At 44.1% G+C, this 889,338-nt stretch overlaps 4 protein-coding genes across 10 annotated transcripts; 3 read left to right on the forward strand and 1 right to left on the reverse strand.

Moving 5' to 3' along the window:
- Window positions 1–17,510: 17,510 nt before the first annotated feature.
- On the forward strand, window positions 17,511–120,153 carry mmp11a (matrix metallopeptidase 11a). Its single transcript, XM_043716177.2, has 8 exons — window positions 17,511–17,606; window positions 64,995–65,257; window positions 69,756–69,899; window positions 81,147–81,280; window positions 82,325–82,566; window positions 86,957–87,161; window positions 115,833–116,093; window positions 118,845–120,153. Exons 1-8 carry the CDS (start codon window positions 17,511–17,513, stop codon window positions 118,976–118,978), a joined length of 1,479 nt encoding a protein of 492 aa, XP_043572112.1. The 3' UTR covers window positions 118,979–120,153.
- Window positions 120,154–148,240: 28,087 nt separating this feature from the next.
- Window positions 148,241–186,586, forward strand: smarcb1a (SWI/SNF related BAF chromatin remodeling complex subunit B1a). Of its 4 annotated transcripts, none has more exons than XM_043716184.2 (9): window positions 148,241–148,333; window positions 151,793–151,904; window positions 158,680–158,809; window positions 164,450–164,587; window positions 173,178–173,305; window positions 178,993–179,159; window positions 180,337–180,527; window positions 184,552–184,683; window positions 186,269–186,586. In XM_043716184.2, the coding sequence occupies exons 1-9, from the start codon at window positions 148,250–148,252 to the stop codon at window positions 186,306–186,308; spliced, it is 1,122 nt and encodes a 373-aa protein (XP_043572119.1). In that variant the 5' UTR covers window positions 148,241–148,249; the 3' UTR covers window positions 186,309–186,586. The 4 variants fall into 4 exon arrangements, with proteins under 4 accessions (XP_043572119.1, XP_043572120.1, XP_087856382.1 ...); XM_043716185.2 differs by having other exon boundaries at window positions 158,701–158,809; XM_088000256.1 differs by lacking the exon at window positions 148,241–148,333 and adding an exon at window positions 151,392–151,639 and having other exon boundaries at window positions 158,701–158,809.
- Window positions 186,587–190,367: 3,781 nt separating this feature from the next.
- Window positions 190,368–214,574, reverse strand: derl3 (derlin 3). 2 transcript variants are annotated; one of them, XM_043716186.2, is made up of 7 exons: window positions 214,455–214,574; window positions 209,147–209,212; window positions 208,835–208,908; window positions 203,004–203,097; window positions 197,665–197,860; window positions 192,125–192,215; window positions 190,368–191,605 (listed from the first exon to the last, which is right to left on the reverse strand). In XM_043716186.2, the coding sequence occupies exons 1-7, from the start codon at window positions 214,545–214,547 to the stop codon at window positions 191,470–191,472; spliced, it is 750 nt and encodes a 249-aa protein (XP_043572121.1). In that variant the 5' UTR covers window positions 214,548–214,574; the 3' UTR covers window positions 190,368–191,469. The 2 variants fall into 2 exon arrangements, with proteins under 2 accessions (XP_043572121.1, XP_087856383.1); XM_088000257.1 differs by lacking the exon at window positions 192,125–192,215.
- A 155,669-nt stretch (window positions 214,575–370,243) lies between these two features.
- Window positions 370,244–858,029, forward strand: LOC122562879 (breakpoint cluster region protein). 3 transcript variants are annotated; one of them, XM_043716188.2, is made up of 24 exons: window positions 370,253–371,908; window positions 507,086–507,270; window positions 525,426–525,530; window positions 556,184–556,369; window positions 592,091–592,198; window positions 611,355–611,415; window positions 613,022–613,074; window positions 619,397–619,537; window positions 673,441–673,562; window positions 696,750–696,918; window positions 703,566–703,685; window positions 705,631–705,706; window positions 707,622–707,726; window positions 716,775–716,849; window positions 739,425–739,522; window positions 743,446–743,577; window positions 760,641–760,793; window positions 770,941–771,000; window positions 782,121–782,230; window positions 803,104–803,243; window positions 812,700–812,834; window positions 827,640–827,745; window positions 846,688–846,850; window positions 853,629–858,029. In XM_043716188.2, the coding sequence occupies exons 1-24, from the start codon at window positions 370,474–370,476 to the stop codon at window positions 853,716–853,718; spliced, it is 4,128 nt and encodes a 1,375-aa protein (XP_043572123.2). In that variant the 5' UTR covers window positions 370,253–370,473; the 3' UTR covers window positions 853,719–858,029. The 3 variants fall into 3 exon arrangements, 2 of the variants coding, with proteins under 2 accessions (XP_043572123.2, XP_043572124.2); XM_043716189.2 differs by lacking the exon at window positions 760,641–760,793; XR_015761290.1 differs by lacking the exons at window positions 846,688–846,850; window positions 853,629–858,029 and having other exon boundaries at window positions 370,244–371,908; window positions 803,104–803,239.
- The last annotated feature ends 31,309 nt before the right edge of the window (window positions 858,030–889,338 follow it).

Genomic DNA, 889,338 nt, shown 5'->3' on the forward strand with positions numbered 1-889,338 from the left:
ATGCATCCCAGGGTACTAAAGGAGGTGGTGGGAGAAATAGCAAATGCACTTGTGGTAATTTTCCAAACTTCACTGGACTCTGGGGCAGTCCCAGCTGATTGGAAAACAGCAAATGTGATGCCACTGTTTAAAAACGATGGTAGACAAACGCTGGGAATTATAGACTGGTTAGCTTAACTTCTGTAGTGGGGAAAATGTTTGAGGAAGAAATAGCAAGGCATCGAGATAGAAATTGTCCTGTTGGGCAGATGCAGCATGGGTTCATGAAGGGCAGGTCATGCTTAACTAATAGAACATAAAACATTTCAGCGTAGTGCAGGCCCTTTGGCTCTCAATGTTGCGCCGACCTGTGAAACCCCAATCTGAAATCCATCTAACCTACACTATTCCATTTTCATCCATATGTTCATCCAATGCCCATTTAAGTGCCCTTAAAGTTGGCGAGTCTACTATTGTTGCAAGCAGGCTGTTCCATGCCTCTACTACTCTCTGAGTAAACAACCTACCTCTCTGTCCTTTATATGCCACCCCTCAATTTAAAACTATGTTCCTCATGCTAGCCATCCCCATCCAAGGAAAAAGGCACTCACTATACCACCCTCTGATTATCTTATATGTCACCTCTCAACCTTCTTCTCTCTAACGAAAACAGTCTCAAGTCCCTCAACGTAAGACCTTCCCTTCATACCAGGCAACATCCTAGTAAATCTCTTCTAAACTGTTTCCAAAGCGTCCACATCATTCTTATAATGCAGTGACCAGAACTGTACGCAATACTCCAAGTGCAGCTGCACCAGTGTTTTGTACAGTTGCAGTATGGCTCCAAACCTCAATCCCCCTACCAATAAACACCAACACACCATACGCCTTCTTAACAGCCTATCAACCTGGGTGGCAACTTCCAGGGATCTCTGTACTTGGACACAGAGATCTCTCTGTTCATTTACACTACCAAGAATCTTACCATTAGCCCTTCCAAAGTGAATCACCTCACAGTTTCCCCCATTAAACTCCATTTGCCACTTCTCAGCCCAGCTCTGCATCTTAGCTATTCCCATCTGTAACCTACAACATCCTTCGGCACTATGCACAACTCTACTGACCTTAGTGTCATCCACAAATTTACTAACTCATCCCTTTACACCCTCATCCAGGTCATTTATAAAAATGACTAACAGCAGTGTCCCCAAAACAGATCCTTGCGGTACGTCACTAGTAACTGAACTCCATGATGAACATTTTGCATCAACCACCACTCTCTGTCTTCTTTCATCTAGCCAATTTCTGATCCAAACCACTAAATCACCCTCAATCCCATGCCACCATATTTTGTGCAATCGCCTACCGTGGGGAACTTCATCAACTGCCTTGCTGAAATCTATATACACCACATCAACCGCTCTACCCTCATCCACCTGTTTGATCACCTTCTCAAAGAACTCAATGAGGTTTGTGAGGCACGACCTATCCTTCTCAAAAACGTGTTGACTATCCCTAATCAACTTATTCCTTTCTCGATGATTATAAATCCTATCTGTTGTTAACCTGTTCCAACACTTTATCCACATCCGAAGTAAGGTTCATTGATTCATAATTGCCAAGGTCTACTGCCCTTCTTGAACAAGGGGACAACATTTACTATCCTCCAGTTTTCCAGGCACTATTCCTGTAGACAATGATGACATAAAGATCAAAGCCAAAAGCTCTGCAACCTCCTCCCTGGCTTCCCAGAGAATCCCATCCTGCCCAGGGGATATCTATTTTCACACTTTCCAGAATTGCTAACACCTCCTCCTTGTGAACCCCAATCCCATCCAGTCTAGTAGCCTGTATCTCAGTATTCTCCTCGACAACATTGTCTTTTTCCAATGTGAATTCTAATCTACTGGAATCTTATGAAGACATTACGAGCATGGTAGACAATGTGGACCCAGTAGATGTGGTGTATCTAGATTTCCAAAAGGCTGCACAAAAGATAAAGATACAAGCTGTTACAGACAATGTATTAGCATAGATAGGGGATCAGTTAACTAATAGGAAGCAAAACACATTCCACCCTGACCTTAAATTTACCTGGACCATCTCTGACACCTCCCTCCCCTTCCTGGACCTCTCCATCTCCATTAGTGACGACTGACTTGACACTGACATTTTTTTACAAACCCACCCACTCCCACAGCTACCTGGATTACACCTCTTCCCACCCTATCTCTTGCAAAAATGTCATCCTGTATTCCCAATTCCTCCACCTCCGCCATATCTGCTCCCAGGAGGACCAGTTCCACCACAGAACACACCAGATGGCCTCCTTCTTTAGACACCGCAATTTCCCTTCCCACGTGGTTAAAGATGCCCTCCAACGCATCTCGTCCACATCCCGCACCTCCGCCCTCAGACCCCACCCCTCCAACCGTAACAAGGACAGAACGCCCCTGGTGCTCACCTTCCACCCTACAAACCTCTGCATAAACCAAATCATCCACCGACATTTCCGCCACCTCCAAAAAGACCCCAGCACCAGGGATATATTTCCCTCCCCACCCCTTTCCGCCTTCTGCAAAGACCGTTCCCTCCGTGACTACCTGGTCAGGTCCACGCCCCCCCTATGACCCACCCTCCCATCCTGGCACTTTCCCCTGCCACTGCAGGAACTGTAAAACCTGTGCCCACACCTCCTCCCTCACCTCTATCCAAGGCCCTAAAGGAGCCTTCCACATCCATCAAAGTTTTACCTGCACATCCACTAATATCATTTATTGTATCCGTTGCTCCCGATGCGGTCTCCTCTACATTGGGGAGACTGGGCGCCTCCTAGCAGAGCGCTTTGGGGAACATCTCCGAGACACCCGCAACAATCAACCAAACCGCCCCGTGGCCGAACATTTCAACTCCCCCTCCCACTCTGCCGAGGACATGGAGGTGCTGGGCCTCCTTCACCGCCGCTCTCTCACCACCAGACGCCTGGAGGAAGAACGCCTCATCTTCCGCCTCAGAACACTTCAACCCCAGGGCATCAATGTGGACTTCAACAGCTTCCTCATTTCCCCTTCCCCCACCTCATCCTAGTTTCAAACTTCCAGCCCGCACTGTCCCCTTGACCTGTCCGGACTTGTCCGACCTGCCTAGCTCCTTTTCCACCTATCCACTCCACCCTCTCCTCCCTGACCTATCACCTTCATCTCCTCCCCCACTCACCTATTGTACTCTATGCTACTTTCTCCCCACCCCCACCCTCCCCTAGCTTATCTCTCCACGCTTCAGGCTCTCTGCCTTTATTCCTGATGAAGGACTTTTCCCCGAAACGTTGATTTTGCTGCTCGTCGGATGCTGCCTGAATTGCTGTGCTCTTCCAGCACCACTGATCCAGTAATAGGAAGCAAAGACTGGAGATATATGAGTGCTTTTCTGATTGACATTCCGTGGGTAATGGTATGCCTCAGGGATCAGTATTGAGACCACAGTTATTCACAATTTACATTGATGTTTTAGACCCAAAGGATAGACTATATGTAACAGTTGAAGTTCGAAATTAGAGGAAGGCTAATTTTGACGTTATTAAGGAAGAACTTTCAAAAGGTGATTGGGTGCAGATGTTAGCAGGTAAAGGGACGGCTGGAAAATGGGAAGCCTTCAGAACTGAGAGAACTAGAGTCAAGAAATGGCTCGTGTCCAGGTTCATGCAGGAGAACCCCTTGCCAGCTTTGTGTATAAATTCTCCATACCATCAAGCCAGGGAAGCAATCTTCCTTACTGGAAGTATGTTATGAAGTTGGAGAGGGTTCAGAAGAGATTTACCAAGATGTTTCCATGAATGGAGGTTTTGAGCTATAAGAAGAGGCTGTATAGGCTGGGAGTTTTTTTACTGGAGGTTAAGAGATGATGTCATAGAGGTTTATAAAATCATGAGGGCCATAGATAAGATGAATAGCAGGTGTCTTTTCCCGAGGGTGGGGGATTTCAAGGCTAGGGGGCACATTTTTAAGGTGAGAGCAGAAAGATTTGAAAAAGGGCCAATTCTTTTTTACACAGAGAGTAATTCGTGTGTGGAATGAGCTTCCAGAGGAAGTCGTAGATGTGGGCACGGTTACGATGTTTAAAACACATTTGAATAAGTACGTGAATAAGAAACATTTGGAGGGATATGGGCCACGCACAAGCAGGTGGGACTAGCTTAGTTGGGGATTATGGTCGGCATGGACTGGTTGGACCGAAAACTCTGTTTCTGTGCTGTATGATTCTATGGTAGACAGGCAGGAGGCTGGAAGAATCCAGCAAGCCAGGCAGCATCAGGAGGTGGAGAGGGGAGTGTTGCTGAACAAAGAGACCTTGGAGTTCATAGCTCCTTGAAAGTGGAGTTGCAGGTAGATAGGATAGTGAAGAAGGTATTTGGTATGCTTTCCTTTATTGGACAGAGTATTGAGTATAGGAGTTGGGAGGTTATGTTGCGGCTCTACAAGACATTGATTAGATTCCCTACAGTATGGAAACAGGCCCTTCGGCCCAACAAGTCCATATCGATCCTCCGAAGAGTAACCCACACAGACCCAGTCCCCTACCCTATATTTACCCTTGACTAATGTACCTAACACTATGGGCAATTTAGCATGGCCAATTCACCTGACTTGCACATTTTAGGATTATGGTAGGAAACCGAAGCACCCAGAGGACACCAGTGCAGACACGGGAAGAATGTGCAAACTCTACACAGACAGTTGCCCGAGGCGAAAATCAAACCTTGGTCCCTGGTGCTGTAAGGCAGCTAACCAGTGAGCCACCGTGCCATTGGTTAGGCCACTTTTGGAATATTGTATGTATCTGAAGGATGTTGTGAAACTTGAAAGGGTTCAGAAAAGATTGACAAGGATGTTGCCAGGGTTGGAGGTTTTGAGCTATAGGGAGAGGCTGAAGAGGCTGGGGCTGTTTTCCCTGGAGCATCGGAGGCTGGGGGGTGAACTTATAGAGGTTTATAAGATCATGGATAGGATAAATAGATAGGGGCATGGATAGGATAAATAGATAGGGGCATGGATAGGATAAATAGATAGAGGCATGGATAGGATAAATAGATAGGGGCATGGATAGGATAAATAGACAAAGTCTTTTCCCTGGGGTGGGGGAGTCCAGAACTAGAGGGCATAAGTTCAGGGTGAGAGGGGAAAAATTGAAGAAGGGGCAATTCCCTCACACAGAGAATGATGCGTATATGGAATGGGCTACGAAAGAATGTGATTGAGGCAAGTACAATAGCAACCTGCAAAAATACATTTGGATGGGTAGAGTTTATAGGGCTATGCACCAAATGTGGGCAATAAGAATTAGCTAAATGGGCACCATGTACAGCATGGACCAGTTTGGGCAGAAGAGCCTGTTTCAATGCTGTATTAGTCTAAGACTCTAAGCTTGGGTTCAAACCTTTTACAACTATCAAAGGTAACTGAACCAGCTGCTTCTCCGAAATTGTAGCCTTAATCTGTAAAGGTACCAAAATATAAGTTCTCTATCTACCCAAAGTCTTTAGATCATAGCATCAATACAGATCATTTGGCCCATTGAGTCCACATCGATCTTCTGAAGAATGTCCCACCCCTGTAACCCTGCATTCCCATGGCTAACCCACCTAGCCTATACATCCCTCGACACTATGGGCAATTTAGCATGGCCAATCCATCTAACCTGCACATCTTTGGACTGTGGGAGGAAAGCAGAGCACCTGGAAGAAAACCACCCAGACACGGGGAAAATGTGCAAACTCCACACTGACAGTTGCCCGAGGGAGGGATTGAACCCAGTTCCCTGGTGCTGTGAGGCAGCAGTGCTAGCCACTGAGCCACCATGCCATCTTGCGCAAGCTTAAGGGTTGGAGTCTAGGACAAATTTTGTTTAAAATTGGTTCAATGATCTCTGAAACGGCGGGTTGGTATCAACCTCTATTTGAAATAGGTGACCATTTCACCAAATGTTTATTATCGTTGGTTCTGATTGAATGTTGCTAAACAGTTTAACTGTTCCAAACAGATGAAAATGAACTTCCAGGGTGTGCTCTATGAGTTCTCTTACTCAATTTAGGTCTAGTGGAATTCTTTTGCTGTCTTGAGCCTGCATACTGGCAGCAACTACGATGGTTGGCCGGCCCAGATCCTGAAGATAACTTTAACCGTTTGGCCAAGGCTTGGCTTTGTTTTGGAGTTTTACTATGGCTGACCTAGAGGCTCTTAGTTCAGGATATGCTTGGGTGAGGCTATGCTATTATCTTCACTCAAATGGTGTCCCCTAAGCTCACGTGGACTGGTGAGGGTGTCGATTTGCATCAGAATACCCTGCAATACCCTTGCTGCATTTTCCAATAATACAGCCAGTTTTAGTGCATGTCTGAAGTCCAGTTGGACTTATGCTAGTATGCGATAAGATTAGGGTTGGGATCAGTATGTGCTCTTTCCACATATTAGTTCTAGTCTTCAACAGTGAGTCATTGAATCCTAGATCATAAAATCTCAATAGTGTGGAAACAGGCCCATCGAGTCCACAACAACCCTCTGAAGAGCATCCCATCCAGACCCACCCTCCTATCCTTTCTCTGTAACCCTGCATTTCCCTACACATCTCTGTACAGTAGAGACAATTTAGCATGGTCAATCCACATAAACCTACACATCGTTGGACTATGAGAAGAAACTGGAGTAGCCAGAGGAAACCCACACAGACATAGGGAGAATGTGAAAATTCCACACAGACAGTCACCTGAGGGTAGAATCAAACTCAGGTCCCTGGTGCTGTGAGGCAGCAGTGCTAACCACTGAGCCACCGTGCTGCCTAAGTCAGGCTTTCCAAATAACAGCATGATGCCAGAACTGGTTACCCCAAATGAGAGGCGACTGTTAGATGTGGATTTCTTCAGGAATGTGATTTTCTCTCGTCGCCACTGAACCAACTCCACAGAGATTGGTATCCCGTCCCCTTCATTTACATGGTTAAAAATCACACAACAACAGGTTACAGTCCAACAGGTTTATTTGGAAGTACTAGCTTTTGAAGCACTGCTCGAGTCCAGCTCTCAGATGGAACAGGATGCCTGACCCTCCTTAGCTGTGAGCCAGGACTCCCTGTTAGACCAAGTTAGTAGCCCCAATCAAGGAACTCATATTCTATGCGATCCACCTGGCTGACCTCATTACAATCACTAAAGTTTGCTCCGCTCTCCCAGGTAAGTGTAGGTGTTGAGCCCTGGCCTCAGTTTATATTTCCTCCTTCGCTCTAAGTCTACTCTTTGAATTGCTCTTTCAGCAGTTCCTGTCAACTGTGTCCTATAATTAATAATTCATGAATCTTTTATATGTGAAAAGCAGTGATTACCGGGCAGTGGGGATCCCCAGTGGAGGGCTCTCTACGTGGGAGTCCTCCCCTTTTCTCTCGGGGATTTGGGGTGGAGGCTGCTGCACACAGTGGTCCCCTGCAACTGTAGATTGTGGTGGCTCATGGACTCCCAGCCCAACTGTGGTGCTGTGGAGTCCGTGGACCATGTATATATGGGGTGTGGGCGTTTGCACTCCCTTTTTAGTTTTCTGAAGAACCTCATCCTCTGCTTTTGGTTGCAAAATCAATCCCACCCACCTGATCTTTGGGCACCCAGTGCGGAGGCGGGAGGGTGTGTCAGAGGATCTCCTCTCGAGTCTGCTCCTGGGTCTGGCCAAACTGGCCATAAACGTCGATTCTCCTGTTCCCTGGATGCTGCTTGACCTGCTGCGCTTTTCCAGCAACACATTTTCAGCATGTATTTATTATTAACCTGGGCCTGGAAGTCAAGTAAATTTGGGAATTCTGCATCCTTTTAAAAATCTTTAACTTTGTGTCATGTCCCCAGAAGACTGGGACTTGATTCCTAGAATGCTACCCTAGTGAGGAATAATAAAGTTACGGACTCATCCAAGATTGATTGATTTGAAACAGAGGTGTACTATTAGTAAACAACAGAGGTGGAGAAAACTCATTTCAGACATGGCATTGGAAATGGCAAAAGATTTCCTGCAGATGGCAGTGCTGTCCCTGGCAAGATTAGGAAAAATTTCAAAGGCTGTCTTGATTGACTTGGCAGCTAAACTGAGGGTCGGATTTCCTGGAAGAGACAAGGCAGACATAATTGAGATACAGATCTGGTATTCTTTATCCGCTGAAAAGACAAAAAAAACCAAAAGTCTTTTGTTGACCCAAACGGACCTAAAAATGAAGTTTTTCTCCAAGGGTCGAATGACCCAAACAGACCTATAAGAGTAGTGTATCCAAAAGCTGAACATGTCCTTTTTTCTGAAAACCAGTTGGTCTCAAGGTTTTCAGATAAAAGATTCCTGACCTTTACTAACACTTGGGCTGAGTGGAAATGCATGAGAGACCAGATACTTAGGTAGTGAAATATTGGAATGGGATAATTTTCAATTACAGTTTAAACAGCTTGAGTATGAAAAGAGAATGAAAAACTGAATGTGGAATTCCAAAGGAGAGAATAAGAGCAGAGAAAGATAAGGAAAAGAAGATGGGAACATGAAATGCTGATGCTGACCCTGGTGAGCAGGATCTGAGTCATGACTCGAAGTCCAATCAAGAAATGTTTTGCACAGGCCCCACCAAAATTTGGGAAATAGAATGTACAGGGTTTCTTCATGTCTTTTGAGAAAATCGTTCAACAAATGATCTCAGCGAAAGATGACTGGACATTGCGAATACAAAGTAAGTTAACAGGTAAAGCACAGAAAATTTACACTTCACTGTCAGACATAGTTTCTTGGGATTATGATACAATAAGGAAAACTGTATTGGCTCCACTGAGGCAGTGGTTCCTGAATTTAAGGAAGCAGTTGGTTCAAACCTATATTGAATTTGAAAGGGTTAAGGAAAGCAATTTTGAGAGTTGGATACAAGCATTAGAAACTGATAGAGACTGTTCTCTTAGAATTTAAAAACTCACTTCATTCTGTGATAATAACTTACGTTATGAAGAGGAATCATATCAGACTCAAAACATTAGCTTGAGTTTCTTCAGCAGTCTCTGTGTTAGTTTGTAATGAATCAAAGGGTTTCAGCTATTAGACACACCACAATAATGAATGAAGATTATGAGTCAGTCTGTAAAACCAAACCTTTTTTTCCATAATCTTCATAAATTCAAAAGAGATAGAAAATGGGAGAGTGATAGCAAGGCAGCTAGCTAAGGTAATGAGTGGAGAGCTGGGATTGCCCCAAGATCTCCTGCACAGATTACATGGGAAAAGACTGAGCATAGAAGTGAAAATCAGAAGTCGATTTATTTGATTATAATAAGGTGGGACACATTCATTCAGAATGATGGAATGGGCCAACTGGAGTTTTTAAGAATAAATCCAAAAAGAAATCTGAGGGAAAAAAAAGCCAGGGATGCTGTAGCTTTATCACAAGGGAAGATATGTCCTTTTGTTCAAAAGAAGTATCCAACCTATAACATACATCCAGAGCTGCAGAGCTACTCAAACTGTTTTGTAGGAGAAGTATTTAGTTTTCCCTCAGTAGAGTTCAACGAGTACCAAAATATTGGTAAGTGGGATAGGTAAAGAGTATACAGGATGTGATGGGCCAAAGGATCTTTTTTTGTGCTGGAGATCTCCATGACTTTATCCAGGCTCCATTGTACAAAGTCAAGTTGGAGTGTGACTTATTGTCTGGACTAGTGGAAGTCAACAGAGTTAAGAAATTAGCTATAGATGGAATTAATTTACACTCAATCATTACCCAAGAGTAAGTTATAAGTTTGCTAATAATCATGGAAATTCCTGTTGAGTCTAAAGGGGCAAAACAGTTGTAAGAACAGGCTCTGGGTAGTTTTCCATTGTGAAGTGACCAGAGCAAAGTCCATTATCTGAAGTATGAGTATAGGAGTTGAGAGATCATGTTGCGACTGAACAGGACATTGGTTTGGCAATTTTTTCGAAATACTGTGTGTAATTCTGATCCCCTTGCTCTCAGAAGGATGTTGTGAAATGGGGAAAGGGTTCAGAAAAGGAGGTTGCCAGGGTTGGAGAATTTGAGCTATAGGGAGAGGCTGAATAGGCTGGGGCTATTTTCTCTGGAGCGTCGGAGGCTGAGGGGTGACCTTATAGAAGTTTATGAAATCATGAAGGGCATGGATAGGGTAAATAGACAAGAGCTTTTCCCTGGTGTGAGGGAGTCAAAAGCTAGAGAGCATAGGTATAAGGTGATTTAAAAGGGACCTAAGAGGCAGCTTTTTCATGCAGAGGGTGGTGCATGTATGGAATGCACTGTCAGAGGAAGTGGTGGAGGCTGGTAGAGTTATAATGTTTAAAAGGCATCTGGATGGATAAATAATTAGGAAAGGTTTAGAGAGATATGGGCCAAATACAGGCAACTGGGACTAGATTTATCTAGGATATCTGGTCAGCTTGAACAAGTTGGACCGAAGGATCTGTTTCTCCATGACTCATAGGTTCATAGTTATAGAAACAGCAGTAGGCCATTTGGCCCATCGAGCCTACTTCACCATTCATTAAGATCATGGCTGATCTATCCATCGTCTCACCTCCTCCTACCTGCATTATTCCCATTACCCTTAATTCCCCTATCATGCAAAAACCCATCCAACTATGTCTTGAATATATTTAATGAAGCTGCCTCTACTGCTACTTTGCACAGAGAATTCCATAGATTCACTAATCTCTGGGAAAAGTAGTTCCTCCTCATCTTTGTCCCAAATCTACTGCCCCTAGTCCTAGTTTCATCCACCAGTAGAAACAATTTGCCTGCCTCTAGCTTATCTATTTCTTTCATAATTTTATATGTTTCTTTAAGATCCCCTCTCAATCTTCTAAATTCTAGCGAGTACAGACCAGGCGGCTCAACCTCTCATAGGGTAACCCCCTCATCTCCGGAATCAACCTGGTGAACTGCCTCTGCACCATCTCCAAAGCCAGTACAGGTACACAATCCTTTATCCAAAATCCTGGGGCAGAATTTGGAATTTTTAGGATTTCAGAATAAATGACATTTTCACAGTGAAATAAAAAAAACCTCACAGCAGACACACGTGTGAATAGTACGAGCGCTGAGACACAATTGACATCTGCCAGTGGTGGGCCACAACATTACATCACATCTGAGTGATGTGGTTCGAGTGGGTGTGGAGTTGGGTAATCTGTTCATATGCCAAAATGACACTCCACACTCCACGAAAAAAGCATTTCGCATTTCAGAGCTTTTTGGATTTCGGATAAAGGATTGTGTACCTGTATATCCTTCAAGTAAGGAGACCAGAACTACGCACAATACTCCAGGTGCAGAGTCACCAACACCTTGTACAATTGCAGTAGAACCTCCTGCTCTTAAATTCAATCCCTCTAGTAATGGAAGCCAATATTCCATTTGCCTTCCTGATTACCTGTTGTACCTGCAAATCAACTTTCAGTGATTCGTATACAAGCACTCTTAAGTCCCTCGGCACAACAGCTCACTGCAATCTTTCAACATTTAAATAGTACTCTGACTTACTATTTTTACTCTCAAAGTTGATAACCTCCCATTTACCAACATTGTACTCCATCTTGCCAGACCCTTACCCACTCACTTAACCTATCTAAATCTCTCTGCAGACCCTCCACATCCTCTGTACAGTTTGCCTTTCCACTCAGGATAGGTTACACTCAGTCTCCTCTTCAAAATCACTTATACATATCATGAACAGTTGTGAGCCCAACACCGACTCCTGCAGCATCCCACTCACCACTGATCTCCAACCGGAGAAACACCCTTTTATCCCGACTCTCTACTTTCTATTGGTTAAGCAGTCCTCTATCCATGCTAGTACATTCCCCACAACTCCATGTATTCTTATCTTATGGATGAGTCTTTTATGCAACACCTTATTGAACGCCTTCTGGAAATCCAAGTATACAACATCCACCTATTCCTTTCCATCCACCGTGCTTGTTACATCCTCAAAGAATTCCAGGAAGTTTATCAAACACGACCTTCCCTTCCTGAATCCATGTTGCGTCTATGACTCTAAACCACTGTAATACGACAAGCAGATGTTCAGATAGCTGAAACTCAATTTAAGAATGAGAATAATTCAAATTAGGTATTTGGGATATCTTTGTTAATTGAGGCTCAGGAAGCAGATCAAGAATTGAATAAGTTAGCACAGAATGCACACAGTGAAGCTGAGGGTTTTCCAGAGTGCTGAAATGTGAAAAAAAATACAGTTTTGGTGAGGAAGTGGAGACATCCTCATAGATCTGTGAACAAAGAATGGATTGGTGTTCATTAAGTAGTGGGATTGGATTATATGTCCATGTTTCTAGAAAGACTCATGAGTATGAAGATCATCACAAGAGCATTTGGAAGTTTCACCAACAAGAATGAACAAATAAACATTCAGCAACTAGGATGTTACAAGTGGAAAATGAAACATTGTTGTTTGACACTCTGAAAACAAAATTCAAAAACACAAAAGAGCTGTGACAATTAAACACTGTTCTCATATTTAGAGGAAGGTGAATGGGAGGCATTTTGTAAGGTTATTGAGAAAGTATGTGGAAATCTCTAGAGATAGAACATAGAACATTACAGTACAGTATAGGCCCTTCGGCCCTCGATGTTGCACCAACCTATCATATCAATCTGAAGCCCATCTAACCTACTCTCTTCCATGTACATCCACATGCTTGTCCAATGACGACTTAAATGTACTTAAAGTTGGCAAATCTACTACCGTTGCAGGCAAAGCATTCCATACACTTACTACTCTCTGAGTAAAGAAACTACCTCTGACATCTGTCCTATATCTATCACCCCTCAATTTAAAGCTGTGCCCCCTCGTGCTCACCGTCACCATACTTGGAAAAAGGCTCTCCCTGTCTACCCTATCTAACCCTCTGATTATCTTATATGTCTCTATTAAGTCACCTCTCAACCTTCTTCTCTCTAACGAAAACAGCCTCAAGTCCCTCAGCCTTTCCTCGTAAAACCTTCCCTCCATTCCAGGCAACATCCTAGTAAATCTCCTCTGCACCCTTTCCAAAGCTTTCACATCCTTCTTATAATGCGGTGACCAGAACTATACACAATACTCCAAGTGTGGCCGCACCAGAGTTTTGTACAGCTGTAGCATAACCTCATGGTTCCGGAACTCAAACCCTCTATTAATAAAAGCTAGAACACTGTATGCCTTCTTAAAACCCTGTCAACCTGGGTGGCAACTTTCAACGATCTGTGTACCTGGACACCGAGATCTCTCTGCTCATCTACATTACCAAGAATCTTACCATTAGCCCAGTACTTTGCATTCCGGTTACTCCAACCAAAGTAAATCACCTCTCACTTGTCCGCATTAAACTCCATTCAGCCCAGCTCTGCAGCTTATCTATGTCTCTCTGTAACATACAACATCCTTCGTCATTATCCACAACTCCACTGACCTTAATGTTGTCTGCAAATTTACTAACCCACCCTTCTACGCTCTCATCCAGGTCGTTTATAAAAATGACGAACAGCAGTGGACCCAACACTGACCCTTGCGGTACACCACTAGTAACTGGACTCCAGGATGAACATTTCCCATCAACCACCACCCTCTGTCTTCTTTCAGCAAGCCAATTACTGATCCAAACTGCTATATCTCCCACAATCCATTCTTCCGCATTTTGTACAATAGCCTATCGTGGGGAACCTTATCAAACGCCTTGCTGAAATCCATATACACCACATCAACCAGTTTACTCTCATTACCTCTTTGGTCACCTTCTCAAAGAACTCAATAAGGTTTGTGAGGCACGACCTACCCTTCACAAAACCATGCTGACTATCAATAATCAAATTATTCTTTTCTAGATGATTATAAATCTTATCTCTTATAACCTTTTCCAACACTTTACCAACAACTGAAGTAAGGCTCACTGGTCTAAAATTACCTGAGTTATCTTTACTCCCCTTCTTGAACAGGGGAACCTCATTTGCTATCCTCTAGTCTTCTGGCATTATTCCTGTAGACAATAACGATTTAAAGATCAATGCCAAAGGCTCGGCAATCTCCTCCCTGGCTTCCCAGAGGATCCTAGGATAAATCCCATCCGGCCCAGGGGACTTATCTATTTTCACACTCTGCAGGATTTCTAATACCTCTTCCTTGTGAACCTCACTCCTACCCAGTCCAGGATCCTGTATCTCAGTATTCTCCTTGACAACATTGTTGTTTTCTAGAGTGAATACTGTCGAAAAATATTCATTAAGTACTTCCCCTATCTCCTCTGACTCCCCTATCACCAAAGTGCTCACCTACTTCCAAGTCTAACACCTGGCTGGGCTCATTAGCCAGTACCAAATCTAATGTGGCTTCGCCCCTTGTTAGCCTGTCTACAGACTGTGTCAGAAAGCCCTCCTGCACACACTGGGCAAAAACTGACCCATCTATAGTACTCATACTGTAGTGTTCCCAGTCAATATTTGGAAAGTTGAAGTCCCCCATGACAACTACCCTGTCTCTCTCACTCCTATCAAGAATCATCTTTGCTATCCTTTCCTGCACATCTCTGGAACTATTCGGAGGCCTATAGAAAACTCCCAACAGGGTGACCTCTCCTTTCCAGTTTCTAACGTCAGCCCATACTACCTCAGTTGACGAGTCCCCAAACATCCTTTCTGCCACTGTAATACTGTCCTTGACCAACAATGCCACCCCCCCCCCCCCCACCCCCCCCCTTTTACTTACTTCTCTGTTCTTACTGAAACATCTAAACCCTGGAACCTGCAACAACCATTCCTGTCCTTGCTCTATCCATGTCTCCGAAATGGCCACAACATCGAAGTCCCAGGTACCAACCCATGCTGCAAGTTCATCCACCTTATTTCGGATGCTCCTGGCATTGAAGTAGACACACTTCAAACCAACGTCTTGCTTGCCGGTGCCATCTTGTGTCCCTGAATCTTGATTTCGGACCTCCCTACTCTCAACCTTTTCTATACTCGAACTACAATTTTGGTGACCATCCCCCTGCTGGATTAGTTTAAACCCATCCCAATACCCTTAGCAAATTCCCCCCCTCCCTCCCCAGGATATTGGTACCCCTCTGGTTCAGATGAAGACCATCCTGCTCGTAGAGGTCCCACCTACCCCAGAAAGAGCCCAGTGGGTGGCACGGTGGCACAGTGGTTAGCACTGCTGCCTCACAGCGCCAGAGTCCCGGGTTCAATTCCCACCTCAGGCGACCGACTGTGTGGAGTTTGTACATTCTCCCCGTGTCTACGTGGGTTTCCTCCGGGTGCTCCGGTTTCCTCCCACAGTCCAAAAATGTGCGGGTCAGGTGAATTGGCCATGCTAAATTGCCTGTAGTGTTAGGTGCAGAGGTAAATATAGGGGAATGGGTCTGGGTGGGTGGGTGCGCTTCGGCGGGTCGGTGTGGACTTGTTGGGCCGAAGGGCCTGTTTCCACACTGTAAGTAATCTAATCTAATCTAATCTAATCTTATCCAAGAATCCAAAACCTCCCTCCTGCACCATCCCTGTAGCCACGTGTTCAACTCCTCTCTTTCCCTATTCCTCGCCTCACTAGCACGTGGCACGGGCAACAAACCAGAGACAACAACTCTGTTCATCCTAACTCTAAGCTTCCATCCTAGCTCCCTGAATTTCTACCTTAAATCCCCATCTCTCTTCCTACCTATGTCGTTGGTGTCTATGTGGACCACGACTTGGGGCTGCTCCCCCTCCCCCTTCAGGATCCCAAAAACATGATCAGAGACATCACGAACCCTGCCACTAGGAGGCAACACACCAACTGTGAGTCTCTCATATTATGGATGCACTATGTTGGTGAGGCATGCTGTGGAGATTGGAGAGTAACCTGATACTCATTGCAAACACAGTTGCTGGTTAAGGGAAAAAATACAAAAGGATAGCACAGCTATGCCTCTTAAATGTCATCAAGGTTCCTGCCTGCTTCCACCACCTCTTCTGGCAGTGCGTTCCAGGCTCCTGCCATTCTCTGCGTGAAAAACTTTCCTTGCACATTTCCTTAAACTTTCCCTGTCTGACCTTAAATCTGTGTCCCCTTGAAATTGAAACTTCAAACCTGGGGAAAAGCCTCTGAGATCCACCCTCTCTATGCCTCTCATAGTTTTGTAGACCTCTACCAGGTTTCCTCTCAGCCGTCTTTCCAGTGCAAACAGTGCAAGTCTTTTTAACCCTTCCTCATAGTCAGTGCCCTCGAGACCAGGCAATATCCCGGTGAACCTTCTCTGTACTCTCTCCAAAGCTTCCATGTCATTCTGGTCGTGTGGCGACCAAAACTGCACACAATACCCCAATTACAGCCTGACAACATGGTTTGCCAACTCTTGTACTCCATGCCCTGACCAATGAAGGCGGGCATGCCATATGCCTTCCTAATCGCCTTGGCCCACCTGTGTTGCCACTCAGCAGTAGCAGGAGATGGTGCAAGTGAGCTGTAGCCAGAGGGGTAAGCAGTGAAGACTCAGTTGCAATAAACAGCTGAAATGTCTGTCAACTAGTGATCAGAAATCAATGACACAGGCCTTCTGCCTGCCAGCAACTTTGTGATTGGTTCCCAAGTACTGGACAGGTTAAGGCAGTGAACAGAAAAGGGGGATGCCATCACACCTCCACCAGCTCAGGAGTTCTCTCTGTTCTCTGTAGTAAAAGCCACCTTAAGACAAAGATAATGTTTTGTTTAGCTGTTGCAGTTAGCTGTGACCATTACGAGGTCTGATAAGACTGAAGCAGTCATCTCCTTTCTGCAAGCCAGAGAAAACATCTGGAGAAGGAAGACTGAAAAGCGAGCTCTCTATCATCACAGCACATCCTATCAACATGAATCACTGGAGTGCTTCCTCAACTTTCCCGCCTCCCTTAACAGCAGTGTTTTCTCCCGTGTGTGTGCGCGTTTGTAAGTTTATCAGAGGGTTAAAAATGTAACTTGCAGAGTTAAATGCCAACAGTTAATGCTTACCTGCAGCTCGATTTGTTGAAAAAAAGTAATTCATGTTAAGTACAGAAACCAGGTTCTCTGTCTTCTGTTAATCTGAGTCTGCAAGTCGATAATTGTGGAATTCTGCAGACTCGTAAAAATCTTTAACTTTTGTAATAACGTTAGAAATACAGAGCTTGATTTCCAGTACAACCTCCTACTGATGTATAACAATAGAGAAACCCACCCGTCTGGAAGATAATAGAGAAACTCACACCACAGGGGGTTAATAGAGAAACTCACACCACAGGGGGTTAATAGAGAAACTCACCCATCAAGAGGGCAATAGAGAAACTCACCCGAAGAGGGGTTAGTAGAGAAGCCCGTCCACCGGTGGGTAATGCAAAAACTCACCTAAAGAGGGGTTAATTGAGAGAATGTACACACGCCCACGTGATATTTGTGGCTGAGAATTTGAGGGCAGGACTGAGAGACAAAGCCGCAGTGGGGTATATAAAAGGCAGCTTGGAGTGAGGGACTCACTCACTCAGTCAGGATGCTGGTCAGTTGGGTTGTTGTAGTTTTGCTTGTGTGCAGCGGCGGGAGCAGCTCACTGCCTATTCCCCGGGAACGGGAGCACCACCACCATCGGGTAAGAGAGGTTCGGGCTCAGACGAGCCTTACTCTTGTCAAACATGTTCGTAGCTGTATCGTGTGGGCGCAACACAGGTCTGGAACTCTGGCAGCCGAGCGAAGGTGTATTAAACTGTGGAAAAAGTTCAATTGCCACATTTGAAGTGCACCGCCTTCAAAGTGCCAATAACCAAAGGGAATTGGAATCAAGCAATTTTATATCGAGTAAACTGTATTATGCAGTGTTGATACATGAAATTGCAGATTCTGTGAGCAATCATTGTAGTAATATTTCAGTCAATTGTGTGTAATAAATCCGATTGTTGGAGGAGGTAGTGTTGAGGGCTTACGGCAAACTTGTTGCTTTCTTGTGTCCTGGTATACCCCTCCTATTCATGTCCTCTCCCCTTGTCCATCAGCCCAGAGAGCGAGAGAGAGGGTTGACTGAGAGTTTGGTAGATTCAAGTGCTAACATGCCCCCAGGTATTCACTGTAAAGGAGACCAGACAGCAACTCTTAGCAGACCGTGAAGACTGCTCGTACCCTGTCTGTAACTGAATCTCAATCCCTAGCTCTTGGCAAAAACCAGCTGGAGTCCATTGACCCTAGTTCAGTTCAGCTCTCACAGAGAGAGAGAGAGACAGCCGTAACTGGAACAGATAATTTCCCACCCGAAACAATCAACCCCATCTTAACGCTCAGCCCAAACAAAATACTCTCCCTTGTAACCGAGGGAGGAAGATTTTGGGTGATAATGAAGGAATTCCCTCAGGATTAATGCTGAACTTTCTGGAACTTGCTGCCACTTGATATTTTCCCAAACTTGTCTGACTAGTTTTACAAAGGTGAGTAGATTTGCCCCTGAAATGAAGCCTGGGGATGAAGTTATGGAGTGTCCATTGAGTGCTGTTGTTTCTGCCTCCACTCCAGGGGATTAGTTTACACTTCAGGTGGCTGATTTGTGTTGGTCCTATTCACATTACACACAACCCCCCACGCCTTATCAGACTGTGGGATGATGATAATGACAGGGTGGAGGATGAAGACTGAAGGGTGTGTGTGTGGAGGGGTGCAAGGGAATGGGGTCATCCTGTGTTGCATGCCTGGAGACAGTAAACATGTGGGGTGATGTTTTCTCTCCAATGTTATTTTCTGCTCCATTTTTAATCCACAGTATTTTCATTTTCTCATTCATATGCATGAAGTACTGTAAAGTGACTTTTTTTTTTGTTTAAATAACTGTTCATTTGTCCTGTTGGTCTAAACTCATGATGATGATAGGTAGTGAGCAGTGGTGTAGCACAGTTGATTGGTCATGGGTAGCTCAGTGAGTCAGCAAAAGATAACATGAAGTTGATTTTTAACTTCATAGAGGTGATATTAGAGAGGCACGTGAATTAAACCATTAATGCAGAACTAATTAAACCTTTGTCTGCTTACAATGCCAGCCATGGTGTCACACTCTACCTGCTTGTCAGGTAGGTTCAAGTCCCACTGCAGAAAACTTGAGGACAAATTCCAGGCTGATCATCTAATGCACTGCCATTCTATCAGAGGGCCATGATTCTAATGAGGTATTAAACTGAGGCTCTATCTGCTTCTCAGGTGGATATAAGAATCCCAATGGCAAGCTTCTGACGAAGGGTAGAGGAGTTTTGACAATTGACCAATCTTTGTATTCTTCAATACCAATAAGACGAATTTCCTTGTTGTTTGGTGGACACAAATGGGTGGTTGCACTTACTTATGTTGCTGCAGTGATGAAACTTCACTTGAAGTATTTTGGCTGGGAAGCACTCTTGGGAGATCCGACGTACTCAACGAATGGCAGGACACTAGGAAGCTAAGAGGAACAGAGGGATTAGATTCTCCACAGTGTGGAAACAGGCCCTTCAGCCCAACAAGTCCACACTGCCCTTCCAAAGAGGAACCCACCCAAACCCTACCCTATATTTAACCCTGACTAACGCACCTAATACTGGGCAATTTAGTATGGCCAATTCACCTAACCTGCACATCTTTGCACTGAGAGGAAACTGGAGCACCCGGGGGAAACCCACGCAGACACGGGGAGAATGTGCAAACTCCACACAGACAGGTGGGAATTGAACCCAGGACCCTGGTGCTGTGAGGTAGCAGTGCTAACCACTGAGCCACCGTGCTGCCCCCATGGATCCAGGGGTGCTTGCCCACAGATCATTGTGTGGTTGGGCAAATTAATAGGGTGGTTAAGAAGACTTACCTGACACTTGCCTTTCAGTTGTGGCATAGATTATAAAAGCAGGAAGGGACTCAGTTGGATACTTGGGCAGTTTTCCTGGTGGTGGTTGCTAGTTTTAAAAAGTAAAAGCAGAAAGGTTATGTCGGAGCTGTACAAAACATTGGAATACTGTGTGCAGTTCTAATCATCACACTATATGAAGGCTGTCATTGTACTGGAGCGGGTGCAGAAGAGACTCACCAGGATGTTGCCTGGGATAGAGCATTTCAGACTATCTTCATAGTCCCACTGCTATGAAGATAGTCTGAATAAGCTTGTGTTTTTTTTTTAGAGCAGAGATGGTTGAGGGGGGATCCTGACTGAGGTACATAGAATCATAGAGATGTACAGCATGGAAACAGACCCTTCAGTCCAGCTCTTCCATGCTGACCAGATATCCTAAATTAATCTAGTCCCATTTGGCAGTACTTGGCCCATATCCCTCTAAACCCTTCCTATCAATGTACCCATCTAGATGCCTTTTAAATGTTGTAATTGTACCAGCCTCCACCACTTCCTCATTCCATACATGCACCACCCTCTGTGTAAAAAAAAAAAGTTTCCCCTTCGATCCCTTTAATCTTTCCCCTCTCACCCTAAACCTATGCCCTCTAGTTCTGGACTCTGCCACCCCTGGGAAAAGATCTTGTCTGTTTACCCTATACATGCCCCTCAGCCCTCAGCCTCTAATGCTCCAGGGAAAACAGCCGTAGCCTACTCAGCCTCTCCCTATAGCTGAAACCCTCCAACCCTGGCAACATTAATGGACAGGATGGGTAAAAAGCAGCTGTTTCCCTTAGTCAATAACAAGAAGGCAGAATTTTAAGATAAAAGGCAAGAAGCTTAAGAGGTTGGTGGGAGGGTCTGGAATGCACTGCCTGGGAGGGTAGTTGAGGAGAGAAACCTCACAACCTTTAAAAAGTACATGGATATGCACTTGGAGCATCATAACATTCAAAGCTATGCACCTAGTGTTTGGAAGGTGGGACTAGTGTAGACAAAGTAGATTTTTGGTGGTACAGATTCAGTGGGCTTAAAGGGCCTCATCTCTACAATTGTTTGACATCACAGAATCCCTACAGTGTGGAAGCACACCATTCAGCCCATCAAGTCCACACTGACCCTCAGAAGAGCATCCTACTCAGACCCACCTATCCCTGTAACCCTGCATTCCCCATGGCCAATTCACCTAACTTGCACATCTTTAGACTATGGGAAGAACTGGAGCAGTCAGGGGAAAGCCCACGCAGACAGTTGCCTGAGTCTGGAATCATCCCTGGTGCTGTGAGACAGCAGAGCTAACCACTGAGCCACCGTGCTACTCCATCTTTAAATCTCAACCTCCCCTCAAGCTTCTATAATGGTGCTATTGCTGAAGGCTTCTACCAATCCTTCAAGAATTCCGCCTGATAAAGCCAATTACAATATGCTTAGATGACAAACACAAAGAAATTTGTGGATGACACCAATAAGTGAGAAGTTGTGTGGTTAGAATGGCACAAAAAGTCTACAGAGGGATATAGACAGGTTAAGAGTGGACAAAAACTTGGCCACATGAAATATAATGTGGAAAAATGTGAGATTGCTTTGGCAGGAAGAATGGAATTGGATATTATGTAAATGGAGAAAGCTGCAACTAAGAGATTTGGGGGTCCTAGTACATGAATCATAAAAAGTTACCTTCCTAATTCAGCAGACCATAGGGAATTTTGGTCTATTTCAAAGGAAATAGATGATAAAAAAAGGACTTGTTGAAACTGTACAGGCCACTAGTCAGACCACAACTGGAATATTGGACAGTTCTGACCCCCTTGTCTAAAGGAAGGAATACTGGTATTGAAGGAATCCAGAGAATGTTCACTGGACTGATTCTGGGTGTGGAGTGACTGTCATATGAGGAGAGGTCGAATTGGTTTGGCCAGTAACCATGGAGTTTAGAAGAATGAGGAGAAATTACTAAAGCAGACAAGATTCTTAAGTGGTTTGAAAAGGAAATTAGAGGTAGTTTCCCTTCTGGGTGAGGCTCGAACCAGAGGGCAAAATGTCAGTGAGTTGTTGCACATAAAAAGGATGAGGAGGAATCTGTTCTTTGAGGGTGATGAATCTATGGAATTATTTATCTCTCACAGCTGGATTGATAAGTACATACAAGGCTGAGATAGATTTTGAGAGAGACAGATTTTTAATCAGTCAGGGTATCAAAGATTATGTGGAAATGGAAGCAGTGTGGACTTGAAGATTATCAGAGCAGCCATGATTTAATTGAAAGGTATAGTAGACTTGATGGGCTGAATAGCCTACTTCTGCTCCTATGTCTTTATGATCTTAGTGCATGTATGTAGTCACTATATCCAGGATACTCTCTGTGACACATTATATAATACAATAATCCCAACTAGACATGAGAATCCCAAGAAAGATTGGTAATGTTTTGATGCTTTAGACATACAGTCAGGTAGATGGGTTATCTCTAGGAGGTCTAGGCAGGTAGTGCAGGAATCTCCTGTGATTATCCCCATCTCAAACAAAGTCAGAAATCACATGACATCAGGTTATAGTCCAACAGGTTTATTTGAAATCACAAACTTTCAGAGCGTACTCCTTCATCAGGTGAAGTGACTTCCCATAACAAAGGGGCTACACTCTGAAAGCTTATGAAGAGAAGATGCAAAAGTTGACCTACTCTTGGGGAAATAAGGCAGGGCAGGTGACTGAGGTGTCAGTGGGGGAGCACTTTGGGGCCAGCGACCATAATTGTATTAGATTTAAAATAGTGATGGAAAAGGATAGACCAGATCTAAAAGTTGAAGTTCTAAATTGGAGGAAGGCTAATTTTGATGGTAGTAGGCAAGAACTTTCAAAAACTGATTAGGGGCAGCTGTTCACAGATAAAGGGATGGCTGGAAAATGGGAAGCCGTCAGAAATGAGATAACGAGAGTCCAAAGAAAGTATATTCCTGTTAGGGTGAAAGGAAAGGCTGGTAGGTATAGGGAATTCTGGATGACTAATGAAATTGACGGTTTGGCTAAGAAAAAGAAGGAAGCATGTGTCAAGTATAGACAGGATCGATTGAGTGAACACTTAGAGTATAAAGGCAGTAGGAGTATACTTAAGAGAGAAATCAGGATGGCAAAAAGGGACATGAGATAGCTTTGGCAAATAGAGTTAAGGAGAATCCAAAGGGTTTTTATAAATACATTAAGGATAAAAGGGTAACTAAGGAGAGAATAGGGCCCCTCAAAGATCAGCAAGGCGGTCTTTGTGTGGAACCGCAGAAAATGGGGAGATACTAAATGAGTATTTTGCAACAGTATTTACTGTGGAAAAGGACACAGAAGATATAGAATATAGGGAAATAGATGGTAGCCTCTTGAAAAAATGTCCATATTACAGAGGAGGAAGTGTTAGATGTCTTGAAACGCATAAGTGGATAAATCCCGGACCTGATCAGGCGGATCCTAGACCTCTGGGAAGTTAGGGAAGTGTTTGCAGTCCTTTTACTGAAATATTTGTATCATCAATAGTCACAGGTGAGGTGCCGGAAGACTGGAGGTTGGCAAACGTGGTGCCACTGTTTAAGAAGGGTGGTAAGGACAAGCCACTCGACCACTAGACAAGAACTATAGACCAGTGAGCCTGAGGTCGGTGGTGGGCAAGTTGTTTGGAGGGAATTGAGGGACAGGATGTACATGTATTTGGAAAGGCAAGGCATTGTGCATGGGAAATCATGTCTCTCAAACTTGATTGAGATTTTGAAGAAATAGCAAAGAGGATTGAGGGCAGAGTGATCTACATGGACTTCAATATGGCGTTTGACAAGATTCCCCATGGGAGACTGATTAGCAAGGTTAGATCTCACGGAATACAGGGAGAACTAGCCATTTGGATACAGAACTGGCTCAAAGGTAGAAGACAGAGGGTGGTGGTGGAGGGTTGTTTTTCAGACTGGAGGCCTGTGACCAGTGGAGTGCCGCAAGGATCGGTGCTGGGTCCACTGATTTTCATCATTTATATAAATGATTTGGATGCGAGCATAAGAGATACAGTTGGTAAATTTGCAGATGACACCAAAATTGGAGGTGTAGTGGACAGCGAAGAGGTTTACCTCAGATTACAACAGGATCTGGACCAGATGGCCAATGGGCTGAAGTGGCAGATGGAGTTTAATTTAAATAGATGATAGATGCTGTATTTTGGACAAGCAAATCTTAGCAGGACTTATACACTTAATGGTAAGGTCCGAGGGAGTGTTGCTGAACAAAGAAACCTTGGAGTGCAGGTTCAAAGCTCCTTGAAAGTGGAGTCGCAGGTAGATAGGATAGTGAAGGAGGCATATGGTCTGAGTATTGCGTATTGAGTATTGAGGTTCCTGAAGAAGGGCTTATGCCTGAAACGTCGATTCTCCTGTTCCTTGGATGCTGCCTGACCTGCTGCGCTTTTCCAGCAACACATTTTCAGCTCTGATCTGCAGCCCTCACTTTCTCTCTACAGGAGTTGGAAGGTCATGTTGTGGCTGTGCAGGACATTGGTTAGGACACCGTTGGAATATTGCATGCAATTCTGGTCTCCTTCCTATCAGAAAGATGTTGTGAAACTTGAAAGGGTTCAGAAAAGATTTACAAGGATGTTGCCAGGGTTGGAGAACTTGAGCTATAGGGAGAGGCTGAACAGGCTGGGACTGTTTTCCCTGGAGCCTTGGAGGCTGAGGGATGACCTTAAAGAGGTGTTCCGCAAGGATCTGTTTTGGGACCATTGCTGTTTGTCATTTTTATAAATGACCTGGAAGAGGGGTTAGAAGGTTGGGTGAGCAAGTTTGCGGATGATATGAAAGTCGGAGGAGTTGTTGACAGTGAGGAAGGATGTGGCAGGTTACAGCAGGATATAGAGAAGCTGCAGAGCTGGGCAGAAAGGTGGCAAATGGAATTCAATGTAGCTAAGTGTGAGGTGATTCACTTTGGGAAGAATAACAAAAAGCTGGGGTACTGGGCTAATGGTCGGATACTTGGTAGTGTGGATGAGCAGAGGGATCTTGGTGTCCATGTACACAGATCTCTGAAAGTTGCCACCCAGGTAAATAGTGCGGTGAGGAAGGCATATGGCGTACTGGCTTTTATTGGTAGAGGAATTGAGTTCCGGAGTCCTGAGGTCATGATGCAGTTGTATAAGACTCTGGTGCGGCCGCATCTGGAATATTGTGTGCAGTTTTGGTCGCCATACTATAGGAAGGATGTGGAGGCACTGGAACGGGTGCAGAGGAGGTTTACCAGGATGTTGCCTGGTATGGAAGGAAGATCGTATGAGGAAAGACTGAGACACTTGGGGCTGTTTTCATTAGAGAAAAGAAGGTTTAGGGGTGACTTGATTGAGGTGTACAAGATGATTAGGGGGTTAGATAGGGTTGACAGTGTGAACCTTTTCCTGCGTATGGAGTCGGGTATTACAAGGGGGCATAGCTTTAAATTAAGGGGGGGTAGATATAGGACTGAAGTTAGGGGTAGGTTCTTCACTCAGCGAGTCGTAAGTTCATGGAATGCCCTGCCAGTAGCAGTGGTGGACTCTTCCTCTTTATGGGCATTTAAGCGGGCATTGGATAGGTATATGGAGGATAGTGGGTTAGTATAGGTTAGGTGGGCTTGGATTGGCGCAACATCGAGGACCAAAGGGCCTGTACTGCGCTGTATTCTTCTATGTTCTATAAAACCATTAGGGGCATAGATAGGATAAATAGACAAAGAATTTCCCTGAGATGGGGGAGTCCAGAACCAGAGGTTCAGGGTGAGAGGGGAAAGAAATAAGAGACCTACGGGGCAACTTTTTCATGCAGAGGGTGGTATGTGTATGGAATGAGCTGCCAGAGAAAGTGGTGGAGGCTAGCTTAATTGTAACATTTAAAAGGCATCTGGATGGGTATATGAATAGGAAGGGTTTGGAGGGATATGGGCCGGGTGCTGGCAGGTGGGACTAGATTGGATTGGGATATCTGGTCAGCATGGACGAGTTGGACCAAAGGGTCTGTTTCAGTGCTGTACATCTGAGTGTGACTCTGAACCTTTTGGACTATAACCTGGTGTTGTGATTTCTGACTTTGTCCACCCCAGTCCTACATTGGCATATCCACATCATGGCTACCACCTTAAACAAGATTGCTGTTTGGAAAATGTGGGGGTTAACAGACTCTCAGGGGAATGAGCGCTAACAGCCAGGTTTCTGGTATCAAGACTGGCTCTAAAACAAGTGATACATCTGATTCCAAGCGATCAATTATGGTCTAGTCAGAGGCACAGACAGACATTTCTGCAGTTAAGTGAGACATCAGAATGGTGCCAGGTCAAGGGTGTCTCAGAAGGTTCAGAATATCCTCAGAGGAGAGTGACCAGCGGGAGGGCATTGTTCACATTGGTACCAATGTCATAAGAAGAGAAAAGGACAAGGTTCAGGGGAAATTATAGGAAGTTAGGTCAAAGGTTAAAAAGGAGGTCCACAAGGGTAGTAACTTCTGGGTTACATCTGGTGCCACATGGTATTGAGAGTAAGAATAGGAGAATAGAGCAGATGAATGCATGGCTGAGAAGCTGGTGCAGGGAAGAAGGATACACATTTTTGGATCATTGGAATCTCTTCTGGGGTAGAAGTAATCTGTATAAGAAGAACGTGGTTTGGAAGGGACTAATATACTGGCAGGGTGGCACGGTTGCTCGGTGGTTAGCACTGCTGCCTCACCGCACCAGTGGCCCGGGTTCATTTCCAGCCTTGGGCAACTGTCAATGTGGAGTTTGCACATTTTCCTTGTGTCTGTGTGGGTTTCCTCTGGGTGCTCCAGTTTCCTCCCACAGTCCAAAAATGTGCAAGTTAGGTGAATTGGCCATGCAAAATTGCCATAGTGTCCAGGGATGTGTAGGCAAGGCAGATTAACCATGGGAAATGTAGGATTACAGGAATGGGGGGGAGCTGGTTCTGGGTGGGATGCCAACGGCCTGCTTTCACACTGAGCTCTGAGGAGATTTGCTAGAGGAGGCTTTAAACTATAAGGGATGCTGATGTGTTGGTATCCAGAAAGGTAGAGAGGGGGAGAAAAGATCAATCTGAGGCTGGTGCAGTTGAGGAAAAGGTGCAAGTCAAGGCAGGCAGGAGCAAGGCAGAGAACTAATAAATTTAACTATTTATTTCACTGCAAGAGGCCTGACAGCTAAGGCAGATGAACGCAGGCATGGGAAGTCCATTCAGTATTCTAATAACAGTAGGGTAGAAACTGTTACAAAACCAGCTGGTGCGTGTTCATGCTTCTGTACCTTCTCCCCGATAGTAGAGGTTGTAGAAAAGCATTGCCAGGGTGGGATGGGTCTTTAAGAATGCTGGAGGTCTGTCCTTAATAGCAGGCCTGATAGATGGATTCTATAGATGGGAGGTTGGCCTTTGTGATTGGGATATCATAGCAGTTACAGAGATATGACTCAGGGATGGACAGGACTGGCAGCTTAATGTTCCACGGTATGATGCCAAGGAAGCATAGAAAGGGGGCAAGAGAGGAGGGTGGTTTCTGGTTAGGGATAACATTACGGCTGTACTGACGGAGGATATTCAAGGGAGTCTGTCCAGTGAAGTTATTTGGGTGGAACTGAGAAATAAGAAAGGGATGATCACCTTGGATTATACAATAAACACCCAATTTTTAAGGAGATCTCAATTGTCTGTAAGAATAATAGGGTGATTATGGTAGGGGATTTTAACTTTCCAAATATAGACTGGGACTGCCATAGTGTTAAGGGCTTGGATAGAGAGGAATTTATTAAGTGTGCACAAGAAAATGTTCTTCTTCAGTATATGGATGTACCCAATAGAGAAGGAGCAAAATTTGATCTACTCTTGGGGAAATAAGGCAGGGCAAATGACTGAGATGCCAATGGGGGAGTACTTTGGGGCCAGTGACCATAATTTTATTAGTTTTAAATTAGTAATGGGAAAGGATAGACCAGATCTAAAAGCTGAAGTTCCAGTTTGGACAAAGGCCAATTTTGATGGTATTTGGCAAGAATTTTCAAAAGTTGATTGGGGCAGATGTTTGAAGGTAGAGGGATGGTGGAAAAGTGGGAAGCCTTCAAAAATGAGATAACAAGAGTCCAGAGACATTATGTATGTTCCTATTAGTGTGAACGGCAAGGCTGCTAGGTATAGGGTATGCTGGATGCATGGAGAAATTGATGCTCTGCTCAAGAAAAAGAAGAAAGCATATGTTCTGTATAGACAACAGAGGCCGAGTGAATCCCTAGAAGTGTATAAGGGCAGTAGGAGGATGTTGGAAGATAGAAATCAGAAGAGTGAAAATGGGATATGAGATAACTTTGGCAGATATCCAAGGGGATTCTACAAATTCTTGAAGTCAAAAGAGTAACTCGGGAGTGAATAGGGCCCCTTAGAGATCATCAAGTCCACCTTCCAGAGCATTCTGTCTGGACATATCACTACTTGGTATGACAACTGTACCATTCAAGAGAGTGGTTGCAGAGAGTGGTGAACTCAGCCTGGGCAATCACAAAGGCCAACCTCCCATCTATACAATCCATCTACCAGGCCTGCTATTAAGGACAGGTCTCCAGCATTCTCAAAGATCCATCCCACCCTGGCAATGCTTTTCTACAACCTCTACCATCGGGGAGAAGGTACACAAGCCTGAACACTTGCACCAGCCAGTTTCGTAACAGTTTCTACCCCACTGTTGTTAGAATACTGAATGGACTCACAAACTCTTAACATTCACCTGTATCTGTGTTTTTGTTTTTGCCGCTGTTTACCTACTATTTACTTATCTATGCTACTTAACTCTGATCTGCCTGTATTGCTCGCAAGACAAAGCTTTTCACTGTGCCTCGGTACACGTGACAATAAATTTTAATTCAATTTAATGTGTGGCACCACAAGGGATGGGTGAGATACTAAACAAGTATTTTAGAACATAGAACATAGAAGAATACAGCGCAGTACAGGCCCTTCGGCCCTCGATGTTGCGCCGATCCAAGCCCACCTAACCTACACTAGCCCACTATCCTCCATATGCCTATCCAATGCCTGCTTAAATGCCCATAATGAGGGAGAGTCCACCACTGCTACTGGCAGGGCATTCCATGAACTCACGACTCGCTGAGTGAAGAACCTACCCCTAACATCTGTCCTATACCTACCCCCCCTTAATTTAAAGCTATGCCCCCTTGTAATAGCTGACTCCATACGTGGAAAAAGATTCTCACTGTCGACCCTATCTAAACCCCTAATCATCTTGTATACCTCTATCAAGTCACCCCTAAACCTTCTTTTCTCCAATGAAAACAACCCCAAGTGCCTCAGCCTTTCCTCATACAATCTTTCTACCATACCAGGCAACATCCTGGTAAACCGTTCCAGTGCCTCCACATCCTTCCTATAATATGGTGACCAAAACTGCACACAATACTCCAGATGCGGCCGCACCAGAGTCTTATATTTTGTATCAGTGTTTCCTGTGGAGAAGGATATGAAAGCTATGGATATGGAAGTTCTGTAACCTGGGGAAACAAACAGTGATATCTTAATCTATCTCTATTGAAGAGACGTTTTAAACACATAAGGTGGATAAATCCCTGGGACCTGATCAGGTGCGCTCTAGAACTTTGTGAGAAGCTAGGAAAGCAATCATCAATAGCCACTGGTGAGTGCAGGAAGACTGGAGGTTGGCTAACATGGTGCCATTATTTAGGAAAGGTGGTAAGGAAAAACCAGGGACCTATAGACTGGTGAGCCTGAGGTCAGTTGTGGGTAAATTGTCCTGAGGATTTAGATGTCTTTGGAAAGGCAAGTACTGATTAGGAATGGTCAACATGGCTTTGTGTGTCACAGTAACTTGCAGAATTGGAGGGTTTGAGCTGTAGGGAGAGGCTGAATAGGCTGGAGCTATTTTCTCGAGCATTGGAGGCTGAGGGATGACTTTTTATAGAGGTTTATAAATCAAGAGTGGCATGGATAGGGTGAATAGCCAATATCTTTTCCCCAGGGTAGGGGGGTCCAAAGCTAGAGGGCATAGGCTTGACAGGGTAATTATTTAAACGGGACCAAAGGGGCAACATGCAAAGGGTGTTGTGTATGGAATGAGCTGGCGGAGGAGGTGGTAGAGGTTGGTAGTTACAATATTTAAAAGGTATCTGGATGGGTATACGAATGGGAAGGGTTTAGAGGATATGGGCCAAATGCTGGCAAATGGGATCGGATTTAATTTAGAGTATCTGGTCAGCATGGACGTGTTGGACCGAAGGGTCTGTTTCCAAGTTTACAACTCTGACTTTATGATTGAATTTTTTTAGAAAAGTGATGAAGAGGATTGATGAAGATAGAGCAGTGGACATTGTCTATAACGATGTCAGTAAGGTGTTAAAGGTTTCACATGGTAGACTTGTTAGCAAAGTTAGATCAGATGGAGAACTAGCCACTTGGACATAAAATTAGTTTGAACATAGTGTGGTGGTGGAGGGTTGCTTTTTGAACTGGAGGCATGTGACCAGTGGTGTGCAGCAAGGATTGGTGCTGGGTCCACTGTTTTTTGTCACTTGTATAAATGATTTAGATGTGAATATAGGAGGTATGGCTAGCAAGTTTGCAGATGACACCAAAATTGGTGGTCTAGTGGACAGCGAAGAAGGTTTGCTCATAGAACAAAGGCACCTTGATCAGATGGGGAAATGGGCCAAGGAGTGGCAATGGAGTTTAATTTAGATAATATGATGTGCAGCATTTTGATAGGGCAAATCAGGGTAGGACTTATACATTTAATGGTAAGGTCCTGGGGAGTGTTGCTGAACAGAGACCTTGGGGTGCAGGATCATAATTCCTTAAGTGGAATCACAGGTAGGCAGGGTTGTGAAGGGAGCATTTTATACTTGCCTTTATTGGTCAGTGCATTGAATATAGAATTTGGGAGGTCATATTGCAACAGTACAGGACATTGGTTAGGCCATTTTTTGGAATGCTGCATTCAATTTTGGTGTCCCTGCTATAGGAAAGCTGTTTTGAAACTTGGAAGGGTTCAGAAAAGATTTAAGAGTTGGAAGGTTTGGGAGAGGCTGAATAGGCTGGTGCTACTTTGCCTGGAGTGTTGGAGGTTGAGAAGTGACCTTGTAGAAGATCATAAAATCATGAAGGGCATGGATAGGCTGAATAGTCAAAGGTTTTGCTCCATGGTATTGGAGACAAAACTACAGGGCATAGTTTTAAGGTGAGAGGGGAAAGTTTTAAAAAGGACCTAAGGAGCAATGTCTTCATGCAGAGGATGGTGCATGTATGAAATGAGCGGCCAGAGGAAGTGGTGGAGGCTGGTACAATTATAACATTTAAAGGGCATCTGGTGGATACATGAGTTGGAAGGGTTTCGAGGATATGGGCCAAATGTTGGCAAGTGGGACTAGATTAAATTTAAAAACTGGTCACCGTGGACTAGTTGGACCGAAGGCTCTGTTTCCATGCTGTACATCTCTATGACTCTGTGACTCTAATTATGTTTGAATTTATTTTTGCCTAGTGACTTTCCTTGTGAGGTTTCATCATCATCCAGTTGATTAAAGATTACAAACAGCAAGTCCTGACAGAATCTGCCAATAACCAATCGTAAACTCCTGCAGTGTGTGAACACATGCTTATGTGGAATTGATTAAGGCTAAATGTCCTCTGCTGAGGTTGTAATGTCTGTGCATTTCTACTTAAACCATTAGTTGTTCGATCTAGCTTTCCTGGCATTTGGATATGTACCATAGATGGTAAGCTAAAAACAGGCTGATTTTTATTTTCTTTCACCACCCTCTAACAAACCTTATGGTTGAGTTCTTTACTCCATACTGTGAGGGGTAACATTTCTAGCAAGCCCTGAGCTTAGGCAAGCATGGACAGAGAACAGAGGCAGTCTTAAACCATGCATGTGATGATGGCTGACACCAGACAAACTCAAAAGTACTCCGCACAGCATGGGGTGGTGTAAGTCTATTAGAGCTAAGTATTTAGTTTAGTGGCAGAGACCAGTAATTTTAGTGCTTATTGTAAGTATTTAATGGGATGTGATTTTTTATAGGTTTAGTTTTAAGTGGTTTCAATTTGTGTTTTAATGTTAGTTTTAGGTTTACATAACTGATTATATAATAACTGTTATCTGACATGCCCGAGCAACTAGAGCCTGTTACATACACATTGTGTGCCATGTCAGAATGCCAGGGCATTGATGTGTCCTGGAAAACCACATGCCCATGAGGTGTTGCCAGCTGCTCCAGCTTGCCCTCTGGCAATGCATTCAGGAAGCTGCAGAGAGTTCAGAAAAAGAGCAAGTAGGTGACTTCTGGCATAAGGCGCCTTCCTACTTTTAGGGCTAGTTTTGAGACGCAAGCCTAACAGGTTCCACCTGAACAGAGACAGAAACACTATCTTCACAGTGGCACAGACTTATGCTTGTGGAGTTGACACGGGGAGAAAATACCAGTAGCAAAGAGTAGAAATAAGATGCATGAAAAGCCAAGAGGGACAAACAAAACAAAATGCAGAAAGAGCAGGAATAAGACTGAGAAAAGTAACAAAGTTGATCAGCAGTGTTAGAATGTGTTAATTCAATGAGTATTATAAATAAGCTTGACAAAGCTACAGAGGTAGGAGTTTAGTTAGGTCACATGGAGTTTTAATTTTGTGACTATAACAGAGGCAGAAATGGAAACAAAACCATTGGAGCCAATGTCTCCAATGTTATTTAGGAGGGAGAGAAGGTACACTATTACAGTTCTCAGAGGAACAATATCCTGGAGTGTTTAAAGATTGAATCTATTTAGCTTGAGTTCATCTACAAAAGGAATATAAAATGTGGAAATACAGACAAATTCCAGAAAAATCTTTCTTTTAAAATAAGTAACAATAGAGTATTTCATCCAAACACATATATACTGGGAAAGAAGCAAGGTAAAGTGGTTTGGGCAGAGGTGACTTGTTAGAGGTGTACAAGATGATGACAGCTGAAAATGTGTTGCTGGAAAAGTGCAGCAGGTCAGGCAGCATCTAAGGAACAGGAGAATCGAAGTTTCGGGCATAAGCCTGAAGAAGGGCTTATGCCCGAAACGTCGATTCTCCTGTTCCTTGGATGCTGCCTGACCTGCTGCGCTTTTCCAGCAACACATTTTCAGCACTGATCTCCAGCATCTGCAATCCTCACTTTCTCCTGCAAGATGATGACAGACATAGATCGAGTGGATAGTCAGACTTTTTCCCATGGTGGAAATGGCTATCATGAGGGGGCATAATTTTAAGGTGATTGGTGGAAGGTATAGGGGAGATGTCAGAGGTAGGTTATTTACTCAGTTGTGGGTGCGTGGAATGCACTACCAACGGTGTTAGTAGAGTCAGATATATCAGGGATATTTAAATGACTCTTTGATCGTAGGCAAATGGATGATAGTAAAATGTAGGGTGTATAGGTTAGTTTGATCTTAGAGCAGGGTAAACGATTGGTAACGTCAAGGGCCTGTATTGTGCTGTACTATTCTATGTTCTATATTCAAAATGGAGAGGTTTGATCCAGCAAGCTGGGAGAAACCATTTTCTCTGGCAAATTGGTCACTTATCCGATGACATAGATTTAAAACGATTGGCAACAAAAGAGCAGGAAGAGAAACTATTTCAGTCTTATGATCTGGTTTGCATTAAACAGAAGGCCGATGGACTCCGGTTCAATAAGAACTTAATAAAAAGCTCAACGTGAATCGAAGAGAACTAATTTGCAGGATAGTGAGAGGAAATGTTGGATTGGACAACTCGTTCAAATGTGTATTCTTAGCAAGCCTCGTTCTATGCTGGAAGATTCTATATCCATTTCTATTTGTTTCTATTTGTATTTTCAGCCCATTTAGTCATCTAGCAGCAAGTCAATTAAAATTCTCCAAATTTACAGCTCTGTTAGGCAGAATGGAGCAGTTTGATCTGAGTAACCATGGCTTTCAGAATACAGCACCTATGAGTAAGTCCACACTTGCATCTGGTCTCTCTGACGTTTTGGTGCTCTGAACTAGGGTTGGGGGTTAATTGTAATCTTGCAAACTAACAAAACCATAAATAATTTTGTCAATAAAAATTCTGCAAGGAGCACCGTTGTAATTTCACATGATTTATGGCAGTCATCTTTCAAACCTGTTGCATGCAGCGTGGTTGTAGCACCTACACACCACACTGCACAAGGACTCTGCAGTGGTCATTCGTACTGTAGTTTTTTTGGCCAGATATATCTGTGATAGTTGAATTGGTAAAGGTGACGTCAGTAAGTTTATTTTTCTCCCACTCTTGCTAGTCCCCTCTCCAACTGCTGAAGGGATCTTTTGTGTACCATAGCTGTAACCAAATTGATTGTGTTTTTGGCCCATTTGGTATCCTCTCTTTCCAGCAATGCAAAGTGCTTCTTAATACCATCACTCCTCCCACCATTCTTTTTTCTATCTTTCCTGGATACGATGTATGTGGGAATACTGTATCTATAGGTCATCTATTGTTCTATTACAGTTTTTCCTGTCAGTCTTTGGTTCTATTTCACCCTGGCCAGTCTCTGTTTCACCCCTCTTCCAATTTAACTGACTTACTTGCCCTTACTTTTCTGCAAAGCTAGATTAAACCTCTACGATACTATGATCATTCTTACCCAAGTGTTTCCACATAGTCACTCAGTTCACATGGCCCATCTCATTCCCAACACCAGATCCAACAATGCCTTCTTTCTAGCATGAAGAGAACAGGAGGAGGCTATTCAGCCCATCAAACCCACCGTGCAATTCAATAAGTTTATAGTTGATCATCTCAGTGCAGCAAGGTGATGCTGTCTCCTTTTTCCTTTATCACTCATCTCCAGTAACCTATTGACATCTGTCTTGAACCTATCCAATGATTGAACTTCCACAGCCTTCTGGGATAGAGAATTCCAAAGATTCATCACCCTCCCTTGAGAAGAAATTCTGCTCCTCAGTTTTAAATGGTCTACTTTTTATCTTAGGTTAATGTCCCTGGTTCTACCTGGTTGCTATTGAGGGGAAACATCCTACCAATATGAGCCCTTTAAACATTTTATAGATTTTAATTAGATCACCTCCCATTCTTTGAAGCTCTAGGGAATAGAGATTAATCTGATGATCTTCCAGTTACTCCATCTATGGCAATTCTATCCTTCTTTAAGTAAGACTGTAACTCCACACAATATTCCAGATAGTATCTCACAAAAGTCATATACAGCCCCAGCAAGATGTCATCTGTACTCCAGTCTCCATAAAATGAATGCCAAGTATTGCTTGCCTTTCTAACTGCTTACTGCAAATTCGTAATAACTTTTAGTGATTCATAAACAAGGATAATTTGATCCCCTTGGATGCCCTGTCATTCTGTTTTTGAGATTTTTTTTCTACCAAAGTAAATAATTTCACACACACTTTCGTTACCTTCCATCTGCATGTTCTAACCCATTCACTTAGCCTGTCCAAGTTCTTAAGTTTTCTTGTGCTCCACTCAACTTGCATTCCGACTCAGTTTGGTGTCATCAGCAAGTTTGGAAATTTTACAATTTGTCCTTACTTCCAATCACTTTTAAATATCAATTGTGAACAGTTGTGGACCCAGCAATGTGATCCCCACTGCTAACAATCTGCCATCTGAGAATGATCCAATTATTGCCACTCCTCTCCTTTCTGTCTGTTAACTGATTCTCCGTCGCAACTAGTATATTTCGTGCCCAACCTCGAACCCTCCAACCACACGGGATGAATGTAGATTTCTCCAGCTTCCTCATTTCCCCCCCCCCCCCCACCTTATCTCAGTCCCAACCCCTGGATTCAGCACTGCCCTCTTGACCTGCAATCTTCTTCCCGACCTCTCCGCCCCCACCCCCGCTCCGGCCTATCACCCTCACCCTCGCCTCCTTCCACCTTTCGTATTCCCAGCACCCCTCCCCCAAATTCCCTCCCCCCTTTATCTCAGCCCGCTTGGCACACCACCCTCATTCCTGAAGAAGGGCTTATGCCCCAAACATTGATTCTCCTGTTCCTTGGATGCTGCCTGGCCTGCTGTGTTTTTCCAGCACCACATTTTTCAACTCTGGTCTCCAGCATCTGCAGCCCTCACTTTCTCCTAGTCAACCTCATGCAGTCTAACTTTATTTACTTCCCTTCTGAAAACACATACTGTATATCTACTGGTTCTCCTTTGTCTATGCTGCAAGCATCATTCTTAAAAAACCTGAAGTTTGTTATTTGATTTCCCTTTCATAAATCCATGTTCACTCTGTCCAATTTTCCATTCTTTTTCTAAATCTCTATTTAACACTAGGTATTAGAATAGATTCTAATTTCCTTGCTACTGGTCTCAAGGTTATAGATCTGTAGTTCTCCATTCTCCATCTCTCTTTTCCTCTATCATTAATTACTTGCCTTATTTGCTACCTTCTAGTCAATAGGAATCTTACCAGAATCTATAAAATTTTGAAAAATAGCCTCTAAATGCATCCACTATTACTGTAGCTAGTCTATTTAATCTACTTCAGGTGAAGCTAATCTGGTTCCCGAGATTTCTCAAACCTCAATCCAACTATTTCTTTTACAAGTAAATCTTCATGAACACTTACTTCCATTAGTTCCTCAGTTCAACAAGTTCATGGTTACATGACATTTGTGGGAGATCTTCTGTGTCTTCTTCTATGCAGTTATAGCTCCTAACACATTTTAGAAATGCCTTTCCTTCCTTGCTCTTTTACTCGAGTTACTCAAATATCAATTGGGATGATATTAAAGTCTCACCTCTCCATGGTTTTTGCAGAACTCTAGGATTTCCCTGAAGATTTTCTCCTTTCTCTCACTATTTATAATCCTATTGAATACTTTCAGTAGTCTAATCATAGCTTTTTCTTTGCTTTCCAACACTGATAATTAATTCTATTCTTTCCCCTCAAGGACACCTTGTTCCAACAGTCTTCCTCATTAAGAAATCCAATGCTATCTTATTTCATCCTCGATCCTTTCTGAACTTTATCAGTGAATATTAAGCACAGGATCCTCATCGTTTTAAGCCATGCTGCCACCAATACCTCATATTTCCACATGGCTATTTGTACTTATAGTTCAGCAACCTTTATTCACGATACTTTAATTACATGCACTCTAGACTGGCCTTTTGTGTTCTTCAGTGTTCTGTTAAGAATACTCTAATTAAAATGGAACTATTCCCCATTTTCACTTTTATGTAGCTTTATTGCGTTTCTCTGCCCCTGAATGTTGGTTAAAAACAATGACTGCAGATGCTGGAAACCAGATTCTGGATTAGTGGTGCTGGAAGAGCACAGCAGTTCAGGCAGCATCCAAGGAGCAGCGAAATCGACGTTTCGGGCAAAAGCCCTTCATCAGGAATAAAGGTAGAGAGCCTGAAGCGTGGAGAGATAAGCTAGAGGAGGGTGGGGGTGGGGAGAAAGTAGCATAGAGTACAATAGGTGAGTGGGGGAGGGGATGAAGGTGATAGGTCAGGGAGGAGAGGGTGGAGTGGATAGGTGGAAAAGGAGATAGGCAGGTAGGACAAGTCCGGACAAGTCATGGGGACAGTGCTGAGCTGGAAGTTTGGAACTAGGGTGAGGTGGGGGAAGGGGAAATGAGGAAACTGTTGAAGTCCATATTGATGCCCTGGGGTTGAAGTGTTCCGAGGCGGAAGATGGGGTGTTCTTCCTCCCGGCTTCTGGTGGTGAGGGAGCGGCGGTGAAGGAGACCCAGGACCTCCATGTCCTCGGCAGAGTGGGAGGGGGAGTTGAAATGTTGGGCCATGGGGCAGTGTGGTTGATTGATGCGGGTGTCCCAGAGATGTTCCCTAAAGCGCTCTGCTAGGAGGCGTCCAGTCTCCCCAATGTAGAGGAGACCGCATCGGGAGCAACGGATACAATAAGTGATATTAGTGGATGTGCAGGTAAAACTTTGATGGATGTGGAAGGCTCCTTTAGGGCCTTGGATAGAGGTGAGGGAGGAGGTGTGGGCGCAGGTTTTACAGTTCCGGTGGTGGCAGGGGAAGGTGCCAGGATGGGAGGGTGGGTTGTAGGGGGCGTGGACCTGACCAGGTAGTCACAGAGGGAACGGTCTTTGCGGAAGGCGGAAAGGGGTGGGGCGGGGGAAATATATCTCTGGTGGTGGAGTCTTTTTGAAGGTGGCAGAAATGTTGGCGGATGATTTGGTTTATGCGAAGGTTGATAGGGTGGAAGGTGAGCACCAGGGGTGTTCTGTCCTTGTTACGGTTGGAGGGATAGGGTCTGAGGGCGGAGGTGCGGGATGTGGACGAGATGCATTGGAGGGCATCTTTAACCACGTGGGAAGGGAAATTGCGGTCTCTAAAGAAGGAGGCCATTTGGTGTGTTCTGTGGTGGAACTGGTCCTCCTGGGAGCAGATCTGATGGAGGCGGAGGAATTGGGAATACGGGGTGGCATTTTTTGCAAGAGATAGGGTGGGAAGAGGTGTAATCCAGGTAGCTGTGGAAGTCGGTGGGTTTGTAAAAAAGATCAGTGTTAAGTCGGTCGTCATTAATGGAGATGGAGAGATCCAGGAATGGCCCCAGCTATGCCTGTCTCTTTGTTGGCTACGTAGAACAGTTGATCTTCCGTAATTACACCGGCACCACTCCCCACTTCTTCGTCCGCTACATTGATGACTGCATTGGCGCCACCTTGTGCTCCCGTGAGGAGGTTGAGCAATTCATCAACTTCACCAACACATTCCACCCCGACCTTAAATTTACCTGGACCATCTCTGACACGTCCCTTCCCTTCCTGAAACATTGACTCTCCTGCTGCTCAGATGCTGCCTGACCTGTGCATTTCCAACACCACACTCTCGACTCTTATATTCAGCATGTGCAGTCCTCACTTTCACCATTGCTGCCATGGTCTGTACTGTGGCACCACCATTGTCCGAGTTTCCAATGCTGGGTTTCCTTCTGAGATTAGCACCCACCTTGAAGATACTTTCATTTCCTGTTAATTCCTAATCTTGTAGCCGGTCACTTCCTCAACTGTCTTGAGCTCAAAGATGACCACTTCCTGGAATGTATATTTCTTTATTGTGGGCTGAAGGAAAAGCTTGTGAATGATAATAGAATCTTCACAGTGTGAAAGCAGGCCATTCAAGCCCATCAAGTCCACACTAACTCTCTCTCAAAGAGCACCTCACCCAGACCTGTTTACACTGGCCCCTCCCCATCCCTGTAATCCTGCTAATTAAACTAGCCTGCACATGCCTGGACGCCATGGGCAATTTAGCATGGTCAATCCACTGAACTTGCACATCTTTGGATTGTGGGCGGAAACCCAAGCAGACACAGGGAAAATATGCAAACTCCCCACAGATACTCACACGAGGCTGGAACTGAGCCCAGTCCCTGGCACTGTGAGGCAGTAGTACTAACCACTGAGCCCCCATGATGCATACCAGTCTGACTTGTGTTTTCTATACCTCCGAACAGTGCACTTCCTCCAAGTATTACTTTTTTAAAAATACCAAAGAATGGAGGACAGTGTTCTCCTTGGGGTGGAGAGTGTGGTTGCCTATGTGTCACAGGCTGAGGTGTGACCTTATAGAGGTTTACAAAATCATGAGGGGCATGGGTGGCGTAATCGACATGGTCTTTTCCCTGGAGTGGGGGAGTCTAGAACTAGAAGGCATAGTTTAAGGTGAGCATGGCAAGATTTAAAAGGGACCTGGTACAATTACAACATTTAAAAGACATCTGGATGGATATATGAATAGGAAGGATTTAGAGTGATATGGGTCTAGTGCTGGCAAATGGGATTAGATTAATTTTAGAATGTCTGCTTGGCATTGACGAGTTGGACTGAAGGGTCTGGTTTCCATGCTGTACATCTCTATGACTTTAACTGATGCTGGAAATCAGAAACAAAATCAGAAATTGCTGAAAAATTTCAAACCGATCTGGCAGCATCTGTGGAGAGAAAGCAGAGCTGACATTTCAGGTCCAGTCTGAAGAAGGGTCACTGGATCTGAAGTGTTAAATCTGCTTTCTTTCCACACATACTGCCAGACTTGCTGAGTTTTTCCAGCAGTTTCTTACTATGTTACTATTTTACTTATGGAATTACTTCTGGGTGGGGAAAAAAAGCACCATGAAAGGGATTGCTGAACATTCTTAAAAGTAAGTGACTGAAACTGTGTTGCATGTTGTTTACACGACTGCTTTGTCCAAGCATGGGGCATGGGGATCAGAAGATGTTTGTAGATAATACCAGGAGGAGTGTGTGGAGCATGAGATTTGTCCAGCAACAAGGAGCTGATTGGCTCGCATAATTATGACCAGTTATGGGGATGCCAAAGACCATCGGCCTGGCGATAAGTGATTCAGTAAGAACAGAGAAGATGGTAAAAGGGGAGTGTGGCATTGTTAATCAAGGGTAGTAATACAGCAGCTGAGATAACATGCGAGGACTCATCCACTGAGGTAGTTTGGGCTGAGGTTAGAAACAGGAACGGAGAGGTCACCCTGTTGGGAGTTTTCCAAAGGCCTCAATTGTTCCAGGGATGTAGAGGAAAGAATAGCAAAGATGATTCTCAATAGGAGCGAGAGTAAAAGGGTAGTTATTATGGGGGACTTTAACTTCCCTAACATTGACTGGGAATAGTATAATTTGAGTAGTTTAGATGGATCAGTTTTTGTTCAATGTGTGCAGGAGGGTTTTCTGACACAGTATGTAGACAGGCCAACAAGGGGCGATGCCATATTGGATTTGGTACTGGGGAATGAACCTGGCCAGGTGTTAGATTTGGAGGTAGGTGAGTACTTTGGTGAAAGTGACCACAATTCATTTATTTTTACAAGAGCAATGGGCAGGGATAGGTATATACCACAGGGAAAGAGGTATAACTGAAGGAAAGGCAATAATGATGCGATTAGGCAAGATTTAGGATGCATAGGATTTGGAAGGAAACTGCAGGGGATGGACACTCTTGACCTTATTCTAGGGAGGGTCCTTGATAAGCATATAACTATCAGGCAGGGAGCTAGTTGTTGAGGGGGAGCCATAGTTTACTAAAGAAGTTGAAGCTCTTGTCAAGAGGAAGAAGAAGGCTTGTGAGGATGAGGCGTGAAGGCTCAGTTAGGGGGCTTGGGAGTTATATGTTAGCTAGAAAAGATCTAGAGAGGGCTAAGAAGAGCCGGGAGGGGACATGAGAAGTTGTTGGTGGATAGGATCAAGGAAAACCTTAAGGCCTTCTATATCAGAAATAAAAGAATGAGTAAGATTAGGAGAAAGTGAGGACTGCAGATACTGGAGATCAGAGCTTAAAGATGTGTTGCTGGAAAAGTGCAACAGGTCAGGCAGCATCAAAGGAGCAGGAGAATCGACGTTTCGGGCATTCCTGAAGAAGGGCTTATGCCCGAAAGGTCGATTCTCCTGCTCCTTTGATGCTGCCTGACCTGTAGTGCTTTTCCAGCAACACATTTTTAAGCTCTGAGTAAGATTAGGGCCAATCAAAGATAGTAGTGGAAGGTTGTGTGTGGAATCTGAGGAAATAAGGGAAGCCCTTAATGAATACTTTTCGTCAGTATTCACATTGGAAAAGGAGAAAGTGAGGTCTGCAGATGCTGGAGATCCGAGCTGAAAAGGGCAATGTTACCGAGAATACGGAAGTACAGTTTACAAGATTAGACGGGATTGCGGTGGACAATGAGGAGGTTTTAGCAATTTTGGAAGATCTGAAAATAGATAAGACCCCTGAGCTGAATGGGATTTATCCTCCAATTCTCTGGGAAGCCAGGGATGAGATTGCAGAGCCTTTGGCTCTGATCTTTGTTGTCTTTGTCAACAGGAGTAGGGCCAGAAAACTGGAGGATAGCAAATGTTGTTCCCTTGAAGAGGGGGAGTCGAGACAACCCTGGTAATTATAGGCCAGTGAGCCTTACTTCGGTTGCAGGTAAGGTGTCGGGAAGGTTATAAGTGAAAGGATTTATAATCATCTGGAAAGGAAAAATCTGATTAGGGATAATCAATGGTTTTGTAAAGTGCAGGTCCTGCCTAATTAACCTTTATTAGGTTCTTCAAGAAGGTGACGAAACAGATGGATGAAGGTAAAGCGGTTGGTGTGGTGTATGTGGACTTCAGTAAGGTGTTTGATAAGATTCCACACAGTAGGCTATTGCATAATGTATGGAGTTTTGGGGTTGAAGGTGATTTAACAAGTTGGATCAGAAATTGGCTAGCTGAAAAGACAGAGGGTGGTGGTTGATGGGAAATGTTCATCCTGGAACTCAGTCACCAGTGGTGTGCCACAAGGATCTGTTTTGGGGCTACTGCTGTTTGTCATTTTTATAAATGATCTAGATGTGAGTGTAGGAGATTGGGTTAGTAAATTTGTGGATGACAATAAGGTAGGCAGAGTTAATGGATAGTGCCGAAGGATGTTGTGGGTTACAGAGGGGCAGAGATAAGATGCAGAACTGGGTTGAGAAGTGGCAAATGGAGTTTAATGCGGAAACGTGTGAGGTAGTTCACTTTGGAAGAAATAACAGGAATGCAGAGTACTGCGCTAATGTTAAAGTTCTTGGTAGTGCAAATGAACAGAGATCTGTGTCCAGGTGCATAATTCCCTGAAAGTTGCCACCCTGGTTGATAGGATTGTTAAGAAGGCATATGGTGTGTTGGCATTTATTGGTAGGGGGATTGAGTTTCAGAGCCGCGAAGTCATGGTTCAGCCGTACAAGACACTGGTAAGGCCTCATCTGGAGTATTGCGTACAGTTCTGGTTACTGCATTATAGGAAAGATGTGGAAGGTTTGGAAAGGGTTCAGAGGAGCTACACTAGGATGTTGCCTGGTATGGAAAGAAGGTCTTATGAGGAAAAGCTGAGGGAACTGAGGCTGTTTTCGTTGGAGAGAAGAAGATTGAGAGGTGACTTAATCTAGACGTATAAGATAATCAGAGGGTTAGATAGGATGGGCGGTGAGAGCTTTTTTCCTCGGATGGTGAAGGCTAACACAAGGGGACATGGCTTTAAATTGAGGGGTGATAAGTTTAGGGGACAGATATCAGGGGTAGTTTCTTTACTCAGAGTAGTAGGGGCGTGGAACAACCAGCCTGCAACAGTAGTAGACTCGCTGACATTAAGGGCATTTAAATGGAGATTGGACATACAAATGGATAATAATGGAATGGCGTAGGTTAGATGGACATCAGATTAATTTCACAGGTTGGCGCAACATTGAGGGCCGAAGGGAATGTAACTGATGCCCATCTCACCTACGTCATTCCATTATTATCCATTCTAAGTTCTGTAACTCTTTGGTTTCCAGGTAGCTGAACAGCTCGTAGAAGTGAACAATGTTGAGGGAAACCTTCAGACTGCTGAAAGTCTGTCTCTGAGCTGTAAAATATCTAAAGGCTGAACTTGCAGCGTGGGTTGGTACCTGGGACTTCGATGTTGTGGCTATTACGGAGACATGGCTAGAACAGGGACAGGATTGGCTGTTGCAGGTTCCAGGATATAAATATTTTAGTAGGGTCAGAGGTGGGGGTAAAAGAGGGGGAGGTGTGGCATTGCTTGTCAAAGATAGTATTACAGTGATGGAAAGGACGATGGATGAGGACTTGCCATCTGAGGTAGTTTGGGCTGAGGTTAGGAATAGGAAAGGTGAGGTCACCCTGTTAGGAGTCTTTTACAGGCCTCCTAATAGTCCTAGAATCATTGAAGAAAGGATAGGGAAGGTGATTCAGGAGATGAGTGACAGTAATAGGGTGGTTGTTATGGGGGACTTTAACTTTCCTGATATTGATTGGGAAAGCTATAGCTCAAGTTCGTTAGATGGGTCAGTGTTTGTTCAATGTGTGCAGGAGAGTTTCCTGACACAATATGTAGACAGGCCAACTAGAGGTGAGGCCATACTGGATTTGGTTCTGGGTAACGAACCAGGCCAGGTGTTAGAATTAGAGGTAGGTGAGCACTTTGGGGATAGTGACCATAATTCGGTGATTTTTACACTCGTGATGGAGAGGGATAAGTGTGTACTACAGGGCAAGAGTTATAGCTGGGGTCAGGGAAATTATGATGCGGTGAGGCATGACTTAGGATGTGTGGCTTGGAAAAGTAGACTCCAAGGCAAGAGTGTAAATGATATGTGGAGCTTGTTCAAGGAGCAACTATTGAGTGTCCTTGATAATTATGTACCTGTCAGGCAGGGAGGAAAGGGTCGTGCGAGGGAGCCGTGGTTTAATAAGGAATTGGAATCCCTTGTTAAATTGAAGAGGGCGGCTTATCTCAAGATGAGACGTGAAGGTTCAATTGGGGCGATTGAGAGTTATAGGGTAGCCAGGAAGGACCTGAAGAGAGAGCTAAGAGCAGCAAGGAGGGGACATGAAAGGTCCTTAGTCGGTAGGATTAGGGAAAACCCTAAGGCTTTCTATAGGTATGTTAGGAATAAAAGAATGACTAGGGTAGGAATAGGTCCAGTCAAGGATAGTAGTGGGAAGTTGCGTGTGGAGGTGGAAGAGATTGGGGAGACACTGAATGAATACTTTTCTTCAGTATTTACTCAGGAACTGGGCATTGTCGTCGATGTGAATACTGAGTCACAAATAAGTAGAATGGATAGCTTTGAGGTATGTAGAGAAGAGGTGTTGGAAATCCTGGAAAAGGTGAAAATAGATAAGTCCCCTGGGCCTGATGGCATTTATCCTAGGATTCTCTGGGAAGCAAGGGAGGAGATTGCAGAGCCATTGGCCTTGATTTTTATGTCCTCTTTGTCTACTGGAGTAGTGCCAGAAGACTGGAGGATAGCAAATGTGGTTCCCTTGTTCAAAAAGGGGAGTAGGGATAACCCTAGTAACTATAGGCCGGTGAGTCTCACTTCTGTTGTGGGCAAAGTCTTAGAGAGAATTGTAAGGGATAGGATTTATGCACATCTGGATAGGAATAATGTGATCAAGGATAGTCAGCATGGTTTTGTGAAGGGCAGGTCGTGCCTCACAAACCTTATTGAATTCTTTGAAAAGGTGACGAAGGAGGTTGATGAGGGGAAAGCGGTAGATGTGGTATATATGGGTTTTAGTAAGGCGTTTGATAAGGTTCCCCATGGTAGGCTACTGCAGAAAATACGGAGATATGGCATTGAGGGTGAGTTGGAGGTTTGGATTAGGAATTGGCTGGATGGAAGAAGACAGAGGGTAGTAGTTGATGGCAAAGTTTCTTCATGGAGTGCCGTCACTAGCGGTGTTCCGCAAGGATCTGTTTTGGGACCATTGCTGTTTGTCATTTTTATAAATGACCTGGAAGAGGGGTTAGAAGGTTGGGTGAGCAAGTTTGCGGATGATACGAAAGTCGGAGGAGTTGTTGACAGTGAGGAAGGATGTGGCAGGTTACAGCAGGATATAGAGATGCTGCAGAGCTGGGCAGAAAGGTGGCAAATGGAATTCAATGTAGCTAAGTGTGAGGTGATTCACTTTGGGAAGAAAAACAAAAAGATGGGGTACTGGGCTAATGGTCAGATACTAGGTAGTGTGGATGAGCAGAGGGATCTTGGTGTCCATGTACACAGATCTCTGAAAGTTGCCACCCAGGTAAATAGTGCAGTGAGGAAGGCATATGGCATACTGGCTTTTATTGGTAGAGGAATTGAGTTCCGGAGTCCTGAGGTCATGATGCAGTTGTATAAGACTCTGGTGCGGCCGCATCTGGAATATTGTGTGCAGTTTTGGTCGCCATACTATAGGAAGGATGTGGAGGCACTGGAACGGGTGCAGAGGAGGTTTACCAGGATGTTGCCTGGTATGGAAGGAAGATCGTATGAGGAAAGACTGAGACACTTGGGGCTGTTTTCATTAGAGAAAAGAAGGTTTAGGGGTGACTTGATTGAGGTGTACAAGATGATTAGGGGGTTAGATAGGGTTGACAGTGTGAACCTTTTCCCGCGTATGGAGTTGGGTATTACAAGGGGGCATAGCTTTAAATTAAGGGGGGGTAGATATAGGACTGAAGTTAGGGGTAGGTTCTTCACTCAGCGAGTCGTAAGTTCATGGAATGCCCTGCCAGTAGCAGTGGTGGACTCTCCCTCTTTATGGGCATTTAAGCGGGCATTGGATAGGTATATGGAGGATAGTGGGTTAGTATAGGTTAGGTGGGCTTGGATCGGCGCAACATTGAGGGCCAAAGGGCCTGTACTGCGCTGTATTCTTCTATGTTCTATGTTCTAAAACCATTATTTCCTCCCACCAATTGCTGTAACAGTAACTATGGTACATACTGCAAATAGTTCAATCATCCTATATATCCTGTGAAGGAGTGAAAGAACCTGGAGAAAAAAGTTTGAAGAACAAAGCTTAAATTTATCATTTAAAAGTCGCAGCAATTGTTGCAGGAAAGGGAAGCAGTTTTCTTCAAGTTTAAACTGAGTTTCATACTGCAGAGATAGGCAGCATCTGCTGGGCAGAACAACAGACACCTTACATGCCTCTCTGTCTTTGTGTGCATGTGTGTCTCTCTATCTTGTTTCCAGATCCAACTGCTCAGTTAGCTGAGAACCAATCTGCTTCATTTGTAAACATCCCCTCTGCTCTGATCATATGCACCTTGCAGGAACCCACAGTCACAGAAACTGAGTTCACAATAGGTATTGAATTCCTCACTATGAAATTATGCAGCTATCTGGTAAGTCTCAGCATTCAAAAGCCATTTCATTCCATTGGTCTCCCCAGTTTTTAAGACACAAAAACAAAAAGACTGTGTATAGCCATGTGTTAACAGTTCATAGCTGTTTAATTGTGATTAGAATCTTCATATTTGAAATAAATAGTAGTTCTTCTCAAATATAGGTACTTGGCCAGTGTTTTGTTATCTTAATTTCAACAGACCAGTAAATCAGGAACTTCACATGCTTTGATTTGCGTTATTGTGGGGACCCTGGGAGTAGTGGGGTTTGAGAGTCCGTGCACTTTAGCAAGTCGTTTGTAACAATACTCCTCATTAGAAAGAGACAGCAGTGTAAAATGAGACTGTCACTAGGCTATAATCTAGAGAACCAGGTTAATGCTTTGGGAAGCTGCTGAAACTGAACTTTTATTTAATAAAATGTGAATTATAAAGTTAGTCTTAGTTTCAGTGAGGGTCATCAGTTTTTCTAAAAACTCGACTGGTTTACATTGTAGTTTAGGGAAGGAATCTGTTGTCCTTACCTGGTCAGGCATATGTATGACTCCAAATCCACAGCAATGTGGTTGACTATTTAACTGCCCTCTGAAATGGCAAACCACTCTGTTCAAGAACAATTAAGGATGGGCAACAAACCCTTAGGTTTGTCAATGATGCCCAAATCCCATTTAAGAATTTAAAAATGTGTCCCTATATTTACCCCAAATGAAATTTAAATTTCCCTGCTCTTAGCTGGAATGAATGCCTCAAGAGTGAAGAAATACTCACCAATCGCTGACCTGCTGCCTAAATATCCCAGATTTTTGATTCTATTGTTAGATCTCACAATTGGAATGTTGTATACCTTTTAAGAGACAGATAACATATGCCCTGATGCTATAAAAGTGGCTGTCTCTATCTGAACAGGGGCCACTTAAAGGATGGCACACTGCAAGTGGCTGTGTTTCTAACAAAAAAGCTTTGGATTTATCTAGACCCTGTATCTGTGATAGGTATGTATATTTCAGGAGCTGTAATATACATTCACTTGAATCTTTCATTACCATGTAACCCATAAATTCTTGTGTTAACAAGAACTAATATAATATTGTCTCAAGAGGTTTAAGCACCCTCCTGGAGACAAAACCCCACAATATTAGTGGCAGAACAGTTTATTTTCCATTTCCCAGTCCATTCACTCCCAAAACCCCAACTTGATATATCCTAATTAGTCTCATTAGGCTCCTACACCTCCACAGTTGCTTTTACTCCTGGTCTTTTCTATTACCATGTATTGATCACCATTTGTCACACTGTACTTCCTGCCTCCTGAGTCTTTCTATGGTAAGACATGCTCAATATTGCACCAGTTGGAGGAGTTGTCTTTTGATTAAGACTTTATACCAAGGCCCTTTCAGTCCTCTCAGATAATTGTAAAATCCCACTGCACTGTTCAAAGAGGAGAGCTCTGCTCTAATATGCCCTGATCAGTATATACCCATCGAATAATAATATTATCTGGTCATTTTTAAGCTTGCTATGTCTCCACCATTACAAACTATGATTACATTTCCAAAAGTATTTTAATTGGCTGTACAAAATTTGAAACATCCCAAAGTTAGAAAGTTCTCCTTCTTTCTGTCTCTCCCTTATGGTAACAGTTTAATTCTTTTAAAACAGAAGGTTACACTTGGGAAAATATTTAGTGTACAGTGCATCCGTTAACTAACATATTTTCCATTGACTTGCAGCTCCTTGATCAGGGTTTAGTGAGGAAACAAATAAGCACATTCTAAACTCTTTCTAATTTAAGATTTTGTTTGGCTTTCAACTCGTGAGTTACAGGAAGTCTACTGTATAAATATGGGGTAAGCAAGACTAGTTAATAACAATTTTTGTAAACTATTTAAATTTTGATTTGAACTAATGATGACAGTGCTTTAGTGCAATTTGGAAAACAAGCCACTGTTTTTGTTTTTTGTGCCAATTCTGATGCTCATGGCCATTTTGGATAGAATTCTGAAAAACGTCCAACTGCATGTTTTTCCCGTTATCATCTGGTTGTGGTTTGAATGGAATTTTCCGTTCTGTTGGCCAGATGCCAGCTCTCATTTGGTCTGCTTATGGTTTGCTGTGTTCAGCTGAAATGTAGACATTTATTTTTACCACAAGAATGTTGAGGTTACCGTTTTCCCTAATTTGCCCGGTCTGACCACTGCAGCTGTTTGTGATGATGATTTTCATGCTGATTTTGTACAGCTCAGAAAATACCTTTATGATAAAGTTTAACCCTGTTATACGCACAGGTCTCCAATGTGACCACAATGTGATATGCAGATTCAGGAGAATAGATAATGGGCAATAGAGAAATGTCAGAAGCTAAATGGTTACACAGTGTCTGTTGTCACTGAAGAAGATACAAGAAATCTCCTCAAACTAGAGATTCAAGCGGCTAGGGAAATGACTTTAGGAAATTGTATTTGTAAAAGATTGTGCTGAATAAATTTTAATAGAGCTGGAAAGTTGATTAATCCGTAAGACACGATGGTCAAAGTCCTTGTGTATTGAAAGAGGTAGCTATATAGATAATTGATGAATTGGTGACTATTTTCCCAGATGCTATAGATTTGGGCATGACTCCTGCAGCTTGCAAGGTCACATATGTCACCCGACTATTTAAGAACAGAATAAGAGAGAATCGTTGGACTGTGTCAGCCTTAGCCTTACATCAGGAGTAGAGAAAATGCTAGAATCTGTTATAAAGGGTGTGTATTCCCGTTTCTCCCTACCCCCCCCCACCCACCCACCTGAGTCGAAGCAAAACATTTTACCTCCATGTTTATTCTGGGACCTGGAGGGATAGAGAACAATTGCCCATGTGCACAGAGACATGAATTCAGTCTTCTCTGGAACAGCAGTTTCTCAATGAACTATGTACTCATTTTACAGGGAGGAGCATCCAGATAAGGCAACATATATATTATTTGGGTGACCATTAAAATCAATGAGTATCAATAGCAGAGACCAAGCCCTTTACTGTTATAAAATGGATGTTCTTAACCTTTTTAACTGGTTTCATACAATGGATACTTTTCACCTTGGTGACATTATATACCGAATGCTACCTCATCTTGTTAAATAGCTCAACATAATGAATGCTTTTCCACCTTTTTAACCCATTACCCTTACCTCCAGCACCCCATTGTTAACTGCAAGTTCTTATCTGATCTGAGTCATGCTCAGCTGAACATCTTGTTTCACAAAACTCAGAACTTAACTCTTTCCCTGCCTGCTTATACCCTAGACACATTCTCAGGTGAATAAATAGATAATAATCTGATTGGACGTGGTCAGCATAGATTTGCAAATGGAGAATCATGTTTGATAAAATTATTGGAATATTTTTAAGATGTTACTAATAAAATCGATAAAGGAGTGCTGATGGATGTGGATTTTCAGATAAAGTCCCCATCAGGTCATAGAGTCCTACAGCACAGACATAGGCCCTTTTGGCCCAAACTGGTCCATGCCGACCAAAATGCCAATTGATGCTAACCGCATTTCCCTGCACTTGGCCCATATCCTTCTAAACCTTTCCTAGCCATGTATTTGTCCAAATGCCTTTTAAATGTTGTTAATGCACCTGTCACAACCACTTCTATTGGCAGCTCATTCCATATTCCTTTGTGTAAAAAAAAAACAAGTTGCCCCTCCGGTTCTCTTTTATTCTTTCCCCTCTAACCTTCAACTGTTGCCCCCAACCCTGGAAAAAAGACTGAGTGCCATTTACCCTGTCCATGCTTCTCATGATCTTATACACTTCAATAAGATCCACCCCCTCAGCCTCCTGCGCTCTAAAGAACAAAGTCCTAGCTTGGCTGACCTCTCCCGATAACTCATACTGTTAAGTTCTGACAACATCCTTGTAAATTTCTTCTGCACTCTTTCCAATCTAACAGAATCCTTCATATAGCAAGGTGACCAAAACTGAACACAATACTCCCAAGTGCAGCCTCACCAATGTCCTGTACAACTGCAATGTAATTTCCCAATTTCTATATTCAGTACCCTGACGGATGAAGGCCAGTGTGCCAAAAGCTGCCTTCACTGCCCTGTCTACCTGTGACTTCACTTTCAGAGAAATATGCACCTGAACTCCAAGGTCCCTCTGTTCCACTACATTCCTTAAGGCCCTCCCATTTATCATGAAACTCCTACCTTGATAGGACTTTCCAAAATGCAAGACCTCACATTTACCTGTATTAAACTGCACTTGCCATTTCTCGACCCACTTCCCCAGCTGCTGCAATTTCTGATAACCTTCCTCACTGTTCACGGTGCCTCCTATTTTAGTGTCATCTGCAAACTTAATAATCATGCATTGGACATTCTCATCCAAATCACTGATATAGATAACAACAGCAATGGGTCCAGCACTGACCCCGAGACACTCCACTATTCACAGGCCTCCAGTCTGACAAACATCCTTCCATTTTTACCCTCTGGATGTAGGTTTGCTTGCTGAGCTGGAAGGTTCATTTTCAGACGTTTCATCACCATACTAGGTAGCATCATTAATGAGCCTCTGGATGAAGCACTAGTGGTCTGGCCCGCTTTTTATTTGTTTAGGTTTCCTTGGGTTGGTAATGTCATTTCCTGTAGTGATGTCAATTCCGGTATATCCTGGTGGCTAGTTTTCTGTCTGTCCAAATGATCCACTCTCACTATTATCTTTACATACACACAAGGAAGGACACCACTTCGACTGGGACAACACATCCACCCTAGGACGAGCCAAACAGAGACATGTGTGAGAATTCCTAGAAGAGTGGCATTCTAACCGGAACTCTATCAACAAACACATTGACTTGGATCCCATTTACCGCTCCCAGGAAAAAGAACAGGAAATGATATCACCACAGGAAATGACATCACCAACCCAAGGAAACCTAAACACATAAATAAAAAGTGGGCCATACCACCAGTGCTACATTCAGAGGCTCACTGATGATGTTACCTAATATAGTGATGAAACATCTGAAAACGAACCTTCCAGCTCAGTGAGCAAACCTACATCCAGAACCTCACCTCATCAAGCCAATTGTGTATCCAGTTTGCCAGCTCTCCCTGGATCCCATGTGATCAAACCTTCCAAAGCGGCCTACTATGTGGAATCTTAACAAAGGCCTTACTGAAATCCATATAGACTATGTCTACCACCCTACCCTTGTCAACCTCCCTGATCACTTCATCAAAAAGTTGTAACAAATTTGAGGTATGATCTCCAACTCTCAAAGTCATGCTGATTATTCCTAGTCAATTCCTGTATTTCCGAATGTATGTATATCTTATCTTTCAGAACCTTCTCAAGTAACTTACCTACCCAGGATGTTAGGTTTACTGGTCTATAATTCCTGAGTTTTACTTTGCAGCCCTTCTTGAATAAAGGCACAACATTCGTTACCCAAGAGTCTTCCAAGATCTCACCCATGGCTAATGATGATGTAAAAATATCAGCCAGGGCTCCTGCAATTTCTTCTCTAGTCTCTTGCAATGTTCTTGGATATATCTGGTCAGGACCAGAAGATTTATCCACCTTCATACATTCTAACACATCCAACACCTCCTCTACTGTGATATGGACTGTTCCCAAAATATCACCACTCACTTTCCCAAATTCCAAATTTGTCTGTCTTGTTCCACAGTAAACAGGAGAAATATTCATTGAGGACCTCTCCCATCTCCTGCAGTTCTACACATAGCTGGTTAGAAAAAAATTAAATCACATAGGATTAATGTACTGACAAGCATTAATGATTGGCTAATGGTCAGAAAAACAGTGTAGGAATAAATGAGTCAGATCATGCCTGATGGGGTACCATAAGGATAAATATTTGGAACCCTGATTGTTTTACAAGATATCAAAGATGTGAATATAGGCACTAAATGTAATATTTTCAAATAATACAAAGCTAAATGGAAATGTGAGTTATGAAGATGCAAAGCAGGTTCAGGAGGATTTAGACATACTTAGATGAATGGGCAATATCTTGACATATAGAATATTATATGAAGTAGTTATCCACTTTGGTAGGAGAAGTAAGTGTTTTTAAGTGTTAAGGGGTAAAAGTATAGATGTGAAGGGACCTAGGTATCCTTAAGTCACTGAAAGTTGGTTTGGAGGTTCAACAAGCTATTAGGCACGTTAGCTTTTATTGCAAGAGGATTTGAGTCCAGGAGTAGGAAAGAGCTTGGTTAGACAACACCTAGAGTCCTGTGTACAGTTTTGATCTCACTATCTCAGAAAAAGATATTGCCATAAATGGAGTGCAACAAAGCTTCACCAGGCTTGTTGCAGGGATGGTAGGACTGTCCTATAGAGGGACAAACTGAGTTTTAAAGAATAAGAGGTGATCTCACAGAAACCTGCAAATGCTTAAAGGGATTGACACGAAGATGTAAGTAAAATGTTTTCCTTGTTGGTCAAATCTAGAACCAAGGGGCACAATTTTTTAAATAAAAGGATGAAGAGAAGTTATTTTAATCAAGGGTTGTGAATCTTTGGAATTATTTAACACTGAGGGCTGTAGAGACTCAGTCTTTGAGTATGTTTAAGGTAAAACATTGATAGATTTCTGATTACTTGTGATGGGAATGAGGTGGGTAAAAGGCATAGAAATGTTCAATCAGTCATGGTTGTATTGAATAGCAGGGCAAAATGTGTGGTGCTGGAAAAGCACAGCTGGTCAGGAAGCATCCGAGGAGAATCGACCTTTCGAGTAAAGTCGTCTTCAGGATTCCCGATGAAGAGCTTATGCTCAAAACGTCGATTCTCCTGCTCCTCGGTTGCAGCCTGACCGGCAGTGCTTTTCCAGCACCACACGTTTTGCTCCTGATCTCCAGCACCTGCAATCCTCACTTTCTCCTAGTTGAATAGCAGGACAATCTTAATGGGCTGAATGGCCTATCCCTGTTCTTCATTCAAATCTCATCAATTCCAAATTTGCCCATTAAGTAGCAAGGAGTGCTTTATACCTGTTCCGCATCCTGGTGCGTGATGGCAAGGCCTATTGCCTGTTTCATAGTACACCACATTAGGAGGCCATTCAGCCTCTCCTATCCATGCCAGATCTCTCAAAGAATAATCTATCTAGTTCCATTCTCTATAGGCCTCTTCAGATAAAGATCTAATTCACTTTTTGAATGTCATAGTTAAATCTACCTCCACCACAGGCAGGTCCTTAACACTTTTTTTTTAAGGTACTTCATTTACCATTTATCTTCAGTCGGTGCCCTCTGGCTCTCAATCTTTGTGAAAGTGTGAATAGTTTTTCTCTACCTGCCCTTTGCGTGATGTTGAGATTTTAAAACTCCTTGTCATTTTGAAAACCCCTATTGAATTCCCTCAAACGCCCCTCCAGGGAGAATGGCTTTTCCATTCTATCTACAAAACTGAAGCAAATTTCAAAATGGGAGTTGAAAAGGTATAGCATAAAGAAATGGAAGGATGATGAATACATTCAGAGGAAGAGTGGAGAATGGTTACACTTGAATTCTCAACTCTAGCTTGAGGTCACAGTGATTTTAAAAGTTACAATGTAAATTCAAGAGATAGCAAATCCAATCAGTATTACAATCCCCATAGTGGGCGGCACGCTGGCACGGTGGTTAGCGCTGCTACCTCAAAGCGCCAGAGACCCCAGGTTCAATTCCCGCCTCAGGCGACTCTGTGTGGAGTTTGCACATTCTCCCCGTGTCTGCGTGGGTTTCCTCCGGGTGCTCTGGTTTCCTCCCACAATCCAAAAACGTGCAGGTCAGGTGAATTGGTCATGCTAAATTGCCTGTAGTGTTAGGTAAAAGGGGTAAATGTAGGAGAATGGGTCTGGGTGGGTTGCAGGTCGGTGTGGACTTGTTGGGCCGAAGGGCCTTTCCCCCCACAAGTGATCTAAACCACCAGCTTTTAAAAAGAGATTTGTATTTCAGTGACTGAAAAGATCATGTGACAAAATTAAGTTTTAAGACTATTAGTGCAACAAACAAACTAGAAGTAACATTGCCTAACCACGACTTCGATTAGATTAGATTACTTACAATGTGGAAACAGGCCCTTCGGCCCAACAAATCCACACCGACCCTCCAATTCACCTGACCTGCACATCTTTGGACTATGGGAAAGAACCGGAGCACCCGGAGGAAACCCACGCAGACTCAGGGAGAATGTGCAAACTCCACACAGACGGTTGCCCGTAGGCAACATATATTTTAATGAACAGAAAAAGTCCTGCATGTAATTTTTAATTTGATCAACAATCACCCAACACAATTTATACTTTGCACTATCCTTTAAGTGGACATTTTTATTCTCCTAAATCCAGTACAAATTCTCTGCTTCCGTGGCGTGTTTCATTTTTTAGAAAAAAATTCCTTTTCCATATAATGGTTTCTGCTTCCTGAATTGATTTTCATTGTGAAGGTGACGTTGGGGGTTCCTTCTCTTCAGCCCAATCTAGATGAATACTCCAGCCTATAACTCCTCACACCAACAGATCCACGTCAGATATGCTATATCACTTGCCCTTCACTCCTCCCTAGAACATCTTGACACCACTAACAGCTGCACCAGAATCCTACTCATTTTACTACAGTTCAGCGTTCAACACTATTATCCCCTTGAGACTGATTACTAAACTTGGTGATCTCGGACTAAGCCCCACTCTCTGCAACTGGATCCTCAGTTTCCTGACCCACACACCACAATTAGTGAAGATTGGGGACAATATTTCATCCTGGCACTCAATACTGGAGCCCCCCCCAGGGTGCATACTCAACCCCCTACTGTACTCGCTGTATATCCATGACTGCATTGCCAAATAGAAGACTAATGCCATTTACAAGTTTGCTGATGACACAACCATAGTCGGTCGATTCTCAGATGAAACAGACGGCTGACGGGAGGTGGAAGACCTGGAAAAATGGTGCGCTGAAAACAACCTAGCTCTCAATGCCAGCAAAATCCGGTAATGCATCATTGATTTTCAGCAGGATGTTACTCATGCCTCCCTACACACTAACAGCACAGAGGTGGAACGAGTGGAGAGTGTCAAGCTCCTGGGAGTAGTCATCCACAACAAGCTTTCTTGGACTTTTCATGTGGATGCACTGGTTACAAAGGCCCAACAACGTCTCTTCTTCCTCAGGCAGCTGAGGAAATTTGGCATAACAGTGAATACCCTTGCCAATTTTTATAGGTGCGCCATTGAGAGCATTCTGTCTGGATGTATCACTACCTGGCATGGCAACTATACCATTCTAGATCGGAGATGGTTACAGAGTGGTGAATTCAGCCTGGACAATCTCAAAGGCCAATCTCCCATCTATAGAATCCATCTACCGGGCCCACTGTCAAGGAAAGGCCATCAGCATTCTCAAAGACCCATCCCACCCTGGCAATGCTTTTCTATAACCTCTACCATTGGGGAAAAGGTACAGAAGCCTGAACACGCACCAGCTAGTTTCGCAGCAGTTTCTACATTACTGTTGTTAGAATACTGAATGGACTCAGTCTTAGCACTCGCCTCAACCTGTGTTTTTGTTTGACCGCTGTTTACCTATTACTTACTTACCTATGCTATTTAATTATGTGATCTGCCTGTATTGCTCGCAAGGCAAAGCTTTTCATTGCCTCGGTAATCGTGACAATAAATTTAATTCAATTGAAGTTGTATCTCCTCAATGGGGTGTGAACTGTTCACATGCTTCTGCATGGCGAACAATAGGGTCAGCACATTTTTGGCTTCAGGTCCAGAGCTTCGTGTCTGTGTCCTTCTCCGTCTCTCTCCGATTCTTACAGACTGTCTTGGTCCTGTGTGATTCTGAAAAATCTTAGGAAATCCAGTAGCTTACTATGAACTCTTGACCCTCCCAGCTCCATTCCAGTTTGGAATTAAACAGATAATTTGAAGTGTTTACAAATCCTGATACTCTGAACTGTGAGACTTGGAGAATAACAGAAGATGCTTGTGCCATTTTCTACAGATGTGAACATCTTGTACCTTCTCAGTAATTCTGTTGACTTGGGCTCCTCATATCTCAAAGCAGCCAAATCATCTGGAATCATAGGTCACATGACATTGTTACATTTTGTCTCTTAAAGAAAGTAATCTAGGAAAATGAACAATGATCCATCCAGATAAAGCTGAATTGAGCCAACCACCAGCTTGTTAGTAACTATATCATGCATCATTCCTCTGATACCTGTACTGTCCTAAAGGCTGACCTAGGCTCAACCGTTGGGCATCATTATATATTCAGTATCCACTAATATTTGAGCAAGATGTCCAGCCTGGATGTGAGGAAGTGGGAATGACATGGCACTTGCAGTCTGGAAGTGATTTAAAGATTTCAAAAGGAAACTGCATGGGCGCTTGTGGCAAAGTAATAAGTGGTGAAATCTGAGCTGAAAACAGAATCTGCTAAAGAATGCTTTTATCGTTGTAATCTCTCCACCCACTAGTCTTTCTGAGCCCCATTAGCTTCTCCATCCCCCTGAACTTTTGGATGGTATAATCCATCTCTGTTTATCTAACATTCTACGGTACAGTTAGAAGCCAGTCCTTCAGTCACATACCATCTCAATTCTTTCTGAAAATGTCTCCCTGACAGACATACAGACTCAATAGCATGAATGGCCTTCAGTGGCAAATGATTCTGATAAGACTGCCTCTTTCCCATTACAATATTTTGTTTTGAAGCAATTATTGACGCTGTTCCTCTGTTACACTAGCATAGATCCAACCAGAGAAAAACAAAGGGTGTGCTTCATTGCAAGCCATCATTAGGTCTCTGGATTGGAATCTAGATTAGAGTGGTGCTGGAAAAACACAGCAGGTCAGGCAGCATCCGAGGAGCAGGAAAATCGACGTTTCGGGCAAAACCCCTTCATCAGGGTGCCTGCAGAGTGGAGAGATAAATGAGAGGGGAGTGGGGGTGGGGAGAAAGTATCATAGAGTACAATAGGTGAGGTGAGGGTGGGGATGGAGGTGATAGGTCAGAGAGGAGGATGGAATGGATAGGTGGAAAGGAAGATAGGCAGGTAGGACAGGTCATGAGGGCAGTGCTGAGCTGGAAGGTTGGAAGTGGGGCAAGGTGGGGGAGGGGAAATGAGAAAACTGGTGAAATGATGTCATGGGGTTGAAGTGTTCCGAGGTGGAAGATGAGGCGTTCTTCCTCCAGGCGTCTGGTGGTGAGGGAGCGGCAGTGAAGGAGGCCCAGGACCTCCATGTCCTCGGCAGAGTGGGAGGGGAGTTGAAATGTTGGGCCACAGGGCGGTGTGGTTGATTGATGCGGGTGTCCCGGAGATGTTCCCTAAAGCGCTCTGCTAGGAGGCGTCCAGTCTCCCCAATGTAGAGGAGACCGCATCGGGAGCAACAGATACAATAAATGATATTAGTGGATGTGCAGGTAAAACTTTGGATGTGGAAGGCTCCTTTGGGACCTTGGATAGAGGTGAGGGAGGAGGTGTGGGCACAGGTTTTGCAATTCCTGTGGTGACAGGGGAGGGTGCCAGGATGGGAGGGTGGTTTGTTGGGGGGGGCGTGGACCTGACCAGGTAGTCATGGACGGAACGGTCTTTACGGAAGGCAGAAAAGGATGGGGGGGGGGGGGTTTATATCCCTGGTGGTGGGGTCCATTTGGAGGTGACGGAAATGCCTTCAGATGTGGTTTATGCAAAGGTTGAAAGGGTGGAAGGTGAGCACCAGGGGGTTCTGTCCTTGTTACAGTTGGAGGGGTGGGGTTTGAGAGTGGAGGTGCGGGATGTGGACGAGGTGCATTGGAGGGCATCTTTAACCACGTGGGAAGGGAAATTGCGGTCTCTAAAGAAGGAGGCCATTTGGTGTGTTCTGTGGTGGAACCGCTCCTCCTGGGAGCAGATACAGCGGAGGCGGAGGAATTTGGAATACGGGTTGGCATTTTTGCAGGAGGGAGGGTGGAAAGAGGTTTAACCCAGGTAGCTGTGGAAGTCGGTGGGTTTGTTTAAAAATAAAAATGTCAGTGCCCTGTCGATTGCCATTAATGGAGATGGAGAGATCCAGGAAGGGGAGGGAGGTGTCAGAGATGGTCCAGGTGAATTTAAGGTCGGGGTGGAATGTGTTGGTGAAGTTGATGAATTGCTCAACCTCCTCACGGGAGCACGAGGTGGCACCAATGCAGTCATCAATGTAGCGGAGGAAGAGATGGGGAGTGGTGCTGGTGTAACTACGGAAGATTTACTGTTCTACATAACCAACAAAGAGACAGGCATAGCTGGGGCCCATACGGGTTCCCATGGTTACCCCTTTGGTCTGGATTGGAATATTTTGCCTCTTGCTGGGAGCAATGAGAAGAACTGACTGTGCATCCACCAGTAGAGGGAGGTGTGTAATGGTAAATGGATATGATATGAAATGTAAGGATCCTACATTCAGAGTCCCTTCCTTTTATTCATCCTCAAAATTCTCACATGCATTACATAACAAAGTACTTATTGACTGTAGTTACAGTCTGTAGATGAGTTCAGACTATGTGATTGCATATAGGGCAAATACTAACTCAGTGTTCGCAGATTACTGGATTTCCTTTGCTTGGTTTCATCTCTTGACAATCCCTTTTGGGTGTTCATTTGAGAATGTACAGGATTGTTATCCCTGCTTTGGATGAGGAAGGGGTAGTGGTCAGGTAAAGAATGGACAAAGTACTCAAAGAAATTGTGATTTCAGAAACACTTTTCTGATAAGATTAAATCAAGATGGAACAAAAGGTCAGCAAATTTCTAGCATTAACTGTTGAAACATTAAAAAGTAGAAGCTAATATTATCTCACTCCTCAAATTGAGGGTATAGAGACAGACTAGCAAGCTGCATAATGTTTGTTATTTGGAGATGCCGGTGTTGGACTGGAGTGTACAAAGTTAAAAATCACACAACATCAGGTTGTGGTCCAGCAGGTTTGGTTGGGGGCACACTGGCTTTTGGGGCGACGCTCCATCAGGTGGTACCACCTGGTGGGGGAGCATCGCTCTGGGGGCTGGTGTGCTTCCAGTTAAACCTGTTGGACTGTAGCCTGGTGTTGTGATTTTTAACTTAGATGTTTGTTGGTTAAGAAGAGAAAAGAATCTTGAGGTAATGAAGAAGGAAATCTCTTGACATTGGAGCTAAAAGCTGAGCTTTGAAGGAATGAGGACTTTCGTTACAACAGGTTCTGTAAATGTGCAATATTCTGATTTTAAACAAGGTATTTCATCCTATGCCAAAGAAACAATTCCCTTGCATGGTTAAAGGATACAGACTTCTCAGGGAACTGAAAATTGGCTAAAGCACAAGTGATATTGAATGGGATAGGATTAGATTAGATTACTCCGTGTGGAAACAGGCCCTTCGGCCCAACAAGTCCACACCGACCCGCCGAAGCGCAACCCACCCATTCCCCTACATTTACCCCTTTACCTAACACTACGGGCAATTTAGCATGGCCAATTCACCTAACCTGCACATCTTTGGACTGTGGGAGGAAACCGGAGCACCCGGAGGAAACCCACGCAGACACGGGGAGAACGTGCAAACTCCACACAGACTGTCGCCTGAGTCGGGAATTGAACCCAGGTCTCTGGCGCTGTGAGGCAGCAGTGCTAACCACTGTGCCACCGTGCCGCCATAGGAGTCAGTGCTGAATATACAAATCATTTGGAATTGGGGCCATTAACAAAGTTGTGTAAGTTTGAAGATGGCAGGGTTGAAACACCTGAGAATGGGCAAAATAAATATAAAGATGTGAAGATAAAAGGTGGCTGAAGAGCAGCTAATTGTATTTAATGTAGACAAAGGCAAAGTACTATGTAGGAAAACCAACAGTGGGAATGTGACCTTTATAGCTCTAGGCTACAGGATACACCATAAGCAACGGATTTGGGAATATTAGTGCATAGATCACTGAAACCAGCAGTGTCAGCAATGAGGGATGATGATATCTCGAGAGGGGCAGAGAGAAAGGGCACAAATGCTTGCATAGTAATTGTTCTTCACATGCACCTGGATTATTGGCTCCAGCTGGGATTTTTCTGATCCCCTGAGTGATTTAGGAGAGTAAGCTGTCCATCAAATGCTCAACATTAATCAAGTTTTTTCTAATTTGCCTGCTTACTTTGATATAAACTGCTGCAGGGAAAAGCCTTTAGCCATCATTCAAAACCACTATTTCACCATGGTTTCCTTTTTTGTATGAAATATTGATCTTTCTTTGAGAATGGTTGGTTTTTAATGTGTTGGAATGCACTGCAAGATCACACAAACAGCAATGTGGTAATGCCAAGATAAACTGATGGTGATCAAAGGATAATAACTGGCCAGGACAGAGAGGATAACTCCCACTCTTTCAAATACTGTTGTGGGATCCTTTGTATCCCTTTCAAAGAAACGAATAATCTTGCACTTGTTATTTTCAATAATTTGGGAAAAATGAACAGCAACTGGATATAAAATACCGTCAAACTGGTACTTGGGATGTTGGTCTGATGCCAATGTCCTTTGTACAGATGATTTATAGTTACCAGGAAAGGTCAACTTTCTCCTTCATTGTTTGCATTATATTCTGCTCTCAAAAGCTAAGATCACAAGTGTATCAGTAGTTTCAGAGGCAAAGTTCCTAAATATGTTGGCACTCAACAAACCAAGATTTTTCTGGCTCAAGGGCATTGCAGAAAGGAAGATTAGAACATGTAGCCCCATGGATTTTCCATGCGGCATTTTGTTGGAACCTCAATCAACCTTTTCTTTTGCAATAATTCTCTCACAGGTTCTCCCAATAACCCCCTATTAATATTCACGTAACCATTTCTCTCTCCTGCAATATGAGGAAACTCCCCTTTTCTGTAACACTGCACCTTTACATTTGTGTCATCCCTTTGCTGAGGTAGTTGATCAAAACTGAAACACTGGCCACACAAATCTGCAACGGATTGGGAGGATATTACATTCCTGCAAGGAATGGGCTGAAGGCAGGAGCAGGATCTCTCCCAACACTTCATTTGCCAATAATGGTTATAGACCCTAGCGTTACTGGAACCCAGGCAAGTCTCTAATATATGCTTGAAATGAAGGCATCTAATATGCACATTTAATTATACATGCACATTATTTAGATTGATAAATTCTTGATGTCACAAGGAATTAAGGGCTACGGGGAGAACGCGGGTAAGTGGAGTTGAAATGCCCATCAGCCATGATTAAATGGCGGAGTGGACTCGATGGGCCGAATGGCCTTACTTCCACTCCTATGTCTTATGGTCTTGTACAACATTCCAGGGGTTATCATTGAATTAAACCATCCACATAAATACTGTGGCTTTGAGAGCTGTTCAGAGGCTTAGAATATTGCAGCAAGTAACTCACCACCTGACTCCCAAAAGACTATCCACCATCTGAAAGTTAGGCGTGTGATGGGATACTCTCCATTTGCCTGGATGAGTGCAGCTCTAACAGCAGTTACGGTGTTTGACATGATCAGGACAAAGCAGTCTGCTAGGTTAGTACCTCATCTACCTCCCGAACCTTTTACTCCCTTCACCAACATGCAGTGGTTGCAGTGTTTCAGTAACTCAAGAGTCCTGAGACAGCACCTTTCAAACCCATGACCTCTACCAGCAAGAAGAACAAGTTCAGTAGATACGTGTGAACACCATCACCTGCCAGTTCCTCTCTAAGTCACACTGCATCCTGACTTGGGAGTATAACACCACTCCTTCACCTGTTGGGTCAAAATCCCTCCATAACTGCATTTTGTGTTATCTCACTAACATCAGAGTTCTGAAAGGTAGATTAGATTAGATTCCCTACAGTGTGAAACAGGCCCTTCGACCCAACAAGTCCACACCGACCCTCCGAAGAGCAACCCACTCAGACCCATTCCCTTACATTCACCCCTGACTAATGCAACTACCTCTATAGGCAATTTAGCACGGTCAATTCACCTAACTTGCACATCTTTGGACTGTGGGAGGAAACCCACGCAGACACTGGGAGAATATGCAAACTCCTCACAGTCGCCCAAGGTGAGAACTGAACCTGGGTTTCTGGCACTGTGAGGCAGCAGTGCTGACCACTGAGCCACCGTGCCACCCCATCATACCACCTCTTTCAAGGGCAATTAGGATCAGGCATTAAATTCTGGCCCCACAACACCTACGTCCTATGAAGGAATGAAACTCAAATCAGCCTGAAATAAAAATTGTGTATAAAACCTTTTCATAGTTAAGGAGATGAGACCATCTAGTTTTGATCAGCTAACTAAAGAACAGAATTAAACCAGTAGCCTTTCCTGACCATCTGAACCACACTGAACAATGCAGCAGGCATCCTGAAGGACTTTAGCATTTATCAGTGAGATAGCAGTGTGAGTCAGTGCCAATTTATGCTGGCTCCTGTTGAACAAAGCTTTTGGATGTTAAGAACACCTGGGGACTTGCGTGCTTTAATTCTAAATAAATAACTTATACCGTTGAAACTGATGAGGGGGGAAAACCCCATCAAATGTGCACTTTGAAGACTGAGTGTAAAGATTGTGGAGTCTCCTGCCCTGACTTCTCTGGTACGGAGTATTTTGCCATCAGCATTTTTACAATCCATTACTGCACATGATGATGAAATGCAAACCACAATGTCTGAAGGAGATGATTAAATCCCTTTTAACTTGCCCAAACCTAATGAAACCTGTTCGTCCCAAAGGAAGCTTTGTATGTTCTGCCTGGGAGTCATTAATTCACAGTACTGCTCTCCCACATGGTCACTGAAATGGCTCTGACTCATCTTTCTGTTTATATCTGCAATGAATCACTGCAGTCAGAGGTTCAGTGTCTGTTGAGCCAAAACACTAACATGTGACACAGCACCCAAACAACCAAGGAACAGGAGAAGCTAACTGACTGAACCCAGCTCGGGGGAATGTGAAAATCTCTCTCAGTTCCAACTTTTCTGAAGGAAATGCAGATTGACATTGCTACTTTGTTGTTAATTGAATGCTTTTTGAAAAGGAACGGGAACTGGAACACTTCACACTCGATTCTTAGCAGTGTCACTCAATTCAAGTGGTTGATCAAAATCCCAAATCCAACCTTGGTCAATTGATTACAGAAGGATCTTGGGGTTTAAGACCATAGCTCCCTGACAGTGGCCACGCAAGTAGATGGGGTGGAATAGACGGTATATGGCATGCTAGCCTTTATTGGTCGGGGAATTGAGTACAGGAGTCAGGATGTCATGTTGCAATTTATAAGACTTTGCTTAGGCCACACTTAATTAAGAATATTGCGTTCAATTCTGGTCACCACATTACAGGAAGGATATGGAGGCTTTGGAGAGGGTGCAGAAGAGGTTTACCAGGATGCTGCCTGAATTAGAGGGTATGAGCTATAAGGAGAGACCATAGAACATAGAACTGAACAGCACAGAAATGGGCCCTCCGGCCCACTATGTTATGCCAACATGACGCCAAATTAAACAAATCCTTTCTGCCTGCCCTTAGTCGATATCTCTCCATTCCATGCATATGCATATGCTTAAAAGGCCCTATTACATCTGACTCAACCACTACCCCCTGGCAGCGCATTCCAGGCTACTACCACTCTCTGTATAAAACTTGCCCCTCACATCTCCTTTGAACTCTTTTCCCCCCCCCCACCGCCACCTTAAATGCATGCCCCTAGTTTTAGACATTTCAAATCTGGGAAAAAGATTCTGACCGTCAACTCTCTCTATGCATCTCATAATTTTATAGACGTCTAACAAGTCTCCCCTCAGCCTCTGCTGCTCCAGAGAAAACAACCTGAGGGTGCAACAGAGGCTTACCAGGATGCTGTCTATATTAGAGGGAATGAGTTATAAGGAAAGGCTAGAAAAACTCATTGTTTTCTCTGTAGTGGCAGAGGCTGAGGGGAGACTTGATAGAAGTCTATAAATGAAATGTGTAGATAGGGCTGATGGTCAGAATCTTTTTCCTGGAGTTGAAATGAGGGGCAAGATTTATATAGACAGTAGTAGGCGTCTGGACCGCACTGCCAGTGCTGGTGGTTGAGGCAGATATGATAAGGGCATTTAAGGGACTTTTAGATAAGCAAGGAATGGAGGGATATGGACCAAGGGCAGGCAGAAGGGATTAATTTATTTGACATGTTCAGCACAACACTGTGGGCCGATGGGCCCGTTCGTGTGCTGTACCGTTCTATGTCTTATGTCCTAGTGATTGCAACAAGGTCAGCCAGCCTGCAAAGTAAGGACAGCTCCATACCACCCATCATCCAGATAAAGCAATCCAAACTTTGAAGGCTAGCTGACCTCATTTCAATCACTACAAGAATGATCTCTGTTTCTCCATTTAATTAAAATCTGTTGCTTTCCATAAATGTTGTTCTTTTTCATGAAATCAAACTAATTCTCCGTTCCTGAACATTCCAGGGCTGGAGTCATGAACTGAGTCTCCCCAGTCAGAAGGAGAGGCCTGGGAGATGGCACTTACAGTCCCATCACAAGGATCTATTGCAACCAACTGAACATGCTTTTCATAACAGTGCTGGGGCTACCTCAGCATTCCTTAATCCTCGCCGCTGTGGTGTTCCTGATCTACCATCTGGGAAAAATATCCAACATGGCTCCTCAAAAAGGAAACGACGCTTTGTGCTGGCAGGAGGACGGTGGAACAAAACTGACCTAACATATAAGTAGGAGATTACTCTCTATAGAATTACCCAGGATCATACTGTACCCAGTGATGTAGATAGGTTTGCTCTATGTTAACCCATGTAATGTATGCCATGAACAGTGGATGTTTAGTCCAATATTTTGTAGTTTACATACTGACTATCGTATTTACATTGTGTCTGTGTGATATTGTAGCAATCTGGGTTCTGTGCTCCCTGAGATTACATTGCATACATATAGCTGCCCAAACACCGACACATCGAGTGAAGACCATTCAGTAACCTTTTTATATTAGAATGTTGAATGTTGTGATATCATGTAACTTAAAGGTACAGTGCCTGTGTGGTCAGGAACCTATGCCATAATACAACATACTGACCATCCCAAGGGGACTCTACCAGGGATTGGACCTTGTCCATCCTGTTTCCTATCACTTTGCCAATTTCCTGTCCATTTTGCTACTGTTCCCTTTTATTCCATGAGCTATAACATTTTGCTCTCAAGTCTGTGTAGCTTTGTATCAAAGTTAAAAATCACACAACACCAGGTAAAAGTCTAGCAGGTTTATTTGGAAGCACTAGCTTTCAGAGCACTGCTCCTTCATCAGGTGAAGGAGCAGCGCTGTGAAAGCTAGTGCCTCCAAATAAGCCTATTGGACTATAACTTGGTTTTGTGTGATTTTTAACTTTGTCCACCCCAGTCCAACACCGGCTCCCCCACATCATAGCTTTGTATCAGATGTCTTCTGGAAGTCCATGTCCATCAGATTAACAACATTGTGCACCTCATCCTTCTCCGCTACCCCATCAAATAACTCCATGTTAATTAAATATGACTTTCCTTTAGAAATCAATGCTAGCCGTATTTACTTGCAGTTGTCCATGTCGCTATTTAATTCTGTTCTTGATCATAATTTGTAGAAACTTCTCCACCACCAAGGTTTATCTAAGGTCTGTAGTTGCATGGCCTATTAGAATCCCTACAGTGTGGAAACAGGCCATTTGGCCCAACAAGTGCACACTGACACTCAGAGTAACCCACCAAAGCCCATTCCTCTACTGTATTACTCTACATTTACTCCTGACTAATGCATCTAACGTACATATCCCTGAATACTTTGGGCGATTTTATCATGACCAATTCACATCACCTGCACATCTTTGGATTGTGGGAGGAAACTGGAGCACCCGGAGGAAACCCATGCAGACACAGGGAGAATGTGCAAACTCAGTCACCTGAGGCGGGAATTGAATCCAACTCCCTGGGGCTGTGAGGCAGCAGTGCTAATCATTGAGCCTCTGTGCCACTTATTGGTCTTGCCGTTGCCTCCACAATTTCCAGCCTTTCTTCCTTCAGTAGCTTTAGATGCATCTTATCCAATCCCAGTGCTTTGTCACTTCTAAATATGGATAGCCTATGTAATACCTCCTTATCGATTGTTAAACCTTCAGGAGTCTTAACTGCTTCCTCATTCACCATTCACCAGTGCTTTCTTCCTTTGTAAAGACAATACCTGTATTCATTTAACACCCCAGTTATGCCTCTTTCTGCCATGTGTAATTCCCTACTTTGGCCCCAAATCAGCCACACTCCTCCACTTACTCCCTTTTTTACTATGTGTTTGCTTAAAAGAGACATTTAGATTATTTTTTATTGGCTGCCACTCTCTTTTCTTACTCCCTTTTTGCTTCATTAATTTGCTATTTTACTTCCTGACTGAACTTACTATATTTGGCCTGATTCTCGGTTGTATTATCTTATCTGACACTTGATACTTCTATTTTTCCTTCACCTTAATCTGTATCTCTTTTGTCATCCACAGGACTCTGGGGTGCTTTGCTTTATCTTTGCCCTTTATGGAAAATATATCTTGATTGTCCAAAGCTAAAAGGCAGCCCATTATCCAGTTATAGTTTTTCCTGCCATCCTTTGATTCAGTCTATCTGGGTCAGATCCATTCTTGGTCCATTGAAGTTGGCTTTCCCCTGTTAACTATTCTTACTCTGGAATGTTCTTTAATCTGTTCCATAGTCTGCCTAAACCTTTTATGGGGATGGTGATTACTGATTCCCCCATAGCCTATCCATCATCTACAAGGTACAAGTCAGGAATATGTTGGGATACTCCCCATTTGCCTGGATGTGTGCAATTCCAATAACACTCTAAATTCAAGATTATCCAGGACAAAGGGACCATCTTGATGGGGATCACATTTCACATCTTCAACATTCACTCCCTTCACCACTTGGCACAATAGCACAGATGCACTGCAGTAACTCACCAAACCTCCTGCAGTAGCACCTTTTAAACACCACAACTACTGCCATTTTCAAGGGTAACTCCGGATGGACAATTAATGCTGGACCAGCCAGCAATGCCCACACCCTGAGAAGAATATTTTGAGTCTTCTAGAGTCAATGTTGAGTTCAAAAACTTTAGGCCAACTGCTCTCTTCCATTCTTTTCTTTTCTTTTCTTTACTTGTTTGTTTTTCACCTATTTTTGCTTTCAGATAACATGTCTTTCTATTTTTGTTCCTATCCTGCATTTCCTGAGCATCCCGTATTCAGGAATATTTAGCACCCAGTTTCCTCAAGCCAGATCTGTTATTTCCACAACATGATATTTCCGCAGAGTAATCTCTGCCCATAATTCCCCAATTCTAAGTACAGTATCACATTCCCTAAATTCACATAAATGCACAGTAATCCTGATTAGACTTTATTCCTTTCTCCCTTACTATTTCCTACTCTAGTTTTATTTATCTCTTCTGGTAGTGTTGCACCTTGCTATTCTGCTCTGATGTTATTTTCTTCCCCATACCCTACAAAGTTTAAATTCACCCCAGTAACACCAGCAGCTAGCCCTGCAGGAAGTTCTATTTAGCTGTGGCACTTTGGCTTTTAAAATTGAGATAGTTATTGGCCCTAACAAAGCTACAAATTGATGATCTGCCTTTATGTTTTTGTTGAGTTGATTGGGAGATCCTGAATATATCTCTAATAGCATCCTGGAAATATTCAGTGCTGAGGGCAGTGGTCGCTTTCAAAGCTATTCGATATACAGTGCCATCATGCAACCAGTTTTCCTGTAGGAGACAGGATGTAACTGCCATCTTATTAGCAGCATCCAGAAACACGGCTGTCAGCAATCCAAGAGATGGAGTGTTGGCTTGTACTTCCAGCTGGGTACTGTCTCTGAGTTATCCTTTTTATTGCACCCTCTCTGATTACCAATTCTAGGCCCCAGCATGGTGACTGTGTTGTTGCAAATGATCAACCTAGCTCCTGTTCCCTGATCCCCCTCTGCCCAAAAGCAAGTTCCACCCTGACCCTCGTCTCAATATCTTCATAATGCAGAAATGAATCTCTTGCCAAGGCAAAGCCTTTCCCACTGGAGGGAGTCATAGTTATATACAATAGGAACAGCCCTTCAGCCCACCATTAAACACCAAACTACATTAATTTCATTTACCTGCACTTGGGCCATAGCCTACTATGCCCTTGCATTTTAAGTGCTCATCCAGGTGCTCCTTAAATGTTGCGAGAGTACACTCCTCCACCAATTTGTCAGGTAGTAAATTCCATATTTCTGCCATCCTCTGGGTGAATTTCTTGTTCTCCCTAACCCTTACTCCTTACTTTAAACTTATGCCCTCTGGTCTCAGACACATCTGCCATGGGGAAAAGATCCTCATGAGCCACCCTATCTGCCCTTCTCATATTTTTGTATACCTCAAGCAGAATCCCTCACCCCCAAGCTTCCTGTGCTGCAAGGATTTTTCCTCTCAGTCCAATAGTGTGGTGACCAGAATTGCACAGAGAACCTCTTAAAGGTAAGAAAGCAGCTCTGTCATTCATGGCTCTAATAGAATAATAATTGCTGTATTCATCACTCTCTACCTGACTTCCCAAAGAGTTCCATTAACTACAATTCTATTCATGCTGTTGGTTCAATGATAAATTTCAGAAAGCTCAGGAAACCTGTGGATCCATGTTCTCTGGAGCTTCTATTTGTGTCTGACCAGCTTGTTGTACAGTGCAGTGTCTTTACGACTACCACAGAACCATCTTTGCACATGTTGTGAAGAGCACATTGCTTGTGTGCTGTGTGCCTGTTTGTTCTCCACATGGGGATTTCCCAATCAGAGAGAAAGTTGCTGCATATTCATTGTTAGATTTGAACAAGCTTTAAAATATTGTTGAAACTGATTAATGAATAAACAGTGTTTAAATTACTAACCAACCTCCCCTGGAGTTGACGTATAGCTGCTAAATGAGGGCAGGTTCAGCACAGGCCCAGACCTGCCAATCTATTTTGGTGAACTTAATCTCCCACCACCACCACTTACAGAAAGACTGTTATCCCTGGTTAAAATTTCATCGAACGCGCCTAGGGGGTTTGTCAATGTTGACAGCTCCTGAAGTGTTGATCTATACAAAGCAGCAAGGTTGCTGCACATCTGACTGAACCCCTCGCTCTCTCAGAATAAACTATCACAGGTTTCTTTTTTTTCTAGAATAGTGCGATTTCCTTGGCAACTCAACCAAGTAAAAGTAAGACAAGCTATTGCTGAAGCAGTGAGAGTGTGGAGTGATGTGACTCCCTTGACATTTACCGAGGTACAAGACACCAGTGCTGATATTATCATTGAGTTTACACGGTAAGAGTCACTGAGGATGGAGAGAGAACCCTCTGTTCAACAGCCACAATCGAAATGCAGTCGGTGAAGATATTTAGTTGATAGCAGGTCCAGAACAGTCCTAACCTGGACTCGGTACCAGTGTGAGATGACAGGCCATCATGGAGGCTGTTTGAGAAGGCATTGCCTTCATGGTATTATCACCAGACTATTAATCCAGAAACTCAGCTAATATTGTGGGGACCTGGTTCAGATACCATCGTGGCAGATGGTGGAATTCAAATTCAACAAAGAATCTGGAATTAAGCATCTAATGATGACCATGAAGCTATTATGGATAAAGAGTGGAGCTAGAAATAGCACAGCAGGTCAAGCAGCGTCAGACGAGAAGGTGACTCAATGTTTCAGGTCAGAACCTTTCATCAGGACTGGGGGAGGGGAAGGGGGTTCCAAATAAATAGAGGGAGGGAGAAGGGACTGTGGGAAAGATGGGTGGGATGGTGATAGATTGATGCAGGTAGCTGTGATTGGTCAGTGGGAAGGGTGGAGTGGATGGGCGGGGAAGAAGATGGACAGGTAGAGTCAGGTTAAGAGGGCAGAGTGGAGAGGGGGGAACTAGACCTAGTATGAGGTTGGGGGGGCCGGTGTGTGGGGAGATTTGGAAGCTGGTGAATTCTATGTTAAGGCTGTATGGTTGTAAGCTCCTGAGGCAGAAGATAAGGTGTTCTTTCTCCAGTTTGCATGAGGCAACCATCCAGAGACTGAGCGCAAACTCAGGAACTGGTTCAGGGGACATTTATGGTCCATATGCTCCATTTCAACTCCCCCCTCCCGCTGCTGCAATGACATGTCCATCCTGCCCCCTTCCCCCCCGACACCCTGGTCAACACAAGGCCACACACACTGGAGGAAGAACACCTCATGTTCCGCCTAGGGAGCTTACAACCATATAGCCTTCCCACAGAATTCACCAGCATCCTAACCTTCCCACCCCCCACCTCATTCCAGCCCTCTCTCTCCACCCCTACCTTAACCTAACCCTATTGTCCATCTTCCTTCCCACTTATCTGCTGGACCCTTCCTACTGATCAATCACAGCCACCTCCTACCTGCATCCACTTAGCACAATCCCATCCACCTTTCCCTAGCCCCACCCCCTACCTCTATTTCTCAGCCCCCTTCCCCTCCCCCAGTTCTGATGAAAGATTCTGATCTGTAATGTTGAGTCCCCTTCTCCTCTGATGTTGCTTGACCTGCTGTGCTTTTTCCAGCTCAATTCATTCTGACTTTCCAGCATCTGCAGTCCTCACCATCTCCATGAACTCCATTACCTGTATTGTCAATTGTTGGGAAAAATTCATCTGGTTGCCTAATATCCTTTAGGGAAGGAAATCTGTCATCTTTACCTTGTCTGGCTTACATGTGCTGACTCTGAACTGCCCTCTGGCCAATAGAGATGGGTAATAAATGCTGGCCTAGCCAGAGATGGCCACACCCCATGAGTGAATACAGCAAATGACCAAGTGCTGGGAGGCAGCTTTCTAACTGGGCCCAGCAAAGTGGAAAATTGCTGTGCAGATTCGCACTGACCATGTGCATTTGCCATCGTTACTTGGAATTTGAGATTTTCTTTCCGACAAAAGTGAATATAAAATACTTGCCTCGTGAATTGGCAGAGCGAAGGCTGAATATGGGTGGAAACGGGCACTGGGGACTGCTGGCTAAGTGAACTAATATTTTCGGGCAGTTGCTAAAACTGAAAGAGTATATATGTAGTGTTTCCCACCCGTCCTCCTCTTCTAACCAAAAAAAGAGACTCTGTATGGAGGGTTGGTAAAGTAAGGCTTTTTTCAAATGCCATTTAGAGCACAGGGGATGGCCAATGCATGCTCTTCTTGCAGGATATTGAAGGTAAGGGTTACCATTAGTGTCCCTACTGACATCACCTGCGAGAAGTGCACCCAACTCCAGCTCCTCACAGACCGTGTTAGGGAACTGGAACCGGATGAACTTCAGATCATTCGGGAGACTGAGGGGCTGATTGAGCGAAGTTACAAGGTCTGCGCCGAAATGGGTCGCGCCAAATCGGCCGCGCCGAATCGCTCACTCCAAAGTGGCTGCGCCGAATGGTCCTACACCCCCTGTGGCCGTTCCCCTCAATAATAAGTATACCGCTTTGGATATTGTTAGGGGGTACAATCTACCAGGGAAAGGCCACAGTGGTCAGGTTTGGGGCACTGAGCCTGGCTCTGTGTCTCAGAAGGGAAGGGGGGAGAATAGGAGAGTGATCGTGATAGGAGATTCAATGGTTAGAGGAACAGACAGGAGATTCTGTAGTTGTGAACAAGACTCCTGGATGGTATGTTGCCTTCTGGGTGTCAAAGTCAGCAATGTCTCAGATCAAGTCTGCTGGATTCTTAAGGGCGAGGTACAGAAGTCATGGTCCACATCGGTACCAATGACATAGCTAGGAAAAGGGATGACGACCTGAAAAGTGAATATAGAGAGTTAGCTTGGAAACTAAAAGGCAGGCCAAGCAGAGCATAATCTCCGGGTATTACTGGTGCACGGGCTAGTGAGGCTAGGAACAGAAAGCGAGTGCAGCTGAACATGTGGCTGCAGAGCTGGTGTAGGAGGGAGGGCTTCAGATATGTGGATCATTGGGACACCTTCTGGGGAAGATGGGACCTGTACAAAGAGGACAGGTTGCACCTGAACTGGAGAGATACCAATATCTTGGATGGGAGGTTTGCTAGAGTTCTTTGAGAGGGTTTAAACTAGTTTGGCAGGGGGATGGGAACTAGAACTACGGATCAGAGGATGGAGTAGCTGGTGAACAGTGTGCAGAGAATCTGTGAGGAAGGATAGACAGTTACAGTCAGTGTGCCTATTTTAACACAAAAGGTGTCGGGAATAAGGGTGATGAACTTAGAGAATGGATCAGTACTTGGAGCTACGATGTTGTGCCCATTACGAAGACTTGGATATCACATGGGCAGGAATGGTTGTTGGATGTTCCAGGGTTTAGATATTTCAAATAGAATAGGGAGGGAGGCAAAATAAGTGGGGGATTGGTATTGCTAATCAGGGATGGTATCACAGCTGCAACAAGGGAGGTCATCGAAAAGGGTTTGTCTACAGAGTCAGTAAGGGTGGAAGTCAGAAATAGGAAAGGATCAGTCACTTTATTGGGAGTTTTCTATAGAACCCCGCCCCCAACAACAACAGAGACGTGGAGGAGCAGATTGGGAGGCAGAGTTTGGAAATGTGCAGAAGGAGCAGGGTTGTTGTCATGGGTGACTTGAACTTGCTTAGTGAAAATTGTTTGGAAAGAGCAGATTTTGTTAGGTGTTCAGGAAGAATTCCTGACTCAATATGTAAATAGGCTGACTGGAGGGGTGGCCATATTGGTTTGGTGCATGGCAACGAACCAGGTCTGGTTTCAAATCTCTGTGGGAGACCATTTCGGTGATCGTGATCACAACTCCCTGACCTTTACTACAGTCACAGAGAGGGATCAGAGCAGGTGGTATGGGAAAGTATTTAATTGGGAGGTGTTCTCAGGGAAATGCACAACAGAAATGTGGAGGTTGTTTAGGGAGCACTTGCTGCGAATGTTGGGTAGGTTTGTCCCACTGATTCAAGGAAGGGATGGTAGGGTGAAGGAAACTTGCATGACAAGAGTTGTGCAGTGTCAAGAGGAAGAAGGAAGCTTGCTTAAAGTTGAGCAAGCAAGGGTCAGAGGGCTCTAGAGGTTTATAAGGTAACTGGGAATGTACTGAAGAAGAGACTTAGGAGAGATAGAAGGGGGCATGAAAAAGCCATGGTGGGTAGGATTAAGGAAAATCCCAAGGCGTTCTACACTTATGTGAGAAACAAGAGGATGGCCAGAATGAAGGTAGGGATGATAAGGGTTAGTGGAGGCGACTTGTGCCTGGAGTAAGAGGAGGTAGGGAAGGTCCTTAATGAATACTTTGCTTCAATATTCACTAGTGAGAAGTACCTTGTCATTTGTGAGGAGAGCATGAAACAGGCTGATATGCCCGTGGGCCAGACAGGATATACCCTAGGTTATGACAGGAAGTGAGGGAAGAGATTGCCGCTCCTTTGGCGATGATCTTTGCGTCCTTACTGTCCACTAGAGAAATACCAGTTGATTGAGGGTGGCAAGTGCTATTATCTTGTTCAGGGTAACCCTGGGAATTACAGGTGAGTCAGTCTTATGTCTGTGGTGGGCAAAGTATTGGAGATGATTCTGAGATACAGTATTTAAGATTTTTGGAAAAGTATAGTTTGCTAACAGATAGCATGGCCTAGTGAGGGGCAGATCTTGCCTCACAAGTGTTGTTGAATTCTTTGAGGATGTGACCAAACATATTGATGAAGGTAAAGCACTGGATGTGGTGTATATGAATTTTAGCAAGGCTTATTCAGAACATAAGGAGGCATAGAATGAAGGAAAAATTGGCTGTCTAGACACAGAATTGGTTGGCCCATAGAAGACAGAGGATGATAGTAGATGGAAAGTATTCAACCTGGAATTCGGTGACCAGTGGTGTTCTGCAGGGATCTGTTCTGAGACCTCTGCTCTGTGATTTTTATAAAGGGATGATGAAGTGAAAGGGTGGGTTAGTAAGTTTGCTGATGACACGCAGATTGATGGAGTTGTGGATAGTGTGGAGAACTGTTGTAGATTGCAACGGGATATTTGACAGGATGCAGAGCTGGGCTGATAAGTGGCAGATGGAGTTCAACCTGGCCAGGTGTGAAGAGATTCATTTTGGAAGGTCGAATTTGAATGTAGATTACAGTGTTAAAGGCAGGATTCTTGACAGTATCGAGAAATAGAGGGATCTTGGGGTCCACATCCATAGATCCCTCAAAGTTGCCACCCAATTTGATAGGGTTGTTAAGAAGGCATATGGTGTGTTGACTTAGATTAGCAGGGGGATTGAATTTAAAAGCCGCGAAGTTATGCTGCAGCTGTACAAACTCCTGGTTAGGCCACACTTGGAATATTGTGTTCAGTTTTGGTCTCCTCATTATAAAAAGTATGTGGAAGCTTTAGAGAGTATGCAGAGGAGATTTACCAGGATGCTGCCCGGACTGGAGGGCATGTCTTATGAAGAAAGGTTGAGGGAGCTAGGGCTTTTCTTTTTGGAGCAAAGAAGGATGAGAGGTGACTTGATAGAGGTGTACTAGATGTTGAGAGGCCTAGATAGAGTGAATAGCCAGAGACTTTTTCCCAGGGCGGAAATGTCTATCACATGGGGGCATTATTTTAAGGTGATTGGAGGAAGTTTTGAGGGGAGATGTCAGAGGTAGGTTCTTTAGACAGAGGGTGGTGGGTGCATGGAATGCACTGCCAGCAGGGACATTGGACCAACTCTTGGATAGGCACATGGATGATAGTAAAATGAAAGGTTTGTGGGTTAGTTTGATCTTAGAATAGGATAAAAGTTCAGCACAACGTTGAGGGCCAAAGGGACTGCACTGTACTGTTCTATGTTCTCGGGGGGGGGGGGGGGGTAGAGTAGCAGGAATGATGTAAGCAAGCAATGGCAGACATTTTAGGGAGGTAATTTATGACTTGCAGCAAAAATCAGGAGGAAAGATTGAGAGGGACAAACCAACTATGGCTAACCAAGGAAGTTGAGGAGAGTATTAAGTTGAAAGAAAAGCCTTCAAGGAGGCCCAAGTCATGATAGCCCTGAAGACTGGGATAAATTCAGAATCCAGGAAAGGACAACTAAAATAAAGAGAAATTATGACACATATTAGCAAGATATATAAAAACATATAAGAGCTTCTTTAAATATATAAAAAGGAAGAGAGAGGTTGAGGTGATCATAGGCCCCTTGGAAAATGAATCTGGGGAATTGGTTATGATTAGGTTAGATTCCGTACAGTGTGGACACAGGCCATTTGGCCCAACAAGTCCACACCTCTGAAGAGTAACCCACCCAGCCCCATTCCCCTGTATTTACCCCAACTAATGCACCTAACACTATGGGTAATTTAGCATGGCCAATTTATGTGGCCTGCATATCTTTGGATTGTGGGAGGAAATCCACACTGACACAAGGAGAATGTGCAAACTCCACACAGACAGTCGTCCAAGACAGGAATTGAACCTAGGTCCCTGGTGCTGTGAGGTAGCAGTGCTAACCACTGGGCCACTGTGGGGAATGAGGAAATGGCACAGCAGTTAAACAGATAGTTTGCATCAGTCTTAATGGGGGAAGATACTTTGAGGATCCCATTAATACTGAAGAATTTGGCAGCGGAATGGGATCCGGACTTGTAGTCCAGCAAGTAGGCTAGCTGTTTATCAGGATGTCCAAGAATGTAGGGAGGCTGTGAAGAAGGTAGCACTGACAGGGAATACTTGCGGACACAGAGATGGGTTCAAGTGCGTATACTTCAACGCAAGGAGTATCAGAAATAAGGTCGGTGAACTTAAGGCGTGGATCGGTACCTGGGACTACGATGTTGTGGCCATCACGGAAACGTGGATAGAAGAGGGACAGGAATGGTTGTTGGAGGTTCCTGTTTACAGCTGTTTCAGTAGGATTAGGGAGGGTGGTAAAAAAGGAGGGGGGGTGGCGTTGCTAATTAGAAATGGTATAACGGCTGCAGAAAGGCAGTTCGAGGGGGATCGGCCTTTGGAGGTAGTATGGGCTGAAGTCAGAAATAGGAAAGGTGCAGTCACCTTGTTGGGTGTTTACTATAGGCCCCCCAATAGCAGCAGAGATGTGGAGAAACAGATTGGGAAACAGATTTTGGAAAGGTGCAGAAGCCACAGGGTAGTAGTCATGGGCGATTTCAACTTCCCAAATATTGATTGGAAGCTCTTTAAATCAAGTAGATTGGATGGGGCGGTGTTTGTGCAGTGTGTCCAGGAAGCTTTTCTAACTCAGTATGTAGATTGTCCGACCAAAGGGGAGGCCATTTTGGATTTGGTACTCGGTAATGAACCGGGACAAGTGATGGGCTTGTTAGTGGGTGAACATTTTGGTGATGGTGACCACAATTCTGTGACTTTCACCTTGGTTATGGAGAGAGATAGGTGCGTGCAACAGGGTAGGTTTTACAACTGGGGGAAGGCTAATTACGATGCTGTAAGACAGGATCTGAGGAGCATAAGTTGGGAGCATAGGCTGTCAGGGAAGGATGCCGTGGAAATGTGGAACTTTTTCAAGGAACAGATACGACGTGTCCTTGATATGTATGTACCTGTCAGGCAGGAAAGAAATGATCGTGTGAGGGAACCTTGGTTGATGAGGGAGGTTGAATGTCTTGTAAAGAGGAAGAAGGAGGCTTACATAAGGTTGAGGAAACAGGGTTCAGACAGAGCAGTGGAGGGATACAGGATAGCCAGAAGGGACCTGAAGAAAAGGATTAGGAGAGCTAAGAGAGGGCATGAAAAATCTTTGGCGGATAGGATCAAGGATAACCCAAAGGCATTTTATGCGTATGTGAGAAACATGAGAATGACGAGAACGAGGGTAGGTCCAATCAAGGACAGTAGTGGGAGACTGTGTATTGAGTCAGAAGAGATAGGAGAGGTCTTGAATGAGTACTTTTCTTCAGTATTTACGAATGAGAGGGACCGTATTGTTGAAGAGGAGAGTGTGAAACGGACTGGTAAGCTAGAGGAGATACTTGTTAGGAAGGAAGATGTGTTGGACATTTTGAACAACTTGAGGATAGACAAGTCCCCCGGGCCTGATGGGATATATCCTAGGATTATGTGGGAAGCAAGAGAGGAAATTGCAGTACCGTTGGCAATGATCTTTTCATCTTCACTGTCAATGGGGGTGATACCAGGGGACTGGAGAGTGGCGAATGTTGTGCCCCTGTTCAAAAAAGGGAATAGGGATAACCCCAGGAATTACAGGCCGGTTAGTCTTACTTCGGTGGTAGGTAAAGTAATGGAAAGGGTACTAAGGGATAGGATCTATTAGGGACAGCCAGCACGGATTTGTGAAGTGTAGGTCTTGCCTTACAAGTCTTATTGAATTCTTTGAAGAGGTGACCAAGCATGTGGATGACGGTAGAGCAGTGGATGTAGTGTACATGGATTTTAGTAAGGCATTTGATAAGGTTCCCCATGGTAGGCTTATGCGGAAAGTCAGGAGACATGGGATAGAGGGAAATTTGGCCAATTGGATAGAAAACTGGCTAACCGGTCGAAGTCAGAGTGGTGGTAGATGGTAGATATTCAGCCTGGCGGCCAGTTACAAGTGGAGTTCCGCAGGGATCAATTCTGGGTCCTCTGCTGTTCGTAATTTTTATTAATGACTTGGAAGAGGGAGTCGAAGGGTGGGTCAGTAAATTTGCAGATGATACGAAGATTGGTGGAGTTGTGGATAGTGAGGAGGGCTGTTGTCGGCTGCAAAGGGACTTGGATATGATGCAGAGCTGGGCTGAGGAGTGGCAGATGGAGTTCAACCCTGCCAAGTGTGAGGTTGTCCATTTTGGAAAGACAAATAAGAATGCGGAATACAGGGTTAACGGTAGGGTTCTTAGTGAGGTGGAGGAACAGAGGGATCTTGGGGTCTATGTTCATAGATCTTTGAAAGTTGCCACTCAGGTGGATAGAGCTTGTAAGAAGGCCTATGGTGTATTAGCGTTCATTAGCAGAGGGATTGAATTCAAGAGTCGTGAGGTGATGTTGCAGCTGTACAGGACCTTGGTTAGGCCACATTTGGAGTACTGTGTGCAGTTCTGGTTGCCTCACTTTAGGAAAGATGTGGAAGCTTTGGAGAGGGTGCAGAGAAGATTTACCAGGATGTTGCCTGGAATGGAGAATAGGTCGTACGAGGATAGGTTGAGAGTGCTAGGCCTTTTCTCGTTGGAACGGCGAAGGTGAGGGGTGACTTGATAGAGGTTTATAAGATGATCAGAGGAATAGATAGAGTAGACAGTCAGAAACTTTTTCCCCAGGTACAACAGAGTGTTACAAGGGGACATAAATTTAAGGTGAAGGATGGAAGGTATAGGGGAGATGTCAGGGGTGGGTTCTTTACCCAGAGAGTGGTGGGGGCATGGAATGCACTGCCTGTGGGAGTGGTAGAGTCAGAATCTTTGGTGACCTTTAAGCGGCAATTGGATAGGTACATGGATGGGTGCTTAAGCTAGGACAAATGTTCGGCACAACATTATGGGCCGAAGGGCCTGTTCTGTGCTGTATTGTTCTATGTTCTATGTTCTAATTAGCAAGTTTTGAGAAGATTTGTAGCTCTGGTTGAGGTTCTGGATGTAGGTTTGCTCGCTGAGCTGGAAGGTTCATTTCTAGATATTTCATCAGCCTACTAGGTAACATCTTCAGAATACTGAAGAATGCGGATAAGAAATTAAGTACCATCACCATCACTAAAGAAATAGTATTAGATAAGTTAATCGGTGTAAAGGCAGATAAGTCCTCTGGCCCTGATAACTTGCATTCTAGGATCCTGAAAGAAGTAGCTACAGAGATGGTGGATGCCTTGGTTGTAATTTTCAAAATTTCTTGAATTCTGGAGAAGTACCAGAGGATTGGAAAAAGCCAATGTGACACCTCTATTCATAAAGGGACGGAGGCAAAATGCAGGTAACAATAGGTTGGTTAGCCTAACATCTATTGTTGAAAAAATGTTTGAATCAATTATTAAGAAAGTAAAAGCAGAATATTTAGAAAAAACTAAATCAGCATGACTGCATTAAAGGGAAATTGTGTCTGATGAATTTGAGAGTTTTTCATGGAAGTCTCAAGTAGAGTGAATAGAGGGGGAACCAGTATTTGGACTTCAAGAATGCATTTCACAAGGTACCTCTCAAAAGGTTAAGTCATAAGAGCCCATAGTGTTGAAAGTAGTATATTGGCATTGGTAGAGAATTGGCTCATGGATAGGAATCAGCAAGTGGGTATAAGGGGTTCTTTTTCAGGTTGGGTGACCTGGGTTCCACTGGGATCAGGGATGGGACCACAACTGTTTACAATATATATGAAAGTCTTGGAGGAAGTGAATGTACAGGAGCCAAATTTGTCAATAACACCATGTGGAAAAGTGAGAGAGATAAAAACAGTTTACAGGGAGATTGATATGTTAAGTGATTGGGCAAAAAGTTGGCAAATGGAGTATAATATGGGAAAGTGTGAAGTTGTTCATTCTAGAAGGGTGAACAAAAGAAGAAAAAGTTCCTATTTCTTCTGATCTTATGGGTTCCCAAGGATGGTTACTGTTCAAAGCATTCATTGCCCGATCAAGGGACCTCTAATGTGAGAAAGGAGTTGCCCACTGAAAGCCCTGTTGACTATTTCCTCTTCTCACCCCCTAAGAATCATTTCCCACCATCTATCCCCTGTGCTGACTGTCTCTTCAATCTCAGCTCTCAGATGGGTGTCATACCAGCAGCAGCCAACACCTGAGGGTGCTGCTGAGTACAGAAGAGCTGACTGATTAACTCCTGGGGAGATGACCTCAGAGTTCTGGGGGGCATTCTCTTGGAGACTGGCAGATGTTCCACTGCAAGCCTGTTAATACCCAAAATGCAGCAGACCTCCTCAAAAAAGGTCAGTGCAGAATCTCCAGTCAAAACCCCAGTTACCTCCACACGATTCCACCCTGTTGGCCTTTTCAGAAGGGTATGTTTGTTGCGGTGTTGAGTTTTGAGACGAAAAGATCTGCAACACAGTAAAGGGCCCTTTGAGTCCTTGTTCCATGGTTCACAGGACCACTGCCAGTTAAAAACAACCACCAAACTGTTCTAATCCCACTTTCCAGCACTTGGCCCCCCAGCCTTATGTCTTGGCAGCACAAGTGCACATCTAATTACTATTTAAATATACGAGGATTCTGACCTTTCCAACCCTTACAGGCAGTGAGTTCAAGATTACCATCACTCTCCAGATGAAAAACCTTCCTCACATCCCCTCTAAACTTCCTGCCCTTACCTTAAATAGCACCATAAGACATAGGAGCAGAATAGACCATCCAGCCCATCGAGTTTGCTCTGCCATTCAATCATGGCTGATAAGTTTCTCAACCCCATTCTCCCACTTTCGCCCCATAACCCTAGACCCCCTTGACAATCTAAAACCTATCTATCTCCATCTTCAATGTATGGTTCCCACTGTCAATGCTGAACCGTAAACCGATTGTAATGTTTTCACGCCAAGGAATACTTTTCTCAGTGATTCAGCCAGTTTCTAAGGATATCACTTTCTGTTGAAAAGCAACTTGTCAGCTTCTGAATTTAAGTGATTTTTTTGTCACATTTCAGGTACTGGCATGGAGATAACTTGCCATTTGATGGTCCTGGAGGGGTGCTAGCCCATGCTTTCTACCCTCAAACCCCTCGGGCTGGGAATATTCACTTTGACTATGATGAACTGTGGACCACTGACAGCAACAAGGGTAAGTGGCAGCAGACATCATGTTAGTCACCCTGGCTGACCTTGAGATGAGAGGCGGGCAATTTCCTGGGTATAAATGCCAGTGATGCCTGCATGCCATAAATCACATTTGGATCATCAAAAGAGTTGGGGGGGTCCAACCACCCACTCCTTCTGTGTCCTTTTCTTATATCCTGCTATCCACCTCAACTAATACTGCCAGGAAATTCAAACCAGTAAGAGGAATGAAGATGTGCAGCATGAGTTCAGCAGGAAACAAGAGAGGAAGTCAGAACCCTGAGAGGTGCTTTCCCCTGGAAGGGGAAGACGTCTGTACCTCACCATGCCTGCTCTAAACCAGAAACCAACCGATTGGTTACTGGCAGCTCAAGGCCTACTCCTTACAGCAGGGTCTACAAAATAGAGTTTACATTCTGTTACTGTGGGCTCAAAGGCTAGAGGTATACCAACAACTCATAGGGTGACCTGTCTGCTGCCAAGCCCACCACCACAATTGTACTCATGGTAGGAGTGGCATTGGGAACGAGTGGAACAGTTGAGGCTGTCAGATAAAAAAAATCCATTCTCATTGAAGAGCCCCATTCTTGATACTGGTGAGATTGGACTGGTAGCAAGAAATGCCTACAACCTTCACCTACCCCCTGCCCCCAAAACCCTCCCAACATCCTGATCCTACAGGGCCTACCAGCTTTGCACCGTAGGGGACTCTGACCCTGCTAGGCTGGTTCCAGTGCAGCTCTTGTCTTCTTTGACCTGGGTGCTCTTCTATTCCAATGACCAGCTCAGGGTGGGTTTCCCATACCTATCATATATTCCTGTCTACACACACAGTTTCACCCATGGGAACAGGAGACAGCAGCCTGCAACATCCAGTCTGATTATTTGGATAAGCTTTCTGTTTTGGATTGGATATTATGCAGATAAACTGGATATCGGGTAATGATACGAGCAAGTTTGGCCTTTAGGAGAGGCAGTGGTAAAATGTCCATGCTATATTATTGGGCACCAGCCCATGGTGACAATATTGTCTCTGTTTTGTGAACAGGTACAGATCTCCTTCAAGTAGCAGCTCATGAATTTGGCCATGCACTTGGACTGCAACACTCTAAAGTCCCAAAATCCTTGATGTCGCCTTATTATACTTTCCGCTATCCACTGAGTCTGGCCGAGGATGACAGACAAGGGATCCAGTACTTATATGGCAGCTCTCATGGCTATGGAGTTGAACACCCAGACAGGAACACGGAAACCAATGAATTACCCAGGGTTGACTATCATGGAAAGGAGGTACGGTGACCAGAAAGCTTACAAGAGATAGACTGTAGGGACAGCAGGAGGTCATTCAACTCTTTCAGCATGTTCCACCATTTCATTACATGGATGATCTGTACCTCAACTCCAATTGTTCTATATCTCATTGAAATCCTTACCAACAAAATCTTATCTATGTCCATGCAGGAAGCTCCAATTGTCTCCCAAAGCCACTACTCTTAAGGGAGTGAGTTCCAGGTTTGATTAGGCCTTTGCACTTGCTAATTTCACTCCTCAAATCTAATTTTTCCTGGACTCTTCCACCACAGGCAGGAATTTTGTTCCACTTTTATTATCCTCTTAAATATACCAAGATTTGAGACTTTGAAATAAATAAAAGGGGGTTCAAATTTTTAACTCTGCCTCAGTGGTCAGCATGATTTCCCCTGCTTTCTGGCTTGAACTTCACTGAAGGCTTGTTTTCCATGCAGGGAGGGTTTTGTGCTGAGCTTCCAGGAACAAACTGGGGAAAATTCCAAGCTACAAATACAGAGCCCATCATCATTCCCCACCCCCCAGGCAGCCAAATGTAAAATGTCCAGCCGTGGGTTATGATACTGATCAGCCTTTCCCTGAAAGCACTGGCTGTGCCAATAGAGGTGCCACATTAATCAACTGGAAAACACATCAGGCATTCAATTCCAATATATCCACCACCAGCCCACTTGATACCCCAACCATTAGAGCCAACACTTTTATTGACATCTCAATCCAAATATGAAAGTAATAATGCTCAATCGGGTTGTACATGTGACAGAGAGAAAAGAAAATGCTTAGTATTCTGCCCATTTGATCCAAGCTGAGCAACTACAGGGATCTCTTCCACAGAAGTGTGAATGCCGAGGCTCAGTTGGATGAAGAATGTCACAGACTGGTTCCCCAGAATCACAGAATTATTACAGAACAGAAAGAGGCCATTTGACCCATTGTGCCTGCACCAGATCTTCAAACAAGCATCATTAGCTAATGTCAAGCTCCTGCTGTATCCCCATTTTCCTGGGCACTGTCCCTACCTAAACAATCATCCAAGTGCCTCAATGGAAGCTGCTTCGACCACAATTCCAGGCAATGCATTCCATATGGAGAAAGTGAGGATTGCAGATGCTGGAGGTCAGAGTCGAGAGTGTAGTGCTGGAAAAGCACAGCAGGTCAGGCGGCTTCCTAGGAGCAGGAGAATCAGGGAATCCTGATGAAGGGCTTATGCCCGAAACGTCGATACTCCTGCTCCTCGGATGCTGCCTGACTTGCTGTGCTTTTCCAGCACTACACTCTCAACAGTGCATTCCATATCCTAATTACTCAATGTGTGAGAGCTTTACTTATCACATTTTCCTCACCACTTTTAAATCTATGCTTTCTCATTGTTGTTTCCTTTTTATGAATATGGCTAGCCAGCCAGCTTGTGATTTTGAAAACCTTGATCAAATCTTCTCTCCAAGGAGGACTGTCCCAATTTCTTCAATCTGTTCTTACAATTGAAATTTCTCATTCTCAACACCATTCTCGTAAATCGCACTGCACTCTCTTCAAAGCATTCACATCTTTCCTCTAATATGGTGCCCACAACTGTGCTTAATACTCCAGCTGAAGTCTGACAAGGGTCTTATATAAGTTCAACATCACCTACTTTTTGTCCTAATTTTAAAAAGGCCAAGCACACTATATGCTTCATTTACTGCTCTTTCCATCTCCCCTGACACTTTGAATGATCTGTACATACCCAGGTTCCTCTGTTCCTGCACCCCTATTTTACATTGTCTTTCAATGTTCTTTACACCTAAGTACATCACCTCACACTTCTCTACATTCAACCCCATCTGTCACCTATCAACTCACTCTACCCAAATTGTCAATGTCCTCTTGGAATTCCACACTACCCTCCTCACAGTTTACGATTTGTCCAAATTTAGTGTCATCTGTAAACTTTGAAATTGTCCCCTGAACATCAAGATCCAGGTTATTAATATATATCAGGAAAACAAGGGTGCCCTGGTGAAGTCCATGCTATAAACCTTCCTTCAGCCCAGAAAATATCCACTGATAATTACTCTGTTTGGTATCACTCAGCCTATTTTGTATCCACATTGCTACTTCCCATTTTTATACCATGACCTATAACTTTCCTCACAGGTTTGTTATATGGCACTGTATCAAACCTCTTCTGGATACCATGTGTAACACATGAACATTGAGCCTTTCTGTTACCTCTTCAAAAAAGCTCCAGCGAGTTAATTTAACACAATGTTTCTCTTTTTAGAATTTAATGCTGATTGTTCCTAATCAACCCAACTTTTCCCATGTGGTTACTAATTCTATCCTGAATAATTGTTTCTACAATCTTGCCCACCACTGAAGTTAAACTGATTGGTCCAAGGAGTGGATGTGTGAGGATGGTGCAGGATGGATAAGTGTGGCACCATGATAACAGACCTTCTGGCAGATGCAGCTCCTGGAAGGACTGGATAAGATATTTAAACAGAAAAGACACAAAAACAGAGTTTGCTAAAGAAACTCAGCACGTCTAGCAGTATCTGTGGAGAGAAAATAGAGTTATCATTTCAAGTCCAGTGACCCTTGTGAGGAAAGACATTGGGAACTAAGGGATCAGCTTGTGACTGATATGTTCAGAGTTGAGCTGTTGATCTGGAAATTTGTGGTCCGTTTCTAGCTGTGATTGTAGCTAAGGCATCATTTGTGCTCATCCTACTCTTCACAGGCACTGGTACACCAGCGATCAACACTGTTCAAAGAAACAGCATGATTCTAATATCAGTCCATATTAGCACAAAAATTTATAATCTGTACACATCCCAATGTTGATGAGCCTTAACTCCAGTGTGATCCAATCTTCTCTGAACAAACTGGGGTGTGTTTGCCTCCATGCCGTTGGATAAAGAACTCGGAAGAGAAAATCATCCAGATTCCTGCCTCTATTCACTATCCATGCTTAGAAAGGATTGATGACTGTCTTTAGTATGACTGCGGGAGCCCATTGATGGGATAGCCCAAGAACTGTTACTGCTGAGTTTCATTCGTCAAACAATGACACTGTCATCCCACCACAGATTTGCACCTTCAGGAGAGAAACAAAACGTTCTCAAAATAGGGCAACCCTGAGGAGGCCAGTGCATTCTGCTCTTTAGGATGGTAATGAGCTGCCTTTCTGAACCTGTTATAATCCTAGATCAGACTGAAAAGTTAATATTATAATTTCAATGGCTGGATATCATAAAGATTTGTTTTATTAGCCAAATGTGAGTTTCAAGGGATTTAGAATAGCAGCACAAGATTCCACAATTTTGAACAGCAAGAATTTTTACACTTAAAGTTAGAATATGTAGGTTATATTAAATATTTTGTCAGCATGGACCAGTTTTGACCAAACAGCCTGGGTCTGTGCTGTAGGACTCTATGACTCTGTGTAACTTGTCACACAGAATTAATGTGTTAAAAATGATTGAACACCCACAGAACTGGCAAATATAATTTCTATGGATTTCTCTGCAATTTCTTCACCCAATTCCATGCAAAATGAGAGATCTTTCACAAAAATATGGCTGCTGCAGCACAAAGATTGCTACAAAAAGAAGGATTCATCACAGGCCACTACAATCCATGTCACATAGGCACACCCTGGGTGCTGTTAGGGAGGGGGTTTCAGGATTCTTTCCACTGACACTGAAGGAACAGCAATAAGGTTTCAAGTCAGGATGGTGTGTGGCTTAGAAGGGAATTTGCAGGTACTGATGTTTCCATGTATCTGCAGCCCTTGGTGATAGAAGTTTCTGTTTGGAAGGTGCAATTGGTGAAGCCTTGAATTTCTGCAGTGGATCCTGTAGATGGTATGCACTGTGTATTGGTTGTGGAGGGACAGAATATTGAAGGTTGGGAATATGGTGCTAATCAAATGTCCTGGAAGGTGTGAAGCTTCTCAAACGTTGTTGGAGCTGCACCTATCCAGTCAAATGGCAAGTATTCCATCACAATCCTGACATGTGCCTTGTAGATGGGTGACAGGCTTTTGAGTGTGAGGAGGTGGGTTACTCACCACAGTAGTCCTAGCCTCTGACTTACTCTCAGAACCACGTGTTTACATGGTGAGTCCAAGTTCATTTGTGGTCAATAATAAGTCCCCAAGATTTTGTTTGGGGGCTGCAAGATTGAACAATAACTGTACATTTGAAGAGCAGGGTAATTTCTCTCTGGTCACGATTGAGAAATGAATCCATGCTGTGTTGCTGTACATTTTGTAGGTTTCCTGCAGTGAGTGTGTCATGATACAGCTGGCATCCCTGTGGAGACTAAATGCCTTTGGAATAGTTGTTTACCAGGAGCTATGTAATTATCAGCAATTCATCTTTTGCAGCCAGATGCTTGTGAGACTGACTTTGATGCAGTGTCGATGATCCGTGGAGAACTCTTTTTCTTTAAGTCGGAGTACGTTTGGAGATTGCGAGATGGTCATCTGCAGCCTGGTTACCCAGCATTGGCCTCACGCCACTGGCGGGCAATCCATGACCACATTGATGCAGGATTTGAGGATTCATCTGGGAACTTTTGGTTCTTCCAAGGTCAGATTTCCTTTCTGATTATTTTAGTCATTTCCACTCTTCTAAACCTTTGAAGATAGATTATAGGAATATTATAATATTTTTAAATGGCTGTACTGTATATGTGTTGTATGATCTAGCCAGCAATACAGGTCATTGGTGGAGCTGGAGAGGTCAGTGTCGGAGAGTGGAGTGATCAGTTTGGAGACTGGAGAGCTTAGAGTGGCAGTGTTGGGGAGCAGATGGGTCACTGTTTCAGTGTTGTGAGTGGAGGGCTCAGGGTGTCAGTATTGGAGAGTGGACAGGTCAGTATATTAGTGTTATGGAATGGAGGGGTCAGGGTGTCAGTCTGGGGAGTGGATAGGTAAATATGTCAATCTTGGTCAATGTTAGGACTGGCAGGGCCAGTATTGGGGAATGGAGGGGTCAGTTTTGGGGAGTGGAGGGGTCAGTGTTGGGAAATGATGGGGTCAGCACTGGGGAGTGATGGGGTCAATGTGTCAGTGTTGGGGAGTGGAGAGGTCAGTGTCAGTATTGGTCAGTGCTGGGGCTGGAGGGGTCAGTAGTGATCAGTGGGGCTCTCACTTGCTGCCAGACTTACATTATCAACCAAGAGCCTGACCGCAGTCAAAGCAGGGATGTGATCAGCTAAGCTCAAGCTGTCCTCTGGCTGCTGCATGACGAGTGGCTCGAGGTAACCTGAAAGAAAATAATTGCAACCACCCCATCCCCAGGATGTGTACACAATGTGGTAGGGTCAGTGAGGAGATGTATTAGGTTTGGCTGAATAGTTCTTTGTGTGTGTGTGTGTGGGAAGGGAGTATGTCAGTCTTTTTGGATGGGGGCATGATAGTTCATCTCTTCTCCTGTAAGTGATCATTTGAACCGTTGCTTTGAGCTTGTTGACCTCTCTGTCTCTGTCTCCTCTCTCTCTCTCACTCTCTCTCTCCCTTTCAATTTGGCTATATAAATGCAAGAAGCTATTAATCTGAGTTTTTTGATGTGCGGCTAACTGAAATAAAGCTCTCACATAACATTTTGCAGTTGGACTCTGTTGCTAAACATCTCTCTTCTAATGTGTGACAGTAGTAGCGGAGGATAGTTTCCTCCATCTTCTAATATATAACAAGCCATTCTGTAGACTTGAATAATGTTTGTAGGCGTCTGCAACACATCAACTTGCTAAGGACAAATCTGATAACCCTGCAGTTGTCATATTGCTACTAAATATATAAATGATGAGCAGGAGTGGGACACTCAGCCCTCAAACTTAATTACTGAACATTTCCACCTATATAATAATAATGTGTCAATTGTCTTAAAAATATTCAAAGACTTTACTTCCACCATCTTTTCAGGAGGAAAGTTACAAGGACCCATGACGTTATGAGAAAAGAATTATCTTTGTGTCTTAAATGGATGATACCTTTATTTTCAGACAGTAACCTCTAGTTCTAGACTCTCCTACAAGCACTGCGGCCTCAAAGCCCCAGGGACCAGGGTTCAATTGCAGCCTTGGGTGACTGTTTGTGTGGACTTTGCACATTTTCCTGGTGTCCGCATGGGTTTCCTCTGGGTGCTCCAGTTTCTTCCCATAGTCCAAAGAAGTGCAGGTTATGCTAAATTGCCCATACTGTTCAGGGATGTGTAGGTTTGGTGTATTAGTCAGCAGAGGTGTAAGGTAATAAGGAAGGGGAATCGGTCTGGGTGGGATACTCCTTTGGAGGGTCGATGTGGATGTGTTGGGCCTAATGGCCTGTTTACACAGTGTAGGGATTCTATTCTATGAAACAGTAGGGCCCCTAGTACTAAGCCCTGTGGAACCCCACAGGGAACAAACTGCCAGTCACAGAAGTATCCCTCTACCATCACCCTCTGTGTCCTGCCCGTTTGCATTGGATTCCATGAACTCCATTATATATATTAGACATAATGCCTTATCAAAACCCTTTCTAATCTTCATATAGACCACACCAAATGTATTATCCTTATCAACAATCCTGTTTACATCCTCAAATTTGTCAAACATGATCTTCCTTTAACAAAGTCATGCAGACTATCCCTGATTAATTCATCTCTTTCCAAGTGCAGATATATTCTGTTCCTCAGAATTCTTTCTAGGAACTTGCCAACCTCCAACATTAGACTGGTTGGCCTGTAACTTCCTGGTCCATCCCTTCGCTTATTTCTAAAAGTAGGACAATATTACCAGCTCTTCGTTCTTCAAGCATTTCACCTGTGAAGAATTTCCAAAGCAAATTTGAAATCACTGTTATGGCCTCTGATCTCTCCTCCTTTGCCTCCCTCAACAACTTGAGATAATCTCATTCGGACATGCAGATTTATCTACCTATCCGAATTTGTTTTATTAGCCAAATGTGAGTTTCAAGGGATTTAGAATAGCAGCACAAGATTCACAATTTTGAACCCCTTGATCCCTTCTTTCTCTGAGTGTTAATTTCTCTAATATTTTACAGTCCTCTATTCTGATGGCTATACCTGTGTCATCCTTTTTCCATTGTGAAGACTGGCATAAAGACTTCATTGAGGACTGTGCCCACATCTTCAGGGTCCACACATAAATTATATCTATCATCCCTAATAAGCCATGCTCTTTCATAGATTCCTCTTGCTCTTTATATTTTTATAAAGAAACTTTTAGATATTCCTTTATGCTACTCGTCAATACTTTCTCATGCACAATCTTTACTTTCCTAATTTCCTTTTTATGTTTACCCCTGCACATTTTAAACTCCTCTCGGGTCTCTGCTGTATTGAATCCTTGGTATTTGCACTAAGTTTCTCTTTTGCTCTTAAGCCTAACCTTTAGGTCCCTTGATATCCAACGCTGTCCGGTCTTGGTCCCACCCTTTGCTGTTTTATTCCAGCTATTTCCTCTCTGAATGTCTCTCACCACACAGATACAATTTTATCTGCAGCTCCCAGTCCACTTGGGCAAAGGGGTCTCATAGTAAAATTCTTTCCCCAGTTCAGAACTTTTATTCTTGTTCTCCATAGCTATCCTAAACCTAACTGAATTGTGGTCACAAAATGCTCCCTTACTGTTACTCCTTTTACCTGTCCAGGCACATTTCTGGAAACTAGGTCCAGATCTGCCCAGAGCCTTTTGCATACTGACTGAAAATATTCTCCTGGTTCCAATTTACAAATTTTGTTCCCTCCCTACCTTGCATAGTAAAACAATCCCAGGTAATATGTGGGTGTTCAAAATCCCTTACTATAACTGCCTTCTCTGAAATGTGATTACAGATTTGATCCCCTCTCTTTCCTGATCGTTTGTGTAGGAGCTTATAGTATACGCCCAACAGCTTGTTTTCCCTTCTTTCTGGTTTTTACTTCTACCCATATGCTTAATTTGATGATCCTTCTAAGAAATCCTCACTTCCCATGATGTAATTGATTCCTTGCAATCCCCCACACGCTTCTATCCCCCTCTCTACCTTGTTTCGATATCTTATAACCAAGAGTGTTGACAGCTATGCTTTCAGCCATAGCTTACTCCCTGTGCCTTCAGCTCATCTTACTCTCGAGGCCCCTTGCATTAAAATAGATTCCAATTAGCCTTACTAAATACATCTTTACTTATCTAGCCTATGTTTCCTCCTTTCAGACTCGCTTGCTCACTTTTTAACATTTAATTCCATCTCAGCTTCTCTCCACTTTGACCTACTTGCCAGAATCTAGCTTATATCTGTCACAAGAGCATTAGCAAACCTTCCTGTGAGGCTGTTGGTCCCATTCACAGTCAAATGTAACTCGTCCAGCTTATACAGTTCCCATCTCACCTAGAAATCGTCGCAATGCCTCAGGAATCTACATGCCTCCCTCCTGCACTAACCCTGCAGCCCCAAATTCATCTGCTCTATCCTTCTGTTCCAGTACTCAGTATTGTGTGGCACCTGAAGTACTCTAGAAATTACAGCCTTTGAAATCCTTCATTTCAATATTCCACTTAACTCCCTGAAGTTTGTGGGACGTCATTTCTCTTTGACCCTATGTCATTGGTCCCAAGATAGGCCACAACCTCTGGCAGTTCACCCTCCCCATTCATAATGCCGTTCATGCCTTCACTATGAGATTGTTAATTCATCCTATCTCTGCACAATATCAGATCTCCTCTGTGACTAAATCAGAAGACCCTGCCTCCCACCCCCCCACCCTCTCCAAACTCCCCTAGGTGCTAATGATTGCTCTATCTTGGAGTCTTCCTTGCACCCACTCCCTAGGTGCTGCTGGCTGTCCTTTTATGCCCACTCCTTGGCTGACTGCCTGTTCTCAGGCTGTCTGACTCGAAGATGCGCTTTTTTTAAGATGCTATCCTGAAAACAGACTGTACGTCAGAGAGTCATTCAGCATGCAAATAGACACTATCTTTTAGAGTCATAGAGTCATTTCTTTTGATTTTTTTTTCTCCAGTCTCTATGTAGATTAAAATCCTTCATGATTATTGCTGTAACTATCTGACAAGCTCCCATTATTTCTTCCTTTATATCCTAAAATTCCGAATGGTTATTGTGCCATTCCCACAAATGGCTTCTTACCTTGATCATTCTTTATCACTGCCCAAACCACTCTGGTTTCCTGAAATTAGCACAATAGAGATGGATGACTAAATACCCTCATTAATTAATGGAACTATTCCTCCATATCTTTGCACTTCTGTCCTTCCTAAATGTCCTGTTCCTTCAAAATTCAGATCCCATTCTTGGTCATCTTGCAGCCATCCCTTTGTATTTTCTATTAGATCGTACTGCTGTATTTCTGTTTGCTCGTCTATTTTGTCTTGAAGGCTACATGCATTCAGGTACAGAGGTATTAATTTTTTTCCTTACTTTTGTAATCTCTAGCCTTATTGCTGTTAGATGTGTTCCTTCTTTGAACTGCTTCTAACGCATTTCCATCCTTAAATAAGGAGACCCACACTTTACACAATACTCCATATGTGGTCACATCAGTGCTCTGTAAAACTGAAATATGATACCTTGCCATCACTATTCAGTTTAAAACTCTTGTAACTTCCCTGGTTATGAGGCTTGCTAGAACACTAGTTTCCAGTAGGGTTCAGGCATAGATTGTCCCAGCAATAGTGCCCCACTTTCCCCAGTCGTGGTGCCGGAGACCCATGTTCTGGAACCACTGCCTGCAGATCAGTCTTTGTGTCGTCTGTTAGCTTTCTATTCTGGTTTTTGTATGCCAACTTACATGTGGCTCACTTAATAATACTCCAAACTTGTTTTTAAATGGTTTTGCACCTTAATTAGGCTCCTAGCTAGGAAAAACAAATATGAGGGTTAGGGTGGATTGGCCATGGTAATTAGGGGTAGCATGGTGGCATTAGTCAGAGGGGGGGTGGATTAGTCTTTGGAGGGTCGGTGTGGACTTGGTGGGCCGAAGGGCCTGTTTCCACACTGTAGGGAATCTAATCTAGTTTAGCTCTTCTTGCTGATTATGAAGAACCCTTTCCACCTCCTGCCATGGTATTGGTATGAGATTAGATTAGATTAGATTCTCTACAGAATGGACCATGAGAATTGGATCCCCCTTCTCTCGTTGTAAGTTCATATCCAGCTCTGAGCTGAAGCCATCGAACTTTTGGACTCTCTCATTTTGCTGCAAAGAACAGTGGCAATCCTTCTGACTAGAGTGTCTCCTACTACCACAACATTCATAAAAGAAACTCTTACTGATGGACAATTGCAGAGGCTGAGGGTCCTGCAGTTCTCTCCTTGGAGACTCCTGATCTGCTTCAATGTTCGTGAGAGCCTCCTTTTGCTGATCTGTGACTAAATCAGAAGACCTTGCCTCCCACACCCCTGCCCTCTCCAAACTCCTCTAGGTGCTAATGATTGCTCTATCTTGGAGTCTTCCTCTCACCCTCTCCCTAGGTGTTGCTGGCTGTCCTTCTGTGCCCACTCCTTGGCGTGCTGCTGACTGCCTGTTTTCAGAGTCCTCCTCTTATCCACTTTTCTAGGTGCTGCTGACTGCCCCATAGAACATAGAACATAGAAGAATACACCGCAGTACAGGCCCTTCGGCCCTCGATGTTGCACCGATCCAAGCCCACCTAACCTACACTAGCCCACTATCCTCCATATGCCTATCCAATGCCCGCTTAAATGCCCATAATGAGGGAGAGTCCACCACTGCTACTGGCAGGGCATTCCATGAACTCACGACTCGCTGAGTAAAGAACCTACCCCGAACATCTGTCCTATACCTACCCCCCCCCCCCCCCCCCCTCCCCCCCCCCCTTAATTTAAAGCTATGCCCCCTTGTAATAGCTGACTCCATACGTGGAAAAAGATTCTCACTGTCGACCCTATCTAAACCTGTAATCATCTTGTACACCTCTATCAAGTCACCCCTAAACCTTCTTTTCTCCAATGAAAACAACCCCAAGTGCCTCAGCCTTTCCTCATACGATCTTTCTACCATACCAGGCAACATCCTGGTAAACCTCCTCTGCACCCATTCCAGTGCCTCCACATCCTTCCTATAGTATGGCGACCAAAACTGCACACAATACTCCAGATGCGGCCGCACCAGAGTCTTATACAACTGCAACATGACCTCAGTACTCCGGAACTCAATTCCTCTACCAATAAAAGCGAGTACGCCATATGCCTTCTTCACCGCACTATTTACCTGGGTGGCAACTTTCAAAGATCTGTGTACATGGACACGGACACGGAGATCCCTCTGCTCATCCACACTACCAAGTATCCGACCATTAGCCCAGTACCCCATCTTTTTGTTACTCTTACCAAAGTGAATCACCTCACACTTGGCTACATTGAACTCCATTTGCCACCTTTCTGCCCAGTTCTGCAGCTTATCTATATCCCGCTGTAACCTGCCATATCCTTCCTCACTGTCTACAACTCCTCCGACTTTCGTATCATCCGCAAACTTGCTCACCCAACCTTCTAACCCCTCTTCCAGGTCATTTATAAAAATGACAAACAGCAATGGTCCCAAAACAGATTCTTGCGGAACACCGCTAGTGACGGCACTCCAAGATGAACCTTTGCCATCAACTACTACCCTCTGTCTTCTTCCAGCCAGCCAACTCCTAATCCAAACCTCCAACTCACCCTCAATGCCATACCTCCGTATTTTTTGCAGTAGTCTACCATGGGGAACCTTATCAAACGCCTTACTAAAATCCATATACACCACATCTACCGCTTTCCCCTCGTCCACCTCCTTAGTCACCTTCTCAAAGAATTCAATAAGGTTTGTGAGGCACGACCTGCCCTTCACAAAACCATGCTGACTATCCTTGATCACATTATTCCTATCCAGATGTTCATAAATCCTATCCCTTACAATTCTCTCTAAGATTTTGCCCACAACAGAAGTGAGACTCACCGGCCTATAGTTACTAGGGTTATCCCTACTCCCCTTGAACAAGGGAACCACATTTGCTAGCCTCCAATCTTCTGGCACTACTCCTGTAGACATTGAGGACATAAAAATCAAGGCCAATGGCTCTGCAATCTCCTCCCTCGCTTCCCTGAGAATCCTAGGATAAATGCCATCAGGCCCAGGGGACTTATCTATTTTCACCCTTTCCAGAATTTCCAACACTTCTTCTCTACATACCTCAAAGTCATCCATTCTACTTAATTGTGACTCAGTATTCACATTGACAACCATGTCCTGTTCCTGATTGAATACTGACGAAAAGTATTCATTCAGTGTCTCCCCAATCTCTTCAGCCTCCACACGCAACTTCCCACTACTATCCTTGACTGGACCTATTCCTACCCTAGTCATTATTTTATTCCTGACATACCTATAGACAGCCTTAGGGTTTTCCCTAATCCTACCAACTAAAGACCTTTCATGTCCCCTCCTTGCTGCTCTTAGCTCTCTCTTCAGGCCCTTCCTGGCTACCTTATAACTCAATCGCCCCAATTGAACCTTCACGCCTCATCTTTACATAGGCCGCCCTCTTCCCTTTAACAAGGGATTCCAATTCCTTATTAAACCACAGCTCCCTCACACGACCCTTTCCTCCCTGCCTGACAGGTACATACTTATCAAGGAGACTCAATAGTTGCTCCTTGAACAAGCTCCACATACCAATTGCGCCCTTCCCTTGAAGCCTACTTTTCCAAGCCATGCATCCTAGGTCGTGCCTCACCGCATCATAATTTCCCTGCCCCCAGCTATAACTCTTGCCCTGCAGTGCACACTTATCCCTCTCCATCACTAGAGTAAAAGTCACCGAATTATGGTCACTATCCCCAAAGTGCTCACCTATCTCTAATTCTAACACCTGGCCTGGTTCATTACCCAGAACCAAATCCAGTATGGCCTCACCTCTTGTTGGCCTATCTACATATTGTGTCAGGAAACTCTCCTGCACACATTGAACAAACACTGACCCATCTAACGAACTTGAGCTATAGCTTTCCCAATCAATATCAGGAAAGTTCAAGTCCCCCATAACAACCACCCTATTACTTTCACACTTCTCTTGAATCATCCTCGCAATCCTTTCTTCTACGTTTCTAGGAATATTAGGAGGCCTGTAAAAAAACTCCTAACAGGGTCAGCTCACCTTTCCTATTCCTAACCTCAGCCCAAACTACCTCAGATGGCGAGTCTTCATCCATCGTCCTTTCCACAGCTGTAATATTATCTTTGACAAGCAATGCCACACCTCCCCCTCTTTTACCCCCACCTCTGACCCTACTAAAACATTTAAACCCTGGGACCTGCAACAGCCAATCCTGTCCCTGTTCTACCCATGTCTCCGTAATAGCCACAACATCGAAGTCCCAGGTACCAACCCACGCTGCAAGTTCACCTACCTTATTTCGTACACTTCTTGCATTGAAGTATACACACTTCAAGCCACTTTCCTGTTTACAGGCACCCTCCTTTGAAATTGATGCAATGTTCCTAACCTCTCTACACTCCAGGTCCTGCACCCTAAAGCTACAGTCTGGGTTCCCATGCCCCTGCAGAGTTAGTTTAAACCCCCCCCCCAAGAGCACTAGCAAACCTCCCCCCAAGGATACTGGTGCCCCTCAGGTTCAGGTGTAGACCATCCTGTTTATAGAGGTCCCACCTTCCCCAGAAAGAACCCCAGTTATCCAAATACCAGAATCCCTCCCTCCTGCACGATCCCTGTAGCCACGCATTTAACTGTTCTCTCTCCCTATTCCTCGACTCTCTATCACGTGGCACCGGTAACAAACCAGAGACAACAACTCTGTTTGTTCTAACTCTGAGCTTCCAACCTAGCTCCCTGAAAGCCTGCCTAAAATCCTCAGCGCTCCTCCTACCTATGTCATTGGTGCCAATGTGGACCACGACTTCGGGCTGCTCCCCCTCCCCCTTAAGGACCTGGAAAACACGATCAGAGACATTACGTACCCTTGCACCTGGGAGGCAACATACCAAACGTGAGTCTCTCGTTCCCACAAAACCGCATATCTGTGCCCCGAACTATCGAATCCCCAATTACTATTGCTCTGCTCTTCTCCACCCTTCCCTTCTGAGTAACGGGGACAGGCTCCGTGCCAGAGGCCTGAGCCCCGTTACTTACCCCTGGTAAGTCGTCCCCCCCACAAGTATCCAAAACGGTATACTTGTTCTTGAGGGGAACGGCCGCAGGGGGTCCCTGCACTGGCTGCTTCCTCCCAGTCCCCCTCACTGTCACCCATCTATCTGCCATCTTTGGAGTTACTACTTCCCTAAAGCTCCGATCTATGACCCCCTCTGCCTCCCGAATGATCCTAAGTTCATCCAACTCCAGTTCCAGTTCCTTAACACGGTCTTGGAGGAGCTGGAGATGGGTGCACTTCCTGCAAGTGTAATCAGCAGGGACGACCATGGCATCCCTCACCTCAAACATGTTGCAAGAGGAACATTGCACTGCCTTCACTGCCATCCCTTTAAAAGTAACCTTTTTTAAAAAAAAAACTAGGTCTAAAGAATAGAACAAGCAAAATGCAGCCCTTACCTACTTACCACAACGGGTCTTATTATTAGGTTAGAGGAGGAGGGCAGGTGGGAGACATTACCTCTGTAGTGCCTCGGGTTCTTCTCCTGCGCGCTTTTATAGGGAAAAAAAAACCTACCCGGCTGCCCCTCTGGTCTTCGTCACTTTCCCCTGCTGCTCCCGCTCTTTCTGTGAAGAGAAAAAAAAAAACACCGCTGCCCGCTACCGGTAAGTAATTTTAAAACAAACTGTCTTACCTTAGCTGCTGTTCGCAGTCAAAGTGTCTTACCTATCCTGGAGTCCTTCTCTCACCCACTCCTCTAGATAAAGAACAATGCAGCACCGGAAGAGAACAGGCCCTTTGGCCCTCCAAGCCTGCACTGACACATTTTTCCCTTCCATACTAAATCTGCCTTCACTTATAGGCTGTGCATTCCACCCTGTATGTGAAAAACTTGCCTCGCAAGTCTCTTTTAATCCTCCCTACCTCCCCCCTCTCGCCTCCACTCTCCCCACTCCCCACCTCCGCACCTTGAACATGTGTCCCCTCGTAATTGAACTCTCCACCGTGAGAAAAAGCCTCATACTTTCTATTCTATCCATGCCATTCACAATCTTATAAACTTCTGATAGATAACTCCTCAACCTCCTGTGTTCCAATGAAAACAAACCCAGTCTATCTAACCTTTCTTCATAGCTAAAGTCCCCATACCCGGCAGCATCCCAGTAAATCTCTTCTGGACCATCCTTTTGGTAGTGTATGCAATATTCCAAATGTGGCCTAACTAAATTTCTATAAAGATGCATCATAACCTGCCTATCCTTCTACTCAATGCCTCTTCCAGTGAAGGCAAGCATGCCAAAGGCCTTTTTCATGACCTTATCTACCTGATTGGCCACCTTCAGTGATCTGTGGAGCTGCACACCCAGATCCCTCTGCATATCAATACTCCTAAGGGTTCTGCCATTCACTGTATAATTTCCACCTGTAATTGACTTTCCAAAATGCAACACCTCCAGAATTGTGCAGATTAAATTCCATCTGCCATTTTTCTGCCTATGCGTCAAACTGATCTACATCCTGCTGTATCCTCTGACAATCCTCCTCACTATCCACAACACCACTAATCTCTGTATCATCTGCAAACTTGCTAATTAGACTAGCTACACATTCCACCAAATTATTTATGTAGACCATGAACAGCAGAGGTCCCCACACTGATCCCTGTGGAACATCACTAGTCACAACCTTCCATTCCAAAAAGCATCCTTCCCCTGCTACCCTCTATCTCCTATGACTAACCCAGTTCTGTATCCATCTTGCCTGCTTACCCTGATCTCATGTGACTTCACCTTTTGTACCAGTCTGCCATGAGGGACCTTTGTCAAAGACTTTACTGAAGTCCATTTGCTTCTAAATGCGTACAGATCTTGTCCTTGAGAACCTTTTCAAATTATTTCCTACCTCCGATATGAGGTTTACAGGTGCTGCTGTCTTTGTTTTCAGCATCATTATCTTGCCCACTTCGCTAGGTGCTGCTGACTGCCTGTTTTCAGGGTCCTCCTCTCACCCACTCCTCTTGATGCTGCTGACTGCCTGTTTTTAGCGTTCTTATTTTGCCTATTCCACTTGGTACTGCTGATTGCCCTATCCTGGGATTTTTCTCTTGCCCACTGCTCTAAATGCTGCTAACTGTCTATTTTCAGGGTCATGATTTGGAGATGCCAGTGCTGGACTGAGGTGTACAAAGTTAAAAATCACACAACACCAGGTTATAGTCCAACAGGTTTAATTGGAAGCACTAGCTTTCGGAGCGCTGCTCCTTCATCAGGTGGTTGTGGAAGGTCCTCCTATTTTCAGGGTCCTCCTCTCGCCCACTCTTCTAGGTGTTGTTGACTGCCCCATCCTGGGGTCTTCCTCTGGCTGACTCCTCAAGATGCTGCTGACTGCCAGTTTTCAGGGTTCTCCTCTGACACCCCTCCGGGTCCACTGCTGACCTGCTCCTGTCTGCAACTGAGCTTTATTGGTGGAATACTTTGAGATGTCATTGGTAAATTCTTTTAGGACAGCCTCTCAATTGTCTCCTCCAAACTGATCCAAATAGAGGTCCATAGTCTCATGATCCTTCAAGAGAAAAGCAGCTCTTGGGAATCTTGTGCTTTCCTCCTTTAAACTGTTTTTCTTATAAACAACCCCGCCCCAGCTGTACATTGAAAGAATGGGCCTCCAACTGTTTACAGATACTCTTGCTTTCTCTGGTTGAGCTTGGATTGCTTGCTGTGTGCAGTCAGTAATATTCTGTATCTGTAGAAAACCAACACTTGCAACATTACATGAGGATGCAGCTGGTTTGCTTCCTATTGTCATCACCAGGAAAGCTGATATAATGTGTGCCCTGGTGCACAGCAGACTGGTGGGCTCTCTGTTTTTAGTAGTCCCATGAAAAGAGAAAGATTGATACCAGAGGTGGAAGTATCTGCCAATATATAGCCATCAGGTTCTGCAGGGAACAGGTCCTTTTTTAGTGGGTGACAAAGACATTTGCTGTTATGTGGTAACCTCAGCCCCCAGATGCACTGCTCTTCCCAGTGATTGAAGAAGCTAACATGAACATTGCAACCCACTGCCCTCTGGCCAATCAGGGCTGGGCAATGAAAGCTGATTGAGCTAACAATGCCCACATCCTGGGGTGAATTTTTTGAAAAATCTCTCCAAGCATGTTCTCTTTGAAAATGGGTTTGTTCCGCTCAAAGTTTCAACTTTGATGTGCCGTTATCCCACATTAAACAGGAAGAGGTTTTGGCTGAGATTTCACACAGATTTGCAAGTTCAAAGAGAATGGCTGTTTGCATTGTCTAATTTCAGGACAAACCCTGATGTATGTAAACGTGACAAGCAGACTGGAATAGTCATACGTAACAAATTTGACTATGTCAACAAAATGCCTGTTGTTCTCAATGATGCTTCTAGCTTTAAATCTTTAACTCTATACCTGACAGGACAGCCAAATTAAGGACAAGTTACAAAGGTGCTTCTAACACTTGTTCTCCAGGCTCACTGTGTGGCTGCATTTTTGGGCTCCCCAAGATATACAACAGTGATGCCCCTTTACACCCTTTTTACCTCAGAATGGCTCTGCATATCATGGTTCAGCCAAATAATATGAATTGTTGCAACCAGTTTTAGATTAGTTATTCCACAAACATTGTGAAGGATTCCTTCAATTTTGCGAATACCATATAAGACCTACTTATTTAGAGCAATAGCATGTCCATTTTGATTGTCCATTTGTCTCTCTCTGTAGGGATTAACATTGCTTCAATGGAGGAGGCCATGAGTTCTCTTTCCACACTGCCAGCTTATTTACCAATGTTGATTACCAATAAACCACTCAAGGGTGCCACTGACATTTACCCTATGACTGCAATGGCAATGTGGATGTGCCATCAGTGATCAATCAATCTGTGTTCATCCATCTCATGAGCATAGCAACTCATTGAGTCATGTTGCTATGTCATCATGTGCACCCAAATAAATGGTGTTGCTGTGGATCGCCACTAGGTTCAACTCTTGGTGCATCTTTGCCGGTTACAACCAGAAGAGTATCTTCAATGAAGGGACCTCTAACCTCCTACTCCAAGGATGTTTCTGATATGTAGAAGATACGTTTGAAGATGTTTTGAATCCTCAACTACAGCAAAGAAACTATTTAACTTTATAAACACCATCATGTCCTCATGGACCATTTGAAATGAAGCAATCAAATGAGCTGCTGTCCTGGGATCATATTGGTTGAAAAACCTGCCAAATCTCTCTTTTAATCTACTAAAAATCTGCATTCGCTGGTCGGTGTACACATTGAGATTCCTAATGCTCCATGTGCTGTGGGATCAATTTTACTGGCCAAAGCCATCCGCTTACTGTGTAAGTTTGATTCTGAGACTTTGCTCTGTGCCCTCCCTGGCTCTGTGCTCTGTGCACCCCATCTCTGTGCACCCTCTGTCCACTCAATTCTCCATTTTTTCTCTATGTAGGGATTAACATTGCTTCAATGGAGAAGGCCATGAGTTCCTGTGCCAGAGATAAAAAGCCACTGGGGCTCAGGTGGACGACTCTGTCATTTCCACGTGGACCTCTCTGCCTCTGGATCTCCGATACACATCCACATGCATGACTCTGCAGCTGAAACATCAGCTGCTCTGCTAGGTGGAGTATCACTTGGCCTGTCCTCTCTTCTCGGGGCCAATGAGGCAACTCTCACTGACTGTTACCGCCTCCTGTGCTTGCAGCGTCCGCATCAGCTTCTCATGATTAATGTACTTTGCTGGTGGAAGGTGTGTTGGAAAAACACAAGGCAGTGTCTTGAGATGTAGAGGAGAAGCATTGGGCTTTTGTTACTTCTTGGGGAGACATGATTTCAGTGTCTCCTTTTAAGCAAGGCCTGGAGCCTGGGCCTTCCCTTCGCCAAGAGTTTCCAGGGGTCACAGGTCCCACAAGATCAAGGGACTGTTGGACACCATCATCGCTTGTCTTATTCTCCTACATTTCCACAGGCTGCTCTGCCCTGACCTGCCCATCTCCATGGTCTACTCCAAATCACTGTTACCATGGCAATGAAAGGCACCGAACCTCCAGTTTATTGTGGCTATTTGGTATTTGAGTAAATGTCTATAAACACAGACTACATGTCTCTTCTGTCTCTCAGTTCATCAGTACTGATCACTCTGTAAGACACAGTAAACTACAGCAGTATGTCAGCAATGCTGAGGCAGACATCTCAATCCCATTGGCCAAGGCACCCTCAATATGGATCTTGGTTTCTGGTGCTGCCCCTGTGTGGATCCACAATGAGCCTCACATTTAATGGACTCTTTTTAGTGTTTCCAGTTTGCAATTCACCTTGCCACTTTGAAACACCTTTCCAATCTGTGTCTGACCATGAAGTATCTTTCTCTGCTGGAACCACATTCTGGCAGAGATTCCTCGACAAATCACAATGTCTGCTGCTTGCAGCCAGGCCTTTGCAGTCAGGTTCATAGGCTTTCTGCTAGCTCCTGCAAGCAGAGCATCTGCCCATTCACTGACTGTGTCACCAGAGAGACATCACTTAACCATAAGAAACCTTTCTTCATTCTTTGCTGTATTGCTGTAGAGCCTACCATTATTGCTTCTATCTTCAATCTGCCTGACCTCTATACATGTTCCTTTACTTGACGTTGTGTGACCCCCATTGTCGATACCAGGATGCTCTGCCAACCTACAGGTCTCCTATTGCCAAACTGCTGGTAAGATCCTGCAGGAAATCCCAACACCATCAATGCAATAACTAATCCATATTCACAACAACCAGCCACCCCCACCAAGTGAATCTTTTAATAAGCTTTTAAAAGACAGAAGATCTATGAGAGGATTTTCGGAATCAGTTTACTTCTCCAAATGGAAAAGCTTGACTTGTTTAAAAAACAATCCATGCTTGATGAAAGAGGCTATGTAACAACACAAAACTACAAAACAGAGTATACAAAAACCACCCCAAAGTTCTAGATGTAATGGGAGATTTCATAAAGAACAGCAAATTGTTATAAAAAAGTGGGTGCTTCAAAAAAAGAAACCCACATTGTTACAATGCAGCAAGAGGCCAATCAGCCCTTCATGGACCAGCTCTCAAATTGAGCTATTTATCCAGTTAAAAGTGTGGCACTGGAAAAGCACCGCAGGTCAGACAGTTTCCAACAAGCAGGAGAGTCAACATTTCAGGCATAAGCCTTTCATCATTCCTGAACATCTCTGGCATACACGCACCAAACAACCTCACCACCCTGTGGCTGATCACTTCAACTCTCCTTCCCACTCTGCCAAGGACATGCAAGTCCTGGGCCTCCTCCACCACTGAATCCAAGCCACCCGACGACATGGAGGAACAAAGAACAAAGAAAATTACAGCACAGGAACTGGCCCTCCAAGCCTGCACCGATCCAGGTTCTTTATCAAAATCTGTCACCTATTTTCCAAGAATCTGTATCCCTACCCATTCATGTATCTGTCTAGATACATCTTAAATGACACTATCGTGTCTGCCTCTACCACCTCCATTGGCAACGTGTTCCAGGCACCCACCATCTTCTGCATAAAGAACTTTCCACGCATATCTCCCTTAAACCTTTCCCCTCTCATCTTGACCCCTAGTAATTGAGTCCCCCCTCTGAGAAAAAGCTTCTTGCTATCCACCCTGTCAAACCTCTCATGATTTTGTAGACCCCAATCAAGTCTCCCCTCAACCATCATCTTTCAAATGAAAATGTGAAGGTGTTTGGTATGCTTTCCTTTATTGGTCAGAGTATTGGGTACAGGAGTTGGGAGGTCATGTTGTGGCCGTACAGGACATTGGTTAGGCCACTGTTGGAATATTGCATGCAATTCTGGTCTCCTTCCTATCGGAAAGATGTTACGAAACTTGAAAGGATTCAGAAAAGATTTACAAAGATGTTGCCAGGATTGGAGGATTTGAGCTAGAGGGAGAGTTTGAATCGGCTGGGGCTGTTTTCCCTGGAGTGTCGGAGGCTAAGGGTGACCTTGTAGAGGCTTATAAAATCATGAGGGGCATGGATAGGATAAATAGACAAAGTCTTTTCCCTGGGGTGGAGGAGTCCAGAACTAGAGGGCATAGGTTTAGGGTGAGAGGGAAAAGATATAAAAGAGACCTAAGAGGCAACTTTTTCACACAGAGGGTGAAACATGTATGGAATGAGCTGCCAGAGGAAGTGGTGGAGGCTGGTACAATTGCAACATTTAAAAGGCATATGGATGGGTATATGAATAGGAAGGGTTTGGATGGGCCGGATGCTGGCAGTTGGGACTAGATTGGGTTGGGATATCTGGCCGGCATGGACGAGTTAGATTGAAGGGTCTGTTTCCGTGCTGTACATGTCTCTGACTCTATGACGCTACTCAACCTCTCTTCATAGCTAGCACCCTCTATACCCAGCAACATCCTGGTGAACCTGCTCTGCACCCTCTCTAATGCATCCATATCCTTTTGGTAATATGGCAACCAGAACTGTACGCCGTATTCCAAATGCGGCCGAACCAAAGTTCTATACAACTGTAACATGATCCGCCAACTATTGTACTCAATACCCCATTCAATGAAGGAAAGCCTTCTTGACCACTCTATCGACCTGCTTTACCACCTTCAGGGTACAATGGACCTGAACACCCAGATCTCTCTGTACGTCAAATTTCCCCAGGGACTTTTCATTTACCATATGAACTGGATCTTCCAAAATGCATCACCTTGTATTTGCCTGGATTGAATCTGTCTGCCATTCTTCCGCCCAACTCTCCAATCTATCCATATTTTGCTGCAGTCCCCTTCACTATTTGCTATTTCACCGATCTTAGTGTCATCTGCAAACTTGCTAATCAGACCATCTATACCTTCCTCCACATCATTTATGTACATCACAAACAACAGTGATTCCAGCATGGATCCCTGTGGAACACAACTGGTCACAGTTCTCCAGTTTGTGAAACTCCCTTCCACTACTACTCTCAGTCTCCTATTGCTCTATCCATCTAGCTTATGCACTCTGGACTCCGTGTGGCTTCACTTTCTCAATCAGCCTAGCATGGGGAGCCTTCTCAAACACCTTCCTGAAGAACACCTCATCTTCCGACTGGGGACCTTCAACCGTGTGGCATCAATGTCGACTTTACCAGTTTCCTTAACTATCCTCCCTGCACCTCATACCAGATCCAACCCTCCAACTCGACACCTCCTTGAACTGTCCTACCTGTCCAACTTCCTTCCCACCTTATGGCTCCTCCTACCTATCACTATCACTCCCCACTTCCATCTACCTATCAGCTTCCCAGCTACCTTCCCCTAACTCCCACCCTACCCTCCTATTTATCTCTCAGCCCAGCTGAAACTAAACCACTGTCTTATACGTGTTCAAATAACCTCCTTGCTCTTGTACTTTGTACCCCAACTAATAAATAATAGGCAAGGAATGTCAAAAACATTTTAAAATTATACTTGGAAAAAAGGAATTATCACAGGCATCAGGGTGCCTTGTATCAAAAAGGAAGAATTGGCAGAAACGCTGAATTGACTTTGCACATTTATTGTGGAGGGAAGGTGCCAACTTGTCTGTAATCCCAAGGAAACAAATAACTGAATCAAGTTCAGGGACAGACCACAATTAACAGGAGTTAAATACATTTCTCTCAATTTAGGAACCATTCTGATCATATATATCTAAATTGGAGAATTATGCAAGTCACTTGATACTTAAGAAAAATGATGGAGGGGAACCATGGAAATAAAGACCAGTAAGGAACAGCAGAAGGTTATTCGGCCCCTCAAGCCTGCTCTGCTGTGTTGGTCAGAATCAGAAATTGCTGGAGAATGTCAGGAGAATGTCAAGCAAAATCTTGTGGGAAGAAAGCAGAGTTAATGTTTCGACTCTGGTGACTCTTCAAAACTGTTAGCAGCTTGGAAAATTGGTATTAGCTGCAGCTGAAGTGGGGGAGGGGCACCCTGTGGGGAAAGGAGAGAGTTGAGCAGAGAACAAGATGGAGCCTAGAGAGAGAGAGAGAGAGATATGAAAGGGGTAGATAAGCAAGGAGATAATGGGTAGCAGGCCAGGGAAGAAGAAAAGCTTAATAAGAAATAATAAGAGCTATGAGTGAAAAGTGATGAATGCAACCCATATTATGTGATAGGTAGGGTATTTGGGAAAAGGTAAACTGTGCTAAAAGCAACCCATTTCATAACAGGACCAGATGTGGTGTGGGTAAAAGACATGGAAGCATGGAATCAGGTTCCAAAGTTAATGAAAATACGATAAAAATAAAAAAAATTAAGAGAGGACTGTAAATGTTGTCCTTCCCACCTATCTGCTCCGACCTATCACCATCACCCCCCCCCCCCCCCCCCCACCTGCATCTACCTATCACCTGCCCAGTCTCCTCTACCTCTCCCCATTCCTGATGAAGCGCTGATGCCTGAAATGTCGATTCTCCTGCTCCTTGGATGCTGCCTGACTTGCTGTGCTTTTCTAGCACCACACTTTTAGAGTCTAAAGTTATTGAACTCAATGTTGAGTCTTAGAGGCTGCAGAGTCCCCAAGTGAAAAATAAGATATTGTTTGTCCAGCTTGCACTAATGCTTGTTGGAACTCTGCTGCAAGCCTTCATCAGAAATATTGACGTCGGAAGATGGTGGTGTGTTGAAGTGTCAGGCAACTGGAGGCTCGGAGCCACTTTTTGTGGATAGAACTTAAGTGTTGGTGCAAAGCGATCACCTACTATGTGCTTTGTTTTCCCCCTAGTATAGGAGACCACATTATGAGCAGTGAACACAGTAGACTAGATGGAGCAAAGTGCAGGTAAATCACTGCTTCGTCTGAAAGTGTGTTTGGGCCTTTGGATTGTGAGGAGGGAGGAGATAAATGGACGGGTGTAACATCTTCTGTGATTGTGTAAAAAGGTGCCATGGGAGTATGGGGCAATGTTGGGAATGGAGGAGGAGTAAACAAGGATTTCCCAAAGACAAGAGTTCCTGCAGAAGTCTGAGAAAGGAGGGAAGGAGAGCATGTGTCTGCTCATGGCATCCTATTGGAGGCGATGGAAATGGCTGCTTATAATCCTTTGGATGTGGAGGCTGGTGGGGTGATAAGTGAGAACCAGAGAGACCCTATTGTTGTGGGAGGGAAGGAAACGGATGAGTGCAAAAGTTGGGGGAATGGACTGGACACAGTATGGTCCTGTTGACTATGGTGGTGGTGAATCCTTGGTTGAGGATGAAGATGGACATTTTCAGAGGCCCCCTTGTCAAATTTGACATCATCAGAACAGATGCGATGGAGATGGAGAAACTGGAAAAATGCAGTAGAATTTTTACAGGAAGCACGGTCTGAGGTGGTTTTTTTTATGGAAATGGAAACGGAGATATCGAGGAAGGAAGGAGTCAGAGCTGGGGGTCGAGAGTGTGGTACTGGAAAAGCACAGCAGGTCAGACAGCATCCAAGGAGCAGGAGAATCGACGTTTCCTGATAAAGGCTTATGCCCGAAATGTCAATTTTCCTGCTCCTCAGATGCTGCCTGCCCTGCTGTGCTTTTCCAGCACCACACTCTTGAGTCTGATCTCCAGCACCTGCAGTCCTCACTTTCTCCTAGGAGTCAGAGATGGACCGGGTGAAGGTGAGGGGGTGGAAATTAGAACCAAAATTGATAAATTTTTGCAGTTCAAAACCAGAGAGGGAAGCAACACTAATGATGTCATCGATGTACTAAAGAAAGAGTTGTGTACGGGGGCTGTAACAGGATCTGAATAAAGACTGTTCCAAGTAGCCCACAAAGAACCAAACATTACTGAGATCCAGGTGGTTACTCATGGCCACACCTTTGACCTGAGTAAAGTAAGAGGAGTTAAAGGAGAAGTTACTGAAACTGAGGAAGACATCGGCCAGGCAGAGGAGAGGATGGACACATAGGAATTGCATGTCCATGGTGAAGAGGATGCGGCTGGAGCCTGCTAACTGGGTATTCTGAAACTGATGTACGTTTCAGAAGAATTGTTGATGCAAGTGGGAAGGGACTGGACAAGGGGACAAAAAAATTTGTTTCGAGATATGAAGAAATAAGTTCTGTGGGGCAGGTGCCTGGGCAGTCCTGTTGTGGATTTTGAGGAGAAGGTAGAAGTGGGCTGTATGGACTTGGGAGATTATGAACTTAGAGGCTGTTGAGGGGAGATCCCATGTGTGATGAAGTTGGTGTCAGTCGTGGACATAATGGCCTGATACTTGATAGTAGGGTAATGGTCCGGGGGAGCTAGGAGGAAGTGTCTGAGAGCTTTGACATCAAGCCTTAAGAGAATCCTGAACCAGGATTCCTCAGTCCCCTTGTACTTCACATTTCTGAAGCCTTTCCCCATTTAGAAAATGTCCTATGCCTCTATTCCCACTACCAAACTACATAACCTCATACTTTCCCACATTTGCCTTCTGCCACACATTAGATTAGATTAGATTACTTACAGTGTGGAAACAGGCCCTTCGGCCCAACAAGTCCACACCGACCCGCCAAAGCGCAACCCACCCATACCCCTACCCCTACATTTACCCCTTACCTAACACTATGGGCAATTTAGCATGGCCAATTCACCTGACCCGCACATCTTTGTGACTGTGGGAGGAAACCGGAGCACCCGGAGGAAACCCACGCAGACACGGGGAGAACGTGCAAACTCCACACAGTCAGTCGCCTGAGGCGGGAATTGAACCCGGGTCTCTGGCGCTGTGAGGCAGCAGTGCTAACCACTGTGCCACCGTGCCGCCCACAATCTAGACTGTCTAGACATCTAGACTGTCCAAGTCTTTCCTCAGCATCCCCACCTCCTCAAAGCAACCTGCCTCTTTATCTGTCTTTGTGCCACCGGCAAACTTCGCAACAATGCCTTCAGTTCCTTCATCCAGCTTGTCAGTCTATAATGTGAATAGTTGTGGTTCCCAGTACTGACCTCTGCAGAACTCTACTACTCACCAGCTGCCATCCTGAAAAAGATTCTTTTTATCCCCACTATCTGCTTTCTACCTATCAGCCAATCCTCTATCCATGACAGTACCTTCCCATGATCTCTTATTTAGCACCCTGCTGTGCAGCACCTTGTCCAAGGCCTTTTGAAAATCCAAATATATCATGACTGGCTCTCCTTTGTCTCACTTTCTCATTACCTCCTCAAAGAATTTTAACAGATTTGTCAGGCACCACCTCTACTTGACAAACCTGTTCTGACTCAGCCTTATTTTGCCATACACTTCCAAGTACTCTGCAATCTTATCCTTAGTAATGGACTCTAAAATCTTACCATTGACTGACGTTAGGCCTACCTCCCTTCTTAAACAAGAGTGTTGCATCAGCCATTTTCCTCTGGGACTGACCCTGACTCTAGTGATTCCTGAGAGATCACCACCAATGCCTCCACCATCTCCCCAGCTAAATACTTTAGAGCCCTGGGTCTATCCAATCTGCATGATTTATCCACCTTCAGAACTTTCAGCTATGCCAGCACCTTCTTCTTAATGATGGCTACTACACTCACTTCTGCCACCCACCGCTCTCTTGAAGTTCTAGTATAATACTTCTGGATGCTATTTATCTGGACTTCCAGACAGCATTTGACAAACTCTCTCATAAGAAACTGGGAGTTCAAGTTGAAGTTCATGGAATTGAAGACAATTGAATGATCTAGTTCAGAAATTGACTGAGCAGCCAGGATAATACTCAGTTTGAGATGAGCAATACCCTAGCAACACACAACTCCCAAGAACATTTTTTTAAAAGGTACTGCATTGGGCAAGATATGACTCTTGACATCTTCAATGATTTACTACATCTGTTAACTACTTAAATGATGCGTTAAAAAAACATATTTCCAATTATGCTAATGAAACAAAGGTAGGTGTCATTGTAAACAGCCTGGATGGGGACAATCTCAAGGAAAGAGTAATAAACTAAATAAAAGGACAAAAAGATTTCAGTGAGTACAACTGTGAGTAAGGTTGCACATCAGTGTGAGAGAGCCTTTGTCTGAGTAAGACAGAGGCCCAGTGATTATATCCAGGAATTTTGTTTAAAGTGAGAATTTGATGCAGAAGGAGAAAGTAGTGCTTAGAGTAATGTTTACTGCAAGAAGTATAATGTAGGGAGGAGGTGCTTTTCTCCTCTACTCTTTTTTTTTCCCCAGTACATTCATTGATAAGAAACAGCTATTAGGGACTCAGTTAGAAAAGCATATTATTTTTACAGAAGTGGCTATACTTTGATTTAACTGAAAAACACCAGGAATGAGGGCAAGTCTAATAAAATAAGTAATCCAAAACAGATAAAAATTAGTATGACTGAAGTAAAGCTTAAACATAGCACCTATTTTTGTGCTGTCTGCAAATTTGGCTCCAATACACCCACTTCCTTCCTGCAAGTCAATTACAATACTTAAAAGGCATCTGGATGGATGTATGAACAAGAAGAATTTAGAGGGATATGGGACTAGGTCAGATTGGGATGTCTGGTTGGCACGGATGAGTAAAACCCAAGGGTCTATTTCTATGCTGTATGATTCTATATTTTGTAAACAGTTGTGGTCCCAGCACGGATCCCTGCAGAACCCCTGTCACAGGTCGCCAACCTGAAAAAGAACCCTTATTGACTCTGTGACTCAGCCCCTTATTCCCACTCGTTCTTTCCTGCCCGTTAGTCAGTTCTCTATTTGTACCAATATACTATCTCCAACACACCTGGACGCTTATCCAATGACTTACCATTTTGTGATATGTCTTGTTGAACGTCTTTTGGAAGTCCAAATCCAACGCATCTACTGGTTAAGGCTTCCTGAAAAACTGTAATAAATTAGACAGACACAGTTTCCCTTTCATAAAGCCATGCTGAATCTGCATGATTAGATTATGATGTTCTAAATGTTCTGCTATTAGTCACTTAATAATTGTTTCTATTACTTATCCAACAATAGATGTTAGGCTAATTGTCATATAATTACTTGCATTTTGGCTCCCTCTGTTTTTGAATAGTTGATGTCAGAGTAAGGGAGAAAATAATGGAGTTTAAATCAGGATTATTGTGCATGTATGTGAAAGCATGGAGTACAATACATAAGATTGGAAAGTTCTGGCTGTTGAACATTGCTTCATCATAAAAGGTGTTCAGAAAATATAGCAAGGAGGAAGATGTGGCAGTATTGGTTAAGGCAAGCAGGTCCCAGATGTTTATGGCTCAGAGTTAATTTGGCCTGAGCTAAGGAACAGAAGAAATGCAATTACATTGCTTAATATTGTCTATAGACCACCAAATGGTGGGAACAATCTGCAGAGAAATTATAAAAATATGCCAATAATATATTTGAGTAGTGGGGACTCCAATTATATTTTTGTTGTTCTTTTATCTTCTATTCTATTTATCAGTACATTCATTAGTAAGAAATTGCTGTTTGGGACTGTCTTTAAATTACTGTAAGTTAGAAAAGCATATTATTAATGGCGACCTAAGTTACCCAAATATAGACTGGGATACTGATCCTGTAAGGGGCAATTACGGGCAAGTATTCCTGGACTGTATTAGGGAGAGTTTCCTACAGCAGTATGAATGGATAAGTGAGCCAAGTGGATCAATTGTCAATGGAGAAACATTTAGGAGACAGTAATCATAAGGTTCAGGATGATGGTGGAGAATGACGTGAAGGATTCCAGAATAAGAAAGATCAATTGGCAGGGAGCCAAATTCAATGGACAAGAATGGAGCTGGGCCAAATAGGCTGGAATAAAAAGTTGGCAGAAAAACTGTAACTGAGCAATTGGCTTCAAAGAGAAGATGGTTTCAGTATAGTCAAGGTTTATTATCTCAATAGGGAAAAGTAGGATAAACAAATCCAGAGCTCCCTGGATGACAGACGAGATAGAAATGGAGAGCATTAATCCTCTCATTGAAGTCCCTTGCTCTGGTAGTTTAAGGCTCTTCATGTGGTGTTTACACATGTAGGGGAGAGGCATTGGCCACTATTAATCCAGAGGCCTAGATAATGTTCTGGGGACCCAGGTTTGAATCCTACCTTGGCAGATGGTGAAGTTCGAATTCAATAGAAAAAGTCTGGAATTGAGAGTCTAGTGATGGTCACGAAACCATTGTCAATTGTTGGAAAAACCCATCTGGTTCATGATGTCCTGCTGTCCTCACCTGATCTGGCCTACACGTGACTCCAGACCCACAACAGTTGACTCATAATTGCCCTCTGGGTAATTAGAAATCGGCAATAAATACTGGTCTAGTCAGTAATGCTCTCATCCTGTGAACAAAGTAAAGAAAAAACTATGAATGCTTCATTCCAAGGATCCCAATTGTCCAGTCAGGTCTGTTGCAGACTATTCAAAAACAACAACCAAATGCACGACCAATACAAACCAAAAAGCCACTGGCGTGTGATGTCTCTGCTGATCCATTAGTGATCAATACTGACCCTCCTGTCCATCAATGGCCATTACAGAGCATCAGGAAAGAGTGCCTCAGATCTATCTGCCATGCAATGAGATTCTGACTGATCTGTAACCTAATGTGAACTGACATTGGTTTCGAAAAGGCAGCTTAGGCTTCCTCAACTTAATTTAATGATAAAGTAATAGTGAAGATTGATAAATGAAATGAAATGGGAAGTTTGTCTATAATGATTTTAAGAAAGTGTTTGGCAAAATACCATATAGCTAGAAGGATGGTCAGCAGTGTAGTCAGTGCAAGGATCACTGCTTTTCTGATGGAAATATCAGTGACTTGGGTTTTGGAATTCAGAGTAAAATCTAAAACTATTGCTGATAATACCAAATCTTGAGCAGTGAAAACAATGGGGAGGATCTCAATTGACTGCAATGTGACACAGGTAGGCCAGCAAAATGGATAGATGGAAAAAGTGACTAATTAAGACCATATGAACTGGAGTAGGGCACTCAGCTACTTGAGCCTGCTCTGTTATTCCATGGGATCACGGCTGATCCAAAATTTCTCATATCCACTTCCCTTCCCATTTCCTTGATTCCTCCTCGAAAGTGGCCACGTAAGTAGATAGGATGGTAAAGAAGGCATATGGCATGTTTGCCTTTATTGGTCAGGGAATTAAGTACAAGAGTCAGGATGTTATGCTGCAGCTTTATAGGACTTTGGTTAGGCCACACCTGGAGTATTGTGTTCAATTCTGGTCACCACAATGCAGGAAGGATGTGGAGGCTTTAGAGAGGGTGCAGAAGAGATTTACAAGACTGCTGCCTGAATTTGACGGTACGAGCTTTAAGGAGAGGCTAGAAAAACTCGGGTTGTTTTCTCTGCAGCGGCTGAGATGTCATAGAAGTCTATAAAATTATGAGATGCATAGATAAGGTTGACGGTCAGAATCTTTTTCCAAGAACTGAAATGTCTAAAGTAGGGGGCATGCATTTAAAGTGAGAGGGGGAATGTTCAAAAGAGAAGTAAGGGGCAAGTTTTTTATGCAGAGTGGTAGGAGTTGGTACGCACTGCCAGCGGTGGTGTTAGAATCAGGCACAATTGAGGTGTTTAAGGGATGTTTGGATAAGCACATGAATATGCAAGGAGTGGAGGGAGATGGATCAAGGGCAGGTTTAGATTAATTTGGTGTCATGTTCGGCACAACATCGGTTCATGTGCTGTACTATTCTATGTTCTATGACAATTTACTAATCTCCTACTAATTTGATACAGAGAATTGTGAGGTAGTGTATTTTGGAAGAGGAGATAGGAAGAGGTGATATAAATTTCACAGTAAAGTTCAAAAGAGTGTGCAGGATGGGGGAAGAGGGACACATACGTCCATCTTTGAAAATGGCAAGGCATCTTGGGAGAGAGATCAGCAAAACATTTTGGATCTTTGGTTTTTATACTTACAGTATTGAATATGAAAGCAAAGAAATAATGTTGTACTGTTGGCTTAGCCCGAGCATTACATCCAAGAATTACAAAAATTAGCTTTATTGACACGTACTCACAGGAGTACATTGAAGAGTTTACAGTTCACCCTTTACAGCGCCAACTTATGTGCCGAGGTATCTAGATACAGATTCTTAAGCACAGATTCGCAGGGGGAAAAAAACATGGAGAAATAAACAGATAAAAAGCCCAGCAAAAATTAGGAAAAAAGAAACAAAAGTTCAGAATAAAAGTCCTTCCAACCCAGACTGCAGCACACTTCACCTTGAGGCCAGGAGTGCAAGATCAAGTCCACCCTGATGCTGGGAGTTCAAGGCCACGCCGAAGCTGGGAGTTTGAGTCCATGTTGAGGTGGGGAGTCCATGCTGGCTTTCACCCCGGACATCGCTGATGCAGCCTGAGGACAGGAGATAAAAAGAAAAAAAATGCAAAGAAAGATAGGAAAAAAGAATTTGAAGTGGGCAAGTTCTGGCTCAGGAGTCTTTCTCTGCCACCATCTTGGAGTCTTTTTTTTGACAGTAATATAATAAGACATTTTTAGGAAGTATGCAAGGGTCGTTGGCAGGAGGCAGATGAGATTTACCAGAATGGTTCCAGGGATGATGGGAATTTTAGCTGTGACATGAGGTTGGAGAAGCTAATGTTATTATCCTTGGAGCAAAGAAGAGTGAGGGGAGATTTGATGACAAAATGCAGGATGACGACTGAAATAACTCCACAGACGCTGGCATCCTATCACTAAGTCACCCTTTATTTACATGTGCATATTTCTTGACACTAGCCTGGCTTCCTCAGAGCCAGCTCTAAGAGTGACAAAAACTATGCCAGTCCTGTTTATATCTACTAGCCAGGGCTCCCTGATTGGACCAGATTAGCAGCCTCAATCAAGGAACTCATATCCTTTAAGGTCTACATGACTGACTTCTACAATCACCACAGAGACAGATTTAGATAAGTTATAGAAGGAAAAATGAACAGTGGCTGATAGTTTAATGGCTGGAGAACACAGGTTTAATATTTAGCAAAGAGATGATTAGATTACTTACAGTGTGGAAACAGACCCTTCAGCCCAACAAGTCCACACTGACCCATCGAAGCGCAACCCACCCATTCCCCTACATTTACCCTTTTGCCTAACACTACGGGCAATTTAGCATGGCCAATTCACCTGACCTGCACATCTTTGGACTGTGGGAGGAAACCGGAGCACCCGGAGGAAACCCACGCAGACACGGGGAGAACGTGCAAACTCCACACAGTCAGTCGCCTGAGTCAGGAATTGAACCCAGGTCTCTGGTGCTGTGAGGCAGCAGTGCTAACCACTGTGCCACCGTGCCGCCCAGGAAGAATGTTAGGAAGAACATTTTATGCAGTGAGTGGTACAACGTGGAACTTGCCTCCTACCAGGGTGGTGGAAGTGGAGTCAATCATGATGAAAGAAGAAAATTTGGTGAACACTTGAAGGTAATAAATTTGCATGGTTCTATGAATATAGCAGGTGAATGAGATTACCTGGATTGCTTCATGGAGAGCTGGAATTGACTCGATGGGTCAAATGGTCTGCATTGTGCAGATTTGCTAACTCTGTCAATCTCAGGTGTGTTATACCTCCATGACTATAATGAAAAGGCCATGTTTATGACCTGACCCTTACTATGTTCATTGGCAGCACCATGATTGGTCGCCCTACTGTAGAAAGGATATTATTAAATTAGAGGATTCAAAAAGATTTAGCAGGATGTTGCCGGGAACAGAGGGTTTGAGTTATAGGGGGAGGCTGGGTAGGCTGGGACTTTTTTCACTGGTGCCCTAGGAAATTGAGAAGTGATCTTACAGAGATTTATAAAATGATGAGGGGCATAGACAAGGTGAATAGCAAAGGTATTTACCCTAAGGTCAGGGGGTTCAAAACTAGAGGTATATTTTTAAGAAGAAAGGAGAGGAGAAAGATTTAAAAGGGATGTGAGGAGCAACTTTATTACAGAGTGAGTTATTTGTATGTGAAATGACCTGCCAGAAGAAGTGGTAGATGCAGATACAGTGACAATATTTAAAAGACATTTGGATAGGTACGTGGGTAGAAAAGGTTGAGAGGGATATGGGCCAAATGCAGGCAAGTGGAACTAGTTTAGATTGGGAAATCTCCTCGGCATGGATGAGTTGGGCCAATGTTTCTTTTTCTGTGCTGTATGACTCTATTTTCTTCCAGGCTCCAATTACTGGATCTATGATGGAGAGAATCAAGTCTTGGGGCCCAGGTTAATCTCTGAGTTGGGTCTTTCTGCGGTGGATATCCAGGCTGCTCTGATGTGGGGCTTGGAGGAAAAGAGGAAGATCTATTTCTTTAAAGGAAATAATTACTGGCGATTCAACATGAACCAAAATGCTTTGGACAGTTTCTACCCACGGAATACTAATGATTGGCGAGGTATTCCTGCCAACATCAATGGGGCATTCCAGGACGAGCATGGTGAGCAGCATTAGCTGGGTCCAACTCACTCTGTAGTTGGGGTGTCAATTGCTTGTAGGGATTTGAGCCTAAGCCACACGGACCCCTTCCCTCCCCTTTCAACCCCCTGTGAAAGTTGCTCTGCCCACTTAGATCCCCATGAGGGTGTGGCTATGCCAGCACGGACCCTTGCATTGGGGACACTTGCACTGGTTGAGAAGGCATTTGACCCATCTAGGTCATGAATTTGGGAAATCGCAGTCTCATTGTAAAAACATTGTTGTTTATTCAATTATTCCTGGGTTTCTGCCTCTACTGCTTCCAAGGAATACATTCCATGATGAGCAGACCTTGTGTGAAACAAGCTCCAGCTTGTCTTTTTTTTGAGGACTGACCATTCACTGCAGCCTCACAGCACCAGGGACCTGGGTTCGATTCTAACCTCAGATGACTGTCTGTGTGGAGTTTGCACATTCTCCCCATGTCTGCGTAGGTTTCCTCTGGGTGCTGTGGATTCCTCCCACAATCCAAAGATGTGCACGTTAGGAGAATTGGCCATGTTAAAGTGCCCATAGTGTTCAGGGATGTGTAGATTAGTCAGGGGAAATGTAGAGTAATAGGGTAAGGGAATGGGTCTGGGTGGATTACTCTTCGGAGAGTCAGTGTGAACTTATTGAGCCAAAGGGCCTGTTTCCACACTGTAGGAATTCTATGATTATCTCATCGTCAATGTTTTAGTTGCAGTCACCCCTACTTTGTGGTTTTAGTATGTTTTGGATCTCTCCAATCTGCCTGTTTAGTCATTTTGAAAATTGCCAGTCCCTCCACCATTTTTTCATCACTGAGTCCACAAATCAGGTATCAAAAATGGATTCAGTACGTAAGCTGTGATCTGATCTCAGTGAATAGTGTTCAGTCTGGTCCCCAAAACATGAAGATTTTTCCCGGATGTTTTTTCCAGTTACCTGCTGTTTAAATAGATGTCACTGCTTCTCAAAAGGGAGCTTCGGCGGTCCAAGCCAACTTTAATATTAACAGATGGTAAAAGAATCACAAGATACTCTTTGACTCATGACAATGACAGCTTGTAGATCCTCAAGTGACTCCACAAACATTGAAGTAGCCTGTGTGCTGCCTGGGATCCCAGAGACTGGGACTGTACAGACTGGACCCCACCCACAGGCCAATGTCTGTATGCTTAGCTGAAGCTACTGATGATCTTATAAAGAATAGCATTTCACAGGAACTATGTAAATTGTAAAGAATAGTGGACCCAGCACTGATCCTGTGGCCCACCTCTCATAACATCCTGTCAACCTATAAATTTATTCCTTCTCTCTGCCTCCTGTTAGCCAGCCAGTCTTCTAACCATGCTATTACTTTAACCCTACAGCATGAGCTTTTATATTTTGCAAAAACCTTTGGTGAGGCACATTATCAAAACAATTTGCTCAGTACCACTTACCTGGTAATTGTTATTTTCTTGAGTTCCTCCCTCCCTTTCAGTTCCCGATTTGGAATTGTTTCCAGGATGCTGCTAATGTCCTCTCTCATGAAGATTAATGCAAAATGTCTGTTTCATTCTTCGCCATCTCTTTAATCACCATTATTAATTCCTAGGCTCACTTTTTGTGTGATCAACACTTTTTTTTTCTTTTCCTATCCATTGTTTATATCTTTACTCAATTCTATGTCTTCTTTGAATTTAATACCACCATCGACTTTTTAGTTAATCACAGATAGGGGGTCCATCCCTTAGAACTTTTCTTATTTGTTAAAATGTACCTTGTCCACACTTTCTGGAATATCCCCTTAAATGTTTGCCACTGCATCTTTATTGACAATCCCTTAAATTAAACTCCTAGTTCATCTTCACTAGCTCTGCTTTCATGTGCTCATCATTGCTCCTGTTTAAATTCAAAATGGCAGTATGTTGGCTCAGTGGTTAGCACTGCTGTTGCACAGTGTCAGGGACCCAGGTTCAACTTGACCATCGGGTGAGTGGTCCCACACTTCTCTCCCTTAAAGTGCATGTAAAATGCAATCACACAATGGGGGCTCTTCAAGGGCATTTTTCTCTGAGGTCAGTAATTAAACCAATGTTGTTGATCAAAGCCAGTTCTAAGTGTAGCCCACTCTCTGGCTCATGCCATAACACGCGGGTCTAAGAAACTGTCCTGAAAACAAACACTTGATGAAAGCCCAACGACCCTCCAAAGAGCATCCCACCCCTGCCCTATCCTTGTAAACCTGCATTTCCCATGGCCAATCCACCTAGACTGCACATCCCTAGACATTATGGGCAATTTAGCATGGCCAGTCCATGTAACATGCACATCTTTGGACTGCCAGAGGAGACCAGAGCGCCCAGAGGAAAAACACACAGACACAGGAGAATGTGCAAATACCGTACACTCACCCGATGGTCAAGTTGAACCTGGGTCCCTGACACTGTGCAACAGCAGTGCTAACCACTGAGCCAACATACTGCCATAGATTGTTATACGCATTTGACAAGCTCCCATTATTTCTTCCTTGTTACCCTGTCCTACCATGTGGTTACTTTTAAGGGGTGTTGAAATCAAATCCCACAAGTGACCACTAACCTTTTATTATTCCTCATCTCCACCCAGACTGTTTCTATATCCTATTTTCCTGAGTTAAATTCATTCCCCATATGTTGCCGGCCACCTGAGCTTTTCACATGGTTCACATGTTAAATCACTGAAGCTTTCTTCTTCAAACTCTAACTCTGACCCTCTGTGTTGACAGGTTACGCTTACTTTCTCCGTGGAAGGTATTACTGGAAGTTTGACCCCGTGCAGATGAAGGTACAGGAAGGATATCCACGGCTGATAGGCCATGATTTCTTCGGATGTGCTTCTTCCCGTCAGTTGTACACATGACTCTGACAGATGCTCAAGACGACGGGAACTGCTGGTGGAGATTCCCAATACTGTGATGTTCCCATCCACCATTCAGTGGCTTTCTCATTTCCCACTTCCTTTCCTGGGGCTTTCTTCTGAACGATGATCCATAGTTGATTTGACTCTTGATTTGTGACAAGCTGGAGAAAGATTTGGCACAAGTGTGCCTCAGTTTGCTCCTCTAGATTTGGAATGACCGAGGGCTCCATTTAGGGATAGCTGCCCTTCTACACCTAAAACTGTACAATACCAACATCTGGAAAGCCTTGAGTACAATTCAGAAGAATCTAATATTGAACAGATATCTGATTACTTTTTCAGCTTGGCGGAACCTATTACATTATTTGCATTAGTTGATAGTTTCTAGGCCGGAACTTATTTTGAGGAGGGAAATGCCTTTGTCTTTCTTGTAAAGTCCTGTCATCAGGTTTGAAGCCTCAGTGTGAGAAACAATTTGACAATTCTGGAAACATTAGGTGGGGTGACCAGGGACTCAGACCCTGCTACTGGACAGCCACATTTGGTGTATTTGTCTGTATGTGTACGATTGTCAAGTACACACTCTCACTGAACAAGCATCTGTCAGTCCATCAAACTTATTGTTCTGTCTGATAACAAGCAGCAGAATAGAAAAAGTGGTGAGAGATACTAGATTTCCCACTTGTTCTGCTTGTCACCATGTCTCCAGTATTGACAGGTTCCTAAATCCACATCAGGTCATAAAGAAAGTGAATTGGAAACTGGTAGCTCGGTGGATGATTCTGCCCCTTTATTGTGCAATTTGCAGCAATCACTAGGTTGCAGGTTCGGTTCTCGGTATGTACAGACATTGGCAGTTGGATGTAGCTTAAACTCAGGTTGACCCCATTAGTGAATAATCAATTAACTGTGACCCAGTCCAGGCATTCCCATTTCACAGTTCCAGCACAACTGAGCAGGGGCTTGGAGATGATCCTCATTCAAAATTATTACAGTGCAGCTGGAGACCATTTGGCCCATCATGTGTGCACCAGCTCCATTATCTACCTGGGCACTATTAACGACGGCCATCCTCCTGCCTTTTCAATTATCCGTGCACACGGTTACTATCCAAAAACACATACAATTCCCTGTTGAATACGTTAATTGAACCTGCTTCCACATTTTCAGGCAAAGCATTCCATAATCACACTACAGTCCTAACACCCTGCCCTCACTCCCTGTGCTCAGTCCCCTGCCCTCACTCCCTGTGCTCAGCCCCTGCCCACACTCCCTGCGCTCAGCCCCTGCCCACACTCCCTGCGCTCAGCCCCTGCCCACACTCCCTGCGCTCAGCCCCTGCCCACACTCCCTGCGCTCAGTCCCTGCCCTCACTCCCTGCGCTCAGCCCCTACCCTCACTCCCTGTGCTCAGCCCCTACCCTCACTCCCTGTGCTCAGTCCCCTGCCCACAGTCCCTGCGCTCAGTCCCTGCGCTCAGTCCCTGCCCTCACTCCCTGCGCTCAGACCCCTGCCCTCACTCCCTGCGCTCAGACCCCTGCCCTCACTCCCTGCGCTCAGACCCCTGCCCTCACTCCCTGTGCTCAGTCCCCTGCCCTCACTCCCTGTGCTCAGTCCCCTGCCCTCACTCCCTGTGCTCAGTCCCCTGCCCTCACTCCCTGTGCTCAGCCCCTACCCACACTCCCTGTGCTCAGTCCTTATCCTCACTCCCTGCGCTCAGTCCCCTGCCCTCACTCCCTGTGCTCAGCCCCTAACCACACTCCCTGTGCTCAGTCCTTATCCTCACTCCCTGTGCTCAGTCCTTGCCCTCACTCCCTGCCCTCACTCCCTGCCCTCACTCCCTGCGCTCACTCCCTGCGCTCACTCCCTGCCCACACTCCCTGCCCACACTCCCTGCCCACACTCCCTGCCCACACTCCCTGCCCACACTCCCTGCGCTCAGTCCCATGCCCACACTCCCTGCGCTCAGTCCTTACCCTCACTCCCTGCGCTCAGTCCCCTGCCCTCACTCCCGGTGCTCAGTCCCCTACCCTCACTCCCTGTGCTCAGCCCCTGCCCACACTCCCTGTGCTCAGCCCCTACCCACAGTCCCTGTGCTCAGTCCTTATCCTCACGCACTGTGCTCAGTCCCCTGCCCTGACTCCCAGTGCTCAGTCCTTATCCTCACTCCCTGTGCTCAGTCCCCTGCCCTCACTCCCTGTGCTCAGTCCCCTGCCCTCACTCCCTGTGCTCAGTCCCCTGCCCTCACTCCCTGTGCTCAGCCCCTACCCACACTCCCTGTGCTCAGACCCTGCCCTCACTCCCTGTGCTCAGTCCCCTGCCCTCACTCCCTGTGCTCAGCCCCCTGCCCTCACTCCCTGTGCTCAGCCCCCTGCCCTCACTCCCTGTGCTCAGCCCCCTGCCCTCACTCCGTGCTCAGCCCCCTGCCCTGACTCCCTGTGCTCAGTCCCTGCCCTGACTCCCTGTGCTCAGTCCTTATCCTTACTCCCTGTGCTCAGTCCCTATCCTCACTCCCTGTGCTCAGCCCCCTGCCCTCACTCCCTGTGCTCAGCCCCCTGCCCTCACTCCCTGTGCTCAGCCCCCTGCCCTCACTCCCTGTGCTCAGTCCCCTGCCCTCACTCCCTGTGCTCAGTCCCCTGCCCTCATTTGCTGTGCTCAGTCCCTGCCCTCACTCCGTGTGCTCAGTCCCTGCCCTCACTCCCTGTGCTCAGTCCCTGCCCACACTCCCTGTGCTCAGCCCCTGCCCACACTCCCTGTGCTCAGTCCCCTGCCCTCACTCCCTGTGCTCAGTCCCCTGCCCACACTCCCTGTGCTCAGCCCCTGCCCACACTCCCTGTGCTCAGCCCCTGCCCACACTCCCTGTGCTCAGCCCCTGCCCACACTCCCTGTGCTCAGCCCCTGCCCACACTCCCTGTGCTCAGCCCCTACCCACACTCCCTGTGCTCAGTCCTTATCCTCACTCCCTGTGCTCAGTCCTTATCCTCACTCCCTGTGCTCAGTCCTTATCCTCACTCCCTGTGCTCAGTCCCCTGCCCTCACTCCCTGTGCTCAGTCCCCTGCCCTCACTCCCTGTGCTCAGTCCCCTGCCCTCACTCCCTGTGCTCAGTCCCCTGCCCTCACTCCCTGTGCTCAGCCCCTGCCCACACTCCCTGCGCTCAGCCCCTGCCCACACTCCCTGCGCTCAGCCCCTACCCTCACTCCCTGTGCTCAGTCCTTATCCTTACTCCCTGTGCTCAGTCCCTATCCTCACTCCCTGTGCTCAGTCCCCTGCCCTCATTCGCTGTGCTCAGTCCCTATCCTCACTCCCTGTGCTCAGTCCCTGCCCTCACTCCCTGTGCTCAGTCCCCTGCCCTCACTCCGTGTGCTCAGTCCCTGCCCTCACTCCCTGTGCTCAGTCCCCTGCCCTCACTCCCTGTGCTCAGCCCCTGCCCTCACTCCCTGTGCTCAGTCCCCTGCCCTCACTCCCTGTGCTCAGTCCCCTACCCTCACTCCCTGTGCTCAGTCCCTGCCCTCACTCCCTGTGCTCAGCCCCTACCCTCACTCCCTGTGCTCAGTCCCTGCCCTCACTCCCTGTGCTCAGTCCCCTGCCCTCACTCCCTGCCCTCACTCCCTGCCCTCACTCCCTGTGCTCAGTCCCCTGCCCTCACTCCCTGTGCTCAGTCCCCTGCCCTCACTCCCTGCCCTCACTCCCTGCCCTCACTCCCTGTGCGCAGTCCCCTGGCCTCACTCCATGTGCTCAGTCCCTATCCTCACTCCCTGTGCTCAGTCCCCTGCCCTCACTCCCTGTGCTCAGTCCCTATCCTCACTCCCTGTGCTCAGTCCCTGCCCACACTCCCTGTGCTCAGTCCCCTGCCCTCACTCCCTGTGCTCAGCCCCTACCCTCACTCTCTGCGCTCAGTCCTTATCCTCACTCCCTGTGCTCAGTCCCCTGCCCTCACTCCCTGTGCTCAGTCCCTACCCTCACTCCCTGCGCTCAGTCCCCTGCCCTCACTCCCTGTGCTCAGTCCCTACCCTCTCTCCCTGCGCTCAGTCCCCTGCCCACACTCCCTGTGCTCAGTCCCCTGCCCTCTCTCCCTGCGCTCAGCCTCTACCCACACTCCCTGCGCTCAGTCCCCTGCCCACACTCCCTGCGCTCAGTCCCCTGCCCTCACTCCCTGCGCTCAGTCCCCTGCCCTCACTCCCTGCGCTCAGCCCCCTGCCCTCACTCCCTGTGCTCAGCCCCTACCCTCACTCCCTGTGCTCAGTCCTTATCCTCACTCCCTGTGCTCAGTCCCTGCCCTCACTCCGTGTGCTCAGCCCCCTGCCCTCACTCCCTGTGCTCAGTCCCCTGCCCTCACTCCCTGTGCTCAGTCCCCTGCCCACACTCCCTGCGCTCAGTCCCCTGCCCACACTCCCTGCGCTCAGTCCCCTGCCCACACTCCCTGCGCTCAGTCCCCTGCCCTCACTCCGTGCGCTCAGTCCCCTGCCCTCACTCCCTGTGCTCAGTCCCCTGCCCTCTCTCCCTGCGCTCAGCCTCTACCCATACTCCCTGCGCTCAGTCCCCTGCCCACACTCCCTGCGCTCAGTCCCCTGCCCTCACTCCCTGCGCTCAGTCCCCTGCCCTCACTCCCTGTGCTCAGCCCCCTGCCCTCACTCCCTGTGCTCAGCCCCTACCCTCACTCCCTGTGCTCAGTCCTTATCCTCACTCCCTGTGCTCAGTCCCTGCCCTCACTCCGTGTGCTCAGCCCCCTGCCCTCACTCCCTGTGCTCAGTCCCCTGCCCTCACTCCCTGCGCTCAGTCCCCTGCCCTCACTCCCTGCGCTCAGTCCCCTGCCCTCACTCCCTGCGCTCAGTCCCCTGCCCTCACTCCCTGCGCTCAGTCCCCTGCCCACACTCCGTGCGCTCAGTCCCCTGCCCTCACTCCGTGCGCTCAGTCCCCTGCCCTCACTCCCTGTGCTCAGCCCCCTGCCCTCACTCCCTGTGCTCAGCCCCTACCCTCACTCCCTGTGCTCAGTCCTTATCCTCACTCCCTGTGCTCAGTCCCTATCCTCACTCCCTGTGCTCAGCCCCCTGCCCTCACTCCCTGCCCTCACTCCCTGCCCTCACTCCCTGCCCTCACTCCCTGCCCTCACTCCCTGCCCTCACTCCCTGTGCTCAGTCCCCTGCCCTCACTCCCTGTGCTCAGTCCCCTGCCCTCACTCCCTGCGCTCAGTCCCCTGCCCACACTCCCTGCGCTCAGTCCCCTGCCCTCACTCCCTGTGCTCAGTCCCCTGCCCTCACTCCCTGTGCTCAGTCCCCTGCCCTCACTCCCTGCGCTCAGTCCCCTGCCCACACTCCCTGCGCTCAGTCCCCTGCCCTCACTCCGTGCGCTCAGACCCATGCCCTCACTCCCTGTGCTCAGTCCCCTGCCCTCACTCCCTGTGCTCAGACCCCTGCCCTCACTCCCTGTGCTCAGTCCCTGCCCTCACTCCCTGTGCTCAGTCCCCTGCCCTCACTCCCTGCCCTCACTCCCTGCCCTCACTCCCTGTGCTCAGTCCCCTGCCCTCACTCCCTGTGCTCAGTCCCCTGCCCTCACTCCCTGCCCTCACTCCCTGCCCTCACTCCCTGTGCGCAGTCCCCTGGCCTCACTCCATGTGCTCAGTCCCTATCCTCACTCCCTGTGCTCAGTCCCCTGCCCTCACTCCCTGTGCTCAGTCCCTATCCTCACTCCCTGTGCTCAGTCCCTGCCCACACTCCCTGTGCTCAGTCCCCTGCCCTCACTCCCTGTGCTCAGCCCCTACCCTCACTCTCTGCGCTCAGTCCTTATCCTCACTCCCTGCGCTCAGTCCCCTGCCCTCACTCCCTGTGCTCAGTCCCCTGCCCTCACTCCCTGTGCTCAGTCCCCTGCCCTCACTCCCTGTGCTCAGTCCCTACCCTCACTCCCTGCGCTCAGTCCCCTGCCCTCACTCCCTGTGCTCAGTCCCTACCCTCTCTCCCTGCGCTCAGTCCCCTGCCCACACTCCCTGTGCTCAGTCCCCTGCCCTCTCTCCCTGCGCTCAGCCTCTACCCACACTCCCTGCGCTCAGTCCCCTGCCCACACTCCCTGCGCTCAGTCCCCTGCCCTCACTCCCTGCGCTCAGTCCCCTGCCCTCACTCCCTGTGCTCAGCCCCCTGCCCTCACTCCCTGTGCTCAGCCCCTACCCTCACTCCCTGTGCTCAGTCCTTATCCTCACTCCCTGTGCTCAGTCCCTGCCCTCACTCCGTGTGCTCAGCCCCCTGCCCTCACTCCCTGTGCTCAGTCCCCTGCCCTCACTCCCTGTGCTCAGTCCCCTGCCCACACTCCCTGTGCTCAGTCCTTATCCTCACTCCCTGTGCTCAGTCCCTGCCCTCACTCCGTGTGCTCAGCCCCCTGCCCTCACTCCCTGCGCTCAGTCCCCTGCCCTCACTCCCTGCGCTCAGTCCCCTGCCCACACTCCCTGCGCTCAGTCCCCTGCCCTCACTCCGTGCGCTCAGTCCCCTGCCCTCACTCCCTGCGCTCAGTCCCCTGCCCACACTCCCTGCGCTCAGTCCCCTGCCCTCACTCCGTGCGCTCAGTCCCCTGCCCTCACTCCCTGTGCTCAGTCCCCTGCCCTCTCTCCCTGCGCTCAGCCTCTACCCACACTCCCTGCGCTCAGTCCCCTGCCCACACTCCCTGCGCTCAGTCCCCTGCCCTCACTCCCTGCGCTCAGTCCCCTGCCCTCACTCCCTGCGCTCAGCCCCCTGCCCTCACTCCCTGTGCTCAGTCCCCTGCCCTCACTCCCTGCGCTCAGCCCCCTGCCCTCACTCCCTGCGCTCAGTCCCCTGCCCTCACTCCCTGCGCTCAGCCCCCTGCCCTCACTCCCTGTGCTCAGCCCCTACCCTCACTCCCTGTGCTCAGTCCTTATCCTCACTCCCTGTGCTCAGTCCCTGCCCTCACTCCGTGTGCTCAGCCCCCTGCCCTCACTCCCTGTGCTCAGTCCCCTGCCCTCACTCCCTGTGCTCAGTCCCCTGCCCACACTCCCTGCGCTCAGTCCCCTGCCCTCACTCCCTGCGCTCAGTCCCCTGCCCACACTCCCTGCGCTCAGTCCCCTGCCCTCACTCCGTGCGCTCAGTCCCCTGCCCTCACTCCCTGTGCTCAGCCCCCTGCCCTCACTCCCTGTGCTCAGCCCCTACCCTCACTCCCTGTGCTCAGTCCTTATCCTCACTCCCTGTGCTCAGTCCCTATCCTCACTCCCTGTGCTCAGCCCCCTGCCCTCACTCCCTGCCCTCACTCCCTGCCCTCACTCCCTGCCCTCACTCCCTGCCCTCACTCCCTGCCCTCACTCCCTGCCCTCACTCCCTGCGCTCAGTCCCCTGCCCTCACTCCCTGCGCTCAGTCCCCTGCCCACACTCCCTGCGCTCAGTCCCCTGCCCTCACTCCCTGTGCTCAGTCCCCTGCCCTCACTCCCTGTGCTCAGTCCCCTGCCCTCACTCCCTGCGCTCAGTCCCCTGCCCACACTCCCTGCGCTCAGTCCCCTGCCCTCACTCCGTGCGCTCAGACCCATGCCCTCACTCCGTGCGCTCAGTCCCCTGCCCTCACTCCCTGTGCTCAGACCCCTGCCCTCACTCCCTGTGCTCAGTCCCTGCCCTCACTCCCTGTGCTGAGTCCCCTGCCCTCACTCCCTGTGCTGAGTCCCCTGCCCTCACTCCCTGTGCTCAGTCCCTGCCCTCACTCCCTGTGCTCAGTCCCCTGCCCTCACTCCCTGTGCTCAGTCCCCTGCCCTCACTCCCTGTGCTCAGTCCCCTGCCCTCACTCCCTGTGCTCAGTCCCCTGCCCTCACTCCCTGTGCTCAGTCCCCTGCCCTCACTCCCTGCCCTCACTCCCTGCCCTCACTCCCTGTGCGCAGTCCCCTGTCCTCACTCCCTGTGCGCAGTCCCCTGCCCTCACTCCCTGCCCTCACTCCCTGCCCTCACTCCCTGTGCGCAGTCCCCTGTCCTCACTCCCTGCCCTCACTCCCTGCCCTCACTCCCTGTGCGCAGTCCCCTGTCCTCACTCCCTGTGCTCAGTCCCTATCCTCACTCCCTGTGCTCAGTCCCCTATCCTCACTCCCTGTGCTCAGCCCCCTGCCCTCACTCCCTGTGCTCAGTCCCCTGCCCTCACTCCCTGTGCTCAGTCCCCTGCCCTCACTCCCTGTGCTCAGTCCCCTGCCCTCACTCCCTGTGCTCAGTCCCCTGCCCTCACTCCCTGTGCTCAGTCCCCTGCCCTCACTCCCTGTGCTCAGTCCCCTGCCCTCACTCCCTGTGCTCAGTCCCCTGCCCTCACTCCCTGTGCTCAGTCCCCTGCCCTCACTCATTGTGCTCAGTCCCCTGCCCTCACTCCCTGTGCTCAGTCCCCTGCCCTCACTCCCTGTGCTCAGTCCCCTGCCCTCACTCCCTGCCCTCACTCCCTGTGCGCAGTCCCCTGTCCTCACTCCCTGTGCTCAGTCCCTATCCTCACTCCCTGTGCTCAGTCCCCTATCCTCACTCCCTGTGCTCAGCCCCTACCCTCACTCCCTGCCCTCACTCCCTGCCCTCACTCCCTGTGCTCAGTCCCCTGCCCTCACTCCCTGTGCTCAGTCCCCTGCCCACACTCCCTGCGCTCAGTCCCCTGCCCTCACTCCCTGTGCTTAGTCCCCTGCCCTCACTCCCTGTGCTCAGTCCCCTGCCCACACTCCCTGCGCTCAGTCCCCTGCCCTCACTCCCTGCGCTCAGTCCCCTGCCCTCACTCCCTGCGCTCAGTCCCCTGCCCTCACTCCCTGCGCTCAGTCCCCTGCCCACACTCCCTGCGCTCAGTCCCCTGCCCTCACTCCGTGCGCTCAGACCCCTGCCCTCACTCCCTGTGCTCAGTCCCCTGCCCTCACTCCCTGTGCTCAGACCCCTGCCCTCACTCCCTGTGCTCAGTCCCCTGCCCTCACTCCCTGTGCTCAGTCCCCTGCCCTCACTCCCTGTGCTCAGTCCCCTGCCCTCACTCCGTGCGCTCAGACCCCTGCCCTCACTCCCTGTGCTCAGTCCCCTGCCCTCACTCCCTTTGCTCAGTCCCTGCCCTCACTCCCTGTGCTCAGTCCCCTGCCCTCACTCCCTGTGCTCAGTCCCCTGCCCTCACTCCCTGTGCTCAGTCCCCTGCCCTCACTCCCTGTGCTCAGTCCCCTGCCCTCACTCCCTGTGCTCAGTCCCCTGCCCTCACTCCCTGCCCTCACTCCCTGCCCTCACTCCCTGCCCTCACTCCCTGCCCTCACTCCCTGTGCGCAGTCCCCTGTCCTCACTCCCTGTGCGCAGTCCCCTGCCCTCACTCCCTGCCCTCACTCCCTGCCCTCACTCCCTGTGCGCAGTCCCCTGTCCTCACTCCCTGCCCTCACTCCCTGCCCTCACTCCCTGTGCGCAGTCCCCTGTCCTCACTCCCTGTGCTCAGTCCCCTATCCTCACTCCCTGTGCTCAGCCCCTACCCTCACTCCCTGTGCTCAGTCCCTGCCCTCACTCCCTGTGCTCAGTCCCCTGCCCACACTCCCTGTGCTCAGTCCCCTGCCCACACTCCCTGTGCTCAGTCCCCTGCCCTCACTCCCTGTGCTCAGTCCCCTGCCCTCACTCCCTGTGCTCAGTCTCCTGCCCTCACTCCCTGCGCTCAGTCTCCTGCCCTCACTCCCTGCGCTCAGCCTCTACCCATACTCCCTGCGCTCAGCCTCTACCCACACTCCCTGCGCTCAGTCCCCTGCCCACACTCCCTGCGCTCAGTCCCCTGCCCACACTCCCTGCGCTCAGTCCCCTGCCCACACTCCCTGCACTCAGTCCCCTGACCACACTCCCTGCGCTCAGTCCTCTGACCACACTCCCTGCGCTCAGTCCCCTGCCCACACTCCCTGCGCTCAGTCCCCTGACCACACTCCCTGCGCTCAGTCCCCTGACCACACTCCCTGCGCTCAGTCCCCTGACCACACTCCCTGCGCTCAGTCCCCTGACCACACTCCCTGCGCTCAGTCCCCTGCCCACACTCATTGTCCAATCCTGCCATAGGTCTCAGCACTCGCACGTTCATAATCATATGTGGCTTCTTGAGCAGTGACTAGGTTGTAATTCTCTCGCAGACCTGGGAACACTACAGTAATTACATAATTCTCCATGTTTCATCCTAAAAAAACACTGAATATCAAAAAAACACAAAAGGCCACTTGTCTGGTGAATCGTAGAACATGGAACATTACCGCGCAGTACAGGCCCTTCGGCCCTCGATGTTGCACTCACCTGTGGAAACAATCTGAAGCTAATTTCACCTGCACTATTCCATTTTCATCCATATGTTTATCCAATGACCATTTAAATGCCCTGAAATTTGGCAAGTCTATTACTATTGCAGGCAGGGTGTTACATTATCCTCCCACTCTCTGAGTAAAGAAACCATCTCTGACCTCTGTCCAATGTCTATCACTCCTCAATTTAAAGCAATGCCCCCTTATGCTAGCCATCCCCATTCAAGGGAAAAGGCTCTCACTATCCACCCTATCTAACCGTCTGATTATCTTATGTGTCTCAATAAGGACACCTCTCAACCTTTTCTCTCTCGCAAAAACAGCTTCAATTACCTCAACCTTTCCCTGTAAGACCTTCCCTCCATACCAGCGTCCTGTAAAACCCTTTCCAAAGTTTCCAATAATGTGGTGACCAGAACTGTATGCAGTACTCCAAGTGCGGCTTCACCAGAGTTTTGTACAGCTGCAGCATGACCTCATGGCTCCGAAACTCAATCCCTCTACTAATAAAAGCTAACACACAGTATGCCTTCTTAACAACCTATCAACTTGGTGGCAACTTTCTTGGATCTATGTACATCGGTACTGAGATCTCTGCTTTCCATACTTCCAAGAATCTTACCATTAGCCCAGTACTCTGTATTCCTGTTGCTCCTTCCAAAGTGAATCACCTCACACTTTTCCACATTAAACTCCATTTGCCACCTTTCAGCCCAGCTCTGCAACTTATCTATGTCCCTCTGTAACCTGAAACATCCTTAGGCACTATCCACAACTCCACCAATCTTTGTGTCATTCGCAAATTTACTAACCCATCCTTCTCCGCTCTCATCCAGGTCACTTATAAAAATGACAATCAGCAGTGGACCCAAAACAGATCTTTGTGGTACATTTCCCATTAACCACCCCCACCCCATCCCCGTCTTCTTTCAGCTAGCCAATTTCTGATGCAAACCACTAAATCACCCTCAATCCCATGCCTCCGTATTTTTTGCAATAGTCTACCGTGAGGAATCTTGTCAAACACCTTACTGGAATCCATATACATCACATCAATCACTTTACCCTCATCCACCTGTTTGGTCACCATCTCAAAGAACTCAATAAGGTTTATGAGGCACGACCTACCCTTCACAAAACAGTGTTGTCCATCCCTAATCAACTTATTCCTTTTGAGATGATTATAAATCCTATCTCTTATAACCTTTTCCAACACTTTGCCCACAACTGAAGTAAGGCTCACTGGTCTATAATTACCAGGGTTGTCTCTACTCCCCTTCTTGAACAAGGGAACAACATTTGCAATCCTCCAGTCTTCTGGCACTATTCCTGTAGACAATGACGACACAAAGGTCAAACCCAAAGGCTCTGCACTCTCCTCCCTGGCTTCCCTGAGAATCCGAAGATAAATCCCATCCGGCCCATGGGCCTTATCAATTTTCACACTTTCCAGAACTGCTAACACCTCCCCCTTGTGAACCTCAATCCCATCTAATCTAGTAGCCTATATCTCAGTATTCTCAACAACATTGTCTTTTTTTTAGTGTGAATACTGACAAAAATATTAATTTAGCGCTTCTCCTATCTGCCTGGATTCTACGCACAATTTCTCACCCACTGCCTTGATTGACCCTAATCTTACTCAAATCATTCTTTAATTCCTGGTATACCTATAGATCATTCTTTTATTCCTGATCTACCTGTATTATACCCTGTTCAGATTAAACCCGGATTCAATTTCCAATTCACACGAAAGGAGCTTCAGTTAAATATGTAGCAACATGTTTAGACATTTGTGAAATTAATAGGACCCAGGCAGGGACCTGGGTAAAGAATGAGTTCTTATCGCATGTGACGCAATAGCCTAGGTTTTCACATGGGTATCAGGTCTTCAAAGTGGGAATGAATGGGGCTCATAAATCCTGCATTTGCCCATAGTGAGAGAAGTTCAGTAGGCATTTTGGAGAATTGGTATCCTCCTAATTGGTCACCTCCAAGCTTGCCATCCAATTATTTGTTGATGTGGCAACAGCTTTGGAATGTGGTCAGTGATTAATATGGTGCAGTGGCAGCTTGCAGGCAATACGAAGGCTCTTTTCAGGGTACTGCATAGTTTGACATAATGGACAAAATTTGGGCCAGCAGCTCCATTAGAATGGATAGGAGCCCTTCCACTGAATCAGGGCTGCCTGGAATTAAAGCTTCATAAAGAAGGAATGTACCCTCAAGTTCTAGTGATTCCCAATCCCTACCCCAGCACACCCATTGCCCGCAGTCTCACCCAAGCCTGCCAGGAGAAGTGTGAGTGGAAGGGGGTGGGGGAAGGCCTTCTTTGAGATGGGCTGCCCCTCCAACAGCAAAGGGGCAATGAGGATGCTAACTTGCCCTGAATTGAACATGCAGTTGACTGCCTGCCCCTGAGGAGGGCATTCCTGGTTCATCCTCAGGAAAGTTCCCAGATGACAGGACTGCATTGAAGAGTCATCCTGACAACAGCTCCAACTTTCCAGCTCAACCCTGAACCCTATCATCACAGCATTGGGAAAGTGTGGCCTGATTGGGCTGGGAGGATGCTGAGATAGAAGAGGGGGCAAGGTATGGGTTTTGCTCTGCTGGAAAAAGCTTGTTGACAAAAGTCAATAAATTATTGTCTCCTGCCAGGGTACAAACTGTTTGGAAACAATGGGGAAAGTGGCTGCTGGGAGAATGGAGTTCTAAAATGTGAAGCCTACTCCAATTGGCTTTCTGATGGATTGTGCTGAGTCTTAGACCTGTCACTCAACAGCATTCTCACCCTTCCAATTTGTCTCTGGAACAACACTTTTTTTGTATTTTTGACAATAAATCATGTTTTCTACACAGTTGTATTTCTTTTAGTTGCAAGTCTATCACTTATCTGCCCAGTTTCCTGCTCCTCATTGCCTTGTTCACCCTGCTGAAGTGTGTGGTATGTGGACTGGTTCAGTGCATGACAGGGTTACTCTCTCTGGTTCAATACCCAGATCACACTCATTGTTTCAGTTTGTGTAAAGGAAGTTCCATAAACCTACTTGACAATACTAGAAACAACTTGATAAAACATTAGTTAATGTGAATGAAGGAATCTTGTGTTGGGAACTAAAGGTTTCTACTGCAATTATATGGGCTTGGAGAGTCACTAAAGAGGATTTCTGACATGACAACTTTTTAACCCTTATTAATGGGATATGGCTGACTTCCTTAGAGAATTAAGGGGAGATGTAGAGTCAGTGTGACACAGAAGGTTATGTGAATGTTACTTGCCACTTGTCAGGTCAAGCCTGGATATTATCCAGATTTTGTTGCATTTGAGCATGGACTGTTCCAGTATCTGAGGAGTCACGAATGGTGCTGAACATTGTGTAATCTTTGGCAAACATCTCCACTTCTGACCTTATGATGGAGGGAAGGTCATTGAAGAAGCAGCTGAAGATGGTTGGGCCTAGGACACCATCCTGAGGAACTCCTGCAGAGATTTCTTGGAACTAAGATGACTGACCTGCAACAACCACAGTCATCTTCTTTTGTGTCAGGTAATAATCTAATGATCTGATTTGCCCTTGATATGCATTGATTCCAGTATGCTAGGGCTCATTGAAGCCACACTTGGTCAAATGTAGCTTTGATGTCAAAGAACTGTCACTCTCTGGATTAGTGGTGCTGGAAAAGCACAGCAGTTCAGGCAGCATCCGAGGAGCAGGAAAATCGACGTTTCGGGCAAAAGTCTTCATCCACTAATCCAGAATCTGGCTTCCAGCATCTGCAGTCATTGTTTTTACCGAGCTGTCACTCTCACCTTACCTCTGCAATTCAGCTCTTTTATCCATATTTGAATGTAGACTGTATTGAGGGCAGGAGCCAAGTGACCCTGGCAGAACCCAAACTGGGTGTCACCGAGCAGGTTATTGCTGAGTAGCTGCTGCTTGGTAACACCGTCCATCACTTTACTGATGATCAAGGGTAGACTGTTAGAGTAATTGGCTGGGTTGGATTTGTCCTGCGTTTTATGTACAGAACAAATCTGGGCAATTTTCCACCCTGTCGAGTAGATGCCAGTGTTCGAACAGCTTAGAACTGTACTGGAACAGCTTGGCTTGGGGAGCAGCAAGTTCTGGAGAACAAGTCTTCAGTACTATTATCGGAATGTCGGCAGGACCTGTGGCCTTTACAGTATTCAATGTCTTCAATTGTTTCTTGATATCATGTGGAGTGAATCAAATTAGCTGAAGACTGTAGCACTGGAGAAGGTTGAGTTTAATAATCTACTCAGCACTTCTGGCTGAAGATTGCTGTATGAGCTTCAGCCTTGTCTTTTGCACTGATGTATTGGGCTCTTCCATCATTAATGATGGGGATATTCATAGATCCTCCAGTGATTTATTTAATCGTCCACTGTGATGGGACTGCAGACCTTAGATCTAATCTACTGTTTGTGGGATCACTTAGCTGTATCATTTGCTGCTAATGCTGTTTGGCATGCAAGTAGTCCTGTTTGGTGGCTTCCCCACGTTGGTACCTCATTTTCAGGTATGCCTGATGCTGCTTCTAGCATGCCTTCCTGCACTCTTTATTGAACCTGGGTTGATTCCATGGCTTGATTGTAGTGGTTGAGTGGGCGAAGTGCCAGCCCATGAGATTACAGATTGTGCTGGAGTACAATTCTGCTCCCGTTGATGGCCTACAGTACCTCATAGATGCCCAGTTTTGAGTCACCAGATCTGTTCAAAGTCTGTCCTACTTAGCACTGTAATGACCAGAATTTGACCATTACCAATAAGAGATAATCTAACCACTGCCCTTGACATTCAATGGTGTTACCATCACTGAATCCCCGAGCATCAACATCCTGGGGGTTATCATTGACCAGAAACACAACTGGACTCACGACATAAACATAGTGGCCATAAGAGTGGATCAGGTTTGGAATACTGTGGTGGATAACTCACCTCCTGACTCCCCAAAACCTATCCAGCATCTACAAGGCACATGTCAGGAGTGTGATGGAATACTCCCACTTGCCGAGTTGAATGCAGCCCAACAACACGCAAGAAGCTTGACACCATCCAAGACAAGCAGCCCACTTGATTGGCATTACACCCAAAAGCATCCACTCCCTCCACCACCAGCACTTAGTTGTAGCGGTGTGTGCTATCTACAAGCTGCAATGCAAAAATTCACCAAATATCCTCAGACAGCATCTTCCAAACCCAAGACCACATCCATCTAGAAAGACAAGAGCAGCAGACATATAGGAATAACTATCACCTTCAGGTTCCTCTCCAAGCCACTCAACATCCTGATTTGGCAATATATCACTGTTCCTTCACTGTTGCTTGGTCAAAATCCTGAAATTTACTCCCTAATGGCACAGCAGGTAGATTCAATATGGCAGTTCACCACCACCTTCTCAGGGGCAACTAGGGACAGGCAATAAAATTGCTGGCCAGCCATGATACCCATGTCCCACAAAAGAATAAATGAAAAAAAACAAGGTCTTTCAGTTCCTGAATTTCATTGCTAGCTCTCTGTAAACCAATCCTGTTAGTCCCATTTTCCCACTTGATTTCTGTCGTCCAACAGGTTTATTTCCTGCAAAATGTTTGTGGAACTGGAGCTGGATATCAAGACAAATTGCCAGTAATTTGGCTGTTAATTGAATATTTGGTTTTATAAATAGATTATAAAATCAAGGAAACTATGTCTGAAGTTCGTGGGTTGAGCAGGATTTGAGTACAAAAATCTAGACTGGCTCTAGTATAGTATGGAGGGGATGCCAGATGAGACATGGAAGATCCCATTTGAATATTTTGAAGAAGAACAGAGTGTTATCACAATGTCCTGGCCAATATTTATCCCTCAATCAACATCACAAGAGATTATCTAATCATTATCACAATGATGTTTGTGAGAGCTTGCTGCATGCAATTTGCTGCTGTGTTTCCTACAACACACCAGTTATTACATGGTAGAAGTACTTAATTGGCCATAAAGTGTTTTGGAGCATCATGAGATTCTGAAAGGTGCTTTATAATGCAAGGATTTCTTTTTTATGTTCAAAAGGCATAGAGACAATAAGTAAGATTCAGCTAAAGTGTAGTGCAGCACCGTTGAGAATGTTGAAAAGATCTTGAAGAAGGTGAAATCAAGACTTAATAGAATGATAGCTGAAAATGTGTTGCTGGAAAAGCGCAGCAGGTCAGGCAGCATCCAAGGAACAGGAGAATCGACGTTTCGGGCATAAGCCCTTCTTCAGGAATGAGGAAAGTGTGTCCAGCAGGCTAAGATAAAAGGTAGGGATGAGGGACTTGGGGGAGGGGTGTTGGAATTGCGATAGGTGGAGGGAGGTCAAGGTGAGGGTGATAGGCTGGAGTGGGGTGGGGGCGGAGAGATCAGGAAGAAGATTGCAGGTTAGGAAGGCGGTGCTGAGTTCCCTTATTAGAATGATACACAAACAAAATACTGCAGATGCTGGAAATCTGCAAGAAAACAAAACAATGCTCGGCAGGATATGTGGAAAGAGAGAGAGAGAGAGAGAGAGAAAGAGAGAGAAATCTTTTAGCGGGAGTTCATCAATCTTGCTGAGTACATCTAATTAAAGAAGTGATTATAAAGGAGCATGAAATCATCAAAAGACTAAATCTGGAGAGACAATATAAATGAGCATTCAGATGGCCTGGGAGGTGACATGAGATAAAAGAAATACACTGTGATTTGAATCCACTGTCTGAAAGAGTGGTAAAGGCAGGCTGTTTAAAAAAAGCAAAAGAAAGTTAGATAAGCAATTGAAAGAAAAACATTTTTTGAGCTGTGTGGAATTAATTAGCTGTCTTTACCAGGTAGATAGCATATATGTGATGGACGGATTGGTCTGAATTAGTGCTTTTCATTCTTTGCGGAGAGTTTTCTCGAACAGAAGACTTAGAGATGCAGGTACATAGTTCCTTGATAGTGGCGTCACAGATAGGCATTTGGTGTACTTGCTTCATTGGTCAGAGCATTGAGCAGAAGAATTGGGACATCATTTTACAGCTGTACAAGATATTGGTAAGGCCAGTTCGGAGTACTGCATATGATTCTGGTTACCCTGTTCTCGGTAGAGTATTATTATACTGAAAATAGTGCAAAAAAGATTTACAAGAATGTTACCAAGACTGGAAGGTTTGAGTTATAAGGATAGGCTGGATAGGCTGGAACGTTTTTCCCTTGAGTGGAGGAGACTGAAAGGTGACCTTTATAAACATTTATAAAGCATTGATAAAGCAAATAGCCAAGATCTTTTCCACAGGTTAGTGCAATCCAAAACTAGGTGGCGAAGGTTTAAGGTGAGACGGAAATGATTTAAAAGGGACCTGAGGGACAACTTTTCACAGGGGATGGTGCATATATGGAACAAAGAGCCAGAGGAAGTGGTAGAGGTGGGTACAATTACAACATTTAAAAGGCATTTGGACAGGTACATGGATAGGAGAGGTTTCAAGGGATAAGGGCCAAATGCAGGCGAATAAAACTAGTTCAGTTTAGGAACTGTGTTCAGCATGGATGGGTTAGGCCAAAGGGCTAGTTTCCATATTGTATGCATCTATGACTCTAAGGCGAGAGGACAGTTTTGATGCGTGGGACAGCTGGTGCCACATGTACAGCTTACCCAATAAATATTGGTGTCCTGATGGCAGAGAGGGATTAGGTGTCTCCTGTCTTGGGACCTGTGCCCATCAAAAACCACTCCCCAGGAATAGAACATAGAACCTTACAGTGGAGTACAGGCCCTTTGGCACTTGATGTTGCACTGACCTGTGAAACCAATCTGAGGCCTCTTTAACCTACACTATTCCATTATCTTCCATATGTTTATCCAGTGATCCTTTAAATGCCCTTAATGTTGGTGAGTCCACTACTGTTGCAGACAGGCATTCCAAGCTCTTACTACTCTTTGAGTAGAGAACCTATCTCTGACATCAGTCCTATAGCTTTCACCCCTCAATTTAAAGCTACGTCCCCTCGTGCTAGCCATCACCATCTGAGGAAAAAAGCTCTCACGGTCCACCTATCTAATCCTCTGATCATCCAGTATGTCTCTATTAAGTCACCTCTTAACCTTCTCTCTAACGAAAACAACCTCAAGTCCCTCAGCCTTTCCTCTTAAGACCTTCCCTCCATATCAGGCAACATCCTGGTAAATCTCCTCTGCACTCTTCCAAATGCTTCCACATCCTTCCTATAATGCAGTGACCAGAACTGTATGCAATACTCCAAGTGCGGCGTTTTATACAGCTGCAACAAAATACCTTCATTCTCTCCCTCCATCCACATTGCTCACCCTGGGTTCCCAATTCCCTGTACTGATGTCTCCCAGGCTGGCCCACTGAGACCCCAGTCTGACCTTGTTTTGGGATCTGGCTCCTCTGCCAGCAGGAGACTGCCAGCAATACCAGTAGTGACCATTGTTCTGGGGGAGGGGGGGGCGTGGAGGAGGCAGTACTGAATCAAGAGTATTGTCAGCTATTTAATTGGCTGACTGCTATCTGAGGCCACATATCCTCCTGGATTAGATAGAAGCCAATAAAAGGCCCAATGGCTGCCAAAGTACTGTAGGGTGACCAGGCTGTACACAACCTCAGCAAGTGCAAAGATTTCTAAAATGTTCAAAAGCTATTAGTCAATGTAAGTCACAACACTAAACATGAAAACAGAGTATGGTATTTTCTTTTATATTTTCAATGTATTATGTCACATTTGACAATTGGAAAAGCATTGTGAATCATGCCAAAAAATTACACGATGCTGGAAAATATAAGAGCCAATGAATGAATCACTGCATTAAAACACCTCTCCATTAAATAACAGCATCTAACTTTGGCATCTGAAAGTGTCACAATGTTTTATACTGACCTTTCAAAATGTTCCCAATACCTCAGCAGGATTCTCCCAGTGATCTCAGGCTCTCCAAGGAAATATGTTTTTTTTTAGGGCTTACAAAATTCACACAATTTTCATTTGGTCCTTTCAACAGCCAACCTGACCTTGGAAGAAGTATGTGTACATTCTGCATTTAAGAACTTCTGAACTGACCAAAAGGTCAGAGAGAATTGTATGGGTTTTTTTTCCCAACAAGAAAAAGTTCAGCATTTTAAAACCAAATTCACACCTCCATTGGGAGATGGAAATCTTAGAATCATAGCATCCCTACAGTTCAGAACGAGACTGTTTGGCCCATTGGGTTTGCACCAACACTGCAAAAAGCATTCCATCCAGACCTACTTCTGACCTTGTGCCTGTAAAGCCTCATTTACCATGGCTAATCCACCCACCAACCTGCACACCCTGGACAGTACGGGGTAATTTAGCACAGCTCATCCACCCAACTTGCACATCGTTGGACTGTGGGAGGAAACCAGAGCACCCGGAGGATATCCACACAGACACAAGGAGAACATGCAAACTCCACACAGTCACCTGAGGTTGGAAACAAACCCAGGTCCCTGATGCTGTGAGGCAGCAGTGCTAACCACTGAGCTACTGAGTCACCCTTTGTTCTAGAGATCTTGCTAGGTTTTACAATTATGAAAAGTTTGTCTCTATTTATCAGAGCAATAAACTAACCTGTTCCTTTTTGTCCTTCCTGAGAATCACCTTTAATTGCAATGACTGTCTTTGAAACACTTACCCTTTTATGACAAGAATGAAATATGGCCTCCTATGACCCATTTCTTGTTCAATCCAGGATAACCACATACCATGTTAACTGGAGACACACACAAGCCAATAGGAAACATCTAAACACACGTTGACTGGAGACACACATGTCAAAAGGAGATATCGACACACGTGTTGACTGGAGACATCTACACAAATGTTGACTGGAGATACATACATATCAACTGGAGACTGGAGACTGGAGACAGTTTCACATACGTCAACCGGAAATACATAAATGTCAACTGGAGATATCTACACACATAGAAAAATAGAAAATAGGTGCAGGAATAGGCCATTCGGCCCTACGAGCCTACACCTCCATTCAGTATGATCATGGTTGATCATGCAATTTCAGTATCCCGCTCCCGTTTTTTCTCCAAATCCCTTGATCCTTTAACCGCAAGTGCCATGTCCAGCCTCTCTTGAATATATTTGATGAACTAGCCCCAATAGCTCTCTATGGTAGAGAGTTCTAATGGTTCACAACTCTCTGAGTGAACAAGTTCTTTCTCATCTCAGTCCTGACTGGCTTACCCTTTATTCTTAGACTGTGACCCCTAGTTCTGGACTTCCTCAGCATCAGGAATATGTCACACATGTCAATTGGAGACACAGATACATTAACGGGAGATACCTGCACACATGTCAAATGGAGACACCCACACATATGTTGACTGGAGACACACATGACAACAAGGAGACACCTAGACATATGTCACTTGGCGATACCTACGTGCAAGTCGCCTGGAGACACCTACACATATATTGACTAGAGATCCCTGCACCCATGTTTACTGCAGATACCCACATGCATGTTAACTGAAGATACCTATACATATGTTGACTGGAGACACCTACACACATGTCAACTGGGATACCTACACATACTTTCCTAGGTATATCTACAGACCTATCAACTGGATATACCAAACACATGTTATTGCAGAGACCCACACATATATTGACTTGAAACTCCTTGACTGGTGACACCTATACACATGCTGATTTGATATACTTATACAAATGTCGACTGGGGACACCTACACACACGTTGACTTGAGATATGTGCACACATGTCGACTGGGGATACCTACACACTGAATCCACCTAACACTCTTCAACCTTCCCTCAGGAGTCAAGATTAGACAAAATAAAATTAAGGTCAATTAACATTGTACACTCTTTCATATATTTTAAAAGAAGTACAATCCATGAAAATCCATTCAAAATCTTTTAAACCTCAACAAGTAGACAGGGTGGTTAAAATGGTGTTTAGCACGCTTTCCTTCATTGTTTAGACCTTCAAATATAGGAGTAGGGACGTCATGTTGAGACCGTTGGTAAGGCCTCTTCTGGAGAACTGTTTACAGTTCTGTTCGCCATGCTAGAGCAAGGATTTTATTAATTTGGAGATTGTTCAGAAAAGATTTACCAGGATGTTGCCAGGAATGTAGGGCTTGAGTTACAAAAATTGGCTGGAAAGAACATAGAACATAACAACGCAGTACAGGGCCTTTGGCCCTCGATGTTGCACCAACCTGTGAAATTAATCTGATGCCCATCTAACCTACACCTAAATGCCCTTAATGTCAGTGAGTTCTACTACTGTTGCAGGTAGGCCATTCCACACCCCTACTACACTGAGTAAAGAAACTACCCTGATATCTGTCCTAAATCTAGAAGGGCTTATGCCCGAAACGTCGATTCTCCTGTTCCCTGGATGCTGCCTGACCTGCTGCGCTTTTCCAGCAACACATTTTCAGCTCTAAATCTATCACCTCTCAACTTAAAGCTACGTCCCCTTGTGTTAGCCTTCGCCATCCAACGAAAAAGGCTCTCACCCTATCTAACCCAATGATTATCTTATACGTCTCGATTAAGTTACCTCTCAACCTTCTTCTCTCCAACGAAAACAGCCTAAGTTACCTCAGCCTTTCCTCATAAGACCTTTTTTCCATACAAGGCAACATCCTAGTAAACCTCCTCTGAACCCCTTCCAAAGCTTCCCTATCCTTCCTATAATGTGGTGACCAGAACTGCACGCAATATTTCATGTGAGGCCTCACCATAGAACATTGAACATAGAACGGTACAGTACAGCACAGGCACTTCGGCCCTCGATGTTAGGTTGACCTTTTATCCTACTCTAGGATCAAACTAACCTGCATACCCTTCATTTTACTATCATCCATGTGCCTATCCAATAGTCGCTTAAATGTTCCTTTTTTAGGAGAAAGTGAGGACTGCAGATGCTGGAGATCAGAGCTGAAAAATATGTTGCTGGAAAAGCGGAGCAGGTCAGGCAGCATCCAAGGAGCAGGAGAATCGACGTTTCAGGCATAAGCCCTTCTTCAGGCTTCCTTTTTTAGTACATGAATAGGAAAGGTTTGGAAGGGATATGAATCAAACACAGGCAGGTGGGGCTATTTTAGTTTGGGAACATGAGTCATGTGGGCCTGAACAAGTTGGACTGAAGGGTCTGCTTCCATAAAAAAAACAAAACCTCGATGCTGTAAATCAGAAACAGAACCAGAAGTTGCTTGAAAAGCTCAGCATGTCTACTTCCATGTTGTATGACTCTATGACTCTTTGACTATGACTATATGACAGCATACAAGCTCAGCAGCTAAAGGTAACAGGCAAGGCAAATGACCTACACTTGGGAAATAAGGCAGGGCAGGTGACCAAGGTGTCAGGGGGGGTGAACACAGTGAGGGAGCATTTTGGGGCCAGTGACCATTATTCTATTAGTTTTAGAATAGTGATTGAAAAGGACAGACCATACCTAAAAGTTGAAGTTCTAAATTGGAAGAAGGCCAATTTTGAAGGAATTAGGCAAGAACTTTCAAAAGTTGATTGGAGACAGGTATTTGCAGATAAAGGGATTGCTGAAAAACAGGAAGCCTTCAAAAATTAGATACCGAAAGTCTACAAGCAATATGTTCCTATTAGGGTGAAAGAGAAATTGAGATCTTGGTTAAGAAAAAGAAGGAAGCATATGTCAGGTACAGACAGCAGAGATCAAGTGAATCCCCAGAAGGGTATAAAGGCAGTAGACCATAGAACATAGAAAGCTGTGGCTTTCCCTGGTATGCCACCACCCCCCTCCCCCCGTTCCCCCCCTTTCCCCACCATCTCCAACAGTATCCAAAACAGTATACTTATTATTGACAACAATGGCCACAGGGCACCCTGCACTGTCTGCCTATTCCCTTTCCCTCTCCTGACAGTCACTCAGCTACCTTTGTCCTGTAACTTAAGTCTGACTACCTCCCTATCAGTCCTCTCTATCACCCCCTCAGCCTCCCGAATGATCCAAAGTTCATCCAGCTCCAGCTCCAGCACCAGCTCTCTAACGCAGTATGTGAAGAGCTGGAAAATCAGGAGGATAAAAAGTGGACATGAGATAGCTTTGGCAAATAGGAGAATCCAAAGTGATATTACATATACATTAAGGACAAAGTGTAACTAGGGAGAGAAAAGGGCCCCTTAAAGATTTGCAAGGCCACCTATGTGTAGAACCGCAAAAGAAAGGGAGATACTAGGTGAGTATTTTGCATCAGTGTTTACTGTGGAGAAGGATATGAAAGATAGAGAATGTGGGGAAATAAATAGTAACATCTTGGAAAATGTCCATGTTACAGAGGAGGAGGTGCTGAATGTCTTAAAATGCTTAAAGATGGATAAATCCCCAGGCTCTGATCAGATGTATCCCAGAAGTCTGTGGGAAGCTCAGGAAGTGATTGCTGGGTCCTTTGCTGAGACATTTGTATCATTGATAGCCAAAGGGGATGTGCTAGAAGACTGGAGGTTGACTAAATTGGTGCCACTATATAAGAAAGGTGGTAAAGAAAAGCTAGGGAACTATAGACTGGTGAGCCTGACATCAGTGGTGGGCAAGCTGTTGGAGGGAATCCCAAGAGACAGGACTTACATGTATTTGGAAAGACAAGGACTGATTAGGCACAGTCAGCATGGTATTGTGTGTGGAAAATTGTGTGTCACTAACTTGATTGATTTTTTTGTAGAACTAATGAAGAGGATGGATAAAGGCAGAGCAGTGAACGTTATCTATATGAAATTCAGTAAGGTGTTCGTTAAGGTTCTTCATGGTAATCTGGTTAGCAAGGTTAGATCACCTGGAATAGAGGGAGAACTAGATATTTGGATACAGAACTGGCTCAAAGGTAGAAGACAGAGTGTGGTGGTGGAGGGTTGCTTTTCAGACTAGAGGCCTGTGACCAGTGTTGTGCCATGAGGGTCAATGCTGGGTCCACTGCTTTTCATTATTTATATAAATGATTTGGATGTAAACATAGGAGGTATAGTTCGTAAGTTTGCAGATGACACAAAAATTGGAGGTGTTGTGGACAGTGAAGAAGGCTACCTCAGACTGCAATAGGAGGTATTGATCAGATGGGCCAATGGGCTGAGGCGTGGCAAATGGAGTTTAATTTAGATAAATGTGAGGTGCTGCATTTTGGAAAGGCAAATCAGAGCAGTACTTATCACTTAATGGTAAGATCTTAGGGAATGTTACTGAACAGAGACATCTTTAGGAGTGAATTTATAGTCCCTTAAAAGTAGAGTCACAGGTAGATAGGATAGTGAAGAAGGCATTTGATATGCTTGCCTTTATTGGTCAATGCATTGAGTATAGGAGTTAGGACGTCATGTTACAGATGCACAGGACAGTGGTTAGGCCTTTTTTTGGAATAATGTGTGCAATTCTGGTGTCCCTGCTACAGGAAGGATGTTGTGAAACTTGAGAGGGTTCCGAAAAGACTTACAAGGATGGTGCCTAGGTTGGAGGGTTTGAGCTATAGATTAGATTAGATTACTTACAGTGTGGAAACAGGCCCTTCAGCCCAACAAATCCACAGCGACCCGCTGAAGCACAACCCACCCATACCCCTACATTTACCCCTTTACCTAACACTACGGGCAATTTAGCATGGCCAATTCACCTGACCTGCACATCTTTGGACTGTGGGAGGAAACTGGAGCACCCGGAGGAAACCCACACAGACACGGGGAGAATGTGCAAACTCCACACAGTCAGTCGCCTGAGTCGGGAATTGAACCCGGGTCTCTGGCGCTGTGAGGCAGCAGTGCTAACTACTGTGCCACCGTGCTGCCCACAAAGGGAGGGAGACTGACTAGCCTAGGGCTATTTTCTCTGCAGCATTGGAGGCTGAGAGCTGACCTTGTAGAGGTTTATAAGATCATGAGAGGCATGGATATTTTCCCTGGGGTAGGTGGGTCCAAAACTAGAGGGCATAGGTGAGGGGGAAACATTTAGAAGGGATCTAAAGGGCAACTTTTTCACAAAGAGTGTGGTATGTGTATGAAATGAGCTGCCAGAGGAAGTGATGGAGGTTGGTACAAATGGAGACTAAAGAAGGGTTATGCCCAAAACATCAACTTTCCCTCTCCTTGGATGTTGTCTGACCTGCTGTGCTTTTTTACAGTGCCCATTTTATCAAGGCCAATACAATTACATTTAAAAGGCATCCGAATAAGGGTATGAATAGGAAGGGTTTGGTCAAGTCAAAAGTCAAGAGTAGCTTTATTTGTCATTTCTACCATATACAACTGATATGTAAAATATGAGACAGTGTTCCTCCAGGACCAAAGTGCTAGATGGACAGCACAAACTACATGATCATACACAGTGTGGCATAAAGTGCATAAGAAGTGCAAAATACACAAGCCAGCATAGTGATTCCTGACACGTCAAGACAATAGGCACAGTAATGTACAAATTCCGATGGACTAGAGTCTGATCATAGAGTGTTAAGGAGCCTGATGGCTTGGGGGAAGAAACTGTTGCACAGTCTGGCCGTGAGAGACTGAATACTCTGGTATCTTTTGCCAGATGGCAGGAGGGATGTGTGGGGTGAGGGATGTGTGGGATCTTCCATAATGCTTTTAGCCTTTTGGATGCAGCGTGTGGTGTAAATGTCTGTAATGGAGGGAAGAGGGACCTTCACTATCAGTGAACCTCTCTGCTGTCCTCACTATCTATTGCAGGGTCTCAGGATCCGAGACAATGCAATTCCTGAACCATGCAGTGATGCAGCAGCTCAGGTACTCTCAATGAACCCTTTGTAGAATGTAGTGAGGATGGGGGGTGGAAGGTGTGCTTTCCTCAACCTACCCTGAAAGTAGAGATGCTGCTGGGCTTTCTTGGCTGTGGAGCTGATGTTAAGGGACCAGGTGAGATTTTCTGCCAGGTGGATGCCAAGAAATTTGGTGCTATTCATGATCTCCATGGGGAGTCATCGATGTCCAGTGGACAGGGGTCACTCTGTGCCCTCCTGAAGTCAACAACAATCTCTTTCATTTTGTCCATATTCAGAGACAGATTGTTGGGTCTGCACGAGTCTGTTAGCCGCTGCACCTCCTCTCTGATTGCTGACTCGTTGTTCCTGCTAATGAGATCCATTACAGTCAAATCATCAGCGAACTTGATGATGTGATTTGACCTGTGCACTGCTGCACAGTCATGTCAGCAGGGTTAACAGCAGTGAACTGAGCACACAGCCTGGGAGACCCCCGTGCTCATTGTGATGATGTTGGAGATGGTGTTCTCAATCCGGATTGACTGACGTCTCCCAGTCAGGAAGTCCAGGATCCAGTTACAAAAGGAGGTATATAGGTCCAGCAAACTCAGCTTTCCAATCTGGTGCTGAGGAATGATTGTGTTGAGTGCAGAACTGAAGTCTGTGAACAGTAGTCTGACATAGGTGTCCTTCTGCTCCAGGTGGGTGAGGGCCAGATGGAGGATGTGAAAATGGCATCATCTGTTGAGCGGTTGGGATGATACGTGAACTGCAGGGTGTCTACTGAGGGGTCAGCAGAGTCTTAATATGTGTCATCACAAGCCTTTCAAAACCTTTCATGAGGATGGGTGTTAACACAATGGGGTGGTAGTCGTTGAGACCGGATGCTGACGATTTCTTTGGCACGGGGATGATGGTAGCAGCCTTGAAGCATGTTGAAACTATGGCGCAGCTCAGGGAGATTTAAAGATGTCTGTGAGAACATCTGCCAGTATGTCAGGACATCCTCTGAGTGCTCTGCCAGGGATGTTATCTGGTCCAGCAGCCTTACTTGGTCAGCAGTTTTAGAGGTTTAGAAGGACATGGGCCAAATGCTTGCAAATGGGACTAGACCTATTTAGGATATCTGGTCAGCATGGATGATTTGGACTGAAGGGTCTGTTTTCATGCTGTATATCTCTCTAACTCTATAACTCTAAATGGAATGCTAGTCTTTATTTCAAAGGGAATGCAGTATAAAAATAGGAAGGTCTTGTTAAAACTATAAAAAAATCTCTCATCAGACCATTGCCAAAATATTATGAACAGTTTTGGTTCTCTTATCTAAAGGAAGTTATACTGGCACTGGGACACTCTAGAGAAGGTTCACAAGGTTTATCCAAGCTTTTGGGAAGAGGTTGAGTTGGTTGGACTTGTATTCTTTGGAGTTTAGGAAAATGAGAGGACTCTTTATTGAAACATATAAGAACCTTTGGAAGCTTAACAAGTTAAATGCAGTAGGTTGATTCCTGTTGTGGGAGAGTATAAGACCAGGAGGCATAATCTCAGAGTAGGGAGTTTCCAGTTAGGATAGAGCTGAGGAGGAAATATTTCTCACTGATGGTAGTAAATCTGTAGAAATCTTTACCACAGAAAACTGTAGGGGCAGGTTGTTAAATATATTCAATGCTGACTGAGATTTTTCATCAGTAAGGAAATCAAGAGTTATGGGAAAAGTCAGGAAAGCGGACATTTATCAGATCAGCCAAGATTTCATTGAATGGTTGAACAGTCTTAATGGGCCAAATGTTCTTACTTATTATGTTCAGTTTTGGGATTATTATGGGATTTTGGGGCTTTCTGATCAGCATTATTATAGGATGCTTCAGGACTTTCTAGGATGTTTCTGTCTGATTATTATGCCATGATTAGGGATTAAAATGGGCTTTCTCGTGATTTTTCTTGATTATAATTTGCTGTTTGGGGGTGGTGTTCTGATTGGATTATTATGGGATGTTTGGAGAATATTGTGGATTTTTGTGATGTATGATTATTACAGAATCATAGAATCCCTACAGTGTGGAAGCAGGACATTCAGGCTATCAAGTCCACACTGACCCTCCAAAGGGTATCCCTTGCAGACCCATTCTTCTACCCAATCCCTGCAACCTTACATTTCCCATGACTAAGCCACCTGGTCTAGACATCCGTGGACACTATGGGTAATTTATCATAGCCAATCCACCTAACCAGCACATCTTTGGTCTGTTGGAGCAAACCAGGGCACCTAGAAGAAACCCACACAGACACGGGGAGAATAAGCTACCTTCACACAGATAGACACCTGAGGGTGGTATTGAATCTGGGTCCCTGGCACTGTGAGGCAGAAGTGCTAACCACTCGCTATCATGCCATTATCAAGGGATTATTATGGGATTTTTGTGATTATTATGGTACCTTTGGAAATTATTACAGGACATTTGAGGATTATTATGGACTCCTTTCGGAATTTCTACAGGACGTTTTTGGGTTACTATGGATTATTGTTTGGGGGATGTTTCTGATTGGGATTACTATGAGATGTTTGTGGATTATTCTGGGCTGCTTTGGAAAGTTTTCTAGGATGTTTATGTGATTATTGTGGACTGTTATTTTGGGGAGGTTCTGATTTGGATCAGTATGGGATGCTTTTGTGATTATCATGGGCTGCTTTTGAGATTATTATGAACTGTTATTTGGGGAGGTTCTCATTTTGATCATTATGGGATGGTTTTGTGATTGTTATACAACACTTTTAAGATTATTATGGATTGTTTTTGTGTGGTATTTCAGATTTGGATCATTATGGAATGTTTCTGCGATTTTTATAGGATATTTTTGTGCTTATTATGAACTGTGATGAGAGATTCTGACATGGATTATTATGGGATGGTTGGTGATTGTTATGGACTGTTTTTGCGAAGGATGGGTTATGATTGGGATTATTATGGGATGTGTTGTGATCGTCCTGGGATTTTTTAATGAGTATTATGGACTATTATTTGAGGAGGAGACTGATTTCAATTATTTTGGACATGTGGTGATTATTATGGACTGTAATGGGAGAGAAGTGTCTGATTTGGATTATTATGGAACATTTGATGATTATTCTGGGATGTTTTTGTTACTGAGGATCTGATTTGGATTATTATGGGATGTTTGATTATTATGGGATGTCTCTGGCCTGTGTGCTGGGATGTTGGACTCTGACGCATGCGCAGTGCCGGCGGGGGGGGCAAGATGGCGGCGAGTAAAACGTTCGGCCAGAAGCCGGTGAAATTCCAGCTGGAGGAGGCGGGAGAGTGGTACATGATCGGCTCAGAGGTGAGATACAGCCCGGGAACGACTGTCACTGACAAGGGCCCGCAAAACGAGAGCTCAGCCCCACAGATACCACCTTCATTCACCCCGTTCCAGCCTCAGATAGCTCCCGCCCTCCCCCACCCCCATCTCACCACCCTGTCCTCCCCACCCCCATCTCACCACCCTGTCCTCCCCACCCCCATCTCACCACCCTGCCCTCCCCACCCCCATCCCACCACCCTGCCCTCCCCACCCCCATCCCACCACCCTGTCCTCCCCACCCCCATCCCACCACCCTGTCCTCCCCACCCCCATCCCACCACCCTGTCCTCCCCACCCTCATCCCACCACCCTGTCCTCCCCACCCTCATCTCACCACCCTGTCCTCCCCACCCTCATCTCACCACCCTGCCCTCCCCACCCCCATCCCACCACCCTGTCCTCCCCACCCTCATCTCACCACCCTGCCCTCCCCACCCCCATCCCACCACCCTGTCCTCCCCACCCCCATCCCACCACCCTGTCCTCCCCACCCTCATCTCACCACCCTGCCCTCCCCACCCCCATCCCACCACCCTGTCCTCCCCACCCTCATCTCACCACCCTGCCCTCCCCACCCCCATCCCACCACCCTGTCCTCCCCACCCCCATCCCACCACCCTGTCCTCCCCACCCTCATCTCACCACCCTGCCCTCCCCACCCCCATCCCACCACCCTGTCCTCCCCACCCCCATCCCACCACCCTGTCCTCCCCACCCTCATCTCACCACCCTGTCCTCCCCACCCTCATCTCACCACCCTGCCGTCCCCCACCCCCATCCCACCACCCTGCCCTCCCCACCCTCATCTCACCACCCTGCCCTCCCCCACCCCCATCCCACCACCCTGTCCTCCCCACCCCCATCCCACCACCCTGTCCTCCCCACCCTCATCTCACCACCCTGCCGTCCCCCACCCCCATCCCACCACCCTGCCCTCCCCACCCCATCCCTCCACCCTGCCCTCCCCACCCCATCCCTCCACCCTGCCCTCCCCACCCCCATCCCTCCACCTTGCCCTCCCCACCCCCATCCCTCCACCTTGCCCTCCCCACCCCCATCCCTCCACCTTGCCCTCCCCACCCCCATCCCTCCACCTTGCCCTCCCCACCCCCATCCCTCCACCTTGCCCTCCCCACCCCCATCCCTCCACCTTGCCCTCCCCACCCCCATCCCTCCACCTTGCCCTCCCCACCCCCATCCCTCCACCTTGCCCTCCCCACCCCCATCCCTCCACCTTGCCCTCCCCACCCCCATCCCTCCACCTTGCCCTCCCCACCCCCATCCCTCCACCTTGCCCTCCCCACCCCCATCCCTCCACCTTGCCCTCCCCACCCCCATCCCTCCACCTTGCCCTCCCCACCCCCATCCCTCCACCTTGCCCTCCCCACCCCCATCCCTCCACCTTGCCCTCCCCACCCCCATCCCTCCACCTTGCCCTCCCCACCCCCATCCCTCCACCTTGCCCTCCACCTCCCCCCATCCCTCCACCTCCCCCCCATCCCTCCACCTCCCCCCCATCCCTCCACCTCCCCCCCATCCCTCCACCTCCCCCCCATCCCTCCACCTCCCCCCCATCCCTCCACCAACCCCCCTCCCTCCACCTCCCCCCCCCTCCCTCCACCACCCCCCCCTCCCTCCACCACCCCCCCCTCCCTCCACCACCCCCCCCTCCCTCCACCACCCCCCCATCCCTCCACCTCCCCCCCCCATCCCTCCACCTCCCCCCCCATCCCTCCACCTCCCCCCCCCATCCCTCCACCTCCCCCCCCATCCCTCCACCTCCCCCCCATCCCTCCACCTCCCCCCCCATCCCTCCACCTCCCCCCCCCCATCCCTCCACCTCCCCCCCCCATCCCTCCACCTCCCCCCCCCATCCCTCCACCTCCCCCCCCATCCCTCCCCCCCCATCCCTCCACCCCCCCCATCCCTCCACCCCCCCCATCCCTCCACCCCCGCCCTCCCCCACCCTGCTCCCACCACCCTGCTCCCACCACCCTGCTCCCACCACCCTGCCATCCTGTTCCCTCCATCCTGCTCCCTCCACCCCACCACCCTGCCCTCCCCCACCCCCTGCCCTCCCCCACCCCACCCCACCCCACCCCACCCCACCCCACCCCACCCCTCCCCACCCCACCCCACCCCTCCCCCACCCCTCCCCCACCCTCCCCCACCCTCCCCCACCCTCCCCCACCCCACCATCGCCCCCCGCCCTTCGCCACCCGCCACCCCGCCCTCCGCCACCCTGCCACCCTGCCCTCCGCTACCCTGCTCGCCCTTGCCTGCCCCCTGCCCCAGCACCCCTAACCCCTCTCCTGCCCTTTTCTGCCTTGAATGAATGCCTGTATGAAGTTTGGACATTTTCCCTCTGTGTGTGTTTCTGCCGGGTGTTCCGATTTCTCCCCACAGTCTGCAGGTGTGCAGGTTAAATGGATGGCCATACTAAATTGCCCTGTAGTGTCCAGGGATGTGCAGGTTCGGCAGATTAGCCAGGGAGATTGAGGGGTTGTGGGAATAGGGTCAGGCGTAGGCCTAGGTGGCATTCTCTTCAGAAGGTCAGTGCAGTCTCGCTGGGCTGAATGGCTCTTTCAACACTGTCGGAATTCTATGATTGAATTGAACATTGACCTGAGAGTGGGAAGTCTTCAGTTTGTGACATGACTGGGGGGTCAGTCGTGGGTTCACTGGTGCTGTGTCAAGTTAGACGGTCTCACGGTTTGGCTTAGAGCATAGAACAGTACAGCACAGGAATGGGCACTGGCCCACAATGTCGTGCCGAACAGGATGCCAAATTAAACCTGTCTGTTCTGATTGCCCTTGGTCCATATCTAACCATTTTCTTGCATATTCATGTGCTTATCTAAAAGTCCCTTAAACGCCCTTATTGTAATGCCTCCAAAGTTACCCCTCACATCTCCTTTGAATTTTCCTCCTCTTGCTTTAAATACATTACACATTTCAACTCAGAGTTGACGGTCAGAATCTTTTTCCCTCAATCTATGCATCTCATAATTTTATAGACTTCCATCAAGCCTTCCCTCAACCTCTGCCACTCCAGAGAAAACAACTTGAGTTTTTCTAGGCTCTCCTTATAGCTCATAACCTCCAATCCAGGCGGCATCCTGGTAAACCTCTTCAACACCCTCTCCAAAGCCTCCACATCCTTCTATAATGTGGCACCTGGAATTGAATGCAATACACCAGATGTGGCCTAACCAAAGTCTTACAAAGCTGCACTCGGACACTGGATCTTGCAGAAAAGAGGAAGTTCCTGCTGCATTTAGTGAAGTAAGTTTGTTTTTTCCTGTGCAATCTGCAGCAAACACTGTCACTTCTCCGGGCTATTGTTGTGGGAGTGCTGTGTGAGAATTTTTTCAACTCTTGTTTTTAAACCTGTTGAGATGATGATGTAAGTTCTTTCACAAGCTCTCTCTGTCTCAGGTTGGTAACTACTTGCGCATGTTCAGGGGTTCCCTGTACAAAAGATACCCATCTCTGTGTCGCCGACTAGCTACAGTTGAAGAAAGAAAGAAGATTGTGGCATCCTCACATGGTAGGTGTCTATATTTCTGTTGTGATGTGACTGGTCAGTCAGTTATTGCTGAAAGGACACACATTTGCAATGCTCCTGTCAGGTAAAGTGTTTTGTATTTATTAGTCTCCACCAGCTCTCCTGAAGATGCTGATTCTCTCTGCAATATTACTACCAGGATCATACCTGAACCTTAGCTCGTTAATTCTGTGTGGTGGGAAGTATGTTGGCCTTCTTTTCAACTGTGGAGGCTGTCACACCATTGCAACCCCTCCCACCTGCATTTTCAAATAGAGATCAGTGGATAGTCACTGTGATTTATGGCTTCATTCACTCCCAGAACCCAACTCTGAACATTTTCATCAAGCCCATGGCTGAAAAAAGCTAACTCAGCACAAGTCAGGAATCTTACCGAACTGAAAATAAGCATGCTAGTGGTGGAATGTGCTGATAATGTTGCTATTTTACCATTTTAAAATTGCTCGCCCTAGTGTCTAAGTCTCGATCTGTTCCAATACTTGAACTGCATTGCAGAACCCACAACAGGAGCAACTCTGAGGAATATGCATTGTCATCAATCTTGAGTTCACTGTGGAGGAGAGGGAACCAACCACCAGATTTTGCTTTTGATGGATTTGAATTTAATGAGCAATTCTAGCTCCCGCATTTCTCCCTCTCTGCAATGGTACTGGGACTGCTTGAGACTCTAGTGACTCAAATTTTAAGCTTTTTTTAATGAAATATGGGCTAGTGAGTTTTGAGAAGATTTGTAGCTCAGGTTGAGGTTCTGGATATAATTTTGCTCACTGAGCTGGAAGGTTTGTTTTCAGACGTTTTGTTGCCATACTAGGTAACATCATCAGTGAGGAGAAAGTGAGGACTGCAGATGCTGGAGATCAGAGCTGAAAAATGTGTTGCTGGAAAAGCGCAGCAGGTCAGGCAGCATCCAAGGAGCAGGAGAATCGACGTTGAAGGGCTTATGCCTGAAACGTCGATTCTCCTGCTCCTTGGATGCTGACTGACCTGCGCTTTTCCAGCAACACATTTTTCAACATCATCAGTGAGCCTCCGGTGAAGCACTGGTAGTTTGGCCCACTTTTTTTATTTGTATTTAGGTTACCTGGGTTGGTGATGTAATTTCCTGCAGTGATGTCATTTCCGTTCTTTTTCTCAGGGGTGGTAGATGGGGTCTAACTCGATGTGTTTGTTGATAGAGTTCTGGTTGGAATGCCATGCTTCTAGGAATTCTCGTGTGTGTCTTTGTTTGGCTTGTCCTAGGATGGATATGTTCTCCCAGTCGAAGTGGGGTCCTTCCGCATCTGTATGTTGTCATTTACAAATCACCTTGCAAGGATTGTAACAAACACTACGTTGGACAAACAGGCAGAAAACTAGCCACCAGGATACATCAACATCAGCTAGCCACAAAAAGATATGACCCACTCTCATTAGTATCTATTTCTCACTATTTCTGCCTGTTTGTCCAACGTAGTGTTTGTTACAGTTCTTGCAAGGTGTTTTGTAAATGACAACATACAGATGCGGAAGGACACCACTTCGACTGGGACAACATATCCATCCTAGGACAAGACAAACAGAGACGCACAAGAGAATTCCTAGAAGCATGGCATTCCAACGGAACTCTATCAACAAACGCATTGACTTGGATCCCATTTACCACCCCCTGAGAAATGACATCACCAATTCAAGGAAACCCAAACACGTAAATAAAGAGCGGGCCATACCACCAGTGCTTCATCAGAGGATCAATGATGATGTTACCTAGTGTGGTGACGAAACGTCTGAAAACAAACCTTCCAGCTCAGTGAGCAAACTTACATCCAGAAATATGAGTGTTGCTGCCTGGGCCAGCATGTATCGCCTGTCTGTACTCTTAAGTAATTGGTGAACTGCCTTGACCCACTTCAGTTCACTTGATTGCAGGATATTGAACCAGTGATATGTTTCCAATTGAGAGTTATGAGAAATTTGTGGGTAATGGTGTTCCCATATATGTGCTGCTTTGTGCAACGTGGTGTTAGAGGTTGCTGGTTTGGAAGGTGCTATAGAAGGGGCCTTTAGTGAGTTGCTGCGATCTATTTTGCAGGTGATGCACACTGCTGCCACTGCAGGAGTGAAGGGAGTGAATATTGAAGATTGTGGATGGGGTGCCAGTCAAGCACACTGTTTTCTCTGGATGGTGTCAAGCTTCTAAAGTGTTGTTAACCACATCTAGGCAAGTGGAGAGTATTCCATCACGGACAGGGGATAACAAAGTGGCTCAGGCTAAGCACTGCTGCCTCAGTGTCAGAGTATTCCATCACGCCCGGGTTTGATTCCAGCATCGGGCTATTGTGCAAACACCACACAGACGTTCTCCTGTTTCCACATGGATTTCTTTCGGGTGCTCCGGTTTCCTCCCACAGTCCAAAGATGTGCAGATTAGGTGGATTGGCAGTGCTGAATTGCCTAGTGTCTGGGGATATGCAGGATAGTTGGATTAGCCACTGGAAATGCAGGGTTATAGGGTAGGAGGGTGGGTCTAGGTGGGATGCACTTTGGAGGGTCAGTGTGGGCGTGAGCCGACTGGCTTGCTTCCCCGTTAGGGATTGGAACAGGATAGGGACTGTGACAGGATAAATGGAGGAAGGATGTTCCCAATGGGGAGTCTAGAACCAGAAGTTACGGTTTAAGGAGAGAGGATATAGAATTAGGTTTTATTGTCATGTGTACTCAAGTATAGGGATACCGAATTGCTTACAATGTCACTATTGACAACGCCATCTTAGGTTCAAGGTACCTAGGTAAAAAGTAGAAAAATGAAGAAATAAGTTAAAAGTTCAACATTACACTTAGTGTCAGGTATACAAAGTTAAAAATTACACAGCACCAGGTTATAGTCCGACAGGTTTATTTGGAAAGCACTAGCTTTCGGAGCGCTGCTCCTTCATCAGGTGGTTGTGGAGTATAAGATCGTAGGATACAGAATTTATAGCAAAAGTTTGCAGTGTGATCTAATTGAAAATATATTGAAGAACACCTGAAGAGTTTGTTAAATCTCTCATCTTTTAGAAAGGGCATGACAGTTTCAGTTCTTTCATATGTAAATTCCAGAACTTTCTTAAAGTTACATTCTCAAGTGAACTTTATCTATAGGTGCCGTGTTGGTCCAGATAATGCATTGAAGGTGTGAGGTGCCCTGTGTGAGGCCGTCTGTGCCCCAATGTTCAGACTGATTCTAATCTAAAAAAGGGATTTACTGAATCTTACATGGATTCATGCAGTTTTTGAGTAAAGTACAAATTCACCCCACAAACTCATATATGAGGATGTGTGCGCGGGGGCGGGGGGGGGGGTGATTGAGTGTAAGAGAGTGTGTGTATGGGTATGTGAGAGTGTAAAGGGGTATAAGTCTGTGAGAAAGTGTGTGTTTAAGTGTTCACTCCCAGTCTGAGAATACTTCAGCGGTCTGGGACATTCGACCTCGGACCTTCGGGTGATCATCTTCCACGGTGGACTTCGGGACAGGCAGTAACGCAAAGTGGTCAAGCAGAGGTTGATAGCCAAGTTCAGTACTCATGGGGATGGCCTCAACTGGGACCTGGGGTTCATGTCATAGTACAGGTGACCCCACGCACTACATGCACATATACACAGACAGATACACACGTACACGCACACACAGACTCCTATAGATCCTTACACTCATGCAGACCCTCTCTCATATGCTCACACATACACCTCTCTCAGATTTATACCCCTTTACACTCTCACTCTCGCACAGACGCTCATACCGCCCTGCGCGCGCGCACATTTGTTGGGTGAATATGTACTCGCAGAATTACATTTTATTTTGCTCAAAACCTGCATGAATCCATGTAAGATTCAGTAAATTCCTTTTTTAGAATCAGTCTGAACATTGGGGCACAGATGGCCTCACACAGGGCACCTCACACTGTCAGTGCATTATCTGGGTTAACATGGCACCTATTGTTAAAGTTCACTTGAGAGTGTAACTTTAAGAAAGTTCTGGAATTTACATATGAAAGAACTGAAACCAACATGCCCATTCTAAAAGATGAGAGACTTAACAAACATTCCACGTCTGATATAATTTCAGTTACGTCACACTGTAACCTTTTGCTATAAATTCTGTATCCTATGATCTTATACTCCACAGCCACCTGATGAAGGAACAGCGCTCCGAAAGCTAATGCTTCCAAATAAACCTATCTGACTATAACCTGGTGCTGTGATTTTTAACTTTGTACACCCCAGTCCAACTGTCAGGTATAAAATAGTAAATAAGAAATAAATTTAAAAGTTCCAAATCACAGTCCTCCTTTAGTCATGGGTCTGTTCTCACTCCATACTGGGCATTCCCTGTGAGTACTTGATCTTTCTCCCAGGCTAGGATAACTTGTACTTGTGTTTTGACACTCTTAATTACCTGGAATGATTTTGCCATTATCTCTCTGCATATAAACTCTGTGCCTGTGAGCTTCCTTCCACTTCACCTGACAAAGCAGCAGTGCTCCGAAACCTTATGATTTTGAATAAACCTGTTGGACTAGAATATAAAAGCAGGGATGTACTTCTGAGGCTTTATAAAGCTCTGGTCAGACCACATTTAGAGTATTGTGAGCAATTTTGGGCCCCATGCCTCAGCAAAGGTGTATTGGCCCTGGAGTGGGTCCAGAGGAGGTTCATGAGAATGATCCCAGGAATCAAAGGCTTAACATATGAGCACCTTTTGAAGACTCTGGGACTATACTCGGAGTTTAGAAGGATGAGGGGGGGGATCTGATTTATACTTTTAGAATATTGAACGGCTTGAATGGTTGGGAAGATGTCTCCGTTGGCAGGAGAGACAAGGCCCTGCGCGGACAGCCTTAGAGTAAAGAGAAGACCTTTTAGAACAGAGCTAAGGAGAAACCTCTTTAGCCAGAGAGTGGTGAACCTGTGGAATTCATTGTCACAGAAGGTTGTGGAGGTCAGGTCATTGAGTATATTTAAAACAGATAAGTTCTTGATTGCCATGGAGATCAAAGGTGATGGGTAGAAAGTGGGAAAATGGGGATGAGAAACCCATCAGCCATGACTGAATAGTAGAGCAAACTCGATGGGCAGAATGGCCTAATTTCTGTTCCTATGTCTTATGGACAATAACCTGGTGTTGTGTGACTTCTAACTTTGAAAAGATGCTGAAAGCAGCTTTGGTAATGACGTTTCAAATAATTAGCCAATTCATATTCAAAGAAAAATTTTGCAGGTTTGTGGGTAAAGTGTGTGGGGATGGGACTCATTCTTTAAAACTCCTTTTAAGAACCAGCATGGGCAGAGTGGATTTTTCTTTTTGCTGTAATGTTCTGACAGAGATATAACCAGCTACTGTCCTGGATGATTTGTCCTCAGCTGGATTAGGTGAAATGGCCATGCTAAATTGCCCATAGTGATCAGGGATGTGTAGTTTAGGTGTATTAGGCAGGGTAAATATGGAGTAATAGGGTAGGGGAATGGGTTTGGGTGGGTTACTGTTCAGAAGGTCAGTATGGATTTGTTGGCTGAAGGGCCTGTTTCCACACTGTAGGGATTCTGTGATTTCTTCTTTCTGGCCTTTTATACTGTGCTTCTTTAGGTATGACTACAACAGCGAGAGTTAGCAGAGAGCTCCACTGCATTAACTCTGAATACTGAGCAGGTGTGGGAACCATATTTGTGTTTCAAATCCCTCCCATCCAAAGGTGCAAAGGATGTTTCTAATATCCCACTTTCATTTGATGTATTGCTGTGTAATTAGCCTGCGACCCTTGTTTGACCTGTTTAAATGTTTTGAATTGATGTGCTCATGTGCAGAGCCAGTGCAGATACAGTAGGCTGAATTGTTGCCTCCTGTATTATAACAGTGATAAGTGTTAATTAAATACTTGATGAATTACAGAGTTATTGAGATTTACAGCTCGGAAACAGACCCTTCGAGCTAACTCGTGCATGCCGACCAGATATCCTAAATTAATCAAGTCCCATTTGCCAGCACTTGGCCCACATTCCTGTAAACCCTTCCTATTCGTATACCCATCCAGATGCCTTTCAAATGTTATAAATGTACTAGCCTCCACCACTTCCTCTGGCAGCTCATTCCATACACGCACCACCCTCTGAGTGAAACGTTGCACCTTAAGCCTCTTAAGTCTTTTCCATCTGACCCTAAATCTTTGTCCTCTAGTTCTGGACTGGTGCACACCCACACACTGAAAGTCACATTATTTCTATAAATGACAGAATTACCACATCCGTAACGAAATGATTCCAGTTTAATGGGAGATAGGTCTATGGATTCCCTTAAGCTCTTCTGAGGTTTCTGGCAGTCATGTGACCACTAATACATAGGGAAAGCAGGCCCCATGGAGGATGGGAAAATGGCAGGACCCACAAATGATTGTGGGTGTTGGGGAGAGCTCGTGTTTCACAGAGGGAGGAACAGGCTCCAGAGTGTGATAAGTACAGCACAGCAGGCTGGTGCTTTGTGGGAAGCAGTTAGTACTGGTTATGAGGGTAAGCCATGGAGTGGCAGTGGAGGTGCACTCGTGTGGAGTTCTGAATCAGGAGATCTTTCCTGGGTCAGGTAGTTAGGAATTGAGGAAGGGATTGGGGATTTGGAGATGATAATGAGAGGACCTGCAAAGCGTAATTGGGAGACTGAAAGTACAGAACTCCAAAAGTTTGCTCTTTTCTCAGGTTTTAGATTAAAACAGTACATTTGAAGTATTTATATTGTGTTTTTTTAATTGATCAGATCATGGTTATACCACTTTAGCTACCAGCGTGACGCTTCTTAAAGCTGCGGAGGTGGAGGAAATCCTAGAGGGAAATGATGAGAAGTACAAAGCCATCTCGATCAGCACTGAACCACCTGCCTATCTCAGGTACTAACTGTATCTAACACTGACCCAGTACACATACACACAAGTGTTACCTGCTTCACTGTAGTATGTATCTAACAGATGTAGTACAGTACTCTGACACTGAACCATCATCTGTCTATATTGTCTATATCTTGTACTGACCCAGTACAACACACACACTCACTGAGTCATCACCTGTTTCACTTCTATCTGACTCTTGACAGGCATAGTACTGTACACTTTCACACTGAGCCATCATCTATGTGCTATCTGTATCTAAGTGACATGGTGTAGTACACACAAACTGAACCATCACCTATCTCTGTCCTGCCTGTATCTAACAGGTGTTGGACAGTACACTCTTAAAGAATCATCACCTATGTGCTATCTGTATCTAAGACTGATGTAGTCCAGTACACTCAAACTAAACCATTACCACTCTCTGCTGTCTGTATCTAACCCTGTTGTAGCACAGTACATGTTCACAGTCATCACCAATCACTGTTGTCTGTATCTAACACTGACCCAGGGCAGTACACATTGACACTAAACTCTCATTAATTTGGAGAATTAATGCTGAGTCTCTGCTGGTTTGTAGGAATAGTGTTTTTGTTCTGTGTTGCTTAGTATTATTAGTATTGGGGGATTATGGGTTTGGAGACAGAGTCCTTGGTCAGTGCTGGTTTGTAGGATTAGTATTGGAGTAGTGCTGGCTAGCACAATCAGTGCAACAGTTAGCACAGATGGCTACATAGCTAGATTGCAATGCAAATTGATGCCAACAACGTAGGTTTGATTTCTGCACTGGCTGAGGTTACCATGTCCTCCTCGATCTCTTCTACTCACCTGAGGCGTGATGATCCTCAGGTATAACCACAACCCAGTTGTCTGTGTCTCTCTCATTCTAGTAAGTAAGCAGCCGTATGGTCCCGTAAGTCCATGGCAACTTTACCTTTACCATTAGTGCCGGTTTATAGGATTAGGTAGTGCTGGTTTGTAAGATGAATGCTGGCTTGGAGGTTAAGTGCCATGGTTAGTGCAGATGGCTGGGCAGCTGATTTGTGATGGAGGGTAATGTGAACATTGTGGGTTCAATTCCCACATTGGCTGAAGTCACTATGAAGGTCTCTCCTCCTCAACCTCTCGCTGTCACCTGAGTGGCGCTGACCCTCAGGTACAACAGCAGCTAGCCCTGTGGTCTGGTAAGTCTGTCATCTTTACCTTTATCGTGAGTGCTTGTTGATAGGATTAGTGCTCAGTCAGTGCCAGTTTTGTTGGTTTAGTGCTCAGTCAGTCGCTTTGTGGCATGAGTGCCACGGTTAGCTCAGTTGGCTGGACATCTGGTTTGCAGCATAGTATGATGTCAGCAGGATGGGTTCAAATACTACACTGGCTGAGGTTACCGTAAAGTGTCTCCTCCTCAACCTCTTCCCCTCATCTGAGACGTGGTGACACTCAGATCTCACCACAACAAAAGTACGTCTCTTTCTAATGACAAGTGGCCCTATGGTCTCGTAAAACTCTGGCGACCTTTAGTGTCCATTTGAAGGATTGGGGTTTGATCTGTCGGTTTCTAGAATTCGTGCTACCCTGTGGGCTGAGTGGTATTGTGGTACTGGTTGTGATCTGAATGCTGCGGTTAGCTGAAAGGCTGGATGGCTGATTTGCGATTATAGAGTGACACCGAGACCTTGGGTTGAATTCCTGCAGTGGCTGAGGTTACCATAAAGGACTTTCCTTCTCCACCTCTTCCCTTGCCTGAGGTGTAGTGAGTCTCAGTTATAACCATCACCACTTGTGTCTCTCTCTCTCAGTTGAACGAGCAGACCTATCAGCTAGAAAGACGCTGGTGACTTTACCTTTACAGTTAGTGCCTGTTTGTAATCCTGTTTCTTGGATTAGTGCAGGTGTAGCGGTGGTTTTGTGGAATGAGAGCAGGGTGGTGCGGTTTTGTAGGGTGAGGATGAGGGCTGGCTTGGTGACTCTCGGGTTAAGCCAGTCATGTCTCCATTGCTCTCGCTCACTCTCTTGAATGAGCAAGCAGTCCTGTAGTCTGGTAAGACTATGGTGTCTTCACCTTTACCATTAGTCATGGTTTGTAGAATTAATACTCGGGCAGTGCCTGTTTGCAGGATGATAGTGGGTCAGTGCTGGTTTCTAATATTTTTACTGGGTCAGTGGTTGCTTTCAGGATCAGTGAGGGCTAGTGCTGGGTGCTGCCGATTTTGGGGTAATAAATACTGGGGCAAGCTCAGATGATTGGACGGCTGGGGTTGATGATTTCGATAGGGTGGGTTTAATTCCTGTATTGGCTGAGATTGCCATGAAGGACTCACCTTCTCAATATCTTCCTTTTGTCTGAGGCCAGTGAGATTCAATTATAACATCAAAAGTCATCTACCTTTTGATTGAGCGAGCAGATCTGTTGTCTGGTAAGCCACTAGCGACTTTAGTGCGCATTCATAGGATAAGTGCTTGGTCAGAATCAGTTGTTGGCTGAGTGATGGACCTTGCTGGTTTTTAGGCTGAATGCTGGAAGTGTAATGGTTCGTCAAATTAGTGTTGCGGTTACGTAAGCTGACCGGATAGCTGGTTTGTGACGTAGAGTGACCCCATCAGATTGCGTTTAATTCCTGCACTGGCTGAAGTTACCATGAAAGATTTTCCTTCTCAACTGCTTCCCTTCTTTGAGGTGTGGTGAGCCTCAGTTATAACCACTGCTAGTTCTGTCTTTTGCTTACAATGTCCCTCGCTTGTGCGCAATGCCAACCCCATCTCTCGCACGCGCACCACCGCCCCCTCTGAGCTCCCCGTCACTCGCGATCTATCTTGCTTGCACGGGCACTGCCGACTCGCTTGCACGCTGGCGCCCCTCACACCCATGATGGTCTCCATTACCTGCCCATCTGCACACCGCCCACACGTCCCCAATCGCATGTGCCCTCCCACCCACTCTCTCACTCCCTTCACCCCTCTTTTTGCGCACCCTTTTCCCTTCCCTCGCGCGCACCCTTCCCCCCCCTCGCGCGCACCCTTTCCCCCCCCTCGCGCGCACCCTTTCCCCCCCCTCGCGCGCACCCTTTCCCCCCCCTCGCGCGCACCCTTTCCCCCCCCTCGCGCGCACCCTTTCCCCCCCCTCGCGCGCACCCTTTCCCCCCCCCGCGCGCACCCTTCCCCCCCCTCGCGCGCACCCTTTCCCCCCCCCTCGCGCGCACCCTTTCCCCCCCCCTCGCGCGCACCCTTTCCCCCCCCCCTCGCGCGCACCCTTTCCCCCCCCCTCGCGCGCACCCTTTCCCCCCCCCTCGCGCGCACCCTTTCCCCCCCCCTCGCGCGCACCCTTTCCCCCCCCCTCGCGCGCACCCTTTCCCCCCCCCTCGCGCGCACCCTTTCCCCCCCCCTCGCGCGCACCCTTCCCCCCCCTCGCGCGCACCCTTTCCCCCCCCTCGCGCGCACCCTTTCCCCCCCCTCGCGCGCACCCTTTCCCCCCCCTCGCGCGCACCCTTTCCCCCCCCTCGCGCGCACCCTTTCCCCCCCCTCGCGCGCACCCTTTCCCCCCCCTCGCGCGCACCCTTTCCCCCCCCTCGCGCGCACCCTTTCCCCCCCCTCGCGCGCACCCTTTCCCCCCCCTCGCGCGCACCCTTTCCCCCCCCTCGCGCGCACCCTTTCCCCCCCCTCGCGCGCACCCTTTCCCCCCCCTCGCGCGCACCCTTTCCCCCCCCTCGCGCGCACCCTTTCCCCCCCCTCGCGCGCACCCTTTCCCCCCCCTCGCGCGCACCCTTTCCCCCCCCTCGCGCGCACCCTTTCCCCCCCCTCGAGCGCACCCTTTCCCCCCCCTCGCGCGCACCCTTTCCCCCCCCTCGCGCGCACCCTTTCCCCCCCCTCGCGCGCACCCTTTCCCCCCCCTCGCGCGCACCCTTTCCCCCCCCTCGCGCGCACCCTTCCCCCCCCTCGCGCGCACCCTTTCCCCCCCCTCGCGCGCACCCTTTCCCCCCCCTCGCGCGCACCCTTTCCCCCCCCTCGCGCGCACCCTTTCCCCCCCCTCGCGCGCACCCTTTCCCCCCCCTCGCGCGCACCCTTTCCCCCCCCTCGCGCGCACCCTTTCCCCCCCCTCGCGCGCACCCTTTCCCCCCCCTCGCGCGCACCCTTTCCCCCCCCTCGCGCGCACCCTTTCCCCCCCCTCGCGCGCACCCTTTCCCCCCCCTCGCGCGCACCCTTTCCCCCCCCTCGCGCGCACCCTTTCCCCCCCCTCGCGCGCACCCTTTCCCCCCCCTCGCGCGCACCCTTTCCCCCCCCTCGCGCGCACCCTTTCCCCCCCCTCGCGCGCACCCTTTCCCCCCCCTCGCGCGCACCCTTTCCCCCCCCTCGCGCGCACCCTTTCCCCTCCCTCGCGCGCACCCTTTCCCCCCCCTCGCGCGCACCCTTTCCCCCCCCTCGCGCGCACCCTTTCCCCCCCCCTCGCGCGCACCCTTTCTCCCCCCCCTCGCGCGCACCCTTTCTCCCCCCCCTCGCGCGCACCCTTTCCCCCCCCCTCGCGCGCACCCTTTCCCCCCCCCTCGCGCGTACCCTTTCCCCCCCCCTCGCGCGTACCCTTTCCCCCCCCCTCGCGCGTACCCTTTCCCCCCCCCTCGCGCGCACCCTTTCCCCCCCCCTCGCGCGCACCCTTCCCCCCCCTCGCGCGCACCCTTTCCCCCCCCTCGCGCGCACCCTTTCCCCCCCCTCGCGCGCACCCTTTCCCCCCCCCGCGCGCACCCTTTCCCCCCCCTCGCGCGCACCCTTTCCCCCCCCTCGCGCGCACCCTTTCCCCCCCCTCGCGCGCACCCTTTCCCCCCCCTCGCGCGCACCCTTTCCCCCCCCTCGCGCGCACCCTTTCCCCCCCCTCGCGCGCACCCTTTCCCCCCCCTCGCGCGCACCCTTTCCCCCCCCTCGCGCGCACCCTTTCCCCCCCCTCGCGCGCACCCTTTCCCCCCCCTCGCGCGCACCCTTTCCCCCCCCTCGCGCGCACCCTTTCCCCCCCCTCGCGCGCACCCTTCCCCCCCCCTCGCGCGCACCCTTCCCCCCCCCTCGCGCGCACCCTTCCCCCCCCTCGCGCGCACCCTTCCCCCCCCCTCGCGCGCACCCTTCCCCCCCCCTCGCGCGCAGGCTTTCCCCCCCCTCGCGCGCACCCTTCCCCCCCCTCACGCGCACCCTTCCCCCCCCCTCACGCGCACCCTTCCCCCCCCCTCGCGCGCACCCTTCCCCCCCCCCTCGCGCGCACCCTTCCCCCCCCCCTCGCGCGCACCCTTCCCCCCCCCCTCGCGCGCACCCTTCCCCCCCCTCGCGCGCACCCTTCCCCCCCCTCGCGCGCACCCTTCCCCCCCCTCGCGCGCACCCTTCCCCCCCCTCGCGCGCACCCTTCCCCCCCCCCTCGCGCGCACCCTTTTCCCCCCCTCGCGCGCACCCTTTTCCCCCCCTCGCGCGCACCCTTTCCCCCCCTCGCGCGCACCCTCTCTCTCCCTGTGCTCCCCCCTGCCCTCCGCGTGCCGCCTTGATTTGCCAAGCAGCCATATGTTATAATGAGGCACTGTGTATGAAACAGGCCGTTTGATATAAATTTGGAGGTGTGTCCATGGAGCTCTTCCAATGCAATCTCATGTGTGTCTATATTCCTTTGTTCCCATACAGAGAGCCCAAAGCGAAGCGCAATAGTCAGTGGGTGCCTACCCTGCCCAACAGCTCCCACCACCTGGATGCTGTGCCCTGTTCTACAACCATAAACCGCAACCGTATGAGCCGGGACAAGAAAAGGACATTCCCACTCTGGTAAGTGTTATTGAGGTTTACTGCCAAGTTTGTCGAGGGCTGAGAGCCTTTTCTCTCTATGACAATAGGTCAGTGTTGCTGGTCCTGGACTAGGCACCCAAAAGGTCCCCCATTTACATCCCCTCGTAGCGAACAATAAAACCAAATTCCTTAATCTGGTCAATTGCTGACATTGGGAAAATGAGAATGACATTTGAATTGATTAAATTCAACCATAATAATTCAGAGAAGGAAGCCTGCTTACTTTGCCCTGTCTAACAGATAATAGTGCCAAAAAATAGTGACTTTAAAAAAAATTGATTTATAATGATCCTATTGTTAAATCTGCCTTGTGGGGGGAAAATAATCTTTACAGGAATCCCTGGGGAATTTTTGCTCTGGACCCACTCGCTTCTTGAGAGTCCCTGCTTATCGGAAGGGCGGGGGGTGGTGGGGATCATCTGTAGTGTTTATTGTTATCTATCTGTGTTGGTGCCTGGTTGTTAACTGTGGTGCCATTGGTAACAAGGGCATACTACTGCGACTGTCATGGAAATTTGTTCTTTCACACATACTCAGCTAGCTCCTGTGGGATTGAAGGTGGCTCATTTCCACTCCTCAGTGGGTTCTGGGGCAGCCGACAAATCCAATGTGCAATATGCTGCCTCTGTCGCGCTCAAGTCAGGTGGTGTTTGAAGGATTGGGTAGATGGAATATTTGGAGATTTGTGTGTTCCTTGAGTGCTTCAGCTTCACCTCTGCCTGATAAAGGCTCTTGGTGTTCGATGCCTTCCTGAATATTTATCTTCCATTTTGGGCGGTCACAAGCCAGGATTTTCCATGAGACTTCAGGGATGTTTGACCTCTCTGAAGAAGTTTTATGGTCACTCCTAAAGGGTTTCTGCTGCCCACCTGGGAGTTTCATGCCTTGACTGAGTCCCAGTTAGAATATTTGCTTTGTGAGTCCAGTGTCTGGCATCTCCACAACTCTGCTGTCCAACAGAGCTGGTGTCAAGCCATTAGCACCTTGATGCTGGGCATGTTGACTTCCTGGAAGACCCTGCTGTTTGACCACTTGTGTGAAGTGCAGATTTGAAGCATTTTGCAAATGCATTGCCTGTGGTACTGCAGTGCAGCTTGGCAATGCCTACAAGCAGTTGTTGAAGTTCCTGAAACAGGAGCAGGATCACTGCTGCCAATAAATCACCAGCTGAGTCTCAGGTGTGTGATCCTGATACTCGAGTAATGTCTTCCTCAATCAGCTGAAGGCTAGTAAAGATAGTGATGAATTTTGTCACAACAACTGAAAGAACTGCAGATGCTAGAAATCAGAAACAAAAATCGAAATTGCTGGAAAAGCTCAGCAGGGCTGGCAACATCTGTGGGGAGAAATCCCAGTTAATGTTTTGGGTTGTGTGACCTTCAGAACTGATGGTAGCTGGAAAAATATAGGTTTATATGCGGAGAATAGGGTGAGGAGAGGGGGGAAGGCATAAACGGTAGGTAAGGATAGAGCCCAAAGAGAGAAGAGCAGACAAAGGAGTAGGTAACAGTCTGGCTAGGAGGATGAGTATCTGTTAGTGGGGATTGTTAGTGGCTAACATTGGGTGGTGATTACAATGCCTAGTTGTGGGGGTTGGGGTAAGGGCATGGGTGAGTTATTGAACTTGATATTGAATCCAGAGGCTGCAGGGTCCCCAGGCAGAAAATGAAGTGCTATTCTTCCAGCTTGTGCTAAATTTTGCAGGAGCGCTGCAACAAGCCTGAGACACACATGTTGACCAGGGAACAGGGTGGTGTGTTGAAGTAGCAGGCTACTTGTTGTTCAGGGTCTTTTTGCGAACAGAATACATGTGCTCTGCACAGCAATCACCCAGACTATGGTTTGTTTCCCCAGTGTAGAGGAGATCACATTGTGAGCAGCAAACGCAGTAGACCCGATTGTGTGAAGTGCAGATAAAGCGCTGCTTCACCTGGAAGGTGTGTTAGGGCCCTTGGATACTGAGGAGGGCGGAAGTAAATGGGCAGGTGTTACACCTTCTGCAGTTGCAGCCGAAGGTGGCGTGGAGGTGTTGGGGGAGGTACTGGGATTGAAAGAAGAGTGAACCAGGATATCCTGGAGGCTGGCAAGGGAGGAGAGGGGAATTCGTGTCTCAAGGTGGTTAATGATCCTCTGGATGTAGATGCTGATGGGATGGTAGGAAAGGACAAAGGGGAAGAGTGGGGGCGAGGGCTGAAGTGTGGGAGATGTGTCAGGCCTGGCTGAGAGCCCTGTCAACAGCAGTGCTGGGGAACCCTTGATTGAGAAAGAAGGTGGATATCCTGGCTCCCTTGTCGAAGTTGACATCATCGGAACAAATGCGACAGAGATGGAGGAAGTGTGAAAACCGAGAGTCTTTACAGGAAGCAGTGTGTGAGGATATATAGTCCAGGTAATTGTGGGAACTGATCAATAGATCTAGAACATGATGCATATTTTGCAGGATCTCTCTGCTAATCTTAATTGATAATGAAGGAGGAATGCTGTGGGAGTTGATTGGAAGAGTACCTTGGTTTTCTGAGTGTTTTGTAGAAATCTTGCCTCATGGGTTTTGGAGAACAACTTGAGGACCTGGAGCTTAGTTTCTGAGTGAGTGAATGCACAGGATTGGACAGGGGTATTTAGCAGGCAGGACATTGATTGAACAGCTGAGGACCAGAGGACAGTAATTTAAGGTTATTGACAATAGAAGCAAGAAGATGATGAGGAAAATCTTTTAACACAGTGAATGGTTAAAATCTGGAGCACATTGCCTGAGACTGTGGTAGATACAGGGTCAATACACATTTGAAAGAGAATTAGATCCTTATCTGAAGAAAGATTTACAGGACAACGAGGAAAAGGTGAAGGAATGGCCCTGGATGAATTACTCAACACAGAGATGATTCATGGACCTAATGACTTTTTACTGTGCAAAAGCATTTTTTGATTATGTTGACTTCTGTATACTGAAGATCATTGATTGAAGCTGGAGTGACTTTGGTTTTTAGATCGAAGGTAGTTTAGATTGATCAGTTTTACATTTAAATGTTTCTCCATGCTTGTGGGTAGTGTGGCAGTGAACTGCAGTGTTGCAGGGAGAAAATATGAAAGATTATGGAACATAATGTGGGAAAATGAGAGGGTTTGCACTTTGGCAGGAGGAATAGAGGAGCTGAAAATTATTTAAGAAGAGAAAGACTGCAGAAAGCTAAGGATTTGGGAATCCTCATCCATGAATCACAAGCTAGCATGCAAGTTAAGGTAGTAGGACAAATGGAATGTTAGCCTTTATTTCACAGGAAATGGAGTATAAAAGAAGTAAAGCTTTGCTAAAACTTACAAGCTTCTAGTCAGGCCACAGCTGGAATACTGTGAACAGTTTGGGCCCCTTAGCTAAGGCAAACAGTGGAAGAAGTCCAGGGAAGGTTCACTTAGCTGAAAAGAGGAGGGACTGTGTAATGAGGAAAGATTTACTCATTGGAATATAGAAGAATGGGAGACTACCTTATTGAAACACACAAGGTTCTTAGGATTATGGACAGAATAGATGCAAAAATGTGGTTTTCCCTCAGTGGGTGAGTCTACGACCAGAAGGCATAATCTCAAAATAAAGACAGATGAGGAGGAATTTCTTCTCCGAGGGTAGTGAATTGTTTACCACAGAGAGCTCTCGAGCTGGGTCATGAAGTATATTCAGTGCTGAGGAAGACTGGGAATCAAGAGTTACAAGGAAAAGGCCGAAAAGTGGAGTTGAGGATTATCATATCGATCATGCTCTCATTGAATGGTGGAGCAGCCTTGGTGGCCTATATCTGCTCCTATGCCTTAAGGTCTTATGGGCTGAAGGGTTGAAATAATGACAAGCTCATTTAATTCAGGCTGCTTTGGTATAGATCACAGCTTGTGTGCCATCATGGATACAAGTATACGTGGTTTCTTCAGTGCTGTTAAGATTATCTATTGCCCAACCACTCAAAGACTTGGCTGAATGTGAGCTCAGAGTGAAAATTGTGAAGGACAGCAAGGCAGTCAGTACTTGCTGGAGAATATTGTCAAAAACCCCTCAACCAAAACTGTTTGTAATTGCAGAGGAGTCTCCCTGATGTCTGTTGCAGCGAAGGTGACTGTGAGGATCATCAGTCACTTCCTCCTCGTGGCTAAAGAGCTCATTCTAGAGACTCATGGGATATCCTTCTCAAATTTGGGCTGTCCTCAGAAATTTGTCACCATTCTTCATTTATTGAAAGAAACAGAAATAGAACATCTAGCCCTGCTATTTATTTTGTCATTTAGTGAGATCCTGGTTGAAGTGTGAGCCAGTTCCATATGTCTACCTTTTGCCTCTTGTAAATTAATCTCAGATTTAATTGATGTTTGATCAATTAATCATTTACCATTTGCAGCAGAGTGTTCCAAACCGCAAGAAGAGCTGGTTACTCTGTAATTTCACTCCCAGCAGGACTAGCTGTACTGTTTTGGGTTGGTTTTCTTATGCCTGTGTTCTGATGAGGGCAAGACGAAGCTTCAATTTTGTTTCTTTTCAGAAATGTTTAAGTTCTACACTGACGAGCATTAAAACAAAATACAGGCAATTCTTGGGCTCTCAATTCATGTGGCTACGGGTTTTCAGGAACTCTAAGTAGTAGGGGCTGAGCAGTCTCTCCTGTGGCAATTGAAAGTGACGTGAAACTGACTAAGTGCCAGAGCTGAGGACAGAAATGGGAAAGTTATAATATTAGATTATAGAGATGCTCTGTTATAACTGTTCTTGGGGATGGGGGGGAAACAGAAACCATTAAATAACAACATTGTTATCACTAAGTTCAGTATAGACAATAGTGATAAAAGTGAAAAAGATCCTTTCCTCAGTATCTTCATTCTCCACACTAATTAAATTAGCAGACAGAACTGAGGGGAATTGTCACCATGGATTTCTTTGAGGTTAGGTTCCTAATAACTGTCTCCAAACTGGGGAATTGTATCATGTTATGTGTCCAATTTGCACCTCTTCCTTGCCTTCAAGTGATCCAACATGAAAAACACATGGCAGATTAATTCCAACTTGAAAACCACCAGGAAAATTCAAAACAGGGTGGAAAATTGGGGTAGAATCACCTCCATGTATAGGATGGACAGAATTGATGAGGAGCTACACCATGAAGGTATGAAAGAAAGAGAATTTCTTGGGGTCAGGGAAGGGGACTGGAGACTGCGCAGTGGGAGGCAACAAGCTTTTCTGATGGTGGGGATGGGGGATTAGAAAGAGAATATGGTGGGGGAGGGAGAAGGATGCCATGGGGGTGGGGTAGAATGAATATGGTGGGAATAGGCTGGGAACTGAGATACTGTGGAGGCTATGGTGCTGAGGCTGCAAGAGAGGGTTTGTTGCGGAAGAGAATTGTATGTTTGCAGGGAGGGGCAGTGGCTGCTGGTGAGGAGGAGGAGGAGGAGGAGGAGGGGAAGGGTGGAAGGTTGCATTGATGTGGAGAAAGGGGAAGACTATGGGGGAGGGAGGAAAAGGTAATGAGGCTGTGAGGGCGTGGTGGCAGAGGGTAAAGGGCGAGAGAATGGAGTGATGGGTGTGGACGACCGAACGTTGAGAGGCAAAGGGGGAAGAGAATGAGGAGACTTTGAGGTGGTAATGTAGAGGCTGAGGGGAGGCAGCAGTGGTTGCAATGTGGACGTCACAATCTAGGAGGCAGGAAGGAGAGAGCTGAGGGAAAAGGAATAGATTGAACCTGATAATGAAGGAAATCTTGGAATCACAAAGATAATGAATTTCTTACAAATGACTGTGGAATCTTTAGCTTTTGATCTCCTGGAAATATATGGTTTATCTAATAGAAAAAACTGCTGAGTGCTTCTATTGTGGTGAAGACTGTCAGTTTTTAAGTTTAAATCTGAGATTGAGATCATAAATATAGTTAATTTCTTTTAGTTTAGATTCCCTACAGTGTGGAAACAGGCCCTTGGTCAACCAGTCCACACTGACCCTCCGAAAAGTAACCCACCCAGACCCATTTCCCTCTGACTAATGCACCTACCACTACGGGCAATTTAGCATGGCCAATTCACCTGACCTACACATCTGGAGGAAACCGGAGTACCCAGAGGAAATCCATGCTGGCACGGGGAGAATGTGCAAACTCCACACAGTTGTGCCCTGAACTCCTTTCCTTCGTTTCTAGTAACTATGGGCCGGTGAGTCTCACTTCTGTTGTGGGCAAAGTCTTAGAGAGAATTGTAAGGGATAGGATTTATGCACATCTGGATAGGAATAATGTGATCAAGGATAGTCAGCATGGTTTTGTGAAGGGCAGGTCGTGCCTCACAAACCTTATTGAATTCTTTGAAAAGGTGACGAAGGAGGTTGATGAGGGGAAAGCGGTAGATGTGGTATATATGGATTTTAGTAAGGCGTTTGATAAGATTCCCCATGGTAGGCTACTGCAGAAAATATGGAGATATGGCATTGAGGGTGAGTTGGAGGTTTGGATTAGGAATTGGCTGGATGGAAGAAGACAGAGGGTAGTAGTTGATGGCAAAGTTTCTTCATGGAGTGCCGTCACCAGCGGTGTTCCGCAAGGATCTGTTTTGGGACCATTGCTGTTTGTCATTTTTATAAATGACCTGGAAGAGGGGTTAGAAGGTTGGGTGAGCAAGTTTGCGGATGATACGAAAGTCGGAGGAGTTGTTGACAGTGAGGAAGGATGTGGCAGGTTACAGCAGGATATAGAGAAGCTGCAGAGCTGGGCAGAAAGGTGGCAAATGGAATTCAATGTAGCTAAGTGTGAGGTGATTCACTTTGGGAAGAATAACAAAAAGATGGGGTACTGGGCTAATGGTCGGATACTTGGTAGTGTGGATGAGCAGAGGGATCTTGGTGTCCATGTACACAGATCTCTGAAAGTTGCCACCCAGGTAAATAGTGCGGTGAGGAAGGCATATGGCGTACTGGCTTTTATTGGTAGAGGAATTGAGTTCCGGAGTCCTGAGGTCATGATGCAGTTGTATAAGACTCTGGTGCGGCCGCATCTGGAATATTGTGTGCAGTTTTGGTCGCCATACTATAGGAAGGATGTGGAGGCACTGGAACGGGTGCAGAGGAGGTTTACCAGGATGTTGCCTGGTATGAAAGGAAGATCGTATGAGGAAAGACTGAGACACTTGGGGCTGTTTTCATTAGAGAAAAGAAGGTTTAGGGGTGACTTGATTGAGGTGTACAAGATGATTAGGGGGTTAGATAGGGTTGACAGTGTGAACCTTTTCCCGCGTATGGAGTCGGGTATTACAAGGGGGCATAGCTTTAAATTAAGGGGGGGTAGATATAGGACTGAAGTTAGGGGTAGGTTCTTCACTCAGCGAGTCGTAAGTTCATGGAATGCCCTGCCAGTAGCAGTGGTGGACTCTCCCTCTTTATGGGCATTTAAGCGGGCATTGGATAGGTATATGGAGGATAGTGGGTTAGTATAGGTTAGGTGGGCTTGGATCGGCGCAACATCGAGGGCCAAAGGGCCTGTACTGCGCTGTATTCTTCTATGTTCTATGTTTTTGCTTTCTCTACCTTTGTTGTCAAATCAGCACTATGTATGGCTGTTTCACCAAAATCCATGCTGATGTTGATTGTACTCCCAACCATCCCTTTCTCCATAAGTATTGTACTGTGTTCCATTCTCTCAGTTTCTCTATCTCTGTTGCACCTCTATTCTCAATTACATTTCCATGTTAGCACTTCAGTGGGTCATCCTTTTTCCTCAATTGAGGACTCCTCTTCACAGTGATTGACAGGGTTCATAACTGTGTCCAACTCTCAGTTCTGGGAAAGCAGGAAAAGGTTGAGAAGTGAACAAAATAAGGTTCCCTGTTTATCACCTTTCACCCCATTGGCCTAGATCACTGTCTTCAACTTCAACCCCCTCCAGAGTGATGTCCAACACATCTTCCCCTCCTAGCATTCTGTTATCTAAAAAGTGAGATAACAGAATTTTACATGAATTCATGCAGTTTTTGAGCAAAGTACAATGTAACTCTGCAAGTACAAATTCACCCCCACTTATCTCACTTTTTAGATTAGAATCAATCTAAACATCATGGCATAGACAGAGAACACAGGGGGCTAACACCTTCAACATATTGTCTAGCTAACATCAATTGTTACAACTAACCTGAGAATGCAACTTTTTAAAAAAAGGTTTTGTGATTTACACTTGAAAGAAGTGAAACTATCGTGGTATTCGAACAGATGAAAGACTCAACAATCAAGGTATTTTTCAATGTATAATTTCAGTTACATTACACTGTAAATTTTTGCTATAAATTCTGTGCCTTAGAATTGTGCCCTCCACAATCACCAAATGAAGGAGCGGGGCTCCGAAAGCTAGTGTGCGTCCAATTAAACCTGTTGGACTATAACCTGGTGTTGTGTGATTTTTAACTTTGAATTAGTTTCACTTTCTTTAGCAGTGGCCTGTGTTCTTAAAGTTTTACATAATAACTGAACATTGAGAGGTTCACAGATCTGCAACGGAAGATAGATGTTGGTGTGTATTAATGAGACCATTTCTTCACTCTCTACATCTTTCTCCTTCAGCTTTGATGACCATGACCCAGCAGTAATCCATGAAAATGCATCTCAGGCAGAGGTGCTGGTTCCTATTCGCCTTGACATGGAGATAGACGGACAGAAGCTGAGGGATGCTTTCACGTGGAACATGAATGGTGAGTAGAAGTAATGGAAATACCTCCCCATTGCTATGACCCATAGAATGCATCTGGGCCATTCTGCTTCAGGCTTTTGAGCCAGTAGATAGGCTTCCTTCAGTTCACTAGCATAAACTGTGATATGAACAGAGGAAGTGTCCAGACAAGGAAGAGGCCATGGTAAACAGTGACAACCTACTGGGCAGGCCTAGAATAATCGAATGACCCTGTACAGGGGCTTCAAGCAATTGTAACTGTACTAACTCTGTCCAGTTAATCTCACATCCTACCCCTGCAAATATTTCCTTCAGGTTATCTGATTCCACTGTCCTTCCAGACAGTTCATTCTAGGTATTTGTTACACATAGCTTTTTAACAAAAATATCCTTCTCTTCAACTGTTGGAACCCTTTGAGGTTCCTCAAATTAGTCCATTCTGAGAGTAGAACCTGAAAATAAAAAGGGGACATTATGTACTGAGATAGGTAGATGAAGTGCAAGATCTGGGCCTGCAAATGCATAGGTCCCTAAAGGTAGCAGTGCAAATAGATAGGATTGTATAGACATCATATGGAATGCTATCCTTCATTGGCAGATGTACAGAATACAGTTCCAATAAATACACCAAAGTAGGGATATAACGATGAAACTATATAAGACGCTGGTGAGACCACAACTGGAATATTGTGTGCAATTCTGGATACCACCTTACTGGACAGGCATATTGGCTCTGGAGAGAGTGCAGAGAAGATTTTCTACAATGTTGCCAGGGCTGGAGAATTGTAACTACATGGAGAGATAGCCTCGGAACAGAAAAGGCTGAGAGGTGACATGATTGAGGTACACAAAATCATGATGGGTAGTGATACAGTAAGCAGGAGGAACCTGGCAAAGAATTCAAAAAGCAGACGTCGTAAATGCACGCTAAATGGCAGAAAGATTAAAGGGGACATGAGGAAAAACTATTTTGTGCAGAGAATTGTAAGTCTAGAATTCACTGCCCAAGTTGGTGATGGAAGTAGAGACCTTAAACTTTTTTGAAAGTACCTGGATCTGCACTTAAGTACTGCAGGTTGCAGAGGTATGGGCTGTGTACAGAAAAATGGGACTAAAAGGTTATCTGGGTGTCTCTGGCCCCCTTCTGTACTGTATCAGTTCTTTGGTTCTATCCTGCCTCCAATAAGAAGGCCAAGACTGCACACACTACTCCAGATCTGGTCTGTATAATTGCAGGAAAACATCCCTATTCCTGTGCTTGAATTCTGTCCCCATGAAGATTAACAAACCATTTGCCACCTTCCCCACCTCCTGTACTTGCATACTTCCTTTCAGTGACATGGGTGCAACAACACCTAGATCCCATTGCATCTACCTTTTTCCAAATCTGTCATCATTCAGACAATGTGCCGCCTTGATTTTGCTTCCAAAGTGGATTGTCTGCCCTGTATCTATATTATACTTCATACATTTGCCCACTCACTCATCTTGTCCAAATCATAATGAAGCATCTCTGCATTCTCCTTTCAGTTCTTTCTCCCACCTAACCATGTCGTCTGGATATCCAAACTTGGATATTAGATTAGATTACATTACAGTGTGGAAACAGGCCCTTCGGCCCAACAAGTCCACACCCACCCGCCGAAGCGCAACCCACCCATACCCCTACATTTACCCCTTACCTAACACTACGGGCAATTTAGCATGGTCAATTCACCTGACCTGCACATCTTTGGATTGTGGGAGGAAACCGGAGCACCCGGAGGAAACCCACGCAGACACGGGGAGAACGTGCAAACTCCACACAGTCAGTCGCCTGAGGCGGGAATTGAACCCGGGTCTCGGGCGCTGTGAGGCAGCAGTGCTAACCACTGTGCCACCGTGCCGCCTTGATTTCTAAATTATCAATATATATATTGTGAATAGCTATGGTCCAAGCAGTGATCCCTGTGGTGCCCCACTAGCCACGGCCTGTCACTTGGAAAAAGACCTTTGTTTCTCTACTTTCTTTCCTCTCTGCCAGCCAGTGCTGTCTCCGTGACAGTACGTTATTCCCCATGTACTTCGATTTTACATGCTAATCTCTTATGTGGGACCTTATCAAAAGCCTTCCAAAATCCTGAGTCAACTACATGACTGGCACCCCCTTCTGAACTCTTCTAGTTACGTCCTCAATGAATTGTAGTAGATTTATCAAGCGTGATTTACCTCTCCTAAATCCGTGCTGTCTGATCCTGTCAAGTGCTGTGCTCTTAAATCTTTATGATGGACTCTAGCTTTTTTCCCTATTAATCAGTGTATAAATCCCTGTTTTCTCACTATCTGCTTTTCAAAAAAGTGGAATTATGTCAGCTACTCTCCAGTCCAGGTGGCAAAGCAGGTCGATAGAGTGGTCAAGAAGGCATACGGCATGTTTTCCTTCATCAGACAGGGTGTTGAGTACAAGCATTGGCAGGTCATGTTACAGTTGTATAGGACTTTGGTTGGGCCACATTTAGAATACTGAGTACAGTTCTAGTCGATACATTACCAAAAGGATGTGGATGCTTTGGAGATGGTGCAGAGGAGGTTCACCAGGATGTTGCCTGGTATGGGGGATGCTAGCTAAGAAGAGAAGTTGAGTAGATTAGAATTATTTTCATTAGAAAGACGGAGATTGAGGGGGCCCTGATTGAGGCCTACAAAATTATGAGAGGTGGATAGCAAGAAGCTTTCTCCCAGAGTGGGGGACTCGATTACTAGGGGTCATGAATTCAAGGTGAGAGGGGAAAGGTTTAAGAGAGATATGCGTGGAAAGTTCTTTGCGCAGAGGATTGTGGGTGCTTGGATCACTTTGCCAACGGAGAAGGTAGAGACGGGCACGATAGCGTCATTTAAGATGTATCGAGACAGATACATGATTGGGCAGGGAGCAGAGGGATACAGCCCCTTAGAGAATAGTCATAGAGATGTACAGCATGGAAACAGACCCTTCATTCCATCTTGTCCATGCCGACCAGATATCCCAACCCAATCTAGTCCCACCTGCCAGCACCCGGCCCATATCCCCCAAACCCTTCCTATTCATATACCCATCCAAATGCCTCTTAAATGTTGCAATTATACCAGCCTCCGCCACATCCTCTGGCAGCTCATTCTCTGCATGAAAAAGCTGCCCCTTAGGTCTCTTTTATATCTATCCCCTTTCACCCTAAACCTATGCCTTATAGTTCTGGATTCCCCGACCCCAGGGAAAAGACTTTGTCTATTTATCCCCTCATAATTTTGTAAACCTCTATAAGGTCACCCCTCAGCCTCCAACGCTCCAGGTAAAACAGCCCCAGTCTGCTTCAGCCTCTCCATATAGCTGAAATCCTCCAACCCTGGCAACATCCTTGTAAATCTTTTCTGAACCCTTTCAAATTTCACAACATCTTTCCGATAGGAAGGAGACCAGAATTGCAAGCAATATTCCAGCAGTGGCCTAACCAATGTCCTGTACAGCCGCAACATGACCTCCCAGCTCCTGTACTCAATACTCTGACCAATAAAGGAAAGCATACCAAACGCCTCCTTCACTATCCTATCTACCTGCGATTCCACTTTCAAGGAGCTTTGAACCTGCACTCCAAGGTTTCTTTGTTCAGCAACACTCCCTAGGACCTTACCATTAAGTGTATAAGTCCTGCTAAGATTTGCTTTCCCAAAATGCAGCACCTCGCATTTATCTGAATTAAACTCCAAGTTTAGATAAAGGATCTGGATTGGTGCAGGCTTGGAGGGCTGAAGAACCTATTCTTGTGCTGTAACTTTTTGTTTTTTTGTTCTAACATCAGTGGAAACTATTGGAAGCAATTATGAGACAGGATTAATCAAGGAGAGTCAACAGTGCTTTGTCAGGAGAAGACCATGCCTAACAAATTTGATTGAATTTTCCAAGGAGGTGACAAGGTGTGGAGATGAGTGCAACGTAGTTGATATAGTTAAAATGGAATTTAGTGAGGCTTTTAATAAAGTCTCGCATGGCAGACTAGTTAAGAAACTAAGACCCCATGGCAGCCAAGGCAATTTGATGATTAATGGCTAGAAGCAGAGGGTGATAATCAAAGGATTTTTTGGGACTGGAAGCCTTTGCCCAGTGATGTACCACAAGGTTTGGTGCTGGGTCTCTTACTATTTATAGTGTACATTAATAGGAGAAATGATCAGCAAGTTCGTGGAGCGGTCAGATGGGCTGAATGGTGGCAAATGGAACTTAATCCTGAAAAGTATGAAGTGATACATTTTGGGAGAACCAACAAGACAAGGGAGTACACATTGAATGATAGGACTTTAAGAAGTAGAGAGATTTAGAGGGACCTTTTGGGTGCATATCCATAGATCCTTGACGGTTGCAGGACAGGTAGATAGGTGGTTAAGAAGGCATATGGGATATTTGCCATTATTAGTCAAGGCATTAAAGACAAGAGCAAGGAAATTATGATGAAGCTGTATATTACATTAGTTAGGCCACAGCTGACGTACTGTGTGCCGTTCTGATCATAACATTATAGGCAGGATGCGATTGCACCGGAGAGGGTGCAAAAGACATTCACTATGACTCTACTTGCATTGGAGTGATTGAACTATGAGGATAGAATAGATAGGCTGGGTTTGATTGCCTTAGAGCAGAGAAGACTGAGATGCAAACTCTGTTTTGAGGTGTACAATGTTATGAGAGGCATAAATAGCTAGTGTGAGAGAAACTTTTCTCGTTAATAGAGGGATCACCGTTTTGAGGATCAGGAAGTTAAGGGTATTTTGAGGAAAATAATTTTCACCCAGAGAGTAATGGGTATCTAGAACTCACTGCCTGAAAGGATGGTGGAGCCAGAAACCCTCTCACATTTTAAGACCCATTTAGGTGAACATTTGAAACACCATAGCATACAAAGCAATGTGCCAAGTGCTGGAAATGGGGGTTAGAATAATACATGTTTGTTGACTGGTGCAGGACACTAATAACCAAACAAAGGGATGTTACATAATCTTGTGTAGGGAAAGAAATTCAAGGATTCAGACAAAATCTGCTGGCAGGGGGCTAGGAAGTTGAGAACCAAATTATTGTTGAATCCAATAATCGTTTTAAACACCTTCAGTCTCCCAATCGCAAACTACATTAATGCAACCTATCCTCAAAATGTGACCTCTAAGCCTTGGCAGCTTTTAAGTCACTCTCGTGTCTCATTAAATTATAGAATCTTTACAGTGTGGAAGCAGGCCATTTGGCCCTTCAAGACCACCCCAACCATCTGAAGAGCATCCTACCTAGAACCAACCCCCTACCCTATCCCTGTAATCCTGCACTTACCATGGCTAAGCCACCTAACCTACACATCCCAGGACATTGTGGGCAATTCAGACTAGCTGATCCACCTAACCTACACATCTTTGGACTGTGGGAAGAAACCCACACAGACATGGGGAGATTGTGCAATCAAAATGATGTTATCAACAGCATTACTATTTGCTTATATGTGTGGAATGAGACTTAAACCAGGACCTTCTGACAAGAGTTACCCACTGGACTACATCGGGCATCTTAATAACTCCAACTGTGTCCAAGTACATGTGCTGGAGCATCAGTGGAGCTAAGTGAGTTATTATTCAAGTCTTCAGATTAGTGCTGTGTCTGCTGTAATTGAGCATTGCTTTTCCTGTTCACAATTAGTTTCTCACCAATCTTTGCAGAAAAGTTGATGACACCAGAGATGTTTGCAGAGATTTTGTGTGATGACCTCGATTTGAATCCTTTGACCTTTGTCCCTGCCATTGCATCAGCGATACGCCAACAGATTGACTCCTACCCAACAGACAGTATTCTAGAGGATCAGTCTGATCAGAGAGTCATCATTAAGGTGAGTTCTGCACAGTGTGAGATGTTCTACTCAGGCCCAGTGCTGTTGGATAAAAGAGTGGAGTAAATCTAGGTAAATTTATGCCCTCATTTTCTTACCACCTGCTGTAAAATCTGGTAGAACTTGAGATTAGGCTCAAGTGTGATAGAACTCCCTTACGTCAAACAGACTGCTGCCACTGACAGTCATGGTTTGGAATGAGATACCACAAGGAGCAGCAATTGATGTTGTTGTGAAACTGTGATATTTATTTTCATTTCGGCTGACGTCTGGTGAAAGGGCCAACTCAGCTTTGTTTCAGAAAAAAACAAAGAAATGTAGATGCTGGAAAACAGAAATTGCTAGGAAAACTGAGCAGGACTGGTAGCATCTGTGGCAAGAAAGCAGAAAATACCACCTTGACCAGTTTTGCAGAAGAGTCCTGGACCTGAAATGCTAACTCAGTTTCTTTCTCCATAGATGCAGCCAGACCTGCTGAGTTTTCTCAGCCATTTCTGTTTTTGTTGCAACTCTGTTTCAGTCATGGACCTAATGGATTTTATGTCAGGTGATCTTCCCCTCCCAACACAGCCCCAAATGCTCATGACCGACTCCTCAATTACCCTAGCCTAGCTGGAAGCGCTGGTGATCAGTGGTGCTCAACTGGCTCTGTGCCGATTGTTGGCATGATAGTTAGCTCCAGTTGAGTTTGAGTCAGCACACTGATACGGAAAATCTGCCGAAAATGATCATCTCACACAAGAGGAGCTTCAGTGCAAATAATATTGCTGAAACTCTTAAGGCTTGGTCTGATAAGAAATTGACTTCTCCTGTTCTCACTGGATCTGTCAAAACAATATAACACCCCACTGAGACCTCCCATAATGAGCACATAAACCAGTTGCAATACTGAGAACAAGAAGATCCCAGGTTTTGTCTCCAGGTCTCTGCTGAACTTGCTGATCCTGGGCACCAACTGGAGTCTGGTTACTAGAGTAATGACCATCCCTTGTGGATATCATGAGAGGCACAAGTCTGACCCAGAGCAGGGAGCCTGGCTGAGTTTGAAAAGCTGCACTCTCAGTGGAAGTGCTCTGGCTCCTTCCTGCACTCGGCCTGTCTCTGTCTCTCTCTCTGTTGATTATTTATATAGTCGGGCTGTGTGAACCTTGGCACTAATGGAAGATTGTTTGTGCAGCTGAACATCCATGTGGGAAACATCTCGCTGGTCGATCAGTTTGAGTGGGACATGTCTGAGAGGGAGAACTCTCCTGAGAAATTTGCTCTGAAGCTGTGTTCCGAGTTGGGTCTTGGAGGGGAGTTTGTTACCACCATCGCTTACAGTATCCGGGGTCAGCTTAGCTGGCATCAGCGCACATACGCCTTCAGGTAGGCCTTCTGTCATTTGGCAAAGGTCAGAAGATGGCATGTTTTAATTGTCTTTAAAACTTACTGACTAGTTTTTAATGACTTGTGAACATGATCCCTCTGCCTTCACAATTCTCCTCACTGTCTCAAAAATTATTTCAATCTCTTTCTTGCATCCAAAGTGGATGATGTCACACATGAAAGTATTGAAATCCATCGGTCACAGTTTTGGCCACTCATTTAATTTACTAATAGCTCTTTGCATCTTTCTGTTCCCATTTATCTTACTTCATTGATAAGCTTGGATATACAGCGTTTCATTCCTTCATTTAGTAAATTAATATACAGACCCTAGTACGGAATCCTGATGGACATGACAGGTGATGTCCTGCTAATGCCAATTCGTTCCTTTTAACTTAATTCCCTGCCCATGTCAGTAGATTGCCTCCCTCACTGTTCCCATGCTTAGGGAGTCACCGTCTCTTTCCTGTTTGCACTGTGCTCTGGCTGGGTTTGAGGGGCTGAATGGACTACCCTGCTCCTATTTCTTGGTTGGTTTCTGTCTGTTAACCAATCTGAATCCAGTGTTCCCTGCAGTTCCATGAACCTGACATTTGTGAAACATCTTGTCAAATGCTGTTTGAAAATCCATATGAGATCCATTGGTCCTCTCATTATCTCCCCCGCTGGTTACAATCTCAGAAAACTTCAGTAGGTTTGTAAAAAAAAAATGCTGTTCCATTCATACGTTCTTCCTAACTCTACAACATATGATTTTTCTCCCTCTTTTTCTTGAATAACTAGGTTGAATTTAATTCCTGTCAATCCATTGGGACTGCTCTTAACATTTGGAAATCCTATAAGATCATTCTTTGGAGCCATGCTGTATAAGACCTTTAAGTTAGACTTTTTCCAGAAGCATTCTCATGAAGTGTTGGATCCCAGCCTATGTTATTGCCGGACAAGTCAGATCCCGACAGGAACCTGGCTCGATAAATCATGTTATTGTTTTAACAAAAATGTTTCAGCAAGAGACCAAAGCATAAAGTGTTATAGATGTTGCTTCAACAGTAAAACAAAAGTTTATTCACCAAATAAATGAAGACACAATAAACCAAAGTATCTACTTCTAACTCAATTTCAAAGATTTTTAAACACATGGTAACAATATAACCTCATTAATTTCAAAAGAGAATCAACAGGTCTTGTATAGTATCCAAAACCTTGGTATAGTATCGAAAATCTCTTACAGTACTCACACCAGGGTCCTTGTTTCTTAATACCTTGGCAGATTGAGATTGCTTGTTACTTTAAGTTATAAACTGGGACTGCAGACAGCATCTTCCTGGAGTTATAATACATTGATGCTTGAACACACTCAACTTTCTGTAAACTCTTTGGAGCTTTATCCCAACGTTTCTGGTCTTGGACTAACTCTTTACTACAAAATAATCTAGCTTCACTAGAGCCTTCTCCCCTCAAGAGCATCAGTCTATGCAGCCATCTTCATGCATGGACTTCAAAAGTCTTCTCAAAAGTCAAAATATAGAAAGCAATTTTTAAAATCCTCTCTAAGCAATTGATGTTTCCTTTAGTTTATTTAAAAAAAAACTTCCTTGGACAAGCTTGACTATCTTGTTCAGGTGTAAAATCTGCCAGCGTCCACACAAACACGTGATTTTGCAAGGAATAGAGGGCATCATAGAACATAGAACAATACAGCACAGAACAGGCCCTTCGGCCCACGATGTTGTGCCGAACATTTGTCCTAGCTTAAGCACCCATCCATGTACTTATCCAATTGCCGCTTAAAGGTCTCCAATGATTCTGACTCTGCCACTCCCACAGGCAGCACATTCCATGCCCCCACCACTCTCTGGGTAAAGAACCTACCCCTGACATCCCCCCCTATACCTTCCACCCGTCACCTTAAATTTATGTCCCCTTGTAACACTCTGTTGTACCTGGGGAAAAAAGTTTCTGACTGTCTACTCTATCTATTCCTCTGATCATCTTATAAACCTCTATCAAGTCACCCCTCATCCTTTGCCGTTCCAATGAGAAAAGGCCTAGCACTCTCAACCTATCCTCTGACGACCTATTCGCCATTCCAGGCAACCTCCTGGTAAATCTTCTCTGCACCCTCTCCAAAGCTTCCACATCTTTCCTAAAGTGAGGCGACCAGAACTGCACACAGTACTCCAAATGTGGCCTAACCAAGGTCCTGTACAGCTGCAACATCACCTCACGACTCTTGAATTCAATCCCTCTGCTAATGAACGCTAATACACCATAGGCCTTCTTACAAGCTCTATACACCTGAGTGGCAACTTTCAAAGATCTATGAACATGGACTCCAAGATCCCTCTGCTCCTCCACCTTACTAAGAACCCTACCGTTAACCCTGTATTCCACATTCTTATTTGTCCTTCCAAAATGGACAACCTCACACTTGACAGGGTTGAACTCCATCTGCCAGTCCTCAGCCCAGCTCTGCATCATATCTAAATCTCTTTGCAGCCGACAACAGCCCTCCTCACTATCCACAACTCCACCAATCTTCGTATCATCTGCAAATTTACTGACCCACCCTTCGACTCCCTCTTCCAAGTCATTAATAAAAATTACAAACAGCAGAGGACCCAGAACTGATCCCTGTGGAACTCCACTTGTAACTGAGCTCCAGGCTGAATATTTACCATCTACCACCACTCTCTGACTTCGACCGGTTAGCCAGTTTTCTATCCAATTGGCCAAATTTCCCACTATCCCATGCCTCCTGACTTTCCGCATGAGCCTACCATGGGGAACCTTATCAAATGCCTTACTAAAATCCATGTACACTACATCCACTGCTCTACCGTCATCCACATGCTTGGTCACCTCCTCAAAGAATTCAATAAGACTTGTAAGGCAAGACCTACCCTTCACAAATCCGTGCTGGCTGTCCCTAATCAAGCAGTGTCTTTCCAGATACTCATAAATCCTATCCCTCAGTACCCTTTCCATTACTTTGCCTACCACCGAAGTAAGACTAACTGGCCTGTAATTCCCGGGGTTATCCCTATTCCCTTTTTTGAACAGGGGCACAACATTCGCCACTCTCCAGTCCCCTGGTACCACCCCCGTTGACAGTGAAGACGAAAAGATCATTACCAACGGCTCTGCAATTTCCTCTCTTGCTTCCCACATAATCCTAGGATATATCCCGTCAGGCCCGGGGGACTTGTTTAAGGTTAAAGGGGAAAGAATAAAAGGGAACCTGAGGGACAATTTTTATACAGAAGGCCTTATGCACATGGAATGAACAGTCAGCGGAAGTGGTTGAGGCAGGTACATTAACAACATTTAAAGGGCATTTGGACAAATACATGGTTAGGAAAGGATTAGAAGGATATGGGCCAAGTGCAGGGAAATGGGGTTAGTGTGAACAGACATTTTGGTCGGCATAGACCAGTTTGAGACAAAGGGCATGTCTCTGTGCTGTAGAACTCTATGATAGGCGTCAAACACTGATTTAAAAGAAATTGCCGTGGTTACAGAAATATTTGCAAGCTAATATTAACTGCAGACTCACAGAAACTCCATGTTACTTACTCAAAAACCATTAAACCCTAAGTTTACAATACATTTATTTTAAATGTATATACTATGCACAGTCTAAATCATACACTGTACTGCCAGCAGGAACTACTGTACCTAGTGTTAGAATCCCTGTGAAACCTAGCACCACGTCAATGATGGAGCCTGGGCACTCCTCCTCAGTGCGGGCCTTAGAGCCAAATCAATACAGGCCACAGATGAAATCTGAAGATCATTGTTGGTGTCTTAGGCATCACTTAGTTATTCATATTTTTCATTTCATGATTGTTCATGGAATCCTACTGTATACAAAGTGGCTGCTACAGTCAGACATGAGTTCATTGTGTGAAGTCCTTTGGGGCTTTGGCTGGTTATCTGCAGTATAATTACCAGCAATGCTGGCTGTTTGAGAGTTCTGTAGCCAATAACTAATGTCTCATTACTCATTCTCGTCATGTGGCAGTGAGAACCCTCTACCCACAGTTGAGATTGCAATCAGGAATACGGGCGATGCTGACCAGTGGTGCCCCCTACTAGAAACACTGACTGATGCTGAAATGGAGAAGAAGATTCGAGATCAGGATAGAAACACAAGGTGCGTCAATGTCATCAGGGCTAGAATCCCCAAACTGTCATGTAGAGTGCACATCCCACCCTTGACACATGACTCATGCATGTGCGCACACATCCCATCTTGCCCTGACTGATTGACACGAGCATGTCGCACATTATCAGCATCCTGGGGTTGGGAGGTGGAGAAAAGGAAGAGGTCCATTGACCAGAGGCTCAACTGATCCAATCATGTATGTGCTGAGACTGTAAAAGGTCATAACCGGGATTCTGTAGCAAGTAACTGACCTCTGACTCCCGAAAGCCTGCCCACCATCTACAAGACACAGTCAGGGGTGAGTACAGAATACTCTCCATTTGCCTGAATGAGCACAGCTCCAACAACACTTGAGAGGCTCAGCACCATTCATGCCAAAGGAGCCTGCTGACTGGTACTGTAGCCAGTCCCTGCACCACTGATGCATAGTGGCAGCAGTGCGTACCATCTACAAGATGCTGTGCAATAACTTGAAGCTTCCTGGGAAGCATCTTCCAAATCCATTACTGCTACCATCAAGAAGGATGAGGGCAACAAATACATCAGAGCACCATCACCAGCAAGACCCCCTCTAAGCCACTTACCATGATGACCTAGAAATATGTTCATGACATGGATGTGCCCTGTTGGACTGGAGTGGACACATTTTAAAGATCACACAGCATCAGGTTATAGTCCAACAGGTTTATTTGGAAGTACTAGCTTTCAGAGTGCTGCTCCTTCATCAGGTAACCTGGTGTTGTGTGATTTTTAACTTTAGAAACATACTGCCATTCCTTCAGTTTCACTTTGTCAAAATCCTGGAGCTCGCTTTAATGGAATTGAAGTTCACTTTCTGATGGGCAACTAGAGATGGGCTGGCCCAGACTGATGTCCGTAACCCATGAATTAATTCAGAAACCACACTCCCACCCTAAAATCTTCACAGTTGTTAGTGCACTTTTGAAATGCCGTTATTCCTGTGTTGAAAAGAACATGGCACCCAGCATACGCCCAGTAATCTATGTTAGAATGTTTGTTTGAGGATACCCAGGCATGAGTGAGAGATCTCCTGCTTTTCCAGAAGTGTATAGGATGTTTTTGCAGCTGTGTGCTAAATCAGATGAGGCCTCAGAGGTCACATCTAGAAAGACTGCACCTCTAATGATGCTGCACTCCCTCAGTATTACAAGTAAGAGTATCAGTTTTTTTATTTAGTGACTCCAACTCCACCGTGGCTAAATGGTTTGTAGACAAGGTCATATCATAGTCAAGGGATGAGCCAAATATCATGTTAGAATATGGAACACTCTACCACAAGGGATGATAAAGGCAAATAGCATTTGGTGGTGAGGTATCTTGACCCACTGCTGACCTTGTGGTGTCGTGGCACACATAGTGCTGTTAGGAAGAGAGTTTCAGGATTTTGACCCAGCAACACTGAGGAAACAGCAATGTAATATATTTCCAAATAGTTATAAATTAGTATATGGGCAATTCAGATAAACATGAGGGATGAAAGAGAGAGAGAGAGAATATGTTGTGATTGTGCTGTGAATACTGTCATTACAGGAGTATTATTTTTGCTTTACAGGCGCATGAGACGTCTTGCAAACACAGCTCCGGCTTGGTAACTGAACATTGGTCACCAGTCTGGATCAAGTAATGAAGTTCCTTGCAATCAAGGGCTAGTTCTGAGAGAATAGACATTCCCCACAGCGGCCTTGTCGCAGACCCCACACTGTGTATAAGGACTGGTGCCGTAGTGTCAGTGCTCCTTAAGATAACTTGGTCTTATCCAGTTCCAATCCCTGCAGTCAGTGCACAGGAGTCTTGCCTTAATCTGTTTTTTGTATAGGTGCAAATTGCATTTCTGGAGAAGTTTTTTAAATAAAGTTCTTAATTTTAATAATATTGTGATCAAGTTCATTTTTCATACTTTGTGAGAATTTTCTTGGCTGATGCTGCAAGAGTGATTTGGTTTTGATGTTATTGTCACATTTACTTGTAAAAAAAAGTACAGCAGTATGATGAAAAATGTTTAATGTTGCCAATGAGGCACTATCTTAGGTACGAATACTGAGGTAAGAGTCTTAAGATAAAGAACAAAGTTAAATATTAAACATTGCAGCAATTATACTATAACATAAACCATATGAAATAAGCTTAAGAGTTATACAATGCAGACCTCCTTTGTTTCAAGTAGAAAATAAAGAAATAAGCTGAAAATTCAACCATTACAGTTTGTCTTAAGTGCTTAGCTATGCTGGGACCGCACTTTGAGGAATGGCCTTGAGACCAGAAGTTCACGCTGAGGCCACGCCAGGTCTGAGGCCAGGAGAAAGAGGAGAGAAGAAATAAAAAAGGACAAAATGGAAATGAACAGAGTGCACAAGGCCCTTCTGAAGCTGAAGTGTCTTACTCCACCATTGTGTTGCTTATAAATTGGTCATACATTCTAGGTATTAGTTATTTTAATTTACTTCACTACATTGCATAGCACACTGACTGTTTGCTTCAGAATCTTGATAAGTGAATCACTGCCTGCAGCTGTGAGAGCTGAGAAGTGTTGTGAATGGTTTTGTGTCTCTAAGTGATGGTGAGTCATATTTGTATTTATAGAATGCACAAAGAACGAGAGTTGTTGAAGTGAAATTTGTTGTTTGTGATAAGCTGAATCTCTAAGCTCTTGCGTTATTCAGAATAGGTTTGATGAGCTTCAGCCAGTCCCTTTTAAATGCTGGCTGTAGAGGTATCGGTCTGTTAGAGGCACCTTTACGTCTGTCAGAGGCATCTTTACGTCTGTTTCTCTCGGTTTGAGGGTACTGACACACAAGGCTGCTGCTCAAATCTATAGCCACACTTTGGAACACATAGAACTTGGATTGAGTGCTGTACCATTCAGGGCAATGGTTTCTTACTGTTCTGTAACATACAGACGTTCAAAAGCTTAATGGCAGTTGTATGCAATTGTTGGAAAGAAATGGAGATTATTTTTGAATGATGTAATTTAGGTTAATGCTGTTTGTTTAACGAGGTTATGTTGTCCTTGGGTTTTTTCAAGCGGGGTAGTAAAGGCAGAGGTGCTGATTTGCCTGGAAATAGTTAGTTTGGACAATGGCAGGTGAATGGCCAGTTCTCCCAGTTCATCTTTTTGCCTCTGGTTTGGTGTGTTTTAGCAAGCAGTCAAAAAGCTGCTGGAGACCTAGAGGAGCAACTACAGTGAAGGGATTCCATGCTTTAACAGAGGTCCTGCCTGGACTTCCTGTCTCAAGTCTCACCTGTCTGTGAGTACCTGTCTTTGAATTTACCTTTTGCCAACATGGGATATTGTAGGGACTGGAGTAGCTTCATTAAGTTGCGATATTGTGTCAGTTGGGTTATCAAATCAGATATTCTAAACTTTTCTTTTGTTACTGTTTCATCCATAATGTTTTAATGAAAATATTTTAAGGTGTCCCAGACACAACTTTTATTTTTGGAAAATCAAATGTAAAGTGGAAAATCCAGGAGAAATGCAGCTGGTCAAATCACTCCGCTTTAAACAAACTAGCATTTATTTAAACAGTACGGATGAAACACGAACAAAAATTTGTCAAAAGGTAAATTTTAACACAAGGCAGGTGAGAGTTCAGAGAGAAAGTTCATGTGTTGAAGCATAGAACCTTTTCACTGTAGCTGCTTCTCTAGGTCACTAGTTTTTTGACTCTTTGCTAAAACAAACCAGAGAAAAAAGTGAACTGGGAGAACTGGCCACCCCCCTGCTATTGTTCAAACAAATCAGCACCTCTGCCTTTCCAACCCCAGCATTGTCACACAGTTGACTGAAGATTGCATTCCACTGACCATTCTTTTTAATACATGTAATTGGAATAGGGGCATCAGCAGCAAGACTAACATTTATTACCATTCCTAATTGACATTTAAAGTGGTGATGAGCTACCTTCAACCAATACGATCTTTATGCTGTCGTAATGTCACCAGTGCTGTTAGGATGAGAATTCCAGGATTTTAAGCCAGTGACAATAAAGGAAGAGCAATGTCAGTGGCTTTGAGGATTGTTTGCATGTATCTACTACCCTTGTCCTCGGTAGTGGTGGTTGAGGTTGCATGTTTGGGAGGTGCTGTCAAAGGAGCATTGGTGAATTAGTGTTCATCTTGATGGAACACCCTGCTGCTACTGAGTACTAGGTTTGAAGAGAGAACGTCAAAGTTAGTTAATGGTGTTCAAGTCAAGTGGGCTGCTTTGACCTAGATAGTGTTGAGTTTTTTCAATGTTGTTAGAGTTGCACTCATCCAGGTAGTTGAGTATTTTTTCACACTCCTGATTTGTGCCTTATAGCTAGCATATGGACACTGGGGAGCCTGGAGATGGGTTATTTGCTAGTGAATGAACTTTCCAAGTCATGACTACTGAGCCAATGGTGGGGCCTGGTACCACATTCATCTACTCTTCATCATATCATTTACTTTCAAGTCAAGAAATGGATTTGGACCTCAATGGTTGACCATTCATATAGCATTTTCACCTAGAAAAATGCAATTTAGATGGGAGACTTTAATTAGACAAAGTATACAAACTATAACAAGTGCAGTTATAGTTTATATAACTAACAAAGGGTTTTTGCCCAAAACATCGATTCTCCTGCCTGTGATTTTCCAGCACTACCCTCTCTACTCTAAATCTCCAGCATCTGCATTCTCACTTTCACCTAGGTGGAGTTAGCAGCCTAGAGTTCAACTGACAGTCAGCTGTCTTACCAAAGTAAGACATCTCCATCTGCAAGGTCTAGTAAGCCCTGCTGCCTGATTTGAACACTGAGCAGTTGAGATGCCCTTTCTAGGGCATGGTAGTTCATGCTGTTGATCACATATGTGGGCATGACAACAACTCACATCAGGATAACCATCTTTCCCAGCTTCATCTGAAGCTCACTTGTGTTTGGGAACAAAACTTCTAGTTTTATTAATACTGAAGCCACTATCTGGTATAGTGCAGTGTTTATTAAACGTACCAATATGATAAAATTCACAAGAATTTGTGTTTGGGAGAAAATATGGGAAATACAAGGAAAGTATCAGAAAATATCAATGCCAACAACCCTCAGTTTGTCTGTTCAGGATAGATTAGTTTTTTTCACATCAGGAGGAAACATCTGTCAAAACAACAGGGAACATTGTGTTAGAAGTGCAAGACTTTAAAATGTCTCATTAAACTCAAGGTGAATTGTTCTGGTGGTTAAACAAGTAGTCTTAGAGACAAGTTGAGGTGATCTGGTCATCCTGGAAAAGAAGCCCATATGGAAATCTGTTAAAATCAAAATTTTTCCCACCTAGCCATGGAAAAGGGGTTGCTGCTTGTTTTCAAATACATAAACACTAAATGAGCAATACCAGCAGTTCCTGTAAAGGGCAGGGAAAGACATAACAGGATGGCTCTCTGTTCAAGGATGAGATTTAAGGGACAAGAAATAGCTAATGTGTGAACCTAATGGTGTAAGTTGGTCCTGGAATGCTCAGGCAGAATGGAACAACCTTTAAAAAGGGCCAAGGAAGGAGTGGGCGTTCTGGAAAGCTGAGAATACTGGGAGACTGGGTTCTCCAATAACATACATCTTCTAAAAGTATTATACACAGCAGGAGTTGTAAGACAGTGCTCAAATACAAAAGACAGCTTTAGTTGATTGGCCAAATGTTGTTCACAGACAATGTTAATTCTGGTTTCTTTATTACAGTAACACTTATACATTCACTTTTTATTTTTATCAGGTACTATAAAATTAACTTCAAGTTATTGGTCTCTACAGGGATCATAATTGTAAGTGACAGGCTTCCCAAAGCCAGCCTCATAGCCTCTATACAATTTATTGATACCAAATCAACAATCTGAAATATCAACAAACCACACAAGAATCAGAACTAAAACATCATACAATGAATTAAGAAAATAGAGGGAGTATCCAATCACTTACACATACATCCTGGAGTGTGAGTCTCTTCGCATAAAATCAAAACCTCCAGTCCTCAGATTTAATCCAAGTATGAAACAAAAACAAAAGATGATCCTGGTACCTCTCAAAGACTTTGCAACAATCAGCTTGTGACTTTTTTTTTTAAAATTAGGAGCTGGTTTTAAAGAGATTATCATCAGAAAGTATCATTTCTCCAGGCATAAATAACAAGGCTTAATCCAAGTGGACAAAAGCTTTTCCATTTCTGTCCCAAACAGCTCATTCCTTTGCTGAATCCTCAGCTCCAGAATACATTTGGAACAAGGACAGGAACTTAAATATTTATAAACCAAGTGCAGAAACCCCAGTCAAAATCACACCCAAAGATTCCTTGCCCCACTTTCCTGAGGTGCTAACTCTCAATGCTGCCTTGAGAGTTTCAACACTAAAGTCAATAAAGTATTTGGACACAGGAACATCACAGTAGCCCCACAGTTTCCTTGGTAGGAACAAAGATTCCTTGACACTACACATTCATATAGCAGCCTGGAAAAAGCCAGCAGGCCTGCTGTCTTAAATATTCAGTTGCACGAAGAATCTCTCTCATTATAAGCACCTTGGATACAATGACCTTGCAATAAAAATGTTCAAAACAGAATTAAATAGATACTCCATACAGAGAATATCCTGCAATTTGCTCATGATAGTAACCGTGATCAATTAGCATTTTAATTGCCAAAGTTGGAAATCAAAGACCATGAAAGCAGCACAAATTCTACATAAAATAACATTATTAAAAAACTTCATTTCAGAAGTGTCCAGTTTCTCGATGGAATGTGAAATATCACTGCTGTCCATTAGGGTTCTGTTCATTCTGTTCCCCAAGTCTTTGCCCCTGACCCCAATCAAACTCTCCAGGCTGGTCCTCAGGCAACACATCGTAATTGGGATCTTCCTCTGCAACATCAAATATTGCCTTCCTGTAAGAGGAGGAAACACAATTACATTGTTTATGAACATTACTATAAGAATTCTCAAAAGCTACAGTAGTGTCTGAGAGACAGGGACCCAGAGCCCTAGCAGCTCATTTACAGGATTGCAACTGAACGTAACAATTTGCATCAGGCAAGCACTGCCTGAAAAACCTGATAGGAACCTGAAGGAAATCTGATAGGCACTTGCCAAAGAACGTGCCACACTCCATGAGTCAGCTTGGGTTTACTGTGACAATGCCCACTAACTCATCAGCACATGTACTGGAGAGTTAACCAATGCCATAACACGCTAGCCCAGTATCAATAAACTTCTTTCAGAAAGGGTGCTCTGAGAGGATCATAAACTTTCGTAAACAAAAGTAACAAATGACGCTGATGAAAAGGTAGAAGAATGGTCATATTACTGGGGTGATGGTTAGCCAAAGGTAGTCAGATTCCCTCAACCATCATATTGTCTTTTGCCTGAACAAACATTAGTCAGTATAAAGGACAAACAACACTTACAGAAATCCTGGAGTAACCAGCAACCTCACTCCTCCTGGTTGGTTTGGGAATACATCTTCCAGAAAGTAATAAATATGGCCGACAGCAATTCCTGTAGCAAAAGGGATGTGAAAACACCTGTTCAAGACCACCAAAATTGGCATCCACTGGGCTCTAGGGACTAGAGATCTGATAGTGCCTTTCAGGCTCTCACAAAAGGTTCATAGTTACAAACAGGAGTAATCGCTACACAATTCAAAACCTGGTGTCCTTCTCTGGTCACTGAGATTCTTTCATTTGTACACGATCCGTGATGTCCTGTGCATTCCTCTGCCTCTGAATCTAACACTTATCTCCTCTAATCTCTCACTCTCTCGCTCACTCCCAAAATCAGCCCCACCACAAAACTGTCAATTCCTCAACTCTCTCCTCCCTGTCCCTCCAACACTAACCTCTACACTCACCCACCCTTCCTGTTGTCAACACCAATCTGTACTCTCTGCCCTCACTCCATCCAACGCCAGTCTCTCCTTCCTCCCCCTAACCCTCTGCAACATGACAGTGACGTCAGAATGATAACAGTTGAATGCATGGCTAAAAAGCTGCTGAAGGAGGGTCAGATTCAGATATCTGAATTATTGGGATCTTCTCCAGGGCTGGTGACCTGTGGGAGGACGACAGAGGGACATTAATATCCTTTCAGGGATGTTTGCTAGTGCCATTCAGGAGGATTTAAACTAGTGTGGGGTGGAATTCAGTGCAGTGGAGTGATTGAGAACAAAGAAAAGGTTTAATCAACTAAGTCTAACTGGAAACGCAGGCAGGGTTAGGTTAACAAATGCAGCTAGACTGACGCCCTGAAGTATATTTATTTTTATCTATTGAGTATAACAGGTCAGACAGTTGAGCGAAGAGTCCGAATTATTACATGAAACTATGCTGTAGCCATTACAGAAACTTGGTTGAGAGAAGGACAGGACTTATAGCTCAATATTCCAGGATTTCAATGCTTCAGACATGATAGAGGGAGAATGGAAAAGGAGTGGGGAAGTTCTACTCCTGATTAAGGGGAATGTCACAGCTGCAGTGCGTGGATATCTTGGATGGCTCATCCAGCAAGGACATATTCTTAGAACTCAGAAGTGAGGAAGGTATAATCACAATGATGGTGCTTTACTACAGGCCTCCCAATAGCATAAGCAGATCATGAAGAAATGTAAAGACAACAGTGGTGTTGTAGTGGGTGATTTTAACATCCCCTTCCTTAGTGCTAGGAGCTTAGACGGGTCAGAATTTGGTAGTTTGTCCGATAGGATTTCTTCAGAATAATATACAGGTTGCCCAACTAGGGAAGGGGCCATACTGGACATTGTACTGGGGAATAATCCTGGCCAAGGGATCAAAGTTTCATTTAGGGATTATTTTGGGAAGTGATCATAAGTCCATTGTTTTAAAACAGTTATTAATAACACAGGTCTGCAGGTGAAAATGTTAAATTAGAGGTGGCTAATTACAACTGTATTAGGCAGGAACTGGAGAGACTAGAGGTGGCTGTTTGAGGGTAAATCAACATTTGATATGTGGGAGCCTTTCAGGTTAAAAGATCTGGGAACCCTTGGATGACAAGAGGCATTGAGGGTTTAGTCAAAAAACAGTAAGCAAGCTAACATAAGGTTTAGGGAACCAAAGTCAGACAAGGCCCTTAAGGAAATACTTAACTCCTTATTTCAACTCTTTCATGTTTCCTTTATGAGAGCTAAAAGGGACCATGAAATGTGGTTGGCAAGTAGAATTATTGAGAATCCTAAGGCATTTAATATATATATATTATGAGCAAGAGGGTAGCTAGGGAAAGAGTAGATCTACTCAAGAACAAAGAGGGAATTTATGCATGGAACCAGAGGAAGTAGTCCTTAATGACTTTGCATCAGTATTCACCAGGGAGAAGGAAGGGAATGATGGTAAGATTAGGGAGGAGTATGTTGATATTCTAGGGAATATTGATAATAAGGAGCAGAATGTGTTGGGTGTCTTGAAAAACATTAAGGTAGATAATATGGCCTGCTGGGATCTTTCCCAGAATACTGGGGGGAAGCAAGGGGGGCAATTGGTGGGACTTTGACAGACATCTTTGTATCCACTTTCACCATAGGTGAGGTGCCACAAGACTGGAAAATAGCCAATGTTGTTCGTTTGTTTAAAGGAAGGCAACAGAGATGACCCAGGAAGTTATATAGTTGTCGGGAAATTGTTGGAGAAGATTCTTAGGAATAGGATTTGCTCACATTTTGATTAGAAGCATCTTATTAGAGATAATCAGCATGGCTGTACAGAGAGGTCATGTCTCAAATTTGATTTGAGCTTTTTGAGGATGTGATGAGGTGATTGATGAGGATTGGGCAGTGGTTGTCATCTACATAGACTTTACTAAAGTTCATAAGATATAGGAGCAGATTTAGGCCATTTGGCCCATCTAGTCTGCTCCGCCATTCGATCATGGCTGATATGCTCCTCACCCCCATTTTCCAGCATTCACCGCACTTTGGGGGAGTGAATTCCACAGATCCACATACCTTTGTGAGAAGTAGTTTCTCCTCAACGGTTTTAAATTTGCTATGCCTTATCCGAAGACTATGACCTCTCGTTCTACAATGTCCCACAACAGAAAGCATCTGCTTCATGTCTATTTGATCTCTCTTCATTCTTCTAAATTCCAAAGTGTACAGGCCCAAAATATTCAAGCCCTCCTCATATGACAAAGCCCTCATCTCTGGGATTAATCTAGTGGACCTCCTCTAAACTGCCTCCAATGCCACTACATCTTTCCTCAAATAAGGGGACCAAAACTGTGCACAATACTCCAGGTGCAGTCTTACCAATATCTTGTACAGTTGCTACAATACTTTCTTACCTTTATATTCTATTCCCTTGGCTATAAAAGCCAACAATCCATTCACTTTATTATTTGCTGTACTTGCATGCTAGTTTTCTAGGACTCAGGAACGAGTATTCCTAGATGCCTTCTGCACTGGAGCACCCCAAAGTCTCTCCCCATCAAGATTAGATCACCTTCCCACTTTTTCGACCCAAATGCATGACTTCACACTTATCTGCTTTAAACTCTATCTACCACGTTTTGACCCACTCTAACCTATTGAAATCCATTGTAAGGTTCTTTTTCCTCATTGCAATTTACCATCACACCCATTTTTGTATCATCTGTAAGTTTGGTTATAGAGCCTTCTATCCCTGTACCCAAGTATAATGTAGATTATAAATAGCTGGGGTCCAAGGACCTATTTACCACAACACACTCTTCTGTCCAAAAGCCAACCATCTATCCAGGCTAATAAATGACTCCTAATCCCATATGATCCAACCTTGTGAATTAACCTTTTGTGCAGCATCTTATCAAACGCCTTCCAGAAGTCCAGATAAATTACATCTACAGCATCCCCATTGTCCACTTTGCTTGTGACTTCTTCGAAGCACTCTCACAAATCAGTCAAACATGGCTTTTCCTTCATAAAATCATGCTGACTCAGATGGATAGTGTTTTGGCTTTCCAAGTGTCCTGATATTGCTTCTTTGATATTGATTCCAACACTTTCCCCAAAAACAGATATTAAACTAACTGGTCTGTAAATTTCCACATTTTACCTCCCTTCCTTTTTGAATTAAGGGCATTATATTAGCCAATTTCCAATTCACTGGAACCTTTCCTGTGTCCAGGGAATTTTGGAATATTGTAACCAATGGATTTACTATCTCTGCTGCACTTCCTTTAATAACCGAGGCTGTAAGCCATCAGGCCCAGGGGACTTGTCTGTCCTCAATCCTAATCATTTGGTTAATACCTTTTCCCTAACAATGTTGATTGTTCTATGTCCTATCTTATCTATTGCCTCTGACCTGCCCATTCCAACAGGAATGATACTATTGTCCTCCATCCTGAAAACTAAGGCAAAGTATTGATTCAGCACCTTTATGCTCTCACTGACCCCCACTATTAAGTCTCCAGTTTCATCTTCCAAGGAAGCAACTGTCACATTAGCGACTCTTTCCTTTTATATACCTATAGAAGCTTTTGCTATCCTTTTTGATATTTTGTGCTAGTTTTTTTGTAATTTACCTTAGCTCTTTTCATTAATTTTTTAGTATCCCTTTGTTTAATGTTTGAAAGTTTCCCAATCTTCTATCCTGTCACTAGCCTTTGCAATATGGTAGAACTTACTTTTTGACTTTATTATATCTTTGACTTCCTTGTTTAACCATGGGTGATTTTTTTGAGCCCCCTTACCATCCTTTTTTTCCTCACTGGGATATATTTTTGTTGTGATGAATGGAGTAGCTCCTTAAGCATCTACCGCTACTCATCTGCTGTCTTACCATGTAGCCTTCCTGCCCAATCTACTCAGGCCAAAACGGTCCTCATGGCTAAGGCTCAGGGCAGCATGGTGGCTCAGTGATTAGCAGAGACCCGGGCTCGATTCCACCCTCGAGCGACTGTCTGTGTGGAGTTTGCACATTCTCCCAGTGTCTGCATGGGTTTCCTCTGGGTGCTAGATAATTAAAGAGTGATTTGAAAGTATATAAAATTTTGAGGGGCATGTATGGAGTGGATAGGAGTCTTTTCCCAGGGTGGAAATGTCAAATACTATGGGCATTGATTGAAGGTCAGAAGGGAAAAGCTTAAAAGGAGATGTATAAAGGATTTTTTTTTAAATTTTTTTTAAACAGAGTGGGTGGGAGGTGCCTATAAATGTGCTGCCAGAGGAGGTAATAGAAGCAGATATATTAGCTATGTTTAAGAGGCATTTGGATGGATCCAAGAATAGGCAAGGAATAGGGGAATACAGACCACATTCAGGTAGATGGGATTAGTTTAGAACAGCGCAATGGTTAGCACAGACAGTGGCCGAAAGGCTCGTTCCTGTGCTGTACTATGTTTTTTTTAACCTGGACCAAGCCCCCCCCCCCCCTTAAACTCAGTGCCAGCTACTCCTCCCTCACTTCCCCTCCCTCTAACCACCAGCCTTCCACTCCCCCCGTCCAGCCCCACACACCCCAAATTCCCATGCAGGCGTCACCTGACCCCAGCTCTGCATAGACAAGTAACAGAAACTGAAAATGTTAGAATTGCTCAGGTCAGGCATCTCCTGTGAATCAAGAAACCAAGTTAACATTGCAGAATTTGATTTCTCCTCAGCTGTTATGACCTGAATTTTCCTCTTCACATGGGCTGCCAGTCCTGTTAAACGTTTGCATAATTCTCTGTTTCTAACTTCAGATTTCCAACATCCACAGAAGTTTGCATTACTAAGAGAAACCAAGGTAACTGGGTAGAATTTTGTATTTGACGAGAAGATAGCCAAATTAAATACTCCTCTCAAGCTACAGCTGAAGAATAATATTAAAAATAAGGAGAGGAATATGTGCATAGATATCCAAGACTTCTCTTTCATGTGGAAAAAATGAACCCGGTTCTTAACTGTAATTCATTAAATTAGGCTGGGATGGGATGATATAAACTTGGTAAATTTCAATATTCCAAATCTTACCCAACAAGTCAACGATGACAGAGTTTCCCAAAAGCAGCGAGAATCCCATCAATACCCAAGGCAGGAACGGAGCCTGGAAATTTAGCAGGCCAAAGAAATTCATTCGTACAAACGGGTTCCTCCTGCTCCACACATACACGAGCATGATGGTGAAGGCCTGACCCAGGAAGAACAAGCTCGCAAAGATTCCAAACAGCTGATACAAGAGTCAAGGATCCTGGACAGGAAGAGCAGATTAGGCTAGGTTCTCATTCAGTGGGCCATAGTTGCCTCATACTTATGTGCATTTCATGGAACTTGGCTGCCATTTGGTTGGTTCACTCACTAGTTAGTTCAGCTATCACAAACGAGAATGATGTTTTACTTTTTAATCAGAAGATGAAACAACTCAATCTAGTTTGTTCTGAAGGGTGACTGGACTCAAAACATTAACTCCATTTCTCTCTCCACAGATGCTGCCTGATCTGCTGAGTTTCTCCAGCAATTTCTGTTTTTCCTGTTGATGAACATGGAACAGAGCAAGATGTCAAAAGGTAACATTAGCAGCATGTCCTCCCATACTGAGCTAAAAGGTCAGCATTTCTCTGTTTGCCCATTAGTGATTTATAAACTACTCCTGACCTGAACAACTTTGTTAGCAATTTCCAGACATTACTATGCCACGCTCCCCTTCATTCTCTATTCTGAATTTAATTCCTCCAAACTAGAGACACCAGTTCATTTCTGACCAAGGTCATTTACACTGGGTCAGAGCTGAGAGATGGAAGCCAATCGAAAGTGAATAGCCACATCCAGGTTACAGTGGTATACCAGCCTTTGAAAACACTCCTGGTATTTTAGTGATTAACAGCAGCTTTCTCCACCCCAATGATTCTCACTGCCGACTGGCCCAGTCAGAGACCTGTCATTCTCATTGTTAATTGGCCTTTCAGTCAGAGTCCAATGATTCCTGCTGCTGCTTGGCTGATCAGTCACAGCCCAGTGACAGATATTGCTGAACATGTTGAGTGAGACCACAGCAGGACAACACTGGTCATAGAGTCACAGTCATAGAGATATACAGCACAGAAACAGACCCTTCAGTCCAACTTGTCCATGCTGACCACATATCCAACCCAATCTAGTCCCACCTGCCAGCACCCACCCCATATTCCTCCCAACCCTTCCTATTCATATACCCATCCAGAAGCCTTTTAAATGTTACAATTATACCAGCCTCCACCACTTCCTCTGGCAGCTCATTCCATACACGTACCACCCTCTGCAAGAAAACGTTGCCCCTTAGGTCTCTTTATATCTTGCCCCTCAGGTCTCTTTATATCTTGCCCCTCTCATCCAAAACCTATGCCCTTTAGTTCTGGACTCCCCCACCCCAGGGAAAAGACTTTGTCTATTTCCCTATCCAAGCCCCTCATGATTTTATAAACCACTCAGCCTCAGATGATCCAGGGAAAACAGCCCCACCATATTCAACCTCTCCCTATAGCTCAAATCTTCCAATCCTGGCAACATCCTTGTAAATCTTTTCTGAATCTTTCAAATTTCACATCTTTCCGATAGGAAGGAGACCAGAATTCACGCAATATTTTAAAAGTGGCCTAACCAATGTCCTGTACAGCCGCAATATGACCTCCGAACTCCTGTACTCAACACTCTGACGAATAAAGGAAAGCATACCAAACACCTTCTTCACTATCCTATCTACCTGCAACTCCACTTTCACGGAGCTATGAACCTGCACTCCAAAGTCTCTTTGTTCAGCAGTACTCCCTAGGACCTTACCATTAAGTGTATAAGTCCTGCTAAGATTTGCTTTCCCAAAATGTAGCACCTCACATTTATCTGAATTAAACTCCATCTGACACTTCTCAGCCCACTGGCCCATCAGATCAAGATCCCTTTGTAATTGGAGGTAACCTTCTTCGCTGTCCACTACACCTCCAACGTTTGTGTCATCTGCAAACTATACCTCTTACGCTCACATCCAAATCATCTATATAAATGAAAGAAGTGTTGGACCCAGCACTTGTGGCGCTCCACTGGTCACAGGCCTCCAGTCTGAAAAATAACCCTCCACCACCACCCTCTGTCTTCTAACTTTGAGCCCGTTCTGTATCCAAATGGCTAGTTCTCCCTGTATTCCATGAGATCTAACTTTGCTAATCAGTCTCCCATGGGGAACTTTGTTGAACGCCTTACTGAAGTCCATACGGAAGATCACATCTACCGCTCTGTCCTCAATCCTCTTTGTTACTTCTTCAAAAAAAACCCAATCATGTTTGTGAGATGTGATTTCCCATGCACAAAGCCATGTTGACTATCCCTAATCAGTCCTTGCCTTTCCAAATACATTTACATCCTTTCCCTCAGGGTTCCCTCCAACAACTTGCCCACCACTGACGTCAGGCTCACTGACCTACAGTTCCCTGGCTTGTTCTTACCACCCTTCTTAAACAGTGGCACCACGTTAGCCAACCTCCAGTCTTCCGGTACTTCACCTGTGACTATTGATGATACAAATAACTCAGCAAGGGGCCCAGCAATCACTTCTCTAGCTTCCCACTGAGTTCTTGGGCACACTTGATCAGGTCCCTGGGATTTAGCCACCTTTAACCATTTCAAGACATCCAGCACTTCCTCTTCTGTAATCTGGACATTTTGCAAGATGTCACCATCTATTTCCTTACATTCTATACCTTCCATATCTTTTTCCACAGTAAATACTGATGCAAAATACTTGTTTAGTATCTCCCTCATTTTCTGCGGCTCCACAAAAAGGCCACCTTGCTGATCTTTGAGGGGCCCTATTCTCTCCCTAGTTACCCTTTTGTCCTTAAATGTATTTGTAAAAACCCTTTGGACTCTCCTTAACTCTATTTGCCAAAGCTATCTCATGTCCCCTATTTGCCCTTCTGATTTCCATCTTAAGTATACTCCTACTGCCTACTCTTAAGGATTCATTCAATCTATCTTGTCTATACCTAACAAACTTCCTCCTTTTTTTTTTTAGAAACAAAACCCTCAATTTCGTTAGTCATCCGGTATTCCCTATACCTACCAGCCTTTCCTTTCACCCTAACAGGAATATACTGGTTCTGGACTCTCGTTATCTCGTTTCTGAATGCTTCCCATTTTTTAGCCATCCCTTATCTGTAAACATCTGTCCCCAAACAGCTTTTGAAAGGTTTTGCCTAATACCATCAATATTAGCCTTCCTCCAATTTAGAACTTCAACTTTTAGGTCTGGTCTATCCTTTTCCATCACTATTTTAAAACTAATAGAATTATGGTTGCTGGCCCCAAAGTGCTCCCCCACTGACACCTCAGTCACCTGCCCTGCCTTATTTCCCAAGAGTACGTCAAGTTTTGCACCTTCTCTAGTAGGTACATCCAAATACTGAATCAGAAAATTGTCTTGTACACACTTAAATTCCTCCATCTAAACCCTTAACACTATGGCAGTCCATGTTTGGAAAGTTAAAATCCCCTACCATAACCACGCTGTTATTCTTATAGATAAGAGAATCTCCTTACAAATTTGTTTCTCAATTTCCCTCTGACTATTAGTGGGTCTACAATACAATCCCAATAAGGTGATCATCCCTTCCTTATTTCTCAGTTCCACCCAAATAACCTCCCTGGATGTATTTCTGGGAATATCCTCCCTCAGTACAGCTATAATGCTATCCCTTATCAAAAACACCATTCCCCCTCCTCTCTTGCCTCCCTTTCTGTCCTTCCTGTAGCACTTGTATCCTAGAACATTAAACTACCAGTCCTGTCCATCCCTGAGCCATGTTTCTGTAACTGCTATATCCCAGTCTTATGTTCCTAACCATGCCCTGAGTTCATCTTCCTTCCCTGTTAGGCCTCTTGCATTGAAATAAATGCAGTTTAATTTATCAGTCCTACCTTGTTCTCTGCTTTGTCCCTGCCTGTCCTGATTGTTTGACCAACTTCTTTTCCTCAATTGTACCAATCTCAGATTGATCTCGTTTCCTCACTATCTCTCTGGGTCCCACCCCACCACCTTACTAGTTTAAATCCTTCCGAGCAGCTCTAGCAAATCTCCCTGCCAGTATATTCGTTCCCTTCCAATTCAGGTGCAATCCGTCCTTCTTGTCCAGGTCACTTCTACCCCAAAACAGCTTCCAGTGATCCAAAAATGTGAATCCTTCTCCCTTACATCAGCTCTTCAGCCACGCATTCATCTGCTCTAACCCCCTATTCCTACCCTCACTAGCTTGCAGCACTGGGAGCAATTCAGATATTACTACTCTTGAAGACCTTTTTAATTTCTGGCCGAACTCTCGAAATTCTCCCTTCAGAATCTCAACCTTTTCCCTTCCTATGTCGTTGGTTCCAATGTGGACAATGACCTCTTGCTGGCCCGTCTCCACCTTAATGTACCCCCTCGGAGACATCCTTGATCCTGGCAACAGAGAGGCAACACATCATTCTGATCTTTCACTGCTAGCCACAGAAATGTCTGTCTGTGTCTCGGACTAGAGAGCCCCCTAACACAATTGATCTCGTGTTAGAGCCGGTCTTGATACCAGAAACTTGGCTGTTTGTGCTACATTCCCCTGAGAATCCATCACCCCCTACATTTTCCAAAACAGCACATTTGTTTGAAATGGGGATAGTCACAGAAGACTCCTGCAATACCTGCCTACCTCTCTTACCTTCCCTGGAGTTAAACCATCTATGTGACTGTATCGCAGACTTTCCCCCCCCTTTATAATTGCCATCCATCACATCCCCTTGCTCTTGAAAATTCATCATTACCTTAAACTGTCTCTCCAACCGATCCCTTTGATCTGATAGGATTCGCAACCAATGGCATTTATTGCAGATATAATCCTCAGTAACTCAAACTCTCCCTAAACTCCCACATCCGACAAGACGACCATATCACTCTACTAAAGGCCATTTTTGCTTCTTTCAATCTACAGACCCAGAAAATAGCACTGTCTTATTCCTCTACAGAACGCTGCTCCTGGCTAACTTAATCGTCATGTTTTACAATAAACCATTTCCCAAAATTGCAATATGGAGTAAGTACTTAATTTCCTGGGATATACAGACGCTGTGAAATATATAAATATGAACCTTTCTTTCTATCACAAACAGCTCTGCCTGGATATTCAGGATGGTGGACAGTTAGAGAAGAGTTTTGGAATTGTCAGTGCACAGTCCACAACAAGTTCAGAATTATCTTTAATGGCTTAGAAAGAAGCACTCAGCAATCTGAAAAATATTCAGTTTATAAAGAAGCACTATATGAGAGACCACAATAATGACCACTGTCGCTATCAGGTACACTGCAAAAAGGATACTGTCATTAAAAACCCACCAAAAATAAACATGAGCAGAAAGTCAGCCGTTCTTCCCCTGAATGATCCTTCTTCCAACATTCGACAGTATCTGTATCTGGGACAGAGTAAAAGAAGACAACCTGCAATTTACTATCAGATCTAGTCCCTCGGAGCCGGGGGTATTCAACCCAAACTCCGCCCAGTGACACACACAAAACCAGCCAGTTTACAGATTTGGGGATTCAGTCATTACAGATGGATTATGGACAGCAGCTGGTGTGAAATCCCAGATTCCATTCAGTTCTGTGCCTGCTGGGGTTCTGAAAGGTGGGAGGTAAGGCTGCAACCTCTGTCTTACTGCCTGACTACTGAAATTTCCTGCACTTCAACCATGCTGGGATGGGACTCATTAACCTCATCCTTAGAACTTGCCACATTTGGAACCTGCCAAGATCTCCACACAATCAGTCAAGTATTCAGCTATCAGAAGTGAGCCTGACTCTGTACAGCAAGAATTGCTGGACAGGGATCATGAGCAAATCTGATGGCTGACCTTGGTGAGCTGAAGCCAACTTAATATAGATGAGCTGAATTGACACAGAACAAAATTCACTTTTGGGGATCAAACACATGGACTGCATTGGTTAAAGGTTAAACTTTGACTCAGCCAATGTTTAAATATATCCTTTTGTATTAGCTTTTAAATGATCTGACTGCTCGCTTCTTCACTTTGACAATTGCTGTAGGCTTTGTTACATGATTAGAGAATTGCACAGAATTTGCAGCACAGAGGAAGGCCATTCACCCCACCAGTGTCTGCCAGTTTTCAAGCTCCACCTGAGCATTCTTTCTATTCCCTCCTTTCTCATGTGTATGTTCAGCTTCCCCAAAATGACTCAACTATTCCTGTACTGCTTATTCCAGTTAACAAAGTAGGGACAAGTTAACATCACTTGTGGGATTCAAGATAAAGTATAAAACTGACACTTTCCACATGGTCAGACATCAATTAGGGTAATTTTTTTTGAAAGCACAAAGATGAGACATCATTTTACTACTAAACACAAGAAACAGCAATTCAAACCTTCAGGACAAAGACAAAGACAGTCTTATAATCATTCAGTGCACAGAGTTTGGAGGAAAAACTGTCCTTGATCATATCGACATCTGATACAACCATTACTTTCTGATGACAGAGGTGGCCCACTTTTAAAAATCTCAAGTGTTTTCAAATTGGTGGTTTTGACACTTCTCGGAAATCTCCTCCAACAATCCAAAATCTCTGACAAATATCACTTTTTCCCAGATGCTATCAATTTTGAAGGGTCACTGTACACGAAACATTAATTACGTTTCTCTCTCCACAGATGCTGCCAGACCACCTGAGTTTCTCAAGCAACTTCTGCTTTTGTTTCAGATTTCTAGCTTATGGAGTTCTTTTATTATTGCAAGGTAGTGGAATTAGATTAGATCTGGGGAAAATGGGATAAGTTTGGGAATGGATACAGGGTCATGGAGAGATAGCAGGAATTAGTTTTGGATTGCTCTAACAAGCAAGTCAAAACAGCCCGATGAGTCAAATGGTTTTTAATCTATTTAATACAGTATACTCTAATGAACTTCCTCTATTTTCATATTTTCTTGTAACAATTAGAGGAAGTTTAATTATTGATGGTATGTTCACATGGACAGGTTCTGTTATAAATAGGAACAAAGTAGTTTATACTTTTTCAGAAATAAAGACAGACTTCTGACTTAAGGGAGTCTGAATTCCACTGTCCTCCAATTACATTCCAACTCTCAATCCTGCTCTACATGAAGTTTACATTCTATCTACACTACCCACGCACTGCACTACAGACAGCTGAATAGTTTAAAAATGTGCAAGGGTCACAATCTCAAAATCTTAACACACACATCCTCCTATGCAAATAACAACTAATTATAGCTCAAGAACAGAATAAGTTTATGTACAAGTTTCTAATAATGTCAGCTCAAGAAAACCTGTAGTTTATTCAGGTTTCGACAGACTTCCGTGTTTATGAGCATAAGAGACAGCACACAATCATCAGAGAGCAGGTAACTCACGCACAATTGGTTTGTTCTTGCTGTCTGTGGCTCAATCAATAGTATACTTACTTCTGATTCAAGAGGTTCTGGGTTCAAATCACAGACTTTGGCACAATTATTGAGAGGAGAAAACAATGACTCAACTACCTGCTTGGGTGGATGTAAAATATTCCAAAGCACTACTCTGATGATCAAGGAGAGTTACCTCCAGAGCTGTGATTAATAACTATCCTCTATCAACATCACAAAACAGATTATTGTGTCATTATCTGATTGCTGTTGTGGGATGTTGTCTGCAATTTCTTTTTATATGTCTATTTTCTAATCACTCTGTTCAGAGATGTTATTATATACCTCTGGAGCATGTGGGCTTGAACTTGGGTCTCCAGGGCCTGAAGTAGGAACACTACCAGTGCACAAGAGCCCTTGCTGTTTGCAAGTTGGCTGCCACATTGTCATTTGTAACAAAGGCAATACTCCAAAAGTACTTCATTGATTGTAAAATGACTTGAGACATCTAGTGCTTGTGAAAGGTTTTTTAGTTTTCTTCTCTAGAAAGACAAATATACTAATGTTAATGCCTAGAGTTTGCTGAATAACTCACTTGTCAGTGGTCCCATCTGGGATCTGATGGGTAAAGGTGCAGTCTAACAGCCGTGTCTCAATTTACAAATCCTACCCGCGTAAAGTGAGCAGAATACAGCCACACCAGCTATTAGGATGCTGGGATCAGGTTCAGAAAGGTGAAACATAAGCACGTTTGATCAATCTGAACAGGCTTGAACTCTCTTCTCTAAAAAAAAAAAAGGGTGTCCTAAGGGAAGCTTTTTTAAAAAATTATGATGGGATTCAACAAATAGAAGATGGACCTACTTGTGGGGAAAATCCAAAACTCAAGATCATAAATACAAGATCTCCGTAATAAATCTAGAGAGCAATGAAAAACTTATTTACCCACAGACGGGAACTCGTTGGTATGGGGAACCGAGCAGACCAATTGGATAGATGTAGTTAAGGGGAAGATAGATAAATAATTACAAACGCACAGATCTGGTGGGCTAAATGGCCTATTGCTGTGCTGAAATGCTCACTCCTTCAACAGCAGCTTTCAAATCAATCAGTGACATAGAACATAGAACATAGAACAATACAACACAGAACAGGCCCATCAGCCCACGATGTTGTGCCGAACTTCTAACCTAGATTAAGTACCCATCCATGTACCTATCCAAATGCCGCTTAAAGGTCGCCAATGATTCCGACTCTACCACTCCCACGGGCAGCGCATTCCATGCCCCCACCACTCTCTGGGTAAAGAACCCACCCCTGACATCTCCCCTATACCTTGCACCCTTCACCTTAAATATATGTCCCCTTGTAACACTCTGTTGTACCCGGGGAAAAAGTTTCTGACTGTCTACTCTATCTATTCCTCTGATCATCTTATAAACCTCTATCAAGTCACCCCTCATCCTTCGCCGTTCCAACGAGAAAAGGCCGAGAACTCTCAACCTATCCTCGTATGACTTCCTCTCCATTCCAGGCAACATCCTGGTAAATCTTCTCTGCACCCTCTCCAAAGCTTCCACATCTTTCCTAAAGTGAGGCGACCAGAACTGCACACAGTACTCCAACTGTGGCCTAACCAAAGTCCTGTACAGCTGCAACATCACTTCACGACTCTTGAATTCAATCCCTCTGCTAATGAACGATAATACTCCATAGGCCTTCTTACAAACTCTATCCACCTGAGTGGCAACCTTCAAAGATCTATGTACATAGACCCCAAGATCCCTCTGTTCCTCCACCTGACTAAGAACCCTACCATTAACCCTGTATTCCGCATTCTTATTTGTTCTTCCAAAATGGACAACCTCACACTTGGCAGGGTTGAACTACATCTGCCACTCCTCAGCCCAGCTCTGCATCATATCTAAGTCCCTCTGCAGCCGACAACAGCCCTCCTCACTGTCCACAACTCCACCTATCTTCGTATCATCTACCACCTTGAAGGACAAGGGCAGCAGAAATACGGGAACACCACTACCTGATTTTCCTCCAAACCACGCACTCTTGTAACTTGAAAATACATTACCATTCCTTTACTACCTCACTGAATCAAAATCTGAGTATCCCCACCCCCAACCAATCCTAACAGCAGCAGCAGCTCTTCAAACTTCAAGGGCTGGACTGGTCAGCAATTCCCAAACTCTTAGAATAAATAAAAATACATAGCTCCAGCAGACCTCAGCTGGAAAGAGATAGTGAGAAGGTGCACTGGAAAAGAACGAGATTGGATTTGATTTTCTGTCCCCCACAACTGGTTATCTTGGCTATTCTTGCTAGCTGATTTCAAACATGAAATATGCCTACGTTACACAGGCTCTGGTAGGCACTCATGAAGCCCACCAAGAGTTAATGCCTTTGGGTTACAGTGGGAAGGTGGTCAGTCCGAGTCTGGGGAAAGTATAATCTGTGATGCCCAAAAATAGGCACGACTCTTCATGGGACAGAGAGTGGGGGGTATGGTACTGACAACATTGCCTTAGAGAGCTGGTGGGGACTCAGGCTGAATAGCCACCTCTGTGCAACCACAGCTAATTATAAGCACTTCCATCTGTGTGTAGTTGTCAATGACTCATTTCTTTAACAAAACATTTGCATTAAGATTTTCCAAATGAGAAACCATTGACAATTTACTCCCAGCTGTAAAATGGTGGGCGGCACGGTGGCACAGTGGTTAGCACTGCTGCCTCACAGTGCCTGAGACCCGGGTTCAATTCCCGCCTCAGGCGACTGACTGTGTGGAGTTTGCATGTTCTCCCCGTGTCTGCGTGGGTTTCCTCCGGGTGCTCCGGTTTCCTCCCACAGTCCAAAGATGTGCAGGTTAGGTGAATTGGCCACGCTAAATTGTCCGTAGTGTTAGGTAAGGGGTAAATGTAGGGGTATGGGTGGGTTGCGCTTCGGCGGGTCGGTGTGGACTTGTTGGGCCCAAGGGCCTGTTTCCACACTGTAATGTAATCTAATCTACATCAAGAAGGCCACAAGCAGATTTCCAAAACTATATTGAAAAGAACTTTGAAAAGGTTCAAAGTGTTAAGGACCCCAGAAAGCCGTGTAGCATCAAAGGCCCATGACCTTTACAGGCTGCAGAGAAGAAACCACAGTACCTCCAACTGATCTCAACACATTCTTATCCAAGAGGGAAGGGTTGCAGACCTTGTACAGCTTTCAGTCTCCAGCTGCTTCACATGTGGGTCAAAGTTTGTAATAAGGTGCTGCCCACTCATTGAAGTGTTTTGTAAAGTGAACATATTTCATCCTGGACCAGCAAAGGCCCAATATTTCAAACCTTTAACCATCTGCAGGAGAGAGAGACTGCAAAGCCTCTGGACGACGAGAGAGGGTTGAAAAAGGTTGAATTTACAACATGCACAAATCTGGTGGGCTAAATGGCCTGGAAAGCTCACTCCTTCAAGCTTGACTCATCAGGAGCAAGTGAACTCGCAATGAAACAAGTTCAACGATAACGCCACTAAGCAGCCAAACAGGATTAGAGTTCTTTAAGCTCTAACTTTATTTTCAGTTTCACTTCCTGGCATTAAAATAATCAGAACAAAAAACAAACCATAGTGCTGCTGACAGTCAGCTCCTATTTGGGTTCAGGGGTATGTTTTGTCTTCCCAACACCATCAGAATCAGGTCAGAACTCACGGCTGGGTCTGTAAAACTTCTTCAATTCAAACCCATCTGCCATCCCATTCTATCACACAAAAGGATACAAGAAGATCATATTGAACAGAAAACTAAATCCCAAAGGCCCAAAGAATAGAAAGTTGGTTAGTAGTCTCCACACCTGCAAAAAAAAATAAGAGAAACATGAATGAATTAAGTACACGCATGCATACTATATGATTTACTAAACTTTATAAACTCTCAGCATATTGTACTGGAAGTTATTGAATTAAGATTACCAAACAAGGGGTGAACTACACAACTGCTGGATTCAATGCAGTACAGTGTGGAAATAAATCAAAGATATCACAGGGCAATGCATTATAAAATGTGAGTTAATATATTTTGTTTAAACGTACCTGATATTTCTTGACTATCAAGTCAGGATTGAAATAAAGTTGGAATGGAGTGATGAATTCCAGTTGCTGTGAAAAGAGAAGAGAGAGTTTACTGGAAGCATTAACTAGAGGATGCAAGCTCAATAGCAGCCCGAATAAACAAGCAGCAAACATCCTATTAAACAACATGCAAAAGAACAGGAAGGATACTGGAGACAGTCAAGTTCATGCTGCTGTACTCAGGTAGTTAGAGATTACCTTTACCTCTCTCAGAAAGATAATGATCACTGCGGTTAACAGGTTAAGGTTGGTTTTATTTGGTTAGTACACAGAAAAGTGCAATGCAGACTGGAAATTCCGAAACTTAATCCTTGCTTTTGATGCAGTAGCCAATCTGAGCCACTGCCCTGGACCAGGGATTGAAGAAAGAAAGAGACAAAAATCAGCAAAGGTTCTTTGCTGCAGAGTATACAATTACACAGAGTCAGTCAACTGCAAGATGCACCAAGGCCACAAACTAAAGCAATAATCAAAAACATATCAAACATCACAAAAACTACTATGACATTATTTGGCAGGACAAATGTCCCAACTAAAATATCATCCTCAAATCAATGCCACTAATCATAGATTGCCTGCTTGATATCACTTTGTTAACTGTGGGCTCAGGCTGTGCACAAGATTGTTGCCACATTAACTGCACTACAACACTGATTATACTCTAGTGGCTCAAAAGCATTTAGCAAGTCCTAGGATCATCAAAAGTACCAGAAGAAATCCAAGTTTTCTCTTTAATGAGCCACACTCTTTTGCTGGTGTGATGCATTCAAGACAAAGGAGCATGCTTGACTGGCACCTCAAGCACTACCTTCAATATTCACTCTCCTTAGCACCAACGCTCAAGAGACCAGTCTGTATTTCCAAGATCCACTGTAGTAACTCACAAAGATTCCTTCAATAAAACCTTTGAAACCTGCAACGTCCACCACCAAAGCTTGGGCTGACAAGTGGCAAGTAACATTCACACGACAAATGCCAGGCAATGATCATCTCCAATAAGAGCCAACATGACTGCTGCCCATTGGCTGCAGCGGCAGAGGCACGTCTGGCTTCCCGGCAGCATCTGTGGCCAGTGCAGATTCATGGAGGCCTGAAGCAGACTCACAGTTGTGGCAGAATTGAATTTGGACTGGTGCACCACTCAGCGGCATCAACAGTATCTGGATTGGCAGAATTCAGCAAGGTCATGGGTGGAGGCGAGTTGGCATCCAAGAGTGGCAACTTTCATTCCAGTGGCAGCAGCGCAGCAAAGGAGACTCAGGCCCACGGCAGAGCACTTAACAAGAACAAATGTAAGGATGGACACTTTCTTTATTCTTCTGCCTTTATATTCTATCTTTTGGGTGTTTTTTGTGCTTTAAAGATGGTACCAGACAGTGGCAACACTATACAATACTTTTCACTGTAATTTGTAACAAAATGCACGAGACAATAAATCAAATCAAAATTCAATGGTTTTGCCATCACTCAATGTCCTACTACCAACACTCTGGGGCCAAACATTCAAATGGACTCACTTTATAAACACAATGGCTACAACAGCAGGTCAGAAGCTAGGAATATTGCACCTTGTAACTCATCTCCTAACTCCCCAAAACTTGTCCTCAATCTACAAGGCACAAGACAGGAGTATGATGAACTTTCCTCAATTGCCTGGATGGGTGCAACTCCAACAATACTCAAGAAGCTCGACACCATCCAGGACAGAGTAGCCTGCTTGACTGGCACCACATCCATAAACATTCACCCCCTCCACCATCGACACTCAGGAGCAGCAGTATATACTATATACAACATACACTGCAAAAATTCACCAAAGATCTTTAGATAGCACCTTCCAAACCCACAATAACTTCTGACGAGAAGGACAAGGGCAGCAGATGCATGGGAATATCACCTCCCGTAAGTTCCCCTCCAGACCACACAACATCCTGACTTGGAAATATATCACCTTTCTTCCAGTGGGTTCAAATCTGATCTCCCTCAGTAGCAGTATTGTGGATTTCCCTGCACCACAAGGATTGTAATGATTCAAACAGCCAGCTAATCAACATCTGCTCCAGGCTAATTACAGATGGACAATGAAAGCTGGTCCATTCAGTGATGCCCACACCCTCAGAATGATTTATAAAAGTATCATTCAGGTCCACTAGCAGATTGACAATGTTACTACATGGGAGACCTATTATATTAACCGAGACAGTGAGAATTCAAATTGCAACATTGTAGTTCAAGAATTCAATAAAATACAAAACAAATGAATTACATGGAGTCATTCAGCACAGAACCAGATCTAACTCATCCACGCCAAACTGATATCCCAATCTGCCGCAGTCCCATTTGTAAGCGTTTGGCTCAAATCCCTCTAAATGCTTTTATTCATAAACCAATCCAGATGCTTTTTATACGCTGTAAGTGTACCCACCTCCACCACTTCCTCTGGCAGCTTGTTCCATACACACCACCCTCTGCGTGAAACATTTACTCCGCAGGTCTTTTTTAAAATCTTTGAGGAGAAAGTGAGGACTGCAGATGCTGGAGATCAAAGTTGAAACTTTATTGCTGGAACAGCACAGCAGGTCAGGCAGCATCCAGGGAACAGGAGAAGGGCCTGTGCCCGAAACGTCGAATCTCCTGTTCCCTGGATGCTGCCTGACCTGCTGTGCTGTTCCAGCAATAAAGTTTCAACTTTTTTAAAATCTTTCCCCTCTTGCCTAAAACCTATGGCCTCTAGTTCTGGACTCCCCCCACTATAGTAAAAGACAAAAGGTTATTCACCCTCATGATGTTATAAACCTCTACAGAAGTCACCCCTCAGTCTCTGATGCTCCAGGAAAAAATCCCCCAGCCTATTCGGCCTCCCCCAATATCTCAATCCCTGTAGTCCCAGCAACAGCCTCAAAAACTTGAGAGAATGTCGAAAAGTTAACAACATCTTTCCTATAGAAAGGTCAACAGAAGTAATGTGGTATTATAAAAAAGTCTTGTACAGCTGCAACACGACATCCTAAGTCCTATAAACTCAAATGATCTGATCAATGACAACATGCATGCCAAACACCTCCTTCACCACCCTGTCTACCTGCCACTCCACTTTCGAAGGAACTATGCACCTGCACTTCTAGGTCTCTTTGTTCAGCAACACTCCCAGGCCCTACCACTAATTGTATAATTCTTGCCCTGGTTTACCTTACCAAAAAAACAACACCTCATATTTACCTAAATGAAACTATCTGCCACTCCTTGACCCATCTAATCAAGGTCCTGTTGTACTCTGAGATAATCTTCTTCACTGTCCACGATATTACACTATCTTGGTGTCATCTGCAAACTTACTAACCATACCTCCAATATTTGCATCAAAATCATTTATATAAATGGCAAAAAGCAGTGGACCAGCACCAATCCTTGTGGAATACTGCTGGTCACAGGCCTCCAGTCCAAAAACTAACCCTCAACACGTGAGGTTTCTGTGCTATTCCCCACCCTCTGAATCTGCTTGCATTGACTCCATATTTGCAATATTACAGGAGAACCACTGGCATGTTATACAATATAGATTTAATAACCTAATGGCTCTGCACCCAGAGATCAGGAATGCAAATCCATCATGACAAACTGTTACCACAATCTCTTCCTCACAACATTCTCTATCAGCACTTGCTTTCATACCCATGGCTACAGGAACTGCTGCTGTTTAACATGTGCCCAGAATTGTAGAATGCTACCTCCCAGACATTTAGCGTCCTTGAAGCAGTGCCTACTGCATCCAGAAATCCTCGTATAGTACAACCTGTCTAGCAATCCCAAACATAACACGGCTTCTCTCTCGAAAGTAACCGTTAAAGCTCTCCAGCCGTTAGAAGCCGTTTCCTAACCCATTCCCCCCCCCACACACACACCTGCCAAATGTACCATGAGAAATTCTGACAGTATTGACTACACACATCAGACCCACATTCCCTTCCTTCACTCACTCACTCACCGTCACCCCCACCCCCACTCACCCTCACCTCCACCCTCACCCCCACTCACCCTCACCCTCACCCCCACTCACCCTCTCCCACTCCCTCCACCCTCACCCCCACTCACCCTCTCCCACTCCCTCCACCCTCACCCTCTCTCCCCACCCACTCACCCACCCTCTCCCCCCACCCACTCACCCACCCTCTCCCCCCACCCTCACTCCCTCTCCCCACCGTGTTATGTTGTGGGCAGCACAGTGGCACAGTGGTTAGCACTGCTGCCTCACAGCGCTGGAGACCCGGGTTCAATTCCCACCTCAATTCCCACTGTGTGGAGTTTGCACGCTCTCCCCGTGTCTGCGTGGGTTTCCTCCGGGTGCTCCGGTTTCCTCCCACAGTCCAAAAGATGTGCAGGGTCAGGTGAATTGGCGAAGCTAAATTGCCCGTAGTGTTAGGTAAGGGGTAAATGTAGGGGTATGGGTGGGTTTCGCTTCGGCGGGTCGGTGTGGACTTGTTGGGCCGAAGGGCCTGTTTCCACACTGTAATGTAATCTAATCTAATCTAATCACCCACCCTCTCCCACTCTCACCCACCCTCTCACCCCCCCCCCTCACCCACTCTCTCACCCCCCCACCCTCACCCACCCTCTCACCCCCCCCACCCTCACCCACCCTCTCACCCCCCCCCACCCTCTCACCCCCCCCACCCTCTCACCCCCCCCACCCTCACCCACCCTCTCACCCCCCCACCCTCACCCACCCTCTCACCCCCCCCACCCTCACCCACCCTCTCACCCCCCCCCACCCTCTCACCCCCCCCACCCTCACCCACCCTCTCACCCCCCCCACCCTCACCCACCCTCTCACCCCCCCCACCCTCACCCACCCTCTCACCCCCCCCACCCTCACCCACCCTCTCACCCCCCCCACCCTCACCCACCCTCTCACCCCCCCCACCCTCACCCACCCTCTCACCCCCCCCACCCTCACCCACCCTCTCACCCCCCCCACCCTCACCCACCCTCTCACCCCCCCACCCTCACCCACCCTCTCACCCCCCCACCCTCACCCACCCTCCTCACCCCCCCACCCTCTCACCCACCCTCCTCACCCACCCTCTCACCCCCCCACCCTCACCCACCCTCTCACCCCCCCACCCTCACCCACCCTCTCACCCCCCCCACCCACTCCCTCACCCACCCCCCCCTCACCCCCCCCACCCACTCCCTCACCCACCCCCCCCTCACCCTCACCCTCACCCACCCTCTCCCCCCACCCCAATACTCCACAGCCTCCCCCACCCACCACGGCCGCAGTGGTGAGCACACAGGCGCTAGTATAGGCCCGAGTGATGCTCGGCATCCTCCGGTACTCCTCCAGTAAACTTGCCGCCGCCATGATGCTTCCACCGCTGACTGACGGCGACAGCCGCCAATGGCAGAGCCACACCCAGACCACAGACCAGTCACACCGCAGGGAAAAGGCGGGACCACACCAAAGCCAATCAAAGCGTAGGGGGTGGGGACAGCGCCACGTCTGCTTTCACCGGCCAATAACGGCCCGCAACATTCCCCCATAGGAACCCAATTGGCTCATCCGAAAACAAAGGTGCAGCCAATAGGGAAAACGCACGTGAGGAAGCGGAACAGAGTGAAGCCAATGGAGGTCCCTGGGGAGGGGAGGTGGGTGTGAAAGGGGGAGGGGAGCTAGAGGGGTCACTAATACAGCACGGAAAGAGACCCTTCGGTCCAACCTGGTCATACTGACCAAGTTTTGCAAACTCAATCCCGCTGTGATCTAATGCATTTTTTTTGTTGTTAGTCCCACTTGCCAGCGTTTGCCCTACATTCCCGTAAACCTTTCCAATTCATGCACCTGTCCAAATGTCTTTTAAAGGTTGTAACTGTGCCTGCATCTGTTATTTCATCCAGCAGTTCATTCCACAATGAACCACCTTCTGTGTGAAAAAGTTGCCTCTCAGCTCCCTTTTAAACCTTTTGCCTGTTACCTTAAAAATGTGGTAGTTTTGAACTTCCCCATCCTAGGGAAAAGACGTTTGCTATTCACTTTATCTATGTCCCTCATGAGGGGTGAACCAGAGGGTATGGATCATAAAGGGTGCATCAGAGGGAGTGGGGAGGATCATACGGGGGTGGGAGTGGATCGGAGGAGTGTGTCATTGGGGATTGGGGTGGATCTTAGAGTGTGGAGATGGGCAAAAGGGAAGAGTAGGAAACGATTGTGGAGGGACTTTTTGTGTCATCTGTAAATTTATTTATTATTCCCATGCTCCCTTCCCCACATTCTCATTGGCATTGAAGGTTTGGCAACATCTGTGGAGAGTGAAATGGTGTTAATGTTTGAAACCTTCACCAGTACTGAAGACAGCTGGGAAAATATTTTCAAATCAGCTGTGTGTGGAACTTAAATGCAAGCTTCCTGGCTCAGAGATAGGGACACCACCACTGCACCATAAGAGTTCAAGTCTACTACATCCCGTATTCCCAGGTGGCCTCCCATTCATGGAGAAAGTGAGGTCTGCAGATGCTGGAGATCAAAGTTGAAACTTTATTGCTGGAACAGCACAGCAGGTCAGGCAGCATCCAGGGAACAGGAGATTCGACGTTTCGGGCACAGGCCCTTCTTCAGGAATGAGCAGAGAGTGTTCAGCAGGAGAAGATAAAAGGTAGGGAGGAGGGACTTGGAGGAGGGGCGTTGGAAATGTGATAGGTGGAAAGAGGTCAAGGTGAGGGTGATAGGTCGGAGTAGGATGGAGGCGGAGAGGTCAAGAAGAAGACTGCAGGTCAGGAAGGCGGTGCCGGGCTGGAGGGATTCGGCTGAGACAAGGTGGGGGGAGGGGGGATGAAGAAACTGGTGAAGTCCAAGTTCATCCCCTGTGGTTGGAGGGTTCCCAGTCGGAAGATAAGACGCTCCTCCTCCGACCGTCGCGTTGTTGTGGTTTGGCGGTGGATGAGTCCAATGACCTGCATATCCTCGGTGGAGTGGGAGGGGGAGTTGAAATGCTGTGCTATAGGGTGGTTGGGTTGGTTCGTCCAGGTGGCCCAGAGGTGCTCTCTGAATCGCTCCGCAAGTAGGCGGCCTGTCTCCCCAATATAGAGGAGGCCACACCGGCTGCAGCGGATGCAGTAGATGATGTGGGTGGAGGTGCAGGTGAATCTGTGGCGGATATGGAAGTTTCCTTTGGGGCCTTGGAGAGAAGTGAGGGGGGAGGTGTGGGCGCAAGTGTTGCACCTCCTGCGGTTGCAAGGGAAGGTGCCGGGAGTGGAGGTTGGGTCGGTGGGGGGTGTGTATCTGACAAGGGAGTCGCGGAGGGAGTGGTCTCTATGGAAAGCTGATAGGGGAGGGGACCCACCGACCCAACCTCCACTCCCGGCACCTTCCCTTGCAACCGCAGGAGGTGCAACACTTGCGCCCACACCTCCCCCCTCACTTCTCTCCAAGGCCCCAAAGGAAACTTCCATATCCGCCACAGATTCACCTGCACCTCCACCCACATCATCTACTGCATCCGCTGCAGCCGGTGTGGCCTCCTCTATATTGGGGAGACAGGCCGCCTACTTGCGGAGCGATTCAGAGAGCACCTCTGGGCCACCCGGACGAACCAACCCAACCACCCTGTAGCACAGCATTTCAACTCCCCCTCCCACTCCACCGAGGATATGCAGGTCATTGGACTCATCCACCGCCAAACCACAACAACGCGACGGTCGGAGGAGGAGCGTCTTATCTTCCGACTGGGAACCCTCCAACCACAGGGGATGAACTTGGACTTCACCAGTTTCTTCATCCCCCCTCCCCCCACCTTGTCTCAGCCGGATCCCTCCAGCCCGGCACCGCCTTCCTGACCTGCAGTCTTCTTCTTGAGATCTCGCCTCCATCCTACTCCGACCTATCACCCTCACCTTGACCTCTTTCCACCTATCACATTTCCAACGCCCCTCCTCCAAGTCCCTCCTCCCTACCTTTTATCTTCTCCTGCTGAACACTCTCTGCTCATTCCTGAAGAAGGGCCTGTGCCCGAAACGTCGAATCTCCTGTTCCCTGGATGCTGCCTGACCTGCTGTGCTGTTCCAGCAATAAAGTTTCAACTTCGGCCTCCCATTCATGTACTAACAAGTCCTGAATGTTTTGAGATAAGATGTTTTCAGACTAGTATGGCCATACAAAAAATGCCAAAATGACTCAGTATTCAAATTGTAACAGAATGATGGGATGTGGGGTTGGAGAGGGCGAAAGGAAGTGAGTAGAATAGATGAAGACAGTGCCTAAAGAGACAGAAAAATAAAAATAAAAGATTGAATTGGTTCAGCTGTCTGTCACCATGTTATAACATTACCCAATACTTTTCATCAATCTGACTACAAATGGTGACCAGTGCTGCATATTCTTCCCTTGCTAGATGGGACATAAGGCATGCCAGAGATAGTATACACCAGAGACAATATACATCAACGCACCTGGTAAAGAATAGAGGCAAAGAAGTAAAGCAAAGAGGTCACTGGTTTAATCTCAGATGAGCACCGAGTACAAAACTAAACATCATTTTCCAGAAAGGATGGAGAGGGTGCAGAGAAGACTTGCTGGAGTATTGCCAGTTTGGAGGGATCTTGGTCAGAGATTAGGGATGGTCTGTTTAGATTAAAAAGGAGATTTTATAGTCTTCACAACATTGAATAATATTGAAAGAATAAATACGGAGAAACTGTTTCCATCAGGGTTCAAAACCAGAGGACAAAGAAACTAAGATCAGGCTTTTTGGCCCTTCAAATCTGTTCTGCAATTCAATCAGATCATGGTTGATTCTCTATTCAATGCCATATTCCCACTTTCTCCCCATATTCCTTGATACCTTTTGTGGGATTTAGGTAAAGCAATCATAATTGCTTATGTAAGGTAAATGAGCTCACACGAGTGTATAGTTGTTTCAGCCAAGAAATGAGTTAACAAGAATTAAAACTATGTGAAGGAAATATATAATTGCTTTTGCATTAACTAAAATGTGCATACAAGAATCTACCTGCAAACAATGGTAGATGTTACAGACAAATAGATAAGGTGCTGTAAGGGGAGGGGTTGTAGGTTAAGCTAGGTGTGCTTGTACAAACAGTTACAAGCATCTGTTTCCCGCTGCTGTAAAAACAAAAGAGACCACAATCAAGAGGTCATAAGGCTCAGTATAGGTAAAGAATGGAAGGAAATGTTGCTTTAGCGGGCAAGGAAACAGATGGCAGGGAAGGAGGTTATGTAACAATGGACCACAGCGGGATGTGGTGAAATAGACAAGTAAAACTTTTGCTTTGTTATGCACAAGGCCGGATGAGGCAAGAGATAAACAGCCGGGTTTAGAGTAGTGGGAGATGTAAACAGGGGAGGAGCAATGGGAGGAGGGAAAGAGGAATGAATTGTATAAAAAGTTGTGTACTTGTTAAACTCGGTGTGCCTATCTTATGGACACCATGCTTGCAAGGTGATAAATGATACTGCTGCTTCAGATCTTGTCTCAGACTGAAATTATTGAAGTGAGTGGGTTCTATTTCTTTGAAATCTAAAAATGTATATTTATCTTTCTTTAAAATATTCAATAATGGCCTCCGCAGCCTACTGTGGTAGAGAATTCTACCGTTTAACTACCATTTGAGTGAAGAAACTGTTCCTCAGCTCAGTCCTGCATCTTGAGAGTGTGTTCCTGGTTCTACATTCCCGAGCTAGGGGAAACATCCTCCTTGCATCCAATGCGTACAGCTGTCTTCGATCACAAAGTGTGTCCAAGATTCGGCTAAGTGTAGTTAAGAAAAGACTCAACAACACAAATTTACTTAAATATGAACATTTACTAAGTAAATAAAAATAATGAAAAAGAAACAGGGGTGTTCCACAAGGATCATTTCTGAGTCCTGTTTTGTTTGCCGTTTATATAAATAATTTGGATGAGAATGTGGAAGACATGGTTTGTACGTTTGCGGGTGACACCAAAATTGGTGACATAGAAAACCTTCTTCACTGTCTACCAAGATTACAAAGGGATATTGATCAAAGGGTCAATGGGCTGAAAATGGTAGATGGAGTTCAGTCTGGAAAAATGTGAGGTATTGCATTCTAGTACAACAAACAAGGGTAGGGCTTGGGTAGTGTTGTAGAACAGAGGGACCTAGGGAGCAGGTACATAACTGTTTGAAGTTTGCTTCACATATAGGAGAGGGTGGCGAAGAAGGCGTTTGGCACACCTGCCTTCATTACTGAGTCCTTTGAGTATAGGAGTTAGGAAGTCATGTTGACATTATACAGGCCATTGGTGAGGCATCTTCTGGAATACTGTGTCCAGTTCTGGTTGCCCAGTTATAGGATGAATGTTATTAAGCTGGAGAAGGTTCAGAAGAGACTTACCAGAATGTTGCCGGATATGGAAGGTTTGAGTTATAAAAAAAAGCTGGATAGGCTGGGACATTTTTTTACAGGGACGTAGGTGGTTGAGAGGCGACCTGATAGAAGTTTAAAAAATAATGAGGGGTATAAATAGAATTAATGGTAGTTGTCTTCTAGGGGCACATTTTTAAAGGTGAGAAGAGAGAGATTTAGAAAACACACAAGAGGCAAACTTTTTACACAGAGGGTGGTTCACGTTGGGACTGAAAGTGGTGGATGTGGGTACAGTTACAACATCTAAAAGACATTTGGATAAGGACATGAATAAGAAAGGTTTGGAGGGATGTGGGCCAGGAGCAGGCAGGTGGGGCTAGTTTAGTTTGGGATTACGTTCAGCATGGACTAGTTGGACTGAAGGGTATGTTTCTGTGCTGTATGACTCTGACTCTGTCTCTTCTGTTCATCAGGGACCTCTCAATGGCTGGCTGGTCTGGAGGCTTAGGTTCATTCCTGGCACTGTTCGCCAACCTGGTCTGAGGTGAAGTCCAACAACTCGGAACAATGATTTGAAGGTGCTGGTGTTGGATTGAGGTGTACTAAGTTAAAAATCACGCAACACCAGGTTATATCCAACAGGTTTATTTGGATTCACTAGCTTTTGGAATGCTGCTCCTTCATCAGGCGGTTGTGGGGTATAAGATTGTAAGACACAAAATTTATAGCAAAAGTTCACAGTGTGATGTAACTGAAATTATATACTGAAAAAGATCTGGATTGTTTGTTAAGCCTCTCATCTTTTAGAATGACCATGTTGGTTTCAGTTCTTTCATATGTAAATCGCAAAACTTTTTTTAAAAGTTCTGAAGTGAATTTTAACAATTGGTGTCATGGCGGCCCAGATAATGCATTGAAGGTGTGAGGTGCCCTCTGTGAGACTGTGTGTGCCACAATGGTCAGATTGATTCTAATCTTAAAAAACGGATTTACAGAATCTTACATGGATTCATGCAGTTTTTGAGCAAAAGAAAATGTAATTCTGCAAGTACAAATTCACCCCACAAACTTATATGTATATATGTGGTGGGGGGTGATTATGAGTGTCTGTAAGAGTGTGTATGTGTGTGAGTGTGAGTATAAAGGGGTATAGGTCTGTGAGAGGGTGTGTGTGGGAGTGTATGTGTGAGCGTATGAGAGAGGGTCTGTGCGAGTGTGTGTGTCTGTAGGAGTGTGTGTCTGTGCGTGTATAGTGCAGTGGGGTCACCTGTAGTGTGATGTGAACCCAAGGGCCCGGTTGAGGTCATCCCTGTGGGTACCGAATTTGGCTATCAGCCTCTGCTCGGCCACTTTTCATTTTTGCCTGTCCCAAAGTCCGCCTCAGAGGACGGTCCCCTGAATGTCCAAGGTGAAATGTCCCAGACCGCTGAAGTGTTCTCCGACTGGGAGGGAACATTCCTGTCTGTTGATTGTTGTGTGGTATCCATTCATCCATTGCCGTAGCCTCTGCTCCGGCCCACCAATGTACCGTGCCTCAGGGCATCCTTGCCTGCAGTGTATGAGATAGACAACATTGGCTGAGTCGCATGAAACTCTAGTGAATACGGGCCCAGTCAAATCAATCTCTCCTCACAGGACAGCCTTACCATCCCCAGTACCATCTCCATAACCACCTGATGAAGGAGCAGTGCTCTGACAGCTAGAGCTTCCAAATAAACCTGTTGGACTATAACCTGGTGTTGTGTGATTTTTAACTTTGTTCACCCCAGTCCAACACCAGCACCTCCAAGTCATCCCCAGTATCAGCCTAGTGAAACTCTGCTCCATTCCCTCTATGGTAAGAATATCCATTTTTTAGGTAAGGAGACTAAACCTTCATTCAAACCTCCAGGTGTGGCCTCACTAAGGCCCTGTATAACTACAGTAAGGCATTCTTGTCTCTGAAGTCAAATCTTCTTGCAACGAAGGCCAATTTACAATGTGCCTTCCTAAATGCTTGCTGCATCTGTCTGACTATTTGCATTGACTGGCAGGCAAGGACACCTGGATCATTTTGTACATCCCAATATATCTCCATTAAATAGTATTCTCACCCCAAAGTGTATAACTTCACATTTTGCCATGCTGTACTTCATCTGTCATGGATTTACCCACTCACTCAACTGAAGCACATAGGCTTAATGTGACTGTGGAAAGAATCAGGGACAACATATTCTTACAAAGCAAGGTATTATGATTGAGAATGCACTGCCTGAGAAGGCAATGGAAAGGGATTAAAAATAACATTCAGAGAGAACTGGCTAAATACTTGGAAAAAGGGAAACAATGGAACAAGAACAAGAGAGTCTGTTTCAAGTGATCTGCAAATGGAACAAGGTTGCAGTCAGAAAAAAACCTGTTCACTCAGCAAGTAGTTAGTGTATGGAATGCAATGCCTGAAAGTGTAGTGGATGCAGATTAAAGGGAATTCAATAGAGCATTGGATAATTATTTAGAAAAAAATAATGTGCAAGAGTATGGGGGAAAAAACAGAGATTGGCCCTAGGTAATGATGCTTATTTAATGAGCCAGTATAGACTCAATTGGGCTGAATGGCCTCCTTCTGCCTGATGCTATAACACTAATGTGATTCTGTGAAAAGTGACAATATGGCAAATGGAGGAGAGTGGAACACTCAATGGCATTACTGAATCCCCCACTGTCAACATTCTGGGGGTTACCATTGACCAGAAACTCACCTAGACTTGGCCATATAAATACTGCAGTACAAGAGCAGGTCAGAAGCTTGGAGTCCTGCAATGAATAACCCAGTTCCTGACTTCCCAAAGCTTGTGCACCATTTTCAAGATACATGTCAGGAGTGTGAAAGAACATTTCCCACTTGCCTGGATGGGGGCAGCTCCAACAACGCTCAAGAAGTTTGACACCATCCAGGACAAAGCAGCCTGCATGATTGGCACCACATCCACAAACATAGAACATATAATAGTTCAGCATAGACCAGGCCTTTTGACCCTCAATGTTGCGCCAACCTTTTATCCTACTCTAAGATCAAACTAACCTACGTACCCTTCACTTTACTATCATCCATGTGCTTATCCAAGAGTCGCTTAAATGTCTCTAATGTACCTGATTGTACAACCACTGCTGGCAGTGCATTCCACTCACCCACCACTCTCCGCATAAAAAAACCTATCTCTGACATCTCCCCTAAACCTTCTTACAATCACCTCAAAATCATGCCCTCTCATGATAGCCATTTCTACCCTGGGAAAGAGTATCTGGCTATCTACTCTATCTATGCCTCTCATCATCTTGTACACCTCTATCAAGTCACCTCTCATCCTTCTTCACTCCAATGAGAAAACCCTTAGCTCTCACAACCTTTCTTCATAAGACATGCCCTCCAGCCCAGGCAGCATCCTGGTAAATCTCCTCTGCACCCTCTGTAAAGCTTCCATATCCTTCCTATAATGAGGCAACCAGAACTGAACACAATATTCCAAGTGTGGTCTAACCAGGGCTTTATAAAGCTGCAGCATAATCTTGCAGCTCTTAAATGCAATCACCCTGCTAATGAAGGCCAACACCATTAACCTTCTTAATAACCCTATCAACTTGGGTGGCAACTTTGAGGGATTTATGGACGTGGGCCCCAAGATCCCTCTGTTCCTGCACACTGCCAAGAATCCTGCCTTTAACACTATAATCAGCATTCAAATCAACCTTCCAAAATGAATCACTTCACACTTTTCCAAGTTGGACTCCATTTGCCGTTTCTCAGCCCAGCTCTGCATCCTGTCAATGTCCAGTTGCAACCTACAACAGGCCTCCCCACTATCCACACACCACCAATCTTCATGTCATTGGCAAACTTACTAACCTACCCTTCCACTTCCTCATCCAAGTCATTTCACAAGGAGCAGAGGTCCCAGAACACATCCCTGTGGAACACCACTAGTTACCGAGCTTCACACTGAATACTTTATATCTACTACCACTCTCTCTGTCTTCTATGGGTGAGCCAATTCTGTATTCATACAGCTAAATTTCCCCATATCCCATGCCTCCTTACTTTCTGAATGAGCCTACCATGGGAAGCTTATCAAACGCCTTGCTAAAATCCATACACACTACATCCACTGCTCTACCTTCATCAATGTGTTTTGTCACATCCTCAAAGAGTTCAATAAGGCTTGTGAGGTATGACCTGTCCTCACAAAACCATGCTGACGATCTCTAATCAAATTATGCTTTTGCAAATAATCGTAAGTCCTATCTTTTAGAATTCTTTTCAATAATTTGCCTACCATCGACATAAGACTGACTGGTCTGTAATTCCCAGGGTTATCCCTATTGCCTTGGGGTCTCCCTTGAACAAGGGAATAACATTTGAGACCCTCCAATCTTCTGGTCCTACTCCAGTGGACAGTGAGGAAACAAAGATCATCAGCAAAGGCCCAGCAATTTCTTCCCTTGCTTCCTATATTAACCTTCCTATAATCCCATCTGGCCCAGGGGACTTATCTATCCTCATGCTTAAATTTACACCACATCCTCCTTCTTAACATCAACCTGTTCGAGCATATCAGCCTGTTTCACACTGTTCTCACAAACAACAAGGTGCCTCTCACGAGTGAATACTGAAACAAAGTATTCATTAAAAACCCTTCCCATCTCCTCCGACTCCAGGCACAAGTTCCCTCCACTATCCCTGATCAGCCCTACCCTCACTCAGGCCATCCTTTTGTTCCTCACCTAAGTGTAGAATGCCTTGGGGTTTTCCTTGATCCTACCTGCCAAGGGCTTGTCATGCCCCCTCTATCTCTCGTAAGTTCATTCTTCAGTTCCTTCCTGGCTACCTTGTAACACCCTAGAGTCCTGTCTGATCCTTCCTTCCTCAACCTTAAGTAAGCTTCCTTCTTCCTCTTGACTAGATGTTCCACATCTCTTGTCACCCAAGGTTCTTTCACCCTACCATCCCTTTCTTGCCTCAGTGGGACAAACCTATCTAGCACTCACAGCAAGTGCTCCCTAAACAACCTTCACATTTCTGTCATGCATTTCCCTGAGAACATCTGTTCCCAATTTATGCTCCACAGTTCCTGCCTAAAAGCATTGTAATTCCCTCTCCCCCATTTAAATACTTTCCCATACCATCTGCTTCTATCCCTCTCCTTTACTATAGTAAAAGGTCAGGGAGTTGTGATCACTATCACCAAAATGCTCTCCCACTGAGAGATCTGACACCTATCCTGGTTTGTTGCCAAGCACCAAATCCAACATGGCCTCCCCTCTAGTCAGCCTACCTACATATTGAGCCAGGAATCCTTCCTGGACACACCTGACAAAATCTGCTCCATTGAAACTATGTGGACTAAGGAGGTTCCAATCAATATTAGGGAAGTTAAAGTCACCATGACAACAACCTTGTTACTTCTGCACCTTTCCAAAATCTACCTCCCAATCTGCTCCTCCATGTCTCTTGCTTTGGAGCATCTATAGAAAACTCCCAATAAAATAACTGCTCCTTTCCTGTTTCTGACTTACATCCATAATGACTCAGTAGACAAATCCTCCTCGATGGCCTCCCTTTCTGCAGCTGTGATACTATCCCTGATTAGCAATGCCACTCCCCTACCTCTTTTACCTCCCTCCCTATTCTGTTTGAAATATCTAAACCCTGATACATCCAAGAAACATTCCCGCCCCTGTGATATCCAATGGTCACAACATCATAGCTCCAAATTCTGATCGATGCTCTAAGTTTATAACCCTTATTCCTGACAGCTCTTGCATTAAAATAGACACACTTCAACCCATCACACTGACTGCAACCTTGCCCTATCAATTGTCTATCATTCCTCACAAACTCTGCACACTGTATCTGTCTGTTCACACGCTACCCCATCCTCTGATCTGTAGCTCCAGTTCCCATCCCCCTGCCAAACTAGTTTAAAACCCTCCCGAAGAGCTACAGCAAACCTCCCACCCAGGATATTGGTAACCCTCCAGTTGAGTTGCAATCCATCCTCCTTTTACAGGTCCCACCTTAACCAGAAGGTGTCCCAACGATCCACATATCTGAAGCCCTCCCTCCTACACCAGCTCTGCAGCCACATGTTCAGGCTGCATTCGCTCTCTGTTCCTAGCTTCACTAGCTCGTGGCACCAGTAGCAATCCTGAGATTACTACTTTGCTTGTCCTGCCTTTTAGCTTCCAACCTAACTCCCTATATTCACTTTTTAGGTCCTCATCGCTTTTCCTAGCTATGTCATTGGTACAAATATGTACCACGACTTCTGCTCACCCTCCCCCTTAAGAATCCTGTAGACTTGATTCGAGATATCCTGACCCTGGCACCCAGGAGACAACATACCATTCCGAAGTCTCACTCTCGACAACAGAATCTCCTGTCTGTCCCTCTAACCATTGAATCTCCTATCATTATTGCTCTCCTATTCTTTCCCCTTCCTTCCTAAGCCAGAGCCAGGCCCAGTGCCAGAGAGTTGGCCAATGTGGCTTCCCCACTACCCCCCCACTAACAGTACCCAAAGCCGTATACTTATTACTGAGTGGGATGGCCATAGCGATCCCTGCATTGTCTGCTATTCCCATTCCTTCTCCTGACAGTCACCCAGCTACCTTTATCCTTAACGTAGGTGTGACTACCTCTCTATCACACCCCCCCCCCCCCCCCCCCCCCCAACCTTCCGAATGATCCGAAGTTCATCCAGCTCCAGGTCCAGTTTCCTAACATGGTCTGTGAGGAGCTGGAGTTGGATGCACTTCTCGCAAGTGAAGTCAGCAGGGACACTAAAGGTGACCCTTACCTCCCACACCCTGCAAGAGGAGCATGCAACTACCTTAGTTTCCATCCCCTCTGCTACAAATTGCCAAAAGAGGTTAAAAAAAAGCCTTCCCTTACCAACCCACCACAGAGAATCGTTTTTTTGATTAGAGGAGAAGGACGACGGGTGGGAGATACTGCACATGTACTGTTTCGGTTTTAGCCAACGCCAGTGGACTGTGGGAAGAAACCAGAGGAAGACCATGCAGACACAGGGAGAATATGCAAACTTCACACAGACTGTCACCCAAGGCTGGAATCAAACCCAGGTCCCTGGCACTCTGAGGCAAGAGTGCTAACCACTGAGTCACTGTGCCATCCTATTCATTGGTGTGTATTTTATATGAGAAGTTATGTATTAGAACTGTGAATTAAATTTATGTATGAGTGTCTCAGTAGGGAAGATGTTCATGGCTACACATGCAAAGGATGTAACGTGTGGCATAATCAGCTTAAACAGGTCTCTTGTAAACCACCAACCTGCAAATTAAACAAAAGTGTGATCATCAAACTTCACAGAAACTACATTAACATATCATGATAGCACTGTGTATCTGTGAGTATACCAAACACATTTTAAATTAAATACATAATTAATTAGAACACTGACCCATAGTAGTGCCACAAAACAAATTCATTTAAACCTATTTCTAAATAAAAATGAAATCTTAGTTGGCAATGATTGTACAGATGCAGCTCATAATGGATTGGGAGTTGGTTATGTCATAGACGCATGTTGTAAGTAAATCACCACAAGTTACCTTTAATTTGGCTACTTCTAAAAAAAGGTCTTATAAGCAATCAAATACTGAAACAATGATTTAAATTGTGTTCCCATGTGACAACCAAAACAAGACCGCTCAAGTAACCAAGTTAAGCCTCACAGCTCAATGTAGCTATTACCCAATTAATGGTGGGACCTAGCCATGATCCCACCAATTAGTGTCTGCCTCTGAATGTGTCCAGGGTTTGATCCTTATCCAAAGTTGTTCTCTGGAATTCTGCTGAAGAGGGAGTTCTGATGTTTGAATCTAATACAGATGTTCATCGTTCATAGAACATAGAACATTACAGTGCAGTACAGGCCCTTCGGCCCTCGATGTTGCGCTGATCAGTCATATCAATCTGAAGCCCATCTAACCTACATTATTCCATGTACGTCCATATGCTTGTCCAATGACGACTTAAATGCACTTAAAGTTGGCAAATCTACTACCGTTGCAGGCAAAGCATTCCATACCCTTACTACTCTCTGAGTAAAGAAACTTTCTCTGACATCTGTCCTATATCTATCACCCCTCAATTTAAAGCTATGCCCCTCATGCTCGCCGTCACCATACTTGGAAAAAGGGTCTCTCTGTCCACCCTATCTAACCCTCTGATTATCTTATATGTCTCTATTAAGACACCTCTCAACCTTCTTCTCTCTAATGAAAACAGCCTCAAGTCCCTCAGCCTTTCCTCATAAGACTTTCCCTCCATACCAGGCAACATCCTAATAAATATCCTCTGCACCTTTTCCAAAGCTTCCACATCCTCCTTATAATGCGGTGACCAGAACTGTACACAATACTCCAAGTGCGGCCGCACCAGAGTTTTGTACAGCTGCAGCATAACCTCATGGTTCCGGAACTCGACCCCTCTATTAATAAAAGCTAAAACACTGTATGCCTTCTTAACAACCCTGTCAATCTGGGTGGCAACTTTCAGGGATCTGTGTACATGGACACTGAGATCTCTCTGCTCATCTACACTACCAAGAATCTTACCATTAGCCCAGTACTTTGCATTCCAGTTACTCCGACCAAAGTGAATCACCTCACACTTGTCCACATTAAACTCCATTTGCCACCTCTCAGCCCAGCTCTGCAGCTTATCTATGTCTCTCTGTAACCTACAACATCCTTCTCACTATCCACAACTCCACCGACCTTAGTGTCGTCTGTTCAGATTGTTTATAGTCCTTTCATCCAAAATATTGATTACTCTCCTGGAGTTCTAGAGATTGCAACTTGCTTCCTTATCAGAAGTAACGTCTTTCTTCCTTATCTTAACTGTCTGTTTGAAGACACAGATTTCCTTCAGTTCCTTAAATTCTTCTGCAGAGAAATCACATGTCCTTTGTGACATAAACTGCCAGTTATCAAAGAGTTATAGAGTCATAGAGATGTACAGCATGGAAACAGACCCTTTGGTCCAACCCATCCATGCCGACCAGGTATCCCAACCCGATCTAGTCCCACCTGCCAACACCTGGCGCATATCCCTCCAAAATGTAGCAATTGTACCAGCCTCCACCACTTCCTCTGGCAGCTCATTCCATACACGTACCACCCTCTGCGTGAAAAAGTTGCCCCTTAGGTCCCTTTTACCCTAAACTTATGCCCTCTAGTTCTGGACTCCCCGACACCAGGGAAAAGACTTTGTCTATTTATTTTATCCTCATAATTTACCCAAAATTACCCTCAAAATTATCCTCAAAATTACCCTCATAATTTTGTAAACCTCTATAAAGTCACCCCTCAGCCTCCAACATTTCAGGGAAAGCATTTCCAGCCTGTTCAGCCTCTCCCTAGAGCTCAATTCCTCCAACCCTGGCAACATCCTTGTAAATCTTTTCTGAACCCTTTCAAGTTTCACCACATCTTTCCAAAAGGAAGGAGACCAGAATTGCATGCAATATTCCAACAGTGGCCTAACCAATGTCCTGTACAGCCGCAACATGACCTCCCAACTCCTGTACTCAATACTCTGACCAATAAAAAAAAGCATACCACACGCCGCCTTCACTATCCTATCGACCTGCGACTCCACTTTCAAGGAGCTATGAAACTGCACTCCAAGGTCTCTTTGTTCAGCAACACTCGCTAGGACCTTACCATTAAGTGTATATGTCCTGCTAAGATTTGCTTTCCCAAAATGCAGCACCTCGCATTTATCTGAATTAAACTCCATCTGCCACTTCTCGGCCCATTGGCCCATCTGGTCAAGATCCTGTTGTGATCTGAGGTAACCCTCTTTGCTATCCGCTACACCTCCAATTTTGGTGTCATCTGCAAACTTACTAAGTGTACCTCTTATGCTCGCATCCAAATAATTTATGTAAATGACAAAAAGCAGAGGACCCAGCACCAATCCTTGTGGCACTTCACTGGTCTCAAGCCTCCAGTCTGAAAAACAACCCTCCACCACCACCCTCTGTCTTCTACCTTTGAGCCAGTTCTGTATTCAAATGGCTAGTTCTCCCTTTATTCCATGAGATCTAACCTTGCTAACCCAGTCTCCCATGGGTAACCTTGTCGAACGCCTTATTGAAGTCCATATAGATCACATCTACCACTTTGCCCTCATCAATCCTCTTTGTTACTTCTTCAAAAACTTCAATCAAGTTTGTGAGGCATGATTTCCCACGCACAAAGCCATGTTGACTATCCCTAATCAGTCCTTGCCTTTCCAAATACATGTACATCCTGTCCTTCAGGATTCCCTCCAACAACTTACCCACCACCGATGTCAGGCTCACTGGTCTATAGTTCCTTGGCTTGTCCTTACAGCCCTTCTTAAACAGTGGCACCACGTTAGCCAACCTCCAGTCTTCTGGTACCTCACCTGTGACTATCAATGATACAAATATCTCAGCAAGAGGCCCAGCAATCACTTCTCTAGCTTCCCACAGAGTTCTCGGGTACACCTGATCAGGTCCTGGGGATTTATCCACCTTTGTGTGTTTCAAGATATCCAGCACTTCCTCCTCTGTAATATGGATATTTTGCAAGGTGTCACCATCTATTTCGCTACTTTCTATATCTTCCATATCCTTTTCCACAGTAAATACTGATTTAAAATACTCGTTTAGTATCTCCCCCATTTTTTGTGGCTCCACACAAAGGCCGCCTTGCTCATCTTTGAGGGGCCCTATTCTCTCTCTAGTTATCCTTTTGTCCTTAATGTATTTGTAAAAGCCCTTTGGACTCTCCTTAATTCTATTTGCCAAAGCTATTTCATGTCCCCTTTTTGCCCTCCTGATTTCCCTTTAAGTATACTCCTACTGCCTTTATACTCTTCTAAGGATTCACTCGATCAATCCTGTCTATATCTTACATATGCTTCCTTCCTTTTCTTAACCAAACCCTCAATTTCTTTAGTCATCCAGCATTCCCTATACCTACCAGCCTTTCCTTTCACCCTAACAGAATACATTTTCTCTGGATCCTCATTATCTCATTTCTGAAGGCTTCCCATTTTCCAACCGTCCCTTTACCTGCGAACATCTGCCCCCAGTCAGCTTTTGAAAGTTCTTGCCTAATACCGTCAAAATTGGCCTTTCTCCAATTTAGAACTTCAACTTTTAGATCTGGTCTATCCTTTTCCATCACTATTTTACATCTAATAGAATTACAGTCGCTGGCTCCAAAGTGCTCCCCCACTGACATCTCAGTCACCTGCCTTGCCTTATTTCCCAAGAGTAGGTCCAAGTTTTGCACCATCTATAGTAGGTACATCCACATACTGAATCAGAAATTTTTTTTCCCCACACTTAACAAATTCATCTCCATCTAAACCCTTAACACTAAGGCAGTCCCAGTCTACATTTGGAAAGTTAAAATCCCCTACCGTAACCACCCTATTATTCCTACAGATAGCTGAAATCTCCTTACAAATTTGTTTCTCAATTTCCCTCTGACTATTAGGGGTCTATAATACAATCCCAATAAGGTGATCATCCCTTCCTTATTTCTCAGTTCCACCCAAATAACTTCCCTGGATGTATTTCTGGGAATGTCCTCCCTCAGCACAGCTGTAATGCTATCCCTTATCAAAAACGCCACTCCCCTCCTCTCTTGCCTCCCCTTCTATCCTTCCTATAGCATTTGTATCCTGGAACATTAAACTACCAATCCTGCCCATCCCTGAGCCATGTTTCCATAATTGCTATAATATCCCAGTCCCATGTTCCTAACCATGCCCTGAGTTCATCTGCCTTCCTTGTTAGGCCCCTTGCATTGAAATAAATGCAGTTTAATTTATTAGTCCTACCTTATCCCTGCCTGCCCTGACTGTTTGACTCACTTCTGTTCTCAACTGTACCAGTCTCAGATTGACCTCTTTCCTCACTATCTCCCTGGGTCCCACCCCCCCACCTTACTAGTTTAAATCCTCCCTTGCAGCTCGAGCAAATCTCCCTGCCAGTCCACTTCCAATTTAGGTGCAAACCGTCCTTCTTGTACAGGTCACTTCTACCCCAAAAAGAAATTCCAATGGTCCAAAAATGTGAATCATCTGCTCTATCCTCGTATTCCTGCCCTCACTAGAGTTGTAGCGTCATAGAGATGTACAGCACGGAAACCCGTCCATGCCGACCAGATATCCAAACCCAATCTCATCCCACCTGTCAGCACCCGGCCCATATCCCTCCAAATTCATATACCCATCCAAATGCCTTTTAAATGTTGCAATTGTACCAGCCTCCACCACATCTTCTGGCAGCTCATTCCATACACCTACCACCTTCTGTGTGAAAAAGTTGCTCCATAGGTCTCTTTTATATCTTTTCCCCTCTCACCCTGAACCTATGACCTCTAGTTCTGGACTCCCCGACCCCAGATTTTGCCTATTTACCCTATCCATGCCCCTCATAAATTTGTAAACCTTTATAAGGTCACCCCTCAGCCTCCGGTGCTCCAGGGGAACCAGCCCCAGCCTATTCAGCCTCTCCCCATAACTCAAACCGTCCAACTCTGGCAACATCCTTGTAAACCTTTTCTGAACACTTTCAAGTTTCACAATATCTTTCCAATAAGAAGGAGACCAGAATTGCACGCAATATTCCAACAGTCACCTAACCAATGTCCTGCACTAGCCCGTAGCACCGGGAGTAATCCAGATATTACTACTCTCAAGGACCTCCTTTTTAAATTCCTGCCTAACTCTCTGTAATCTCCCTACAGAATCTCAACTTCTTCCCTTCCTATGTCGTTGGTTAATGTGGACAATGACCTCTTGCTGGCCCCTCTCCCCGTTGAGAATGCTCTGCACCCTCTCTGAGACCTCCTTGATCCTGGCACCAGGGAAGCAGGATACCATTCTGATTTTTAGCTGCTGGCCACAGAAACGTCTGTCTGTACCTCAGACTAGAGAGTCCCCTAACACAATTGATTTCTTGGAACCTGACGTACCCCTCATTGCATTCGAGCCAGTCTCAATACCAGAAACTTGGCTGTTCGTGCTACGTTCCCCTGAGAATCCATCACCCCCTACATTTTCCAAAATAGCATACTTGTTTGAAATGGGTATAGCTACAGAAGACTCCTGCACTAGCTACCTACCTACCTTACCTTTCTTGGAGTTAACCCATCTAGGTGACTGTATCTGAGACTTTCCCCCATTCCTATAACTGCTGTTGCTGTTGCAAATTCCTCATTGCTTCTATCTATCTCTCCAACCGATCCATTCGATCTGATAAGTTTTGCATCCAACAGCATTTATGGCAGATATAATCCGCAGTAACCCTTAAACTCTCTTCAAACTGCTACATCTGACAAGAAGTACATATCACTGCAAAGGCCATTTTTGCTCCTTCACAATCTACAGACCCAGAAAATAACACCGTCATATTCCTCTACAAAACACAGCCCCAGGTTAAATTAATAGTTATGGCTTATATTTTAAGTTTAATCAAGAGACATATCGCAAAAAACATAAATCAAGAAAGAACCCAGTCTACTCACTACTGCAGGCTTTCTGTAGGTCCCATTTAAAAACAATACACTTATCTGCTTCTGTGCTGTGAACTTCACCCAAACAGTTCCTCCAAGATCAGTTGTGAATTTCACTGTTTGTTCACGATGTCCAGCGATATATGAACTCAAACAGCAAAGGCAGTAACTGTGCAGGTTCACTGCCGTGTCAGTTTCTTTCTCTCTCTCTCCTGCACTGACCTCACCATGTGCTTCCTTTGTCTGTACTTCTCCCTTTAAAAACTGCTATTGTTTTGACTTTTATTTCCAAAGTTCAAAAACAATGCAACAGCATATAAAATAGTAATTGCTGCTCCTGGAATTCGAGGAAATCACCTCCAATACCTAAAATACCTCAAAAAAGGAGCAGTTGTTACAGCCAGAAATTTGTCCCATCCTCCATCTTGGATTATCCAGCATTTTTGTTTATGTAGTTTTAACTCCCTCTTTTTCCAGACGTTCAACTCCTGTATAAGTTATCCTTGTCCCTTCATTGTTTATTCCAGACAGAGTAATTGCTGCTATTTTCCATGTGTGAGAAACAAAGCTCACACACTCAATAATTTCCGAGACAAAATCTGAATCAGTAGTGTCCTTTATTTTACTCTTGCAAGCGGGTGTGATGTCCACTGTCTACAAGGCAAGGGACACACACCGAATTCAACCAATACAAGATATTTATATAATTTGGTTTCTATTTTTTTTATTTCATTGCTCCTCCCCGTTTACATCTTCCACTTCTCTAAGACCGGCACCCATTACTCCTGTTTACCTCTTGCCTTATCCGGCCTTGTCTGTGACAAAATGCTTATTCTGGCCTCACAAGGCCGTTTGACCACATCCCGCTGTGGGTCATTGTTAGGCATATCCTTTCTTCGCCATTATCTACTCCCTCCATCTGTACCTTCCCCTATTATACTGATCCTTATGACCCTTTTAATTGGGGTTTGTTCCTGTGTTTCTGTAAAAGTGGGAAACAGATGTCCATACCTACTGTTTGTACAGGCGTATTTGGCTTAATCTACATCCTCACAGCACCTTATCTATTTGTCTGTAACATCTACCATTGTTTTGCAGTCACGTTTCATTCTTGCATACAATTTTAGCTAATACAAAAACAATTATGTATTTCCTCCACATAGTTTGCATTCTAGTTGACTCAGCTCTTGGCTGAAACAATTACACACTGGTGTGAGTTCATTTACCTTGTATAAGTAATTATAATTGCAGAAGTAACACTACTTTACCTATATCCCACACATGTGTAACAGTTTACCTTTGTTGATTCATTTTATCCATGAGCAGTGTCTTGGACTCCAGGGGAGTTATGAAGTTTATAATATCACAGTGGAGCTGATTATGTCATAGTGGCAGTGAAGAATTTTAAGCAAGAATGCTAGTCAATTTTCAGTAACTAATTTATAGACAAATAACAAAGTGAAAACCAGTTATATCCTGCTGTGGGTAGGAGATATAGGATTATATTTACTCAACAACTGGAAATTGACTAAAGAGGACAGCAAAAAAAATGCAATTTTTGAAAGATTAAGCACCCATCTTTAGCCAAAATTGAATCACTGGATATGTCGGCAAGAATTCCAATGTTTCAGAGATGATATAAGAACATCTATTGATAACTTTGGAACATGATTAAAACAGTGAGTAAATACAAGTTTATGGACATGGATGAAATGTTGACAGGTCAACTAACTTGGGATTGTGCACCCTGAAATATGGAAAATGCTAATCACAAAGGATGAGTGTGCAATAACATACACTGCTCAGGGACACAAAGCCATGAGCAGACAATTGAAGATATTAACCACTTAAATGGCTAGCCTTCAGTTAGGCTAAAAAGAAAGCAGCAGCGTTGATGCATTGAATCAGAAACAAAAGAACGGAAAGAAAATGTACATAAATTGCAGATGACCACAAGAAGTTTTATGCAGAAGGAAATGTTCTGCATGTGGTTCAATCTACAGAGCTTGCGGGAAGGCCAATCTGGGGAAAAGTGTGTAGAACAAAGTAAGACAGTGATAGATGAGACACCAGAGCCAAAGCTACAGTGAATGGATAGGAAAATGAATCAAAATATCCAAATCCTCGAAGATGATGAGAACGTGAAAGACACAGGAACCACAGAATGACATAAAATGTCTGGATGTGACAGCTTCAAAAAGAAAGCAATCCACACGACAAGGACGAGGGTGGGAAACAAGCTCACAGTGGTGAACCTAAAGATGACAATTGATGCCGAAGGACAAAGTAATATTATCCCATTCAGGCTACATCAGAAGATCTTACCTGAAAATGTGAATGAAAATGGTTATCCAAAAGAAGTATTGAAACTGAAAAGAAGTATTAAACAGTATTTAGGAAAAACTAGATTCAGCAACTAGACAGCAACTAGAAACAACCTAAAGGAAAAGATACTAATTGTATGTTCTATATCACTTAAACAGATTGTCCCCGATTATGAAGAGCATAGATTTTCTCGGTAAACCAGAAAGGAAGTGGCACTGAAGGTTGAAGAAAATATACCCATTGAAAATCATCCTCCAATCAGGTGCAAAAAAGATTTGGTGTAAATGAGCGTTCCATGAGATAGATTGATGTTTTGAAGATCTTGAATGCCAGATCACCATTGATCCTGTGATGAAGCCAGTGATTCCAATGAACCCCATTGAAAGCATCAGCAGACTGAAAAAAGAAGCTGGAAAGAGAGCTCAAAGAGATGGAAGAGGTGTTGTGTGTCTTAAGAATTACTAAGGTAGGTAAGTCCCTGGGTGCTGATAGGATCTATCTGAGAATATTGAGGGAGGCAAAAGAACAAATTGGTGAAGTCCCAGTGGACTGGAGAAAGCCAATGTGGTCCCATTGTTTAAGAAAGGTACTAGGGATAATCCAGAAATATACAGGCCTGTGAGCCTTACGTTGGTGGAAGGGAAATTATTGGAAAAGGTTCTCAGGGGCAAGATCTGCACGCTTTTAGAAGCTAATGGACTTATTAGATAGCATGGTTCTGTGAGTGGGAGGTCATGCCTCACTATCTTGATCAAGTTTTTTGAGGAGGTGAAAAAGGTGATTAATGAGGGAAAAGCGGTTGATGTTGTCTACATGGACTTCAGTAAAGCCTTTGACAAGGTCCCTCATGGCAGACTGGTACAAAAGATGAAATCACATAATATCAGGGTGAGCTGGCAAGATGGATACAGAACTGGCTTATTCATAGGAGATAGAGGGTATTGGTGGAAGGTTGCTTTTTAAAATGGAGAGGTGTGACTAGTGGAGTTCCACAGGGATCAGTGCTGGGACCTCTGCTGATTGTGGTCCACATAAATGATTTGGACGAATACGTAGCTGGTCTCATTAGTAAGTTTGCCGGCGATACAAAGATTGGCGGAGTTGCGGATAGTGAGGAGGATTGTCAGAGGATTCAGTAGGATATAGATCAGTTGGAGGCACGGGCAGAAAAATGGCAGTTGGAGGTTAATCTGGAAAAATGTGAGGTGATGCATTTTGGAAGGTCAATTACAGATGGAAATTATACAGTGAATGGCAGAAGCTTTAGGAGTATTGATATGCAGAGGGATCTGGCCAATCAGGTAGATAAGGTCATGAAAAAGGCCTTTGGCATGCTTGCCTTCACTGGAAAGGGCATTGAGTAGAAGGATAGGTAGGTTATGTTGTATCTTTATAGAACTTTAGTTAGGCCACACTGTATTCCGGTCACCACACTACCAGAAGGTTGTGGATGCTTTGCAGAGGGTACAGAAAAGGTTTACCAGGATGCTGCCTGATATGGGGAATTTTAGCTTTGAAGTAAGGTTGGATAGATTGGGTTTGTTTTCACTGGAATGCAGGAGGTTGAGGGGTGACCTGGTAGAACTTTATAAGATTGTGAATGGCATGGATAGAGTGAAAAGTATAAGGCTTTTACCCAGGGTGGAGAGGCCAGGGTGGAGGGGACACAGGTTCCAGGGGTGGGGGGGGGGGGGGTGGGGAAGGTGAGGGTGGATGTTATTTAAAGGGATGTGAGACGGCAAGGTTTTCACATAAAGGGAAGGGAGGGCCTGGAACATATTGCCAGAGGTGATGGTGGAAGCAGACACAATATCAGCATTCAAGAAACACCTGGATGACACACGAATAGGGAGAGAATGGAGGGGTATGGATCCTGTGAGTAGAACAGTTTTAGTATGAAGGGGCAAAATGTGTCGGCACAAGCTTGGAGGGCTGAAGGGCCTGTTCCTGTTCTCTGTTGTTCTTTGTCCTTTAGAAGAAAAGAAGATGATTGCCAGAATCACAGATTCTACAAATTCAGTAGATTCCCTCTTAGAGAGAATCTTGGATGGCAAAGGTCTTAATCAAGCCACAAAGAGAGATCGCTACCATATCTTAACACTGGGAGTGATCACATCAACACTGGTGAAGGCAATAGCTTTCAGGAAGCTCCAGTGGAAAGTGAAACTGAACACAGACCTTAGGATTGAGGAATACATACATCTTCACGGACGCTTCTCTTAAAGTCAGTTTGGTAAAGTAAGTATTAGATTGCCTAAATATAATACATAATGTTGAACTTCAAAGCAAAATGAAGTATGAATGCCAGGAGGACCTGCTAAATGCTAAATGGAACTAGTCCTGTATAGTCAGAACCAGAGTCTTTCTGTTAACTAGCAGCCTGCAAATTTAAACAAGATGGTGTTCTTATTAATTGAGTAGTAGAAAGTGAGGACTGCAGATGTTGGAGATCAGAGTTGAGAGTGTGGTGCTGGAAAAGCACAGCAGGTCAGGCAGCATCAGAGGAGCAGGAGAATCAACATTTTGTGCATAAGCACTTCACCAGGAATTATTACTTGAGGCTTAATGTGTGATTATTCAAGAATTGCAGAATGCATAGCATGTCAGGACTCCTATTAGTCAGTTTTAATTATGTTGGTTGAGGGATAAATATTGGCCAAGTCATTTGGAATGGCTCCTGATTCAAATCATACCACAGGGTATTTAATGTTAACCGAGACTGCAGTTGGGGCTCGGCTTAACATCTCACCAAAATATGGAACTTCTGATAGTGCAGATACTCTGAGTACTTCCTGAAGGTATCAGCTTCAGTGAGGCTTTATTTGTACACAAAAGTGTTATTACTGAATGATGGCTAGCATTCATCTCAACACCTAAAGTTTTAAATTTGGCCCATTTTCTCAATTTTGTCAGAGATAGTACATTCTTCAAATTTTTGTAACAAGGTGGCTATTGGGAGAGAGAACAGGACAGAAATTATTGGAATAGAGAATGGGACAGTGATTATTGGGATGGAGAATGGGACAGAGATTATTGGAATAGGGAATGGGAGATAATTTTGAACTGCTTTGGTTAAGAACCAGCACAGAGATGGTGGGCTCTGTCTGTGTTGAAAACATCAATACTTCACGTCAAATGGTGCCCTGTGCCTCTCACTGTCATTGGTAACATCATCTACCAGCTTACAGGAAATGGAAGGTCCATTCTCAATCAATGCTGGTCTGTTATTAATGAAGCAGGTAATTTCTAACATGTAGAGATGCCCACCTTGAACACTTCTCTGTAAAAACGCAATAAATTGAGTTTGGAGTAGTTTATCACAGAGATATGGTTTATTATCAAAGAATAAAATTCACACTTCTGTAATGGAAAATCATGCGCCTTTATTGTTGTTGGAACTCCCACTTTACAGCATTGTGGGTGCCTTAGATGTTCCTACATCACATGGATTATAATGAATCAAGATGTAGTGATGGTCTAGTCCAATCATTGCTAGACTATTAATTAGATTAGATTAGATTACTTACAGTGTGGAAACAGGCCCTTCAGCCCAACAAGTCCACACCGACCCGCCGAAGCGTATACCACCCAGACCCATACTCCTACATTTACCCCTTCACCCAATACTACGGACAATTTAGCATGGTCAATTCACCTAACCTGCACATTTTTGGATTGTGGGAGGAAACCAGAGCACCCGGAGGAAACCCACGCAGACACAGGGAGAATGTGCAAACTCCACACAGTCAGTCGCCTGAGTCGGGAAATGAACCCGGGTCTCTGGCGCTGTGAGGCAGCAGTGCTAACCACTGTGCCACCGTGCCGCCCACCTAATCCAGAGACCCAGGTAATATTCTGGGTTCAAATCCTGCCACAGCAAATGGTGGAATTTAAAAGAAAATCTGAAATTAAGAATCTACTGATGACCATGAAATCACTGTCAATTGTCAGAAAAATTGGCAGCAATACTACTGATTGAGTTGGTCAGGTCCTAAAGGACATAGCTGTTAGACTGGGTCTGCAGCAGGTGGTGAGGGAACCAACAAGAGGGAATACTCGACCTCATCTTTACCAATCTGCCAACTGCAGATCTATCTGTCCATGACGGTATCGATAGAAGCAACCACTGTACAGTCCTTGTGGAGATGAAGTCCCATCTTCACATTGAGAATAACCTCCATCGTGTTGTGTGGCACTATCACCGTGCTTAATGGGACACACTCTGAACAGATCTAGAAACTCAAGATTGGGCATCCAGGAGGCACTGTGGGCCATCAACAGCAGCAAAGTTGTCCTCCAACACAATCTGTAACCTCATAGCCCAGCATATCCCCCCACTCAACCATTACTATCAAGCCAGGAGATCAACTCTTGTTCAATCGAGAGTGCAGGAGGGCATGCCAGGAGCAACACCAGGCATACCTGAAGATGAAGTATCAACCTGGTGAAGTCATCAAGCTACTTGCATGCCAAACAGCATAAACAGCAAGTGATAAACAGAGCTAAATGTTCCCACAACCGATGGATCAGATCTAAGCTCTGCAGTCCTGCGACATCCAGTCGTGAATAGTGGTGGATGATAAAAGAACTCACTGGAGGAGGAGGCTCCACAAATATCCCCATCCTCAATGATGGAGAGCCCAGCACATCAGTGCAAAAGATAAGGCTGAAGCTTTCACAGCAACCTTCAGCCAGAAGTGCCGAGTGGATGGTCCATCTTGGCCTCCTCCAGTGGTCCCCAGCATCACGTCTTCAGCCAATTTGATTAATTCCACATGATGTCAAGACACGGTTGGAGACATTGGATACTGCCAAGGCTACAGGCCCTGACAACATTAACACTGAAGATTTGTGCTCCGGACCTTTACACTCCCCTAGCCAAGCTGTTCCAGTGCAGTTACAAAACTGGCACCTATCCAACAATGTGGAAAATTGCCCAAGTATGTCTTGTATATAAAAAAACCCATCAGTCTACTCTTGATCAAGTGATGGAACCTGTCAGGCAGCATTCGACCGAGTGTGGCATATAGGAGCCCTAGCAAAACTGGAATCAATGGGTGTTAGGGCAAACTTTCTGGCAGTAGGAGTCATACCTGACATGTAGGAAGCTGGTTGTGGTTTTTGAAAATCAGTCATCTCAGCTCCAGGACATCATTGCAGTAGTTCCTTAAGGTATTGCCCGAGGCCCAATCATCTTCAGCTGTTTCATCAATGATCTTCCGTCCATCCTAAGGTCAGAAATGGGGATGTTCGCTGATGATTGTACAATGTTCAGCACCACTCACGATTCCTCAGATACTGAAGCAGTCCATGTCCAAATGCAACAAGATCTGGACAATATCCAGGCTTGGGCTTACAAGTGGCAAATAATATCAGCACCACACAAATGCCAGGATATAACTGTCACCAATAGGAGACAATCTAACAACCGCCTCTTGACATTCAATGGTATTACTATCACTGAATCCTCCACTATCAACATTCTGGGGGCTATCATTAACCTGAAACTTCACTGGACTCACCACATAAACACAGTGGCTACAAGAGCAGGTCAGAGGCTGGGAATACTGCTGCGAGTAACACACCTGACTCCCCAAAGCCTGTCCATTATCTACAAGGCACAAGTCATGAGTATGATGGAATACTTCCTACTTGCCCTGGATGAGTGTAGCCCCAACAACACTCAAGAAACTTGAAACCATCCAGGATAAAGCAGCCTGCTTGATTGGAACTACATCCACAAGTATCCACTGCCTCCACCACCAATGCTCAGTAGTAATCATGTGTACTATCTACAAGATATACTGCCGAAATTCAGCAAAGATCTTAAGACAGCATCTTCCAAACTCACGACCACTTTCTTCCAGAAGGACAAGGGCAGCAGATATATGGAATTACCACCACATGCAAGACCCCCTCCAAGCTACTCACCATCCTGACTTGGAAATATAGCATGGTTCCTTCATTGTCGCTGGGTCAACATCTTGGAATTGTGGAGAAAGTGAGGTCTGCAGATGCTGGAGATCAGAGCTGAAAATGTGTTGCTGGAAAAGCGCAGCAGGTCAGGCAGCATCCAGGGAACAGGAGAATCGATGTTTCGGGCATAAGCCCTTCTTCAGGAAGAAGGGCTTATGCCCGAAACGTCGATTCTCCTGTTCCCTGGATGCTGCCTGACCTGCTGCGCTTTTCCAGCAACACATTTTCATCTTGGAATTGTGGCCAACCCACAGCAGTGGACTGCAGGGGTTCAAGAAGGCAGCTCACCATTACCTTTGCAGGGGCAAGTAGGGACGGGCAAGAAATGCTGGCTGGCCAGCATTGCGCACACCCCACACATAAATAAACACAAAACAAATTCTGGACTTAATAGCAATTCATCCTGAATGTGATGTGATTTTGAAACGGTGTTGTCCATTGGAATGATTCTGAAACTGCAAGTCAGCAGAACCCATTTTGATTCAATTTAATGTTGAGCATAGATTTATAATAATTCCCAAACAGAGCTTTAAAATTTTCCCTATCATGGGTATTTAGAACATAGAACATTGAACATAGAAGAATACAGCGCAGTACAGGCCCTTTGGCCCTCGATGTTGCGCCGATCCAAGCCCACCTAACCTACACTAGCCCACTATTCTCCATATGCCTATCCAATGCCCCCTTAAATGCCCATAAAGAGGGAGAGTCCACCACTGCTACTGGCAGGGCATTCCATGAACTCACGACTCGCTGAGTAAAGAACCTACCCCTAACATCTGTCCTATACCTACCACCCTTTAATTTAAAGCTATGCCCCCTCGTAATAGCTGACTCCATACATGGAAAAAGGTTCTCACGGTCAACCCTATCTAAACCCCTAATCATCTTGTACACCTCTATCAAGTCACCCCCAAACCTTCTTTTCTCCAATGAAAACAACCCCAAGTGCCTCAGTTGACTGTACACAGAAATCTTGGCTAAACTTAGACTTAGTGTTACTAAAGCCAACATAACTGTCAGAAACTTGACATCATTGGCAATTTCTTGCTGTGAATCTCAGTGCAGCTTTAAAATCAGCAACACTCCCTATTAAAAATAAACCCATATTTAGATTAGGCACTAGCTTTACATGGTAGCAAGAAATAAGGACTTTCCCAGTCCAGTCAAAGTAATTTAATTTTCCTCTGAAAAAAATGAAATGCTTTGACATGCAAAACCACAGATGACAACATAAGAATGGAATGCTGTTTTGAAGATACTGTTTATGTCAGTGCCAGGTGTCCAAAGCTGATTGTACCTGCAGATATGAAAAGGAACTTCTTGGCCACTTCAGCATTTCTTAGTCTCTTATACCGTGAGTTACATCTTCCATTTGGGTAACCCAGGGCATGTCCAATCTTATACAGCATGAGCATTCACAGCTCTCACTTGATGGAAACGGTTGAGTAATTCTTTTCATTTTACCACATATTAGCCCGAGGAATGGTTCAGATAAGAAGGATTCCAGTGAGGAGAGATTGAAGTGAGGAGAAATTTCAATGCAAAAGGACTGAGGGGAGGAAACAATGTTTACATGAGAGAATATCTTAATAAGAGGCTATTTGTATGCAAGTATTTTAGGTTGAGAGGGTATTCACATGAGATGGTAATTGAATGTTGCTGAAAAGAGAGACATGTTGCAGAAGATTTTCATCTTTGCACTGATCAGGACAAACATGAGAATTCTACATCTCAAATGATTGTAACAGTATTTACTTCGAGATAGGAAAAAAACACTTGATTGGTTGGCAACTCTATTTTGATTATTTAAAGTGTTGCCATGGAAATGTGTACTGGGTAATTGAGAAAAGGCTTTAACATCTTACTTTCATCCGCAGAGATTGCACCCCACCCATCCCGTGCAGATATATGTCACATGTAGCAAATGTAAAGGAGATACATTATAAATACAGCAAGTGCTGGAGAAACTCAACAGGCCTGACAACATCTGTGGAAAAAGAAACAGAGTTAATGTTTTGAATCTGGTATGACTCTTCATCCTAGGGGATCCCAGCACAGCAATGGAAAATAAAGCTGAAGCATTTACAAAGATGATCCATCTCATCCTCTTCTGGAAGCTCCCAGCATTACAAAACCAAAATTCAGCCAATTCAATTCGTGTCATTAATATATTAAGAAACGATTGGGCTACAGTGTTAAAGACTGTTTTCATTTTATACCCATATTAGCCATAACCCTAGTCAAGCTGTTCCAGTATGTTAGGTCCCAGTTTTAAGTTAATTTAATTTAAAGTTGTTTCACTATAACATCAATCATTTAATAGGGATTTTATTTTATTCAGATTTTCATGTTTTGTTTTAAACGTGTTTTATATTGAGTCTGACATAAATTGTGACCTGATTGGCACCATTTCAGAGCAGTTTTTCCTGTTTCATGAGTCAATCTTCCTGTTAGTCCTCCAGTTTACAATTAACTGCCTGTACACAGAAGCTGCTCAACTGCTTCTTATCAGTTACCTGACTTGTGCTATGTTGCCGTTCTTTCACTGTCACTCAGACAAAATCCTGGAGCTCTCTTTCTAATAGAATTGTGGTTATACCATCTGGGCACCTTCTCAGGCGCATTAATGAATGGTCAATAAATGCTGGCCTAGCCAAAAACACACACATCTCATGAAAGAATGAAAGAAAAAGCCACCACCAATTCATTAGACTGATTTAATCTATGCATTTCATCTGTGGCTTCTATTGTTACATTGTGGTCAGTATATGAACAATCTTTCTTCCGAAACACAATCTCACAATCTTTAGATTATTTCTATTTAAATGTTTTCATTATCACAATGACTATCTCGGCAGCTCATGTCTGATTTAACCAATGCTACACACATAAATGTTGATAGAATATGGCAATGCAATTAAAGCAGAAACAGAAGTACACCAACTCAATACTGGAAATTTAACCCTTTTGTCTTCGTCACAATTTACACAGGATTGATGCCTGATATGAGGATAAAATGAAAACAGAAATATATTGGCCGCATCGATTTATCTTTCTGACTGCCACAAGCTTGGTGCTGAAGAGGGAAGGTAGGTACCCAGCAACTTACTCAAATCAGACAGCTGGCCAATTGATTTTATAAACTGGCTTATTTGTCAGCTCACCAAGAGCCCGTTGAGAATTATATGGGTTACATGTTGGGATCTGAAACAGTCGAAGTGGATGGGGGAAGGCCAACACATTAGAGAGGCAGAGAAGATCTTGCTATTCAAATTGGTGGGACGACACTTACATGGATGTGCTCACTATTCTAGTGGCTGCCACGATGCCTACACCTTCTGGCAGTCCAGTGTCACTGAAATCCTGAGGATGGCTACTGAGGGCAGGGATATCCCTGGGAATAATGGTTACTTGTGCCCTGATCGCCAGCTGCTTAGAAACTCAGCCTTGGCATGCTGCAATGAAGATATGTAATGAGGCCACAGCTTGTGAAAACTGAGCATGTAAGTGGCTGACTAAGAACACAGCTCACAAAAGTATCCCAATCCCCCGTTGTGTGAGAAAGCTGCACCAGTGGTGGTCTGGTAGTGTGGCTATGTAAGTACAGGTTCACCTGGGTCGAGAGAAATGACTTGTGCTTTCAGAGCTCAGCTGACATGGCCCTGTAGAAGGTCAGTGACACCTACATGGGGAGACTGTTCCAGCACAACAAATTGTATGCTTGAGTAAGAAAGGCTAACCTGCTCTTTGACAGGCTTTCAAAAGGCCTTGGAGTGTGACATGAAACCAGGCCCAATTCACCAGACATGTTGGAAGAGAAGCTGCAGTGCAATTAAAAATGATGAAAACAAAAGCGAGAGTCTGGGAGCAGAGATTAGCTTTAGCTATTTTAAAGGAGATGATGGACCAGCACTGGTCATGAAATGCACAGCATTGTCATCAAGAGTTCAGATAAAAGTACATTGGTAGTTCCACACTACCAAGACCATTGTGAATAGAACTGAGGAGGTCCTGGATTAAGTGCATCATTTTTATGAAGATCAGATTTGTCAAAATTCAATTGGAGGGAACCTGAAAATTGATGGTTAAATCTCTGGAGAAAAGGAACTGGATTTCTACCCAATAGAGTTTCGAGCTTTGAAGTCTGAAATTGGTGTTAGATATGTAGAGTGAACTGCCCTCTAAATCTGTGAGGTCTACCTTTATTGTATCTACTATTTAGCATGTAATTTCTAACAGACTGACTATAATTTGTCTGTTAATTCTTGCTTAGGTTATTTTAATTATTGATTGTTAACATGAAAGTTAAGAGAAATGAAATTAGATTAGATTAGATTAGATTACATTACAGTGTGGAAACAGGCCCTTCGGCCCAACAAGTCCACACCGACCCGCCGAAGCACAACCCACCCATACCCCTACATTTACCCCTATACCTAACACTACGGGCAATTTAGCATGGCCAATTCACCTGACCTGCACATCTTTGGACTGTGGGAGGAAACCGGAGCACCCAGAGGAAACCCACGCAGACACGGGGAGAATGTGCAAACTCCACACAGTCAGTCGCCTGAGGTGGGAATTGAACCTGGATCTCTGGCGCTGTGAGGCAACAGTGCTAACCACTGTGCCACCGTGCCGCCCCTTGGGAGAAAGTGAGGACCAGAGTCGAAGAGTGCGGTGCTGGAAAAGCACAGTCGGTCAGGCAGCGTTCGAGGAACAGGAGAGTTGAATTATCAAGCGTGAGCTCTTCATCAGGAACGGACGAGTGGAATCTAGCCCATTGATTTTCTTAATGAAGTTGGTTGCTAAATGCAGTTTTATTTAATTTGCTGGTCCCTATGGGAATTCTGATGAAATTGAGGGCTTACCCTGGATCAACCTGCATTAGGCTGTAAAATGAGTTCACTGGAACTTTCCAGAATTTAAACAAACAGGTTATAACATTTGCTCTGTTCATTGGGGAACTGACAGAAATACGTTTGAGGAGAGAGATTAGCCTCTTTGTCTCTTGGCAAATTGACCAATGATAATTTGAAGGCTGCAGCAGAGAAAACAGGGGCATTGTTAAAACCAGGAGGCTTTGAAGACAGACATGAATAAATAATTAACTCATCACTTGAAGCTGAGGGAAGGAAAGAATAAGAAGGAAGACGATGCAAAGTTACAAGGAAAAGGTGGCAGAATGGTACCAAGTGAACTTTTCATTTGAACAGCCAGGGTAAATACAATGGGATGAATTGCCTTACTCAGTGCTATAGCAATTCTGAGATTCTGCTAGTGCTCAAGTAAAAGTAGCCAGACTTCAGTCGTGCCTGTCCTCGGATGCTGCCTGAATTGCTGTGCTCTTCCAGCACCACTGATCCAGAATCTGGTTTCCAGCATCTGCAGTCATTGTTTTTACCTTCAGTTCAAACATCCAAGGCCAAAAAAAATCTTCCACCTCGGCTATGTGAACATCTAGTGGGATGAAAGGAAAGAAAAATTCTTTTTGAGGGAACTTTGATGACATGGGTGACAGCACACAGCTCCTATGAAGTAAATTAACATATATAGTATCAAGCTTGCATAAATTATATTGTTTTATACATTACAAGGAAAAGGTGGTGGGATAGCATTGCTGGTTAAAGAGTCAGTGTATGTAATTGTGAGGAAGGACTTAATTTGGTGCAGTGAAATCCATATGGGTATTGCTTAGAAACACCAAAAGGCAGAAAATAATAGTGGGTTATGTGTTGAGTGGCAAGTTGAGTGGCAATAATAGTGTTGAGACCATCACTAATTTTTCTTTATTTTATTCATTTCTGCTTTGGAACTGTGAGCAGAACTTGAGAATGGAATTTTGAACAAAGAAGACAAAGGGATGAGTGCATATGGGAACTGGCCAACAAAGACAATTGTAGGTTAATTACTTGTAGACATTTTGGCACCTGGCAGCTGGTCAATTGGTTGCATTGATTAATCAAGAAGAGGCCAGAGTTAGCCAGCCAACCACAGAAAAAACATAATTTGAACTGGCTTTGACTGGGCTTTAGGAGTAGAAGACTGTGGAAGTTGCTGGAACTGTGCTGGAGTTTTTCTTTTGAGTTAAAGAATTATTAAATAGTTTGAAAAAAGAAACTTGGTTTATAAGAGATAACTGAATGCTAGAAACTGTTTGCGATGACTGAAGGTTTCAGAATTTAACCAAGATACAAATAACACAATGCACCAGTCAAAGATTCCATAAATATCTGGTACTCATTGTTGAAGTGGTTATTGAACTGACAAATTACAATTTTTAAATTTTCTTTTAACTTATCCTTTAACTGTATCTGTCTGGCTGACTTTCTGTGTGAGTGGGATTTGCAGTCAAAGAATGGGTGGCACGGTGGCTCAGTGGTTAGCACTGCAGCCTCACAGCACCAGAGTCCCAGGTTCGGTTCCAGCCTCGGGCAACTGTCTGTGTGGAGTTTGCACATTCTGCCTGGGGGTGCTCCAGTTTCCTCCCACAGTCCAAAGATGTACAGGTCAGGTGAATTGTCCATAGTGTTAAAATTAGTCAGAGGGAAATGGGTCTGCATGGGTTACTCCTCGGAGGGTTGGTGTGGGCTGAAGGGCCTGTTTCCACACTGTAGAGAATCTAATCTAAACAAGATTGGGTTTAAAAATGAACATTAGTTGGATTGTCTGTTGTTTAATTTTGCTCCAATAAAGTTACAGTATTATTTTTTGTTCAAGTTTTAAACTTGATATCAGATCTGTTATTTGTAATGTCTGGTTAGAAACAATTGGGAAATTTTGAGGTCATTGAATGCTTTAATTTCACTGTTATGAATACAGTTTTAGCAAGTCTGATTTGGTTTGACTTGCTATCCCTGTGTTGGAACATAACTGGGGGCTTGGGGCTGAGATTCTGGAATGCAGACAACGTAGGTTTGGGACTGGAGTTTGATACACCTTGGAGCAGGTATCCTGACACCATGTTTGTATATGGACTTAAAATAGCATGAGAAATCATTAAATATTTTTTGCAAGTGTCAGAACTTTCCCTGATATTGTTGCAGATCACAACTAGGAGAGTTAGCCAGCAGACTGAAAATCAACTTCCCAGAGCAAGCTAAGAAAGCAGATTGTTTAATGGTAATACCAAAGAAGCCAGCATTAGTCATTGGTGATCCCATAGTTCGGGGGACAGACAGGAGATTCTGTGGGAATGAGAGACACTCGCAGTTGGTGTGTTGCCTCCCAGGTGCCAGGCTTCGTGATGTCTTGGATTGTGTTTTCAGGATCCTTAAGGAGGAGGGGGAACAGCCCCAAGTTGTGGTCCATATGGGTAATAATGACATAGGTAGGAAAAGGGATGGGGGTGTAAGGCAGAAATTCAGGGAGCTAGGACAACAGAGTTGTTATCTCTGGGCTCTTATCCGTGCCACATGCTAGTGAGGCGAGGACTAGGGAGAGACAGCAATTGAACATGTGGTTACAGGGATGGTGCAGAGGGAGGGATTCAGATACCTGGATAATTTGGGCTCATTCTGGGATATGTGGGGGGCCTATAAATGGGATAGTCTAGACCTGAGCCAGAGGAGTACCAATATCCTGGGATGGGGGGTTGGTAGGGGGTGGGGTATTTGTTAATGCTCTTTGGGAGTGTTTAAACGAATTCTTGTTCAGCAGGGGAACAAGAACCTGAATTGTAGCTCCAGTGTACAGGAGGTTGAGAGTAGTGAGGTCATGAATAAGGTTTCAAGGTCACAGGAGTGTACCAGCAGGCAGGATTGAAAATCACACAATACCAAGTTATAGTCCAACAGGTTTAATTGGAAGCACTAGCTTTTGGAGCACTGCTCCTTCATCAGGTGGTTGTGGAGGACACAATTGTAAGACACAGAATTTACAAACCTTTTTTTAAAGTTACATTCTCAAGTGAACTTTAACAATTGGTATCAGCCCAGACAATGTATTGGATATTAGCACCCAATGTATCGGGTATTGCTAACTTTTTAAAAAAGTTTTGTGATTTACATATGAAAGAAGTGAAACTATCATGGTCATTCTAACAGATGAGAGACTTAACAAACAATCAAGGTATTTTTCAATGTATAATTTCAGTTACACCACACTGTAAACTTTTGCTATAAATTGGTGGCACGGTGGCACAGTGGTAGCACTGCTGCCTCACAGCGCCAGAGACCGGGGTTCAATTCCCGCCTCAGGCGACTGACTGTATGGAGTTTGCACGTTCTCCCCGTGTCTGCGTGGGTTTCCTCCGGGTGCTCAGGTTTCCTCCCACAGTCCAAAGATGTGCAGGTTAGGTGAATTGGCCATACTAAATTTCCCATAGTGATAGGTAAGGGGTAAATGTAGGGGTATGGGTGGGTTGCGCTTCGCGGGTCGGTGTGGACTTGTTGGGCCGAAGGGCCTGTTTCCACACTGTAATCTAATCTAATCTAATCGAATCTTATACCCCACAACCACCTGATGAAGGAGCGGCGCTCTGAAAGCTAGCGCTTCCAAATAAACCTGTTGGACTATAACCTGGTGTTGGGTGATTTTTAACTTTGTCCACCCCAGCCCAACACCATATCATGGCAGGCAGGAAGTTGGTTTGAAGTGTGTCTACTTCAATGCCAGGTGTAGCCGGAATAAGGCAGGTGAACTTGCAGCATGGGTTGGTAGCTGGACCTTTGATGTTGTGGCCAGTTTGGAGACAGGAATAGAACAGGGACAGAGATGGATGTTGCACGTTCTGGGGTTTAGATATTTCAACAAGATCAGGGAACATGGAAAAAGTGGGAGAGGTGTGGCATTGTTAGTCAAAGACAGTATTACAGTGGCAGAAGGGACGTTTGTTGAGGACTCTCTACTGAGGTAGTATGGGCTGAGGTTAGTACAGGAAAGAAGAGGTCACCCTGTTGGGAGTTTTCTATAGGCCTCTAAATAGTTCCAGAGATGTAGAGGAAAGAATTGCAGGGATGTTTCTGGATAGGAATGAACAAAAACAAAGAAGATCAAAGAAAAGTTACAGCCCAGGAACAGGCCCTTCGGCCCTCCAAGCCTGAGCTGATCCAAATGTACTGTCTAAACCTGTTGGTTAATTCCTAAGCATCTGATTCCTTCTGCTCTCCACCTACTCATGCATTTGTCCAGACACATCTTAAATGAATCTACCGTGCCTGCCTCTACCACTTCTGCTGGACATGCATTCCAAATGCCCACCACCCTCTGTGTGAAGTACTTACCACGTGTATCCCCCTTAAACTTTCCACCTCTCACCTTGAAAGCGTGACCTCTTGTTATTGAATCCTTCACTCTGGGAAAAAGCTTATCTCTATTCACCCCGTCAATACCCTTCATGAATGAATGTAACAGGGTAGTTGTTATGGGGGACTTTAACTTTCCAAATATTGACTGGAAATGCTATGGTTTGAGTGCTTTAGATGGGTCAGTATTTGTCCAATGTGTGCAAGAGGGTTTCCTGACACAGTATGTAGATAGTGTGGTGCCGCAAAAGAACAGCAGGTGAGGCAGCGTCCGAGGAGCAGGAGAATCACGTTTCGAGCAAAAGCCCTTCATTAGGAATGGGCTTTTGCCAGAAACGTTGATACTCCTGCTCGTCAGGCACCATCTGACCTGATGTGCCTTTCCAGCACCACATACTCGACTCTGATCTCCAGCATCTGCAGTCTCCACTTTCACACAGTGTGTAGATAGGCCAACAAGGAGCAAGGCCACATCGGATTTGGTACTGGCTAATGAACCGAGCCAGGTGTTAGATTTGGAGGTAGGTGAGCACTTTGGTGATAGTGACCACAATTTGGTTATGTTTACTTTAGTGATGGGAAGGGATAGGTATATACCACAGGGCAAGAGTTAGAGCTGGGGAAAAGATGCTTATGATGCTATTAGGCAAGATTTAGGATGCATAGACTGGGGAAAGAAACTGCAGGGATGGGCATAATTGAAATGTGGAGCTTGCTCAAGGAACAGCTACTGCGTGTCCTTGATAAGTATGTACCTGTCAGGCAGAGAGGAAGTTGTCGAGCGAGGGAGCTGTGGTTTACAAGAGGTTGAATCTCCTGTTAAGAGGAAGAAGGCAGCTTATGTGAAGATCAGACATGAAGGCACCGTTAGGGCACTTGAAAGTTACAAGTTAGCCAGGAAGGACCTAAAGAGAGAGCTAAGAAGAGCCAGAGGGGACATAGAACATAGAATATAGAACATAGAACACTACAGCACAGAACAGGCCCTTCGGCCCACAATGTTGTGCCGAACATTTGTCCTAGCTTAAGCACCCATCCATGTACCTATCCAATTGCCGCTTAAAGGTCACCAAAGATTCTGACTCTACCACTCCCACAGGCAGCGCATTCCATGCCCCCACCACTCTCTGGGTAAAGAACCCACCCCTGACATCTCCCCTATACCTTCCACTCTTCACCTTAAATTTATGTCCCCTTGTAACACTCTGTTGCACCCGGGGAAAAAGTTTCTGACTGTCTATCTATCTATTCCTCTGATCATCTTATAAACCTCTATCAAGTCACCCCTCATCCTTTGCCGTTCCAACGAGAAAAGGCCTAGCACTCTCAACCTATCCTCGTACGACCTATTCTCCATTCCAGGCAACATCCTGGTAAATCTTCTCTGCACCCTCTCCAAAGCTTCCACATCTTTCCTAAAGTGAGGCGACCAGAACTGCACACAGTACTCCAAATGTGGCCTAACCAAAGTCCTGTACAGTTGCAACATCACTTCACGACTCTTGAATTCAATCCCACTGCTAATGAACGCTAATACACCATAGGCCTTCTTACAAGCTCTATCCAGACGTGAGAAATCTTTGGCAGGTAGGATCAAGGAAAATCCTAAAGCTCTCTTATAGGTATGTCAGGAATAAAAGAATGACCGGGGTAAGATTAGGGACAGTCAAGGACAGTAGTGGGAAATTGTGCGTGGTGTCCAAAGAAATAGGAGAGGTGCAAAATGAATATTTTTCATCAGTATTCACACAGGAAAAATACAATGTTGTTGAGGAGAATACTGAGATACAGGCTGTTAGGTGGGATTGAGGTTCATAAGGAGGAGGTGTTAGCAATTCTGGAAAGTATGAAAATCGATAAGTCCCCTGGACCGAATGGGATTTATCCTAGGATTCTCTGGGAAGTTAGGGAAGAGATTGCAGAGCCTTTGGCTTTGATCTTTATGTCATCATTGTCTACAGGAACAGTGCTAGAAGACTGGAGGATAACAAATGTTGTTCCCTTGTACAAGAAGGAGAGTAGAGACAACCCTGATAATTATAGGGACCAGTGAGCCTTACTTCTGTTGTGGGCAAAGTTTTGGAAAGGATTATAAAACAGAGGATTTACAATAATCTGGAAAGGGTTAATTTGATTAGGGATAGTCAACACAGTTTTGTGAAGGGTAGGTCGTGCCTCACAAACCTTATTGAGTTCTTTGAGATGGTGACCAAACAGGTAGATGAGGGTAAAACGGTTGCTGTGGTGTATGTGGATTTCAGTAAAGCGTTTGATAAGGTTCCCACAGTAGGCTATTGCGGAAAATACAGAGGCATGGGATTGAGAGTGATTTAGCGTTTGGATCAGAAATTGACTAGCTGTAAGAAGACAGAGGATGGGAAATATTCATCCTGGAGTTCAGTTACTAGTGGTGTACCACAAGGATCTGTTTTGGGATCTCTGCTATTTGTCATTTTTATAATTGATCTGGATGAGGGCGTAGAAGCATGGGTTAGTAAATTTGCAGATGAGACTAAAGTGGAGTTGTGGACGGTATGGAAGGATGTTGCAGGTTATAGAGTCACATAGATAAGCTGCAAAGCTGGGCTGAGAGGTGGCAAATGGAGTTTAATGCGGAAAAGTGTAAGGTGATTCACTTTGGAAGGAGTAACAGGAATAAAGAGTACTGGGCTAATGGTAAGGTCCTTGGTAGTGTGGATGAGTAAAGAGATCTTGGTGTGCATGTGCATAGATCCTTGAAAGTTGCCACCCAGGTTAATAGGGTTATTAAGAAGGCGTAAGGTGTGTTAGGTTTTGTTGGTAGAGGGAAATATGTCTCTGATGGGGGTTGGGGGTCTGTCTGGAGGTGGCGGAAGTGGAAGAAGGAGGCCATCTGGGACTTTCTGAGGAGGAATTGGTCGCCCTGGGAACAGATGCGGCAGAGGCAGATGAATTGGGAATAAGGGATGGCATTTTTACAGGAGGTAGGGTGGGAAGAGGTGTAGTCTCGGTAGCTGTGGGAGTCGATAGGCTTATAGTATATGTGTGTGGTTTATCAGTTGCCAGAGATGGTGATGGAGATGTCCTCAAGCAGATCCTCTGCCCTGAAGCTCTTCAGCCATGTCCTCAAGCTGAAACCCACCACCAGAGATACATTTTCCTCTCCACTCCTATTAGCGTTCCAAAAAGACCATTCCCTCCGTGACTCCCTCATCAGGTCCACACCCCTTACCAGCCCACACCCTACTCCCAGCACCTTTTCCTGCCACTGCAAACTTGCGCCCACACCACTCCCCTCACCTCCATCGAAGACCAAGGGATCCTTCCACATTCATCAGAAATTTACCTGTGCCTCTACCAATGTCATCTACGGCATCCATTGCATCCAATGTGGTCTCCTCTACATTGGGGAGACAGGACGCCTTCTTGCAAATCATTTCAAAGAACATCTCTGGGACACCCGCACCCACAAACCCCCACTGCCCCGTGGCTAAACACTTCAACTCTACCCCCCACTTCATCAAGGACATGTAGGTCCTGGGCCTCCTCCACCGCCAAGCTGTTACCACCTGATGCCTGGAGGAGGAACGCCTCAAATACTGCCTTGGGACCCTGCAACCACATAGGATAAATGTGGATTTCAACAGCTTCCTCATTTCCCCTCCCCCCCCCAATTATCACAGTCCCAAGCTTCCAACTCGACACCACCCTCCTGACCTGTCCATCACTCCCCCCTCTGACCTTTCACCTTCTACCTCATCTTCAGCCACCTATCATTTTCTGAGCTATCTTCCCCCAAACTCCACCCCCTCCTATTTATCTTTCAGCCCCGACCCACAAGCCTCATTCCTGATGAAGTGCTTATGCCCGAAACATCGATTCTCCTGCTCCTCTGATGCTGCCTGACCTGTGTGCTTTTCCAGCACCACACTCTAGACTTTGATCTTCAGCATCTGCAGTCCTCACTTTTTCCTTCTGGAGTATTTAGAATGACATCACTAACTGAGGCTCAGAATTAAGTAAATCAGCACAGTCAGCTCATCCTGAGGTAGAAGCCGAAGAGGCTTTAGAATGCTCTTATCTTAAAAATCAGAGTGCTGATGAGGAAATGGAAAACACCTCACTGACCTTCAGATGAAGAGTAGGTAGTTATTCATCAGATAGCTACCACCCAGCTACAGTGGGGAGATTATGCAAGTAACACATGAAATTCCCATGGCAGGATAAGAGGGGATCTTAAGGCTTCGGGTGTCCAAGCACATGAATTTTAACTGGTGTTATGACCAAATACCCAAAAAAGCTTGTCTTGCCTCATAATCTGTGAAAATGTGAGTGACAGAGAACTCCCAAATTCCACTATTTAAAGAAAAATATCCATTCATTTTTCTAGCTCTAATAGTGAACATTAAACAAAAAAACTATTCACAAATCTGAGCCCATCCAGTCTCTTAATTGCTTACTATCTCACTCCAACTCTGTAAAGCTAGTCTGTTCCAATCAGACACTTATTAAAATTATATTAACTTAATCTCAAAACCATACACTGTCTGTTTTCTTCTGTGTCTTCACACTTCCAGCAGCTGATCTCCCTGGGTTGTCTTCTTTTTTTTAATTGCGAGTATGTTTCACATTAAGAGGCACCTTTGACAGAGGTTGTTTTCTAATTTCTTTGAGAGCAAGATGTTAGCTGTATGGCAGTTGCTTTCTGATCAATTTTCAAAATGTCTGCATTCTTATACTCCCGATTTTATTGGATTGTCTCATTGGTTCAATGTTGGAAAAACAATAAGTTCAATTGGGTTTTAGTATCCTAGAATATTATTTAAACCGATTAGTTAAATTCGCATTGTTGTCAAAACAGCAACCAAAACTCAGGTATCCATTTCACAGCCAAATGTTACATATTTTCAATTTTCCAGTATACTCTGGGATTGCCATCCAGTTGTATACACACGTGTTTGTAACCTCTCAGTTTAGAATAGCATTCACTCTCTCTTAAATGTACAGTGCATGCCTTCAAATTCATAACACTGGCCAAAAATGTATAAAGACGTTGTGCAATATTGTAAAACATGCTATAATTATAAAGTTGTGGGTAAACCTCAACATATAATTAAAGCAACATCACATCGATATCAACATGTAATTAAATCAATATCCCATATCATTGAGAAACTATAAATCCATGTATTTGTGGATCATGTAGGACTCCTCCCTAAACCAAAGTTTGAATACTAGTGTATCCTTACAATTTTGGATATGGCAAAATGATTTCCAGAGTGTATTCCCTTAAGGGCAATTGAAGCTAAAGCATAGTGGATAAACTTGCACAGTTTTTTCACCAGTTATGGTTTACCAATGGAAGTACAGTCTGATCAAGGATCAAATTTTATGTCAAAACCTTTTTTCAAGATTTGGGGATTAAACAGCTAAAATCAACCACGTACCATCTACAGACCCAAGGTGCTTGGGGAAGGTACCATCAGACTCTCAATATCATGATCAAAGAATATTGCTATGAGTGTCCAAATGATTGGGATAGAAGGTTATATTTTCTCTTATTTGTGACCAGAGATTCTCCAATTGAATTGATTGCCTATAGCCCATTTGAATTAGTTTATAGTCATGAAATAAGAGGATCAGTAAAACTAATTAGAGATAAATTGTTAAGCAAGAAAAATGCATCTTCAGTGTTAGAGACTTCTCAAGAGGTTGACAGTAGCATGTAGAGTTTTGGAGGAACAACTGAAAACTTCCCAAAACAAAATGAAGGAGTGGGCAGATAAACATGTGACAACCAGACATTTCAGTGAAGGAGATAAAGATTTCCTTTACAAGGAAAGACATTAAAAGCAATGCTCAGCGGTCCCTACAAAATAATCAGGAGAAACTGAGGCCTGCAGATGCTGGAGAGTCAGAGTTGATAAAGTGTGGTGCTGGAAAAAGCACAGCAGGTCAGGCAACATGTGAGGTGCAAGAAAGTCAATGTTTTGGGCATAGCCGTTCTGCAGTCCTACAAAATAATTTAAAAGGTTAGTAGGGTGACATACCTAATTGTTATCCCTGATTGTAGGAAAAAGAATCGGGTGTAAGTGGGATATAAAACGAAATGGAGTGGTTAAGGTAAACATCGGTCCTTTAGAGGATGAAAAGGGGGATTTAATAATGGGAAATGAAGAAATGGCTGAGATGTTGAACATTTTGTGTTGGTCTTCACAGTGGAAGATGCAAATAACATGCCAATAATTGACGACGATCCTTATCACTAAAGAGGTAGAGTTGGCAAGCCAATGGGGCTAAAGGTAAATGGCCCTGATGGAATACATCCCAAGGTGCTAAAAGAGATGGCGGGAGACATAGCAAATGTGCTCATGGTAATTTACCAAAATTAAGTGGATTCAGGAGCCATTCTGGCAGAATAGTAAACAGCAAATGTGACGCCACTGTTTAAAAAAGGATACAAACAAAAGATGGGTAAATATAGGTCTGTTAGCTTAACTTCTGTAGTGTGGAAAATGCTTGAATCTATCAACAAAGAAGAAATAGTAAGATATCTGATTAGAAATTGTCCCATTGGGCAGAGACAGCAGGGATTTATGCAACATAGGTCACGTTTAACTAATTTACTGTTATGCTTTGAAGACGTTATGAGTGCGGTGGACAACGGGGAAAGTGGTGTATCTGGATTTCCAGAAGGCTTTGGTCACAAAAAGGTGCTGCATAAGATAAAGGTACATGGTGTTAGCATAGACAGAAGATTGATTAACCAACAGAAAGCAAAGCATGGGGATAAATGGGTGTTTTCTGGTTGGCAATGGGTGGCTAGTGGTATGCCTCAGGGATCAAGGTTGGGACCACAGTTGTTTACAATTTACATAGATGATTTAGAATTGAAGACCAAGTGTAGTATGTCAAAGTTAGCAGATGATACTAAAATGACTGGTTGAGCAAAGTGTACAGAGGACACTGAAAGTCTACAGAGGATATAAGTGTGAGGTGCTGCATTTTGGGAGATCAATGTTAAGAAAAAATATACAGTTAATGGCAGGACCCTGAACAGCATTGATGTAGAGAGGGATCTTGAGGTAGATAGAATGGTCAACAAGATGTATAGCATGCTTGCCTTTATTGGTTGGGAAATTGAGTACTAGAGTCAGAATGTCATGTTGCAGGTTTATGAGACTTTGGTCAGGCCACATTTTGATTCAATTCTGGTTATCATATTACAGGAAGGATGTGGAAGTTTTGGTGAGGATGCAGACGAGGTTTACCAGGATGCTGACTGGATTAGAGGGTGTGAGCCAAATGGAGAGGCTAAAAGATTTGGATTGTTTTCTCTAGAGTGGCAGAGGTCAAGGGGAGACTTGATTGAAGTCCATAAAATTAGGAGACGCATAGATAGGGTTGATGGTCAAAATCTTTATCCCAGAGTTGAAATGCCTAATACTAGGGGACATGCATTTAAGGTGAGAGGAGGCAAGTTCAAAGGAGATATGAGGGGCAAGTGTGTTTACAATGGTGGGAGTCTGGAATGTGCTGGCAGGGGTTATTGGGGTGGGAACAGATATGTTAGGGACTTTTAAGGGACTTTTAGATAAGCACATGAATATGCAAGGAATAAAGGGATTGGGACCAAGGCAAGGCAGAAAGGATTAGTTTAATTTGATGTCATGTTCAGCATAACATTATAGGCCGAAGGGCTCATTCCTGTACTCTACTGTTCTATGTTCTATGAGAGCAAAGGTGAATTACACAATTTCCAAAGTAAACCTCCTACTATTGGATTAACAAATTCGGAGATTTTAGAGAATTTAGAAACACTGTTTTCATATCTAGAGAAAGATCAATAAGGATATTTGGGGCAATTGCTTAGGAGATGCAGAGAAGTTTGCAAAGATACACTTGGGTGTATCGAACCTGATGTGGATATAGGTAATTCAGACTGAATGAAACAAAATCTATATCATTGAAACATAGGGAATCAGGCCCAAGTTGTGAACAAAATTCAATATATGTTTTTTTAGATTACTTACAGTGTGGAAACAGGCCCTTCGGCCCAACAAGTCCACACCAACCTGCCGAAGCACAACGCACCCAGACCCATTCCCCTCTGCCCTAACACTACGGGCAATTTAGCATGGTCAATTCACCTAACCTGCACATTTTTGGAGTGTGGGAGGAAACCCACACAGACACAGGGAGAATGTGCAAACTCCATACAGGTCAGTCACCTGAGGCAGGAATTGAACCCAGGTCTTTACGGCTATGAGGCAGCAGTGCTAACCATTGTGCCACCGCGCCGCCCAAACCACTTGCTTAAACAAATCCAAAGTAATTTTTTGTACCTAATTTGAGTTTTCCAGTGGTATTAGAGTCATCGAGTCATAGAGCTGTACAGCACGGAAACAGACTCTTTGGTCCAACTCATCCATGCTGACCAGATATCCTAACTTAATCTAGTCCCATTTGCCAGCACTTGGTCCATTTCCATCCAAATCCTTCATATTCATATACCCATCCAGATACCTTTTAAATGTTGTAATTGAAACCCGCCTCCACCACTTCCTCTGGCAGCTCATTCTATATACGCACTACCCTCTGTGTGAAAAGGTTGCCCCTTAGGTCCCTTTAAAATTTTTCCCCTCACCCTAAACCTATATGTGCTATTTCTGGACTCCCCCACCCCAGAGAAAAGACCTTATCTGTGTACCCTATCAATGTCCGTCATGATTTTATAAACCTCTATAAGGTCACCCCTCAACCTCCAACGCTCCAGGGAAAACAGCCCCAGCCTATTCAGCCTCTCACTATAGCTCAAATCCCCCAAACCGGGCAACATTCTTGTAAATCCTTTCTGAACCCTTTTACGTTTCATAACATCCTTTCAATTTTGAGAAGATTTGTAACTCAGGTTGAGGTTTTAGATATAGGTTTGCTCGCTGAGCTGGAAGGTTCAGTTTCAGATGTTTCATCACCCTACTAGGTAACGTCTTCAGTGAGCCTTCAGGCGAAGCACTGCTGGTGTTTCCTGATTTCTATTTATATGTTTGGGTTTCCTTGGGTTGGTGATGTCATTTCCTGTGGTGACGTCATTTTCTGTTATTTTTTCTCAGGGGTGGTAAATGGGGTCCAAGTCAATGTGTTTGTTGATAGAGTTCCTGTTGGAATGCCATGCTTCTAGGAATTCTTGTATGTGTCTCTGGCTTTTCTTAGGATGGATGTGTTGTCCCAGCTGAAGTGATGTCCTCCCTTATCTGTATGGATAGTGAGAGAGGGTCATGTCGTTTTGTGGCTAGTTGATGTTCATGTATCCTGGTGGCTAGTTTTCTGCCTGTTTGTCCAATGTAGTCCAATAGGAAGGAGACCGGAATTACACACAATATTCCAAAAGTGGCCTAACCAATGTCCTGTACAGCTACAACATGACCTCCCAATTCCTTAATTCAATGCTCTGACCAATAAAGGAAAGCATCCTAACTACTTAACTATCCTATCTGCCTGCAATTCCATTTTCAAGGAACTATGAATCTGCACTCCAAGATCTCTTTGTTCAGCAACGCTCCCTTACATTAAGTGTATAGGTCCTGCTCTGAGTTGGGTATTGGATTCTTAAACAAGATGGATCAATTAGATGATGCATAGACTATAGGGAAGTGGATGCAATCATCAAACAGATTTGTACCTTATTTCCAGACTAGTAGATTGCATTGAAAGGGATGGCAGTGCATCATTCTTATCTAAAAGTGATTTATTAAAAGGATATTGGCAGGGACCATTGACAATAAGGGCGAGGGAGATTTCTGCTTTTGTCACACCCAATGAAGTATATCAACATTAGACTATGACATTTGGACTTAAGAATGCGCCAGCAACATTTCAGTGTTTAATGAGCAGAGTTACAGCTGAATGGGCACAGCTGAAGTGTAGTTTGCTTGGATAACATCAGAATATATCGTACAACACAAAAGGAATATTTAGAGCAGTTAGAAAATTTGTTTAAACAATTATAGTCAGCTGGGTTGGTGTTAAATCTAGCAAAAAGTGAAGTATTGGTGAAATAATACAGGATAGCTGAAAGAGCAGAAGAGCTTTGATTGACTTCCCCATTCTCAAAACAAAGTGAAATATAATGAATGTGCAGATTTTATTGGAAATTTGTAACTAATTTTGGGACAATCTTAACCAACTTGTGATAGGAACAAAGATGGCATGGTGAACAGAATGCCAGACAGCCTTTGAAAAGCTGAAAGCAATCTGAAACCAATGAACTTGTATTAACTGCACCTAATTTTAACAAACCCCATTTAAATGAGCAGGGATGCTAGCATTTTGAGGATTGGAACAGTTCTGTTATGCGATTATGAGGCCGAAATGGTTTAGCCAGACGGTTATTTTTCTGAGGAGTTGAATCAGCATCAGAAAATATATTCCACTTTAGAAAAGGAGGAATTGGCAGCTCTTCAACACTTTGAAGATTGTGCTTGACATGGAAACCACAAGTCTTTAGCTTTTCCGATCATTATACGTCCATTTTTAGAGTCATAGAGATGTACAGCACGGAAACAGACCCTTCGGTCCAACCCGTCCATGCCGACCAGATATCCCAACTCAATCTAGTCCCACCTGCCAGCACCTGCCCCATATCCCTCCAAACCCTTCTTATTCATATACCCACCCAGATGCCTTTTAAATGTTGCAATTATACCAGCCTTCACCATTTCCTCTGGCAGCTCATTCTATACACATACCACCCTCTGTGTGAAAAAGTTGCCCCTTAGGTCTCTTTTATATCTTTCCCTCTCACCCTAAACCTATGCCCTCTAGTTCTGGACTCCCCGACCCCAGGGAAACGACTTTGCCTATTTACCCTATCCATGTCACTCATAATTTTGCAAACCTAAATAAGGTCACATCTCAGCCTCCAATGCTCCAGGAAAACCAGCCCCAGCATGTTCAGCCTCTCCCTGTAGCTCAAATCCCCCAACCCTGGCAACATCCTTGTAAATTTTTTCTGAATCCTTTCAAGTTTCACAACATCTTTCCGATAGGAAGGAGACCAGAATTGCACACAATATTCCAACAGTGTCCGAACCAATGTCCTATACAGCTGCAAAATGACCTTGCAACTCCTGTATTCAATACTCTGACCAATAAAGGAAAGCAAACCAAACACCTTGTTCACTATCCTATCTACCTGCGACTCCACTTTCAAGGAGCTATGAACCTGCACTCCAATGTTTCTTTGTTCAGCAACATTCCCTAGGACCTTACCATTAAGTGTATAAGTCCTGCTAAGATTTGCTTTCCCAAAATGCAGCACCTCGCATTTATCTGAATTAAACTCCATCTGTCACTTCTTAGCCCATTGGTCCATCCGGTCCAGATCCTGTTTTAATCTGAGGTAACCCTCTTCGTTGTCCACTACACCTCCAATTTTGGTGTCATCTGCAAACTTACTAACTGTACCTTTTATGCTCACATCCAAATCATTTATGTAAATGACAAAAAGTAGAGGACCCAGCACCGATCCTTGTGGCACTCCACTGGTCACAGGCCTCCAGTCTGAAAAACAACCCTCCACCACCACCCTCTGTCTTCTATCTTTGAGCCAGTTCTGTATCCAAATGGCTAGTTCTCCCTGTATTCCATGAGATCTAACCTTGCTAATCAGTCTCCCATGGGGAACCTTATTGAATGCCTTACTGAAGTCCATATAGATCATATCTACCACTCTGCCCTCATCAATCCTCTTTGTTACTTCTTCAAAAAACTCAATTAAGTTTGTGAGACATGATTTCCCATGCACAAAACCATGTTGACTATCCCTAATCAGTCCTTGCCTTTCCAAATACCTGTACATCCTGTCCCTCAGGATTCCCTCCAACAACTTGCTTTGAGAGATTTAAGATTGATTGTCCAAGATTGCACCTTTGGAGTTTGCTTTTGCAATCTTTTCAATGTAAAATTTGTATGTAGTCCCAGGAAAAAAAATGTAAACGCTGTTGAAAAGTTAAGAACGTTACAAGTTAGGAAAGTTGACCAAAAAAGCTGTTGTATTATTATCAAGAATCTATTGGGAAGAAGGATGTCTGTGAGTTTTGTCTATGTGTTGTTTAAGTGTCACTAATGCTATGAATGCATTATTGAAACGGCATTGCACATTTTTCAGGGTGGAGGCATGAGGAGACCATTGCTGTTTTTTCTTTATTATTCTAATTTTGGTTTAGAACTGTGAGCTGAAGTTGAGAATTGAACTTCGATCTTTGGACAGCAGCTTTTCCTTTAGAAATAAGAAAACAAACTGATGTTTGCATATGGGAACTGATGTGGAAAGGTCAAAGAGCAAAGTAAATGTTTTGACACCAGGATGCATTACACTGAAGGATGGTGGATAGACAATGACAAACATTTAAAGAGACATTGGAGGAACTGGAACAATTGTTCATTCCTGTCTGGCACAAAAAAAAACAAAGGTAGTCCAACCCTGGCTAACAAGGGATATGAGAGATAGAATTAGATCAGCCATTATTATATTGAATGGCAGAACAGGCTCAAGGCTCCAGATACTGGATTAGTGGTGCTGGAAGAGCACAGCAATTCAGGCAGCATCCGAGGACAGGCAAAATCGATGTTTCGGGCAAAAGCCCTTCATCAGGAATAAAGGCAGAGAGCCTGAAGCATGGAGAGATAAGCTAGAGGAGGGTGGGGGTGGGGAGAGAGTAGCATAAGGCTCCAGACATCCTATTTTCCATGTTTGATTCTCAGTGTAGTAGCGAATGTCACTGTGCCAGCATACGCAAAACTTCATGCTCATCCATCAATGTTGAAAGCTTGATGCAGCATGCAGAAGCAAGATGTTCAAGGCAAATGTTTTATTGGCACCATTGACCCTGGTGACCAAACTTCCCTATTCTTTTCCTGGCCTCTATGTATAAAGGTGCTGGTGTGAATGAAATGGTCAGCAATATATGGTGCAGGCAAGTGTACAGCACACTGGGACCAACATGTTAGACTCACCAGGTATTAGGGAACTGCAGGGTGGGTGGGTGGGTGTGTGTGAGTGTGTGTCTGTGTTTGTGAGTGTATGTGTGTGTGTGTGTGTGTGTGTGAGTGTGTGAGTGTGTGTGAGTGTGTGTGTGTGAGTGTGTGTGTGTGTGAGTGTGTGTGAATGTGTGTGTGTGTGAATGTGTGTGTGTGAGTGTGTGTGAATGTGTGTGTGTGTGTGTGTGAGTGTGTGTGAATGTGTGTGTGAGTGTGTGTGTGAGTGTGTGTGTGTGAGTGTGTGTGTATGTGAGTGTGTGTGTGTATGTGAGTGTGTGTGTGTCTGTGTGTGTGTGTATGTGAGTGTGTGTGTGTATGTGAGTGTGTGTGTGTCTCTGTGTGTGTGTGTATGTGAGTGTGTGTGTGTCTGTGTGTGTGTGTGTGTGTATGTGAGTGTGTGTGTGTCTCTGTGTGTGTGTGTATGTGAGTGTGTGTGTGTCTGGTCTTGTTGCCCCCTCCCAGGGTGAGACACTTAACGTGCTTACTCTGGGTGTGGTTGCTGACATTTTCTTTCCCATTGCTTGCTTTTGATTTCGAGCATGACAGAGGGTGACAGCGGCTTCAAGGTCCCAAATATGCCAGCTTCCCTTCTTGCCAGCCCTTTCCATGAACCCTGAAGACTTCACACCTCACTCACCCACCCAGCCTGCCTGCATGAGACTTCATCTGCCCAACTCTGGGTGGAGGATCTCAATGTCTACAATCAAGAGTGGCTCAGCAGCAGTACTACTGATTGATCAGATCCTGAATGACATAACTGCTAGACTGGGTCTGTGGCAGGTGGTGAGGGAACCAACAGGAGGGAAAAACATACTTAGTTTGTAAATATATTTATTAGCAAAAAAAAACTTTTTTTGACTTACAAAAATAAAAAGTTATCAAAAATATAACAAATACCATTATAATAAAAAAAGCACAAATTACAATACAGCTACTGTCTACTAACTACTAAACCACCCTATAAAACAAAACAAAACCAAACACTATGCAAGAACACAAGATAATAATCTCGGTGCAGAGCTCCCAAACAAAAAATGGGAGGGTTGTATATAGCCGTATTAACTCAGGAGTCTCCCTTCCACGGCCCAGGGTTCAGCAAACCTAACCATTCTGGTTAAACAAATGCCCTAGTTAAGATAGCAGACAAATCTGTATCCAAATAACTCAAAAAGGGCTGTCTCATAAAAAAGGTCTGTTGTGCAGTGCATCATATTTGTGAAAAAATCCAAGGCAATGTGCTCCGTAATTAATTTCCACTGTCCCAGCAAGCCCACCGGGTTCTCAGACACCCGATTCATCAGAATATTCTTCCATGCAGAGTAAGTAAGAATATTAAATAGTTTCTTCTCATGCCCATTTAAAGATGATACATTCGGTAGACCGAGAAGGAGAGATATCGGGTCTACTTTAACTTCGGTCCTCAATACCCTCCCTATCTCTCCCGCCACAGCGCTCCAATAAGCACGGAGCCCGTGGCATGTCCAGAAGCAATGGGTAAGAGTACCTACACTTATGTTACATTTGGGACACATTGGAGATGCCCTTTTTTGAAACTTCGCCAGACAGTCTGGTGCCAAATGAACTTTTACCTGTATACCACATGTCCTATTACAGATTGAGATCTTTCGTATGTTCTCCCATATGTCCTCTCACAAAAGAGATCAAAAGAGATCTCCACTCCTAGCTCTCACTCCCAGATTTCACATAACCGGTTAATATCCTGCCAGACCCCACCACCCAGTAGTTGGTAGGGCACTAACTGAAAGGGTGCTTGTGGCACCTAGCAACAACCTCTCTGTATCGGGCTGAAAGGGCTTAGTGAGAAGCGTAGTCTTCTTCCGGATGAAATCCCTAACCTGAAAAAAATAGAAAAGATCTCTGTTGGGCAACCCGTATTTGTGGCTCAGTTGCTCGAATGACATCATCTCCTCCTCCTCAAACAAGTCTCCCAAACTGGAAACTCCTCTCACTGCTCCTAGTTTGAATCCTGAATCCATCATCCCTGGTCGGAACCCCAGCATACCAACTATGGGGCATAAGTGGCAAAGTCTTGGGTAAGCAACCCTCACTCTGACGCATCACCCTCCATGCCTTGACTGCACCAATAACAATGGAGTTCTGCAGTGATCCATAACTGTCCTCATCTTATCCATGAACAACAGGTTAATAAGAGGGCACTTTGTCTGGGAAGCCTCAATATCCAGCCATATTGAGCCTGGATCATTACCTGCCAATTGCACCCAAAGGACAGCAGGGAACTAAATTGATCCCTCCTGATGTCTGGGAAATCAACTTCTCGCCATGCTTGAGGCAACTGCAATTTAGTAAGTTGCCGCCCATGTTGCCAAACAAAAGAACTAAACCAACCCATAAGTTTCCGCAACGTTGACCTGGGAAACATTATAGGGAATTTATGCATGCATTTTAAGAAAAAGCATTTATCTTCTGTTTACACAAAGACCACAGACAGCATGGTGGCACAGTGGTTAGCACTGCTGCCTCAGAGCGCCTGAGACCCGCGTTCAATTCCCGCCTCAGGCGACTGACTGATTCCAAATTTGTGGAATACTTTTTGAGGGAGCTTCAGGAGTTTTTGGCTATTAACTCAGGCACGGCTATTAGTCTGTCTATGCTATGGGAGACTGCTAAGCCCTTTGCTGGGGATTAGCTATTTCCTATTCGGGGGCTGGCCGGAAACGACAGAAGGGGGAACAGCAGCGCCTACTCGACACATGGCTGAAAGCCGCTGAGGCGGCACATTTTGCGAGGCCACAGGTGAGGTGCCGGAAGACTGGAGTTTGGCAAACGTGGTGCCACTGTTTAAGAAGGGCGGTAAAGACAAACCAGGGAACTATAGACCGGTGAGCCTGACGTCGGTGGTGGGCAAGTTGTTGGAGGGAATCCTGAGGGACAGGATGTACATGTATTTGGAAAGGCAAGGACTGATTCAGGATAGTCAACATGGCTTTGTGTGTGGGAAATCATGTCTCACAAACTTGATTGAGTTTTTTGAAGAAATAACAAAGTAGATTGATGAGAGCAGATCAGTAGATGTGACCTATATGGACTTCAGTAAGGCATTCAATAAGGTTCCCCATGGGAGACTGATTAGCAAGTTTAGATCTTATAGAATACAGGGAGAACTAGCCATTTGGATACAGAACTGGCTCAAAGGTAGAAGACAGAGGGTGGTGATGGAGGGTTGTTTTTCAGACTGGAGGCCTGTGACCAATGGAGTGCCACAAGGATCAGTGCTGGGTCCTCTACTTTTTGTCATTTACATAAATGATTTGGATGCGAGTATAAGAGGTCCAGTTAGTAAGTTTGCAGATGACACCAAAATTGGAGGTGTAGTGGATAACGAAGAGGGTTACCTCAGATTACAACAGGATCTGGACCAGATGAGCCATAGGCTGAGAAGTAGCAGATGGAGTTTCATTCAGATAAATGCGAGGAGCTGCATTTTGGGCAAGCAAATCTTAGCAGGACTTATACACTTAATGGTAAGGTCCTAGGGAGTGTTGCTGAACAAAGAGACCTTGGAGTGCAGGTTCATAGTTTATCGAAAGTGGAGTCACAGGTTGATAGGATAGTGAAGAAGGCGTTTGGTATGCTTTCCTTTATTGATCAGAGGAGAAAGTGAGGTCTGCAGATGTTGGAGATCAGAGCTGAAAATGTGTTGCTGGAAAAGCGCAGCAGGTCAGGCAGCATCCAGGGAACAGGAGAATCGACGTTTCGGGCATAAGCCCTTCTTCAGGAAGGAGGGCTTATGCCCGAAACGTCGATTCTCCTGCTCCTTGGATGCTGCCTGACCTGCTGCGCTTTTCCAGCAACACATTTTCAGCTTTATTGATCAGAGTGTTGAGTACAGGAGTTGGGAGGTCATGTTGCGGCTGTACAGGACATTGGTTAGGCCATTGTTGGAATATTGCATACAATTCTGGTTTCCCTCCTATCAGAAAGATGTTGTGAAACTTGAAAGGGTTCAGAAAAGATTTACAAGGATGTTGCCAGGGTTGGAGGATCTGTACTACAGGGAGAGGCTGAACAGGCTGGGGCTTTTTTCCCTGGAGTGTCGGAGGCTGAGGGGTGACCTTATAGAGGTTTATAAAATTATGAGTGGCAAGGATAGGATAAATAGACAAAGTCTTTTCCATGGGGTGGGGAGTCCAGAACTAGAGGGCATAGGTTTAGGGTGAGAGGGGAAAGATATATAAGAGACCTAAGGGGCAACTTTTTCACGCAGAGGGTGGTACGTGTATGGAATGAGCTGCCAGAGGATGTGGTGGAAGCTGGTACAATTGCAACATTTAAGAGGCATTTGGATGGGTATATGATTAGGAAGGGTTTGGAGGGATATGGGCTGGGTGCTGGCAGGTGGGACTAGATTGGGTTGGGATATCTGGTCGGCATGGATGGGTTGGACCGAAGGGTCTGTTTCCGTGCTGTACATCTCTATGACTCTATGACAATATGAGTACTCATTGTAAAACCTTGAACGGGAGACTCTCCCCTCTGTCTACAAGTGGCACTGACCCTAACCATCCCCCCCCCCCCTCCTTCACAGCTCCTTTAAGCCTGGACTGTGCCCCAGCCTCAGGCAAAAATAAACAAATAAGCAAGGAGATGATCCTTAAATCAGCAAAAGATGACAAAGTCAGGATAGGCACTCTGCCCATTCCTGACTCCATGTCAGCCCCAGGTATGACTAAAAGAGAAAAAGATCAAAAAAAGGAAAAACAATCAAAAAAAAATTCCCATGATAAAATCCAGTTATAAAATTATCATAGGAGCAACTTATTCCAAGATTTTTCTTGAAAATTATTAGGGAAAGAGAAAAAATGGGAAAAAGGAAGACACAGGTAAAAAAGGAAAAGAGGACAAATATTAACCATATTTGTCAGACCAATTGGTCTATTTTAAAGTGTCCACAAGGTTCTTGGTTTTATCCGTTCGAGTCAAATGTATAAACTGAATCCTTGTGACTGAAATGGAGCACTGCGGGGTACCTCATGGAGTACTGGATGCCCAGGTTCCTCAGCCTCTTCTTAACTTCATCCTCTTTTGAATTACAGCTGCTGAGAAATCTTGAAATAACATAATTTTTGATCCTTGAGCAGCTGTGCCTGTGGATCTTTCCCCAATGATCTAGAAGTTTCTATCACTTTTTTGCTTGCCCCTGTATGTGTGAAAGTGCACTAGGACCAGGTGGGAGAGCTGTACCGGCCCAGACCTGCGCGCCGCCACCCGATACGCCCTTTCAATTTGCAGCTGGCCAGACTTGACTTGAAGGCCCAGGAACTGCGGCAGCCTGTGTTCAAGAAAGCTGACTGGCTGCCCACATTCTTCACCCTCCGGGAGCTCGACAATCTGTGGATTCATCCTCAGGCCTCGATTTCCGAGGTGGTTGACCTGATCTAACAAGGCCCGTACTTGCTGCTCGAATACCTGGATCCATCCGGACGTGGACTCGATCACCGCTTCCGAGGCCTTGGTTCGACCCACCACCTCCTCCATCCACTCCCCGAGGCCATGGGGCTCCCATTCATGCTTTTGCAGCATGGACGAGATGAGTTGTTTCTGGGCACAGATCTCCTCGATCACAGCCTCAACCTTCGCGGTAAATCTCCCCATCATCGCCGCCAATTCCTGTGAGTCCATTAAGTCCCTAAGGGGCTTGGGAGAGGCTGCTGCGGCAGCGTCTGGTGTGCCCAGTGCTGTAGGGGTGTGTCCTCCTTGCTGCTGTTTGCTTGCTCCCTTTCCCTTTGGCATCCTTCCCACTGTCAAATACTAACAAATATGTGTTCCCAAGGTATTAAATGAGCAACTCTCTCTTAGGTGTTAGCCAGGGATGGCAAAAAACACGAAATGTCTTGGCTGTTAGGCAGAGCTGTCCACAGCAGTTCTACTGAATCACCACCATCTTGCCGAGATGTAAAATCATACTTGACCTCATCCTTTCAAATCTGCAAGCTGCAGATGCATCTGTCCATGACAGTATCAGTAAGGATGACCATGATGTTGTGCCGAGGTTTAATCCCAATATAAAATTTAACAACTTAACCTACACACCCCTCAACTCACTGGTATCCATGTGCATGTCCAGCAGTCGCTTAATGTCCCTAATGACTCTGCTTCCACCAACACAGCTGGCAACACATTCCATGCATTCACAACTCTCTGCATAAAGAATCTTCCACTGATATCTCCTCTATACCTTTCTCCTAATATCTTAAAACTATGACTCCTCATACCAGTCAATCCAGCCCTGGGGAAAAGTCTCTTGCTATTGACTCTATCTATTCCTCTCATTATCCTGCATACCTCGATTAGGTCTCCTCTCTTACTCCTTCTCTCCAGAGAGAAAAGTCTGAACTTATTCAACCTTTCTTCATAAGGCAAGACCTCCAGTCCAGGCAGCATCCTGGTAAACCTGCTTTGCACCCTCTCCAAAACCTCTGTACCTTTCCTATAGTAGAGCGACCATATATTCCAAGTGTGGTCTCACCAGGGACTTGTAGAGCTGTAGCAAAACCTCGTGGCTCTTAGACCTGATCCCCTGTTAATGAAAGCCAAAACACCATATACTTACTTAACGACCCATCCACTTGGGTGGCAACTTTGAGTGATCTATGCACTTGAACACCCAGATCCCTCTGTTCCTCCACACTGCCAAGAATCCTGTCTTTGATCCTATATTCAGCATTCGAGTTCAACCTTCCAAAATGCATCACTTTGCATTTATCCTGGTTGAACTCCATCTGGCATTTCTCAGCCCAGCTCTGCATCCTGTTTCTGTCGCGCTGCAGCCTGCAATAGCCCTCGATACTATCGATGGCACCTCCAACCTTTGTACCATCTGCAAATTTACTAACCTACCCCTCAACCTCCTCATCCAAGTCATTTATAAAAACTACAAAGAGCAGAAGCCCAAGAACAGAACCCTGCGGGACCCACTCAACACTGACCTCCAGGCAGAATACTTTCCATCTACAACCACTCTCTGCCTTCTGTCAGCCAACCAATTCTGAATCCAGATAGCCAAATCTCCCTGTATCCCATACTTCCTGACTTTATGAATGAGCCATGGAAACAGATCCTTCGGTCCAACTCATCCAGATATCCTAACGCAATCTAGTCCCATTTGCCAGCACTTGGCCTTATCCCTCTAAACCCTTCCCATTCATAAACCCATCCAGATGCCCTTTAAATGCTGTAACTGTACCAGCCTCCACCACTTCCTCTGGCAGCTCATTCCATACATGCACTACCCTCTGCATAAAAAGTTGCCCCTTAGGTCCCTTTTAAATGTTTCCCCTCTCACTCTAAACCTATGCCCTCTAGTTTTGGACTCCCCCACCCCATTTACCCTATCCAAGCATGCCATGATTTTATAAACTCTATAAGGTCACCCCTCAACCTCCGACATTTAAGGGAAAACAGCCCCAGCCTATTCAGCCTCTCCCAATAGCTCAAGTCCTCCAACCCTGGCAACATTTGTGTAAGTCTTTTCTGCTTGTGCAGATGAAGTCATGCCTTCATATTTAGAATACCTTCCATTGTGTTGTGTGGCACAATCTCCATGCTGAATGTGATAGCCTTCAAACAGGTCTAATGACTTAAGACCCGACACCCATCTATTAGCGACAGCAGAATTATACTCCAACACACCTTACAACCTCAAGGCCTGGAATATGCCCTACTCTACCATTACTATCAAGTCAGTTCAAGAAAGAGTGCAGGAAGGTATGTCAGGAGCAGCACCAGACATACATTTTCGCTGTATTTTATTTTGTCACATTTAATGAGGTGTTAACCTGACAAAGCTACAAACAGGACTATTTGTGCACCAAACAGCTAGCCAAAGTTAAATAATCCCACAACCAATGGATAAGATCTAAGCTCTGCAATCCTGCCACATCCAGTTGTAAATGGTGGTGAACAATTTAACAACTCACTGGAAGTGTAGGCTTCATAAGTATCCGCATTCTCAATGACGGGAGCGCCCAGCACATTAGTTCATAAGGCTGAAGCATTCATGACAATCTTCAGCCAGAAGTGCCAAGTGGGTGATTCAGAGGTCCACACTATCACAGCTGCCAGTCAGCCCATTTGATTCACTCCATGTGATGTCAAGAAACAGTTAGAGACACTGGATACTACAAAGATAATTGGCCCTGACAACATTCCAGCAAAAGTACTGAAGACTTGTGCTCCAGAACTTGCTGCTCCCTGGCCAAGCTGTTCCAGTACAGTTACAACACTGGCATCTACCGGACAATGTGGAAAATCTGACAGGTATGTCCCGTAAAAAACACAAAAACACAAAAACACCACAAACACAACGAGTCCAACCCAGCCAATCTACTCTCAATCATTAATAAAGTCATGAAGGGTGTCTTCAACAGTGCTATCGAGCAGCACCATTTCACTGACACCTAATTTGGGTTCCACCAGGGCTGCTCAGCTCCTATCTCCTTACAGTCTTCGTTCAAACATGGGCAACAGAGCTGAATTCCAGAGGTGAGGTGAGAGTGACAGCACGAGACAGCAAGGCTACATTCAACAGAGTGTGGCATCAAAGAGGCAGAGCAAAACATGAATCGATGGGGACCCAAGGCAAATTCTCTGCTCGTTGGACTAATACCTGGCACATAGGAAGATGGTTATGGTTGTTGGAGTTCAGTCATCTCAGCTCCAGGACATATACAGGGCTCCTCAGGGTATTTCCTAGGCCCAACCATGTTCAGCTGCTTCATCAGTCACCTTCCCTCCAACATAAGGTCAGAAGTGGGGATATTAGCCAATGATTGCACAATGGTCAGCACCATTCATGACTCCTCAGATGCTGAAACAGTACATGTTCAAATGTAGCAAGACCTAAACAATATCCAAGCTTGGCTGACATAGAAATAGAAATAGAGGTTTACAGTACAGATAAAGGCCTTTTGGTCCATTGAGTTTGTTCAAAAACAATCACCTAATCCTACTTTCCAAAACGTAGCCAATAGTCTTGGCATCACAATTACAAATCTAAATATTATTTCACTGTTTTGAGAGTTTCTGACTGCACCACCCTTACTAGCAGTGAATTTTACATTCCCACCACCCACTGGGTGAAAAATGCTTCCTCACATCTCCTCTAAACCTTCTGCCTAATACCTTAAATGTCAAGTAACATTTGCACTACACAAGTGACTTGCAAAGACCATTTAACTTCCGCCCTTGACATTGAATGGTGCTATAATCTCTAAACCCTCCACTATGAACATTCTGATGGTCACCATTTGACCAGAAACTGAAGTGCACTTGTAAATACAATGGCTACAAGAGCAAGCTAGGAATACTGAGCGAGTAACTCACCTTTGAGTCTCTAAAACCTGTCCACCATCTACAAGGCACAAGTCAGGAATGTGATGGAATACTCCCCATTTGTCTGGATGGATGCAACTCCAACAACACTCAAGAGACTCAACGCCATCTAGGACAAAACGGCTCACTTGATTGTGGCACCACATCCACAAGCATCCACTGCCTCCATCACCGATACTCAATAGAAGCGATGTGTAATATCTACAAGATGCACTGCAGAAATTCAACAAAAATCTTTAGACAGCATCTTCCAAACCCCACTACTATTTCCATCTCGAAAGACAAGGGCATCAGATACATGGGCACACTTACATCTGAAAGTTCCCTCCAAACCACTCACCAGCCTTCAAAATATATCACCATTCCTTCAGTGTCATTGGTTCAAAATCATGGAACTTCCCCAACTCTAGTGGTTCAAGAAGGCAGTTCTCCATTACATTCTTGAGGGCAATTAATCCCTTGTAAACTACGATTGCATCTTCTAGCCAGTTAAAGTAGCACAAGTCCCTACTGGAGACTATAGTGCAATTTGTTCCCCTCTTAACTTGTCATTGCTGTGTGGAAATCAAGGGCAAAGCAATGGCATGCAAGCCTGAATGCATCTTCAAATTCAAGACAGAATTTCTGAATCTGGCTCTCCAAGAGAATTGTTTATCTCTTGATGGAAGGAGTCATGCACCCACAAATCTGAGAAATGGTCGAGATGGTGTCCTCCACAATCTGCATAAGGGCCTTCACAGTCTCTGGAAGCTGCACCAGACGTTCCCTCATCATTCATTGCAGCTCCAGCAGTTGCTGGATTATCAATTAATCCAGAGATTTTCAGTTTGGAGCTCTGGAGAGGCCTGCCCTCCCCTCTCACCCTCACAACACACAGCCCTCCAATCCGTCTGCTCCAATCCCGACCTCACCATCAAGCCAGCAGATAAAGGGGGCGCAGTGGTAGTCTGGCGCACTGACCTCTACACCGCTGAAGCCAAACGCCAACTCGAGGACACCTCTTCCGACTGCCCCCTCGACCGTGACCCCACCCCCCATCACCAAACCATCATCTCCCAGACCATACAAAACCTCATCACCTCAGGAGATCTCCCACCCACAGCTTCCAACCTCATAGTCCGGGAACCCCACAGCGCCCGATTCTACCTCCTTCCCAAGATCCACAAGCCTGGCCACCCTGGCCAACCCATTGTCTCAGCCTGCTCCTGCCCCACTGAACTCATCTCTACCTACCTCAACACTGTCCTATCCTCCATAGTCCAGGAACCCCCCACATACGTTCGAGACATCACCCATGCCCTCCACAGCCTCCAAGACTTCCGTTTCCCCGGCCCCCAATGCCTCATCTTCACCATGGATATCCAATCCCTCTACACCTCCATCTGCCATGACCAGGGCCTCCAAGCCCTCCGTTTTTTCCTCTCCCGACGTCCCCAACAGTACCCTTCTACCGACACGCTCATTCGTTTGGCCAAACTGGTCCTCACCCTTAACAATTTCTCCTTCGAATCCTCCCACTTCCTCCAGACCAAAGGGGTAGCCATGGGCACCCGTATGGGCCCCAGCTATGCCTGTCTCTTTGTTGGCTACGTAGAACAGTTGATCTTCCGTAATTACACCGGCACCACTCCCCACCTCTTCCTCCGCTACATTGATGACTGCATTGGCGCCACCTCATGCTCCCGCGAGGAGGTTGAGCAATTCATCAACTTCACCAACACATTCCACCCTGATCTTAAATTTACCTGGACCACCTCTGACACCTCCCTCCCCTTCCTGGACCTCTCCATCTCCATTAATGACGACCGACTTGACACTGACATTTTTTACAAACCCACCGACTCCCACAGCTACCTGGATTACACCTCTTCCCACCCTACCTCTTGCAAAAATGCCATCCCATATTCTCAATTCCTCCGCCTCCGCCGTATCTGCTCCCAGGAGGACCAGTTCCACCACAGAACACACCAGGTGGCCTCCTTCTTTAGAGATCGCAATTTCCCTTCCCACGTGTTAAAGATGCCCTCCAACGCATCTCGTCCACATCCCGCACCTCCGCCCTCAGATCCTACCCCTCCAACCGTAACAAGGACAGAACGTCCCTGGTGCTCACCTTCCATCCTACCAACCTTCGCATAAACCAAATCATCCGCCGACATTTCCACCACCTCCAAACAGACCCCACCACCAGGGATATATTTCCCTCTCCACCCCTTTCCGCCTTCCGCAAAGACCGTTCCCTCTGTGACTACCTGGTCAGGTCCACGACCCCTACAACCCACCCTCCCGTCCTGGCACCTTCCCCTGCCACCGCAGGAATTGCAAAACCTGCGCCCACACCTCCTCCCTCACCTCCCTAAAGGAGCCTTCCACATCCATCAAAGTTTTACCTGCACATCCACCAATATCATTTATTGTATCCGTTGCTCTCGATGCGGTCTCCTCTACATTGGGGAGACTGGGCGCCTCCTAGCAGAGAGCTTTAGGGAACATCTCCGGGACACCCGCACCAATCAACCACACCGTCCTGTGGCCCAACATTTCAACTCCCCCTCCCACTCAGCCGAGGACATGGAGGTCCTGGGCCTCCTTCACCGCCGCTCCCTCACCACCAGACGCTTGGAGGAAGAACGCCTCATCTTCCGCCTCGGAACACCTCAACCCCAGGGCATCAATGTGGACTCATTGATGTTTCCTCATTTCTCCTTCCCCACCTCACCCTAGTTCCAAACTTCCAGCTCAGCACTGTCCCCATGACTTGTTCTACCTGGCTACCTTCTTTTCCACCTATCCACTCCACCCTCCTCCCTGACCTATCACCTTCATCCCCTCCCCCACTCACTTATTGTACTCTATGCTACTTTCTCCCCACCCCACCCTCCTCTAGCTTATCTCCCCACCCTTCAGGCTCTCTGCCTGTATTCCTGATGAAGGGCTTTTGCCCGAAACGTCGATTTTACTGCTCCTCGGATGCTGCCTGAACTGCTGTGCTCTTCCAGCACCACTAATCCAGAATCTGGTTTCCAGCATCTGCAGTCCTTGTTTTTACCTCCCACAATCCTCCAGATGCCTCCGGTTTGGAGCTACTGTCAGCTGTATGGTTGCATCTATGATGTTCTTATTAGGTCATGATCATGGTTGAAATAACTGTTCAGAGACTGGCATCCCATCACCCTTTATTCACAAAAGCATAGCCTTTGACAATAACACTGCAGCTCACTGAATCAGGCATTCGGGGCAGCAATATTTGTGACATTCATCCTTTTATATCAGCCAGGACTCTCTGATTGGACCAGATTAACAATGTGAAATCAGGGAACTCATTCTATGAGGCTCAACTGGCTGATTTCATTACAATCACTACAATGGGAGTATTTATACTGTTGGAGTGTAAAAGGGTATGATGTGACTTGCTTTTTACATTGAACCTGCACCAAGAACATCACCACACAACTGCCAAGGGCCTCTGCAAACTGTGTCTAAACTGACTTAGTCAGGTGGCCAATGTCTTCTTCCCATCCCTGGAGAAGGGGACATCCTATCCTGCTCTTACAGCCTGGAGGAGTTGGAAAAGTTGCAGGGAGGCGTCACTGAACTGGGAGCTTACTGAGCATTTTCGTTTTGCCAATGGTCATCGCAGGCTCCTATTCAGTTCCTGTCAACTGTAGTTAGGCAGTTGGAGGGATCTTCAGGGCAGACCAGGCATAGCAAGATGTAATGAACAACAACAAGTCTGTTTCTGTAGTGATGGGATTTGACTTGGACAGTGGGGATAACTCCCCTGATCTTCTTTCATATACTGCCATGCATCTCCACCTGAGAGAGCAAGCAAAGCCTCAATTTATATCTCATCCTAGAGTGCACACAATATCAGCTTAGGTTCCATTTGTGCTCAAGTTGTTTCAGTGGGCTTAACCCTTCAGAGTTCTGAAGTATGATTGCTACTAACCAAGCCACATCTGCAAGTACTCCTCCAATGTGCTCACCATGCTGACTTGGAAATATATTGCTGTTCCTTCATTGTCACTGAGTCATAATCCTAGAATTTCCTTCCTAAGGGCATCTACTACAGTGGTCCAAGATGGCACAGTGGTTTGCGCTGCTGCCTCATAGCACTAGGGACCTGCATTTCATTTCAGTCTCGGGTGACTGTCTGTGTGGAATAGGTTGTAAGTTTGCTCATTGAGCTGGTAGGTTTGCTTTCAGATGTTTTGTCACTATGCTAGGTAACATTATCAGTGAGCCTCCGGTGATGCGCTGGTGTTCTGTCCTACTTGCCATTTATCTGTCTTGGTATGTTGTGGTGGGTGATATCACTTCCAGTTCTTTTTCTGAGCGGTTGGTAAATGGGGTCCAAATTGATATATTTGTTAAACGAGTTCCAGTTTGAATGCCAGGCCTCTAGGAATTCCTGTGCATGTCTTTGTTGAACCTGTTCCAGGATGGATGTATTGTCCCAGTTGAACTGGTGTCCCTCTTTGTCTGTGTGTTTGGTTACTAGTAATAGCTGGTCAGGTCTTTGGTGGCTAGTTGGTGCTCATGTACCCTGGTGGCTAGTGTCCTGCCCATCTGTCCTATATAATGTTTGTTGTAGTCCTTGCAGGGTATTTTTATGTGATGTTCATTCTGCTGATTGTTGCTATGGGGTCCTTTAAATTAATCAAGAGCTGTTTCAGTGTGGTAGTAGTTTTGTGGGCTCCCATGATGCCTAGGGGCCGGAGTAGTCTGGTCATCATCTCCAAGATGTCTTTAATGTCTGGCAGAGCGGCCAGAGTCTCTGAGTGTGTTGTGTCTTCTTGTTTAGGTCTGTTGTGTGGCAATCAGCGGACTGCGCTCATTGAGTACCCGTTGTTCCTGAATACGTTGTATGGGTGTTTTTCCTCCACTTCTCTTAGTTCCTGGGTGCTGAAGTGTGTTGCTCATTTAAATAATGTCTTGATGCAGCTCTGTTTGTTGGTGTTGGGATGATTGCTTCTGTAGTTGAGTATCTGGTCAATGTGTGTGGATTTCGTGTAAATGGTGGTCTGTAGCTTTCCATTGGCTTTGCGTCCTACTGTGACAATCTGGGAAGGGGAGTCTGTTGCTGTTCTCTTCCTCTTTGGTGAACTTTATACCAGTAAGGATGTTGTTAATGAGTTTGCAGGTTTCTTCTAATTTGCTGCGTTTCATGATGACAAAGGTGTCGTCCACATAATGGACCCAAAACTTGGGCTGGATCATGGGAAGGGCTGTTCGTTCTAACCCCTTCTCCAAAATCGTCTGTATGGAATTTTCAACAGGTGTTCCGGTTTCCTCCCCCAGTCCAAAGATGTTCAGGTTAGATTGGTCAGGGTAAATGTGGGTTTATGGTGATAAGGTGGAGGAGTGGATATGCTCTTTGGAGGGTCCATGCAGACTAGATGGGCCAAAAAGCCTCTGTCTGCACTGTAGGAATTCTATGAAGGCAGCTCACCAGCACCTTCTCAAGCACAACTCGGGATGGGGAATAAATGCTGTACCCACCAGCGACATCCACATTCCATGAGTAAATTAAAACTGTTGCACAGATGAAGCTTGCATTCATTCAGGTTGGAAGATGGAGGGATGAGGTAATTTAAGTGTACAAAATATAAAAGGATTTGCTAAGATAAATACAGAGAAGTCAATTTCTCAGTTGGGCGCATCCAGGTGCTGGGTTGCTCAGGAATTAAATCTGGGAGCATGTTTATAAACCAAAGATCATGAAATCTGAAACATTCTCTGCAAAAAATCATGAATGCTGGAGACAAATGGGACTTTCAGTTGAGGTTCATCAAGGTGTATTTAGGAGAATGAAACAAAGTTGGGTAAATGAACTGAAGATGTGGATCAGCCACTATCTAATTGAATGCCAGAATAAGCTGTAGGAATTGAACGGCCTCCTCCCATTCCATTCAGTTAGTGTTCCACTCAATGACAGTGGACCCCTAGTGAATGCATGAATGCATTAAGTTGAGAAAGCTTGAATTCACAAAGTATTTGACGTAAGTTGTAATGCTATAGCTGTTTAAAGCTTAAAACAAGGTCATGTTTCCCCGAATTTGATGATTGCACACATTTCTTTCAAGTGGGCTGCAGGCTCTCAATTGTTGAATGTAGTGATAAGGCTGTTTGCTTTGATGCAGACTGATGGTATCAGCTGGAAAGTCAGTGATGAGTACACATTGTCTGTTAGAGTCAGTGAACCAGAGCCATCAGTGAGAACTTTTACCAATCCCAAATACCCCAGACAGATGTCAGTGATTCTTGTAGCAGCAGGTTTATATACTGACAATAAACACTTAGCTCAACAGATAAGAATTCAGGGTTGATGTGCTTGTGTATGAGCCTTGAATAGCAGCGCTTGGTAAAGGGCAGTTTCATTTCATTTTGTCTCTCCCTGAGGCCACTGCCCACTGAGACTCTGATTGGGGTAAGGTGAGGTGAATGGAGAATTGTTCGAACACAGGCTCACATTTGGCTGAGGTAGCAGATCACACACAGCACTTGTTGAACCAGCAAAAATCTAAATATTTAATCCCTTCCAGAAAATAAACCCTGTCTCTTTCCAATTGATTTTGTTCTCTCTTCCTGATTCATACCTGTGTCCAGAATTACCTAGCTGAGATTGGAGATACAGCAATGAAGTATCAGGTTGTTCAATAGCAGGACGTGCCCTCTTCTTACACTGGCTCTTCTCTTGCTGGTACTGACTGACTTACTTTCTTTCTTATAAATATCTATCTCTGATCAACTGGAAATTCTTGCTGGGGTTGGCAGTCTTCAAGTTCCTCCCTCACATGGTCTTCCTTTATGTGTCATTACAAAGGTTTATCCAGTTCTGACGTGGCACCCAATTCATTGAGAATCAGTGGCTTTTTGTGAAAGAAAGGTGCCAGAATATCTGTTGTGAGGAATTGTTCCCTGACATCACCCTTTAACAGGGTAGTTTTAAAATATATTCCATCATGGGATGTGGCAAGGCCAGCTTTTATCGTTCTTCTAAATTTCCCTTGAGAAGTTGGCCATGTCTCTTGACCCAGTGAAAACACATATTTCATAGAATGGTTACAGCAAGCATGGGTGATCTGACAAACTGTGCCAGCTCTCTATCTGAGTACTCACTGTTAGGAAGCAGAGGTCAACCCGTATGCAGTCCAAACTAAAACTGAAACACCCAGAGAGGCTCACTTCGCCTCATAATCTGTTAAAGGCGTGTGAAAAGTGGTACAATCTGCTTCTCACCCACCAATCTGTTATAAAGGCATGGTTAAATAAAATGAAATCCTTTAAATCACTCTGTAATCAGTAAGTAATAATTTATTTATCTAACTCCAACAGTGAACAAATTAACAGAACCACTAACAAATCAAACTATTCCCCTCTAACTATTAACTATTCTTCTAATAAAACAAAATTCTAATGGTATGCTGTTTCAATAAACTGAAGTCCCACTTATATAACAAAACAATAGAATTTAGTCTCTCAAAACTGCAGTTTGGATACATTTTCTGGAATGGTCTGCGCCCTTTCTGCTGACCTTTCAGAAACATATTTCTCCTTTGAACTTTTGAGTGAGGAACACCTATCTCCATCAAATTCTTGTGTAAGTTCTCTGTCAGCAGTGTTCTCTCTGTGAATTCTGCTGTCTGGAATATTAGTTAAGAATACTGTGGTATGTTTATTAATTAGATGGTGCTTTCTCTGAGAGCTGAAAGTTGTTATCTCTTGGCAGATGGCATTTGGCTCGCAGTAATTTTCCAAATGCCTTGATATTTTATACTCTTGATGACCAATTAGTTTCTTTACAATTGGATTGGTTCTACGTAGTCAAAACCAGCAGATTTAAATTTAATTGGTTTTTAATATCTAAGGACTTGATTTAAATTGATTCACTAAATTAAAAAAAAGATTGTTGTCTTGGTATAAATGTTGCTTGGCAGTTGTTTGATACAAAATGCTTCAATTCGGGTGCTCCCTGTGTACCTGCACTTTAAACTGTTGTTCAGGTATCCATTTTAACTCTTAGCACCAAAAAAAAAATCTTTTACAGGGACCACGCAATGCTTTCCCCTATTTTTGTAATTTTACAGACACCAACCTCACAAAGCTCATCCAATCCCACTTATCCTAGAATAACCCAGAAATGATCTCTTCCAATGTTATCCTTGAAAGCTTTGATTGAGCCTGCCTCCAACCACACTCTGAGGTAGTGCATTCCAGACCCTAACCACTGAATATCGTGGCAATACTATGGCTTTGAAAAATTTATTTCTCCTTTTTTTTATGAAGAATGGTTGAGACAGAGGTGACAAGCTGTCTGCTCCAAAACCAACAAAGTGAACAGCTTGTGAGACCTTGTTTATTTTTAAAAGTGAAACAATAGAAGCAGCCTGAATGGGTGGGGTCAAACTCCCACAGAACTAGGATTTTTTTTGGTTTTATTCTTCAGTAGTGGTTGCTGGGGTCTTGAATGGATGTGGAAGCTCTTATTTCTCTGCCAATTAAAAGCTGGAGTTCTCTTCTTGCTGCTAGAATTGTATGCCAGACAATCTATTTTTACTGAATCTGCCTTTGCCAAAGGTGTGTTCATGGGATATTCTATATTGGAACAGTTATATATACATATAATATATTATTTTGTTAAGCATTTCAATAGTGCTACAGTTAAACCAATTCTTTTATATTTATTTTGTCTGTATTTTAATTATAGTGTATGAACGAAGTGTGTTTTCTTTCAGGCCTGGTAGTTTGACCAATCGATTTGCACCCAGAACACAGGGCCTTAAGAACCTTTTAAGAAAAAGTTAGGGTCTAGGTTACCTTTTGAACATATTTTGAGGAAGTTTGGTTTCATCCATAACAATATGTAAAAATGCTTTTCCACATGCTACCTTTAGTTCTTTTGCCAATCACCTTAAATTGGTGTTCTAGACTCTCAATCCTTTTACCACTGGGGACTTTTTTTTTCCAAACTACTCTGCCTTGCCCCATTATTCTGAATGCTTCAAAAAATCTTTCTCAACCTTCTCTTCAGGCTAATTGAACTTCCTTCTTCCTGGGATCATTCTCATTCATTTTTTTCTAGGCATTCTTTAATGCCTTCATATATTCCCTAATGTGCGATGCCCAGAAGTGTGCTTTGCTTTAGTTGAGCATTCTATGCAAATTAAATATAAATTCCTTGTTTTTCAATTCTATGTCCCTGTTGATAAAACCTGGAATGCTGCCTGCTTAATTAAGTGCTGTCTCAATCTGTCCTGCCATCTTCAACAATTTCTGTACATAAATATCCAGGGGTCCCTCTGCTCTTCAACCTCCCTAAGACTTGTACCCTTTATTTCATCCTGGCCCAATCTTCTGATCTTGATCAGAATCTCTAATTTATGATACAGCACAGACAGAAAGTCATCAATTAGCCTTACTACATTTTTTTGGACCCCACTTCTGATGCAAGTTCGATCCCAAGAGACGCAGTGCAGCAAACCACATTGATAGAATCTTGGGCGAAGTCATACCCCTATTAGATTATGGGGCTTTGTGATCACAGTAATGATATAGGCAGCTGGTGAATCATAAGGAAATTTAAGTTGGTTAATAAGTTTGTGAAGAAGTAACAAAATAAATATGACACTGAAGTTGAGCATTTGTTAATATCTCCTGTATCTAGAGGCTGACACTTTACATTGTGTCAGTCACCCATTTGACTCCTTCCAGCCATGATGTCTGGATAACTGCTCCCCATTTGTCCACCTTCATATGAAGGTTAGTTTTCATTCTTTTTGTGAACAAAACTTTTCCTGAACATGTGTACCCTGATGTATAGTTCTTTGACATCAGTTCAATGCACATTTTGACTTTGGGTGATCCTGGTGATTCTTGGGACTTTTTTTTGTACCATCCTTTTGTCTATATTTATTGGAAAGTGGGTTATGTTTGGGGAAGACTAGTTATGAAGACAGCTATTATATGAGGTCTACACAGAATGCTACACAGAAAATGCTATAAAAATTCAGTTTTAAAGAGACCTCAATTTTCAACCCTTTTTACAGCATTAACTGCTGTAAACACAGATTAAAAATCCCAAAGCCTCTTTGATAAGCTACTGAGAGAAGAAGAGTAAGATAAATGAGTGAGGCGACGGGGGTGGGGGTGGGGGGGGGGGGTGTCTCAGGTTAAAGGGGTAGTTTGGATGATGAAGTAAAATGCACCAGGTCCTGGGTAGCCATCCAGATAAGATTCTGAAGTCCCTGACTCTAGTTAGAGCTGGAGTCATTTTCAGAGGGTTCCAGATGCAGAGTAATGGCCCATCAGTCAATTAAACTTTGTAGGCAATTACCTCATAGCTACATCGGGACTTCTGAGGGATTCCAATTTGGAGTACATCCAGTCTTCAATGATACTGAAAATCAGAAGATCTGCACAATGTTTCTGTGTTCTTCCCACTAAAATGTATTACTTCAAGTCTCTGCATTAAATTCCATTTGCCACTTGCTCATCCACTAGCCCAATTTGTCTGTGTCCTTTTGATGTTCAACAATATCCTTTTCATACTTCATAATGCATCTAAGTTTTAAATGATCTGCAAATTTTGAAAGTGTACCTCGAACACCAAGGTCAACATCATTTCACAAATCTTGCTCTTTCCATTCAAAATTCAACACTATCCTCCTCACAGTTCACAGTACTTCCAAGTTTCGTATCATCTGTATTTGCCACAACCAGCTTGTGAGGCCATTTCAAAGAGCAGATTGCTATTGGTGTGCATCAGATGTGATAAGGATGACAGGTTGTCTTTGCCTGAAGGATATTAGTGAACCAGGTATGTTTTTATCAGAATCAAGTTGAAAATCATGATAATCCATCACTAATACAAGCTTTCTCGGATTTAAATTAAATTAAAAATATCGTGAAACGTGCAGTGTAAAATTAGAAAATCAGGAATAGGATCAAGGTGACTATCACCTCCACCAGCACCCCCATTCACCTATTGTACTCTTTGCCAACTTCACCCCAGCCCCACCCTGGAGGCTCCCTGCCTCCATTCCTGATGAAGGGCTTTTGCCCAAAACGTTGATTTTCCTGCTCCTCGGATGCTGCCTGACCCGCTGTGCTTTTCCAACACCACTCTGACCTAGACTCTGACTATGCCCATCGTAAAGGCTCATTTATAGAAGGTGCTGGGAAAGAAGAAAGCCTAGGAAAATAGAGACTCCAGTTAGAAGAGTCCAACCAGTCCATTGGGCCGTGTCCTCATATCACACCCTCTGACCATAAGACATAGGAGCAGACAGAGGCCATTCATTCTTTCAGTTCTGCTCTACCATTCAATGCGAAAGTAGCTGATCTGATAATCCTCAACTCCATGTTTCTGCCTTTTCCCCACAACCCTGGACTCCCTTACTGATTAAAAATGTGTCAATCTCAGCCTTGAGTATATTTATTGCCCCAGCCCCAACAGCCCTCTGTGGTACAGAATGCCACAGATTCAGAACCCTCTAAGAGAATAAATTCCTCCTCCTTTCTCTATTAAATGTGACCCTTTATTCTGGGGTTATGCCCTCTGGTCCTGGACTCTCCCACAAAGGGAAAGAATCTTTCCATAGCTGCCCTGTCAAGTCCCCTAAGAATCTGGTACTATTAATAATTCCCTCCCTCATGTCATGGTAGGTCTATCTACCACGGACTACAGCAGTTCAAGAAGACAGCTCACCACCATCTTCTCTAGGCCAACTAGGAGCAGGCAATAAATGCAGGCCCAGCCAGTGACGCCAACGTCCCGTGAATGAATAAAAAGAAGGTCACCTCTCAATTTTCTAGATTCCAATAAATATTGGTCCCTGTTCTTTGCAGGTGGCATTAATCACATGAGGTTACAGGTACGAGGAAACCTGGGAGCCAAAAGAAAATCTCAGAGTAGGAAGACTGAGAAGGTCTCACATGAATGTCCTGAAGCCTTAGTGGGAGAGAAAGAGAAAGAGCGAGACTCATGCAGTGTTGGAGGAACACTGAACAAAGGTGACTTGGTATGACCATCCAAAGTGACATGTCCTCATCCCAGAAGCTAAATGAAGGGAGGTTAGTCAGTCGCTCAATAGGATGTTGAAGAAATGGTTGAAGTTAAAGGACTTGCCCTTTTGTTTTAGCTTAAAAATAAGGAAATGCTGGCTCAGTAATAAATGTTAGAGACTCAATGAAGTATTCAAATCTGTTGCTTACATGATACTCTGGGTATATGAATTCATCAAGACTTCATGAAAAATCCAATTTTTTCACCAGTTTAACTGATCAAAGGACGCAAACAATGAAACGGGTTCTCAAAGCTCTTGAAGATCTCTACCCACAGATAATATTTCAGTTGGATTGTATGGGGCTCCAGTCACCTCCCAAAGAATCACAGAGGAAGCCTGAGACCTCATTTCTGGTATATGAATGATGATATTGTTATCTTTAATTGGATCCAAAATTGGCTTAGTGAAAGTAAGTAAAGATTGTTGTGTGTTTTGTGATAAGAAGGCTTTTACTCCTGGGATTGCAGAAGACTCAGTACTCAATGTCTTGCTTTTTGTAGTTTATATTAATTATTTAGGCTTAAGTATAGATAGCACAACAAAGAAATTTTCAGATAACACAAAATTAGCTTTGTGGTCAAAAAGACACAGATGGTCCAATGAATAAGTAGAAGAATTGAAAATGGAAGTCAGTCCAGAGAAATGATCGGTGTGGATTTGTTGGGCCAAATGGCCTGTTCCCACACTGTAGGAAATCTAAAAAAAGAGAGGTGTTGGACGCATTAGAACGTTTGAAGGTGAATAAACCTCCTTGTCCTGACCAGCTATATCCCAAGAAACCTCCAAGATGCTAGAGAAGAAATTATGGGGACTCTGGCTGATATTTTTGCATCTTTGTCAACCATGGGTGAGGTCCCACAAGACTGAAGGGTGATGAATGTTGTGCCCTTATTCAAGAAGGGCTGCACAGAAAAAAAACTAGGAAATATAGACCAATAAGCCTAACTAACATCTGTGGGAGGTAAGTTTTTCGCTCCATTTTGCCAGAGGTGAAAGCGAGGGCTGCCGGGACGGAGGAAGCTGTAGAGCACGGGAGCCGTGGTTTACAAAGGAAGTCGAATCTCTGGTCAAGAGGAAGAAGAAGGCTTATGTTAGGATGAGATGAAGGCTCAGTTAGGGCGCTTGAGGGTTACAAAGTAGCCAGGAAAGACCTAAAGAGAGAGCTCAGAAGAGCCAGGAGGAGACATGAGAAGTTGTTGGCAGATAGGATCAGGGTAAACCCTAAGGCTTTCTATAGGTATTTAAGGAATAAAAGAATGACAAGAGTAAGATTAAGGCCAATCAAGGATAGTAGTGGGAAGTTGTGTGTGGAGTCAGAGGAGATAGGGGAAGCACTAAATGAATATTTTTCGACAGTATTCACTCTAGAAAACGACAATGTTATCGAGGAGATTACTGGGATACAGGCTACTAGACTAGGTGGGATTGAGGTTCACAAGGAAGAGGTATTAAAAATCCTGCAGAGTGTGAAAATAGATAAGTCCCCTGGGCCGGATGGGATTTATCCTAGGATCCTCTGGGAAACCAGGGAGGAGGTTGCCGAGCCTTTGGCATTGATCTTTAAATCATCATTGTCAACAGGAATTGTGCCAGAAGATTGGAGGATAGCACATGTGGTTCCCCTGTTCAAGAAGGGGAGTAGAGACAACCCTGGTAATTATAGACCACTGAGCCTTACTTCAGTTGTTGGTGAAGTGTTTGGGAAAGGTTATAAGACATAGGATTTATAATCATCAAGAAAATAATAATTTGATTAGGGATAGACAGCACGGTTTTGTGAAGGGTAGGTCATGCCTCACAAACCTTATTGAGTTCTTTGAAAAGGTAACCAAACAGGTAGATGAGAGTAAACTGGTTGATGTGGTGTATATGGATTTCAGCAAGGCGTTTGATAAGGTTCCCCACAGTAGGCTATTGTACAAAATGGGGAAGAATGGGATTGTGGGAGATATAGAAGTTTGGATCAGTAATTGGCTTGCTGAAAGAAGGTGGTGGTTGATGGGAAATGTTCATCCTGGAGTCCAGTTACTAGTGGTGTACCGCAAGGGTCGGTGTTGGGTCCACTGCTGTTCGTTATTTTTTATAAACGACCTGGATGAAGGCATAGAAGGGTGGGTTAGTAAATTTGCAGACGACACTAAGGTCGGTGGAGTTGTGGATAGTGACAAAGGATGTTGTAGGTTACAGAGAGACATAGATAAGCTGCAGAGCTGGGCTGAGAGGTAGCAAAAGGAGTTTAATGCGGACAAGTGTGAGGTGATTCACTTTGGTCAGAGTAACTGGAATGCAAAGTATTGGGCTAATGGTAAGATTCTTTGTAGTGTAGATGAGCAGAGAGATCTCGGTGTCCAGGTACACAGATCCTTGAAAGTTGCCCCCAGGTTGACAGGGTTACATAGAACATAGAACATAGAACATTACAGCGCAGTACAGGCTCTTCAGCCCTCGATTTTGTGCCACCCTATCATACTGATCTGAAGCCCATCCCACCTACACTACTCCATGTACATCCATATGCCTGTCCAATGACGACTTAAATGCACTTAAACTTGGCGAATCTACTACCATTTTTCTCATTTGAATGTTTACAGAAATCTTTGGATTAAAATGCGCCCTTACATATTAAGACACATCTGACTGTTTTAGATTAGATTCCCTACAGTGTGGGAGCAGGCCTTTTGGCCCAACCAGTCCACACCGACCCTCCGAAGAGTAACCCACCCAGACCCATTTCCCTCTGACTAATGCACCTAGTACTACGGGCAATTTAGCTTGGCCAATTTACCTGACCTGCACACCTTTGGACTGTGGGTTGTTAAGAAGGCATACAGTGTTTTAGCTTTTATTAATAGAGGGACCGAGTTCTGGAACTATGAGGTTACGCTACAGCTGTACAAAACACTGGTGCGGCCACACTTGGAGTATTGTGTATAGTTCTGGTCACCGCATTATAAGGAGGATGTGGAAGCTTTGGAAAGGGTGCAGAGGAGATTTACTAGAATGTTGCCTGGGATGGAGGGAAAGTCTTACGAGGAAAGACTGAGGGACTTGAGGCTGTTTTCGTTAGAGAGAAGAAGGTTGAGAGGTGATTTAATTGAGACATATAAGATAATCAGAGGGTTAGATAGGGTGGACAGGGAGAGCCTTTTTCCAAGTATGGTGACGGTGAGCACAAGGGGGCATAGCTTTAAATTGAGGGGTGATAGATATAGGACAGATGTCAGAGGTAATTTCTTTACTCAGAGAGTAGTAAGGGTATGGAATGCTTTGCCTGCAACGGTAGTAGATTCGCCAAGTTTAAATACATTTAAGTTGTCATTGGACAAGCAAATGGACATACATGGAATAATGTAGGTTAGATGGGCTTCAGATTGGTATGACAGGTCGGTGCAAGATCAAGGGCCGAAGGGCCTGTACTGCGCTGTAATGTTCTATGTTCTATGTAAGTTACTTGAGAAAATTCTGAGAGGTAAGCTATACATGCATTTGAAAAGATAGGGTTTGATAAGGAAAATTCAGTATAGCTTTGTTCCTGGGAGATCATGCCTTACCATTTTGTTTGATAATGCATGTTTCAGGCAAGGATGCCCAGAGGTATGGTACATTGGGGAAACTGAGCAAAGGCTACGACAACAGATGAATGGGCACCGCACAACAATCAACAGACAGGAGGGTTCCCTCCCAGTTGGGGAACACTTCAGTGGTCCAGGACATTCAGCCTCGGACCTTCGGGTGACCATCCTCCAAAGTTGACTTTGGGACAGGCAGCAGAGGAAAGTGGTCGAGCAGAGGCTGATAGCTAAGTTCGGTACCCATAGGGAGGGCCTCAACCGGGACCTTGGGTTCATGTCACATTACAGGTGATCACCATTGCACTACACACACACACACACACACACACACACACACACACACACACACACACACACACACACACACACACACACACACACACACACACACACACAGACACAGGTGCACACAGACGCGCACACAGGCACCCTCACACACCCTTATAGACACACACACTCCCACACTCACACATGCACCCCCTTACAGACTTAAGACACTCTGCACCCACTACACACACACACACAGACTTTCTCACACTCACAACCCCCACCCCAGACACACACACACACACAGACAGACAAAGACCCACATGCACACATATATTTTGTGTGGTGAATTGTACTTGCAGAGTTACATTGCACTTTGCTCAAAAACTGCATACATTCATGTAGAACTCTGAGCTCAAAAACTGCATGAATTTATGTAAAACTCTGTTATCTCACTTTTTAGATTAGAATCAATCTAAACATCAGGTCATAGACAGAGAACACAGGGGGCTAACACCTTCAACATATTGTCTAGCTATCACCATTGTTAACAGCTAACCCGGGAATGCAACTTTAAAAAAAGGGTTTTGTGATTTACACAAGAAAGAAGTGAAACTATCACTGTATTCTAACAGATGAAAGACTTAACAGACAATCAATTTTTCAATGTATAATTTCAGTTACATCACACTGCAAATTTTGCTATAAATTCTGTGTTACAATTGAGCCCTCCACAATCACCTGATGAAGGAGCGGGGCTCTGAAAGCTAGTGTGCTTCCAATTAAACCTATTGGACTATAACCTGGTGTTGTGTGATTTTTAACTTTGTACACCCCAGTCCAACACCGGCATCTCCAAATCATAAAGAAATTGAGGGTTTGGTTAAGAAAAAGAAGGAAGCATACGTATGGTATAGACAGGATAGATTGAGTGGATCCTTACACGAGTATAAAGGAAGTAGGAGTATACTTAAGAAGGAAATGAGGAGGACAGAAAGTGGACATGAGATCGCTTTGGCAAATAGAATTAAGGAGAATCCAAAGGGTTTTTACAAATACATTAAGGACAAAATGGTAACTAGGGAGAGAATAGGGTCCCTCAAGGATCAGCAAGGTGGCCTTTGTGTGGAGCCGCAGAAAATGGGGGAGATACTAAACGAGTATTTTGCATCAGTATTTACTGTGGAAAAGGATATGGAAGATATAGAAAGTAGCGAAATAGATGGTGACACCTTCTAAAATGTCCATATTACAGAGGAGGAAGTGCTGGATGTCTTGAAACACTTAAAGGTGGATAAATCCCCAGGACCTGATCAGGTGTACCCTACAACTCTGTGGGAAGCTAGAGGAGTAATTGCTGGGCCTTTTGCTGATAGTCACAGGTGAGGTGCCAGAAGACTGAAGGTTGGCTAACATGGTACCACTGTTTAAGAAGGATGGTAAGGACAAGCCAGGCAACTATAGACCAGTGAGCCTGCCATTGGTGGTGGGGTGGGGGGCAAGTTGTTGAAGGGAATCCTGAGGACAGGATGTACCTGTATTTGGAAATGCAAGGACAGATTTGGATGCGAGCATAAGAAGTACAGTTCGTAAGTTTGCAGATGACACCAAAGTTGGAGATGTAGTGGACAGCGAAGAGGGTTACCTCAGATTACAACAGGATCTTGACCAGATGAGCCAATGGGCTGAGGAGTGGCAGATGGAGTTTGATTCAGATAATTACGAGGTGCTGCATTTTGGGAAAGCAAATCTTAGCAGGACTTATACACTTAATGATAAGGTCCTGGAGAGTGTTGCTGAACAGAGACCTTTGAGTGCAGGTTCATAGCTCCTTGAAAATGGATAGTGAGAAGGTGTTTGGTATGCTTTCCTTTATTGGTCAGAGTATTGAGTACAGGCGTTGGGAGATCATGTTGCGGCTGTGCAGGACATTGGTTAGGCCACTGTTGGAATATTGCATGCAATTCTGGTTTCCTTCCTATCGCAAAGATAGAACATAGAACATAGAACATAGAAGAATACAGCGCAGTACAGGCCCTTCGGCCCTCGATGTTGCGCCAATCCAAGCCCACCTAACCTACACTAGCCCACTATCCTCCATATGCCTATCCAATGCCCACTTAAATGCCCATAATGAGGGAGAGTCCACTACTGTTACTGGCAGGGCATTCCATGAACTCACGACTCGTTGAGTAAAGAACCTACCCCTAACATCTGTCCTGTACCTACCCCCCCTTAATTTAAAGCTATGCCCCCTCGAATAGCTGACTCCATACGTGGAAAAAGATTCTCACTGTCGACCCTATCTAAACCCCTAATCATCTTGTACACCTCTATCAAGTCACCCCTAAACCTTCTTTTCTCCAATGAAAACAACCCCAAGTGCCTCAGCCTTTCCTCATTCGATCTTCCTACCATACCAGGCAACATCCTGGTAAACCTCCTCTGCACCCGTTCCAGTGCCTCCACATCCTTCCTATAGTATGGGGATCAAAACTGTACACAATACTCCAGATGCGGCCGCACCAGAGTCTTATACAACTGCAACATGACCTCAGGACTCCGGAACTCAATTCCTCTACCAATAAAAGCCAGTACGCCATATGCCTTCTTCACCGCACTATTTACCTGGGTGGCAACTTTCAAAGATCTGTGTACATGGACACGGAGATCCCTCTGCTCATCCACACTGCCAAGTATCCGACCATTAGCCCAGTACCCCATCTTTTTGTTACTCTTACCAAAGTGAATCACTTCACACTTAGCTACATTGAACTCCATTTGCCACCTTTCTGCCCAGTTCTGCAGCTTATCTATATCCCGCTGTAACCTGCCATATCCTTCCTCACTGTCTATAACTCCTCTGACTTTCGTATCATCCGCAAACTTGCTCACCCAACCTTCTAACCCCTCCTCCAGGTCATTTATAAAAATGACAAACAGCAATGGTCCCAAAACAGATCCTTGCGGAACACTGCTAGTGACGGCACTCCAAGATGAACCTTTGCCATCAACTACTACCCTCTGTCTTCTTCCAGCCAGCCAACTCCTAATCCAACCCTCCAACTCACCCTTAATGCCATACCTCCGTATTTTTTGCAGTAGTCTACCATGGGGAACCTTATCAAACGCCTTACTAAAATCCATATACACCACATCTACCGCTTTCCCCTCGTCCACCTCCTTAGTCACCTTCTCAAAGAATTCAATAAGGTTTGTGAGGCACGACCTGCCCTTCACAAAACCATGCTGACTATCCTTGGTCACATTATTCCTATCCAGATGTTCATAAATCCTATCCCTTACAATTCTGTCTAAGACTTTGCCCACAACAGAAGTGAGACTCACCGGCCTATAGTTACTAGGGTTATCCCTACTCCCCTTCTTGAACAAGGGAACCACATTTGCTAGCCTCCAATCTTCTGGCACTACTCCTGTAGACAAAGAGGACATAAAAATCAAGGCCAATGGCTCTGCAATCTCCTCCCTTGCCTCCCAGAGAATCCTAGGATAAATGCCATCAGGCCCAGGGGACTTATCTATTTTCACCCTTTCCAGAATTTCCAACACCTCTTCTCTACATACCTCAAAGCCATCCATTCTACTTAATTGTGACTCAGTATTCACATCGACAACAATGTCCTGCGTTGTGAAACTTGAAAGGGTTCAGAAAAGGTTTACAAGGATGTTGCCAGGGTTGGAGGATTTGAGCTATAGGGAGAGGCTAAATAGCCTGGGGTTGTTTTCCCTGGAGTGTTGGAGGCTGAGGGGTGACCTTATCGAGGTTTACAAAATTATGAGGGGCATGTATTGGGTAAATAGGCAAAGTCTTTTCCCTGGGGTCAGGGAGTCCAGAAGTAGAGGGCTTAGGTTTAGGGTGAGAGGGGAAAGATATAAAAGAGACCTAAGGGGCAACTTTTTCACGCAGAGGGTGGTACGTGTATTGAATGAGCTGCCAGAGGAAATGGTGGAGGCTGGTACAATTGCAGCATTTAAGAGGCATTTGGATGGGTATATGAATAGGAAGGGTTTGGAGGGATATGGGCCGGGTGCTGGCAGGTGGGACTAGATTGGGTTGGGATATCTGGTCGGCATGGATGGGTTGGACCAAAGGGTCTGTTTCCGTGCTGTACATCTCTATGACTCTATGACAGTTAAAGGTCAACCACATTGTTGTGTGTCTGGAGTCACATGCTGGCAAGACCAGGTAGGTATGGCACATTTCCTTCCCTAAAGGACATTAGTTTTTCCAACATGGTCATCATTAGACACTTAATTCCAATATTTATTGAATCCAAATTCCACTATCCACAAAAGCAGGATTCAAACCCGAATCCCCAGACCATTGCCTGGGTCTCTGGATCAACAGTTCAGAGATAATACCACAAGGCTATTGCCATTGTAGAGATGATTTTTGGACATTGACAGGTCAGGAAATTCTCGCAAAGAGAGCCAATTGGATAAAAGGGGTATTTCCCTTGAAACAGAGGACACTAACTAGTGAGGGGCCGAGATAGCAAAAACAGGGACAACTGTTACAATCCCCATGGAGACCAATAACATTTAATGGGAAATGTAAACTTCCTATTAATAACTGAATAGGATGACACAACAAACTGTCATGTTTTAAAACTTTGATGATAAAAGTGACTAAAAGTACTCAATATTGACTAAGCATTATTTTCTTTTTCAAACAAATACAGAATGCTGGAAAAAGTCATCAGGTCTGGAGAGAGAAACAGAATTAATGTTTCAAACTCAGTGTGACTCTTCTTCAGAACACTGTATTCAGAATGGAAATACCAATGACCTATTCCTGGCCTCAAGTTTTCCATTTTAGAAATAAACGATAAGTTAACAGTCGAACTATTTACACCTCAGACCTTCAGCACGTCTCCGGGGATGCAGCAACAGAGAGACCTCTGAGTCTAAGAACACAAATGTTTGAAGGTGGCAGCTCAAGTTGAGGAGACTGCTAAAAACAAGGTCATTGGTGTTATTAATGGACACTTAGGGCAAAGTGTAATGTAGGTTCAAAGGTCAGGAGGTAATAGATCAGACAGAATGGTGTGAGGTAGAAGCTTGCTGTTTTTCTGAATCTACTGGCTCCATCTCCAAACGCGTCCCATGTGAGAAGGTAGAGAATGAGCTTTCATCCCTGAGGCTAATTGAGGTCTTTAACTAATCATTTAGCGTCACCTTAAGGGTATCATTCCAAACCTGTTGGCATTCACCCAATGGTGCTCAGCCATCAATGGACCCAGGATGTCAGGCCCCACTGTAACCAACCTGTTTGTCATTACATTTGATCACACTTTCCTCCATGACCAATAAGTTCCTCCCCACAAACTCAATTACAACACACTCACCTCTGCCTACAGATCCATCTGCCTGTTGGCTCAAGAGTAATATTAGTAGTGGCCACTGTTTCTAGTGACACTATTGGTCGAGGAGAGTGCCATCATTTCAGGGGTGGGAGTTCCAATGCTATCCCAGTAAAGTCCTGACTACCTGGTATTTTTATTGGGCATCCCAGAATGAAGTAACATGTGATTCCTGCAGTCTCTAACTGGTGGGTAAGACCCTGGTGCTCTCATTAAATTCTATCCACAGAGTGCAAAAACAAGGAAGTTATAGTAAACCTTTATAAAACACTGATTAGTCCTCAGTAGATGAACTGTGTTCAGTTCTGTTCATCACAATTCAAGAAAAATGTGAAGGCCTTTGGAAAGATGGAAGAAAGGTTTACAGGAATGTTGATTGCACCAAGGCGGTGATACCTTGGGGACAGTCCCTACCACAGTAAAGAGGTAGCTCAGTGGCTCAGTGGCTCAGTGGTTAGCACTGCAGTCTCACAATGCCAGCGACCCGGGTTGCATTCCCACCTCAGGCGACTGTCTGTGTGGAGTTTGCATATTCTCCCCATGTCTGCGTGAATTTCCTCTGGGTGCTCCGGTTTCCTCCCACAGTCCGAAGATGTGCAGGTTAAGTGGATTGGCCATGCTAAATTGCCCATAGTGTTAGGTGCATTACTCAGATGGAAATGGCTCTTGGTGGGTGACTCTTCGGAGGGTCGGTCTGGGCTTGTTGGGCCAATTTGCCTGTTTCCACACAATAGGGAATCTAAAAAAGAGGTGTTGGACATATTAGAATGTACGAAGGTAGATAAATCTCCTGGTCCTGACCAGATATATCCAAGAACTCTGCAAGACGCTAGACAAGAAATTGCGGGGGCTCTGGCTCATATTTTTGCTTGATCGCTAGCCATGGGTGAGGTCCCAGAAGACTGGAGGGTGGTGAGTGTTGTGCCCTTATTCAAGAAGAGCTGCACAGAAAAACCTGGGACCTATAGACCAGTAAGCCTAACTAACATCTGTGGTCGGTAAGTTACTTGAGAACATTCTGCGAGAAAAGGAATGCAAGCATTTGGAAAGATAGGGTTTAATTAGGAGTAGTCAGCATGGCTTTATTCCTGGGAGATCATGCTTCACCAACTTGTTGGAGTTCTTTAATGAAGTGACTGAAAATGTTGATGAGGGCATGACAGTAACCATAGTCTATATGGATTTCAATACAGACTTTGATAAGGTTCCATATTGTAGGCTGCTCTGGAAGGTTAGATTGCATGGAATCAGGGGGGAGCTGGCAAACTGGATACATAATTGGCTTGATGGTAGGAAGCAGAGGACGAATTCTTGTCAGACTAGAGGCCTGTGACTAGTGGAGTGCCTCAGGGGTTGGTGATGGGCCCATTGCTGTTTGTTATCTAGATCAATGATTTGGACGAGAATGTATAAGGCATGATTAGTAAGTTTGCAGATGACACTAAAATAAGTGGTATTATGGAAAGTGAGGAAGGTTACAGAAATTACAGCAGGACCTTGCTCAAGTGGGAAAGTGCACAGAGAATTGGCAAATAGAGTTTAATACAGATAAGTGTGAGGTCTTGCATTTTGGAAAGTCAAAATCAAGGTAAGAGTTTCATGGTGAATGGAGGGGCCTTAAGGAGTGTAGTGAGACAGAGGGACCTTGGAGTTCAGGTGCACGGTTCTCTGAACATGGAGTCACAGGTAGACAGGGCAGTGAGGAAGCTTTTGGCACACTGGCCTTCATCAGTCAGGGTACTGAGTATAGAAGTTGGGAGTTATGTTGCAGTTGCTGATGAGGCTGCACTTAGTTTGGTCACCTTGCTGTAGGAAGGATCTTATTAAACTGGAAAGCGTGCAGAAGAAATTTAGAATGATGTTGCCAAGATGGAAGTATCTGAGTTATAAGGAGAGGTTGGACAAGCTAGAACTTTTTTCTTTAGAGCATAGGAGACTGAGGGGGGAATCTTATAGAAGTGTATATGATCATGAGAGGCATGGACAGGGTGAATGCACTCAATCGAGGACTAGAGGGTATCAGTTTAAGGTTAGAGGAGAAAGAATAAAATGGAACCTGAGGGGCAACTCTTTTATACAAAGGATGGAATGAGCTGCCAGCAGAAGTGGTTGAGGTGGGTACATCAACAACATTTAAAAGGCATTTGGAAAAATACATGAATAGGAAAGGTTTAGATTAGATTAGATTACATTACAGTGTGGAAACAGGCCCTTCGGCCCAACAAGTCCACACCGACCCGCCGAAGCGCAACCCACCCATACCCCTACATTTACCCCTTACCTAACACTACGGGCAATTTAGCGTGGCCAATTCACCTGACCTGCACATCTTTGGACTGTGGGAGGAAACCGGAGCACCCGGAGGAAACCCACGCAGACACGGGGAGAATGTGCAAACTCCACACAGTCAGTCACCTGAGGCGGGAATTGAACCCGGGTCTCTGGCGCTGTGAGGCAGCAGTGCTAACCACTGTGCCACCGTGCCGCCCATGGATATGGGCCAAGTGCAGGGAAATGGGGTTAGCGTTGATGGACATTTTGGTCAGCATGGACCAGTTTGGGCTGAAGGCCCTGTGTCCATGCTGTAGGACTCTATGACTCGCTGCATCATACCTGTCCTGGTATTAGTAGAATAACCAAAATGAGCTGACATTATGCAAACAACAAAGTTTAGACATTATCAACCAGTCCCAACCTCTCAAGATCGGTTGTAATTAGCACCATCTGCAGATTGCCTGCAGTATAGCCACATGAACTTTATAGAAATCCTTAGCTGATCCGAGAGTGACAAATTTACAAGGTAACTGCAACCCTTTAGTGTCTCAACTCATTTGGTATATACCACTAACAAAGCCATATGTTGCCCAATGCAAGTGCTCTTGAACTTGTGGCTTTCTTGACCATTTTAGAGGGCAGTTAGCAGTCAATCACTTTCATGTGGATTTAAAGTCACATATGGAGTAAGGAAAACAGACTTCCTTCCCTGACGGGCATTGGTAAACAAGATGGGTTTTCTTACATCAATCAATGCCCATCATCACTGAAATTTCATTGCCATTACTGAAACCAGCTTTCAATAGGTAACGTTTTCAGGGAGCGAAGTCGGAGGGAAGAATGCAGGGAGCAGAGATTCATGTCGAGAGTGTGCTGCTGGAAAAGCGCAGCAGGTCAGGCAGCATCCAAGGAGCAGAAGAATTGACGTTTTGGGCATAAGCCCTTCATTAGGAATAGGGGGCTTTGTTTTGGACACTTTGTTTTAGGGGGCTGTCACACATGGTGGATTATGTACCATATTCGGTCAGTGTCCTGGGACAGCAGGGTGTGATTGCAAGTGAGACAGCTGATAACTGCACCGCGGTACTGGAGGGGGAGCAAAAAGACAAGTGGTACTTGTAGGGGGTTCTATAATTGGGGAAATAAATAATATCCTTTTTAAGCAGGATTGAGAGTCCCGCATGGTAAATTGCCTGCCTGATGCCAAGGTGAGGGACATCTTTGACCAGCTTGAAAGGATATTGGAGAGGGAAGGGGTGGATCCAGTTGTTGTGGTCTACGTTGGGAAAATCAGCATAGGCAAGGCTAGGAAAGGGAACCTGTTTAGGGATTATCAGGAACTAGGAATTAAATTAACAAACAGGTCTTCAAGGGTTATAATCTCCAGATTACTGCCCAAGTCACATGCAAATTGGCTTGGGACACGAGAATAAGGGAAGGAAGTAAGTGGCTAAAAGAGTGGTGCAAGAAAGAGGGGGTGCAAGAAAGAGGGGGTGTAGGAAAGAGGGGGTGCAGGAAAGAGGGGGTGTAGGAAAGAGGGGGTGCAGGAAAGAGGGGGTGCAGGAAAGAGGGGGTGCAGGAAAGAGGGGGTGTAGGAAAGAGGGGGTGCAGGAAAGAGGGGGTGTAGGAAAGAGGGGGTGTAGGAAAGAGGGGGTGTAGGAAAGAGGGGGTGCAGGAAAGAGGGGGTGTAGGAAAGAGGGGGTGTAGGAAAGAGGGGGTGCAGGAAAGAGGGGGTGCAGGAAAGAGGGGGTGTAGGAAAGAGGGGGTGTAGGAAAGAGGGGGTGTAGGAAAGAGGGGGTGCAGGAAAGAGGGGGTGTAGGAAAGAGGGCACTGGCATCATTATTGGAACAGGAGGGATCAGTACCGTTGGGACAGGCTCCACCTGAACCAAAGTGTGACCGGTGCTCTCGCGAAAAAGGTAAATAGGATGGTGAACAGGATTTTAAACTAAAAAGTTGGGGGAGGGAGGGAAAGGTAAAGCTCCAAGAAGTAATAATGGGCAGCAAAGCAGCAGATGTGGGAGTGGGTTCAACTGTATGGAAAAATATTGAAAAAAATTAAAATAAAGGAGAACTCAGGAGAGGTTATTGAAGTCTCCAGTACACAAAAAAAGGACAAAGGGAAGGGTTAGGAATTAGACTTCAAACAGACTGGATAAATGAACGTCACTAAGAAGACAAACAGTCAACACAGGGCTGAAGGTGTTGTATCTGAATGCACAGAGTATATGAAATAAGGTAAATGAGCTTGTGGTGTAGATTAAAGCTGGCAGATATGATGTGGTGGGTATCACAGAGACGTGGCTGCAAGGTGTTCAGGACTGGGAGCTAAATATCCAAAGACATACATCCTATTGAAAAGCTAGGCAGGTGGGCAAAAGGGGATTATTAGTAAGAAATGAAATTAAATCTATAGCAATAAATGAAGCAGGGTCAGATGATGTAGAAACTGTGTGAGTCGAGTTGAGGAACCGCAAAGGTAAGAAAATCATAGTTTATGTACAGGCCTCCAGGGTTTGGGGCACAGGATACATCAAGGGGTAGAAAAGGCATGTAAGAAAGCCAAGGTTACAGCAATCATGGGGAATTTCGATAGGCAGGTGGACTGGGAAAATCAGGTTGGTAGTGGATCGCAAGAAAAGGAATTTGTGGAATATCTAACACAAGGCTTTTGGAGCAGCTTGTGGTGGAGCCCACTAGGGAACAGGCAATACTGGATTTAATGTTGTGTGAAGAGGCAGACTTGATATGGGAGCTTAAAGTGAAGGAACCTTTAGGAGGCAGTGACCATAATATGATAGAAATTAAACTCTAATTCAAGCGGGAGCAGATTGAATCATATGGAATGTATTACAGTTGAATAAATATGGGCAGCATGGTGGCACAGTGGTTAGCACTGCTGCCTCACAGCGCCAGAGACCTGGGTTCAATTCCTGCCTCAGGCAACTGTGTGGAGTTTGCACATTTCTCTCTGTGTCTGCGTAGGTTTCCTCCGGCTGCTCCAGTTTCCTCCCATAGTCCAAAAATGTGCAGGTTAGGTGAATTGACCATGTTAGGTGAAGGGGTAAATGTAGGGGAATGGGTCTAGATGGGTTGCTCTTCGGAGGGTCGGTGTAGGCTTGTTGGGCTGAAGGGCCTGTTTCCACACTGTAAGTAATCTAATCTAAAGGCAACTACAGAGGCATGAGGGAGTTGACCAGAATTGACTGGAACAGGAGTTTCTGGGATTAATCCAGGAGACAACAAAAATTCATCCCGAGGAGAAAGAAGCATACTGAAGGGAGGAGGAGGCACGTGAAACGTTAATGTTATTTAATCAAATAACTCATAAGTATGGGTTATCAAGCAGGGACCTCTTCCAATTTTTTTTTCAGATCAGAGATTTATCTGAAAAGAGACTACACTTCTGACTGAGGGTTATAGACTTGATACGGAAAAGATGGTGCTTTAGGCTAAGAGCACTCTTTCAGTGAGTACTCTCTATCATTTGTTGGGGGGAGGTTCCTCGGGTGACACTGAGCGTCTATGTGAGGTTGGGAGCGAGAGTCAGGGGTAGAGATCACTCTGGAAATTTGGGAGTACATTTGTGAGAATGCGAAGAGGATTTTGATATGTAATAGGACCCGTGCTACGCAGTTAAAGATTCTTAATAGGGCTCAACTGGCCTCAGATCATCTTGTGACACACACGCAGACGACAAGCAACATGAATTCAACTGGGACAACACTACCATTATAGGGCAAGCCAAACAAAGAACAGCCAGGGAATTCCTAGAAGCATGGCACTCATCCACAAACTCCATCAACAAACACATCGACCTGGACCCAATATACCGGCCACTACAGCGGACAGCTGAAACTGACAACCGGAAGCGGCAGGGACAGACCACTATAAATGCCGGAGGAAACACCACAGAAGCGCTTCACAGGAGGCTCCTAAGCACTGAGGATGTCACCTAGACAGGGGACGAAACGTTTGCAACAAAAATTTCCAGCTCGGCGAACAGAACCACAACAACGAGCACCCGAGCTACAAATCTTCACCCAAACCTTCTTAGATATATAAAGGGCAAAGGAGAGGCAAAAGTGGACATTAGGCCACTGGAGAAGCAGTAATGGGTAACAAAGAAGTGGCTGAGGAACTGAATCGATACTTTGCATCAGACTTTGTGGTGAGAGACACGAGTAATATCAAGAGAGTCAGGGGACAAAGATGAGGATGGTGGTGGCCATCACCAAGGAGAAAGTGCTGGAAAAACTGAGGCTGCTGAGTAGATAAATCACCTGGACCAGAAGGGCTACACAGTAACGTTCTGAAGGAAATAGCTGAAGAGATAGTGGAGGCATCAGTGGTGATCTTTCAGGAATCACTGGAGTCAGATAGGGTCCTGGAGGACTGGAAAATCACTAATGTAACCCCCCCGCATGTTTAAGAAGGGAGTAAGGCAAAAGACAGAATGATTAGCCTGTCCTTGGTCATTGGTAAGATTTTGGAGTTCATTGTGAAGGATGAGATTTCTGAATACTTGGAAGTGTAGGGTAAAATAGGGCAAAGTCAGCATGGTTTCATCAGGTCTGCAGATGCTGGAGATCAGAGCTGGAAATGTGTTGCTGGAAAAGCGCAGCAGGTCAGGCAGCATCCAGGGAACAGGAGAATCGATGTTTCGGGCATAAGCCCTTCTTCCTGAAGAAGGGCTTATGCCCGAAACGTCGATTCTCCTGTTCTCTGGATGCTGCCTGACCTGCTGCGCTTTTCCAGCTTCATCAAGGGGAGGTCATGCCTGACAAATCTGTTAGAATTCTTTGAGGAGGCAATGAGCAGGTTAGACCAAGGAAAGACGATGGATGTTATCTATCAGGACTTTCTGAATGCCTTTGATAGATGCTGCACAGAAGGCTGCTGAGTAAGGTAAGGGCCTATGGTGTTAAAGGAAAGATACTGGCATGGATAGAAGATTGGCTGTCTGGCAGAAGGCAGAGAGTGGGGATAAAAGGGTCCTTCTTGGGATGGAAGTTGGTGACCAGTGATGTTCCGCAGGGGTCGATATTGGGGCCACAACTTTTCATTTGATACATTAATAATCTGCATCAAGGAATGCAGGGTATTCTGGCTAAGTTTGCAGATGATACAAAAACAGGTGGAGGGGCAGGTAGTATTGAGGAGGCAGGGAGGCTGCAGAAAGATTTAGACGAGTTAGGAGAGTGGGCTAAGAAGTGGCAAATGAAATACAATGAGGGAACATGTGAAGTCATGCAATTTGGTGGGAAGAGTAGAGTCATGGAATATTTTCTAACTGGGGAGAAAATTCAGAAATCTGAAGAGCGAAGGGAATTAGGAGTCCAAGTCCAGATTTCTCTTAAGGTAAACTTGCAGGTTGAGTCGGTAGTTAGGAAGGCAAATGCAATGGTGTCATTCATTTCAAAAGGACTATAATGTAAAAGCAGGGATATACTCCTGAGGCTTTATAAGGCTCTAGTCTGACCACATTTAATGTATTGTGAGCAATTTTGGGCCCCATGCCTCAGGAATTGGCCCTGGATCGGGTCACAGGAGATTCATGAGAATGATCCCGGGAATGAAAAGCTTAATTTATGAGGAACATTTGAGGACTCTGGGATTATACTTTGGGATTATACTGGAGTTTAGAAGGATGAAGGGGGATATAATTGAAACTTACAGAATATGGTCTGGACAGAGTGGACATTGGGAAGATGTCTCCATTGGCAGGAGAGACTAGGACCTGAGGGCACAGCCTTAGAGTAAAGGGAAGATCTTTTAGAACGGAGTTAAGGAGAAACCTCTTTAGCCAGAGAGTGGGGAATCTGTGGAATTCATTGCCATAGAAGGCTGTGGAGGCCAGGTCATTGAGTACAGTTAAAACAGAGATCGATAAATTCTTGATTGTGAAGAGATTAAAGGTTATGGGGACAAAACGAGAGAATGGGATTAAAAAATTTATCAGCCATGATTGAATTGCGAGTAGACTTGATGGGCTGAATGGCCTAATTTCTGCTTATATGTTTTATGGTCTTATTTATTAATTGAACTTAAATTCCACTAGCTGCAGAATATTAGCTCCAGCCTCTGGATTGTTAATCTTAGGAAGCTCCACATTAATACCCCTGACCATCGTGCAGATCAAGTTTCAATTCCTTAGCAGGGAGTGGCCGATCTCTGTAAGAGGCTGCATGTAAATAGGGATTACTAGGCATGCATCATTAAGAGCTAATTGTTAAGTATTAACTGGGCATGGCAATAAGCAACTGAAGGGGAAAAAGAAACCCAGACTCAGTGTAAAATAACAGCTCGTTTGGCTGGAAAGTAACTGCAAGGACCTTGGCCTGCTTGGGAACAGGCTGTTTTTGCAGCGACGCCCAGATTTGTTTGTGACCACCAAGCACTAAGGAATGCTTGGGAAAGTACTCTGAACAGCAATGCAGCATCAGTCTCAGATTCAGTATAGTATTAACATCAGGGACTTTATCCCACTCGTCGAACTTCGATCATCAGCCTGGCTTCATGAGACCAGTGCCGTGGAATCTGAGATAGGGTTCCAATTGCTGTCTCTGTCAAGTACCCGACAAGGAGAAAGGCAGCGTGAGTGTAGTGACTGGAATAAGGTTGGTCAGGTATAGCTCGTTGAATATGAATTCTCTGATTGGGGCTGTTAACCTGGGGCAATCAAGGAGCTCCAGCTGAGATATATAAACGGCAGGATTGCGGTTTGGTGAGAGGGCTCTGCTTGTCACTGGCCACTCAGGTGTTTCTTTTCCTCCTGGTGGTGGAATATCAATAAAGATTTCTGCACTTGTTGTTCTTCACTGTATCCCATACCTGCACACACATTACAAGCACGCTGGGAAAAATAAGCACTACCACTGTGTGGGGGTTTGAAAAAAAAGAAAAAGGAAAGAAAATGTATAAGTGTCAGATGTTCTGCTCATTCCAGGGACTGGCTTTGAGCTAGCATGTCAGAGTCCAGTACTGTGCTTGTGTGAATAAAGAGTGACTTGGTTACAGGATATTGGCCTCTATGTAGTTACTTCAGTGAGATTCACGTGTTTAAATATATCTCAATAGCTAACCTAACTATGTAACCTTATTTATAGTATAAAATAACAATTATTAATTTATATATGTATTTATTATTTAACCCAATAAATTAGCTATATGTTGAAATGCACATGTCTTGTAATCATTTTCATCAGAATTTAGACAACCTCACAGCGCCAGAGACCCGGGTTCAATTCCCGACTCAGGCGACTGACTGTGTGGAGTTTGCACATTCTCCCCGTGTCTGCGTGGGTTTCCTCCGGGTGCTCCGGTGTCCTCCCACAGTCCAAAGATGTGCGGGTCAGGTGAATTGGCCATGCTAAATTGCCCGTAGTGTTAGGTTAAAGGGGTAAATGTAGGGGTATGGGTGGGTTGCGCTTCGGCGGGTCGGTGTGGACTTGTTGGGCCGAAGGGCCTGTTTCCACACTGTAAGTAATCTAATCTAATCTAACCCACAAGGCACATTCAGCCTAACACCAGTCGAGTGACATTACCACTACCTCTCTGAAGGGTTCTGGTTGGCAGTCAATTATTTTCCTGATCTTTAAGCACTTCAAATCGGTCCCAGAGCCCTGGTTCTTGACCCTGGACTTATTTATGGGGATGTGAATGAAGAGGCAGTAGACAGGTGTTTAAGAGCAAAAGAATCTCTACATTTATTAAGGTACAAAAGGAAACTATAATACAAGAAATAGGTAATTCAACAAATCAAGGAGATTAACATAAGTGATATATAGAAGAACAGTAGAGTTGTTAATTAGATTACCACTATTAGCTTATTACCACTCCTGGACTGGAGGACATGTTTTATGAAGAAAGATTGAGGGAGCTGGGACTTTTCTCATTGGAGTGAAGAAGGATGAGAGATGACTTTTTTTTAGATTACATTACAGTGTGGAAACAGGCCCTTCAGCCCAACAAGTCCACACCGACCCGCCGAAGCGCAACCCACCCATACCCCTACCCCTACCCCTACATTTACCCCTTACCTAACACTACGGGCAATTTAGTATGGCCAATTCACCTGACCTGCACATCTTTGGACTGTGGGAGGAAACCGGAGCACCCGGAGGAAACCCACGCAGACACGGGGAGAATGTGCAAACTCCACACAGTCAGTCGCCTGAGTCGGGAATTGAACCCGGGCCTCTGGCGCTGTGAGGCAGCAATGCTAACCACTGGGCCACCATGCCGCCCACTTGATAGAGGTGTACAAGATGATGACAAGCATTGATAGAGTGGATAGCCAGAGACGTTTCCCCAGGTCGGAAATGACTATCACGAGAGGGCATAATTTTAAGGTGATTGGAGGAAGGTTTAGGGGAGACTTCACCAGTTTCCTTATCTCCCCTCCCCCTACCTCATCCCAGATCTAACCCTCCAACTCAGCACTGCCATCTTGAACTGTCCTACCTGTCCAACTTCCTCTTCGACCTATCATTATCACCCCCAGCTGCACCTACCTATCGCATTCCCATCTACCTTCTACCCCACCCCCACTCCCACCTTCCTATTTATCTCTCAGCCCCTTACCCCCCACATTCCTGATGAAGGGCTTATGCCCAAAACATCAATTCTCTTGCTCTTCAGATGCTGCCTGACCTCTATGCTTTTCCAACACCACACTTTTGATATTCAGCATCTGCAGTCCTCATTTTCTCCTCAGACTAGGGTCTGTTGTTTTCAGTTGATTGTCCTTTTAGAGAGGAGCTGTAAATTGGGATTCCAATAATCCCAGACAACAATCTCCATTCTGCTGGTTGTGTTGTGTGTTTCCTGTAGAACTCAGTCTAGCTGTCCCTTTTCTTTTAAAAGTTTTGATAGTCCAGGTTCCTGCCCAAAAATTCAGGGTTTATCATAATATTGGGAATTTTTGCTCCATCTCCCCTTTGATACTCTACTTCTTAGAGTATCACTTTTGGTGAACTTCAAGACCCAATTCCTCAAGTTACCCAACCCCAACACCCACATTTCTCTTCAGAGACACTGCATTGTCCCCTGAAATGAAAAGGGTAGGTTCAGGGAAACCAAAACATGCTGTACACAGTGCACATGCTCATCACTATACTTAAATACGGGGAGACAATAAGATGTGGCCTTTACACAGGGAAACAATGTACGCCTCCGTAAAAGGTCCCCACAGAAACATAATTTGCACAAACACATTTACACTCCTGGCTCATTGTGTACTGTCTGTTGTCAGGACCAGCAGGCTCGATACCTTGCCTTACAACTGGCCCACAGTAAGTACATGACGATTCCTAGTTGTCATAAAACAAACTGTGGGAGATCACCCGGATCCAAGTAGGAATTTCCACATCAAACCCCAGATACCACCATTGCTCTGCTGTTAGCTCTGTTATTTCTCTCCCTATTTTCACAATTTTCTGTTCTATTGTGTACAAATGTTTCTGGGACATTTCTGGACATTCTTTGAGTAGGGAAGTGAGGTGTTCTGGCAGATGGGGGATGGTGTATCTGAAATGGGTCACGTAATCTTGCAGGTTAATCAGGTTGTTCTTCACAGTGAGGTGAATCATGGAGGGTCCAAGAATCAACCTAATGTGTTCCCCAGCCACTTGAACTTCCATCTCTGGTTTGAAACAAAAACACCTATCTACTGACAAGTTGGTGGGCAGTGGTTTTTTTGGGGATTGTGATGAATTTGATGGCATTGATAGTGTTTGGAGGTCGTGGGGCCATGAGGGATTCCATCCTCCGATCTCACCTGATTCCCATCCCCAGTGTCTTGTCATTGCCTGCTAAATGTAATGGACACCCCCGCAGGACAGATCGTCTCTGACCCCTATATACACACATACAACCCCTGTTCGGATTTCCACCATTTGACTCAGCACACACTCAATCATTCCTGTGTACAAGTGATCATCTGCTAGGTATTGTAGCCCACTTGCTCCCAGGCAGCTGACTGGTCCCTTGTGTCCTGGCTCAGTTTCCTGAGTAACCACCATCTACTTAATGGAATGTCTTCCTTACAGCTGAGGCATTTTTTATCTGTCACCCTAACCCAGGAAGTGGTGATCTTAATTCTCGGGGATGGGAGGGACATCATCCTGTAGGTAAACCTGATGTGGCTGGAATATTGAGTCAAAGTCGACCCCAGCCAAGCTGTCTAGCTTCCTCAATGGAAGTAGGAGATGGTCCCTTCCTGCCCAGTGATGACAGTGGGTGCTCTCCCCCCTGAGCACCTGTAGATGAGGGACTCCTCGGTGTCACCCCTGCAACCTGTACTTGTCCCCATTAGAGCGATCAGCACCAACACCTTGTTCATTCTGACCATCCTTTCCTGGAAAACACAGAACATAGCCTCGCCCTTCAGCTAGTCTCAGACTTGCCCCATGTTCTACCATTCACATATCTTAGCACAATACATAAATTCTAACCCTAACTCTAGATGAGGCTGTATACAGTCAAGATCTGTACAACGTTACCTATCTCCAAGTGGCCAGGCTCAAACCTGATGGTTCTGTGCCTTCTGCAGCCTCTGGGGGACTGGTACCCCGAAGTTTCAGAGTTCGGAGGATGCTCCGCAGTGCTCCCATTTTACTGAACAGGGAACTTCCCGGGTGCCAAGCCATGGGCAGGCTGACCTGGCCTGTGAGGCAGTTTGCTGGCCGTGGGTCTGCAGACTGTGGAACTGTGGCTTCCCTGGGGGTTCCAGGGAACTTCCTAAGTCCCAAACTATGGACGGGCTAACATGTCCTGGCAGGGTCTTTGCTGACCCTGGCTCAGTGGCTTCCCCTGAGAGCTCTTCACAGTCTGGGGCTGCTGGTTGACCTGGGGCTTGGGGCTCTTCTCTGTCTGACCAGGTGTACACTTTCTGTGGCCCCGGGCAGCAGGTACACTGGGGAACATGGTATTCTCAGCTTCGGAACCCAGGGAGTTTTCCTCAGCGCTCCCACTTTTCTTACCGGGGAACCTCCTGTGTTCCAAACTGTGGGTGGGATAACTTGTCCTGTGAGGCAGTTCACTGACCCTAGCCCTGCAGTGTCCACAGTCCGGGGCTGTTGCTTGTTTGCCTGCTGCCTTACAGCGGCCCATAGCTCCCGGCTGCCTTATTCATGTCATGGTTCTCTCAGGATCAACCAGCTTGCACTGGTTCATGTGGAACCATTTGGTTTGATGGGGACCATTTTACTGCATAAACCATTGGGCTCTCCTTGTTCATAATGCTGTATGATCCCATGTACACCATGGACACCCACTGGAATAAAATTCCAGACCATTACTTGCCTACGTCCCCCCCCCCCCATTGTCTATGGACTTCTAACAGCAATTGGTTGCTCCTGTGCTGTTTTCCCATGTTGCTAGCAGACTACCAGTGGATATGCTGAAGGTGTTCATACAGATCCTTGACAAACAAGTCCCAGTTCACCTCTCAGCTGACCTTCTGTGAACATTGGGGCTAACACGTGGTGATATTGTGATCCTTCCCAAGCAAGATCTTGCAGTACCCCATGCTTTTAGACTGGCTGACTCAAAGCCCCATTTCTTGTGTGAGTCTCTCACTTCCTTCCGCCGTTTCTGTTTAATAGGCCTGTTCATCCATTCCACAATACCCGATGACTGCAGGTTGTGGGTGACATACCATTTCCCCTCTACTCCGAGAACTTTAAGGTTGGCCTGCGTAACCTGCCTCGGGAAGTGGCTGCCCTGGTCGGACTCCACATACTGTGGTAGTCCCCACCAAGAAAATACCTTCTCACAAAACCTATTGCTGTGGCTGTTCGACAGGGAAAGATTTCAATTCACTTAAGAATACATCTATGAGGAGCAGGCAGTAATTGTATACCCCCAGCACTGTGGGCAGTAGGCCTATATAATCTATCTGAAAAGACTGCCATACCCCCTTAACATGCCCCATCGCCTCCTTTCTTCTCTGGAGATCAGGGTTGTTTGCCACAAACACTCAGCAAGCTGCACAAGAATCATGGAGATCTTCCCTCAGTTGGTGCCACCACTCTGTCTGTTCCACTGCTACCTGAGATTCCCAGCTTCGGGACACTCATGGGCCAGCTGGAGGAATTCCTCCAGTGTTCCTACAGGACCACTCCCTCGACCCCCTTAAAAAGCAACTTGGCATGCTGGGTGTTCCTGGCCTGGGGACATAAATCCCACATCCAGTGAGTTGCTCACCCCCCAGCCCAGGGAAAAAGTTTGTTCTTCTCACTTCATTATCAAATCTGTTTGGAGCACCAAATGTTTGTAGCGTTTTAGTTTATGGCAAGTACCCCATTCCATCAGTGGATGACTGCACATTGAAAATCAATTTACCAGAGGAATTTTACCAATTCATTTTAACAATCTTTAATTTTACGTTTCCACCTACACTGCATATAAATGCTGCTTATCTTGGGACATTGCAAAGTTACATCCAATCTTTGAAATTGCTATGGATATGGCAAGTAGTTCAGGCTCTAATACAGATCCTTGAAGGTCGCATCCTGTCAATTAAGAGCGCACACCCATTATCTCTGTTTTGTCCCTTTCTGCTCAGCCAATTTCCTTACTGTGTCAATATACTGTGTGCAGTTTCATGGACTTCAACTTTAACTAATATCTCTTATGAGGGACTTTATAAATGAAAAATCTTCCAGAAGCCTTTAGTAAATAACATGCGTAAACATTACTTTTTATGAAGTAATGAAAATCATGCACAAAGTAATCAGTTATATCAGACAAGTATATTACATCTTTATAGGTGTATGCTAGTTCTTTAATCAGCTGAAAATTTAAGAAGATGATCATTCACATTCTGCTTAATTGTAGGTTAGCAATTTCCTGTCAATAAATGTTAGGCTAGCAATTCTATCATCCCCCAAATTTCCTCTGTGAAATTTACAATATTGCTTAAACACTGTTGGGTAAGTGACCAAATTCACCAGTGCAAACAGAATAACTTAACACCAAATTAAATATTTTTCTTGAAATAAAAACAACTTAAATAAGGCCCCAGATATGACTTCTGGGCTTACACTGGGTTGATTTCATCTGAGCAAAGTAGATTAGATTCCCTATATTGTAGAAATAGGCCTTTTGGCCCAACAAGACCACACTGACCCTCCAAAGGGTAACTCACCTAGACCTACTTCCCTCTGACTAATGCACCTAACACTATGGGCAATTCACCTGACCTGCACATCTTTGGACTGTGGGAAGAAACTGGAGCACCTGGAGGAAACCCACGCAGACAAGTGGAGAATGTGCACACTCCACACAGACAGTCACCCAAGGCTGGAATTGAACCTGGGTCCCTGGTGCTGTGAAGGAGCAGTGCTAACCACTGAGCCAATGTGCCGCCCCAAATTCATCTTATTTCTCAACACAGAATAATGGACAGTGACCCCTGTTTAGAAATTGTGCACGTGCAGAGACTGTACGTTATTATGATGTTTTAGCAGTCCAGGCTTGCGAGGCAAGAACAGGTACTTAGAAATGGTAGCGGATGACTAGTAACGTCATTGGAATCACACCAAATTATGGCTCACTGATTCAAAACACAAACTGAATAAACTCTTAGAGTATGTTAGTTCACCCTTTATATGGTTTCCAAGTTGACAGCCTTGCAGGAAGTGTACCAAAGGCAACAAGGTAGATCCCAGCTTTGATCTTTGACGCTTGTTCGGTTAGCTGAACTGAACAGAATAACTCCAAATATTATAGCCAACATTATTTCCCCTTAGGCTGAATCTGGACAGATTCCACAGCTTATTATCTAGTGATTCCAACTGGAAGGGCACTCTGGTCATTTCAGTTTTTGCTGTGCACTTCCCATGAATCCAGGCTCATTCATGAAGAATGGCCACTTGAGTGTAAATCCCCAATACCCATGATATCACAACTTGACATGAACCTGCAACTCCAAAGAGAAGAAGAAAAAGCCCTTCAAAATACTGTTCTCAAGTATTGGAAGAGTTAGTTGCGATACAAAATTCTGTTTTCCACCTGTTGACCACATATACTGCCAGTGAGATGGCCTCCAGAAAAAAGGATCAAGGATGTAAAAGAATGATTTGAAGGTTAACAGATAAAAGAGCTACATGACCTTTCACAATGATTTTGTCACTGCAGGTTATTGGTCTGTGAACACAACATCACTGAGGAATTCCAGCTAAAAAAACAGAAATATTGTACTAGTCTGCCACGATAGTTGTGGTAAAGATAGAATGGATGCAGGGCAGACTAAATTCATCCCACAGCCAGTGTCAGTTTGGGAAAAGAGAGGTCAGAGTTCCTGCTTCTGATTTCCCTGATCTGCTCAAACTTGCCCCAAGAAAGGACCGAAAGGGCTTTGCCCCTTTTATTAGATTAGGTCTTGCTCAAGGTACACGGCTGAATGGCCACATAAAATGCTAAAAAGCATTAGAAATATGATACCATATTACAAGATGCTGCTTTAACAAGAACATTTGAGAGTAGTCTTGAACTGGGACCCTATCTGACAGCCAATTTACGAGTGATGTCTGTATGCAGAGAGGCAGTTTCTCAAAGCACACCTCGTTCTTAAAATGAAATCTGGAGTAAAGTCCAATGCATCAGTGAGATACAGCACCTCAGTGATCGGCAGAATTAAACCTTGTGTTCCTTTCTGAAAATGTATTCTAGTTTTATTCTTCATGGATATCCCACAACAGGACTTGTCGAGGAAAATCTAACAGCACTCAACTCCACTCTGTTAATTTTAAACCCATTAAGTACACAGTTTCTTCAACTAAACTCAATTCTCTACTACCCCACCTCCCCAAAACCTCAATTCCTTCTTGAAGCACTCAATCATGCATGCTAGCACAGGAGCTTGTCATTTAACAGGATGGCATCAACATGCTGAAACAAATTAAAATGTAGTTGTTATTGGGCAATTTGAATCTTAAAGGGATGATGTCATACTCTAATGCACACTTCATAGATCCTTTTATGCATCAAATATGCGAAACGACAATACAGAATCAGGTGGATTTTGCAGATCATTCTGAATGCCAGAGAATAATTAAAAATTGGGAATTTCTACTAATGTTGAGTTACTTCAAATTACATACAAGTTTCCATTTTTTGCATCCGGTATTATCATCTGCAGTTCTAATGAAATCAATCTTTCCAAAGTGAAAACTTTTAACTGGATCAATATCGTAAATCATCACACAGTAATACAATAATTTAAGCCTCATTCAGAAAAGATCTGCACCACCTATCTGTAGATTAGAATTGCAAGGTGGAACATAATTGATCACAAAGGTATTTAAAAATTACAACACCCCCACCCCCTCCCCCACCTCCACTAACCCAGCAATGCCCTTTAAGTTTGACTAAACTTTGGGAAAGATTAGTGCTTTAAAAAAAAATACAATAAACAAATTTCTGAAACAATGTCACCACTGCACAGAGCAATCATGACAATGCTTACATCTCACATGTTTGAGGACATGGCAATCACTATGCCAGCACTGATTCCCTTTCAAAAAATTAAACATACTTACTAGCAATTTTTCTGGCAGCAATCCTTCTGATGTAACATATCTCCTCGTCTTTAGACATTAAAGGTTGAGATGATCCTGTATTGCTTAATACTGTAACCTCTTTACCTGCTGCTCCTGGCCTATGTGAATAAACTTTACCTTTGCAAGCATATGGTTTCAGAAGATCTGGCACTTCCTCCTTAACCAATCTCTGACCAGGTTGTACATTCTGGTGCAGCGTATTAGTCTCTGCTGTGCTTTCATTTACTACTCCAATAAAATTCACTGGGTTATCCTTATTATGACACAGAGAACCCCCCGCCCCCCCCCCCCCCCCCCCCCCCCACCCCCCTCCCCCCCGGCTAATTTAAACCAGCAACACAGAAAAGAGTTACCCTGTGCAGTAATCTGTTAAAATTCTAGAGACAAGAACTGTTTAAAGTAAAAATTAACAACTTTATTTCTTAAAGTATAACAGAGAATAATTAACTAACAACTATTTACAACTCCTTCCTCTAACCTATCTTTACTTTCCATTCTATAATACTAGTCTGATAAAACCCTGATTAAGATTTACCAAACAATTCAAATTTCAGAACCAGGTAGCTGTCAAATCTCCCCTTTGTATCTTCCTCTGGAGATTTTCTTCTTCTTGTACCTTTCTTAAATGTATCTTTAAGAAAGCTGTGTTTCGGGCAGTCTGCACATGCTGGTGGCTTGGCAGTTCTTGCCCAACCATTCAATTTTTGTCATACCCCAAAGCAGCAGATTGTGTCATTGGCTTTTAGTATTGTCTATTTACTAATTTCAAACTTGATTGAAGTTTGGTATTTTTTGGGGGTATAATTTAAACTGATTGGCCTAATTCAAATTTGTTTTTGTCTCCAGGCAACCAGCTACTCTAGCTGCTGGACCAAAAGGTTACATTTTATCTTGTTCAGAACACTTGGTGCCATCAGGTAGTTCTGCTAGCTTTTAACTTTCTTAAAGTTACAGTATACCCACATCTTCATAACATCCTGTTCTCCAACATCTGTCTTCTCAGTGCTTTTCTTAATCCACCAACACTGTGATTTAAAGTCGTCTACTTTATTACAGTGAAAACACCGGTGCTTTTTAACTTCTCTTTCCACTTCAAGGGTTTCCTTTTTACCCTGTGACAAGTTATCCTTACAATTTTCACCAAGATCTACCTTTCCCCTACCATGTGAAGATTTCTCTTTTGTCCAATTTCTATGCTTCATGGATGGAATTTGATGTTGAAAGCCAAAGCTTGATTTATTAACCAACACATAATCATTAACCATTTCAGACGCTAACTTTGCTGTTTTAACTCTTTGCTCTTCCACATGAATTCTCACTACCCTCAGAAAGTGAATTTCTGAACTCCTCCAAAATAATCATCTAAGAGTGTCATAAGTTTGATCTATTTTTAATGCCCTTATCCACCTATCAAAATTACTTTAATTCTTTGAAACTCAATATAGGTTTGACCAGGGTCCCTCCTTTGATTCCTGAACCATTGTCTGGAGGCTTCTAGCAGGAGCTCATATGCATTTAAGATGGCTTTCTTCACCTCCTCATATTCCCTAGATATCTCCTCAGATAGTGATGCAAATACCTCACTAGCTCACCTACCAGCTTTCTTCGGATCAACAAGACCCACATGATCACTGACCACTTCATTTGTATAGCCAACTTCTCAAATCAGATGGAAAAATCTTCTACATCTTTCTCCATCAACTTTAGGCAATGGTTAGGTATATTTAAACAGATCCTCACTAGGCTTTTGGCCACAATGGGTTTGCTCATGCCCACTCTCTCCTCACTAAGGTTACCTTTCATCTCCTTCTTTTCAGACGACTTTCCTGTCTAAGTGCCAACTTATGAAGTTCAAACTCTCTCTCTTCCTCCCTTTCTTCCCTCTTTCTTTCATTTTGTATTTCCTCTGCTTTTAATCATAATTCAACAGTTTCATTTCTTTTTCTTTTACCTTTTCTTTTGCCTCTAACTCAAGCTGCTTCATTTTCAATTGAAGTTTAGCCATCTCTAAAGGTTCTGATGGCCTTTCCAGCAAGTTTAAATGTTGAGCTATTGCTGTAATACTAACCACATCTCATTTCGGAGACAAAGGCTCCAGTTTATTTGCCAGTTTCAGCAGCTTTTCTTTGTTCACCTTTTGTAAAACCCCTAAAGTCACTTGTCCATCCCCAGAAAACGCTTGGTGACTGAAAGAGCCTTTACTACATCAGCACTGTTTAAACCCATCAAATTCAACACCTGGTACATAGGACCTATCACTCTCTGCCTTTCAGTCCAAAATCCCTAATCCCAAATTGGAACCATAGAATAAATCTTGGAAGAGACCCCAATCTGTTACGAACCAGGCTAGACACCGTCAAAACACTCCGAGGTCATAGCCCAGACCATAGATTTTCTAGTTGCTTTAAGCAGGTGTACAGTGGATATTCCAGGAGCGATGCAGCTGGTCAAACCACTCAGTTTTAAGCAAAACCAAATTTATTTACAGACTACAGAATGAAACACAAGCAAAAGGAAACAGAATTTAGAATAACAAATGTTTGAAAACCTGACTGACACTATATCCCCACAACTTAACGGAGAACTGCTCTGATTTTGTGCAATATCCCATAAACACACCCCTTGACAAAAGGGTAGATTCAAACCCAGGTTCTGAAAGGAGAGAGAGATTGCAGAGAGGATCAGCCAGGGATCTTTGGCTGAAACATGGAACCCCCTTTTTTCCCCAGCAGCTTCACAGCTAATACTAAACCAAGCTAGAAAAATCCCTGAACTGGGAGAATTGGCTGCTCCCCTTTCATTGCACAAGTATTTTAAAGAAAAACCTAAAAAACCTTTTCCCTGATTGTTGCCTTAGGCAGAATCTGTTCGCCAGAATCAAAGTGGTCTAATTTTAGACAAATTGGAACCTCTGCCTTGTACAACCCCTTCTAAAAAAAACCAAGGACAACATAACCTTGTTAAAGGAGCAGCATCGTCACAAATGCATGAGCTGCTCACTCTCCCATCCTTAATTCTTCTATTGAGAAGCATCTGAGTGAGGGTGTTATGGGTGAGGTGGGTTATTGGGATTACCCTGGTGAAAATCTGCGACTTCACTGTCCAGTGAGTCGCCAGCAGATGCCTCTCACAATTTGAATACACCTTCTCCACATCTGAGAGCATTGTGGAGGTGTGAGCATCAGCCTGAGCTGGTCATGCTGCTCCTGAAGCTTTTAGCACACTGGTCTTCATTAGTCAGGGTATTGAGTATAGAAGTTGGAGTTGTACAGGACATTGGTGAGGCCACGCTGGAGTATTGTGTTCAGTTTTGGTCACCTTGCTATAGGAGGCATGTGATTAAAATGGAAAGAGTGCAGAAGAAATTCACAAGGATGTTGCCAGGAGTTAAGGGTCTGAGTTATAGGGAGAGGTTGAACAATCTAGGACTTTTTTCTTTACACTGAGGGGAGATCTTCTCAAAGTGTATAAGATCGTAAGAGGCATGGATCGGGTGAATGCACTCAGTCTTTTGCCTGGGGTTGGGGAATCAAGGACTAGAGGGTATCAGTTTAATGTTAGAGGAGAAAGAATAAATGGGAATCTGATGAAAAATGCTTTTACAGAGAGGGTGGTATGCATAGGGAATGAGCTGCCAGCAGATGTGTTTGAGACGGGTACATTAATGACATGTAAAAGGATAAGTACATGGGAAGGAAAGGTTTAAAAGGATAGGGGCCATGTGCAGGGAAATGGGGTTAGCGTGGATGGACATTTTGGTTGGCGTGGACCAGTTTGGGCCAAATGTCCTGTCTTTGTGCTGTAGGAGTCTATGACTCTATTCTCCCAGTATCCCAATTATGGCTCATGGTGCAACCTGCTTGAAAAGGACAGTGTAAACAAGCTTTTCATGAAAACCTGATTTTTAAAACTATTTCTCAGCAAATAAAGACTCAATTGCTCTGTCAGTTTGCTGGTTCAAAGGAGTGGTTGGTACATCCCATCCTTGTTAATTGTTATGCCCTTGCAGGATACATATTAGATATTCGAAAAGTCAAATCCCAAAATGTTTATTCTGCAACACACAAAGAGGGGCCAGTTAGCAATGCAGACAGATGCCAAAAGCACAAGTTTAATTCCTGTATCTGCTGAAATTACCATGAAAGCCTTGCCTTCTCAACCTCTTCCCCCTTGAGTGAGACATTGTAACCCCCAGGCTAAACTAATCATGAGAGGACAGACTATGCTCCTGTGGAACTTTGGTGATTTTCTTTGTTTCACGGACAAATAGCCACAAGGGGGTGATATTGCATGTGCTTTCAATCTTCATTCATTCTCGGTAACAATCTTTAAATTTAAATTTGTAGTTTTTTAATGTGTTTTTTATTTAAATCACTTTCAGGAAGAATTGTGCAATAAACAAATCCTTTGTCTGTTTCAAACATAAAACTGCAGTGCTAGTTATTTCTAAAATTGAAACACTCGACAATTAAAAGGGATTTATAAAGCTACACAAATGAATTCTGGGGATGTGCTAGTGTGATCATTTCAAATGGGGTCTTGTGTCCGGATTGAAACCATTACAAAACCTGTCAGTCACATTGTACTAACAGCCGGATTTAACTGGTTGTGAAAAGAGTCAAATTTTGAAATGTAAGTAAATTGAAAGCTGAAGGGAAGTAACAGTTTAAACTGCTTGAAATCATTCAATCTCTACAAGCATAATTAAAGGTTATAAACAAATTAGTAGTGTTACAGGAATTCAAAAATGGTCTCCCTAACAATGTTATCATGCACCTTCAGCTCAAAACATAGCCTCAACATGGGCAGCCACCAGGAAGATTGAGGACGATAAGCTAACCCACAGATTTACAGCAGGCAAGTGTTAAATAATCTGTATCAGCAGAAAAAAGAGGAACAAAGAGAACTAGATAATAAAGGCAAAGAGAATGGGGAGGCCAATCCCAGCAAATCAAATCACAGAAGAAATAATGCAAACATACAAAGAAAGCCACAGGTTCAACACAACCTGTATCCATAGTGATGAAAGTCGTAACTCTTGCGCAATCATGAAGGAATTGGACACACAACCCATCACGGTTTTGTGTGTGATGGGGAAATGGCTCCAAATGGTACCAAAGAACAGAGAAAAACACTGGGGCATTGGGCGTTTGCTGGTGGGGAGACTTGAGAATTTCCATGCAGTTGCAAGACCTGTTTCACAATGATAGTTAAGGACTAGCTGGAGAAATTGCTGAGATACCATAATGAAAATTAATTTAAAGCACATAGAATTGAGGGAAGCTTGGCAAAATGGATCAGAAACTGGCTTAGTAATAGGACACAAAGAATACTGGTACTAGTGGGTGGTGTAGTGGCCTAGTGGTTAGCACTGCTGCCTCACAGCACCAGGGGCTGGGATTCAATTCCAGCTTTGGATGTGGGTTTCCTCCAGGTGCTTGGTTTCCTACCACAGTCCAAAGTTAGGTGGATAGGCCATGCTAAATTGCCCTGCAGTGTCCTGGGATGTGTGGACCAGGCAGATTAGCCATGGGAAATACAGGGTAGGGGTGTGTCTGTTGGGATGCTTTTTCAGAGGGTCACTGGGGACTTGAGGAACCAAATGGCCTGTTTCCACACTGTAAGGATTCTATGATTTCTACGAAGAGGATATTTGAATAACTGGAATTTGATGTCAATGGTGTAACACAAGGATCAGTATGAAAATACGGGGTAACATTAAGCAAATTTGCAGATGACACCAAGATTGGTAGAGTGGTTAATATCAAAGAAAATGATTGTAGGTTACAGGAAAGTATAGATGGGTTGGTCAGATGGGCAGACCAGTAGCAGATGGTATCTAACCCTGATAAGTGTGAGGTGATGCACTTTGGAGAAGAAACAAGATAAGGGAGTACTTAATGAATGGCAGGACATTGAATAGTTTACAGGAACAGAGGGATCTTGGGGTAATTATTCACAGATCTCTGTAGTCAGCAGAGCACATGAATAGGATAGTTAAGAAAGTAGACGGGACACTTGCTTTCATCAGTCGTGGCATAGAGTATAAGAGCAAGGAGATAATGTTGGAGTTGTTCAGGCCATAGCAGGACTACTGTGTAGTTCTGGTCACCTCACTATAGGAAAGATATGATAACACTAGAGGGGGTACAGAGGGGGTTCACCAGATATTACCTGGAATGGAAAAAGTGAGCTCTAAGGAGAGATGAGACAAGTTTGGATTGTTTTCTTCAAAACAGAGAAGACTGAGAGGTCATTTTTGAGGTATATAAGATTACGACATGGTGGATGGAGAGCAGCTGCTCCCCTTGGTTGAGGGGTCAATCATAAGAAGGCATAATTTTTAAGGTAAGGGGCAGGAGATTCAGAAAGAATTTGGGAAAAAACCCGTTTTCACTATCAGGTCGTGTGAATCTGGAATGCACTGACTGAGCTAGATAGTGGAGACCAGAAAACTTAAAACCTTTAAAAAATATTTGGATGAGCACTTGAGACATCATAACATTCAGGGATATGGGAAAGTGCAGGAACTTTGGATTAGCACACGTTCAGTGGTAGTTACTGTTGGTCCTGTTCTTGTCCAGCGCCCGGGCCTCTACAACCATCTACCAGGACACACAGGAACTGACCTTCAACCTCTGTCTCCACTGCGGACAACTCCTCAAATGCTGCCCTGGATGTTGGTTTGCTCGTTGAGCTGGAAGGTTCATGTTCAGACGTTTCATCAACATACTAGGTAACATCTTCAGTGAGCCTCCGGACGAAGCACTGCTGGTGTTTCCTGCTTTCTGTTTATATGTTTGGGTTTCCTTGGGTTGGTGATTTCATTTCCTGCAGTGATATCATTTCCTATGGTGATATCCTTTCCTGTTCTTTTTCTCAGGGGATGGTAAATTGGTGGGGTGGTAAATAATAAGGAGGACAGGTTTAGATTACAGGAGGATATAGGCGGGCTGGTCAGATAGGCTATCAGTGGCAAATGGAACTCAGTCCAGATAGTGTTGAGTACTGCCCTTGGGCAGGCCAAACAAGGTAAGGGAATACATGATAAACATGAGGACCCTGGGAAGCACCAAGGATCAGAGGAAACTTGGTGTGCATGTACACCAAGATGATTTTGGTCATTAAAGTATCAGGACAGGTGGATAAAGTGGTTAAGAAGGCATATGGAACATTAGTTGAGGCATAGAGTTGAAAAGCATGGAGGTTATGCTGGAACAGGATAAAAATTTAGTTAGGCCAAGCTCAAGTATTATATGCAGTTCTGGACTCCACATTACAGGAGAGATGTGATTTCACTGGAGAAGGTGCAGAGGAGACTTAGCTGGATTGGACAGATGGGGGTTGTTTTTCTTAGAGCAATCATGAGAGGGGACATGATTGAGACGTAAAAGATTATGAGGGGTGTAGATCTGACAGACAGGAAAAAAACATTTCCCCTTGATGGAGGAATCAACAACCAGGGGGTGTGGATTTAAGGTAAGAGGCAGAGGTTTAGAGGGGATGTGAAGAAAAGCTTTTTCACCCAGAGGGTTTTAGAAATCTGGAACTCAACATCTGTACAGGTGGTAGAGGCAGAAAACCTCATAATATTTAGATGTGCATTTGCAATGCCAAGGCATACAAGGCTGTGGGCCAAGTGCAGGAAAATAGGATTAGAATGTAGTTAGGTGATTTCTTTTGACGGGGGGTGGATGTCGGGGGCCAAAGAGCTTTTTTTCTGGCTGTCGATCTTATGACTGCATGATTCATCTGGAGGTGTGAACAGCCATTCCGAGATCACCATAATCTGCCACTGATGGTCATCTCAAAGTGAAATCTCTCAGCAAAAAGACAATGTATGGGTCTGTGGCCCAGGCCTAGGGCAACCCAATACTGGAACGGCAATGTTAGGATGGAGCCAGTGAGTTTCATTGTGAGCCATTATTTGAACAGAGCCCTTTAAGAAGAAGGAAGAAGATAGGAGGAAAAATAATAATAGGAGATTCAATATTGAGGGGGATCAGACAGGATTTTCTGTGACAATTAATGTGACTTCAGAATGGTACATTGCCTGCCTGTTAGGGTGAACGATTTTGGTTGCAGGACATTCTTTGAGAGCTGTGATCAGTCAGATCATGGCCCACATTGGTACCAATGTGGATGTGGGTAGAAACTTTCATGAGCTCCTGGGGGCAGACTTCAGGGAGCTAGATAGGAGATTAAAAGGCAGAACCCCATAACAGGAGAGTTGAACACATCACTTGAAACCTGTGCAGGAGGGTGGATGTCAGATTTCTGGGGCATTGCAAGTGCTGTTGGGAAGTGTGTTAATGAGATTGTTGAGGATTGGAAAGCTGAGGACAGATTGAGAGCAGGAAATGGGAAGCAGAAACCTAGCAAGTTACTTTGAAAGACAAAAGAAGCAGAGGTTTAAAAAATGTGTAGTATAAGGATTTGGCAGTATTGATAGCTAACGTATGGAAATATAAAGAGTATGGCAAATAAAGTCAATGAACTAAAGATACAGGTAGACACACAACAGCATTATATAATTGCTGTAACAGAAACTTGGCTTAAAGGGGGCAAAGATAGCAGTTCAACGTCCCTCGTTATAGAATTTTCAGACAGGATAATGAAGGGGATAAAAATGGTGGGGAGCAGCATTATTGGTGCAAGAACTAATTACAGTTGTGAGGGTGTTATGATGTACTAAATGAAATATTGCATGAGGCCTAATGAGTTGAGCATACAAATAGGAAAAGGGGCTGACACACTGCTCGGCCTGTACTACAGATCCTTAAATAGTGGGAAAGAATTAGAGGAGCAAATATGTCGACAAATTTCTGTGTAAAAACAATAGGGTGATAATAGTTGGGGAGTTGAATTATCCGACTATCTATTGGAATATAAACAGCATGGTTGCTCAGTGGTTAGCACTGCTGCCTCACAGCGCTAGGGTCCCAGGTTCGATTCCAGACTTGGATGACTGTCTGTGTGGAGTTTGCAAATTCTCCCCATGTCTGTGCAGTTTTCTTCTAGGTGCTCTGGTTTCCTCCCACAGTCCAAAGCTGTGCAGGTCGGGTGAATTGGCCATGCTAAATTGCTCATATTATTAGGTGCATTAGTCAGAGGGAAATGGGTCTGGGTGGGTTACTCTTCAGAGGGTCGGTGTGGACTTGTTGGCTGAAGGACCTGTTTCTACACTGTAGGAAATCTAATCAAATAACTTGTTGGGCATGTAAAAGCCCAACAAAAGAGGGATTGTCTTAGGAATGATGCTGGGCATGTGGATGAAGTGGCAGTGGGTGACCATTTTGGAGATAGTGATCATAGTACTGCTGGATTTAGCATCATTATGGAAAGGAAAAAGATGGAACAGTAATAAAAGTTTGGGGAAGACAAATGTTATAAAGCAGAGAGCTGATATGGCAAAAATGGACTGGTGACAACTGCTTGAAGGAAAGTCCATGAAAATCAGTGGGTGTCATTCAAAATTGAATTTCTATGGATGTTAATGTTCAGTGCGTTCAGTGAGATGTAACAAAAAGCTCTATGGGTTAAGTGATCCAAATTAACACGTTATCAGTGGTAATATGTAAGTATTAAGTAGCGATAAATAAATCAAGCAGTAAATTTCGATATTAAGCCAAAAATATTTATTGAGCTGTAAATATATATAAAGCAGTAAAGAGTTTCACTGCCTTCCACTTGTCAGGGATCCTGTGGCACGGTGGCACAATGGTTAGCACTACTGCCTCACAGCGCTAGAGACCCGGGTTCAATTCCCGCCTCAGGCGACTGACTGTGTGGAGTTTGCACATTCTCCCCATGTCTGTGTGAGCACCCTCTGGGTGCTGCAGTTTCCTCTCACCATCCAAAAATGTTAAGGTCAGGTGAATTGGCCGTGCTAAATTGCCCATAGTGTTAGGTGTAGGGGAATGAGTCTGGGTGGGTGCGCATTGGCGTGGACTTGTTGGGCCGAAGGGCCTGTTTCCACACTGTAAGTAATCTAATCTAATTATGACGGCAAATCTGGAGTACACAGAGTTCATGACACCTTTTGCGATCCGGTCCAAGGTGATGTTCAACGGCAAGTAACACATGCGTTAAGTTGACAACAAATCTCTCTGCCTTCTTACAGTTGTAACTCTAGCCCGATGTGAAGGCCATGGAATAGGACAATGGTATTCGTACTGTTCTGAATCTAAGATTACATGCTGTATCACCATTTCTGGTACTTTGAGTACTGTTCCAAACATTCCATTGTAGAACATAGAACTGTACAACACAGGGATGGGCTCTATGGTGCACAATGTTGTGCTGAACATGACACCATATTGAACTAATCCCTTCTGCCTGCCCTTGACCACATCCCTCCATTCCTCATGTACTTGTCCAGAGGTCCCTTAAATACCCGATCATATCTGCCTCCATTACCATTTCCTGGCATCACTTTCCAGGCTCCTCCCATTCTTTGTGTAAAAAACTTGCCCTCACATCTTCTTTGAAATATCCCCCCTCACCTTAAATGCACTCCCCTTACTATTAGAAATTTGAACTCTGAGAAAAAGATTCTGACCATCAAACCTATGTATGCATCTCATAATTTTATAAACTTTTATCAAGTCTCCCTTTAGGCTCTGCTGCTCCAAAGGAAACAACCTGAGTTTTTCTAGCCAATCCTAAAAGATCATACCTTTGAATCCAGGAGCATCCTGGTAAACCTCTTCTGCATCCTCTCCAAAGCCTCTGCAGCGTTCCTGTAGTGTAACATTCTGAATTGAATGCAATTCTCTAACTGTGGCCAAACCAAAGTCATAAAGCTGCAACATGATGTCCTGACTCTTGCACTCAATTAGATTTTAGATTAGATTAGATTACATTACAGTGTGGAAACAGGCCCTTCAGCCCAACAAGTCCACACCGACCCGCCGAAGCGAAACCCACTCATACCCCTACATTTACCCCTTACCTAACACTACGGGCAATTTAGTATGGCCAATTCACCTGACCCTGCACATCTTTGGACTGTGGGAGGAAACCGGAGCACCCGGAGGAAACCCACGCAGACACGGGGAGAACGTGCAAACTCCACACAGTCAGTCGCCTGAGGCGGGAATTGAACCCGGGTCTCAGGCGCTGTGAGGCAGCAATGCTAACCACTGTGCCATCGTGCCGCCCAAATTCCCCAACCAATAAAAGCAAGCATGCCACACACCGTCTATACTACTCTATCTACTTGCATGGCCATATTCAAGGAGCTATGGACTTGAACCTCAAGATCCCTCTGTATATCAATGCTGTTCAGGGTCCTGCCATATCTTTCATAGAATATTTTTCATAGAATCCCTACAGTGTGAAAGGAGGTCATTCAGCCTAAGTCCACACCAACCCTCTGAAAAGTATCCCGCCCACACCCTGCCCCACTACCCTATCCCTTAATCCTACATTTTCCATGGCTAGCCCACCTGGCCTACACATCCCTGTACACTATGGGCAATCCACCTAACTGTGGGAGAAAACCTGAAGGAAACCCATACAAACATGGGGAGAAAGTGAAAACTCTGCACAGGGAATGATCTGAGGCTGGAATCAAACCCACATCCCTGGTGCTACGTGGCACAGTGGTTAGCACTGCTGCCTCACAGCGCCAGAGACCCGGGTTCAATTCCCGCCTCAGGCGCCTGTCTGTTTGGAGTTGGCACATTCTCCCTGTGTCTGCGTGGGGGTGCTCCGGTTTTGTCCCACACTCCCAAAATGTGCAGGTTAGGTGGATTGGCTGAGCTAAATTGACTGTAGTGTTAGGTGAAGGGGTAAATGTAGGGAAATAGGTCTGGGTGGGTTACGCTTCGGAGGATCGGTGTGGACTTGTTGGGCCAAAGAGCCTGTTTCCACACTGTAAGTAATCTAATCTAATAACCACTGAGTCACCGTGCCACCCTTAACATTTGATCAGCCAAAATGCAGTACCTCACACATTACCAGGATTAAATTATACAGAAAAACATCTCCAGGTGACCCTATGTGGCAGCCCAACATAAAAGTTCTCACAGAAAGTTCAATGTCGCCTGGTTACCTCTCAGCCAAAACAGGCTGTTTCTGCATTAGGCATGTTTTCCATATACTTTTCCATTTTATTTCAATATACTATACACTACAACACAGGAACACGCCTTTCAGTCCACCAAACCTGCATTGATTCCTTGTCTTTATTTAGACCTATTACCCATGCGCAGTTTCTATCCCTCCATTTGCCTCCCGTTCATGTTTCTATCAAGATAGGCTTTACACTAGCCCACAACCCTCTGTGTGAAACATTTTCCCCACACCTCTCCCCTTAAACTTTCCCCATCTCACCTTAAATCTGTGCCCTCTTGCAGTTGACCTTCCCGCCTTGGGAAAAAGCCTCTGACTATGGACCTATCTATACCCGTCATAGAACATAGAACATTACAGCGTAGTACGAGCCCTTCGGCTCTCGATGTTGCGCCGACCTGTTGAACCTATCTGAAGCCTATCTCACCTGCATTATTCTATTTTCATCCATATATTTATGCAATGACCAAGTATATACCTATAAAGTTGGTGAGTCTACTACTGTTGCAGGCAGGGCATTCCATGTCCCCACTACTGTCTGATCGCGTAAACTACTTCTGACATCTGTCCTATATCTATCAGCCCTCAATTTAAAGCTATCTCCCCTTGTGGTAGCCATCACCATCCGAGGAAAATGGCTCTCACTGTTGTTACGACACGGGGTAAGCTATAGAACATAGAACATAGAAGAATACAGCGCAGTACAGGCCCTTTGGCCCTCGATGTTGCGCCGATCCAAGCCCACCTAACCTACACTAGCCCACTATCCTCCATATACCTATCCAATGCACGTTTAAATGCCCATAATGAAGGAGAGTCCACCACTGCTACTGGCAGGGCATTCCATGAACTCACGACTCGCTGAGTAAAGAATCTACCCCTAACATCTGTCCTATACCTAGCCCCCCTTAATTTAAAGCTATGCCCCCTTGTAATAGCTGACTCCATACGTGGAAAAAGATTCTCACTGTCGACCCTATCTAAACCCCTAATCATCTTGTACACCTCTATCAAGTCACCCCTAAACCTTCTTTTCTCCAATGAAAACAGCCCCAAGTGCCTCAGCCTTTCCTCATACGATCTTCCTACCATACCAGGCAACATCCTGGTAAACCTCCTCTGCACCCGTTCCAGTGCCTCCACATCCTTCCTATAGTATGGGGACCAAAACTGCACACAATACTCCAGATGCGGCCGCACCAGAGTCTTATACAACTGCAACATTACCTCAGTACTCCGGAACTCAATTCCTCTACCAATAAAAGCCAGTACGCCATATGCCTTCTTCACCGCACTATTTACCTGGGTGGCAACTTTCAAAGATTTGTGTACATGGACACGGAGATCCCTCTGCTCATCCACACTGCCAAGTATCCGACCATTAGCCCAGTACCCCATCTTTTTGTTACTCTTACCAAAATGAATCACCTCACACTTAGCTACATTGAACTCCATTTGCCACCTTTCTGCCCAGTTCTGCAGCTTATCAATATCCCACTGTAACCTGCCACATCCTTCCTCACTGTCTACCACTCCTCCGACTTTCGTATCGTCCGCAAACTTGCTCACCCAACCTTCTAACTCCTCCTCCAGGTCATTTATAAAAATGACAAACAGCAATGGTCCCAAAACAGATCCTTGCGGAACACCGCTAGTGACAGCACTCCAAGATGAACCTTTGCCATCAACTACTACCCTCTGTCTTCTTCCAGCCAGCCAACTCCTAATCCAAACCTCCAACTCACCCTCAATGCCATACCTCCGTATTTTTTGCAGTAGTCTACCATGGGGAACCTTATCAAACACCTTACTAAAATCCATATACACCACATCTACTGCTTTCCCCTCGTCCACCTCCTTAGTCACCTTCTCAAAGAATTCAATAAGGTTTGTGAGGCACGACCTGCCCTTCACAAAACCATGCTGACTATCCTTGATCACATTATTCCTATCCAGATGTTCATAAATCCTATCCCTTACAATTCTCTCTAAGACTTTGCCCACAACAGAAGTGAGACTCACCGGCCTATAGTTACTAGGGTTATCCCTACTCCCCTTCTTGAACAAGGGAACCACATTTGCTAGCCTCCAATCTTCTGGCACTACTCCTGTAGACAACGAGGACATAAAAATCAAGGCCAATGGCTCTGCAATCTCCTCCCTTGCTTCCCAGAGAATCCTAGGATAAATGCCATCAGGCCCAGGGGACTTATCTATTTTCACCCTTTCCAGGATTTCCAACACCTCTTCTCTACATACCTCAAAGCCATCCATTCTACTTAATTGTGACTCGGTACTCACATCGACAACAATGTCCTGTTCCTGAGTGAATACTGAAGAAAAGTATTCATTCAGTGTCTCCCCAATCTCTTCAGCCTCCACACGCGACTTCCCACTACTATCCTTGACTGGACCTATTCCTACCCTAGTCATTCTTTTATTCCTGACATATCTATAGAAAGCCTTAGGGTTTTCCCTAATCCTACCAACTAAGGCCCTTTCATGTCCCCTCCTTGCTGCTCTTAGCTCTCTCTTCAGGTCCTTCTTGGCTACCTTATAACTCTCAATCGCCCCAATTGAACCTTCACGCCTCATCTTTACATAGGCCGCCCTCTTCCATTTGACAAGGGATTCCAATTCCTTATTAAACCACGGCTCCCTCACACGACCCTTTCCTCCCTGCCTGACAGGTACATACTTATCAAGGACACTCAATAGTTGCTCCTTGAACAAGCTCCATATATCAATTACACCCTTGCCTTGAAGCTTACTTTTCCAGGCCACACATCCTAAGTCGTGCCTCACCGTATCATAATTTCCCTGCCCCCAGCTATAACTCTTGCCCTGTAGTGCACTCTTATCCCTCTCCATCACTAGAGTAAAAGTCACCGAATTGTGGTCACTGTCCCCAAAGTGCTCACCTACCTCTAATTCTAACACCTGGCCTGGTTCATTACCCAGAACCAAATCCAGTATGGCCTCACCTCTTGTTGGCCTATCTACATATTGTGTCAGGAAACCCTCCTGCACACATTGGACAAACACTGACCCATCTAACGAACTGGAGCTATAGCTTTCCCAATCAATATCAGGAAAGTTAAAGTCCCCCATAACAACCACCCTATTACTTTCACTCTTCTCTTGAATCATCCTCGCAATCCTTTCTTCTACGTTTCTAGGACTATTAGGGGGCCTGTAAAAAACTCCTAACAGGGTGACCTCACCTTTCCTATTCCTAACCTCAGCCCAAACTACCTCTGATGGCGAGTCTTCATCCATCGTCCTTTCCACAGCTGTAATACTATCTTTGACAAGCAATGCCACACCTCCCCCTCTTTTGCCCCCACCTCTGACCCTACTAAAACATTTAAACCCTGGAACTTGCAACAGCCAATCCTGTCCCTGTTCTACCCATGTCTCCGTAATAGCCACAACATCGAAGTCCCAGGTACCAACCCACGCTGCAAGTTCACCTACCTTATTTCGTATACTTCTTGCATTGAAGTATACACACTTCAAGCCACTTCCCTGTTTACAGGCACCCTCCTTTGAAAATGATGTCCCTCTGTAACCTGCAACATCCTTCAGCACAATCCACAACTTCACCGACCTTAATATCATCTGTAAATTTACTAACCCATCCTTCTATGCCCTCATCTGGTCATTTCTAAAAATGACAAACAGCAGTGATCCCAACATGATCTGCTGTAGGGACTATAGTTTTTGGGGTAGTCTGTGAAAACAGAAAACATTGGTTTTGTACCCCATTGTTTTTTAATGTTACATTGTCAGTTTCATCCTGCAAAGAGCCAGCATTTAGTTTCACTACTCAGTTCCTTTTTATATACCAGTGGAAGCTTCTGGTATCAGTGTTTATGTTTCTGTGCGTTTCCTGTCATAGCTTCTTTTAATGTTGTGTATGGTAACCCTTTGCTGACATTTAAAGTTGTTTTGTTTTCATTAATTCACAGGAAGAGGGCATTGCTGCGTAGGCCAGCATTTATTGCCCATCCTTGATTGCCCAGAGGGTAGTTAGGGGTTAAGTATATTGCTGTGGGTCCGGAGCCACATACAGGTCAGACCAGGTAAGGATGGCAGTTTCCTTCCCAATAGGACATTAGTGAAACAGGTGAGCTTTTCCTGACAATCGATTCATGTCCACCATCAGTCTCTTAATTCCAGATTTGAATTCAAATTCCGCCATCTGTTATGGCAGGATTTGAACCCAGCTCCCCAGAATATATCATCTGGGTCTCTCGATTAACAGTTCAGCAATAACATACTCAGCCATTGCCTTACCCAATCCTCTGGAGCGTGACTAACTTGCGCAGTTTGATTTGCCCTAGCTTTTGCCCTCATGCTGTCATTAACACCCTTGTCGAGACGTGGATTATTTTTCTCCATTATGCAGTTCCTCTTCTCTCACGAATATGCTTTAATTGAGAGGTATTTAGTATCCCCCTAAGTATTTGCCAAATTTCTTTATCTGTCCTGCCTTTGACTGCTCCCTCCCCACCAACCCCCAGTCCACACAGACCAATTCCTTCTTTAAGCCAGTGTAATTATCATTGGCCAACACTAAGACTCCCATATGTGACTCTGTCCTCACTCTTTCAATCTGAATTTGAAACTACAGCATCTTGTGGTCATTCCTTCCAAGAGGATCCTTAACTGTAAGATCATTTTTCATTCCTTCCTTGTTACATAATGTCAAATCTAAAGTAACCCATTCTCTGGTTGCTCTCAGAAACAATCCTTCATAAACTCTATGCATTGTCCTTTGAGCCTACCATTGCCAAGTTGATTAATTGATTCAATATGCATATTCATCCCACCATTTTGCCCTTGTCACGAGCCCTCATTATTTCCAACCTCAGAAATACTTTGGGGGTCAGTGGCTGAAAATTACTCTTCCCAAGAGGTTTCTTTCCTTGCTTTTTATTTGCACCTGGATTGATTTTTATTTTGTTCCCTTGTGCTAATATTATTTCTTAACATAGCCTTGATATCATCCTTAACCAATACATCAATTCCATCTCCTATACCTTCATGTCTATCCTTTCAGAATAGTGAGTACCCATGGACATTTCATTGCCCAGCCCTGATGTCCCTGTAACCATGTTTCATTCATCCTTACCAGGTCATACCTATTTGTCTCTGTATCTACTGTCAGCTCATCAATTTTATTCCAAATACTGTGTGCTTTTAGGCACAAGGTTTTTAACAAGTTTTATTGATTTGTCTTTCCCCTTTAATATTTTCTTGTGTACTAGCTTCCTGATCTCACAAACTTCACTCCCTCAGGTCCCCCCCTCTCCATCTTCATTTGATAATCCCAGATAAACATCTCTATCATTTATTCAAACCTCCAACTCACATTTTGGACTGATTTGATTCCTTCTCTCAGGATGGTCATGAGACTGGCCGTGCCTGATGTCCTACTCACCTCTATCTTCTGCTCAGTTTCTCAGCTGCTGCTTTCATTCCCAACCTCCTGGTTTTTTTTAGTTTAAATCCACCCGATTTGCACTAGCAAACCTTCCTGTAAGGATGTTGGGTGCTCCTCCAGTTAAGATGCAACCTGTCCATTTTTTAAAGTTCCCAGAAGAGATCCCAATGATCCAAAAATCTGAAACCTTCACTCCTGAACTAGCTGTTTAACCATATGTAAAGCTATACTAACTTCCTAATCCTTACCTCTTTTTCACGTGGCACTGGATGTAATTCAGACAGGATTGTTCACACACACACATGCGCACACACACATTACTTTGTAGAAGAATACCAGTAACCTTAAAAATAATCAGAATGATAACTGGAATGAAGGATTTAGTTAATGGTAGGATGCAAGAAATTAGGCTTACTCTTCATTGAGCAGGACAAAGATGTGAACTTATTGCAGGGCTCAAAATTATGAAAAAAAACAGGGTAAAATAAGAATACTCCATTTCTGTTAGTGTCTAGGAGTCCCAGTTTCAAGATTGGCAGCACTAGAACCAGAAGTGAGAAAAGGAAAAAGTTCTTTACTGAGACAGTTGTTAGGATTTGGAATGCCCTGCCTGGGAGAGTTGTGGATGAAGATTCAAAAGGGAACTGGATATATATTTGTAAGTCCCAAATTTAAAGGGCTACAGAGATAGGGGTGGCAAATGGGAGGACCTCGGGAGACAATTTACAAGCTGATGCATACACAGTAACCTCTTTCTGTAATTAAAGTTCTGGACTCTATCATGTACAGATGCGAGTCAAAGCTAGCATCTGATTATTTCCAGTTGTAAGTGCTGGCAAATATCTGATCATATTTAGAACATAGAACATAGAACAATACAGTGCAGAATAGGCCCTTCGGCCCTTCGGCCCTCGATGTTGCGCTGACCTGTGAACTATTCTCAGCTCGTTCCCCCTCCACTAACCCATCACCATCCATGTGTTATCCAAGGATTGTTTAAATCTCCCTAATGTGGCTGAGTTGACTACATTGGCAGGTAGTGTATTCCACGCCCTTACCACTCTCTGAGTAAAGAACCTGCCTCTGACATCTGTCTTAAATCTATCACCACTCAATTTGTAGTTATGCCTCCTCATACACGCTGACATCATCATCCTAGGAAAAAGACTTTCACTGTCTATCCTATCTAATCCTCTGATCATTTTGTATGTCTCTATCAAATCCCCTCTTAGTCTTCTTTCCAATGAGAACAGACCCAAGTCTCTCAGTCTTTCCTCATAAGACCTTCCCTCCAGACCAGGCAACATCCTGGTAAATCTCCTCTGCTTCCACATCCTTCCCGAATTATGGTGACAAGAACTGTACACAATATTCCAAGTGTGGCCGCACCAGCGTTTTGTATAGTTGCAGCATGATATTGTGGCTCCGGAACTCAATCCCTCTAAAAATGAAACCTAACACACCGTATGCCTTCTTAACAGCACTATCAACCCGGGTGGCAACTTTCAGGGATCTATGCACATGGACTCCAAGATCCCTCTGCACATCCTCACTACTAAGAATCTTTCCATTGACCAAGTACTCTGCCTTCCTGTTATTCTTCCCAAAGTGCATCACCTCACATTTAGCTGCACTGAACTCCATTTGCCACCTCTCAGCCCAATTCTGCAGTTTATCCAAGTCCCCCTGCAAACTGTAACATTCTTCCAAACTGTCTTCTAATCCACCGATTTTAGTGTCATCTGCAAATTTACTAATCCATCTACCTATGCCTGCGTCTAAGTCATTTATAAAAATGACAAACAGCAGTGGTCCCAAAACAGATTCTTGTGGCACACCACTTGTAACCGGACTCCAGACTGAATATTTTCCATCAACCACCACTCTCTGCCTTCTTTCAGAAAGCCATTTTCTAATCCAAACTGCTAAATCACCCTCAATTCCATGCCTCTGCATTTTCTCCAACAGCCTACCATGTGGAACCTTATCAAAGGCTTTACTGAAGTCCATGTATACCACGTCAACTGCCCTACCCTCATCTACATGCTTGGTCGCCTTCTCAAAAAACTCAATGAGGTTTGTGAGACATGACCTGCCCTTGACGAAACCATGTTGATTCTCTGAAATCAAATTGTTGCTTGCTAGATGATTATAAATCTCATCTCTTGTAATCCTTTCCAAAATCTTTCCTACAACAGAAGTAAGGCTCACTGGTCTATAATTACCTTGGTCATCTCTACTGCCCTTCTTGACTAAGGGCACAACATTTGCAATCCTCCAGTCCTCTGGTACTAAACCTGTAGACAACGACGACTCAAATATCAAAACCAAAGGCTCTGCTATCTCCTCCCTAGCTTCCCAGAGAATCCTCGGATAAATCCCATCCGGCCCAGGGGACTTGTCTACTTTCACTCCTTTTAGAATTGATAACACCTGTTCATAACTAACTTCGATCCTTTCCAGTCTGATATCTCGTACCTCATTCTTCTCCTCTACCGTATTCGCCTTTTCCTGAGTGAAAACCGATGAGAAGTGTTTGTTTAGCACCTCTCCGATCTCCACAGGGTCCACCTTCAACTTCCCACTTCAGTCTTTGACTGGCCCTATTCCTACCCTAATCATCCTTTTATTCCTCACATACCTATAGAAAGCTTTAGGGTTCTCCTTTATTCTATTTGCTAAAGACTGCTCGTGTCCTCTCTTTGTACTTCTTAACTCTCTCTTTAAATCCTTCCTAGCTGATCTGTAACTCTCCATCGCCTCATCTGAACCATCTTGCCTCATCAACACAGAAGCCTCTTTCTCCTGCTTAACAAGAGATGCAATTTCTGTAGTAAACCGCAGGTCCCTTACCTTATCACTTCCTCCCTGCCTCACAGGGACATACCTATCAAGGACACGCAATAGTTGTCCCTTAAACCACCTCCACATTTCCTCTGTCTGTGTCCCCTGCATTTTGCTAATTTTGTAGTTCTCAGTCAGGTCACCTCTCAGCCTCTGTCTTTCCAGTGAAAACATTCCAAATTTATCTAACTTCTTCTCAGAACTGAGGAAGGGTCACTCGCTAACTCTAACTTATCTCCACAGATGCTGCCAGAGCCTTTCCTGCTATTTCTGTTTTTATTTCTGATGGTTTTTATTTAGTCAAGCAACAGCCTGATCTAGCCAAACACATGAAATCACACCTTACAGTTACCAGCCCTGATATGTCTTGACCCACCTATGAGAACACAGTGGGATACAGTCAGGAGGGAGATTGTATGAGGGTCCTCAATATTGATGTCAGGCTCTATGAAGTCTGATGGAATCTGATCAAATATAGGCAAGTAAACCACCTGCTGATACCCATCTACCCTGTTGTTGATAAATCAGTACGCCATTAGAACACCATTTGGATTAAGAACCGAAAATGGCAAAGACACAAAATATACCCTGGGTGGGGACTTCAATATCATCATCAGGGGGCTTGGTAGCATCAGTAGTGACTGAGCTGGCTGAGTCTGAAATGACATCGATGTTCGACTGGGTCTATGGCAGGTGGCGAGGGAGTCAGCAATACTTTGTTTTTACCAATCTACCTGCTGCAGATGGGTCTGTTCGTGACAGTATTGGTTGAAGTGACCATTGCACTTGTGAAGACAAAGGTCTGTCTTCACATTGAGAATACCTTACACTATGTTGTGTGGCACTACTACCATGATAATTAGAGCAGAGATATTTCTCAACTCAAAACTGGGTATCCATGAGGCTGTGGACCATCAGCAGAAGTATATTCAACCATAGTTTGTAAGCTCCTGGAATAGCACATCACCCACTCTACCATTACCATCAAACTGATGATGATCATCCCTGGTTCAAGGAAGAGTACAGGACAACATGCCAGAAGCAGCACAATGGATGTTTAAGAATGAGGCATCAACCTGGCTTATTTCATGCAACATGAACTATTTCATACTAAAGAGTGAAAGGGGCATGCAATAGACAGGGCTAAGAGATCCTACAACCAAGGGATCAGATCGAAGCTCTGCAGTTCCTGCATTATGTTGTGAACGGTGGTGGACAATTTAACCAAATGGAGGAGGAAGTTACAACAAAATCTCCATTCTCAATGATAGGGGAGTCGAGCACATCAGTGCAAAAGGCAAGATGAAATATTTGCATCCATTGCCAGGTGTGCCATGAGAATGATCCACCTGGACCTCAGGTCCACAGTGTCATAGGTGCCAGACCTCAACCAATTCGATTCACTTCCTGTGACATCGAGGAAGGGTGGAAGGCACTGCAAAAGCTATAGATCCTGATAATACTCTCTGGCAATAGTACTAAAGATGTGAGCTCCTGAATATGCCATGCCCATAATCATGTGTTACTAGTACAGCTGCAATATTGGCAGCTACCCAGCAATTGTCCTGCTATGTCCTGCAGGATAAATTCAACCTAGCCATTTACCACCTTTTTTAGTCTAATCTCGATCATCAAAAAGTGATAGAAGGAATCAATGATAGTGCTATCAAGTTGCACTAGTAAAAGAATACTCACCTGCTCACTGATGTACAATTTGGTTCCCCCTGAGTCACTTAGTCCTGACCTCATGACAGCCTTGTCCAAAAATGAACAGAAGAGCTACTCACCAGAAATGACGTGAGAGGGGCTGCCCTTGACCTCAAGGTAATATTTGATGAGTATGGCATTAAGGAATCCTGGGGACATTGGAGTCAATGAGAACCTGGGAAGATCTTTGGTTGGTCGAAGTCATAACTAGCATAAAGAAAAATGTTTTTGGATATTGGAGGTCAGTCATCCCTGTACAACGATATCACTACATGAAGGAGGAGAAAGTGAGCACTACATTAATCTCACAGGATAGTGTCCTCGGCCCAACATTCTTCAGATGCTCTATAATAAGGATGGGGATGTACACGTATGTTCAACACTGTTCATGTCTCCTCAGATACTGAAGCAATCCATGCCAAAAATGCCACAAAACCTGGGCAGCATTCAGATTTGCGCTTATAGTGGCAAGTAACATTCATGTCACAGAGTGCCAGGTAATGACCATTTCTAATAGGAGAGAATCTAAACAGCAATGGCGTTGCCATTGTTGAATCCCCTATTGTCAACATCCTGGGGGTGACCAGGATCAGAAACTGGATGTGGCTGTAATAGCGGATCAGAGGCTAGGAATCTTATAGCAAATAACTCACCTCCTGTAACCACATCACCTCTTCGACATTGTCAGCAATCACTCACTATTAATATGATATCCACCAAGGATATTCTATGGTCATGGGTTCTGTGGGTTTTTGTGGGACTGTTGAGCATCTATAAGGCAGAAATCAAGGGTGTCATGGAAGACACTTCCCTGGATGGGTGTACCTCCAGCAACACTCAAGAAGTTTGATCCCATAAATAATAAAACACCCCAGTTGAATGGCATTCATCCACCAATGTCAACATTTATTCCTTTCACCATCAATGCATGGTGGCAGTAGTGTACAATATAGTAACTCACAAAAGTTCCTTTGACAGCACATTCCAAACTTGCAAACTCTATCAGCGAGAAGGACAAGGTCTGCAGATTCTTGGGAACACTACCACTTGGGAATACCACCGCTTCCAAGTACTCCTTAAGGCCATATATCATCCTGACTTAGAAATTCAACGCCGTTCTCCACCCCGTCACTGGTTTAAAACCTTGTAACTCTCTTCTTAATAGAACTCTGGGTATCCTATACTCAAGGACTACAGTGGTTGAAAAAGGTAGTAAACGACCATCTTCTCCAGAACAATTTGGGATGGGCAATAAAAAGTGACCTAGCCAGCCATACATATGTCCTATGAAGGACTCAAACATCAATCAAAACAAAAGAATCTTCCCTCAATCAATGAAAATGTTATGCTCAGGACATCCAAGGGAGCAACGTCCACTCACTTGACTAAGAAGCCATTATGCCAGCTGGATCTGACTTTAGGCTTTCAAGCCCTTCACTTCAGAAACGGAAATCTTCAAGTAAGGCAGTATTGCAATGAATTTTGAGAATTAACTGATCTCAACTTTTTAAAAGTTGTATTTTATTCATATTTACTGTCATGACTCACGGACTCAGCAGGGCAATCCCCAAAGTGAGGACTTCTGGCTGCAATAGGCCTGGAGTGTGGATTCATGGACTGGGAGGGCCTTCATCTCTGGTGGTGCCATCAGCTGCTGTTGTGGTGGTGTCCAGAGTGGTTACACTTGGCTGTGGAGGTGGCACCTGGGGCAGCGAGTCCTGGCTGCGTTAGGCCTCAAGTGTGGACTCTTGGCAGGGTTGTCATTGCTGTACCTGGCACAGGGACTCCTTGAGTCACCTTGCAGAGATCTTGCAGAAGCCCTGGAGCCGGGTTTGAAGACCCTTGAACTCTATTTTTATAATTTCTTTTTGTTCTTTTTGTAACTCAAAATGGTGGCAGATTGTGGTGACAAAACAATTTTCACTTTATCTTTCCATATATATCTGACAATAAATAACTCATAACTATTGGCATTTTAACTAATGACTATCACCTCAAATATCTCTCAACAATAATTGTAAAATAAATCAATCTTTTATCTTGTTTAAAGCATAAAGCTGTGCCGCCAGTACTCTGGAATAGTTTTGTAACTGCTTGGTAAACTCTGCATTTGTTGGAGACTGTGGCTCATCCTCACAGGGAGGGCAGAGGAGTAGCCTATTTGGGTGCACAAAGGCTGTAATAGGAAATGGGGCAGCAGTGGCAGTGACTCTGGACCTGAAGGACAGCAAGGAGATAGTGCAGAGACAATGAAGCGGACAAGGTCCATATAATGCCTTCAGTCAAATTGGAACTGGACTCACCCATTTTCTGCGTGACAGGGCTCTGTCAGGTAGGCCAGGCAATCCACCCAGCTTCTTGGTGTCTCCATTCAGCTTCCTCTTGTGTCTTGTCTCAGAGATCTGCAGTTTTCTGACCACCTTGCCCTCTGGTGAGTTGGTAAACAAACCATCCTTACCCTGGACTGGTTATAGTCGGTTTGTGCCTAGTGACTTAACATTTACTAATCCTATCCATATTAGTCTCCAAACCAAATATAGTGCCAGTGTATGAACTCATGGCTATCAGTATCAGAGCCTGTTCATCAATGTTATGTTTTTCTTCCCTTTCTTTCTTCTTGGGCAGGTAACAATTCATGGGGGTACAAAAGCAAGACCTTACAAGGGAAATAAAAGTGAAGAACTGCGAATGCTGAAAATCTGAAACGAAAACAGAAAGTTTTGGAGAAACTCAGCATCTCTGGAGAGAAAGACAGTTAACATTTTGAGTCTAAAACTTCATCAGAACTGAAAATGGCAGGGGAGGGGTGCCCTTTATACTGATGGGTCAGAGTAAGGAATAGAGAATATGGAAATGGTGCCCACAGAAAAAGAGAGAAAAAGGGATCGGCAAACAAAGACATTGCTGATGATAATCTAAGAGAGAGATAAATGCTGGGTAGGATGCTAATGAGAAGTATAAATTGTTGAAAATGGGTTAGCTGTGCTGGGATCAGCCCATATAAAACAGGGAGGGTAATGAACATAGACAAGGGGATTCACATTCTGAAATTATTAAACTCAATGTTGAATCCTGAAAGCTGGAAAGTGAAGTTGAGGTGTTGTTCCTGCAGCTTTCATTGAGCCTCACTGGAGCACTGTAACAGGCCGAAGATAGAAATGTTGGCATGGGAACATGGTAGTGTGTTGAAGTGACAGGCAACTGGAAGCTAGGGATCATTTTTACAGAACATAGATGTTCAGCAAAATGGTCACCCAGTCTGTGTTTTGACTCCCCAGTGTACAGGAGACCATACTGTGATCAGCGAATACAGTAGACTAGGATGAATGAAGTGCAGGTAGGTCACTGCTTCACCTGGAAGTTATGTCTAAGGCCTTGGGTAATGAGGAGGGAGGATGTAAATGAGCAGGTATTGCATTTTCTGATTACATGGAAGGTGCTGTGGGATTGTGGGGAAATGTTGGGATTGGAGGAGGAGTGGATTCGGGAATCCCAGAGGAAACAGTCTTTACAGTATTTAGAAGCTTGGAAGAATGAGAGATTACCTCATCAAGACATATAGGATTCTGAAGAGGCTTGACAGGGAAAATGCCAAAAGATATTTTCCCTCATGGGAGAGTCTAGGACCAGAAGACATAGTTTCAGAATAAAGGGATGCCTATTTAAGATGAGGAGGAATTTCTTCACCCAGAGGGTTAAGTCTCTTTGGAACTCCTTGCCACAGAGAGCAGTGGGGAAAGAGTCCTCACGTACACTTAAGGCTGAGAGGGATAGATTCTTGATCAGTAGGGTAACCGAAGGTTACAGAGAAAACACAGAAACATGGACATGAGGAATATCGGATCAGCTATGGAGCAGGCTCAAGGGGCCAAAACAGCCTACTCCATTCCTATTTCATATGGTCTTATGGACAAGTTAGGGGAGGGAAATGTGTACCTGGTGGTGGCATTCTGCTAGAAGTGCTGCAAATAGCAACTTATGATCCTCTGGATCCAGAGGCTTGTGGGTTGTGTTGTCTGCTGCCCTCTCCAAATCGATGCCAGTGGATGCAATGATTACAGCCTGTACTGTTATTGCAATCTACTGCTTTCTTTATCCTTCAATCATTTTTAACAATACAGCATAAAAGTGCATCAGGTTGCAACAAACAATTGTCTCAGACTCCTGACTAAGACTTAGGAATTACCAATTTTATTGGTCAGTGCTTTGAGTATAGGAATTGGTTTGCCATGTTGTGGCTGTACAGGGCATTGGTTAAACCACTTTTGGAATGGCTATAGGAAAGATATTGTCAAAGTCGAAACGGTGCAGAAAAGATATAAGGATGTTGCCAGGGTTTGAGCTATATGGAGATGCTGAATAGGCTAGGGCTATTTTTGCTGGAGCATTGGAGGCTGAGGGGGTGACCTTAAAGAAATTTATAAAATTATGAGAGAAATGGATAGGGTGAATAGCCAATGTCTTTTTTATCAGGATAGGGGAGTCCAGAACTATAGGACATAGGTTTAAAGTGAGAGAGGAAAGATATAAAAGGGACCTAAGGAGCAATGTTTTCACGCAGAGACTGGTGCGTGTATGGAATGAGCTGCCAGAGGAGGTGGTGAAGGCTGGTACAATTACAACACTTAAAAGACATTTGGATGGATGCATGAATAGTAAGAGTTTAGAGGGATATGGGCCAAATGCTGGCAAATGGGACTAGATTAATTTGGGATATCTGGTTGGCATGGATGAGTTGGACTGAAGGGTCTGTTTCCATGCAGTATTCCTCTATGACACTATGGCATTTTAAAAATATATGTGTTATGGACCATACCAAACCCCCACAAACATATTGAAGAAAAAGTCTAGGCCCTAACTTTTATCTTATTCAAAGGCAATTTTAGGGTGCTGCATTCCAGGTGTAATTTGATTGGTTAAACTTGTAGGTTTTACGCAAGTCACACTTTATTCTTACACCTCAGTTAAAATACAAATTGAAAAAAGAAGTGCCATAGCTTTAATTCTATGAAAGTACCTAACAAAATAATATAACATTTAACAATTGTTCCAATATAGCAGCATCTCATAAACACACTCTTGTCAAAAGCAAATTCAGCAAGACAGATTTCCCTCACTAACTATTCCCTCCAGTCCAGGAGAAGGAAAACTGCCAATGAATATAGCAGTACAGAGAGAAATTATACTTTTGCAGCAACAGAGAGAGAGAGAGAGAGAGAGAGAGAGAATTGTAGCTAGCAGCTTCAACTCCAAAACCCTAACTTCAACAACTGAAGCCAAAATTAATACCCTGGGTCTGTGTGAGCCTGCTTCCACCCATTCATGCTTCTTTTGGCTAATTTTAAAAACTTTAGTCTCACTTTATTAGTATGCTACATATCATATATCATATGCAAACATTCAATGCCACAGACTAAGTCTATTTCTTCTACCACTGAACACATCTGTCGTCCTTCATCAACATAGAACATAGAACAATACAGCACAGAACAGGCCCTTTGGCCCATGATGATGTGCCGAACATTTGTCCTAGCTTAAGCACCCATCCATGTACCTATCCAATTGCCGCTTAAAGGTCACCAAAGATTCTGACTCTACCACTCCCACAGGCAGCGCATTCCATGCCCCCACCACTCTCTGGGTAAAGAACCCACCCCTGACATCTCCCCTATACCTTCCACCCTTCAGCTTAAATTTATGTCCCCTTGTAACACTCTGTTGTACCCGGGAAAAAAGTTTCTGACTGTCTACTCTACCTATTCCTCTGATCATCTTATAAACCCCTATCAAGTCACCCCTCATCCTTCGCCGTTACAACGAGAAAAGGCCTAGCACTCTCAACGTTTCCTCATATGACCTATTCTCCATTCCAGGCAACATCCTGGTAAATCTTCTCTGCACCCTCTCCAAAGCTTCCACATCTTTCCTAAAGTGAGGCGACCAGAACTGCACACAGTACTCCAAATGTGGCCTAACCAAAGTCCTGTTGCAACATCACTTCACGACTCTTGAATTCAATCCCTCTGCTAATGAACGCTAATACACCATAGGCCTTCTTACAAGCTCTATCTACCTGAGTGGCAACTTTCAAAGATCTATGTACATAGACCCCAAGATCCCTCTGTTCCTCCACCTCACTAAGAACCCTATATTCCGCATTCTTATTTGTCTTTCCAAAATGGACAACCTCACACTTGACAGGGTTGAACTCCATCTGCCACTCCTCAGCCCAGCTATGCATCATATCTAAGTCCCTTTGCAGCCGACAACAGCCTTCCTCACTATCCACAACTCCACCAATCTTCGTATCATCTGCAAATTTACTGACCCACCCTTCGACTCCCTCATCCAAGTCATTAATAAAAATTACAAACAGCAGAGGACCCAGAACTGATCCCTGCGGAACTCCACTTGTAACTGTGCTCCAGGCTGAATATTTACCATCTACCACCACTCTCTGACTTCGACCGGTTAGCCAGTTTTCTATCCAATTGGCCAAATTTCCCTCTATCCCATGCCTCCTGACTTTCCGCATAAGCCTACCATGGGGAACCTTATCAAATGCCTTACTAAAATCCATGTAGACTACATCCACTGCTCTACCCTCATCCACACGCTTGGTCACCTCCTCAAAGAATTCAATAAGACTTGTAAGGCAAGACCCACCCTTCACAAATCCGTGCTGGCTGTCCCTAATCAAGCAGTGTCTTTCCAGATACTCATAAATCCTATCCCTCAGTACCCTTTCCATTACTTTGCCTTCCACCAAAGTAAGACTAACTGGCCTATAATTCCCGGGGTTATCCCTATCCCCTTTTTTGAACAGGGGCACAACATTCGCCACTCTCCAGTCCCCTGGTACCACCCCCGTTGACAGTGAAGACGAAAAGATCATTGCCAACGGTACTGCAATTTCCTCTCTTGCTTCCCACATAATCCTAGGATATATCCCATCAGGCCCGGGAGACTTGTCTATCCTCAAGTTGTTCAAAATGTCCAACACATCTTCCTTTCTAACAAGTATCTCCTCTAGCTTACCAGTCCGTTTCACACTCTCCTCTTCAAAAATACAGTCCCTCTCATTCGTAAATACTGAAGAAAAGTATTCATTCAAGACCTCTCCTATCTCTTCCGACTCAATACACAGTCTCCCACTACTGTCCTTGATCGGACCTACCCTCGTTCTCGTCATTCTCATGTTTCTCACATACGCATAAAATGCCTTTGGGTTATCCTTGATCCTATCCGCCAAAGATTTTTCATGCCCTCTCTTAGCTCTCCTAATCCCTTTCTTCAGCTCCCTTCTAGCTATCCTGTATCCCTCCAATGCTCTGTCTGAACTCTGTTTCCTCAACCTTATGTAAGCCCCCTTCTTCCTCTTTACAAGACATTCAACCTCCCTCGTCAACCAAGGTTCCCTCACACGACCATCTCTTTCCTGCCTGACAGGTACATACATATCAAGGACACGTCGTATCTGTTCTTTGAAAAAGTTCCACATTTCCATGCCATCCTTCCCTGACAGCCTATGCTCCCAACTTATGCTCCTCAGATCCTGTCTTGCAGCATCGTATTTACCCTTCCCCCAATTGTAAAACCTACCCTGTTGCACGCACCTATCTCTCTTCATAACCAAGGTGAAAGTCACAGAATTGTGGTCACCATCATCAAGATGTTCACCCACTAACAAGCCCATCATTTGTCCCGGTTCATTACTGAGTACCAAATCCAATATGGCCTCCCCTCTGGTATGACAATCTACATACTGAGTTAGAAAAGCTTCCTGGACACACTGCGCAAACACCGCCCCATCCAAGCTACTTGATCTAAAGAGCTTCCAATCAATATTTGGGAAGTTGAAATCGCCCATGACTACTACCCTGTGGCTTCTGCACCTTTCCAAAATCTGTTTCCCAATCGGTTTCTCCACATCTCTGCTGCTATTGGGGGGCCTATAGTAAACACCTAACAAGGTGACTGCACCTTTCCTATTTCTGACTTCAGCCCATACTACCTCCTAAGGCAGATCCCCCTCGAACTGCCTTTCTGCAGCCGTTATACCATTTCTAATTAGCAACGCCACCCCCCCTCCTTTTTTACCACCCTCCCTAATCTTACTGAAACATCTGTAACCAGGAACCTCCAACAACCATTCCTGTCCCTCTTCTATCCACGTTTCCGTGATGGCCACAACATCGTAGTCCCAGGTACCAATCCACGCCTTAAGTTCACCCATCTTATTTCTGATACTCCTTGCATTGAAGTATACGCACTTGAACCCATCTCTGTGTCCGCAAGTATTCCCTGTCAGTGCTACCTTCTTCACAGCCTCCCTACATTCTTGGACATCCTGACAAACAGCTCGCCTACTTGCTGGACTACAAGTCCGGATCCCATCCCCCTGCCAAATTAGTTTAAACTCCCCTGAAGAGTGCTAGCAAACCTACCCCCCAGGATATTGGTGCCCTTCTGGTTCAGGTGCAACCCGTCCTGCTTGTACAGGTCCCACCTTCCCCAGAATGCAGTCCAATTGTCCAAATACCTGAAGCCCTCCCTCCTACACCATCCTTGCAGCCACGTGTTCAACTGCACTCTCTCCCTATTCCTTGCCTCACTGTCACGTGGCACCGGCAACAACCCAGAGATGACGACTCTGTCCCATCTTTTAGCTTCCAGCCTAACTCCCTGAGCTCTTGAATGACCTCCCCACCCCTCTTCCTACCTATGCCATTGGTGCCAACGTGCACCACGACTTCTGGCTGCACACCCTCCCCCTTAAGGATTCTGAAGACACAGTCCGAGACGTCTCGGACCCTGGCACCCGGGAGGCAACAAACCATCTGAGAGTCTCGCCCATGTCCACAGAACCGCCTGTCCGTCCCTCTAACTAGAGAGTATCCTATAACCAGCGCTCTCCTCCTCTCCCCCTTTCCCTTCTGAGTCTCAGAGCCAGACCTCGCGCCACAGACCAGGTCACTGCAGCTTACCCCTGCTCGGCCGTCCCTCCCAACAGTATCCAAAGCGGTATACTTATTGTTGAGGGGAACGACCACAGGGGATCCCTGCACTGCCTGCTTCCTCCCCTTCCCACCTCTAACTGTTACCCAGCTACCTCTGTTCTCTGGAGTAGCTATGTCCCTGTAGCTTCTGTCTATCACCCTCTCAGCCTCTCGAATAATCCTCAGTTCATCCAACTCCAGTTCCAGTTCCCTAACTCGTTCGGTGAGGATCAGGATCTGACTGCACTTCCTGCAGACGAAGTCGGCAGGAGTATCGGTGGTCACCCCTACCTCAAACATCCTGCAGGAGGAACATTGTGACAACTTGTCTGCAGTTACATTCTGTCATCCTGCCATGTTTATAATTTTCAAATTGAATGGCTGTCTGAACAGTCTGGTACTTTCATCCTTAAATATTTAAAAAAGTATTCAGGAGTCATGATCAGTTGTCTCAGATACAATTGTCTCAGATACATTACTGGCAACTAAAATGTTGAAACGTTGCAACACCAAAGTAAGGTCTTTTTCTCAATGATGGAATATTTGTTTTGGCGAATATTTAACTTTTGGGAGGAATACCTAATAGGTCTTTCTATCCTCTTGTTATCTTCTTGAGCACAACACTGATACCCATATCACTTTGCATCGAAAACCACCTTGAATGGCTTTGCATAGTTAGGTGCTGCTAACACCACAACGGTAGTCAACACAGCTTTCAGACTGTGAAATGCCTTTTGACACTTGTCTGTCCATTGAAAGTTTCTGCACTTCTTCATCAGCTTAGTCAGTGAACCACACAGTGAAAATTAGGTGAGAAAACGTGAGAACCTCAGATCTGGAGAGTCAGAGTCAAAAAGTGTGGTGCTGGGAAAATACAGTGGGTCACGCAGCATCTGAGGAACAGGAGAGTCGACGTTTTTTTCTGCATAAGCCCTTCATCAGGAATGTGAAAATTATGTTCAAATTTTTGATAAACTCCACTCGGTCCCAGGAATTGTAGTACTTCCTTTTCATTGACGGTATGGGAAACACCCCAGTCATCTTTATTTCCACATCCCAAGGGACCATCTATGCATTTTGAATGATATGACCTAAGAATGTGATTTGGGCTTTTGTGAACTCACTCTTAGCCAGCTTTATCACCAAGCCCACGACTGAAATTGATCAACTAATTCTGCTAGATGCTTCAAACGTTCCTTCCAAGTATGACTAAAAATCAGCAGATCATCAATGTACACCACTCAATTGGGAAATCCCGAAACATCCTTGCTGGTTATTCTTTGAAATGTGGCTGCACATTCTTCATGCCAAATGACATGACTTTAAACTAGTAAAGTCCATTCAGTGTCATTCTTTCAGATAAAGGTACCTGCCAGTATCCTATAAGTCAAACTTAGAAATATAAGTTGTTTGTCTTACCCTCTCAAAGCAGTCTTCCAAACGTAGAATATGATACTAATTGGATTTCATAACAGCATTTACTTTGTGATAGTTCACACATAATCATCTGTCTTTTGTACCATCTCTATGAGTGAGCTCCATCCACTATAACTCACTTTGATTATGTTGTCTCTGAACATGTTTTCAACCTGTGCCAATTTTCGAGGGTTAAGCCAAAAAGGATGTTGCTTAATTGGAATACCATTTCCTTTGTCAACATCATGTGTAATCAGTTTAGTGCTTCCGAGCTTATTTCGACATATCTCTCCATGTGATTGTAATAACTCTTTCAGGTCATTTTTTTGTTTCTCTTGGAAGGTAACTTAATAACTTATCCCAAATTTGAGAACTTCCTCATTGTCCAATTTAACGTAAGGAATATAAAGTTCAGAATTATTTGGATTTGGTTCTTCACTCTGAGTTGTAACCAGTAACACAGTCTCCTTTTGCTTTCATTCCCTTTCAAAATGTTGAGCATATTCACATGACACACTCTGTGAGTTTTCCTTCTATCTAGCATTCTTATCAAATAATTCACCTCACTTAATTTCTTTTTAATTTGATAAGGCCCACTAAAAACCTTGCTTTTAAAGGTTCACCTAACACTGGTAATGACACTGTCACTTTATCTCCACTAGCAAAATATGAAATTTTGATCTTTTACGTGCTTCTTCTTTCATCACATACTGTACTATTTTCACATGCTATCTAGCCAAGCCACCCACCTAATCTCTCCCTAAAATTTAACACATACTCCAAATATGTAGCCCCTGAACTTTGGCTCACCAATTTCACCTTAATTAATTTCAGTGGTCCTCTCACTTCATGCCTAAAAACTAATTCAAGTGAACTGGATTTAGGTGATTCATTAGGTGCATCCCTAATTGCAAGACGTACAAATAGAATTCCTTTATCCAAATCCTGTGGATATGCTTGACTTTAGGCCCTGAACATAATCTTTAAAGTTTGATGTCACCATTATAATGCTTCCTGTGATTCTGGATGGGATGCAGTAGATTTATATTAGATGTTATATTTGTAAGTTATCCATAATTTACTTGAATAACTTTATAAATATGATGCTTCATCCAATTATATTTTTGTTGGTAGTCCATACCTAGTAAAAAATTTGAGTAACTCTTCTACAATCCTTTTAACTATGATATTGCATAATGAATGGCTGTGAAATCTCATAGATGCATCCATTACAGTCAACAAATGCTGATCCCCACTTTTTGCTTTCGGAAGGGGCCCTACGCAATCAAGTAAGACTCTTGTAAAATGTTCTTCAAATGCTGGAATGGGTATTACGGATATTAGTTTTTATCACTGCCGAAAGTTTCATGCCCAGCAAAATTCTACCACATCTTTATGCAACTCAGGCCAATAACATTTTTTTTTGTATTTTGGCTTAAGCTTTCCTCACTCCCACTGCTAACTCATGTGCAACCCACAACACCTCCTTTCTATAACTCACCGTAATACAACTTGATGAACTTCTATCCATTTTTCATCCACCTGAATATATGTTGGTCTCCATTTCCTCATCAAGACTTAATTTTTAAGATAGTAACATTCTAGGATACACTCAGATTCTTCTGTATATGCTTTTTCATACAGCTGCTTTATTTTTTCAACTTCCTGTTGTAATTCAGCTAATTTTCCTAAACTAAAAATATCCACTTTATCCTCTACCTGTTCTTGGATTTTTTTTCTCAACTATTTGATCAAATATAGTTTTTGCGAATTGAACTTCAACTTCCTTCTTTCCTGTTTGAGTTCTTTTCCTGTTTCAACTTGTGGCTTTGTGACCCTTTTACCATACAGTTAGGAAAACTTCTAGGATATACTTCCTGTAGCACCCCAGTTGATTTTCAACTAGCTTTTCAACCACAGTAGTCATCACTCCCACCTATGATACAGCTATGTCATTCCTGAGGATAAACTGTATTTATGGAATAGAGAATTTCTCCATTACTCCTACAACAACTTCACCACTTTTCAATGGACTCTGCAAACTCACTTTATATAATGGAACACTACTCTTCTCACCATGAGCTCCAAGCATTTAGCACGGTGGCTCAGTGGTTAGCACTGCTACCTCACAGTGCCAGAGACCTGCCTCAGGCGACTGTCTGTGTGGAGTTTACACATTCTCCCTGTGTCTGCGTGGATTTCCTCCCATAATCCAAAGATGTGAATTGGCCACATTAAATTGCCCCTAGTGTTAGGTGTATTAGTCAGAGGGAAATGGGTCTGGGTGGGTTACTGTCTGGAGGGTTGGTGTGGATTTGTTGGGCCAAAAGGCCTATTTCCACACTGTAGGGAGTCTAATCTAAAATCTGTTACCACCTTTTCTGGCAATAATCCTTCTGAATTACATGTCTCCTCATCTATTGCCAGCAAAAATTGACTTGCTCCACTATCTCTTAAAATCTTTCTCTCTTTACCTGTTCCTCCTGGTATATATGAATAAACCTTACCACACAAGTAAATTCTTTTAAGAGATCTGGCACTTTCTTCACAACTGGACTGTAAATGTTTTGCAGCTTTTCAGCTTCCCCTCTGCTTTCTTTGCCACTTCTGGTTTAATCTGTTTTCCCAAATCCACTTTTCCATTGCTTTTTTTTAAAACCACCAAAACTGCGACTATATGTATCCTACTTTATTACACCTGAGCCTTTTCTCTTTCTCTCCCAAGGTTTCCTTTTTAACCTGTGGTAAACTATTTTTACTATCTTCAGTGATATCTGCTTTTCTCTTGCCATCTAAGGATTTCTCTTCTGCCCAATTTCTATCCCTCACAGATTGAAATTGATGTTGGAAGCCAAACTTTGATTTATGAACCAACTAATAATCATCTGCCATTTCTGCTGCTAATTTTTCAGTTTTAATTCTCTGCTCTTTCACATGAGTTCTCATAACTTCAAGAAGTGAATTTTTGAACTCTTCTAAAAAAATCTATAAGAGACTATTTTCAATGCTCTTATCCGCCTATCAAAGTAACTTCATTTGATCCTTTCAAATTCAATGTACATTTCACCATGCTCCCTCCTCAGATTCCTAAAACATTATCTGTAGGCTTCTGGCACTAGCTCATATAACACTTAAGATGGCTTTTTTCACCTTATCATACTTCCCAGATACCTCCTGTGGTAGTGATACTGATAGCTCTAACTACCAACTTTGTTTGAATCAACATAACAACATAAAAACCAGGAGCAGGAGTAGGCCATCTGGCCCTTTGACCCCGCTCCGCCATTTAATAAGATCATGGCTGATCTTTTCATGGTTTCAGCTCCACTTACCCGCCCTCTCACCCTAACTCTTAATCCGTTTACTGTCCAAAACATTATCTATCTTAGCATTAAAAACATTCAACGAGGAAGCCTCAACTACCTCACGGGGCAGGGAATTCCACAGATTCACAACCTTTTGGGTGAAGACATTCCTCCTCAATTCAGTCTTAAATGCACTCCCCTCTTGTTCTAGTTTCATCTTCCAGTGAAACATCTTCTCTGTTTTTATCTTATCTATTCCCTTCATAATTTTATATGCTTCTATAAGATCCCCCATCATTCTTCTAAATTTCAATGAATATTATCCCACTCTACTCTCCTCAAAAGCAAACCCTCTCAACTCCGGAACTCCAGAATCAACCCAGTGAACCTCCTCTGCATCCCCTCCAGTGCCAGTACATCCTTTCTCAAGTAAGGAGACCAAAACTGCACACAGTACTCCAGGTGTGGCCTCATCAGCACCCTGTACAGCTGCAACATTACCTCTCTCCTTTTGAACTCAATCCCTCTCGAACTGAAGGACAAAATTCCAATTGTCTTTTTAATTACCTGTTGCACATGCAAACCAACCTTCTGCGATTCATGTACAAGGACACTCAGGGCCCTTTGCACAGTAGCATGCTGCAACTTTTTTTTACTATTCAAATAATTGTTCTTTTTACTGCTATTCCTACCAAAATGGATGACTTCACATTTATCAACATTGTATTCCATCTGCCAGACCTTTGCCCACTCTCTTAAACGATCTATATCCCTCTGCAAACTTTCAGAATCCTCTGTACACTTTGCTCTACCACTCATAATGTTACCTGCAAACTTTGATACACTGCATGTGGTCCCCAACTTCAAATCATCAACATAAATTGTAAACAATTGCAGTCCCAACACTGAACCCTGAGGCACACTACTAGCCACTGAACAATACCCGCATGGCTGGTAGTTAGCTTCTCAACTTAAATGAATAAAGCTTCTACATCCTTCTCGTCAAACCTGGGCAATGCTTGATCATGTTTCAACAGGTTCCAACCAGGCCTTTGGCTATCCATTACTGTCCTCATCACTAATCCCATTTTTCACCTCTACCTCCACCATTTTAAGTTGCCTTTCACTTTTCAGTTCCAACTACCAAAGTTCAAAATTGTCTTTTTATTACTTTCTTCTGCTTTCATTCATAACTCAAACCATTTTATTTCTTTTTCATATTAAAGCTGTTTTATTTGCTATTGAATTTTATCCATTTTCAATTATTCCAATTCAATTTCTGGCAATTGTAAATGCAAAGCAATTGCTGCAATTATCTCCCCTTCCCTCAAGGACAAAGGCAACCTCAACACCAGCTTGCCCACCAATTCCAAACGTTTTACCTTATTCACCTTCTGTAAACCATCCCAAATGCACAAACAGGAAACTCTTAGCCACTGAAAGAGCCATTATTACATGAGACATATCATATTTAAACCAAACAAATACAACATCTCAAAAGAAATCACCAACACTCACCATTCACTGCCTTGAGTCCTATAATCCTAAACCCAATCCGGAATTTTGATCCTGGACAAACCCCAGTTTGTTATGGGCCAGACCAAACCACTTCAAAACATATAAAGGAAATGGTCTAGACCCTACCTTTTATCTTATTTGAAGGCAAGTGTAAAGTGCTATGCAGAGGAACCTCAATTATCCGAATATCAATAATCTGAAAATCAGATTATCTGAAAAAGATCTCGAGGTCCTGACAGAAACATTTCATCAAAGACGTGTTTCCAACAGTGATCGGGTCTTTTGTTTTACAGTGATTAAACAGGCACCGTCTCAAATGACTGACCTCCCTCCCGCCCTTTCTCTCTCCCCACACTTTCCTGGAGTTTTACACAGGTAAAACTTGCCCAGGTAATCTGTCCAACATTGTCCTGCACAGGGCAAACGTGGAACCTCTCAAAAAGTTGTGTGTGTGGCTGTGGTTGTGTCTGTGTGTTTGTGCTATTTGGAGACTTACCCAACAAAGGCAGCAGCAGCAGTCTTATACTGTTGGTGTCCAGTCCGACAGCCCCAGAGAGGGGGTGGGGGCAAAAGGTTTTGGGGTGGGGGGGCCAGGGAGGGCCGAGGGGGTGGTGTTGCACGGTTTTGGGGGTGGGGCAGGCAGGGGGGGAGCAGTGTTGGATGGTTTTGGGGGTGCGGGGAGGCAGTGTTGGTGTTGGACAGTTTTGGGGAGTGGGGGCGGGCGGAGGATGGTGTTGGACGGGGGCAGGACGGTGTTGGACAGGGTTGGGGGGACGATGTTGGATGGGGAAGGGAGGCAGGGTTGGAGACGGTTGGGGGGGGGGGGGGGGGGTGTTGGGGGCGGGGGATCATGCATGGTGTGCTGCTGCCTCGTCTCCTGAATGAGGAGCAGACTTTAAAAACTCTGAGCCCCAGAGGAAAGGCATTTAATCGATTAACCAAATAATCGATTATCCAAACCAAATAGTGCCCGCCCATTTCGGTCAGATAATCGAGGTTCCCCTGTATTCCAGATGTGATTCAATTTGTCAAACCAGTAGACTTTAAGCAAAACACACTTTACTCTTACACTACAATTAAAATACAAGAATAAGGAGAATTGGCACAAACTTAACACTATCGAAATACTTTAAAAATTGTATATTATTTAACTATCACTCATCAACTTTCCAGTAGAAGCAGCATTCCATATAGCAGCATCCCATGTTCTGTGATATCAGCAGACAATATCACTGCTCTACCCTCATGTGGACAAAGTAAGAATCATTTGCAGGAGGGTGAATATGATGAAAGATTTGTGGTCACAGAGTATCACTTCCTAGAGATTCCACCAGAGATAGGAAGCATCCATCATCAACCACTGCCTCCACCTTGTCTCCCATCTCAGTCTGCACTTTCGCCTTGTTCCCAGCCTACTCCTAACTCCACTGAAGCCACTGTACCGGGGCATCTCCTGGTGCTGATATCACTGAGGAGGAGAAACTGAGGACTGCAGACGCTGGAGATCAGAGTCGAAAAGTTGGCACTGGAAAAACGCAGCAGGTCAGGCAGCATCCAAAGAACAGTAGAGTCGACATTTTGGGCATAAGCCCTTCATCAGTAATGTGAGGGGAAGGGGGCTGAGAGATAAATAGGTGGGTGGGTAGCTGGGAAGGCATAGGTAGATGCCAGTTGGGGGTGATTGTGATAGGTCGGTGGGGATGGTGGAACAGATAGGTGAGAAGGAAGCTGGGCAGGTAGGACAGTTCATGAGAGTGGTGCTGAGTTGGAGGGTTAAATCTGGGGTGAGGTGGGGGAGGGGAGATTTGGAAACTAGTGAAGTTGACGTTGATGCCATGTGGTTGAAGGGTCCCAAGGAGGAAGATGAGGCATACTTCCTCCAGTTGTCAGGTGGCTTGGATTTGGCGGTGGAGGAGTCCAAGAACTTGCATGTTCTTGGTGGGGTGGTGGAGTTGTTTAGTACGTGTGTCCCAGAGGTGTTCCCCGAAATGTTGCATAGGTTGGCATCCTGTCCCCTGATGTAGAGGAGACCACATTGAGAGCAACAGACACAGTAGATGAGGTGTTTGGATGTGCAGGAAAATCTCTGCTGGATGTGAAAAGATCCTTTCAGACCTTGGATTGAGGTGACGGGGAGTTGTGGGTGCAGGTTTTACACTTTTTGCGGAGGCAAGGCAAGTTGCCGGGAGTGGAGGAAGGGTTGGTGGGGAGCAAGGACCTAACGAGGGAGTCCTGGAGGAATTGGTCTCTGCAGAACGCTGATAGGGATGGGGAGGGAAATATATCTTTGATGGTGGGGTCTGATTGTAGGTGATGGAAATGGCAGAAGATAATACGCTGTATCCAGAGATTAGTGGGGTGGAAGGTGAGGACCAGGGGGTTCTATGTTTATTGTGGTTGGAGGGATGGGGTTCAAGGGCGGAGGTGCAGGAAGTAGAGGAGATGCACAGGAGAGCATAATTGATCATGTGGGAGGGTAAATTGTGGTCCTTGAAATAGGAGGCCATCTGGGATGTCCTGGAGTAGAATTGGTCCTCCTGGGAGTGGAGGTGGAGCAATTGGGAATAAGGGATTGCATTTTTACAGGATGAGAGGGAATAGTCCAGGCAATTGTGGGAGTCAGTGGGTTTGAAATAGATGTCTGTGTCGAGACGGTTGCCAGAGATGGAGATGGAGAGGTCCAGGAAGGGGAGGCAGGTGTCCAAGATGGTCCAGATGAACTTAAGATCAGGGTAGAAGGTGTTAGTGAAATTGATGAACTGTTCAACCTCTTCGTGGGAGCACGAGGTGGAGCTGATACAATCATCAATGTAATGGAAAAAAGGTGGAGGATGGTGTCAGTGTAACTGAGGAAGAGGGACTGTTCCACATATCCTATGAAGAGACAGGCAAAGCTGGGGCCCAGGCAGATACCCAAGGCTACCACTTTGGTCTGAAGGAAGTGGGAGGATTCGAAGGAGAAGTTATTGTGGGTGAAGAACAAGTTCCGTCAATCGAATGAGTGTGTCGGTGGAAGGGTACTGGTTGGGTTGGCGGGAGAGGAAGAAACGAAGGGCTTGGAGGCCTTTTCCATGGTGGATGGACGTGTATAGGGACTGGATGTTCGTGGTGAAGATGAGAAGCTGGGGTACAGGGAAACAAAAATCATGGAGTAGGTGGAGGGCATGGGAGGTGTCCTGAAAGTATTTGGGCAGTTCCTGGACCAAGGGAGACAGGACAGTGTCAAAATATGAAAACATGATCCCTTACTGCCATTTCTCCATTTCTGCAGTATCTGTGCCCAGGAGGAGCAATTCCACTCCAGGATATCTCAGACGGCCTCCTATTTCAAGGAATGCAATTTCCCCTCCAGCGCATCTCCTCTACATCCTGCACCTCCACCCTTGAAGCTCACGCATCCAAATGCAACAACGGTAGAAACTCTGGTCCTCACCTTCCATCTCACTAATCTCCAGATACAGTGCATTATCCTCCGCCATTTCTGCCCCCTATAATCAGACCCCACTACCAGCAATATATTTCCCTCTGCACCCCATCTATGTTCCTAGAGAGCAATTCCTCCGTGGCCCCCTTGTCAGGTCCATGTCCCTCACCAACCCACCCTCCACACCTGGCACCTTCCCTTGGTGATTACATGAGGTGTAAAACCTGCGCCCACAATTCTCCCCTCACCTCTGTCCAAGGTCCCAAAGGATCTTTTCACATCCAGCAGAGATTTTCCTGCTTATCCATCTACTGCATCTACCGTGCCTGTTGCTCTTGAAATGGTCTCCTCTACATTGGGGAGACAGGACGCCAACTCATGGAATATTTCAAGGAACATGTCTGAGACACTCGCCCAAACAACCCTGTGGCTGACAATTTTGACTACCCCTCCACTCTACCAAGGATATGCATGTTCTGGACCTCCTCCATTGCCACATCCAAGCCACCTGACGACTGGAGGAAGAATACCTCATCTTCCGCCTTGTGACCCTTCAACCACATGGCATCAACATCAACTTCACTCGTTTCCAAATCTCCCCTCCCCCCACCTCAACCCAGACTGGAGGAAGAACACCTCATCTTCTACCTTGGAACGCATCAACCACACAGCATCAACATCGATTTCACTAGTTTCCAAATCTCCCCTCCTCCCCACCTCATCCCAGATCCAACCTTTCAAATCAGCACTGCCCGCTTGAACTGTTTGTCCTGTCCATCTTCCTTCCCACCTATCCACTCCACCCTCTCCACTGGCTTCTCACAATTACCCCCAACTGCATCTTCACAGCTATCTTACCCCCAGCCCCCTCCCCACCTATTTATTCTCAGCCCCTTCCCTGCATCCGCCCCCCACATTCTTGATGAAGGGCTTGTGCCTGAAATGTCGACTCTCCTGCTCTTCGGATATTGCCTGACCTGCTGTGTTTTTCCAGTGCCACACTTTTTGACTCTGATCTCCAGCATCTGCAGTCCTCAGTTTCTCCTCCTCAGTGATATCAGCACCAGGACATGCCCAGGTACAGTGGCTTCAGTGGAGTTAGGAGTAGGCTGGGAACAAGGCGAAAGTGCAGATTGAGGAGAGAGACAAGGTGGAGGCAGGGGTTGATGATGGATGCTTCTTATCCCTGGTGGCATCTCTAGCAAGTAGGTCACTGCAGCCACAACTCTTTCATCATGTTCACCCTCCTGCCAATGATCCTTACTTCGTCCACATGGGGGTAGAGCAGTGAATGTTGTTTACATAGATTTTAATAAGGCTTTTGACAAGGTCCTTCATGGTAGGCTCATCCACAAGATTAAGATGCATGAAGTCAATGGTGACATGGCCACTTGGATTGAGAATTGTCTTGCCTTGCCTATAGAAAGCAGAGGGTAGTGGTGGAAGGGTGCTTTTCTGGTTGGAAGTCTGTGAATAGTGATGTTCCGCACGGATCTTTACTGGGACCTCTGCTGTTGTGATATATATATAATATGGGGGTTCGTACATTTGCAGGTGATACAAATTTCAGTGGAGTTGTGGATAGTGTCAAAGGATATAGATCAGTTGTAGATATGGGCGGAGAATTCGCAGATGGAGTTTAATCTGGGTAAGTGTGCTGCACTTCAGGAAATCCAATGTTAAGGAAAAGTATACAGTAATGGCAGGTCCCTGAACATTGATGTATAGAGGGATCTTGGGGTTCAATTCCCCACCGCTCCCTGAAAGTGACCATGCAAACAGATCAGGTGGTAAAGAAAGCATATGGCATGCTTGCCTTTATTGGTCAAGGGACTGAGTACAAGAGTCAGGATGTCATATTTCAGCTTTATAAGATTATGGTTAAGCTACACTAAAGAGCATTGCATTCAATTCTTCTGGCTACTAGGAAGGATGTGGAGGCTTTGGAAAGGGTGCAGAAGAGGTTCATCAGGATGCTGTCTGAATTAGAGGGTATAAACTATCAGGATAGGCTCAAAAAACTCACTTTGTTTTCTCTGGAGCAGCAGAGGTTGAGGGGAGGCGTGATAGAAGTCAATAAAATTATGAGATGCATCAATAGGGTTGATGGTTAGAATCTTTTTCCCAGAGGTGAAATGTCTAAAACTAGGGGGCACACATTTAAGATGAGACGAGGGAAGTTGAAAGTTGATGTGAGGGGCAAGTTGTTTACATCGAGAATGGTAGGTGTCTGGAAGGCACAGCCAGGGGTGGTGGGGGGAGGCAGAGATGACAGGGGCGTTTAAGGGACTTTTAGATAAACACATGAATATGCAAGGAATGAAGGAATCTGGACCAAAGGCAGGTAGAATAGATTAGTTTAATTTGGTGTCAAGTTCAGCAAAACATCACAGGGCCCTTTCCTGTCCTGTACTGTTCTAGATTCTAAGTTCTGGATCACACAGAACTTGCAGGAGTGCCGTCTTTGAGACCAGCTTCTACTTCCAATTATTTCAGAATGAATTTGGATATCTCTTCATGAATGCGAGCCCTTTGCACCACCTAGAAGTGATTGTTGCAGTCTTTATGATGACATCCCATTCCTCGAATGAGTCTTCAGGCCAACCCACACCCAATAGCACATTCTGAAAATTATGTTCACATTTGTCAGCTGTGACAAATTCCACCACAACAGCTCAGCCAATCCATAAAATTTGCACAATACTACCCACAAAGCATGAAGAAAAAGTTATTTTACCTGACCTCTCATTTTTAATCAATCTCTTCAAGATTCCAGGATTGATCTGGATTTGCTACATCTGCCAAAAACTAAATAGCTGTTCATTGGACCATACCTGATCTATGGACCTAATTTTGTTGAAATCCAACCATCAGTTTTTGAGATCTCTTATTTAAGATAAACCGAATAACACCTGGAGACAAAAACATTGCCTCTGCCCATCTGAACTGACTATCCAGTTATGTTACGACAAGATGCAGCGTAACAGATGGAATTAGAGCAGAACTGGCAGGGTCAAGTGCACCTATATCTCTAGACCTCTCCACAGGAGTGGTTTTCCACATCATTCTGCCATCTGGGATGGGACCCTAGCAATATGATTTTGTGTTGTGTCTTTTTACCTTATGATTGCTTCTCAAGTTATTGAATAGCTTGGAGCTTTGAATATGATACAGAAAAGTTTTCAGAGCACCACTGCTCTGCCTCTGTTTTCTCTGCAGTAAGCCACTTTAAGCTGTAGAAAACAACTTAATATTTCCTTCAGCATTTGCTATTGGCTATAACTTTTAGTCCGTGATCTTTTATAAGTGAACCGGTTTCCCTGTGACAAATCAGACAAGAAGGACTGAGAAACAGCATTCTGACCAGCACAGGAATCATAAGAATCATCCCAGCAACTGTTGTGAACACTGAACTGCTTTCCAAATTTTACCTATAACTCATATTTTTCTCCTCTGTATGTGCGTGTGTTTGTGTGCATGTGTATGTAAGAAGAAGTCTAGAACAGGATTACACTTTTAGTTTGCAGTTATATGCTGATGCTGGATAACAATTTACCTGTAGTCAGAGTCTATGGATAATAAGTAGACTTGTAATAAGTAGTAATTTTTATTAAGTACAAAAGCTGATCCATGTTTGTGTCATCCTGCAATAGTAAGACAAACAGATTGGGAATCTTTGCATATTTTTAATTTTAATCTTTAATTTTTGTGACAAAGTTGAGAATAGCAGGACTTGATTTTCAGTGCACTACCCGAGGGCATCGTGACAAGGTCAACACTTAAGGTGCCTCCTGGCCCTTCAGGATTGCCAGGACACCATTGTCCTGTTTTCTGAGTGCTGATCAAGCTTCTGATGGTGCAGCTGTATACTTTCTGCTTCCCATCCCACTCGCAAACCAATTATGAGAATTTTTGATTTAGGTAAGACTGACTTTGATGAGATGACACAGAGTCTGTCCCCAGTAAGTTGAGAAAATCTGCTAATGGGTATAACAACTGAAGAATAATGGAGGATATTTAAAGAAACATTTAATACAATGCAGGACCAGTTTACACCCCTGAGATGGAAAACCTCAATTTTATAGAGAAAAACAGCCCTGCACAACTAAAGACATAAGTGACGTAAGAAGAAAATAAATTTCAGGATTTTAGTTATGAAGCATCAACCATACAGGGAAAAGCCTCAAGAAAGAGGCTTGCGACTAGACCTGCTGAATGAGCCCCAGGTTATTGAAGTTTCAATGGGGCAGTATTTTGGGAACAGTGATCAAAATTCTATAAGTTTTAAGTTACTTATGGATAAAGACAAGAGAAGTCCTTGGATGAAAGTATTACATTGGGGAAAGGCTAGCTACCACAATATTAGGCAGGAACTGGGGAAAGTAGATCGGGAGTGGCTGTTTGAGGATAAGTCCACATCTGGCATGTGGGAATCTAGAATGTAGAAAAAGGACACTCGAGGGCCTTCAGCCCTCAATGTTGTACCGACCTCTCATCCTACTTTAAGATCAAACTAACCATCATACCCTTAATTTTACTAACATACATGTGCCTATCCAAGACTCGCTTAAATTTATCTGACTCTACAACCACTCCTGGCAGTGCATTCCACACACCCACCACTCTCTGAGTAAAGAACCTATCTCTGATATCTCCCTAAACTGTCATCCACTCACCTTAAAATGATGCCCCCTTGTGATAGCCATTTCTGCTTTGGGAAAAGGTCTCTGGCTGTCCACTCTATGCATCTCATCATCTTGTACACCTCTATGAAGTCACCTCTCATCCTTTTTCACTCCAATGAGAAAAACCTTAGCTTCCTCAACCTTTCTTCGTAAGATATGCCCTCCAGTCCAGGCAGCATCCTTGTAAATCTCCTCTGTACCCTCTCTAAAACTTCTACATCCTTCTTCCTCACAGCTTCTCTGCAAGCTGTATTTGCCTGTTTACCAGCTCCCCCATTTTCTGATCCATAGCTCCGGTTCCCATCCCCTTGCCAAACTAGTTTAAATGCTCCTGAAGTGCTCTAGCAAACCTTGTGTTCAGGACCAACATGGTCTTGTGAAAATGAATGGTAAGTATGACAAGATTTGGGAACCTTGGATGACATGAGAAATTGACAGCTTAGTCAAAAAGAAAAAGGAGGCATGTGTAAGGTTTAGAAAACTGAAGACAGTCAGAATCCTTGAAGAATACAAAGATAGCAGGAAAGAACTCAAACAAAGAATTAGAAAGGCTAAAAGGGGTCATGAAATGTCTTTGGAGAACAGCATTAAGGAAAATCCCAAGGCATTTTATCCAAATATAAGGAGCAACAAGGTAGCTAGGGAAAGGGTAGGTCCACTTAAGCACAAAGAAGGGAATTTATGCATGGAACCGAAGGAAGTGGGTGAGATCATAAAGACATACTGCATGGAAATAGACCCTTTGGTTCAACCAATCCATGCTGACCATAATCCCACACTAAACTAGTCCAACCTGCCTGCGCTAAGCCCATTTCTCTCCAAACATTTCATATTCATGTACTTACCCAAATTTTTTTTAAATGTTCAACTGTACTCACAGTCATCGCTTCCTCTGGAAGTTTATTCCACACATGAACAACTTTATGTGGAAAAAAACCCTTAAGTCTTTTTTAAATCTTTCACCTCTCACTGTAAAACTATCTCCCTCAGTCTTGAAATCCTCTACGCCAGGGAAGAGACACCTGCTATTCACCTTATCTACATTCCTCATGATTTTTTAAACCTCTATAAGATCACCCATTAACCTCTCATGCTCCAGTTAAAAAGTTCCAGCCTATGTAGCCTCTTCAAACCCTCCATTCCCAGCAACATCCTGGTAAATCTCCTCTGAATCTTATCCAGCTTAATAATATTTTCATATGACAGGGCAACCAGAACTAGACACAGTAGTCCAGAAGAGTCCACCAACCTTCTGTACAACCTCAACATGATGTCTCAACTCCGATGCTCAAAGGTCTGAGCAAGGAAGGCAAGTGTGCTAAATGTCTTTTTAAACATCCTATCTATATGTAATGCAAACTTCAAAGAATTACGTATTTGAATCCCTTGGTCTCTCTGTTCTACGACACTACTGAGGCCCTATTTTTAATTGTATAAATCCTGCCCTTATTTGGTTTACCAAAATGCAATACTTCACATTTATCCAAATTAAACTCCATCTGCCACTCTTCAGCCTATTGACCCAATTGATAAGATCTCTTTATAATCTTAGGTAATCTTCTTCACTATTCATTATACACCAATTTTGTAGCATCTGCAAGCTTACTAGCTATGCCTTCTAGATTCTCAACTGAATTATTTATGTAAATAACAAGCAAAAGTAGAACCTGTGAAACACCACTGGTAACAGGCCTCCAATCTGAAAAACCAACCCTCCACCATCTCCTACTATGTCCTTAATGAATACTCCGCATTGGTATTCACAAAGGAGAAGGACAGGTTGGATGGTGAGTCATGGGAGGGGTATGTTGATATTCTAGGGTACATCAATATAAAAACTAGTGTTGGGTGTTTTGAAAAGTATTAAGGTAGACAAGTCCCCAGAACCTGATGGAATCTATCCCAGTTTATGGAGGGAGGCAGGTAAGAAAAGTTTGGGGCCTTATACAAAATCTTTGTATCCTCTTTGGCCACAGGAGAAGTCCCAGAGGACTAGAGAGTAGCCAATGTTGTTTCATTGTTTATGATGGGCAACAGGGATAATCTGGGAAATTACAGGCCAGTTAGCCTTACGTCAGTGGTAGGGAAATTATTAGACAAGATTCTTAGGATTTACTCACATTTGAAAAATATGGACTTATTAGCAATAGGCATGGCTTTGTGTGGGAAAGTTGTGTCTCATAAACTTGATGATTTTTTTCTGGAAATGACAAAGATGATTGATGAGGGCAAGATGGTAGATGTTGTCTGTGTGGACTTTAGTAAGGCCTTTGACAAGGTCCCTCAGTGACAGGTTGATACAAAAGGTGAAGTCCATGGTGACCTGGTAACATGAATACAGAACTAGCTTAGTCATAGAACCCAGAGAGTAGCACTGGAAGAGTATTTTTCAGATTGGACGTCTGTTACCCTTGGTATTCTGCAGGGATCAGTGCTGGGACCCTATAGTTTGTAATATATATAAACGGTTTGGAGGAGAATGTAATTGACCTGATTAGTAAATTTGCAGATAACACAAAGATTGGGGAGCTGTGGACAGTGAGGAGGATTGCTAGAGGATTTGGCAGGATATAGGTAGGCTTAAAATGTAGGTGGAGAAATGGCAGATGGAGTTTAATCTGGACAAATGCAAGGTGATGTATTTTGGGAGATCTAATGTAGGAGGAAAGTATATAGTAAATGGCAGAACTCTTAATAGCATCAACATATAAAGGTATCTCGGCATACAGGTCCACAGTTCCCTGAAAGTGGCAACGCAAGTAGGTATCATGTCATATATATCGGCGATCACTCTAGTCGAGTATGATTGTCCTCCATAAGGATGTCTATTTGGATCTTCAGATGGCTAAAGAGGCCAGTTTGGGATCTACAGATTCTATTGCAGTTTGGGCATTGATAGGTGGTAATGGTGGTGGTATGTGGGCCTTCCTGGTGTCCTGTCTGTCCTTGCACAAGAACCGCTTCTGTTCAACAGCACAGTGGGAAATCATTTTCGTGCTGCATAGCTCCCTGCTCCATGATGTTTCTCAGTAATTCCTGTTTGTAGCCATGTCCTCGCAGTTGTTGGTGATTACTTGGAACTTCTTGAGGTTGATTCAAATGTTACCTCTGGACTGTTTCTTTTGGTCACTGGGGTCTCATGGATCTTCCTTCAGCTGGGAGTACATGATCTGTTTTGGGAGGCATGAGTTGGACATTTGGATGACATGGCCAGTCCATTAGAGTTGTTGAATGATGTTGGTCTGATGTTGGCCTCCTCCAAGACACTGGCATTAGTGCACTTGTCTACCTAGATGATCCGCAGGACTTTTTGCAGGGATCACAGGTAATGTTCTTCCAGTGCTTTATAGTACCTACTGTGGGTAGTCCATGTTTCAGCTGCATATAGCTGTGTGGGAAGGACAACAACTTTGTAGACAAGAAGTTTAGTCTGGGCACGTAGGTCATGGTCTTCAAGCACCCTTCTTCTGAGTTGGGCATAAGGTCCACTGGCACAGCTCAGATGGTGTTGTATTTCTTAGAGGAGAGAAGGCTGCGAAGATATGAGAAGTGATCAACGCTTTCAAGAGGATAGTGTTGAATACTCCTGTTGGAGGGGTGGCGGGACTGTTAGCTGGTGGTTGATAGAGTACTTGAGTATTTTTGTGTTAAAGATAAGGCCTAAGAGCTCATATGCCTTGGCAAAACCATTCAAAATGCACTACAGATTTTCCACCCTTCGTCTGCACGGCAGGTTTCAGAAAGAGCAGCTAGGTCGACCTGGCAGTTTTCAGTTTTCTGACAATGATTCATTTCTTCTTCAGGTTAGTCACTGTTAGTTGGGTCCATCAGAGATTTTACATTCCAGGCCCCAAAGCTTGATATTCTTCATTTCTGACTGCATGTGGGTGATCCCTCTGGACGCTGTAGTCAGGGGTTTCAAGGCAGGCTATTTTTAGGGCACTTTTTCCAACTCCCCTCACCTACTGGGGTAAGCAGAGTGGATCCTAAGCATGGCTGTTCAGTTGTGGGCACAGTTGTCAAAGTGTTCACTGTGCCTCCTCCCATGTACCAGATGACTGAATCCGACATCCACCGCCTAATGTGTCAGTTTGTGACTAGGGGCTTACAGATATTACAGTCCTGCCCCTCTGCCTCTGGTTGATTGCCACAGCACTTTTGTCTGGGATGTAAGTAGGGCTGGTACCTCTTTGGAGGTTGTCTGTGCGTGATGTCTTATAATGTTGGAATTATGGTGCACCAAATGGACGTTGGCAGATAGGGATTGAAGCTGAGTGGCACGGAGACCGAGTCAACTAGTGCCCCTTCTCTATTGCATCCTTCATTTGCTTCAGCAACTGTCTGATGGTTTAATTTAAGTTCAGCTATCTTCCTCCACCTGCTTCTTGTCGAGGTCTTCATGGGTCCCCGTGGATGACCCTGCCAGAAGAAAAGCTCCAGGCAGTTTAGCTCCCAGGTTCCTATGTACACATGAGCCTCTCCACCACAACAAGGTAGCAATCCTCAGAGAGAATAAGTTGATAATGTGGTCAAGGTATATGGCATGCTTATCTTCTTTGATCAGAGCATAGAGTATCAAAATTGGCAAGTCATGTTGCAGCTGCATAGAACTTAATTAAACCACATTTAGAATATTGTGTACAGTTTTGGTCACCAGAAAGATGGGAGGCTTTGGAGATGGTACAGAAAAGGTTTACCATGATATTTCCTGGTTTAGAGCTATTGGATAAACTTGGTTTGTTTTTACTTGAATATTGAAAGATTGGGGAGGGAAAGGTGACCTGATAGAAATTTACAAAATTATGAGAGGCATGGGCAGAATGGATTGTTGAAGTTTTTTTTCTCAGGGACATAGATTGAAGGTAAAAGGGTGTAAGATTAAAGGAGATGTGAGAGACAGGTGTTTTATACAAAAGGTGGTAGGTTCCTGGAATGTGCTGCCAGAGGAGGTGCTGGACGTGGATATTATTACAAACCTTTAAGAGGTAGCTTTATAGATATATGAATAGCAGGGAATAGCAGGATACGAACATCATAGAAGAAAAGGTTTTTACTTTAAAAAGGCATCATGTATCTGATTGTTGCACACTGTCCATTCATCCGTTGTCGAAGCTTTTGCTTGGCTGGGACAGTCGCTTAGGGACATTTGGTCTTTGATCTTCGGGTGATGGTCCTCCGAGGCAGACTTTGGAATAAGCAACAAGTGGCCAAGCAGAGGCTGATAGCCAAGTTTGGTACCCATGAGGATGGCTTCAACCAGGACCTTGGGTTCACGTCACATTACAGGTGACCCCACTACACTATACCCTCTCTCACATACACTGACACAAGCACAAATACACACACACTCTTAAATACTGACACACTCATGCAGACCCTCTCTCATACAGACAGTGTTTTACGCACACATGTGCACACACAAGCACACACACACTCACATACACACACCCTACACTTGCATACACTCTCTCACAGGCTTCTATTCCACCCACACACACACACACTTTACCAAGCTTTCACACACGCAAACATACAGTCTCTCACGTACACTCACACTCACATGCACACACTCACATATGCACACACACACGCTCTCTCTCTCACTCTCTCACACACACATACATGCAGGCACACACATATATAAGTCTATAGAGTGAATTTGTATCTGCAATTATATTTGCAGATACATTGTATTTTGCCTAAAAATGTGCAATCTGCAGGCTGTCAATGCAGGCAGCCAATACATGTAATATTTTGTAAATTCCACTTTGGAAATAGAACCAGTCTGACTCAAGATTGGGTACAGACAGACTCTCACACCTTTAAGGCATTGTCTGAGCTGAGATATGACCTTTTGTTATAAAACCTTAAGTTATTTTGAGAAGGTGACTTAAAAGAGGTTCTGGGATTTACATATTAATGAACCAAAACATGCAACCCATTCTAAAAGGTGAAAGATTTAACAGCAATCTAGGTTTGTTCAATTTATCACTGTATGCTACTGTAATCTTTTGCTATAAATTCTTTATCACGTGTGTTTATACTCCACAGCTACCTGATAAAAGAGCAGTGCTCTGAAAGCTAGTGCTTCCAAATAAAGCTATTGGACTATAACCTGGTGTTGTGTGATTTTTAACTTTGTCCAGCCCAGTCCAACACTGCCTCCTCCATATCAAGGCTAAATAATTGAGAGGAGGTGAGGCAGTGCGTACTGGGGGGAGGGACGCTAGGTTGAATTGAAATAACAAATGTGAGTTGTGGAATAGAGGAACTAGATTCTAGTTATTTGTGCTCAATACCCTATAAATTCATGGAGTCATAGAAAGTTACAGCTCAAAAAGGTCCTTTTGGCCCATCAAGTCTATACCAGTTAAAAACAACCACCTAACTACAGACAGTATCCAGTGTTACGACACAGTGGTAAACCCTTCTGCTAATTAAACCAAATACAGAGAAAAGCTCATCTTGCTTCATAATCTGTTAAAGTATGAGTGACAGAGAACTACCCAAATTCCACTATTTAACAAAAAATATAAATTTTATCCTTTAACTCTAAAATGAATATTAAACAACAACTATTTACAACTCTAAGTCCCCTTTCTCTTAAAGGTTTGTTATCTACCTCCCACTCTATAACAATATACTGATCCAATATGACATCTATTAAATTTACAGCAATTCAGTTTTCAAAACCAGACAGCGGCTGTCATCTCGATGTTGATCTTCCTCTGATTTTAGGTTTCCCTCAATCATCTTCGATCTTCTGTTTCAGTTTTTGTCATATAAAAATGACACCTTTGATAAAGTGTTTTCAGGCGGTCTGTTTGACAAGGGCAGGTGGTGCTCTTTCCAGCTAACTGTCCAAAATGGCTGTTTTTTTATATCCCAAACAGCGGATCATCTCATTGGTTCAATGTTATCAAGAAAGCAAAATTCAAATTCAATTGGATTTTAGTATCTTGGGGCGTAATTTGATTGGTTAAATTCGAACTGTTGTGTAAACAGCTGGTATCTAGATTACAGCCAAAGGTTATATTTTAAGGTTACATTTTTCAATTCTCCAGCACACTCTGTGCCTGCTAGACAGTCACATGACAAATGCTTGCCAGTTTTCATTCTCTCTTAAAGGTACAGTACACGCCTTCAACTTCATTATATCAGGCTGTGAATGGGTTACCTTAGTCTGTTAACAAGTTAATTACAATATAGAATAGCCATTTGTAAGTACAGGAAATGTTCCTTTGTTGGATCATTATAATTACACCCCTGTATGGGATCATGTTTGTAAGTTAGTCGTTCATAAATCATAAACCTGCTGTATTCTAATCCCATTTTCCAGCACTTGGCCCACAGCATTGGCAGCCATGTGCTCAGCTGATACCTGGAGTTGCTGTCTCTTTCTAACCATATTGAGAGACAGAGGTTAAAATGGAAAGTAAAAGAGAATAGGAAAATTCAAACAGAAAAGTAAGAGGAGTGTCATGAGTCTGCAATTCCAATTTAGGAAACTTTTAAGGAAAAATTGTAACTTGAAAAATTTTAATGTCTTTTCAAATTGGACGTTTTAGCAGTCAACTGTGTTATATTGGGCTGGTTCAAAGCCTAAAAAACTTATCTTTGCAGAAAGGACAAATCAAGACATCTAGAACTTGTTTAACCCTTTTGGAAAGCACAATGGATCCTTCTGAAAGTGTGAGAATTTACATTTTTGGGAGAATAAGAGACAGAAAGGACCTCAACATAATGATTTGCCTTGAGGAACAATAGCTTTTGAAATTAAGTGGCCAGCCATTTTGTTTTGATTGTGATAAAGCCAAACTGCAAAAGCCATTTTGTGCAGAGACCATCAGATAAATATCTTGAACCAGTTGATACCTCTCAACAAGAGAGAAAAGTGTCCATGATTGCTGTATTGAACAAGAGCCACAATCTGCAGTGTCACAAAAGCAAAACTTAATGGGCTTTCATTCACACCCAGGATTTGTTCTACTCAGTCCATCTGAGGGAGCATTCTCCAGTGACCATTGCAGGTTTGTAATTTGACTTCAAGTTTTCAGACCCTTCGCTTAAGAAGAATGTTCAAGTAAGTTTGGCTTGCAACAATAAGCCTGATTTTAAAAACTGATCATTTTTATACATTCACAGAATGTATAAAATGCTAATACCATTTCAGAGCTATCTTGGATAAATATCACAGTAGCTTTGCAATAACAGCACATTAAAGCTTTGCTGCTAATTATTTTTAAGTTGAAACACTCAAAAACTCTTCATTCATGGACCTCTCTGAGGACATGTTTGATGTTGTTGTGACAAAAGAGACAAGGCAGTGAAGGAAGAAACAGATAACCATACAGAAATAGAGAAGCAGAAGTGAAAACAATGAGATCAAATGGATTGGGGAAAAGAAACAGAAAGGAACAAAGGTAAAGTGAAAGGAAAAGAGGAGTAGAAAGTTGAATGGAGAATGAGAAACAGAGGAGAGGTGTCAGGCATATGATGGCAAGGTGATGTGGCAGATGTTGATGATATATCTAAGAGGAATAGATTGGTACATAGACAAAAGGGGATTTTATCAGGTGAAGTTCACATGTTCTCAACTAGATTTATTCTTATGATGTTGACATCAACTTGGCAGATATTCCCCATTCCTTGTTCTCTGAGAAGTTAATGGGTCTTCAACTGAACATAGAGCTAACATTTATTGAATATATAGATGAGCCTCTAAGGTTAGCTGTGGTGACATTGTGAACTCAATAATTATGTGTTAGTGTTCTGCTAAAGTATGGAGGTGCCGGTGGACAAAGTCAGAAGTCACATGACACCAGGTCATAGTCCAGCAGGTTTATTTGAAATCACAAGCTTTCGGAGTGCTGCTCCTTCTTCAGGTGAAGTGGAGGGAAGTGCTCCACTCCACTTCACCTGATGAAGGGGCAACACTCCAAAAGCTTGTGACTTCAAATAAACTTGTTGGACTATAACCTGGTGGACTATAATCTGGTGTCATGTGGCTTCTGACTTTGTTCTGCTGAACACAGTATTGTGCTCTGTGGCCTTGCCATCATCTACAGTCCAGTAAACCTGACAGATACTAATCTGAGTCTTTTTGTGTACATAAAAATGGAGTTTTAATATGTTCATTTCTAAGTACAGTATTTCTTTTTACTGGCTTTACCTTCTAAGGTAAGAATGAAAATATTTCAACAGTTACTGAGAAGTCTAGTCTGAGCATATATCAAGACCTGGAGAACCCCACATTAAAACACAATAAAATACTTCAGTCACTTCAATGTGGTAAGAGAGGAAATTCCAATGCTTTGACCCAGTGACAGTAAATGACCCAGTGACTGAAACACTTCAATTTTTGCGTGATTCCATTTCACAGCTTGCTTATTATTTCACAAAATTGGGGATTAGTACTCTAGTATTACCTGGATGCTGAGAGTTGACTCTTAACCATTGAGTGTGATGCAGTCTTTGACCAAAAGTACTTTTGCTGAGAGAAAATTTGACAACGCCACAGTTTTTTTTTATACAGGTGACACAGTGTGACTTGGAGATACACTTTGCTTAGCGAAGTCTGGTCTCCTGCTTCAAAAGATTAGACAGCTCCAGCCCACAACCTGAGGACACAAAATCCGTATTTTCATTTAGGCACTCACCAGAAAATTTGGAGGAAGCACGGTCAACTACTGAAATAGTACCACTTCAGCACTGTAAAGGGAGCAATCAGAAAATATTTCAATGCTGGGCTTTTTCAAACACTTCGTTTTATAGATATTGTTTTAGTAAGCTACTCACAGTTGAAAGTTGACTTTTTCTGGATTGAATGTTTCTAAGAGAAGTTGGAAGTATGTGACGATTGAAATAGAGCTCACTTGGCTGAGATCGCGAACCAAGCTTTTCAAACAGAGCGCATTTTAATTTTTTGAACGCAAAATCGTTTGCTTCGGAGATATTATACTGAAATATCTGACATGTACGATTCCCAGTTTGTAACTCTGACACCAGATGGCGTTCTGTCTAGCAAATTGTCCAGCCGCAGTATTAAATCACGGGAAAACATTTTCCTGTTACTTTGCAGAGTCATTTTCCCAATTTCCTCATGTCTCTCTCGCAGACTGATTTTTGCTGAGGTCCAGTTTCTCGTGGTTTTGCAAAGTTGGAGTTTGGGACCCTTTGTGTGCCCTCGGGACGAGAGTTTTGACATACAGTACTTAACTAACGCATATGGTCCTGTCGGTACTTTCCAGAAAGAAAATTCAACAATAACAAAGTTTCTTTCACTGGTATTTACAGCAAATGCAGCCTTTAGTGCTGTTGGGTGAGACAGTTCAATTTAATACAAACTGGGGGGGGGGGGGGGGGGAAGCAACGAACAGAACAAAGGACAGGTAAAATAAAACAAAGAACCGTGGATACTGGAGGTCTGAAACAGCCAAAAACAATAGTCAGTGGTCTTGAAATTAAAACTGCATTCTCTTTACAATTGCTGCCAGATCTGCTGAGATTTTCCAGTAATGTCTGCTTTTGTTTGTTAAAGGACGGGCAACGCTTAGCTGATCTACCTGTCCTGTGCAGTCTGCATGTTTTCTAATAAACCATGACAATACTCTTCAGGAACATCCTGACTAGAAAACCTTGGAAATTTCCTCTCCAATCCCAAAGTTATTCAAGCAAATTTAAGAAGACTACATTTCTTGGACCATACATCATCCAATATCCAACTGCATGGTCCAGATATGCAGTCTTATGGCACTGTGGTATTGCCACATCTCCCGAGACAGGAGGCCTGTGTTTAACTTCCATTTATTCCAGATGTGTGTCATAACTTCTCTGATTAACAATATCAACACCATTGCGTGTAGTTATCTTGACCACTTAAACTCATAAATTCCCTCTAATTAACTGGGGATCTGATAGTCCAGCCGCAGTATTAAATCACGGGAAAACATTTTCCTGTTACTTTGCAGAGTCATTTTCCCAATTTCCTCATGTCTCTCTCGCAGACTGATTTTTGCTGAGGTCCAGTTTCTCGTGGTTTTGCAAAGTTGGAGTTTGGGACCCTTTGTGTGCCCTCGGGACGAGAGTTGAAGGGCTAATGCCCGAAACGTCGATTCTCCTGTTCCCTAGATGCTGCCTGACCTGCTGCGCTTTTCCAGCAACACATTTCCATCTCTGATCTCCAGCATCTGCAGACCTCACTTTCTCCATCTGATAGTCTAGTCAACTCAGCAGCTATGAGCTATGCAATGCCTCACCATAATCCCCAATCCAATTCTAAACATTGTCAAAACCCTTCAGTCAGATATCTGTCTCAGAAAAATAGCATCTTTAAACCCTTTAAACAAACAGGCTGCATAAAGACACTTGTAATCCCCAAAACTTTGGTATTCTACACCGAACTACAACTTCTGGTAAAATGTTTGCTGTAACATGATAAATTTCAATGTAAAAAATATTTAATATTGACCTTGGCTCGGTTGATAGATCTCGCTGCTCTCGTCTGTGTCAGAAAGTTATACGTTCAACTATATTCCAGAAATTCAGGGTGTATATTGTGTAGCTGAAACTGAGTACAGCATGGTCACAGGTGCTGTCTTTTGATTGAAATAGTAAATTCAGCCATTAACACATCTGCTTTCACACAATTTGAGCAAGAGCAGGGGCACACTCACCAACGTTCCAGCCAATATTTATTCAAAATTATTAAGGCATTTTATTTGGTCATTTGTCTCATTGATGTTATTGGGATGTTGACGTTGGCAAATTAGGCTGTGTTTTGTATTTTGTAACAAACCACCAGACTCTCAAAGCACATCATGGGCTGTGAACTCATTTAGGCGCACCCTGAGGTTGTGAATGGGGCTACGTAAATGTACGCCTTACAGCAAACACACATGGTTGGGGGCAGCCATGATGCCTGAGGTAGTGGGCAGATTCACATGTGAAGAATGGCCGATAAACTTCTGCCATACTGGGGGCAAACATCGCCAAGAACAGACACATTCAGAAAAATTAAAAGCAGACCACCTAAAACAGCCCACATCCTGGCCTATGGCCCGGGCGCAGGTCATTTTAAAAGATAAAAATCACACAACACCAGGTTATAATCCAACAGGTTTATTTGGAAGTCAATCCATGTAATATTTTGTAAATTCCACTTCGGCAATAGAACCAGTCTGACTCAAGATTGCGATAGAGACAGACTCTAACCTCACACCTTTCATGCATTGTTTGAGCTGAGGTGTCTTTTTTTAAAAATAAAACCTTAAGCTATCTCGTGAATGTGACTTAAAAGAAGTTCTGGGATTTACATATTAATAAACGGAAACCTGCAACCCATTCTAAAAGATGAAAGACTTGACAGAAATCTAGGTTTATTTAATACATTATTTCAGTTGCATGACTGTAATCTTTTGCGATAATTTCTGTGTCTTATGGTCTGATCCACAGCTACCTGATGAAGGAACAACGCTCCGAAAGCTAGTGCTTCCAAATAAACCTGTTGGACTATAATCTGGCTTTGTGCAATGTACACCCCAGTCCAGCACCAGCACCAGCACCAGCACCTCCACATCATTTGAAAAGAGGTCGGGGAAGGACAACGAGGTGATGATTGGTTGCTTGCCACGTCAATCGCGGTTTGTGAGCCCGCCTTTCCGCTGGGCGCGAGCGAGAGGGTGGGGGCGGCGCTTTGTTTGTCCCGCGAGGGGAATGGGCGTGAGAGGCGGCGCGAGCGGCCGCGAACCGTCGCTGCTAACGGTGACCGGGAGCGCGCGTTAGCCAGGAGTGGGGGGAGGTGGTCGGCCCTGGATTTGGCTCTCGTTGTGCCCGGGGTGGATGAGTTGCCTTCGCTGTCGTTGTTCGGCCGTCCCCTTGCGATGAAAATGGTGGAACCAGTGGGATTCGTGGAAGCCTGGAAGGCTCAGTTCCCCGACTCTGAGCCGCCCAAGATGGAGCTAAAGAGCGTCGGCGACATTGAGCAAGAGCTGGAGAGCTGTAAATGCAGCATTCGGAAACTGGAGCTGGAGGTAAACAAGGAGCGGTTTCGCATGATTTACCTCCAGACGCTGCTGGCCAAGGAGAAGAAGAGCTACGACAAGCAACGATGGGGTTTCAGAAAGTCCACGGTCCTAATGGAACAAGACGATGAGATGCCTCAGGACTCTTTGCATCATCATCATCATCCTGCCTCTGGGGAAGGGGAGGAACCTGTGTGCCTCCCCGGAGAGGGCAATTCAAAGAGGCAAACCGAAGGGGTAGAGGGGACGATAGACACCAGAGGTGAGATGGAAAGCTCACCAACCAGACAGAGGGCGTCCTCAACGAGGAGGGCGATCGCAACGCCAGAGAGGGACCCAGGACGAGGTTTCAGCCAAGATTGTGAACAGATTGAGAAAAAAGATAAAGCTGGAGCTGGCACAAGTGTGGCTGCATTGAGGTCCAATTTTGAAAGAATCAAGAGAACCAATTCCCACTCTGCTGGGGATGGCAAAGGTATGGAAAAACCTCTGTATGTCAATGTAGAGTACCATCATGAAAAAGGATTGGTGAAAGTCAATGACAAGGAGGTATCTGACAAGATCAGTACAATTGGGAGTCAGGCCATGCAGATGGAGCGGAAGAGATCATTACACTCTTTCCCCAGTACTGTGGGATCAGTGGACTACCGCAAGCCCACATACAGAGGTAGGTCAACAGACAGCAACTCTGGGTACGACCCAGAGTATGATGACATGGATCTGAATCCTAGATTCTTGAAGGATAATCTTATTCGTGCCACTGCCAATGGAGGCAAACCTGACAAGGAACCTTGGCAGCAAGAATTCCAGCCATATGAAAGTGTTTATATTGGTGGAATGATGCAAGATAGTGATAGTAAACCCAGTGGTGTCTTGAGAGACTGTGGAAGATTTCAGAGCACGAGAGATCATGAGAAACATCTAACATGGCCTCGGAGGTCCTATTCACCTGGTGCTGATGATGTTGGTGGAGGGTATACTCCAGACTGCAGTTCAAATGAAAATTTAACTTCAAGTGAGGATGATTTTTCTTCTGGCCAGTCGAGTCATGTTTCTCCCAGCCCCACCACCTATCATACTTTTCGGGAAAAAAGTCGGTCTCCCTCTCAAAACTCGCAACAATCTTTTGATAGTAGCAGTCCACCCACCCCACAGTCTCAAAAGCGACACAAACACCAAGTTACTGTACAGGAAGCAATGGTGGTTGGTCTCAGGAAGTCAGGACAAATTTGGACAACTGAAGCTGATCTTGCCCACAGGAGTACTGAAGAGGACAGTTTCCATGGAGACCCAGGTAATCATGTTTTCAACTGTTGTTTTCTGAGAGAAAATTAAAAATAGAGGTAATAAACACAAACCATTGAAGGTGAGCCACAGATTACACTTTTTTACACTACTGGTAGCACCTAGTATTTTGCAATTTAATTTACAACTATTGTTTTTCTAATAGTGTTCACGTTTGTGTAGAGAGTCCAACTAGTCATAATGTTAACTCTGTTTCTCTCTCCACAGATACTGCCATACTTGCTGAGTTTCTCTGGCATTTTCTGTTTTAATTAAACATTTTCAGCATCAGCAATATTTTGCTTTTAGTATAGGTTTATTGACATAAGAAATCTTTTTAACTATTTCAATTTATCATCAGTCTTGAAACCAAAGCAATGCATGAGGAAATATGCACGAATTACAAATGTTTTTTGTAACTGAATGAATTGTTAAGATTAGTGTCTGATCTGTAAGGGAAAAGTAAAATTCAAATATTGAGTTATTGCTGGTGGGACTCTGTAGGTTAACATGAACTAATGGACTTTGGAGCCATTGAATTCAAATCTGGTTAATTATGTGTTGGAAATAAACATCAAGTAAAATGTAGTACCAGATATTCTCAAGTACGTATTAATGTAAGAATGTTTATAAATTCAAGGAGCAGATGTGATTGTGCAACTGCTTTCCCTGAAGATTATTAGTTACCTTTTCCACAATCTGTTTGTCAGTTAAGGAGGCACTGTTATTTCCAAAGGATTGCAAGTGCTAGTCCTGCTTTGGAAATACGTGTGCAGGAAGCTGTCATTTCTGCTACAGTGTAAATGTTTACAAATTGAGTTGGCAGTATGAGGTTGCATTAAGGGTATGTGTTTTTGAGCTTTTCAACCAGGGTGTGGTCTTTCTTAAGTTTTATAAACCCACAACATTGATATTCTTCTTTTCTAATCCTACAAAATGTTTGAATGATCTTTTCATTACATTTAAAATCTATCGCATTGACATTAATGTATTTTTTTTATATTGCATATTTTTATGAATACCACGATTACCACTACAGGGCTTATTGATTCTAAACACTTTGGTTATTTCTAGTCTTGGCTAAACTACATTCATCTACTTCATATAGTTTCATTCAGTAGTGCTTCTTACTCGTACCCAAAATTAATTCATTGGGGGAAATAGTTAGCCTGCCCCACAAAGGTTGTGCTTTAAGGTGTCACATTGTTGCATAGGTGAAACAATATATTTTAAAACAACTTGCATTTAATTTATATAATGTATTTAATATAATAAACTTGAACATAACACTTTACAGAAATATTACAAAGTAAATTTGATGTGAAGCTATGAAATGTGTTAGTGGGACAGACAGTCAAAGTCTTGGCTAAAGAACTAGGTCGTAAGTAATGTCTTAAAATAAGAAAGAGACGTGGAGAGGTTGATGTAAGGGATTCCACAGCTTCAGGCCTTCATTGCAGTAAGCTTGGCCATTGGTGAAAAAAAATTAATATTTGGGATGCTCAGGAAGAGCCAGAATTAGGATACCTCATAGAAAATTGTGGAGATGGAGGAGATTACAAGAGTCCGAATAGAAATTCAAAATCAAAGTTGAGAATTTTTCAAACATGGTTAAGAGCACGGCTAATTGTGAAAATGACTTGGCGCAAGTAGGAACCCAGGCAGCAGTGTTTTGGGTTACCTCTGTTGGAGGTCTGTCAAAACTGCATCACAATGGTCAGCCAAAGATAACAAAGGCATGAATAAGGGTTTCAACAGCAGGTGAGTTGAGGCAAGACCTGGTTAATGGGAAAATGTTAGAGGCGATAAAAGACAGTCTTAATGATTACATAACTTTGAACTCTGGTTGTAAATTTGCTTGCAGAGCTGGTAGGTTTGCTCTGACATTTTGTCACCATGATAGGTAACATCATCATTGAGCCTCCGTGGACATGCTGGTGTTCTGTCCTGCTTTCTATTTATGTATCTTGGTCTGTTAAGGTGGGTGATATCATTTCTGGTTATTTTTCTCAGAGGTTGGTAAGTGGGGTCCAGATGGATGTGTTTATTGATAGAGTTCCGGTTTGAATGCCAGGCCTCTAGGAATTCCCGTGCGTGTCTCTGTTTAGCCTGACCTAGGATGGATGCATTGTTCCAGTCGAACTGGTGTCTTTCTTCGACTGTGTGTAAGGATACAAGTGATAGCTGGTTATGTCTTTTGGTGGCTAGTTGGTGCTGTTGTATCCTGCTGGCTAGTTTTCTGCCTGTCTGTCCTATGTAGTGTTTGTTGTAGTCTTTGCAGGGTATATTGTATATGATGTTCGATTTGCTGATGGTTGGTACAGGGTCCTTTTAGGATCATCAGTAGCTGTTTCAGTGTGTTTGGTAGGTTTGTGGGCTGCCATGATGCCAAAAGGTTGGAGTAATCTTGTAGTCATCTCCGAAATGTCTTTGATGTATGGTAGTGTGGCTACAGTCTCTGGGTGTGTTGTGTCTTCTTGTTTGAGTTTATTGTTTAAGAATCGGTGGATGGTGTTTATTGGGTACCTGTTGTTGAACACGCTGTATAGGTATTTTTCTTCTCCTGCTCATAGTTCCTGGGTGGGCTGCAGTGCATTGTGGCTCGTTTAAATAGTGTCCTGATGCAGCTCTGTGTGTGGGTGTTGGGATGATTGCCCCTGTAAGTTGAGTATCTGGTCTGTGTGTGTTGCTTTTCTGTAGATGCTGGTCTGCAGTTCTCCATTGACCAAAGAAACACTAGATGAACAAAGGACATAAACACCAGACACCACCAACTCCATCAGCAAGGTCAGCATTCTCAAGCTAGTAGATCTGTGCCTCACTACCTACTTCACCTTCAATGACAAGACCTACAAACAAATCAGTGGGACACTCATGGGATTACCAATATCAGGATTCTTAGCAGAAGCAGTGATGCAGAGACTAGAACGAACAGCTTTCGCCATGATGCGTCCCATACTTTGGGTCCACTATATGGATGATGCCTTTGTCATCATGAAACGGAACAAATTAGAGGAAACCTGCAATATAATTAACAACATCCTTACTGGTATAAGGTTCAGCAAAGAGGAAGAGAATAACAACAGACTCCCCTTCCTAGATGTCACAGTGGAATGAACAGTTAATGGCGAACTGTGGACCAGTGTCTACAGGAAAGCAACACACACAGACCAGATATTCAACTACCGGAGAAATGACCCTAACAGCTACAATGGAGCTGCGTCAGGACATTATTTAAATGTGCCACCACACACTGCAGCCCACCCAAGAACTATGAGCAGCAGAAGAAAAATATCTGTATGTGGGATGCACTGCCTGCAACAGTTGTAGACTTGTCAACTTTATGGGCATTTAAATGGTCATTGAATAGGCATATGGACGAGAATGGAATAGTGTAGGTTAGATGGGATTCAGATTGGTTTTACAGGCTGGCGCAACGTCTAGGGCCAAAGGGCCCGTACTGCGCTGTAATATTCTATGTTCTGTACTGCGTATTTAACAACGGGTACCTGATAAACACAGTCCGCCGATTCTTAAACAATAAACCCAAACAAGAAGACACAATATGCCCGAGACTGTAGCCACAATACCATACATTAAAGACATCTTGGAGGTGACTACCAGACCACTCCAACCTGTTGGCATCAAGGTAGCCCACAAACCTCCCAACTTACTGAAACAGCTACTGATGATCTTAAAGGACCCTGTACCAACAACTAGCAAAGCGAATGTCATATACAAAATACTTTGCAAGGACTACAACATACACTATATCTGACAGACAGGCAGAATACTAGCCACTATGATGCACAAACACCAACTCGTCACCAAAAGACATAACCAGCTTTCACTAGTATCCTTACACACAATCGAAGAAAGACACCAGTTCGACTAGGACAACGCATTCATCCTAGGACAGGCTAAACAGAGACACACACAGGAATTCCTAGAGGCCAGACATTCAATCCGGAGGTCCATCAATAAGCACATTGATTTGGACCCCATTTACCAACCTTTGAGACAAAGAACCGGGAATGATATCACCCACCTTAACAGACCAGAGTACATAAATAGAAAGCGGGTCAGAACACCAGCGCTTCAGCAGAGGCTCGTTGATGATGTTGTGCGGCATGGTGACGAAACGTCTGAGAACAAACGTACCAGCTCAGTGAGCAAACTTACAACTTGAATCTCAACCTGAGCTACAAATTTTCTCAAAAATTGCAGTTTGAGCTCTTGGTGTAATTTATGACATCAAAGTTTCGAACAGTCCAGACTGACAGAGGGCCAGAGTTTGTAGCTGGGAACATAGTCCAGAGACAATGGCTTTGGTAGTTTCAATGTTTATTTGGAAATAAGTTTTGCTTATCAGATATCAGGACCAAATGAGCAGTCTGTTAATTTAGCAGTTATGGAGAATTTGAGAAGGATGGTGCTGAGGTAAAACTGAATGTTGACAGTATGGTTATGAAAACTAATACCGTGCAATTGAGTTGACTGAGAACAGCTTGTAGATACAATATAGGAGAGGATCAAGCTCTATCTTTGGGAATACCAGAGGTGTTGATGTAGGAGCAGGAAAAGGAACCATTGTAAATAATGCAGTTATGATTGGATAAGAATGTGGAACAGGTGAGGGAGTCCTGTTCAACTGCATGATGATACATTAGATGAGGATGATGTGGTGTGGTGACAGGTTGCGATGGATAACGGGGAGTAGTTTACCTTTAGTCACTGTCACATTTGTAACTCTGATAAGAGCTGCTTTGGATTTTGTTGGGGTGGAAACATGTTTGGAGAGATTTGAGCACAAAGTTCTTTAAGACCATAAGATGTCGGAGCAGAAGTAGGCCAGTCAGCCCCTCGAGTCTGCTTTGCCATTTAGTGAGATAATCCTCAATTCCACATTCCTGCCTATCCCCATATCCAGTTTTGAATATACTTAACCATCAAGCCTTGATAGTGTTCCGTGATAAAAACATTTACAGATTTATTATCATCTGAGAGAGTAAAATTCTTCATCTGTTTCAAATTGCTGATCCCTACTCTGAGGTTATAGCCTCCAATCCCAGAATCTCCCAAAAGCAAAAGCAACTTCTCCATATCCACTCTGAAGCCTGCTAAGAATTTTGTATGTTTCGGTAAGGTCGCCTTTCATTCTTCTAAATACCAATGAGTACAAGCCCAACAGACCCATAAGAAAATCCCTCCTTACCTTGAATCAACCTTGTGAACCTTCTTTGGACTTCCTCAAATGCCAGTATAACATTCCTCAAATAAGGGGACCAAAACTGTTCACAGTATTGCAGATGTGGTCTGTCTAGGAGCTTCTATTGTTTTAGCAAGACATCCCTATTCTTATACTCCATTCTCTTTGAAATAAAGGCTAATTGTCCATTTGCCTTTCCTATTACCTGCTGAAGTTATGTTAACTTTTTGTGATTTATGCGTGAGAACTCCTAACTCCCTCTGTTGCAGCTTTCTACAAATTTTCTCCGTTTAAATAATATTCAGTTCTATTCTTGCATGCTGAAGAGTAAGATCTTGCATTTTTCCACATTGTATTCCACCTACAAAATTTGTGCCCATTTGTTTAAACTTTATATCTCACTGAAGATATTGTTTCATCCTCTCCGCTTGCCTTCGCACCTATTTTTGTGCTATCTGCAAACTTGGCTATTGTATGTTTACTTGTGTTATCCACTGCATTAATATATTTTGTAACTAATTGTGGTCCCAACACTGAACCTTGTAAAGACCACGTTAATTAGAGGTTGTATTCTGAAAATACCCCCAATTTCAACTCTGTTTTCCATTGGTTAGCTAATCCTCTAACCATTAAATAAGCTACCTCCAACACCATGAGCTCATATCCAAGCAGCCTAATCTTGTGGTGCCTGAGTAAGCACATTTTGGAAATTCCAATATATTACATCTGCTGGTTCACCTTTGTGTTCTACTTGTTAGCCTTCTCAAAGAATGCCGTTACAGAGGAATCTCGATTATCTGGCATTTGATTTATCTGAATGTTGGATTATTCGGCAAGATTGCAAGGTCCCGATGCTTGGCTAAACTATGTTATAGGAGAAAGTGAGGACTGTAGATGCTGGAGATCAGAGCTGAAAATGTGTTGCTGGAAAAGCGCAGCAGGTCAGGCAGCATCCAAGGAGCAGGAGAATCGACGTTTCGGGCATGAGCCCTTCTTCTATGTTATCCAGCATTCGATTAACTAAATGAAATACTCCCAGCCTGTGTTCTTCGGATAATTGAGGTTCATCTGTATATTTGTCAGTCATGATCTTCCCTTAATGAAGCCATGCTGACTTTGTGTATTATGTATTTCTGAATGCTTTACTATGACTTCCTTTATAACAGTGATGACTTGAGCTAACTGGTTGATGGTTACCAGTTTTTTTTTGCCCCCCTTTTTTGAAAAAGGGTGTTACATTGGCAGTTTTCCAGTCCTCTGCGATGTTTCTTTTCCCCAAGGATTCTTGGAAGATTATTGAGACAAATAGGATCGGACTGGGGGTGGGGGGAGCAACAGCATATTCCAGGATTTTGAGTGGAAAGGAAGTGGTGGTGTGATAGCTATCAAGGGACTTGGAATTACAGCAAAACTTTTATTAACTGGCTCCTGTGGGACAGGGGTGTGCAGGTTGATCAAATATTCAGTTTGATCAAGTGGTCCACATAATCAGTGTAAAGGCACATGCTAAGTAATAGAAACATAATGTAGGGAGTATACACAGCACTGTTATACTTCATTTATGGAATAAATCACTTAAATAATAATGCAACTTTGCCTTAAATAAGGTTTAACGGCAGAGAGCCTTCTCACTCGTACCTTCCACTGGCTACTTGTGGTACATCAAAGATCGTGATAGATCATGTATTATGGTAAACCTCTGTATTTCAGGTATATAATTTTTGCTGGTTCGTAAGGTGCCAATTAAAGCAACGTTTGCTGTAATTGTGAATGTTTTGTGGAGAGGCATAATGACTCCTACTTTAAAGGGAGAGGAAACCATTAGCACTGTCAGTTATTATCTGTACCAGGTTAGTAAGTTGTTTGGCGTTGAGTTTAGTGAAAATGGGGTAAGGAGTAAAGGAAGTGGGTCTTCTGGACAAGATGAGCAAGGACAAGCTGCAAGGGAAACTAGGAGAGAAACTGGAAAGAGGTGAGAGTTTGTGGCAGGGCGACCATTAGAGGATGTACAGAAAAGAAGTTATCTTGCATTTCTTTTGCAGGAAGATCCCAGAATAGTGAGCAGTTTTCACAGGGGCATCAAAAACAAAGGTTCAGTTGAATGTATCTGTTATAAATGAAACATTTTGATGCATAGAGGACTGGTGGCTAGTTGGTGTGGTTTTGAAAGTGCAACTGTATATCAATTGGGGGATAACTTTCTTCCAAGCATCGATACAGAAAGTGATAAAGTGGAGGATGTGGGTGGTGAATTGTAGAAGAAGGTGATCAGCGATAATTTTGTGTGTGATGGATACAGTGGGAATATCAAGACCATGTGAGATGATGAGGTCAAGAGGTTGATTGTAGATATATCGTGAGGAATTGGAATTTACTTGGGAGAGAGATTTAAGGTGGATGGAGGTTTGAGAGCTCAGAGCAGTTGAGATGGAAGTTGAGTTCACTGAGGATAAAATGTCATTTGGTGCAGAGGCCAAGAGAGGAGAGCATGAAGATGCCTCAACGATACCTCTATCATTTTTGGATGGGTGGAAGAGAATGTGAATTTTAACTCTGGTGAGGAGCTGGGACAAAGTGAGGGGATGCTTAAAGGACAAAAAACATGCCAGAGGAGCAGGGTCAGGTCAAGGTACAGTTTGGTAATAAGTGCTGTTTCATTGCCATGTTAGGTCTGGAATGGCATCAGCATCTCAGCAGTTCCTGTCAAAGCCATGATGTTGATATTACCATCAACAGTAAAGTCAACAAAAGCTTTGGTCTGGATGCAGGTGTGAAGAGGGCTGTGACAGTGGATCGGATAGAGTCCACAGAGTTTTCAGTGGGAGGGTTTAGTTGAACATGAAGGAAATTGGGAAGGTTTTCCCCCAGTGGGCACCTTGGCTGATAAACTTGGCAAAAGTGGAATGAGCATTTGAGGTTGTTGCTTGTAATAAGCCACGACTAAGTATTCTCAGTGAGCCTTCCTGAAGATGCCAAGACAGGCTGTTCCAAGGAGGAGTTATGTCTGAAACTGCTGAAAGGTAGTGGGAAGGTTGTGGAATACTGAAGATCAGATTTGAGAATTGGATTGGTAGAATATGCCCGTTGGGTTGGTGAAGTGGCCTGTTGGTTTAGGGGTATGATTCTCGCTTTGGACTGATGCAGTAAGTGCGAGAGGTTCAAATCCCGATCGAGCCCCACACAATTTATGGGTGTGTGGCTGTGGTTAGCACTGCAGCCTCACAGAGCCAGGGACCCCGGTTTGATTCCCACCTCGGACGACTGTCTGTGTGGAGTTTGCACGTTCTCTCAATGTCTGTGTGGGTTTTCTCTGGGTGCTCTGGTTTCCTCCCAAAATCCAAAAGATATGCAGTTCAGGTGAATTGGCCATGCTCAATTGCCCATAGTGTTAGTTACAGTAGTCAGGGTTAAAGTGTAGGGTAGGGAAATGGGTCTAGGTGGGTTATTCTTCAGCGGGTTACTGTGGACTTGTTGGGCTGAAGGGCCTGTTTCCATACTATAGGAAAACTAATCAATATCTGAATGAGAGCAGTGGAATTTGACAACAGAAGGGGGTAAAGAGGGGGTAAAGAAAAGTTATTATGTGATGGGATGGATACGTATAGAATAAGGGTGCATAACTTCGAATTAAAAATTGTTCACATGTCACACAAAATAAAGTAAGATCTGAAACTCTTTTGTTTTTCTTCTTGGAGTTACTTCCAGGTTGGAAGGAATTTAGTATTTCAAAACTGAGTTTTTTAAAAAAAGAGGATATTTTAGGGTTGCTGACCAAGGTAGATGGATGAATTTAAGATGTAAATCTGTTTGAATGGAAGCAGATACTCTGTGGAATGAGGAGTCTTGATTCTATTTATGTGGCAACTCACTTGATCTGGAGCTAGAAATTTGCAGTTGCTTTTGACCAAAATTATTTGCAGTTGCATGTCTTTAAATTGTGTCCATAAAGAAATAGGTGGAATTAACGGTTAAATATTATAAGCATTATGTAGACTTTAGACGACTACTGAGTATTTACTGATCTACTTAAAAGCATTGTGCAAATATTAAATAGTGGCAGATTCTTTAGAATATTGCAGTCACCCATCCTCCAAATAGTCTCACTTATTGTGTTACAGTATATATTTATAACCCTAATTTGTTTTATGCTTAACCATGTTGCTAGGATGTTACTAAATGATCATGTACAATGTTCCTACAATATCCACTTGAAGTTGCCAATTTAGGAGAAGTTTTGTGGACTGGGTGTGATTGGGAATTTGATAGTCAGGGGCACAGGCATTTTTGTGGCCACAAGCGAGACTCTAGGATAAGACCATAAGACATAGGAGTGGAAGTAAGGCCATTCGGCCCATTGAGTCCACTCCACCATTCAATCATGGCTGATGGGCATTTCAAGCATGAGCCCTCCAGGAATTCCTGAAGAAGGGCTCATGCCCGAAACGCCGATTCTCCTGCCCCTTGGATGCTGCCTGACCTACTGCGCTTTTCCAGCAACACATTTTCAGCTCTGATCTCTAGCATCTGCAGTCCTCGCTTTCTCCTGATGGGCATTTCAACTCCACTTACCCGCATTCTCCCCGTAGCCCTTAATTCCTTGTGACACCAAGAATTCATCAATCTCTGCCTTGAAGACATTTAGCATCTCGGCCTCCACTGCACTCTGCGGCAATGAATTCCACAGGCCCACCACTCTCTGGCTTAAGAAATGTCTCCGCATTTCTGTTCTGAATTTACCTACTCTAATTCTGAGGCTGTGTCCATGGGTCCTAGTCTCCTTGCCTAACGGAAACAATTTCTAGAGTCCACCCTTTCCAACCCATGTATTATCTTGTAAGTTTCTATTAGATCTCCCCTTAATCTTCTAAACTCCAATGAATGCAATCCCAGGATCCTCAGCCGTTTCTCGTATGTTAGACCTACCATTCCAGGGATCATCCGTGTGAATCTCCGCTGGACACGCTCCAGTGCCAGTATGTCCTTCCTGAGGTGTGAGGACCAAAACTGGACACAGTATTCCAAATGGGGCCTAAACAGAGCTTTATAAAGTCTCAGTAGCACAACGGTGATTTTATATTCCAAGCCTGTTGAGATAAATGACAACATTGCATTCTGCTTTCTTAATCACGGACTCAACCTGCATGTTTACCTTTAGAGAATCCTCGACTAGCACTCCCAGATCCCTTTGTACTTTGGCTTTATGAATTTTCTCACCATTTAGAAAGTATGCTTCTATTCTTTTCTATTCTTTTTTCCAAAGTGCAAGATCTCGCATTTGCTCGCATTGAATTCCATCAGCCATTTCCTGGACCACTCTCCCAAACTGTCTAGATCCTTCTGCAGCCTCCCGACTTCCTCAGTACTACCTGCCTGTCCACCTAACTTTGTATCATCGGCAAACTTCACTAGAATGCCCCCAGTCCCTTCATCCAGATCATTAATATATAACGTGAACAGCTGTGGCCCCAACACTGAACCCTGCGGGACACCGCTTGTCACCGGCTGCCATTCCGAAAAAGAACCTTTTATCCCAACTCTCTGCCTTCTGTCAGAGAGCCAATCCTCAATCCATACCAGTAGCTCACCTCGAACACCACGGGCCCTCACCTTGCTCAGCAGCCTCCCATGTTGCACCTTATCAAAGGCCTTTTGGAAGTCTAGATAGACCACATCCACTGGGTTTCCCTGGTCTAACCTACTTGTCACCTCTTCAAAGAATTCCAACAGGTTTGTCAGGCACGACCTCCCCTTACTAAATCCTCCCCTGACTTGTTTTAATCCGACCCTGCTGTTCCAAGAATTTAGAAACCTCATCCTTAATGATGGATTCTAGAATTTTACCAACAACCAAGGTTAGGCTAATCGGCCTATAATTTTCCATCTTTCGTCTTGATTCTTTCTTGAACAAGATGGTTACAACAGCAATCTTCCAATCATCCGAGACTTTCCCTGACTCCAGTGACTTTTAAAAGATCTCAAACAATGCCTCCGCTATTTCCTCAGCCACCTCCCTCAGAACTCTAGGATGTAGCCCATCGGGGCCAGGAGATTTATCAATTTTAAGACCTTTTAGCTTTTCTAGCACTTTCTCTTTTGTAATGGCAACCATACTCAACTCAGCCCCCTGTCTCCCTTTAATTGTTGGGATATTACTCATGTCTTCCACTGTGAAGACTGACGCAAAGTACTTATTAAGTTCTCCAGCTATTTCCTTATCTCCCATCACTAGGCTTCCAGCATCAGTTTGAAGTGGCCCAATGTCTACTTTTCTGGAAGAGCACAGCAATTCAGGCAGCATCCGACGAGCAGCAAAATCGACGTTTCGGGCAAAAGCCCTTCATCAGGAATAAAGGCAGAGAGCCTGAAGCGTGGAGAGATAAGCTAGAGGAGGGTGGGGGTGGGGAGAAAGTAGCATAGAGTACAATAGGTGAGTGGGGGAGGAGATGAAGGTGATAGATCAGGGAGGAGAGGGTGGAGTGGATAGGTGGAAAAGGAGCTGGGCAGGTCGGACAAGTCCGGACAGGCCAAGGAGACAGTGCGGGCTGGAAGTTTGAAACTAGGATGAGGTGGGGGAAGGGGAAATGAGGAAGCTGTTGAAGTCTACATTGATGCCCTGGGGTTGAAGTGTTCCAAGGCGGAAGATGAGGCGTTCTTCCTCCAGGCGTCTGGTGGTGAGGGAGCGGCAGTGAAGGAGGCCCAGGACCTCCATGTCCTCGGCAGAGTGGGAGGGGGAGTTGAAATGTTGGGCCACGGGGCGGTGTGGTTGATTGGTGCAATGTCTACTTTTGCCTGTCGTTTGTTTCTTATGTATTGAAAGAAATTTTTACTATCATTTCTAATACTACTGGTTAGCCTACCTTCACATTTGATCCTCTCCTTCCTTATTTCTCTCTTTGTTATTCTCTTTTTGTTTTTGTAGCCTTCCCAATCTTCTGATTTCCAAGTGCTCTTGGCCACTTTATAGGATCTCTCTTTTTCTTTAATACATTTCCTGACTTCCTTTGTCAGTCATGGCTGTCTAATCCCTCCCCGGAGAACCTTTCTTTTCTTGGGGATGAACCTCTGTACAGTGTCCTCAATTATACCCACAAACTCCTGCCATTTTTGCTGTACTGTCTTCCCCGCTAGGCTCTGCTTTCAGTCTATTTTCGTCAGTTTCTCTCTCATGCCCTCATAATTACCTTTATTTAACTGTAACACCATTACATCCGATCTTGCCTTCTCTCTTTCAAACTGCAGACTGAACTCTACCATATTATGATCGCTGCTTCCTAAGTGTTCCCTTACTTTAAGATTTTTTATAAAGTCTGGTTCATTACATAGCACTAGGTCCAGAATAGCCTGCTCCCTTGTGGGCTCCATGACAAGCTGTTCCAAAAAGCCATCCTGTAAGCATTCCATGAATTCCCTTTCTTTGGATCCACTGGCAACATTATTTACCCAGTCCACCTGCATATTGAAGTCTCCCATGATCACTGTGACCTTGCCTTTCTGACACGCCTTCTCTATTTCCCGGTACATGTTGCGCCCCTGGTCCTGACCACTGTTAGGAGGTCTGTACATAACTCCCATTATGGTTTTTTTGCCTTTGTGGTTCCTCAATTCCACCCACACAGACTCCACATCATCCAACGCTATGTCATTCAGTGCCATAGATTTAATTTTGTTCTTAACTAACAAGGCAACCCCGCCCCCTCTGCCCACCTCCCTGTCTTTTCCATAAGGTGAAAATCCTTGGATGTTTAACTGCCAGTCCTGACCCCCCTGTAACCACGTCTCTGTGATGCCTACCGCATCATAATCATTCACGATGATCTGGGCCATTAGTTCATCTGCTTTGTTGTGAATGCTACGAGCATTCAGGTAAAGTGCCTTAATGCTAACTTTCTTATCATTAGAGATATTGGAAGTCATAAGATGTCCTAAGTTATCCTTCCTTTTTGCTGCATTCCCAGTCTGCCTCAAGTTTAAATCCGCCTGCACACATGCTATCCTGCTGCTTATCTTTCCATTTAACTCCATACTCCCTGTCGCTTTCACTTTCCCTTCCCCCCAACTCAGAAGTTTAACGTCCTACTGATCACCCTATTTATCCTCTTCGCTAGAACATTGGTACCTGATCGGTTCAGGCGGAGACCGTCCCAACGGTACAGATCCCCCTGGTTCCAAAACTGATGCCAATGCCCCATGAAGTGGAATCCCTCTTTCCCATACCAATCCCTTAGCCACATGTTTACTTCCCTAATTTTCTTATCCCTATGCCAATTGGCACGTGGCTCGGGCAGTAATGACCCTTGAGGAACTGTACTTCAATTTCCTTCCTAGTGCTTGATAATCCCCATCCACCATAGCTTTGCCTATGTTGTTAGTCCCAACGTGGACCACAACAACTGGATCCTCCCCCTCCCGCTCCAATATCCTTTCAAGCCGGTCGGAGATGTCCCGCACCCTGATAGCGGGCAGGCAACACACCATGCGAGATTCCCGATATGGCTGGCAAAGGATACTATCTGTCCCCCTAATTATAGAATCCCCTATAACAACTACTTGTCTTTTTGCTCCCCCCTCTTGAATGGCCTTCTGCACCAGAAGGTGGTGGGCGGCACGGTGGCACAGTGGTTAGCACTGCTGCCTCACAGCGCCAGAGACCCGGGTTCAATTCCCGACTCAGGCGACTGACTGTGTGGAGTTTGCACATTCTCCCCGTGTCTGCGTGGGTTTCCTCCGGGTGCTCCGGTTTCCTCCCACAGTCACAAAGATGTGCGGGTTAGGTGAATTGGCCATGCTAAATTGCCCGTAGTGTTAGGTTAAAAGGGGTAAATGTAGGGGTATGGGTGGGTTGCGCTTCGGCGGGTAGGTGTGGACTTGTTGGGCCGAAGGGCCTGTTTCCACACTGTAAGTAATCTAATCTAATTCTATACCATGGTGCTGTGGTCAGCTGGCTCATCCTGTCCAGAGCCCTTTTCCTCATCCGTACAGGGAGCAAGAATCTCATACCTGTTGGACAAGGTGAAGGGCTGAGGCTCCTGAACTCCGGTTCCCCCTACCTGCCTCACTTACTGTTACACTCTGATGTCCCTGAGCACTAACTGAATGTGAATTACTTAATCTCCCAGGTGTGACTGCCTCCTGAAACAAAGCGTCCAGGTAACTCTCCCCCTCCCGGGTGTGCCGCAGTGTTTGAAGCTCAGATTCCAGATCATCAACTCTGATCCGGAGTTCTTCCAGCAACCAACACTTGCTGCAGATGTGGTCACTGTCATTCACAATGGGATCAGCCAGCTCCCACATCATACAGCTACAGCACATCACCTGCCCAGCCATCTCTGCTTAGTTAATTACTTTATTACTTTGTATAAATTTGAATTAAAATACTTTCTGATACCTCTCTGCTATAGTCTTTTTCTAAAAACCAATTAATAGATAAACCAAAAAAGTAAATTTTTAACCAGTCACTGATAAAGAAATAGAAAATACTTACCTTAACAAACCAGAGTCCTTATTAACTAGGTTAGAGGAGGAGGACGGGTGGGAGACACTACAGTTGTAGAGTCTTGGGTTTGGCCGCCTTCCTGATTTATATACTCACTGCTTTCCTTCCTGGCTGCCCCTCTGGTTGTCGTCACTTCCCCCTGCTGCTCCCACTCCTTCTGTGAAGAAAAAAAAACACCGCTGTCCGCTACCGGTAAGTAATTTTAAAACAAACTGTCTTACCTTAGCTGCAGTCTTCCGGGTTTGTTTAACCTCAGCTGCTGCTCGCACTCAAAATGACCGTTGGCGCGAAGGGTGAGTATTTATACTCACTGCTTTCCTTCCCTGTTACCCCTCTGGTCGTCATCACTTCCCCCTGGTGCTCCCGCTCCTTCTGTGAAGAAAACAATACACCGCTGCCCGCTACCGGTAAGTAATTTTAAAACAAACTGTTTTTAAAAATAAAATAATGTGCTCATGTGCTCATTACCTGGTGCCAGCATCAAGAATGTCTCTAAGGGGTCCCAGGGCATTATGAAAGGCGAGTGTGAGCAGCCAGAGGTCATGGTATGTATTGGTACTAATGACATAGTCAGGAAGAGAGATGAGATCCTGCAAAGGAAATTTAGGGAGTTAAGTAGCAAGTTGAAAAGTGGGACCTCTAGTTTGTAATCTCGGGATTGCTCCACGTGTCACATGATAGGCCAGAAATAAGAGGATAACCAGTAGAGCATGTGACTAATGAACTGATGTGAGTGGGAGGGCTTTGGATATCTGTATCATTGATCCAGATCACTCTTCCAGTGTAGGAATTACCAGTACAAGAAGAATGGGTTGCACCTAAACTGGAGGGGCGCACAAGCATCTGTGTAGAGAAGTTTGTTAATGTCACTTGGGAGGAAATCAACTAGTGTGGCAAGGGATGGGAACAGAAAAAATGGGTCAGCACATGGAGTGATTGAGGAAAGTGAAGACATTTTAATCAAGTAAGTCTAATAAAGAAGAGCAGGCAGGTTAACAAACATTGCAGGATGGGCTATATGAGGTCTAATTTAGGAGAAGTTTTGTGGATTGGTAGTGATCGGGAGCCCTTTAGTCAAAGGCACAGGCATTTCTGTGGCCACAAGTGAGACTCCAGGATGGAGTGCTGACTACCTGGTGCAAGGTACCAATACTTTTTCCTGAGCTATTTTAATGCAAGGTGGGTAATGCAAACCGGTAAAGCTGATGAGCTTAGAACTTGGATTAGTACATGAAGCTAGGATGTTACAGAAACTTGATTGGGATAAGGGTAGGACTGGTAATACAACATTCCAAGATTTAGATGTTTCAGGCATGGTGGAGAGGAAAGTAAAAGAGATGGGGGAGTTGCAGTACTGATTAAAAGAATGTCACACTGAGATAGCATCTTGGAGGGCTTGTCCAGGGAGGCCATAGACTGGTAGAATTCAGCAATAATAAGGGAGATGCAGCCACTGTAGTGGGGTTATGCTGTAGGCCTCCCACTGGCCAGTGGAAGATAGAGGAACAGGTATGTAGGTAGTTCATGGAAAGATATAAAAACAACAGGATTGTTTGAGTGATTTTAAAATCCTAGGATGAAAGATAAGATGGCAAGATTTCGAATCCTGGATCACAAGCGATACCATTAGTGCTCTTTCGGTTTACCCAGCCTATATAAAGATTTAAGTCACCCATGATTACTGTATTCACTGTTCTATGTGATTTTCTAAACTCCTGATTAATATCATACTTTTTGCTGGCCTATTAACATATCTAGCAATGTCTGTTGCCTCAACTCAAACAGGTTCCACATTTTTATTTCTTCTTATTTGAGATAATGAACTGAACCCATGCCTTACTATTAGTGCCTCATTTTCCTTTTTACCTATCCTCCCTAAATATTGGATATCCTTGAGTATTCAGTTCCCAGTCTTGGTCACTTGGCAGCTATGGCAGTTAGGTCTCGTGAGTAATCATGCGAGTAAATTCTTGAGGTCTCTTTTAATGCTATGTTTCTGAACTGACAGTTGAGAGGCCTGAAGTATTCGTTAAACATTGTCAGTTCAAATAGTTACTGAATTTAAATTCAGTTTTAAGTATAATGAAAGTAACTTTATATTCTAGGTTATGGTTACCATATCAGAAACACACTTCATAGAAATGCAATTGCACAGGAGGAGACCATTTGTCCCACCAGCACTCCAAATGTGCATTTAACTAAATGCCTTTTCCCCATACTCTTGCGCATTGCTTCTATTTAAGCAATCATCTATTGCCCTCTTGATTGTGTTACAATGCAGAGGTTGAAACCCTCTGCTAAGTTGAAACCGTCTGCTAATTTAAACTAAAACACCTAGAAAAGCTCGCCTCACCTCATAATCTGCTAAAAGTGTGAATGAAAGAATATCCACGATTTCCACTGTTTTAAAAAAAACAACTTATTTTCCTAACTCTAACACTGAACACTAAACAAAAACTATTAACAAATCCGAGCCCCTTTTTAAGTAATCACAATCTGACCCCACTCTATAAAAATGTTGCTCCAGTAACACCATTATTAACCATTTCATTAACTTAATCTCTTAAAGTCCATACAGTCTCTTATGCTGTCTTCCTTCCAGTCATCCGATTCCGTTACTTCCTTTCATCCTTCCGATTCTGCTGTCTTCTCCCTGGGTTGTCATGTTTTTACTGCTTTTACAGGAAAAGGTACCTTTTTGATAGATAATACCTTCTGAGATTTCTTTGAGAGCAAGATATTTATTTCTTTGGATGGCAGTTGCTCTGACCAATTTTCAAAATGTCCTAGGTTTTATACCCCCAGCATTGTACCCTCTCATTGGTCTGATGTTGTCAATACAATAAATTCAAACTCAGTTGGGTTTTCTTATCCTGGGCACAATTTTAATTAACTGGTTAGATTTTAAATTGTTGTCAAAACAGCAAGCAAGACTCAGGTATTCATTTAACAGCCAATTGTTACATATATCTATTTTAGAACAGCCAGTCTCTTAACTGTTCTTTATCCTGGCAGCTGTTGCTACACCCTAAATTCAGAAAAGCACTTTCTGTCTTAAAGTGACCATACACTCTTTCAACTTCATATTAATTGCCTCAGGTTCTTTCAGGTTCATTGGGTTTGTATCGAACACCTTCTGAAAATTCAATATACCACATCAACAGCATTTCCCTTACTGATCCTTTCTGTTAACTCTTCAAAAAGAACTGTTGGTTAAACATGATTTCCCCTTTAGAATTCCCTTTATGCCTTTTTCTGCATGTGTCTACTAATCCTATCCTGAATAATTTTTTTTCTAGAAATTTTTCTACCACTGAAGTTAAAATGACTGCTGTTGTAAGTACTTGCCTTGTCCTTAGAAATATTTTTGAACAAGGGCTTGACATTCACCATTCGCTAGTCTTCTGGCAGCTCCTATGGAGTCCAAGGAAGACTGAAAGATTAAAGCCAATGTCCCTGAAATTTCCCCTCTCACTTCCTTGAGTATCTTTGGATGCAGCTCATCCAGTACTGATACCTTATCACTTGATATCACCACTCTACTCGACACTTCTTCCTCATCAGTTTTGAACCTTTCTAGTGGCAGAGTTTCTTTCTTAGTTTCACAGCCTGAATAGGATTTATCTCCTTGTTAAAGACAGATGCAAAGTATTCATTTAAAACCACAGCTTTGGCCACCTACCTCTATTTTTATAACTTTTTGTTCCCCAATCGGTACTTCATTTCAGTTTCGCCACTCTTTTGCTTGTTATACGCCTGTAGAAGTCTTTGGGGCCTTATGCCACTATTTTCTTATGCTCTTGCTTTGCAACTCATTTTCAGCTCCCCTTAGAACTGTCCATATTCCTGTTTGGTTCTCCATTTTATTTTTTATAACCTTAAGCTTGGCATAAGATAAATAAGAAAAAGGTGTGCTTAATTTCTATCTCTTTTGGCGTTCTGGCTTTGTTTGTACTAACTTTTCCTTTTGAGGGAATATACCTTGACTGTACCCAAGCCATTTCCTCTTTAAAGGTTGTCCATTGCTCAGGTGTGGTATTTTCCTATCAACCTTTTGTTCTAGTTTATCCAGCCCAGCTCCAAATTAAGTCTGTTCTCCCAATTGTTTTTTCTAATTCTCTGAATAGACTATTGTCAATTTTCACTAAACTCCTAAACTGCACAATCAATGTTTCCTAATTGTTTCCCCACTTAATCTACTTGGCACACTTGATTTCCAAGAACCAGGTCTAACAGTGTATCCTTCCATATTAAACTGGAGGTAAACAACTATCGGAAACTCTCCTGTACACAATCTAGGAATACTTGCCCCTGACACTAACCAGAATTTGGGTAATTAAAGTCCCCTGTTATAAGTACTCTGTAATGTTGTCATCTCTAATTTTTCTGCAGATTTTTTCTTTGCATCTCTCCCACTAGATGATAGTCTATATGCTACACTGAGCAATACAACTGTGCCCTTCTTGTTTTTTAGATCTAGCCAAATTGATTGTGTCCTTAAACCTCCTGGTATATCCTCTTTCTCCATCATTGCAATATTCTCCTTAACTGTACTGCCACCCCCTCTCCTTTCATTCCTATTCAGTCTTTTCTGAACATGTTCAATGCAGGCATATTTACCATTCTGACCTGCTTTTCCTTGAGTCAATTTCTGTTTTTACCACAATATCATACTCCACATGGCAATTTATGCCATTAAACTTCCCAGTCTTAGTTACTGCACTGAAGTATTCACATACATGCACAATTACCCTGATTTAGACTCCATTCTTTTTATCCCTTCAAATTCACCTGCTAGCATTCTGTATGTTAGTGCTATCTGTGTCTCCAACTATGTTGTGAATACTGGTATTCTTTTATAATATGCTTTTTTGGTTTCTATACCCCTGCCTAATTATTCTAAAGCCCATCCAACCGCACAAACAAAATGTCCTGAATAGTGCAATCAGCCTGACTTCTTACAGAAACCTTTCTCCATGACCCTGTCCCAGGAATCTCCCTGCTGCACCATCTTTCCAACTACACATTTGTCTGCCTTCTCCTTCTATTTCTGAACTTAATCGATTAATCTGGAGATGACGACATTTGAGGTTATGCTTGTTAATTTTCTACACAGCTTCCTAAGTTCTGTTGGCAAGACTGCATCTTCCTTCCTACCTGAGTCGATGGTAACAACGTGAACCTTCGATCGTACCCCCTCCCCCCCCCCAACAAGAAAAATGGTCTGCATGGACGATCCTGTAGCCACATCTATAGCCACAGAAATGGCTGTCTGCTCCTCTAACAAACAAATTCTCTATTACTACTGCTCTTTGTTTTTTTCTTCCTTCTGTCCTGTACATCTGAGCTCCTTTTGGTGCCATAAATGTGGCTCTAACTGTCCTGCCTTGAGGAACCAGCACCTCATCAGTTTTCAAAACAGCTTAATAGTTTTTGGGCTTCTGCATTACCTGCCTATTTCTCTTGAATTGCTTGCCAATTATCTCTTCCCTTTCTGTGTCCAGGCTCTTCAGCTGTGGTGTAACTACCTCTGAATGTGCTATTTACATTGTTCTCTGCTTTGTGGATACACTACAGTTGCTGCTTAAGCTCTGAAACGACAATTTCAAGTTTCTGCAGCAATTAACGCTTCTTGCACATGTGGTTGTCTAGAAATGAATGCCCTTTTAAGGAAAGGAAATATCTCCTTATTCAGTTTGGTCTGATATGTGACTCCTTGATCCAGAATAATGGTTCTTAAGTGGCTTCTAAAATGGCTTAGCAAACCATTTGATTGTGTTGAATTACCACAGAGAAGTTGTATTAAGAATAAAACAGGAATGACTACTTTGATTTTGACCTTAGATGTTAATGAGAAATACTTTATGGGTTTATTGGAATGGGTGTGACTTTTTCATGGCTGAATTTAATATCTCTCTAAGAGACACTGAGCAAGGAATATGATAAATCTCCTTTAAACATTTCTGTTGCCTTAGCTGAAGTAAAATGGAGACCATATTTCTGAAAGGATTTGATGGCCTTGGAGAGAGTATAGCAAAGATTCCAGGAAGGAAGTTCAGTTATGAGAGAAGCTGGGACTGTTCTCTTTGGGAGAATGAAACTTGGAGGAAATGTGAAAGAAATATTAAAAAATGATGAGGTGGTCTGGCAGGGTCAATATGGAGAAACTATTCCCAATGGCATAAGGAATTGGTGAACAGTAGTTAAACGTTACTTACAAAGCAAGCAACAGTGACATGAAAAACATTTTTATGAAATGTGTTTGGAATCTGGAAAGTATTGCCTGGAGTATGGTGAGACAGGTTCAATCAAAACCTTAAAAGGTTGTTGATAATTATCTGAAGAGAAAAATTTCCAGGATAACAGACAAAAGGCAGAGGAAATTGGTGCAGGTAAAAGGTGAGAGTGTAAGTTACGAAAAAGAATAATTAAACTTGAAACATTAACTGTTTAGATTAGATTTTTAGATTAGATTCCCTACAGTGTGGAAACAGGCCCTTCGGCCCAACCAGTCCACACTGACCCTCCGAAGAGTAACCCACCCAGACCCACTTCCCTCTGACTAATGCACCTCTCGCTATGGGCACTTTAGCATGGCCAATTCACCTGATCTGCACATCTTTGGACTGTGAGAGGAAACCGGAGCACCCGGAGGAAACCCACGCAGACACCCTGGTGCTGTGAGGCAGCAGTGCTAACCACTGAGCCACACTGTAGATTATACTAGACCTATTTGAGTTTCCCGATCAAGGTTTTTATTTCTGATCTCCAGCATCCACGGTCCTGTTGTATTTGTGTATGTGAACATTACTTGCACAAAGTTCACACAGACATGACACCAAAAATGGTCACCTCGTGTGATGTAATATGAATCTGTGCATAACTGCTAGAAATGAAAACTAGAACATGTTTGATTGTTAGCTCAATAAGCAAATCCCTGATATAGGGAATTTCAGTGGCTTGTTGGTAATGAACTTTCTATCTTTTTGATACATACAACAGGCTGAATTTCAGAACAGTTCTTCAGAGAATGCACTTCTTCTGGACAGTTCAATGAATGTTGACTCAACCTGTCATTGCTACGATGTTTGCAAAATGTGATAATATTCAGATAATATGAGCAATATGGGGTTAAATTGAAATTCAAAGCTGTTCAATTTATTGATGACACTTTTTTAAAAAAAAATGTGAATGAGAAGCAGAACTGGGACAAAGATGGAAGAAACCAATATGGGGAAATGAAAGGCATTTCGGTATGCATTGAACACAATGATAGATTCATTTTGAAACAAATCCACATAAGAAAGGGGTTTTTGCACAACATGGTCAGTAAGGACTCATGTGAAGGAGACTTTAGCTGAGAGAGATAAAGGCTGAGTGAGTGAATTAGAAGTCTGGTTCAAATGGAAATTCAGTGCAACGTTGGCCAGTGATACTTTGACTAAGATGTGGAGTTGTTGGTATTGGACTGGGGTGGACAAAGTTAAAAATCACACATCACGAGGAAATAGTCCAACAGGTTTATTTGGAAGTACAGGTACATTATCCGAAACCCTCTGGACCAGCTAGCTTTTGGAATTCCGAAGTTTTTGGATTTCGGAATAAGTGACAGTTTGACAGTGAAATTTAAAATGATCTTACCAAACAGCAAATGCATGAGTACTACGGCCTTGAGACAGAATTGATGCCTGCTAGTGCTGGGCCACGACCCCACCGTGATATGGGTCGAGTGGGTGTGGAGTTGGGTTAACTGTTTGCGCACCAAACAACCTTGTTAATTAGAAAAAACTTTGGATTTCGGAGCTTTTCAGGATTGCAGATAACTGATTGTGCACCTGTAATAGCTTTCGGAACACTGCTCCTTCATCAGGTAGCTGTAGAACAGGATCATAAGACACAGAATTTATGGCAAAAGATTACAGTGTCATGCAACTGAAATGATCTATTGAACAAACCTAGATTGCTGTTAAGTCTTTAATCTTTTAGAATGGGTTGCAGGTGTTGGTTTGGTAATATGTAAATCTCAACTACTTTTAATTCACATTCTCAAGACAACTTAAGATTTTATTAAAAAAAGGTGACGTCTCAGCTCAGACAATGCATTAAAGGTGTGAGGTCAGAATCCGTCTGTATCCCAATCTTGAGTCAGACTGATTCTATTTCCAAAGTAGGAATTTATAAAATGTTAAGTTGATTGACTGCCAGCAGATTATATACTTTTTGAGCAAAATAGAATGTGTTTGCAAATACACCTCATAGACTTGTGCGTGTGCATGAGTGTGATGGAGTATAAGCCTGTCAGGGTGTGCGCTTGGGTGGGTGGGGGGGTGTGTGTGGGTGTGGATTTGCATGAGTGTGTGAATATGTAAATGTGTGTGTTTGAGAGAGAGTGTGTGTATAATGTATTGGGTCACCTGCAGTGTTCATGTCACATTACAGCTGACCCCACTACACTATACACTGTCTCTCACACATGCATGTGCACACACACAAGAACACTTACATGCACTTACTCTCATATGCATACATCCCCTACACTCTCACCCACAGCCTCTCACAGGCTTATACTCCGTCACACTCATGCGCACACTCTACCAAGCACGCAGACATGCACATACTCTCTCTCACACACACTCGCACTCTCTCTCTCTTTTACACGCACACACACGTCTGTGGGATAAATTTGCATTTGCAGAATTGTATTTGCAAGCGCATTCCAATTTGTTCAAAAAGCATACAATCTGCAGACAGTCAATTCATTTAACATTTTATAAATACCTACTTTGGAGGTAGAACCAATCTGACTCAAGGTTGGGATGCAAACTCTAACCTCACACTTTTAATGCATTGTCTGGGCTGAGATGTCACCTTTTTGGATAAAACCTTAGTTATCTCGAGAATGTGACTTGAAAGAAGTTCAGGGATTTGCATATTAATGAACCGAAACCTGCAACCCACCCTAAAAGAGAAAGACTTAACAGCAATCTAGATTTGTTCAATGTAAGTCCTGCTAAGATTTGCTTTCCCAAAATGCAGCACTTTGCACTTAACTAAATTAAACTTCATCTGCCACTCCTCAACCCATTGGTCCATCTGGTCAAGATCCCTTTGTAAATGGGAGGTAACCTTCTTCGCTGTCCCCTACACCTCCAATTTTGGTGTCATCTGCAAAATTATTAACTATATCTCTTATGCTCACATCCAAATTATTTATATAAATGATGAAACGTAGTGAACCCAGCACCGATTCTGGTGGCACACCATTGATCACAGGCCTCCAGTCTGAAAAACAGCCCTCCACCACCACCCTCTGTCTTCTACCTTCGAGCTAGTTCGCCCTGTATAAGGGTATAAGCAGGTAGTTCTGAGTTTCATGAAACAAGAGGTTCAGTGGAGCATGACTCAGATCAGATAAGAACTTGCAGTTAACAATGGAGTGCTGGAGACAAAGGTAATTGGTTAACAAGGTAGAAAAGCATTCATTATGTAGAGCCATTTAACAATATTGGAAGCATACCCTAAACACATTCTCACGGTGAGCCTGATGTCGGTGGTGGGCAGGTTGTTGGCGGGAATCCTGAGGGACAGGATGTACATGTATTTGAAAAGGCATGACTGATTAGGGATAGTCAACATGGCTTTGTGCATGGGAAATCACGTCTCTCAAATTTGATTGAGTTTTTTGAAGAAGTAACAAAGAGGATTGTTGACGCCAGAGCGGTGGACGTGATCTATATGGACTTCAATAAGGCGTTCAACAAGGTTCCTCATGGGAGACTGGTTAACAAGGTTAGATCACATGGAATACAGGGCGAACTAGCCATTTGGTTACAGAACTGGCTCGAAGGTAGAAGACAGAGGGTGGTGGTGGAGGGCTGTGACCAGTGATGTGCCACCAGAATCGCTGCTGGGTTCACTACTTTTCATCATTTATTTAAATAATTCGGATGTGAGTATAAGAGGTATAGTTAATAAGTTTGCAGATGACATCAAAATTGGAGGTGTAGTAGACAGCGAAATACAAAGGGATCTTGATCAGATGGGCAAATGGGCTGAGGAGTGGCAGACGGAGTTTAATTTAGTTAAGTGCAAGGTGCTGCATTTTGGAAAAGCAAATCTTAGCAGGATTTATATACCTTAATAGTAAGGTCCTCAGGTGTGTTGCTGAACAAAGAGTGCAGGTTTATAGCTCCTTGAAAGTGGAGTCACGGGTAGAAAGGATAATGAAGAAGGCATTTGGTATGCTTTCTTTTATTGGTCAGAGTATTGAGTACATGAGTTGGGAGGTCATGTTGTGGCTGTACAGGATATTGGTTGGGCCACTTCTGGAATAGTGCGTGTAATTCTGGTCTCCTTCCTATCGGAAGGATGTTGTGAAACTTGAAACGGTGCACGTAAGATTTACAAAGAAGTTGCCAGGGTTGGAGGATTTGAGCTGTAGGGAGTAGCTGAATAGAATTAGAATTAGAATCCCTGATATGTGGAAACAGGCCTTTCAGCCCATGAAGTCCATACTAACCCTCAAGGGTATCCCACCCAGACAAATCCCCCTAAATTTACCCATGGCTCATGCACTTATCCTACGCATCCCTGAACACTCTGGGCAATTAAGCATGGCCAATTCACCTAACCTGCGCATCTTTGGATTTGGGAGGAAACTGGGTCACCCGGAGGAAACCCACACAGACACGGAGAGAATGTGCAACCTCCACACAGACAGTCGTCAGAGGCTGGAAAAGAACCCTGGTCCGTGGTGCTGTGAGGCTGCAGTGCTAACCACTGAGCCACCGTGTCACCCAGAAATGTAAACAAATGAACGGACGGTTGAGACCATTTTCTGAAGTTTGATCAAGAATTTATCCTGCCGGATGTCATTCAAAATTGGCAATTTCAGTAAACGTAGTTGATGGGATTCAAACCTGCGCAGGGAAATCCCAACGGATTTCTAATCCAACGCCTTAACCCCACGCCCACGACTGCATGCTGGCTGGGGCTGTTTTCCCTGGAGTGTTGGAGACTGAGGAGTGACCTTATAGAGGTTTATAAAATCATGAGGGGCATAGATAGGATAAAAGACAAGGTCTTTTCCATGGGGTGGGGGAGTCCAGAACTGGAGGGCATAGGTTTAGGGTGAGAGGGGAAAGATATACAAGAGACCTAAGGGCAACTTTTTCAGGCAGAAGATGGTACGTGTATGGAATGAACTGCGAGAGGAAGGGGTGGAGGCTAGTACAATTGCATCATTTAAAAGGCATCTGAATGGGTATATGAATAGTAAGGGTTTAGTGGGACACGGGCCAGGTGCTGGCAGGTGGCACTAGGTTGGGTTGGGGTGCCTGCTCAATATGGATGAGTTGGTCCGAAGGGTCTGTTTCCATGCTCTGACTCTAAGTAGATCTAGAGATAATAGATACACCGGTAATGATACTGGTAGGAATCCTTTATCTGAAAAATTTTGGGGACAATTGGCTTCTGGATAAAAGATGTTTTAGGGTACACTTACTGTTATGGGTATTTTTACATTGTTCAGGCCTGTTTTGGGGGGTGGGGGGTGGGGAAGTCTCCACTCTTAAGTTTATTTGGGCCTGAACTGAATGACAGGTCTATTTGGGTTCATTTTCAAAAGACGTTTGGGGATTTTTAGTTTTTTTGTTTCTTGGATTTGGTATAAAGGATGCCAGATCTGTATTTCAAGAATCCTTAGAATCTGGAAATGTCCCAGACGATTAGAAATCTGCAAAAGTAACACCTTATTTCAAAAAGGGATTGGGCCTACAAAATTGAGAACTGTAAACCAGTTAGTTTAATATCTGTTATACTGGAAAGCATTACATCCAGTATAAAATGTGAAATCACAAAGCATTTAGAAATATGTAATATGAAGCCATGCTGCTCTGCTTGATCATGAAGGAACAATCATGCCTGACAGATGTATAGGAATTCTTGGAGAAGGTAACAAGCACGATAGCTAAAGAGGGAAGAGTGGATCTAATGTATTTGTATTTCCAGAAGGCATTTGATAAGGTACCATGCATAGGCCACTTAAGATAAGAAGTCATGGTTAGTCTATTAGCATGGGTAGAAGGTTGGCTAACTTATAGAAGACAAAGATTGCATTTTCAGGCTGATAACCTGTAACTAGTACAATGCCGTAGGATCAGTGCTGGAGCAATAAATATGTGTGTGTGTGGATATACTCAGCACTAATTCTGTGGCACTGTATTAGTTACACGTTACTGTCCTGAAAGTGCAATCTTTGTCTTCCATAAGTTAGCCAACGCTCTATCAATGCTAATAAACTAACTCCCAACACAATGAGTTCTTAAGTAGCCTATTCATGGTACCTTATATATGATTTGGGTGAAGAAAATTAATGTATTGTAGCCAGATTTGTGGATGACTCCAAGATAGGTGAGTTGAGGATGACACAATGTGCAGTGAGACATTAAGCTGGTTAAGTGAGTGAGTGGTAGCTAGAATATTATGTGGAAATGAGGATATGGATTTTGGCAGGAAGGATAGAAGAACTGGATACTTAAATGGAGAATGTGCTGCAGCTTTCTGCAGTCTGCGAGATTTTGGGAGCCCTCATGCATAAATCACAAAAAGCCACCATCCAAGTTCAGCTGGTAATATCAAGGCTAATGAAACGTTGGCCTTCATTTCGAAGCGAATAGAGCATTAAAAATAGGGAAGTCTGCTACAGAAGGAACTAGTGAGGCCACAGCTGTGGTTCCCTAATGAAAGGAAAAATGTATTGGCATTGGAGAAAGTCCATAGAAGGTTCACTAGGTTGATCCTGGATATGGAGGCATGCTATGAGGAGTAATTGAGTAGAGCATGTACTTACTCGTGGTTAGAAGAATGAGAGGTAACCTTGTTGAAGAATGCAAGATGCTCAGAGGACCTGGTGGGATAGGAATCGAGAGATTGTTTTCTCCTGTGAGAGAGTCTTGGACCATAGTGCATATGACTGAGTTAGAAGAAGGGTCCCCAGGAGAACAGAGAATAAGGCTAATGAATCTGTGGAATTCTTTACCACAGAGAGCTATTAAGGCTGGCTCATTAAGTATATTCAAGGCTGTGATAGGCAAATTTTTAATCTGTCAGGGAATTGAGTTGTAGGGAAAAGACTGGAACTTGCGCCTTAGATCAGCCATGATTTCATTAAATGTCAGAGCAAACTCATGGGCCAAAAGGACTATTTCAGCTTCTACGTCTTAATTTGATGCCCCCCTCCCCCCACCCCGCCATCTACTTGGATGTGACTAAAGTAATATCCTTGCCACAGGGGAATTGGAATTTGATAATGGGAGAGATTGGTACCTTCAAGCCTGGAAGATAATTTAGCACATGCTTGAAGTACTTGTAATACCCTGTGATGTTTTCAGAGACTGCTGCTTTGTCACTGCCTACAATGAGCTTGGGGACCCATGCAAAAGTGACTTGTCTTTGTGATTATTTTTAGTAAGCATGGACTTTCCTCTGTGCTGATTCAGATTAGGCATTGGATGGATTAGGCATTCAAATTATTGCTCCTGTGACCCTGAATGATCAGCGGGGTGCTGTAGTTCATTGTTGCTGTGCAACTTTGACAAGTCGGTAGACTATACCTCTTATCAGCTTTATTCTGATAAAATAACATTGTATTTAGGCAAACAGAATTTAATTATTCAGTTGTTTGGCAATTCTATTATCAGTTAAAATAAATCATAGTGTTCTCTGTCTATTAAAAAAAACAGTTACAAGAATGGTTCTTTTTATTTAATGCAGCTATTTTGATTTTAAAGATTGTTTTATGTTGAAGATCTACTCTTTCAGATGTTTTGCACCCATGTATACAACATCTATAGTAATTTTTTATTGTCAATTGCATTTTATAACTATTGCTGATCCTTATCAACTCAACCATCAATCTCTAAAAGGCTAAGGACAAAGAAAGCTGTTGCAGTATTGGACCAGTGTGATTGAGTGCATATCCTTTCTGTGAACAATTACTGGGTCTTTGAGTACTTTTGTTCTTTTTATATAAGCCTGTTGGGAACCAATGAGTTATCTGTTTGGTACCTTGTTGAGAATGTTATAGAGGCTACATGGAGCAATATAAGACCCTCATCAAATTGTAGAAGACATTCATTGGTGTCCAGGTTAGAGATTTAAAAAAAAATGTGATTTTTGTCATTTATATAGATGATTTGGATGTAAATATGAGGTATGCTCAGTAAGATTAATTACTTACAGTATGGAAACAGGCCCTTCGGCCCAACAAGTCCACTCCGAAGAGCAACCCACCCAGACCCTACATTTACCCTTTCACCTAACACTACAGGCAATTTATCACGGCCAATTCACCTGACCTGCATATCTTTGGACTGTGGGAGGAAACCGGAGCACTCGGAGGAAACCCACACAGACACTGGGAGAATGTGCAAACTCCACACAGACAGTTGCCCGAGGCGGGAATTGAACAGGGGTCTCTGGCGCCGTGACTTGTTGGGCCGAAGGGCCTGTTTCCACACTCTAATCTAATCTAATCTAATCTAATCGAACACCACAGTACGATTATTTTCCACTCTGGCAAAAATCCCATAAATTCACATAAATTTATCATGCGGCCAACACCACTGGTGGAGCTCAATCAAGTTACTTTTTCAACATTCAGTTCATCAAACAATCTCCAATTCCTGTTTTCTTTGCCTTAGTGACATCACACAGTTGCCAGATTGTGAAATCATCATTCTCATCTGAAAATCAGATCCAAAGCTAGATACCCTTCAGTATTCCTGGAATCAATGGAAACATGACAAAAACGCATATTAAAAAAAAGTATTATCCAATTGTTGGCATACAGTTTCTTATGTTTAAAACGACAAGAAATCCATTGATCACAAGAGGCAAAAAAGCCCACTTTGGATATGAATATTTCCTCATCCACCACAACATAATCTAATCTAATTTAATGATGGAAGTTTTTACACAGAGGGAATTGGTTGCCTGGATCGTAGTACCAGAGGTGGTGATAGAAGTGGAGACAGGAGCAATGCTTAAGAGGCACTTAGACAGACACATGAAGAGGCGGGGAATAAAGGGATTCGGACCATGTGCAGGCAGATGGGATTAGCTTCGAATGGCATCATGGTCAGCACAGATACGGTGGACTGAGGTTCCTGTTTTGATGCTGTACTGTTCTATGTTCTGGGGAAGAGAATTGACAACATTTAAGAAGCACATTCTCTGCATCTCCACCTTAGCCACTTATTCTTAAAAGATGGACTCTAGTTTTACTGTCCTCCAGGATAGGAAACATCCTCTGTATTTCAACTCCACCCAATTTCCTCAAGATCTTATGTGTTTCATGAAATTACCTCTCATCCTTCTGTACTCCAATAATTACAGGCCTGATCTGTTCATGCCTTTTTCGTAAGATAATCCTTCCATCCTAGGAATGAGTCAACTAAACTTCTCAATTGCCTCTAAAGCAATTTTTTTTCTCAAGTAAGGAGACCAAGACTGTACACAATATTCCAGATATGGTCACGCCAATACCCTATATGCAGTAAATTTCCTAACTTCATATTCCATTTCCCTGGCCAACATTCCATTTGTCTTCTCAATCAACTGCTACATCAGTATGCTAGCTTTATGTAGCTCACGTCAGGACACCTAAAGTCCTCTGTACCACTAAGTTCATCAATCTCTTCCCATTTAAATAGCATAGCCCTTTTCTAATCTTCCTGCCAAAGTGCAGAAGTTCACCTTTGCACATTTTATATTCCATCTACCCTTGCAGATGTCCTGAGCCCTCTTGATAACTTATTTTTCTACATACTTTGATGTCATCAGCAAATATATCAAACATAGATTCAGTCTCTCATCCAAATCATTGATTCAATGAGATATTAATGTTAACTTGCTTTAAAAAAGTTTACTTTATGAGAGTCCTTCCATTCTTTAAAACACAAATGCAATTGCAATACACTACAGGAATTAAATATTGCCCGATTTGTTCTGGGAAAATCGCATGCTTCTCATCTGAAAATCAGATCCAAAGCTAGATACCCTTCACAGTATTCCTGGAATCAATGGAAATGTGACAAAAATATATACAAAAAAAATTATCATCCAATTGTTGGCATACAAGTTTCTTATGTTTAAAAGGACAAGAACTCTATTGATCACAAGAGGCAAAAAAGCCCACCTCTGGATATGAATATTTCCTCATCCACCACTACATAAATCTTTGATTCTTGACAGTCTAATATGATCAGATGCACATTCATTTTAAGCAGAAGATGTACCAATTTGTGAAGCAAGATCCCCATTTAGAACAAGTTGAAATCCATCAAGACTCCATTTTCAAAGAACTTGCATAAATACCATATTATTTTTGAGACAAAAGCAAAAAATTTTCAACTTCAAGATTGAAAAGGTTAAACAACTTCAATATGTACACAGACCCCTGCAACTTAATCCACTTTCAAAATAAGGTATTAGAAATATTTAGGATTCATTGACTTGACACAACACTGACCCGCCGAAGTGCAAACCACCCATACCCCTACATTTACCCCTTACCTAACACTACGGACAATTTAACATGGCCAATTCACCTAACCTGCACATCTTTGGACTGTGGGAAACCGGAGCACCCGGAGGAAACCCACGCAGACACGGGGAGAATGTGCAAACTCCACACAGTTGTATTTGGTCCTGCAAGTAATCTGAAAATTATACAGGTTACATTAGGAATGCAACACCAAATAATTACTGGTGCCCTGCAAAGAGCTAGTATTGTTAAATATTAATCTACCTCCTTGATGAGAATTCCTTGTCAGAAGTTTACAAATAAATTCAACATTACAAGAGGGCACCGATGAGTGCTTTTTTTTCTATCAAGCCTTTTCAGTTCAGTTGGTATAATATATTGAGAATGGCAGGGCACCTCTGTCGAAAGAAAATACTTCTTATGCCAAATGGTAATTCAAATGTTTTCAGTGTCCTGGACAACCACATGAGCACTGAGTATCATTGGTTGGAGAAGCGCAAACTCAGGATTTCAGAACTTGAGCAGCAGTTGGTGTCAAACAAACAAATAGGACAGAGCTGGAGATTCACAGCAAAAAGTGATAAAGAACAAAATGAAGTACAAATGGTTTAATAAATTCATGCTAACATCTCAGCTTAGAGAGGGCCTATATGATATAGTGACCATGGGAAAAGAAATTTGAATTGAAGCCTACTAAAACATCGACTGACAATTTAGAACCAGGATACTAGAACATAGAACTGGAAAACCCATGATGTTGTGCCGAACATGATGCCAAATTAAACTAATCCCTTCTGCCTGCCCACTGTGTATATCTCTCCATTTCTTGCATATTAATTTGCCGATTTGAAAGATCCTTAAACCCCATATTGTATCTGCCTCCACCCCAACCCCAGCAGTGCATTCCAGATTCTTACCACACTCAGTCTTTTTAAAAAAAATTGCGCCTCATATCTCCTTTTGAACTTGCCCCTCTTATTTGAATGCATGTCCCTCAGTATTAGACATTTTGACTCTTGAGAAAAAGATTCTGACCGTAAACCCGATCTATGCGTCTCAAAATTTTAGACTTCTATCAGGTCTCTCCTCAACTTGCATCATTCCAGAGAAAACAACCCAAGTTTTTCTAGCCTCTCCTTATATTTCATACCCTTTAATCCAGGCAGCATCCCAGTAAACCTCTTTTTCACCCTCTTCAAAGCATCCACATTCTTCCTGTAATATGGTGATCAGAATTGAATGCAGTACTCCAGGTATGGCCTAACCAAAGTCTTATAAAGCTGCAACATGACATCCTGACTCTTGTACTCAGTTCCCCGACCAGTGAGGGCAAATATGCCATACGTCGTCTTTACCACCCTATTTATGTGTGACCACTTTCGGAGAGGTATAGAATTGAACTCTAGGATCGCTCTGTACGTGAATGTTGTTCAGGGTCCTACCATTAACTGCGTGTATTTCCTTAACATTTGATCTGCCGAAGTGCAGCAGCTCACACTTACCCAGGCTAAGCCCAATTTGCTATTTCTCTGCCCATATCTGTAACTGACCTCTATCCTGCTGTATCCTTTGACAACTTTCTGCGCTATCCACTACTCCACCGATTTTTGTATCATCTGCAAACTTACTAACCCACCCATCTACATTTTCATCCATGCCACTTAGATATAGAACATTACAGCGCAGTACAGGCCCTTTGGCCCTCGATGTTGCGCCGACCTGTCATACCAATCTGAAGCCCATCTAACCTACACTATTCCATTTACGTCCATATGCTTGTCCAATGTGTTTAAAGTTGGCAAATCTACTACCGTTGTAGGCAAAGCATTCCATACCCCTGCTACTCTGAGTAAAGAAACTACCTCTAACATTTGTCCTACATCTATCACCCCTCAATTTAAAGCCATGCCCCCTCGTTCTCGCTGTCACCATACTTGGAAAAAGGCTCTCTCTGTCCACCCTATCTAACCCTCTGATTATCTTATATGTCTCTATTAAGTCACTTCTCAACCTTTTTCTCTCTAACGAAAACAGCCTCAAGTCCCTCAGCCTTTCCTCGTAAGACCTTCCCTCCATACCAGGCAACATCCAAGTAAATCTCCTTTGCATCCTTTCCAAAGCTTCCACATCCTCCTTATAATGTGGTGACCAGAACTATACACAATACTCCAAGTGCGGCCGCATCAGAGTTTTGTACAGCTGTAGCATAACCTCATGGTTCCGGAACTCGATCCCTCGATTAATAGAAGCTAAAATACTGTATGCCTTCTTAACAACCCTGTCAACCTGGGTGGCAACTTTCAAGGATATATCACAAACAGCAAAGGTCCTAGTATGGATCCCTGTGGAACACTGCTGGTCACAGATCTCCAGCCTGAAAAATACCCTTCCATCATCACCCTCTCTGCCTTCTGTAGGCAAGCCAATTCTGAATTCAAATGGTCAAGTTTCCGTGGATCTTTTGGATGAGCCTAATCTTCTGGATGAGCCTACCACGAGAGACCTTGTCAAAAACTTATTAAAATCCACGCAGACAACATGCACTGCTGTGATCTCATTGATCACCCTCATCAGCTCCTTGAAAAAAAATCAATCAAGTTAATAAGAAATGGCCTGTTCTACACAAAGCCATGCTGACTGTCCCTAATTAGGCCATGCTTTTCCAAATGCATGTAAATCCTATCCCTAAGAATTCTCTCCAATAACTTCCCGACCACCAAAGTGAGACTCACCGGTCTATAGTTTCCTGGATTATCCCTTCTTGAATAGAGGAACAACATTAACTACTCGCCAATCCTCTGGGTCATCTCCAGTGGCTCATGAGGATACAAAGATCTTGGTCAAAGCCCTAGTAATCTCTTCACAATCTCAAATAACGTTGGGTAGATTGGGCCCTGGGGACTATCCTCCTAATGCTCTTCAAAAGACCCAACACCACTTCTTTCTTGATCTCAAAATGCCCTAGTATGTTCACATGCTCCACACTAATCTCACTATCCTCCATATTCTTCGCCTGTGTGAATACTGATGCAAAGAACTCATTTAGCATCTCGTCCATATCCTCTGTATCCAAGCACAAGTTCTGTCCTTTATCCTTGAGTGGTCCTACTTTCTCCCTAGTTATCCTCTTTTTAATGCATGTATAAAATGTCTTGAGATTCTCTTTAACCCTTCTTGCCAAGGTCACCTCATGGCCCGTTCTTGCTCTCCTATTTTGTATACCTTTTTACAATAACTTGCAGAAAAAGGACAGCTGATTTTTGAGACAGAACAGGAGTGAGATGTTTCTGCTGTTTGGTGGAATTCTCCCCTTTCTAATGTTTCCTCACCTCAATCTCTCCTTAGCTGCAGCTGTCTCCAATGTGGTCAAGGATCTCAGAGTGACTCTGAACTGGCTGCTCGAACTTATTACGCTGGGCAGTACTTATTATATGCTGGTGCTTGTCAGAACCATGAGGTTTGGCAGGCAGGGAGGAATTAGTCGTGGAAAAAGTTTGTTTTTATTAACTCAGAAGAAGAGCTGCCAGACAAAGTACTTGAGGCAGGTATGATAGCAACATCTAAAAAATTATCTGGATAAGTACATGGATGAGAAGGGTTTAGAAGGATGTGGACCAAATGCGCGCAGAACGGAACTAGCTGTGGGCGCCATGGTCAGCATGGCCCAATTTGGGCCAAAGGGCCTGTTTCCATGCTGTGTTACTCTATGACTTCTATGTGGAGGTTTAATTAATTCCATTAGTTTGACAAATGAGGCCAGCATTTATTGTCGATATTTAATTGCCCAGAGGGTAATGATGACTCAACTTCATTGGGCTGTGGGTTTGGAGTCACATGTAAGCTAGGCTAGGCAGGGATGGCAGATTTCCTTTTCAAAGTACACGAGTTAACCAGATGGGTTTTTGTTTTACATTGGTAGTGATTGCCATTGGGTGAGATTTTTTATTCTAGATTTTTATTGAATTCAGATTTCACTGGTGAAATTTGAACATCTGACATCTGAACATTAGCTTCATGTTCTGCATTACTGCAGTAACATAACTCCTGGGGAGGTGGTGGCATAGTAAAATTGTGGTTTCTGTCTAACATTTCCTGGGTAGTTTTTCAGATGAGTGGATTGGAATTGTCTAAAATCACCTACTCTGACTTGGAGTTGGAGGCACTTATGGAAGGTCCTGGAGGCATCAAATGTCCTAGCAGTTTCCATGTAGTTCAACGTGTTTAGACTTCTGTAGGGTCTTTGTTTACCTCTTCGGTCTGACGTTCAACAATTCAGAAACCGGAAGGTTTGGCTTTTTGTTTTGCAACTCTCTTTGACTGATGCTTTGAATTTCTTTGAAGGCGAATGTGTACGTATTGAAAGATAGTCAACACAGACAAGCTGTAAGAAGTTTATTTATACAGTGGTGCTAGGTCAAAGTTTACCAGGGTTCAGGTGAGAATGCCTCTTTTGTTTTCTTCTTCCAGTCGTCATTAAACTCTGGCTGTTACGAATTCAGCACTGACTCTAGTGATTCATTCCATGCCATACCTATTGTAGTGGAATCTTCGAGGAGAAAGTGAGGACTGCAGATGCTGGAGATCAGAGCTGAAAATGTGTTGCTGGAAAAGCACAGCAGGTCAGGCAGCACCCAAGGAACAGGAGAATCGACGTTTCGGGCAGAAGCCCTTCTTCAGGAATGAGGAAAGTGTGTCCAGCAGGCTAAGATAAAAGGTAGGGGGGAGGGGCGTTGGAAATGCGATAGGTGGAAGGAGGTCAAGGTGAGGGTGATAGGCCGGAGTGGGGTGGGGGCGGAGAGGTCAGGAAGAAGATTGCAGGTTAGGAAGGTGGTGCAGAGTTCGAGGGATTTGACTGAGACAAGGTGGGGGGAGGGGAAATGAGGAAACTGGAGAAATCTGAGTTCATCCCTTGTGGTTGGAGGGTTCCTAGGCGGAAGATGAGGCGCTCTTCCTCCAACCGTCGTGTTGTTATGGTCTCCTCCATCGCCAGACCATAGCAACACAAATGGACCCCACCACCAGGGATATATTTCCCTCCCCTCCCCTATCAGCGTTCCGAAAAGACCACTCCCTCCATGACTCCCTCGTCAGGTCCACACCCCCTACCAACCCAATCTCCACTCCCGGCACCTTCCCCTGCAATCGCAAGAAATGCAAAACTTGCGCCCACACCTCCCCCCTTACTTCCCTCCAAGGCCCCAAGGGACACTTCCATATCCGCCACAAATTCACCTGCACCTCCACACACATCGTCTATTGCATCCGCTGCACCCGATGTGCCCTCCTCTCTTGGGGAGACAGGCCGCCTACTTGCGGAACGTTTCAGAGAACACCTCTGGGACACCCGGACCAACCAACCCAACCACCCCGTGGTTCAACACTTCAACTCCCCCAGGTAAAAACAAGGACTGCAGATGCTGGAAACCAGATTCTGGATCAGTGGTGCTGGAAGAGCACAGCAATTCAGGCAGCATCCGAGGACAGGCAAAATCGACGTTTCGGGCAAAAGCCCTTCATCAGGAATAAAGGCAGAGAGCCTGAAGCGTGGAGAGATAAGCTAGAGGAGGGTGGGGGTGGGGATAGAGTAGCATAGAGTACAATAGGTCAGTAGGGGATGAGATGAAGGTGATAGGTCAGGGAGGAGAGGGTGGAGTGGATAGGTGGAAAAGGAGCTGGGTAGGTCGGACAAGTCAAGGGGATCGTGTTGGTGGAGGTTAGAAACTAGGATGAGGTGGGGGAAGGGGAAATGAGGAAGCTGTTGAAATCCACATTGATGCCCTGGGGTTGAAGTGTTCCGAGGCGGAAGATGAGGCGTTCGTCTTCCATGCGTCTGGTGGTGAGGGAGCGGCGGTGAAGGAGGCCCAGCACCTCCATATCCTCGGCAGAGTGGGAAGGGGAGTTGAAATGTTGAGCCACGGGGCGGTTTGGTTGATTGGTGCGGGTGTCTCGGAGATGTTCCCTAAAGCGCTCTGCTAGGAGGCTCCCAGTCTCCCCAATGTAGAGGAGACCGCATCGGGAGCAACGGATACAATAAATGATATTAGTGGATGTGCAGGTAAAACTTTGATGGATGTGGAAGGCTCCTTTAGCGCCTTGGATGGAGGTGAGGGAGGAGGTGTGGGCTCAGGTTTTACAGTTCCTGCGGTGGCAGGGGAAAGTGCCAGGATGGGAGGATGGGTTGTAGGGGGACGTGGACCTGACCAGATAGTCACGGAGGGAACGGTCTTTGCGGAAGGAGGAGAGGGGTGGGGAGGGAAATATATCCCTGATGGTGGGGTCTGTTTGGAGGTGGCGGAAATGTCGGCGGATGATTTGGTTTATGCGAAGGTTGGTAGGGTGGAAGGTGAGCACCAGGGGCGTTCTGTCGTTGTTACGGTTGGAGGGGTGGGATCTGAGGGCGGAGGTGCGGGGATGTGGACGAGATGCGTTGGAGGGTGTCTTTAACCACGTGGGAAGGGAAATTGCGATCTCTAAAGAAGGAGGCCATCTGGTGTGTTCTATGGTGGAACTGGTCCTCCTGGGAGCAGATATGGCGGAGGCGGAGGAATTGGGAATACGGGATGGCATTTTTGCAAGAGGTAGGGTGGGAAGAGGTGTAATCCAGGTAGCTGTGGGAGTCGGTGGGTTTGTAAAAAATGTCAGTGTCAAGTCGGTCGTCACTGATGGAGATGAAGAGGTCCAGGAAGGGGAGGGAAGTGTCAGAGATGGTCCAGGTAAATTTAAGGTCAGGGTGGAATGTGTTGGTGAAGTTGATGAATTGCTCAACCTCCTTGCGGGAGCACGAGGTGGCGCCAATGCAGTCATCAATGTAGCGGAGGAAGAGGTGGGGAGTGGTGCCGGTGTAATTACGGAAGATAAACTGCTCTCCGTAGCCAACAAAGAGACAGGCATAGCTGGGGCCCATACGTGTGCCCATGGCTACCCCTTTGGTCTGGAGGAAGTGGGAGGATTCAAAGGAGAAATTGTTAAGGGTGAGGACCAGTTCGGCCAAACGAATGAGAGTGTTGGTGGAGGGGTACTGTTGGAAACGTCTGGAGAGGAAAAAACGGAGGACTTGGAGGCCCTGGTCATGGCGGATGGAGGTGTAGAGGGTTTGGATATCCATGGTGAAGATGAGGCGTTGGGAGCTGGGGAAACGGAAGTCTTGGAGGAGGTGGAGGGCGTGGGTGGTGTCTCGAACGTATGTGGGGAGTTCCTGGACTTGGGGGGGATAGGACAGTGTCGAGGTAGGTAGAGATGAGTTCAGTGGGGCAGGAGCATGCTGAGACAATGGGTCGGCCAGGGTGGTCAGGAACTCCCCCTCCCATTCCACCAAGGACATGCAGGTCCTTGGACTCCTCCATCGCCAGACCATAGCAACCTGCTGTGCTTTTCCAGCAACACATTTTCAGCTATTGTAGTGGAACCTAACTGCATTGACTGTAACATCAGCATTTAATGCAACATTTAGAGGTGGGGGACTAATGGAATGAAGGGAATTCTGAGCATCTGATGTATTGAAGGGTCTTAATTGCCCTTGATGTTTTCGGTACGTGAATGTCTTAGTAAAGATTTAAAATGAGAAATAATTATGGGATGTAAATTGAAATAGCAGAAAAATCTGAGCAAGTCTGGAAGCATCTGTGGAGAGTCAATGTTTCGGGCCCAGTGAGATCCTCCTTACTGTACTGTTGACTCTGCTTTTTGTCTGCAGATGCTGCCAGACCTGCTGAGAATCTCCAACCATTTGTTTTCGTTTCACATTTCCAAGTTCGGCAGTTTGTTTCTTGTTTAATGAATTATGTGAACTGGTTTGATAACAATAATTGTATGACTTCACATTTTTATCTAATTGGTATTGCTGCTGCTGTTGGTGGAGGTTCTTGGCAGCATTTTTATTAGCAGTACTAATAAAATATCAATCTTTTATTTTTATCCAATCATTGGATATGACTGTTGTTGTCTAGGCCATCATTAATTGCCTAACCCTAATTATTGTGGGGAAGGCAATGATCAAATAATGCAGTCTTTGGATTGTAGGAGCACCCACAGTGCTGTTCAGAAGGGAGCTACAGGTATTGAACCAGCGACTGAAGGCAGAATGATATAGTACCAAGGTGGTGTGGCTTAGATAGTGGTGATCTCGTGGATCTGCAGCCCTTGTTTTTCTAGATGTTGGAGGTTGAGAGTTTGGAGGGTACTGTTGGCAGAGCCTTGGTGACCTATTGTGGTGCATAATGTGGATGGGTATACACTGCTGCCATTGCATTGGTGGAGGGGTGAATGTATTATAGACAGGAGAAAATGTTTTGCTTAGAAAAGTGACTCCAGCACCAGCTTATTTTTAATTTTTTTGTATATGCTCTTTGGAGAACAATTTGCCTTTCTAGTTTCTCTGAGTATGAAGTTATTGATTTTTTTCAGAAACCACTCATGGATTTTGGGCATTGATGGCAGGGCTAGTGTTTTTTATACATCTCTAATTGCCTTTGAAAAAAGTCACTGGTGTCATCCTCGTAAATTTCACCTTTGTCCTCCTCAAGGGCTTGACGTTTTTCTTTAAGTGTAATGCTTGGAATTATATCAGTTCAAATTCCTTGTTTTGGTATTGAATGCTCTTATTTGCAAGGACAAGTATCTTGTATGTTTTTTTAAAAACTGCATTGCCAACTTCTACCCCTTTCACAAACCTGTGAATATGCACTTCTGGGTACCTCCACTTTTGCAGCCCCCTTGAAATAGAGATGTTTAGATCATGTTGTTTCTTGATGCTTTTTCTTCAAAAGCGCATCACTTCACACCTATCCAGGTGAAATTGCATTTGCCAGATTTACATCCATTTCAACAATTTGTCTAACTTGAATATCAATAAATCTTTATCTATCTTGCCATTCATGTGTGTCCAGACTGAAAAGTTGCCTTGGGTTTCATAACTTATTTCTACCTTTCTATGTGCAGGGGTCCTCAATTTACAAACATCTGACTTGTGAATTTATTAGCACAGTTCTGTGTAGGGGTGAAATTTTAAAGATCTGTTGTATGAATGTTTCCTGTACTTATGAAAGGCTGTTCTATATTGTCTTGCATTGTCTTTCGATTTTAATGCAAATTGACCTGTGAATGGACTCCAGAATAGAACCCGTTGCAACCTTGGACACTGCCTGTACGATGTTTCTAGTTTCTGGATCATCTGCAGTCTTTTAAATTGAGTTCCTTATACACTTGTTACATTCCTTGAGTTGTCACACTCCAGTTAAAGATTTTATAAAAGTGCACAAAAGTCTCTAATTTACCTACCTTTTGGATGCAGGTTGATGTTAAATCTGACCAGATGTCTGTACTGAACAAGAATTACTACTTATTATAAATAATTAGATTCTAGCTACAGTTGAACAATTATGAACTATTGACTTTATAATTACTTGTTAAAACTCTAGCTCCCTTATAAACTCCCCTTACACGTACAGAGAGAAAGAAAGAAAACAGTGTTATAGGTGGAGTGAAAAACTGGGAAGGAAGTTCAATGGCCCTTGTCCATAGTTTGCTAAGATTATCTTTTAGGTTTTTTTAGGACGTGTTGCTCCTTGATCTTCCATCTCTATGTACTTTCACCTTCTTGTAGAATGCATAGGGCAACTGGTTCATACTTATAATAATGGATAAAAGTTCAACTTACTGCAAATGATAAGGGAACATAACCTGGTTTTCGTCAGGCTTAGGGTTTTCTTTTTACTCCAGAGAACAAAAGGTCCGATACCTTCTGACCAGGTGGTCTCCCCTGTCCCCCAAAAAATGCAGTTTAGCTACCTGGGAGTCAATCCCATAGTTTCTGACAGGCAGAAAGCCTTTCATTGACAGCTGGTCACCATTCCACCGCCTAATCAAATACCTCTTTCCATCCAAATCTCCCTTTGTGCTGACCCCTTAGCTCAGCTCCTCTGTAGTAAACTTCTCAGCCGATTAAGCAAATAGCTATGTAAACAGGACTTAAAGCATTGAGTGTCCTTGCTTTTAAAAAATACAATTGCCCTTTCTACAATCCTTTGACTTTCGAAACTGCCCTTTTCCCAATTCAGACCATAATCAAAAATACAGAAAAATAGGTATTTTCAAAAAATAATGATCCTAGTATTAACCCCACCAGATGCTTTTCTACTTAAAGGTCTGCTGTTCCTTGGGTGCTATTTTCTTGACTAATCTGTATCTCCAGTGTACTAGAGTTAAAACAACTCTAAAATCACTGCGGTTGGCTCCATTTCATTTAAATATTTCTACCTTCTGCGTTTTCCTTGCAACTTTAGACTGATAAATATTATGATCACTCATACTTAGGTTAGGTGTAATTCAATGGAAAAGATCTATGTCATTCCTAGAACTCAGTGCAACACAAATTACCTCTAGTTGGCTGAGAAATGTACTGATTTTAAGGAAATTTTCCTGCACGCATTTTACAAATTGTTCCCCTCCTTGCCCTTTTGCTGTTTCTCCCTAGGATGTATTAGGGTAATTAACATTTACTATTATTGTTTTTTTAAAGCTTTTTCTTTCAAATTTGCCTCTTCATTTATTTATTGGAGCTTTTTGAGGATATAACAAGCATGGTGGATGGAGGGGAACAGGTGGATGTTATATACTTGGATTTCCAGAAGGTGTTAGATAGAAGACTCCCCCATAAGATAAGAATGCGTGGAGTTGCAGGGAATGTTCTAGCATGGACAAAGGGCTGGTTAACCAATAGAAACCAGAGATTTGGGATAAATGAGTGTTTCTCTGGTTGGAGATCAGTGGTGAGTGGATGCCATGGGGTTAGTGTTGATTCATGTTATATATAAATGATTTAGAAGAGGAGCTAGAGTGAACATATCCAAGTTTGCTGATGACACTAAATTGAGTGGAAAGGCAGTCTGCAGAGAGATTTAGGTTAAGTGAGTGGGCAAGGGTCTGGCAGATGGCGTACAATGTTGGTAAATGTGAGGTGATCCACTTTGGAAGTAAGAATAGTAGGTCGGTATTATTTAAATGGTGAAAGATTGCAGCATGCTGTTGTGCAGACGGACTTAGGAGTGCATGTACATGAATCGCTAAAAGTTGATTTGCAGGTGTAGCAGGTAATCAGGAAGGCAAATAGAATAATGGCTTTCATTACTACAGGGATTGAATTTCCGAGCAGGGAGGTTCTGCTGCAATCGTACAAGGTGTTGGTGAGGCCGATCTGGAGTATTGTGTGCAGTTCTGGTCTCCTAACTTGAAGAAGGCTATACTGGCTTTGGAGGCTGTACAGAGGCGGTTCACCAGGTTAATTCCGAAGAGGAGGGGGTTACGTTATGAGGAGAGGTTGAGTTGCCTGGGACTGTGCTTGCTAGAATTTAGAAGAATGAGAGGGATCTTCTAGAAAAATATAAATATAATATAAAATTATGAAAGGGGTAGACAAGATAGAGGCAAGTTGTTTCTGCCAGTGGGTAAGACTAAGACTAGGGGACATAGCCTCAAAGTTGGGGAAGTGGATGTAGAACAGATGAAGAGGAACTGCTTTCCCCAGAGAGTAGTGAATCTATGGAATTCTCTGCTCAAGGAAGCAGTAGAGGCAGCTTCATTAAATATATTCAAGACACAGTTGGATGGGTTTTTGCCTGGTAGGGGAGAATGCAGGCAGGAGGAGCTGAGACAATGGATTTATCCGCCATGATTTTAATGAGTGGCAGAGCTGGCTTGATGGGCCAAATGGCCTACTCCTCCTATTACGATGAAATTCTATGAAATTTCCTTCATTATTTGGAAGTCAGTAGTAAACGTGTCTCAAATGGAACAGCTCCTTTCTGTTCAAGCATGAATAGACTTTCACCTGAGTAAGACACTGAAGGGTCATCAAAAGCACTAACCGAGCATGTGTTTGCACATCCAGGAGTGGTGCAGTTTCACAAATGCAGTGTATGGAACCTGGTAACTTAGGAAAAAAATAAGATTGCAAAATAAAGCCATAATTTTTACCTGTTTAGATTGAATGATAACAAACTGTTCTTGTAGGGTGTCTCGGGAATCAGCAAAATAGATAAGAAAAATCCCTTCAATTTCTTTTCCGTTAAAAGAATAATGAAAGGAAAATAGTGCAGTTATCTTTAGAAGTGGGAGGATGGAGTAACAAAACAGTTAGTAAAGTATGTGGAATCCTGGACTTGTTAAATGGAGGACAAATTCAAGCGGTTATGCTAAACGTATATAAAGCAATAGAGGCTGTTGTGGTTGAGTGGTAAGTATCCTTACCTCTGGATCAGAAGACCCGAGTTAAAGTCCCACCTGCCCTAGGGGTGCCTCGTTTGATCCCTGAAGAGATTAATTAAGGATGCCGGTATAAGGCAGTAGTTCAACTTTAGCCTAAGTATTGTATCCAATTGTGGCATGACAATTCAGAAAGGATGTGTATATTGTGCACAGAGTAAAGAAAAAATTGAACGGAATGTTTCCAGGAATTAGAGTCACTGTTGGTTTAAAGAAGCATTTCCTCAATGCTATGATTTGGTTAAGAGTGTTTAAGTAATGAAGAATTTAGAGAAACTGTTCCCATTTGTTCAGAGGGTTGAAGGATTTAGATTGACTTAACAAGCTGGAGAACAGGAAGAAAACCTTGTTAATGCAACAAAGAACTTCAACAGTGGCCTTCAAATATAAATGTAATCAATATGAAAAAATATATTAAGAGATATGGGAATGAAGCTTAACTGGTTTGTTCTTTGATGTAATCTGCACCAGTTCTGTCAGCTAAATAGCTCATTCTCTTGAATAATACTATTGTATTATTCTGTAGATCTTTGAGCATATCATTCCTCTGTGGAACAGTAATGTTGTGCTTGTTCAATACTGCTATCCCCCAGAAATATGTTCCAACCAAAAGAGTTTAATTTTCAGCTAAATTTCTTCTAAGGTGCTAGTTATAGAAAGGTAAGAACTCAGAACAATCATCATCAATAGGGAAAAACTATTGAAATTGAAGGTAGACAAGCTCCCATGCCCTGCTGGCCTACATCCCAGAGTCTTAAAGGAAATGGCAGCAAATATATTGGATTCATTGGTTATAATGCAAAATTCCCTAGATGCAGGAAAGGTTCCAGTGAATTGAAACGATACTAATATAACATCTCTATTCAAAAAGGGAGGGAGATGGAAAGTAACAAACTACTGACCAGTTAGTTTAATGTATTGTTCCTAAATTGTTAGAATCCACCATTATGGAAATTATTGACAGGATATTTGAAAAGGTAAAAACAATGACTGCAGATGCTGGAAACCAGATTCTGGATTAGTGGTGCTGGAAGAGCACAGCAGTTCAGGCAGCATCCAAGGAGCTTCGAAATCGACGTTTCGGGCAAAAGCCCTTCATCAGGAATAAAGGCAGTGAGCCTGGAGCATGGAGAGATAAGCTAGAGGAGGGTGGGGGTGGGGAGAAAGTAGCATAGAGTACAATGGGTGAGTGGGGGAGGGGCTGAAGGTGATAGGTCAGGGAGGAGAGGGTGGAGTGGATAGGTGGAAAAGGAGATAGGCGGGACAAGTCCGGACAAGTCATGGGGACAGTGCTGAGCTGGAAGTTCAGAACTAGGATGAGGTGGGGGAAGGGGAAATGAGGAAGCTGTTGAAGACCACATTGATGCCCTGGGGTTGAAGTGTTCCGAGGCGTTCTTCCTCCAGGCGTCTGGTGGTGAGGGAGCGGCGGTGAAGGAGGCCCAGGACCTCCATGTCCTTGGCAGAGTGGGAGGGGGAGTTGAAATGTTCAGCCACGGGGCGGTGTGGTTGATTGGTGCCGGTGTCCCGGAGATGTTCCCTAAAGTGCTCTGCTAGGAGGTGCCCAGTCTCCCCAATGTAGAGGAGACCGCATCGGGAGCAACGGATACAATAAATGATATTAGTGGATGTGCAAGTAAAACTTTGATGGATGTGGAAGGTTCCTTTAACGCCTTGGATAGAGGTGAGGGAGGAGGTGTGGGCGCAGGTTTTACAGTTCCTGCGGTGGCAGGGGAAAGTGCCAGGATGGGAGGGTGGGTCGTAAGGGGGCGTGGACGTGACCAGGAGGGAACGGTCTTTGCGGAAGGAGGAAAGGGGTGGGAGGGAAATATATCCCTGGTGGTGGGGTCTATTTGGAGGTGGCGGAAATGTTGGTGGATGATTTGGTTTATGCGAAGGTTGGTAGGGTGGAAGGTGAGCACCGGGGCGTTCTGTCGTTGTTACGGTTGGAGGGGTAGGATCTGAGGGCGGAGGTGCGGGATGTATATGAGATGCGTTGGAGGGCGTCTTTAACCACGTGGGAAGGGAAATTGCGGTCTCTAAAGAAGGAGGCCACCTGGTGTGTTCTGTGGTGGAACTGGGGCTCCTGGGAGCAGATCCGGCGGAGGCGGAGGAATTGGGAATACGGAATGGCATTTTTGCAGGAGATAGGGTGGGAAGAGGTGTAATCCAGGTAGCTGTGGGAGTCGGTGGGTTTGTAAAAAATGTCAGTGTCAAGTCGGTTGTCACTAATGGAGATGGAGAGGTCCAGGAAGGGGAGGGAGGTGTCAGAGATGGTCCAGGTAAATTTAAGATCAGGGTGGAATGTGTTGGTGAAGTTGATGAATTGCTCAACCTCCTCGCGGGAGCACGAGGTGGCGCCAATGCAGTCATCAATGTAGCGGAGGAAGAGGTGGGGAGTGGTGCCGGTGTAATTACGGAAGATAAACTGCTCTCCGTAGCCAACAAAGAGACAGGCATAGCCGGGGCGCATACGTGTGCCCATGGCTACCCCTTTGGTCTGGAGGAAGTGGGAGGATTCAAAGGAGAAATTGTTAAGGGTGAGGACCAGTTCGGCCAAACGAATGAGAGTGTCAGTGGAAGGGTACTGTTGGGAACGTCTGGACAGGAAAAAACGGAGGGCTTGGAGGCCCTGGTCATGGCGGATGGAGGTGTAGAGGGTTTGGATATCCATGGTGAAGATGAGGCGTTGGGGGCTGGGGAAACTGAAGTCTTGGAGAAGGTGGAGGGCGTGGGTGGTGTCTCGAATGTATGTGCAGAGTTCCTGGACTAGGGGGGATAGGACAGTGTCGAGGTAGGTAGAGATGAGTTCAGTGGGGCAGGAGCATGCTGAGACAATAGGTCGGCCAGGGTGGCCAGGCTTGTGGATCTTGGGAAGGAGGTAGAACTGGGCAGTGCGGAGTTCCCGGACTATGAGATTGGAAGCTGTGGGTGGGAGATCTCCTGAGGTGTTGAGGTTCTGTATGGTCTGGGATATGATGGTTTGGTGATGGGGGGTAGGGTCATGGGTGAGGGGGCCCTTCCCCCACCTCACCCTAGTTCTAAACTTCCAGCTCAGCACTGTCCCCATGACTTGTCCGGACTTGTCCTACCTGCCTATCTCCTTTTCCACCTATCCACTCCACCCTCTCCTCCCTGACCTATCACCTTCACCCCCTCCCCCACTCACCCATTGTACTCTGTGCTACTTTTTCCCCACCCCCACCCTCCTCTCGCTTATCTCTCCACGCTCCAGGCTCACTGCCTTTATTCCTGATGAAGGGCTTTTGCCTGAAACGTCGATTTCGAAGCTCATTGGATGCTGTTGAACTGCTGTGCTCTTCCAGCACCACTAATCCAGGATATTTGAAAAGTCAAAGTGCAGTCCATCAGAGTCAGCATGGTTTTATGAAGAGTAGCGTCATAGAGTCATTAGAGATGTACAACACAGAAAAGGACCCTTCAGTCCAACTCATCCATGCCAACCAGCTATCCCAACCTAATCTAGTCCCATTTGCCAGCACTTGGCCCATATCCCTCTCAATCCTTCCTATTCATATACCCACCCACATGCCCTTAGTTTGCTGGAGTTCATTGAGGATGCAGCAAACAAAGTGGATAATTGGAATTCTGTCGATATCGTACCTTTGGGCTGCTGGAATGCATTTAATAAAGTGCCATTCAAAAGGTTAATGCATAATTTAAGATCACATATGGTTAGGGGTGATTTATTTGCTAACCAATAGAGTTGGTTAGAAAGCAGAGTTGGGATAAATGGGTCTCTTTTTGGTTGACAAGATGTAACTAGTGGGGTGCCAGAGGATTTGATCCTCAGCCCCAACAATTACAATCTCTATTAATAGACTTGGATGTAGGGATAGAAAGTATGTAACCAAATTTGTAGATGACACTAAACTAGGTGGGAAAGTAAGCTGCAGTGGAGAGAGAAGCAATATAAATGGATTATGGATAGGTTAGGTGCACGGACCAAAATTTGGCAGATGAAATTTAACATGGACAAGTGTGAGGTTATCCGTTTTGGTCAGAGGAATAGAAACTGAGCTTAAGATCTGGTGGCCATGTATATGACTCGCAGAAAACTAGCATGTAGGTAAAGCAAATAATAAGGAAGGCAAATGGATTTTTGGCACTTAAAGCTAAATGAATAGTATGTAAAAGTAGCAAAGTGTTGCTTCACCTTAAAAGGCATTAGTGAGACTGTGGCTGGAGTATTTTGTATAGTTTTTGTCCTCTTAGTTTCGGAAGGATGTAGTTGCATTTTGAGGAGGGTTACTAGTTTCAGAGAAGGTTTGTCTTATGAAGAAAGTTTAGGCCTATATTCTCAGGAGTTTAGAAGGATATGAGGAGATTAATAGAGGTAGATAAGATGCTAAAGAGGATTAATAAAATAGACAAAGGATGTTTCCTCATGTCATGCAATCTGGGATGAGTTTTAAGATAAGTGTAGTAGATTTAAAACAGAGATGCAGGAAAATTAGAGGAATTCGCAACCCCAGAGTGTGATGGATGCTTAGACATTGAGTAAATTTGAGGAGAGCGATTGAATTTTAACAAGTAATGTGTTGAAGCATTATGGAAAGCAGGCAGAGAAGTGGAATTGAGGCAGAGATGAGATTCGCCATGGTCGTGCTAAATGGTGGAGCAGGCTGGAGGGGCTGAATTGCCTACTCTTGCTCCTCTTTCTTACGTTTTTGTTATGAGGAATAAGGAAATGGCAAAGAAGTTAATGTAAATTTTACATCAGTCTTTATGGTGGAAGATACTTCACACAGCCGTTAATGCTAAGAATACAGAGGCAGAATGAAGTACCAGTACGAGAGTCATTGTGTACACCTGATGAGGTCCTGGGGATTTATCAACATTTATGCATTTTAAGACAACCACCATTTTGTTATACGGACATTTTTCAAGCTGTTGCCATTTATTTGCCTACATTCTTGATCTTCAATGACCTTCTCCTTAACCCTATTTGCCAAAGCTATCTTGTGTCTACTTTTTGCCCTCCTGAGTTCTCTCTTAAGTATATTCCTCCTCCCTTCATACTCTTCTAAGGATTCACTTGATCTCTGCTGTCTATACCTGACATATGTTTCCTTCCTTTCCTTGACCAAAGCTTCAATTTCTTCAGTCATCCTGCATTCCTTACGCCGACCAGCCTTGCCTTTCAATCTAACAGGAAAGTACTGTCTCTGAACTTTCGTTAACTCACTTTTGAAGGCTTCTCATTTTCCAGCCATCCCTTTCCGTGCAAATATCTGCCCCCCAACCTTTGAAAGTTCTTGCCTAATACCATCAAAATTGGTCTTCCTCTAATTTAGAGCTTTAACTTTTAGGTCGGTCTATCCTTTTAAAACTAATAGAATTATGGTCTCTGGCCCCAAAATACTCCCCCACTGTCACCTCAGTCACTTGCCCTGCCTTATTTCCCAAGAGTAAGTCAAGATTTGCAACTTTTTTAGTAGGTACATTCACATACTGAATCAGAAAATTTTCTTGTACGCTGCTAACAAATTCCTCTTCTCCTCAGCCCTTAACGCTATGGCAGTCCCAGCCTATGTTTGGAAAGTTGAAATCCTCTACCATAACCACCCTATTATTCTTACAGATAATCGAGATCTTACAAATTTGTTTCTCAATTTCCCACTGACTATTGGAGGGTCTATCGTACAATCCCAATAAGGTGATCATCCCTTTCCTTTTCTCTCAGTTCCACCCAGATATCTTCCCTGAACATATTTTCCATGAATATCCTCCCAAAGTATAGCCGTTATATTATTCCTTATCAAAAATGCCACTTCCCCCTCCTGTCTTGTCCCTCTTTCTGTTCTTTCAATAGCATTTGTATCCTGGAACATTAAACTGCCAGTCCTGTCCATCCCTGAGCCATGTTTCTATAATTGCTATGATATCCCAGTCCCATGTTCCTAACCATGCCCTGAGTTCATCTTCCTTTCCTGTTCGGCCTCTTGAATTGAAATAAACACCGTTTAATTTATCAGTCCTACCTCGTTCTCTGCATTGTTCCTGCCTGCCTGTTTGACTTGCTCCTTTTCTCAACTGTACCAGCCTCAGACTGATAACTTTTCTCACTATTTCCCTGGGTCCCACTCACCCCATCTTTCTAGTTTAAATCCTCCTGAACAGCTCTAGCAAATCTCCCTCCCAGTATATTGGCCCCCTTTCAATTCAGGTGCAATCCATCTTTATACAAGTCAGTTGTACCCCAGAAGAGATTCCAATGATCCAAAAATGTGACGTCTTCTCCCCTGCACCAGCTCCTCAGCCACGCATTCATCTGCTCTCCTAGACCTACCCTCACTAGCTTGTAGCACTGAGAGTAATGCAAATATTGATACCCTTTTCAAAGTTTGTGCGAAGATTTGTAGCTCGGGTGCTCGTTGTTGTGGTTCTGTTCGCCGAGCTGGAAGTTTTTGTTGCAAACGTTTCGTCCCCTGGCTAGGCGACATCATCAGTGCTTGGGAGCCTCCTGCGAAGCACTTCTTTGATGTTTCCTCCGGTGTTTATAGTGGTCTGTCCCTGCCGCTTCCGGTTGTCAGTTTCAGCTGTCCGCTGTAGTGGTTGGTATATTGGGTCCAGGTCGATGTGTTTGTTGATGGAGTTTGTGGATGAATGCCATGCCTCTAGGAATTCAGGACACTATTCAGAAGGGCCACAACACACTGCAGTACACCAGAACTGCAAAAAGAAGAAGAGGAACACCTATACAAGGTATTCGCCAAAAACGGATACCCGTGCAACTTCATCAACAGATGCCTAAGAGAAAGACCACAGAATGAGGACATACCACAACCAAAAGGACTAGCCACACTACCATACATCAGGAGCATCTCGGAACTGACAGCTAGACTACTGCGACCCCTAGGACTCATAACGGCACACAAACCAACAGCCACGCTCAGACAACAACTCACCAGAACGAAGGACCCGATACCCAACATGAGCAAAACGAATGTAGTGTACAAAATACCATGCAAGGACTGCACAAAACACTATATAGGACAAACAGGAAGACAGCTAACAATCCGCATACATGAACATCAACTAGCCACGAAACGACACGACCAGCTATCCTTAGTAGCCACACACGCAGACAACAAGCAACATGAATTCGACTGGGACAACACTACTATCATAGGGCAAGCGCAGCAGGTCAGGCAGCATCCAGGGAACAGGAGAATCGACGTTTCGGGCATAAGCCCTTCTTCAGGAATGGGGAAAGTTTGTCCAGCAGGCTAAGATAAAAGGTAGGGAGGAGGGACCTCCTCCCTACCTTTTATCTTAGCCTGCTGGACAAACTTTCCCCATTCCTGAAGAAGGGCTTATGCCCGAAACGTCGATTCTCCTGTTCCCTGGATACTGCCTGACCTGCTGCGCTTTTCCAGCAACACATTTCCAGCTCTGATCTCCAGCATCTGCAGACCTCACTTTCTTATCATAGGGCAAGCCAGACAGAGAACAGCCAGGGAATTCCTAGAGGCATGGCATTCATCCACAAACTCCATCAACAAACATATTGACCTGGACCCAATATACCAACCACTACAGCGGACAGCTGAAACTGACAACCGGAAGCGGCAGGGACAGACCACTATAAACACCGGAGGAAACATCAAAGCACTTCGCAGGAGGCTCCCAAGCACTGATGATGTCGCCTAGCCAGGGGACGAAACGTTTGCAACAAAAACTTCCAGCTCGGCGAACAGAACTACAACATTGATACCCCTTTTAAATTCCTGCCTAACTTTTTATATTCTCCCTTCAGAATCTCATCCTTTTCTCTTTCTATGTCATTAGTTCCAAAGATCTTCTGCTGGACTGTCTTCCCTTTGAGAATAGTCTGCACTTTATCAGAGATATCCTTGATCCTGGCACCAGGGAGGCAACACACCATTTTGATTTCTCACTGTTGGCTGCAAAACGTTGGTCTGTGCCTCTGACTAGTGAGTCCCCTATCACAATTGATCTCTTGGAACCTGACATACCTTAGTTACATTAGAGCCAGTCTTGGTACCAGAAACTTAGCTCTTCGTGCTACAATCCGCTGAGAGTCCATCATCCCCTACGTTTTCCAAAACAGCATAATTATTTGAGATGGCGATAGCCACGGGAGACTTCTGCACTACCTGCCTCCCTTTCCTACCTCTTTCTGGAGGTCGCCCATTTACCTGACTATATCTGTGGGTTTTTCCCCTTTGCTTAACTGCCATCCATCACACCCCGTAGCTCCTGTAAATTCCTCATTTCCACCAACTGCCGCTCGAGCTTTTCCATGCGATCTGATAAGATTCGCAACCAAAGACACTTTCTGCAGACATAATCATCAGTAACGTGGAAACTGCCCCTAATCTCTCACATCCAATAGAAAGAACATACCACTCTACCCAAGGCATAGTTTTACTGCTCTAAAAAAGCACTGTTCCAGGCTAACATATTACCTATGTTTTATATTTTTATAATTTAACCAAGAGATAGATCTCGATGAAAGATATAATCAGAAAGTACCCAGTCCACACACAATTTTCGATTTATAGCAAGGTTACACTTAAAAACTATGCACTTAGGTTCTTCTGGGCTGTGGGATCCCCACATAGATTCCTCCAGATCAGCTGTGAATTTTGCTGTTTGTTAATTTTTCTTAGATGCACTCTGACATCCAGAGATACTTGAACTCAAACAGCAAACGTAGTGGCTGTGCAGATTCACTGCTGTTAGTTTCTTTCTCTGACAATATAGTCTCTACCATTAGTTTCTGTTCTTCCTTTTTAAAGTGCCGTTGTGTTGATCTTTTCTCCCCCAAAGTTTGGAAACAATGCATCAGATTATAAAACAGTAATTATTGCTCTAGGAATTTAAGGAAATCACCTCCAACGCCTAAGATACTTAAAAAAAGGAGCAGCTCTTACAGCCACAATTTTTTCTCGTCTTCCATTTTGGATTGTCAAGAATCATGGAAGTAGTATTGGACAAACTAATGGGGTTAAAAGCAGATATGTGCCCTGGCCCTGATAGTTTGCATGCTAGGATCCTAAAAGGAGCTATAGAAACAGTGGCTGCATTGCTAATAATTTTCTAAAGGTTCTTGGCATCTGGAACGTACTGGAAGATTGGAAAACAGTCAATGTGATATTCCTATTCAAGAAGAGAGGGAGGCAAAAAGCAGTGAACTGTAGGCTGACTAGCCTAACATCTATTGTTGGAATCAATTATTAACTAAGTAATAGCACCACATTTGGAAAATCATTATCTAATCAAGCAGACATGTTTGCTTGTAGAAGAATTCGGAATTTTCCTCTAGCTGCTACTTTTTTCTTATTGTTCTTGTTTGCTTCTCTTATCTGTTTTTCACACACCCCTATTCCTGTTGTTTCTCAGTTGCATTTTCTGCGCACTGTGTGATGAGCACATTTTTTTTCTTTCTAATGTTCATTCATTTCTACCTCCTTTGTCTTCTAGCAAATTCTGGATTTGTTTGCCCTACCATTTCCAAGACTACATCTTTTCTGTACACAAACCATCTGCTCTTTGTTCTATTGTTCAGTTACTGTTTTCTCTGACCACCCCTCTAATTCCAATCAGTCCTGCTCAGCTCTGTTCTTGCCCCATTAAAGTAAAATCTCCTCCAGTTCATTTTTCTTGCGTCATGTTGTTGCATGTTCAACACCATTGTGAGCTTTATCATGCAATGATAACTAACTCCTAAATATTAATCTGTATAATGTGGAACAATATGGGTTTATGCTGTTTGTTAGGAAGGTTAACAGATCTGAATATTATTTCAATGTAGGAAAACAGCAGAAATCTGCAGAATGAGGATTTGGGAATCCTCATGCATAAATTGCAAAAGGCTAGCACCCACATTCATACAAAATAATGGGGAAGGCTAATGGAATGATTTTTTTTTAAAGGACATGGAGTATAAAAATAGGCAAGTGTTGCTCAGAGTGTACAAGGTACTAGTTAGGCTACACCTAGAATATTGTGAACAGTTTTGGACCCCTTATCTCAGGAAATTATACTGGTTTTGGAGGCAGTCCAGAGAAAGTTCATTCGGTTGATCCTGGGTATAGATGGATCCTCTTATGAGGAGAGGTTGAGTAGGTTGGGCCTGGACTCATTGGAATTCTGATGAATGAGCAGTAAAGTTTTGAAACGTACAAGATTCTTAGGGGGCTTGAAAGGGTGGATGCAGCAAAGTTGTAGAGAGAATCTAGGACCAGAAGCCCTAACCTGAGGAGTCACCCAGTTAGGACAGAGGTGAAGAGGAATTTATTCTGAAGTTTTCAAATCTGTGGAATTCTTTACAACAGAGTGTGGTAGAGGCTAGATCATTGAGGTTTACAAGGCTGAGGTGAGCAAATCTTTTTCAGTAAGGGCACAGGGTTTATGGTGAAAAGACAAGAAGGTGGCATTGAGAATTATGTTATTGTATGGCAGAGCAGATATGATGGGCTGAATGGCTTACTTCTGTTTCTGCACCTTTTGATGACAACTTTTGTCCTTTCTTCACAGTCACTCCAGGTACCCTTGCTGTTGTGTATTGGTCAACCATGTCAGGTTGCTGTCACTCTTCACAAAATGGAGCACCCGAAGTTTGAAAAAAGCCAGGCAGCAACTAACCTGAAAGTAGATGATTATTTTTAAGAACATAGAACATAGAACATTACGGTGTGACAGGTTGGCGCAACATTGAGGGCCGAAGGGCAGTACAGGCCCTTTGGCCCTCGATGTTGCGCCGACCTGTCATACTAATGTGAAGCCCATCTAACCTACACTATTCTATGTACACCTATGTGGTTGTCCAATGACGACTTAAATGTCCTTAAAGTTGGCGAATCTACTGCCGTTGCAGGCAAAGCATTCCATACCCTTACTACTCTCTGAGTAAAGAAACTACCTCTGACATCTGTCCTATATCTATCACCCCTCAATTTAAAGCTATGCCCCCTCGTTCTCGCTGTCACCATACTTGGAAAAAGGCTCTCTCTGTCCACCCTATCTCACCCTCTGATTATCTTATATGTCTCTATTAAGTCACTTCTCAACCTTCTTCTCTCTAACGAAAACAGCCTCAAGTCCCTCAGCCTTTCCTCGTAAGACCTTCCCTCCATACCAGACAACATCCTAGTAAATCTCCTTTGCACCCTTTCCAAAGCTTCCCCATCCTTCTTATAATGACCAGTACTGTACACAATACGCCAAGTGCGGCCATACCAGAGCTTTGTACAGCTGAAGCATAACCTCATGGTTCTGGAACTTGATCCCTCTATTAATAGAAGCTAAAATACTGTATGCCTTCTTAACAACCCTGTGAACTGGGCGGCAACTTTCAAGGATCTGTGTAAATGGACACAGAGATCTTTCTGCTCATCTACTCTACCAAGAATCTTACCATTAGATTAGATTTTTTTTAGATTACATTACAGTGTGGAAACAGGCCCTTCGGCCCAACAAGTCCACACCAACCCGCCGAAGCGCAACCCACCCATACCCCTACATTTACCCCTTACCTAACACTACGGGCAATTTAGCATAGCCAATTCACCTGACCTGCACATCTTTGGACTGTGGGAGGAAACCGGAGCACCTGGAGGAAACCCACGCAGACACAGGGAGAACGTGCAAACTCCACACAGTCAGTCACCTGAGGCGGGAATTGAACCCGGGTCTCAGGTGCTGTGAGGCAACAGTGCTAACCACTGTGCCGCCCACTTTGAGAGGTGACGGTAAAATGTCCTCTTTTTGCCAAAGGTACCTTCAGATGTGCGAGATTAAGAGCTGGAGCACTCAGAAAATAGAACTGCTCATGTCAAGATGACATTACATGTTGACTTATGTCATACTTTGCCTTCTGTGCAAAGTATGACATTACCTAGCCAACAACCTGCCCACATTACTGACAAACATGTCATGTATCAGAAGTGTTTGAGAGTGACACAGTGATTGTTTTGGTACTGGAGTGATATCTGTAGTGTGGAGAATATGGGTGCCAGACAACCAACTCTGTGGTCTTATATCTCAAGCTTTATAAAGAATGAACAAAGAGGAGAATTTAAATCTGTTTAAGGCAGTAATAAGTATTTAAAAGTATATTTGAAATGCTAGTAATATAATTGGCGCAATTTATAATCAGTTAAAATCAGCATGGAATTTAAGAGGTTCGCACAGTGGTAATGAGAAGTGCATTGCACAATTTGCTGTTGATTATTAGATGTACTGCTGGTGGCAACTGCATTCTCAACAACCTTGAGCCAGAAGACCAACTGGATGATCCATCTTAGCCTCCTCCAGAGGTCCCAGGTATTGCAGATGCCAAACTTCAGCTGATCTGATTCACTCCATGTGATATCCAAAAAACAACTGGAGGTGCTGGAAACTACAAGAACTATGGGCCCTGAAACATTGCAGTAATAATATTGAACACTTCTGCTTTGGAACTTGCCACACCCTCTAAGGTGTACTGTACTAGTCCAGTGATAACATTGGCATCCACTTGATAATGTACAAAATTGCCCAGGTATATATTTAAACATGGAGGAGGAGGAAAAATAGAAGACAGCACAGGAACAGGCACTTTGGCCTATGATGTTGTGGTGAACATGATGCCAAGTTTAACTAATCCCTTCAGCCTGCCCTTGGTCCACATCCCTCCATTCCTTGCATACTCGTACTTATCTAAAAGCTCCTTAAACACCCCTATTTCATCTGCCTCCACCACCTTCCCTTTCAGCACGTTCCAGACACCTACCATTCTGTGTGCAAAAAAGGTGACCCTCACATTTCCTTACTTTCCCCCCTCACCTAAATGCATGTCCCTTAGTACTAGATATTTCAACACTGGGAAAAAGATTCTGACTGAAAACCCTATCTATGCATCTTATAATATTATAGATTTCTATCAGTCTCCTCTCAACCTCTGTTGCTCCAGAATAAACAACTCTGGTTTTTCGAGCGTCTCCTTCTAGCTCGTTGCCTTTAACTCAGGCATTTCCTGGTAAGTGTTTTCTACATCCTCACTAAAGTCCTCTACATCTTTCCTGTAATATGGTGACCAGGTGACATCATTGAAACATATGGAATTCTTAAGGGGTTTGCCAGGGCAAATACTGAGAGGGTGTTATCCCTCATGGGAGTCTAGTCTTAAATTGGTACCCCTTTAGTTCAAGTGTGTGATGAGGAGGAATTTCTTCTCCGTGCCACAGAGACCTATTGTCATAGAGTCATAGAGATATAGAGATGTACAGCACTGAAACAGACCCTTTGGTCCAACTTGTCCATGTCGACCAGGTATCCCAACCCATCTAGTCTCACCTGCCAGCACATGGTCCATCTCCCTCCAAACCCTTCGTATTCATATACCCATCCAGATGCCTTTTAAATGTTGCAATTATACTAGCCTCCACCATTTCCTCTGGCAGCTCATTCCATACACGTACCACCCTCTGAGTGAAAACGTTGCCCCTTACGTTTCTTATATATCTTTCCTCCCTCGCCCTAAACCTTTCCCCTCTAGTTCTGGACTCCCCCACCCCAGGGAAAAGACTTTGTCTAGTTATCCTATCCAAGCCCCTCATGATTTTATAAACCTCTATGAGGTCCCCCCTCAGCCTCCGACACTCCAGGGAAAAAAGCCCGAGTCTATTCAATCACTCTCTATAGCTCAAATCCTCCAACCCTAGCAACACCCTTGTAAATCTTTTGTGAACCCTTTCAAATTTCACAACATCTTTCTGATAGGAGGGAAACCAGAATTGCATGCAATATTCCAACAGTGGCCTAACCAATGTCATGTACAGCCGCAACTTGACCTCCCAGCTCCTGTACTCAATACTCTGACCAATAAAGGAAAGCATACCAAACGCCGCCTTCACTATCCTATCTACCTGCGACTCCAGTTTCAAGGAGCTATGAACCTGCACTCCAAGGTTTCTTTGTTCAGCAACACTCCCTAGGACCTTACCATTAAGTGTATAAGTCCTGCTAAGATTTGCTTTCCAAAAATGCAGCACCTCACCAAATTAAACTCCATCTGTTACTTCTCAGCCCATTGGTCCATCAGATCAAGATTGCGTTGTAATCTGAGGTAACCTTCTTTGCTGTCCACGACACCTCCAATTTTGGTGTCATCAGCAAACTTACTATCTATACCTCTTATGCTCACATCCAAATCATTTATATAAATGATGAAAAGTAGTGGACCCAGCACCAATCCTTGTGGCACTCCACTGGTCATAGGCCTCCAGTGTGAAAAACAGCCCTCCACCACCACCCTCTGTCTTCTACCTTTGAGCCAGTTCTGTATCCAAATGGCGAGTTCTCCCTGTATTCCATGAGATCTAACCTTGCTAACTAGTCTCCCATGGGGAACCTTGTTGAACACCTTACAGAAGTCCATATAGATCGCATCTACCGCTCTGCCCTCATAAATCCTCTTTGTTACTATTTCAAAAAACTCAATCAAGTTTGTGAGGCATGATTTCCCACAAGTAAAGCCATGTTGACTATCCCTAATCAGTCCTTGCCTTTCCAAATGCATGTACATCCTGTCCCTCAGGATTCCCTCCAACACCTTGCCCACCACCGATGTCAGGCTAACTGGTCTATATGGCTTGCCCTTACCTCCTTTCTTAAACAGTGGCGCCACGTTAGCCAACCTCTAGTCTTCCGGCACCTCACCTGTGACTATCGATGATGCAAATATCTCAGCAAGAGGCCCAGCAATCATTTCCCTAGCTTCCCACAGAGTTCTAGGGTACACCTGATCAGGTCTTGGGGATTTATCCACTTTTATGCGTTTCAAGCACTTCCTCCTTTGTAATATGTACATTTTTTAAGCTGTCACCATCTATTTCCCTACATTCTACATCTTCCATGTCCTTTTTCACAGTAAATACTGATGCAAAATACTCATTTAGTATCTGCCCCATCTCCTGCGCCTCCACACAAAGGCCACTTTGCTGATCTTTGAGGGGCTGTATTCTCTCCTAGTTACCCTTTTTTCCTTAATGTATTTGTAAAAACCCATTGGATTCTCCTTAACTCTTTTTGCCAAAGCTATCTCATGTCCCCTTTTTGCCCTCCTGACTTCCCTCTTAAGTATACTCCTACTGCCTTTATGCTCTTCTAAGGATTCACTCGATCTATCCTGTCTATACCTGACATATGCTTCCTTCGTTTTCTTAACCAAACCCTCAATTTCTTTAGTCATCCAGCACTCCCTATACCTACCAGCCTTTCCTTTCACCCTAACAGGAATGTACTGTCTCTAGACTCTCATTATCTCATTTCTGAAGGCTTCCCATTTTTCAGCCATCCTTTACCTGCAAACATCTGCGCCCAATCAGCTTTTGAAAGTTCTTGCTTAATACCATCAAAATTAGCCTTCCTCCAATTTAGAAGTTCAACTTTTAGATCTGGTCTATCCTTTTCCATCACTATTTTAAAACTAATAGAATTATGGTCACTGGCCCCAAAGTGCTTCCCCAATGACACCTCAGTCACCTGCCCTGCCTTATTTCACAAGAGCAGGTCAAGCTTTGCACCTTCTTTCGTAGGAACATCCACATACTGAATCAGAAAAATTTCTTGTACACACTTAAATTCCTCTTCACCTAAACCCTTAACACTATGGCAGTCCCCGTCCAAGTTTGGAAAGTTAAAATCCCCTACCATAACCATCCTATTATTCTTGCAGATAACTGAGATCTCCTTACAAATTTGTTTTTCAATTTCCCTCTGACTCTTGGGAAGTCTATCGTACAGTCCCAGTAAGGTGATCATCCTTTTCTTATTTCTCAGTTCCACCCAAATAACTTCGCTGGATGTATTTCCTGGAATATCCTTCCTAGGTACAGCTGTAATGCTATCCCTTATCAAAAACACCACTCCCCCTCTTCTCTTGCCTCCCTTTCTGTCCTTCCTGTAGTATTTGTATCCTGGAACATTTAAGCTGCCAGTCCTGTCCATCCTTGAGCCACATTTCTGTAATTGTGATGATATCCCAGTCCCATTTTCCTAACCATACCCTGAGTTCATCTGCCTTCCCTGTTAGGCCTCTTGCATTGAAATAAATGCAGTTTAATTCATCAGTCCTACCTTGTTGTCTCCTTTGTCCCTGCTTGCCCCGACTGTTTGACTCGCCTTTGTTCTCCACTGTACCAGTACAAATCTTTCCTCATGATCTCCCTGGGTCTCCCCTCCCCCCCCACTCCCCCAACCTTACTAGTTTAAATCCTCCCGAGCAGCTCTGGCAAATCTCACTGCCAGTATATTAGTCCCCTTCCAATTTAAGTGCAGTCCGTCCTTCTTGTACAGGTCACATCTATCCCAAAACAGCTTCCAATGATCCAATTATGTGAATCCTTCTCCCATACACAGCTCCTCAGCCATGCATTCTTCTGTTCTGACCTCCTATTCTTGCCCTCCTTAGCTCATAGCAGACATTACTACTCTTAAGCACCTCCTTTTTTAAATTCCTGCCTAACTCTCTCTAATCTCCCTTCAGAATCTCATCCTTTTCCCTTCCTATGTTGTTAGTTCCAATGCGTACAATGACCTCCTACTGGCCCCTCTCCCCCTTGAGAACATTCTGCACCCTCTCTGAGACATCCTTGATCCTGGCACCAGGGATGCAACATATCATTCTGATTTTTCGCTGCTGGCCACAGAAACGTCCATCTGTACCTCGGACAAGAGAGTTCCCTAACACAATCGATCTCTTGGAACCTGACGTACCCCTCATTGCATTAGAGCCAGTCTCAATACCAGAAACTTGGCTGTTTGTGCTACATTCTCCTGAGAATCCATCGCCCCCTATATTTTCCAAAACAGCACACTTGTTTGAAATGGGGATAGCCACAGAAGACTTAAGCACTACCTTCCTACCTCTCTTACCTTTCTTGGAGTTAACCCATCTATGTGACTGTATCAGAGACTTTTCCCCCCTTCTTATAACTGCCATCCATCACATCCTCTTGCTCTTGTAAATTCCTCAGTGCCTCTAACTGCCTCTCCAACCAATCCATTCGATCTGATAGGATTTGCAACCAACAGCATTTATTGCAGATATAATCCTCAGTAACCCATAAACATTCCCTAAACTCCTACATCCAACAAGAGGAGCAACTCACTCTACTAAGAGCCATTTTTGCTTGTTTCAATCTACAGACCCAGAAAATAGCATGTCTTATTCCTCTACAAAACACTGCTTCAGGTTAAATTAATACTTACGGCTTATATTTTAAGTTTAAACCAGAGACATAGCTCAATAAAACATATAATCAAGAAAGAACCCACTCTGTTCACTACTACAGATTTATTTTAAGGCTGTACTTAAAATCCACTTATCAGCTTCAGTGCTGTGACTGCTCCCATACAGGTTCCTCCAGGATCAGTTGTGAAGTTCACTGTTTCTTAATTTTCCCAGACGCACTCCAATGTCCAGCGCCACATGAATTCAACAGCAAAGGCAGTAACTGCTAACTCCGTCAGTTAGCAATGTGGGTTTCTCTCTCTCTCTCCCTCTCTCTCCCTCTCCCCCTCACTCTCTTCCCTTGCACTGACCTCACCATGTGCTTCCTTTGTCTGTACTTCCCCCTTTTTAAAAAGTGCTGTTGTTTTGATTTTTTTTCTCTCTAAAGTTCCAAAACAATGCAATAGCATATAAAATAGTAATTGCTGCTCCTGGAATTCGAGGAAATCACCTCCAACACCTAAAATACCTCAAAAAAGGAACAGCTGTTATAGCCAGAACTAGCTCCTGTCCTCCATCTTGGATTACCCAGAATCTGTAGTGGCAGAGTACTAGTGTATATTTAATGCTGAGATGCATGGATTCCTGATCAGTAAGGGAATTAAGGGCTACAGGAATAATGCAGGAAATTAGACATGAGTGATGCCAGATCAACCATGATGCTATTAAACGCCAGAACAAACTCGGGCTAAACAGCCTATGAACAACATCCAGGCTTGAGCTGAAAAGTGGCAAGTAACATTTGTGCCACATGAATGCTAGGCAATGACCATCTCCCATTAGAGAGAATCTCGCTACTGCGCCTTCATTCAATGGTTTTACTGTTACTGAATTCCCCATTATCAACATCCTGGGGAGATTGTTATTGACCAGAAGCTGAACTAGTCTCGCCATATAAATACAGTGACTGGTCACAGGCTCGGAGTTCTGTACTGAGTAGCTCAACTCCTGACTCCTCAAAGTCTGTCCACTATCTTTTGAGGCGCAAGTCAGAAATGTGATGGAATACTCCCCACTTGCCTGGATGTATCACTGTTCCTTCACCGTAGTTGGATCAAAATCCTGGAATTCACTCTCTAAGGGCATTTTGGGATGTGGACTCCAGCAGTTCAAGTAAGCAGCTCATGACCATCTTAAGGGCAACTAGAGATAAGCACTAAATGTTGGTCAGCCAGTGATGCCCGTGTCCAGTGAATGAATATATAAAAAGAGCATAATGCATTCATCGAGTAACTGGACATAATCATTGCTTGAAAGAAATCGGTGAATTGATGCTCAGTATAAGTAACTAAACAAATTATGGAATAGTTTTCACCAATGCCCTCCTTTTTATTCAACAAAAACAGCACTTGCTGGGGAAACTCAACAGATCTGTCAGTATCTGTGGAGAGAAAACAGTTAATGCTTTGTTCCAGTGACCCTTCTTCAGAACTCACCTTCTTATTATTCATTTAAGGGGTGTGGTGTCATTGGCTTCGCCCATTAATAGGACAAACTAATTAACAATTAATGTGAGATTTGTAATGATTGTTCTGTGATCAGGTAAAGCTATAGTACAATGCAGAATTATGCTTATTAATAAAGACTGTGTTTAAGAACAAAAGTTTGCTTATTTTACGTTCATTCTCATTTAGTAAATTGATTTTTTTTCTGCTCTGAGTGTCAGTCTCTTTGTGTCTAAAATCAAGGCTTTTCATGAACCTATAGGACATTGGAAAATGTTAATCAACTTTAATGTTTCCATTCATTAAAATAAGCAATAAAGTGTTTAAGATTGCTGGTTGTCTAAATGGTGATTATTAAATCCTTACAGCTACTAATAAATAGCAAGGAACCAGGAAAGCTAACAGGTGGCGTTACAACACAAAAATAGGCAAATCAAATAAGCATCCCTGTATTCCTGTATCCCAATCCCTGTATTCACAACACAGTAAAGCTAAAACCTATAAAAGCCCTCAATGTTGACGCCAGTGGTTCTTAACCAGACATTTTGAATAACTGATATTAAGACACCAAGTTTATTGAAGAGGTAACAATTTATTATCAATACAGTAGCTTTAGCAGAGCAAATTTATGTAACAAGGTAATCTATTTAATGTCATGATTTTAAACTCAATCTTTGCTACTAGCCTCCATTCTCAAAGACAGACATAAATAAAGACAGTGAAGGGACAAACCAAAAGAAAAAATAAATGAGATGTAACTATCCAGTCACTTTAGCAGTCTCCATGCTCTCTAATATCACAGGTGCATGAGATTGTATCTTGGTTTCTGAAGCTGACAGCTTTCAGTAGGCTCTGTTACGACACTGGCTAAACCCCCTCTGTTAATTTAAACCAGCAACACAGAAAAGATTTATCCCGTACAGTAATATGTGAAAATTCGAGAGACCAAGAACTAATTAAAGTAACAAGTAACAACTTTATCTTTTATCTTTTCAAGTATAACAGAGTACTGTGCAGAGAAGGAGCACCTTGGGGGATATGGAGAGACTCCATGGGAGCTGGAATTAGGAGTTAGGGGAAGAAATTTCTTTGGAAACATGGGAGGATATATGGGGGAATGTAAAGAAAATTTCAATATGCAGTAAAGCGCAAGCAATGCAATTGAAGATTCCCCCACAGGGCCGATATGGAACCGGAGAGGTTAGCAAAGTTTTAGAAAGGATCTTCTCCATAATGTCCCAAATGTAAAATCAGCATAGGCACCCTCACACATTGCTCTTGGTCTTGCTACAAGATTCGTGGATATTGGGGTGCCATAGCGAATGAGCTGGAGAGGATCCTGGGAATTGAAGTTAAGGCGGATCCGGTATTGCTTCTTTTGGGACTACTGAATCTGCCCTCTCTGGGTGAACATGGGAAGAGGTTATTTAACATTCTTACACATGAGGAAGAACATTTTAATGAACTGGATATCAGAAAAACCTCCAGGTCTTGTGGGGTGATGCACAACCTCAAGATAGAGCTTGTAAGAAGGCCTATGGTGTATTAGCGTTCATTAGCAGAGGGATTGAATTCAAGAGTCGTGAAGTGATGTTGCAACTGTACAGGACTTTGGTTAGGCCACATTTGGAGTACTGTGTGCAGTTCTGGTTGCCTCACTTTAGGAAAGATGTGGAAGCTTTGGAGAGGGTGCAGAGAAGATTTACCAGGATGTTGCCTGGAATGGAGAATAGGTTGTACGAGGATAGGTTGAGAGTGCTAGGCCTTTTCTCGTTGGAACGGCGAAGGATGAGGGGTGACTTGATAGAGGTTTATAAGATGATCAGAGGAATAGATAGAGTAGACAGTCAGAAACTTTTTTCCCGGGTACAACAGAGTGTTACAAGGGGACATAAATTTAAGGTGAAGGGTGGAAGGTATAGGGGAGATGTCAGGGGTGGGTTCTTTACCCAGAGAGTGGTGGGGGCATGGAATGTGCTGCCTGTGGGAGTGGCAGAGTCAGAATCTTTGGTGATCTTTAAGCGGCAATTAGATGGGTGCATGGATGGGTGCTTAAGCTAGGACAAATGTTCGGCACAACATCGTGGGCCGAAGGGCCTGTTCTGTGCTGTATTGTTCTATGTTCTATTATCTGATGGGTATGTTACACCATGAAACAGAGCAATTTTATAAGACATGGCGGCTTTTTCTAAATTACGTTGACATAGACCTATCGGCGGTACAGATTTGGGCCTTCGTATTGCGGTGAAGGCTGTAAATGATGGGCTGGGGGCCCTGGGGGGGAGGAGACCTAGTAAATACGGGAATAATAACTGTTGCTCCCGTAGACTGAAGCTTTGGTGGAGGTCTAACGAGTAGAGTAGGATAGTGTAATGAAACTTAGTATTAAATCAAATCCAATAAAATTATTTCATTTAATTTAAGTTTATTTTAACTTGGGTTAAGTAAATATGAGACGATTGTATCCGAGAGAAGTGGGTAGATTATTGTTAACATTACTGGAATGCAATAATGTGCTATTATTTCTACTTTTTTGCATTTTGTACTTTTGTAACTTTTTGCTTTTTCTTTTTTGCAAAAAGAGTAAAAAATTTTCAATGAATATATATTAAAAAAGTATAACAGAGAATAATTAACTAATGACTATTTACAACTCCTATCTTTACTTTCCCTTCTATAATACTTCTATAATTATGGGCACTGCTGCCTCACAGCGCCAGAGACCCGGGTTCAATTCCCGCCTCAGGCGACTGTCTGTGTAGAGTTTGCACGCTCTCCCCGTGTCTATGTGGGTTTCCTCCGGGTGCTCCGGTTTCCTCCCACAGTCCAAAGATGTGCAGGTCAGGTGAATTGGCCATGCTAAATTGCCCGTAGTGTTAGGTTAGGGGTATGGGTGGGTTGCGCTTCGGCGGGGCGGAGTGGACTTGCTGGGCCGAAGGGCCTGTTTCCACACTGTAAGTAATCTAATCTAATCTAATCTACTAGTCTGCTAAAACCCCAATTGAAATTTACCATAATTCAAATTTCAAAACCAGGCAGCTGTCATTTCTCTTTGTATCTTCCTTTGTAGATTTTCTTCTTCTTAGGTTTTCTCTTTCACAGGTGGTTGATAGATAAATGTACCTTTTTAAGAGACCTATTTTGCGGGCAGTCTGCATTTGTTGGTGGCTTGGCAGTTCTCTCTCAACTGTTCGGGTTTCCCAGTCTTATATCTCCAAAGCATCGGATTGTGTCATTGGCGGTTAATATTGTCAATATACTCAATTCAAACTTGATTGGAGTTTGTTTTTTTTGGGGTGTACAATTTAAACTGACCTAATTCAAATTTGTTTTTGTCTCCAGGCAACCAGCTACTCTCGTTGCTGGACCCAAAGGTTACATTGTATCTTGTTCAGAACACTTGGTGCTGTCAAGTAGTTCTGTGTGCTTTTAACTTTCTTAAACATACTGTATTTCATAACACTTGCCCTCCTTAAGAAAAAATGAACCATCATAATAAAAAGATGGCTTCTTTTTTCTATTCTTTAAACGCCTTATCCTAACATACAGATAACTTTAATGTAAGTTCGCCTTAACTTTTCATATACCTTTGTGTATGTGTATATATATGTGATATATATAAAACATTAAATACAAATCTCATCTAAACTTTATTGGTTAAATCTGCAATAACGTACCTGTGATTACATTCTTACAACCAACAACATGTACGATTTTTTAAATTAAAAGTCGGAGCAGTATTCCCTACGTCTACTTCATGTACAATAGCATTAGTCCTCCCCATCCGATTCTCACATATATCCTTATACTGCAGTAGCAAATCTTTCAACTGCGTTCTATGCTCCTGAGACAGATAATTTACTAACCTATTCCACTCCTCAAGGTTGTCTTCATTTTTTAATGGATTTTGAGGCACATCAAAATCCACATTATCTGGATTTGATTCCTCATTCTGCAAAGCAGTAACTAACACCTGTTTCTCCAGTTCTTTCCCTCTTGTATAATATGATTTCAACATGTTAACATGACATAACTGATACCTTTTTATTTCTATCTGGCATCTTTACTGGATAGTTCACCTGTTTTCTCAATTTGATAGGGACCACTAAACCTGGCTTTGAAGGGATCTCCTATCACTGGTAACAGTACGAACATGTCATTCCCTTGGGAAAATGTCAGCGTCTCAGAGCTTTTATCTGCCATCTGCTTCATTCTTCCCTATGCCCTCCTTAGGTGCTGTTTGGCTAACTCACCTACTCAATTTAGTCTCTCCCTCACTTCTAATACATAATCTAACATTGGTCCTGTCAATTTTTCTTTAATTAATTTCAAAGGACCTCTCACTTCATGTCTAAATATTAACTCAGAGGAAGTGAACTGAGTAGATTCATTTGGGGCATCTAATGCAAACAATAGGTATGGGATATCTTTATCCCAATCATTCGGGTAATCTTGACAGTATGCTGTCAACATGGTCTTCAAGGTCTGATGCCACCTTTCTAAAGGTTCTTGGGATTCAGGATGATGCACACTGGACTTAAGGTGCTGTATACCTAAGATATCCATAACCACCTTAAACAGCCTAGCAATTTGACCTTGGTCTGACTGAATCTCTCTGGGTAGCTCATACCGTGTGAAGAAAGCTACTAACTTATTTGCCACCCTTTTTGCCTTGATACTCCATAATGGAATTGCCTCTGGAAATCTGGTAGACACATCCATTATGGTTAACAAGTACTGGTTCCCACTTTTAGTTCTCGGGAGGGGACCTACACAATTAATTACAACCTGCGTGAAAGGTTCTTTGAATGCGGGAATTGGCAACAAAGGTGCTGGTTGTATTATTGCCTTGGCTTACCTACCTTTTGGCATGTATGACACGTTTGGCAAAAGTTAACCACATCCTTGTGCATTCCAGAACCATAAAAATGTTTTTGTACCTTAGCCTGAGTTTTTCATACCCCTTGGTCTCCATTTCCGGCCTTGGATTCTATCTTTCAGATCATAACCCTCCAGAATATTCTCTACCTCCTTTTTGGAGTACGCATCCGCACATATATCTTTTATCTTCTTGTCTTGCTGTTGTAAGACTCTTAGCCTTTCAGGACTGAGCACTTCTGTCTGACCCTCTGCCTGTTCAGGTTTTCCTGCACCATTGCGTCAAACAGGGTGTCCGCTAACTGAACCTCAACTCCTTCACCTTTCTCTTTACTTTTTGCTTTGTGCTGTGACTTATGATCATGGGATCTGGTCGCCACACAGTCTGGGGAAATACCAGGATATTTCTGTTTTAACTCTTAAAGTTTCTTGGTCTTCTCCACAACAAGTGGTGTCACTCGCTCCTTGGATCCTGCCTAATCATTCCCAAGTACAACACTCTGCCAATCACTCCCACTGTAACTTCCCCATTCTTGAGTTGGCACTCCAATCTGATCTTACATAGCGGATTGCTAAATTTCTGTCCATCTATCCCACAAATTACCACACTCTTGGGTAACAGATCAGAAAGAGTTCATATTCGCTCATCCCTTCCGATCAGTGACTGGTGAGATTCTGTATCTCTCAAAATTAAAACTACTTGTTATTTTCCTCCTGTTCTTTCGGAGTAAACTTTACCCACAGAGGCCAATTATTTGTAGAGATCAGATACTAGCTCCATAACCAGCCCCTGCCTAGGCTGTGCCTAGGCTTTCCTGCAGCTGCTCAGCTCTTCTTGGGGTCGCCTTTACAATCTTCACTAATGCCACTTTTACCACATCTTTTTCCACAGTGCCTTTCTTTAACGACCAGCACAGTGACTTTACGTGTCCCACTTTACCACAGCGGAAACATCTGAGGCCTTTCAACTGCTTTCCACCCTCCTGGGCTTCTTTTTTATACAGTAAATTCTTCCCAGTACTGTCTACTTTTGGTTTTGTAGTGTAGGATCTCTCCTTCTCCCAACTTCTATCCCTCACAGGATGAAATTCTGGCCAGAAGCTTGTCTTATGCACCAACGTGTATTCATCTGCTAGTTCTGCTTCCCTTCTCACTTCCTGAACTTTCTATTCCTCCACGTGAATTCTTATCATCTTTGGAACTGAGCTTTTAAACTCTTCCAGTAGAATAATCTCTTGTAGATCCTCAAAGGTCTTATCTATTTTTGAAGCACACACCCATCTATCAAAACAACTATGTTCAATTCTTTCGAACTCATGTCTGACCTGGTTCCTCCCTTATGTTTCTGAACTGCTGTCTATATGCTTCTGGTACCAATTTATAAGCACTTAAAATAGCCTGTTTAACCTCTACATATCTCTTGACCCTGCATCTGACAGTGCATCAAATACATCACTAACTCTGCCTACCAGTTTAGTCTGAATTAGCATTACCCATAAATCCTTGGACCACTCTATCTGCCTAGCCAATTTTTCAAATGAAGTAAAGAAGGGTTCAACATATTTTTCATCAAAATGTGGCAAAGTTTTAACACATTTGTATATATCACTACCTTCTCTTTCAATCTCTGTCCTGTTAACTTGATTTTGCTGAGTCGCAACTTCTCAAGTTCTCTTTTTGCTCAGTTAAGAACCTTTTCTCTCTTTGTTTTTCTTCTTTCTTCTTTCTGTCTTTGCTCAGCTAAGAACCTTCTCTCTTTCTCTCCCCCCCTTTCTCTTTCCTCTCTCCCTTTGTCTTTCCTCTCTCGCTCGCTCTCTTTATCTTCTAACTACATTTTCCTCATTTGTAATTTAAGTTTTTCCAGCTCTATTGCGCTTGTCTGTTTCTCTGACACACCTAAGCGTTTGAGTAATTCCCTTGTAGTTTCAGCATTACTTTTGTCCTTGGTTATACCCAAATCTAACTTTTTTGCTAATTCTAAAAGTATGGCCTTTTTCTTTGCTTCTAAACTTTATTGGCATATTTGAGAATCATCTTCAAATTCCAGAACATCTTCAGCAAGTCTCTCACTTTTAATTTAATCAACCACAAGTCACCAAAATTAAACAAATTGTCTCTCTCCGATTTTATTTAAAGAACTAAGACACTAACCTGCAAGTGTTTAAATCTGCTGGGATGTTTTGTACCCCCAAATGTACTCAAATCTGTCTAAACCAATTCAGATCACAAATCCAAGACCCAAACTGTTAAAAATGTGGACAAAAGCCCCCTAAACCATTCAATTCCTGACGATAAACCCCCAAACTGTTATGACTTGGGGTAAACCCCCTCTGTTAATTTAAACCTGCACCACAGAAAAGATTTATTCCGTGCAGTAATCTGTGAAAATTCGAGAGGCCAAGAACTAGTTAAAGTAAAAAGTAACAACTCCTATCTTTACTTTCCCATCTATAATACTAGTCTGACAACACCCCTGATTAAGATTTACCAAAATTCAAATTTCAGAATCAGGCAGCTGTTGAATCTTCCCTTTGTATCTTCCTCTGTAGATTTTCTTCTCCTTAGGATTTCTCTTTCACAGGTGGTTGATAGACAAATGTACCAGCAAGTTTTGAGAAGATTTGTAGCTCAGGTTGATAAGTATGTAAGTTAGTTCGCTGCAGTTGAAGGCTGGTTTTCAGAAGTTTTGTCACCTTACTAGGTTACATCATCAGTGGGAGTCTCCAGTGAAGTGCTGGTGGTATGTCCCGCCTCTCTTGGTTTCTTAAGGTGGCTGATGTCATTTCCACTACTTCTTTCAAGGGAAGGTAGATAGGATCTAAATGGATGTGTTTCTTGATGGGGAATTCTGGTTAATTAAATGTATCTTCTGTGGGCAGTCTTCATTTGTTGTTGGTGGCTTGGCAGTTCTTTTTCAACTGTTCAAGTTTTCCAGTCTTTATACCCCCAAAGCATCAGGTTGTGTTATTGGGTTTTAGTATTGTCAATTTACTAAATTCAAACTTGATTGGAGTTTTTTTGGGGGGTATAATTTAAACTGATTGGCCTAATTCAAATTTATTTTTGTCTCCAGGCAACCAATTACTCTAGCTGCTGGACCAAAAGGTTACATTGTATCTTGTTCAGAGCTCTTGGTGCTGTCAGGTAGTTCTGCGAGCTTTTAACTTTCTTAAAAGTACATACTTCATAACAGCTTCAAGGAATATTCACTTAATTCTTATACCTGCAATTCTATTCTCCGAACTTTCAATAAGTTGATAATAGAAGGATAACCAGAGAGCAATCAAAACATCTATCCTGTAGCTTCTGACAAAAGCAACACAGTTCAAAGCCAGTGCAGGAAAAGAGTTGGAAATACTTGGATGACTCTCTACTGTTTCTAAGAAAAAGGACTTAGACAGTGTTGGAGACAGCCCTCAGAAGAAGTCCTGAGGAGCTGTCAAAGTGCGAAGGTTGCTAGGTCTGTCCAGGGGAGCTAAGCGGTATGGAAGAAGCCAGTGAGCACTGATGGTTTAAAACCAGTCAAAGTTCGGGCTTTTTTCTCTCCAACATTTGCTGTCAGACTGGCACCTGTTAACGTTTAAACATCTACCATCTGTTTGAGCATAATGCCTCTCCGAAGTTAAAATGTTTCTCGATTATTCTGAACAGCAATTAACTTCCAGGCCTGTCCTCAAAGGCAACTATCAGTTTGTTTGATTTGTTTTTTTAAGAAAGCTGGTGTTCACAGTTCAAATGTTACCTTCAATTCTCAGTTCATAGCACCAAACTAAAATGATAAAAATTTTAAAAATCAGCAAGAGTTCTAACAATGATCAATTAAGAAAAAAATATTAGTGACCAACTTATTCAAAATTATTTCAGTATTATTAGATTACTTACAGTGTGGAAACAAGCCCTTCGGCCTAACAAGTCCACACCGACCCTCCGAAGAGCAACCCACCCAGACCCATTCCCCTACATTTATCCCTACACCTAACACTACAGGCAATTTAGCATGGCCAATTCACCTAACCTGCGCATTTTTGGAAACTGGAGAAAACCCATGCAGACACGGGGAGAACGTGCAAACTCCACACAGACAGTTGCCTGAGGCGGGAATTGAACCCGGGTCTCTGGCACTGTGAGGCAGCAGTGCTAACTGATAATTTAAACCCATTATTTTGAATTATTTTCCATTTTCTTTAAAATTCTAGGGATATGGGCATCACCAGCTGGGCCAGCATTTATTACTCAGCCCTAATTGCCCACAGGGCAATTAAAATTCAATCACATTGTTGTGGGTCTGGAGTTCATGTAAGCCAGATTAGGTAAGGATGGCAGTTTCCTTCCCTAAAGGACATTAGTGAATCAGATGGGTTTTTCCATTAATCGACAATGAATTCATAGTCATCATTAGACTCTTAATTCTAGATATTTATTGAATTCACATTCCACTAACTGGCATGGCAGAATTTGAACCCAGGTCTCCAGTACATTATCTGGGTCTCTGGATTAACCATTCAATGATAATATCACTCAGCCGTTGCCTTCCCCATACTGAAACAACACTGATCAAAAACAACTACTCATTCACATAGCACTTCAAAATGATTAAATGTTTGAAGATATTTCACAGAAGCATTACACAACAAAATATAATGAGATATTAGAGCAGATAATCAAAACTTATTCAAAGGGAGAGGCTTTAAGAGATGTCGTAAAGGAAGGAAATGAGATAGAGAGATGGGAAGGTATAGAGAGGAAAATCCAGAATTTGAGATGGAGGCAACTGAATACATGGCTGTTAGTGTTGGTGACGGAATGAGTACAGTAGTATTGAAGGTGGTCAAGAAGCCCAAAATCAAGGAGCAAAGTTACTTTGAAAGGTTGTAGAGCTGAAGGTAATCACAAGTGGGACTATTGTGAGGAATCCTTCTGTTTTAAGATATTCTTTGTGCTGAAACCAGCATTCTGTGAAAATGACAACAATTGCAGCATTCATGGGTAGAGTGTTCCAAGAATAGATAGTTGGCACCATTCAGTTCTGCCATGTGATAGGGACAGTGCAAGGATTTTCATAGGTCACTGAGGACAGTTCAGGGATCACAGACAGTTGAAGGGATAGAAATATGTACAGACTACCAGGTTTTTTCGGTGCAGGAAAGGAGTTGAAAATAGTTGGGTGACTCTACTGTTTTTAAAAAAAAGACTTGGAGTTGGAGATAGCCCTCCGAAGAAGTTAGGTCGCTTGGAATTTGGAGTCAGTTTGCCAATTGGATATGTAATTAGTTTACTGGCAGGAGACGGAGAATAATGGAGTGTTGCTTTTTGGACTGGAAGCCTGAGACCAGTGGAGTTCCACAAGGATCAGTTCTGACTCCTGTTTTGTTTGCCATTTTTATAAATAATTTGGATGAGAATGTAGAAGACATAGTTTGTAAGTTTGTGGGCAACATCAAAATTGGTGATGTAGAAAGCCTTCTTCACTGTCTACTAAGAATACAAAGGGATCTTGATCAAAGGGTCAATGGGCTGAAAATGGTAGATGAAGTTCAATCTGGAAAAATGTGAGGTATTGCATTCTGGTACAACAAACAAGGCTTATACAACTATTGGTAGGGCTTTGGGTAGTGTTGTAGAACTGAGGTACATAAGGTTTCAGGTACATAATTGTTTGAAGTTTGATTCACATATAGGAGAGTGTGGTTAAGAAGGCATTTGGCACACCTGCCTTCATTGCTGAGTCATTTGAGTATAGGAGTTGGGAAGTCATGTTGACGTTGGTGATGCCTCTTCTGGAATATTGTGGAGAGTTGTCTAGTTATAGAAAGGGTATTATTAAGCTGGAGTGGGTTCAGAAGAGATTTACCAGAATGTTGCTGGGGATGGAAGGTTTGAGGTATTACAAAAAAGGCTGGATAGGCTGGGACTTTTTTTTTAAACTGGTGTGTAGATGGTTGAGAGGTGACCTGACAGAAATTTATAAAATAATGAGGGGTATAGATAAAATTAATGGTAGTGTCTTTTCCCTAGAATGGGGGTTTTCAAGACTAGGGGCACATTTTTAAGGTGAAAGGAGAGAGATTTAAAAAAGACATGAGGCAATTTTTTTTAACTGAGAGGGTGGTTCATGTTTGGAATGAAATTCCTGAGAATGTAGTGAATGTGGGGACGATTACTACATTTAAAAGTCATTTGGATGGGAGATTCAAGATGGTGGTGGTCTGAGTGGTCATACTGTGTGCCATACCCCCTGGCAAGGTGGACCTTTACCCTCCTCATTAACCACCCCTAGGAGAAAAAATTGCTAATATAAACTTACTCAATATCTGGAGCTGCTAAAATTGTGATGTGACAGCTTTAAGACCAGAATGAAAACAAATAAAGGAAAGGTACCTAAAGGAGTACAGCAGACAGGCACTCCCCTACTGCATCGGAGGTGTCTGTGGCCATTGTTCAAACTCCTGGGGCAGCCCCTTTGGATTTAATGGGACACCAGCAGTTACTCTCTCAGTTTGCCAAACTCCGAGAAAAGATTGAAGTAGCAGTGAAACCATTATCTGCCATGCTGAAAAAGCATGAGCAGGAACTTCAATTGTTGGACCGAAGAGTAGAGGCATTGGAGGAGAGGATTGTGGCATCGGAGACCGTGGCGGAAGTCTTGGGAGAAAGGATCCGAATCCTGGAAGACCAGGTTCGGGTCCTTAAGGAGCGAGTGGATGACCTGGAAAATAAAAATAGAAGAAAAATCTTACAGCTGTTGGGCCTTCTGGAATGCGAGGAAGGCGAAGACCTTGTCGGCTTCCTGGCGAAGTAGCTCTAGACGTACCTGGGGCTGGAGTTGGAGTCAGGCCTGTTGATTGTGGCGTGGGCCCACCGGATCGCAATGCGCAGGTCTAGGTTGGTTGCGCGCCCCTGCGTGGTCCTGGTGTGACTCCTGCATTATGAGGAAAAACGCTTAGTGATTGAAATAGCAAGACTACTGGGAAGAGATTCACAGGCTTTAATGTACAAAGGCTCAAGAATAATATTTTTTCAGGACTTCTCAGGAGCCCTAATTAAAAAGAGAAGGGCGTTTGATGATAAGAGAAAATTAAGGGATCAGAACTTTCAGTATTCCTTGAGGTAATCAGCCGTGTTGCGTGTCGCTCATGGAGGGATGGTATGTAATTATGATTCCGCAGAAAAGGCGAAGGACTTTGTGAATTCTCTGAATTAGAGCACTTGGATTAGGGTGGTGGGAGGTGTGGGGGGAGGGGGCATCGTTATGGACAATGGTGTGGGTTTTAAACATTTTTTTATTACCCTTTATTTTCTCCTTTCTCTCCTTTTTTTGTGGTTATTGGCTTTATACGTATTGCCTTGTTGTAAATTCGGAATTATTTCATATATTGATTGGTTTGGTATTCTCAGGGCTTTTTTTTTTAACTGCTGTCCTCTTGTTTTTGGGTTGGGGTTGGCTATACCTGTGGTTAAGGTGTGTGTGGGGGGGTAGTGGACATCTATTGTTAACCCTCAATGTTAATAACAGATTTTTTTTCATTTGTGAATTGCCTGGGGCTAGGGCATGGCCTCAGCTAGGGGGAGTTGGGATGGTGGCAAGGGGAAGATCTCTAGTGAATTGGGTGTTATTTGGGTGTTTGCTTAAGTTAAATGTAGTGATTAGTTTTTTTAGCTGTAGTTTTTATAGGAGTAGTTTTTAGACTTTCTAGAGTTAATGTCTCTGTCGCTCGCTGCACCTCAGATAAACTTCCTTCTCTTGGGAACCACCAGGCTGTGCTGGGTGATCATGGCTAGTGATTTGTTCAGGTGATGCACTTGGAATGTAAAAGGGAGCCATTCCCCTATTACCAACGTCAACATGACTTCCCAACTCCTATACTCAAATGACTCAGCAATGAAGGCAGGCGAAAGCCTGGAGGATAATGAGGCAAGACTAGGGCAGTTAGTATAAGACCTCACCGTTTACCTTGGTGGGAGCCCAAGGATTTAAACCTGGGGCAATGGACTCCGCCTTTAAGTTATGGGAGAATAAGGGAATCTCCTGTCTGGGATATTTATTCGAGGGGCAGGTCTTGATGTCATTTAGCTAGCTAAGTGGGAAATGTGGGTTGTCTAAAAGGGACCTTTTCGGGTACTTTCAGATAAGGGATTATATACAGAGGAAGACCATGCTTCTGGCTCAGTTTTACAAGTCAGACGTGGAGAAAAGAGTGCACCAGTGTACTTTGTATCATTTACAGAAAGGACGTGCCTTAGGGGACATGGAGAAACTCTGTAGCATGTGGAATCGAGAGCTAGGAGAGGATATCTCATTGGAGGTATGGGAAGATATATGGGAAAATGTAAGGAAAATTTCAGTCTGTAACAGAGCGCAGGCCATGCAATTGAAGATTTTACACAGGGCTCATATGGTGCCAGAGAGGCTAGCTAAGTTCAAGAGTGGAGCATCACGAGGATGTTCTGAATGTAAAATTAGTATAGGCACTCTTACAAACTGCTACTGGTCATGTTGTAAGATCCAGAGACACTGGAGTGCTATAGTAAGGGAGATCGAAGAAAAAGTGGATCCAGTATTACTTCTGGGGTTGCCAAATTTGCTCCCTCTGGGGGAGCACAGGAGGAGATTGTATTACATTCTTATCCACTGAGCGAGGAAGAACATTTTAATGAATTGGACATTGGAAAAACCACCAGGTCTTATGGGGTGGTGTAGGCTAGTGATGGAGCATCTCTTCCCAAGACTACCTCACAAATATGGTGCACCACAAAATGGAACAGTGTTACAAGACATGGCGGCCATTTTTAAATTAGCCGTATCAGCAATATTAATTAGAGCTGTGGGAATCAGTCTGGGCTCCTGTGGGGCCCTGGGAGGTGGAGGCTGGGTGAAAAGAATGTGGGTACAATGACTGGTGCTCCCACGGATGGGAGACTCAGTGGAGGTGTGATGAGTGAAATAGAATAAAGTAGTGAGATATAATTTAATTAAAGTTAATTTGAATTCAGTTTAATTTAATTTTTATTTAATTTGTTTGTAGTTTAGTTTAAGTAGATACGCTTATTCTGGATCTAGCACAGCTTTAGAAGATTACAGGCTTGCTAGAAAGGAGCTCAGAAATGGACTGAGGAGAGCCAGGAGGGAGCTTGAAAAAGGCTTGGTAAGAAGGATTAGGGAGAACCCAAAGGCGTTTTACTCATATATGAGGAATAAGAGAATGCTCAGGGAGAAGGTAGGGCCGAACAGGGATAGCGGAGGGAACTTGTGCGTGGAGTCTGAGCAGATAGGGGAAGCCATAAATGAGTTTTTTTGCTTCGGTTTTCACCAAGGAAAGGGAACTTGTTGTAAATGATAACTTAGATGAACTGGGATACAATCTTGACCAGATCAAGATCGATGAAGATGATGTGCTAGAAATTTTGGAAACATTAAGATTGATAAGTCGCCAGACCAGATTTATCCTAGGCTGCTCCAGGAAACAAGAAAGGAGGTTGCTGAGCTGCTGGCGAGGATATTTGCCTCCTCACTCTCCACGGGAGTTGTACTGGAGGATTGGAAGGAGGCTAATGTAGTTCCACTTTTCAAGAAGGGTAATAGGGAAATCCCTGGCAATTACAGACCAGTAAGTCTTACATCTGTGGTCAGCAAAGTTGTGGAAAGAATTTTTTTCCACACTGTAAAGTAATCTAAAAGTAATCTAAAGTAATCTAATCTAATCTAAATTCTGAGGGATAGGATTTATGACTATTTGGCAAAGCATAGTGTGATTAAAGGCAGCCAGCATGGCTTTGTGAGGGGCAGGTCATGCCTCACAAATTTTATTGAGTTCTTTGAGGAGATGTCAAGACAGGTCGACGATGGTCCAGCAGTGGATGTGGTGTATTTGGATTTCAGCAAGACATTTGATAGGGTTCCCATAAACTCATTCATAAAGTCAGGAGGAATGGGATACAGGGAGATTTGGCTGTCTGGATTTCCATGCTGTATGACTCTGACTCAAAATGGAACTAGATTAATTTAGGATATCTGGTCAGCATGGATGAGTTGAATGGCAGGGTCTGTTTATGTAATGTACATCTTTGACTCTGTGGCACTGTAAGTGACTACTTGTAAACTTTTCATTGTACTGATTTGAGTACATGTGACAATAAAGCTTATTCTAATTGTAAATCTCTGGAACTCTTTTGCTGCTTAATTCAACCTTGTTCTTGTGCGGTGACAGGGTTGGAATCTGATTTGAAAGAAATTCAAACATGGAATTGTGGGACAGATGGGAGTAGGTAACTTTGTTCCAATTTTTCAAGTATATTTCCAATATATGCAAAAATATGGTATTTTAACCTTCCTGGAATGTACTTTTGGTCCCACTTTTTGAAACTGGCAGTTGGACATACAGCCCAGTGCTTATTATTTAATACAATGTAATACCCCTGTGTGTACAAATCTTTCCCCTCTCATTTTTCTGTTTCTCTCTTTTTCTTACCAAAGTGCACAGTAACTTGGTTTCAATTTGATTGTGGACATCAAATTAAAACATGTGCATTGTGGTGAACTAATTCCATTTATTTTAAAGAGAGGGTTCTTCCACTCTATACAAGTGTGTACTTAAGTATTAGCAAAGTATCTCATATATATGTTTTCCATTAAAAATAATAGGACAAAAGCAAATCATAACACATTTTTAGATTTAGTTGCATATAACTCAATACCTAAATTTGTAATCTATTTGCTCCATTTTATGTTTAGAAGGTAATCAAATGGATTTGAATAGCTAAGAAAAAGAGTGGGGAGGAAGAAGGGAAGCAGCCTCATGGAACAAATAAGAAAAATTCAACAGCACATTATTGAGTTAGTACAAAGAGATAAATGTGACTTTAATGGAGAGAGATTCCTGAGAGACTTTGGTGAAGTGAAAAGTGAATTTTGTTCCATCTGGTAATAACTTTCTACTGTCAGCAGACTTATACTTGCAGAATTTCTTTTGGCAGATGGAAAATACGCTGGTTCTGTTTAAAAGGCCTGACCACACTAATGCTCACCGGGGGCAGAAATATTGTCTAAATAATGTGAAGAATCCTTTCAGTGGGTTAGATGAATTGCTAAAACAGGTCACTTTACTGTTGCATCCTTTCATTTTCCTCTGTCTTTGGATGAATTTGAAGCAGTTGTGCCCTGCAGCGCTGTATAATGAAAGTGATAATAAGCATAACTGTCTTCAGAATCTGGCAGGGCTCATGCCCGAAACGTCGATTCTTCTGCTCCTTGTATGCTGTCTGACCTGCTGCGCTTTTCCAGCAACACATTTTCAGCTTTGATCTCCAGCATCTGCAGTCCTCACTTTCTCCTAGAAGACTTGTAAAGCAGTAAAGATCAAACTCCCTTTACATCCAAGAAGTCTCTTTTGCCCAAAATTGCTGCATTGGATTCTGTCTTAAGCAACGTCTTGATTTTCAAATTCAAATTCATCCTGGCCACAACCCTCCCTATCTCCAGCATCATCCAGCCCTACAATCATCAGAGATCTCTGTGTGCCTCCAATTTTACTTGTGTTTGACCTACCTAATTTAACACTTCACTGTGATGAAAATAATTGTCTATCAATAATTAAATTGTGTACAAGTGTTGATTTGTAAACTGGTGCACTCTTCTCCTTGTGGATTTCAGAGTATTTTGGTAGATTGACAAACTCTACTATCCTTTTAATTGATTTAGATGTTCAACTATTCTATTTAGAGGGCTTCATTGTGATGTGGAAGTAACTATTCATTGCATGCTTCAAATTATTTTCGATGGTATTGTTACAAACAATTACACAATTGCTTCAATTCAACTACATCATGGTTTGCAACATAAAATGCTATTTCAAATTATTAAAATATTTAAATACCATGTATATGATTAGGTTTTAAACTACGAACGCCTTTTTCACAAATACAGTTATTGATTTGTTATCAAAATAAAAATGTATTCAAGAAGGATACAATAATTTAAGATAGAGTCTATTAGAGATGTGTAAATGCTTTTCCTTCTCAATATCCCAAGACACAGTAAAAGAGAAAAAAAAAATTCTTTGCAGAAGTTGGCTTTCTGAAAAGAGAACAGTTTTGCCCATGAATTATTTTTGAAAGTAAAAGGATAACGCATATATTGTTGCAGAATCTGTTGCTGTGATGTTCTGGCTGATGTGATCAAGTCACTAATCGTGCACTGCCTTTGATGTGTTACAGATATAGCTTGCTCAGGAAATACACACTTGATGTTTTTTCAATCACATTTTCAAAAGATCAAATATATATTTTATCCTGAACTGAACAAAGTGGTTTTCTTTTCAGAAATGAGGGAGATCAGTTAGGCAGCTTGTTCTTAGCGCATTCCTTCTCCAGTTTGGCCTTTTTTTTATCAAGTGTTCATTCAACTCAGCTTGTTCTTAGGTGTCTGCCTGTCTGTCTTACTCTCTGATGCACACGTGTGCATACACTGTCTCTTGTTCACTCTTTCCTCCTGACACTGTCTCACACAAATGGAAATGACTAAGAAATAATTCTTTGGCAGTAGACCTTGAGAATTCCTGATAAAGTTGACTCATTGAAGGGCTTTGTTTTGCATTCATCAATGGCAATTTTCAAAGGAAGTAACAATTTATACTGCATTACAAAAAGGTGCTGATTAGTTGGCAAGTCAACTCTGAAGCACAAGATATAGGAGCAGATTTCAACTGTTTGACCCATCAAGTCTACTCCCCCATTCATTCGTAGCTGATATGTTTCTCAACCCCATTCTCCTGCTTTTTTCCCTGTAACCTTTGATCCTGTCCTTTGATTGGGAAAGGTTTAAAGGATGTGGGCCATCTGCAAGCAAATGGGACTAATTCAGTTGAGGAAATCTAGTTGGCATAGACAGGTTGGGTAGTAGGGTCTGTTTCTGTGTTGTGACTCTATGACTATCTTAAATATATTCAATGACTTGGCCTCTACAACCTTCTGTGGCAATGAGTTTCAATGATTGAGGTGTTGCTGTATAGAATTACCAGGGAAATTATCATTTGTCATACTCTTACTTAAACAATCAATCAGTGACACACACAGAGGACAGTTAAGTTATTGAGTTTGAGCGTATGTAGCCACATTGTGAATCTGACTGATAATCTTAAATTGGTTGTTAGTGCAGTTCTTGGCGCACTTGGGATAGTTCAAGTGCAGTCCAATTGCAAAAAAAAAAGAGATTGTGCTCTGAGCTGTGCAAGCAAGGGTTTTCTTTTTTTCAGATTAGATTAGATTCCGTACAGTATGGAAACAGGCCATTTGGCCCAACAAGTCCACACCGATCCTCCAAAGAATAACCCACCCAGACCCATTCTCTTACTGTATATTTACCTTTGACTACTGCACTTTGGGCAATTTAGCATGGCCAATTCACCTGACCTGCACATCTTTGGATTGCGGGAGGAAACCCATGCAGACACGAATGTGCAAACTCCACGCAGACATTTGCCCGAGTTGGGAATCGAACCGGGTTCCTGGCGCTATGAGGTAGCAGTGCTAACCACTGAGATCAGTGTGTGAATCAGCATTTTCCTAAAAGGCAGCCTAAACTCTGGTGAGAATGATGAGAGTCTGAGAAATGGGTAACAGAGATTGGAAACAAAATAACAATCACCACCTGACATCAAATACTCTAATTTTGAGATGCGGAGAATTGTTTAACAAACTGGTGTGGTATCTGTTTATTGAAATAGGCAGCTAAAAACTTTGAGATTTATAAAGTATTATTGTCTTATGGAACAGGCCAAACTGCCTTCAAAAATATCAAGGAGATCTAACCCTTAACATTTTTCTTATTTAAGGGCAAGTTCCAGATGTAAATTGGTTACACTACTTGGCTTTAAGCAAAAAACACTTTATTCTTACTGTTCAGTTAAAATACAAGCAAAAGAAAATGAATTGGTAAAGCTTTAGCTGTATTGGAAAATTAACAGAATAGTAGATTATTTAACCACTAAATAGAAACTGTTCCGATATCGTAACTTCCGATAATCATTGCTCTTGGCAAAGGCAAATACATTAAAATAGATTGAGCTGAAAATGTGTTGCTGGAAAAGCACAGCAGGTCAGGCAGCATCCAAGGAGCAGGAGAATCGACGTTTCAGGCATGAGCCTTCCTGAAGAAGGGCTCATGCCCGAAACGTCGATTCTCCTGCTCCTTGGATGCTGCCTGACCTGCTGTGCTTTTCCAGCAACACATTTTCAGCTCTGATCTCCAGCATCTGCAGTCCTCACTTTCTCCACATTAAAATAGATTGTCTCACATGTAATTCTGGCAGCAGGGAGAATGCCAGCCTTTAACTATAACAGAGAAAACTCTGGTGTAGCGAGAGTGGGGTGGGGGGGCGGGGAGAAAAATACAGATTCTACAGCCAACTTCAAAACCCCAACAACTCCTGAAAGCTAACCTAAAACCCTGGATCTGGGGAGCCTGACTCCACTCATTCATGTTGCTTCTATCATTCCAACTTTTTAAATAAAGACCCAAGGCCTCACAAGCTATTGACCTTATTGGCATGGATCAGACTGCTCAGTGCCTTGCCTCAACCTCTCTCCATTTTAAAAAAAAGGACAAATTTAACACATGCCAGTTTCCATGTTTTCCTTCTGAATCCTTACCCTGTCAAGGAGCAAATTCCCTACTGTGGATTTAAATATGATTTGCAACTCCCCCAATATCAAATAACAAAACAAACTTTTGGTTTGGAAAGTTAGTCTAAGGTGCCTGTTACGATTGTAGATTTTTAAAAAGTCAACCTGTTCAGACATTTGGAGCAGAAGAAACTTGAACCCAGGCCTTCTGACTCAGAAGTAGGGACATTACCACCACACCTGAAAGGCCCACCACAGCTTTTTCTTTACTTTTTTAAAATTGAAATTAAATTCTACCAGCTGTTGATCCATGGTGGGATTTGAACCCACATCACCGAGCATTAGCTTGGGTTTCTCAATTCCTCATATGGTAACATTACCACCAACATGCCCTTAGCCTCTTTTTTTTAATATCTAGAGATGCTTTGATGCACCAGTGATTTTTTTTCCGCTGTCAAATCACCTGTGTTTCTAATTAAGCTACCAATTTATATGCCAAGCCTGTCAGTGGAAGTGTAATGACACGTGAGGGAAAAGGGAAGGGGAATTTTTTTTTTTACAAATGATCCAATGAGTATTACCAGTTTTCAATCAGCTCTGTTTGACCCTTAATAGATTCTGCAATTCTAACATTGACAGAGATAACCAGAAAACAGTTTCCACTTAGGACATAATTGATTAGAGTATTGCTTTATAATTAACTTAAAGGTATTCATATTCCTTTATTTTCAGAATGTAGTTTCTCTGTGATTTTCATGAGTTAAATAATGGAAATTAAAATAATCAATAATATAATTGCAGAAAGACATGTAGCCATTAAATTGGTGACTTTAACCTGTACAAGATATGAGCGTACAGAAAGTTTGTCTCCTGCATAATAGGGGAAAGATAAATGAGCAGTGAGCAGGACAAGGGCAAAAGGTAGGGGGTGTATTTGGGAGATTAAATGACAGAAAGCTTTACAGAGTCAAAGGAAATGATACTGCAGGAAAAGAAATCAGATGTTCCCTATACAGGTGTGCTGCTTTCAGAAGCAAATAGAAGCAAAGAATTGAAGCATGCAAAGGAAAGGAAACAAAATGGCGGTCAGTGACAATGGTATGTAATGGTTGAACTCCATGTTGAGGCCAGAAGGCTGTGAGGTGCCGTTCACTATAGGTTTAAAAACTGGTCAACTGTTTTAATACATGAGTGTGCTATCAGTATGCATTGTATTTGCAGACAAAAACTTGTTTCCCTCTATTTCAGAGGCACATGACAGATACATTTGAAGATTGAGTGACACGTTATATTACCGTTACAACATGTTGAAACATTTTAGTCTTTCAGTTTAGGAATACTTTAGGTGCTATCTAATTTAACACTTTTACCCTTGATAGTTATTTTAGCAGTAAGATTGTAAAGAAAGCACCTTATATATCAAAATACATACTTTTTGGACTAAGAGCTAATATTTAATTAAGAATACACACGTTCCAGTGTTTTTTTTCTTAAATTCTTGCTGGGAACAACTCAATATTGTTGCTTAACCAGTTTTATTCTGCTTGAATTCTTGTTTCATGGCTTGATTAGCAGTGTATATTCAAGTGACATCATCCTTAGTATGATATTGCAATTGGACAAAATAGAATTTGTTAATAGATGTGCTCTAAAGGGTAACGGCTCCAAGACCGACTGCATAGCGATGGAAAAGGATAGGTATATAATGGAGGGCAAGAGTTATTGCTGGGGGAAAGGCAGTTATGATGTGATTAGACAAGATTTAAGATGCATAGGATGGGGAAGGAAACTGCAGGGGATGGACACAATTGAAATGTGGAGCTTATTCAAGGAACAGCTACTGTGCCTCTCTGTCAAGCAGGGAGGAAATGGTCAAGTGAGGAGGCCATTGTTTTCTAAAGAAGTTGAATCTCTTGTCAAGAGGAAGAAGAAGGCTAATATTAGGATGCGACGTGAAGGCTTAGGGCGCTTGAGAATTACAAGTTAGCCAGGAAAGACCTAAAGAGAGAGCTAAGAAGAGCCAGGAGGGGCATGAGAAGTTGTTGGCGGATAGGATCAAGGAAAATCCTAAAGCTTTCTATAGATAAATCAGGAATAAAAGAATGACTGGAGAAAGATTAGGGCTGATCAAGGACAGCAGTGGGAAGTTGTGCGTGGAGTGAGAGGAGATGGGGGAAGCACTAAATGAATATTTTTCGTCCGTGTTCACACTGGAAAAAGACAATGTTGTCAAGGAGAATACTGAGATGCAGGCTACAAGATTAGACAGCATTGAGGTTCACAAGGAGGAGGTGTTATCTATTTTCACACTTTGTGGAATTGCTAAGTCCCCTGGATCGGATGGATTTATCCTGTGATTCTCTGGGAAGCCACGATGGAGATAGCAGAGTCTTTGGCTTGATCTTTAGGTCGTCATTGTCTACAGGAATACTGCCACAAGAGTGGAGTATAGCAAATATTGTCCCCTTGTTCAAGAAGCAGAGTAGCAACAGCCCTGTTAATTATAGACCAGTGAGCCTTATTTCGGTTGTGGGTAAAGTGTTGGAAAAGGTTATGAGAGATAGGATTTATAATCATCTAGAGAGGAATATGTTGATTATGGATAGTCAACACGGTAGGTCATGCCTCACAAACATTCTTGAGTTCTTTGAAATGTTGACTAAATAGGTGAATGAGGGTAAAATGTTTGATGTAATGTATATGCATTTCAGTAAGGCGTTTGACAAGGGTCCCCATGGTAGGCCATTGCTCAAAATATGGAGCCATGGGATTGGGGTGATTTAGCGGTTTGGATCAGAAATTGGCTAGATGAAAGACGACAGAGGGTGATGGTTGATGGGAAAAGTTCATTGGAGTTCAGTTACTAGTGGTGTACTGCAAGGATCTGTTTTGGGGCCACTGGTGGTTGTCATATTTATAAATGACCTAAATGAGAGTGTAGAAGGATGGCTTAGTAAATTTGCAGATGATGCTAAGGTTGGTGGAGTTGTGGATAGTGGCGAAGGATGTTGCACATTTCAGAGGAACACAGATAAGCTGCAGAGCTGGGCTGAGAGATGGCAAATGGAGTTTAATGTGGAAAAGTGCGAGGTAATTCACTTTGGAAGGAGCAACAGGAATAAAGAGTACTGGGCTAATAGTAAGATTCTTCTCAAAGAACTCAAAAAGTTTTGTGAGGCACAACCTACCCTTCACCAAATCATGTTGACTATCCATAATCAACATATTCCTCTCTAGATGATAAATCCTATCTCTCATAACCTTTTCCAACACTTTACCCACAACCGAAGTAAGACTGACTGGTCTCTAATTACCAGGGTTGTCTCTACTCTCCTTCTTGAACAAGGGGCAACATTTGCTATCCTCCAGTCTTTTGGTACTATTCCTGTAGACAATGACGACATAAAGATCAAAGCCAAAGACTCTGCAATCTCCTCTGTGGCTTCCCAGAGAATTCTAGGATAAATCCCAAGGGACTTATCTATTTTTACACTCTCTAGAATTGCTGACATTAACTCCTTGCGAATGTAAATCCCATCTATTTTAGTAGTCTGTATTTCAGTATTCTCCTCAACAACATTGTCTTTTTCCAGTGTGAACACTGACGTAAAATAATTATTTAGTGTTTCCCCTATCTCCTCGGACTCCACACACAACTTTCCACATCTATCCTTGATTGGCCCTAATCTTCCTCTAGTCATTCTTTTTATTCCTGATATACATATAGAAAGGTTGTGGGTTTTCCTTGATCCTACCTGTCAATGACTTCTCATCTCCCCTCCTGGCTCTTCTTATCTCTCTTTAGGTCTTTGCTGGCTAACTTGTAGCTTTGAAGAATGGGCAGATTTGATCTTGGTGCTTTAGAAACGTGAGGGGAAATTTGATCCATTCCTACGGATACAATCTCCAGAACTCACTAATCCGTTTGGAAGTCAGATTAGAAAATGATTAACAGCACAATTTTCTTCATATTTCTGCTGCTTAAGTTTGAAATTAAAAATGGAGATTTGTGGCTTTGTCAAAGTACTGAAAGACTTAAATATGTATGGAAGTACATCTTAGTGCGGAATCAATATATGGAAAAAAGGAAGAGAAGCCATCCTTCCTTGCTGACAGGTGTTTAGTTGTGTTCTGAAGTTAATAATAAATACCTACCTAACTCTAGTGTACTGTGTTACAAATGACGTTATGTAAGACCTAGACCTAAAACAGACGTCGAAACATAAATCTTAACTAAAGATGAAATGAAAGATTCTGAAATCTTTCTTACTGCTGGCCTTGATGACGTGGTGGTTGACGATTAATGGATTGTTTTGCTGGAAAGAAGGTCCAAAAGTTTCACACTTGGAGCCAGTGGTGGCAACACCTCTTTTTAACTTGGTTGCCATGATGTGGAGGTGCCGGTGTTGGACTGGAGTGGAAAAGTTAAAAATCACACAGCACAGGTTATAGTTGAATAGATTTGTTGGGAAGCACTAGCTTTCGGAGCACTGCTCCTTCATCGGGTAGCTGTCAAGCAGGATCATAAGACACAGAATTTATAGCAAAAGATTAGTGTCATGCAACTGAAACGATATATTGAACAAACCTACATTGCTGTCAGTCTTTCATCTTGTAGAATGAGTTACAGGTTTCGGTTCGTTAATATGTAAATCCTAGAATTTGTTCTTGAGATGATTTAAGGTTTTATTAAAAAAAAAGTGACATCTCAGCTCAGACAATGTGTGAGGTTAAAGTGTGTCTGTATCCCAATTTTGAGTCAGACTGGTTCTGTTTCCAAAGTTGGGATTTATAAAATGTTATATGGATTGACTGCCTGCAGATTGTATGCTTTTTGAGCAAAATAGAATGTATCCAGTTCTGCAATGCAAATTCATCCCGTGGGCGTGTGTGGGTGCGCATGTGTGCATGAGCGAGTGAGTGAGTGTGTGCGTGAGGGTCTTTGCGTTTCCTTGTGCGCATGCTTGGTACATTGTGTAAGAGTGTGATGGAGTATAAGCCTGTGAGAGTGTGGGGGTAGATATGTGTGTGAATGAGAGAGGGTCTGTGCGAGTGTGTATATGTGCGCATGTGTCTGAGAGTGTATAATGTGGGGTCACCTGTCCTGTGACATGAACCCAAGGTTCTGGATGAGGCTATCCTCATGGGTCCCATACTTGGCTATCAGCCTTTGTTCAGCCACTCTGCATTGTTGCATATCCTGAAGTCCACCTTTTGAGGATGGTCACCCAAAGACCCGAAATTTGGTTCGACTACTTGTGTCTGAGTTGAGAATTGTAAATAATTGCACTTCACACTTCCGAGTCAAGACAGTTGAGGTCTTGCTCATCAGTATTTCTAACTGGAGACAAGGTCCGTGCGGTTTATAATGGGCTATGAGAGGGGAAGGATTTCTGAAATATCATTGAGACTGTCAGACACGCAGTCTGCCCGGGTCTAGAGTGGAGGGTGTGGAGAGAGAGAGAAGCTAGAGACAAAAGCTACATTCCTGACCCCACAGGAATGCAGGTGTGAACTTTTGCTTCGATTGAAAAGATCAGACTTGAGTTGAAACAAGGCATGAAAAATATGCCTACCTTGCTTTAGAGGTGGAGTCATGGCAGGAAAAAAACTGGAAAGTGTTCAGAAAAATTTACTCCGATGTTGCCGGTACTGGAGGTTTTGAATTATAAGGAGAGGCTGGATAGGCTGGGACTTTATTCACTAGAATGTAAAATAGAATAGAATAGCCTTTATTGTCAGACATACTCGATGAGTATAGTGAAAAGTTTATACGTCCTAATTACAGTGCTGATTTAGATGCAAAAGTGCCTCTACACACTTTCTTTTGTTAGAAGTTTTAGACAAGACAGAAAATAAAATGTCCAGTGTTGCAGAAGTAAAAGTTAAGTACAGCAGACCACACTGGCACCTAGCTTCTAGTCCACATCGGACCCTGGCTCCACACTGTGCTGTCGACACACTCTGCCACACCAGGAGGAAGCCATGTCATGCCAGGAAGCCAGGAATTGTCACTCGCCGGAGGCCAGGACTCAAGATGAGAAAAAAGAGGAAGAAGAGAAGGAAAGCGCTGAGAGGAATGAAAAGAGAAGAAGAAGAAGAACGGGGGGAGCGGATGAGCTCTGGCTGGAGGGTCCTACTCTGTTGCGGAGGTCCTATTCTGTAACGGAGGAGGTTGAGGGGTGACCTTTATAGAGGCTTATAAAATCATGAGGGGTGTGGATAAGATGAATTGTAAAGCTCCTTTTACCCTAGGATAGGGGAGTTCAAAACTAGAGGGCATAGTTTTAGGATGAAAGGAGAAAGATATAAAAAAGATATTAGGGGTAATTTATTTTATTTTACACCTTTTCATATATGGAATTAATTGCTAGAGGAAGTGGTAGATGCAGGTGCATTTACAAAGTCTTCAAGACATTTGGACAAATATGTGAATAGGAAAGGTTTAGAGGGATATGGGCCATTGGTCAGCATGGATGATTTGGACATGTTTCCATGCTGTATGACTCTGACTCTATGATTATGACTGACCATGAAAGGTAGCTCTGGGGTTACCTGACTCAGAAAAGAAAAGAATGGAAGTCTCAGACATACGAACATTTGTATTTAGATGAGATCCCTTTAAGGTACAGGCTATGGCATGTGATCGATTGTTCATACTTAGGAATGCAGTAAAAGAAAAGCGGCTCCATCTTTTGAACTGTATGGTGCCATTTTGTGTAGATCCTTTTCATGAAGAACCACACCTCCTGAGTACAGCTTGATAGCTTAGCGAACAAGGCATCAGTCTTTGTCAGTGGCTTCTGACCCTCCTTCAGTGTCTCCCCTGAGGTCAGCAAAAAGACTAAAATAATCTCTGAAGGTGCTGTGTATGAACAGAGTTTGTCCATCAGATGTGGCACAATATTAGTGAATGGTACTCAACCTGTTCAAAAATTTTAGAAATCTCCCGCTCTGCAACTCTGCAGAGATTCATATCGTGCACATCCCACTCGGGTTTGTGTAGCGTAGTTTGTCATTGTCGGCTAATGAGTATGATTATCCACCTTGGAAATTCAGTGACATTAATCATTGTTTCTGAATGTCCTTTTGTGGCTGATGAGCCTGAACCTAGAGCTGCATCTCCAACCACATATTTGACAGATGTTTCTGGGAGATGGAGGTGGTCCTTGAAGTCGCTGGCATTCCTTTCTCATGTTCCTTTCCGTACTTCCTCTTACCGAAAGGTGTTCTTGAAGAATCGTGTCTCTTCGTACAGAAAGTTCCTCCAAGTCAGTTTCTTTTGGTGAGGATCTCCCACAAGTTAATATCTGTGTTGTGTTTCTTGAGGGAAACCTTGATGGAGCCTTTGAAATGCTTCCTTTGTCCTCCTATTGTTTGAGTGCCTTTCTTGAGCTGCACAAAGATTTGCTTTGGCATTTGGAACTCAGCCATCCTAAACATATGGCTGGTTCAGTGGAGTTGGTTTTGGATATTAATGACCTCAATGCTAGTACTGTTAGCTCCTTCACCAGACAGGGAATTGAGAAATACGGACCATGTGCATGCAGATAAGATTAGTTTAAAATGACATCATGGTCTGCATAGGTATTATTGGGCCAAGGGGCCTGTTCCTGTGTTGTACTGTTTATTTATGTTCCAAGATGCTAATGTTAGTATGCCTGTCTTCCCAGAAAAACGTTGCAAATAGCATTGATGCTACTTCTCAAGGTAAAAACAATGACTGCAAATGCTCGAAACCAGATTCTAGATTAGAGTGGTGCTGGAAAAGTACAGCAGTTCAGGCAGCATCCGAGGAGCAGGAAAATCAATGTTTTGGGCAAAAGCTCTTCATCAGGAATACAGTCAGAGAGCCTGAAGGGTGGAGAGATAAATGAGAGGAGGGTGGGGGTGGGGAGAAAGTAGCATAGAGTACAATAAGTGAATGGCGGTGGGGATGAAGGTGATAAGTTGGGGAGGAGGGTGGAGTGGATAGGTGGAAGGGAAGATAGGCAGGTAGGACAAGTCATGGGGACAGTGCTGAGCTGGAAGTTTGGAACTGGGGTGACGTGGGGGAAAGTGAAATGAAGAAACTGGTGAAGTCCACATTGATGCCTTGGGGTTGAAGTGTTCCGAGGTGGAATATGAGGGGTTCTTCCTCCAGGCATCGGGGTGGTGACGGAGCGGCGGTGAAGGAAGCCCAGGACCTCCATGTCCTCGGCTGAGTGGGAGGGGGAGTTGAAATGTTGGGCCACAGGGCGGTGTGGTTGATTGGTGCGGGTGTCCCAGAGATGTTCCCTAAAGCGCTCTGCTAGGAGGCGTCCAGTCTCCCCAATGTAGAGGAGACCTCATCGGGAGCAACGGATAGAATAAATGAAATTAGTGGATGTGCAGGGAAAACTTTGGATGTGGAAGGCTCCTTTAGGGCCTTGGATGGAAGTGAGGGAGGAGGTGTGGGCGCAGGTTTTGCAATTCCTGCAGTGGCAGGGGAAGGTGCCAGAATGGGAGGGTGGGTAGTTGGACGGCGTGGACCTGACCAGGTAGTCTTTGCGGAAGGCGGAAAGGGGTGGGGAGGGAAATATATCCCTGGTGGTGGGGTCCGTTTGGAGGTGGCAGAAATGTTGGCGAATGATTTGGTTTATGTGAAGGTTGGTAGGGTGGAAGGTGAGCACCGGGGGGGTTCTGTCCTTGTTACGGTTGGAGGGTGGGGTCTGAGGGCGGGGGTGCGGGATGTGGACGAGATGAGTTGGAGGGCATCTTTAACCACGTGGGAAGGGAAATTGCAGTCTCTAAAGAAAGAGGCCATCTGGTGTGTTCTGTGGTGGGACTGGTCCTCCTGGGAGCAGATACGGCGGAGGCGGAGGAATTGGGAATACGGGATGGCATTTTTGCAGGAGGTAGGGTGGGAAGAGGTGTAATCCAGGTAGCTGTGGGAGTCGGTGGGTTTGTAAAAATGTCAGTGTCAAGCTGGTTGTCATTAATGGAGATGGAGAGGTCCAGGAAAGGGAGGGAGGTGTCAGAGATGGTCCAGGTAAATTTAAGGTCAGGGTGGAATGTGTTGGTGAATTATGAATTGCTCAACCTCCTTGCGGGAGCATGAGGTGGCGCCAATGCAGTCATTTTATGAATTGCTCAACCTCCTCGTGGGAACACGAGGTGGCGCCTATGCTTTTCCAGCACCACTCTAATCCTGCTACTTCTCAAGGATCTTGAGGTGACCAAGTTTTGGAGCCATACAGAAGGGTCAGAAGGATGATTCAAGGATCTTTGGCACCAATGTCACGGTCATCAAAGACTCTAATACTTAGGTGTCCAAAGGTGGTGCTTACAGATTGGGTGCAATGTTAGATCTCAGCATTGATGCCATCCTTAAATAGGTGTTGCACATTTGGGACGATTTCTAAATTGATTTGAGGGATGGAGGGATGGATCAGAATTTGACCTGCGAGGGTTGGTAAAGGATTTGAGTCATCTTTAGGTTGAGGCCGAGACTAATTCTTTGGTTTGCTTCCATGAACATCTTAAGTGAGGCTTAAAAGTTTTCTTTCAAGAGAGCAGCGATGACATTGTCATTGACATACTGAAGTTCCACAAGTAAGGTTGGTATTGTTTTCTTCTAGGAGGATTTGAGGTTCTCTAATCTATTGTAGACGATATCCAACATCACTGAGAAGCTTGATCTTGACAAGACAGAGAAAAGGGTGGGGGCTGTGACACATCCTGCTTGACCCCCTCAATGACCTCAAAGGATTCTGTCATATTACCTTTGGTAAGGACCGTTGTTGATATCGTGCTGTGGAGATGGTGGAGAATGTTGATGAATTGCACTGGATAACTGGCATTAGACAAGGCCTTCCAAAGCACTTGCCGACTGACTGAGTCAAAAGTAAAAATAAGCTAGTTATCATACCGTCCAAATGCACATCTGACAGTGCATCGAAGAGGACCAAGATCTTTACAGTGGAGGTGACAGTTGACGTAATCAAGTGATATGAAAATGGCAACAATGATGAACATTGGAAAAGAATTAGATCTTAGCTCCAACTGTGGCATGGCTATTTTAAAAGACAGTCCACATTCTGGAACATGTGAAGGGCTTGGTGCTGATGAACACTACAGGAATTATCTAGCAAAGGAATGGATGCATTATACAAATCGAAAAACTGCTAATGGTTTGGCTTGAGGTTCAGTATCCGTGTCGTATGCTGGTTAACCTAAAGCTTATTTGAGAGAGCAAAAACCTTGTATGCAGACTTAAAGTTTAAGCATTGAGATGAAAGTAATAGTGAAGATTTCATTGCCAGTTGAGGTTGGTTTAATAGATTTAAAGGGAGGGCAAGTTTGCATCACGTAAAAACTGCTAATTTTGATCTTGATAATTTTTCTGATGTGTTGGCTGAAATAATCAGGGTGGGGTGTGCTCGATATTGAGACGGGCTGTTTCGGTCGAAGATATCTGACAAACGTACATTCCAGAGCACAAATCTGCCAAAGATGGGTTTACCGTATTTCTTAGTGGTGATGCTGCTGCTGATTGCAAGCTTAAGCCTATGCTTGTGTTTTATGCCATAACTCTAGTGCTTTAAGGGAACCAGGAAGGTATTGCTTAGTCATATGGCTGTAAAATAAAATAAAAAGTATATAGTACATCCAAAAATCTATCCTTGAAGGTTTTATTAATCCTAGAAAATTCTCCTGGATGATTTTCATTCTAATATTAAAGGTGTGATCCTGCCTCCTTTGAACGTCAGCCTATGGATTTGAGTATCATTATGTCCTATGTCTATAGGATACTTTCCCTAACTATTAAAGTAATAGACAGAGGAGGAGATAACAACTTAAAAGGAATTTTGGAAGTCCTATAATATCTAAAACGTAGTAGAGAAAATTAGAGGAATGGGATGAGGTAAAGCAAACCAAAATGATTGAGGTCTGGAAGAAAGCTTTGCTTTCTGTTCATTGAAGACTTCCATGGTTTTGAAGAAACTATTGTGGCTGTGGTGAAGAAAGTGGTTGACCTTGGCAATCAACTTGAGCTCAATATTGATGTTGATGATGGTCAAGAGTTGCTTGAATCTCAGTCACAAAAGCAAAGTAATGAGGGCTTGACTGAATTGGAGTACCAAATGATTTTAGATAGAGAGGAAACGTAAGCAGAGATTCCATACCCAAAGTGATTCACAACCAAACCAAACACACAAAAAACTGAATAACTAGCAGACTTTTTCAGGCTTGTCAAAGAAGGAGTGAGTAAATTTGAAGAACAAGACCAAACTCAATAAGATACATAAAGATCCATAGAATTGTCAGTGAGTGTCCGCTATGCGATAAGGAAATATATGAAGAAAAGAAAGTCAACTTCAGTTCAATATTCAGTTTTTTTTAAAGAAGTTTGAATGGCAGCCAGAATTAGTTCCAACAACTTCAGTAATATCTCCATCAGCATCACTACCTGATACACCATCCTTTATCCTCTTTATGAGAGTAGTACCAGGAAAGTAAGTTAATCCTTTAATAACTTATCTCATGAATAGGTAGAGCGCACACTGAGCTGGAGCTGACATGGGACTGCTGAGTAAATGAGGTATTATGTTTAGGCGGTTGCTTTACCTGAAACACTACTTTAGGTAGTGTCTCCCACCCACCTTCCGCCTCTAAACCAAAAAAAGGTTCTGTGCGCTGATTCGGTAAGGTTACTCGTTTTTTCAGTAGTGTGTTTGGGAATTCAGAACAGTGGGAATGGATGTTAGGGCAGTTGCATGCTCCTCCTGTAGGGTGTGGGAGGTAGGGGTCACCACTAGTGTCCCCACTGATTTCAACTGCGAGAAGTGCACCCAACTCCAGCTCCTCAGAAACATTAGGGAACTAGAGCTGGAGCTGGATGAACCTCGGATCATTCGGGAGGTGGAGGGGGGAGGTAATAAAGAGGTAACCTCACCTCAGGTACAGGAGAAAGTAGATGGGTTACATTTAGGGGAGGAGATGCACCAATGTCCTAGGTGGGAGATTTGCTCGAGCACTTTGGGAGGGTTTGGCAGGGGGAATGGGAACCAGAGCTACAGATCAGATAGTTGTTGAACGGGTAGAAATAGAATGCAGGGAGTCTGTCAGGAAGGATACACAGTTGATGGGGCAAAGGGATGGGTTAACATGTGTCTGTTTTAATGCAAGGAATAAGATTGATGAATTCAGAATCAGTACTTGGAACTACGATGTCATGGCCATAATGGAGACATGGATTTCACAGGGCAGGAATGGTTGCTGGATATTCCAGAGTTTAGTTCTTTTAAAAAGCACTGGGTGGAGGGGAGGGGAGCGGTAAAAGAGGAGGGAGAGTAATATTGTTAGAAAGTGCAACACAGGTGCAGAAAAGGAAGTTATTGAAGGTTTATCTACTGAGTCAGTATGGTTGGGAGAGCATTTCGGTGACAGTGACCATAACTGTCTCATCTTTACCATAGCCATGGAAAGGAATAGGAACAGACAATGTGGGAAGGTATTTAATTGGGGGAGGGGAAATTAATCTGCTATTAGACAGGAGCTGTGGTGTATAAATTGGGAACAATTGTTCTGTGGGAAATACACAACAAATGTGGAGGCTGTTTAAGGAACATTTGTTGCGAGTGTTGGAAAACTTTGTTCCACTGAGACAGGCAAGGAATAGTAAGGTGAAGGAGCCTTGGGTGACGAGAGAAGAGGAGCTTTTTATCAAGAGGAAGAAGCAAGCTTACTTAAGGTTGAGGAAGCAAGCCTCTGGCATAGCTTTAAAGGATTACAAGGTAGGTAGGAAATAATTCAAAAATGGATTGAGGAGAGCTAGGAGGGGGCATGAAAAGACCCTGGCAGGAAGGATTAGGGATAAACCAAAGACATTCTACACTTAGGTGAGGAATAAGAGAATGATCAGAGAGAAGGTAGGGCCGATCAGGGATAGTGGAGGGAACCTGTGCCTGGAGTCTGAAGAGGTAGCAGAGGCTCTAAATTGAGTTTTTTGCTTCAGTATTGACTAGAGAGAGGGACCTTGTTGATCATGAGAACACTGTGGACCAAGTTAACAAGCTTGAACAGGTTGACATTTAAAACCAGATGTGCTGCAAATTCTGGGAAGGTTAAATAAGTCCTTAGGGCCGGACGAGAGATATCCAAGGTTACTATGGGAAGTGAGGAATGAGATTGCTGTGCCTCTGGTGATGATCTTTGCATCCTCGTTCTCCACGAGATAGTACTGGATGTTTGGAGGGAGGTGAATGTTGTTCCTCTAAGGGAATAGGGAAATTCCTGGGAATTACAGACCAGTCAGTCTTACGTATGTGGTAAGCAAGGTACTGGAAAGGATTTTGAGAGATGGGGTTTATGACTATTTGGAAAAACATAGTTTGATTAAAGATAGTCAGCATGGCTTTGTGAGGGGCATGTCATGCCTAACAAGCCTTATTGAGTTCTTGGGGGATGTGACGAGACAAGTTGATGAAGGTCGAGCAGTGAATGTGGTGTATATGGATTTCAGTAAGGCATTTGATAAGGTTCCCCACGGTAGCCTCATTCAGGAAGTTAGGAGGTATAGGATCTAGGGAAATTTGACTGTCTGGATACAGAATTGGCTGGTCAAAACAAGACAGCGAGTGGGAGTGGATGGAAAGTATTCTGCCCGGAGGTCGGTGACTTGTGTCTCACAGAGATCTGTTCTTGGGCCTCTGTTCTTTGTAGTTTTTATATATGACTTGGATGAAAAAGTGGGAGGGCGGATTAGTAAGTTTGCTGATGACGCAAGGGTCGATGGTGTTGTAGCTCATGTTGAGGGCTGCTGCAGGCCTACAACAAGACATTGACAGGATGCAAAGCTGGGTTGAGAAGTGGCAGATGGAGTTCAACCTGGATAAATGTGAAGTGATTCATTTTGGAAGGTCGAATTTGAATGCTGAATATAGGGTTAAAGTCAGGATTCTTGGCAGTGTGGAGGAACAACGGGACCTTAGGGCCCACATACATAGATTCATCAAAGTTGCCACTTAAGTTGATAGGGTTGTTAAGAAGGCGTTTTGTTTTTGACTTTCATTCACGGGGATTGAGTTTTTGGTGTAGTTCTATAAAACCCTGGTTAGACCACACTTGGAATATTGTGTCCAATTCTGGTCGCCACATTATAGGAAGGATGTAGATGCTTTAGAGAAGGTGCAGAGGAGATTTACCAGGATTCTGCGTGGATTGGAGGGCCTGTCGTATGAAAAGAGGTTGAGTGAGCTAGGGCTTTTCACACTGGTGAGAAGCATGCCACTCCCCTAACTGCCATCCATACTACCTTCAGTTAAGATAGAAAGAGAGTTAAAGAGCCCTTACCTTCTCTTACCTAAATCCCTGCTGGCTGCATCATGCCAAAACCTCTTAAGCACCTCCACTCTGACACTGGCCCACTCACTTAACAGATACTCCATTGTCCACCTTTACCTTGCCAGTCGTTCTCTTCATACAGCCACTTTATTTGGTCAGAGGGAGGGTGAGAAATACCAATGTCAGATTTAACCAGACCTTGACACCAGGTTTTGACTGTTAAGCAGGTCAGAGGTGATGACTGTGGGCATGTCTCCCAGAATTCCGCTGTGATGACTCTCAATCACTCTCTGATCTGCTTCCCATATGCAAGTCAGAATCAGCAAGTGCAAGCAAAACTGATTTCTTTATCTGTTCCTGTACTGTATTTCTTGATATTATATGTAGTACATAACATTAAATATTGTATTCTGACTTCAGATTTATAACCTAGTGTACAATACTGTATACAGACAATTCCACAAAAGTACAAATACCTGCATGTTGTCCTGATATTGTGTTCAGACTTGTGTGCTTACTTGACTTAAGAGGATTCTTGGGAACAGAGTCTGTACATAACTTGGGGTACACCTGCAGTTTGAGGTATGTGTGACCTACGAAAATAGTGTTGACTTATTTGTGCTTCCAGTCTGTTGATTGCAGTAAAAATCTTTAAATGGACAATATTGTCATCCTGTGATAACCCCGAGAAAGTCCATAGGGACTACTTAATCTCCTCCTGCATCTCTTTTCATTAGATTAGATTAGCTACAGTGTGGAAACAGGCCATTCGGCCCAACAAGTCCACACCCAACCCTCCGAAGAGTAACCCATTCCAATACCCTGTATTTACCCATGACTAATGCACCTAACACTATGGGTAATTTAGCATGGCGAATTAACCTAACCTGCACATCTTTGAACTGTGGGAGGAAACCGGAGCACCCGGAGGAAACCCATGCAGACACGGGGGGAATGTGCAAACTCCACACAGACAGTTACCCGAGGCAGGAATTGAAACCGGGTTCCTGGCTCTGAGAGGCAGCAGTACTAACCACTGAGCCACCGTGCCACCCTACAGGGAGCTGCCCCACGTGGGGATGTGCTGGGTAGCAGAGGACTGGGCTGGGTGCAGGTGGCTGTCACCTGAAAACAGTGGTGCTCGGACCTGGCATTGTGCACCAGTTTGGTGGATGCTTGGGTATGCGGTGGAATCCCATTGTGCGTAACCCTGCTTGGATGGAATTTCACGTCGACCATAAGGTTCTGACACTCGCTCGGGAGCTTGCACCCCACAATCTGAGCCACCTGTTGGGTATGTGTAGTGTTTCGTTTTGCCTTGCAAAAAGGTGTTTTTTTTTGTACTGCATCCACCTTGACTCCTTCATCCAATGCCCTACCATGTCTTAGTGTGTTTATTTGTTGTTGAGGGCTGGGAAACTCCAGTGGAGACTCTGTATGGAAGTCCTCCCATTTTCCATTGGGGTCCTGGAGTGGAGGGTGTTGCATGCAACAGTCCCTTAGAACTGCAGATTGTAGTGGTTCACAGACTCCCAGCCAAGCTGTTTATTTTCTGCTGTGTTTGGACCATATTTATGGGTATTATTTGAAAAATCTTTTGTTGTGCTTTTGGTTGCACTTCAGCCTTATGCTCCTGGTCTGTGGGCATCTGGTGGATGGGTGTGGGCAGATGAGAGACCCAGTGGATTTGCTTTTGGGCCTGGCCAGGCTGGTTATAAACAGGTCAAGGCACTGGGCTGTGGAGGGAGTCATATCTGCCAACTGTCTGCCCCTCTTCCACTGTTATGAATGTGGTGCAGTGGTAGTGTTGCTGTCTCTTGACCAGAAGATCTGATTCGGGTCCCACTTACTCCAGAGGTATCTCTGAACAGTTTCATTAGAAATACTAAAAACCAAAAAAAAAGGAAGATTCCTTCCAACTCCATTTTGGAAAAAAAAGCAGGACTCTTGTGGTTCAGTGGTAGTGTCCCCATCACTTGGCTGGGAGGCCTGGGTTCAAATCCTACATGCTCCACAGGTGTGTAATAACATAGCTGATCAAGTTGATTAGAAAATATGTATTAGGCAGACCCAGATGGTTCTTGTACCACTGTGATAGTATCTTTACCTCTGAACCAAGATGTCCAGGTTCAAGTTTGCAAAGGTGTGTAATTGAATTTCTGAACATCTTGATTAGAAAATAAGATAAAGCAAACCCAGAGCTCTTCCTGTTGTCCCTCTTGATAGTGGGCATTAAAAATAAATTTCTAATTGGCTACATGGGTGATTTACTGGTGGCAGTTAATAGTTAAAAGCAAAAAAAGGTAATGGTGATTTATGGTGGAAAGCCTTTTGGTTGTGTGTGAGATCACTTCTGGATATAGAAAAAAATGGAGAAAATGTTAAACAGCCCAGGGATGGATCTGTAGAACCAACTGTCCTGGGTTGGTCTGCATTAGTTACAGGTAGTTCTTCTGTAACGTGCATTTATTAAACATGATTTGTCTGTAACGCAATTTGTAGATTGCTGGCCTTTTTTTAAATAAAGCAAGCTACCAATTGCTGTTACACAATTCTCATCCCTGGCGCTAGGTATCACAGTGCATGGAAGACTGGACTCCGCATCAGTGTCATGTGATCAGTCGATTCGCGCGCTTTCTCGTGAAGAGCTTCGTGAAAGTTATTGTGAAATGTTTGTGCTAGTGGACTTGGAAAAGCATCATGAAAATGCCTCTACAGCTCGAGGACAAGAAGCTGGGAGCAGTCTACTAATTGAAGGACTAAAATTTGAGATAAAAGTGAAATTTTACTGGAATTGTCAAACAGTAAAAGGACAGTGTTGAGCAGTTTGAAACTTGGCTTTGTTTGTAGTAAGAACTTTTTTTCTTGTTTTAAAAAGTATGTTTAGATGTTAAGGAATATCTGCACAGTCATGTGAATCAGTGACTAATCACTATGGTTAACTGCAAAAAAAATCAGTACAGGGGCTTAGACATAGTCAGTCAGCTGCTCAGGATGGTCAGGGTCAGGAATAGTGGGTGAGGGAGAGAAAGGTGGGTGACACTGAGTGGGCGAGTAGGCTGTGCAGAAGAGATTCAGGGTTAGTCAGGGTCAGATGTTCGCGAAGATGAGAGTGAGTGGGGAAGATGTTGTAAGAAATGGTAGGGTCCACTAGAAAAGAGAGAGCGAGTGTGAGCTATCAATGAGAAGATGGTGGCAGTTTCACTGGCAGTGTGTAGAAGGTCATTGTTGTCTTCCCACACTCTGTGCTTCCTGTGATTGAGACTGCACTGTCCTGAATGGTAACCATGTTTGGTGTAGCTCCAGTAGAATGGCACCCTCTGGCCTGGGAGAAGAGATTGTCTTGCCTCTGCATCACCCCATTCCCATCAGCAGCATCTCCATGTCCCTGTCCACAATAAGATACACCAATTTTCCATTGTTTGCCACATCCAGGGCCAATGCCAGGAACCATGTAGGGCAGCTATAACTTTTTAAATATGGTGCTGCACTACGGATGTTGATTAATTCTGGAATATCCAGGAAGGGTCAGATGTTAGCGAAGATGAGAGTGAGTGGGGAAGATGTTGTAAGAAATGGTAGGGTCCACTAGAAAAGAGAGCGCGAGTGTGAGCTATCAATGAGAAGATGGTGGGCCAAAGGGCCTGTACTGCGCTGTATTCTTCTAAGTGGTGAGTTGTTTTGGAAACGACACATGGTATGATGGTGCTAGAATGTGTTAGGGGACAGCAAAAGGTGGGGTAGGAAATAAGTCAGGCACACTTTTTTAAGATAAGGTGATAGACGTCCCCAAGAATCATTCTGTGAAATGCTCTGAAAAACTTAACAAAACTGACACTTAGCAAAATAAATTAACATTCAACACTTGATCTTTCCAGATAGGTTTCATATCCAGGGATCTGACTTGAGCAGTGTTAACATTGGATGGGAACAGGAGACTGGCTAGAATGTGGTGTAGTCACAGGTACAGATGCCAGTCGAGAGCAATCATTAAAGATTCTAATGAATTGCACTACACAGTGCTGTTCAATAGGTCAATTACAACAAGTCCAAATTCACTTGGACTGTGCTATCGTTTGTGTTGGGCTAACTACTGTATTTGTTTTGATTTTAACTGGTATTTTTGGTGGTTTTCCCCAACCCTGTTTTCCATAGGCCTGTCATTTCTATTGTATAATTTTCTATAACACGGTGGCTCATAACAAAGGAACTGTGCCGTTTCAGGAGAGCTGCCTGTACACTACAAGTAATGTCTCTATTTTGGTGTTCAACTATAAACAATGACCCTTTCCAGTTGGGTTTCTGGAGTAGTTACTATACATCCTTTTAGCTATCAACTGAAAATTTCAATGTCCTGTTATCGGTCTCTGTGGGAATCGTCACAAATATATTAATTGCCTTCTAAGTAATGTTAAGTTGGTACTAATTGTTGTTCATTGAAGTGAAGGTCTTAAAATGTGATTTTGTTTTTATTTGGATTGTGTACATGTGTTTCTTAAAAAATTATCCAGATCTAAAAGCTTTTTTACCCAGAGTGGGGGACTCAATTTCTAGGGGTCATGCGTTCAAGGTGAGAGGGGAAAAGTTTAAGGTAAATATGCGTGGAAAGTTCTTTAAGCACAGGATGATGGGTGCCTGGAATGCATTGCCTGCAGAAGTGGTAGAGGTGGGCACGATAACGTCACTTAAGATGTATCTAGACAGATACATGAATCAGCAGATGGATGCAGCTTCTTGTGAAATAGGCGACAGATTTAGATAGAGGATCTGGATCAGCTCAGGCTTGGAGGGCCGAAGTGCCTATTCCTGTACTGTAATTTTCTTTGTTCTTTTTTCTAAAAGGATCTTAATGAAGAATGACAGAGGGCTAAAAGTACATTCTTGAGGTGGTAGTAGGGGAGCCATTGAAAAAGATATTTTCGATATGTTTAACCAGGAAACAGCATTCTCGTGCAGTTGTACAACGGAGCAGGGAGAGATGAGTTTGTGTTGGATGCATAGGATAAATGGTACAACTAAACACGCGGCGAGACATCGAATTATTCTTCCGCCGCCTTCGCCTCCGCGCCTACTTCTTCAACCAGGAATCTCGCCCACCCTCTGACGACCCCTTCTCACGCCTCCAACACACCCCATCCATCTGGACACCCCGTGATGGCCTCTTACCCGCCCTCGATCTCTTCATAGCCAACTGCCGCCGCGACATTAACCGCCTCAACCTGTCCACCCCTCTTATCCAATTCAACCTCTCACCCTCACAACATACAGCCCTCCACTCCCTCCGCTCCAACCCCAACCTCACTATCAAATCGGCAGACAAGGGAGGTGTGATGGTAGTTTGGCGCACCGATCTTTACATTGCTGAGGCTAAACACCAGCTCGCGGACACCTCCTCCTACTGCCCCCTTGACCATGACCCCACCTCCCACCACCAAACCATCATCTCCCAGACCATCCATAACCTCATCACCTCAGGGGATCTCCCATCCACCGCCTCCAACCTCATCGTCCCACAACCCCGCACCGCCCGTTTCTACCTCCTGCCCATAATCCACAAACCTGACTACCCTGGCCGACCTATTGTCTCAGTCTGCTCCTGCCCCAAAAAACTCATCTCTGCATGCCTCGACATGGCCCTGTCCTCCTTAGTCCAAGAACTCCCCACCTACGTTCGGGACACCAACCATGCCCTCCACCTCCTCCATGACTTTTGCTTCCCTGGCCCCAATGCCTTATCTTCACCATGGACGTCCAGTCCCTATACATCTCCATCCCCCATCACGAAGGCCTCAAAGCCCTCCGCTTCTTCCTTTCCCGCCGACCCAACCAGTACCCTTCCACTGACACACCCTCCTTCGACTGACTGAACCGGTCCTCACTCTGAACAACTTCTCTTTCCAATCCTCCCACTTCCTCCAAACCAAAGGAGTAGCCATGGGCACCCGCATGGGCCCCAGCTATGCCTGCCTCTTCGTCGGATATGTGGAACAGTCCATCTTCCGCAGCTACACTGGCACCACCCCGCACCTTTTCCTCTGTCACATCGATGACTGTATCGGCGCTACCTCGTGCTCCCACGAGGAGGTTGAACAGTTCATCCACTTTACTAACACTTTCCATCCCGACCTCAAACTTACCTGGACCGTCTCAGACTCCTCCCTCCCCTTCCTAGACCTCTCCATTTCTATCTCGGGCGACCGACTCAACACGGACATTTACTATAAACCGACCGACTCCCACAGCTACCTAGATTACATCTCCTCCCACCCTGCCCCCTGTAAACGTGCCATCCCATATTCCTAATTCCTTTGCCTCTGCCGCATCTGCTCCCAGGAGGACCATTTCCAATACCGAACAACCCAGATGGCTTCCTCCTTCAAAGACCGCAATTTCCCCTCAGACATGGTTGGCGATGCTCTCCACCGCATCTCCTCCACTTCCCACTCCTCCACCCTTGAACCCGCCCCTCCAATCGCCACCAGGACAAAACCCCACTGATCCTCACCTTCCATCCCAACACCCAGATACATCGTATCATCCTTCGTCATTTCCGCCACCTCCAAACAGACCCCACCACCAGGGATATATTTCCCTCCCCTCCCCTATCAGCGTTCCAGAAAGACCACTCCCTCTGCAACTCCCTCATCAGGTCCACACCCCGCACCAACCCAACCTCCACTCCCGGCACCTTCCCCTGCAATCGCAAGAAATGCAAAACTTGCGCCCACACCTCCCCCCTCACTTCCCTCCAAGGCCCCAAGGGATCCTTCCATATCTGTCACAAATTCACCTGCACCTCCACATACATCATTTACTCCATCCGCTGCACCTGATGTGGCCTCCTGTACATTGGGGAGACAGGCCGCCTACTTGCGGAACGTTTCAGAGAACACCTCTGGGACACCCGGACCAACCAACCCAACCACCCTGTGGCTCAACACTTTAACTCCCCCTCTCACTCCGTCAAGGACATGCAGGTCCTTGGCCTCCTCCATCGTCAGACCATGACAACATGACGCCTGGGGGAAGAGCGCCTTATCTTCCGCCTAGGAACCCTCCAACCACAAGGGATGAATGCAGATTTCTCCAGCTTCCTCATTTCCCCTCCCCCCACCTTATCTCAGTCCCAACCCTCGGACTCGCCTTCTTGACCTGCAATCTTCTTCCCGACCTCTCCGCCCTACCCCCTCTCCGGCCTATCAACCTCACCTTAACCTCCTTCCACCTATCGCATTTCCAACGCCCCTCCCCCAAGTCCCTCCTCCCTACCTTTTATCTTAGCCTGCTTGGCACACCCTCCTCATTTCTGAAGAAGGGTTTATGCCCGAAATGTCGATTCTCCTGCTCCTTGGATGCTGCCTGACCTGCTGCGCTTTTCCAGCAACACATTTTTCAGCTCTGGTACAACTAAATGCCAGCTAATACCATATCAGCATTCGTGTGCTATTTGAGACTCCTCCCGTTTTTCTCAGTTAAATATTCTATGACCCTCTGTTCCCTTCTTCGTCAAACACTTGATCAGCTGCAACAAAGAGAGAAAGTGCAGGGGAAGTTTGTACTAGTGGGCGAGTTGAATAAAAGGCTGAGGCACCTTGACCTTAATGAGAAAGAAATCCATGAGCTCCATGAAGACTGTAAAAGTTTGCAAATGGACATAGTTTAAATGAGTGGGCAAAGATCTGACAGATGGAGTACAATGTTAATAAATGTGAAGTCATCCATTTTGGTAGGAATAACAGTAAAAAGGAGAAAGTGAGGACTCCAGATGCTGGAGATCAGAGCTGAAAATGTGTTGCTGGAAAAGCGCAGCAGGTCAGGCAGCATCCAAGGAGCAGGAGAATCGACGTTTTGGGCATGAGCCCTTTTTCAGGAATGAAGCAGAGAGGTTATTTTGCAGCTGGAGAACTCGTGCAGTTTTGGTCTCCTTATTTGAGAAAGGATGTACTGGCGTTAGAAGTGGTTCAGAGGAGACTCATGAGGTTGATTCTACAGTTGAGGGGGTTGGCTTATGACGAGAGACTGAGTAGACTAGGATTATATTCATTGGGATTTTGAAGAATGAGGGAGGGATCTTATAGAAACGTATAGAATTATGAAGGGAATAGATAAGATAGAAGTAGAGAGGATGTTTCCACTAGCAGGTGAAACTAAGACAAGAAGGCATAGCCTCAAAATTAGGGGAAGCAGATTTAGGACTGAATTGAGCAGGAACTTCTTCACCCAGAGTGTTGTGAATCTATGGAATTCCCTGCCCAGTGAAGTAGTTGAGGCTTCCTCATTAAATGTCTTTAAAGCTAAGATGGATAATTTTGTGAACAGTAAAGGAATTAAGGGTTATAGTGAGAGTTAAGTGGAGCTGAGGCCACAGAAAGATCAGCCATGATTTTATTGCATGGCGGAGCGGGTTCCAAGGGCTAGATGGCCTACTCCTGCTCCGAGTTCTTATGTTCCTTGGATCGATTATTGGAGCTGAGATTAAAAGAGAGGGGAGAAAGTTTTAAGAAGACAGTTTGCAATAGAAAAAGAAGCTAGGGATATCTTTGCATTCTTCCAGGATTATCCTTGAATAGCGAGCAATTTCAGCAGGCAAGTGCTTACAATGCTTTGTGGTCCAGTCAGATCTGACAGTGGATGGCTATACCAGTTGTTGCTCATATTCCCTACAAGTATCCTTCTCTTCAACTTAAGGGGGTGGAGATGAATGCCATTCCATGGAAGACAGTCTTGGTGAGAGAAATTAAATTTCTCTATGATGCTTAATTGTATTGGATCCTAATTTGGCAATAAGTCAATTTTTAACCCCACGTCCCTGTCCTCTGCGCTAACTAAATAACCTTTATGTAATACCCGCCCATCTTTAAACATACTGATATTTATGCTCTTCCAACGCTGGCCTCTTGTGCATATTTGATATTCATAGCTCTGACATTAGTGGGAGAGGAATCAGCTGCCAGTGTAACCCATAAGCTCTGGAGCTATCTGCCTAACCTCTGTCTTTTTGCTGCTCCTTTAAAGTGCTCTTTACAACCTCCCTTTTTAAAGAAACCTTGGTTCTAACATTTCCATGTCACATTCTATACCATAATGCACCTGTGAGACCTTTAATATGGTTTACTTTTTTCCAAGTGATTTAATAAATGCATGTTGTTCTGTAAGTCAAAAAAATGAACTACAAGGTAAAGAATTGATTGAATAACTGGAAACCAAATGTTGGAACAAAGAGCTTCCTAATGAACATTGGAGTGGAAGGCATAAAAAGGTTGTGCTGTTCCTCAATGTAGTAGTGGATTATAAAGTGATGTGAAATTCCATTGTTTAAGTAGTGAAGTAGGAATCACTCTATAATTGCTGCTTTTCACTATTGTTGCATTTGAAGTGTGACAGTTTTTTTGTTTAATGTTGATCTTCCTTTTCCAGTACTAAGTTGCATTTAACTGTATATTTGCCTTCATACAGTTCTGTTTTCAGACACTGTAACACCATTGATGGGCACTGAGCACGCTTCAGCCCTCCTTTTGATAGAGTCACAAAATAATGTCATCAGCTCCATCAACCTTTTAGGAGCTCATGTCACCCATAAGGTGTGGCTAGGATGGGTCTTTGCAGAGTGATGCCCATCTCTTCAAGAAGATAATGAAGAGCGTATCAAATACTGGACCTCTGAGTTCAATGGGAACGAGGTAGAGGTCGAGGTCAAAGACCAAGATAGAGTATGTTATTGTATTCCGAGTGTTGAGTGAGTTCACTGGTCTCCAACGCCGGAGCTCAAGACAATCAATTGTGTGTGTATTTGCGTGTGTGTATGGCGGGTTGGGGGGGGTGGGGGGGGGTGGGAGAGGGGAGGGAGAATAAGTGGGATGATGTTGTTCTCCATCATTTTGTTGACCTTCTCTTCTTGTCAAAGCTTTGTGTTAATATCAAGCAGGAACAACACCTACCTTTGTAGTGCTTTTCTTCCTTCCTTCTTTCCTTTCACAGCAACAGACTCAAAATCAAAAGGCTTTCACTGATGCTCCTTTTTCCTCCTCCTCCCTCCTGAACCAACAGTCTGAAGAAGGCCCCTCCTCTTTCCCAGCACTCAGTGGCCACTCACTCCCAATCAGCAGATCCCATAGTAAGAAACTCCAGCTTCAGGCAGCAGCCGACAGCAATAGCAGCTTCAGCTCCAGTCAAAAGCTTTTGCAACCCATTTCTTTCTTCTTTCTTGACGGTGATAGGCATGGTAGCTCAGTGGCTTCACAGTGCCAGGGACCTGGGTTAGATTCCAGCCTTGGGCAAATGGCTGTTTGTGTCTGTGTCGGTTTTCTCTCTGTGTCTGTGTCGGTTTTGTCTGGGTGCTCCGGTTTCCTCCTACAATCCAAAGACATGCAGGTTAAGTGAATTGACCATGCTAAATTGCCCATGGTGTTCAGGGATGTGTAAGTTAGGTGCATTAGTTAGGGGTAAATGTAGAGTAATATGGTAGGGAAAAAGAGTCTGAGGTGGATTACTCTTCAGAGGGTCGGTGTGGACTTGTTGAGCCAAATGGCCTGCTTCTACACTGAAGGGATTCTATGATTCTTCTTCGCCCTCTCTTTGTCCCTCCGCAACCAGGAGTGTGAAATAAAACAAAGAACTGTGCATGCTGGACATTGAAACAAAAATGTAAATTGCTGGAGAACTCATCAGGTCTGGCAGCATATATGGAGAGAAAACAGTGGCTTTTTGGATCTGGTGACACTACTTCAGAACTAGATAGTAGCTAGGGAAGGGTGGTACATTTGCTAAAACTGGAGCGGCAGTGGTAAAGAAGTAAATGATAAATGGAGACTGACCAGAGGGAGAGAAAAACAATCATGCAGGCAAAAAAAAAGAGGTGCTTAGGGGAACCTTGAAAATGGTTGTGCTGAAAGCAGCCCATGTCATGACAGGGCCTGAAGCGTGGAGCACTGCCTCAGGCCCAAGACACACATGTTGGCTGGGGAACACTTTGGGTGTGTTGAAGTCATAGGCTACTGGAAGGTAGAGGTAATTTTTGTGGACAGAAAGTTGGTGTTCCACAAGGCGGTCACCCAATCTGCGTTTAGTCTCCCTGATGCAGAGGAGAGGGGCCTCCCATCAACCATAGTGTCAGGAAATTCTTGGTTGAGGAAAAAGGTGGTTATTTCTGATGACACACACCCCTACCTCTCCAAGCTCATAATCACCAAACTCGTATAACCTGCCTCTGCCTTCTTCCCAAAAGCCATAAGCAATCCTGCCTGGGCAGACGTAATGTTTCTGCCTCATTGAAATTTATGTCTTCCTACATCCCCTTTTACTTTTTCCTTGTCCAGTCCCTCCACACTTTCAGCCATGCTTCTTCTGAAGCTTTAATTAGTTTCAGAATTCCTGCTTCATGAGCACCAGCTGCCTGATCTTGACCACGGATGTACATTCGCTTTTCACATCCATCCCCGATCAGCATGGTCTCGGGGCTCTTAACATCGTCTTGGAAAAAGGCCTGAACCGTTCCCATTTGTCACCATCCTCCTCCATCTGGCTGAGCATCCTCACTTTGAGCAACTTCTCCTTTAATTACTCTTTCTTCAGGGTCACAGGTGTGGCCATGGGTACCTGCATGGGCCCGGGTTATGCCTATCACTTTGTGGGGTTATAGGATCATTTCTTGTTCAAATCCTTTTCTGGTTCCTTCCCACAATTCTTCCTCTGGTACATCAATGACAAAAACAGTGCTGCTTCCTTGTTCATGCCAGTGTTGGAAACATTTATCAATTTCACTGTCAATTTCTAACATATTCTTACCTTCATCTGGTCCACATCTGGCTCCTCTCTTCTCTTCCTCAACTTCTATTATCATAGAATCATTGCATCCTTACAATGTGGAACAGGCCATTTGGCCCAGCAAGTCCACACCGACCTCCAAAGAGTCCCACCCAGACCCATTCCCTTACTCCTATTACTCTACATTTCCCCTGACTAATGCATGTAGCCTACACATCCCTGAACATTGTGAGCAATTTAACATTGCCAATTCACCTAATCTGCACACCTTTGGACTGTGGGAGGAAATCGGAGCATCCGGAGGAAACCCATGCAGAAATGGTGAGAATGTGCAAGCTCCACACAGACAGTCGCACGAGGCTAGAATTGAACCCGAGTCCCTGGCGCCATCTGTGCTTTATTTTTTTATTTATTTGTGGAACATGGGTGTGGCTGGCTGGGCAGCATTTATTGCCTGTCCCTAGTTGGCCTTGAGAAGATGATGGTGAGCTGTCTTCTTGAACTACTGCAGTCCATTTTGGGGGTAGGTTGGCCACGATATCCACTACAAACCCACTGTCTTCCACAGTTAGTTAGGTTGTCTGTAAAGACTCCATTCTATTCTTCTAGTTTTTCCATTGCATCTGTTCTGATGGCGTTGCCCTCTGCAGGGGCAGGGGGATGTCTCATAAATGATCACTGTTTTCCTCAACTAAGGATTCCCTACCACCATGGCTGACAGTGTTCCATACTTTCCACCCACCAGCATCTGCATCATAAGCTGCTATTTCTGTCACCTCCAGCACATTTCACCACCAGACACACATTTCTCTTTCCTCCCTTGTCAATCTTTCGCAGAGACCATTGCCTCTGGAACACCCTGTTCCATTCCTCCTTCACTCCTAACACCTCCCCACACCTTATATGGTCGCTTCCCACGTAAATGCAAAAGATGTAACACCTGCCCATTTATCTTCTCCTTCCTCATTATCGAAGGCCCCAGACACACCTTTGAGCTAAGCATTGATTTACCCCCAATTCACTCAATCTTGTCTGCTGTATTCACTGCTCATAACCTGGTCTATTCTACTGTTGGGAGACTAAACGCGGACTGCTTTGTGGAACACCTGCATTTTATCCACAAAAATGTTCTTGATCTTCTGGTTGCCTTTCACTTCATACCACCATGTTCCACTGCTTGCTGTAGTGCTCTAGCGAAGATCAATGCAAGCTGCAAGAACAGTATCTAATTTTCTGCTTGGGGACCCTACAGCCTTCAGGACTAAATATTGAGTTTAGTAATTTTAGGACCTGAACACCCACCACCTACACCTTTTACTCACTCCATAGGCCTTGTCACACATGGGCTACTTTCAGTACAGCCAGCCCATTTTCACCCACTTTTGGTCCCCGTTGTCAGCTTTTCTATCTCCCTGGCTTACTATTATCCATCCCTTTGTGTTTCTGTCTATCTTCCTCTGTCTTGTGGCTCTGTTTCCACCTATAATTTGCTCCTTTTAAACCTCCCCCCAGAATTACTGTCTTCAGCATATAAACCATCCTCACTCAGCTACTATATAACTCTAAAGAATAGTCACTTGATCTGAAACATTAACTCTGCTTTCTCTCCACTGATGTTGCCAGACCTGTTGAGTTTCTCCAGCAATTTCTGTTTTTGCTTCACTATAGCTGAGTGTATTTGGAGGGCAGTCAGATGGCTGGATCAATCTCTTGCTCTTTGTCTGCATCTCCCACTCAATTAGCAGGCATCAGCTAGCGGTAGCAGTGGTCCAAGAGGAGCCCCAGCCTGCAGCAGTAACTACTGTCCAAGGAGAGCTTCAGGTAGCAGCAAGTCCTTTCATGTCAGAGGTAGAGACATTACCACTGCACCACAAAAGAGCCCCCATGGTTCGTCAGGGCAGATATTTTCCAATCAACTTGTTCAGAGATGTCATTATACAGCTCTGGAGCTGATGAGACTTGAATCTAAGTACTGAATCACATTTTTATATGATCTGTGAATTTGAGAATGGTTCTATCATGTTCAACTTCTGCCTAATGAATGAAAATGACAAATTAATTCTGTTGTGCATTTTGTTAGACAAGGATCCCTAGACTGTCACTGGAGGATATGAATGTCTCTACCATTGAAATAAAGTCTTCATTCTCATTAAATTAAATTTCCTGACTTGATGGAGTGAATTAGTCATGACTGGCAGCTTTTCATTTCTCAGAGCTAGATTTGAGACCAAAGTTGCCACATCTGTCTGCACAACTCAATAAAGAGCCTTTACTTTAAATTTGCTTTGGCTCAGGCTCATTGATTAAGAACACACAGTTCCACAAAGGAGAAAACACTGTAGCAACCTGTTCCAACATGTTTGTCATTTTGAAACTACTGATCTTGCCAAGCATCAAAGGTCATTTATTTGGCACAATTTGACTAAACCATTAGAATCAGTAACTGAGCAATTTGATCCATGTTCTCTGTTTTTGGATTTTTAAAATACATCTTCAGCAGATGCTAGTGTTGGTACAAGACCATGAAATGGAACAGGGGTTAGCAAAAAAAAATGACTGGAGGGCCATCTCTGGATATGGAAGTTGTATAGGTGATGTGGGGTGCTGGCTATGAGCGCTCAAAATACTAAGCAATTGTAACTAAAGATATATTTTTGGTAAAAATTAAATTTTAAAGAGTCATCATTATTACCATCATAATGAATTATTTAGAATGAGAGAAGCAAATACAGTGATTTGTGATTATAGTGATTATATAACTAAAGCCGGCCTCTCTTTCATGCCAATTGGCTTGATTGTACAACACAGTTGGTCGATCCCTTTTACATTTGGATCAATCAGTCCGCAGATGTTGCTTCATCTGTCGAATATTTTTAACATTTTATGTTGTTATTTCTGGTTTCCAGTATGCCCAGTATTTTGCTTTTGTCAATGGAAATGCTGAGTTGAAAAGTGTGGTGCTGGAAAAGCGCAGCAGGCCAAGCAGCATCCGAGGAGCAGGAGAATCGATGTTTCGGGCATAAGCCCTTCTTCAGGAATGAGGCTGGTGTGCAAAGTGGGCTGAGATAAAAAGGGGGGTGGGGGGGCACAGAGGGGCGCTGGGAATACGATAGATTGAAGGAGGTGAAGGTGATAGGCCAGAGAGGGGGTGGGGGCAGAGAGGTTGGGTAGAAGATTGCAGATCCAGAGGGCGGTGCTGAAATCGCGGGTTGGGACTGAGATAAAGTGGGGGGAGGGGAAATGAGGAAGCTGGAGAAATCTACATTCACCCCGTGTGGTTAGAGGATTCCTAGGCGGAAGATGAGACGCTCTTCCTCCAGGCATCGTATGGCCAGGGTCTGGCGATGGAGGAGGCCAAGGACCTGCATGTCCTTGGTGGAGTGGGAGGGGAAGCTAAAGTGTTTAGCCACGGGGCGGTTGGGTTGGTTGGGGCGGGTGTCCCGGAGGTGTTCCCTGAAACGTTCCGCAAGTAGGCGGCCTGTCTCCCCAATGTAGAGGAGACCACATCGGGTGCAGCAGATACAGTAAATGATGTGTGTGGAGGTGCAGGTGAATTTGCGATGGATATGGAAAGATCCCTTGGGGCTTTGGTGGAAAGTGAGGGGGGAGGTGTGGGCGCAAGTTTTGCATTTCTTGTGGTTGCAGGGGAAGGTGCCGGGAGCAGAGGTTGGGTAAGTGCGGGGTGTGGACCTGACGAGGGAGTCGCGGAGGGAGTGGTCTCTCCAGAACACTGATAGGGGAGGGGAGGGAAATATATCCTTGGTGGTGGGGTCTGTTTGGAGGTGGCGGAAATGACGGAGGATGATACGATGTATCCGGAGGTTGGTGTGGTGGAAAGTGAGGACCAGTGAGGACCAGTGGGGTTCTGTTCTGGTGGCGATTGGAGGGGCGGGGTTCAAGGGTGGAGGGGCGGGAAGTGGTGGAGATGCGATGGAGAGCGTCGTCAACCACGTAGGAGGAGAAATTGCGGTCTTTGAAGGAGGAGGCCATTTGGGTTGTTCGGTAGTGGAATTGGTCCTCCTGGGAGCAGATGCGGCGGAGCTGAAGGAATTTGGAATATGGGGTGGCGTCCCTCCGCGACTCCCTCGTCAGGTCCACACCCCCGACCAACCCAACCTCCGCTCCCGGCACCTTCCCCTGCAACCACAAGAAGTGCAAAACTTGCGCCCACACCTCCCCCCTCACCTCCCTTCAAGGCCCCAAGGGATCCTTCCATATCCATTGCAAATTCACCTGCACCTCCACACACATCATTTACTGTATCCGCTGCATCCGATGTGGTCTCCTCTACATTGGGGAGACAGGCCGCCTACTTGCGGAATGTTTCAGAGAACACCTCTGGGATACCTGCACCAACCAACCCAACCGCCCCGTGGCTGAACACTTTAACTCCCCCTCCCACTCTGCCAAGGACATGCAGGTCCTTGGCCTCCTCCATCGCCAGAACCTGGCCACACGATGCCTGGAGGAAGAGCGCCTCATCTTCCGCCTAGGAACCCTCCAACCACACGTTGGAGATGTAGATTTCTCCACTTTCCTCATTTTCCCTCCCCCCACCTTATCTCAGTCCCAACCCCTGAATTCAACACCGCCCTCTTGACCTGCAATCTTCTTCCCGACCTCTCTGCCCCCACCCCCTCTCTGGCCAATCACCCTCACCCTCACCACCTTCCACCTATCGTATTCCCTCCACCCCCCCACCACCCCAAACAACACCTTTTATCTCAGCCTGCTTGGCACACCAGCTTCATTCCTGAAGAAGGGCTTATACCCGAAACGTCGATTCTCCTGCTCCTCGGATGCTGCCTGGCCTGCTGCACTTTTCCAGCACCACACTTTTCAACTCTGGTCTCCAGCATCCTCACTTTCTCCTCGATAGAAATGCTGTTTTACTGTCATCTGCAATATGGGCTTAACATCAGCATACATAATATAATAATGATAGTGATTTTTGAGAAGATTTGTAGCTCAGGTTGATGATAAGTATGTAAGTTAGTTCGCTGAACTTGAAGATTCGTTTTCAGACGTTTCATCACCATACTAGGTAACATTTTCATCAGTGCAGCACGCAAGAACTACAAAAAGCAGAAGAAAAATATCTATATAATGTTTTCAAGAAAAACAGATACCCAATAAACACAATCCACTCATTCCTCAGAAACAAGCCCAAACAAGCAGACACAACGCAACCAAAAACTATAGCCACATTACCTTACATCAAAGACATATCAGAAATGACTTCCGAACTACTCAGACCCATTGGCATCAGGGTTGCCCACAACCTACCAACATATGTAAACAGCGACTAATGAACCTAAAGGATCCAGTTGATACCACCGGCAAAACTAATGTCATTTACAAGAGACCACGCAAGAACTGTAAAAAACACTACATCGGACAAACTAGCAGGATACTTGCTACCAGGATACATGAACACCAACGGGCCACCAAAAGACACTGTCTAGATTAGAGTGGTGTTGGAAAAGAATAGCAGGTCAGGCAGCATCCGAGGAGCAGGAAAATCGATGCTTTGGGCAAAAGCCCTTCAACAGGAATGGAGGCAGTGAGCCTCCAGGGTGGAGGGATAAATGGGGGGTGGTGGCGCTGGGGAGAAGGTAGCAAAGAGTACAATAGGTGAATGGGGGTGGGGATGGAGGTGATAGGTCAGAGAGGAGAGTGGAGCGGATAGGTGGGAAGGGAGATTGTCAGGTAGGACAGGCAATGAGGATGGTGCTGAGCTGCTCTGCACAAAGCCATCTGACTGTCCCAAATTAGGCTATGCTTTCCAAATGCAAGTAAATTTTATCCCTAAGAATCCCCCCTGTAACTGCCCAGTCACCGATGTGAGGCTCACTGGTCTATAGCTTCCAGGATTTTCCCTATTTCTTTTCTTGAACAGAGGAACAGTATTGGCTACTCGCCAGTCCTCCGAGACCTCTCCAATGGCTAGTGAGGATACAAAGGTCCAAGTATCGATTCTCCTGCTCCTTGGATGCTGCCTAACCTGCTGTGCTTTTCCAGCATCACACACTTGACTCTCGGTAAGAGTCTCAGCAATCTCCTCTGTTGCTTTTCTCAATAATCTGGGATAAATTCCAATAGGCATTGGGGACTTATCCACCTTAATGCTCTTCAAGAGACCCAACACCGCTTCTTTCTTAACGTCAAAATACCCTAGCATATTAGCATACTGCACACTAATCTCAGCATTCTCCATGTTCTTCTTGGTGAATAGCAACGCAAAGTACTCATTTCAGATCTTGCCCATATGCTCTGCCTCCAAACACAAGTTCCCTCCTTTATTCTTGGGTGGTCCTTCCCTCTCCCAAGTGTTCCTGTTATTTTTAATATATGTATAAGTGTCTTGCCCCTTTTACTCTACTTGCTAGGGTCCTTCCTTGATCTCCTAATTTCTTGTTTGAGTTCTTTTCTGCTTTTGTTATATTCCTCACGGGCCTTGTCCTCTTCTGGCTTTCTAAACCTTACGTAAGCATCATTTTTCTTTTTGGTGAAATTCACAATCTCCCTCGTCCTCCAAGGATGACCTTGCCATCTTTGTTCTTCCTCCTTACTGGAAGATGCTCATCCTGAACTCTGATCAATCGGCATAAACAACTCCCACATTTGACTTGCCTGATAACTGGTGCTCCTGACTAATGCAGACATATTTTCCCTCCCTTAATTTGGATCAGTTTAAAGTAGATCATTATTTAAAGTGCAGAAAAGTACGGAATGGAAAGTAAAAGGAAAAATTCTTCAAGAAATGTCACATGTAAATGACTTAAAAACCACAAGATGAGAAAAAAGCTTGTGGAGAGTCAATGATTCTGAAAAAAGAAACAGTGGAATGAGAACCTGGAAGTAAATGAACACCAATTGAGACTGTGCAGGAACTGTCGTTTTGGTACTGTTGGGGCAGTTTAAATGGTTTAAATAGGTAAAGGCAAATTATAAGTAGCATTTGTGAAGTTGCACATTCCTGGAGAAACATTTTTAATAGTAGATGGCTAAGTCATAGCAAAGCTTATGTGTAAGGGAAGAGAAATCACTTAAAGCCCTGCATTTCTGAATCAAAACATGCATACTGAAAACTGAGATTAATTAGTAAAGTTGATGAGCTTGCAGATGATAGCAAGCAAACAGATTTTGCATTGAGTGCTCAAAGTTGTTCTCAAATTTGGGGAAATTGAAAACTAAGCATCCTATTGCCCTGAGTGGTGATACTAAACAAACCTTGTTTAGGCTGAAATAAGTGTTTCACTCAATCTTGGGCAAAGGTCAAGAAGAAATAGAGGGATGACAAGTAATTTCACTGATTACTTTGTCACAAGATGCTGTTCATGGTTATGGTACCACATCCAATTAAGGAATGGCAATATATTCTAAGTCAGGATGGTGTGTGGCTTGAAATGACATTTGCGGGTGGTGGTGCTCCCATGCTTCCGACCTTGTCCTCTGAGTTGTGGGTTTTCAAGTTACTGGTGAGGGAGTCTGGATGCTATGCATCTTGTAGATGGTATAGACTGCTGCAACTGTGCATCAGTGGTGAAAGAAGTTGATGTTGAAGGTGTTGTGGGGTATGCCAATCAAGTGACTGATTTGACCTGGATGATGTTAAGCTTCTTGAATATTGCTGAAGGTACACACATCCAGGTAAGTGCAGTGTAGCCCATCACACTCTTCACTTGTTCTTTGTTGGTGATAGACAAGCACTTGGAAGACAGGCCATGAGTTATGTTACGAAATAGGGAAATAGCAAGCCAATCACATCAGCCACACAATATTGGAGTTTTAGTCATAAATCTCTCGATAACAGTTAATTGGTTATGATTAGTTAAAACCCAAAGTTTCATAGTTCCCATGTTGAATATAAACTTTGAAGTGTTGAAGAGCTGCCAATACTGTCAGTGATTTCTTTCCTATAGTGCATCTTTTATGATGCTGCTTCAGCTTCTTGGCAAAGTAATCCACTGGTTCAACAATCTGGTCTTGTTAACCTGAAAGAGAACTACTCCAATCCCCAGATCACTACCATCTACTGCTAGTTTAAATGGTTTGCAAAAGAACTGACAGCCTGAAGGGCATATACTTTAATGCAAGAAGTATAGTGGATAAGGCAGATGAGCTTAGGGCTTGGATTGGTGCCTGGGAGTATGACGTTATTGTGCTCACAGAGACTCTGTTGAAGGAAGGGCAAGGTTGGCAACTAAATGTTCTAGGATATAGACAGGACAGGAAGGGAAGTAAAAGGGGAGAAGGAGTTGCATTGCTAGTCAGGGATGATAGCTGAAAATGTGTTGCTGGAAAAGCGCAGCAGGTCAGGCAGCATCCAAGGAACAGGAGAATCGACGTTTTGGGCATAAGCCCTTCTTCAGGTCAGGGATGATATCATGGTGGTGCTGGAGGAGGAAGGAGGGCTTGAGCAGTGAGGCATTATGGGTGGAGCTGAGAAATAAGAAGGGTGCAATTACATTGGTGGGGCTGTATTACAGGCCTCCCAACAGTAAGCATGAGGTAGAAGAACAAATAGGTAAACAGATGATGGAAAGATGTAGAGGCAACAGGGTGGTGGTGATGGGAGATTTAAATTTTCCCAACATTTATTGGGACGCAATTAGTGTCAGAGGTCTGAATGGGGCAGAATTTGTAAGGAGCATCCAGGGAAGTTTTCGAGAGCAGTATGTCAATAGTCCGACAAGGGAAGGGGCCATATTGGACCTGGTGTTGGCGAATGAGTCAGGCCAGGTGGTAGAAGTTGCAGTGGGTGATTTCTTTGAGAATAGTGACCACAATTCTCTTAGCTTTACAATAGTCTTAGACAAAGATGAGAATGGTCCTAAGGGAGTACTAAACTGGGCCAAAGCCAATTATATCAAAATTAGGTTGAAGCTGGGAAATGTGGATTGGACACAGCTATTTGAAGGAAAGTCCACATTTGAGATGTGGGAGACTTTCAAAGATAGGTTGAAAATAGTGCAGGATCGGCATGTCCCTTTGAAAATAAGGGGTAGGAAAGGCAAGATTCGTGAGCTGTGGATGACAGGCGAAATCATGTGACTAGTCAAGAGGAAAAGGGAAGCGTACATAAGGTCCAGGCAGGTAAGAACAGAACAGGCCTTGGAGGAATATTGGGAGAGTAGCATCAATGTTAAACAAGGAATCAAGCAGGCTAAAAATGATCATGAAATAACTTTAGCGAGCAGAATTATGGAGAATCCCAAGACCTTCTGTTCTTTATATAAGAAGCAAGAGGGTAACCAGAGAAAAGGTTGGTCCACTAAAGGATAAGGAAGGAAGGAAGGTTGTGCGTCGAACCTGAGAAAATGGGTGAGATTCTCAATGATTACTTTATATAAGTGTTCACTGAGGAAAGGGACATGATTAATGTTGAGATTAGAGATAGAAGTTTGTTTACTCTGGATCATGTTGACATAAGGAGGGAAGATGTGTTGGGTAGACTAAAGGATATTAAGGTGGACGAATCCCCAGGACCGGATGGAATCTGTCCCCCAGGTTACTGAAGGAGACGAGAGAGGGAATAGCTGGAGCCTTGACAGATATCTTTGTAGCATCCTTAAACACAGGTGATGTGCCGGAGGACTGGTGGGTTATTCCAGGTAACTACAGACCAGTGAGCCTGACGTCAGTGGTGGGAAAGTTGCTGGAGAAGGTACTGAGAGATAAAATCTATTTATATTTGAAAAAAAATGGGCTTATCAGTGATGGGCAACATGGTTTTGCGCAGGGTAGATCGTGCCTTATCAACTTAATAGAATTGTTTGAGGAAGTGACCAAGTTGATAGATGAAGGAAGGGCTGTAGATATCATGTACATAGATTTTAGTAAAGCGCTTGAGAAGGTTCCCCATAGTAAACTAATAGAAGTGAAGTCACGTGGTGTGCAAGGTGTTCCAGCTAGGTGGATAAAGAACTGGTTGAACAACAGGAGACAGAGAGTAGTAGTTGAAGGGAGTTTCTCGAAATGGAGAAAGTTGACCAGTGGTGTTCCACAGGGGTCAGTGCTGGGGTCACTGTTGTTGAAATGTACATAAATGATCTGAAAGAGTGCATTGTTGGTCTGATCAGTAAGTTTGCAGATGACACGAAGATTGGTGGAGTAGCAGAAAGCACAGGGGACTGTCAAAGAATACAGGAGAATATAGATAGACTGGAGAGTTGGGTGGAGAAGTGACAGATGGAATTCAATCCAGGCAAATGTGAGGTGATGCATTTTGGGAAGTCAATTTCTAGAGGGAACTATACTGTAAAAGGAAGGGCCTTGGGAAAAGTTGATGAGCAGAGAGATCTGGGAGTTCAGGACCATTGTACACTGAAGATTGCTGCACAGATGGATAGAGTGGTCAAAAAGGCATATGGTATGCTTGCCTTCATTGGACGGGGTATTGAGTATAAGAGCTGGCAGGTCATGTTAAAATTGTACAAGACTTTGGTTCGGCTGCATTTAGAATACGATGTACAGTTCTAGTCGCCACATTACCAAAAGGATGCGGATGCTTTGGAGAGGGTGGAGAAAGTTTACGAGGATGTTGCTTGGTATGGAAGGTGCTAGCTATGAAGTGAGGTTGAGTAGGTTAGGATTGTTTTCATTACAAAAAAGGAGATTGAGGGGGGACCTGATTGAGGTCTACAAAATCATGAAGGGAATAGACAGGGTAGATAGAAATAAGCTTTTTCCCCAGGGTGAGGGATTCAAGAATGAGATGTCACGTGTTCAAGGCGAGAGTGAAAAGTTTAAGGGGGATACACGCAGCAAGTACTTTACACAGAGGCCGGTAGGTGCCTGGAACACGTTGCCAGCAGAGGTGGTAGAGGCAGGCATGGTAGATTCATTTAAGGTGCATCTGGGCAGATGCATGAGTAGGTGGGGAGCAGAGGGATACAGATGGTTAGGAATTGGGCGATAGGTTTTGGATCAGCTCATTGCTGGAGGGCTGAAGGGCCTGTTCCTCAGCTGTAAATTTTCTTTGTTATTTGTTCAAGTTAGGTGCTGTTGATGCAGGTTCATTTGTTGAGATTGCTTTCAGCTTTTCAAAATCTGGCATTCTATTGACCATGCCATTTGCATCTATTTTTATAGCAAGTTAGTTAAGGGTATATCAATTGTACTAGAATTAGAGATAAGCCTTTGATAAGCTGCACATTCTCAAAAACCTCATTATATCTTGTTTCATTTTAGGGGTTATGAAGTCAGTCAAAGATCTTTTGGCTGTTGTGGGTAACAGTTGTCCTGGACCTACAATATGTCCCAAATATTTCAATTTTGCTTTTGCAAATTGACTTTTTGCTAGATTTAACACCAATCAAGCTAACTGCAATTGTTTAAATAAGTTATCTAGCTGTTCAACACGTTCCTCCCATGTTACCATGTACAGTCAGTTCTTCTATAACGTGTTGGTTGTGTTCTTGTGTAACCCAGCCTTAAAGGAAAAAGCATTACAAACAGCACTTCAGGTGTTACAGCCAACAGGTTTTAAAAGTTTGCACTTTAGTTCCCAATTCGTCAATTGCGTTATAGTGAATTCATATTAATGAAATGTGTTATAACAGAACAACCTGTATTGTGATATAATCCAAGTTAACTAGATGATTAGATATGTTGGCTATAATTCTATTCATCAATTGTTGGTATATGGCTGGGGAATTCTTAAATTCAAATGGCATAACTGACATTAATACAATCCATTGCATGTGACCAAGAAAATTCCCCAGCGCTTGTCAATAGTCCCTACCAGTACCCTTTTTTAAAAAAAAATCAATTTTAGATTTGAATGGCACACTACCCTCCTGATCAATGTAACCTTCTAGTCTGCGAACAGGACACAAATCTGTTCTTGTGATTGCATTCATTGTCTACACATAATCTAATTGAACCGTCTGGCTACTGTCTATTACCAGAGAACTCTAATTACTCTGGCTTGGTTCGATCAAATAATTCTCCAACATATATTGAATTTCTTTTGTTGCTTGGACCTGTTTCTCTGGGTTTAACAAATGCAAGTTTTGTTTTATCAGGTTCAAATTACCTACATCAATATTATGTTTAGTTAATGTGGTAAATCCAAGTCTTTGCAAATTCTTCTGTACTTCCTAAGCAATCTCACTATATATCCCTGTTGATCTTTTTCCAGATATGAAAACAGTGTCTAAATCCTCTTATCTCCAAATTTGTTAATGTAATAAAGTTTGCTTTGGGAATTGTGCATTTTTTCTTTTGCTCTCATCCTTCTTTCCTCCACTTTCCTCTACTATAATTATAACCTGACACCTGTACTTTCCCATTGTCTTCTAAATGATAGTACTGTTTTAACACGTTCACATGACCTAATTGATTCTTTTTCCCATAATCAGGAGTATCAGTTAGATACTCCACTTTAACCGTTTTATGGAAAACCATTGAACTTCACTTTTAATAGTTGACCTTGTAAAGGCAGCTGTACCAACATTTCACTAGCTGCTTTGAAACTTATAGTTGTATGTTTATCTGCCCACTCTTTCATTCTAGTTTGGGAAGTTTCAGATGTACTTTGTGCAATTCTACACAGTTCTGTCAACCTTTTCATAGAAATGTAGACGTATAGTTTAAGAACAGGTGAGGCTTCTTCTCGAGTTATGTGTGCAGTTCTGGTGGTCCTATTATAGGAAGGATGTTATTAAACTGGAGAGGGTGCAGAAAAGATTTACCAGGATGTTGCTGGGAATGGAGGGTTTGAGTATCCCATATGTCCCCTTAACCATTTTATTCACCTGTCCTGATATCTTAAAGGGACCAATTTTCATGCCCACCAAGGTCCCTTTGACCCTCAGTGTTTCCCAGGGTCCTACTGTTCATCATGTATTCCCTTAACATGTTTGCTCTGCCCAAGTGCATCACTTCACATTTATCTGGATTGAATTCAGTTTGCTATTGGTTAGCTCATCTGACCAGCCTGTCTATATCCTGTTGTAGTCTAAAGCTATCCTCTTCACAGTTTACCACCCCACATATTTTTCTATTGTCTGCAAACCTACTGATCAATCCTTCTGCATTCAGGACTAATTTAGGACTAACATGGCCCCAAATTCTGACTCCTGTAGGGCCCTACTAGACACAGACATTCAGTCAGCAACACAGCCTTCAACCATTACTGTCTGCTGATTGCCACTCAGCCAATTGTCAATCCAATTTGTCAAATTTCCTTGGATCCCATCGGCTTTTATGTTTGGAATAAGTTTCCCTTGTGAGGCCTTATCATAAATCTTGCTGAAGTCCAAGTAAGCTACAGCAAAAGCATTGTCCTCATCTACACATCTGGTCATCTCTTGGAAAATTTAGACATCACCTCCCCTTAACAAGACCATGCTGTGACCATTTTTGATTAATTACTACCTCTCTAAATGCAGATTAATTTTGTCTCTCAGAATTACTTCAAATGGTTTCTCCACCCCTCAGGTTAGTGTGACCGGATTGTAGTTTCCTGGTTTATTCCTTGCTCCCTTGAATATTGGCACCGCATTGGTCATCCTCCAGACCACATGTACCTTTGCTGTGGCCAGAGGAACTGAAATTCTTTGCAACTGCCCCTCCTATTTTCCTATCTTGCCTCACTTAACAACCTGGGGTACATTTTATCCAGCCCTGGATATTTATCTACTTTAAAGTCTGCCACTATGCTAATTTCTTTAATTGTATCTCAGACCTCCTCCCTGATTTCTATACCCATATTGTTAGTCTCACTAGTGAACACTGATCCAAAGTTTCCATTTAGAATGCTACATACGTCCCCTGGCTCCATGCGCAAGTTATCATTGTGGTCCTTAATGGGCCTTACTCTTTATCCTTTATCTCATTATCGTTTTGTCCTTGATGTACCTGTAACGAAGCAGTTCAGGATTTTCCTTTACTTTACCTGCCAGATTCTTTTCATATATCCTTTAAACTCTCCTAATCTTCCTTCTAAGTTTCCCCTGGCACATTCTATACTCCTTTCAGACTTCTAATTTGAGCCCTTGGTATCTGCCATAAAGCTCTCTTTTCATCTTAATCCAAAGCTGCATCTTTGAGGTGAGGTGAGGTGGAGGAGGCGAACCTGGGTTCTTACAACCTTGCTGAATGTTCTGAAGGGTCGGTTATGTTTTGCTCCTACCCCATTTGCAAGGTTACAACTCTCATATGCCTTACCTACCTGAACTTAGTATGTCACAGGAACTGACCTCACGTCGATAATGCCTTTTACCCATACAGGACCATTTCCATGGTTTCGGCACTAAACCTGGTCCCCTGAAGTAAACTGCCTCTCTTGCTTAGCTGAGTCTTGGGTCTAGCATTGGTGTTCCTGATGCTGTTTAAATAGTCCTAGTAGGCGTTTGTGGTCCATTACTATTACAGATTTATGTTTGTAAAGGTATTGGTTCAATTTGCTCACACCAAAGATCACCACTAACCCTCCTCTCTGTATCTGGCTGTATCATCGTTTGGCATCAGCCAAAGTCTGGGAAGCAAATGCTGTAGGGCACTTTTCTCTGATGGGCCACTGGTGAGTCAATACAGTATGAGGAGGCATGTCACTGCATCTCGCTTGGGATCATAGTGTGCTAACACCTTAGATGACATAGCTTCTTCAAATCCCTAAGGGCTATATATTGGCTATGGGACTACTTCCAAGGCTGACCCTTTCTCAGTAGCAAATGTAAGGGTGCCAGGATGGCAACTTGGTTATGTATGAATTTTCTGTAATAATTCACCAACCTAAGGAAACACCTAAGCTCTGGTACAGACATGGGAGCCAACGGGTGTAACCCAGTCTTGTTGAGAATACCAAGTAGGTCAATTGGCATGCCTGGAACACGTTTTTCCCTCCCAAGGCGTACACCCGCCTTGGAGAAATAAGCACTGTGTCCAAGTCTTGTAAATGCTCTTTATTGGTCTTCCTGGTTATTAGCACAACATCCAGGTAAATGGCAATCTGAGGTAGTCATTGTAAAATGTTCTCCATTGTCTGCTGAAAAATGGTACAAGCTGATGATACTCCAAAAGGCAGTTTCATATATTGGTCCAAACCCTTATAAGTACTAATTATAGCATAACGCCTAGAATCCTTATCTAATTGCATTTGCAGGAATGCATGGCTCAAGGCCAGCTTCGTGAAGGACAGCGCCACTGCCAGTTTTGAGTATAGGTCTTTAATACAACGGATTGGGTATTTATCCAACAGCAAAATCTGGTTCATCATTTGTCTGAAATCCCCATAAAAGTGAACCAACTCAATGGACTTCGCAATCTGTATGACTGGTGCTCCTGTTCTGCAAACTGTATGGTTTGATGACTCCTTTGCTTGTCTCCCTGTACTTTTGGATGCAAGGCAAATAGCACTGCAGAATTGTGGAATTGCTTCTTAGTCGATATGTAATGTAACCTTAGCCCCTTTGATAGCCCCAGACCTCCCTGAGCACTTGCCACTATTTAATTAGGACTTCACGCAGGCATCCATTTTCTAATCAAAAAATGTTGACCCCATCAGATTGAATCTTTCTCAATCAATTTCACCCTATCAAGTTTGGGCGCGAGCATTTTACTACAATCAGTGGTAACTGAACCAGCTGCATCTTGCAAGAGACTGGAATCGAAGTTGTATCCTTAACCTATTGGTATTCCTCAGTATAGATTTTCAGCCTAGCTGAGGTCTTAGACAAATTAAGGGTTGGAGTCCAGAACAAATTTTGTTAAAGATTGGTTCTGCAAACACTGATAGAGTCACAACAGTATCGACCTCCATTAGAACTGGGTGACTATTTAACCAGACATTTATTGTGGTTCTGATTTGGATATTGCTAAGCTATCTAACTGTTCCACAGCAGCTGTAGGTGGATTTTGTAGGGTGTGCAGTCTCCTGGAACTAGTCTATGAGTCCTTGTACTCAATTCAAGCCTAGTGAAACTCTTCTGCTGTCATGAGTTTGCATACCCGAAACAACTACATTGGTCTGCTGGCTCAAGAAAACTTTAACCGTTTGGCTGAAGCTTGTCTTTGTTTTGGGGTTTTGCTGTGGGCTGATCTAGGGTCCCTCTGTTTAGGAGATGTCCTGATTGAGGCTATGCAATTGACAAAGTGGCACGGTGACTCAGTGGTTAGCACTGCTGCCTCAAAGCATCAGGGACTGGCTTCAATTCCACTGTTGGGTTACTGTCCATGTGGAGTTTGCACATTCTTCCTGTGTCTGTATGGGTTTCCTCCCACAGTCCAAAGATGTGCAGGTTGAGTGGATGGGCCATGCTGAAATTGTCCATAGTAAACAGGAATGTGCAAGCTAGATGGATTAGCCGTGGGAAATGTAAAGGTTACAATGATAGGCGAGGGGTTGAGCTGAGTGTGATGCTCTTTGGACTGCTGGTATGGACTTGATGGGCTGAATGGCCTGCTTCCACACTACGGATTCAATATATTAAAAAAATGGTGTTCCCCAAGCTCAGTTGGCCTGGTGATGGTGTCCATATCCATTGGCATACTCTATAACTCATAAGCGCCAATTACCGCATTTACTAATAGTACAGCCAGTTCACAGAATCATAGAATCTCTTCAGTGTGGAAACAGGTCTTTCAGCCCAACAAGTCCACACCGACCCTCCGAAGAGTAACCCACCCAGACCTATTCCCCCTGAACTCTATGGATAATTTAACATTACCAATTCACTTTGGATTGTGGGAGGAAATAGGAGCACCGGAGGAAACCCACACAGACACAGGGAGAATGTGCAAACTCCACATGGGCAGTAACCCAATGATGGAATTGAAGCCAGTCCCTGATGCTTTGAGGCTGAGTGCAAGCCACTGAGCCACCTCCACCTAATCACTCAGCCACTTGTAGTGCCTGTTTGAAGTCCAGTTGGGGTTCAACTAGTAGGTGCTTTTGCATGGTCATATCATTAATCTCACATACCAAACGGGGTCTCAGCATTTCTTTTAGGGTTAAACCAGAATCACGTACCTCTGCCAATTGTATTAATCCCGTCAAATTGTGAATTTCCCTTTTTCTTGAACTGTCAAGTAAAACCAAAAGCATCTCGGGACTAAATGAGGCTCGGTGTCGTGATGTTCCTTAGCAAATTCATTAGCTTTGAAAGGTTTTAGTATGGGGTGGTATTTCTGGGAAAGTTAGGCTTCTAACCGAAAAACCTGCGTGTCCAAACACTGTCAGAAGAATTACTTGTTGCTTTTCATCTGCCCCAATGTAATTTGCCATGAAAAAAATAAAGCATTCTTTCCACTTACTGGGTCCAGTCTTGGATGGCAGGATCAAATGAGTCAAGCTCCCCAAATAACGGCATGATGCTAGAAATGCTTACCCCAATTCAAAGATGATCGTTGTGAACAAATCCCTTCAGGGGCCTGTTTTCCTGTTGTCACACTGAAATATCTCTACGAAGGCCAGGATCCTGTCACCAAGTCATCCTTTATTTACATATGCATTAGTGCATGACACTGACCCAGCTAGCATAGAGCTGGCTCCGAGACTGAGCAGCACCCCTTGACATTCCTGTTTATATACTTTTTGGAGTCCGTTCTCAACTAAGGGGATTCTAATCTCCTGGATATATTTTTTCCATTCTACACTACTGCCATACAGCTTATTTTTATCCCAGCATCAATGTTGTATGAGTGTGTATGTTTAGGGGTCAGTAAAAACACCACGCGCAAAATAATTTTATTCAACATTTCCACCTCCAGGCAAAACATCCACATGGCCAATGAACCAGTGTCGAGCAATGCTTATATGAAAGAAAAAGTCAAGGAGAGGGTAGGGATCAAATCAAATAGAATTGGAGGGGCACTCTTGTTTATTTCTATCAGCTCAGACTCCATGAATCGACCAGGCTAACGACCCCAATCAAGGAACTCATTCTGTGAGATCTACCTGCCTGACTTCATTCCAATTCCTACACTATCCTTTTTCTTAATTGGAACATGTTGACCCTTTACTCTCAATTTTTCCTCTTTGAATACTTCCCACTTTTCTGGGACAGATTTACCTGAAAGTATTTGCTTCCAGTCCACTCTGGCCAAATTACATCTGATCTTATTAGAATCAGCCTTCCCCATTTGAGAACTTGGATTTCATACCCATCCTAGTTCTTATCCATAACAATCCTGAATCTGAAGGAGCTATGATTGCTGTGTGCAAAATGCTCCCCCACTAATACTTCAACCACTTGCCTAGCTTGGTTCCCTAAAATTCTGTCCAGTTCCAGGGCCTTCTACATGCAGGTTGACACCATCAACTTCATAACTTGTTATGATCTGTTGACCTTAATCAGTTTCTACTGTTTGGATTACTTGTTAGTTTGGTCACAGTTTTTTTTGTAATTATCTCTCTGCCTCAATTAATCTGATCATATATCATCCTGTGACTTGCTATTCAGATGTTGTCATTTTACTCACACCATCTGACACTTTTGATCACCTGCACAGATTTGTTATTCAGCCTGTCCATGCTCTACTCACATTGTTTATATGCTGTTTTGATCTCTCTGCCTATAAATTCTGTGCCTGCATGCTTCTCTTCACTTCACCTGATGAAGGAGCAGTGTTCCAAAGTTTTGATTTCAAATAAACCTGTTGAACTATAACCTGGTGTGTGGCTTCTGACCTTATCAACCTTAGTCCAATGTTGGCATCTCCACATAATGGCTGAAAAAGTGTCGTGGATGCATTTAAAGAATTTGTTCCTCAAACCTTTCACACGATGGCTACCCTTGTTAATGTTGAGGAAGTTGAAAACTCTGCTGCTTTCACCACCTTTTACTTTTACACTTCCCTGAAACTTGTATACATATCTGCATTTCTGTCTCTCTAGGATTTTAGGGACCCTATCGTATACTCCCAGCAAATGACTGCACTTTTTTGGCTTTTAAGTTCTCCCCATATGGCTACATTTGAGGATCCTTCTACGATGTCTAAGGGTTTAAACTAGAAAGTGATGGGTGGGGCTGGGGGGTAGGGGGGCGGGTGAATGAGTTGAGAATACGAGACAGTCAAATGGTTAAGACAGGTAGAAACAATGCAGAGAGCGAGGTGGAATTGCATTTACCTCAATGCAAGAGGTCTGACATGTAAGGCAAGTAAACTCAGGGCATGGTTGAGAACATGGGACTGGGGTATCATAGATATTACAGAAATGTGGCTCAGGGATGGACAGGACTTCAGGGTATAGAAGCTATAGGAAAGATAGAAAGGGGGTCAAGAGAGGAGGGCAAGTGGCATTTTTGATTAAGAATAACATTATGGCTATACTTAGAAAATTCTGAGGCGTATGTCCAGTGAAGTTATTTAGGTAGAATTGAGAAATAAGTTCTAAGTTTACAGAGTCCAACCAGTACCCACCAGCCCTCCGAAGAGTGACCCATATAGACCCATTTCCCGACCCTATATTTACCTCTGACTAATGCACTAACTCATAAGCGCCAGTTATATCATTTACTAATAGTTCACAGAATCATAGAATCTCTTCAGTGTGGACACAGGTCTTTCAGCCCAACAAGTCCACACCGACCCTCCGAAGAGTAACCCACCTAGACCTATTCCCCCTGAACACTATGGACAATTTAGCACGGCCAATTCACCCAACCTGCACATTTTGGATTGTGGGAGGAAATAGGAGCACCCGGAGGAAACCCACACAGATACGGGGAGAATAAGCAAACTCCACACAGACAGTCGCTCGAGGCCAGAATTAAATCCTTATTGGGATTGTACTATAGACCCTCCCAGTAATCAGTGGAAAATTGAGAAGTAAATTTGTAAGGAGATTGCAGCTATCTCTAAGAATAATAGGGTGGTAATGGTCAGGGATTTTAACTTTCCAGACATAGATTGGGACACTCATAGTGTTAAGGGCTTGGATGGAGATGAATTTGTTAAGTGTGTACAAGATAATTTTCTTATCCATATTCAGTATGTGGATAAACCTACTAGAGAAGGAGCAAAGCCTGACCTCCCGTTGGAAAATAAGGAAGGCCAAGTGACTGAGGTGTCAGTAGGGGAGCACTTTCAGTCCAGTGGTCTTAATTCTATTAGATTTAAAATAGTTGTGGAAATGGGTAGACCTGATCCAAAAGTCAGAGTTCTAAATTGGAGGAATCCCAATTTTGACAGTATTAGGCAAGAACTTGCAAAAGTTGATTGAAGGTGAATATTTGCAGGCGGAGAGACAGCTGGAAAGTGGGAAGCCTTCAAAAATGAGATAACGAGAGACCAGAGACGGTGTGTTCTCGTTCGTGTGAAGGGCAAGTGGTAGGTATAGTGAATGCTTGATGATGAGAGAAATTGAAACTCTAGGTCAAGAAGGAAGCATGTGTTAGGTATAGATAGCAGAAATTGAGTGAATCCTTAGAAAAGTATAAAGGCAGTAGGAGTATACTCGAGGAAAATCAGAAGGGTAAAAAGGAGACATGAGATATCTTTGATAGGGTTAAGGAGAATCCAAAGGGATTCTACAAATACATTAAGGACAAAAGAGTAACAAGGGAGAGAATAAGGCCTATTAAGAATCAACAAGCCCGTATGTGTGGAAGCACAGGAGATGGTGAGATACTAAACAGGTATTTCGGATTAGTGTTTTCTGTGGTGGAAGTTATGGAAGATGGAAAACTTAGGATGAAAAGTGACCATATTACAGAAGAGGAGGTGCTGGACCCATAAGGTGGATAAATTCCCGGAACCTGATCCGGTATATCCTAGAACTCTGTGGGAAGCTAGGGAAGTAATTGCTGGGTCCCTTGCTGAGATATTGGTATATCGTTGATAGCCATGGGGGTGGTGCCGGAAGACTAGAGTTTGGCTGACATGGTGCCATTATTTAAGAAGGGTGGTAAGGAAAAGCCAGGAAACTATAGACCGGTGAGCTTGATGTTAATGGTGTTGAGTTGTTGGAGTGGATTCTGAGGGACAGCGTTTACATGTTGGAAAGGCAAGGACTGATTAGGGATAGTCAACATGGCTTTGTGCATGGGAAATTGTGTCTCACTAACTTGATTGAGTTTTTTGAAGTAGTAACAAAAGACAGAGCAATGGATATTGTCTATATGGACTCCAGTAAGGTGTTTGACAAGGTTCTTCATGGTTGACTGGTTAGCAAGGTTGGATCACAAGGAATACAGGGAGAACTAACCGTTTGGATGCAAAATTGGCTCGAAAACAAGAGAGAGAGTGTGATGATGGAGGGTTGCTTTTCAGACTGGAGGCCTGTGACCAAGGTATGCTGCAAGGATTGGTGTTGGGTCCACTGCTTTTTGTCATTTATATAAATGTTTTGGATGTGAATGTAGGAGGTGTGGTTGGTAAGTTTGTAGATGACACCAAAATTGGTGGTGTAATGGACAGCAAAGAAGGTTATCTCTAAGGACAGTGGGACCTTGATCAGTTGGGCAAATGGGCAGATGAAGTTAAATTTAGATGTGCTACATTTTGGAAAGGCAAATCAGAGCAGGACTTATACATTTAATGGTAACGTCCTGGGGAGTATTGTCTAAGAAGGAGTACAGGAGTTTAACCTTCCTGGTCACTTCAAAGAACTTTAACAAATGGGTGAGGCATGATCTGTCATGCACAAAGCCATACTGACAACTCCTAATCAAATGCTATCTTTCCAAATGCCTCACCAATTTGTGTGTATCTTACAGAACATAGAAAAGTATAGCACAGAACAGACCCTTTGGTCCACAATGTTGTGCCGAGGATCATTCCTAATCTAAAATAAAATAACCGTACGCACACCTCAATTCACTGCTGTCCACGTGCATATCCAGCAGTCGCTTAAATGTCCCTAATGACTCTGCTTCCACCACCACCGCTGGCAACGTATTCCATGCATTCACAACTCTGTGCGTAAGGAACCTACCTCTGATGTCTCCTCGATACCTTCTTCCTAATATCTTAAAACTATGATCCCTCGTGGCAGTCAATCCTGGGGAAAAGTCTCTGGCTATTGACTCTATCCATGCTTCTCATTACCTTGTACACCTTGATCAGGTCACCTCTATTCCTCCTCCTCTCCAGAGAGAAAAGTCCTAGCTTAATCTACCTCTCTCCGTAAGACAAGCCTCCAGTCCAGGCAGCATCCTAGAAACTTTCTTTGTGGTCTCACCAGGGTCTTGCAGAGCTGCAGCAAAACCTCGTGGCTCTTAAATTCAATCCCCCTGTTAATGAAAGCCAAAGCACTATATGCTTTCTTAACAACCCTATCCACTTGGGTGGCAACTTTGAAAGCCAAAACACCATATGTTTTCATAACAACCCTGTCCACTTGGCAACTTGAACACCAAGATCACTCTGTTCCTCCGCACTGCCAAGAATCCTGTCTTTAATCCTATATTCAACTTTCAAGGTTCGACCTTCCAAAATGCATCACTTCACATTTATCCAAGTTGAACTCCACCTGCCGTTTCTCAGCCCAGCTCTGTATCCTGCCTGTGTCGCGCTGCAGCCTGCAATAGCCCTCGAAACTATCAATGGCACCTCCAACTTTTGTGTCATCAGCAAATTTACTAACTCACCTCTCAACCTCCTCATCCAAATCATTTATAAAAACCACAAAGGGTAGAGCCCTGCGGAACCCCACTCACCACTGGCCTCCAGGCAGAATACTTTCCATCTACAACCAGGCAGAGGCCTTCTGTCAGCCAACCAATTCTGAATGCAGACAGCCAAATCTCCCTGTGTCCCATACTTCCTGACTTTATGAATGAGCCTACAGTGGGGAACCTTATCAAATGCCTTGCTGAAGTCCAAATACACCACATCCACTGCTCGACCTTGGTTGACCTGTCTCATCACCACCTCAAAGAACTCAGTAAGATTTATGAGGCATGACCTGCCCCTCACAAAGCCATGCTGACTGCTTTTAATCTCACTATGCGTTTCCAAATAGTCATAAATCCTATCCCTCAGAATTCTTTCCAAAACCTTGCTGATCACAGATGTAAGACCGACTGGTCTGTAATTGCCAGGGATTTCCCTATTCCCCTTCTTGAAAAGAGGACCGACATTCACCTTCCTCCAATCCTCTGGTATGACTCCTTTGGAGAGTGGGGAAGCAAAGATCTTCGCCAGTGGCTTAGCAAACTCCTTTCTTGTTTCCCGGAGCAACCTAGGACAAACCTGTTCTGGCCCTGGGGGCTTATCTATTTTAATGTTTGCCAAAACTTCCAGCACATCAATCTTGATCTGTTCAAACCTGTTTCCCAGCTCCTCAAAGTTCTCATTCACAAGGTCCCTTTCCTTAGTGAAAACCGAAGCAAAAAAGCTCATTTAGGGCTTCCCTATCTGCTCAGACTCCACGCACAAGTTCCCCACTCTATCCCTAACCAGCCCTACCTTCTCCCTGATCATTCCTCACGTTTGAGTAAAATGCCTTTGGGTTGTCCCTAATCCTTCCTGCCAAGCCTTTTTTTGTGCCTCATCCTGGCTCTCAGTCCATTTCTGAGCTCCTTTCTAGTAAATCTGTACTCTTCTAAAGCTGTGCTAGATCCTTGCTGCCACTACCTTACGTGTGCTGCCTCCTTCGTTTTGACGAGAAGTTCTTCTGTTCTCGTCATCCAAGGCTCCTTAACCTTCTTGCCTGTCTCAGAGGAGCAAATTTGTGCATCACTTGCAACAATTGCTCCTTAAGCAGTCTCCACATGTCTGTTGTGCCCTTTCTGTGGAACAATTGCTCCCAATCTGTACTTCCAAACTCCTGTCCGATAGTATCATAATTTCCTTTTCCCCAGTTAAATATCTTCCCTTGGTAACTGCTCCTTTCCCTCTCCAAGGCTATGGTAAATGTGAGGCAGTTGTGGTCACTGTCACCAAAGTGTTCTCCCACCGCAAGATCTTTCAGAATCTTCTCAAGTAACTTACTGACCACAGATGTTAGGCTTTCTGGTCTATAGTTCCCATGTTTTTCTTTGCAGCCCTTCTTGAATGAAAGCACGGCATTCCCTACCTTCCAGTCTTCCGGGACCTCAACTATGGTTCACAGTGATGCAAAAATATCTGCAATTTCTTCTCTAGCCTCTTAGTGTTCTTGGATATATCTGGTCAGGACCAGGAGATTTATCCACCTTCACACCTTCTCATACATCCAACATCTCCTCTACTGTGATGTGGACTATCCCCAAGATATCACCACTAACTTCCCCACGTTCCCAAGTCTGTTGTTTTATTTTTTGTTACCTTTAAGGAGATGTACCTCCCTTTTGTAATCAAATGATAATAAGTTTCATTTTATTCATCACTTTGGGGAAAGTGTCATGGCTGCGGATCACAACCCTGGATCACCTGCAGGCATTTGAAACTTTTCATTACAAAAGGATATACAGTCAAAAGATATCCTTTTGAGATTCGGCAGAGTCTGTTCCATCCATTCCTTTTCGTTTTATTCTCTCTAGTTTTTTTTCTCCTCTGTCTTTTTCCTCTTCTGTCAGCGGCCTGGATGAGAGCGGGGTGGACAGTAGCCAACAGCCTGGAACGAAGACGATTACTTTTTGGGAACCAGTGGAGCCCGGGCAGACCACCTGGAAAGTCTCTTAGAAAGATTGTAATGTCTATCTTTTTAGCTTTATTTATTATTTTCCTAATTTATACTATATATATCTGTCATGTAGTGTAACTTTTTTCTTTATATTTTTCTGATTTTTTTTGTAGCTGGGTACTGGTTGTATCTGAAATGGTACCATGTGATGGTGACATTGTACAGTTTTCACTGTACTCCTCTTGTAATCCTGTGACTCTTCATCAGAACCCTTTGATTTTCTCTCCACAAATACTATTATACCAGCTGAGTTTCTCTAGCACTTGCTGTTTTTGTGCCTTAAGTCCTAGTGTCTGGGCTGGTGTGCTGCAAGTATCACAACCTTAAAGAAAGGGAAAACATTATGTCCCAATGAATGCTGCCAGTCAGGTACTGTTGAATGCAACCAGGTCAAATTAATTTCAGTCAATAAGCAAAGAGTCTTGTCATTGATTTGTTTTGATTCATTACTATCATGTGCATTGAGGTACAGTGAAAAATATTGTCTTACATATTTTACAGGCATATCATACTATAGTGCATCAGGGTAACAGAGCAGAGTGCAGCATACAATGTTACAGCTGTAAGAAGGTGCAGACAGAGATCAATCACCATCTGACAAAGGAGCAGCGATCCAAATAAACCTGTTGAACTATAACCTTGTGTTGTGTGATTTTAACTTTGTACACCCAGTCCAACCTCCAAATCAGAGAAATCAACATCAATGTTAAAGATGTCAGTTCAAAAGTCTAATAACAGGGAAGAAGCTGTTCTTGAATCTATTCGTTTGTGTATGCAAACATTTGTATCTTCTGTCTGATAGAAGAGCATGGAAAAGAGTATAGCCAGGCTGGGATTATGTTGGTTGCTTTCCCGATGCAGGAGGAAGTATAGGTGAAGTCAGTGGATGGAAGACTTGTTTGCGTGATGGACTGGGCTGTGTTCACAACTCTAGTTTCTTTCAGTCTTGGGGAGAGCAGTGATGATTCCAAATGTGATGCTTTCTATGGTGCATCAATAAAAAATTGCAAGAATCTTTATAGATAGGCCAAAAATCTTTAGCCTCCTGAGGAATGTAGCCTCCTGAGGAATTAGAGGTGCTATTGTGCTTTCTTGACCATAGTGTGTCAGTGGGTGGATCAGGACAGATTGTTGGTGATCATCACTCCCAGAAACTTGACGCTCTTGACCATCTCCACTTCCCTCCATTCTGCTTCCTGAAGTCAATGACCGGCTCCTTTATTTTGATGTTGTAGATGGAGAGATATTTGTTTTTACACCATGCTGTTAAGTGCACCATCTCCTTTCTGTACTTCCATGTCAGTACTACCAGTAACATGCAAGGTAACTGCCACAATGGTAAACTATCTACCTCTACCCATAGAGACTGATCCATATTTATTTTTAACTTTTATCTCTTTTTGAACTTGTCTCTTTTTTAATCTGTGTGCAAGTTTGTTGCAATATAATTTTTTTCTGGCATCTAATAAGTAATAAGGTCATTCTTTTGTAAATGCAAGCTTGGTTAAATTGGCTTCTTTCAGAATACAAATTTATTGGGGGAAATTAGAATCACTAGCGAAGTAGTATTCAGTACATTGTTGGAGTTGTGAGCTGACAGGTGCTGGATCCTGATTGTCTACGTCCTAGGGTCTTAAAAGAAGTATCTTGTGAGATAGTTTATGCAATGGTTTTAAATGATAAAATTTCTTTGAATCTTTAATATGGAAAATTGTGAATGTTACTCCTTTAGTCAAAAGGGGAGACAGTCGGAATTTACAGGCCATTTAGATTAACATTTGTCATAAGGAAGATTTTTAAAGCTCTTATGGAGTAATAGCAGGCCATTTAGCTAAAGTCAAGGTAATCAGGGGCAGTTAACGTGATTTGTGAAAGGGAAATCATGTTGAACCAATTTATTTGCATTCTTTGAGAACTAACCTGTTTTGTGACTAAAGGGGAGCCAGAGGATGTACTATAGTTACATCTCCAGAGAACATTTGATAAGGTGCCACATTAGGGAAACTAAAAGATCATGGTGTTGGGGTAACACATTAACATGGATAGAATATGCTAGTTAATCAGGCAAAACTGAGTCATTTTATGGTAGACAAGAAGTAATAAGTAGTGTATCACACAGAGATTAATGCTGGGCTGTCAAACTGTTTACAATTTATGTAAATAACTTGGAAGGAGGGATCGAAGGTAACTTTGACAAAGTTTCTGATGATGAAGATAATAGGAAAGTAAGTTGTGAAAAGGACATGGAGTCTACAAACCAGTATAAATCGTTTAAGTGAATGGGCAAAGATCAGACAAATGGAGTATAATGTGGAAAATTGTGAAATTGTCTATTTTAGCAGGAGAATTATAAAGAAGTGTGTCTGCTAAATGGTAGAGATTGCAGAGCTCAGAGATGTAGATTTGTCTGGGTGTTCTGATGCCTGAATTTTAAAGGCTTGTATGCAAGTACAAATAATTAGGAAAGCTAATGGAATATTATTGTCTATTCTGAGGGAAAATGTATAAAAGAAAGTCTGAAAAACAATCGACATGATGGAGACACCCAGCAAGTTTGGCATCTTGTGTGGACAGAGAAACAGAGTTAATGCTTCAAGTTAACTTTGGAGAAACGAAGAAGAGTCATATTGATTGGTAGTTTTTTTTGTGACCAAGTGGTGAAAATTTATCTGGGGTAGATGTGAAAGTGGTGTAATCAGGTCAGCCATGACTTTATTGAATAGTGGAACAAGCTCAAGGGACCAAGTTACCTACATGTCCTAATCTGTATGTTTGTATGGTGAATCAGTTGCCTGATGCTCTCCTTCAATGAAGTTTTCCTATTTTGTATTTACAATTCTTTAGACACACTCTACAGCAGCACATTGCCAATCTATGCGTATGATGCCGATCGAGTTGAAGAACAAAGACGGAACCAGGAAAGCATGCCCTACATAGATGATTCACCTTCGTCATCACCTCAGCTCAGCTCCAAAAGTCGGGGTAGCAGGGACACTATCTCATCTGGATCCTTGGAATCCACCAAGTCCGTGAGTAGATTTATTCTGAAACGGTAAAGCCCAATACAATGCCTAGAGAAGAATGCAAAGATGTGAAGGGATTAAACAAAAATGTACTTTGAAAGAATATGTTGTTGCATAAGAGAATGAGTAGGGTAGCTTCTTAGCATCACTACTACATAATGAATCAAAAATAACTGAGATCAAATAAATGTTAATTAACATTGTATACTGTAGTGTAGCCAGTTAAAGCAATGCAATGTTGGCATTTTCAGATTATTCCTAATAAAATATCATACATAAGGAAATCTGTGTTGCAAGACAGGTCATTTTGGGTTAATGACTGCTGAAAATGACTTGCTTTCTAATGATTTTCTTTTTTTGTATGTGTGCATGACAGTTAGTGAAAGATTGACATTGCCTCATTTAATGTTATTTCATTTCACCATCATTCAGAAACTGGGGTCATTTGAAACATTTGAAAACACAATTTGATTTTAAGTTGTTTTGTGTTGATATAACATTAGATTGCATGAACCAATTGATACAATTTTGCTCCCTAACCTACCCTTTTGCTGCTGACTCTCCAGCTTTCAATCTTGCTCTCTTGCTGATCCTTTTTCATTTTAAACCTTTTTCATTCTAATCCTCGTGCTCCCAATTCTGCTGCTTGCTGCTTTCCTTTCCTGAACCCTACTATCAGTGTGAGAGCTACAGTGCCACCAGGGTAGGGGATTCAGGACCTATGTTCTCACTCAAGGCTCGAGGTTCATATTGATCTGAAACTGGAGCTTCAGGGTTGTCAGGGTGTAGATCCAATTTGCAGAATTGCATTTTGAAAGCTTTTGTCGCCAATCTCATCACTGGACTCTCATCCTTGCGAGGATTCTATTCCAAGCACTAGCGCTATCTTTTTATGCTACTATTACATTTTAATTTTATATGTAGAAATGTATATTTTGAATAATTAAATATAGATTTGAACAGTTTTTAGGTGTCTTTATTCTGTTGGAAGAAAATACATATTGTTCAAAATGCAAAACTGTTACAAACTCTGCAGATTATTGAAACAATCTGGTTGAATTTGGCTTAGGTTTGTATTTGTTGCCTAATGTACAGTGTTTTGAGGTAGAATTTGATGTTGGTGCAAAGCTAAGCCTATCTTAAACCTATTGGTATTTGAATTTTACTACTTATTATGTAACTTAACTTGGCTTTGAAGTGGAATACATGTGACCATAACTGTTAACATATGCATTTGTAAACAAAGAGAATTGGAATAGAATTTATTTGCAAAAGTGAGTGTTTTTCTAATATCCATGGCAGAATTCAGACTGTAATCTGATTTTGTCTGTACCACCTATCTGTCCCTTTCAACTGATCTTTCGATCCTACCATGGCTAAATGAAGAGTTGGAAGTATCTGTCGATTCTTTCAATAAAAGTTGAGAGAATTCTTTTGATATTGAAATGACTTCGTTCCTTTCAAAGAAAGGCCAAAAAATCGATACCTGCTGATGCTGAGGGAGCTGTGACATGTATACTTATTTGCAACAAATTTGTTTCTGGTATTCCAATTAACTCACATTATTTTGTTGTTTAAACAACCCAAATGTGAGCTTAGAATTATTCCAATTTTTGTGAAGCCACAAACTTTCAATGGAACATAAACTTTACAGCACAGGAATGGGCCCTTCAGCCCACGATGTTGTGCCAAACATTATGTCATATTAAACTAGTTCCTTTTGCTTGCCCTTCGTCCATATTCCTCCATTCCTTGCATATTCATGTGCTTATCTAAAAGTGCCTTGAATATCCCTATATCTGTCTGCTCCACCACCCCTGGCAGTGTGATCCAGACTCTTGCCATTCTGTATGTTACACCCTTGCCCCTCACATCTCCTTTGAATGTTCCCCCTCTCACCTTAAATGCATGCCCCCTATTAATAGGCACTTCAGCTCTGGGAAAAAGATTCTGACCATCAAGTCTGTCTATGCATTGTATGATTTTATAGACTTCTATCAAGTCTCCCCTCAGCCTCCACCACCCCAGAAAACAACCTGAATTTTTCTAGCCTCTCATAGCTCATACCCTGTAATGACAGGCAGCATCCTGGTAAACCTCTTCTGCACCCTTTCCAAAGCCTCCACATATTTCCAGTAATGTGGCAACCAGAACTGAACACAATACTCTTTAAGTGTGGCCTTACCGAAGTCTTGTAAGGTTGCATCATGACGTCCTGATTCTTGTACTCAATTTCCTTAGCAGTAAAGGCATGCATGCCATATGCTTTTGTTATCATCTGAATTACTTGAGTGGCCACTTTCAGGATGCTATGGGTTTGAATCTGAAGACTCCTCTGCACATTATGCTGTTGAGGGTCTACCACGAACTGTATACTTTGCCTTGACATTTGATCTTCCAAAGTGCAGGACCTCTCACTTACTCAGATTAAACTCCACCTGCCATTTCTCAGCCATATCTTCAACCGATCTATATCCCGCTGTATCCTTTGACAACCTTCTACACTAACCACAACTCCACCAATCTTTGTATTGTCCAAGTCATTTACATATATTACAAACATTAAAGGTCCTGTACGGATTCCTGTGGAACACCACTAATCATGGACTGCCAGCCAGAAAAATAGTTTTCCACTTCCTGCTGCCATCTATGGGCAAGCCAACTTTGAATCCACATAGCCAAGTCGCCATGGATCCCATGCATCTTTCACATCTGTATGAGCCTACCATGAGGGATACTGTCGGAAGTCTTACTAAAATCCATGCAGATATCTATGACTCCATGGCCATCCACTGCTCTATCCTCATCAGTCACTTTTGTCACCTCCTTGAAATCAAGCAGAGGGTGACTGAGAGGGAGAGGCATCACTTCGGCACATACGTTGCAGCCTTGAAGCAGTCACCTGCCCTGAAGAGTGATTGTCGCAGGCCTAGTATTAAGGAGTACTTAAGGACCAAACACTATATCACTGTAGAGTTTCCCTCCTCCCCTCCTCCTCTAACCAACAAAAAAGATGGGGTAGATAGATGTGCAATTGGAAAAATGGTTGGTAGCAAGGTGAGTGTGGCTCAGCAAGAAGTACAAGTAAGCTCAGGTAAAGTCCTTTTAACTTTCCTCTTTAGTCTTAAAGCAGTTGATATGACATTTAGAACAGTCACATATTCCTCCTGCAGGATGTGGGAGGTCAGGGAGGTTTCCATTGTCCCAGGTGACTATACCTGTGGGAAGTTCACCAAGCTACAGCTCCTGGGAGACCATGTTAGGGAGCTAGAACTGGAGCTGAATGCATTCAGGATTATCCAAGCTGCTGAGCGCATTATGGACAAGAGTTTTAGTGAGGTGTGTTGCAGGCTGGGCCAAACCCCCTCAAAACATTTTAAGAAGGTAGCTCAGACCCTAACTTTTTAGTTGTTTTAGGCAAATGTAAGGTGGATATTCCATAAGTGATGGAGCTGGTCAAGGCACTTGGCTTCAAGTAAAACAATTTATTTACACACCACCGAATGAAACACAAGCAAACGAAAACAGAATTTAGAATAATAACTATTTGAAAGCCCAACCAATAAAATATCCCCGCAACTTTACAAAGGAACTGTTCTAATTTCCTGCAACACCCCAATAAACATAAGCCCTGGCAAAAAGGTAAATTCAAACACAGGTTTGGGGCGGCACGGTGGCACAGTGGTTAGCACTGCTGCCTCACAGCGCCAGAGACCCGGGTTCAATTCCCGCCTCAGGCGACTGACTGTGTGGAGTTTGCACATTCTCCCCGTGTCTGCGTGGGTTTCCTCCGGGTGCTCCGGTTTCCTCCCACAGTCCAAAGATGTGCAGGTCAGGTGAATTGGCTATGCTAAATTGCCCATAGTGTTCGGTAAGGGATAAAGGTAGGGGTATGGGTGGGTTGCGCTTCGGCGGGGCGGTGTGGACATGTAGGGCCGAAGGGCCTGTTTCCACACTGTAAGTAATCTAATCTAAAAAAAAAAGGTTCTTATTTGAGAAATGTTAGAGAGGGAGAGTGAGTCAGCCAGGAATATCTGTTGAATCAGGGAATCTTTTTCCCTAGCAACTTTCTTTGACCAGCAACTTCAAACCGATTGCTTGCTAAAAACCAAACCCAAAAAAAATTGCATCTATTTCAATGCAAGAAGGCTGGCAGGTAAGGCCAATGAACTCAGGGCATGGACAGGTATGTGGGACTGGGATATTATAACCATTACAGAAACATGGCTAAGGGAGGGACAGGACTGGCATCTTAATGTACCAGGGTGCAGACGCTTTAGGCAGGTATGATGTGGTGGAAAAAGGGTAGGGGGAGTTGCATTTTTGATTAAGGCGAATATCAGAGCAGTAGTCAAGATGAAATAACTGAAGGATCATTGCCTGTAGTGTTAGGTGCATTAGTCAGGGGTAAATATTGGGGAATGATTCTGGGTGGGTTACTCTTTGGAGGGTCGGTGTGCACTTGTTTGGCCGAAGGGCCTGTTTCCACACTGTACGGAATCTAATCAGACCCATTCCCCTATCCTATTATCCGACATTTACCTTTGACTAATGCACCTAACTGTACATATCCCTGAACAATGTGGGCAATTTACTGTGGCTATTTCACCTAAGCTGCATCTCTTTGGATTGTGGGAGGAAACAGGAGCAGACACAGGGAGAATGTACTACCTTCACACAGATAGTCACTTGAGGCTGGAATCAAACCTGGGTCCCTGGAGCTATGAGGCAGCAATGTGCCACCCACAAATAATGAGTCTTCCTCTCTTCTTCTTTGGTGAAGGTACTCATGTACACAAACATAACAATAAAAATGATTGTATAATTAATTGAAATATTTTGTAATAAAATTAATGATTGGTAGTGTGGTGATTGTAGTAATTTCATCAAGATGGATGTCTTAGAATATGTGTTCCCTGATTGGCACAGTTAATTTGGTCCAGTCAGGAATCTTCGAGGAGAAAGTGAGGTCTGCAGATGCTGGAGATCAGAGCTGAAAATGTGTTGCTGGAATCCTAGCCTGCTTAGCTTAGTTATCTTAGCCTGCTGGAATCCTCCCTACCTTTTATCTTAGCCTGCTGGAAATCGCATTTCCAATGCCCCTCCCCCAAGTCCCTCCTCCCTACCTTTTATCTTAGCCTGCTGGAAACCCCACTGGTCCTCACCTACCACCCCACCAATCTCCATGTACAGCGTATCATCCGCCGTCATTTCCGCCACCTCCAAACGGACCCCACCACCAAGGATATTTTTCCCTCCCCTCCCCTATCAGCGTTCCATAACGACCACTCCCTCCGTGACTCCCTCGTCAGGTCCACACCCCCCACCAACCCAACCTCCACTCCCGGCACCTTCCCCTGCAACCGCAGGAGGTGCAAGACTTGAGCCCACACCTCCCCCCCTCACCTCCCTCCAAGGCCCCAAAGGAAACTTCCATATCCGCCACAAATTCACCTGCACCTCCACACATCATCTATTGCATCCGCTGCACCCGATGTGGCCTCCTCTATATTGGGGAGACAGGCCGCCTACTTGCGGGGCGTTTCAGAGAACACCTCTGGGACACCCGGACCAACCAACCCAACCATCCTGTGGCTCAACACTTCAACTCCCCCTCCCACTCCACCAAGGATATGCAGGTCTTTGGACTCCTCCATCGCCAGACCACAACAACACGATGGTTGGAGGAAGAGCGCCTCATCTTCCGCCTAGGAACCCTCCAACCACAAGGGATGAACTCGGATTTCACCAGTTTCCTCATTTCCCCATCCCCCACCTTGTCTCGGTCAAATCCCTCGAACTCTGCACCGCCTTCCTAACCTGCAATCTTCTTCCCGACCTCTCCGCCCCCGCCCCCACTCTGACCTATCACCCTCACCTTGACCTCTTTCCACCTATCGCATTTCCAACGCCCCTCCCCCAAGTCCCTCCTCCCTACCTTTTATCTTAGCCTGCTGGACACACTTTCTGTGATACCTGACTCTGTGATACTGGCTGTGATACCTGACTCTGAATGAGGCAGTAATATAGTCAAGGACTGTTCATTCGTAAATAAAAGCTGACTTGGTGACCTCTGTGGAGTTGTTTCAGTGGTGATGATAGTAAAGCACAATCCTGAAGATAATTGATCGCAACAGTCATCTTTGAGTTGGAGTAAGCACTTCTTGCACCATGTCTTCGTTTGGGAAGTTTGATTTGTTCGACTCTGCCATCAAGGACTGAGCCCAGTATGTGGAAAGTTTTCCCAGGTAAATGACATTGTGACAGGTGAAAACCAACAGGTATTAGTCCTGACAGCCTGTTGAGCTGAAGCTTTCTCATTAGGAGCTTAACTTTTCCTGAGGCGCCAGATACTAAACCTTTTAAGAATTGATGTTGAGGAATATTATGACCCCAAGCCACCTCCAATTCTGAGGCACTATCACTTCTATCAGCAATTCGAGAACCAGGGGAATCCTTATCGAGATTTTTGACTAGATTAAGATGAGTGGCAGAAGCAAGGTACTTTGTTTAATTCTTAATGAAATGCTTAGAGTTTGTTAGGGATATGGGATTAATGGATGTAACTGCAAAAATGCCTACTAGCTGAAGCCCAACTGGACTTCACCCAGACATTATAACTGGCTTTATATTGGAAAAATGCGGCAAGGGGAACATAGTTCAACAGAGTTTGTGGAACACCATTTAGTGGAGGCAATTGCATAACCTCAGTCAGGACACATGCTGGTCAGAGGGACTGTGGGTCAGCCAAGCAAAGCCAAGCCTCAGCCAAACAGTTAAAGGTTTCTTCAGGCTCCTGGCCTGCAAGCCGTTGTAGTTGTTGTTGGTATGTGGACTTGAGACAGTGAACGAACCTCACTAGGCATAAATGGAGTAAGAGAAATCATAAACTGGATCCAGCAGAGTTCATATCATCTTCCTACATTTGTTTTGAAACAGTTATATTGCTTAGCAACATCAAATTCAGAAACAATCACACATGTCTGATTGAATGGTCATCCAGTTTGAATGAAGATCGATTCTGGTGCAGCCATGTCAAAGAACAAGTAAAATTACAGCACAGGAACAGGCCCTTCGGCCCTCCAAGCCTCTGCTGATTCAGATCCTCTATCTAAATATGTCGTCTATTTTCTAAGGTTCTGTATCTCTCTGCTCCCTGCTCATTCATGTATCTGTCTTAAATGATACATCATAAATGATGCTAGCGTGTCTGCCTCTAACACCTTTGCTAGTAATGCGTTCCAGACACCAAACATCCTCTGCGTAAAGAACTTTCTATGCATATCTCCCTTAAACTTTTCCCCTTTCACATTGAGTCCCCTGCTCTGGGCAAAAGCCTCTTGCTATCCACCCTGTCTATACCTCTCATGATTTTGTAGACCTCAATCAGGTTCCCACTTAACCTCAGTCTTTCTAATGAAAATAATCCTAATCTACTCAATCTCTCTTCATAGCTAGCACCCACCAAACCAGGCAACTTCCTGGTGAACCTCCTCTGCACCCTCTCCAAAGCATCCACATCCTCTTGGTGATATGGCGACCAGAACTGTACGCAGTATTCCAAATGTGGCCGACCCAAAGTCCTGTGCAATTGTAACATGACCTTCCAACTCTTGTACTCAACACCCTGTCCGATGAAGGAAAGCATGCCATATGCCTTTTTGACCACTATCGACCTGCGTTGCTACCTTCAGGATATAACGAACCTGAACACCCAGATATCTCTGTACATCAATTTTCCCAGGACTTTTCCATTTACTGTATGGTTCCCTCTTGATTTGGATTTTCCAAAATCTTCCAAGTTGCATCACCTCGCATTTGCCTGAATTTCTCCACCCAGCTCTCCAATCTGTCTATATTCTGTTGTATTCTCTGACAGTCTCCTTCACTATCTGTGGATTCAGGCATACATGTCCACATTGGCCCTTGATGGGTCCTATTCTGTCTCTAGTTATTCACTTTCCTTTAATATACTTAAAGAACCTTTCTGGATTCAGCCTTCTCAGCCAAGGCTAACTTGTGCCTGTTTTTACCCTCCTGATTTCATTCTTCACTAAACTCCTGTATCCCCTAAATACCTTCAGGATATCCCTTGATCCCAACTCCCTGTACCTGAGCCATGCTGTCTCCTTTTTTCTGGTCAAAGTCTCAAAGTCTTTTGTCATCCAGGATTCCCTATTCTTGCCAACCCTGCCCTTCACTCTTACAGGCACATAAAGACCTTGAACTCTAGCTATCTCACTTTTAAAGGCCTCCCACTTGCTGGAGGTCCCTTTGCCTGCAAACAAGCTGTTCCTGTCTAATTCCATCAAAATTTGCTTTGCCCCAATTTAAAACTTGAACCTGTGAAAGTTTTGTCCCTCTCCATAATTATTTTAAAATTAATAGGACTTTGGTCACTGGACCCAAAGTGCTCCCCCACTGTCACCTAGTCACCTGTCCTGCCCTATTTCACAAGAATAGGTCGAGTTTTGCCCCTTCCTGAGTAAGACCCTCTATATATTGCTTGAGGAAACTTTCCTGAATGCACTGAATAAATGCCACCCCCTTTAACGCTATGGGAGTCCCAGTCTATGTTAGAAAAATTAAAATCCCGTACTATGACAACCCTATTTCTTCTGCAAGTCTCCCTGCATATTTGTTCCACTTTGACTATTTGGTGGCCTATAGTACAATCCCAATAACGTCACCATCCCCTTTATATTTCATAGCTCCACCCACAAAGCCTCTCTGGATAATCCTTCAATTATTTCATCTCTGACTACTGCTGTTATACTTGCCTTAATCAAAAATGCAACTACCCCTCCCCTTTTTCCCCCCCCCTCTGTCCTGCGTAAAGCACATGTACCGAAGCACATTATGCTGACAGTCCTGTCCCTCCCTTAGCTATGTTTCTGTATTGGTGATAATGTCCCAGTCCCAGAGTTCATCGGCCTTACTTGTCAGCCTTCTTTCATTGAAGTAGATGCATTTTAATCCAACAGTCATTCCTTGCTCCCTGTCTTGTTCCAGCCTGACCTGTCACTTTAACTTATTATTTCTGATCACTGTATCTCCTTCGAACCTCTCACTTGCCTCCCTGCTTATAATTCCCTGTTGAGGTCTATGAGGATAGACCAAATGAGGTCTATCCAACCTTTCTCATAGCTAAAATTTTCCATATCAGCAACATCCTGGTAAACATATTCTGTACTCTCTTCAAAGCATCCACATCCTTCTGGTGATCAGAATTGTATGCAATATTCCAGGAAGGATCACTGGACCCAAAACGTTAACTTGGATTTCTCTTCACAGATACTGCCCAAACTGCTGAGCTTTTCCAGCAACTCCAATTCTTGTTTCTGATTTACAGCATCCACTGTTCTTTCGCTTTGATCTAACATTGCATTTGCCTTCCCAACCTGCATGTCAACCTGAAGGGAATCTTGAACTAGGACTCCCAAGCCCCTTTGTTCTTCAGTTTTCCAAAGCCTAATGCATTTAGAAATAGTCTACACCTGTATTTTTCCTATCTGTCATGGGCCAGGCCAGATCCCCTCAAAATATTTAAGAAGGTAGTCTAGACCCTAACCTTTTCTTATTTCAAAGGCAAATATGTAGTGGATATTCCAGGTGTGGTGCAGTTCTCAGCTTTAGGAAAAACAATTTATTTAAACACTGTAGTCAAAACACAAACAAAAGAAAACAGAATTTAGAATAACTTAGCTTTGGAAAACTTAACCGACTCATAGAACATAGATCATAGAACAATACAGCACAGAACAGGCCCTTCGGCCCACGATGTTGTGCCAAACATTTGTCATAGCTTAAGCACCTATCCATGTACCTATCCAATTACCGTTTAAAGGTCACCAATGATTCTGACTCTGCCACTCCCACAGGCAGCGCATTCCATGCCCCCACCACTCTCTGGGTAAAGAACCTACCCCTGACATCCCCCCTATACCTTCCACCCTTCACCTTAAATTTATGTCCCCTTGTAACACTCTGTTGTACCCGGGGAAAAAGTCTCTGTCTACTCTATCTATTCCTCTGATCATTTTATAAACCTCTATCAAGTCACCCCTTATCCTTCGCCGTTCCAATGAGAAAAGGCCTAGCACTCTCAACCTATCCTCGTACGACCTATTCTCCATTCCAGGTAACATTCTGGTAAATCTCCTCTGCACCCTCTCCAAAGCTTCCACATCTTTCCTAAAGTGAGGCGACCAGACCTGCACACAGTACTCCAAATGTGGCCTTACCAAGGTCCTGTACAGCTGCAACATCACCTCACGACTCTTGAATTCAATTCCTCTGCTAATGAACGCTAATACACCATAGACCTTCTTACAAGCTCTATCCACCTGAGTGGCAACTTTCAAAGATCTATGAACATAGAACCCCAAGATCCCTCTGCTCCTAAGAACCCTACCGTTAACCCTGTATTCCGCATTCTTATTTGTCCTTCCAAAATGGACAACCTCACACTTGACAGGGTTGAACTCCATCTGCCACTCCTCAGCCCAGCTTTGCATCATATCTAAGTCCCTTTGCAGCCGACAACAGCCCTCCTCACTGTTCACAACTCCACCAATCTTCGTATCGTCTGCAAATTTACTGACCCACCCTTCGACTCCCTCATCCAAGTCGTTAATAAAAATTACAAACAGCAGAGGAACCAGAACTGATCCCTGCGGGACTCCACTTGTAACTGGGCTGCAGGCTGAATATTTACCATCTACCACCACTCTCTGACTTTGACCGGTTAGCCAGTTCTCTATCCAACTGGCCAAACTTCCCACTTTCCCATGCCTCCTGACTTTCCGCATAAGCCTACCATGGGGAACCTTATCAAATGCCTTACTAAAATCCATGTATACTACATCCACTGCTCTACCCTCATCCACATGCTTGGTCACCTCCTCAAAGAATTCAATAAGACTTGTAAGGCAAGACCTACCCCTCACAAATCCGTGCTGGCTGTCCCTAATCAACAGTGTCTTTCCAGATACTCATAGATCCTATCCCTCAGTACCCTTTCCATTACTTTGCCTACCACCGAAGTAAGACTAACTGGCCTGTAATTCCCGGGGTTATCCCTATTCCCTTTTTTGAACAGCGGCACAACATTTGCCACTCTCCAGTTCTCTGGTACCACCCCTGTTGACAGTGAAGATGAAAAGATCATTGCCAACGGCTCTGGAATTTCCTCTCTAGCTTCCCACATAATCCTAGGATATATCCCGTCAGGCCCGGGGGACTTGTCTATCCTCAAGTTTTTCAAAATGCCCAACACATCTTTGTTCCTAACAAGTATCTCCTCTAGCTTACCAGTCCGTTTCATACTCTCCTCTTCAACAATACGGTCCCTCTCATTTGTAAATGCTGAAAAAAAGTACTCATTCAAGACCTCTCCTATCTCTTCCGACTCAATACACAGTCTCCCACTACTGTCCTTGATCGGACCTACCCTCGTTCTAGCCATTCTCATGTTTCTCACATACGCATAAAAGGCCTTGGGGTTATCCTTGATCCTACCGGCCAAATATTTTTCATGCCCTCTCTTAGCTCTCCTAATCCCTTTCCTCAGCTCCCTCCTGGCTATCCTGTATCCCTCCAATGCTCTGTCTGAACCTTGTTTCCTCAACCTTATGTAAGCCTCCTTCTTCCTCTTTACTAGACATTCAACCTCCCTCGTCAACCAAGGTTCCCTCACACGACCATCTCTTTCCTGCCTGACAGGTACATGCATATCAAGGACACATCGTATCTGTTCCTTGAAAAAGTTCCACATTTCAACGACATTCTTCCCTGACAGCCTATGCTCCCAACTTATGCTCCTCAGATCCTGTCTTGCAGCATCGTATTTACCCTTCCCCCAATTGTAAAACCTACCCTGTTGCACGCACCTATCTCTCTCCATAACCAAGGTGAAAGTCACAGAATTGTGGTCACCATCACCAAAATGCTCACCCACTAACAAGCCCATCACTTGTCCCGGTTCATTACCGAGTACCAAATCCAATATGGCCTCCCCTCTGGTCGGACAATCTACATACTGAGTTAGAAAAGCTTCCTGGACACACTGCACAAACACTGCCCGTCCAATCTACTTGATCTAAAGAGCTTCCAATCAATATTTGGGAAGTTGAAATCGCCCATGACTACTACCCTGTGGCTTCTGCACCTTTCCAAAATCTGTTTCCCAATCTGTTTCTCCACATCTCTGCTGCTATTGGGGGGCCTATAGTAAACACCCAACAAGGTGACTGCTCTCCTATTTCTGACTTCAGCCCATACTACCTCCAAAGGCAGATCCCCCTCGACCTGCCTTTCTGCAGCCATTATACCATTTCTAATTAGCAACGCCACATCCCCTCCTTTTTTTTAACCACCCTCCCTAATTTTACTGAAACATCTGTAACCAGGAACCTCCAACAACCATTCCTGTCCCTCTTCTATCCACGTTTCCGTGATGGCCACAACATCGTAGTCCCAAGTACCGATCCACGCCTTAAGTTCACCCACCTTATTTCTGATACTCCTTGCATTGAAGTATACACGCTTGAACCCATCTCTGTGTCCGCAAGTATTCCCTGTCAGTGCTACCTTCTCCACAGCCTCCCTACATTCTTGGACATCCTGAAAAACAGCTAACCTACTTGCTGGACTACAAGTCCGGATCTCATCCCCCTGCCAAATTAGTTTAAACCCCCCCCCCCGAAGAGTGCTAGCAAACCTACCTCCCAGGATATTGGTGCCCTTCTGGTTCAGGTGCAACCCGTCCTGCTTGTACAGGTCCCACCTTCCCCAGAATGCAGTCCAATTGTCCAAATACCTGAAGCCCTCCCTCCTACACCATCCTTGCAGCCACGTCTTCAACTGCGCACTCTCCCTATTCCTTGCCTCACTGTTACGTGGCACCGGCAACAACCCAGAGATGACGACTCTGTCCGTCCTAGCTTTTAGCTTCCAGCCTAACTCCCTGAGCTCTGAATGACCTCCCCACCCCTCTTCCTACCTATGCCGTTGGTGCCAAAGTGCACCACGACTTCTGGCTGCACACCCTCCCCCTTAAGGATTCTGAAGACACGGTCCGAGACATCTCGGACCCTTGCACCTTGGAGGCAACAAACCATCGAGTCTCGCAGGAGTACAGTGAAAAGTTTATAATGTTGCCACACGTGACACCATCTTAGGCACATAGATACAAAAAAAGTAGTAACTGAAATGAGAGTTAAAAAGTGAAGCATTACTTCATAGAATAATAGAAAAATAAAGTGTTTCATAGTTTAAAATAGGAAAAGGAATAAGTTAAAAGTTCAACAGCCTTTGATGAGTCCTCTGCTTATCTATCAGTTCTCAACGCTGCCACCGCAGATACCGTTGCTGCTGCTGAACCTTCATAGTTCCATATTAACAGAAGTAGGAGTTGGCCCATCAAGCCTGTTCCGCCATTCCTTAAGATTATGGCTGATCTATCCATTGTCTCAGCTTCTCCTACCTGCATTATCCCCATAACCCTTAATTCCTCTACCATGCAAAAAATCATCCAACTGTGTCTTGAATATATTTAATGAAGCTGCCTCCACTGCTTCCTTGGGCAGAGAATTCCATCGATTCACTACTCTATAGGGAAAGCAATTCCTCTTCATCTCTGTCCTAAATCTACTCCCCTGATGTTGGGCCATGTCCCTTGTCCTAGTCTCACCCACCAGCTGAAACAACGTGCCTGCTTCTACCTTATGTATTCCTTTCATAATTTTATATGTTTCTATATGATCCCCTCTCATTCTTCTAAATTCTAGCGAGTTCAGTCCCAGATGGTGCAACCTCTCCTCATAGGGTAACTCCCTTATCTCTGGAATTAATGTGGTGAACATCCTGTACACTGCCCCCAAAGCCAGTTTATCCTTCCTCAAGTAAGGAGACCAGAACTGCGCACAATACTCCAGGTGCAGCCTCACCAACACCTTGTACAATTGCAGTAGAACCGCCCTGCTCTGAAGTTCAATCCCTCTAACAATGGAAACCAATATTCCATCTGCCTTCCTGATTACTTGTTGCATCTGCAAATCAATTTTTAGCACTCCGAAGTCCCTCTGCACGACAGCATGCTGCAATATTTCACCTTTTAAATAATACTGTGACCTAAGCTTTAACTACAAAGTAGATCACCTCACATTTACCAAAATTGTACTCCATCTGCCAGACCCTTGCCCCCTCACCAGCCAACTCTTCAGTCTCCCCCGGCTTCCCAATCTTTTGGCTTTCCACTAGTCTTCACCAGATTGTATGCTTTTTCCTCTTCCTTTTATGTGTCTCTGACTCCCCTTGTTAGCAGTGGTTGATTAATTCTCCCCTTAGTATGTTATTTCTTCCTTGGGATGAATTTCTGCTGTACCTCCCACATTATCCCCAGGCACTCCTGTCATTGTTACCCCATTAAGTTTCCTACTAGACTCCCCTTCCAACACTAGCCAGCTACTCCCTCATGTTTATAGTTACCTTTACTCACTTGGAATATGGTTACATGTAATTCAAGTTTCTTGCTCTCAAACTGCAATGTGAATTTGTTCATTTCATGGTCACTGCCCCCTAGGAGTTTCTTCACCTTAAACTCCCTAATCAAGTCTGCCTCATTACACATCGCCAAATGCAGAATTGCCTGTTCCTTAGTGGACTCTACCAGAAGCTGATCGGGTATGTAGATGAGGGCAATGCTTTTGATGTAGTCTAGTTGGAATTCAGCCAAGTTTTTGAATAGGTCCCAGTTGGGAAGCTGGTAGCAAACGTAAGAGCCCATGGCATTCAAGGAAATTTGGCAAATTGAATCCAGAATTGTCAGTAAGTGACAGGAAGCAAAGGTTGATAGTTGAGGGGTGTTTTTTGTTTAAACTAGAAAAGAGGTAGCACGGTGGCTCAGTGCTTAGCACTGCTGCCTCACAGACTTGATTCCACCCTCGGGCGACGGCGTGAAGTTTGCACATTCTCTCAGTGTCTGCATAGGTTTTCTCTGGGTGCTCCGGTTTTCCTCCCCAGCGCAAAGATGAGTAGGTTAGATGGATTGGCAATGCTAAATTGCCTGTAGTGTCAGGGATGTGCAAGCTAGGTGGCTTTGTAGGGTTAAAGGATAGGGTAAGGAATCTGGGTCTGGGTCGATGTGGACTTGATGGGCCGAACAGCCTGCTTGTACACTATATGTAATTCTAAGCTGATCCCCCCCTCCCCCAAAATACCCATTTCTTCAACATTCCATATATGTATTTTCTAGTGATCTGCAACAACCTGATTTTCCCAGTCCACCTGCATATTGAAATCCCCTTGATTATTGTAATAGTGCCTTTCTTACATGCCTTTTCTATCTCCTGATTTATTTTCTGCTCCACATTCTGACTGCAGCTAGAGAGTCTATACATAACTCACATTAGGGTCTTTTCTTCGTTAAACAAAGAATGACGGTTGCTGGAAATCAGAAACAATTAGAAATTGCTGGAAACAGTCTGACAGCATCTGTGGAGGGAGCAGCATTCGTGTTATGGGTCCAGTGACCCTTCTCTGAAGAAGATTTTCTGATTTTGTTTCATTTTTTTTCTTTGTTGTTGTTCCTCAATCTACCCTTACAGATTCTACCCCTTCCAACCTTTATATCTTTGTGCTATTGATTTAATTTCATTTCTTACCCACCCCCACTTTCAAACTGCCTGCCCTTTCGTTTGGATGTGTATTTTTGCATGTTTAGTTCCCAGCCTGATCCCCTTGCAGCCATGTCACTGTGATGCCCACAACACACTATCTGCCAATTTCAATCTACGCTACAAGCTTATTTACCTTGCTTTGTATATTGCAAGCATTTAATACAACAGTCTCAATCCTGCATCAACTGCCCCCACCACCTTCTCAAAATAGTTCCCTTATGTGCTGTACCAGAAGTTAGACTCCTGACCCTTTGCATGCTGTGTGTCCTGTTGCTTGTTCTGGAAACTTTAATAACCTCTTTGGAACCCTCCCCCTCTTTTACCTAGTTTAAAGTCCTCATGAGCACCCTATTTAGACTTTCCATCCTGGCCTGTGCTTGGTTCAGGCAGAGTCTATCCCAACAGCACTGTTCCTTTCTGTCCAAATACTGATACCAGTGCCCCACGAAATGGAACCCATTTTCCTGCATCACTCCTTTAGTCACATGTTTATTTCCCTCAGCTACTTATCACATTATCTGAGCTATGTGCAAATTGGCAATAACCCTTAGATTACAACCTTTGTGGTTCTATTTTTTTTTAATATTATTCCTGATAGTCCCCAGTTAGACCTCTTGTCTGTGTTATTGGTGCCAGTAGGTACCCCAATAGCTGGATTCTCCCCCTCCTTCCTGAGAGACTCTAGGCATTCTTCACCTTGGCAGCATTTAAAATGCATCTGGATGGAAACGTGATTAGGAAGGTTTTGAGGTAGGCAACACACATGCAGGTCTCGCGATTCTACATCTGATCCCTTAATTTAGAATCCGCTACCACTGTCACTTTTCTTTGTGCTCCCCTGCTTGAATGGCTTCTTGGACCACAGTGGTCAGTTTAACTATCTTTCCTGCAGATTCTTTTCTATCCATATAAGGAGCAAGCACCTTATACCTATTGGACAAGGTCAAGAGCTGACACTCCTCCAATTTTGTGCTCAGGATCCCTGCCTCACTTATTGTCGCATCCTCCAGACCCTGACCAGTAGCCATAGTTGAAATATTTAAGCTACAGGATGTGATTAACTGGAACCCAGCATCAAGTTAACTCTCCCCCTCTTGGATATGCCACAGTGTCTGAAGCTCTGATTTCAGCTCATCAACAATGCTTAACATTCTTAAAGTCATAGAATCATGTACAACATGCTAACAGACTCTTCAGTCCAACTCATTCGTGCTGACTGGATATTCTAAATTGATTTAGTCCCACTTGCCAGCATATGGCCCATATTCCTCAAAACTTTCCTATTCACGTTTCCATCCAGATGCCTTTTAAATGTTGCAATTGTACCAGCCTCCACCACTTCCTCTGGCAGCTCATTCAGAAGAAATTAGAATTTTAGAAGTTTTAAATGGTCATTGGATAGACATATGGACGAAAATGGAATAGTGTAGGATAGATGTGCTTCGGATTGGTTTCACAGATCAGCACATCATTGAGGGCCAAAGGACCAGTACTACACTGTTATGATCTATGCAATGTTCTATCTATCTATGTAATTTAGGACTCATTGATGATAGTGCACTTTTTCCCCATTCGCACTATTAGTTCAGTTGCCGTAGAATTGGAGCAAAATTTAGGTAGTAGTGTTGCTAGGGTAGATCTCCATCCAACATGACAAAAGTGTCTTAATTGAGGGAGATTTGATTGTCTGAATAAACATCACTTATGGAAAATTTGAGGGCCCCTGCTTTTTCTCTGCAGGGACCTTGTTAGCATTCTGCAACTTATTGACTCCCTGGAAGCTATTCCAGAAGTTGCAAAAGTGTTCCAGTAGTTAGAGACAGAGCTGTTTTCATTACAAGAGTAATAAAGAAAGAAAATGGCAGTGAACATTTGTTTGGTTCACAGGCTCATTGTACAGATTTTACAAGTATATTCAGTGAAAGTAAACTGCTAGAAATTCACCACATCTGCCAGCGTGGATGGAGTCACAGTTGTTGGAGGCTGAAACAACAGCTATCTTTGTACCAAATTTCTTATGCCCTTCTTTATATGCATTTTGTTTAATGTTGTATTTGGCAGTGAGCACTTCCTACTTTATCCAACCAACTCCATGAAGCACCACAACGAACAGCAGATTCAAGGTTATTGAATCTTGGGATATTGCAGCTTAGACTACATGTATTCTCTGCATCCTATAACTCGGAGTGAGCAGCATTTCTAGACAGAGTATAGGATATTTGATAGGTTCATCTCTCTAAAACAAGAATCATGAGGACAAACATAGTGCCCCAGTGTTTTTTTGCATTGAATATGGTAAGCTATCATTGTTACTTGGCATCTGAAATGAAAAGAAATGCCAGATTCAAGGTATTTTAATGTATTTATCATATTTCCTCGTAACTTAGCGATAGCTTTCTTTGACTTTATCTGTGAGGTCAATTTTATTTCCATAAATTCTAATAGAAACATGATATTATTTCTATTTCTATTTCTCAATAGAGCGAACCAGATTTGGAAAAGGGCCTGGAGATGCGAAAATGGGTTCTATCTGGAATCCTAGCCAGTGAGGAAATATACTTGAATCATCTAGAGGCACTTTTATTGGTATGTATAAGAGTACCCTATCTCTGTAGGACAAATCTCTTTACATTTCAAAGGATATAGTCCAGTGAAAAATTGAGAAAAGGTTGGGTAAATTGAAGCACTGTACACAGCAGACTATACAAGGCCAATTCGAAAGCACGTTCTGGGCTTTCTGAACATTGCACTGGCTCTACTAATTCCATTTACCCAGTTGGAGGGATGTTGCATAGTAAAATAATTGACACATAATCATACACATTCAACCCTGAACAGAAACTATGGAAGTGGCAAAAATGCACTAGATGTGATTTCTCCATGGATTACTGCCCTGTCATTGAAGGTCCTGCCTTCTCAACCTTACTGCTTGACTGAGGTGTGGTGACCCTTACGTTAAACTCCACACGAGTTGTTTGTCTTTAATGAGAGAGCAGCCCTATGGTCCTCTGGGACTATGGCGACTTTACTTACTGCCCATAGAACAAACAGCATAGAACTAAAACCATCTTCACTTGCAGGATTCATATCCTTCTATTCCCTCCTATTCATGTATTCGTCCAAGTTCTTCTAAAATGCTGCTATTTGTCTGCTTCCACCACCACCTCTAGCTGTGTGCTCCAGACAGTCACCACCCTTAGTGTGAAAAACATGCCTCACATCTCTTTTAAACCCCCCCTGCCAAACCTTGAACCTGTGTCCCCTAGTAATTGACCCCTCCACCCTGGGGGAAAAAACATTATACTTTCCACTCTATCCATCCCATTCACAATCTTAAACATTTCTATCAGGTCACCCCCTCAACGTCCTGCATTTCGGTGAATAGAAGCCCAGTTGATCCAACCTTTCTTCATAGCTAAAATTCCCTTTACCAGGCAACATTTTCTGTAGGGAAAAGTGAGGTCTGCAGATGCTGGAGATCAGAGATGGAAATGTGTTGCTGGAAAAGCGCAGCAGGTCAGGCAGCATCTAGGGAACAGGAGAATCGACGTTTCGGGCATTAGCCCTTCTTCAGGAATGAGGAAAGTTGGTCCAGCAGGCTAAGATAAAAGATAGGGAGGAGGGACTTGGGGGAGGGGCGTCGGAAATGTGATAGGTGGAAAGAGGTCAAGGTGAGGGTGATAGGTCAGACTGGGGTGGGGGCGGAGAGGTCGGGAAGAAGATTGCAGGTTAGGAAGGCGGTGCTGAATTTGATGGATTTGACTGAGACAGGCTGGGGGGAGGGGAAATGAGGAAACTGGTGAAATCCGAGTTCATCCCTTGTGGTTGGAGGGTTCCTAGCCGGAAGATGAGGCGTTCTTCCTCCAACCGTCGTTTCGCTGTGGTCTGACGATGGAGGAGTCCAAAGACCTGCATATCCTTGGTGGAGTGGGAGGGGGAATTGAAATGTTGTGCTACAGGGTGGTTGGGTTGGTTGGTCCGGGTGTCCCAGAGGTGTTCCCTGAAACGCTCCGCAAGTAGGCGGCCCGTCTCCCCAATATAGAGGAGGCCACATCGGGTGCAAAGGATACAATAGATGATATGTGTGGAGGTACAGGTGAATCTGTGGCGGATATGGAAGTTTCCTTTGGGGCCTTGGAGGGAGGTGAGGGGGGAGGTGTGGGCGCAAGTCTTGCACCTCCTGCGGTTGCAGGGGAAGGTGCCGGGAGTGGAGGTTGGGTTGGTGGGGGGTGTGGATCTGACGAGGGAGTCACGGAGGGAGTGGTCTTTACGGAATGCTGATAGGGGAGGGGAGGGAAATATATCCTTGGTGGTGGGGTCCGTTTGGAGGTGGCGGAAATGGCGGCGGATGATGCGCTGTACATGGAGGTTAGTGGGGTGGTAGGTGAGGACCAGTGGGGTTCTGTCCTGGTGGCGGTTGGAGGGGCGGGGTTCAAGGGCGGAGGATCGGGAAGTGGAAGAGATGCGGTGGAGGGCATCGTCGACCACGTTGGGGGGGAAATTGCGGTCCTTGAAGAAGGAGGCCATCTGGGATGTGCGTTTTTGGAACTGGTCCTCCTGGGAGCAGATGCGGCGGAGTCGAAGGAATTGGGAGAATGGGATGGCGTTTTTACAGGGGGCAGGATGGGAGGAGGTGTAGTCCAGGTAGCTGTGGGAGTCGGTTGGTTTGTACATTTTCTGTACCCTCCCCAAAGCATTCATATCCCTCTGGTAGTGTGGTAACCAGAACTGTACACAATATTCCAAGTGTGGTCTAACTAAAGTTCTATGAAGCTGCAGCATAATTTGTCCATCTTTATCCTCAATGCCCCTTCCAATGAAGGCAAGCATGCTATATAGGTCTTTTTTACTACCATATCTATCTGTGCTGGCACCTGCACTGATCTGTGGAGAGCTGCACACCCAGATCTGTCTGCATAGCAATACTCCTAAAGGTTCTGCCATTCACTGTATAATTTAGGCCTGTATTTGACCTTCCAAAAAGCATCACCTCTCATTTGTCTGGATGAAATTCCATCTGTCCTTTTTCTGCCCATGCCTGTAACTGATCCATATCCTCTGACAATTCTCTTCACGATCTGCAACTCCTCTAATCTTTGTGTCATCCGCAAACTTATTAATTAGACAGGCTATGTTTTCCTCCAAATCATTTATGTAGACCATGGTCCCAGCACATTCCTATGGAGCATCATAGTCACATCTTGCCATTCTGAAAAGTATTCTTTCAACACTACTCTCTTATCTCCTACAACTAAGCCAGATCTGTATCTATCTTGCCAGCACACGCCTTATACCATGTGACTTTACCTTTTGTACCAGCCTGCCATGAGGGACCTTGTCAAAGGCTTTACTGAAGTCTACTTAGACAACATCAACTGCTTTTCCCTTATCAATCATCTTCATCGTCATCTCAAAAAACCTGATCAAGTTAGTGAGGCATAATCTCCCCTGCACAAACCCATGCTGTCTATCGCTAATAAGGCTATTTGCTTCTAAATGCGTATAGATCTTGTCCCTGAGAATCTTTTCTAACAATTTCTCTACCACTGACATGAGGCTCACAGGCCTGTCATTTTCTGGGTTATCCCTACTCCTCTTCTTAAACAATGGGACAACATCGGCTATTCTCCACACCTCCTGGACCTCAAAGAGGATACAGAGATGTTTATCAATTCTCCAGCAATTTAACCTCTTGGTTCCCTCAATCTTTTGGGATAGATCCCATCAGGACCTGGGGATTTATCTACCTTAATACTTTTGAGGATGCACAACACCTCTTCCTTTTTAATAACAACTTGGCTTAGAAATTCGACATTCCCTTCCCTGAAATCATCCTCTACCAATTCCTTCTTGGTGAATACTGACACAAAGTATTTGTTTAGGACCTCACCTGCATCTTCTGGGTCCACAGATTCCCTCCTTTGTCCTTGAGTGGGTCCACCCTTTCCTTGCTACCCTCTTACTTTTTATATACGTATAAAAATGTTTGGGATTCTCTTCAATACTATTCGCTAATTACTTTTCATGACCCCTTTTAGCCATTCTAATTTCTTGTTTAAGTTCTTTACTACTTTCCTTATGTACTTCAAGGGCTTTGTCAGTTTCCATCCTCCTACACCTTGCTTATGCTTCCTTTTTCTTTTTGACCAAGGTCATAACATCCCTTGGTTATCCAAGGTTGACATAACTTGCCATACCTATCCTTCATTCTCACAAGAATATGGCTGCTCCTGAACTCTTATGATCAGCTGTTTGAAATATTCCCGCATGTTTGATGTAGATTTGCCCTCAAACAGCTGCCTCCAATTAAAATTCTCCAGTTCCTGCCTAATATTGTTGTAGTACTCCTTTCCTTATTTTATTGCCTTCACCTGAGGACTGCTGTTATCCCTATCCATGAGTATCTTAAAACTCTTGGTATTATGGTCACTTCTCCCAAAACGCTCTCCGACTGAAACTTCACTGACCTGGATGGGCTCATTTCCTAAAACAGGAACCCTCCTGAATGGTCCTTACAAATTCTGCCCCATCCAAGCCCCTAGCACGAAGTGAGTCCCAGTCAGTATAGAGTGATAATTAAGGGAATTTTTAAATTTAGAACTTAAAAAGTGGCGATATGGTGACTCAGTGGTTAGCACTGCTGCCTCACAGTGCCAGGGACCCAGGTTCGATTCCAGCCTCTGTCTGTGTGGAGTTTGCATATTCTCCGCATGGCTTTCCTCCAGGTGCTCCGGTTTCCCCCCTCAGTGCAAAGATGAGTAGGTTGGGTGGATTGGCCATGGTAAATTGCCTGTATTATCCAAGGATGTGAAAGCTAGGTAGATTTGCCATGGGAAATGCACATTACAGGGATAGGAGAGGAGGAGTGGCTCTGGGTAGGTGCTCTTCAGAGGGTCAGTGTCGACTTGATGGGTGAAATTCCCTGCTTCCACACTATAGTGATTCTATGGTTCTAAGGCTGTGTCCTGTGGGGTTATGCACAGGTCAGTGTTGAAGCCCTTGCTCTTTTTTGGTTTATGTAAATGATTCAGACTCTAATGTAGGAAGGTTGATTGATAAGTTCACAGATGATACAAAAATTGGTGTGTTAAATGGGGGTTGTCTTAGCCTGCAAGGGTCTACAGTTCATAGGGTGAAAGAAAAACTTGGACAGAGTAAGGCATACAGGTTACACTGCACAGAATGTGCTCTTGGCAAGATCAACATTAACAAGATCAGCATTATTTGAAGTTAGAGAGTCCATTCAAGTGTCTAATAATGGCAGGGAAGAAGCTGTTCTTGAACCTGCTGGTCCACGTGTTCAAGCCTCTGTATCTTCTGCCTGATGGAAGAGGTTGTAGGAGAGCATTACCAGGGTGGGATGGGCTTTTTAATGATGTTGGTAGCCTTTCTGTGGCAACGAGACATGTAAGTGGAGTCCAGAGATGGGAGGTTGGCTTCTGTGATGGCCTGAGCTATGCACACAACCTTCTGTAGTTTCTTACGGTCCTGGGCAGAGCAGTTGCTATACAAGGCCGTTATGCACCAGGACAGTATACTTTCTGTGGTGCATTTGTAAAAGTTGGTGAGGATCCTTACGAACGTGCCAAATTCCTGAGCTGCCTGAGGAAGAAGAGGCATTGAAATACAGAATTTAAGAGCAGGGAAGTTTTGGTGGAAAAGAATAAAATATTCGTTATGCCACAATCTTATAGTATTAATGCAGTTTTGGAATTCACATTGTAGGAGGGATGTGATAGCACTGGACAGGGTTCATTGAAGATTTACCAGGATATTGCCTGGGTTGGAGAATTTTATGAAGAGAGATTGGACAACCAGTTTTGTTTTCCTGTGAGCAAAGGAGATTGAGAGGGGATGTGATGAAAATTTACAGAAGTATGAGAGGCACTGACAGGAAGAAATGTTTTCCTTTGATGGAAGGATTGTTGACCAGGGTCAGAGATTTAAGATAAGGGGCAGAAGGTTTTGGGGAACTGTGAGGAAAAGCTTTTTAACCCAGAGGATGGTGAGAATCTGGAGCTCACTGCCCATATGGGTGGTCGATGCAGATGCACAAACACATTTAACAAGTATTTAGGTGATCACTTGAGATGCCAAGGCATACAAGGCCAAGTACTGTAAAAGGGCATTAGATTAGGTAAGTGGTTGCTTCTGATTGGTGTGGATGCAATGGGCTGAAAGGCCTTTTTCTGCGCTGTGGCGATCTATGGCTCTAAGATATCCAAAGCTGTTGAAATTGAATAGAAAAATATTGAAGGTCCTGTAACAGGCATTATTTTTAATGGATTGTGAGGCTGAACCCAGTGAGAGGAAAATAATCATAGATCAGGGAGTCAGGTGGGTGAGTATACCATAAAGCTTCTAATTTAATGTGCAAGGTATGGGAAAATGGTAGGTTTGGCACTGGGTAATGATGCTCATTTAATGAGCTGGTGCAGGCATGATGTACCTTCTGTGCCTGAACTCTTCAGTGATTTTATAATCTAAACAAAACAACTATTAAATCTGAAGTTGCCTATTTAAGATTGTTAAGACGGACCCGCGGGGTCCCGTCTTTGCGTGTTCTTTCGGAAGGAGAGACTCACACTGGCAACTATGGTTAGACGCAGACAGCAGTTTATTCACAGAATCTTAACTGGTACAACGAATCTACAAGCATGCATTCGTTGGAGAAGGCGTTCTGTCTTCTCGTTCAAACTTGACACAATTATACTTCGCGCTGCCTGGAGTCCCCGGTCAGTTCGCCTTCCCCATTGGTCCATTCATCTGCGCGCGCTGGGGATCCGTCCTCCTATTGGCCGCATCGAAGTGCCTGTCCAGCTCCTACTGTGCTTGACAATGGCTCAGCCATCCCTGGGAGCGGTTCCGATCCCGTATTCAATAGTTCATTGTTTCAAGGAATTACTATGCGTCTGACAGGCTAGCCATTTTCAATAGTTTTAGTTTAACTAAATTGTCAATTACACTTATCAACTTTAGACTTAAATAGAGCCATTCACACTTAACAGTTACAGGTTCCGATAGAGCAATTCACACTTGTCTAACAGTTACAGATTCCGATCGGTTTCTTTATTAATCCCGAGTTTCGATGGGGCAATTGATACTGGCTGGTATTTACAGGCTCCAAGATTTAATTAATACTATGCATATCCCTTACAAGCTCCAGCTAGGTAGTCATGTAGTCGCCAGCAGCAGCTCGCTTGGCTGTTGTTAACCATTTCAGGGCTAGAAGTGTCACCCTCCCTAGCCCTATATTAAACACCCCAGTGAAATCTCCCCAACAAGATGGATGAAGAGAAATGTTTTCTTTCAGGTGGTGCTAGTTTTTGGAGCACTGTTTCTTGAAAGGTGGTCAAGGCAGACCCTTTGAATATTTTTAAAACTGAAGTAATTAGATTCTTGGTAAGGAAGGGGTGGAAAGTTTATTAGGGGAAGGTGGGTATCTGGAATTATCAGATCAGCCATGATCTTATTGAATGGTGGAGTTGACTGAAGGAACCAAGTGGCCACCTTGTATGCCTAATTTGTATGTTTTGACCCTACATAGAAGACAATTCCATCTTTCAGCCTCAAATAAAATATTTTTGTATTTCTCAGTGAATAAGATGACCCACATTTTAGGCAAGTCTTTTTAAGGATGCAGGGACCAATTTTAATGTTGAAATCCACAGTATGTCGTGTACTAGGTTAACCATTTGGTATAAAAACTAAAGCAAATTCAATCATTTTTTATATAATTGCAAATAGTGCGGAGTTAATTAAATCTAGCTGATGTTAAAAGTAAAATAACAAAGTACAGTCGCACTAAAGGGTTCTGAATATTGCAGAAAGTAAAATCTGAGCTATATTGATGAGGATAACAATAAAAATATTTTGGTTACTTTCCTACGAAATAAAGGGACTTCATCACAGGAGTAGTAGTTGTTTTCTAATATCTTTTCTATTATTCATTGAAATTGGCACAACATCCACGATCATTCAGTCACTTCACTACCAATACTCAGTAGCAACACTGTATACTGTCTAAAGATGCATTGCAGTTGTCATACGTACTTAGGTACAGTGAAAAGTTTCGTTTTGTGTGCACTGCTGGCTGATCAGACCATACAAAGTGCCGAGGGTAATAGAACAAAGGTAAGAATACAACATTATAGCTGCAGAATCATAGTCATAGAGATACATAGCACACCCTTCAGTCCAACTTGTCCATGCTGACCAGTTATCCTAAATTAATCTAGTCCCATTTGTCAGTGTTTGGCCCATATCTGTCTAAACTCTTCCTCTTCATGTAACCATCCAGATGTATTTTTAATGCTGTAATTGTACCAGCCTCCACCACTTCCTCTGGCAGCTCATTCCATACACACTCCGCCCACTGCGTGAAAAAAATGCCCCTTAGATCCCTTTTAAGTCTTTCCCCTTTCACCTTAAACCTACCCAGGGGAAAAAGACCATGGCTATTCACACTATCCATGCCCCTCATGATTTCCTGAACCCTTTCAAGTTTAACAGAATCTTTCCTATAACAAGGAGATCAGAATTGAACGCAGCATTTCAAAAGTGACCTTTAACTAATGTCCTGCACAGCTGCAACATAACCTCCCAACTCCAAAACTTAGTGCACTGACGAATAAAGGCAAGCGTATCAAATGCCTTCTTCACTACCCTGTCGATCTGCGACTCCACTTTCAAGAACTGTGAACCTATACTCCAAGGTCCTTTTTGTTTGGCAAAATTGGTCAGGACCTTACCATTAAGTGTATAAGTCCTGTCCTGATTTGCCTTCCCAAAAAGTGCCACTTCACATTTATCTAAATGAAACTCCATCTGCCCATCTAATCAAGGTCCTGTTGTACTCTGAGGTAACCTTCGCTGTTCACTACACTGCCAATTTTGGTGTTACCTGCAAATTTACTAATCATACCCTCTATATTCACATTCAAATTATTTATATAAATGACAAAAAGCAGTGGATCTAGCACTGATCTCTGCAGCACACCACTGGTCACAGGCCTCCAGTCCAAATAGCCCTTCAGCAGCACCCTTTGCCTCCTACCTTTGATTCGGTTCTGTATCCAAATAACTAGTTCTTTCTGTATGCCTTGTGATCTAACCTTGTTAACCAGTGTACCATGTGGAATCTTGTAGAACACCTTACTGAAGTCCACTACTCTGCCTTTATCAATCCTCTTCATCACTTCTTCAAAAAAGCTCAAGTTAAAGAGATACAATTTCCCATGCACAGAGTCATGTTGACTATCCCTAATCAGACCTTGCCTTTCCAAGTACATGTAAATCCTTCCCTCAGAATCAGCAAGTTACCCACCACTGATGTCAGTCTCACCGGTCTATAGTTCTCTGTCTTTTCCTTACCACTTCTCTAAAATAATGGCATCACGTTAGTCGACCTCCACTCTTCCGTCACCTTAACCATGGCTACCAGTGGAAGAGGTACAAGGAGGTTGAGATCAGCATTACATTTAAAATTTGAAAGGTTCATTCAGAAGTCTAATAACAGTGAGGAAGAAGCTGTTTTGAATCTCTTTGCTTTTTTTTTAACCCCCACACTGCTGCCTAACTGCGGTAGTGCTTATTTTTTTCCCCAGCACCCATGGTGTGTGTGTGCAGGTGTGAGACACAGTGAGAGACACAAAGTGCACGAATCTTTATTCAATTTCCACCACCAGGAAGATAGGAAAACACCCGGGTGGCTAGTGACAAGCAGTGCCCTTCACATCAAAGGGCAGTGCTGTGTGATCAAACAGTGAAGGGGAGGGCAGGGAGTAAATCAAAATAGAGTTGGAGGTGGAAATAGTGCACTCCACTCCTTGTGGTGCCCACCTCTCCCTGAACAACTCCAGGGTGTTGGTCGACACCGCGTGCTCCTTCTCCAAGGACACCCGGGCTCTAACGTAACCGCGGAAGAGGGGCAGGCAGTCGGCCCTAACGACCCCCTCCACGGCCCGCTGCTTGGACCTGTTTATGGCCAGTTTGGCCAGGCCCAGGAGCAGACCCACGAGGAGGTCTTCAGACCTGCCCTCCCTCCTCCGTACCGGGTGCCCGAAGATCAGGAGCGTGGGACTGAAGTGCAACCAAAAGCAGAGGAGGAAGTTTTTCAGAAAATCAAAAAGGGAGTGCAAACGCCCACACCCAATATATACGTGGTCCATGGACTCCACAGGGCCACAGAACAGGCAGTTGGGCTGGGAGTCCGTGAACCACCGCAATCTGCGGTTGCAGGGGACCGCTGCGTGCAGTACCCTCCACCCCAGATCCCCGAGAGAAAGGGGGAGGACTCCCGCGTAGAGAGCCCTCCACTGGGGATCCCCACCGCCCGGTGGCAAATGGGCACGCCAAGGCGTGTCCGGACGGTGGATGAGATAGAAGATGTGGACGGTGTGCAGCAGCAGTCTATACAGGGCCTGCCTTTTTACCCCCTGAAAGGGAACAAAATTAAAATTCCGGAGGCGGCTCAGGTTGTGGGGCACAGGCTCCCGCGGGAAGTACGGGACCTTGGGGCCAATGTGAAATTCCGTCCGGGCTGGGGTGAGCGCGGACGGGATCCCACCACACACCTGAGCGTCCTCCAACTGGTGCACTACGTTGGGTCCGAGCACCGCCGTTTTAAGGCGTCGGATGGCGGTGGCCACGTACCGGATGTCTACCGCAGCCCTGCTCGCTATGTCCTGCGGCAGCGTCCAGGCCAAGCCCCCGGCACCCAGCACGTCCCCGACCCTGGTCACCCTTGCCGCCACGGCCCTCCCCTCTGACAGCCACTCGAACCCGCGAGTGCGGAGGTGCGGATTCCTGAGCAACGGCTCCCTGACGACAGCCGCTACTCCTGCCGGAGGGTAGGCGCGGCGCGATTCGACCATGTTTCAGACAGTGATCAGGTCCTGGTAAAAGACAGGCAGTGTCTTGAGGGCGACCTCCAAATGAATCTCTTTGTATGTGTATCAAACTTGTTTGTCTTCTGCCTGACTGAAGAGGGAGTAAGAGAGTATAACCAGGGTGGGTGGGGTCTTTAATTATGTTCGTTGCTTTCCCGAGGCAGTGGGAAGTATAGATGGAGTCAGTGAGTGGAAGGCCAGTTTGCGTGATGGACTGGGCTGTATTCGTGATTCACATGTAGTTTCTCGTGACCTTGGGAAGAGTATTTGCCAAACCACGCTGTGGTGCATCCAGATAGAATGCTTTCTGTGGTGAACTTTAAAATTGATAAGACTCCTTGTGGACATACTGAATTTCCTTAGCCTCCTGAGGAAGTAGAGATTTTTTTTTGACATTGTGTCAACGTGGGTGGACCAGGTCAGATTGTTGGTTATCATCATTCCCAGGAACATGATGCTGTTGACTATCTCCACCTCAGCACCATTGATACCTACAGGGGTGTGCCTTAGACAACAACTTCCAAACCAACAACCACTTCCATCTAGAAAGGTAAGTACAGCGGATGCATGGGAACACCATCACCTGAAGGTTCCCCTCCAACCACCTCACCACTCTGACTTGGAAACATTTTGGCATTCCTTCAGTGCTACTGGTTTGATGTACTGGAGTTCCCTCCATAACAGCATTGTGGGCCTGTCTGCAACACATGGATTACAGCAGTTCAAGAGGTAGTTAATCACCATCTTCTCGAGGGCAAGTTGAGACAGGCAATAAATGCTGGTCCAACCTAGCACACCCACATCTCACGTGTGAGTAACAAAGAAAATCATGTCATGTGGGCACCTCTGGCTCAGTCAACATTTATTGACCATTCCTAGCCCAGAAGGCTGTTAAAAGTCTCATTTCACATGTCTGGATTCACATTGAGGCTCATTCTGGGGTAGGTGGGACCTCTACAAACAGGATGGTCTACACCTAAGAGAAAGTGAGGACTGCACATGCTGGAGATCAGAGCTGAAAAATGTGTTGCTGGAAAAGCGCAGCAGGTCAGGCAGCATCCAAGGAACAGGAGAATCGACGTTTCGGGCATAAGCCCTTCTTCAGGAATCTTCAGTTTACACCTGAACTGGAGGGGTACCTGGGGCGTGAAATTTGCTAATGCTCTTCGGGAGGGTCGAAACTAATTCAGCAAGGGGTTGGGAAACTACATTGTAGTTTCAGTGCCCAGGAGGTTGAGAGTAGTGAGGTCAGAAATAAGGTTTCAAGTTTGCAAGAGGACACCAACAGCATGGGTTGGTACCTGGGACTTTGATGTTGTGGCCATTTCGGAGGTGTGGCATTGTTAGTCAAGGACATTATTACGGTGGCAGAAAGGACATTTGAGGACTTGTCTACTGAGGTAGTATGGGCTTAGGTTAGAAGCAGGAAAGGAGAGGTCACCCTGGTGGGAGTTTTCCGTAGGCCTCTGAATTGTTCCAGAGATGTAGACGAAAGGATAGCAAAGGTGGTTCTGGATAGGAGTGAGAATAACAGGGTAGTTGTTATGGGCGCTTTAACTTTCCAAATATTGACAGGGAATACTATAGTTCGAGTACTTTGGATGGGTCAGTTTTTGTCCAGTGTGTGCAGGAGAGTTTTCTGACATAGTGTGTAGACAGGTCAACAAGAGGCCAGGCCACATTGCATTTGGAACTGGGTAATGAACCTGGCCAGATGTTAGATTTGGAGGTAGGTGAGCATTTTGGTGACAGTGACCACACTTCAGGTATGTTTTCTTTAGCGATGGAAAGGGATAGGTATATACTACAGGGCAAGTGTTATGGCTGGGGGAAAGGCAATTATGATGCGATTAGGCAAGATTTAGGAATCGGAGGATGGGGAAGAAAACTGCAAGGGATGGGCACAATTGAAATGTGGAGCTTATTTAAGGAACAGTTACTGCGTGTCCTTGATAACTAGGTACCTGTCGATAAGGCAGGGAGGAAGTGGTCGAGTGAGGGAGCCATGGTTTACTAAAGAAGTTGAATTTCTTGTCAGAAAGGAAGAAGATGACTTATATTAGAATGAGACGTGTAGGCTCAGTTAGGACGCTCGAGAGTTACAAGTTAGCCAGGAAAGAAAGAGAGAGCTAAGAAGAGCCATAAGACATAGGAGCGGAAGTAAGGCCATTCGGCCCATCGAGTCCACTCCACCATTCAATCATGGCTGATGAGCATTTCAACTCCACTTACCTGCATTCTCCCCGTAGCCCTTAATTCCTTGTGACATCAAGAATTTATCAATTTCTGCCTTGAAGACATTTAGCATCCCAGCCTCCACTGCACTCTGTGGCAATGAATTCCACAGGCCCAGCACTCTCTGGCTGAAGAAATGTCTCCGCATTTCTGTTCTGAATTTACCCCCTCTAATTCTAAGGCTGTGTCCACGGGTCCTAGTCTCCTCGCCTACCGGAAACAATTTCCTAGCGTCCACCCTCTCCAAGCCATGTATTATCTTGTAAGTTTCTATTAGATCTCCCCTTAATCTTCTAAACTCCAATGAATACAATCCCAGGATCCTCAGCCGTTCCTCATATGTTAGACCTACCATTCCAGGGATCATCCGTGTGAATCAGTAAGAAAGTCAGCATTAAGGCACTTTACCTGAATGCTCGTAGCATTCATAACAAAGCAGATGAACTAATGGCACAGATCATCGTGAATGATTATGATGCGGTAGGCATCACAGAGACGTGGTTACAGGGGGGTCAGGACTGGCAGTTAAACATATAAGGGTTTTCAACTTATCGAAAAAACAGGGAGGTGGGCAGAGGGGGCGGGGTTGCCTTGTTAGTTAAGAACAAAATTAAATCTATAGTGCTGAATGACATAGTGTCGGATGATGTGGAGTCTGTGTGGGTGGAATTGAGGAACGACAAAGGCAAAAAAACCATAATGGGAGTTATGTACAGACCTCCTAACAGTGGTCAGGACCAGGGGCGCAACATGTACCGGGAAATAGAGAAGGCGTGTCAGAAAGGCAAGGTCACAGTGATCATGGGAGACTTCAATATGCAGGTGGACTGGGTAAATAATGTTGCCAGTGGATCCAAAGAAAGGGAATTCATGGAATGCTTACAGGATGGCTTTTTGGAACAGCTTGGAGCCCACAAGGGAGCAGGCTATTCTGGACCTAGTGCTATGTAATGAACCAGACTTTATAAAAAATCTTAAAGTAAGGGAACACTTAGGAAGCAGCGACCATAATATGGTAGAGTTCAGTATGCAGTTTGAAAGAGAGAAGGCAAGATCGGATGTAATGGTGTTACAGTTAAATAAAGGTAATTATGAGGGTATGAGAGAGGAACTGGCGAAAATAGACTGAAAGCAGAGCCTAGCGGGGGAGACAGTAGAGCAAAAATGGCAGGAGTTTATGGGTAAAATTGAGGACACTGTACAGAGGTTCATCCCCAAGAAGAGAAAGATTATCCGGGGAGGGATTAGACAGCCATGGCTGACAAAGGAAGTCAGGAAATCTATGAATGAAAAAGAGAGATCCTATAAAGTGGCCAAGAGCACTTGGAAATCAGAAGATTGGGAAGGCTACAAAAATAAACAGAGAATAACAAAGAGAGAAATAAGGAAGGAGAGGATCAAATATGAAGGTAGGCTAGCCAGTAATATTAGAAATGATAGTAAAAGTTTCTTTCAATACATAAGAAACAAACGACAGGCAAGAGTAGACATTGGGCCACTTCAAACTGATGCTGGAAGCCTAGTGATGGGAGATAAGGAAATAGCAGGAGAACTTAATAAGTACTTTGCGTCAGTCTTCACAGTGGAAGACAAGAGTAATATCCCAACAATTAAAGGGAGTCAGGGGGCTGAGTTGAGTATGGTTGCCATTACAAAAGAGAAAGTGCTAGAAAAGCTAAAAGGTCTTAAAATTGATAAATCTCCTGGCCTTGATGGGTTACATCCTAGAGTTCTGAGGGAGGTGGCTGAGGAAATAGCGGAGGCGTTGGTTGAGATGTTTCACAAGTCACTGGAGTCAGGGAAAGTCCCGGATGATTGGAAGATTGCTGTTGTAACCCCCTTGTTCAAGAAAGGATCAAGACAAAAGATGGAAAATTATAGGCCGATTAGCCTAACCTCGGTTGTTGGTAAAATTCTAGAATCCATCATTAAGGATGAGGTTTCTAAATTCTTGAAAGAGCAGGGTCGGATTAGAACAAGTCAACATGGATTTAGTAAGGGGAGGTCGTGCCTGACAAACCTGTTGGAGTTCTTTGAAGAAGTGACAAGTAGGTTAGACCGGGGAAACCCAGTGGATGTGGTCGACCGAGACTTCCAAAAGGCCTTTGATAAGGTGCCACACGGGAGGCTGCTGAGCAAGGTGAGGGCCCATGGTGTTCAAGGTGAGCTACTAGTATGGATTGAGGATTGGCTGTCTGACAGAAGGCAGAGAGTTGGGATAAAAGGTTCTTTTTCGGAATGGCAGCCGGTGACAAGCGGTGTCCCACAGGGTTCAGTGTTGGGGCCACAGCTGTTCACATTATATATTAATGATCTGGATGAAAGGACTGGGGGCATTCTAGCGAAGTTTGCTGATGATACAAAGTTAGGTGAACAGGCAGGTAGTACTGAGGAAGTGGGGAGGCTGCAGAAGGAACTAGAGAGTTTGGAGGAGTGGTCCAGGAAATGGCTGATGGAATTCAATGTGAGCAAATGCGAGGTCTTGCACTTTGGAAAAAAGAATAGAAGCATGGACGACTTTCTAAACGGTGAGAAAATTCGTAAAGCCAAAGTACAGAGGGATCTGGGAGTGCTAGTTGAGGATTCTCTCAAGTTAAACATGCAGGTGGAGTCCGTGATTAAGAAAGCGAATGCAATGTTGTCATTTATCTCAAGAGGGTTGGAATATAAAAGCACCGTTGTGCTACTGAGACTTTATAAAGCTCTGGTTAGGCCCCATTTGGAGTACTGTGTCCAGTTTTGGTCCCCACACCTCAAGTGGGGACATGAGAAATTGTTGACAGATAGGATCAAGGAAAACCCTAAAGCTTTCTACAGATATATCAGGAATAAAAATATGATGAGAGTAAGATTAGGGCCAATCAAGGATAGTAGTGGGAAGTTGTGCGTGGAATCCAAGGAGATAGGGGAAGCACTAAATGAGAGTGCAGCTTTGCTTGCTGAGCTGTAGGTTTGATATCCAGACGTTTCATTACCTGGCTAGGTAACATCATCAGTGGCAACCTCCAAGTGAAGCAAAGCAAACATCATCTGCATACAGCGAGATCTTATGTAATTTTGATCCCACTTCTGGAGCTGATATATTGAGATCCCCACGAATGGCCTCTGCCAACGGTTCAATCACCAACGTAAAAAGTAATGGTGAAAGGGGACAGCCCTGCCGGCTGCCCCTAGAAATATTAAAATTGCTTGATCGTACCCCGTTGGTAATGACCGCCGTGAGAGGTACACCGTAGAGAACCTTTACCCATCTTATGAAAACTTCGCCCAGACCAAACGGTCTAGAGTATAGAAAAGGTACGGCCACTCAACTGGGTCAAATGCCTTCTCTGCATCTAAAGAAATCACCAATCCCTGTATTGACTGCTTTTGGCATGCTTGAATTATGTTAAGCAGCCTCCTGACATTATTGGAGGAACTGCGACCCTTTATGAAGCCCGTCTGATCCTCTTTAATAATAGAAGGTAACACGGTCTCCAGCCTTAACGCAAGAGCCTTAGAGAGGATCTTAAAGTCCACATTTAAGAGCGAGATGGACCTGTTCTTCAGGAAGGGCTTATGCCGAAACGTCGATTCTCCTGTTCCCTGGATGCTGCCTGACCTGCTGCGCTTTTCCAGCAACACCTTTTCAGCTCTGATCTCCAGCATCTGCAGTCCTCACTTTCTCCTTGAATCCACTGTAACATCCTTAATTTTAACCATGAGGTACACTGGAGCATGATCAGAGATAGCAATATTACCAATCGTACAGGATGCCACCAGATCCAGGGTTACCGCAGGGGTCAGAAAAAAATCAATCCTCGTGTGACATCTATGCGGATTGGAGAAAAATGTGAAATCCCTACCTGTAGGCTGGAGACACCTCCAGAAGTCCACCAACCCTAATTCCCCACACTAACCCAATAACTGTTTAGTTTGTGCAGAGGGTATCGAGGGACCTTTAGGCAACCTGTCTACTGTGAGGTCCATGAGGCAGTTAAAATCTCCCCCTATAATGATGTGCCGGGACTTGAGACTTATCAGTTTTGAAAAAGCATCTACCAAGAATTTAAGAGGATGAGCTGAGGGACAATAAACATTTAAAATACCATATTCTTCCCCATTTATCAAGGCTTTAAGAATTACAAACCTCCCGTATATGTCTTTAACACATTTCAACAATTTAAATGAGAGATTTTTCCTAACCGATGTAGCCACTCCCCTACTTCTGATATTAAATGATGAAAAATAAACTCGGTCAAAGCCATTCTGCTGTAATTTCAGATGCTCCTTGTCATCCAAATGTGTCTTCTGTAACAAAGCAATATCCACCTTCTCCTTTCTAAGACTCAAGAGTACCTTCTTCCTCTTAATTGGTGAGTGACTTCCCTTGATATTCCAGGTACACCATTTAACCAAATCATTAGCTATAATCTTCTGCAATTACATTTAAATTCCAGAGAGGAGGAACCCGAACCACAAATTGCTGAGCCTTAGTGTCGCATGGTCCACCAAATATAAACCTACATAAACTAAAGCCACTACATTTAACAAACATACAAAATTATTAAAAATAAAAAAAAAACAAAAACCAGAAAACAAGCCAACATATAAAGTACAATAGCACTGAGTAGGGGAACTCACCCCCTGCCCAGAGAGGGCAACTACCTGTCCCGAACTGCCCATAAATAGGCATCTAACCATCTCAACCATCTTCACTTCTCCCAGCTAGAGCGGCTTTGCAAGCACAAGCTATAAAGAATAAACACCCCATTGAATATCAATATCGATAAAAAAAAATTCTTTTATTAAAAAAAAGGGGGACTAAATACCCCACCCATCCTTTGGTATGTCCTAACTTAGAAATTTAAAATGTACATCTTAACCACCGCCAGACATAGTTTGAACCAAATTATTATCAATAGAGGTTAAAGGGAAAAACAAAGCTCCAACCAGATTTCCTCCATTTCTTTTACGGAATGATAGACGCATACCCAATCAACAATATTTATACATACTACAATTGTTTAAATTAGGTTAGTTTGTCCACAAAGTCTCTTGCCTTCTCCAATGTGTCAAAGAGATGCATGGATCCCTCTAAGGTGACCCGAAGCACTGCCGCATATCTCAGGGAGTACTGAATCCCAAGCTCCTTCAGTCTTCTCTTGACACCATCATACGATTTTTGTTTCTGGATCACTGCTGCTGAAAAGTCCGGGAAAAACATGATCTTAGACCCCTCGTAAATTAGGGCTTTTGGATCCTTCCTCTGGAGTCTGAAAGCCTCCATGACTCTCTCTTTATCCCGGTAATGATGGAATTACACCAGGAAAGGACGAGGGCATTGACCCAGACCCGACCTCTGCGCTGTGACCTGGTGAGCCCTCTCTATCTTCAATCCTCTCATGTCAGTCTCCAAGATGATACGAATGTTTTTTCACCTGACCCTGTTTTCAAGATCATCCACTTGGTCACGCAAATTACGAACCTGCGTCTTCAGGGCTTGGATCTCATCATTGAATGAACTGGCATCAGCTTCCACCACTATGACCCTGTGCTCCACCTCATCCATCCTCTTCTCCAGGTCTCCCTGCTGCTGCTCATGCTTCTGCAGCATGAGAGAGACTGGAGCCAGCTTCTCTTCAATCTGTTTCCCCAGCATCTCGCAAGATTTTGAGAGCTGGTTCACCAGGTCCTGGAAAATAATCTGCTCTGAGGCTGCTGCAGGCTGAGCTGCAAACCCGGCCTCGGATGCTCCTCCACCCTTTTTAGGCATTTCTGGACAGCTGAAAATCCAGGTAAGTCAATTTTTAAATGTTTCTTGGGGCTCCACAATCTTTCCAAAGCCCCAAGAAATCCTAATGACTTGGGTTGGGCGGGTTAAAGGACCGTCCTGCTCCTGCTGCAATGCGAAGCTCTGCAGTGTGATCTTCTCAGATCGCTGCCATCTTAGATCCCCAATCTTTACTATTGATACTTGTTCATTGTAACGGTCACCCAATTAATATGTATGTTACCCTTTCTGGATGCTCCTCCCTGTAAAATAACTATATACTTCATTGAGAAACTGCTGTTCCAGAGAAGGCAGGGAACTCATGTCCCTGTGCACGTGGGTGATTGTTCTCTCTCTGGAATAAAGGTGAAGGAGGTAAAACTATACTGTGTCTCTGAGCATTTTGCTTCGACTGGGGAGTGGGGTGGGGGAAGGGCAGGAATGGGACGATAGTGGGTTGAGAGGTGGTGAATGGAGTTTAATGCAGAAAAGTGTGAGGATCAACAGGAATAAAGAGTACTGGGCTAATGGTAAGATCCTTGGTCGTGTAGATGAACAGAGAGATCTTGTCTATTTACAAAGATCCCTGAAAATTCCCACCCACGTTGATAGGGTTGCTAAGACGACATACGCTGTGTTAACTTTTATTGGTAGAGGGATTGAGTTTTGGAGCCAAGAGGTCATGCTGCAGCTGTACAGAACTCTGGTGCGGCCGCACGTGGGGTATTGTGTACAGTTCTGTTCACCGTATTATAGGAAGGATGTGGAAGTGTTGGAATGAGTTCAGAGGAGACTTACTAGGATGTTGCCTGGTATAGCGGGTAGGTCTTATGAGGAAAGGCTGAGGGACTTGAGACTAATTTCACTAGAGAAAAGAAGGTTGAGAGGTGACTTAATTTAAGACATTTAAGATAATCAGAAGGTTAGATAATTAGGATAATTTAAGATAATTAGAAGGTGCACAGTGAGAGCCTTTTTCCTTGGATGGTGATGATGAACTTGAGGGGACACAGCTTTAAATTGAGGGGCAATGGATATGGGACAGATGTCAGAGGTAGAACATAGAACATTACAGCGCATTACAGGCCCTTTGGCCCTCGATGTTTCGCCGCCCTGTCATACTAGTCTGAAGCCCATCCCACCTACACTATTCCATGTATGTCCATATGCCTGTCCAATGACTATTTAAATGCACTTAAACTTGGCGAATCTACTACCGTTGCAGGCAAAGCATTCCATACCCTTACTACTCTCTGAGTAAAGAAACTACCTCTGACATCTATCTTATACCTATCTCCCCTCACTTTAAAGTTGTGTCCCCTCGTGTTTGCTGTCCCCATACTTGGAAAAACTCTATCCCTGTCCACCCTATCTAACCCTCTGATTATCTTATATGTCTCTATTAAGTCACCTCTCAACCTTTATTTCTCTAACGAGAACAGCCTCAAGGCCCTCAGCCTTTCCTCGTAAGACATTTCTTCCATACCAGGCAACATCCTAGTAAATCTCCTCTGCACCCTTTCCAAAGCTTCCACATCCTTCTTATACTGTGGTGACCAGAACTGTACCACAATACTCCAAGTGCGGCCGTTCCAGAACTTTGTACAGCTGCGGCATAACCTCCTGGTTCCGGAACTCAATCCCTCTATTAATAAAGGCCAAAACACTGTATGCCTTCTTAAAAACCCTAGTTAAGACTTGCCAGCTTTCAGGGCATTTAAATGGTCATTGCATAAACATACAGATGGAATAGTGTAGATTCGTTGGGCTTCAGATTGGTTTCACAGTTCGACTCAACATCGTGGGCTGAAGGGCCTGTATTGCGCTGTTATGTTGTATGTAGGCCAGATTAGATAAGAATAACAAATTGCCTTCTGTAAAGGCCATCATTAAACGGATGGGTTTTTATGACAATTGACAATGATTACATGATGGTCATTAAGTTCCAGGTTTTAATTGAACTCAAATTTCTCTATCTGCCATGGTGACATTCTGATCATGCTCCTTCAGCATTAGCCCTTGCTCCAATTTACTAATCTGGTGACATTACCGTTATGGCAGTGCCTCCTTACCTGGTGATTAAATTCTACCTTTTTTAGCTTGAGTAGCAGCCTGTGTCACAATGTACATCCTCACATTACCTCCACAAGACACGAGTCAAACCTTAACAATATGAGTAAGCCATTTAACCAAAAAAAGCAATCAGAAACAAAAACAGAAAATGCTGGAAAAAACTCAGTAGGTCTGGCAGCATATGTAGAGAGCAAGCAGAGTTCATTTTTCAGGTCCTGTGACCCTTCTACAAAATGCCTTTTGATTCTGCTCTGTATGTAATGATAGAGATGCTGAATCAACACTTTGCCTCAGTTTTGATGGTGGAGACCAATAGTGCGATTCCAGTTGGAAAAGGCAAGTCAGAGGCAAAAATAAGATGGAACATAGAAGAATCAACATCAATAGAGAAAAACTACTAGGCAAATTAAGATTGAGGACAGACAAGTGTGATGGCTTATGTCCTAGGGTGTTAATGGAAGTGGCAGCAGAGATCCATTGGTTACAATATTCCTAAATTCCCTCGACACAGGAAAGGTTCCAGTGGATAGGGAAATGGCTAATATAATGCCATATTCCAAAAGTGGGGCGAACGCAAAATGTGGGAAATTACTGACCAGTTAGTTTAACATCTGTTGGGAATGTGTTGGAATCAGTTATCAATAAAGCAATATCAGGACATTTGGAAAGTCAAAACACTTTCCATCAGAGTCAGCATGGCTTTATGAAGGGAAAATTATTTTGACTGATTTGCTAGAGTTCTTTGAAGAAGTAACAAGCAAAGTAAATAATTGAGGATAATGTAGATGTAATTTATCTAGACTTCTGGAAAGCATTTGATAAGATGCCAAACAAAAGGTTAATTCACAAGGTTGGATCGTATGGGATTAGAGGTAATTTATTAGTCTGGATAAATGACTGACTGACTGGCTGATGAACAGAAGACAGAGAGTCAGGATAAATGGATTTTTATCCGGATGGCAAGATGTAACTAGTGGGGTGCCACAGGGTTTGGTCCTTGGACCCCAGTTATTTACAACCTACACTAACAACTTTGACACAGGGATAGAAGGCTCTATTGCCAAATTTGTGGACAACACAAAAAATTGGTGGGATGGTAAATTGCAATTAAGAAATAACCTTACAAATGGATATGGATAGATTAGGAGAGTGGGCCAAAATGTTGTTCATTGTGGATAAATGCGAGTTCTTGCATTTGGTCGATTAAACTGGGAAGGCGACCTATTACCTTGGGAAGCGACTTGAAGGTGCTCCGGTGCAGAGGGATTGCGGTGTACTTGTTCATGAATCCCAGTAAACTAGCATATAGGTACAGCAACTAATAAAGAAAGTGAATAGAATGTTGGCTTTTATAGCAAAGAGAATAGAATGTAAAGGTAAGGAAGTATTGCTGCAACTGTACAAGGTATTGTTGAGACCGCACGTGGATTATTGTTTCCAGTTTTCTTCCCCTTATTTGAGGAAAGATTAGAGGCCGTTCAGAGGAGGTTCACTAGATTGATCCCAAAGATTAGGGGTTTGTCGTATGAAGAGAGGTTGAACAGTTTAGTCCTATATGCTCTGAAATTTAGAAGAATGAGGGAAGATCAAATTGAGTTATTCAAGATGATAAAAGGTGTGGATAAAATAGACATGGAGCGGATGCTTCCTCTTGTGGGGCATTCTAGGATGGATGAGCAGTCATAGTCTTAGGGTAAGGAGTAGCAAATTCAAAACAGAGTTGAGGAGAAACTACTTCTCCCAAAGGGTTGTGAATCTGTGGAATTTGCTGCCTCGAGGTGCTAGGACAATCAGTAAATTTAAGGAGGGGTTAATCAGATTTTTAATTGTAATAGGTTGAAGGCCTATGAGAGAAGGCAGGAAAATGGAGGTGAGGAGCAGACTTGATGGGCTGAATGGCTTAATTCTGCTCTGCTGTCTTATGAACTTATGATGCTTTTCTTCTGCTCCCCCCAACACTTGACTCTCTTGTTTATCAAATATCTATCCAACTTAGCCATAAATAAATTCAACGATCCAGCCTCAACTGTAGCCTTAGAAAGAAAATTCTACCAATTAATAACCTTGGAAGATTTTCTTTATCTCTGTTTGTGGAACCATTAGAGATTGTTGTAAAAACTTATCTTCGCTAATGTCCTTTAGGTAAGGAAATCTGCTGACCAGTCCCACAACAATGTGGTTGGCTCTTAGAATGCTCTCTGCAATGGCCTAGCAAGCCATTCATTGTATTGCAATGTCTAAGGAAAACACTGAAACGGGCAGATGATTTGGCATTGTCTAAGACACTTAAAACAAGAATGGAAAGCTGTTGATCCTGCAGTCTTCCTTGCTAGGATCTGAAGCCTTTTAACTATATTGAGAGAGTTGGCCCACAGACCAGTTGCATAACAGCCTGACTTTGTCTGCAAGGTATGATTCCATGAGCATGACAGTGTCCCAGACGTCCCTATTGCCATCTGTGGATAAGTCCTACCGCAGAACACACCTGTCGAGGTGGAGACACAGTGTTTAGAAGTTGGGATGGAGTTGCCCTCAGAGTCTTCAGTTGTCTGTGGATGCCATGAAGTCTCACGACATTAACTCAAACACAAGCAACAAATCTGATGTTCATTACTACCTACTTACACTTCACCCTACCAATTGGGAGAAGCACTGAGGATGGTAGGGGTACAGAATATGCCCTGGGTGGGGAACATCAATATTCAGCACCAAGAGTGGATTGGTAGTACCATTATAGAAGGAATTGACCACGTTCTAAAGGACATAGCTGCAAGATTGTGTGTGCAGTAGATGGTGAAGAAGCTAATAAAATGGAAACACCAACTTGGCCTCATCCTTACTAATCAACCTGTTACTAATACATCTGTCTGTGACAGTATTGGTAGAAATGACCATTGAAGATACCCTTCACTTATGATTCCCCCTAATTATTTTTCCACTGCGCAGATCTCTGAGGACTGTGTACGACAGCATCTTATGCATGCAGAAGCTGATTGGTATGCATGAGATATCCTAGTGGCCACACAACTTAGAGGAAATGTTGCAGTAAATAAGAGAGATTTTGCACAGACCTAGTACCTCAGTATTGGGTAATAGTGATGTTCTGTGAGCCATTAGCAGCAGAATTGTATTCAATAGCAATCTGTAACCTTGTCGCCTGGCATATCCCTCACTCTACTGCAACTATCAGGCCATGGAACTAACCTAGTTTAATGAAGAGTGCAGGAGGATTTGTCAGTCATAGCACCATGTATACCTAAAAATGAAGTGTCAACCTGGTGAATCTGCAGAACAGGACTATTTGCATGTCATACATTGGAGGCAGCATGCAGTAGACATGATAAAATCCCACAACCAGTGGATCAGATCCAAGCTCTGCAGTTCTACCTTATCAGTTATGGGGATATATGTTAAACAGCTCACTGGAGGAAGCTCAACAAAAATCATGCTCGTCAATGTTGCGGAACCCCATTTCATCAGTGCAAAAGGCCAGGCTGACTTTCAGCCAGAGGTTCTGCATGGATGATCCATCTTGGGCTACTTCTGAAGTCTACAGCATCACAAATGCCAGCTTTCAGGTGATTCACTTCACTCCCATGTGATATCGCATGGCTAAAAGTATTGGATATTTCAAATGCAATGGCCCTCACAGCATTCTGGCTCTAATACAAGACTTGTAAGACTGCAGGCAGTGTTAGTTGCTTGAGGAACTCTTGGTCAGCATTGATGAGCTAGAGTTCAAGCTGCAAACTCCATTGCTACACAGCAGGAAGGGGGATGCTGTGTTCAGGAGGCAGTCACACCCTTAGATTAACTATCTTGAATTTGATCAGTGGTCAGGGACAGGAAGGTGTGATTGATTAGATTTAGATTACATTACAGTATGGAAACAGGCTCTTCGGCCCAATAAGTCCACACCGACCCGCCGAAGCGCAACCCACCCATACCCCTACATTTACCCCTTACCTAACACTACGGGCAATTTAGCATGGCCAATTCACCTGACCTGCACATCTTTGGACTGTGGGAGGAAACCGGAGCATCCGGAGGAAACCCACGCAGACACGGGAAGAACGTGCAAACTCCACACAGTCAGTCCCCTGAGGCGGGAATTGAACCCGGGTCTCTGGGGCTGTGAGGCAACAGTGCTAACCACTGTGCCACCGTGTCGCCCATTGAGTGAGGCAGGCAGAGGGATCCAGGGGGTAGTGCTGCAGAAATCTCAGCTCTTGGCATTGTCTAACAGGTTTGAGATTCTTGCTTACTGTGTGGACGAGTTCGGGGGCTTTAAGGATGACCAACCTGACCATAGTCATTCAAGGGGGCGGAGGTGCGAGAGAGAAATGTAGTTGTAATCAGCTTTAGCGTAGTCACAGGAATGGGCACTGTTCTTGGTGGCCATGATCGAGAATCCCGAAGGCTAAATTGCAAGTCCATTGCCCCGATTCAGGACATCTCATCTGGGCCACAGAGGAACATAGATTGAGAGGATAGGATCCAGTTGTCATGGTCCATGTAGGCATCACACAGAGTAGAAGGAGGAAAAAGGTTTTGCTGAGGGAGTATGAACAACTAAGGGCTAAATTGAAAGCAGAACGAAAAAGATAATATCTAGATTACTACCTGAGCCACAAGCTAATTAGCACAGGGTCAACAAGATTAAAGAGGTAAAGGTGTGCCTCAAAGATTAGTATGGGAGAAGTGTGAGGAACTCTTGGTCAGCATTGATGAGCTAGAGTCCAACTTCGAACCCCATTACTACGCAGCAGGAAGGAGGAATACATGGGACATCTACACTAGTACTGCAGAAGAAGGGAGCACATGTGGCGTTTACGCATTCTCCCCGTATCTGTGTGGGTTTCCGCCGGGTGGTGAATTGGCCAAACTAAATTGCCCATAGTGTTCAGGCATGTGTGGGTTAGATGCATTAGTCAGGGTTAAATATAGGGTAGGGGGAATGGGTCTCGGTGAATTACTCTTCAGAGATGTGGACTTGTTGGGCTAATCTGTTTCCACGCTGCGAGATTCTATGCTTCTATGAAAATAGGTATATTGTTTTCAATACTGTTGGGAGAGATGGCTCAGCAGGAGAAGGCAGCAGTTCATGGCACCGTGGCTGGCTCTGCTGTTCGGAAGCGTGGGAAAAAGAGTGGAAGGGCTATAGTCATAGGGTGTTCAATTGTAAGGTGAGTAGATAGGCGTTTCTGTGGTCGTAAATGAGACTCCCGAATGGTATGTTGCCTTCCAGGTGCACGGCTCAGGGATGTCTTGGATTGACTGCAGAAAATTCTCAATGGGGAGGGTGAACAGCCAGTTGTCATGGTGCATGTAGGACGTTTTTTAACGATAAGAATTTAGGGAGTTAGGAAACAAGTTAAAAAGTAGGATATCAGAGGTAGTAATCTCAGGGTTGCTACCAGTGCCACATGCTAGTCAGAGTAGGAATGATAGAATAATCAAGATGAATGCATGGCTTGAGAGATGGTGCAGGAGGGAGGGGTTCAGATTTTTGGGACATTGAGACCGGTTCTGGGGAGGTGGGACTGTTATAAAGTGGATGGTCTACACCTGGGCCAGACTGGAACCAATGTTCTTGGGAGTGCTTTTGCTAACGCTATTGGGGAGAGTTTAAACTAATGTGGCAGAGGGATGGGAACCAAATGAGGAGGTTGGTGGACAGGAAGGAGGTAGTAACTAAAGTCTGTAAGGAACTAGATAATGAAGTCAGTGTGAGTAAGGGGAAGAGTAGGCAGGAAGTGGAGGATGAACGCAGAGGGATTGGTGGTCTGAAGTGCATTTGTTTTAATGCAAGAAATATAGTAGGTAATGCAGATGAACTTAGGGCTGGGTTAGTACCTGGACGTATGATGTTACTGCTATTACTGAGACTTAGTTGAGGTAAGGGCATGATTGGCAACTAAATATCCCAGGATATTGATGCTTCAGGTGGGATGGAGAGAGCGGTAAAAGGGGTGGGGAAGTTGCATCATTGGTCAAAGATGATATCACAACTGTGCTGAAGGAGGGTACTATGGAAAATTTGAGCAGGGAGGCAATGTGGGCAGAACTACAGGCCTCCCAACGGCAAGCGTGAGATAGAGGTACAAATATGTCGAGAGGTCATAGAAAGATATAGGAGCAACAAGGTGGTGGTGATAGGAGATTTTAATTTTCCCAACATTGACTGGGATTCACTTAGTGTTAGAGGTCTGGATGGAGCAGAATGTGTAAGAAGCATCCAGGAGGGTTTTCTAGAGCTGTATGTAAATAGTCCAATTCAGGAAGGGGCCGTACTGGGCCTGGTGTTGGGAAATGAGCCCGACCAGGTGGTTGAAATTTCAGTAGGGGATTACTTTGGGAATAGTGATCACAACTCCATAAGTTTTAGAATACTCATGGAAAAAGAGTGGTCCTAAAGGAAGAGTGCTAAACTGGGGGAAGACCATATGAAGCAAAATTCGGCAGGAGCAGGAGAATGTAGATTGGGAGCAGCTGTTTGAAGGGAAATCCACATTCTGTATATGGGTAGCTTTTAAAGAGAGATTAAGAGAGTTCAGGACAGATACGTTCTAGTGAAAATGAGGGATAGAAACAGCAAGGTTAGGGAACCATGGATGGCAGGTGAAATTGTGAGACTAGCTAAGAGGAAAAAGGATACGTACATAAGATCTAGGCGATTGAAGACAGACAAAGCCTTGGAAGAATATCGAGTAAGTAGGCCCAATCTGAAATGAGGAATCAAGAGGGCTAAAAGGGGTCATGAGGTATCCTTAGCGAACAGAGTTAAGGAAAACCTCAAAGCCTTTTTTTCATATATGAGGAGCAAGAAGGTAACTAGGGAAAGGATTGGCCCACTCGAGGGCAAAGGAGGAAAGTTATGCATGGAGTCAAAATGGGTGAGATTCTTAATGAGCACTTTGCATCGGTATTCAACGAGGAGAGGGATGTGACGGATGTTGCGGTTAGGGATAGATGTTTGATTACTCTAGGTCAAGTTGGCATAAGGAAGGGGAGGAATTGTTGTGTATTCTAAAAGACACTAAGGTGGACAAGTCCCCGAGTCTAGATGGGGTCTATCCCAGCTTGCAGCTGGGGCTTTAACAGATACCTTTACAGCATTCTTGAACACTGGGAAAGTCTTGGAGGACTAGAAAATTGCTCATGTTGTCCCCTTGTTTAAGAAGGGTAGCAGGGATAATCCAGGTAATTATAGACCTGTGAACATGATGTCAGTGATAGGGAAGCTACTGGAAAATATATTAAGAGATAGGATATATACCCATTTGGAAGAAAATGGGTATAAATCAGTGATAGGCAGCATAGTTTTGTGCAGGGAAGGTAATGTCTTACAAACTTAATAGAATTATTTGAAGAGGTGACAAAGTTGATTGATGAGTGAAGGGATGTAGTTGTCATATACATGGACTTTAGTAAGGCTTTTGTTAAATTTCCCATCGTAGGCTGATGAAGTTGCATGGGGTCCAGGGTGTTCTAGCTAGATGGAGACAGTAGTAGTGGAAGGGAGTTTCTTAAAATGGAGACCTGTGACCTATGTCCCACAGGGATCCGTGCTGGGACCATTGTTGTTTGTGATATACATATATGATTTGGAGGAAGGTGTAGGTTGCCCCATTAGCAAGTTTGCAGGTGACACTAAGATTGGTAGAGTAGCAGTTAGTGAAGGGGACTGTGAGAGAATACAGCAGAATTGGAGAGTTGGGCAGAAAAATGGTAGCTGGAGTTCAATCCAGACAAATGTGAGGTGACCCATTTTAGAAGATGCAATTCAAGAGTGAACTATACAGTAAATGGAAAGTTCTGGGGAAAATTGATGTACGGAGAGATCTCGGTGTTCAGGTCCATTGTTCCCTGAAGGTGGCAACGCAGGTCAGAGTGATCAAGAAGGCATATATGGTATGCTTTCCTCCATCGAACGGAGTATTGAACACGAGAGTTGGGCAGGTCATGTTACCTTTGTATAAGACTTTGGTTCGGCCACATTTGGAGTACTGCATATTCTGGTTGCCACATTACCAAAAGGATGTGGGTGCTTTGGAGAGGATGCAGTGGAAGTTCACAAGGATGTTGACTGTATGGAAGGTGCTAGCTATGAGGAGAGGTTGAGTAGATTAGGATTATTTTCATTGGAAAGAAGGGAGTTAAGTAGGGGGACCTGATTGAGGCCTACAAAATCATGAGAGGTGTAGACAGGATGGATAGCGAACTTTTTTCTAGCATAAGAGGACTCAGTTACTAAGGGTGACGAGTTCAAAGTGAGAGGGGAAAGGTTTGAGGGAGATATGCATGAAAAGTACTTCATGCAGAGGGTAATTGGTGCCTAGAGTGCGTTGCCAGCGGAGGTGGTAGGGGCAGGAATGATAGCGTCATTTAAGATGTATTTAGACAGATACATGAATGGGCAGGGACCAAAGGGATACAGATCCTTGGAAAATAGGTGACAGGTTTGGATAGAGGATCTGGATTGGTGCAGGCTTGGCAGGCCAAAGGGCCTGTTTCTGTGCTGTAAGGTTCTTTGTTCTTTTTGTTGACTGTCAGATGCAGTGAGCATAACTGTCCTTGACGCAAAGCAGCAGTTGAGTATGTCATCATGGAGCCCTCACAAAACTGACCAGTGAGAAGCATGGAAAATTCTTTGCTGATTGGAAACAAACCAAGCACACAGGAAGATGTTTGTGCTTGTTGCAGGTCAATCATTCCAGTTCTAGGTCATCACTGCAGGAGTCTCTTAAGATGCTGGTCGAGTCGCAACCATCTTTGGCTGCTTCATCAATGACCTGGTATGCTTGAAAGGCAAGATCTGTAGCAATTGCCTTGCTCAGAGGCAAGGCTAGAATACTTAATGATTACTTTGTTTCCATTTTTGCTATGGACTTCACCTGACAAAATAACCTATCCAAGTAATAGAGTCATTTGGCACGGAAACAGACCCTTCAGTCCAACACATCCATGCTGACCAAGTTTCCCAAACTAAACTCGTTCCACTTGCCTGTGTTTGATGCATATCCCTTTAGTTTAACATCAGTGATGAGTTAGGTTTTAGAAATGATAATCTCAGGCACATGGAGAGGTATAAGTTAATTATGGGTGTACAGTGGCGAACACAGTGGCTCACTGTTGCCTCACAGTGCCAGGGACCCAGGTTTGATTCCGGATTCAGGTGACTGTCTGTGTGGAGTTTGCATATTCTCCCTGCGTCTGCGTGGTTTCCTCCCACAATCCAAAGATGTGCAGGTTAGGTGAATTGGCAGTGCTAAATTGCCCATAGTGTTCAGGGATGTGGAGGTTACATGTATTAGTTAGGGGAAGTGTAGAGTAATAGGATAGGGGAATGAGTCTGGCTGGGTTACTCTTCTGAGAGTCGGTGTGAACTTGTTGGGGCAGGTGGCCTGTTTCCACACAGTACAGATTCTAAGATTTACAGTTTTGGGGTAGAGATTCAAGAAGGATGTGAAGAAGGAATGTTTTGCAGGAAGTGGAATGTTATTTATGACAGTGGTTAAGGTGAAGTCAATCAATACTTTCAGCAGGAAATTAGATCAGTACTTGAGAGAAATAAATTTGTGGGATTAAGAAAATAGAGAGGTGTGGTGCTATTGACTGGTTTGCTCTATAGAGATCCGTCATGGTCTTGATCCAAATGGCTGTCTATTGTGCCACAATGACTCTCATGAGCCTCTACATTTCCCTTCCGGATTACTTTTCCTGCCAACTGCTTTCCTTCAAAATTTTCCTAAATTTTTTCTGTTAATGGTAATAGACTGCAATCTGTGTAGCCCAAAAATCTATTGTTTGGAAGCATCAATTGTTCAGAAATCTATTGAGCAGATGCAAGCAAGTCACAGCATTATTTTAGTACAGTACTTTGGAAGTGGAAATGTGAATACTACAGTATTTTAATAAGTTAAACAATTGTTATTAACTACTTTATAATCTTCTCATTTTTATATTTCAGTTAAGTATTTGTATCTACAATGTTTTCTGGTTTATTCGCTTGTGGTCAAGCACTCCGATATCATTCTATAATCCAAAAATCTCTGACTTGGTCTATATATGGAAGTTGTAAGAAAGCAGTCTTGATCACATTACAATGTATAATAAAATTATATAAACTGGAATTTCTTATATTGGAATAACTGCTTTATTCTAACTTTTGCTGAAAAGTGATGCTTTGTTGTAATACCTACTGCAGTTACAGAAATGTTTGTTGGTATTTTGTAATCCTTGAGTTTTATGTGAACTTGGTCCTTCATTTTATTTTTTTGTTACAGCCTATGAAACCTCTTAAAGCAGCTGCTACCACATCTCAGCCTGTCCTCACGAGCCAACAAATAGAAACCATCTTCTTCAAAGTGCCTGAACTCTATGAGATACACAAAGATTTCTATGATGGACTTTTCCCCAGAGTTCAGCAATGGAGTCACCATCAGTGTGTTGGAGACCTCTTTCAAAAACTGGTAACATTAATGATGACTTTTGCTATTCTCAGATTTGAAACTAAATTTAATTATTCTAAATATATTAATAGAATTATATCAACCGTATTGCTGAGCAGTGAAAAAGCTACTCCTCAAAGGCCATTTTCACCAATTTTGACCAACTATATATAAACATACACTGTATTTTAAACAGCTGCGCATTCTTCAGATAAACATTGGGATCAAGCAAAATACTGTTGAGTATTTTTCACTAATTAAGTCAACTGTCCATTATTATTTTATTTATAGTAATGATTCAATTTTTAAATTAATTTAGTGCAGTATTTGCTTCCCTCTAATTCCCAGTTCTTTTTTACTTGACAGTAGAGTAGATTAAGAACATTGTTCTGTAACTACGTCCAATGTTTAATTAAATTCTGCAGGAGGAATCAAACTGTCAGTACACTTGGGGGGAGGTAGTGACATGGAGGTGCTGGGACTAGCAATTGAGAAGCACAGGTCAGTGTTCTGGTGACATGGATTCAAATCCAATCACAGCAGGTGGTGAAATTCAGCTTTAATAAAATCTGGAATTAGGAGCTAGCCTAATCGTGACTGTGTACCATTTGACAGCTGTCACAATATCTTCATTGGTTCACTCATGTCTTTTTAGGGAAAGATATCTGCCATTCTTACCTGGTCAGTGACTCCAGACCCATAGCAATGTGATTGATTCTTAACTGTATTTTGATAAATGCGGGCCTAGCCCATGAACAAATAAAAAATCAACTATTAACAATAGTTCAATAGTTGACTCTGAAGTCTTGTATATGTGAAGAAGAGAGGCTAAGGCAATGTTACAAGTATCTAAAGAATAGTACTGGTGTTTATTACATGCACATTCAGCATTTTACTTGTTGCATTTCCATATACCTAGAAGGTAAAATTTGGAATTCGCCTTGGGTTTATACATGCATTTATATATCGCTCAGTATGTTTCCAATGCCATTTTTGTTTTATTCTTTTGTGGGATATGGACTTAGTTGACAAGTTTAGCATTTATTGTCTGTTCAAGATTAGAGTGGTGCTGCAAAAGCACAGCAGGTCAGGCAGCATTCATCAGGAATTACTGATGAAGAGCTCCTACCCGAAACGTCGATTTTCCTGCTCCTCAGATGCTGCCTGAGCTGCTGTGCTTTTCCAGCACCACTTTAGTCTTGACTCTGATCTCCAGCATTTGCAATCCTCACCATCGCCTATTTATTGTCTGTTCCTAATTGGTCCTGAAATGTTCATTATTAGCCATCTTCTTGAAGTGCTGTATTAATTGTAATGTATCTTTACTGCAGTGAAGAATCAACTACGTTGCTGTGGGTTTGGAGTCAGGTGAAAGTTTGACCAGATAAGGATGTCAGATTCCTTCCTTAATGCATATTAGTGAGCCAGATGATTTCTTTTGACAATTAATGGACACCATTACTGGTAGTTGTTTTGCAATTCTGGTCATTCAGGTTTAAATTTCACCAGCTGCCATGATGCGATTAGAATCTATGTGATCAGAGCATCAGGCTGGATTACCAGTCTGGTGATTTTACTACTATGTTGCCAACTCCCTTAATTCTTGCTGCTGATATCTGATGGTTTCTCATGGCCATCCAATTTAAGCACCCTCTCTCAACTTTGGGAACTTATTGAGTACTAATTGGCTTGGTGCATTTGATGTTTCCCATGTTAATACAAACCTTGACCCCCCATCTGAATCAATTCAGAAAATGCCAGAGAGTTGCTGAGTGCTGATTGGGAAGTGAAAGACACATGAAAGAATTATTAAATCCAATGCAAGAGAATTGACTTGTCTGATAACTTAAGTGCTTTTTAATGAATGAAATGGACTGTTGTGATTCAATAGGTAGGTCACCACCATCTTCTCAAAGGCAACTAGGGATGAGTAATAAATGTTGATAATGATGGAAACATGTACAGGAATGAATTTTTAAACAAATCATCTCTTTTGGTTTTCCAGGGATCCCTATTCTCTGGATTAAAGTGTTCTGATTCGAATTAACACGTTTTGATTGTGCTTTTTTCTCTGAAAACCGGCAAGTTCTGAAATTCAGCATGGCCTCTGTTCTGAAGCTGCTGGATTTAAAAAAGTGAGCCTGCAATGCTTGAGGCTTTGCAGAACATAAACAACTTCACTTGCAGAATATTGAAGCAGAAGTTTTTCAATATTGTAGTCTGTGTTGTTGCCATTCAACATATTCTGTCAAGATTCTAATTATGTATTAGTCAAACAGGGTTTGTAAAACCATAAGAAATAGGAATAGAAGTAGGTCATTCAGCCCCTTGAGCTTGCTTCACAATTCAAGGTAGTCAAAGCTGATCTGGCACTCTTCTTGTCCACTTTCCTGCCTTTCCCGTAACTCTCAATCCCTAACTGATCAAGATATCTACATCAGCCTTACATATATACAGCTCCCTGTGGCAAGGACTCAGAGTTCTCAGTGAAAAAAATTGCTTCTTATCACAGTCTTTATTCTGAGACTATGCTGTCTGGTTCTAGGCTCTCCCATGCAGAGAAAATATCCTCCCAGAATTTATCATGTCAAGCCCCTTCAGAATTCTACATGTTTAAATGAGAACACCACTTTTTCTTATAAATTCTAATGAGTACACTCCTGTTTAACCTTTACCCATAAGACAATCTCTCCATGCTGAGGATCATCTTTGTGAACCTTCTTTGAACTGCCTCCAATGATTTCTATCCTTAAATAAGATGATTAAAACTGCTCACATTACTCCAGATGCTGTCTCATCAGCACTTTGTACAGCTGCACTAAAACATCCTCATCTTATACTCTAACCCCTTGAAATAAGGCCCAACTTTCTATTAGCTTTCCTGATTACGTGCTGTACCTGTGTGCTAGCTTTCTGTGTTTTATGCTCAAGTACTCCCCCAAATCCAATTTGTGTTACAGCTTTCTACAGTTTTCCCCATTTAAATAAGTGTTCTTTTGTACCCCCTTTCAAAATGGACAACTTCACATTTCCCCACATTATATTCCATTACCAACGTTTTGCACATTTAACCTATCAATATCTCTAAGTTAAAACAAAACAAAAAAAAAACTGCAGACACTGGAAGTCTGAAACAACAACAATAATTGCTAGAAAAAACATGAGCCAATTCTCTATCTATGTCAATATACTAATCCAACCCCGTGAGCTATTATCTTATTACTTTTGTGAAGTATCTTGTTTGAACGCATTCTGGAAGTACAGGTATAACACATCCACTGCTTCCTCTCTATCTACTCTGATTGAAACTTCCTTGAAAAAAAACTCTAATAAATTAGTCAAACATGGTTTCCCTGTCATGAAACAATGCTGACGCTGCTTGATTAGATTGATTTTCCAAATGTATTGCGATTACTTGCTTAATAATTGATTCCAATACTTTGCCAATGATAGATATTCGGCAAATCGATGTCTAGTTGTCCACTTTTTGCCTGCTTGCCTTCTTCATTAGGTGTGTTACATCAGTTTTCTAGTTCTCCAGTACTTTTCCAGAAAAAACTATTTTTAGAAAATTACAACTGATGCATACACTGTTTCTGTAGCCACCCCTTTTAGGATCCAAGGATGCAAGCCATCAGGATCAGTGGACTTACCTGCTTTAAGCCCCATTCATTTGTCATCATCTTTGGTGATGGTACTTAATTCCCCCCCTTTATTCTACAGTATTAGTGGAATGTTTGAAGTATCTTCAACTGTAAAGACTGATGCAAATGATCAGTTTAATTCCTCTGCCATTTCCTTGTTCCCACAACCATCTACCCAGATTCAGTTTTGGAAGGGATCGATATTCAGTTTGACTTCTCTCTTTTTATACCTTTTAAGAAACTCTTGTCAGCTTTTATATTCCTCGCTAGTTTGCTATTGTAGTTTACTTTCTCTCTCTTTATTATCTTTTTAGTCCTCCCTTGCTAGATTCCGAATTTATCCAAATTTTCAGGACTTTCACTGACTTTTCCCTCCTGATGCTTTTTCTTTCCACTGAGCACTCTACTTAACTTCCTTGGTTAGCTGTGGTTGGTTTATCTCTCTCTTAGAATCTTTCCTCCTTATTGGTATGTATTTTTATGAGATTCATGATTTGCCTCATTAAATGTCTGCAACTGCTTGCTTACTGTCATTCCTACTTATCTATCTGCCTAATTCACTTTAGCTAACTCAAACCTTATTTCATTGTAACTTCCTTTATTTAAGCTAAGCACAGTTGTTTCTGATCCGAGCTTCTCTCTCTTAACATGGTAGAATGTAATACTGAGTTTATGATGACTACTATGCAAGGGATTTTTTAATGCAAGTTCATTTACTAAACCTGTCTCAATACCCATCACCAGATCGAAGATGGCCAGCTTGCCCTGGTTGGCTCCATGGCATATTGCTCTAGGAAACTATCCATAATGTACTCTGTGAATTTGTTGTTGTAGCTGCCTTTTCCAAATTGATTAACCCAATCAACATGAAGATTAAGATCACTCTAACTATTGCTGTTTTCCTTTTACAGGCTCCAATTATTTGTTGAGTTATAGTCTTTCCTATGGAGTAGCTACTATTTGGGGACTGTATACTACTCCTATCAATGTTTTCCTCGCTGTTTTTTTACTTTCGCACCAATGGAGTCTACATCGTCCAAGCCTGAATCGTCTCTCACAACTGTCCTCATATCACTCCTGCCTGGTGCCCCAGTTCAGAGTACCTCATCTGGGCTGCAAAGGAACGTGAAAGCGGGAGAGAAAAGATCCAATGGTGCTACCTCATCACCTTTCCCAACCCACCTGTCTTTCCAAAACGTCAAATATCCCTGCATGTTAAGTTCTCATTTTGATCTCCTTGGAACCACATAATTACTAAGAAATCATATTCAGTTATCTCGATTTGTGCTGTCAGTTTGTCTACCTTATTCCAAATGCTTCATGCATCAAGATTCAAAGTCTTTAACTTTGTTCTATGATCAAATTTCCCTACACTTTTGTGTTTCCTTGGTGTAATACAACTTTTACACATACTGTCCCTTACTTGTATTATCTGGTAACAACAGCCCTATTATGAACATGCAATCCTACCTTCTCGTTTACCTTTGATTTTCTACTCTTTCATGCAACTGAGGCCACCCCACCCCTATTCAGTTTAAAGCCCTATCTACAGCTCTGGTTGTGTGAATCACCAGGAATTTAGTCTGAGCAAGATTCATGTGCTCCTGTCCCATTAGAACAGCTCCCTCCTTCTCAAATACTAGCGCTGATGTTGCATGAATTCAGACCCCTTTCTCCAGCACCAGTCTCTGAGCCATATGGTTACCTCTTTAATCTTGTTGACCCTGTGCCAATTAGCTTGTGGCTCAGTAGTAATCTAGGGATTATTACATTTTTGGCTCAGCTTTTTTTAATTTAGCCCCTAGCTATTCATATTCTCTCAAGAAAACCTCTTTCCTGGTTCAACTTCTGTTGTTGGTGCCTACTTGGACCATGGCAACTGGATCTTGTCTCTCTTCTTTCACGTTCCTTTGCAGCCCAGATGAGGTATTCTCACGAGAGCGGTGGAGCTTCTTGTCAAAAGGAAAAAGGTAGCTTACGTAAGGTGGAGGAAGCTAGGGTCAAGCTCAGCTCTACAGGATTACAGGCAGGCAAGGAAGGAGCTTAAAAATGGTCTGAGGAGAGCCAGGAGGGGGCATGAGAAAGGCTTGGCAGAACGGATTAGGGAGAACACAAAGGCATTTTACACTTATGTGAGGAATAAGAGAATGGTCAAAGAAAGAGTAGGCCTGATCAGGGATAGCATAGGGAATTTGTGTGTGGAGTCTGAGGAGGTAGGGGAAGCCCTAAATGAGTTTTTTGCTTCTGTCTTTACAAAAGAAACGAACTTTGTGGTGAATGTAACCTTTGATGAGCAGGTGTGCATGCTGAAATGGATAGAGATAGAGGAAGCTGATGTGCTGAAAAGTTTGTTAAACATTAAGATTGACAAGTCGCCAGGCCCAGACCAGATTTGTCCTCGGCTGCTTTGGGAAACGAGAAATGCAATTGCTTCGCCACTTGCGAAGATCTTTTCATCCTCGCTCTCCACTGGAGTCGTACCTGAGGACTGGAGAGAGGCAAATGTAATTCCTCTCTTCAAGAAAGGAAATAGGGAAATCCCTGGCAATTACAGACCAGTAAGTCTCACGTCTGTCGTCTGCAAGGTGTTAGAAAGGATTCTGAGGGATAGGATTTATGACCATCTGGAAGAGCATGGCTTGATTAAATGCAGTCAACACGGCTTTGTGAGGGGCAGGTCATGCCTCACAAACCTTATCGAGTTCTTTGAGGATGTGACTAGAAAAGTTGATGAGGGTCGAGCTGTGGATGTGGTGTATATGGACCTTAGCAAGGCATTTGATAAGTTTCCCCATGGTAGGCTCATTCAGAAGGTCAGGAGGAATGGGATTCAGGGGAACATAGCTGTCTGGATACAGAATTGGCTGGCCAACAGAAGACAGCGAGTGGTAGTAGAAGGAAAATATTCTGCCTGGAAGTCTGTGGTGAGTGGTGTTCCTCAGGGCTCTGTCCTTGGGCCTCTATTGTTTGTAATTTTTATTAGTGACTTGGATGAGGGGATTGAAGGATTGGTCAGCAAGTTTGCAGATGACACAAAGGTTGGAGGTGTCGTTGACAGTATAGAGGGCTGTTGTAGGCTGCAGCGGGACATTGACAGGATGCAGAGATGGGCTGAGAGGTGGCAGATGGAGTTCAACCTGGATAAATGCGAGGTGATGCATTTTGGAAGGTCGAATTTGAAAGCTGAGTACAGGATTAAGGATAGGATTCTTGGTAGTGTGGAGGAACAGAGGGATATTGGTGTGCAGGTACATAGATCCCTTAAAATGGCCACCCAAGTGGACAGGGTTGTTAAGAAAGCATATGGTGTTTTGGCTTTCATTAACAGGGGTATTGAGTTTAAGAGTCGTGAGATCTTGTTGCAGCTCTATAAAACTTTGGTTAGACCACACTTGGAATACTGCGTCCAGTTCTGGTCGCCCTATTATAAGAAAGATGTGGATGCTTTGGAGCGGGTTCAGAGGAGGTTTACCAGGATGCTGCCTGGACTGGAGGGCTTATCTTATAAGGAGAGGTTGACTGAGCTAGGACTTTTTTCATTGGAGAAAAGGAGAAGAAGAGGGGACCTAACTGAGGTATACAAGGTAATGAGAGGCATAGATAGAGTCGATAGCCAGAAACTATTTCCCAGGGCAGAAATGACTAACACGAGGGGTCATAGTTTTCAGCTGGTTGGAGGAAAGTATAGAGGGGATGTCAGAGGCGGGTTCTTTAAGCAGAGAGTTGTGAGAGCATGGAATGCGTTGCCAGCAGCAGTTGTGGAGGCGGGGTCATTGGGGACATTAAAGAGACTGTTGGACATACATATGGTCACAGAAATTTGAGGGTACATACATGAGAATCAGTGGTCGGCACAATATCGTGGGCTGAAGGGCCTGTTCTGTGCTGTACTGTTCTCTGTCCTATGAACTGGGGCACCAGGCAAACAGTTTTTGGGGCCCTCAAACCTGGCCATGGGGAACAGTTTGTATTCCCTTGCCTAAACTATCCCTGATTACAACAACTTTTCTCTTTATGTCCTGCTCTTGTACCTACTCCCTGTACATGAAAATACAGTCAGTTTGCTCATCCTTGAGGCCCCTAAATCTCATCCACACAAGGAAGCAAAAATATCAAACATGTCAGATAAGCTCAAGGGCTGAGGCTCCTCTAGCACTACCTCCTATATCCGTCTACCTGCCTCGCTTCTAATCAGACTCTCTTGTCCATGATCTGTGACCAAATTCTGGGTAGTTAATCTAAGAGGTGACTGCCTCCCGAATTGGGTGTTTGGGTAACTCTCCATCTCCCCAACATGTTGCAGTCTTTGAAGCTTGGATTCCAGATCATCAGTTCTGAACTAGAGTTCCTAATGCAGCTAACACTTGCTACAGATGTGGTCACTAATAACCATGGTGGGGCCCTCCGGCTCCCATAGCATGCAGGTACAAAGCGGAAGCCCACATCTCTATCTTACGTTCTTAGTTCTTCATGTTTTTTTAAAATTTAGTTTTTCATCTATGAAATATGTATTCTACTTACCTTTAATCTGATAGTAACTTACAATAGTCAATAAGCAACTATTAGCAACCAATGACCTTAAGATTTTCCTGTGATGTCACCCTTTGTTTTGTTCTGGGTCCTCGACCCTAAGCTTCAGTTTATCTTGTTAGCAGACCTTAAAAACAATGAACCAAGAAATGAAGCAATAAACACCTCTTCCTTTCTACACTGAATTCCCCTTCTGATCCAAAATCTTAGAAATTTTGGATCAGAATCCACCGTGGGCGGCACGGTGGCACAGTGGCACAGTGGTTAGCACTGCTGCCTCACAGCGCCAGAGACCCGGGTTCAATTCCCGACTCAGGCGACTGACTGTGTGGAGTTTGCACATTCTCCCCGTGTCTGCGTGGGTTTCCTCCGGGTGCTCCGGTTTCCTCCCACAGTCCAAAGATGTGCGGGTCAGGTGAATTGGCCACGCTAAATTGCCCGTAGTGTTAGGTTAAAGGGGTAAATGTAGGGGTATGGGTGGGTTGCGCTTCGGCGGGTCGGTGTGGACTTGTTGGGCCGACGGGCCTGTTTCCACACTGTAAGTAATCTAATCTAATCTAAATATACAGCCGCTCCAGCAATGCCTCACTCTGGATGTGATCTCTCCTTTCTGATTGTTTGACGCTTCCTGATTGTGTGTTTCCTGTTTTAAATAGAGGCAAACTAAGCTGAGACGACAGACTAGTTAAACTTCAATAGTAATCAATATTTAATGGACATTGCCTTTCAGAAGCTCCATTGTGGTTGAGTAATAGAGTTCTGCAGCACAGAAAAGGCCCTTCAGTCCATTTAGTCTGTGCCTGACGAAAACGACAACCTAAGTATTCTAATTCTATTTTTCATGATAAGTACATCTCTAAGTAATTCTTAAATGTTATGTTTCTACCATCGTTATTGGTTGTGAGCTCCAGAGTCCAACCACTCTCTCAATGAAAAGGATCTTTCCTTATGTCCCCTTTAACCCTCTGCCTCCCACAGACCTATTCCCTTGTTCATTGATCCCTTCAACAATGGGGAAAGTTCATACCTGTCTATCCTAATAATTTTATACACCTCAATCATGTACCCCTCAGTTTCTTTTGCTCCAAGGAAACCAGCTGTAGTCAATCCAATCTCTGTTCATAACTGAAACTCTGTAGCCCAGGTAACCTCCTAGTAAATCTTCTCTGTACCCTCTCCAGTGCAATCATGTTCCTCCTATAATGTGGATTCCAGAACTGCATACAGTACTTTAGTGGCCTAACCAACATTTTATACAGTTCCAGCATTGCCTCCCTGCTCTTAAGCTCTATGCCCAGGCTAATAAAGGCAGGTATCCCATAACTTTTCTTAACTACAATATCTACCTACCCCATTACCTTATACTAATTCTGAATATGGGCAAAGTCCCTTTGATCTTCAATACTTCCCAAGATGTGACCATTCATCATGTATTCCGTGCCTCTTTTGACCTTCTCAAGTGCACTACATCACATTTATCCAATTGAATTCCATTGTCACTGATCAGCCCATCTTATCAGTCTGTAAATCTAAGGCTGTCCTTTTCACTAGTTACCACCACACCAATTTTTGTATCATCTGCAAACTTCCTGATCAATCCTTCTCATTCAGGTCTAAATTATTTATAAACACCACAAACAACAAGGGCCCAACATCTTGTGAAATTGACAGTCCAGAAGTATGTAGATGATGTTTGTCCCTACTTTAACGCTAGACTGTATAGGTTCCAAACTCTCCCCAAAGCCTTGTAAAATGTTGATGCTGAACTTTTCAATGATTCTGGACATTGCCTGTGGGTTTTGTGACAGGCTGCTTGTTGCACTAACCATTTTGTTGTTTATACCTGTCAATGTTCTCATCTGAGTTTTGCTTATTAAATTTTGACATGATCCGTTACATGAAAACCTGAACAGAACCCTTGGCAAAATTCAGTCAATGATGCATGTTATGAACTGCGAAGCCCAGCAGTTCTGAATTGTAGTTGGAATCAGTGTGATTTTGAGAGGAATGGATAGCTGTATTAGATAAACGGTAGGGAATAATAACAAACTGTCAACCTCAATCATTTGGGACACTAACAAATGTCTGGTCAGGAGAACCATATGAGGTTGTATTAACTCAGGAATAGGGCCCCTTTAAGATCAGCAAGGGTGGAACTGTAGGGGATGGGGGAGATAATAAATGAGTATTTTGCATCAGTGTTTATTGTGGAGAAGGATGTGGAAACTATAGAACTTAGGGAAATAAACAGTGACATGTTGGAAAATGTCCATATCACATAGGGGGAGGTGCTGGATGTCTTAAAACTCATAAAGGTGCATAAATCCTGGAACCTGATCAGATATACCCTAAAACTGTGTGGGAAGCTAGAAAAGTGATTGCTGGTCTCCTCACTGAGATATTTGTTGTGTCGATAGCCACAGGTGAATGCTAAAAGACTGAAGGTTGGCTGACGTGGTGCCACTATTTATGGAAGTTGGTAAGGAAAAACCAGGGAACTACAGACCGGTGAGCCTGACATCAGTGGTGGGCGGTGTTGGAAGGGATCCTGAGGGATAGGGTTTACATGTATTTGGAAAGGCAAGGACTGATTAGGGATAGTCAACATGGCTTTGTGTGTGGAAAATCGTGTCTCACTAACTTGATTGAGCTCTTTGAAGAAATAACAAAGTGGATTGATGAGAACAGCAGTAGACATGATCTATATAGACTTCAGTAAGGTGTTCACGGCCAAGGTTTAGCATGGTAGACTGTTTAGCAAGGTTAGATCACGTGGAATGCCGGGAGAACCAGCCATTTGGATACAGAACTGGCTCCAAGGTGCGAGACAGACTGTGTTGGTGGAGGGTTGCTTTTCAGACTAGAGGCCTGTAACTAGTGGTGTTCCACAAGGATTGATGCTGGGTTCAATGTTTTTCGTCATTTGTATTAATGATTTGGATGTGAACACAGGAGGTATGGAGGTGTAATTTGCAGATGACCACCAGCGTTGCTGGAGTAGTGGACAACGATGAAGGTTACCTCAGAGTACAATAGGATCTTGATCAGATCTGCCAATGGACTGAGGAGTGCCAAATCAAGTTTAATGTAAATAAATGTGAGGTGCTGCATTTTGGAAAGGCAAATCAGGGTAGGACTTAATGGTATGGTCCTGGGGAGTGTTGCTGAACATGGAGACTTTAGAGTGCAGGTTCATATATTCTTGAAAGTATAATCACAGGTTAGTGAGGAAGGCTTTTGGTATGTTTGCTTTTATTGATCATTGCATTGAGTATCGAAGTTGGGAGATCATGTTGCAGCTGTACAGGAAATTGGTTAGGCCACGTTTGGAATATTGCATGCAATACTGGTCTTTCTGCTACAGGAAGGATGTTGTGAAACTTGAAAGAGTTCAGAAAGATTTACAAGGATATTGGCTGGGTTGGAGGGTTTGAGCTATAGGGAAAGGCTGAGTAGGCTGGGACTATTTTCCCTGGAGCGTCGGAGGCTAAGGGGTTACCTTATAGTGGCTTATAAAATAATGAGGGACATGGATAGGGTGAATAGACAAGACCTTTTCCCTTGGGGGAGACCAGAATGAGAGGGCATAGGTTTAAGGTGAGAGGGGAAAGACTTAAAAGAGACCTAAGGCGCAACTTTTTCACTTAGTGGGTGGTAGCCATATAGAATGTGCTGCCAGAGGAGGTAATGGCGGCTGGTACAATTACAACATTTAAAAGGCTTCTGAATGGGTGTATGCATAGGAAGGGTTTAGTAGAGGGATATGGGACCAAGTGCTGGCAAATGCGACTAGATTATGTTAGGCTATCTAGTTGGCATAGATGAGTTAGACTGAAGGGTCTGTTTCCGTGCTGTACATCCCTATGATTCTGACTCTAACTGTGCTTGCTGATGATCTGAACTAAGAACAGGAATTGCTAAAGAAATGTAGCAGGTCTGACAGCAGAAAAAGTAGAGTTAAATGTTTGAGTCCAATGACCCTTCTGCAGAACTTACAGTAGCTAGGAAAAAGTCATATATAACCTGAAGGGATAGCACCAGGGCATGCAGGTGGTTTGCAAGGAGTGTGCAATGATGGATACCAGAGAGAGAATGACAGATAGAGAAAGAGGTGGATGATAGTCTGCCAGAGGAAAAGAAAACTTGACAATGAGGACCAGAAGTTGGTGAAAATAGATTGGTTGTGCTGATAGCAGCACATGTCATGACGCGGCCTGGGTGTAGGGGTGAGTAAAGGACATAGAAGATGGTGTTCAGGTTCTAAAATGATTGAACTCAGTATTGAGTCCTGAGCATTTTAGGATCTCCAAGTGGAAAATGAGATACGATTTTTACAGCTTGCGCTAACCCTTGCTGGAGCCCTGCTGCAGGCCTGAGACGGAAATGTTGGCGTGTTGAAGTGGCAGGTAACTCAGGGACATTTTTACAAACAGAATGTAGGTGTTCCCCAAAATGGCTGCCCAATCTGTGTTTCCTCTCCCCAGTTTAGGAGAGGTGGCTCTGTTATTTGTGATTGTTTCTCACTGAGAAGAATATTTCTGTGATTAGAAATCAAGTTGATGGAGCAAATATCTGTGGAAGTAGAATGTATCTGGCATGATTGTTTCCATTTATGCTAATTAATCTGGATGCGATGGTCTCACAACCATTGAAATTGATCTGTCTTTGCCTGAGAGGGGTTTATGAGTTATGTTGTCCAATATTAATTTGTTTTCTTGAAACGTTTCTTAAACAGCTTGTACATTTTTGTCATTTTTGAGCTCATCCCAAATCCTGCATACTGAATTCCTTTCCATACAAGCAAAGTTCCAAATGTGCATTATTTCCATTCTTGCCTAGCTGTGCTGGCTTTTTTACCTGGCAACTTAGTTTTGATTTTAAGCCTCATTTTCAAATTTAGTTTTCATTTCACTCCATTCTATTTGTTGATTTCATTTGATTTATCATTGTCACATGTACCTAAGTACAGTGGAACAGTTTTGTTTTGCAGACAGTACAGGCAGATCATAACATACAAGGCCATACAGGTCATAGGGTTAGTGAGTTTTGAGAAGATTTGTAGCTCAGGTTGAGGTTCTGGATGTAGGGTTGAACCTTCCAGCTCAGATCATAGGGTGTTTAGACAGAGCGAGGCAGACAAGGTTACAAATGCACAGGAGGTGCACAATAGCAAGATCAAGTCCATTCAGCACTCTTAATAACAGCAGAGAAGAAGCTGTTCTTGAACTTGTTGGTGCGTGTTCAAACTTCTGTATCATCCGCCTGATGGAAGAGATTGGAAGAGAGTATTACTTGAGTGGGAGGGGTCTTTAATGATGTTGGTAGCCTTTCGACAGCAACGAGGTGGAATCCATGGATGGGAGGATGGCTAATGTGGTGATCTGAGCTGTGTGCACAACGTTCTGTAGTTTCTTACAGTCCTGAGCAGACCAGTTGCCATACTAAGCTGTTATGCACCCCAATAGAATATTTTCTGTGGTGCATTTCTAAAAGCCAGTGAGGATCCTTATGAATGTGCCCAAATTTCTAAGCCTCCTGACGATCAAGAGGCGCTGCCTTCTTAACCACCACATTTCTGTCGAGTCATAGAGATATACAGCGCATAAACAGCCCCTTTGGTCCAACTTGTCCATGCCAACTAGATATCTTAAATAAATCTAGTCCCTTTTGCCTGCTTTTGGCCCATATCCCTCTAAATCCTTCCAATTGTGGGCCACCCGGTGGCACAGTGGTTAGCACTGCTGCCTCACAGCACCAGAGACCCGGGTTCAATTCCCGCCTCAGGCGATTGGCTGTGTGGAGTTTGCACATTCTCCCCGTGTCGGCGTGGGTTTCCTCCGGGTACTTCGGTTTCCTCCCACAGTCCAAAGATGTGCAGGTCAGGTGAATTGGCCATGCTAAATTGCCTGTAGTGTTAGGTAAGGGGTAAATGTAGGGGTATGGGTGGGTTGTGCTTCGGCGGGTCGGTGTGGACTTGTTGGGCCGAAGGGCCTGTTTCCACACTGTAAGTAATCTAATCAAATCTAATCAATTGATATACCCATCCAGATGTCTTTTAAATGTTGTTATTATACCAGTCTCCTCCACTTCTGGCAGAGCATTCCATTCACGCAGCACCTACTGTGTGAAAGATTTGCCCCTTAGGTCCCTTTTAAATCTTTCTCTCTCATCTTAAACCTGTCCTCTAGTTTTGGACTCCCCCACCGCAGGGAATAAAAACCTTGTCTATTTACCCTATCCATGCCACTCTTTATTTTATAAACCTCTATGAGGTCACCCCTCAGCCTTAGGGAAAAAAGCTCCAGTCTAATCAGCCTCTCCCTATAGCTCAAAGTCTTCAACCCTGGCAACATCCTTGTAAATCTTTCCTGAAACCTTTCAGGTTTCACAACATTCTTCCTAAAGCAGGGAGACCAGAATTGCATGCAATATTCCATTAGTGGCCTAACCAATGTCCTGTCCAGCCGGAACATGACCTCCCAACTTCAGTGCACTGAACAATAAGGGCAAGCATACCAAACACCTCCTTCACTATCCTATCTACCTGTGACTCTACTTTCAAGGAACTTGCACTCCAAAGTCTTTTTGTTCAGTAACCCTTCCCACGACCTTACCATTGAGTGTATAGATCCTGCTCTGATTTGCCTTTCCAAAATGCAGCACCTCACATTTATCTAAATTAAACTCCATCTGCCACTCCGCCTCCCATTGGCCCATCTGATACATGAGAAGGTCCAGGACAGACTGTTGGTTACCATCACTCCTTGGAATTTTCCACCTGATCATTGATGTAGATAGGAGCATGTCCTCCTTTCTTCATGAATTTAATGATCAGTTGTTTTGTTTTGCTGACAGTGAGAGAGGGAGAGACACCAAATACTATCTCCTTCCTGTATTCTGAGTCGTGAGTGTACAGGGAATAGAGTTGGAGGCTGAGTGCGCATCCTTGCAGGCTACTGGTATTGAGGATTATTGTGGAGGAGGTGCTGTTGTCTATCTTCACTGATTGTGATATGAGAGTCAGGAAGCTGAGGATCCAGTTGCAGAAGGCAGAGCCAATACCTAGCTCTCAGCTTTTTGGGATTAGTTTGGTTGGGATTATAGTGTTGAAGGCAGACTGTAGTCAATAAGTAGGAGCTGGACATAGGTATCCTTTTTATCCAGACTCCAGCGACGAGTGGCGGGCTAGGGAAATTGGAGATTGTGGAAATTTGTGAAATTTGAAACTTGTATTTCAAGCATTATTCTTGCCTTTGGAATTCTAAAGTCTACCTTTCCCTATCTTCAAAGTGTTTCTAAAAATACATCCATTTTCTACCTGCAAAGTGTTCATGTTGCATCCTTGTTAGTTGCAGTTCCTTGATGTCTTTTCAGAAGTTCCTTGTTCCTTGATGTCCTTTCAGAAGTAAATGTCCAAGACTATGAGATATGTTCAATATGTGGCTTTATGTGAACCTAAGACTAATTGTTTTGAATTCATAAGATATTTACAGTGAGTTCCCAAACATTTAATTAGCTTTATTGAACTTAACATGAACTGGAAACTTTTCAGCGAATACATCCAAATATGTTTGCATAACTACCAGGGTTTAAAGTAGGAGGACTTCACCATCTGCATGTTTATCTACATTAACATCTATTTGAGATTCTTTAGTGCATCCACTTAATGGTCCAGATGAAAAATTTTAATTGTACAGCTTTTATTTTACTATTTTGTTCAATGTGTCAATGGCAAAACCCTACATTTTTGTCCACCCCAAATTGTTCTTACTAGTCAATTTCAGGGGGCAGTTAAGAGTCAGTCACCTTGCTGTAGATCTGGATTCGCATGTAAGCGAGAATGATAGATTTCTTCCCAAAAGGATGTTAGTATTTATTTTCATGTAATCAGTAAATATTGTGATCATTGGAAGGTGCATAACAAAAAAAACTGCAAAATTTCTCAATTTTTAATCAAATAGTCACAGCAGAAGTCTTCTCCATTTATTACTTTAGTTTTAAAAGACTCCATATACAGTTTTCTGAATGCCTTCTGATTATAATTATGTAATTATGTCTACAGATTTAATTGCATCGATAATGAATTGCAGCAGCTTTCAAAATTTGATGTATGATCCAGGATCCATATTGATAATAATTATGTAAAAACAAACAACTCATAATTGACAGCATTCCACAAGGACTTTGTTCCTCAAAATGTTTGCCCAGGACAGCATCCTTGGAATGCTGAAGTACACAGATACAGCTCATGTATTTAATGAACATGCAGTTTGTAAACATGCAACTTATGAAGGCGTGTATTAATGATTGTGATCCCATTCATAGTGGTAAGGACCCAACATATAAACACTTCCTGTACTTACGAACAACTGCTTTACATTGTCCTTCATTTGTGTTCTGATTTGTGTGTAAATTGACTTATAAACTGACTCCAGTACAGAAACGGTTTGCAACCCGGGGATTGCCCATAGACTTCTTTGTGAGAAGTGATTTTAATCTGCCATTAGCTATCATTTCCTTATTATTACCTCCCTTAACGAATCTGATTATGATCTATTTTAACTGAAATGTTCCTTTCCTCCTATCTTACATAGAAATGCTCTGTTTTTCTGTTAGGTTTTTCTATTTTCTAAACTTACTTTAATTGGTATGTGAATGACTGACAGTAAAGAGCATCAATAACGATTCCTTAATATCTTTACAAATAGTTGACCTGTCTTTTTCATTCTTCCTATTCAACCACTGATAAATTTACTGATCTTGCAAACACTTAATTGAAAATGACCCAAGAATTTCTCTTTTATCCATATTGTCTCCTGGAATCTTTTGGGTTATATTAATCCATTCAGTGAAAATTTCTGATCAATAGCACCCTGCTGACCTTATTGTCTATTTCTGTAGCAGTTTCCTTCCAGAGATGAGAGACATTTCAGCTGTTTTTCCATGGAGTCACCCAATAAGAACCTATCAAAACTCGCCACATAATATGTCCAAAAATGTAGGGCTGTCCTCTCACTCTGGTCAGTTTATCTAGCAGGTCATATCAAATCAATTGCTCTACATATTTTTCCATCATGCCTGGCATGATTTCATAGAACATTTGGCCCTCGATGTTGCGCTGACCCGTGAACTACTCTCAGCTCGTCCCCCTTCACTATCACATCATCATCCATGTGCTTATCCAAGGATTATTTAAATCTCCCTAATGTGGCTGAGTTAACTATACTGGCAGGTAGGGCATTCCACGCCCTTACCACTCTCTGAGTAAAGAACCTGCCTCTGACATTTGTCTTAAATCTATCACCACTCAATTTGTAGTTATGCCCGCTCGTACAAGCTGACATCATCATCCTAGGAAAAAGATTTTCACTGTCTACCCTATCTAATCCCCTGATCATCTTGTATGTTTCTATCAAATCCTCTCTTAGCCTTCTTCTTTAGCAATGAGAACAGATCCAAGTCTCTCAGCCTTTCCTCATAAGACCTTCCCTCCAGACCAGACAACATCCTCGTAAATCTCCTCTGCACCTTTTCCAATGCTTCCACATCCTTCCCGAAATATGGTGACCAGAACTGTACACAATATTCCATGTGCGGCTGCACTAGCGTTTTGTATAGTTGCAGCATGATATTGTGGTTCCGGAACTCAATCCCTCCACAAAGGAAGCCTAACACACCGTATGCCTTCTTAACAGCACTATCAACTCTCAGGGATCTATGTACATGGACTCCAAGATCCCTCTCCACACCCACACTACTAAGAATCTTTCCATTGACCCAGTACTCTGCCTTGTTATTCTTCCCAAAGTGCATCACCTCACATTTAGCTGCATTGAACTCCATTTGCCACCTCTCAGTCCAATCCTACAGTTTATCTAAGTCCCCCTGCAATCTGTAGCATTCTTTCAAACTGTCCACTGCTCCACCGACTTTAGTGTCATCTGCAAATTTACTAATCCATCCACCTATGCCTGCGTCTAAGTCATTTATAAAAATGACAAACAGCAGTAGTCCCAAAACAGATCATTGTGGCACACCACTAGTAACTGGACTCCAGGCTGAATATTTTCCATCAACCACCACTCGCTGCTTTCTTTCAGAAAGCCAGTTTCTAATCCAAACTGCTAAATTACTCCCAATCCTATGCCTCTGCATTTTCTCCAACAGCCCACAATGGGGAGCTTTATCAAAGGCTTTACTGAAGTCCATGTATATCACGTCAACTGCCTTACCCTCATCTACATGCTTGGTCACCTTCTCAAAAAAACACAGTGAGGTTTGCGAGACACGACCTTCCCTTGACGAAACCATGTTGATTCTCTGAAATCAAATTGTTGCTTGCTAGATGATTATAAATCTCATCTCTTATAATCCTTTCCAAAACCTTTCCTACAACAGAAGTAAGGCTCACTAGTCTATAATTACCTGGGTCATCTCTACTGCCCTTCTTGAACAAGGACACAACATTTGCAATCCTCCAGTCCTCTGGTACTAAACCTGTAGACAACGACGACTCAAATATCAAAGCCAAAGGCTCTGCTATCTCCTCCTTAGCTTCCCAGAGAATCCATGGATAGATCCCATCCGGCCCAGGGGACTTGTCTACTTTCACTCCTTCTAGAATTGATAACACCTGTTCGTAACTAACCTTGATCCTTTCCAGTCTGATGTCTCGTACCTCGTTCTTCTCCTCTACGATATTCTCCTTTTCCTGAATGAAAACCGATGAGAAATGTTCGTTTAACACCTCTCCGATCTCCACAGGATCCACCTTCAACTTCCCACTTCAGTCTTTGACTGGCCCTATTCCTACCCTAATCATCCTTTTATTCCTCACATACCTATAGAAAGCTTTAGGGTTCTCCTTTATTCTATTTGCTAAAGACTGCTCGTGTCTTCTCTTTGCTCTTCTTAACTCTCTCTTTAAATCCTTCCTAGCTGATCTGTAACTCTCCATCGCCTCATCTGAACCATCTTGCCTCATCAACACATAAGCCTCCTTCTTCTGCTTAACAAGAGATGCAATTTCTGTAGTAAACCACGGTTCCTTTACCTTATTGCCACCTCCCTGCCTAACAGAGACATACCTATCAAGGACATGCAATATCTGTTCCTTAAACCAGATCCACATTTCCATTGTCTGCATCCCCCGCATTTTGCTACCCCATTCTATACATCCTAATTCTTGCCTAATCGCATTATAATTGCCCTTGCCCCATCGGTAACTCTTGACCTGTGGCATGTACCTATCCCTTTCCATCGCTAAACTAAACGTAACTGAATTATGGTCACTCTCTCCAAAGTGCTCACCTACGACTAAATCAAACACCCGGCCCGGTTCATTACCAAGCATCAGATCCAGTGTGGCCTCCCCTCTTGTCGGCCCTTCGACACACTGTGTCAGGAAACCCTCCTGTACACATTGGACAAAAACTGATCCATCTGACTTACTAGCGTTACAGCATTTCCAGTCAATGTTGGGGAAGTTAAATTCCCCCATAATGACCGCCCTACCCAGAATAATTTTGCCAATCCTCTCTTCCACTTCCCTTGAACTCTGCGGAGGCCTGTAAAAAAACTCCAAGCAGTGTGACTTCTCCTTTCCTGTTTCTAACCTCAGCCCACACTACCTCAGCAGACGGGTCCTCGTCAGAAGTTCTTTCAGCCACTGTTATACTATCCTTGACTAACAAGGCCGCACCTCCCCCTCTACCACCTTGCCTGTTCTTAATGAAAGATCTATACTCTGGAACCTGCAGCATCCATTTCTTACCCTGCTATTTCCATGTCTCCGATATAGCCGCAACATCGAAGTCCCAGGTACCTATCCATGTCACAAGCTCGCCTACCTTATTTTGGATACTTCTGGTTTTGAAATAGACACACTTCAAACCAGCTTGCTGTCTGCCAGCACATTCCTGTGACCCTGAAATCCTGTCCATGTCCTGCCTACTGTCATCCCCCTCTGCACTGCAAAGACATCTCAGTTTCCCATCCCCCTGCTGAGCTAGTTTAAACTACGAAAGCAACCACCCCAACACACACAAAAAGAAGTTGCATCAAGACACTGTTCAAAACTGCAGCACACCAGAACTGCAAAAAGAGGAAGAAGAAGAACACCTCTACAATGTATTCGCCAAAAACGGATACCCCCGCAATTTCATCAACAGATGCCTAAGGGAAAGACAATGGAATGAGGACATGCCACAACCCAAAGGACTAGCCACGTTACCATACATCAAGAACATCTCTGAAATGACAGCCAGACTACCACGACCACTCAGACTCATAACAGCACACAAACCAACAGCCACTCTCAGACAACAACTCACCAGGACAAAGGACCGAAACCCAGCATGAGCAAAACCAATGTAGTGTACAAAATCCCATGCAAGGACTGCACAAAACACTACGTAGGACAAACAGGAAGACAGCTAACGATCCGTATCCATGAACACCAATTAGCCACAAAACGACATGACCAACTATCCTTAGTAGCCACACACAGAGATGACAAGCAACATGAGTTCGACTGGGACAGCACTACTATTATAGGACAAGCCAAACAGAGAACAGCCAGGGAATTCCTAGAGGCATGGCACTCATCCACAGATTCTATCAACAAACACATCGACCTGGACCCAATATACCGACCACTGCAGCGGACAGCTGAAACTGACAACCGGAAGCGGCAGAGACAAGTCACTATAAATGCCGGAGGAAACAACACAGAAGCGCTTCACAGGAGACTCCCAAGCACTGAGGACGTGACCTAGACAGGGGACGAAACGTCTGCAACACAAATTCTCAGCTCGGCGAACAGAACCACCACAATAGTTTAAACCCACCCTAATAACACCAGCAAATTTCCAGGATATTAGTACCCCTCTGGTTCAAGTGAAGACCGTCCTGTTTGTAGTGGTCCCAACTTCCCCAGAATGAGCCCCAATTATCCTAGCACCTGAAACCCTCCCTCCTGCACCATCCTTGCAGCCACGTGTTCCGCTGATATCTCTCCCTATTTCTTGCCTCGCTATCATGTGGCAGGGGTAACAAACCAGAGATAACGAGTCTGTTTGTTCTAGCTCTCAGCTTCCACCCTAGCTTCCTGAAATCCTGCCTTACATCCCTATCCCTCTTTCTATCTATGTCGTTGGTACCTACATGGACCACGTCTTGAGGCTGGTCACCCTCTCTCTTCAGGACCCCAAGGATACGATCCGAGACATCACGGACCCTGGCACCTGGGAAGCAACACACCAACCGCAAGTCTCGTTTATTCCCAACAAACCTTCTATCTGAGCCTCTAACTATTGAGTCCCGAATGACTAACACTCTCCTCCTTTCCCTCCTTCCCTTCTGTGCAACAGGGACAGGCTCTGTGCCAGAGACCTGGGCCCCACTGCATACCCCTGGTAAGTCATTTCGAAACCGTAATTGTCATGAACAGTCTTCCAGAAGCTAAGAGATTTTAAATGGATGATTAATGATTCCCCTGCAAAACTGAAAATAAACAGAATTTCAATCTGCACTTAAAATTAGGAATTATGGTATAATTTTAGTCAGTTTATAATGGATGTTGAGCAATTGTAATCTGAAACAAACAGGCTTGAAGCACATTAATTCTGTTTTGAGAGTTGTGGAAATAAAACCTAAATACATTGTACATCTGTTAACTGCAGCTGTCTATAGTTTAGTGGACTTAGTATGCCAATCACGTGTATCAAAGCACTTGATACAAGATTACAGTAGAATGTCAAACAGCTGACCAAAGTTCACCATAGTTGAGTATAGCTGCGTGCCTTTACTAAGCCAGCATCTTTCAGCTGCAGTTCCAAAGATGAAGGAACAGATGGATATGTAAGGTTGAATATTTTCAGTGCAACCAGGTGTGTCTTGGGTCAATACAATTATTGTCCATCATATGTTGGTAATTCGAATTTTGGAATTTTCTTCATTTGACGTCCTTCATACAGACTCATGGACACGGTCCTGTGTGATACTGGGTAAATTGCATGTGAACACACCATCAAATATCGTTGAAGCTTTTAGTATTAATTGATGTATACGCCATGGCAATGTCTCCAGCAATCAGAATCCACTTTGCAACCAATTAGCACTGTTCTCTCATGTAGAAATGTTGGTTTTTCCCTTGGAATTTGTATTCTTGTGCAATGTCCTGAGGATTGCAAGATGAAAAGCTTTATCGACGTGTCTTTTTCTAGCAATACTAACTTGAATTAGCTTTAAACTAGTGGAGACCCAATAACCCTTTATAAAGGGAAAATTTGTTCTTCAGAGCAAAGAAAATTATGACTCTAATAGTCATAAGCCCTCGAGTTATACAGCATAGAATCAATCCCTTCAGCCCACCCTGTCTATACTGACCAACTAAACAAAGTAGGAGCAAATTGCTGCAGATGCTGGAATCTGAGCTGAAAACAAAAAATGCTGGAACACAGAGCAGGTCAGGCAGTGTCAATGGAGAGAAAGCAAGCTAACGTTTCAAGTCTAAATGACACTTCATCAGAGCTAAAGTGAAATGTAGAGAGTGCAGTAGTAATTGGGGGGAGGGGGAGGTGTGGTTGGAGGGATGTGTGGTTGGAGTGCTGGGGGGAGAAAGGATGTTGATAGTTCAGATTACGTGATCAAAATGTGAGAAGGGCAGAACAATAGTGTGTCTAACTGCCAGACTGGAAAGGACAGTCCCACTGGGATTGGGGAAGGGGAGAGAGGGTGACAGACAATGTAACGGAGCAAAGTTAAAGATTACATTCCCTACAGTGTGGAAACAGACCATTTGGCCCAACAACTGACCCTTCGAAGCGGAACCCACCCAGACCCATCTCCCTCTGACTAATGTGCCGAACACTATGGGCAATTTAGCATGGCGAGTTCACCTGACGTGCACATCTTTGGTCCATGGGAGGAAACCGGAGCACTCGGAGGAAATCCACGTAGACACAGGGAGAACGTGCAAATTTTACACCGACAGTCACCCGAGACTGGAATCGAACCCAGGAACCTGGTGCTGTGAGGCTGCAGTGCTAACCACTGAGCCACTGTGCTTCTGTCTGGGTTGCGGGGGAGGGGGTTAGGCAGCAAGCGAACGATTGGGGAGTGGGGGGACAATATAAAAGAGAGAGAAGGAGTGGATTCACAATTTGAACTCAAGGTTGTGAACTGCCTAGTTTGAAGATGTTGTTCCTCCAGTTTGCATTGTGATTTGCTAGAGCATTACAGCCCATGCAGAGGACACTCAAGTGGTCATGCGAGCAAGACATTAAAATGACTGTCTGCGGGAAGGTTGGTGTTTTGCTTGCACACAAACTGGAGGTGTTCTGCAAAGCAGTCACCCAGTCTGTGTTTAATTGGGTACAGTGAATACAATACACAAGATTGGAAGAGGTACAGTTGAAACATTGCTTACCTGGAAAGACTGTTTAGGCCCTTAGATAGTGAGCAGGGAAGAGGTGAAGGGGCAGGTGTTGCACCTTCGGTTACATGGGAAGGTGCAGTAGGAAAGAGGGTGGTGTTGGTGGTTGAGGAATGGACTAGTGTGTCCCAGAGGGAATGATCCCTGAAATATGCAGATGGGGGAGTGAGGGTAAATGTGCTTGGTGGTGGTGTTCTGTTGGAGTTGGCTGAAATGGCAGAGAGTGATCCTTTGAATGCGGAGGCTGGTGGGGTGAAAAGTGTGAACAAGGGGGGCACAATCATGCTATTGTGAGTGATGGAAAGGGACAGGAGCGGAAGCATGGGTGACTGGTCGGTTGTGGTTGAGGGCCTTATCAACCACAGCGAGCAGGAAACACAATTATGGAAGAAGGAAGTTATCCTACCAGCACTGTTTTGTAAGATGGCATCACCCAAACAGGTATGATGTAGATGACGGGAGAATGGGATAGAATCCTTGCAGGACGTGTGCTGGGAGGAGATGTAGTGAAGTTAGCTATGAGAGTCAGTGGATTTGTTGTGGATGGCACTGGACAGTGTATTCCCTGAAATGGAAACTGAGACATCAAGGTAATGAAGTGTCAGAAATGGATGATGTGAAAGTTAGAGAGGGGTGGAAATTGGAAGCAAAATGAGCAAATTTTTCAAAGCAGGAGCATGAAACAGCATTGCAACAGTCAATGTTGTGGGAGGGGGCCAGGGTAGGACTGGAACAAGGATTGTTCCACATACCCCATAAAGAGGCATGCAGGTGCCCATAGCCATTCCTTTGACTTGGCAGAAGTGAGGTGAATTAAAGGAGAAATTGTTCAGTGAGAGAAGTTCACTGTTCACAAATTCAGCCAAGTGGAGGAGACTGGTGGTGGTGGATGGGGATTGTTCAGGCCTCTGATCGAGTAAGAAGTCGAGAGTTCTCAGGCCATCCTGGTAGAGAATGGAGGTATAGAGAGAGGGTTGGACATTCATGGTGAACAGGACGCAATTAGGGCTGGGAAACTGGAAGTTGTAAATATGGTAGAGGTCATCAGAGGAATCGCAGATGTAGGTGGGCAGGGTCTGGACAAGTGGAGAAAAGATGGAGGAAATGAGCACAGTGGGGCAGGAACAGACTCATACGAGGGGCCTACTGGGGCAGTCTGGTTTGTGGATTTTGGGAAGGAGGTAGAAGCGGGCTATCTGGCGTTGGGAGACTGTAAGGTTGGAGGCTGTGGGGGAAGATCACTGGATGCAAAAAGGTTGGTGATGGTCCTGGTGACAACAATGGCTTGACGTTTGGATGTGGTGACATAGTCCGGGGGAGGTAGGAAGAAGCGTCCGAGAATTGGCATTGAGTCACTGAAAGGTAAAGATCAGTGGACCAGACGACATTGGTGTTGGCGGGTTTGATAACAAAGTCAGGATTGGACCTGAGAGAGTGAAGTGTGGCAATTTCTGAAGGGCACAGGTTAGAGTGGGTGAGAGGAGCAGAGAAATTGAGATGGCCAATGTCTTGCTGGCAGTTTTCAACAAAAAGATTGAGGGCAGATAAGAGGCCAGGGAAGGGATCTAAGTGGAGGGTGAATACTGCCGGTGAGTGAAGGGATCCGTGGAATGGGGGAGGGAATTTTGCCTGAAGAAGTGAGCGCGGAGATGGAGGCAGTAGGAAAACAGTTTGGCGTCATGGCGAGCTTGAAATTCGTTAAGGTCGGGGTGTGTGGGTGTGAAGCTGAGTCCTTTGCTGAGGACAGTATGTTCAGTCTCAGAAAGGGGATGGTCAGGAGGTATTGTGAAAACACGACAAGGTTTGGAGGGAAGTAACCTTTGGAGGATAGAAAGGGATTGGCTCTGAGTGATGGGAGGGAATGGGATCTGAGAGGATGAAACAGAAGGGTGGCAGAGGTCGGATATTGGAATTCGTAAGTCGCTGGAGCTTGTGCGCCTTGATGCTGAAATAAAATGTCCTTTGTTGAGGTGACGGATGAGATGAAGGATGAAGTGAAACTGGGTAATGGCACAGATTTAGGAGAGGGTGAGTTGAAGTTGCTGTAGAGTGGAGTCGAGTGTGCGCATGTGATGGCGCATGGCATTGATCATGGGTTGCAGGATGTGGCAGGGACAGCAGTCCGAGGAATGTTGTATGTCCTGAAGATACTTGTAATCCTGGGTGGATTCGAAATACGAAAGGTGAAACTTGAGTTGTAATCCATGAGAGGTAAGTCTTGAGTCGTTGGCAGTTGCTGAGAAAGGAAACGTGACCGTGATAGTGAGTTTTGGCAAACATCTTGTCGAGCACTAGCAGTGAAATGGAAAGCCATTATATGTGCATGTTTGACTCTACAGCAACATTGACTCACCCTCTCTCAAAGTTATTCTGTTCCCCAGTTTCACTTCATCCTTTGTCTTATCCACCACCTCAACCAAAGTCTCTTTATTTTAGGCATCAAGGCACGCAAGCTCCAGCAATTTATGGACTCCAACGTTTGCCTCCCTCTTCCCACTATTGCATGAATACGTCTCCCTCCACACCACTTTAGTTCTGATGAAGAGTCATCTAGACTCGAAATGTTAGCTAGCTGTTTCTCCATGGATGCTGCCTGATGTGCTGCAAACTCCAGCATTTTTTGTTTCCACTCAACAAACAATCTTAATCCCATTTACCTGCATTTTTGCCATAACCTACTGTAATGTTTTTCTCTTTTGTGAATCCAGATGAGAAATATTCATTTAAGATCTATTACTTAGTGGTGTACAGATTTCAGAGATGAAATAGCTGAATGGTCAGCAGTTTGGTGGAGCTATTCTCACAGAACAACAACCACATGCTTCCATTGATGTAATTAAATGTCTTGTACGCTCACAGTTACATCATATGTTAAACTTATTGATGAAATTGATAAACTTAAAGTCACTAGAATTTGAATAAGGCTGTAAATGCTGACTTTGTTCCTGCTTTCTGCTTCTGAACCTCAAATTGGATCCATCTATTCAATAGTTTCCTAGCTGATTTTGCCTTGGAGCCAGCAAAGTGAACAGATGGATTATTGTTTTTTGCAGACCTCGAAGAGCTTAGCTACAAAAGCAATATACCTCAGGTTTTGGAATTCTCAAATAAAGACTGAAGTGATAGAAATATTAAGCAGCTCTGAGTGAGGAGGGAAATAGAGTTACCATTTCAGGATCACTGACCTATCTGAAGAAGTCTAGTTGAGTTCAGTAAACAGTTTAAGAGTTATTGTCAAGTTGGAATAAAAGAAAAAGTAGTCCTTTAAAGCTGTGAAGTAACTGGAAAGTGGCTTGGTGATTAAATGTGAAAATCCAAAGAATATACCGTTAGATATATAATATTGTTACGATACGGAGGTCAACCCCTCTGTTAACTAAAACCAAACACCCAGAAAAGCTCACCTCACCTCATAATCTGTTAAAATGCAATTGTGAGTGAGTGAAAGAGAACTCCTAATTTCCACTGTTTAAAGAAAAATAACAGTTTGTTTTCCTGATTCTAATAGTAAACACGAAACAGAACTATTAACAAACCGTACACTCTTTCCCCTAACTAACCACTATCCCTTAAGCTGAGCTTGAAGGTTCATTTCCAGACATTTCGTCACCCTACTAGGTAACATCTTCAGTGGGCCTCAGGCGAAGCACTGCTGAAATTACCTGCGTTCTGTTTAAATGTTTGGGTTTCTTTGAGTTGGTGAAGTCACTTCCTGTTCCTTTTCTCAGATGGGGTCTAACTCGATGTGTTTGTTGATAGAGTTCCGGTTGGAATGCCATGCTTCTAGGAATTCCCATCCATGTCTTTGTTTGGCTTGTCCTAGGATGGATGTGTTGTCCTTTTTCATCCGTGTGTAAGGATACTAGTGACTAGCGACTTTGTGGCTAGTTGGTGTTCATGTATCCTGGTGGCTAGTTTTCTGCCTGTTTGTCCAATGTAGTGTTTGTTACAGTCCTTGCATGGTATTTTGTAAATGACATTAGTTTTGCTTGTTGTCTGTATAGGGTCTTTCAAGTTCATTAGTTGCTGTTTTAGTGTGTTGGTGGGTTCGTGGGCTACCATGATGCCAAGGGGTCGGAGTAGTCTGGCAGTCATTTCCGAGATGGTGGCTCGGGTTTCTGGATGTGTTTTGTCTGCTTGTTTGTGTTTGTTGCTGAGAAATCGGCGGACTGTGTTCATTGGGTACCCATTCGTTTTGAATACACAGTATAGGTGATTTTCCTCTGTTCTGCGTAGTTCCTCTGTGCTGCAGTGTGTGTGGGCTTATTGAAATAATGTTCTGATGCAGCTTTGTTTGTGGATGTTGGGGTAGTTGCTTCTGTACTTTTTACTACGTATTTTTTGCTGGTAAAGGTACCTTTTGGTAGATAATGCCTTCTGAAATTTCTTCGAGAGCAGGATATTTATTTCCTTGGATGGCCTGTGCTCTCCAGCTCTATGACAGTTGCTGTGTTGTTCAGTGGCAGCTGCTCTGACCAGTTTTCAAAATGCCCTGGTTTTATATCCCCAACATAGTTCCCTCTCATTGGTCTGATGTTGTCAGTGCAATAAATTCAAGCTCAATCGAGTTGTAGTATCCTGGGAATAATTTAAATTAATTGGTTAAAGTTGAATTGTTGTCAAGACAGCAACCAAAACTCAGGTATCCATTTGATAGCCAATTGTTACATGTATCTATTTTGGAACAGCCTGTCTCTTAGCTATTCTGTCCTGGCAACTCAGGCTGTACTTTAAAATTCAGAAAACACATTCTATCTTAAAAGTGAACATACACTCTTTCAACTTCATAACAATATCAGTGCTTTGCTCACACCTTAAACAGCTGATTGACCCATCTCAATTAGTGTAAATTTTTAGTTGATAAGTTCGGGCAACTAGATAGATTTACACCAGACATATAAATTTAGATCCAAGGCAGTTGGTGAGACAGAAACCAGACGCCTTTCTTTGTGCATTGAGTTGATTAGCAGCTTCTTTCATATGTCAGTCCCACCAATTCTCCCCACTCAACAAGTATTTTCAATCAACTTGATCAGATGTTCAGAAGCAGCTCCAGCTCCATGAATCCAGACCTTCTGTCCAGAACTAAGGATTCTACCATTTTCAACAAGGCCAGCTATCTACCTAGAAATTAATTAAGACGGTTGGCTGCAATAGCAGATCAGAGACTGGGAGTTCTGCACTGAGTAACTCATCAATGTCCGCATTGCCTGTCTATCATCTATATTCCTTTAATTCAGGGTCAAAATCCTGGAACTCTTTCCCAAACAACATGATGCATCTCCCTGCACCCCAAGGACTGCAGCATTCAAGAAGGCAGTCACTCACCACCTCAATAGCAATTTGGGATTGGAATGGATTGACTCATGATCTTGTTGCCATCACTGATATGTAGTTGAGGGAGGGGCAGAGCTGACAAATCAGCATTACAGGGTGTAGAATCTTTAGGTGAGACGGGAAGGTTATAAGAGAGGTGGTGTTGCATAACTAATGAAGGACTCAATAACTGCGGTAAGGAGGCACAGTATTTTGGGAGATACTTCAAATGAGGGTTAGTGGGTAGTGCTTCGGAATAAAAAGGGAACAGTCACATTGCTGAAAGTTTATTGTAGGCTTCCAAACTGTCATTGGGCAGTAGTGGGTGTATATATTTGATATTTCACAGTGGTGTGTAATAATAATAAAAATAAGGTAATTATTTTGGGGTTTTCAATTTATAAAACATTAATTGGAACAGTTATACTTGAAAGAGTTTAGAGAGGACAGATTTATAGTCATACATTCAGGGGAACCTTTTATGTCAATGCAGAGAAAGTTCAACAAGAGGTGGCAGAGTGCTGAACCTAATTCTGAAGAGCAAAACGAATAGCTGGTTGAGATGGTATTGTGGGAGCATTTTTGTGATCATGAGCATAACACCATACAAATTAAGTTTATTATGGAAAAGGATGAAGGTAGTTTGCAAAAAAAAAGGGTTTTGGATTGGGGGAAGGGCATATTTCATTAAAATGAGACAAGATTTGGCCCAACTAAGAACAGTTACTTGTGGGGAAAACCAGGGTGAGGCATGGTTCAAAAAGGAAATGTGTATAATGCAGGCCCAAAATCATTCGTTTTTGGATGAAATGTAGAAGCAACAAGCCCAGAGAATCCTGAACGTCTAAGCATGTTCACGGCTAGATAAGAAGAAAAAGAGAAGCTATTAGCAGCAAATAATTGGAGGACCTGGTGGAATATAGAAAGTGCAATGTGGATCTTTAGAACACAATCAGGAGATCAAAGAGAGTTCATGCATAAACATGAGTGGCTAAAATAAGGGAGAATCCCAAGAAATTCAGTGAGTATATTAAGTGAAAGTGGATAACCAGGGACCTATTAGGGACCAAGGGGGCAACCTGTGTGTGGACCAAGAGGACATTGGTAAAGTGTTGTCTTCACTCGGGTGAAGGAGGATGTAGGTGCAGAATTTCAGGTGGCACGGTGGCTCAGTCATTAGCACTGCTGTCTCACAGTGCCAGGGACCCAGGTTTGATTCCTGCCTTGGGCGACTGTCTGTGTGGAGTTTGCGCATTCTCCCCATGTCTGCGTGGGTTTCCTCTGGGTTCTCCGGTTTCCTCCCACAATCCAAAGATGTGCAGGTCAGGTGAATTGGCCAAGCTAAATTGCCCATAGTGTTAGGTGCATTAGTCAGGGGTAAATATAGGGTAGGGGAATGGGTCTGGGTGAGTTACTCTTCGGAGGGCCAGTGTGGACTTGTTGTGCAAATGGCCTGTTATCATACTGTATGGAATCCAATCTAATCTAAGAATTTGGGAAGGGGGATCTATGAGGTTCTTGAGCAGATTGACATAGGGAGTGAAGATATATTGGAGGTTTTGGCAAGCTTAAAAATAGATAATTGAGGTCCAGATGAATTGTATCCCAGGCTACCATTGGGAGGCGAGGAAGGAAAACACAGGGGACCTGACCTAAATTCTTAACTCCCCCCTGGGCAGAGGAGTGGTGGCAGAGGAGTGATGTCAGAGAACTGCATGGCAGCTAATATAGCTCCACTTTTCAAGAAGGATGGTAGGGATAAACCTGGGAATTACAGACCAGTGAGTCTCTCGTTTGTGCTAGGAAAACTATTGAGGAAAATTCTGAAGGAGGGAATTAGTCTCTGTTTGGAGAGAGTTAAGAATTGATCAAGGATAATCAGCTTGGCTTTGTCAAAGGGAGACCATGCCTCGCATATTGGATTGAATTTTTTGAGGACGTGACGTCGTGTGTAGACGTGTAATGCAGTTGATGTAGTTTATATAGAATTCAACAAAGCCTTTCACAAAGTTCCACTTGGGATTCTGAAAAGGTAGAGGCAAAGGGATTTACAAAGAAGGTATGGCTGAGGTACTAAATAAATACCTTGCATCAGTCTTTACCAAGGAAAAACATACAGTCAAGTCATCGTGAGAGAGTAAGGAGTTAAGAAATTAGATGGGCTAAAAATTGGCAAGAGATATTAGAAAGGTTAGCTTTACTTAGCTAATAAACAATAAGGAATAACAATGACAAATCATATGCATCTGAGATTACTGAAGGTCGTAAGAATGAAAATTATGGAGGTACTTGTCATGACCTTCCAAACTTCCTGAAGTGCCAGAGGTTTGAATTTTCACAAAATCCCTTTTTAAAAAAATTGACGTAAAGATAAACCTAGTGATTATAGGTCTGTTGGTTCAGTGGTGGGAAAGTTTTGAGAAATGATAATCTGGGGCAATGTTAATAGCCACTTAGCCAAATTTGAAATTGATTACAATTTGAAAATGTTAACAATGTTAATAATATGAATTTCAAAAATAAAATTGATAAAATGGTAGATGACAGCAAAGCCTATGGAGTGAAAAGGACAGTACATGGAGATAAAGTTAACTGAGTGACACTGGAGGAAGTGGATTTCTCAGTTTTATGAAATAGATTATTCATGGGATGCTTCTGTTCCATGAACTCGAACTTTGGTTGCAAGTCAGTTGGGAACTTCAAAATGAGGTGATGAAGGATAATCATGTTTGGCTGAAAGTGGTTAAAATGCTTTAGAGAATGAAATCTGCCATCTTTCCATGGTCAAGCCTCCATATGATTCCACGCACATGAGGTGTTGGCTGTTAAATGGCTGAGCAAGCCACTCTGCAGTTAACGGTGGGCAAGAAATGCTCTCCATCCTGGTGACGCTAGAGTCTGTTATTAGAGCTACAGTATCATCTCACTCCTTTTCAGCCCCTCACTGCTAATTTGAAAGTGTCAGAAATTTAAAAAAAGCAATTTTGAGGCAATTAAGGTTCTGATGGACCATCAAAATATAAATTCTCAGAGGCATAAGTGATCACTTCAGTTGCAGGAAAGCTAGTTTTCCAGTCCCATGCTCCAGTTCTACCACTTGTAAACATTAACTCAACTCATTTCCTTGATTTGATCTCTGAGACTCTACGTAGTTCTGTAAGAAGTCACCTAGACCCTGTGAATGGACCTTCATCCATTTAGCGACATAGGATGGAATATTATTTAATTGCATTAGAAGGCTCTCCTGTTATGGTTGGGGATTATATTTTGCTGTATATAAGAAAGAGCATCACTAAATAGATTGTAACAGTGTTTTAAAGTGCATCATATTCATCTTTTTTTCTGTTCCAACACAGCATTTTTACTTTTAGATAAATTGAGATCTTCACTCGATAAGAACAAAACAATGGATAGGTTGTGAAACGTTATGAAGTGGAGGTTGACACCCCTCTGATAATTAAAACTGAAACACTCAGAGTGGAGTACCTTGCCTTGTAATCTGATAAAGAAGTGTGACAAATGGTATAACCTACCTCTCACTCCCACAATCTGTTATAAAGGAGTGGTTAAATGGAATGAAATCCTTTCACTCACTCTACAATTAACAAGTAACAATTTATTTATCTAACTCCAACAGAGAACAAATTAACAGAATTACTAACAAACAAAATAAGTCTCTTCTAACTACTACTTCCCTAATAAAACAAAATTCTGTTGGTATGCTGTTTCTATAACACAGATCCCATTTGAATGAGAATATTAATAAGAACAATAAATTAAAACTTAGTCTCTCAAAGATCACATGGAATGGATCCTTCTGAACTATCTATATCTTCTTCTGTCTTCTTCTTCTGTCATCTTCCTCTTTCCGAAATGCCTACTCAGTCATTTTCTAAAGTCAAGAATGTTTGCTAGACGTACCATATACCTTTATAGATGTGATGTGGAGTTGCCGGTGTTGGACTGGGGTGGACAAAGTTAAAAATCTCACAATACCAGGTTATAGTCCAACAGGTTTATTTGGAAGTACAAGCTTTCGGAGTGCTGCTCCTTCGTCAGGTAGCTAGTGGAGCAGGATCATCGGACACAAACCCTGCTCCAATACCTATCTGACGAAGGAGCAGCACTCTGAAAGCTTGTACTTCCAAATAAACCTGTTGGACTATAACCTAGTGTGTGATTTTTAACCTTTATCGGTAGTGTTTTTTTGAGAGCATGGTGATTTCTTTCTCAGATGGTGAGTTTGCTCTCTTCTTCAGATGACAGTTGGCTCATCCTCAATTTTCAAATAAAAACAATTTGTTAAATGCTACTGATGATGGACCAAATTCTTGCAATGTGATTGGTTTCCAGCTGTCAATGCCATCAGTTTTAAAATTCAATTGGCTTTGAATTGCTGAGTGTTTGGTTTAAATTAATTGGCCAAAGTAAAACTCATTGTCAAAACAAACCTGAAGGTATCCATTAACAAATCCAATTGTTGCATGTTTCCATTTTCAAGCTATCTGTACTATTCCCCATCTGCTAACAGAATTCTTCTCTGTTTAACTCTAAGTATAAAAAGCATTTCACCTCTTAAAGGAGCTACACACTGCTGTTCAATTCATGATTATTCTACCCAGCTTTTTAACAGTAATTTTATACTGTTGTTGTTTTGCAGAACAAGTTAGATTAAGTAAACACTTGGAATTTTAAAATGTTAATTAAACAGATGTAATAAAAAGAATAAATGTGTACAAGAAGCAACTATCCAAAATATATTAGGTTTATTTGAAGAAGATTTAAATGCTGTTATTTTCTCTTTGATGAATTCTTGTGTTGATATGTTGTTCCCTGCCTTTACTGTACATGTCCTTGTATATTTACATTCTATTGTAGCTCTGATGAAGGAAGCTGAATATTGATACTTTTGCTCATAATATTTGTGCTCTAGTTCATGCTAAATATAGCATATATATTTAACAAAACTAAGAGCCACATGGATTGCTTCTATCTCTCACCAACATATGACCATATTGAAGCCTACCATACATTTCAAAACTATCTTTAAAATTGCTATCAACGCAGTTATTGCTTGTATTTCAGAGGGCTGTGCCAGGTTCCACTAATAGCCTAACTTGTATTGCAAATGGTGCAACTAGACTGACAGTTCAGTCAAATAGTAAGGTGTTCTGCATTGCTGGGAATGTCGTTTTTCAGGTATCATATTGAACTATTATAGATTGGTTACATGGGCATAAATATCACTTGGTTGGAGATCTCTCTCAGCATTGGGCCAATGTTTATTCCTCAACCAATTCATCCAGTTTACAGCAATTAGTTATTCATCACATTAGCTTATTTTACACAAAATGACATATGAGCAGAAATTGGGCCATTCAGCCCATCGAATCTGCTCCACGATCCAATCATGGCTGATAGGTTTCTCAACCCCATTCTCCCACTTTCTCCTCATAACCCTTAATTCCCTTGACAAATCAAGAACCTATCTATCTCTGTCTTAAATATACTCAATGACATGGCCTCCATCGCCTTCTGTGGCAATGAATTCCATAGGTTCACCAATCTCTGGCTGAAGAAGTATCTCCTTATCTCTGTTCTAAAAGGTCTTCTCTTTACTCTAAGGCTGTGCCCTTAGGTCCTAGTCTCTCCAACCAATGGAAACATCTTCCCAACATCCACTTTGTCCAGGCTATTCAGTATTGTGTAAGTTTCAATTAGATCCCCCCCCCCTCATCCTTCTAAACTCCATTGAATATAGACCCAGAGTCCTGAAACGTACCTCATATGCAAAGCTTTTCATTCCTGGGACCATCCTCGTGACCATCCTCTGAACCTACTCCAGGCCCAGTACATTCTTCCTGAGATATGGGGCCCAAAACTGCACACAGTACTCCAAATATGACCTGACTGGAGCCTTATAGAGCCTGAGAAGTACATCCCTGCTTTTATAGTCATCTCAAAATAAATGCCCAAAGTTGCATTTGCCTTCCTTGCTTGGCTGCCGCATTTTTCAATCGAACGATAGTGATTGTAAAAAGATTGCACCTGTAATAAAGGGTTTCACAGCAGTAGGATATCTCAAAGTGTTTCAGCCAATGAAATTTATTTTGAAGTGCAATTTTAATGGAGGAAATAGCAGCCACTTTGGTACAGCAAGCTCCCATAAACTGCAATAAAAACAGATTGTGCTAGAAAACTCAGTAGTTATGGCACCATCTGTGGAAAGAGTAGCATTTAGCATTTCAAGTCAAATGTGATTGATTGGGATCACATTTCGGCATATATTTGACTCAGAACATTAACTGTGTTTGTTTCTGGCTCTACAGATGCTGCCAGACTTGCTGAATATTTCCAACACTTTCAAATTTTTATTTCTGATATTGAGCATCTGCTATATTTTGTATAATGATTATTCAATTTGTTTTTATAACGTTTATAAAGTGATGACTATTAGCCAGGACAGTGGAGAAAATGCCTCTGCTTTTCTTTGGAACAGTGCCATCTACCAAAGCAGTCAGATGGGCTTTAATGGGAATATGGCAAATTTGCCAGGGCAACACTCAGTACTGAATTAGAGTGTTAGTTTTGATTTTTGCACTGAAATCCTGGAGCAGAACTTGAACTTTGCACTTTGTGACTCAAAAGAAGTAATGAGATTGACAAAGCTAAAATTCTGTAGGCGCTGGAAATCTGAAATATGAACAGAAAATGTAAAATGTTTTGAGATATTGTAAATAAGTGCATATTATTTCATTCTAACTGGTAAATAGAGCAGTTTAAAACGTGATCAACTTTGTTATATATTTTTTTCAGGCCAGCCAACTTGGGGTATACAGAGCATTTGTGGATAACTATGAAGTCGCTGTGGAGACAGCAGAGAAGTGTTGCCAAGCCAACACGCAGTTTTCAGAAATTTCCGAGGTACTGTCTACAATTAATTATTAGATACATTTTATTTATAATTTGAACCATTCAAGCACAGAAAAGAAAAACGTGAGTTGTGAGGTAGCATGAAACGTGCTTGAGTCAGTGTACTTGAGAGAAGAGAAAAGACTGAAAGAATGAGGTTACCAGCACAAAATGAGATCTTTAATATATTTGGTCAATACAGTTCTTTGATAGAGCAATTTAAAACTCAAATGATTGTGTGTTACGGTCACTTTCTGGCAGTCTTATCCCATGCATTTGCTACGCTTGTCGTTCTAAGAGCATAAGAAATAGGAACAGAGGGTGATCATATGGCCCTTCATGCTGGTATTCATTATAATCTTAGATGATCTTGAGCTTCAACTCTACTTTTCTCCCTGTTGCCTGATTCCCAGATTCTGAGAGACCAAAAGTTTCACCTATCTCAGCTTTAAGTATATTCAATTATTGTGCACCCTTAGGCCTTAAGACCATGAGACATAGGAGCAGAAATTAGGCCATTTGGCCCTTTGAATCTGCTCCGCCATTCAAACATGGCTGATAGGTTTTTCAACTCTATTTCCTGCTTTCCCCCGTAACCTTCGATCCCTTTGGTAATCAAGAATGTATCTACCTCTGTTTTAAATATACTTAGTGACATGGCCTCCATAGCTTTCTGTGGTAATGAATTCCGCAGACCGCTAGGGTGGAGAATTCCAAAGATTCACAATCCTTTTAATATTTCTCTTTATCTTGTTCCTAAATGATAAGCTCCATATCCAAAAATTATGTTGACTTATTTTGCATTTCCCAGCCAGGCCCTTTCCCAACCTTGAATGTTTAAGTGAGATTCGCTGTCATTCTTGGAAAACAGAAGATATATATCAGTTTAAAACATGTCAAATAATGGAAGCATATATTAAAAGGATAAATGATCATACAACTGACGGAACAGATGTAAGCTCTGCAGACCAGCCATTGCCAGTTGTGAATAGTGGTCGGATCAACAATTAAGCAACTAACAGGAAGAAGAGGCTTTGCAAATAAACATGACCTTAATAATGGGGTAGCTCACCACATTAATACCAGAGATAAAGCATTTGTATCCATCTTCAGCCAGAAGTACCAAGTGGATAATCCATCTCAGCCTCTCCTCAAGTCTCCAGTGTCACATGCCAATCTTCAATTCAATTCACCCCACGTAGCTCAAGACATTTGAACTGAGACTATTTCCCTAAGAAATTCCTATAGTGATGTCCTGGAGCTAAGATTGACTCCCAACAACCACGGCCATCTTCTACTATGTTAGCTACGACTGCAACCAGTGTGGAATTCTCCCCCTCATCTTTACTGATGTCAGTTTTACTTGACTTCTTGATGCCAAACTTGGTCGAGTACTACCTTGATGTCACGGGCAGTCGCTCTTAGTATCAGCACAGAGAAAGTTCTTTTGTCTGTTGAATCTGTATTGGTCAAAAATAATCGCCTAGCATTCTAATCTATCTTCTAGCATTTTGAATGGAATTGAATTGAATTTATTGTCACGTATGCTGAGGCCCAGTGAAAAGCTTTGTCTTGTGAGCAATACAGGGAGATCACATAGTTAAATAGCATAGATAAGTAAATAGTAGGTAAACCGGCAAAAACAAGAAATATACAGATATAGGTGAATGCTAAGAGTTTGAGAGTCCATTCAGTATTCTAACAACAGTAGGGTAGAAACTGTTTCAAAACCAGTTGGTGCATGTGTTCAGGCTTCTGTACCTTCTGGATAGCAGAGGTTGTAGAAAAGCATTGCCAGGGTGGGATGGATCTTTGAGAATGCTGGCAGCCTTTCCTTGACAGTGGGCCTGGTGGATGGATTCTATAGATGGGAGGTTGGCCTTTGTCTGGGCTGAGTTCACCACTCTCTGTAACCGTCTCCAATCTTGAATGGTACAGTTACCAGACCAGGGTAGTGATAAATGCAGACAGGATGTTCTTGATGGCACACCTATAAAAGTTGGCAAGGGTATTTGCTGTCATGCCAAATTTTCTCAGCTGCCTGAGCAAGAGATGTAGTTGGGCCTTTGTAACCAGTGCGTCCACATGAAACCAAGAAAGCTTGTTGTTAATGACCACTCCCAGGAGTTTGACACTCTCCACTCATTCTACCTCTGTGCTGTTAATGTGTCAGGGGGACATGAGTAACATCCCGCTGAAAGTCAATAATGAATTCCTTGGTTTTGCTGGCATTGAGAGCTAGATTGTTCTCAGTGCACCATTTTTCCAGGTGTTCCACCTCCCCTCTGTAGTCTGTTTCGTCGCCATCTTTGTATGCATTGGCATCGTAGGTGTATGTCAAATACCTCTAAAATGTTATGAGGATTTCTACTTTTGCCACCTTACAGACAGTGAGTTCCAGATTCTAACCACTCTCTCCATGATTTAAAAAAAACTTTCCTCACACCCCCTTTTGCCCTTTACATTAAATTTGTGCCCATGGTCATTGATCCTTCCACCAAGCTGAAGTATTTCTTCCCCTCTACCCTGTTTATGCCTCATAATTTGATACATCTCTGACATGACCCCCACCTCAATCTCCTCTGCTCTATTAGTATGCTTTCCTTTATTGGTCAGAGTATTGAGTACCGGAATCGGGAGGTCATGTTGCGGCTGTACAGGACATTGGTTAGGCCACTATTGGAATATTGCATGCAATTCTGGTGTCCTTCCTATCAGAAAGATGTTGTGAAACTTGAAAGGGTTCAGAAAAGATTTGCAAGGATGTTGCCAGGGTTGGAGGATTTGAGCTATAGGGAGAGGCTGAACAGGCTGGGGCTGTTTTCCCTGGAGTGTCGGAGGCTGAGGGGTGACCTTATAGAGGTTTACAAAATTATGAGGGCATGGATAGGGTAAATAGGCAAAGTCTTTTTCCTGGGGTCGTGGAGTCCAGAACTAGAAGGCATAGGTTTAGGGTGAGAGGGGAAAGATATAAAAGAGACCTAAGGAGCAACTTTTTCACGCAGAGGGTGGTACATGTACGGAATGAGCTGCCAGAGGATGTGGTGGAGGCTGGTACGATTGCAACATTTAAGAGGCATTTGGATGGGTATATGAATAGGAAGGGTTTGGAGGGATATAGGCCTGGTGCTGGCAGGTAGGACTAGGTTGGGTTGGGACATCTGGTCGGCATGGACAAGTTGGACTGAAGGGTCTGTTTCCATGCTGTACATCTCTATGACTCGAAGGTAAACAACCCTAGTCATTCCAATCTGTCTTCATAGCTGAAACTCCCCACCCCATGCAATATCCTGGTAAAACTCTTCTGCATCCTCTCCTGTGAAATGATATTCCTCCTGTAATGTGGATTCCGTAACTGCACCAAATAAACACTGCCTAACCAATGTTTTAAACAGTTCTAGCATTACCTCCCCTCTCTCAAACTCTGCCTCGGCTAATAAGGGCAAGTATCCCATATGCCACCTTAATCACTTTATCTACCTGATCTGCTACCTTCAGGGACCAGTAGATATGCATGCCTTGATCTTCAGTGGTTTTCTGGGTCCTATGTTCATCAAGTATTCTCTTGCCTTATTTGTTTTGCTGAAGTGCATTACCTCACACTTATCTAAATGAATTCCATTTGCCACTGATCAGCCCATCTGTAATCTAAAGCCCATTATTTATCAGACCATAATTTTCTTGTCATCCACAAACTTACTGATCAACCCTCCTACATTCAAGTTTAAATTGTGTATGTATACCCCAATTAGCCACGTTTCCTTAGGTCCTTCTTACCTTCACTGGATTAGTGGTGCTGGAAGAGCACAGTAGTTCAGGCAGCTTCTGAGGAGCAGTAAAATCGACGTTTCGGGCAAAAGCCCTTCATCAGGAATAAAGGCAGAGAGCCTGAAGGGTAGAGAGATAAGCTAGAGGAGGGTGGGGGTGGGGAGAAAGTAGCATAGAGTGTAATAGGTGAGTGGGGGAGGGGATGAAGGTGATAGGTCAGGGAGGAGGGTGGAGTGGATAGGTGGAAAAGAGGATAGGCAGGTAGGACAAGTCATGGGGACAGTGCTGAGCTGGAAGTTTGGAACTAGGGTGAGGTGGGGGAAGGGGAAATGAGGAAACTGTTGAAGTCCACATTGATGCCCTGGAGTTGAAGTGTTCCAAGGTGGAAGATGAGGCGTTCTTCCTCCAGGCGCCTGATGGTGAGGGAGTGGCGGTGAAGAAGGCCCAGGACCTCCATGTCCTCGGCAGAGTGGGAGGGGGAGTTGAAATGTTGTGCCACAGGGCGGTGTGGGTGTCCTGGAGATGTTCCCTAATGCGCTCTGCTTTAGGGAATGTAGAGGAGACCGCTTTGGGAGCAACGGATACAATAAATGATATTGGTGGATGTGCAGGTAAAACTTTGATGGATGTGGAAGGCTCCTTTAGGACCTTGGATGGAAGTGAGGGAGGAGGTGTGGGCGCAGGTTTTGCAATTCCTGCGGTGGCAGGGGAAGGTGCCAGGATGGGAGGGTGGGTTGTAAGGGGGCGTGGACCTGACCAGGTAGTCACGGAGGGAACGGTCTTTGCGGAAGGCGGAAAGGGGTGGGGAGGGAAATATATCCCTGGTGCTGGGGTCTTTTTGGAGGTGGTGGAAATGTCAGTGGATGATTTGGTTTATGCGAAGGGTGGAAGGTGAGCACCAGGGGCGTTCTGTCCTTGTTACGGTTGGAGGGTGGGGTCTGAGGGCGGAGGTGCGGGATGTGGACGAGATGCATTGGAGGGCATCTTTAACCACGTGGGAAGAGAAATTGCGGTCTCTAAAGAAGGAGGCCATCTGGTGTGTTCTGTGGTGGAACTGGTCCTCCTGGGAGCAGATACGGCGGAGGCGGAGGAATTAAGAATACAGGATGGCATTTTTGCAAGCAGTAGGGTGGGAAGAAGTGTAATCCAGGTAGCTGTGGAGGTTGGTGAGTTTGTAAAAAATGTCAGTGTCAAGTCGGCCATCATTAATGGAGATGGAGAGGTCCAGGAAGGGGAGGGAGATGTCAGAGATGGTCCAGGTAAATTTAAGGTCAGGGTGGAATGTGTTGGTGAAGTTGATGAATTGCTCAACCTCCTCGCGGGAGCACGAGGTGGCGCCAATGCAGTCATCAATGTAGCGGAGGAAGAGGTGGGGAATGGTGCCGGTGTAATTACGGAAGATCGACTGTTCTACATAGCCAACAAAGAGACAGGCATAGCTGGGGCCCATACGGGTGCCCATGGCTACCCCTTTGGTCTGGAGGAAGTGGGAGGATTTGAGGGAGAAATTGTTAGGGTGAGGACCAGTTCGGCCAAACGAATGAGAGTGTCGGTGGAAGGGTACTGTTGGGGACGTCGGGAGAGGAAATAAACGGAGGGTTGGAGGCCTGGTCATGGCGGATGGAGGTGTAGAGGGATTGGATATCCATGGTGAAGATGAGGCGTTGGGGGCCGGGGAAACGGAAGTCTTGGAGGAGGTGGAGGGCGTGGGTGGTGTCTCGAACATATGTGGGGAGTTCCTGGACTAGGGGGTGAATAGGACAGTGTCGAGGTAGGTAGAAATGAGTTCAGTGGGGCAGGAGCATGCTGAGACAATGGGTCGGTCAGGCTTGTGGATCTTGGGAAGGAGGTAGAACTGGGCAGTGCAGGGTTCCCGGACTATGAGGTTGGAAACTGTGGGTGGAAGATCTCCTGAGGTGATGAGGTTCTGTATGGTCTGGGAGATGATGGTTTGGTGATGGGGGTTGGAGTCACGGTTGAGGAAGGAATAGGTGTCCTTGAGTTGGCGTTTCGCTCACTGACCTCTACACCGTTGAAGCCAGACTACCACTGTGCCCCCTTTATCTGCTGGCTTGATGGTGAGGTAGGGATTGGAGGGCTGCGTGTTGTGAGGGTGAGAGGTAGTCGTGGGGGAGGGGGGTAGACAGGTTGAGGCGGTTAATGTCCTAGCGGCAATTGGAAATGAAGAGGTCGATGGCAGGTAATAGGCCAGCACGGGGTGTCCAGGTGGATGCAGTGTTTTGGAGGTGGGCGAAGGGGTCCTCGGAAGGTGGGCGGGAGTCCGGATTGTGAAAGTAAGCTCGGAGACGGCAGAAGAAGTGTTCGACGTCACGGCATGTATTAAATTCATTGATGCGTGGACGGAGGGGGATGAAGGTGAATCCTTTGCTGAGGATTGATCGTTCGTCCTCAGTGAAGGGGAGGTCTGGAGGGATGGTGAAAACTCGGCAGGGCTGGAACCTGTGTGGGTGTGGAGCTGGGAGTGGGGGTGGAGCCGGTAATGGAGTGGGTGTGGCGTTAGGGGGAATGGGGGTGCAGTCATGAGGAGGGGTCGTGTTCCCCTCAGGGTTCTGGGGGCTGGGAATGGTGATAGTGGGATCTGTGGGGGTGTGTCAGCAGAATGCAGGTGAGTGGTTTTGGTGGGGGCGGAAGTGGTGGCAGACATGGCGGGCGGGGGGGGGGGGGTAGTCACTCAGCGTGTCACATCAGCGATGTGATGCATGCGGAATTGTGAGGGGCGGAAGTGGCTGTGGGAGTGGCCTTGATGTGGGCGGAAGTGACATCATCAATCAGCGTGGGGGTGGCAGCTGCACCAGCCGCATGGCTAATGGCGTTCGAGCAGTTCCAGAGGCCAGGGGAATCTACTGGAATGTTTGAGGAGCGCTGGTTATGGTGGTGGGTAGATAAAAGTTTGTTGTACTTACAGTTTTTGATGTTTGAGATGGAGTTGAAATACTGTTTGTTGAGAGTATGAATTCTCCTGAGGATGTAGTACAGAGTGGGTTCTTTGCAATTCTGAGAGAGTGTGGCCCTCAGCTGAGGCAGGGCTGACTGTAGAGAGGTTAGGTGCCGGCACATTGCTGCAAGCGTGGAGCGGAGGATCTTGAAGGAGAACCGTTGCTGGTGTTTTTGAATCTGTAGTCTGTACTGTTTGTCCTGTTCGGATCCGAACTCAGCTGGTTTAAAGGTGGTCCGGAGTCCGTGTGAGATGAGTTGGTTATGGAGGCAGGCACCGAGGAAGCAAATGTGGCTGTGGTAGCGAGTTTGTTTCTGGACATGGTTGAAGAGCTTTAGGGCAGAGAAAATGACCTGGGAGTTGCAGTGGGAGAGGGACTCCTTGAGGTTCTTGTAGAGAGAGTAGGAAAACTTCTTCAAGGCAGACATCCTTGCAAGAGGATTCGCAGTAGGGTTAAAATCAACAAGGTAAAAACAATGACTGCAGATGCTGGAAACCAGATTCTGGATTAGTGGTGCTGGAAGAGCACAGCAGTTCAGGCAGCATCTGAGGAGCTTCGAAATCGACGTTTCGGTCAAAAGCCCTTCATCAGGAATACAGCCTGAAGGGTGGAGAGATAAGCTAGAGGAGGATGGGGGTGGGGAGAAAGTAGCATAGAGTACTATAGGTGAGTGGGGGGGGGGGGGATGAAGGTGATAGGTCAGGGAGGAGGGCGGAGTGGATAGGTGGAAAAGCAGATAGGCAGGTAGGACAAGTCATGGGGACAGTGCTGAACTGGAAGTTTGGAACTAGGGTGAGGTGGGGTAAGGGGAAATGAGGAAACTGTTGAAGTCCACATTGATGCCCTGGGGTTGAAGTGTTCAGAGGCGGAAGATGAGGCGTTCTTCCTCCAGGCGCCTGGTGATGAGGGAGCGGCGATGAAGGCAGCCCAGGACCTCCATGTCCTCGGCAGAGTGGGAGGGGGAGTTGAAATGTTGTGCCACAGGGCGGTGTGGTTGATTGGTGCGGGTGTCCCGGAGATGTTCCCTAAAGCGCTCTGCTAGGAGGCGCCCAGTCTCCCCAATGTAGAGGAGACCACATCGGGAGCAACGGATACAATAGATGATATTAGTGGATGTGCAGGTAAAACTTTGGATGTGGAAGGCTCCTTTAGGGCCTTGGATGGAGGTGAGGGAGGAGGTGTGGGCGCAGGTTTTGCAATTCCTGCGATGGCGGGGTGGGTTGTAGGGGGGCGTGGGCCTGACCAGGTAGTCACGGAGGGAACGGTCTTTGCGGAAGGTGGAAAGGGGTGGGGAGGGAAATATATCCCTGGTGCTGGGGTCTTTTTGGAGGTGGTGGAAATGTCGGCAGATGATTTGGTTTATGCGAAGGTTGGTAAGGTGGAAGGTGAGCACCAGGGGCGTTCTGTCCTTGTTACGGTTGGAGGGGTGGGGTTGGCTGGCCTTCTTACGCAGTAGGCAGCGCGTCAGTCTCATAATCTTCTTACCTTCACTGTCAGTCTCCCATGTCAAAAGCATGGGATCTTACCAAAAGCCTTCCTGCAGTCCAGGTAGATTGTCAGATATCTTGTCCTCATCTACATATCTGGCCACCTCTTGGAAATATTTATTTGAATTGGTCAGACATGACCGCCCCTTAACAAAACCATGCTGACTGTGCTTGATTAATCTCTGCCTGTCCATGTGCAGATTAATCTGCTTCCAATAGTTTCACTATGTCTGAGGTTAGACTGACTAGTCTGTAGATTCCTGGTTTATCCTTGCTCCATTCTTGCATACAGGTAGTACATTGGCTGTCCTCCAGTCCTCTAGCATGTCTCTTGTGGACAGAGAGAAATTGAAAATTATTGCCAGTGCTCCTGCTTTTTCCTCCCTTGCCTCACTCAACAACTTGGGATATATTTCATCCATCCCTGCAGATTATCTACTTGTAAACCTCCCAGACCACACAGAACCTCCTCTCTGTCTGTGCTAATTTATTTAAGTATATCACAATCTTGCTCCCTGATTTCTCTACCCAAAATCATCCTTCTCACTCGTAAATACTGATGCAAAGTATTCATGTTGAACCCTGTCAACATCCTCTGACCGCCCCCCCCCCCCCCCCACCCGCCCACACACACACACACACAAATTACCACTGTAGTCCTTAACGGATCCTACTTTTCCCCTAGTTATCCTCTTAGCCATAATGCACTTGTAAAATAGCTTGATATTTGCCTGGCCCATTCTAAAGATTTGTGCTCCAGTACTATTGCTGGTGTGTTGTCAATGCCTTTGCTGTATCTCGTATGTTAAACTGTTTCTCAATACCTCATCGAGTCATAGAGATTTATAGCATGGAAAGAGACCCTTCAGTCCACCTTGCCCACACCAACCAGATATCCCAACTTAATCTAGTCCCACCTGCCAGCATCCAGCCCATATCCCCCCCAAACCCTACCTATTCATATACCCATCGATGCCTTTTAAATGTTGCAATTGTACCAGCCTCCTCCACTTCCTGTGGCAGCTCAATCCATACACACACCACCCACTGCGTGAAAAAGTTGCCCCTTACGTCTCTTTTATATCTTTCCCCTCTCATCCTAAACATATGCCCCCTAGTGCTGTTGGGCATTCCTCGCCATTGGGCGCCCTATGAGCTAATACTATCCTGATGCCATTTGGGGAGCATTGCATGTCAATACCACATGTTGTTTGAAATCATGGTGTGCCAACACCTTAGAGGATAATAGCTGTTTTCACTTCCTGTAATCTATGGCTTGGCTACATGACCATTTCGAAGGCTGACCATTCTTTAAGAGTTGATGCAAAGGTGCCAGAATGTGTATGAATTTTCCGTATTAATTCAGTTAAAATCACACAACACCAGGTTATAGTCCAACAGGTTTATTTGGAAGCACTAGTTTTCGGAACGCTGCTCCTTCATCAGGTAGTTGTCAGGGAGGAGCAGTGCTCCAAAAGCTAGTGCTTTCAAATAAACCTGTTGGACTATAACCTGGTGTTGTGTGATATTTAACTTTATACAACCCAGTCCAACACCGGCATCTCCAAATCATCCATATTAATTCACCAGCCCAAGAAAAGACCTAAGTACCAGTATAGATGTGAGAGCTGGGGCACCTTTGGTCACCCTCACTTTATCTTCCAATGGGTGTAAGCCAGTCTTGACAAGTCTTTAGCCCACGCAAGCCTGGATCAGAAATTTTTCCCTTTCAAGGCACACCCATCTGGGAGAAACATCTAAGGCTATGTCCATGTGTAAATGCTCCTTATTGGTCTTCCAAGTTACTAACACATCATCTAGATCTTGTCCATTTTCCACAAAAGCGAACTGACCCATCACAATTGGTATGACCAGTGCTGCCCATTCTGCAAACTGGACTGATTTGATGATTCCTTCACTTTCTCTGATTTCTGCCTCTTCTTTTGCCTGCTACGCAAATGGTATTGCGTGGGCCTTGCAGAATCATGGGTTTATTTCATGGTCAACATGCACCGTGTCTTTGGCTCCTTTGATAGTCCCTAGATCTTCCTGAAAAACATCCGGGTCTTTCATTAGGACTTCACTCAGGCAGCCATTTTCTAACTGAAATATGTTGAGCCAGTCTCAGTGACTCTTTCTCAACAGCTTCTTCCTCTGAAGCTTGGGCGTGAGCCTTTTACTACAATTAATGGTAGCTAAATCAGCTACTTCTCATAAGAGACTGGAACCAAAGCTTTGTCTTAATCTATGAAGGTTCTTCGACCTAGGTTTCCAGTCTAGCTGCGGTCTTATGCAAACTTAAGGATTGGAGTCCAGTGCGAATTTTGTTAAAGACTGGTTCTGCAATCATTGAAATGGCCGTGCTGGTATCGACCTTCATTAGAACTGGGTGACCACTTAAGCAGATGTTTATTTTGATTGGTTCTGATTTGGATTTTGCTAAGCAATTTAACTGTTCCAAGCCAGCTTTTGGTGGACTTCCCAGCATGTGAACTGTCTTGAATATCGGCCTATGACTGTTTTACTCAATTTAGGTCTGAATGGCTCTTCTGCTGTCACAAATCACATGCTAGCAGCAAATACAATGGCTTGCCAGTCTGGGTCCTGAAGAAAATTTTGACTGTTCGGTGGAGGCTTGGCTTTGTTATTGAGGTTTTGCTGTGGGCTGACCTAGAGTCCCTCTGTTCAGGATTTTTCCTGTGTGAGGCTATGCAATTACCTTCACTCAAGGGGTGTTCCCCAAGCTCAGTTGGACTGGCGAGAATGTCCTCTTCCATCTGAATACCCTGCAACTCATTTGCTCCGTTTTCCAATGATAGAGTCAGTTGTAGTGCCTGTTTGTAGTTCATTTGGACTTCAGGTAGCAGGTACTTTTGTATGGTTACATCATTAATCCCACTACCTTGGCTACTGAAATAACTCCACTGAAGCCATCACCAAATCACCCTTTATTTGCAAATGGAGAATCCTTGACACTGATGCAGCTCCCTCAGAGCTAGCTCACAGGATGACGAGGATGTCTGACACTCTGTTCTTTTTTTTGAAGTGCATGGGCTCTGACCAGCCAGCTCAGAGGCACTCCCTAAAGTCAGGCGACTCTTTGAATCTCCTGTTCTTTTTTGCCCTGTTTATTATTTATTTATTTTGCTCCCCAATCACACGTGATGTCTGTGTGTATATGCAGTGACTCAGTAAAAAGACATCATGTGCAAAACACTTCCACAACCAATAAAACACCCGTGTCACCAATGAAATAGTATCAAGCAAACCCTGATGAATTGTTTTTAGATTAGTTTAAACGGACAATGCTTATGACTCTCCTGTTCTTTTTTGTCAGATGGGGCTCCCTGATTGGACTAGGTTAACAGTCCCAATCAGAAAGCTCATTCTATGAGGTCAACTTGTCTGACTTCGTTACAATCACTACACACCCTAGTACTAGAATTCCCAATCAGTGGAAATAGTTTAGTACCCTGTTATCGTTTCCTGTTAATACGTTGGAAGACTTCAATCAGGTCACCCCTTAACCTTTAAATTCTAGAGACAACAGGCCTAATTTGCATGATATCTCCTCATAATCTCTGAAGTCCAGGTATAATTCTTGTAAACCTACATGTACTCCCTCCAAGGCCAATATATCTGTCCTAAGGTGTGGTGCTCACAGTACTCCAAGTGGGGTTTTGTATAACAGCAGCATAACTTCAGTGTTATTATGCTCCATTCCTGGAGAAATAAAGATCAACATTTCTTTAGCATTCTTGATTATTTTCTTCACCTCTTCAAGGCATTTTAAAGATCAATGCACCTAAACCCCCAAGTACCTTTCAACATCCACTGTATTTAACTTCATATAGTCTGGAAAGTACCCTGATCTCTCCTTTTTTGGTATGAAATGGATAACCTCACACTTGCCTACATTGAACTCCATCTGTCACAGTTGTGCCCATTCAATTAGTCTATCAATATCCCTTTGTAATTTATGCTACCATCTACACTGCCTACATTGCTGCCTGATTTTGTGTCATCAGCAAATTTGGATATACGACTTTCTATGCCATTTTCGAAGTCATTAATAAATAATGTGAATAATTAAGGCCCAAACACAGATCCTTGTGGGACACCACTGATCACATCCTGCCAATTTGAGCATCTACATTGTCCCTACTTTCTGTCACTTGCCACACAACTAATTAGCTAGCCGTGTCAATAATATATCTTAAATTCCCTGGGCATCTACCTTAGTGAATAGTCTCTTGTGTGAGACTTTATCAGATGCCTCTGGAAGTCCATATAAGCAACATTCATAGACATTCCCTTGATTACTACCTTAGTCACCTCTTCAAAAAAAATTAACTGAAAAATTTCAAGGTGTTCCATTACTCCTTAATTATGTATGTCCTTGATTATATATTCCAACAATTTCCCCACCACAGACTTTAGGCTAACTGGTCTGTAATTCCCTGGTTTTCTTCTTTTTGCTGTTCTTAAAAAAAGTGACAGCTGCAATTTTCCAATCCAGAGAAATGAGTCTTCTATCTAAGGAAAAACAGCGGACTGCAGATGCTGGAAATCAGAGTCGAAGAGCGTGGTACTGGAAAAGCACAGCCTGTCAGGCAGCATCTGAGGAGCAGGAGAATTGATGTTTTGGGCATAAGCCCTTGGTCAGGAATGGTGGGAATCCTGATGAACGGCATATGTCTGAAGCGCCAATTCTCCTGCTCCTTGGATGCTGTCTGACTGGCTGTGCTTTTCCTGCACCACACTCTTTGACTTCTGTCTGGGGATCTCCAGGACTTCCAAATAAACCTGTTGGACTATAACCTGATGTTGCGTGATTTTCAACTTGGAAAATTATAGTTAGGGCATCTCCAATGTGCTCCCATGTTTCCTTCAACAGCTTTGGATGGAAACCATCAAGTCCCAAGGACTTGTCACTTTTTTATTACATTAATTTCCTCACATTTTTAATTACCAGTGTTTTACTTAAGTTAATTGTATTCAGTCCCTATTCCTAATCCACTTTTAATTTCCTGTGACTATCTTCCTTTCCTACTGTAAATACTGAGGCAAAGTAATTACTCATCATGTCTGCCATTCCCAGAAGTCATTGGCAATGACCCATCTTTTAGTCTTCAGTCTAATTGCTCCTGACCTCTGGCTTCCATTATGAAATTTTCTCTTATTGATTGTGATGTTCTTTTATAATCCCTTTCAGTAGCTCTTATAAACTGCATTGTTGCCTTCTGCTGATCTTTCTCCCTTTCCATTCAGTGGGATCAGTGACTGTTTTTTTCTTCTACTTTTAAGCTGTTCCTTAACTCTTTAGTTGTCCTGGGCTGTTTTTTTCCTAAGAAGTGGAGCTTTCCCTTCTCAGGGGTATAAACTGGTTTGTATTGTGTTAAATAGAGTTGTAGAGTAATACAGTATGGAAACAGGCCCTTTGGCCCAAACTAGTCCATGCTGACCATGGTGCCCACTCAGCTAGTTCCAATTAGACAATAGACAATAGGTGCAGGAGTAGGCCATTCTGTCCTTCGAGCCTGCACCACCATTCAATATGGCTGATCATTCTTAATCAGCATCCTGTTCCTGCCTTATCTCCATAACCCTTGATTCCACAATCCTTTAGAGCTCTATCCAACTCTTTCTTAAATGAATCCAGAGACTGGGCCTCCACTGCCCTCTAGGGCAGAGCATTCCACACAGCCACCACTGTCTGGGTGAAGAAGTTTCTCCTCATCTCTGTCCTAAATGGTCTACCCCATATTTTTAAGCTGTGTCCTCTGGTTCGGCACTCACCCATCAGCAGAAACATGTTTCCTGCCTCCAGAGTGTCCAATTTTTAATAATCTTATATGTCTCAATCAGATCCCCTCTCAGTCTTCTAAACTCAAGGGTATACAAGCCCAGTCGCTCCAGTCTTTCAGTGTAAGATAATCCTGCCATTCCAGGAATTGACCTCGTGAACCTATGCTGCACTCCCTCAATAGCCAGAATGTCTTTCCTCAAATTTGGAGACCAGAACTGCACACAGTACTCCAGGTGTGGTCTCACCAGGGCCCTGTACAGCTGCAGAAGAGCCTCTTTGCTTCTATACTCAATCCCTCTTGTTATGAAGGCCAGCATGCTATTAGCCATCTTCACTACCTGCTGTACCTGCATGCTTACCTTCATTGACTGGTGTACAAGAACACCCAGATCTCTTTGTACTGCCCCTTTACCTAAATTGATTCCATTTAGGTAGTAATCTGCCTTCCTGTTCTTGCCACCAAAGTGGATAACCATACATTTATCAACATTAAACTGCATCTGCCATGCATCTGACCACTCACCTAACTTGTCCAGGTCACCCTGTAATCTCCTAACATCCTCCTCACATTTCACCCATCCACCCAGCTTAGTATCATCAGCAAATTTGCTAATGTTATTACTAATACCATCTTCTATATCATTAACATATATTGTAAAAAGCTGCGGTCCCAGTACTGATCCCTGCGGTAACCCACTGGTCACTGCCTGCCATTCCGAAATGGAGCCGTTTATCACTACTCTTTGTTTCCTATCAGCCAACCAACCTCCAATCCAAGATGGTACTTTGCCCCCAATACCATGCGCCCTAATTTTGCTCACTAACCTCCTATGTGGGACTTTATCAAAAGCTTTCTGAAAGTCCAGGTACACTACATCTACTGGATCTCCCTCGTCCATCTTCAGAGCTACATCCTCAAAAAATTCCAGAAGATTAGTCGAGCATGATTTCCCCTTCATAAATCCATGCTGACTCTGACCAATCCTGTTTCTACTATCCAGATGTGTTGTAATTTCATCCTTTATAATAGACTCCAGCATCTTTCCCACCACTGAGGTCAGACTAACTGGTCTATAATTTCCTGTTTTCTTTCTCCCACCTTTCTTAAAAAGTGGTACAACATTAGCCACCCTCCAATCTATCGAACTCTGGAAAATAATCACCAATGCATCCACGATTTCTCGAGCCACCTTCTTCAGTGCCCTGGGATGTAGACCAACAGGCCCCGGGGACTTATCAACCTTCAGACCTAACAGTCTCTCCAACACCAATTCCTGGCAAATATAAATTCCCTTAAGTTCAGGTCCTTCAGCCACTGTTACCTCAGGGAGATTGCTTGTGTCTTCCCCAGTGAACACAGATCTGAAGTACCAATGCAATTCTTCTGCCATTTCTTTGTTCCCCGTAATATATTCCCCTGTTTCTGTCTTCAAGGGCCCAATTTTAGTCTTAACCATTTTTTTGCCTTTCACATACCTAAAAAAGCTTTTACTATCCTCCTTTATATTATTGAGGAGAAAGTGAGGTCTGCAGATGCTGGAGATCAGAGATGGAAATGTGTTGCTGGAAAAGCGCAGCAGGTCAGGCAGCATCTAGGGAACAGGAGAATCGACGTTTCGGGCATTAGCCCTTCTTCAGGAAAGATTCCTGAAGAAGGGCTAATGCCCGAAACGTCGATTCTCCTGTTCCCTAGATGCTGCCTGACCTGCTGTGCTTTTCCAGCAACACATTTCCATCCTTTATATTATTGGCCAGTTTACCTTCGTACCTCATTTTTCCTCTGCGTATTTCCTTCTTAGTAATCCTCTGTTGTTCTTTAAAAGCTTCCCAGTCCTCCGTTTTCCCACTTATCTTTGCTAGGTTATACTTTTTCTCTTTTAACTTTATATATTTCTTAACTTCCTTCGTCAGCCACGGCCACCCATGCCTCCTCCTAGGATCTTTCTTCCTTTTTGGAATGAACTGATCCTGCAACTTCTGCATTATACACAGAAATATCCGCTATTGTTCCTCCACTGTCATCCCTGCTAAGGTATTGCACCATTGAACTTTGGCCAGCTCCTCCCTCATTGCTCCATAGTTCCCTTTATTTAACAGAAATATTGTCACTTCCGATTGTACCCTCTCCCTCTCAAATTGCAGATTGAAGCTTATTGTATTATGGTCACTACTTCCCAATGGCTCCTTCACTTCGAGGTCCCTGACCAATTCTGGTTCGTTACACAATACCAGATTCAGAATTGCCTTCTCCCTGGTCGGCTCCAGCACCAGCTATTCTAAGAATCCATCTCTGAGGCACTCCACAAAGTCTTTTTCTTGAGGTCCAATACCGTCCTGATTCTCCCAGTCCTGATTCGTCCTGAAATCCCCCATAACAACTGTAGTAACATCTTTGCGACAGGCCAATTTCAGCTCCTGATTTAACTTAGATCCGACATCCAGACTACTGTTTGGGGGCCTGTAGATAACTCCCAAGAGGGTCTTTTTACCCTTAGTATTTCTCAGCTCTATCCACACTGACTCTACATCCCCTGATTCTAGGTCCCCCCGCAAGGGACTGAATATCATCCCTTACCAACATGGCCACCCCACCCCCTCTGTCCGTCAGTCTGTCCTAACGATAGCACGTGTAGCCTTAAATATTCATTTCCCAGGCCCTGTCCACTTGAAGCCACGTCTCAGTTATCCCCACAATATCGTATCTGCCAATTTCCAAAAGAGCCTCAAGCTCATCCATCTTATGTCTAATGCTTCATGCATTCATGTATAGCATTTTTAATTTGTTACTGCCCTCACCCTTCCCATCAACTCCTATTTCACTCAACCTTACAGCATGATCCCTTTCTGAGTTTTCTGCCTCATTGATACAATTGTCTTTCTTGACTTCCCTTGTACTAACTTTCCCTCCAATTTCCTTCTTAAACATCCAGTTTGTCTCCTACCCCCCCGCTACTTAGTTTAAACGTAGCTGTGTTGCAGTAGCAAACCTGCCTGCCAGAATGCTAGTCCCTAACCTATTCAGGTGCAAACCGTCTGTCTAGTAGAATTTATGCTTACCACAAAACATACCCCAGTGATCCAAGAATTTAAATCCTTGCTTCCTGCACCAGTTCCCCAGCCACACGTTCAAGTCCATTATCTCCCTGTTTCTGGCCTCACCAGCCCGAGGAACTGGAAGCAAACTGGAGATAACCAGCTTGGACGTCCTGCTTACCAGCCTTCTTCCTAGTTCTCCGAAGTCCCGCTGTAGTATGTTCCTCCTCTTGTTCCCGACATCATTTGTATCAACATGCACCACCACCTCTGGCTCTTCACCCTCATCCTTGAGGATTTCCTGCACTCTGTCTGTGATGTCTTTAACCCTGGCACCAGGAAGGCAACATACCATCCTTAAGTCCCGTCTGCTGCCACAAAAACCCCGGTCATTTCCTCTCACTATGGAGTCCCCTATTACCACGGCTCTGTGCGATGTCCGACTCTTCCGCTCTGTCTCCACGCCAACTTTTGATTGACAGACCTGGCTGCCTCTCAGACTGGCAGTGTCATCTGTCTCTATTGTTTCCAAAAGATTCAACTGGTTCCTGACAGGTACTTCCCCTGGGGTCACTTGCACCTGTCTCCTCTCTGCCTTCCTCATCATCTGCTCTCTTCTGGTACGATTGGTGTAATAACATCGCTGAAGGTCTTGCCGGAAAGATCTCATTCTCTCGGATGGGCCTAAGGTCCTAGAGTTCTTTCATCAGTGCTGCAATATTCTCTGTCAGTAGCTGAACGTGCACACACTTTCCACACTTATACGAGCCAGACACATCAGAGTCGTTGACCTCCCACATCAAGCACGTAGCACACTGAACCAGCTGGGCAGTCACGTCTTCACCTACTTCAACTGTGGCATAATCACTTCACTCAACCTCCTTGTCAAAGACTCCTGAGCTGAAGCCTCACTCTTCACAGGAACTTCCTTGGACCCTCTTTTTGGGGCAAGTCTGTGGACTTTTAATTTAGGTTAGAGGAGGAGGGAGGGAGGGAGGCCCTACTTTGTAGGACCTGGGGTCTCGAACACACCCACTCAAATAACAATCACTTACCTTTCCGACCGGCTTTGCGCTCTGCCTTCACTTCTGCTCAGCTCCCGCCGCTCTCTGATGCATTTGGTCCATCTCCCTCTAAACCCTTCCAATCCATGTACCATCCAAATGTTTTTTTAAATGTTGCTATTATACCTGATTCAACCCTTTTCTCTGGCAACCATTCCATATACGCACCACTCTGCGTGAAAAAGTTACCCCTCACATCCTTCTTAAATCTTTCCCGTCTGAGCTTAAAGCTTTGCTGTCTAGTTTTCAGTTCCCCATCCTGAGGAAAAGACAATGTGCACTCATCCTATCTGAGCCTCTCATGATTTTATACACCTAAATAAGGTTGCTACTCATTCTCCTACGTTCCAAGGAATAGAGTCCTATCCTGGCCAACCTCTCCTATAATTCAGATCTACTAGACGTGGCAGCATCTTGTAAATCTTCTTTGGACTCTTTACAGCTTAACTGTGTCTCTGCTGTAACAGGGTGACTAAAACTGTATAAATATTCCAAGTGCAGCCTCACCAATGACTTATACAACTGTAACGTAACGTCCCAACTCCTTTACTCAATGTCTTAACCAATGAAGGCCAGCATGCTAAACGTCTTCTTCACCATGCTATCCACCTTTGACACTATTTTCAAAGAACTACGTACTTTAAACATCCTCCACTGTTCTTTGGTTGTTTTACCCATTAGCACATTTTCCCAGTTTACTGTGGACAGTGCCTGTTACATCTCATTAAAGTCAACCTTACCTAAACCTAAAACTTTAATAGCCGATTCATGCTTTTCACTTCCAAAAGTTACACTGAACTCAGACATGTTATGTTCACTATTTGATAAATATTCATGCACAATTACTAATTTTATCTGACTAATTACTTATTCCTAAATCCAGTATAGCTTGACCTCTTGTTGCATCTATGACATATTGCTCGAGAAAAATATCTTGGACATGCTCCAGAAATTCATTACCTTTCTGACAGGTGCTTGCCTGCCTCTCCCAATCTATGTTAAAGTTAAACGTTTCTAATCGTTGAAAGCATATTGTTATTTTTATTTCAGAATTTAAAAGTCAGGAGTTCAAAAGACTTGAAAGATCAAAGCACTAAGAACTCTCTGGAAGGTAGGATATTCCAGTATTTTTGAGAGAGACAAGTGGAAAGCAATGATTTTTTGATTTTCATTTTTCGAAACATTTTGAAACCAGGGACTGATGCTGTCTGTCTTAGTTACTTCAAGTTGTCTAACCTTCAAATGCTAACACCGTATGGACAGCTTTCGGCTCAATGATGTTCATTACTGATATACCAATATGTTAAACAGTAATAAAGATGTTGCCAGGTACTGGATGTTTTCATGAATTGGTGAATTGGATCCAAAATTGGCCTAGTAATAGGAGACAAATGGTAGTGGTAGATGGTAGAAGGCTTTTTGTGTGATTGGAGTCCTGTGTGCAGTGGCTAAGTTCAGGAATCAGTTCTAGGTCTGTTTTTTTTGTGATATTTGTAAATGATGTAGATGAGAATATGCGTGAGATGATAAGGAAGTACTTTGATCTCTCAAAGATTGGCTGGGTGAATGATAGTGTGGAGGAAGATGTTAGGCTACAGGAGGATAGAAATGAAAATGTTTCAGGTGATGCACTTCGGAAGGAGGAACAAAATGAGGAAGTACTTAGTGAATGGCAAGACACGAGGGAACTCAGGAACAGAAGGATCTTGAGGTGCTTCTCCACAGATCCATGAAGGTTACAGGACAGGTTTGTATAGTAGTTAAGAAGGCACATCAGTCAAGGCATAAATTATAAGAGTAGGGAGGTCATGTTGGAGCTGTACACAACTTTGGTTATGTAGTTCTGGTCATTGACGATAGGAAGGATGTGATTGCACTGTAGGGGGTGCGAAGCAGATTCACCAGGATATTGCCTAGGGTGGCGCATTTCAGCGTGAAGAAAAGCTGGATAAGTTTGGGTTGTTTTCTTTGGAGCAGAGAGGTTGAAAGGGTCCAAGTAGAGATAGGTTGAATTATGAGGACATGGACATTGTGAACAGAAAGCAACTGTTCCCTTTAGTCAGTAATAAGGGGGCGTAGTTTTAAAGTGGAAGGTGGGAGGTTTAGAGGGAATTTGAGGAAATGCTTTTCCGCCCAGAGAGTGATTGGGACCTGGAATGCACAGTCTGGGATGGCAGTTGAGGCAGAAAGGCTCACAATCTTTAAAAAGTACTTGGGTGAGCATTGAAGTGTTATAATATTCAATGGCTTAGTGTGGGAAAGTGGTCCTACTGTGGGTATTATATCTTTGATGGTACTGACTCAGTGGGCTGAAGGACCTGTTCTGTACTGTGTGATCCTATGATTTACTCTAAATTTTTGCTTCCTTCTGATTGTACTGCACTTTGTCAGTATTTCTGCTTCCTGTGGAGTACTGCATAGTGTGCATGTGTAGCTCCTGGCTGATGGGCAGTAATGAATTTGTCAGATAACTTGCCAATATTTATTGTTTTGATGCATGCGTGAATGATGGCCTCTTTGTCAAGATTGCAGAGGTTGCAATGCCTCTGAAGTGGTGCTTCAGTTACAAGGGGGATAAATATTGGAAAATGAAATGTTGAAGAAAAATTGAATTGTTAAGTAAAAAGACAAGAAATTGCATTTTAAGGATTTATTTTTTTTTAAGTGTTGACTGTCTTTGAAAGTCTTGCTTATTTTACTGTTGTCTCTTTCTCCAGCTCTTCTGTATAAACCTGTTGACCGTGTCACCCGAAGCACACTTGTTCTCCATGTAAGTGCAGCATTGGTTTACAATAAATTGATAATTTGTCATGACTTCACATTATTTCTTTGTTCTTTGTTTCCAGTCATTGATAACCGTTAAAGTGAGGGGAATACTATGAACCAAAATATTTTGATGTATCAAAAACAGAAATTGCTGGAAAAAGCTCAGCAGAACTTCACATGTATCCTCACCAATATCCTGTACTGCTGCATTAAGACTTCCCTACACTTGGTGATCTGACCAATGAAGGCAAGCGTGCCAGAAGCCGCCTTCACCAACCTTTCTACCTGTGACTCTGCTTTCAAGGAGCTATGCACCTGTACTCCTAGATCTGCTTGTTCTGTAACACTCCCCAGGTTACTACCGTTGACTGTGTAGGTCCTGCCCTGGTCTGACCCACCTTGCATTTATCTAGATTAGATTACTTAGAGCATGGAAACAGGCCCTTTGGCCCAACAATTCCACACCGACCTTCCAAAGAGCAACACACCCATACCCATTCCCCTACATTTACCCCTTCACCTAACACTACGGGCAATTTAGCATGGCCAGTTCACCTGACCTGCACATTTTTGGACTGTGGGAGGAAACCGGAGCACCTGGAGGAAACCCACGCAGACATGGGAAGAATGTTCCAACTCCACACAGACAGTTGCCTGAGGCGGGAATTGAACCCTGGTCTCTAGTGCTGTGATGCAGCAATGCTAACCACTGTGCCGCCCACTAAACTAAACCCCATCTGCCATTCTTCAGCCAACTGGCCCAGTTGCTTAAGATCTCACTGCATTCTCAGATAACATCCTTCACTGTCCACTATACAACCAATCTTGTCATTTGCAAACGTAGGAATCATACCTCTTAAATTCTCATCCAAATCATTTTTTATAGGTGATGAATAATAGTGGACCAGCACCGATCCCTGTGACACACGGCAGGTCACATGCCTCTTGTCGGAAAAACAACCCTCTACCACCACCCTCTGTCTTCTATCATCAAGCCAATTTTGTATCCAATTGGCTAGCTCTCCTTGGATCCCATGAGATTTATCCTGACTCATCAACCTACCTTGTCAAAGGCCTTGCTATATGTGGCTTTAATTTCTATAATTTAAGCAGCTACTAAATACAATGGCCAGTTGAAGTTCCAATTATGGAGTGCCTCACATATTGTGTTTAAATTTGGGCACTATACTGCTTGAAGAATGATATTGGCTTGGAAAAGACCACTCTACCACTCAATCCTGGCTAATCTTCTGCCTCATTTCCATTTTCCTGCCCATTCTTCAAAATCCAGCACCAAACTGATTACTGAAACATTATGAACTTGCATAAAAATAATCAACAAGGATATTGGAATATTAGGTTTCGTGTTTAGTGAAACAGTGATGGAAAAGGATAGACCAGATCTAAAAGTTGAAGCTCTAAATTGGAGGAAGGCTAATTTTAATGGTATTAGACAAGAACTTTGAAAAGCTGATTGGGGACAGATGTTCGCAGGTAATGGGATGGCTGGAAATGGAAGCCTTCAGAAATGAGATAACAAGAGTCCAGAGACAGTATATTCCTGTTAGGGTGAAAGGAAAGGCTGGTAGGTATAGGGAATGCTGGATGACTAAAGAAATTGAGGGTTTGGTTGAGAAAAGGAAGGAAGCATATGTCAGGTATATACAGGATAGATTGAGTGAATCCTTAGAGGAGTATAAAGGCAGATTATATTTAAGAGGGAAATCAGGAGAGCAAAAAAGGGACGAGATAGCTTTGACAAATAGAGTTAAAGAGAATCCAAAAGGTTTTTACAAATACATTAAGGACAAAAGGGTAACTAGAGAAAGAATAGGGCCTCTCAAAGATCAGCAAGGTGGCCTTTGTGTGGAACCACAGGAGATGGGGGAGGTACTAAACGAGTATTTTGCATCAGTATTTACTGTGGAAAAGGACATGGAAGATATAGACTGTAGGGAAATAGATGGTGATATCTTGAAAAATGTCCATATTACAGAGGAGGAAGTGCTGAATATCTTGAAACGCAATTAAGTGGACCAATTGCCAGGACCTGATCAGGTGTACCCTAGAACTTTGTGGGAAGCTAGGGAAGTAATTGCTGGGCCGCTAGGTGAGATATTTGTATCATTGATAGTCACAGGTGAGGTGTCGTAAGACTGGACGTTGGCTAATGTGGTGCCACTGTTTAAAAAGCGTGGTAAGAACAAGTCAGGGAGCTACAGACCAGTAAGCCTGATGTCGGTGATGGGCATGTTGTTGGAGGGAATCCTGAAGGACAGGATGTCCATGTATTTGGAAAGGCAAGGACTGATTAGGGATGTCAACATGGCTTTGTGCATGGGAAATCATGTCTCACAAACTTGATTGAGTTTTTTTGAAGAAGTAACAAAGAGAATTGATGAGGGCAGAGTGGTGGACGTGATCTATATGGACTTCAGTAAGGTGTTCGACAAGGTTGTCCATGGGAGACTGGTGAGCAAGGTTAGATCTCATGGAATACAAGGAGAACTAACCATTTGGCTGCAGAAGTGGCTCAAAGGTAGAAGGCAGAGGGTGGTGGTGGCGGGTTGTTTTTCAGTCTGGAGGCCTGTAACCAGTGGAGTGCCACAAGGATCGGTGCTGGGTCCACTACTTTTCTTCATTTATATAAATGATTTTGCTGTGAACATAAGAGGTATAGTTCGTAAGTTTGCAGATGACACCAAAATTGGAGGTGTAGTGGACAGCGAAGAAGGTTACCTCAGGTTACAATGGGATCTTCATCAGATGGGCCAATAGGCTGAGAAATGCCAGATGGAGTTTAATTTAGATAAATGCGAGATGCTGCATTTTGGGAAAGCAAATCTTAGCAGGACTTATACACTTAATAGTAAGGTCCTAGGGAGTGTTGCTGAACAAAGACACCTTGGAGTGCAGGTTCATAGCTCCTTGAAAGTGGAACATAGAACATAGAACAATACAGCACTGAACAGGCCCTTTGGCCCACGATGTTGTGCCGAACATTTGTCCTAGCTTAAGCACCTATCCATGTACCTATCCAATTGCCGCTTAAAGGTCACCAATGGTTCTGACTCTGCCACTATCACAGGCTGTGCATTCCATGCCCCCACCACTCTCTGGGTAAAGAACCTACCCCTGACATCCCTCCCATGCCTTCCACCCTTCACCTTTAATTTATGTCCCCTTGTAACACTCTGTTGTACCCGGGGAAAAAGTTTCTGACTGTCTACTTTATCTATTCCCCTGATTATCTTATAAACCTCTATCAAGTCACCCCTCATCCTACGCCGTTCCAATGATAAAAGGCCTAGTACTCTCAACCTATCCTCGTACGACCTATTCTCCATTCCAGGCAACATCCTGGTAAATCTCCTCTGCACCCTCTTCAAAGCTTCCACATCTTTCCTAAAGTGAGGCGACCAGAACTGCACACAGTACTCCAAATGTGGCCTTACCAAGGTCCTGTACAGATGCGACATCACCTCACGACTCTTGAATTCAATCCCTCTGCTAATGAACGCTAATACACCATAGGCCTTCTTACAAGCTCTATTCACCTGAGTGGCAACTTTCAAAGATCTATGAACATAGACCCCAAGATCCCTCTGCTTCTCCACCTTACTAAGAACCCTACTGTTAACCCTGTACTCCGCATTCTTATTTGTCCTTCCAAAATGGACAACCTCACACTTGACAGGGTTGAACTCCATCTGCCACTCCTCAGCCCAGCTCTGCATCATATCCAAGTCCCTTTGCAGCCGACAACAGCCCTCCTCACTGTCCACAACTCCACCAATCTTTGCATCGTCTGCAAATTTACTGACCCACCCTTCGACTCCCTCTTCCAAGTCGTTAATAAAAATTACAAACAGCAGAGGACCCAGAACTGATCCCTGCAGAACTCCACTTGTAACTGGGCTCCAGGCTGAATATTTACCATCTACCACCACTCTCTGACTTTGACCGGTTAGCGAGTTCTCTATCCAACTGGCCAAACTTCCCACTATCCCATGCCTCCTGACTTTCCGCATAAGCCTACCATGGGGAACCTTATGAAATGCCTTACTAAAATACATGTACTGCTCTACCGTCATCCACATGCTTGGTCACCTCCTCAAAGAATTCAGTAAGACTTGTAAGGCAAGACCTACCCCTCTCAAATCCGTGCTGGCTGTCCCTAATCAAGCAGTGTCTTTCCAGATATTCATAAATCCTATCCCTCAGTACCCTTTCCATTACTTTGCCTACCACCGAAGTAAGACTGACTGGCCTGTAATTCTCGGGGTTATCCCTATTCCCTTTTTTGAACAGGGGCACAACATTCGCCACTCTCCGGTCCCCTGGTACCACCCCTGTTGACAGTGAAGACGAAAAGATCATTGCCAACGGCTCTGCAATTTCCTCTCTTGCTTCCCACATAATCCTAGGATATGTCCCGTCAGGTCCGGGGGACTTGTCTATCCTCAAGTTTTTCAAAATGCCCAACACATCTTCCTTCCTAACAAGTATCTCCTCCAGCTTACCAGTCTGTTTCATACTCTCATCTTCAACAATACGGTCCCTCTCATTTGTAAATACTGAAGAAAAGTACTCATTCAAGACCTCTCCTATCTCTTCCGACTCATTACACAGTCTCCCGCTACTGTCCTTGATTGGACCTACTGAGTTGCAGTTAGATAGGTTAGTGAAGAAGGTGTTTGGTGTGCTTTCCTTTATTGGTCAGAGTATTGAGTACAGGAGCTGGGAGGTCACGTTGAGGCTGTACAGAACATTGGTTTGGCCTCTTTTGGAATATTATTTCTGATTCTGGTCTCCTTCCTATTGGAAAGATGTTGTGAAATTTGAAAGGGTTCAGAAAAGGGTTTGTGGGTGGCACGGTGGCACAGTGGTTAGCACTGCTGCCTCACAGCGCCAGAGACCCGGGTTCAATTCCCGACTCAGGCGACTGACTGTGTGGAGTTTGCACATTCTCCCCGTGTCTGCGTGGTTTTCCTCTGGGTGCTCCGGTTTCCTCCCACAATCCAAAGATGTGCAGGTCAGGTGAATTGGCCATGCTAAATTGCCCGTAGTGTTAGGTTAAAGGGGTAAATGTAGGGGTATGGGTGGGTTGCGCTTCGGCGAGTCGGTGTGGACTTGTTGGGCCGAAGGGCCTGTTTCCACACTGTAAGTAATCTAATCTAATCTAAAGTAATCTAATCTAATCTAAAACATTTACAAGGATGTTGCCAAGGTTGGAGGATTTGAGCTATTGGGGAGAGGTTGAATAGGCTGGGGCTGTTTTCCCTGGAGCGTTGGAGGCTGAGGCGTCACCTCAAAGAGGTTTGTAAAATCATGGGGGGCATGGATAGGATAAATAGTCAAAGTCTTTTCCCTTTGGGTGGATGAGTCCAGAACTAGAGGGCATTGGTTTAGGGTTAGAAGGGAAAGATATAAATGAGACCTGAGGGGCAACTTTTTCACGCAGTGGGTGGTACGTGTATGGAATGAGCTGCCGGAGGAAGTGGTGGAGGCTGGTACAATTGCAACATTTAAAAGGCATCTAGATGGGTGTATGAATAAGAAGGGTTTGGAGGGTTATGGGACAGGTGCTGGCTGGTGGGACTAGATTGGGTTGGGATATCTAGTCGATATGGACGAGTTGGACTGAATGGTCTGTTTCCATGCAGAAAATCTCTGTGACTCTAATGAAAATACAAGAGGCTTGAAATCATGTTTCAGGGACTCAAAGCTTTACCGATTCACCAGAATTATGTAAGGGCTGATAGTGTTAATTTTTTAAGTAGGCAACAGTGCTGTTGTGTTCTGTTAATGATGTGGAGGTCCCGGTGTTGGACTGGGGTGGACAAAGTTAAAAAAAATCACTTAACACCAGGTTATAGTCTAGCAGGTTTATTTGGAAGTACTAGCTTTCAGAGTGCTGCTCCTTCATCAGCTAACTAGTAGGACAGAATCATAAGACACAGAATTTATAGCAAAAGATCACAGTGTTATGCAATTAAAAAGATATGTTGAACAAACATAGATTGCTGTTTAGGCTTTCATCTTTTAGAAAGAGTTGTAGGTTTTGATTCATTAATATATAAATTCCAAAACTAATTTCAAGTCACATTCTCAAGATAACTTAATCTAAATGACTATCTCATATTTCTGTAAGATTTATAAAATGTCAACTTGCACACAATCTGCATGCAGTCAATCCATATAACATTTTATAAATTCATACTTTGGAAGTAGAACCAGTCTGACTCAAGATTGGGATACAGTTATGTTGTCTTTTTGGTTCTGTTCTGAGCTACAATCTAAATGATTATCTCATATTTCTGTAGGATTTATTAAAACACACACCAGTCAGTCACCCAGATCATCCTTTGCTACAAGATGCCCTCCGTATTTCACAGAACTTTTTGTCAAGCATTAATGAGGAGATCACTCCCAGGAGACAGTCTATGACTGTGAAGAAAGGCGAGGTGAGTTTCTTTGTCAAAAGCATAAATACATTTGCAGTTCATTTATAGATTTTGTTTAATTACTAGCAATAATTTCTCTCAAATGGGGGTGTTTTCTCGTTTATTACCTTGTAAAAATTATGTCACATCCCATATTAGATAGTTTTCCAACTCAAATCTTCAGGGACTGGATGGGATGTGGCGATTTGTGCAGCAATGTATGCAAAACTAAGCCAATTAATTCACATTATCTGTGAATTTGATTTTTTCTTGTCTTGAAATCAACGTAAGGTATCAGGGGTGGAGTAACATTTGAGGTGGAGAAGGTGGTCTCTTGGCTCTAAGGCCCCTATAGAGCAAGCCAATGAATACCATTCTTCTGTTTATTGGCTTGCAAGTTTTCCCTTCAAGTGATCACCCAGTTACCTTTATGAATTTATTTTTCATCTCAATTTCCAGTACCCTTATGGGGAGCAAACTCCAGGCCATCACCATGCACTGCATTAAAAAAAAGTCCTTCAATGTATCCAATGGTATATTTCGTATAAAATCTTAAATTGGTGTCTCCTAGAATAGCTTTTTTTTGTTTTACAGACGCACTCTCCCACGGACATACATACTCACACATATAAATCTATGGGATGAACCATTTCATCCAAGATGTTTGTTTATTTGCAAAACCTTCTATTTCAAAAAACATATAATTTGTAGTCGCAGTCAGTCAGTGTGGCATCTTATGTATTTCAGCTTTCCGAATAAAACCAGCCTACTTCCAGGTTAAAACTCTGAGGCAGGTTCTGAAAAAAAAACCTTTCACCTACTTTTCAGTGTCTGACTTGAGATGCCTCGTTTTGTATATTCCTTTTCCTGCCTGAATATCATGACAGCACAGCACTGACACCCTTGGTCACCTGCAGAGACATTATTTGACACTCCACTCACACCAGTTGTATGATCTTTGGATCTTTCTGCCCTTCATCTCTCTGTCTATAAACTCTGTGTCTATGTGCCCTGCTTCTCACTGCACCTAATGAAGGGGCTGCGTTCTTCCTCAGGAAAGGAGGTAAAAACTGCACACAATGTTCCAGGTGTAGTCTCATCAAGGCCTTGTACAATTGCAGCAAGACAAGCCTGCTCCTGAACTTGAATCCTCTTGCTATGAAGGCCAACTATTTGCCTTCCTCAGTGCCTGCTTGTTTTAAAAAAATTCTCAAGGTCAGGTTCGTAGGAGAGTAGTCTGACACAGAACAAACGACCAAGAGGCGAGTCTGCTAGAATATGAGCATTTTATTCCCCGCAGCGTCGCCACAACCAGGTCTCATACTTACAACGGGTCTGGCTTATACTCACTCTACATGTTACCGGAACTGGGAGCCGTCAGTTCTCGTAGAGCGGTTGCCAACAACCCACGCTCGGCGGTTAAACGTAACCCCGGAGCAGACTCCCGGGTCTGGCTTATACTCACTCTACATGTTCCGGAACTGGGAGCCGTCAGTTCTCGTAGAGCGGTTGCCAACAACCCACGCTCGGCGGTTAAACGTAACCCCGGAGCAGACTCACCGAACTGGAGACTTTTCCAGCTGATATACTCTTTTCCAGATATAAACATTCATGTGAACAGCAGAGCAAGGCTAAAAAACACATTCCATTCTGGTTACATACAGATAAGAAGATTCACACGGGGAGGTGTGTAATAAGATTCACACGGGACTAAGCAACACCTCCATTCCGGTTAGATTCACACATGTATTGGGACATAATTTTTAACCGTTTCACCATATTCCACTGCTTGGCCCAATACATGTGTTACATTATGATTCACACATGTATTGGGACATAATTTTACACCACACTGCTGCACCTGCATGCTTTTAGTGACCAGTGTACAACAACACCCAGGTATCATTGCACTTTCGCCCTTTCCCAATCAATTGCAATTCAGATAATAATATGCCATCTTTTTTTTTCTACCACAATGGACAACCTCTCATGTATGAACATTATACTTCACCTGCTATGAATTTTCCCTCTCACTCAACTTGTCCAAATCATACTGAAGCATCTTTGCATCGTGTTAACAGCTCACCCTTCCACCCAGCTTTGTGTTGTCTGCAGATTTAGAGATACTAAATTTAGTTCCCTTCTATAAATCATTAATATTATAGGGGAATAGCTGATCCCTGAAATACCCCACTAGACACTGGCTGCCAATGAGACCCATTTATTTCGATTCTGTTTCCGCTCTGCCAACCTGCAATCCTGTGCACTTTAATTTTACACGGTAATCTCATAAGTGGGATATTATTGAAAGCCTTCTGAAAGTGTAATTAAACCAAATTGGTTGGCACCACATATCACCTGTATGAGTTACATCCTCTAAAATCCCCGGTAGATCTGTCCAGCATGATTTCCCTTTTCACAAATCCGTGTTGATTTTGTCCAGTTCTGTGACAGCTCTCTGAATATTATGCTGTTAGATCTTTTATAATGGATTTTTGCATTTTTCCCACTAGCAATGTCTGGCTAACTGGTCCAGTTTTCTGTTTTCTCTCTGTCTCCTTTCTTACATTTGCTATCATTAAGTCCATGGGAACTGTTCCATAGTGTATCTTGAAAGATGATCACCAATGCATCCATTATTACCAGGGTCATTTCGTTAAGTACTCTTGAGTTGTACCCTGGGGTTTTGTTAGCCTTTAATCCTCTAAATTTTCCCAACACTATTTCCCTGGGTTGGGGTGAGGGGGGGGGGGGGACACGGACATGTGAGGGGGGTATGGTGGGGGGGACGGGTGAGGGGGGTAGGGTGGAGGGGTGGGGGGGACGGGTGAGGGGGGTAGGGTGGAGGGGTGGGGGGGACGGGTGAGGGGGGTAGGGTGGAGGGGTGGGGGTGAGGGGGGTAGGGTGGAGGGGTGGGGGGGACGGGTGAGGGGGGTAGGGTGGAGGGGTGGGGGTGAGGGGGGTAGGGTGGAGGGGTGGGGGGGACGGGTGAGGGGGGTAGGGTGGAGGGGTGGGGGTGAGGGGGGTAGGGTGGAGGGGTGGGGGGGACGGGTGAGGGGGGTAGGGTGGAGGGGTGGGGGTGAGGGGGGTAGGGTGGAGGGGTGGGGGGGACGGGTGAGGGGGGTAGGGTGGAGGGGTGGGGGTGAGGGGGGTAGGGTGGAGGGGTGGGGGGGACGGGTGAGGGTGGAGGGGTGGGGGGGACGGGTGAGGGTGGAGGGGTGGGGGGACACGGGTGAGGGGGGTAGGGTGGAGGGGTGGGGGGACACGGGTGAGGGGGGTAGGGTGGAGGGGTGGGGGTGAGGGGGGTAGGGTGGAGGGGTGGGGGGGACGGGTGAGGGGGGTAGGGTGGAGGGGTGGGGGGGACGGGTGAGGGGGGTAGGGTGGAGGGGTGGGGGTGAGGGGGGTAGGGTGGAGGGGTGGGGGGGACGGGTGAGGGGGGTAGGGTGGAGGGGTGGGGGTGAGGGGGGTAGGGTGGAGGGGTGGGGGGGACGGGTGAGGGGGGTAGGGTGGAGGGGTGGGGGTGAGGGGGGTAGGGTGGAGGGGTGGGGGGGACGGGTGAGGGTGGAGGGGTGGGGGGGACGGGTGAGGGTGGAGGGGTGGGGGGACACGGGTGAGGGGGGTAGGGTGGAGGGGTGGGGGGACACGGGTGAGGGGGGTAGGGTGGAGGGGTGGGGGGACACGGGTGAGGGGGGTAGGGTGGAGGGGTGGGGGGGGACGGGTGAGGGGGGTAGGGTGGAGGGGTGGGGGGGGACGGGTGAGGGGGGTAGGGTGGAGGGGTGGGGGGGGACGGGTGAGGGGGGGTAGGGTGGAGGGGACGGGTGAGGGGGGTAGGGGTGGGGGGGGGACGGGTGAGGGGGGGGTAGGGTGGAGGGGTGGGGGGGGACGGGTGAGGGGGGGTAGGGTGAGGGTAGGGGTGTGGGGGTATGGGTGGGGGGGGGTGGGGGTGTTTCGGGTGAGGAGGGTAGGGTGGGGGGGACGGGTGAGGGGGGTAGGGTGGGGGGGACTGGTGAAGGGGGTAGGGTGGGGGGGATTGGTGAGGGGGGCAGGGTGGGGGGGATTGGTGAAGGGGGCAGGGTGGGGGGGATTGGTGAGGGGGGCAGGGTGGGGGGGATTGGTGAGGGGGGCAGGGTGGGGGGGATTGGTGAGGGGGGGAAGGGTGGGGGGGACGGGTGAGGGGGGGTAGGGTGGAGGGGTGGGGGGACACGGGTGAGGGGGGTAGGGTGGAGGGGTGGGGGGACACGGGTGAGGGGGGTAGGGTGGAGGGGTGGGGGGACACGGGTGAGGGGGGTAGGGTGGAGGGGTGGGGGGACACGGGTGAGGGGGGTAGGGTGGAGGGGTGGGGGGACACGGGTGAGGGGGGTAGGGTGGAGGGGTGGGGGGACACGGGTGAGGGGGGTAGGGTGGAGGGGTGGGGGGACACGGGTGAGGGGGGTAGGGTGGAGGGGTGGGGGGACACGGGTGAGGGGGGTAGGGTGGAGGGGTGGGGGGACACGGGTGAGGGGGGTAGGGTGGAGGGGTGGGGGGACACGGGTGAGGGGGGTAGGGTGGAGGGGTGGGGGGACACGGGTGAGGGGGGTAGGGTGGAGGGGTGGGGGGACACGGGTGAGGGGGGTAGGGTGGAGGGGTGGGGGGACACGGGTGAGGGGGGTAGGGTGGAGGGGTGGGGGGACACGGGTGAGGGGGGTAGGGTGGAGGGGTGGGGGGACACGGGTGAGGGGGGTAGGGTGGAGGGGTGGGGGGACACGGGTGAGGGGGGTAGGGTGGAGGGGTGGGGGGACACGGGTGAGGGGGGTAGGGTGGAGGGGTGGGGGGACACGGGTGAGGGGGGTAGGGTGGAGGGGTGGGGGGACACGGGTGAGGGGGGTAGGGTGGAGGGGTGGGGGGACACGGGTGAGGGGGGTAGGGTGGAGGGGTGGGGGGACACGGGTGAGGGGGGTAGGGTGGAGGGGTGGGGGGACACGGGTGAGGGGGGTAGGGTGGAGGGGTGGGGGGACACGGGTGAGGGGGGTAGGGTGGAGGGGTGGGGGGACACGGGTGAGGGGGGTAGGGTGGAGGGGTGGGGGGACACGGGTGAGGGGGGTAGGGTGGAGGGGTGGGGGGACACGGGTGAGGGGGGTAGGGTGGAGGGGTGGGGGGACACGGGTGAGGGGGGTAGGGTGGAGGGGTGGGGGGACACGGGTGAGGGGGGTAGGGTGGAGGGGTGGGGGGACACGGGTGAGGGGGGTAGGGTGGAGGGGTGGGGGGACACGGGTGAGGGGGGTAGGGTGGAGGGGTGGGGGGACACGGGTGAGGGGGGTAGGGTGGAGGGGTGGGGGGACACGGGTGAGGGGGGTAGGGTGGAGGGGTGGGGGGACACGGGTGAGGGGGGTAGGGTGGAGGGGTGGGGGGACACGGGTGAGGGGGGTAGGGTGGAGGGGTGGGGGGACACGGGTGAGGGGGGTAGGGTGGAGGGGTGGGGGGACACGGGTGAGGGGGGTAGGGTGGAGGGGTGGGGGGACACGGGTGAGGGGGGTAGGGTGGAGGGGTGGGGGGACACGGGTGAGGGGGGTAGGGTGGAGGGGTGGGGGGACACGGGTGAGGGGGGTAGGGTGGAGGGGTGGGGGGACACGGGTGAGGGGGGTAGGGTGGAGGGGTGGGGGGACACGGGTGAGGGGGGTAGGGTGGAGGGGTGGGGGGACACGGGTGAGGGGGGTAGGGTGGAGGGGTGGGGGGGGACGGGTGAGGGGGGGTAGGGTGGAGGGGTGGGGGGGGACGGGTGAGGGGGGGTAGTGTGGAGGGGTGGGGGGGGACGGGTGAGGGGGGGTAGGGTGGAGGGGTGGGGGGGGACGGGTGAGGGGGGTAGGGTGGAGGGGTGGGGGGGACGGGTGAGGGGGGTGGGGGGGGGGACGGGTGAGGGGGGTAGGGTGGGGGGGACGGGTGAGGAGGGTAGGGTGGGGGGGACGGGTGAGGGGGGTAGGGTGGGGGGGACTGGTGAAGGGGTAGGGTGGGGGGGATTGGTGAGGGGGGCAGGGTGGGGGGGATTGGTGAAGGGGGCAGGGTGGGGGGGATTGGTGAGGGGGGCAGGGTGGGGGGGATTGGTGAGGGGGGCAGGGTGGGGGGGATTGGTGAGGGGGGGAAGGGTGGGGGACACGGGTGAGGGGGGTAGGGTGGAGGGGTGGGGGGACACGGGTGAGGGGGGTAGGGTGGAGGGGTGGGGGGACACGGGTGAGGGGGGTAGGGTGGAGGGGTGGGGGGACACGGGTGAGGGGGGTAGGGTGGAGGGGTGGGGGGACACGGGTGAGGGGGGTAGGGTGGAGGGGTGGGGGGACACGGGTGAGGGGGGTAGGGTGGAGGGGTGGGGGGACACGGGTGAGGGGGGTAGGGTGGAGGGGTGGGGGGACACGGGTGAGGGGGGTAGGGTGGAGGGGTGGGGGGACACGGGTGAGGGGGGTAGGGTGGAGGGGTGGGGGGACACGGGTGAGGGGGGTAGGGTGGAGGGGTGGGGGGACACGGGTGAGGGGGGTAGGGTGGAGGGGTGGGGGGACACGGGTGAGGGGGGTAGGGTGGAGGGGTGGGGGGACACGGGTGAGGGGGGGTAGGGTGGAGGGGTGGGGGGACACGGGTGAGGGGGGTAGGGTGGAGGGGTGGGGGGACACGGGTGAGGGGGGTAGGGTGGAGGGGTGGGGGGACACGGGTGAGGGGGGTAGGGTGGAGGGGTGGGGGGACACGGGTGAGGGGGGTAGGGTGGAGGGGTGGGGGGACACGGGTGAGGGGGGTAGGGTGGAGGGGTGGGGGGACACGGGTGAGGGGGGTAGGGTGGAGGGGTGGGGGGACACGGGTGAGGGGGGTAGGGTGGAGGGGTGGGGGGACACGGGTGAGGGGGGTAGGGTGGAGGGGTGGGGGGACACGGGTGAGGGGGGTAGGGTGGAGGGGTGGGGGGACACGGGTGAGGGGGGTAGGGTGGAGGGGTGGGGGGACACGGGTGAGGGGGGTAGGGTGGAGGGGTGGGGGGACACGGGTGAGGGGGGTAGGGTGGAGGGGTGGGGGGACACGGGTGAGGGGGGTAGGGTGGAGGGGTGGGGGGACACGGGTGAGGGGGGTAGGGTGGAGGGGTGGGGGGACACGGGTGAGGGGGGTAGGGTGGAGGGGTGGGGGGACACGGGTGAGGGGGGTAGGGTGGAGGGGTGGGGGGACACGGGTGAGGGGGGGTAGGGTGGAGGGGTGGGGGGACACGGGTGAGGGGGGTAGGGTGGAGGGGTGGGGGGACACGGGTGAGGGGGTTGGGGGGGGGGGTGGGGGGACACGGGTGAGGGGGGTAGGGTGGAGGGGTGGGGGGACACGGGTGAGGGGGGTAGGGTGGAGGGGTGGGGGGACACGGGTGAGGGGGGTAGGGTGGGGGGGACGGGTGAGGGGGGTAGGGTGGGGGGGGACGGGTGAGGGGGGTAGGGTGGGGGGGGACGGGTGAGGGGGGTAGGGTGGAGGGGTGGGGGGGGACGGGTGAGGGGGGTAGGGTGGAGGGGTGGGGGGACACGGGTGAGGGGGGTAGGGTGGAGGGGTGGGGGGACACGGGTGAGGGGGGTAGGGTGGAGGGGTGGGGGGACACGGGTGAGGGGGGTAGGGTGGAGGGGTGGGGGGACACGGGTGAGGGGGGTAGGGTGGAGGGGTGGGGGGACACGGGTGAGGGGGGTAGGGTGGAGGGGTGGGGGGACACGGGTGAGGGGGGTAGGGTGGAGGGGTGGGGGGGGACGGGTGAGGGGGGTAGGGTGGGGGGGGACGGGTGAGGGGGGTAGGGTGGGGGGGGACGGGTGAGGGGGGTAGGGTGGGGGGGGACGGGTGAGGGGGGTAGGGTGGGGGGGGACGGGTGAGGGGGGTAGGGTGGGGGGACACGGGTGAGGGGGGTAGGGTGGGGGGGGACGGGTGAGGGGGGTAGGGTGGGGGGGGACGGGTGAGGGGGGTAGGGTGGGGGGGGACGGGTGAGGGGGGTAGGGTGGGGGGGGACGGGTGAGGGGGGTAGGGTGGGGGGGACGGGTGAGGGGGGTAGGGTGGGGGGGAACGGTGAATGGGGCAGGGTGGGGGGGGGAACGGTGAGGGGGGCAGGGTGGGGGGGAACGGTGAGGGGGGCAGGGTGGGGGGGAACGGTGAGGGGGGTAGGGTGGGGGGGAACGGTGAGGGGGGTAGGGTGGGGGGGAACGGTGAGGGGGGTAGGGTGGGGGGGTGGGGGGATACGGGTGAGGGGGGTAGGGTGGAGGGGTGGGGGGACACGGGTGAGGGGGGTAGGGTGGAGGGGTGGGGGGACACGGGTGAGGGGGGTAGGGTGGAGGGGTGGGGGGACACGGGTGAGGGGGGTAGGGTGGAGGGGTGGGGGGACACGGGTGAGGGGGGTAGGGTGGAGGGGTGGGGGGACACGGGTGAGGGGGGTAGGGTGGAGGGGTGGGGGGACACGGGTGAGGGGGGTAGGGTGGAGGGGTGGGGGGACACGGGTGAGGGGGGTAGGGTGGAGGGGTGGGGGGACACGGGTGAGGGGGGTAGGGTGGAGGGGTGGGGGGGGACGGGTGAGGGGGGTAGGGTGGGGGGGGACGGGTGAGGGGGTAGGGTGGGGGGGGACGGGTGAGGGGGTAGGGTGGGGGGGGACGGGTGAGGGGGTAGGGTGGGGGGGGACGGGTGAGGGGGTAGGGTGGGGGGGGACGGGTGAGGGGGGTAGGGTGGGGGGGACGGGTGAGGGGGGTAGGGTGGGGGGGGAACGGTGAGGGGGGACGGGTGAGGGGGGTAGGGTGGAGGGGTGGGGGGGACGGGTGAGGGGGGTAGGGTGGAGGGGTGGGGGGGGACGGGTGAGGGGGGTAGGGTGGAGGGGTGGGGGGGACGGGTGAGGGGGGTAGGGTGGGGGGGACGGGTGAGGGGGGTAGGGTGGGGGGGAACGGTGAATGGGGCAGGGTGGGGGGGGAACGGTGAGGGGGGCAGGGTGGGGGGGAACGGTTGAGGGGGGCAGGGTGGGGGGGAACGGTGAGGGGGGTAGGGTGGGGGGGAACGGTGAGGGGGGTAGGGTGGGGGGGAACGGTGAGGGGGGTAGGGTGGGGGGGTGGGGGGGTACGGGTGAGGGGGGTAGGGTGGAGGGGTGGGGGGACACGGGTGAGGGGGGTAGGGTGGAGGGGTGGGGGGACACGGGTGAGGGGGGTAGGGTGGAGGGGTGGGGGGACACGGGTGAGGGGGGTAGGGTGGAGGGGTGGGGGGACACGGGTGAGGGGGGTAGGGTGGAGGGGTGGGGGGACACGGGTGAGGGGGGTAGGGTGGAGGGGTGGGGGGACACGGGTGAGGGGGGTAGGGTGGAGGGGTGGGGGGACACGGGTGAGGGGGGTAGGGTGGAGGGGTGGGGGGACACGGGTGAGGGGGGTAGGGTGGAGGGGTGGGGGGGGACGGGTGAGGGGGGTAGGGGTGGGGGGGGACGGGTGAGGGGGTAGGGTGGGGGGGGGACGGGTGAGGGGGTAGGGTGGGGGGGGACGGGGTGAGGGGGTAGGGTGGGGGGGGACGGGTGAGGGGGTAGGGTGGGGGGGGACGGGTGAGGGGGGGTAGGGTGGGGGGGGACGGGTGAGGGGGGTAGGGTGGGGGGGGAACGGTGAGGGGGGGACGGGTGAGGGGGGTAGGGTGGAGGGGTGGGGGGGACGGGTGAGGGGGGTAGGGTGGAGGGGTGGGGGGGGACGGGTGAGGGGGGTAGGGTGGAGGGGTGGGGGGGGACGGGTGAGGGGGGTAGGGTGGGGGGGACGGGTGAGGGGGGTAGGGTGGGGGGGACTGGTGAGGGGGGCAGGGTGGGGGGGAACGGTGAATGGGGCAGGGTGGGGGGGAACGGTGAGGGGGGCAGGGTGGGGGGGAACGGTGAGGGGGGTAGGGTGGGGGGGAACGGTGAGGGGGGTAGGGTGGGGGGGAACGGTGAGGGGGCTAGGGTGGGGGGGTGGGAGGGAACGGGTGAGGGGGGTAGGGTGGAGGGGTGGGGGGACACGGGTGAGGGGGGTAGGGTGGAGGGGTGGGGGGACACGGGTGAGGGGGGTAGGGTGGAGGGGTGGGGGGACACGGGTGAGGGGGGTAGGGTGGAGGGGTGGGGGGACACGGGTGAGGGGGGTAGGGTGGAGGGGTGGGGGGACACGGGTGAGGGGGGTAGGGTGGAGGGGTGGGGGGACACGGGTGAGGGGGGTAGGGTGGAGGGGTGGGGGGACACGGGTGAGGGGGGTAGGGTGGAGGGGTGGGGGGACACGGGTGAGGGGGGTAGGGTGGAGGGGTGGGGGGACACGGGTGAGGGGGGTAGGGTGGAGGGGTGGGGGGACACGGGTGAGGGGGGTAGGGTGGAGGGGTGGGGGGACACGGGTGAGGGGGGTAGGGTGGAGGGGTGGGGGGGGACGGGTGAGGGGGGTAGGGTGGAGGGGTGGGGGGGGACGGGTGAGGGGGGTAGGGTGGGGGGGGACGGGTGAGGGGGTAGGGTGGGGGGGGACGGGTGAGGGGGTAGGGTGGGGGGGGACGGGTGAGGGGGTAGGGTGGGGGGGGACGGGTGAGGGGGGTAGGGTGGGGGGGACGGGTGAGGGGGGTAGGGTGGGGGGGAACGGTGAGGGGGGACGGGTGAGGGGGGTAGGGTGGAGGGGTGGGGGGGACGGGTGAGGGGGGTAGGGTGGAGGGGTGGGGGGGGACGGGTGAGGGGGGTAGGGTGGAGGGGTGGGGGGGGACGGGTGAGGGGGGTAGGGTGGGGGGGGACGGGTGAGGGGGTAGGGTGGGGGGGGACGGGTGAGGGGGTAGGGTGGGGGGGGACGGGTGAGGGGGGTAGGGTGGGGGGGACGGGTGAGGGGGGTAGGGTGGGGGGGAACGGTGAGGGGGGCAGGGTGGGGGGGTGGGGGGACACGGGTGAGGGGGGTAGGGTGGAGGGGTGGGGGGGAACGGGTGAGGGGGGTAGGGTGGAGGGGTGGGGGGGAACGGGTGAGGGGGGTAGGGTGGAGGGGTGGGGGGGAACGGGTGAGGGGGGTAGGGTGGAGGGGTGGGGGGGAACGGGTGAGGGGGGTAGGGTGGAGGGGTGGGGGGGAACGGGTGAGGGGGGTAGGGTGGAGGGGTGGGGGGGAACGGGTGAGGGGGGTAGGGTGGAGGGGTGGGGGGGAACGGGTGAGGGGGGTAGGGTGGAGGGGTGGGAGGGAACGGGTGAGGGGGGTAGGGTGGAGGGGTGGGGGGGAACGGGTGAGGGGGGTAGGTTGGAGGGGTGGGGGGGAACGGGTGAGGGGGGTAGGGTGGAGGGGTGGGGGGGAACGGGTGAGGGGGGTAGGGTGGAGGGGTGGGGGGGAACGGGTGAGGGGGGTAGGGTGGAGGGGTGGGGGGAACGGGTGAGGGGGGTAGGGTGGAGGGGTGGGGGGAACGGGTGAGGGGGTAGGGTGGAGGGGTGGGGGGAACGGGTGAGGGGGGTAGGGTGGAGGGGTGGGGGGAACGGGTGAGGGGGGTAGGGTGGAGGGGTGGGGGGGAACGGGTGAGGGGGGTAGGGTGGAGGGGTGGGGGGGAACGGGGGTGGGGGGGAACGGGTGAGGGGGGTAGGGTGGAGGGGTGGGGGGGAACGGGTGAGGGGGGGTAGGGTGGAGGGGTGGGGGGGAACGGGTGAGGGGGGTAGGGTGGAGGGGTGGGGGGGAACGGGTGAGGATGGTAGGGTGGAGGGGTGGGGGGGAACGGGTGAGGGGGGTAGGGTGGAGGGGTGGGGGGGAAACGGGTGGGGTGGGGGGAACGAGGGAGGGGTGGGGCGGGGGGAACGAGGGAGGGGTGGGGCGGGAACGGGTGGGGCGGGTGGAACGAGGGAGGGGTGGGGTGTGGGGGACGAGTGCGGGCAATGGGGTGGGGCGGGGAGACGGGTGAGAGGGTGGGGGGGACGTGTGAAGGGGGTGGGGGGAAAGGGGTGGGGGAACGGGTGAGGGTGGGGGGGAAGGGGTGGGGGGACGGGTGAGGGGGGTGGGGGGGATGGGACTGGGGGGGACGGGTGGGGGGGTGGGACTGGGGGGGACGGGTAAGGGGGGTGAGACTGGGGGGGACGGGTGAGGGGGGTGGGGGGGACGGGTGAGGGGTGTGGGTTGGGGGAGGCGGGTGAGGGGTGGGTGGGGACGGGTGAGGGGTGGGGAGTGTGGGGTGGGGGGGTGTGGGGAATGGGTGAGGGGGGTGGGGGGACGGACGGGTGGGTGGGGGGTGGAATGGGAACGGGTGAGAGTAAATAGACAAGGTTTTTTCCCTTGGGGTGGGGGAGTCCAGTGCTAGAGTGCATAGGTTTAGGGTGAACGGAGAATGGCATGAAAGAGACCAAAGTGGCAACTTTTTCACGCAGTGGGTGGTGCATGTATGGAATGAGTTACTAGAGGAAGTGGTGAGGCTGGTATAATTACAACATTTAAAAGGTATCTGGATGGGTATATGAATAGGAAGGTTTAGAGGGATATGGGCCAAGTGCTGACAAATAGGACTAAATTAGGTAATGATATCTGGTCGGCATGGACGAGTTGGACCAAATGGTTTGTTTCCGTACTATACATCTCTGTGACTCTGTGCCATCTTGGCGTTTCGTTTGTGACTACAGAAACATCTATCTGTTCCACTTAGTGTTGAATCCTCTATTATTATTGCATTCCTACAATTATTTCTTCTCTCCTGTTCAGTAAAACCAACCGAGGCGCAATGGATTTGGCTGTTACTTCTTTCTTCTAAGTGGCCATTTCCCCCCCAATCGTACCCAAAGCAGTATCTGTATTTTGCACTGGATGACCATAAGGTACTCCTATGCTACTTTCCTAGTTCTCTTACTCTTCCTGTACTCATCCATTCCCTCCCTGCCTATGGAGTCTTAGCCTACAAAGTGGCCATTTCTCTGTATGTGCTATCCATAATGCTCTCAGTCTCATGGATCCTCCACAGTGTTCCCAGCTGCCTCTCCAGCTCCAAAATCTGGACTTCATAGAGCTGCAACTGGAGACACTTCCTGCATATGTTGTGGTGCTACGCACTGGAACTATAGAGCAGAAGGAGCATGCCAAGACCTTGAGCTCTCCTTTAGTGACTTATTCAAAGTTTGTGAGAAGATTTGTAGCTCGGGTGCTCGTTGAGGATGTCACCTAAACAGGGGACGAAACGTCTGCAACACAAATTCCCAGCTCGGCGAACAGATCCACAGCATTTAGTGACTTATCCCCTTTAAATTAGACCTGAGATTGCCCTTAAAATCAAATAATATTAACTACGCCAGGGCCTCCCTTCTCTTGATCTTCGTAGTATTTCCCTTACAAATTATTAAGCCAAATAAAGAACTTACAAATTATAATCAATAAAAATAGTGTACTCACCTGATCTTACTCATTCAGTCAGCTGCTTCCTCTTGTCCTGTGTCACATTTTGAATCCTGATTTCACCTTAGGACTCTGCTTTTGCATTCAGTTATGGTTTACTCCACTCCTCTTTGCTCCTACTGCTTCTTCCACTGTGCGTGATCTAGGTCTTGCCCCTCAGGTTTTTATTCCGAGCAGAGAGAAAATAAACTACAAGAATATAAAAATTGACAATAAGCTTCTTTAAATATATATTTAAAAAAGTGAGGTCAAAGTGAACCTAGGCCCATTAGTTATGGGGAACAAAGAAATGGCAGAGGAGTTAAATAGATATTTTGCATCAGTCTTTATGGTGTAAGGTATCGCAAACGTCCCATTAATCCTAAAGAATATAGAGGGAGGAATTAAGTGCAGTCACCATCACTAGAGAAATAGGTTTAGACAAAATAATGGAGCTGAAGGCATGTACGTCCCCTGACCCTGGTGACTTGCATTCCAGGATCCTAAAAGTAGTAGCAGTAGATATAGTGGATGCATTGCTTGTTATTTTCCAGAAGTCCTTGGTCATTGGAAAACTGTCAATATGATAAGACTATTCAAGAAGGGAGAAAAATATTGAAAGCAATTATTAAAGAAACAATAGCACATTTGGAAAATTATAATCTAATCAACCAGAGTCAGCATGGCTTCATGAAAGGAAAGTTGCGTCTTACTAATTTATTCAGGTTTTTTGAGGAAGTTTCAACCAGAATGACGAGAGACAAACCAGTAGCTGTGTTGTATTTGGACTTCTAGAAGGCATTTGACAAAGTACCTCATGAAAGCTTGCGTCATAAGATAAGAGCCCGTGGTGTTGAAGCTGGTGTATTGGCACGAATAAAAAGTTGACTAATGGGCCGGAAACAACCAGTGGGGATAAGGAGTTCTTTCCCAGATTGGTGATTTGTACCCAGTGGGATTCCACAGAGATGTATGAATGACTCAGAGGTCGGAAGTGAATTTACTGTAGCCAAGTTATAAATGAGACAAAAGTGGACAGGCATGTTGAGAGAGGGATTTCTTCTCTGATAGTTGAGAGTTGTGCACTCCTTGCCACAGAGAGCTGTGGGCACAGAGACCTTCTATATTAAAGACCATGATAGGTAGTTTCAAGATGGTAGTGGTAACCTGGCCCAAAGCTGCCTGAACGCAAAGCTGACGGCCTGCCTGTCTTTCCTTCCTTACCTACTCTCCCTCAACTTACCTTCTCATAATCTGCTCGATGTCACACAGCGATGCTCAGAGCTGTGATGTCAGTATCATAGTGCGAGTTCTTGGGCATTGGTGGCAGTGTAGTGTTCCAGTCTGTCCGTAAGAGTCCTGACGTTCAAAGTCCCAAAACTCATCTGGAGGGTGTGGACGATGCATGTGCACGAGTTCTTTTAATGTGAGGAAATCGTTGCACACCTTATTGACTTCGCAGCCTTGAATGAAACTCAGGCGGCAGGGGGAGGACAGCTCAGAGAGAAAGCTGGTAGCTTCATCTTTCTCTGGAATGGCAAAGCCAATGAAGAGTGCCACATCCATGGAGTCAGCTTCGCCATCAAAAACGAACTGGTGGACCAATTCAGAGACCTCCCCCTGCGGAATACGTGACATACTGACCCACCCTTGCTGGAGTCAGTATGTCAAAGTATTCAATGAATATTCACCAACACATGATGCAGCAGTTGAGGACAAAGAAGAATTCTACTCCTTGACCAATCTCTCTCATGGGTCCCTACAGCCAACAAACTAGTCATTCTTGGCAACTTCAATACCAGCGTTGGCAAAAGTGTAAATCTTTGGAGCAATGTAAACAGGAAGGCAGGAGTAGGGAAGCAAAACTCCAATGGCACCCTTTTCCTGATGAAATGCTGCAAACACAACCTCCTCATCACCAACAGACTGTTCTGCCAAAGGGACAAATATAAGAGGATGTGATTGTACCCATGCTGCAAACACGGGCACCTCCTTGACTATGCCCTCGCTAGAGCGAGGGATTGGAAAGACATTAAAGACACAAGAGTCGACGACTACTGGATGGGCAATACCTGGTCCGAGTCAGATTCAAAATAAATAGAGCCAAGCCACAGCTAAGACAACAGAAGTCGAGTCGCAAGACGTTGAACATCGAGGCACTCTCAAACCCGGAAAAATAATCTCATATGACCAACTCCTCTTGACAAACCTAGTGATTCGAGTTGCAGGATTCCAACAGTCTCTGGTCTTCCCTCAAGACCAGTACCATCAATGCCTGCAAAATCTCAGTCGGCCACTCAACCAGGACATCAAAACTGGTTTGATGAAAATGATCGGGAGATCCAAAAATTGATAAACCTGAAGCACGTGATATTTCTGAGTGTAAAACAACAACTGAATCAAGAGTTGTGGGGAAAACAAAGGAATGTGGATATGAGGAATTTCAGATCAGCCATCATCCTGTTGATGGTAGTGCAGGCTCTAGGGTTAAGTAATCTAGTCCTTATGTTCTTATGGGAGCTCTGCTGTCACCAATCAGCCCCAGTTCACTCAGGTCCTACTGCTTCTCCAAATGACAGTAGGTTTTGTCAAGGTGTTCTACTGCTGCCATTTACTCCCAGGTCCATTTCAGTTGCTGCTCTGTCTCTGTGGTTGCATGTTTCTGGTCTCACTTTTGGAATAAGGGAGCCAGTTCTCCGGGACTTTTCCTGAATCTCAGGATTCTTGCAAGATTAATATCAGTGCATTCACTATCTCTGTAGCTCTTTCTTGAAAATCCTGTAATGCAACCTATCAAGTCCAGGGGACTGATCAGCCCTTAACCTCATCAGTTTCCCTTGTACTTTTTCTCATATGGTAGTTAATGAGTTATCTCCTCTTCTTCCCTTCCCCATTATGGTAAAGACTGGCACAAAATATTTATTCACCTCTCCTTCCCTTTTCTGGTTCCCCATTATTATTTCCCCAATCTCTTTTTCTAAGTGGCCTGTGTTTAATTTGGCCTTTCTTTTATATTTAAAAACACTCTTACTGACTATTTTTATATTACTTGATAGTTCTTCTTGTTCACTGTTCTTGGTTAAGGGAGGCAGACATTTGTAATTTTGAAATCTGTAAATAAATCTAGAATTAAATAAAATAACGGTGAGTGATTTCTGACTTCCCCAGTGACTTCAAAATGAATTGAAGCAGTACTCTGTCCATTCCATGTATTGGTTGGTTGTTACTTTTTATTATATGGAACCTGTGTTTCATTATCCTACATGTTTATTTTAATTTGAAGTAATTTTATCAGAATTTCTAAATTCAAAAGCTTGGCATCTAATCTCTTGAAACAGATCTTCATATGATACTTGCCATTTTTTCTGCTTTCTTATTAAAGGCTGATTTTAACGTTGCACTTCGTCACAATAGACATTATTTCATTCCTGTTTGTATGTATAATGGCTGTTGAATACTTGACATTGCATCAATACCACATAAGTGCTTCTTGGTCTGTAAAGTTATTTGGGACAGTTCTGTGATTGTAAAAGGTACTCTATAAATGCAAAACTTACTGTTTGCTTTCTTGCTTCCTTTCTATTGTGTGTATGGATCATAAGAATTTCCTTTTTTTTAAACTGGACTTGTTCATATTACCACACCCAGACTGGAATTTTCTTGTTTACTGGTTTTCTGTTTCTATATCTGTAATTATTTGCTTCTGACGTGTAATTATATTCCAGTAAATACTGTCACTGTTAAAAGAGTAGGTAAATCGGCTGGAAAGTAAAAGTTTGAGGAAGGGTGGAACCACTTGACACTGATCCAACTTTAAAATATCGCTACTTCAGCTTCACTTCCACACTGAAAGGTCACTTTTACTGAACAGAAAACAGGCAGAGAGGCAAAGCATGAACAAAACTTTGGGTAGAACGGGAAGCTGAACTTGGGAACCAAAAGGTTCATAAGAGCAAGAGTTCTGCATGTCATGTTTTAATGCATGAAAGAAATTAACATTTTCTGAACTTTAATAATGAGAAAGAGCCAATCTAAGAAACATTAAACCTCTTATCTGGACCAGGCAGGAAATAGTTTGTGTATTTTCAGTTAATAATGGAAATCTAATGAAAAAAACAAGTGCTAAGGTTACATTACAACTTTATTGACATCTGGGATGAGATCAGGTAATGCTTCAGATGTATAAACTTTTTTTGAGACTGCAAAGGTCTAAGAAAGCATCCAAACACAATTAGACTAATGTATATTTATTTCTGCTTTCTATTTTTCCTTTCAATTTAGTTTCAGAAATGATTCACCAGTGTCTCTGAATATTTGACACAAACATCATGATAAGCAAATCACTTCTCATAGACTGATGTTGTCACAGAGTAATTTGCTGCACTGGCAGAGGCCATTTGGCCCATTAAGTCCATGTTGGCACTTCACAGAACAATGCAGGCAAAATCAGTCACCCACTTATTTCCCTGCATTTTTAAAATTTTATTTCTGTCAAGTTCCCATGCAATTTCCTTTTGAAGTGATTGATTCTTTTCACTTCTGATCACTCTCATGAATAGTGAATTCATGGAGTTGTGTAGAGAGCTATGCAGAAATATTAATTCTTTTGATTCTTGCGACATCTGCATGCACTAGTATGAGAAAAGTGAGAGTTAAAGGTCTTAAAAATTTGGCTACAACAGCATTTAATTGTTCCACAATCCTAGTATTTCTGGACCAGAGTAACATGGTAACAAAATGCCAAATTTCTGTCTGATTAAAGAATATGATGAAACATGTGTTCTTTAGTGGCTATGGCAGTTTAATTACCTGATGGTAGCAATTTTACTTCAGAATCAGAAGATTGTAGATTGAGGAGCTAGTCAAGGCCTTCTGTATTTGGTGCAGGACTCATGGAGGTGTCACTTTTCAGATCAGTTATTCAGTTCAGTTTGGTTTGATAAAGTGGCACTTTTCAAACAAGTGGAGGGGATTCTGCTGATGTCCAGCCAGCATTTTCCTTCAACCAACACCACAATAAACTTTATATTGTCATTCACAGTCATCCTATATAATAAGTGTTCATGCTTCAAAAATAATTGATCAGTTGCAAAGTGCATTGTGCTGCTACGAGGATGTGACAAAAGAGTTGTAAGTATAAATCCCTTCTTTACTTGGAATTTTTAGATTCTGCTAAACACAAATTGGCTGCTGCATCTAGCAGTATATCAACAATCATTTGATGCTTGAAAGCTTTTGTGACCCAAAGATACTTTATAAGGCTTGTGTTAGTTTCTGTTTACTTTCCCTCACACCTTACTTTGACTTAGTTTTTATGTGAAGCATTCATCTGCTGTGTGTCATACACACGCTCTTGTTTTCTGTTCCATCTTATTATCTATTCTCCTTTTCATCCAATTCATCCTGCGTTTCTTGCCTCACCTAACTTTTGTTGGAATTCACCTACCCGTTACTTGAAGCATCTGCTGCTTAAAGATCATCAGTTGTTTCATTACAGTTTTCCATTCAGCCTTTGGTTCCATTTAATCTGAGTGGATCTCTGTTTCTCTTACTGACGTTGGCTGTGTTCAAATGTAAATGTTCTACATTAGATTGTTCCTTGCTCTTCTCCATTATTCATCTTAAACCTTATGACCTCAACACTCTTGACCAAGTGCATCTCCCACAGACGCTTGGTCCATTTAGCCCACCTCTTTCGTAAAAGCAGCTCCAGTAATTCATCTTTCTGAGTTGAACCATGAACAAGTTGGACATAATTCAGAAATTCCTCCCTCTCAGCACCCTAACACTGTCAGTATTTGGGTAATTAAAATCCCTTAGTATTATCACACTACAGTTCTTGCACACTCTGTGATTTCCTTGCAGATTTGCTTTTCTTGCTCCTTCTTACTTTTTTGTAGGCTGACAGATTGCTCCCAATAGTGTGAACATACCTTGCCTTTTAACTCTAATCAAATGGATTCTGTCCTTGCCCACTCCAAACCATTTTTCTTTCGAGCATTACAATCACATCAAAATCCTGGAACTCCCTCCGTAATGGCATTGGGGGTCTACCTACAGCACATGGACTGCAGTAGTTGAAGAAGACAACTCCACGTGACCTTCACATTCCTGATGAAGGGCTTACTTCCAAAACATTGACTCTCTGCTCCCCGGATGCTGACTGACCTGCTGTGCTTTTCCAATACCACCCTTTTTGACATCATCTTCTTGACAGCAACTAGGAATAGGCAACAATTTCTGGGTAGCATTGCTGATATCCCATGAGTGAATTAAAAGGTCGGGGTGGTGGTGGGGGCGGTGGGGGCGGTGGGGGGGGGAAGAGGGGAGGTAGTGGTGGGAATGGCCTAGTGGTATTATTGCTGAACTATTAATCCTGAGACCAAGATAGTGTTCCGGGAACCTGTGTTCAAATTCTGCCACGGTGAATTCAGTAAAACTCTGGAATTAAGAGTCTAATGATGACCATCAATCCATTGTTGATTGTTGGGAAAAGCCTATTTGATTCACGCGTGTCCTTTAGGATAACAGACTCCCTACATTGTGGAAACGGGTCATTCAGCCCATCAAGTCCACACCGACCCTCCAAAGAGCATCCCATCCAGACCCTTTGGAGAAAGAAATTGCAATCTTTACCTGGTCTGGCCTACATGTGACTGTAGACCCACAGCAATGTGTTGACGCTTTACTACCCTCTGATATGGGCAAGAAATGCTAGCCTAGCAATGACACCCTGTGAATGAATTTTTAAAAATTATATCAAAACTACATTTTCACAGCTAACTAGTACGCAGGTGTGTTGGATTTTTGATAATGACACAAGTTAAGGAAGCGATGAGCAGATTATATAGACTGTCTAAGAGGAAACAGTTTGGCTATCTGTAATTCTCACAGTCAAAGGTTCTGGGAATTTCAGCACTGAAAACTTGAACACAAAAAACACACTGGATATTGAAGTCTCTGCATCAAAATTGGGTCACATGACAGGAACAGGTCAATGCATTGTTAGTTTAATGCTTTTAATGTTAGAGCTGAAACTCTCTTGTAAACCTCTTGTGTTTGTTTACGTGGTGATTAATATCATTACTACTGACGCTTTTGAAGAGACATTTAATCAAACCTTGTGTCTTGCACTCATTAGGGCTGAAACACAATTTTTGGCAAAGATGGTGATGTACTTGTATAGTCACGTGACAAGTGATCTAGAGCCCTAGGCTAATGCACTGGGAGCATGGATCTAAATTGTACCACATCAGGTAGTGGAACTTGAATTCAATCAATAAATCTGGAACAGAGAACTAATTTCAGTAATGATACCTCTGATATGTATATGGCATGTTTGCAATTCACAGTTATATTTTCTTACACATCTTAATAGATTCCATCCTGTACTCAAACTCATCTTTGTAATGAAACACACGAACCAGCTTCCTTTTTGTGGTGACTGAGAAGTTGGCCAGTGGGTCTTGTACTGTTATCTCGTGCAGGCTTGTGGTCAGAACATACTTTGGGGTTCAGCCAAATCATAATCATGTGAAAGCTTGATGGATATCAAAACCATCCTGTGTAATAACCATTAACCTGATCAAATCATCACTTGCAGTATATTGCACAAGTTCATGAATAGGCCTAAGACCACTGTTTTCAGTCCTGATAGGAGCCCAGCCTCCTTCAGATTGTTGTGGAAAAAGTTGACTCAGAATTTTGGACAACAGGTGAAGCTATCTATTTCTCGCTGCTTTTTTTGCAGTAAACACACAACTGATATTCTCCACTAACAGAATACCGTTGTTAAGCCAAACATACTTTTTGCCTTTTGGACAAATGAGTAGTGCATGACTTTCACACTGGCGTGATGTCAGGTATGTTAGGTTATATATCCCAACAACTAACTAACTTAATCAAACTCTAACTGTAATGAATACAGGCTCAGGTGAACCAATATTTCCTCATAAGACAATCCTGCCATTCCCAGTATGAAATTAGTGAACCTCCACCCCACTCCCTCTATGGCAAGTATATCCTTTTTTAGGTAGGGAGACCAAAACTGCAAATAATACTCCAGATGTGGTCTCCTCAAGCACTGTGCAACTGCAATAAGAAGTGCCTACTTTTGAATTTAACTCCTCTTGCAATGAAGGCTGTAATGCCATTTTCCTTCCTAGTTGCTTGCTGCATCTGCCTGTCTACTTTCATTGATTGATGTAGAAGGACACTCAGGTCCCTTTGTACGTTCACATTTCCCAATATATCATCATTTAAATAAGCACGGTGGCTCAGTGGTTAGCACTGCTGCCTCTCAGTGCCAGGGACCTGGGTTCGATTGCAGCCTTGGGTGACTGTGTGTAGTTTGCACATTCTCCCCGTGTCTGCATGGGTTTCCTCCGGGTGTTCCGGTTTCCTCCCACAGTCCAAAGGTCTACAGGTCAGGTGAATTGGCCATGCTGAATTGCCCATAGTGTTAGGTGCATTAGTCAGAGGGAAATGGGTCTCTGAGTGGGTTATTCTTCGGACGGTCGATGTGGACTTGTTGGGCCGAAGGGCCTGTTCCCACACTGCAGGGAATCTAATCTAATCTAAATACTTTTATGTTTTTCACACTAAAGTTTATAACTTCATATTTAGCCATGTTGTACTTCATCTGCCATATGTTTGCCCACTTTCTCAACTTGTCTAAATCACCTTGAATTCTGGATTAGTGGTGCTGGAAGAGCACAGCAGTTCAGGAAGCATCCAAGGAGCAGCGAAATCGATATTTCGGGCAAAAGCCCTTCATCAGGAAATCACCTTGAAGCCTCCTTGCATTCTCCTTGCAACTTTCAGTCCTACCCAATTTTGTGTCATCAGCAAACTTGGAAATATTATGTTTGCTCTTTGCTGTTTTGGCAGTCACCCATGGTTTCATGATCATCATTGCACTATTTCCATATTTCTCATTGAATTCAAATTTTTCCATCTGATCGGATTTGAACTCAGAATCTCAGAATGTTATCTGGATCTCTGGATTGCTAATCCAGTGACTACTATGCCTCCCCTGAAGTCCATACTTGGCAACTACTCAATCAGTTCCTGCCCTGATTGAGAAATTAAAGTAGCCATTTTGGAGATGTTGCTTTTGTTGTTCAGTAATTTGCTAGAGGCTCTCTCCCTTAATTTTAACTCTCAGATGCTATGCTAAGATTGCACTTGGTGCTATTGCCAGTAACTCTGAAATTTTCCAAGATTTGCACTCTTTTGAAGTCAGACACCCATTTTACTTATTTAATCTTAAGACTCAGCTGAACTGACATCAGTGAGGCTAGGAATGCTTGAATTGTCACATTATTTCAATCATGCACGTCTACATATAAAACCATCTTTATATGTAAAAGAAAAGAGTTCTGTTGTAGCTGGTGTTTAATCAGCCTGTTTAGGGGTGTTGATTACGATGCAGGCAAGTTAAAAAGTAGGAAAATCAGTACCATATTCTCATAGCTGTAAGCAATTATTTGTCCTTTGTTCCAGGAAAATATGCTTCCAGAGCTTCATTGTGCCCATTTTTATTTAATTTAATTTATGTTAGAATGTAACAACTGAGCTAGATAGTAAAAGTACATTTCTAACTTAAAGCTGCAGCTGTATTTGATTTCCTGAATTTCAAACTTCTATTTTTATTGTGCATATAGGCACTTGCATACTTGCTTTAGATTTCAATAAACCAATATTGCTCACTTTTGGATGAATTGGAGTGAATTTAGTGAGACTAAACTACTCCAAAATATGTCTTAAGATGCTAGAGCCTGTGCCTATCAAAGGATGACAGCAACAAAACCAGAAATACAAAAGTTGAGGGAAAGAAAAGAAAAGCACTAAAAATGAAAGTGACTGGATAGAGAACTTTACCACGAAAATGAATGTCTTGCTTTTTAATATGAATCAAATTGAATTATTATTTTATCCTTTGTAGATAAATAAAACAAAACTCTTTTATTTTAGAATTAAGCCAGAGTATATGGTTATCAGAATAGTATTAAGGGCAAGGTGCTTACATGGATAGAGGGTTAGCTGACTGGCAGAAGGTAGAAAATGAGGATAAAGAGGTAATTTTCAGGATGGCAGCCAGTGACCAATGGAGTTCTGCATGAGTGAGTGTTAGGACCATACTATTCACGTGATACATTAATGATCTGGATATAGGAACTGAGGTTGTTGTTGCTACGTTTGCAGATGACATGAAGATAAATGGAGGGTTTGGTAGTGTTGAGGAATTGGGGATTGCAGAAGGACTTGGGCTGGCTAGGAGAGTGGGCAAAGAAATGGTAGATGGAATGCAATGTGGAAAAGAATAGAGGTATAGTCTGTTTTCTAAACAGGGAAAGCTTCGGAAATCTGAAGCACAGAGAGGGACTTGGAAGTTCAAGTTTGGGATTCTGTTATGGTTGAAAATGTGTTGCTGGAAAAGCACAGCAGGTCAGGCAGCATCCAAGGAGCAGGAGAATCGACGTTTCGGGCATGAGCCCTTCTTCCTGAAGAAGGGCTCATGCCCGAAACATCGATTCTCCTGCTCCTTGGATACTGCCTGACCTGTTGCGCTTTTCCAGCAACACATTTTCAGCTCTGATCTCTAACATCTGCAGTCCTCACTTTCTCCATTCTGTTATGGTTAACATGCTCAGTTTCATTTGGCAGTTAGGAAGGCAAGTGCAATGTTGGCATTCATTTCAAGAGGGCTAGAACACTAGAGCAGAGATGTATTGCTGAAGCTGTATAAGCATCTGGTCAGACTGTATTTGGAATATTATGTGCAGTTTTGGGCTCCATATCTAAATAAGGATGTGCTGGCATTGGAGGTGTCCAGAGAAGTTTTACAAAAATAATTCCAAGGATGAAGGGCTTGTCATACGAAGAGTGGTTGAGGACTCTGGGTTTGTACTTAATAAAATTTCGAAGGTTGAGGAGGGATCTCATTGAAACTTAACAGGATACTGAGGAGCCTGGATAGCATGGATTAGAGAAGATGTTTCCACCAGTAGGAGCAACTAGGACCAGAGGGCACAGCCTCAGAATGAAGGGATGACCCTTTAGAACTGAGATAAGGAGGATTTTCTTCAGCCAGATGGTGTTTAATCTGTGGAACTCATTGCTACAAAAGGCTGTGGAAGCCAAGTCATTCAATGTATTGATTGGTATGGGGATCAATGGTTACATGGAAAAGGCAAGTGAATGGAGTTGAGAAACATATCAGCTGTGATTGAGTAGCCAATTGGCTTAATTCTGCTGCTGTATCTTATAGTCATATGTTATTATATCACAGTATCATCCTGCAGGTAGCCTTTAAGTTAATTTGCTTGTTGGGTTATGAGCTAAGTTTAAAGTTTTTCTTATTTTCCAAAAGGATGGGTGGTGAAGGATAGAATGGCAGCCAGTTTTTTACTTGCGAATGCATTTACTTGAATGCAAACTTCCTAAACCAAGAACCATGGTTTTGTGGGGTAGAATTGTGCTTTCCTTGAGACTGTATAGAGGCAGATCTAAAAGCAGGTGGTATTTTAGATGGGGGCTGGAGCAGGTTGCAGTTTGTATTGCCAAAAGCATTCTTCACAGTGCATTGCCTACACATGGATAAAAAGCCACAATTTATAATCAGGTAGACAGGATATTCTGCACTTGTATCAGTGCATAGATCTTTCTTCACAGCTAGGAGAATGTATACATCTGATAGCTTTTACCCAAAGCTTGTATGGGACAGACACATAGCAACAAAAGATGACTTTGGGATGTACATCTCCCTCACATGTCATATAATGCTTTATTGTTTCTCAACACTGAACAACTTTTAATTCAGAAGCCTTTAATACCTAACTCCCTAATCTCATATTCTGCTTGCTTGTCATGGAATGAACAGTCACGCAGCTCTGGCAATTGACACCTCAACCTGGCTTTCTGAATGCAGGGAAAATGCTCATGTGCCCATGTTAATGTCTTTTAATGCTTCCCTCCTTCCACAAAAAGAATACACACAATAACAGCAAACATATCCATACCAGGGATAGGGAGCATTGCCTAACATAAGGCTTCTGATTCTCTTTGGGGAGCAGACTGTCTAGCTGGCTGGAAAATGAATTGAATGTGCCTGCACAGGCTGCAAGATTGGATACTAATGTTCTAGTGAGAAAGTCTACAATCTTCTACTTTCAGCTACACATCAAGCTTAATTAATTCTCAATTAAATCTTGGAAAAATATGATAGTTTGTGGCACTAACAATCTTTGTGTTTTTCTATGCAGAGTACCGATCCACACTCAAGTTAGGGCTCAAAAAATGAACCTTAGACCCCAAGCCCATTCTCTAAACCCTTGAACCAAAATCAAAGAGTTGGTAAAGGGAGTTAATTGAGTGGGCACAAAATTGGCTAATAGAATATAATGTGGCAAACTATGAAGTTGATCACTTTGGCAGGAAAAATAAAACAGCAGAGTAGGCCAAATCTGCAGAGTGGCAGTCACAGTTGGATTGCTACACCAATCCTTTTAACGTAACCTGCCCTAGAGTTACATGCTTCTGTTTGGATCTTTGGATTTGGGCTTGTTGAGATCTTACAGCGTACGTGATGTGGGACTATGCAGCCCAGGATCAGCATTGGAGGCCAAGCAATGACCTTTATTTTAACAGCAGTGATTATAGTATTATGTTTAAAGGTCCAAAGCTGCTTATGGCAAGTTCTGGAGAGAACTTGTGTGTAGGTCAAGTGAGTAAAGGGTTAGGGTGCCAGATGTATTGGTGAGGTGGGGTAGGACAGAAGGTAGGGGTGCCATGTAAGTGGTCGAGGCAGTCAGGTGACAGCTAGGTGGGACACAAAGAAAGATGTTAAATAGGTGATGGGCTTGGATGGCAGATTGATTGTAGGATTTTAGATAAGAGTGTGAGGGAGAATAGTTCCAGATAAATGGGTGAGGGATTAGAATATTGGGTGAGTGAGAAGTTAAGAGTGCCAGGTAAGTGTATAAGGAGTAGTGTGTCAGATAAGTGGACTGGGAGTGGGATGCTACAGTGAGGGACTTCCAAGGGTAAGGAATTAGTTGAGTGAGAGTGTAGGTGGCAGATTGATAGTTGAATAGTTAGGATTGCAGGTGGATCAGGGTTTGGGGGAGATGGATGGGAGGATCAGATCAAGAGTGGTTTGGTCAGTATGAGTCATTACAGTTCCACAGTGTTGAGAACAAGTTTCAATTCTTGTAATATTTTCTGGGTAGGTATTCACGGGAACAAGTTGGAAATCATGAAAGTATTTGTCTTTAACTTGGTGTCTTTATCAGAGAGTTCCAGATGGTGGGTAATTGTCAAAAAGTTTAAACTTTACAAGCAATTTGCTACATTGTCAGTATATTCAGACATGTGAAGGGTCCCAGCATTATATCCAGTTTCAGACAATCTGGAGACTGGAAAACCTTTGTCAATATTAAAAATGGAGATCCAGAATTCTGCAGTACAGGGGAATCTGGGTATCCTTGTACATGAATCTAAAATGTCAGTATACAGCAGTACTTAAGAAGTTAAACTGACTTTTGTCCTTTATTTCAAGGAAGATGGAAGACAGTATAAAAGTAAAGCAAATGCTTTAATAGGGCATTTATGAAATAATACCTCAAATTTTGATTGTCGTACAGGCATGCATACAGGAAGATGTTCCTGGATGAAGGCAGAAAATGCTAGCAAAGCTCAACAGGTCTGGCAGTATCAGTAGAGACCTGCTGAGGCAAGATGAGTTGCTCAGGAATTCCCACTTCTTTCAGATTTTTAGCATCCACAGTACTTTGCTTCTATCTGGTAAATGATGTCTTATGAGGAAAGGTTGAGCAGGTTGGGATTGTGCTCATGGAATTTAGAAGAATGAGAAGTGACATTATTGAAACAGACAACACTCTGAATGGATTTGACAGGATGGATGCTGACAGGATGTTCTATCACATTAGGAAATCTAGAACAGTTTAAAATCAAAGGGTATCCCATTTAAGGCACAGATGGGGAGGAATTTATTCATTGAAGGCCATTAAGGGAGATGGGGTCGCACACTTAATTAAGAATGAAGTTAGGGTGATGGGGAGAGATGATATAGGATCTAAGGAGCAAAACGTTGAATCCGTTTCGGTGGAGATTAGAAATAGTAAGGAGAAGAAGTCACTGGTGGGAGTAGTCTATAGGCCACCCAATAATAATGCTACAGTGGCACAGGCGATCAATCAAGAAATAGCTGACGCGTGAAAGAATGGAATGGCAGTAGCCATGGGGGACTTTAACATGCGCATTGATTGGCTGAATCAAGTCAGTAGAAGCAATCTTGAAGAGGAGTTCGTAGAATTCATCCATTATAACTTTTTTGAACAGTATGTTACCAAACCTACAAGACAGCGTGCAAGCTTAGATCTGGTTCTGTGTAATAAGACAGGTAAAATTAACGGTATCATAGTTAAGGATCCTCTTGGAAAGAGTGATCACAGTATGATCGAATTTTTGATACAAATGGAGGCTGAAATAGTATCATCTAAAACCAGGATGTTATGCTTCAACAAGGGAGACTATAATAGGATAAGGATGGAGTTGGCTAAATTAGACTGTTGAGAAACAGTGGGAGGGCTTTCAAAGAGATTTTTCACAGTGCTCAAGGAAAATATATTCTGGTCAAAAACAAAGATGGCAGGAATAAGAAGAGTGTTGGAGAAATTTGCCCAATAGGTTAGAGATCACAAACACAGCTCGAAGTGAAATTGACAAACCATTTATTGCCAGTGATATCACTGGAGGAAAAATGGACTAGGCTGAAACAGAACTGACAATCTGCACAGGTAGATCAGATTTCTCCTCCCAGAGCTGAGGATGAGACCAGTTTTATAGTAATGCTGCGCAATAACACTGATTAAGAAATGGAAAACTACAATGTTTCTGGAAATGGAGTAATTTAGTTACAAGGGTGCTAACTGGAAAACAGTTTATCGGATGAATGTCGTGTTCCTTCACACAATGCAACATCCTGACAGTATCATGGTTCCATTCATCTCCACAGGTAGGTCTCTTCTAAAGTGGTGAGGTGCTTCCATTGTCCTGTTCCTGGAGCATGTCCTTGCTGGTGCCTGCCTGTCTGTCCTGCTCTTTGTGTGGCTTTGGTATTGCTGGGTTGTGAAACTGCCCTTAGGGCTTTGACATATCTGTGGTGCTCTGTCATGTCCATGTTAGCTTACAGTGTACTCCCTTGTCTGTGTGCTGTCTGATCCAGCTTGTGAGCTGCTTGGGAATTCTGGGTGTTCTGGTACAGTTTGGCCAATTTTGCTTTTGTGGGCCTATCATGGGTTAGCAAATCTTTTCCCAGAAACAGCCAACCTTGGATAACCAAGGAAATAAAGGAAGGCATCCAATTAAAAGCTCAAGCTAACAAAATAGCCAAGAGTAATGGGAAACAGGAAGATTGCGAAAACTTTGAAAAGCAGCATAAACCATGAAGCAAGTAATAAAGAAAGGAAAGATAGATTACGAATGTAAAGTAGCAAAGAATATAATAACAGGTAGGAAAAGATTTTATAAATATATAAAATGGAAAAAGGTGAGTAGAGTGGATGTAGATCCCTTGCAAGATGAGAAAGGGGAATTAATATTGGGTAACGCTGAAATGGCCGAGGCCTTGAACAACTATTTTGTGTCACTCTTCACAATGGAAGATGTGTCTAACATGTCAAAGAATGATGTTAAGCATACGATGGGAGGTGAGGACTGCAATTCAATTGTTATCACGAAAGGGGTAGTGTTGAGCAAACTTGACAGTCTAAAGGTAGATAAGTCCCCTGGTCTTGATGGAATGCATCCCAGGGTGCGGAAAGAAATGGCGGAAGTTATAGTAGATGTTAGTGGTAATAACCAAAATTCACTGGATTCCAGGCAGGTCCTGAAAGACAGCGAAAGTCACATCGCTATTTAAAAAAGGGTGTAGGTAAAAGGCAGGCAACTATAGGCTAGTTAGCTTAACATCTGTGATTGGGAAAATGCTGGTGGCTATCATTAAAGAAGAAATAGTGTGACATCTGGATGGAAAGGGTTCCTTCAGGCAGATGCAGCATGGATTCAGGAAGGGAAAGTCGTGTTTGACAAACTTACTGGAGTTCTTTGAGGATGTAACAAGTGCGGGAAACAGGTTGATGTTGAATACTTGGATTTCCAGGAAGTGTTTGATAAGGTGCCGCATAAAAGACAAATCCATAAGATAAGATGCATGGATAGAGGACTGGTTAACCAATAGAAAACAGAGAATTGGTATAATGGGTGTTTCTCTGCTTGGAGGTCAGTGGTGAGCAGGGTGCTGCAGGGGTTGGTGTTGGGCCTGCAACTGTTCATGATGCATATAAATGATTTGGAAGAGGAGATCACGAGTAATGTATCCAATGTTTGCTGATGACACTAAATTGAGTGGAATGGCAAACTTCAGAGAAAGTTAGATAGATTACATGAGTGGGTAGACATCTGGCAGATGGAATATAATGTTGGTAAATATGAGGTATTTGCTTCTACAAATAGAGTATCATTTAAATTGTGAAAGATTTCAGAATGCTGTTATGCAGAGGGACTTAGGAGTGCGCATACATAAATTGCTGGAAGTTGATTTGTAGGTGCAACAAGTAATCAGGAAGGCAAACGGAATATTGGCTTTCATTGCTAAAGGGGTTAAATTTAAGAGCAGGGAGGTTCTGCTATAGTTGTACAAGGGGTGTTGGCGAGGCTGCACCTGAAGTATGGTGCGCAGCTCTGGTCTCCATTCTTGAGGAAGGATATACTGGCTTGGGAGACAGCGCAGAGGAGGTTCATCATGTTGATTCTGGAATGAGAGGGTTACCCTATGAGGAGAGGTCGAGCTGCCTGGGACTGAACTCGCTAGAATTTAGAAAAATGAGAGGGGATCTTTTAGAAACATATAAAATTATGAAAGGGATACTTGAGATAAAAACATGCAAGTTGTTTCCACCGGTGGGTAAGACTAAGTCTAGGAGAAGTATCCTCAAGATTAGGGGAGTAGATTTAGACAGAAATGAAAAGGAACTGCTTTTCTCAGAGAGTAGTGAATCTGCCCAAGGAAGCAGTAGAGGCAGCTTCATTAAATATATTCAAGACACAGTTGGATGGGTTTTTGCATGGGGGGTGGGAATTAAGGGTTATGGGGATAATGCAGGTAGGAGTTGAGAAGATCAGCCATGATTTTAATGAATGGTGGAGCAGGCTTGACTAGCCAAATGGCTTTGATTAGGTTAGATTAGGTTAGATTCTCTACAGTGTGGAAACAGGCCCTCCAGCCCAACAAGTCCACACTGCCCCCTACTCCTGCTTCTATTTCTATGAGATATGTACCTTAAATCTATTCAAATCTTTCAACATCCCTCCAGATCTGTCCAGATTCTTCCAAATCCCTGACCCAATATGTCCCAACTTGTCCGAATCCCGGACTCAAGCTGTCCAAATGTTTCCATATCCCAGATGTGAGCTTGCCAGATCCTGGACGAGCCCCCAGTCTGTTATAGAGTGGAGTGTGATGACCCTCTGATAATTAAAACTGTAACACGCAGGGAGGCTCGCCTTGCTTTGTAAGTGTGAAAAGTGGTATAACCTGCCTCTCATTCCCAGTCTGTTATAAAGGAGTGGTTAAATGAAATAAACCCCTGACATTCACTCTATAATCAACAAGTAAGAATTTATTTATCTAACTCATTTAGTGCACAAGTTAACTGAACTATTAACAAACTGAATAACTCACTTCCTACCACTAACTATTCCCAAAGAAAACAAGATTCTAATGGTATGCTGGTCTAATAAATACAAGTCCCCCTTATATAAACCAAAGTAAAAATCAAAATTAAGTCCCTCTAAGTTACAGCTTAGAGCTAGGTTAAGTCTTCCGGAATGTTCTGTGTCTTCTCTGTTAATCTTCAATCAGGAACATCTTCTTCGGTTAGGGACACCCTCTCCATCAAATTCTTTTGTCAGGAGTATTAGCTAAGAGTGTTTGGTACTTCTATTTAAATGATGCTTACTCTGAGGCTTAGGGCATTCTGTGAGAGCTAATAATTCTTTCTTTCGAGATGATGGTTGTTAATTTGGGCAGATGCAGTTTGCTCTCTTACAACTCATTTTCTTTTATACCCTTGATGACCTATAATCAGATTGGTCCTAGGTTGTCAAAACCATCAGATTTAAATTTAATAGGGCTTTGGTAGCTAATGGCCTGATATAACTTGATTGGCTGAATTTAAAAAGGTGGTTGTTTTCATAAAACTGCTGCTTTGCCTGCTAACAGTATAGCCTTTTTGGTGCAAATGTTTCAATTCAGTTGCTCTGTGCTCTGCAAACCCATAGCCTATTTGGATCTGCAAGAGTAGAGAAAACACCATCTTTTAAAGGGACCGTGCAATATTTTCCCCACTTTACAATTTTACATATATCAACTTCACGAAACTTGCTTTCTTATTTTCTTCTCTTTCACCTCACTCTGCCAGTTCATGATTCACACGTCTTGACCTTTATTCAGTGTTCAAACCTTTCCCAAAATGTAGCATCTCACTTTTATCTAAATTAAGCTCCATCTGCCACTCCTCTGCCCGTTGGCCCATCTTATCAACATCCCATTGCACTCTTAGGTAACCTTCTTTGCTGTCCATTACAACTCCAGTGTTCGTATCGTCTGCCAAGTTACTAACCATACTTCCTATGTTCCTCTGTGTCCTACCTTCAAGTCACTTCTGTATCCAAATGGCTAGTTCTCCCTGTATTCCATGTGATCTAACCTTCCTAACCAGTCTACCATGAGGAACAATGAGAACCCTTACTGAAGTTCACGTATAGGTTGTTCTGCTATAATGCGTCAGTTGTGTTCCTCTGCAACCTCGCACTATAGTAAATCGCGTTATGACAGACCACAATAGAAAATTGCGCTGTAGAAGATCGCTAATAGAAAAGCGCTATACCCGTTCAGTAGAAACTCTGCGTTATCCAAACAACGTCCATAATTTGTCAATCGCATTATAGCCAATTTGTGTTGACAAAACACGCTTTATATCAGAACGACTTGTTGATCATGTCCACCGCTCTGCCGTCATCAATCTTACTTCAATTCTTCTTTATTCTATGTTCTAAACCTCTTCATTACTTCTTCAAAAGCTCAATCAAGTTAGTGAGACATGAATTCTCACACACAAAGCCATGTGGGCTGTCTCTAAACAGTCGTTGACTTTCCAAATACATGTTAATCCTGACCTTCGAAATGACTTCCAGCAACTTGGTCACCACTGATGCCAATGGTCTATAATTCCATGGCTTTTCCTTACCACCTTTCTTAAATAGTGGCACCACATTAGCTAACCTCCAGTCTTCGGGCACCTCACCTGTGACTACAAATATCTGAGCAAGGGGTCCAGCAATCACTTCCCTAGCTTCCCACAGAGTTCTAGGGTACGCCTGATCAGGTCCTGGGAATTTGTCCACCTTTATGCATTTTAAAACATCCAGCACCACCACCTCTCTAATTTGGACATTTTTTAAGATGTCGTTATTTATTTCCCCACATTCTCCATCTTCCATATTGTCCTACACAATAAACACTGGGGCAAAACGCTTGTTTAGTATCTTCTCCTTTCTCCTGCTGTTCTATGCGCAGGCGACCTTGTTGATCTTTAAGGGGCCCTATTCTCTCCAAAGTTACTGATTTGTCCTTAATGTATTTGTAGAATCCTTTTGTATTCTCCTTAACCTTATTTACCAAAGCTATCTCAAGTCCCCTTTTTGCCTTCCTGATTTCCTTCTGAAGCATACTCCTACTGTCTTTATATTCTTCTAGAGATTCACTCGATCCCTGCTGTCTCTGCCAAATCTTCCTCCTCATTCTTGATCAGAACCTCAATTTTCCTAGTCATCCAGCATTCCCCACACCTGCGGGCCTTGCCTTTCACCCTAACAGGCACATACTGCTCCACTTTGCAGCAGCAGCAGGTGCTGTGAGATTAAGGACCAAGGTAAATTTCCCATTTCAATACTTATCTCATGGAATCAGCAGCCTCCATTTTGCAGCAGCAGTGCGACTGGTGACCCCGAGGACCAGGGGGCTGCTGGAAAGTATGTTTCCCATTTAAGTACTTACCTCGTGGAATCAGCGGCCTCCATTTTGCAGCAACAGCGGGAATGGTGAGAGCGAGGAGCTGAGTGGGAGTGGTTGAATTACGCTCTGGGAAGGTGAGCGAACTGATATATTTGGGCAGTGGCTAAACCAGAGACATTATATGTGTAGTGTCTCCCACCCACCACCCTCCTGTAATTAAAAAAAAGACTGTGGTGTGTTGATAAGGTAAGGCTTTTCTTTTTTTATCGTGGGCTGGTAAATAGTGTCATTGGTAAAACTGTTTTTATTTCATTTATCTATTATTTGATATTATAGTTGGACTAAGTTAAGCTTGAGTAAAAATGGCAGGAGATCTCAGACCCATGTTATGCTCCTTTTGCTCAATGTGGGAGCTCAGGGACGCAACTGGTGGTCCTGACTCCTTCACATGCAGGAAGTGTGTCCAGCTGCAGCTCTTGTTAGACCGCATGACAGCTCTGAAGCTGCAGATGGACTCACTTTGGAGCATACGTGATGCTGAGGAGGTTATAGACAGCATATTTTGCAAATTGGACACACCATAGATTAGGTTTTCTGAGGGGGAAAGGGAATGGGTGACCAAAAGGCAGAGAAAGAGCAGGAAAGCAGTGCAGGTGTCCCCTGCGGTCATCTCCCTCCAAAACAGGTATACCATTTCAGATAATATTGGGGGAGATGGCTCACCAGGGGAAGGCAGCAGTAGCCAGGTACATGGCTCCATGGCTGGCTCTGATGTGCAGAAGGGTGGGAAAAAGAATGGAAGGGTTATAGTCATGAGGGATTCAGTTGTAAGGGGAGTAGATAGGCACTTCTGTGGTCGAAAATGAGACTCCTGAATGGTATGTTGCCTCAGGATGTCTCAGATTAGCTGCAGGACATTCTGAAGGTGGAGGGTGAACAGCTAGCTGTCGTGCATACAGGCATCAATTATATAGGTGATAAATGGGATGAGGTCCTACAAGCAGAATTTAGCAAGTTAGGAGCCAAGTAAAATGTAGGACCTCAGAGGTAGTGAGGTATATGGGCAGAGGTCAGAAATGGGAAGGATGTGGTAACAATGTTGGAGCTGCACTACAGACCTCCCAACAGTGAATGTGAGATAGAGGTACAAATATGTAGACAGATTATGGAAAGATGTAGGAGCAACGGGGTGGTGGTGATGGGGGTTTTAATTTTCCCAACATTGACTGGGACTCATGTAGTGTTAGAGTTTAGATGGAGCAGAATGTATAAGGAGCATCTAGGAGGTATAGAGCAGTATCTAAATAGTCCAACTCAGGAAGGGGCCATACTGAACCGGTATTGAGGAATGAGCCCGGCCAGGTGGTTGACGTTTCAGTAGGGGATTACTTTGGGAATAGTGATCACAATTCCGTAAGTTTTAGAATACTCAAGGACAAAAACGAGAGTGGTCCTAAAGGAAGAATGCTAAATTTGGGGAAGGCCAACTAGAGCAAAATTCGGCAGGCTCTGGGGAATGTGGATTGGGAGCAGCTGTTTTGAAGGTAAATCTGCATGTGATATGTGGGAGGCTTTTAAAGAGATGTTGATTAAAATGCAGGACAGACATGTCCATGTGAAAATGAGGGATAGAAATGGCAAGATGAGGGAACCATGGATGATGGGTGAAATGTGAGACTAGCTAAGAGTAAAAATGAAGCATATATAAGGTCTAGGTGATTGAAAATAGACAAAGCTTTGGAAGAATATCATGTAAGTAGGACCAATCTGAAACGAGGCATTAAGAGGGCAAAAAGGGATCATGAAATATCTTTAGCAACAGGGTTGAAGAAAATCCCAAAGCCTTTTATACTTATATAAGGAGCAAGAGGGTAACTTGAGTTCAATGGAGAGAAGTTATACATGGAGTCAGAGAAAATGGCTGAGATTCTTAATGAGTACTTTGCTTCAGTATTCACCGAGGAGAGGGACATGACGGATGATGAGGTTAGGGACAGATGTTTGATTATTCCAGGTCAAGTTGGCATAAGGAGGGAGGAAGTGTTGTGTATTCGAAAAAGTATTAGGTGGACAAGTCCCCACATCCGGGTGGGATCTATCCCAGGTTGCTGGGGGAAGCGAGAGGAAATAGCTGGGGCCTTAACAGATATCTTTGCAGCATCGTGAACGTAGGTGAGGTCCCAGAGGACTGGAGAATGGCTAATGGTGTCCCCTTGCTAATTATTGACTGGGGAGCTTGACGTCAGCGATAAGGAAGTTGCTGGTGAAGATACTGAGGGATAGGATTAGATTACTTAGTGTGGAAACAGGCCCTTCGGCCCAACAAGTCCACACTGACCCTCCGAAGAGCAACCCACCCAGACCCAGTCCCCTACATTTACCCCTTCACTTAACACTATGGGAAATTTAGCATGGCCAATTCACCTGACCTGCACATTTTTGGACTGTGGGAGGAAACCGGAGCACCCAGAGGAAACCCACGCAAACACTGGGAGAATGTGTAAACTCCACACAGTCAGATCTATTTACATTTGGAAGAAAAAGGGTTTATCAGTGATAGGCAGCATAGTTTTGTGCAAAGAAGGTCATGTCTTACCAACTTAATAGAATTCTTTGAGGAAATGACAAAGTTGATTGATGAGGGAAGGGCTGTAGATGTCATAAGTGTTTGATAAGGTTCCCCATGGTAGGGTGATGGAGAAAGTGAAGTCGCATGGGGTCCAGGGTGTACCAGCTGGATAGATAGAGAACTGGCTGGGTAACAGGAGACAGAGAGTAGTAGTGGAAGGGAGTTTCTCAAAATGGAGAACTGTGACCAGTGGTGTTCCATAGGGATCCGGGATGGGACCACTGTTGTTTGTGATATACATCAATGACCTGGAGGAAGGTATAGGTAGCCTGATTAGCAAATTTGCAGATGACACTAAGATTGGTGGAGGAAAAGATCGTGAAGGGGACTGTCAGAGAATGCAGCAGAATATAGATGGATTGGAGAGTTGGGTAGAGAAGTGTCAGATGGGGTACAATCCAGGCAAATGCGAGGTGGAAGATCCAGTTCTGGAGTGAACTACTGTACATTTTAGATGGAAAAGCCCTGGGGAAAATTGATGTACAGAGAGATCTGGGTGTTCAGGTCCATTGTAATCTGAAGGTAGCAACGCAGATCGATAGAGTGGTCAAGAAGGCATACAGCATGCTTTCCTTCATCGGATGCGGTATTGAATACAAGTGTTGGTAAGTCATCTTACAGTTGTATAGGATTTTGGTTCAGCCACATTTGGAATACTGTGTACAGTTCTGGTTGCCACACAACCAAAAGAATATGGATGCTTTGGAGAGAGTGCAGTGGAGGTTCACCAGAATGTTTCCTGGTATGGAGGGTGTTAGCTGTGAAGAGAGGTTGAGTATATTAGGATTATTTTCAATAGAAAGACAGAGGTTAAGGGGGGGGGAGACCTGATTGACGTTTACAAAATCATGAGAGCTATCAACAGGGTGGATAGCCAGAAGCTTTTTCCCAGAGTGGGAGACTCAATTACTGGGGATCATGAGTTCAATGTGAGAGGGGAAAGGTTTAAGGGAGATGTGCGTGGAAAAGTTCTTTACGCAGAGGGTGGTGGGTGCTTGGAACACGAAGGTGGTAGAGGTGGGCACAATAGCATCATTTAAGATGTATCTAGACAGAAACATGAATGGGGAGGAAGCAGAGGGATATAGATCCTTGGAAAATAGGCGATTGATTTAGATAAAGGACCTGGATCGGTGCAGGCTTGGAGGGCCAAAGGGCCTGTTCCTGTGCTGTAATTTTCTTCTTATTTTGTTCTTTGGATTTCCATTATCTCATTTTTAAAGGCTTATCATTTTCCAGCCATTCTTTTACCTGCGAACATCCACCCCTAATCAATTTCTGAAAGTTTAGATTAGATTAGATTCCCGACAGTGTGGAAATAGGCCCTTCGGCCCAACAAGTCCACACCGACCCTCTGAAGAGCAACCACCCACCTACTCCCTCTAATGCACCCATCACTATGGGCAATTTAGCATGGCCAATTCACATGGCCTGCACATCATTGGACTGTGGGAGGAAACCGGAGCACCTGGAGGAAACCCGCGCAGGGGAGAATGTGCAAACTCCATGCAGACAGTTGCCCGAGGTTGGAATCGAACCTGGGTCCCTGGTGCTGCGAGGCAGCAGTGCTAGCCACTGAGTCACTGTGCCACTCCAAAGTTCTTGCCTAATACTGTCAAAATGGGCCTTCCTCCGACTTCAAACTTTAATGTTTATATCAGGTCTATCCTTTTACATCACTGTTTTAAAACTAATAGAATTATGGTCACTGGCCCCAAAGTGCTCCCCTCTGACATTTCAATCACTTGTCCTGCCTTATTTTGTTAGTGTAGGTCAAGATCTGCAACTTTCTAGTAGATACATCCTCATGCTGAATCAGAAAATTTTCTTTTACACACTTCGCAAATTCCTCTTTATCTAAGCCCTTAACACTGTGGCAATCCCAATCTATGTTTGGCACGTTAAAATCCCCTACCATTACCACTCTATTATTCTTATAGATAACTGAGATTTCTTTACAAATTTGTTTCTCATTTTCCCAATGACTATTGGGGGGTCTGTAGTACAATCCCAATAAGGGGATCATCCCTTTCTTATTTCTCAGTTCCACCCAAATATCTTCCCTGGACGTATTCCTCGGAAAATCCTGCTGATACAGCCGTAATGTTTTGCCTAATCCAAAATGCCACTCACCCTCCTCGCTTGCAACCCCCCTCACCCATCCTTCGTAGAACATCTGTACTCTGTAACACTAAGCTGCCAGTCCTGTCTATCCCTGAGCCATGTCTGTATAATCACTATGATATTGCAGTTCCACGTTCCCAACCATGCCTTGAGTTCATCTGGCTCACCTGTTAGGCCTCTTGGATTGACATAAATGCAGTTTCATTTATTAGTCGTACCTCGTTCTCTGCTTTGTCCCTGCCTGCCCTATCTGTTTGACTTGCTCCTTTTTTGAACTGCAACAGTTTCAGACTGATCTGTTATCTCACTGTCTTACCCCCACCCACCATGCCTCACTAGTTTAAATCCTGCCAAGCACTTATAGCAAATCTCCCCGTCACTATATTAGTCTCCTTCCAATTAAGGTGCAATTCATCCTTCTGATACCGGTGTCTTATATCCCAGAAGAGATTCTAATGATCCAAAAATAGGAGCAGACTAAGAATGACTGCAAGGAATAGAGTCATAGAGATGTACAGCATGAAACAGACTCTTCGGTCCAATCCGTCCATGCTGACCAGATATCCCAACCCAATCTAGTCCCACCTGCCAGCACCCGGCCCATATCCCTCCAAACCCTTCCTATTCATATACCTATCCAAATGCCTCTTAAATGTTGCAATTGTACCAGTCTCTGGCAGCTCATTCCATACACGTACCACCCTCTGTGTGAAAATGTTGCCCCTTAGGTCTCTTTAATATCTTTACCCTCTCATCCTAAACCTATGCCCTCTAGTTCTGGACTTCCTGACCCAAGGGAAAAGATTTTGCCTATTTATCCTATCCATGCCCCTCATAATTTTGTAAACCTGTACAAGGTCACCCTTCAGCCTCCGACGCTCCAGGGAAAACAGCCCCAGCCTGTTCAGCCTCTCCCTGTAGCTCAAATCCTCCAACCCTGGCAACATCCTTGTAAACCTTTCTGAACCCTTTTAAGTTTCACAACATCTTTCCGATAGGAAGGAGACCAGAATTGCATGCAATAGTCCAACAGTGGCCTAACCAATGTCCTGTACAGCCGCAACATGACCTCCCAACTCCTGTACTCAAAACTCTGACCAATAAAGGAAAGCATACCAAATGCCTTCTTCACTATCCTATCTACCTGCAACTCCACTTTCAAGGAGCTATGAACCTGTACTCCAAGGTCTCTTTGTTCAGCAACACTCCCTAGGACCTTACCATTAAGTGTATAAGTCCTGCTAAGATTTGCATTCCCAAAATGCAGCACCTCTCATTTATCTGAATTAAACTCCATCTGCCACTTCTCACCCCATTGGTCCATCTGGTCCAGATCCTGTTGTAATCTGAAGTAACCCTCTTCGCTGTCCACTACACCTCCAATTTTGGTGTCATCTGCAAACTTACTAACTATACCTCTTATGCTCGCATCCAAATCATTTATGTAAATGACAAAGAGTAGAGGACCCAGCTCCGATCCTTGTGGTACTCCGCTGGTCACAGGCCTCCAGTCTGAAAAACAACCCTCCACCACCTCTCTCTCTCTTCTACCTTTGAGCCAGTTCTGTATCCAAATGGCTAGTTCTCCCTGTCTTCCATGAGATTTAACCTTGCTAATCAGTCTCCCATGGGGAACCTTGTTGAACGCCTTACTGAAGTCCACATAGATCACATCTAATGCTCTGGCCTCATCAATCCTCTTTGTTACTTCTTCAAAAAACTCAATCATGATTTCCCACGCACAAAGCCATGTTGACTATCCCTAATCAGTCCTTGACTTTCCAAATGCAGGTTTCGAATGTATGTGCACATAGTGGAATTAAAAAAGAGTTTGATGTTGTATAAATACAAGCCATGCGGAATATATGCAATGGTCACAGAAACATGACTTAAAAGTTATGATGATTGGGTCCTTGGTATTCAGGACATAACGTGACCAGAAGAAAGGTAAAAGATTTGGGTGGAGTGGCAATACTGATGTTAGAGAAAGGGTGTACCTGACTGGGTGAGGAAAATATCAATTTTTTTTAAGAGTTGAAAAACAAGGAGAATTATGCCACTCTTATTATTCAAAAGGCATCCAAGTAGTGTCAATCAAAGGTTTTGAGTTAATTGAGAAGAGCAATGAACAGTCTGAAGTAGAACTTCTAAATTGGACAAGGGCTGACTTCAGCATAGGAGGAGATCCAGAGAATCATACAGTACAGGAGAAGCACTTTGGCTCATCCTATCTGTACCACCAATGCAACACTAATATTGATTGGAACTTCCCTTGGTTGAAATAGTTGGGATGGAGCAGATTTTGTCAGGTGGTCTAGGAAGGATTCCTGATTCAATTTGTAAATAGGCTGACTAGAGGGCGGGCCATATTGGATTTGGTGCTTGGCAACGAACCAGGCCAGGTATCAAATCTCTCTGTGGAAGAGCATTTTGATGATAGTGATCACAACTCCCTGACCTTTATTATAATCATGGAGAGGCATGGGGCAGATGGTATGGGAAAGTATCTAATTGCTGGATGGGAAATTACAAAGCTATGAGGCTGGAACTGAGGTGCCTAGATTGGGGACAGATGTTCTCAGGGAAATGTATGAAAGAAATGTGGAGGTTGTTTAGGGAGCACTTGCTGATCGTGCTGGATAGGTTTTTCCCAGTGAAGCAAGGAAGGGATGGTAGGGTGAAAGAACCTTGGGTGACAAGGGATGTGGAACATCTTGTCAAGAGGAAGAATGAAGCTTACTTAAGGTTGAGGAGGCAAGGATCAGACAGCTCTGGAGGGTTACAGGGTAGCCAGTAATGAATTGAAGAATGGATTTAGGAGAGCTAGAAGCAGACGTGAAAAAGCCTTGGCGGGTAGGATTTAGCCAAACTTAAGCGTTCTATACTTATGTGAAGAACAAGAGGATGACCAGAGCGAGGGTAGGGCTGATAGGGATAGTGGAGGGAACTTGTGGCTGGAGTCGGGGGAGGTAGGGGTGGTCCTTAATGAATATTTTGCTTGAAGTATTCATTAGTGTCAGTGACCTTGACGTTTGTGAGGACAGTGTGAAACAGGCAGATATGCTCGAACAGATTGATGTTAAGAAGGAGGATGTGCTGAAAATTTTGAAATACATGAGGATAACTAAATCCCCTGGGCCAGACAGGATATAATCAAGCTTACTACCAGATGTGAGGGAAAAGATTGCTGCGCCTTTGGCAATGATCTTTGCATCCTCATTGTCCACTGGCGTAATGCCAGATGATTGAAGGGTGACAAATGTTATTCCCCTGTTCAAGAAAGGGAATAGGGATAATCCTGGGAATTACAGACCTGTCAGCCTTATGACTGTGGTAGGCAAAGTATTGGAGCAGATTCTGAGAGACAGGATTTATGATTACTTGGAAAAGCATAGTTTGATTAGAGATAGTCGGCATGTCTTTGTGAGGGGCAGGTCATACCTCACAAGCCTTACTGAATTCTTTGCGAATGTGACAAAACACATCTATGAAGGTAGAGCAGTGGATGTGGTGTATGTGAATTTTAGCATGGCTTTTGATAAGGTACCCCATGGTAGGCTCATTCAGAAAGTAAGGAGGCATGGGATACAGAGAAATGTGACTGTCTGGATACAGAAATGGCTAGCCCATAGAAGACAGAGGGTGGTAGTTGATGGAAAGTATTCATCCTCAGGCTCAGTGACCAGTGTTGTTTTGCAGGGATCTGTTCGGGGACCTCTGCTCTTTGAATTCGAATGCAGTTTACAGGGCTGAGGCAGGAATCTTGGCAGTGCGAACGAACAGAGGGATCTTGGGGTCCATGCCCATAGACCCCTAAAGTTGCCACCCAAGTTGAAGGGATTGTTAAGAAGGCCTATGGCGTGTTGACTTTCAATCGCAGGGGAACTGAGTTTCAGGGCCGCAAGGTTATGCTGCAGCTCTATGGAATCCTGGTGAGACCACATTTGGAATATTGTGTTCAGTTCTAGTCGCCTCATTATAGGAAGGATGTGAAGGCTTTAGAGAGGGTGCAGAGGAGATTTACTGAGATGCTGCCTGGACTGGAGGGCATATCTTATGAAGAAAGGTTGAGGGAGCTAGGGCTTTTCTCATTGGAGTGAAGAAAGATGAAAGGTGACTTGATGGAAGTGTACAAGAATATGAGAGTCAGAGATAGAGTGAATAGTCAGAGACTTTTCCCCATGGCAGAAATGGCTTTCACTCGGGGGCATAATTTTCAGGTGATTGGAGGAAGATGTAAGGGAGATCACAGAGGTCGGTTGTTTACACAGAGATTGGTGGGTGTGTGGAACTCATTGCCAGCGATGGCAGTAGAGTCAGATACAGTAGCGATATTTAAGCCACTCATGGATAGGCACATGCATGATAGTAAAATGTAGGGTATGTAGGTTAGTTTGAACTTAGAGTGGGATAAAAGGTCGGCACAACATCGAGGGCCAAAGGGCCTGTACTGTTCTGTGTTCTATTTTTTTAAGTCTACACAAGTCTCACTTTCCAGCTCTAGGCCCAAAGCCTTAAATGTTATGATAGTTGAAGCACTTATCCAAGTACTTTTAAAGGTTATGAGGTTACTCGCCTAAACAACCCACCCAGGCAGTGCACTTCAGACCTTCATCATCCTCTGGAAGAAAAGAACTTTCTCAAATTCCCTCTAAACCTCTTCCCTTTCACCTTAAAGTTATACCTCTTTGTTAATGACCCTTCAACTCAGGGGCTGCTTTCTATCCCCACTGTCCATGACTCTCCTAATCTCATACACCTCAAACTTCTCTGCTTCAAAGAAAACAACCCAAGCTTATTAAGCCTCTCTCCATAGCTGAAGTGCTGCATCCTAATTAACATCTTGACAAATTTGCTCTGCACCCCTTTCAGAGCAATTACATCCTTCCTATAGTGCAGTGACCAGATCTGCACACAGCACTCCAGCTGTAGTCTAGCTAAATTTCTGTATTGCTCCAATGTAACCTCCCTGCTCTTTTAATGTGTGCCTTGACTCATAACGCGTAGGGGACGCTCGCCTTTCTTAACCACCCTATTAATCAATCCTGCCATCTTCAGAGATTTGTGGATATACGCCCCACGATCCCTCTGTTCCATCTAGCTTCCTTCCATTTTCTTTTACGCCTTCCAACTTGCATCACTGCATATTTATTTGGGTTAACTTCGATCTGCCACTGATCTGTCCATCTGACCAATCCATTTATATCCTCTTGAAACTATCTCACCAATCATCGTGTCATCTGCAAGCTTCCTTATCCTCCCTTCTACATTTTCATCTACATCATTTATACACAACATTAAGGGACCCACCATTGATCCCTGTGGTAAGTCACTTACAATCCATCACCTTCTCAAATTTTGTACCTCTATCATCCTCCTCTTGAATAAAGACAATTTCCCTCTTAGTCCCTCATGGGTCCTACTCTTTCCCTAGTTATTCCCTTTCCCTTGATATACTTGTAGAGTGAGTTGGGATTCATCCTAAACTTGCCCAAAATTGTTTTCTTATGCCGCCCCTCTTTGGTCTTCTAATTGCTTTCTTATGATTCCCCCTGCAGTTTCTATACTCCACTAAGCCCCCTAATTGATTTGTTCCCTTTCCACCTGTTAAACACCTCTTTTCCTTTTTGTCGAGTCCTGAATATTCCTAGATGTTGAGGGTTCTCTGGGCTTATTGTTCCCATATTTCATCTTAAAGGGAACATGTTGGGCTCATATTCTCCCCAATTGCGTTTTGAATGTCCCCCACTGTCTGGCTGTAGTTTACCCTCAAACAGCTATTTCAGTCTACTTTGGCCAGTTCCTGCCTTCTTTCAATTAAATCTCCTTCCCCCACTCCATTTTTGCAGCAGCAAGATGGCTATACAGGTATAGAACAAGGATTCTCTGCTGTATTTTTGCTTTGTTTCAGCAGCTTATTTTTTCAAATGGACGGCAACAAAGGCTGGAATTGAACTCTCACCTGACAAACTACTGTCAAATGTGTAGCACTGCAAAGCCAGTGTTTTCACTGCTATGTCATCACCACCTGGTTTTTTTTTTCTGATCATAGAAACTTTGAAAATAGGAGCAGGAGCAGGCTTCTCAGCCCCTCAAACCTGTGGCACCACCCAATAGGACTGTAGTGACAATCCAACCCATGACCCCATTCTTGCTCACCATCTCACTCCTTGACACTCCAGTCCTAAGAAGAACAAGTATAAGGATTCTAGCCAGAAATAATTGCAACCAAAGACTGACAAAAAAGAAGTCTATCTGTAATGTGTCTTGTTTTTAAGGCTACAGGATAGGTACATCCCAACAAAGATGAAAGCGAGGGAAGCCAAAGCTGAGCTTTTTGATGATATGATGGGTAGAGTATGATGAAATAAATAAAGCAGGTGTTGGGTGAATTCTTTAAGCAAGAAGCAGGTCAAACACAATAATGTGGGAAAGGAAGCAAAGAAGGAAATAAAACAGGCCAAGAGAAAAGATGAAAGTAGAATGGCAGTTAATTTAAGGGAACCAACAAACCTCCTATAAGCATGTAAATATTAAATAGATAGTAAGGGTGGGTTTATTTGGGACAATAAAGATGATATATGCTTATGATATAGGCAGCATGTTTTGTAAAGGCTGGTTACGTGAAGAGTGGATAAATCTCCTCTTCCAGATAGCTCTCATCCCAGATACCTGCACAAAGTAAAGGTGGAAATAGCAGAAAGGCATGTCATAAATCAAGATATTTGAGTACTGTCAGAGATTTGAAGAGTGGTAAACATGCCACCCTTATTCCATTCATTGTAACTATAAACCAGTTACTTAATTGAGCAAAGTTAGGTTTTAGAAATAGTCAGGAAAGAATCAGCAGGCACTTGGAGAATTTAGAGTTAATGGAGAAGAGCCAACAAGGATTTGTAAAAGGCAGATTATACTTGACAAATTTAAGTGAATTTTTGGATAAAGTACTGGAAACGGAAAAGGATTGTAAGAAATTCTTTGATATTCCCTGTAAAAAGCCGGTTAACATAAATAAGGCTCATGCAGTCAGTGGTCTCTGCACTGTCACTTTGGTGCCACAGACGGAGTGGAAATGGGGTGAATTCAGATCATGATTGGTTTTTCCATTAGTAAGCCCAAGACAATGAGGTATATTTTTCTCCATTCCCTTTTTATATCCATCCCTTCTCATGGTAGGCTGAAAGTCTTTCCATAAAGCCAGGCTTTCAAATTTTAGTTTTTAAAGGTAAACATTAAAAATAAAATTCTTTATAATAAAATGGAAGATAGGGTTTACTGATAAGATATGCGAAAAGCAGAGGAATTACTTCGCTATTCCATACACACAAGCACTCTAGGAAATTGAGGATGGCACAGACTATAAATTACAAATTTTCATAAAGATATTTGATAGAGGTATTAAAAACCAGTTCACATCAGTTACAACTTCACAGCAGTAATTGTCAAATAATAGTGTCCCATTAAGCTGGGCCCAGTAGTTTTCCTTCTTACAGGTGAAGTATAGGTTTCTTTCTTGCCAACAACTTAGAAACAGATGAAAGGTTGAAGGCAGGCTGCCGTTTCACTGTGGAGTCCTGTTCCCCAACCCCCTATCTGGAAGTCAAACAGTAACTGATTCAGAATCCCAGAATTGTACATTTAAGCAATTCAACCAGTTCTGTTTTCAATCATCTAACAAGGAGGGACATTTCAGGTGTTGATAGGCCAACTTGGTGAGCTAACAATGCAGTTTTTTCTCCTCCATCAGGGTTTCCAGAGTGAGGTGACTAGGTAACTGCAAACATTAGCAAAATGGATCTTGATGTTTTCCTTTATCCAGAGATGTCTGGAAGCAGGTGCCTCATCTCCAGGTTCTTTCTGTAAGCATTAGCTGGAATGTCAATACAATGTAGGAGGATTGGAAGTTTCTGGAAATATGACCATGTGATTAGCCTCAGCCATTTTGTGAGCCCAACAAAGTTGTCTGTTTTTAAAAGAAACAGAAGTTAAACATGGCGATTATAGGCAAGAATGCACCCAGAGGAAGAAATAAATAGTAAGATAGAAGAGAACACAGCTTTTATTGAGAATTCTCTTCATGCCCTCTGACCACAACATTGGATAAAAAAGAACAGAAAATAATGGATTATTGTAAATGGGTGGTAGACAGTAGTGTTCCCAAGGGTTAGTGCTGGAACACACCTTTTATTATGAATCACTTGAGCATTGGAATACAGACTAAAATTTGTCAGTGTAACCAAACTTTATGGTTGTGGTAAACAGTGAGAATGATACTAGTCGACTGCAATGAGACGTGGTCAGCAGACTGGACAAACAAGTGGCCTATGCAATTTACTAGATTTATGAAGTGTTGGGTTTTTGCAGAATAGCTGAGGACAGATGAAAGAGATTGAAATACACAAGTCTAAAGTACGTACAGGAATAGAGTGACCTGGAAGCTGATGTGCATAGGTCTTTTAAGGTAGCAGGACATATTGGGCGAATGATTAACAAATGAAATACTGGGCTTCAAAATACTGGTGTAGAGAGCAAATGGACAGAATTTATACTGAATTATCATTAAGTTCTGGTCAGACCACAAATGGAGTGTTACATTCATTACTAGTACAGGCACGAGGGACTCAGGCTTAAATCTTTTACCAAAGTGATACAAGGGGGCTGAGGGGATGAACCTTTTTAAAAACCAAGCACTAATGAACTGGAACTTACATCCCATGCGGGTGTGATGGGAGTGGTCATTATTAATGGTCTAACAATGTGGAAAATTACTCAGTTATGTCTTATACACAAAAAGCAGGATAATCCAATCTGACCAGTTACCGTGCCATCAATCAGCAATGTGATGGAAGATGTCATCAACAGTGCCATCAAGTGGCAATTACAAAGCAATAATGTGCTCACTCCGCTTTCTAGTAGGTTCATTGAAATTCTGGCCCAACCAGCAACGTCCATGTCCCATAAGCAAATAAAAAAACCTTCAAAAAGAAATTGGATAGATACAAGGAAAATACATGAATGAGAAATTTCTATCATATATGGTGGAATTTGGACTTTCAGTTCATGGAATTCCGCCCTTTATTTTCCAATCTATACTAGCGCTAGACTGCCGTTGTTTATCACGCTGCTTAAGCCAAGAGGAGACAGGCTGAGAAAACCTGGAAAAACTCTGATAATAACAAGGCTGGGCACGGGCTGGGGGATAAGTGTAGGGGAATGGGTCTGGGTGGGTTGAGCTTCGGCGGATCGGTGTGGACTTGTTGGGCTGAAGGACCTGTTTCCACACTAAATAATCTAATCTAATCTTAGCTCTCAGCCTCATGCCAGGGCTGTTCATGCATTTGCTCTTTAAGTTGCTTCGATATTAAATTGCCAGTGCTGATTCTCTTGCTGTTTCAGGCTAGCAATGGGGACTGTATAGCTACTGAGCTATCTGCCCTTTGTTTTGAGTACAAGTATGCTTCAAGGGGGTGCATCTAGTGCACAGCAATGTGGCATCCCCGAGATACAGAGGAGCTGCAACTGGTCATTGGATACTAATAACATACTTTAGGGTGAAGTTGCTTTTCTCAATGTGTGGAGGCTGAATCAGATAGTGAGACTTGTGTCAATCATTATATCATTACTTGCTGTGGATCAACGCTATCTCTTTTGCCTTGAAGCAAACTGACATAGCTTCCCCAGAACTGTCACCAGCATGAATGAGAGTGGGCATAAAAGAGTTGTTGTGCAATTGATGTTTAATCTTGCTTTTAAAACAAAGTGTAATACGTAAAAATTATTTCAGAATGAGTGAGAACAGTGGCAATGTTCAGAAGGACTTCGGTGTACATGTACAAGAAATCCAGAAAATCAGATAGCAGATGCAGGAAACAATTAGGAAGACAAATAGCATGTTAGCCTTTACTGCAAGGGAATTGGAGTATAATGATAATGTCTTGCTACGGTTGTGGTGGGCTTTGAGGTCACATCGGGAATATCGAGTGCAGTCTTGGTCTCTATACCTTGTTTAGATTAGGAAGATTACCTACGGTGTGGGAGCAGACTATTTGGCCCAACAAGTCCACACCGACCCTCCAAAGAGTGACCCATTACCCTCCCCCATATTTACTAATGCACCTAACACTTTGGGCAGTTTAATATGGCCATTCCAGCTGGCCTGCACATCTTTGGATTGTGGGAGGAAACCGGTGCACCTGGAGGAAACCCACGCAGACACGGGGAGAATGTGCAAACTCCACACAATCAGTCGCCTGAGGTGGGAATCGAACCTGGGTCCCTGGTGCTGTGAGGCTGCAGTGCTAACCACTGAGCTGCCCAACTAAGGAACAAAGTACTTGCATTGGAAGTGGTACAGGGAAGTTTCATTAGATCGGATCCTAAAATCAGAGAATTATCTTAGGACTTCAGTGCAGTATTCCAGGTTCTCTCTCACCAAAGTCCAATACAACTTAATCAAGACTTCTTTGCTTCTGTACTTTCATCCTCTTGTGATAAGAGCTGACATACAATTTGCCTTTCAAATTCCTCCTGTATCTGCACCTACCTTTAAGTGAACAAAGACACCTACGTTCCTTTGGATAGCAATGCTTTGTAATCTCACTAGTTAAGAAATACTCTGCATCTTTGTTCCATTTACTAAAGCAGATAACCTAATTCTTATCCATATTATATTCCATCTGCCATGCTCTTGCCCACCAACTCAGCCTGATTCCTTCAACTCCTATTCCTACCAAGTTTTGTAACATGTGCAAACGTACAAAACATCCTGAAGAAGGGCTTATGCTCAAAACGTCGATTCTCCTGCTCCTTGGATGCTGCCTGACCTGCTGCGCTTTTCCAGCAACACATTTTTCAGCAAACATACAAATATTTTGTTTGCCCCCAAATTGAAATCATTGGTATAGATTGTGAACAGCTAGGACTCAAGCACTGAACCTTGCAGTGCAGTGCCAACCTGAGAATGTCCAACACTCTGCTTTCTGTCTGTCCTTCATCCTCAGTCTGTTCTAGCATATAGGCAAAAGTGAGGACTGCAGATGCTGGAAACCAGAGTTTAGATCAGAATGGTGCTGGAAAAGCGCAGCAGGTCTGGCAGCATCCGAGGAGCAGGAAAATCTATGTTTCGGGCAAAAGCCCTTTATCAGGAATAGAGGGAGGAAGCCTCCAGGGTGGAGAGATAAGCATATACCCCTCTGAGTCCTGTGCACTTTAATTTTGTTAACTAACTTCCTATTGATCTTCATGAAAAGCCTTCTGAAAATCCAAAAACACCACATCCATTGGTCCTCCTTATTGACTCTGCTTAACTAGTGAGATTACAAAGCATTGCTATCCAAAGGAACGTAGGTGTCTTTGTTCACTTAAAGGTAGGTGCAGGTACAGGAGGAATTTGAAAGGCAAATTGTATGTCAGCTCTTATCACAAGAGGATGAAAGTACAGGAGCAAAGAAGTCTTGCAAAGAAGTCTCTGCAAAAAACTGTCAACTTTGTCAAAAATGAATTCCCCTTCATATTCATTGTGTCCAGACAGTTATTTTCTAAATATCTGCTAATCACACCCATTATAATAGATTGTAATATTTTCCAACTATTGATGTCAGACTAACAGGTCTTTAGATCCCTGTTTCTCTGTCCATCCTTAAACAATGGGGTTACATTTGCAACTTTCCAATCTGCATGTACCATTGTAGAATTAATAGTATTTTGAAGATCATCACCAGTGCACCATCTTAAGCAATGATCACCATCTTAAGCAATGTTCTCGGATGGAGATCATTTGGCCCTGGGGATTTATCAACTTTCTGTCCCATTAACTTCTCTAATATTATGACAGACACAAGGTATTTACTTAGCTTCACTGCAATTTCTGTTTGCTGTTTTAAATTCTCCAGTGTTTGCCTGTAATAGGCCTACATTTGCCTGTGCTAATCTTTTTAATCGTTTCCCATTTTTATACCCATAGATACTTTTATAGTCTGTTTTTATATAGAGTCATAGAGTCCAACAGCGTGGAGACAAGCCCTTTGGCCCAAACTGTTTCATTTCGACTAAAATGTCCATCAATGCTAACCTTATTTCCCTGCACTTGGCCCATATCCTTCTAAACCTTTTGTGCACATGTATTTGTCGAAATACATTTTAAATGTTGTTAATGTACCCACCTCAACCACTTCGGCTGGCAGCTTATTCCATATGCATACCAGTCTATGTGTAAAAATGTTGCCCCATAGGTTCCCTTTTATTCTTTCCCCTCTTACCGGTTTTACATTTGTATTCTATTGTCTCGTTGTCAGTTTATTGGTCCTCCAATGCTGAATTCTAAAATTCTTCCAATTTTCAGGCTGACAACTTAAACCTATCTGATGCTGAAACAGACAGATTTTTCTTAGAGAATAAAAAGATATAGGAAGCATGTGGGAAAGTAAAATTGAAACCCAGGATCAGACAGAACCATATTGAATGGTCGAGCTGGCATATTGTTCCTTGTTCCTAAAAATTGTAGAATCCCTACAGTGTGGAAACAAGCTTTGAGCCTATTGAGTCCATAATGACCCTCTGAAGAGCATCCACCTAGACCCATCTCCCTACCCTGTCCCTATAGCCCTCCATTTCCCATGGCTAACCCACCTAGCCAACACATCCCTGAACACTATGGACAATTTAGCATGGCCAGTCCACCTAACCTTGCACACCTTTTGGACTGTGGGAGGAAATTGGAGTATCCAGAAGAAACCGAAGCAGGCACAGGGAGAATGTGCAAACTTCACACAGACATTTGCCTGAGGATGGAATGTTCATAGTGTAGCAATGCACCACCAGCCTTGCAAAAGTGCAGTGCCAAATTGAATAATTGCCTCCACTTTAGCAATCATGCATATTTGTATTTACTCTTTGACCCCTATTTACTGCCAGGGTTTAAAGCATTTAAAATTTTTCTTGATATTTAAAGTGGTAGGGAAGCAGAGAGTCAAATATTTGTAGAAGCCACCATACTGCTTGCCTTTTTCTGTTAGTCCTGCAGTTTAGTCCTCATATCCACATCTCTCCTACTATCACCCCTGAAAATAACTCTTCCAAATGAGACCACCACTTACAGCCCTGCAAGTGTGAGATTTCAGTTTTAAATCTTGAATTTTGTTTACTGTATATATCCATGTGCAGTTGGCATTCAGCAGCTTTGGCTTTTTTTTAAACTTTCGAATCAACCTATTCAGAGTTGATATCGCACACCCCTGAAGCAGGTCGGACTTGAACCCGGGTCTCCTGTTTGAGAAATAGGATGACTACCACTGTGCCACAAGACCCCTCGTGATTGATATTCTTGACTGGACTATGGTAACATGGCAAACTGTTATCTGTCAAGTGAAGGAGGCATAGCCTGTTCTCATCAGTCATTTATCTATTGTTGAGGCTTTATATTCTGTATTAACTGTATAAGTTAAGGTTGATACACTGCAAGTGAGGTGCTGCCATTGAATAATAACTTAAGCATCCTTTGATATTTAGATTTTCATGACAGTGCCCCTTTAAAGAACAGTCAAATAGTTGATTTAATCTAAAAAGTGACAAGGCACTTATTGACACTCGTGGTGAGATGTAGAATTTGGAGCTGGCACTTTTCGTGTTGTATTTTGCGAATGAATGTAAAACTCAGTAAAGTTTGACCTCTGGTTGTAAGGTATGTAACATTCTGTTCCTTTACATGAGCTAACTGGAAAGTCAGCAACCCTGCCAGATGAGGTGGTTTGGACACTCCTATGTTAATCTCACCGCACTTTTACAATTATTTTACAATTTTTGGCATGTCAGGAGTTACTTTCAGTAATGTTCTGAGGTTTGTCAGTCCAACAATACCAATTTTGCCCTACAGTTAGTGTGTCTGATACTAGTAATCAAATCACTTGTAACTGTGGTAGAATGTAAATGTTTACTGGTAGTATTTCGAGCAGACCACAAAGTTGCCCTTACATGGAACATGGTCAAATATGAATAGTTTCCATGATTTTGCTGGCTGTCTTTTGAGATGAAATGGTTATAAAAAGAAAACTATATATTGAAAAAAACCTCTTATGTAATTTGACTAAAAATTGTGTTTAACTATTAGCAAATGCACAAATAAAAATGATCTTTCATTAAAAAAAACTATCCACATTTTCAGTCTTTGATGCTGCAGAAATTTTGTTGCATTGCTGTAATGTAATTCCTTATCACAAATAGTTTCAAACTATTTTGATCAATGGTAATATTTCCAAATTTGTTAATAACACAAAACAAAATGGAAATGTAAAATATGAAGAAGATGCAAGGAGACATCAAGTGTACTTGGACAGGTAAAGTGAATGAGGAAGAGCAGAGACAGAATATTTCTTAAAGCAAGAGACTTTGGGAAATACATGTGTCCAAAGAGACCCAAATGCCCTTTCATTAGTCAGTAAAATATTGCATTCAAGTGCAACAATCAATAAGATAAGCAAGTGGCATGTTACTTCCATCAGAGGGAATTTTGATTCAATAACTCTAGCCGCAGTTATATAGAACCTTAGTGAGAATTTGGAAGAATCATAGGTGATTCATTGAAACCTTCAAAATTCTTAGCCTGTGTCAGGCTAGATGTGGTTTGGTTATTTCTCCTGGCTAGTGCATCTAGAATAAGGGGTAAACCTTAGAGGTTGAGGTGCAATTCCTTCTTTGAAAGAGTCTTTCTACCACAGAAGACCGTGAAAGCTCCACCATTATGTTCAAGACTGAGATTGACAGATCTCTGAAGACTAGATACATCAGGGAATTTAGTGGTAACATGGGAAAGTAACCTTGAATAGATATCAGCAGTTATTGCATTGAACGGTGGAGCAGACTCACCAGGCTGAATGGCCTGCTACTTTGGCCACCAATTTTTCAGACCTTTTGTCCTCAGCCATTCTCATTCCTGAAAATTAGACTGCAGATCTTCAAAGAAAGAGCATGGTTAGAGTAGAGAAATGCGATTGATTGTTCTACAGGGAAATGGCACTGACTGAATAGTTTGAATGGCCTCCTCTTATACCATGATCACTCTGTGGTTTCGATGACATACTGTATTAGTGTTAGCTAGTTTCTCATCAGCGGGATCTTATGGTCCAATGGGAAACATCCCTGCCTCTGAGCTGGAATCTCTGGTTTCACATTCCATGCCAGGACTTGATGGCCAAGAAAGGTGTGTTTTATGACAATGTCAATTAGGTTGAGTATCAACTTGTAAATCTTTCTAACATGTGTTAATGATAGTTTATAAGAGCAGGACAGATTTCTTGTCATTAAAATTTGGAAAGAAAATTGGCACCTCTGCCATCACTATCCATAACGCCCAGACTACAACATGCCTGTACCTGTTGAGAAATTGGATAGCCAGTCTGGATCAAATTGGTGTCAACAGGATAGGACTATTCTTTCCTGCTTTCTTCTACACCTTCTTTCAATAGAAAACATGAGAGGTTTCTCTTCCTAATATTGTTTTAAATGCAGTCCCTGCTGGATTTCTTCTAAACCAATGGAAAAACTGATCTCACTAGATAGCAACTTTTTGGGATATACTTCTGATTATTGGATATCTTCAGAATTTTACTAAGAAGATGTTATTTCTGCCAAATTTATTATGTGATTTTTAAAAAAACACTCCCAAGTACAGATAAATGCTTCACAAGTAAAATTAACACATTGATTTATTCAAACAGTAGAATCATTAATCAACCCAAAGTAAAAATTAGAAAAGAAAATGTTTTCCTTCTGATTTTTGCAGCATCGGCAACTAATAAAGGACAGCTTTCTGGTCGAACTTGTGGAAGGAGCTAGGAAACTTCGACATGTGTTCCTCTTCACTGATCTTTTTCTTTGTGCAAAGATGAAGAAACAAGTAGCTGGGTAAGAGGTGAAGATAGTGGTGCACTTTTAATAGTTATTGAAACTATATTATCTTAAATTTTGTGTTGATGTGTGATGTCACTAATTGGACTAAAATATTACTGGCTTTAAAAATAGTGTAATTTCTGCATGAAAGATACAGAGTACCTATTTATGAAATATATGATGTTGTCCTCATATCATAAGCCTGAAAAATGCAGGATGTTTCTGAGGTCCTGCATTCATATTTACCTTCACTCTCTCCTGGTAGTTTTCGTAGAAAATCATAGAATCCCTACAGTGTGGGAACAGGCCATTTGGCCCAACAAGTCCACACCGACACTCCGAAGAGTAACCCACCCAGACCCATTCCCCTACCCAATTACTCTACATTTACCCCTGACTAATGCACCTAACCTACACATCCCTGAACACTATGGTTAATTTCCCATGGCTAATTCACCTAACCTGTTCATCTTTGGATTGTGGGAAAAACCGGAGCACCTGGAGGAAACCCACGCAGACACAGGGAGAATGTACAAACTCCACACAGACAGTTGCCTGAGGCTGGGTCTCTGGCACTGTGAGGCAGTAGTGTGAACCACTGAACCACCGTGCCGCCTCTCTCTTGAAGGTGCTAGATTTGATTCCACTGCTGTTTGCAGCTCATAGTTTCTCACTAAACTGAGCATGAGTTTGGTTAGTGAGAGCACTTTGACCATTTGTACTTTGGAATAATTTCACCCAACAGGCCATGTGCACATTTCCCTCACTTTGAGCTAATTGTAGCACCCTACAATTTACTGGTAGATCAGTAAACTGAGTACACAGCAGAGATTGAGTCAAGACCTTCCTGCATTATTTTGTAAATACAGATATAAAGACTTAAGCAAACATGATATAATATAAGGTGACTTCAGCACAAGGGAAGCTGCTGAATGATGTCTCAATTCATTTGTCATTTAACTTCTTTCTAGTAAGTCAGATAGTAATTTAATGAATAGATACGTAGCAGAGCATAGAAGAATACAGCGCAGAACAGGCCCTTCAGCCCTCGAGGTTGCGCCGACCTGTGAACTAATCTAAGTCCATCCCCCAACACTATCCCATCATCATCCATGTGCTTATCCAAGGATTGTTTAAATCCCCCTAATTTGGCTGAGTTAACCAAATTGGCAGGCAGGACATTCCACGCCCTTACTACTCTCTGAGTAAAGAACCTGCCTCTGATATCTGTCTTAAATCCCTCAATTTGTAACTATGCTCCCTCGTACAAGCTGACATATCATCCTAAGAAAAAGACTTCCACTGTCTACCCGATCTAATCAACTGATCATCCTTTATGTCTCTATCAAATCTCCTCTTAGCCTTTTTCTTTCCAATGAGAACAGACCCAAGTCTCTCAGCCTTTCCTCATAAGACCTTCCCTCCAGACCAGGCAATATCCTGGTAAATCTGCTCTGCACCTTTTCCTGTGCTTCTATATCCTTCATGTAATGGGGCGACCAGAAATGTACACAGCATTCCAAGTACGGCCGCACTCGTGTTTTGTATAGTTGCAGCATGACGTTACGGTTCCAGAACTCAATCCCTCTACCAGTTAGACCTAACCTATTGTATGCCTTCTTAACAGCACTGTCAACCTGGGTGGCAACTTCCAGTTCTGTGCTGTGCACTCCCTGATCCATGTGGAACTGCAAGGTACACTTGTGTGCTGAAGCAGTTCCCACATCAGGTTTCAGACCTTGAGAGTACTGTGCGTCTCTATATCTGTGAGGCTGAGAATTTTGTGGTTAATGTTTCTGCATCTGGTCACCCTACAGTTTAGAATATGAAGTCAGAGTGGGAATAGTTGACTTCCAAACACTCATGGAGGAAGAGGCGGTTCTATAGGACCCCTGAGTACATCGTACTCTTTAAGTAGTATTTTGTTTTGAATACTGGTGAGAATGGCGTTTTTTCTGGGAGGTATAGGCAGAGCCATATCCACTACACCACAGCTGTCTCAGTTATACAGAAATAGCTGGGAGGAAGATGAAGAAAATAGTAATGTTTGCAGATTCTATAATTACAGAAAGAGACATCTATTTTTGGCCATATGTATGAATTTAGAATGGTGTGTTGCCATCCTTGTGTGATGGTCAAGGATGTTGAATGCTGCCTTGCTGTCAAGGGCAATCATTCTTACTTCACTTCTGAGTTCGGCATTTTTGTCCATGTTTGGACAATGGCTATAGTGAACTCAGCAGCCAAGTAGCCCTGGTAGACCCCAAACTGAGTGTCACTCAGCAGATTATTACTTTACAAATGCCACTTGATATAGTGATGATGATCCCTTCCATCAGGATAGATGCTAGTGTTGTAGCTGTACTGGAAAAGCTTAGCCAAGAGCTTGGCTAGATCTGGAGCACAATCTTCAGTGCTATTGTTGGAATATTGTCAAGACCTATAGCATTTACAGTATCTGGTGTCTTCAGCTGTTTCTTCTGAATAGGATTGACATCTGTGATGCTGGGTGCCTTGGTAGGAGGCCACATTGACTAATTAGCTTGGCACTTCTGGCTGAAGATGGCTCTAAGTATTTCACTCTTGTCTTTTGCACTGAGGTGTGCTGCTGCTGGCTCCCCTCTAGCCCTCCATCATGTACCATTGTTTAGGATATGATGTTTGTGGACCTTTCACCTCCTGTTTAATTGTCCATCACAACCTAGGAATAAATGAGCAAAACAGGACCTGAAAAGTAATGGTCTCCAAATTACTCCCATTGCTTTTTGTGAGTGTGTATGGAAATAGGAAGATAATAGAGATGAATGTGTGCTGAAGGGAGAGTTTTAGATTTTTGAGGCCAGAACAGGCCCAAAGTGTTATGCCTGAACTGACCTGGGACTAATGCCCTAGTGGAGCAGTTTGATTTTGAGGGTTTTATGAGCGTTTAATTTGGCCAGAGGAAGGGTGTTGGAACCAATATATACCAAGGGTGTACAAAAGCAGGGAAAGACAAATATCGCTGAGGTAAGAATTAGTTAATTGTTAGGTGGAATTAGAGTAAAAGGAAATGCAGCAATGTTGAAGTTAATTTATGGTGCATGTACCTGAGCACATGGACTATGGTAAATAAGGTTGATGAGCTACAAGCATAGATAGCCATGCAAAAACATGATGCCATTATAACTGAAACCTAAGGCACTTGAAATTCTTGAAATTAATTTGTAAAGGAAAGTAAGTTAGCGGGGTAGCAGCATTAATAAAGGAGCAAGTTGCCATACTTGGGAGAGGCAAAAGTGGGGACTGCAGATGCTGGAGATTAGAGTCATGATTAGAATGTGCTGGAAACGCACAGCAGATCAGGCAGCATCCGAGGAGCAGGGAAATCGCTGTTTCAGGCAAAAGCCTGATTCCTGATGAAGGGCTTTTTCCCAAAACGTTGATTTACCTGCTCCTCGGATGCTGCCTGACCTGCTGTGCTTTTCCAACACCACTCTACTGGAGAGAGGGATGGTCCCATAGGAATCATGGTTAGAGCTGTGAGACGCTAGAATTAAGGTACTGTTGCATTACTTGGTGTATTTTATATGTCATCAGAAAGTGTGAAAGGTGTACAGGAACTGACAGAGGTAAAAAAAAGAAATTGTATCATTACAATAGAGGGCTTTTGTCATATGCTGGGATGATAGTGTAAGGAGCAGAGAAGGGAAAACAATGTCTGGAGTGTTCGGAAACTTTTCTAAATTCAAGTTTTTTTTCCAGTCAATGAGGAAGTAGACGTTGTTTGGTTTGGGAACAGTGTCTCAAGGGTCAAATATAATTAGAGTAGCATTTAGGTGACAGTGATTGTAGTACCATAAGGTTTAGGTCAGTGATGCAAAAGGAGAAGATCAAAAATAATTAACTGGGAGAAGGTAAGAATGACTCTGCCCCAGATAAATTTGGCATCAATGATAGATAAAACTATAACTGACCATTGGTTACTATTAAAAAGAAGGTAGTTGTGCATTTAGAAGTCTGTTTCCAGGATGAAGGACTTCAATGACATGAATAGATTGGAGAAACTTAGAATTTATATCCTTGTGAAGTGTCCTGATGAGTGCAAGCTGAAAAGCATCAACAATATATTCTGTGTAAAATGTACTTTTCAACATTATTCTAAATCTGAAACAAAAACAACTATTTACTATACTATTTATAAATGATCATGCTGTGAGAAAGACCATTACCGCAAGCAGGGTAATTTTACTGGTGTTACCTAGGTAAAAACAATGACTGCAGATGCTGGAAACCAGATTCTGGATTAGAGTGGTGCAGGAAAATCCCTGCTCCTCGGATGCTGCTTGAACTGCTGTGCTTTTCCAGCACCACTCTAATCCAGAATACTGGTGTTATCTGTTTCTTCTATTAGATAAAAAATGTGATAAAGATAATATTCTGGGAATTAAAGGCTCCTTCCTTTTGGAAGGATTTATTTATTTGTATCACAATATTAGTTAACTTTTTATATAAATATTAAAATATAAGTGTATAACAGTTTTTCAAAAGTTGTAAAACGAAAAAGAAATGTGTATGCCGAAAATCGAAACAAAAACAGAAATTGCTGGGAAAACTCAGCAGGTCTGGGAGCATCTGTAGAGAGAAAGCAGAGTTAACGTTTCAAGTCCCGTGACTTCTTCAGACCCTCTTGAAGAAGGGTCAGTGGACTCATAACGTTAATTCTGCTTTCTGTCTCAGATGTTGCCAGAGCTGCTGAAATTCTCCAGCAATTCTTGTTTTTATCTCAAAGTTTGTGCTATATAACGTTATACACATGAGCTCAATTTAGTTTTTGCACCTTTAGTCCACTGTCCAAATTTTAAATGGTTTGCTTCTGGTTTGTTTCATATAATCCAGCCACAAAAAATCCAAAATCAGATGAGCCAGCAAGAAAACAGAGCCTATAAACTGACAAGAAGGGAAATCCTGATGCATGTAGTAGCACATCGACTAACCAGTGTATGAGTAGGAACAATTTTTACAGTGCAGTTAAAGATTCTATAACCTATCCATCTCAATTTGAAGTAGAGGAAGTGTGGTTCAACACAGCTGAGAGAGCTGGGAAACCACAGGTATAAAAGACCTGAAACGGAAGCAATTTTGACAGTACTAGCAATGTGAGCTGCAACTGGTGGTTCATATTTGAGCAGTGTCGTGTGTGTCCTTCAGAGAAGGGATGATTTGCGCAGTTATTAGATTTATCCTTGAAGTTACCCTATAGTACAGAAACTAAAACCTAGACAAAAGATCACCCATAGAATTTGCTGCAGGAGTGCAACAGTATCAGTTGCTGTTTGGCTGTGTACATGCTGCGCACCCAAAGCTGTGAACTAGTTAGCCAAAAACTCCTGCTGTGAAAAATAAGTATTTACTCACATTTTAATTATTTTGGGTGAACAGCTATGGGCAAAAATAGTTTAGAAGCAGATATTTTAAAATCATATTAAGTGTACATGGAATCGCTACATAATACAGCAACACCCAAAACTGTATTTGAATTGCACTCCCCTATCGGCCATTTCCACATGCACTCCCGTCTCGGCTGCCCCCGCCCTGCCCTCGCCTCTCGGCTGCCCCCCGCCCTGCCCTCGCCTCTCGGCTGCCCCCCGCTCTGCACTCGCCTCTCGGCTGCCCCCCGCTCTGCACTCGCCTCTCGGCTGCCCCCACCCTGCACTTGCCTCTTGGCTGCCCCCACCCTGCACTTGCTTCTTGGCTGCCCCCACCCTGCACTTGCCTCTCAGCTGCCCCCACCCTGCACTCGCCTCTCGGCTGCCCCCCGCCCTGCACTCGCCTCTCGGCTGCCCCCCGCCCTGCACTCGCCTCTCGGCTGCCCCCCGCCCTGCACTCGCCTCTCGGCTGCCCCCCGCCCTTCACTCGCCTCTCGGCTGCCCCCCGCCCTTCACTCGCCTCTCGGCTGCCCCCCGCCCTGCACTCGCCTCTCGGCTGCCCCCCGCCCTGCACTCCCCTCTCGGCTGGCCCCCGCCCTGCACTCCCCTCTCGGCTGGCCCCCGCCCTGCACTCCCCTCTCGGCTGGCCCCCGCCCTGCACTCCCCTCTCGGCTGGCCCCCGCCCTGCACTCCCCTCTCGGCTGGCCCCCGCCCTGCACTCCCCTCTCGGCTGGCCCCCGCCCTGCACTCCCCTCTCGGCTGCCCCCCCGCCCTGCACCCCCCTCTCGGCTGCCCCCCGCCCTGCACTCCCCTCTCGGCTGGCCCCCGCCCTGCACTCCCCTCTCGGCTGGCCCCCGCCCTGCACTCCCCTCTCGGCTGCCCCCCCGCCCTGCACCCCCCTCTCGGCTGCCCCCCGCCCTGCACTCCCCTCTCGGCTGCCCCCCGCCCTGCACTCCCCTCTCGGCTGCCCCCGCCCTGCACTCCCCTCTCGGCTGCCCCCCCGCCCTGCACCCCCCTCTCGGCTGCCCCCGCCCTGCACTCGCCTCTCGACTGCCCCCCCCGCCCTGCACCCCCCTCTCGGCTGCCCCCGCCCTGCACTCGCCTCTCGACTGCCCCCGCCCTGCACTCGCCTCTCGACTGCCCCCGCCCTGCACTCGCCTCTCGGCTGCCCCCGCCCTGCACTCCCCTCTCGGCTGCCCCCCGCCCTGTACTCCCCTCTTGGCTGGTCCCTTGCTGCACTTGCCTTTCAGATTATCCTGCATCCTATTCTCCTGTAGGCTGTTGCCACTCTGCACTCCCCTTTCAGCTGCACTCACATTGCACTCCCTCTTGGCTTCTCTCAGGCCATGCGCTCTACTCAGCTGCTCCCCTCTTAGCTGTTCCCTCCCACTTGGCTGCTCCTCACTGTACTCCCCTGTCAGCTGCTTCCACTCTGAATTACCTTCTTGGCTGCTCGCACACTGTATTTCCCTCCTGGCTGTTCCCACAATAGTCATCACTTAGCTGGTCAACCTCTGCAGCCCCCCCTCATTTGCAACCACGCTGTAGCCCCCTCACAGCTGGCCCAATAAGATAAAGGAACTGCAATGGCAGCTGCATGTAACAGATCTGCCTGCAGAACTGTGAGATGCAGGGAACCAGATGCAGTGATGAATTTTGACCAGTATCTGACTATATGAGAAATGCGATAGCTGTCTCTAACTGTCAGAGGGGCAATGTGAATGACACCTTGGATGTCTCAGGAGGTTGTCTGCATACAGTATGTCAGCTTTTGGGATCTGTAATTGTAGTGTTTGGCATATATTACTACATCTCCTCCCACCTGCCTTCTATAAAAACTCTATCCCTCACTCCCAATTCCTCCGTCTCCACCGCATCTGCTCCCAGGAGGAACTATTCCGCTCCAGAACATCTCAAATGGCCTCCTTCTTCAAAGACCGCAATTTCCCCTCCCACTTGGTTGACGATACCCTCAACACATCTCCTCCACTTACCGCATCTCTACCCTTGAACTCTACCCCTCCGATTGCAGCAAGGTCAAGATTCCTCTGGTCCACACCTTCCACCCCACCAACCTCTGGATATGTCACATCATCTTCCACCATTTCCGCAACCTACAAATAGATCCAACCCCAACAGTGAGATATTTCCCTCCCCACCCCATCTGCATTTTGGAGACTCCATTCCCTCCGCAACTCCCTTGTCAAGTTCACAACCTCCCACCCTCCCTTTCTGGCACCTCCCTTTGCCACAACAAGAAGTGTAAAACTTGTACCCACACATCTGTCCAAGGCCCCAAAGGATCCTTCCACATCCTTTCCTTTACTTCCACACACGTCATCTACTGTATCAGTTGCACCTGATGTGGTCTCCTCTATGTTGTGGAGACAGGTGCCAACTTGCGGATCATTTCAGAGAATATCCCTGGGACATCCGCACTAACCAACCCCGTCGCCCTGTGGCCGAATACTTTAACTCCCCTTCCCATCTGGCGAGGATGTGTAGGTCCTGGGTCTCCTCCATCGTCAAACTCTAACCACCCGATGCCTGGAGGAAGAATGTCTCATCTTCCATCTTGGACCCTCAGACCACACAGGATCAATGTGGATTTCACCAGTTTCCCCATTTCCCCTCCCCATACCTTATCCCAGTCCCAACCTTTCAACTTGGCACTGCCCTCTTGAATGGTCTTACCTGTCCATCGTCCTTCCCACCTATCTGCTCCACCCTTTTCTCCAACCTATCAGTTACGCCCCCAACTTTATCTACCTATTGCATTCATAGCTACCTTCCCCCCCACCCCTTCTCCCATTTTCCTCTCAGCCCTTTGGCTCATAAGTCTCATGATGAAGGGCTTATGTCTAAAATGTTGATTCTCCTGCTCCTTGGATGCTGCTTAACCTGCTGTGCTTTTCCAGCACCACACTCTTCATGTCTAATATGTTGCTTATATCTCAGTTCAGATGCTCACCTTCTGCATGGTCTCCAGCAGACCTTGAAGTGTCAGGAATTCGGGTATAGTTTCCTCTGTGCTGATGTCCGTGATGTACTTTCCAGATTCTGGCCCCATCTTTAATCTAGACTGTTCCCTCACCAACGTGACTGTCTCTGTGTGGAAGGGTGCAGATGAATGCTATGCCTGTGCACCATTTCAGTTTTAGGAGACATCATCCTCAGTGATGATGAAACTGGAACTGAAGCTTGAACTTGAGAAGGATCAGTAACTCCCTCATCGTTTTCCTTTGTTGACTGCAAGCATCTGAAGTAGAGAAAATAAAGAATCAATTTCTGGACATGTACTCCAAAATCCAACAATATCTACAAATTTGACAACTTGTTGGGCCAAATGGCCTGTTTCCACACTGTAGGGATTCTGTGAATGTTAGAATATATGAAAAATATTAGAATGGAGACATCCTCATTGGCTTTCTGTATGTTGTGTAATGTAGGGATGTGATTTATTTTAGTGTAATGTATTTAGGAATTTTGTATTTTGAACTAATGCTGCCTGAGATTTCTGAATATGAGAAAAGGTTTAATTAATTTGTAAATATTTCTGTAGCTATGATGATTGATTTATTTATTAGGGAACTTGGAGTACAGGTTTTTAGTTCCTTGAAAGTGGAGTGCAGGCTAGTGAAGAAGGAGGAGAAAGTGAGGTCTGCAGATGCAGTGAAGAAGGAGTTTGGTATGTTTGCCTTTTTTGGTCAGTGCAGTGAGGATAGGTGCTGGGAGGTGATATTGCAGCTGTACAGGACATTGATTAGGCCACTTTTGGAATACTGCATGCAACTCTGCTATGGGAAGGATGATGTGAAACTTGAAAGGGTTCAGAAAAGATTTACAAGGCTGTTGCCAGGTTGGAGGATTGAGCTATAGGGAGAGACTGAATAGTTGTGGCTGTTTCCCCTGAGCATCAGAGGCTGAGAGGTGACCTTTTAGAGGTTTATAAAACCATGAGGGGCATAGATAGGGTGAATAGCCAAGGTCTTTTCCCTAGAGTGGGGGAGTCCAAAATTAGAGGGCATAGGTTTAGGGTGAGAGGGGAAAGATTTTAAAAAGGACCTAAGGGGCAACTTTTTCACAGTGTGTGCTGCGTCTATGGAATGAGCTGCCAGAGGAAGCAGTGGAGGCTGGTACGATTGCAACATTTAAAAGGCATTTGGATGGTTATATGAAAAAAAGAATTCGAGGAGTATGTGCCAAATGCAGGCAAATAGTACTAGATTAATTTAGGATATCTGGTCGCCATGGACAAGTTGGACTGCAGAGTCTCTTTCCATGCTGCATAGCTCTATGACTGTATGCGAGGGAGAGTTATTGCAGAATTATTGGGTTTTGTTTACAATGGAAGAGTTTTACAAGTGAACGGCATGAACAGTGATGTGCATTAGCCTTCAATTTTATTTTATTTTCATTTTCAGGAATCAGCCATAGCTTGACCAATGCCTTGTTGGGTTGGGCAGGTTTGCAGAGTCTTGGCTGAAGCTTAATGCTTAAAACAGTTGCTTCTGAAGAAGGGAATTAAAAATTACAGAACACCAGGTTTATTTGGAAGTTCTAGCTTTCAGAGCACAGCTCCTTCATCAGGTAACTACTACTTCCAAATAAATCTGTTGGGCTATAGCCTGATGTTCTGTGATTTTTAACCTTGTCCACTCCAGTCCAACAGTGTCACCTCCACATCCTGAAGAAGGGAGATAAATTAGAAGATTTAGGAAATTGTTCACCACAGGGACAGACATTAGTTTGAAAGTTCCAAACCAGAAATTGTTCATTAAATCCTTAAAGGATTATTTGAAGCTGTACAAGTCTGTACAAAGTTATATAAAGACGCAAGGAAGAGGCTTTCAATTTCTCCAGCTGGGAATTGAAGCCACAGTTAAATTTTCTGTAGAATGGGTACTATAAACAATGTTGGGGTTAACAGGATTGCATTTCACCACGTGGTTCAAAATAGTTGTGTTATATTGCAAAGCCATAGAGGTCTCCAGTACCGAGAAAAGGCCCTTCGGTCCATCAAGTCAGCACCTGTCAAACACAACCACCAAATTATTCTAATCCTGATTTTCAGCATTTAGCGCATAGTCTTGTGTCCCTTGGTGTTGCAAGTGTATATCTAAATACTTCTTAAATGTTCTAAGGGTCTCTGCCTCTACTACTGTCATAGGCAGAGTTCCAGACCCCCCCAACACACACACACACACACACATTCTGCATGAACAAATATTTCCTCACATCTCAACTAAACCTTTTGCTCCTTACTTTAAATCTGTGATCCCTGGTCATTGATCCCAAAACCAAGGGAAAATTCCTTCCTGTCTACCTTTCCAATGCCCCTCATAATTCTAGACGTTTCAATCACAAACCTTTTCAATCTCTTTCTGCTTTGAAGGAAATAACCCCAGTGTATCGAATTTCTCTTCATAACTGAACTAGCGGAGGCAATGGCCTAGTGGTATTATCACTGTGCTGTTAATTTGGAAACTCTGCTAATGTTCTGGGGACCTGGGTTCAAATCCTACCAGAGCAGGTGGCAACATTCAAATACATTGAAAAAGAATTTATAATTAAATGTCTAATGAAATCATTGTTAATTATGGAAAGAAACATCCTTTTGGGAGGGAAACTGCCTGCCTACTGGTCTGGCCTACATGTGACTGCAGACCCACAGCAATGTGGTTGACTCTTAATTGTCCTCTGAGCAATTAGGGATGGAAAATAAATTCTAGCCTAGCTAGTGAGGTCCACATCCATGAGTGAATTAAAAACAAATTTCTAGCCCTGTCAATATCCTTGTAAACCTCTGCACCCTCTCCAGTGCAATCGCAGCTCTCCTAAAATGTGCATTTCAGAACTGCACACAATACTGTAATTGTAGATTATTGACTTTTTATACAGTTTTTATACAGTTCCTACATCACCTCCCTGCTCTTAAATTCTCTGCCTCAAATAATAAAGGCAGGCATCCTATATGCCTTCTTAACTACTTTGTCTACCTGTCCCACTATCTTTAAGGACCAGTAGGCATACACAACAAGGTCCCTCTGATCCTCAGTACTCCCCCATGGTTTAACCATTCATCATGTAATCTCTTGCCTTGTTTGTCTTGTCCATGCCTTACCTCACACTTGGCCAGATTGAATCCCATTTGTCTCTGACCAACCCACCTATATCCTTCTGTAATCTAAGGTTGTCCTCTTCACTGTTTACTACCCCACCAATTTTTGTATCATCCACAAACTTATTGATAATATTCAAGTATAAAATTAAGTCTCTCAATCACTTACGTACACCAAAAATAGCAAGGACTGACCCCTGCAGACCCCCACTGGATGCAGGCTTCCAGTCTCAAAAATACCCCACAACAATCACTGGCTGCTTCCTACCAGATAATTCTTATCCAATTTGCCAAATCTCCTTTAATTCCATAAGCTTTTACCTTTATATTCGGGACTTCATTGAAAGCATTGCCGAACTTCAAGTGTGAGTTGCCCTCATCTACACACCTGGTTACCTTTTTGAAAAGTTCAGTCAAGTTAGTTGGGCATGACCTCCCCTTAACAAAACTATACTGACTTGGTTAATCACTGCCTCTCCAAGTGCAGATTAATTCTGCCCCTCAGAATTGCTTCCAATAGTTGCCTCACCACCAAGTTTAGACCAACTGGTCTGTAGTTTCCTGATTTATCCCTTGTTTCCTTCTTTGATAACGGTACCACATTGGCTGTTGTCTGGCATGTCTCCTGTGGCCAAAGGAATTGAAAACTATTGCCAGTGCCCCTGCTATTTCCTCCCTTGTCTCACTCAACAAACCTGGGATACATTTCACCTGGCTTGGAGATTTATGTATTTCTAAGCCAGACCATTCAGAACCTCCCTTCTATCTATGCTAATTTCTTTAAGTATATAACAATCCTTCTTCCTGATTTCTGTACCCACACTGTCCCTCTCACTAGTGGAAGGTATTTAGATTTAGATTAGATTAGATTAGATTACAGTGTGGAAACAGGCCCTTCGGCCCAACAAGTCCACACCGACCCGCCGAAGCGAAACCCACCCAGACCCCTACATTTACCCCTTACCTAACACTACGGGCAATTTAGTATGGCCAATTCACCTAACCTGCACATCTTTGGACTGTGGGAGGAAACCGGAGCACCCGGAGGAAACCCACGCAGACACGGGGAGAACGTGCAAACTCCACACAGTCGCCTGAGTCGGGAATTGAACCCGGGTCTCTGGCGCTGCGAGGCAGCAGTGCTAACCACTGTGCCACCGTGCCGCCCATTTATTTAGAACCCTACCCTCTAGCTCCATGCAAGTTACCACTGTGGTCCTTCATTGGCCCGACTGTTTCCATCATTATCCTTTTATTTATAAAGTACTTGTAAAATAATGTAGGATTTGCCTTTATTTTACCTGCTATATAAATAGTTTGGTTCATTCTATGACATCAACTCTGCTGCATTTTGTATTTGTGAAAGACAATGTCATTAAACCAACAAGAAACAAAATATGATCTATCAAGCCAGATTTCAGTCTACACTTGACTTTTTCACTAGTAACAGCAGTTGGGATCATAACACTAGTCCTGTCTCTCCATAGATGCAGAAATGGTCATAGTACTCCCCAGATAGCTATCCAACTTCCTGTTCAGAAGTGGGGAGGCTATAAATATCCAGCACTGGTCTGGGTTCACTCCCTTCTATTACGGTCAGCTCAGTTGGCTAGACAGTTGGTTTGCAATAAATGTGTGATGCAACAGCATGGGTTCAGTTCCCAGAACATTACTTAAGTGGAGAGATACTGCCGGATTGAGGAGCCTGGGTGACCTTGTACATAGACCACACAAAGTCAACAAGCAAGTACAACGCTGTGTGGGCCTCTTCCCCTCCCTGGACCTCTTTATCTTCAACTGCTGCCATGTCATTACTCACCTCAATCTCTCCATCCCTTCATCCACTCCAGCCTCTTACCTTCGCAACCTGGAGTCCTCCACTCCACTCCACTCCAACCCCAACCTCACCATAACACCCGCAAACGGATGGGGGTGGGGGTGCACTGTGGTAGTTTGGCACACCACTCATGGACACCACCACCTACTGCCCCCTTGACCACGACATCACCTCCCATCACCAAACCATCATCTTCCAGTCCATCCACCACCTCACCACCTCAGTGGATCTCCCATCCACAGCCGCCAACCTCAGTTCCGCAACCCTGCACTGCCCGGTTCAACCTCTTACCCAAAATCCACAAACCTGACTGCCCTGGTCAACCTATTGTCTTGCCCAGTTTCAGCCTCACCGAAGTTATCTCATCATATCTCAACACCATCCTGTGCCCCTTAGTTCAGAAACTCCCCACATGCATTCAGGACACCACTCAAGTCCTCCATGACTTGCATTTCCTTGGCCTCCAATGCCTCATCTTCACCACGGACATCCAGTCCCTATACATGTTCCATCCGTCTTAGCGAAGGCCTCCAAGCCCTCCGTTTCTTCCTCTCCCCACCGACCCAACCAGCATCCTTCCACTGACACACGCATTAGATTGGCGGAAATGGTCTTCACCCTCAAATCACTCCTTCAAATCTTTCCACTTCCCTCAGACCAAAGGGTTAGCCATGAGTACCCACATGAGCCCCAGCTATGCCTGCCTGGTCATAGGATATGTGGAACAGTCCCTCTTCCACAGTTACACTGGCACCATCCTCCACCTTTTCCTCTGCTACATTGATAACTGTATCAGCACCACCTCGTGCTTCCACGATGAGGTTAAAGTGTTCATCAACTTCACTAACATGTTCCACCCTGGCCTTAAGTTCACCTAGACCATCTCAGACACCTCCCTCGCCTTCCTGGACCTCTCTGTCTCCATGCCCAGCAACCAACTCAACACAGAAGCCTATTTCAAACCCAACAACTTTAGTAGCTGCTTGGACTATACCTTCCACCTACCTTCACTCCTGTAAAAACACGATTCCTTATTCCCAATTCCTCTGCCTCCACTGTATCTGCTCCCAGGAGGAGCAATTCCACACCAGAACATCTCAGATAGCCTTCTGTTTCAAGGACCACAATTTCCCCTCCCACGTGATCAATAATGCCCTCCAGTGCATCTCCTCCACTTCCTGCACCTTTTACTTTTGAACCCCACCCCTCCAACTGCAACAAGGACAGAACCCACCTGGTCCTCACCTTGCACTACACTAATCTCTGGAAACAGCGCATTAGCCTCTGCCATTTCTGCCACCTACAATCAGATCCCACCACTAGAGATATATTTCCCTCCCCACCCTTTACAGGCAGCACGGTGGCTCAACAGCACTGTGGCGCAGTGGTTAGTACTGCAGCCTCACAGCACCAGGGTCCCAGGTTCAATTCCAGCCTCGGGCGACTGTCTGTGTGGAGTTTGCACATTCTCCCCGTGTCTTCGTGGGTTTCCTCTGGGTGCTCCGGTTTCCTCCCACAGTCCAAAGATGTGCAGGTTAGGTGAATTCGCCATGCTAAATTGCCCATAGTGTTAGGTGTGTTAGTCAGAGGGTCGGTGTGCACTGGCTGGGTCGAAGGGCCTGTTTACACACTGTAGGACCAATCCATCCTCCACACCTGCGCCCTCCCACCCCGCCCCCTCCTCCCGCCCCAACCTCCGTCCAAGGCCCCAAAGGATCTTTTCATATTCAGCAGAGATTTTCCTGCATACCCATCTACCTCATCTACTGTGTCCGTTGCTCTCGATGTGGTTTCCTCTACATCAGAGAGACAGGACGCCAACGCACTGAGCATTTCAAGGAACATCTCTGGGACACAGACACCAAACAACCCCACCACCCTGTGGCCAACCACTTCAACTCCCCCTTGCACTCCACCAAGGACATGCAAGTCTAAGCCGCCTCCACCATCAAATACAAACCACCTGACCACTGGAGGAAGAACGCCTCATCTTCCGCCTTGGGATCTTTCAACATTGACTTCACTAGTTTCCTCATCCCCCCTCCCCCCACCACATCCCAGATCCAACTTCCAACTCGGCACCACCCTCTTGACCTGTCCTACATGTCCATCTTCCTTCCCACCTATCCGTTCCACTCTTCTCACCGACCTACTGCAATCATCGTTCACCTATGTCGACCTATCGACTTCCCAGCCACCTTCCTCTCAGCCCCAGCCCCACCTTCCCATTTATCTCTCAGCTCCTTCCTCCTCCCCCACATTCCTGATGAAGGGCTTATGCCTGAAACGTCGACTGTCCTGCTCCTTGGATGCTGCCTGACCTGTTGTGCTTTTCCAGTGCCACATGTTTCGACTCTGACTCTCCAGCATTTGCAGTATTACTTTTCATTTGCAGTAGTACCAGCATTACTTTCAACCAGTAATTAGGAAGGCCAAAGGAGGCCTTTATTGCAAGGGAGGTGGAATATAAAAGTGGAAAAGTCATGCTACAACTGTACGGAGCATTGGTGAGACCACACTCGTGTCCCCTTTTGGGCATCCCATGTATGAAAGAACAAACCCGGACATGATGTTCTTGCTTAGAACTCTCTTCTGCATTGCACTCTGTAATGTGGATCTTTGAGTATATTCATGGTTGACAGATTTTTGACTGACAAGGGATTTGTGACGGTTATAGGGACAGGAAAGTAGAATCCAGGTCACAATCAGGTCTGCATTAATATACTGCATGATGGAGTAGTTTTGAAGGGCTGATTGACCTACTCCAGCTCCTAATTTTTAAGTCTTATGTTCTTATATTTGTCCAGTGGACATTTTGACTGAGAGAGGTCTTGTGGAACAGTGGTAACATTTCAGTGTCTGAGGTCAAGGTTCAGGTCCAACTTCAGGATTTGATGGCCATGGAAACATGCCATAACATGGCTAAATAGGTCAATTGTAAAGCTCTAAATTCTTTTGATGTACCTATGTCAAGATAAAAATCTTTGTAGGCTCACTCTTTCGACAAATATGGAGCAATTTCACCTTCAAATATAGCCTCTTATTATCCTTGGCATCATATGCAATGGACTTCTTCTAGACTTCAGTTTCCCTGTGGGGGTTCCTGTGAAGTGCACCAGCGCCAATGATGGAGTACTGTCTTTTCTGTAGACTATTTATCCGTTGCTATTGCCACAATAAGATCAACCATGATCTTTATAAATGGCATAGCAGGCTTGATGGACCAAATAGCCTACTCTAGCTCATGTTTAGTATGCCCTTGTGGCATTGCACAAATTTACCTTAGCAAGTAACAAGCTTGCCATTGTCATACCTCTCTTCGCAGCAAATTACAAAGACATTGAAATGAATTTGTTGACCAGTTGACTTAGTAATTGAATTCAGTGATCCAGAATTCAGGTTTTTTTACAGGTTATTAAACATGTAGCTACATAGGACCAGTCTGTGGCTGGAGGGCCTTTTTGTATGATGCCATTGGGTTAGTTTACTATTTTTGTGACCCCTTAGAGTCATAGAGGGGCAAAGAATAGTACAGCACATGAACAGGCCCTTAGGCCCTCCAAATCCATGCTGACACACGATGCGTTTGTAAACTTTTACCTGTACACGATCCATATCCATTCCTGTCCATTCATATATCTGTCACGATACCTCTTAGTTAGGGCTATTGTGTCCGCCTGCACTCCTCCTCCTCTGACAGCATTCACTATCCTCTGGGTAAAAAGCTTGCCTCTCACATCTTCTTTAAACTTTTACCTTAAACATTTCTACTTTGTTAAAAGGACTCCAACTATCCTTTCTATCCATGCCTTTCATAACTTTGTAATCTTTTAAGTCACCACACATCCTTTGAAGTTCATTTGGAAGCAAACCAGGTTTGTCCAATCTCTCTTGAAACGTCTTAGAGCCATGCAGCATAGAAACAAGCACTTTGGCCCACCATGTCTGTACTGACCAATGAACTCAAACTACACCAATCCCATCTACTTGCCCTTGGTCCATAGCCTGCTTTACCATGGCATTTTAAATACTTATCCAGATGCTTCTTACATGAGAGAGTATTTGCCTCCATCACCCTCTCAGACGGCACATTCTATATATCTACCATCCTTTGGGTGAAAGTGCTTTTCCTCGAGTGTCTTCTGAAACTTTTCACAATCTGCTCATTCTATGCTTCTAATAATTTTGTATACCCAATCAGTTCCCCTCCTTAGGGTCCTCTACTCCAAGGTCAACAAACCCAGCCTATCCGATGTCTCCTCAAAACTGAGACTTTTCATCCCAGGCAATATTCTGGTGGATCTCCTCTGCACCCTCTCGAACATAATCATGTCCTTCCTATAGTGAGGTGACCAGAACTGCACACAGTATTCCACCTGTGGCCTAACCAATGTTTTAGTAAGTTGTAACAAGCCTTCATTGCTTTATATTCTATACCTTGGCTAGTGAACATAAGCATTCTGTATGCCTTCCTCACCACCCTGACTACCTGTGCTGACACCTGTAGAGATCTTAGACTTGTACACCAACACCTCTTTGTTCTTCAGTGCTCCCTAGGGATGTACCATTGTGTATATCCTTATTAGAGTTCCCAGATGCATCATCTCACACTTATCAGGATTAAATTCCATCTGCCATTGCTCTACTCAGTGTACCAGCTGATCAGTATCAGATTTTAACCTGAGACCATCCACTTCACTAACAACATCATCACCAAGTTTTGTCTAATCTGCAGACTTAGTAATTTGTACCTTATATCATGTTTGATATACTTTCTATATTCTCTCTGTAGTCTGTTCCTCCCTCTTGTAAGCATATATAATTTGTTCTTTGGGCCTCTAGCAAGCAATCTTTCCTACTTGGAACTTTTCCATTCTAAGCAGAGACTGTGCATTGTCGGCTATAGTTGAGGTAAGTCCCATAGGTGTTTAATATGCCTGCTGTTTGTTCTGACACAAAGACAGTCAAATCAAATCAGCCTCTCCATCTCTGTATTTGCAAGACAGTAAAATTAAAATATTCAATGAGACTCAAAGTTGCCCCAGTAGTTTCTAATCAGACTTTTTAAATATCTAAAACCAGACGTTGTGCATAGCCCATACCAAACAACAAGTTTATAGCTTAAGTAAATGAAATAACAATTTAGTATTAATACACAAGTTTTAAAAAAGCAAAGTTAAGCAAAAAGGTAATCTAATTTGTCTGTAAATTTACTAATCCATCCACCTATGCCTGCGTCTAAAATTCATTTATAAAAATGAAAAACAGCAGTGCTCCCAAAACAGATCCTTGTGGCACACACTAGTAACCGGACTCCAGACTGAATATTTTCCATTAACCACCACTTGCTGCCTTCTTTCAGAAAGCCAGTTTCTAATCCAAACTGCTAAATCACCCTCAATTCCATGCCTTTGCATTTTCTCCATCAGCCTACCATGTGGAACCTTATAAAAGGCTTTACTGAAGTCCATGTATACCACGTCAACTACCCTACCCTCATCTACATGCTTGGTCACCTTCTCAAAAAACTCAGAGGTTTGTGAGACACGACCTGCCCTCTACAGAGGCATGAGGGAGAGGCTGACCAGAATTGATTGGGAGGGGAGCCGAGTAGGAAAGACAGTGGAATAGCGATGGCAGAAGTTTCTGGAAGTAATTTGAGAGAGACAGAAAAACTCATCCTGAGAAAAAAACATACTAAAGAGAGGATGAGGTAACCATGGCTGACCAGGGTAAAATCAAAAGAGAAATCATATAATGAGGTGAAGGGGATTGGGAAGCCTATAATGACCAACAGAGGACAACAAAGAAAGAAATAAGGGGGGAGAAGATTAAATATGAGGGTAAGCAAGCTGATAATATTATGAAAGATTACAAGAATTTGTTTACATATATAGGGCAAAAAGAGAGGCAGAAGTGGACATTGGGCTGCCGGAATATGATGCTGGAGAAGTAGTAATGTAGAACAAAGAAATGGCTGAAGAACTGAATAAGTACTTTGCGTCAGTCTTCAAGTAATATCCCAAAACTTCATGAGAGTTGTGGGGTGTGGGGGTCAGAGATGAGTACAGCAGAGTACAGTTTAACAAGGAGAAGGTGCTAGTAAAACTGAAAGGTGTAAAAGTGGATAAATTGTCTAGATCAGATTAGCTACATCCTAGTGTTCTGAAGGAGATAGCTGAAGAGATAGTGGAAGCTTTAGTAGTGATCTTTCACTAGAGTCAGGGAGGGCCCGAGAGGACTGGAAAATCACTAATGTAACACCCCTGTTTAAGAAGGGGGCAAGTCAAAAGATGGAAATTATAGGCCAATTGGCCTGACCTCAGTTGTTGATAAGACTTTGGAGTCCGTTGTAAAGGATGAAATTTCTGAATACTTGGAAGTGCCTGGTAAAATAGGGCAATGTCAGCATGGTTTCATCAAGAGGATGTCGTGTCTGACAAATCTGTTAGAATTGTTTGAGCTGGAAATGAGCAGGTTAGTCAAAGGAGAGCCAATGGATGTTATCTATCTAGATTTCTAGAAGGCCTTTGACAAAATGCTGCACAGAAGGCTGCTGAGTAAGGTAAGGGCCCATGGTGTTAAAGGCAAGATACTGGCATGGATAGAAGCTTGGCTGTCTGGCAGAAGGCAGAGAGTAGGGATAAAAGGGTCCTTCTCAGGCTGCAAGCCAGTGACTAGTTGTGTTCCACAAGGGTCAGAGTTGGGACCACAACTTTTCACTTTATACTTTAATGATGTGGATGAAAAAACTGAGGGCATTCTGGCTAAGTTTGTAGATGGTACAAAGGTAGGTGGAGGGACAGCTGGTATTGAGGAGGTGGGGAGGCTGCAGAAAGATTTAGGCAGGTCAGGAGAGTGGGCAAAGAAGTAACAGATGAAATACAATGTGGGAAAGTGTGAGGTCATGCACTTTGTGAGGAAGAATAGAAGCTTGGACTATTTTCTAAATTGGGAGAGAATTCAGATATCAGAAGTGGAAAAAGACTTGGGAGTCCTAGTCCAGGTTTAAGTTAAACTTGCAGGTTGAGTCGGTAGTTCGGAAGGCAAATACAATGTTGTCATTCAACTTGAGAGGACTAGAATATAAAAGCAGGGATGTACTTCTGAGACCTTATAAGACTCTGGTCAGACACATATAGAAATTTTGGGCCCCATACCCCAGGAAAGATGCATTGGCCTTGGAGCAGGTCCAAAGGAGGTTCACGAGAATGATGCCAGGAATGAAACGTTTAACATATGTGGAATGTTTCTGAATTCTGGGACTAGATTTGGTGGAGTCTAGAAGGATGGGGATGGATGTGATTGAAACTGTCAAAATACTGAATGCCTGGCAGAATGGACAATGGACGTGGGCGGCACGGTGGCACAGTGGTTAGCACTGCTGCCTCACAGCGCCGGAGACTCGGGTTCAATTCCCGCCTCAGGCGACTGACTGTGTGGAGATTGCACGTTCTCCCCGTGTCTGCGTGGGTTTCCTCCGGGTGCTCCGGTTTCCTCCCACAGTCCAAAGATGTGCAGGTCAGGTGAATTGGCCATGCTAAATTGCCCGTAGTGTTAGGTAAGGGGTAAATGTAGGGGTATGGGTGGGTTGCGCTTTGGCGGGTCCGTGTGGACTTGTTGGCCCGAAGGGCCTGTTTCCACACTGTAATCTAATCTTGGAAAGACACTTCCATTGGCAGGAGAGATGAGGACCTGAGGGCACAGCCTTAGAGTAAAGGGAAGATCTTTTAGAATGGAGGTAAGGAGAAATTTCTTTCGCCAGAGAGTGGTGAACCTGTGGAACTCATTGCCACAGAAGGCTGTGTAGGCCAGGTCATTGAGTATACTTAAAACATAGATAAGTTCTTGATTGCCATGGGGATCGAAGGTTATGGGATGAAAATGGGAAAATTGGTTTGAAAAACCTATCAGCCATGATTGAATGGAGGAGCTGACTCAATGAGCCGAATGGTCTCATTTCTGCTGTTATGTCTTGTGATCTTGTGGTTTTATGGAGTCATTGAGAATTGGTTTACACTCTCCTCTGGTAAGAGTCATACCTGGCACTAAGGTGGATGGTTGTGGTAAATGGAAGTCACCCATCTTTCTCTGCTCTAGAGCATCTCTTGGAGTTCCTTGGGGCTGTGTATTCGGCCCAAATATCTTCAGCAGCTTCATCAGAACATTTCCCTTTCGCATACTATTGGAAGTGGAAATGTTCACTGATGATTCCGTAATGTTCAGCATGATTCACAACTCCTCAGACACTAAAGACTTCCATGTCCAGATACAGTATCCAGGCTTGGGCTGAAACATGGTAGGTAACATTCACATCACACAAATGTTGAGCAATGATCATTTCCAATAAGAGAAAATCATAACCACTGGCCTTTGACTTCCAGTGACATTGTTCAGTGACATTTCCTCACTTTCAACATCATGGGGTTACCATTGACAAGAAACTGAATTGGACTAGCAATTTAAATACATAAGACTACAAAGTGGATCAGAGGCCAGAGATCCTGAAGCAAATAACTCACTCACCGACTCCCCATAGTCTATCCACAGGCACAAGTCAGGAGTGTGATGAAATACTCCACTCTTGCCTGGATGAGTGCAGCTCTAACAACTCTCAAGAAGCTTGATACCTTTCAGGGTAAAGCAGCCCACTTGCTTGGCACCACATCCACAAACATTCACTACCTCCACCATCAATATTCAATGATAGCAGTATATATCATCTACAAAATACACTGTAGAAATTCACCAAGGCTCCTTAGACAGCACGTTCCAAACTCTCAACTACTACTGTTGAAGAGGATAAGGGCAGTAGATACATGGAAACATCATCTGTAATCTTGCCTCCAAGCCACTCGTCATCCTGGATTGGAAATTTCATTGCCATTTCTTTAGTGTCACTGGGTGAAAAGTCTGGAACTTCCTCCCGGATGACACTGTGTGCAAACCTAAACTGAATGGACTTCAGTGGTTCAAGAAAGCGGTTCACCCCCACCTTCTCAAGGGCAACTGGGAATAGGCAAAAAATGCTGGCCCAGCCAGCGATGCCTATACCCTATTAATAAATAAAGGGAGATGATGGTATAGCAGTATCCAGGTAAGGTTCTGGAGATCCAGGTTCAAATCCTGCCCTGGCATGTGGTGCAATTTGAATTTGAAGAAAACAATCTGATGTTTAATGAGAAAAAGAGTCTAATGTTGACCATGTCATTTGTTGTAAAAACCCATTGGTTCACTAATACCCTTTAGGGAAGGAAAATGCTATCCTTACCTGATCTGGCATACATGTGACCATAATATGTGGTAGACTCTTAACTGCTTTCTGGGCAATGAACGCTGGCTTAGCAAGCAAAGCCCACATCTGTGAATGAATTTGAAATGTTTGTGGTGCAGAATGTGGGATGTCAGGAGATATACCTTTCCTACAGTTCAGTTCAAGAGTTCAAGATCCGTGAAAGAAAATTAGAGTTTGAACCATTACTAACGAGTGATACTAAATCAGCACGTTCAAGTTCATCTGAATCCATCAAAGCAAGTGTAGTAGACAGACAAGACCAGGGATTTGAAAAATTGCATATGTACTTGCAGAATTACAATGAAGAGTTTTGAACCTGAGCTACCTTTTTTCTGGTACCTGAAGACAACAGTGAGTACCTCTGTGTTATTAATTGAGAAATATCAGCAAATAAGCAATGACATTCTCATAGTAGCAGTAACTCCACAATCATCCACCCAGAGTTGAAGGGTACCAAGGTAACCAATCTGCAAAAAGATGTGCTATGTTCGATCTCTCTTTCATCAGTGATCTTGGAATTACTAATACTATTTTTCTCTCTTAGCAAAAACCAACAATATGACTGTAAGTGGTACATTCCTCTCGCTGATCTGAGTTTCCAAAATTTGGATGAGTCAGACAACACTCCAACCATTCCACTGGTACCAGATGAAGAATTGGATACCATGAAAATAAAGATCTCTCAAATCAAGAATGAAATTCAGAGAGAAAAGGTAATGTGAAAACATACTTTCCCTCTCTGATAAACTTTCTCGTTTTCTGACATTTACCCCCCAATATTTATGGGCTGGGAGCAGCAACATTTCTCAGTGACTGAGAAACTGAGAAATGCCAGGAAGACCAAAGTATAGCAGCTTTTCACAACAGTTCATATGAAAAGCATTTTACTTTATTTTCCCTCTGTCTCTTCTCTCTACCAACTCCCCCACCTGGCCCAAAAACAAACCTGTTAGCAACAGTTAGTTTGAATGCAGTGATGTGCATGCAAATAGGGAAAAGGTAGTATAGGGTAATAGAACTAATGCAGGCATAATGGGTTAACTGACACCCTTCTGCATTGTAACAATTCTGTTAGGCAGCGATGAGGGAGAGATCATGTTGGTTGGGGAGTGATGGTTTTTGATCTTTGGTATGGTGTAATGTGACAAAGTTTGCTTGATGGGCCAGGTTTATTCTGGTTTATAAAACTTGAAAAATGCTTAACTTCGATAGACCTGGTAGATCTTGCCTCCCTCAGTTGCCAGAATTCTGGAGCCCTGCAACCATTAATTTTAAATGGCTCATAGGATCTGTGGAATGGAGCTTGATTGAAATGTTTTTATCAATGACATCCCTCACTAAAGACCACCTGATGAAGAGCAGAGCTCCGAAAGCTAGTGCTTCCAGTTAAACCTGTTGGACTATAACCTGGTATTGTGTGTTTCTTAACTCACTGAAGACAGTAACACTGATAGCTTCCCCTGCCTGCCACTGCCAAACCTTTGCAATTAAAAGAGATTTTTCTGTTTTGACAGTATCGACTTGATAAACTATGATCTCTTTACCTTAATTAGTTTGCAGTTTTGAATTAGTTATTATACTCTTTCTCTTTCTCTCCCCCTCCCTCTCTCACTCACTTGCACACGGAAGTGTACATGCACACACACACACGCATATATAAATGTATGAGATGAATCATTTTATTCAAGATATTTGTTTATTTGCAGATATATTCTGTTTGTTCAAACAACACACAAATTGCAGTCAAAGTCAGCCAATGTGGTATTTTATAAATTACAGCTTTTGGAATAAAACCAACCTGATTCCAAGTTAAAACTCTGCGACAGATTCTGAACAAAGCCTCACACCTACAACTCAGTGTCTGACCTGAGATGTCACCTTTTGTATATTCCTATCACTCTGTCTGAGTATCATGACAGCACAGCACTGACGTTGACTTTATAGACACTTTATATACCATCCACACCCTTGTATTATCTGACACTCCACTCACACCAGTTGTATGATCTTTTGATCTCTCTGTGCCTATTAACTGTATCTTTGTCCTGCTCTCTCACTGCATCTGGTGAAGGAGCAGCGCTCTGAAAGCTCATATCATTTCAAATAAACTTATTTGACTATAATCTGTTGTCGTGTGACTTCTGACTTTGTCTCCCCAGTCCAACGCCGGCACCTCCACCTTACTGAATGGTGCAGTGGACTTGATGGGACCTATGGCCTACTTCTGATCCTACATCTTATGGTCTTATCCAAAAAATTACACTAGTTAATGTGTGACTATATGCTGTGTTTTATTCTTGAGATAAAGGCAAATTGGTATTGTGCAGGAGATTAAAATAATAAAAACATCTCTTATAATTATATGTCTGGGAATAACCTCCAAATAATGATATGTCTCATGAAAACCATAGATAAGCAAACATGAATACCATGTAGATTATATGGTGCAGAGAATACTTTGCACAATGTTGAATTTGCAAATGACAAAAACATGAATGGCAGACCATTTCTGTAAATGTTTCAAATGTGAGAAGGGAAGGAACCTAAGAGGGAACTTTTTCACACAAAGTGTGGTGCATATATGGAATGAGATGCCAGAGAAAGTGGTGGAGGCTGGTATAATTACAACATTTGAAAGACATCTGGATTGGTACATTAATAGGAAGGTTTAGAGGGATATGGGCCAAGTGCTGGCAATTGGGCCTAGATTAATTTAGGATATCTGGTCGCATGGACAAGTGGCATGACTCTGTGAGGCATTCTTCCTCCAGGCGTCGGATGGTTAGGGTTTGGCGATCCCACCACCCTGTGGCTGAGCACTTCAACTCCCCCTCCCATTCCACCAAGGACATGTAGGTCCTGGGCCTCCTCCATTGCCAAACCCTAACCACCCGATGCATGCAGGATGAACACCTCATCTTCCACCTTGGGACACTGCAGCCACACGGGATTAATGTAGATTTCACCAGTTTTCTCATTCCCCTCCCCCCACCTTATTCCAGTCCCAAGCCTCCAACTCGGCATTGCCCTCTTGACCTGTCCATAGTCTTTCCCTTCTATCCGCTCCACCCTCCTTTCCGACCTATCACCTTCTCCCCACCTTCAACTATCTATTGCATTCCCAGCTACTTCCACCCAGCCCCACGCCCTCCCATTTATTTCTCAGCTACCTCCGGCCCACAAGCCTCATTCCTGATGAAGGTGTTATGCCCGAAACGTTGACTCTCCTGCTCCTCAGATGCTCCCTGACCTGCTGTGCTTTTCCAACACCACACTCTCGAAACTATCAGCCATTTGACGTATTACTCTCCCTTTCTTGATAAAGGGAGAGTAATCAAGTAATTGAGGATGAAATCACATCAGCTATCAGAGAAGACATAATGAGAGGTAAGCAGGCAATAATTACAGTATGAGGTAGAATTAAGAAATAGGAAATTATTTAAGACTATTGAGTGCATTATGTAAAGGCCCTCTGACAGCAGGTATGAAATTATAAAATATGTAAATGTAGAGATTAGACAAACATGTGGTAGAAGCTGCCTGGTTTATTGAGGGAAATTTTAGCTTCCATAAAGTGTTGATAAACTGATTAGGACATGTCAGAAATATGGTACATTTCTTGAAAGTGGTCAAAATAGTGTTTTGTAACAAAATGTCTGAGAACTAATAAGGAGTGTGTCAACTCACATCTCTGACTGGCTAGATTAGATTAGATTAGATTACTTACAGTGTGGAAATAGGCCCTTCGGCCCAACAAGTCCACACCGCCCCGCCGAAGCGCAACCCACCCATACCCCTACATTTACCCCTTACCTAACACTACGGGCAATTTAGCATGACCAGTTCACCTGAACTGCACATCTTTGGACTGTGGGAGGAAACCGGAGCACCCAGAGGAAACCCACGCAGACACGGGGAGAATGTGCAAACTCTACACAGTCAGTCGCCTGAGTCGGGAATTGAACCCAGGTCTCTGGCGCTGTGAGGCAGCAGTGCTAACCACTGTGCCACCGTGCCGCCTAGGTTGAGAGAACCACTAATGGCCCAGGTTGAGAGAAGTAAGTTCCTCCTCATTTCCTTACCTAATCCCTTTGACAATTATTTTAAATATGTCCTCTAATTACTGTTCCACTACCAATGGAAAGACATTCCCTTTATTTGCTCTTGTAAAATATGTCCTGCATTAAGTTCCACTTGTCAGCAGCCCATGCCCTGGTCACCTGCATTTAAAAAAAAGTTCTGGATGCAGAATATACTAGTGAGGCTGTCATTTAATGTGTGTAATTTAGTTTCCTTGAGTATGTGACGCTGTATTTAATTATTCAACCTCTAGTAGATTTCAACTTCCTGTGTTCGAATACGTCAAATTAAAATTGACATCCCGGTATTTAAATACTTTTGAGGCCTAGTCCTCTACAGTGTCTTTCAGCCTGGGTGGCAATGACCTAATTATGTTGTTGCCAAAATATTAATCCAGAGACCCGGTAATTTCTGGAGACCTGGATAAAAATTGAATTCAGTAAAAAATCTTGAATGAAGAGTCTAATGATGACCACGATACTATTGTTGATTGTTGGAAAAGCCCATCTGGTTCACTAATATCCTTCAAGAGAAGGAAACTGGTCTGGCCTACATGTGACTCCAGACCGACAGCAAAGTGGTTGAGTATTAACTCTGGGCATTTCGGGATGGGCAATAAATGCAGACCTAGCCAGCAATACCCACATCTATAAAATGAAAAGAGTCTCTCCTGCCAACATGTGTATTCCTCTGACCCTGCATTTTTTGAATGCTGTTGTCCCATTGTTGGTAGCTTGGTATCACACTCTAGAATTCCTTCCCTGAACCTACCCACATCTTTGCTTTCAAACCCCTTAGGAAAATTCTCATCTTTAATCCAGTTCTTTAATACAGCTTTTGTTCATCCTTTCTAATATTACTTCGGTTCCCACTGTTTATTTTTATTTGGTTATGTTTTTACCCCCGTGTTTTGTTCTGTTAAAGCTGTTATTTAAATGAGCTATTAATATGGAAGAATGGTTTACATGGTTACAGGGAGTTCCGGCCTTCCACTAAAAATGGAAGCTGAGATCCTACTTATTTGCTGCAAGGTCCAAATGTACATGAGTAGGGCAAGTACAATCCATTTTTCAGTGACAAAAAGCCCAAAGCAGCACTTAATTTATGAACAATTTTAAACTGACTCAAGGGTTTTAATTTTATTGGATGACCAAAAATTAAGGTCTGATACAATTTAAGGGGTTTAAAGATTTAAATAATTTCGATATGCTGTATCACAGGCAATTTGTGACTCTACTTCCTGTCGTCTCAACTTCAAGACATCATGTGAAGCTGTATTTGGATTAATTTATCTTAAGTTTCCCACTCAACTTTTCATCTTTAGAAGTTATTTTAAATATTAGAGCAATCTAATATGCGATGTCAAACACAGGCTTATGGAATTATATGTAGTATCTGTTAATTTCATTTGATTTAGACCTTGGATTTTCAAACAAACTATATTTTTAAAAAGGTTTGTAGAATGAGCAACGTTATTCTGACCCTTCTCCCGATCATTGTAACAATGGATATGTCATACGACACTTTCAGAAAAGATTGAACAATTAATGTTTATTTCAAGCACAATTTCACTGTGTTAGAATTTACTGATGGGAAGATGAAAGGTCATATGGACTCCTTCCCTTTTAGGATACTTTGCAGTTTATAGTAGCTGTTTGTATTAAAACTTATAGATTGGCCTACATAATGTATCATAGACATGCCTATGACTCAATGAATAATCAGTTCTCCATCATGTGAAAGGTAGGGTTATTGGAAGGAAGCTCAAAGGTAAAAGTCAAGGTGTGTTTCTATTGAAACCTTTGGGAAGTGGGAGACTCAATCCATTCTGCATAATTTTTGTTGGGCAGAGAAGCAATTTGCACATTTAATTAAGACAAGGAGAGATTGTCACAAAAATAAATGCCTATATTGTTGTAAAATGTTAATGATTATTATTATGGGATAATAGTGAATCTAGTGATATCGGGAGGGAGGTTGAATGGTGAGGTGCAATTCCGGCATGGCAGGCTTCCTATTAATGTCATGAGCTCAAGGTGTTGAGCCTTTAGCTTGGTAACGAATAAATGTTTGTTTTTAAATATTTTCATTCTTTCAACAATTTTTTTTATTCAACTTTTTTATTCCAGCTCCCCAATCCCCACCAATTCCATAGACCTGGACCTGTAGCCCCAGCCTCCCTATCTCCATTTGACCAACAGCTCAGCTTCCAGCCCTATGAGCTGAAAATGTGTTGCTGGAAAAGCGCAGCAGGTAAGGCAGCATCCAGGGAACAGGAGAACCGATGTTTCAGGCATAAGCCCTTCTTCAGGCTTATGCCCGAAACGTCGATTCTCCTGTTCCCTGGATGCTGCCTGACCTGCTGCGCTTTTTCAGCAACACATTTTCAGCTCTGATCTCCAGCATCTGCAGACCTCACTTTCTCCAGCCCTATGAGACCTAGCCACATTGTCCAACCTTGTCCCCTGCTGCAAAGCTGAGGAACAACAGGTGTGATAAGGGTGAGAGATTTAAATAGAAGTTTAAACAGAGATTTTGGTGCCAGGAGCACAGATTGTGAGCAGTGCCAGGCCTGTAAAAGGTAGAGTGACATGAGGCAAACCTAAAGAATGAGAATGGGTTTATGATTAAAACCAGAAGTGCACCAATGACACTGAAGGAAAGGGAGGGTCTTGTAAGCAGAAACGGAAAGGTGGAGATGGAAGAACTTGTGTGGATATTGGAGGTAACTGGTGGAGGAGGATTGGGATTGTGAGCAGAGACAGAGGAGGGAGGGTGGAATGCCAGCAGAATTCGGACCATCTCTAAATAAATCAACACAATTGTGTATATAGATACAGGCCAATCACCTCAAATATCCATGCTGACAGATTCAGGGATGACTATCAGGATGAACTTACCCAGGTTATTTTTGGAGAAACACAACTTCCAGGTTTCTGTTGCACCTCTGTGCCAAACCTCGCAATATTCACTATTGGAAGCTCAGATTCTCAGCTGTTATTTCTAAATATCCTATGGAGTATCTAGAACAATGATTAATACCTATAATTACTAATTTCAGGGGACAGGGAGACATCATTAGCTCAATGATTTGAATATATCATATTGTGTCCCAGACTCATGCAACATAGTTATTGATAAACTGTGTGAAGAGTTAGTTTCAGTTGAAATGGAGTTTTTTCTATCTACGTTGTTTGAATATTGAGAAAGGAAATATTCATTGAAATATAAACTTGAAACTCTTAAAGTACTAACTTCAATATTGTCTTTTTTTGTTCAGAAAGCCAATAAAGGCAGCAAAGTGATTGAACGGCTGAAAAAGAAACTATCAGAACAGGAATCTCTGTTACTGCTGATGTCTCCAAACATGGCTTTCAGAGTACATAACAGGCATGGCAAGGTAATTATCACCCTATTCATTCACTGGGATTGTGTATTTCAAACTTGTTTTCTACAAAGGCTGGGACATCCTAAGAATGTCAAATAATTTTGAGTGAGAATTAAAATAGTACATTCTACGCAGCGTGTGTCACATTAATTAGATTAGATTACTTTACAGTGTGGAAACAGGCCCTTCGGCCCAACAAGTCCACACCGACCCGCCGAAGCGTAACCCAACCATACCCCTACATTTACCCCTTACCTAACACTACGGGCAATTTAGCATGGCCAATTCACCTGACCTGCACATCTTTGGACTGTGGGAGGAAACCGGAGCACCCGGAGGAAACCCACGCAGACACGGGGAGAACGTGCAAACTCCACACAGTCAGTCGCCTGAGGCGGGAATTGAACCCGGATCTCTGGCGCTGCGAGGCAGCAGTGCTAACCACTGTGCCACCGTGCCGCCCATAAATCCAAGTATAAAGATTACTTAATTTTCATCTTTGGGACTGAAGCACCAGGCCTTCACCACAACATTATATATGAATACAGAAACTCAACATGGCAGGCACAGCCTAAGTCTCCTTACTCCAAGGCTCTACTTACTACAGTCTGATGTCTCAAAAGGGTCAAATTTCAGTATCATAGTGTTGGAGGTAATGTTTAGCAAGTATAGAGTATTGGCTAATGGGCAGGAAACTGGGTATTAGGGGTTCATTTTCAGATTGGCAACCTGTAACCAGTGTGGGTTTCCACAGCAATCAGTGCTGGGATTGCAACTGTTTACATTGTATATTAATGACTTGGAGGAAGGAGGTGAATGTCCTGTAGCCAAATTTGCAGGTGACATAAAAATATGTAGAAAGGCAAATTGCAAAGAGTGTACAGTTTATAGAGATATATTAAGTGGGCATAAAATTGGCAAATGGAATATAATGTGGGAAAATGTAAAATTTTTCAAGTTGGAAAAGTTGGAGAACAAAAGTGGAGAAAAAGTGCAGAAAGCTACAACACATCAAGCATAGAAAGCTAGCAAACAGGTACAGAGGAGGTAATCAGGAAAGCTATTAGAATATTGCCCGATATCAGGGGGGATTGGGAATAAGAGTTGGGAAGTCTTCCTTTAACTGGACAAGGTGCTGGCGAAACCACATATGAAATAATTTAAGCAATTTTGGTCCCCTTAAGGAAAGATATAATTTCATTGGAGGCAGTTGAGAGAAGGTATGGAGGGATTTTATGAACACAGGCTAAACAGGTTGGCACTCTACTAACTGGAGCTGAGAAGACTGAGAGGTGATTTTGTTGAAACATATAGAATTCTTAAGGGGCTTGATGGGAAATGCTGAGAGGATGTTTCCCCTCCTAGGAGAGCCTAGCACTAGAGGACATTGTCTCGGACTAAAGGGCTGCCTGTTTAAGACTGAAATAAAGAGGAATTTCTTCTTGTAGAGGGTTGTGAATCTTTGGAACTCCTTGCTATAAAGAGCTGAGGGGGCAGAGTCCTTCTGTATATTTAAGGCTGAGGTAGATTCTTGATCAGTAGCGAAATCAAGGGTTAGTGAGACAACACAGGAAAGTGGGTGTGAGGAATGTTGAATCAGCCATGATCTTGCTGAATGGCGGTGCAGGCTCGAGGAACTGAATGATTTCCTCCTGTTTGTATTTATTATGGTCTTAAATTTAATACAGACAGCTGATATGATATAGATCAGGAAAGAACGTGGAGAGAAAATCAGAATAAATCTCATCAATTCACCAAATCTTTATTTTGTATTTCTCCCCCACTTCTGTTTCTGAGATAACGGTTTAGGTTTGTATCTGAGTAACGATGCTAAATTTTGATTTTGTAAGACTGTTGTCAGATCTATGTTTTATACATATGAAATGGAGAATTTGTACTACTAATTTTATGGTGACTTTTGGAAATTTGCACATTGTAAGATATCCTCTATCTGTAGAGCTATGTATTCCTGATATCATCAGATTATGAGAGGGCTGAATGGAGAGAAATCATCCGTGAGCAGCAAAAGAAATGTAAGTAATTTTATTTCATTTATATTAAAAATTTGGACAGGGTCTGCAAACCTGCAACACAAGGTTTCCTAGAGTTTGCACATAAAATACCTGCAGTGTCGCACTAAAATGTTGTGGTAGATTCGGTCGTTGTCAGAGTTAAATTTTTTTAAATTTATGATATTACTATGCCAGACTCATTCATAAAGGATTATTTCAATACTGCACACATTTTTCTCAACCAACAGCTTAAAATGTCTGAATGTGAATGAGTTAGTTATACAAAAGTAAACTCATCAACTATGACTTTAGACATGGCATGTTCACATGTTGTGAGAGGATGACTTCCTGCTGTATCTGCTGTGTTAGAGTGGTATTCTATTCTGATGTTAACTTTATTTCTCTCTGCACGATATTGCCTGGCCTGGGTACTTCTAACACTTCCTGTTGTCAGTTCAGACTTCTAGCACTTTGCATGAGGCTATAATTCTATTTAGTTTGTACCAAAGCAGGTTTAAGAGTGTGATGCTGGAAAAGCACAGCAGGTCAGGCAGCATCCAAGGAGCAGGAGAATTGACGTTTCGGGCGTAAGTCCTTTAGGAAGCCCTGATGAAAGGGCTTTTGCCAGAAAAGTCGATTCTCCTGCTCCTCAGATGTTGCTTGACCTGCTGTGATTTTTCAGCACCACACTCTCGACTCTGATCTCCAGCATCTGCAGTCCTCATTTTTTCTCAAGGCAGGCTTGAGCTCCGTGCTCCGAAAGCTACTGTGCTTCCAATTAAACCTGTTGGACTATAACCTGGTGTTGTGTGATTTTTAACTCCATATCTGGACCATGAAATGTATAAAATATTGGGATGTGCTCGGAGGCTAAGAAAAGGCTCACAGCTGACAGCCGTGCTGTCAGATGTCTCTCTTTCCCCGGAGCTCCAGTTTCTTTGTACAATAAGCTCAGAGATTGAATTCCAATTCTGGCTCCGAGACTGGTGATTTTCCCCACAACAGGCTCAAGATAGTATATCTAATTGAAGAGATGGGCAAATCAGAGGGTCTTTCACATGCACATTCTCAATTCTTTCTCTCTCTCTCTCTCTCACTCACTCACTCACTCACTCACTCACTCACTCACTCACACTCTCTCTCTCTCTCTCTCTCTCTCTCTCTCTCTCTCTCTCTCTCTCTCTCACACACACTCTCTCTCACACACTCTCTCACTCTCTCTCTCTCTCTCTCACACACACTCTCTCTCTCACACTCTCACTCACACTCTCACTCACTCATTCAGTTCCTCTGTTTCTCTCTGCACTATGCTCCACTCTCTACCCTTAGTTTTCTCAGTTCCATTCTCCCTATTCCTGTTCCCTTCACTCACTTCCTTTCTGACCTCCCTCTTCTCACTCACCATTCCTTCCCTCCCCCCTCCTCCTTGTTCCCCTTTTCAACTTTTGCTCCCCTCTCATTCATGCTCGTGCTGTCCCTTTCTCTCTCTGCTTTCTCTTGTCCTTTATTCATTCCTCTTTCTCTCTAGTCTTACTCGCTATTATTGTCACCGTCTTAGTTGAAGCTGCAGCCCAAGTGACTGTTGAGACCTGTAGCAGGAAATAATTAAGAAATTAAAAATAGAATTATAACTGATGTTCAAAAGATTTCTTGTGGACAGGAAGTATTTTCATGCTCATCAAAATGAAATGATTCAGTTCTCTAAACTTCCAGAATGCTGCTTAATCCCTTCCTATCCAGGCATTTAAGTATTTTTGAACCCTCTTACATTGTCTTTTTCAGTGGTGTTTGCTATTTTAAGTTTGTGAATTTTATCAATATTGTATCATACAATGCCTTTAAAAATAAAACAAAATAAAAATACTCGCTTGCTTTCCAAGTCCTACTGGTAATCATGCATTTTCAGTTCAGTGGCTAAAATATGTTTTCTTTTCAGGTTTTAAGAGTTTTTCACTCACTTCTGTTGAACTACAGATGCTCACAAATTCATGTGTGAAGCTGCAAACCGTTCACAACATTCCATTAACTATCAATAAAGAAGGTAAGAAACAAAATGTGTTTTTATGATATTTTGAGCGTGGCTCTGAACTAGATATTTCCGAATGATTTGTCATATTTTCCCCTAAAAAATATTTTGCAGAACAGAAAACAGCCTATTGAGCCCACCAGTTTACATTTAGGTTTTATGTTCCATACAAATCTCCTTCTATCCTCGGTCCTAATCCAGATACTTAAAACCAAAAGTCTGAACCTGACACTTAAATGTAGTATTGAGGAAGTGCTGCATTGACGGGCAGTATCATCTTTCAGATGAGACTCAAGTGAATTCGTAATTAATGCTCACCCTCCAGTTTAAATTGAAAACAATGAGTCAAAAGCAGTTGTGAGGGAATCTGACATTGCTACATACCATGCTGAGGGAGAAACTGTGAATGATTATGGTTGCGATGCTGCGCTGGAAGATGGAAGGAAGGAGTCTGAGAACTGCACCTATCAGAGTGTGGCAAAGGACCTGTGTGGTATGCTTAAAAAAAACATGAAAAGTTTGGTGTGCTATGCAAAAACATGACCACTGGACTGTATGTGTGGCATGAAAATGAGCCCATAGTACAGTTTTTTTAAAATTGTCATGTGAGAATAATAGGAAGCTAGATAATTGTTGTCAGTAGATGGCGAGCACTCAATCAAAGCTGGTTTGGTACAATTTTTAGATGTTTAGGAGATCAGAATGCAGGATGGGGGTAGATAAAGAAGTGTAGAGGAAATAAATCATTAGTGGGTTGGTCTATAGGCTCCGTAACAGTAATCACAACATAGGAAGTAGCAGACAAAAAGAAATATTATGTGCTTAAGATAAAGGAACAGTAATAATCATGGCAGTAGTAAGTTCAGGATGTAGCTCTGTTCGCTGAGTTGGAAGGCTCATTTCCAGCCGTGTCATCACCCTACTAGGCAACATTTTCAGTGGGCCTCCAGGCAATAATTCCTGCTTTCTATTTATATGTTTGGGTTTCTTTGAGTTGGTGATGTCATTTCCTGTGGTGATGTCATTTCCTGTTCTTTTTCTCAGCGGGTGGTAGATGGTGTCAACTAGTTTGTTGATAGAGTTCCGGTTTGAATGCCATGCTTCCAGGAATTCTCGTGCGTAACTCTGTTTGGCTTGTCCTAGGATGGATGTGTTGTCCCAGTCAAAGTGGTGTCCTTCCTCATCCGTATGTAAGGATACTAATGAGAGAGGGTTATGTCATTGTGTGGCTATTTGATGTTCATATATCCTGGTGGCTAGTTTTCTGCCTGTTTGTCCAATACTTAGAGTCCTTGCACGATATTTTGTAAATAACACTAGTTTTGCTTGTTGTCTGTATAGGGTCTTTTAAGTTCATTAGCTGCTGTTTTGGCGTGTTGGTGGGTTTGTGGGCTACCATGATACCATGTAGTAAGTTCAATCAGAGGTTCGTAAAATGTTTTCGAGAGGTTCTTAAGAGCAACATGCTCTAGAATTGACCAGAGTGCAGGATATACTAAACTTGATATTTCGTAATGTAACAAGTAAAGCCACCTCTAGGTAGCAGCAATCATAATATGGTTGAATTTTACATCAATTGAAAGGGTGAAAAGTAGGTCTAAGACTAGCATATTAAACTAAAATACAGGCAACTTGTGGGTATGAAAGCTGAACTAGTTGAAGAGACCTGGCGCATAGGAGGTGACAACCTAGTGATGTTGTCATTAGACTGGTAAACCAGAGAGCCAGCTTATGTTCTGGAGACATGGGTATAAATCCCAGCGGAGTAGGTGGTGGACTTTAAATTCAATAAAAGTTTGGAATTAAAAGTTTAATGACAACCATGAAACCATTTTGTTGTAAAAACCATTGTCATAAAAACCCATCAAAACTCAAATATCTTTTAAGAAATGAGACTGTTTTCCTCGCTTGGTCTTGCCTGCATGTGATTTTAAGGCATAATGGTTAATTTTTTATTGTTTTGTGAAAGAGCCTAGAAGCCATTCAACTGGATCATGTTATTTACCAGGCCAGACCCCCTCAAAACATTTCAAGAAAGTAGCCTGGCTCCTAACTTTGCTAGTTATTTTAAGCAGGAAATATTCCAGGAATGAGTCGCTTGGTCCAGCCACTTGGTTTTAAATAAAACAGAATTTATTTGCAATGAAGCAAACAAGAGAGAATAGAATAGTGAATAATTTAACCTCTCCGAAAATCCAGCAGATTATCTCAATTTAATGATGCTATTTCAAATACTGCAACAATCTCCATAAACATCCCTTGGCACAAAAGGTAAAATCAAACACAGGGTCTTACAGGAGAAAAGTCAGAGAGAGAGGATCAGCATGGATCTGCTTTTTTTGAGTTCTGCAACTTTACAACACTACTGACTGCTTTCAGTGAATAGCCAGAATGACAAAAAACAAATCAAACCAAAGATAAGCTGAGCTGGGAGAACTGGCCACTCCCCTTTCATTGTACAATAGTTTGTAAAAAAAAAGAAAGCCTTTTTCATGAGGCAGTATCTGTTAGCTATAATCAAACTGGCCCTAAAACCCTTCAAACTCATAGACTTTTCGGAACCTATGTTTTTTCGACTTTCTGAAGAAAAAACCAAGGGCAACATAACCTTGTTAAAGGAGCAGCATCATCACAATCAACCACTGGATTGAAACAGGACATACCACCTGCCACCAAAAATGCTAGCGGCTAACATAAAGCTGTCAACCCTGCAAAGTCCTCTTTACTAGGATTTGGGTGCTAGTGCTAGCTGTCACGTGATCTAATCAAGGAACAATCTGACATAGTCATACTCTGAATTACACCTTACATGCCCCAAACAACACCATAACCATCCCTGGGTATATCCTGTCCCACTAGCAGGAAAGACCCAGCAAAGGTAGCAGTCTGCAGTCAGGAGAGAGTTACCCTACGATTCCTCAACATTGACTCTCGCAGCAAGAAGTCAAACATTAGGCAAGGAGACTTCCTGCCGATCACCACGTAATGCTTTTCTGTGTTGGCTGATGAAAAAGTATTCCTCTATGTTGAACACAACTTGGAGGAAGCACTGAGGATGGCAAGGGCACAGAATGTACTCTGGTGGGGGACTTCAATATCTACCACTAAGTATAGATCAGAAACGTCACTACTGATGGAGCTGTTTGAGTCCTAAAGGACAGAGCTGTCAATCTGGTTCTTCGGCTGGTGGTGAGGAAACCAACAAGCGAAACACATACTTGACCTTTTCTCACCAGTCTCCCCACTGCAGATGCATCTGTCCATGATAGTATCACTAAGAGCGACATTGTATAGTCATTGTAGACACGAAATCCTACCTTCACTTTGTGTTATGTTATGTGGCATTATTACTATCCTAAATGAGATGGACTTTAAACAGATCTTGCAACTCAAGACTGGGCATCCATGAGGTGCTGTGGGCCATCAGCATCAGTAGAATTCAGCACAATGTTGTGTGCTAAAACGCTTGTTCCTATGCTGTACTGTTCTACGTTCTAATCCTTCAATACAATCTTTACGTTCATAGTCTGGTATATTTAAAGGGAGGTGATGGCCTAGTAGTATTATCCCTAGACTATTAATGCTGAAACTTAGCTAATGTTCTGGGGACCCTTGTTCAAATTTTGCCACAGCAGATGCTAAAATTTGAATTCAATGTATGTAAAAAAAATCTTGAATTAAGAATCCCCTAATGATCGTGAAACCATTTACCAATTGAGAGGAAGGACCATCTGGCTCACTAATGTTCTTCAGGGAAGGAAATCTGCCATCCTCACCTGGTCTTGTCTACAGAGCCATAGCAATGTGGTTGACTGTCAACTGCCCTCTGAAATGGCTTACTAAGTCACTCAGTTCAAGGGCAGCTGTGGACGGGCAATAAATGCTGGCCAGTCAGCAATGCCCACATCCTACGAATGCCATGATGTGGAGGTGCTAATGTTGGACTAGGGTAGACAATGTTAGAAGTCACTCAACACCAGGTCATAGTCCAACAGATTTATTTGAAATCACAACCCTTCAGAGTACTGCCCCTTCATTAAACGAAGTCATTTCATCTGACGATGGAGCAATGCTCTGAAAGGTTGTGATTTCAAATAAACCTGTTGGACTATAACCTGGGTGTTGTGTGACTTCTGACTTTGACCACCCTGTGAATGAATAATAGAAAAAAAACCCACTCTACAAAAATCATCAATCCAGAAGGTCAACCTAGGTACAATGAAGAATGCAAGAGGGCGTGCCAGACGCAGCACCAAGAATGCCTACCAAAAAAAGGCACCAACCTAGTGAATACACAATATAAGGAGAAGGTGACTGCAGATGCTGGAGATCAGAGTTAAAGCATGTGGTACTGGAAAAGCACAGCAGGTCAGGCATCCGAGGAGCAGGAGAATGGAAGCTTCGAGCATAAGCTGATTCCTGATGAAGCACTTATACAATACTCATGTGCCAAACAGCATAAGCAAAAGGTGGTAGAACTAAGTGGCACGGTGGCACAGTGGTTAGCACTGCTGCCTCACAGCGCCCGAGACCCGGGTTCTCACCTCAGGCGACTGACTGTGTGGAGTTTGCACATTCTCCCCGTGTCTGCGTGGGTTTCCTCCGGGTGCTCCGGTTTCCTCCCACAATCCAAAGATGTGCAGGTCAGGTGAATTGGCCATGCTAAATTGCCCGTAGTGTTAGGTAATGGGTAAATGTAGGGGTATGGGTGGGTTGCGCTTTGGCGGGTCGGTGTGGACTTGTTGGGCCGAAGGGCCTGTTTCCACACTGTAAGTAATCTAATCTAATCTAGCCTTTCAGCCGGAGGACACTGTCCCCAAGACTTGTCCGGACTTGTCCTACCTGCCTATCTCCTTTCCCACCTATCCACTCCACCCTCTCCTTCCTGACCTATCACCTTCATCCCCTCCCCCACTCACCTATTGTACTCTGTGCTACTTTCTCCCCATCCCCACCCTCCTCTAGCTTATTTCTCCACGCTCCAGCCTCACTGCCTTTATTCCTGATGAAGGGCTTTTGCCCAAAACGTCGATTTCGAAGCTCCTTGGATGCTGCCTGAACTGCTGTGCTCTTCCAGCACCACTAATCCAGGTGCAGTTTCGGTGCTAAGCCACAATCTTTCAGGATGTTCTGAGATGTGATATTATTTACTGGACCCCAATACATGTTGGTTTGCTGTTTTGCACATTGTAAGCTTTGGGTCTGAGAATAATTTTATTCCTCCATAATTGCTGTTTGGTTGGAAAAACTTGCTTCACCCAGTCACCCTTCACATTCTTTTGTTTCAGGTAATTGTCCAATTCCTTTTTGAAAGCCTCACTTAAACCACTACACTTTCGGACAGTGTGTTCCAGAACTTAGCTACATTATTCACAGTCTGTAAATGTTTTTCATCATCGTTTTTTTGCTCCTTTTATGAATTACTTTAATTTTGCCCTCTTATTCTGAATACTTTCAGGAGTGGAAAGAGTTTCTCTCTATCTATGCTGCTTGGATCCCTCGTGATTTTGAAAATTCCTATTAACTCTCCTCTCATCTTTCTTAGGAAAATGGTCCTTACATCTCTAACTATCTCCATAACTGGAGTTCCTCACCCTTAGAACTGTTTGCATAAATCTTCTCTGCACTTTCTTTCATGCCTTCACATCCTTCCTAATATGTGGCGCCCAAAATTGTACACGGTACTCTCCCTGTGGTTGAATGAGTGACTTATATAATAACCTGCTTCAAGAAGACCACATCACCCCCTTTCCTAAGAAAGCACATGCAGTGTCCTTAATGACCCAGTGGCTCTGACCCCAATTATCATGAAGAGCAATGAATGGCTGGTCATGGCCTACATCAACTCTAGTCTCCCAGCCTGTCTCAATCCCCTAAACTTTGCATACTGTCTTAACAGGTCCACAATGAATACCATATCCCTAACCCTGCACTCATCCCTGGAACATTTGGACAACAAGGGCATGTACATCAGACTCCTGTTCATTTACTACAGCTCCACCTAGAGCACCATTATCCCCTCCAGACTATTCTCAAAACTTCATGACCTTGGTCTCGGCTCCGGTCTCTGCAACTATATCCTCAGCTTTCTGGCCCACAGATCGGATTCATTGGTAAGGTAGTGAAGATAGGTAACTGCACCTCATAACACGTAACACTTGAAGAGGATGTGTCCTCAACCCCCGACTGTACACCCTGTACATCCATGACTGTGTCACCAAATTCCCAATGAACGCCATCTACAAGTTCACTGACTACACCACCATAGCAGGATGAATATCTCACAATGACATTGGTCAAAGTATATAAGGAATATGGAGGGCTTGTTGACATGGTGCAGTCAGAGCAACCTCTCTCTCAATGTCGGCAAAACTAAAAAACTGATCATTGACTTCAGAAAGAAAGGATGAAAACATGCCCATTATACATCAACAGAACTGAGCATGAGAGGGTGGACGATGTCAATATCCTTGGAGGGGCGATAAGTGACAATCAGTCCTGGACTTCCCACGGTAAATGCGACAGACGAGAGCACAACAAGGCCTTTTCTTCCTCACACAGCTCATGAAATTTGGCATGTCCATAAGGACCCTCGCCAACTTGTACAAATGCGCCTTTGGAAGCATACTGTCCAGGTGCATTACGGCCTGGTATGGCAACTGCTCTGCCCAGGAATGTAAGAAACTACAGAAGGTGACGTGCACGGCCCAGACCATCACAGAAGCCAACCTTATATTCATGGACTCCACTTATGTGGCTCGCTGCTGCGGAAAGGCTGCCAACATCATCAAAGTAATAATCTCCTATAACCTTTTCCGTGTGGCAGAAGATACAGAAGCCTGAACATACACACCAGCAGGTTCAGCAACAGCTTCTTCTCGGCTATTATTAGATTGATGAATGGATTCCCTTGCCTCAAATAATGCAGATCTTGCTAAAGTTGATCACGCCTAGCGCGCACCCTGTGCAGTGTAAGCTGTATGCCTCTGTCTTAGTCTTTTTGATTTGTACATCCTTGCTTACTGTGATCTGCCCATACTGCTCATAAGCAAAGCATTCCACTGTACTTCATTACACGTGACAATAAATCAATCAATTAACCTGCTTCTGCTCTGCACCAACTAATAAAGCTTAGGTTATTGTATGCTTTATTAACTTATCTCTGAACTTCAAAGCATCAAAGAATTAATTAAGTGCAGAAGGAAAGCCATTGAGCCCATTGTGACTGCATTGACATCATGCTTGAAACCTGTCCTGCTGTCTTCAATGAGTAATGCACGTATACACACAGATCCCTCTACTCTGGCATATTCTTTCAAATTGAATCCTTTAATTTGCATTGTTTCTTCATGTTCTTCCTAATAAAATTAATTACGTCATGTTTATTTAAGTTGAAGTTCATCTCATTCCACCAACTCATCATTAGCCTAGGAGCATAGAAATAAGAGCAGCTGTTGACACCGACCCACTACCTAATCAGACCATGACTGATTGATTGCCCACCTCAATGCCACTTTCCAACAGGATCTCCATATCCCTTGATGCTGTTAGTCTCTAAGAAGTCCTGCAAGAGGTTAGTCTGTTGATAGTATGCAATTTACTATCATTGAGATAGTTAAATCTGCATTCTCCCCATATGCTGCCATATGCTGAGTTTCACCAGCAATTTCTGTTTTGTTTCAGATCTCTAGCATCTGCAGTTCTTTGTTTTATTTTACTATCATTGTGTACTGTTGAATGTTTCTACCCCTTGTACAAGTAGAACAGTCATACCCACCAGCGTATTTGAATGCAGGGTTATTGAAAGGGAAAGTATTGCAGCCTCTCTTTTTTTTTAATGGGAGCTCTTTCATACGTTTGTTTGATAAAACACTAGCAGGTTGCTGAAACATAAATCCACAAGCCTCAAATTACTGAACCTGCTAGTACAATGTCACATTGACTGAATTATTATCAGTTTACCAACTGAATTCTGAAAACATTCTGCTTATAACCTGTACACACTCCTTACCCAAAGGGGATGGTCAGTACAAATCATCAGGCATCAAAACTTAATAGGTTTGAACTCTCAGTAGATAAACAGGCACCAAGACTGACATGAATAAACCATTGTGAATCCTCTAACTATATTGTCACTGTGCTTGTTAACACAGTGTGTTAATACACCATTACTCCTTTGAATGAGGTTGACAAAGAACATCAACAATTGCTTGTGCTTCTCCAAGCTAGAATTAATTCAATTTCTCTGATTGCTTGCCATGTAAATCCAGTTGCTGCAGCAAATTAGTATTTTAGCTATTCACAGCTCAGGAATCTTGAAACAGATATCATTCAGCACAGAATGTACTGTTTGTGAGGAGAAAGATGACCAATTAAGAAAATTAATGTCAGAAAATTCTGTTGCTGTGGCTGAAAGAATTTTAAGTATGCTAAGCCTGTAAACAAAGGAAAATTAACCTACATTTAAAGTTACCGTATTCTTGCCCAATTTGCCAATATTTTGGAGAAAACCTGGAACAAACATCAAACCATTCAAAATGCATTGGCTTCATCAATATTATGTCAGTCTTATTCATTGAGAACAGTAAGTGTTTATAGGTCTACAATAGTTATGATGTAACATGTGAAAGCCTGGTGATAGAGAAGTTATATTTTAATTTATGACTATTCATATGCATAGCTCATCCAGCCTAAAGTTGATTCCTATTAAAGGTTCATCATCTTTCTGATTGATTGTTGTACCTCGTAAGCAGAAGACTTTTTTTAAATTCCAGTGTTTTTTAATCCATTCACAGGATGTAGGCATCACAGGCTCGGCCAGCACTTATTGACCATCCCTAATTGTTCAGAGGGCTGTTGAGAGTCATCATATTTATTAAACCCTCTTTAAAATGATCTAGTAACTTTTGTCAGATGGGTTTTTAATAAATTTGACCAGACAAATCAATTACATAAAAGTATTTTATTCAAATAATAATAGCATCAAAAGATGAGAACAAATTACAATGGCACTTCAATTAATTGCTAATCATACAATTCACTATGCTTTTACTTTGCTTGCAGATGATGAATCCCCTGGCCTTTATGGGTTCCTGAATGTAATTGTCCATTCAGCTACTGGATTCAAACAGATATCAAGTAAGCCAATAAATACGTTACTGTTACTGATACTTTAACCAATGTTAGTTTCTGAATTCTGAGCTTCTTCTGCTAGTTTGCATGATTCAATCATGGGATATCTGGAAAATGAATCTATTTTAAATTTCAAAACTCAATAAATGCATACAGAAATGACTGTGAAATGGTAATATTATTGAGAGATACAGATACATTAATGTATGTAGACATAGAAGAGTGATTGGATTTCAGTAATCTCATTGAGGTATTTAGATAGTCTCATGCATTACTATGAAGTGCACTTTTTCATTGAGATTTTGTTTACTTTTTGGTGTTTCCTTATTGAATGATGGCAGTGGTGGCAGGTACTAATATCCTGGGTGGGAAATTTGCTGGTGCTATTCGGGTGGGTTTAAACTAGCTCAGCAGGGAGATGGGAACCGGAGGTGTAGTTGCAGTGCACAGGAGGATGAGAGTAGGGAGGTCACAGGAATGTGCTGGCAGACAGCGAAGTGGTTTGAAGTTCAACGCCAGAAGTATCTGAAATAAAGTAGGTGAGCTTGCAGCATGGATAGGTACCTGGGACTCGATGTTGTGGTCATTTTGGAGACAGCAGGGTGAGGAATGGATGATGCAGGTTCTAGGGTTTAGATCTTTCATTAAGAACAGGCAAGGTGGTAAAAGAGGAGGAGGTGTGACCTTGTTAGTCAAGGATAGTATAACGGTGGCTGAGAGAACTTTTGACGAGGACTTGTCTACTGAGGTAGTGTGGGCTGAGGTTAGAAACAGGAGAGGAGAGGTCACGCTGCTTGGAGTTTTTTATAGGCCTCTGCAGAGTCCCAGGGAGGTGGAAGAGAGGATTAGCAAAATTATTCTGGGTAGGAGTGAAAGGAACAGGGTGGTCATTATGGGGGACTTTTAACTCCCCAACATTGACTGGAAATGCTATAAGAGATGGAAATGTGTTGCTGGAAAAGCGCAGCAGGTCAGGCAGCATCTAGGGAACAGGAGAATCGACGTTTCGGGCATTAGCCCTTCTTCATTCCTGAAGAAGGGCTAATGCCCGAAACGTCGATTCTCCTGTTCCCTGGATGCTGCCTGACCTGCGCTTTTCCAGCAACACATTTCCATCTCTGATCTCCAGCATCTGCAGACCTCACTTTCTCCTGGAAATGCTATAACTCTAGTGTGTACAGTTCTGGTCCCCATATTTCGGGAAGGATGTGGAAGCATTGGAAAAGGTGCAGAGGAGATTTACGAGGATGTTGCCTGGTCTGGAGGGAAGGTCTTATGAGGGAAGGCTGAGAGACTTGGGTCTGTTCCCATTGGCAAGAAGAAGGCTAAAAGGGGATTTGATAGAGACATACAAGATGATCAGAGAGTTAGATAGGATAGACAGTGAAAGTCTTTTTCCTAGGATGATGATGTCAGCTTGTACGAGGGGGCATAACTACAAATTGAGGGGTGATAGATTTAAGACAGATGTCAGAGGCAGGTTTTTTACGCAGAGTGTGGTAAGGGGGTGGAATGCCCTACCTGCTAATGTAGTCAACTCAACCACATTAGGGAGTTTTAAACAATCCTTAGATAAGCACATGGATGATGATGGAATAGTGTAGGGTGACGAGCTGAGAATAGTTCACAGGTCGGCGCAACATTGAGGGCCGAAGGGCCTGTTCTGCGCTGTATTGTTCTATGTTCTGAACCATCATTTTTTCACCCTTCCCTCTTTCAATCCTGCAGGACTGACATTTGTGTACAATTTCACGAATGCCAGCAGTACAGGATATTCGAATATTTTACTCAGATGGTAATTTTTCATGTGTAAGTCTTAACCGTGAATTGATTTTTTTGATTAAGGAAGACATCAAAGCTAAATCCAGTTTCATTCTTATTCTATGTTTTTTAGTAGGTTTTCACTGTACAATTTAGGAGCATAATCTCTCCTGTCCAGTCAGAGAGCAGACAGATTTGATTACAACCTTGTTGGGGTCAATTGCAGCACTGATAGTTATGACCTTGATTGAGAACAGAGACCAGGAACCAAGCCTTAATAGTACACTTTCTCCCCATATCCCTGTACATTCTTTCGTTCAGATACTGTAACAGTGTAGCTCTCATTTCATTCTGCCTCTACCACACACTCAGGCGGCACATTTCAGATCTTAATTGTTGCATCATGAGATTTGAGCTGAAAAATGTGTTGCTGGAAAAGCGCAGCAGGTCAGGCAGCATCCAAGGAGCAGGAGAATCGACGTTTCGGGCATAAGCCCTTCAGGAATCGATGAGATTTGTCTAATTTATGTTGATATTACTGACAATATGATCTGACATAAGTAAGAAAGAAGACACCTGTTGAGAATGGGAGGCGGTACGGTGGTACAGTGGTTAGCACTGCTGCCTCACAGCGCCAGAGACCTGGGTTCAATTCCCGACTCAGGCGACTGTGTGGAGTTTGCACATTCTCCCCATGTCTGCGTGGGTTTCCTCCGGGTACTCCGGTTTCCTCCCACAGTCCAAAGATGTGCAGGTCAGGTGAATTGGCCATGCTAAATTGCCCGTAGTGTTAGAAAAGGGGTAAATGTATGGAGGGGTTGCTCTTCGGCGGGTCGGTGTGGACTTGTTGGGCCGAAGGGCCTGTTTCCACACTGTAAGTAATATAATCTAATGTAACGAGCATGTGAAGAGAGAGATCTTAGACAATAAAATAGAGACCTGTATTTGAGAATTTGTTATGAACAGAAATAAATAAAGGACTGTACAGTACGTAAAAAGTTGAAGACCCTGACTTAGTGATAAGGAACAGGCAACCTCAGGGACAGTGTACATGCAGACACACCACAGCCTAAGATCCTTTGGAAGGGTAGCTCAATGTTTAAGTTGTAGTATTGGTAAAAACCACAAAATAAAGCATGGTGGCAGTTAACAAAAAAACCTCAACAGCCAAAAACTAAAGCTAAAACTGAGTCCAAGGGACTCTGCTGATAAGAGAAATCTGACTTAGGACAGAATCTCAGAAGATTTTGAAGATGGAGCTACATACAAAACAAACTGGGAAGACACTGAAGGTAGGCCAAGACACAACATTCGTGTAAAAAAACAAGAGCTGGAAAAGGAGGAGTCTCCTAAGGCAGGGGGAAGATCTCCAAAGTCTTCAATTACTGGGCTTCAGCGCAGGGACCTGGGTTTGATTCATGCCTTGGGCGACTGTCTGTGTGGAGTTTGCACATTCTCCCCTTGTCTGCGTGAGTTTCCTCCGGGTGCTCCGGTTTCCTCCCACAGTCCAAAGATGTGCAGGTCAGGTGAATTGGCCATGCTAAATTGCCCTTAGTGTTAGGTGCATTAGTCAGGAGTAAATATTGGATAGGGGAATGGGTCTGTGTGGGTTACTGTTCGGAGGGTTGTTGTGGACTTGTTGGGCCAAAGGGCCTGTTCCCATACTTTAGGGAATCTAATCTAATCATTTCTCAACTTCTTGATAATATAGAAGTCCCACAATGAGGTCAGAAGTTGGAACTCTGGGAACAGCAGTTTCGTGCTATTGAACAATTTCAGGCTTATACATGAAGGAATGGTATAATCAAGTCTGTATGTTTTTATATGCTGTAGATTCAGTAACTGACAGTGTTCTGGTTAATCAAATTAGGGAAGAAAGAGTATGTTCCATCATTACAGCATTTGTCCTTAGGCCAAAGAGATATTTAGACAGCACTGAAAAAAGTAAATCAGTGATCTCAGCATTTACAAGAATCAGGTTGGGATATCTGGTCGTCATGGACAGGTTGGACCGATGGGTCTGTTTCCATGTTGTACATCTCTATGACTCTATAAGTGTTTGTAATATATTTATATCATCTGGCGGGAAGTTGTGGTTACGGAGCTTTGAAGAATGAATTTGTTAGAGATCATAACGTAGTTGGTGTGTGAAGGATGAGAAGTTATCAGACTTCCTTCAATCCATTGGAGGATTTAAGGTTGCAACAAGCAATTCAACTCACTACACAGGCAGAAATCAGTGCCCACAATCACTCAGTATTTCAGGGAAACATTGGAGATCCTTCTGACACAATCAATTTGATAGCCTCCTTTGGGGATTGTTCACGCATCCAACAGGCCCTTAAAATGCCAAGAATGGGAATCAATATCACTGACTATGTTAGGTTGTACAAGTTGTCGGTGCAAACAGAATCACAACGTCCAGCAGGTGAGCTAAGCGCTAGTGACCAATTGGAGCATATTAGAAAAATTGTAAGTTAACAGCATCGTCATCACCTTAACAACAAAGAAAATGTCCTGCAAAAGGGAAAAATTTCAGAGAAATGGAAATCATGCAACAAGGAAGCTGTTTAAATTAAAGGTACAGAACAAAAGGCACATAAAACATTCCTGGAGAAAGACTCAACAGATTATAGACCATCAACCTTTTACGGTACAGGGACTCGAAACAAAAGTTAAGTTCCAAACAAGAACAGCTGTCTCAATACTGATTGGTAGTTTGCCGTGGTTGAAGTTTGTGAGATTCAAACCTGCGAACGTGTCTCCTGGACCTTGGAGATTTAAGTTTTAGGCATGTGGGCAGATCATGACGCAGCTCAGTCACAGAGGAAAATATATGAATTAAACATCATTTAGATTTCATTGTTGAGTGTAAATATATGTACCTGTTTCTGTCTCTTAGAGTGGATACAGGACTTAAGAATGACAGTGGGAGAGGCATTTCGGCTTAAATTTCCACAGCTATATAAAGGTTTGAAAAATTGAAGTAGCAGTATCATATTATTTTGCCAGAAGATATTAAACTCATCTTGTCAGGAAAATTCTTTATGCTTTGGTGAGAGAAGTAAAATCTCAGTGAAACGGCATGATGGAAAGCAGAGTCATATTGCCAAAGACAGAACTAACAGTTGTGTGTAGGACTAGCAACTGTTTCCAAGTCAGACTGAGAACCAAGATTTGATGTGCATCTTACTCAAATAAACAGATAAGTTAAAAGGAAATCCAATCTGTTTCATCTATTGATGATAATTTGGCAACAAACAAGTATTTCACTGGATGCCAACAGTGTGTTCTGGCAGATACCATGAGACCAAGAGTCATAATTGCTGACACCCCCTCCAAAGAGCAGCGCTCCATTCTCTCCGCACCAATCCCCATTTCACCATAAAACCCATTAACCAAGGCGGGGATGTAGAAGTCAGGAGGACGGACCTCTGTATTGCAGAAGTCAAACACCAGCTCTCCAATACCATGTCCTGCCTCCCTCTTGACCATGACCCCACCATGATCAATCAGGCCACTATCACCCACACGGTCCTTGAACTCATCACCTCCTGTGATCTCCCTTCCACCACCTCCAACCTCATAGACCCGCAGCCCCGCACTGCTCAGTCCTGTCTGCTCCCCAAGATCGAGGAGAAAGTGAGGTCTGCAGATGCTGGAGATCAAAGTTGAAACTTTATTGCTGGAACAGCACAGCAGGTCAGGCAGCATCCAGGGAACAGGAGATTCGACGTTTCGGGCACAGGCCCTTCTTCAGGAGATTCGACGTTTCGGGCACAGGCCCTTCTTCAGGGCCTGTGCCCGAAACGTCGAATCTCCTGTTCCCTGGATGCTGCCTGACCTGCTGTGCTGTTCCAGCAATAAAGTTTCAACTGCTCCCCAAGATCCACAAGCCCAACCACCATGACCAAACCATTATCTCCTGCCCCACCGAACTCATTTCTTCCTACCTCAAATCCATTCTCTCCCCCTTGGTCCATGCATTTCCCACCTACATCCAGGACACTAGCCACACCTTCAAAAACTTCCAGTTCCCTGGCCCCAGCGATTCATCTTCACTATGGATGTGCAGTCCTTATACTATTCCCCATATTGACAGCCTACAGGCCTTCAGTTTCTTCCTCTCCAACAGACCCATCCAGTCCCCCTCCACCAATACCCTCCTTTGCCTTGCTGAATTAGTCCTCCCTGTCAATACCTTTTCCTTCAATTCTTCCCCTTTCTTGCCCTCTCTGTTTCTATCTCCAGCGACAGTTTATGGACTGACATTTACTAAAACCCACAGACTTCCAGAACTGCCTACGCATACACTGCCTCCCACATTCTGCAAAAACTCCATCCCATTTTCCCAATTCCTCTGTCTCCGTCGCACCTGCTCTGACCAGGAGATGTTCCAGATGTCCACCTATTTTAAACAATGTGCTTTTCTCTCCTCTGTTATCCAGACAGGACTCTACTGAACATCCTCATTCCCCATTCCACTGCTCTAACCCCCCCCCCCCAACCTCCAAACATAATAAAGACAGGTTCCTCCTTGTCCTCATTTTCCACTCCACCAGTCTCCACATCCAACGTATCATCCTCAAACACTTATGTCAACTCCAAGTAGACCCCACCACCCAGAACATCTTCCCCTCCCAACCCATCTATGCCTTCCGCAACAACCATTCCCTTTGCCATTCCTTGGTTTGCGCTACTCTCCCCACCAACCCCCCAACTCCCCCAGTACCTTCCTCTGCAACTGTAAAAGATGCAAAACCTGCTGGCAGACCCCCCCCTCACCTTCATCCAGGGCCCCAAACAGTCTTCCAGATGAAACAACAGTTCACTTGCATCTCCTTGAACCTAGTTTAGTGCATCCAGTGCTTCAGATGTGGTCTTCTCTACATCGGTGAGATCACATGTAAACTAAGGGAACGTCTTGTTGAGCATCTCAGTGGGTCTGTAAGGGGCAGCCTGACCTCCCAGTTACTACCAATTTCAATCTGTCTTTCCACTCCCTCTCTGACATATCCATCCTCTGCCTCCTCCATTGCCACAGTGAATCAGACTGCAAATTGGAGGAATAACACCTTGTTTTTCACCTGAGCAGCCTACAGCCCGGAGGACTCAACATTGAGTTCTCCGATCTCAAATAACCTTTTCAGCCCCACTGCCACCCTTCCATCTCATCTACCAACCCTTCCTTCCAGCTACCAATCACATTCATCCCTTGCATTGACCAACCAGGTTGTACCCACCACCTGTATTCACCTTTTACTACATCACCATTCTGTCCCCTGCCCACCCAAAACCCTCAAGCCGACCCCTTTATCTCAGCTCCCCTTATCCCCACCTCCATTCCTAACAAAGAGTTATATCTGAAATGTCGATTTTTCTACCTGCCCTGGCTTGCAGTGTTCTTCCAGCCTCCTGCTTGTCTACTTTGGATTCCAGCACCTGTAGTTTTGATTTGTTTCTGACTACATTTATTGCACCATTTTGACAGAATTATCCAGCATTTGGATTCTTCTCTCCAGAAATTCTGTGAAGGACAATGCTGGAAGGGAAATGGAGACACCTGCCACATTGATGACATCCTAGTGAATGATCAAATGAAGAAGAAACACAACCACATAGTCAGTAATGTGTTAAAAGTCTTACACTAAGCGAAAAATGTCAATTGTCTAGAGAGATGATTTGTATAGAAACAAATCTCCAAAATGTCTTAATCCATACAGAGATTAAGATTTAGGCTACTGAGGTCTGACTGTGGTGGGGTCTACTTGAAGTTGGCATAAGTGTTTGAGGAGTAATCTATGTGTCAGCCATGGTGCAACTATTGATGGAGTGGATATAGAGTGGAGCTGGAAAAAGCACAGCAGGTCAAGTAGCATCAGAGGAGAAAGGAAATTGACGCTTCAGGTCAGAACCTTTCATCAGGACTCTGCTTCGCAGTATAGTTTTCAGCAACTTGCAGATAGTGAGAACTGCAGATGCTGGAAAGTCAGAGTGGATACAGAGTGGAGCTGGATAAAGTACAACAGGTCAAGCAGCATCAGAGGAGAAGGGGAATTAATGTTTCAGATCAGAACCTTTCATCAGGACTGCCAATGTGGACCGATGGGCCAAAGGGCCTTTTTCTGTAGATCTGTATGGTTCTATAGAAGATTTTTTAGTGTATAGCCATAGAATGGTTGTACCAAAATCAGTGCAAAGAGACATTCTACAAAAATTCCATGGGGGACATCTAGGTATTAAAATATGCAGAAGAAGAGCACAGAAATCAGTGTTATAGTCAGCCATTTCAAAATCGCACACAATAAAATTTTGTCATGCCAAATGTGTGTCTTAAAAAGCCAAGAACCTACAGAGCCAATGAATCCATCAAACTTTTGTGTTATGCACCAGAGCAAACACTTCAAAATGTATTAAGAAGATAGCCTAGACCTTAGAGGAGAAAGTGAGGTCTGCAGATGCTGGAGATCAGAGCTGGAAATGTGTTGCTGGAAAAGCGCAGCAGGTCAGGCAGCATCCAGGGAACAGGAGAATCGACGTTTCGGGCATAAGCCCTTCTTCAGGAATGAGGAAAGTTTGTCCAGCAGGCTAAGATAAAAGGTAGGGAGGAGGGACTTGGGGTAGGGGCGTCGGAAATGTGATAGGTGGAAAGAGGTCAAGGTGAGGGTGATAGGTCAGACTGGGGTGGGGGCGGAGAGGTCGGGAAGAAGATTGCAGGTTAGGAAGGCGGTGCTGAATTCGATGGATTTGACTGAGACAGGGTGGGGGGAGGGGAAATGAGGAAACTGGTGAAATCCGAGTTCATCCCTTGTGTTTGGAGGGTTCCTAGGCGGAAGATGAGGCGTTCTTCCTCCAACCGTCGTTTTGTTGTGGTCTGACGATGGAGGAGTCCAAAGACCTGCATATCCTTGGTGGAGTGGGAGGGGGAATTGAAATGTTGAGCTACAGGGTGGTTGGGTTGGTTGGTCCGGGTGTCCCAGAGGTGTTCTCTGAAACACAACATTTCAATTCCCCCTCCCACTCCACCAAGGATATGCAGGTCTTTGGACTCCTCCATCGTCAGACCACAACAAAACGACGGTTGGAGGAAGAACGCCTCATCTTCCGCCTAGGAACCCTCCAAACACAAGGGATGAACTCGGATTTCACCAGTTTCCTCATTTCCCCTCCCCCCACCCTGTCTCAGTCAAATCCATCGAATTCAGCACCGCCTTCCTAACCTGCAATCTTCTTCCCGACCTCTCCGCCCCCACCCCAGTCTGACCTATCACCCTCACCTTGACCTCTTTCCACCTATCACATTTCCGACGCCCCTACCCCAAGTCCCTCCTCCCTACCTTTTATCTTAGCCTGCTGGACAAACTTTCCTCATTCCTGAAGAAGGGCTTATGCCCGAAACGTCGATTCTCCTGTTCCCTGGATGCTGCCTGACCTGCTGCGCTTTTCCAGCAACACATTTTCAGCCTAGACCTTAACCTTGTCTTATTTTAAAGGCAGGTGCTTGGCATTGCATACCAGATGCAGTTCCATTGATCAAATTACCAGATTTGAAGCAAAGCACACTTTATTCAGACACTGTAGTTAAAATACAAACAAAAGAAAGTAGAAATTGGAATAACTTGGAAAATAATTGGAAAATTTATATTGAAAGATTATTTAACTACTAACCGTAACACAGAGTATAGTGGGAGGATATGTTGTGGCTGTACAGGACATTGATTTTGCCAGTTTTGGAGTACTGAGTGTAATTTTGGTGTCTCTCCTATAGGAAGGATATTGTGAAACTTGAAAGAGTTCAGAGAAGATTTGCAAGAAAGTTGCCAGGGTTGGAGCTACAGGAGAGGCTGGGCTATTTTCCCTGGAGCATCGGAGGCTGAGGGGGGAGTCCAAAACTAGAGGGCATAAGTTTGAGGTGAGAATGGAAAGATTTAAAAGGGACCTAAGGGATCATTTTTTTCCATGCAACGGATGGTGCATGTATGGAATGAGCTGCTAGAGGAAGTGGTGGAGGCTGGTACGATTACAACACTTAAAAGTCATTTGGATGAGTATATGAATGGGAAGGGGTTAGAGGGATATGGGCCAAATGCTAGCAAATGGGACTAGATTTGTATAGGATATCTGGTTGGCATTGACAAATTGGACTGAAGGGTCTGTTTCCATGCTGTACATTTCTATGACTCTGTAATTGTTCCAATATAATAACATTCCATAACACACCCTTGGCAAAAGGCAAATTCAGGGAAACAGATTGTCTCATATGCAATTCTAGCAACAGGAAGAGAACCCCCAGCTTTTAGCTGTAACCGAGAGAGGAAAAACAACTTTCACATCCAGCTTCAAGACCCCAACAGATGCTCCTGTAAAATAAAACTAAAAACCCTGGTTCTGTGTCAGCTTTCCCCACCCATTCAGGCTGCTTCTACTGTTCCAATTTTTAAAAAGACCCAGATCCCACAGTTTGTTTATTTGATGGGCTCAGTGGTTAGCACTGCTGCCTCACAATGCCAGGGACCTGCGTTTAATTCCAGCCTCGGGCAACTATCTTTGTGGAGTTTGCACATTCTCCTCGTATCTGCGTAGGTTTCCTCTGTTCTCCGGTTTCCTCCCACAATCCAAAGATGTGCAGGTCAGGTGAATTGGCCATGCTAAATTGCCCATAGTGTTAGGTGCATTATTCAGGGTAAATATAGGGTTGGGAATGGGTCTGGGTGAGTTACTCTTCGGAGGGTCGGTGTGAACATGTTGGGCAAATGGCCTGCTCCATATTGTAGGGAATCTAATAGTCAGCTCTTACTTCTGTCTTAAAACCTTTATTCATTAAAAAAAACACTCAGGATGAAATACACCTTTTAAAGCCATAGTATTGTGATGCCTCCCCTTAAAACAACCACCAATATACAAAGATGGCTTCAGTTTTAAAAACCTTTAGTTTTATGCTATTAGTGCACTACAGTACATATACATTACATTGACTCTAAGCATACAAACTTGCACTACTACAATCCACATCAGTCCATTTTTCCCACCACTGAACACTGTCTTCCACCATTAACGTCACAACAATGTGTCAGCAATTACATGCTCTCGTCCTGCCACGTGTGTAATTTTCAAATAGAATGGCTGCAATAATAAGCTCCATCTAAACAGTCTGGAATTTTTATCCATAAATTTTTCCAAAAACTTTAAGGGATTATAATACAATTGTTTCAGATGCATTATTGGCGATAGAAATGTATAAACACCAACACAAACTTGTGAATTTTTGATTTCTTGTCTGCTTCCTGTTTTATCACATGCTCTCCTACTTTCAAATGCTGTCTAGCCAACTCACCTGCTCTATTTAATCTTTCCCTAAAGTTTGACACACAGTCCAAATATGGTGTCTCTGAACTCCAACTCACCAATTTCTCCTTAATTAATTTCACCTCATGCCCAAAAACTAATTCAATTGGACTGAATTTAGGTGATTCATTAGGTGCATCCTTAATTGCAGAAAGTACAATTGGAATTCCTTTATCTCAGTCCTCTGGATAGTCTTGACTATAAGCCCTCAACATGGTCTTTAAAGTTTAATGCCAGCATTCTGATGCTCCCTGTGATTCTGGATGGCATGCAGTGGATTTGAATTGTTTTATTCCCATGCTGTCCATAACTTCCTTGAGTGACTTTAATGTAAAATTTGACCCTTGATCTGATTGTATCTCTGTGAGTAGTCCATATTTAGTAAAAAAAAAATTTGTATAGAGCCGTGATACCGCATAACGGAATGGCCGTGGAAATCCAGTAGACACATTCATTAGTGATTCCAACTTTTCATTTTAGGTAAGGATCCAGTGCAATCAATTAAGGCTTTTGTGAAAGGTTCTTCAGATGCAAAATAGATATTAAGGAAGCTGGTGCTATCACTGCCTAAAGTTTTCCAATTACCTGACATGTCCGGCAAACTTCAATCATATCCATATGCAGTGTAGGCCAATAAAAATGTTTTTTATTTTGGCTTGAGTTTGCCTTACTTGCAAATGACCTCCTACTGGTAATTCATGTGCTCCTGCATCACCACCTTTCTATAACCCATCAGAAATACAACTTAGAGTTATAGAAACAAATAGCACAGAAACAGACCCTTCGGTCCAACTAGTTCAAAAAATTTGATGAACTTCTGCCCATGTCTCATCAATCTGGATATGTGATGATCTCCATTTACTCATCAAGACATCATTTTCATAACAGTTAACATTCTGGAATACAATTAGATTCTTCTGTGTGTGGTTTTTGATACAACTGCTTTACGTTTGCATCTTCCTGTTGTAATTCAGCTAATTTATCTGAATTAAAAATAGCCACCTTGTCCTCCACCTGTTCTTGCTTTTTTTTACTCAACCATTTGATCAAACATAGTCTCTGATAATCAAACTTCAACTTCCTTATCTTTATTCTTTGATTTCTCCTCCTGTTTTAACCTGTGCCTTTGTGACCCTGTTACCACAGTCAGGAAACATCCCAGAAAGTACTTCCTGTAACACCTCAATTGCCTGATTTTCCACTGGCTTTTCAACCACCGTAGGCATCACTTACACCTGTAAACTGTATGCCTGGAACCAGGACATTCTCTATTACTCTACCACGACTTCACTTTTCACTGAACTCTCCAATGTCATTTAAGTGAAGACTGCTCTTCTTACCATGAATTCCATATTGCCACTTTTTCTGGCTTACTTTTTCTGAATTACATATCTCCTCATCTCTTACCATCAGAGATTGACTTCCTTCCATTTCTCTTAAAATTTCAATTTTTTACTTATTGCATTTGTCCACTTTTAAATACTGCAGGTCACTCTGCAGCGACGATTTTTATTTTTCTGTAAACCTTTGTATTTGGTTTACCTGTTCCCTTTTGTTTCAACTTTGCATTTCTATAACATAATTAAGTATGTAGCAAGTAGGAAGTAGAAGCTCGAGTAGACCATGGGGCCTATTCAGCCTTTTGCACCGTTGAGTATGATCAGGACTGGCTTTTTGTCTTCAACTATACTTTTTTGCCATTTTGTTGATTCCATCAGAGATTAAAAATCTCCACTTCTCTTGGCTTTAAGTAATCATGGTCCATCCATACCCTTCTTAAGAAGGGAAATTAAAAAGATCTGCAACATTTTGTGTGAAGAAATTTCTCCATATCTCAATCCTAAATGATTGCTCCCTTATCCAGAGACTGTTCCCCCTGTGTTCTAGATTCCCCATTCAGAGGAAAAGTCCTTATATTGTCTACCATGTCAATCCCTTTCAGAATCTTCTATGCTTCAGTCAGTTGACTTTTCATTCTTCTAAACTCTGCAGGGTCCAGACATAATTTACAGACCCTCTCCTCACAGGCAAATTCTCACAACTCTGGACCAAACTCCAAATGCAAGTCCATCCCTCAAGATAACTTAAAATGTATTTTACCCATTCCTTCCATCCCCCTTTACCTACCCTCAAACCCTGCACAGCAGCTCATGGCACATCCATTATATTCACTCAGTATGCCCTCTGTCCAGAATCCATGGTAATCACTTAGCAAAACAAGAATTGCTGAACTTTGCATCTTGTGCTCTAGAGGGCAAATGCAAGAATTCCAAATTTCAAAGGAAGCAACAACGTTATATGGCCCAAGAAGATGGAATAGATTGTTTGGCAGGTGGGCTGTGATTGGTTGTGGTGCTGCTATGGAGAATGTTTAAAGGAGTAACTGAGACAGGTTAACAGGAGAGGTAGTGGCCCAATGGCCCAATTATCTCTAGATTATTAATCCAGAGACTAGGTAATGTTATGGGGGCCTGAGTTCGATTCATAAAAATCTGAAATGTAGGATCTAATGATGACCATGAAACCGTTGTTGATTGTCACCATTATCCTTTAAGGAAGGAAACTGCCATCCTTACTTGGTCTGCCTGCAGACCCATAGCAATGTGGTTGACTCTTAATTGCCTCTGACCAGCTAGGGATGGGCAATAAATGCTGGCCTAGCCAGTGACATCCACATCCTGTGATTGAAAAAAACCCCAAGTATATAAAAGGTCAAACCTAACATGTCAAGTGTTATTGGTTGAGGCACTTCTTTGAGGTTCCCACAGATGACACCATGTCTGCTTTTCAACCATAGGAATGGTTCCATGTAAGGAAAGTTTAAAATAACAGCCATAACATTCTTTTAAAACTGTGTTATTACAACACTTGTAGAGTTGTCAGTCAACATGCAAATACTTCTTTATCTTGTGTAAATAAACGTTAAACCATTGAATCATTCAATCCCTATAGTGTGGAAACAAGCCATTCAGCTCACATTTACCCTCCAAATAGTATCCCATCCAGACCAACTCTCCATCCCAATTCCTGTAACTCTGCATTTCCCGTGGCTAATCCACATAACCTACATATCCCTGGATATTATGGACAATTTAGCATGGTTAATCCACCTAATCTGCACATCTTTGGATGAGGGGAGGAAACCGAAGCACCCAGAAGAAACCCATGAAGACACAGGGAGAATGTGCTCAATTGAACAAAGCTTATTCTTGTGTGCAGCTGTTTCAACAGCTTTTGGAGTTCGGTACCCTCAGATAAAGGTGGGAGCTCCGATTTCCATTTGTGCTATAACATCTGGTTGTTGTGTGACCTTGCAACAATGAGTTCCTTACTTAAGTATTGGAACAGTCTACTATTGTGTCCAATGAATGACCTTTCTAAGGTTTCTGCCAGAAATGTCTACAAAATAGAGAAGAATGTACATAAAGCTGAATGGCGATGAAGACAGGAGAAGATTATAAATATAAGACGCAGCAAAGCCATGGAGAGATTTTCAGATTATATAAATCATTTTCAATTCTATGTATTAGGATGTACAGATTTCTGAATCTAAATAAGGTAAAGATGCACAAGCTGGGGAGCATTACTTAAAGGGATGACCATGCATAGGAAATGGCAAGCATTTAAAGAGTGCATGGAGAAGCTACAATAATTGTTCTATTCTATCTGGCACAAAAATAAAATGGGAAAGCAGGCCTGGCCATGGCTAACAAGGGAAATTAGGAACAAAAACAGAAATTACTGAAGCAACTCAGCAGATGTGGCAGCCTCTGTTCAGAGAAAAAGTTAATATTTTGGGTCCAGTGACTATTTTCTCTCCACAGAAGCTGCCAGACCTGCTGAGTTTTTCCACAATTTCTGTTTGGGCTTCAGATTTCCTTAGTTGTTTTTTTTTGTTCGGGAAGTCAGGGATCATATTAAATCCAAGGAAGAGGCGTACAACTTGGCCAAAAAAGCAGCAGGTCTGATGATTGGAAAAAGTTTGCATTTCAGTAAAAGGAGGATAAAGAGATTGATTCAGAGGGATGAAATAGAGTATGTGAGTAAGCCTGCACGGAACATGCAAACAGATTGTAAGCGCTTCTGTAGTATATAAGGAGAAAAAGATTAGTGAAGACAAATATAGGTCCTTTACAGTCAGAGACAGGGAAAGTTAAAATGGGGAACAATGGCAGACCAATTAAATACACTTTTTTTTTACTGTCTTCACAAAAGAAGACATGCATATCATTCCAAAAGTATTGAGGAGCACAGAGCCTAGTGAGAGGGAGGAACTGAAGGAAGTCAGTTTGGAGAGCGTGCTGAGCAAATTGATGGAATTAAAGGTTGACAAATCCCGAGGGCCTGATAATCTGCATCCTAGAGTACTTAAAGAAGAAGTCCTAGAAATAGCAGATGAATCAGTGGTCATCTTTAAAGATTCTGTAGATTTTGGTACAAAGTTTGGAAGATATCTGGTATAACCCCACTATTTAAAAAAGATAGGAAATGGAAATTTAGACCGGTTAGCCTGAAATAGGTAGTAGGGAACACGTAGAATCCATTATAAAAGATTTAATAGTAGTGCGCTTGGAAAACAGTGACAAGATTGGATAGAGTCAATATGATTTAAGAAAGGGAAATCATGCTTGACAAATCTGCAGAACTTTTTCACAAATGTAACTTGTAGAATTGTTAAGTGTAGTTTCTTGGACTTCTGATAAGGCTCCAAATAAGTGAATAACATAAAATTAAAGCACAAAGCATTTGGAGGCAAAAGGAGGATAGCAAAAGTGTAGATAGAAATAAACAGGTCTTTTTCTCAGTGACGGGCGGTGATGAGCGGTGTGCCACAGCGGTCACTGATTGGACCATAGTCATTCACAATATATATTAATAATTTAGATGAGGGAACTAAATATAATACCTCTTAAGTTTGGAGATGACACAAAGCTGAGTGGGAGGGTGAACAATGAGGAGGATGCATCTGTATGATTTAGACCATTTTAGTGAGTTGGCAAATGCATGGCAGATGCAGTTTAATATGAATAAATGTGAGGTTATCCACTTTGGTAGCAAAAGCAGAAAGGCAGATTATTTATCTGAATGATCTTAGATTGGGAAAGGGGGAGGTGCAATGAGACCTGGGTGTCCTTGTACACTACTTGCCGAAAGTAAGTATGCAGGGTCAGCAGGCGGCAAAGAAAGCAAATAGTATGTTGCCCTGCCTAGTAAAAAGATTTGAGTACTGGAGCAGGGAGGTCTTGCTCCAATTGTACAAGGAAAATCATGTGGAGTATTGTGTGCAGTTTTGGTCGCCTTTTCTGAGGAAAGAGTTTCTCGTGCAGGAAGGAGTGCAACAAGACTGATTCCTAGGATGGCAGGGCTGGCGTATGAAGAGGGATTGGCTTGGTTAGGACTATATTCACTGGAGTTTTAAAAAACCTAGTTTAAAAAACTATAAAATTCCAACAGGACGCAAGAGGTTAAATACAGGAAAGATATTTCCGATGACAGGAGAATCAGAACCTGTGGTTACTGTTTAAGGATTATGGTGTAGGTCATTTCGGACTGAGGTGAGGAGACATTTATCACCCAGAGAGTGGTGAACCTGTGGTATTCTCTGCCGCAGAAAGAGTTTGGGATCAACATATTAAATTTTTCAAGGAATCAGACATCGCTTTTAGGGCAGAAAGGATCAAAGGACATGGGGAGGAAATGGGAACAGGGTACTGAGTTGGATGATCAGCCTTGCTCATAATGGTGGGGCAGGCTCGAAGGACCAAATGGCCTACTGCCACTACTGTTTTCTATATTTCCATGATGTGGACAGCCAATTTAGCACAATGAACTGTAGGAGATAGGTAAGTGGAAAGTCATGTGGACCAGAATTAAACCAACAGAAATTTTGACAAAATGAAATTTATGATTCATGGAAGATGAGTGACTGATGACTAGAATTTAAGTCTAATTGACTTGGAAGGTAACAAAGGGATGCATGACATTTCATTGTTGTTTGGGATGAGTTAGGTGTTGAGGTTGGAAATATTGTGGAAGTGGAAATAAGTCACAAATGTGACGTTTAAAACCCAGCACAATTTTGAAAGAAGATTTCCAGGGCTCTAAGATCTTTAATCTCAAGAGAATGCAGCACGAATTTTCTGGCACAGAGACTGCCTTTATTGTAAAGACAGGTACGTCAGGTTCCAAGAGATCATTTGTGATCGGGAACTCTCTAGTCATAGGCATAAACTGATGTTTCTGTGGCCAACAGGCGAGAAGTCAATGGTGTGTTACCTCCCTGGAGGCAGGGTCAAGGATATAGAATAATAGAGATGTACAGCATGGAAACAGACTCTTCGGTCCAACCCGTCCTTGCCGACCAGATATCCCAACCCAATCTAGTCCCACCTGGCAGCACCCGGCCCATATCCCTCCAAACCCTTCCTATTCATATACCCATCCAAATGCCTCTTAAATGTTGCAATTGTACCACCCTCCACCACTTCCTCTGGCAGCTCATTCCATATACGTGCCACCCTCTGTGTGAAAGAGTTGCCCCTTAGGTCTCTTTTATATCTTTCCTCTCTCACCCTAAACCTATGCCCTTTAGTTCTGCACTCCCCAACCCCAGGGAAAAGACCTATTTATCCTATCCATGCCCCTCATAACTTTGTAAACCCCTCAGCCTCCGACGATCCAGGGAAAACAGCCCCAGCCTGTTTAGCCTCTCCCCATAGCTCAAATCCTCCAACCCTGGCAACATCCTTGTAAATCTTTTCTGAACCCTTTCAAGTTTCACAACACCTTTCTGACAGGAAGCAGACCAGAATTGCAAACAATATTCCAACAGTGGCCTAACCAATGTCCTGTACAGCCACAACATAACCTCCCAACTCCTGTACTCAATACTCTGACCAATAAAGGAAAGCATACCAAACGCCGCCTTCACTATCCTATCTACCTGCAACTCCACTTTCAAGGAACTACGAACCTGCACTCCAAGGTCTCTTTGTTCAGAAACACTCCCGAGGACCTTACCATTAAGTGTATAAGTCCTGCTAAGATTTGCTTTCCCAAAATGCAGCACCTCGCATTTATCTGAATTAAACTCCATCGGCCACTTCTCAGTCCATTGGCCCATCTGTTGTAATCTGAGGTAACCCTCTTCGCTGTGCTTTACATCTCCAATTTTATCTTGGACAGAGTGCAGTATATTCTCAAAAAGGGGAGGGGAACCAGCAGGAGGTTGTTGTATACATTGGAACTAATAACATAGAAAGGGAAAAGGATGAGATTCTGAAGGGAGAACATAGAAAGTTAGGCAGGAATTTAAAAAGGATGGCTTGAGGGTAGTAATATTTGGATTACTTCCAGTGCTATGGGTTAGTGAGGGTATGACTAGGAGGATAGAGTAGATGAATGTATGGCTGAGGAGCTGATGTGGAGGAGAAAAGTTCACATTTTTGGATTGTTGGAATCTCTTCTGGGGTATATTTGACTTGTATAAGAAGGATGCATTGCGCCTGTATTGGAAGAGGGCTAATATACTGGAGCTGCTCAGGAGGATTTAAACTAGTAAGGTGGGGTGGGTGGGACCCAGGGAGATAGTGAGGAAAGAGATCAGTCTGAGACTGGTACAGTTGGGAAAAGGAGCAAGTCAACCAGTGAGGAACAATGCAGAGAATGAGGTAGGACTGATAAATTAAACTGCATTTACTTCAATCCAAGAGGCCTAACAGGGAAGGAAGATGAACTCAGGGCATGGTTAGGAACATAGGACTGGGATATCATAGCACTTACAGAGATGTGGCTCAGGGCTGGACAGGATTGGTAGTGTAATGTTCCAGGATACAAATGCTATAGGAAAAATAGAAGTTGGGGGGTGGTGGTGGGGGCGTTTTTGACAAGAGTTTTTGATTATGGCTGTACTTAGGGAATATTTTTCCTGGAAATATGTCCAGGGAAGTTATTTGGATGGAACAAAGAAATAAGAAAAAGATGTCATAAGTGATTTGGATATCGACCCCCCCCCCCCCCCCAATCAGAATAATAGGGTGGTTATGGTAAGGGATTTTAACTTTCCAAACATAGACCGGGACTACCATAGTGTTAGTGGTTTAGATGGAGAGGAATTTAGTAAGTGTGTACAAGAAAATTTTCTCATTTGGTATGTGGATGTACCTACGGGAGAAGGTGCAAAACTTGACTTCCTCTTGAGAATAAGGCAGGGCAAGTGACTGAGATGTCAGTGGCGGAGCATTTTGGGGCCAGCGACCATAATTCTATTAGTTTTAAAATAGGATGGAAAAGGATAATCCAGATCTAAAAATTGAAGTTCAAAATTGTAGGAAGGCTAACTTTGACAGTATTAGCAAGAACTTTCAAAAGTTGATTAGGGGTGGTTGGAAAATGGGAAGCCTTCAAAAATGAGAGTCCAGAGACAGGATGTTCCTGTTAGGGTGAAAGGCAAGGCTGGTAGATGTAGGGAATGCTGGATGACTAGAGAAATTGAGGTTTTGGTCAAGAAAAAAAAGGAAACACAGGTCAGCAATAGACAGCAGAGATCGACTGAATTCTTAAAAGAGTATTAAGGCAGTAAGGGAAATGAAAGGGAAATCAGGAGGGCAAAAAGGGGATATGAGATAGCTTTGGCAAATAGGGTTAAGGAGAATCCAAAAGAATTTTATAAATACATTAAGAACAAAAGGGTAACTAGCGAGAGAATGTGGCCCCAAAAAGATCAGCAAGGCAGGTATTTGTGGAACTGCAGGAGATACTAAATTAATATTTTGCGTCAGTGTTTACTGTGGAGAAGGACATGGAAGATACAGAATGTGGGGAAATAGATGGTGACATCTTGAAAAATGTCCATGTTACAGAGGAGGTGGTGCTGGATGACTAGAAACACAAACGTGGATAAATCTCCAGGACCTTGTTTGCTGTATCCTAGAAATCTGTGGGAAGCTAGGGAAGAATTGGTGGGCCCCTTGCAGAGATATTTGTCTCACCGATAGTCACCAGTGAGGTGCAGGAATACTGAAGGTTGGCCAACGTTTTGCCACTATTTAAGAACATTGATAAGGAAAACTGGAGAACTATTGATCGATGATCCTGACATCAGTGGTGGAGGGAAAATTCTTGGAGGGAATCCTGAGGGACAGGATTTATGTGTATTTGGAATGGCAAGGATTGATTAAGGATAGTCAGTATGGCTTTGTGCATGGGAAATCATGTCTCATGAACTTGATTGAGTTTTTTGAAGAAATAACAGAGAGGATTGATGTGGGGAGAACAGTGGACGTGATCTAAATGGACTTCAGTAAGGCGTTCAATAAAGTTCCTCATGGTAGACTGGTTAGCAAGGTTATGCCAAATGGAATACAGGGAGAACTAGCCATACAGATACTGAACTGGCTTGAAGATATGATACAGAAGGTGGTGATGGAGGGTTGTCTGTTGGACTGGAAGCCTATGACCAGAGGTGTGCCTCAAGGATAGATGCTGGGTCCACTGCTTTTTATCAGTTATATAATTGATTTGGATGTCAGCATAGGAGGCATACTAAGTAAGTTTACAGATGATACCAAAATTGGAAGGTCATGTTGCAGCTGTACAGGACATTTGTTAGGCCACTTTTGGAATATTGTGTGCAATTCTGGTCTCCCTCCTATTGGAATGATGTTGTGAAACTTGAAAGGTTCGGAAAAGATTTACAAGGATGTCGCCAGGATTGGAAGATTTGAGCTATGGGGAGAGGCTGAATAGGCTGGGGCAGTTTTCCTTGGAATGTCAGAGTGTGAGGGGTGACCTTACAGAGGTTTATAAAATCATGAGGGGCATGGATATGGTAAATAGATTAGGTCTTTTCCCTGGGGTGGGGGAGTTTAGAACTAGGAGTTTAGGGTGAGAGGTGAAAAATTTAAAAAGGACCTAAGGGGCAACTTTTTCATGCAGAGGGTAGTACGCGTATGAAATAAGTTGCCAGAAGAAGTGGTGGAGGCTGACACAATTATACTATTTAAAAGGCGCCTGGATGTCTATATGAATAGGAAGGGTTTACGGGGGTATGGGCCAAGTGCTGGCAAATGGGACTAGATTAATTTTGGAGATCTAGTCGACATGGACAAGTTCGACCGAAGGGTCTGTTTCTATGCTGTACATCTCTATGACTCTAAGTGGGCAAGCTCAGCTTGAAAGCGGTGGAGGGAGGGAGCTGAGTATCAGTGGTAATGTAATGTTTGTAGGATGTCCAAAACAGGATGCTTTCAATTTCCTTTAACATCAAGGACAGAATACACATCCCTTCCAATTTGTCTTTTCTGAAATAATCTGTGTCCTTGTATATTTGTCAAGCATTAATCATTGTTGATCAAGACTTTTATAAAGGAAACTACATCCTAGTTTTGGAGAATTTATAAAGAAATACAGGTGAGCTGATAAATGAGATTGAAATAACCCTGGTATGATTAGATTAGATTACATTACATTACAGTGTGGAAACAGGCCCTTTGGCCCAACAAGTCCACACCGACCCGCCGAAGCGCAACCCACCCATACCCCTACATTTACCCCTTACCTAACACTACGGGCAATTTAGCATGGCCAATTCACCTGACCTGCACATCTTTGGACTGTGGGAGGAAACCGGAGCACCCGGAGGAAACCCACGCAGACACGGGGAGAACGTGCAAACTCCACACAGTCAGTCGCCTGAGACGGGAATTGAACCCGGGTCTCAGGCGCTGTGAGGCAGCAGTGCTAACCACTGTGCCACCGTGCCGCCCACTCATGAGGTATGAGGAAAGATTTTGTGGCTCTGGAGATGTTTTGGTTAGAATAAAAATTCAACAACTTTGTCAAATTAGTCCACAAATGCGGCATTAACGCAACCTGAATCCAAATTTAAGGGAGGAAAATTTAATGCTCAATTAACATTTAACTTCTTTGTGTGCTAAGTGCATGGATAATATACGAAAACGACAACAATAGGAGGCAATATTATAACTTTTAAAGGAATGGCAAACTTTGGCAGCGTGGGCTAGAGGATAATAGAGACAAAATGTGGTATTTTCCAACTTTTAAGAGTGCTTCTTTGAAAAAACATAAGTCTGTTCTAATCCTGAACAGCCCTCTGTTGTTCTGGCTTTAGATACATGGGACATACGGTGGAGAGAGAAATTGGTTTAGTTAATTGTAGTCACAATATATGGACAGGGAATTGAGAAGCAAATTCCTGAGGTTCTCCTGAACTTAGTGGCAGGCTTTTATTCTCCTCCTTGTAACCTCTAGAATTCACTGTTTGACAACTAGGAGAGCTGGTGCAGTGTATTATATTTTAAATGAATACAGTGAGAGTTGGTGGGTCTGATTTGCTTTCTTCTCTTTGTGTGTTTGTAATTGTTTTTGCACAATCCACTTATTTTTAACATATGGAAATTCTTATCCAAATGTCTCCTGGTTATTATCTATACATTTGTTTACCTTTTTTAACAGATTTGTACTGTACATTAGAAGTAGATTCATTTGGCTACTTTGTTAACAAAGCTAAGACAAGAGTCTACAGGGACACAATGGAACCAAACTGGAATGAGGTGAGTTTTGGTCTGGTATGCAGTGGACCATATTGACTAACTGTACCATTTGAAAGCAGTTGCATGTATGCAGTTTTACACAATTTTTCAGGTTGGAAGACAGTCTGATAACTTAATCTTTGATAGTGTTTTGCAACTGTCTTCCAAATGCTTGATTGTGAAATGGGGTCATTCACCTTCTGAATTTTCCCTACCTCTCTGTGAAGAAACATCTTGTATGTTTCCTGGAGACTTGAACCACCAATTACTGAACTAATTCTATATGTTAAGACTCTAATTCAGTGCATTAGTAGATCTGATGACTCAGAGGATCTCTAATGGACAGTTTAGAAAAACTGTCAGGTATCAGAATCATACCTTGGTCTGTTTAATGGAGGTAGTTCTCAATCATCAAATCTCTACAATTGTATTCTCGCCATCTTGGCAATGAAGAGTTAAAATAAACCAGCATTCTTGTTACTGATCATTGTCCCACCATCGGTGATCAGATTTCTAAGAGTGGGTGGAAGAGGCTGCCAGGACTTTCTGAAAATTGGGGGAATTGAAAGAAGGTAGTGATTTCTGACTAATAAGACCATATTTTGATAAGGAGAGAATGCAGGGTGAGGAAGGTAGAATTTAAAGTACGTCTTTTCAGACGTACTTTGAATGTTTTCAGGACTTCTAAGAATATTTTTCATTATATACACAATGTTAAAATGAACTTTAACAAAAGAGTGTATGCAGTATTTTATGAATTACTTTGAATATTTTGATGCTATTTGACATTTACTACGATTTCTGTTGAGACCAATAACTTTTGAAAAGATACACATTTTCCAGTGACTAAAGAAAAGAATCACAATCAAAAGAGCGGAGAATGGCATTACACGAAATACTCATTTAGAGAGCCAGTGCTGAAACTGAGCTGAATTACCTCCTTGTTGTAATTTTGTGATTCTGTGAAGATTTTACATTTTAAGACTTTTACTGTAACAAACAACAAAGCAAAATCAACATAGACTGAGTATTACTCGATAAGTAATAAATGTATAAAACCACAGAAAATACACTTCCCCCTTAATTGAAACAAATGAAAATGCTTTTCACAATGTCATGTTCTTACCAGATTTGTAATTTTGTGTTTTAAGTCAGAAACATTTCCTGGCTTTTCAACAGGCTGCTTTTTCCTGTGCAATCTGTGTATTCTCAAACTGACCTCCAGCTGCAACACACTGTGTGACTCCATGATTCTTAAATCTTTCAATACAAGTCGCATCTCTTACAACAGAGAATTTCCTCCCCCCTAACATTCTGCAGGGTGACGAGTACAAAACAATCTTTTTACTTTCTTGATGCAGCAGTGTCTGTTTTCAGGCTCCCTCTCCAGATCTCTTTAAATGTGTGAGTCTGTGTGTTGAAAGACTTCTTACTGCTCTTTGATGTTTTTCAATTTTTCATGTTATTTTTTATCATCTTTAATCTTCGCTGGACTCGGGGGAAGCAACAGAAGATTGTATATTTACAAACATTATAGTCTAATTCAAGAAAGTTTGTAAAGATAATCCTATCAATTACAGACCCATCAGTATAACTTTGGTGGGGAGCCTTCTACAGTCATTTGAGTTAGAATTAGTAGTCACACAGAAAAAGGTTGATTAGGCAGAGTCAGCGTCCATTTCTAAAGAGAAAACCATGTTTAACTAACATGTTGGGTTTTTTTCTGAAGAGGCAACAGAAAGGCTCAATGCAGGTATACATGGATTTCCAGAAGACATTTGATGCAATGCCTCACAACAGACTTGTGTGGAAAGTTAGAAATCATTGTATAAAAGAGATAAGAGCAACATGGGTACAAAATTAGCTGAGTGATAGGAAATGGAGAGTAAGGGTCAATAATTAATTTTCAAGCTGAGGGAAGATTTGTAGTGTCGGTATTAGGACTTCTGCTTTTCCTGATATATATTAATGCAGGGGAAATAAAACTTGAAAGAAATGGATGTAGGTTTGCTTGCTGAGCTAGAAGGTTTGTTTTCAGACTTTTCATCATTATACTAGGTAACATCATCGGTGAGTCTCCGGGTGAAGACATAAATAGAAAGCGGGCCATGCCACCAGTGCTTCATCCGGAGGCTCACTATGATGTTACCTAGTATGGTGACAAAACATCCGAAAACGAACCTTCTCGTTCAGCGATCAAACCTACATCTTCTCAAAAACTCGTTAACTTGGAAGAATTATACACTGTGAGAGGATGATGTGGATTTCCAAAAGTACACGAACAGCTGATGTTGTGGACAGATGGGTGGCAGATGAGGTTCATGCAGAGAAGTGTGAGATGATATACAATGGCAGGAAAAACATTGAAAGATGTTGGGGTCCAAATCTAAATTGGGTGCAGGAGTAGAGGTACTTGGGCGTATATGTGCACAGACCATTGAAGGTGGCAAGACAGGTGGCGAGAACAGTTAATAAAGCATACAGTACCCTCAGCTTTATTAATAGAAGCATGGAGTACAAGAGCAAGGAGGTGATGTTGAACTTATCAGCCCTTAGCTGAAATATTGTGGACAATGTGAGCAATATGTTATAGGATAGATGTGACTGCATTGGAATGCAGAAGCAATTTACAAGCATGGTCCCAGGAGTAAGAATCTTCGTTTAGGAGGATGGATTGAAGAAGTTGGGAATGTACTTCTTGGAGAGAAGAAGGCTGCAAAGTGATTTGATAGGGGTTTTCAAAATCATGAGTAGGCTGGATATAGTAGTTAGGGAGAAGCTATACCCACTCATAAAAGGGACAAGCACAAAAGGGCATAAATTTAAATCAATCTACAAATGAAGTAAGAGTGGTATGAGAAAAAAAAAATTTCATGTACCAAGTAGTTCACGTATGGAAAGAGCTGCCTCGAAATGTGGTGGAAGCAAGATTAGATCACGTGAAATACAGGGAGGACAAGCCATTTGGATACAAAATTGCCGAGAAGGTAGAAGACAGAGGGTGGTGATGGAGGGTTGCTTTTTGGCCTGGAGGCCTGTGACCATCGGTGTGTTGCAGGGATTGGTGCTGGGTCCACTGCACTATGTCATAAATGATTTGGATATAAATATAGGACGTCTGGTTAGTAAATTTGCAGATGACACCAAAATCAGTGGTGCAGTGGTTACCTCAGAGTACAACAGAACCTTGATCAGATGGTAGCTTAAAAATGTCTTGCTGGAAAAGCGCAGCAGGTCAGGCAGCATCAAAGGAACAGGAGAATCGACGTTTTGGCATAAGCCCTTCTTCAGATGGACCAAGGAATGGCAGAGGGACTTTAATTTAGGTAAATATGAGGTGCTACATTTTGATTGGGCAAATCAAGGCGGGACATATACTCTTAGTGATAAGGTCCTGGGGAGTGTTGACAGTTCATAGTTCCTTGAAAATGGAGTCGCAGATGGACAGAGTGGTGAAGAAGGCGTTTGGTACACTTACCTTTATTGGTCAGTGCATGAGTACAGGAATTGGGGAGTCATATTGTGGCTGTACAGGATATTGGTTAAGCCACTTTTGGAATACTGAGTTCAGTTCTGGTCTATGAACCATTTTGGTTAGTATAAGGCCTTGCCTATTTTGTGTCGAAGATTCATAGATTCATCGTTGTTTGCGAAGTGTGCACGTTTGATATGGATTTTTGCTATGGGTGCTCCCTATCAGACATGCCACCATGGCACCCATGATCTGGCAAGGAGCTAATTCATATTTCCACAAAGACACAAGCAAGATTTATGGTGAGTATATTATATTACGTTTAATTGCAGAGTAAGAAAGTAGCAGCAACTACGCATGCGCATGCACACACACTCTCTCTCTCTTGCTCCCTCTCTCTCACCCTCTTCTCTCACTCATTCACTCACTCATTCACTTTATTTCTGCTTTAACAGTCTCACTTCTTTTACAGGAATTTGAAATAGAACTGGAAGGATCTCAAACACTACGAATTTTATGCTATGAAAAATGCTACAACAAAACAAAACTCACCAAAGAAGATGCTGAAATTACTGATAAAATCATGGGGAAAGGACAGATTCAGGTAGGTCCTTCACTCAACTTGTTTACGAGTCGTCTTTAGAACTATTAGATTGACTGGAAACTCAGGGCTGTCTTTGACACAGTTCCCACTCTGATTGAAAATTTGCTGAGCTGCCTGTCTATGATTCTACATAATTGTTTTGAGGCATGACGATCTCAGAAAAGAAAGAGCTGTTGACCTGCTGGCAGTTCTGGAGTCCCACCAGTGAAAGCACAGACAACTACGGAGAGTACAAGCAGCTCCACAACAAAAAAAATCCCAGGGTAAATCTGAGGCGGGGAAGGCTTAGGAAACCGGGTTCAAGAGCCTAGTGGGAAGCGGTAAAGGTAACCTATTCTTTAAAAGGGTATCGCCAATATTCAGTTGGCCTCCGACTGACACGGATAAAATGTCAGCAGCGGTACACTGAAACCATCAGATAGTCTTTAGTTCCCAACTTAAGGGCTTCAGTTGGATGGCGGTAGGGCATCCATTGAATTGTAAGTGATTTAATTTGGCTTGATTTATTGTTGTAACATGTACCAAGAGACAGTGAAAAGTACTGTTTTGCGTGCTAACCAGACAAACCATAATTTACATAAGTGCATCAGGGTAATAGAACAAAATGCAGAATACGGTGTTACACCCAAAGAGAAAGTGCAGAGAAAATCAACTCTAATATATGAGAACTGAAAATGTGTTGCTGGAAAAGCGCAGCAGGTCAGGCAGCATCCAAGGAACAGGAGAATCGATGTTTCGGGCATAAGCCCTTCTTCAGGCTTATGCCCGAAACGTCGATTCTCCTGTTCCTTGGATGCTGCCTGACCTGCTGCACTTTTCCAGCAACACATTTTCAGCTCTGATCTCCAGCATCTGTAGTCCTCACTTTCTCCTCTAATATATGAGAAGCCCATTCAAAAGTCTGATAACAGCAGGGAAGAAACTGTTCTTGAATTTGTTAACACGTTTTAAACTTGTGTATCTTCTGCCCAATGGAAAAGGGTGGAAGAGAGTATGACAGGGATGGGAGGGGTCTTTGATTATGTTGGTTGCTTTCCCAAGGCAGTATGAAATGTAGACTGAATCACTGAAAGGAAGGCTGGTTTTCATGATGGACTAAGCTGCACAACTCTTCGTAATTTCTTGTGGCCTTGGGCAGAGCAGTTGTCATACCAAACTGTGATGTATCCATATAGGATGCTTTCTGTGGTGCTTCTATAAAAATTGCTAAGCGTCACTGTGGGCATGCTGAATCTCCTTAGCCTTCTGAGGAAGTAAGGGCATTGGTGGACTTTCTTCACTGTAGACTGTGGATGGATATTTACCTTAGGAAGTTGAATGTCTCAACCACCACCACCTCAGCACAATTGATACAGGCAGGAGGGTGCCCTCCACTCCGCTTCCTGAAGTTGATGACCAGCTCCTTCATTTTGCTGACATGAAGGGAGAGATTGTTGTCTTTATTCATGCCACTAAGTACTCTATTGTTTACGTATACTCTGTCTTGTCATTGTTGGTGGTGGTGTCATCAGCAATTTGTAAATGGAGTTACAGTATAGTTTGGCCACACAGTAGTAAATGTATAAGGAGTATAGTAAGAGGCTGAGTACACAGCCTTCCATGGCACCAGTGTTGAGGATTATTGTGGAGAGTGGAGATTGTCAAGGTCCTGGGAATGGTCATCCACAACATGCTTTCTTGGACTCTTAATGTGGATGCACTGGTTGCAAAGGCCCAACAACATCTCTTCTTCCTCAGGCAACTGAGGAAATTTGGCATGACGGCAAATACCCTTGCCAACTTTTATAGGTGTGTCTGGATGTATCACTACCTGGTATGGCAACTTGTGCTATTCAAGATCGTATACGGTTACAGAGCGTGGTGAACTCGGCCCAGACAATCACAAAGGCCATAGAATCCATCTACCAGGCCCGCTGTCAATAAAATGCCGCCAGCATTTTCAAAGATCCATCCCACCATCTACAATCTGTACCATCGGGGAGAAGGTACAGAAGCCTGAACACACACACCAGCTGGTTTCGAAACAGTTTCTACCCTACTGTTGTTAGAATACTGAATGGACTCTCAAACTCTTAACGTTCGCCTGTACCTGTGTTTTTGTTTTTGCCACTGTTTATCTATTATTTACTTATCTTAAGCGACTTAACTCTGTGATCTGCCTGTATTGCTTGCAAGACAAAGCTTTTCACTGTGCCTCAGTACACGTGACAATCAATTCAATTCAATTCAGTAGGTGTTATTGCCTATTCTAACTGATTTCGGTCTGCGGGTCATTAAGTCAAGGATCTAGTTGCAGCGGGGGGAGCACAGTTGTTGGTGTCAGAGTTTGGAGATGGGTTTTGTGAGAATTCTGGTATTGAAGGCGGAGCTAAAGTCAATAAATAGAAGTCTCTTGTAGGTTTTCTTGTTATTCAGATGTACAAGGATCAGTGTAGGATCAGTGAGATGGCATCTGCCATGGACTTATTGTGATGGTAGGTGAATTGTAGTGGATCAAGACAATCTGAGAGGCTGGAGTTTCCCCACCTTCAAAGCAACAACATCGGTAAAACATCTTCGGTACCACCAACAAAGGAAAAAGAAATGGATATGGTCCTAAAAGGAATTAGGATGCAAGTTAAAACGTAGTACCTCAAACTTAGTGATCTCAAGATTGCTATGTGCTAGTCAAGAGTAAAAGTAGTAGGAAATATCAGGTGAATATGTAGCTGGAAAGATGGTGCAATGGGAAAGGTTTCAGATTCTTTGGCCAATCCCGGGTGAGGTGGCATCAGTACAAGCTGGGCGGGTTGCACCTGAACAGGATTCAGACTGATGCCCTGCGGGGAGTATCTGCTAACATGGTTGGGAGGGTTTAAACTCAAATGGCAGGTGTGTGGGAGCTTCTACAGGGAGACAGAAGAAAGGGAAACAAAGGCAACAAGAATACGCAGAATGAGAAATAAGAAAAGTGATGGCCAAAGCATTCAAGGGAAAGAATTAAACAGGGCCACAGTGCAAAATAATGCAAACAGGACTAAATTTTAAAAGGACAAGCCTTAAAGTTTTGTGTCTTAGTGTGCACAATACTCACAATGAAGTAGTTGAATTAGTTGTACAAAAAGATATAAACAGGTATGATATAGTTTGCTTTGATTTGACTTGATTTTGTTATTGTTTACAGTTACATAATTGGAGATGGGGACCAAGTGTAGTGTGTCAAGGTTCACAGATGACACTAAGATAGAGCAAAGTGTGCAGAGGTCACTTAAAATCTGCAAAGGGATATAGATAGGTGAGGTGAGTGGACAAGACTGGCTGATGGAGTACAATTTGATAAATGTGAGATTATCCGTTTTGGTAGGAATTACAGCAAAATAGACCATTATTTAAAAGGTGAAAAATTACAGCATACTGCTGTGCAGAGGGACCTGGTATAAATCGATGTTTGTACATGAATCACAAAAAGTTGGTGCAATAATCACAAAAAGTTGGTTTACAAGTGCAGCAGGTACTTAAGAAAGCAAATTGAATATTGTCCTTCATTTCTAGAGGGATGGAGTTTAAAAACAAGAATGTTATGCTGCAGCTGTAGAGGGTGTTGGTGAACCATACTTAGAGTACTGTGGATTATTTTGGTCTCCTTACTTGAGAAAATATGTACTGGCACTGGAGGAGATGCAGAAGAGGTTCATAGATTGATTCCAGAGTTGAGAGGATTGGCATATTAGGAGAGATTGAGTAGATTGGGACTATATTTACTGGAATTTTGAAGAATGAGGAGGGATCTTATAGAAACATGTAAAATTATGAAGGGAATAGATAAGATAGAAGCAGGGAGGTTGTTTCCCCTGGTGTGTAAAACTAGAACCGGGTGGGGCGGAGATGGGGCTTAGCCTCAGAATAAGGGGGACCACATTTAGGACTGAGCTGAGGAGGAGCTTCTTCACCCAAAGGTTGTGAATCTTTGGAATTTCCTACCCAGAGAAGCAGTTGAGGCTATCCCATTGAATGTTTTTAAGGCAAAGATAGATTTTGAACAGTAAAGGAATCAAAATTTATAGTGAGCAGGCGGGTAAGTCAAGTTGAGTCCACAAAAATATCGACCATGATCATCTTGAATGGTGGAGCAGGCTCAGAGTGAGAGAGAGAGTAGCAGGGAGAGATGTACTGCAGCATCCAAACCGGCTTCCAGGCCCCAACAATTGCTGCTACTGAAAGACTAAAACTCAAAATCCTGGTTCTGTGGGAGCTTGCTCTACTGATTCAGGGTGCCTCTATTGTTACAAAGGACAAAGAGAAGTACAGAACAGGAACAAGACCTTCGACCCTCCAAGCCTGTGCCCATCATCATGCCCTAACTAAATTAAAAAACCAACCTTCTGCCCTTATTCGGTCCGTATTCCTCTATTCCCTCCCTATTCGTGTAACCATCCAGATGCCTCTTAAATGTCACCAACATGCCTGCTTCCATCACCTCTTCTGGCAGTGCGTTCCAAGCTCCTACCACTCTCTGCTTGGAAAACATCCTCGCACATCTCCCTTTAAATATTCCCCCCTTTCACCTTTAACCTGTGCCCCCTTGAAATTGAATTGTCAATGTTGGGAAAAAGCCTCTGACTATCTATCCTTTCTATGCCTCTCATAATTTTGTAGGCTTCTATCAGGTCTCCTGTCAGCTGCCATCCTTCCAGTGTTCCTCCTTTAATAAAAAACCCAAGGCCTCACAAGCTGTTTATGGGGTTTCAATAGACAGGTCAGTACCTCTGTTTAAACCTCTCTTCAAAAAAAAGGACAAAATACACCTCTAAATGCCATAGTATCACCACACTTGTATAGCTTGGCATTGTAAATGTACATCAGAAGACATTTTAAATGTAATGAGGGTTTCTGACTCCAGTACCCTTACAGACAGTGAGTTCCCGATTCCCGCTATGAACAGATTTACAAATAGTTATTCACTTTATCTCTAAAGTGCCTGCCCGTTACCCTAGGTCTAAACTCCCAGTCTTTGATCCCTCCAGCATGGGGAAAAGTTTCTTCCTGTTTATTTATGCCCCTCTCAATTTTATACATTTCAATCATGTCCCCACTCAATCTCCTCCACTCTAAAGAAACCAACCCTAGTCTGTCCAATCTCTCTTCTTGCCTGAATCTCTCCAAATCAGGCAACATCCTGGTTAATCTCCTCTGCACCCTCAACAGCGATATCACATCCCACCTATAATGTGGATTCCAGAACTGCATACAATATTTTGGCTGTGACCTAATCAGCATATTATACAGTTCTAGCTTAACCTCCCAGCACTCAAACTCTATACCTGATTAGCAAAGACAAGTATACCATGTGTCTTTTATCCACTTGTTCTGATACTTTCAGAGGCCAGTGTACATACACATGAAGGTCCCTGCCCCTTAGTTTTTTCCAGGGTCCTACCAATTCATCATTTATTCCTTTACCATGTTTGTCCTGCCCCAAGTGCATCACCTCACATTTATCCAAACTGAATTCCAATTGCTACTGATCAGCCCATTTGATCTGTCTGTCTGTATCCTTTTGTACTGTAAGGTTATCCTCCTCACTGTTTACCACCCACCCCCCACTAATTTTTGTATCCTCTGTGAACTTACTGATGAACTCTCATACATTCAAGCCTAAATCACTTATATAAACCACAAACAGAAAGGGCCCCAATGCTGGCCCATGTGGGACTCCATTGGACACAGACATCCAGTCAGAAAAACACCCCTCAACCATCATTCTCTGCCACTGAACCAATTGTAAATGCAATTTGCAAAAGATCCTTGTATCTCATGGGGCAACTTTTGCTATCAGTCTCCCATGTGGGACCTTATCAAATGTCTTGCTGATTCTCATATGGGTTATATCAAAAACATTGCCCTCATCTACACACCTGGTCACCTCTTCAAAAATGTTATCAAGTTGGTCAGATATGGTCTCCCCTTAACAAAATCATACTGACTGTTCTTGATTAATCTCAGTCTGTCCAAATGCAGGTGAATCTGTGCCTCAGAATTACTTCCAATAGTTTACCCCACCACTGAAGATGGACTGACTGGCCTGTAGTTTCCTGGTTTATCCCCTTCTTCCTCATTGAATAATGGTACCACAAAGGCTGTCCTCCTGCTCTCTGGCACCTTTCCTGTGCCCAAAGTGGAATTTGTAAATTTATAATTTAGTACAAACATCGATTTATACCTTTTCCTACCCAGAATCTAGGGCAAGAACTCAGCATTTGTTTTCAAAAGAAAGCCCAATTTATTAGATATCACCATCTGCCATGGTGGGATTCAAACCTATATTCCCAGAACAATAGCCTGTGGCTCTGGATTATTGGTCCAGTGACATTGCCAACACACTACTGCTTCCCCACTAACAGCTGCATGACAGTTTCCAACTTCTTTGGTGGGATCTGAATTCATCTTTCAGGATCATTGGTCGAAGCCATCAGGTTATGATGAAGAGCTTATGCCCAAAATGTTGACACTCCTGCTCCTCAGGTGCTGACTGATTGTGCTTTTCCAGCGCCACACTTTTTGACTCTGATCTCCAGCATCTGCTGTCTTCACTTTCTCCCTCTGCCAGTCCAGTAACATAACCACCATGCTCCTGTAGCCAGTAAAGACTATCCACTATACTAGTCTAAAAGTTCTCACCCACTCTCTTCCAGATTTTCCCCCTTTATATATCTAAGCATTTTCTTAGTAATCACTTGTGCAGATATGTTATGACATACCTCTAGAGAAGGTAGGACTTTTAACGAGCCCACCTGGCTCAAGGGTGGGGACTTTGATTACCTCTACGCCTAAAGGGCCCTATGGGTGCATTCTAGGACCAAATATCTCCCTTTCAAACTATTATGTTAAATTCTGCTATGTTGTGATTGTTCCTGCCTACACAACTCTTCACTGTATATTCTGTCCTATGGTGGAATTAATGTTAAGAGCTCGATAATCAACTTTGACCAGTGACTTAACTTTGCTGTTTCTTGTTTCCATCCGGACTGACTTGCATCTTGATCCTTTAACCCAAGTTCAGTTCTCACTCTAGTACTAATCTTATCCTTTATTACCAGAAATACCTATGTTCCTTGTCCTTTTCTACTTTGCTTTTATAAGGCCATGAGAAATAGGGACAGGAGTAGGCTGTTCAGACCCTCGAGCCTGCTCTGCCATTCAATAGGATTATGGTTGATCCAACATTCCTCTCATCCACTTTCCAGCCTCTTCTCCAAATCACTTGATGTCCCTCTGCTGATCAAGAATCTATCTCAGCTTTAAATATATTGATACAAGGACTCTGAGTCAAGGAGTTCCAAAGACACTCAGCTCTCTGAGAGGAGAAATTCCTCCTAACTTAAGTCTTAAATTGGCTTTTTTTTTTGAGATTATATCTTCTGACCCTAGACTCTCCCATGAGGAATAACATCCTCTCAGAATTTTTCCTGTCACTGCTGTTAAGAATCATATATTCTTCAATGAAATCACCTCTCATTGTTCTAAATTCCAATAAGGAGAGTGCTAACCTGTTTAACCTTTGCCCATCAGGCAAACCTGCATATCATGGATCATCCTTGTGAACCTTCTCTGAATGGCCTCTAAGGAAATAGTATATTTGCTTAAATATGGGGACAACTACTGCTCACAGGAGACCAGATGTGGTGTCACCGGCCACCTTGAACAATTGCAATAAGACTTTGAAATAAAGACCAATATTCTGTTAGCCTTCTTGGTTATCTGCTACACCACTTTATCAACTCGATATTTTTTGCACAAGTTCCCCCAAGTCCCTTTGTGTTGTAGCTTTCTGCAGTTTTTCTCTATTTAAGTAAGAATGTCCTTTTGCTCTCCCTTCCAAAACGAACAACTTCACATTTTCACATATTATGCTCCACACATTTTCCTCCTGTCATTCCTAATATTAGCTGCCTTTAAATATTCATGTCTTGGCCTTAGTCACAACTATGTCTCTGATAACTATTTCTCTTTGTTCTATTAATTTGTTCACCTTGTTGCAAATACTTTATTAGGATTATAATGTGTTGCAAACCCATTATTAGAATTCTGTGAAAGACCGTTAACATTTAAAGAATTTTAATCACTGAGAAATTAACTATCAAAGTTGCATTGCAAGGTTTTGTTTTTAAGAAAACAGATTTTGTTTAATTTTTTTTCAATTTACAACCAAATAAGCAGTATTAATATTATAGCTTAGAAAATTTATGCTATAAACTCAGTTCTATTTATCTTCAATAATTCTGTAATCTTATAAAATCTTGAAAATTCATTCACATTTCCTGGCATCAACTCAAAAGATATATCACACTGTCCAGGATTCTCTCTGATTTCTCTGCACAGTTCCAGTTACTCACCATTTTTGTTTAAATTCCAAAGCTCTGTGCAGCACGGTGGCTCAGTGGTTAGTCCTGCTGCCTCACAGCACCAGGAACCTGGGTTTGATTTCAGCCTCGGGCGACTGTTCTCCCCGTGTCATGGGTTTCCTATGGGCACTCCAGTTTCCTCCCACAGTCCAAAGATGTGCAGGTTAGGTGAATTGGCCCTGCTAAGTTGTCCATAATGTTCAGGGGTGTGTGGTTTAGGTGCATTAGTCAGGTATAATAGGGTAGGGGAGTGGGTTTGTGTGGGTTACTCTTCGGAGGGTTGTTGTGGACTTGTTGGGCCAGATGGTCTCTTTCCACACTGTAGGGATTCTTTGACATTTTTCCTTAATTCTTGGGAGCTACATAAATGCCATATCCTTTGCTGGAGTAAGTACAAACACCATGTCTCCAGTTCTTTAACTAAGTAAGCCCAACTACCATTTTATCATCTTATCCTTTAACTTCTTGTGTTGATATGACACCAACCTTTTAAGTGCAGTAAACTCCATGTCTTTGAATTGCATTTACTCCACAGTTTAACCAGTTTCTCAATCAGGGTTTAACAATTTAAATTTGAAACCAAAACTATTCTAAGATAAACAAATCACAAGCTAGAATTTCACAGAAAGAGCCTTTAGTTTTACCATTTTTGCGGACTCTGACATTTCCTGGTGCAGTCCAGCATTTGGACCTTATTGACACATTCTGGTTATCATTACTTGGTACCATTGCCTTATGTTTTCTCTTCAACTTTGCAAATCTCCCCTCATGAACTATGTGATTTTCTGGGTTGTACAATTTGCCAGAACTTTGGTTCCAGACAGTTCAGGGAAAAGTCAACCCAACAGTATAGTTCACATTTTCCGCAGTACTGGTGCCAGTACCACATGAATCAGAACCCATTTCTACCATTCCAATCTTTAAGCCATGCACTCAACTCATTGATTTTATCTACTCCATATTTGTCTATGGTTCAGGTCCTGATTCGGAGATTATTTTCTTTATAGTTCTGGATTTTAATTTAGACCCATATAAGTCTTAATCAAAACCCTTTCTTTAGTTCTACCTATATTGTTGATGTACATGTGGACCATAGTTTTGTGGTTACTTTGCTCATTGGCTGAAGAATGCTACCCATTGATGAACTACTCGTCACACTTCCTCTTAATCTTTTTCTGCAGTCACACTATGGCCAGAATTTTATGGCTGTCTGGGGGAGAGAGAAGGTGAGGATCATGTCATGATCATTTGATTGTACAATTTTTGGAGCTGTTGAAGGCACCTTTTGGAGATGAGACCTCTTTCCAAGTGGAGATAGAAAGTCCAAATCAAGCCAATTAATGAGCAAGATGCCAACCTGGGGGTATAGAAACCTGCACCTTGTGCCACATGTGGCAACTCTTACACTTTAATTATGTTTTTCATGAATCTCTGTTGCCAATCAGGCAGATTGCTTTATGGTTTTGAGCTTTGTGAGTGTTGTTGGAGCGGCACTCTTCGAGGCAAGTGGGGGAAATTCCATCACATCCTGTTTTAATGTTTCCATTCATTTTAGTTGTTCAAGCGTGAACCTCTGAATACTGTGCACTATACATAGAAACCTGATCAGAATTCACACAGATGAGGATGATGAGCATGCACAAGGTTTCTTGGCTGCTGTCTGATGATTATGGTTGCTGTATAATTTGGAATTCTGTGGGATGTTGGGACAATTCTCGATTGAATAAAGAATTAATTAAAGTTCACAGAACATGTTGGATTTGTCAGCATCTTTAAGGAGAAAAATAATTATAATCTGAGACACATGACATCATGATTTTGCGATGTAAAATTTGCTTTGAAAACAGCAGTTACCTTGAATATAGAACATAAGAGCAGGACCAAGCCATTTAGTCCCTCAAGCCCGCTCTGCCATTGAACATGATCATCCAAACCTATACTCCAATCCTGCTTTCCTGCATTCCTGCAATGTTATCCATGGAAAAGAAGGAATAGTACCCTGTTCCTGTTTTCCCTCCATACCCTTTGATCCCTTTAGCCCTAAGAACTATATCTAACTCTTGCTTGAAACCATTTTTGTTTTCTCCGGAAGTGAATCCAACAAGCTCACCACTCTCTGGATGAAGAAATCATCTCCGTCTTAAATGGTCTACCTCATAACCTTAGTCTGTGACCTCTAGTTCCAGACCCCATCTAATGAGAACTCTCTTTCCATGTTAACCTCGTCCACTGCTGTCAGAATCTTATGTGTTTCCATGAGATTACCCACTCACACTTCCAAACTCCAATGAACAAAGTCCTAACCAATCCAGACACCCCTCGTATGTCAGTCCTTCCATCTAGAAGTCAGGCCAGTAAGCCTTTGCTGCACTCCCTCCTGAGCAGGATACCAAAGGATACCAAAACTGCGCACAAAAACAATTTGTTTTTAAATATAGGTTAATCTGGTGTATTGGACAGCATACTCTGCCCATCATCTGAAGGAATAACAAACTGATGAAAAATGTTGAATAAAAACCAAAAGGACTGCAAACCTGTAAATTAGAGACAAGAAATAGAAATTGTTGGAAAAAGCTCAGCAAGTCTGGCAGCATCTGTGGAGAGAAATCAGAATTAACATTTTGGGTCAGGTGACCCTTGTTCTGAGCAAGGATCACTCGACCCAAAACATGAACTCTGATTTCTCTCCACAGATGCTGCCAGCTGACGTCTCCCATTCACTATGGTTTTGAAGCACTGTGGATTTGATGTTTTTTGAGTCTAGTGTGTGGTCTGCAGCCCATTTCCCCAATATAGCTATTTCCTCAATTGCATATTGTGCTGCAAACTCCTAGTTTATTGTGAAATGGTCCTGTTTTTATGGATATGAAGAATGGAGTGGAACGTCTTTGAGTTGTGCTGGATTTGATATACCTGTTAACATGTTGTACTCTGATTTATCAGGTCCAACATAACTGAAAGAAGCTCAACTGCATTCTTCATATTCACAAAAGCAAAACCATTTGACAATGAACTAGGAATTTGCGGCTTAGTTGTTGACATGCTGTACTCTGCATAAGTGAAACGGATATATGGGAGGCTGACTCTTGTCTCTGTAAAAGGAGAATGTAGGTACGAAATTCAGGAAAAAGAATTGTGAGGAACTTGTACAGTTTGATGTGGGAAAGCTGGAGATGTTGGAGGCTCTGTTAGGCTTAAAAAGACAAATCCCAGATGAATTACATCTCAGCTTGCTGTGGGAGGCAAGGCAGAAAATTGCAGGGGCTCTGACACAAATTTTTAATTCCTCTCTGGCCACAAGGGAAGTGCCAGAGGACTGGCGGACAACTAATATGGTTCCACTTTTTAAGAGGGGTGGTAAAGATGAACTAGGAAATTATAGACCGAGGAGTCTCACATCGGTGGTAGGGAAACTACTGGAGAAGAAGCAAATTAATACCCACTCGCAAAAGCAAGCGTTAATGAGGGATAGTGAGCATGGCTTTGTCAGGGGGAGGTCATACTAATAAATTCATGAGAATTTTTTAAAAACATCATCAAGTGTGTGGATAAGGAAGTTCAATTGATGTAGTTTATAAAGATTTAAGCAAAGCTTTTAACAAATTCCCAAATGGGAGACTGATAGAGAAGATTAAAGCGCATGGAATTCAGGGAAAACTGGTAAAATGGATTAGAAACTGGTTTACTAAAAGGACACAAAGGGTGGTGGTAGAAGACTATTTAGGTGACTGGTGGCCTGTGTCCAATGGTGTACCACAAAGATCAGTACTGGAACTTTTATTGTTTGTTATATATATAAATGATATAGATGAAATTGTGGGGGGATTGTTAAGCAAGATTTCAGATGGTGGGTTAGTCATATGGGCACGGAGTTTCAATACACGGAGTGACATCGAACAATTCTTCCGCCGCCTTCGCCTCCGTGCCTTCTTCTTCAATCAAGACTCTTGCCCACCCTCTGACGACCCCTTCTCCCACCTCCAACACACCCCGTCCACCTGGACACCCCGTGCTGGCCTCCTACCTGCCCTCGACCTCTTCATAGCAAACTGCCGCCGTGATATTAACCGCTACCTGAACTCCCCCACCCCTCCCACCCACTCCAACCTCTCACCCTCGGAACGCGCAGCCCTCCACTCCCTCCGTTCCAACCCCAACCTCACCATCAAACCAGCTGACAAGGGAGGCGCAGTAGTAGTTTGGCGCACTGACCTTTACACCGCTGAGGCCAAACGCCAGCTTGCAGATACCTCCTCCTACCGTCCCCTTGACCATGACCCCACCCCCCACCACCAAACCATCATCTCCCAGACCATCCATAACCTCATCACCTCAGGGGACCTCCCATCCACCGCCTCCAACCTCATAGTCCCACAACCCCGCACCGCCCGTTTCTACCTCCTGCCCAAAATCCACAAACCTGACTGACCCGGACGACTCAGCCTGCTCCTGCCCAACCGAACTCATCTCGGCATACCTCGACACGGTCCTGTCCCCATTAGTCCAAGAACTCCCCACCTACGTTCGTGACACCACCCACGCCCTCCACCTCCTCCAGGATTTCCGCTTCCCCGGTCCCCAACGCCTCATCTTCACCATGGACATCCAGTCCCTGTACACCTCCATCCCCCATCACGAAGGACTCAAAGCACTCCGCTTCTTCCTTTCCCGCCGTACCACCCAGTACCCTTCCACCGACACCCTCCTTCGACTGACCGAACTGGTCCTCACCCTGAACAACTTTTCTTTCCAATCCTCCCACTTTCTCCAAACAAAAGGAGTAGCCATGGGCACCCGCATGGGCCCCAGCTATGCCTGCCTCTTCATAGGGTATGTGGAACAATCCATCTTCCGCAACTACACTGGCCCCATCCCCCATCTTTTCCTTCGCTACATTGATGACTGTATCGGCGCTACCTCGTGCTCCCACGAGGAGGTTGAACAGTTCATCCACTACACTAACACCTTCCACCCCAACCTCAAATTCACCTGGACAGTCTCGGACTCCTCCCTCCCCTTCCTAGACCTTTCTGTTTCTATCTCAGGCGACCGAATCAACACGGACATCTACTACAAACCAACCGACTCCCACAGCTACCTGGACTACACCTCCTCCCATCCTGCCCCCTGTAAAAACGCCATCCCATTCTCCCAATTCCTTCGTCTCCGCCGTATCTGCTCCCAGGAGGACCAGTTCAAAATACGTACAACACAGATGGCCTCCTTCTTCAAGGACCGCAATTTCCCCCCCGACGTGGTCGACGGTGCCCTCCACCGCATCTCCTCCACTTCCCGCTCCTCCGCCCTTGAGCCCCGCCCCTCCAACCGCCACCAGGACAGAACCCCACTGGTCCTCACCTACCACCCCACCAATCTCCATGTACAGCGCATCATCCGCCGTCACTTCCGCCACCTCCAAACAGACCCCAGCACCAAGGATATATTTCCCTCCCCTCCCCTATCAGCTTTCCGTAGAGACCACTCCCTCCACGATTCCCTTGTCAGATCCACACCCCCCACCGACCCAACCTCCACTCCCGGCACCTTCCCTTGCAACCGCAGGAGGTGCAACACTTGCGCCCACACCTCCCCCCTCACTTCTCTCCAAGGCCCCAAAGGAAACTTCCATATCCGCCACAGATTCACCTGCACCTCCACCCACATCATCTACTGCATCCGCTGCAGCCGGTGTGGCCTCCTCTATATTGGGGAGACAGGCCGCCTACTTGCGGAGCGATTCAGAGAGCACCTCTGGGCCACCCGGACGAACCAACCCAACCAACCTGTAGCACAGCATTTCAACTCCCCCTCCCACTCCACCGAGGATATGCAGGTCATTGGACTCATCCACCGCCAAACCACAACAACCCGACGGTCGGAGGAGGAGCGTCTTATCTTCCGACTGGGAACCCTCCAACCGCAGGGGATAAACTTGGACTTCACCAGTTTCTTCATCCCCCCTCCCCCCACCTTGTCTCAGCCGGATCCCTCCAGCCCGGCACCGCCTTCCTGACCTGCAGTCTTCTTCTTGACCTCTCCGCCTCCATCCTACTCCGACCTATCACCCTCACCTTGACCTCTTTCCACCTATCACATTTCCAACGCCCCTCCTCCAAGTCCCTCCTCCCTACCTTTTATCTTCTCCTGCTGAACACTCTCTGCTCATTCCTGAAGAAGGGCATGTGCCCGAAACGTCGAATCTCCTGTTCCCTGGATGCTGCCTGACCTGCTGTGCTGTTCCAGCAATAAAGTTTCAACTTTGATCTCCAGCATCTGCAGACCTCACTTTCTCCTAGTCATATGGGCAGACCAGTGGCAGATTGCATTTAACTCTGATAAGTGTAAGGTGATGCACATTGGAAGAAGAAACAAGATGAGGAAGTATTTAATGAATGGCAGGACACTGGGTAGCTTACAGGAACAGATGGATCTTGGGGTAATTATTCACGCATCCCTGAAGTCAGCAGTGCACATGAATAGGATAGCTAAAAAGGCATATGGGACACTTAGTTTCATCAATTGTGGCATAGAGTATAAGAGCAAGGTGGTAATGTTGGAGTTGTACAGAGCATTGTTAAGGCCACAGCTGAAGTATTATTTGCAGTTCTGGTCACGTCACTACAGGAAGGATGTGATAGCACTAGACTGGGCACAGAGGAGACTCACCAAGACGCTGCCTGGAGAGACTATATCGGCTTGGATTGTTTTTCCTTAGAATAGAGAAGACTGAGAGGGTACAAGGGGCATGGAAAAGGTGGATAGAGAGCAGCTGTTCTCTTTGGATGAGGGGTCAATTACGAAAGAACATCGTTTTAGGGTAAGGGGCAGGAGATTGATGGGATTTGGGAAAAAAAATGTTGCTCTCAGTGGGTGGTGGGAATCTGGAATGCAATGCCTGGACAAATAGTGGAGGCTCGGAGAAAGTGAACACTGCAGATGCTGGAGATCAGAGTCAAAAAGTGTTGCGCTGGAAAAGCACAACAGGTCAGGCAGCATCTGAGGAGCAGGGGATACAATCTTTCAGGCATAAGCCCTTCATCAGGAATGTGGATAGGCAAAGGGGGCTGAGAGGTAAATGGGAGGGGGGCTCCGGGCTGAAGGAAAGGCAGCTGGGAAGGCAATAGGTAAATGCGGGTGCAGAGTGATGGTGATAGGTTGGAGCGGAGGGTGCAGCGGATAGGTGGGAAGGCTGGAAATCTTACAACCTTTTAAAAAATACTTGGATAAGTACTTCAAATATAACATTCAATGATAAGGGACGAGTGCAGGAAATTGGGATTGGCACACTTTGAGGTAGTTGTAGTGGTGCAGACTGGATGGGTCAAATGGTCTTTTTTGCACTTTATGAATCTATGAATCTATTGATCTCATGAGGAAATTGCCTGAACGGGCAGGAGACAAAGAAGTGGGGATTATGGACATATACTCTAACTGGCACAATGTGATTAGTGATTCCTGCAAGGATTTATTTTGTCAACAAATATTTGTCAATATTTACTATATTTATTAATAGTATACATGATGGTTTTAGAAGATATGTATCCAAATTTGCTAATACACAAGGAATTTCTATGACCAGAAATGCTGCTGAGTTGCACGCCCATAACAAATTCCTCTGAACCAAAGTTATTCATCAAGTATCTCGAGACTTTCCAAAGGCCTAGGAAGAAGTATTTTCATCTCTCTTCCCTTTCCCTCTCCCCGATGCTCACTCTTTCTCATTCACTCTGTAAAAACCTCATTGAAAAAATGCACGGTTGATAAAGAACAGAGGTAATTTCTGCTACTGTTCAGGATTATACGACAGGAATAAATAAGAAGCAAAAGCGCTGCTTTTTAAATCAATACCTTTCTGGCATGAAAAGAATTCTTCATAGAGGATTTACTTTCACTCTGGACAAACTATTGAAAATGATATAAGGAAGCAGAATGCAGACTAACATAATTCACAGTTTACATTGTCAAATGGACAACGCTAAAGTTGTATTGAAAGTCTCAATAATCGTTCATTGTTTCGATGGCCAAAAATTGGTTTGTGACTGCTGAAGATTGAATGTAAAAAACAACCTGAAACTCCAGTTGTGGCTCACCTGGATGGAATCAATGTGAAACTGAATCTCAGATTTCACAGTTTGCAGCTTTCAAAGAAAAGCTGTATTCAAGTCATGTAAGTTGGGCAGTACTTAAGATTGCAGTAATTATCTTCACTGCAATCACACCCTATTACTTACTAGTGAATGCTGCTATAAATATGATATTGATGTTGACCGAGGAAAGGATTATGTGACTCCATTGCTCCTTGTGCTTGCAATAACCTTCTAATGCTCACTAATGAGGCCTCTAAGCAAGGTATCAGAGACCGTTGATAGCCAAAGAAATGTGATGTAAAATGTTCTGTTTTTTGAAGAAAAATAAGATGCAAACATTTGTGACTAATCAAATTAGATTTTTCAAATGCAGTTTTAGAAGGTAAAAGTTTAGCAAAGACATTTTTGTGTGATCTCTTACATCAGCCTCTCAACAAAAAGTATTAGATTCACAAATGAATAGCTATACAGTGATATAAAAGCAAATATGCCACATTTTAAGTGAAGATTAGTAGCTAATGTCCTTACAGCAGTTGCAGTATACTTGGAACAGATTTTGAAATTATTTTCCATTTTCTCCCTTCCTCACCTGAAGGTATTGAGTCTTGCCCGGACACGGTTCAATGAACTTCAGCAGTCCTCTGACACTATACAGTGCTGGCAGGCTAGTCAACAATGGGAGGCATCACACCAAAGCCTGACCATATCCTCAACCCAAATGTTGTCTGGAATTTTAAGATTACATTCTGTAAGTAGTGAACGTGGCTAAATTTAATGTGATGAATCTTCACATCCTTCTAAAATTCCAAACAACACCTAATAAAGAAAGAATGACTTAACTTATGATGTGTTGGACTGGGTTGGACAAAGTTAAAAATCAGACAACACCAGGTTATAGTCCAACAGGTTTATTTGGAAGTACTAGCTTTCAGAGTGCTGCTCCTTCATCAGGTAACTAGTGGGGCAGGATCATAAGACACAGAATTTATAGCAAAAGGTAACAGTGTCATGCAATTAAAACAATATATTGAACAAACCTAGATTGCTGTTAAGTCTTTCATCTTTTAGAATAGGTTGCAGGTTTCAGTTCATTATTATGTAAATCCCAGAACTTCTTTTAAGAAAGAAGGTTATCTCAGATTACAATAGGATCTTGACCAGTTGGGCCGATGGAGTTTAATTCAGATAAATGCGAGGTGCTGCATTTTGGGAAAGCAAATCTTAGCAGGACTTATACACTTAATGATAATGTCCTAGGGAGTGTTGCTGAACAAAGAGACCTTGGAGTACAGGTTCATTGCTCCTTGAAAGTAGAGTCGCAGGTAGATAGGATAGTGAAGAAGGTGTTTGGTATGCTTTCTTTTATTGGTCAGAGTATTGAGTACAGGAGTTGGGAGGTCATGTTGCGGCTGTACAGGACATTGGTTAGGCCACTTTTGGAATATTGCATGCAATTCTGGTCTCCTTCCTATCGAAAAGATGTTGTGAAACTTGAAAGAGTTCAGAAAAGATTTACAAGGATATTGCCAGGGTTGGAGGATTTGAGCTACAGGGAGAGGCTGAACAGGCTGGGGCTGTTTTCCCTGGAGCGTCGGAGGCTGAGGGGTGACCTTATAGAGGTTTCCAAAATTATGAGGGGTATGGGTAGGATAAATAGACAAAGTCTTTTCCCTGGGGTCGGGGAGTCCAGAACTAGAGGGCATAGGTTTAGGGTGAGAGGGGAAAGATGTAAAAGAGACCTAAGGGGCAACGTTTTCACGCAGAGAGTGGTACGTGTATGGAATGAGCTGCCAGAGGAAGTGGTGGAGGCTGGTACAATTACAACATTTAAGAGGCATTTGGATGGGTATATGAATAGGAAGGGTTTGGAGGGATATAGGCCAGATGCTGGAAGGTAGGACTAGATTGGGTCAGGATATCTTGTTGGCATGGACAGTTGGACCGAAGGATCTGTTTCCATGCTGTACATCTCTATGATTCTGTGACATTCTTGAGATAACTTGAGGTTTTATTAAAAAAAAGGTGACATCTCAGCTCAAACAATGTATGTCTTGAGTCAGACTCGTTCCATTTCCAAAGTAGGAATTTATAAAATGTAATATGGATTGACTGCCTGCAGGTTGAGTGTGTTTTTTTTGAGCAAATTCAATTCTTATATGTATGTGTGTGTGAGAGAGAGAGAGAGTGTGTTTGCGTGAATGTGTGAGTGACTGTGACTGAGTATAAGCCTGTGAGAGTGTGTGTGCGTGGGTGAGAGTGTGGGGACTATATGTATTTGTGTCTGAGAGAGACACTCTCTGCATTTGCAGAATTGTATTTGCAAATGCATTCTATTTTTGATCTCCAATTTCAAATAATCTTCCTTTCCATCTCTGACTCCCTTCCCAATCCCTCTCCCTCCCTTCCACTCCTCCCTGCCACTAACCAGATTGATTTCTCCCATTGACCAACCAGGTCATACCCTCCATCTGTCTTCAGCTATCCCCATTTCATCACCCTGCCCTGCCATCCCCTTTATCTGCAGCTCCCCCGAAGATATGGGCCTCTCCAGAGGGGCGCCTTGGTTAGAGATTGGTCAAAAGAATCACTAGGAGTACAGTCTGTTTAAAGCAATGTTACCGGTTTAATAAATTAAGACAGCCTGGCACAGATTTGTCCAGCAACACAAGAGGTTAAAAACTTCTTTCTTCTGTGGAGAAATGAAGCAATTACATTTGAAAATTACACATTATTTATGTTTTTTAAGAGAAACACAGCCTTAATTACAAGAAAAGATCAATCAAATGTAATAAGGTGACATGATTTACAGCAGGTTAATCCAATGATATTTCCTGAGAAACAGACTGTTCCACGCACAAAATCATCCCATGCTTGCTAGTCCAAGGTTTATTGCGAATACCAAGTCACTGTCTTATGATTCATATTATGAAAATTACATTATTTTCTCTTACCTCTAACCAACTCAGCAAAGCATCAGTTCAAGTTCAGTGTCAAAGAAAAATCTAAAGCTATTTTGTTATGTTGTTTTAAATTGAAAAACCATTTTGTGTGAATAAAAATCTACATATACTTGTTGCTTTTGACAATAGCCTAAGTTCAAATTATAGATCCTCACCCCTACACCCACCCCCAGTCCTGAAGAAGCATTGCATCCAAAACGTTGACTTCACCACCTGATGCTGCCTGGCTTGCTGTATTCTTCCAGCCTTCTGCTTGTCTACTGTTAATAATGATGACAAGCTTCCTGATTTTGCGTCTCCCCTAAATGGCAAGGTATTTTGAGTCTGATAGTTCTGGTTGAGGGAGTCAAGCTCAAAAAGGCAAGGCAAGCCAATGTAAGGCTGAGATGCTGTGTGTATCCAGGGAGGCTCTGAGTGAGTGAGTAGTATGATGGCATGTAACCAGGCCTGAAATGCACTCTGGTGCGGGCAATGCTAACTTTGTGAGCACAGACCAGTTGTTCTAGATTGGAAACTACTTGCACCACAACAAAATTGCTTTATTATTATGACTCAATATAAAATCCCATTAAAGTCTTGAAATATTGAATGGTTTAATCTCAGATCTTTGAATAGAAGGGTAACCTGTTTTACAGTAGTGCAGTTTCCAGATTAGATAATGTCTGTGAATCCAAATGCTCATTAAACCAAGCAACCATATTAGTGGCCATTTGAGTATTATAGATGGTCATTGACTAATAAAGCAGGTAATAACTTCTTTGAATGATGTCTGGGAAGATAATGGAGTGTTAAAAGATGCAGTTTTAGTCAACATGCCCACAGATGTATTTTCAGTGATCTCATATAGGATGTTGCAAAACATGTTCTGTGGAGAATTCAGTTGCGCACAATCCAAAATTAGGTGCAGTTATCTTCGTTTGATTATTGAACTTGTTGTAGTTAGCAGAATCGGCCTGTAACAAGTAGTTGCCATTTACAAGCTATTTAACAACTTGCTTTTTAAATGAAAAATGTTTGTTCCTTGTGGTGGTTCAGTCATGAAATAATTTTAATCAAACAATTAGTTATGTTATATACTGCTGCCCATTACACGTTCATTTATATATATCGATCAAGTTATGGAAATGCTTCATTTTAGGTTAACGTTACTGCTTTTGCAATTTAAAAATATTTACAGTTCGCTGCTCAATTTTGTAATGAAGCCCTTAGCTTGTCTTCTAAATGATACATAAAAGGTTCAGCTAAATTAAAATTTGCTACAATTTTCAAGTCATAAAGCCAGTTTTATTTTTTTTTTAAAACTAGGGAGTTGTATTTTATTCTTTTCCACTGCTGGTAAAATAGAAGCAGGGACTGGATGAGACACTTAAGTGGCCATTAATTAACCACCACAGTTCAGGCAATATTGCAACATTTTCCAAAACATTTCTCCCCCCAGCTCCTGCTTCAAACATTATGTCAAAATTGCACATTATGTGCAACACTGCATCACTGTAGTGTTTCCCTCCTGTCGTCCTCCTCTAACCAAAATAAAATTGGGGGTTAGAGCGACATATTATTGGAAAATTTGCTAGTGGAAGGGTGAGTGGTAAGGCTTTGGCTTGAGAGGCTTCAGTGAGCAGTGCCTCAGCAAAAAGTACAGGTAAGCTCAGGTAAAGTCTTTTTAACTTTCCTCGTTAGTCTTCGAGCAGTTGAGATAGCAGTTAGGGCAGTAGCATGGTCGTCCTGCAGGATGCGGGAGCTCAGGTACACTTGCATTGTGCCTGATAACTGCACCTGTGGGAAGTGCACCCAGCTGCAGCTCCTGGGAGAGCATGTTAGGGAGCTGGAGCTGGTCGCACTTAGGATCATAGAATCACAGAATCCCTACAGTGTGGAAAGAGACCATTTGGCCCAACAAGTCCACACCTACCCTCCAAGAGTAATCCACCTAGACCCATCCCCCTACCCTATTACTCTATATTTCCCCTGACTGATGTACCTAACCTGCACATTTTTGGATTGTGGGAGGAAACTGGAGCACCTGGAGGAAACCCACGCAGACACAGGGAGAACATGCAAACTCCACACAGACAGTCGACCGAGGCTGGAATCAAATCTGGGTCCCTGCGGCAGCAGTGCTAACCACAGCCACCATGCTGTCCATCATCTGAGATGCTGAGCACATCATAGCTAAGAGTTTTAGTGAGGTGGCCCCACCTGAGGTACAAAGTAGCTGGGTGGCCACCAGGAAAGACAAAGGGAGTAGGCAGGAATCCTCTGTGCCCATTCCTCTTGTATACTATTTTGGATGCCATTGCGGGGGATGGCCGTTCAAAGAAAAACTGCAGTAGGCAGGTCGGTGGCACTACGACTGGCTCTAGGGCACAGCGGGAAAATGTAAAGGTAAACGAGACCTTAATGACAGGAGACTCGATAGTTAGGGGGACAGACAGGAGATTCTGTGACCACAAATGTGAATCCAGGATGGTGTATTTTGCCACCCAGGGTCCAGGATGTCTCAGAGCACCTGCAGAATGTTCTCAAAGGGGATTGTGAGCAGCCAGAGGTCATTGTGCACATTGGCACAAATGATATAGGTAGAAATAGGGATGAGGTTCTGCAGAGTGATTATAGAGAGCTAGGAGAAAAGTTAAAAACCAGACCCTCGATAATAGTAATCTTCGGATTACTTCCAGTGCCATGTGCTAGTGAGGGTAAGGTCAGGACAATTAGGCAGATGAATGCCTGGTTAAATAATTGGTACAAGGGAAGAAATTCAGAGTTTTAAATCATTATGATCTTTTCTGGGGCAGAGGCGACCTGTTCAAGAGGGACAGGTTGCACCTGAACTGGAGGGGGACCAATATCTTGGTGGCCAGATTTGCTAGTGCTGTAAGGGAGGGTTTAAACTAGATTGGCGGGGGGGTGGAATCCTCAGCAGCAAGGAGTAAAGTGCAAGGCTAGAAGGAGAAACAGTAATCAGAAATACAAAATTGAAGGGACTGGAACACGACGGGAGCGAGGAATGCCTGTTGGATTAAATTGCATCTGTTTCACTGCAAGAGGGCTGATAGGTAAAGCTGCTGAACTCAGGGCATGGATAGGTACGTGGGACGGGAGATTAAAGCCAATACAGAAACATGGCTAACGGAGGGACAGGGCTGGCAGCTTAGTGTGCCAGGATACCAGTACTTTAAGCAGGACAGAGATGGTGCAAAGAGGGGAAAGGGAATTGCATTTTTGACTGAAGTGAGCATCACAGCAGGAATCAGAGATTAAATAACTAAAGGATCAGCCAGTGAGGCTTTGTGAGTGGAGCTAAGAAATAAGAAGAGGATAGTGGCGTTGTTGGGATTGTATTATAGGCCCCCAAATAATGAATGGGACTAGAGGAACAAATATGCAGGGATATTGGAGAGACTTGCATAAGCAATAGGATTGTCATAGTAGTGGATTTTAATTTTCCTAACACAGAAACTGCCATAGCGTTAAAGGCTGAGATGGAGTGGAATTTTAGTGTGTTCAGAAAAGGCCTCAAGCAGTATATGGGCGAAAGTGGAATAGTGTCGGATAGGTGGGCTTCAAAATGGTTTCACAGATCGGCGCAACATCAACGGCTGAAGGACCTGTTCTGCGCTGTAGTGTTCTGTATTCTATATAGAGGGTCCTACTCGGGAAGAGGCAAAACTTCGACCTAATCTTGCGAAGATGACAGTGTGGGAGCAGTTTGGGACCAGTGGACATTGTTCTGTTAATTTTAAAATAGTTACGGAGAGGGTCAAAACTGGTCCACAGGTTCCAGTTCTAAATTGGGGCAAGGGGAGTTTTGATGGAATTAGACAGGAGCTTGTAGAGGGTTGATTGGAGTAGTTTGGTTGCAGGCAAAGGGACCTTTAAAAGTGGGAGGTCTTTAAAAGTGGGATCGCTAAAGTTCAAGGTTTGTATGTTCATGTGAGGGTGAAGAGCAAAGTTGCCAAGAATAGGGAACCCTGCATGACGAGATATTGAGGCTTTGACCAGAAAAAAGGAGGCATGGCTCAGGCACAGGCAGCTGGGATCAAGGGAATCCCTGGAGGTATAAAGAGGATACAGGAGTTTACTGAAGAAGAAAATTGGAGGGGGGGGGGGGAGCACGAGAAAGCCTTGGCTGAGAAGATTAGGGTGAATCTAAAGAGGTAGTTCGAGTATATTAAAGGAAAAAGAATAACTAGAGAGAGAATAGGACCCCTCAAGGACCAAAGGAATGTGAAACCGCAGGAGATCAGCGAGGTCCTCAGTGAATATTTCCCCTCTGTGTTTACCGTGGAGAAAAACATGAAGACTTGGGGAAGTTAATTGTGATAGTTTGGGACAGTCCATATCACAGTAGAGGAGGTGTTGGATGTATTAGAATGTATGAAAATGGATAGATCTCCTGGTCCTGACCAGATATATTCAAGAACTCTGCAAGAGGCTAAAGAAGAAATTGCAGATGCCCTAGCTGACATTTTTGTATCATCGTTAGCCACTGGTGGCGTCCCTGAAGACTGGAGGGTAGCGAATGTTGAGCTTATTCAAGAAGGGCTGCAAAGAACTGCAGGCTAATGAACCTGACATCAGTGGTAGGCAAGTTGTTGAGAGAATACTGGGGGTTGGATCAGCCAACATTTGTCAGCAGAGATAGTCAGCACGGATTTGTACGCGGGAAGTCGGGTCTTTTAGTGTTTTTTGAAGAGGTCACCAAGAGGAAAGATGAGGGTAGGGCAATGGATGTGGTCTGTATGGACTTTAGTAAGGCTTTTGACAAAGTCCCACATGGCAGGCTAGTCATGAAGTTAGGTTGCATGGGATCCAGGGAGAGCGAGCTAATCGGATTCGAAATTGGCTCGATGGTAGGAAGCAAAGGATAATGGTTGCAAGTTGTTTCTCACGCTGGAGACCTGTGACTAATGGTGTGCGACTGGTTTTGGTGCTGGAACATTGGTTATTTGTTGCTTACATAAATGATCTGGATATGAATGTGCAAGGCATGATTAGTAAGTTTGAGGATGACACAAAATTAGGAGGTATCATTGATAGCAAGTAAAGGTTATCAAAAGTTAAAGAGGGATCTTGATCAGGTGGGGAAGTGGGCTGAAGATTGGCAAATGAAATTCAATACAGATAAGTGTGAGGTGTTACACTTTGGAAAGTCAAGCCAAGGTAGGATTGTACAGTAAATGGTGAGGTCCTGAGGAGCATTGTGAAACAGAGGGACCTAGGAGTACAAGCACGTAGTACCTTGAAAGTAGTGTCACAGGTAGACAGGGCGGTGAAGAAGGCATTTAGCATGCTGTCTTCATTGGTCAAGGCATTCAATATAGAAGTTTGAACGTTATGTTGCAGTTGTGTAAGTCATTAGTGAGGCCGCATTTGATGTATTTTGTATAGTTTTTGTCATCCTGTTATAGGAAAGCCATAATTAAAGTAGAACGAGTGCAAAGCAGAGTGCCAGGACTAGTAGAGCCGAATTATAAGGAGAGGTTGGCCAGAATGGGACTTTATTCATTGGACCATAGGAGAACGAGGGGTGATCTTGTTGAGATGTATAAAATCATTCGGGGCATAGATAAGATGAATGCAATCATCTTCTTCCCAAGGTTGGGGAATTGAAAACTAGAGGGCATAGGGTCAAGGTGATTAGACTAGATTAGATTAGATTAGATTCCCTACAGTATGAAAACAGGCACTTTTTTCATTAAGTCCACACCGACCCTCCGAAGAGTAACCCACCCAGACCCATTCCCCTACATTTACCCCGACTAATGTACCTATCACTACGGGCAATTTAGCATGGCAATTCACCTGACCTGCACATCTTTGGATTGTGGGAGGAAACCCACACAGACATGGGGAGAATGTGCAAATTCCACACAGACAGTCGCCCGAAGCTGGAATAAAACCTGGGTCCATGGTGCTATGAGGCAGCAGTGTTAACCACTGAGCCACCGTGCCACCCCAGTGAGGTGAAAGGGGAAAGAATAAAGAAGGACCTGAGGGGCAACTTCTTCACGCAGAGAGTGGTGCGTTCATTGAACGGTTGCCAGAGAAAGTGATTGAGGTAGATACAGTAGGATCATTTAAAAAACTACAAGGATGGGAAGGGTTCAGAGAATCATGGACCACGTGGGCAGTTGGCACGAGCTGAGTGGGCACCATGGTCAGCATGGACCAGTCTGGGATGATGGGCTGTTTCCATGCTGTATTACTGTATGACTGTATTGACCAGTAAGCTTAACATCATAGTAGTTACGGTACTTGAGAAGATTCTAGGGATAAGATGTACATACATTTGGAAAGACAGGGTTTGATTCAGAGTAGGCAGCATGGTTTTTTTGCATGAAAGATCATGCCTCACAAATTTGTTAGAGTTCTTTGACAAAGTGACCAGGAAGGTTGATGAGGGCGGGACACTAAGCGTAGTCAATATGGATTTCATTAAGGCCTTTGATAAGGTTCCACATGGTAGTCTGCTCTGGAAGGTTAGATTGCATGGAATCTAGGGGGAGCTAGCAAATTAGATACATAATTGGCTTGATGGTAGAAAGCAGAGGGTAATAGTGGAAGGATGTTTGTTGGACAGGAGGCCTGTGACTATTGGTGTGCCTCAGGGGTCAGTGCTGGCCCCATTTCTGTTTGTTATCTATATCAATAATTTGGATGAGAATGTACAAGGCATAATTTGTAAGTTTGCAGATGACACTCAAGTAAATGCTGTTGTAGACAGTGAGGAAGGTTATCAGAAATTTCAGCAGGACCTTGATCAGCTGGGGAAGTGGGCAGAGAAATGGCAAATGGAGTTTAATATAGATAAGTGTGAGGTCTTGCATTTTGGAAACTCAAATCAAAGTAGGAGTTTCATCGTGAATGGTAGGGCCTTAAGGAATATAGTGGAACAGAAGGACCTTGGAGTTCAGGTGCACGGTTCTCTGAAAGTGGAGTCACAGGTAGACAGGGCAGTGAAGAAGGCTTTTGACACACTGGCCTTCGTCAGTCAGGGAATTAAGTCTCGAAGTTGAAAGTTATGTTGCACTTATACAGGACGTTGGTGAGGCTGCACTTGGCGTATTGTGTTCAGTTTTGGTCACCTTGCTAAAGGATGTTATTAAACATAGAACATAGAAAAATACAGCGCAGTACAGGCCCTTTGGCCCTCGATGTTGCGCCGATCCAAGCCCACCTAACCTACACCAGCCAACTATCCTCCATATGCCTATCCAATGCCCGTTTAAATGCCCATAAAGAGGGAGAGTCCACCACTGCTACTGGCAGGGCATTCCATGAACTCACGACTCGCTGAGTAAATAAACTCGAAAGAGTGTAGAAAAAATTTACAAAGGTGTTGCCAGGACTCAGTGGTCTGAATTATCGGGTGAAGTTGGACAAGCTAGGACTTTTTCTTTAGAGTATAGGAGACTGAGGGTGGATTTTATAAAAGTGTATAAAATCATGAGAGGCAGGGGTAAGGTGATGCACTCAGTCTTTTTCCCAGAGTTGGAGAATTGAGGACCAGAAGACATCAGTTTAAGGTGAGAGGGGAAAGAATAAAAGGGAACCTGAGGGGCAACCTTTTTTACACAGAAGGTGGTACACATATGGAATGAGCTGCCAGTGGACACAGTTGAGGCATGTACATTAGCAACATTTAAAAGGGTTTTGGACAAGTACATGGATGAGAAAGGTTGAGAAGGATATGGGCCAAATGCAGGGAAATGGGGTTAGCATTGATGGACAGTTTGGTCGGCATGGACCTGTTTGGGCCAAAGGGCCTGTCTCCGTGCTGTAGGACTCTATGACTCTGTGATCAGGTATTTATTGACAATCATATTTCTGCTCAGAAAGTGACAGCACAAAATCAGTATTAAACCCTATAGGCATTGAATAAATTGTAACTTGTATATCGCTGTGCAAGTCAATTTATTTTTCTGTTTTCAGCTGGAACCACAAGTGTTGCAGGACAAGGACTGGCAAAGAACTGTCATAACAATGAATGGGGTATGTTGCTATGTTAAAATGAAAGTAGTTGCACTGAGATAATGTATGACATTCTTTTTCTTTATCAAAAATGGTGTAAATGTGTTTGTATGGTGAGCATCAGGAAAATAAGTTAAAAATTAAAGATTAAAAATAACTAATGATCCCCTGGTGCTCACCTTCCACCCTACAAACCTCCGCATAAACCAAATCATCCGCCGACATTTCCGCACCTCCAAAAAGACCCCACCACCAGGGATATATTTCCCTCCCCACCCCTTTCCGCCTTCCGCAAAGACCGTTGCCTCCGTGACTACCTGGTCAGGTCCACGTCCCCTACTACCCACCCTCACATCCTGGCACTTTCCCCTGCCACCGCAGGAACTGTAAAACCTGCGCCCACACCTCCTCCCTCACCTCTATCCAAGGCCCTAAAGGAGCCTTCCATATCCATCAAAAGTTTACCTGCACATCCACTAATATCACTTATTGTATCCGTTGCTCCCGATGCGGTCTCCTCTACATTGGGGAGACTGGGCGCCTCCTAGCAGAGCGCTTTAGGGAACATCTCCGAGACACCCGCACCAATCAACCAAACCGCCCCGTGGCCCAACATTTCAACTCCCCCTCCCACTCTGCCGAGGACATGGAGGTCCTGGGCCTCCTTCACCGCCGCTCCCTCACCACCAGACGCCTGGAGGAAGAACGCCTCATCTTCCGCCTCGGAACACTTCAACCCCAGGGCATCAATGTGGACTTCAACAGCTTCCTCATTTCCCCTTCCCCCACCTCATCCTACTTTCAAACTTCCAGTCCCCTTGACTTGTCCGGACTTGTCCAACCTGCCTAGCTCCTTTTCCACCTATCCACTCCACCCTCTCCTCCCTGACCTATCACCTTCATCTCCTCCCCCACTCACCCATTGTACTCTATGCTACTCTCTCCCCACCCCCACCCTCCCCTAGCTTATCTCTCCACGCTTCAGGGTCTCTGCCTTTATTCCTGATGAAGGGCTTTTGCCCGAAACGTCGATTTTGCTGAAGCTCGTCGGATGCTGCCTGAAATGCTGTGCTCTTCCAGCACCATTGATCTAGATAATGATCTGATTTGACAAGTGGAGCTAGACTATAGGCTAATGTTGGGCTAGCTATGAATGTAAGGTCAAATGTATCAAACTGAAAACTGAAATCTCCTCCAAACAAGTATTGTCAGTTTTATTTTCATTTGTTTGTGGGATAAGCATCCATATCTAGATTACCATTTATTGTTCATTCCTATTTGCCCTTGAGCTGCTTTCTCAAACTACTGCAGTTCATGGGTGCCATACACCATACAGTGCTATTAAGGAGAGAGTGCTAGGAGTTTTACCCAATGGCAACAAAGGAATGGCAATACAGTTCCAAGTTAGCTTGGTGCGTGGTTTGTAGGGGAACTTGCATGGGAACGTCCCATGCACCTGCTGTCCTTGTCCATCTCGGTGATAGTCAAAGGAGCCTCTGAGTCGCAACAGTGCATCTGGTAGTAAGAGTAATAACCACGCATAAGGAGGCCATTCAGCAATCAAGTCCATGCCAGCTCTGTGAAGAGCAATCCAGTCAGTCCTGTTCCCCAACTATTAATTGGTGTCAATGCAAGTTTATTTCCCTCAAGTACCTGTCTGATTTCCTTTTGAGATCCTCCATTTTCACCAGTCTCAGGCAGCAAGTTCCTAGTCATTACCACACACTATGTAAAAAGGTGTTCTTCACAATTACTTGCCCAAAATCTCAAATCTTTGTTCCCTACTCCATGCAACATCTGGAAGTGAGAACAACGTTTGTCTACCTTATCTAAACCTGTCATAATTTCATATGTTTCAATCCAATCTCTCCTTAATATGCTTTGCTCCAAGGAGAACAATTCCAGCTTTTCCAATCTAATCTTGTCTCCCTAGGCATCTTTCTGGTAAACCTTGTCTACAATATTTCAAGGATCCTTGCATTCTTCCTGAACTGGATGCAATACTCTAGTTGTGGGCCTGACCAGAGCTTTATAAATGTTAGGCATAACTGTCTTGCTTTTGCACTCAACAGCTTTATTTATAACTCCTAAGATCACATATATGCATTTACTCAGTCATCTGTCAATATAGAACATAGAAGAATACAGCGCAGTACAGGCCCTGTGGCCCTCGATGTTGCGCTGATCCAAGCCCACCTAACCTACACTAGTCCACTATCCTCCATATGCCTATCCAATGCCTGTTTAAATGCCCATAAAGAGGGAGAGTCCACCACTGCTACTGGCAGGGCATTCCACGAACTCACGACTCGCTGAGTAAAGAATCTACCCCTAACATCTGTCCTATACCTACGACCCCTTAAATTAAAGCTATGCCCCCTCGTAATAGCTGACTCCATACGTGGAAAAAGGTTCTCATGGTCAACCCTATCTAAACCCCTAATCATCTTGTACACATCTATCAAGTCACCCCTAAAACTTCTTTTCTCCAATGAAAACAGCCCCAAGTGCCTCAGCCTTTCCTCATACGATCTTCCTACCATACCAGGCAACATCCTGGTAAACCTCCTCTGCACCCGTTCCAGTACCTCCACATCCTTCCTATAGTATGGCGACCAAAACTGCACACAATACTCCAGATGCGGCCGCACCAGAGTCTTATACAACTGCAACATGACCTCAGGGCTCCGGAACTCAATTCCTCTACCAATAAAAGCCAGTACGCCATATGCCTCCTTCACCGCACTATTTACTTGGGTGGCAACTTTCAGAGATCTGTGTACATGGACAGCAAGATCCCTCTGCTCATCCACACTACCAAGTATCCGACCATTAGCCCAGTACCCCGTCTTTTTGTTACTCTTCCCAAAGTGAATCACCTCACACTTAGCTACATTGAACTCCATTTGCCACCTTTCTGCCCAGCTCTGCAACTTATCTATATCCCGCTGTAACCTGACACATCCTTCCTCACTGTCAACAACTCCACCAACTTTCGTATCATCCGCAAACTTGCTCACCAACCTTCTAGCCCCTCCTCCAGGTCATATATAAAAATGACGAACAGCAATGGTCCCAAAACAAATCCTTGCGGAACACCGCTAGTAACGGCACTCCAAGATGAACCTTTGCCATCAAGTACTACCCTCTGTCTTCTTCCAGCCAGCCAATTCCTAATCCGAACCTCCAACTCACCCTCAATGCCATACCTCCGTATTTTTTGCAGTAGCCTACTATGGGGAACTTATCAAACGCCTTACTAAAATCCATATACGCCACATCTACCGCTTTACCCTCGTCTACCTCCTTAGTCACCTTCTCAAAGAATTCAATAAGGTTTGTGAGGCACAACCTGCCCTTTACAAAACCATGCTGACTATCCTTGATCACATTATTCCCATCCAGATGTTCATAAATCCTATCCCTTACAATTCTCTCTAAGACTTTGCCCACAACAGAAGTGAGACTCACCGGCCTATAGTTACTAGGGTTATCCCTACTCCCCTTCTTGAACAAGGGAACCACATTTGCTATCCTCCAGTCTTCTGGCACTATTCCTGTAGACAACGAGGACATAAAAATCAAGGCCAATGGCTCTGCAATCTCCTCCCTTGCTTCCCAGAGAATCCTAGGATAAATGCCATCAGGCCTAGGGGACTTATCTATTTTCAGCCTTTCCAGAATTTCCAACACCTCTTCCCTACATACCTCAAAGCCATCCATTCTAATTAATTGTGACTCAATATTCACATCGGCAACAATATCCTGTTCCTGAGTGAATACTGACGAAAAGTATTCATTCAGTGTCTCCCCAACCTCTTCAGCCTCCACACGCAACTTCCTACTACTATCCTTGACTGGACCTTTTCCTACCCTAGTCATTCTTTCATTCCTGACATATCTATAGAAAGCCTTAGGGTTTTCCCTAATCCTACCAACTAAGGACTTTTCATGTCCCCTCCTTGCTGCTCTTAGCTCTCTCTTCAGATCCTTCCTAGCTATCTTATAACTCTCAATCGCCCCAATTGAACCTTCACGCCTCATCTTTACATAGGCCGCCCTCTTCCATTTAACAAGGGATTCCAATTCCTTATTAAACCACGGCTCCCTCACACGACCCTTTCCTCCCTGCCTGACAGGTACATACTAATCAAGGACACTCGATAGTTGCTCCTTGAACAAGCTCCACATATCAATTGTGCCCATGCCTTGAAGCCTACTTTTCCAAGCCACGCATCCTAGGTCATGCCTCACCGCATCATAATTTCCTTGCCCCCAGCTATAACTCTTGCCCTGCAGTGCACACTTATCCCTCTCCATCCCTAGAGTAAAAGTCACTGAATTGTGGTCACTGTCCCCAAAGTGCTCACCTACCTCCAATTCTAACATCTGGTCTGGTTCGTTACCCAGAACCAAATCCAGTATGGCCTCACCTCTTGTTGGCCTGTCTACATATTGTGTCAGGAAACCCTCCTGCACACATTGGACAAACACCAACCCATCTAACGAACTTGAGCTATAGCTTTCCCAGTCAATATCTGGAAAGTTAAAGTCCCCCATAACAACCACCCTATTACTTTCACTCTTCTCCTGAATCATCCTCGCAATCCTTTCTTCTACATCTCTAGGACTATTAGGCCTGTAGAAAACTCCTAACAGGGTGACCTCACCTTTCCTATTCCTAACCTCAGCCCAAACTACCTCAGATGGCGATTCTTCATCCATTGTCCTTTCCACCGCTGTAATACTATCTTTGACAAGCAATGCCACACCTCCCTCTCTTTTGCCCCCAATATTTCCTGCTACCTTCAAAGGCCTATGCATATGAACCTGTAGCTCGCTCAGTTCCTGCACATGCTTTAGGTCCATGCTGTTAACTCTGCATTGCCTCTCCCTATTCTTTCTGCAAAAATGCATCACACAGAAAATGGAGTAGGAGTAAGCCCTTCAGGCCTGCTCCACCATTCAATGTGACCCTACTTAGCAGCCAGGGGTCAATTAGGACAGTTAATTTGTGCTGCAGGGTGATGCCAACAGTGGATTAAATTCCCACACCAGATGAAGTTACCATAAAGACTCTCCTTCTCAACCACTACCCTCGCCAAGGCATGGTGACCCTCAGGTTAAACCACCTTCGGTCATCTGTCTAATAATGCTGCATTTAGACATAGAGCATGAAAACAGACCCTTCAGTCCAACTCATCCATGCCGACCAAGTTTACCAAATTACACTAGTCTCATTTGCCTGCATTTAGCCTATATCCCTCTAAACCTTTCCTATTCATATATCGATCCAAATGTCTTTTAAATGTTGTAACTGTACCTGCTTCTACCATTTATTCTGGCACTCCATTCCACAATTCCACATACAAACAATCCTCTGTGCCGAAAAGTCCCTTTTAAATCTTAAAAATGCCCCCAAGTTTTGAGCCCGCTCCTCCCCAGGAAAAGATCTTTGCTATCCACCTTATCTATGTCCCTTATGATTTTATAAATCTCAATAAGGTCACCCCTCAACCTCCTGCACTCCAGTGGAAAAAGTCCTAGCTGATCCAGTCTCTCTTTATTACTAAAACCCTCCAGTCCTGGCAAAATCCTGGCAAATTTTTTCTGAACTTAAGAATTTAATAATATTCTTCCTATAGAAGAACAACACAAACTGTGCACAGTTCTCCAAAAGTGGCCTCACCAACGTCCCGAACATGTACAACCTCAACATAACATTCCAACTTCTATACTCAGTGGTATGAGCAACACACTGTGCAGGTGCAACATGACTTCCCAACTCCTGTACTCAAAGCTCTGACTGATGAAGGCAAGCATGCCAAATGTCGTCTTCAACAGCCTGTCTACCTGTGACGCAACTGTTAAAGAACAATGTACCTGAACCATTAGGTATCTCTGTTCGACAATCCTACCCAGGGCCCTGCCATGAGCTGTATAAGTCATGCCCTTGTTTTATTTATCAAAATGAAAAAACTCGCATTTCTCCAAATTAAGTTCAATCTGCTACTCCAAAGCTCTTGGGCCCAATTGATCTATATCTCTTTGAAGAATAAATGTAAGGTGTTACGTTTTGGTAAGACACACCAGGGCAGGATTACACAGTTAATGGTAGGACCCTGGGGAGTATTATTGAACAGAGAGGTCAGTGGGTGCTGGTACACAGGTAGACAGAGCGATGAAGAAGGCACTTGGCACGCTTGCCTTCATCGGTCAGAGCGTTGAGTACAGGAGTTGGGATGTCATGTTGCAGCTGTAAGGACATTCATGAGGCCAGATTTTGAGTACTGCAAACAATTCTGGTTACCCTGCTATAGGAAAGATTTGTTTTAAACTGCAAAGGGTGCAAAACAGATTTGCAAGGATGTTACTGAGGCTGGCATGTTTGAGTTAAAAAGAGCATAGAACATTACAGCGCAGTACAGGCCCTTTGGCCCTCGATGTTGCGCCGCCCTGTCATACTAATCTGAAGCCCATCCCACCTACACTATTCCATGTATGTCCATATGCCTGTCCAATGACAACGTAAATGCACTTAAACTTGGCGAATCTACTACCGTTGCAGGCAAAGCATTCCATACCCTTACTACTCTCTGAGTAAAGAAACTACCTCTGACATCTGTCTTATACCTATCTCCCCTCACTTTAAAGTTGTGACGCCTCGTGTTTGCCGTCCCCATACTTGGAAAAAGGCTCTCCCTGTCCACACTATCTAACCCTCTGATTATCTTATATGTCTATATTAAGTCACCTCTCAACATTCTTCTCTCTAACGAGAACAGCCTCAAGGCCCTCAGCCTTTCCTCGTAAGACATTCCTTCCATACCAGGCAACTTCCTAGTAAATCTCCTCTGCACCCTTTCCAAAGCTTCCACATCCTTATAATGCGGTGACCAGAACTGTACACAATACTCCAAGTGTGGCCGTACCAGAGCTTTGTACAATTGTAGCGTTACCTCCTGGTTCCAGAACTCAATCCCTCTATTAATAAAGGCCAAAACACTGTATGCCTTCTTAACAACCCTGTCAATCTGGGTGGCAACTTTCAGGGATCTGTGTACATGGACACAGATCTTTCTGCTCATCCGCACTCTCAAGAATCTTACCGTTAGCCCAGTACTTTGCATTCCGATTACTCCGTCCACAGTGTATCACCTCACACTTGTCCACATTAAACTCCATTTGCCACCTCTCAGCCCAGCTCTGCATCCTATCTGTGTCTCTCTGCAACCTACTACATCCTTCGTCACTATCCACAACTCCACCGACCTTAGTGTCGTCCGCAAATTTACTAACCCACTCTTCTAAGCGCTTATAAAAATGACGAACAGCAGTGGACCCAACACCGACCCTTGTGGTACGATGCTAGTAACTGGACACCAACTACAACCCTCTGTTTTCTTTCAGCAAGCCAACTACTGATCCAAACTGCTATGTCTCCCAGAATCCCATTCCTCTGCATTTTGTACAATAGCCTACTGTGGGGAACCTTATTGAACGCCTTGCTGAAATCCATATACACTCTCATCTACCTGTTTGGTCACTTTGTCAAAAAACTCAATAAGATTTGTTAGGCACGACCTACCCTTCACAAAACCGTGCTGACTGTCCCTGATCAGATTATTCTTTTCTAGATGGTTATAAATCCTATCTCTTATAACCTTTTCCATCACTTTACCAACAATTAAAGTGAGACTCACTGGTCTGTAATTACCAGGGTTGTCTCTACTACCCTTTTTGAACAAGGAAACCACATTTGCTCTCCTCCAGTCCTCAGGCACTATTCCTGTAGACAATGATGATTTGAAGATCAATGCCAAAGGCTCGGCAACCTCTTCCCTTGCTTCCCAGAGGATCTGAGGATAGATCCCATCCGGCCCAGGGCCCAGGAGAGGCTGGATAGGCTGAAACATTTTTTTCCCTGCAGCATAGTTGGCTGAGCTAGTCTTATAGAGGTTTATAAAATCACGAGAGGCGCAGATAAGGTGAATAGGTCAAGTCTTCTCCCTGGGTAGAGGAGTCCAAAACAAGAGGGCACAGGTTTAAAGTGAGAGGGGAAAGATTTAAAAGAGACCTGAGGAGCAAATTTTTCACACACAGGGTGGTGCATTATATGGAATGAGCTGCCAGAGAAAGTGATAGAGTCAACATTTAAAAGGCACATGGACAGGTATTATGTTCATTGTGCGCCATGCCTCCAAGTTTGGCACCTTCACCATACTTTGAAATTGTACTCAATATTGCAATATTTACATTTTTCATTTAGCCCTATTAATACCCCTGAGGAACAGGTATCTACCATTTGCCAGTCCAAAAAAACTACTATTTACCACTACTGAATGTTTTCTCCTCTTAAACTGACAGTTTGTCCAAGTTGATACTGACTTTCCAATTCCATGAACCTCAATTTTGTTAACAGCTCATAAAACAGGCAGTTAGGAAGACAATAATCCTAGGCCTCCCGATACTTGCCTCTGACTCACTCTGAGCTTCAGGGTCACTTTGGGATCCCTGATTGGCACATGCAGTATTTAAACATTGATCCAAGGTTGCACTAACGAGAGCCTCTAGACCGTGCAACCTTCTCTCTACAATTTCCATTGCAGCCCAGGGATTTGGGGTGTGGGTGAGTGTGACAAAACCTCGAGGACATTGACATTGGCAATGGCATCCTTGGAGTAGTCCTAAATGTATAAAAATCAACTGCAAACAAGGAGCCATTGCTTTAAATGTTTCCCACATTTTATTTGCCACTGGAACTTATAGTCTATCATTCAATCAAGCTTGATCAGCTCTCCCCTCATTTGACTTTTAAGTTCATGATGCTTGTTCATCATTGGAATATGTCATTTTCAAACTTAATATGGAACTCATTCATATCACCTGTTTCCCAGCAGATCTTTTACGACAAGATGACTAATTAACTTTGCCTCATTGCCCACTATTAGATCTAAAATATCTTTGTCCCAGTTGGTTTCTATAAACTATTGCTGCAGGAAAGTGTAACAAAAGCATTCTGCAACTAATCTTCTAGATCACCCTTGCCAATTTGATTTCCAACCTATATGAAGCTTAAACGCACCCATAATTTTAACATTGTCTTTGTCATCATTATGGTGGCTCAATGGTTAGCACTGCAGCCTCACAGCACCAGGATCCCAGGTTCGATTCCAGCCTTGGGTGCCTGTCTGTGTGGAGTTTGCACATTTTTTTTTAGATTAGATTACATTACCCATACCCCTACATTTACCCCTTACCTAACACTACGGGCAATTTAGCATGGCCAATTCACCTGACCCTGCACATCTTTGGACTGTGGGAGGAAACCGGAGCACCCGGAGGAAACCCACGCAGACACGGGGAGAACATGCAAACTCCACACAGTCAGTCGCCTGAGTCGGGAATTGAACCCGGGTCTCTGGCGCTGTGAGGCAACAGTGCTAACCACTGTGCCACCGTGCTGCCCACATTCTCCCTGTGTCTGCGTGGGTTTCCTCTGGGTGCTCTGGTTTCCTTCCACAGTCCAAAGATGTGCAGGTTAGGTGAATTGACCATGCTAAATTGCCCGTAGTGTTAGGTGCATTAGTCGGAGGGAAATGGGTCTGGGTGGATTACTCTTCTGAGGGTCGGTGTGGACTGGTTGGGCCGAAGGGCCTGTTTCCACACTTGAGGGAATCTTAAAAAAAAAACTACTGTTCAAGACTTATCAACTATTCCCATCAGCTTTTTTTGATTTATTTCCTATATCCACTCATACTCTTTCTGCATCATGATGTTCTGAGCCAGTATCGTCCTCACTAATGTCTTTCTGATATCCTTACTATCAGGGCTACTACTCCTCCTTTGCCACTCTGAAATTTCTATTAAAATATTGCATATCCTTGGAATATTTAATTCCCACCTTAATCACTGTATCTCCTATGATGAAACCAAAATCAGTTATTTAAACAATTACCTCCTAGTGATTGTACTGAGCTCATGATGCTCCGTTTCAGCTGGCAATTCTCAGGGTCAGGTGGCCATCCTGCTCAAAATGACAATCCCATTTGCAGACTAAATGTGCTGCTCCTGGGACAGTTGAGGAGCACCTGTGGCTGACTCACATTTCCAATTGTTGGTAGGGTTTACTTGATAAAGTTTTGCTTTTATCTTACATGTCTCAACAAATTGATACACAATGAATTACAAAGGGTCATAGTGGGTAAAATAGCCTTGTACTTTAGAAATGGCCTGACCCTGTAAATATTGGAGCATCTGTCATGAATAAATAGGGGAACAGCATTCCCTCCACCTTCCCTTGTATGTGTTTTCTTGTTTGCAATTGGTTTTTGGGACTACTCTAAGGATGCCATTAATAATGAGGTTGTCCTTGCCAATGCCAGTGTCCTTCGGGTTTCACAACATGTCTTCCACCCCCAAACCCCCACACTCCCTCCATTATTCACTTTACTTTTCCACTCTTACAATCCACTCCACTGCCAGCAGTTGTAACATAAGCTCTGTTCATGACTCTGTTGGATGATTCTTGACTCTCAGTAGAATAGCTTTTCCCTTAGCTCCAATCTTTTGAAAACTAATACACAGAAGTGTTCTTTTTTATTAAGTAGCCCTCTGATTTAAGGGACCAAATCACCGCACAGTACAATTAATAATCAGTGTTAGCATTCAGCATCCCTAGATTACCTCAGTGTTGATTTGATAGCTGCAGAGTAAGGCTCCTTTGATAGTGAGACAAACATTCTGTTTATACTAGTGTATCATTTCTATTTTCACTAACAGAAATTAGCTTTCCAAAAAATCAGGTTCCTGCCAATTCTATAGACTTTGTGATCAAACATTCTGGGAATAGGAGTAAAATTTTCTAAGTTACTGTTGTTCGGACCCCTGCAGTCAACCATTAATATGACAGATTTGCTTCTCATTTCATTTTCTCTAATTGGCTGAAATTAAATCGAGGTAATGGATAAGAAAAGATAGTGTCTAGCTGTTTCTTTTGCTGTAGTACCAGACTGATGATTCCATATGCCCAAAAGTTAGTAAATAGCGTAGATTGTTTAATAAACCTGTGTATTCTTAGTATTCTGCAGTATCGCTTTTTACAATATGTCCAAAGATCAGTAATGTTTTCTCTTCCCTAGATTGAGGTGAAGTTATCAATGAAATTCACCAGTCGGGAGTTCAGTTTGAAACGGATGCCATCTCGAAAACAAACTGGAGTCTTTGGTGTAAAGATTGCAATCGTCACCAAGTGAGTAAAGTATCACCTGTCAATATTACTGTACGCTTCCACATTACAAACCTGCTATGGTTTAGTGAAGAGATGGACCATAACTTTTCAAAACCACAGGGTTCTGATCAGCTGTTTTCAGGAGGTTTGCCAGAATTGGCCTTTGTGTCTCAGGCTAAGGAGAAGAAAGTTCAAGCAGGGTTTCCCACTCCTGATCACTATTTAATGTCCCAGATTAGGGTGTTCTTATGTTTGGTCATCAATTAAGAACCAGATAGAGAATGCCTGCACTGCCCTCTGTAATTGAACAGCTGAATGTTTGACTTCACCTATGAAGAACAACCACTTAAAGGAGGTCAAAGAGAAAGGGAAGTAAACGTAAAGTTGCCATAGTCTCAGAGGACCACAAGGCTGCTCTCTGATTTGAGAGAGGCAACTGGTGGTGAGTTTAACGTGAGGGTTACCATGCCTCAAGTGCGTCGTGAGGTTGAGAAGGCAAGGCCTTCATGGTGACCTCATCCAGTGTAGGAATTGAACGCACACATTGGCATCAGTCTGCAATCCAAACCATCCATCCACCCAACTGAGCTAACCAATCCCCAGTAAAGAAAAGGAGAAATGTTGGAAGGGAACAAGAATTGCATCCAGCAGAAGCTGAAAAGGGGAAGAATGTAGAACTATAATCTCAGATTTATGTAGTCAGAAATTTCAGACCATATAAAGATCAGAACTTACACTGGGATCGTGTCAATATAACATTTACTGGTGCAGAATGTTGGCCAATTTCTTCCTCCTTGTTACAACAAAAGACTATTCGTCTAGTGGTAATAACTGTGCTCATGAATCACAGACAAAAATGTTTTTTATAATAATATGCAAATCAATTAATGATAATATTACACTTGCATAAGTGTACTACAGTGTAAAATGAAGAGACAATATGACATGCAAATCATACAATATGGATCCCAGGTCTGGACTAATCACTTGTGGTTTAAAGCTGCTTGTATGTATGTAGTTCCCAACTAATTCCAATCATTAAAAAAACCACACGCCCAATATCTAGCTGGAGAAGTACCTGGGGTGAAAAGGGGGAAGCCTGTTATTGTAATCCATATATCTATCAATTAGGAATGATAGTCTACTAGGAAAGCTTGAGAAGTTAGAATCCAAATTAAAAATATAACATCAATGGCAGTAACTTCTGAATACTGAGCCATAAAACAATTAGTATAGGGAGAAACAAATAAGAGGATTAAAAGCATGGTTGAAAGAATGGTGCGGGAGGCAGGGGTTTTCATTGGTGATTGGCATCAATTTGGATGAGGTTGCAGAGGTGCAGTTTGATGGTGAGAAGATGCAAGAAAAAATTATGGTTAGGGTTCAAAATCAACAAGAGAAATGTCAAGACTCTATAGTAGATTTTAGGTAAGCATTCCTGATGAAGGACTTGTGCTCAAAACATTGACTCTCCTCCTCCTTGAATGCTGCCAAATCTGTTGCGCTTCTCCCAGTGCCACACGTTTCGACTCTGACTCTTTAGCATCTGCAGTCCTCACTTTGTCCAAGTTGCAAAGTAGTGTGGGAAAGGTCGAAAGAATAACAAGAGTAGTCAAGCATTAGAGGTTACCACAATTAAAGTTGAAAAACGGGAGAGCTAAAGGCACCATCTTTGAATGTAGAAGGTACTCTCAGTAAATTAGATGAAGCATAATACAAATAAAAGTTAATAGATATGATCTCGTAGATGTTGCAGAAGCATGACTGACATATTGGCAACTAATACTCTCAGCTACTTAACTTTTAGAAGAATTAGGCAAGATAGAAATGGAAGAAAGAGAATACATTTTAATAAAGGATAGGGTAAATACCGTGGAGGGGAAAAATCTTGGAAAATCAAAAGTAAATTAGTTTAGGTGGAGATAAGAAATAAGGGACAAAAGACTTGTTGGGAGTTCTTTATGTGCCTACACAGTTGTAACAGCATATGTAACATAGGATAATATGGTAACATTAGATAACTTTAATCTTCATATAGATTAGGCTAATGAAATTTGAGGAAATAGCACGGAGGGCGAGATAACAGGGTATATGGAAAATATTCTTCGACAGCAGAATGTAGTGGAACCACACAGGAAACGATGTTTCGAAGTTAGTATTGTGCAATGTAAAAGAGTTAATTGCTTAGTAGTAAAGTGGTTTCTAAAGAAGAATTACTGTAATATGATCAAATATTGTACTGAATTTGAAAACAATTTAGTAAGTCCAAAATTTCAAACTGCATAAAGTACGAGGGAAGATGTTGACTGTAAGATTAGGAAAGTCTAATAAAATAAATGAAGCAATAATAAATAAATTTATAAAAATGAGACCTGAAACTTCCAAGAGAAACGTGGTCCAACTGTGGCTACTGAGGTAAAAACAATGACTGCAGATGCTGGAAACCAGATTCTGGATGCTGCCTGAATTGCTGTGCTCTTCCAGCACCACTAATCCAGAATGTGGCTACTGAGGTGTTAAACATGATATTAGATCAAGGAATGAGACATTTATAGGAAGTCCCCAGGTTACAAACGAGTTCCGTTTTTAAGTCTGTTCATAAGTGGAATTTGTACGTAAGTTGGAACAGTTACGTGTGGTTCACATCTAACATCAATTAGTCAAATATTTGTCTTCGTATAAGTACAAGTTGACAATCCTTTATCCAAAATCCTGAAATCCGAAAAGCTCCGAAATCCGGGGTTTTTTTTCCTGAACTTTTTTTTCTCAATAAGCGTGTAGACATTTAATTTAACTCCACACCCACTTGACCCACGCCACTCAGGCGTGACGTAGCAGTGTGGCCCAGCACTGGCAGGCATCAATGCTGTCTCAGTGTTCGTAGTAATCAAAGTTGCGTCTGCTGTCCAGTAATTTTACTTTTGGTAATGTTTTCTTAATTTTACTATGAAAATGTCATTTAATCCTTTATCCAAAAAATTGCAAGATCTGAAAGACAGCTGGTCCCGAGGATATCAGATAAAGGATTGTCTACCTGTACATATTTAATGTAAAACATCTTAAATATAATAATACAGTAATAATAATAAATGTAACTCCAGTACAGTATTTATAATTGAGAGAGAGAGAGAATGTGTGTGTGTACAGGTATAAAAAGCATTAAAGAAACATCTCTTAAACTGTTTAGATAGAAAAGAAACGATAATGATTAAAGGTTAATACTTACTGTTGTTCCATTTGATGTCTTGCATGCCGGAAGGGGCCTTAATTAATAATTAAGATGACTTTATTAATTGGATGATGAGCCTGGTGTTGGAGAGGATGGCCTTGGTGCTGGAGAGTCAGGGTCTGGTTCTACTGCTGGAGAGTGTGGGTTTACTTCTGAAGTCAGTTTCTTAAAGTAAACATCAAGGGTGGCTTGAACAGAGCTTTTCTTTTTCTCGTTATAAATGGCCTTGTAGCAGCTGAGACCATCGGTACTATCCAGCAAACTTTGGTGAACCTCTCTGCATTAGGATCTTGCTCCTTGAGCTTTGCCATCCCTGTTTCAATGAGATGAAAGGCCTCAGCTAACTCCTTCGTCAACAACTTCTTGCGTTCTGGGGTTTCTAGGTCCTGGCCTCCTTCCTCAAATGCTTTCTATTACTCCAGCTCCATGAGGTCCCCATTGGTCAGTTCTTCAGCATGGGATTCAAGCAAGTCTAAGACATCATCTTCAGTGATGTTTACCAAGATCAACCACAGCTTGCCTGGCTTTGGCAATGTCCTCAGCTATAAACTCTTTAAAATCATCTGTGAATTGGCACAATTTGTTCCAGACTCCTTTCACTTCCTCTCAAGAGTCTGTAATGTTTTTGATGCCATCGTAGATGTTGTAATTCCTCCAGAACTCATTGCATCTACTTGGGTAGTCCTGACTACTTGTGAGAAGGTCAGGAGTAAATAGTAAGCCTTAAAGGAGGCTATGATTCCCTGATCCATTGGCTGAAGTAGTGATGTGGTGTTAGGTGGTAAAAAGACGACCTTTACATTGGCGTGAAAGTCATCTAAAGTGCTTGATGTATCACAACAAGAACAGAAATTACTGGAGGAACTCCACAGGGTTGGCAGCATCTCTGGAGAAAGGAACAGAGTTCTTGTTTTGAGTCTGGTATGGCTGCTGTCTGGAATGACTCTTCTCCAGAACTGAAAACTGCCAAACCTGAAACATTAACTCTCTTTCTTTCTCGATGCTACCAGATCTGCTGAGTTTCTCCAGCAATCTACATTTTTGTTTGTTTAAGATCTTCAACATCTGGAGTTCTTTGTCTTATTATAATAAAATGTAATACTTAAATTTAATAAAATTATAATATTGTTTATAGTAAAACATTTGTGATGTTTCAAAGAATAATAAACCTAAGAGGAGGATTTTAGCATTCTGCAATGGAGGATCCAGGTATTGAAGGAAAGGGATAAGATAGTATTAGAATAGACCAGCAAGCGATGTAAAACAGAATGTAAATGGTTCAATTTGTATGTAAGTTGGAAGAAGTGAGTGAATGTCAATTGGTCGCACAGAGGCAGGAGAAATCATAATCAGGAATCAGAAAATGATGAGATGTTTTCTTCTTGGTAGAAGAAACAAAACAATTTCAGAAATAATGAAAAGCAGGGCCCTGGCAAGAATGAGGGACTTAAATTCGTACTAATAAAGTATTGCTAGATAAGTTAATTGGACTAAGGGTGAGGGTTAGGACTTTTAGATTCTGCCAGGAAGAGGCAGGGGGCAAGCAGTTGTGTGCTAAAATTATTCCTCATGACCTGTGTGCTAGTTTACTTCCTCATCACTATTGATCGGCTTCATCAAGATGGGAGATATTGGGCCCAGGCAAACCGCCCAATTCGAGAATTAACTCAGAGAAAGTAAAGACTGCAGATGTTGGAGATCAGGGTCAAAAAGTGTTGTGCTGGAAAAGCACAGTGGTCAGGCAGCATCTAAGGAGCAGGAGAGTCGACGTTTCGAGCATACACTCTTCATCAGAAATTCTATAATTAAGTCAATTGAAGTTGTTAAGGAGCTTGTTCAGAATTGTTGGGAGAATTAGGAGTTAATTGGTATATGTGAGTTGCACACTGGGTCAGAAGTATACCCAGTGCTTTGAGCTGGCACAATTATGGCTGTCAGTCATGGCTATATCGTCAACTTAGGTAGGCAGTGGTTTTGCACTGGTTCCAGGGTGTGAAAAGTTATTTGGGAAGGTGGAAATGTGGAAATGACACTACAGTTAGACCTGAAGGACTGAATGGCCTCCTCCTGTTCCTTGCTCAACTGTTTGTAGGACATAGAACAGTACAGCACAGTATAGACCCTTCAGCCCTCGACGTTGTGCTAACCTTTTATCCTACTCTAAGATCAAACTAACCAACATACCCTTCATTTTACTATCATCCATGTGCCTATCCAAGAGTCGCTTAAACGTCCCTAATGTATCTGACTCAACTACCACTGCTGGCAATGCATTCCACACACCCACCACTCTGTGTAAAGAACCTACTTCCTTCCCTAAACCTTCCTCCACCTTAAAATTATGCTCCTGCCCTGGGAAAAGGTCTCTGGCTATCCACTCTATCTATGCCTCTTATCATCTTATACACCTCTAACAAGTCACCTCTCATCCTTCTTTGCTCCAGTGAGAAAGCTCCCTCCACCTTTCTTCATAAGACATGCTCTCCAGACAGGCAGCATCCTGGCAAATCTCCTCTGCACCCTCTCTAAAGCTTCCAAATCCTTCCAATAATGAGGCGACCAGAACTGAATACAATATTCCAAGTGTGGTGTAACCAAGTGTGGTTGCGAACGAGACTCCCAGATGATACGTTGCCTTCCAAAATCTGCTCCTCTGTGCCTCTGTTGCCATTGGGGGATCTGTAGAAAACTCCTAATAAAATAACTGCTCCTTTCCTGTTTTAGAGCTGTAGCATAATCTCGCGGCTCTTAAACTCAATTCCCCTGCTCATGAAAGCCAACACATCATATGCCTTCTTAACAACCCTATCAATTCAGGTGGCAATTTGGAGTTATCTATGGACATGGACCCAAGATCCCTGTGTTCCTCCACACTGCCAAGAATCCTGCCTTTAACTCTGTAATCTGCATTCAAATTCGACCTTCCAAAATGAGTCACTTCATACTTTTCCAGGTTGAACTCCATCTGCCACTTCTCAGCCCAGCTCTGCATCCTGTTGATACCCTATTGCAACCTACAACAGCCCTCCACACTATCCACAACTCCACCAACCTTCATGTCATTTGCAAGCTTACAAACCCACCTTTCCACTTCCTCATCCAAGTCATTTATAAAAATCAAAAAGAGCAGAGGTCCCAAGACAGATCCCAGCGGAACGCCACTGGTCACTGAGCTCCGTACTTTCCATCTGCTACCACTCTCTGTCTTCTTTGGGCCAGCCAATTCTGTATCCAGACAGCCAAGTTTCCCAGTATCCCATGCCTCCTTACTTTCTGAATGAGCCTATCATGGGGAACCTTACTAAAATCCATACACACAACATCCACTGCTCTACCCTCATCAATGTGTTTTGTCACATCCCGAAAGACTTCAATAAGGCTTGTGAGGCATGAGCAGCCCCTTACAAAGCCATGCTGACTATCTCTAATCAAACTATGCTTTTCTAAATATTCATAAATCTTGTCTTTCAGAATCTTCTCTAATAATCTGCCCACCACTGACGTAAGATTGACTGGTCTGTAATTCTCAGGGTTATCCCTTTTTCCTTTCTTGAACTAGGGAATAACGTTTGCCACTCTCCAGTCATCTAGTACTATTGCAATGGACAGTGAGGATGCAAAGATCATTGCCATAGGTGCAACAATCTCTTCCCTCACATCCCGCTTTAACCTCTGGTATAACTCGTCTGGCCCAGGGAACTGACTTATCGTCATGTGTTTCAAACGTTCCAGCAAATCCTCCTTCTTACCATCAACCCATTGGAGCATATCAGCTTGTTTCACGTTGTCCTCACAAACGACAAGATTCTTCTGACGAGTGAATATTGCAGCAAAGTATTCATTAAAGACCTCCCCTACCTCCTTCAACTCCAGAGTTCTCTCCTCTGTCCCTGATCAGCCCCTACCCTTACTCTGGCCATCCTCTTGTTCCTCACATAAGTGTAGAATGTCGTGGGGTTTTCCTTAATCCTACCCACCAAGGCTTTTTCATGCCCATTTTTAGCTCTCCAAAATCCATTCTTAAGTTCCCTCCTGGCTACTGTGTACCCTCGAGAGTCCTGCCTGATCCTTGCCTCCTCAGTAAGCTTCCTTCTTCCTCTTGACTAGATATTCCACACCTCCAAGGTTTCTTCGCCGAACCATCCTTGCCTCTGGGACAAACCTATTCAGCACTGGCAGCAGGTGCTTCCTAAATAATCTCCACATTTCTGTCATGCAGTTCCCTGAGAACATTTATGCTCCATAGTTCCTACCTAATAGCATTGTAATTCCCCCTCCCCCAATTAAATACATTCCCATACCATCTACTTATATCTCGCTCCATGACTATAATAAAGGTCAGGGAGTTGTGATCACTATCACTGAAATGGTTTCCCACCAAGACATCTGACACCTGACCTGGTTCATTGCCAAGCACCAAGTTCAATATGGCCTCCCCTCTAGTCGGCCTATCTATATCTTGAGTCAGAAATCCTTCCTGGATTCACCTCTGACAAAATCGGCTCCATCCAAACCAATGACACTAAGGGGGTTCTGATCAATATTAGGGAAGTCACCCATGACAACAACCCTATTACTTTTGCAGGAGAGTGAAAGTAACAGGAGATTCAGTGGTTAGAATAACAGACAGGAGATTCTGTGGTTGCGAACGAGACTCCCAGATGATACGTTGCCTTCCAAAATCTGCTCCTCTGTGCCTCTGTTGCCATTGGGGGATCTGTAGAAAACTCCTAATAAAATAACTGCTCCTTTCCTGTTTTTGACTTCTACCCATACTGACTCAGTAGACAAACCCTCCTCGATGACCTCACTTTCTGCAGCTCTGATACCATCCCTGATGAGCAATTCCACACCCCACCTATTTTGCCTCCCTCCCTATTCTATTTGAAATATCTAAACCCTGGCACATCCAACAACCATTCCTGCTGTATGATATCCAAATCTCCATAATGACCACAACATTCTAGCTCCAAGTATTAATTCACTCTCTAAGTTTATAATCCTTATTCCTGACACTTCTTGCATTACAATAGACGCACTTTAACCCATCACACAGACAGCAACTTTGCCCAATTAACTGTCTGTCCTTCCTAGCTGCACGCTGCACCAGCTACCCCACCCTCTGATCTGTGGTTCTAGTTCCCATCCCCCTGCCAAACTAATTTAAACCCTCCCAAAGAGCTCTAGCAAACCTCCCACCCAAGATATTGGTATCCATCCAGTTCAGATGCAACCTGTCCTACTTGTACAGGTCCCATCTTCCCTAGAACGTATCCCAATGATCCACATATCGGAAGCCCTCCCTCCTGTACCAGCTCTGCAGCCACGTGTTCAACTGCATTCGCTCTGTTCCTAGCTTCACTAGCCCGTGGCACTGGTAGTAATCCTGAGATTACTACTCTGCTTGGCCTGCCTTTTAGCTTCCAACCTAACTCCCTATATTCACTTTTCAGGTCCTCATCCCTTTTCTTAGCTATGTCATTGTTACCGATGTGTACTATGCCTTCTGGCTGCTCACCCTCGCCCTTAAGAATCTTGTAGACTCGATCCAAGACATCCCTGACCCTGGCACCCAGAAGACAATGTACCATCTGGGAGTCTCGTTTGCGACCACAGAATCTCCTATCTGTTCCTCTAACCATTGAATCTCCTTTCGTTATTGCTCTCCTGTTTTCCCCCTCCTTCCCTTCTGAGCCACAGAGTCACACTCAGTTGTAGAAACCTGGCCACTTTGGCTTTCCCCTGGTAGGTTGTCCCCCCAACAATATCTAAAGCGGTATACTTGTTATTGAGGGGAATGGCCACAGGGGATCCCTGCACTGTCTGTCTGTTTCCCTTTTCCTCTCTCTTCATCCTGTAAGTTAGGCTTGACTACCTCCCTATAACTGCTCTCTATCACTCCCTCAGCCTCCCAAATGATCCGAAGTTCTTCCAGTTCCCTGACACGGTCTGTGAGGAGCTGGATTTTTGGGTGCACTTCTCGCAGGTGGTGGCAGTGACACTAATGGTGACCCTTATCTCCCACATTCTGCAAGAAGAGCATGCATCGGCCCTAACTTCCATCCCCTGTGCTCTAACTGGCCAAAAGAGATTTTAAAAGAAACTTACTAACCCTCCACAAAATCTTTTTTTTGTGGTTAGACAAGGAGGACAGTTGGGAGGCAGTACACATGTAGTGTTTCGGGTTTAGCCACTGCCCATATATATTAGTTCACTTACCCAGCAGTCCCAAGTGCCCGCATCCACCCATGTTCAGCCTTCGCTCTGCCAATTCACAAGGTAAGTATTTTATATTGAAATTTACCTTCCCGACTGCTCCCTGTTTCGCCCTCTCCCAACTCCCGTTGCTGAAGTGGAGCTTGTGCATTCTGCTGGTGCAGGGAGTCGTTGTGTCCCTACGTTGCCTGGAAGCTAAAAGAGCTGAGGATAAGACAGTCATCAGCTGGCAATGGGAATGTGTTCCTTTTATTTTCAGCCTAGTAGCAAAAAAGAGCAAGTTCCTGTGTAGGAGAAGCAGAGCACCAGGCAGCAGAAAGAGTCGAGGGACAGGAAAGCATTATTTCTACAACTTAATGTGGATCTACCTGAATATTTCAGAGAACCAATTATGACAGGAAAGTGTGTCTATCCAAGCAAATGATCACTGAGATTTGCGCCTTATCACAGTAGTTGTCATTTCTCATCGCTCTGCTTGCCTTGCCCTTGCATTAGCTGACAGTGCCAACTGAAGTCACTGTGGCTAACTTATTAAACTACTTTGCCTCTGGCTCTTTCAAAGGATTAGCTGCAGACCCGGGCAGTATCCTGCAAATGAAAACACACCACTGCATATTGCAGGCTACAGATGCCTTATTCTTGTCATTCATTGCTCTTTTTCGTATCTGTCCAATCTTCTGACCTGCCACCTGTATTTGTGCAATTGCAAGCTTTTTTTTAAAGTTTGATACTACCTTACCATAGATGGTGGTTCTGTCCATTGGAATTTTTCTTACTCAGTGAAATGAAGCCAGTGCTCCCTTTAAGTCCTTTTTTAAAATGTGATCTCGGGATGTGTGCTTTGCTAGCTAAACCTGCATTTTTTTGCCCATACCTATTCATCCAGAAGATATTTAAGAGTCAACTGCACTTTACTGTAGGTTTGGTGTCACTCACACATTTGGTAAGGATGGAACATTTTCTTCCCTAAAGGGCATAATGCAGCGAGAGGCTTTTTTAATGAAAATCAAGAAGTAGTTGCCTGGCACAGTGGCTCAGTGGTTAGCATTGCTGCCTCACAGCGCCAGGGACTCGGGTTCAATTCCAGCCTCAGGCAACTGTCTGTATGGGGTTTGCACATTCTTCCTGTGTCTGCTTGGGTTTCCTCTGGGTGCTCTGGTTTTCTCCACAGTCCAAAGATGTGCAGGTTGGGTGAATTGGCCATAGTATTCAGGGATGTGTAGGTTAGGTACATTAGTCGGGGCAATGTAGAGTAATAAGATAGGGGAATGCGTCTGGGTGGGTTATTCTTCGGAGGGTCGGTGTGGACTTGTTGGGCCAAATGGCCTCTTTCCACACTATGGGGAATTTATGATAAAAAACTCTATGAAATAACAACCCTTTCATTCATTTAGCAGCACCTCTTACCAACTACCTCTACCACTCCCACACATCCTTAATTTATTGAACCACCGTTAGGAAAGACAGGGTTTGATTAGGAACAGTCAGCACGGCTTAGTGCATTGGAGATCATGCCTTACAAATTTGTTAGAGCTCTTTGATGAAGTGACAAGTAAGGTTGAAGGTTGATGAGGGCAGACAGTGAGTGTAATTGAGATGATGGTAAGGCCTTTGATAAGGTTCCACATGGTAAGCTGCTCTCGAAGGTTAGATTGCATAGAATCCGGGGGAGCTGGCAAATTGAATACACAATTGGCTTGGTGGTAGAAAGCCAACAGTGATAGTGGAAGGATGCTTGTCAGACTGGAGGCCTATGACTAGTGGAGTGCCTTAGGGGTCGGTGTTGGGCCCATTGCTGTTTGTTATTTATATCAATGATTTGGATGAGAATGTACAGGGCAAGATTAGTAAATTTGCAGATGACACTAAAATAGGCGGTATCGTGGGCAGTGAGGAAGGTTAACAGAATTTGCAGGAGGACCTTGATCAGCTGGGTAAGTGAGTCGAGAAATGGCAAATGGAGTTTAATATAGATAAGTCTTGAGGTCTTACATTTTGAAAACTCAAATCAAGGTAGGAGTTTCATGGTGAATGGTAGGGCCTTAAGGGATATAGTGGAACAGAGGGACCTTGGAGTTCAGGTGCATGGTTCTCTGAAAGTGGAGTCACAGGTAGACAGGGCAGCGAAGAAAGCTTTTGGCACACTGGCCTGCTTCAGTCAAGGCATTGAGTATCGAGGTTGGGAAGTTATATTGCAGTTGTATAGGACTTTGATGAGGTTGCACTTGGAGTATTGTGTTCAGTTTTGGTCACCTTGCTATAGGAAAGATGCTATTAAACTGGAAAGAGTGCAGAAGAAACTTACAAGGATGTTGCCTGGACTCAAGGGTCTCAGAAATAGGAAGAGTTTGATCAAGCTGGGACTTTTTTCTTTAGAGTGTCAAAGACTGAGGGGAGTTCTTACAGGAGTGTTTGAGATCAAGAGAGGCATGGATAGAGTGAATGAGATCAGTCTTTTTCCCAGGGGTGGGGTTTCGCGGACTAGAGGGCATCAGTTTAAGGTTAAGGGGAAAAGAATGAAAGGGAACCTGAGGGGCAACCTTTTCACACAGAGGTTGGTACCTATACGGAATGAGCTGCCAGCGGAAGTGGTTGTGGTGGTTACATTAACAACATTTAAAAGTCATTTGGACATGTGCGGGGATTGGAGGTGGTGTAGAAGGATGTGGGCTACATGCAGGGAAATGGGTTTAAAATGGGTGGACATTTTGGTCAGCATGGACCAGTTTCGACCAAAGGATTTGGCTCCGTGCTGTAGGACTCTATGACTTACTTCCCAACTAGACTGACTCATTCATCCCATTCTTTTTCTCCTATTCCCCACCCAACCTCCAAACCTGAATTTCTGCACCTTGCATGCACTTAGATTCTTGTCACTGCCCCTGTTTCCACTGTCTGTGGGTGACTATGGCTCAATTTCATCTGGTACCAATTGGATCTGCACTACTGGGGAAGATGCTGCCTATTTGCGGAACAGAAACTCTGGCCATTGAGGCTTATATCTTGGCAGGTTAGGTATCCTCATCCCGGATAGTTGGGTAGCAGGATCCTAAGCATTCACAGGTCCTGCTCCTGAGTGTGGGATTTAGCTGTGACCATGGCTGCTTGTAATCTCCCTCCCTTTCCCCTGGGGTTGGAGCCTAAAGCCAAGCTTGGTTTACAGTTGAGTTTGGGATGCCCTGGTGCTGTGTACCATCTTCCAGTCACAAAGTAAGTCAAACGCAAGTGATGATTTTTGGTGGATTAAAGAGAGAACTCAGTATTGGCTTTCTGAGGCCAGGCAGAGGTTGCTACGGCCAGCCTTTGTTATCTGTCCCTAATTACCTTTCAGAAGATGATGGTAAGTTAAAATGTGATTACAATGGAAAATAGTTCTACCATGATCCTTATAGCTTTGGTTCACATGGACATAATCCAGCAAGGTTGTTCTGTTAGCGTATCAGGTACAGAGAATTTCTCTCATTTGACAGAGTTCCGACTTCAAAAAAAATCTGCCGTTTTGAAAGTGGACCCAAAGGGAATGGGATTTGAGCAAGAGATCGGGGGCAAGTGCATTTTAGCAGGAGTTGGCTGAAAGCTGGACTTTCTTGGGGCATGATTTCATCAACAGAAAGTTAGGAATGTGAAGAGTTGGTCTGAGCAGGAGAAGGCCCTGAGTGAGGTTTGGACTGGGGGTGATTGAGAAAGAGAATGCTGAGAGGGTGGATGATGGCCGGTAGAAAGTGTGATTCGCCAGTTGTTTTCATATTCTTCAGTTTCAAGTAGTATCTGTAAAGGCATTAAAATGGCTGGTAATGTGACATAACATACTTCTTTGGTTATTTAAAAATGGGTACTGCTGAAATACTGGACAAAGAAATTTGCAGCTACTGTCATTCAATATAAATTCAATTCATTGAACTTCAAGAGGTGGTGGTCAACGATGGAGCAATAACTGAAAGCAAGATAGAATCATAAACAAGGACGTAGCATATTTATATAAACATAAATAGACAGAGGTCTTTAACTCAACCTGAACACAAATCAATGAATCTCATAAAAATCCAGATTAATCCTTTTCTGAAAATTCACTTTGAAGTATATAAAGAGGAGAGAAAGTTCTATGTTAATAGTCATCTCCAAAAGGTTGCAGAAATAACCTGCCCTTGAGGCAGTGGACTTAATCTTTTGATTTGGTGCTGTGCAATTTTGGGGCATTAGTCAGACAGTCAGGAGAAAAACGTGTGGTAGGGAGTCATTCAACTGGCTGAAAATTGTGGAGCCACGTTTTCCTCATCCCTGAGTTGTTGATTTTAATCAGCTTGTGTGGAAAAAGTGCCAATTATGTCATACAGCAGGTCAAATTGAAAAGCAACTTGAACCAATCTCTTTCCATATAGCTTCTAGCAGTCAGCTCAAGATCATAAACAAAGTACTTGCTCAAGATGTATGTCAGTCACTTACACAAAATAGAGAGAGATATGAGAAAATCAGTTTTATTCTTCTATAGAAGATTGTTTTCTTTGAAAGAGGCTGCTAATTGAAGTGTGAAATAGTAAATTCAATATTGTTCAACACTAGTATTTTATAACCTGATTTCATTTTTAAAGCTAGAATGAGTAATCCAAACTCTGATAGATGGAATATAATGTGGGAAAGTATGAAGCAGTTCACTTTGGCAGGAAGAATAAAGAAGCAGAGTACTGCTTCAAAGGAGAACTCTGACTTGCAGGGAATATGTGTGTTCTGGTGCATGTGTCACAAAACGTTTGTATGCAATTAACAGCATACCGTTATGCCCTAGTGTCTTCAATTTGTGGAAACATCTACATGTCCACGTTCTCAAGGCCTCTCAGTATTCTGAAAATTTAAATGAAATCCTCCCTGAACCTTCTAAACTCCCATCGAGTACAGACCCAAAGTCCCTAACCAGTCCTCATATGACAAGCCCTTCATCCCTGGGATCATTCTAGTATACCTCCTCTTGACTCCTGGCCAGCTCATCTCTCCTTAGATATGTATCTTGCTTCTAACTCCGCACCCTGCTACGTAGTTCTTTGTCAAATGCCAAAGTAGGGTCATTTTCCAGGTGACAGGCAATGACTGAGTACTGCAGGTATCAGTGCTTGAGCACCAGCTATTCACAAGATGAATTAGATGAGGAAACGAAGTGTACTGTCTCCAGGTTTGCAGACAGCACAAAACTGGACTGTGAAGAAGAAGCAGAGATGCTCCAGTGTGACTTGGACAAGTTGAATGAGTGAGCAAATACATAACAGGTAAGCTAGAACATGGCTAAATGTGAGACTATCACATTGGTAACAAAAACAGGAAGGAAAATTATTTATCTGAATGGTGATAGATTGTGAAAGGGGGAGCTGCAACAAGACCTGGGTGTCCTTGTTCACCAGTTGGTGAAAGTGAACATGCAAGTGGTGAAGGTGACAAATAGTATGTTGGCCTTCATAGCAAGAGGATTTAAGTACAGGAGCGTTTGCCTTGCTGCAAATATATCGCCCTTGGTGGGACCACATCTTGAGTATTATGTGTAGTTTTGGTCTCCTTACCTAAGGAAGGATGTTCAGGCTATGGAGGAAGTGCAATGCAGGTTTACTAGACCGATGGTTGGGATGAGATAGGACTGATGCATGAAGGGAGACTGGATTAGTTAAGACTATATTTACTGGAATTTAGAAGACTGAGGTGGATCTCAGAGAAACCTGTACCTTTTTAACAGGTGCTAGGCAGGAAGCATGTTCCCAATAACTGGCAGTCCATAATTAGAGTTACAGTTTAAGGAATAAGCCATTTAGGACTGAAATGAGAAATGTCTTCACCTAGAGAGTAGTGAGCCTGTGGAATTCTCTGCCACAGAAAGCAGTTGAAACTAAACTTTGATATTTTCAAGGAGTTGGATACAGCCTTAGGGCTAAAGGCATCTAGGATATGGGGAGGAAATGGGAACAGGATATGAGTTGAATGATCAGCCATGATGATGTTGAATGGTGGAGCAGGCTTGAAAGGCCCGCCTATGCTCCTGTTTTCTATGTTTAGTATGTGACAATATTCCTTGCAATCCAAATGACCAAAGCAGCAAAGTTGATGACCATGCCAGGGTATGCTGCAACCTGCAAGAATCTTGGTATTAGAGATTTTATCCCGTTACTTAATGTCATAGATAAATCTTCAGCAGCAAAGGTGGAATGCATCCTGTTGCTTTATATGATGCTGCCTCATATGCCTCACATCTGTAGAAAATTGGTATGAGAACACTGTCTAATGGACTTTGAACTATTTAAATTCTTCAAACCAAATATTGGAATGCTGAATGATCCTGTCCTTGTTAATATCTTAGGCAGGTTCTGAGGATTGAAAATGATTTGCTTGATGGGTTTTGAGGTGACCATTAAGTTCTATACACAATCTGCAGCGAAGTTAGTGCTTAGCAGGTTGAATAAAGGAGCTGTTTGGACATTTGTGCCTTCTCCAGCTTGTTGAGGTCACCTCCGGTTTGTGCATGATCACAGTGAAGTTCAGTGCTTTCCCAAATGGACCGTTCCCATTTTGGTTAGTTGCAAGCCGTGTAATCCCATGAGTCAATGGGGATGTTTGTCAACTGAAAGCAACCCATGTCATGACAGGATCTGGGGTGTGAGGTGGCTAAAAGACATGGAAGGAAATGGTCAGGTTTTAAAATTACTGAACTTGATCTTGAGTCCTGAGGCTGCAAGGTTCACACATGAAAATAGGATACTGTTCCTCCAGCTTGCCTGGGCTTCACTGGAGCAGATCCCAAGACAGAAATGTTGACATTTGAACACTGTTATGTGGAGCGGTCAGCAACTAGAAGTTCAGGGTCATTTTTACAGACAGAGTACAAGCATTCCACAAAACAGTCAAACTGTCTGCATTTTGTCTCCCCAGTGTAGAGGAGGCAACATTGTGAGTAGCTAATACAGTAGACTAGATTGAGTGAAGTGTAGGTAAAATCCACAACTTCACCTGGAAGGTGTATGTGGAGCCTTAGACAGTGAAGGGGGAGGAGGTCAATGGGCAAGTGTTGCATCTTCTACTAGGTGAGATGTAGTGTTAGAAGCTTTGGTTCAGAATTTGAGCTGGAAGCTGAAGTCAGACATTGTGATACACCAGGGAAGGGGAATGTTACCTGAATTCTTTGAACTGGGAAGCAGTTACACTTAGAGCTGGGGCATCAGATTTGGAGAGTGTGACTGTGAGTGAGGCAGCAAAGGACAGGGGCACAGGAGCCTCAGATTTCATTACTGTCCAATACGTTTGAGGTTTTTTCAGCTAATCTAGATGAGAGTGAGAGCTGCAGCTGAGCTAACTGACCATGGCACTGTAGTACAAGAAACCATTCAAGAATAGGAATGAAGGAGGAATTTAGTGCTAGTAAGGGAGAGTATGGGTGGGGTTGGGGGGGTGTTGGGGACTGACTCTTTTTTTATAACAAAGTGTGCAAATTCACACAACTATGTTGCATACCTGCTGCCATGATTCATGGCTGCAGAGTAATTTGCAGCGGGACGGGGAAGATCCAGTCATTGTGGTTATGTGTGTACTAACAACATAGGCAGGACAAAGAGGGAGGTTCTGCCTAGTCAGTTTCAGGATATATGTACCCTTATTAATTGAGAAGCAGAATCTTAAAGATCTGCTTGTTTTCTGGCACAAGTGCACATAGAGTAGTATGGGACATTAGTATCAGCATTGGGGAAATGAATCTGGATCAATGGGACATCTTCAACTGAATTATGCTGGGACAGGGGTTCGAGCCAACTATATAACGAGAGATTTAGAGAGGGCTTTAACCAAAAACTGAGGTCAACTGAACAGTTTTGGGAAGTTGTAGGAAATCAATGAGTAGAATGAAGTCTATAGAACATAGAAAAATACAGCACAGAGCAGGCTCTTTGGCCCACGATGTTGTGCCGAGGATTATTCCTAATCTAAAATAAAATAACCTAACCCCTCAATTCACTGCAGTCCATGTGCATGTCCAGCAGTCGCTTAAATGTCCCTAATGACTGATTCCGCCACCACCGCTGGCAACGCATTTCATGCATTCATAACTCTCTGCATAAAGAACCTACCTCTAACGTCTCTTCTATACCTTCCTCCTAATATCTTAAAACTATGACCCCTCATCCCAGTCAGTCCTGCCCTGGGGAAAGGTTTCTGGCTATTGACTCTATCCATGCCTCTCATTACCTTGTATACTCAATCAGGTCACCATATGCTTTTTTAACAACCCTATCCGCTAGGGTGGCAAATTTGAGGGATCAATGCACTTGAATACCAAGTTCCCTCTGTTCCTCCACACTGCCAAGAATCCTGTCTCTAATCCTATGTTCAGCATTCAAGTTCGACCTTTCAAAATGCATCACTTCTCATTTATCCAGTTTGAACTCCATCTGCCATTTCTCGGCCCAGCTCTGCATCCTATCTATGTCGCGCTGTAGCCTGCAATAGCTTTCGATACTATCAACCTTTCTGTCATCGGCAAATTTACTAACCCACCCCTCAACCTCCTCATCCAAGTCATTGATAAAAAATATAAAGAGCAGAGGCCCAAGAACAGAGCCCTGCAGGACACCACTCACCTCGAGGCAGAATACTTTCCATCCAAAACCACTCTGCCTTCTGTCAGCTAACCAATTCTGAATCCAGACAGCCAAATTTCCCTGTATCCCATACCTCCTGACTTTATGAATAAGCCTACCATGGGGAACGTAATCAGCTTTGCTCAAGTCCATATTGGTGGGCGGCACAATATGGTTAGCACTGCTGCCTCACAGCGCCAGAGACCCGGGTTCAATTCCCGCCTCAGGCGACTCTCTGTGTGGAGTTTGCATATTCTCCCCGTGTCTGCGTGGGTTTCCTCCGGGTGCTCCGGTTTCCTCCCACAGTCCAAAGATGTGCAGGTTAGGTGAATTGGCTATGCTAAATTGCCCGTAGTGTTAGGTGCAGGGATATATGTAGAGGAATGGGTCTGGATGGGTGGGCTTCGGCGGGTCGGTGTGGACTTGTTGGGCCGAAGGGCCTGTTTCCACACTGTAAGTAATCTAATCTAATCTAATCATATACACCACATCCACTGCTCGACCTTTGTCGAACTGTCTCATCACCCCCTCAAAGAACTCAGTAAGATTTGTAAGGCATGACCTGCCCCACACAAAGCCATGCTGACTGCCTTTAATCACGCTACGCTTTTCCAAATAATCATAAATCCTATCCCTCAGAATTCTTTCCAAAACCTTGCTGGCCACAGACGTAAGACTGACTGGTCTGTAATTGCCAGGGATTTCCTTATTCCCCTTCTCGATAAGAGGAACATTCGCCTCCCTCCCGTCCTCCAGTATGACTCCAGTGGAAAGTGAGGAAGCAAAGATCTTCGCCAGCGGCTTAGCAACCTCCTTTCTCGCTTCCCGGAGGAACCTAGGACAAACCTGGTCTGGCCCTCGGGACTTATCAATCTTCTTGTTTGCCAAAATTTCCAGCAAATCAATTTCATCAATCTTGATCTGTTCAAACCTGTTTCCCAGTTCCTCCAAGTTCTCATTCACAACAAGGTCCCTTTCCTTAGTGAAAACCGAAGCAAAAAACTCATTTAGGGCCATCGCTATCTGCTCAGACTCCACACAAAAGTTCCCTACACTATCCCTGACCAGCCCTAACTTCTCCCTGATCATTCTCTTATTCCTCACGTATGAGTAAAATGCCTTTGGGTTCTCCCTAATCCTTCCTGCCAAGCTTTTTTTGTGCCCCTTCCTTGCTCTCCTCGGTCCAATAGATCCTTGCTACCTCCACCTTGCTGCCTTCTTCCTTTTGACGAGAAGCTCCTGTGTTCTTGTTATCTAAGGCTCCTTAAGCTTATCCCTTCTTGCTTGTCTCAGAGGAACAAATTTGTGCATCACTCGCAACAACTGCTCCTTAAACAGTCTCCACATGTCTGTTGTGCCCTTTCTGTGGAAAAATTGCTCCCAATCTGTACTTCCTAACTTTTGCCAAATAGCATCATAATTTCTTTCTCCCCAATTAAATATCTTCCCTTGGTAACTGTTCCTTTCCCTCTCCAAGGCTGTGGTAAATGTGAGGCAGTTTTGGTCACTGTCACCAAAGTGATCTCCCACTGCGAGTTCGGACACCTGTCTTGGCTCATTGCTGAGCACCAAATCCAAAATGGCCTCTCCCCTCTTTGGCCTGTCTAAGTAAGGAAACCCTACTGAACACACCTGACAAAAATGGCCCCATCCAAGCCATCCGCACTAAGGAGATTCCAGTTAATATTGGGAAAGTTGAAGTCACCCATTACAACAACCCTGCTACAGCCATGATTGAATGGCGGAGTGGACTCGATGGGCCGAATGGCCTTACTTCCGCTCCTATGTCTTATGGTCTTATCTGCATTTTTCTAAAATCTGCCGCCCTATGAGTTCTTCAATCTCCCTTCTGCTATTAGGGGGTCTGTAGAAAACCCCCAATGCGGTGACTGTTCCCTTGCTGTTCCTAACTTCCATCCATACTGACTCAGTAGACAAACCTTCCTCGACAACCTTCATTTCTGTAGCTGTGATGAACTCTCTGATTAGCAATGCTACACCCCCTCTTTTTCCACCCTCCCTGTTCTTTTTAAAACGTTCTAAACCATGGAACATCTAGCAACCATTCCTGCCCCTGTGAAACCCACGTCTCCGTTATGGCTACATCATTGTCCCAAGTACTGATCCATGCTCTAAGTTCATCACACTTAAACCACTCCTTTTGTTTCATCACATGAAAAACCTTCCTGATAGATTCACTACATTCTGTCACTGTCCCATCCACAACTACCCCCCTCTCAGATATGTAGCTGTAGTTCCCACCCTCTTGCCAAACCAGTTTAAACCCTCCCAAACCACATGAACAAATCTACCACTCAGGACATTTGTGCCCCTCCAGTTCAGCTGCAACCCGTCCTTCGTGCACAGGTCCCACCTTCCCCAGAAGAGCAAGTTATTAACACAGGGATGGGAAATCAGACTGTGACAGGAAGGGATGGAGAATATGAATCAGAAGAGTCAACCAACACATAAGATTAGAAATTACAAAGAGAGCAATAGAATAAAACCAAAGGCATATAACATTCAGATTGAAACAAACGAGTACAAGTAGAACTGCATAAATATTTTCTAGTAGCTATTAGAGAAATATAGCTACAGGATGATATGGATTAGTATCTAAATATTGAACACCTAGTCTAAGCAAATCTAGCCTTCCCACAAACTTTGGGCAACAGTGGTGTGCAATGCAGAAAACATGACAGAAAGGAACTTTAGAAAGTGTATATTTCAGGTGCTTTTTCTGAAAATTACATAAAAACAGTTCTTGTATTGGAGAAAATGTTATGGAGTATATGATGTAGGTCTAAGAACTGAATACCATTCATGTTAAGGCACTTTTTCCTTTACAGGCGGGAAAGATCTAAGGTGCCTTACATAGTGCGACAATGTGTGGAAGAGATTGAGAGACGCGGAATGGAGGAAATTGGCATTTATCGAGTTTCGGGAGTTGCAACAGACATTCAGGCCCTTAAAGCTGCTTTTGATGTCAGTAAGTATCTTGGTATTGGTGTAGTATGTAATTAACGTCAGATAAGAATAGATTCTGAATTAAATCAGAAATAAATAACGCAAAGCAAATAGTTTCATGTTGCTGTGTAGGAATATAGAATCAGGAAAAGACCAATCAGCTCCTTAAGCCTGTTCATTTAGTTATATCATGGCTGATTTGTGGCCTACCTCCATATGTACCTGTCTTTAGCCCATATCCATTAATAAATTCACTTAACAAAAAAAGCTATCCTCAACTCATTCAGCAGCTGCTGCCATTTTTTTGAAAGAGAGTTTCAAACATCTGCCACCCTTAGTGTGTAAAAGTGCTTCCTAACATTTTGCCCAGGTATCATTCTTTTAAGCAAAAAAACAACGAACTGCAGATGCTGGAAATCTGACACACAAATCGAAACTGCTGGAGAAATTCATCAGGTCTGTCAGCATGTGTGGAGAGAAAGTAGTTTCTCCAGCAATTTGTTTTTGTATCATTATTGTAAACCTATGTTATATTCATTCCATGGGCAATATGTTCTTCCTGAGGTGTGGTACCCAGATTTGCTCACAGTATGCCAAATGGAATTGTGCTAGGTTTTGTATAACTGCAGCATAACTTCTCCATCCTTGTACTCCAGTCCTGTAGATGTAAAAGCTAGTATTCCATCAGCTTTCCTGACTATTTTCTGCATGTATGCATGTCATTTCAAAAATCTTTACGCCTGAACCCTAAGTCTCTTTGGACATCCACTATTATTTAAGGTTATTCCATCTGGATAACACTTTATACTTCTTCAGTACAAAATGGATAATTTCACGCTTGCTTAAATTGAACTCTATGTGCCATATGTGTGTCTGTTCACTTAATCTATCAATATCCTATTGTAATTTATGCTATCTGCAATACCACCTTACTTCATGCCATCAGCAAGATTGGGTGTATGATTTCCTATGCCATGTTATATAAATAAATAATGTGAATAGTTGAGGCCCTAATATAGATCATTGTGGAACACCCCTGGACACATCCTGTCAATTGGAGTACCCACCCATTATCCCTACTTTCTGCTGCCTGCCACTTGATCACCAAACATGTTGGTAATTTGCCCTGAATTCTTGGGCTTCTAACAGTAATTAGATTAGATTCCCTACAGTGTGGAAACAGACGCTTTGGCCCCCAACCAACCAGTCCACACTGACCCTCCGAAGAGTAACCCACCCAGACCCATTTCCCTCCGACTAATGCACCTAACACTATGGATAATTTAGTATGGCTAATTCACCTGACCCGCACATCTTTGGACTGTGGGAGGAAAACTGAGCGCCTGGAGGAAACCCACGCAGACACGGGGAGAATGTCAGACAGTCACCCAAGGCTGGAATTGAACCTGTGAGGCAACAGTGCTAACCACTGAGCCACTGTGCCATCCCATGTTAATGTGGGATTTTATCAAATGCCTTCTGGATGTCCAGGTGAAAAACATCCATCAATATTCCCCTGTCAACTACCTTCATTCCCTCTTCAAAATATTCTGTTCTGTTTGTAAGGCATATCCTACCAGTCACGATTCCATACTGACTCTTCTTGATTAACTGAAAACTCTCAAGGATTACCCCATCCGTAATTATTGACTCAAACAATTTCCCCATCACAAAAATTAGGATAATTAATCTGAATTCTGTGGTTAGTATCAAAGTAACTTCAAATGGACTGGACTATGATCTCTTGTGATTATGAAGTCAAGGAAGAGCTGAAAACTCCTGTTCAATAGCAAGCCACCTCCTGTGAATTATGTTCCAGACTGCAGGCACATTTTACTTATGTTTTTCCTTTGAAAAAATACACAAGAACAGAGATTAAAAAGCCAGTTTCCATTCTACTGGAGTGTACCAACCTACATTCAAGCATTCATGTGCTGTGAAGATCACAGTTGACAAACTACCCCTAGTGACCCCATGGTCCATGTAAATACCTTCTCACATTCAAAGTGCTAGAAGTCAACTAGCTAGCAGCTAGACAAAAATAAGATTCATTCTCCCTCAGATGGCCACAAACAAGTGAAAAGAAGGAATCAGGACAAAGAAACTTCAGTTAATCTACAAAACCAACATGGCTTTGTGTGTGGGAAATCATGTCTCACAAACTTGATTGAGTTTTTTTGAAGAAGTAACAAAGAAGATTGATGAGGGCAGAGCAGTAGATGTGATCTATGTGGACTTCAGTAAGGCGTTCGACAAGGTTCCCCATGGGAGACTGATTAGCAAGGTTAGATCTCATGGAATACAGGGAGAACTAGCCATTTGGATACAGAACTGGCTCAAAGGTAAAAGACAGAGAGTGGTGGTGGAGGGTTGTTTTTCAGACTGGAGGCCTGTGACCAGTGGAGTGCCACAAGGATCGGCGCTGGGCCAGATGCTGCCTGAACTGCTGTGCTCTTCCAGCACCACTAATCCAGAATCTGGTTTCCAGCGTCTGCAGTCATTGTTTTTACCTCTACTTATTGTCGTTTACATAAATGATTTGGATGCGAGCATAAGAGGTACAGTTAGTAAGTTTGCAGATGACACCAAAATTGGAGGCGTAGTGGACAGCAAAGAGGGTTACCTCAGATTACAACAGGATCTGGACCAGATGGGCCAATGGGCTGAGAAGTGGCAGATGGAGTTTAATTCAGATAAATGCGAGGTGCTGCATTTTGGGAAAGCAAATGTTAGCAGGACTTATACACTTAATGGTAAGGTCATAGGGAGTGTTGCTGAACAAAGAGACTTTAGACTACAGGTTCATAGCTCCTTGAAAGTGGAGTTGCAGGTAGATAGGATAGTGAAGAAGGTGTTTGGTATGCTTTCCTTTATTGGTCAGAGTATTGAGTACAGGAGTTGGGAGGTCATGTTGCGGCTGTACAGGACATTGGTTAGGCCACTGTTGGAATATTGCATGCGATTCTGGTCTCCTTCCTATCGGAAAGATGTTGTGAAACTTGACAGGATTCAGAAAAGATTTAAAAGGATGTTGCCAGGGTTGGAGGATCTGAGCTACAGGGAGAGGCTGAACAGGCTGGGGCTGTTTTCCCTGGAGCATCGGAGGCTGAGGGGTGACATTATAGAGGTTTACAAAATTAAGAGGGGCATGGATAGGATAAATAGACAAAGTCTTTTCCCTGGGGTCGGGGAGTCCAGAACTGGAGGGCATAGGTTTAGGGTGAGAGGGGAAAGATATAAAAGAGACCTAAGGGGCAACTTTTTCACGCAGAGGGTGATACGTGTATGGAATGAGCTGCCAAAGGATATGGTGGAGGCTGGTACAATTGCAGCATTTAAGAAGCATTTGGATGGGTATATGAATAGGAAGGGTTTGGAAGGATATGGGCCGGGTGCTGGCAGGTGGGACTAGATTGGGTCAGGATATCTGGTCAGCATGGACGGGTTGGACCGAAAGGTCTGTTTCCATGCTGTACATCTCTATGACTCTAAGTACAAATGTCAATGTTGCTAGAATTTCCATTACAATGCCTGCAGTGTTCATCTACCTGTTCTCTGTGAATGAAATAACTTCACAGAGGATGGTATCCCGTCACCAAGTCACCCTTTATTTATACATAGTGAATCCTTGACAGCAATCCAGCTTCCTCAGAGCCAATTGTCAGAGTGAACGGGTGTCTGACACTCCTGTTCTTATTGGTCAGCCAGGACTTCAGGATTGGACCAGATAAACAGCCCCAATCAGGAAACACAGTCTATGATGTCCACCTGGCTGGCAGTCATTACAATCACTATCCCCCACCTTTTGAGTCCAAGGACATAGGCAGTTTTTTTTTGTGGCTCCTCCTCCGGTGTTTTAACGCTGAGTCAGGTTTCTCCAACTTTGCTTCTGATACGGACAGCATGTAAGGCACAGTATCTTGCCTCTTGTGCCAGAAACATCTCAGAAGAAATTCATTCTCTTCTTCAGGCAGCAAAGGCAACATGAACATCTTAGATTCCAAAGTATCTTCATTGTTTGATGGAACGGGAGAACCTACACTTGACAGAGAAGGTTCTGGAGCAGTTGGAAAGGCTATTGATGAGCAGAGCACGTTTTGCTACTGCATCGTTAGAGAATTTGCAGCTTTCATACAGTCCGTGTGCTTGTTCAGGACTGTCACACTTATCTAAACTTTGTACATCACTGGAGTGTACAATTATCTACCATGTCTCTTACCCATGCAGGGCCATTTCCATGGTCTTTACACCAAACTTCATCCCCTGAAGTAAACTGTCTCTCTCACTTTGCAAAATCTTGTGTCCAGCATTGGCGTTCCTGATGCTATTTGACCCTCCGACCTACGTTCGTGAAGATCAGATTTAACCTGGTGCAACGTTTTCTCCCCATTAGCAACTCAGCTGGAGCTGTCCCTGTAATTGCATGAGGGTTCGTCTGACAGTCAATTAGGAACCAGGACAGTTTGGTATCTAATGAAACTTTAGGCTGTTTCTTTAAACCTGCCTTAGAATTTTGGACAGCTCTTCCTGCCGGACCATTGGTTGATGGACCGTGTGGAGCTATCCCTTTCGACTTTAGGAAATACCCAAATTTCCTGTTGGTAAACGATGGCTTATTATCAGTGACCAACGCTTCCAGGAGTCCATGTATGACAAAAGATGCACGCAGTTCTGTCATTAGCCCTGTGTTTGATGAATGAACTCCATTCACATCAGGCCACTTTGAGTGGGCATCCATAGTGACTAAGAACATTGTGTCTGTGAAAAGACCTGCATAGTCTATGTGTAACTGAATCCAGGCCATTCCCAAGAATGTGGAGGAGCTACTGTTGGTAATTATTTGTCCCTGGTGGCACTCTGGGCACTGCCCCTCCAAAGCGAGTATGTCTGAATCCAATCCTGGCTGCCAGGTATAACTTCTCATCAACATCTTCATTTTGGAAACCTCTGGATTACCCTGGGGGATTCAGCCAGTATCTGATGGGGACCTTTGTTCAGGACAGTCACTCTTGCTCCCTATAATAATACATTGTCCTCTACTGTGATCTGGTCTCTTTGGAAAGGAACACCATGCATAGAACATAGAACATAGAAGAATACAGCGCAGTACAGGCCCTTGGGCCCTCGATGTTGCGCCGATCCAAGCCCACCTAAACTACACTAACCCACTATCCTCCATATACCTATCCAATGCCCTCTTAGATGCCCATAAAGAGGGAGAGTCCACCACTGTTACTGGCAGGGCATTCCATGAACTAACGACTCGCTGAGTGAAGAACCTACCCCTAACATCAGTCCTATATCTACCCCCCCTTAATTTAAAGCTATGCCCCCTTGTAATACCCGACTCAATACGCGGGAAAAGGTTCATACTGACCCTATCTAACCCCCTAATCATCTTGTACACCTCAATCAAGTCACCCCTAAACCTTCTTTTCTCTAGTGAAAACAGCCCCAAGTGCCTCAGTCTTTCCTCATACGATTTTCCTTCCATACCAGGCAACATCCTGGTAAACCTCCTCTGCACCCGTTCCAATGCCTCCACATCCTTCCTATAGTATGGCGACCAAAACTGCACACAATATTCCAGATGCGGCCGTACCAGAGTCTTATACAACTGCATCATGACCTCAGGACTCCGGAACTCAATTCCTCTACCAATAAAAGCCAGTACGCCATATGCCTTCCTCACCGCACTATTTACCTGGGTGGCAACTTTCAGAGATCTGTGTACATGGACACCAAGATCCCTCTGCTCATCCACACTACCAAGTATCCGACCATTAGCCCAGTACCCCATCTTTTTGTTATTCTTGCAGTGGCCGGGATTTGAACCCGGGTCTTCCGTGTGGCAGGTGAGAATTCTACCACTGAACCAACAAAGGGTTTATGCCCAAAGCATTGATTCTCCTGCTTCTCGGGGTGTTGCCTGACCTGCTGTGCTTTTCTAGCATCACACTTACCGACTCTGATCTCCAGCATCTGCAGTCCTCACTTTCTTCTCGTCTCTTTGGTTCCAAAAAGGTTTCATTCCTGATCATGACAGCCCTATGGTTTCCCCCATCACCATCAGCTGTTTCAGTTTTGCCAAGACCAGATCTTTCTATGTCCAGAGTCTGATATTGTCAACTGTGACTGGAAATGTGTCCAGAAAACCTTTCATAGTAAAGGCCTCAACCCACCAAATCACCACCTTGTACTGCTTATACATAAAATAACAACATTAAAAATATTGCTTAGTATTTCAAGGTGAGAGGTGAAAAGTTTAAGTACGCGGCAAGTACTTTACACAGAGTGTGATGGGTGTCTGGAATGTGTTGCCAGCAGAGATAGTAGAGGCAGGCACGGTACATTCATTTAAGATGCGTCTGGACAGATGCATGAGTAGGTGGGGAGCAGAAGGATATAAATGCCTAGGAATTGGGTGACACGTTTAGACAGTGGATTTGGATTGGCTCAGGCTTGGAGGGCCGAAGGGCCTGTTCCTGGGCTGTAAATTGTCCTTGTTCTTTATGTGAGTGAATTCTTGTTATTTCACACGAAAGCCCAATGTGAAACAAGTGATTTCCCAGGAATATTACAATATGCTTTCTTAAATATGAAAACAATCTTACAATCTTTCACTTTGGAAAAACACCAAGTGATAGCAATTTACCATGAATTAGCCAGTTAGTAGCCTGAAGGACTGGTCATAATCCAATTAAGGCAGGGGGTACATGTTTAAAGCTGAAGTGCGTTCATGTGGCATTTCTGCTTGAAAGATGCTGCAACCTACAGAAAAAGAGTGCACCTGTATTGTGAACAACTCCTTTCATCCATTTTTAAAACTTTCAAAGTGAAAAAAAATGCTCATAGCTGCCCTCCTCAGGGAAGTTTCCACACAGTAACCTGTTGGCTATAGATGTGACCAGACAGGTATGAGGGCCTCAAAGTTTGTTTGAAACATTGGTACCATCTGCTACCAGGAGGTTAGCTCCACTCTTTGACATTGTGAGAGCAACCACAGTCTTTATTTTCTAGCCAGCTTTTGGCAGTTCTGACAATTGGCTACCCATTACTTATAGGGAGGTTCGGTCCTATTGTGGTGCAGTGGTAGTGTCACTAATGCTAGAACGGGAGACATGGATTAAAATCCCACCAGCTCCAGAGGTGTATAATAACATCTCTGAACAGTTTTATTAGAAAAATAGGTTAATTTTTTTTTTAAATCAGAAGGAGCTTGCTAGGGCTATTGTAGTGCAGTGGTAGTGTCCCTAATCTAAGCCAGGAGGCCTGGATTCCAGTCCTACCTCCTTCAGAAATGTGTAATAACATTCTTGAACAATTTGATTAGAAAATAACTGAGGCAGGTTGCTTGTCCCAACCTGATCTATCTTCAGGAAGTGTTCAAAGGCGAAGATAGTGCTTATAAATTAGCATGTAGTGAACATTTTTAAAGCCCACCCACCTCTGCGTTGTCACAAAATCTGCTCTTGTGTGCAGGTTGCGATGAATTGACACAAAGAAACTGGAAATTGGCTATGTATGGCTATACCTGCTGATGTTTAAGGCCCAGAGTCATTTCACCAGCAGTGCAGTCAAATGAGCAGAAAGAAATCTGTGTGTATGTTTTTTTTTGGAAATTAGGATATTGCCTCCTTTAACTAACATTTTTTAAATGGCACAATAACATGTTCCTGTCCAGTTCACTCTGTTTCCTTCATGCTTAGAGGTAAATAGGGAAGAGTGGAAGGTACTGAATTTATTAGTCGTGACTTTTACATTGTGGAGAACAAGGTAGGAGGAGAAACTAGTTTCTCCCTGAACAGGCCTGGGAATTGCAGTATACAATTAACCCTTTATGTATATTGTATTGAAGGCAGCACATTGAATTAGTATTTCCTTGCTCTTTTACATTTTTGTCAATGCTACATGCAATAGCAGGGTGTTGAATATCATAATATCACAAGAGCCCAATACCACCAAATGATTGAACAAGCAAGTGAATTGGAAGCCAACATTTTCAAACAGCACTTGAAATGTTGATGAAAGCAGGGATGTTCTGTGTTGTGAACCCCAGCAATTCATAATATAAATGATTTAAATGTGGCAACTAAATGTAAAATCTCCCAAATCTGCAGATGACACAAAAGTGGATGGGAGGATGAACCGTGAGGAGGATGTGCGGATGCTTTATTGTCATTTAAACAAGTTGAATGAGTAGACAAATGCATAGTAGATGAGGTAGAATATGGACAAAGCGAAGTCATACACTTTAACTGCAAAATTGGGAAGGTAGATTATTTATCTGAATAGTGAAAGATTAGGAAAACAGCAAGTAGAACAAGACTTGTACACAAGTTGCTGAAATTAAGTCTGAGGGGCAGTAGCTGGTAAAGAATGCGATAGCATATTGGCCTTCATAGCAAGTGGTATCAAGTACAGGAGCAGGAATGTCTTGCTGCAATTTTGCAGGGCCATGGTGAGACCACACTTGAGTATTGTGTGCAATTTTGGTCTCCTTATCTAAGGAAGATGTTTTGGCTGTGGAGAGAATGAAGGTTTACCAAATTGATTCCTGGGATGGCTTGTGCCTTTGTTGCAATGCACCTAACCTATCCCTGAAGCATCTTCTCCTGTCCAGTATTTTATTCCTGTCCGTCTTTGGTTCTGTTTTATCCTGGCTGTGTCATATCCCAATCCACTGAGTCATTACTGATAGAAAGAGATCTCTTGTCTGACTGCTACAGGAATGGTCTTACTCAGTTTTCATTGCTCCTCTCCACTGTAAATCAAAACCTAATGATGCGATATTCATTCTGGCCCAAGAATCTCAATGCCTTCCCTATGGCATTGGTATCAATGTGTGGCAGTGTTGTGCGTCTCTTTTTTCTGACTGCAGCATCAGAAAGGCAACATGCTATATGATGCAGATGGTGATAGGTAATCCAGAGGCCCACACTAAGGTTCTGAGGACATAGCTTCAAATCCTACCAAAACACCTAGTGAAGTTTGAAATCAGTTGATAAATCTGAAATGTAAAGATATTCTTAGTAATGGTGATCATGACAATGATAATCGATTGTTGAAAAACTCATTTGATTTTTAGGGAAAGAAATCTGTCATCGCTCTGGACTGGTCTACGTGCACCTCCAGACCAACAGCAATAATGATTCTTCCCTCTGGTAAAGACTAGCAAGCCATTCTTGAGAGTAGATAGGGATGGGCAGGTGATTTTGCCAAATGTCACCCAAGTCCCATGAAAGAATAGAGGGAAACCAAGCTCTCAATTACTGCTACAGAAATGCATTTCTGACCCTGTCAAAGGGATCTCATATAATCAGTGCATTATGCTTGCATCTGTGTTTGCCTCATTTATTTAGATAGTCTATGTTCAATTCATGTATTTGTGTTCAAATTATTTATCCATGTACAGTTTGTTTATCCATGTTTCAGTTCATTTACCTGTGCATACCTGAAAATGTAATTCTTGTTACAGATAATAAAGATGTCTCTGTGATGATGAGTGAAATGGATGTTAATGCTATTGCGGGAACTTTGAAACTTTATTTCCGTGAGTTGCCTGAACCCCTCTTCACAGATGAGTTATACCCTAATTTTGCTGAAGGAATTGGTAAGTCACAGTCAGAATGTTTCCTGATTGTCTTGGAAAAACTGATCTTTTAAAAAAAATATTGTTGATCTTATTGGCTTTGCACTAGAAATGAATCTAAAACTCTTCTTTCTGTTTGCTAGATTGTCTTTGAATATTCTGTACATTGTATCCTACCTAAGAGTGAGATAACACAAACTGATCTCTGAAAATAACTCAGTCGTTTGAGAACTGACCAACAGCTGTTAGCGTAGCTCCTTTTCACAATTCTATGTTATTCTGATTCTCATGCAACGCCTCACAATAGCACTCTACCCCTGTCATGTATGAAGAGAGACTGAATAAGTGAGGACTATATTCACTGAAGTTCAGATGAATGAGGGGGGATTGCATAGAAATCTATAAAATTCTATCCGGACTAGACAGGGTAAATGCAGGAAGGATGTTCCCAATGATCAGAGAATCCAAAACTGGGAGTTACAGTTTAAGGGTGCAGGGTAAGCCATTTAGGACTGAGATGAGGAGAACTTTCTTCACTTGGAATGTGGTGAGCTTGTGGAATTCTCTGCCACAAAAAGTAGTTGAAGCCAAAACATTGAATGTTGTCAAGAAGTTGGATATAGTTCTTAAGGCTAAAGGAATCAAAGGTGAGAAAGCTGGAACAAGGTGTAGGGTAGACAACCCTTTATCCGAAATCCCGATATCCAAAAAGCTCCAAAGGCGGAAGGTTTTTTGTGAAGGCTGTTTGGCATGCAAACAGTTAACCTAAGTCAACACCCACTCGATGCATGTCACTCAGATGTGACGGAGTGGGGAGCGTGGCCCAGCAGTAGCAGGCCTCAATTCTGTCTCAAGGCTCGTTTTCCTCTGGTAAGATTTTTAAAAATCTCACCATCAAACTGTCACTTATTCAGAATTTTTGGACTTTTAGAATTCTGAAAAACAGCTGGTCCCAAGCATTTCGGAAAAAGGATTGTGCACCTGTACTGAGTTGGATAATCAGTCATTTCAGATTCTGGAAATCTTAAATAATTACAGAAAATTGTGGAAATATTCTGCATATCAGGCAGCATCTTTGAAGAGAGAAATAGTTGAAAAGTAAAGATTGATGAACTTGCATTTCTGTAATAGATCAATTGATGCATAATGTTTGCTGTGCATAAATATACTGACTTAAACTTTGCAAATCCAGGTTATAGTCCAACAGGATTATTTGGAAACACTAGCTTTTGGAATGCCACTCCTTCATCAGGTGGCTGTCTATAATTAAGTATTGAACTGCATCCAATAGAATATTATATTTGGAAAATATAAATGTGTTACACATCTCACTGATTTGACCAATATATAACACATTAAAAGTCGCTTGGTGGAACAGAACCTGAGTATTGCTGATAAAAGACTTGTTTTGTTGAAGCTTTTCATCTCGCACTCATTTAGGACAACTCACAAGAAATACTGATGTATAGGGGAAACATGCAGTATGAGAAGAGAGTGCTGATTGGTTGGTTGGCAAATGAACTCTGGTCAGTTGAGGTATTGGCATGACGAAGTGCCAGACTTGTTTAAATTTTGAACCAAACAGGTTGATTCTTGTCAAGCACTGAGAAATAAATTTGTAAATGGCTGTCACCTGTTAAATTGAAATAGGTGCCATGCACGTGTGTTCTTTATGCATATTAATAAATGTAATTTCCAGTACACACAAATGCACCACATTCTGAACCCAGCTGACAGTCTTCAACCATTTGTCAATGTAATTTTGAGCACACTCAGGACTATTGCGCAAATAATGTCCGATTGCTGAATCACATCTAATGTTGGTTACTGTATTGCTGGTTATGTATTGTTAATGCCTTGCTTGTTGCAAACAGTCAAAGGGAAACGCATTCCTGGTGAAAAGCTTATGCTTGAAATGTCAATTCTCCCGCTCCTCGGATGCAGCCTGACCAGCTGTGCTTTTCCAGCACCACACGTTTTGACTCTGATCTCCAGCATCTGCAGTCCTCACTTTCTCCAAAGGGAAATGATGTTTGATATGTTTCGCCAGTCATTGGGATGTACAGTATTCAATCCTTGCACTACATTATGTATTTGTGTGATGGGCAGAACATCTTTTTGGCTTATTGGCAACTTCCTTTTAGGAGCAAACATAACTCCTGTTGCAACAGCATCGTTTGAAACATGAAATTTCAACTGTTGCTCAAAAGTTTGAAATTGCTTATGCTTCCAGGGCAATGTAAGGTAACTAGGCACTGTTCAAGAGCACTTCCTTTGGCTTTTTCATGAAGAGCTGCAACACCTGATTAGACATATGGAGCACCATGGCCTCAGTTTAGAGCATCCATGATGCTGAAAATGTTGTGAATAGCACCTTGGCAAGCTGCTTGCACCACAGGTAGGGATTACAGAGACAGAAACGTGACCACCAGGGGACAACAACAACAACAGCAGCAGCAGCAACCACATCAGTGGCACCACAATTGGCACTGTTATACAGCAGGGAGAGTCACAATAACATGGGACTCTGTAGTTCCTATCACAGACATTTCTGAGACTCTAGGATGGTGTTTTACCTCCCTATTGCAAGGGTAAAGGATGTCTCTGAGCAGGCACAGTATATACTGAAAGGTAGAATGAGGAGCCAGTGGTTGTGGTCCATAATGTACTGACAATATAGGCAGAGTGAGAGATGAGGTCCTACAAAGGAAATTTAGAGAGTTAGATATAAAGTTACAAAGGAGGGCCTTGAGGGTTATAATCTCAGGATTAGATCCTGTTCCGCACGCTCGTGAGGCCAGAAATACCAAGATAATGCAGTTTAATGTGTGGCCAAGCAGCTAGTCATGATGTTGAAGTGCCAGTGTGGGACTGGGGGTGGACAAGATAGAAGTCACACAACACCAGTTTATAGTCCAACAGGTTTATTTGAAATCACAAGCTTTTGGAGCAGTGCTCCTTCATCAAGTGCCATCTTAAAACATAGAAAATAAAGGCAGAAAAATGAAGAAATAAAGTGTTCATCTCTACAGTTCTTCTTGTGAAGTGCTTCACCATGTGGCCAGGCACAAGTCCCCTTTGCAATGTCACCGCCGCTTGCACATAAGTCACCACTCTCCATAATATCTCGTCTCCATCGACGCCCTTGCCATTATAAATTCTCACTGGATCTTGCCAATACAGACGCCACCGATGTCGCCAGTGACCCAATTTTACTCCACCGCCATCATGAGTCCGCTTCGAGCTCACCCTCCAATGGGCTACAGTTGATGCTAAATAAAAAACTGAAAGAACTGCGAATGCTGTAAATCAGAAACAAAAACGGACATTGCTGTAAAAGCTCAGCAGGTCTGGCAGCATCTGTGAAGACAAACCAGAGTTACCGTTTCACGTCTGGTGACCCTTCCTCAGAACTCTGGGGGAAGAAAAGTGAACCGAGCGGACAAGCCCTAGGCTCAGACGTGCTAGTCCACCGTCATCTCACTGGAAAATCTGAACATACATAGAACAGTACAGCCCAGCACAGGCCCTTCAGCCAACCTTTTATCCTATTCTAAGATCAAACTAACCAACATACCCTTCATTGTAGTATCTTCCATGAGCCTATCCAAGAGTCGCTTAAATGTCCCTAATGTATCTTACTCTACTACTACTGCTGCCAGAGCATTCCATGCACCCACTAGTCTTCATGTAGAGAACCTACTCCTGACATCTCCCCTAAACCTTCCTCCAATCATCTTAACATTATGCTCCCTCATAATAGCCATGTCCGCCCTATAAATAATGTCACATTATTCATAGCTTCTGACATGCTGTTGTAGCCACCCTGTTTATGTGGCGAGTCCAGTTGAGTTTCTAATCAATGATAACCCCCAGGATGTTGATAGTGGGAGATTCAGTGATGGTAACACCATTGACTGTCAAGGAGCAATGGTTAGATTGTTTCTTATTTGTGATGGTCATAGCTTGGAATTTGTGTGGTGCGAATGTTACTTGCCACTTGCCAGCCCAAGCCTGGATATTGTCCAGATCTTGTTGCATTTGGATACGACCTGCTTCAGTATCTAAGGAGTCATGAATGTGCTGAACATTGTGCAATCATCAGCCAACATCCCCACTTCTGATCTTATGATGGAGGGAAGGTCATTGATGAAGCAGCTGAAGATGGTTGGGCCTAGGACATTACCCTGAGGAACTCCCGCAGAAATATCCTGGAGCTGAGATGTCTGATCTCTGACAGCCATGACCATCTTTCTATGTGTCAGGTATGACTCTAACCACCGGAGATTATGCCTCCGGATTCCCATTGATTCCAGTTTTGCCACGACTCTTTGATGCCACACTCAGTCGAATGCAGCCTGGATGTCAAGAGCTGTCACTCTCATCTCCCCTCTGGAATTCATATCTTCTGTCCAAATTTGAACCAAGGCTGTAATGAGGTCTGGAGTGGATTGGTCCTGGTGGAACCCATACTGGCGGTCACTGAATAGATTATTGCTGAGCAGATACTGCTTGATAGCCCTGTTGATGACATCTTCCATCACTTTACTGATGATCAAAAGTAGACTGATGGGGCGATAATTGGCCAGGTTGGATTTGTCCTGCTTTTTATGTACAGGATATACTTGTGCAATTTTCCACATTGTTGGTTAAATGCAAGTGTTGTAATTGTACTGGAACTGCTTAGCTTATGGCGTGGCAGGTTTTGGAGCACTTTGCAATAGTATTCACCAAGGTGAAGAATACCGATCATACTGAGATTAGGAAAGGCTATGTTATTTTTCTGGGGTATATCGATATTAAGGAGGAGGTGTTGGATGTCTTGAAAAACATAAAGGTAGATGGGTCCCAGGGGCTGATGGATTACCCTGGATACTGAAAGAGGGAAGGGAGGAGATTGATTTGATTTGATTTGATTTGATTTGATTAGATTCCCTACAGTGTGGAAACAGGCCCTTTGGCCCAACCAGTCCACACCAACCCTCTGAAGAGGAACCCACCCAGACCCATTTCCCTCTGACTAATGCACCTAACACTATGGGCAATTTAGCATGGCCAACTCACCTAACTTGCACATCTTTGGACTGTGGGAGGAAACCGGAGCACCCGGACGAAACCCACGCAGACACGGGGAGAATGTGCAAACTCCACGCAGGCAGTTGCCCGAGGCTGGAATTGAACCTGGGACCCTGGCGCTGTGAGACAGCACTGCTAACCACTGAGCCACCGTGCCATCCGTGGTAATGGAGAACTGCCTTCTTGAATCACTACAGTTGGGGATATTCCAGATTTTGAGTCAATGACACTGAAGGAATGGTCTGGGCAACCTACACCAAATTTGAAGGAGTTGAGTAAAGTAATTTCGACAAGTGGATGTGAGCATCAAGAACTGAAAAGTACAAATAGTAATCTGAGAGAGATTGGATTAGGTTTCCTGAGGTTTGCCTTTGATTTATGGAGCTCAGGCCCTGTGTGTAGCAGGTCTGATCTGGTGGTGAGGTAGGGTCCCCTATGTCCAATTCCTATCTATACTGGCATAACAACTTTTGGCCAGCAGAAAATCCAAGCAATTATTCTCTTAAAGCAAGTTTAAAAGCTGACTACCTTCTATAAGAACTCATGTTTAGGACCAAAGAGTTGCAATTTCTAGACAGGCAGCAATAATGGCTGAAGATTATGAAGTGAACCAAAAAACTACATCTTTTTTCTACCACCCTCATAAATTAGAAAGTAAGAGAACGCCATGGAAGTATACAGCACAGAAACCCTTCATTCCAACTCCTCCATGCTGACCAGATATCCTAAATAAATCTAGTCCCATTTCTCAGCATTTGGCCTATATCCCTCTAAGCCCTTATTTATAAACCCATCCAGATGTTTTTTAAATGTAATTGTAACTAGCCACCCTACTTCCCCTGGCAGCTCGTTCCATACATACACCACCCTCTGCATGAAAAAGCTACCCCGTAAACCTATGCCCTCTAGTTTTGGACTTCCCCACCCCAGGGAAAAAACTTTGTCTATTTACCCTATCCATGCCCCTCATGATTTCATAAACCTCTATAATTTCACCTTTCAGCTTCTGAAGCTTCGAGAAAAATAGCCCCAGTCTACTCAGCCTCTCCCTATAGCTGAAACCCTCAAATCTGAGCAACATCCTTGTAAATCTTTTCTGAACACTTTCAAGTTTCACACATCCTTCCTATGGCAGGGAATCCAGAATTGCACATAGTATTCCAATAGTGGCCTAAGCAGTGCCCTGTACAGCCACAACATGACCTCCCAACACCTATACTCAATGCACTGACCAATAAAGGCAAGCATACAAACTGGCCTTCATCACTATCCTAACTACCTGTGACTCCACTTTCAAGGAATTATCAACCTGCATACGAAGGTCTCTTTGTTCAGCAACATTCCCCAGGACCTGACCATTAAGTGTAGAAGTCCTGCCCTGATTTGCCTTTCCAAAATGCAGCATCTCACATTTATCTAAATTAAACTCCATTTGCCACTCCTCAGCCCATTGGCCCATCTGATCAAGATCCTGTTGTACTGTGAGGTAACTTTCTTCGCTGTCCACGACACCTCCAAGTTTGGTGTCACCTGCAAACTTACAACTATGCCTCCTATGTTCACATCCAAATCATTTATATAAATGACAAAAAGCAGTGGACCTCACACTTATCCTTGTGGCACAACACTGGTCACAGGCCTCCAGTCTGAAAAGCAACCCTCCACCACCACCCTCTGTCTTCTACTTTCGAGCCAGTTCTGTATCTAAATAGCTAGTTCTCCCTCTGTTCCATGTGATCTAACTTGCTAACTGGTCTACATCAAAACGTGTGTCACTGGAAAAGCACAGCAGGGCAGACAGTATCCGAGGAGCAGCACAATTGACATTTCAGGCATAAGCCCTTCGTGAGGAATGTTGGGATGGTGGGGGTGGGGGAGGTTGGGGGGGGGTGAAGGGAGCTGAGAGATAAATAGGAGGGTTGGGGTAAGGCAGCTGGGAAGGCAATAGTTACGTGCATGTGGGGATTGATGGTGATAGGTCGGAGATGATAGGTTGGAAGGAAGATGGACAGGTAGGACAGTTCAAGAGGGCGGTGCAGAATTGGAGGGTTGAATCTGAGATCAGGTGGGGGGGAGGGGAAATGAGGGAACTGGTAAAGTCGACATTGATGCCATGTGGTTGGAGGGTCCCAAAGCAGAAGAAGAGGCATTTTTCTTCCAGGCGTTGGGTGGTTTGGGTTTGGTGGTGGATGACACCCAGGACTTGTATGTCCTTGGCGGAGTGGGACGGTGAGTCAGTCACAGGGCGGTGAGGTTGTTTGGTGCTTGTGGCCTAAAGATGTTCTCTGAAACATTCAGTGAGTTGGTGTCCTGTATCCCCAATATAGAGGAGACCACATCAAGAGCAACGGACACAGTGGATGAGGTGTTTGGATGTGTAGGAAAATCTCTGCCAAATGTAGAAGGATCCTTTTGGGTCTTGGAGGAGGTGAGGAGAGAGATGTAGGTTCACGTTTTGCATCTCTTGCGGTGGCAAGGGAAGGTGCCAAAAGTGGAGGATGGGTTGGTGGTGGGCGTGGAGTTAGCGAGAGAGTCACAGAGGGAATGGTCTCTGCGAAATGCGAATAGAGTTGGGGAGGGAAACATATCTGTGGTGGCAGGGTCTGATTGTAGGTGGCGGAGGATGATGTGCTGTGTCCAGAGATTAGTGGAATGGAAAGTGAGGACTGGTGGGGGTAGGGCTGGGTTCAAGGGCAGAGATGTGGAAGTGGACAAGATGTGCTGGAGGGCATGTTGATCACGTGGGAAGGGAAATTGCGGTCCTTGAAATATGAGGACATCTGAAGTGGAGTTGCTCCTCCTGGGAGCAGATACCATGGAGGTAGACGAATTGGGAGAAAGGGATAGCATTTTTACAGGAGGGGGTGTGGGAAAAGGTGTAGTTCAGGTGGGAGTCGGGTTTGAAGTAGATGTCTGTAACCAGTCTGCCATGAGGAACTTTGTCGAACGCCTTACTAAAGTCCATATAGATCACGTCCATCGCTGTGCCCTCATCAGTCCTCTGTCAGTCATGTCCGTGAGGCAGAAGGAGAAAGATAAACAAATCTCCAGGGGAAAGAGTGAATAGCTGCAATGTCCCAGGATCTCCTCCTGAGATCAGAAAGTACTGAGGATGATGGTTTAGATTACTTACAGTGTGGAAACAGGCCCTTCGGCTCAACAAGTCCAAACCGACCCGCTGAAGCGCAACCCACCCATTCCCCTACATTTACCCCTTTTACCTAACACTACGGGCAATTTAGCATGGCCAATTCACCTGACCTGCACATCTTTGGACTGTGGGAGGAAACCGGAGCACCCGGAGGAAACCCACGCAGACACGGGGAGAATGTGCAAACTCCACACAGTCATTCGCCTGAGTCGGGAATTGAACCCGGGTCTCTGGCGCTGTGAGGCAGCAGTGCTAACCACTGTGCCACCGTGCTGCCCGTGGTCTTTGTGTAAACAGAAGATAAACGCTTTTTCTTAAAATGAGGAAACCAAACCTGTAACTAACCCAATGTGTACGGGGTACCCTGTTATAGATCAGACTAGACCCTGTCAAAATATGTTTTGAAGGTAGCCTAGATCCTAACTTTATCTTATTTTAAAGGTAAATGTCAGATGCAGTTTCCAGATGTAATTCGCTTGGTCAAACTACACAACATGAAACAAACAATTAATTCAAACGCTACAGTTAAAATATAACAAAAGGAAAAAGAACTTGAAATATCTTAAGTCTATTGGAAAACTTAACAATAATAGATACAGTAACTATTACTAATTAACTCTTTTAATATAATAACATCCCATAAACATACCCTTACATAAAAGTAAATTCAAAAAAACAGAATGCCACAGTTCTCCCAATCCAAGAAGAAAAAACATCAAAAGACAGTTCTGAGAGAAAGTGTAGTAGCCAGGAGAGAATCATTGCCTTCCAACCCTGCTGAAATCCCAGCAACAAAGCTAACTAAAAGCCTGGATCTGTGAAAGCTTGACTACACCCACTCAGGCTGCTTCTATTGTTCCAGCCTTTTAAAGAAACCTCCAAGGCCTCTCAATTATTTATCTTTCCATAGACTGTTTGGCACTTGTCCACCGATCTCTCTAAAAGAAACCAGGTCAAAACACACCTCTTGAAACCACAACATCATCACAACTCAAAATTCTTTGCTAGAAAGGATTTAGTTTCCCTCCAAGAAGTTTATTGAAAGCCACAGTGTTGGTAAATTTTGATGGATGGAGAGTACATCTGTAAATCTGGAGCCCGGGAGGGGCCTCTCTGTTCTGCGATCAGTCGAATAAACACTAGCAGCTCTGTCTGATTCAGCAAGATTTAGCAATTTATTGTGACGCTGGGCATAGGTTATCCAGCAACACCGGGGTTAAGCACCTCTGTGTATTCTGGAAAAGCTGCACGCTTTAGCATAAAACACAGGCAACTTTTATAGGTCTCTTAACAAACAGAACATCCTTAATTGCAAACTTAATCCAATAAGATGAAATAAAATGACAAATAGACATAAAATTAAGCCAATGATATCTCCTGGAAATTGACTTGTTTTGCATGTCTTTATCTCTGGGACACCTGGTTTCCCAGGTCAATTTAGGATACTTTAATATGTCATATCTTACTTAGTTAATTCATACTATGAACAGGGCATTGTTTGCTAATCTCTTTCATTGAGTTTAGAAGTGCGGTTTTCAGCAGAGTTAGATGCCATAATGAACAAAATTGTCAATTTGCTTCTAGAAACTATTTTGTTATGTTATTTTATGTTATTTGCATCAAGAAGCCATTTTGTAGTTAGTAAAAGCATGCACTAAATGGTTGCTCCTTACAACAGCCTAAATCCAGATTTTAGATCCTCACATCTTGCTTCTATTGTACAAAGTCCAATGGGAGTGTGACTTGTTATCTCAATTAGTAATAGTTAGTAAATTAGCTGTGAGCAGAATGAATTTACTCCTGGGTATGTCTTGGCTGAAGTATAACTTACAGCGTCAGCTATAATCACAGAAGTTCCAAGTGAGGCAAAGGAAACAGCAGTTGCAGAAACAGGTTCCCCTTCATTTTTCAATGTGTGTAGTGAGCAGAACAAAATCTAAACACTATCCATCACCAGAGTTCCATGGTACAGTCACAGTAATATCACAAGCAGATGTTAGGATAACAAACTCCATTTAAGAATTCAAAAGATGTATTTGGCATGTCTTTGGTAATTCGGGCTCAGGAAGCAGGTTCAGAGTAGATTAGATTAGATTACATTACAGTGTGGAAACTGGCCCTTCGGCCCAACAAGTCCACACCGACCCGCCGAAGCGAAACCCACCCATACCCCTACATTTACCCCTTACCTAACACTACGGGCAATTTAGCATGGCCAATTCACCTGACCCTGCACATCTTTTTGGAATGTGGGAGGAAACCGGAGCACCCGGAGGAAACCCACGCAGACACGGGGAGAACGTGCAAACTCCACACAGTCAGTCGCCTGAGGCGGGAATTGAACCCGGGTCTCAGGCGCTGTGAGGCAGCAGTGCTAACCACTGTGCCACCGTGCCGCCCAAATTAGAACAAATTGTGCACAATGAAGCTAAGACTGAAGGTGTCCCATAGTTCAGGTTGCAAGTTTGCTCACTGAGCTGGTAAGTTTGTTTTCAGACATTTCGTCACCATGCCAGGTAACATCATCAACGAACCTCCATTGAAGCACTGGTATTCTCTCCCACTTCCTATTTGTGTGTCTTGGATTGTTAGGTGTGTGATATCATTTCCGGTTCTTTTTCTCAGAGGTTTGTAAATGGGGTCCAAAAAAGGCGCATAACCATCATCCTAAACATAACAGTACATTGAAAAGGTGAACTCACTACTCACAGATACCAACAGTTGGCAATGGACCCGACTCCATGGCTAGAAAACCATATCACAGCAAAACTGAAGAAACTCCACAAATCAATCAAAATTAACAAGACAGACCTGCAAAGAATGAAACCTGATTGATCCAACACAACCCATTTCAATGGATTACCTAAACCAGGGCCCCCCTCACTTCCCGGCACACTAACATGCAGACTAGCAAAGGATCTTCACCGTAAACTGAAATACCTGGTAGAAGACTCATGCCACTTCATCCACTCCATACAAGAATTCCTGAACATCATCAAACACACCAAAATAGAAGAAGACGAAGTCATGGTCTCCTTCGACGTAATGGCCCTATTCACATCAATTAACATCAGTCTGACCAAAGAAGCACTGAAGTCACGACGAGATGAACCAAGGTCACAAACACCAAACAGCACCAACTCCAACAGCAAGGACAGCACCCTCAAACTAGTGGACCTGTACCTCACTACACACTTCACCTTCACTGACCAGACCTACAAACAAATCAATGGGGCACCCATGGGATCACCAATATCAGGACTTTTAGTAGAAGCAGTGATGCAGAGACTAGAACAAACAGCCCTTCCCATGATCCAACACAAGCTTTGGGTCCGTAATGTGGATTACACCTTTGTCATCACGAAATGGAACAAATTAGTGGAAACCTAATATATCATTAACAACATCCTTACTGGTATAAAGTTCACCAAAAGAGGACGAGAACAATTACAGACTCCCCTTCTAGAAGTCACAGTCCTAGAACAGTCAAAGGAGAATCACAGACAAGCGTCTACAGGAAAGCAACATGTACAGATACTCAACTACAGGAGCAATCATCCCAACACCCACAAATTTCCCACCTCAGGCAACTGTGTGGAGTTTGCACATTCTCCCCGTGTCTGCGTGGGTTTCCTCCGGGTACTCCGGTTTTCTCCCATAGTCCAAAGATGTGCAGGTTAGGTGAATTGGCCGTGCTAAATTGCCCGTACTGTTAGGTGAAGAGGTAAATGTAGAGGAATGGGTATGGGTGGGTTGCTCTTCGGAGGGTCTAATCTAATCTAATCAAAAATGGAGCTGCATCAGGACATTATTTAAATGGGCCACAACACACTGCAGCACCCAGGAAGTACAAGCAGCAGAAGAAAAATACCTATCCAGCGTATTTAAGAAAAACGTGTACCTGATAAACACAGTCTGCCGATTCTTAAACCACAAACCCAAAGTCACAACACGTCAGAGACTCTAGCCACACTACCATACATCAAAGATGTCTCCTGAGAGGACGACCAAACTACTCTGACCCCTTGGTATCATCGTAGCCCACAAAACTACCAACACACTGAAACAGCTCCTAAATAACCCAGTATCAATAACTAGCAAAACAAATGTCATATATAAAATATCCTGCAAGGACTGCAACAAACAGTACATTGGACAGACAGGCAGGAAACTAGCCACCAGGATACACAATCACCAACTAGCCACCAAAAGACATGACCAGCTATCACTGGTATCCAAACACACAATCGAAGAAAGACACCAGGTCGACTGGGGCAACACATCCATCCTAGGACAGGCTAAACAGAGACACGCACGGGAATTCCTATAGGCCAGACATTCAACCCGGAGCTCCATCAATATTACATCGATTTGGACCCCATTTACCAACCTCTGAGGAAAAGAACCGGAAATGATATCACTCACCTTAACAGACCAAGATACATAAATAGAAAGAGGGACAGAACACCAGCACTTCAACAGAGATTTACTGAAGATGTTACCGAACATGGTGATGGAACATCTGAGAGCAAACTTACAACCTGAACAAAACCTGAGCTACAGATCTTCTCTCAAATCATGTGCCAAAGTGTTAAATTGTAAAAAAAACGCAGCCCTGGTGAGGAAGTGAAGACATTCTCACAGACCGTAAAATTCCTTTAGCAGGAGATATAGGAATACGGAAAACGAAAGTATCGAGAAACTGTTATATATGGCCAGGATATTATATAGACACAATGTGGTTCTGTAAAATGTATCATATAGCTTGGGTGGAAGGAAAATGTTAGCAGCAGCACAGTGGTTAGCATTGCTGTCTCACAGCGCCAGGAACCTGGATTTGATTCCAGCGAATGAAATCTGAGGAGGAAGTGCTGGATGTCTTGAAATGCATAAAGGTGGATAAATTCCCAGGACCTGATCAGGGACACCCTAAACTCTGTGGGAAGCTAGGGAAGTGATTACTGGGCCCCTTGCTGAGATATTTGTATCATCGATAGACACAGATGAGGTGCTGGAAGACTGGAAGTTGGCTAATGTGGTGCCACTGTTTAAGAAGGGTAGTAAGGACAAGCCAGAGAACTATAGACCAGTGAGCCTGACGTCGGTGTTGGGCAAGTTGTTGGAGGGAATCCCGAGGGACAGAATGTACATGTATTTGGAAGGCAAGGACTGATTAGGGATAATCAATATACTATCTTTGATTACAACTACATTTCAAGAGTTCTCTTTCCCCCTCTTGAATGACTGTCTGTGTGGGAAATCATGTCTCACAAACTTGATTGGGTTTTTTGAAGAAGTAGCAAAGAGGATTGATGAGGGCAGAGTGGTAGATGTGATCTATGCCCTCTAGTCCAGAACTAGAGGGCATAGGTTTAGGATAAGAGGGGAAAGATCTAAAAGAGACCTCAGGTGCAACATTTTCACACAGAGGGTGGTATGTGTATGGAATGAGCTGCCAGAGGAAGTGGTGGAGGCTGGTACAATTGCAACATTTAAAAGGCATTTGGATGGGTATGTGAATGGGAAGGATATGGGCCAGGTGCTGGCAGGTGGGACTAGATTGGGTTGGGATATCTGGTCGACCTGGACAAGTTGGACCGAAGGGTCTGTTTCCATGCTGTACATCTCTATGACTCCTGTGTGTCTATTCTCTTGACTGTCTGTGTGGAGTTTGCACATTCTCCCCGTGTCTGCGTGGAATTCCTCCGGTTGCTCCGGTTTCCTCCCACAGTCCAAAGATGTACAGGTTAGGTGAATTAGCTGTGCTAAATTGCCCATAGTGTTCAGGGATTAGATTAGATTAGATTCCTTACAGTGTGGAAACAGGCCCTTCAGCCCAACCAGTCCACACCGAGCCTCCGAAGAGTAACCCACTAGGATGTGTAGATTAGGTGCATTAGTCAGGGGTAAATGTAAGGTAGGGGGAATGGGTCTGGGTGGGTTACTCTTCGGCGGGTCGGTGTGGACTTGTTGGGCTGGAGTGTAGGAAAATCGACATTTCAGGTGAAACCCCTTCATCAAAATTCCTGATGAAGGGCTTTCGCCCGAAATGTCGATTTTTCTGCTGCTCGGATGCTGCCTGACCTGCACCACACTCTCAACTCTCATCTGCCGCATCTGTAGTCCTCACTTTTGCCTTGTTGGGCCCAAGGGCCTGTTTCCACATTATAGGGATTCTATAAAAGAAATGTAATTGAACAAGCACTTTTGAAACCATTTAGTCGGGTGTTAATAGATTGTGTAGGACCATTACCAAAAACAAAAGCACAGCATCAGTATATTCTTACAGTTATGGTTACAGAACTGATTCAGCCTTGATGCTGAGTTGCAAGAGATGTATTCAAAAGCCAGGTCAGCATTTTCCATGCAATTTTTACCTACCATTTTCAAAGAAAAGCAAGGTCTGATAGCCCTTATTTGGGATTGGAGATCAGACCTACATTCTCCCACTCCATGATCCTAAGTGGTAATGCTGCGAAACCGAGTGAAATTTCATCCTTCATGTTTGAAAGTATTTCTGCTTTTTGTCAGAATTGAAGTTCAGGCCTTTGGAGTGAGGGTCTGAAATGATCAAACTCACGTTAGTGTTTTTTTTCCAGCACTGTCTGATCCAGTTGCTAAGGAGAGCTGTATGCTGAACCTGCTGCTTTCACTGCCAGAACCTAATCTCATTACCTTCCTATTTCTGCTGGATCATTTGAAGAGGTGAGTCAAAATAAATATCTTCTGTGCTTTATTAGTCGTCTTGCTACTCTACCCTAATTCTTCCATTTCGAAAAATACAGATTCATGCACCATGTGGTTGGGTAGCAGGCAAAAAATGAGAATAATAATAGAGAAGTGCTAGATTGGAAGGAAGTTAGTATGACGTTCAGTAGGAGGGTGGGCTGGTGCTTCAATATTCATGATATTTGACAATGGCTTTAAAAAAAATACCACAGTGTTATATTCAAGATCGTCAAAAACACAAAGATTAATGGGATAGTAAGTATTGTAGTCAGGGGCTTAAAATTACAAAGAGGCATTAAACATAGAAAAGAGAACAGGAGTAAACCATTCAGATTCCTATGCTCTTCAATATGTTATTGTTGGTCTGTATTTCAGTGCCATGTGTCTACTCTCTCTCTCCATACCTTTAAGTTTAGCTTCTAGAAAACTTCCACCTTTGAAATATTTAGGGACATGGTCTTCTGTGGTAGACAATTCCACAGGTTTACTGCTATGAAACAAAATTCTACACCTCGCAATACGAAATGGCCTACCCCATAACCTGAGGATGAGAGGGAAGCTGATTGAAGCATATAAAATTCTAATAGGGCTGGAGAGACGAGATGCAGAGAGCATGTTTTCCTTGGTTGGGGAGTCTAGAATCAGAAAACAGTCTCAGGGTACGGGATAGTCCGTTTAGCACTGAGATGAGAAAAGCCTTTGGAATTCCTGACCAGCAAAGCCTGTAGACTCAAAGTCACTGAACATAATCCAAGAAAGTTTTTTTAAGATTTAAAAGCCATCCAGGGTTATGGAGATAGTAAGCAGGAATATAGCGTTGAGACAGAGGATCAACCATTATCATATTGAATGGCAGAATAGACTTGACAAGCCAATGGCCTACTCCTTCTCCTAGATTAGATGCCTTACAGTATGCAAGCAGGCCCTTTGGCCCAACTAGTCCACGCCGACCTTCCGAAGAGTAACCCACCCAGACCCACTCTCCATGCACCTAACTCTATGGACAATTTAGCACGGCCAATTCACCTAACCTGCACATCTTTGGATTGTGGGAGGAAACCAGAGCACCCGGAGGAAACCCACACAGACACGGGGAGAATGTGCAAACTCCACACAGACAGTCGCCCAAGGAATTGAACCTGGGTTCCTGTCGCTATGAGGCAGCAGTGCTAACCACTGAACCACCGTGATTTTATGTTTCCTTGCTCCTGTACTCAGACTCTAGAACAGAACATAGAACAGTACAGCTCAGCACAGGCCTTTCGGTCCACGATGTTGTGTCAAGCTTAATCTAAGATCAACTGAACCTACACACCCCTCAACTTACTGCTGTCCATGGGCTTGTCCAGCAGTTGCTTAAATGTCTCTAATGTGTCTGACTGCTACCACCACCGCTGGCTGTACATTCCACACACCCAACACTCTCTGCATTTCTGCCCTGGGGAAAGGTCTCTGGCTATCTACTCTATCTATGTCTTTCACTACCTTGTACATCTCTATCAAGTCACCTCTCTTCTTCCTTCACCTCCAGTGTGAAAAGCCCGAGCTCACTGAACCTCTCTTCTTAAGACAGACCCTCCGATCCAGGCAGCATCCTGGTAAATCTCCTCTGCTCTCTCTCTAAAGCATCTACATCCTTCCTATAATGAGGCAACCAGAACTGGACACAATATTCCAAGTGTGGTCTAACCAGGGTTTTATAGAGCTGCAGCAAAACCTCGCGGTTCTTAAACTCATTCCCCTGTTAATGAAAGCCAAAACACCATACGCCACCTTAACAACCCTATCAACTTGGGTAAAAAGGAGAAAGTGAGGACTGCAGACGCTGGAGATCAGAGTCAAGAGTGGGGTTCTGGAAAAGCACAGCAGGTCAGGCAGCATCTGAGGAGCAGGAGAATTGATGTTTCTGGCAGGAGCCCTTTATCAGGAATGCTGAAGGGCTCTTGCCCGAAACGTTGATTCTCCTTCTATATCAACTTGGGTGGCAACTTTATACATGGACCCCAAGATCCCATTGTTCCTCCGTACTGCCAAGAATCCTGTCTTTCACCCTGTATTCAGCTTTCAAATTCAACCTTCCAAAATGAAACACTTCACATTTATCCAGGTTGAACTCCATCTGCCATTTCTCAGCCCAGCTCTGCATCCTGTCAATGTCATGTTGTAGCTTGCAACAGCCCTCAACACCATCGACGACACCACTGACCTGTGTGTCATTGGCAGACGTACTAGCCCACCCTTCTCCGTCTTCATCGAAGTCATTTATAAAAACTACAAAGAGCAGGAGTCCAAAAACAGATGTCTGAGGGACAATACTGCTCACTACCACTCAGTCGTCTTTTGGCCAGCCAATTCTGTATGCAGACAGCCAAATTTTCCTGTATCCCATACCTCCTCACTTTCTGAATCAGCCTACCATGGGGAACCTTATCAATGATTAGATTACTTATAGTGTGGAAACAGGCCCTTCGGCCCAACAAGTCCACACCGACCTGCCGAAGCGCAATTCACCCAGACCCATTCCTCTACATTTACCAATTCACCTAACCTGCACATTTTTGGATTGTGGGAAAAAACCGGAGCACCCGGAGGAAACTCACACAGACACGGGGAGAAGGTGCAAACTCCACACAGAGTCGCCTGAGACGGGAATTGAACCCGGGTCTCTGGCGCTGTGAGGCAGCAGTGCTAACCACTGTACTGAATACAGTAAATGCCTTACTGAAATCCATATACACCACATTCACTGCTCGACCTTCATCAACTTGTCTCGTCACATCCTCAAAGAACTCAAGAAGGCTTGTTAGGCATGACCTGCCCCTCACAAAGCCATGCTGACTATTATTAATCAAACTGTATTTTTCCAAATAGTCATAAATCCTATCTCTCAGAATCCTTTCCAGTACCTTTCTTACCACAGACGTAAAACTAACTGGTGTGTAATTCCCAGGGATTTCCCCATTCCCTTTCTTTAACAGAGGAACAACATTTGCCACCCTGCAATCATTCAGTACTATTCTCATGGAGAGTGAAGATGCAAAGATCATCACCAGAGATGCAGCAATCTCATTTCTCGCTTCCTGTAATAACCTTGGATTTTTCCGCTCTGGCCCTAGGGACTTATCTATCTTGGTTCTTCCCAGAATTTTCACATCCACTTTCTTAATATCAATCTGTTCAAGCCTATTAACCTGTCCATGGTATTCTCACTATCAACAAGATCCCTGTCTCTAGTGAATAGTGAAGCAAAAAAACTCATTTAGGGCCTCTCCTACCTCTTCAGACGCCAGGCGCAGGTTCCCTCCACTATCCCTGATAGGCCCTACCCTCTCTCTGATCATTCTCCTCTTCTTCATGTATGTGTAGAACCCCTTTGGGTTTTCCCTAATCCTTCCTTTTTCGTGCCATCTCCTCAATCCATTTTTGAGTTTTTCCTAGCTACCTTGTATTCCTCTAAAGCTGTGGCAGAAGGAAGGGAGCTTACATAAGCTTGTTTCCTCAACCTTAAGTAAGCTTCCTTCTTCCCCTTGACAAGAAGCTCCTCTTCTCTTGTCATCTAAGGCTCCTTCACCTTACCATTCCTTGCCTGTCTCAGTGGGACAAAGTTATCCAACACTCGCAACAAGTGCTCCTTAAACAGCCTCCACATTTCTGCAGTGCCTTTCCCTGTAGAACAATTGCTCCCAGTTTATAGAACATAGAACAATACAGCACAGAACAGGCCCTTCGGCCCACGATGTTGTGCCGAACATTTGTCCTAGCTTAAATAGCCATCCATGTACCTATCCAATTGCCGCTTAAAGGTCACCAAAGATTCTGACTCTACCACTCCCACAGGCAGCGCATTCCATGCCCCCACCACTCTCTGGGTAAAGAACCCACCCCTGACATCTCCCCTATACCTTCACCCTTCACCTTAAATTTATGTCCCCTTGTAACACTCTGTTGTACCTGGGGAAAAAGTTTCTGACTGTCTACTCTATCTATTCCCCTGATCATCTTATAAAAACTCTATCAAGTCACCCCTCATCCTTCGCCGTTCAAATGAGAAAAGGCCTAGCACTCTCAACCTATCCTCATACGACCTATTCTCCATTCCAGGCAACATCCTGGTAAATCTTCTAGAACATGGAACATAGAACAATACAGCACACAACAGGCCCTTCGGCCCACGATGTTGTGCCGAACTTCTAATCTAGATTAAGTACCCATCCATGTACCTATCCAAATGCCGCTTAAAGGTCGCCAATGATTCCGACTCTACCACTCCCACGGGCAGCGCATTCCATGCCCCCACCACTCTCTGGGTAAAGAACCCACCCCTGACATCTCCCCTATACCTTCCACCCTTCACCTTAAATTTATGTCCCCTTGTAACACTCTGTTGTACCCGGGGAAAAAGTTTCTGACTGTCTACTCTATCTATTCCTCTGATCATCTTATAAACCTCTATCAAGTCACCCCTCATCCTTCGCCGTTCCAACGAGAAAAGGCCGAGAACTCTCAACCTATCCTCGTACGACTTCCTCTCCATTCCAGGCAACATCCTGGTAAATCTTCTCTGCACCCTCTCCAAAGCTTCCACATCTTTCCTAAAGTGAGGCGACCAGAACTGCACACAGTACTCCAACTGTGGCCTAACCAAAGTCCTGTACAGCTGCAACATCACTTCACGACTCTTGAATTCAATCCCTCTGCTAATGAACGATAATACTCCATAGGCCTTTTTACAAACTCTATCCACCTGAGTGGCAACCTTCAAAGATCTATGTACATAGACCCCAAGATCCCTCTGTTCCTCCACCTGACTAAGAACCCTACCATTAACCCTGTATTCCGCATTCTTATTTGTTCTTCCAAAATGGACAACCTCACACTTGGCAGGGTTGAACTCCATCTGCCACTCCTCAGCCCAGCTCTGCATCATATCTAAGTCCCTCTGCAGCCGACAACAGCCCTCCTCACTGTCCACAACTCCACCTATCTTCGTATCATCTGCAAATTTACTGACCCACCCTTCGACTCCCTCATCTAAGTCATTAATAAAAATTACAAACAGCAGAGGACCCAGAACTGATCCCTGCGGAACTCCACTTGTAACTGGGCTCCAGGCTGAATATTTACCATCTACCACCACTCTCTGCCTTCGACCGGTTAGCCAGTTTTCTATCCAATTGGCCAAATTTCCCTCTATCCCATGCCTCCTGACTTTCCGCATGAGCCTACCATGGGGAACCTTATCAAATGCCTTACTAAAATCCATGTACACTACATCCACTGCTCTACCCTCATCCACATGCTTGGTCACCTCCTCGAAGAATTCAATAAGACTTGTAAGGCAAGACCTACCCTTCACAAATCCGTGCTGGCTGTCCCTAATCAAGCAGTGTCTTTCCAGATACTCATAACTCCTATCCCTCAGTACCCTTTCCATTACTTTGCCTACCACAGAAGTAAGACTAACAGGCCTGTAATTCCCGGGGTTATCCCTATTCCCTTTTTTGAACAGGGGCACAACATTCGCTACTCTCCAGTCCCCTGGTACCACTCCCGTTGCCAGTGAAGACGAGAAGATCATTGCCAACGGTACTGCAATTTCCTCTCTTGCTTCCCACATAATCCTAGGATATATCCCGTCAGGCCCGGGGGACTTGTCGATCCTCAAGTTGTTCAAAATGTCCAACACATCTTCCTTCCTAACAGGTATCTCTTCTAGCTTACCAGTCCATTTCACACTCTCCTCTTCTACAATACGGTCCCTCTCGTTCGTAAATACTGAAGAGAAGTACTTGTTCAAGACCTCTCCTATCTCTTCCGACTCAATACACAGTCTCCCACTACTGTCCTTGATCGGACCTACCCTCGATCTCGTCATTCTCAGGTTTCTCACGTACGCATAAAATGCCTTGGGGTTATCCTTGATCCTATCCGCCAACGATTTTTCATGCCCTCTCTTAGCTCTCCTAATCTCTTTCTTCAGGTCCCTTCTGGCTATCCTGTATCCCTCCACTGCTCTGTCTGAATCCTGTTTCCTCAACCTTATGTAAGCCTCCTTCTTCCTCTTTACCAGACATTCAACCTCTCTCGTCAACCAAGGCTCCCTCACACGACCATTTCTTTCCTGCCTGATAGGTACATACATATCATGGACACGTCGTATCTGCTCTTTGAAAAAGTTCCACATTTCCACCACATCCTTCCCTGACAGCCTATGCTCCCAACGTATGCTCCTCAAATCCTGCCTTACAGCATCGTAATTTCCCTTCCCCCAATTATAAAATCTACCTTGTTGTGCACACCTATCTCTCTCCAAAACCAATGTGAAAGTCACAGAATTGTGGTCACCATCACCAAAATGTTCACCCACTAACAAGCCCACCACTTGTCCCGGTTCATTACCGAGTACCAAATCCAATATGGCCTCCCCTCTGGTTGGACAATCTACATACTGCGTTAGAAAAGCTTCCTGGACACACTGCACAAACACCGCCCCATCCAATCTACTTGATCTAAAGAGCTTCCAATCAATATTTGGGAAGTTGAAGTCGCCCATGACTACGACCCTGTGGCTTCTGCACCTTTCCAAAATCTGTTTCCCAATCTGTTTCTCCACATCTCTGCTGCTATTGGGGAGCCTATAGTAAACACCCAACAAGGTGACTGCACCTTTCCTATTTCTGACCTCAGCCCATACTACCTCCAGAGGCAGATCCCCCTCAAACTTCCTTTCTGCAGCCGTTATACCATTTCTAATTAGCAATGCCACCCCCCCTCCTTTTTTCCCACCCTCCCTAATCTTACTGAAACACCTGTAACCAGGAACCTCCAACAGCCATTCCTGTCCCTCATCTATCCACGTTTCCGTGATGGCCACAACATCGTAGTCCCAGGTACTGATCCACGCCTTAAGTTCACCCACCTTATTTCTGATACTCCTTGCGTTGAAGTATACGCACTTGAGCCCATCTCTGTGTCCGCAAGTAGTCCCTGTCAGTGCTACCTTCTCCACAGCCTCCCTACAGTCTTGGGCATCCTGACACACAGCGAGCTTACTTGCTGGACTACAAGTCCGGATCCCATCCCCCGCCAAATTAGTTTAAACTCCCCCGAAGAGTGCTAGCAAACCTACCCCCCAGGATATTGGTGCCCTTCTGGTTCAGGTGCAACCCGTCCTGTTTGTACAGGTCCCACCTTCCCCAGAATGCAGTCCAATTGTCCAAATATCTGAAGCCCTCCCTCCTACACCAGCCTTGCAGCCACGTGTTCAACTGCACTCTCTCCCTATTCTTTGCCTCACTGTCACGTGGCACCGGCAACAACCCAGAGATGACGACTCTGTCTGTCCTAGCTTTTAGCTTCCAGCCTAACTCCTTGAGCTCTTGAATGACCTCTCCACCCCTCTTCCTACCTGTGTCGTTGGTGCCAATGTGTACCACGACTTCTGGCTGCACACCCTCCCCCTTAAGGATTCTGAAGACACGGTCTGAGACGTCTCGGACCCTGGCACCCGGGAGGCAACAAACCATCTGTGAGTCTCGCCCATGTCCACAGAACCGCCTGTCCGTCCCTCTAACTAGAGAGTCCCCTATAACTAGCGCTCTCCTCCTCTCCCCCTTTCCCTTCTGAGTCTCAGAGCCACAGACCCCTTCACTGCAGCTTACACCTGCAACGCTGTCCCCCCCAACAGTTTCCAAAGCTGTATACTTATTTTTTAGGGGAACGACCACAGGGGAACCCTGCGCTGCCTGCTTCTTCCCCTTCCCACCTCTAACTGTTACCCAGCTACCTCTGTTCTCCGGCGTAACTATGTCCCTGTAGCTTCTATCAATCACCCTCTCAGCCTCTCGAATAATTCTCAGTTCATCCAACTCCAGTTCCAGTTCCCTAACTCGTTCGGTGAGGATCAGGATCTGCCTGCATTTCCTGCAGACGAAGTCGGCAGGAGTATCGGTGGTCACCCCTACCTCAAACATCCTGCAGGAGGAACATTCCACTGCCTGCGCTGCCATGACTGTACACTTTCTCCAAAAACAAGAACACTGAGTCAATAACACTGAGTCACTTACCTGGGGTCTAGAACACACCCACTCAAATACTAATCACTTACCTTCCCGCCCAGCTATGCGATCCAACCTCACTTCCGCTGCTCCCACTCAAATGACCGTTGGTGATTAAAAGGTGAGTATTTATACTCACAGTTCTCCTTCCCGGCTGCCCCTCTGTTTGCCGTCACTTCCTCTGCTGCTCCCGCTCTTTTTGTGAGTAGAGAAAAAAAAAAGACCGCTGCCCGCTACAGGTAAGTAATTTTGAAATAAACTGTCTTACCTTAGCTGTAGTCTCCCGGGTTTGCCTTTCCTCGGCCGCTGCTCCCACTCAAAAGCTTCCACATCTTTCCTAAAGTGAGGTGACCAGAACTGCACACAGTACTCCAAATGTGGCCAAACCAAAGTCCTGTACAGTTGCAACATCACTTCACGACTCTTGAATTCAATCCCTCTGCTAATGATGGCTAATACACCATAGGCCTTCTTACAAGCTCTATCCACCTGAGTGGCAACTTTCAAAGATCTATGAACATAGACCCCAAGATCCCTCTGCTCCTCCACCTTACTAAGAACCCTACCGTTAACCCTGTATTCCTCATTCTTATTTGTCTTTCCAAAATGGACAACCTCACACTTGACAGGGTTGAACTCCATCTGCCACTCCTCAGCCCAGCTCTGCATCATATCCAAGTCCCTTTGCAGCCGACAAGAGCCCTCCTCACTATCCACAACTCCACCAATCTTCGTATCATCTGCAAATTTACTGACCCACCCTTCAACTCCCTCTTCCAAGTCATTAATAAGAATTACGAACAGCAGAGGACCCAGAACTGATCCCTGCGGAACTCCACTTGTAACTGGGCTCCAGGCTGAATATTTACCATCTACCACCACTCTCTGCCTTCGACCGGTTAGCCAGTTTTCTATCCAATTGGCCAAATTTCCCTCTATCCCATGCCTCCTGACTTTCCGCATAAGCCTACCATGGGGAACCTTATCAAATGCCTTACTAAAATCCATGTATACTACATCCACTGCTCTACCCTCATCCACATGCTTGGTCACCACCTCAAAGAATTCAATCAGACTTGTAAGGCAAGGCCTACCCTTCACAAATCCGTGCTGGCTGTCCCTAATCAAGTAGTGCCTTTCCAGATACTCATAAATCCTATCCCTCAGTACCCTTTCCATTACTTTACCTACCACCGAAGTAAGACTAACTGGCCTGTAATTCCCGGGGTTATCCCTATTCCCTTTTTTGAACAGGGGCACAACATTCGCCACTCTCCAGTCCCCTGGTACCACCCCCGTTGACAGTGAAGACGAAAAGATCATTGCCAACGGTACTGCAATTTCCTCTCTTGCTTCCCACATAATCCTAGGATATATCCCATCAGGCCCGGGGGACTTGTCTATCCTCAAGTTATTCAAAATGTCCAACACATCTTCCTTCCTAACAAGTATCTCCTCTAGCTTACCAGTCCGTTTCACACTCCTCTTCAACAATACGGTTCCTCTCATTCGTAAATACTGAAGAAAAGTACTCATTCAAGACCTCTCCTATCTCTTCCGACTCAATACACAGTCTCCCACTACTGTCCTTGATTGGACCTACCCTCGTTCTCATCATTCTCATGTTTCTCACATACGCATAAAATGCCTTTGGGTTATCCTTGATCCTATCCGCCAGAGATTTTTCATGCCCTCTCTTGGCTCTCCTAATCCCTTTCTTCAGGTCCCTTCTGGCTATCCTGTATCCCTCCACTGCTCTGTCTGAACCCTGTTTCCTCAACCTTATGTAAGCCTCCTTTTTCCTCTTTACAAGACATTCAACCTCCCTCGTCAACCAAGGTTCCCTCTCACGACCATTTCTTTCCTGCCTGACCGGTACATACATAAAAAGGACACGTCGTATCTGTTCCTTGAAAAAGTTCCACATTTCCACGACATCCTTCCCCGACAGCCTATGCTCCCAACTTATGCTCCTCAGAGCTTATATTCCACAGCTTCTGCCTAAAAGCGGTAGAATTTCCCCTCCCCCAATTAAATACCTTCCCATACTGTCTGTTCCTATCCCTTCCCATGGCTGTGGTAAAGATGAGGCAGTTGTGGTCACTGTCTCCAAAATGCTCTACCACTGAGAGATCTGACACCTGGCCTAGCTCGTTGCCTACCACCAAATCCAATATGGTCTCCCCCCAGTCAGCCTATCTACATATTGAGTCAGGAATCCTTCTTGGAAACACCTGACAAAATCGGCTCCATCCAGACCATCTGCACGAAGGAGGTTCCAATCAATATTGGGGAAGTTGAAGTCACCCATAACAACAACTCTGTTACATCTGCACCTTTCTGAGATCTGCTGTCCAATCTGTTCTTCTATCTCTCTGCTGCTACTGGGGGGTCTATAGAAAAGACCCAATAAAGTGACTGCTCCTTTCCTGATACTGACGTCCACCCACACTGACTCAGTAGACAACCCTCCTCAACAACCTCCTTTTCTGCAGCTGTGATGCACTGTCTAATTAACAATGCTACTTCCCCCTCCTATTTTCAACCCCCCCACCGTTCTTTCTAAAAGATCTAAATCCAAGAACATCCAGCAACCATTCCTGCCCCTGTGAAATCTATGTCTCATCATCGTACATGACCACAATATCATTGTTCCAAATACTGATCCATGCTCTAAGTTCATCACTCTTATTCCTGACATTAAAAATCCTGACTCCTTGCATTAGAACAGACACACTTTAACCCATCCCTTTGCCCTATCAACTGTGTATCCTTCCTGACAGACTCTCTGCATTCTATTTCTGCCTTCAACAACTGCCTTCTCCTCTGATTTGTAGCTCTGGTTCCCTACCCCCTTCAAACTAGTTTAAACCCTTCCAAAGTGCTCCAGGACATTGGTGCCCCTCCAGTTTAAGTGCAACCCATCCTTCAAAAGCAACCAAAGGTAAAATTTAATTTACCTAATAGAGGAGTAGACTGTTTCTAATTGGGGAAAGGCTTTGGAAATCTGAAGCACATAAGGACTCAGTAGTCCTGGTTTAGGATTTTCTTAAGGGGTTCAGTTGGCAGTTAGCAAGCATTCATTTCAAGAGGGCTGGAAAACAAAAGCAGGGATATACTGCTGAGGCTATGTAAGGCTCTAGTCAGATATTTGGAATATTATGAGCATGCTGGCATTGAAATGGATACAGAGGAGATTTACAAGAATGATCCTGGAGTGAAGGGCTTGTCATATGAGGTGCAGTTGAGGACTCTGGGTTAGTACATGATTAGTTTAGATGGACAAGAAACTTAAAGAATACTGAGAGGCCTTGGGGCTGCCTCATAGCACCAGGGACCTAGGTTTGATTTCAGCCTGGGCAACTGTCTGTAGAGTTTGCACATTCTCCCCATGTCTGCATGGGTTTCCTCTGGATGCTCCTGTTTCCTCTCACAGTCGAAAGATGTGCAGGTCAGGTGAATTGGCCCATAGTGATCAGGAATGTGTAGGTTAGGTGCATTGGGGTAAATGTAGAGAAATAGGGTAGGGAAATGGGTCTGGGTGGGTTACTCTTCGGAGGGTCGGTGTGGATTTGTTAGGCTCAAGGGCCTGTTTCCACACTATAGGGAATCTATGATTCTGTAGAGTGAATGTGGAGAAGATGTTTTCACTAGTAAGAGAGACTAGAACCTGAAGGTACAGCTCAGACTGAATGGATAACACTCTGGAACTGCGATGAGAAAGGAATTTCTTCAGCCACGTTGTGGTGAATCTATGGAACTCATTGTCGCAGGAAACTGTAGCAACGTTACAGTTACTGAGGTATTAGTACTCATGACACAGGGTAAACTGTCCTGCTTAATTTAAAACCAGCAACACAGAAAGGATATATCCCATGCGGTAATCTATAAAGATTCGAGTGGCCAAGAACTATTTAAAGTAAAAATTAACAACTTTATTTCTTAAAGTATAACAGAGAATAATTAACTAACAACTATTTACAAGTCCTTACTCTAACCTATCTTTTACCTTCCCTTCTATAATACTAGTCCGATAAAACTCCCAATTAAGATTTACAAAACAAAACTTCTTATTTGAAAACCAGGCAGCTTTCGGTTCTGCTATTCGGATCTTCCTGTATCATCATTTCTTCTTCTTGGGGATTCTGCTTCACAGGTTACTGAACGATAAAGGTACTTCTAAGAGAGCTATTTTTCAGGTAGCCTTTTACATGCTGGATTTGGCAGTTCTCCTCTCAATTGTTCAATTTTCCCCTGTCTTATACCCCTAAAGCATCAGATTATTTCATTTGCTTTTAAGATTGTCAATATACTAAATTCAAACTGGATTGGACTTTGGTATTTTTCAGGGTATAATTTAAACTGATTGGCTAAATTCAAATTTGTTTTTGTCTCCAGGCAACAAGCGAATCGAGTTGTTCAACCAAGTGTTACATTGTTACCTTGTTAAGAACACTTGTTGCTGTGTCTGGTAGTTCTGCTGCTTTTAACTCTCAGAGTACACCCACATCTTCATAACTGTATTTAACACAGAGATAGTACTTGATTAGTGAGGGGATCAAACATTTCAAGGAGAAGGTAGGACAATGGAATTGACAAACATATCAGCCATGATCACATGGCAGAGTAATTCGATGAGCCAAATAGTCTAATTCTGCTCCTTGATCTTATGGTCTTGCTAATCACATGCTAACCTGCATAGTAACCTTTTGTGATTCACATGCCAGGCTACCCAGATCCCCTTATACTGCCAGGTTGGGCAATCTTTCTCCACTAAAATAATATATTGCTTTTCCATTCTTTTTTCCAAAATGGTGGCACAGTAGTTCAGTGGTCAGCACTTCTGCTTGTTAGCACCAGGGACCCGGTTCGATTCCAGCCTTGGGCGACTGTCTCTGTGGAGTTTGCATATTCTCCCAGTGCTCTGGTTTCCTCCCACAGTCCAAAGATGTGCAGGTTAGGTAAATTGCCCCATAGTGTTCAGGGATGTGTAGGTTAGGTGCATTAGTCAGGGAAATATAAAGCATTAGGGTAGGGGAATAGGTCTTGGTGGGATACCCTTTGAAGGGTCAGTGTGGACTTGTTGGGCCAAATGGCCTGTTTCCACACTGTAGGGATTCTAAATTCTAAAATACAGAAGTTCATTTACCCATGTTATATTCCATCAGCCAAATTTTTATCCACTTACCTAACTTATCTCTATCTCTTTGCAATCTCTGTACTACTTCTTGACAACTTGCTTTCCTACTTATTTTGGGTGTCATCAGCAAACTTAGCTACCACACATTCAGTCTGCAAACATTGTTGGTTGTCTGTACAAACAAAGGAAGTGTCAGGCTTAATCCTTAAGATCTTCAGCGCTAGCGTGCAATCAGTCAGGCGTCACATCCCTATATTTCAACTAGAGGTGTTGGAAACATGGAAATGTGGAAACATTTACAACCATGAGAAGGCTGTTTGGCCCATAGTGTTCTTGCTTCCTGCAAAGAGCTATTCTATCTAATGACTTGGTGTGTAATGCAAATTTTTAAAAGTGTGCTGAATGTTTCTGTCTTAACTACTTTTAAGGTGAGTTCCAGAGTCTCTTGGTTAGAAACAACTCCCTTTCACTAATTACCTTGAATCCATGGTCCTTGGTTATTGACTTCATTGCGAACAGAAATTGGTCCTTCCTGTTCACATCCAGGTCTTGTTTATGGTTTAATAAACAATGGCGTAATACTGTGAATACTGGGAATGTGAAACAAATACACAAAATGCTTGAAAAACTAAGCAAGTCGGGCAGCATCTATGGAGGGAGAAACCATTAACATTGAGTCCAATAAGGAGAGAGTGAGGACTGCAGATGCTGAAGATCAGAGTCCAAAAGTGTGGCACTGGAAAAGCACAGCCGGTCAGGCAGATCTGAGGAGTAGGATGCTGTTCCTTCGATGCTGCATGACTGGCTGTGATTTTTCAGCACCACACTTTTAGACATTGGGTCCAATATGTTTGGACTGGAAATATTAGCTCTGATTCTCTCTCCACAGATGCTGTCAGACCTGATGAGCTTCTGTGCCTGTTTGTAGTTTGTGTCTCTTCCTTTAACTGGAATACCTCTTCTGTTTAGTTGTTTTATCTTGAGTTTTATTTTTTAAATACTTTCCCTATCCTGTTGTTTTCTGCCATTTGGCAGCTGATGGGCTCTCTTTTCCTGTCATTGTTCCCAATTCCCTTAAGCTTGCAATCTTTCCCAAAATAGAATGGATGACTGGTTCCTCACCCAATTACTCCTTCTTTCCACTATCACCCTAGACGGTGGTGACTAAATGCTGTCCAACTTGGAATGGCTGACTACCCCAACCCTGTTATAATGACATTTCCTGCAGTGGTCATTGGGACTCAACTGATTTGATTATTTTTCTTTCCCTCTTTCTCTCCACTGCTGCGCTGTTGAGAATAATGGTTGTGAACTGATAGCTGCCCATCTAAAATTAAGTAACTCATCATATTTAGTTAACTCTGAGTAATAATAGTCTCAGAAGGTTTTTTACTTAAAGATTTCTCCTTAAATTTCTAGACATGGTCCAAAGTAGAATTAAGGAAATATGAAATTCAATTTTTGTATATTTTTTAAAAAGGGGGTGAATTTTATTAAATGTTACACAATGTTATAGGTAAAGTGAGTTTCTTTTCCTGTCATAGTTCCTTAAAAACAATTTTGATTTGCATCAAATTCTCTGTTTACTTTTTGATGTGGAATCGAAGTTAAAACGTAAGGAAATGTGAACACTAAATTTTACAAAACAAGGTTTCATTAACAGCAATGAAATGAATGGTCATTTTTGGTGGTGTTGGTTGTGGGAGAAATGTATGATAGGATGTTTAGAGAACTGGTACATTAAGAGTTCGACAAACAATAGGATTTAACTGCATTTGGTGACTTTCATAACAAATAAGAATAACCATTACAACTAATAGTTATACATATACTCAAACTCACTGGGTTTTGGGGAATTTATTTGCCACAGAATTCAAGTCCAAGGGATTGACAAACTGAATCACATTAAAATCTGAAGTATTTATGAAACATTTTATGTTTTCTTTCATTATGGCTATGTGTAAGTCTGTCAATTTGAAAGTGTTATTCCTTCCAATTAACTGGACTTAGTTCTAACAAGAAGAAATTCAAAAACCCGACACCAGTTTCCTAATTTTCCAGATCAATGGCAAATGCCTTTCAAGGCTGGTGCTAACAGACAGTCTTGTGGTCACTCCTGAGCAACTACAAACACTGTCTGAGGTTAATGGTTACTCCAAACAAGAACCCAAACTATTTCCTGTTCTTTAAATAGTTCCATGGAATTTTTTAAGTTCACTTAGGCAGAGAAAGACTCTATTTAAACTCCCATCTAAAATGAAGGCTCAGCAGAGTGCTGCACTCCCTCATTACATAGAACATAGAACAATACAGCACAGAACAGGCCCTTCGGCCCACGATATTGTGCCGAACATTTGTCCTAGCTTAAGCACCTATCCATGTACCTATCCAATTGCCACTTAAAGTTCGCCAATGATTCTGACTCTGCCACTCCCACAGGCAGCGCCTTCCATGCCCCCACCACTCTCTGGGTAAAGAACCTACCCCTGACATCTCCCCTATACCTTCCACCCTTCACCTTAAATTTATGTCCCCTTGTAACACTCTGTTGTACCCGGGGAAAAAGTTTCTGATTGTCTACTCTATCTATTCCCCTGATCATCTTATACACCCCTATCAAGTCACCCCTCATCCTTCTCCGTTCCAATGAGTAAAGGCCTCGCACGCTCAACCTATCCTCGTACGTCCTATTCTCCATTCCAGGCAACATCCTGGTAAATCTTCTCTGCACCCTCTCCAAAGCTTCCACATCTTTCCTAAAGTGAGGCGACCAGAATTGCACACAGTACTCCAAATGTGGCCAAACCAAAGTCCTGTACAGCTGTAACATCACTTCACGACTCTTGAATTCAATCCCTCTGCTAATGAACGCTAATACACCATAGGCCTTCTTACAAGCTCTATCCACCTGAGTGGCAACTTTCAAAGATCTATGAACATAGACCCCAAGATCCCTCTGCTCCTCCACCTTACTAAGAACCCTACCGTTAACCCTGTATTCCTCATTCTTATTTGTCTTTCCAAAATGGACAACCTCACACTTGACAGGGTTGAACTCCATCTGCCACTCCTCAGCCCAGCTCTACATCATATCCAAGTCCCTTTGCAGCCGACAAGAGCCCTCCTCACTATCCACAACTCCACCAATCTTCGTATCATCTGCAAATTTACTGACCCACCCTTCGACTCCCTCTTCCAAGTCATTAATAAAAATTACGAACAGCAGAGGCGGCAGAACTGATCCCTGCGGAACTCCACTTGTAACTGGGCTCCAGGCTGAATATTTACCATCTACCACCACTCTCTGCCTTCGACCGGTTAGCCAGTTTTCTATCCAATTGGCCAAATTTCCCTCTATCCCATGCCTCCTGACTTTCCGCATAAGCCTACCATGGGGAACCTTATCAAATGCCTTACTAAAATCCATGTACACTACATCCACTGCTCTACCCTCATCCACATGCTTGGTCACCTCCCTAAAGAATTCAATAAGACTTGTAAGGCAAGACCTACCCTTCACAAATCCGTGCTGGCTGTCCCTAATCAAGCAGTGTCTTTCCAGATACTCATAAATCCTATCCCTCAGTACCCTTTCCATTACTTTACCTACCACCGAAGTAAGACTAACTGGCCTGTAATTCCCGGGGTTATCCCTATTCCCTTTTTTGAACAGGGGCACAACATTCGCCACTCTCCAGTCCCCTGGTACCACCCCTGTTGACAGTGAAGACGAAAAGATCATTGCCAACGGCTCTGCAATTTCCTCTCTTGCTTCCCACATAATCCTAGGATATATCCCGTCAGGCCCGGGGGACTGGTCTATCCTCAAGTTGTTCAAAATGTCCAACACATCTTCCTATCTAACAAGTATCTCTTCTAGCTTACCAGTCCGTTTCATACTCTCCTCTTCAACAATACGGTCCCTCTCGTTCGTAAGAAAAGTACTCATTCAAGACCTCACTTATCTCTTCCGACTCAATACACAGTCTCCCACTACTGTCCTTGATTGGACCTACCCTCGTTCTCGTCATTCTCATGTTTCTCACATACGCATAAAATGTCTTGGGGTTATCCTTGATCCTATCCGCCAAAGATTTTTCATGCCCTCTCTTAGCTCTCCTAATCCCTTTCTTCAGCTCCCTTCTGGCAATCCTGTATCCCTCCAATGCTCTGTCTGAACCTTGTTTCCTCAACCTTATGTAAGCCCCCTTCTTCCTCTTTACAAGACATTCAACCTCCCTCGTCAACCAAGGTTCCCTCACACGACCATCTCTTTCCTGCCTGACAGGTACATACATGTCAAGGACACGTCGTATCTGTTCCTTGAAAAAGTTCCACATTTCCACAACATCCTTCCCTGACAGCTTGTGCTCCCAACTTATGCTCCTCAGATCCTGTCTTACAGCATCGTATTTACCCTTCCCCCAATTGTAAAACCTACCCTTTTGCACGCACCTATCTCTCTCCATAACACAGAATTGTGGTCACCATCACCAAAATGTTCACCCACTAACAAGCCCATCACTTGTCCCGGTTCGTTACCAAGTACCAAATCCAATATGGCCTCCCCTCTGGTCGGGCAATCTACATACTGAGTTAGAAAAGCTTCCTGTACACACTGCACAAACACCGCCCCATCCAATCTCCTTGATCTAAAGAGCTTCTAATCAATGTTTGGGAAGTTGAAATCACCCATGACTACTACCCTGTGGCTTCTGCACCTTTCCAAAATCTGTTTCCCAATCTGTTTCTCCACATCTCTGCTGCTATTGGGGGGCCTATAGTAAACACCCAACAAGGTGACTGCACCTTTCCTATTTCTGACTTCAGCCCATACTACCTCCAAAGGCAGATCCCCCTCGAACTGCCTTTCTGCAGCCGTTATACCATTTCTAATTAGCAACACCACCCCCCCCCTCCTTTTTTTACCACCCTCCCTAATCTTACTGAAACATCTGTAACCAGAAACCTCCAACAACCATTCCTGTCCCTCTTCTATCCACGTTTCCGTGATGGCCACAACATCGCAGTCCCAGGTACCGATCCACGCCTTAAGTTCACCCACCTTATTTCTGATACTCCTTGCGTTGAAGTATACACACTTGAGCCCATCTCTGTGTCCGCAAGGACTCCCTGTCAGTGCTACCTTCTCCACAGCCTCCCTACATTCTTGGACATCCTGACAAACAGCTGGCCTACTTGCTGGACTACAAGTCCGGATCCCAACCCCCTGCCAAATTAGTTTAAACCCCCCCACAAGTCTGTGGTAATCTCAGTTAAAGGCTTAAATGCTGAGGTTAGGCTTAGTCCCACAGCTTTTAAGAATGATGCCATAGAGCCAGGCTGATACAAAAAGTGAAAGAGTGACTTATGAAATGAGTCTGTCAATACTTTTTTTAATGTGAATACTTTCCTCTAAACATTTCAATGCCAATTACATCGATGAGATATTTCTGAAGCCATAATGGAAGTGAATTAACTTCGTGCTTCAGTAATTTCAATTGCAAATTTTAATTCCAATGTGTAAAATAACCAATTCCCTCCTGATTTTGTGATGTCATTGCTTTAACGCAAAAATCATTTTTCTGAAAGAGCATCTTGAAGGTGATCACCTAAAAAGATCTACTTTAATGCGATAAAAATTACACAGTACAATTCTTCCTGGTAGTCTGGACTTTAATGAGTTTAACACCCAATGCATTGTCATTTTTATTTCAACAGGGTGGCAGAGAAAGAGCAGATCAACAAGATGTCATTGCATAACCTTGCCACTGTCTTTGGACCCACACTGCTAAGGCCCTCAGAAAAAGACAGTAAAATACCGACAAACCCCACACAAGCAATCTCAATGGCAGATAGCTGGTCACTGGAGGTGATGTCACAGGTAGTTCATTCTTTGTTGTTTTAATTGTTGAAAAGTTGATCACTCTTCAAATGCAAAGCTACTTCTCCATATTAAATTAGTGCCATTAATATTTTGACTCCAAGTAATCAATAATCACTAATGTACATACAAGTTGTGTTGTGAAAGCAGTGGTAATTTCCAAAAAGGAAGCCACCTGAACATGGAGGTTCTATTAAGGGCACAAATGATCAAACAGAAGATAAAATAGCACCTAGAATACACTGGCACTGTGTCAGTTCTGCTGAGATGAAAGATCTATGCCAAGGCATCAGCATAAGCCCAAATATTAAATCTGCCAAGAAGCAACTCAACCTTTCAATGATTGTAATCTGTTTCTCACTTGAGTAGAGCCTTCTCCAGCATCATAAAGAGAAGTAGGAGTGAATCATTCTTCGGTTGATTGATCTCGATAATTTCTAAGCAAGCTGTGCAGAGATATTATTTGCACACCTCTGGGCCTTGAACCCAGGCCTCTTGGTTCAGAGGAAGGGATGTGACCACTATACCCGAGAGCCTTTGAACTGATATATATTTTTTCATCCTGAAGTGCTCTCAGATACAAGTGAATTTTTTTAAATCACAAAATCACCTGATTTTTATTTTCATTATTTAACCACCCATGTTCTCCAATTGATTAAATTACATCCAAAGCCCGTTAAGAGCACTGCAGATCATCAAACATGACGTGGAGTGTGCTGAATCAAAAGTGATTTGGAAAAATTAGTTAAATATTGGTTTAATCAACTGATGCATCAGAGGATCATACAGATATTTTCTAACCAAGCTATTGAGAGATGTTATCACCACACCCCGGAGCAGGTGGGACTTATACTCGAGATCCCTGGCGCACAAGAGTCTGATTTACATATTTTAATCAACTTCTTCAGCGATGTTATCACACGCTGCTGGAGCAGGCCTGCTAGCTCAGAGATATGAACACTACTACTGTGCCATAAGAGCCCCTAACTGATGTAGACCTGCTGGTCATATTGGCTCCTTGTCAATACACGGACTGTGGTGGTGGGGGGGGTTGGACGGTGTTGGATGGGGTTGATGGCAGGCAGGATTGGGGTGGTGGGGAGTGGGCACTCGTATGTGGTGTGCTGCAGTCTCTTGAATGGGGAGCAGACTTAACAGAAAACTCTGAGTCTCAGAGGAGAGGCATTAAATCAATTAACTGAATAATCAATCAATTAAACGAAACAGTGCCCGCCCATCATGTTCAGATAATTGAGGTTCCTATGTACTTACTATCCAACTCCAGCTCTATAAAAAAATGCTGTTCCAATACCATGATTATTAAGCAATAAGTTAAACTCAAGACCACAGTCTCTGTCGTCTCCACTGGGTTCAGTCTTCCGTCTGCTGATCTCCCTGGGTCGTCGTCTTTCTTTTTATTGCAAATATGTTTTACAGGAAAAGGTACCTTTTGATAAAGAGTGCTTTCTTATTTCTTTGAGAACAAGATGTCAAATGGGTAGTTAGCTCTCCGGCTCTAAGACAGCTGCTCTGCCGTTCGGTGGCAGTTTCTGTCTAATTTTCAAAATGCTGGGTTTATGTACCCCAATGGCACTTTAAATTCTTATAATTTGATTGGTTTTGCAGGTGTCAAAACAATGTATTACAAATTCGATTGGCCTCTGGCATCCTGGGCATAATTTGAATTAATTGGTTAAATTTGAAATGCTGTCAAAACAGCAACCAAAACTCAGGCATCTGTTTAATAGCCAATTGTTATATGTATCTATCTTGGAACAGCCTGTCATGGGCAGCTGGGCCTGCACTTTAAGTTTACTTAAATATTCAAAAAAGACACTCTTATTTTAAAATGAACATACATGCTTCCGACTTTGTAACACCCACCATGTCTGTGCCAACCACGATGCCATTCTACAGTTGGCAGGTCATGTTACAGTTGTACAGGACTTTAGTTTAGCCACATTTGGAATACTGCGTATAGTTCTGGTCACCACATTACCGAAAGGAAGTCGATGCTTTGGAGAGGGTGCAGAGGATGTTTCCTGGTATGGAGGGCAATAGCTATGAAGAGAGGTTGAGTAGATTAGGATTATTTTCATTAGAAAGATGGAGATTAAGGGGGGACCTGATTGAGGTCTACAAAATCATGAGAGGTATAAACAGGGTGGATAGCAAGAAGCTTTTTTCCAGAGTGGGGGGACTCATTTACTAGGGATCACAAGTTCAAAGTGAGAGGGGAAAGGTTTAAGGAAGATATGTATGGAAACATCTTTACATAGAGGGTTGTGGGTGCCTGGAACGTATTGCCAGCAGAGGTGGTAGAGATGGGCACAATAATGTCATTTAAGATATATCTAGACAGTTACATGAATGGGCAGGGAGGAGAGGGATACAGATCCTTAGAAATACACAACAGGTTGAGATAGAGGATCTGGATCGGCGTGGGCTTGGAGGGCTGTAATTTGTTTTGTTCTTTGTAATCCCATCTGTCTGCACTTTGTCCATATGTCTGCATTCCCTGCCTGTTTATGTCTGTCTGAATGCCTCTTGAACATTGCTATCGTATCTGCTTCAACCACTTCCCCTGGCAATGCATTCCAGGCACCTAGCTGTATGGAAAGAAATCTTTCCCTGTACATCTCCTTTAAATTTTTCCCCTTTCACTTTAAACCTATACCTCCTAGAACTTTACATTTCTACCTTGGGAAAAAGACTCCAATTATTCACCCTATCCACACTTATAATTTTGTAATCTTCTCTCAGATCGCTCCTCAGCTTCCAATGCTCTAGCAAAAATAATCCAAGTGTGTCCAACCTCATAGCTAATACGCTCCAAACCAATTAACATCCTGAAATACCCCTTTGGCACCGTTTCCAAGGCCTCAGCATCTTTCCATAATGTGGCAACCAGAACTGCACACATTACTCCAAGTGAGGCCTAAGTAAAGTATTATATAACTGAAAAATGATAGGACAACGTTTATACTCAATGCTTCGAGTGATGAGGCAAACATAACTCATTTAGTTGTGTTGCAAAGGTCAGGGAGTTATGGACTTGCACCCCAAGATCCCTTGTATTTCAATTGTTCTCAGGGTCCTGCCATTTCATATAATCATAGTAATCCCATAACGTGGAAGCAAATCCCATAATTTCGGCCCATTGAGTCACACTGACCTTCCAAAGACCAACCAACCCATACCCATGCCCCTACTCTACCCCTGTGATCCTGCATTTCTCATGGCTAATCCACCTAGCCTATATATCCCTGCACACAATGGGGCAATTTAACATTACCAATCTACCTAACCTGCACATCTTTGGACTGTGGGAGGAAACCAGAGTACCTGGAGGAAACCCATACAGAGATAGAGTCATAGAGATGTACAACACAGAAACAGACCCTTCGATCTAACTTATCCACGTCAACCAGATTTCCTGAATTCTGATGAAGGGCTCTGCCCAAAATGTCAATTTTTTCTGCTCTTCGGATGCTGCCTGAGCTGCTGTGCTTTTCCAGCAACATACTCCCATATCCCTCTAAATCCGTCCTATTCATATACCCATCCAGATGCCTTTTAAATGTTGTAATTGTACCAGCCTCCACCACTTCCTTTGGCAGCTCATTCCAGACACGCACCACCCTCTGCGTTTAAAATTTTCCCCTCTCATCCTAAAACAATGCCCTTTAGTTCTGGACAGTCCCACCCAGGGAAAAGACTTTGTCTATTTACCCTATCCATACCCCTCATGATTTTATAAACCTCTATAAGGTCACCCCTCAGCCTCCTACACTCCAGGGAAAAAAAGCCCCAGCCTATTCAACCTCTCCCTATAGCTCAAATCCTCCAACCGTGGCAACATCCTTGTAAATCTTTTCTGAACCCTTTCAAGTTTCACAACATCTTTCAGACAGGAAGGAGACTAGAATTGGACGCAATATTCCAAAAGTGGCCTAACCAATGTCCTGTACAGCTGCAACATAATCTCCCAACTCCTGTACTCAATACTCTGACCAATAAAGGAAAGCATACCAAATGCCTTCTTCACTATCCTAACTACCTGTGATTCTACTTTCAAGGAACTATCAATGTGCACTCCAAGGTTTCTTTGTTCAGCAACACTCCCCAGGACCTTACCATTAAGTGTATAAGTCCAGCCCTGATTTGCCTTTCCAAAATGCAGCCCATCTGCCACTCCTCGGCCCATTGCAAATCTGATCAAGATCTCATTGTAATAGGAGGTAACCTTCTTCACTGTCCACTACACCTCCAATTTTGGTGTCATCTGCAAACTTACTAACTGTACCTCTTATGTTCACATCCAAATCATTTATGTAAATGTCAAAAAGTAGAGGACCCACCACTGATCCTTGTGGCACTCCACTGGTCACAGGCCTCCAGTCTGAAAATCAACCCTCCACCACCATCCTCTGTCTTCTACCTTTGAGCCAGTTTTGTATCCAAATGGCTAGTTCTCCCTGTATTCCATGAGATCTAACCTTGTTAACCAGTCTATCAAGTGGAACCTTGTCAAACACCTTACTGAAGTCCATATAGATCACATCCACCACTCATCATCCTCTTCGTTACTTCTTCGAAAAACTCAATCAAGTTAGTGAGACATGATTCCCCATGCACAAAGCCATGCTAACTATCCCTAATCAGTCCTTACCACTCCAAATGCATGTAAATCCTGTCCATCAGGATTCTCTCCAACAACTTGCCCACTACCGACGTCAGGCTCACTGGTCTATAGTTCCCTGGCTTTTCCTTATCACCTTTCTTAAATAGTGGCACCACATTAGCCAACCTCCAGTCTTCCGACACCTCACCTGTGACTATCACTGAAACAAATATCTCAGTCAGGGGTCCAGCAATCACTTCCCTAGCTTCCCACAGAAGCTTCTACGGTACACGTGATCAGGTCCTGGGGATTCATCCACTTTTCTGCGTTTTAAGACATCCAGCACCACCACCTCTGCATTATGGACATTTTTCAAGATGTCACCACATGCTATAATCTTGAATGTCCTTCTCCACAGTAAATACTGATGCAAAATATGGGGAGAACATGAAACTCTACATCGACAGTCACACAGGGCTGGAATAGAACTCGGATCCATAATGCTGAAAGGCAGCAGTGCTAACTATTGAGCCAGCATTTGGACCAGCATGTGTACTCCAGTGTAAAATGGTTCTTTGGTTTAAAATTTCACAATGTTTCAAACTAGTTCATCTAGTTCTACTCAGCTTTCAAGTGATATGGCAGTACGGTGGCTCAGTAATCCACACTCTGCCTCACAGCACCAGGGTTCAATTTCAGTCCAGGGCTACTGTCTGTGTGCAGTTTGCACATTCTTCCTGTGTCTGCAAGGCTTTCCACAGAGGCTCTGGCTTCCTCCCACAATCCAAAGATGCACAGGTTAAGTGGATTAGCCATGTTAAATTACCTCATAATTTCCAGGGATGTGCAGGCTTGGTGGATTGACCATGGTAAAAGTGGGGTTGCAGGATGGGTGGTTGCATGGGATGCTTTTTGGAAGGTCGCTGTGGAGTCGATGGGCTGAATAGCCTCTTTCTTTCCATACTGTAGAGATTCTGTGATATCTAGGTGGATATTATGCAGAAATTCCATAAATTGCTTTAAACCGCAAGAAGTTCAGAGATTGCTGCTGAAGTTGCTGTAAATTTACAACAATTAGCCACATGACCTCTGGACTAGGGCAGGGGAAAAACCATCGGGTTTACCTGATTTGGCCCAATGGTTACATAGCCCATTGACAGAATGCTGAAGCTCAAACATGAATTTGGGTGATCTACAGAAGAACTGTCTGTTCTTAGATAATCAAATCCCAAGGACTGGTGTGAGGAGAAAACTGGGGAGGAAAATCACAAGTGCCGTTGACTGATATGATATGCTTTTCTTTCCTGTTGAAAACCATCCATTCATTCCAACCTTTTATGATGGTTCAGCGTGACATCCTATGAATGAACATTTCCTGATTCCACTTTAATATAGTTTGTCACCACACTACTCTTAGATCAGGATTTTTAAAATCTATTCCTCCCTAGCCATATCCAACTTCTGATGTTGACGTACAAATACACTCCTTTCAAGTATCTTATTACCAGAAACACCAATAGGCCATTCAACCTGGCAGGCATGTTTATTCTTTATTCTAATGATTAAATGATGAATATTAAGATATACAAAGAAAATAGGGGACATGATGCTCAACATAATCCTAGTTAAAAATCACCCAGCACCAGGTTATAGTCCAACAGGTTTATTTGGAAGCACTAGCTGAGGGAGCGCTGCACCTTCACCACCTGGTGAAGGAGCAGCGCTCTGAAAGCTAGTGCTTCCAAATAAACCTGTTGGACTATAACCTGGTGCTGGGTGATTTTTAACTAGGATTATGTCCAACACTGGCATTTCTAAAAGACAACATAATCCTGACCTCAATAAAGTTCAAACACATGGTTAGCCATCAGGAGTAGGCAATATGGCATTTTTTTTCTGTTTTAGTAAACCTGAATAGCTCTGTTATATTTGACATTCTAAGATTCCAGCTGTGGTAAAGTAAGTGATGTAATGTGTTTAAAAATTACACGTCTACAGGTTTAAATTATGTAATGAGTCTAATTCCCTACTTATCAAATGATTGAAACTCCTGGTCTTTCTGATGTACTTGAGGCGTTTTGGTCATTTACAATGTAGATACAATAAATTTACTATTTAGATCACTTCATATGAATTTCACTTTATTGTTTCCAGGTGCAAGTTCTGCTATATTTCCTGCAGCTGGAGACCATTCCAACACCAGACAGTAAACGCCAGAGCATCCTTTTCTCAACAGAGGTGTAGTACATAGTCATCCAAGTATGAACACAGCAGCAAGCAAACATTAACAGTACAATGTTCACCTTTGTCACTGTTTAATTAAACATGGGACATCATATTGTTAGTTACTGTCCCTGATTTAATCCACGGTTACAAACCAAGCTTCTTGTTTGTTTTAGAGAAGAATCGAATAGAAGCTGTCCTATTCATGTACACCAGAGGGCAGTGTATAACAGTGATAATTTAACACCTCTTATGTTACAACTTGATATCTTAATGATACTCAAGTATGAAGACGATGGATAATTCTGTATATTTTTCATTCCTTTAACACTTCCTCAGCAAATAGAAATACTGTTGGAGTTTGCTATTGTAATTAGCAATTGTAGATTGGAATGTAAATGGGAATTGAATATATACAAGACCCAAAGCAAATCCATGACCATGGAAAAGCTTCTGAGAAAAATATTTTGTGTCAGTTGTACCGTGCATTATTTTCTGACATTGTGGAATGCTTGGTTGAAATAATGATAGGGTTTCTGATTCCTTCTTTTAACAGGAATGTACTTGACAGCCATTTGTGCAACTCTGTGTGTTCTATAGGTTTCCTTATCTGCCGAAGGCTACGTACTGGTTTAAAACCCTGAGCAATACGTGGCTATGCATCTGTTTTTGAGATGAATGATTTTATTGTCATGTGTATTTTAAAGTGAGAAAGACAGTAAAATGCAGTGAAAAGCTTTTCCACTGTCACCATAGGACATGGTCAATAGAATGCAACTTCCAAGGGGATCACTTTCCAATAGTTTGGTTTTGCCACATTTATATATTCCAGCCCTTTTAGCACTGGAATTTAACATGCAGGCATGTTAAGTTTAAAGTTTATGTAATAAATTCCCTTTATAATTGTTTTTCTATTTTTCCCAGAAGCTGGTTATTTTGGGCTGGGATTATAACATTATCTTTCTCAAAGTTTCTGATGAATGAAGGTTACCGAGTTGGAACTGCTGGTTTTGAAACTTCATCATAAAATACCGACAGTGCAGTTATAGGCCCTTTGGCCGATCGAGTTTGCATCAACCCTCCAAACAGTATCCACCCTATCCCTGTAACCTCACATTTACCATAGTTAACTCAACTGGCCTGCACATTCCTGATGGTGTTTCCTTTAGTGTGTAAATGAACATAGGAATCTGATATACTGATGCTGAATGCTGGTTATTTTTCATTAGAAATAATGAGATTATAAAAAAAATTACAGAGTCTAAAGCAAATGTTTCCAATGAATTGGAAGAATAAAGCTCAGCATAGAAATCTGTCAAAACAAAAATCAGCAAGATAAGTCTTAACTCTTTCACTTAGTTACCTGATCATACAAGCATTTCAGATCTCAAATGTCATCTTCAATGAGTTTTTGGTGTGAAAGTCTATATAAAATCTACATAAGCTGGTAACTGCACACCTTTCTTGTGCCAGTTAAATGATTGAGGTGTTGTATTTACCAGTGTGCACTAATCCATTTTATCTGCACCTTAAACTGACCCATCAAAGGTCAGATTCTGATCAGTGAGGTGCTACTGCTGAAAATGGGATAATGAAGAGGATAAAGTCCCTTGTCTAGCTGTTAACCCAGAGTCTGATTGCCACTGCTGTACAGCTGTCTGACCATCACTGATGTATTGCTCCCCACAACTGCTGTCACTGGGCACGGCTCCCTGGGACTGGCTGTCTCTGGGTTACATTCACACAGGCACCACCAAATGTTAATATGTAAGTTTACATATTAAATATTGATAGGGACACAATGTTGAGGATCACAGCAGAGCCACACTTTTCAATATTACTTTTAGTGGGATTCATTACATATTTAGTGTTGGGACCACCCCCATGTAGGCCTGAAGCAGTGTGTTTGAATGTAGTGTCTAAGAATAGATTAGTAAAAGTTGGTCTGTTTGGCTCAATCTTTCAGCTAGCGATCCGATGTATACAGTTAGTACTGTAGTAAATTACATCTTGGTCTGGATTCATGCTGACAATCTGCTAAGTGAATTCATGAAACAGTGGATGCTAGTTACTGAGATTTATTAACTCTGAACTTCCCCAACACTGACTAGTTGCTCATTGCAGATGTTTTAAAGATTGATGTTTCACAGATTACTTTTTCAAAACTAGTTGTAGGATAAAATTTGTGGTTCTTGTAGGAGACTACAGTATGCAAATCTTTGTGATTTTACTTTACTTAATTCGATTCTTAAATTATATTTAACAAAAAATACTGAACACATCTGTTTAGTAGTAGTGTACCTCCTTCAAATTGCAAATGCATACAGATGTTTTACATATTTACCAACATCCAAGGAATGATTCACCATTCCTCATCTCTATTGTGTTCTCTGACTAGGGAGAGGGAAAATGTTTCCATTCACAAAAATCATTCCAGTCAACAAAACACACAATATAGTTGGGAAGGGTTCATTTCCCGTTGAATCAAATTGCTGATGAATTGTGGAAAATAAATTGACATTGGGTCAGAAGACATTCCAGTAATCAATGCACCAAGTACTGTAAATAACATTAAAGATCATTAAAAAGATCGCAAGTGCTAGAGATGGAACACAGAAAAGACGTTAATGTTTTGATTATAGTTGTGTTCCCTTATATCTTATGGTGAAATCCCTTGCTCAGCACCCATGTATTCTGAGGTCAGAAATGTGTGATATGGAATATTACATACTTAAACATGCTTCAGTTAATCTGGTCGTGTTAAGACAATAATATTTCTCTGTGCATAACATTTCAACATTTGTGTTTTATAAAAGCAGAACAAGTAGAATTTCATGACAGTTAAGTTCATGAGGGATCTCTGCCCTCTCAGGAGCCTGTGTTGCACACTTGTCTGGATAATGGTAATAAAATACAAATCCTCTCTGTTGATAATAAATATCTTCTGCAAAGCAACTTGCACCATTCTAACTCCATATGAAAGGGTACCTTCACGGCATGAACCTCCCCAAACATACTTTGGTATAAATTTTCCATATATATCACTTTTTATTAACTAGCACCTATGGGACCAAGTGCATGCTGGTTGATCAGGAGGTCCACATAATTAACGTAAAAATACGCACTACATTATAGAGACAATACGGGGGGAATACACATCACTGCAATACTTCATTTACAGCTTAAATCACTTAAATAAATAAACTTATCAACAAAGAGCCTTCTTACTTGCGCCCTTAACTGACTACTTTGACATGGTGGAGATCACAATAATACAGTAAACTCTTGATAGTTCAGGTATATAATTTTTGATGGTTTATCGAGAGTGCTGGTTCAAACAAAGTTTGCTGTATCAGTTCTGAGTTTAAGAAATGGAGAATGTGATCCTCTATCGTTCACATTAATTATTTCAGCAAGATGAGTGGAGATATTAATTAAAAGTATTCAAACACAGAGTTACAATGTACTGTTAGAAATGTTAAAAGACTGGTAGAAAGTCATTATCAATTCAGCACAATAGGGGAAAAAAAGTATTTCTTTTAATAGCTGGAACCTCAATTTTTCACATAACGCAGATGTCTTTGAAGTGACTGCAGGCTTATTAGCAAACTTCAGTCTCCAAGGTCAGTGCTTTCGTAATAACAATTACCTAGATTTCATATGTTATTTTTCAACTTATCATGATCTACTGTGAAGTCAATTGAGTAATAAACAGTGGGGATTTTGTCAGGTACTGTATGGAACAGTAACCAGTAACAATTTAGAGGAAATAATTGGATGGGAAAATATTGTATTATAATGCAGTAGTTAAACAGTGATAATTCCCTTCACCAAATGACTGTAAACCATTGTAACCCGCTTTTGATGTAATGTTGTAATTGTTAAGCCACCTGCACAGTCTAGGGACATGGGTTAGTTATTTATTGAAATAATCAGGATTAAATTATATAAATAGTACTTATTCAAATCTTGTGTAGAAGCCTTTTGTTCCTTGCATTTTTGGATCGTCAGTTGAATTGACATAACTATAAGTTTGTGAATGTGTTCCGCTCAAGCTGTCGCAACCTGCAGTAGCACTGCTTACTATGATTATTTACTCATTGATTCACGTATTTTCTTATTTTACAAAACTGTTCTGTGTAAGAAGTTCCATCCAGGCAGGAAAGAGGAAGCAGTGTATAGTTTCTGTATTGAATAACTTGATTTAGGTCTCTGTCACTTTCTAAGGCTAGTTAGATATGAAAGGGATTTGATTTTGAAGATAATTGAAGAAATCCTAAGGCATTTATAACCTTTGTTTGTACACAAAGTTAAATAAAATTCCTGTATCTATTTTTTTTTATGTTTTGTGATCATTTCAATTGAATCCATGAAAATATAATACCTGAGGCATGGTACATTGGCGAGACTAAGCAGATGCTACGAAAGCTGATGAATGGACACTGCACAACAATCAACAGACCGGGATGTTCCCTCCCAGTCAGGGATCAGGGATCTTCGGGCGACTGTCCTCCAAGGCAAACTTTGGGATAGGCAACAACGCAAACATCAGCAGAGGCTTATAGCCACATTCAATACCCATGAGGATGGCCTCAACCGGGATCTTGTGTTCATGTCGCACTATAGGTGACCCCACTATACTGTACCCTCTCTCACATACTCACACACGCATGCAGACCCTCTCTCATACACATACCCCCCCATTCACACACAAACCCTTTCACAGGCTTATACTCCATCACACCTACACACATTTTACCAAGCTTTCATTCTGTCTTTCTTTTGCGCACACATACAAGTCTATGGGGTGAATGTGTATTCGCAGATACATTCTACTTTACTCAAGAAATGCACAAACTGTAGGCAGTGAATACGTGTAATATTTTGTTAATTCCACTTTGGAAATAGAACCAGTCTGACTCAAGATTGGGATACAGACAGACTCTGACCTCACTGGGAGAAAATGAGGACTGCAGATGCTAGAAATCAGAGTTGAGAGTGATTAGATGATCTACAGTGTGGAAACAGGCCATTCAGCCCAACAAGTCCACACCGACCCTCCAAAGAGTAACCGGCTCAGACTCATTTCCCTCTGAATGATGCATCTAACACTATGGGCAATTTAGTATGGCCAATTCACCTGGCCAGCACATCTTTGGATTGTGGGAGTAAACCAATGCAGACACGGGGAGAATGTGCAAACTCCACACAATCACCCAAGGCTAGAATTGAACCCAGTTTGTGGTGCAGTGAGGCAGCAGTGCTAGCCACTGTGCTGCCTGCCCCCCAGCATGGTGCTGGAAAAGCACAGCAGGTCAGACAGCATCTGAGGAGTAGGAGAATCAACGTTTCGGGCATAAGCCCTTCATCAAAAATGGGGCTTGTGGGCTAGGGCTGAAAGATAAATGGGAGGGGCTGAGGGGAAGGTAGTTGGGAATGTAATAGGTAGATGAAAGTGGGGGAGAAGGTGATAGGTTGGAGAGGAGGGTGGAGCGGATAGGTGGGAAAGACGCACAGGTCAATAGGGTGGTGCCGAGTTGGAGGTTTGGAACTGGGATAAGGTGGGGGGAGGGGAAATGAGGAAACTGGTGAAATCCACATTAATCCCTTGTGGCTGCAGGGCCCAGAGGCAGAAGATAGGTGTTCCTCCTCCGGGCATTGGGTGGTTAGGGTTTGGTGATGGAGGTGGCCCAGGACCTGAATGTGCTTGAAGTGGGGAGGAGAGAGGGGTTGAAGTGTTTAGCCACAGGGTGGTGGGATTAGTTGGCACAGGTGTCCCAGAGATGTTCTCTGAAACAATTCACAAGTTGGCGTCCTATCTTCCTGATGTAGAGGAGACCACATCGGGTGCAACAGATACAGTAGATAACATTTGTGGATGTGCAGGTAAGTTTATGTGCAAGGGTAGAGGCGCAGGACATGGAGGAGAAATTGCAGTCTTTGAAGAAGGAGGCCCATCTGGGATTTTCTTATGGTGGAGTTGGTCATCCTGGGAACACATGCAACAGAGGAATTGGGAATAAGGGATGGTAGGGTGGGAAGTGGTCCAGGTAGCTGTGAGAGTCAGTGGGTTTGTAGTAAATGTCTGTGGTTAGTTGGTTGCTGGAGATGGTGATGGAGAGATCCAGGAAGGAGGGAGGTGTCCGAGATTGTCCAGGTGAATTTGAGCTCGGGGTGAAAGATATTAGTGAAGTTGATGAACTATTCAGCCTCCTCATGGGAGCACGAGGTAGTGCCAATACAGTCTTCGATGTAGCAGAGGAAAAGGTGGGGGATAGTGTTGGTTTAGCTGCAGAAAATGGACTGTTCCATGTACCCCATAAAAGAGGTAGGCATTGCTGGGACCCATGTGGGTGCCCGTGGCTACCCCTTGGCTTTGAAGTGGGAGGAATCGAAGGAGAAGCTTTTAAGGGTAAGGACCAGTTCAGCCAGGCAGATGAGGGTGTCAGTGGAAGGGTATTGGTTGGGATGGCGTGAGAGGAAGAAACGGAGAGTTGGAAGCCTTCATCCACTGAATGTCGATGGTGAAGATAAGGCTTAGGGAACCGGGGAAACAAAAGTCTTGGAGGAGGTGAAGGGTGTGGGTGATGTCCTGAATTAGGTGGGGAGTTCCTGGACTAAGGGGGATAGGACAGTATCAAGATATGCAGAGATTAATTCAGTGGGACAGGACCATCATCTCCCATACCATCCACAACCTCACCATCTCTGGGGATCTCCAATCCACAGCCTCTATCATTCACAAACCCCACCGCCCAATTTTACCTCCTACCAAAAAGATTCACAAACCTGACATCCCTGGTGGATACATTGTCTCAGCCTACTCCTGTCCCACTGAATTCATCTCTGCATATCTTGACACCGTCCTGATTAGATTAGATTACAGTGTGGAAACAGGCCCTTCGGCCCAACAAGTCCACACCGACCCGCCGAAGCGAAACCCCACCCATACCCCTACATTTACCCCTTACCTAACACTACGGGCAATTTAGTATGGCCAATTCACCTGACCTGCACATCTTTGGACTGTGGGAGGAAACCGGAGCACCCGGAGGAAACCCACGCAGACACGGGGAGAACGTGCAAACTCCACACAGTCAGTCGCCTGAGTCGGGAATTGAACCCGGGTCTCTGGCGCTGCGAGGCAGCAGTGCTAACCACTGTGCCACCGTGCTGCCCACTGTGCCACCGTGCCGCCCACGCCCACCGTCCTGTACCCCTTAGTCCAGGAACTCCCCACCTACATTCAGGACACCACCCATGCCCTTCACTTCCTCCAAGACTTTGGTTTCCCTGGCTCCCTTCACGTTATCTTCACTCTGTACTCATCTATCCACCCCGAAGGTCTCCAAGCCCTCCATTTCTTCCTCTCACGCCATCCCAACCGACACCCTCATCCACTTGGCTGAACTTGTCCTCACTCTTAACTACTTCTTCCAATCTTCCCACTTTCTTCAAACCAAAGGGGTAGCCATGGACACCCATATGGGACCCAGCAATGTCTGCCTCTTCGTGGGGTATGTGGAACAGTCCATCTTCCACAGCTACACCAGCACCCAACCCCAGAGGGCTAGGGAGAAATAAATCTCTATTTCTGTTTGGTCTGTGGTGTGGTCTATTTGTAGGTGGCGGAAATGAGGGAGGGTGATGTGATTTACACAGAGGGTGGGGTGGAAGGTGAGGACTGGGGTTTGTTCCTTGTTGCATTCAGTGGGATGGGGTTCAAGGGTGGAGGTGTGGGAACTGGAGGAGATGCGCTGGAGGGCATCGTTGACCACATGAGATGGAAAATTGCGGTCTTTGAAGAAGGAGGCCATCTGGGATTTTCTCTGGTGGAATTGGTCATCCTGGGAACAGATGTGGCAGAGGCCAAGGAATTGGAAACAAGGGATGACCATTTTACAAGAGGCAGGGTGGGAGGAAGTAGCTGTGGGAGTCTGTGGGTTTGCAGTAGATGTCCGTGGTTAGTCGGTCACCAGAGATGGCGAGGTCCAGGAAGGGGAGGAAGATGTCCGTGACGGTCCAGGTGAATTTGAGCTTGAGGTGAAAGGTGTTAGTGAAGTTGAAGAACTGTTCAACCTCCTCATGGGAGCACAAGGTAGTGCTGATACAGTCATCAATGTGGTGAATGACAATGTGAGAAATTGCCCAGGTATGTCCTGTACACAAAAAGCTGGACAAATCCAACTGTGCCAGTTACCATACCATCAGTCTACTCTTAAGCATTTGTAAAGTGATAGAAGGTGTTATCAAATAGCACCTGCTCTACAATAATATGCTCTGATGTCACTCAGCTTCTGATCTCATTACAGCCTTAGTTTAAACATGGACAAAAAAGCTGAATTCCAGACGTGAAGTGAGAGTGAAGTCCTTGACATAGATGTTGCATTCGACTGTGTGGCACCATAGCAAAACTAGAAGCAATAGGTATCAGGGTAAAACTCTCCACTTCTTGGAGTTATACCTGGCACATAGGAAGATGGTTGTGGTTGTTGGAGGTCAGTCATCTCAGCTGCAGGACATTCTCAAGTTAGTGTCCTCAGCTGAACCATTTTCAGCTGTTTCATGAGGTCAGAAGTGGGAATGTACGCTGATGACTACAGACGTTTAGGGACATTTGCATCTCCTCAGATACTGACAAAGTCGATATTCAAATGCCATAAGATCTGGACAATATCTAGATTTGGCTGACAAGTAGCAAGTAACATGCATGCCACACAAATACCATTTCCAATAAGAGACAACCTAACCACAACCCCTTGACATTTAATAGTGTTACCATCACTGAATCCTCCACAATCAAAACCCTTGTGGTTATCATTGATTAGAAACTGAACTGGACTCTCCACATAAACAGTGGCTACAAGAGCAGGTCAGCATCTAAGAATACTGCAGCAAGCAACTCACTTCCTGACTCTCCAAAGTCTGTCCACTATCTACAAAATCAGAAGTCAGAAGACCCCAGGTTATAGTACAACAGGTTTATTTGAAATCACAAGCTTTCAGAACACACCATCAGTCGAACACTTGCATCTCCACATTACATGTGCTTTATAGATCATGATAAAGAGTGCGATGGACAATACTCAAGAAGCTTCACTCTATGATCCTATGACCATCCAGAACAAAGCAGCCCATCTGATCCAGAAGCATCCATTCCCACTACCACTGAAGCTCAGTAACAGCTGTGTGTATTACCTACAAGATGTACTACAGACATTCACCAAAGATCCTCAGACAACACCTTCCAAACTCACGACCACTTCCATCTCGAAGGAAAAAGCAACAGATATGTAGGAACACTGCTGTAGTAATTGTAACAAGGTCATAGAATATTAGTTCTCTGATTGGGGTTATTAATCTGATCCTATCAGGGAGCACTGGCTGACAGAAAAAAGGAGGAATGTAGTGGAAACAGAACAAAGATTTGTGCACCTTGTGTCTCTCACTGTGTCTCACACTACACACACACACCATGGGTGCTGGGGGAAAAATAAGCACCACCGCAGTTAGGCGGTAGGGTGGGGGTTAAAAAAAAAAACAGAAGTTCAGTGTCAAGGACTCTTCACGAGTAAAAAAAAAGAAGAAAATAAAAAGAACAAAGTCCATACGCATTGTCCTTACTAGGCTTTCCTTCTCTCTGAGAGCTGGCTGTTGAGGGAGCTGGACCAGTGTTCAAGGACTCTCTTCTTGACTGTTTCAGGAGAAGGGGGAACTGATTCTGGGACTGGCTGGCCCACAGCCAGAGAGAGAGAAGGAGGAAGAAGAAGAGGCAGAAGGAGGTGAGTGTTCTGAGGCCTGGTGCTGCAGCCTGGGCCTTGCCTGCAGCTGCCCCAATTGCTGCTACTGCTGCTGACTGAGGCCTACCTCCATGGTTGCTGCCAGAACCTCACCCAGGTCAAGGGAGTGTTGCTGCTTCCTTGGGCCCACTCCCACTGCTCATCTCTGGGACCCCACCTGGACCTGCCTCTGCTGCGACTGCCTGGGGCCTGCCTTACTGCTGCTGCCTGGGATTCGCCTTGGGCCCCTCCCAGGACCTCCACCGCTGCTGCTGCTAGAGGCCCACCACCACCACTGCTGCCTGGGACTCGCTTTGGGGCTGTCTGGGACTTGCCTTGGGGACCCCCCATACAGGCCTGCCCCCACCGCTGCGACCAGGGGCCTACCTGGGACTCACTCTGGTGCTGCCTGAGGCCTGCCTCCACTGCTGCTTTTGCCTGAGGCCTGCCTCCGCCACTGCTGCCTGGGACTCGATTTGGTGCTGCCTGGGACTCGCCTTGGACCCTCCCCAGGACCTCCACCACTGCTACAACTGGAGGCCTACCTGGGACTTGCCTTGGGATGCTCCCAAGACCTCCACTGACTAAACGCCTGGGGGTCATGATCATCGAGGCCTGCAGTAAGGCCATGGCTAGTGTGGTCGGCCCACTGACCATCGTCGCTGCGGCACGGATGTACGGGAAGGCCGTCTTTTTTCTCAAGACCGAGCAGGCGGTCCACCTGGCCGTGGAGAGGGGGCTCACTGTGGGCGGGACACATCTGCCCGTTGACCCTTTGGAGGTTACGGCCCAGAGGGTCATGATCTCCAACATCCTGCCCTTCATTGCCAGCGAGCTCCTTCCTTCCCACCTCACCACCCTGGGGGAGATCCAGTCGGGGGTCCAGCCGCTCCTGCTCGGTCTGAAGGACCCTGCCCTCCGACACGTATACTCCTTCCGACGCCAGGTGTTCATTTGCCTGGCCCGGGAGGAGGTCACCGAGGGCTCATTCACCGTCCTCCATGAGGGCACAGCCTACCGCACCTTCTGGACGGCGTGCGGTGTCACCTGTGACGTGAGATGGGGCACATTAGAAAAAACTGCCCCACCCAGAAGGCTGCCCAGCCCACACCAATGGCTGAGGATAGCACTGCTGCACCCACTCCCCCTCCCCCAAAGTCAACACCACAAGTCCCGGCAGCGGGGGCTAAGCCAGAGGCTTCCAATCCCTCAGCCTCTGGCAGGGAGGTGGGTGAGTGTCCGGACGGCCAGAAGGCGATAAAGAAGACCCATTGTGCCAGGCCCGCCCCCGTGGAGACCACCCTATCACCTTCCCCCACAACGGACCCACGACCTGCCCCGTCCCGGCACGACAATGCTCCTGCGGCCGTGCCAGCGTCGCCCTGGCGCGGGAACCCTGACCCCCAAACCTGTACCTGATCCTGACCCTGCTGCATCCACTGACCCCACACCCAACCTCTGCCCCATTACAGAAACCCCTGGGGCTTCAATGCCTGCTCCTGGTGCTACAACACCTGGCCCAGGGGTCCCCGAGCCCAGCCACACCCTGGCACCAACCTGCGGGAAACTACTGCCTCACTTCCTGCAGCAACTGTGTCTCTGGGCCTAGGAGAGAGAATTAGGCCCCTGCCCTGCCCACCATCACCTGATAAACTGGGATGGGGCAGGAAGTGACATGTCTGACCCTCCTACCCCCCCCTTCCAGCCAATAGTATTCCGGGAAAGGTGGCGGGGGGGGGACCTCAGACCCCATGACCACCAAGGCGGGCAGGGAGGGGAAGGCCCATAAATTCCCCCCTGCCTCTCTTGGGAAGAGGTGTTGGCACTTGGAGCGAAGGGACATCCCAGCAGCATGCCTGTGGTGCTGCCCCTCTCCAGGGGATGAGCCTATGGTGTCTCGTCTGTCCTGTACTGTGGCCTGACTTGCCTGAACCCCCAGGGGCTACAGCAGGACCCTCTACTGCTGTAATTCTGCCGGCCCCTGGGGAGGACTTTTAAAAACCACATGGGCTGTGGTGTAGGTGATACCAGGGAACTCTCCGCTGGGTCAGCGAGCGGTGGAGGGGAGGAGGGTGTTATCCTCGCTCCTTCCTCCCAGACTGTTTTTCCGGGGGCCTTGGCCCTGGGGGATGACCTTTTCCCCGAGGAGCCGGGCGTCCCGGTGTTGGGAGAGGAGCGGGGCCCCGAGCCTCTGCCGCCCGACGACCCGAACTCGGGGCGTTCCGGGAAGGGGTGTGCTGCGGAAGGTACCGCCGGTGACCCTGGGGGTGGGGTCGCCGGGGGTTTGAGGCCGGTTGGCGGCGCCGGACCAGCCCCCATCCTCTCGGTGGGGGAGGGGTCGGTGACCGAGGGCGACCTCCCGGAGGAGGGTTCGGGATCGGTGGCGGACACCGGGGACGACGCGGACTCCGTCTGCAGCGATATTTCCGAGTCCCCGGTGCCCCCCAACGATCTCCCCCTCATCCCCCTCGAGGAACTCCGGGAATTTGTTGAGGAAACTCTGAGTCGCCGGGATAGAGCCCAACTGGCGCTCGACCGCTGGAGCTCTTTTGAGAGAGTTTACTGGTCGGCCCTCGCTGCCCGCCAGGCGCCTGGGCTCGACGTGAATGAGCGAAAGCGAGTCAGGAACTTCCTGGGGGCACTCCTGGTGAGGGCGAGGGACTTCAGTGCCCCTCCCTCGTCCTCCCTGTAAATATATACACAGGTTTGTTAGTTGTACCGGTGGTGGTCGCACAAAGCTTCCGACATGGAGACGACGATAGCCAGCCTCAACATCAACGGCAGCAGGGAGTCGCAGCGCAGATTCCAGACCCTCTCGGTCCTTCGGGACGGGAGGTATGCGGTGTGCTTCCTGCAAGAAACCCACACTACCCCGGGAGACGAAGCCACCTGGCTCCTGGAGTGGCGAGGGGGGGTCTACATGAGTCACCTCACCCGCAGATCTGGCGGGGTGGCTATCCTGTTGGCCCCGCATTTTCAGCCGGAGATCTTGGGGGTCAGGGAGCCAGTGCCAGGCCGTTTGCTTCACCTGACGGTTCGGCTGGGGGGCGCGGTGCTTCACTTGGTGAACGTCTACGCTCCCCTGGCCGGGCCGAGGCAAGCGAGCTTCTTCGAAGAAGTGTCCGCTCATCTCGCTTCCATCGACGAGAACCAGTGCGTCGTCCTCGGGGGAGATTTTAACTGCGTCCTCGAGGGCAGGGACCACGGCGGTGCCCACACTGGCTGCGCGTCGGGGAAGAGGTTGGGGGACTTGGTCAAGTCTTTCGACGTGGTGGACGTCTGGCGGAATCTCCATCCCGACTCCATCGCCTTCACCTTCGTGAGGCCTGGGGTCGGACCGTCCAGAATCGACCGCCTGTACGTTTCGCGGGCGTACGCCTCCTGTTTTCCAAAGGCCTCCACGCGGCAGGTGTCGTGCACGGACCATCACCTGGTGTGGGCGGAACTCCTTCCGTTCGGCGCCAGGCTGGGCTCCGCGTACTGGCACTTTAACAACCTGCTGCTGGAGGACGAGCGGTTCCGGGACTCGTTTCGTTGTTTCTGGGCCGGCTGGAGAAGGAAGCGGGGAAGCTTCCCCTCCCTGAGGCTATGGTGGGACGTGGGCAAGGCTCACGTCCGCGTCTTCTGTCAGGAGTACGCGAGGGGGTCGACGAAGAGGCGGAAATCCAGGATCGGGGAGTTGGAGAGGGAGTTGCTCGACCTGGAGTCACGCCTCGGTCAGCCCGACGCGGACCCGGCCCTGCGCGGGGCGTACGAAGAGAAGAAGGCCGCGCTCTGGGACCTGCAGCTCATCGGGGCTCGGGGCGCGTACGTGAGGTCGCGGATCCAACTCCTCCAGGACCTGGACCGCGGCTCCCCCTTCTTCTACTCGCTGGAAAAAAGGCGTAGCACCCGTCAGCAGCTCCTTGTGCTGCTGGCCGACGACGGGTCCCTCGTCTCGGATCCGTAGGGCATCAGTGCCCACGTCCGGAACTATTACACGGCTCTGTTCTCTCCGGATCCGTCCAGCGAGGATGCTCGCAGAGTTCTGTGGGAGGACCTGCCGCAGCTCAGCCCGGAGGACGCCGGAAGGCTCGACGCTCCCGTCACCTTAGAGGAGCTGACCGGCGCCCTCGACCGGCTCGAGGGGCAAAACCCTGGGGCTGGACGGGCTGACTGTGGAGTTCTTCAGGGCGTTCTGGGACGTCCTGGGGAGCGAATACGCACAGGTCCTGGGGGAGTGTCTAAATGCCGGACAGCTGCCCCTTTTTTGGCGCAGGGCGGTCATTGTCCTGCTGCCAAAGAAGGGGGACCTTCGTTCTTTAAAGAACTGGCGTCCGGTCTCCCTCCTCAGCACGGATTACAAAATCTTCGCCAGGGTGTTGTCTTCTCGCCTGGCCTCCGTGCTGGCCCACATGATTCACCCGGACCAGTCCTACACGGTCCCGGGCCGGAGGATACACGATAACGTCCACCTGGTCCGGGACCTGATCCATTTCTGTCGACGGGCTGGTCTGCCGAGCGCCTTCCTGTCTCTCGACCAGGAGAAGGCGTTCGACAGGGTCGATCACGAGTACCTGCTCGGGACTCTGCGGGCATTCGGGTTCGGGACGTGGTTCGTCGCCCGGATCAGACTCTTGTACGCCGCCGCAGAGTGTCTGGTTAAAGTTAACGGGTCCCTGACGGCGCCCCTTCGCTTCGGGAGAGGAGTGCGTCAAGGCTGCCCCATGTACGGCCAGCTGTATTCCCTGTGCGTGGAGCCTTTCCTGCGCCTCTTGCGGAGGAGGTTGTCGGGGCTGGTTCTGCGCGGCGCGGGCACGGGGGTGGTCCTCTCGGCCTACGCCGACGACGTGCTCCTCACTTTCACCGACCCGGCTGACCTGGGGAGGATGCGCAAGTGCCAGGCCCTGTACTCGGCGGCATCTTCCGCCAGGATCAACTGGGCCAAATGTTCCGGACTACTGGTCGGCCCGTGGCGGGTGGACTCTCTGCCGGAGGAGTTACGGGGGTTCAGCTGGAGCACCACCCATCTCCTCTACCTGGGGGTCTACCTCGGCCCGCCTGAGGAATCCTGGCCGGCCAACTGGCAGGAGCTGGAGGCCAAAGTCTCGGCTCGCCTAGGCCGCTGGACAGGACTGCTCCGAGTGCTATCTTACAGGAGTCGAGTGCTGGTCATAAACCAGCTGGTGGCCGCCATGCTGTGGTACCGGCTGGTCACTTTGGTCCCTCCTCCTGGCTTTGTCGCTGACATCCAGAGAACGTTGGTCGATTTCTTCTGGGACAAAAAGATGCACTGGGTCGCCGCGCAGGTTCTGAGTCTCCCTATTGAGGAGGGCGGTCAGTCGCTGGTGTGCGTCCGCTCCCAGGTCGTGACGTTCCGCCTTCAGACCTTGCGGCGATACCTTTACGTCGAGCCTCCTCCTGGGTGGTGCGCCCTGGCGACGTATTTTTTCCGCCAGGTGCGTAACCTCAACTACGACACACAGCTCCTGTTCGTCGACCGTGACGGTTTGGAGGTCGCCCTCAAGACACTGCCTGTCTTTTACCAGGACCTGATCACTGTCTGGAACATGGTCGAATCGCGCCGCGACTACCCTCCGGCTGGAGTAGCGGCTGTCGTCAGGGAGCCGTTGCTCAGGAATCCGCACCTCCGTACTCGCGGGTTCGAGTGGCTGTCGGAGGGGAGGGCCGCGGCGGCGAGGGTGACCAGGGTCGGGGACGTGCTGGGTGCCGGGGGCCTGGGCTGGACGCTGCCGCAGGACATAGCCAGCAGGGCAGCGGTAGACATCTGGTACGTGGCCACCGCCATCCGACGCCTTAAAACGGCGGTGCTCGGACCCGACGTAGTGCACCAGTTGGAGGACGCTCAGGTGTGTGGTGGGATCCCGTCCGCGCTCACCCCAGCCCGGACGGAATTCCACATTGGCCCCAAGGTCCCGTACTTCCCGCGGGAGCCTGTGCCCCACAACCTGAGCCGCCTCCAGAATTTTAACTTTGTTTTGTTTAGGGAAATAAAAAGAAGAGCCCTGTACAGACTGCTGCTGCACACCGTCCACCTCTTCTCCCTCATCCACCGTCCGGACACGCCTTGACGTGCCCATTTGCCACCGGGCGGTGGGGATCCCCAGTGGAGGGCTCTCTACGCGGGAGTCCTCCCCCTTTCTCTCGGGGATCTGGGGTGGAGGGTGCTGCACGCAGCAGTCCCCTGCAACCGCAGATTGCGGTGGTTCACGGACTCCCAGCCCAACTGCCTGTTCTGTGGCGCTGTGGAGTCCGTGGACCATGTATATATTGGGTGTGGGCGTTTGCACTCCCTTTTTGATTTTCTGAAAAACCTCCTCCTCTGCTTTTGGTTGCACTTCAGTCCCACGCTCCTGATCTTTGGGCACCCGGTACGGAGGAGGGAGGGCAGGTCTGAAGACCTCCTCGTGGGTCTGCTCCTGGGCCTGGCCAAACTGGCCATCAACAGGTCCAGGCAGCGGGCCGTGGAGGGGGTCGTTAGGGACGACTGCCTGCCCCTCTTCCGCGGTTACGTTAGGGCCCGGGTGTCCTTGGAGAAGGAGCACGCGGTGTCGACCAACACCCTGGAGTTGTTCAGGGAGAGGTGGGCGCCGCAGGGAGTGGAGTGCATCATTTCTCCCTCCAACTCTATTTTGATTTAATCCCTGCCCTCCCCCTTCACTGTTTTGATCACACAGCATTGCCCTTTGATGTGAAGGACACGGCTTGTCACTGGCCACTCGGGTGTTTCCTTTCTTCCTGGTGGTGGAAATTTGAATAAAGATTTGTGCACTTTGTGTCTTTCACTGTGTCTCACACAAAAAAAGAAGAAAAAAACCCAGGAATGTCAGATATACTGACATTGAGAGCTGGATCAGTGTCAAGGATTTTCCAAGTGTAAATAAAGGGTGATTTTTGGTGATGGGATACCAGTCCCTGTGGAGTTACTTCATGAACCAGACGGGTCTTTATGACAAGTGATAGACACAGACATTTTCACTGTTACTCAGCGTAGCTTTTAATTGCAGATTTATGAATTGGAACTAAATTTCACCAGTTTTTTAAAAAAAAGAAATGAAATCCCTCCCTCTCCCTTCTCACAGTACTGAACCCCATCTGTCCTCCCACATTCCCTGTTCACCATTCCCAATAAAGGACATCTTCTCTCATTTACAGCAGTGATTTTTTTTCCCCCATTCCCCACTTTCCACTCAGAATAATCAGATCCTGTCACTTTGGGAAGAGTGTGCACCTACAGCATTATTGGGTGAAGCAGTTTGGGAAAACTATCCTCCAATAAGAAATCACAGTCCAGCAGTCTGAGAAGACTATCCCACAACAAGAAAATTCAGGTGAAGCAATCTTGGAAGTTTCAAAAAGTGAAGTGGCGAAAGAGGAAGCAATTGATTGGATGAGTAAGGTCAGATGAGTATTTATACCATTTTATTCTTTATAATTTGTAAGATCTTTATTTTGGTTCTAAAGTTAGATTAGATTCCCTACAGTGTGGAAACAGGACCTTCAGCCCAACCAGTCCACACTGACCCTCCGAAGAGTAACCCACCCAGACCCATTTCCCTCTGACTAAAGCACCTAACACTACGGGCAATTTAGCATGGCCAATTCACCTAAACTGCACATCTTTGGACTGTGGGAGGAAACCGGAGCACCCGGAGGAAACCCACACAGACACTGGGAGAATGTGCAAACTCCACACAGACAGTTACCCAAGGCCAGAATCGAACCTGGGACCCTGGTGATATGAGGCAGCAGTGCTAACCACTGAGTCACCGTGCTGCCCAATAAAAACAAAAGTGGAACGATTCACGAATTTGCGTGTCATCCTTGCGCGGTTTGTAAGGGAAATTGTGCAGAGATCTGGGGGAGAATGGCCAAAGAATAATGAATATTGTTTGATTTTTAAGGGCAACCTCAGGATCTAATTTAAAGGGGTAAGTAATGGAAGGAGAGCTGAAGTTGGGCACTGAACCAGAATGTGTGCAGAAAGTGTCTCCAGCTGCAGCTCCTGGAAGCCCAGGTTTCTGAGTTGAAGTGGCAGCAACAAACACTACGGAACGTTGTAATGCCAACAGAATCGTGGCTGGCATGTACAAAGGGGTGGACTAAGTCTCTACAGGCAGGTAGGAAATGGATGACTACCAGGCAGAGCAAGAGGACTGGGCAGGATTTGTGTGAGTCTCCTGTGGCTATTTCCTTTCAGAACAGAGAGACTGTTTTGGACACTGTTGGGTGAAATGGTCTCGCAGAGGAAAGGAGCAACAGCCAAATTGGCTAATCCATAGTTGATTCTGCTACATGGGAGCAGGAGAATAGCTGTGGGAATACGGGATTCAATTCTAAGGGGTATAGATAGCTGTTTCTGTAGTTTGAAATAAGACTCCAGGGTGGTACGTTATCTCCTGAGTGCTAGGATTAAGCATGTTCTCGTACAGTTACAGGACATTCTGGAGTGAGATGGTAAGCAATCAGTGGTCGTGGTGCACACCACTACATTGGTTTAAAAAAAAGGGGATAAGTCCTAAAACCAGAATATAGGAAGTTAGGAAGCAAATTAAAATGTACAATTTCAAAGGCAGTGATCTCAGGATTGCTACCAGCGCCACATTCTAGTCAGAGTAGAAATAGATTTATCAGATGAATATGTGGTTGGAAAGATGATGCAAAGGGAAGAGTTTCAGATTCCTGAGGCATTCTGAGATCAATTCTGGGATAGGTGGGACCAGTACATGGACAAGCTGCATCTGGGCAGGAGTGGAACGTTTTACGAGTGCATATGGAGATTATAATATATAAACTAAAATATCTGTTTAATGGGAACTTATCCAGGGAGGCAGAAGAGAGCAAAACAAAAGTCAGAATGGGAAATAAAAAAAGTGATGGGCAAAGAATTCAAGGCTAAGAATCAAACTGTGAAACCTAATGAGAACGGGGCCAAATATTGAAAAGACAAACCTTAAGTTTTCTTTTTTAATGGGGAGTATGCACAGGACTTATACACTTAATGGTAAGGTCCTAGGGAGTGTTGCTGAACAAAGAGATCTTGGAGTGCAGGTTCATAGCTCCTTGAAAGTGCAGGTAGATAGGATAGTGAAGAAGGCATTTGGTATGCTTTCCTTTATTGGTCAGAGTATTGAATAGAGGAGTTGGGAGGGCATGTTGCGGCATGGGTATTGGTTAGGCCACTGTTGGAATATTGCTGCAATTCTGGTCTCCTTCCTATCGGAAAGATATTGTGAAACTTGAAAAGGTTCAGAAAAGATTTACAAGGATGTTGCCAGGGTTGGAAGATTTGAGCTATAGGGAGAGGCTGAACAGGCTAGGCAGTTTTCCTTGGAGCGTCGGAGGCTGAGGGGTGACTTTATAGAGGCTTACAAAATGATGAGGGACATGGATAGGATAAATAGGCAAAGTCTTTTCCCTGGGGTCGGGGAGTCCAGAACTAGAGGGCAAAGGTTTAGGGTGAGAGGGGAAAGATATAAAAGAGACCTAAGGGGCAACTTTTTCATGCAGAGGGTGGTACGTGTATAGAATAAGCTGTCAGAGGGAAGTGGTGGAGGCTGGTACAATTGCAACACTTAAGAGGCATTTGGATGGGTATATGAATAGGAAGGGTTTGGAGGGATATGGGCCGGGTGCTGCCAGGTGAGACTAGATTGGGTTGGGATATCTGGTCGGCATGGACAGGTTGGACTGAAGGGTCTGTTTCCATGCTGTACATCTCTATGACTCTATGTGCAATAAATTGGATAATTAGTCATGCAAATAGATATAATGGGTATGATATAGTTTGTGCAGTAAAATTGGGATTATCGAGACATGGTTACAGGTTACCAGGGATGGGAACTGAATATCCAGGGGTATTCAGTTTATAGGAAGGACGGACAATGTGGAAAAGGAGATATGGTAGCATTGCCAGTGAGAGAAAATTCAGACATTAGTGTGGAAGGATATTAGCTCCAGGGAAGTGGGTACAGCAGAAAATGATAGTGGGGTTGTAAATAGATGCCCAAACTGTCGTAATAATTTTTGGGCAGACATTAAACAAGAAATTAACAACACGAGCAATCAAGGTACAGCTATAATTATGGGCAACTGTAATCTGCAAATAGATTGGGCAAATAAAATTAATAACAATGCAATAGAGGAGGAAATTCTGGAGTATGTGTGAGATGGCTTTCTGGATTAATATGTTTGAGGAACCAAATAGAGAACAGGCCATTCTAGATGGGGAATTGTGTAATGAGAAGGACTAATTGGCAATCTATGAGGAGAAAGTGAGGGCTGCAGATGCTGGAGATCAGAGCTGAAAATGTGTTGCTGGAAAAGCGCAGCAGGTCAGGCAGCATCCAAGGAACAGGAGAATCGAGGTTTCGGGCATAAGCCCTTCTTCAGGAATCTAGCTGTGCGAGGCCACTTGGGGAACAGTGAGTATGGTCGAATCCTTCAGTAAAATGGAGAGTGACATAGTCAATTCTAAGACTCCGGTTCTGCATCTAAATAAAGGAAACTATGATGGTATGAGTTGAGAAATGATTATGATAAATTTGGGTAAAGGGATGATGGTAGATAGTAATGGTAAACATTTAAAGAGCACATCGATGAACCATTGTTTATTCCTTTCGAGCTCAAGAAATGTGGCCTGTGATGAAACGATGGCTTTAAGAGACGTATTTTGTCCTTTTTTCGTTTAATGAAGAAAGCTTCAGACACAGGTGCCAAGCAATGTGTTCCAAATTTACAGAGAGTTTGTGAGACCTTGGGTTTTTTTAAAAAGTTGGAACAATAGAAACATGAATGGGTGGAGTCAGGCTCCCACAGAACCAGGGTTTTAGTTTAGCTTGCAGTAGTTGGTAGGGTTTTGTTGGGCTACACGTCTTTCACTTCTGCACCAAAATGCTTGAGTTCTCTCTCCCTGGCAGAATTTTCTTTTTATATTCTTTCCTCCTGGACTGGAGAAACATGGCATGTGAGACAATATATGTGACTGAAATTGCCTTTGCCAAGGGTATGTTTATGGGATATTACTATCTTGGATCAGTTGTGGTTTAGTAGATAAATAATCTATTATTCTATTAAGTTTTCCAATAGAGTCAAAGTTAGACCAATTCTTCTTTCTTTTGTTTGTATTTTAACGTTAGGGTAAGAATAAAGTGAGTTTTGCTTCAAGTAGAGTAGTGTAACCAATCAAATTACATCTGACTTTAAATAAGAAAACGTTAGGGTCTAGGCTAACCCTTGATTAACATGAAGGGGGTTTGGTCTGGTCCATAACATATTGGGAGCTCGCCCAGGATCAAAATCTCTAATTCCAGATTGGATTAAGGATTATTGAACTCCAAGACAGTGAGTGGGGAATGTTAGTGTATTTTTCTCTCTCCCAATGTTGCATTCAGTTGCTTTAAACAGGGTAATAATGTATAATAATGCTTTTTCAGTCACTAAGAATTTCCTTGGGGTAGAAGCAATCACTTGGGGAGTTTTACAGAAAGTGACCAAGGCAAAGCTTTCAGAATTGGCAAACAAGTTGAAGTTAGTATTGCCTATGTCTGGGAGGAAATTGTGGCAATAACTCAGTACTTACAATTGCCAGGAATACAAAAAAGAATGATTGGAAATGGCTAAAATTCAACTGCAAATGAAGCAGCTTGAATATGAGAAGGAACTGAAACAGTTTGAATTATGATTAAAAGTAGAGCAAAAGTTAAAAGAAAGGAAAGCTTCAGCAGAAGGGAGGGAGAAAGAAAGAGGTCTTTAACTTCAGAAGTTGGAATGATAGAGGAGAGTTGACTTAAAATGGTGACAGTATTGATGGGGACTGTAATCAAATCCATCATAGCCAAAAACCTGATGGCGATTTGTCTAAATATATCCAAGCATTACTGAAGTTTGATGATAGGATATAGAGATCTTTTTCATTTCGTTTCGGAAAGTGATTAAACAAATGAAATGGCAAGTAACCATGTGGGTATTGTTTGTTTCAAATAAAATTGTTAGGTAGACCTAGTGAGGTATTTGCATCACTATCAGTGGTTAGCACTGCTGCCTCACAGCACCAGGGTCCCAGGTTCAATTCCAGCCTCGGGCGACTGTCACTGTGTTAAAATTGCAAGATTAGTAGCAGAAATGGCAGATGACTATGAATTCAAAATTTTTGATCATAATTCAAAGTTTGGCTTCCAACATCAATTTCAATCTGTAAGGGATAGAAATTGTGGAAAAGAGAAATCCTCAGGTAGTAAAGGAAAACTCATTGACGATATAAAGATATTTTACCACTGGTTTAAAAAAAAACCATGACGGGGAGAAAGACCATGGATCCATTGCCAATTGACAGGGAAAACCTATCAGGCTCACGAATGTCCTTTAGGGAAGGACACTGCCATCTTTACTGGGTCTGGCCTACATGTGACTTCAGATCCACAGCTATGTGATTGACATTTAACTACCCACTGGGCAATTAGGGATGGGCAATAAATGCTGTTTGAGCCAGTGAAGTCCTCAACTCGTGAATAAATAATTTTAAAAAAAGTAAAACCTCCCAGGTATTTTCACTTCCATAAAGTAGAACATATGAAGTTGCAGTATTGATGGTTTAAGAAAGCACTTGGAAAATGGTTTGGTAAAACAAGATAAACCAGAGGGGTGGCACAGTGGTTCGCACTGCTGCCTCACGGCGCCAGAGACCCGGTATCAATTCCCGCCTCAAGCGACTGACTGTGTGGAGTTTGCACATTCTCCCCGTGTCTGTGTGGGTTTCCTCCGGGTGCTCCAGTTTCCTCCCACAGTCCAAAAAAATGTGCAGGTCAGGTGAATTGCCCATGGTAAATTGCCCGTAGTGTTAGGGGCAGGCGTAAATGTAGGGGAATGTGTCTGGGTGGGTTGCGCTTTGGCGGGTTGGTGTGGACTTGTTGGGCCAAAGGGCCTGTTTCCACACTGTAAGTTATCTAATCTAGAATGGTTTATTAAAGTGGTAAAGGAGATAAACCGATAAGAATAGAAAATGTAAGAGCAGAGATTAGCCCATTGAGTCCGCTCCCCCATTCAATCATGGCTGATAAGTTTCTCGAGTGTGGCGCTGAAAAAGCGCAGCAGGTTAGGCAGCACCTGAGAAGCAGGAACGTCGACATTTCAGGCAAAACCCTCTCATCAGGAATTCCTGATGAAGGTTTTTTTTACCCAAAACGCCGACTCTCCTGCTCCTCGGATGCTGCCTGACCTGCTGTGCTTTTCCAGCACCACACTCTCGATTCTAACCTCCAGCATCTTCAGTCCTCACTTTTGCGTGCTAGGTTTCTTGACCCCATTCTCCCACTTTCTCCCTGTAATCCTTGATCCCCTTGCTACTCAAGAACCTATGTATCTCAGTCTTAAATGACCTGGCCTCCACAGCCTTCTGTGGCAATGAATTCCACAGATTGACCATTCTCTGGCTGAAGAGATTTATCCTTATCTCCATTCTAAAAGCTTCCCTTTACTCTAAAGCTATGCACTTTGGTCCTAGTCTCTCCCAACTATGGAAACATCTTCCCAACTGTCCAGGCTATTCAATATTAGATTCCCTACAGTGTGGAAACAGGCCCTTCAGCCCAACAAGTCCACACCGACCCTCCAAAGAGCAACCCAACCAGACCCATTTCCTTACATTTACCCCTGCACGTAACACTAGGGGCAATTTAGCATGGTCAATTCACCTAACGTGCACATCTTTGGATTGTGGGAGGAAACCCGTGCAGACATGAGGAGAATGTGCAAACTCCACACAGTCAGTCGCCTGAGGCGGGAATTGAACCCGGGTCCCTGGTGCTGTGAGGCAGCAGTGCTAATCACTGAGCCACCGTGAGGCCCCCTAATATTCTGTATGTTTCAATTAGATCCCCCCCCCCCCCCCAATCCTTCTAAACTCCATCAAGTATGGACCCAGAGACCTCAAATGTTCCTCATATGTTAAGCTTTTCATTCCTGGGACCATTCTCATGAACATTCTCTGAACACAGTCCAGGGCCAGTATTATATTTCCTGAGATAAGGGGCCCAAAACTGCACACAATACTCCAAATACAGCCTCAGAAGTATATCCGATTTTATATTCTAGTCCTCTCAAAATAAATATCATAATTGCATTTGCCTTCCTATCGACTCAATCTGCAAATTTACCTTGAGAGACTCCTGGACTAGAACTCCCAAGTTTCTTTGCACTTTAGTCTTCTGAATTTTCTCCCCATTTAGAAAATAGTCCATGCCTCTATTCTTCCTACCAAAGTGCATGACCTCATGCTTTCCCACTTTGTACTCCATCTGCCACTTCTTTGCCCACTCTCCTAACCTGTCCAAATCCTTCTGCAGCCTCCCCAACTCCTCAATGCAACTTATTCCTCTTATCTTTGTATCGTCTACAAACTTAGCCAGAATGCCCTTAGTTTCTACATCGAGATCGTTCATGTATAAAGTGAAAAGTTCTGGTCCCAACTCTGAGCCTTGCCGAACACCACTTGCTGCCATCCTGATAAGGACTTTCTTATCCCCACTCTCTGCTTGCTACCAGACAGTTAAGCTTCTATCCATGCTAGTAACTTGCCTCTGACACCATGGGCCCTTACCTTACTCAATAGCTTCCTGTGTGGCACCTTGTCAAAGGCCTTCTTGAAGTCCAGGTATATAAGATGCATTGGATCTCCTTGGTCTGACCTGCTTGTTACTTCCTCAAAGAACTCTAGCAGATTTGTCAGGCATGACCTCCCCTTGATGAAATAGTGCTGACGTTGCCCGATTTTACAATACACTTCCAAGTATTCAGAAATCTCAAATTCACAATGGATTCCAGGATCTTACCCATGACCAAGGTTAGGCTAATCGGTCTATAATTTTCAGTCTTTTGCCTTACTCACTTTTTAAATAGGGGTGTCACGTTAGCGGTTTTCCAGTTCTGGGACCCTCCTTGATTCTAGCGATTCCTGAAAGAACACCACTAACACCTCCACTATCTCTTCAGCTATCTCCTTTAGAACTCTGGGGTGTAGTCCATTTGGTCTAGGTGATTTATCCACCTTCAGGCCATTCAGTTTTTCTAGCAGCTTCTCCTTGGCGATGGCCACGATACTCAGCTCTGCCCCCTCACTCCCTTGATTTTTTGGGATATTACTTATGTCTTCCACCATGAAGACTAACATGAAGTAATTATTCAGTTCCTCAGCCATTTCCTTGTTCCCCACTATTATCTCTCCAGTGTCATTTCCAGCCTCCCAATGTCCACCTTTGCCTTTCTTTTGTCGTTTATATATCTAAAGTAACTCTTATAATCTTCCTTTATATTACTGGCTAGCTTACCCTCACATTTAATCTTCTCCATCCTTATTTCTTTTGTTGTTGCCCTCTGTTGGTCTTTGTAAGCTTTCCAGTCCTTTGGTTTCCCACTGCCCTTCTCCACATTATATGCTTTCTCTTATGCTTCCTTAGTCAGCCATGGTTGCCTCATCCTCCCTGTACCATGCTTCTTCTTTCTCGGGATGAATTCAACCATATTATGATCACTGCCTCCTAAGGATGCCTTCACCTTAAGCTCCCTTATAAAATCTGCCTCATTGCACAGCACTAAATCCAGTATTGCCTGTTCCCTCGTGGGCTCCACGACAAACTGCTCCAAACAGCCATCTCAGAGACATTCCACAAATTCCTTTTCTTGCAATCCACTACCAACCTGATTTTCCCAGTCCATCTGGATATTGAAATTCCCCATGATCATTGTAACTTTGCCTTTCCTACACATCTTTTCTATCTCCTAGTGTTTCTTGTGCCCCAGGTCCTCACTACTATTTGGAGGCCTGTACATAACTCCTATTTTTTTTCACCTTTGAGGTTCCTCAATTCTATCCACACAGATTCTACACCATCTGACCCTAATTCATTTCTTACTATTGATTTAATTTCATTTCTTACTAATAAGGCAACCCCACCCCCTTTGCCCACCTGCCTAACTTTTCAAATAGGATGTATATCCTTAGATATTTAGTTCCCAATCCTGATGCCCTTGCAGCCATGTCTCTGTGATGCCCACGTCATATCTGCCAATTTCGATCTATGCCATAGGCTCAGTTACCTTATTCCTTATACTACATGCATTCAGATATAACACTTCAGTCCTGTATTAACCGTCCCTCTTCTCATTGTCATTCATTTGTCCATTGTGCTTGAGGTTTGATTGCTAACCCTTTCCACAAACCCTGTCCTATGTATTTGTGCTGGAGATTTTTATAACTTCTCTCATGAGTTCTGCACTCTTACCTCCTGGTTTAATTCGGATTTTCTAATTTCCCCTATAACTGAGCTCCCCCCCCCACCAATCTCTGAGCCACACAGTTACCTGTTTAATCTTATTGAGCCAGTGTCAATTAGATCGTGGCTCAGGTAGTAATCCAGAGATTATCACCTTTTTGGTTATGATTTTTAATTTAGCTCCTAGCCGTTTATACTCCCTTAAAAGAACCTCTGCCCTTGTTTTATCTATGTTGTCGGTACCTATGACCACTGGATCTTTACCTTTCCACTCCAAGTTCCTCTGCATGCTCCAGGAAAAATAGCCCCAGCCAATTCAGCCTTTCCCTGTAGTTTAAACCCTCCAATCCTGGCAACATCCTTGTAAATCTTTTCTGAACTCTTTCAACTTTCACAACATCTTTCCTCTAGCAGGCAGACCAGAACTGAACACAGTATTCCAAAAGTGGCCTAACCAATGTTCTGTACAGCCACAACATGACCTCCCAACTACTATACTCAATGCACTGACCAATGCGAGCATACCAAAACACCTAGATCACTACCCTCTCTCACACAACGTGGGTGCTGTAGAAAAATAAGCAGTACCGCAGTAAGGCAGTTGTTGTGGGGGAGGGGGTTAAAAAAAGTAAAAAAAAAGATAACCAGGAGATTCAGAGAGTTTCTCACACTCTAGGACTGGCTCTGAGCTGGTTGATCAGAGCCCATGTCCTGGGCACATATAAATAAAGGGTATCTTGCTACAGGATACCAGCCTCAGTAAAGTTATTTCATATTTCTAAAAGAAAAAATCACTACCCTCTCAACCTGCCACTCCACTTTCAAGGAACTATCAACCTGCACTTCAAGGTCTCTTCGTTCAGCAACACTCTCCAGGACCTTACCATTAAGTATGCAAGTTATGCCTGGAATTGCAGCACGCCACATTTATCTAAATTAAACTCCATCTGCCAAACCTCGGCCCAATGGCCCATTTGATCAAGATCCTGCTGTACTCTGAGATAACCTTTTTAGCTGTCCACTACACCACTACTTTTGAGATCATTTGCAAACTTACTAACCATACCCCCTATATTTACATCCAAATCATTTATATAAATGACAAAAAGTAGTGGACCCAGCACCGATCCTTGTGGCACACTGCTGGTCACAGGCCTCCAGTCTGAAAAGCAACCCGCCACCATCACCCTCTGTTTCCTACCTTTGAGTTCAAATAGCTGGTTCTCCCTGTGTTCCATGTGATCATGAAAAATAAAGTAGTTGCATCAAAAAGAAGACGAATCTGAATGAACACTAGAAAGTTACTGTCTTAAGACCAAAGTCATGATGAGGAAATGGAGACTATTACGTGTTCAGGCAGATGAGAAATGGGCAGAAGTTCAATAAATTGTATTACTAGTGGGTTATAGAAAGGAGGTGTTGCAGGTAGCACATGAGTTACCAGTAGGAGGCAATTTGGGAGTAAGAAAAACTCAAGCCAAAATACAAAAACATTTTTATTGGATTGGACAAGACTGATTTGAGATGTGTTGAATTTTGCCTGATATGTCACATATAATTAAGTAATAATAAATCCTCAGGCAGTGATAAAACCAGCACCATTGATTCCAGCATTTGAGGAACCTTTTACAAGGGTTTTAATTGATTGTGTTGGATCCCTCCCTGAAACAACAAGTGGGAATCAATAATTGTTGACGATAATGAATATGTCAATCAGATTTCTCGAGACCATTCTGTTGTGCAACATCATTGCTAAAAAGACTGTAGAAATTACTGAAATTTTTTTACTAGACACAAACTACCCACAGAGCAAACATCAAATTTGACATCAAAACTTTTCAAGAAACTTATAGATAGATTAGGAACAAAGCAATTTGAATCAACCATGTGCTATCCAGAATCGCAAGGAGCATTAAATCAGTGGCATCAACTTTAAAGACCATGTCGTGGGCGTATAGTCACGACTATTTAGAGGATTGGGATAAAGGAATTCTATTTGTACTTTTTGCAATTAGACATGGACCTAATAAATCAATGAAATTCCGTCCATTTGAATTAATTTTCAGACATGAGACAAGAAAACCACTGAAATTAGTTGAAGAACAATTGGTAAGTCAGAGTTCAGAGACCACTAATTTGGAATGTAAGTCGAATTTTAGGGAAAGATTAAAAGGAGTGGGTAAGTTAGTTAGACAACATTTGAAAGTAGCATAGCAGGTGATGAAACAGGAAGCAGACAAAAATTTGTAATTTTGCCAGTGATGATAAAGTGCCAGTGGAAGGCAAACCTTTAAAAACAAGGTTTACTGGGCCTTATCAAATTGAAAGAAAATTGAGGTGAATTATTTGATATAAACACCAGTTAGAAGGAAAACTCAGAGTGCGACATTTGAATATCTTCAAATGGTATTTTGATGGGGAAGGAAAGCAAAAGGAGAACATGGTACAGATTAGAGATTGGAGGGAAGAACCAAATTCAGGTAAATTTGGATTTAACATTCCTCAATTAAATTGGACAATGAGGAAATTCTCATAAATTGGGATAAATTTTGAACTACCTTCCAAGGGAAAATCGAAATGATGTTGAAGAATTATTACAATTGCATAGAGAGATTCGTGGGAAATAAGCAAGGAAGTAATAACATGATTATGCACATTGTAGATATCGGAAATGCTGGTGCAATTAAGCAACATCCTTATACGCTCAACCTTCTAAAATTGGCACAGATTCAAAAAGACATTCAAAGCATGCTCAAAGTCAATAGACTCAGTGATTTACAGCAAATGGAGCTCACCCATTATGATGACTCCAAAACCAGATGGCACCCAATATTTATATGTTGATTACTACAAAGTCAACGCAGTTATGAAATCTGATTCATATCCTATTCCACAGCTGGAAGTCTATATTGAGAAGGTGGGACAAGCAACTTATATTTTGAAGATGGACTTACTCAAAGGTTTCTGGTAGGTACCTTTAGCTGAGAAAATGAAGGAAGTTTTGGCTTTTGTGACACCGTATGGATTTTAGGAGAAAGTGAGGTCTGCAGGTGCTGGAGATCAGAGCTGAAAAATGTGTTGCTGGAAAAGTGCAGCAGGTCAGGCAGCATCCAAGGAGCAGGAGAATCAACGCTTTGGGCATATGCCCTTCTTCAGGAATGAGGAAGGTGTGCCAAGCAGGCTAAGATAAAAGGTAGGGAGGAGGGACTTGGGGGAGGTGCGTTGGGAATGCGATAGGTGGAAGGAGGTTAAGGTGAGGGTGATAGGCCGGAGAGGGGGTGGGGGCGGAAAGGTCGGGAAGAAGATTGCAGGTCAGGAAGGCGGTGCTGAGTCCGAGGGTTGGGACTGAGATAAGGTGGGGGAAGGGGAAATGAGGAAGCTGGAGAAATCTGCATTCATCCCCCAAGTCCCTCCTCCCTACCTTTTATCTTAGCCTGCTTGGCACACCGTATGGATTTTACCAGCTTAAAGTTCTGCCATTTGATATGAAAAGTGCACCAGCTACATTTCAAAGTCTAACCAATAAAATCATTTTGGAATTACTCGATTGTGTGGTGTACGTAGATAATCTGGAGCTGTGGTGGAGATGGCCGAGACCATCAAGTTCATAGGAGTGATAATCACCAACAATCTATCCTGGTCTACGCAAGTTGATGCAACAGTCAAGAAAGCACAACAATACTTCTACTTCCTCAGGATGTTAAGGAAATTTGGCATGTCCCCAAATATCCTTACCAATTTTTACAGATACACCACAGAAAGCATTCTATCCAGATGCATCACGGCTTAGTATGGCAACTGCTCTGCTCGGAACCGCAAGGAATTACAGGAAGTTGTAAACACAGCCCAGTCCATCAGGCAAGTCAATCTTTTATCTATTGACTCCATCTATACTTCCCATTGCTTCAGAAAGGCATCCAACATAATTGAATACCCCTTCCACCCTGATTATAATCTCTTCTTACCTCCTCCATCAGGCAAAAGATACAAAAGCTTAAACACACGTTGCAACAGATTCAAGAACAGCTCCTTTCCTACTGTTATTAAACTTCTGAATGGATCCTTCAAAGTTCAAATTTAATGTTGATCCTGCTCTTTGTGCACCTTCTCTGCAGCCGTACCAATGTATTCCTCAATCTGTTGTATTATGCTTAAATACTTTGTATAGTATGATCTGCCTGTACTGCACACAAAACAAAACATTTCCATGTCCCAAGGTACATGTGACAATAATAAATCAAATAAAACCCAATCTGGTGATTTTTTTAGTCACTCATGGAAGGAATATTTAGAGCATTTATCAGAATTGTCCCCACTCATGATAATGAGCCCACTTTCCCATGTCATAGTATTCAGTCACCTCTTCTCCTCATAGTATTCTGCCCCAACCCCTCTCGCTGTAATTGGATCCTCCTCCCTCTTACAGTAATGAGCCTGTATCCCCACTCTCATGGCAATCAAGCCCATGTCCCTCGCAATGATCAGCCATCACTCTCCTCTCCTAATAATCAGCGTCCACTCCCATCTCACTGTGTTTATCAATCTTCTCACTACTGTAATCAACACCCCCTCCTCTCCAATCACAATAAGCAGTTCTCTCTCTCCCTTCACTGTACTCGGCCCCCATCTCCCTTCTCGTTACTCACAGTAACGAGCACCTCTCTCCTCAGTTATCTCCCCAATTCACAGTAATCAGTCCCCCTCCTTGCTCCCCACTCATTGTAATCAGTTCCCACTCTCATCTCACCATAATTGTCCCCCTCTCCCAAGGAGTAAGCATTCACTTCTCTCCTTTCCACATTCACCACTCACAATAATCAACCTCCCAACTCTCAGTAATTAGCCTGTTGTCCCACTCAGTCATCAGCTCACTTTCCTCTTTCACACTGTGATCAGTTCCCACTCCCCATCCTTTGCAAGCAACTCATTTTGCCCCTCACAGCAATCCATCACTTCTCATTCATTATACTCAGCCCCCTCATCCATCTCCCCATTCACAGTATTCAACCCTCTTTCCCCAACAGTAATCAGCAATGCTAGGAAAAGATGGTGCAATAGCTCTGTCAATTAAAGGTGACATCAGAACAATTGTGAGCAATTTCCTTAGTTTTCGGACGGTCAGTGTGGACTTGTTGAGCCAAAGGGCCTGTTTCCATACTGTAGGGAATCTAATCTAAAGATCAAGATGTAGAATAAATTTGGGAAGAGATAAGGAATAGGAATGAATCAGAAGCCACTTGTGGGGTAGTTCACAGACCTGCATATGGGACTGGGTATATGGGTGGCACGGTGGCTCAGTGGTTAGCATTGCTGCCTCATAGTGCCAGAGACCTGGGTTCAATTCCCACCTCAGGCTGTCTGTGTGGAGTTTGCACATTCTCTCTGTGTCTGCATGGGTTTCCTCCGGCTGCTCCAGTGTCCTCCCACAGTCCAAAAATGTGCAAGTTAAGTGAATTGGCCATGCTAAATTGCCCATAGTATTAGGTGAAAGGGTAAATGTAGGGGAATGGGTCTGGGTGGGTTGCTGTTCGGAGGGTTGGTGTGGACTTGTTGGGCCGAAGGGCCTGTTTCCACACTAAGTAATGTAATCTAAATAATGGGTGCTTATCAGAAAGGCATGACAATTACCACAGTAGATTGTATTCTACACATAGATTGGAAAGGTGACCTAGAAAATAAATTGATTGTATATTCAGTACTTTTACTTTAGAGTAATACATTCTAGAGCCACAGGAGTTCTGGAAGTGTAAAATAAAACTGGGTTAATGATTTTGCAGAACCAACAGTACAGAAGAAGCCTTTCATCCAACTGAGTTTGTACCGTCAAAACTATGGTAGAACTACACTCCAATGCCACTTGCCAGCATTTGACCAGCACGAGCCTTGAAATTGTACAACATTTAAGTGCTCTTCCAAGTACATTTTAAAGGTTCTGAGGTTACCTGTCTCTCCCACTTTCCTTGGCAGTCCATTCTAAAGTGCTGGTTAAAGTGGAGAGAGAGAGACAAAAATCAGGAAACTACGGGCTAGTTAGCCTTTGTCATCATAGACAAAATATTAAAATCCGTTATTATGGAGATTAAAGGAGGTACTTAGAGAATCTCAAATCAATCAGCCAGTCAACATAGTTTGGTGAAAGGAAAAGCATTCATTTGAAACAAAAATTAAATAAGTTTGAAGAAGGATCACTGCACTCCAAACTTTAATTCTATATTCTCTCCAAACATCCTGCCAGAATTGCAGAGTTTCTCTAGCGATTTTTGTTTTTGTTTCAGATCTTCAGCATCTACAGTTCTTTGTTTTATTTAAGTAGTTTTGAAACCTAGGTACTGTTGTCATATTTGCAATACACCAGTTACTTCGTGCACAGCAATATTCGGTATTCTGTATGACACTAACACTACTCCTCGTCCAAATAGTGCGATGGGATCGTTCACATCCTCTAAAGAGAACAGACAAAATTACAGTGTAATATCTCACCTAAACAACAGCGACACTGCAATAGAGCATAGAACATAGAAGAATACAGCGCAGTACAGGCCCTGTGGCCCTCGATGTTGCGCCGATCCAAGCCCACCTAACCTACACTAGCCCACTATCCTCCATATGCCTATCCAATGCCCGTTTAAATGCCCATAAAGAGGAAGAGTCTACCACTGCTACTGGCAGGGCATTCCATGAACTCACGACTCGCTGAGTAAAGAATCTACCCCTAACATCTGTCCTATACCTACCACCCCTTAATTTAAAGCTATGCCCCCTCGTAATAGCTGACTCCATACGTGGAAAAAGGTTCTCATGGTCAACACTATCTAAACCCCTAATCATCTTGTACACCTCAATCAAGTCACCCCTAAACCTTCTTTTCTCCAATGCAAACAGCCCCAAGTGCCTCAGCCTTTCCTCCTACGATCTTCCTACCATACCAGGCAACATCCTGATAAACCTCCTCTGCACCCGTTCCAGTGCCTCCACATCCTTCCTATTGTATGGTGACCAAAACTGCACACAATACTCCAGATGCGGCCGCACCAGAGTCTTATACAACTGCATCATGACCTCAGTACTCCGGAACTCAATTCCTCTACCAATAAAAGCCAGTACGCCATATGCCTTCTTCACCGCACTATTTACCTGGGTGGCAACTTTCAGAGATCTGTGTACATGGACACCAAGATCCCTCTGCTCATCCACACTACCAAGTATCCCACCATTAGCCCAGTACCCCATCTTTTTGTTACTCTTACCAAAGTGAATCACCTCACACTTAGCTACATTGAACTCCATTTGCCACCTTTCTGCCCAGCTCTGCAACTTATCTATATCCCGCTGTAACCTGACACATCCTTCCTCACTGTCAACAACTCCACCGACTTTCGTACCATCCGCAATCTTGCTCACCCAACCTTCTTGCCCCTCCTCCAGGTCATTTATAAAAATGACAAATAGCAATGGTCCCAAAACAGATCCTTGCGGAACACCGCTAGTAACTGCACTCCAAGATGAACCTTTACCATCAACTACTACCCTCTGTCTTCTTCCAGCCAGCCAATTCCTAATCCAAACCTCCAACTCACCCTCAATGCCATACCTCCGTATTTTTTGCAGTAGCCTACCATGGGGAACCTTATCAAACGCCTTACTAAAATCCATATACACCACATCTACCGCTTTACCCTCGTCTACCTCCTTAGTCACCTTCTCAAAGAATTCAATAAGGTTTGTGAGGCACGACCTGCCCTTCACAAAACCATGCTGACTATCCTTGATCACATTATTCCTATCCAGATGTTCATAAATCCTATCTCTTACAATTCTCTCTAAGAGTTTGCCCACAACAGAAGTGAGACTCACCGGCCTATAGTTACTAGGGTTATCCCTACTCCCCTTCTTGAACAAGGGAACCACATTTGCTATCCTCCAGACTTCTGGCACTATTCCTGCAGACAATGAGGACATAAAAATCAAGGCCAGTGGCTCTGCAATCTCCTCCCTTGCTTCCCAGAGAATCCTAGGATAAATGCTATCAGGCCCAGGGGACTTATCTATTTTCACCCTTTCCAGAATTTCCAACACCTCTTCCCTACATACCTCAAAGCCATCCATTCAAATTAATTGTGACTCAATATTCACATCGGCAACAATGTCCTGTTCCTGAGTGAATACTGATGAAAGGTATTCATTCAGTGTCTCCCCAATCTCTTCAGCCTCCACATGCAACTTCCCACGACTATCCTTGACTGGACCTATTCCTACCCTAGTCATTCTTTTATTCCTGACATACCTATAGAAAGCCTTAGGGTTTTCCCTAATCCTACCAACTTAGGACTTTTCATGTTTCCTTCTTGCTGCTTTTAGCTCTCTCTTCAGATCCTTCCTGGCTACCTTATAACTCTCAATCGCCCCAATTGAACCTTCACGCCTCATCTTTACATAGGCCGCTGTCTTCCATTTAACAAGGGATTCCAATTCCTTATTAAACCACGGCTCCCTCACACGACCCTGTACTCCCTGCCTGACAGGTACATACTAATCAAGGACACTCAGTAGTTGCTCCTTGAACAAGCTCCACATATCAATTGTGCCCATGCCTTGAAGCCTACTTTTCCAAGCCACGTATCCTAAGTCGTGCCTCATCGCATCATAATTTCCCTGCCCCCAGCTATAACTCTTGCCCTGCAGTGCACACTTATCCCTCTCCATCACTAGAGTAAAAGTCACCGAATTGTGGTCACTGTCCCCAAAGTGCTCACCTACCTCCAATTCTAACACCTGGCCTGGTTCGTTACCCAGAACCAAATCCAGTATGGCCTCACCTCTTGTTGGCCTGTCTACATATTGTGTCAGAAAACCCTCCTGCACACATTGGACAAAAACCGACCCATCTAACGAACTCAAGCTATAGCTTTCCCAGTCAATATCTGGAAAGTTAAAGTCCCCCATAACAACCACTCTATTACTTTCACTCTTCTCCTGAATCATCCTCGCAATCCTTTCTTCTACGTCTCTAGGACTATTAGGAGGCCTGTAGAAAACTCCTAACAGGGTGACCTCACCTTTCCTATTCCTAACCTCAGCCCAAACTACCTCAGATGGCGAGTCTTCATCCATCGTCCTTTCCACCGCTGTAATACTATCTTTGACAAGCAATGCCACACCTCCCCCTCTTTTACCTCCACCTCTGACCCTACTAAAGCATTTAAACCCTGAAACCTGCAACAGCCAATCCTGTCCCTGTTCTACCCATGTCTCCGTAATAGCCACAACATCGAAATCCCAGGTACCAACCCACGCTGCAAGTTCACCTAATTTTATTTCGTATACTTCTTGCATTGAAGTATACACACTTTAAGACACTTTCCTGTTTACAGGCACCCTCCTTTGAGATTGATGCCATGTTCCTAACCTTCCTACACTCCAGGTCCTGCACCCTAAAGCTACAGTCTAGGTTCCCATGCCCCTGCAGAGTTAGTTTAAACCCCCCCCAAGAGCACTAGCAAACCACCCCCCAAGGATACTGGGGTGCCCCTCAGGTTCAGGTGTAGACCATCCTGTTTATAAAGGTCCCACCTTCCCCAGAAAGAATCCCTCCCT

The sequence above is a fragment of the Chiloscyllium plagiosum genome, unplaced genomic scaffold (assembly GCF_037043375.1).
Source record: "Chiloscyllium plagiosum isolate Xiang-an unplaced genomic scaffold, Cpla_swu_hap1 HiC_scaffold_24, whole genome shotgun sequence".
In the NCBI taxonomy this organism is placed as follows: Eukaryota; Metazoa; Chordata; class Chondrichthyes; order Orectolobiformes; family Hemiscylliidae; genus Chiloscyllium; species Chiloscyllium plagiosum.

Coding starts and splice junctions, on each gene's coding strand:
- mmp11a (XM_043716177.2), top strand. CDS start 17,511: ATGCTGGTCAGTTGGGTTGTTGTAGTTTTGCTTGTGTGCAGCGGCGGG. Junction 65,258..69,755: donor AAAACTGACCTAACATATAA/GTAGGAGATTAC, acceptor TTTTTTTTCTAG/AATAGTGCGATTTCCTTGGC. Junction 87,162..115,832: donor GAACTTTTGGTTCTTCCAAG/GTCAGATTTCCT, acceptor ATTTTCTTCCAG/GCTCCAATTACTGGATCTAT.
- smarcb1a (XM_043716183.2), top strand. CDS start 151,523: ATGTGGCACCTGGAATTGAATGCAATACACCAGATGTGGCCTAACCAA. Junction 158,810..164,449: donor GAACCACCTGCCTATCTCAG/GTACTAACTGTA, acceptor GTTCCCATACAG/AGAGCCCAAAGCGAAGCGCA. Junction 180,528..184,551: donor CAGCGCACATACGCCTTCAG/GTAGGCCTTCTG, acceptor GTCATGTGGCAG/TGAGAACCCTCTACCCACAG.
- derl3 (XM_088000257.1), bottom strand. CDS start 214,547: ATGGCGGCGGCAAGTTTACTGGAGGAGTACCGGAGGATGCCGAGCATC. Junction 209,213..214,454: donor TGCTCACCACTGCGGCCGTG/GTGGGTGGGGGA, acceptor CTCTTTTCACAG/CAACTGGAATTCATCACTCC. Junction 203,098..208,834: donor CTGTTCAATATGATCTTCTT/GTATCCTTTTGT, acceptor ACTCTGTCCCAG/ATACAGATACTGTCGAATGT.
- LOC122562879 (XM_043716188.2), top strand. CDS start 370,474: ATGAAAATGGTGGAACCAGTGGGATTCGTGGAAGCCTGGAAGGCTCAG. Junction 782,231..803,103: donor AAGATTGCAATCGTCACCAA/GTGAGTAAAGTA, acceptor TTTCCTTTACAG/GCGGGAAAGATCTAAGGTGC. Junction 803,244..812,699: donor TAAAGCTGCTTTTGATGTCA/GTAAGTATCTTG, acceptor TTCTTGTTACAG/ATAATAAAGATGTCTCTGTG.